At 35.3% G+C, this 866973-nt stretch overlaps 49 protein-coding genes, 8 long non-coding RNA genes and 4 other non-coding genes across 140 annotated transcripts; 29 read left to right on the forward strand and 32 right to left on the reverse strand.

Annotated features, from left to right (window-relative positions):
* Positions 1-2194: 2194 nt before the first annotated feature.
* LOC138184540 (uncharacterized) lies at positions 2195-5877 on the reverse strand. The gene is made up of 4 exons (XM_069122603.1): positions 3251-5877; positions 2851-3142; positions 2616-2758; positions 2195-2471 (listed from the first exon to the last, which is right to left on the reverse strand). The coding sequence occupies exons 1-4, from the start codon at positions 3271-3273 to the stop codon at positions 2384-2386; spliced, it is 546 nt and encodes a 181-aa protein (XP_068978704.1). The 5' UTR covers positions 3274-5877; the 3' UTR covers positions 2195-2383.
* A 3998-nt stretch (positions 5878-9875) lies between these two features.
* On the forward strand, positions 9876-20724 carry LOC138184557 (transcription factor Clamp). Of its 3 annotated transcripts, XM_069122641.1 has the most exons (9): positions 9876-10580; positions 10770-10857; positions 11063-11173; positions 11413-12043; positions 12232-12324; positions 12588-12674; positions 13683-13841; positions 13948-14251; positions 14332-20724. In XM_069122641.1, coding segments are annotated over exons 1-9 (1785 nt in total). In that variant the 5' UTR covers positions 9876-10578; the 3' UTR covers positions 14642-20724. The 3 variants fall into 3 exon arrangements, with proteins under 3 accessions (XP_068978742.1, XP_068978743.1, XP_068978744.1); XM_069122642.1 differs by lacking the exon at positions 12588-12674 and having other exon boundaries at positions 9877-10580; XM_069122643.1 differs by lacking the exon at positions 9876-10580 and having other exon boundaries at positions 10770-10911.
* A 311-nt stretch (positions 20725-21035) lies between these two features.
* Positions 21036-36182, forward strand: LOC138184554 (uncharacterized bromodomain-containing protein 10). Of its 4 annotated transcripts, XM_069122638.1 has the most exons (12): positions 24540-24672; positions 30623-30747; positions 30811-30950; positions 31121-31250; positions 31421-31558; positions 31700-31876; positions 31960-32377; positions 32447-33240; positions 33309-33457; positions 33758-34098; positions 34193-34459; positions 34654-36182. In XM_069122638.1, the coding sequence occupies exons 1-12, from the start codon at positions 24660-24662 to the stop codon at positions 36030-36032; spliced, it is 4071 nt and encodes a 1356-aa protein (XP_068978739.1). In that variant the 5' UTR covers positions 24540-24659; the 3' UTR covers positions 36033-36182. The 4 variants fall into 4 exon arrangements, with proteins under 4 accessions (XP_068978738.1, XP_068978739.1, XP_068978736.1 ...); XM_069122637.1 differs by lacking the exon at positions 24540-24672 and adding an exon at positions 21036-21332 and having other exon boundaries at positions 31960-33240; XM_069122635.1 differs by having other exon boundaries at positions 31960-33240.
* On the reverse strand, positions 22116-27270 carry LOC138184556 (pickpocket protein 28). The gene is made up of 12 exons (XM_069122639.1): positions 26995-27270; positions 26526-26638; positions 26338-26454; positions 25803-26006; positions 25460-25577; positions 24980-25128; positions 24554-24755; positions 24058-24328; positions 23731-23851; positions 23545-23670; positions 23317-23408; positions 22116-22412 (listed from the first exon to the last, which is right to left on the reverse strand). The coding sequence occupies exons 1-12, from the start codon at positions 27268-27270 to the stop codon at positions 22225-22227; spliced, it is 1977 nt and encodes a 658-aa protein (XP_068978740.1). The 3' UTR covers positions 22116-22224.
* On the forward strand, positions 25886-30608 carry LOC138184558 (uncharacterized). Its single transcript, XR_011174340.1, has 3 exons — positions 25886-26017; positions 26881-27101; positions 27564-30608. It is a non-coding gene; the product is annotated as an uncharacterized LOC138184558 (long non-coding RNA).
* Positions 36183-37565: 1383 nt separating the features above from the next.
* On the reverse strand, positions 37566-44389 carry LOC138184309 (uncharacterized). 2 transcript variants are annotated; one of them, XR_011174311.1, is made up of 5 exons: positions 43604-43716; positions 40862-40899; positions 39724-39972; positions 38248-39090; positions 37566-38127 (listed from the first exon to the last, which is right to left on the reverse strand). XR_011174311.1 is itself a non-coding variant. In XM_069122158.1 (5 exons), the coding sequence occupies exons 2-5, from the start codon at positions 43605-43607 to the stop codon at positions 38011-38013; spliced, it is 408 nt and encodes a 135-aa protein (XP_068978259.1). In that variant the 5' UTR covers positions 43608-43716; positions 43989-44389; the 3' UTR covers positions 37566-38010. The 2 variants fall into 2 exon arrangements, 1 of the variants encoding a protein (XP_068978259.1); XM_069122158.1 differs by lacking the exon at positions 38248-39090 and adding an exon at positions 43989-44389.
* A 1642-nt stretch (positions 44390-46031) lies between these two features.
* On the forward strand, positions 46032-47702 carry Slbp (Stem-loop binding protein). The gene is made up of 3 exons (XM_069122155.1): positions 46032-46506; positions 46591-47161; positions 47238-47702. Exons 2-3 carry the CDS (start codon positions 46626-46628, stop codon positions 47377-47379), a joined length of 678 nt encoding a protein of 225 aa, XP_068978256.1. The 5' UTR covers positions 46032-46506; positions 46591-46625; the 3' UTR covers positions 47380-47702.
* Positions 47703-47722: 20 nt separating this feature from the next.
* On the reverse strand, positions 47723-49667 carry LOC138184304 (uncharacterized). 2 transcript variants are annotated; one of them, XM_069122151.1, is made up of 4 exons: positions 49536-49667; positions 48855-48987; positions 48316-48592; positions 47723-48247 (listed from the first exon to the last, which is right to left on the reverse strand). In XM_069122151.1, the coding sequence occupies exons 2-4, from the start codon at positions 48857-48859 to the stop codon at positions 47816-47818; spliced, it is 714 nt and encodes a 237-aa protein (XP_068978252.1). In that variant the 5' UTR covers positions 48860-48987; positions 49536-49667; the 3' UTR covers positions 47723-47815. The 2 variants fall into 2 exon arrangements, with proteins under 2 accessions (XP_068978252.1, XP_068978251.1); XM_069122150.1 differs by lacking the exon at positions 49536-49667 and having other exon boundaries at positions 48855-49380.
* Pglym78 (phosphoglyceromutase 78) lies at positions 49637-51328 on the forward strand. The gene is made up of 3 exons (XM_069122154.1): positions 49637-49768; positions 50332-50829; positions 50906-51328. The coding sequence occupies exons 1-3, from the start codon at positions 49669-49671 to the stop codon at positions 51070-51072; spliced, it is 765 nt and encodes a 254-aa protein (XP_068978255.1). The 5' UTR covers positions 49637-49668; the 3' UTR covers positions 51073-51328.
* A 110-nt stretch (positions 51329-51438) lies between these two features.
* Positions 51439-53031, forward strand: LOC138184308 (ras-related protein Rab-24). Its single transcript, XM_069122156.1, has 4 exons — positions 51439-51854; positions 52228-52316; positions 52380-52654; positions 52723-53031. The coding sequence occupies exons 1-4, from the start codon at positions 51741-51743 to the stop codon at positions 52833-52835; spliced, it is 591 nt and encodes a 196-aa protein (XP_068978257.1). The 5' UTR covers positions 51439-51740; the 3' UTR covers positions 52836-53031.
* On the reverse strand, positions 53014-55394 carry LOC138184305 (mitochondrial S-adenosylmethionine carrier protein). Of its 2 annotated transcripts, XM_069122153.1 has the most exons (7): positions 55255-55394; positions 54631-54787; positions 54445-54554; positions 53973-54213; positions 53750-53888; positions 53525-53671; positions 53014-53273 (listed from the first exon to the last, which is right to left on the reverse strand). In XM_069122153.1, the coding sequence occupies exons 1-6, from the start codon at positions 55318-55320 to the stop codon at positions 53560-53562; spliced, it is 825 nt and encodes a 274-aa protein (XP_068978254.1). In that variant the 5' UTR covers positions 55321-55394; the 3' UTR covers positions 53014-53273; positions 53525-53559. The 2 variants fall into 2 exon arrangements, with proteins under 2 accessions (XP_068978254.1, XP_068978253.1); XM_069122152.1 differs by lacking the exon at positions 53014-53273 and having other exon boundaries at positions 53497-53671.
* A 204-nt stretch (positions 55395-55598) lies between these two features.
* LOC138184300 (man(5)GlcNAc(2)-PP-dolichol translocation protein RFT1) lies at positions 55599-58817 on the forward strand. 3 transcript variants are annotated; one of them, XM_069122145.1, is made up of 9 exons: positions 55599-55714; positions 55945-56101; positions 56347-56549; positions 56625-56811; positions 56877-57161; positions 57216-57347; positions 57434-57565; positions 57635-58135; positions 58214-58817. In XM_069122145.1, the coding sequence occupies exons 2-9, from the start codon at positions 56042-56044 to the stop codon at positions 58370-58372; spliced, it is 1659 nt and encodes a 552-aa protein (XP_068978246.1). In that variant the 5' UTR covers positions 55599-55714; positions 55945-56041; the 3' UTR covers positions 58373-58817. The 3 variants fall into 3 exon arrangements, with proteins under 3 accessions (XP_068978246.1, XP_068978247.1, XP_068978245.1); XM_069122146.1 differs by lacking the exon at positions 55599-55714 and adding an exon at positions 55731-55850; XM_069122144.1 differs by lacking the exon at positions 55599-55714 and having other exon boundaries at positions 55831-56101.
* Positions 58453-59674, reverse strand: Lamtor5 (Late endosomal/lysosomal adaptor, MAPK and MTOR activator 5). Its single transcript, XM_069122159.1, has 4 exons — positions 59474-59674; positions 59066-59127; positions 58875-58989; positions 58453-58710 (listed from the first exon to the last, which is right to left on the reverse strand). Exons 1-4 carry the CDS (start codon positions 59506-59508, stop codon positions 58647-58649), a joined length of 276 nt encoding a protein of 91 aa, XP_068978260.1. The 5' UTR covers positions 59509-59674; the 3' UTR covers positions 58453-58646.
* A 386-nt stretch (positions 59675-60060) lies between these two features.
* LOC138184297 (cytoplasmic aconitate hydratase) lies at positions 60061-70481 on the forward strand. 2 transcript variants are annotated; one of them, XM_069122127.1, is made up of 15 exons: positions 60061-60196; positions 60939-61031; positions 61108-61274; positions 61348-61493; positions 61752-62145; positions 62245-62416; positions 62496-62713; positions 67124-67283; positions 67736-67956; positions 68039-68195; positions 68263-68498; positions 69273-69409; positions 69499-69646; positions 69717-69883; positions 69999-70481. In XM_069122127.1, the coding sequence occupies exons 1-15, from the start codon at positions 60190-60192 to the stop codon at positions 70249-70251; spliced, it is 2676 nt and encodes an 891-aa protein (XP_068978228.1). In that variant the 5' UTR covers positions 60061-60189; the 3' UTR covers positions 70252-70481. The 2 variants fall into 2 exon arrangements, with proteins under 2 accessions (XP_068978228.1, XP_068978229.1); XM_069122128.1 differs by lacking the exon at positions 60061-60196 and adding an exon at positions 60320-60341.
* Positions 70450-73520, reverse strand: LOC138184302 (F-box/WD repeat-containing protein 4). The gene is made up of 7 exons (XM_069122147.1): positions 73266-73520; positions 72506-72784; positions 72265-72415; positions 71946-72109; positions 71739-71867; positions 71523-71670; positions 70450-71415 (listed from the first exon to the last, which is right to left on the reverse strand). Exons 1-7 carry the CDS (start codon positions 73463-73465, stop codon positions 71230-71232), a joined length of 1257 nt encoding a protein of 418 aa, XP_068978248.1. The 5' UTR covers positions 73466-73520; the 3' UTR covers positions 70450-71229.
* An 82-nt stretch (positions 73521-73602) lies between these two features.
* Positions 73603-82296, reverse strand: LOC138184299 (major facilitator superfamily domain-containing protein 6). 12 transcript variants are annotated; one of them, XM_069122136.1, is made up of 11 exons: positions 82262-82296; positions 79798-79900; positions 76031-76179; positions 75659-75957; positions 75247-75577; positions 74969-75159; positions 74744-74880; positions 74511-74626; positions 74190-74435; positions 73889-74035; positions 73603-73815 (listed from the first exon to the last, which is right to left on the reverse strand). In XM_069122136.1, the coding sequence occupies exons 3-11, from the start codon at positions 76098-76100 to the stop codon at positions 73745-73747; spliced, it is 1608 nt and encodes a 535-aa protein (XP_068978237.1). In that variant the 5' UTR covers positions 76101-76179; positions 79798-79900; positions 82262-82296; the 3' UTR covers positions 73603-73744. The 12 variants fall into 12 exon arrangements, with proteins under 12 accessions (XP_068978237.1, XP_068978238.1, XP_068978244.1 ...); XM_069122137.1 differs by lacking the exon at positions 82262-82296 and adding an exon at positions 79617-79686 and having other exon boundaries at positions 76031-76146; positions 79798-79816; XM_069122143.1 differs by lacking the exons at positions 79798-79900; positions 82262-82296 and adding exons at positions 76444-76581; positions 76670-77057 and having other exon boundaries at positions 76031-76146.
* Positions 79769-87704, forward strand: Tsf3 (Transferrin 3). Of its 3 annotated transcripts, XM_069122129.1 has the most exons (15): positions 79769-79909; positions 80252-80360; positions 81037-81170; positions 81276-81403; positions 82279-82423; positions 82501-82658; positions 83155-83276; positions 83355-83500; positions 83959-84205; positions 84281-84429; positions 84748-84909; positions 84994-85092; positions 85189-85292; positions 85372-85527; positions 87432-87704. In XM_069122129.1, exons 1-15 carry the CDS (start codon positions 79816-79818, stop codon positions 87615-87617), a joined length of 2139 nt encoding a protein of 712 aa, XP_068978230.1. In that variant the 5' UTR covers positions 79769-79815; the 3' UTR covers positions 87618-87704. The 3 variants fall into 3 exon arrangements, with proteins under 3 accessions (XP_068978230.1, XP_068978231.1, XP_068978232.1); XM_069122130.1 differs by lacking the exon at positions 80252-80360 and having other exon boundaries at positions 79773-79909; XM_069122131.1 differs by lacking the exon at positions 79769-79909 and having other exon boundaries at positions 80252-80334.
* On the reverse strand, positions 85531-87334 carry LOC138184303 (isoaspartyl peptidase/L-asparaginase). Its single transcript, XM_069122148.1, has 4 exons — positions 87173-87334; positions 86758-86986; positions 86353-86666; positions 85531-86157 (listed from the first exon to the last, which is right to left on the reverse strand). The coding sequence occupies exons 1-4, from the start codon at positions 87332-87334 to the stop codon at positions 85672-85674; spliced, it is 1191 nt and encodes a 396-aa protein (XP_068978249.1). The 3' UTR covers positions 85531-85671.
* Positions 87705-92489, reverse strand: LOC138184296 (cytoplasmic dynein 2 intermediate chain 1). Its single transcript, XM_069122125.1, has 16 exons — positions 92409-92489; positions 91353-92084; positions 91173-91292; positions 90925-91094; positions 90621-90768; positions 90411-90551; positions 90200-90340; positions 89832-90143; positions 89593-89765; positions 89304-89520; positions 89034-89185; positions 88814-88962; positions 88686-88744; positions 88463-88617; positions 88253-88385; positions 87705-88191 (listed from the first exon to the last, which is right to left on the reverse strand). The coding sequence occupies exons 1-16, from the start codon at positions 92418-92420 to the stop codon at positions 88069-88071; spliced, it is 2937 nt and encodes a 978-aa protein (XP_068978226.1). The 5' UTR covers positions 92421-92489; the 3' UTR covers positions 87705-88068.
* A 383-nt stretch (positions 92490-92872) lies between these two features.
* LOC138184547 (uncharacterized) lies at positions 92873-95241 on the forward strand. Its single transcript, XM_069122625.1, has 4 exons — positions 92873-93046; positions 93148-93362; positions 93454-93613; positions 94992-95241. The coding sequence occupies exons 1-4, from the start codon at positions 92982-92984 to the stop codon at positions 95017-95019; spliced, it is 468 nt and encodes a 155-aa protein (XP_068978726.1). The 5' UTR covers positions 92873-92981; the 3' UTR covers positions 95020-95241.
* LOC138184544 (uncharacterized) lies at positions 93733-95355 on the reverse strand. 2 transcript variants are annotated; one of them, XM_069122619.1, is made up of 2 exons: positions 95234-95355; positions 93733-94579 (listed from the first exon to the last, which is right to left on the reverse strand). In XM_069122619.1, exons 1-2 carry the CDS (start codon positions 95251-95253, stop codon positions 93850-93852), a joined length of 750 nt encoding a protein of 249 aa, XP_068978720.1. In that variant the 5' UTR covers positions 95254-95355; the 3' UTR covers positions 93733-93849. The 2 variants fall into 2 exon arrangements, with proteins under 2 accessions (XP_068978720.1, XP_068978722.1); XM_069122621.1 differs by having other exon boundaries at positions 95213-95334.
* Positions 95356-100734: 5379 nt separating this feature from the next.
* LOC138184205 (transcription factor ces-2) lies at positions 100735-105298 on the forward strand. Of its 6 annotated transcripts, none has more exons than XM_069121951.1 (7): positions 100735-100752; positions 101221-101365; positions 101468-102248; positions 102433-102545; positions 103837-104061; positions 104357-104538; positions 104612-105298. In XM_069121951.1, the coding sequence occupies exons 4-7, from the start codon at positions 102437-102439 to the stop codon at positions 104819-104821; spliced, it is 726 nt and encodes a 241-aa protein (XP_068978052.1). In that variant the 5' UTR covers positions 100735-100752; positions 101221-101365; positions 101468-102248; positions 102433-102436; the 3' UTR covers positions 104822-105298. The 6 variants fall into 6 exon arrangements, with proteins under 6 accessions (XP_068978052.1, XP_068978054.1, XP_068978056.1 ...); XM_069121953.1 differs by lacking the exon at positions 100735-100752 and adding an exon at positions 102851-103069 and having other exon boundaries at positions 101182-101365; XM_069121955.1 differs by lacking the exon at positions 100735-100752 and adding an exon at positions 102851-103063 and having other exon boundaries at positions 101182-101365.
* Positions 102967-103038, forward strand: TRNAH-GUG (transfer RNA histidin (anticodon GUG)). The gene has a single exon. It is a non-coding gene; the product is annotated as a tRNA-His (tRNA).
* Positions 103500-103572, reverse strand: TRNAR-CCU (transfer RNA arginine (anticodon CCU)). Its single transcript has one exon. It is a non-coding gene; the product is annotated as a tRNA-Arg (tRNA).
* Positions 104154-104226, forward strand: TRNAM-CAU (transfer RNA methionine (anticodon CAU)). Its single transcript has one exon. It is a non-coding gene; the product is annotated as a tRNA-Met (tRNA).
* Positions 105299-105939: 641 nt separating the features above from the next.
* On the forward strand, positions 105940-107288 carry LOC138184549 (RING finger protein 141). Its single transcript, XM_069122629.1, has 3 exons — positions 105940-106300; positions 106411-106549; positions 106658-107288. Exons 1-3 carry the CDS (start codon positions 106170-106172, stop codon positions 106697-106699), a joined length of 312 nt encoding a protein of 103 aa, XP_068978730.1. The 5' UTR covers positions 105940-106169; the 3' UTR covers positions 106700-107288.
* Positions 107289-109492: 2204 nt separating this feature from the next.
* On the forward strand, positions 109493-116635 carry LOC138184543 (uncharacterized). 5 transcript variants are annotated; one of them, XM_069122618.1, is made up of 7 exons: positions 111319-111709; positions 112056-112389; positions 112482-113013; positions 113631-113765; positions 113895-114172; positions 114405-114638; positions 114928-116635. In XM_069122618.1, exons 4-7 carry the CDS (start codon positions 113723-113725, stop codon positions 115396-115398), a joined length of 1026 nt encoding a protein of 341 aa, XP_068978719.1. In that variant the 5' UTR covers positions 111319-111709; positions 112056-112389; positions 112482-113013; positions 113631-113722; the 3' UTR covers positions 115399-116635. The 5 variants fall into 5 exon arrangements, with proteins under 5 accessions (XP_068978715.1, XP_068978719.1, XP_068978716.1 ...); XM_069122615.1 differs by having other exon boundaries at positions 111319-112404; XM_069122616.1 differs by having other exon boundaries at positions 111319-112389; positions 112479-113013.
* LOC138184545 (adipose-secreted signaling protein) lies at positions 114923-120063 on the reverse strand. 4 transcript variants are annotated; one of them, XR_011174337.1, is made up of 6 exons: positions 119216-120063; positions 117266-117383; positions 117012-117149; positions 116712-116898; positions 115259-116639; positions 114923-115175 (listed from the first exon to the last, which is right to left on the reverse strand). XR_011174337.1 is itself a non-coding variant. In XM_069122622.1 (5 exons), the coding sequence occupies exons 1-5, from the start codon at positions 119226-119228 to the stop codon at positions 116583-116585; spliced, it is 513 nt and encodes a 170-aa protein (XP_068978723.1). In that variant the 5' UTR covers positions 119229-120063; the 3' UTR covers positions 114923-116582. The 4 variants fall into 4 exon arrangements, 3 of the variants coding, with proteins under 3 accessions (XP_068978723.1, XP_068978724.1, XP_068978725.1); XM_069122622.1 differs by having other exon boundaries at positions 114923-116639; XM_069122623.1 differs by lacking the exon at positions 119216-120063 and adding an exon at positions 118585-119186 and having other exon boundaries at positions 114923-116639.
* Positions 120064-120074: 11 nt separating this feature from the next.
* Positions 120075-123219, reverse strand: LOC138184550 (uncharacterized). Its single transcript, XR_011174338.1, has 3 exons — positions 122897-123219; positions 121606-121905; positions 120075-120456 (listed from the first exon to the last, which is right to left on the reverse strand). It is a non-coding gene; the product is annotated as an uncharacterized LOC138184550 (long non-coding RNA).
* LOC138184548 (uncharacterized) lies at positions 121593-125213 on the forward strand. Of its 2 annotated transcripts, XM_069122627.1 has the most exons (6): positions 121593-121717; positions 122430-122505; positions 122580-122671; positions 123891-124005; positions 124221-124363; positions 124838-125213. In XM_069122627.1, the coding sequence occupies exons 1-5, from the start codon at positions 121670-121672 to the stop codon at positions 124331-124333; spliced, it is 444 nt and encodes a 147-aa protein (XP_068978728.1). In that variant the 5' UTR covers positions 121593-121669; the 3' UTR covers positions 124334-124363; positions 124838-125213. The 2 variants fall into 2 exon arrangements, with proteins under 2 accessions (XP_068978728.1, XP_068978727.1); XM_069122626.1 differs by lacking the exon at positions 124838-125213 and having other exon boundaries at positions 124221-124791.
* Positions 125214-125230: 17 nt separating this feature from the next.
* Positions 125231-127280, reverse strand: LOC138184551 (uncharacterized). Its single transcript, XR_011174339.1, has 3 exons — positions 127160-127280; positions 125848-126214; positions 125231-125771 (listed from the first exon to the last, which is right to left on the reverse strand). It is a non-coding gene; the product is annotated as an uncharacterized LOC138184551 (long non-coding RNA).
* Positions 127281-128284: 1004 nt separating this feature from the next.
* On the forward strand, positions 128285-131543 carry Srp72 (signal recognition particle 72). Its single transcript, XM_069122604.1, has 9 exons — positions 128285-128435; positions 128575-128791; positions 128904-129021; positions 129118-129373; positions 129448-129927; positions 130006-130368; positions 130439-130743; positions 130820-131032; positions 131119-131543. The coding sequence occupies exons 2-9, from the start codon at positions 128692-128694 to the stop codon at positions 131252-131254; spliced, it is 1971 nt and encodes a 656-aa protein (XP_068978705.1). The 5' UTR covers positions 128285-128435; positions 128575-128691; the 3' UTR covers positions 131255-131543.
* A 106-nt stretch (positions 131544-131649) lies between these two features.
* LOC138184542 (R3H and coiled-coil domain-containing protein 1) lies at positions 131650-140474 on the reverse strand. Of its 8 annotated transcripts, XM_069122608.1 has the most exons (9): positions 140249-140465; positions 137325-137463; positions 136083-136229; positions 134590-134723; positions 134388-134508; positions 133366-134299; positions 133042-133282; positions 132734-132970; positions 131650-132641 (listed from the first exon to the last, which is right to left on the reverse strand). In XM_069122608.1, exons 4-9 carry the CDS (start codon positions 134651-134653, stop codon positions 132577-132579), a joined length of 1662 nt encoding a protein of 553 aa, XP_068978709.1. In that variant the 5' UTR covers positions 134654-134723; positions 136083-136229; positions 137325-137463; positions 140249-140465; the 3' UTR covers positions 131650-132576. The 8 variants fall into 8 exon arrangements, with proteins under 8 accessions (XP_068978709.1, XP_068978706.1, XP_068978710.1 ...); XM_069122605.1 differs by lacking the exon at positions 137325-137463 and having other exon boundaries at positions 140249-140473; XM_069122609.1 differs by lacking the exon at positions 137325-137463 and having other exon boundaries at positions 140198-140308.
* A 1301-nt stretch (positions 140475-141775) lies between these two features.
* Positions 141776-144496, reverse strand: l(3)73Ah (polycomb group ring finger 3-like lethal (3) 73Ah). The gene is made up of 5 exons (XM_069121823.1): positions 144277-144496; positions 143637-143927; positions 143398-143543; positions 143179-143322; positions 141776-143108 (listed from the first exon to the last, which is right to left on the reverse strand). Exons 2-5 carry the CDS (start codon positions 143911-143913, stop codon positions 142983-142985), a joined length of 693 nt encoding a protein of 230 aa, XP_068977924.1. The 5' UTR covers positions 143914-143927; positions 144277-144496; the 3' UTR covers positions 141776-142982.
* Positions 144497-145136: 640 nt separating this feature from the next.
* Positions 145137-257893, reverse strand: LOC138184002 (fibroblast growth factor receptor homolog 1). 4 transcript variants are annotated; one of them, XM_069121623.1, is made up of 12 exons: positions 256549-257893; positions 235112-235417; positions 179949-180087; positions 153469-153807; positions 152496-152888; positions 150009-150196; positions 149215-149347; positions 148375-148863; positions 147642-148140; positions 147350-147490; positions 147156-147261; positions 145137-146931 (listed from the first exon to the last, which is right to left on the reverse strand). In XM_069121623.1, the coding sequence occupies exons 3-12, from the start codon at positions 180049-180051 to the stop codon at positions 146824-146826; spliced, it is 2499 nt and encodes an 832-aa protein (XP_068977724.1). In that variant the 5' UTR covers positions 180052-180087; positions 235112-235417; positions 256549-257893; the 3' UTR covers positions 145137-146823. The 4 variants fall into 4 exon arrangements, with proteins under 4 accessions (XP_068977724.1, XP_068977722.1, XP_068977725.1 ...); XM_069121621.1 differs by lacking the exon at positions 235112-235417; XM_069121624.1 differs by lacking the exons at positions 150009-150196; positions 235112-235417 and adding an exon at positions 151093-151274.
* Positions 257894-288587: 30694 nt separating this feature from the next.
* Positions 288588-432356, forward strand: Cog1 (conserved oligomeric Golgi complex subunit 1). Of its 10 annotated transcripts, XM_069121618.1 has the most exons (14): positions 304594-304882; positions 305456-305625; positions 317582-317761; positions 364897-365049; positions 428209-428431; positions 428626-428793; positions 428868-429153; positions 429229-429430; positions 429511-429927; positions 430008-430911; positions 430985-431264; positions 431350-431559; positions 431692-431741; positions 431977-432065. In XM_069121618.1, the coding sequence occupies exons 5-13, from the start codon at positions 428298-428300 to the stop codon at positions 431695-431697; spliced, it is 2607 nt and encodes an 868-aa protein (XP_068977719.1). In that variant the 5' UTR covers positions 304594-304882; positions 305456-305625; positions 317582-317761; positions 364897-365049; positions 428209-428297; the 3' UTR covers positions 431698-431741; positions 431977-432065. The 10 variants fall into 10 exon arrangements, with proteins under 10 accessions (XP_068977712.1, XP_068977715.1, XP_068977713.1 ...); XM_069121611.1 differs by lacking the exons at positions 304594-304882; positions 431692-431741 and adding an exon at positions 288588-288805 and having other exon boundaries at positions 431977-432355; XM_069121614.1 differs by lacking the exons at positions 304594-304882; positions 431692-431741 and adding an exon at positions 288588-288805 and having other exon boundaries at positions 305456-305564; positions 431977-432355.
* TRNAH-GUG (transfer RNA histidin (anticodon GUG)) lies at positions 354314-354385 on the forward strand. Its single transcript has one exon. It is a non-coding gene; the product is annotated as a tRNA-His (tRNA).
* On the reverse strand, positions 370822-374419 carry LOC138184394 (E3 ubiquitin-protein ligase MARCHF3). The gene is made up of 6 exons (XM_069122275.1): positions 374377-374419; positions 374136-374294; positions 373572-373743; positions 372542-372716; positions 371900-372090; positions 370822-371017 (listed from the first exon to the last, which is right to left on the reverse strand). The coding sequence occupies exons 1-6, from the start codon at positions 374417-374419 to the stop codon at positions 370822-370824; spliced, it is 936 nt and encodes a 311-aa protein (XP_068978376.1).
* Positions 418399-427748, reverse strand: LOC138184000 (serine-rich adhesin for platelets). Of its 4 annotated transcripts, none has more exons than XR_011174215.1 (19): positions 427313-427748; positions 427051-427238; positions 426799-426975; positions 426586-426725; positions 426302-426498; positions 426088-426218; positions 425865-425975; positions 425467-425781; positions 425305-425398; positions 425154-425229; positions 424813-425076; positions 424556-424738; positions 423884-424036; positions 423651-423784; positions 423242-423577; positions 421435-423157; positions 420577-421302; positions 420086-420248; positions 418830-418968 (listed from the first exon to the last, which is right to left on the reverse strand). XR_011174215.1 is itself a non-coding variant. In XM_069121607.1 (18 exons), the coding sequence occupies exons 1-18, from the start codon at positions 427568-427570 to the stop codon at positions 418763-418765; spliced, it is 5412 nt and encodes a 1803-aa protein (XP_068977708.1). In that variant the 5' UTR covers positions 427571-427748; the 3' UTR covers positions 418399-418762. The 4 variants fall into 4 exon arrangements, 2 of the variants coding, with proteins under 2 accessions (XP_068977708.1, XP_068977710.1); XR_011174216.1 differs by lacking the exon at positions 418830-418968 and adding an exon at positions 419462-419825 and having other exon boundaries at positions 420018-420248; XM_069121607.1 differs by lacking the exon at positions 420086-420248 and having other exon boundaries at positions 418399-418968.
* Positions 432357-432828: 472 nt separating the features above from the next.
* Rab32 (RAS oncogene family member Rab32) lies at positions 432829-489095 on the forward strand. 5 transcript variants are annotated; one of them, XM_069121625.1, is made up of 7 exons: positions 468982-469442; positions 471809-472466; positions 475119-475574; positions 477792-478363; positions 484557-484785; positions 486319-486644; positions 487917-489095. In XM_069121625.1, exons 2-7 carry the CDS (start codon positions 472127-472129, stop codon positions 488028-488030), a joined length of 2037 nt encoding a protein of 678 aa, XP_068977726.1. In that variant the 5' UTR covers positions 468982-469442; positions 471809-472126; the 3' UTR covers positions 488031-489095. The 5 variants fall into 5 exon arrangements, with proteins under 5 accessions (XP_068977729.1, XP_068977730.1, XP_068977728.1 ...); XM_069121626.1 differs by having other exon boundaries at positions 471849-472466; XM_069121628.1 differs by lacking the exons at positions 468982-469442; positions 471809-472466; positions 475119-475574; positions 477792-478363 and adding exons at positions 432829-433073; positions 433278-433641.
* A 4091-nt stretch (positions 489096-493186) lies between these two features.
* Positions 493187-499839, forward strand: LOC138183847 (protein brown). Of its 2 annotated transcripts, none has more exons than XM_069121299.1 (11): positions 493187-493549; positions 493688-493736; positions 494097-494277; positions 494565-494757; positions 495085-495274; positions 495873-496088; positions 496191-496293; positions 496758-496985; positions 497659-497900; positions 498687-498787; positions 499386-499839. In XM_069121299.1, the coding sequence occupies exons 1-11, from the start codon at positions 493333-493335 to the stop codon at positions 499565-499567; spliced, it is 1902 nt and encodes a 633-aa protein (XP_068977400.1). In that variant the 5' UTR covers positions 493187-493332; the 3' UTR covers positions 499568-499839. The 2 variants fall into 2 exon arrangements, with proteins under 2 accessions (XP_068977400.1, XP_068977401.1); XM_069121300.1 differs by having other exon boundaries at positions 493189-493549; positions 496758-496979; positions 499386-499838.
* Positions 499840-499870: 31 nt separating this feature from the next.
* bw (brown) lies at positions 499871-521566 on the reverse strand. Of its 8 annotated transcripts, none has more exons than XM_069121293.1 (15): positions 521529-521566; positions 520815-520895; positions 510430-510595; positions 510267-510315; positions 508793-508842; positions 507932-508065; positions 506086-506238; positions 505555-505793; positions 504768-504864; positions 504256-504498; positions 502288-502521; positions 501603-501738; positions 500914-501019; positions 500585-500685; positions 499871-500113 (listed from the first exon to the last, which is right to left on the reverse strand). In XM_069121293.1, exons 2-15 carry the CDS (start codon positions 520815-520817, stop codon positions 499932-499934), a joined length of 1893 nt encoding a protein of 630 aa, XP_068977394.1. In that variant the 5' UTR covers positions 520818-520895; positions 521529-521566; the 3' UTR covers positions 499871-499931. The 8 variants fall into 8 exon arrangements, with proteins under 8 accessions (XP_068977394.1, XP_068977393.1, XP_068977399.1 ...); XM_069121292.1 differs by lacking the exon at positions 521529-521566 and adding an exon at positions 521172-521430; XM_069121298.1 differs by lacking the exons at positions 520815-520895; positions 521529-521566 and adding an exon at positions 512295-512871 and having other exon boundaries at positions 502288-502502; positions 504256-504336; positions 504411-504498.
* Positions 509008-509585, reverse strand: LOC138183851 (uncharacterized). Its single transcript, XR_011174190.1, has 3 exons — positions 509569-509585; positions 509407-509507; positions 509008-509104 (listed from the first exon to the last, which is right to left on the reverse strand). It is a non-coding gene; the product is annotated as an uncharacterized LOC138183851 (long non-coding RNA).
* Positions 518593-519884, forward strand: LOC138183848 (ATPase inhibitor mai-2, mitochondrial). Its single transcript, XM_069121302.1, has 3 exons — positions 518593-518743; positions 519280-519412; positions 519550-519884. Exons 1-3 carry the CDS (start codon positions 518640-518642, stop codon positions 519679-519681), a joined length of 369 nt encoding a protein of 122 aa, XP_068977403.1. The 5' UTR covers positions 518593-518639; the 3' UTR covers positions 519682-519884.
* On the forward strand, positions 519988-520560 carry LOC138183850 (uncharacterized). Its single transcript, XM_069121303.1, has 3 exons — positions 519988-520121; positions 520212-520314; positions 520377-520560. Exons 1-3 carry the CDS (start codon positions 520081-520083, stop codon positions 520548-520550), a joined length of 318 nt encoding a protein of 105 aa, XP_068977404.1. The 5' UTR covers positions 519988-520080; the 3' UTR covers positions 520551-520560.
* A 159-nt stretch (positions 521567-521725) lies between the features above and the next one.
* Positions 521726-760451, forward strand: Sdc (Syndecan). The gene is made up of 5 exons (XM_069121633.1): positions 521726-521983; positions 754129-754312; positions 755575-755678; positions 756375-756543; positions 757792-760451. Exons 1-5 carry the CDS (start codon positions 521912-521914, stop codon positions 757971-757973), a joined length of 711 nt encoding a protein of 236 aa, XP_068977734.1. The 5' UTR covers positions 521726-521911; the 3' UTR covers positions 757974-760451.
* Positions 622768-727446, reverse strand: LOC138184208 (uncharacterized). Its single transcript, XR_011174285.1, has 6 exons — positions 727424-727446; positions 726950-727332; positions 723945-724184; positions 623632-623738; positions 623306-623366; positions 622768-623235 (listed from the first exon to the last, which is right to left on the reverse strand). It is a non-coding gene; the product is annotated as an uncharacterized LOC138184208 (long non-coding RNA).
* A 3804-nt stretch (positions 760452-764255) lies between the features above and the next one.
* On the reverse strand, positions 764256-772571 carry LOC138184006 (acyl-coenzyme A oxidase 1-like). The gene is made up of 12 exons (XM_069121631.1): positions 772388-772571; positions 769898-770044; positions 767740-767899; positions 767337-767505; positions 767121-767244; positions 766920-767039; positions 766647-766762; positions 766184-766353; positions 765872-766034; positions 765456-765799; positions 765113-765368; positions 764256-764994 (listed from the first exon to the last, which is right to left on the reverse strand). The coding sequence occupies exons 2-12, from the start codon at positions 770025-770027 to the stop codon at positions 764734-764736; spliced, it is 2013 nt and encodes a 670-aa protein (XP_068977732.1). The 5' UTR covers positions 770028-770044; positions 772388-772571; the 3' UTR covers positions 764256-764733.
* Positions 772572-773976: 1405 nt separating this feature from the next.
* Positions 773977-775931, reverse strand: LOC138184396 (acyl-coenzyme A oxidase 1-like). Its single transcript, XM_069122276.1, is given in 7 exon segments — positions 773977-774357; positions 774430-774592; positions 774742-774904; positions 775042-775173; positions 775356-775475; positions 775557-775680; positions 775773-775931. Coding segments are annotated over 7 exon segments (1242 nt in total).
* A 2519-nt stretch (positions 775932-778450) lies between these two features.
* LOC138184007 (acyl-coenzyme A oxidase 1-like) lies at positions 778451-783458 on the reverse strand. The gene is made up of 11 exons (XM_069121632.1): positions 783208-783458; positions 781598-781757; positions 781174-781342; positions 780958-781081; positions 780757-780876; positions 780459-780574; positions 780136-780305; positions 779817-779979; positions 779401-779744; positions 779058-779313; positions 778451-778940 (listed from the first exon to the last, which is right to left on the reverse strand). The coding sequence occupies exons 1-11, from the start codon at positions 783335-783337 to the stop codon at positions 778680-778682; spliced, it is 2013 nt and encodes a 670-aa protein (XP_068977733.1). The 5' UTR covers positions 783338-783458; the 3' UTR covers positions 778451-778679.
* A 600-nt stretch (positions 783459-784058) lies between these two features.
* On the reverse strand, positions 784059-790197 carry LOC138184009 (acyl-coenzyme A oxidase 1-like). Its single transcript, XM_069121634.1, has 4 exons — positions 790068-790197; positions 784707-784866; positions 784266-784434; positions 784059-784173 (listed from the first exon to the last, which is right to left on the reverse strand). The coding sequence occupies exons 1-4, from the start codon at positions 790195-790197 to the stop codon at positions 784060-784062; spliced, it is 573 nt and encodes a 190-aa protein (XP_068977735.1). The 3' UTR covers position 784059.
* Positions 790198-791059: 862 nt separating this feature from the next.
* Positions 791060-798438, reverse strand: LOC138184005 (acyl-coenzyme A oxidase 1-like). Its single transcript, XM_069121630.1, has 12 exons — positions 798242-798438; positions 797578-797731; positions 794440-794599; positions 793992-794160; positions 793776-793899; positions 793575-793694; positions 793277-793392; positions 792954-793123; positions 792693-792855; positions 792281-792624; positions 791938-792193; positions 791060-791819 (listed from the first exon to the last, which is right to left on the reverse strand). The coding sequence occupies exons 2-12, from the start codon at positions 797705-797707 to the stop codon at positions 791559-791561; spliced, it is 2013 nt and encodes a 670-aa protein (XP_068977731.1). The 5' UTR covers positions 797708-797731; positions 798242-798438; the 3' UTR covers positions 791060-791558.
* Positions 798439-799139: 701 nt separating this feature from the next.
* RpL19 (ribosomal protein L19) lies at positions 799140-800405 on the forward strand. Its single transcript, XM_069121348.1, has 4 exons — positions 799140-799221; positions 799569-799675; positions 799754-799917; positions 800020-800405. The coding sequence occupies exons 1-4, from the start codon at positions 799217-799219 to the stop codon at positions 800344-800346; spliced, it is 603 nt and encodes a 200-aa protein (XP_068977449.1). The 5' UTR covers positions 799140-799216; the 3' UTR covers positions 800347-800405.
* A 471-nt stretch (positions 800406-800876) lies between these two features.
* On the forward strand, positions 800877-803925 carry eIF2Bdelta (eukaryotic translation initiation factor 2B subunit delta). Of its 2 annotated transcripts, none has more exons than XM_069121346.1 (7): positions 800877-801019; positions 801480-801602; positions 801676-802625; positions 802707-802834; positions 802914-803091; positions 803171-803351; positions 803472-803925. In XM_069121346.1, the coding sequence occupies exons 3-7, from the start codon at positions 801717-801719 to the stop codon at positions 803678-803680; spliced, it is 1605 nt and encodes a 534-aa protein (XP_068977447.1). In that variant the 5' UTR covers positions 800877-801019; positions 801480-801602; positions 801676-801716; the 3' UTR covers positions 803681-803925. The 2 variants fall into 2 exon arrangements, with proteins under 2 accessions (XP_068977447.1, XP_068977448.1); XM_069121347.1 differs by having other exon boundaries at positions 801480-801539.
* A 343-nt stretch (positions 803926-804268) lies between these two features.
* Positions 804269-810579, forward strand: mTerf5 (mitochondrial transcription termination factor 5). 6 transcript variants are annotated; one of them, XR_011174326.1, is made up of 7 exons: positions 804269-804767; positions 804853-804986; positions 805094-805412; positions 805486-805913; positions 806005-806086; positions 806435-806594; positions 810442-810579. XR_011174326.1 is itself a non-coding variant. In XM_069122503.1 (7 exons), exons 1-6 carry the CDS (start codon positions 804558-804560, stop codon positions 806592-806594), a joined length of 1602 nt encoding a protein of 533 aa, XP_068978604.1. In that variant the 5' UTR covers positions 804272-804557; the 3' UTR covers positions 810442-810579. The 6 variants fall into 6 exon arrangements, 4 of the variants coding, with proteins under 4 accessions (XP_068978605.1, XP_068978604.1, XP_068978602.1 ...); XR_011174325.1 differs by lacking the exon at positions 810442-810579 and adding an exon at positions 810009-810136; XM_069122503.1 differs by having other exon boundaries at positions 804272-804767; positions 806005-806229; positions 806309-806594.
* LOC138184397 (histone-lysine N-methyltransferase SETMAR-like) lies at positions 806957-808616 on the reverse strand. The gene is made up of 2 exons (XM_069122277.1): positions 808482-808616; positions 806957-807466 (listed from the first exon to the last, which is right to left on the reverse strand). Exons 1-2 carry the CDS (start codon positions 808614-808616, stop codon positions 806957-806959), a joined length of 645 nt encoding a protein of 214 aa, XP_068978378.1.
* Positions 810580-810588: 9 nt separating the features above from the next.
* On the reverse strand, positions 810589-817500 carry repo (homeobox domain-containing protein reversed polarity). 2 transcript variants are annotated; one of them, XM_069122507.1, is made up of 6 exons: positions 816833-817500; positions 816329-816743; positions 813036-815395; positions 812597-812675; positions 812163-812386; positions 810589-811479 (listed from the first exon to the last, which is right to left on the reverse strand). In XM_069122507.1, exons 3-6 carry the CDS (start codon positions 813430-813432, stop codon positions 810863-810865), a joined length of 1317 nt encoding a protein of 438 aa, XP_068978608.1. In that variant the 5' UTR covers positions 813433-815395; positions 816329-816743; positions 816833-817500; the 3' UTR covers positions 810589-810862. The 2 variants fall into 2 exon arrangements, with proteins under 2 accessions (XP_068978608.1, XP_068978607.1); XM_069122506.1 differs by having other exon boundaries at positions 816329-817500.
* A 10523-nt stretch (positions 817501-828023) lies between these two features.
* Positions 828024-830420, reverse strand: LOC138184492 (uncharacterized). The gene is made up of 3 exons (XR_011174328.1): positions 829037-830420; positions 828724-828933; positions 828024-828663 (listed from the first exon to the last, which is right to left on the reverse strand). It is a non-coding gene; the product is annotated as an uncharacterized LOC138184492 (long non-coding RNA).
* A 127-nt stretch (positions 830421-830547) lies between these two features.
* On the reverse strand, positions 830548-834217 carry LOC138183960 (uncharacterized). Its single transcript, XR_011174206.1, has 3 exons — positions 833005-834217; positions 831904-832191; positions 830548-831815 (listed from the first exon to the last, which is right to left on the reverse strand). It is a non-coding gene; the product is annotated as an uncharacterized LOC138183960 (long non-coding RNA).
* A 2424-nt stretch (positions 834218-836641) lies between these two features.
* On the forward strand, positions 836642-839680 carry LOC138184491 (uncharacterized). The gene is made up of 2 exons (XR_011174327.1): positions 836642-836753; positions 839512-839680. It is a non-coding gene; the product is annotated as an uncharacterized LOC138184491 (long non-coding RNA).
* Positions 839681-853252: 13572 nt separating this feature from the next.
* Positions 853253-865578, forward strand: Argk1 (Arginine kinase 1). Its single transcript, XM_069122508.1, has 5 exons — positions 853253-853691; positions 854507-854977; positions 863110-863470; positions 863803-864177; positions 864306-865578. Exons 2-5 carry the CDS (start codon positions 854937-854939, stop codon positions 864651-864653), a joined length of 1125 nt encoding a protein of 374 aa, XP_068978609.1. The 5' UTR covers positions 853253-853691; positions 854507-854936; the 3' UTR covers positions 864654-865578.
* Positions 865579-866973: the final 1395 nt, after the last annotated feature.

An 866973-nucleotide genomic window follows, 5' to 3' on the forward strand; every position in this document is an offset into this window, starting at 1 on the left:
ACTTCAACGATAGATATCAGTAAATAATCGCTAAATATCATATCGTACAAGTTATCTTGAAACTTCCTTCACTTTTGCCAAAAGATTGTAGTTAAGCTCGTTTAAATTTCAATAAAAGCAGAGTTTTGGGCAAAACGACTCTTGTTAAAGGACAATTTTGGCTTGCAGTCGGTAATACTTACTTTCTCGTGCAATAAACTAACTGCGAATGTCTCAATGTTACTTGTATTGTGGCCAAGAGTACAATCGAACGTACGAAGAGATTCGATGGAAATTACAATACATAAATAATTTGTAAGAAAAACTGATTTATACGTGGACATCCTCCAGTGACACCATAGAAGATGAACTTTTCCATGAGTTATACGAATGTCTATAAAGAGTATTTCTTTGCAATTGCAAAGAGACGAGAGATGTAAGGGATGCATACTGTGTCAATGTAAAACGTTATCGCGATAATTTGAAACACGCTCGCATGACAAAAGAGCTCCGGCATCATTAGTTTAGGATTTAGGTATAGTTAACGGTTCGAATGTACATAACATGTTCCCGTAAACGTACCAGTTTTCATTACAGTCGGCTAAAATAAACTAGTTCTATCTATTTTCATATTAGTTCGCGCGAATGAATAAAATGATTGAATTTAATTAAATTGCGAAATAACATAATTACTGTCAAATATTAGAATGATGTTTTGTACCGATACTTTGCATCGAAACTTCTGTTAGTTAACAAGGCGCCTGTCCTAGTTAACGAGAAAAGGAAAATTCTATCGCTATTCTTGAAAGCAGCAATTTTCTTTTTCGACAGCATCAACAAAGATAGAAACACTGTTACTACGAGAAGTGCTTATTTTTCTTTTTCTTTACTACGTCATAGGCATCTTCGTTATAATCGTATCTACGTTATATGAAATAATTAACGCGCAAATTTTCTTACGCCTGGATATATGGAACATTCAGTCTTTATTTTGCATAAAACAATTAAAAAGTTTTCTGAAAAAAAACCTGTAGATGTACAGTGAATAGTATTAAAGATTCCAAGTTTATTTTCTAATTGTGTAAGTATTAGATTACTGCAAAAATTTCTTTCGTTTTATAAGGAAATAGTAGAGGCACAACATTTTTTGTTTTATATTATTTTATTGAATTATCCATCCATTTTGTGATAATAGAACAAAATATAACGATACAACATAAAATATAAAACGAAAGAAACTTTCGGAACAACCTAATGGTTAAACGGTGAGTTCTAATAATTTTTTAATGTTTTAAACGCAATAAAAGCGAAGAATAATTCGTATGAAAATCGATCACAGGCACGCAAACGTAAGCACAAGTTCGTTAATAATAATATCGCGAGGTATGAAAGAAAATGTCAATTAATTTGGATGAACAAAGGTACCGAAGTACGACAAAATGATATTATTATATGCACTATATTTCCGTGGCTCGTGTTTGTTTTAATACACGTTCGATCGTCCTACATTTTCCACTAGTATTGTCGATCTGGTGTTTCCCGATGAAACCGATATTAACGTGTGTATGATCGTCGCGTTTGTGCTTATTCTTTAAGCCCATTTTCCTTGGAATCAAGGTTAAACCGTCAATATGTACGTAGAACGTAGAAATATAGAGATTATTATACCACTCCTAGTTGAAAGGATAAGCTAATATTGCACGTGATAAATGTAAAATAGAATTATTAATGGACCGGCGAGTGCAAAAAATTTCGCTCTCGTTCTACTAGAAATAATAAATCATAAGCTTCATCGCACGGTTAAACAAACGCGGAACTAGCGTCTCGAATGAAAAGAAAGAAAAGAAGAGCGGCAGAAAGAAACGTTCTACCCTGTTCTCTATCATCTCGTATAGAATATTAAAGAGATACAGTTCTTTTTAAATGTGTCCGCTTTTCTAAGCAAGTTCTTCCGGGATATAAACTATAGATACGACTATGAATCGCAGATCTAGGTTAGTCTGATATAATACGCTTAAGTTTACTGTTGATTCACAGTTGAGTTTGATTTATATCTCGCCTGATACGAAGTTACACGAATTTACTAGTTCGTTTAAACGTGCTAACGAAGCTTGCCACTATTATGTAACGTAAAAATTGTATATATTTATCGTATTATATCATATATTGTAACAATATATAAACGATTCTTATCTCGTATTCTCCACCAAATTTCAGTATCCCAAATTAATTATGAACCCAAAATTATGCAATTTTTAATCAGCTTTTTAACATATACATAGCACATTAGCTACTTTCCTTATCATACAAAGTATCAAGCGTAACAATATTCAATCGTACGAATCATAGTTTTATTATATCTTTACAATTACTTGGATTTTTCAAATTTCGAAACACGACTCTCCTAGAACTTTCGAACAGCGCTGTATATCTGTCCGAGCCGTTCTCTCGTTTTCAAAAACGAAAAGTGCTTTAACTTTTTAATGGAATCCCTGGCAAAAAACGTTGTCTTCGATCATTTGTTAACGACAAAAAAAGACAATACGCTCGGGTTAAGGATAATCAAAAATATCAGAAAGTAAAAGGCCGCATTTAAAAAAAAAGCCAATCGTGAAGCTTCGTATCTGTGCACCCACCTCTCCTTTCGAATGTTTCCGTGCGCCATATCCTCGTTGGTTCCCTCGATCGTGACGAATATCATCGCGCCCCCGATACTGTACAAAAGCACGATAACAAATAAGAAAATGTGCGTGAACCATCGTCTGCTCCAGGAACTGACCTGTGCAGAAATTCGTAATACCGATATCAGTACTAGCCATCTTGACGCGAATATACAACAAGAACACACACGCGAAATCATTTAACGCGGACCTTCTCGTAAAGCCAGAACGCGCTCTTCTCGCCGACACTTAGGCCAGACTTGGTCAGATCCTTGATGCCCTGGAACTGGCTGAAGACGAACTCGCTGGCCTTGTTCGCGTAAATCACCCGTGGTTGGCCAGAAACAGGAGTCATCGGCATGGGGGTTTGGCCGTACGGTGTTGGTACGTACCCCATACCCGGTTGTGGATAGAATTGACCCGGTATCGGAAGTTGAATCTTCAATCTAGGGGGCGGCGCCTGCCGCCCATCCGGCGAATTTGACATTCCTTTAAGGCTTCTTCTTTCGTCGTCGAAAAAAAAAAAAAAAAATAAAATAAAATAAAATGAAAGCTCGTAGTTTATGACAATTAAGCTTTCTTAAAGTATCTTAGAAATCCTTTAGAATCACCTAGAACTATCACAGTCAGTCATCACTCTGTCTCTCTCTTTTTTGTGCTTTAACACTGTAGTTTCTACTTCGTGTTACGTATCACTGAAGATCGAGTGCGTATTAATATATATTTGTGCTTCGAACAGCATCAAGACTTTCTTCTCGGTATTTCCAATATCGTTAGATCCGAGAACACGAGTATAAATAAATGCTGATGTAGATTCAGTAGGCAAATGGTTAGCTATGTCTTAATTCCACGCGGAATTTAACACAGAAATAGGGTCGTCGGACAATCGGACACGTTTGCCGTGAATTTACAGCCGGCTATATTCCAAGATACTCCCTCGATAGAACCCTCGTCTAGAACGACTCTTAATTTATCATAGAGCCATCGCGTCCCGGATAATCCGGATTAGCTGGTATGCTACTAAATCACCACCACTCTGCCAAAACTCAAAAAAATGTCACCACTATGGCGAAATCCAATCGAAGTGGAATTCCTTATTTAGATATAATATCTTTCTACGTAACAACATTCCTTGGAATTTGTTGGCAAAATATAATAAATATTCGGTGAGAAATTGTCCTTTTTCGAACTGCGATCCTTCCAGGTCTCAAAGAAATCACAAGATAAGTCACTATCCAGTGGGATCCAGTTGGGAATCTTTATTTAGATAACATCCTTGTTGAAATTTGTTAGAAAAGGACGTAACAAATATTCACTCAGAAATTTCTCTCTTTTCACTTCAACGTCGCAGGAGTGAAACGGAGTGACGAAATTTCCTCGAGTTTACAAAAGGAGAACACGAGGGTCGAATATAAAGCTCTAAGGTATGTGATTAGAAAGCAGCGACGAACGCGTACGCATGGTACTCGTTGATCTTGACCGTGCTCCTCCTGTTCAATCTCGAACTTGGTGGCTCGGTTGATTTCCAATTTCGTGGCTGCCTAAAATTATTCGAGCGACATACCCACGAGTCAGTGACCCCGGATGAGATGCATCTTAGCAATAAATAGATCGACTGTCCGCGAACGTGTCGACGAATTTAAGTATCAGGTACACGAATAGTTTGTGCGCCTCTTCTAATTAATTGATTTATCAAACTCACGCTTACTTTCTAAAATAAAGAACGAAGAAGCGTCTACGACGAGGTGTGAACGGTTAAAAAGATGATTTTTATTTAATAGTAAAGATATCGAGAAAAGAATGAAATCAATTGAATCCCAGAGGAACGTTGCTAGTAGCGACGAAAGTACTTTCGATGATCGAGTAAAGGATTAAAGAGGATGCTTCGTTCGGTAAAATCTCTTTTCTCGTTGGAGGAATCGTACGAACCGCCGACCGAGTACAGCTTCTTCGTTCAACGATGCAACTCGATATTTCTTCAAGGACTTGTCGTTTTAAAATCAACGCGCACTTTAACGCAGTCTTTCGAGGTTCCTTGGGAGTGAAATCTCCAGTCCACTTATTTCTTAATTAGCCACTCGCCCAATCAAGTCATCGAACGAGTACTACGCTTAGGCTAGCAGAAATTCGTGCTTCGTCGCTTTACTAAGATTTTTTGCATTTACTATTCGCCCCAAATTCGCGAGAATTTTATCAAACTGCAACCTATTCACTAGAAATTTTATCAAATTGTAACCTATTTACAGGAAATCTTATTAAATAGAATATATTTAATATTTGTTCCTTCTTGTTTAATGTTAGGGAGATTATAATGATCGAATGAAAGCATAACGTGGATTCGAGTAATTTCACAAGCTATCATCGATAACGTATTACGTGTCTGATAAATCCAGTGGCTGCCACTTTCCACTTTCCTCCAGCAGAGTACCCCTCGACAGGAAGAATCCTTTCGTTCGCTGCCTGACTTATCTTATTCCTTCGTTTCTCACTTCTCGAAGGAACCACGAGGCTCGTTCGTCATTTCACTCTGATCGGGAACATGATCGTGTCAGCCTCCGTTATCCTCCAGCGCGTCATTTGTATCCTTTGTGCGGGACGATTGCGTTTAATTCACTTTCTGGCAACGACCACGTTTAGCTCTCCTCCCAACGACAATTTGTACAAAACTAGGAAGCTCGTGGCTCATCAATACTGCACTACCAACAGAATTTACATAGCGCTCAGTTCAATTTCTGACTTCCAATTGTTATTTCGAAAGAAAATTGATTACTTCGGTCCTGTTGGAAGCTGTGTCCGAACATTCAAATTTTATTATTTATTTTATTATTTCATCCTCTTGGAAGCTGTATGCAAAGATTCGCAAATACGAAAATTTGTTATTTGAAGAGAAGGTTTGTTATTTCGATCCTCTTGAAAATTATATTCAACGATTCACATCTGCTCAAAGCTTTGTATCACTATATTATCTCACGTTGCTTTATTTGTATTTCTTCCTTTATTTTCCCTAGGTATTTAATTATTTAATATTTGGTTAATTTTGTAAATATTTGCTGTCTCGTCTGTGAAGAAATTATTTGTTAGAGATTGGCTAATTGCGAGAATGGAATCGCGGTGTTCACTGTTCGCGTGCACTGCGCGTCCCTTTCAGTAATTCTCCCCGTTTGTGTCAGGAACAGAGAAAACCCGGGAACTGTATCGTACGTGGCTCTCGAATACCTCTGGCGACGGCGTCGCGACGCCAACTGACTGAGTGAGACTGGTGCCGGGCGACGAGGCATTTTGAAACGGGCGCTACGATTTACAGGGCCGTACTGGCTACTTAAAAATTCATCTGGCTTATGTAATTTAGTGCGACAACAACTTGCAGGGAACATAAAACACGATGTACTCGTCTCGTTGATGGGATAATGGTATTAGGAAACATATTTGTCTCGAATATATTAAGAACTGTGTTAAAACACAAACGAGACCAATTTCAGATACTAGGATAAATTACGCTTTTTCGATATTCTATAATTCCCTTTAGATTATGTTTTTGAAGATTAAGACTCAGGAGAAATTTGATATACATCAATGAGGTCTAATCTTCAATTTTATTGAGAGATTGAGATAAATTGTGCTATCCAAGAGGATATTTTCCAATTTCTTTTAGATTACGTCTTCGAAAATTAACATTTAAGTGAAATTTGACGCACAAGAATATCTTATTTTTTAATCTCACGTTGCAAATTAATTGTGGAAAATACGAATGAATCAGAATACTTTTGAAATACCCTTATTATTGTCACTAGATGTTCATGTACAATCGAATGCAGTACATTGAAGAAACGATATCTGTATCGATGCTTCTTACAGCGAGCAAATATCGCTGAAATATTTTTAAATCGCGAATATCGCATACCACTCGAACGACCAATTCACGAAATCTCACGAAATATTCGATAGTCCAGCATAGAATCCTCTTCACCGTAGAAAATCTGATCTTTCGGATCCTCCGTCTCTGAATCTTCATTGCTTCGTGGACAAGAAGCGTTCTTTGCTGGATGTTCCAACGCAGAACGATCTCGAAGTGGGTCACCTATATCGATTGCGCGTCCGAGGGAACTTTTAAAATCGCATCAAACAAACACTCGAAATAAAAACCTATACCGAAGCTAAAAACGTACATCGTATCAGAATCATTTATATCCATTATTCGAGAAGGCAAGTCCAGCTCCTAACACAAATAGCATGCGATTCTATTGTTAATGAAAAATTCTATTCTCGAAAGGCTATTCTCCTAGGCCATTTATCAAAATTGAAGATGTCGTTTTGGCGATGCTGCTGCGTAAAAAAGACAGTGGCACGGCGAATTTCGCAACGCGATATCCTGCGACACTGCTAATAGTCGGTTAAAGCGACGCCTCCCACGCTTCAACGCGTATTTAGACAAGCTGAAAGAAGATCGAGAGGATGGTCTGTTTGCCAGTATATACAATTTCGCAGTATGTTTCGCGACATCGATCAAGTGTAAAATCAGATATGGATACAAGTATTTTTATGCAAATAGCGATGAAGTTGTTGTTTTAAAGAAACTTCAAGTTTTTCGGAGTTACGAAAAAGAAACTATTAAAAATTTACTCTTACAGAAATAGCGACGAAGTTGCGACTCTAATGAAACTTAAAATCTTCTAAAATCACAAAAATCAAAGGTATTAGAAAGGAGCAATTTTTTAGTCTCTCGTACGGTAAGTGATGATAGAATTATGATTTTAGTAACTCTTAAGTACTCGAAGAACGAACGAACGCAAGATCAGACAGCTGAATTCGAGTTTTCCCAAGATTTGAAAATTGGGGAAAATAGGACCGTGGAGTAGTTTGACTTATAAAATGGCATAATTACAGTGATACATGTGCTTTGTTCGACTTTTGATACAAGCTTGACTCTGGTATGCCGTTTACATAAAAGCGAAAGGGTTGCTTTCTGGATTACACGATACCATTTCAAAAGCATGAGCAAACCATAACCACGAAATAAGCCAGCAACGATACTGGCTATATTTAGACGCGGAAAAATGTACATTGAAATGAAAATACTGTTTTGAGAAAACTAATGAGAGAAAAGTATAAATTTCCGGATCAAGAATAGTTCTCGACTATACCTTGATGATTATTCCTGAGGAAAGGAATGAGGAATATTAAAATCATTTATTTCAACGCTGTAGCAAGATATATTTTAATGAATTAACTATTTTTAGGATTTAAAGCTGAAAGTGTCGAGATTCTCCTGATTATACTGAAGATCTTCATATCCTATATTCGGTCGTTTCCTCATTTATTCGATCATTCTTCAAGTATTTGAAAGTAATTACATGATCTTCGTATAAGGAGCCGTGTAAATTTTCAACTTTTAATAGCGTTTAATAGCTTTAATCTTTGTAATTTTAAAATATTTCAAAACCTATGCTCTTGAAACCGTAAAATGACTGAGTAGATCGCTTTGTTCGCGGTAATTTCATTTGTAACTTGTACTGCGGAAATTGCACTATCCAGAGGAATTTGTACATTTTACGCGAAACACGTACCTACTCAATGTTAAAAGTTTTGAAAGGTGAAATACCTTTGAATAATATGGCAAGGAAATAGAAGCGTTAATCCTTTACATTAACTTAACTGCGCCAGCAACTGAATATTTTGTTACTTTGATTGCTTTAAATTTTCCCTAAGATGATAAATAAAGGAGGGAATAATTTGGGAAGGAGAATAATTTTGGAATAACGATTTTGGGTAGAGAGAAATTGATGTTCTGAAATTTATCAGGAAAATTAGTATTGTACGCGTCGTCAATGTGAGTACGTAACTCATGATGTTCCAGCCACATTTGTATGTATAGAGCTATGCACACACATGACTTTAATCTCTCGTCCTTTCATAGAAGGCTGACCCATTTGATACGATGTCCTCAAGGAAATATTTTGCATGACTTGTCAACGAAATTTCTCTAATACCGCATCTTTATCTGAAAAAAGCTTGTTAAACATCACTTTTTAATATCAGTATTATTTACTAAATTTTATTATAACATATCTACTGTTTATTTGTAATGAAAATTTATTTTATTGAGTGACTATTTGGTAAGGTTTAAACGCTTATCAGGCAACATTTAAACTTTGTCCTTATATATTGTCCATTATTTATAAATCACAAGATAATGGAATCATATGCAACGTCGTTTATTATAATGTTTGGCAGGTTTTGTTAGTTGACGCTCATCGGTAACAATGTTCAGATAGAGAAATATATCTTTTATGTAGACTTAAACAAAAATAGATCTTCTAATATAGAATAAATGAAAATGGATAGCGTATGATTTCTAAATTATCTTAGAAAATAATAATATATTCCATATATAAACCATACATAACTTGAAGAAATCATACGAACAATAATATTTTTTTATTTTTTTAAACCGACAATGTGATGTACGTTAAACGGATCTCTTATTTTTCAATTGTATGAATTAGTTATAAAAAACGCCACAGTATATGAATCGGTAAGGTAGTGAAAATATGCAAAATAAAATATATGCCAAATTTTAAAACCGATTGCTGATATACATTCATCACGTTTCCATGAACCGTTGGAGACTGGAAATCGTTAATAAATATCACGTGATTCAATTTCAAATTAATTATAAACGAGCGACCATTTTCCTCAATAATGTATGGACGATTATACGCAACGGGTAAAAACTTCAAATACCTGTGTGGGTCTTGGAAACTCAGCAGCGCCATCTTACATCGGACAGCTGAATTACTTATGAATGTAAACTCTCAAGCTAGATTTCCACGTCAACTACATACTTCACAGATACAAAAGACATTTTTACACCTAAAATATGTATATAATAAATATAAAATTATAACTACTTAGTAGTTTAATATTACTTATTATTTTTACAATTCCAGTATATAGTTTCATCCTAAAATAACATACTTATTCTCATAAAAAAACCAAACAACAAAAACTTATTCCAAATAAAAATAAAATACTTGTAAATATTTAAGAAAGACTCGAGAATATTTCTCTAAATCTCATGAAAAAAAGTGTAATGTTAATAGGAAGAGATAAATGATGATTTCTAAGACTGTCACGTAGAGAACGTAGAGACCAATGAGAAGCGAGGACAGTAGGTCATGGACCAATGAAATCGCTTGGTGTAACGGCTATTAGCGTCTGTGGAGCGTCACCGGGAGCTGACCTTGGCGGCGCTTGGCTGCGGCTGCATTCACGGAAGGCGCCCGAAAACGCTTCGGAAAAAGGCATCGGGGGCAGCGCGCGTTCGTGTCGCCCATTGTTATCCTCGTCGCGTGTAATGGCTACCGTAGAGTTTGTTGACGGTGCTCGGTCTGCTTGTTCGCGCATCGGCCTATCCTGAGCCACGGTACGCGGCGACGTGGCCCAACCTGACGGGAATAAAATCAAAGAGAGCTTTAACGCTGAGGTACCGCCAATTTTATGCAACCGAGAAACCCGCGCTTCGTATACCAGTCGCCGCAACCGCCACCGCGCTTGGACGACATGATCTGCGCGGGTCAACGCTGCTCATTGACAAGCGTGTAACTCAAAACTGATTTCGCGGCATCCACAACAGGCGAAATCTCACCGGCGTTGTGCCCAGTGTTAATTTTAACGGGATCTAACGTATTAAAAAGGTGTATCAAAGCACTAAATCGATCGCCATTGATTTTTCCGTCGCGACCACGGCCCTACCGACACGAGGAATTTGTTTCTCGGATGTTGTATAGGACGAAACATATAAATTAGTTATTAAGGTATCACGATCACCAGGAATAGTAGTGACCAGCTGCGCGGCATTCCGCGCCGCAGTCATGGCAACTAGAAGATCATCCGTTTGGCACCCAGACATGTAACCCGCGGCGCCCGTGTAGACTATCACATGTGAGTATCGTATGTCGCGGTTATACTTTGAGCCCTTGTTTCTTACCTTTGTTCTATCACTCTTTTCTTTTTATATTTATCTATGAAAGTTATCTCTAACTACTTTGGTGTGGTTCCGTTACATATCTAGATGTATCACATACAGCTCCTGTTTTGTTTCCATTTAATGAATGCCTACTGATTGTGCAGGGTCAAAGGCAACACATCAATGGCCCTAGAATCAAATGGCAGCAACGTGGTGTGGTTGAACACAACCCGTCCTGATCAAATACAACAGGTATGCAGCTTGTATACCAGCACGACGTAAAAAAGGAACGAGTTTTCTCCATTGGTATTTATTAGCTTCTCATTGATGCTTAATACGCATAACGTATACCAATGTGTATAGCACGTTGATTTAAACAAAGCCATATAGAATGTCACTGTTTTTTGTGGATGTAGTACAAGACTCGTAATATCTAACAATAATTACTGCTTAACAGAGCCAACCAATCGAACAGCCAGTGAAGTGTTCCATGTTTACTCAAACTGAGCAAACCAATAGTTTTACTCAGACGGAGCAGAGTAATTCGAGCTACGGCGATCAGAGACAGGTTACTAATTTTGAAACTATAAACAGAGATAGGTTTTTACATCTGATTTAAGAAGGAACAGTGTATAAGTAGATCATATCCTTAAATATGTATAATATCTTTCATTAAATAAGTTTCTATATTTTACTTCCTTTTTACATAGATCTGTTATATAAATTTTTAATCAATAATGTATTTACCTGTCTCTGTATTTATTATATTAAATATAAGAAATTGTTATTTACAATATTAATTTACAGCAACAAGCAGCTATGTTTGACCCACAACAAATACAGCAGCAGCAAGCTGCTCAAGGTCAACAATCGCAACAGCAACAATCTCAGCAGATGTATGTTACAACAGATAAGAAAGAGGATAAATCCCAGCAGCAATCTGCAACTGCAGACTTCCCTTTCTATTACAATGTCAACATGCTCCAAAAGGTTCAAACAAATGCAGTGAGCACAATCGGTGCAATCACAACCGATGACAAGGGTTGTTATCGTTTTGATGTTCAACCTGTCGGTTATAACACATTACTGAATCAGATGAGTATTGCGGCTGCTACCAATGCAACCTTCAAATGTGATATTTGTGGTTTGGTCTTTGGGCATATGAGTTTGCTGAATCATCATAAACGGATTCATAATACAACACCTAGTAATCTTCAGCAACAACCACAGCAAGTTGTTGTACAAACACCTACAACAGTTACTGTTGCAACTACACCAGAAAGACCATATACCTGTGATGTGTGTGGAGCTTGTTTTGCATTACCAGGAGAATTAAAGAGCCATAAGACAAATATGCACCAGAAACCAAAGGTGCAGATTTGTGAAGATTGTGGCAGTGAAGACCCTTGTGAACACCATCCTACTAAAATTAAAAAGAGTATGTTCATCATTCATTATTTACTGTAAAAATATTTTCCATTGTAACATATAACAACATATAAAATGTTAATATGAATGTTATTTGGCTTTAACTTTTACAGAAACTTCAAATAATTACTTTGATTTATAGTATATTTTAATATTCTGTATCTAATAAATACTTCAAATGTATTTTTGTTTTTATAGCTATCAAACCTGGTCATCATCCAGTGAAACGAAGGGGTGTCACCAGTGTTACTAAGTGTCATAAATGTAATGGCACAGGAATAATTTTTATTGGTAAGTAAAAATTACCATTGCCATGCTTCATGCAGAATAGAAGAAAAATGTTTGCTACGAAAAATTAGATTCTCTATTGTTTTAAAATAATATATTATATTATATTAATATATATAATGTTAATATATGTATATATATAATATTAACACGTATAAAAATTAATAAGATAAAAGAAACATTTTTCTTACTAAACCATAATCATCTTTCCTGTACTACTATCATTTCATTACTATCATGATCGTACATCGGGTGGTGTATGGTAGGTAAACACGACGAAAAACTAGATTCTGGAATCAGTTCCCTCGCAAAGTGTGGCGGCTGCAAGGCAACAGGCCGCATCATCATAGGAAGTAAGTCGGAGAAATTAAAGCCAAAGAATAAGGGATTTATATTTCATAGTATATTTTAGAACCGTTTATTAATAATTGGATAATATCATTTAAATTTGTCTATCAATTATAAAAGTTTTAAAAGTCATTATACCTTCTTATACCTTACTTGAAAAAAAATAAATAAATACCGTTATATCACCGTTTCGTAAAAATAATATTTAGAATCATTTCGTCGTTATTTGTTTTGCTTCTTTCTCGAATTTATGGCAAAAAAATAAGTGTTTAATGCTGCAAAAATTTAGTACCATAAGCTTCTTTCATTATTTATAGTACCTACCATATTTTATTTGCATGGATTTGTTGTAGATAGACAAAAGTCTTCAGCACTGCTGGTTTTTCCCAATATTAAAAATTTTGAATTTTGGTTGCATCAATTCTGTTTTCTTTTTGGTAGCATTGTCGATATTTACATTTAAGAATCATTGCACGGAATAAAATCTCCCCTAAGGGACAGTTTTATGAATTTGATTCACTAAACTTTAGCATTGTTAATATGGAAAAGTTATTTTAGATTTCAGTTCATATAGTTCATTCTTTCTTTATTTCAAGACATAGGCAATAAGGAACTTATTTTGATACTCTGAATATAACTAATCATTCTATACATATATATAATGATCCAAAAATCATCAGATTTAAAACATCTGATCATACCTCATTTCTTATTTTCTGCACTAACTTCCATAACCCGCATGTTCAGATTTCTACATAATATTGTTACATTTTGCCCAAAGCATTAGTTCTGCATCATAAAATGATTTATTGGTGCTATAATGTAGAATTTCTCTTTTCTATATTGAAATCCCCTTTTGGATATATCAACAAAGAGTATATTTTTCAAAGAACCATACACAATCCAGTGTCTCTAATTCTTCAAAGCATTTACTCAATCATCTCGAAGCATATCTTTTTGTAGAACTGGCCCTTCGAGGAAAACTAAGAAATCGGATGTTCTTTTATTTACAGGCGGTAAACAGAACAGTCAAAATCAGGCAGAGAAGCCGTTTCATTGCAACGTATGTGATGGAACATTCTCCAGATATTCGTCACTTTGGTCCCATAAGAGACTTCATTCTGGAGACAAACCTTTCAAGTGCGAAGTTTGTGGCTTAGCTTTTGCAAAAGGTGAATAAAATAGAATCATTCAAATTATGGTAACTTGTTCTAAAAGATCATAATGTACACTGTCAACTTATTTTTACAATCACGCTATTTATTTTTACATTTATAGCTGCTTATCTAAAAAATCATGGACGAGTGCATACTGGTGAAAAACCGTTTAAATGTAGTGTTTGTGGTATGCAGTTTTCGCAAAGTCCTCATTTAAAGAATCATGAGAGAATTCATTCTGGTGAACGTCCTTATCAGTGTGAAGTGTGTGAAAAAACATTCGCCAGACATTCGACCCTTTGGAATCACAGAAGAATTCATACCGGTGAAAAACCTTATAGATGTAATATATGCGGTTCGGCCTTTAATCAAGCTACACATCTGAAAAATCACGCGAAGGTTCACACTGGTGAAAAGCCTCATAGGTAATATGTAGCATGTACTTTTAATACTTCGTTATTTCATTTTCAATGTAAACATCTAATCAATATCGTTCTTCCTACAGATGTGATATATGTGAGATCGGATTTTCCGATCGCTTCGCATTAAAGCGTCATCGTGCAATTCATGAAAAGTACGGTCAAACTGCCCGAAATCAGAATGCGAATAATCCAAGTAACGCACAGCAAGCGAACGCGAGTAATCAGCAGCAACAGCAGCAGCAGCAGCAGCAGCAGCCTCAACAAGCACAGCAAGGTCAACAGGTTGTCGTAGTGAATGCCACGACTCCTGTTACCGTAAGTCAAGGTCAAGGGCAAGCGGTAATGCTCGAAGAAGTCTACAAGTGTCAGGTGACCTTCCCAGAGCCTAAATGATTCAGCTAGAGAATACCTTTCAGGAGCTGGTAAAGGGGTTAATCTTTTAACCTTTTTAAACAAACAAATAAAAAGTAATTAACATTGAAAATGCAACGTACATGTGAACGTATGCAAAAAAAATGTAAAAGGAGATATGGATAACATTGATGAGGAGACAGGTTTCCAGAGTGGCTGGCAGCACATTTTATGTGCATATTCTGTGGGAGGATTATTTGGTGACAGTCGGGTATATCTTAAATAAATACGCATGGAAAGGGGATACGATTTAAAAAAAAAAAGAGAGACTCAGCGATAGTTTACGCGAGTGAGTAATTTTCATAGGATGTGACTCGGAAGAGTACGGCTCGTAAAAAATCGAAACACTCTCCCGACCACCGGTAGTAACAAAGACAAATTTTTTGTGAATGAATCCGGAGCGATATTAAAGGAAAGAATGAAGTAAAGAAGAAATATTAATAAATCTACTTTATATTTTCTCACTTGAGATAGACGCATTATTTAGAAACATTAACATCGGATCAAATAACATCATTAGAATCGTTTCTAACGATATTGTAGTTACTTCCGTTGATTTGTGAATGCCAAATTGCAAATTAATTTTTGTTTCTTTTTTTTTCTTGTATATTCTTGAGTCATACCCGTCGCTCTGAACAAAGTTTAATACAAAAAAGTTATAGTGAACGTAATTATATATATACAGGTTCTGTGACTCATTGAACGATAAAAAACACATGTGATAGCTTCGAGTGAATCTTGGCTAAGCAGGAAGTGACAGTAATCTGATCACTCTAATACTATGCATGCTATGCATTTTATTAGCGTCGTAGTTAAATGTTTCAGAAACGGATCTAAAAAATACAAATGTCAATAAGTTTATAGCGAAACGACAGATTTATTTTAAATGCCTGAACCTCGGCCCTTGTTTATTATTGTTTAAGTGAAAAAATGAAAATGATGAATATTGATTTATGCATATTATATGGTAATCTTGTTTGTTCTTACAAATTGAAATCAAGAATTAACTTAAGCAAAAAAAGAATAAAATGAAGAAAAAATAGGAATGTTAAAATTAAAATATGACAAAGAAAACATGTAAATCGTCATCGAAAAGGGAAGCTATTATCATCTTTGCATACGTCTTTATGTTATGAAACTGAAGTCGTGGTACGGAACGATATCGCGATTTGAGCGAGCCCTCTTCCGTCCAGTCATTCGGGATCACAAGAAAAAACTAATTATTGCGTTATTGCAATGACAACGACCACGATTTAACAAAATAAAAAAGAGGAATATGGTGACGACAAAGGTAACGCGTCACGCGAAGAGGATTTCTATCTCACACGGAGCTGCAATAAATAATAGTGAATATCGACGGGCAGACTAATCTGTTTTATAATTTTAAGACCGTGGACTATAATGGATATCAGTTACTAAAATAGTTGCTAGTTTGTAACAGCAAAATAGTTGGCTAGATTATCTATACAATATATACATAATTAATTTTTATATCCCCATTTGTTAAGAACGATGGCCAAACACCATCGCTGCGAACTCTTAAAATAGCGGTGAATCTGAAATCGGTTCGATTGTAACTTTTAAAAAAAAGGCATCAACGGTTTCACACCTACCGACTGGTCGGTAACTTTTGGTAACGGCAATGATCAGGATGCCACATACGCCATTTTGAGGCAAAGAAACACACTGTTCCTCGGACATCTACATCAACTGTATATTTTTTCCGCCATATAAAATTTTCTTTTTTGATATCTCTTAATTGTTTCGAGTAACTTTTGTATTATCCCCCTATTTCGTCTTTGTTGGGAATAATTAATGAAATTAAATATTTCTTTTCTCTCTTTTTTCTTAACTTCACTAAACAAATTACCGCTAATAGGAACCATTAACAATGAAACTTAATTTTTCAATAGCTATATCAACTTGATATTCAAACTGTTTTTGTACGAAAACGAAACGAATAAAGTAAATAATTATTGTAATAAATGAATCCTAAAACGTATACGGCGAACATACGACTATATGGCTCGGTGATGTCCCAAGAATCGTTTTTTTTTATACAGTATATAAAAACTGATTATTTAAGTATTAACGGAGAAACGCTATCGAAACGAAATACGTGATCACAAAGTGATCTACCCTCTGCAATCAAATCGTTGATCAGTAATGGAGAACTTTTGCAAAGAAAATCTGGGATTGGGGATTACTTTGTTTTTATCGCTATAACTTGTAAAATAAAGATAATACTATTATGTTTAATTTACTTTTAATGTGGTCATAATACCTGCTACAGTATTTTCGATTAGATTAGAAAAACTTTTCTCTTCGGTGTTCCCTGAATTTTCCGTTCATCTGATGCTTTTTGATTATATTATATATTTTTTCTTTCTTTTTTTAGTCACACAGTCCTTTACAAGTTTCAACGCTTTCCACAAAACTACGTTTTCGTTTCTATTTTCCTAAGACTGAGTGGTACACAGTTTAGTTGTCTTAACGGTATGCTTCACCTTAGCATGCCAGTGCAATGATTTCTTCTTAAATTATTGTTTAAATTAATTATGTAAAACTATGTAATTGTAGTTCTCCGAATAGTAATCGTCGATATTCTTGAATTTTTTATTGTTCCTTTAATTGAAACTCAGCCACTTTAGTCGAGGATAGTAAAAACTTGTAAATGATCACCCAAGTTAGAGTGTTTGAAATAAACGACATTTCCTCTGTTATTTCTTTGTATGACAGTGGTCTACAGTTCCCGAGGAAAAACAGAGTTTGTAAATATATGTATTAATAATTATACGATGTCTCCAGGTCGAAGAGGAGGGCTCTAATCGTAGCGTTTTACAAAACGACTCACTTTCGTTCGATTAAGCGAGTGAAAGCATGAAAAAATTAGAAGAAAGACAAACACGATTCTTAATCTGTCGAATTCCAAGGCGAGAGCTTGAAATTGTAATGTCTTAGATGCGATTTGATGGGAAAAACTGCTCAAAATAATTACGGAATCAAATGTTAGAAGGATTCTGGTAAAGTATTCAATTTTCTAAAATTTCCAATTGGAAAGATTCAATGTTTTTAAAATTTGTAATTTCCTTTTTTTTCGATTACTTCCACGTTTCGATTGATTTTTTCAGAATCTGATTCACATGAGCGACTCCCATAATTGTTTTGAGCAGTTCCGAATTGCTGGTTATAGATTAGCAAGATTTTTGTATCGAAAGATTATCGGGCCCTTTTGTTCGAACGAACTAACGCACTTTTATAATATTGTACCTACGTTAAATAGGAGACCTATCACCGAGAAAGGTTTATAAGGATTGTAAGTAACTAGGTGAATAAGTAATTTTAGGGTTCGCGTCGTAGAAATTATCGAAGGAGATACGGGACTGTTCATAAAGCAACCCCATAAATCGTGATATTCAATAAATTGCTAATCAGTGCCATTTATGAATAAATATTTCTGTTTTCCCTTTTCTGTTTCTTTTTTCAAATTGGCCATTTTAAGCACTGACGTACCCCTTCTTCGCTCCCTTGCAAAATCTGGTAATTTTTTTATCAGGCTCCTTAGATAATATTCTGCGTACGAAATGAAAATTCGGAGCTTCCATTTTAATCAAAACGCCTGGAAGCGTCTTCCTGAGCCTCGCGAGAATATATTCTGACCTATGTTCGGTTGTACATAAGCTCACGAATTCAAATCGCAAATGAACTTAAAGGGAAGAAAGGAATGAAATTACTTTGTTCTATATTGCGTTCGAAACGTATCGATCAATTTACGTAATCATGGAATCCTTCCTTGATCGTTTGAGGAATTAAGGGTCGAGGTTTCAGGGCCATCATGTAACTCGGCAATTTGTTTGTAATCGCATTGAGAAGGATCATTGAAGCGCCAGAAAATGTACGATTTTTTTCGACGATAAGAATCATCGAAGACGATCAGTGTCCTTAAAACGTTCGACCCTTTTGCGACCGCGTTGATTTTGAAGTACTGACGGCTTAATGAATTTGCGCATGCCATTCACTCAATGATTAATTCTTATCTGGATTTTAAAGAACGAAAACAAAGAAAGGCTCTTAACGTAACAGTATTTTATAATATAAACGGTAACACACTGACGTCAATGTCCAGATAAGGATTAAGCAGGCATATCGAGGTGAATATACGTAAAAACAAAACTTTGTATAAGTATATATTGTATAAGTCTTGTAACGTGTACAGTTTTTTCGTCCGTATTCGAAGGAAAGACGAAGGGTTTTTGTACAAAACTATCCTCGTTAAAACACTGCAGACACACGCAAAGGAAAAACGGACTTTTGCGATTCTCTTCCTTTTTTCCGGTTCGCGTTCTTTTTATTTTTCTCTCTCCTTTTGATAACAATATTCGTCGTCTAGCCAAAAAAGAAAGAACAAGCGAAAAGGAAGGTAGAAACTAGAAAAATAAACGGAAGTGGAGAAAACATTACGAGTACACGGTATACGGTACTGACTATACCGCAATTAACGTAGGAACATATTCGTAAATATTTAAAATGGAGAAAAATCGTGGAAGAGAGAAGGATGGAAATCATGAATGAAGCCTAGGTATAGCGTGCAATTTTATGAAATTTCTTAATTTAAAAAAATAAATAAGGAAAAAAAAGAAGAGGAAGGATAAACGGAATAAAAAACAAGGAAATATGCAGTCCTATCGCGATATAGATTAATTTTTACATGACACCATGTTGTATGGGCAATAATGCTGATCATACGAATTTTTGATAATAAAACACGTTCCTATTAAATTATCTGTTCATTGTCGTATTGTTAAGTCTTGTGAAGCGGGGCGTTTGGAAGAAAAGAAAAAGAAGAAAGAAAAAAGGAGACAATGTTCTGAGGATAATAGACTATGGGGTAGAAGAAGATGCAAGGGAAGAGTTGAAAATGGCCTCTTTGTAAGATAATAAGGAGACATCCTACTTTGAAGAGAAAAAAAAACATAATAATAAATAATAATACAAGAAACAAGAAAATAAAATGGGAGGATAGGAGAAAAAATAAAATAAAGAAGTCTTGTAATTTTCTATCATGACGACAAGAAAATTAGAGAAAAAAAAGGAACATTGTTAAACGCGAATCTAACGACGTGAGACTGTATATTTAACGTAATAATTTATTTTCAGGGTATCTATCGAGATATTTTTTCATTTGCCATTGTAAAAAAATTTTTGAAAATCTACGCACTTTCTAATAAGCTAAACTATAGTAGGAATGTAAAGTTATATATAAAAATTGTAAGATGACGATAATGATAGTGATGATATGATTATCGTAATGATGCTTAAGAGAGATGAATTATTATTTTCGTCTTTTTCACGGGGGACCTCGATCATTTTTAGCTGGTATTTTCATCGTCGAATTTGTAAGAATACTGGGAACACTTTGTTCCATGAATATTGTAAATGACGAACGAATGATCTCGGTATTTTTATCATCTGCCACATGATAATGCTGGAAACAGAGGATTGTAGTTAAAGAAGAACAAAAAATTTTACTTTTATCATGTAATACGTTATAGATGAAGCGAATTGTATTCCGCGATGCGCTCTTTTAAAATTAAGTTTCAATCTTTCGTTTTCCTTTGGCTTCGACTTCCGCGCGAGCTTTTCTTTTCAAGTCTGTCTAATATTGTGAGAAAAATGAACTTAAATATTTTTTAATTCGAACAATGTTGAAAGAAAAAAAAAGAGAATCATTTACAAAACAAAGCTAAACAATAAACGATAAAAATAGTATGCGGTGGGTGAAGCCACTCCGAAGAAACTTATAAAATGCGTGTGTACAAAATAACCAGGTGCGCACTCTCGAACACCGTTTTGTATGAAAAAGAACAGTCGTAAAGGAAAAAAAGATTGTCACTTTAGATTAGTCTGCTGTCAATATAACTAGAATTATAATTTTGAATGTAATATGTATCATACTGATTATTGCCTAGATAAGAAAACCGTACCGATTAAAAAGTTAGCGCACGATTATATCAGACTTTAGGTATAATAATAAATGATGTCCACGGGACATTTTCATTTTTGAAGACACGTCAATTTTATTCAGTAGATATGCGTGTGCAAGACCAGTACGCCCGAGCTACGATACTTTAAACAGTTGATTGTTTTCATTCAATCAAGATAACTTTTATATATTTTTGATACTGAAAACCTTATTTTTATTCGTCAACTTTTACAAAATATTCACATATTTTTCAAATTACAATTTCATACATATATATTTTTAATATCGAATTTCGATAGATTTTATAATAAATGTCTATGTTCACTAATAATTAACTTCAGTAAAATCGATGATTCAATAAAAATAAATGAAAAATTTGAAAGATAGTGAAATTCAAGTTTGAAAATTCGCGCGTATCGCGGTGCACTTGCGCAGAGACAGTTCGTGATTCTAGAACGACGTGACTCTAGTCCTCGTCATCGCACGACGAGTGGATTTAGTTACATCCGTACTGTAGTCCAATAAACATGGCGTCGTAGAGAATATCGAATTGTGTTTAGTGACTGAATGTCTGAGATTGTGTAGTGTGGCGATTTTTCAGTTACTATAGTATTTCGTCATCACGTTGACATGTCCTGAGGATGTTACCCGACTACGGTTAAGGTTTCATTGAGAATTCCACGCCAAAAGGTAAGTCATTTATTTGACAAGGTGCATGTCTTTCGAAATAACATTGCTATGTTTTGTTAAAGCGATAGTAGCTTATTTAGAAAAATGATAATTTTATATTATCATAAATAAATAAAAATCTGATAATTTTAGTTTATTATGTGTTCTTGTTGTTATGTTGCAATGACAGGTTGTAATTGTTTCTAACACAGTATGGTAGTTACCGTATGCGGCATATACATAGTTTAATATCGTGAATATGCAAAGATATATATGAAATTATTCTTTAATTGAATAATAGTAAAGTAAAGATTTAATATATACAATTCAATTAAATACTATATACAAAATACAATTACCTGTTTTAAACATAGTAAGAGTAATGATTATTTACTTTATTTCAATAACATAAAACTAGAAATTATAATTACCGAAACTGATACCACTTTGACATATAATTTTAAAATTAATATATAACTGTAAATTTGTAAATTTGTATTAGAGAAAGATAAGAGATTTTATATTCTATCTAGTCCATTCTGCAAACTATTTAATGTAATTTATTAAAAATCAAAGAATTAAAAAATGTATTTTAAACATATTGGTACTACCATTTGGATGGAACACTTATTGTCAGTATATCTACGGTTAGTTATCAATGCATCCTAAGTATGGAACAATAGAAAAGTTGAATAATGAATAACAAAAGGAATTGAGTACACTAGTTGAGAAGCACATTATATTCTCAAATATATTTCTTCACAGTACATTGAAAAACTCATAAATTACATAATATCGCACATTTTTGTGGATCAAACATCTATTTACATGCAATTTATATACTAACGATTAACGACAATAAAACTTTTGTCAAGAATGAGTAAGTTTCTTGAAAAAAGTAAGAATAGATAGATCATTGTACAAAGGGATAAACAAGGTTAGTATTAGAGTCAAATGGTTGCACGTGAAGAGTATTATCGCGAGAAACATGCCTCTTTTTGTATATGCGGCACCAGAACCGCAATGTCGCGAAATACATGATTTCCACCAAAGAGAGGAAACTAAAGCCCATGAAGAGACCCAACAAGCCACCAGTATTAGCTGTGTGCAAACAATTATGTAATTGAGATCCTTGAACTTTGCAAAACTTTTTATAATTGTGAATCATATGCTTTTGTTCAAATTTTAACAATTCCAGTGTTTCGCTAATCTTACGGTACCATATGATTTCATTAGGGTTCTAAACAACTGAAGAGCGTCTTATATATGTGTACCACTGTTGTTCAAACGCAATTTTTAAATGTTTAATGGAGTTGTAAATTAAAAATTTGTTTCAATTGTAATTAATATTTACGATAATTTTAGTTGATAAAATTTACAAGTATTAAATCTTTATATTATTTCATTTTTATTATCTTTCGTGTTTGATTTTTTAACTAATTCATATTACTCAATTAAAACCTCCGATTGGTAACGCTTTATTACATTATATTTTAGTGTCACCATGTGTTTAAACCCTAATGAAAGTAAAATACTATATATTATGCAAAAAATTGTTCTCATAAAGCCATCCCAAGCCCTGTCACATATTGTCGTAAAAGACAGAACAAAGATGGAACAAACAAGGAGAGAACAGTTAAAAGCCAAAAATTTGTGACCAAAGGTATCAGCAAATTTATGCTCCTTTGTTGTTTTTATAGGAAAATACACTATACGTTTGTAATGTAAAAAAATGTGTTGACGATTTGATTTATCTTCTTTGATAAGTATGTTTATATACTGTTAAATTACTACTATCATAAAAAATGAATCAGATCGATATTAGAGCTGAACCCAAGGGATCTACATGAATCAAGGAAGGATTAGATAGAAACATACGGCAATAGATAGCACTGGAAAGCCATTTATCGTCTAGACCCAAGTCAACATTTTGGTCGCCATTTTAATTAAAAAATTTCGTTAATATGAATCATATATTACGTAACAAAGATTAAGATCTACTTACATAGAAATTCTGTGAAACCAAACAACTCGTTCTTCATATACTTAGTGAATTGAGAATCGACGAAGAACAGGTGGACCACCGCCATGTTGGTACTAATAAAGAAAAATCGTTCCAATTATTATGACTAATCATTAGTATAAAAAATTATTACTGTTTACTATATTAATGTGTATTATAAATAAATATTAAATAATAATGTTCTTAAGTTAAAGGAACAAATAAAATTACGAGAAGTATTCCTTGCTTTTCTTCACGTAACTGTCAGGAACAATGAAAGAGGACACCAGTTTGCTCTGTGAGATTTCCACGTTGTAACCGATCTCGAAGCATCCGGGGTAGCAGTTGCAACTGGGCCTGTAAAAGATATGATTTTAATTCTTGTTTTGTCGGAATCTTCTGCTGAGAGAAGCTTACGTTTCAGAGACGTTTAAGGCTATCCCAATATCATCGTCGTAAAGTTTAACTTCCATTGCTCTGCGAGCTTTCATCGCACATGTATCGTCTTTCTTCTCACAGATTAACGTGTTAGAGGATTCTGGAAACAAATGGTGAATCTAATTTAGAATTAACTTTTATGTTTTAGCTTTTGATATTGGAGAGAGGACATATGTACTCATACATAAAAGGTATTCATGTTACTTCACAATAAAATAAACATAATTATTCAATTCAATTTTACCAAAAGACCATACTTAAAAGATCATTTAAAAATTACTAAAAGAAATTCATCTCAAAAATTACTGGGCATGTAATACTGGACGCAATGACAGATTTTCTGCGTGAAATTCGCCTCGCATTCGAGGATGCAGTTCTTCTGCGTGTAGGTTCTGTAGTAACGTAGCTTTCTCTCCGAGGTGAAGAAGCACTTCCTCTTCTTTAGGGGAACAGAGATTATCGACTTGCTGGCGGACAATATCCGGGGCGCTATGATCACTCTAGTCTCCTCACCCGGAGTCACAGTGAACGCAAATTCGGCGATCTTTGGTGTCTCCACCGGGTTATGCAGCAGCATCTGTGAAAATATATTCCTATTCTATCGCTAAATGTCGTATATCCTTTCATTTGCAATGTTATTTATATTTTAATCCTGCTCACATTTTAAGAAACAGAAAATATTTCTAACTTTACATTAATTATGGTATGATTTTAGATTGTAATAATTGTTAGATGAACGATTAATGTATAGTAGTAGTTTGTAATACTATCCAGATCAATTTCATGATCTGAGATAAAGTACCTTGAAACCAACACTAGCAGTGGACGAACAGTAATATTCATCGACGTCTACATCAAGAACCAGAGTCAGACCATAATATTGTCCAGCACCGTACGGTCTCCATGGAATGGAATCTGGAGGTACGTTTTCATCGTATCCGGTTTCGGGATTCCAATCGATGCTGTTGAATGGAAACGTCATGTTGATGTCGGACCAATCTCGTCTGCAAGCAAAATTCAATTTATCGAATATGGAAGACTATTTCGAACATCATCAAATTAATATTAAATTAATATAATAGAAGAATTTTCAGGAATGTAGAAATTATTGAAGATCACGAAAGACTTGGTCAAACATTGGATGTTTGAAAATCTAAAAATGAAACTATCAAAAACAAAGAAAAATTTTGATTTCGAATGTAAATTGTTATTTCTGGAATTTACTTACGGATTATAAAACAGGTACTTTCTGTCGACAGAATTAAAATTGCAACACATCCCTTCATCTGTCATGGTGGGATTAAATATCTTCTCGCAATCAGTAACATTCCCGTGCCATTTGCACAAATGCAGCATGTCTGTGCAAGATTGCGACACCTATTGAAGAATAATTAATGATGTACAGACTTACTTATAAATATTTAAATGAATATTTCAGTGCTTTTACTACAGTCGACATTTACAGATTATTTTTAGTACTTCGAATTATAATCATTCCTGTGTTCCTGTAGAACTTTTTATTCGCATCTTTAATTGCGCGAAAAATAAGGTAATAATATATGTATAATTCGTAAAATGAGATTGAAAGTACTCTTTATCTTGAGACATCATAAGACAAGTAGACTACAGAGATGTATGAATAAGATCTAACATTGTTATCATGATAGTCTCATAAACCGTATGTGAAATTCCATTGTGTGTTACATACGTTGATCATAAAACGCAGGACGTTATCCCAAGTTATCGTGCTCTCGTTGAAACTGCGAGGCGACATACTTTCAAGACGACACATATCCTCCAATAACAGCTTCTTTCGTATATCGTTCCTGTTGTTGAATGGTTCGTTGTAATAAATGTTTAATTTAGCTTTCGATGATATTTTAACAAAATATAAAGTGAAGATTGAATTGCTTAACTCTTAATTAAGACATAAACAGTATTAAATAAAATATATTATTTAGCTATTTTAATAAAATATGCAATTCCTTTAATATTTTGTTATTAAAAGAAATTTTTTGGTAGATCTTTTTATCACTTGCTTGAGAACTCACCCAGCGTTTATACGAGCTGCCTCGCTTTTTTTTACGTTGTTCATGTTACAAAGGGTAACTGAGGGGAACGGAAACTGGTCCAAGGACACCGATTCTGGACTGAGAGCAATGATAATGGGTGTCGAAACCCACTTTCGATATAGGAACCAAATATAATAAGCGGCTGTTAGGACCGCTAGTGTAAAGGAAATTACCCAGAAGATTCTGTGAAGGAGGTATTAGATTTTTAGTTGTTATAGTGTAATAGGTGCTTTTGTATCTTCTTAATATTCGAAGATAAGTATTTACAAAAAATAATACAAAATTATATTAAACATTATGTTCAAAAGTCAATACAGATAAATGTTTATGAACAAATTTTCATTTAAGACAAAAATTAAGATGTCGTAGAATTGTATTAACATTAAAAGTCAAGTCAAGTCAAAGTCAAAAGAAAATGTAAAATTTTCTCAAATAACATTTATTATTCCGAGCCCAAAAATTTGTTCGTGTATTAAATGAAATAATAATATTAATTCAAACTGCACAGAATTACCTCTCGACAATTGACAAATTCGAATCTCCGATATAACGTAAGCCATGAAGAGTACTATTTGTACAATATTGCTTCATAATGTTCGTAATCCTTATGCATCGTTGATTTTCACTTTTACTAAATTCACAAACATATTTGAATATTTATTTCCATCTCTGGTATATTATCACGTCGCGATCTATTATTACCTTATGCTCTTGTCGTCGTCATTGTCATAATGCATCAGAGGACTTTCTTTCTTGGCGTGCACGTTCTTGCTGTGCCTAGACCTTAACGTCGTATCCTTCGATCGATACATAATCTTGTGAAAAGATTAATTCGCATGAAAAAAAAATTTGTAAAAATTTTCATCCCAAATAGAAAACAATATACTACTACATGTAGAACCTTTTCCAATAAGGGATCAAATTTTTCAATTTTGGTACTTGTAGTGTTTTCTACAAACACTCTTCGATTAGAATTACAAACAACGATTACAACAACGAAAAACGTAAGATTTGAACAAACTTCTAACTAATTTTATCTTTTGTTCACAAATAATAGGAGTTGACGTTTAAATGCATGGAACGAATCTCTTAGCAAGAAGTTCGATTATACATGTAACTACATAGTAATTAAAGTTTAGTTCCAAATGCATGGAGCTTTTAATTCTATTACCTTGAACGAGGCTGGTCGAACTTTGAAAATGTCTGCAGTGGCGTATCCTTCTAATCTAAGAGGATGTTTGTACGGGTCCTGTAGATGTACAGTGTTGATGGAATAAGGTATATTAGGATCGTGATTCTTCAAATATTTCAGCGTGGCCCTGTCAGTGGTCCTGTAAACGGTTTCGATCGGTTCTGCCTTATTCTCGTCCTCTTGTTTCGAATAATCCCGATAGTACAGCTTTACCGGCATTGCATTGATATCTTGAATTGCCCGATTGCTATCCATACTGCATCATTATCACAAAAAATTCACATTCTCAACGATTTTATAATCGACTTTTGACTATAGGTATCATTTCCTCAAGCTTTAGTCTGATTTCTTCCATTAATACTATTTTTGACATCTTCTACGATGATTTGAAATTGTTTTTAAAAAAGGTACAGCAGGGTATTACTGTATTTCAATATCATAGCAAGCAGATCCTAACGTGTTTGCAATAAAGAGTGCAAAGTCATTTTTAACAAAACATCTTTTTATCAAAAATTCTTATATAAAAGTCGTATTTTTAATTTAAACAGGAATAATGTATCGTTCATAAAATAATTCTTTGCAAGAGGAGTTATAATAGCCGAGTAAAATTTTTCTTTACGAAAAGATGTCAACTGTTGAAACTTCAGACGTCGTAAAGAATGCCAACCGATAAAAACGCAGAATTTTTTATGAAAAGATGTAGTACTTCGTACGTTTAAAACAAGTTTCTTTCAAAATGAAATTCCGTACAAAATGACCATTGTTTCTATATTACTACTGTATTAATTTACAAAAAATCATTCTATATAAGCAGTCGTATCGATCCCTTTAAAAAAAACAAGCCACAATGACTTACCCTGTTCTTTATTTCATAAAAACTCCGTAATCCTTCACATTTCACTCTCTGAACAGCATCCTCTAAAGAAATATCGATAAAGTACAAAAATCTCTCTCTCTATATATATATATATATTATTTATCACAGGAAAAATTAATTGAGAATTTAACTATTTATGTGAACGACAAAAATGAAATTTCCACTTTCCTAGATTTGCCAAAAAATGGTTATAATATCTACAGAATGATGTAATAGGCGCCTATAATCGCCAAAAATAGAATACTAAAAGCGTAATCTCTAACTAGAGATATGCTAAAAGAATAATTTCGCTATGGAGAGCTTTACGTCTTGTCGAGTGATGTTTTTTCGCGCAATTAGACCGACTGAAAAGTGTGTTAGCTTGGCGAAGGATGGTATACAGTGTATTTTCACCGGTCCTTCCAACTATCGATGAAGGATGTCTGTCAACCGACTGGGGGTGGGCACCGACATGGACATCCTTTTAACTCGCTTGGACAGGATCCTCACGTGCCAATGGTTGTCTGTTGTCTTTAGTGTATGCCAACGCGATGACACAGATAATTTTAAATGACTGTTTTATCGTACTTCAAAGGAGATCTATTTCGTATAGTTCGGTTGAAAAATGATGGAAAATTTGATTCGCGGAAGTGCCGCTTCTATGCGTTTCCTTTTTCAATATTACGCGTACTTTTTCCTTTTCTTTTTCTTCTTTTATATATATTAAATGTATATTATTATTATCGTTGTTGTTGTTATTGTTATTGTTATTGTTATTCTTGTTGTTGTTGTTGTTGTTGTTGTTGTTGTTGTTGTTGTTGTTGTTGTTGTTGTTGTTGTTGTTGTTGTTGTTGTTGTTGTTGTTGTTGTTGTTGTTGTTGTATATAAATAGTTTTTACAATATTTGTTTGAATTTGCGCAATATGAATGCAATCGTAAACTGGATAAATTGATAAACTCATTAGCTACTATGATTTCCATTTGGAGTTTACAAAATGTAAAAACACAATCGTAGTATTTTAAAACATTCTAGCGAAGAATCTTTTACTTGAGAAACATATTTTGGTTAAAAATTAATGAATTAATTTAGAATTCTTGAATGTAGGAGAACGTTAGAATGTCTTTGATATTTAAAGAACCATAGTTTTAAGCCTCTACAATCAAAATTGTGTTCACTAATGAAGGAAAGCTTGTACATGATGAATTATCTTTCTTTCTTCTGAAACTTTCATTTGAAGTTTACTTTACTTCTCATTTAAAGTAATGAACCAATATAAAATTGTTAACTATAACATTTAACATAAAACATATAATACCAGAATAATTATTTGTTAAAGTAACAGTAGGATTTATTTAATCCAACTCCATTTATTTTTGTCAAACATAAAAAGCTAGACTCTATTCCATACTGAACGCCATATTCTAGACGTTTCTTGAGACGAGACTTACACAATGGTGGAAACGAGACACAAGGCCATTCGAAGAACGTACTCACACGTTATACGAATACTGAGCAGCGAAGATGATCTTGATGGGGCGCGATTTTTCAATGAGATAGGAAAGGGAAGTCGTGTCGGTGTTCCTTTCACCAACTGTTGAGACCAAAGTATAATTGTAGAAAGAACGTCGTCTGATCAATATTAAACAACTATACACATGATCACATATTTGTATAACTTATGGTTTTCAGATATAATAGTGAAAGAAGCGATAAAAAGAAATTATTGTGTGTACGTACTACGAGATGTATTTTATTCTTTATTAATAATTACCGCGCATCTTGTAGAGATCTATTAAGAATTGCATATCAACTGCTAGTAATAACAATTTCTATTTAAATTCCATGAATGTCTACTAAAAATCACAAATATTCTGTAATATATCTTAGTGTAAAATAGGATTAAAATAGAATAGCCTGCGACTGAATTATTTAATGAAATTTTAATATCTGTCAAGTGGTTTTTCGTGCATTTACATGGATGCAATGTAAACGAATAATATATCCATATTCAGAGACAATTTTTTCATCTTGTCTTGCATACATATAATTACGATAATCGTATCTTATAGTAATCACTCAGCTGCATAGTTGAAAGGTGTATACAACAATTATCTACACGGTGGAAGGTTCTGTTGTTGATTGCGAAGTGCAAATGTTTGCAGAACTAGCGTAGTACGCGATTAAGCAACATTTATTCGCGTTATCGTGCAAATATTACCTTCGACATTCAAACGCGAAAACGAGCAGCATGAAATTTTTATGAAACGTATGAAACAGACCTAATCTAAAGGATATGTAACTTTAACGTTGAGGGGGGTGAGCTTGCACTTGTGTGTGAAATTATTTACATTGACACTCGTTGGTCGATAGTAGGTCATCGTTGTTTGCTTTGTGTTAAAAAACGTTGCAAGAGATGACAGTGATTGCGAAACGGCGGCAGTTTTTTAAATTACGTACGATTCTATCTAATTAATGGTACATTTGCAATAATATCACATTAAACACACTAGCAGGTTTGAATAAGTAATATTATATAATTCCTAGGTAAAAGTAAGAACTAGGTCGCTTTGCAATTAGCACAAAAATCTTAATTATTTTTTGCCGTATGATTGGAAGGTTTACGAGTTTTTCTTTTCTTAATGATTGGAATATTTGAAAATAATTTTAATTACAGAGGGAAATAGATTTGTTGAGTTAGTTAATTGTATTTCGAAAAGTTAGATTCGAGCATGTTTTTTTCTTCATTTAAGTTACAGAAATGACGAAGAAAAATAGGAAACGGAAATTGGAGGAGGAGGAGCAGTCGATGATCGATTGGGAACGAGAGAACATTCTTACAGAAGAAATAAGAAATGAGTTGGAATTCATGTGGGAGGTACATATTTCTGTTACTTATTCCATTCATAAATCCTCTTTTGTAACGTTTAATTGTTTACAGATTCCACAAATATTCCATTTTCTTCATCTGACAAAAGAAGCTCTGAACATACCTCATTTGTCCATGTATGAGATGGAACGAATGCTTTTGATACCAAGAGCTTCCAGACAATTGGCAAATATCATGACGTCGTTGTTAAGGTAAAGTAGAATTTAGAATCGCAAAAGAAGAATTCAAACATCTTAGATTTCCTTCCAATATTGTTCTATATAAAAATGAATTAAATAAAGCAAATGAAATATTAAATATTCCAAATATTTTTCTAATCTTATCAACACTTTCCTGAAATTAATAATACTTTTGGTTTTAGTTCCCCCATGTCCAAAGCAAAGTTGAGAAAAATACCACCGATGCCGTACGAATTCTGGACAAACATTCTTGCATACAAGATGAAGAGCTGGTTCAAAATTTACGAAGCTAAACATCAGAATGCGGTAAAGGTGAGAGTTTGTAGTCTTTGTGCTTGATAATGATAATGTTGCTTTAATGTCGTCACTTATTACAAAGCATTGCATCGCGTGTACAACTATCATTGTCTGTTTAAATAAATTAATTTTATACATGGACATTTTGTATTACAGTGATTAAAAATGTGATAAAAGATTTTTAGGTTCTAGAAACCATTGGTGTGGAACCTGAGTTCTGGAACGTTTTCCCCGATGCTCCCCTGTTAAATGGCAAGGATTTTGAGGAGTTGACCTTCAGACAGAAAGTTTGGCTTCTGAAAACAGTCTGTGATACAGTCATGGTATGAAAAAATACAACAAAAAGAAAAAAATTAAAAGAAGCGTCCCATGATAAAAATCAAACTTTAAGGATTAGAAGTTTAGAAATTCATTTAATTTAATTAATAAATTCTTTAGTTGTTGCTACAAAATATAATTTTTAGCACACTAGAAAAACTGTGCAAGAGGAAATAGCCAAGCAACCATTGGAAAACCAATTTGAAACCGTTCTAGGCACCGATCGTTATGGGGCAAGATACATATACTTTCCACAGTTTCTTAAAAGTGATCTGAGAGTTTACAGACATTGTCTTGATAACAACATTTTATCAACAGTAAAGGTATCCAATCACTGACAATTTTTAGTTCACTTTCTTTCTTCATTGTATCATTTATGTTCTTACTAATATTATTTCTATTTCAGCCGATTAAGCCGAAAATAAAGACGCAGTTAGAGAACAAAGCATTGGTTTCAAAAGATTTAATGAAAAGGAAAACGAAACATAGAAAAAGAAAATCACGATGGAGTAATGGATTACCACCAAAAGCAAGGAGAAAACCAAATAAAAGTGATGATAAACATCTGAACGATTGCAAGTGCAGTAGCGACAGTGCAATAGGCTCATTGACAAACGAGGACACGAATTTTAGTAGTACAAGCACCTGTAGTAATAACAATAATAGCAGTAGTAATAATAATAATATTAACTTAAATACTATCAACGTCGAAAGGTCGGAAAGTTTGTCGAAATGTTCAGAAGTAAGCACTATGTCCGATAAAACATGTAAAAGTACAAAGTCGAGTGGTTACGATACAAATAATTCTGTTCGAGATATTCCTGGTAAGAAGTCATCTCAAAAAATGTTTAAAGGATTTTCTGACAGTAGTAATAACATTAAGTGTAATATAGAAATAATCAATGGGATTTTGAGCGGTTTAAAATGCGAAACTGTCGAGGAAAAGGCCACAGAAAATAACGACATATCTTTGACACAAGTTTCACAAGATAAATTGAAGATAAATCCAACGAAGCAATCATATTTAGATGCGATGGATGTACATATAAACAAAGGTGATTCTGTCGATAGAACTATTGATAATTTGTCTAGTACCTCAAAAACAGATGATGAAAAACTGAATGAAATTATCAGTGCAGAAAATTTGAAATTGAACGATAAAAATCCGGACAACATGCATGGTGTTAGAGAAACACATCAAACATCTATCACGTCAAAATCCGACGATGAAAAATTAAATGAAACGAGAACTCACGTTCGAAAGCAACAAAATGATGCTAGCTTATCTGAGGACAAAGTGGAAAATAGGATTCTCAGACGAAATGGAAGGCTCGCTAAAGAACAGAAATCGAATAACGAGCAATCAAACCAAATAATTAAAAATGATACAACATCTTCTGATGATAAAGATCTTTCTTTGAGCGAATTGAGAAGTATGTTACAAAAAGAAGCGATGGAGGATGATTTTTCTTTTGACGAGAATAGTGAGATTAAATACAATCTTAGGAAATTAAATCGCCTGAAAACAGAAGAATGGAAACAGGAAACGGAGGATTTTAATACGATGCTTTCGGAGCTTAGTGTCTCAAAATTTCAACTTGTGGCTGACAGTGTTAATTCACTAAGAGACCTTATTTCTACCTTTTCACCAAAAAATGGTAGTCTAAGTACTGATACTGACGGTGAAGTACGTAATGTCTTTGTTTTATTTAAAATTTTCTTTTAGCCTTTTTTTTAATTTATATATTTCCTCAGACCGAACTTATATCTCCATGTGAAGTAAAATTGGTAAAAAGGATGACAGAGTTGCTATCTTCTTTAGAGGAAATGGAACCGGCTTTGCGAGAGTCGATGAAAAGAGCTAGAGGGAAGCTCCAAAAGGAATGGACTAATTTTAAGGAAGGGTATATATATTTCATTTATATTAAAGCATACAATATCATCCACACTATCAGATCTCATCGAATTTCATCTGGGAGTAACAATAATAATTTTGAAAGATAGAACAAAACATGTATATCTGATAATTTGTTTGCACAATTTTTGCACTTAATACTCCCAGATCAAAAGTTCATCCTGCCTGAAACCTCTTAAACTTGCTACAATCTATATATGATCTGTAAAGTGGAACTCATCCACCTTCTTTCAGTAACGTTGCTTTCATTATTGAGTATGTATGACAAACAAGTTGCTGTATGTTGTAGCAGTGCGGAGGATCAGGACTCATCTGGGGAGGGTCTTGGCTCTAATTGGTGGGTTCTTGGATCGCAGGGCTGTCAATTGTCAACTTCCGGAGACGCAACGTTACAAACGTTACCGCAGCCTACCATATCCTCAGCTGGCTCTCAAAACGTCTCCAACAAAATCGAAGAGGTATCCGTTAGTCACGCAGAACACAATAAAAACATCAAACAAGAATGCACAAAATCTCAAGATGAAAGTTTACAAAACGAAACGCAAAGAGAACAATCTGAAAGAGATGAAGGCAACAGTCACAAGAACGCAGGAATTGAAGAAGAGACAAAAGAAGATTCAAGCGAAGAAGGTATAAATAAGAGGCAGTGAAATGACAATAAAATGTTTTAATTTTAACAAAATCATTAATATTAATAAAAAATTTCATTTTATTATGAAACTAGAACAACAAACGCGAAGAGTGTTACGAGCTCGGGGCATTTCCTCATATACAGAACAACTTTATTCAGACGATGAGATCGAAGAGAACGAGCTGGAAGAATGGACCGACGTTGAGGCCGTGTACGCGGCTCCCAGCACACAGACAGGTCCATCCACTTCATACCTTACTCCGAAAGTCAGATACTCTGACGATCGGACAAACGAGGAGGAGGACTCAGACCAAGATTGGATTTTACCAAGCTCTCGCAAAAGGAAAAATAAACGTCCATGTTAGTATAACAACGTGAAATTATTATAATCAACACTTCAGTAACTTTACCAATTTTTTAAAAGTATTATAGAGCATTATTATATATTATATATTATCATAAGGAATAATCAATGCAAATTATAATAATGCAAATTATATATTACATATTATGTATTATCATAAGGAATAATCAATGCAAATTATAATTTATAGCTGCCAATAGAAGATTAAAGTCTTTCCAACACAAGTTACAAAGCATCAAAATTAATGCTCTCCAAGACGCGGCAGAATCAAAAGTAACCTCTTCCACCAAACTCAACAGTGAAAGGGAACTTCCTAGAATCAGAGAAATCCAAATATGCAAACCAAAGAAACCGATCAACTCAGAATCCCCTAACAACAACAATACAGCAGACAAACAAGAGGCTGTAGTTGAAAGTAAATCTAAAGAAACAGTGCCTTCTACAGAAATAAGTTGCAAAGTAGAAAATATCGCAAGCGTGCATTCGGAGTTGGACATCAAAGACGAAGGCCCGATCTATGATTCTACACCGAATCAGTTCGATAGCTGTTACACGGTTAATTCTAATTATGTGATGCTCAAAACTGAACCGAATCCGATGAATTATTATGTGATGCAATCAAATTCTGCAACTGTCGTTCCACAAAGTGCAATCGTGCAATCTGGCCCAATGGTCTCAAGTATTATACCACCGATTCAACAAGGTTATTACGTACAAGGGGGGCAAAATTACATTATCCAAAATTCACAAACCAATTTCGTACCTTCCCAGCCATTCCAACCTCAAGGACCACAAATGATAGCTCCACAACAATTTGTCAACCATCCTGGTTATGTACCTTACATGGTAACGGCTACTCAACCCCCAACTGGATATATAACTACCGGTCAACAAATTCTTTCGCAAGAAATGCCCCAAAATCCTCCGTTTTCAGTTCAACCTAATACTACTTCAGTAACTAGACCTTTGCAAAACAGGTATTCAGTGCCAAGACAGAGCTATCCACATCCTAATGGAGCTGTTATAAGAAGTAGTATGTCCATAAGAGGAAATACACCGCGACTCAATAATTCCAGGGTCATGAAAAACGTTCAACAGCAACGCACCCCTGTTAGGATGCAGAAACCGAAGAAACCAACCACATCTTTGGAAAACACCGGTCAGAAGACTACTTCTTTGATCGTTCTCAGCGACAGCGATGATGAAATTGAGATGATAATTACCGAGAAGACCGGTCCTGAGACTGAAGCAGAAAAAGCAAAGAATACATCTAGGAGAAACATCGCGCAGACTAAGCAAAAATCAACACTCACGTCAAACGTCACGGAGGTACCAACGAAAGGTGTGATTCCTCCACAGATAATACAACGCATGAATCAAGGAGGGATCTCTATAACACCAGTCAAACCCACACCACCTGTTCAAAATACCAATACACAGTTGGTAGTAGTTGTAAACGAAACTGGAAGCCATTATGCCTTAGCATTGCCGAACGGAAGCAAGCTGATTCTGACTCCTGAACAGGTCGCACAGATTCGAGCTTCGAACGGTGGGAAGCTGATCTTGTAAGACATTATTTTAATTCAAACTTCAAAATCTTTTATAGAATGAATAGAATATATTCGTGATCTCTGGTTCACGTATATATCTTCGAAATTGATGTTCCTACAACAAAGATCTGTATAATAATATCTGGAGCATTCTGGAGAATTCTGGAGCATTCTGGAGCATTCTGGAGCATTTTGTACCAATTTGTACGCGAATATCAAAAATTGCTATACACTATTTTAAGATAATGAAACCATCTGTATTTGAAGTGTTACTTTGACTATTATTGGATGAGTTTATCCCTGAATCATTTCACTTTGTGCTTATGAAGATCTTAAGGAAGACATAAGGGATTTTATGCATTTATCTATTCGAATAAAAAAGAAGGAAAATCTTAACACATTAGACATGCATATATGAATACACTAAACATATTCTAAATATTGTATCTTTTCGAATATTTCTCTTCCCACATTGTAACGTTAGAATGATACTCGAGACCTGTGATGTCTACAACAATTTTCATATATTTTTGTTACGCCATGTTAAAATAATATTTGTATTATACAAATAGATCGGAAATGTTAACAAAACATTAATTTTTTTCGAGTTTAAATCAAGCTTAAAACACTTAAGCAAGACATTACAAGATAGCGCTATTATACTTTGTATAATTAATAATATACGTGTTTAGAATGTTTCGTTTATAAATTATATTTATGAATTGTTAATTTTCGCCATGACTCGAATTTAAACCAAACATTGAAATGATACGGACTATGATAAAACGTTATTGTTCACAGGATGAATTGCGAAGAAGAGTATTTTATATACTGTTCAACTTCGAATGATATCATAAATGCGTACTATTACTGAATAACATGCATTTTTTAGGTCACTAATATAATGTGTAAATAATATTCTACATAAATAAAATAATTATTAAGACATCACTTACGCGTAACCTGAATTATAAAAAAAGCTATATTACAATTATAATATAATTATAATTATAAAGCTTATTGGAAGCCAGTAAATTCGAATATACAAAATTTACAAAGTTAAAGATTTAACAAAGGAATAAATGCAAATAAGTTGTATAAGATATATTTAATTTTCATTTCTAATTATGTCTCAAAATATATTTATTAATAACTAATTTAACCATAGTTCTTGATGTGAAATATAATCACAGGGCATTGTAATGCTCTTCTGTATTATTTATTACCCAATGCATAGATCGTTGATATTGCATCATGTATAAATCAGAAATTCATTGCACCAGAACAGTATAATTTTTTTGTTCTCACCTAGAACGATGAATTTTATGAAGTACATGAAATACTGCTTTTGACAAACATAAAAAAGTTATATTATCTTTAAGTTAAATATATTAAAAAATTAGTTTATTTGAACAACGTTAAATCGTTAAAAATATAGTTATATATATAATATTAATTGTATATATTAATTATATACCTTAAATCTCATACTACATATTATATTACTATATTTAAAAAAGAGGATCACAAACTGAAAATGTAATATATGAAATTGTTTTTTATTTTACATATAATAATTTACAAAGTCGAAAATAGTACTCGTTGGTATATATTATTTTCTCGCTTTACAAGCTCTGGCGCATATATTACAAATATATTACAAAAATATGCTAAATAAGCTTTGTACACTTTACAGTGAATAGGAACGTTAAACATTTCAATTAATAATGAGCATGTGTTCTTTTTAACCATCAATCACAAAGTAACTTGAATTATTTACAATTGATATTATGAAAGATTGTATGAATCTTATCACTATGATAAAATCAATTGAGAAAAAGACACACTTCAAGGAAATTAAAAAATTAAATTACAAGTAAATTAAAAATATGGCTAAAGCAATTAGAATATAAAAAAATATTAAATTGGTATTAGAATATTCGTCAATAATTGCCCTAGAAGAATGCCATTATGCCATATATGATAAATTTTTCTTATTAATCACTATCTTCAATTTGATTCCTTTTCTTATAGATATCTTTATCAAAAGCTAGGAATTTTGTTAAACGTGAACCATTATATGGTGTTTCACTTCCTGGTGGATGCAGTCGCATCTAAAACAGACATGCATTTATAAAAATAATATATGTATGTAAAAAAAAAGATTCCAGACTTTTAAATTAATAATTATCTTTTATAATTTGGTCAAACATCATGAATGAAATACTACCTACCACAATATACATGTTTGATGAAGTCTTCAGGTTCGTTTCATGATTGATGAAGTTCAAGAATGAATTAATATTTTGGTAAATAATTTCAGTTAATTAACAAGTTATATTTTCACAAGTACAGATAAACGTAATTTTGTCACATAGAAGATATAAAAGACATTCCAATTTTTTGTCACAATTATAATTTACATTTTATCATAGAATATCCATCTGACAATTTAGACGTGCACAAATGAATCAAACGAAACAAGATGATGCAAAGTTAGTGTGCAATCGGTTATCAAAGTATCAGCCGTCAAAGCTACATTTGAAGAATTAATGATCAATTTGCCCAACTCCTTTGTTAGTTTTATTAATGTTATTACGGAAAAGATATTACAAATTCCGGTCACCAAGCTCGGAAACAACAAAATAGCACCGGTAAGATTGGATCTTACAATAAAAAATAGAAAAAGATGAAGCATTAAATACTTTATATCACTTACAATGAAAATTAAAAAAGAAAATTATATAAGAAAGTGAATTCACTATAAATATATATTCTAATATTGTCACGTGGTATGATAACATTTTAAATGTTAACATGAATAATTTAACTAGTTAGTCTACGTTTCCTTCTTAAACTGATCGTATCTATAAACTATTTAATTGGACGTTTAAATTTGGGGAAGAAAAATGTTTTGTAATTATAGGACTGGAGGTTGCAAGCTTGAGCATTAGTGGAGGGACCCATTTGCAAAATTGCACGCATTGCTTGATCGTGCAGCACCAATTTCTCATCTATTTGTCGACGTAGTCATCCACGGTGTTCTCATCTCCCTCTGCTTTGTTTCTGAATCGCTTCTGCAAGAAAACAAAACCGACACCAGTCGCGTTACACGTGATGGACATGATGTTACGTTGATGATGATCGGATGATGCGTGCATCACTAGTAAAACTTAGCTTAGCTTACTTCTTCCGTGTGATTCTCTGAAGTTCAATTGGAAGCATTTTATTTTATTAATTAAATGTAAAATCATTAATAGAGATTCTTTAACATACAAGATAGACGTTAGAGATTATAGATTAAACTAAAGAAGTAAACTTGAATTTTAAAACAGGCCTAAGTCGGGCCACATTTAAAATTTTTTAGGAAAACTCTGTTGAAACATAAATTGAAAAGTCTATCTGGAAACTTTCGCACATTAATGTAAGTAACTATTTCCATTCTCGCGTTTTCGACTTCCAGTTAAACCTCGTTACAGAAAGGTTTAATCGCGTTAACGTAAAACGCGTAAAATGCAGCTGAAGCGCATAAGCTCCTCTTTAACAATTCAATCAAAACATTGCTGTTTCTGTCTTATTCATCTGATTCGTCCCAGCTGGTTGCACTTGAGTACACCTTGTTCTCTGTTCATACGCGTTCCAAGATTTTCCCGAGGTTTGACCGCTTTCGGTGAGAAATTTCGAGGCCCATGACCTCGACGATGACTCACCATAATTCTGTACTTCTCTTTGCACGCGTATTCGGTCTCGTCCACGTCGTTGTAACAGTCGCTCTTGTAATCGGGTGGGATCGGTTTCCCCTCGAATTGGCAAAGCCTTGACAACGGTTTCGCGTTCACTATCATCTTCTGGAAACCAGTCGGTTTCTGTTGCGGGCAGTAGAACACATCTGGAGTATTTTTGTCGAAAACAATGCTCTTCCGCATCATGTCACCAGCCTCTACTGTTAGAAGGATTACCTATTAAGAACAATTTCTTTATTATTCTAATTGTTCTCTAGTTAAAGAATCTTCAATCTCTTTTTTTAATTTTTAAGTAATTATTTTAATTACTGGAATCATTCACGTAAGCTTTCAATCATCTAAATATAATTGATATGTTAAATAGCGATCGAGGAATTTATATTTTTAAGTACTTTCGTAAATGAAAATATTACCTATAAATAAAAGTATTTAACAATGATATGTTGTTAAAATTAAAAAAGCAAAATATCTTTTAGAAACTTACTTATGTAACAAAATCTGCTATAATATATATTAGAAGTTCTAGTCATTTAAGTAAGTTACTGAAAAAATTATGCTTTTCCAAATTATAAAAAGACATTTCAAAATTCTAAGACACATAAATAGAATTACATAAACCTCTATATCTCATTTTTTAGGCATTTTTTTACCAAGTATTTTTACTTTACAAGCTAAAGAAAACATTCCTGCTTTAAAAAATCGTTACAGTTTATGTCAATCTTCATCTCATTTGATATGATTCATACGTCATTAACTGCACTTTCCATTTGTGAAAGGATCGATATTCTTCGACTCCGAGTTCGCGAGTTTTACGCAAGAAAGCAAAGTGCGCAATTTGCGTGCGATTTCTTATAAAGTTCAAGTAGAGTTATATAGAATCAATAACAAAAGAAGAAAGAAAATGATACAAAAATAATTCGGGATTCTGTCTAAGCCGTTGAACTTAGGTATGAAAAAGTAAAGTATAATCTTTCCTCTCACGATGGACGATTTCTCCGATTCATCGGTTCGCCAACAACGAATTATGTACAATGCATTCGTGATTAGTTCCGGAAGTGTGAAAAGCAGGAAGCATAGAAAACCGTGATATATCTGATATACTTACGGCAAGCATAGCCACCACACTACAAGCGTATGCGATTCCTGAAAAAAGAAAAGGATGATTTTTACGAAATGAGAAATGTATGAAAAATAACGAAAATGATAAAAAAGTTAAAAATAAGGAAATACAAATATATACGGATCTTAAGAAGATGAAAAAATATATTGTTCCAGAAAAAAGAAAGAAAGTATGACAATGGGTGTGATTTTTTAAGGAAATAATATAGTTTGCAATGCCTGAAAGAATTATTATTTTAATAAAATTAATTGATAAGGTGCAATTAATATGCGTTACTTATTAAGGATTATGTGAAATAATAATAAAAATAATATGCGAAACTAACAAGTATATGTAATTTAGAAAAGGGGAGATGAGAGAAAGGAGAACTACTATATATGTAACTCCAAACGAAATGAAGAAATGAAAAAGAGATCGGTTTCATACTTAAAAGGCGGGGCACTATTGGGACAGAGCAAAAAGTTTCATTCTGGGCATGGAAACTTACGCAAGTTGGCTTGTGGACGTGGTTCATTATTAAATGAACGTAAACGATAAAAACTGGGCCGCGAAGAAAAGGAGTCAATGCCATGCATGTTCATTATACGCTCGACACGATTTTTCTTCTTTCAATTGAATTTACTTACGGTGTTGTCGTTCGACTTTATTAAATTATTAACTGAATTATTGTAACCCATGGCTGCAAAAAAATTTCGGAAAGGAATATCTTCTACACTTATATTTTTGAGATTACAACAACAAAGACTAAAAAGAGAGTTGTTTAACAGCAAATAGTACTTCAATACCAATAACTTTTCTTTGGATTTTCATACAATGGAAAATAGAAAAGAGAATAAATAAATTATTAATAAAAGAGGAAAGGTAGAATAGAAAGGAAGAAAGAACAACCAATTCGTTACGTAAATATTAAAAGACCAATATGAAAAAACTTCGTTCCAATTCTTTAAAACTCCACTATTCTAAAACCGACATAGGAAATATTTGTTTATTTTTCAAAAATTTGAAGAAGATGATAAAGAAGAAAAACAGAGATACTTGTTTCTCAAAGAAACCTCTTCAAGAATACATTTACATTTACATAAAGAGCATAATGATATGAATCAAGGGAAATTGTAATTGTTCTCTTAAACCGATCTTTGCTTTGGATTTATCTTTAATTGTACGTGACGAATGGGAGGATGCAGTCAGACAGACATTATTTTTATCCGTTGGATAATCTACTATCGATCTAGGCAGCATTCAAGCGCATTTCTGCAAGGACGACGAGGTCGGTATGGTTCCGTGTGGTGCATTCGATCGGCTTGCTCCTGTTTCAAGATACTGATCTCGTTGAACCGATACCCTCCTGACATTTCGTTGACACCATGCGACACTCGTGAATAGAAATAAGAATGATCAATCAAATTACATCCATCCCCTTTTAATTCATCTTATAAATGATGGCATATTTATAAAAATATTAAAATGCCGTTTATGTAAATCTATAAAGCTAATCTTGGATGAATCGATGTTTCTAGTTATGATGCCTGCAAGTAAAATAAAATTGCGTATATAAAAATGAAAAGTATAAAGATTACTTAACACAGAATATTAATTTAATGGAATTCTATTAACTTAATATATTGATATAATAAAACGTATTGATTTCCAAACATAAAAATAAATTAAGCAGGTTGTTTATATATAAAAATCTAAGAATTAGAATTAAAAAAAGCATATGTGACTTATCTCCCAAACAGCTGATTCCTATTTCCTAATCGTGATGCTATTCTTTTCTAGGTCAATGTTTAACGGTGTGTAAAAGCATAAGAATTGCGAAAGTGATCGCTGACTCATCGTTTGTCAGAAATTAAAGACAACTATTATTGATTGCAATTTCTAACGAAAAACGATCCAGAAAGTACAGTCTGGAATCTTCAAAATATGCAACGAGATGCATTTTGATGTAACATTTGCTCCTTGACATTTGTCTATGACATTTAAGATCTAGTTCATTCACCGTAGTAAGCATAAAGTTGCTAATTTGTCCTTCCATAGCATAGGATTGTATCTTTACTTTTAACTGATCTTCCGCTACCTTAAATATCGCTTAAATTCTTAGAAAAAATAATATACCTATTTCATAATTAGTTCAGAAGATAATTACCATAACTGTAAAAATCTCAGTATGGCGATATTTTTAGTGAACGTAAGACTTAAACGACGTACCAAAGCCTTTTAAGTAGCGGATACCATACCGATACCGATCAATCACGTGAGTAATTCTTTAATTATTTTGAACGCAACAATACAATCGTAGATATCTATAATTTCAGATTTAGTCAGTATTTAAATTCATTGAACTTGTAGCTATCCTTTGCACGATTAAGACAGAACCATACAATAGATTCAAAAATTAATATTCAAATCCAGCGTTAGCAGATAAATTTTATAATAAATGTAATTATTATAAAATTTATTATTGATGATACGTCAACATGGAAAATACGCAACATTATTGTTATGTCAGCAAAGACGCATAAGCACTGAGTCTAATGTACTCGTGTGTCTCATCCTGCATACCTAAACGAAGACGCAAGGCATTACTGCGTGGGTTTCACCTTTGATTTATTGCTTTCGCTGCCGAAACAAGCTTCAATACGTTGCAGCGTTTCAGAATCGAGCGCGGCAAGCAGCTTTTAGTTTGTCCGTTTCGAATAAGTTGGCGCAAACAGGATTGAAACTTACCCATGCTGGTGAACGTGTTCTGCACGGGAAAGAGCACCTGTTGATCTACGCGAGACGGCGTCTCTTCGTTGACTGAGATTGCACCGGATTCGCGCTCCCCGCAGGCACTCGTACTGAAAGTGAGTGCCGTTACGTTATACAGGATGTATCAAAACCATAGGACTAACAGTATCCACGCAACTATGGAATCTAAACCTCTCACAGAAAGAGCATAAAGAATAAGATATTTTGAATAAATATGTCCAAAGAAAAATCTTATCTTGGAAAAAATAATCTTCCTTTTACAAGAGAGGTTTAAAATGCAATGACTAATGCCAAGTACTCATTGTTAAGAACATCCTTGTATAGATATATTTTATAATATATAAAATGTATAGGAACGTACAATCGTTACTATGGTACTGTTGTTTGATAGACAGTTTCGGAGAATTTGATGAGGAATGGAGTAGGTGTTAGGTGGGCAGGAGGCCTCGTCATTTCCATATTCAGATTCGATAATGTCATCAGTTTCTGGTGGGCTTCATTCTGAGGGTCGAACGTCTTCTAATTAGGAATTCGCAAGAAGTTCGTTGTCGCGCAGAATTTTATTTCACGATCCTTTTAGCATAATATTTGTTCTTTGCGCGTATACAAAATATATCGCATATTTTTCTTTCACACATAGCTTGGAAGTACGAGATATCTCGTACGAAAAGTAAAATTATTATTTCAAATATAATCTTATTAAACTTTATTAGATGGGTACTTATAATACTGTAAACAAGTTGAAGAAGTTATTTATTAGCAGCCTAAAATATGAATAGAACATATTAGATAAATATTCAAATACGTACATATGTATATATAGTAACATCTGTTATCTTATTTCTTGTTATACCAATTCATCAAAATCAATATCTGAGAAATCCAGAAACAAAAGTGATTCTTTATACAAATTAGTTTCAATATCAGCTATGTTCTATCTTTTAACAGACACTTTAGTATTAATATTATCATTGATCTGCATATTATCTTGTTGTTTCTTCTCACTTCTAAATAAAATATATAATCATATTTTTATGATCACAAACAATGTTACTTTCAATATATGTATAAAGAATTCTTATATATATCTTATATATATCATTTTTAAAATAAAATATATGTATTATGATGAACATCTATAATATTTATATTAGTAAAAACAAATTAATATATACCAGATACTGAAATAAAAGCTCCTTTATATTTGTATCCTTTTTGAATATCATACTTTGCATAGGGAACTGTCTGTCTATCTAAGTATTCCTTTTTAGTCTGGAGCTTTAAATTACCTCTGGCTTTTTACCATGCTCAAAATCTTTTGGTGTCTATTTAAAAACAATAAGAATATTAAACTGTAACTATTACATATAACATAATACATATAAATGGTTTCTTGTTTCACAGCATCTCCTTACTTTAATATAAGAAGCAATTGATATTTTTTACCAAGTAACTCTAAGGTGTAATAATATATATACTTGGCTTTTTTTATGTTTATATTTGAAAATTTCAAATTTAATATAGTCTTATCAAATATTATATGTTTGCTATTAGTCTAGTAAATAAATTTCATAGTGATCCACAATAATATATTATAAAAATAACTATAGTCTAATAGATGAAACCTTTCCATGGACATCTTTAAGAAAAATTTCACTAATTTTAAGACTAGTTGAAATAGTTCTCTTATCTAAATAATAAAATTATAGAATTAAATTATATATAATAATTTGTATAATGATGTTAAAATAAATATTTACATTGTGATTAACTTAGTGTTTTCTGCAGAAATGGTATCTACAATTGCATCTGCTTAAAATTGTGTAATAATATCCGCTTCTGATTAAAATCAAACATCAAAATGATTTGCCTTGTAGAAGCATCAATACTAAAATGAAAACTATATTGAAATCAATATTATAACATGAGTTAAAATAAAGTTTTACTATTTCTACAAGTATAATCATAATATACATAAACATACCCATTCTCTTTCATAAATTCCATTGCAACCTCAAGTACTTCAATCCAACTAAAACAATGGTTTTTACTTTTTAAAGTCATACACATCTTTACAAAATCATTTGGAACCTAAAGATCTGTAAATTCTATACATGATTTGTAATCTTATTGCATTTACCTTTTAACCTTAAAAAATATATAAAAGAATAAAAATTACTATTATTTTTTACATATACTAATGAAGTCTTAGGTAAAAGAACAGGAAAGAAATAAAATTAACTTGTATATTAAAACCAAGTAAGAAACAGCAATAACAATATATATAAGCATACTTATTCTGTTTTGATTAAAATTTGATTTATACCCTTTTGCGCGCCCATCAAAGATATTTAGAAACCGATGTGGGGATGCGAACTTGTCAAACAAAAAGCGCTAGATTATCGCCGACATCTTGTAATATTCAATTTTGCGAAAAAGGTAGTGAGTTTAAAATAAAGAAAATGCGATAGAATCTTAGAGCGATATGCATGGAACGATTATTAAGAAATGAAATTTTGGACGATCGTTGCTCTCGTACTCGTAACATATATGTTCTACAAAGATCAACAACGAAAAAAGTTTCAAATCTTTTAACCTAAGTTGAACTTGAAAAGTTGCTTGAGGTGCGCAAATGTTAGATTATCAGAAAAGGCGCGCATTGCAGAATTCGTAACAATTGTAAGAATGAACTTATTTTATAAATTTGTTTAAAATTAAGTGCAATTTCATCGCGTGTTCGAAACTTCGATGTTTAGTGATCACAAAATAATAATTATATTTCACGAATTCTTCTATTTATTACGAAAACGCACAATTAACAATTTCCTTCTATGTTCTAATACAAAAGTTGTTTCATTCATTTAGGTTATTCTTGTTAGGTGAGATACTATTTTTTTATTGGTTTTTCTCGTCGGTTTAAGGTTAAACTGTTTATTTGGCTTGACGTTAGTTTTGTCTCGTAGATTGTGTTACAAAGCTTTTCTACGATCGAAATAAAATGGAATTAGACATGCATACTTCGTGGACTCAATTAACAGAAGAAGATGATGCTCTTCTTAATGAAGCCATTTGCATGAGTTCACATGAATTGACCAAAATAGTAGACTCTAATAAGGATGCAAAGAGGGAGAATTTTTTAGAAACTAATTCTTGTGCAGCTAAGACACATATTAATAGTGAACAGAAAAAGGAAGAAGATATTAGTTTAAATGTAGAAATTGATAACATGTCTAAATTCAGAGAAAATCAAAGAAACAATGCAGTCAGTATAAGTTATGAAGATAATGTAAGGAACAAGCAGCATGACGATGGTTTTCGCAAACGAGCTAGGGAAAATCAAATAAATGATGAGGATGCAAAAGTTTCTCGAACTAGACACAATAGTGATTCAAGTTCTACTACTAATTCTTCAGATAGTAATAAGAGACGGGTAGAATATGAAACAGATCCTAGAGTATTAGCCCGTAGACAAAAAGAAATAGATTATGGAAAAAATACTATTGGATATGATAGATACATACAGGCTGTGCCTAAGTAAGAATATTGTTTATTACGATATGGTCAGAAATATTTATGTTGAAAACTATTACATTGGTTACACATATTTTAGAGAAAAACGTACAAGAGAGCATCCAAGAACACCACCAAAATATATTAAATATAGTAGAAGAGGATGGGATAGCATGGTAAGGTTGTGGAGGAAACAACTTCATCAATGGGATCCTCCACAAGATAGCAATAATTCTGATTAAAATAACCTTATGTTACCAACATTTTACTTTATTATGCAAATATATCTTTCTGTGCATCATAGTTCCGTGATTTTTATATCTGTATAAAATTTTATAGAAAGAACAGAATTAGATGAAGTGTAATATAATTCTTGGTACGTTCTTACATATGAATATTTACATGTATTTAAAAGGTTCAATTGCAATACAAAAATGAGAAATAAAAAGTACATGTAACTGATAGTCAAAATATACAAGACTTGACATCACTATATGTGAAGGTTCAAAAATGTGTAAATAGATATTCAGGAAACACTTAGGAATAAAACCCTTTTTAAGAAAAAGTATTATCTTCAAAATTTTTTATATGTGTATATTTTACATATATATTCCATACAGAATTAAATATATATTGTCATTATTTACAAATATGCTTTTAAATTATATAAATGAAAGGTCACTTGACACTACATCGAGTTTCTAATTGTCTTAAAATAGTATCAAGTTTTTCATTTGTTTTTTGTTCCATTTCATCAATTTTTTTCATTAATCTTCCTTCCATATCTTCAAATTTCTTATCAATATATGTCACGATATCTATATTATTTGACACAGTACTATCAATCGCAGATTGTGCCACTTCTTCTTCATTGTTTTTCTGAACACCTTTATTTTTTGATAAATTCAAAATATTCATGTAACATGACTGAACATCATTCGTGACATTGTTCCCTTCATTGTTAAAACTAAGTTTAGTTAAGAAATTTCTTATTATTTCAGGATTAAATATTTCTGTGGAAAAACTCTTAGGTTCATTAATTGACTCTGTTACATAGAGCTTTATACCATATATCCACATAACTGAATTTTTACTTTTTGTTTTTGTAAACTAAAATAGAAATTTTGAATTAAATATACATTTTTGTGAATTAAATCCATTGTATGTATTCTCTATACCTTAATAGTAGCTTCTGTAGCATGTGGAAAAATTGCTGTCTCTGCAAAGTAGACTGAATTGTCTTCAAATTCATCTACAAATTCTGCAAACTTTGTTGTTTCATATTCCCCAAATTGTTTGAAAAATTCTAATACATAAGCTTCAGAAACTACAGCAATCTGGGAAATTCTCTGCCCATTAGTTAATCTTACATCTAGCATACATGGTTCATTGTTGGATTCAATTGGTTGTAAAGATATACATGTACTTAAAGAAACTATATCTTCGAAGTTAGTTCTGTAAAAAAATTCATACTTATTTATAAAAATGTGAATATAAATTAAAATAACAAAGAAATATGGCAAGATCTGATAGTAAATTAGGATGTTTATAATACTTTATATTTTTCAGGTTTTATATTATTTTAAATACACAAATCTAATGTATTTATAAGTAATACATAAGTATACAGTATATATAGAGGAATAAGTGTATATATATATATAATTATTATATAAAAAAAATTAATATATTTTTAATATGTAAATATCTGGATTACTTCATAAATTTTAGAGACGAAGCTTTTAATGTGAAAGCATCACGAAGCTGTTTATTATTGCTGATTTTCCAGTTGCACGAGATTTGTAAATAACTCGTATCTAATGACAAGGAAGAATCATCAACTTGCTGATCTGAAAGTTCCATTATATGCAATTCTTTAAACAGAATGAAAATTCTTTAAATAGATTAACATGTATTATCAGTCCAACGATAAGAACTTGTGTTCGTTATTTTCGTAATGTCATTTTAAATTAGATTTCAAATTCGTATTAGTACACTTCATTTTCATGAAGGTTATATTTATGTTTCACTTCATTCGAGCAAAGATTCTCCTTTTGAAAATCTTGCAATTAATTATTAACGTATAAAAACTTTCAATCAGAAATAATTATTTACTTCATATATTTATTAACTAACACTCAAACTAATCGAGTTTTCATACGTGTTGCAGCTAATATAACGTACAATGAGAACTACTTGCAATGGCGCGAAATGTGTTATTACGTGAATAAATGAATAAGGAACAAAGTCAAAATACCAACGGTTATAAATATATGCCGCTAGTTTAGTTATATTCTTGAATAGAAAAAATTTTTTAGCCGATATAACGAAAGTAAGTGAAAGCATAAACAATAAATGTTAGAATGTATTCATGTAAAATTTTGAATAAAGTGCTTACACGATTAGATGTGACAGGTGGTGGGGGCGGGGGCTTTCGATTAAAGCAGTTGTGCAAAGATATTGAACAGAGTAAATCGCCGTTTACGAATCGTCTTTCGTCTTTGCGTGCAGTTAGCTCCTATAATAAAAAAATGTCGAAATATACAATTGTTATGGTACGTCATGGAGAGAGCGAATGGAATAAATTGAATCTATTTTGCGGATGGTATGACGCCAATTTATCTGACAAGGGTAAGTCATTTTTTAAAAGAAAATTCTGAGAATAAACTCCAAGGGCAAAAGGTCAAATATTTCGAATGTGATGTTAACCATGTTTCATTGGTTAAGTTTCTTTATTTTAAAGACGTATATTTTAAAGACGTATCTATAAAGAAAAAGATAAATTAATGAATAAGTACCATGATTAGGTAGCGGATATTTATGCAATTATACAAAATCTGGAGATGTAAAAATGCATAGAATACGTATACAGAAGCATAGGATATACCTACAATAGAATACTCGTTATAATTTTTAATAATTTTTAATAAGTAAAACTCCAATTTTATTCAACTTTTATCGCTTTAATTATGTCCTTAACAATATGAATTTGCATAAAAATTTGCACCTATGTCATGATAGTGATATTATCACTAAATTACAGTTATCCATGATTTCAATTATCTTATAAATATGTCACATGGTCAAAAATATAATTTATAAATATAATAAATATAAATATAGTTTATGTAATGATATGAAATTCATTATTTTCAAAATTATGCTATTGTTTGACATACATATGTTTATTATAGGTAAAACTGAAGCACTTTCAGCTGGAAAAGCAATCAAACAGGCAGGCCTTAAGTTTGATATCGCTCATACGTCATTGTTGACAAGAGCTCAAGAAACTTTGAAATCAATTCTTAAAGAAAGTGGTCAAGAAAACATTCCTGTTCAAAAGACATGGCGTTTAAATGAACGTCATTATGGAGGACTGACTGGTATGAATAAAGCAGAAACTGCTGCTAAGTATGGTGAAGAACAAGTTCAAATTTGGAGAAGATCTTTCGATGTACCTCCTCCACCAATGGAATCAGACCACAAGTATTATGAAACAATAGTAAAAGACCCAAGATATGCAGATGGACCAAAACCAGAAGAATTCCCTAAATTTGAATCTTTAAAATTGACAATTGAGAGGACATTGCCATATTGGAATGATACTATTATTCCACAATTGAAGGAAGGGAAAAGGATTATCATTGCTGCTCATGGAAATAGTTTACGTGGCATAGTTAAACACTTAGATCGTCAGTTATTATTTTCTCGAAGCACAACCAATTCTGTTTATTTATTATATTAATAATCATGTTTTTCTTTTTTTAGAAATGAGCAATGATCAAATCATGGGATTAAATTTACCAACTGGTATTCCATTTGTCTATGAATTAGATGAAAACTTCAAGCCTGTTGTATCTATGAAATTCTTAGGTGACGAAGAAACTGTAAAAGCTGCAATGGCTGCAGTTGCTGCACAAGGGAAAGCTAAGTAAAATTAAAGAAATTCATTACAAAATTTATATTATATACAAACAGAAGATGTTAATTTTTAGTTTTGGCATTGTTGAAGAATTATTTCATTATTGGAAGATACATTTAAATAAAAATGTTTACAACAGAAGAAAAATAGAAAAATAACATAAGTTTTCACTAATATTACAAGTTTCTATGTGTTGTAATTTATTCAAACAAATATTTATTGAAAATAATTATAAAATTACAAATATAAAATTATTAAAAGATATTAAATGTAATTATTTGTCCTTGAGATCTTACCTAATGTTAACATAAATGTATATAAAATACAAATTGAATTTAAAGTAGGTATGATCAGATGTGATATACAATGAGATAGTAAAAATATAAAAGCGCCATCTGTGACAAGTAATAAGTAATAAATGCTTAATAGAGTATTTATTTAGTTACGTATTTATATGCAAGTTTACCAGTTTTTCTTGGAATAGACATTGTACTGAATTCTTGATGACGTCTTTCGTATCAAAGGGCATTGTAGTCACCTTCAGATTTATCTTCTACAAATATTAAACAGTAGTTACTCTTTAATACAAAAAATAAACAATTACTCTAACCTAAATGGTACAAAAAGGACTGGTACTTATTTCGTAGCATTATTACACTAAGGAAGTTTCATTATTTAGGGATGAATCGCGTCGATTTGAAAGTGGTTTTATTGGGTAACTCAGCTGTAGGAAAAACGAGTCTCGTCGAACGTTTCGTAAATGAAAGGTTTAATGAAGGTCTATCTTACCAAAACGTAAGTACAATCACATACAACGTGGTATATTATACATTACTTTATATAATGTAATAAATTAAATAAATGTTCGAAATTGTTTTCTTTATCTTTTCTTTAATCATTTAACGTAATATGTACAACAAATAAAGAAAATTTAGTCTGTATATCCAATTTCTCTAGAGATATCAGATTATAAAGAATTATTATTCTTGTTTGTCAATTGTACAATTCATATTGGAATGACTTAGGGACTATACTGATTTAGTCTGTCTTGTTCCTCTTAGTCCGCGAAGTGGAAGGAATATTGTAAAATAAAGTTATTAAGATTTGCACTGAGAATCATCTAAGAGATGCGTCACAAAACAAATTAACCCAGTTCCAATTTCCTTAGACTATAGGCGCTGCGTTTGCAGCTAAGCAAATACAAGTCAATGGGAAAAGGCTTATCATGGGGATATGGGATACAGCAGGCAGTGAGAAGTAAGTAATCTTCAAAAATGAAAAATTCAAGAATGTTGATTGTCAGAAATTATATATTTTTAGATATGATGCTATGAGTAGGATATATTACCGTGGTGCGAAGGCTGCTGTTATCTGTTATGATATCACAAAATCAAATACATTTCAAAGAGCAAAATTCTGGATAAGGGAGCTTAGGGAAGTTGAAGAAGGATGTAAAATATACATTTGTGCAACAAAAAATGATATTTTAGAGCATGGTGCTGTTCCATCTCCTAATATAGATGTTGTGAAAACATATACTGCTGGTATTCGAGCTAAATTGTTTATAACATCTAGTAAAACTGGAGAAAATGTTGGTAAGGATATATATTATACACTCTCATTATTGTTATAATGTGTGATATTTATTAAGTTAATTTTGTAGCTGAATTGTTTAATGAAATTGCACAAGATTTTATGTCTGATCCAAATAATGTACAAAAAATTGAAGAGGTAATTGATATAAGTAACGAACCCAAAGTAACATATTGTTGTTAATGAATATAACAAAGTCAGTATTAAAAATTACCATAATTTTCTTATTTATCATATTTTATATTATTTTGTACAAGTGAATATCACGAATATAAATTAATGTGCAGTATATTATAACTCAACACATTATTATATGTAAATGTAAGGAAAATTTTCATGTTTGTTGATTATTTTTAAATATACTTTATATTTTACATTTCTTTATGTTCTTTATTTCTTTCCTGATACATGCATGCTCACATTCATTTAGATATATTGTGGAATAAAAGTGTGCTTTCTCATTTTTAATTATTACAGTTTAAATGCAAAATTTGTGATAAAAGACTACAGTATATCTTTCTATTAATAATTAAAATATAAATGCAATTGTATTTTCATTTTGTGCTTTTCTATGTCATGAGTAAAATTCAATGTAACGTAAATACTCATTCTCTTCGAAATCTGAAAAGTAATAAGAGTAGGTAAAGGTAGTAGAAATAGAAAAAGTAATAAAATATGTTATAACAAATGCAATGTGATTATAAAAAAAGTTTAAAAAAATTGTCTTGTTCATTAATATATTATATTGCTGATGAAAGATTAACATGCAATATTTATGATAAAATTACTACCAAATACATACGAAATTAACTTCTATCTCAATTTTCTTTCTATTTTGACTCTATGGTAGTATCATTTAACAAAATATTAACCATGATTTATATTTATAAATGTATCTTTCACAACATTATGGTGGCAAAATCGTAATACAAATTTCTTTAACTTTTTCGTAAACACCAAAAAATACGAATCCGCTAATAGTAAAACCACACACTCTTGGTACAAAGCCTGCAAAAAGTCTGAAAATATTTATCGATTATTGTGTTTGTAAGATAACAAATAGAATTGAATATTTAAGAGACAAGCTTGTTCTGTACCCTTTAAAACCATGATCGTGGTAAATCTTGCTTAACATCGCGGATATTTTTATTTCATCTTTCCCTACCGTCACATTCGACAACATTATTCTAGTTTTTGCAACGTCTAAAGGTGTCGTTAGGGCCGCAGATATAGCAACTGTAAAAATCAATGTTCGTAATAATAAAATATACAATGTTAATGTATGCCCGTGATTTAATTAACTTTTTTTTATTTTTCTACCTGATGTCGATCCGCAGATAGCACCCTCCATAGGCGTGCACTCACGTTTCACGTGTTTTTTCCAATAAAGTTTAAAATATTCCCAGAGTGGCATCTGAATTAAACCGAACGGTAAATCTCTAATCACAGTACTTCCGTAACCACGATATAAAGCTCTCAAAGGTAATTTGTGGGCATCACTTAAAAATGCTTGTCTCCTTTGTTTCACTACTTCTACTGGGACTCGAATAAGACATGCAACCTATTAGTAACATCTCAGCATTACAAAACTGTTTGTAATTGTATGTTTAGAGGTAAAAAAGATCGTTTATAATTTGTATATTGATTATAATAGGGGTGTGCAGGTATTCGAAATCGTGAGCCTGACCTGATCCGAACCTGAGATACCGAGTACCCACACACCCTTAAATTGTATATATTGATTATTATTATTGTTATTATTTAAATATAACATTAATAAGATATAAATTACCATTTCTCCGACTGACGCGGCAGTCATATGTATAAACACGTGATATTGTTCAGGTATTTGAGGTTGAAACATTATTTTTAAAGTTTCATAAGTTATAAAAAACAACGAAGCTGCAAAGAAAATTTTTATCAATATTATTTTTATTTTTAAAATGTATTAAAGGATAAATTGTTATCTTAAGTTTACCTGATGGTGCGGATCCTATCATTACGGGGCCTAAACCCTTATACAATTGTCTAAAACCACCAGATTTTAAGAAACCATGTTGACTTTGTAATCGCGTTTTAAGCGTATCCAAAGGAAATGATATAAAATCGCACATGGTTCCTGCGAGAGCACCTGACTATTGTCGATCAAATATTATTTTTCTTACAATTGCATGTGTAGATGTTGACTTAAAAATCTGACTGCTCTTAGATTATATATAGTAGATATACAATATATATATTAAAAATACGTATATCATAAAAATATAACTTTTAGTTGCAAAAATATCCATGAATTGTTAACCGTAAATTCATAAATAAATGTTATAAAATAATATTATATACGCTAATTTTCAAGAAAATATCATTTCTGTTTTAAAAAATTGGCGCTATTTACTATATTTGTTACTTTTAAGTAAATAAACTATAAAAACTTTTTTAAAAGGATTGAAAGGATATTAACATTAATACAAATTTATATAAAATGATTATCAAGTAAGTTTTATAATTTTTTATAATAATGTAAAGAATTGCCATGTGTATTAATGATAATAGAGACATGCATGTTATTTGATATATACTCATTACACAATAATTTACTTACGATTAACGAAGTAATGAAAACGTTTTTCGCACCTGTGGTGGCTGCTGGATTACTTTCTTGTAACATTTCGATTAGTATAATTTTTGATTTTCTTTACTGTATTAACATTATCGAACATTGATAGAAAAATTTAAAGAAATAATTAAATATTTAATATTATTATGTTTTGTTTCGTTTAATTAATAACTAAAAAGTCATCGTGTATGCGATAGTTTAGTCATCGTAGAATATTTGTTAAATGAACGAAAGCGATCAGAGATACCTATTTTAGAAATTTAACATTTTGTATCCGTGAAGTAGCGGTATGAAATGAAAAGACCACATGGACATTATTGCGTAATGATATTACTTCACAAGTTAATCATTGTCTACTTTCGCTACAATCTCTGATTCTACTGTGATAGTCTGCTAGGTGAAACCTAACCTTATCTCATGTATGTCAAAATTTTGTGTCACCAAGGTTAGGAAAAAGCTTTTGTTTTGAAAACAGTTTTCCACTAGGAAGAATAGATGAAGATGCATGACACGAAATTACTAGACACAATGCATATATATAGAAAATTAACGCAATTACGTCATGAAATCCGTTTCATGCAGTATGAAGAAATTCTTGGCTTTTGTATTTGCTATGTTCCGATTAGTTAGGAGCGTGAATGAAATTACTGAAAAATGATCGACTTGATGTTTTAGATACCGTTAAAGTGTTTACATAACCTTGAATTTCATTGATCACCCCTTTGGGCGGGAATCTCGAAACATTTATATTTTCATTTGATCGTCCATAAAAATGTCACAAAATATTTTGAAAAGCAGCGTGGAAACAGCTTCGTTCAATATTGTATTTCAGGTATATACAATAACACAACACTTTTAAAACTTAAGTATTTCATAGCAAAAAACATCATTCTCTATCTATGAGAAAAATTATATCATATATATAAATACAAATTCTGCTGCTATTATTCGTGATTACAATACCTTTATTTGCTTATATTTAAAAAAGTTATATTGTTTTTATTAATATCTGATAGCTTCTAACATGTCAATAAGCTAAGATATATATGAGAAAAATAATTATTCTTTTCTTTTTAGATATTATGCAGAGGAGTCACTTTTATTTTAAATGCCTTCGTTGTTCGGTATGTGGGTCAAGCTGTTCTAGGAGTCATAAATGTGAGACTACTATTATTGGAATCAATGATTTTGTTTCTGTCTCGAGAACCATTTATGAAAGCATGTTTAACCAACACAGCAGAACATAATTGGGCTCAAGTTGTAAATTTATTATGGATGACGTTCGTTTCTAAAAGTGATTAGTTATAATATAAATGAAACCTACATAAATACTTAGATGGTAAATATTTTTTCAGGGTTCCTATATGTTTCTTAATGTCCTTACTGTTTGGATATATTTGGCTTTCTGTTTTAACAACATCTGAGGCATTACCATCATATTATACATTTGCAGTTTGGGCAGTTGCTTTGTCTTGTATTATTGAATTATCGTCTTTAATTGTTCAACTGGTCGCTAGTGCATTTTTATTTGTTAGGTTGAAAGTAAGATTTTGAATTAAAGATAGTATGGGAAATTGTACTTATAATTAGTTATTGAATTTTTTTAGATTATACTTGATTCTATCATGATTGCTATTCGTACTATAACATTTGTTCCATTGATACTCCAAAATCCAGAGAATGCATTGTTAGCATTTGGTGTAGCTCAATTAGTTGCAGCAATATTTTATACTGCTAGTCACTATTTATACTTTCATTATTATATTAAAAAGCTTAACAAGTGTAAGCTAAAGAGGCGTATGTCATTAAAAGACAGTACTGACGAGTATGTTGTGAGAGAATTTCCTTTCAAAACAGTGAAGGACTTTTTGCCTGGGCAATTGACAAACAAAGTATGTATTAAGATGGATCTTTTGTGTATTATGTATACAGACTGTCATTTTTAGGAATCATATCTAGATAAAAAGTTGACTATTCTTACATGGAGTTTCTTTAGACAAGGAATTCTAAAGCAAATTTTAACAGAAGGAGAAAGGCTAATTATGACAGTAATGCCAGTATTAACATTTACTGAACAGGTATTTAATCAGTTATAATAAATATTTATATATAAGTTCATTAAATTAATTCTTTTCTATTTGAGTTTATTTTCATATGTTTAAAGGGAACATACGAAATTATAAATAATTTAGGTTCTTTAGCAGCAAGGTTTATTTTCCGTCCAATAGAAGAAAGTGGATATTTCTATTTTACTCAAATGGTAAAACGAGACAAACCAGTTAATGACCAAAATCCTGTAGGTATTATATGAAACATTTTTCATGTATTCATATACTACATTATTAAAAATAAGTTTCCTTTAAAGGTAAAAATACAAGAAAGCGTAAATGTGCTTACACATTTATGTTCAGCTGTTATGTCGATTGGGTTAGTTGTTTTAGTGTTTGGACAGTCATATTCAAGCACACTTTTATGGTTATATGGTGGTACTAAATTAATTTCGCATCTGCCAGTACTCTTAATGCGAGCACATTGTCTAGCTATCCTCCTTTTGGGAATAAATGGAGTAACAGAATGTTACAGCAATGCAACGGCCGATAGTGCGACTATAAATAAGAGCAATTTGATTATGATTTACGAATCGATCGCATTTCTGTGTGCATCCTATTTATTTGCTATTTGGTTTGGACCAGTTGGTTTCATTTTTGGAAACTGTGTAAACATGAGTTTAAGAATTGTGCATTCTACTATGTTTATCAACAAAAGATACAAAGATACAATGTACCGTCCATTACGTGGATTAGTGCCAAAGCCTATGTTTTCTGCTTCTCTTCTAATAGCAGCATTGATCACTAATGTCTCTCATGTAATGGAGTAATACTTTTCATTATTCCATATATTAATAGAAAATGTAGTATTACAACTCGAAATTTTTATGTTTCAGGCTTACTTTTTTCCGGATGAAAAATTATTGCACTTAATTATTGGAGTGATAATGTTTATGATAGTACTTGTCTCTTGGATATATGAACACCATGATTTAATTAGACTTGGTACAAACAAATGGTATGAAAGAAGTAACAGACATAAGAAAAGTGACTGACCTTAGATATGTTTTAATGGTGATTTATTGATATTTACCTATAAACTATCTACAAAGGTGCTATAACGAACTCTTATAAGTCTTGTAAAATTTAATAATCATGTATTTTCTATACTGTTACAATCAGAATCAAGTACAAGTTCTACTATCTCATGAGGATGTGTTAAAAAGTCACTTATATATTTAAAGTTTATATATAATTAACAAAATAACAAACATAATAGAGCTTAGTTTACATACAAACAATATTATTCATTTATATAACAAAACTATTTTACATAGAAATATCCTTATAAATGGCACCTACTACTGCACCTTGGCGTTGTATAAGGCATTTCCTACAAAATAATTTATAATGTTTTTAATATTAATTTAGTGCAAGTTTAAAGATTAGTTAAAGACATGTTGAGTTCCAAAGTTGTTTAATAAATTTGTTGATTAATAATTTTGTATCTTAATTTTAACAGTACAAAACAAAACAAAATCAATAAAAAAACATTACTTGCTATCATTTTGAAGAGAAATAACTGGAGCTGGTGATTTAGGTTCTAGCTTTGCAACTTGGTCTGCAATAGCTGCAATTATTCCTGCACTATCAGTAGATGCATTTCCTTTGGCTGAAAATATTTGTTTCATTCTTATTCTTCCAGATAATGTTTAGTGTATAATGTAAATAAAATTAGCTAGAAATACCTCCTAAACATAATCCGGCATGATCAGCCAAGATGCAGCCAATAATACCTTCAGTATTATTACTATCAAAAAATATTAAATTTAATCAATAATTTGCTAATTTTTACATTTTAAATGCATTTTATAATAAATTTTTTAAATGTATTGTTATATCAATAGACATCAAAATTAACAGAATTCTTCATATTGTATCACAATTTAAGTTATTAAGTGTAAGGGTTATATTTAGTTGTACAGTAATAAGAATATGAAATAATGGTATATGAATATTAAATGTTAATGAGAATATTATATTTTTCAAAATATTTGTATCACTAGCACTACAACAAACATCAATTTAGATAATCGCTTTGTCATATATGAGATATATGATGAAGATATATGAGAAAATTCTTGTATAAAACTTACACATCATCTAATGTTTTTTCTAAATTCTTTTCCATTTCAAGGAATTAAATTACAAAACACGCTCGTTAAAAAATAATTTGCATTAATTAGTTGTTCGTTAAAAAGGATTCGTTTTGACGTTTATCATAATTGCACAGTTTTGTATACATTCGCAAGTCGGAATACTCAGTTACTGCAACAAGTTTAATCGAACGATTCGATATATCGCAATCGTCACATATTCTGTATCGATTACCATTTCTAGATGGTGTTACAAAAAACAGTATTCTTGTAAAATACATTTATTACATTCATTTTGAAAAAAAATTGTACTATATAAAAATTTACAAAATATACTTTTACAAGTAAACAACAACGTGTAAGAATTTTATTATTATAATAAGTTGTTTCGTTACAACTGCATAAAAATTGTTATTCATCAAATGTAAATCACATGTTTTATAAGCAAGTAGATAATTTCTCATATTATTATAAAATAATATTTTCATATGATTTTTAATTTCTATAAAGGAAAATAATATATGAATTATATTGAATAATATATTGTAATATATTATAATTTAATATAATTATTATCTTTATTATAGAATATTAAAATGTAGGCAAACAAATTTCTCTAAAAAAAGAATGTTTTTGTAACGTATGTGTCCGTCACCCTGTATAAATAATATCACATCGTAAGCGAATTGGACGACGTGACTGGTACAGTGACAATCATGGCTGGTAAGTGTCAAGATCTGCTTTGTCTATTTTCATTTATTTTTAAAATAGATTTACAATAATTAAAAAAAAAAATGAAAACCGCGTTTACACTGTAACTTATTGTTTTAATTTCACCTTTTTATATTCTATTGAAAGGAAATGTTTCGTAATTTATTACAATATGAAATTTGCATAATATTATGCATGTGTTGCCCTAATTTAAGAAATCACCGGAAAAAACAATCTTTTCAAATTTCATTTTGCTATGTTATTTTTTCATGACAATACATGAGAATCCTAAATTAGTCATTTCGATATATAAAGTCAAATAAATTTATTTTAAGTAGAAAATACAATGTGACATTGATTATAATTTTATGACACCTGTTATATTTGACAACTGCATTGCATGAATATTTTTTACACATTCTCTTGTTTAAAATGCCACAACAGTTGCAGAAAGAAAATTAAAGGAAAATTTCTGGACAGCTATCATTCGATTTTTGATGAAGTATAATTTCTATAATTAGTAATTAAGTAATATGTAATTAAATTTTAACTAAAGCAATTATATGAATGAAGAATTGAAGATTTAAAAAGAAGTTTGATATTATATGCTACATACTAAATATTTATTTTATAGAGAGTATATGATTGTTTTAAAATTTTGTATATATTCTAATTTTAAACTCAATATTTTCTATTTCAGGAAATAAATAATATTTTTATTTAATGCAATTTTAATATGGCAAATTATTTTCAGACGAAAATCCATACAATCATTTAATGAAGTCCATTAAAATTGGACTTAAGGAATATAAGTATTTTGATATTACTAATATTGGAAAAAAATATGGTATGTATCAATGAATTGTTAAACATATAATTTCATATAAAAGAATTACAATTTTTTAAGATGGATATTTTTACAGACAGATTACCTTTCTCGATTAGAGTACTCTTGGAAAGTGCAATCAGAAATTGTGATAATTTCCAGGTAAAGAAATCTGATGTTGAAAAGATTTCAGACTGGGAACATAATCAGGCTCTTGAAGAAGGAACAGAAGTGGCTTTTAAACCAGCTAGGGTAATATTACAGGTAAATAGTTTTATAAAAGACGACTTTTATGTGTTTATGATTTTGTTAATGACTTAGGTTCCATTTTAAATAGGACTTTACTGGAGTGCCAGCAGTTGTGGATTTTGCAGCTATGAGAGATGCTGTGAAAAGGCTAAGATCTGATCCAAAGAAAATAAATCCTATTTGTCCATCTGATCTTGTTATTGATCATTCAATACAAGTTGACTTTATTAGAAGGTAAATGAATAATTTTGCTACATATTTAATTTGACAAAAGAAGTAAAGTGTAAAGTGTGTACTTATCGAATCAAAAAGATAATTTCATATTTTTGTGTAATATGATTACATAATAATGCCAACTCTAAATCTATTTTTGTTTCTTTTTTTCTTTTAGAATCAATATGAAGGATATTACACGAATATTTAAAATAGCGATAATAGCATTATATTGGGTAATAAAGATAACATAGCTCTGATAACAGTGATTTTTTCCAGCAAAGATGCCTTGAAAAAAAATGAAGATTTCGAATTCGAAAGAAACAAGGAACGATTTATGTTCTTAAAATGGGGTGCCAAAGCGTTTCAAAATATGTTAATCGTACCTCCGGGAAGTGGAATAGTACATCAAGTAAATTTGGAATACCTAGCCAGAGTTGTATTTGATACGAACAATATGTTGTACCCTGATAGTGTAGTTGGGACAGATTCCCATACAACTATGATCAATGGTCTTGGTGTACTTGGATGGGGTGTTGGAGGAATTGAGGCTGAGGCTGTTATGTTAGGCCAGGCGATATCAATGATAGTACCAAAAGTAGTGGGATATAGATTAGAAGGAGTCTTAAATCAATATGCGACTTCAACAGATCTTGTTCTTACAATTACTAAGGTAGCAGAAAATTTCCTAGTTTTAAAAAAATATTTGTGAATCTAATAATACAAAAGATTTATAATTTATTTATATAATAATTTATTCATATAATTGCAGCACCTTCGTCAGATTGGAGTTGTTGGAAAATTTGTAGAATTCTTTGGTCCAGGCGTTTCTCAATTGAGTATTGCAGATCGCGCAACAATCTCGAACATGTGCCCAGAATATGGTGCAACGGTTGGATTCTTCCCTATTGACCAGCAGAGTTTAGCATACTTAAAGCAAACAGGTATACGAACTATAAGAAAAATATTAAACTTGGCAATAACACCTCTACAATCCAATTCACGCATAAAATTCTTTTATAGGACGAACTGACGAACATATTAATATGATAGAGAAATATCTTACTAGTGTACGCATGTTGAGGAACTATGACGACCCAAACCAAGATCCGGTCTTCTCAGAGACAGTCACTTTGGATTTAGCAAGTGTTGTATCTAGCGTTAGTGGCCCTAAGAGACCTCACGATCGAGTGTCTGTCGTAGATATGAAGGCAGACTTCAGGAAGTGCCTTACTAATAAGGTAGGATTTTTAAGTTATCATAATATTCTTACCATAGAATGCTATTGTGCCAATTTATTAACATCCGCTGTGCAGGGCATTTGATTGTGTAGTAACATGCAATAGCGATGATTGGTCAGTACTCGTATGGGACAAACAAAACCCAGTGACGATCAATTATTACCGTCAAACAGGATTATGTTTATCCCATGCTGTACTTGAAAGTATGTGCATTTTTCTGCGTCTTTCCAAGCGCGTCGTTCTGCGTGCTATTTCGAAGCGTGATGTGTGCTTGCTAAAGTTTCCCAGTGGAGATAGGTGAAAGAATCCTAGGTAACTACTGCTGTGATATGAATCTCTTAGGGCGACACATCACAGCAGAGTCCCTTGGGATCCTTTCATCTAAAAGACGATTATCTGTGGCGTGTATATGAGTTCACAAAGCGCGATATTGAAATATTTGGAGAGAGATCCTGTTACCTTGTACCTTGGTATATAATCATTATGCTTCACTATGTTACATGAAGATATGTCTCATATATCTCACCTTGCTGGTCTAGCTTTATGGTCTTTCGATTCACCATATAAATAGATCACCAAGGAAAAATAAATGAGACGATTTGGTAGAAATGTTGAAGTTGGACGACACACTTGTGGATGATGAATCTCGCTATTGAGGACGAGTATTTCGATCTAGTCACGATTTCTTTGCAACGTAGTACTAGATGAATACTTCGTCCCTAATAACGAGAGTATACGTTTCGTAAATACTTCTTAATAACAATTGGAGAACGGAGGCGGACACTGGATGAATCCTACCCGGTGAGGCTTCTTTCCCAACCACACCGGACGAGATTTCATCCGATAGCAGCCTCCATATTGTTCTTCAAACATGTAGGATGTTTCTTCAGCCTAACTTCTTTAACTGGTACGAATTATACTGTGAGATGAATACGAGCAAAATGACTATACCGATCGTCAATGAATCTTAAGATTAATAACAGATCACTAATAGTTCAAGAACAGTTCACAAAGACGAAGCAGTAATGATTTTAACTCCCACGATATGTAGTATGTTTTACGAAAATTAATTTTTGTTCGAAGTTAAAGTTCACTAGACAGCTAAAGTAGTGTCGACTTCGATTACGATGACTGACCGTCCGCACTTGTTAACTGCACACTAATGACCTTTTGCGCTCGTCTGTCTTCATTTATATGTTCCCTGGAGGTACCCCCACCCTCCTTCCTTAAGCAATGCCGGCCATCCACATCAACCTGGTGAACATTCCATGAACTTCCTATACCTTCCTCAGGTAGACAAAGATTTTTCGATGAGGTCATTGTGCGTACAATGTTTCCCTGTAAATAACTAAGATGAAATCACGTAATGTTTTCAGGAATAACATAGAAATATTGGCAAAAACAAATCTTATGGTTATTATTTAGTATAAAATAAATATAATTATAATTACTGAGTTGATTAACTTAATCGTTTGTTGAACAATATGAAAAAAATATTTAGTAAATTATTTATAAGTAGATTGTGGATTTTTATGCATTTATACCAAAGTTGAAAGTGAAAAACTACACGCAATGTAGGTAATATAAAAATCCAAAGTATTGTGCTTGCTATAATACTTGGTAGGTAAAGTAATTTTCCACTGAGATTTTATTTTATTAATTACATTTTTAGAAATATGAATTTGCACTAAAACCCGCAGTCAATTCACAAGATAAATAGTTATTAATGAATGTTTTCAACGGAAAGAGAGTTATAAGACAGCGTTATCTTTTTTCAAATCGCGCAATATTTACATGAACAACCTTCATCTATTGCTAGTTTGAAAATGCGTTACGTTTATGTACATGAACCAGTCATTGTATGCTTTAGATTATTATATGTTAATGGTTGACCATCACGACATAAATATTGGTCAAAAGCAGTAACGATAATCGTGCGAACGTGATGAAGCAACAACAAGCTCGCATGATTTTAAAAACAAGGGACCGATCGATTTCTATTGAAAGATGTTCAACATCGGAATCGCATTACTATCACAGTAAGGACATTTGCTGAAAACTCATCCACGTGAATCATAGAGAGCTGACTGTTCATCCGTGTCATGAAATTCAACGCCCTTTTGTCGTCGGATTTTTGACTCGGCCATGATGGATGCGGCCCAAGAATTATACCGTTTCTTTCTGAAAAAATCCTAAGAAATTACGAGTATCAATATCAATCGAAGACTTAATCCACGAGTATCAGTATCAAACGATTTTCAAATAAAAAGAAAAGGAAAAATTAAAGAACTAAAATTGAGAAGAGAATAGGGTAATTAGAATTTCTCAAAATTGAAATTGAAATTGATAAATTTATTTAAAAGCAAAAGTTAATTTATATTTGAAAATATTATGTCTTTTATAGAACCTTGTTTGGGTAACATAATATAATTTTTTTTTAATTTAATTTTATATATATTATTCTTAAAAAGAAAGAAGTCAGATATCAAATTAGAATATCTTTGTCATTGAGAGGCTGTAAAGAATTTACATATGTACGGCTGATGATAATGTTATAACAATTGCAACCGCAACCGATCTCCGTATATAAAAAATATTTTATACGTACCGATGATCGATCGATCTTGAATTTCGCGGAGAGCACGGGCGACTGTTTTCGATGAGGCTACGAACGACGTGCAACCTCGCTGAAATTGCTGATACAACATCCATTCATTTTGCAAAGCTCACGCATTTTGTTGCATACCACCGTCTTATGTACAGATATTCGCCGTGCCTTATATTGCAAACGATTGGTCTTGTTCTCTCTACTGAAATTATTTCTCTAAAATCCCTTTCTATCATATGCATAGCAATTAAAGAGTTTGTAGCAATAAGAAGACAGATTTAGTATTTAAATTGTATTTATTAGAAGAGAAGAAGAAGTACAGGTATAGGTATAGGAGCATTTTATATTTAAAAATCCTGTATTTTCAAAAATGCGAAAGTTCGTTATTATGAATTTATAGCATGTTTGAAAGAGTAAAACTATTTTGAGTTAATGTTAGCATGTTTGAAAGAGTGACTTGATTTTGATTAATTTTTTATTGGTGTGCTCAAGTTACTTGGTACTGAAGCTGTTTCTTTACTGCAGTCCCTTCAGATAAAAAATAAAATTTCTAATATCTGGTGAATTTTATACAAACTTTCCTTACATTTTTTTTCTACAATAACATATATTATAGAAAATTCATATTATTTTGAAACTCATATTATAGAAAATATTTTCTAGTAGAGATTAGATTTTAGGTTTTGGGTCCTAGATTTTGTGAAACTATAGGTAATGGCTTTGCAATCAAAGGAACGGAGAAAGTAACTGTTTCGCCCGTATTGAATTTGTGAAAGTAATCCCTAAATGTGAAGGAAAGATCGGACGATAACGTTGCCGATAATGGTCCGAAATAATGCATATTCCATGCTAAAGGGTCTTCAACAATTTAGACATCGACAATGTGTTTACTATTCCAAAATTCCAAAAGTAATTGCCATGACCTTAACAGCCTCGGTAAACGGAGACATCGTTAAGGATATTCGAACAGCTGTTTCCCAAGGGAAATGTCACTATTGATCTTCGGTTTACTGTCCTGTGAATTTATGGAATTTTATTACTTTGGAGAAACTACCATCAATATAACTATATACAGGATGTCTTAAAAAAATTGAACAAAAATTTATGTATATGTATACATATATAGATATTGTCTAAAGTTTTATTAATTATAATTTAATTTAGGATTCATATTATAATCGTTATTAGAGTGATGTTCGTACCAAATGTATGAACATTTTATAATGATACTTTATATAAGTGGGTTATTTCATTTTTATCTTTATATATTATTATATATTATATATCTGTTCACATGAACATGTGATTATATAAATTTATTTACTTGCTTCGATGCCCAACCTCTTGAATTTATATTAAAATTCTAGCTCACTATTCATGAAACATCCTATTTATTTCTAAATGTGTAAGATAAATAATTACATACGAATGAAATAAAAATAAAGCTTTATATATTGGACATTGAATGTCGAAACAGTTGAGGACCTGCCGTTTTGCGATATAAGACTGCGCCTTCAGCAAATCATCGGACAATGAATTCTACGTGCAATCATGCTCGTAGGTCATCAAACTTTCGTGTATTGATGTACGAAAGGATTTAGATTGCCATTCCTTGAAGCAATCTATGATGCGAAAAACTGATTTTTCATTTTTATATTTTCATAAAAACTTTTTTAAACCTATCTACAAAAACTAATTGTTTATGAATGCTATACTTCTATATATTTTTTTATTTTATATCTCAATCTTGTTTTATTGAATAGTGGGAAAGCATATTATTAATAAATTATTTTTATTTTCAGGTAGGATTTAAAGGATATGGTTTAAGCCCTGAGAAAGTAGATACCGTAAGTATGTTTGAGTATGGAGGGAAAGACTACAAACTAAGGCATGGTTCGGTGGTCATTGCTGCCATTACTAGTTGTACTAATACTAGCAACCCCAGTGTCATGCTGGGAGCAGGTAATTTCTTTTATAAAATATGTTCACCTTGACCTTTATTTATTACCCATTGAAACGTAAGAAACAATTCACGTTCTTAGTCAACGGCTTCTAACTTGGGAAGCGCGGACTATTGCCAGGGAGACGCCAAAATTTTGTAATAAAATATTATTTTTCATATCATAATATCACGTATATGTTATAGCACAACCTTGTTATTATTCTGTTAATTATAGTTTCCAGTTTTTTTTTTGTAATAGAGTTTTTATTATTTAATGTCTATATTATGATTGCCTATATTATCATATCTATTAAAAAAGTAAAAGATAGGCGGGCACGGAAAAAGGTTTTATCGGGGAGGCGTAGTAGCATAAAAGTTGGGAACTGCTGTTCTAAGATATATTATCAAAATGATTAAAATTTCATATTTAAAAATTGAATATTTTTAGTAGAATAGAATCTTATAACCTTAGGTCTCCTTGCAAAAAATGCTGTTGAAGCTGGTTTATGCGTTGCGCCTTATATTAAAACATCATTGTCTCCGGGATCTGGAGTCGTTACTTATTATTTGGAGGAAAGTGGAGTGATTCCATATTTAACAAAATTAGGATTTGATGTTGTCGGTTACGGATGCATGACCTGTATCGGCAATAGCGGTCCTCTTCCAGATGTTATTGTTGAAAGTATTGAAAAGGTAATAATATATTAAATATCCTCAACTCCTGTACCACGTAAATAATTTCTATCTCTTCTAATTATTTGATTTACTTAAATAGAACGCACTTGTATGTTGTGGTATATTGTCCGGTAATCGAAATTTCGAAGGCAGAATTCATCCGCACACACGAGCAAATTACCTAGCATCACCGCTCTTGGTAATTGCTTATGCCATTGCTGGAACGGTAGATATAGACTTTGAAAAAGAACCACTTGGTAAATGAATGATTTAATTAATTTTATGGTCTTTGAAAAATTTCATAATAATGCTCATAATATTCAGGTCGTCGAGCGGATGGCACTCCCATATACCTGCAAGATATTTGGCCTACTAGATCAGAAATTCAAGTTGTCGAGAAAAAATTCGTAATTCCGGCAATGTTTACAGAAGTTTATAGTAAAATTAAACAGGGTAGCTCTAGCTGGGCAAACTTGCTAGCTCCAGATTCTACATTATATCCATGGGATGCAAGTTCCACCTACATAAAGAGTCCACCATACTTCGAAAATTTGCAAAAGGTGAATATTAGATTATAAAGATCATCCCGCAGTTTAGTGTACAAACTTTGCCAGTATGTTTTATAAATAAAAACAAGACTACAACAAGTTATGTAGCAAAAAGTCCATAAATTCATCGTTCAGCTCATAGCTACATTGGAAGATTATAACAAAAATATGAAACGTAAACCTATACATACTTATAAATGTGTATATTTCGAAGTATCGTCCGCTTTTATCAGTATAAAGCTGATATCGGTGTGTTGTTGAATTTATTGTAGACGAACACTATGTGACGTGTTACTCTTTTATTAAAGAACATTTCACGATGTTTTCTAAAGACACTTCTAGAACTTCCGACACGCAATTCGTAAACGAAATGCACATCTTTATACTCATGATTCGTATAAATACTTGCTACATTATGAAAATCGTGACTTCCGACTTCTCAAGAACGAAACTGAAACGAAACAGTACGTTTGCTGTTGAACATTTAAATCGTGCACAAAAACAATAAGCATATGTATCTTGTATCAACACAAAAGTACTATAAATATTATGTATGTATCCTGCCTTATCCTGCATTAAACTAAAAGAAAGAGGATCAATGTTTATTGCATTTCATATTTTTGTCACATTTTAGTCTTATTTTATCTATAGAACACATTGGCAAAGTCTGTTCACTAAATTATGTACCTATATACAACTTCATAAATCTATTAATTTTTAGAGACATGTTATTTTATATTTGATAAGCAAATTAGAATTAATTGAGATTATTTTTATTATAATTAGGAATTAACAAAAATCAAACCAATTACCAAAGCACGCGTTCTTCTGAATCTTGGTGACTCTGTTACAACAGATCATATCAGTCCAGCTGGCAGTATTGCACGCAATTCCCCGGCAGCACGATATCTCGCAGGTCGTGGGTACGTTTAAAGTACAAGTAAAGAAGGATAAGAGTAAAGAAGATAAATAAATCTTTTATTTGATCCATTTGTGACGTTTCCGTTCTTAGATTGACACCAAAAGAATTCAATTCTTACGGTTCACGTAGAGGTAACGACGAAGTAATGGCACGAGGTACGTTCGCTAACATTCGTTTGGTAAACAAATTTCTAACAAAATCTGGACCACGTACAATTTACATTCCTACTAAGGAAGAGGTTTGTAGATATATTAAAATCAAATAAACTAGTCTCTATAATATCTTTGAGCATAACTTTATGTTTCTAGATGGATATTTTCGACGCAGCTGAAAAATACGCAAAAGATCAAACACCCTTAATACTTCTTGTCGGCAAAGAATACGGATCTGGATCATCACGAGATTGGGCTGCGAAAGGACCATATCTTCTTGGAATTCGAGCCGTTATAGCTGAGTCATATGAAAGAATACATAGGTAACTGTTTATTACAAAACAAAATCGGAGAAAATTTTACATTGTAGAGAACCTTCAAAATGTAAAATGTAGGAGAGTACCTTATATACATTTTATTGCCATTGCTATCTTCCAGGTCAAATTTGGTAGGTATGGGTATTATTCCACTACAGTACCTACCTGGGCAAAATGCAGAGACCCTAGGATTGACCGGTTATGAAATGTATGATATAGCAGTCCCTGAGAATTCTCAACCTGGTCAACCAATTACCATTACTACGGATGATGGTAAAAGGTTCGAAGTAATCCTACGATTCGATACCGAAGTAGATTTAACATATTATAAACACGGTGGTATTCTAAACTATATGATTAGAAAAATGCTTTGATAGGATTATTTCAAGGACAGGTGAGGTATAGATTATCATAAGAAGTTACTTAACGCAATACTTAATTTTGGGTTTGGATTTGCAGCATCTAATGTCTGAATATATCCATATCCTTATTTATAACAAGAGAAATTAATTGTAACAAAAATAGCTTCTGTATTATGAAATATAAAAGGGCGAAGGAACAAACGCATTAAATCAGTTTGAATAAATATACTTAGTTTTACGTATTACAAGTTCTTTTTTCCTAGTGTTATTAAATTGCGGATAGTTTCTTATATACTTCAGGTTGAAAACCAAAAAATGTTCCTGACGAATTTACTAATGAATTGTATAATTATGCGTGTATTAAATCAAATTGTTTACATTTTATAACGATTATTTAAAAGAAAAAGTTTTGCAGAAATTAATACTTGTTGATATAATAAAGTGTTAATAATTATTGCAAATGTGATGTGCTTTTTAATTTACAATTAAATTTGTCAATAATTTAAATAGTAAAATATCTTAATCTATATCAGTCATATAGTGTTTCTTATTTTATATACACTGCCGTGCATAATTATTTGGACCTTTGGTACAAGCCAATCAAAATATTGATATTTCTATTACATTTTTGACATTATGATAGAATAATATTCCTCTATTGTTAATTTTTTGTTTCTTGCCATAACTGATGTTTGTTTCAATATTAAACAAATACAATTTTAACCCACCTAAAATTTTTGCTCCTTTATTTATAGTAATTAATATTAACTATTATTGTAATAATTTATTTATTGTTTTTAACTATATCTGATTGTTTGAGATATGATCAGAGGCCAAAATTAAATTAAAGAGCTTTCTTTGAAGAGTATCTTTTTGCAATAACATTTTTGCAAATAATATGAGTATATATTTGCAACAATTTGAAAGGGTCCAAATATTTCTGCATGTTAGTGCACTTAATATTACACGTTCATTTTACACGATACAGTTTCAGTCAGTTATAACTGGTCCTACACATTCATATCTCAGAATTTCTTTGTAATTGGATTGTTTGTACGAATATCCTGAGAAGTTTAGTTCGACTAAATGTTGATCTGTTGCCCCATATAAATGTGTACTATCAAAGCTGAGAGAATAAGTAGGACTGGACATTCTACGAAGATTCATGAAGTAGACCTGTAAAAAGTAAAAAACATGTTATAAATATAATTTAATGTTATTGTATACGATATATAAACTGCATATTATATCGAATATCGTATAAGAATAACGACAGTACTGACCTGTACATAATTTCTTTGTCTTTGATCCCAGAGAACAGCCTTACAGTTAAATTTAGTTCCAGTAATCATAGTGTACTGATAGTCTGATGATATACAGTATAAAGTTGCATCTGTTGGTTCTTGCCACGAATATACACATGTTCCAGTCCTAGAATAATTATTTTTTAGTAAAAATAATGATGCTATTATTTTAGGATAAGAAATATTTATATTTACCTCAAATCCCATTTCCGAATATAAGTATCATATCCACAGGTAAGCAAAGTTTGTGGGCTATCCCAAATCATATCTAATGTCCCTGCATGTACTTTTTTATTTGTCTTTAATGTATCAAGTTTGGTATAACTGAAATTATTATGAAACATAAATTTTATATAGGCGTTCTCGAAGTTTCAATTTGCGTTTATTTAACTACTAGCTTACTGTGCAAGATTAAATATATGAAGATGAGGTATATCACAACTACCAGTAGTACCTACGGCAACCTTTTCATTCATTGGATCAACTGAAAGAGAACACACCCAATGTGCAATATTTACCGTTGCTAAAGGTACATCTGAGATCCTTTGTCCAAGAGGTGTCCAAATCTAGATATTATTATAATATTATTCGAATGTTAACTGTTTCCAGTCGAAGTTCGGGTATTGCCAGGCATTGAAGTATTGGCGAGATCAATGCCCTCAGAAATTACGACCAGAAAGGATTAATTATATACTTTTTGAAGTAATATTTAAAACTATACCTTCACGGTACCATCACCGGCACCTGATATAATAGCTGAAAATGTTTCATCCAATGCATTTAGACTTCTAGAATGTGCGTGTTCTATACTAAAGTAAAAATCTATGTTTCGGCTAATTTGTGGCCTTGTCCAAAATCGCATACTTCCATCTCTGTAAAAAATGGCACATATATGAAATAATATTTTATAAGATGTCAGCTTTGCTATTATCTTGATTAATACGAAGCCTATGGCTAAATACCTATGGCCTGTAATAATATAATCATCCCTGACAATAAATTTGCAAATAGTACTCGTAACATTATCATGAATAAAAAACCGGTTATTATGTGGATATGGTTCATTACGTCTAAAACCATACAATTGATTTCCACCACTCCACCATAAAATATCTTTGGTTAATTGAATATGTGGTACAATTTTTGTATTTTGAGAGAAGAGAACTTTCTTCTCGTATTTGCCACATTGCCAATTGTTTGAAACATGCCATTTTGCACGTAAACTTAATAATGAAATGCACCTGTTAAATTGAGATATTGGAACTTTAATAAAATTCTGTTTAATACATAACTTTACTAATATGTTATATTATACTACAATTATAACTTAAATTTATAATTAATAGTAATATAATTAGTAGTAATATGATTAATAACAATGTAATTTATTTCTAAAAAATGTAAGTGATCCTTCAATTTATTTGTTATGTTAATTATCAATATGTAATACATAATATAATGTATAATATATATGACATAAATATAAAATATACAATTAACTGTTAGTACTATGGAACAATTGGGAACCACCTGAAGCTTTCTAGATTTCGTATATATGTATGTTAAGATAAAAGCTTCTTATCTTTTGAATCAACACATATTATGAACTTTGCAACACACAGAATTGTGCAAATAAAATCACCTCACGGACGATAACTAAAAACAGCGACAAAAATAATATGTTATATACAGAAAAAAATATTCAAACGTAACCTATTATACCTTTCGCGAAACTTTCTTGAAGTTTGATTCGTCACAATCGGCAGCTTACTCTTCTTGATCCAAAGTGTTTCTTCCCGTATAATATCACGGAACCGTGTACAAACTTCGCTAAGTCGTACCAAATCAAATGCATGACAATAATCGAAAATTAAAAACAAAACGTCAGATGGTAAAGTATCTAAACGCCACGCATCTGTCATCTTTATCAAACCAATCACGTGGCAACCGCGGGTACAACAGCTGTTAAACTTCACCGTCACCTGAACTATCACGTGTAAACATTTTTTTTTCTTTTCAAATTCTTAAACGGAAATACGCGTGATAAGAATTAGACCAATAAGAAAAATATGTCAAATTTTATTTATAAATTATCAATTGGTAATAAACAAATCGGTTAGTAAAACGATAATTATATTATTAACAACAATATTCATTTGCAGTAAAATATTCAAATATTTTTGATTTACATTTTTGTGTAGTCAGCTTTCTGCAACTGTACATTTCTTTTGAGCTTCCTCTGGTGTTTTCCACTCTACATTGTTCTTTGTATCTATAATAAGAGATTGATTTAACCACAGCAGCATACAGAAAATTAAATGTCTAATGACTATTAGTTTTACTACCTGGTGTTATGTCTTTTAAATATAACAGGTATAAAATGAGGTATATGAATGCTGTTATAGCGGCAATTGATGAAAATATCCGTAACGTCGTTACACCTCCAAATAATTTGTATAGGATTCCGCCTATCAGGCTACCAATTGCAAAACCTGGAGCAATAAATAATAATATAGTAAAACTATTAAGTATACTTGAGTAATATCTTTGAGTAGTTTTGCGTAAACATCGATTAGAATAATACAAATGCATATTATGTATATTATATTTAAACAACGGTAGATCCATATCATAAACTTTCATTACCAAAACCGTCATCCATGCCAGCTACGATTCCTTGAACAGTAGCTGATGTTCCGGGCGGTGCAACTTTACTTGCATAAGCGACTATTGTCGTGTAACAGAGTGCATAAGTAGGTCCTTGCATAAACAATTCTATTGGTATTACCCACCACGGATTCAATGCCAAAGAAATCAGTCCAAGTCGTAAAGCATAGCATACGAAACACAATGTAAAGCTATATCCGAATCCTAGTTTCTTTAGGATCTTACCTATTAGGAAGAAACCGATTAAAAAATAAAAAATAATACAAAAAATAAGATTACTTAAATAAATAAGTAATATACCAGACAACGAAAAAAAAATTACTTCGCCGCCCAAAGTTTCTGCTGCAACGATTAAACCTTCTATTAATTTAATCTCTCTCATGCAATTAGTTGCCATAGCGAGGTCTTCTAAATGCCTATTTGAAACGTATTATTTGCGAATTTCATTTTGCTCTTGTAATTTATGTATCGCATTTTTAAAAATTTATATTGAAATATTAAAAATTTAATATTTTATCGAAATAAGACTTTACCAAAATAAGAAATAAATCATAAAGCTATCGAGAATGCCAGCAATTGTTGCAAAACAGAGAAATATAATTATAGGTTTCAACCTCAAAAGTTTCATAATGTCTTTCAGTATATCTGCCGATCCTGTCATTACTGGCAGCTGCAAAAAGTAGTTTTAATAAGTAGTGTAATTAAATATATTAAAAACAAATATTTCTTATTTTTGAGATTTTATGATAGGTACTCACGTCTAATTTTTTACAACAGAATAGATCAATGAGTGTGAATATGAAAACAAGTAAGAACGCAGGTGTGTATATTTTAATAATTTCTCCTTTAGACCAATAATCTACTGTGTAGCCAGCCAAAAAGGCAGAAATTCCAAAACCTATAGTTCCCCAAACACGTTGTCTACCATACCCCATTTGACCACCTTCACCTAGAAAAATAAATAAAGCTGAGAAATATAATATTTGCTGCTATTACTAATAAACTGAAATGAAATGAGAAGAAAATTACATCATACCTAATATATCAAAACAAATTGCATCACTCATGCAATTACATACATTGAAACCAATATTACCAACAGACATTAATAAAACAAAACCCCAAAAAGTAACAGATGTATATAGGCAATAACTATCATCCAAATTATCACAAATAACATTGCAGTTGCTATGTTTAGAACAATATAAGGTACTATTCTTATCAATTAAGCACGTTGAATTTGAGGAAAAGCTTATTTCTTCATTAAGTGCTTGGAATTGTATTGATACAGAGAAATTTTTATCTATACAGGTCCAATGACATATAGCATTCTTTACTCCAGTACATAAATATGGCTTAGAAATATCCTGAAATAGAAAATGAAAACTGATAATTTATAAAAGTTGGGAGTGTTCAAATTATATTATTACAAATCAATAATAAAGTACCTCTAGTTTACAATATGGTAACAAATCACAGGATACATTACTAAAACTATAGTCTGAAAAAACTGGACCTGGAAGTACTGGTAAGAAGTACATACAAATATAGCAACCACTTGTTACTGCTAATAATGCGATAAAAATTGTTTTTCTCCAGGTATAAAAATAATCCACGAGAAAACCAAAAGTTGGTTTAGCAATTAAGAACAAGATTGGTAGAATAGCTGTTATACTGCCCATAATTAATGCTGAAATACCAAGTTGTTTACCATAAACTGGTAAAAATGGAAGAATTGGTCCCATAGCTGCAATCAGAAATAATATAAAAGAATTACACAATAAAGAAAGATGTATTTCAACTTAATTAATTGGACTTACCTGCCATAAAGAAGAAATAATGTGCCTTGATAGGCAACTGTGTGTAATTCAGCTTCACTTTTTGTGCCATTACAGTAACCAATACATCAGAAAAATATTGTCTTAAATATTTCAGTCTGGGGAACAATGCTTAAATTCAGCATTGTTTTCTGAAATCAAAATATATTAATATACATAACTAATTAGAAACATTCCAGACACATATATAAATGAAAACAATAAATACATAAAACGAATATAAAGTAAGATAACAGAGGAAACACTGGTACGAAAAAGATAACTTATCACATATATCTATAGATATAATTTAGAGGTAACATTATAAATATTCAATAAAAATTATGTTGCGTACTTTATAACAAACATTAAAAAATAACATTTTAATCTGTGAAAGTTTACTGTATCGAATTAACCGCGTTCAGTGAATTTGCCCCTACATGTGATTCCTCTATATTTGTACTTTATATAAATAACACGCAATAAACACCCTCTGCATTATCAGATGATATACTTCATTTGCATCTTTAATAATATTAATACGACTTATTTTTCTACAATAAAAAGGATTATTGTTCGTAAGAGAATAAATTAAATATATCATATTACACTGAATAATATTAACAATACAATGCATAGAACCTAGAGTTGTTTCTTCTGATTATTTGTTCTCCTTCCATATCGTCAATATCACAGAAGCAAAGTATTGAACGTACTGACATGAAGTACGAAGGCTGTATACTGATGTTTTGGCAGCGAATCATGTGGACTTAACGCACCTCCTTCACATACAGCTATACTAGCGCTACTAACTACTAATTGTGTCAAGTGTGAAGCTTCGAGTTCGAAGTTCGAGATACTTTTACCTTCGATACGGACATACATATATATGCACATATGTATAGATGTTAGCGTCTCAAGGTCATCCATATGACAGATGCACACATATGTATGCATAAGATACACTTTATGATAACTCATATTTGATCATATGACAAAATCTCCGTATTTACAGAGAAGAAGATTTTATCTATCCTAACACATGTTATGAAAAAGACTATTTAAAAAATTATATTGAAAAGTGAGTTTTTTCATAACCAGTACTGTTAGATTATTATATGAATATTAATTTAATCTTTACGGTTACAAAAGAATTGATTAATTACGTTTTATAAAAAATTACTGCGTCGTAAAACAATGATACGAGTAGTTGAAATATCTCACAAATATTAATCAGTCATTTTTAGCACTTATATATAGTCTTCTATCAATGTTGATTAGTTATCTTGGTTGAACAAGGCTTATCATCAAACATGCATGTATATGTTATTTGTAATTTTTATGCAGTGGATACTATAACTTTAAATCGAGTAAAAATTTTTTGCGCAAAGTTGTATTGGATGTTTGATTATTTGAATACCTTAACAATTTTTTTAATTTTTTTAATATTTTTTTAATATTTTAATATTTAATATTTAAATTTTCACGAATTTATTCTTTTGCAATTTTAGAGGACTTTGTTGGATAATATTGTATGATGATGACGATGTATATGCTTTAAGAGAAATGATACTGCGTAACAATAATAATAATTTGCTAGCAATCTTCGTTCGTACACTTACTAACAAAATAATTCAGTAGCAATTGTAGCATGACTTAGACCTCTACGTAAGGAGCATGCATAGAGAAATCACAGTTACAAGAAAAGTTTAAAATTTCGGATCTTGTGTTATTTTCCAATTAATTAAATTCGTGGAAGATATGTGTAGCTATTCTTTGCGAATTATATATTTAATAATACACGAAACAATATAATTGCTAAAATAATTAAATTATGATGATTGGCAGAGAACATGGTGAATAATTCATGTTCTATGAATACGTTACTGTTTTTGCAAATAGCATAGCTTGTATTTATGACATTCTTTAATTCTAATCAATAAAATGATACTGATAATACTGATAATAATGTAAATATTGATGAAGTGCTGTGTATATTATACGATTAATCGAATTTTTGTTTTAATTAAAATGACATGAATGATGAAACTTGAACAGAAAGAGTAAAGTTAAAGGTATCAAATAAAAACCTACTATGATTATCAAGAAGTTAACAACAGCTACACGAAGATTGTTTCAAATCTGATTGAAATTAACTGATTCGTTGAATTAACCCACGATTAATTCAATTTTCTGGATTTTCCGTTTATATAACGACAACAAGACTCATAGAGAAAATACGCGGAAAATATAACAGAGGCACACATGCAGCCACTGTGTAGGAGGATGTAAATTATCATCAGTAAGAAACATCAGTCCTGTTCTTCTCCTTTCACATGTGCATCAAATCCAGTAATAACTCTTAACCAATTATAATTCACAGTTTTTACAATTTACTAAATAGTATGCGTCACATAAAAATTCACTTGTGCAAAATGTTGGTTAAATTCGTTTCGGATTATTCATGAACATTAACGTCATCTACTGTACCAACATGTTATATTACGCATGAGCCCCCACCAGTCTCAATAATTCCAGTTCCCTACTGGACTATTGGTCGCATCAGCAGCCAGTTTCAATTTAATCCAGTCTGCGTGGAGTTACATGTAGAGGTAGACGCATCGAATGCAAAGAAATCCACCTCCTCGTGTACCGGGCGCCATGTGGTAAATTCGTCGATCGTTGTTGTTCTTTACATCTCCAAAGACTCTGCTGAAACGAGTTATTCATGCAGCCGAACCGGCTGACCTTTTTCACATAATTCACACTCATTCCCCTCGAAACAGACCGTGCCTGTTGTCTACCCGCTACTGTCTTCTATTTCGATTGTCGGACATCTGTCCTTAGCACTCTGCCGAGAGAGTACTTCATTGTATATCAAGATAATTTGGTGCACTAGTTGAAAGGTGAAGGTACGTGTTGTTAGGAAACAGTCGAATAATACTTCTTTTCGTGATAATTGAAGATTCAACCGATGATGTCATTTCATAAATGACGAAGAACTTTTTATAAAGAACGATTGTAAGAAGATCCTTGCGTTGATTCATCAAGTTGTCTCGTAAACAGACATGAATAATTATCGTTGTGGATTTGGTTATCTGTGATCGTTAATAGGTCGTTTCTGTCTTCATTTTGGTGTCCGTATTAATTGTCTCCCAATGATTTCCGTCGATTTACATCAAAATCGAGGAAAACCGACGACCAGACTGCGTGAAGCATTACGCGTCGATTTCAATAAAACTTCGAATAGAATTATTCATGGAATATTAACTAAAGTTTGCTCAATCTACGCGCATAATAATAACGCTAATAGTAGCGATACGAGAATGAAGAAAAGTAGATAGTATAACAAAAGAGGAGGTGTAACAGGCAAACCCGATTGATTGTATCAATAGATGAAACTCGATCTTTGTTGCTAAATATCTTTTAAATCACCGAGTATTTGTAGATGCAATTATACACGATAAAAAATTAATAAAATGCTTGTTGGTTTTCTATTTGTACTCGAAGTTTCATTGAAGTTGATGCGTAACACCGTTAGTTCCGTTACTGATTAATGTGTCTGCATATTCATTAAACTAGCGTTTACCTCGTCAACTATAACGGTGCGACAAGTGTAATTATTGTTATAAATAATGAGATCCTTGCACACTCTATTCCTGTACATCAGTGTGTTTTCGGTATGAAACATTACATGGAAAAATATCGTGTATTAGTTTTTGATAATTAGTTTGAAGAATCTTGTGAAAAAGTGAAAATCAAACACTTACGATACGTCCTTGAAGAGGATGCCGGTGGGAAGGTCGTCAAAGATGGATATTCGATTATTTGTTTTACTCTTCTTCTTCGCGTTTGTTCATCAAAGTATCAACGCTGAAAATTGTAAGTAATTTTAATTAATATCCACGATCCCCGTAACATCAATATTCTATAAAATATACAAGCTAAAAAAGATATTAAAAATTCTTCTTTAAATCCATGCAATGCCTTTAATAATTCATCGCTAAAGATAACAATAGGATTTTAAAATACTCGAGTATCATAAGAGAATAATATCGTAGAGTATTATAGAAAGCTGCGTTAACACGATCCCTCCAGTTACTTTGAGCGGCGAGCAATTTGTTCGTCATTGGTAACGAATTATGTAGTCATGATTTCCCCTTTGCTCGAGAGGAGGAGAAAGAGTTTTGCAAGAGAAAAAAAATAGAAACACCGTCGTTTCAGTGAAACTATGCGTGGTCGAGAGCATTCATACAACAAAAAGGGTCCGCGAACTTTGCAAGCAGTTGGTAATCTCAGGGAGTCAGGTAGAGTGTGTTATAGGAAATGATAGGCGAGTATAACAAATTTATAGAAAGATCGATAAATCTTTTAAAGAGTATTCAGACTATTAATATTATTGTCAATATTTCAGGGTTCTCAACATTATAGAGATCTTCTAATATTAGTATAGGGAAGTATTATAAATATTTCGAATATTGTCGAGGTGGTTTGATGAAAAATGATTGTGCTCCATACGTTCTTATCTTCTTTCGTTGATAATGTTGAAATATGTAATGACTGAACATGCTTTCTTGTAATTTGACATCGTTAAACGCTAACGCGAAATTGAATGTATTATCAATAATATTAAATGTATGAGGAAAATGCAGTTTGTCGATAAATATTGACAATATTGTATTGGCAAAAAAAATTGACTGTTTAGGTTCTAGAGGGTCTCCTATGTACGATAATGTTGAGAAACCTGTAATATTGACAATATCGATATTATTAATATTATTATCAATATTAGTATCAATAGTTAAGATGGTATGGTACTCACCATTATTGTACATAAGACACCTTGTGGACGATCAAGACATAATTATCAATGCAATGTTGAGAATTTTAAATATTAACAATAATAATGATCGTCTGAATGCTACTTTATACTTTTTGAAGAGTATTGATCGATTCCTTTTTCCGCGTTTCGCGTCTTGTTGTTTTTTAACGGCACATCGATTACACAGGTTTAATTGCCTGCGGCGATTGACCATGGCCAAAGCCGACTTTACCGTAATGGAACCGGAAGATCTGGTCGCAGCATCCGCGTACAACGAATACAACATTCTAGTCACGAACGAGCTAAGAATGCTTCCAGATGGTAATTACAAAGTAAATCGAATAGCGATTAAAATTATTTTACCAGTTGCCATCACGTGAGAAGTTGAAATTCACGTTTCTTCGATGTTATATTATCTTTTGGTAGAGAAGCAACGTTATGAGATGGTAGTCATAGTATCTAAGGACGTGAGGAATATATGGGACGTTAAGGGTAAGAGATTCTGTCATCCTGGACTGGATACCACCGATGATTGGACCAATGCATTTTCTACGGTTAATTTTCTTATAACTACTCCTTGTTTACCGTGTCTGTGTTCTATAAAAGATATTATTTTTCTCAGATAATAAAACCCAATCGTTCAAAATAAGATTATAAGTACTGGAGTATGAGAGAAGATAATTTGCTCCTTGCTATTTACATGTATATAAATCACTTCTTCTGAGAAGAATTCTATTAAAAATACTAATTACTTTATATAAAATACAGTCAATTAGAATTCACGATATGAACTTCCTCTTTAATAACTAATTACAGTTGTATAGCTGGATGCAAAAATGGCCTTAGAACACTCAAAACTCTTTTGTGTTCATGAAACGCATCAATAAATTATTCATTCTTTTCTTACATATTACCTATAAACTTCGTTACTATGTTTTCATCAAGTTATATTAAATTTTGTGAATCAATATTGACCGACTTATGTTAACAATGGAATCTAACTCTTATCTAGAACCTTTATATAATAGAATCATTATTTTGACACACATTTTGGGAATAGTAATTTTTTCAAATATTACACAAATATCAAGTAATATGAATAAATAGTGTTGTTTACAATTCTTTTTTCTTATGGAAATATGTATGAGAATTGCAATTAATTTATTACATAATTTTTATTATGAAAATCAAATATCAAAAGAGAAATATTATTTTTTTAGATGCCGTAGAAAGTAATCACTGCATACAACAATTATTTAACTACAAATGTTTGGGTACAGTTTACTTCAAATTAACATGTGATGCTAAGGCCCTTATAGCATCCAATAATATAATTGAACATAAATATAAAATTGGTCATACAAAATAGTATTACTTAAAAATACAAATGAACTATCAAAACATTTACATACCTGTATCACAATTGTAGTACTTTGACGAATGGGTAATATTGAGAAAATGTGATCCGGATAAGACGTTATTGGAGAATCGAATGGACGGTTTGTCGAATTTCTTCGAAGCAGCTTGTATAGCTGGCGCTTGGACCGCCGATACCACATATGATAGTAAATTAAGTAAGTATTTGTACAGTTAAAGAAAATTGAAAATAATACACAATGTAGTTACTCCATTCCCACCTTCTTGCTCGTAGAATCGAAGTATAGGAATCTTTGCGCCGCGTGCGATAATCCAGTCGGCTGTTATACGAATGATGCCTATTACGGTCGCGAAGGTGCTTTATTCTGCCTCACTGATAACGCAGGTGACATTGCCTGGGTTAGATTAAATGATACTCTGCTGCATTTTAAGGTAGAAGAATTAATTTCAGATAAACAAACGACTATTCGAAATAATCCAAGAATAAATAAAAATGAAAGGGTCGAAATATTGTCCCTTTTTAAACATGTTCCATAAATAGCACAAACGAAACTATTATCTTAAAACGCGGAATCTTAACTTTTTGGACAGTATATGTCCAATAATTAATATCAGAATAATCGCCTTTTCGCCTGAGATTCTAAAGTTCAGAATAGTATGTAAACTTAGAGTAGAGTATTAAGATATAAAATAAACGATTGATTGAACTGTAAAAGTGAAATATGTAACTAAAAAAAAAAAGAAAGGTGAGTTCTTGACATTTTCATGCCTTTTTGCAGTAGATCAAGAAATATTTTTATTCTCGCCTATGAATGTTTAAATAGAGAAACATGCTAATTTTTGTCTGCTATGGAACGTGTTAATTATTTTGAGTAGCGTGATATAACAACTTCAAGCAGTTTGTTAACGAAACCATGTATGAAATTAGACGGAACGGATCAGTAAAGAAAATTACAAGTATCTTTGTCCGGATGGTACGACGAGGCCCGTGAAACTTGACAAACCATGCGTATGGATAACAAAACCATGGCCGATGGTCGTCGCTAGATCGTTAGTAAAAGAAGAGACTTTAATAAAAAGGATTTGATGGAGTAATGTATCTTTTAAGTGATATTTGCCTTTTACCAGAGAGGTAGCAGAAAAGGTGGAGAAGATGATGAGCTCCTTGAAAATGGACAAGTTCAGTTCGATACTACGCCAATTGTTGGAAAATTATCATCCAACGCCGGTGAGCACAGATACTCTGGAAACGCCGGAGGACTTCCTAACAAGATGTAATTAGCGACGATTAATTACAACATGAACAACACTCGATCTTTTTCAAGAAAAAATTTATTTAAAAATTCTATTAAAGAAGTTTTCTTATTTTGTTCATTTTCTAACTAATCAGACAGAATTGATTTTTTAAAATGATTTTCATTAATTTGTCATTAGACTGTGGATGCTTGTGCAAATCTATGTTTACATCTTATGAACATCCTGTGCATTTTTACATCCTTAAATCTCTCATAAGTAAAAATTCGTAGTCTATTCATCATATATCACTATGTCATATCTTATTAATTAAAGATTAACTTTTTCATAGCGTAATAAGATAATAAGAAATAGGAAAATAATGACTTCCAAGATACATAGAGGAGTTTGCTCGAATTTCTTTCATATTGCACTATGAAAAAGTTAAATTATAAGATTTTGTTTCTGCAATAATAACAATAGTAACACTTGACCACAGTTCCTCGTTTCATGACCGCTAATAATCGTGCAACGTGTCATCCATCGAGAAGAGTGAAATGGTGCGTCGCGTCCAATTTGGAAGAGAATAAGTGTCGGTGGCTCAGGGAAGCTTCGATCGTGTATGGTGTGGAACCAGCAATTTCGTGTATCCAGGAATTGAGCAGAGCAGGTTGTTTAAAGACTCTCAAGACCGAGCGTGCGGATATATTCGTTGCAAAGCCGGAGGAGCTGTTTGACGCCAGAAAGTAAGTAAACATTCAAGTTGCATAAAGTTGTGGATAGAGATGATAGTGGTTACAGTGTTTAGGATATTGTTTCAGAATGGGTCTAAAAACGATCGTGCAGGTGGTACCCAAGAGGAACAATGACTTCGTTAGAATTGCGGCTATCGTCCAACAGGATTCATGGATCAAGAGTTTGAGAGACTTGAAAGGAGTCAAGGCGTGTTTCACGGGATATCGAGACGTTGGTGAGAATATTTCCATTTTTTGAATGATTCTATTGAATAGTGATCTTTAGACGAGTCTTATTTCATATTTATAGATAAAGTTGTTAAACAAAATCTTCAATGTTCCTGTTAATCAATAAATAGAAATTTAATTATTGCATATTATTATGAAATAATGAAAAATATAAATAATACTTATTAATATTCTTGATATTATATCGGCTAATTTTTCTTTAAATATTTTCAATTGATTTCTATATGTTTAGCAATATAAATAATTTAAAATATTTTTAAACTCTTTCAAAATTGTATAATGACGGTCAAAACACATTTTCGTAGGGTGGTACGCTTTTGTGGCTGCTCTGAAGAATATATCAGGTACAAAGTCTTATTGCTCGGACACGGAAGCAGTTGCTAACTTTTTTACAGAGAGTTCCGTTGTTGGTCTGAGTGACAGTGACGGCCAAATGCCATATAATTTACATGCCTTGAATATCCAAGGTGTGTACTTACACGTGGCGTGATAATAAAATCGCGTAGCATGATTTGTGTGCTGATTAAACAAGAAAACAATGTGATTTGTAGCGAACGGAGTTGGGAAAGATTTGATTGCCTTTGACTGCATGATGTCTGATGTTGGAGACGTGGCTTTTGTTGATTTAAAGAACATCGAGGGGAAAATTGGTATGTTATTTCGTCACTATTTTATAAAAATATCAGTTAGTGTATAATCATATCTTTCTTGTGCCTCATTTTAAACTTGTTGCTTCTCTATTTTAGGCAATCCTGGCTATCAGACGAGGAATAACAAGTACCGAACCCTATGCCTTAATGAGGTCGATTCGGATGAAACATGTTTGCTTACGTGGGCTCCGTTAGGCATGGTAATTCTCTTATGAGAAAAATAATGTTAAAAGTATTAAAAGTAACGACATTAAATATTTTTGTAAATATTACTTCCAGGTGATAACACATGAAAATATAACAGACGTAAGACGAGAAGAAATCTACTCGATGCTTTTGGAAATGGACAAGCTTTTCGGAATTACTTTCAAGGGCCCAACGCCTGCGTTCTCCATGTATGGAATATATGATTCAAATCATAGTATTATATTTCCGGTATGTAAAAGCATGATATTAACTTTAAAATAATAAGATACTAATATTGCTATAGGTACAAATATTAACATTGTTAAAAATAAACATTTATACAGTTAAATTCGTCTAGTATAACACATATAAAATGAAATATTTAACATTTCTCTAATCCTCATCGTCGGAACTTATACACATGCAATCTAAAGGTCGCTCTAATATAGTTATTTTTTCCCAATACTTCTCGTTTTGCGCCATCCCGTAATAAACGTAACCTTTCTGGCAGAAAGCCCATGGGAAATGTGTGCAATTGAAGGAAACGCAAGGCTCGCCTTTTGCGTCTAACGCAATGGCACCTATGTGAGATTCCCCGGTTTCATTTTCGAAGTTCTGTAGCACTGTGTTTACTGCGGTGTTAATCGATATATCTTCAGATAATTTTTTAACTATTCTCCGTGCTGGTGCATAGCAATAGATGCTTGTATCGTTACCAGATACAGAGGTACAGCCATGTTCATCTGTGTAAATGCCACAACCAATTACCGTACCGATTGAGCTGATGGAACCAACCGGCTTTCGAGGTTCTCCAGCTGTCGATGTTCCGCTTGCAAGCCGTTTCTTACGATCGTATGCTACTACTCCAACCGCGCTAACCTAATATTCATATTTTCTAACTGTATTTTATGAAACTTGAGGACTTATAGTAGCTATTAGATCTTTGTTTATTCTTTTGTAGATATACTAACAGAGAAACACAGTTTAGGATTAAATAAAAATTGTAATTTATGATTTTATAATGTGTCTAGAGCCTAGTAGTATTATAAAATAATGGTGCCATAGAAAACACACCTGTACAGTTATCGGATCATCCCAGTCTAAATCAGCAGATAATACACAATATGGATATGCTTCACCGTCTTGAGATCGATTTATAAAACAATCCGAATCGCATTCTTTTTTTTCACCCTTAGCATCATTTCTCCATTCACTTTCTTCCTGTTCTTCATTCATACAACATGTTAACGATTCAAAATTTGACATTAATGATTCGGATATGTTTAAACTTCCCGGCGGTAAAATTGAAATTCCGTTATCCAAGGCAAATTTTTGAGCTCCATTTTCGACGATTAGAACATGTTCCGTTTTCTCTAATACCTTCCGCGCTATAATTAAAAATTGAAATTGGAAATTAGGGTAGATCGTTAACTGGAAATGTTTTTAACCGTACACTGATTTGTTAGATAAAATATATACCTAAAGAAATAGGATGTTCTATGTCACGAACAGCGCCTACACATCCAGCATTGCGTATCGTCATTATAGCAGCATCCGTGACAATTTCATCGTTAACGTCCAAAGAACCACCTTTCGCACAATTAAAAAACGGCTTACTTTCCATATAAACGATTCCTTTTTCTACCGCATCCACTGCTGATCGACCATTGATAAGATCACTATACGCTTCAATGGCGGCATTTTTAACCTATTTGTATCAATAAGGATCTTCATTTAATAATTATCTACAAAAAGATTTACTAACTATCAGGTATGTTTTATAAATAATTATTTTTTATTTCTGTAATTTATATTATAGTAATTTATTTATAAACATTCTTTTGAAAATAATATTAGTTAATTTTAAATTAAAAGTATATAATATTTTTCAAACCTCAAAGAGTATGTGTTTACGTTTCGTTCGTGGAACTTTTCCCGCGCCTCCATGAACTACTATAACTGGATCAACATAGCTATGACGTTTCTTTTTATCTGGCTTTGCCTCAGATCTGATCCTCGCTAAAATTTGATCAATCCAAGAACAATAATCGCACATTGTGAATAAATAACGTAAAATTTTACGATGATGAATAGGTTTATTAATGTAGATTTATATTATTTAAAACAAATGCAAATGTCCTTTTTTTTTACAGGACGAAACTCAACATCTACAGTTAGAAGTTCACCAAATTCAACGTGTAGCGAGTTACCCTGTTATTATTGATGATCTTGTAAAACAAGTTAATTGCAACGGCGCGGCATATTTGAATTTCCATTATAGTTACATACAGGTTATATATATTTTGATCGTTGTGTTAAGTAAATTACAAATTACTTAAGCATAAATGTCTTTCCTTACATCATTATATAAGTCTATGTTTTGATAAAGTGATATTTAGAATAATAAAGAAATTATTACTGAAGAATGTTTTCATTGAGGTATATTATTTAAATATCTTTTTACATTATAAAATTTTGGACTGTATACAATTCGTGGACGGTTTCAGTTTTGTGCGTTACAGTGAATAATGTGTACAATAAATAATACTAGTTTTGTGCAAACTTTTAGTTTTGCCTTAAAGTGATACAACAGTTTAAAAAATGCTTTTCAGTGAGCACATACATTATGATTATAGGATTGTCCTTAAATATTATTTAAGTATGTATCATTCACTTTGAAGATACAAATGTATATCCAAGGCATACAAAGTCCGTTACAATTCACCGGAAGTATAAAAAATGTGTCAATTTCCTTGAACAGTATTGACCTTATTGATGATTTTATCTTATTTATAAAATCGCAACGTATCGCATGAAAGCATTTAATTCTTGTAAATAATCTTCTTCCTTTGAATGATAAAAATTCATTTTTAGCTTGTGTATTTCTACGTGCCCGCATTCTGTACCAAACGCCTGGAAAAAATAGCACATATAGAATTTTTACAAATTATTATGCGTGAAAAAAAGAACATACCAAGTACTGATGAGACGTATCTCGTTTTGTTTTACAATATGATAATTGCATAGTTTTTATATGTCCACTATTTCGCATATTTATTTTGTATGTTGGATATATATCACTGTTACTTAAATCCCATATATGTATACTAAAATACCATATACAAAAGTTATTTCAATTGCTTACTTCGTTTAAATCAATATTCATTTTGTTAATTTTTCTTACCATGATTTATTGTCTAGTACAAAAAGTGTAAATGGTTTCGACCTTGACCATTGTACCGATTTAATAATGTATGTATTGTCTTCATCTTTTAATTGTAAAATTGGTTTCTTAATATCTAAAGAGTGCAATCGAATTGTTCCATCATCACAGCTAACCTGTATTAGAAAACTGCTTTAGGAACAACGAAAAAATCCAAGAGAGTGAATGTAAGTAAAAATATTACCAAGAAGAACGAATATCCAAATGGACAGATTTCTATGCAAGTTACGTTCCCACAGTCATCTGAAACATCAAATGAAGTATTGAAATTACAATGAACTAATTAAAATTGATGTGTTATTAATAACTTACTAGTATCCAACTTTGTATATACAGCAGGATTAGCTTTGTTACCAATACAAGTACCATGCAAAATACTGCTACTGTTAGTGGCAATATAAAGATTATTACTATCAATGCAATCCACATGCATATCAATGAACGTAGCTGCAGTGATCTTTCTACAGAGTTAAAAGACTTTAGTAAAGTTGAAGTTTAATAGGTAATAAACATGTTATTAGGGAATATTTACTTTTTTTTATAGTTAGGTTGTAAAAATAGTTCTTGACTTTTAATAAGTTTTACACTACCCCAAAATGATAGTCCTAAATCGTCGACATTTCTGCCCATATTGTGCAAAACACTCCATATAACAACTGAACCATTTTCACTTAAGCTACATATCTATTAGTACAAGTAATATTCACAATTAAAGTTAAACAAATAACTGATGCAGATAACATTAATAACTAAATCATTATATACATGATAACATATAATGCATACAATAATTTTAACAAACCTGTATTGGTACAAATTTATTGTTATGTTGTTCTACTGACTTTTCTTCAATTTTAGATAGTATACGTATTGCAACAACTTGTGCTGTATGATTTGTTTCTACATTTGTTGCTGTTGTATATGTAGGCATCCGTATTGTCCAATCTAAATTGTTGGCTTTATCTGTCACTTTCTGATGCCACATTTCATCTTCCTTTAAATCCCAGAGACTTATCGATCTATTGTTCAATATATTTATTTATTTTTATATAGTAAATTGTACAACAATTGAAAGTAATAAAATATTGTACCCATCCTGAAGTCCAGCAAATACGATGTTATAATTCGTTGAATGAAAACAACATGAAGTAATAGGGCAGGTAGAGTACAATAATTTAATCGGCATCGACGGTTCAGAAATATTCCAAACGCATCCAATACAACAATCGGTTATGTAATCTTGTTTGCTGGATGTCTCGATTTCCTGAATAAAATATTACACGTTTTACTGCTATAGATTATATTTGGTACTTCAGTAAATAATTCGTACTTCTTCAGCTGGAGAATGAATAGTCAGTAGGATTTTATTTAAGACTTCTGAATAATGGATTATCGTTACTGCTCTACCAGCCAAAAATGTTATGGAATTTATAGAAAGTTTGACAACACCGTCACTGAATGGTATTTCTTCTTCATTTTTAAATACATTGCCACCAGATCGTCTTTCTTCCAATAACGATAACATTACCTTTCCTGCGCGACTCATGAAATCATTTAATCGCAATATATCAAAGGGTTGCGGTAACATAGAGCTTATAGTTTCTATATCATTATCATTGTCACTACCGACTCCAATTTGATCCTAAAAATGTGATATTTAAGATAAAGATTAATCAGTAAAAAGTGATGTGTATGTACCATACGAAATAAGTTTAAATCTTCCTTGGTTTGTAAATTTTGTCTGCAAGCTATTGGAAATTGAGTCCATTTATTTCTAAATGTTATTTCCTCCGTTTGTGTTTCTATGTCAATATTATCTTCACCAGTTTGCGTAGATATCTAAAAATCGAACGCATTAATTTTTCAATTAATAACACGATGTAGTATTATTAATAGACAATCACTATACTTGTTGAGCATTTAATTTTCCATAATTTCTAATAAATTCTTCATATGGTATAGGTGAACATTCCAGAACAGACCACTCCATAACATCTAATTTTATCATTTCTAATAGCTCTTCACCTCTACTTAAACTCTTTTTGGGTTTCTGAAAGCAATAATAAATAAAATTATTAATAAAAAGTTTCACTATTTCGTTAATTTATCAATTTACTACCTTTGGTTTTTGCTCCTCTTTGGTTTTACGGAAATCAATGAACGAAATTTGTGAGAGCGGTGGTGATTTTGCAAAATCACCCGAACGACTATCTTCGAATCCTTCATCAGTAGATAATGGTAATGATTTATTTTCCGATCTATCCTCACTATATAAAAATGCGTACACGTGCATATATTAAATTTTTATTTATGTAAATCAATATTATTTTGGTAATCATTTATATATAATTATTGAAAACAGTACAATTTGCACAATAAAAATTATTTAATTATTTTGAAACTTGATTTTGCTTAGAACAAACCTAAATGATTTATTAACTGGTTGTTTTATCTCAAGAAGAGAAGATAATTTTGAATCATTTGCAATTGAGTCTATTCTTGCAGCTCTCTTTCTTGCTTCTGTAAGCTCATAATGACCAGAATCATGCATATGTTCTTCTTCCTTTTGTTCGGCACTGTTCACAATTTTGCGCTACAGTAAAGTGATAACTTGAAATAAAAAAATATTACTGCTTTTGATACTATTCTATGATAAAATAAATATCAATACTTGTTTTGCAGTATGCAGTTCAATTGGATCCAGTGGTACATTAATATGATTAATGCTTGTTTCTTCACTAACTACAGATGTTTCACTATCTGTGCATTCTTGAAAATCAGATTCATAATCCTATGAAATAGTTTAAATTAGACCTAAATTATAAATTGTGCATAAACTACAGTATTTTACCTCAAAATCATCTTCATAATCACATTCACTATCTGTCTGAAGTACCTCTATTTTCTCCTTTTTCTTCTGGTCCACTTTCTGTAAAGGATCTGATCTATTATTAGCAGAATGTAACATTTTTACTTCACTTGGACTTAATGTTCTAGATAGTCTACGTTGCCTAGACCTTGGTTTTGATTCAGTTGTTTCTGATGAACTTGAATATGTTTTAACTTCTTTTCCATTTTTTGATACAGAGCTAATGCTTTTATTAGATAATTTAGCATTGAGTTTAGTTGTAAGTGATTGTGGTATAAATATTGTACTCTGTCCCCTCTTTTCTGAATAATTACTCTGTATTCTTCCACTACTACTTTTACTGCTTTTTACAGCATTGATATCTGACTTCTTCATAAGTTCAGTCTGTGTTTTAGTTGTTAAAATACTTTTTGATGATATTCTAGACTTGTTAATATTTGATTTGGATGTTGAGGAAAAACTTTCCTTAACAGGAACACTTTTAGAGGATTTAATAGGATGTTTCGTATTATTTCTGCTTGTTTGTAAATTTTGTGTTAATCTTGAGTGATTGTCATCCTCTTTTCTTTTTTCAAGAGTTTGAGACATTCTCATCAATTTTAAATCTACTTTTTCAGAATTCTCTGAGTCTGCATAAGATGATGAACTTTTAGATTTTGCTTTAACATTTGGCTGATGTCCATTCCTAACAGATGAATCCTTTCTAATAGTTCCCTGAAATATAATCTATACATTAAAATACTTTCATAATTTTTTAAATTTTATTTGAAAATCAGAGAATTTTATTTTTCATTTTCATTTCACAAAATGTGAAATTAATGTTATTTTATTTACGCGTTCATTGCATACTGTCTAAAAAAAGTCGATAAATTCGAGGTTGTCAGTTAATATGCACACTAAAGTTGAAATGTCAGGATTATGAAATTATAATGATCAAGTATGAGAATTGAATATTTAAGCAATGACGAACGTTTAAATGTGGCCAACGTAAAGATGTAAAAATGAGAGGTTGATTTTTTAAATATAATGAAATACCACCTTATGAGACATTATCCTTTTGATTAATTGATGTTGACAGTTATTACAAAACCACCATGATGTAAACTATCATCGTTGTTGTTACAGCGCTACATGTAGCTGTTTTAGAAAATAACACACTATAAGAAATGTTTGTACCATCTACTGGTAAAAAGGTATAGATACATTACCATATCATTTATAAAAAACTACTATAAATATTAACTAAATACAGTACTTAATCTTGTATTTAGTTAATACTGATAGATTTAATCTCTACTTGATAATATTCTCTGGTAATACTACATATAAAAGCACAAACTATATATAGGAAAGTCAATATGTAATAGAAAATATTTGTATCATCTATTGGTAAAAGTTATAAATAAATTTTGCATTTGACCACACGTTTATGAATTGACATAGCAGACGAATTCCTTTATACATATATATATGCATCATGTCTAACGAACGAAATACGTAGTTCTCCTTTAAAAAAAATGATGTTAAATTAAATAATGGTATGTAATGGCACAAATAACTCTTTTAAATTCTTTCCCTATTTAATGAATCTAATGTTATAAAATAACTAAAATGACATTAAAAAACAGAGGTTATCGATATAAAATAACAAGAAAGGAAGAAACTAAGGAAGTCAGGTAAAAGAAATTAGTGTAGTGGATGATTCTGTAACATTTAAATTTTTTAAATTCGCATTTCTCTTCCTTAATTTTCTCGAATAATGCATAACTATGAATAGATTGGCATCTCGGAACAAAAATAATAGAAATAGGGAGCAAAATCCTCTACGACGCCATGATCAGAAATCAACAGTTTCCGATTTGGTGTATAAATATTTAAGGAAGATCGCGTACACCGATAGCGTTCGAAAACAACGTAATAATGCATGTAATAGATTTCGAAGAAGAAACGCAAGAAAGAGAATCATCCATTCGCGCAGAAACTCAAATACAGGTATAAGTTTAATATGAATTATATTTTTTCGATGTAATTTACTAATGTAAGTGATATAAAATCTCTGTATTTGTGATATTTGGCATTTTAGATAACAGATTAAGATCTTATGTAAGTGAAGCACTTTCTTTCGCTGTGCATTCTGGTTATTTAATCCCCACCGATCGTACCGGAAGGTTTCTACAACTTTCCCCATGTTTGACACTATTTTCAACGAAAAATAAAAATAATATGTATAAACTAATAAAAAGGTAATATATAATGATACAAAAAAGCAAGTAAAAACGGAATAAAAGGTACGAAGATCTGTTTATTATACATTTGATAAAATTTGTATAAAATGTTGTACGCACAAAACGTTACGTGAAAAATATTCCATTCAAAAATAATTTTTTATCATTCAAAAGAGCACTCCACTTGGAGTAGTTATTTATTAATAATTTAGATCAAAGTCACGTTTAGCAGAGTCACGAGCTCAACGAAAAATTTAATTATTTCTGTTTCGTCGATTCTCTTGTCGTTTACATTCTTCTTGACAACGTTTAATCCACGCTTTTAGTTCTCTTTCCCGCTTTTTGTCTCCAGAAGACAAAATCTTTCCTTGTAATTTACTGTAAAAATTGTCCACGTTATCTGATAATGCTTTGTTTGATCTATTGTTTCCTATCGTTGTTCTATCAACAATTTCCATCGTTCTATTCCTTCCCTGAACATTTCTTCTTCTTGAGGACTCTATCAAGAAATCCTGAACTGGTCTCGTTTGTCTTTCTTCATTTATTCTTTTGCGATCATTTTCTTGCACATCTTCTTTTTCTTGCACTTTTGAATTATTATTATGTCTAGTGTTTCTTTGCACTTGATTCTCGCATACACATTCATCTTCTCCTACGTCTTCATCAGTCATATTACAAGAGCATTCTGGTACTTCTCTAGCTGCAACATTCTCTTCATGTTTTTCGTGTTGCCTTCGAGTATTTCTTTTTGATTTATTGATCCATACTCTTCGACTTTTGCTCGTAGGTTCTAGTTCTTCGTCAGTTGTCGTTTTACAGTCGCAATCGTCACCATTATCATCGCGTTTCCTGCGAAGTTTCGGTGTCTTAACTGGCGAAGACAACGCGCAATCCCTTCGACCTTTCGTGCAAGTGGCTTGGTTCATCGAGATCGCATTTGGTCCGATTAAATGATACTCGTTTTCTAACAATTCCATAACGAATCTAGGATAGAAATTTATCGATAAGTTATCTTAACATTTGAGGCGAAAAAGAGTGCTATTCTGCACTACGTCATAACTCTCTTAATATTTTTTAAAATCCTGCAACCATTTACTTAACATTAGTAATATATATAATGATAGATAAAAATATAAAATAGATAAAATAGATAAAAACTGTTAATAGAAAATAAACTATTTTGTTATTAATTTCAATAATAAACGTAATATATTTTATTTTTAAATAGAAAATACAATTTTCTATGAAACACAATCATAGCTTTTTACAACTATAGCACTATATTGTATAGTTTTATAGAAAAACAAATAATTGCACTTTCTTTATTTTCCATAACGGCCTTAGAAGTCCCAGTCATTAATAGATCCTTCTGAAATCTCCTAAATTTCATTTACAGGAAAAGATTTGATTTGTTCATCAAGTGAAACGAACCGATGGAAGCGTTACAGTTAACAGTTGAACTGTAAACGAAACTGGTCGATAGATGCACGGTCTACGAGCGAGATAAACGGTTTTGCAGTTGCCTTGAAACGCGATCGTGTCTCACGCGAGACACAATTTTCGCCTACACCGGCTGTTTCGCTCTATTTGACGCAGAACTAACCCTTGGGAACAGACCTGTTTCAGCGTGGTTCGCACCTGAGCGTAAAGGTCACCATCGTCGTGATAAGTTGCTTGAATATAGTCGACGATATCCTCTGCGGTGGATGTCGGTAGCAGACGGTCTTCTTTGCGCTGCAACAACCTCATCGCCTCCATCACGCGCAAGGAGAACCTCGAAGAGTTTTCTGCGATGCGTATACACTCGCAGAGTCTCTGCAAAAAGGAAGAAATTGTATGACGATAAATGACGTTAAGACTGCTGTTCTGATTAAGATTGAATCTGATGTTTTATATTTCATGGCCTATTACTTATGTTAAATATTGTAATAGAAAGTTGAGAATGAAGAAGGTTTGTGAAGTTGGAATTGACGAAGGATGGTTTCAGGAAGATGAGGATATTATGGTTTATTATTTAGTTTGAATATATTATGACAAAGTTGGAGTTTAAAGAACTTTGAAAAATTGTAATTGCCAAAATTGATTTCAGGAAGATGATGGACTTAAAAAAGGAAACATTTTATTGAATTTTTTAAAAGATCATTTTCTTGTTATGTAGTATATATTAAACCTTTTTAACAGCAGGATCTCCTGCGCAAGCTGCTGTACACTCTGATTCATCGTCATCTTCGTCATCATCGTCTAAATTCTCTTTCCTGTCTTCTTCAAGGATTTCATTTAACATTCTGTTTGCCTCTGCGTCTGATAATGTTCCTGATCTTGAATTCTCCATATTCAAAGTAAATGATCCAGTAAGAAAGCATGTAAAATTTAGAAAAAGCAACACGTACTTGTATCGAGCGTGTGAATTTGAAGATTATCGTTTATCGAGATGTCATCGAAGTGAATTATCTTGAAGGATGCCGTATACGGTAACAATACATTTAGAATAACTTACGAATGTTCAGATATTTCTTTTAATAAACAAATTCGGTAGAATTTCAATAGAACTCAGAATATTTATTTATGATAATAATTTAAAAAATAACACTATTTTTCCAATAAGAATTTTATTTCTAACATTCACCATTTATATTTACTACGTTATTATCATATTTTTAACCACTGTAGATCATCGTGTGAAAGAACAGTATACCATAGGATTTATTAATATTTAAATAATAATAACGATAGTTTCCAACATATATTAGTATTGTAAAGCATAGAGTCCAGCAGTATAATTAAATAAAAGGCCAGATCATTCCATTTTCCAAGACATATGAAATCCATCTTGCCTGGAGTTACCTCTGTAACTGTGTTTTCCATGCGTCAGTATCGATTTGCAATTGAAATAACAGTACATGAACATGCTATATGGTAAGTGGGCGGTGTGTTGGTCTGAAGAGGAAAAAATAGGAGGAGCATTTGATCGCTGGAGGGAGAACCGTATGAGTAAAATATTAATAAGAAGCAATGTCTGTTCGTACACGGAAACAACATGCTTTTATTTCAATAATGTAATGTATAATGAAATTATATATTGCTCTCTTCCATTTTCGTTATGCAAGTTGACTTTCTACAGCGTAGTTTTCCTCTTTCATATTTAAATCTACCTTTTCACATCTATCTTGTATTTGTATTGTAAAAGAATAAGAATAGTTATACGGTAACAAACTTTTCATTGATTAAGAATTTAAAAAAACAATTTTCGTTAAGTATTCAATCTTAATAATATCTTTCTTTATGTAAAAATAATTTTATTCGTAGAGAAAATCATTACAGAATTATTAAATAGAATCTCTATGAACAGAATTTTTATAAATAGAATTTTTATAAATAGTATCTATAAATAAACATTTAAGAAAGAACGCTTAAAAAGAAATGTACCAAGAATCGTAGTCAGAGTACGATTATATCTGAATTTTTCCGTTGTTTCTTTTAGAATTTCGCAAAACTATTGATGGTTGTTTCGTATCTGATAACGACGAGCTTACTGGCTAAGAATTACCTGGACGAGTGCGGATAAGAACCGTGCCAGCGCGGTAAGCCACAATTTGCCAACAGCCTGGGAAACGAAGGGCTGTATACTCCTTCCATACCTCACGGGACCAAACCCTAAGTCTAAATGATTAAGTTCTGGTTATGGAAGAATTACGGTATCTCTTATTATATTTTCTAGTATTCCTTAATGGAACAAGAAGCATTTACGTTAACTCATTCAATGAAAGAACTAGGGCAAAGAATCTACGAACAAAAGAATCTGGAAAACTGTAAGAATCGGACAATGGTTGACTAGAGGAGAACCATTCGGTATATAGAATTTTTATATAAAATTGTATAACTTCTATCTTGTATCCAATATTTCTACATGATGTGCTTTATTAAATTATTTATTAAAATTTACTTTTCAAAATATTGCGATTTTTAGAAACGTATGGAGTGAGCACATTAATTTGCTAACACATATTCATTCTGAATTCTCCAAGGATCAGATAAACCACTTATTTGCTAAATGAGTTCATTCCATAAAACAAAAATAGAGAAAATTGATAAAATTATATATATATATAATAAGTATCAATGCTATGGCACCAAACTTGAGAATTTTTATTCAATTCAATTTTAATTAAAAAATTTCATATGTTGAGTTCTGAACGGCTCAAATATAAATTTAGAAATCACGCGAATTCAAAAGTTACTTCATGGAACTAAAAATGAAACGATGCAGGTTGCTTGAAAAAAGTCAGGTAACCCAAAAGAAGAAAAGTAAAAGCTGGTACGTTAATCTTTCATCGCAGGCGATACTTCCCGCATAAGAGAAGCGTAAACGAAGTAACGAAAACGGAAATCTGCTAATCAGTACACACCTGACACGAAACACGTAGAAGGAACGCAGAACGTAGTCGGAAGTCAGTGGTAAATAGGCAAACCGAGCGAATTAAGAAAAGTTTAATCACGTCTTTTGCCAAAGAGGAGGGGCGTCCTCGTGACGACTTGATGAGATAACTTTGCTTCGGTTGTGAAACAATGGGCGTCACGAATACGTGACTTCGTGCAAGGGTGAAAGAGCAATCCGTGCTTCCTACGCGAAGATGGTAAACGGTGGATGAAATTAATGGCTAGACACGCGACCCTTTCGCCATGATGTCGCTTCTAGGTGTACGATACATGGAATCATGCGTGATCTTCCTTCGTATTCATCACTTACGAACAAGGAGAACAAACATTTTACTCGTGGAACGATGAAAAATACTTGTTGAAGCTTCTCCAAATGAGTCGTTCATGCCTTAAGCTAAGTAAGCTAAGTAAGTAATTTCATTTAAGAGAGGTTTATTCTATAAAGTGACACTACAATTATATTTTTCAAAACAGATTAACAGAATTAAGATTGTCACCAAACATGATCACTAAAGGAAACAAGTGAATAGGTCAAAATACCTGCAACAATACCTACAATGAATCGGTAACTGTTTATAATACTAATAACTACTATACCATATCTTTATAATATCTTAAGTTTAAAACCATGACAAACCAGATTAATCATTAGGTATAACAAAAGTATACCTAAAAGAATTAAGCAGAAATTTTGATACCACAATAGGCCAATTTTTAAAATAATTGCTTCCGCTTATAAAACAAATATATTTAAAGGAACCAAAGGTGAACTCTGGTTACTTTAAAAATAGGATTAAAAAGGACAGAGGGTACGATGAGGAAAATGCGATGGCGGCACGAAGATATGGTCAGAGTGTGTAATCCGTCGTTTTCCAGGACTGCGATTACGCAGATTAGTCGGAGGTCGCGCGGTGTCATTGGGATCTAAGGGGTTTCGGGGCGCATCCGGGGCTTAGGAGGTCACATGACGTGATGTCACGTTACTCGTTGGTCGCGGGCAGGTGTTTGGGTTCGCACGAGCAGAGACCAAGCGAGCAAGAGCCGCGGGGGCGTTCGCTATCGCGAATCCAGCCGCATAATGATAACGAGCGGTCGACAGAGCGACGAGAACGCGGTTCGTAATGTAAGGACAGGAGACTAATTTTTTATCAATTAACAATCAGTACTTTTCTTAAATATTTTAAATAATCTTAAGTAATCTCAAGTAATCTTAAGCATCTTAAGCAAAATTCAAAATTACATTTATCTTAATATTAATAGGAGTATTCTTTTTAAGATTCCTTATGTGATCTCTTAACAAGAATGAAAAAATGATCATGGAGGTATATATTGGTAAAATATACATATTGTAAAAATTAGTAGGAGTAGTATGTTTAAAATATTTATTGGCAGTAGTTTTCGATACTTAAGTAAACCTCAATCCAATTTCTTCAATAATCTAAAAAATATATTTATTTGGATGATAGAAGGTATACTTTAAAATGACATCTACGTTTATTGAAGAAGATCCCAATGATAAGGATATCTTTTCTTAACTTAAAAAATATGTAAATGTAGAATAAGTGTTGCAAAAATTGCCAGGGAGTATAGTTCATGTTTAAAAGCGGGTCTGGGAATGAATCATTTTGTTTCTTACAGGTACACCTGGCGAACTTATGGAAGCTAAACTGTTGTTCCTAAGACACCTGTACCGTGGCCTCGTGAGATCACGACCACATGGCTGTTGGCGCATCACCCTTCAACGCTAAATTAGATATTACGATAACAAATGGCGTTATTTAACCCGCGGTGCGCCCCCGTCCCCGAGTTAAATTTGAACAGGCAATATAATCCATGCTGCTCATCCCCTTTTTTCGCGTACGAAAACGACACGCTATTCCGTAAATCACCGTCGCACCTCCAATTTTCTTTCGTGCAATTACGTTTACCGCTATTAGTGCACAACCTGTGTTAAAGAAAGGAAAAAGAAAAAATTAAGGATATCACAAATATAGCGAATTCGTTGAAAGCAGAATTTTTTAACTGCTTAAGAATATTATTTAATTTAGCAGAAAGAAATTAAGCGCTATTTGAAGCACTAGTTGAATAATTCTTGAAATTATTTTCTTTACGCATATACAAATATCTTTTTCAAACAGAATAATTATTTCTTTTAAGCGTTGAGAAAAGCTATACGTAAACATTGATGTAAAATTTTCGATCATTTGACTACATCTATATTTTTAAACTTTTAGATATTTTTATATTAATATTTCTTAAGATTCTCGTGTTGCAAATTGAAAAGCGTGTTTAGTGTTATACAGCGTACGACAGTTAATTGAACAATTGGAAAGTATTTACTGATCGAATTACTAATATTATTCATATTTTCTGATCGTTCTGTGCCGATTATGCTTCGCAATACACAGCTACAGACACGCGAAGGTCAAAGGACCTGGTTGTTCTATTGCAGTACGGCTAACTCCCGCGAAAAGCAATCGATCTTTTGACCATTAATTGCCATCCATGTCGTACGGACGGCGTGGATTGCAACATTGATGAGGTCGAATAGAAACAATTTTAAGGCACGAGTCAGCCTCATCAATGTTGCAGTTCCCCCATTCGATATTGCCTACACGGTCGTGTAATTTACTTCATAATAATTACCAACGCATTAAACATTCGTAGGTAACATGAAAGTGTCAGCTGCCGATTGTCCCAGAGACATTAGAAACGCGTAGGTAGGTGGTTCTTGTCTGCTAGATTAACATAGCCTGCCAATGTTCTTGTATGTCTATATGTACATATGTATGTAAGCATAGACAGATGAAGATAAATGTCATAAAATAATTTGCCAAAAGGGAAACTTAAGCTTTCTGAAAATATGAGAGTCTCTGTCAAATAGATCGGCCAAACAGTGAATAAAATACGAATTAGGAATAATACGAGGCACGCTATTAATATAATATAAAGGTAATATATTATATCATTAAAAATATTGTATAAACTTATTGTCTAGTATAAACATAATTAATGTCTTTGTCTATGTTTATATTTATATTTCTGTCTGTATGTTTATTGATTACACTTGAAGGAGATTTACTACGTTGAAATATCCTATATGTAGAGATAAAAAAATAACAGGCAAAGAATAACAAAGGTGTTCCCGAGTCCTTATCGACATAACGAGACTTTTGTATTTCTTGTAGGTAGCAAGGTAATTCCTTTCCAGCAAACAGACTGAATAGGATTGTCGGTTTTAAAGTAGCGTCAGAAAGAGCAGTTTTAACTGCATATACGAAATATAGATTTTTAAAAGTGTATTTCCTACAGATAATACTAGTAAAATCTAAGGTATTCAATAATGTTTAAAAATTGAAAATTTAAGTTTATTTTATTCTGCAATGGTTTATAGCAGAAGCTATGCAATAATTATTAGTGACATTATATTTACAGAAAAAATTGTCGTTCCAACATCAATTCGAAGCACGCAGAAGTGAAGCAACGATATGGCCAAAAGAAAAAGAGCATAAATGCGTGTTTCATAAACAGTAACGTCCGTCAGTAACAACTTTCAACGCGATGCCGATGCTAATCTCCATCATTCAATCATGCAAGATACGAAGAGCCCAGCGACCTATTATAACAATAGATCTAAAGATTAGGGTCGTGATACGTGCGTAAGGTTGAGCGATTATTGCTTGCGGGCCCCATACCCGGGGATTGGCCGCCCAGGGTTAGGTTTTTGCCTTGCTTGACCACTTAAAATACCAGCCAGGTACTCACCCCTAACGATTCAGGGGCGGAACAGTAGCTAGCTTCTACGTTGCGCATGTACAGAGAGGCGGAACCACCCCTGATGGCGACGAATTGCGGATCCTTTCTGTGAGAAGGTATGCGGTAACGAAACACGTGATAAGGAACATCAACAGACCTGACGGAAAGTTATGACGAGAAAGAAGTTACGTCGCGAAGAAGTCGAAATTCCTTTTAAACACTTAATGGCGTCCCTAAACATCTAACTAATATTTCTCAATATTTCTAAATTATTATTGAATTTATGGTTAGTGAATACGGGAACAACTAATTTTGTGAAACGTGGAAACATCAAAAGAAAAGAAATTGAGTTTTATTTTACAATTAATCGAAATTATACAGATTGAAGAGATCAAGAAGAGGTTGTAAATTTAACATTTGTGGATGATAAGTGAAGAACATCTGATGAACGCGATAAATTGTGAGTTTCAATTAATTCAAGATTAGGAATGGTTTCATAGAAGTTGATAGGATGCTTCGAAGAATTTTTATCGAATAGAAATATCGGTGATTTATTTGATTCATTTGTGAATGAAAATAATTTGACCGTCTTTGAAAGTGCTGCACGTGGTTTCATTGGTGTTTATAGTTTCTATCTGTTTTAGAGGAATGAGCTCTCACGCGCATGCAAGGACAATTTGTAGCGGAAGCGCAGTGTCAGGCGCGGTTTCTGCGTTGCATTTCTTAAGAAGCTATAGTCTGTTCGCGCCAACTTCAGGTACTTTTATGGATTTTGGATTCTTTATTGTTTAATCAGAAATATCTGCATCTTCTTATTTTGATATCAATTTTCTTCATAATCATAAAATACAATTTTTTTTTTTTTTTTTTTGATAAAAGCGTTTAATTTCTATTTATAAGCACTTAAATTTTTTATTTTTTATACAATAAGAGCATGGTAACAATGAACTGTACTGTATCTCTGTTACTAATATATTTATTTGTATTTGTACATTATTACATTTATTTATTGTTCAAATTGACATATATAATTTCATTTTGCGTTTATTACGTCTTTTTCAGTTTTGTAATTTGACATTTTGTTTAGTCAAAGAACAAGTGAACCAGTTCATGGATATGTTAATCAGCATGATGTTTGAATTTAGGCGATTTGCCTTCGGTTTACAACACCTCAAGTAGCCGTGATCGTCTAGTGGTTAGGACCCTACGTTGTGGCCGTAGTAACCCAGGTTCGAATCCTGGTCACGGCAATGTGCTATTTGACACATTGTCACGGTAGAGGTTTTTTTTGCAATTTTTACTTTTACTTCTTTCACATTTAAAATGATAGAATACCCTTGTTATTATGTTATTAATATCGTAGGAATAATTAAAGGGGTAAGTGAAAAAGGTAAAATCAGTCTGGGCAGAAATATTTAGGAAGGTTAATTATAATATAGTATTCACAGTGAATCGACAAGGATTTTGTGAAAACATACAATACGTTAAAATCAATCATACACGTAAGTTTACTGTATGTTGTTAAAGTTGTATTTTTAAAATGAAATAAGATGCAATTTCTTTATTTTTAATTCATCCCCTTTAGAGTGGCGTTGAATTTTTACTAATTTCATTGAATCACATAGTTGTGTTGTTTTTTTAAATGCAGTACCAAATAAGGACAAAAAGAAATAATCTATAGAATTGGAAACAAAAAATGAATTGTTTTCATTACCCCTGGTGGGACTCGAACCCACAATCCCCGGTTTAGGAGACCGATGCCTTATCCATTAGGCCACAGGGGCGGTTGTTACTTCGTTTTTTAAAAATCATATATATTGTTGTCACTATGTAACAAATTTTATACACATTAATTATTTTATTACTATACCAGCAATATCTTCGAAAATAATTAAATTAGATAAATTGAGATTCATAAATAAATACTGCGTAATTTAATTACCAGATACATTTCTCAAAATAGAACTAGACGCTAGTTTGCAATATCTTCTCCTTATTATTAAAAATATAATATCGGAAATTATAATAAAATTATATTAATTTTGTAGATCTGTGCAGATACGAACCATACAATTCCAAAGACTACAACTTTGGAAATATCGACATTTTAGAAAGTTCGAATACACCGGATACTGCAATCGGCCGAACACCTTCACCGTTGTCAACAACGTTTTCACTTCCGGGATCTTTGCTTCAACCACCCTTCGTAACTACTATGCAACCTTTAATACAAACCATAAGTGTACCCCCAGCATTTTCAAATAGCAATACAAGTAAGTGAATATTTATCTCAATTACTTAGTAAGAAAAATGCTTGTACAAATTGAGCGTTATTATTTATTATTATTCAATTGTTCTACTAAGTGCCTCGGTAGCGCAGTAGGCAGCGCGTAAGTCTCATAATCTTAAGGTCGTGAGTTCGATCCTCACCCGGGGCAAAACTTTTGTATTTTTCGCTAAGTATTATTGATTAAACATTGATGGATAATTTTACATTTATAGTATTTCATAAATATGTAAGTATGAAGTGCAATGATTAATGGAACATTTAATCTGTCGGTAAAACAGGTACTATGATAAATCGTCACTTTTTGGGGGCGAATAACATTGCAAGCGTACACAGACGACCCAGAAGCGAAAAGAAACCCATTCCAGATGATCAGAAGGACGAGAAATATTACGAAAGACGTAAACGTAATAATCAAGCTGCGAAAAAATCTCGTGACGCCCGAAAAATACGAGAAGATAACGTGAGTTGAGTTATATTGCTACAAGAACAAGAAAATATTTATAATGTATCAAATTGTTAAAATGTTATTGTAGATTGCATTACGCGCAACTATTTTGGAGCATGAAAATGCAATTTTGAGGGCACAAGTGATAACGCTTCGAGAGGAAGCACAATGTCTGCGGCACATGTTAATAAAACAGCAAGCACCACCACTACAATCTATCAATCGTACAGTTTCTTCTATGACACCTGTTACATTATCACCCCCTCATTCTACAGCAACTTTAGATTACCAGATTTGAAATATGCCATTAATAAGAGGACGATAAAGATGTAATTTCTCATAATCAAAGGAATAACTTGGGAGGATTACTTTGGCGAACACATCATTCTCAAGGAGTGATATTACTCGTTTAGATCTGTTGTGTTATGAAGGTTTAAATTTTATTAATGCCATTAGTCTTATTTACAACTAATCAATGCATGTAGTTTAAAACATGCAGGTGAAAAGATTTCACTCTTCATAAATTTATTTAAATGAGGCAATGTATTGTTTTAATTTAACAATTGTTGAGAGAAATTTTTAAATTTGAATGCAAAGCATTAACACAAAATTATATTGACGACTCTTTTTACGAGTATCTTTCAAAGTGAAAAAGACCTAATATTGTTTCGCCATTTCTTTTAGTCATTTTTAGGAATATTAATGTAAATAGCAATAAATGTATCATTTTATAACTGTTGAAAAATGAAAATCTATCCATTACAAAAATAAAATGAAAGTAAATGATAACTTATGCAATATAAAAATGCAATTTTTACTATATTATATGACGATACTGTCGAAAATTTGGTATATATTTGTCAAATGCCCCTAGTCGCCTTCAGTAAAAGACACTAAATAACAACTCATAAGATAAATGTAATTGCATCGTTATTAATAATTTAATATCACACACTGTTATAATTTCAATGCACTTATCTTCATATCAGGCATATATTAGTAGTAATTTTAATCAAAGTTGAGATTTACAGTATATATTATTTTTAACGATTATGTTTGATATGTAAGTTGGCAAAACTTCTGTTAGCCACCCTGTTTGCTCTTATGCACAAACCACGATCACGATCATATAAGCAGGCTTATCACTCTAACCGAAAGCATAGAAGAAACCGTCCGAAAATTGAGTCATGAAAGTTAAGATGGAAGACAAGGAGGTTTGCGTTCTGCGCATGTGTGATATGGTATAAATGTTTCAAATAGAGACAGAGACTCTTTACTCATCTCTATCTGTCTCGCAAGAACGAGAACTTTGTTATCCTCCATGTTTATTTTTCACGATTCAATTTTGGGATGGTTTTCCCTAGCGAGTGTCGAGGTCTGTTTATATGACCGCGATGCAAAGTTATAATAGTGTTTTGTTCTATCCAGACGTCCAAACGAAGAATCGATACCGTCGAAGTAGGCAACGTTTCGATCTTTTCATTGTTTATGCCGCGGGGATTTCACGGGTTTCGTCGTACTTTTTATATACTCTTGCTGAAAGCTGTAGATCAACATTAGTTTCATAAGTTTGAGCGGATGGGATATCCACAGTTAGTTCGTCGAATTTGTTGATTGTTGTTAGTTGAACTGTCAATACCAGAAAGATGCCGCATGCAGGTTTCGTAACTGTACTCATCGGAGTCACCGTAGCTACGGTTCTCTATTTTATGTTTGGAACTAATAAGCCAAGAACTGCGCAGCAATACTATGAACATGCGTACGAATATCATTCAGAGTAAGTTGTTTTAAACATGATCTAAATATAAGTGTATAGTAGAAGTATAACTACGTAAATAAGTGTTACATAATTAAATAACAAATAACCTTTTTTCTCAATGATAATAGACGGCCCAACAGATTATTTGATTCTGAAGAATGTTCAATATGTCTATTACCATTGATAAATAGAGCTACATACATCCTACCTTGCAAACATCAATTTCATAAGAACTGCATTGATAAATGGAGACATCAAGCTCAAGAGGTAAGTAACATTAACAATACAGTAATACGCACAAACTTCATGATCGCAGATCTTTTTAATTTCATCAAAATTTAAATTAATGAATTTAAATCACACTTGGTCTTACAGCATCGAGCGTTGTGTCCACTCTGCAGATCTCCATTTACATAAAACTGTCAGATTTAATAAGAAACATGTTTTGATCAGTACAATATTTTTTGTACTCTATTGAAATTAAAAAATATGTTTGTTAAACATCAAATTCACATTGCAATTAAATTTTTTACAAATAACTATACAATTATCTACTAAGATAAACTGTTCTACTTGGAGAATAAAGTAATTATCCAAATTTAGAAAGACAAAACAGAAGATGTTACATATGAGATCAAAGTTTTGCTGCTTCCTTGTATTTACGATAAAGATATGATAGTACAGTTGCATGTCTTATCTTTTTGATATAGTACATATACAGCTGTGCCTTATGCTGTGATTTATTCAGCTGGACAAATTTAATTATATATATATATTTTCACAATATAGAATAAATATACAAATATGTGGAAGTATCATTTACAATTGTTTAAAACAGTGCATTTTGAAACTGAAGTGATTAATGAAAAAATGAAATATTTATGATCTACCTTTGAGTTTAAAATTTGCTTCAAATACGAGCATTTTATAAAATGCATCTTCCTCTTTCTAAGCAATTTACGTAGGAGCACTGTTTTATAAAATCATGTATAATATTATATAGAAATGTAAGGAAATTTTTACATAAACTGTATAACTCATTATTCTTAAAATGCAAAATTCATGATCCTATGAAAATATATGTTTTTGCTATCATTGTTTTCATTATATAAGAAATTATAATGAAGAAAAATTATATCAAATTCTGAAACTTTGTTTGCATATAGCAAATGGTACTTTAAATGGTGATATATTAATTAATTATAACATAACTTCAGACTTATTAACCCTCATACTGCCAGCTTCAAATACGTGATATATGCGAAAAATATCGCACTCGGAGCTGACATACCGGTCAGTGGCGGTTTTCGCATAAGCACCAAGGGGTGACATATCGACCGGCTGGCAGTAAAAATGTTAATAGTTGCTGTGTGTGATACTCGTAATTAGGGGTGTTCAAATATTCGAAAGTACATTTAGATTGGATCCTTGATGTAGGATTGGGATTCCGAAAGTTCGTAACCACATAAGTATGTCCGAGTATCTAAATATTATAAACTCCAAGAACCCCAATCCCATACGAATTAATTTGACCAGTGCTTGACCTGAACTTAGACTCAGGTATCCGCACACCCCTATTCTTAATATTATGTATAGTGCAGCTACAAATATTCTCCAAGCTCCATTTTACAGTTTATTATTCACTCCATTATACAGTTTATTATACACTGTCATAAGCAATGTTATACATTATTTAATTGATTAAAATTGTTATTTTTAATATTCCATTTGATAAAAGTAATTAGCAAATCAAATTTCAGTTCCTCTTATGTTTCTCTGTTATAAATTCTAAATATGAAAACTAATGACATACGTATAAAAAGTGGATTCTCCTGCCATATTGTGAATTTTCTTAAAAGGTTATGTAAACGATAAATATATAATTATTGTTTTATTCTGATAACACTGCATGTATTTGACACTAAAATGTATTACTTTTGATTAAAGCGATAGCAATAAGCACTTTGTGATAAAAGGCTCCTAAATTATCACTACATATATTTCGTAAATTAATAACTTTCACTCGTAATTTTTCATTCACATTGTTGAAATTTTGTTTATATCTAATCAGCTGTTTTTATAGAGTTATAGAATTAAGTAACAAAAAAACTTTGAAAAGTGTGATATTCAAACATATAAATTGTTATTATGTATAATTTACGAATAAGTGTTTATAAAGCTTGTTACAAATAATGTAAATATAAAATGTAGAATATGTTTCTGTGTGAAGAATGAATAAAGTAAATATAGTTCTTAAATAAATAAGCAGGTATTATAAAACATTAATTCTCATCTACCTTGTCATTTGCATTAATATGTAGACATTGACAGTTTTGTCATTTTTGTGTGTATAATAATCGTCCTTGACAATGTACATTTCATAGAAATGAAAGTAATATCACGAACTTTGACTGACTATTACAATAATTTTGCATCATTTGAAATATTTATAAATCCTTTCATTACTTCGACAAAAAAAGGGTAAAGTTAGCGAAAATAGGAAATTATGTACGAAAACATTAAAAGTATTGTACACATGAACGACAACGTCGGAAGTATAGCATTTACAAATGTAATTCTTATGATTATGCTACATGCAGAGCGCTTTTCTTTTCACTAATCGTAAATGGCTTCCGCGGTTTCCTGTTCGCCCGATTTGTATCCCTTTCGCAACCGCAGTCGTAATTTATGACCACTTTCTATTCTTTTTATTTTTATTTCATGTCAATGGTTTTTATAAAGTCTATAGTAGGAACTGTTTTTACTAACGAATCTTTCTTTTATCAGTAAATTCTCATACATTGAAAATGTAAGCAATCTTTGACAGACAGATACGCACATATATACATGTATTATTTGCTTACGTAATAAAATATCGCATGATGATATAACGATTAACTAATTAACAAGATATTAGTATTATTTATGAAAAGTTATATAATAAGAAATATATACACATTTATACAATTAAGATTCATAAAAAAATTAATCAAACTAATAGTGTTATTTAATATAAAATATTACAATAATATAGCATGTTTTTCATATAACTTTATTATTATGACGTTGAATGCTTTATAGTTGGACTACGGATTTCTGTGTAAATTTATATTTTTGAGAATATAATTTAAAAAATAGAACCTGAGTCGAAGGTTGTTTTACTTACCAAATATTATAAAAAGTACTATATTACTTATATTATTTCATATTATATGCATTCTGTTACTGATAACAGAATGTTACTGTTACTGGTAACTTTGCACTTTCAAATTTCCTATAAATGCATAAAAATTCGTATTTTATTGATAATGAATCATTAACATTTGAACTGCATTATCGTTAAACTAAAAGTAATAGCGACGCTATAAGTAAAAATGGCGATCAAGAAAAATCAAGTTATCTATTATATAAAAAGCACTCTCTATGTATATATATAATTTCTCCGTATTCACATACGTAATACACACATGCGCGTAGGTCAGTGTAGTTAAAATGAAAAGCGCGAGACCGTAATTTTAAACTTTCAATTCGATAGAAGGGTTAACTCGTTACGTTTACGGTCTCCCCCCGCATCCTCGTAACTGCGTGCACAATGGCTGTGAGCGACGATAATGTTTGTCCAGTGAGCGGCACGGGGAACGTAGAGAACCGGTCAGTTACCTGAGAAACACTGTAGCTGGTAGCAGGACGATCGTTAACCTCAGAATTCTTCTGTAACACGGTATATCTGGTAGATCCACAGCAACGGTAGCACGTGGGGATATAAAGGTGGCGGGAAACAGCGCATCGAGGATGAGCAACACTTAAAAAGTTTCGAGTTTCGCGGCTTTTCCGGCACTCGATTATCAAAATGTGTGAACAAGTCGAATACGATGCAGTGTCTGCTGTTGATTCTGTGTATCATTCACATGATCGTGACTACGGAAACCACCGACGAAGAACGAGGTAAGAACTTCAAGTTTAAGCGATTGTCATTTTCAATTATTTTCTGCATTTGATTCACGATAGACAGATCAGCCCTTCTAAATTTGTCTAAAATGTATTAAATATCTGAAAGATTCGTAAAATGTAATAGAAACATATTTACGTGGAGTTGGTGGAGTTAAAATAACGTATTTATTATTCATGTGAAACGCCGTAAGTTTATGGTGATTGGATTTGGACAAAATTAAAGAGATCGCAGAATAGATAATCGGTATAGTTTTCTGATATGAACCAATTAAATTGTTTAAATTCATATTTGTATATTGTACTTGTAATTCTGAAGAATCAAGCAAAAGAAGACTAACAATAAGTAAAGAAATTGAAGTTAGCAAACGCACAACATGAATACATTTTATTCGTCCTTCACCTTCTCCATTTTTTACAATTTTGACTCAGAGAAATGTAATGAAGATAAATTGTAACAAGGCCGTAGTACAATAACTTAAGTGCATAAAATGGATTAATTTAAACACTAATTTGCTAGTTTTTATTCAAATCACGATAGTCACCGTTTGGAAACTTATTTATATCGTAAAGTTATTTATTTCGATATGATTACTATTATGTAATTATAACGGGCATATGCAAAGAAGTTCATACTCGGTCACTACACGAATTACCATCGAAGAAATGTTTACTATAAAGGCGACGGCAAGCTCGTAAAAGTAGCACCAAAGCGTGGTGAATCGGGACACAGTCTACATGGTAACCAGTCAAAGCTGCGACTGTTGGATTAACGGTGAAATTGTCTCGTCGAAACGATCACGCGTATTATCACGTGTGTATTTAGCATGAACGTGTTGTTAATATATGTTACAATGATCGTACTCCTGTGAGATCGATCGATCTATTTTCTGGGGATAAAACTTATGGCTTTGAATCGCTGACCAAGGTTGAAAATCGATTGTCCCATTTCTCTGGACCGGTTTGACGATTGTCAAGCAGACCAAAACGAGTTTCCATTAATCTTCGATTTCGCCTGTATTACACGCATGCGTAGAAAATAATTAAACGAATTCCATCTCGGCTACCTAGCGCCCCCGTATTACTCCTCTTTTTCTAGGAAAGTCCGTTTCCATGGTGAAATTGGCTCTCTTCCTCGTGACATGTAAATCTATGTTAAGGATTTAAAGATATTTGTAATCTATGGCGATCTTGTGTTACCTAAGGATCGTGAGTGTTGTAAAATGTAACGGGAAGATCTTGTCTAAAATGATTGTACTTTCTTTGTACTATATTAGTATGGACATGGATATTAACAAGAAACATGAATTGTTAGCGTATATCATGGTTAATTACTCCGGAGTACCGTAACAAGATTCTACAGGATCTTCCGCAACAGGGCAAAGCCATAGTTCTAAAACAGTAGAAGATAAACGAAAATTTCATTAGACAAAATTAAATGGCTTCGAGTAGTTTATTGTGCGGTATTAGTAAACCGAGGTGATCCTGAAATTTTTGGAACTTCAATTTTGGAATAATCACATGAGTACATACATACATATATTAAATGATGTACTATTCGAAACTATTTAATTTTTCCTATAAACCTTAAGGATCTCTAGGAGCATCATAATAATTCTTTTTTATTTTGTTATACTAGCAATCAGAATATAATTCTATGAGCTAATTTGTTGGCTAGATACTGTCTACAGTACCATATGTATATGTTGTGATGAAAACTCGTAAACTGACGATTACCATTCAACCATCTATTAAATCCACTGGTCGATGTAATGATAAAAAAGAACCTAATTTTGCCGATGAAATTTTTGTCAATCCTTTACAGTTTTAAAGCTGTGGTTCCAGTTTAGTTATAAGAAAGGTCCAACATATTTATCATGATGAAAAAATCTAAGAAACGATTGTCATTCGAAACAAATAGCAATTAAATTATCTTGGGCAAATCTAAACAACGGGATAATTATCCCAGTGACAACGTAAGCGCCGCATTAAAGTAAAAACAAACAGAAACTTGTTCCTGTTCACGGCGCCTGTTCTTTAATTGCGGAAGTATAATGGGAAACATACCGTAACACCAAATATGGTAACGCCATGTATCGGTCCTACATAATGATTATGATTTCGATGCCAGGACATGAATCGACACGTGGATGCCATGGGTGAAAGCTTTTCCTGTCTGTAATGATGAAATGAAAATCCCTTTGCGCCACTCATTGTTCTTCAATCTTAAAAAAATTTTTTTTTTCAGTAGAATTCGAATATTTGAAAATTCCATCAGAATGAAATTTTACGTTTAATCAGAGAAGAAAATGAAATGGAAAGGAAAAGCCGATGAAATTTTTCATAACGATTTATATTATACGAATGAATTATTACGACTTCTATCGTACTTGTAACAAGGTTATGAGAAAATAATTTATGAAGTTTTTCATAAAGGTTTGCTAATTTGTAGCGAGATTTTGCGAAAGAAAAAAATACAATATTTTTCATAAAGATCTGCGAATTAATACAACTTCGATCGAGCTTGTAAGGAGGTTTCGAGATCTTTAACGACTTATACGATACGCCGCTTTAAACGATGGTACATAACTGTTTGATCAAGGTTGAAATGTGAGAGTGTGTGGAACGAAGATGCATACATTCACAATTCTTCTCACTCAAAATGAAATGAAAGCAGAATCCCCCTAGGCTTTTCCTTTTTTCTACCTAAATATATGTGGCACATACTGAAGCTAGCAGCTCGAACAAACTGGCTTTCTAATAAACATATTATGTTATCATCGGTAACGTCATTAGCATCAATGATCGTCATTGACGTACGGGTACCATATTATGTCCGTACCTTCGCGTTTATCTTCCACTATATTGTACGTTTAAATTGTTTTATAGGGACGATATATTATCTTTTACTTTCAACTTTATATAAGCACGCACCTATATACGTGTTCAACTTTCTGTAGGTATTATTTGGCATCATTTATAGTGTTTAATTCATAATTTTGCCTCCACGGTAGGATTATTGTTATTATAGTTTTAGAATATCGCAAGCTGTATGTAATAATATAGTTCCAATCTTTGTAATTTTAATCATAGTTTTGCCACCGATATTTTAGTATAGTACAGTAAATTTATGTTATATTTATGCAAATTAATATTACTATTGTTTACAATATAAAAAAGATAGTGAAAAAAGAATTATCTAAGTATAATCATCAAAATAATTCCTAACTTTTTATTTATTTAGTTTTATAAAATATTAGGTTGTAATATAAATTCATCTTGTTTTTATACAATATATGTAATGCATATATTACACATACGCATATAGAAAATGGATAAATTTATGTTACAAGTTATTTTCATTATAATTTCATGTTATTTTCATTAAATTAAATTGCAGTAAAAGAACTAGTACGAGACTGGGCGCCTCTAGTATGGCTTGCACCTGGCGAACTATTTTTACCCCTTGGGGTACCTGAATTCTTGGATAACATGCAATCCGACGATGATTATCTTCGCACTAGAGTCGACGTAGGTAAATGACAAATGACAAAAAAATCTTAAAATTACATTCGAAGAGATCCAAAACTGATATAATCGATTTTAATGAATTTTTATAAAATGTATGGAAAATTTATTTTATGGAATGCTTTTATGTCGGTAGAAGTACTGTTGAGGAATCGATCGTCGTTCCTATACGGCCGAAAACCAGGGGGCACAGTACCGGTTTACGCTGTGATCAAGAACTGCATTGTACCAGACGTTTCTACGGACGTGATAAGCTTAAAGACCGTCAGAGACGAAAGAAAGTCGCGAAGAAAAGGGGACGAGACGTTGATAGCATCGAGGAACGTGCAGATCGACGATTTCGGCTCGTCCATGATCCTCACTAACGATCTTCCAGGAAAGATTTGGAAGGGCGATGGGAAACAGAGTTTAGAGGTACATATACTGAACAGGAATTCTTACACAGCAATAGCTATAACGGAGAGAGAAGTAGAGATGTTAAAAGAACGACATAAAAAAAGAAAGTTTCTGTTCTTTAATTTAGATGGTGGCTCTTAAAATAAAGACTGAGACGTCTGAAAATATTCTGAGGGTAGTGTGTAGGAGATTTTTGGAAATTATTCTGTCGATTAGTTGATCCAATAAATATTTCTGGAATTGTTTGTAGAAACATGGTGATTTTGAAAAAAAGAAGAAAAAAGGAAACAAGTCCCGGAAGCTGCACTTTCACGTGACCTATTGGATGTTCTATCCGTTCAGTGAGGGAAAGGCAGTCTGTGTTCTGGATCTTGGATTTTTTGGTAGCTGGCCGATACCCACGGTGGGTGGGATATGCCTTGGAATGCTCAAGGAATATGGCAACCACGTGGGCGATTGGGAACACATGAGTCTTTATTTTAAGGTAGGTGAACTCATGCTCGTTCGATGAAAACAAATACTCTTATTTTGTTCTGAAAAGCATTTTCAAATGTTTTCTTAAATGACATAAGTCTAAAAATTGATAAATATGTATATTTTTCGCATTTTGAATTATTGTTTCCTTTTTAATCAAATTTTTCGTGCGTATGCAAGAAGATTATATGAAATCTCAATATAGATCGGAATATTTTAGAGATTATGTTTAATTATATTTATACAATACAATATTTTGTATTTTCCCATATAAAACCATTTATTTTTTTTTAATTCAGGATGCGAATTATCCTTCAGCCATGTACGTGTCCGCCCATGACGCAGGCGCGTTTTACCGATACGATTTACGAAGTGGAACCTTCGTTTACGAAAGCCAAGAAACGCGAAAAGGCATCTTTCAAAAACCTATATTTCCCGAAAGAGTTTTCACTGCTGGTGGCTCTCATCCGATATTATTTAGCGCGAGAGGATCTCATGGACTTTGGACGGCGCCAGGAAAGCATAAATTTGTCAGATTACCTCGGCTCTACGATGAGAGTGGTTTTGGTACCGCTTGGCCCACATGGAAGAAGATGGAATTGCTTCTGAAAGAGGACAACAACATCTTACCCAGTTGGATGACTTTTAGAGGCAAGTGGGGTAATCCTAGAAGTAATTGTCATCCTTTGGCTAGACTTGGTTTCAACATTTGCGAATTTGTTGACGGACCAACTGGTATTCCCATGAAACAGTCAAACTTCCGATGCTAACGATAATTAGAATTCTTTAACATATTCGCTGCTGTTGTAAAAAATAATATTGAGAGAAATTGCGACAATAAATATTAAAAGTAATGAAATATTACATGTCACATATGGTAGGGAATGTCTTAAGTAATCTCGTTTCTGAACGTAAAAAGAATTGAATTTTAATACGATTAGTACAATGCATATAGGAATACCACAGGCGTGAAGAAATTATAGTTTCCTCAAAATCAGTTGATTACTGAAATTAATATACTATAAGAGTTGTTTCTAAATGATAGAAAGTTCTGCTTGATCTTGAACAGCAAATTAATTTTGAATAAACTATAACTTTGATCGTCGAATGTAAGGTACAAACAAGGTTTAATATGGAATGATCGTTAATAAAAAAAAATGTTCGTTGGAATTGTTCATTTTAATAATTCGTGTCAGCTTAGCAAGATATTAGAAAACAGCATCATCATTCATTGCGAAACTTGCTTTTGATTAGTGATATATCCTTATCGTTTAAAATCTACGCTCAATGTAAAACGATAATAAAATACAATTTTGTTATTGCGGATAGATCGACGATAGATATTAAAAGATGTAATAGATTTATATATATAGGCATTGCGTGATACGTTTTCGTTTAAGAAGGAACAGTAGGCAAATGCGGTACTTAGCGGTAACTCGTAATTACACATACATGTATATCGATGTGATCCTTCAAAAAAAAGGCCGATTAAAGGAACACTTCATTTCTTGCATCGAGATTATCGCAATAATAATACTCGATGCAGAAGGGGAAAGAACTCTTGCGGTTGTGATATAGGCCTGTACAATCAGACCAGTTGCAATAAATTCAAAGAAAAGCTCTTTCTTTTTTTATTGAACATCGCATATTTCGAAAGTTATATCGTGCAGCTTGGAACAGGCTGTGTAGTTAAATTAATCTCGATAGATACAACATTGCTTGCGCTATGCTTGAGATTGAACGTGACGTGCACATGTGATTCTTTTACGATTAAAACAGTGATCATTGATAATTGACCGCAACGACGAATTTCGCTGCAACGCAATCCTGCGTTTTGCATGATTAAATTTCGAAATAAGGAACGTTCTCGTGCATCAAGTTTTATCCTCTGTTATATTATACATCCTCGACTGGATACGTGCGCTTCTTGGTATGCATCGATCTCGGAATTTCTTCAGAGACTCTGTTTGCTTTGCATGCTTAAAGATGCCCTCAATTTCGTACCCAGCACCTGTGAAAAAAGACACTCGACTCTTAGATATTCGAACAATAATATCATTATCAACGAGATCTACTCGGAGACCTCATCTTCGTTCGATTGCTCCACGCCGACACTGCGTATCCCATTCCTTAACAATGGTCTGCCCTTGTCTTGTCCCAATACACGACTGTTCAGTTGAATCTTCAGTGGACTTCCACTCTTACAGCACAATATTTGCACCTCTTCCTTTAAGATCTTTTCTTTATATGCTAGCAATTCTATTTTTAATCTGTCGCAGAAAAAAAGCATATAATTAAAATTAGAGACTTTGTTATAAAAAGAAATAATGGTAGTTTGTGTACAAAAGCATAAAATTTTAAATATACTTATATAATGATTTACTTTAGGCTTTCCTTTTCACTTATCAAGTCTACAATATGGCAATTAGGATTGTGAGTTCCGGCAACTATTGCCGGTACGGAACTCTTCCGTTCCTTATGTGTACACAAGTTCCAAGGTATCAAGAATTCTACGTGATATCTAGAACAAGTAATTATAGAATAAATTATAATTTTGAAAAGATTTCAAAATAGAATTTAGTTATTTAAGTTTTTATTATATAATTTGAATACATATATATAAAAAGGTAATGTAACCTGTGATAAAGTTGTAGAAATCCGAGATGAGCATCTATCTGTCCATGTCGTTGCGGTTGTACCATAATATTGTTATCTTTCCCGAGGCTACTTCCTCCACTGAAGTGCACATGATGCTCTAAACATAAGTTTTAATAAACAAAAGAATAACATGTACGCATTTGTTATTTATCTTGTGTAAATTATGTAAATTCATTTCGTTATCGTTTATTTTCCCGAAAAACGATTGTGAAACGATTCTGTGTGTGAGATCTCTTTTTATTTTAATACAATGAAATGTGAACATATTTATTTTGTAGTAATATTAACGTAATGTTAATACACATAATACGGTATCAAATTAAGAAAATTATATTTATTTATAATATACAGCCTATTATTAGGATCTATTATATTGAAATGAAATTTTTTACGTATATTTGTATATAACAGCCGGTCACTTATTTATTATTGATCTGCCGAAGATCGAAAAATTAATTGGAATGAAAACATGTTTATTGTTAATAAGACAATATGATAATATAATTAGACAATTAGGTAGGCAATTACGTAAACATAAATAGGGAAAATATGTTAGTCGAAATTTTCGAACAAAATAATATATTTTAAATTTTCTTATAGCTATTTGTATATACAGTTTTGTATAGCAAATTATAAATCTTTAATACAAATTTTTCAATAAATTATAAATTATAAAATACTAAGATAAATCTGCATTTTATATATTAAAACTTAAATGAACAAAATTTGACCCCATGTGAATTTTGTTTTAACATTATTGTCCTGTAATGTTATCACAATATTATTAGTAACTGAAATCAATAACTTTTCTACCTTCAATAATAAAACATTTAATTGCATTTGCCTAACTTCATTAATTTCTAAAATAAAAAAAGTAAAAAGATGTATTGGAGTGAACAGCTGGACACCTTATAATGGTTTACATGATGTAAATTTTCGTTTGAGCTTTATCATTTAATACTGATGCATATATGTATGTATGTATTATTATTAATTTCCGATATAGAATTTAAAACATTTCAAAGAAACAGACATACAACAAATCAAATATTATGTGAAACTGTGTATATAAAATATGAAATATAGGTAACAAATGAAAGTCTACATTAGCAACGTACAATTCCGAGGTATAAAAAATATAAGGTTATGAGTAACCTTAATATGTACATACATTGATTTCAATGAATTAATATTATCAATAGTACACAATATCAAGACAAAATATAATATGCTATTTATTAGCCACAAAAATCATATTAGAAGTACATGAATATAAGTATTATTTAATTCATATCTACATATACTGTTATACTCAGATAGGTGACATCATCTCTGTCTGTACAATCGTGAAGTGTGGATGTTACGAACATTTACTTTTTATTCGATAATGTACAATATTTATCGCGTTATAACAGTTAGATCAATTTTTCAATTTATGGAGTGATAAAACTCGAATGTTGATTAGATATCAGCTGTTGGCCAAGGTGTAGTAAATTATATGAGGTTACATAATAAAAGGAATTAACCTTGACAAGTATAGAAAATAAAAGTGGGAAAGCCTAAAAAAAGAAAGAGAAATTGAAATGTTTCGAATGCATTAACAGTGTAAAGTCCTTTCGATAACAGATACACCATACTTTCGAAGTGGCGCGCTTTCAAATGACCCAATTAGGAACGTATCATAACCTAATACGCCAACCACTGACCGGCTTTGAACAAACTATCGAAACATAGGATATTCTACGAAAATTTCAATCTGTAATGAGTATAATGATATTTAGGTTATTTAAAAGATTAATTAATTAACTCTCGTCAAGTTTCAATGGTATACATTCGTACTGTAAAGAATATAAAAGGATGAACCTTAATAGTGATAAAAATGACTGTACAAAGGAGAAATGCTTACGTATCAAAGTAAAAATTTTTTACCTTTATCTCCCATGTTTTATAAGGCAATGTGGCAGTTGTACTTTCATACTACACACAACTAATTTAATATTCTGTAATGCAACGACTAAGCTATTCTTTAATGTGTTGGTGCATGTATGAGCATAGACGTCTTAACGCATCAAATAGTTGGAACCCTCGATACTGATGGCAGCACTGTTTTCTGTCATTTAAAAGAATCCTGTTCTCATATTTCACCACTTTTTTTTGTAAATAACGTAACAGAATATACCGGAGAAGATCTTTAACAAAATGGAAATCCTAAGTTGAGTTAATAATAAATAAATAATAATCTATAAGCTAATTATGGTATTGACGTATATTGTTCAAACGAGAAGGATTTCATTAGTCAAAAAACAAATGTTATTCATAAAATGATAGAAAATTGGAGAGTAATAACAATGACAATTAAAATAAAATCTTCCAACATTGATCTATATTCACTTCATATCGCAGAATATGTAGGAAATGTACGTACGATAACGTATTATTAAATATAAATGTATTTTTATTTAAACTTTTATTGCTTGTAGTTCACTTCAATTGATTCGAAGAACTATTTAAAATGAATATTTTATGTACGTTCATGTCACTGTTTTGCTGGTGCTTATCCAGCCACAAAGAGTTATGATACGTTTAGACTGTGGTTTAGGTGGTTTAGACTACTTTAGACCATGATCGTGTCATAGTTTAGATCAAGCCTCACTAAACGAACGAATGCTTGTTCTCTCCCCACTCTACTAAAATTAAAGAATAAAAGCGTAAGCGAGCATGTGTTCACCGAATGAATAAGCGTATGATTTCATGGCGCATTCTTGCACATGTTTGGTTAAGTTTCTGTTTACTTTAAATGACAGTTTCTTTCGTCATGAAGGCATAACCGAATGGTTTTTATTTTATATTTTATTAGAGTGGGGAAAACAGCGAGGGTTCGTTCACGAGCATTGGCTTGGTGTAAACCATGCTAAACGCACCATTATGATACATTTATGCTACTGTTATTATACATAATTGTAAGTTTATAATTCGTCTCAGTATCTTGACTAGGATGATAAATGTAATTTCTGCCTTTTCTAATTCCACAAGATGAAATCGTTTATATTGTACAATTACATTTGTCATTTTTCCTGTGCAATGGCTGAATCTCGAGAAATTACCTCAAACTCTCCTTATCGGTCCTTCCCATGAATCCACTTGTATAAAAATAATATACTATTATCATCCTAGAACAAAATAGAAAAAATTTTTTCAGTATTATTCAGTGCATAGTTTCATTCATCCTTATCGGTTACGAGTTAATGCCGCATAACAAAAAGAGCTATTCAATTTGCAGTTTCATTATACGTCAGTGTATTAAGAATTGAATCAATTTGAGATATTCTCTTTTGGCACTCTAACTTTGGCCTTCCTTTCGTGTTAATTTATAAGATCATAGACTCGTATTTGCTATAGCCATGAGAATTATGAATGTATACTATCTATACTTTGATTATTCGCTTACTTAAATTTTCATTAAATATTGTAATTTAAATGTTGTCTCGCACGATTAAGCAAGGAAAATAATCATTATACTTAATTAATTAAGACGTAAAATTTAGTGAATAAAGCCACCAGCGATCATTCTACATAGCGATTCTTCACCGTGATCTTAGGATCTTCACTTCGGATAGAGAATAAAAACCATATGCCAGACAATGAAAGCGACAATGACAGTGAGTGCGACGAAATTCAGGAAAGTGTATTGTGTAAGAAATTATTATGCAGACTCTGCCGACCGTACTCATCAAGATCAACTTATACAGCAAGCTTGTAAAATCTAAAATTACATGTCCAAGTACAAATTAATGAGATTATCTGCGTAACAGTCAAATAGTATACTCATTAATCAAGTGCTCTATCGGACTTATACATTTTAACGATATTTTAAATAATGATTTCTGTATGGAAAATCAATATTTATGAGTTTGAAGGTACGAACCTTTAAGAAACAAAAATCTATCGATCTATCTTTATTTTTCAGGAGCAATTCGTCATCGGTATGAAAAAACAAACAATTATTTAAATAAAATTTAGCTTTGTTCACATCATACTTTTATCTAAGAGAAGCTGCTCTTTTATGGGGCTACTCAGATGCTTCTAAAAACGGAATAAATTATCTAGATATACTTTAGTTCTTCTTTAGATGTTAACAACCGTTCTCTTTTCAAGCACATGTATTCTGATAGCTGGCAAGAGGCGGAATATCGGTATACTTCCATCCGAAAAATACAGTACCGCTTGCGGGCACCCAATGGAGGGAGAAATTATAGGACGTGTCATTATTAATGATTGTACCTATAACTATAAAAACTCAAGCAACATATAATGCGTACTTAGTTCTTAGTGAACATTCAATATAGATCTTTCTTACTCGAGCTCTACAACTTTAAAAGGAAGATGAAGACTCTCGTTGTCGTCTTTGCCTTCTGCTTAGTCGGAGCATTGGTAAATTTTGACATTTTTTACTCTTCTCGTTCCTTCTGTCATCATCCTGGCTGCAATCATTTAATCTTTTTAATAGACTGTTTCTTTCTTTCATATATAATCTGTATAAATGTTTTAAATTCTTATATTTTTGCCGTAATCGTTGCATAGTAATCTTATTAATTTTAATCGTACAACTGAATTACCTTCTGAAAAAATTAAATTTCGAGTATTATAATTCATAATTATTTCGGTGTTGGAAATTCATTGTAAATATCGTCATAAAATAGATAATATAATCTCACTATTCTTAATCGAATTGAACGATAATTTCGTGGCTTGTTATTTCATGATTAAAACGATGTATAAGAAACAATTCATTGATTGTAAAACCAGGATTCTTTTAATATCTAAAATAAGAGAAATATAACAATTCGATCATAAAATTTCTTCTCTTTGATTTTCTGAAAGCATCTAATAACTTTAAAAAGTAGAGACGTGTGAAAACTCGAAAGTATCAGGAATTCGACTTGATCCCGAGAACAATTTTCGGCCTAAAATTTTCGGGTTCTCTCGACTAAAAAGTTAACTATCTTATCGAAAAATGTTATTCATATTCGAATTATATGTTTACAAGCTGCAAACTCTAGTCATTTAAACAGACTATTAATGATATTTCACCAAATGTTTATTTATATTTTAGAGCCTTTATGATATATCCTAATATTTTCAGGCTCTCTCAGATCTCAAAAAAGCCCAATTGGCACGATTTAGGACATCTTGCGCCATAGAAACTAGCATTAATCTACGTAAGTAGCAAACAACAAAATAAATTTAAGCTAAAATGAATGGAAAGCCTTAGTCAATATTATTCGGTTTTCAGAGTTAATAGAAGACGTGAAGAGACAAACTATACCTATGAACGACGGGAGACTTGGCTGTTTCACCTACTGTATTCTGAGGAAGATGGGTATCGTACGTAACGGAATTATTTAAATTAAATTATACAAAATATTCTTTAAATTAAATTATATAAAAAAAAGAGGTAAAACTTCTGTTTAGGGGACTAACCTCCAGTGACCTTGACCTTCACATAAGTTATGAAAGTTATCCTCCTGGTTAACGTTTATAAAGCTTTAGCCGCCGCTTGTTGTTTTTTAAAAACACATTAATAAAGTAACTTTTATAAGTAAAACGTACCTTTTCGACGCTGAGTACACATTTAACAAGTCAACACGTAGTATATACATATGTGTTGTATGCAGATACTCCCACACTTATCGTTTTGTTTTTGGGTTAGGTTTGGGTTAGTTTGTGCATTGTCTGCTGCATAATTTAAATTACTACCCAAACCTCCTCCATGTCAGAGAAAGAAACGTACAAAATCCCAGGAATTGCGAACGAAAAAAACACAGGAGTAATTCCGAAAAGTATTCCAAACTTCACCAGAAAATGCAATGTGACTTTTGCTCAGTGCTCTGAATTTCAACGTGGGAAAAATTCAAGAAAGCGCGCGTAAACTACGGGAATACCTGTAAATATTTTATTGTAAGTACATTATCATAACTAGATTGGGGTTAGGTTTGAACATTTTTATTTAACCCTAGTTCATATGAAAGAAGACAGTTATAGATTTAACATTTGTATTCCCCTTTCACACGAAGCGCAAATAGCTTTTTAAAAGACAACGCGACAGCTAAAGCCTTTTGAAGATCACACAGGACTTGGTAACATGTATGAAGATCGAGGTCAGTGGAAGTGATGAAGAGAATATCTATGACAGATGTTCGATGTTTTTTCCGTTTATATCAATACAAAAATATTTCTTCAAATTTTGTTTCATATTTCGTCTTACATAAGATACACATTTTATATAAGTACATTCTTTATCGTTAGTTAACTATTTTGTTTATCAATATAAATAGAGAAAAGTATTTAAATATTGTCACAGAAAGAAATCCCATTAGACATTCTCACCCTATCCATTTTTTATAGAGAGTTCGATTTACATTCTTTTACATTAATTAGAAAAGGTTATGAATACAAAAATTAAACTAATATCTAAAAGATTGATTCCAGTATTTCTATGTTGATAAGGCATCTTTTACTCTCCTTTATAAATTATAAATGAAGTCTTAAGTTTTCTTATAGAGAAGAAAGTGAAAAAAATATTATTTTTATTTCTGCAATACAGGTAGAGGAGAATGGAAACCTCTGGATAAAAAATAATGTTGCCAGACACCAGCTGATAATCTGGGGAAGCCCCTGGAATACAGCTAATAAACTTGTCAAAAAATGTCAAAACATCAGTGAGTAAAAGATTGTTATTACAAAATCCGTCTGTATTTTAAATATTATATAAAATTTTTAACAAATTGCTTTCCATTTAAACACTCATGAAAAAATTTAACTTATAATAAGCAAAAAGTTTAATTCTTCATTTTAATTATTAAATAAAATTTTTAGTAAATTAGTTACCACTTGAAATGTATAATTTAATGATTCCTATTTATGGTCATTTCAGCTGGTGAAAACGAATGTAAGAAAGCTAGTAACTTGGTAGGGTGTTTCATGAAGAACAAGAGCTCCTATAAGAGACTTCTACATATTACTAAACTGCTAAGTTCTAATGAATAAGATGTCTACGATTTTATGTACTACGAACAGGTATATAACAACTCTTTCTTCGCATACGCTTTGATGGCGTATGTCACGTATGTACATATACAACATAATTATGATTATAGCATACAAAATATTTTAACATTTGTATTAGAAACGTAAAACATACGACTTATATGAAACAAAATACAATAATGTAAAAAATGCAAAGTTAAATTTTAATTTCAATATTACAATGAAAGTACATACGTTAGGATATGTCGATAGATATATTTTATATAGTCATGATTCATTTTGTTAGTAAAAATTTGAACAATCCAACTGAAATTATGTTATAACAATGAAATAAAAAGTATAAAAGCAAAAGTACGTTTTTTGTCTCGGCAGTTCATTAATAATTGCGTTATCGTCCCGTTGGTACAAATCATAGGTAACATTGGGAATTGTTTCGAGCGATTAGTTTCGTGGAATAGTGGAGATAGCTCGTTAACAAATTTAGAAGGATTTTGTACTTACTAGGTGTGTACGGATATACGAAATTATGACCACGGGGCAGGCTTGGGAAACGCATATGAAATAAGTCCGGCTATGTCTTTCACAAGAATAATCAAGCTCAGGATAAATCGCTCCAACATCACACAATCTCATCTTATCAGAAAACAGAATCCGGTGCCCTGTGAATACTGCAACACCAACAACACCATCGGACATTTACTTTGCTATATTTGCTCTACACTGCACCGAATTCAAGGACACAAGGTGCAACTTAAAGATATTCGACAATATATAATCATTTCTAACTAGTAGAATATAGATGCAAATTAAGCATGTAAATATTTTTTAACATTTATAAATTTATACAATACATGTAACTGTAGTCACGAATATCTTACCAGTGGATATGACGATAAACAATAAATAAAAAGAAAATTAAAGATGATGACACAAGACAAAGAAAGAGAAGAAGAAAGGATTAGTATCCTATGATGTATTATGTTCGTGTCTATTTATATTATTCTTGAAACGTCCTAAAAACCATAGGACTATGTTCTAACAGTTAGAACCAACCGACCAACCGACCAACAATCGAAAAAGGGAAATTCATAAACAAAATCAACATAACTGAATTTTAAAACCATATGTTATTTGATCTCATTTTCATTATTTTCATTAACGAAATATTCAAGAAAAAAGAATGTTTCGTCATTGCATTAGAGTTATCTCACGGATATCAAGGCGAAAGGAATTTCACTGTGCGATTTTATCGAGCCTTTAGGATCTGGTTAACGTTTAAAGCTCTTTATAAAGCGGTCACAACGAGCCCAAGCTGTGCCACATCCGAGTCCAATCTGAGCTTCAGTTTCGGCGAGCTTCCATCCAGAAAATACAGTACCGTTTGCCGGTACACAATGGAGGGAGAAATTACGGAACGTGTTATTATTAATGATTGTACCTATAACTATAAAAACTCGAGCAACATTTAACGCGTACTTAGTTCTTAGTGAACATTCAATATAGATCTTTCTTACCCGAGCTCCTCGACAACTCAGTAAGGAAGATGAAGATCCTCGCTATTGTCTTTGCCTTCTGCTTCGTCGGGACTTTGGTAAATTTCGACATTACTTGATTGCAATCATCTAATTTGTTTAATAGACTGTTTCTTTCTTTCATATATGATATGTATCAATGTTTTAAATTCTTATATTTTTGTCTCGAGTATTATAATTCGTAAATATTTCGGTGTTGGGAATTCATTGTAAATATCGTCATAGATGGATAATATAATCTCATTATTTTTAATCGAATAGAACGATAATTTCGTGGCTTGTTATTTTATGATTAAAACGATATATAAGAAAGAATTCATTGATTATAAAACCAGGACTCTTTTAATATCTAAAATAAGAGAAATATAATAATTCGATCTTAAAATTTCTTTTCTTTGATGCTCTTAGTATGTGAAAATATCTCGAATTACGAGATACTTCCGGATTCTCGCATACTACAATTAAAAAATTAACTATAATATCGAAAAAGTTTGAATTGTTGAACTTGAATCATTTCTAGTTAAACTATTAACAACATTTCACCCAATATTTATTTATATTTTAAAGTCTCTATAACGTATTGTAATATTTCCAGGCATTTTCAAATAGCATAAAAGCCAAGGTGGAACGTTTCAGGGCATCTTGTATCACAGAGACTAGTATCGATCCAAGTAAGTAGCAAACAACGAAATAAATTGCAAACAATGGAAAACCTTAGTCAATATTAATCAAACTTCAGAATTAATACAGGGTGCTAAGGAAGGCATTATATCTACGGCAGACGAGAGACTTGGTTGTTACACGTACTGTATGCTGAGGAAAAAGGGAATCGTAAGTAACGAAATTATTTAAGTCATATCATACAAAGTATTCTTTGAATTAAATTACATAAATGACACAAGTTCCACGATTTTGTAAACTTATAATGCCTATCAACATAGATTCTAAAATCAGTCGTTTCGATGAAGAGCAGAAAAAGATAAAGAATATATCAATGCAAGAATACTTTTTCAAATATTTTCCCATATTTCGTATTACACGAGATACGCATTTTATATAACTATATTATTCATCATCGTTAGTTGACTATATCGTTTATCGGTGTAAATGGGGAAAAAGTGTTTAAACTTTGTCATAAGAAGAAATCCTATTAGACATTCTCGTTCTATCAAACTTTTATGAAAAGTTCGATTTAAATCGTTTCACATTAATTAGAATAGGTTATGAGTACAAAATTAACCTAACATCGAAAGTATTGATTTTATAATTTGTATGTTGATAAGGCATCTCTTACTCTTTTCTGTGAATTATAACTGATGTGTTAAATTCTTTTCATAAGAATCACGCATATGGAAGGAAGTAAAGAAAGAACATTATTTTTATTTCTGTAACACAGGTAGAAGAGAATGGACGCCTTTGGGTAAAAATTGCCAAGAGACAGTTAATAACCTATGGAGCTGACGCGCTAATGGCTGATGAAATGGTCAATAAATGCAAAAACATCGGTGAATAAAAAATTGTTACTAAGAAATCTGACTTTATTTTAAATATTAAACAAAATTTCTTGTAAATTATTTGCCATTTAAAAAGAGTAATTTAATGATCTTTACTCATTGTCATTTTAGCTGGTGGCAACGAATGTAAGCAAGCTAGTAACTTGATACAGTGTTTCCTGGAGATCAGAAGTTTATACATATTCTAACTAAAAATCAAACTGCTGAAACGAAATGGTTTAATTTGCAACTCGATGCATTTCGTAATTTATTTTGCACAAAATATTTATAGATTTAAATTAATAAATTATAATAATGTACATATCATTATTTGACACTTAAATCTTTGTTCGCATAGTCAAAATACAAGTTGTTTCACCATCTTGTTCTCGTGTCTCCAAGTGTTATTTATCTACTGTAATTATCTATTTCCATTCTAAAATTTATGTTAGAATATAAATCATTTTGTTAATTATGAAAATAGTTACAATGAATGGTAGTTTGAATTTAAATTGCAATTGTAATAAAAAGCAGAATAATTCTCATGCAATGTTTTAAATTTGATGAGCCATTGAAATTTAAATTTGTATCGATAACTTAAATATCGATATTTTATTGAAGTATAAATAAGTGTATAATTCCTTTGTTCGCCGCAATAATTCGCAGAGGGCGTAAAAACACTCTGATTACCATTTAAAGTAGGTATTACCAGCTCTGGTATTGCAGAACATATAATATGGTAACAACACAAATTTCTATAAGACATAAAATCTATTTTATATTACGTTTATGGTGTTAGTTCTATGCTATGTATATGCTGAACTGAAAATTGTAAATTGTACATAATTCTAACATATGTGTATATATATAATTTTAATGAAATGAATAAGCATTTGAGTAACATGGAAATTTAACTCATTCTTTTTTATTCCTTTGTTCTTACATTTCTCACTTTTGACAAATAAAACTTTTTGATTACGTTTCTAATATAATTTTAAGACTAATATCAAAGTGGTACTATCTTCAGTTAGATTATACACAAGTATTATTATATTACTTCAATTGAAATTAAATATTGTAATTACTTAATCTTTGAATGCTTTAAAAAAAAATTTGAGTAGTATTAATAAATAAATTTAATTTAATTAAATTTGTTTGCTATACATTGTTTAATTACTATCAAATATTTTAAACAATGTCTAATTCTTTCAAATAGGTACATAAACTATACTTTATAAGCAATAACTTTTATTAAAATTGTTTTTGGAACATTATGCTGTATTCGGTAGTCATAAATTAGTTCCACGTTGGACATGACCGCAAAGTGAGCAACATGGCTACAAAGGAAAACAATTTTCCTGTATTATACGGAGAATTAAATAAATTAGGACAAAATGGTGAATACGAGCGGGCAATAAAAATTGCTAATAAGAGTGAGTTTTCGTGATCTTACAAATTGTTTTCAATTCTACGAGTTTACTATCAACATAACCTGTGTCCCATTTACGAAGAACAACATATTCTCAAAAATAGAAAATTTTTCAGTTTTAGGTATTTCCCAGGATGAAGAAGCAGCTTTCCATTGTAAAGTTATTTGCTATATTCAATTATCTAAATTCAATGATGCACTCCAGTTTATTACTAAGAATCCAAAACTATCAGGGTATGTCATCCATTTATTATATATTAGTGTTAAAACTTTTCTATTTTAATTAATATCCACTTCGTACAATTCTAATAACAAATAAATATTTTTTAGCAATTTAGATTTCGAGAAAGCATATTGTTTATATAGATTGAATCAAGTGCAGGATGCTTTGAAGGTAGTAGAAAATGTTTCAAATCCTTCATTGAAACTCAAGGAACTGAAGGCTCAGATACTATATAGGCTAGAAAAATATGAAGAATGTTTCTCTGTGTACAGAGACATTATAAAAAATTCTCACGATGAATATGAAGATGAAAGGGAAGCTAATCTTGCAGCAGTGGTTGTAAATTTAGCAATTGAGGATTCTGTAAGTCCTTAACAATTAATGTTATTTAAGTATATGTTAATTTATGTGTATTGTAATTTATATTTTTTTAACAGAACTTAGAAGTTCCTGCATTACGCGAAGATACATATGAATTAATATACAATACAGCTTGTGGTTTAATTGCACAAGGTAGCAAAGGTGATAAAGCCATCTTGATTGAGGCAGAGAAAAAGCTTAGAGCAGCTGAGAAAAAGTGTAAAGAAAATTTAGAGGAAGATGGAGTTGCTGAAGAAGAAATAGAAGATGAATTAGGAATTATTAGAGTTCAACTTGGATATTGTCTTCAGCTTCAGGGTCGCGAGAAAGAAGCTCAAGCATTGTACATTTCTGCTTTGAAAGCAAAACCAGATGACATAGCTCTAGTAGCAGTTGCAAGCAATAACCTTGTGTGCCTTAATAAAGATCAAAACGTATTTGATAGTAAAAAAAGAATGAAAAGCGCTACTCATGATAGCTTAGAACATAAATTAACTTCTAGACAGAGACGGAACATTGCATACAATCAGTGCTTGTTAGCTTTATACACTGATCAGGTATAAACTCAATTAGTAATACACTGTTTTATTGATCATTGTTCACATATCATTATTGTATAACTTATGTCCTTGCAGGCAGACCAGTGTCAGCAGCTTTGCAATAAACTAGCTAAGGATCATCCTGCACTGGCTGTGGATGCAATGTTTGTTAAAGCAGTACAACTTGGTAAAGAGGGTAAAGCAAAGGAAGCAGCAAAGTTATTAATACAGTATGCAGTTGGAGATAAAGAATTGCAAATGAAACTGGTTTGTGTGCAACTCTTATTGAGTCAGGATGAAAGACAAGAGGCAATTGATATTCTTGAAAATCTGAGTGAAAGAGACAGATCATTACCTGGCATAGTCAGCGCACTTGTAACTCTTCATATGGCTAATAATAATCGTGAAAAAGCGTCAAATGCTCTAAAAAATGCAGTTAACTATTACAAGAAAAATAAGGTAGGTGCATTTAATCTAATTTCTTTCTTTTTCAACCCAATTTAGTATAACCTTTAATATTCAATTTTAGGAAGCTACTGCTAATTTAGGAGAATTATGGCGACAAGCCGCTGATTTTTATCTACGCGGAGGAGAAATTAAAATGGCAGCTGATATTTTACAAGAAATGGTAGATGCTGCGCCTTGCGATACTAAGACATTAGCGCAATTAGTGGTGGCTTATGTGCAATTTCGTCCAGAAAAGGCACAATTGCTATCAAAACGTTTGCCACCGTTACATGACCTTTCTGAAACGATCGACGTTGATGCTTTGGAGAACAGTAACTGGGTAATTGGTACCAAAATGATCAAGAAGAAGATAGAACCATCTCCTGGGTAAGTATTATTCTCTTAATATAATCTCGATAATAAAATTCTCAATAAAATTAATAATTATAACTCTATTGTGTAGCAAACCCGTTGTCGATATAACACAAAAGAAAAAGAAAAAACGTAAACGCAAAGGAAAGTTACCTAAGAACTATGATCCAAATGTTCCACCTGATCCTGAACGATGGTTACCCAGACACGAACGTAGTGGATTTAGGAAGAAACGAGATAGGAGAAATCGAGATGCTGCGATGAAGGGCACACAAGGTGCTGCAGCTGTAGCTAGTGATATGTAGTATGTATTGATTCACAAACATATTCATTATTTAATTTTAAAAAATATATACAATTAATAACTTTTATTATCACTTATCGTTACAGTGATATTACTAAGATGCCTACAAATGCGAAACCTTCTCCCAACCCTCGACATAGTCCAGCGGTAGAAAGTTCCGGTCCACGACAACAGCAACGTAAGGTTCAACAAAAAAAGAAAAAGAAAGGAGGAAAATGGTAAAACAAGTAATTCGTATTTGTCCAAAACATGTATAATATTCCAATATTGCTAGAAAGATGGATGATTGAACGATACATCTCATTGACAAGTCGTATAACTTTTTCAATTATACATATATTTTTTATCGCTGTACATATGTACAGTAAAAAATACTGCCATTTTTAAACGAACGTACTACTTTATACCAGTATCGTTTCATCATTGTAAATTTTTAACTTCTGAATTTGTCATTAGATTAAAATGTAACTAGGTTCTATCAGGATTGAAAATATATACAAAAGAATGATATATAAAATATTTTTATTCCCTTTTTCTTTTAATCCTCTTGTCAATTTTTGACAAAATTCTGCAATATAATATACAATATAGGTAACATATTCCTTGCATACATTGACTAGGATTTGGCAATACATATCTTTATTTCTCTGTTGGTAACAATTGTATATAAAAATACAATCTGTGTCAAATTCATTTTTTTCTCTTAGTAAATCTGTAATTCATGTCGATATATTGTGATTGTGCGTCAAATCTTTAACATTCATGTAACAGATTTATATATGTATATGTAATATAATAAGTGGCATAATTCGTAACTACAATAATCTTACATTGCGTATAATAATAAAATGCCACTTCATATTTCAGTAAAATTCATTACCCTAAAATCATAACTCTGTGAAGACACGCTGTGATTACATGTCATTGTAGCATATCGATGTATGTGCACGCACGCGTGCTTGTGTAAAAGGATATCCTCGGTTTATATCATTCTAACTTATTGTCTTGTATTACAATTGCACAACACAGCATTGTTTATCGTGTATATATAAATTTATAACAGAGAGGCAACTGTCGAGGTAAGAATAACCGTATATGTATATCATAAAACGCTTCTACATCTGTGTTCTTTTTTATATAGTTTCCTAATATGTCAAGGCTGTAAATCGCCCTCATCTAGACGTTTAGTTAAAATGCTTTAATACCCTTCCATTAGAAAATAGTACAACAGGCACGCTCATTCAACTGGTCTGAATATTATGATATGCATAATACGTAGAAAATAAACAAGCACTGGAAAGTTCATTTTACCAGTCCTAAACAAGTATATCCGTTACTTGATACTTTTGTCATGCCACACTCATCTATTGGCAAGCAATTTCCCGTGTTCCCAAAACCAATCGCCAAATCAGTTCGACAAAAATGAGTTTGTCAAAAATGAGAATAGATGAGTAAGGCACAAATTCATGTAAATGCCATAAAACACTTACATAATGATGTAAATAATTCTCAATGTATGGACATTATATTTCCAACAAATAATGCTACTTTTCAGGTATAATGCCTTCCCAGGCATCTTCCCGCTGTTTGTTGGCTAATCTACGTTTTTCTAGAAATAAAGAAAGAACAACTTATTTCTGCTTTTTTAAAGCTTTTTTAAGCTTCAAACTGTGAGAAGTGTTCTGTGTAAATAATACTTACCTTTAGCCTCACGTAATACATTTTTCTCATGTTCGCGTTCTTGCCTAGCAGTAGCTAATTTTACACCTAAAGCACCCGTAACCAGTCGTCTAGCTAATGCCGCGCAAGTTTCTGGACGACTTCTGTACGGCTGTAAAAATTCCGCGCTCCTTTTTGCTTTTGTTTTACTCAAGGCTGTGGCCTCGCTCAAGGGTCGTGTTTTAACAAATGGATGGTCCGAAGCCAATACTTCAGCAGCTAAAACCGATTTAACGGGTGAGCACTTGTTACTGATAATGTCAGTGTAATTTTGACTCGTTTCTAATTACCAACAAGAGGACTACTGAAGACTCCAAGACAGTGTGTGTCATCTACCCACTTTAGTTCAAACCCACCATTCTTAAAAGGACTAAAAACAGCTGCTAAATCGCTGGTTTTAAATTCTGATGGGAAATTGTAAATTTCAACAACATGAGCAAATTCGTCGCTAGATACCTCGATGTGTTTAGTGTACGGTTTGTAATCGCTTTTCGGTTGTTCTATCACAACATTACCAACAGCCGCTGTTAACTAAAATTAAAAGTAATTAACATTAAAAAAGTACATAGTTTTGTCGTTTTATGTTGGTGAATGGTAAATTCATAAATACTTGCCTCCTCGATAAGAGTTGGATCTAGACAATCACCATTATCGTCGAATAAACTGTCCCAGTCACACTCATCCCTATTAATCTTTTTAATTGGTGGAGTAGGTGGAGGTGCAGGTTTACTTTTCTGTCGCACAACCTTTTTTACTTTCTTCTCTGGTGGTGCTGTAGGAATAGGAATAACTTCCTTATTAGGTTGTTGTGGTTCTTTCTGTACACTGTCTGAGATAATCAGCACGTTTGATACCATATTGCAACGCATCATTTGCGTGTTCTTTTGGTTTGTTATCTCGTCCTTATTTGAAATTTCCGAATGTTGTTTGTTATTTGCATTTGAATTAGTTACAACATTATCGTTATTACATTTATCAGATCTGTCTATTTCTTCATTAACATTAACTTCACTATATATACATGTCTCAACTGAGTCTAAGTTATTGTTATCTTCACTAGAATTACTAGAGATTTCTTGTTCTTCAATAATTCCTGACTGAAATGTATCATTTGTCTCACATTTAGTTTCAGGAGCAGTAGTACTGTCTGTATCATTTGGCACATCTTCATTTAGATTATCTAACTGCTTAGTTGTTATTTTATCACTAGTTTCCATCGTAAGTCCTTCTGGAATAACAGAAGAAGTCGGGTCCTTTGGATCTTCTTGCAGACAGATATTAATTTCAGATTCATCATTACTTTGATTATCATCAAAACACGTATTTAATTCCTTTTGTTCACATTCTATACTTTGTTGTAAACTAGAATCTGTTTCTTTGATATCTAAACTTGATTTTGATTGACCATGAGAAGCAGAGGACGGATTGTCCTTAACTGAACGACTCACACGAATAGATTCTACTGGCTGAGGACTCCCTTCCGTTTCCAAACTTCTACGATGCCTTGGTACATAAACTGCGCGATCTGGCCTTCTCTGGCGAGAAGATCTTAATAAAATTCAATTAAAGATATTTACAATTTATTCTTTGAATTATAAGAAAGTAAATAGACGAAAATATTTTTACAATTTCTTACTTTGCAATAGATGAATCTACAGTTGCTTGTATTTGAACTTGGTCCATATTTGTTTGAAGTTCATTTCTGGCCCTCCTAGCAGCTGGCGGCCTATAGATTTCAACTGTTGGCGTTGATTTTACTAAAAGTCCGAATGACAAATTTAATTAACTTTACACTATCTTTTTCAGATATGAAGTTTTCAATGTAAGTTTTTAATTACCTTGTCTTTGAATTCGTACGCGTTCTGGAGATGCGGAGGGCGATCGTTGACCTTCAACGCCCATCTCGAACAAGGTACCAGTACCTTTCGTTACACAACTTGTTGTACACTGTTCACCATTCAATTTTGGGTCCCTTAAATATTGAAAAATAAAATATTATAACCTTGTTATTTTATAATTAATTTAATACTTCTTTTTTAAGTCGGTTAAATAGTTCTCTGACGCGTCTGAATACTACGTCACGCGACCTTGAGCCGGTCAGTTTCACTTTCGTTTACTGCTGCTACGTCGTAAGAATTTCATTCTTGTAAATTCATTTCGTAACAGTATTAGAATCGTCTGTGAATTTCGCGTAAATCTGATTCAATCTAGAACGAGTTCTACTTTCGAAGGAATCGAGCATTAATATGATCGTTTTTAAATTAATCGCGTTAAAATGATATTGCATCTTATGCGAAGAAATAGGTGTATTCCGTGATACAAAAACATTGAGAGTTTATAATTTAATACTTTTACTAACTTTACAATAAATCTATTAAGAACTAATCCATATTTTGCATAAAATCCACTTCATAAAATATACTATTAAAATATAGTAACAATTTTTTCTCCAATTTAACACAAACACTATATATCTATCCACAATTATTACAGAAATCGCTGAACTATAATTGTTATCAGAATGTCTTCTTTATTGATAGGTTATCGATGGAGGGGCATCATTAAATGATTCACAACAGGAAATAATGAAATCCTACACTTTGTGATTTGTTCAGGTGATATATCACTGAAACGATTGAATGTAATAGCACTTTGCTAAATGACCACGGGATTGTATCTAGTCAGTTATCGAGAGAGGCATGTATGTGCTTGTTTATATCATATACAGTCAGTTGTAAAAGTCTATAGACACAATTGTAATCACAAAGGAAATAAAAAATAAACTTTGCTACAGAATCATCTATACTTACATATCAATACAAAATAGTTCTCATTATGCTCAGTATACTAATGTATTTCTTGAAGAATTTAAGAAATCATAAATATTTAGATTACGAAGATCTTAAAACGGTTATACCAGTAATTACAAAACCTTCAATTCCATTACTGTTAAAAAGATAGTAAACTGCAATTGATACCTATAGAGAGCTATAACGTATAGACATACGTATATACATTTATATATTTTGTATTTTTTCAGTTCTTTTCTTTTTTAAATAAAGACGTAAGGAACTGTGATATTTATTTAAATATACATTTAACTGCAATTAATACAAAATTGGATACCAAAAATATTGTAGGATCTAACATCTTGATTAGAATACTTCGAACTTGATGGTGATGAAGACCTTTGTGATGGACTGTACGCAACATCAAAGGCTCACTTCACGGAGCAAGATCGAAGTGGTGGGGATAGCAACGGCCACTTAACGAAGCAATGTCACTATCTATACATATAATACATGTATCATAACAATAGGCACTTCGATACCTTATCACGTCACTTTTGTAACACACGACTGTCCGTCTGGCAGAACCCTGGCCGATCGAGAATGTATGCAGATCGGCAAAACGGTCCTGCACCAGCTGGTGTATAATATATCTTCGATAGTTGTTTACAGGTGGAAAGACGAGTACCCTGCAAAAGTGAAAAGAACGCGTTACGATCACGGCTGAAAGTGAGACTGGACTGAGGACGGGTGAACGTAACCGCCTTGCCCCGGGCCACTTTGCCCGTATCCTGTCAGATGAACACAGGCAGGCTAACTTTTACATAACATTTCACTTTCTCCTTCTTTGATTTTCTTAAAATTAGAGCCATCCTTGGTCCGAATAATCACGTATCATTTCGGCCATTCCACAGACACATAATACGGGTATTTGCATGAAAAAGTTGGGCAAAGATGTAGGACAACTTTTTAGTAAGAAAATATTATTTTAAAAATATTTTTGCTCGGATCATATACAAGCTACATCGATTAACTTCATCAATATTGTTTGATTTTTAATTAAACACTGATTACTTGTTGTGATATTAAAATTATGGGACATGTAGAAAACAATTTCTTGATTATTCTTTCATTATTTATTTCGAAAATTTTCTCCTTGCAACTTACATAACTATCTATATTTAAACTCTGATTTTATATAAGATATTTCATGCCTAAATGCTTCCTCTGAATAATTCTCCTGATTTAATACTATTTGCTTAAGGCTCTCCAAATTTATCTTTATGCTATTTCGTAGAGCAATCGAATGACTCAACTGTAAACTTTCGAAGTACTTCAATGCCGTACGTACAAAGAAAAAGGTCGTTAATAAGTTATTCGTGATGTATCCGATTCTTTTTGGGAATGAAAATTTTGCAAGCGAAACAAAATTTCTGAAATCGACTTTTGGCCAACTTTCCGATACAAATTCTCCATTATGCGCCGACATCACCGCCGTTACAACCGTGTTACATTTCACATACATAATCAGATTTCATGGAAACCGGCTATTACGTTCAACCGGAATAAAACGGTCGGATAAAGGCGGAATTTATTATGTGTAACGTCGTAACCGGATGTTTTTAGAAAGCATTGAGAGCATTAGAACAGGCGCAAGCAATACACAAAAAGTAGGAAATAGGAAACGAACTCTCAAGATCTAGTGGTGGGCAATTTCAGTCTCGGTAGATAAATAAAACTATCTAGACCAATATGGATGCTGGAAAACAAGATAAAATTCCCACCTTAACGTCGTTTCACGATAGTTAAATTACATGCCAACCGTTCAGGTGGAACGAACCATGTAGCGTGATAAATCGGGGTTCTCTGCGCTTCTCTTTCTCTTATAGCCAGATATGAAAGCCGAGAAGAAAAAGAAATCGACTGCAACAGACCGAACAAAACAACCGTTCCACGCTATCGTCTGATCCGGTTGATGAATCGTCGTTCCAAGAGTAAGATCTATGTTAATTACGTTTCAGAGACGACTAAATCGACGAGCCTTGAACTACAAAGAAGAAACAGAGTCCCGTGCGACTCGTAAGTGTTGCGTGGTTCACGTAATCATGCGTATACGTGAGCGACATACGACGAGAGACCGGTTGCACTCCATAGATTAACAATTATTCGTGCCATTCAAAATCGACCATCTGTCCCCCTGATGCGTGATTTCAATAATTAACGAGTTTAGGTGGCAAATGACGTAAGTGAAAGAGGTGAGGAGTTTTTGGGTTAACACACGTATGATATTTTTGACGCTTACATCGTCGTTATTGGGCTTCTAATATTTACTATCTTTAGAGATATTGAAAATTGTATAGAGTTAGTTAATCTTTCGAGTATTTTGCGTTCTTTTTTTTTAATTATAGCAAAATTTTCACCAAAAGAAATAAATTTTCCTATTTGTTACCTAAACGTAAACAATTATTCAATATGGCGGACGATCGGGGCCTCCTTTTCTTTTCTTTTCTTTCCTTTCCTTTCCTTTCCTTTTTATTATCTTATTTCTTAAGCAAAGTAATTATGACATTAAACATTTTTTATCGATAAAATATCTACAAATTTTATTTTAAAAGTTTTAAGGATAGAATATGGTTAAATACGAACGGTCCATGAAATATTTATGAAATATTGGAACTGCATATTGAATAATCAAAGAACTGTACATATTACGGTATTCTTATATAATATGTGTTTGTAGCGACAGTTAATCTTGTGTAACCGCATGGTACATTATTTTCGTTGTCGTTGATGGAGATAATACGTTCCATTAAAATTTACGTTTCGTATAAATTTTCTTTTGTTATCTAACGACGTACGCAACTTCCGCCATCTATGGAGGGCTAATTAACCAATAACCGCAACTTAAAAACTTATTATGTATTGCCATCTTACTGCAATATTCTAAATCAAATGCAAGGAACCATATAATGTTAATTAAAATCAGAAATGTTAATTAAAACTATTGACATCTATGAAACGCATTCTTATTTTCTTCAGGCAACCTGCCAATGCGTCACAGTTCTTTTATGTTTCTCAAAACACTATGTAGTTTGCTAAAAATATAAATGTATAGCGAAAAATAAAACGCGTAAACGTTTGAAATGCGCGGGGAATGTGAGAAAAGAAAAAACGGTCTAATGTAATGGAACAATCTGAGGATGGAATGGAACAATCTATTAGTTATAAACAAGAAAATCTATGAATATTTTTATCACGCGGCAATTGATTGTGATCTCGTTTCATTTTTTTACACTACTTAATTTATATCAAATTAATTTACGAAAGAATTTCGATTTTATGTTATTAATAATTGAAAAATTGAAATGTTACACTCGCAGACAAAAAGATAACACATTTTGTAACTTTGATAATATGCATGAGATATGTATGTAAAACAAGCTTTTTGAGTCGATGTTAGTAATCCTTAGATGTAAACATTGTACTTCTTCGGATGAACAAAAAGATAGCATAATAATTTCACATGGCTCTGATAGATGGAGATATTATTACCACGATGTATGGACAGAAGAAAAAGTTTCAAGCAGTCGACAACTAAGATGCTAAGGAAGCATCATGGTATGGGCGGGTATTGGTTATCATAGAAAAACGAAAATTGTCTTTGTATAAAGTTGCATGAATAGTTAAAGGTATATTGACTCATTGAATTCTTGTAGTTTTTTAATTTTACGGGTAAGAAAAACATATTTATACTCCGAGAACATTTTATATTGTAAGTTTACATTCAAAAGAAGTTTATTATTTTTCCTTTTTTTCTTCATTATCGAATAAAGTTTTACGAATTTACACATTGTGCTATCTTCTTGTTCAGGAGTGTAAATGATGTAAATGCTAGATTTAAAGATCTTCAATGCAAACAAGAAGTATTGGTTTATAGTTAAAATGCATATTTACGATTGTCTTAAAAGCGCAAATGAATTAATCAGCGTTCAAATTTGTATTTAGCATGAAATTTATATTTTTTCCCACTTAAAAGTCATGTTTAATTTTTCAACATTAACATGATTTCTCATTTAAGATCCTCAATGATTAAAAATATAAAGCGTCAAAGTAGCCTATGTATATGTATACTTTAATTTCCGAATATTTTAATCACTTGCAGTAATACAGACCAATATACGTTGTCTGGAAGTCGACGATATCAACCATTTACCTTTAGTGCAAGATATTTATAAATACTGCACGGAGGCCATAAAACACATCAATAACAAACACATTGAACACTTTTCAACAGTTCTATGGTATCCTAAATCATTTAGGTTATAAAGTTAATTCTAATTGCCTTCGAATTTCAAATTGTATGTCAAGGATACAAATAAATTTAACATAACGCGTCTCTGCTAACATTCTAAACTAAATCGCCAATAAAAATTGCGGGCTATCAAATCGATTCTATTTATGACAGCGTATATTATCTCATTTTCTTGCGTGATTGACAAACGTCAACTACTTTTACATTGTTGAGATATATCTTTAAGAGATTTAATACCGATGATTTCTCCGAGAAAACTTTACGTTGTAGTATCATAGACGTTCGTAGAAATTGAAAGTGAAAAATGTTTGAAGACACGTTGTAAAAAGACCGTAGTGATCTAACCTTTAAAGGCGCGTCGTTGCATCAGGAAATGTGATCGTTTGGTTCTCCTACCTTTTCCGTTTCTTGTCCCTTGAAAATAGAGTCACGTCGTGCTCCACGTCCTCGGAGAAGAGGCTATCTTGCAAGCTCATTTATCTGCGAAACTGCGCGCAGATCGGACATACGAGAAAATTACTGACACTCAGAATTAAATTCATAAAGAGTTCAACGAAACCACGTTTACCGTGTTGCTGCACTGCAGCCACGGTCTCTACTCGACGCACATTGACCATAAACTACCTTAGAATGCATCGCGCATGCGTTCATTTGCTTCTGCCTGTATAGCTACTGCGCAGGCGTACCTTTTTAAATCGCGAAGCCATTTTGATGCGAAATTTTACGCGCGGAAGTATCGTGTCGAAATTAATATAAGTTTTACATTCTAATTCATTAATTTCGTAATATCGTTTTGTAAAATGGAATTGTAAGCATTTGTAAGGAATCTTCTTAGATTTGGTAACATGAAATGTGTTTTGATGATGAAATTAGCTTAGTTTGGTGCAAAATTTTACCTGCCTAAATGTGGTGTTTCTTTCTATGCATTTCGTCTGAAAAATTAATGTAAGTTTGTGTACTCTAATCTATTGATTTCGTAATATTGTTTCGTAAAATGGAATTGCAAGCATTTGTAACGAATTTTTTGACTGAAAAATATGAAATGTGTCATCGATCGAGAAACTAAGAATTGCATGGTTTTCTACGTGAACATCATTATTGCATAACTGTATGATTCAAGTTCTCTCATTCTTTTGAAAATATTTGAAAGGTGTATAGAGACTTTCTAAATAGTGGGGCAAGGTAGCTTTGCATTATTCGGGTGGAATTAGTATTCTGTGGATAAACCTTCTTAACATCTGTTTGATGGCCACGCAATGTTAGATAATAATTTACCGCCATTTTGTCTGTAATACAATTCAAAAAATTCGTTACATCATTTCTACAGACTAAGATATTTGAAAGAATTTTGCAACTATACTACGGATGTTTATGCATATATTATACAAATTTATAGATGTAATAATGTACAAAATGCACGTAATGTTCAAAAATATATAAAATATTCAAACAGTAACTATAAAAAGTGACTGATAAGTGTCAATACTTTAAGGGACGAATCTACACATTAAAATAAGTAAAACACGTTATATGAACTCAAAAACCAAGATACGTAGAGCAAATGTTCATATAATTTTCATTATTTATTTTATTATGTAGATTCATTTTCTGAAATACTAACATACATCTATAAATCACCCTGAATTTGCACATCATATTTGTTATAGTATTTATATATTAATTAATTAAATGCAAGCACAGTGAAGTTCATATCATTTAGTAATACTTTCATATGACTACAAAAGTTAGTATAATAACAATTAAATATAGAACCTGATAAAAAGATGTTTCATTGGAAAATAAGAATATATGCAAATATTTTCTGTAGCCACTGCATACAAAGATATAAATTTGCATAAACATTCGCAGTCTATAAGTTTCTTACTTTTTTGATGATAATTGAATTCTCGTTAATTGATTCAGTTGATACTGTACAAAACATAATATTTATTTAATAATTTATGGAGATACACACATAGTGTACAACATACAAGCCTTAGCATTCATAAAATGCCGTTACTTAGTAAAGTAAACTGCACTTTATTTATTTTTTCCCTCTAGAATATTTATATACAATCACACGAGTTTGTTTCCTTCACTTTACACTGTTCGCCAAAACAAGTTCATTTAACTACTAAGCGATATGTGGCCCTGCCTGTTTCGCTCAACGCATCGTTGTCCTTATCAAATCCCTCGAGAAAATATGTTTGATAAAATTCTTTTGTATCCTGGTATTGAGTGAAACTTGGGGCCTGAATTAGAATGTGTACAGCGCATAAACATACAAAGTTAAAAGGGTCCAAATCTTCCAGTATTTAGACCCAGGTTATTTTTTCCATTTTTTCGCCTCTCTCTAATACAAAGCTGTGTCTACGCGCAATATTCTGTCAAATATTTGGGATTCTGTCAAAAATATTCTATATACAATTAGGGTATGTATAAAAAGAAATCTACGTCTTAAGATTACAAGAAGAAAGATGATCTTTTGTTCCGTTGCCATGTGCGGGAAAGCAACAAATTTCTATCCGTGACACATACCGATTGCTATTTCTGTATCTCCGAACTAAAAACATTACTTATAAAGGATCGATACGAGAACACGCAAGGTGCGTCACGGTAATATAAAACTAAATATTTAGAATCGCATTTAGCGATACTGTCAGCGAACGAAAAAGTTACCTTCTCGTTGTCACAGTGTCGCTATGATTTCTTCATCTACTTATATTTATGCGTTACACAAATATAGATCAATAATTCGTAACGAACATCAGAAAGGCGAGTTAATGTAACTCAATCGAAGATAATATGCAAATGATTCCAAACTTTAACTAGAAAGGAATAAAATAATAATCGAATGTATAGAATTGTTATCGTAACAATATGCCGTGTTAATGATTATTGGTAATCTGGTTAAAGCAATTCCTTCTATTGCTGGGATAGAAAATTGCGGGTGTAAAGCAACTCTGTTTCGTCGCAGGAAATTATTCTCGAAATTAAATTTCTTTACTGTGCCAAAAACACAGAAATAAGTACTATGACGGGCAATACACGAATAGAACTAGCAAACGTATAAAATAGGTACAAGATTTTTTGTGATTTTCATCGCATATCGAACATAGAGATATTAGTCTTATATGTCTATTCGTGGTCTATATTGTAACCTTAAAGGTGGGTCCCGGAACCTCCATCTTGTTACATAAACAAATTTCAACGTATGGTCCTTGCCTAATAATTCATCATTGCACAATATATCAATCTGCAAAGAGCATCATTAATTAGTAATGCAATATAAATTATGATATGAATTTTTCATAATTTTTACTCACATCCCGATATTTTTCCATTCCATTTAACACTTTCTTGGCAATAAACTTTTTCAAATGTGTAATGGTTGCTTGGGCAGAGCATCTAATAAATCTTCGTTTTAAAGTTTTCAAGCTTGTATTTATGCATTCCAAACATACGTTAACCTGTGAAAACATTTGCTGTTTATAATTATCAAAACTTATTCAAATATAGAGTAAACAATTTTTATCTCTCTTTACCTGTTCATCAGTACGATGATAGTCTGATTCTGCATGTGCATCAGCTGTTGCCTTTTCTTCCTCAACATCTCCAGCATTTGGTAGGATATCTTTAGGGCAAGGTAAACCTCTTGCTCTATAAAATTCTCTTTCCCTTTTAATTTCATCTAGAGATAAATATACCAGATTAATCATGTTGTCAGTTATAGAGAATTTTTAAGTTATCTTATCAGTTTTATTAATGGCAAGACAATGCTAACTCTCTTGAAGATCAGGAACTAATTTGTAGACAATATCCTGCATAGTTCTGTCAAAGCTAATATATTGGAGGGGATGCGACTGATGTATGACAATTTGGCATGTTGGACAGGTATGCTTCTCTTCTAAATGTTTCACTAGACAGCTTTTGCAAAATGTGTGTAAACACTCGGTAACAGTAGTAGCATCTATCAAGTATCCCTTGCATATCTTGCACGTTATGTGGCTGTTCAGTGTTTTCAACTTGATTCTCCTCTCCATGGCACTGGTAATCACCATTTAATAAATATTACCTAAGACATCATACAAATGCGATCAGATTTCAATGCTATCAAATCGTTCTAAACTTGTTACTTTATAAGACTAAAATCTTACACAGTAATTCACGATACTATTATTTCCCCCAAAAAAAAGAAAAAAAGAAAAGCTCCAAAGTAACTGTTGACATAATGGTACGCGAATGACATTATTATAGAAATGGCCAAAATTTGGCAACACGTAAAACTCATAGAATTCGTTCTACTGACACATGGTTTAAATCGTTTAAAATTTGTAAGGAAATAAAATAAAGGTCATTACACAACGATTTAAAGGAGAAAATAAGTACTGAGCTCGGTAAAAAGTGGGTTATCGGATTCTAACCTGAATGTCGAGTGTTAGCACACAATGGCAACTATCACTCGTGTTATTCGTTAGGGAGTTTCATTCGAATGGTCCGTATTATTCTTGGCATTTTTTTGTCGTTGAATCGAAGCGAAATGGAGGGATACAAAATTAAATGTTCGACTAAAAACCTGGTAAAAACAACTTAGTGTAAATGTGACTCATGACAACAAAACGAACTGATCTCAGCGCCATCGTTTGTCTTATGGTTAGCTTATCTCTGGACACGCGGTTTCGTTTAGTGGTGGGGAGTTCTCCAATGCCCTCAATATGTCCTCGATCAATCATAAACTAATTTGTTTATTCGTTTAACCGTGTCGATGTATGCACATCTATTTTTTACGCGCGCGTGACTCGTTTGATTTCAACCTATGTTAATTAGAAATACTTGAAAGGATGTTGTATTTGTTTCTTTACTATCGTAAACATTTAATAAATATGAGTTAGTCATACGGTTTTTAGCTTAGTTCATTGTTCAACCTTAATTCAATAATTAATATAGTTCATTAGTTATAATTTCGTTTTCTGCTACGAAATGTTTTTATAACTGATTATTATGTATATAACATTAAAAGAAAAATAGCATTGAAGCAACCTATAGCATTATGATTTTCAGCCCACTAATTACAATAACCTTGAGAATTTTCTCAAAAATAATAATTTAGTAGTTGCAAAGATTCGATTTAGAATGACGATATATATTTAGATTGTGAAAATTCGTTCGACGTTTCTCAATCCTTCTCAGAATCCCAAGTTAGTAACATCTAAAATTAATAAGAACCGTGAAAATTGCAAAAACCATGCGAAAACGTCTGGAAATAATAAATGTAGACATTGAGTAATGTGGGTACAGTTTCCAGTGATTTATTCGAGACGAAACTCACGTTACAATAATAATCCAATATTTATGCAGACTATACATACAATCTACCTTGGTAAATGCTGATTTACTGGCTACCTTTAGGTGCTGGGTAACGAAACGAAAAAGAAAAAGTTGAGAAAAACTTTTAAATAAACAGATCGGTGCTATGTACAAAGAATCTTCTCTCATTTTTGTATATTATTTTCGTTGATCAATTGATTAATCTCCATTCTATATTTTACACGTATCTCGCCTCATTCGTTCCATAATAATACAAAAAAAAAAAAAAAAAAATAGTGTTAACGACATCCTAAAATACATCCTAAGTAACAATATACAGAGAAATAAATTATCTACTACTAAGCACCTCTCGCATGCACCATTTATACATCTTTATGCATTTTACATCCACGTGGACGATGCAATGAATTTTCTCTCCATCATCTTCTTCTCTATCTTCTTTTATTCAATTCCTTCTTCTTCCTATTTTTTTTTTTAACATTTGTTATGTGCAAAATAGTCTTCCGTCGTATTGTCAAGAAACTATACAATATCCTTTGAGTCGTACTCGTCTCTCCTCGACGAAGACACTCACATTCGGATCACAACGTAGAAACTCGCGTGTTAAAAAAAAAAAAAAAAAAAAGACGATTAAAAACTCGGCGAATCGTATTTCACTTACAATCAACAATCTTCTTCCATCTTTCTACAAAAATTCGAAGATTCGCGCTCGTTGTCCACTAGAGTCCATTCACGTAGAAACGCTAACATAATACATATCATTATACTTTAATAACCGAGTTCGAGCTATGTTACAGAGAAACGTACAGGTTTTATTAATTGACTAGTTACAAACACTTTTCGAGATGATCCTGTAGATCAGGTATCTCTTCTGTGCAAACCTGATGCACCATATACATATATATGTACGTGTTTCTTCTTCTCTTCATATTAACGAATACAAGAAGCCCTGGCGGAACTTTCCTTCCATCTCCTCTTTCTCTCTCTCTCTCTCTCTCATTCTCTTTTCATTCATCTTCCCAAGGCACTTATCAATGGCACGGTAGTATAACATGTACAAAATTGGACGTGAATATTTTGTAACAAATTTTATTCTTTATTATATATCTCACGCTTCGGCTGCCATAGTAGTTCAGGTGTGCAGCAAAAGTCTTCGATACAATTCTGTTACGACAGAAACCTGAGAAACGCGTGTACGTGAATCACGTGGAACAAACGCACGTTCCATAATAGTAATCGATTTCCCAGGATATAAAGATAACAGGAAAATAAATACAATGTTGTTCGTAAGAAAATCAGTCTCCTCGAAGGCCGGAGTTTTCTTCCTCGATCGTTACTTTCTTCCTTCTTTTTTTTCTTCTTCCTTAAATTCTACGGAATATGCGCTAAACAATTCAATACTGATTTATATTATTTGGCGTGTTCGCTAGGTCAGTCGGTAGATCGACTTCCGTTCACCAGCGTTCTTCGACTAAAAGATAGCTTTCTCTTCTTCGTGATCTTCGTTCGTTCTCTTCTTCGCATCTGATCACTCTTCCTTCTCGTGCTTTTATCTTCTGCGCTTCTTTCGTTCGTTGTCCATTCCGGATCTTTCTCAGAGTTTTTACACAATCTTCGGCGAAAACCGATCGTTCGTGGGATTTTCACAGTAGGTGAGGGAATTTTTCTTCGCCCTCGTCGTCGTCGGCTTCGCTGGACTCTTGACTGGACGGCGGCGTGTCTAGCTGCGGGAGGCCAAGGTCCAAGTATTCCTAAAACGATACGTTACATCGTTCCTCAAATTTCAAACACATTAGGATTATTTTGAATATAACTGAGATTCGAAGATTGGAAGAAATAATCGAACGACCGAGTAATCCTCGCGCAAGGTAAACGAATGATTATGTAAATCATTGAAGCTTGGAAATTCTCTTCTGTTTGAAAGGAACTTCAAAATCTCAGTCTCGGTTTTCAGAGAATATTTCAAGTTTCTTACCTCGTTCGCAGTTATCGTTAATATCCTATCGAGATCCTCGACCAGTTCCCCAAACATTGGTCGTTCGTTAGGCTGGTAACTCCAGCAATCCCTCATCAACATGTATCTGCAACGTTGTTTCGTTTTATTAGTATCGTGTATTAGTATTCCGTCACGATGAAAAACACATGGTAAATCGTAAAAGTTGCATTTACATTTCGATGGAGCAACACGGTGGTTTCTCCATTCGATGGCCAGTTCTTAGCAACTGGAACAATTTTTCTACGGATGGTACGGACGGATATGGGGTACCACCCAGTGTCATGATCTCCCACAACAGAATCCCGTACGACCATCTGAAACATTAAATGGTACCAATGTTAGGGACACTTTGTTAGACGCTATCAGACTCATTCGATTTTATATTTTCGAAAAGATAAATAATTCCAGTATTCTTTACAACAAATGAATATTTATCCAATTACTAAGAATATTTCTTATACTCACACGTCGGACTGAGTGGTATAAACTCGATGGAAGAGAGCTTCGGGTGCCATCCACTTAACCGGAAGTCTTCCGTCTGTGGTTTTCCTGTAGTAGTCGTGACAGTGTATATCTCTAGCGAGACCAAAGTCAGCGATCTTCAAAACATATTCGTCACTGACTAAAACATTCCTGGCAGCCAGATCCCTGTGGATACACCTTCTGCTCGCCAAATATTCCATCCCTCTAGCTACCTGATAGGCGAACGATACTAGGTCCTTTTGGGTGAGAGTCTTTTTCTCTTTTGGTTCTTGGCCAATGGTCGGTTCGTATCCAGAGGAAGGTCTGTGATCCCGTAGAAAATCACGAAGGTTTCCATGCGGAGCGAATTCTACGACCACGTACAATGGCCCGCCTTGTGTACAGGCTCCTAACAGATTGATTATGTTCACGTGCTTGCCGATCATCTTCATCATCTCCATCTCAGATACCAAGTCCATCATTTCCGCGTCGGTATGACCCTCTGTGGAGAAATTAGTCACTGGGTAATTAGGTCAAATTATTGGTGTGTAATTCGATTAGATTTTTTTGCATAGATTAGAATTATTTTTAGATAGTTTTGATGAAAATCGAATGAAAAAGGAACTCGAACGAAAAAGAATGAAAAATGTGAAGAAGGAGCGAAGCTAGCAAAATCATAACGAGGAATTCAAGCAACTTGGAACAATCAGAATGAAGCGTCGGATAAAGCGTCTACCTTTCAGCATCTTCACAGCTACGACGCAAGGAATGCCGGGTTTTCCAGTATTTGTTTGCGCCCTCACGACTTTTCCAAATGCGCCTTCGCCCAGGGTGTTTCCCAAAGTCAAATGTTCTCGTGGCAACTCCCAAGCACTGTCAACCGGAAGTTCGTACTCCGAGATACTTCCTCCATTGCTGTCTTCCGCGGCGACAGTCGATTTTTGTTTCTCGATCTTCACCACGGGCATCAGCAACGGTTCTTGAACGTTCTGCGCGTTTACTAAGTTCTGCTTCTCCACGATCACTTTCTTCGTCCATTGAGTCACGACTGCAGCACGTGCCGTCTCTATGGCCAGCAGCTTCTTCATTTTCTCGCGTTTCAGACGATGGAAAATGTATATTACCACCACCACGCCCACGGCGAAGAAGATGAAGAGAACAGCGGCGAGAACGTTCACGAGAATTTGTGGTTTCGCTGTCAATGGTATTCCATGGTCCTCCAAAGCTGGAGGATGAAGAAATGTTTATTAGAATTGGGGACGATGGACAGACGAAAAGGCAAGATTGTTATAAGGTGTTTGAGTATGCAAATTTCTTGGTATACGTTTAGAATACTAGAGATACTTCTTTAACCTTATAGAGAAATTTTTACTGTTTCTATTTTTAGGCAGAACGCGATAATCTTCTTGCAAATATAGCAAGATAATGAAGTTATTAACGTTAGAAAGTTTATTGGACAATTTTGAGAAAGAGCAGAATTCATTGCAAAGATATCAATTGTATCTCTTTCTAAACGTAACTAAGGAAATGCAATTCTGGAAAAGGGATTTTTATTATTACAAAAAGTTTTAGGTACATTCGACTACTCGGAGATAGGCACTGCTGAAGGTTTCTCCCAACGCGTTCTGCGCTATGCAGGTGTACCACCCTTCGTCCTTCTGTGTCACGTTGTATAGCTTCAGTACTTCTGGATTGTCCGCGCCTTCCGCCTGTTGGAAAGAATTCAGTAGGATTTAGAAAAATGGAGGATTACAGCTTCGTTGCTTTGAGTAGGAGATGATTTAAGTAAGGGAATGATTTAGCAAATGGTTGTACGTAAGGTTGTCTTCGATTTTAGTTAAGGCATAGTTTCAGTTTAAAGAACTATAGAGAAATGATCTTCTTTATAAATATGAAGCTAACTGCAATTGAATGAAAAATAAGCGATTCTGATATTTGAAAACGTACAAAGATAGCTTGTAAATAAAATGAAATTTACTTGCAATCTTATCATACTGTGCAATTTAGATTTTCTGATGAAAGTAATATTCTGTTTCATAATTCTACGTTTCATAGCAATGAGAAGAATAATACTATGTTTAAAATGTAAAACAGATATGTAATAGTGTACATATGTAATAGTGTAATAAATGTACAGCTTATGTAATAGTAACTCAGACTTTAACAGAACCAATGCAAAATCGAAGAATATCGGATAAGAAAAAGTTAAAGAAAGTGTTATTAGGATCATAAACAAGGAAACTTGAAAAATAGCTTTAGCGACATTTAAACTTTAAATTAATTTTGATCTATTGACGACACAACAAGCGGAAGCGTATAAACAGAAATAGAGTGTGTTCCATGCAATTTCAAGTAGTTCTACGTGCCCACCTTGACCTCCACCCGGAAACTTTGATTGGTTTTGTTGACAGTGTCGAAAGACGTGTGATAACCGTGATACCATTCAAGATGACGATGCGCGTCCGACAGAACCTCGCAGGTCATAGTAACGTTGCCTCCTATCAGAACGGTCGTGTTTCTTGGAGGCCTGGTCAGTATCGGCCGATGTTTCACGCTCTCTACAGGAAAAATAGACCCAACCACCTTTTTTACCAAGCTCCAGTGTATCAGAGAATAGAAAGAGATGAAAAGAAATCTCTCGAGATCAAACTTATTGCACTGTATTACAAAGATCGAATATTAATAATAATTATTTTCATGATTTAAGGAATTCTATGATTATATTTCTAAGATTTCGAGAATTAAGGTTGTACAATTTTTTTCATAATTTTTGAAGATTTTCAAAGACATTCAAATAATTAAAAAGTAATTAAGAACGAAGAAAATTTAAAGAAATTTTGTGTGCGTTTGTGTGGAATATTAGTTAGTTCGAGTACTTTTTAATTTATTAAGAACCAAGGAATGAAATAACACGTAAAAAATGTCTATTACATCACGTTAGTTTCTTCTATTACGATCCTTCTACAAGTAAGCTTGATCTCAAGAGACCTCGATCGTCGAATATCGAAGAAACAGATCGGAAGAAAAAAGAAGATAGAATACAGCAACATGACATTATTAAAACGTAAAAAAAGAACAAAATGAAACAATCCACGTGGCAGCACCTGAAATACCAAACGGCACATGTTTCCTTCACCGTATCGTTAGTCACTAGGATATTATTTAAAAATCGTCGCAGACAGTTCACATATCACCAGAATCCCTTGGAATCTGTCTTGTTTTACATAAAACCTTGTATACATTATTATACATAATCATTTTATACAAATAGTGTTTAATTAAAAATCAAGAATTAGAGCGATAATTAAAGATCCATGGAGAAGACACAAGAACCTCCACCACCTAAACAATATGTACAGTTCTTATTCGAAAGTGGAGAATTAAAGCGATGATTATGAATCCATCGAGAAGACACAGGAACCTCCACCATCTAAGCAATCCGGTCTGTCTGTACCTGAAGAAGAATGCCGGTCGGTGAATTCTCCTGGTCACCAGGGTACTCGACTACTTTCAGCCATTGTATATACGGTTCGAGATCGGACACGATTGGACACTTGAACGTCACCGTGCTGTTCACCGCCGCGGTTACGTTCTTCGGGAAATCCACGTTGATGTATGGTTTATGAGGGAAACGCTCTATAGATGCAATGAAAATTCACGACTGTTTAATGTCGTGATCCCTTCTTTTCTATGCTAGACGATCGTTGGAAATTTCTCATCGATAGTATTTCCAGCGGAGCACGTTTATGTTAATCATGACTAGACTGTGGATATTTATACTTAATTTAAAAAATAAAACCCGAGTAGAGAATTGTTTTACTCAGTAAAAATTACACTTTCAATGCATCAAATTGCTCATAAATGTATAGAGATCCGCAGTTTATTTATGACAATCTAATGTGCTGATTCCTTTCGTCGAGCGAAGAACGTGTAGCAAGCGATAATGTAAAAAGATATGGAATATTTAGAAACTTTTCTTTAGAAATGTTCTTCTTTTATGCAACGCGATCGCTGGAAATTTCTAATCGATGGCATTTCCAGTGAAAGATGGATGGTAGATAGTAACGTGAGAAATGTTATGAGATTTGAAAAGTTTGCAATGATCCAACGTCGTGATTCTTTCTTTGTGCTACCCGGTCATAGGAATCTTTCAATGGTTGGTATTTCCATTGGAGAAGGTGCAAATGGTAATTTAAAATCATTTGACCGAACATAGAAATTGCACAGTGATTAATGGTCGTTAATGTCCTTCTTCGAAATATCCTTCTTCGATTGTTATCGTTGATTGTTACTGTTCCCAATGAAAAATAGGTGCAAATTGTATGGATTTAAGAAACTTTCTTTCTTTACATAATCACTGGATATGTCGTAATATTTTCCATTGAATAACGTATAGCAAACGATAATATAAAACGATATTGCGAAATTTAGAAACTTCCTGGTCGCTGAATACCGCGATTCTTTTTCATTTTAAAACCTACAACATCGTTCGACTATTCAGCAAATCTAATTCAGCAAAAGCTAACTAACTGAAAACACAAATTTTTGCTTTCCCATTGTACTATCGTTCCCCGAATTGTTTTAATGAAAGGAAAACAGACGGGAGATCTTTTCAATAAATAGAAGAAAAAAATGAGACATTCGTTTACTCACTGACAATTTCAAGGCTACATTCGCTTTCCCATTATACATCCTTTCAATAAATAAGAAAGAAAAATAAATAAAAAGCACGATGCACTCAACGCGGCTCACTGACAATTTCAACATTATACTTTACTTTTTCATTTCAACGTTACTCTTACTTCTCCATTACGCTGTACGTTTTAGTAAATAGAAAGATAAAAATACGATACTCACCGACAATTTCAACTTTGGACGTGCGATTGATGCATCCCAGCTCGTTGCACACCACGCAAGTGTAATTGCCGCTGTCTTCAGGCACTAGATCCTCCAATCTAAAGGTCCACTTAGACATAACCACCGTGCCAAGCGTTCTTTTTGGTTCTTCGTTGTTCTTGTACCATGTGATGTTCGGCCTTGGGTTGCCAAAGCTTGGACATCGTAAACGTAACATGTTGCCAGCTGGTTTCACGACCACGTTTGGCATCTCTACGCTTTTATTGAACGATGGTGCTCGTACGGGAGCGGTGTTGTTGTGTTCACCGGCTGTTTCATTCTCCAGTTTCTCGTTGTCCAGGTCGACCTCCGCGTTTTCGCTTTCCAGGTGCAACGATCGCGTTTCTGGCAAATCTGTGACACCGAGATTCGTGTTCTCTTTCATTCAGAATTAATTGGACAAATTAACTGGACGATCTAGAATTGACTCGTTTAAACGAAAGATAGGAGCGTTTAGTTAAATTTGTAATACTTGAAAAGGGACTTTTGGAATGGGAAGAAACATTGATTAGAATTTCGCATTAAAGGGAGTGGATTTTTGAAGTAATCTGATTTCTTCAAGTTTACGGATGATACAATGCAGCAAGAGCAAACGAAGTTATTCCTACGAATTCCTAAATTATTTAAAACGAACGGTTTCCAAAGATATTTTGTAGCTGTTTGGAATTTTTGAAGATTCCCAACGATATGAAGGTGATTTAGAATTAACTGGCGAAAGAGGCGCAGGATAGGTAACGTTATTATCCTTTTGCAGAGCTGAGGAATATTATTATCGATTGTTGCGCTATCACTTTCAAATTACAAATGACAAATTACGTACAAAATGTAACTAATAAGCGATCGCGAATTTTTAATCAAATTTTGTTTGATATCGTCGATGCAAAGTACGAATAACTGTCCAAGGTTGAAAAGCGAAGAAAATCCGAGTACTAACTTCTCGCTTCGATTTCCAATTCGTTCGTTTCCTCCTCGTGTCTTCCCAATCTCTCGCTTTCGTGCTGGTATTCGTCGTTCTGCAACAATTCGATTCGTATCGTCACGTTCCTCCATTCGTTCGTCATGTTTGATCCAACCAGGCAACTGTACGAATCTGCGTCCTCGGGCTCGATGTACTTGAACCTCAGCGTCTGTTTCATTAATCGAATTCTTGGCGACGATGGTCGGAAAATATCGTCGCCTTTGTACCAAATCGTCTCCGCGTTCGAACTCGACGAGCATCGTAGGATCAGCTTCTCACCGATTGACACAATCACCGTGTCGGGATGATTCAGATCTGTGAAACGAGAACAATTCATATTTCATATTTTTTATTAAAAAATATTCATATTATCATTTATTTATTATTAGGACGAGGTTTGGAAGATTATTTTCAGTAAAAAAAAATGTAATATAAGACGGACGCGGATTCGATTTTCCAGTACTTGGATAGCCATAGTTACACTGCGGATATTTTATGTATTTATGATAAATTTGATAGCGCGAAAATACACGTAATGTGGGAAAATATGGAGATAATATGGAGATTGTAATACCTTTTGCGTTTTCTAAAATATGACAATTCTCTGCTTAGTTTTCGTTTTATCTAAATTATAGTCTTAACCCCTCGACAGTGTAATAAAGTTACGAATTCCGATCGAAAAATGTACAGTTTTCTTCCCAAAATTGCTCCATACGGAATAGGAAGTGTTAAGAAACGTCTTACAATTATCTTCTTAATAATTACGTGGTGTACGATAAATTTTGACACATTGGATGCACAACTCTACGATGCAGTCCGGATAACGATATCTTGTCTGTTCTCTGATTTTCGATTATCGAGAAACCGCGTTCATTTCACAGACAAACAACTGAGAAATAGGGAAAAATTATGCAGATCCAATGGAACGAAATCTCTCTGCAGTTTAGAAGTGCAAGTTTTAAGAAAGTTTATTATCATATAAAAGCTGATGTGTGCTTTTTCACGTCCTTTATCGTAAACGGAAGAATTCTAGAGCATGAAAAAAAATATACATTTTTCTGATCGTAACTTCTCATTCTTTTTTTATAGACTGTCGAAGGATTGAACACGTTTGACGACTTTTCTCGCCGGCATCACAGGCGAGATAAATTGTGGAACAGTTAAAATAACGAGTTTGCATAAATATTCGCAATCTGGCCACGATGCACCGCTTAAATCTACTAGAAGATCGTCTTCTCGGCGACTTTGATCTCCATAGTTTTCCACTTTCTATCGCAATATCGTACGAATTATCAAACTTGTAGGATTCTTTTACTCTCGTTCGTTTGGCAGATAAAACGCTGTAAAACATCATCGTAATGATTCTTTGTAGCGGCGTTTCCTTAACGCTAGAACTACCGATGGTTAACACGAAGTTATTTTCTACCAAAACCAATCAAAATGACTGGTCTTTAAAAAATACGTAATAATAGAATATTTTTATATTTATCGATTTGTTAATTTCTTACGAATTCCATGTTACGTAGTACATTTTTGGTATTATTAATCCATCTGGGACCATGATCTTTGAACGAGAGTTGACGCATTTATAAAATTGTACAACTAGTCATTTTCACTGCCGTGGTATTTCTAGTGTTAGCATCTAGCGATCTAGCGATCGATCCGGAATTCTCGTGATAACCGATATCGTCATATCGAATGATACGCGGTAAAAATTTTAAAAACGTGTGGCAAGTTGTACAAGACGAGGAAACTGGTTAATTGGGGTTCGATAAACAGATCGCAGGACCCTTTTACACTTTGACAAGTACGGCATTGGTATAAGTAGCCTTGATACAAAATTATTTCAGGCTTGAATACATAAAATACGAAATAAAATTCATTATACTATTCTTTTAGTTATCGTTGCGAAAGTCATCACTGCGGGAAAAAATATAACACGAAGTAGGAATTATAAAATAAAATTGTAAAACCAGTCAATTTGATTGGTGTGGTAGTTCTACTGTTAATTGTATCGAGCGATATAATTCGAAATTTCGCAATGAAATTACAAGCTAGTCGTACGACGATGCGAAGATCGTTAGGTATCTCTTCAGCAGAACACGTGAAAGCTGTATTAATGGGATTCTATCCAGATTATTTAGCGCCACAGACGCGAAACATGGCTCGTAGTACGCTTCCTCGGTACCAAGTTCACGAAAGATAAACCGACAGCTTTCGCTACTTGGCAGCCTAACGCGGATTCTAATTCGATTCTTCCGCGAATCGTGGTCGTAATAAACGCCGCTAAAATTGCGTCAAAGTATAGCAATTCGATATTTCACGTCGATTCTCTTAGCTACGCACAACTTATGCGTAGAATCCTCTATTTAGGAAAGCAATTCTCCATCGCAGACACATGGTATCTTCACAGAAGGGACGTTCTGAAAATGATCCGTCAAACAAATGCCAAACGAAGGATACGCGTCACCTGAATTTTTGCATCTCAGTTTGATCTTCGCTGAGTCGTAATTAGCGTCTTTTTAAGAAGCAAAATATGTATACGTACATCGTGCTGTATGTTAATTAAAAACCGCTACTTCTAATTCGAGGACGTAGTACCATTTTTGGAAAACTTCAATTCTTCCAAGAATCATTTTCTTTCTTATTTAGAGAGTCTACGAGTAAGCCGTGGATTTTTATGGATTTCTGAGAAATGTAAGATTAATCAACGAAGTTACGAACGTTCGAAGGATTTTTAGACGAATAATTATCATCGATACACAACATTTTAAACACGTTTCTCTCAGATTAGTTATTTTTCAACACGGCGTTCACGGTACCATAAAATCTACTCGGCCAATCGGCTCAAGATTTCGTGTGAATCTTCCACGCATGTATCGCTATAGTCTGAACAAGAACAAATTCGATACCTTCCTTTTTTCTATTTATTTCAGCCTTTGAATGTTAAAGAAACATGGACAAGATCGACGATCGAACTTCAATAGGGTCGTCGTTCTTTTAATTATCGACTTTTTGCTTTCGTCCTAGTTTCGTGATACAGTCAAACTCATCCTAATTAACGATCTCCTTGAGTTTCTTATTTTAAACAAGTAGAACGACCGCAATCGTGGACTCCATGAGACGAGGTCTTTTTGCCAATTGCGTACGAGGGCATACAGTGCCGTCAATTTTAATTTCTTCTCGACAAGAAAAATGATACATGCTATTAACATATGCGAAAATATACTCTGCAAGTTTCATTCCAAACACTATTACAGTTTTCTTTGTAAAAAAAAAAAAAAAAATCAAACAACCTAACAGGACGTGTTTCACGTTGGAGTATCCTCTTGGCCAAGTTAGAAACAAAGAAAGCTCAAGCAACAAAGACCTGCAATTAATATACAAAGACCTAAGTCAAAGCTGAAATTCACTATGTCATACTACGATATATTATATCAGGTTATTTATCGTGTTATACGGTATATTAATATCACGTCATATTTCCCTATATTTCATTACAATTATGTCAAATGTGCACGTTTGTAACAGAGATCGTACTAGACTTTAAATCTCGTTGCGATAACAAATAATAATAATAATATACATCGTGCAAAAGGAATATTTGACGAGGCTGGATTCTTTCAGTATTACGTATTCAGAAAAATACGAATTTCCATTAACTGCAGTTTTAGCTGTTTGAAACTTCCTAGTCAGATCGAAAGCTATTTACGATGTGCGCTTCGTCTCTACCACCGATTCATCAATCATATCCTTTCTCCGCCTCCGAGGAAACCTCGATCATCGATCGTAACCGCTTCCAGTTGTCACAACAACCTCGTCCTAGTTATCGTCGACTCGTTAACCGCGGTTAATGGATATTAACCGCAATTTCAGAAATTTATTTTCTCCATCCTCTGCTAATATTCAATTACACGGGCTTCGTTCACTGTAACAAATTGTCGATCGATTTCCCTTATAAATTGATGGCTCGAGCCTTGTAATTATTAGTTCTGCAACGATTTTTCTAGAATTACAGCTCACGTAGATGAGAAGTAATTGCCCGATATCGTCGTGCCGCGCGATCATCATAGCCTTTTAATCCATTTTATCTTTGATCGTTGGTAATTAAATCCTTCGGGCGGCGTGATAGATTTAATTGAAATTAAATTTTCGACAATACGACGATCGAACGATAACGTTTCGATTCTCGCGACATCGAGTGCATCGCTGTTGCTAAGATTTAACAACTGTTTTTATTTTACGGTCCGATGGAATTTCTTTGGTCCTGTAATATATTACAGCAAGGTGGTGGTCGTTTCTTTACTCCTGCCAGTAAAACATATCAGTTTTAATCCTTAGGATATTTTATTGCTCGTTTAATAATACAGCTTGTCGAGAATATTTGTAATTGAAAAATGATCTTCGCTGGCGTTTCATTACTCAGTTTCATAGATATCATTTGTCATACGACTCTGTTCTCTTCTATTTCCTTCATCGTTTACCATATCCTGACGGTGTGTTTCATTCCACTCAATACTTTTTCGTTATTGAGTGATGCCAATCTGTGTAATACGTTGTTTTATTTAATTAAAGGAATACGTTCTCGCCATTAAACAGATATCATCACGTCGGTTACGTTAGTGGAACACGTACCAACGCTTACTAACGAATCAATTAGAATCTGCTTCGATCTGCTTGTACAAATTTATTCAACCGTAAGAATACAGCATAAACGACTTCAAACTTGACAGGAAATTTCAAAGAATAACGCGTTTAATCTCGCTTTTCTCAAGAAACAGAAGGCCCCCGATAGATTTTCTTCGACCCTAGAACTTCTTTCGTTGATATTCCTGCAACGCAGATTTTTATTTCTGCGATACCTTACACCAAAAATCGATAACAAAATAGAAGGCGTCAAATCTGCCGAATACAATTTTCCGTTTTAATCGCAAGCGTGGACCGCTGACACGACGATCGCGCGATGCAAAATCGGTCAGCGTCGTTCCACGATTTCTCAACCTTGAACATCGATTGAACTTCGGCGCGACCGGAGAGCCGTGGACTTGGCTCGGTTCGAGCTCTTTCTCTTTCGAGAATCTGGTCACGGGGAAACGTTTACCAGGTCGACCCATTCATGATATTTGGGCGATCGAGGTATCGCCATTTGGACGTTGGCCAGGCGAGAATCGCGACACTGTCCCTTCCGACGTTTCATCTGGAACCACGTCCCATCGTGTCCTCTGCCTCTCCGTTCGTTTGCGTCGACGTCGATCCGTTCTCTCTTCCCCGTCAGTAAAACGCGTCTAACTAAATTTAGAGATCTGTCGAGGGTGTCTGTGCCGATCCTCTCGTCTCCGCCACGGGTCGCGCCATCGTTTCGGATAGAACGTCTGTTCGCGCCTTTCAAGTGCGACGATGCCGATAGAATTATGTTAATTATCGATTATTAATCGCTAATTTGATATTAGATGTATATACGTTTCATATGCTGTTATACTGTTTTATATTTTTTAAAACACTTTGCATCTTGTTCGTTTCGTTGTTTTTGTTCGTATTTTATTAGTTGCTAACTCTTGGTAATTAGGTTCTATTTAACTACTCGTAACGAAACTCTTCGAAGCAAACAGTAGCTTTCTCGCTCTTTCTACCAGGCACCTTGAAAGACAAAATAGCGTATCCAAACTGAGGTAAGGATGATTGTATTTGTAATAAAATTGCAGCTTCTACTTGAGTATCTAGCTATCATACAGTCGATTACTTATCGGTCATAAAGCGAAATAAAATCGAATAATCGTAGGAAGAATTTGAATATTTCATCTTAATTTAACTATCACGTGGCGTGAAACTATCATTGGTATTCGACTGAGTGAATTTCGGCACGTCGAATCTACTTGTTTGAACGTCGAACGATCATGACGAGAACGTACCAAGTATTCTCGAGGTACGTACATTTAACATTTATATTTCTGAATATATTTTCTCTATTAGTATCTGTCATTTTACCGATTTCATATGGTTTACACGTATTAGAAATTTCGATCGATCGATATCGATGTTAAACGCCCGTACAATTCTGCCTTCGGAAACCGACAATTTTTCCAAAAGTCACGTTTTATTTACCAAAATGGCAAACCGTATATCCTGCTCGATGCTGCTCAGTTTCCTGACATACCTTTCAATGGCCACCCTAACTATTTCAATTAACGTCGATCTCGAGCGATAAACATGGAAATCGTCGTTTTAATAAATTCCGCTTGCTGATGTTAGCTCCGTCACAGCTACGAAATTAGCCAATTCGCCTAATTTACGTCGTTACAACAGCAACAGTCGCGAATACCTTGCAAAATGCTCGAAACGTGTCTGCAATTAGCCACGTTGAAAGACTATTTATCATCTGGTCTTTAGAAGCATAGAACGAATTCCATCTCGCCCACCATTTCCTGGAGTCGATGTTGCTGCGCTTCGTAGCCGCAGCTACTCCAGTTGCATCTTCGTCTCCTTGCTTTCTCCGTTTCTTTTGTCTTATCTCCAAACATCCTCGGCGTTCGTGTACAAACGACTAATTGTCCGTGAGAGCTCTCTTTTCCCTCGACGGAAGTTCGTCGAGTTTATTGTCTTTGCGAGTTCCGTTCCCGCTTCTTTTTTCGGACACGCGTCCTCACGTGCTGTACTTGATGCCTCGTGGACGTTCTCCGATTGTTTGACCGAGGAGACACGACACGAGCAAACAGACGACTCGTTACTTACGTAGCTTGTTCGCTGCTTCTCAATGTCCAAGCGAGCGTTTTATTTTATCTTCGGATATTCGGATAGTTCCGGTTTGCGCATTGAAATCTTCCCGTATTTCCAATGGAAATAGGATCTTCCCTTTATTTTTCTCTGTTTCTGCGTCTGGAAATTGCTTCGTTGCGGGGACCGTTGATTCTCGTATTTTCTTCTCTTTCTTTCGGTTCTCCTATTAAATCTGGAAATAACGTTCAATACGCAGTCACTGCCATTGAGACTCTGACGTTGAGTTTAATGTTCAAAAGAGAAGAACCTTCTTTTGCTTTTTTCTTCAAATCGAACGCAGCAACTCGAGCTTCTTTCTTGACAAGTTCGAAGGATTATTTTAGCAGGCGAAGCGTAAAAGAAATTTTGAAAACGTTGCGATTGGTCGGAATCGCAAAGATCATTTTTTATATCTTTTTTTATCTGGATCCGTAAAAAGAATTTAAACGATATATTTTGAAGGTTCACGCTGGTTTGTATACGCGCTGAAAATTTCATTGTTTCGTCTTGGCAATAAAATTATATTAGTCACGCGTGTTTAAGAGAAGTTGTTTAAAATCCTGAGAATTAAAAAATCCTCTATATCTTATCTTCTTTGCTTAACAATATAATGAAAATTCTTATTACTAAACGTTATTTTTATTTCAGATAATTTTTGTAATACAGCGTATAGTAATAAATGAGATATCAAAATTGTTAGAAAAATCGATGAGAAGATTTTCGGAAGTGTGAGAAATAGAAAATATCGATTATTGACTGGTGGAACGGAGTTCGATTTCTGCGTATGACATCACGCACGCAGCCATCTGTTTCGTTCCAGGCGCCACGAATAGCTACAAACATTCCGAGAGGCTTCTTTGTCTTTTCTCTCGATCCTCTCCTTCCTTCTTTACATTTTCGTCAAAGCTCGCTGCTTCTGGCGGGTTTACTCGGACGAAAGGCCATCCGCGAATACGAGAATCGTTGTAAACAATTTCTGGCGAGCGACTCGATCCTCCATTTTCTTTAATCCTTTGACTGACATCGCTGTGTCATACGCGGTCACAATAGTTTGAAGTTGCGTTTGAAATTAAATCGTTCAACTCTGATTTGTGTTTTGTATTTTATGCTGGGAAGATCATTCTTGATATTAAACACAAAATAAAATATGCAGGTAGTAAGGAATTTCCTAATAAAATAAAATAAAATTCACCAGCTTCGTCAAATCTTAATTCGACGATTTTTTAGGTTATCCAGTACTTACCATTAACAATATTTCAATGGCCAAATTCAAATTAAATATATTCTGGTTGCCAATCTTCTAAAAATAGTCTTTACGATACTTATCTTCGCAAATTTAAATGTACAAAATGCAAATGGACATTAGCTATTTTTAAAATCAATTGTATCCCGATATAATTTTATTCTACGTCTTATACGATGAATTGTCTTGACGAGGAAATTAAAACCACAGAATAGGAATTCGAGTGGAATATTTTTTTAAAATCGATTAGTCTGTTCGAATTCTATTTTGCATTTTATATTTCACCGGATAAATATCGTTCTGCGTAATGATATTTCATCCCGTCAGTCTCTTCAATTTTCAAGATAATCCACAATAATTCTTGCTCGACGTCGGAATTAACAATTGCATAGTAGGCAGCAAATTCGATGATTGATCGCGTGTATGATCTACATAGCTAGAATAGGACGTGAGAAATCATAGTGATTTCGTTTGGGGAGCACTAGTCATTTAGTTAAATGGCAGGGACCTAAATATCCCTCGTTTGTCCACGCGAGCGAGCTTCCACGTTTATTTATTCGTGTCTGGGGTGAGACGTGCACCCTTTTACGGTGCCATTATGCGGTGGCCCGACTTTTCTTCCATTTTCCCCTTTACCCTCGTCGTCAAAGGATTTCTACAGTGAAGAAGCAATATACAATTTAATCCCAAATTATAATTTCCTACCAAAGCATTGCTTAAAATATCACCTATTATTTTCGGTTAAAACGAGTTAACTCGTCACTCAGATTTCCAACATTTCGACTAGAAAATTTCTTCATTTATAGATCAAGGAAAGAACATCGAAACCAGCTGGCTGCTGAAACGAGCAAAACTCTCACAGAAAGAAAACTAAGAAGAAAACACCCCACTGACCTCACTAAAGAAATAAAATAGTGAAACTCGAAGATGGTATCCCACTGGGAGTAGCCATCCACATGTTATTTAGTAATTAAGTTAGACAAATTTACCAAATGTTCAGCTGGACAAATTCTAAAATACAAATTAAATAATAATACAAAATAATTTATAGATCTCCTGTCTTGTAATACCGTTTCATAGTATTTCTGTTAAAAATTAATTGTCTCGTAAATTATATTATGACTATATTCGTAAGAACTAAAGTTCAACTACTTGAAATCAATTCGTTTCTATCGACTTTTCATTCTATCCATCGCACTTAATATCTGTCAGTGGCACTTAAACTCTGTACCACAATATTCTTACTGCTACTTCGATTATCTTCCGATAAATGTTATTAAATAGGTTTCGGAGTTCGATATTTAATTGATTCACAGAGATTCAGTTTTTATATTCTGTATTTCACCACCATGTACAGCCATATGAACTCAGATAATTAACAAATGGCGGACGCCAAAAACAAAAGAGCATCGTTAGAAGTCGTACCAACTTTGCATGTAGGAACTAGTGATCATACCAACCTAATATTTTCCTCAACAATAAAGAGAATCAAAATTCTCCAGTTTTGCCATATACAGTATTTTCTACGAGCATCCTTCGATTACAAAAGCTTTCTCGTAATCAAAGAAATTATATGTTTAGCAATTTAGACGCGTTTAACGATTCGTTTGCTTACCAAATTTCTAAACCAAGATTGCGATAGGAATGTTGCAAGAGCGTAACGAAAGCGAGAAAGCAACGCCGAAAGAAATATGTAATTACCTTTAACGCTACCGTCGCGGACTTGCACGAATTTCACGCTTAATAAACCACGTGATCTGCGCAGGCAACGAAATTAAAAAAGAGAACAAGATTTTTTCGATCGAGGCAGCGAGAACTCGATTCCCGCCGGAAGCAACGTAGCGCTGTTACCTGGGCTACTCGTGTAATTTACGACTGTCGGTTTCAATCTCTATATAGAACGTTCTCAGTTCGTTCCACTAAATTAGCCAGCGACATTTCGCGCGGAATCAATGGAAATAATTATTATCGGCCGCGAGACCGTTTCGACAACGTTGAACCATGTAACGATCGCACGGAGCATTAATTCCGTCCAATAAATCTACGGATCGTCTGAAAAAGCCTTCTTTGCACACCTTTCGCTGCGTTCGATGCTATGGAACTCTTATGGTTGTTGGCTCGTGCTTCATCGTGAATAGCACGCGCCGCTCGTAAATTAATTCCAAAGTTTTCGCGTGGTCAACGGCGGCAGCGAACGGCTGTTAAAATATTTTCAAACATGAAATTATACCGATTTAGTAGACGTACTTATTGTTGTCGACGATCTATGGCCCATTAAGACTCGTGTCTTTCGCCTTGCAATTGTTGGCGACTCTGACTACGAAACTTGTATTGAATAAATTATAAATGAGAAGTACACTGAAAGAGTGTAAAGTAATGACAAGTCTCTACGTACAAACATATTAATATACAGGGTGGTTGGTAAGTGGTGGTACAAGCGGAAAGGGGGTGATTCTACGCGAAAAAAGAAGTCGAAAATATAGAATAAAAATTTTCTTTTTTAATCTTTTTTTTTTTTTTTAATTTTTCTATCGAGACAACGATCTACAGTGAGATCCGTTATAACGAGACGTGATAAAGTGCACGCGCACCGAGCGAAAATTCAAAGTCGATTTTCTCGAAAACAAAGCCTCAAACGAAAAATTTTTATTCTATATTTTCGACTTCTTTTTTCGCGTAGAATCACCCCCTTTCCGCTTGTACCACCAGTTACCAACTACCCTGTATACATATGTATGTTACCAAAAATCACTCAAATTGTCAAAGAAGAATTGCAATGTCTGTTGATATTCAAAAATAAAATTTGGAAGACGCATACTTATCAATAAATGTATCGATACATTGGAAATTTGGTTCTAAAATTGGATGGTCTTGTCGATGATCTATGGCCCATTAAGACTCGTGTCTTTCGCCTTGCAATTGTTGGCGACTGTGAGTACGAAACTTGTATTGAATAAATTATAAATGAGAAGTACACTGAAGGAGTGTAAAGTAATGACAAGTCTCTACGTACAAACATATTAATATACACATATGTATGTTACCAGAAATCACTCAAATTGTCAAAGAAGAATTGCAATGTCTTTTGATGTTCAAAAATAAAAGTTTGAAAGACGCATACTTATCAATAAATGTACCGCCACGTTGGAAATTTGGTTCTTAATCTCGGAGTGAATTCTGTATGAAACTAATCCACGAAGATCCTAGAGAGCGCTTGACCGAACACCGTAAAAGCAACAATCAAAATCGATGGTTTACACCATAGCTTACAATTTCCAGACACACTAGCGTCTGTTTAGAATCGGCATAGCATTTCGTTACAGCCGGCCCTCGGTCAATATACTCTTAAAACTATTTTAATGAACTGAAAACAACTCTTCTTCTTATTTACACGACCAAGCTATTTCTGACTGCGCGGCTCACCTTTAAAAAACAAGTTCACCTCGACTGCTTCTCAACTAATTTAACGAACTGTTTCAATGTTCCAGATACACGTGCTCCGCAAACGGTTTCAGCGTAGCCTGAGCGCAGAAAATCTACGTGTATTTCGATCTACTTTAGCCGCGTTCCACGATTCCATCATTTTCTGGTGAGTCAATGCTCGCAAAAATATATTATACTCTCACCGTCGATATGATTGTTACTCCGCAACGATAGCTACAAATGTGGCTGCACATTTTCCTAAATATTAATTAAAAATCAACGAACGATAGCTACAGATGTAGCTGCGTGGCTGCATGTTTTCTTGGATGTTAATCGAAAGCCAATAAACGACAGCTGGAAATATAGCTGCATGGTTACACTGTTTCCTAAATGTTAATTAAAAATCAATGAACGATAGCTACGAATGTGGCTGCACGGTTGCACATTTTCCTAAGCATTAATTAAAAGTCAATGAACGATAGCTACAGATATAGCTGCGTGGCTGCATGTTTTCTTAAATGTTAATCAAAAGCCGATAAACGACAGCCAGAAATATAGCTGCATGGTTACGCTATTTTCTGAATGTCAATTAAAAATCAATGAACGATAGTTAAAAATATAGCTGCGTGGCTACGCACTTTCCTAAACGTTAATTAAAAGTCAATAAACGATAGCTGGAAACACGGCTGCGTGGTTACACATTTTCTTAAACATTAATTAAAGATCAATGAACAGGCATGTTCCCTATTCATTCCCAGTCCATATAAAATCCAGCGATTTATAAATATCGCTCTGACCCTGGCGTTATTAAATTCACAAATATATATTTCGCTCTTAAAGTCGTTCTTTTCGCGAGTCAGTGGAACTTTCATGACGAAAGTAATTTACCGTGTGTTTTCCCTATATCGAGATAATTGTAAATCGACGGGATGTGACGAACGGTCGACTTGGATTCCGTGGATAGGCTGGAGCCTAGAGTTGGCGCGTTAAATCTCCTCAAATATATCGTGAAACGGCGGCACCACGCTGGCGGAAACGCGCGTGCACGTGAGCCAACATGCAACAGCAACGTGGAAACAAAATCTGTGCGCGTTTACCAGACACGCGTCTATTTTTGAAACGGGCCGCCCTTCTTCGTGCTTCCCGCCGATTTTCTATCGGCGCTAGCCAGTTCGAATTCGTCGATAATTAACGCGTTCCTGAAGAAAATACGATACAATTAGCGGACTGTAGGTGTCCGCGAGAAAGAAAAAGAAAAAAGAAATTTACATTTTCACCAACAGAGTGGAACGAGACTCTGACGAGGTGATTTTTTTATTTCGAAAATTAATTGTTTTGAAAACATTTACACTGCGAGGTGAACGTCTTTTGTTTATGAACAATTTATAATTTGCATCTTAAGATCGTTCGTTCGTTGTAATCGATTGAAATTTCGTTAATAAATGAAATTGCAGGATCATTTGCTTTGAAAGTGGTGCAAGTCCATTTCCTGTAATCTGTAGCCTGTCCAAACAGTCGAGGCACCAATAATCAAACACAAATGATAGCGAATATAATCTAACACTCTGTATCTGACATAATATTGCACGTACGAATGGGAACAAGTTGTTTTAAACGCGCTAATATACTGGGAAATTATTATTACATTTGTTACATTGCTGCTGGCGTGATTCAAGTAAATTGTTGTAATTAAACGTAATTATTGTTACGCTCAAAGCATTATTAAATTAACAATAATTTCACACTTATACCGGGTCGCATGAAAGTGCAAACCCAAGATCAAAGGAAGTACATTGGCGTTATCTTGGTTTTTCTTTTCTCAATGAATAATCTCGTATTAACATTAGAATCTGACACAGGTATGTTTGCTACAGTTTAACGTAATAACATCACGATAATTATAATTTACTTAATTTTATTACATTCATTTTCAAATGGATATTAATTTCATATAGATATTCGTGAACAAAAGTGTACACCTAAAATAATATAAAACAGAAACGTTGAACGATACAAATTTAACGAATTGTACAATTTGTGTTAGACGTGGTATAAATCGGTATACAAAAATTGTCAAGTTTATAAAAAAGATTAAAAGTGTCATAAATCCATTCATGTCCCTGAAAAATGATATTCATGTACTTAATTCTCAAGCAAGCTATTTGTATAACGAATTTACATCTATGCTTGAACACATAGAGACGCGGACAAACCGAGTAAATGTTTATCAGGATTTTTCAATCGATGGAAGCGCAAACACTTCAATATTTCAAAACGAAGGAAAATAGACTTACACCACTTTCAAAATAAACGGCCCATATTTTTGCGCACTATGCGAATTCTCTGCGTTTTCCTATATTTAAACTTCCCATAAATGCACCTGATTTTTTATCTTACGCGACGAGTATACAGCGTCAACCGTATCGAAATAAAATCTCGTCTTCGATCTACGGCAAAATCTAAAATGTTATTGAAAATCTAAATGTCAGAAAACTCGTGTAAAATTTACGCGTTGCGAGTAGCGCCGCTGTCGATGCCAAGCAACGATTGTCTTCGTCACGCCGTTTCGATTTCCCTTAACACGCTTTCGACATAACGCGGAACGAATGAACCGTCGTATGTTGTAGGACGGTTGCCCGTGTCTTGTCGGGACGATAAAAAAAATATACACGAGACAGAAAGATGGAAAAACGAAGCAATGCCAAGTACGGCGGAACTGTTCGAAGAGAATCTTCTCCATTTGAGGCTGCACGGAGCGCGACTCCCGAGGGAACTTCGCGCAGTTTTCCTTTGCGATTCTTCCGCGTTTGGAACTGTTGCAACCTCAGTCACTGTAATATTTTTCTTTCTCCGCGGTTGTTTGTTTCGTTGACAGAGCAATCGATTGAAACGTCAGTCGAAGATCGGCGATGAAATTGCATAAAATTGTCTACTGCTACTAAGGATGAAGAATTTTCTTAAAATGATAAATTTGCCTTTCGAATGGAAATTCTGAAATGGGAATCGACGATAGCAGCTGCTGGTGACGTTTCTTACGGTCCATTGATAAAATCTTTCCATGTGTAATATCGATAAAATTTTGAAACGAGTCAGAGATGAAAAGCGTATTCTAGAAAGCAACCACTTGGAAATAACGTTCAGGGACACGGCAGTTACCACGAAACGCGTATCCAACCGCGTAAACAGCACTCCAAAAATATTCAGAAGTTCTCGTGCAACCACGTTCTTTCATCTGGCTCACAAACATCAACAAGCGATGGGCAACGAATCGATTTCGTTTCGTTACTTCGTCAGTTTCAGGGGGATCCTGACGAAGTATATACATAGATGATTCTTCGGTTTTACGATTTTGGTTGAGTTCGTTCGCACCAAAGTGAACAACACACCTTGTCTCGAAATACGCCAAGTTACAAAATTATTCGCCTACGAAATGGTAGGACTTTTGTCGTGGCATTTACTTGCGACGATTTCTCGGCAAATTAATTATTATCTATAATAAGTATTAACTTATTATAAATAATTAGCCATGTCACTGCGCCACGCCGGAAAAAATTACTGAAAGTTCTCAATGTGAGAATTGATTGTAAATTTTAATAAAAAAAAAAAAAAATAATTAATTCGGTTCCGAAGGAAATTTGATCTTTTGGAAATAGCTGTAATTAGAAAAATTCTCGAAGGAACAATGGTTGGATTTCTTGGGAATTTAGAGATTATTTAAAGATGTGCAGTGAGGACGTTAGCTTAAATTTGTAGGACTTGGAGTGAATTATTTGGAAGAAGACAATTGGATTCTTTGGGAAGATAACTCAATGTTTTAAAGAAGAATAATTCTCTGATAATAAATATATAATAATAAATTTTCATTGGAACGTTATTCGATCTTTTAAGAAAAGCTATTCCATCGAAAAATAATAATTTTCTAATGTTATTAATTACGGAATTATTCTAGGTTATTATTATTATTATTATTATTATTCTTATACTATCTGCTTATTTTACTTTTATCCAGAATACACCTCGTTATTTATTTCTGTTAGGTTCTATTAAAAAAAAAGAAAAAAATCTTTTCGAATAAAACAAAAGTTGATATTTTGTAATCCGCTCGACACGGCTAATCTCAACAACGGTGTAAGGAGAAGTAACTGGAATTTTGAACGCAAAATTCGACCACTTGCCAAGCGTTCTAGCGTCGACAAAGAAACAAATTATATAAGAACTTGCTACATATAAATGCCAGTATATATTCTGTGCCACGTTTGACGTTCTTCTTATCTGGATAATTTCCAAATAAATCAATGATCACTAAACACAAATACTCTAACCGAACGTAAAATCAAGTTTGAAGATCATCTCTTAAACGTGTGGCAAAAGGAACGTGTTTGAAAGCGATTTGCTTCGAAAATAGCCAGGAGTCGAGCTATAACGAGATATAACTATCGTAGGGCTAGCTAGAGGACAGCTTAGTGATTTATGTTGCTTTAATTGCACGCCCCTTTGCCACCTTCCAGGCAGAAGCTGTTCTCGCTTATCTCAGACTCCTCGTTCTTTAGAAGCTGCTGCATTCAACTGAGGCGCTTCTCAGTAGCTGGTTTATTGGTATCGAGAAAAGCGGCGGATTGAATCGCAAAGATTTATATCTGAAAGGTAATTACATCGCTTAAAATGGTAGCAGGCCTGTCAGGGCAGAGGATTTATTGGATTTCGATAGAAATAAGCTAAAGGTAGATCGCGTAACATAACGAGAATCATTAGCAGAGAGCTGAGAATTATTTGAAACGCTGACTTGCCTGCTATCAGTTACGAAAGATTCTTTCTTTACCTAATACATATCGCGATGATATTTCGTTTTTGAATTTCGTGATGAAAGGACGAACACAGATCTATACCATCGACGCGATGAGATGGAAGATGCTTGCAATCTCGTGCGTAAACAGTTTCAAGACCAAAAGATGCAAATGACAAACGGTGAAACTTGTTCTCAAGTAAATCTTCTAAATTCTTTCTCTCTGCGACTAATTCACAATTTCGTTAATTGCTAAACCAATTAACGCGTCATCTTAACGCGTTGCTGCCGAAACGACGAAAGTGATTTGGTCGGAAACGACGCAGAAGCTCGACGATCGATCCACTGGTTCTGCGAGAAAAAAGGCGGCGGGGAGGCACGAAAAGAGTTCAAGAAAGAGTATCGTGTTCCCGCTTTGTAGAATTAATACCGTACACTTAATCCGGTTGGTACATCGGCTAGTGGAACGCGAAAAAGAGCCTTCTCTGGGTCAGATCGTCGGATTAAGACGATTGAGATATGATCTAACCGCGTGGGATCGCCGTAATCCGAAACCACGGCGAGCCATCTAATTCTCTGTTACCCCCTTTTGTACGAGCTCTTTGTTGCTCGAGTCGAGGTGAAAAATTAGGACGACCGAAGACGAATTAATCTGGCCACTAGAACGTTACACGAGTCGATAAACTCGAAGAATTTATCCCTTTCGAGGTTGAAATTGAAGGAGGGTGGAAATTGATATTGGGGTGTGCGACGAGAAATTAGCTTCTGGGAATCGTGCAAGGGAAGATCTATTTGTACGTAGAGGTAAAAGTTTCTGGAGTTAGTTAATTGGTTAATTATCATTATTAAATTTTGACACAGAGACAGGGATGTTTTCAAAGTTCTTTTCGTGTACTTTGTTTCAACTATTTTTGTCTTCTTGTTTCATTTCTATGTGATATTTTGAATTTGACTTTTGCATTATTTTATATGTGGTTTTAAAAGTGAGAACCGCATAAATTACGCGATAATGTGTATGATTTCAACTTGAATTTATTTATTCTTGTTTTTATTATTTTATTCTTATTTTTCTATTCTAATCTATTCTATTCTATTCTAATTTATAATTATATCTTGAATTTATTCTTCGTATTCTTTCATCATTGTTTATCAGTTTAAAAGAGGGAAAATTTGTCCTTTCACGTGTATGTGATTTTAGTGTGGAAATGTATATTTTCCAAGATTCAGAAAATACTTTCAAGAAAATACTTTCCTTCTCGACTTTCGTTCAGACGTATCGATTGATAATCGAGAACAGAGGATTAACGAAGATACATACAACAACGTATTTTTAAAGAAACAAAATATCGCGTTAGTTCCAAGTCAAAAAGCAAACATGGACCGTGTGGTAACAATCGAGTCAACTTTAGAAATCCAAAGGAACAATAGGATCAGTTACATCTGCTGACGAAATAATTTCTTGCGCTTCGACGCTGTAAGAGCTACACGTTCGGATGAAATTTAAGATCGAGAAGGATTAATTGATGCGTCAAGCGGATTATAAAGATCGTGTTAATTCTTGACAAGGGGAAACCGATCGTACAATCCTTTTATGAGCTCGCTTTTCTTCGCCGAACGATATTAACACGGTTTATCGCTCTGACGAAATAATATTTTCTGCGTTTCGACGTCGTCGATAATACGAGATCGTAAAATTCACGCCGATCAAGGCTAATTACCATGTACCATTGTTCTCGTTTAAATAATCTAGAGAGTTGTGTTATTATCGCTTGTGAATCACGCGAAACACGGGTAATAAACAATTAATCGTTGATAATGTCTGGAAAAGGTTGAGTCGTTTCTATTTTATCTTTATCTTCTTATTTTTTTCATCATATCTCCTCTGCGATAATTTCTTTCAAATAAATATTACTCGTATAGAATTACAACAGGAATTCAATTCGTTGTTGTTCGAAATCTTTGATATTTGATCTGAAATAATTTCGTGCCCTCGTAAATCTGAATATAAAAAACTTTCGATCTTCTCAAAATTCAAATGTCCATTTACCATTCTTATTCGACAATGAAATATCACGTACCATCAACGTTGCTCCAATTTCACTCAAATTGTATGTATTATATATATAACGTCTCTATTGAGTACGTTTTACAATTTTATTTAATTTACATATTCTACGTTCGAACCACTGTGCTCAGGTCAATGAAGCATCGAATGCTTTCCATTTCCATTTCAATTTCATCAGTGGCACCAATCTGAATACCTCAACCAACCCCTATAATTTACATATGTATTCCCTGTGCAAGGTTCCCTTGCTTGACGACCAATTACCATTAGCTCTAAGTCTACTTAACGAGTTAGTTCGCACGGTTCACCTCTGATTTCCCTATCTTCTTAATTGTTGTCTTAACGAACGACTCTGTAGTAAAGTGGAAACGTCGATAAGCGCTTCAGAATTCTCTCAGATTTAAGTAGATTAGGGCAAAGTAATAAAAACGTTTTGATAGATTTGCCAGCACGAAAGATTAGACGATAAAGAAAACTTTGTCTATGAGACACATTTCGAAACATAGATATTTCTAAATCGAGGAAAGTGAACTAATCAAAAAAGTTGGTAAATATGGGAAATAAAGGCTAAAAAGTTGGTAGATATGGGAAAATTGTTTAATCTGATACTGTATCAATAACTTTTCCAAGCAATGCATCTGCAATTTAAGATTCTTAGTCTGCATAAAAATATAGAAGTACAATATAATTTGACACGTTATGAGACAGAAGCTTTAAGATACCGTGCTAATTAATTCTCAAGGAAAAGCGGACAATTTAAGGTTCATAATTTCCATCAAATATCATCTTCCTAAAATCGACTCTGCTTCTCGATAATTTACTTTTTTTCCATCATCAGAGACCATCTCTCCAAATTCTCCTAATCCACCCCTTTGAACCTTCTCTTCTTCTCTCTTCCTCCTCACTCAATAATCCTTCACCTTGAACGACCATCCTCTACCATAATGCGTGGCAAGCAAAGTCTAGAAAATAAAAAAGAAAGAAAGAAAGAAAGAAAGCAAGAAGATCAACGCACGAAAGAACAACAGGTGTATGTTTCTATCGAACCCTTTCGTAGCGATCCTGTCGCATCTTACTACCCTATCAAAGGGTTTGGAAAAGGGAGAGGGGGCAAGGTTAGATCGAGAAGTGCCCGAAAGACTGGGTGCATCTATTTAGTTGGAAGAGATAGTCGAATTCGTGTCCTGTTTCCAGACGACTCGGACGTTCTAATTAAGATTCCACGCTGGTCTCGAGGGGCCTCCTCCTGTCTCTTTGATATAAAACAACAGCGCGGATAGAACGATACTCGAATGAAAAAAAGGATAGGCACGGCCTGACAGATAGAAACGTTGGATGGTTTGACGGTGAGAGATTCAACTGGTGCACTGGGCTGTTTCAGGTACAAAACGAACAGACAGAGAAACAGCCTATCCCGGCTGCATAATTATACCTTAAAAAGGATGATCCCTTTCGAGAGATTAAGGGACACTGCTCAAGACCGGCTGCTATCTTAATGAGTGTACGCAGCCCCGCTTCGATGCCAGACAATCGTAATTAAGCTGCAACGGCTTTGGCCGAGGTCAAGTATGCTTCTTTCACTGCGTACGCTTTTGCCTGGCTCCTTCTTCAGCCACGAGTTGTGCGTTGAGCATGTCTGCTCATTGGCTGCTATGGATTATATTTGGATGCAGTATGGAGGCAGTGATTAAAGCCTTGGTCGAGTGCTTGCTAAAATAACTAAATGCGAACGGCAACGTTTGTCTCGTTGTGTAGGATAAATTTCGTGCGTGTATTGTCGTTGAAGTAAGTGGAATCGTTGCTGGAGACTGGGTACTATCACCTTTTCCTTTTTCGCATCGTAAAGGAGCGTTCAATCTTTTCAGATATATTTCTGCTGAAATAAACCATCGCGAGGATCGGTACTTTTTCTTCTTGGAATGCACAGAAACATGGATCTTACAGACACCTTAACGATATTCTCAGTTAAAGTAATTTCACGCCAGGGTTCTTCTAGACCGAATCTCTCAACATGCAAATAAGAAAATGTGCAAGATGGAGATGCGTCGTAGACATCGAAGAACTGAACATTTTCAAACAACAGAATTTCATATTCGATATCAATATTTTGATAATTTTCGTAGAAACTAGATCTCCGAACGACGAACAAATTTATACTTTCCATTATCAATATCATTCTGAGCGGAATTTCTCTCAGGTCAAACCTCCGTGAAACGAAATTTCTAAGCGACCAAGTATCATCCATATGGTTGCATTTTGCAAAACTTCTCTGAGATTGATCCTTCACCGATGGTGGCTGTTAAAACGAAAGACAAACGTGGATTCTGTCATCAAGAAGATTGGCTCCTGTCGAAAAATCCTCGCTGGCGTTGAACGGATCCCCCTTTAGAAATCGCGCTACGCTGCCATCTCTTTCATTGTCCAATTGGTAATGTCAGCCGCTATTACCCTGTTGAATACATTTAATAGACAAAGGATTGGCAGAGGCTCTCAATTTCGCAGCGCGAGAAGAATACGTGGCACACGGCCCTGGTCGGGCCCGTGGAAACGCGGCCGACGTCGGGTTGAGAATTATTATTCCATGTGGACGACGGGCCGCTAATAACGGGCCGAGCCTGGCCCGCGCATATGGCATTCAATGACCGGCCAATTGGACAATTGAGCTCAATCATAATAATACACATATATATGGATCGTTGCAACGCGAGCGTTTCGGCCGGTTATCAATAAATTCACTTGCCGGAAAGTAAATTCACCGGTCGCGTCCTGATTTCGCCCGTTTCTATTCGTTCTTCGTCGTTACGTCTACTCTTCTCTCTTTCTACTCGTTGTCGCGTTTACGTCGAATTTAGTCCCATTCTATCCGGCTGTGCGAATCGAAAGACGAAGGATCGGCTGGCTGGAACATCGTTTTCCGTGATTTCATTGGGATGAACGCCAGGTGGACAGAGACTGGCGGTAGAAACTACAAGTTTGCAGAGATTTTCGTGAGCAATTTTTCCCAGGCTTTTTAGACGCTTCTGAAATGATATTAAATTGGTTTATACGTAGAATCGCGGAGATTGGAACGGTGGAAATTTGGAGAAGATCGTAGAAGAGATTTGAAAGGGTTTGAAACAAGATTTTGGGGAAAAATTTGAAGTTTGAAGAAAGAATCTTTTAGCGACGTTTTTAGGCAAGGCTTCTGCAATAATTTCAAATTGCTTCGAACGTAGAAAAATGGGGAACGGAGTGGTGGAAATTTGGAGACACGTCTGAGAGAGATTTGGAAGAGTTTTCAAAGAGATTTCGCACGTGTGCAAAATAATTTTTAAGCGAGTTTCGAAGTGTTTTTAAAGAATTTTGGATGATTGATTTAGGCGAAGCAAACACGGAACTTGCAAAGGTTCTGATTTTTTACAGTTTCCAAGGGATTTTCGAACTATTTTGAAAGGATGCCGACGTTTGCACGGATGTTGCTCTTGCATGATATATAGATAACCAGTATATGAACAACGATAGAAAAAGAATTCACGTAAATGTGAGAAGAATAGAGAATTGTAAATATTTAGAAAAATGTTGGACGTGTTCAAAACACCCTCCAAAGAACTTTTGAAGTGATTTTAAGGAATTTTGGAAGATTGATTTAGGCAAAGCAAACATGGAAGGCATGAAACTTGCGAAGGCTCTGATTATTCAGAATTTTTAAAGGATCTTACGACTATTTTGGAAGATTTCTTACTATTTCTAAATGATTTTGGAACCGTTTTGTAAAAATTCTGATACTTCTAACGCTGTCGTTTACATGATACGAGGATAATCATTGCATGAACAGCAACCATACAAAAAGAATCTACGTAAATCAAAGAGTAAAAGATCGTGAATATTTCCTTTAAATAGCCTACGGAAGCAAGTACGCACGTTTCGAGATTTCTACCACGTAGGAAATATTATAAAATAACTGGAGGTTCTCAGGTAGTCGGTAGTTAGTTCTTTAGCAAGCAACGCCTCCTTATTACTTTACTTATTAACGATCGCACGTGTGCAATTGCCGGAAATTCCAAGGAAACGACGGCTTCCAGTAAAATACCGTTTGGAGAAAGCGTTTAATAGGACGCGTAGAACCCGCATCGGAATCTGTTCACCAGATGTTGTCGTGTTTTCCATCGGTCGGCCAGTGAAATTCGACTTTGACCAGCTTCCTAGAAACTGACGTTTCCATTGTTGCGTGGAAACCTTAATGGAATTCGGTAATAGAGGCGCAGGCTAACGAAACGTATTCATTAAGGGTTACTATCTAAGTTCCATGTAGCTGAATTTTGGAATTTTTGATATTTTTATATCGCCCTGTTCTTTGACATTTAATTTATTATTGTAATAAACATTATATTTCTGGCGCTGTTGGCCAACGATCATATTGATGTAAATTTAATGGTTATCATTATGTTTAATATTAATTTTATATAGTTGATCAAACTTGTCCATTTCAATTCAGTTAGATTTTAGAGCAAAAGCGAATTTTAGACTGAATTTTGGTATTTCTGAAATTTTTATATCGCCGTGTTCTTTGTTATTTAATTTATTATTGTAATAAACATTAAATTTCTGGCGCTGTTGGCCAACGATCATATTGATGTAAATTTAATGGTTATCATTATGTTTAATATTAATTTTATATAGTTGATCAAGCTTGTCCATTTTAGTTCAGTTAGATTTTAGAGCAAAAGCGAATTTTAGACTGAATTTTGGAATTTCTGAAATTTTTATATCGCCATGTTCTTTGACGTTTAATTTATTATTGTAATAAACATTAAATTTCTGGCGCTGTTGGTCAACGATCATATTAATGTGAATTTAATGGTTTCATCTCATTTTTAGTCCATCATTATGCTCGATATTAATTTTATATAGTTAATCAAACTTGTCCATTTCAATTCAGTTAGATTTTACAATAGAAATGAATTTTAGTAGATTAAGAGAATTGAGAAGATCAGAGGAGTTTTACGTTATCATTCAATTTCAAAGGAACCTAAGCACTCGAGGGAAAAAGTTTCTGATGAATTATATTTGATCTTCCGCAGTCTTTGTTAACACTTGTATATTCTTGACAAGTTATTATCTCCGATAGAACGAGATTGGTAGGTTTTAAATAAGACGACGTCCGAATATCTTCGATTAAAAATGCGAATTTCAATTCAGAGAAATTGTAGCCTAGAAACTTAGATCGACAGAATGGAGAACGAAGCTCGAAATACAGAGATTCAAGTGGAATTTCAAACTCTAAATTGTAACATTCAAATGTACGAAGTGGACATAATCGGAAATCGAAGTAAACGTTCAGATTCGGAGGTCTGAGTGTAAAAATTCAAATTTACTTTCGATCTCGATCGTCGACACGATAATTCGTCGAAATGTCGAGACGATAAGTGACGAGACCCAAACTGATTCGAGTTAAACAAATACGAAAGTAAATGTGAAATTTTCTGCAGCGATTCTTATCTAGTAAAATGAATTTTTATTTTCCACAAGTTTACTCAACGATATTGCGTATAATTTCTCATCAATCAAGATACGCGCTACATACATATGCTCCATAGTTACGATAAGATCATCGACAAGATTAGACGTTATTTAATCGATCGATTTCGTCGTGTTATTTACTTTTAATGTTACTTAGAATTTACGGTTTGTTTACGAATAAACATAATTTTATGATACCGGAGATTCGAGTTGAGATTTGGTTAATGACCTTCTGCTTGTAATTTTCAAAATTGTATCTGTGATGGTATATGAAATAAATATGATTAATTAATTTAGAATTTCGCATGATTTATAATTTTGAGAATCCCTGGAAATTGAATTCTCTATACTTTCACGATTCGTAAAAAATTTCGGATCCAGGATAACTCAGATAATTGTAACATATTCCATTGGTTCTATCGATCGAACAGTTGTCTAGAAAAACGAGACGATGTTGAGGATATTTTCAAGTGCAGAAAAATCCCCGTGACTTTGCCATAGCTCGTAAATGGAATTTCTCGCCAACCTCTCTAAAAAAGACTTTGTCTTTTATTTTTGTCTGCCTTCTATCCCCTTTTTACGTTTTAAAAATACTCTATTCGCTCATGAATCGTCTGTCTAGCCGTCACAGACTCCTCCGAACCTCTGAAACGTCAGAACCTTCGAACCATTCGATTTTCAATCTCCAAATCAGCTCTTCGTTCTTTCATGAACGAACAACGTTTTCTTTTATTTCTTTTTTTTTTTTTATTTAACTTTTCTATTTTAATTTCACAAACAGAAGATAGCGTAAATTGATAGAAAAATCTCATTCGATCGATCCATGTTTCCAGTGAGAATGGCGAATATTTGCGAGTTGTATCTGCTAGACATAAGCAGAACGTAAATTCGAAGGAGAATACATTTTTCTATGGCAATGCTGCGTTAATAAAACTGTAGCCTTAATTCCTGGTATGGGCTAGAAATTACGTGACTGGAAAAGAGCCAGGATTCAAGATGGACAAAGAGTCACATACGCTTATGGGTTCGGTTTCGACACGTTGATTTCTCAAAATTCCACCACGTAGCATATGGCTAAGGCCTGTACCTCTTTCACCGCGTTCCAACGACCGAAAAAAGTCCGATGACGGAGGTACGAGCAGTCGAAGAGCACTCGTTGAAAGAGAAGCTCGCAATAATGGCTAACCTTTGTTCTTTCACCAGTCTTTTTCCTTCTTTTCTTTTCTTTTTGTCCAACGTTTGGGACAACTGTACCCAGTGTTTAGGGTGAATTTTTCAGGGCAACTCTTTCCAGCCGTTTCTTCGGCAGAATACATCCGTACACCCTTTTTTTTTTTTTTTAAAGAAATCTAATTTTTGATTTTTCGAGGGTGCGCGGACAGATCGAAAGACGAAGATACGATTTTCCATTTCTTTCGACGCTCCAGACGAGAAAATTGCTTCCTCCTGCTCGAACGAGCGGAATTAAAAATACTCTGGCGCGAAGAAGCTGTACGATAGACTTTCTTACGATCGAGACCCGTCATCTTCCATCATCCTCGAATATTTCCCAAGTCCTTCCTCCCTCCGATCTTCCCTCCATTTCTTTCTTTTACGTTCCTCTTCCATCCAGTTCCACCTATTTCGCCCTCGTGTCTCGAAGTTCCTTTTTCTTCCGCCCTCCTACGACTCTACTATTCTCATTTGTTTCGTTACAAATGAAAATATCGCGAATATTTTTATCATCCTCTGACAAATCCAAAGTCTCTTTCCTATCAACACGGATTTTTCTTTCACACGCAGTGGTACGATGGGTTATACTTCGCTGAAAAAGGAATTTGTAAGGAGAATTTTTTAAATAGAACACGTGGTTCTGTTCATCGTACGATCGTACAGTCCGATTGGCCTGAGTGTTGTCGGGAAAGATCGTAATAATTCAGCGATCTTTGAAAATATTATCTCGAAACTCGTCGTATTAGTCTGGAAAGGGTTCAAGGGAGCGTAGAAAAACGACGTTGTTCTGGTTTCTTCACGTGTTTCTACGAGTTTGTAGATGTGCGAAAGTTGGATGAAAAGAGGCGGAGAAATTTAGTAGCCGAGAAGAGACGAGGAAAGTAAACGTTCGACCGTTACACTTAATCGCGTTCGCCGGCGAAAACGAATCCTCCGGCGGTTTCCGTGTATTTTTAGCATTTTTCGCCTTTCATCCTGCGTGGAATCGCGACGACGATCGCTATCCGCGTGATTCCAGCAATTTTTCACTTCGTGCTTCGCTTTTAACGCTTTTCCCTTCCTTTATGGGGTTATTCTTGAAATAGAAATTCTTTCCGAGGTCGTTGTACCACGTATAAAGTACGTGCGTGCTCGCTTGTCGTATTTACTTTATGATTTTTCATTTATCACATTTTGAATCGACTAATTACAGGCTCGTTTCAATTTTCAATAACAGTTGGTCGTTAAATGGTCCATTAATGGTCGTTCAGGTCGTTAATCGACGTTCTCGTAGCACACACTCTGTCGTATATTATAATACAAGGATCGTGGATCGTTGTAAATATAAATAACTATAGCATGTAAATGATATACGTGTCTGGCAGTGTAGTATAACGTATAATATTAGATAAAATCTTTATAAAGCTATCAGAAAAATCCGCTCGTGCCATGTTACACGGGTAAATCGTGTACGAGCCAGCGCGATTATAAGTTCTCACCTAGTCGAACCAGCTGTCCTTGGGTAGTTCGATCGATCTCCAACATCAGGAGTATCCCAACGATAAGACATTTCACGATCGCCATCCCGACTGCTTCGACCATAATACGAATATCTAGTGGCGCGGCATCGATGACTTTCTGCAACAGAAAACACATTTGTTAATCCGCTGATCCATTTGTTCATCAATCTTTGAACGTTTCGAGTAGTTTCACTCGATTTGTTGTTTCGAGTAGCTTCACTCGACTTGTTGTTTCGAGTAGTTTCACTTGTTTTACAACCTAAGAAAGATATTTTCTTCCTTAAAAATGAAATCTTATTTCATGACAAGTTCCTTCCATACGTTTGACGAAAAGTCATTCGAATACATAGAAACGATACTGTTTGTCTCGAGTGTCGAACGTCAAATTTCTATGAAGATCAAATTTTTATTTCAAAATCAGTCGTTGTGATTATTTTGGTAGTTCTGGTATTAATTAGGATTTCTATTTTTTTAAATCGTTTTTAATCGAAATTAGGATTTTTTAATAGCTGTATAGGGAAGGAATACAATAAATAAATCATACTTTCCATTATTTACGACAGAGCAGTTTTAGAATTCAATAGCCATCGATTAAACTTGCATTGTGAAAATTCTCCTTTTCCAACAATTTCATACTATAAAAAGTATTTGCATGATATTGCATTTGCATGATAATTGAGTCCAAGTATATGAAAGTTGGTATCATTTGTCGATAATTTTCCTAGAAAAGTTCGATACGAAAGAAAGATACACTGTATCAAGGATTAAGCGTACACGTAAATACTTTTCGTGGGCATCGTAACATCCAACAATTTCCACTCCAAACCTCCTGAAGCTCTGCCCAAATTCCTAGCGCCTCTTATCTAACAACAAACTCCTAATGGCCGGCAATTAATTAGCTGCTATCAAACTACAAACTCCTAATGCCCAGCACAAACAAACAACCACTGTTCCAAACAGAACGAAACCTGCGGACGAAACCTGCGCATCGAACAGCAGAGGAAAAGAAAACTACGAAAAGCAAAAGCAAAACGAAGAACACCGTAGCGCCTACACACTCGCCAAATCCTTCGAAAACGATCGACAAAAATCGTTGGGCAACCTGGTTCTTTAATAAATAGAGGTGTTTAAAAGTAACCATCGGACCGGTTTACAAGAGGTCCCATAAAGTAACATCACGGAATCGCGTCTTTCCATTTTCGTTTTCTTTTCTTTCTTCTATTCTTTTTCCCTTCTTGGCAAAGCGGCGCGTGTGGCGAATCGTCATAAATCCGATCGAAAACGACGGGACGCTTTATGGAGTACTATCGGGATGCACGGTGTCTTTCCCATAAAGTATAATAGACTGTACTATCGCCAGCGCCGGGCTAGAAAAGGAACACATGGCCGTGTCAGAGGATTTCGAACGCCAGAACACGTCCGGCGTGCATCCTTGCACTCGACCCCATAGATCAACCACGTTGCACCATAACCAACTCGCTCTTCGACCGCAACCTCGCCGGATCTGTTGCTCGTAGTTTCTTCAGATTAGGCTCGGGGGAACGTGTAATAGAGAACTTGGTTTCTAGAGAACGTGAGCTACGTTTCTGAGAAGCTTGATTTTTAATTGAATTTTTAAATGATGAGGCGATGTAGCTGAATATATTTCAGACGAAACGGGATCCTCTTTTTACAACCGCGTCCATCTACATTTTCACTTGTTCTATACGTACATCTATACACACGATGAAATAAATACGATGGAAGAATTGTGACTGTACGTTGAATGATCTATACGTGTAAATAATTGAAATAGAAGATAGAGATAAAGAACAAAAAAGAATATATGAAACAGTGGAAGGGTTGTACATTGTCTTCCCACATTGAACGATTTGTATGTATAATAAAAAAGAAGGGTTTTGTCTATACATTGAATATTCTATATATATAATAATAAAACAGTAGAAGGGTTGTGTCCTTAGACTGAATAATTTATATATAGATTATTCTATAGTATAAATAGACTAAAAATATTATATAGAATTATTCTATAGTATAAATAGAATAGAATAATCTATAGACTATAGAAGATCTATATACATATAGTATAATAATAATCTATTATATTATTGTTTACTATTTGTATAGTATAGAATAATCTATAGACTATAGAAGATCTATATACATATAGTATACAGATCATCTAGTAGATACATATAGTATATAGATCATCTAGTAGATACATATAGTATATAGATCTTCTACTATCTATATAGATCTTCTACTATCTATATAGATCTATATACTATGTGTATCTACTAGATGATCTGTATACTATATGTATATAGATCTTCTATAGTCTATAGATTATTCTATACTATACAAATAGTAAACAATAATATAATAGATTATTCTTATACATAATAAAACAGTAGAAGGATTGTGTCTACACATTGAACGATCTACATGTACATATAATGAAATAATAAAAGAGCTGTGTCTATACATTGAATAGTCTATATAGATATAATAAAATAGTAGAAGATCTACATCTATGCATCGAATAGTCTACAATATAAACGTATAATAAAACAGTAGAAGGGTTGTGTCTGTATATCGAATAACTTACACGTATGTATAATAAAAGTACCGTGGAAGATTTATGTCTTTACACTGAATATTTTATATATAACATATAGTAAACAATAATATAAGATTATTGTTATAGATAATAAAATAGTAGAAAGATTGTGTTTATACTTTAAACGATGTACATATACATATAATAAAATAATATAGAAGCTGCATCTATAGAAATAGTTCATATATTTATAATATAAAACAGTAGAAGGGTTGTGTCTGTATATCGAATAATTTACACGTACGTATAGGAAAATTACCGTGGAAGGTTTGTGTTTTTACACTGAATAATTTATACATAGATTATTCCATGTAACAAATAGTAAACAATAATATAACAGATTATTGTTATAGATAATAAAATAGTAGAAAGATTGCATCTATACATTGAACATTCTACATATACATATAATAAAATGATACAAGAGCTGTGTCTATACATTGAACATTCTACATATACATATAATAAAATGATACAAGAGCTGTGTCTATACATTGAACATTCTACATATACATATAATAAAATGATACAAGAGCTGTGTCTATACATTGAACGATTTACATATACATATAATAAAATAATACAAGAGCTGTGTCTATACATTGAATAGTCTACATAGACATAATAAAACAGTAGAAGATTTACATCTATACATCGAATAGTCCATATACGTATAATATAAAACAGTAGAATGGTTGTGTCTGTATATCGAATAAAATAAAAAAAGAAAAAAAATAAAACAGTGATGCTGGAACAGCTTGTAAGCTATGAAGTCGAAAAGACTAATCTTTAGAACTTTTGCCTGTCTGTTTGTACTCGCATCACGTAAAAGCTACTCAATAGATCTTGATGGGATTTTCTCTGTTGTATAGCTTAGTGCCCGGCAAAGAAAATGGGGTATGTATCATCTCGATTCGTTTCGTAGAAGCTGAGAAATAGCCCGGCATCTCAGCTGTACGCGCTGGCATGCTTGGTAGAGGTCAAGCAACACGATGGTTATTGTTCATCGGTCGTGTTTGTTCTGAAATCGAATCTCCTTACAAATCAATATCTTTTATCACGAAAAATGAGCTAGGAATTTCAGGGAATTTTAATCGTAAAAATTCATCTGCTCAGAAACTCTTCCGTGTATTAGTGGTCGACTAGTAGTGGAAGTCGCAGACAAAAGCTACTTTCTAATACAATCCATAAATATTTTATAATTATACAAGGTGAATCGCTTCGGTGGTGGATTCTGCACATGAAACTGTGTTTTATACAGACATTTATTTTACATAGAAATAATTCGCTCGAATAATCAGAATAGTTAATTTCACCTATCTATTTACAAAGGCAACTCGATAGTTAACGAACAATACCTGGTGAAACGTAGGAAATATGAGAGTCAATGATAAAAGAGATAAAAGCGACGAACAAGACTGCAGTTTTGTGTTCTGTTCGGATGTAAGCACGTCATTATGAACATCCCTTGAACCTGCAGGTATGCAGATGTAATGTAAATTCTTTGCCTAAGAAGAAGCTCGCTATAACTGGAAAACAAGATCAAATAAGACGTATATTTATATAAACCTTTCTTATGGTTCTCGTGTGCAGAATCCAGCGACGAAGCGGTTGCCCGATGTTACGCACACATTATGCTTTATAGCTAGTCATCTATGATAGCAATGAAACACGATGAGATGAATATGAAATAAATACATATTTAACATAATATATGTGCGTGTGCTTAACAACTAAAGTACTATGCAAAACATATGCCATATGCAAATATATTAAAATATGTCCTTGCACAAACATCCGCAGTCCAGCGATAAATATTTTTGAATTTTTCCGAATAAACGTTCGAACAGCGACATTCGGTCGCGTGCTTCGGCTCTCTTTTCTTACGTAACACAAATTCTATCTTTATTTTTCAGCTAGTAGCGCGATATTTTGGAAACTCTTTCTATTAGAACGAGAAAATATTCCAAGACTTACCACAGATTCTTTTCTACCAATACATCACGAGCGTTGTATCCAAATTTTTCTGAAATTTCACGAACTCTGTAACGAGACACGAGTATCGTCCTTACAATAATAAAACTGGAAACTAATTCGAAAATGTACACAGAAGTTGCAAGTACATTTACCGCGAACGTACGATCAGCGAGAAATTAGTAGCCCTAAAAGTACAATCAATGTGAAACACGTTTTGCCAGCAAATATCGTGGATGGACTTCGATGTACTGTATATTCTCAGATCAAAAAGTTCTTCCCAAACGCGACAATTGTTTTCTATAACGCGTAAAGAGTTTCTAAAATGTTCGAACACTTTCGTAAGCCACTGTATATCGCGAAAAGTACAGACAATTCGTAGTAATTCAACCTGGCTTCCGATTTCGTCCTAGAAACCACGACCATAAAGCACAATCGCAACAAGTGGTCCGTCATTGTACGCCAAATGTTAACGACTAACGAAATACCAAACAAATCAGTCAGCGAATATTCTAAGTTGATTGAGAATTATTCGAAGATTCAAACATATGTCATCGAGTGAGAAAAATCATGTTGCTCGTTTAGTAGACATATTATAAAGACTGGTCATCCTAGGGTTCGCAAGAATTGCATTAACGATATCCGGAAACGCATAAACCACCATTTTCAAGCGTTAAATTCCGAAAGCGGATTTACTCGCGCTACCCATTGCTTCGTGCTCGTTAGGCGAAAAGACACATTGTATGTAACGCGTTCAGAGCGTCTATTCCTGAGAGTTGAACCGTTCACCGCCAAGTATTTATACTTACACGTTGCAAATTGCGCGCGATGAACTGCACCTCGCCAGGCTACACGTTAGGCTACGTTCTGACACGAACCGTATAATAAAGTTCTATGTGCTATTGTTTCGTCGGTGGTTCGTATTCTAATTTACGTGGCAGGTGTAATATAATTTTGGACGATTTAGAGAAATACGCGATGCGTTCCGCAGTTATCTTATCGCTATCGCACATGCGATTCCACTTTGTGCAAGTTTTATAGTTTTATTACGCGGTTGTTGTGTATCATCAATGTTGAATTTTGAAAAAAAAAAGAAAAAGAAATGGCTCAGTTCCATAAATTTATGAAAATAGTAAAGCGTTAGGAATAATAATAATGATGATGATAATAATAAGACGTTCAAAGAAGAAATTACTTCGTAAGTTTATCGTGGAAAGGCGTTAGAAAAAAATAAATAATATTTATTTTTCAATTTTGCAGTTGCTCAGTGTGGCTCTGATAAGAGGATTCGTAATCAGAGTTTACGTTTTTAATTGAGAATGGAATATTTAGCTATTCGATGATGAAAACGGAAAGATAAACGATAAAATAGATTTGAATGTTTCACTATACTTTATGATTGCACTGGTTAGCTTGGAGATACAGTTTAGGAATAGTGAAAGGGAAATTTCGAGGGAATTTGTAATAATCGAAGTAACAGGAAATTTAAATTTTGTAATGCAATGATATGTGTAACAAAGTTGTATATCTTGTTGTTTCTTCAGTGGTAAAATAGATCTTTGGTATGGCGAAGAGAAATTTCGACAGGGCGTTTCATAGATATTTCAGATTGCTTAAAAATTGTATTTAAAGGTTTCGATGATGTAAAGCACGTAATAAAGTTGCAGATTTACTACTTTTTCAATGATGTAGATTGAAATTTACGAGACGTAGCTTGACTTGCTTAAGAGAAACAGATGTTCAGTTGTGAAAAAAGTTATTATTTATTGAAAATTATTCTGCTACACGTATCATCGTAAGTTGCATTCTGTAATAAAGTTGCAAAAGTATACTAAAGTGTTTACTTCGAAACAATTTAGGGGAACAAAGTATGATTCTGCAAAATCTAATCCTCTACAAACATTATCAAACTCCATTTTGAACCTCTTCATTGAAGTTTAACGTCTACTAATCGACTGTAATAAAGTTGCAGAAATATATCAAAATGTTCATTGCTGTTTAGAGGAACAAAGAATGATTCTACAAAACCTAATCCTCTACAAACATTATCAAACTGCATCTTAAACCTCGTCATCGAAGTTTAACGTCTATTAATCGACTGTCATAAAGTTGCAGAAATATATCAAAATGTTCATTGCTGTTTAGAGGAACAAAGAATGATTCTACAAAACCTAATCCTCTACAAACATTATCAAACTCCATCTTGAACCTCTTCATTGAAGTTTAACGTCTACTAATCGACTGTAATAATGTTGTAGAAATATATCAAAATGTTCATTGCAGTTTAGAGGAACAAAGTATGATTCTACAAAATCTAATCCTTTGCAAACATTATCAAACTGCATCTTAAACCTCGTCATCGAAGTTTAACGTCTACTAATCGACTGTAATAAAGTTGCAGAAATATATCAAAATGTTCATTGCTGTTTAGAGGAACAAAGAATGATTCTACAAAACCTAATCCTCTACAAACATTATCAAACTCCATCTTGAACCTCTTCATTGAAGTTTAACGTCTACTAATCGACTGTAACAAAATTCTAGAAATATATAAAAGTGTTTATTCCAGGTTATCGTGAAAAGTTGAAACAAAACAATTTTGTAGAAAATTAAATGCTTTATAAACTTCATCCAACTCTATTTTCAACCACCTCGTGGAAGCTTCACGTCCAACAATAACAATCGACTACGATAAAATTATAGAAACGTATATAAATGTTTATTTCAGTTTATTATTGAAACTGGAACCGAAAAGATTTGGTAAAAGAATAAACTATGACGCTACGAAACTTCATCCTCTACAAACATTATCAAACTGCATTTGGAATCTCTTCATAGAAGCTTAACGTCTACTAATCGACTGTAATATAGTTATAGAAATATATAAAGACGTTTATTACAATTTATTATTGGAACTCGGAATAGAACGCGTTAAGAAGAGAACAAACTTCAACAAACGATTTCAGAGAATCTAATCCTCTGCGAACTTGTTCTAACTGCACTCTGTACCACTTCGTGAAAGCTTAATGTCCAACAATCGACTTACTCCATTATCTCAAATAGGCGACAAGGAAGAGGAACACGTAGGCAATCCAATTTTCCAATATTCTCCGCTTACTCGATTACTTTCATTACACCAACGTATCCACCACCTTCGCTCCAATAATTCTTCAAACCACGATCAGTGACTGTCTTGCCGCTTCTTCTTAGCGTTAATTAACAAACTCGTCTCGAAATTTATTCCATTCAATCTCGAAGAAGAGAAAACGACGATAAAACGAAAGAAAAAAAGAGATTCGTTCGAATAATTTACATATTTAATTTACATACGTAAATTAACACGAGCAGGCAGGGATAAATTAAAAAGAAAATTCGTGTCGTCAACCAACCGACCATCCCCGGAAATTAAAATTCTGTTTCACGTGGGCTCTCGAGCCGAGTCACTTGCTCGATAATCGCGTCACGGAAACCGAATATTTCGTCCGCTTATTTATGCGTTCACGCTTTATCGAGCGTTCAATTCTCCAAAGCTGTCCGGTAAATAAGATAATGTATTCGATCCTGTCTCTATATTCTTTCTCCCCCCCTCTCTCTCTCTCTTTGTCTCTCCTTCTCTCGTCTCTACTATCTGATAAGATTAAAAAACCAGCGTGACCGTCTCATTCATGGAGACCAACGTGACGTAGGTTTCGAATCGTACAGAAGAGAACAACGTAAACGTCTCTCAGTCGCCTTTCAAATCATCGACGTAATATTCATCACGTTTGGCGGCTGATTAACGAGATACCAATGACGTTTATCGTCGTAGCTATTTGACGTTACCTTGCGAAATGGTAATGATCGAATGGCGAAGGTTAAGTTGCTGAGGCTCGTTCGCGGTTTCCATGCCCACGCGCCTCTTCTAAAATTGAAAAATTCAGCCTGAAGGAGATGTTTGTGGCTGGAGGTGCAGCAGTTTGCGGGTTCGTTGGTTGCGCATGACGAAACTGGTCTCTGTTGCGGTTACAGTGTTTTGAAATAGCGTGAGGATTTATTTGTCTGTGGGGGTTGAAATCGTGGAATGGCGGCAGGTTTCCAAGCTCCGACGTTTGATAATTTAGAAATTGGAAAGTTTGGAAATTTCAAAATTTCGACGTTTCAGAGTTTAGCGATCGAAAGAGACGCGGATTTTAAAACTTCGGCAATTTCGACCTGCTTGGAATTGGAACGTTTTGACGTTTAAACATTCGAAAATCCCAAAATTTGCAAGTTTGGATGTTGGAAGGTTCAGGAAGACTAGGACGTTCGAAGATTTAACAATCCGAAAGTTTCGAAATCGAAAACTTGGAATGACCGAGAGTCCTGAGATCGAAGAATCGAAGCATTTGGAAAATTAACAGTCCGAGGGTTGAAGAAGCTGGAAACTTCTAATATTCGAAAATTTCGAAATTAAAAAAGTACAACATTTGGAAATCTACCACCTCGAAAGTTTCGCGATTTTAAACTTCGTATACCCAAAGGTTTTAAGAATCAAAAATTGAAACGCTTGAAAATATAACGATTCGAAGGTTTCAAAATTCGAAAGTCACAGTGTTCTCAGGTTTCCAAGATTAAACAATCCGAAACTATGAAAATTAGCGAATGTAAACGTTTGTAGGTTCGAAAAAACGAAGCAACCAAACTTCCATCTCCTCCCATATTTCTCGTACCGAAATGATAGATCGTCGCAGAGAATAACTTTCAATTTGTCCTCACGCACCGAAGAAATCGAATCTTTTTCCACGTGATAAATCACCGTTAATTGTTGCACAAGGGTGGAATATATTTTCTTGCCTCGGTGAGCTGGCTTTGATGTGGATGTGCATGCGTAAATCAGCCGATTTCCTTCGACAAATCTCGAAAGAAGAAAGGAAGGGAGGAGGTGAGGAGCAGGAGGGAGAAGGAAGAACCTGCCCATCCCCGAAATTTATGCTAAGCGAACCCCTCGGGTGGTCCGCTTAAGATCGGGCTGCCTGTAAATTTGAATTCCTCAAGGGATGACCGTGACTCTGGTCCTGTCATATTATCCTATCGTTGCTACGATGTGTTGCTCCTTCAGGAAGTATAAAGAACTCTTTATTGCGTCTTCCATCGCACCCTTAAGTGGATCCCTTTCTTCCGCCGAATCTTTTTTAATTCGGTTAGATCCTCTGGTAATGGCGAGAGAAGATGGGCGTTGGATTTTTATTTTTGGACACGCGTTTGGCGATATATCTGGCTTTCGCGAAGTCTTCTTAATTCGATTAGCGACGCTTTGTTGGCAAGAAGAGAGCGAGTTAAGGGCGCCTTTCCTTTCTTAGCTTCCTCTTTAATTGTAAGCTTCCTATCGCGAATATTCCAATTTGATCTGTCGGTTTTCTTACTTTCTATCGTTCCTTTTTCTATCTTGCACGTTTTCACGTCCACCTTTGTCTAAGAGCGGGAAGCTTCCTTAGGCGTTGAAATTTTTCAGACCAAATTTCTACCAATCGTTTACACAAATTGAAAGCATATTGGAAGACGAACTGGTTCGAGAATCGAATAGAAAATATCTTTCACGAGTAGCCGTAGCATTGAAAATACTCAGCAGACGCTAAAATGTCAAAATTCTCCTACAAATTAATTGTACTAAATAAGATAAATTGCTCGTTCCAATTATTCTTTTAATATTCCTTTGATAAACCTTTCAAAATTTTCTCTTCACACGCTGTGCTATACGTTTCCTGTACACTTCTGAAATTGTCAATTTGCCGAGCACAGAGAAACCTTCCCCCACACGTTCCAACGCAATCTGGCGTCCAGATTTTCGCCATAAACGCCAAAGGAGCACGTAGACCTGCAAAAATTCCGAGACTCGACTCGCCCTTTTCTATCTCGTTTTCCATCGAACCCATGACATCCCAGGAGTTTTCTTACGTGCACGTTTCCTTCGAGAAAAACGAAACCAGACAGGCGTTACACGCGTGTGTTTTCTCTTCGCAGAGTGTGAAACAAGTGACAGGATCCGAAGAAAGTCCCTGTCCTGAAACTCGAGGGGGAAAGGAACTTCTCTCGACTTTTAGATAGCGTCCGAGGAATATTAATCGTCCGCCTGTAGATTCATAATTTTCTTTTTTTCGCCCTTTCTCAGCCTCGGCTAGCTGATGTTTCCCGAAGTTAGGGTGAAAACGTACCTTGGCGCGTCGTTGGGTCGCTGAAAAGAAAACAATCTCCTAGAAGAATCCTCGAAGGGATCGTTAACGACGAAGAAGAAAAAAGAAAAGAAAAAAGAAATCTTCACGAGACAAGTTCCAGGGGTCGCGTTTATGGTGATTTTATTGGAATCAGTTCGCATAACGCTGGCAAGGCTAAGATAATTGTCACCTTTGATTGGATTCGTTTGGAAGACTCGCTTTACAATAGCTTTTGATCGATTGTTCGGTAATAAACTCGCCACCCAATGGATATAACGATTATTGGTTGTCGGAAATTTTATATCGTTCAATTGTCGTTGGAAAGAAAAAGGAAGGAAATTGGAAAAAATTCGTAGAGCGACAAAGTGGCCGGTGATGTTAATAGCGTTCACAGTGGCAGCTCCACGTACGTGGCACGACTTTGCTAATTAAGAATCAAGCATGGTTAAAATATGTCTGAAAAATTTGTTCAAACGTGCTAAAATCAAAAGAAAGTGGTACAACTTACTGTCTTATAAATCTTATTGACACGAAGACAGACGAGACGCAAGGAAGGGACGATGATGTACGTTCAATTGACACGCCTCTGGTCTATCAAAATTTACGTGGTCGTCTGCGTGACGTGCTAAACGTTGTTCTCGTTTGCGAAGCACGCGCTAGAAATCATTTTTCCAGGACCGTATTTCAATTTGGCACGAACGAACGGTTCCTCGTGACCAGCGAACACGTTTTTCGAAGCCGATCTGGCCGATCGCCAGGATCGCCGCTGGAGATCGACGTTCTCGAAAGGCGGAGGCGGTGAAGAAAAGAAGTAGCGAGTCGGGCACGTTTTCCCATCGGTTAACGACGTGTTTATTTCTCTTTTCGTTCTATTTTCTATCCTGTTTTCACGTTTCTTTACAGCATTTTTGACGATGCGCTGCAACGCTTTTTATTTCAGCTTTTATGTTCGTATGCGTTCGTTTCGGTTTTCATCTTCTTTATTACAGTATTTTCGATTTCTATAGCGTTTCGTTGCAGTGTTTTGCGTTGGTATTTCACCATTTATTTTTCAGCACATCGTAACAAGTCGACTTCCAATTTTGTAACATAATTAATTTTCATAATAATTGTTCGTTCCGTTTATTATATATTATACATGGAATATGATATTTAGTAATTAGTGATATTTGATGAAGAGATATTACTATAATTTACTAGGCAAACACGACGATTAAATAATTTACAAATGCGCGCGATTAATCATATTCGACTCGCGTAACATCGAGGAATAATACAAAATGCAATTTCGATATGTGGCAATTTAAAATTGAATTATTATTACGCACGTTTCGTCGCAGGTACTTTTAACGCTTGATAGGAAGTCAAAATGAAAAGCAATGCAAAAAAATAAGCTTCGTGAAAAGTCATTCAAGTGGCCAAAAATTCGCTCAATTTCATCGTGAAATCTCTAGAATTTCTAATTTTTCTACTTGAAGAAAGTTACGAATTGCTTTTATCAACCACCGTAGTATTCCTGGTATTAAATCTGTCATTCCTCAAGATAATCTCCACATGCCCCAAAACGGAGAGAAACAAAGAAAAACGCTCTTCCCCATTTCCCCATAAATCACAGTTAAAATCACAGTTCCCAAGCTTCCTTAATGTTAGAATTTCTCTTTTTACACTTTATCGGTCTTAGGAATTAATTCGAAGGCGCGCAGCTAATAAATACTGGGAGGAATGAGCGAGAGAGTGTCGGCGTCGACCTTCAAATTACTACCTTGCCGGACGCCATCAAAATCCTGACCTACGTCACTATAATTACGGGTGGTCCCCGGAGGCCAAGGAACAGGTTCAAGCGATTTCATTCAATTTGTCCAGCCTCGAAATACGCCTTGTCTCGACCAGTAAACCGTACGCATCCCCTCCACGCGTTTGTGATTTTCGGCCTAAAGAGTTTTTCCTTTCGAGGAACGCTATTCTACCGACGATGGAATCACATACATGTTCTTTTTTATATCGCACATGTGCGCATCTTGAAAATAATACAACTTACACGAATACTCGCGAAAGACGAAATATTGTTCGGAAGCTTGCAAACAAAATTACTTGTTAATTATTAAACGCACAATGTTGGTAAAAGGAATTATAAAAATGGTCGCAATATCATCTTTGTGATTTTCTAAACTGAATTATTCCGAATCGTGACATTTTCGAGATACAGTTCCAAACTCGTGAAAGTCTCATTGAATGTTTCATTTTTCGAATTACAACTAATTTTACTTTACGCCAGAAATATCTATTGTATTGTTTATTAAAATGGCCGCGGCTCGAGGAACGATCACCATAGAAACGTAAAAGGTAAAAAGAGAAAAGGTCCGCGTGTAAATCAATGACTTTTCCACCAGAGAACCGCGCGAAGGCAACTTTATGGCCTTAATCCGTGCGAGAAAATTTGGTTTTTCTGTTCTTTCGTTGGTTTCTTCCCTTTTAACCTTCTCCGGTCTTCCTTCGTCTCCGGTCTTTTGAATTTACGCGCGCTCGCGTTATCGTGAGAGGTTAGTTTACACGGAAACAGCATTAGCTTCATTGTTTCGTTAATTGGACACCAGGTAGTAAAGGTTTTTTGGCTAATTGCGTTTCTTTCGATGGATATTTGTGTTTAAATCGAGTTTTACAGGTTTAATGGCGACTAAGGGGAGGCTTGGCGCCTGGTCTAGGTTATGTTTATAGGTAGGAGTTAGTTGGATGGAAATTCTAGCATTTTATGGGAGAAACAGGGGGAATTTGTTTTGGTAGTTAAAAGGAGTATTTTGTGGAGCAAAGTTGAAACTCTGAATGTTCTTCTTTTATTACTGTTCCGTAATTGTTTCTTTTTCTTGGCTTCAGCTAAATTTTGTGTCGGAGGGTAAAGAATTTTTTAGCTCCTCAAGTGTTCGCTGGGAAATTACGTTCGTTTGATGCTTAGAGAGATGAGGATTCTTGGAATCAGTTTTCCTATATATCCAGTACAGAGATTGTTATTCCTATAAATATTTCAATTTAATTTAAATAATTCGAAGATATTCTTATTTCATCCTTCAAAATTATTTATTTATTTTATTATTTTAGTATTTAGAAATATTCGATATACACGCTTTTACGGTAATAAATATGTTGCTTTAAATAAACGTTACGATACAGACGATTTAAGTAAACTATATTAATTTGATTTTCGAAAAACCAGAGACACGTGGAAATATTTTCCAAATTCGGTACTGAAACTTTCATTATCACAAATATAAATCGAACTATCGATCGTTTGTAATGCATATAATTTCATAAACTGTATTTACTCGATTAAAAGAAAAAAAAAGGAGGAGGAACAGAATAACGTGTGCAGAAACAATTTAAAAGACTGGCTATAGAAATTTGTGTGGCCGTAAAAGCTCAGCTGAAAGTGTTAAAATTCGAAACCCTTAATTACCGATTCTCGAGGGCGCAACCTTTCACCGCCACAGAGATTTAGCTGCGCTCTTTTGTGATCAAAAAATTGGAATCCTTTGAAATTACAGTCATCCCACGGCCTCCGTCTTCTTTCATTTCCATATTATTTAAATGAAGCGCGGGAAGAAATTGATAGTTCGAAGCTTCCACTCTGGCATTACTATCCTCGTCTCGAACCATGTGCATCGTAATGTCTATTCTCTAGGACTGTCGGACAACGAATTAAAATTCTGATGTTGAACTCGGCCGTGTTCCCGTTTTCCAGTCGTATGGCTAAGGTGAAAACAGCTATCGCGCGATACTCCACTCTCCTACAGAGGTATGCGAATTCCTTAGTTATATTATTCATTTATATCAAAGCGAACAAATTGATAATGAATTAGCAATTAGGAACAACAACCTACTATCTTGTTATACAGGGTGGTTGGTAACTGGTGGTACAAGCGGAAAGGGTGTGATTCTACGCGAAAAAAGAAGTCGAAAAATTAGAATAAAAAAATTTTTTTTTTTAATTTTTCCATCGAGACAACGATCTACAGTGAGATCCGTTATAACGTACCGCACGCGTACCGAGCGAAAATTCAAAGTCGATTTTCTCGAAAACAAAGCTTCAAACAAAAAATTTTTAGTCTATATTTTCGACTTCTTTTTTCGAGTAGAATCACCCCCTTTTCGCTTGTACCACCAGTTACCAACCACCCTGTATTAATCGAACGAAAAGTAATTATTCCAAGGGTTTCCAACACACGTACAATTATCTTTTCTCTACGGAGTATCTTTTTCGATTAACACCAGCTTTTTTCTAGAAAGATAACATTAAAAATCTTTCACAAAGCGATTGTATAATTATACAAACCACTGGATATTATCTAATTAAGTAGTAGTAAGTCGACTTATCGTTATATCCAGCAAATAGACACTTCCTAATTAAAGGAACAATTAATTCGTTGTTCAATACCTCATTGTTAATACCTCGTTATATTAGGTTGGCAACTAAGTGGTTGCGGGTCTTGTCATTAAATGGTAATGAAAAAATCCGCAATCACTTAGTTGCCAACCCAATATCAATTATACGCGTCAATCGCGTTATTGTATTTTATTATATCGCTGCATTGTACTTATCGATTTCTATACTTCGTAAATTCGACGCTCAGCTTATCTCATCCTACAAATAGCGCACGCTCTGTACGTATCTTCCAGTCGAAAAGACCCCGAAAACCTCGAGAAACGAATACCGAAACGATCTCCGACCGACACGAGGCCTATCCTCGCCGCGAGAACATCGAAAAAAAAAAAAAATGAAAAAGGAAATAAGGTGCCAAGTCGTAAAGAATGGTATCGATTTCCGAGCACAAAGCACGTCCTTATTGTTAGTAGAATTTACGAAGCGATTGGAAGGCGGGGGTGGAGCATCGTTCCCTCGACTCGGGAGTCTAATCGAAGTCGTTTCTCGCGGTCAAGAAATCCCATCCACCCACCGTGTGCGCGTGTTTGTCGGCGTTGGATCAAAAGAGGGAAGCGCGGAGGAAGAAAACGAGAAAGGGAAAAGAAGAAAAAGGAAGAGGAAGGGGAAAAAAAAAAGGAAAGAAAGAAGGGAAAAGGGGTCTGTGGAAGGTGCAGCCTGGTTTTCTGGAAGGCAACGCTCCCGTGAACCGTGTCCCGGCCCATAAATCCTCCACCATAAACCGTAGAACTGGGTGAGCCGTAAACCGGAAGCACGTGCTCCGCCACAGCCCCACGCCACGTCCATCGACGTCGCTATTTCACGCCAACGCGCGCCACCAGCGAATCTTTTCTTTCGATTGTCCGACCGCTGCTACGATTCTACGCTCCCTTTTGTAAATCTACTTGGACTATACATACTACACGGCCGCGACAATTCGCTTCTCAGTGTCCCTTTGAGAGCAACTTTTCATATAGTCTTGACGTTGCCTCGCTATGGTGCTCGCCTTTTTCGTTTTTCTTTCTTCGCGCTGGGAAGGTGGTACACTTTCTTAAACGAGTCTCTTCTTTTTCTTCTTCTGGTTTCGTCGAGGACTGGACAGTAGTTCTCGTTTATTTCGTCTTTTTGTTTTATTTCTCTTCGATGTTGTTTATTCCTTGATTAGTAGCACGAAATTGAATCAACTTGCTGAAGATGGCATCCCGCTGGGGGTAGCATGTTATTTAGCAATTAAGTTAGAAATATTTACCAAATGCCCAGCTGGACAAATTGTAAAGTACAAATTAAATAATAATAAAAAAGGAAGAAAAAGCCTGCTGACAAGTTTCGCAGATATTTCAATAACGAAATTTTAGTTCGTTATAGTCAACGAATTTGGTATCGATCGTTCTCATTGCGGCCAGCTAAGAGGATCTGCAATGCCGTGAGAAGATATTTTACGAAAATATCGATATTTTCTCATATTTTGTTCAGACTATGAAGATATCTTCAAACGTTACATATATGTGGTTGGATGAAAACGTTGCGGACTTATGTTGCAACTTTGACTTGATCGGAGATTGCTGAGATATTGCTGTTTCAAGGTAAAATTATGATAATAGTAGAAACTGCAGAATCTCCGTAGGATCTGTTAAACGTTATTTTAAGTGCTCCAGTATATATGGGGGTTAGATGAAATTGGCATTAAAAGTGACGTATATGAAAGAAATGGCAGAATATATTAAACTTGAAATTTCAACTTAATTTAGCTGGAAACTTAACATAGTTCGGTTTATAATTATTCATCGAGATAAGAATTTGGAAATTTTGTCATATGCTTGAAAGACATAGAGAAACGGAAACCGATTGTATCGACAAATTATGCTGGGAAGAGGTTGCGTCAGGTTAGTGTTATCCTAAAATATCCGGAAGGGTGTCGATCTTTGCAGTAAGCCGCTTACTGTAGATATCCCTTCTAACTCTATGGGATTCTGCTCGTATGGGGAAAGTTGCGAGGTCTCGTGGGTGGTCTGAATATTTTTCTTTCACGATTTCACCGGATGAAAGAAATATTTCCCCCGGTTTGTTATCTTCTGTCTAGTCGACTTTCCAATTTTCATTTAAACGTCACTAAAAATAACCAGAGTATTCCAATCCTCGTTTTTCCAATTTTCCAACTAATTCAGAGAACAGTCAAAAACTTACTCCGATCTTCTACGATGACCAAGTATCATCCAAAAGAAACTGCAATCCTCGATTTTCACTTTCTCGGCCAGAGATCAACCAAAAAGTCACCTTAATCTTCCACAATGATTAAACGATATCTGGATCGTCCAAAGACTTGAAAAATTCCAGTGTCTCGATGTTCGTTGTCTCGGCCAAAAGCACTCGGAAAATGAAGTCATATCGATCTTCGCAAAATTCTCAAATACAATGCAATCGAATTTTCCAATTGTTACTCCACGGTTTGCGATAGCAAACGAAGACGTTGCAATGACCTCATCATCTTCGACTGCGTGTTTGCAGTGACTCGTTCCCATATTTACCGTGCACTCTGCTACGGAATGTATCTTCGACCTCGCCATCCTGATCCACTGAACAATATTCTTTGCTGGAAGAATAGGAGATTCGACTCGTCAAGACGAGAAGCTCGAACGTGTTCTCTCGATCAATATTTGAGCTGTTCCACCGGTCGCCAATGAACAAAGACAGCGAACAACAACCTCTGGGATGAAGCCTTTCACGTGCGCGTACCGCAAGAATTTTCACGCCGCACGCGTTTCGCTTCCCGTGCGCCACTTTTATATTTTGTTAGGCGAGATGCTTTTAACAGGAGCTCGTAAAAATCGTGGAAAAAAAGAAGGCGGAATAAGACGAGACTGAAAGGAAGAGTATGGGAGGCAGAGAATGGCGGTTCGAATCGTAAAAAGGATTGTATGGTAACGGTAGAAACATTTAGAATTCCCTTCGATGATACGGACGATTTTATGGCGGGAATTAACGATGGATTCTGTTTGTATCTCGCGACAGAACAGCCATTGGAAACGCCGGTGAAATTTGTTCCTTCTGGCCTTCCGTGGGTCCATTCGTTCTTAGGCGATGTCTCCTGTGTATATGGGGTGTCTAGAATTCTTTTGATCTTGCCCGGTTTTCTGGTTTTCTTTTAATCTTGATTTTCATCTTGTTGCAAAGTATCTCGTGTAAGGATCTTATCGTGTAATTTCAATTCAAAATCATATCAATCAAGGGGAGTTCTCCTTCGTTTTCTTTCCTGCTTTTCGTTTCATTTTTGGCTTGAGGTTAGAGCGGAGAATTTTCTTTTTATTGTTTAATTTGTACTTTACAATTTGTCCAGTTAATTTGGTAAATTAGAGCGGAGAATGGGCATTTTTATGGCAGAGAATTTTCATCGCGTTGCAGAGTCTTCTATGAAAAGAAAGATCCTTTGAGGGAGGGTGTAATGTTAATTCAGAACCTAAATAATCGTATCGTAATTTGTATTAAAAATGACCAAATTCGTAATATTACAAAGAATGTTCTTATTTGTGGATATTCCAACTGGAAATTTTTCCGAATTTAATTTCCGATTAAGAGACGCGTGTTTCGCGTGAACGAGTCTCTGCTTTCATCCTCCAAGGGCAACAATTTCAGCCTACGTGGACTAGGAAACAAAGCTCCTCACATGCGAATCGAAGTCGAAACAAGAGCAGTACGGTTCGTTTCCAAGCACGTTTTCGGTAATTTCACGTCTGGTCTTGATTTTCGGCTCACGGTTTTGTTCAGCGCGTGCTGCGAACCGTAGACTAAATACCGGCATTAAATTAGGGAGAGGTCGACTCGGAACAAGGCGTCCCGGTGTGTAATATACGCGGCCGAAATGGTGTAATGAATTATGGCCGGCGAGGATGAAGTCAGCGTACGCCAGCTTAACGCGAACGTTGCCGAAAAAGTGGTCTTTACCACTTCTCGTCCTCTCGACGTGGTCATTTCAATTTATTTCCAGATATTTTCGTGATTTGTCGAGGGCTCGATGAAGCACGTACGTTGTTGTTGAAAATTACTCATCATTTTCGTCATAAAATTAGTCGTTACATTACGAAGGGCCAAGAGAAATATTTCAATTATATTACGAGCCTCTCGGAAGCTACATTTCTTTCTGTAAACTTCTACGTTTCATCGCCCAAATATCCTGCATAATCAACGTGGAATTTTTCGAAGAACAAACAAAATTAGTTCCATGAATTTATTTATCATAAATAACCGGGAATATCGTTGTAATAAATATTTGTAAATTGCAAGATGAATCGGAGGAGGAAAAGGTCGTGACATTTTTTCTGTCAGTGACCAGGTAAGAAGAATAGATACTAGGATTTAAAGAGTCTCAAGGTCTATCTCGTGAGTATAGTTGTCGTACGAGTATTCCGAGCGACAAGGGGATCTGTGCATAAAAATGTGTACCACGCAGCTTAAGACAAGGGTCACTGTAAACAGTATGTGTTAAGAGTTTTGCATATATAGAGAGTGTAATGTGCATTTTACGAACGTATAAAAATCCAAGTGTAACCACAATGTAAACGCAACTGCCATACAGAGCTCCAGCTACGTTTGTATTTGGTTTAATCGTTATTCTTGTAATAACATTTACGATATTTACTATTAGCATACGTATTAGAATGTTTATCATCGAACGCACGATAGCAATTTAATCGCAAGATTTCGAGAAGCAATACTTGTATCTTTAATGATCATACTCGTGAATAATTTACACGCGACATTTCTAACGACTCTTCGTAACTCTCAATATTCCAACAAATGCAAAACGTCATGTTTCCAATTTACAACGTTGGAATATCAAGTGCCATTATCCTCATCAGCGAGGTAAGATAAATTTTAACAAATACGTAGAACAAAGTCACGCCTCGTAACGCAACGTTATATTATATTACGATTATAAAGTTACAAATCTGAAACAAACTGCTTATCGATCGTCGTACAATCAGCAACCTAACGATACAACCAATACACACGCAGTACTTCCTAACAGTATCACCGGATGAAATCAACGAACAAAAGCCAAAACTTTCTAGCGAGAAGAAAATTATACATGCTAGCGCCACGCAAAGTAACAAGCTGCTCATACAGATTACACCCACGATGTTATCGTCATTCCCTCCACGAATCTCCGATGTTTACCTAGAAAACAGCATTACAGACGACAAAATAGACTACCATTAACGCGCGAACCGTCGCGGCTCGACTGCGATCCCAAACGTTCGTTCGCGATTAAAATATTCCAGGGACGTGCGCGTCCCCCCACTCCGTCTCCTCTGTGCCCCCACTCCTTTGTGGTTAAAAGCTCGCGAGGCGCAGCACGTTCCCAAAACGTATCGCTATGCGCATCACGGGCTTCTCTATCGTCGTTGGACGATCGCGAGAACCGCCGAACAAGGAGATCTTCGATCGAACTTGGCGAATCCGTCGAGACCGAATAGGCTTCGTACAGCTACGAGCAGATTGTTTTAATGCCATTTATCGCCATACTGTGACAGTAGCTGTCTATTACGTAAGAATGATTTCGTCCAGCCTTCCAGTCCTCCCCTTATGTTCCAATACGCCTTCCAATAGACGTCGTCTCTTTATAGAAACTAGCTCCATGTATGTGTATACGTAGTTTTAAGTTATATCATGGAATTTCAAGGAATGGTGACTTGGATTTAGTAGATTTGGAGAATTTCTCGGATATTTTTTCTTTCTCGCTTCTTGTTCTCTTTTTACGCTTTTGTAGGGACGGTTTACGTGGGACGGTATGTCGACATTGAAATGTTTTCAGGCTACGTAAGAAAGTTGTTAGAGTGGAGTATGCGCGTGTGTCGTTTTTTATGGGAATCGTAAGGAGGTTCCTTTTGTGGGCTGCGAGTTCACTTCGGGAGAAACGGTGCCCGATTCTATCGGAAACGATCGTGTGCGGAATAATAGGATGGTTTTGGTGAAAGAAAGGGGATTTTTGGAGGTTTCATTTCACACGATGAACACGCGCGGTGAATACCGAGGGATCCCGTTTCGAGGGTTTGTGTGATTGTAACTCGATTGTTCCGTACCTTTGTGTCGATCCTATGATAGGTACTCTGCGTGGGTAAATGTTATGGTGCCTGTTTTATGTGATTTATACCTGCAATATTATTCGCAAGTCCCAAACATTTCGGTATATAATAAATTGATCTTTGATGAGTAATTTCTATAATTTCTAAAAATGTAAATGTAAAAGATAATTCACGAATTTAGTATTTTCACTAAACTACTCGACTCTTTATTTTAGACACTGACATAGCCGCCTTAATTAGCTCGTAAGTTAAAATGCTATTCTGAACTTTCACACTTGCTCCTTTTAATAAAGTAGTTAATTAAAAATTCCCGATCTTTAAATTTTAAATAAGTCGAAACTTTACGCGTCAATGTACCATTTCAAAAAATTCAGGCCAATGTTCCAAAGCCAATTAAAATCTCAAAACCCTTAAACTACGAACCTTACCACAGCTACCTTTACCATTCCAGATAACTCGAACCACTGTTACAAAATGAAAAACTCTCCGCTTTCAACGATTCATCCAATCAGCCTTTAAAATGTCGCGTTTCTACAATTTCTAAATATCCCAAACTCCCACCCTTCCGATATCCCCAAACGCAGCCCACAAAAACACCAAAAACTCACCCCATCGCCAAACCTAACCTCAAAATTGCCAATATATGTAAAAAAATTAAGCGAGCACTTCAAAGAGGAGATCGAAGAGCAGGAGAATCTCGTTCCACGGACGAACGTAATCCACAAAGAGAAAAAAACCTCACCCCATCGCGAAACCTAACCTCAAACTCGCCAAAACTGCCAAGAAATTAAGTAGCAACGACGAAGTGGAGATCGAAGAGCAGGAGAATCTCGTTCCATGCAGCGTTTTATTCCGACGCGGGGGAAGAAGAAGCAGAAGAAAAAAGAAGAATAAGAAGGACGCGTCGGTGATAGTTTAGCTGGCATGGGTAGCTAAAAAGGGACACTCCAGCGTACAGCCGCGTGAATAACAAAAGGCTGATGGAACGTGCGCCGCGTCCAGAAGAGAAACCAGCGAAGGGTACGGTGAACAGGGAAGTGCGGCGCGTGATAGTGGAATATTCATTTTGTGCCCACGATCGTCAATGTGTGATCGCGTGGTGAATCCACCGGCGAATTAAGCGGAAAGCAGGCGTTTCACAAGCTCCTTCAACGCCTCTCCTAACTGCTTGCAATCGACGCATCTTCTTCTTCTCTTTTTTACATATTTTGTTTTCTGTTATAATCGACGATTGCTTGTTTATATAGTACCTATTTTCAGACAATTGCTTTCTGTTGTCGTAAAATTAATAATGACCGGGGAGAGAGGTTTTGTTATTCAATTCCGATTGAAGCAGAGGTTATGTAATGGATCTCTTAAGCATTCACCTGGTTGATTTATGGTAATCGATTTGTGTTTGACGTGTGGCCGTTTGACAGAATTTTTATCATTACTTTTAATTGCTGCGGTGTGTTGAAGATATTAATAGAAACGTCAGTAGATGTTCTTGGAATTAGTGGGAGGAGAAATCGCTTGAGAACTTGGAGTTGGAATAAGTTAGTTATAAATGTTATAAGTTGGAAGCGGAAGATGATACAGACTATTTTATTTAGGATTATTATCCCGGAAATTTGAATCCGAATAACTTTTTATTTTTGCTCTGTATTATATTTGTACTACGCTCAGAATTGGTTCAATTCAGAATCTTGGAAGGTATTTTATATGAAAGAACATTCATATTTGTTATTGTAATTTTTATTCTTATTTTGTGATTTTATTTGGTAATTTACATACACGAAGATGATAAACCTGTTCCGGTTTTATTTTTCTGTACGAGATGTGACACGATGTGTCGTCGTATGGGATGGAATGTGAAGATGATCACGTAGAAAATGGTCAATCAGAGAAATGTCAGTCTTTCACCCTCCGCTGCACGATAACGAGACGTAACGTTCTTTATCAAAAACTTTTACCTTCGGTTTGCTCAAGTACGTTTTATCTTTGGGCTTTTATCAGCAACGAGGGACTGTTCACGGTTGCAGGTACGTTTTCGTTAGGACGGTTGAATAATATTCGATAACGTTATCAGCCTAGCACAAGAATTTTCGTGTGGACCTCTGGTAACGCGTTTTCGAAAATTCACAGAATATGTGCGACTTATCTGTACAATAATTATTAATTGCCTGATTATTATTCGTTAGTTAATCTTATCTATGAAAAGACTAAACACTCGATTCTCCAATTAATTCCCTCTAAAATATCCAGTAAATTTTCGTCGCGACGCTTCTCCCTTCTTTCTCAAATACAATTAACATAAAAGAAGAAGGAAGAAAAAGAGCGTGTCTCTTCGTCCTGCTATGGTTGTTAACGATGTCGAGAGGAATATAAATTTTCGTCAGTTAACGAAGTGATTTGTATTTTTTCCATGGGGGTCCGTGGGGGACATAAGGCGCGCTCTGTTCCAATACGGAGGCTGCGCGATGAAGAAAAAAGGAAAGAAATGTTTCTAGTGCTCCCGTTGAGCAGATGTTTCGGGTGACAGGAGCGAAAGAGAGAGGAAGGGGGCCAGGTCACAAAGGCACTTCCCTGAAACGAGGCCCACGAGGCGCCGCAGCGCGTAAAATGAATTTCGGCTGAGCAGATCGCGTTCTCTGCAAAAACCTATCTCGCTTCCGCACTCGTAAGGACGCACTCGCGAGTCACATGGTTTCAAGCGGCTCGTCGACTTTTAAGTGTCCAGTCTACAGGATGCTTCGGTAAACGAGGAGACGCTATTTTCGAGATAGAAAAATTCAGGCTGCTTGGAAGTTTCGTGGGAAACTTCCGTGAAACAGAATTTACGTTGTCAGGCTGTTTTTGGAGGAGCGTGGTCGACGAACGCAGCCACTTTCATCCTCGTTCCATTCGCGATTCCATGGTGAAACAATGTACGAATTCGGTTTAGGAATGTCGTTAGGGTTCTATCGTTCTATTCTCAGTTGAAGAAAAGTTTGTAAGAAAGTTTCGCACGAGTTTCACGAAGTAGTCTGAATTGTTGGATTAATTGAAAACACAACGAAGTCAGTCTATGTCTCAGTCTCGCTATGTTTAAGATTTGTCAAATTTATTACTAATTTATTAAAATCAGTTGTTAAGTTTATGGTTTAAATCGTAGGATATAGGTTACTTTGTGAAACAACGTCAGTTTAAGTTGGCAATATCAAGCGAAATTATGTTTGAATTTTATGAAATGTTTTAAATTATTAGACAAGTTGCTTCCCACATTGAGAATGTCGTTTTGCACTACAAAAAATGATCGGAAATTTCATAGAGAAGTCGTGGATTCGATACAAGGAATTCGTTTAAATCATCGAATGTAGATTAAACATTTACATAAATTGCACGAACGCAATGCAGTTCTTAGAACTTCATGCCACTTTCATTATAATTACCGTAATTACCATTTCTCGTAAAAATATGGATTTGCATAAATATCGCAAGTTTAATTGCACGTAAATGCTCTCTATAACGTAGAATTACTTTCATCCCATGTTTCGATATTCAAAAATTCGACTAATAATTTCATGTAAACATAAAATACGTTTTCCGATATTACTAAAAAAACTGTTCTGATCGATACACTACAAACGCTTGTGAGGCTTGTGATAGCTTGTGATAGCTAAAGAATTAATATGTCGTAATCGTAAAAGTAAGCATACAATAAACACAGCGGGTAAAATCGTAAAGTAAGGAAACGATACATAACTCGTGTTCGACAGCCACTCTAATCGTTTCTTACAGCTTAGTGGCGTGGAAATTTGCAAGTACAAACGAGACTATATAAATATAAAATAGTGTAAAATCGTATCACGATCAAACGTGACCATTCAGAGTTAGTTATGGTTAGACAGCAAGCAAGTGGAAAAGACCGGTGGAAAAGTGTGACTTAATTTAACGGCACTCCCAGCTTTTTCCCAGACCACTTGATACTTTCTTATCGGCTGACTGGTCGCAAGAAGCGAGCAATATGCCCGCTTAATAAAACACTCGGTAGCAGGGACAAGAATATCCGGGCGTTCGAGGAAATTTTACAACTACGGCTCGCTACGGCCGAGTAAATCATCGACTTACTGTCAATTAAATGTAAATACCGGCGCTTCGACTTCCAATTCGTTTTTCCTTTTTCCTTTCGTTAGCTGTAAAGATAGATAAATCCGATCGAACGTGATACACGAGGTTTTGCTTTTTACTCGGTTTACTCGATAGAGAACTTTATTTTTGCGCCCTGCTGACTTCGATCGGATCAAAATAAGGGCTTAGAGAAGAAAGATACAAGTGCGGTGAAATTGTTTCGTTCAAGGAAATTTGTAGAGTTTTCATATTGAAATATTTCTGTTGAAATTTATTTTCTTCCGCTGTAAGAGTCGATGATGGTATAATTATATATATGAGCTGATCGAAAGCCAAATTGATTATTTATTTAGTTAAGAGCAATTAGAAGGTAGAGGAACGTGATGATATAATAAATTATTTTTTTTTTATCTATTTCGGAATCATTTTTGTTCACGTCGTTTCTTTGCAAAAATGTAACTTATGGAAATAAATTGTTTCTTGAAAATTGAATGTTAATCGCGTATCCGAGGTAGATTCATTGATGGAGCGAAAACAGTTGATCAAAACACTTGAAAAATTTCTTTTGACAAATTTGAAGATATTCCATAAGAAGCTTCCTTTAAGTTTCAAAAAAAGCAACATTCTACTATTAAAAAATATTTTCTTTATCAATACTTGTCAACACTTTTGAAGCTAAGAATTAACACAGAATATTTCGAATTTGCACAAAGAATCGACTACCATTCGTTAAAATTAAACAGATCGAAGAACCGAAATTTCAACGAACTCTCGTCTCCGTAACCTCAATTCACCCCCAAGAAGTTATATCTAAAAATTTGTCTACTTACCACCAAACAATAATCGACGACGATCGACTTCCAATGTAGCCGGCACGTCGATAAGTCTCACTAATACTTAACAAACACAGGCTGAAATCATGTCGAACCAAAGAGAACTACAAGCACATTTCTCTGTTTCCTCACTCCGCTAGACGCGTTCTCCGCTGCCCGTAATGGACAGTTTCCTGGGCAGACGTCGCCCGTACGAGCGATCGAGCAGATACAGAAACCGCGGGCCCATTGATGGGCAAACTGTGCGAGCGCGACAAGGACAGAGTCACAAGAAGCGACGCGAGACAGACAGACTGATAGACAGAACGCGACACGGTCTCTTGACCCCGTGTCGGGGCCTTTCGTTGTTCAGCCGTCGGCCAAGAAACCCGCGACAACACACAGCTAACAGAAACACACCACTGAGACGGCACGATGCTTGTTTGCCGGTGGCACGTTTTCGTCTGACAGCCAGCGGCCCGCGCCGCGTGTCGTACCTGCCGCTGCGCATGCGCGTCCCTACGCTCGCGCGCCGTGCGATCTGATTGGCCACCCATTGATCGGTCCTACACGCGGTTCGACTCACGTGCGCGGGTTCCCGTGCGTCACGTGAGTGGGGGTAAGTAGGTGCTTGCGACTTCGAACTTCGTGCGATAGTTCACGTGTGGGGTGAGCGACTTGTCAGAGATTTGCGAGGGTGGCTACGAGTGGGTGCGGGGTTGAGTTATTTCTGCGAAAATCTGAGGGAATTTTTGGCTTTCGGGTGTTCACGTTTCGATGTAATGGAGTTATTGATAAAATTATCGGTGCGCGATAAAATTACGAGAAACTTTGGTACAAATAAATTCAGTCCTTGTCGTTAGGACTTGTTTGGCGTTAAACGTAAGGATGAGTGGTATGGGAGGTATAATCCTTTTATATAGTAGTTGCGTTATGTGTAATTTCGCGGTGAAGAATTGTTAATATTGTAAAGATGTATGCGCGAGTAGATGAAGAGATCGGTTATTTTTATTTCAGGTAATTTACACAGTCTTTTGGCTTTTGGGTGTTCACGTTTTTATGTAACGGAGTTGTTGACTCATTGGAGCGTTATAAGATTAGGAGGAATTTGGTATGAATAAATTGGGAAATAGACTTTTCAGGTTGGGACGATTTTCAAATTAGACGTGTAACGATTTTGCAACTGTCATACTTTCTGTATCTTCAAATGTTCAATATTCATCTCTTAAGCATCTCTTAAGTACTTCAAGTACTAAATAGAGTTACCGTTTAATTTTTCCAATCCTAGATTGCGTTTAGCATTCCAGTGAATCTAGAAACTCTCTCTTCTTAGTTATCGAAACGCAATCAGCGATTCATTTTGAACAAGCATCGCCTAAGTAGTCTACTTACATATGTAACGCTATTATGTCAAACAAACTTAACATACGGATTTTGACTAGAATATCTCGATCGGAGATTGAAACACGAATCTTTTGTCCGTATACTCGAGTTACTAATCGATTCTATAATCCGTAACGTTGATACCCGAAGCAACTGGCACCTGTCTTGGCATTAACATATGTTTGGTTACTCAGTTATGTCATACTCAGTTACACTTGATCGGAGTCCGGTTGATCCGAATCAACTGCTAAGAGATTTATACCGTTCATCGAGAACGAGTTTCGAACATTTCGCCACGGGTATAATTATCTTCATTCATACTGAAATAAGTTGATCAATTAAAGCTGCAGGATCTCGTCGGAAGTTGACGAGTTCGAGTCAACGATTTCCAATAAAATTACAAGCACTGCTAACAAAACTTTGGAAACCGACATGAGAAAGTTTCGTTTGCAATACGTGCTAAATTATTGCATTGTAAATTATTGTATATATACATATATAACGTGTAATAATACATCTATCGATACAAGTTTGTGTGATAGAAAATTTTTAACGTTTAATACAATGATGGACAAGATTTGTCTTTACTGTATCTTATTGATTTTCATTTTTATAATCTCTGATTTTCTTACGAATAATAAAGGGCGTATTATATCACCAAGAATAGAAAATCTTTCGGTTAAATATCAAGTAGGTTAATCGAACTTTAGTCCCATGTTACATATGTACATATTTTTCATTTTATGTTGATGCTGTATGTTACTAAAAATAGATTCTTCCATTAAGCATCGAATAAATTAAGTAAATGTCATCCATTTCATACTTTTCATTTTAAAAACTTCTTTACTGCTGTTTCACAATAATGCTACTAACGTAAAAAGAATTGTTTTCCATTAAGTATCCAATAAATCGACTGACTCATCCTTTGTTCTACCCATCCTTTGTTGTCCTACCTATATTTTTCACTTAAAAATGGTCTCTATTGCTCGTAACAATTATCTCTTCCGTTACACGATCTTTCTAGGCACGATATTTGTCAAACACTGACGATCATACATACCACAGTCGGGATATATCGACATAAATGGGAAGACCGAGTGTGATTCGTTTTGTAACGAGCATTACGCACGCCATGTTTGCGTGGCTCGATTACACTGCGTCGAACGACCACTTTTATTGTCAGCTTGCGAAAGGTGCGAACTGTTAATTCCTCTTAGTCGCCATTGAACGACGTTGGCGTTCCTCTTGACCTAGCTGAACAATGCAATTAATCGGTGAATGACCTTTCTTTCTTTTTACTACGCAATTGTTACTTTATTAACAATCTATCTCTGTTCTTTTCTTGCTCAATTTTCGATCACAGAATCGCTAGATTTCAATGTCCTTCTTCGTAAATGCATTCGATTTCCTCGAACGAGGGTAAAAACTTTTCAAAAACGAGCTTTCCATAATTTTAAAACTCAATCGGAAGAAGCCACATTCTTAGTAGTTTGAAAATTCACATGTAGGATGATACTATATTTTTAGTTATTTTACAATTCAGTGCTCAGTGGACGTATCAAATATTCGAACGACTGTGCGTACCGATTCGACGAACATAGCTTTCTAACCGAGCTAAGATTTTTATCCCAGTCTTTGTATACTAACAAACGTATTTTCTGTAATTCTGATTAATCTTTTTGACAAGTACTTTTGTGGTCCTCATAGAATTTCGACTCATCTACAGTGTGTCAGCTTCTCCTTCAGTTCTGTACCCATTCACAATTCTAATTTTTAGTTCAGTTTGACGTGAACTCTTCCTATCCTTTTAATTCTGTTTCTCCACAAAGATAATGCGGAGAGTGTTCGCGAAAAGCAGCAAAAGCAAATGCCAAGAAACTAGTTTTTCAGGAGGGGAAGAAAATTTATGTACGCACGAACGTAGTCCAAATTCACGAAAAGGGAAAGTGTACCCATAGAGAACGCTGTATGTGCCGCCTGCTAGTTTGAAAAAATAACTCAACGTTCCATTCACTTAGACGGATGACGGAGACAAAAGTCAAGAAACAATTAACCAACGTTTATCGGTGCTTGTATCTCTCTCCATAGAGACAACGTTGCGAAACCATGTTCTAGCATTATTAATAACTACGTAGGAAGGGAAATCGCGTTTAAATTATATCCTACGGTATTCTAATTCATACGCCTAATAGTCTCCACGAAAAAAATCAAAAACCTTTCGAATTTTGGCAGCCGCGTTGTTTTCCACAAACGCGTTTCAACCTCGTTTCCATCAATTTTTCGGTTACCCATCGAGTATCGTCCCGCTACAAATTACCTCAACTGTCCGCCGACGACGATTTCGGAGACGTTCATTGTTCGTTGAAAAATGAACAGCATCCCCGAACGGGTTCCCGGAACGCGACTGAATGAATTACAAAAACGACGACGCACGTGCGCCGTTTCCGGCGCTGCGGCAAATCACGACGTACTTCCGCTGCGGTGCATTCTGGTGCCCCGGAGGCGCGGGACGAGAGAAAACGCTACTACGGTCGACGAAGAACGACTATCGCCGATGATATGCCCGACACGAAACGGACACGTACACGTTTCCTGAATTACGTGAACGCATTCAACAATGGCCTTTTACGAGATCAAACGGCGATAACGTCGCCGCCACCCGGGTTTCATTGAAGTCTCGTTGAAAATGCTGCTCGTAGGGTTCCGTTCGAGAATCGATCGGATGGGGGACTTGCAGCGGTTGTAACTGATCCACCAGCGTTTTCCAGAAATCGTTTCTCGTCTTCGCGGAATCTATTTTACGAAACGAAGGGACGTTCGCTCGCTTCGTCTCGCGACTGGCTCATCTTCGTCACGATGTTTTGCCGTGGAACAGCGTTGAGATTGAAATTAAGAGGAGGACAGAATCGGGTGAGAAAAGCTTCTTTTCTATTATTCTTCCCTGCTCGAGATTAGAACGTGGATCTTTTATTTTACAATCTTCAACAAGTTTTACGAGTGTTACAAGTGTCTCGGTGGGATTAGAATATTCTCCATTTCTCAATTTCACTGAGTTACGAGTCTCTCGAAGAATATATTCGCGATTATCTTTTGCGAAAGAGGGTTAGCCGTTGAAACATCGAAATCGAAGGCGGATAAACCGAATAAAATGTGTATTTCTCGGATAATATCTGCCGTTGTTGGAAATACGTATAATCCGTGTTATAAATCTAGTTCGATATCGGAGGACGGTAAATTGAAAGACATAACTCCTCTGTTACGTGTGGAAAAATTTACACCAATTACGCTATACAGGTAATCGTCGACCACATCCTTTACAAGTGCTACAACCTTCATAAACAAAGATACAAATCCAACAAACCTATAAATTCGTTCGCGTGTCCTGGTATACAACATATAAAAAGAAGAAAAGAAGACAAAAAGGAAGAACGCTATAAAACCAGTTTGAGGAAAGTTCGATATGAAAAAGTCAGACTGAATTAAAGAGGCAATTAATTGGATCGTATAAATCTAAGCAAAACAGGAAGGGTTAAGCGAATATGAGATAAACTGTACTTAATAAAACATGGAAATAAACCCACTTGTTTACTTGCGCGAAACTCTCGACTTTGAAAAAGGAGGAAAGAAGGAAAGAAAGAACCGAACGAAACCAAACAACACTGTCCCTTAATGACCCATTAATATTCCACATAACCTAACATCACGGCATCGCCATCGATGCTCCACCTTTCCCGCGTCCACCAAAAAAGGAACACAAAGGAGCAAGAGAAAAGGAGGAAAGAGAACGAAAATGCCGCTTATGAGCACGTCCTCTCCAATTAATTCCGATTGCTCGGCGTGAAACAAGAAAAGTACATCGATCGTTTATCAGGTAAGGGGAGGCTAAAAGCCGGCTAATCGATGGCGAGTCGCCGCTCTACGGATGCGTGGCGTATCTTAACTGCGAGTTACACGAGAATCTCCGATCGGGTAATTCGAGATAAAATTCTGCTTTGCAAAAGGGACGAGAGGAACGGTTGGCATCTGCTGCGTATTATTCGAACGAGGGAACGAACGTTTCGTTCGTTAGAGGACTTCCTCCGCGACGGGAGGCCCGCGACGTCGTCGATGATCTTTCCGGCAACGACGGCTTCTTCGGTACCTTTGGCCGTTTCTTCGAATTTTTATTCTGAATCATTCGTGGCACAAGGGACACCGTAGAAAAATCCAATACGACGGTTTGCAGCCGTTTCTATCGCTGTCTCGTTGTCGCTTTTGTCTTCTTTTTAAACGTTTGTTCAGCAGAATTCTTTATAGCTCCTTCTGTTAGCTTGTTTGTCGTGGTTGCTTCCTATCGTTGGAAACGCGCAGGAATTTCAACAGTTAGAGAACCTTTTTTATTTTTATTTGGAGGAATTTTACAGTCAATTCTCATTGAGAATTATAAGTAAATTATTCCGGCGTGGTACTATAACGTGAATAATAAGTGACTATCGTACGTTTGATTCTAGCTGAATCTGAGTCAGAGATAAGGCGACGGTTTTAACGTACGCGGGCTTTTTGTGTCTCGTAACATTCGTTACGACGCGCCGTGTACCGCGTTCACGTCGATTAGCTGGATGATGACTGGTAAAACTGTTACTTCTAATCGTACTTACCTTCGTGGTTAAATAAATGCTGTAACAAGCTAGAACGCTTCTGGCTACGAATTAAGAAGTGTTAAAACGTATACGATAGTCGTTAAAAGTTTAGGGGAGTGCCAATTGCAAATTAGGTATAATAGTTTCGTATTAATCGTTTATAATATGCATAATATTTCAATATTTTTTCTATATTATCTATGTTTCATTATGTTTTATGTACTATGTATAACATTTAGGAGTATGATTAAAATGTATAAAAATACGATAATTTTGTCATTACCTCGTGGTATAATAATCTCGTGGAAAAATGAATTTTCTTGCCTGGCGTTCAGATTTAGTTAGCCTCTAGGTAATCATTAGATAGCGGCCAACCCATTTGTCCAAGCTTTAGCTTATAGCGTCTAAACGACGAGAAATCGTTGTAGATCGCACACCTAATTGACGTGCAACGTATATACATTTTCACGCACGAGAGACTCGATTAAAGTCTTCGTTTAATCGCCATGAACTTCTTTCGGCCAAATATAAAACTATCGTGCGTGTGTCTACGTACGTACACTGATTCACATTTTTGACACCAATGACAGGTTTCATGTACATTTATCACAGCTTCTAAGAAAGCTGTTGTAATTTTATCAGCCGTTTCCTACGTTCATGATTCTACATATATTACAATCAGTGGAATTTAATTTTCATCGTAATTGGCTTTGACACGCAATTTGCAATTTTATGATGAAACAGTGCAACTACGTGATACACGATATTATTCTTCTGCATATACGTCGTGTATATCGTTTTTTCACGTAGCTCGAAAATATGAAAATGAAAATATACAGTGCCGTGTGAAAAATGCAAGGTTCATTCAGAAAATATGGAGAAAAAGATACTTTCACGAGATATCGTTGCATCAATAAATTATTCACTTACAATGAAGAAACTTTCCAATTAACTTCGATTTTCAATTACTTAATTATGTCGTAAATCGTTGGTATATAAATTCCGAACACATTTCCTTCGAAATGACAGGTTCCAGTTTCCTCGTTTTTGCGATTACGAAAAATATGAACCTATACATCTTCGATAATTAATGTTAACTCTTAACAGGCTCAAAATATGATCATACGTTTCTATTACATTCCCATCAATTTTCCACGCCATGTTTCTAACTCCTTCAAAACGATGCATTCCAGTTTCTTCGTTTTTACGATTACTAAAGATGCGAACCTATATATCTTTGATAATTAATGTTAGCTCTTAGCGAGCATAAAATACGATCGTATATTTCTATTGCATTCTCATCAATTTTACAGGCCACAATTTTAAATCCTTCAAAATGATCGATCCCAGTTTCTTTTCTTTGCAATTACTAAAGACGCGAGCCTATATATCTTTGATAATTAATGTTAGCCCTTAGCGAGCTCAAAATATCTTCGTATATTTCTATTTCATTTTTCTCATCGTAGCATTCTCAGTTTAGCGATCGGTTCGTTTAAAATTATTTTCAATTTGAAATTATCTTATCGTACCGTAAATCATTGGCGCAAGAACGTCAAATCCTTTGAAATGATGGATTTCTATTTCCCCTTTTTACGGTTACTAAAGACGCGAACGTATACAAGTCTGATAATTAATGTTAACTTTCAGCTAGCTCAAAATATCTTTGTATATTTCTATTTCATTTTTCTCATCGTAGCATTCTCAGTTTAACGATCGATTCGTTTAAAACTATTTTCAATTTGAAATTATCTTATCGTACCGTAAATCATTGGCATAGAAACGTCGAATCCTTCGAAATGATGGATTCTCATCTCTTTCTTTCAACTATTAAAAATATCTTCGTATATTTCTGTTTCATTTTCTCATCACATAGCATTCACAGTTTAGCGATCGGTTCGTTTAAAATTATTTTCAATGTTAAATTATCCTATCGCATCGTAGATCATTGGCATAGAAACGTTAAATCCCTCAAAATGATTTCACTCTCCTTTTTCCACGATTATTAAAGACGCAAACTCATATATCCTATTCGTCGACTGTTATCGAGCTCAAAATACGATCACACATTTCCAGCCTATGCTCACCGCGTAGCATCTAAAATTCAGTGATTAGCTGGTTTTAAATTATTCTTTTAACACTTTGACTGCCACGGTGGTCATTGGTGACCGGAGCGCTTTAACTTCTTACAATTGTAAAAATTGAATGAAAATCGACAGTTAGGGCATTTTGAATATAACCGATAAATAGAAGATACCTTGAAATAAGAAGTGCCCCATTGAACGATTAAACATTTTTATTAGAACATCAATAAAAAAGAAAGGGAACAAATCTTGCATCTAACGATGCACTGTGTTTGCGTCCATATCTTTGAGGGGTAATCTACGAATATTATTATAAACACAGCTTAGAAAATAATCGTAAATGCTGCTTTATAATCATATAATTGAGGTTAGAAGTGTGAACATACCTTACTATTATATATAGAACGAGCAAATACCGTTTACTACTATTTTCTACACGTTTCAACGATATATTCTGCACGTTTTGTTTACGACGAAATAACGAATGCGAATGGTCTGTTGAAATAAACGAAGCCTCGTTATAATATGTCACTATCAGCTGTTACCAAGGCGCCATGATGGTTACCCGTGACCACCAATAAGATAAACGTTCCATTGGGGAAGAATGTTGTCTTACATCGTCAATTTATTATTATTTTGCCATTATATGCCTTGAATAATAAAAATACTCTCGTGGCGTCCTGAGCGAAACATGTGATTTCGTCGTGCCAGTCAAAGTGTTTAAACAGAACATTATTTCGCCTCTATCTATAGCATAATGGGCCCATCCCTTAATGACAATTAATGACCAAATTTCTTGAATTCTATCACGATGGAATCCTTACTGCTCGATCATCATGACTTACATCGTCAATTTATTATTATTTTGCCATTATATGCTTTGAATAATAAAAATACTCTCGTGGCGTCTTGAGCGAAACATGTGATTTTGGCGTGGCAGTCAATTAAACAGTACGCAGCAACTTTGCTATAACAAATAGATCTCAGTACGTAATTTATTTTCTCTGATATAGAATAGTCCTCTGATAGTGTCCCACAAGTCTTCTCCTGAAACACCCACTTTCCCCTCGTAAACGGTGTCTCGTAAAACAAAGCCGCGCCAACGGTGTTCACGTTCTTTTCTGCCGACGTCTGAGAGATAATCGACGTGGTTGGCCGCTTGTCGAAAGAATTTAGCTTAATCGGGCCGTGACTTCGCGAACTGGCTTACGATAAGACGCACAGGGAGCTCACGGTGGGCGTTTCATGTTAATCAAGCGTAACGTTTCGCCGAGGACCACCGACACTAGAGAAAAATTCTCGCTGTAACGGATCGTGATATGGTCAAGCTTTCACTCGACTGCTGTATTATCGCCAATTGAGATGAAACCCTCTGTGTCCGTTTCGCTACGATTCGTTCCGTGCTCTTTTCTTATACAGGGTGTATTTCTTGTCTCTGTAATGGCCAGCTTGAGTTGCGTTATTTTTATTGTTTGTTCTTTTCTCCTAAAAAGAGTGTTTATTAGCCGAGTGCGCACAGCACGGTTTACATTAGCTTTTTGTCAGAAAATATAGAGAATACAGAAAATACGACAATGCAGTGAATTGATTAGCTTTTATCTTAGCAAAAGAATCATTCGACTGGCATCGGTGAGATAATTGTAAAATTCGGTACATCCCTGTGATTATTTAATTACAAACGAAATCATAAAATTTCCTTGATAAAATATCGTACTCGACGATTGAAAATAGTCTGGATGCGAATTTTGGTTCTCGAAGCAAATTGTAAATAAATTCCAACTGCAACAATTTTATTCGGATTTTGCGCCTGTGCGTAAATATTATTATACAATTGATATAATTTTGTACGTGGATAATAATGCGGATACACGGAACGTTTATCATCTCACGTTCTAACAAACGAGAAAGGTTGAAAGCTTTAATTTATTCAGTGAGCAGATTTACTGTATCCTGTGCGATTTGCTCGAAGCAATGTCGTAAACAATCAATACCTAATTTAGCAGTGTTATAAGCGATTACCTCGAGGTTTCCTTTAGAGGCATGCAAAACGCTTCCTGGTGGAGTTCGTTTGCCATTGTGCGTCACGTACTCGTCACATCCTTCGACTAACGTCATACACATACTGTAACGCTAATTTCCATAAAATTATTAAGAAGCTCGAATACGAAGGAACAACGTGGCAAATGGGATGTTCGACGACGTTTATTAAAATTTGTCCCTTGACAATGAAATTCTTACTCGATCAAAATTTTAGACACTCGAATATTTCCGATGTTTCACCATCTCTAAATACAACATCAAATTAACGATAAATATTCACGCCTACTATTAAATACTTGAAGAATCGATACGGTTAAATCGTCGTCGTAGAAATGTCTAAGAATAAAAGAGAACAAATTCTGGCTATCCGATACGTTAAAGCAAACAGCCCGTATATTCGTATAATATATATAACATTGCCATAATTGAGCCAAGTTATGCAGAAAGCTACCAACCCTCGATGATCTTACATTAAGTAAATTTAGTTGGAAGATTTTAATTTTTGTACGAAGATAACTTCCTTCTATCGGGTTTATTTTATTTATTGTTGCTCTTTTACTATGTTTTTCAATGGCGAATAATAGAATTGATAAGGTATGTGGTTTGCAAATTTTCTGCTAAAATAATTACGAGTTTAAGATACCACTACGACTTAGTAATTTTAATAATTATATAATGTAAGAGTATTTCTTTGGTGATCTTTTGCAAAATGAAGTTCACAAAATTACGGGGTCTGTGCTGTGTTTAACGTATTTTTTCTCATTCTGAGAATTAGTAAAATTCTGCAAACTTGGAACAATTATCTCTTAGAATTACTAAATTCCCAACAATCGATTTCCATTTAGCCAAAACCTGTCCTACTCGATCCAAATTTCAAATACTATTCCAACGCAACATCTCTAAACGCGACGCTCCATTAACAATAAATACCCGTACGCGCTATCAAATTCCTAAAGAATCGATGAATCTAAATTATCGTGGTAGAAACGTGCAACGATAAAAGATGAAAATTCCAATTAAAACGAACAGCCCGTATACAGTACACGTAACGTGATATCGTCACATGTAACACAGTCACCCGTTAGAATTGCTAAATTTCCCAAAATCGAACTCTATTCGATCGAAACGCCACATCCTATTAACAACAGATACCCATTTATGCTATCAAATTCCTAAAGAGTGGACGAACCTAAATCATCGTGGTAGAAACGTGTAACGACAAAAGATGAAAAATCCAATTAAAACGAACAGCCCGTATACAGTACACGTAACGTGATATCGTCACGTGTAACACAGTCACCCGTTAGAATTGTTAAATTTTCCAAAATCGAACTCTATTCGATCGAAACGCCACGTCCTATTAACAACAGATACCCATTTATGCTATCAAATTCTTAAAGAGTGGACGAAACTAAATCGTCGTGGTAGAAACGTGCAACGACAAAAGATGAAAAATCCAATTAAAACGAACAGCTCGTATACAGTACATGTACTACAATATCGCCATAAATCGTCTGCCAGTATTAGTAAACTCCTGAAAATCGAACTCTATTCAAACAAAACGTGTGTCATTCGATCCGAGTGTCAAAGGCTGCGATACTTGACACGCTCGACCATCTCTAAATGCGACATCCCATTAACAGTAAATACCCATGTCTGCCACGAAGAATACTGGAACGATCGATAGATCTAAATTGTCGCCGCACGAGCGTTCCTTCAACGATGAAAAAAGAAGCGCTGACTTTTTGCTGTTGGATAGGATAAAACGAACACCCCGTATATAGGTAGTACCGTCTGCCCGACGGGTATAAATCTGGTCGATCAGGGCTGCAGAGACAAATACTGTTGTCAGCGGACGACAAGCCGTTTACAAGCAGAGGAAACGAAGGTTGGTAGCCTCGGCCACAGAGATAGCCGCTCCGTGAGACGGAGATCATTTGTCGCGGCGATCTTTCTAACGCTGTCAAACGCTCTCCTTCACGCACGCCTGCCTCTTTACCGTGCTTCACGCACCGTTCCAGCCTATGATTTAACGCCACGTGCAATTTCACCAACGATCCCTCGACTTGTAATAGGCTTTTGTTCTTGCCTTCGAACGTTCTTGTCGTAGGAAGTCAGCTTCGCGTGTCTCTCGGCGTTTGGATAAGCTCGAGTACGTTGGCTTGAAAGCGTAGAAAGTTTATGAGGAAGTCGTTGAGTCGAACACTCGAGTTCTTTGAGAAGCAAGCAAATATATCTAAGTATATAGATATTGGCTTGGGGAATTTTTGACGGTTCTTGCGCAGTCCGAAGGTGGAAGGAAGAGAGAAGGAACAGTTGAGCTGGCAGTTGAGATCTTTGGTGTTTTAGGATATTTCTCTTCCATTCAAGGTGCAATGTTGTTTTACCAATTGGCAAAGAGATGAAAAAAAGATTGGGTATAATACAATTTTTAGATTTTTTAGAATTCCACTAAATTTCTTGATATTTTGTTGTTTGCGTTCTTTCAGCGTTGGCAAAGAGCTGAGACACGATGTAGTTAATTTTGAAATATTCCATCGATTAGAATCGTATTTCAGTCACGATCGCTATAAATCGTCGTGTAATAAAATGCGAGATACGAGCTGAAAGATCCGATGGAAAATTTATTCGTAATTCGGGAAATTCATAAAAATTCCACTTTGTTCGATTCGTTATATGCACAGCTTCGCCATAAACTATCAATTTTTTCTTTTACGTGATTGAAATATGTATCTGGAAAGAACAAAACCTAAGTGTACTACGCGTAGCTCCGACAGTCAATTTCCATACTTCGTTCCTCTGGCTTTAATCGGCGTACAACATAGAGTGGCTCGTTTCTCATCGCGCGACAATGAACCGTAAAATCAGGCTTTTACATTAGAATGAGCCCACATGCGACACAAGCGTCGCGTTGCCCGCGTAACGTCCCACAATGACACAATTCACGGTCGCGCTCCGATGCGACAATACGCGCTTGTTTGCCGGCACAATGAACAAACGACGATTCAGCCACCACACAGATACACGTGAGAAAATATTTTAGAACCTGTTCCTCCCGTGGAAATCGCGATTTTGTCCTGTGCCAGAATCCAAAACGATAATGGATCCGGATCAAGGACGAACACAAAAGTAATGAAAATAATTCGCAACAAAATTCTTCGTCCCTTTCAGAATCGAATCTTTTTTTAATCTACAAGAGAAATTGTCTTTCATTAATTACTAATTATATATTTATAGATATTTCCTCTTACGGTTTCACAGCAAAAGATAAATCTTGGTAAAACTTGAAATCGACTTTACAAAAGACAAACACAGTGATCGTACGATCGATTAATAATTTAACTATATAATAAATCTGAGAGATTTCTATTTCATGGATGAATCGTCTCTTTTATGTTTCACCTTTTATATAAATTTTCTCTCATGTTTTTTCGATTCTAGAGCAGCGATTGACTCGTTAAAAGTCGCCACATCTACACAGCGCGAGCAAAATTTCCATTTTAAATTCCATCTCTTTGCTCGTCTTCTGTATCCATTGCAATTACAACAAACGCGTATTACACATACGCTGAATCAAACTGTCTTATCTTTCAACCCTTTCGCGCAGCGTTTCATCCTTCGAATCAGGACACCTGGAAACGTGACCGGGTTATTTAACGAAAAGCAGGTCGGATTGGTTACGGTTTTCGCGATGGAACGTGGTGGACGAAACCGGTGCACGATCGCGGCGCGCGTATCCTCTTCGTTCATTCATCGAGAGAAACCAGTTTTCGTCGCGGTGGTCCGGCAGATCGCGAGTCGGATAAATAAGCGCTCGTTACCATGAGGTGACGCGACCCAACGTTGTCACGCGACCCACCAGGAAACCTTCGTGAAACCGAAATATCATCGTGGTCCCTGGTCTGATCGGACGAGAACAATCTTCTTCTCCTTCTTCTTTTTTTTTTCTAAATAAAAAGAGGCTTACGATATAAATGGAGATAGCATGGTTTAGGTCGATCCAGGATTAACCCTCAATTCTAGAACATGCAAATACGTATCTCAAGTTTATTACTGTATCGTATATATAATTTCATTGTATCAGTTTTCGAAATCTCCTCGAATATCTTTGTATTTATCTTGGGTATTGACTTATGTTAATATATTTAAGAATCATGCTAATTTCTTTAACATTAGAATTACGTATAAAACGCCTAATTTCGGTTTATCAATTGTCGAAGCCTTCCTCTTTATCAACAAGTAGTTTCGTTCTTATTATTTTCAAAATGTTTAATTTAATGTCGTATTGATTCTCTAAAGCTTCCTCTTTCGGTTAGCACGCAGATTTGTTCGTATCGTTTTACGCATTGCTATAAAATTGAGAATTACTCGCTTTACACGTACGCACGTGTATATTTTTTAAGATTCTAACGAGTCAATTTCCCTGACTCGCTTCGCTTTATCGATTTTCCTAATCTTCCTTTTTCTCTTCTTAACGAATAGTTCTATCTTCACGTATCGTTTTAAAATCCAGAGTTTTCTCTTTCACGTACGTCTATGATTTTTACCTCTCGCGTGTACAAACGTCTCTTCTTGCATTGGGTTGGCAACTAAGTGATTGCGGATTTTGTCATTAGGTGGTCATGTTAAAATCCGCAATCACTTAGTTGCCAACCCAATAGAATTCTAAACAACGTGCACCGGCGATTCGATTCGAAATTCGATTAAAAATCGAATATTTCACATGTTACGATCTAACGAGACGCTCGTCACGCACGAGGCGAGGTATATTTTTATCGGAAGGCGTATTAAAGTGCCATAAGCTGGACCGTCTGTCGGAAAATATTCCAACTATCGGTCGAATCATGCTCTGATCACGGTGAGTCCTTCAGAAATAGTAATGTCACGCTTTGATATCTGGCACACCGAAACATCGATCGGTAGAAATCGTCTGATTTGCATAGAATCGACAGACGCGTTTGTATCGGTCTCACCGCCACGAATTACGACGAACGAAACACGACGAGCTCGAGGGGTGGAATATTAAGCAGACGTGTTCACGACACGGTCCTGTCATTTGTCGTCTTGTGACCTCAAGGTGGAAGAACGTTTCTTCTCCTTCTTTTTCTGTACATGGATCGATGTCTCGTACTCTGATCGATAGCGATCTGAATATTGGACAAAGTCGTTGCTTCCTACGATTAAAAAGAAGCACACAGTACCGTAAGGTTTTTGACTATTTCTAACACTTTAAACGTATCGAGTCTTGAGCAGAAATATTTTTTTATTATCGTTTAATCTCCGGCTGATTTATCTTTTGCAATTAATTAGCTTCTTGACGATCGAATATGAATCTACTTACAAGTGTAAGAAACGGGTAAAAGAAGCTGGCTTTCTGAGATCAATGGACTGTGTCGAAGGATCTTCGAAGGAATCATCGTTGAGAGACGGGCGAGCGATGAAGGCGGAGGAACTGGACATCCGAAAAGTTGGTAAGCACGCGTTCGGCGAAAAGAAACGCGCGTGCCTCGGCTCGTTTCCCCGGTCGTGTCCTTTATTTTCTTAATTTCCAGCGATGCTCCCCCCTGCAACTAATTACCATCCCCGTACATGCAGCCATAAAGCTATCGAGCCCACGACCACGCTCGATCCCTCGATTGAATTTCAAATCGGTCGGCCAATTAAAAAAAGAAAGAGAAGAGGAGGAAAAGAATCGCTCTCGAGCCGCTTGGCCAATTAAGAAGAAAAAAAGCAGAAAGAAGAGAAACAAACAAACTGAAGAAACGGCGAGCGAAAGAAAAGGAAAAAAGGGAAAAAGGCAGGGACGAAGAAAAGAAACGCAGAACGAGAAAAGGCTGCCGCGTTAAAATGAACGACGATTCACGGACAAGAAGGAAAGAGAACGAGTCTAAGTAGATCGTATCGCGTTCCAGGCAATTATTCTGCAAGTCAGGTGCAGTTACGGCTGCCTTGCAACGGCACAGCTTTCCAGCCAGGGGCAATCGGTTTCGATCGGCAACACAGGCTCGCGGTAATGTAATCGCGAAAAGGGTAGCCCGTGTAACCGCGATAAGACGCGGGACGACGTGAAATCTCGAAAGATTCGTCGCGAGAGAGAAAAGGAGCATCGATCTTATCAATGGCGGCTGCTACACGAAGGATTGTCACGAACGTACGTACATTGTGATAAGAGTAAAGAGACGTAGGTTGGATTCGAATCGGTGTAAGATTGTCACGGTGATTCAGCTGGAATTATTATCGTCGCGTTTCTCGTTCACGCTGCTCTTTAACCGAGATAATCGATGCACCACCCCACGATCGCTTAATTACTGCTCGCTCCTGTACCTCGTGTATCTTTGGTACGTGCACGTAAGCACTCGGCTGTCGCATTCTCGTCGTTGGAAACAGCACGTCGAAAAATGGCCATTTTTCGATCTCCTTGCGAACGAAAAAAGAAAAACTTCTGCAGCACGAAAGATCCACGTTTAAGAGCATCTCTCGAGAAACTACAAATGCGATTTATCCGAAACGCGATGGAATGGTTGAGAAAGGCGAGCGCGAAGATGAAAAAAGGTGGCAGCAATTGAAGAATTTACCAATACGTCGACGAAATCATTCGGTGGATATTCTGCTGGTAAATCGATCGAAATTTGGACGTTGCTGTTGGCTATCGTTCTCGCGTTATTTGCTCGGTTTCAAACTTCCATCGATCTGTCAACAGAGTTTGCGAAGGATCATCACGTGGATATCGATGAACGATAAACAGATAGATTTCTTCTGGCTGATGCTTTTTCATTTCCCGCAAGGATTTTTCGTTCGCCAAGGAGACGCAAAAATGGCCATTTCTTAAGATTCTCCTTCACCTCGCGCTTTCGCATTTTGTTGGACATTATTTATGGCAGGATGTCGCGCCGGGTTGTTGGAAAGTTTGCAGCGAAATTTAATCCTGCTACGATCCTTCAACTTTTGTTTCTCAATCCTACTCTCGTGTTAGAAAAGAGAAAGTATTTGCGATGTTGCAAGAAGATATTTAAAATAAAATTGAAACGAGCAAACGCGTATGGATCTTCCTCGTATTTTGTTCGAACCGCGAAGACATTTTGCAACATTGGGCAAATGTAATTAGATCGAAAATAATGGAAAGAACTTAGTAGCAGGCTTAAGGAAGATTTAAAGTTGTAATTTGTAGCGAAGTATCTTATCGGCTAATGACAGTTGCTAATTACGTTCGCAAGTGTTTGTAACGTTTATACATTTTCATAGATTAGAAAAATGTCGTACTATGAAAATTACGAGGATCGAGGCAAAAACTCTTCGTTGGAAAATAAGCACGTAGAGATACTTTTTGTAGCCACTGTACTTATGTTATACGGTCATTATTCTGCACATATAGCGTGTGTACAAGTCACTCCCCTAACTCGTGCTTTGGTTATACGCACGAATGTAGATCAGTAGTTACACCTGGCAACCTGTATACATATATTTGATATATCAGACAGATCAAATTAAGATAAAAGTATCTGCTGAAGTACGCTTGTTGATGCGAGTTTGCTGTCAAGGTTTTCAACTGAGTAATGGCACTTTGTGTAACTCTTGCATCTTCCGTCGAGTTAATTAACGTTACTTTGGTAATTACGATAATGGCTAAGATTTATTAGTAATTATCAGCCATTGACAATTCAATTGAACGTTCTACAATCGTTAACAACACCTCTGCAAGCTAATCTTTATTATTCTAAGACTAAAATTTAAGTAAAACAATTCCTCCTCTTACATTCCTCCTTGCACCGTAATTGCGTCTTATTAAACAAATTCCTCGGATCTTCGTCTCAAGACCTTCAATCTTCTCGACCATCGTTTCTCTCTCCGATTATTACTCCGACTCTGATAAAAACAACACGACAAGACGATCGTGCTCCTCCTATTTGAGCTATCGCTCCAAAAGCCGCAAAGACTCTTCTCCAATGATTCATCATCGAACATTGAAAGATCCAATAAGTAACTATGTGGATCTTGGTTTTCCTTCTCACACTTTGATTGATACGTTCACGTAAGTAGCGGTAATTCGCTGGTTAATCGAGCACCGCGCTAATTAACGCAAGGGAAAAACTCGAGCACAGAAGACGGTTATGATGGCGACGCGATAATACATCATATCGAAGGTTAATTATCGCAAAGGATCTCGCGAGGATCTGCATCGTCTGGCCAGACACAACGGTTGTTATTTACGGATACGGTTATTACTTTGGCAACCATATTTCTTCCGATCGTGCATCGTGCAGAGTCGCGAGCCGCTGAGCAACGCCACCCAACCGCACCCAATGCTCGCGAAGACAAGGACGTGGCTATACTGGGTGTCCAGCGTGGTTAAGATGATTTGCCAATGTTGCAAAGGGTTGAAGATTGGAAGGACAGTGAGTTTGTCGTATGGACAGACACGTGCAGAAATTTGTAAAAAGTAGTATTGCGTGTTATATATTAGGTTGTCCGAAAAGTTTCTTTTTTGTTTCATAAGATGATAATAGATGAATAACAATTTTTGTTTTATATTATTTTATTGAATTAGATATCATGTATTTCGTTATACATTATGTTCGTGCATAATTCAATAAACTAATATAAAACAAAAAACATTGCAAGTCTATTGTTTCCTTATAAAACTAGAGAAACTTTTCGAACAACCTAATATGTATACTGATGTATATATTTATATACAGGGTGGTTGGTAACTGGTGGTACAAGCGGAAAGGGGGTGATTCTACTCGAAAAAAGAAGTCGAAAATATAGAATAAAAATTTTTCGTTTGAGGCTTTGTTTTCGAGAAAATCGACTTTGAATTTTCGCTCGGTACGCGTGCGGTACGTTATAACGGATCTCACTGTAGATCGTTGTCTCGATGGAAAAATTAAAATAAAAAAATTTTTTATTCAATATAATTTTTTATTTTTCAATTTCTTTTTTAAATTTTCCATCGAGACAACGATCTACAGTGAGATCTGTTATAACGTACCACACGCGTACCGAGCGAAAATTCAAAGTCGATTTTCTCGAAAACAAAGCCTCAGGTGAAAAATTTTTATTCTATATTTTCGACTTCTTTTTTCGCGTAGAATCACCACCAGCTTGTACCACCAGTTATCAAACACCCTGTATATTGGGTTGGTAACTAAGTAATTGCGGACTTTGTCAATACCATCTAATGACAAAATCAGCAATCACTTAGTTGTATATTGTTGCACAAATTGTACATTAATATCGACGACGAATCACGACAAGTACTTTATTACAAATTAACCGTAGAAATTAAAATTTTTGTGTAAAGATGAACGGTGTTTCGAATTTGGACGTGCGATTTGAAAATTAAGGACTGAAATATAGGCGTAGATTTTTGACGAAATATTCTGCTGAACTTTGAATTGGGAATTTTATGATTTTTAGAACTGTGTAATAATATAATAATATTATGTGTAATGATACACGTACTCCGCGTTGTGAATATAAATTTTATTGAATTTATAGAAGTTATAGAGTCGTAGAATCTATAAAATTTGTATTTGTTTAGAAAATCGAAACACAGCAATCGAATCAGTAAGGTCGCTCTCGTACCTTTTATGAAGAATACGAACGCTGAGACAGCGTCTCGGCGCTGTAACTTCAACGATAGGCATCTTCGAACGATTTTCTGCATTTTATTGATCAGACAGAGAAGGTTAATGAGGCCCGGTCGAATGACCGGTTTCAAAATTTAATTGAAAATTGTAAAATACATTGTTGTTTATACAATCGTAGTTGTTATTTTATTTGTTCGTCTCGGTTTACGTAAATTCTTATATTATCCGATTAATCAATTTCTCGATTTTTGTTCATTTAATAATTTACATAAGCTTGGACGAATAAAAGAAATTTCCAATGAACGTACAATCTTAAATTAAATTTTGAAATCGGTCGTTTTACCGGGCCTGGTTAGGTTAACGTTAGTTCCAGTATAAATTATTATAATTCTTTCTTCATTAACAAACGATATAAAATCGCATGTAGGACTACTTTTCCCCTCTATCTGCAATCTAATTAAGGATTTTCATTCGTAGCATCGCACTATTCTGCTTAATTAGCATGTCCTATCTAGAATTCTTTCATCGTTCAAGATACATCGAAATACTTGAAATTTCCTGTTTTCTTCACCTTTTCTTCACCTTTCAAGTTACATTATTCACGCTGTTACGCGATAACGACTAGATATTTCAATCTCGATGAAAAGAAGCAAAAACCACACAAAGAAGATAATAAAGTAATTTGAATATTCCTCGCCTTCGAAATGTTAGGATAAAACACATCGACTAAAAGGTACAGTATATTAAATACGTACGTACGTTAATATATCGATACAGAAGAACGGGAAAAAGAAGAAATGCCAATTTTAACGAAAAATTGCAGTTCTACGAGCTTTCGTACGCTTCTGCGTGTGTTCTTCGTCGCTGACTGTGTCGTATTAATTTTTTACAAAAATCGTCCCGAATTTTACAATGCCTGGTTATAAGAAATCAAGCTGCATCAACGTATTTTTCCTGTTTTTACATTTTAACAGAATAACACGAAGAATAAAGTATTTTATTTCGATACATCCACGAAAAAATACGAAATTGTCACGTTGTATATCGAGAAATAAATTTTCGTTTTCCCAAAAATCCTACAAAATTTCTCCTCACCCTTTTCTCCCAATCAACTCTTCACATACAGTCGAGGGCAAAAATACGCGAACAGATAAAGTAATTATTAGGTTGTCCGGAAAGTGTCTTTCTTTCGCAAACGTGTTTTTTTTTACAACAGTGCAGCTTCATACAAACGCGAGGAAAAAATAATATAAAATAATAATAACAAAATAATATAAAACAAAACACGTTGTGCGTCTATTATTTCCTCATAAAACGAAAGAAACTTTTCGGACGACCCAATAGATATCAAAGTTCCTAATCAAACTATTTAGTATCAGCGTAATGTACTTAATTTCCACTCGTTACGTGTATATCTCTGCAGTATATAGATCAGCCAGTAGATAATTAAAATTACTATGTACGTGTCCGTACGTAAACGAGATCTGTTTAACGAAACCAACGTCGATACCTACTTCCCTTGCCATATTTGACCAATTATTTTTGTCCCAGAACGTGTGGTACATTCCAGGAAATAAATTGCACGAGACACCCTGTATAGGGGGAGGTCGGTCGGTTGCAGGGTGTACGAGGCGACATAAAAGGATAGGTAACATCGTTGCGTTTCCCTGTTCCTCATTAGCATATCCGATTACGGGTCGCAATGCGCACTGGAACGAGATAATTAGAAAAGATTGCGCGGAGAGTCCGTTTCGCGGTGCGCAACACCTCGACCATGTGTGTGTGTGTGTGTGTGTGTTCCTCCTCCTGCCTTTACATTTCTCTTTTTTTCTTCTCTTCCCCCTCACCCACCCTCTTCTCCATCTCACTGTTTCTTTAATCCTCTCGAACAAACAACGAGGAAGTGAATTATGATCGACAGACGCGCCTATCTACGGCGACGAAAAGAAAACATTTAACTCGTCGTTTTTCGTCGGACGTCTATACGCATTTTGGCTCGTGGAGGATTCAATTTACTCCGGCCACGTGCAGACCAACGCCCTCGATCCTTCGGATCGGTATAGAATTACTCGGTCGATCTCTCGTTGCTTTTATTGCCGATTGAAATTGGTTTTGCGGAACGGTACTTGATTAACGAAATTGATCATTTGCATGAACGCAAATAAGAAGCAAGGGTGGAATTATGTACAGGATTATCGGGGTAGCGTGGTCGGTTTTTAAGCGAAATAACCATTCATTTATTATTACGCAGCAGAGATATGCCAGGGTATTGTATTTAATTATCCACAGAGAAAATTAATTTAGCGCAGTTTCTTCGGTTATTATTGGCTTCCTTCTCAACTTGTCGACGGCCAACGTTCAGATAACGCGTCATTAATTTGCAACTCCTTGCGGCCCGTTTCTGCCATCCAACTTTGGTGTCTTACTACGAGGAAGACGAATATGCCACTATGAGGCAGAATCCAAAGATTCTTCCTCGTCGCTGTTTAATTCCGTTTAGATCTTACGATTTTGTCAAATTTAAAGAAATTGAGGTATTTGGAATGGTCTTTTTACTTTATTGTCTTACTATGAGGAAGAATATGCGACTATGAGACAGAATCCAAGGGTTCTTACTCGTCACTGTTCCGTTTAGATCTCACGATTTTGTCAAATTTAAAGAAATTGAGATATTTGGAATGGTTTTTTGACTTTGTTGTCTTACTATGAGGAAGAATATGCGACTATGAGACAGAATTCAAAAATTCTTCCTTGTCACTGTTCCGTTTAGATCTTACGACTTTGTCAAATTTAAAGAAATTGAGATATTTGGAATGGTACGATAAATCATCATAGTTGGGTCCTTAACGAGACGAGATGGTACCATACTGATCGTTTTTCAGATATTCGAGAAACGAAGCTTTTTATACTACATAACTTGGTACGTAATAATGTCTTGGATAGATTCAGCTGATTTTTATGAGTCAAACACGTTTTAATAAGACTCTGATGGCTAAAAATTCGTTTTCTCGTAGGATACGCTACGTTCTTTTCGAGGGACATTTAAATCTTCAAAGCGACGACCGCAATTTCGCTTGCAGCGGCGATTAACTTTTAACCTTCGACGGAGCTGTGTTCCACTTTGAATAAACGTTGAAGCGACCCACAATAAACTAATCAGAAAGAAGCGCGAGAAAACATTCTGCTTGCAAAGAGAAAAGAAATTCCAACATCTATCAACCACCTATCCTCACGAAAAGACAGACAACGTCTGTTCAAGTCTCCGCAAACTCTTCCAAATTCCTTAGCAATGTAGAAATTCAAAATACACGAACAACTGTAAAGTCTTGAAATCCTGAAGATCGAGTCACAACCAGTCCGGTATCCTTAAAAGTACCAAGATCCAACTCTACAACCATAAATTCTACAATCGTGTCATCTTCAAGCCCTCGAAATCGCAAAATTCCATTACTTCGAAACGTCGTCTAAAGATTCCTAAAAAATTGACGAGTCTGCAAAGTCAGGGAACCTTCGTGCCAGACGTAATCTGGAAATCTCGAGATCGCAAATTTCCAGGAACAAAGATCGTTCGAAGAAGGAAGATCGTTGCAACGGAGCATAATGGAAGAAGCTGGATGGAAGCTCATCAGTCATCTTCGGGGACGAAGGATCATGGCGGAGCGGTGATTGGCCGATGACCGTTTAAGGAATCGCGATAATACGGGTTTCGTGGCACGGTTTTACGAACATAGCCACGCGTATTTCTCGTTCACCCCCCTGGACTGTTTTCTCTAAAACGATGAAACAAGCAACGGGGGTTTGCATTAATCATCATTAAGCCCAGCTTGGCACCGGTTGAAGTCGCTGGCCACGAAATAATGAGGCCGTTCTACGTCGGAGATTGTACACCCTTAATCTCGATTGGCATCGAATAACACGGCACTGGCTACCACACATATTTTCTTCCTCCTGCTGCTGCTCTTTATTTCTTCTCTTTTCCCTTTCGTTTCATTTTTCACTTTTTATTTCTCCTGCTCCTCCGTGTCCTTTTCGTTTCCCAAACGAAAGACCGCATCCTCCGCCGCCTAGGCTGAGATTTTATCTGAGAGACGAAACACGCGGTGGAAAAGGGACCCTTCTGGGAGGTATCCGCCGGTAGTCAGCGCGGATTTTCAATAATGGAGCCGAGATTCGAGCGTTAATCGGCCATCCTGATGACAAATTCGATGAATTCTTCGGTTTAAAAGGACGTGCAGCTTTTACGACGATGTACTGTGCTTCTTGGTTATTGTTGGCAAAGGGTTTCCCTTCTCTCCGCTCATTTTCTTTCGTAGTCAGACGAAATTCTTCGATTTACGAGGAGACAAGTCGCTGGGAGACTGGTGGTTCTATTTTCTAATTGGATGGTCGAGGATTAATGGCTTATAGAGGAATTTTTTTCGTAGTGGAACAATGGCAGGGCAAGGTATATAGCGAGAAGAATAAAAATTAAAGATGTTACTTGAAAATCCTATGAAGTGTCATGTGAAATATCTGAAGATCGAGTTACTCGTAAAACATCGCGAATATAAAATTTTTCATAACACTGAGAATTTCGATCCGAGACTTCACATTGCTCGAGAAATTACCCCAATCCTTCGAGTCATAACTCTTTCTTCAAGATATTCTCTTTTCTTTTACCTTAAACATAGATTAAAAAATAAATTGTACGTATCAAACCGCGCGAAAGATATCAACAGACGATTTGCAATCAGAATAAAGAAATCGAACTCAGTTAATGCTAAACGGGCAATAGCAACGATTTCAATTCGATCCCAATTACTCTTGTTCAGATTATATCGAAGACAGAGCAAATAGAAGAGCCTGTTCTGGTTCGTGGTTGGTCGCGCGAGTTATAATCGCGCGGAGAATCTTTTCAGGACGGTTGATACAGATCCTTTTGTCTTGCGCGCATGATCGAGCCACGCATCGTCGTCTAGTAATTGGCGGAATGAGCGCAACGAGGTCGAGTGATTGGCGAGTCTCTTCGTCAAGTTCCTTCGTGCCTTCGGCCTTCTATTTCATCCACACGATACCCTGTAATCGCGTTGCAATTCTGTTTCTTCTATGAATTAATTTCCGAGCAAACGTCCGTACGGATTTCATTGCAGTAGAATCGGCAATCCTTGACAGACACGCTTGACACATTCTCACAGGCGAGCTGAGTCTTTCGTGTTCGATTTTGAGTTTTTCGTTCGATATACGAGGCTGAAAGAAGTTTGAGAAAATTCAAAGACAGTTACTGAAATGTGTCTACGAAATTTGGATAAACTTCATTTGAAAGAAAAATAGAAGAAAAGATGAAGCAAAAGGAAGATACAATAGGGTAGAAGATTTTATTATGCAGATCTACTGTACTGTTTCTGTTCTAGAAACGATACAGGGCTTAATTTCAATTAAGATCGATTAAATGGTTTTCCAGCGATTATTTTATTATTTTTATTTTAGGAAGAACATAGAGAAAGTAATATTGTTCTGTGTTAAGACTAAATAAATGATTTTCTATTTCTTTTCAAATTTTCCCAAATAAAGCAACGAATAATATAGATGTTTAGCCACGAAGAACAAAGCTTGTTCGATATTTTTGTAAACGGCCTTAAAGATATAGTTGCATTAGGAGGAAGATTCTGAGAAAGTTCGTGGCAGAGTTAATATGTCATAATTTTGGAATTTATCTGTCGTCTTGATCTGGAAGTCGGTCGACCTAATCACAGGAGAACGAAAACGTGACGGTAGGAATGACAAATAAAGGCACAAAAGGAAAATGAAAATAGTTGTTGAGTAGTCATCAGGGCATCTCTTATTTGCGGTTCACCGCAGCTGCGGTTAGCATTATTATGCAATCAGACGATTAGGGGCCGTATTATCGGTCCCTGCAAATAGCTTCATAAGGCGTTGCTAGTGGCCGCCAGCTATAAATATTGATGACCTATAGCAAGAGAAAATTGTTGCTTTGATATTCCTTCGCGACGAATCTTTCTCCTTCGTATGTTACGTATATAGTGGCTCAGAAAAATATTGCAAACACCATAGAAATCTTTTGCGAACATATTACGCGTACTAGCGTAACAATTTTTAAATAACCGAAGAGAAGCTTTTGTTTTTCAATTCATTAAGAATATCGTACTATCGTCTTGCAGTAATTAAATAAAATTATTCCAACAGCAGTAGAATATATCTATAGAACTAAAACAATTTCTTTTGCTTTTTTTCGCTAAATTAAAATATTAAAACGAGTCTAGAAATGTATTTTGATATTTCCTCGCGACGAATCTTCCTCCTTCGTATGTTACGTACATAGAAAAATATTGCAAACACCATAGAAATCTTTTGCGAACATATTACGCGTACTAGCGTAACAATTTTTAAATAACCGAAGAGAAGCTTTTGTTTTTCAATTCATTAAGAATATCGTACTATCGTCTTGCAGTAATTAAATAAAATTATTCCAACAGCAGTAGAATATATCTATAGAACTAAAACAATTTCTTTTGCTTTTTTTCGCTAAATTAAAATATTAAAACGAGTCTGGAAATGTATTGTAATTTCGTTTACTATAAACGTACACTCGCTAAAAGGTTTAACGTGTACCGTCTTTCTGTTTTTCTTCTTTTTTTAAGTTCCTGTATGTATAAATCGATTAATTCAAGCAATAGACCAAACGAAGTAGAATAGATCGTGTTTGTGTGTTCGTTTGATCATAGTCGACTAGGAAGTTGATTAATCGCGATACACGGCACGCTTGAGTAAACGTGGATCGCGTTCGTTGCCACGCTATGTTTCGTGGAATCTGTTTGTCGAGCCGAGCGAAATTCTCTGGTAATTGGAACGATCTCTTTAACGTTGATATACGAAGGTATACGGCGTGTATCTTGGCGTATTACTATTATACCACATTACACTATATTACCGTACTTTTATACTCTACTTTTTGCCATCATTATTTAGTGCACTACATTAGCAGAACTATGGCTGAGACTTTATTATTCTATTACTCGAATCTCTTAGTATCACCAGTCATACGTATTTCAAATATTTCAATCGATACTTTATTCTATTTGCTCGACCAAAACATATTATCAAATTACCACGCTATCTCGTTGCAAATATACTATCAGAATTCTCTTAAATCTTATCTTATTACGATATTTCTCTAATACACGAAACTACGATACCACGCTATACGCTGTTCCACTACTATACAACTAATACATTGAGCTACACTACTGGCTCTACATTGTTTCCACTGTTACCACTATCGTCGACGTATTTCTTTAATGCGAAACTGTTATATTAAAATTCTGCAACGTCTCTATCGATACGATCTACAATGAAGCATAGAGGAAGAGGTGCGTTTCAAAAAGCAACGAAAACATGGATAACAGGAAAAAGAAGCACCGAAAGTGCAACATAACCCGGCCGCGTTATCAGCCCTATCTGCAACGTGTCGCGTGTTGTTGTTCCGCTCAGTGGTCCGACTTACTCGCTTTACGGCGTTATACCGTGTAACCGATCTCGTGTACTCGATAGAAGGCTGGTCATTAAAAATACACCAGCCCTGTATCCCAGTAAGGAGAGCAAGAAATACACGTGTAGTCCAATTTGGAGAAAAATTTCGATACTAGAAACTTGGTTCTTTCGATTAACACTAGAACTACCGATAGTTAACACGAAGCTATTTCTACCAAAATCAGTGAAAATGACTGATCTTTAAAAAATACGTGATAATAGAATATTTGTATATTTATTGATTTATTAATTTCTTACGGAAGGAATTCCACGTTACGTAGTACATTTTTGGTATTATTAATCCATCTGGGACTATGATCCTTAAACGAGGCTTGACAAATTTATTAAATTGTAGAACCAGTCATTTTCACTGCTGTGGTAACACTGCTGCTAGTGTTAGCATCTAGCGATCTAGTGATCGATCCGGAATTTTCCTGATAACTGATATCGTCATATCGAATGATACGCGGTAAAAATTTTAAAAACGTGTGGCAAGTTGTACAACACAAGGAAACTGGTTATTGGGGTTCGATAAACAAATTGCAGAACCCTTTTACACTTTGACAAGTACCAGCCATTTTGACTGGCATTGGTATAAGTAGCCTTGATACAAAATTATTTCGGGTTTGGATACATAAAAAAAGAAATAAAATTCATTATATTATTCTTTTAGTTATCGTTATGAAAGTCATTACATCATTGCGGAAAAACATATAACACGAAGTAGGAATTTTAAAATAAAATTGTAAAACCAGTCGGTTTGACTGGTGTGGTAGTCTAGTGTTAATTATATTAGGTCGTCCGAAAAGTTTCTTTCGTTTTATAAGGAAACAATGGACGCACAACATTTTCCGTTTTATATTATTTTATCGAATTACGTAGGTCCATTTTCTTCTATCAAAATAAAGACCGCAACGTTCGATAGATTAGGTTTCATGTTTGTACAAAGATGCATCGTTGTAAAAGACGTGTCTGTGAAAGAAAGACACTTTTCGGACAACCTGATTCTTGTGAAGATATGAATTTACCTAAACACACGCAGTCCAGTTTATCGTATACCGACTATGCACACGCTAAATCAACAATACGATAAACGACAATAAATACCGCACAGTTGTCCTAATTGAAAATTTCATCGAAAGATAGAGAAGAAATAAGATTATCCCTGGAAAGATAGGAATAAATTCCGCGAACGATTATACAACTATCTTGATAGTCGTATCGTGAATATGTATAGCTGCGTCGAAAACCGTGAGAGAAGACGAAGACACGGCGTGTCCTTACGAATTTCAAATCCAACCGTCGAAGGTGGAGAAAGAGAAGAGGAAGGGGAGAAAATTTTCGGTCTTATTGCGATGCAGCAGTCATACTGCATCAGTCATCACTGTGGAAAAAATATAGCATAAAGTAGAAATTTTAAAATAAAATTGTAAAACCCAGTCAATTTGATTGGTGTGGTAGTTCTAGTGTTAACATGTGATCTGTCGACATTGCGAAACACTTGCACAAGCGTCAATCTTAATTCAAATATCAGATAACAGAAAAGAATATACTGTAATATTTTCTAAAAATGAAGTTGTTACTTGCTGTAGTATGTTCGAATTTATCGTTGCTGCCAGAGCAAAATATGTAAAATTCATCAGCGAACTCGTGTTAATCGCAGGCACGCGTAACATTACGCGAAAGCGAACTTCGTTTTATTCCGCGAATAAGAAAAGGAAAAAAAATTGGCGAGAAGCAATAAACCTTCGTAACATTGTTTACGCTGATTCCCTGGAAAATACGCTCTCTGCTTTCGATGTACTTCCACGAACGATAATCCTTGTCCAAACAAATTCTTCCAAGTTAATCGTGAACTCGCTGAACTTGTTCGACGTGACGAGTGTTCGTTTGTTTCACTGCAGCTCCATAAAATGGCTCTTGGATGGCTGGAACGAAGGGTTAACACGGGAAGAAGGGATCGTTCTCTCTCGTGGCACGCGTCACCGTTTTCTTTTCTCTCTTTTTTTTTTTTTTCGGCTGGTGTGGAAAGTAGCGCGTGACGAGGCCCACCTGGCAGAGAAATGTAACGAGATTCTTTCAGTGAGCGGCCTTTGTACCGTGTAAATGTGGCGCGAAGCGTTGTATATTGATTCTACGCTGGCTACTGTCGTTTTAGCTAATTTTTCGTTTATCTGCTTAACTGCGTGTAACGTATACAGACGGCCATAAAAGTCTTCGTACGCTTTAAGAAGACATCATTTCGCTTGTTATAGTAAAATTTGATGTTCGTATGTTCGTGTGTGTTATACAGAGACGCGATACTTCGTGGAAAATTAAGAAGAACATGAAACGAAAGTGGTCATAGATCCTCGAACCAAGCCTCTCAATAAAATGATAAAATTCTCAGATCAACAAGATACAACAAAATTTGTTTCTTTTCGGCTTAATCTTCGAGAAAATCGAATGAAACATCCGCAGTCTAGTAACGAGACACGACTGCTACGATTACGTTGAACATTTGACATTTAAATTCGAACTATCGTAAACGTGGCTGTTTAATTAGTACTCGCTTGCAATATAATTGTTCATAACGTCTCGAGAAAACGACGAGATGATCGGAAGAAGATCGTTAACAGTTTCGTAATTTCGTAGCATTATCTAAATGCTAATTACTTGATCCAATTAAATTGGCCCGACAGCCACTTTCCTCTCTGTTGCTGTTGGATCTCATAAAAAACCACATATTAAGATTATCTTCCTAAAAGAACATCTCCAAAAAGGTTCGTTCGTTAATCAATCTTCTAATTAATTAAGGCTGGCAAATCTTGAAAAGCTTTTAATTTTATACAATTAGCCATACTTCCACACCAAAAACACACAAACTTCTTCTCCGTGGTTCGCCTGTAAATCAACATGAGAAAAAGAAGACAACGAAATATTACGAACAATATGGTCCTGTTCCCTTAACGACTCGCCTAACCCAGCCATATACTTCCACGTGCTTAACTACCTACGAAAAATGGCGTTTTATGGAAAAACCACCGTTTTTTCTACGGTTTCTTTTTCTCCTTCATCATTTAGGGTCCGCCTTGATCCGTGTTGTCTCGCACGCACGGCTGCCGTGCGCATCGACCGCGATAATTAGCGAATCCAGATTTCAGCCGATAAATTAAACCGCGAAGGTTCGTGCCGTAGCTCGCATGGCTGCGTATGCGCGTGCACGTGCAGCCGCACGCCAGGATACATACATTTCCACTCGTGACGATACTCTATCATGCGTACCAACATTCCGCGAAATCATGTTAATACGCTATTTCTTCCTACCGAATGGATCATTCCACTTTTTAACTGTATCCGATCGTTACACGATGCGGCTATTCGTCTGAATTTCTTCATAGTTAATTCAGTTATAAATTTTTCATCTAATCATACAATTTCGAAGTTCGTACAACGATTCTCTTCGCTACCTGTCTCCTTCATTTTCCTACTTTTTCTTTCATACAGCAGCGTACGGATATATTGGGTTGGCAACTAAGTGATTGCGGGTTTTGTCATTAGCTGGTATTGACAAAATCCGCAATCACTTAGTTGTCAAGCCAATACATAGGAGAAGTAGATTCGGTCGGCGACAGTTTAGTCAGACATCGAGTAAGATTGAACACCTCTGACAACCATCAAATTCTTTAGTTTCATATAACAATTTAATTTTTTTTAAGTTCGTATAACAATCATCTGTTTATAATTATTACTGGAATCTTCACAATCCGTATCAGTAAATGGAAGAAATTAGACTTGATACGAAATTCGATGAAACAGTATGGAATAAAAGAAATTTGGAATCTTCAAATGTGCAAAGATGTTCGAGTGGAATTTTCACTCGTTGCAACCAATTTCGCAATTTATGAACGTTGATTTAGCCATCAGTAATTCCTTTAGCTCAATAATTCCTTTCATTATTTCCGCAAACATAAGTAGAAACGAAGCTCTAAATGCTCGCTTATAGAGCCGCGAACTCGAGCTTGTTCTTCGTTTTTGGCAGCGGGCAAAGCTCGATGACGTCAATTCGCTATTCGAATTTCGAAATAGCATTTTCGATCGCGCAGCCAATTTACCTTTCTTTTTTTGCCTATTTTCCTGGTCAGTTTAACCAAGTTAGCTGTACTTTACACGATGATCTCGCGGGGAGATCTTTTATTAAAATCTTTAATTTCTCGCGTAAAAGCTCGTGGATGACGCGGATGCTGCAAGAGCATCTCGCGAGATTTCTGCCCGCGTGCGAATTGAATGCCGATCGTGTTTAGTCGGAATCACTGCCAAACTGATTCCTGGTAATTTGCATGCTGATCATTTGCTGTATATTTACTAGACTCGAAGATGGAGATTTTTATAGAGAATTTTGCGTTGAAATTTTATTAAATTTTTATTCCTTACCGATATCATTTTCAAGAAGCTGCCGCTGTTAGTATGTTACTAACACTGTAAACTGAAAATGTAACACCGAAAATACTGTATTTATATTATTATTAATTATCAAATGAATTAATTATCAAATAATTATTTGACGTCTATCATTAACTTTTGCAGGATCAAATTTTCTTTTGATATACTATTTTATCGATCTTAAAATAAAAAGTACATATTACTAAAATATTGTTAACGACAAGCAATAATAGCATTCTCAACTTTACGTCATCTCTAAAGAAACACAAACATCATTCTCTCCTGCAATTGCAATCTACCTTTAGAAAATTCCTTTGCATATCTTCATCGTCTATTTACCGCTGAAAATTCCTGCTCCACTTATTTCTCAAAATCTCTGGCCCATTTATTTCTCAAGATTGCCGCTGCATTTATATCGCAAAATTCCTGCTCTACTCGTTTGTCAAAATTTTTTCCCTGCTATCAGCAAGTATCAAAGAAGGATTTTTCACGGCTATTTTCTCTGGTCACAAAGAGGAGAGAAATGTGCATGGTCATGTACCGTGATCGCAATAGCGATCGCATCGATGGGGTTTCGTTTATGCAGCATGACCCTGCACAGCAATAAAACACTTTATAAGCGAAGACAGATGACTTCTGATTTAACCGTCACGTCCGCGAAACGTTTTAATTCCCCGACAAACGGCTGTCCGTCTTCCCTGTTGGCCGATTAATAGACTCGTTGCGTGAAAACGTTCAGCTGCATCCACTCGATCGTAGATCCACTCCAAGGCTTTCTCCTTTTCCACGGATGATTAATGGCATCGATCGACACTGACAAACATATTTTTTGTTCGCCATGAAACCATCGCGTGCATTTTGCCGCGTCATTTGCGCGTACATTGTGACACGTAGTATTAGTCGTTTGATAAGCCAAAGATAGACACGTTGAAAGTTGTGCCGCGAGCAAAATCAGCGTGAATATCAGTGCAAGTGCCGATGCGAATCTTGTTTGATGGCCGGTGAACGCTGTGCATAGCAATTAAGGCAAAGAGTTTTTGTTCTTCTACCAGGGGAGAATGTAGTTTTTCGTTTATTGTCCTTTCCATCCTTTTCGTTTTATTTCATTCCTCTTTAGCCCGTATGATACCTCTGTATGTCTGTAGAATTTTTCCGAATCGTTGAAGTAAATAACACGTTTCAGTGATTCCTTCGATCTGATGGAATAATGCACAGAACTGAGAATATCGTTTATTTATCGGCGGATTTTATTTCTGTCCGAGACGAAGTGTATAAATCCGATCGCTAAGTTTGTTTTATCTATTCAAAAAATATATCACGCTCGAAAACCTACTGGTCGATTCCAAGAATTGTATCGGTTATATCGTTAACGAAGACCGTAACACGCGCTAAGAATACTAAGAATACTAAAATCCACTTGAATATATTCGAAAAATGCACCGGGCCTAAGACATTACTCACCCACCTGAAGATCTTATTTTCTGCCGCAGCAACGCGGCGAGGCGAACAACTCGTTACGAAAATTTCTTCGAGCTAACTTGAAAAACCATTTATCAATCTTAGAATTTTAGTTTCGCTCTTGACAAGGGCAAACGTCGAACACCACGCGCCCAGAAAGTCTACTCTGCTTAAAAAATGCTCATTAACTAAACAACGTCACCGATCGATAAATCTTAATCGATTCCGTAATATTATTCTAATGTACGAAGAAAGTGGAGAAACCGAAAAACCGAACGTTACGTTGGAAACATCAATGACGATGGAGCCGAGGGGCCGAGTGAGTCGATTCGTCTTTCTAGCACCTCGTTAGGTATCAATTAAGGCAGGTTTTTAACGCGTCGGCCCTTTTTAATTGGCCGTATCGCGAGATTTGTGGCGTTGAGAATAAACCGCGCGCCGCCGTGAAATTTATTAATAACCGAGCCCGTTAACCGGCCACCGTGTGCACGATGGATTCTCAGAAGAAAAACCGGCGACTGCCCACACGCGTCTTAACCGGCCGTCGCGCGTTTTCATTAACCTCAGGACACAATCGACCTCGTGTCCCCCCGCTGTTACACAGAAAGCAACGCGATTCGTTCTTAACAACCTAAATCTTCGTTAAGTCGCTTCTGAGGAATCTTGTTTACACGATTTTTCTCTGGAATTGATCACCAGTTTTGTACGATGTATTTCACTATATTTGGATATACAACGGGACTCCGGTAATCCGAGTTCTGTTTATTCGAACTGATGTCGTCACAATGCTCGATTTACCGAATACAGTGGAATTCCGTTTATACGAACTTCATTTATACGAACGAAACTTTTGCAGCGCCTGGTTAATCGAACTTTAGCCGAGCTCCCGTTATCACAACTTGAAGCAAGCTTTTATTATCTGAACTTTAACTGAAATCCTGTTGTCCGAACTTTCGCTGATATCCTATTACTTGAACTTTAACTGAGATCCTATTATATCTGAACTTCAAGTAAGCTTCTATTACTTGAACCATACCCGAGCTCCTGTTATCTGAACTTCAAGTAAGCTCCTATTACTTGAACCTTATCCGAGCTTCTGTTATCTGAACTTTAACTGAAATCCTATTATCTGAACTTCAAGGAAACTCCTATTACTTCAACTTTAACCGAGCTGTTTTCTCTGAACTTCAAGTAAGCTCCTATTACTTGAACCTTAGCGGAGCTTTTGTTATCTGAACTTTAACTGTAATCCTATTATCGGAATCTCAGCTGAGCTCTTGTTATCAGAACTTTAACTGTAATTCTGTTATCTGAACTTTAAGGAAGCTCCTATTACTTGAACTGTAACCGATCTCCTATTATCTGAACTTTAAGTAAGCTCCTATTACTTGAACCATAATCGAGCTCCTGTTATCTGAACTTCAAGTAAGCTCCTATTAGTTGAACTTAAACCGAGCTTCTGTTATCTAAACTTCAAGTAAACTCTTATTACCTGAACTTTAACCGAGCTTCTGTTACCTGAACTTCAAGTAAGCTCCTATTACTTGAACCTTAGCCGAGCTCCTGTTATCTGAACTTCAAGTAAGCTCCTATTACTTGAACCTTAGCCGAGCTCCAATTATTTGATCTTCAAGTATGCTCCTATTACTTGAACCTTAGCCGATCTCCTGTTACCTGAACTTTAACTGAGATCCTACTGTTTGAACCTTAGCCGAGCTTCTGTTATTTAAACTTTAGCTGAGTTCTTATTATCTGCGCTATACCTCCGACCGTCAATTTTTTTATGTGGACGTTGAACACTAAAATGCAACAGTAGAGATGCAAGTTCTGGGACGCATTCTCATGACTTGCAGTCGATTCAAGTTTGTAGGATTATTATGTATATAGGAGCAAACGTTTCCTGGAATCCTGTTACATGAACATGAACTCCTATTAACAGAACGAAATAGCTAGTTTCCTATTATAGAAACTTACCACTTTGTCATCCGATAGGTTCGTATAAACTGAGTTCCGCAGTATGTTTCTGGATTCTTATTATCCGACTCCTTCTTCTTTCTTTTTTGCGTTTATTTGTCAGAAGAATATATATCGTAAATATTTTTACAATGTCTGTAATGGCTATGTCAATGTGACTTAAGTGGGTATCAATGTTCTTAAAGCTAACAGCTCTCATGGGACTACTCGTAATTCACAAAAACAATATTTTATTTGTTGATAAACTAACAGGACCTTAACTGATAATATTTATAAATATCCAGTGGTTTATATGTGTAACGTTTAAGTAATGTAACATATTAATATTTACAAATTCCAGCTTAGTAAAATACAATAATATAAAAATTAACTCCAATTATACGAATAATAAACAGCGAAAGAAGGAAGAACTACTGGAATTTTATTATATAGTATTAGATATTATTATATTGTTTTATTATATCTTTTAGTATATTCGATGAGTATATCTTCAGTTTTTAAGGAAAATGTTATATTATCAGTACGGACTACAAAGTTTGACTATATTTCATTGATATATTTTTGTTTTCAATGGAAATTCGTGAACCACGAGCAATTGGTTTTAAATTATCATTTAAATAATTTGTTGGATCGTTGATAGGTACATATACGTGCATAATTAATTAATTAATTAAATGATACTACGTTGTACGTTTTATCGATTTTATTTTATTTTTACTTTGCTCGTATTCAAGTTTCTACGCCCATTACGAAAAAGACAGGTTTTCCAAAGGTTCGTGACCTCTGCGGAAACTTACGAAATTTTCTGCAGTAATATATCTCTACAAATTATGTTAGTTTCATAATTAAATTTAATAATCCAACGATCTATAAAGCAAAGAATCTCTATCGTCAGGAAACTCGATAGAAACAGAAAGATAAAGATAGAAATTTAATTAAGAAAGTAATTGTTCGTAAAATAAGGAAGGAAAGTAGAAATTGACCAGATTTTTCCATCGGAACGCTTTCAAGTGTCTCGTTTCACGTTTCTCGCGCTAGCAGGCGTAAATCTCTCGGCGTGCAACCATGTTTCAACACATTTCTCGGAGACGAGGATTTTTTTCTAGGGACATCCGCGTGTTCGAGACCTCGGGGAGAAGGTGTACAGATGCGTTTGCACGGATGCTATATCTTTTCACGCTGTCTTCTCGTTCATGTTTCACGTTTTCTCGAGGTTAAGACGAGTTCGAGGAAGCTGATTTACGAGGTGATTCTTACCAGGTGTTTCTTGCTTTTGGTATGCGATAGAGAGGTATCTTAGAAGTACCCGTGCTGTCTCGAAGTCGCCTTCTTAATGATACGAATCATTAAACAGTGGTTTAACATTCCTTTCGACAACGAGGAATTTTATTCCTCAGAATATTACGCGAGATATTACACAGCGATTTTCAGTTCCTTACAGCTCTTCCCTCCACTTTTTTCCAACTCAATTGAAAAGAATTTTAATTAATTACTACGATACGTTTAGAAGAAAATTCCATTTCAAGTGAAGATATTTCATTGACAATTCTTGTCACGACTAATGACGATAATCGATTATATATATTTGATAGAATTTGGATATTTTACCAGCGAACTGTTCATTCTTTCGAGAGTCTAAGATTACTTAGAAGCTAAGTAAACAATGATATAAAAATTTCATGAAAGAATCAGGCTACCTTGATCGTTCTTCCAGACAGGTGAACCGAATAAGCCACTCCGACAAAGCGTAAACCATGACCTACTCCATCGGACCGTACGATAACGGTCGATTAACTGGTCGAACGCACGAGCTCTTCATTTCCTTTTGTACAACCTGTCTCGTGCTCGTCTCATCGAATCGGTGACTCACGTTTCCCTTTATCCTCGCCATCGTCGATCCTTCGATATCGCAAATTCTCAAACATGAGAATATCTATGGAAAAGGAAGGGAACATCCTTCGACCCGCATACATTTCTATATAAAAATAGAAAAATATTTCCAAGTCGACGTACATTGGTCGATTCGTAGATGGAATTACAAGCAGAATACGCATCGAGTTTTTTACCATTTTCCATTTTCACGAAACAAAATAAACAGTCTCCGACCCGCATATATTGCAATAAACGAAAAAAGGAGGAAAAGTCGATGTAGATAAAAGTAAAAAAGGAAAAGTTATACGCAAATAGTAGTTCGTTAAAAACGTCGTCAGCCTTCGCTGAACTTTCATCGGCGATGATCGCGTCCAGAGTAGTCTAGACGCTTGGTTTCTTTGCCGCTCTTCCTGTGATCGGCGTGAGATTATGTCGAGAATCGGTTGCAGATGAGAAAAACTCGCGTGCTCGTGGTACGAGCGGCAATTAACTCGGCTACCAACGGCGCCGATTAATTTCCAGCGTAGATTCGATCTACCGATCGGTAGCCTATTATTTCTGGCGATCGTCCTTCGAAATCGCGTCGCTATCTTCTCAAAGTTTCCATAAAAACGATCCTTCGTCACCTGAAACCCTCGATTGCCGTCAACTTCGTCTATGAAATTTTCGATTATCGCGAAATTTACGACATCCTGTAGCGCTTCGAAGTTCCCTGAAAAGTGCTCAAGATATTGCAAAATTCCTCCAGAGAATCCTCTGTCGTTTCAGAAAATTTCCTGACAACCTTCCACTATCGCGAAACTCGCGCAGAAGATCCTGTAGTTCTTCAAAATTCTCCTGAAAATCCCCGCTTATCGCAAATAGAAAATTCCTTGAGTTGCGAAACCTCTGAACAATCTGCTGCCTGATAATTTTCCAACATGCTCAACGACAACTACGTTCATCCAAAAATTCTCCTAATCCTGCGGTATCACGAGAAATTTCTTCCTCCTTCTTCTGCACGAAATTTACGAAATTTTGGATTATCGGCACAGCATCTGCCGACTTTTTCTCACGAGCAACGAGTACGTGTACCTTGGCACATGCGAACCGTCTCCCAAACCTGAACACCGTCGTCTCTTGGTGTCTGACGAAAAGTGGTGCTTAACTGCACTTGACTTTCGAGACGCGAAGGCCAGAAAGAATGAAAAGAGGAGGATGGGCATCGGTCGCTGCGGGGTGGAGGTCGGTCGTACAAACGGGGGATAGAAACGTCCATTATTCTATTCCGACGAAGTGAGGCCGGCAATCTGGCCTTATAAAATAAACCACTGTAACGCTGGCGGTCGGTGCGATCTGTCAAATAAATCGTAGCTCGTTTCTTACCAGCTTACTTACCCGACATCGTCCCTTTTCTCTTCTCTCCTTCTCCACGACTCGGCCGTACAAAGCCTACGATTTTCGTCTTTTTCTACGTATACTAGAACGCTGCCACTCTTCTTCTAGCTCGAGTTCATGAAATGAAACATGGTTCTGTTAAGAAACGAAAGAAGAAGAGAAGATTCGTTTTGTACGCGGTGCTCTGGTAGCAGAGATGCAGGATTAAAAGGAGACACGGAATGCAACTCACAATGCGTTCCACTGTGTCTTTCCATCCATCATTTTCCCTCGGCTTGAAGACGCGCGATTTATACGATGTTGCATACTTACATCCGATAAATTGGCTTTGTGAACGAGAAGAAAGCGGATTGAACGCGGGCCAGAAGACGTTAGGTTGAACAGTTTCATTTTTCCTATCAAAGTTTTTAATATTTTTGGTACTTTTCTAATATCTTTTGCTACGTTTTAGTATCATTTGATTGTTCTTTCTTCTTTATTTTTTCAGAATCGTTTTTCCTATAAATGTTGTCTTACTTTTCTTTCTTCTTTGCATCTACCGTGTACCTCTTCTTTATGTCGCTGTTTTTGCTTTTTGAAATAGGATATTTATACGGTACTCTCGTTCCCAGGACTTTCAGTTCTTTTCTCAAATTTTCTTTCGTCCCCTGAACGTCTTCTACGCTTTTTACCAAACGAGGTGTTTCCTTTCAGTTGCTAGAACTTCGTACGTTCTCTAAGATATATTTCTGTCATTATACTCCCTTTCTTTACTTCTTCGCAAGTAGTTTAATCCACTTTCGAATATCTTACTAGGGAAAAATTGTGTCTCCTACATTCTATCTGTAGGTTGTGCTCTATCCTTCTATTGTCGCAAACGATAAAAATCCACTTTTCAGCGCGTCCAATTAGTCGTAACTTCCCTGCGCGTAGTTAGAACCTTTAATTAGACGTTACTCGTGCTAATGATCCAGTTAATGACCGCGCCAGTCAGTTCCACTAAATTCAAAGGAACTCCGCTAAACTCCTCCGAAAGAATCGACTTACATTAATTGCAAAAAACCGAGGAAAAACGAGGAAAGGAGAAATCGTCGATTATTAACCCGCCCAAGACCGACTAACAATAATTACAACAAGATTAACAGTAAATTAAAAATCCCATGCTGAATCGTTATGGTCGGCAATAGACCGATTACATCGCTTAAGCGTTATTAATCCTACTCGCAAAAAGGAAGCGAGAGAAGCCCTAAAAAGGACGAACAGTTCGTCCCTGTAATTTCTTCTTTTTTTTTTTTTTTTCGTGAATTCCTGCGGCCGACTTTTCCTTTCGCCATTTCTTCCTCCGCTTCGCCGACTCTAATTCAACTTGCTTTCTTGCGCAGGACACAGTGAAGCGATTTCCTGGGCGAGTCTCCTAATTAGTTCCAGTTAGGCGTGAGTTACACGAAGCTGCTCTCCTTCGTAATTTATTATCTGTTTAAAAGAACAATAATTATCCGTTGTACTGGCTCTTGCCCTTGTCGCTTTTCTTTTATTCCGCCGGTGTCTGCGGCCTGCACCTTCATCGACATTAAATTTCCTCGACGTGGCGCGAGCTCTGTGTAATCTTTATCGAGAAAAATCATGGCAAATTGCAAATGGCCGGAGTTTATCGCCGGAAGCGAGCGCCAACAGCGGCCCCTGTAACGAGCCGCGCATTACCAATCGCGTTCATTTTTTATTCCCACAAAAAGTGGAAGCTGCAACAGTTGCGCCGGGACGTTACGATTGCTTAGCTGCTGCGTTTATGTACTTTATGTGTGCGCCTGTAACCGCGAGAAAGAAGGGTCCCAAGTGTGAAGTAAAGCGATACACGTTTCGGAATTAGCGTGATTCGTGCAACGAGTCGTAACTGGTTCTTTCGCGCGTACACCGATGGCTGTCGAATGAAACGTAAAAAATCGACAACTCTCGTGTAATATTAACCACGCGATGGCTTTCGAGCGATACACGCGAGAATCGCCAGTTCCGCCGGAATCGTACAATATTAACCGTATAGCTTCTTGTAACAGGAAGATTGATTTTATGGTATTTATCGTTGGTCTTATTATGGGTTACACGTTGTTTAAATATTGGTTTATTAAGGAACGTCGTAAAGGTTTATGGAATTAAATTACCTTCGACTAAAGCAAATGATACCTGCATTTTATTCCTTGGCTTGTTGGCTTGTCGGTCGCTTTTCGTTATTAAATTTCCCTTTTCTTTTTTTTTCGTACCAAGCTACGCTTCTTCTTGGCCTAGGTAGGCAAAAGCATAGCGACGTTTAATAAAACGAAGAGCGTGGTATTTAAATTGCGTCTGTAATGTAAGTTCCTGGTCTTAAACCTGTACCCAAGTTAATTCATCATCGCAGTTCCGTTAATCTCTTCCTCGCAGTAAAAATCGCACTGATTTCGTGCCTTCCTCCTTAGCCACGATACTTCCCTTCGATTACTATACTCTTATCTGGCTCGTTTGTTCATCAAATCTCGCGTTTAGCATGAACGATATTTTACGAATTATCAATTAACATCTCGTGCCTCATCAAAACTCTGATCATTGACAACGCTTTAGAATTCCCCTTGACCAACATCGTTACGATCCATTGCTATTTAATTTTACCATTCGTCATATATCCGTGTACAACTTTTCCAACAATTGTTAACAACGCCGTAGAGGATTGTAAATGATTGTTGGAATAACGAAGTAACTCGTTGTTGAAACCGTCAAGTGTATTTAAAATAATTAAGAAACGAATAATTACAGGTAACGTCGTTAAGTCGCTCGTACTAACAAATTCGCTAAGACAGTGCATAATCGCTCGTTGATAACTGCTAGATACTCGTAGATACTCGTAGGTCACTGTCTTAGCGAATTTGCTAGTACGAGCGTCTTAACGATATTGCCTGTAATTATTTATTTATTAATTATTCTAAATACACTTGACGGTTTCAACAACGAGTTACTTCGTTATTCCAACAATCGTCATTTACAATCTTCTACATTGATAACCCCGACTAGAGTTGAACACGACTACAACACTTTGACATTTTCTCTAATAAACAATTACATCGGTTACGTCCGATATGCTTCTCGAAATTACGATCCAGTACGTTGGAATGGCAAATTGCTATTTAATTTTACCATTCGCTATTATTATTATCATATCTCAGATATTTCTCTAACGATTCTCTGCAACTTTAACAAACATCGCATCAATTACGTCCGATGTGCTTCCTCCGACCGATTACTATTTAATTTTGCCTCGTATGTTTGCAACGCGGATCAAATTTTCCGATCAATCACCGCGCGATACAATTTCGTCGTCGCTTCAACTACGATTTAACGAATCTCGTCCGATGAAATATATTTTATAAATCTTCTGAATGGCCGATAGCATGCTCGGAGCGCATCTTGGCTGAACAAACTACATCCGGTACGTTTCGATAAATCTCTTTCAAACGACCGTCCGATGATTATCCATCCATCAACCGCTGCTTCCAACACCAACGAAACTAATTCGAAGCTCGCGAATCGTCGTTAACCAATAAGCTCGTACGTTCTTTTGCTCGTATTTCTCACCGTGCCAGTTGCATGCAGCATCTAATCTGGCGCGAGCAAACAGAACGACGGAGAAAAAAAAAGAAACGCCTGCTTCAATTATGCCGATGATTTATGTTTTCGCGCATTCCATTGGGTTGGCAACTAAGTGATTGCGGAGTTTGCCATTGGATGGTAATGAGAAAATCCGCAATCACTTAGTTGCCAACCCAATACGTCTCTTCGCTTTCTTCTCTTCTACTTTAATCCGTCTCTTCTGCTACCGGAAGCTGGTAACCCACGTTCCACGTGATCACTGCGTAGCGTGTCTCGTCTGTATATTATTATTCGCGTACTTCTCGCTCTCACTCGTGCGCCGCACAAACAACGGAAGTAAACGGCGTGTAAAGTCGTCGCGTCGAATTCGCCAAGACTTTCCGATCATATTCCACGTTTATGGCTGCTTTTCACCGGTTAGCTGTTACGACCGCTTCGAAAGGTGTGCACGTGAAACGTGTGGGAAAAGGTAAGCGTCGACGAGTGTAAGAGCTTGGCTGTTATAACGTAGAATTAAGTTGTCAGCGAACGACTGTTTTACTTTTGTATTTTTTCATTTCGTTACTGACAGGGCGTTCGTTATCATTGGCGCGTCAATGTCGATTTTAAGCAGCTTTCGCGGTTACGTCTCGGCAATATTATTCGCTCGATGCTGATTATTATTATTATTATCCACATCGACTTTAAAGAGTTTTCTCGCCACTGCGCTTCCGCCATACGATTTACGCGATTTACTTAATCTTTCTTATTATTCACGCGTCAATATTGGTTTTAAGGTTTTAAGGACTGTTGCCACGTTAATATCGATATTCCAGATTACTCTGACAGCGATTATGGCTCTGCTACGCGATTTATTTAATCTTCTTTATTACCAACGCGTCAGTGGCGATTTTAAAAAGCCCGCAATATTATATATTTAAATACTCATTATTATTGGCGCGCCAATGTTGATTTTAAGGAGCTTACGCGCGATTATCGTTCTGCAATATCGTTTATTTCATATTTATTATAATTGACGCGACAGTATCGGTTTTAAGGACCATTCCTGTGCCATTACACTTACAACGATTATTCTCGTAATCGTGTCTCCGCGATATTGTTTATTTATCGTTTATTATTATAGGCGCGCGAATCGTCGATCCTGAATAGTTTTCGTGCAATTATGGCTCTGCAATATTATTTATTTAATATTCGTCATTGGTGACGCGTTAATGTCGATCTTAAAGAATGTCCGCGCGACTATGGCTCAGCAACGTTATATGTTTAACATTTATTGTTATTGGCGCGACACTGTCCAAATAATTTCGCCTGATTATGGCTCAGCAGTATTATTTGTTTAATATTTATTATTATTGACGCGTCAATGCCAAAGACTATGTACCTATTCTCTCGATTACAGCTTTCCAATATTATTTATTTAATATTTATTATGATTGGTGCATTATCGGTGCCGATATTACACACTATGTACATACTGTCGCGTTTATGGCTGTGAAATATTATTTACATAATATTCATTATTATTGTCGCGACAATGTCGATTTCCACGAGTTTCCGATAATATATTTTTAGAATATTGTCTACTTAGCGTTTATTATTATTGGCACCACAGTGACGTTTCTAAAAGTTATATTCTTGCACGATCATAATTTTCCAGCGTCAGTCTTACCACGATATCATGCAGCACAATGTTCTGCTTCTGTAATAACGAATTACCACGTTTTTGAATGCAACAGGCCATTTCTTTGCGCGAATACCTACCTTGCAGAAGGTACTTCGTACCGTTGCATTTTTACCAATGAAATGAAGTTTCCGAGTTTATGAAAGTAAATAAGAAACGCGGTAGGAAGTGGAAGGAAGTAAAAAGAGATTCTACCTCGCTGGAGAATCTTCACCTCGTCACTGCCATTAACCTTTCAACACCGGATGCGCCGGAATTTTAATTCGCGAAAACAGAGCTTCACAGTCGAGTTGCATATTACTGTTATTCCAAGGTAGTTTCCATCTTTCCGTATCGTCCAGTTGTATCGTACGAGTTCGCCGCGATCCCTCAAATCATCGATAATTACACGTCGTTCTAAGTTAATCAAAGTGTCTTGCAAGTTATGAAATTAGTATCGATAAGTAAACAGTGCTTTAACCACCGATTCTAAACTACCTTGCGCGTTCCTTCTTACCACATACTTCTACTGAAAATTTTCAATTTTCAGCACAGAAATTCTAACGTAGATGAAATTCTAAAAAAAAAAAAAAAAAAAAAGAAAATAAATAAAACAAAAGAAATTCGTTAAATTCTACTATAAATTTTCTAATAATTAAAATATCAGTTGCCCGAAAAGTTTCTTTCGTTTCATAAGATGATGATAGATGAACAACAATTTCTGTTTTATATTATTTTATCGAATTAAGTACGATCCATTTTGTTATATATCTATTATTACGTTCGTGCATAATTCAATAAACTAATATCAAACAAGAAAACATCGTGCGTCTATGATTTCCTTATAAAACGAAAGAAACTTTTCGGACAAGCTAATAAAATAATAAAACTCGCCAAGGCGAGTGGATTTACTATAACAACTCGTCGAGAATATTCCCTCGTTTCTCTTTCACTCTGCTAAAGTTCTAATAATACGTTCAGCGAATAATTATTATTATTTCTTATTCGGTGTACAGGCCTCGAGCGATCCGTTAAACGAAGCGACCAGTTAAAGAAGGATTAATTATACAGAAATATTTCAAGAAATAATAACGATTTCCATGAAATTTACTCGAATTTCCATCGATATTCTCAAAGCAGCTACGTTTAATTCCAAGTTACAGTAGCAACGTGAAAAGTAAGGCGGGGATTAGAACAAACAAATTATCGGCCTTCCACAGGCACAGACTAACGCAAACACGCCTTTGCTCCGTCTTTTTCTCTCTCTGTCGATGTGGAATCTGGATTAAAAGAAGCTTAGCAAGTCGCGTCGTCGAGACGCGAGGGAAGAGATTAAATAAAGCCGGAATAAATTATCCTCCCTCCGTTTCTTCTCTCTTTCCACGCCACGTTGCTCTTTCTTTGTCCCTCTGGTGCAACAGTTCGCAGGCAGTAGCCCGGTTAAACGACGAGAATTGGGGTAATTTTGTCGTATACTTTCCATGCAAACGACCGGCCACCGAAATCTTGCCGGACGCACACACGCGTCGTCCTCCAGCCGATGAAATTACGCGACGAATTAATCGCGTGAAATTAATCAGACGAACGTTTCACGTACGAACTGCGAAGTTTTATGCATCTAAACTTCAATGTGAAATTTCAATGTGAAGGTGCACAGAATGAGCTTGTATAAAACGTATGAAATATCCAATGTGGTTCTATAGGAATATTATTGTTCATTTAATTATTCGTATTGGTGGAAGTTGATCAGGAAATTAATTATTTCATAAATAAAAGAGTGTTGGAGGTAATATTATTTTTATAAAACAAATTACTTTTTTTATATACTTAGTAAATAATATTCTCTTAGAAGTATATTTTTAATTGTCCATAAATATGTTAGATTTACTTTTCGATATTATCAGGAAATTAATTATTTCATAAATAAAAGCGTGTTGGAGATAATATTATTTTTATAAAGCAAATTAATTCTTTCTTGTATATTTAGTAAATAATATTCTCTTAGAAGTATATTTTTAATTGTCCATAAATATGTTAGATTTACTTTTCGATATTATCAGGAAATTAATTATTTCATAAATAAAAGCGTGTTGGAGGTAATATTATTTTTATAAAACAAATTACTTTTTTTATATACTTAGTAAATAATATTCTCTTAGAAGTATATTTTTAATTGTCCATAAATATGTTAGATTTACTTTTCGATATTATCAGGAAATTAATTATTTCATAAATAAAAGCGTGTTGGAGGTAATATTATTTTTATAAAGCAAATTAATTCTTTCTTGTATATTTAGTAAACAATATTCTCTTCGAAGTATATTTTTAATTGTCCATAAATATGTTAGAGGAACACGATTTATTTTTCGATATTATTTAAACGTTACATTTAGAAGAAGATCGTAATTTTTTTTGTTCTTTAAATACATCAATAGGAAATTTAAACGTGCAAAGATACTCGGAATGAAAAATGGTAATTTTTTTAGAATAATCACTTTTACTCAAAGTAATTTGACTTGGCTGGAATATGAAGGCGTCTTGTCGAGAATGTTGCAATTCGCACTTTTAAGCGAAGAAAATATTTTTGTTTCGACGCGATAGATCCTAATGTTTATGATATAACAGATAAATACATTAGTAGAAAGATCCAAAAGGAAGATAAACGCGTTACGGTTAATCTTTGCGAATTTACGTCCCGAAAATGAGACGCTCTTCCCTTTAGAAGTTTCCTTTTAGAATTTAGCACAAACCGTATCAAGCGTCATACGTGTAACGCTTTAATACAAAGAAAGCAATCATTTTCATCAAAGCACTGTACCATCAAAGCGAAGTAAAATTCCTACGATTTGTATCGTACAAACAGAGATCGTATGACGCATTTATATAATAGCGATATTCATCAGTTGTATATGCATAAGCATGACATATTCTAATTATAGATAGCTTAATTATACGTTCGAGCAGAATTTCTTCGAGCAATTATACTTGTTTACACGTTAATTGCTACCTTTTCGTATATTACACCAATAGCTATATAATCTGCATCCATTTCATTGATTTAATAGACTTTCATAAGCGTGTTCTTGCTAATGATATTTCGTAAATACTGTTACATTTTTATATTATCACGTTGTTTCATATAAATTCGATTTACTATGCTACAGATCACCATCACTTCCCTATCAATGTCGCGATAGAATGTCGATCGAGGAATATTTATAAGCAAATCAGCCAAGCAATCGAATTAATTAAAGGAACACCAACTCTAGAAACTCTTAACGTCAACTCTTAAAACATCAACGTTGATTTAAACACCTGAAACTTTAAAGATATGCCATTTCTTCTAAATAAACGCTACGATCTTTGTAAGTCTGATGTACTTCCATGTTTCTAATTTTCTGTTAAATAAATGAAGATGCAGTTGCGATATCAGCTGTTTCACAGAACCAAAGAAATCACAGACTTAACAAACATATAACGACACATTGTGATACCGAGATATATTATATAGTCAAGTATGTAATTTCACATCAAGTATAACGTGATATTTAAACATGTTATAGTTTAATTTTAACGATATATATCAAATTATATGGTAACTGAAAGTACAAATATATTGTAATATAGTAATGCAAGACTTGTTATATAAGTTATCAAAATTACATTCGAGACACTGCAACGTAGATATAGGAAACATGCTAAAAAAGAAGCAAACGAAATCCTACTAAACGTGTACTTGTGTAAACAAAGACTGTACTAGACCTTAAGCCTGACTACAATAAATAACAGACACGCATACGAGTTATATAAAAATTTATCATTCAAAGTTACTTACATTGCCATTTCAAAGAAATTCCTCAGGCAATGTCACGTTGTTATTAAATTCTAGTCTCATTTCTCCAATTTATCCAGAAAAAGAAAAAAGAAAACAGAAACGCATAAAGAAAACGAACAAGAGATCTAATCGATCATTCGAGTTGACGATTTATGTTCGACCATAGAGCATACGAGTGACAAAGAAGGTCATTAAAAAGCTGCATAGAAAATCGCGAATCGATGACGATGCGCGATCTGTCGAGGCGGTGTTCGTTCTGGCTGGATCATCGATCGTAGATCCGCGAACGCGATAGATGACGACCAGAATCCAACCGACAGACATAGAGCATTACATCGACGAATGATAAACGCGTTATATTCATGAGAGGCCATTGTATAAAGCGTACAGACACATGTACTCGCGTTTTTTCCTTCGATTGTCTTTCGTCGTTTCCTTTTTTCTCTCTTTTTCTTTTTTTTTTTTTTTTTATTTTTAACATTCGTCCGTACAACGTGATTCGTTCTTTTCTTCGCATACGGAACGATTTGATCGGCATTTGAATGGATCGGAAATCGTCCGTGACACGATTGTTCTATTCAGATAAACTGTGATACCGTGCGATATACGGACCAGTCAATAAGAGAAAATTGAAAGCGGAAAACGGAAGACGAAAGTGAAGATAGATCTTTGCCTTGGAAAAGTCGATCTTTTTTGGGAAATAAAATGTCTGTTTTGTAGTCGTTTGGCATCGATGAAGCTTCTATCAAGAAGATTCCCTCTATTTGCAGCTTATTTTGTATAAAACAGTGGATTTGTTAAGAATTCCCTAGGAATATTATTGTCTTTCCGATTTCCCGATAAGTTCGATCGATTTCTTAAAATCTTACTTTTCGACGTGGCGAAGTTCTTCAATTTAAATATCACGCAAAATTGGATATCAAATTTGCAAAAGCTATAGCGTTTATTTAGGAGAAAGACGTATTTTTACTGATTTTAAATATTGAATTTTAAGCGTATAAATCCAGCTGAGAAGGTATCCCTATTTTTATTAACAAGGTTTTAAATATTCCTGTCACGTTAATTTATATTCACGACTATACTGACAGAAAGATTAGAAGTAAATGGTGACTTATAGGTTGGTTATAAATACGAAGAGTTTATAATTCTATTTCAATCTGCTCTATTTATTGATATTTAAAGTAGGTTACCAATTATATGGAGTCGTAAGTGGGAATTCCTAGCTTCGTCTAATAAATCAACAGTTCGAGTATACTAAAACAAATCGCCTATAACAGAACTTTCATTCTTAGAACAAAGCTTCGAGGAATTGCAATGAACCTCGAATTCGTCTTTAATGCACCACGATCCTATTTGTGCGATAACTTCGGAAAGTCGAATAATTCGCATAACTCGAATAAAGATGAACAAACAATCCAAGTGTAACAAAGAAAATTAATCGATCGATTAAACTTGCGATTTATCGTCAATAAGGATGTCATTCATGTCATAAAATGACGTCGTAAAATATAATTATATTGCGTCGTAAACCATACACGTACCCACACAACGATAACTGTAATCTAGTCACTGATAATCAGCAAACATTAAATAACTAACTATTAGATAAAAAAAAAAAAAAAATACAATTACAACTGATCTATCACGGTATATAATTTTTTACAAAAATAATATGACAATTAAATAAACGAAAAGGAAACGTAAAGTTTATTAAAAGAATATATAGAATAAAAAATATGAAAAGAGAAAATATAGAAGAAGAGGAAAATTTCTAGCCACACTTCGGCTCACGTCAGGCAATTTTAATTTATACGAAAAGAAATTTCGAATTCTACTGCGGGGTCACGTTTCTTGGTTTGAATACCACGTAATTCAGTAGCAGATAGCCAAACACGTGATTCGTGTTTGTACACTGCACGTACAAACGTTCCAACCGATCAATCAACAACGTCAGGGATCATTCCATCCGATCTATAAATCGTTAGCCGAGTGACGCACGAATTTTCGTCCCATACCGGCGCATTTCGATCGAGAAATTGCTGCCTGACTGGCCGGAAATGCGCACTCGCCGCCGGAAACGCACTTTTCGCGCGTCCATCTCTCTCCTTTAACAGCCTGTTCAAACATTCTCGACAATCACGTTCGCTTCTTTTTATCATTAAACCTTGGAATTTAAGCTTTTTCAAAAGCAAAAGTTCATTACTGGTCAGCTTGAGTCTGCTTATTATTTTCGGTTAGTCATTAAAAATATTACGAAGTAATACAGTTGCCAAGATCGATGACAGCCGATTAATTGTAATCTGATCTCTCGATGATTACCTGTCATCGATCTTGGCAACTGTGTTCCTTTCTAATGTTTCTTTCTTTGTAAATTAGACGTTATCAGACATCGACTGAATCTTCTTCTAAAAATGAGAGATCAACACTCTTCGTAGTCAGAGAAGCTCGTACACTATTTCTAAAATTGTAATTAGATCGTTCTATTATTAGCTATCGTCGACTGAAAGCTCCGATCGTCAACCTTCCTCTTCCCAAGAACCGAACCTCTCAATCTTAACAGACGCCCTGCCAAATATCGTCCATCCCGCGTACCACGTTTCCATAAATCCCAAGTACACGTATATAAACTCGAATAAATTCGAAACTACATCCGTCGAAAATGCTTCTCTATTCTGGCGAATGAAATAAATAAACAAAGCGACCAACCTAACCCTACCATTTCATCGATAACTATCCGCCCACGATTACAATCTCAAGCTAACCTAACCTATAAACAACGTCCACAACGCTGCAACAACGTTACGAATCTTCTTACAAAGACTCGTTTCACGGCATCCGAGCAAAACATCTCCCCTCCACCGCCCTAAAACTCGACGATCAAACAGAATTTTCGGTAGCTGCGCAATTTGCTCGACAGTTTTCGCGAGAATCGGAATTTTTCCGCGAAACCGCGTCTCGTCAGGAACGTCTCATCTGAAAGCTGCTACTCACCAGTCGCGACTCCTTTCCAAGAAAAACCGTTCCCTATTCGCGGCCGCCTCTCTCGTCCCCCTCGCCGAGCTTCTGGCGTTTCTGGCTTTTCTCAAGGTGCACGCGCTCGCGCGCACACTCCAACACGATCCAGAGATCCTGCAGCAGTGTGTCGGTCGATCCTGGATCGCGTGGCCGCTGTCAGGAAATTCGCACTCTCGCGGAGGAAGCTGATTCACCGCGCGCGCATTCCTCTTGTTATTTCAGGCGAGTCGAGTTATAAATCCTCCTCCTCTTCTTTCCACGACGGTTCCATCTTCATCCGCGATCACCCCGCTTTTCCAACTTGTTCCCAACTTGTTTCGATCCGCGAAAACCGTACGCACGATTTAAGGGGACGAAACGATCCGACACTTTTTCTCGTTGTTGTTGGTGTGCTGGTTCTTTCTTTTCTTTTTTTGTTGCGCCAAGGGGACGTTTGTCGGTGTGTCGGTGTGTTGTGTGTTTGGTCAGAGGTTTGTTTGAAAACACTAGCGCGCTTGGTAAACACCTGTTCCTAGGTTCACATGCGCACTGATCACCCCGAGAGACGCACTTCCGGTCAACTTTCCGCGCGAATCCTTTCAAACTTTGGTCCGTCACTGATTTGCCGAAGACAGAGAATCTTCTTGTTTCGAACGTTTGGTAGCTTACCTTCCGAAAGTCCCGCTTCCTTAAGCCCTTTGGCAACCTCTATGGCGGCAATTTTGAAAATTTTTAAGATTTCAAAGTTCTATGGAACCTTCGTTAATTTCACTAGCTTGGGATATTCCGAGGTTACAAGTTTGTTTGCACTCTTTCGACGATGATTCGTTTATTTTTCAATTTTCCAAGGTTTTCCTCTGATTTTCCAACGTTAGTCCGTCGACTCGATTATCTCCAACAAAATTCGCAATTTTCTAGGAATTCTCCACGATCATACTCCCACGATTTTCCAGGACTACTGCACGAAACTTACAGTCGTGTCGATCGACTGTTCACTGACTATCAACTGTCCACCACAATCTAACAAAACCCAAAGCAACGTTAAAATCCTTAAATCGTCAAAGTAAATTTCAATCGTAATTCTTCAAAGTTACAACTGTCCACTACTTATCGTAGCAACTAATCACTGAACATCAGTAACCAAAGAGAAAGAAACTTGGAAATAATTAATTGTCCTGATATTCGTAATCCTTTCGAAATGTCGATGATCGGGATCGACTGTCGACTTAGAATCGACTGTCCACTGAGTGAGTAACTTGACTGTGGCTGGCGTCGCGGCGACACTGACACGAGAACGCGTTCCGAGGCGAGAGGATGCGCTCGAGGAAAGCTCGGGGCGAAGTGCCAGAAGAGTCGTCGCTTGAAATAACCGCTCGTCCACGAGCTCTCCCTCCGCCAACCCCCGTGGCCGCTCTCATAGTTCCTCTCCCCACTCTCTGGATTCAGAGGCTAGCTGCACCGGCTAAACTCTCTCGTCACACAGCCCCACTATGCTTTTTCCTTCTTTCTTCGTCCGTTTTGCCTACGTTCCGTTTCTTCCTTGCATATTCACGTATGTGCACTGTCGTCCGGGAACGGGCATTTGAATCTCAGTTTCGAAACGATTCCAAAGATTCTGTTTCTCGAGACTGTCAAAATTCGAAACACTTCGAATGACGTTCGATAGACTAAAACCGCTGAAAGTCTCGAAAGTTTTGGAAATCTTGCAAGTTTTCGAGCGCCGAGACTTTACATTCGCGGAATAGCCTTCGATACCTTAAGACTCTTGGAAATCTTGAAAGTCTTGGAGGTGTTTGACTTTCGATACTTTGGATTTACGAAATAGAATTCGACGCCCTAAAACTCTTGAAAGTTTTGAAAGTCTCGGAAATCTTGGACTTTCAAGACTAAGTTTACGGAATAGGGTTCGATACTCTGAAAGTGTTGAAAGTCTTGAAAGCGCTGGAATTCTTGAAAGTCTTGGAATTCTTGCAAGTCTTGGAATTCTTGCAAGTCTTGGATTTTTGGGACTTTAAATTCGCGAAATAGGATTCGATATCTTAAAACTCTTGAAAGTCTTGAAAGTCTTGGAATTCTCGCAAGTCTTGGAATTCTTGCAAGTCTTGGATTTTTGGGACTTTAAATTCGCGAAATAGGATTCGATATCTTAAAACTCTTGAAAGTCTTGAAAGTCTTGGAATTCTCGCAAGTCCTACAAATCTTGAAGGTCTTGAATTTTCGAGACTTTAAATTCGCAAAACAGGATTCGATATCTTAAAGCTCTTGAAAGTCTTGAAAATCTTGGAATTCTTGCAAGTCCTGTAAATCTTGGAGGTCTTGAATTTTCGAGACTTTAAATTCGCAAAACAGGATTCGATATCTTAAAGCTCTTGAAAGTCTTGAAAATCTTGGAATTCTTGCAAGTCCTGTAAATCTTGGAGGTCTTGGATTTTCGAGACTTTAAATTCGCAAAATATGATTCGATATCTTAAAGCTCTTGAAAGTCTTGAAAGTCTTAAAAATCTTGGAAATCTCGGAATTCTTGCAAGTCTCGGAGATCTTGCAAATCTTGAACTTTCAAGACATCAAGTTTACAGAATAGTATTCGATACTTTGAAAGTTTCGAAAGTCTTGAAAGTCTTGCAAGTCTTGCAAGTCTTGAGCTATCAACGCTTTCAAGACTTTTAGAGTATCGAATACCTACGATCATCGTGTTCTCCATTAAACATCGTAAACGTAATTACTTTCTATGACGATGAACAAGCAACGAGCGACGATGAAGACAACCGGTAGCCAGAGAAGATCAATGTCAGCCATTTGGAAATTAAAATATCCTACTCTCTGGAATCAAATGAAACGTGCTACTTTTCGTTGCAGCATTTCAAACAAGCTACTGCTCGCGGCAATGTAAATCGCGTTTGCTATCGTGATTTATTCAAAACGCGCTTGTTATCGGCAGAAACATTGAAACGTGCTTCTTTTCGCGATAGACCGAAGCGCGCTATTCTTCGTAAGACAAATGGAATACATCGCTTTTCGTAACACGCATCGATATATTCTGAACGTAAAGGTAAGTAGACCTTTCCAACGATAACATATCCGCGATAGATTGCAGCGTCTTGCCTTTCTTCCATGACAAATTACTAACGAACGTCCATTAATATACATATTTCTTCCGGTTTCCGTCATATTGAAGTACACCTCGTATTTTCTCAATGGCGACGATAAGAATGATTTACTTTGTGCTTTCACAGTATAGCACATAATTAGCCTGCGTGATAATTCCGATAGAACTGATTACGACATACAGCGTCAAGTAATTTTCCAAAACTACTTCGCGTTTTGCTAACGAACAAACTAAAATAATCACGCTTTATTCGATATTTTTCTTCAAGTTATCGGAGAACAGAGTCCCTCTTTAATGCTTAATAATTAACAGAACCGTGTATGGCAAAAGCTCTCAAACTGTTGTTTCTTTGCTCGTTGTAACATCATAATAAAGAGAAGTTCTCAAGACTTTTCGTACGCGCAAAAATCTTGCGAGTCTTGGAATTTCAACGCTTTCGAGAATCCTACACCGCCGAATTCTATTCGCAGTGATTCGAATTCTTCGTCACGCGCTTTCGAAGCTTTCGACGATCCTCTCACAGATTTTTGTCGATTTTAACGAACAATTGTAATTAACGTTGGACGATATTATTCGAAATGGGACTGGTGGTCGAGCGGGATGAGATTTGTCGAGTATCGTCGGACAAAATAGCACGAGTCAAGTGTAAAATTTCAACTGCGGGAAATCGTGTATTTGCAAGATACAGGTCTCTGCGTGTACTAGATCGTCGCGCGTTAGTCTTCTCTCTAGCCAAGCTTGATGTCGTTGTTGCATGTTCTCCTTCTTTTTCTTCTTCTTCTTCTTCTTCTTCTTCTTCTTGCTGCAGGATGATTCTTCTGATTCCTCGTCTCCTTCTATTTCTTCTTCTTCTTGGCTGAGAATGGTACGTGATCGCGCGTGCACGTGCGTCAGGGAGTTTTCGCGCCATTGAGCGAGATACCGAGGCAGAGAGTGGAATTTACTGCGGTTCTAACAGGGAAATGAAAACGGAGACGAAGATGAGACGGAGAATGAGAGGGTTGGAGGACTTTAATGCTGGTAGTTTCATTTTATGCCATCCTCGCTTTATTTCGTCGAATCGAAATGTCAATTTTATCTTCTTTCTGAAACTAAAACACTAAAAGTCCAGTTAAATCTATTCCGTTTTAATGCCCGATCCTTTCCATTTTCTATCTTTCGTCTGCTTTAATCACTAGTTCCTTACTTTCTATTCTAATCTCGTGCCATTTCCAATTCATGCGGTGGATTAAAAATGTCGAACTTTATCATCTTCCTTAAATTACTTTGTCCACTTTCTAATCAAAATAAATCTCACTAAAAGTATGGTCAAATCTGTTTCGTTTTAACGTATCATTCCTTTGACACTTTATGCTTCATCTGCTTTGATCATTCGTTCTTTCCTTTCTTTTCTAATCTGCTGCCATTTCCAATTTACGCGGTGGATTAAAAATGCCGAACCTTATCATCTTCCTTAAATTACTCTGTCCACTTTCTAATCAAAATAAATCTCACTAAAAGTATGGTCAAATCTGTTTCGTTTTAACGTATCATTCCTTTGACACTTTATGCTTCATCTGCTTTGATCATTCGTTCTTTCCTTTCTTTCCTAATCTGCTGCCATTTCCAATATACGCGGTGGATTAAAAATGCCGAACCTTATCATCTTCCTTAAATTACTTTGTCCACTTTCTAATCAAAATAAATCTCACTAAAAGTATGGTCAAATCTGTTTCGTTTTAACGTATTATACCTTTGACACTTTATACTTCATCTGCTTTAATCACTAGTTCATTTCTTCCTATTCCAATCTCGTGATCCTTTCCAAATCCTTTCCAAATGCCGAACCTTATCATCTTCTTCCTTAAATTACTTCGTCCACTTTCTAACCAGTACAAATCTCACTGAAACTGTAGTTAAATCTGTTTCCTTTTTAACGTATGATTCCTTTGATACTTCCCGCTTCATCTGCTTTAATCATTTTTTTAAATTTGCTTTTAAAATTAATCTGCTTTAGTTCATTTCTTCCTATTCCAATCTCGCGCCATTTTCAATTCACGCGGTGGATTAAAAATGCCGAACCTTATCATCTTCCTTAAATTACTTTGTCCACTTTCTAATCAAAATAAATCTCACTAAAAGTATGGTTAAATCTGTTTCGTTTTAACGTATGATTCCTTTGACACTATGCTTCATCTGCTTTAATAATTTTTTAAATTTGCTTTTAAAATTAATTTGCTTTTAAAATTAACCTGCTTTAATTCATTTCTTCCTATTCCAATCTCGCGCTATTTTCAATTCACGCGGTGGATTAAAAATGCCGAACCTTATCATCTTCCTCCTTAAATTACGTTGTCCGCTTTCTAACTAATAGAAACCTCACTAAAAGTACGATTAAATGTGTATGTGAATGATTACTTTGACACTTTATACTTCATCTGCTTTAATCATTAGTTCATTTCTTCCTATTCCAATCTCGTGCTATTTCCAATTCACACGGTGGATTAAAAATGCCGAACCTTATCATCTTCTTCCTTAAATTACTTCATCCACTTTCTAATTAATACAAATCTCACTGAAACTGTAGTCAAATCTATTTCATTTTAATATATATATATATAATATGATTCATTTGACACTTTATCCTTCATCCGCTTTAATCAGTAGTTCGTTTCTTTCTATTCCAATCTCCTACCATTTCTAATATACTTTTAGCAGGTTCAAAATATCGAGCTTTATCTTCTTCCTCGAATTAATCCGTCTGCTTTCTAATTACACCTCGATAAAATCGTAGAAACTCATAACTGCAAATATTACTACGTCAAATCTGTCAACGTTTTTATATTTACCGATACGCTTTATAAGCCACGAACTTCCTCTTTGAAATCATCGTTAGTTAAGCGGTAGCTACGATTATCCTGATCACCGTTGAATTAGGATTGCAGGTTCGCAAACACGGTGGTTATTCAATCTATACTAGTAGATTGCCGTATCTATCGATGATGATTGCTGGAAAACAACGATCCGCTGTCGGCACGGTTGCTGGCTACGGGTAATAACGGCGATATAATTGATCGATCGAACGACGTTTCAGATAGACGCTACTGGCGACTAAGTAATTCCGCATCCGTTCGATCGATCAAGCCATGTTTGTCCGGTTGTTTTCTATGTGAAGATTCTCTCGTTGTAAAATGACATTTCACGCTACGTATGATTTACAGAAACGAATATGCGTAATATTGATATGATATGATATGTGTAATAATTGTTCTTTTTTTTTTTATTATTTATTTTATTAATTATTCTTGTTTATTATTAGTCGATTTTTTCTTTGTTTTCGATCGATGTTGTTTTATGCTTAGACGGCTGTGATTCTCTTTGCAATTGATCGATAAAAGAGTTAATGAAGGGTCGCAAAGTCTTTTTATTTCGATCATAACTTTTAATAATTCGCTTTCGTCGTGAAATATCTATTTCGTCTTTTGGAAATTTTGCGAAATATTTTACGGAAATTGAAATACATTCCGCATCCGATAAAGCCATATTTGTCCGGTTGTTTTGCATGTAAAGCTCCTCTTGTTGTAAAATGACATTCCACGCTACGTATAATTTACAAAAACGAATATGCGTAATATTGATCGACGAGTAATTGTTCTTTTTTTTTATTATTTATTTTATTAGTTTATTTTATTAATTATTCTTGTTTATTATTAGTCGATTTTTTCTTTGTTTTCGATCGATGTTGTTTTATGCTTAGACGGCTGTGATTCTCTTTGCAATTGATTGATAAAAGAGTTAATGAAGGGTCGTAAAGTCTTTCTATTTCGATCATAACTGTTAATAATTTCTATCTGTATATCTAATGCTTTCTAATTCGCTTTCGTCGTGAAATATCCGTCTCGTCTTTTGGAAATTCTGCGAAATATTTTACAGAAATTGAAATACATTCCGCGTTACGTTCACTTTGTTTCTGTGCTACATGAGGCTTGTGTATGGTGAAACAAAACGAAGACTTAATTCATCTGTATCTTTAAATATCTATTTCATCTCTCAGGGGTTTCACTGAAATTAAAATACAACCTACAGTGGGGTCTCTTTGACCCTGTATCATATAAAACGTCCACACTACAAAATTCAAATTTTACTAAGTTTACGCTACAATTTTACAAAGATTCAACTACATTCTACACGAAATTCGTTACGCCTCTGTATTATACAAAACTGCCGAGTTATAAAATGAAAAAGCGTTTTTTCCAGTTTCATCTTCCACAAAGCCCTTCAAAATAATTCGCAGAAATTGAAATGCATTTTGCACTAATTGAGATATCTTGCAAAAATTGAAATACATTTTGCACTAATTGAGATATCTCACAAAAATTGAAATACACCCCACAGACGAGATTCGCGTCGCCCCTGTCCATACGTGAAACACGCAGCTTACAAAATGAAAATGATCACCGTGATTCAACGTTATCTGCCACGAAACGCTAAAATAATAATATTCTACGGAAATTGAAATACATTTTCCATCGTAGAATCGCTACGCTACGCGATCTCGTCCCTGTGATGCGTAAAACTTCCTCGTTACAAAGTAAAAAAAAAAAGACAAAAATAAAAAGAAAGACAGATCTCAAAGTGTACGATTCGACAGAACTTCGAGCGCACTTGATACTTATAAGTACACTATATATGTACGTTCGATTCCCTGCAATTCCAACTTCTACCTGCCACTGGCTTTCTCCGGGGTTCTTCAGCGCACTCGAGAACCAGTTTCTCTTCGGTAACATTGTAAAAAAAAAAAAAAAAAAAAGGAAAAAAGAAGAAAAATGGTTAATTAACTCGTGGCACGGCACTAGCTCGCGAACATAGCCACGCTTGCAATTCATCTGCCCGCTGGTTAATCCCGTTAAGAGATCCTCGTGATTATCCATGATGATTCATTGATTTATTTTAACCATCCTATTCCAACTAACTTCTACTATGTTCGTAATTGTCCATGGATTTATCTAGGACGCAATCGAATGGCTAATGTCTCTTCCTGTTTTTCCTTGTTATTTTATGGTTTGAAAACAGAGGAGCGATTTGTCAGCGTAATAGCGGCTTAAAGGTTTATTCAGTCGTGTAAATTCTATGTTACGTAGATATGAAAGAGGATTATTCTCGTTCCAAGCTTGTAAATCTTGCGTTAACTTTGTGTCTTTTTGTTTTCACGTAAAATTAATTAAATTAACGTGATTAAAATTCACGTTAAATTATTTGTTATTTAAGAAATCGCACAATTTTTAGACAGTGTTTCGAATAATCGATCGAGTAATTGAAAAATTGAAAAGATTAGGTTGCTGTACTTTTGCAAATCAGTGGCTTCCTACGGTGTTTTTTTTTGATTTGCGGAAATGGATTTGGTTAGATGAAATGTTTCGAAAATTTCCTTCATTGCGTTAGATCGTCGCACGAAAGATCGCTTAATCGTTGAATTGTTAAATCGTATTAATCGTATGTACTTTTTTATCTGCCAGTATAATTTGTTTTATATTCGAGAGAGTATTGTTAAGTAAATTCAGCGAAGGAAAGGAGATACGAAAAGCGAACTAATAATTGAACAGCATTTTCTAGAAGCCACTAGTACACTGACGAATTATTTAAGATATCCTTTGCAATATCAAAAGTTAGAAAAATAATTATTAAACTCCAATGAGAAAGAAATATCACATTATCAAAGGAATAATACTTGACCATGGATAAAATATGCAGGAGAAAAAAATAAATACTCGGAAGAAACGATAGCAATCGATAACTAGCGACTCGAGATTCCCAGTAGCGAGCCGCGGTTAAGCCACAAATCATCGTGTTACAGCTAGAGACCGAGAGCTTATAAAGCTGCCATTTAAACGAGACGAGAGCCGAAGCGAGCAAATCAAACGGAGAAAAAAGTTGAACTTCAACGCCACCCCTCGCTAATGCCAGAGTTTCGATGAAATACGAGGGGTAAACGAGGCGTTCTAAAACGTTTCGTACCGTAGAATTAATGCCTCTATCAACCGAGCATTAGAAAATCCTTTCTTCCATTCCGTAGCAGCTCGTACAGTAACGATCGATCGTAAAGTAAATTCCTCAAGTGCGACACCGAGTGGTTCCTTTGTAAGCTAGAAAGGGGTGGCCATTGGAAATGATGACTTTACGAGCAACCCATAAAGATTTAGTGGGGAATCGTAGGTTTCAAAGCGCTTTCAGATAATATTTCTAGCGAAGGATTAAGTGAATGGAATTGGTACGTTGAGAGGAACGAGCGCGGATTGCTTTAATAAGACGAATAGGGCAAAGGATGAATCGTGCGTTGCTTGATATCGTGACTGAATAAATTAACATAATTGTATCATGCGTTGTATGAGAAATAAATAATTAAGAACTGAATTTTAAGTGGTAGGATCTTCTCTGTCGCTCTGAGTCATTTGAATGGTACACACGTGGTTATCCTAACGCACGTTCGAACGAAACTAGAGTTTCCGACCTGGAACGCGCGGTTGAAAATACACGCGAGTTTTGAAATTCGTGTACGTCTTCGTACGCGAGCATCGAAATACGGAACCGACAGCCTGAAAAGATTTGAGCCAATCCCACTCTAATTTTATATCAAACAGAAACGAATGTGGGTGAAGTTGGATTTTTCTCGAGGCACAGCCTCCGCCCACGCATTTGATTTACTATAGCTACCCCCTCCCTCCCCCGTTACAACTTTCACAAGAGAATTCAGGCTGATGACCTCGACAAAGTATTAAAAGAGTTATGGAAATCGGAGATGGCTCGCGATATTCGTGAATGTGCTTACTTATGCAACTTATGTTAATTAATACAGCAACAGTACGTCGTAGTAACTTTTATCATTTTCCGTTTCCTCTTTATTTTTTTTTTTTTTTTTCTTTTCTTTTTTTGTGCGGGCAAGTGAATGTTTACATACACGTGAGTAGTCGTACGATAACGTATGACGGGAAATATGGATGATAGTCGTCGGCGGAACAGGATCTCGATGAAATGATCGTCGATGATTTCAGCGTGTCGATAAATAAACATTGGCCGGCGTCGGTGTGAAATCGTGTCGACGAATCGATCGTCGCTGATTTAACGATAATTCCGACTCCATTGTACTTTAAAAACTTCATCTTCGAGCTGAGTTACGTATCCGGCTATTCGTTCGTACGAGTCGCTCGGGTAAAAATTTCTTCGATTAAACCACAGCGTAAAAATAAAGGAAAGTAAAGCAAAGGTAAATGGAAATTCTATTCAGATGAGATGGGGGATTTACATTTGGCCGCCACTTTAAATTACTCGTTGCATTAATCGTGCTAATTAAACCGTCTGAAAACCAAATTGATCAGCATCGTGTAAGCTGGTTTTTTAAATTCACCTTCGGATTTATTATTATTTACGTCATTTTCTAGCAATTAATGAACTCGCGAAAGTAAGTCGTTCTACGTTGACTAATGAAATTAAGAAATTAGTAAAAAGCGCAGTTCATCGGATTAACTTCCCAAAGGTTTAATTATTCAGTTACCTTCGATTTGGTCGATTTCCTAGCAGCGTATTATGCGACCTGCTACCTGATAGTCACGACGTTGATAACTACGAGCGCGACGCAAGGAGTGTTGTTATTTTCTCGTATGGAAATCTACGAAGTTTTCTTTTCTTTGTTCGATTTTTGCGAGCTGTTCGAAGCGATCGTTTGTTCGTCTTTCGATTGTCCTGTAATTTTTCGTGAAATCAGGCGTATCGAATCCATCGAGCACGCGACGAGTACAGAGAGGGAACAGTTGTCTTTCGATCTCGTTCACCTGCATACGATCATTTTTACGCTTCGTTACTCTGCCACCTTGCACTTTCGCAAAATTTATCAAATTAACGCCAGCAAAATTTATTTTACGCGTAAGAATATTCTTCTTCCATTTTCACATCTTTTATTTATCATTTGTTACTTCTGTTCGTGTAATGTATTTATCATTTATTATTTTAGTATCTTGCTACATATTATTTGATTACTTTTCGTAATTTTCTGTTATCTTATTTTCTACACGCACGAAATTTTTTGGAAAATTCCAGTTTCCAAAGCGAAGTGAAAAATTCTAATCGATGTACTTAATTTCTGGTTATTTTAATAATTCAATCAAATTTTAATCGGAGGGAGATTGAAATAAATTTGTATCATAATCAGCGATAGAGAGATTCGAAATGATTTTTACAACTCGTACGCTGCTCGGGATCGGTCGCCATAAGTGTTTTCCTTTCTCAATGTTTGACCGGAAACCCTAAGGGGTACAAATAAGGTGAAAGTTGACCTAATGAAATTGCCGAAAGGTCGAGTTGGGTATCGTTTTACGCGTATCTTGACGTAGATAGTATTGTCTGCTTTTACGACTTCCAGTTGTTCCCAGGAACCGCACGAAAAAAGGGGATGCGGAACGTATCCTCCCTCTTCCTCTTCCTTTCTAATTCCGAAAACATCGACAACATGTCTGGACCTACGGAATTCAACTATGGGGAACAGCAAGTAATTCCAACATTGAAATACTTCAACGCTTCCAATCGAAAACGCTAAAGATCCATTATAAATGCAGCCTGGTATGTCACCAATGAACTAATACATCGCGATCTCAAGATACCAACAGTCAAAGAGGAAATAGCAAAATATAGCGACAGATATAGCAAAAGAGTCAACAAGCATCGAAACCCCCTAATTACTGGACTACTTGATACTAGACCTAAACGCTAGATTCAATTAGTTATCTAAATTTAGTAATATTTACTTATTTATAATACTTACTTATAAATTATACTTATCTATAATAAGTATTAACTTATTATAAATAATTAGCCATGTCACTGCGCCGCGCCAGAAAAAATTACTGAAAATTCTCAATGCGAGAATTGATTGTACATTTTAATAAATAATTAAAAAAAAAAAAGAAAAAAAATCATTTCCCATTTCGTGAAACTTGGAACCCTGGAATCACAGGAACGTATTGGTATGCATTTTTGAATACAAAATCAAACATACGTTAGACACTTATTATTCACGTTATAGTACCATGCTAGAATAATTTGCTTATAATTCTCAATGAGGATTGATCGTAAAATTCTTCCAAATAAAAAAAGAAAACATTTGTTTGAATTCGAAAAATGTTGAAGTAACTACTTCAAGAAGAACACTGCATCTTTATTTATGTATATTCGTGACCTGGATACTGCTATTACGCAGAAAATAGAATTTAGTGAAAGAAAAATATTCTAAATAAGGAGAGGTCCATATTATTGTGCCCATGAATATACATTATTTTTTGGGTTACAAGGTCTAGGAACAAAGGAAGTAATAAACAGATTTGTATTTATGTTCCTTTTAGTCTTTAACTAGAGTTATAAGGTTAACTTTTTTGGTAATGTTCTTTTGCTACAAATATATGAACGTGCTCCTTATCGATTCTATTGTATTGTAACACTAAGAGAGCAAGGATGTCAATCAACATAAACTTATACCTTCATTTACTTCAATATATTTTTCTATTACAAATTCATTCACTGGTTCTTCTATCAGTGAACCTCAACAGAAAAGAAATCTTTTCAAAAGGGTTCAAAGAGTATTTTTCCACTGTCTTGTAACACTAAAAGAGTAAGGATCTGGATCAGCATAAATTTATATTTATATATTATACTTTCATTTATTTCAATATATTTTTCTATTACAAATTCATTCACTGGTTCTTCTATCAGTGAACCTCAACAGGAAAGAAATCTTTTCAAAAGGGTTCAAAGAGTACTTTTCCATTGTCTTGTAACACTAAGAGAGCAAGGATCTGGATCAGCACAAATTGACACTTATACCTTCATTTAATTCAATATATTTTCCTATTACAAATTCATCCACTGGTTCTTCTATCAGTGAACCTCAACAGAAAAGGAATCTTTTCAAAAGGATTCAGAGAGTATTTTTCCACTGTCTTGTGGAAAACACACTGTAGTGTGAAAAACACTAAGAGAGTAAGGATCTGGATCAGCATAAATTTATATTTATATATTATACTTATACTTTCATTTATTTCAATATATTTTTCTATTACAAATTCATTCACTGGTTCTTGTATCAGTGAACCTCAACAGAAAAGAAATCTTTTCAAAAGGGTTCAAAGAGTATTTTTCCATTGTCTTGTAACACTAAGAGAGTAAGGATCTGGATCAGCATACATTTACACTTATATATTATACTTATACTTTCATTTAATTCAATATATTTTTCTATTACAAATTCATTCACTGGTTCTTCTATCAGTGAACCTCAACAAAAAGGAAATCTTTTCAAAAGGGTTGAAACTTTGAAAAAATTCTAAAAATAGTGGAAACTTACGAGAACGAAGATCTTATAAATCTTGAATCTCCGCTATCGTAGAGCTTTAAAAAGTTCTCGCCATTTGAAAAATTTCAAACTCTTTAGAAGTTCAAAAGCGTAGGAAATGGTAAAGGTATCTATAAAGTTTTAGCAACTCGAACGATAAACGTACTTGGACTCTATGAAACCCTAACGATTCTTCCAATAATTCTAAAATTTCTAAACGTTTCTTCCTAAGATTTTTCACAATTTACAAAAACTGGCAAAGCTTCAAAAACGAAGGGAAACAGTAAATAGCATAAATAGGGGAAGATTCCAAAAATCTACAAAATATTAAGGATTTCGAAAACCGTGGAAATTTCAAAGATGTTGCGACGATGTAAATGTATTCTACCAAAAAGAAAATATTAAAAGTGTTTTTCCGGGAAAAAGACTGTTCTTCAGAAATTCGACGCGTTTTCTCCAGACCTTTTCCACGGCGATTATCGGCTCCACTTTATCCTATTAATTAGTACACGTCGGAAGACAGGAGCAGCTGATACGAAGCTGCTCTGAGTCGACGTGAACGATTCGTCGTTGTCACTGATCGAAAACACCTTAAATCCACGGCCTCCCATACAGTGCACACAGTCATTCGAGTTCACCAGTGGAAACGAATTAGCCGTCAGTATAAATAGTAACGTGGCGATGCCATGGAATGCGTGACAGTGAATCACATCGAGCGAAGGCGAGTACGTTTCTCGTATATGATGACTAATGACTTCAAAATGAAGAATTCTTTCGGGGTAATGGTGTATATGCATTGTATTCTATATCTGACGAGTTTTGAGAAAATGATCAAAATTACACGAGAAACGCTGCGCGTTGAAACGTAAAGTCTTACTGAAAGTGCATTTGTGTAAATGAAGATAATATTGAGCTTTAAGCTTCACTGCGATAAATAATATAGGTAGTTTATGAAGAAAAATATTTTCAAGGAATACTTGCCAAACTTCTTCTCAGTACCATAGAATATCATAATTAAAAAAATATTCTCCGAGAAATGTACGTCTAAAATTCCATCTTCCAAGCAATAAACGCCAATCCTCAACAAAACCTTGCACAATTTCCAATATAAAATTCCAAAGTGCTGTTATTATTTCTTATTCGTTTTGATACCTATTTTAATACAATTTACATGGGCAATATTTCTAAAAAATATTCATCAAATAAGCATAATTCATGAAGGATATAACCTAACAAACACGAGGATGGTACAAACAGTTAAAAAATTCTACCAAATGTCCAAATTGGACAAATTGTGAATGTAAAATACTAAATAAAAAAAAAAAAAAATAAGCGTAATATCTTGGAATTTTCAGAAACACCAAAGTTTTACGGCCTTCCACTCACCTACCCAGTACAAAAATTATTTTCAACAAATACTCGCCAAACCTCCTCAGCACCATAGAATATTATAATAAAAAAAATATTCTCCGAGAAATGTACGTCTAAAATTCCATCTTCCAAACAATAAACGCCAATCCTCAACAAAACCTTGCACAATTTCCAATGTAAAATTCCAAAGTACTGTTATTAATATTTCTAAAAAATATTCGTCAAATAAGCGTAATATATCGAAATCTTCAGAAACACCAAAGTTTTATGATCTTCCACTCACCTCCATGCAACCAGTACAGAAATTATTTTCAACGAATACTCGGCAAACTTCTTCTCGGTAGCCGCACCATAAAGTATCATACGTAAAAAATATCCTCTGAGAAGCGTAGCTCTATGATTCTAAAATATACGCTGCAGGAACCTTAGGTGCAACTAGCGCCCCGCTGACCTTAACTCCGCTCTCCAATCCCGTGATTCGATGTCATGCTCCGTTCTGCTCACGGATATTCCCTGTTTTCTCTCCACGAATCGACGCAGCGGTAGTTTCGGAAGCGTCAGAAAAATCGTTCGAAGAATCCATAAGGGAGAAGAGAGGCCGAAAGGAAGGAAAATCTTTCAGTAGGACAGTTGATGGCTGTTGGACTGTCATCGGGCTGAAACCATGAATTGTCTCACGCTCGTGGGACACGCGTTTCTCGCTTCTTCCCGTCGCTTCTTACGATTCTTATTTTTCTAAGGGACCGGAACGACTTTGCTTTGAGGAATTTTGTATCCGCCCACGTTTATTTCGAATAGATTCAGCTTCGAACGATCAACGTCCTCGTATCGGAACTCTGGCGATCTATCGCTATAGCGTGCAGTTCTATCGGTCACGTGAGAATTTAGCGTAAAATGAAAATTAATGTAGCAAATAGAGGAAACAACAGCGATTCTGTTACAAAGAATGGAAAATTAATTGGGATGTCTATTAAAGAGAAGAGAATCCGACCGTAGAAAGTTGCTAGTTCGTTTGGATCGAAGCTGCAACAAATTGAATGAAGCAATGAAAATGCAAATCGCAGAAGCTGAGAAGAATTCGTCGTATAGCATGTTCGTTGAAACGATCGCAGGATGTAATTAACAGCGGATGCTGGGCCACTTGAAAGCCCGATGGAAAAAGAACCATGCTTGAAACGCACATACGTTTAAACGCGAAGTGGCCACTTCGCGTCCCATCTTCGATAATAATCGTTCTTAACATTCGGTTTCGCGTTAACTCTATCTCGACGTTTTCATTCGGCCGAGATTCTGTTGCAGAAGGGAACTTGTATCCTTCGTATCCACCTCGCCTGGAAATCTTCATTTACGATTCGATGCTGGAAAGAAGAATATTCAGTGATTATAGTCGCAACATGAAGAAGTGGATAGGATTGAAAATGTAATTAATAGCGGCGTGTACTTTGAACATTGTAATTTTATTACTAAGTAAATCCTAAAATGGCGAGCGTAACAGCCAATTTGATATAACTTTTACAGCATGAGTTCTCTGCTTCCTAACGATCTTTTATTCTATTCTAATTTTTTATTCTATTCGTATAATACGAAATATTTTTCTATTTAGTATTTGTCAAATTATTTTTTTTCTTTTTTATCAATTTTGTCTTTCCATTGCTTTGGAAGATTTTCCTTATGCTTAATTATGCGTTAATTAAACGTTGTTTCATCACCTCTCAAGCTAAGGACATCATCGTCTAACAAAATTAGGGAAATTCCACGTTGCGATCGGAATGAAAATATCGCGTAAAGTTTTACGAGAATCAACCGGCACAAGTTACAAGTTTGATATATTTAACTTTCCGAGAATATCACGGAATTAAGAAACAATGGTTGGCCGATTTCATTCAAGAGCAGAATCAAACACGATTAGTTCTGCTGCTAATTTACGATGAATGCCGGCCGCCGATCCGACGTGCTTATCCTTCGCCGCGGGAAATTGAATCAAATCTACGGTTATTTTCAGTGGCGAAACGGTAACAGAATCCCCTGTTTATTACTTTAAACATAGAATCGTAACAATTGCCGGCTTAAGAACGTCAGAATCGAACTCTCGCCATTCATTTCCTTGGAAAACTTCCGGTGCCCCGTTTTCTAACTTTAATTCCGCACGATTAAATGACGTGCTTGTTGTACTTCGATAAAAAATCTCCATCACATACATCGGCTTTTAATATAATAATTTTGCCAATTGTCTCGTACGTTTATTTTTATTTATTCGTTGCACGTACCTCTCCATAGTTCTTTCCACCATCATCCGTCTGGTTGCACGAGAGAAAATAATTTTACCGTACGATAGGCGACTCGTATTTGCCAAATCTCAATCTCTTCAAGGACCCAAGTTAAAGATAGAATTCCAACTGAGCTTCGTTACGAATACTTTTCTTCGAATCCACTTGTTGCATCGCTATCGTAATTCCTAGTGGGCGTATTATCGTAAAAAGAAGAAGAAGAAAAAAAAAAGAAGAAACGGAGTTGATTAAAATTTTTGTTGTACCCTCGATTTTCCAATGAATTGTCCGAAACGTCGAAATTCATTACTATACGCCAGTTACTATGTTCGTGGTATTTGTAACGTTATAGGAGATTCGATTTTATTTCCACTTAATACTCCCGCGTCGAATAAGATTGCACGGATAGATAAAGGGAAGAGAAAAGAGACAAAGAAGGGCAAGGTAACGAGGAAAGAAAAGCGATTATCGAGAGTCTGGCGAGTGTAGACATCGTATACGGCTAATCAACGCGATCGCCAGCAATTAACAAGGAAACCAGTTTTCAGGTTCAGCTCGTGGTCTTAATTGTAAATGCTTCGCCTCGTTCCCTCGCGCATACAAAAAAACGAGGAAACCGAAGAAAGAAATAGAGAAACTGGAACCCGTGGGGTGTTGATTTTTGTATAAATCGACAAATCGGTAATTAATTTCGACTTAATCATACTCGTAAATATGTGCAAGTATCTACATAACATGCTTCGCCAGTCACGATATCGTTCTTATCGATCCCGGTATATACAAATTACGTTTACGTAAGTTCGTACGTTCTCGCTTGTAGGTTCGTAGGTTTGCTCTACAGGGTGTGCCAGGTTTTAACGACGAAACGTTGTCAGTGCGTTTTACAAAAATGTTGCAGAAACGTGGATCGTTCGAAGCTTCGTTCGGAAAATTAGGACAGAAATGGGAAGGAGACACTGGCAGGTTCGCGTTTGCCGCGTATTATAACGTAAGAATCACACACACGTCGTAACTGTTTTAAGGCAAATTTTAAAAGTTAACAAATTGATAAATTTTCATTACGAGTAACCGTTGCGAACGATTAAAATTCTGTCCGATCGTCGATAATCATAATCGATGATCGGAATTTTATTTTGGTTACGAATAGACGTTATCGATAAGAAGAATTTTACTTTGGCTACGAATAGTCGTTATTGATGACGGGAATTTTATTTTCGTTGCCAATAATCGACGTAAACGATCGGAATTTTTCGTTATCGTTATTCTCGCCATCGATAACCACCATCGGTGTTTCCGTCAGAAGCGTTCAACGAAGCTTGAAACGACCTACGTTACAATCTGGCACACCTTGTACATTACATGATTTTTCAGCAACTAAGGATACGTTGGAAATGTTGTTAGCCTAGTGAACTGCGCGTACGGTTTTCACGTAGAATCGTGAAATATATTCGACCGATGGCATAGTAAATAGTAAGGATCGTTCGATGAATTTTGTGTTATTTCTAGAGAAAATAGAGAGTTTCAAGGAAGTTTAGAAGCAAGCAATTTAGATATGTTAATTAAATTGGAAAATGAAGTAAGAATTAAATTTCGACTAATGCGCCGAGAATTGTAGAAATTTAAAAACGAGATGCTATATCGATATCTTTCAGAAGATTTGGCAGCTTTCGATAGGGTAGCTCGTACGAACCATCGTTTCACGTTTCTCGAATTCCATAGACGATCGATTTTAGAATTCGTCGTGTCGTTAAGCAGTGCCACGTCGAAGCTACGTTTGCATCTGATTTTCCCATTGAACATGTTTTTTCGTCGCCACTCCTGCGCACTGAAAGGAATACCACGACATAATATCGGGATTGGCAACTAAGTGATTGCGGTTTTTTCATTACCACCTAATTACTTAGTTAGTTTCACTTAGTTTCCAACGCAATAGAACATTAACACAATGTTAACACAATATAATATAATTACGCTAACGACAAAGACAGTGTCAAATTAAAAAAACATTTTAAGTGCCCAAAATACACGCGCGCTTCTCTTCCTAATCCCTAAATTACCAGATGTTATACAAACTTTCCTTGGTAAGATCTGCTTTATATCTGTCTGGAGATTGAGAAACTTGAAAAATCGAACGAACCGAGGAAGACACAGGATTAGGTGGAAGGAACCGAAGCGGAGTTTAACCGACTATCGCGCGTGTTTCGTGAAAAGAGAGAAAGTGTCGCAAGGTGGATTAGGCCGAGTCCGGATTTACGAGACGATTGCTCGCGCAGGAATTCACGCGAGCAGCGAAAAACAATGTGTTCTAAATTTACGCGGGGCGCCGCGATTCCGCTCGATAGAGCCGCGCAGCCTTCGATTTTATTGCGTTTCCATTTTCGTCAGCCTCGAGGTAACCGAGCAGACGAAGAAGTTTCCGTGGCTGGGAGGCAGCCGCGATGACGGCTGATCGACACGCGATGATGGAGCGTAACGTGTGTTTTCATGCACGTCGGGGAAAGGAAGATTCGATAATACTGTTATGTAAATTATGCAAATACGCGAACAGGATGGTCCAACTTAACGAAGTCGTTATAACAAACGATATTTTCAATAGCTATGGAGAGATCCATGGTTTTGTATCAAGATCCATCGCGTAGAATGTTTAAAAGGCAGAGTTTACCTGGATACGTAACTCGACTTGAAGATGAACTTTGCAAAGTACAGTGGAGCTGGGTTACCTTAAAATCACCGACGATCCATCCATAATGTGTTCATCGACACGATTTCACATCGACATCGACCTCGCTGGCAATGTTTATTTATCGATAGGTTGAAATCATCGACGATCATTTGATCGGGATCCTGTTTTTCCAACGACTATTATCTATATCTGTCGTCATATGTTATCGTATGATTAGTCACGCGTATCTAAACATTCGTTTGCTTCAGAAAATAACGAGGAAAGGAAAAATGTCACTACCACTGTTACTGTTAGTTCGTTAATAAACGTAAGTTGTATCAGGAAATATTTACGAAAAGCGAGCCATCTTCGATTCTCGTAATTCTTCCACGTTTTCTAGGTCGTCACCCTGAATTGTCTTGTGAAAGTTTTAATGGAGGGGTAGCTGTAGTAGATGAAACGCGTGGGCGGAGGGTCCTGAAAACATCTAATTTCACTCGCACTCGTTTCTGTTTGAAACGAAGTTAGATTGGGATCAGCTCAAATGTCTTCAGGGCGATGGTTCACCATTGATTTCACTTCGTAATATACGTAGAGTAGATGATTCTCTGTTACACGGTGTACGTATGATTGTGCCTTGTTTTCAGTTATCTTCTCTGCCGAGAGGTGATAAGAAGCAAGTTTTGTCCGAATATCGAATTATTATAAGAAATATCGCGCAAAATAATATGTGTGAGGTTGTCCGAAAAGTGTCTGTCTTTTACATCTTTATACAAACATGAAACTTAATTCAGCGCGTTCGCTGGATCCTGGATCCGAGTTTTGAGAGGCTCCGCGGTCTACGAAAATTACCCAATTAGAAAGCATCGATTTTGATTAACTTTTTACAGAATGATGATACCATTAACAGATGCAAGACATTCGTTTAGTAGCGAAATCATGAAAGTTCAGTGTAACTCCGTAAAGTCTTCGTATTCTGGAAACTACTTTAGATAAAAAAAAATAAAAAAAAAATGCAGGCGCTTTCAGAGAAATGTAATTTTTGGAGAAATTAAACTACATCAATAGATTTTTGCAAAAGTTATACATGATTACAGATTTTCTACTTTCATTGAATTTTTGTCCCTTGAAAGCGAATTATGCATGCGAAAAAATATTACTTGGATTTGTTTAAAAAACTGCCTATAAAAAATATATAATATGTAACAGCATTTGTAAATAAATAATTGCTCGTTGTAAAATTTACGTGTAGGATTTCAATGTGTATTGAGGACAACATTTTTGAACCCGGCCCCGCAAAAGGTTACACCGGCCCTGACCTAATAATCTATCGAACGTTGTGATCTTTATTTTGATAGAAGAAAATAGATCATACGTAATTCGATAAAATAATATAAAACGGAAAATGGTGTGCACCAATTATTTCCTTATAAAACGAAAGAAACTTTTCGGACGACCTAATCGATAAAAATATGCATAATCGACGATAACACATGGCGTACAAGTGTAACAATTGCGGGCAAAAGACGATGTCGATGAAACGATCATCTTTGATTTAGAGCTTACAATGTTCGAATGAAATTTAATTATAATGAAATTGTCATTATGTTAACAGAAGAATCAGTTTCGCGATACGAAACGTCATTCACTCGGATACGAACTACGATCGACAGATTCTTGAAATATTTATGGATCCCGTATCCTTTTGGCTGCTGAGTAGCATGATTTTTTCAACGCCAGTAACTGCATACAGTTACATCCTTTTTGTACTTCGAGTGCTCCGACGTGAGAAGGCGCTTCTCCATTGCCACTTTCGTTTTCTCTTTCCATTTGTATAAAATCGTCGTTACTATCGTCTTTATCGCAACGAAACCGTTTCATTACATCAGTATATCCAGGCTTTTTGCTACTGTTGCCAGCATTCAGGTATCTACGCGCTTTAGATAATTTTCCATATCGCGTTTTACATTTTTTAATGTCTGTGGCTTTTCCAATGTCGCGTATCTACGTCTCTTCTCTCGCACTTATACCATTTCCCAGTTTCTTCAATTACACACCATATTCTTGTAATCAGGATTTACTCGATCGAATTAAGGAAAGAATACATTGTGCACGGTCACGAACGTAAAACGTGTACATGTTTAAAACGAGAAACAGCATCCGACTTGTTTGTTACATGCAATTATAAATATTATGAAAACGTATTATGGAAATATTATTTTAATATTAATAGGATAATAGAATATTCGGATAACGAGTGTTCGGATAAAGGAGACTTTAGCGTGATCGCTGTAATCGAAAATCACACGAGAAAAATATGCGCAAGGTTGCGTTTAAGTTTAAGTTGTTAAGATTTCAAGTGTAAATGTTAAATACGAATGATGTTAAATTTGGTAGTTGGAAGAGTAGATCGTAAGCGTAAACTGAAGGAAAATGTAACGAGAAGTGTGTCTTAACCCGGTGGAGGACTATGAAAAAATGAGTAAATAAATAGACAGAAAAATAGAAGAATAAATAGATACAAGAAAAATATGATAATATTCGATGGCTAAAAAAACAAAGGTACTTTAACACTTTGACTGCCACGTTGGTCATTGGTGACCGGAGAGCTTCAACTTTTTACAATTGTAAAAATTGTATGAAAATCGACAGTTAGGGTATTTTGAATACAACCGATGAATAGAAGATACTTTGAAATAAAAAGTGCCCCAATGAACGATTAAACATTTTTATTAGAACATCAATAAAAAAAAAAGAGAACAAATCTTGCATCTAACGGTGCACTGTGTTTGCGTCCATATCTTTGACGGGTAATCTACGAATATTATTATAAACACAGCTTAGAAAATAATCGTAAATGCTGCTTTATAATCATATAATTGAGGTTAGAAGTGTGCACATACCTTACTATTATATATAGAACGAGCAAATACCGTTTACTAATATCTTCTACACGTTTCAACAATATATTCTGCACGTTTTGTTTACGACGAAATAACGAATGCGAATGGTTTGTTGAAATAAACGAAGCCTCGTTATAATATGTCGCTATCAGCTGTTACCAAGGCGCCATGATGGTTACCCGTGACCACCAACAAGATAAACGGTCCATTGGGGAAGAATGTTGTCTTACATCGTGAATTTATTATTATTTTGCCATTATATGCTTTGAATGATAAAAATACTCCCGTCCTGAGCGAAACATGTGATTTCGGCGTGGCAGTCAAAGTGTTAATATGAGATAGCTAACATAGATTATATCATAATCTGGCAAATTCGAAGATATAAATAAGTTTTTTGAAAATAAAACCATATAAATGTTAGTGATAAATCTACGGTTAAAGAAAAAAAAATAAATAAAAGGAATGAAATTTGTTCAGTTGCTATAACTAAATTATACATTCAAAGTTATGAACTGTTCGTGTCCCTTCAAGAGAGAAGATATATGGACGAGTGAAACGGTGAATCTCGACCGCACAGAATGAGGCATAAAGTACGTGATGTAATGCGTTTTCTTCTTGTTTCACGAGGCGACAACAACTGTATTTTCGCCGATAAATTGCACTCTAGAAGCTTTTATTTTCCATAAATTCCGCGTGACTGTCGACGTCGCGTCGCCATTGTTTTGACGACTGCTGAGAAATTGGCGACGACTTGGCGAAAGAGAACGCCAGAAAGGGATAAAGGTTCTGTAAATATGGACGCAAAAATTAGCGAAGCTTACCGAAAAATCTAAATCTGTCGGTGATATATGCATCTGTGTAAGTATAACAAATATTACCCTAAAGCAGGCACTGGAAAATTTGCAAACGAAATTTTTCTCTGTAAGGGATGGTCAGAGACGGTGGGGCACAAATAGAGAAGAGTTGTTGTTTCGTAAATAAAAAATCGCCGCTTTGCTTTGATGTAAAAAAGAATCGAACAAATAGTATAAATACATAATTCATATTTTGGAATTTGAAAATCGTTGCACTCTAAATTTAAGAGTTTTTATATTCTACTCGTAAGAATTTTCACAATTTTCTGGCTTTTTAAACTTTTCGTTTATGTCTTATTTCCAAGAATTTTGTTACTCCGCGTCAAATAGATCTTGCGTTCTGAATCTAAGAACCTTTGCAACTGAATTTGTCAAAATTCTCATATTCTCTGAGAAACTCTACGTTTTATTAAATTTCGTTTATTCCGTGAAACACCAAAATTCTGAATGTACCTTCTTTAACCAGTGAATTATTCTGTGATTCTCATCTATTAGGTAACTTACACCTTGCGCTGTATAAAATTTTCCACGCGTACTCTGTGATATCTACAGATTGTTGATCTTTTCGATCCATTGATACTCAAAAATTTGACAATTAATTTAATCATTTTCTTCTATCGGATACTCGATTCCCTGCACTTTATAAAATCCCCTTTATTTAATTTCAATTTTTCTTCGCCTTTAATTTGACTATCTAAAATTTAAAAATTCGCTCACATTTTCAATTCGTTGTTCGATTCGTTACGCGACTATTCCACAATTCGTTTAATTATTTTCGCACGTTAGACAACTCTGATTCTCCGCAATCTCTAAAATCTTCTTTACGTACTCTATGAAATTCTACAATTTTATTTTCTACATTTTTACAATTACTTTTCCATTCGTTATTAGTCAATTATTTAACAAGTGAATTATTTCGTTATTTCCATTTGCCATACAAACAGGGGTTCGCGAATAGCGTTGGAAGCCAAACAGTCGGTTAGCCGAGAGTTTCTAGCTAGTCGGCCGGTTATTTTCGCGGGGATTGATCGGCGCACGTGCCGACACGCGAGTAACGGAGAATGACAATGATTATACTGTCGGCTGCGATTTAATGAGCCGTGAAATCATGGCTCATTGCTGGCTTAGAGCGAGCTTGGTTCAGTGACATTCGTTGAAACGACTGGACGCGACTCAGGAACAATTGTGGATAGAACGAGAGAATTTCTAGCGACAGTCTGCATCTGTGTATCAACGAATGGGATTGAGAATATTTATGAGATATATTTCTCATGATTCACACACGTTTCTTTCATTTCTTCGCCATATTATTTAATATAATCTATGATATCTATATTTTTATAAGATTATTTCCACATGAAAATGCATTAAGTTAATTTCAAACGTATTAGGAGAATAACAAACTGACATTTTCGATCACCTACTCGTATTTCTTTGCTTATTTGCACCGCGTCAATACTTTGTATCTAACTTTACCCTTGATCAAACGCTGCAAATGTCTGTAATCAACGGAGTTATAAGTAGAAGTTGTAGACTAATGCAAATATTCCATACTGTTTACTCCGAGGAATAAATCGACGAAGAATTGCAACAAGAAATTCTCACAGAGAAATTCCATTGCTGAGGAGAAATTTCTATTCGACGTATACAGTGGCTATGAAAAATATCTGCAGCATCGTCCAACGGTACTTTCGTACGACCGTAAAAATGTAATTAATCAATTGAATTAAATTGGAATTAAATGTCAGACGAAAGTGCAATACTCGAAATACACGACGAAGGCTGATGAAAATACATTTCGTTGAAGAATACAGCCATATGCAAATACTTCCTGTGGGCAGTGTAGATCCATAGATAATCGCAAAATAAAATACAGTACCCGATCGAAATTAGATTAAAAACTGTAATTAATCAATTAAATTAAATGTCAGACGAGAGTCCAATACTCGAAATACACGACGAGAGCTGATGAAAATATATTTCGTTGAAGAATACAGCCATATGCAAATACTTCCTGTAGGCAGTGTAGATCCATAGATAATCGCGGAATAAAATACAGTACCCGATCGAAATTAGATTAAAAAATGTAATTAATCAATTGAATTAAATTGGGATTAAATGTCAGACGAAAGTGCAATACTCGAAATACACGACGAGAGCTGATGAAAATACATTTCTTTGAAGAATACAGCCATATGCAAATACTTCCTGTAGGCAGTGTAGATCCATAGATAATCGCGGAATAAAATACAGTACCTGATCGAAATTAGATTAAAAACTGTAATTAATCAATTAAATTAAATGTCAGACGAGAGTCCAATACTCGAAATACACGACGAAAGCTGATGAAAATACATTTCGTTGAAGAATACAGCCATATGCAAATACTTCCTGTAGGCAGTGTAGATCCATAGATAATCGCGGAACAAAATACAGTACTCGATCGAAATTAGATTAAAATTGCCGTGATAGTTTTAGAAAAAAAAAAAAAAAAAGAAGAAGATATAACGTATCATAAAGGTAAATCCGCTATATGTAAATTCCCCTTCAAACTCGATAAAATGCATCAATACAGAAACCAATAACCACACGGTCTTTATGCCTATGCGAAACTAAACCATCGATCGAACGAACCAAGAAATAATAAAACAGCGCACGATACGTTCGGTTGTTGACCGTTGCACGTCGATGAACGATCGACGTATAGCCGCGAGTCACATCTCCGTGCGTGGCTTCCGGTCATCCTCGTTGCTTCCTTCCATCGTTAATGACTCGGCCCCCATGGCGTCCACGCTCAGGTGAATCGCATACGATCAGCCTCATGGGAAAATCGTGCCAATCTAAACGCGTACTCGTCGATGGTCCAGCTTCTATCATACGGGTGAAACAGGAAGCGATTTCACGCTCGAATAAGCCGAATAGGTCCATAATACCGCAACATTTTTTCAAATAGTTTTCATTCGTAGAACGAAAAATACGCGTTCGTAGATTTTCCTCGTACAGACTGGCTGGCACGTTTTAATTCGTCGTAAGTCGTCAAACGGACTTACGTTGTAGTTATGATATATATATATATAATTAGATTATAAATATAGCGCGGATTTCCATGCATTTATGGTGGACGTTCGAATCGTGGAAAATCGCAGAGAATGCGCGTGATGTCCAAACGCGTATAAGATATCCAAAGTATAGTAGCCGTTGTATTTAGTACGTAAAACGATTTTTTACCTAGCTTCCGTTCTTTTAATTACCTCCATAAAGGTACGAATTTGCATAAATGACCGTAGTCTGATTATAAATTACGAGATAGGGAAGACGAGATTTTCTTCGGTACTCGTAACATAGTAAAGAAATAAAAAATTTATCGCGTTATTTGAAGCATATCGCTGCTTCTAAATACCATCTATCTAGCTTGCAGTGTTCGTGAACTCTAACTATGGTAGAAACAGAATCAAATTCCGAATTGATTAACGCCACAGTGAAAACAACACCCGTCCAATCTTGAAAATTTGAAATTTAATAAAATTCTTGGCCAGGGATTTTCGCATCAAAGTTAATCTTCGATCTTCGACTTTTCAATTTAAAATTCCTCCCTAAACCAACTCCCACTTCCGTGCCCTTTCTTCGTCATCGCACGTTTCTCTCTTTTCGTTCAAAATCGCTGCCCAATGAACCACGTCTTATCATTCAAAATCTTCCTTCGAATGAAGAACGTCAACGTTCTCCACGTGTTCCTCGATCAAACATTTTACTCTTATTAACCAGATGCACCGTTCGTCCACCTACTCGTCCAGAACTTTCGCTGCAGCCAACTGCAATCCTTTTCCTCTGTTTTTCGCGAAGACTTTCGTCGGATAGGTGGGAAAATGAGCAGTTCGGTAAAAGAATAAACTGGCCGAATGATCCGAAGGAGGATAAAGGATTTCCCAGTGATTATTTTCACGTGTCGAGATCGTTTACGAATTCATCGAAAACGTTCGTCAACGGCGAGAACGCCGGTTTCTTGGAACGTCGGAGGAGGTTTCTGAATATCCGCGGAATATTATGACAGCGTTTACACGCGCTAAAAACCAACCGTTTTTTTTCTTCTTCTTCTTTTTTATTTTTTTTTTTTTTTCGTGAACTCGGTACCTGGAATCGGTGTTTAGTCTGTTACGGCGGCGACGAGGCGAGCTCTCTTCAAAGGGATATATGTTTCAATTCGAATGAGTTAATAATAAACGCGCGGATTCGCTCGGCGAAACAGAAACGGAAGAAAGCTTCGGCTTAGGTTCCGCTGTCGATGCTTCCGCTCGCAGCGATTTGTCACGTGTCTCTTTGACCCGCTACAATTTTTCCTATCAACTTCGCACGGTGTCAATTACACATTTAGATTAGGCCAGCATATTCATTCGTTCATTCTCGGTCTCGTACATTTGTTAACTTCTAATCACAGAATAATTTAATTTGATTATCTATCTCTTCGTTGATATCGCAGGATATCGTATTAAATTCTGCTTGATTATTCCATTCGTTCGATTAATTCATATGGCCGTGTCAATTTCACGTATTCCTTCATCTTCAACGAGGTTGTGCAAAATAAGCAAAGTTCCCTTTACGAATGTTCTTCTAATTGATAAGCGAGAGAATTTTCTATATTTAACACCTAGAACTATCGATAGTTAAGACGAAGCTATTTCTATCAAAACCAGTGAAAATGACTGGTCTTTAAAAAGTACGTAATAATAGAATATTTGTATATTTATTGATTTATTAATTTCTTACGGAAGGAATTCCACGTTACGTAGTACATTTTTGGTATTATTAATCCATCTGAGACTATGATCCTTAAACGAGCCTTGACAAATTTATTAAATTGTAGAACCAGTCATTTACACTGCTGTGATAACACTGCTGCTAGTGTTAGCATCTAGCGATCTAGTGATCGATCCGGAATTTTCCTGATAACTGATATCATCATATCGAATGATACGCGGTAAAAATTTTAAAAACGTGTGGCAAGTTGTACAACGCAAGGAAACTAGTTATTGGAGTTCGATAAACAAATTGCAGAACCCTTTTACACTTTGACAAGTACCAGCCATTTTGACTGGCATTGGTATAAGTAGCCTTGATACAAAATTATTTCGGGTTTGGATAGATAAAAAAAGAAATAAAATTCATTATATTATTCTTTTAGTTATCGTTATGAAAGTCATTACATCATTGCGGAAAAACATATAACACGAAGTAGGAATTTTAAAATAAAATTGTAAAACCAGTCGGTTTGACTGGTGTGGTAGTCTAGTGTTAATTATATTAGGTCGTCCGAAAAGTTTCTTTCGTTTTATAAGGAAACAATGGACGCACAACATTTTCCGTTCTATATTATTTTATCGAATTACGTAGGTCCATTTTCTTCTAGCAAAATAAAGACCGCAACGTTCGACAGATTAGGTTTCATGTTTGTACAAAGATGCATCGTTGTAAAAGACGTGTCTGTGAAAGAAAGACACTTTTCGGACAACCTGATTCTTGTGAAGATATGAATTTACCTAAACACACGCAGTCCAGTTTATCGTATACCGACTATGCACACGCTAAATCAACAATACGATAAACGACAATAAATACCGCACAGTTGTCCCAATTGAAAATTTCATCGAAAGATAGAGAAGAAATAAGATTATCCCTGGAAAGATAGGAATAAATTCCGCGAACGATTATACAACTATCTTGATAGTCGTATCGTGAATATGTATAGCTGCGTCGAAAACCGTGAGAGAAGACGAAGACACGGCGTGTCCTTACGAATTTCAAATCCAACCGTCGAAGGCGGAGAAAGAGAAGAGGAAGGGGAGAAAATTTTCGGTCTTATTGCGATGCAGCAGTCATATCCGTGAAGATGCATCGCTTCCGGTTGATGCCTCCCCTATGAGTTCGAGAGCTGCGTTTCTTTGCGTTGCCTGGGATCGAGCATAGCCTGGGAGTGTCCTTGGGACTTCGTGAGGATACTCCTGAGGAGACGAAGCCTTCTGCAAGAGGCAGACAGAGGCTCGTGCCTGTCTCTATGACACGTCCTTGCGTTTCACGTTTACAGTAGAACCTTGCCACGTTAGTAACCTGCAAGGAAAGCTCGTGTGTAGTACAACACGTGACAGAGATGGTCGTTTAAGGTTCGAGGTAGTTTCTAGCCAGTTAGTTTCTTCTGGAATTGAAGTTGATTAATAATTGATGAATATATACAAAGGATATTATGGAAATAACGTTAATAATTTCCGATATCGTTTGTGTTTTAACGAGTTAAATAATTGTTAGTGTAAATAATTACAGCACGAGGATAGAATATTAAATCGACTGGCGTAATTAATCGAAACAGCACACCTGATTAATGCCGGATAATTAATACGACTGAGACTTCATTTGAATTTGAAACAATTATAGTTTTTTTAGCGAGCTACGTTTATTTTTCTCACGGAATTAGCTTTAATTAAAGAAATTGGTGTATTTCAATGGATCTTCCTTCGTTATTCGAATATTTAAATATATTTATGTTTATGCATATACGTACGTCGGCTGCTCTATGCAAATCTATTTTTTCATTAGCATTTAACAAGAAACTGCAAGCATGTGGTTCTACAGGAATTAGGAAATACACTTCACAGAGTTTCGACCTAACTATATGCAAATTTTAATACGATTCTTCGATACTGTTTTTCTGTTTCGGTAGAAAAATGTAGAGCTAAAACCCTCTTTTTCTATTAATAATTTCTTGACGACTATATGACAAATTAATTCTTGATTTTACACAGGGATTTCTCGCGCTTCAAACTAATTTTGCTCCAGATTTGGGAGTAGCCTTGAATTTTGACGTTCATCTAAGAATAATTTACCAAATGTCCACCTGGACAAATTGTAAAGTACAAATTAAATAATAATAAAAAAAAATCTAAGAGCTACTTTGACCTTCAGCGATGTCGATTTCAACAAATAGCTAAAAGATTCGATTTGAAATAAATTGAAATTAATAGGTTCGATCTGTTAGTTACTTACGTACGTACGTAGAATTTGATCTAATTTCAAGACGAAGTTGAATTTTGTCTTTCAAATTTTCATTGATTTAAAATACCGTGGCTACAAAAAGTATTCTTATTTTTATTTGTCAATGAAATATTTTTGTATCAAATTTTATGTTTGTCTCATTTTAGTAATATCAAATTGTTTTAGAAATTTAATATGCTTCGATTTCATTAATTGTGAATTAATTAACACCGATGTGCCAGGAATTTTTGGAAAATTCTGTTTTACTTCCTACGGGAAAGAATACGAAAATAGAGGATTCTCGAGCTTTTTCCAATTTTTACAGTTCGAACCGTGAGATTCTGTGGGCGTATCGTATATTCTTCCGTGTGGGAGAAAATGTTTCCCATAAAGAACGCGCAACACCCGTCTCTTGGCCAACCAACTGTTAACTGTGATTCTGCACCGGGCCGGAAAACCTTCTCTAATTGCGTAATCTTTCAAAAAATTCCGGAACAGCCGAGGCAAAAAGCACGTGACACCAAAGTTCTACAAAAATTTCATCAGTCTTTGTTCCCCTTTCTAGTAATTAAATATGTCTCCATATTTACATGCAGAACGTAACACAACTAATAAGAAAATTTGACGTTGAAAAATACAAAGCTCATATTTTTATTAGGCTTATAAATTATTTGATTGCTTCTTTCTATAAATTTATAAGTTTCGAGAAATATAAATACAAAGTCATAAGAATTATCAGATCTGTCAAAATGCTCAGAATTATCAAAATTGTTGGCATTAATGGAATTATTAAAATTGTCAGAATTATTAGAATTTGAACCAGTCTTTGTTCTTCTTTCTAAGAATTAAATATGCCTCCATATATATATGCAGAACGTAAAATAAAATTTGACGTTGAACATTACAAAGCACATATATTTTTAAGTTTATAAATTATTTGATTGTTTCGTAAATTCATTTATAATAATTATTAACAAGGGATATTTATATCAAAGCATTATAACAATTCTTAAAGTATTCGTAAACTATTATAATAATTTATAGGTTCCTTTGCGAAGTTTTCTATAAATTTATAAGTTTCGAAAAATATAAAATATAAAACCATAAGAATTATCATATCTGTCAGAATAGTCAGAATTATCAAAATTATTACCATTAATGGAATTATTAAAATTGTCAGAATTATTAGAATTATTAATAATAAATAATTAAATAAAATTTCAATCAATCTAATTATTAGAATTATCGATATAAATACAAAACCGTTAACAATCATTAGAATTACGAGAATCCTCGAGATAATTAACATTTCTAAAATTATCAGATATATCAGGATTATCAAACGTTGCTTACCGTACAGCAGGCACTCGCGTTACTGCGTGAAACTCGTTCTAACCGTAGCCGCAGTAGGGAAAATATTATTCTACGCTCGAAAGTCACGGCAGAAGGTGAAACGTTCACGAACTAATTTATAGAAATCGGAAATGATCAGCGTGTCGCGAGGGTAAACACGTCGAAAGTGTAAAGCTGTCGCAGTATGGCAATCGTCACGTTGTTGTCATCACCCGGATACGTTTCGTTCGAGCTCCTAACATTTTCCGTTAGTTTTTCTCAATATCGAAGATATCCCACCAACGATCTACAGAAGCAGAAACGTGTCGAATTTCATACTTCACCGTCGTTTTCTTCTGTCTTTCCTGTAGTAATACTTTTGTATGTAAGTACAGAATATACATTTTGTAGTAAAATCCTGCATGTAATTTAATTAGATACTATGATAGACATACTATAATATAATTAATATAATATTCTATAATAGATTATTATATTTATATAATAATAATTATCATATTATATTTATATTATATTAATATAATAATCTATGATAGACATAATATAATATAATAATAGATAGAATATAACAATTATTTTAAACATTGTTTAGAAAAATGTTATTAAGCGTGAAACGATATACTCGTAACACGAGCAAAAATTATTTGTTGTTTATAATAAATATAATATAATTAATATAATATTCTATAATAGATTATTATATTTATATAATAATTATCATATTATATTTATATTATATTAATATAATAATCTATGATAGACATAATATAATATAATAATAGATAGAATATAACAATTATTTTAAACGTTGTTTAGAAAAATGTTATTAAGCGTGAAACGATATACTCGTAACACGAGCAAAAATTAATTGTTGTTTATAATAAATATAATATAATATAATATAATATAATAAATTCAATTTAAAATATAATTTAAACTAAACTAGTTTAGTTTAAATAAATAAGTTTATAATATAATAAATCTCAAGGAAATTTTTCGACAATTGGAATGATTAGAAAATATTCATTTTTAATTATTCAGATTACGAACAAGCATTGCGAATGATTAGATTTGTTTTTTCTTTTTTGCCTGTCAGTTTCTTCCGGTTGAAAGAAATTTTTGCCATCGATAGTGGCTATCAGTAAACGAAATTAAATTTCCTAAGGAATATTTTTTTAATTACAAATATTAACTCTTATACGATAAGGTTTACAATTTATTTTGTAACAGTTACGTCTGTTGCAAGTAATTATGAATAGTATTTTGCATTCAGGTAAAATTTTAGTAAAATTCCCATTTATATGTAAATTTATTTATCCACGAAGGTCATCTTATTTGTGGTTTCAATTAGACAGAAAAGTTAACTTTCTTTCATACGGAAGTAGGTATCTATGTCGATAAACGTGGTGTTCGTGGGATCCATCTGCAAAATGACTTTCTCCTTCACGTACATTATCAAGGCCATCCTGCTGAATGACCTTCGAAACATTCTAGCCGTTGCAGATTGTTCCTTAAAACGTTATTAACAAGATAATTTTCATAGATGGAGCGTATGTACGTTTTCGACACTGGGTACATATTTAAGAAATCAGAATTCCTAAGTCTACTGAAGCTCCGAGACTACAACTCGAGAATCGAGCGAAAAGCTCGTTCGTTTTTCGCTAACGTGGCCATTTCGAAGAATGTTATAAAAATTGTATAAAAAATTCAAACACACGCGTATTTGAATATTTTTCAAGAAACAACGTTACCAATGTAGTTTATTGTTCCTGATTAGATAGATTTTATGCAAATATGTAAAAGTAACGACTGGACGCTCTTTTGAAAGAATTTGAATAAATTTACTGAACGCAGTGTTAAAGATCCTCGGGTTATAAATACGAAAGAAGAGACGTAAATTGAATATAAATTCAGGAGAAAATTGAAAGTGTGAAACGAAGGGAAACTAATACAAGTAAAATTGATCGACACTCACAGACAAGCTGAGAAACGTACACGCATAATTCATAAAAAGAAATGCTTCTTTGTTTTTTGAGACGACCGGCTCTTTCGTTACAATGTTACACGCGATCTCGTTAGATTTACAATGTAAATCTATCGCGAGCGAATAAAAACGGATATAAAAAGGTTAAAAACAGATCTCATTAATGACGCGCCTGGAGTAGAACGTTCGTTTCATAGATGCTCATTTTAATTTGCAAGCTAATTGCAGGTTGGCAGGGCGAGATTTTTTCCATCGCTGGAAACACCAGGAGAACAAGCTCGCGCCACGGAATTAATCTCTCCCTCTCTTTTAACAACGTTGAAATCAGCTCCAACCACCGGCTTCCGTTCGCATGTTTTACAAATATTACATGTTTCCTCCGCGACCCGAGCTCCGCTGATCGGATCACGCTGATTAACTATTTTGCTTGGCTCGTGCAACCAAAGTGAAACGCATTTGTTACGGTCCCATGTTGAGCTCGATGGTTGACGAGGTTGCCTTCTTGCTGCCCTTTCAACTATCTTTCAAGCTGGTTGAAACAATCGTGTAGACGATTTTACGTACTTGGCAAGTTAATGAGAATTGTAAGTTGGTCGAGCGATTTTAAGTTACAGTGAAATCGATCATCGGTAACCAACAAAGAGAAAAAAATAATTTCTCTGGCAAAGACAGTACTTGTTATTTGTATGACAGTTAAAAACGATTTAGACGTACGACATCGATAATGTTTATCGATAATCAGAAATAATTTCTTTGCCAATAATGATGGTTATTTGTGTGGCAATTAAAAACAATTTAGACGTACGACGTCGACGATGCACGTCGATAACCAGAAATAATTTATATCACCAATACTGGTTATTAGTATGATAATTAAAAACAATTTGCGCGTACGACATCGATAATGGTTATAGGTAACCACAAATAATTTCTATCGCCAATACTGGTAATTAAAAACAATTTGGCTATACGACATCGATAATGACTATCGGTAACCACAAATAATTTCTACCGCCAACGCTGGTTATTCCTATGATAATTAAAATCGATTTGAATATACGACATGGATGATGGTTATCGGTAACCGCAAATAATTTCAATCGCCGATACTGGTTATTCGTATGATAATTAAAAGCAATTTAAACGTACGACATCGATAATGGTTATCGGTGACCAACAAAATTTGCATGGTTTATGATGGTTATTTGTAATCAAAGTACTTGAAACTTAATATACCTTGGCCCTTTTGCATTCAGAATTTCAGGTATCGTATTTTTCCTGGCATTTTCAAGCTCGCAATCTTCCATTCGTCTTTCAATATTTATTTCTGAAAGGCGTTTAAAAGGAATTAAGAAACCCCTAATTAATCTCCAATATCTTTTTCCTCTGTCTCAACACCATAATTTCTTTATCAGATTCCATACATTTCATTTTCACATTATCAAACAGTCTGCGGTGATATAAAAGTACCACCAAATGATACGAAATTGAATATAATAATAATATAATATAAATAAATAAATATAAATTGAATATAATAAATTGAATAAATTGAATATAAATTGGTAACTGGTGGTACAAGCGGAAAGGGGGTGATTCTACGCGAAAAAAGAAGTCGAAAATATAGAATAAAAATTTTTCGTTCGAGGCTTTGCTTTCGAGAAAATCGACTTTGAATTTTCGCTCGGTACGCGTGCACCTTATCACGTCTCGTTATAACGGATCTCACTGTAGATCGTTGTCTCGATAGAAAAATTAAAAAAAAAAATTAAAAAAAAATGTTTATTCTATATTTTCGACTTCTTTTTTCGCGTAGAATCACCCCTTTTCCGCTTGTACCACCAGTTACTAACCACCCTGTATTTGGTGCTGCTCGATTAATATACGTCACCATAGGACACTACGATAAATACAACGAGATGTGGAAATACTTTCTGTACCCACTGTATCCATTTCTCTCTGCTCATTCTATATCAACGATCACCAAATAAATAATTTATCTTGCTTTATCTTGCCAAAAGCACATGTCCAACGCTTGAATCAAATTTCAAATGAATATTATAATATAATAACAATGAATAATGAAATAACGAACAACGAATAAATGAAAATGTCAAAGTCTAACGCGAGGACGAGCGCACTTTCGATATTGAAATTCTCGTGTTCCGCGTTTCCGATATTTGTTCAAATGGCTGGCATCGAAGGAAACGAAAGAAAGGAAAAAAAGAAATCCTTAATTAACCTCTAAAGCGTGTTCCTCCCACTCGGCACCCTCGGGACACGTTATAACAGAGCAAAGACGGCTAGATTTCTCGATGCATGTCTGGTGGGTGGCTGAAAGAAACGCGGGGAACAGGTGAGCGAGCAACAGTAATTATCGCGTCATGCTCGACGATAATACCCTTCTCGTACGCGCCGCGAGCACAGCTGCCTGACGAAACAGAAAGCACGAGGATGAACTGCCTGGTGCTCGCGTGCGCTCGCAATTACGCACGTGTAATTACGCGCGTGCGATTACGTCGCGCGCGTTTACCTTCCGTGATCGTCCGGCTGACCTCCTCTCTCGACAGTCATTGTCAGCCGGCCTGTTTAATTAGTGTAAATCACAGCCGATACGCGGCCTTACTTTCAACGTTTAAGAGGAGATACGGGAACGTAGATCTGTGTAAGATCCGAGTGGAATTATGAGAACACGTGAGAATAACGAGATTGAAATTTTTCGGTTCGCGTTATGTATTAGTAGAGATAGCCGTGTGAACGAAGATCTGATTAACGTTGGAACGATGAAACGCAAGAGAGTAATGAGTTTGAAAATTTTCAAACACGCGAAGGTCACTTGCTCGGTTAATTTTACACGATCGCATCTTTCAAATCTTTTCGTTCGTGTAATCTCGCATAGCAGCTATATTCAGCGATTGTACGCAACCAATGGAGAGATTTGTTAATATAATGTGCAAATACTTGTACTTAGAGAGAATAATTGATATAATAGATAATGGAATTTTCGTACAATAGAACGATCAGTTTTCTCGTATGAAATTTCATCTATTCGAGTGCGGATTCTCGAGATATTTACGGATGCCACATATCTTTTCGGTTGCTAAGTCGCATAATTTTTTCAACATAGGTGGCTGCACACGGTTACGTTCCTTTTGTACCTCGAATCATCGAAGCTGTTTTTCCTAATACCACGAACGCTTCGCCATGAGAAGCCATTAGCACTTCCGTTTGCTGTCGCGATTTCTATAAAATCGTCATTATTATCGACTTTATCGCAACGAAACCGTTTCATTACATCGGTGTGTCTAAGGTTTTTGCCGCCATAGCCAGCATCAGAGCGATCCACGTCCTTCGGCTAATTTTCAATATCGTGTTTTTCATTTACAATAGCCGCGGCTCTGGCTTTTCCGACACCGCGTACTTTTGCTAATTCCACCGCTTTCGGCTTTTTTTCCAACCACGTGGTACTCTGTTCCCCGACAGGTAGAACGCCATTAGTTTCATGTTATATTCTCATAATCAGAATTTACTCGATCGAATTAAGGAAAGAATACATCGTACACGAACGCTAATGAAATATGTAGATATTTGAAACGGAGAAAAGCATCCGCTACTGGGAAATATCGTGTTTGAATGATAGAACGTTCGGATAATAGGGCATTCGGTTAATAGGGTGTTTGCACAAAGGGGCGTTCCACCGTAGTAGAATTATGAAACACTGGTCGGAATAACGAGTTTCAAATTTGTTCGCTTGTTCGATGTGTTAGTAGAGATAATTATGCGAATAAATACCTGGGTAATATCACGATTACGAAGTACGCCAAGCTAGCGAGCTTCAAATTTTTTGAACACACGGAATGTTAGTTGGTAAATTGAGTAAATTGGTATAAAACAAAGGCAGATAAATTGCTTGTCTACAAAGTGGCCGACCTCACCGATTTCAACCACCTTGAAATACGTTGTCAAGGTTAATAATCTGAACAACTTTTCCCTCTACACGTTGCCATCGTGTCGCTTGTCTTTAGTTTTCAAGACATTTCATTCTGGTGGCATATACGACAGGTGTCTGTGTTTCTATATAACCAGAACTTAGCTCATCTTCGATGATCGTTGTCACTCCGCATAAGAAAGAAACATAAACCGGCCAGGTTTCGGCTGGACAATTAATAAGAATTGAAATTGAATAATAACACTTCAACTGTGATACTGAAAATGCCACTGTTCAAGTGCCAAAATCGTATCGTCGTCGAAACGGAATCTTTCGCGAATATCTCGGAAACTAAAGGTAACACGTGTAGGGAAAGGTTGTTCAGAATTGTTAAAGTGATTCTACGCGAAAAAAGAAGTCGAAAATATAGAATAAACATTTTTCGTTCGAGGCTTTGTTTTCGAGAAAATCGACTTTGAATTTTCGCTCGGTACGCCTGCACTTTATCGGATCTCACTGTAGATCGTTGTCTCGATTGACGTTATTTTTTAAATTTTTAAAATTTTTAAATTTTTAAATTTTTAAATTTTTATTCTATATTTTCGACTTCTTTTTTCGCGTAGAATCATCCCCTTTCCGCTTGTATCACCAGTTACCAACCACCCTGTATAACGTTTTATTAAATAGAAAATTTATTAGAACAGAATAACTATTTTACATATTGTTGAAGTGGTCACCACTTCCAAGAAAACTCTACATCTGGTCTTTTTAGTTTTCTCAAGCACTGAAGCCATTGACAGAGCGTATAGACAAAAGGCTGCGACGAAGGCAGACCATAAACAGTAGACAGGCGACGTTGGCTTCGGGGTTTTCAGTTATAGGGCAACACTGCTAGCGTGTGGATCTGGACCAGCTGAAATTATATTCTTACTTATAATTACACTTCTGTATTAAAATATATTTTCTACCTTACAATTTATCCACGAGATTCTCTGTTTATACATCAAATAACCTCAACATATATAACATGATAACTTGAAATATTAACGAACAGCGCTCTATTCTCGTGTACATCTCAAACAGGAAAGAATTTGTTTTATTCATTCATTCAACACACACGCGATGCGCTCTTCTCATGGCGGTTTCCTTTTGTCTTCCTTTCTTTCATTCCTCGTACAATACACATGTACATACATCTATTAGGTCGTTCGAAGTTTCTTTCGTTGTATGAGGAAATAATGGACGTACAATATTTTCCTTTTGATATTATTTTATCGAATTACGTATGATCCATTTTGTTCTATCGAAATAAAGATCACAACGTTCCACAGACTAGGTTTCATGTTTGTATAAAGATGCGTCGTTGTAAAAGACGTGTCTATAAAAGAAAAACAACCTAATATTTTCTAACAAGAATATTGACCCTTTTTGTAAAGAATATCCGGCTGAATCGATTGGTATTGTAAAAAATGTACCATTTAAGAAAAACCTTGTCTGTCAAATGTAAAAAAAAAAAATGAAATTCAATTCGTTCGACGAATGCCTTGAAATGCGACGTAACTCGCAAACCAATAGGTAACGAGTTATTTTATATAGAGCACTTCTGATCGACTCACCCTGTATACTTGCTAGTCGCAAATTAAATTAGATCGTAAGAAAGACAATGTATCGCTGAACTGTGCAGACCTTGATCGGTTAGAGCGATACGAATGTTCTTACGTTCTTAGCATCTATAGTTCTTCCGCCTATCGTTCGAGGACGTTGGGGCGAGGTTATGGTTGGTGGAGTTTGACGGGACACGCAAGTTCTCAGTAGAGCATAGGTCATGGGTTTTGCTGCTTCAACTGTTTCTGAGCTAATTGTGGCTACCACTGTTTCATTCGGAATATAGTTAGAGGGTTATAATGTGTTACATTCTTATAATACATATTATTATGAATAATCGTGGCTACTAAATGCAATCAACAGAGTATCTATTAGATTGTTCGAAAAAGTGTCTTTTTCTCTTACAGACACGTCTTTTACAACGATGCATCTTTGTACAAACATGAAACCTAATCTGTCGAACGTTATGATCTTTATTTTGACAGAACAAAATGGGTCATACGTAATTATATCCTTATAAAACGAAAGAAACTTTTCGGACGATCTAATATATTTGTATAATTCGTATTATAATTCATCTTAACATTAAACGTTGTCATCTACGATTGGTTCGATGTCATCTTCGAAGACTCAAAGGGAGGAGACTGTCAGGATTGTAATTTTGTCTTATTCGTGTAAAATGCATAATCTCTTTTATCACAAAGGGAATATAATTCTCTATCGACAAGATAAAATTGTTTAGCCATTAAAATAGCAATCGCGATAATAGGAAACGAAATAAAACCGCGATAAAAACTTCTATAACAGCGTAAAGAATTGGCGAAGAACGAGTGTAGAAAATAAAACTCTTTACACAGAAATAGAACAAACCCCACTGGTAAAACAAAACCGTCGCGTCTCCAAACATCTGAAACAAGTAAAAAACCAATTCTCAACACCGGGACACCTTTCAATCTTTTTCTAAAGTCGCCATAGGCCACTGGTTAAGAAGATGGAGGAGCGACCGGATCGCGTGACATTTTCTAAGAGCAAAAACGACCTGTCCTCGCGAAGAAGAGGGTCCCCTACTTCAGTTTCGCGACGGCTACGAAGGACGTGGCTTTCATAAGTTTCCATTATTTGCGCGGAAGGCAGATGTTCCTTGTGACCGGCGAACGTAGGGAAAAAACCTGTCCCATCGGGACAGAAACCGACTCGTTGCTCTATAAACCTCGTGTTCACGTTTCGTCTTTATCTTCGAAAAGTTGTTTAAAATGGTCGCTAGTATATCATGTACGATTTGCAATTTAATTGGCTCGAACCAGCCAATGAATTACGCGTTTAATTTGCGAGATGTATTCGAGAAGTGGATGCAAATCGAATTGTGATCGGTTGACTTTATTTTTGATTATATATTTGACTTAATAATAGTAATAGCGGTATAAAGTATGATATTTGAACGCAAATTTCCTACATTACCACAGTGGTGATCTCTCGAATTTCAACAGAGCTGCTGTTTCGTTTAAATTTAAATGACGCAATCCCATCATCTTTCATTACCCGATAAGAAACTTATTAGCGTGCTGCGTGCGTTAAATCAAATACACGCGAACTATACGCTTAATAATACGCGATAAACATGTTAACGCTCTTTCTAAATCGCTAACAAATAAGACCAGCGAAACTTGATATTTATTCGACAGGTAAAATCATCGTTCCTTTGATCTTCCTCTAATGATTATCCAATGGAGATATAATTCTGAAACATGGTCTATAAACGAACCTACCGTGCATATAAAGAAACCTGTAAATAGGAGCTATATATAGAAACCTACACCTATAAATAAACTGTATAAAACCCAAAGAATTTACAGCAAACGTAACTTCTTATTATTAGGTTGGTGGAAAACTAATCTCAGTTTCGTAAATGCAAGAAGTAAAGCAATTTAGTATGTAAATGCTACGTTGAAACAAATGACACATTCGTTAAAAATTCATTCGTAGAATTCAAATTTCATCAACTATGAAAAAGATCTAAATTTGAATATTTGGCAAAATTAATTCATCTAATTCAACATTCCTCTCAACCGATCATTGAGTATAATTTCTCTATAATTGACGTCTCAATAACCTCGACTAACACGTTACACAAACTTCGTTAAAACAAATGAAAAATTCGTTAAAAATTCATTCGTAGAATTCAAATTTCATCAATTAGGAATTCAAAATTCTTGCATCGGAATATTGAAACGTGTAATTAATTTGTATATTGAGAACCTGTATTTTCGATTTCCTAATACTTTAGACGCGTCCCCTTAATGTATACTTGAGACATTTTCTTTGTTATACTTAAAGTTGCCTACCATGGTCATTATCGTCATTAGCGACTATATGCCAACGATACTTGGACTTCCCTAGAGCTCTTATCCATCCAAGTATCATTCGTTTCCAACTCTGCTTAACTTTCGTGATTGAGCGATTAATTTTCTTTTCTTTATATAACAAATTTTTATTAGAAAATAGTAACAACAATTTGTACATTTATACATCCAGAACTAAATATATAAAGGCATTTGATATAATATCACAGTTCGTAGCATCTGTCCAGTCTTAAAAGCTCAACCTACCATTATAATTAATTATTGGTATACAGTTCATTTTTTAGTTTTAGCTTAGTTTAGTTAGTTAAGTTAGTTAAGTAAGTTACCGCAAGGAAACAGTTAAGAAAAATAATTAAAAGAATGATAACTTTCTAGACTAAACCATAGCTTAATTATCGGTCCTTGTACATGTTAGGAATAAATTATCATACGATAACCAACGTTGATATTTAAATGCTAAATTATAACCTGAAAGATTTGTAATACCGTGTAATAATTTATCACAGGTTAGTCGTTTCCGACGTGTTCAAGTTGCATGTTCAATTTATATATTCAATTGAATGTTCCAATTTTTGTATTATTTGTAACGTGTGCGTGTAGTTGGCGCGCGATATTGTCTCGCGCACTCGCTGGAGAAAGAGAACACTGCGCCGAAGTGCCCTTCGTTATTTTCGATTTTACACCTTCTTCCGCACCTGTTCGTGCACGCCGTTTACGCAAGTATTTTATTACGTCGTCCACGAAATAATTGTCAGCTGCGTTATCGCTGTCAGCTAAATAACAGTGATCGTGGAGCAGGAACGAGTGGTTTCAGCGCGGGTACGATCGTCGACTACGGGATTTTTATATCGGCGCTTAAATATCGATCCTCAGTTTTGAAACTTTGTGTAAGCAGACGCGACCAAGTTGTAAATCAGCCGCGGTCGTAGCTTCTTAAACAATCTCCTCGATAGAATCTAGTGTGCGCGTCGAATTTATCGCGCGCAACAGGCTCGCAAATTGCATCGACATTCGACGTCTCGAATTCCTTCAAAGCGACTCCTAGCGCCGCGCAAGCCGCGTAATTGCTCTGCCCAGTCGGTGCGCGGCGATCGGTTAGGTTTTACGCCGCGGCGATAAAATCGAACGACGAGTTAAGGTGAGCACCTCATTGACAGCGACTATAACCAACACACAATGATTATAGAGTGGTGGCGAAGCCGTAAATCAGTTGAAATAGCGGCCTGTTCGACGTCGTGTTACCCTGTTGCACGCTTTTATTCACGGGAAAATTCAACCTGTCGTGATCATGTTCCGGGGAAAAATTGAAACGGGACAGGAATGTCGTGAGAATGTTTACCACTGGTGCGTTGATTCGCTGAACGAGTGTCGTGAACCTTCTCGGAGAAGTTTTCAGCCAGAGATACAACAGGTAGATACGGCGAGAGAATGTTTTGTAAGCGAGAGACGCAGGCGTTTTCCAATTGGACGTTCGTGAAATAACACTTTCGTGATTACATAGAATTGTCACAGAGGTCGATAGGTTCTGTTAGTCGAGGTTATTGAGACGTCAATTATAGAGAAATTATACTGAATGATCGGTTGAGAGGAATGTCGAATTGGATGAATTAATTTGATAGCAATTTTGCCAAATATCCAAATTTAGATCCTTTTCATAGTCCCATCGTGCATCCTTGGAAACCTCAACTTTTTATCTTTCTGCATACCGAGACCAATTTTACTCCTGAAAGATCTATTGCTTCAAAAAAAAAAAAAAAATCTCCAGCAATGCATGACTAATAAAGAGTGCGCCATCGAGCGTGTTACTTTCAAGCGGAAGTGTAGCAACGAACACGAGGCAGTTAGCGCGTCTGTCGTGTAAACCGATGAGGTTGGATAGTTTTGCGTCATGTTAATTCGGGTTATATAATAAATCGCAATTAGAAAGTGGCAATGAAAGGGGCTATCGTTGAACGTTGCATCTTCAATGGTAATCTTCCATTTGAAACTGGAGTAGACACGCAGTAAATTGTAATTAGAAAATGGCATTGAGAACAGTGGTTTCCAAGCGTGAACGATTGCACGTATTAACAGAGATAATTAACTGAGAAATTATTATATACGTGTTAATGTGATTATTGATATAAATCGTAATCAGAAGGAGAAATGTAATAAAATGTAATAAAAAATGTAACAAATAAATATTTAAAAATAAAAATAAAATTTCTAAGTAGACGATTCTTCTTATTATATAAATTCGTAGTTGTTAATTCATTGGAAAATCGCAACTTTTTAAATATTTCTAATTCGTGAATTATATCTAGAAGAGAGCGAGTTCAAGGACACGATGCCACTCCCTGACACTTTTGACAGTGGATAAAAAATCGACATGGCCGACCGTAATTATTCGCGATTCTATTTCCGTGTTTCTTCTCCCTATATTCGAGGGACCTTCCCGTAGGATTTCACGTGGGTGAGCCAAGATTTACGACGTATAACGACCCACCATGCTCTTTCAAGGCGCAGCCCCTTCGATGCCGAAAACGCTCGAATAAATCCTAAATCTGGCGTGATTCAAGTTGTCCTTGACTCCAGAGCTCGAGGACAGAATAAAATTTGCCAGAGTAAAAACTTTCTTCAACTGAAGGACCTTAATTTTAATTGAGAAACAAGATTTATACGAAGCGAAACACGTGACACCCTCAAATTACAATTTATTGCAAAAGATTGCATTTTAAAATTGTCAGAAAAATTACAGACCTCAAGAGTTTCAATTATAATAATTAAAGATGCAAATTTCCATAGCCTTCGTATCGTTAAATTATTAAGCTACAATGTGTATGGTAGCGCGCATCTTAATAAAGACTTTTTCATACTTTCTTCAAACTTAACGTTCAACTAGTATTATTAGAACACTGGTGACCATAAATTCAATTTTTTGTCTATCTAATAGATTTCCTTTACATTTTGCGTCTCATTCGCGATGAACACTATCATTAACGAACACGAAGAAAAATTAAATTAATATCTTAGACGAGCATTTTAATGATATGCACCAAGCCCTAACCAACAGCCTCGACAAACTTAAGTATTCAAATTCAAGATTTTATTGGCCGCTAACTGACAATTATAGAATTTCTTAACGACATAAGAAACACAATCGGATTAAAAATGACCCAACGAACGTAACTCCAATGAATTATTCCCGAAGCTTTATTGTGAGAGCGCAGATCGGAATCGAGTCGAATGGTCACGGGCAGTATGCAAAATTATATACGATGCGTCAATATAAATCGCATCCTTGGAAGTGTGTCTCCTCGTTGGCTAAATATAATTCGTCCTTGAGCATTCCTCTCAGGCTCGTGGATGGAAGAACGATCTCGTGACGATCTCTCTCGACGACGGCGACGACGACGAAGACGACGAAGAAGAAGACGAGGACGAGATCGGAAGGATCATCACGTCGACCGAGTCAACCCCTTCGAATTGGAAATCAGGATTCATCGGTTCGTGGAAGGGGTCGGAGCGGAGGGCCACTCGAAAATCAAGATGTCAACGGTGGTCGTTGGTCGCGCGGAATTCGGAATCAGCCAGCGCCGGATGCGCGGCCATTTTCGTTACACCAATCTGCCAGCGACGTTGCTGCTTTCGCGAGACGATTTCGTGGACGTCGTCGACGCGTGATACTTTTCATAATTATCCGTTATATTATTCAAACGATAAGGGCTTGCTGTCATTTAGCTTTTCTATTTTTTTTTTTTTTTTTTTTTTTGAGTGAGGATATTTCTTTGATTGTGAATGTTGCATTCTTCGGTATAGTTGTTTAAAGAAATTGAGACTACGACCGAAAGAGATGCTAATTTTACTTGTTTGTTGTTTAGTTAATTCCTAATCAACATAGTTATATTTATTATAATATTTACTTTAAATATTTCTGCTTCTTTTAACGTTATTGAGATTATTGGTTCTTAAGGCTACTACTCTTGATGCAATTTATTTACGCAATCTTTTTATGGAATATTTCATTAGGTGTATTTTACCCATCTATGGACGAATTCAATTTGTTGCAAATGCTTCTCAACATGTCTCTCCTAACATGTTTCTTCTCTTATTTTTTCGTTGGTCCCTTACCCGAAGAAATTTATCCTTATGAATATTGATTTTATAAATACAAATAGCCATAGAAATTTCCATTTTTCCCTGACTCGTTTGAAATTAGTTTCGTCAATGGGACGCGTATTACCTGTTTTCTGTTCTACCTCATTAAGAAGCAAAGCAAACTTTAAACAAAATTGCTATTCTTCCCAGTCATAATCATTAACGTCTTTTACAACGTTACAGTTAGCAGATAAGATCAACGATTAAGCAAACAATGATTAAAAACGTGATACGATGGGGAAAATGTAAAAAGAGAATTATAAAACAGTCATAAGCATAATCATAACTACAAGGAAATTACATGGGATTAAAGTTACGAGCTCGAGCAGGCACGTGATATAGTTACGACGTTTTTAGTTAATGTTTCGATACAGGAAGGTGGCAATTAAGATGCACGAGACGTTCTTACCAGTCGACGGATACAAACGTCCATCTTTGTTTTCGATTGCCGAAACGACCGTCGCTTAATTAATTATTCCTCGCGTACACGAGGACTCTCTTCTTTGCACGTGAGCGTTTAGGCTCGATTGGAGATTTCAAAACGTGTCCCAAACGTGACAACATCCATTGCCAAAACTACCAAAACCAAACATTTCCTCTTTTTTCCAATGCTTTCTTTCAAATAAATTTTTGAACTAATTCTTTTTAAGCTAACTATGTTCTTTTAATTCTATCGAAGGTAAAATAATATTCTGGTTCTTTTTTTCGAATTTTATCAGGGATACAATTATATTCTTAAAGAGATCTGACGTTGTAATTAAACTGCATGAGTCGAATCACAATTGGAACAACCAAACTTCTTCGTAATGAATTAATATACCGTTTCTCCTTTTGACCAATTTTTAAGGAAGCATCAAGTCATCGCAGAGAATTGTTTCCTTCTGCAATAGCAACAGAGGATATGCGACTTCGCACACACAGTTCCTCCAGACGTGAGTACCTCACGTGATTCGAGTGATTAGTGTAATAATTTACATTTATGTAGAAAATCGTATTAATGGCACCATTTATATTGTTCTCATTACATTTGACAGAAACTCAAGTAATTCTCCCGTGATTTCCTGCTTCTGTTAATTAGCAGAGTCTATAAATCAACGGATTGCGCTGCGGCTCGTAACGACTCGAAGGGAGTTCCTTATCAAAATTCATATTTAGACACCAATTTATTAATTTCTGAAATATTTAAAAATTAAAAATATCTGTTCACTGAGATCTTCTAGAAAGTACTTATCATTGCTATATACTTATTTGCTAATGAAAAATATCAGCAAAATATTCAACTACCTACTTTTAGCATCCACTTACCATCAACAGAATTTACAAACTTCATTAAGTCTCACTGTTCACTACGTACCAGGTATTCTGCCTATATATTATAAAGTACAAATAAAATACAAAATACTAAACACCAGCTACCAATCATTCTACAATTTTACCAATTTTCGGCCCACTAATTGAAACGCCTAAGGCCTGGCATCCACCTGAAATCAAAGTTACGCTGTGCTAAGCTTAAAAATATTTACTTCGATACGTAGGTACGGAATTGTTTTCACTAGAAGTTAAATTTAGCTCAGCATAGCTTTCCGCGCGCTTCACCTCACCCAAACCATCGATTTCCTCTATGCACCGATATACGACAACCGGGACCCCACGATCGATTTGACGTTTCACGATCCACAGCACGTAGCGAAGATGCGAACGCGTGGCTCGTGGCGAAAGTAAATCCTTTAATTAAGCCGCCGGGTTGTTTCTCACGGGCAACAGTAGCAACCAGTGTTAGTGATGGTCGATCACAATGGAAGGGCAGACACATGTCCAGTCATACGAATAACGCCTGATTCCGGCCCGAGTGAATCGCAGGAAGCCTTCCTACGACACGTTCGTCGTACACCTCTTCCTGTCGTCCTCGTTCGCCTTCGTTCGCGTCCTATATTTAGAAAACGCGCGCCATTAAGCGCGACGTTGCGCGCGCGCTCGCGCCGGCGCGCCAACCATCCACTTCCCTAATAAATTCGCCCATAATTGCAGCCGTCCGCGTGCTACGTCGTAGGTACGCTTTTATGCAAATTCAAGAAGGTTTTTGCGACGCCCGGCTCTATTGCCATACAAACCGCTCGTTACACCGCGACCGCGGCGTAACTAATTAAACTTGTAATTAACGAGCCGGACTTATTCGATCTCGAGGTGTCCGCCACGCACGCCACCACATGTGCTTACGTCAACCTTGTGTTCGACTTTGTTCACTTAACTTTCTTTCGCATTTTTTATTTTGTTCTCGCGGAATATGCATGGCTAAGAGGCTAAAATTCGTTTGCGACGCGTCGTGTGACTTCTGGTTCGAAATTTTGGTTGCAGTGAGTGGTTGAAATAGAGCGTTTGAGTTGTTTTCGGATGTTCGTGTTTGACGTAACAGGTTAGGAAAAAGCGGTATGTATGAAGAAATAAACGGATATTTACTTTAATGGATATTTCAAGGCACGCTGCGTTTGATACTACACATAGAGTTTATCAAGCTTGAGAATTTTATTTCTTGATTAATATTTGCGATATTAGATAGTTGAACATAATTCAGAGTTATGAAAGTAGTCAAAGTCTTAGTTTAGTTCAATAAGTGGAAGCTTGAAAACGTGAGTTTGCTTAATATATAAAAAGTTTCTAATTTTACCGGAGAGGTTATGAAAAATTGGAATGATCGAAGCAATGACTAAACTTAATTTCATGAAGATCTAAACCACCTAATACTACAAGCTATTAATACTATTATATATATCTTATATCATAAAATTATAATCAGAATCAAATTTTCCATCATAATCATAAACAGAGAATAGTGAAGGATCATTAATTCGGTTAGTAAATTACGTGATTCATATAAATATAATGCATTCCAACAGCAATAATTTTATTATTTGATTTTACTTTACTTTTCCATATATTCTATATTACCGTGTAACACTGAAATGATTAATAAAGGCTGATTTGCATGGGCTTCTGTTACAGCGGAAACAATAATACGTGTAGCCTAAGGTAAATTATAATCAGCAAGTATCTGAATGGATCGCCGTCGGGGAAGAACGGATTCCTCATCTTTACGATACCTCTTGGTCAGGTGCATTACCATCAAACTGTCGCTAATTACATAGCTAGTGCTATCTTTGTGCATATAACCGGTAACCATTATTAATATACGTCTTACTGTACAATTAATATCGTACACTGGTCTCGAGAGGACAAGATTGTTAATGATAAACGAAATACCCGCGATTAAATGCAAATACAACGCGGATATCTCTGACTATTTTAACATGATCTGTCCTTGCGCTCGTTAGTATCGTTTCACGAGTCGTTCGGTTGAAATATCGTGTCGATCGATTATAATTGCTTTTAAAGCGCGGTTGAAGTTATGTTAACGAAAATGAATGATTGTTTGTTCAGTGGGACTGATAAGCGGTTAGAGAGTAATTAAGGAATTGTATTGGAGAAAATTGATATCCATGACTATGATTAAAGCCTTAGATTCTTTGATGAACGGAAGAAGTTAGGTTACGTTTGGTTAGAAGTATTTTTTGCACAAACCTGTTTTTATTGATCATGCGAGCATTTCCTTTAATAACTGGTTGTCCTGTTTGAAAAATTGTAAAGTCTTGCCAATAAGATAAACTATAAAATACGACGTTAATGTTCAAAATATCTTTTTCATATCTGAGGTTCTATGGCTCTGGAAATCTTTGTGATGTGGTATTGCATTTGTCTTATATCTGTGTATCATCAATTTCATTTTTTATAAGTCCAGATGTAATTACTTAACAATCCATCTCAATGAAATACAGTGTCTTTTATGAAACAGAAATTCCTACCAATATCACAAAAATTGGGTTAAATCGAACAAACACAAATTAAATTAGAATGATTAGATTAGAATAAATAAAGAATGAATTAAAAATGCATGAGGATAGCCCATAAATTAAATTCTAATTACAGCATCACATAACCTCAACCTTAATATTTAGTGTCCCTCTATGTATACATAATTACATTACATTCCAGACATAGACAATACGATATATTTTATACATCAGTCTCTGTAGTTTAGCAATGTCCTAAAGTAGTATTATTCAATAATAACTTTTTAATATTCAAATATCTTTTATTGTTTTCAAAAAAGTAGACATAACAAATGAAATAAGAAAAACGTATATATAAATACCAGTTTTACATATTTTTCAATACAATTAAAACGAAGTCTATTAATACTATGATTTCGATGTTATTAGTGTATAAAACAATAAAATCACAACAATGTATAGAATCTTCCATTATGGTGAACAGAACTTGATGAGGGCGCTGCAATCGCTCGCAATAAATCAGAAAAACATTCAAGCGTAGCTTCCCCTGTGTAGCTGGTACAAGCCGACTTTTCGATTGTATCTATCTTCCGACTCCGACTCGTAAAAATACAAAAGTGCCGGGCGAGATTCAATCAAAGGATTCGCGATACGCAGACAAAGATAAACGCTGTGGGCTATCGAACTTCGACAGAAATTGTTCTCACAGCCGCGAGTTGTTTCAGTGGTTGCCTATGTGCTTCGTTCGTGCAATTTTAATGGCGTTGATTTGCTGCCACCACACACGACGCACTCGGAAACAATTCAAATTCTGGACAGGCGCATGGGGATGAAGTAATAATCATTTATTGCAATCCGTGGAATCGAACAGGAAGCGTGCGTATCCCTTTGACTCAACTTCACCGAGCAAAAGTCACTGGCTGCAACGATGTGTTTACGAATGAAACTCAAGGTATATATGGCGTTCCTTCTTTATTTCTTTTAGTATTTCTTTGAGGATAAAAATCCTAGTATAGGATGTTACATTGACAGGAGGATTCTTTAAGAGGATAGGTACTTACATAAGCATTTTGTTGGAAAATATATTTAAGGTATCTGACAAAGTTTAGTTTTTACAGGTAGTATAGAAAATTTTATATAAGGCTAGATTATATTTTTTTTTTGTTTGCATTTCTATAGGTTGTTTTATATGGCAGATTTTGATTTAGAGATTTGGTACAATGTTTTAGATAGAACTGATTTATAAGAGAGAGATTTTAAGAGAGAAGTTAAGTTTATTTGTTCTATGAGGTTTTATATTAAAATCTTTTTTAGGATCTAATAAAGAGAATGTTGGTGATTCCATAGAGAGTTTCACATGAGATTTACATATTTTGTTTTTGGTAATTCTATAGGTTAGTTTATGGTAAAATTCAATGTAATAATTTTATAAGGCTTTACATTTCAACCTTCTTTAGAAACTAATAAAGGTTTTCTAATGAAGATTATACAAAGAACTTCATATCTCTATTTAGAGATTTATCTTGCATTTGGTGATTCTGTAAGTTATTTTACATAGTAAACTTCTGTTTAGTAATTTTGTAAGATTCTAGAATACTAGCATTTGTTTTAAAAAACATATATCACTTTTACATAAATAATATTCATATGGACATATACTTTTTAATCTCATTCATAAACAAGACTATTATTTACATAAATTTATAACCTAACCTATAAAAGACATACATACAATAGTGATCAGAGTTAACGTCCTCATAACAAACTTTTGGTGCTCGTAAAGACATCGTGTATTGTCTATGATAATTTGCAACTATTTCCACGGATTTGAAACGAGGGGCTATTACACGTTTTCGTCGGAAGAGTTACATGGAAACGGATCCGCGTCGAGTAAATTATCGTCAGTGTATATTTTGCAGGCACGCTTGGTGGGCAGGGCCGCGTCAGCTACCGCAGATTTACGATGACATTTAGGTATCCATATTTTTTTGCTCCTTGTACGAAACTTACACGATGCCTGTGCAATCTTAATTCTCGTATGGACACCTTCCAAGACTTTTGATCCTTTTGATTTCTCGCACGTTTCTCGCGGTTTCATGGCTCCATTCAATGGCGAGAAATGATTAACCTGTTAAAAAGGTGCTGTCTGGAAAATTTATATCCCATCGAAATTCAATTTCTCGGTGGAAGAAATATTGCTTACGTGATTATCATCGTTTCCTTTCGCGGTAGAAGTGTTTGTTGCATGATTTAAGTTGGGTGTTTTTATGGACAGTACTGATAATATTTCTTCGAAAATAGTAGAGAACAGAGAAAGTTTATGTTCTGAATAAATATGCAGATGTACTGTTTATAATTATTATATTCAATTAGAAATCTTGTTTTTATATATTTACCTAAGCTTTAAAGAAGATTATGTCAAAGTTTGATTATTAAAATTATCGATTATTATTTATAATGTAATATATATAATATTTAATATGTATAATATTTATAATGTAATATATATAAAATTTCCAATTATCATTCGTTCTTCATTCACAAATTTTTCATTTCTTCAAAAGAAATTAAATAGATCATATAAAAAATTATTATTAAGAGTAAAAAGCAACATGAATTAATTAAACTATATAGAAAGAATTTAGAAACGACACGTGAAGATAATAAAAGTCAATTATCTTCCTTCATGTGCAAGTTTCCAAAATTTCCACGTCTGCCAAAATCATCAGTCGTCACTCTTCCTTCATTAAGAAATCCTTTGCTGCAGCATGTGTAACATAGTTGCACCAGAGGTTGGCTTCGAGCATATTATTTCGGGAAACAACGCTTTCCGTTGACGCAGAATCCTTGTCCAGTATGGTCCGCGATAAATTCTCGTCCCATTCTATATATTATCCCAGCTCGTCCCGGAAATTTACGAGCGACCGCACGCGGCCTGAATTTTTGTCACGCGTTCTCTCGACGTTTACGCGTGAATCGCAAATCACCGTGATTTGAACAATCACTGTTCAAGACGATCCGCGAATTTTCCACCAAACACTCGAACATGCGAGATAATTTACCTTTATAGTGTGTTTATAGAATAGTGTGAAGCGAAGATGAATGTGTCAGCTTTCAGAAACTCGTTTGGAATAGTGAATGTGAATTAACGTCTGTTTCATAATGGGATGTGTGTATTGTTAAGCGTGTTGTAGCTGAAGTACGATATTGTGGAACATGATAATAACTAGACGATATTAGAACTTCTGTGGTAAGGTATGAGGATAATCTGGTTGTTTCAGTTTATTAGTAAGTGGAAATAGATGCAGCGTGAATGGTGTTATAAGTATGTTTCATTGCGAATGAAATACATGTTTACTGTATACATTAGGAATATAGGGTGTTTCATTTAGTACGGTTACAGAAACATTTCTTTTGTTATCAATGATATGAAATGATATGAAAGTTGTAGTTTCTACGCGAATGAATGTTCGGGTTTTTGGTTAGGAAGCATACAGGATGTTTCATTTATTGAGGCTACAAAAATGTCCTCTTAGTAATCTCGGAGAAGTTCTGAAGGAAAAAGTTGTAGATTTCGAATAGAAGGTTCAGCACATCTTTGGTTAGGCCCGTGTATAGCGTGTTTCATTTATGATGGTTACAAAAGTATTTTTTTTATTTTTAACGATATAAAGTTTGGATGGTAGATCTTGCAGAAAATGATGTTTTGATTATTATACGTTTTATCTTGGATAGAATTATTGTACAGAGATATATGTATAGGATATTCCATTTATCATGGACATTTATAACTATCTTTGTTATTCTTTATCTTGATTATTCTACACTTTATCCTGGAAAAAATTATTCTACATAGATACAGGGTATTTCATTTATCGTGGACATCTATAATCATATTCCACAGAGATACAGGGTATTCCATTTCTTGAGAACGTACATAAATGTCTTCCTTATCTTTCCCAGCATGAAGAAACTTTATAACGCAAAAATAACTATCGACAACCTTGTTCAATAACTAGCTATCATTTTATTAATCTTACAAAATTACTTTCACATTATGGATTCAAAAGTGCCAACTCAATCCCGGAACATCTTTATCTCTAAATCCTGCATACCTAACCTATAAGTACCCGAGACTATCGCGTATGAAATCATCATTTACCCTTTGGAAACTTGAAGATTGCCATCTCACAGAACCGACAATTTCAAAACGAGCGCGCGAGCCTCTCTCTAAGCTCCGATCATCTCTCATCTCGAAACGATTTCATCGACTCCTGGAATCGTGATCATCGTATCGACGCTACCTAACCCTAATTTACGTTCGATCGATACCCACGCGAGATCGAATCTCTTTCGAACGGAACGATATCGTCGTTTATGTGAAAAATAGACCGTAAGCGGCACCCTCACGATCATCAATAACCATCACTTCAGTAATTTACGATTAATCATTGGGTATTTGCCACTGACACTCTCGTTTAACGTCTGCTTAATTATCTCTCCATATCTTTACGCGACAAGTGCCATTATCGAGTCTCATTATGAATTATTCATGGAAATTCTTTTTAGAGGTTAGGAGGGGAGAGTGGCCGATTTTTCGCCTCGAGTTATTAATTTCGCGCAAGAGTCGCCTTTTAGGATTCCGAAGTAATGGTATTTTGGCTTTTGAAAAGTTTAATGGAGTTGTTTCGTGGAAATTCTCCGTTTTAGGAAAGTGGGAAGGTTTCTGAAATATGATGTGAGACTGGACGAGTGTACCACCTTCTGTAACCTTTCGTTAACCTTACAATTAATATGGGTAGCCATTTATATATGTATTTTCTTTAACAATCAAATTTTATCGGGTTGTAACACAAACGTGTGCAATACAAACATTAAAATAATTTCTTTGAGAAATGGAACTTAATCCTAACCTATCTCAAACACGAAACAGTCGCTTTCTGGAATTCCGCAACTCTGTTCTTTATATTACCTAACCTAAACTTAAGCCAAATGTGAGCTCATTTTTTTTTTAAATATTTGTTAACGTAGCCATATACTACGTGTATTTCCTACAAATGAAAAAAAGTCTATTTTGTATCCTACTTTTTACACGAATCCCCATAAATTAGCTCTAATCAAATTTCCTACCTTAAACACGTAAATTGATTTCACGATCGCATTAATTAATCTGAAACCTTAAATGCTTCTATGAGATAAGCAAATATATTTTGTATCTTCGAGAAGCCTTCTTTGATCTTCATATATTCCAAGCGAGACGATAGAATCACACGTATCTCGAGGAGCTTAAGTTCTCGATGGTAACAGGTTATCTGGTTTTGTCTCAAATGGAATTACTTAAATACTACTGCTAGGAAAATGAGATTCGCCATCTTTTGAAGTGGCATCTGTGCGGTGTAATTCAATCGTTTCGCTCGTGATCGTAGGAATAATTAACGTAGCAAACGTAGATTGCCGCCGCGCGGTTTCACTGCAAACGTACATTTATTTCTGCTTACGGTTGCGAGAGTAATTAGTTTCGCGTCCCGTTTCGGTTATAATCGTAAGCGTAATTAGTGGAAATTACGATCGTCTGTGTGATTAATACGGGCCCGGACAGCGGCTATCACAGATGGCGTTCGCAACATTTTGCTTATGATCGTTGCTTGCTACGTAATTAGTGCAACTCGGTACCATGGTCTTGCTTCTGGTCGTGGAAATAAATTATTTATAGCGGCAGTAGTAGGTTTAGGGTCGTCATTACCAGTGATGAGATATTAGTAAGAGAGGTCTGTTATAAATGTTCTCGGTTGAGTATATATATATATATATATATATATATATATTGGATTTTGCGAGGAAGCGCATGGTTGTGAAAATGAATATCAAACTGACTTAAAAAATGAATTATAGGAAAATAATCGTTTCTTATTGATTATAATATACGTTGTATCTTACATGTATTACTTATGAACTTGATCAATTTACAATTAGAATTACGTACACATTATAGGTAGTGCAAGTGTGTGTTCGTAATAAGTTTCGGGGTTGCAAAATTGAATATTTCATTGGTTTCTAAATATATATATAAATATATATAAATTTATATATATATATATATTATGCATATAGGCTGTAAAATATCTTGTACATTGTAAAACGGGTCTAACCAATTAGGATTATATACTATGTTATACGTGTTGTAACTATGTGTTTAATATATGTACTTGAAATTCGAACGAGGTAAAACTTGTTTATCTGATTATATTTTATGAAGTTGTTTCAACGTAAGAAAGGTGGTGGAATGCATTAAGACGTAAAATACTGAAATCATTAAAACTGATCGAATCATTTTGTCACATGAAAACAAGTTGCAAAAGAAGGATACAGGTTTATCCATTTGCAGCCTGGTTTTCGAGAAAATCGATTTTAAAAGTTTGAACACGATAAATCTTGACGCGTTGCTTTATGCATTTAGCTTTTCCTGATTATTTTTTCAAATTAAACCTGATTATCTTCATTTACTAGCTCAAGCGTCATCTTAACTCCCAAACACCTGATATAATCAAAACCCAGCGACAAGTATCCTTCATTTATCTACTTTATTCATTTTTCAAAACGAAACTTGATCACTTTTGCTTATAATTTATAGTCCATTGACCTGGCCATTAAACACCTGAGTACGCAATGTACTAGACGCTTAGGGCGATAGAAGTATGTCAAAAGGAAGAGTATGATGTAGAGTAGCCTTGGAATATATTTTCAAAGGGTTCCCCAGGTATCGATGCACGCCCTGAACCAGGTGTCTGCTTTTAACATCAACCTAAATTCTTTCAAACATCGTGATTAAAATTCACCAACTGGTATTATCAACTAGTATCATTTACCCGCTTAGCTAATTCTTCAAAACCGAAATTGCCCACCTATGCTTGTAATTAGACGATGTTTACGCGTATTTTAAAAATATATTTTAAAAATATAAAAATATGTACAAGGTTTAAAGTAGATAAATTTCTATTTCGATTCCACTTCTTTAATTATGTTCATAAATGCTTATCATATATGCATATACAAATATACATATATATAACTACTTACAATATATAGTCTACTCACCTAATCACTAAACACCTGAGTGTGTGTAATGTACTAGATACGATAAGAATGCGTGAAAAATCATAAGAAATTCCAAGATTTTCCAAGTATCGATACCCGGCGGCAGCAGATAGCTGCTGCAATCTCAGCCTACCTTTCAAATTACCTCGTTATAATTAACGTCGACCGATCGACATCCTTCGTTTGTCTACTTCACTGATTCTTCAAAACCGAACTTGCCCGCTATCGCTTATAATTTATAGTCTACTAACCTAACGGCTAAAACACCCGAGCATATAACGTACGAGGCACTTAAGGCGATAAGAGTATAGGAAAAATCAGAAGAAAGGAGCAGTATGATATAGAATATCGTCGGAATATTCTTTAAAAGGGTGAGCCGTGTATCGATGCACGCCCCGAAGCAGATGTTGGCTTTAATATCAGCCGGGCTCGCGCAACGTCGTAATGGGCCTTTACGGCGGCAAGGAGCGCCGTTTCGCGGTGTAAATTGCACGTTGCATCGATTTACGAGGCGAACAGTAATTTCCACCATCCTCTCCGCTTTGAACGTAGCTCGCTTAAATACTCGCGAGTATGCGATACGCGTAGCAATAACGCGCGATGAATACGCGAGAACCAGCCGGTTCCGGTGTGTTCTAACCAACGCGCTAGAAAATCGTCCCGCCGCGCGGAACCACGTTTATACATGGAGGATCGAAGCGCCTGCGGCAGCAGGAATCACGCGCGAATCGCAAACGTTAATGGCACGTGCGGAATTCCTAGCCATTGTTATTTTATGTCTCATAAGTGCCTGCATCTTGTGGATGTCGTTAATAAAAAGGTAGAGGGTAGAGTGTTCATGCAAATTCATATTTTTTCCAAGAACAATTAAGGAAATGAAATCTAATATCTGCGATCTAGATGATTGTATCTCGCCTGTTGAATATTTACAAGCGCTATAATTTAGGCGTACTCTATATTTTCATGCGCCTTCTCCGGATTTCTGCATCTATTACACGTATTTCCCGTATTAGGCGAGTTTCCCATTATCCGAAATAGGCCCGGTCCACGTCGCTTCGCATGATCCAGGTTCTACCGGTAGATTCACAGTGAAAGTATAAGAAGTGAGCGCATACGCTTTGCAAGAACGATGTTTCGACCTACCTGTACAGACTTAACTTATGTTCTTTTGCCATTAATTTCAATTCCAACGTACTTGGCATCCTTTCCTACAATTTTCAATTTATGCAACATAGGTGTAAGAATGTTTTAAACGAATCTCGTGCATCCACCTTTGGTCCTCATTAACGTTACAAAATTACAAGTTAGCTAAATTCAAAGCAACATTGAAAAATAGAAATTCGTAACAGGTTTAAGTATCGATTGTAATGCGGCGAACGATGAGCGATGATGTAGCGTAGATCAAGTATAGTAAAGCACATGACCTCTCTATCTTTTCATCGAGCATTTCACAGTGATTTCACGGATGAAACTTGACGCTATGATGATTAATCCCATGCCGGTGCTTTCCTGCCAGAACGCACGCCTTCGTCGGCTGATGATTTTCCCGGATAGGAATTACCCGCTTCGCGTATTATCTTCGATCTTCATGCCGGTAATCACGCGGTTCATTACTCGATTCTGAGCGATCTTCGAAAACAGCCACCGTACGTTAGTCTGGTCTTGAAATCACACGTTTCATTGTGAAGCTTCCTTCTCTGTCCGTGTCGCGTAAATCGTTCACGCCGGTTACAAGGGTGGCACCGTTGCAAAGCAGTGTGAAAGCGTCTTGATCTATGACGCTGGAAACAATTAGGGGATCGGGTATCTGCAGCATCTTTCGGGTAATTGGATTAAATGAAGGGATCGAAGTAATGGACTGATGGGTGCAATGATGGATTCGCGGTTGCTGATGGGCGAAACACCGTTTTCCTGTGGCGTTTAAGTGTTAGACATTTACCGATTAGGGTGTGGCGTTGTAATTAAACCGAGAGAAGGAGCAACGAAGGAGGGAGAAGAAAAGAAATGGATGAGAAAAAAGAGCAAGGTAGACTGGCGTTCTGTTCGGAACCTATTTGTACACTCGTTACAAGGGTTTCCATAATAGCTTCCTGTTGTAGATGCTGAAATGGTGAAGTTTAGATCGAATGATGTATTTGAAAAGCGTTTTACATGAAAGGATTACCCCTCTGATGGAAGTTTTGCTGTCATTTAAGCTGTATTATACGGTTACCTATTAATATTCGTATTAGGTAAACGTTTATAAGTAATTTTTGAAGATTTGATCTAATTGTTCAATAATTATTTCATGTATATTTCCGTAAGGTACCTAAAGAAACGAGATCTTTATAATCCTAGTTGTATGGATTTTGATTTTAACTGTAAAAATTCGTAGAGTCCTTAAAATCCTAGATATCCTAGAAACGTTTTGAATCCTCGATATTCATAAAATCTATAGACTCGTCAGGGTTGGGCTAATAATCCAGAAATTACGATCCGAGTCCCATAGGCGAACACTTGTGTACCAATGAAATTCTTGCGGTGTAGCACGCAATAAAATCCGCCATAAAATTATCCTTGAAACCACAAGAGCTGCCATAAAATTATTTCGATATGTATGTGTGGTTACCATTACGTCGCCACGATCCTTTTGCTACGTGATACAATTTTCATTGAACAAAAACCTGCCTCATATTATTACCTGAACAAAACTGCGCTATCTTCACGTTCACATCATTTTCGTCAAATGACTCGAAATAACCATGGAAAAAGATTGAGCCAGGTCAGGAATCAGTGTACTATAGTCCGAGAACGAAGTCATTTGAATGGAAATGAAGCACGGTTTCGGTTGTTTGCTTGTGGTAGCAAAGATGCCTGAAATCATTACCTAGCATGATTCTGGAATATCGTCTTGTTGATACTACTCGACCGCGAGCGAATTCTTCGTCTCCACTCGTTGAAGTCTCCATTTAGTTGTTCGAGCGCGTATTCTAGTTCGCGGGCAATATAATTTCCCTTTGGCGTCGTAGACCAGTCATTGTATATTCATTCTCGGTAAAATGATAGATCGTGGTGGTATTCCGAGGTTCGAGGCAGTCTTATGCTAACGAATTGGAATTTTTTGAAAATGCCGCGTCGTATGGGCAAATGAATTTTTATGTAATACCTTGAATTAAAATGAAAATGTTCTTCGTGTAATTTGCCTGTGGCGTTTTTATGTCGTGGCTGCGTATACTTTGTGGAGAAAATGATAGATCATGATGGTATTCTGAAGTCTCAAGCAGTTTGATCTACTGCAATTTCCCGCGGTTAAAAAAATTTCTATTTAAAATAAAAGTATTTTCTATGGAATTTGCCCTTGGCAGTATTTTGCTATCATTGTATATCCTTCCGCGAGAAGATTTTAAATTACGGTAAATCCTGAGATTCGATATGCATAATTTCACGATAATGAATCTGCTACCTGGGCTTGTAAACTTGAATGTGTTATGATTTCTTATTGAAATATGGCAAGTGATACATTGAAATCACAACGTTACAGCTGAAACTGTTCCAGTTCTTAGCCAGTGATCGCGAAACAAATTGTACAATAATCAACATTAACCAATAATCACAAGCCAACTTTTAACATCTACCATCTCTGAACTTATCTTCGGTAAAATTTGATTAGTAAATTTGATTAGATGAATTTCTATCAACGAATAAAATTCACCTATTTGACGATCTCGATCACACGCATGAAAAATCAATAGAATCCTGTTATACTAACCGCTTGGTTCTCGATAAATTCAGATCAACGAAACCCTACCATAGCCTAATGCAAAGCCAAACCAAACCAAAAATCCTGAAAACCTTCTCTTCCACTTGATAACACTCGCAACATGTACCCAAACAACTATCCACATCGTCAGACGTGGTCGAACACTCGCTCCTGTCATTTAACTTACGTGCTCACATTTCAATCCGTATAACAAGTCGACTAGAACGCCTCCAACTACACCTGGAGGGTTACTCGGTCACGGAAACGATCGAGGGATGACGAAGTTCGATCCTTGGTCGGGTTTTAGCCGTGTATATCCGCTAGCGGAAAGAAGAGAAGCGTAGTCAGCCCGCGGCCCTATTACTTATGCAGTCTACGTTAGTCTCGGCTTGCATTGCTGCACGACTGCTTGCTTACCCTTCGTAACGTGTACTTTATTCTTTCCAGATGCGGCCGAGCCGATAGCTACTGGCGATTCGCTCGTTTAACAGCGTAACGGCGAGCCGGCAGGAGTCAGGGCCGGTGACTGGCATCGCGCGAAGAGAGACGGATAGAGAGCACCGGGACACGAGGGAGCAGAGAGGCACAGGTAAAAACGTGACTGGGTCCCTACGAGGGTGCTAGAAGGTGAGTACAGTCGCTAGGAAGAATATAGAAAACGAGAACTTGCCTCGTCGCTCCTTTTTGCCCCCCTCCCCTCCCCCTCTTTTTCTTCATTTTAGAACGAAACTTGTTTTACTTTGTCTCACTGTTTCATTCTTCGTTAGTCTTTTTTCACTGGCTAGGATGAGTAACTTTTTGCTTTCTTTCCACTTCAGTACATCTTCGTTGGCTTGGATGAAGGATTCGTATGGCTGCCCATTCAGCGAGCTCGTTGATCCTGATATTGTTAATTTAGCGCGTCTTTCACATTTGAATGGCGTTGATTGGGAAACTCTTTGGGAACAGGGAAGTATTTGATAAGTTAAGTAGAGTTTTTGCCTCCTTTGTTCCTCGGTACTTGTTCGTTAGCTTGGATGAAAGGTCGATCTGCCTGCTCATTGAACGAACTTGATATTGTTAATTTAACGCGTCTTTCAGATTTCCCCTTAATTGGAAAATTCTTTGGAGAGAAGGAAATATTTGATAGGTTTAGTAGCTTTTGCTGCCTTTGTTCCTCGGACCTTCTTCGTTGGCCTGAATGAAGAATCGATCTGCCTACCCATTGAGCGAGCTTGATGATCTTGATATTGTTAATTTACCGCGCCCTTCGGAGTTTCCTTTAATTGGTAAATTCTTTGGAAAAAAGGAAGTGTTTGATAGGTTTAGTAGCCTTTGCTGTCTTTGCTCCTCGGTTCTTCTTCGTTCGTCTGGATGAAACATTGGTCTGGCTGCCCATTGAGTGTAGCTTGACGATCTTGATATGGCTACTATGGTATGTCTTTTAGATTTAATGGGCTCGATTAGGAAATTCTGTAGAATGGAAAGCAGAGAATATTTGATTGTTTGTTAGCTTTTTGATTCTCAGACGAGAACTGAATAAAAGAAAGGGGCTCATTATACTAATGTTATAATTTACTTTCAATTAAGAAAGGAACGATATTGCTATGTAACTCTGCGCTGTCTCTTTAAATTCTTACCTTTTATGTATTGAGATGATCTTTTTTTTTATCTTTTTCTATCTTTTTTATGGTTAAGGAGAAGTTTGAGATTTTAATGCCCCACCAACATAATTATTGATTATAAATGAGTTGAAAAAGGAGGACTGTGTACTTAATGTTTTCATCAGAGCTTGTAATTAGATTTTTAATACTTAATTTTTTCCACGTTTACTGGATGACCTTGATTCCAAAGAAGGAACCTGATATCTTGGTTTACTCTAATTGTAAACTAGTTTAGATTATACATATTGAAAATTGTGCTTGTTAATGCTGTACCGTTCGCTCGCAAAATTCTTCGCTGCACAATGTTATTAACTGAAGAACGGGCCATATAATGGATTTAATAGCTTTTGTAATTATTGCTTCAGTATCTTTTTGTACACATAGAAATTTGATATGGAAATTGTAATAATTTATTAAACCAGTTATTCCTGATACTTTATATCTTTTCTTTCCAAGCGTGTTTTTCTTCAATTTTTGTCTATATCATATTATTTTATCTGATTTTTATGCATTCGTACAATGCAATATGAATAAAATTCCATTGTATTTTCTTTTTTCGTATTTCAAATTTCTTTTTATTAACATTTAATGGCTTGGCTCTATTTGGCAAAATTAAGCAGTATGTATTTTCATTTATTAAATAGGCTCTTACGTTTTATTATATCGTTTGCGAAGAATAATACTTTATCCTAACAAATTGTTTCTTACAATATATATCAACATTATGTCGTTGAATACACGCAATGTTTCTACCAGTCTCGAGAAACCCAACAATTCATTTTATTTCACACCTCTGCTGTCATAAATATTAAGAATTAAATTAAAAAAGAAATTTTTCCCATCACTTCCTTTAGTACGCGATATTTCGTAATTAAACGAACAAGAAGATGAAACGATTACATTTAGAATGATGAATGATACCGATCCATGGCTGAAGTATTGTACATGCAGAGGAACAAATTACTTATCAAGAATCGAATTAATGTATCGCGTAGATTTATTGTCTGTCTGATTAAGATTACCGGATGAGGAGTGTATTGCTTCAAAGAACATATCGTCATAGAATATTTATCGTGGATTTCAAGTTGGAGTTTCTACTGATTGCAAATTTCAGGCTGAATCTTTGTTTGGAAATTAGGAAAGTGCCGTTCGAGTCTTCAGTTCAGAATTAATCTTTGCGTTGTACATTGTTGAAAAGCTATTTCTAAACTTTATACAGTTTTTATTTTACAGTTTTATTTTACAGTTTTTATTTTTAAACTTTTACAGTTTATTATTAAATATTCCTTAAGACATAGATTTTCTTCTCTGTACTATAGATAATTTATCGAAATAATTTATTATAGGTTGAAACAATTCTAACTATTATTTTTCTATTAAAATCTAGAAAACGCACTTGTCTTTTTTAAAACCAAAAATTTCTAGCGGATAATCATACTCGTTAGAGAAAATTATTTTTATCGCTTCGTTAACGTGTCACAGTGATCGTCTCTCGCGCGTTTTACATAACATTTAAATGGAGGTAATAATAAAAAAGAAGTTAACAACTCTTGGAGAACCGTGTCGTTGGATGTAATTTTCCCAAAAAAAATTCAGTGCGATCCTGAACGAGTTAAACGATCCACAAAATTGTGTAACGTGTCGTATACTACACACTTCGTATCTGATCGTATAGATCGTAAGAACTCGATCCCCTAATTATTCCGAGCGTTGTACAACATGACCCTAATTGGAAGCTTAATAGCGACGCCGATCAGGTGAAAAATCTTGTCCTTTTTTTCCTTTCTTCGTTTTCTTCCACGTATTAATACGAGCAATTTTAATGGAAAGTCTTCTGCAATAAGTAATATTCGAAATTCGAACACAGTCCAAGTATAATTTTGTTAGTGAAATTTTACAAGTGAAATTACAAATTATCGATAGGAATAAATTATCTTGAGAACAGCAACAAGCCTGATAATGAAAGAAACGGATTTTTATAAATAATTGTTACAAGTTACAAGGCATGTGCTTATATCATTTGACAAATAAACTTCAATAACATAAATATGCATTGAATGAAAATACAATAAAATAAGATATACTAAAATCGTGAATAAGAGGTTTATAGATACATTGTGAATTTTTATGTAGGCATGTGCTTATATCATTTAACAAATAAACTTCAATAACATAAATATGCACTGAATTAAAATACAATAAAATAAGATATACTAAAATGGTGAATAAGAGGTTTATAGATACATTGTGAATTTTTATGTATCTTCATATTTTTGCTAACATATCTGAAGCAATATAATTGTATATTTTTTACATTTTTCTACCTTTTAGATTTTCACAACATACACTTTGCAACTTGTTAAGTCATTGGCACCATTGATTGTCCATCAAATTATTGTGTAAGAAGACTCTAGCGTAAACAGTAAAAGAAGAACGTTATTAATTCTGGAGCCAGTGAAAATTGTAATACTTTTCTTTCTTACTTGTAAAGAAATTTCTGCCTGAAGAATTTTCAATCAAAATTTCTACAATCCTGTATCACGTTTTTAGTTGTATAATGATATTACATGCCTACGCTGTGGTTAGATTATATAACAGGATATTTCAAGGCAAGGTTCGTCGGTAGTACGTGGTTAGCAGGCATAAGATCGAAGTAATTGAGTTATTTCTGAATTTTAATTAGAGACGAATGTAGAAGCGCGTGTTGATTACTGATATAACGATATAAATGGAACATTACGTTCATTTAGTTGCATCAAAATGCAGATGTTAAGTCATTCCTAGTTTCTTAGACGTGTTACGAAAATATATGTCATTTCCTTATATATATTTATGTATTGTAGTTATTGTTGAAAGTATAGCTTCCTCTCTAAGTTAGTTTAGTTTATCGAGAAAATTTCCATAGGGCAACAGTAAATGATACAAGCCAATTTATAAGTATGTGTGTGGATATTAATAGCATGAGTATCTATAAACCTCTAAAATAATTTCATACCTAATTTATCACAAATTAACAGAGTTGAAACTCCTTGAGTGTAATTACGGTAACTGTGCGTTTTATTAGAAATTTCATACAGTCGTAAACTGGAGCGATAATTACTACGCGGATTGAATAAAAATCACCATTGTCTGTAATTATTCCATTCACTGAAAATTACGCGAGATCGTAAAGGGCGAGAGCATTCGTGTCTTGCTTTCATTCATTTTTTTTTAGCAATACTATAATTATTTTAGAGACATAAAATACAATCATTATAAAGGTAATTACAAGCCTCCCTATAAGTTAATTATAATTTCAATATAATGATCAATTAATTGATATAATTAATATGTAGCGTACTATTTTTCATGAATTAATTATTTACTTCGTTATAGTAAATTTACCTTTGTATAAAATTTCCGATAAAATACTATAATTAATAAATCTTCTATAATTCTAAATACAATTATGGCATATCTTTCTTCTTAATTAGGTTACATATGTATGTGAATCATAGCGAACGCCATCCTCTTCAGATTTATTTCTACCCCAGTAGTAATGCAACTTATTTAGTTTTCGATTTCACAGGCCACAAAATGCACTCGGCTTACACATTTCCAACTCCCACTCATCGCAGTACGATTCTTAGACCATTTACCACATACAGTAACCCACACCCACTCGCATTCCCATCCCAAACACATACCACGTTATATCTGATACTAAAAATTAAACATATACGTATATCTTTATTTTATTTATTATACTGTCTATTACACTACTACTATTATTATACTGTCGTATAATGTACTATATACTATATACTGTGTACTACCCTATATTTAACTTATATGTTACCTGTTACATATCTACCTGTGACTTACGATTAGTTGGCTACCTATACTATTCTTACGCTTTTCCTGCAAACCTCTTGATTAGTTTATCGTCGGTTTACTTATCTGCCATATATTCCTCTCTTAGTAGCATCTAAGCTACAGCAACGTTTTATGAGAATTTTAAGACGTCTACATCTAAACTAGGTAAAATACGCGTTCGGTTTGCTTATTCGCCTTTTCCGATCAGTAACAATTTCCCTCCTCCACATTTCCGCATCTTACCCTTGCGATTAGCTATTTCTACTCTACTCTTTCTATTTTAGTCCTACTCTGTTTCCACTATAGCGCTACGAATAAAGCGGAGAACTTCCTGTATCTTTCAAACGTCAGCCACTTTATAATAGACCAAGCAACTCGTATTCGTGGCTTTGTTAGTAGCCAACGATCGTTTTGATCACCCTATAAAAATTAAAATTCATAGTCGACTGTGAACCGCGAGGAGGTAGTTAAGCTCGATCGTGAACGCGTGAAAACGAACGCGCGAAATGCTTCCTTCCGGTTTGAAGGGGGATGCATCTTGCTCGTCCTGACACCACCAAAGCTTCGATTTGATTTAAAGATCTCGTGAAACGCCGCACGAGCCGAGCTTCACGGCGATATATCTTCAGCCGCGTCCTCAATGACGTTCTTTTTATGCGATCGGACAAGATTCTTGAATTAACGCTTTCAACGCGCAGGTCATATTTTAATGGTCCTTTGATAACCACTGATGCTATTAATAGGTGTATTTTACGAAAGTATGTAATATTATGTATTAATAGGTACAATTTTGTTATTACGATTCACCAGATATCGGTTCGTACCTTTAGTGATTTAAATATTTCTAATTCTCATTGTGGAAATTAGCAAAGAATTTTCAAAGCTCCTTTGATATTGGTTTATGGTATTAATAGGCGAATTTCATCGGAACACGTTACATTGCTTCTAGATATTAAACATTAATTAGTTGTATGTTTATCAGTGCATATTTTGCCAAGTTGAGAAAAATGGCGAGCAAGTAATTATTTCAAGTAACTATTTCACTGTACAGGAGGTTACATTACAAGGCTCGTTTGATAACTACTGATGGTATTAATAGGTGTATTTTACGAGAACGTGTAGTATTATGTATTAGTATTAATGGGTACAATTATATTATTGCGATTTAGTAGCTATTAACACATGTATTTAATGGTCTATTTGGTTTTAATTCTCATTTCTGAAAGTCATTAATAGCTAATGAAAAATCAATAAATAATTTTCGAAGCTCGTGTGATATTGATTTATGATATTAGTAAAAGACACCAGTACATGATATCAGTAATATCACAATTATATTGCTACAATTTATTAAACAGTAAAAATCAGTCGAATATATAACAGTTTATACATTTTCAATTTTTACCTACAATGCTCGACCAGATTAACATAACAAGGGGATGAAAATTTATTTTTCCTTGTTATATTAATATAATTCAAAATGAAAGCTAAACTCTGGAACTTCAGATCATGGATAAGCAAATAGAAAGAAAATAAGTGTAAAGCGTGCAACTTTGAAGTGTACGCGTAACTGGCAAATTGTAACGGATATTCCAAATTACGATAAAGAACACATACATACATACATACATACATATATCATACGTACATTATTAAAGCAAGGGAAAATTCCAGAATTTCGAAACGTCATGATGAATTGCCATCTAGAAGATTGAAAAACGTCGAATGGACCACGTGTGTTGGTGATAGCGTCAATGAATATGTAAAGGAGTAGAAAAAGAGGATGCGGGGAATTTAAAACGCGGTTCATTATTCCCCATCCGAGCTTATCTGATGCAGTGAGTTCCGCTAAATGCCGGTTCCGATTACATTTATTGAAATAATCGATCGGCCAACGTATTATGCTAATGCCAGCGAGACCTTAACAGTTAAGGCTTAACTGTTACACTGTTTGCGTCGACATAAATCGATGCACCGCCGTGAGCACCGCCGTGTAATTTGTCCGCGCCTATGCAGTTGCGCTTCCTCTCCAACCATTCGAGATCAGGTTTGAATCGTTCCCAACTTGAATCTCACGAAAAGTGATTTCTTTTTTGCTTCTTGTAACTTGCCTTTTTTTCCCACTTTGTTCTTTTAGTTGCAGGCTGTACGCGAGATCTTGCAGGTGGCTGGATTTTGAGTAATGGTATTATAAGTGGAATTATATCTCTTGGAGGATCCTTTGAAGTTAGGTTCCAGTGTATATATCGAGCGTTACACTGTCAGGTAGATGTAGGTAGCGAGGACCTACTCGTTTGCACGTTTATTGCAACATTCTAATAAATTTGACATTATTTACCGGTTTCCGTTACGTGGGTTTGTCTTATATGTAGCTCGTGTAGATTTGTAATAAAATAAGTGGCAAACATGTGCCAACTGTTGCTGACTATCTTGAATATCTTACAAACACAAATGATAGCATACGTTGTTCCTTTACTGCTCAATGATTGAAGATTCAAATCGCTAAGAACCGCGTCATAAATGCGAGAAACAGCAGACGTAGGACAGACTCCAGTCGTTTAGCACCGAGTCTAAGGAATTTATGTCGAACACTCCCAATTTTACAACTACGCGATTTCCAGTAAGACGATCGGATAATACAGTCATATTCCAAAATGGGCCTGGTCAATGGACAGTACAATATTAGGAGTGTGTTAGTGTTACTATGAAAGAACGTTTATGGCCTATGTGTAGGTCCTAGTGATTTAAAGCCACGAGATGCAACATGATTGTGTGTGTGTGTATATATATTGTATTATTATATTATATATTAATATTTGTATATATACAATTATCATACACATATTAATTAATTATTATATATATAAATATGTTGTATATATTGTACACATATATTATATGTTATATTGTATATATTACATATACATACATATAGACACAATATAATTATGTGCAAAATATATGCCGAATAAGGATATACAAATATATGTAAAACGATGTACAAGATAATTTTCAATTCACCGTTGCTCAACTAATGTACCTGCGCAATAACCACAATAGCACAAAGACCGTTGACACTTTCTGCACGTGGCACACAATGGACGAAACGAAACGGTGAAAATAAACGGAGGGATCCGCGATCTTCCGGCAAATCTCGAGGAGTCGAGCGTTCGAAGAGAGGAAGAAAAGAAGGAAAGAAGAGAAAAAGAAAGGCGCGTCGTGGGGGCCAAGATGGGAAAATAAATAGCATGTATCGCGAGAGGGCGGATGTCGATGGGGTCGAAAGTGGGCGGATATAACCATAGAGCATGTGGCGTGCGCGCATCAGATCACCATAAAGATCGAGATTTATCGCGATCGGTGCTGCCTCGATCTCGATACGCTATAAATTATCGTCTGGGCATCCGCGTTCGGTGCTTTTGAAAATTCGTTTCTTTCGCAACATTGCTGAAGCCAATACCGCGTGCTTCCTTCTTCTACACTTACAACTTTCAATCTCATTACATCAACGTGTGATCAGTTCATTACATTATGACCACTTCGACATTATCAGCTATTCGAAGTTGCAACGAGAATGGGATTGAAGATGTCTATTTGTAATTGTTTTTTATAAAAAGGAACAGCTTCAAACTGTCTATACAGTTGCTAGCATCGCAATTATTACGGCATCTATATATTAATTAACTAGATCCAAATATAGTATATTTTAATATTATTATTACCATTATATTATAATATAGTACGCTTTCAGAAGGATACACAAATTTGATGTTACTGGAAGGCAATATAGAAGCTGATAAGAAAATGCTTCGCTTGTAAAATAAGGATATATGCTCTCTGTAGTTACCGCGCTACTAATTACGCTTTATTTACGATCCTACGATTTACAATCGTCGAATCAATAAAATCGTAATTAACGAAAGATAGAAGAACTACTTTACATCGAACTGTGTCCTTTATTTATCTTGGCGCAGATAAACCATATCACACATATCATCTTTATCACACAGGCATACGTACCATAACTGCATATTATTGAAGAAGCACGCGAAATGAAAAGAATGTGAAATCTTCATTAAATTTCCAAATATGTAAGGGAAGAGAAATTATAAATTCCTCGGCTATAAGCAATCTACTTAAGCTTGCCTAATGAAACATAAAATTTAATTGGAACTTTTTTCCAGCCGTACAGTTTGCTAAACCGTCATTCGGGTTTCACGTGGCCTCTGAATGGCCGATAAAACGGCGCCATTTTACCATAGGGGGTAAGCATTGGAGGCCGGCTCGTGTCGCATCGAGAACGATTACCCTGTTATCGTAATTTTCGACGGTCCGGGGCCGTCTTGGGAAATAAGAAGCCGTGAACGGTGAACGAAGGAGGTTCAGGGCACATTAGAATGATTAAGGCGGGGCTTTGACTATCGTTGACACGCGTGTAAAACCGGTTATCTGCGCCCACGACGCATTATTTCGCTCTCAACGCCGGTGTTTCGCGATAACGAACCGACCCCATCTTCCAGCGTTCCGACAGGGAATTAAATCGGCCAGGAAAGAAGGATAAAGAGAGCGAACGAGAGTGCAGGCGCTGCAGAAGAGGAAAGATTGTCGTAAAGCGTTCAATCAAACGACTCGGGATAAATCGTAAAGCGTCCCGCTCGCGGTAGCGGCTTACTGATTAAATATAAGTTTTTACGAGCGAAGATGGCAGAGGTATCCGATCGAGTATGGTCGTTTAGGGATGGGACAGAGAGAATTATTCTTAGGAGAAGTGTAGAGTATGGAATGTCGCGTTATGTTTCTCTTTCTTCTTTCCGTCCTTTGTCACGCGAAGCTTCTTCTTTTTCTTCTTTGTAAACTGAAGCTTCTTTCTTAGATTGACGAGTCCTTTTTTTTACATTAGGTAGATGATAGTTTGTAGTAGGAAGGATATTCTTAGAGTTTTAATTAATTTAATAGAGGCACGTATTGGATGTGACCGTTTAGGGCTGATTTTAATGCTATTGAATTATCGTTGTTATCCGTGTACGTCTGCCTTGGTTTTAATTAATTTCTCGCTTTTAATTTATTTGGAAAGAATACTCTTACGGTTTTTATTGATTTGCCAGAGTTATGTATCTTTAGAGGCTGCTCGTATTGCTATTCGTATATTACGCTTCATTTCCTCTAGATTTTAATTAATTTCTCGCTTCTAATTAATTTGAAAAAAAATGCTTTGGAAATTTTAATTGATTTAGAGGTATGTGATTAAATATAGTTTAAGGATTACTTTAATGGTATTCAATATAAATTTGCGTTGCGTCAGCAATACACTTAAGGGTGAAAACTATTCAGTAATAGCAAGCATCTCAACCATCTGTTGCTCTATTAGCATCCGCTGCAACTTCGAAAAACTACTATCTGTCTCCAATGACTGTCCCTAACTACCAGGAGCCATCGTCCAATGATCCTCAACCTGTTTCTTCCTGTCCCTTTCAATCACTTATTGAAGCATTTATTCTCGGTGGAAGAAACGACACACTTTAATCCAACTGCTGTCACCGAGTACCAAAGTATCACAAGCACTGGAATTCACTATGGCCTAACATTCCCAACTCATTTCATCGCATATTCCAACCACCGACCGCTTTATTAACATTTATTCCCAGCTCGGTACTTAACGTCAAACACGACGCAGCCTGCGTCAGCATCGCAATAAATACTAGTTCTAGCTCGCAGATAAGCTTGCATTACGCCCGGGGCTTTTCCAGAGGCAGCGACGTAAAGCCTCGTTTACACTTGTTAAATGGAAATGTTGCGTTTGATCTACCTGGAAATGAAATTTTCTATTCACCCAATACCTTTGAATCGTTAGTCTCTTTATCTTTTTTTACCGCTCTTCCTTTGTTCTGTTATCGTGTTCCGATAACATGTTCTCATAATTTCGGTGAACTTAGGAAATGTAACTTGAAATTCTTCAATCCAACGAGCCATCCACGTTGACGTATTTCCATAAGTCATTTAGGCTCTAACCCTTTCAAGATCAAATGCTTTCTTGACTGCAGTAAAAAGCTTTTGTTTACGAATTACTGACAGTAAAAGCACATTTTTATCCGATATTTTTCTGAACAAGATACAATACGATTGTTCGTGGAAAAATGACCGCGCGTTGCGACGTAATCGGGCGATGTGATCGTTTCGACGTTAAAAATCGAGCGAGCCAGACGTTGCACGTGCAATCCTGCTTTTGCTTTTCTCGTACTTTCTCTATCTTTGATTTATTCTCTTTTTGTTTTGAACCGCGTAATAAAGACTGCGATTCTTGCTGACTCTCAAGACCTGCATCCTATCGCATGCAGCTCTTCTTCGCGTATTTTAACCAACCGGTAACTTTCCTTAAGTGGACGAAACCATGAACCTGCATAACGACTTTCCTTATCGATACGATAGTAATTACATTAAAATAACAGTAACGAAGCAACAACATTAAAATTCTAACTAATTTCACCAAAAACAAATATATATGTATGTTTATCATTTCGTTGTTTAATAACCGGTTAACTACAAATAAAAGAAACTTACACAAATATAATTTAAAATCTAGTTCGACATAGAATCACGATGGAATTGAACAGAATCGGCTTGGCTCTCCACCATCCATATTCACGAAGATCCGCCAGGTGTGAACGGGGCTTAACACGTTGCATCGCTAGTAATTCAGCATTTATTTTCCGACGCGTCGGCGAGGATAGTTAAATCATCGCAGGACGCTCGCATCGATCACCGGCCGGCTTGTTACCGACTCACCGTGAAACTGTTTGTATCTGTCTATCTCCGACCATAAAGAATCTTATCCTTTCGTCCATCTGGCATCGCCTATTCTCCACCCTCGGCTACCGCGGCCAACGTTTCTTAGTCGCTTAAATACCGCCATTCCCCCTAAAACACCTGACCCATCCGCGAGTTCCCGCTGCGCCTTTATGCGTTTCATGGGGATTCCCGTGAACGTAAAGGAGATACTCGCAATTGGGTACTCGTTTCTTATTGTTACGGACTTGTACTCGTGTAGAGTTTATCGTGGCGAAGAGATAAGACGGCACGACGCTGATTAATCTTTTCCTAGAGTTCTGGCAAGCGGAGGAAACGCGAGGAAGCGACGCGTTCGTTTCGTTGGATTTCGTGTTTAGCCCCGTCTTGTACCTACGACGTTGTAGCTACGGACTTGTTCGTTTCGGTCCTCCAATTTCTATACTTCGATCCCCGAGTTTCTATATTTCGCTCTTCAATTTCAATGTCAATCTCAATGTAATTTAAAGCCAAATGTGCCATCTCTACGTCATCTAAAACGCAACGTCTCTCTGTCTGTCTGTTTGCTTCTTTGTTACCATGTAGCTCGGGAACCGTTGAACCGATTTTCCTACGGTTTTCTTCCCTACGTAGCTGCGTCTTTGGTCCGCTTCTAGGCTGTGTTTAGGTGAAGATTAGTTTTTACGGAGACGAACGTGCGGCAAGTCGAGGAAAGAACTGAAGACTTACAGAAAACTGAATGCCCTGCGAGAACTCTGGGAGATACGTCGAAACTATTTATGAGAGATATGCAGATCTTTGATAGTTAGATAGGCTAGAATATTCAATGTTAAATTAGGCGATGTAAGTTACGATTTAATTACAAATTAGGATTAAGCACAGTATACAAAGTTCCTAATTGCTCGACAAGTTTGAGAAGATATAACAATAGATCGTTGATATTTAAGGCAATGCGGTTAAGTCCGGTAAGGTACCCAGGCGATGTACTCTGAGACTGTACATATAGAAGATTGTAACGTCGTAAGTTTCTAATAGACATTCATTTTGAAATACTCGATTATTTCAGCACAATTGAACACTCTGTGAGCAAACAGGATGCAGTGAGTTATTCTTCTACATTCCAGTGACGTAAGACCAAGGGTAAACATTATGGCTCGATAATCATTGCATGTAAAAGGCATGATAACTGTACGTGAACACCTGTGCCAAACCCTTCCAAGCGATGCAACATGGTTACTAAAGTATGGTGTTCAGATTATGGATCCACGTCGCAGTATTGGTCTAATTAGAGTACGACAGAGGAATCTCAAAGTGTTTCTGTGTTGGAAGAGCTGGACAATTTTCAGAATGGGATTCAATGCTCTATATCTGCAAAATATAATATCTTTGACAGAAAGGAATTTCTAATGTTTTAAAAAGATGTTTAATATTGACCTTACCAAAGGCCCGGTCAAAATTTCATTTGAAACTGTGTAAATTCCCATATTAACAAAAATTGAGAAATTGATTAATTATGTCGTGATCATTTCATGACGTATTTTAAGATTGGCAGATTGAGGGATAATTAAATAAAAATAGAACGCTCTATAGTAGCCGATCGTGTAATTACTAGGATTGTACGAAAGATTGCAGGTTTGAGATTTCATCATAGATTCGATTATGTGAAAGATTGAGAACGATTGAAATTAGATAGAAATGATGACTAGGTAGAAATGTTATGGTGGTTGATACGCGACTGTTTAACCCCTTGACATATAAATGAAATAGGACTCGATGAGCGCTAAAAATACCATTTGATATGGTTCAACGTAAAAGTATGTACTGTTCACGTCACCGTAGTATATACACGTATGTACAAAGTATGTACCATACACGTCAACGTTGAAAATAACGAATACGAATGAAACGACGTTTGCCAGACGTGTTTGCATGTTGAGAGGTTAATTGATTAGAGAAATGTTAAATCGAGAGGAGGATGATCGACGTGGTAGTCGATGGTTTGACGATGGTGTATGATCGTATGGAATATTGGAAAATTGTAGTAATTGATTTTCAATCGATTCAAAATTGATGTTCGCGAATTAGTTTACTTTCCTCTTTGGAGAAGAATGATTTGGTGGATGATTTATATGATGGTCAATTACTTAATCGTATGAAATTTTGAAAGGAAGTGAAACTAGATAGAAATAGCTTCATGATGGTTGATCGTATCGTTTGAGGTGTAAGAACGATTGATGTTAATGGTTGGTTGGTAGATTAGAAAGGAATTAAATTGAGAAGCCATATAATCCACGTGGTTTGGATTGCTTCGACGGTTAAGATTGGCGTATGATTGTTTCAGAGATTAGAAAGCAACGAAGCTGTGTAAAAATAGCACTATGGTCGTCGATTACAGCGTTTAATGATACTATAGACTGATACAATGGTTTCGATGCCTACTGATTTTAAGGATTGCGAAACATCTAAATTGAAGAGAAATGTAATCAGTGTGTTTGATTATTGGCTTTGAACAGAAAGAATGATGATAATGTACAACCATGCGTGTTAGGAAGAAGTATCCGATGGTTGATCTATGATTAAGCGATCTATGATCATCGATAGAAAATTGAAAGCAAATTAATTCGCTCTAACAATAAAATAATTTAAAGAATATACCGAAGGATTAATAATAAACGAAGGAACAATCGATATGTAACAATGTCGTATTTCAAGCATTGTGTTACCCCCTTTACATTACGAATAGAATTTAAATACAATACCATGAAATAGATTATCGAATTGTATTCCGTGAAGCAATTTATCAAGCTATCTGCGATCAGTTGGAATTTTTCCCCGTTTTCACGGTGGTTAAGTACATCGGTTCATACGGTAGCTTATTTTCAACGATGATTAATCGCGCAGGGTTGCTCTTCGAACGAAAGAAGGGAGGTTTCGCGAAGGGATCGTTGTCCTCTCTATTTTTCTTCATTATTTTCCATTTATGCTCTACTTATAGTATCTTGTATTTTTTTTCTTATGTATTCTATTCCCTACTTTAAAACAATACAAACTTAAAAAGAAAGGAAACGCGCACTCTCTATCTAATATTAGTTAGGTGGATTATTATACGTGTTGGTTTATTAAAGAGATAAATTTATTTTATTAAAGTGATAAAATTGTAATAGTCAATGTATATTAAAATCACTTTGAATACAAGTACAGAGATAGTCGTTATCATCGCTCGCTCAATGCTACTCTTCAACTCTACGCTATTCAACTGTATAACTCAGTATAATGAATGTCCTAAAGAGCACGTTCGTCTATTTGTATCAACCGGTGTTATTATTGTACAAAAAGTCTAAATGTAACTCCAGTTGACGATTACAAATAACGGCGATAATGTTTTGTCCGGAGTTCGTTTACCTTTGAACCTGGCAAACCAAAACAACGTTGACACTCCAAAACACAACAATGTGAGTCTCTCCCGATTCGAATCTTCTGTTGACTCATGTGCCACTAAATTAGAATACCATCCAGTTTTGAAATATTTCTTTTTCTCTTATTATTTTTTTCTAATGTGTCTCCTTTATTCTCTAACTATATGAGCACACTCTACCTATTATAAATATTATTTACTTCATATTTTATTATCATTTCCTTACTTCTCTCCTTATTAAACATATCTTTATGAAACATTCCCTATGTTATGCATATTACAGCATCACGTATTTCCTATAGAGAATATTTTTTATTTTGTCGCTATAATATTTCCATAACGTTCCTTGTTTAATTTCCACCTAAAACTAGTACATTCCCATTATTATGAATATTATCCACTTTCTGTTTTATTATTATCTCTTTATTTTCCTCCTTGTTAAATATTCTACCTACCCTTAAATTGTATTACGATATTATTTATTTCCTTCCGAGGAAATTCTCCGTTTTATCGCTACATATATCTTACATATATTTTCCTAATATTTTCTTCGTAATTCCCATCTAAAACTTTACATCCTCGTTATTACAAACATTATCCACTTCCTATTTTATTATTATCTCCCTGTTTCCCCCCTAGTTAAATATTCTACCTACCCCTAAATTATATTACGATATTATTTATTTTCTTCCGAGGAAATTCTCCGTTTTATCGCTACATATATCTTACATATATTTTCGTAATATTGTTTGCTCATAATTTCCACCTTAAAATTTACATGCCTGTTATTATAAACATTATCCGCTTCCTATTTTATCCCATCGTCTTTTCATTTTCCCTCTTATTAAACATTTCGATAAAACGTTTTCCCGGGAAAATCTCGCCCTTGATCGCCGCGTAAAACGCGAATCGGCGGGTGCGCGTGCGCAATACGAGCCGCGTATAAATCGCCACACACGTGCATAAATTGCGCTCGTAAAAATGTACGCGGCGGCACTTCCGGCAGCGAGACCGATCGCATCCGGAAGCAGCTGTGCCGCGATGTATTACGTATACTTGCTATAGAAATTACGAAGCGCGTATCACGTCACGGAGCCGTTCCTTTCACGGCGAAACTACGCGATTGTGAACGGGCCTTTAACGACCGATGGTGGCCGATGCGCGCGATTAACGGTACCGTCGTCTATGTCTACAATTAATCATCGTAAATATCGCTTTGACGCACGCTAATAGAATTAGTTAATTGACAGTCGACCACGCAATTAATTCGATCGATCTTCCGTGACTTCTGATAGTTGGTTTCTAGTACTTGCGGTTTGTTCCGGCGGACTTTGACCGTGTGTAGATCCTTAACGTTTCGTCAGAGCAATTAAAAGCGATGGATAGAGTTTAGGAAGACAACGAAGATTTTACGAGCAAACAGTTGGATATTAGACTATTGCAAATTTCAAATTTTGTTTTAACGTGGTCGCTTAATGATATCTGGCGAATTTCTGTCTACCTTACAATTCTGATTATTTTCTTAAGTTGTAAGAATACGTTAAATTTATTGCTAGAAAAAATTGAAACACAGGGATATTTAATTAGCGAAATGGTAGATCACATTCGGCTAAATTCAAGTAAAATTCAGCTTGGAAATATAGCGTTTAATTTATATCTGCCGCTGGCGATTTTCCACACGTGGTATCAATTAAATCTTAATAATTCGATTTTCTTTTACATTAATACGTTTCATTGGGAAAAAATAAATAGCTGGCTTTTTCTCTCGATGAAGATTTTACTATTGGTTTCTACCATAATTAATCACCGACTACCTCTTCGTGCAATACTAAATTTTATATAAAAAAAAGTCCAAAGATTGGATATTTGAAATTCCGTTACTCTGATAAATCTCACGTGCTTCTGGTATTTAAAAACAGTTCGCATTCCTCTTGGGAAATTTTTATTCTTATCGTAGGCTGGAAGCGAGACGCTATGAAAACTGACTTGCATCGAGTTAACAGAGTAATTTATTACGTTCTGTTATCGTTTTTCGAAACTTTGAAACAAGATGAATGATGTTGAACAGCATCCATTGTCGGTCACGATCTTTCGCGATTTAATTTTGATTTGTCACTTTTTGATTTAGATCGCGAAAACGATTAAGCTTCTCTTTTTCTAATGGATTGAACATTCGTTTCGTTAACGAGCAACAGTTTGTCAGGAGATGTAAAAATGTTTGATTAAAAAATTCTTTTTCATTTCATTTTGCCATTCGTAATAAGCGTAATAAGCCGAGATAAGCTTATAACAGCCGTGCTAGACATAACGAACTGCACTTTTTGTTCTGCCTATTTTAAGATGAATTTGCATATTCTGTCGGCAGTTTGTAACATAGTTGGATTCATTAGCCAGGCTTACGCAGCAGAACTCGGGTTAGGTTAGTTACGAGAGCTATAACAGCATCTGATATTCATAAAATCTTCTGTTAGTAGGAAGTTGTTAGTATGAAGTAACATACAACATACCGAGCATCGTTATAAATACTATTTTATTCGTTTATACCAAATCTTGTCACGTTTAAACGTAGAACGTTATGAAAATTCTTGGTGAATATGTTTCGAATAAAAATATGTCCCGATGTAATGTGAAATTGTTTAGATAGCTACGAAAGGAATTAAGGAAGCGAGAAACTTCGCTATCTCCAAGTTTACTTCTACGTTGTTGTTTTTCAGTATGTTTAAATAATTTTATTCACTCAGTTTCTCCTTCAATAAAATTTCGAAAGTTTCATAAATTCAGATGTTTATTCGACTCGCTAAATTTCCAAGGTTTCTAACATTCTAAATTCCTCGATCTTCATATTAATGTTAGCCATCGAATTGTTCGCACCGCGTTTCTAAGATATTTCGGATCCTTAATTTTCTAAATTTTTAGACGGAATCATATCAACATTTGCGTATCAAGATACTTTCAAATATCAAACCTTCGGAATCTGTGAATTAAAAAGGGAACATAAAAGTTATGCGAAGGTATAAGTTGTTCAATTTTCAACGCCACGCTCGAAATTTCTCTCCTAAGAAGCTTCCGCGTCTACGAATATAAATTACCATTCCAAAATGAAACTTCTAAAATTGCCCAACTTTTCAGCTTCCTAAGCTTGAAACGAAAAGATTTCGATAAACGTAAATGGCTAAAGTGGCGGTAGTAAATTTTCAAAATTTATTTTCCAATTCCCTACGTTCCGGAAAAGCGACAAACACGAAGTTACTTATCGGTCAACGTCTCGATCATCGTAACGAAGCTTATCGATCGATCTGAAAATATTAAAACGACGGATGTAAAGGAGTTTTAAAGAAACTACGCTGACCAAAGAATAATGTGACGTTCCCATGAGAACTAGAAAACGAACGACCACGGTCGACCTGCTGCAGCTTCTTGTTGCAGTTGCCAAACAGGGTTAATCGCAGCGGTTAATTGTCGTCCGTGGTGACGAATACGAAACGATCGTCGATGGCCGATGCACGCGTTTGGAATCGATCGGTGAATGACGAACGAGTAACAGTAATTTTGATGCGCGCAAAATATCCGCAGATACAGTTATCTACCAGCCGTTTTCTATGGCTAACTGGCCGTAGATCATCGACAACGATAATTGCAACGTGGAAGACGAATACGTGAGGTGAATTTGATTGGAGCCGCGAATTTCGTGTTAGGCTAACGTTAACGATCATCGAATGCAATTAGGAAGTTGTAATTAAAAGCTACAGGTATTCTTTCGACGGTAGAATCGATTAAAGGAAGGTACAATGTTTATATAAAAATGTGGAACGCAAACTGATATCGAGTCGTGAAATGTACGATGCTGTACCAGGCTATTAACGTAATTATGTAAATTGTACGTTGATCAGATTTGCTGATATCGTTGGCGGATAAAGTAAGCAGATATTAATTAATTTTATTAAATTCCATGGTTGATTGGATGAAAATTCGATTGACCTAAGGATAAGCTTGTACTTGGTATGGATTTGTCTATGTAAAATTGAATGGACGGTTTGTTTTCGTTTTTTATTACTTTAATTTGTGAAATTAAGAAAATCTTAATCCAGTCCGTTTAATTCGCGATAGATGTACGAGTATTGGTTATTTATTCGCAGAAATATCGTTGAGCAGGTAATATTTTATTCCTAGAATAGGAAATCATAGTTGTTATTATGTATGCAGCAGCAGCAACAGGTGTCTTCAACGCTGATTGATTTACGTACTTGCAAAGTAATATCCATCAGACGAGAGGCAACGTCAAATAGAATATGATTCTTCAGGAACAAATGTATAAGGACTATGTCCATTTATTATTGCCTTTTTATTATTCCAAGAAATTCTAACGCGTGTACAAAATGTAACTACGTGTAGAACATTCGTTAGTCATCCTTGAAAGAATTTCGTATCTGTTGGATCTACGTTCGTAATTAAATTACTTGATACTTGAAAGAGTTACTCGAGTCATTACGAGTCGAACAGTTACGAGAGTCATACTCGCGAGAGTTGCTTCACGCCAATAAGAATTCCATAATTTGAAGAAATATTCGCTGTAAGATTCATTCGATGGAAAACGGTCGCTCGTTGTATCTTTTGAGATTACGATCGAGCTGAAGAAGATGAAGATAGAAGAAGAATACGCGCGTGTTAGTATCTTGGAAAAGCGATACAATTTTGGCAGCGCTACCCGGTAGTGGCCAATGAAAAGCCAAGATTACGCGGGAGTGTCCGCAATGACAGTATTATAGTTATTGCCTAGTACGAACGCTGATGACGGCATTATTCTGATTGCCATTTAACATAATGACTGTCACTCTATCATCCAACGACGCGTACGTACTTTCTGGAGGTTGACGACCCTTGACCCCATAGATCACCACCACCCGTGCACGAGTGTTTCCTGAAACGAAGAAACAATTGGCCGTGTCTGATTGTCGCTTCTATCGGAAGTCTCTCTTACTTCGCGAGCACGAGTCGAGAACAATCGTTTCATGAATCTGCAAAATTGAAGTAGCCAGATATCGCTATGTTTCAATGATTCTATTTGCTTTCCTGCCTACATTTTTTTTTTTTTTTACTAATTCCAGATGGATTTATTTAATCCTTGAAGATCTATTTATTCGATATACCAAAGTCTCAGACTCTAGAAGCAGACTCAGTCACGCTTTTGTATTGACAATTGATGTAATAACAATTGATAAGTGATAACTGAAGAAGGTTACAGATAATGCGACATTCAAACACGGAGGACTGGAATTATTTTTTGTATGAATTTAAGGACTAACACAAATTGTCAGGATTACATTTTGACTGTAAGGGTCGACGCCTTAAATTCGGTTGAGCTTTGCGATTCATCAGCGAGGTTTTCGCTCAATCAGCGGTACATAGATTGGACTGACGATTTTGGTCGTAGTGGATGGTGCAGTATTGTTAGGGATTTACGAGTGCGACCAGTTAGACACGTTTTAGGGTTGGGCACTGAAAACAGTGTCAAGTGTCGTTGAAAATCGAATTTAGGGTGAGCAACACAATGGTGGTGGTGTGGTGTGAATAATAGGATTGGATGCTAGAGATTCGCAAATAGATCGCGGGACAATGTTAAAATTAGTCGCCGTGGAGATGACCTGCAGGGTCAGACGGAGGGTAGCGTAGTCGATCCAGCATCTGAGTAACTAATACAACAATTTTCTATATTTTGTCCCGAAATGCGCGATACCATAGGATTTAATTTTTGCAAAATGTTACGTCGTATTACAATAGTTCACTTTTTCCGAGAATGTCGTCTAACAAGAGAAGATCGTCGAAGAGAAGATTCGTCAAACTTTCAGGATGTGTAATTTCTTGAAAATCCAGCTGCCTTTCAATTTTGCGTTATATCTCGCCATAAAGGTGATCAATTTTTTACCAAAAGACAGCCCCGATGATGGAAGCAGCAACTTGCGACTGAGAACTTTTTTCCATCTCTTGCAGATCGCGAGTTATGGCGCAAAATTGGAAATTTCAGAGCTCACTTTCACCCTCTTGGGGTAAATTTAAGCACAAAAAAAATTCCACGATATTTGCGTTCTCTGGCTCGTTTATTTGTACCTTTTTTTAAATTTCTCGTTATACTCTGTAATTCTATGTGGATGTTAATGAATGTTAATACCAAGAGGTGAGGCGAGAAGGCAGATAAGAAGAAACAAGAGCAATGACACTATGTAAAATGCAGATCAGAGTGCGATATGAGTATGAATGGTCGAATGTCTAAACGATATTATAAACCAAGTACATTCTATGGAACGTTTCTCCCATGGTACGTTCATGCCCTGGCAACTGCAATTGCAATAAACATCTATCTATATTGTAGTATCTTAGACTACTATGATTAGTTTATTTACAATGAATGGATTAAACAGGAAACGATGGTTGTTCAACGTGCACTAATCACAATAACGTATTATAATTAAGACAACTAGATAATTAATTCGCAACTCTCGTCACCACGGATTCAACTGTCTCTCGACAACGCTAGCAACGCTATCTCGATAACGCGATTCGCAGTCTTTGGCTTCTCAACTAACGCTGCTGTTAATTCGTTTATGACCCTCAGCAACCCCTTGACTTTTGTCTCAGCCTCGTATCTTTTGTCTCAGCCCCACCACGCACATGCTCAGCAACCGCTTGTTTATAATTCGCACGACACCCCCTAGGCCCCCCGTCCACGATACTACAATATATTCATACATTCAATATATTCATATATTCAATATATTACATATCCTCAAAGTCCTATAATTTGTAGAATTTGCGGCTTGAGAATCCCCTGTAAGTCATCAGCGCATTATGAAGAAAGTTTATTGGTTTATAAAATCGATCTTATTTTGATCATTCTAAGAAATCGAGTAAAATATGCGTCACTGGTGACCACCATGGCAGTCAACGTCTCGACCAGCGATCTCCAAATGCTTTCATCTTCTCCTCGTCCCTAAAACACCATATAAAGCTGGCAGGAAAAAAGATCACAACAAAGTATATATATATACATATATATGTACATATAAAAGCAGACGAGAATACCAGGAACTGACCAACGTAGGGTCGGCCGACGAAAGATTAGTATATCTGGCGTGATATAGTAGCGGCGGTAACGAGCGAAAATTCTCGGTGCTCGCGTGTGTGCTCGCGAGCGCAAATTGGACGATAGGCCTGGTGCACTCGAGATAAATAAACGCCATAGGGGGTTAGGAGGCCGCATGCGGGTATGGTGGAAGTTAGTCGTGGCCGGCAATCGAATAAATTTGCAGAAGCCTCGATCTTTCTTCGCCTGGTACCCGACCCTCCTCCTATTCGACTGTAGAAAAGAGGTACTCGTTATAACGGTTGGATACTCGCCTTCAGTCGCGATCTATGATTAGGCCTTAACCCCTTTGCTAACCACGGCTATATACATCTCATTTTCGAGAATTCCTGTAAACGTCCATTTATACTCCTTCCATCTACTTTCCTCCCTTTTGTTTCTTTCTTCCATTTTTTTTTTTTTCTTTTGTTAAAAAGTGCTTCGATCAGTTTTCGGATCACAAGCTTAATCAGTGTTAGGGTGTCCTCAAAATAATATTGTCAATATTCTATGGTTTTCGACGATAATGTGGTTTGTTAATAAATATTGGTAATCGTGATTCTACGTGAAAAATAAGTCGGAAATAGGGAATAATGTTTTTACATACGATGCGCCGTTTTTTTTTTTTTTTTGAAAATCGAGTTTGAAGATTTGTTTAGTATAGTTTGATGTGAAAAAGTACCAGCTAGATATGAGTAAACAATCAACAGCAGGTTATCATATAACACATATTGTCAATATTCCATGGGTTTCGACTATAATGCGGTTTGGTAATAAATATTGGTAGGGTGGGGTGGTAATCGTGGTACAAGGGGTGATTCTAAAAAATAAGTCGGAAATAGGGAATAATATTTTTACATACGACGCGTCGTTTTTTTTTTTTTTTTGAAAATCGAGTTTGAAGATTTGTTTAGTATAGTTTGATGTGAAAAAGTACCAGCTAGATATGAGTAAACAATCAGCAAGAGGTTATCATATAAAAGGAGGGAATAAATCAAAAGCGCACAATACAGTGTTTTCGTTGAAGGCCTCATTTTCGAGAAAATAATGCGTTGGACGTGTTTCAGCGAAGACGAACTGGTGTCTGATGTGTACGCCATACATTTTCAAATTTATTTTTCTCGAAAACGAAACATCTTATGAAAAAATCTCGTTCTACATTTTCGACTTATTTTTTAGTGTAGTTTAAATCTCTATCGATTGTTTACTCTTGCGCGGTTCCGAATTAACCAAATTTAAATGTACTTGTCAAATCTTGCAAGTCGATCTTCTCGAAGACAAAACCTGAGATGAAAAAATGTTGCGTGAAATTTTCTTCTTATTTTTTCACGTACAATCGATCCCTGTCCGGCTATGCTAAGATTATCGTGCCACCCGGTATATTGATAATCTTACAAGTTTGATTGATATTATTTAGAATAACTATAAGAGATACGTGTTACATAAAGTCAATCTAGTCATCTCCTTTCTCTGTTTCTCGATGTTTGAAGCTTCTTCCATTTTTTTATGGGATATTTGTTTTTCTTTTGATATATTATTTTCTTTTTCCTTTCTTTTATTCGTTTTGATTTTTACTTCTTTCAATTCGTTCGAAATTCTTCCTTCGAATATTTTAAGAAAAGCCCTTTGCATCGAACGTAACAGTTGGTTTAATATTGCGCATTGGGCGTTGCACATGTGAGAAGCATCTGTAGTTTCCTCGTACCTTCCTCGTTTATGTTTCATGTTATTCTAAAAGATTCCATAATTTCAATGAAAAAAAAGCTTAAACTTCACCGTTTTGACGTTCCCATGTCGTTCTCTGTAATTGCAAAAGGCAAACAGATGTTGCTTTCTCTCTAGTCACTTTAATGTGAATCATTCTTTATTTCTAAATCGTCAAATATCTTTTATAAAAGCGTATTTTCTGCTATATTCTATCAACTGGAAGACCAATTAGTCAAACAGTAATTCATTTCTGACCCAATAAACTGACTTCTCTATTAAGCTCAAACGAGTAACTTGAAAAGTAGCATATGTCAAAAAGAGTAACTCATTATCAAAGCTAATCCAATTCAGCAACTTGAAAGTTAGCGTCTCCCAAAAAGAATAATTCATTACCAAAGCTAATGCAACTCGACTTCTAATTCGACGAATCCGTTACATTTCCCACTGCATTAAACTCCATTTCTGCTGAAAATCTTCCGGAAAAAATAACTTGACTGGTCGCCAATAAGTTTGCTCTCGAAAATTAGAATATTTGAAAAAGAGCAACGCAACTATTAGGTTGTCCGAAAAGTGTCTTTCTTTCGTAAACGTGTTTCTTACAACAGTGCACCTTCATACAAACGTGAGGAAAAAATAATATAAAATAATAATAACAAAATAATATAAAACAAAATACGTTGTGCGTCTATTATTTCCTCATAAAACGAAAGAAACTTTTCTGACGATCTAATGGATATCAAAGTTTCTAATCAAAAATCCCAAAAATCCTACAAAATTTCTCCTCACCCTTTTCTCCCAATCAACTCTTCACATACAGTCGAGGGTAAAAATACACTAACAGATAAACTAATTATTAGGTTGTCCGAAAAGTGTCTTTCTTTCGCAAACGTGTTTTTTACAACAGTGTACTTTCATACAAACGTGAAACCAAGTCTGTGAAATGTCGCGGTGTTTATCTCAACAGAACAAAATGGACCGTACGTAATTCGACAAAATAATATAAAACAAAAAACCTCATAAGACGAAAGAAACTTTTCGGACAATCTAATAAATCGCCGCTAAAGCTAATCCGATTCGATTCCTAACTCGATGAACCCGCTATACTCAGTTTATTAAATTCTGTTTGATTGGGAAAACCAATTTCTCCCAGAAAAAATAATTCATTCCTCGGAACCTCTAACTCATCACCGATAAATTCACTTTTCTATCCCACTGAAGTGACTGGAAAACTAGCGCATCTCGAAAAAAATAATTCAACCAGATCGCTACCATAGTCAGTCCGATGAATCCACTATACCTTGAATTGTATTCTATTAAAATGCCGCTTCATTGGAACACCAATCTCCGCCAAACAAGTATAATTCGTTGCTAAAGCGATAACTCACGTCGTCCGTAAGTTCATCTTTCCATGGCGTTGAAGTAACTCGAACATGAGCATATTTGAAAAAGAAGAGTTGGACAGGATCGATGGTAAAGCTAATCGAATTCAATTTCCACCTGGGCAATGCCACTTTTTCTCTCGTCGTTCACAACGAACGTCAGAAAAATCCATTTCTTCCGAAGACCAACAAGTTCATTGATTCTCAGCAATTGGCCATAATCAAACTCGTTAAACTTTTTCAAAGTGTATAGTAGTACCCTCGGCTAGATGCCGTTCAGTCCCTCGAGAGATCGTTAAAACATGGTCGGACGTACGTACGCTTGTGTGTGTGTGTCGCGAGTAGCTTACAGGCGTGGCGTCGCGCATCGAAAAAGATGAGAGGGCTAATAAAGGCTTAGAAATAGATGGTCAGCCTTCGGCGATCGAACGGATTTACGACGCCTCGTGTATCATTATCATATTCCACGTAGCTAGCCGCGAGATCGCGTCGCGTAATAGAAGGTATCGTGCGATTCGCCGATAATTCATACGGCGATCGTAATGCTCGTCCAGCGGCGCTATTTCATCCGATTAATTATTTATTCAATCGTATAGTCGATATCGCGTGATGAATTGAATGTTACCCCCTTTTCAAATGAACAGCTGTCACTCGTGAAAAATAATTCGCTGTTATCGCGCAGAATTCTGTTTCGGCAGGAGGAACGTGGATATACTTGCGCTGCAATTTTATATCGAGATTTTCCGATTTTTTGGTCAGACGTTAGATAGACATGACAAATGGAAGAGGAGGCGGACAAGAAAAATGATCATAGAGGAAGCGTATAAAGAAGACTTCAGAGGTGATCGTACTCGGTGCACGAGGACAGTATAAATAATAGTGTTAATATCGCGCACGATAATATCTATGAAGCGACTGTGAATAATAGGCTTCGTACCACAGATGATAATGCTTGCCGGACGACTATGAATGATAGGGTTAATGTTACAAATGGTTATACCTACGAAGTGTTATAAACAACGTTATTAATGGTACAAATGGCACATATCTAGGAAATGTTGGGTTTGGAGTGATTAGGATTTGGTTTGACCAGTACTTTCTTATCTATTTCATGGAATATTTTATTATGGAATATGAAGAGCGTGTTTTGCTATGGAACAGATAATTAAATACTAAGTTGGGGCAAGTATCATTGCCAATTGGTCACTGAAGAAAATGAAAACTTAATTCATGAAAGTTGACTGAGAATTAATTTGATTAATTCTAATTTCGTTACAAAATTACTCTTCATTAAGATCAAGGAAACTTTAGTATACTTTTATTTCTCTATTGTAATACGTACACCTATAAAGTATCTACGTATTCATTTTTCGATTTATTTATAACAGTACATTATATTTCAAGGATAAGGATATTATAGAATGTAAGCAAAACTGTACATACACGCGTTTATAAAATAACGCCAGATGGAAGGTTCCTGCGGCTGGTTACTTCTGGTTTCATATTGCAACGCGTGGATATTTTCGGAGGCTGTGCTCCTTGTCGTCGCACAAGACCGAAAGAAAGGGGTTGTGAAAGGGGAACAGTCTAATTTGTACCTTCTAACATAGAGAGGGTCCGGGAAAACGGCGGCTCTCTTTCATAAATAAAAAAAAAATCCCATCTAGAGATTGAAACTTTATTTTTAACTTTGAGTATCTCACAGTTATTAAGGAGTACATAATTCAACAGCTTTATACCTCGTATAATGGCCAACCTTTAATAATCCTGTTTACTTTTTCCTATTTTTAGCGCAGCTCTAACACTATTAACATTTCTTTGTCCTCTCGTGTAGTTTAGTTTTTCATAGTTACGCTATTTTATTGTATATTCAATGTTACATTAAGATATCGTATAATTTTGTATACTTTTCCTTTCTATACAATTCCCTGTAATGTCCTCGATTTTAATACGCTTTAATACAGAAAACCATACAGTCTGTTTAAATAACAACATCGTATTGAAAAATGGATAGGGTAAGAATTTGTAAACTGTGAACTGTGGAGAACGTATAAACAGCAGACATATTTCAATCTACAATTGGAGTTATCAATAATTGTATTATCAGAGCTGTCAATAAAATAGCAGCTATCGGCGTGAGTAAATTCTAAATTCCATTCTTTTATTCCTCTACATATATATAAAAATATGAAATTCTATAAATATCCGCAGTTTACTTATATGCGTATTTCAAATTGCTATTTCAGTCTTGCAAAACGTACAGACTTCGTGTTAAGTACGAGATATGTTAAGCTTGTTGGTTGGAAAGGTAAACCATGAGCCGGAGCCAAAGAGAAATCTAACTGGAAATTCGTCGTATCCCGGAAGGCAAGGATTATGGAAAATAAATAAAAAGCAAAGTACAACCTTCGAGTAATAACAGAATATACAAATTGTAGAAAATATAGCGGGCCACGCTGTACGTAAAAGGCCAATCGTCGAATATCGACATCTGGGCAGACACGTTTGCATCCATTGTGCCTTGAAGCATCGAAGCTCTGATATATCGAGATCAGATATCTGCGTGGTTTTTAAGTCGCTAATTTATTCAAGCAGCGAGGACAACCGATACAAGGATATCCGAGCTCATTCAAAGAGCTAATCCGCGATCCTGCTGTCACCTGGCCGACCAATTAGAGGTTGAATTTACTGCAACGCCGAAAGGGTAGAACGTTGGAGGATATCGAGAGACAGCAAGTGCCATACTTTATCATTTTATTACGTTATGCCAAGAGTGAAACTCGATATCTCGACATCGAATCGTCAACTTTGAGACGTGTCTTCACGCTGATATTAAACTTATGAAAATACGAACGCATGAGAAATTGAGGTATTCGAGACTTCGCAAGGATAAAATTAGTCGAGCGGCTGTGGCTGGAAATTGTAAAATTGCTTTAATGTGAATGCAACTGGTTGCTGTTTTCCACTTAGATGTATACGGTGATTTTCAAACGGAGAGCAACGGTGTGTATAAGACGTTTCAGAACCGAAAGCAACGAGTTGTTGTGCTAACTACGTACCTGGCGAGCGTGTAAATTGCGAATGGTCGAGGTTTTTTATTTATACTGTGGTCTTCAAATAGAAGGCGGCAGCCTTCAAGCCACAAAGATTTGAGTTAGATAATTCGGAATTTAAGGAATTGTTGCGCTAACTGTATATTTTGTGAGTAAATGGTCGGTGGTTTTCAAATAGAAAGCGGCAGTGTCTGTAAGATGTTTTGGAAGTTAAGGAACTGTTTGCAGTAAATATATATATTTTGTGGTCGGTGGTTCTCAGACAAAAAGCTACAATGTGTATAGAACGTTAAAGAATTGAAAAATTTGCTGAGGTAACTATGTATCTTGCGAGTAAATGGTTGGTGTTTTTCATTTATATGTCGGTTCTCAGGCAGCGAGAAAGCGTGTAGGATATTCGAGAATCGATAAAGCTGCTGCAATAATTTGTTGCAAAGTTACAGAAACTAGTTCAAGATCAAACACAATCACTTTTCCAAACGTACTATAATTTCATATACCCGCAATAATAAACCATGCAATTTTCTAATACGAGATCTATACCTTTCTTTCTGTATAAATACAATTTGAGTATTGGAGCTACTCCTATCGCTGTACATCTTCAATTGTGGGTTAATTAGGTAGAAGATGGTACAAGATGATGAGGGAAAGAATTCTTGTCTGATGAAGCTACAGTAGCTACTTAGTCGTAAAAGTACTTTATGTATATATTATGCAGAACATCTTCAAGCGTCTCGTTAGCGCTGTAAAGAGACACAGCTGTCGTGATTATGCTGGTAAAATTAGAAACAGATCTGGAAATGTGTATAGAACTTACAAAATATTTACTAGAAGCATATACTTGGCAAATATCACCAGAGTTGGAGCAATCGATTATTTGCTATATGAATAAACCACTACATTTAGTGAGTCGATCTTCAGTTCTGATTGTATAATATGTTTAAAACTATCGTCGTATTGATACAGTAGTTATAGTGTTTATGCTAATTTTTCGCTAAGTGTATGTTTGCAATGTCTCGTGACTTCTATATACATTTTCAGATTGGTTGCAAATTTTACCCATATAATCATGACAGCTGTGTCTCTTTACAGCGCTAACGAAATTTCAAAAAGTGTCGTGCAACGCACGAAATATGCTTAATCTACACTATCGAGTAGAAATTCTGAAACACCCAGTATACCAGAGAAGACAACATTTTAAACAGAGTGTCACGGAATATAACCGTGAAACGTTCGGATAAATAAAGGATCTAAGCGCCTGAACGTAACCAAGCTCGAATTGGCCAATTAAACTTTCTGATGCGCGTCTCACGCACGAATACCGCGTGTATCAAATAGATGCGATTCGACGCAACGAACGTGAAGCTTTAATTACGTTATAACGTCAGGTTATCGTGTCCCAGAAATATCGTTCCCGTGGAAAATCCATAAATACGTTTAACGATTTCCCATTGATCGGTGGTAGCCTAACTCGCGGAGGAGCAGACATGATCGATCGTGCGATTAATATATCGCATCACGAGCTTGTTATGTAGATCTGCAGTATCGGTGAATTGCTGGATTGCTGGTCGATTAAATTACTGCGTATCCGTGAAATGGTGATATTGGCGCCGATATCGCGCAATCTCACGATATTCACGCGTAAATGGAACTGTTCGCATAAACGGGCAGGGATAATAAATCGAGTAGAGGAACAGCAATTGTGAAATTTAGTGGAACATTATTAGAGACGTTGAAATGAGATATACGTAACTGTGGCCAGAAATTGCAAGAAATTTATTATACGTGAACTTTCACCATTAAATCCTGCAAATTCTTTGGAAATAGAACGACCAATGTATAAATTAGAGAATTAAGAACTTGTATAGTTGACAGGAATGGCATATAGTAGGATTAGGAATATCTCCTCGTCGAAACGTTATCTCGATCATTAAATTGATTATCCTTGAATCCTTATCGTCATTCTCGTACTTGGTATTTTATTTTCCTGCTTCATACTATCCTAATGATTTATTTTCTAAATATTTATTATATTAATTATTTATTTTCTAAATATGCCTGATGCGTCGTGCTTTACGAATCGATCACGTGAGAACATTTAGTGAGAAAAGGAATAAAATACTTTTCAATACAAAGCTCGCGCCTAATAATCTTCTGAATTGAATATCTTCCTAAAGTTCGTAAAATAATCCCGGAAGTGCCTCGTATTTTATAGCGAAAAGATTAAAAACAAAGGAAATAGTATTATATAGTAAAGGCATTATAATATTGCAAGATATTATCACTGTATAATATATGTATTTATCCAGCATAGTAATTTAAAGAATCCCATACGTGTTCCTCATTCTCACCACTCGAATGGATAATTTCGCTCGTCAATGAACGTCCATCAATGAATGGATCTTCTTAAAGAGCTGAATAGAGCTTGGCTAGCTGGCACCGATGCCAGGTATTGTTTGCAGCTGGAAAGATTTCACTTCGGACGGCGTTTCTTTTTTTTCTTCTTCTTCTTGTTCTTCCAACCCGCTGCCGATGCGGTAATTTGCCGCCAACCACTCGTCTGTATCGGACCTAAAAGTGCAAGTGCTATGAGCACACGCCCACAATCTTAAGTACCTGGCATTGGCGCTAGCTAGCCAGGCCCTATTCAACTCTTTAAGATCTATTCTACAGAATTCCAACAATATATTGCACACCTCGCCGGCAGGCGTCTAGAATTTTATTTCAGCGCTCAGCTTATAAAAATTCATGGACTGTAAATTTCAGTATTTGCTCTGGTCAAATAGAAGTCAGTTTGTTCAAATAAAATAACAGGTAATCCTATTACTTGTTATACGTTTTATTCGACGGATTTGATTCACTCTAATCAGGTATTACCTGAAAACCATCTATTTACATTTCCACACAAAGTGAATCTTTTTCTCTGTTGTTTCCAAAATAACAAATTAGTCGATATATTTCATTGCCTCAAATCGTTACTTTTTCAAATAGAATGTACCCAAGCACAAAGTGGATCTTTTTCTCTGTTGTTTTCAAAATAAGAATAACAAATTAGTCGACATATTTCGTTGCTTCAAATCGTTACTTTTTCAAATAGAATATACCCAAGCACAAAGTGAATCTTTTTCTCTGTTGTTTTCAAAATAAGAATAACAAATTAGTCGACATATTTCGTTGCCTCAAATCGTTACTTTTTCAAATAGAATATACCCAAGCACAAAGTGGATCTTTTTCTCTGTTGTTTTCAAAATAAGAATAACAAATTAGTCGATATATTTCGTTGCTTCAAATCGTTACTTTTTCAAATAGAATATACCCAAGCCCAAAGTGAATCTTTTTCTCTGTTGTTTTCAAAATAAGAATAACAAATTAGTCGATATATTTCGTTGCCTCAAATCGTTACTTTTTCATATAGAATATACCCAAGCCTGTCGTCTATTTATACGAAACACTCGGTTTCATAATTTCCCACATTCTGCCCATTCCCTTGGGTCTCCGCTTCGCTTGTACGTCGCTGATATTCCATGAATTTTGTGTCCTGCAACAGCCCTGGGAATGTAGAGGATGTCTTGAAAACGTCAAGCGTTTTCCCTACGATTTCGATAAGCTTTTTAACAGGTGGCCGGTGCAAGGCAACCCGAGGGAAGCTTTCGCGAGCCTCAGCGATGCCAAACAGCCGCACACCTCTGACTACGGTACCTTGTCCTTGTAATCAGCGCTATTAACGTCTCAAGCATCGTCTCGGATGAATAAATAGTCGGTAGATGGTGTGCCGCTATCTAGTATCTCGAAAAGATATAAGATCTCGGCAGATCGATATTTCAAAGTCCGAAGGAATCGATTGAATTTAACATCGTCTTGTTTTTAATGTTAATCGCTGTTGATATTGGTGTTGGCTAGAACGAAGCGAAATGCTTTAAGTTCGATAGCGTTATCAAATTGAGGCGTCTCGAATTTTACAGGGATACAACTATACGAGTGCGTGGTCTATATCGCGGTATCTGAAATTCTGATAGGTAATTGACAGCCGGATATCTTGGCTAATATATTTTACATCTTTATATTGGAGAATTTTCAGAATGGCGACAGAGCTTATTTAAATGCCGATACATCGATAACGGAGGTTCGTACCTGTGTTTTAATTGCGCGTATATTTCAAATACCTGATATTGTAAACATTCGATCGATTTGATATGGTATCTTCGAAGTGCGAAGTAAATGCTTAATTAAAGTATTTCCAGCATGTATATAGCTTCGATTTTAGCAGCATGTAACGCCTTAGATCGTTGCTTCTTCGAATATTTCAAGGTTTAATAATTGCAAATATTAAAACAGCGAAATGTATCCAATTTCTATGTGCGTGTTTGCAAATATATATTTGATTACGTTGAATGAGATATCTCTGTGTACCTGGCATGGCGAATATTCCAATACTCCACTACTCATTGACCACACGATCGAAGTACATTTGCAAATCCAGTAATATCCTGATACGCAGTACGATATATCCAAAGCAGTAGTATCAAAGCAGACTATATAAATATTTAATAAATATTTAACGCTTTCTGTGAAATATTCTTCTACTAAACAGAGTGAAAGAAAAGATCTTTCTGATTAAATGTTCTATAACAATTTGGATAAAATAAATTGGCACACCGATCGATTTCTACGATAATTCTGGACAACACGCAGCTTCTAATTCCCCAGGCTTTTTTTAAAAAAATGAAAAAGAATTTTCTTAAGGTCTTAGAAAAATTTGTAACGCACCGAAAATCTTATTTAACTCTAAAAAAGTTCATCATTATTTCGAAGAAAACACCGTTATTCACGATATTTTATTTCTCACACCCTGTATATCCATACTCTCCAACCTGTAATAATAATTTCCTTTTCTTTTCTATTCGTTTTTCACGATCAACTGTTTACGACCAACCGCACAACGGAATTATAACAATAACGTAATGAATAAACCACAAGAAAACGATGCACTGAAGCATCGTTGTACCTGCACTACCAACCAATTTGTTTTCTGCCTAATCGGCGTATCTAACGTGCGACGTTCCCTGTAAATGCGGCGACGAAACGCCACGCCGCGAACTTAAGATCGGTATCGCTCGCAGCGCAATGTTCAGAAGGTGAAGGTTAACGCGATCTAACGAGCGGTCGTCACCTCTTCTGCGTGCCTTTCCTCTATCTGCCGCGAAATGCACTGGAAAAACACGCTTATCGCGTTGCTCACGTATCAGTGCTTCGCTAACGACCGACCGGCATGTATTTTCACGCTTAAATACGACCCAATTATATACATACTTGCGCAATGGGATTTTCATTGACAGATTAAAACAAAACTAGCATCGGCTGGCTGAAAATAATTTTTGTTTTTTATTCCAAAAATTTCTCTCTTTATTCCAAAATTATTTGCAATTCTGCATTGATTAACTTTTGTTCAAGTAATTTGTCTTATATCTTCGAAGACTATTTTTTATTACCATTTAGTGCATCATAGTTGAATATATAGCACTATATATATAGCATATATAATATATATATTATTGCTATATATAATATATATATATATATATATAATATATATATATATATATATATATATATATATATAATATATAGCACTATACGTTGAATATATTTTATGATATTATTTAATATCAAACGATAGTAAATGCAAACGAAGACTTCAATAAATCAAACGAAGTGGATACCATCGATATGAAATTTTCTTGAAATTGTCGTTGTAATTTTGAATTATTATGCTACGATATTATTTTTTCATATTATAATAGTCGCTGTACTATTAACACTAGCACACTGGAATTAATGAAAAATTGTGTCTTGTATTATTTTCATCAACGAAAAAGTGAAAAAAAAGGAAGATGGCCTATCGCGTAAATAATTTTACAATTTTTCTCATTTCGAAATATTCTTTAAATTTCAAAGTTACATTGAGAAAGTATAATGAAGTTGCCATACCATCTAGAAATCGATTTAAACTGTCAGAAACTTAGAACTGGTGGTAATAGGAACAGAGAAACAGTGTTTCAGGGATGACAATCTGATCTTCTGGGGATCACACGTGGTATTAGCGTGTCAGAAGCTAACTGGGATTTGCTTGTTACACGCGTTTCCGGGGTGTTTCCGTGGCATCAGATTTTCCGTTATGACGCTCTTTATCTTTTCCGTCCACGTGGCAAGGAAACGTGACCGGGTTTCCGCATCGCGTTTTCGACAGGAAGACACGTTGATCCCGCGGAAGGGTTTCTACCTTTTACCAATTAACAGGTTAAACAAAGTGTTGGTCGTACGTGCGTGTAGTGGTTGGTTCCTGTTTTGTAATTCTGTAGCTAATAATATACACGGTGACGAAGAAAAATGTCTACGCTACAAGATCTCGTGTAAAGAATACACTGTGCAAATTTGTAAAGAATACGATCTTTTTATTGAATTTTTAAAATACATCTTTGTTAAGTATGATGAGAGGATATTGAGATTTCGATGCTTGGAAATTTTATGAACGAAGAGAATCGACATCTTGTAAATGAAAGAAATTGAAAATTTATATGAGATAGAAAATTTGTAGAAAAGCAGTTTGGCAATTTGGGAAGAGCTCGGGAATCTTTGAAAGATGTTCATAAATTCAAGGAAGAGAGGATTAACATTTTGATAACTCAAGAATTCTGCAACTTTCTAAAGAAGAGAAATAAAATTGCAAACTTCTCTGTTTCCTAAAAGAAATGTTTGAAATTAAGAAGGGAAGAATTTAATAAACAAGAATGACAAGAAATGTTATGAGAGAGAACCAGTGATATATAATAAAGAATAACGAGCAAATTAATAAATGTTTATTAATTTGAATATCGAATAAACGATATGGCAATAGCTATTATGCTATTATATCCTAATTTATTAACACTAGAATCTCTATAATTGGAAACTTCGATTACCACAACATCCATGTTATTCCAGTATCAACGTTATTGATCAGTAAATGACGATTTGGTAGATTTAAGATCCCTCTCAATGTCAGCATTTGCATAAGACCTTAATTACTTTTTCGACAATTAATTCATTATAATTCACGTAATAGCAGCGAAGTTCTAATTAACCAAGGGAAACTTGACCTGTTCCAGACGGTTGTTTACTTGCACAATATTTATCATTAATTATTTTTGTTAGTTATTTTTTTTACATTAGTATTTTTATCTTACATTAGTTATTTTTGTACACAGCATTTTATAATCATAAATTCCACAAATGTGAATCAAATTTAAGAATTTAGAAATATTAGCTCTGATATATTTGTTTAATGTACATTACCTGTATTAACACACTAAAGAATTTTTCACGTTGCGCTTATGTTATAATATTATTTTGGATAATAAATAATCGGAAAAATTCTATGAAGGGCTGCTAATATTCGTACAAATGAGCTGCGTTCTCGTTATCTAACGATTATCGTCTCTCCACTCTATCTAGTCGAGTGCGTGCAGATAAAAGATTAATAAGCTACTCGCTATATTACAGTAATTTTACATTACATTAATTTCCAAACGATATTTTCAACATTTTATAAAGTTTCATCAATTGACACCGTTGGAGTCTCTTACAAAATAATTATAATATTAGCGCAACGTAAGAGATTCTTTAGTCTGTTGATGCAGGTAATATATTGGTTTGGCAGCTAAGTGATTGCGGATTTTGTCATTACCACCTAATGAAAAAACCCGCAATCACTTAGTTGCCAACCCAATAAATTAGAGAAATATGTAAGAGCTTAATTCTTAAATTTGATTCACATTTGTGGAATTTATGATTATAAAATGCTGTGTACAAATTCGCTCTTAATACAAAAATAATAATTGCAAATGTTGCATTATGATACCGGCTAATGAAAAATGTATTGATAATGTTCGGATCGTAAGGGATCGCATAAATATTTGACGATAATAAATGTTAGTCTTAACGTGAAAACGATATTACGTTCCTTTCATAATAATCTTATCGTGTCTCTAGAATTCATAAATCATAAATGTACGTACATATATATGCATATAATTTGATTAATATAAATACAGCCAGTTTGAATTATAGATGAATAGATTAATCACAATTGTATCAGAGTGGAAAGATCTTCACGGTTGATGGATCAACTTGGTCATTGCTGGTAGATATCATCGACCTTCTAGAATGTTCCAGACATAATACTCCAATAGCCGTGATCGTCTAGTGGTTAGGACCCTACGTTGTGGCCGTAGTAACCCAGGTTCGAATCCTGGTCACGGCAATGTGCCAAGGCACATTGTCACGGTGGAGGTTTATTTTTTTTTCTTTTTTATTTAATTTTCTCAAAAGTTTTCTTAGTTCGGTATTAACAAAAATAAAAATTTGCGATAGAATTACGATTCTCTTGTTGATTTGCTCGTGACAATTCGTAAATTGGTGACCAATGAAGTAATTGACTGGAATTTGTATTAGCAAAGGAAATATATTTTGCTATTACTGTAATTTACATATTACTGTTCTAAATGTTTTAGAATATTGAAAGATCATGATAAAATTTTGTGCAAAAATCTATGAATTTGAATGCTCTGAAATTTTTCGTCGAGCAAAGGATGATAAGATTTCTTTATTCTGTAAATTAGATCTACTTACTAGGGATTTCCAAATAAAATTGAATCCTAGATTATTTTAAAATTCATATGATAATATAATTAATATTTGTCGTATCACTGTCACTCAGATCAATCTGGAATAGTCCTACATCTGATATAACTCGTAGAAATATGTGACATAAGCGAACGATAACGATACAAGTTTCCTATTATATTCGTTTGTAACGAGTGCAGCTCGATGGATTAGTTAAATTAAGAGAAACAAAAAGTTTTGTTTAACGCGAATCTAGATATTTTATCAAAGTAATTTCATACAATACTCAAAATTGAAGTTTTATTTACAGAAGAATTGTTTCATCAAAATTCTATTGAAGAGGTAAATCAATTCAAATGTATTTACTTATAATTTATTCTTATGCTTATGCATAGAACTTGTGAAAAAGTAGTCGAAGTAACAATGCTCGTACATAAATACAGCAACATTTTTTAAACAACATTGAATATTGTACATGATAGTTTCTAATGACGTTGCAAACATTTCTATACATTTAATTATTCGGACATAATAAACGTTTGTACAGAACCTCAATTTCATGCTCCATTATTGCTAATTTTTTTCCATCTAATTACTATGAACAAACAAATGTGAACGAGGAAAATCTATTTTATAGACTCAAATAATAATCGACTAAAAATCTCTAGTGCCATTAATTCGAATAAACTCACGCTAGAAGATGCAAAGATTCACGAGATTTCAAATTATTAATCGACTAAAATTTCGTGAATATCGTAGCTTGTTAAACGTAAGAAAACGTCGCGTTTGCAACAGCAAAACTCCGGTTCAAGGAACTTCCCCGCGGATCAACAGGAAGTCCCTCGTTCGATCTTTACACGACTTCGCCAGCACGCTAAACCACAACGTGACAGGTCCAGTGGAACGTGTAGCGCGTTGCGGTAGGTCCTTGTCACGAGAACGATAAATCTCGCGAGTCCAATATTCGCCACGAGAAACGTTCTCCGCCTGTTTCGCGGAACCATAATGAAAATTCCATGTAACTCAGATTCCAATACATACGAGTACATCTGTGCCCTATGTCGCAATCTGCTGGCAATAAATTCATTTAAATATCATAGAATGTTTCTGATAATACTAGCTGCAATTTCGACTGGAATTTCATTGCAGTTTTTACCATAATATTTAGACGCCAGTTACATCGTGAATCGTAAATAACCGCGGAAAAGAAACTTCTCGGAACTTGGTTAAAAGAATGAGCTCGTGTGGATATCTTTCTGTTTCGTAAGGCTGTTCGAAAGTTTTCGGGAAATAGAGGGAAGTTGGAATGTACAGCGCTGTAGGAGACGAATGCATAAAATTCGCAAGCTATTTGAAGAAGGAGAATTGAAAGTTCGACAGGATCGTGAAAAAGCATCGAAGGTCTCCGGAGACTTTGAAGCAGACGCAAGTTCGGGATTTGAGAGTTTTACGAATTGAGAATGCCAGCAGTTTGAAAATTGAACGAAAGATGAGCATTGAAAATCTTACATTGCTTCATCATATTTCTCGATGATAATTTATTTGGTCTTTAACCCTTTAAATACGGCTGTTGTAAAAAGCCAGTGAATTGAGATTCTCGTAAATTACAACTGTGGCCGAAAAGCGATAGTTTGAAGAAATTATCGACCATTCTGTTTTATGATTACTCTGCTGTATCAATAATTATAATTTTGTATTTATCCTGCACTTTCTTTCCGCGAGACGAATATTTCTATTTCTGTGTAACCGCTTCTCGCAAATGGGTTCACTTCAATTATATTGATAATGATATTGTATTTTTCATCTTTTCTGCATTTAGAGGAAATAACTTATGAAAATGTGCCACTTGATAGATTAATTTATAAACAAATATATGATCAAGATATCTTTCTAGATATCTTAAACAATTCTAATACTCAAGAGGGAAACGCGTTATTAAGTAAATTATTAACACAAAAATCTTGCAGACACGAAAATTTATCTCGATTCTTTCAAACACAAAACATAGGATCCTGCAAGAAAAATTCTAAATATATCTGCTACGCTGTCGATCGATCCCATCGTTCAACGCGTGCAATATGAACGCTAAAGTACCGTGTTGGTTGGCACAGTTCCATCGTGTTCGTTCCCGTGGCCAACATACGTTATTATCCTCGTGCAGCTCGATTTTCAATCTTGTCGCACGCACACCGCATTATGCCGCGATATTTCTGGTACCCCTAACACCTTCGTGCCCCAAAACTGTTGCGATAAAGGAGCATAAATCACTCCTCGCCTGTTTTAGTACTCGTTTTCTATTTTCAGAATGGTCGAGACACAACCACGTTCGATTTTAACCGATATTAAAACCGCCAACTCTCAAACGTTAACGTTTAAAATAAACTTGTCGATAGATAGATACGTTACGTTTATGGGATATAATAGAAAAATAAATTTATCCTCGGTAAATAAATTTTTCTTTCCTGTTAGCGAACAACTATGAATTACGTGGGATTATAGAAGTTGGATATTTATTTATGTTTAATAGAATTTTCAATCTGTATTTCCTAAATTTGATTGTCGTGTCATTATCTCCTAAATTTTAACATTAGTTTTTACCTTCTATCGAGTAAAATTCAGCTCGAAAGAAGGTTAGGTCCTCCCCAAATTTCGTTCACGTGTCAACCTTACGAAGCTGCCATGCTAATTAGATCACGCAGCTGTACTCGAGTCCTCGTCGATATTATACAAAAATACGACGCTAAATCAAGAAAACAAAAATGCGAAAATTAAAAAGGAAAAATGCGAAAGAGAACATACCGGGGATATAATTCGAACACCGTCGTAAAAGAGTAGAAGAATGAAAGAGTGGGGGGCGTACCGAGAGTGGTTTGAAAATTAATGGCGGTGCAGCTCGAAAATTATCGCGAGCATTAATTACGATATTTACGAGACGAGGCGTCCGGTGTAGCTATCGTTTGTTTATTAATAACCTCGATAAATAAGTATCATGAAGCAATTATAAGTCGGCTGGACCGCCAGGAGCGACGTTCACGTACACTCGTGCAAACATGCTTCTATTTGTGAGGTTAGGTTTGGTTAGAGTGGGGGCGAACGTCGCGGAAAAAAGGGGGCGAAGAAAGTGATTCGATGAGAGTAGAGGAAGACTGCCGGCCGATTTATTGGCTCGCGTGTTGGAGGGCAACGGGTGGTGCTTGTTAAGCCGGCTTTACAGCGGCACGACCGCGGCCAGATACCTTTATCATCGACTATAAATTTCGGCAGCGCCCCGATAGAAAGGGTCCGCGCGTTTGTAATTGGCAATAATTCACGGGTAGGAACAGCCGCGAGAAACGAGTCTGTCGATTCACGATCCACCGTCGAGATCATCGCGCACTGTACCTACGCATGTACAACCGTATAGTTGCGATACAGCCGTTAAAGGGAACGAATTCTGCCTCGTCTTATTCTTCTTTGTCCCTCCTCTTCTTCTTTTTCGCGATCTGTACAAATTGAGACGTTTGTACGGCACACCGTTTCGAGATGTGCTCTGGGTATCTTGGATGTTGTATCTTGGAAGCTGGAATCTTAGGTTAGAAAGGAGGCAAGAAGAGAAACAAAAGTTGGTGCAGAATGATGGGTTCAAGACTGTGTGATTGCAGGGGATTGGACGTGCAGATTACATTCCTTTTCGGTACATAATGCGAGGAGAATTGGAAGCTTGGCGTCCTGGGGAATTCTTGTCTGTGGCGGCGCTAGTGTCCTACGTATCATATTACCTATGATGACGTATTTTCATCGGAGCAATTGCACGTGATGTCTTTTAAATTGTTTCTTCTTGCCGCATAATTTCAGGTGCATCTTAGATATTGCGATTGGATCGTATTCTTTAATTATTTCATTAAATTTAGTTAAATTAAAGGGCAATGAACGTGGTAATTATGTTCCTTTCGGATGCACAATGTGAGCAGATTTGGAAGATTAAATGGCCAACGAGTTCTAGTCAGTGGTGGCGCTAGTATCGTTTGGCGTATGTACAATTCTATAGAATGCAGTGTATTTTGATCGAGTTACATTCTTTAAAGATTGCGCCAAGAGATTGTATTGAATAGACAAAAGAATCGACAATCTTTGTAGGAATATTACAAATGGACAAATTCGTGCCCAGAATAAATAAGATCAAAAAGAAGAGGGATTATCGACCTGACAATATCTGTTTCCATATAATCTCGTTGTATATCTACAAAATTCATCCATACAAATCGAGGTAACTCGAAACTATCCGACTTTCTCCTCTATCATTCGGCTGCAATCAGACGTGAAATATAATGCATCCAGCTACGCAATCGGCTATACACTTTTTAGCACGGTCATTCAACAAACATAAATACACCATGTCTAATACATCTAATCCAGTTTCCAACGTCTAGTGACAAGAAAATAAGATACTACAAGACGCCGCGATTACACGCAACTACAAGCAACACGCCTGTAACGAAACCGTATAAAACTGTATATATACTTCCTTTTTCTTATTTTTCCCGCAGACAGTACAAGTTCTAAATTGCAAGCTGCAGATGCTATAAATTCATCTCGATGTCTTTGGCTTATATAGTTCTTACCATCGTAATCGTTTCCCATTAAAAAAAAAAAAAAAAAGAGAAAAGCGGCTGGTCAGTTTTGGCGCGAAACGCCGAGTAATTCAAACGTAATTATCCGATCGTGAGGCGATTATCGATCGAAAGTCGATTAGGAGGCCATGGTAATTGCAGATAAGCATCCTTTTATTACTGATGGTCAAGACAAAAGTAACGTATTATTATAAGTAACTTTAGAGTCACAAAGAGCGTACTGCGGAAAATTGCTGGAATTTATCAGCCGAGCAGACGGCGAACAGAACTTGTCGCAGAATATCTTTATGGCTCAATCAGCGTTTGCAAATCGTTCGTAAATCATGGTTTCTTATGGCGGGGAGGGAAATAAAGGCGCGTTTTTCCGTCGTCGACGAGATGAGTTATCGCGCGCGCATGCTAGGGAAAATTTAAACGCGCGCTCGAGGGCGTTCAAGCCGATTTAATGGAGGGCACGGACGACAGAATTATTACTGGTGGGTAGAATGGCTTGGACAGAAGGTCGAAGGAAATTGAGGGGTTCGATAGTGAGATCGATCGATGTGCAGTCTAAATTGACGTTTATTTAATGGATACTAATCCAGTAAAGCTCTAGGTGGCCGTGTAGTTTGTATTTATGAACGTGCATGAAGGTAAGAACAATTTCATACAGTGCGTTTAAGCTGCATTTCCATTTATTATCTGTAACCTGACCTCATTGCCTGAAAAGAGTTCACGAAGCTGTTATTACACGGTTCGCTCGGGTTAGTCACGTTACTCGAATTTTACTTGAAGTAATTTGAGATCTACTTTAAATACTGCTCTTCATTTGAAATATCGTTCCGGGATTCAAGCAAAATTGAGCTTCTTTCAACTGTTCCCTCATGGTCGTAGTATCGTTCATGCTGTTGTTGCTAAAATAAACTAAGTGTAGGAGAACTTTGTGTTCAATCGTACCGGGAGCATTACACTTCGGCAGGGAAGAGTTCCTTTCTTCTCTTCTGTAGCTACTTATTTTAGTCGAATGTCAGATTCTAATTATATCAAACAATTTTTTCTGACATCATATTTCCTTGCCTCAATGAACCATGCTTTTGTAATATTGTCTTTTTAATACTTTACGTAATCTCTGCCATTGTTACACATATTTGAACATGCAGCATTTCTTGAAATTCTAGTTTAAGCTATCCATTACTTGAGACTAGGTTGCTTGAACTCAAGCAACTTCAACTTAGGTAGCTTAAATTGTACGCGTGTGAATACAAACTTTAGATCAAGCAATCAAACCTGAACAAAGCACCAGAGTAACAAAGATATTCATTTTATAAATATAATCAGGTTTCTTATTACGTGATTCGAATGTTTTTAATTCTTCGAACATTATTAATGTTGTGTAACGTAAATCAGTAATTTTTCCGAAAGATGATTCATGAGATTAATATTCAATTTCAAATTACTTATCTAAATTTAAAGACCATACAAGTTTAATACTGTTGCAAAGCGAATCATTCGCTTTTATCGATCTCAATATATCATTCGAGCCATATCGTTCCGGCTGTAATAAAAGCCGCTTGAATAGATCGATAGTCATCTATCGACCGTTTTATCTCGCTCGACATACCTTCTAACGAGGGTTAAAAAATACGAGACCGACGCTTGTCCGGACGAAAGTCATAGGATTAGAAAGCCGTATTATTTATGCAGAAATTTCACGCGTTTCTGCCCCCGATTTGCGGTTAATCGTCCAAGAATGCGTTGCGTATCCTGTCGTAAAGGAAGACCGTGGCCTCGTCCTTCACGCCCACCGCAGCTTTCATTCCTTGTCCTTCTTTTGTGATACCAGGGCATAAGTGCTGCTTCGAAAATTCTAAAACGTTGCAGATTTCAAGAGATTTCAAGTTTTATTAAAAGTTTAGAACGTTAAAATTTCAAGTTGTCGGATTGTAGAATTTTCGAACCTTCAAAGCTAAATTTCCAGATTTCGCGGTTGCAGAAATCTAAATTTTCGAAGTTCCAAACTTCCGAATCTTTTAATATTTTAATTTCCAAAGCGCTTAATTAAAATTTTCCAGTTTCAGCATTCCCGAAGTTTCAAATAAAAATCTCCAAATTTCCGAGTCCCGAGAGATCCTTACACTCGCAGCTTTTTAAATTCCGAGATATTCGGTATTTCCTATTTCCAAATTTCCAAGTGTTTACATTTAGAAAAACGAGAAGCTTGAAAAATTATTTCACAAAATACCGTGTATTTCTAACTATTTTAATAGATAGATCCTTTTTCCTGCGTACTCCTCCAAAGGCAAGGAGCAGACGTTCGATGCGTCACGAGCCAATAATTTGTGCCCCCCTATGGGTGTCATCCTGTTTTTACCCTTTCGAATTTACCCCGGCGGAGGCTTCATCCAGTCATCTTGTGTCGTTCGTCCCGACGTTTTTTTCCCGATCGTCTAGGAGGCTAGAAGCGTCACGTGCCGCTCGAGAATCTGGAAGAACCGGATGCATTCGCGGTGATGGCGCGTAAAAGATTCATTTCTTCCTCGCTTCGTATCCACGTGGAAAGAGAAGAGACTCTCGGTCTTCTATTTTCATCTGTACCCTCGATTGTCGAACTACGCTAGCGCGTTGTTACACTTCCATCGTTCATACCCCTTTTCTTTTTTTCTTTTCTTTTTTTTAAATTGCTTATTCATTTCGTCATGTTATCAGCATTTTATAACTAGTTTTTTTGATATTTTATAGCGGAGTTTGAAGAAATATCAATTTCGTGGAAGCGATCATTCACGTAGATTGTTTTCTTTCTTTTCGATGTGTTATTTCTTTGGCTCTTTCTGTTTTCCCTTCCATTTCCTCTTTTTTTTTTTTCTTTTTTAACTTAGGTGCTTGTTCAGGTGTGCGCTTATGATGAGTCCGGTTCTTGCATTTCACTTGCTGGTGGATAGCTTGGATTTGTTTGGCTTATTTGATTTGCTATGATTGATGGCGTAATTGAAGCAGGAAGAATGTGGCTATTTAATTGGTATAAATGTTTGTGAAAGGGGACCATATAATATGTATTTATGTAGTTAGATCATTCCGATTAAAATAATTAATTTATGAAGTACATATTACGCTATATTATATCATAATTTAGTAATAAAAGTCAGTAAAGACCAATAATAAAATTCAGCTCGTGAGAACGACTTCAATATATCTGTCCAATTTCTTACTTTACTGGTTATCCATATCTTATTTTCTACATTTACTTATCGCGCCTGTGTATCTCGTCCTGGCAACGCAACAACATGCAGCCACTGCAATTTAATAACAAAAATTAGAAACCAGTACACCACCCTACAACCGTTTCATAAATTATCACTTTTACTAATTTCCATATGAATAGAAGACCACGCGTCGTCCCAATGCTTTTTCCAGTAAAACAGAGATACAGCTACAAGCGAGGTATAACGTGAGAATTCGTGTTACATGTTCTGAAGTACAAACCGTTAGAAACATCAGATTTTCTTATCCCCTTCGCGTAAAGATGAATTTAAAACAATAATCGTAGGAATTACGTAATAATATATTCAATTCAATTATCAACTTTAATTACACATTAAAAGATCCTTTATTGCAATATTTCCATGCAAACATCTTCATACATGTATTAGTATACATGAGATACAAAAGCTTTCAAATTCAAATTTATTCATTAAAAATGCTGGTACAATACAAACACTTATGTAATGTGTAAATTATATATAAATATAATTAACATTCTCCACTTCAGAAAATATAATTGTATTCTGTGTTACGAAAGTCTTATCTTTCATTATATCCTCTGCTTATCTTGTAAACTTTATTTGACCAAGAGAAAGAATTGAATTAGCACGCGAAAATATGCATAAGATTGCGTACGTTTAATGTGCATAGTATACGATATGTTCGCTGTTAATAAAAATTAATTATAACACACAATTAAAATTTTCCACTAAGAGACATAGTTGCATTCTGTATTACAAATTAAACGTATCATAGAAGCATCATCTTTCATGATATTCTATGTGTATTCATGAATCTATTTAGTAAACATTATTTGAGAGCTATTGTATCGAAATTCAGTATACCGATTTTTAAAAAATATTGAAATGTTTATTACAATCTGTTTTTCTGATATTCCTGATTTTACTGTGTCAAAGCACAGTCTGAATTGCCATGTCCACATTCAATTCAGTTTCAAACGTCTCCATGTCTATCTTATACCAAAACTTGTCTTGTCTTGCAATAGTATCAGTGGGCTACTTCAAACCCAATCTTAAAAATTACCATTTATAACGTTGACAGAACTAGCTATATATTAATGTAAATTGAACCTATGGGAATCAATAAAACAGATATACATATGTACCAAGAGCTAATGTTAAGAATTAGAAATTATCTGATGCTGACAAGCTTGTGACATGATAACGACTGCCAAAATATTAATAATTTTCTATATTATGAAAACGTAATTGATGGCGCGGCTATAGGTTTGGTTCATGATTTTGAAAACGCGTTAACTGTGTGAAGAAAGCAGGAGTAAGGTCTAACTGTTCTAACAATTCTAAACTCTTATCTAAACTTCTGTTTAATGTCGAAAAAAGAATATCCTATCTGTACTTTGCATTATTTATTCTCTACAGTTATTTCAATCTTTTTATCAATGCATGACTCAACTTGAATACGTGAGTAAAGATTTCACTTGAATAACTAACTCTTATCATTAATTATATTAAATAATTACTGGATTTATTTTGCAATTATATTTAATTATGCAACAAATATATTTAGTTTGTAGCTAATATTTCAAAGATTATAAAAGTAATTCTTTTTCATTTTTGAATAATAATTTCAATTAATAAATATTAGTACTATGTTTTGCAGGAGATATGTTTAAATTTTACTTTAAATATTTAAAAATTAGAATCCATAAATATCTCAAATTGTTTACAGTGAACATAGCTAATTTTGAAATTACACTCATTTGACCGAGAGAGAAAATTAAATTAGCGCGCGAAAGTATACATAAAAGTATGTATATACATAAGGACGCTTTGCTTATCGGAAATCGACCGAGTCCTGTTCGTGTTGGCTCGTGCCATCTCTCCCTTCCCTCTCCCCACCCTGTAGCGACGCGAACCTGTTGCGCAGGGGTTTATTCTTCTGCCGAAAATCATTGCGTTAGGATGTATTACTACGTTGGAAGTATGTCATATTCATTAACTACGTAGTAATTCAATTTCGACTTTGCAACCATTTCTACGCTACGATTAACTTCATTTCCTTAGTACGTATATGTTTAGTCGTTCCTTTAACCATTATTATCGTAAAGTCAAGTAGTTATTCGATATATTGTTATAGTTTTTCCGCTGGTGTCGTATCGGTGACCATATTTGAAGGTTAGAGTTATCGCCAATTATAAGTACCTTGTACAACGAGCTTTTGAATTCGATTATTGTTTTATTTTTATATAATTGATTTTAATAATTGCTAATTATTGGTTTATCGTATATTTGCTTTAAACTGTTGGTTTTGTTTTATGCAGATTGTTGGCTGGTTGCATGGGAAATTGAGAGAATAGGAGTTTGCAATATGGACGTCGCAGGTGGTCTATGATCGATAAATCGAATTTGTGGAGGACAGTAGAAACGCCATTGATGGTTTACAGTCAACCCGTTAACATTTCACGCAGGATTTGGTAATGTTTGCATTTTAATGATATGTATAACACAGATAGACGTTTAGTAGTTCTAGTTTTTAACTGTTCTATCTACACTATATAGTTTTGTAAATTGAGAGAACTGTATTTAAAATTCATGAAGTTCGATACCTACTCAATATGTAGTAGCAGAAAAAGACTAAATATTTTTGCTTTCTTAATAGAATTTTCATAATATTATCATGAATTCGTATTCCGTATACCAATGAGGCATGGTTGAATTGGTTAATTATATTTTCATGAAAATGAAATTAGAACAGTTAAGAAGTAAGACTACAGTATGCATACGTTTAAATCCACTTTTTATTGATTCATTGTCAAATTATAATATTAGTAGGTATCTACCTACTAATCTAACTTATCTAATTTGCTATTTAATAGGAAACATTGTTAACATTATTACAAGATTCTGCTTTCCATTGATATTAATTTGTTTCTATACAAATAGATTGATAATTAATGTATGCATAATTAAGAGTGATATTTAAGTAAATAAAGAAATATAAAGCAGATAAGTTGAAAATAGATATGTAATTAAGTAGATAAAATAACATAATTCTTTGTGAGAAATATTTTACTTTCTTAATTTATTTTAAATATCAGTTATTCTAAATTTTTATTCTAATGAGGAAATAATATTTACAATTTTTATGTTAAAAATAAATAAAATGAAGTCTCATACAGAGTTATACAAGTAGTTAAAAATTTAATTTGAACTTTGAAATTGAAAATTTATTTAATTAATGAATAAATGAATAAATTAATCGTTTTACATGATGATTAATTTAATCATTTTGCCTAATGATTAAATCAATCACTTTGTATAGTAATTAAATTAATCACTTTGCGGACATACATTTGTTTCTAAATTGATGTTTGAAATTGAACATTAATTTTTGCTCATAAATGGACAATCATCATTTGATATACAATTATTAATGGCATCAATGTGATAAAGTTTGATGTATACTTATTTTTAATTATATCACCGTGTCATGGTTATGAATTATACAATATGTGTAGCAAGTAATCTGAGCTGGTTACTTGCGATCGTGATTATGCAGTTAGGTAGCTAAATGATTTATAAGGTTGCAAATTAAAATTTATTAAAATGTAATTTTCTTAATTGAATATTCATGGTAATTCGTAACTCAATGATTGGTAATTTAATTGTAAAAAGAAAAGAGGATCGGATTAATAATCTATCTGCTTTTCAAGATCGTGTATCCTAATTAGCTTGAAGTTATTGTTTGTAAGAAACTATTCATGATATATTATAGGATTATCCTACATTTCCTTACTTGAACTTTGACAGGTTCTAAAACGCAAAGCTTCGTAAACTAAAGTTTTAAAGCTTTCAAAGTTAAATGTTGAAATATAGGAAGATACATTTTGAAGTTTCTCGAAGCTGGAAGAGCTCAATCTTCAAGAATGAAACTTCAAGGCTTCGAAATCTGCATTTTAACCCTATCCTTACAAGGCCCGAAGAAATGACCGGTTTCATAATTTAATTTAAAATTGTACATTCATTGTTACTTCTTTTGTTCATATAACTTTGTGTAAATTCTTATATTATCTGATTAATCAGTTTCTCAATTTTTGTTAATATAAGAATTTACATAAAGTTAGACGAACAAAAGAAATAACAATGAATGTACAATTTAAAATCAAATTTTGAAGCCGAGCCTGGTAACGTTTTAGTGTTAAGCCTGCGAAAACTAAATGGGGAAGGAAATTGCAAAAGGTGAGTCGTAGAACTTCAAACATTCAGACTTTAATCATCAGAACGAAACGCATTGCGTGTCAGGTCTAACCTTGCGTGTCAAGTGGAAGCAGGAAGTGTCGTCGTCGTCTGCATGAACTAATCCTGTATAACTACTATCCAGGTACCATCTAAAATCTAGAAGACCCTAGGAGTCCGCAAACAGTTGCCAACGATAACGATAAAGTTATCTATGTTTCCTGAATACAAATGAGCGTATTATGTAAATCTACTTTCCATCGAAACATCCGAATCGAAGTTTTATTAGAGAAAAATGAATGTGGGAGCTGGTACGTTGCAAGTGTACATGGGTGGGAATTAAGATAAAAACGCTATTAAAGGGTACAAGACGCTTCAAACTTACGTATGCAAATGGTAATTGTTATTAGAAAGAGGGTCGTAGTTTCTGAAATTGCTCGGATTAAGTTGTAACGTTTTTTCAAATGGCCGTTGACATCGGAGTATCTATTTATTTGAACGATGTATATAAGTTTCTTTTATTTAGGATTTTATGTACTTATATGTACCCTTCGTTACCGATAAGGGTTCTTTTATTTTCTTAGAAAGTTAGACTCGCTTCTTACTTGCACCTGCCACGCTATATGTATGTCTGATACGAGTTTTCTATGTAATTTAAGGGTGTTCGTTATTCCTGTAATGATGTTTGATATTTATAGTTTCTGCAGTTAGAAGATTCTACAAACTGCCTTTATGTTCTTCTTTTACTTTTCCCCGTTCTTAGTTATTTTCTGGAAAAATTGTACATATCTTGATTCCACGGAGTGAGACTGCTGTTGCTAATTAGTTTCTTGCGATTCGCGGGATGGAATGTTATTCGATATTGTAGTATACGATCACTGCAATATTTTATATCTTCGTTATAGCCTCTCAACCACCTTCGAAACCAATTATATTTATTTATATAATATTAATCGTCACATCAAATAAATTATACGTATTACAGATACATATACAGTACACCAAACAACATAAAAATTGTTTTTTTAATTTATTCACTTCTTCAAGATTCTAAGTCTTAAACTTGATCTGCTCTCCTGAAAGAACCAAAGAACGCATTTTGGTTCATGAAAAACCATAGAATCTAATCTTAGCATCTTAATCTCTATCTAATCCAGCCTCGTATATCAATTCATACATATACAGGGTGTCTCACCTAACACTGCCACCTCAGATACTCTCATATTTGTGGCGATACAGAAAAGTGTTCCAGACAAAAGTTGTACGGTACTGTGCTTTTATCCATTCGATCTTGCAAGGGTCTTGCAACGTCCATTAAAAGTGACATTAAGATTTGTAAATTTTGAAGTTTCTTTCTCCACAGTGGATAATACAAAAGACATGAGTTTGTAGTGTTTCGAAAACGTCTGAATATCAGTTACGAGAATATGTAATAAAGAATGGGCGCATTGGTTAAACCACCTTTACTGGACGTTTTAAAATCATCGACAGGTCGAATAGATAAAAAAGCACAGTACGTCCACCTCGATAACGTACAAGTATCGTCACAGATAAGACAATAATCAAAGGTGGCAGAGCCAGGTGAGACACCCTGTTTATTATCCTGTACTATTTATCTTCGAACAATTTTCTAAATCACCCTATATAACTTCAAAAGCAAGCTTCGCCCGCCTCATCCCACGAATCATACACACTTCATAAACCATTTTTCTTGAAAGTAGATCTGCAACTCTTCAGAACCTTAAGACGTCCCTGTTATTTAAAAATCCCGCCTTCGTTCGCATTAACGCGAGAAGCGGTTTTATTAAAAAGAAATCACAAGGCGTGTGTATGGCGAGGCTTCTCGAGGTCGAACAACGTTATCTAACGAGATAAACGCCAATCCAATAAACATTGTAGAAAGAGCAGAAACGGCTTAGCTGTCCGTCGAGAGGGGAGCGTGCAATTATACGAATGCTTATTAAAACGCAGCCGCTTTATCGCCGCTAATTTCACGTGAAACGGGCAGAAAATTGAGTTTCTTGGTTTCTGCGAGGCATGTGCTGGTGAAATAAGAGGACAGAGCCAGCGGGAAATGCCGGTTCCGAAAAATAAACGACGAGGCTCAAAGATGGAATACACGACAGTAGGTGGTGCAAAGAGAGCAAACCGAAGGATTCAGAGCTGGTTGTGGTTTAATGACCTCTGCTATCCTCTTTTTTCTCGCGTATCTCGTATGAGATAATGCGATGCACATGCTTACGGAACATTTATTTATTTTTTTTTCGCAAAATTGAACATCGGAGACGATTCGTATTTGCGAGAGACTTGCTCATTTTTGGTGCTTCGTGGATTGAACCTCTTGCGCTTGTTCGATCGAGAGGATGAATCTTTGGGAGAGAAGAGAGTTAATTTCGATGGGAATTGGAATCTCCGATGACCGAACGAGCGCGAAACTGGGAAGAATAAAAGCGTGGAATATCGTGGAACGTTAAATGTTTCTGATAGAAGAAACAGTTTGCAGAATTGGAAACAGCGATGAGAAGAATGAGAAAATGAAAATTAACAAGTTGAAAAATTGACGAACTTTCGGGAATTTAGAAGCTTAGATATTAGAATTAAATATTTGTAAATTTGACACTTCGAAAACTCGAATATTCTGAAGATATAAAATTCAAGCATTTGAAACTGTAATTTAGAGTTAGATAGTTTACCCCGGAATTGAATCTGTTTTTGGAAAAATGAATGAGGAAAAGAATGAGAAAGTCCTAGCATTTAGAAGAAAAATATTCTTCTTTCCATAGATAAATTGAGTTTATATGGTTTAGAAAGATATTATAAGTAAATAATGAAATAAAAATTTGAGGCTCAATCCCTGAGAAAATTGATTAATCAATTGGCTTTTCAGTTATCGTACACGCCAGTCTAAAAAAAATGATTAAACGTGACCGTTCAATAACTTGATAAACAATAAGAAGAACTGAAATAACAAAAATTACATTTCTACTTGAAAACTATATTTACATTCTGAAAAGTCTGTTCTTATATAACCAGTAGTTAACTTAAAAAAAAGTTCATGAAAATGAATTGCTTTCATCGCTGTTTCCGACTGCAAGAAAGTAAAATCATCCCTCTTTGGGTTGGCCGAATTAAATCGTGACGCGTCTCTCTTGTAATAACTTTCGATCTATCGAAAGTGAACTGCAACGGTACCTTTAATCGTGGACAACTTCTGCAACCTGGTTTACCCAGTTAACTTTTATTTTTACTCTGATAACTTTCTACAAGAGCAAGAAAATATTTTCGAACTTTTCCCTTCTGTATTTTCCATTTAAATTCCATCCTCACTTTCGTTCGCCTTTATGTTGAATCTTCTTCGCTTACGCAACTCTTTCTGGTTCTTCATCTTCCTCGATGCACAAAGCTTAAATCTTTGTATATTAAGAAACTTTTAAGAAACTATTTTCTAATTTAAAACATTTAATAATATGAAAATGAGAAAACAGTGATCTTTACTCTAACATGTTCTAATTTATTCAATTTGCAGAAATCAGAAAACAAAAGGTGAACTACTTCATCCTGCAAAGATTACTCTCAATAACAGCGAAATAAAAAGAAGCAAGCCATCGTACAATGGAATTGTTTTATTAGTAACAGCCTAATTAGTAGAATTAATGTTTTACTAGTAACAGCCTAATTAGTAGAATTAATGTTTTATTAGTAACAGCGCAGCTATTTGAAATTTCACAACAATCTTGACCAAGTCACTATTAATCGTTATCATAAGATGAACCAAAATTATAAATAACATTATTGCAAGAATAATGGCGAGCATGATGCTGACAACTGATTTTTATAAATTATATCAACTTTCCGATTTATTCTCGTACGAAGATAACAGACAACCGGAAGCGACGTGGAAACTCATGCAGTTTGATGCGATTAATTGTCCTCGATGGTTAGTAACCAGCTCGATTAGAGCCGCCTTTTAATGAAACCAAATTACCAGCAATTAAATCTTGCGTGTAGATTCATTCGGACCGATCGATCGACGTGACGTCGCGTATTTCCATCGTCTCGTCGTCCGCGTACGGCCTCTGCTGGCGAAGATGGTTACCGGTGGTCCTTTCTTGCCTCGAATTCGTTTCGACGTTGTTGAAGTCGTCAGGAACCAAACGTATGACGAAATTGCTCCTCCAATAACGGCGCCATCTACGTCCGTGCAGTCTGATAATTTACACGGTCGCTTAACCAGGTTATTAAGTTGTATCGGTAAATTATTAACCAGATAGATTTATAGAACAGGACTGGTAAATAAGATAAGAACCTGATTACGAGCGTGATTTAGTTAACGAAACTCGATACGATAAATCTGCATTGAATTGGCATAATATTTTTATTTAATGGTAATACGCCACTAAATGATAGTTGCTCTATAGTAGTGAATAAATGACAATATTGTAGGTGGAGGCGGAGGCGAGGGGAGGTAAAGCGATTCGAAGCGAAAAAAGAATGATGCGAGTGAAAGAGCGAGTTGTTTGATGGAATTCGCCATCACAGTCAGATTTATTTTCTTCGACTATGTATATAAGTATTTGTATGGATTATGGTTTGCGAACTTCTTCTCAGGTAACGTAATATCATCGTGAAGTCGTAAGACGTGAAAATGCAGGGATGTGGTAATTAACGCTAGAGCTACTGCTCGCGTAATAAATGTTGTGTATTATAAATCTGTATGATTCAAATGATATCAATTCAAATAGATAATTCTACATAATTGTGTCTCTATGTAAATCAGAATCAATATTGATTTCTGCAAAATTATCTATATACTTGCGGTGATTGTAAAAAGAAGCAAATCTAAAATCCGTCGTTTTTGAGGGTTCGATGATACGTCCAGTGTTAACATTTTGGAACACTTGGCCGAATTACTATACAACCCCACGGTGAAATCAAATGTGATTGATTCTGTTCGATTATGTGTACAAATATCTATGTTCATTTTGTGTAGCCTGGGAATTTCTTTTTTCTTTTTTGATTTTTTGGGGGGAATATAATATAATACGTGAGATGTAGAAACGGAGGAAAGGAAAATGGTAATGAACACACCTGGCCAGAGTAATTATCCAACCCCAGTAAGCGATTAGAGTAAGGGAACAAGTGGGAAGCATGGCAACGATCATCCAGGGCATCTCTTGCAGGCCTCGTTTTAGCAACATTCTTAGAGCCAGGACACAGATGTAGCAGGAAAACAGGGCTAATGGCGTGGTGACTACTAGATACAATATATCTAGAAGCATCTGGAAATATAGCGTTTTCCTTTCAATGAATTATATTTGGGACAAGAGTTTGTATTCTTCGAGACAATTTGATTTGATTTCAAAGGCAAAAAGCTCTGTAACAGAGCATATTCAGAAACATATTGGCACAACATTTGTATTACTTCAAAGAATCATTTTTAATCAAAAATTGAATTGCAATTATTTTTTCTAAAGATGATATTTTGTCAAAATTTTTCTGGAAAAGAAGGACAACGAATTCTGTGAAAGAATTTCTCCACGATATAGTGGGAAAATGAAAGTGAAAGTAGTATCATAGCGTACGATTAATTGATTCAAAGAATACTACTTAATAAAAATGGACTTTGATGTTTCTCATAAAAATATGGAATATTATGAGAATTATTGACTTATAAAATAATGATAATGTGGATCATCTTTTGGTGGATGGTGAATGATGAATATGTCTTACTTGTCGAGTCACTATCACGGTATTGAACCATATTACAACACTACGGATGATGTTGTGACGTGGTACTCTTTTAGTGGCGTACTTGTAGCCGCAAAGCTCGCATCTAGAGTGACCCGATTCTGTTAGCCATCTTTCAAGACATTCTACGTGTACCAGCGCTACTGTCCCACGACACCTGTCACGTTTATCCAAAATAATAAATGCATTTAAATATTCTATATCAAGAGTTATCGATCACGTAAGATTCTTTGCTTTGAATAAATAATTTCATTGAATTATTGAGACATTTACCAATCGATAATCTATTAATACATTACATTTAGTAAATCAGTTTGAAGCTTGAAAAGATTCTTACCTGAGAATATTGTCAGAAAAATCAAACAATTGAGAATGAAATAATAAATGGATCAAGATATTATTTAACCGAGAATCATCAATCATGTAAGTCTTTTTCGTTTGAATAAATAATTCCTATTGAAACTTTTACCAATCGATAACTTACTAATACATTACATTTAACAAATCAATTTGAAGCTACAAAAGTTCTTGGAACGTATCGCAAGAAAGAAAATTCTTACTCGAGACTGTTGACAGAAAAATTAGATAATCGAAAATAAAAGGAGGAAATAAGAAATCCTTAAACACTGAAAAGTATCAGGAAAACAGGAAATTGAATAATTAGAAGCTCGAAGTATCTAAAATTTCCGTCAAATGTAAGAAATTTTTTAATAAATTTTTAGAAACGCGAGAAAAATGCAACACAATTTCAATTTCAGAAATTCTACTAACGGATACATCGACAAATTTTCTGAATCATTCTCTTGGCAAATCAGAAATATATTTCTGATTTTATAATTGCATCAGAGCATCGATGTTAGTCTATGGAAAAGAGTTAAGCATTCGGTACATCGAACCTGATAATATCTTAATCTAGATGTGACTGAAACTATGTATTCCTGTTATTACAAGATGCAGTGTAGGAATCCGATTAGCCGGACAGATAAATTGTAGTGGACATCGATAAGCTCACTTGCAAGCTGAGATCAAAGGGCCGAGATACGCGTAGGACGATAACGTCGACGTTTGACTGTCAACTCCACGAATAGGTTGGTTCTGTCTTTCGTAACTGGCTCGATTCTCGTCGACCGTTGAGAAACTGCCCATGTGGCATATTCGACAAATATCTCCGGACACCCGAGACTCTATAAAGAATTTGGATATTTTTTGGAAATAATAAGATTCTTTATGTAAAACGTGTTCGTTATAATAATATGGAAAAATAATGGAAAGAAGATGATTGGAGAGAAAACGAATAGAAACGATAGAAAGGTTCATATCGAGGAAACAAAACAAAATAACATATTTATAGTATAATAGATCACTTGTTTACATAATATAGTACATTTGCCATTTGCTTATTTTAAAGTGTAGCTTATCGTGAAAATAATTAATAAACTTTTTATAGGATAGAAGAAGAAATGTACGAAATTGACATCTTGAAAGAAATGTGCATCTTCGAAACCGTGATGTCTGGAATGTACTTCGATTGAAACTTAAAAAAATCATCACCTGCTCCATATTACCATGAACCTACCATCATCGCTCCCTTTCTGATCGGCCAAGCTTCTCTTTACGCCTCCTTCGTCCCTCGTTCTTTGCTCGATAGAAGCTTTGTGGCCGGACGTCACAGCCTCGACACACGATCGTTTACCACCGAGATTTTGCAACAGGATTTGCTTATCCGTAGACAGATCTGAAACGAGATGACGCGAGCCCCGAAACGGGTTGAGAATGGCCCACGTCCGTGAGATGGTCGATCGAATCGTTGTCCTAACCTGTATCGTTGGCGGCGTCGTCATCAGGCTGATCGTTTGACATCAAAAAGGCGGCTGCGTCATTGTGTCGGGCCGTGGAGCCGTGAATTTTTCGCCGCTGGTTGTCTGTCGCGATCGCGATCAGTCCTGCTGCTTTATTTCGAACGGTGCATCAGGACTGATTCGTCCTGGATCTCGTATCGTGATTTTGTACCTACCGCAACGTTGGACTCAGTGAATCCATCTTTTAACCGTCGCGAAACTCGCTGCACCTGATGCGACAGTTGAAGGCTCAACGAAAGCGAGAATGGAGAGTAAAGGCCTGTTCACACGTGGCAGAAATCAAGAGTAAGAGAAAGTTTAAAGAGAAAGGAGTGAGATAGAAAGTTTGTACAAATTACTAAAATCTATTTAAAATGCTCTTTCCATCGTCGTAAAACTCAGCGCCGAAGAGTAAAGCCCCCTTCACACGTGGGAGAAACGAAAGTGACGGTATAACGATGACTTGTTAATTTTCCAATTGGAAAAATGAGCTATTATACCGAGGCAATTGGTACGAAAAACAAGAAAAGTGGCAGCTGAGTTTGAAACGGAAATTTATACGCGTTAGTTTGATTTTAGCGAGTCGATGGTATTCATTTCGTTATTGGGTAAAGCCTCATTCACGTTTGACACGAGACGAATCTATGGTACATAGGGTTGAATTAAGATTTATATTGAGATTCATGGAATTTATGAGTTACAGTTTGATACAATACAGCTTCATTGTAGCATTATTGTAGTATATTAACTGTATACTATCAATGTTGTAATTTGATGTTGCGATCGTATTTTATTACTAAATAGAAGAACAGAAATGAATGAAATTATATATAGGTTCCTTGAGTGGAAAATTGCAGATTTATTTGTCGTAGTTTAATATAGTAGGATCACGTAGTAACATCAAATTCGATGTACTATCAACTTCGCGATTCGATACTATTTATGTTATTTCTAAGTAGAGTCTCATTCGCGCTTAGCAACGGAAGATTAATGGCGCTTAATGTAGAGTTAAGGTTTACGCGTTTTATTGTCGAATCTAAATATTATAGTTTAAGATTGTAGAAGCTTGTAGTAATTCTGCAGTTGGTATACCATTGAAATTATGATTTAACGACTATCTCATTACTGACTAAAGTCTCGCTCACGCCTACGAAAGGTAAATTGATGGTTCGTATACAAATTTAAGTGAGAAGATTATACTACACTTCGCATAACTTACGTGTAATACTGTGATGTGGAAAAAATCTGTAGTAATATGAAAGGCGCACATCATAATTCATTAGAATTTAAAAATCAAGTAAAGCCGTATTTATTCTGGGAAAAAACAGGTTAATAATGTGTAAAACGAGTTAGAGATTTATATTAAAATTCGCATGATGTATGTTATAATTCGTTATATTAGTCTTGCAACATTATCCAAGCCGTATATCATGTTTCTGTGGAGTTTGAGTATAGATTAAAGTCCTGTTCGCGCTTGAAAGAAACGAAATAATACTATGTAAATTTCAGTGGATAATTTAAGTAAGAATTAACATGAATTCTATATTACTGTCTAATAATAATAATACTGACATTCCGTGCGTTAATTTCATGGAATTTAAGTACCGAGTAAAGCCACGTTCGCACTTGAAAATAGAGTTCAAACATGTAACGTTGAATTCGGTATTTTTTAGAAAGATCTGAATCACCAACACGTTATACTACGTTAATATGCTGTAATTAGACTGTCGATTTTTATGCATTTATAAGAAATTTCAAATTGCAAAAATACACAAAATGCTTGTCATATGCAAAGCATAAAAGATATTGAAAGTGATGTACATATTACAATATTTAATAGGTGAAATAAATTTTCATATATGTAGGTTACATTTCCTTATATCATGCTAATAATACACACGCATTATAATATATTAATATGATAATATTGGTAATACCTACTAATATTGATAATTTGATCATCGAGGAATAAAGCCTTATTCACGCTTAAGAGAGAATGTTATAACAGAAACGTAAAAGTTTCGATAGTATAAGGTTGCGATATTATCCATGATAATGTTGCTTTTATCTACTTAGTTAAACTTCAAATGCTATGTAAAGCTGCATTCACGCTTGAAAAAAGAATCTGGCGATTCAGTTACGGTCTGTAGAGAGATTTGCATCCTCGATACGCTATCTGGTAGTCACATTACCATTGTATTCACATTCCGACTCGCTGGAGATTAAATCCCATTGTTGCCCTATTAAGCCCTATACATACTACGAAAAGAAAGCTTTCGCGAAACCGTTCTGATCCATCCAGTTTCTTGCAACCTGGTCAGGCAAGATTTTACGAGCTACATTGACGCGATGACAAATAATATTGTCATAGTGTTAAGTCACGCAGTACCGTCATCGCATTCAGTCACGTGCACACCGGTATAAAAACTTAATAACGTCGTCTCTTTTAATTGCTTCGACATAACTCGAATTCTGAGGTAATCTGTAATTTTAGCATTGAATCTCGAGCTGATTTACTCAACATATATACAAACCTGACGTATCAGTTCATCATAATTGAGCAAATATACAGAGTGTCTCATGCACAATTAGATTTTCCACGTATTACATTTAATAGCATGTGTCAGATACTTTACTTAACAGTTATTAGGTGAACCAATTAATTTGTTGTCTTTTGAAAGACAATTTTCGAAATGGCCAGCGACATTGAGTTACGTGATGCTTTCGTTGTAGAGCAAGTAAAACGACGAAAAGAAATTTATTTTAAAGCAGAGCAATATTATATTGTATGTTATATTATAACATGCTATATTAATAGCAATATTACTAAATTCTAGTAACTACTAAACTTCCCTTTTTTTCTGTATGTATACTACATTTGTCAAAATTGAACTTGAAATATTTTGTAAATCATTTTCAAACAGAAGTTCTGTAGTTAAGAAGATCTGTAGTCTGATTTGAAAAAAGAAAAATTTACCTTGAAATTGTTTGAAAGTCTCCACTTGCAGCACACAGGCATATTCGTTAAACCGTGCGTTCCTTCAAAATCATTTAATGTTACCTCATGAAATTGTCTCTCAGAGCGATTTGAGTCATCGAAGTTTCACCCCATAAAATCCACCTACGTATTTCGTTCGCGAATAAATTTGCAACCTTATCTCATGATATTCCGTTATTATACGGTAAAGACTAAAAAAGAAAAAAAAAATAGAAAAAGACTAGCAACAGATTAATCTGCTCATTGAGATAATGGGATTCGCGCATAAAGTCTAATTTACGCGTGTAATCTAAACCGATATAATGCAGTCACGCAACTTGCAAGGGATTTTCCGCAGAAGGTGGCAATCTTTTAACATAGCGTCAATGACAGGCGTATCGACTTGCTACGATTCGTCGATAACTAATTATCGTGAGAAAGCATGCACTTAGGCATCGAAAGCACGACCAATCAAACCCATAGAAACATGATCTTGTTTGGCAACTTTGGGCGTTGCCAGTGATGGAAAAAGTCTTGCAACCGTGTCACGTAGCGAATTGATGGTATGCAAAGTACAAAACGTAGCATGTACGGGGCTAGCTATCGACGTCTCATCTTGTATAAATTGCAATCAAGTCTTGTAATGCAACTTCATCCTGCCGCCTGGTCGCATTTGCAAGAAAATCTTGTCGCATGACGTAAATACTACCATTGAACAGTAGGGGTGAATTAAGATATAAAGGAGATATACTTATCACGGTTAGCAATTTATAATTGTCCTCTTGATCGATGAAGGTGTTCTCAATGATTTATTCCTGGCTTTCAAAGTGCTACACGTTTCCTCTTTGTAGCTTTTTCGTCTACCGAATTGGAATTTTTGGAATTTATCGTTGCAGGCATGAGGTTTGCTAGCTTTGCTTAGAAAAATTAAATAAAGTTTTATTTAATTTTTTATTACACCCAGTACGTGAAATGTGGTTTATGGAAAACAAGGAAAATTTAGTAATTATGTTTTAACAAATTGTGTTCTAATAATATTATTATTACTAGTAATCGTATTATTTAATTGTATCAATAGCTATGCAAATTAATTCGCTAGCTTTATATTTAATCAAGTACAATACCTTAAAACTTGAAACGATGACGTATTTGTGGTTTTACGGATTTTGTTCATGCTTTTGTTAGTATTAGGTTGTCCCAAAGGTTTCTTTCGTCTTACAAAGAAATAATAAAGAGGCGTACAACATTTTCTGCTTTATATCTTGTTGTATTACTACAAAATGGATCATACATAATTCAATAAAATAATATAAAAGGAAAAACGTCGTGCATGTACGTTATTTCCTTACAAAACGAAAGAAACTTTTCGGACAGCTTAATTACTTTGCGTTTTGTTCCTTCGTTTCTTAAATGTTCCCCTTCACTTCACATCCTTCTGTCTTAGTTCCGATCAAGTGAACTGGAATATTCGCAAAACGACGGAGTGAAGCGCGACGTATTCATAAGAACAAGAAGCGCAAACTTGTTAGTAGCAACTGCGTTGCAAGTTAAAATTAATGATATCAAAAGAGAGTAAGAAGAAACGAATACGTCAAGCAATATCACACAAAGAAGAAAATAATAACAGAATGATTACAATTTTTGTCATTGTGAATACGACTGCGAGTAAAATTGCGAGAATGTCCTCGAGCAAGAATGACTTTCGAATTCATAACACAAGCAAAGAAGATTCGATAGTATAAATAATAAGGAAAACCCGTTTCACTCTGATATAGTTTGGTAAGGCTAATTAGGTTCGTGGTCGGACAAATCTCGAACAGGAAGTGGCGGCGCGTGGCCACTATAAATCGTCGTGGCTAAAACGATTACCGCAATTTCCCGAAATCTCATACGTGCACCTGATGAACGGATCACGCCACGAGATTTCAGCGTGTCCGTCGAGCTTTTAACGCTTCCGCAGTCTAGCGTCCATGGTATTTCGAAATGAGTTTCCGGTGAATTAAATTTGCGAATTTTATTATTAGAACGGTTGACCAGCGACTTCCGGAATCCCAATTTCCATGTTTCCGTTGATTAATTTCACGTGCTCGGTAATTAGTATACTCGTATTAGTAATTATGTTATAACATAATCACCGCTGCTGATAATTGTGTTCTAATAATATGACTATTACTAGTAGTCGTATTATTTAATTATATCATTAGCTATGTAAATTAATTCGCTAGCTTTATATATTTAATCAACTGCAACAGCTTAAAATTTTAAGTTTTCACGACGATCGGATAACGTATAGGGTACTTGTTCGTTTTATTTTATTGCAAACTTTGATGAATGTTTTCAGATAGATTAGGTGGATTGTTTTAAATTGTATTGTCAGGTGTGTTATATATATACAGTTAGAATAATTTAGAGTTTGATCTTATATAGTATATTAAGTTTTATTCATTTTGTGCTTTTTTCTTTTTTGAAAAATTGTAAGATTAAGTAGGAACTTCTCGATGGATGTAGCTTAATATTTGGAGTGACTCTGTTTGCACATTTTAACGTTAGCTTGAATTTAGAGTGTCTTCCTCTATAGCAAACAAGTGGCAAAGCGTATTCTGGTATTTAATTCTGAAAATTGTTGATATCTATTTATTGCAGAATATCGATACGCTACAATAGTTTATTATTGGCTGTAACACCAATTGTTTAGAAATCATAGGAAGACACTATTCTTTTGTGAATACTCACGTGAGTCTTTCATAGAAATATACAGGCAGAATTGCAGGATATTCTAGAAGGATAGAAACAAAATAAAACAGAAACACAGATCTAAGATGATTCTTCTGTCACTTATCGATTGACAATTCATTCATCACCAAAAATTTCAGCCAATTACACACTGTTGTATTGTACAAAGTACAAAAATATACTCTTTCATTCATTAAGAATCATGAAATTAAATTCCCTTTTTAAAATTTTGTATCAATCTTTTTCTAACTGACGTCAAACTCAAAGTAACTCAAAAAATGAAATTCTAAAGAAGAAGAAACGTAAGAATTCTTCTGTAAGAAATTTGGAAAATTCCATTTTCTCGTGCCACTTGGATTGTAACACAGTGGCGCGTAAAGAGGTTTAATGGAGAGGGCAGGTGCCAAGTCTGTGTTTATTTTTCGCGTGTTTCTCCCTTTACATCGTTCTCGCCCCTTTCCGATCGTCGCTGACCAAGGGGGAAACGTCAAATTGCATTTTCACAGTCCTGCTATTTCTGCCAGGTGGCGAGCTGGTTGGCCAGGCCACCATTTCCCACTGGACGTTTTTGGTTCAAGATTAATTAAATCCGTCTGGAAATAGTTACGAACGTTGGCCATCAAACCGCGAATGTTGAACGAGTGGGTTCTTGGGTGGACAACGATTTGGTGGTGCAACACGAGATGTTAATCCAGTCGTGTTATCTTTTTTCCACGAACAAACACGATCTCTCGAGCTTTAGATCGCTGTTAGGACCTTGGATCTCGTCTATGAATCAGCTCAATTTGCTCTTGTAGCTTGTTTCCTTGGATTTTTGTTTTTTAGTTGAGCTTTTGTTAGCTCCTCCTTTTTTCTTTGTACCGTGTGCTCGATAAGTTAGCTATAGCTTGACAAATAGATTATCATTTAGGTTTGCTTTCTTTCTATCGAATTAATTTATCGTTTAGTTCGTTTAATCGATCTTGAGGCTGTGTTATTTTCCTTTGCGTAGTTTATTCTCCATTTCATATATATTTCATCAATTGGTTCGTTTTCTCTCATTTGAAGAGGGGTGGTGATTTTTGTCAAAAGTTTGTAAAACCAAAGATTGAATTACTTCAAACTTTAATTTGTATATTAATATAGATAGGCCTTAGAATGGAAATTTCTCAAATGTATAGCGAAATATTAATCGATCAAGTTCTACATTTTTAGCTCGTATGAATCTAATCTCTTCAGAAGGTACGTTATACACGAATATATCCCATAAATGTATAAAAAATCGTCTAACATTAATTTTTTATTAATTATTTCACGACAAGAGAAGATTAAAAATAACAATATGCGAAGACAGTTATTACGTGTAACATACGTAGTTCTAACAGAAGCCTAAGTTGTCAACTGTGGCAGAATGAAAGCGACCGGACTCCTAGACGAGGATGGACCAAGGCTGGGTCACGTTCAAACTGAATGGACCTGGAGGCCCATTCATAATCGATATACTTATCTATGTGATTCCATTCGGTCAACAGTGCCAACACGAGCCCATTGAGCACCGCTCCTCCAGTGTGAATGACCTTTTACACATCTAAACAGCTGAACTCTTCAGAAATCCACCGCTCTAATGCAATCTACGGGGCATCTTTTTCAACTATCGAATAATTAAAATAGTAATTTAATCAACAATTGAAACAACTTCCTATTCTCTGTCGTCGTTAATAATCCATGCAAACGATTGATGCGATAAATGATGAAAGAGAAAGGAACCTGTAAACAAAATTTTCGATAAAGGATCATTGAGTGGAAGTTAATTTTTATTTATTTATGGAAGCCACTCAAATTTTGCAGAAATTTTGCGGACTGTGAAATAATCAAGAAATATCGAGATTTATCTATTTTGGTTGTGAATAAGCATTATAAATTACTGGAATTCTTTTCTCTACTGCTAATCATTAGATTAATCATGCGGTTAAGAATAATCGTTGTCCTTGGCGAACATTATTTTTTGGTTACCAAATAATCAAATAATCTAAAAACAATTCCTCTTGCAAGTGATGTAACCACAAAATGATTTCTGTTATTTACAGTGATTGCCAGTAAGCAATAAAATTTTACCTCTTTATCATAGTTATTCAGAATCAAAATCATAATTAAAGAAAGATATTGATTTTTATGCCATAACTTTTGAAACTTGAGCTAAATAATCTCTATTAAATAAAATAAAAAACGAAAGAAGTGAAGTATCATAAATTAACGAAAGCGTCGCTGTTAGAGAAAATCATAGAAGATATTTAAAAGAAGAAATTCAAATAAATAATCTAAGAATAATGTAAATAGCGATTGAATTCAAGGAATTCGAGTTCTCTTCTCTTTCCTGCTCCACGAAATCGCTTGCAACTGGTAGAACGACCGGAAAGGGTACGTCGAAATGTCGATGTCCATGCATCGAGCAAAACTATTAAGAAACGATGCATTACGATCTCGAACGACACTCGACAGCTATACTTAGCCGAATGGAATTTGCACGAACGATTCGCGTGTTCGAACGCCGTTGCTAAAATCGACCGAGCTTTGACGTATGCTCGCTACACGAAATTCCACCGAAATACCATAAGCCAATGGAACGAACAGGAATCCGTTTAAACCGAAAACAGACGGTGCAAGTACACGTTATATCGACTTGGTCCATTATACGTACTGTGTACATTCGCGCACAAAAGTCGCTTAGGTTGCTTCAGATTATAACGTTGATTATTCTTAGGAAAGTAATCCACGTGGATTCTGAACTCGAACCTTTTCATTCCTAATATCTTCGTACGCGATAAAGCTATGTTTTACGTGTGTTAGATGTATCACATATATCTACTGCATTGTATATTGCAACGTACTATTTATATTATGAAGATATAAATACGAATAAATTATTTTCTATTTCCTAATCTGGGTAGGCTGTAAGTAATATTAAATTAGTAAATAATATAAGTAATATTTGTTAACTTTTACAGAATTATTATTCTTACATCTGGAATATAAAAACGCCCTATAAATTGCATTTTAATTGCACGTTAAAAAATCTAACACGCTTTCTCAATTTGTGTAAATTGGCTGGTGTGGCAACGAGCAACCAAGATTTGCTAGAATTATTCTCGCACCGTTTTGTCATACGTAAATTTAGTCGTAGTCGTTCATTCAAAAGCTTCTTTACAGAGATCGATCGACGTTGATTAATTAACATTCGAAGGTTTCTTTGCCGTACAAAGTGTCAGGCTTAATGTTAACGCGATGCTTCGTGTATTCTTAGAGTTGCTCGATATCTTGCAGTTCTCAAGTACATGCAGCGATTGTTCTGTCACTGCAAAGCTTTCGAACAGGGGTGTAGGTACAAAAGAGGAGAAATTGAAGTGGAGTGTTGAATGTAACGTGCAATGGGTGCAGCCCTCTAAAGATAGCGCGGCCCTCGATCCGCACGCGGTTTTCCCTTTCTCGTTTTCTCCCTCTTTCCAGATCGCAATTTATAGAAGCACTCCGCACCTGTCACCTTGCCTGCCACCAGGCAGATTTCACTGGTAGAAACCAGGAATAACTAAGGATGCACGAAGGAAATGGAAAATGGCGGGAAAAGATGAATGACTGAGGAAATGATGGATGCTTTCAACCCTTCAGCTTCGTGTCACGCGTGTTTTATTTCTGCTCGAGCTCCTCTTGGGTTAATTTAAATTAACGATGTTGATAGTTAAACAAATAGAAGCTCGATTTTCCGAGGTGACGTGAAAAACTCGGGTAATAGGGAAAAGTCTAGTTTAGAAATCGTATCATAAAATCATAGGACACATTTTGATGATACAATCACGTGAGATGTATTTAGGTTTAATTAATTCTTCATCGTCGAGTCTTCACAATATCTGACTATTTACACCTTCGTACTCCTCGTGCTAAAAGAGTTATGGCGAAGTTGAAAGCAACTTGGATAACGCGTAATGACGATAGAGAATGTCCAGCTGGATCGACTAATGTATTAAAAAATATACGATCCATTTAGAAAAGCTTGGACGTTCTTCGTATGTTCTGTACGCGTTTACCTACGATAAAACTAGTCGTGTCAAGTTATGTCTTCCGCTGAACCATTCAACTTGTTTCTGAAACGTTATTTGATATTATAAAAAATGAGCAAGCTATTTCAGGTGATAAAGCGAAGTGAGACATCTGGTCATGTAGATTGTATATTTATCTCGTATATTTTATGAACATTTTAAAATAGAAAATAGGAAATAAATGTAGAGTAGAACTGTTATTAAAATGGTAAAAATGTCTAGTACAAGAATTATTATCGGAGTACTATCAGTACTGTAGTATATGGGACTTAAAAGAATATTTGTATTACTTATTTTATTATTTTTATAAATCCTGCCGCTTTGAAAAAGTATCTACAGATGTTACAGATGCTCTTTTAATGTTAGACCTACTATTGAGAAAAATCATAGTGACGAACCCGGTTTTAATGGCTTTTAAATTACATCCAGTTTCTTAATACGTACGTACTCATGCTTGGAAGTCGAACGCGACTAATTATAACTATCTTGATAGTATCAAACACGATCTTCAACCGATGAAAGAAACAAAACATTCTTCCAGAGTTCTTATGGGAAAATGTCTATCCGGGTTTACTTAATCTTGCCAACAACTTCTCTTTAAATGATGTAAGAATTTACATCATTCATTGGTAAATTCCTAAAATTCTTCGAATCTGCAAATGTCTGCATCGTAGAATCCCAAAAATTTTTTAAAATTACCGACGTTCTCTGTCGTAAAATTCCTCACGTTGATACGGTCGCGAAAATTTCTTAAAGTGTTACAATTTTAATTCGAAAGAAGCCTAAGATTCTTTAAATTAAAAAATCTCAAAATTACAACCCTCCAAAATTCTTCAAATCAGTAAGTTTTTAGCTAAAAAAATTACTCGGTTCCGAAATCTCCTAAGTTCAAAAAATCCCTAAGATTCTTCAAATATTTAGATCCCTAATTCGTAAAATCCCTAAAATTCTTCGAATGTCTGCATCGTAGAATCCCCAAAATTTTTAAAAATTACCGACATTCTCTATCGTAAAATTCCTTACGTTGATACGGTCGCGAAAATTTCTCAAAGTGTTACAATTTTAATTCGAAAGAAGCCTAAGATTCTTTAAATTAAAAAATCTGAAAATTGCAATTCCCCAAATTCCTCAAATCAGAAATCCCTTAAGTTCGTAAAATCCCTAAGATTCTTCAAATATTTAGATCCCTAATTCGTAAAATCCCTAAAATTCTTCGAATTCGCAAATCTCTAAATCGCGAGACCCGAAAAATTCTCAAAATTACAGAATTACAAAGTTCTCCTAATCCATAAAATTCCTTAAATTCGAAGAATCCCTGAATTTCCTCACGCCCCTGTCTCGTAAAATCCTCAAGATTCTTTGAATTCGCTGAAGTCCAAGTCCGGCCAAATCGTTTCGAATTCCCAAATTCGTAATTCGTAAAATCCTTCACATTTCCACTATCGCGCAATTTGTTGGTGGACGATTAAAAACGCGAATCGAAGGCCAGGAAAACGGGATAAAAATGGAAAGCCGATCGATATTAATCACCAGTCGTTATCCTCTAAATACGAGCTTTAATTGGAGGCAACCGACCTATTGGCGTCTCTCGAAAAGGAAAAGACAAGCGGCAAGAGGGGAAGATGAAGAGATAAATAAGAAAAAGGTAAAGAAGAAGCACAGAGGAATAGAAAGACCACGAGAACGGTGGACGAGGCTCTTTTGCGGAAAACGATGATTGGTTCGCAATTAGAATGGACGTGGTTAGTCGTAAAAGCGATCCTCTTGCTTTTATCTCGCGGTACAGGGGAAAAAACCGACGATTGCCTCGTAATTAGAATGAACGTCACCAGTTGGAAACAATCCGCTGGTTGTTTGTTCTCTCGTCCCGTTTCTCAACGTAAGAAACGCTGGATTCTGGTGTAGGCCTCGTTAGATGATCATTATCTCTTATTTAGTTAAGCCTTACTTGGCTCCGACCCTGGTTCTACGTATCCTCGTTAACAGATGCCAGGAATTTTGTGAATTTTATCGAATTTTACGTCGGTTTACAGGTTTTCAAACAGTGGAAAATTCGTTTGAATTTTAAAGAACTAGAGCGTAATGGTTCACGTCGTAAACTATTAGGTTGTCCGAAAAGTGTCTTTCTTTTACAGACACGTCTTTTACAACGACGCGTCTTTATACAAACGTGAAACTTAATCTGTCGAAAGTTGTGATCTTTATTTTGATAGGAGAAAATGGATCATACGTAATTCGATAAAATAATACAAAATGTTGTGTATCCATTATTTCCTTATAAAACGAAAGAAACTTTTCGGACGACCTAATATTTTGTGCCATCGTAGCTTCTATGAAATCATTGCAAAAATGAGATGGATAAAACTCGGCTGTTTTTGCGCGACTAGCGTTACCAATGCAACTCTACAAGCCAGAAGTTACAAGCTTTTACTGGTAAAATAGTATCAGTGACTGACAATAAAACGAATAATATTTCACAAGCAAGTTTTCATACGTTACAACTTCTATTTTGACGTGAAAATGTAATATCACAAGGAGAAGAAAAATCTAGAACTAGTTGTAACCTATCAAGCCACTAATATCATTACATAGTTGGCAAATTAGCGTGTAAGAAAAAAGTATAAACTAAAACAGTTTCGATCGTCCGCAATTAGTGAAACAGCAAAATCGGCAATTTTCTATTCAAATAAACACACTTCTCATTAATCCTGTCCGTAACGTAGTAATTTTCTCTCTTTCGCTCGCATTGGTCTTTGCCTAATCCTGAAATTCCAACTCCGATCGAACTATGGAAAATCCTAATCCTAAGCACACGACCAACAAGATCCTCCTCTCGAAAATCAATATTTATCCTGTTGGTCTTAATTTCTGATTTTTGTGATTTTGATAAAAATACGTATGCGTTTCTTTGTTCACAAGATGCAGACGTTTACGTTAATTGAGAGATTCCGGGCTGGGAACGGTCCCATTAAAACGAAACGAAGGTGAACCACTGGTCGCTCGATCCTATCCCCTTTCCCCTCGATTTTTCGCTTTCCCTTTTCTTTTCCCTACAAAAAAAGAAAAATACGAAACGTCGCTCGTCCATGCGAACGAGATCCGCTGTAAAATATAAATCGTTTCGTCAACGAGTAAATCGATCGTACACGCGCATGTGCTTTATCTTTTCTCATTAAATGACTGCCATTCGTTGAATGGAAATTCTTCTATAAGGAAATTAAACGAACTAGATTTCAATCGACGAATAATGGTCGTACATTTTTCCGCGATCGTCTCAGTGATTTTTGAGATATAAAATACTCTTTGATTCATCGATTAAAGATATTCGAAAGGAAATGTAGTTGTGAATAATGGTAGTTGTTTATGATATTGCTCTTTCCATTAATTGCAGTTTCTTTTTTTTTTCTTTTTTTTTTTTTGTGAACACATGATGGAACTCTTTCGATTGGTATATTGAAAACCGCGGTAATTATAGTGGATCGATAATTGAATATTAAATTATACGTATTATTCGTAATTTCTGAGGTTTGCATTTCTCTTGGATCTGCTTCGATTTTTAACTGGTTCACGAAGATGCCTGTTATTCCAACGATGGATACGATGTAGTGGCCATAAGAATTTATTCGATGTAGATTTGGCAACTGTTGTAATTTATTCTTATAAAGAAAATTACATTTACGTACTTCATTACATTTTTTAAAATCGCGATATTACGTGTAATTTCGGGATCTATGGGTTGGTCAGTTGATTGAAGGTTTGTACTCGAAAATCAGTTTTCCATCTCGCCAAGATACGCAACAAGATACATCAACAAGACGATCGAACTGTGTAAATTTCTCCTGTGTAAATCTCCATATAAATGTACATAATAATAGTATAATAACGTAACAGCATAGTGATGTAATACAGCGGTGTATGAAAGAATGTCGAATAGAATAAACGGCACGAAAGACACAGTTGTAGAAAGCGCAATTGTATTTGACAGCAGCAATTAAATAACGAAAAAACACAATACGTATATCTGCAGAATGCGTGAGCGCTATCAACGTGGTAAAACCTGTTTACTACAAAGTTACTATTAACGTAGTGCACTTATTATGCGAGTATGAATTTCAAACTTCCTTTTTGCCGGCAACTGTAATTTAAATGACAAACTGTTCGTGTTAGAAAGCACTGTGCAATGATCGAGCATCGTTCAGTTTTGTCATGCGCTACAAATGTAAATTATTCTATTTGATAAGATATAAGATGCGTGTGCCTAAACACATGGTACTTTAACAAATGTTACTATCATTAATCGATCATTAATTATGACTAATCAGGGAGATCAGTGTACAGATCAACTCGATCAGTCAATTGTCCATCCGTACGACACGATCGATCTCTTGGACCCGGCTAAAATACGATCCTCGAGGGAACTACGATCGATCGATGTCGACTTCAAGGTCGGTTGGCCAGAGACCAAACACTTGCTTCGCGTGTTAACAAAACACGACCAATTAAAAAATAATCCACTAGACGAGATCTCTGTATTTTGTTGCTCGGAGTCGTCGGTTATCGATCATACCTGCACTCGATTCTCTACACGGAGATCATTTAGTTAATGGGCGGAGGTAAACGATCGTGTGATCGGATAAACTGATACACGAGATAATTATTAATTCGGAATAATAAATTGGAATGTATCAGTGATTCGGCAGAAAACGCTCAAAGAGAATATTACACGAAGACTGGACATTTGTGTGCAATTGTGGGAAACGTGAATGCGCATAATGGACAAAAATATATAAAATATCCAAAGTACAGTACTTTTCATAGTATTCTAACGGGTAGAACAAATTTCTACATGGATCTATTCCTTTGAATTATTAGCTTGTCCGGGAAGTGTCTTTCTTTCACAGACACGTCTTTTACAACGACGCATCTTTATACAAACGTGACACCTAATCTGTCGAATATTGTGATCTTTATTTCGATGGAACAAAACGGATCGTACGTGATCCGAGAAAATAATGTAAAACGAAAAACGTCGTGCATCCATTATTTCCTTATAAATCGAAAGAAACTTTTCGGACGACCTAATATATTGGTGAAGATACGAATTTGAATAAAAATTCCGCCTATGTGTATACCTACGTATGCGTTAGAACGATCATTTTCTTTCTCCGACTTGACAAGATAAATTTATGTAATATCTACAATTATAGGGTACAATTATAGTTTATTAGTCGTTTAGAGACTTTGCTTAATTAAACTGATATTATCGGTGAATTTGTACACGACTTATTTTTCGGAAACAAGAAATTAATCGAATCAATTTCAAGCCATAACACCGATTTCATGAAAGTTGTAGAAATATCGAGAGCCAAGCTTCTTCCTAATCTTATTACGATAGATAGGGGAATTGGCAAGACGATCGATCGGTAGATCGATGGACAGATAGCGGATCAATCGATGCACACCCATTATCGGATCAATATTCCGTGGAAAGCACGGGCAAGCTAGTAAGCAATTGAATCACGTAACGCAACGCGCCGTTGCTAATGCTTAAAGGGAACCGGGACGAAAACGCACGTCGGCTCACGTGGCCGAGCACTTCCTGTTAATGTTCCGTCCGCTGTACTAACAACAGCCTCTGTGTCGTCGCTTTGTCGCCACTCGTTGTACTTACATTGCAACGTGGCCATCGTGACGATCTGAGTCTCGATCGGACCTCTAACTTGTATTTTTCGTCACTCGTATTTCGCTCGAGTTTGATCGATTCGTTTTTCGATCGATTATTCTAAAATTTCATTCTCAACTCTACACCGTTCGTTGAATCATTTTTCATCGAATCGTATTTTTCTATTCGTTAGAAAAATTGTTCAGTTCGAGGAATCGTTATTGATACGATTTCTCGTTTCAAATTTACGCTGCAGATTTTATATATATTTTTATAAATATTTGTATGATCGAAATAAAGGTGAGATTAAAATATAGAGAATTAGGATACAGCAATATGGTTAAACAAATATGTGTTGTTTTTATTCTTGATAGTCTTATCAACTCAGATTCCTGCCATCATGTTTTTATAAATAACGTTAGGTCTCTTTTAGGTCACGTTTACGTCTCAATTGATTTCATTTTTATATCAGTTTCTCGTCTATTTGTTATTCTAATCGTCTAACAACGTTTCCACGAAAGAGTCCACGAAGAGTATACTAGTTAGAATACTAAGTTTCCTTCAATCGAAGTTCGAAGTTCGAGTTTGTATTTTTATATCAGTTTCGCTCGTTCGTCGTTCCAATCGCCCAAAAATACGCTACAGGTCGGCGAAAGAACTGTAAATTAGCAGGAATATTAGGCTTCCTCTATTTCAAGCTTCAGCTTTTGTTTCAAGTTTAAATTTGACTTCTTACATTAATTTTGCTCAGTCGTTACCCTCATCGTCCAAAGAAAATGAGTACAGTTCGACGAAGGGAACGTACATCAACGATAATATTAGGTTTCCTTCATTTGAAGTTTGAAGCTTGGGATAGAATTTTTATATTAGTCTTATTCATTCATTATTCCAATCGTCCAAAGGAAATGGTAGACTTCCACGAAGGAGTCGTTCATTAGCAAGAATATTAAGTTTCCTTCATTTGAAGTTCGAAGTTCGAGGTTGAACTTTTGCATTAGTTTCGCGAACGAGCCATACTTTGGCAGCAATATTTACGTTCCTTTTATTTGAAGTTTCAGTTCGTATCTCAACTTTGAGTTCAAACTTTTAGTTTGTATTATATGAAATTTTTCTTTATTAATTTTCTATTTATATTTTTCTCATTTTATATTTATAAATTCCGTTATTCCAATGATCGAAAAAGTATGGTAAAGCTGAGGAAAAAAGCGGTGCTCTTTAGTTAGCAGGAATATTACGTTTCCTTCATCCGAAGTTCGAAGTCTGCAGTTGAATTTTTACATCAACTTTATCCATTCGTTATCCCACACGTCCAAACACGGTGGCACGGTCTTACGATAGAGCCGTACATTAGCAAGAATACGTTGGAACACTTTCGTTACTCGCTGTGTATAAATTCGTCCATCCACGTCTCTTGTACTCGGTGGCATCAGCCAACCAACTTGGAGGCTTTCAAGGCGACCAGCCGCGATACCCGTTTAGGATCACCGGCTAGCTTGGATTTATTCGCGGGTCTTAACAGCCCGGTTCAGGCGATAAATGCCACCCGCGTGTCGTTGGACACGGCTCTCGCGTCGTTTACACGACGAACGCAAACACAGACGGCAAAAAAGCAGCAGCTCGTAAAGTGACATGCATCTGTGCTGGCGCAGCCGGCCTCGACGCAGCCTCCACGAGGGCAAAAAGGGCCGGTCCTCGATCTGCCGCTTTCACCTGAGTCTCTGAATCGTTGCAGACGAAATTGGACTCGATTGAATTCCACCTATTGAGAAAAAGCGAAGGCTCGTGGACTTATTGAAGCATCTTTTTCTTAATACGATGCTTTGCGCCAGTTTATCCTCGTTAAGGAAGGTTAAGGCATCGTTAGTGATCGATGACGGTGTGTTGGAATCTTTGTTGTTCGGTTGGTTTACTGAAGAAGGCTAGTGCAGGTGAATAGTGGTAAATGTATGGAGGATATATATGGTGGGTCGTTATAATAAGATGCCTTCTTGTGGGTCTACGTAAAACGGTGTAAGAGGGATGATAATAGTGTAAAAACAGTTTTCTTTTTACTTGCAATGTCGTGCGTAAAGGTTCTCTTAAACGATCGATAATATCGTCAATACGTCAGGCTTCTTAACATCGTCGCGGTTTTTCAATAAATATCGACCATACACATTGTCGATATTATCAATGTTTATTGGCAAGCTGTGTTTTCCTCGTACGTTCGATATTGCACTGACAATATGCATTGATCGTCCGAGGGTCCCATAAGATTGTTTATAGTTTATAGTTAAGTTTTATTTGCTATTCTATATAATTGGGCTTGAATAATTACAGCAGGATCATTTATGAATTTAAATGGCAAATTCATTTGTCATTATGTTTATCATATATATAATAGATAAATGAATTTATAATTTATTTATATTTGTATTTATTTATATTTATATTTATTTATATTTATATTTATTTATATTTGTATTTATTTATATTTGTATTTATTTATATTTGTATTTATTTATATTTATATTTATTTATTTATTTATAATGATAAATTCATTTATCTATTATATGTATGATAAATATAATGATAAATGAATTTGCCATCTAAATTCACAAATGATCCTGATTTAACTATCCAAGCCCAATTATATAGAATAGCAAATAAAATTTATAATATAAAATGAATTTATAATGATAAATTCATGTATCTATTACATATGTATATAGAACTTTGTACTAAGAGCATATGAAGCACGGCTTTTGAGAATACGAGACGCTTCTGCGTTTATGTAAGTTTTCCATTTATTAATATGATCGAGATAGAAATAAAGAAAAATAATTGGAATTAAGTAGGAAGGATACTACGTTTACTATTAAAAATTGCGATGAAGGGAAATGAATATCTGTATCCTGAGAATAATGGTAGAATACCGTCGAATAAAATAGCCTTTTCCAGGAGAATTTACGATTTTGAAACGTCAGTAATCGAAACACAAGCGTAGACAAGAATCACTGGAATTAACTGTTAAAGGCAGTGCGTGTACTCTTGAAAAAGTTACGACGCAGAGAAACGAACATCTTCACTTGGTAATAAAATAGACAGCAATGACCGGAATTAACTACTTAAGATGCGGAAAGGAGAGATAGATCTTCGCTAAAATAAGGAAAAGAAGAACACGGCGTAATAAAATAGACATTTCCACATTTGAATTTACAGTAGCAGAATATCAATGAAACCACTGGAGGGACGGACGACATACCAAAGTAAAAGGAAAACGTTAGCTACCCTAACAACCTACCTTAACTTGAATCTCGCAAATTACTGATTCCAAAAAAAAAAGAGACAGAGAAAAGAAAATATCGATGGAACTGTTGGAGGGGTGGAACAGCGGATTAAAAAATCATTTACCAAGGCTCGATGTACGATTCATGGAAAAGAGGAACGATCGATCGATCGTCTTGTAGAGATTCTGCGTCAGACATTTTTACCATTTGTCCCGGTGATTTATTTAACTGCCTGTGCTGACCGTGCATGCAGTCACGGTTTGAGGCGCGTACTTGCCAATCGCAGATCTTAAAGGTACGTTTTCACGTGACGCTAGAAGTCTTCTACGTTGATTTTTCACCACTTAATTTTCGCACGATTTCTTCCATGCTTTTAGTATACGAGTGACGAGACCTGTTCACACAGAACGCGATCGAATAACGCGACAAACGAGTGGGAAGTGACTCCTTGTAAAGAAATAAGAAAGAAATATAGAACAAAATTTTGTCCTCCGAGGGCTTAGTTTTCGAGAAAGTTTATCAAGTTTAATCGAACGTTTTCAGGACGACGAAAATCATAGTAGTTAGTGTCATGGTCGTAAAAATTAGGAATTTCGAATTTTTAATTTATTATCTCTGTTGGATTACGTTTTTAGTTTTAAAAAAATGAGATTTTTTGAGGACAACCTGTTCTGATGTTGCCCAACAGAAAACAACCACTGCCACGCCATATCTTAGTTACGATCGTATGGTAACGATATCTTTGATATTATCTAAGCACGTTTGTTTCTAACGATGAGGAGGTCGCGATTTGTCTGAGAGATACAGTAACTTTTACTAAAATTAATGCAAAATACATAATAGTACATAACTACTAATTTAAATATCAAGAATAAACCATTATGGAAAATATTTAGAATTAGATTTTGCATGTATCTGCCAGATAAACTGCAAACTCCCTTAAGAGGCTTAAGCATTTCCACTTTGTAAGTTCTAACTTACATTCAAGTTATTCCACTTAATTTCACATACAAAGATAACTTGATTCTTTGCCTTATGTTTAACTGTATTCAAACACATATTACAGTCTATTACTCTTCGTAGTCTTATTTAATTTATACCTGTTAAACTTAAACTTGGTGTAGCTTAACATACTGTGTAGTATAACATACATAGTGTAACAGAACATGTGCGATCCACTTTGAGAGCTGTTTGTACACCTAAACAACGAGAAAAGTTCGTATAAACATATGCTCTGTCTGTCTTGGTGCGTGAGATGCAACAAATTTTGTACACAGAGCAACATCTGTTGAAAATGTGAAAATACTAAGTTTCAGAGTGGAGCAAGCTTTTCAACAAATTCGGCAAACACCAGGAAGCATTCAGAGCGTAACCGGATCCGTGACATGAAGACGTCTATTTGCCTTGAAACGCAAGGTGGTCATTCTGAACGTCTTTCGTAAAAGTAACTATTGTGTTGGCAACTAAGTGATTGCGGATTTTTTCAATACCACCTAATGACAACATTCGCAATCACTTAGTTGCCAACCCAATACACAACAGAAAATCAGAGCAGAAATTTTGTTATATCTCATAATCGAAGATAGATAGAACATACGTTAACACGAATCATTTTTTGCATTCTTTTTAAGTGTGCAATCAGTTCCTGAAGTGTGTCCCACATGTTCTGTCACACGTGCACATATGTAAAATATATAATATGGAAGTATAAAATTTTGAACTTTGTATTAACTATAACATTTTTCAAGCATATCCTTTACATTACAATTACATATTCCTTTTGCAATAACGTATCGATTATGCGCTGTTTGTACCACTTTATACTGTCTTTCTGTTGCTTCATTTCCTTTTCGCTTGCTTCTTCCACCGGTCACTCGTTTCTACGTATTATAGTTTATTGCTTATTGAATTTTATAGATCACTATCGTTTTCATTTATTTTCTTTCTGCCTTAGGAACTTGTATATCTCGTAGTTAGTCACATAGTTTTTTACTACTTGTACTTTTGTCTCTCCTGTACTCTTAAAAGCCACGGGTTATCGTCACGTGAAAACGTACCTTAACCGTAGGAATAATGGACATTCGAGGTAGATCTCTTTTTGTTGTCGATGCTTCCCAGCTAACACGATCACAAGCGAAGCAGTTGGCTCACTTTTTGCGGTGAAATGACACTCGATGGAAATTTGTTATGTTTTGCAGACAACACTTCTGAGAATTTTTCTCCACTGAAAGAACTACTTTATGAGCATGTTAGTAAAAATTTCAAAGAGAGTATTAACCCTCTGTTGAAGACTCAGTTTAGTAACTTGAGTTTTTACATCAGTATATTGGTTTTGTTTCAACAGATACGAACACGCTTAATGTTCATATGTTTAACATGTATAACGCTTAATGTTAATATGTTTAACATGTATAACGCTTAACGTTACTATGTTTAACATATAACTGAAAGAAATCTGTAAATAAGTAACATTTTTGGTGTATTTTCTTTAGACTTGGGAAACTTTTTAACAATGAAAAAAGACACAGAGAACAAAGCAGGATCGAAACCTGTGTAAACCAATTTTAATTGGTATGTTTCATATTAATAATAATTAGTCAAATATTATGCAAGAATAAAAATGGATTAAATACGAAGGAGAAAACGACAATTTATATATTTTGTTTTGCTGTGTAGAAAATATTTAAAAAATTCGATGAGTTTTCAGTCAAATCACGTATCACTGGAGTTCTCGTTTTATTGGATTTTATCAGGTTCGTACTTTCACTCCTGCTGAGTATGAAAATTTTGATATCATAGCTCGGTGGAAGCCGTGATTTACGATTGGCTGTTCCATTCTAATAAATGTCACGCAGCACATGCTGTAAATCAACTTTCACGCTTCTCTCCTTCAGACATCGAATCCATCATGCTTTCTTGTGTAATCGAAACTCCTATCGGACAGTTTGTCAGATTAAAGTCCTTCTGTACTGTAACATTCAACACGAACTGCCCGTGTCAATCTACGTGTAGCAAAGCGAGATTGAATTTGTCCCCTGTAGTTAACAGAACTTTGTTATTTCACCAGTGTAGAAATCAGCGAAAATGATCAGTGCCATCGTAGTTACAATTAAACAAAATCTTGGTAGAAATTTAATAATTATTTAGCTTTTTACCGGAGTTAGAATGGAAGAAAATGTTCGCTGGTGGGAAAGTTGAAATTACAAAAGTTTCCATCAAAGAATTAATTTTATTACGTAAAATGGACGATTGTACAAAATCAGCACGAGTTGGCTGCAAAATATTTTAATATTCTTTAACTAGATATTACCGTGATAATGTAACTGACCGTGAAAGAATAGCGAATAGCTCGTAAAGCAAGAGTTTGATGAAACTCGCAAATTGAAGATAAAAAGTCGAGCAGTATCGAGGGAACCGATTTTAATGAAGTGAGGATTTAAGTGTAGATTGCCGGATCGAGAGCGAAGAGGTCGGCTTTAAATGCATCCGAAGTAATAGCCATTACTTCGATGTACTTATTTATAAGAAGCCATTGTATCTTATCATCGCGTTACGCGGAGAGTTCAATAAAGTTTTTTCGTAAGCTAAATTTACAAACGAGTTTCGTTTTCAGTTTTATCAAATGCAGGGGCATTCATTATGATCAATATTGCCCACAATCGTTAAACCTATCAACTTATATCGTCGTAAAAGTTCCAAACGTTCTATCCTCTTCTTTTAAAAATCTTTAAAAGCATTCTTTCATTAGGTACAAATTGAACGTATAATAAACGGGATATCTTGCACAGAAATGGAAGGCTGACAATCATATTGACGCAAGTCACGATTTTCAAACTTTTTCTTTGCATAGTATTTTCACTTTCTTAAATTTTAAATCATTCCTTTACTTGTATAATTAATTAAACGATAACTTTATTTAGCGTTGATTACGTCTTCGTGGCTTGAAAAAATATAACGAATGTTTTATAACGTTAAACAGAGAACACTGTCTTATGAAAGATAACAGTGGATCGAATTAAGAAACTGTGAGTCTTAAATATCCATCGACCCCACAAACTTCGAACGTGGAAGATCATTGTCCGAATTTTAATTGCCTCGTTTTTAGACGAATTCATTCAAATAACCAATACACGAAGAAACTTCAAATGTAGAAAGATTATTATTGAAATATTAACTACGTCATTTTTAGACGAATTATGACAAAATACGGATTACTGGAATAGTTTAACGAATGTTACATATGTGTAACGTAATTGCAATTAGGGTTCGTTAAGGCAATTCGCTAGGTGCATTTGACTGGACCAACCGCGAACAGACGCGTGTCAGTCGCGAACAACAACAGGGTACGTGACGAAAGTGCCGGTACGTCGTTGGTATCGTTGGTCCCGGCGATGATACGTAAATAGAAACGCCGGAGGAGACGTCCAACTGTCTGGTGCATCCGCAAAAATAGGATTGTGTCGCGTTTGTCACGAGTATCGCCACGGTTACGTAGCGAAAGCTCGGAAAATCGAGGCTACAGGATCCTCTTGCTGCTTTGTTTTTCGATGCAACACAGATTCTGCTTGGTTTTCGCTAAATTTAACCCATGAAATTGGATAAACCTTGCGAGTCATCCGTGAAACATGGCGAAACAATTCGTATAACAGAATCCGAGATATAGGAGAATAAAACAGAGTAAATGATTTGTGTGTACGTTCGTTCGATTTTTGATAGTTTACAGTCTTGGAAAGAACAAATCTGAATATTTAGCAGTAATTAACGTTTAAGATCGAATCTTACTTTCAAATTCTAATCTACGTTTTCTTCAACTTCAATCTTTTTACAACATTTCTATATGCACCGCTATTATATTTCAAGTAAAAAAAATATACTTCGTCCGTTTAGTTTAATGTTCCATTTCTGCTGAGAGTACGTGAATTTCCATTCCAAACTTCGTAATATTCCCCTGTAATTTTGCGCATAAGAATTTTTACAGCCATAATCCAGCTGAATTAATCAGTTTACGTTTCCCGTGCTGCATACAGAATATAATACTTTGCACTTTGAATTTCAATAATTCCAACAAATCACGCATCGTTTAAAGGGAACTGGAGGAGTTTAAAGGAATTCGAGTCCAGAATATTCCGTACTCGGAAGCTTGGCTATGCAACGTAACAGTATAACGATATAACGCATTCTAAGCTCACCAAAGCTCTCCGACAAAACCACAACCAAAATACCCATATAACAGACGTCAAACAATCACCAGCTCTTCCTGCAACCAATTGCAAAGCTTGCAGAGAGGCCAGAGTGCAGTCGCAGTCGCAGGTCGGTCTGCAGCGAGTCGAAACGGCTGAGAAAACGACAGTTCGGTCTCTCGTAGTGTTCCAGCTCCTCGTTACGCGTATTCCTGGCGAACAAATGTTGCACGCTAACATTCGCAACGTTTGTTACGCAGAGAAAGCGTAACGGCGTGACCAGACGATGACACACACGCCGTGTTTCCATTGGGTTGCATCGGACCCGGCCACATTTAGAATCGGCTCGGTGTCGTCTATTTCAGATGGCGAAACGCTACGAGGAAACTCGGACGCGTCTAGGCAACGCCATCGTCCCCAACGACTATAAATTCCGTGGTTCACTGGCCGTTGCCCTGTTCCGCCGTGTTTAGACCTACCAAGCTACCTGCGGGCTTGTCGATGCTATTGTTTCATCTTTTTTAGTGTTATCGTTGCCGCAGTATGTTTTCGTGCAGCATGAGGGAATTTTACCCTCTACAAAGGCCAACGTCAGGGCTGACAATTTCTTTCCTCCATTCATTCGTTCATTAACGAATTCTTTGCTTTAATGTTCGTTCTTAATTATTCTTATCATCTGGTGTATCTTTCTGCTTGTTTGCTGGGTGGAATTTTGTAAACGAAACTACCAGCTAGAAAGCTGAAATTTGGCACACATTGGGACGAACTAGCAGTTACATTTCTCTTTGGTTCACGTTTACGGTCTATCTTTTCAACCATTGAGCTTAACATCTCTTGTACTTGATATTTAGACTCGGCATCTACATTTAAACTTGACCTAAAAATGTACATCTGTGTTACTTATTCTCTCTACTTTTGTTACTCATATTCTCACAGCGTCTAAACTTCAATAAGATAGCGATCTAACCAGAAACATAAAATACGAACCTGTGACAATATAGGATATAAGAATACGAAAATAATAATGTAAAGCTAAGAATTATGAAACTATTCCCTATTCTTTCGCATTTCTTCTCAGTTCCTCTCAGAATCTCTTGTCCCATATCTTGTGCCCCCCAGGACCAACTCTGACGTGTCTTATTATATGTTGTTTTATTTCTATGTCTTCTCACGTGTTATATTTATATCCTGACCAATTTTTACTTCATCCTATTTACACATTTCCTACAATCTGTTACTTTAGTCAATTTTTCTCGTGAAGAGTTATACGAGTCGCTTGTGTATCAAAAAAGAAAATTATCGACAAAGAGAAAAAGGAAATGAATATTCTTTTCTCGCTTGTATCCTCAGTCAGTTTCCAATAACAAACATGTTCGAACACTATGAAATCTAAAATAAGCTCGAAGAGTTGCTCGTTGTTTTACTGTGAATTTTTCCATGGTAAATTCCCAAGAAAATAAACTTCGCAAAACTGACACGAAAATTTAGAAATATACGATGTTTTTTTATATATAGGAAACTTTTCAATGGGAAAACGACGTATGGATCAGTCTGTACAAACAGTATTTTTTTCCATTTTATGGAAGTTCTTGTTACAAATGCAACTGCATCTCTGTAACCAATTTCCTTCTTCCACCTCACCTAACAGCCAACCAGTTTACCTGTTTACCTGCGTCACAGGAACAAGGCTCTTCCGAGAACGTCAGCCCGTATATCATTAAATGAAAACCGAGAGAAATGGCGATCGAGAAGAGAATACTAGCAAGCTAACTCGTAAAAGTTTCTATTTTATAAAATCGAATTCACAGTTTGTTTCTATTCTTCCTGACTCAAAAATTGATAAATGCCTCTAGTTATCTTCGATTCTCGTAGAACGCTTGGAATTCCATTTTAATCTTCGCCCGTAGTTTACTCGACTGTCTGGCCAATTTTCTTCGTCCCACGAAACTTCTCATTACAAATCCAATTTTTCTTTCCTTGCGTTGCGACCTTGCGCGTAACCATCGATCGACTTACCTGTTTACCTGCGTCAAAATAACGAAAACCATCTAAAAACGTGGATTCGTGTCTCATTAAGTGGAAACCAAGAGAAACAGTAGCTGAGAATTTGCAGGAGGAAACGGACGATTTCAGAATGTTTCGCCGCACGAATCAACCAACGATGGAGCAATCGTCGATCCCAGGAAGGACACGAGTCTTGTGTCACGTTCGAGAATCATCGCTGCACAGATCTTATTACCGTCATTACTTTTAATGTGAACGATGTGGATCGTGGTAAGAGGCTTCGACGTTTCTTGTTAAAAAAGAAATCTCACGGGTTAGGTCCTTCGACTTCCAGGAAGTTGAGGCCTCTTATTCTCTTTCTTTTGCCTCAAATGGACTAAGAGAAACAACGTTCTAACGTTGCATGATGTCTTTATTGAGCCGACACAGCTGGAACTGAAACTGGATCTCGGATCGATCCGAGATCGATCTGCCCATGTAGTTTTTGGACGTGACAGCCATAGTGACCGTGACCTTCCGTATGATGATTTTGTTACAAAAAGATTATTCCAGTGGACGCGTGCGATCTTTGCAGAGTCGTCACGTTGCGATGGATTTCTTCGTTTGGTTTGAAATTCCAGCTCGTTCATTTTGAATCTCATCGTTCCTGCATTTTCTCATTTCCATAATTTTCTAATCGGCCTGTTTTACTTCGATAATTTTGATGAATGTGTTTTAGAATAGAACGTACTTTAAAGCGCAGGATTATGTTGCTCGTAAAGTTAAAGAAGTCTATACGTCGATTTAGGGAATCATATTTAAAAATACAGAATTGCAGAATTTTATTACAACATTAAAATCCTTGATTTTCATTGTGGCTCGTAATTTCTCGAAGCAAATAATACAAAAATTACGATACAGTTTACGTTTATGAAGTTGTACAAATATTTCAATTAAGATCGTAAGTCCCCACAGTTGAAGATATAAAGATCGTGCAGACTCAAATTGGTATTTATGAAATTATACGAGCATTCCGATTAAGCTTCTAAGTGCTCAAAATTAAAGACACAAAAATTACACTGCAGTTTACATTTACGTGACTGTGCAAACATTTCAATCAGCTTCCTCAGGTCGTCACACTTGAACATAAAAAGTCTGTACAAATTGTACAAACAATTTCGATTAAGCTTCTAAGTGCTCATAATTAAAGACACAAAAATTGCACTGCAGTTTACATTTACGTGACTGTGCAAACATTTCAATCAGCTTCCTCAGGTCGTCAAAATTGAACATAAAAAGTCTGTACAAATTGTACAAACAATTTCGATTAGGCTCCTAAGTGCTCAAAATTAAAGACACAAAAATTGCACTGCAGTTTACATTTACGTGACTGTACAAACATTTCAATCAGCTTCCTCAGGTCGTCAAAATTGAACATAAAAAGTCTGTACAAATTGTATAAACAATTTCGATTAAGCTCCTAGGTGCTCAAAATTAAAGACACAAAAATTGCACTGCAGTTTACATTTACGTGACTGTACAAACAGTTCAATCAGCTTCCTCAGGTCGTCAAAATTGAACATAAAAAGACTGTACAAATTGCACAAACAATTTCGATTAAGCTCCTAGGTGCTCAAAATTAAAGACACAAAAATTGCACTGCAGTTTACATTTACGTGACTGTACAAACAGTTCAATCAGCTTCCTCAGGTCGTCAAAATTGAACATAAAAAGACTGTACAAATTGTACAAACAATTTCGATTAAGCTCCTAAGTGCTCAAAATTAAAGACACAAAAATTGCACTGCAGTTTACATTTACGTGACTGTGCAAACATTTCAATCAGCTTCCTCAGGTCGTCAAAATTGAACATAAAAAGTCTGTACAAATTGTACAAACAATTTCGATTAGGCTCCTAAGTGCTCAAAATTAAAGACACAAAAGTTACACTGCAGTTTACATTTATGTGACTGTACGAACACTTCAATCACCTTCCTCAGGTCGTCAAAATTGAACATAAAAAGACTTCAGTTTACATTTATAAAATTACACAAACGCTTAATCGTAAGAGAATAATAATTTCTTTAAATTCTCATAACGTTCGTCTTACTAAAATATTACGATCTCTGTGTCGTGATGTCGTTGTGTATCATTGGTGACTATACAACGATACAGACACGCGTAAGTGTGTGCCTCACGGACCCAAAATAGGATCGTTTTCAGTGTCGTGTGTCCTCACGACGTAACCGCGAATACCGATATTCGAGTGGCCGATACTCGCGTGGCAGTTGATCCTAAAAGCCTCGTGGCGTTTTATTTAAGGAACTCCGTGTAGGTTCGCGGCGAACGAACGCTGCCACTGGTCTAAATCCGCTGTCCCGTAAATCATTGTGCCGGTTTATAGCATGCACACGCTCACGCTCGAACGCGCGTGTCGAATGTTTTGCGCGTAAACCGACCAAATCGATTAATTCTTGCGCATTTGATGACCATCGTGAATTCTCCGATTCGTTTCTGGATCTATCATTCAAAGTAAAAATAGCAACGAAGCTTTTAAACTGTTCAAATATTTGACAGTATCGTTCTGCTGACTTTTATCAACTGTGCTACGTTCTTCCGGTCATTTTTCCATCCTATTGTATCTTTTTAACGTCGAGAATTGGAGAGTATGAAAAGATTTTTAGTGAATCTGTAACGAAGTTGTCCATTAATTATGTCAATTTTATGTTCTTAACGCTAAGCTTGCCTAGGCTGGTCGAATGACCGGTTTCGAAATTGAATTTAAAATTGTACGTTCATCGTTATTTCTTTCGTTCTTCCAGCTTTATGTAAATTCTTATATCAACAAAAATTGAGAAATTGATTAATCAGATAACAAGGAATGAAATTACGATGAATGTACAATTTGGAATTCTTCGCAAGTTCTTGTTGCTTGCTAAAGCTGGAGCGAAATTGAAATATCTAAATTCGAGAATCAGCAGGATTAAAAAAAATTTCTTTGACAAATGTACACAAAAATTACTTTGGAGGAATAAACTGGAAAATTCATGAAACATCAGGGACAAAGTGCAATGTACTATGAAAAGCACAATCGAAGAGAACCATAAATACACTGGCGGCACTAAGGAAAATTGAACTGCCTCTATACATAAAAATCAGTAATTGTCGTGTTAGAAATAGCTCACTTCGTCGAGAAACGGTCACTTTCTCTGCGACATTCATTAGTTTTTTGTTAATTATAATCCCATTGTCGAAAATTATCGTTTCATCTGACTGTGTTTTAAACCTCATTCTATCTTGTTACTGTATACCACCTAATACTGTATACCATCATCGTGAAGGTTTAAATATGAGAAATACATATAGTCAATGAAGATTCTTTCTTAAGTAGACGACGTTTGTAATATTCCATCGAAAGTTTAACAATATTCGTGAACAGTGGAAGCAATTTATACTTGGGATGTGTTGAGAAATAGCTTTGCATTAATTGTGATAAGAGCAGCACGAGCTACTTTAGTAGCATAATACGGCCAGGAAGGAATCTAAACTGGCATACTGATCATCTGATTAGATAAAGAGACATTGCTACGGTAATGTAACGTCTGTTAGTATACCCTATAAATTGGATAATAAAAATAATCTGTCCGTAAGGCTCGTAGTATCTGCTCGGTGGATCGGATCTCGGTATCTCCGGAGCGTAGAATCTTGGCTGGACATTACGCGCAGTTTAATAACACCTCTAAGTTCAGTGCTACCAGAACTCTAATAAATCCACACAGCAGGAGCAACTGGACGCTAAACTATAAACTCAGTTAGCCAGCGCTGCATATGGTCATGGCTCTGTGTAGGATAACAACACACTGAATTCTAGTTACCAACTCTCCAATAAATCCATAGAACACAACCTAATGAGTTACAGAGTCTAGAGACAAATTATACGTTCCACAACCGCTATTCTCCTCTTTTATACTTTGTAATGTAGCTAAATAATAGCCCGAAGCTTCGTGTCACTGACTTGCTGTGTCTACGTGGTGGGAGTCATTAAATCCTAAGGAAGCTAGTCTAATAAATTCTGAACTTTATGGTACACCGATATATTCTAAATTTTAAGTCCCTTCTGGTAGTGGTTTTGCTTTATGGTCAAATTCTAGCTTTCAAAGTATAAATTACGCTATTTTTCTAAATTACAGGTGTGTTGAAAACGGACGAATAACCTTACAAGTTTGGCAATATTACAATTTTTAAACACCGTCGTCTGAATTGCACGGTTTACTAGAATATTATTAGGTTCAGCGGCCCGTGGAAGCTCGACAAATCTTTGTAATAAGAATATCTGAATCTTGAATGACCTAAGTCGAGTAAGTTCAATGCTCTGCATGTATAAAATTACTACAAATCCGTGTAACGCTATTAAAATCACAGAAGATTTCTAGGAAACATCAAAATTGTCGCTCGAAATGACTTACGCTAAATATCCATGTAACACACGATCATTCTCAAACTTTCCCCTCAAAATTAGTCGGATAGCATAATAAATTCCCCAATATCAATTTTCTCTAAGTAAACCCAAGTTCAATAGCGTTTTAAATCAAAATTGGTGCCTAAAAAGACTTGCTCCCTATGTCCGATAATGTCCATATAACACGCGACCTTCCTCAAACTTGTCTTTCGAAATTACTTCGAAAAAAAAAAACAGCGTAATTCCAAATACCAATTTTCTGTGCGTATACTTGAGATCTTAGGATCAGCAACGTCTGAAACGAAGATTGGCGCCCAAACAGCTTACGCCTTATGTCCGTACAATACACAGTCTTTCTGAAAATTTCCTCCCAAAATTAGCAAAACAACGTAGTAAATCGCAAATATCAATTTTCTCTATATTTACCCAAGTTCAACAACCAAACTGTCCAATCACCCTAACTCCTAAATCCTCGGAGCAGAGTAAACCAGAGTTGAACAAACACGCAGAAAACGGCGCATTCCAACCTACACTCGGTGCACACCATGTTCCACGCGACATACCAGTTACACAGGCAGCCGTAGTTACACCATGAAATACCATTCTCCGGTGCCGTGCTAACAACTCCTACATCCTAACCTCCAAATCCTCCTCCGCTTGGTCGGGCAAAAAGAAGCAAGAAGCGAGGTACACAAGCATCCGCGCGAGCACTGCCTCCTCCCTGGACTCCCACGATAAAGCGGCGAGCACAAGAACCGTTGCTAAATCCGCGTCCACGTAAATCAGCATGCAGCACGTGCTGCGCGAGGGAACACGTGCTCCGTTGAAGGTGTGCACACGCGTTCGCAGCTCATTCCACGCTTCTTGCTCCTCCTTTCTAGCGATTTTTCGTGCTTTAGTCGGCACACCTGGCCCAACTGTGGCGATGCGAGCCTCCAGGTTTATGTCACCGACTTTTTGCACCTATCTTTGGATTTTAAACAAGCCAACGTAATAAATTCTGAAGCTTATGGATACTAATGTATTCTAAATCTTATGTTGCTCCTAGCGGCTTCTCTTTGCGTTCTATGGGCAAATTTTTTGACGATGGTAGGCTGAACGCTGTGTCACTGATTTTTTGCATCTACGTTTGAATCTTTTTAAAAAAGAAGAGGTCTAATAAATTCCGAAGTTTACGGTACACCAGTTTTGTTCTAAATCTTTAGTTGCTTCTAGTGGCTCCACTTTGTGCTCTACGGTCAAGTTTGCTGTCGATAATAGCCTCGAGCTTCGTGATTCTTTTTATTCTACATCGTAGGAGTCATTCAATTATAAATAAACTGATCTAACCAACTCTGAACTTTATGGTACTTGCATCTTAGAAATTTCTGGTTCATGGCGTCGTTAATTAGATCACCTCCTTAACCACAGGATTCTACAATCGCAGCATTAAAAATGAATAAAGTCAAATAACACAGTTTTCGCTACCATTTGTTTCCAAGTGAACTAAAATTCATACGTACATTATTATATTGCCAATCGAAATGAAAAATGGCTCTATATGATACAAGTCTTCAAAATGGTAAATCACATCCTCTGACAATTAATTATATACAGTGGTCTTTTACAAAAGTTTTTAGCCAAATAAATTTGTCAATTTCTATTCCAAAAGCGGTATTTTAAATAATTTTAACCAATGCTACTATGTAACAGTGCTTGGCGACCAAAAAATTGTAGGATAATGAAAAATAGGAAACACATGTGTATTAAAGTCCTGTGCCGTCTGGACATGGACTAAAAGGGTTAAAAGATCGGGACGACATTCGTTCCCCTGATTTCTTCCTGCTGGGTGAAAAAAAGGAAACGGCGTTAATGTCGCGGGGCTCCCTGCTAGACGGTTTGTCTGTTCAAGACCTTGTCCTGTCTGCCCTTCAGGTTTGAATTTAGACGGACCACGAATTCCAGGAAAAGGGCCTGTTCCTTGTCCTACTCCATGAAATCGATGTTTCTTCTTTGCCTACTGTCGACCCTCGTCGAGGATTCTCTTTCGTGTCACCGAAATAGCTGAGACTTATTAATCGAATAATCGTCCGATCCGCCAAGGGTCTGGGGCCATTTAACTCCCGAAGGTTACGGGATCATAAAAGCGAATCATCTCTCGTTTGAGCTGTTGAGAAGCGGCATTGAACAACTTTGTAAGTAAAAATGCTGCAAACATTTTGGTATTCGAGTTTTTAGAAAAAATTGGAAATCAATATCTTTGTTGAGATTTTATAGAAATTTCAATATAGGTGGAGGGTAATGATTTTCTAAATTGATTTTGTGAATTGGATATTGTTTTCAATTTTCATTAAAATGTGAAAATATCGATGATCGATTAAAATAAAAATAGGAAAAATAATTTGCCTGAAATATTTATGAATCAAGAATTTCTGTTCAATGATTCTTTTTATGATTCACCAAGCATCGCAAAAATTATTTTCTAGAAAGTTTTCAATACTAGTGTCTACTATTTTGTGTTTGAAAATTTCCCATAGAAAAAAGAGAAAATGCAGAAGGGAAATTTCCCACCCTCTACGTTTTAGAATTTAAATATAACCAAGGATGCATCGCATTTCGAAACAATTTTTTTTCAAACTTTTTACTAGTTCTGGAGGGTGGTGTTGGAGTTCAGAGTAGCGTGAATCTTAATTAGCGACGTCGTCATCTGTGTGTGAAAATCGGGCCGCACTTAATTTCCTTCCTTTTTGGAGACCAAAAATATCTTGAACTAATAGTTGGCCATATTTCCTTTCCCCACATTATCATCACAAAATTTTTCAACTCTCACAATATTATGGATAATACCTCTTAAAATTCTGTCAAGAACGAAAAAAATTAAATTTCCCCTACAAATGGATTGAAATATATTACACTACACCATAATTGTGCATGTAAATGTAATTTTAACAAAACATTGTAATCATTCTAAAAAATGTATTAACCTGAGTCGTCGATGGCTACCGTGATAGTCAAGATATTAAAAAAAAAAGAAGATCAAAAACTTGGATCTAAAACAATGTCAAAGCTTCAACAGTCCTTTGTACTGTTATTTTGAGTGCTTGCGAGCATCAACGCTTCTCGTTCTAATTATCGTCCTCGACTTTCCTTGTTTTTACGGGCTCAATCTCTTTTGTTCTCGTTAAGCCACGACACCGGTGGCCTCGAGAAGCGAACAAACGTTTCGTGGCCACGGGGTCGATGTTCTGGCGCGAGTGTTTGGCTCCTTTTAGCTCGGCGGAAACATAATGAGGATGCGAGAATAGTCTTTGGAAAATCAACCACGGAGAAAAGGGGGAGGAGGGAGGTCGGGAGAAAAAGACAGAGAGGGTGAAGAGGAGAGAGGTGACTGACAAACGTCCCTAATGAGAGTTTCTGATGAAAATTCACCTAACAGTCCAGCGATTTCCGCGCTGGCGCGAGTAACGAGCTAGAACGCGGAACTCTGCCTCGCTTAGACAGAATTTTCGACGTTTAATTGATTGCTACACTACCGTCAGCTACCTTGGATAAATTAATGAACAGAACTTCGGTGTTTGAGTACCTTTGATGTACGGAATATCGGGTGCAGTCGTTGTATGTTGTTGTACGTGGATGTTGTAGATGTCTGATCACTGGTGAATATTTCCAGGATATGTACTGCTTCGTTTAATGGTATTTCTGTAAAGTTATTTTGGAGACTAAAAGTTGAAGAGTTCGCAAAAAAAAAGAATTGAAGTTTTGTTGTTTTATCTAAATTGCTGGAAAGTAGAATTACCTCCTTGTTGTAGCAATCCTTTCAATCGTCAAATTGAACTGCGTTAGAATTTCTAGCGAAATTTGTACGGTGAATGTAAGATTATAGAGGAATTTTGTAGGTTAGGAATTATGAAGAACTACCGATTTGAGGAGCTTCAGAATTTATAGCGACATTTGCAACATGGATATCAAATTATGGAAATATATTAGAGATTAGAAATTGAAGGATTATCAGTTTGATGAGTGCTAGAATTTCTAGTAGAACGTATATGATGCATGTGGGGTTATGTATCTACCTTAAAGGTTAAGAGTCACAGAGCTACTAATTTCAGTTGCGTTAGACTTTTTCGTGAAACCCACACGATGGATATACATTTTAGACGTCGGAGGTAAAAAAATGATTTAAATGATGAAACTCAAAGTGCATTAAAATTCTTCGCGAAAATTCATGCGCCATAAATGTAAGGTTATGTAGCCGCTCATGATCTAGTATATATATATTCACATACATATGTACAGATACGTAATATACATACATGCATTATATACATACATTACACAATGTAATATACATGCTAGATCACGTGTTGTTACATAACCTTACATTTATGGTGTTACATTTTTTATTTTATATTATTTTATTGAATTATGTATAGTCCATCGTGTTCCAATAGAACAAAAAGTGTTGTGCATTTATTATTTTCTTATAAAACGAAGGAAACTTTTGGGACAACTTAATATATGTGTATATATGCGTATATCACCATAAATGTAAGGTTATGTAACAACACATGATTTAGCACATATATATACGTATCTCTGTATGTGTAATATATATATGGTTTTCTTATAAGAATAATCCTAATTGTACAATATAATGAAATTACGAACGAGCTAGTATTATAACATCGTTACCGAATGAAAAATACTCGCATTTCTCATCTGTAATTACTTCCGTCCTTTGCAAGCTGAACTTACTATACTTACCAAAACTTGTACATGGTAAACCATACCTAACAACATCCGAATAGCATAACTCAGGACGTAACAAGAAAAATCGCGCGTACGATTAAGAATTTTCTATGGTGGCCGTGATGAATCTAGGAAGGAAGTCGTAAATAGAAGCGTTATAAAGGAAGCGCGTCAAACAAACTGCTGTCCAGATTATGTTAGTCTCGAATTATGGCTGCTGGTATATTTCTTTTCGCGTTTTCTTGTCTCACCTGTTCCTCTCTCCTCGCCTGGAATTCATTCGATTAGGAAGCTCTCGGCGCACTTCGAGAAGCGATTTTCTCTCTACTTTCACGCGATTTTCCCTCTCGTCACGTTTCACCAGATTCTCGGAAACTGTATCTAATTGCGAAATAACCTGGTGTGAGAATCGATCGTTTCGAAAGTCGAGCCGGTTTGTTTTACAACCGCGTCCCCAGGATTCCCGCGAATTTCCCACGCGCTCGGCAACTTTTATGCCGCAATAAAGTGACTACGGTGTGGTGTGTGAGTACGCGACGCTATAAAATCGACACGATAAGCCGTGTAAGGTTTGTTGATTTTAATACAATTAGTTTTACGAGCATTTACATACAGCAATTCTTTGATAAAATTCCTTCGGTTTAATGTTGATCGAGTTTTTAGTTCATATACAGAAAAGGTTTATTACTCGAGTTTCGTTTTTGTCAAGAATTTTTTGTGCAATGAATAAAATTAACACTATTAATGAATAACGTTATTGGAGCTCGATCATAATTTCTTGCTCAATGAATAATATCAAACAATGAACGCTTTTACGTTTCAAGTAACTACATATTTCAATAAATATCGTACCAAGCCCCGTTTATTTAAATTACTTGAATTTGGTCATTTAATTACAAGTTTCTGTTCGTACAAGTGAAGTTAGTTAGAAAGCGAGAGTCAAGATTTGAAATTGAATTCGAGTAATTGTCGCTTAAGTGGTTACCTATGGTAATGGAAAATAGTTATCCAAAACAACGTTTGTGTGGACCTTTACCAAAGCAGTGTTACCAAGTACGAAACTAGAAATATCATTATCTAATAATTATTCACTAGACTGCTAGTTTCAAATTAAGCAACAGTTGGAAGATTCTCAGTCTCGCTTGAAACTTGAAAGAATACCTCAAATCAAACGAAATGACAGGCAATCGAACGTAACCAGAAAAGATTTTCTCCGTCGATAATGGTTATCGGTAACCAAAACAAAATTCGTATCGTCGGTAATGGTCACTGGTAATCAAAACAAACTTCCGTCGTTTATGTTGCTTATTGGTAATGAAAATTAAATTCCCATCGTCGATAATGGTTACTGGTTGCCAAAAATACTTTAATCATCCATAATGATTATTCATTTTTTTTTTCTGAGAAATTTCTTCGAGATTTATCTATGACCAGCTCTCATTTGAATAAAAATCAATTTTTCTCTAAAAAAAAAAAAATGTTTAAAATAACTGTTATTTTAAACTCTTTGTCTCTGGCTATTGATAAATTCGTTGTATCAAGCTGCTTGCATAATCCTTATAAATCCTTGCGAACAAATTGTATTCGTAACGCAAGAAATAACCTTTCCCATTTAGAAACATGGAAATCGAGGGGTAATTCTACAAGTTTGCGCACCTGTTCTTAGGAATTCCTTCTTCCCTGAAAAGTTTCTTCATGGAGAAACGTCTGGCTGGATAAAATATCGCAATTCCGAGTAATAATGTTTGTTTAGTCCCTTTGGGAGTTGCGCGGAGCATTCGTAGCATCTCGAGAGCAATCTAAAGCCGCGTCGAGCGAAGTTGCACGCTCCCGCGTTCCCTGGTACCTTTTTTTTTCCCCTAGCGCAGATGACGATCGCTTCTCGCTTATACGGCACCGCTCATAGATCTGCGAACGCGCTAAAATTACGAAGGGTGGATTGCACGGTGGCCGACAAAATCGTCGTTATGTCACGCTGGTAAGTTGTTAGAAGAAGCGTAGGAATGTCACGGATGATAGAAGAAGATAAAACGCGAGCCGCTTTCACGTAAAATTGTCAAATGTTCAGTGATATTTGCCGAGGTTGTCGTCGGAGAAATTATCTGTTTAAATTCCCAACAGATGTTTATCCACGGCGATCATTAACTGTATTAACGTTCCTCGGAAGTGAAATTTTTTATTCATACGCGGATTTCTAGGAAATCTTTCAGCTTAGATTTCTTTTTTTTTTTTTTTTTTGTAAACCGGTTCAATTCAATATGGTTAATTCGTTACTTTATTTATTAATAAAGTACGTAAGATTTAGCATAAAATTTATACAAAGCGTTAAACTCAAGCTTTTTAATGTTTTTCATGGAAACTTGTAATTATTGATTTTTTAATGGAACAATAAAAGGGTAATGTCGGGATCTCTTACAGAATTGTACTAGTATACATTAACGGAAATTTTACAAGTCACGGAGAATAAATTGCTAGTGCTTGAACAGCCAACCAAAGAAATATAAAACTTTGCTGATACATTTTGCAAATTGCGAGTTGTTCGATCGTTCTATTTAATAACATCTCTCTCTCCCTCTCCCTCTCTCTCTCTCTTTTGCATAATTGTCATCCTGCATATTTACCAATATTATTATTGAAACTTTACAAGTGACTAATTCCAAGTTACCAATCCTCGAGAAAAAGTAACTATTTCGATAATGAAGAAGGATAAAATTTTGCCGATGCATTTTACAAATTACAAGTTATTTGACCATTCTTATTAACGATTACGCTATTCGTCCATTATCCAGAGAAATTTCAAGTCCGATAGTTATCTGGAATTCACAAGATTGCTCTTCACTTCATGCATCACCTGCATTCCAACGATTACGTCGAAACAAGAGTAAATTGCCGATGCTGGCAAAACCGTTTCGTCGCGCTCACGACTCGTGGAAAGAAACGGAGGAATGTCAGGGTGGAAAAAAGCTGGCGAAACACGTGGCTTTTCGTTCGGATAGCTCGGAATACGGTGATTCCACAAGTCTCCGTTGAGAACTGGCTAATAGAGCCGCGGAACACTGCAGCCAGGTTAAATGAACTCGTTAATTGTTCTTCCGCAATAGTGCATTGCAATGCGCAGCGGAGTGCATCGGTTTAAATCCAGTTGTTACCAAGCAACCGGTCGTCGTTTCGTTATGAATCTTGAATCGGAGAAACGTTGCTCCGCAACAGGTTTTTTTCCCCTCCAATGAACGCGTGGAAGTTACTAGAAAAGTTTCTTTGATGAGTTACATTGGTTGGTTGATCAATTGAATTGTTTCCTTGTGATTATTTTCTTATGCTCTTTGCAATTTACGTTAATAGACGAGGATCAATTGAAGGGTAAAATTTAACGTTCTATTCAGCTCGATTCGGGAAACGAAAGATTGACGAATAATTATTTGTAAATGTAATTACTTCAGTAATTAAAAGTAAAAGAAGTAATTACTTCAAGAAAAACTCTACATCTTTATTTATGTATATCCGTGACCTGGAGACCTCTATCACGCGGAAAATAGAATTTAGTGAGACAGAAATATTGTAAATAAGGAGAGGTACATATTATTGTGCCCTTGAATATAAATTATGTTACAACGTCTAGGAACAAAGGAACTAATAAATAGTTTTCTATTTATGTTTCTTGTGACCTTTAGCTAGATCCATAAGCTTAACTTTTTCGCTAATGTCCTTTTGCTATAAATATATGAACGTGCTCCTGATCGATTCTATTGTATTGTAACACTGAAAGTGGATTGTATTGTAAAAGTGGATTGTAGTGGATTGTAGTGGATTGATTGTATAAAAGTTGTATTGTATTGTAAAACTAAAACTGGATCAGCATAAACTTATACATTATACTTTTACTTATATCTTTATTTATTTCAATATTTTTCTATTAGAAATCCATCCAGTCGTTCTTCTATCAGTCAACCTCAACAGTAAATAATCAATGGTAATCTAGAAGCATAAAACTTCGATTTTGGAAGGAATATCTTTTTGTCGTGTGTCGTACGAACAGATAACATACCGCAACATTGCGGCCTTTTGTATTCATTTATGAGATATTTGAAATCGCGCAAATCCACAATTTACAAAAATATATAAAATATGCAGAGTGTAAAAGCCTCCGTAACGTTTCATAAATCAGACAATTAATTCCGTTATTATGTTCACAGAAATATAAATTTCCATAATAATCTGCGATCTACGTATTATTACAAAAGGAATTCTCTAGATCTAGTAACTTTTAATTTATCACTGCATACTATATATATATATATATATATATATATATATATATATGTGCGTGCCTATACAGAATTCTCCTGGAACTCGAATTGTCGCAACCTCTTTACGAAGAATTATCACTGATGTTATGTGAAACAAACATATCACACACTAAATTAACCTTCTCTGGACAGAAAATCGCCAAAATTAGATGTATTAGGTTGTCCGAAAAGTTTCTTTCGTTTCATAAGGTGACAATAGACGAACAACAATTTCTGTTTTGTATTATTTTATTGAATTAGGTATGATCCATTTCGTTCTATTTCTGTTATTATGTTCGTGCATAATTCAATAAATTGCTATAAAACAAAAAACATTGTGCGTCTATTATTTTCTTATAAAACGAAAGAAACATTTCGGACAACCTAACCTGATTAAAGATAAATGTAGAAACACATAGATGGAAAAGTTCCTAAGAAAGACGAGAAACAGAAGTCGTTGTTCCTCTTAGAGTGTTCGTAAAGGGAGAGGAGAAAAGTCGATGTAAAGTGCGACGGTTCATCATTCTACGAATAATACGCTGTTCTTTCTCTTTGCCAGTGCTGCAGAAATGCCGATGGACACACAAATCTGGCTCGTTTGATCTCGCTTGAAATAGTAAGGCCGCACGCCATTCGCGATGCTCTCTTTCTTCTCTCCTCTGCATTTTTTTCATTGCGCCTCTTCTCCAACGAAGTTTTGATCTCGCGACGAGCAGTCGTTAATTGTACTTTTAAACGCGAACGTTATTTAATGGTTTGGGCAGAACGAGGTATTTTTTAATATCCGTGCGCTTGTAAATTGTTGCATATCATTTTAATGTATTTATCGTTGGATTTTCTTACGTCGGAATTGATTCACATTATGTAGAAATGAATTCAGAGCACTTTTTTTTTAAGGAAATTGTTTCGTTGGAAAGGAACTATTCATACGAACTTTGGGTGTTTTGGCAAGTAATATGTATCGTGTTTGTATAATATGTTATATATGTATTAATTTGTATATATGCATTAATTTTCAATGGTAAGGTAAGTTCCTTAAAATGAAAATTTTGTGGAAATTAATTTAAAACCTGGTCTTTTTCTTTTTCTTTATAGAAATTCATTTATTGGAATTTATTGGAATTCATTTAAAGGAATTATTCATATGAACTCTGAATGTTTAGGAAAGTATTATGTATTGTGTTTGTATGTTGAAATTTCTTGTAATTGGAGATTTATGACTCAGCTGTAATATATGCGTCGTTTTATTTAATTGTATCTATCTTGAATGGTAAAGTAAGTTCTTTAAAGTAAGCATTGTTGAAGTAGGAGTGGAAAGTTTTTGAACATCCGTTAGATGTGTTTAGCGTGTGAATTATAGGAACAGTTGCACCATCTAGCGGCAGCGGATGTTAACTAGAAAGATCGCTACATATTACCATACGTCATATATGTATGACAGGCTTATAGAGTGCATAGATAACCGTAATTAAAATCATGAACGTGCCGCTATATAGACTCGGTTTACGCATCATCGATTTTTCTTATCTAATAGCGTACATTTTATTTTAGAATTCCAACTATATCTTTTTCGTAAGATACAGCACTTTCTCCATTACCTAAATTGTATCGATATAAAAAGGAACTTTCGCAAATAAAAAATAATTTTGAGAAATATAGGAAGCTTCATACTTTTCTTGGAATCTTCCAATGAGCTATAATTTTTCAAAGGGCTCAATTTATTAATTATATTAATTATTTTAATTTAAAATTCGGAAACTACTCTTTCATAAAAAAAAAAAAAAAAAAAAAGGAAAGGAGGTTAATACATGTTTTTCGAAATTGTCCTCTTCTCTTTTAAAATTACAAACACCGAAGTAGCCCAAGGGTTAGTCCAACAGTGTCCGATAAGTCAACGACTTAACGTGTCTTCCGACTGACGTAAATTCGTAATGCGTAATGCGCGTGGGTGCATGGCGGTTGCACGCGATGCGAATATCTACGCTAAGGTGCATGCCAATGTCTAATATTCCACGCATCGTTGATCTCCTTTCCGGCGCTAGCTCATTACAATGTGCTAACTTCCGTTGGAGATCCTTGTACCTTCGAAATTTTATGCAATCATTGGGTTCAGCGGCTCGAATTCGAACTTGGCGTTATCTAATCATAATTCAAAGTGAAGTAACAGTTTCTAACGGTAATTTCGACGATCAAGTTTACTTAACAGTTACTTAACATTCGAATGGTTGCTATGTTTGGACAATCTCGTCTATATCTCTCGTCTGTTTTGTTTGTAGCTAAATAGTCCGTAAAATATGTCACTATAAATAATTTAATCTTCTGTAATCAATATCTTTATTTGCTTTATGAAAGTACATTAATTACCATTCCAAGAACTAGTGATCCTCATAAATGGCAAATAAAAACGTAAATAAATATAGTTACACCGGATATATACCCCTGAATTACTTTACGTAAGATTAATAAATTCCTAGCAATTATAAAATTACAGAGATGGTAAAATACAATAATTGGTATCGTAATTTAAATCAAATCGACTTCGTAAATTACTCATTATCAGAGGCAGTTAAATCCAGTAGATATTGAAATAAAATGCGAATCGCGTTTTATAATTTTAAATTGCGTCCCAGATATCGATGCGTGTACGAAAATGTCGAATTAAGTTGGTTTCAAAATCGTACGACAGATCGAGAGCAGCGACCTCATTCGTAGTTATGCAACACTGCTACGAGAGTCGCATTTTCCGCGAAGCCGGAAACCCGGTATAGCGTGACGCCTCGATTCGATCCATCGACGAGCGAGCGTCCCGCCCCGTGAAATAATTCATGCACCTGAGGATAGCGGCAACGGCGCTGGCATGAGAAATCGCAGCGCCGCCGATCTGGCGCCTGATCATCGAGAATATGTCAGATCGATCTGTTCCGCGATGCATACAAATTGTACGGTTCGTGACTACACGAAATCCCTGTATTGTCTCTTTGTTTATTCCTAATAGCATGTCTCTAGTAACGTCTCTAGTAATTACGTCGATTTCCTCGGTGTCCATCGTTTCTTACACGCTCTTACATCAATATACATAATTGAAAGAACATATGTTTAGAACGATCCTCGTTTATTTGATGTTTGGATAAATGAAAATATATATGTACGTGATTTCTTAATCAACTGTTTGAATATTCTTTTTAGGATGCTATAAGGCAGCACCATCGGGATCTACATGTGATTTTGGACGATTTGGTGAGCGCCTTAACAGCGAAAGAAAAGTAAAGTGAAATAAATAGGAACGTTGTGAACTATTGAAACTCTCGAACATACCTGTAATTATTTAAAACAGAGTATTATACTAAAGAGAAAGCGGCGAGGGTACCAGTTTCTGGAAATATATTTAAATTAATTCTATCTTTGGTAATCGTACGCAACACACGATGTAACAAATTATCTAATAAACCACTTTTCAGTTTCCAAGCTCATACCCCTCCATTTTTATGAAATCTGCAACGCCACTGAGATAAATTGCTTTAAATTCGTTAGAAAAATACCGTTTCTTCTATAAAGTGAAAGAAAACATTAATTGCAAAATTGCGTCATCAAAAGTGAACGAAAAGGAAAGACATAAAAAAACAAGATCTTTGGTAAAAATGCATATCTGCTTTTATTGAAAAAAAAAAAGATTCAAAGAGAAAAGGTGTCTCCGTGTGTAATATGGTATCGCGTATCAGACAATAAGATCGTCGATCAAGAACTGTGCTCTTAAGCTGGCGATGACGATCGTGGCGACGCGATGCGACGAGAAACGTCTCGCGTCATTATCGATCTTTACTGGGTCACACAGAGAAAACGATTCGGTTGATCGATCTATGATTCGGGCAGGTATTTGCGTCGGGCACTATGTGCGTCACAGCCGCCATGATCGTTCTCGCGATTACGTGTCGGTGGGCCATTGTTTTTACAATATCGACCTCTTCGACGGGAAAATTCGTTCCTACTATATTTATAGATATACATATACATACATACACTTTATATTTATATAACATATTATATATCTACGGCTCGCTGTGTCTCGAGAAAAATGCCACGCGTCACCCACCCCTCACTCTCTCACTCTCACTCTCACTCTTTCTCTCTCGCGAACATTCTACCTATTAGTATCAATTTTTCGCTGTTCGTCTGTTCCGTATACGGAAGAAGAGAAACGCGAACACGCCCGTGAAGTAATATATTAAAAATACGAAGTCGACTAGGCGCCGACACGACGACAATATCACCACTCCTCCTCGTTAGAACGTTGCCAACGTCGTTGTCGAACTACGGTGGCTGTCCTTGTATTATTCGTTCGTCTCGCAGCATATCTTTTTTTGTCGTATGATGATCGTTCGTAACAATTAGGCGCAACTCTGTCGTCAGGACCCGTAAGATCGTCGATTGATACCGGTTCGTCGTGTGTTCACGCGCATCGGCCGTGGCAAAAATAGCGGAATTCTCTTAACGGCTAATCACGCGAAAGAACATGATACGTGTTCTTTCTTACTTGTGATGCATGAAAAAAAAAATGATCCACGCACTGTTTGGCGAACGTGATACAACTATTTTTCATGGTAAATCGCGGCCTCGAGATCGGCTCTTCGCGTGTACATCAATGTGATGCGCGCGTACACCGGCGTGCGCACCCACGAGTTAAAATCAACCGTGCTGCGTAAATGGATAACGCGTTGATACGAATATCTGTTCGTAACTAAGACCAATGTTCGTCGCGCAAAAGTTGTACATCCTCAAAGAAGATAATCAGCAGACAATTTAACAATATAGTATAATATATTATTGTCTGATCTACAATAAAGGTTCCTTTTGTTTTATCCAAAGAAAAGAAGAATTCAGCGGCTTTCAAAATCTCTCGTTAATTCTGTGTGAAGTCAACAACGCACGCACACGCGCTTGCGCGACCATAGCAGCCGTGATAATGGTAGTGGCGATAGTGGTAGTGATAGGGGACATCTAATGTTAGTCGAAAGAGAAATCAATTCGCGGCTATCACAGCGGCAGCCGCCGAGGAGGACGACGACTTCTTCTTTAGTACGATGTCCTTGATGTTGAGATTGACCTTCTCCTTGCGCGGCGGCGGCACTGACTGCAGGCAAAACCTCTTGAACGCCTCTAGTTCACGCTCCGCGTCGTCCATTTCCCCATCCTCGAGGTCTATATCTTTGGGCGTGAATACGCTCTCTGCAAAAGACACGCTCTGAATACTAGACATTGATGGCCCTAACGCAGGGTAATGGAGAAAAAGTGTTTTTTTTTTTATTTTGGCTGTTTCTTTGGACTTTCTCGCATTTCAAGTTTTTATCTTTCTTTTCTAATAATTATTGATTTTAATGTATTTGAACTGTGACAAATTGTAGGTATGCAATAAAGATATAAATAAATAGCGATGACACTTGAATAGAATAAAAGTAAAGAAACTTAACTTAAAAATAGATAGAATCTTGATGGAATTACGATAAGACGTATGAAATAGAGCAAGAGGCAAATTTCGATTAAAGATTTGAGAGGAAACGTAGCGAGAACTGAAGAGACCAGTCAATTTCTAAAGACATCGTCGTCGGTGATGACAAAAAAAGAGAACGCTTCACGTGATCCATAAGTATGCAACAGCTTGTTTTCGATTGTTTGGTAACATAGCGGTTCTCGAAACACAACAAGAAATAAGAGATCGTGATATTGGAAAAATATCATAATTTTATTGAAGCGCGTTTTATCAAAAAACGATTTCGTATACTTTGTCATCGATCACTTAGGATTAGTCAAACATACCACAATTTGTAATTTTAGATAAATAGTAGTCATATGTAGAACTCGTTATCATGGTCAATGAACTTGACAAAGCGTCAATCTCTCGAGTGATCTACGTATCTTTTCTTTATCTTTCACCTTTTTCCTTTTCTCTGTTTCCTAATACAAGATCGATTAAAAGCTTCTGTTCACATCTAATCGTCTAATACGCGCGAAGTATTCTCTCTAAAAACGTCATGCTCAGCATCGAGATGTGTCTCGCGACTTATACATCGTTCGAGGATACGTAACTAGAAAGGAAACAAAGAAAAAATATAATACAATACAAGAGGAAGTATAATACAAAAGATGTATGTAAGCGAGACGTCTCTAAAATATAAGGAGAAAAAAGGACTATAAACTATCCTAAGATCAAATAGTAGTAGTTTGTTATGTGGCGGATGTGATCACTACAATACAAAGTTCGATGGATCAGTAGTCACCTGATTGGTCAAACAGAAAATATGAAGTCGGGGCGCGCGAAGGAAAATAAAGAAAAGATAGTGCTCACTGGCTAAAGTTCTCTTCCGGACAATCCCCCGAGAAATTCGTGGCGGCCAATTTGAGGAGATCCCGAAGTGTACACATCCCCGGTACATTCGATTAAATTTTCTCTCTTTCGAACTATAGCCTGCGACCAAGACTTGGGTCCTAACGCGGTACACTGTCCACTCCTGACGGAAAACGAAACGAAAGAAAAACCGTCGTCAGTTTGACTTAGCCTAACGATCTTACACGTCCAATTGTTTAAAATACTTTTTACATGTCGGCTATGTACGATATATACATATTATCTCTAATCAATGTTTCCTTATAGTATATGCTAATCTTTCATTCTTTAGATAGAAACAGAAGACAAAGAAGAAAATAAAAATAAACAAAAAGAGAACAGTTTTGTCTCATACCGGGAGCGAGAAATGCAGCCCGGGTGTGTGTTAAGGAAAACAAAAAAATGAAAGAAGCAAATTTACATGTTAAATTCTGATTATTGTTGTTTCTCACCAACGAGGTTCCAGTCATCTCCGCATTGTCTTGTGCCGGTACCGCGCTTCTTCTTTTTCTTGCTCTTGCCGCTAGACGATGCCGCTATCGAGGCGTTTATCGCTTCTCGAACCGCCGTTTTTGCGCACTGCACATCCTCCATGCACGGCTCCGTCCTTACTTTCGTCAACGTCACGCTAGTCCCCTTTAGGTTGATTCCGTTCTCCGGTATAGGTTGACCATTCGTTACTTTACTGATTTGTATATTAGCCAAGCCACTTAGAGTCGTACAGTCTGGCGTCAGCCTGCTCCTCAGCTCCGCCAAACTCGACGGGATAATACCATTAGTGTGTTTCAAGCTTGAGTTTTCCATCGACGTTTTCGACGACAGATCACCTTTCACGATGTAATCTGGCTTTGGAGGGGATGTAAGGCCTGCGTTGATCGCCTGTTGCAACGCAGGACTCCTAATGGTGACCATACCATTCTCTGATACTTTTATGATTGCCGCCTGTTGGGTAGGTGGCACCTTCATCGGGCCAAACGCCGGGTTCCTTATAGTTACCATATTGGTACTTGGGTTGTGAAGTATTCTGGCAGGCTCATCAGCATGATCGTTCACGAAAGGATCATTATTTTGTATTGTTGGTTGATGTGACGTGTTGCTAGAATTTAATCCGTTTTTATTTTTCTTTTTCTTCTTCTTATTGGTAGTGCTCTGACTTTGTTGCGTTTCTTTAGCAACATCTAGGATAAGATATCGTTATTATTACGAAGATATATAATTATATTATTATAAGCTATTATTAAATACTATGAAACAACTAGTAAAGTTAGATGAAATATTAGAAATAGAATATAGAATATTTATTATCTCACCTTTTTCTGCCGGTTTAGGTAATAGATCTTGCTTCAATTTTCCAGTATCCACTACTATTACATTACCACCCGCCTGAGAACTCGCGTAACTTGATTGAACGCCGCTCATCGGTGCTGCAATTATCGTAGTTTGCTTAGGCGGATTTACTGGTTTAGGCAGTGGTGCTGATCTGATTGGCAAGGGTTTCGCAGGAGCGTCAACTTTAGTTATCGTAATACCGGGTGGCAGCTTTAAATTCTCTATGTTAATCTTCGAATTTGCGCCAATATCTTTGAACTGACTGCTCAATGGCGAATTAATTCTTTCCGTGGATGCCGAATGCAATTCCTGTCGTTGTTTAATCGTCGTCTGATTTATTAATTTGCTTTGAATTTTTTGGTTGTCACCTTTCATTTGTTTAATAGTAATACTAGCAGATGTGTTCTTACTGCTTTTGTTGGAACTTAATTGCCCATTTCTCTCTTGCGACTGTATTTTCGTTTTTTTGTTGTCGCTACTGATATTGAAGTTCTGTGATGGCTTTTGCGAAACTGGAGTTTGAGGTGGGGTATTAACTTTATTCTGTTTTTTTCCACTTACGTTCTGTGATTGATTCTTATTCTTATTTACGACGTTCTGTTGCAGCACATTCTCCTTGTTTTCTATATTTTTCTTATCTTTCTTAGACTTCGTTTTTATTTCAGTAATATTCTGCTGCTGAATCTTTTTCTCGTCTACTTGCTTCCCTTTGCTCTTTTCATTGTTCGACTGTTGTTTCATATTGTTCTTGCTGTCACAAATTTTATTCTGCGTTTGCTGTTTCGAATTGTTCGTTTGCTGCTGTTTGTTTCCCTGTTGCAATGAATTATTGTTATTATTACTAGTATTATTATTATTGTTATTATTATTTGCTTTGGTTTTCTTTTTCTTCCCGTAGACGTTCTGACTTTGTTCGTTCTCCAGTTTCAAGCCGGTTACTTCTTTCGTCTGACCATTCACCAAAGTGAATAGAACTTTATCTTCAGCCGGTGTTTGACCTTTCAACGTGATCGTGACTGTCGGTTCCGCGCTATTAGACTCCATGACTCTCTTAATTGTTACGATCTGCGGTTGAGTCTCCGTCTGAACCGGTTTCTTTGTCTCCTCTTTTGCCTTCACCTCCTCCATTTTTTTCATTTTCTTTTTCAATTTCTTCCTTTCTTTCTTCGTCAAGTTTTTATCATCCAAGTCCACAGTCAGTGATTTGTCCATTGCGTTATTTTTCACATTTGTGCTATTGCTATTGTTTGTCTGTATTTTGTTACTTTTATTGCTAACTTCAGTTTTATCGCTTTTGATCGCCGCTTTATTGTTCACCTGACCAGAGGCCATCAATTTCTCGGTTTTATTAATACTTTTGTTCTTTACATTGGTATTCACAGGTGCAGTCTTCGTTTTGCTATTTATACTACTGGTACTACTACTACTGCTGCTACAGCTACTGCTACTAGTGTTACTACTATTGCTACAGACTTCTTGTTTGTCTTTCTTTTTATTACTTAATTGCTTTACAGTCGGCAATGCTACTGGGGGTGACGTAGGTAAAATAGATACTTCGGGTAGGTTACACTGAGGTAATAATCTTTGTGGAACAGGTTTTTGCGGGTCTACGACGGTGATCGTTACTTCCGGTGTCTTTTTTTGTAACTCTATCAGTTTCAATTTTTCTGCTTCTTGCCTATCTCTTTTAAGCTTTTCTTCCAGCTGTAACAAATAAATGATCAAAAGTTAATTAATCTTACGCAAATATCCAAAGAAAATAAAACGTTAACCTCTATTTATATTCACCTTACGTTGCTTCTGCCTAGCTTTTTTCTCGGCTTTTTTATTATTATCTTTCTTTCCATTCTGATTGCCCTCAATGAACTCAAGCAACTCTTCCAGATCTCTTTGATCTCGTTGATCTACTTGTATCGCAGGAACAGTCGAAATTGGAGTATTCAATCTCGGGGCTGTATTTGTCGCTGCCTTCGTTTCCGTACTTGTATCAGATACCACCGACTCTGAGGGACTTTTTGAAGGGCTACACGTGGATTTACACTTCCTAGCTTTTTTCTTGGTTAGTAATTGCCGTAACCGTTCTCTCATTTCATTATAATTTCTACTAACTGGTGCTACCGAAGGCTGAAGAAAAATATTCATTCATAATATAACGCAGTAGGTTATATGTTAACTCCAAATAACGAAGACTACTTACAACTCCATGGCCAAATACTTCGCAATAACAACAGTCGCAATGTCTACTGGAATCCCTTTGCGCGGAACTGCTGGTAGAACAAGAGTCTTCCTGACTACTCCCGGAATCCGAACAATCCCCATCTCCGGAACTTACTAAAATGATGCAGAAATTTCATATATATTATTTTTCTGGTAAAATGAAAAAATAATTATGAAATAAAAATCTTTAAAAATAGTTTAACGAATACTGACAGTCGTTGCACGAGACTCTTTTAATATGCTCGACATTAGCTTGTTTGTGACAGGCGTGCGACGAATGATTGCTGTGACTATGAGATCTATGGGTAGGACCCGTGTTTTTTACCAAGTCTGGAAGGGACCCATGTGTGTGTGAATGAGTGGTACCTATAGAAGTCCAAAAAAATACACGTATATACATATAAGCTCGTGAGTTAAAAAAAAATAAATTATTTAAATTTCTACGAGTACTTAAAAAGTTGAACACTAAATGATTATTAATTGAAAAATGTTTGTAGAAAACACTTAGTGCCAAGAAAAAAATTTTTAAGAGGCAAAGGAAGAATATGGAGACTAATGTAGTCCAAGTTCGTGGAAAAGAAAAGTACATCTGTAGAACAACCCTGTATGTGCCACTTGTTAATTATAAAAAAAATTGAATGTTCCATTCATTTAGATTTAAATAAACGGAATAGACAAATGCTAAGAAATCATTAAGTGACGTTTATTGGCATTTATATTTTTCTCTACATTTTCTAGCATTATTAATAACTATTTAGAAAGGGAAGTGGCACTTAAATTCTGTACCACAGTATTTTCATTGGTATGTAAACATTTTCCAATAGAAAAAACAAAAATTTTTAATTTTGACTCTACAAGCTGTAATGACTCATTATGTATATTTACCCTGATGCGTTGTATGATTGTGAGCGGTGTTCGGTGTCTGCGTTGTAGAATGTCTCGTCTGTGTTTGAGCAGACTGCGTAGAACCAGTTTTTACTGCAGGTTTATTTGGTTCCTGATTAGCCTTCACGATAGAAGGCGACAGTGGCTTTGGATGATCATTTGGTGCAACTGGTTCAGGTGCAGCTATAATATTATAAAATATATGAAGATTTTTATCGCAATAAAAAATAAGATTCTTTTTACTTCATTGCTCTTACATTTTGTTAGGCATGGACAAGTGTCCCATATCTTCCGTTTGGAGTTTAGTAAACACAAACAAGGTGGATTTTCTAGCACCACTTTTCTCTCTGTTATTTCTTTCACATGCTGATATACACATGAACAAAGTTGTGGATCGGGCGCCCTTAAATCAACATCTTCATTTTCGTTTCTTACTTCATTGCCGTCGCTCTTTATTTCCTTTATCTCCAGATCCTCTATTTTTTTCTTTACTTGCGTTGCCGAAAAATTAGCTGTATCTTCTACAATAAAATTAAATGATATTAAATAATATATATGGCATAAATTCCACTATTTTCCACGTTGTAAGGATTTTTACCTAAGAATCCATTTGTAAGTTGTGGAAAAGGATTTTCTAATGGTAATAATATATTTTCTGCATCACTTTTATTAATCTGTAAGTTAATTCGGTTAATTATTGATGTTATATCAATAAAAAAGTAACAGTAAAGAAACAAAAATATCCTTACACTAGAAGATATCGCAGGTCCTATACACATATGACATTCACAGCTTTTTTCTTCTTCTATATTATTCTCTAAACAAGTTCCTTCAATATGAGCCCTTTAAAAAGAACCCATAGATTAATAAGAATTCAAAATGCTTATAATTTCCATAGATATAGTAAGTACCTGACTGATCTCATTGCAGACTGTACTAAATGGCAAGTTGCGCAAGCATAATCAAAGAAATCTTCCTGCCCATTAGTATAAATGTCTGTGGTCAGTTGTGCGTCTGTTACATCAGATAATTTCTGACGTAGAGACTTTACAACCTTGCTCCAGTCATCCAATAAAATTTGTAATATCTCGATACTTGGAGGCATAATGGGCGAATCCAAACTTAAATCCGGTGTAGGACTTAAAGGCCTGCTGTCCACCTCTGATACGCCAACTTTTTCTTGCGAAGTAATCGTCGAAAGTTGGCCATTCGCTTCATGGAATTCACTGGAATAAAAGAAGACATCAAACCATTGATTCATAAATATATACAAGGCAATATGCAGTATTTTATTTTTATATGAACATACTTTTCAACGTCGGTCCATTTATTTAACATACGCGGTTCCATAAGTTTCCTAGTTGCTGTGAACACTTCCCTTACTTGCCTAAGATGGGTCATTCGACATGCTTGTTCTGCACTGAAATACGCACCGCTTATGAAACTTTGTTCATAGATTTTCTTTCCTGGGATTGTGATCAGTTGATATATAGTTGTGTTATTGTTAAAATATAATTCATACAATCACTTACTTGTACTTGTCCATCCACGATTCAGTTTCTGCCCATAGATCTCTAATTACTGTCATTTCTTTCTCAAACCATAAATACCGATGGAAAAGACGCTGGTATTCCGAGCTTTTTAAGGGCAAAACTTTCTTTAACTGTAAAACATAAGATATGTATTTTAGCATCTATTGGACATTATAAATAAATTAAAATATTAAAACACTATAAGCTCCTTTACCTGGCCAATAAAAGGTGACAGACTGTTTTGTATAAATGGATCATCATATATATAAATCTGATACAATTTCTTGATAAAAGCAGCCCATGGTAAAGGAAATTTATAATTGAACTTGCCCAAATGATCTTTTAAAAGTTTTACAAATTCAGAAATTTTCACAGCTGTTGTTATTAATGCATCATAATCATCTAAAAGGCCTATAAAAAGAGATACATGGAACTATTTGCATCAACTAGCAGAGACAAATTATTTAATTACAGGTATAGTATTATATTTATATTAACCTATAAGAAAAATTTCTGGTAAATTATTTACACTAAGATGTTGTAAAAGATTTAATAATCGAACTTTTATTTCTACAACAAACTCCTGTGCCAGGCTTACTAGTCTCATAAATAATTGATGAGGATTCCTTTTACACAGTCTGAAAAAAAATTCTATATTTAGCTTCATAAATCACACTCAGTAATTATCCTCACATCAACTATTGAACTTACTGCAAAACAATCTTGTGTGTATCATCCGCTGAAAATGGAGTTTGTTGAAACTCTAAACCTCCAAGGAAACAAGAAGCTTCTAAGGCAACATTAAAGGAACCCCTTATATGTTGACGTAACTCTGCCCACAGATTTTGAAACTTCATGGCTTTATGTAACTCCTCTCTAAGCAGTTCCCTGCGTTAAAGGCAACCGTTAGTGTCACCCACCAGTACCGGATCACTCCCCATTCATTGACAATATAACAAATACCTTTTTGCTTTGCATACATCGCATGAACACATTTCCTTACCCCTGAAAGGGTTGTCTATGTTCACAGCGGTACTTGGACTTTCGACAAGCGACTCAGGCCTCGTTTGCATCGCATTCAGTTCCATGCTATGGGAAACCCTCGCGCCCTTGATAAACTCATCCACTACGCTTTCGTCAAGTGTTACGCTCTGCAAGTAGAACGTGTTCGTGGTTGACGATTGTTGATGCGGGATGAAACGGTGTTCGCTAGAAGAAAACATACCGCGACAGGAACCGAGTCCGCGACTGGGATCGAGTCCGCGACAGGGATCGAGTCCGCAATAACGGGAGAGCTAACAGCATCCTCTGTGTAATTAATAGTCCGTTTGCTTCCCTGTCGCGTGAAATCGCCTTCGACGGTAACACATCCATCGCAGAGAGTGTCGTCAGTGTGTTTCTTAACAAGAACGTCATCCATCGCTACTACGTTGCTTTCTATCGTCCCGTTGCACTGACCGTCCTCGCCGTCGCTGCCGCTCATTCTGTCGCCGCGTGATACCGCTGCCACACCGACCTATCGTTTGCCGATACCTAAATCGGGCTGAACGATAATTGATGCGTATATTCACGGGTTTTTCTTGGAACCGCGTAAACACCTAAACTGCATTCAATCAACATTCGCTCAATATGGCGTCTCGCGTGCTCATCCCATAGTTCAACGTCTCGTCGTGAGGTGACGTGCTTCGGCGATTGCGTGCGAACGTGTTCGCCATAACACGTTCTCGATCGACTAGATCTTTTCTTAAAACCTTCGCTAAGAACGAGCATTTCGTTAAAATTAAAAAAACTAGACATTCAGGCACATCGTAAGGAATTTAAATACGAAAGCAAATTAGATGCAGTCGAATATTTGTTTTCGATAATGTTAATATATTTATTAATATATTTCTCTACGAATGATTCTCGTTAATGGCTTGAAATGTATAGTTGTTTGCATAATACAGTAAAATAAATGGGAGTTATCTCAGTAATTTCTTTGAATTTATACTACAGAATTGAAAAAAAAGGTATGCCCCTTGAAAGGGGCAAGGTATGTGCATTACATTATCGCTTGAGACAAGGAGGAAAATGTATGTGGCGCCATCTGGTATCGGATTAATAATTGACAATGTTTTGTAGAACACTGCAGATAAGAATGCGATGTAAATACGAGCCGATTTCTTGCTACGTGGGAACATCAAGATACGTGGAGGAGAATTGTCAAGAAAATGACAATGAATTACTTGGATTTGGACATTAACAAATTGTTCGAGGAGTACACGATAAAGGAGATCGAGGGAATCCAGAAGAAGATTCAACATGAGAGTGACAGGAAAAAAATCGAACTTAGAACTTTGGTTGGGTAAAGTTCTGTTTTAATGACTTAAAGTAATTGCTTGTTACTGTCCTTTATTTTCTATATAAATTGAAATTCATGTATCTGCTTAGTTGTTAAATAGTTGTTAAACAAAAGAGTTTTATATGTATATCTATTGCTGCTAAAAGGTTATTAATCTGATCTATTAGTGTACTTATTAGGCGATTAAATACTTTTAGGGAAAGGTACCGTGATCTTATATTGGCTGCAGACACAATTGGGAAAATGAAGATAACTTCTGAGAGAGTTATTTCAAGGATAACTAACATTGAGGACAAATTTAGGGAATTACAGAAAAAGTACCTTATTGGATTTAAAATAGATTCAGTTCAGAATGAAGATAATAGGTATTTCTCTATAGAAACTTTTTGAAAATAAAGTACATAATTTTCTTGTTTATAATATTTATATTCTTTTACAGAAATATTGAAACAAGTCAGAATTCTGTCATCATGCAAATAAAAATCTTGATGGACATACCCCAATATATCTGGTCGAATATTGAAAACAAGGATTTATTATTTGCTACACAATTGTATTTGGTAGCTCAACATATAAATTATAGCCTGTTATTTGAAGTGGGAAATACAGATTTAGCACTTAAGTACCCAATTGTGTCTAAGCAATGGGATGTTATTAGTCAGTTCAAGAATATCATATTTACTGAATGTAATAATGTGTTACAATCATTAAGTGTAGAATCAGGGGTTAGTATACCTATTATAAAATTTTGTTCCATTATAAAATTTATCCTTCTAATAAGATATTAAATTTCATTTTAGAGCATAGCAAATTGTCTGGCAGCACTTGTATTGTTAAATGGATCTTCATTCTCAGATTTGTTGGATAAATTAATATCATTGCGTAACCATGCAGTTAAATCTATTGTTACAGACGAAAATGACAACAGTGTTAAAAAGAAAATAAAATCATGTATTGAAATATTGATTCAAACAATTAGTTTAATTTATTCTTGCTTCATAAGTATGTAATGATATATAAATGATATATAAATATAGAACATATTGTGTTATGATACAGTATTAAATATTAATTAATTACAGATTCAGATGGAAAATCAGGTGGCCTTGTTTCACAATATATAACAAAAATTCAAGATCAAGAAGCATACTCTTTGCTCTCCCAGTTGGACTTCAATCAAGAATTATTAAAGGAATTTCTTCCTCTTGTGACTAAACAGCACAAACCATTTGCCGCAAACAGTTTCGAAAACTTTTGTATACCAGATCTTCAAAAAAGTATCAAATCTTGGCTCGAATGGGTAGCTGAGTTTTGCAATCGCGAGATTACGAAACTTCTCGATTTAATAATATCCATAAAAGGCTTGTATTACGTTCGTGAAGAAGCTGTTAGCATTAATCTGCCTGAGAATTGGAATTCGATATGGGAGGAGCTTTCTCTTCCAAGAATAACCTTCTGGGTGGAATTTTTTCAACCTTTAATATCTCACAGAGTAAAACGTATGTAACACAAACAAACAATATAAAATATATTTATTGTTACTGAATTGAAAGTAGTAACACTATTAATATTTTATTAGGTATCATAGACGACAAATGGATGGAAACTACTATTGCGTTAAAATCTGACATAATCGAATTGTTGGGCAAAGTGATTCATGATAAATTTGAGTATCCAGAACATGATTTGCGATGGTTTGTCTGGAAAGATTCTCCAAGTGATATTCCTCAGAAGCTCACCAAAAATGGTGGCCTAGATAATAAAAGATCCCTATTAATGAAAACCAAAGGATATTCGCCGAATATTCTCAAATTGTGCGAAAATTTTGACTCAAGTTTACACGCTTTGCTCGAAGATCTTGAACAATACTTATATGAAACAGAACGCGTAATGTCTATCAAGGACAATTTATTATCTACAAATATATATTTAATTTCGGATTCATTCTCTGATCGCGCAGAGATTCAAGAACATTTGCAAACTGTCAGTATCAGTATGATCGAAGATTTGATCAATTTTGCGAAGACGTGTATAAATAATAAGCCTGAATACGGTCAACGTGATATAAATGCTGTTATAACAGCTAGGTTTCTTTTAGCATTAACGACGTTAAGTTCAAACTTAAATAAATGTTTCACACTCTCGAAAGTGTCGGGATTGACTATTACAAATGCCAGATGGCAGTCGGTTTGTGATAAATTGAAAGAAGAAAGTACTTTTGTTTGGTCAATTTGGGCCAAAACGTATAAAATTAAGATAAGTGAGCATAGGGAAAGGTTTATATCTAAGGAATCTCTAGATGGTTATCCAATACATTTAGTTATATCAGAATGGGAGAAAGTGATCATCGAAGAGGACTCTGGAGAGGGGAGAAGAATAAAGTCAGAAATTTTAGTACCATATCAACCATCTATACAACTGCAGAAGTTTTTAACTGCTATTAATAAAGATTTAAATAAAGTAATACCGCACACTCTTCCAAAGTAAGTCCTGTGTTATTGAAATTTATATAAATTGAATTTTATACATTTCTAAAATTTTAATTTTTTGTCATAGGAAAGTGCTGTATGAAATTATAGAGGACGTTGTGACGGAGTTATTAAATTATTATCTAACTGCACCTGGCAATGCTAGACTTTCACAAAAGCAAGCCCTTCAAGTATTATTTGATATAAAATATTCTAGTCTGCTTATGATACCCCGTGAAAATAAAATTCTGTCAGATTTATCAACCAAAGCTTGTGACAGTGTGTTATCAAAAATCGATCCATTCGATTACGATGTTTTCAACCCTTTCATTCATACTAACGTAAAGAAAAGTGTTCAAAGATCACTGGTGAATATTTGTCTAATTCGAAAATATTTTACTAATCAATATATCTATATAAACACATTATAATCATTTTATTTCTTGATATTAGCTCATACTAGGAAATCTAGTGCCTCATTTGGAACAGTTACACACAATTTTAGGAGCACGAAGCGAATACAATAATGCTGAAGGCGTGAAATCAGATTTGCCTTCAGTCCTGGCTTTATGTACGGGAGCGCCATGGTTCCCGCCATTAACAGTAACTGCTCCGGCAAGAAATTTGCCGCTTGTTACCGTACCCATGCCAGAAAAGACACAGGTAGGGGGGATCTTACCTTTAAATTTAAAAACTTTCTAAATATATCTCTTTAAATTTCATTTAAATATTAGTTTATAAAATTGTTCCTATCGCCTATTTATGAATATTTGTTTCATTTAAATGCGTATGTAGCCTTAGATTGCCAGGGTATTCAGATAAGATAGTTCGTGCATTTGATTGCGGTAAGGAAACGATGTTACGTTTTCCGCTTATATAGACTTTAAATTAACAGATTAACCAAGCACATGCTTGTGATGTGTTAATTATATGAAATGTAGCTTTTGTTATAGCAAATAATATAATGTTGTAGAATATAATATATATTGGTTGATATAATATAATAATATATCTAATTTTTTAGTTTTCCACATAAATAGTATCAAGATTTAATTCAATTTTTTATATGTGTTGATATAGCGTAAAAAGACCACTAGCAAAGAAAATACGAAAAGTGATTCAACTGGGGCTACGATCAAATCTGGTGCAGCGGCATTTTTCGGAGCGATGGGCTCGGATTGGTTTGGTAGTAGTAGTTAATTTATTTATTTAATTCGATATAAAAATTGTAAATATTTTACTGTATATGTATATACGCGCTAAGTATATTCATGTAAATACTATAATATTGAATTGCCTTTTTAACAGTGTTGTCAGTATTGAATAAAATATTTTATACAATCTTTAAATTCTTATTACGGTTTCTTAAGTAATTTTAATTTTACGACTGTTTATTATATATTCAGATTTTGTAAACAGTAATAAGATATTAAATAATAAATAAACTACGAATGTTTATGCTATTTTATATCTTTATTAATATGCCCAAAGAAATAGAATGTTTCACTCATCAGATGTTATAACGAATACTATATATAGCTTGTATGCAATTGTACCTTTAAATCTATTTTAAATGCATAAATATTCGTAATGTAAGAGCAAGTCTTACTCACCTATTGAAATTTTATAAAATTCCGCCTATCTGATTTGAAAACGTTTGTTCAGATACACATAGGTAACACTGCACACTAGCACCACAGGCGTCGCGCCCTCGTACTAACATTTAAATGTCACCGACCGATACCCGAGATCGTCCAACTTTCACCCAACAAAAACATCATAAAACCACAAACAACTATCCAACTATTCAATATCCTGTAAGTAACGTACAAGAAATATCAGTTCACACCTAATAAACATCAACAAACACGACTTTATCGTACCTCACATATGCCAAAGTAATTTCAGATATAACAGCCTATACGATAGAGACGAATAAAAGTTGTTCAACTTCTTGAATGAGAAAAACGAACGAAGCAGTTGAAATTTCCCGATCGAACATGAACTCGACTAGGTGATTATGCTCCGCGCGACACGTGAGCTCAGTACCATTTTGATCGACCAGCGTAACGCGTCGTTTCAAATTTCCGTAGCGTCGCTGGCGCCGCCAACAGTGATAAAGACAAAGAAGAGAGGGCGTTACAGTAATTGGAAGAAGATAAACAGCACGATTGGAAGTACGCTCGTATACACATGTCTAACAACTCCCGTGGTGGGGTAAAGCTCCTAGCGAACGGCAAAAGTTTCTCAATTTGTCCACTGAGTAGTAAAGCGCTTCAATCACTAGATATAAGTTGCATATGCAAGTTATATAGTCGTATACATATGTACATGTGGAATACGACTATGGTGCATAACTATTTATTGTTTTCATGTTCCAGAGATCGCAGCGCTCTATGGCTGGCGGCCGATTTGTAAAGCACACCTTATGACATTAAGAGTCTTACCCCTACCACGGCAGTTACCAGATCTGTGTATACGACCGTGACTGACAGTGTCGCGGGCACTCGCGGCAGTTACGCAATTACCCTGAACGAGGGGACGAGAGGGAAAGACGAGTAGCAAAATACGCCAGCGCAGTGTAGTACACGTTTTGGTATACGGCAAGATGGCTGGATGGGCCCAGCTGTGGTGATATCGGCCGTGAGACGTTCTCGTTCGCACTTGAAGAAAAAACAACGATACGAAACCGTTCAACTTCAGGAGTACCGCTGGGACAAGCAAAACCCTTATATACGTCAAATGGTGAGTGAAAATACTTTTTAATTCCCGTTTGCCGCTCGCTGGAAATACACGCGGCTTGATGCGTGCGACGTTTCGCGCGCTGTTTTTCAAACTCTAGCAGACTACCCGGGAATTCGCTGTGTTCCGAGGGTCGTCTGCTATATGGTGGTTCCACCATATGAAATTACACGTTAAAGTTCAAAATCGCCATGAAATAATTATCGACTTTGAATCGCTGAACCGTCTTGAAAACCCTCGAGTACTCTTCTCTGAAAACTTAAAATTATTCCCTACATATATAGATATATTTAAAATATAAATAAATAAGATACAAATTAATTGAATATAAAATCAGTTAAATCAGTTAATGTATAAATTAATATATAAAAAGAATAAAGTACGATGGCCGGAGATGATTTATAAGAAATGAGAAATTGTTAATCTCGTAGAGTAGCGTGCTTAAGATTAAGGTTGTTTAAATGTTTTGAGGCGGCGATAAGTTAAAGTCGTAATGTTTTGATCAACGTGTTTTATCGTTTACTCTCTTGGTTAATTTGTGCCGAACTGTAATACAGCTTTCTCGTAGATTTATTTTCACATCGGCCACGAGTCCATCAAGAATTTTTCGCCGGATTATGATTTATGTAAATGATGATGTACCATCTGTGGAATGTGATACGCGTGCAGGGGATTGATACGTATGCATTAATATCGTTCCAAACTTAAAGTAGGAACCGTTTGAACAGAGTTTCCGGATTAACTTCGCGCGTGGTTCTTGTTGCGTGATCAAAATTTATTTTGTAATAAATTATAAATATTTAAAATTCCTTGGAGTGCATTCTTAAGAGACTGTTTTTTTTTATTTCTCTTAAGACAAACAAGTGAAGTCCTTCTTGTAATAGTCGTAGAATAAAATGTATTGTCTGCTTCTTTTAATAGCTCTTCATCAAGAAAAAATTGGGTGTCGTATGATAAACTGTAATTAATCTGGAAGCTTTTGTGCTGATTTATGACTTGTGGGGTTAAAAACCTGACCGATAAGAAACGTTTAGGCCGGCTGACGATTTTTCTTAACACGGGATGGCAAAAATCGCCATCAAAACAAATGACGGCAGATTGGACAAAGGCCAACTCCACGGTAGGCTGCATCGCGAGAACAAAAAACTCTTTGCACTTGTGATATTGAGCGGAAACAGTCGCGATGCGGCAGCGCGCGGTCGTTTCCCCGGTGAAACGTTACATTTCACCTTTGCCGTCTGAGAAAAAGGAAGTACGTCCATTGAATCGCGTGGTAGATTTTAATAGCAGATCTCCATTTGTCTTTTTATTATTCTGTTTTTCTGCTTACGCTGCTATGCATTTATACGTATGCATATAAGAAGTTTGTTTTAATATTATCTTTTGTAAAACGTAACCTCTTTGCTGGCTAATTAACTGATAAGTTTCTATATCGTAGTATAAAGAAATATGATTTTATTAGATATAAATATTACGAAAAAAATATTTTTCTGATACATTCGTGTAATGCAAATAAATATTTCTAGATATACTTTTCTCATTGATAGTACGTTTTATTTCTCACTGCAAAACAAAGTAGATATGACATATCTTTCACTTTATTGCAATAATCTACTGAAATAGTTCTACAAATATTTCATTATATGTCTCCTAAAAATTAAATAACACGAGGTTTCGTTAAAGAATCTTATAATCCTACTTTTTACGCCCCAATAAAGTACATATATATATATTAGTGGTGAGCATAAATTTATAGAGAGATAGATTTGCACGTATATGTATACGTATGTATAGGATTTTCATTTGCAAATTGTTATCATAATCGTTTCTTTTTTTTATCTCCATTGTAAATTGACCAGCTCCGGTTCTTCAACTTCTTTAATCGCTTCTAGAAAAATAGACTGCGAAGACCAACTCGAGAGTATTTTTCTTTCCACTTGGCAACGTTTACCACAAACAAGTAGCACATTAATCTTCTTTTCCTTCAGTTGCGTTGCACAGGATGGTCGAGAAAAAAGACAGTCTGACAGAGATTGTTGTAAGAAATTGATTGAGGAAATTTAGTTAACAATGTGCAAGTTGTAAAATTATTTTCATTAGCCGTTTATCAAAAATAACACATTTTTTTTTTTTTGTTCCTTTTGGTATTTAAATCTGATTATTGAAAACACTATTTTTGATTTTACTAGATTTTCTCTTCGCCCAATTGTTTGAAATATTCCGTAGTCAGGAAAAAATCGTTTTATCGAAATCACCTGTTGCATCGTCGAGTTTTTAGTGTCGATTTACGGAAACGAGAGCTGACTCGACGAGGTATCAATTTTGAAATTTCTGTTACGTTTGCAATTACGTTAAAACACTTATGTAGAATTGAGTAATCTCTTAAAAAGTGATCTTATTTATCCTACCTTTTCAGATAATCTTCCACTGTAATTTTTCATTCAAATGACGCGTTGATAAAAATTTGTGATAATTCCTAGGGAATACATTTTTAAATTTATTAACCATTTTTTTCCACATCTCTGTCCATAAGAATCAGAATATCGTCGTCGATTTGAAATTACTGGAATGTATAAATTAATAAGTTAACTAAAAGCAATATTAATTTACGAATTATTTATCGAGAGTTTTTAAATATTTGTAAATCAGTTTTCCAAAACCTTTCTCGATTCTTATCAAAAGTAAATACACAATTCGGCGTCCCTCTTTCAACTAATCGCTGTCAGATTAGAAAAATCCTTATATCTGGATCACAGAGCTTAGAAAGAACTCCAATAATAACTAGATTGTATCTCGTATCTGACAAAATTATAATATCTACACAAAATCTGACGTCAATCTTACATTTCCAACAAAGGTAAACAATACTTGACGCTATCGGAATATTCCAATAAATATAGCCATCGTAAAAATAAAGAATGAAATAACAAGCTTAGGAAGAACCTCAAACACAACTATATTATGATCCACATCTACCTATAATACGTGAAATCTGGTGTTAATTTGAAATCTTCAACAAAACCAAACCTACCTTTTCACCCCTTCGTGATATTTCATTAAACGTGGTGATCATAAAAATAAAGATAATAAAATATCGAGCTTAGAACGAACTGCAATAACAATTATATCTACTATTGCCCGTGCCTGTAGCCGAAACTATAATACGTAATATCTGACGTGAATTTTAAATTTCCAACAAAAGCAAGTCTAATTTGACTCTATCGTAATATCCGATGAGATATAGCCATCGCAGGAATAAAGAATAAAATATCGAATCTATAATTTCGTAATTGAATTACATCCTGCCGAAGATAAGTAAGTGTTCAGATACTTTTCAATGATAGTGTATTTACTTGCGCATTATCGAGCATAAAAATCCGTCCGATGGGACGTTTCCTATAATGTTACCATTATAAAGTACGAACAGGTGTAATTTAGTTTCCCCATGGGACGACGATTTCCATGGCGTATCATTACAGAAAATGATCGGTTACAGAGGATTTCTATTAGATGGAGCCATTCTCATTGATCGCAGTTCAGATTGTAGCTTATTTGCTTATCGCTGAAGAAAATCACCGGGTCAACAGCTAATTTTATTACCTCACAGTTTGTCCATATATATATAATTATTAACAAATTTGCCCTGTAAATTTACCTAAAAGTTTGTTTTACTTCTGTCGTGGTCGCACGTGGACATTTCTGTTATTTATTATGAATTTGTTATCTTCCTTTCCTGAGTTATTATTAAGTTAGGTTTAATTAATTGTGGCATTATCTTACATGGAAGATAAGATGTTAGCTCGAAGATATGATGTTAGATGGGAGATTGAATGATATCGAATGGACCTGGGAGGGAGCAGTTATCCGTGTTAATTATTCCAATTTCTATATTTGAAATAGAACTTATTATTGTTTTATTATTGATTTATGTATATGCATATTATTATAATCGTAAAAAGGTTCGTCCTATCACTAACTAATAATTGATGAAAATGATTTACGTGGCACAAAATTAAAAGATTTATTGATATATATATTAATTAATTAAAGTAACTATATGAGAGAGATTTGTATTAATCAATATAGTGTAGCAAGGAATCCAATCTACTGTTAATTTTCGTTCCATTATCGCTATATTGTAGAACCAATAAAACCACCCCTAAAAACCAATCATCGTGTAACTGTCTAATGGAAAACGAAACCTAATCTGCTCAAACAAACATCGTCGCTGTTATAAATCTGCCTTACCTTTCCTTTTAATTACATTTCGGATTATACACGTACCTGAGTTTAATTAATAATACAATTATATTGTTCAGGATTAACACACGTCACACACATATATTATTATTATTATTATTATTATTATTATTATTATTCTTGATTTCAGTTAAAGTCGCGTCAATTATTTCCTATGATCATTAGCTGCCGCGATTAACATAATACAAAAATAGGATATGTAAAATACAAAGTGCAAAGTACAGTAAGGTAAATTACAAGCTTAGATAACAGTATCTATATATCTCGAACATATATCATATATAGTGCAATTACCGTAAAATACAGTACGGTTAACTTAAATTCAAAATTAGTATGATACGGTGTATGTTGAGACTCAGTCGGTAGTTTACAATGTCATAATTTGGCGATACAAATTAATATCTTTGAGAAAGATTTCTAGAGAAGATTTTCACGATGTGTTTCACAATTTAAACAGGTCTGAATCTTATTTGAAAGACGGAATTTAATTTTTTATTGCGAGACGTTACTATAATTAAATAACATGATGTATATAGACTAGAATACTGTTACAGTTATTGCACTTATTTGGCTCATATCTAGTTAGAAGATGAGAGTGTGTCAGTTTAGCGTGTCCAATTCTAAGTTAGGTGAGAATGAAGAACTTGTTATTTTCTATTAAAAATAATTGCTGCACTTTTGTCAAATATATTTGTACGTATCTCACGTATGTTGCATGGAGATGCTTTTTCCCAAAGATCTTTTTCGAGGCTTCTCATCTTAGTTTTAAAGAAAGTTTGATAATCTTTGTGAAAGAGTGGCAACTGTTGCATGTTTTCTTCACATTTTAATTCTTTGAACATTATATCCATATATATCTAATATATGATATTTTAAGGTTTTCACCTAAAATGATGAATATGTATCGTCGATACAATATTGTCGATATTATACGATGATGCTGGGAACCTTGAAATATCGATGACGATTATTGATCGACCCATGGCACTCTTAGATATGTATCTTAAACGAAACACTCAGTCGAAGTCAGATTACCTGAACTTAAAGGCTGGACTCGCGACAAGGAAAGTAACTTGAGCTTGAACTTAGAAATAACTTGACTTGTGCGAACGCGAATTGGAATTCAAGTTATTCGAATTTAGGTAATACAGGAAATCAGAAAATTGACAGACTACCGGTGATCTCGTCGCGTCGTAGTTCGAACGTTTCACAAATAAGCTAAAAAATTGGACTTTAGATATGATAGTAAAATTTATTCTACGAATCCAACAGAATGCTATAACATATAACATATAACATATCAGAGTGTTATAACAAAAAATGTGTTGAGTGCTGATTTGGGAGGGTTTTTATACTAAGGTTTGGTTCCTCTGGAGGGGTTATCGTCGGCTGTATATCAGACGTGGCTATTCTCTTACTATGTGGTTATTATTTCGATGGCTGTGGCATGCAGGACGTTTTGTGTATCCTATTACTGCTTCTGAGCGTGTGACAATATAGTCGAAGATCAAAGTTAAGCAATGCATTTGTCTATTTTTAATGTCAGTTTCTCGAATTATTTTTAAGCGTCTCTCGTCTCGTAGAAACACCGCTTGAATTGTTCACACCTTCGTACGAACACATTGTGGATTTCTATGGTTTTCAGATGAAGAAAACTGAACTCGACGATCGATCGAACTTTCACCGGTAGCCACAGGCTTAATACCTGGCCGAGAAAGTTTTATATCGTGACGATGTTTCGTCTCGATAATTCCCGAGGTGGCTTTGTTTTATCTAATCGGTCGGTAGATTGTTGCCGTATTCGAATACCGTGGAACGTGATAGGATGAATTGAAAAGTCTTGAGAAGATAGAGAGAGATAGATAGATAGATAGATAGAGAGAGAGAGAGAGAGAGAGAGAGAGAGAGAGAGAGAATGAGAGTTTGCAGCGTTTGATAAACGATTAGAAATTGAGATTATCGATGACTAACTTATCGATGACTCCCTCGTATCGTTCGACGATTGGTCAAGTGAGTATTGACTGAACAGTTTGATGGATCGATTCCTTTTAATTTGATGGAAATTCCTGGACGACGAATGGAAAGATACTTTTGATTCTTGGAAATTTTACTTTCTCTCTTGTTTTCATTTTTGGGCCTCCCTTTCGTTTTTTTTTCCTCACAATCAAGAAATAGGGGATGAATTTGATAAAAACAAATTTGTTACCTTTTCTCTATTTTGGTTCAGCCCCCTTTGAAATTTTTAATTTTGTTACTTGCGAACGAAGAATGGGAGGATGTTTTATCTTGAACGTTTAACATTTTTCCTTCTTTTTATAGTGTAATTAATGGTTGATTATTTTTTTTAGTCTTTTTTAATTGGTTTCTGAAGGCTTACGAGTTAAATTGTTTCAATCTGTATCTCTTCCAGCTATAGCCAGTTTTATGTTCTATCAAGGCTGCCTTTTAATTTATTGTGATCCGTTCTCGGCTTATCGCGACTTGTTTTCGCCAGTATTGCCTGTCTTTGTTTTCAGCCATACAAATAATTGTTTGTCTCCATTTACTTAGTATGAAACATGTCATTTTTACACTGGCCCTTTGTGTTCTTCCAATTGTGCAATAATTACAAATTCCTTCATCTTCTAAAGAATACATATATATTGTAGCTGATATGATCGATGGTTAATAGACTTTGGAAATTAAGATAAAACATTTCAGGCACAGTTACTTTGAAGTTACTCGAAGACACCATAATTAATTTCAAAATTCCCTCTCTTACACTCCTACCCTTTTCTCCATCCATGTTACCGTTTCCATATCAAAATTAGCAAACATTCAGTAGAAAACACTGGAAATTTATCGCAAAATTGTTCATTAAAAAATTATGCAAAATTTCCCCTTTAACACTCTTATCCTCTCTTTGATCTATATATTACAGACTTTAAAGAAATTAGTCAATCCTTAATAGAAAATTTCCTAAATGGAGTAGAGTAAGTCCTAAATAGAAATTATTATTGATTAGTGTGGACTCTTCAGTAAGGCTCTCACCTAACAGATCTATACCTTAGACACAATGAGAGAAGAGAGAAAGTGAGTGTTTCGTCCAAGATCTGCTAGTGTGGACTCTTCAGTAAAATTATTATTGATTAATCATCAGCTATATAATTTAAAGTTTAATTTCACAAAAGAAGCTTCTTAATCTCTAAGAATCCGTACAGTTACAATATTTTCCTTATTTATACTTTGTACAATCTCTCACTCGGTATAATGTTTCTGGAGTAATCAGTTAATTTCACGCAGAGACTTGATTTATTTATCTATTTATTTAGCAAATCATGAGCACAAGCCGTATGGCACGAGGAAGAAAAGTTGTTACCGCAGTGAAAGTAATAAATGTGAAACAAAAAAGACGAAAATAAAAAAAAGAGGAATATAAATATATAACAAAGATAAAAAAACGCGTAAGTATACAGGGTGTCTCCGAAAAGCGTGGCACACGTTGTCGTGTGGAAAAATAAGTCGAAAAAAAAAGAATAACATTTTTTCGTTCGAGGTTTCTTTTTCGAGAAAAAAGAGCCTGAAGATCCGTCAGGTGCACGTGTACTGATTCTAAGTTTCGAGCTATCCGACTTCTCCTTTTGCTCGTGTTGATATTTATAAACATGGACAATGTCAGCATTTGCTTCCTATCATTGCCGTTATCTTATGTCCACAGTGCCCATATTTGAATGCTTTCATAAATAAGGATAACAAGTTTACTATTTAAAAATGAGGATATATATTTAAAAATTCATTTCGTTAACGTAACGAGTATTCAAAATGTTGCCTACGTTCTTCGCTCTGCTCGTCTAATCAAATTATTATCCACGTGAACAGAAATAAAAGTCGGATATCTCGAGACTTACGATTAGTACCTGGCGGATCTTCAAACACATTTTTCTCGAAAACGAAGCCTTAAACGAAGAAACGTTACTCTTTTTTATCGACTTATTCTTCCACCTAGAATCACCACTCGATCGCTTGTACAATGATTTCGCGGACACTTTGTGTAAGAAACAGAAAAAGGGAAAAAGAAAAGAATAAAGAAAATTGTATTATAACGACACGTTAGAAAATAAAGAACTGCGACGTCGATTGCCTTGGCTTATGGCAAGATCCAGAGGAGAGATCGTCTCGTTCGCAGATATTATTTTGCATATTTGCATATTCTGGCGACGGGATCACAAAATCGGAGACCAAACCGAGAAGTCAACACGGAAGGCCAGAGTATCGTGTAAAGAACGTGATCAAACATTGGAATTAGTGAAATTAATAAGTTGTAGTAACAGAGGACCGACAAGATGGATTTTACAGAATCTTTTTCACGAGTTATCAGCGCGATTAGCTACGATTCTTCGACGTTAATTGCGATCCTATCGGCTAGACGCGAGGAACAGGCTTAAAAAAGAAAGGCTTGCATAACCGCTGCTCGTTTCTTTTTGTCGCGCCTCTATTCCAGCCGGTCGGATTAAAGTCGACCGGATCGAAGGTGTCGCGAGAATACGAAAAGCGATCGAGTTTCGTCGTGAACGACGTCGACTGACCCAGATCGAATCGGGTTTGTGGTTATTTCGACGCGTCGACGACGCGAAACCGCCCCTCTTAAAAATATCCGCGGAGAAAATTTCATTTGAATTAATCGCGAAACGATTAGGGTCATAAGGAAGAGATTTTATTTCATGAAATATTTTTATAGATCTTTGTTATAGTAACAAAATGGAAATATATTTGAAAAACTACAATTTTTAATATTTTATACGAGCGTAGATATTATAGTTTTTCAATGGTGTGTTATAAAATGTTGAGATATTGAAATATTCAAGTGGTCGTATCGCTGGTGATCGAACTGCTGAAATATCGATGCTTGCAGATACTACGTATAATATATATTTATGTAAATGGATGTACATTTACATGTAACCGACTGTGCGTTATTGCGCTACCGGGTTTAATATTTTAAAAGTAGACTTTAAAAGCATGAGAGGTAAAACATTCGTACAGCGCCGTGAAGTAAAGCTACCTATCGATTTGTCGATTTGAAAAATTTATCAGACGGATGCAGCCGGGAAATTGAAGCACGTTCGATTGTCGAAAAATATTCCATAGAAAGAAGAAGCTATGCTTCGTAAATGTATTTATTTAAAGAATGATGGAAAAAATATTCGTTAAAATATCTATTTAAAAAGTTATTAAAAATTCAACAATTTTTTAATTCCACTGACACTTGATATATTTATTATAGAACAATTTGGTGTTCAAATTTTCAGTGGAAAAATTGCATCGTTTTTCCATGGTCAAGATAGAATTCAAGTTCTTGATTAGCTACGATTAGTGAAAGTTTGCAAATGAAATTGCGAACCTGCAAGCAGTGGCGAAAGAATTTCTCAATTGATGCAATAATCGCACAAATAGCATCCAGTGACTCACAAAAGAGACAATTGCAAAACTATTTTGTCAAATAAACATTTCGACCGGATCCTTATCGTTATCACTCGACCAGCCTTGCTACCGTCTGATCGTCGAGTATTTGTTATCGTGTCAATGCTTCTGATTCATCCTCATTCCTGATTTTTGCACATCTTGCCTGTTCTTCGAGCCTTTCAAAATTTTAGTGCTTTCGATTTTTCTATTTTCTGCCGCGTTTCCTTCATTTCTATCGATTTTTCCAACTCATCCTCTGCGAAAGAGATTCTCCTTTGACTTCAAAAAACGATATTCGTATGCGTTATCTTATTTACGTTGTTCAATAATTTTCCATTTAGGAAAGTTTATTCGTTGCACGTTGTTTTATTACTCGATTTTTTGATTTTAATTTTTTAATTTTTCTTCAGACATTGTACCTTAGATTCGTTTAAAGAACGTCGAACAGGAATCGATATACGCGAAGAAACTGACACTAAAAGTTGCACGAAAAGAATCTTGAAAGATCCACAAAGATAATGTTATCAATTATAAGATTGCCTTTGTGACTTAAGGAAAATTTGGAAAATACGTAAAAAGGCAAATATCAACCGGTATTACAAATAACTTCAATCCGATGTAACAACTGTGCTTTATATCCTGACAAGTATTAACGGCAATTGTTAAACATTGAAATGAATGCTTGAAAATATTTGCACATCGTTACCTTTCGTTTAACACAGAGAAATTAAACAAATTGAATCACGAAGCATCGTTCGTTCGCTCCGTTAGTCCGAGCCAATTGATTCCAGACAGTCTGATCACACACGCGGGTAATACTACTGGAAAGTTCCGCAGTGATTTTAAATCGAATTAAATGAACCCGACCGCGTGCATCGATGTGAAATTTTGATTGAAATTAAATTTTACCACCGATATTTAGCTCCTCTTAATTTCACTGTAACTCCAATATTTATTTGTCATTTATTTCGTCGAAAACGTCTCGAAGTATTGATCAGATATTTTTCCTGAATTTTAATTTGGAGCTTTTAATTTAGACTTTTTAGCTTTCAGTCAAAATTTTAATTTAATAGTAACGTGTTGATTAAAATTGTAAAGAAAATTTTCATTCGGAATTTTTACTTTTAGAATAGAATCTATTCGATTCTTCTAATTGGATATCGATCTTTATTTTTGGATTTCTATTATGTAAGTCAATCGATGGATGTCCATTGACGTCCACAGGCACATTGTCGAAGCAAGAAACACGTGTGCTAATAATAAAGCACTTATTATAACGTCGTAATCCGATAAATATGTTTAACGAGGCGTGTAACGTGTAACTGTCAGCACATCCCACTTCAATGATGATTAGTTGGGCTGTGCCTGTTTAAGCCACTGCATGCCGTCATCAAAGGTAACGCAACGAGAATCCAATAGCATTGGCCACAGTGTACGTAAATTCTGGACTTCGAGAAATGTTTTTAGAAGCACAAAGCTCCTTAAAATATGAAAAATTATTAGCTTGAATTTATACAAATTCCACTTCTAATCAGAATTCTTAATAATCAAAATATCTCGAAATAATCAAACGAGATTCAAAAATACGAGATTTAGACTTTCAAGAAATCGTTCTAAATCACAAAAGCCCTTAAACTATAAAAAAAATGAGTAACCTCAATTACACGTTATTTATGCTTCTAATCTATAGTTAAAAATGTTCCAAAAATACGAGATTTAGGCTTCCAAAAAATTGCTCTAAAGCACAAAGATCTTGAAAGTGTGAAAAATTGTCAATATTAACAGTCGCATGAATAAAAATCAGAAAATCTTCTGAAACAAAGAGATCAAAAACGAGAAAATTAATAATTATCATAACACTGATTGTAGCGTGTAGTAGTTGATGTTAATTGTTGTTTCACCAAACACTATGGTAAATCCATTCTTTTTACATGTCATCGGTTCATACTGTCCACTCTTGGCCTTGCAACATTGGAATGTCCATGAAATGTATGTGAAATTCACATACACGTGTATCATAATCAATACGAAATATCCTAATCGTTACAGTAAGCTTTCTATAAAAATTTATTTATCATTCTCCAGCATACATTTGTATCTCAACAATTACTATAATGACATGCTGTGCGTATTTGTATGAATTGTATTAACTGTATAATAATTGTATTAATATATATGTGTAATATGTATATGTGCACGTAATTTATAATAAATATTTTGCAACTTATAATAAGAAACATAATATTGCATGTTCTAATAGATTTGTTCTCCATAAATAAATCGAAATTAATCTTGATTCTTGAATCAATCATCTTGAATCATAACTCGTATTTCTTGACGTTTTTGTATTTCGAAATGAAAAATAGCAAATCGTCACTGATATCAAGGCGGTGCAGCGACCAGATAAAATTCACGATAGTGAATGGAGAGTAAACACCGACGAACGACCAACGCAACCGTTTCCACTCGAAACACGCCAAGGAAACACGTATTTCTCGAGTAGAATGCAATCGCGTGACACGTCGATTCGCAAGAAACCTGCAGCGCAATTGACTGCCGATTTTCGTTGCATCGAAAGCACTTTCCAAGAATTGGAACTTCAGTGCGATGCATTTGTGTCGAGGTTTACGATTTTTAGCTTGAAACTTTAATTCGATCATTCGGTGTGCGATCTCATCAGTATCAAATATCTTTGTACTGTAAAATATTTATACTTTCAACTTCAACTATCAGTTTTTCTTTATCAGATTCGGTTTATAAAGTATCAACTACCAATTACCTTATCTTTTTATCAGTTTCCAATTTCTAATTGCTAATGATCAGTCTGAAACATGAAATTATTATTTTCCAAGGCCCAAGTGCCAAAGGAAATTTTCAAAGGAAAAGATTGAACCATCTTAAAAATTCGTACGTCAGTCGATTTTTCCACGCATCAGCGTATCAATCGTATCGTAAGATACGATTTAGTCGAAAGCCGATCAATCGAAACTTTCGAACGGCGTAAATTTTCGTGTTCTGTTTCTCGGTTCTCGAAGATTATCGACGTGTTCGTTATCACTCACTATCAAGCTTGACCCCGCTTAATGGTGTAATCACGAATCCGTTTCTTATAACCATGATTTATCAGTAAAACACCATCGGTCCTCTGTTACTAACCGATAAAAGATTTACGGCATTTTCTTCTTAAAAATGTAATGTAGGAAGCTCTGACGCAAGAATCTTCAAGATAAACCAATCTGGAATTTGGTACAATTTGTACAACCACCGTTTCATCATCCACGAGATTTGTTATTAAATTTGGAAAAATTAATTGTCGAGATAACGAGGATTTTTTTTTCAAAAAGTATATAATCTTTTCTTTTTTAATTGTGGTTTAAATTCAATTGAAATCTTGATCGCTGATATTGCACGTCTCTAACGAAATTTTTACAATTAGTAAAATTTTAGATCTAATTTGGTTTACAACAAGTTACAGATAAATAAAATGTACAGTTTCATTACTTTTCGATAAATTCATTGGTATGCACATTCGTTGATTTTTTCGAACCAACACGAAGGTCATAAATCTTTTTATACGAAATTTTAATATGAAAATTGCTCGTTGACCAGTATTTTCTTCGAATATGTCAACAATCGTTCAACTTTCGTTGACGAAATTTTTCCCATCTGTAACAGTTACCAAGATAGCTCTTAAGGAATGGAACTTGGGAGGGTGGTTTCACCCCTTAAATCTGTGTCAGCGAAGCTAAAAAGGAGCACGTCTAGAAAAGAGAAATCTACGATTATCGGCTGTTTTTTGAAAAGTTTCGTTCAAATCAAAGCCAGATCGTTCGCTGTTTCTTAGAAACCCAAATAACATAGGCGCCGCATTTAATCTCGTTACGCTGTCAACAAGCAATTTCGCAATCGACCAATTAAACGAACTACAAAAAACGTCCTCTTAACATGCAAAACATGGTAGCGTCTGAACGATTAACCAAAATCGAACTCGCTATCTACCTTAATTAACCAAATTTGCGACGTTCAGAAATTAAACGATCGATAAGACGATTTAAAAAGCGGACGAACCTAATGACTTCACGGAATTAGTCTCGACCTTTCGCGACTTCCGATCGATAAGCCACACGCTAATTACATCGATAACGAGATGAATTTTTAGCGAAAAACACGACGGGGATAATAACGACGAGACTGAGAACGAGGAAACAAGAGAATGAGAAATGGTAATTACTGTTTTTCGCTGTTGCAATTTCGTTTGCAAATAACAGCGGTCAACGTTGCGTTGTATCAAATGGCAAACGATCGATGGTTCATCATGAATAGAGTGCGGATTTTATGCAAATTGACATATTTATGGGAGCAATTAGAACTTTTAAATAGGGATCGTTTTATACATTAAGAATCATTATTTGTTAATATTAATTACTATTTATTGTATGATAGAGAGGATATAAGTCCAATGTATATATACAGGGTGGTTGATAACTGGTGGTACACGCGGAAAGGGGGTGATTCTACGCGAAAAAAGAAGTCGAAAATATAGAATAAAAATTTTTTTTCCTTTTTTTTTAAATTTTTCTATCGAGACAACGATCTACAGCGAGATCCGTTTATAACGTACCGCACGCGTACCGAGCGAAAACTCAAAGTCGATTTTCTCGAAAACAAAGCCTCAAACGAACAATTTTTATTGTATATTTTCGACTTCTTTTTTCGCGTAGAATCACCCCCTTCCTGCTTGTACCACCAGTTACCAACCACCCTGTATAATACAATACTAAATATAATACAACATATACATACGAAATAAATGTCCATACGTATATATACGTGAAAAACAAGAAAATAAATAAAAGGAGAAAAGCAACAGAAAAAGAGTGATAGATATTAAGCAACATGAAATAAAAATATAACGCAATGACAAAAATGCGACAACTAAAAACATGATCTAAACAGTGCGTATAGCTTGATACCTATAAAGATTTCTTGAAATGTTGAATAGAAGCGCAGACAAAATCGATCTTATTCGCAAATGTGTTTATCATAACAAATACTCTACTTTTGGGTATTTTTTTTATTTTCTTGTATATGATGCGCGTTCTACGTATTTTTCGCGTCTTTAAATTGTTCTTAGTCATGGAATGTCAATGAAAATGTGTAGTCATGAAGACGAAGAGTGCTGGGGAAGAAGCTAACAAATATTCGTTGCTAAATAAATTTCTATCTTCAAATTAGATAATAAAATGATCTGTGGATTTTTATATATTTTTATATTTTTATGGACACGCCTACAGAAATGAAATTCAAATGGAGATTTGTTTCATTTGCCAGATATTATAATAAATACTCTGTTTTGGAATAATAGTCGGTAGTTAGATTGATCATAAACAATAGATGTGTAACAGTAAAATAAAGGTAAAATAAAGTTACGTGTATGAGTGTAGATGATTAAGTGAAAATTTCATAGATATTTCATAGATATTCATCGTACAATTATTTAAACATTAATTATTTAAACATAATTTAAAACATTATAAATTTCATAGATTTCATAGATTTCATAGGCAGTTATTATAAAAATATTTCTAGAAAACATTCTGCGTCTATAAAATAGTTATGGGTAGAGTAAAATGGACTTTGAAAAATCATTGATCGAATGACTCCACAGTGGAGCCACCAGTACTCAACGTATTAAGAAAACAGAAAGCTCAGTCACGTTGAATGTCCATTGGACTTGGGCTTTACAGTCAACATGTTACGCCTCTAAATTCGTAAAATAAGTAATTGTAAATTAAAAAAAAAAAAAAGAAAAAATAGAATATTACGTTAAATGTAGTTTTATCGCGGAAATATTCTGTTTCCGTGGGAACATCTCTGAATCTTCAAGAAAGTAAAACACGATTGTATACTACACGTCGCATCGAACATCATTTCATCAGGAAAATATTCAGAGAAAATATTCTGTTTCTACAGAGAACATCTGTAAATCTTGCTTGCGAAGAAAGAAATACGCGTTTAGCGAAATAAACGTGGCCCGTTCAATTTCCATATATCGAGACGAGTTTCAATTTGTTCTGCAATGCCAATTTGCCGATTTATGGCAGGCGTTGCATCGTAAATTCGCGAGAAACGTTCAATCGTTCTTGTTCCATCCCTTTCCCTCCCCACAAAACGACAACAGCCAGCCGAAAAATGTCATTGAACGCCACTGATAATCGGTACAAACTTTGAAACGAAAATTCTTTCATATATTTTTTCCTATTCTTTTTCTTCTCTTTTCTTTTTTTATCGAATCCGTGAATTTTTATTTTTCCCGTCTTTTTACGTTTCGATTACACGCGCACGATTGTTGAACCGTGTACCGCAGATAAAACATGAAAATAATCGTCCAAAGTTTTGTTGGCTATTTTTACAAGCGGAAGGCAACCTTTGTTTTACAAAACTGCGATACTCGCAATCAATCGAAGCTCTGAATACATGAATACAGTTTGTTTTCGATCGTCGCTGTTCGATCATGTTTATTCCGTTTGTTTAATCGGAATACAATTATTCAATCAAGATCGTGTTCTTTGTTTCTCTATTCTTTTTCACTTTTTCAATGTTTTTTGGTTTCAGTTTTAATCACTTTTCGGTACAGCGATGCCTTCTTGACCATTTATGGGAAATGTTTCATTGAAATTAACAATGGGTTTGTTGGATACATGTAATGATCACGTAGTTAAGCTTTTTTACTTTGTTGCGTTGAATAAATTGAAATTTGAGCAAATACGAGTAATATTATTACTTTAATAGATGAATTAGTTAAAATTAATCGATTTATTTATTTTTCTGTAATAGAAGATTTGAAAAAAAAAAAAATGAGACTTTAGTAACACACAGATAAACTAGGGAAACTAGAACTGTTTTAAATGAAAATAGGAGGAAATTTCTTCCCACAACAACGACAGATACTTACAACAATGCATCGTTAAAGCTCATAATTAAGAGGATTAAAGAATTGCAAAAGTTTAGAGTAACCTAAATACGTTTAAAGATACTGCAAAATCTAATTCGAAATGAAAGATTTAGGAAACTTCAAGAAACTTCAAAAGGGACAGTGAAGTACAAGCAACGAAATCAAAACTATTTCTAAGTCTATTTCATATTATTTTGTCTACAAAAAGTCTAATCTGAGAATCGTCGCGTGGAAATGTTATCACGGGTCGTTTCTGGGTTAAGAGAAATCGCGATCGATCCGGTTAAAATCCGCGTCTTCGTTGTCACGAATGATTCATTATCATCCAAGAGTTTTATTATCATTAATGTTAACCAATGTGATAATATGCGTCTATATTTGTCTTCCTGTTTTGATTAAAAATCCTAAATAACGATCATTGTTTTAGTTTCGAGCATCTTCTGTGATTGACCAAATCCCAATAGAATTATTTATCTCTTTCGACTAGTTTCTAGTTCCAATATTACATTTTAAATTACGGTTCGAGATGGCTCGATTTTAGATTGCTATACCAGCATGAGATTCAATTTTCGTGCACCTACAGAACCGTGTTACTCTATCATTGTTTGCTGTATTATGACATTATACTATCACGTAATATAAGGCACAAAAATATACTGCAAATATATCATGACACCACATATATTCCGTAATATATCACGTAATATAAAGCACAACAAGTATACTACAAGAATATCATCAAGTATACTACAAATATATCATGACACCACATAATATATCACGTAATATAAAGCTCAAAAGTATACTACAAGAATATCATCAAGTATACTACAAATATATCATGACACCACATATATTCCGTAATATATCACGTAATATAAGGCACAAGTATACTACAAGAATATCATCAAGTATACTACAAATATATCATGATACCACATATATTCCGTAATATATCACATAATATAAGGCACAAAAGTATACTACAAAAATATCATCAAGTATACTACAAACATATCATGACACCACATAATATATCACGTAATATAAAGCACAAGAGTATACTACAAGAATATCATCAAGTATACTACAAATATATCATGACATCACATATATTCCGTAATATATCACGTAATATAAGGCACAACAAGTATACTACAAGAATATCATCAAGTATACTACAAACATATCATGACACCACATAATATATCACGTAATATAAAGCACAAGAGTATACTACAAGAATATCATCAAGTATACTACAAATATATCATGACACCACATATATTCCGTAATATATCACGTAATATAAGGCACAACAAGTATACTACAAGAATATCATCAAGTATACTACAAACATATCATGACACCACATAATATATCACGTAATATAAAGCACAAAAGTATACTACAAGAATATCATCAAGTATACTACAAATATATCATGACACCACATATATTCCTATTTTCCAATGAAGTATTGTTTTCACGAGGTTCTATATTTCACTCTCGTAGTACAGCGTAACTCTATTTATTTGAATCGCGTTTATTGAGATGAAATTTTAATTGACAGCTTGTACCGGTTGAAGTCGCTTGTACGAACGCGAGCTCCAGTCAATCGCGAACAAAAAATAATATTTATCGAGGAAAATTGATCATCTCCATTTATATGTATAAACTGTTTGTTTCCTTATAAGTTTAAACGAATGGAGTTTTGCAAAAATTCTTGCAGTCGTATGAAAGCATTATTAGACAACAGGTAATCTAATATATTTGGATGTAATTAATTAGTATTGGTATTAGCATAGAAATAGACAGTTGAATTTAACTTGAAAAAAAACCTTTAGAATGAAGGAGGACAAGATGCAAAAATGTACAAAATGCATATAATATTGAAAACTATATAGAATATACAAAATAGACTATTTGTTATAATTTCAAATAAATTAAACAAATCTCTATCTCTCTCGTGTTTTTCCAACCATTTTTGTCTTATTCTGATTTTTCCAACATCTCGACAATATTTCAGATTTGAATAAAATATGAGAAGATTCCTATTCGTACGCTTGATTCTTCGCTTTTAATCGATCACCTTGCAAAGATATTACCAATATTTGCTAAAATAAGAGCAAGACTGCCGCGTAAAAATTCGATGATCGTAACGACGTTCAGTTCTATTTCTTCATCTTGTGTTTATAAAAATAGGAGTTTGACGAAGAATCCGTAATCTAGCGATAACCCAGGCCATGTGAAAGCATCGGGAATCGAGACTCTCGTTCGTTGAATATCTTTAACATTTTTTCACCATGCGATAAGCTGTCATCGGAATCGAAGTGTAGCTGATTTGTCGACGAGCTGAAACTCAATTGTCCGATTCGTGTACAGACGACACAGGTAACGATGCAACGAGTAAGGCTTCCGGTACTTGGATCAAGCTACAATCGATACTCGTCGCAATGAACCGACGCGATGGTTTAACTGCATACGCGAAGCGCTGCCATGAGAAAAGCACTCTGCAATCGAGTTGAAATTTACTGACACGAATCGCGATCTGTGTCGATGTTCCACGCTGATACGCATATACGTCACGAGAATGAGGAAATTTGCGATTTGTTTGTGGAACGAGCTTGATGCTGTTCGATTAGATGTCTCGGTATACAAAAATTTGTTTTTTTAATTGTACGACTATGCAGAGCAAGTATAGTGGCGTGTACTGTGCACACGTTTAGGGTTGAATTATTGTATTATAATTAGATGGTGAATATACAGGTGCAAAAATTCGTATCTTAAAATGACGAGAAAATAGAACTTTCAGGTGGAAAAATTTGTTTTTTAATTGCACGCCTATGTAGAGCAAGTGGTTTGGCGTGTACTGTGTACACGTTTTGCGGTTGAATTATTATAATTAGATGGTGAATATACAGGTGTGAGTATACACACGTTCAGGAGCTAAATATTATAATTAGATTGTGAATATTTATGCAAAACTTCGGATTCTTATAAGAAGAATAAAACAGTGGATCTTGAGCAGAAAATGTTGTGCTATCTACTGAATATTGTAAAAAGTACTGTACTTTGTATGTGTTTTGCATATTAAGTGCACCTACGCAAGAATGCATAGAATCCACAATTTAATTATAATAACAAGAGAGTTTATCGTGTCAGGCTAAGTAATAGTTTTCTATAGAAATTAATATCTTCATTTACACACCTTTATGTAATTCAGTCACTCGTGTGTGTTTACTTTCAGAGTTAAAGTATAATAAAAGAGGAACGGTACAGAGTTGAATTTCAAAGTTAAAGTTGGATTTGCAATTTGCTTTATGGAATTTATTTAGTTCGATCGAATGTAGTAAATTGAATTTAATTCCGCAACTTACGGAACAACGAAGTTTAAATAATCTTCTGTAGGTAAAATATTTCTTGATTGTGAGGCTGAATAAACGCACACTCACATAGATATATGTATTAATATATAAATTAAAATAAATTCGTTCATAATTGTTTCGCGGTAAAATATCGGTTAGGACAAGGATTGTGAATGGAAGTTGACGAGTCATTCAGAACAGTGAAGAATCAGTGAAAATAGAGGACTGCATAGAAAATGTGATGACAGTGATAAAAAACAGGAAACAGATAAAATGAACGAATGACAAGACAGAAGCTGCTTACGTCAAGAGAATTTTATTTTCATGAATATCTGTTTTTGAAATCATTAAACAATTTTACAAGGCTGAATTTATAACACATCAAATGTTAGCGTAAATTGATAAATAAGTGAATTGTGAAATTATCGCTTGGTGATTAGTAGTTTTCTGTCAATGTTTGTGAAATTTTTAAAACACAGAAAAATGTAAAATTTCCTGATTTATCACAAACAATAAAGAATCACAAAGTCTTGTCAAAACGTGCAAAGTTGTTCCACCGAGTTCTCGTTATTTTCGAAATTATGACATTGAATTTTTCTTATCCCATAAAAATGGAGACACAACGACTGCTTATGAGAACGAAAAAGTTACTGCGTTTCTGTATACTACTTGCCTTGGGGAAGAGAGCTTTTAAGCTACAGCGATTTTAAGCGTTCAAAGGTTCGTCGGACAAGTCTGGCACTTTCAGCGTTATTTCGTCTACGTGAGTTGGACTGAAACTCGCGATCCAGACTTTTATTTTCATCCTCTTGCTTCTAGTACTTTTTTATATCTAGTCAGTGTTTAGAATGATTGCTGCCTGGTTTTGTTTTAAACTGTCTTACTGAAAATTTCACCGATCTTTTGTTGATATTTATTTTCTGACTAATTTATTAGTAACTTTAGTAATTAATTTATTAGTAACTTTTTAATCAATTGAAAACTTGAAGTTTCAAATCTTATTGTTTTTTCTCCAAAATCTCAATTCTTAGAATTAGAAGATTACCACAGGAGCCTGATCAATCTCCTCCAAATTTTATCGAAATTTAAGACTTAGAATTCCAGAGAAGATGTTTGAAATTTCACTAAAATTAAACAATCGGAACTCCATTCAATCTCCAAACCTGCTGAAGTCTAAGAATCAATACTTTCTTTCACTTTCAAAGTTTGAAAAAGCTCAAAAGTCAGGATTTAATTCGATCGAATGACTTCAACAAATCTTCAAATGCTACAAAAATTCATGACTTGTTTGGTTCAGAATTTCCTCCAAGTTTCGCTAAAATTTAGCACTTGTTAAATTCACGAGTTCTTCCTTTCGTCAGGAATCTAAGACTTCTTCGCTTCTTCTAAGTTTCAGAAAAATTCAGCCCATCTTTGACAATTAGAATTACCTGTAAATTTCAGAAAAATCCAGGACCCCTCCAATTCGGATCATTCTACGAATCTCGACAAAAATTCAGAACTTCTGAAATATAAGCTCTTCCTAGAATCGCAGAAATTCCTGCAGATCTTTAAAAAATTCAGGCCATCTTCGATCTAGAGCTTTCATCGCCTTCAAAATTCAGGACTTTCCTCACATTCGGAATTTTCTCCGATGTTAAAATTCAACATCGACGATACTCTGACGAAAGTGATCTCGCGAAACGCGTTATAAATATACGTTGCTCCTCCCAAAACCCAGAATATTCTACGAGAGATATCGCTGTTCTATACACTGCAGAAGAAGATTTAATAATAAGATAATAGTGGCCACGCGACCGATTTCTGCGTCTTGTATTTCCGCGTATCGAAAAGAAGCTGTGGCTGCACGACGACGCCTAGGCACCATCATTTTTTCTATCGTCAACAGACGATAACGTGTCGCCAACGATAACGTTTCCCAGACTAACCCCGGGACCAATAAATGCTGGGACTTTGCCTCCAAGTAGCGCACAATCCACGCGCTCGTTTCACAAATTCACGCTTCTCCCACTCATCTCCTTTTGCCTCTTCTTCAATTCCGATCGGATCCAGCTCGTTCCATCATCGACTGGAACGTAGACCTTCGAAGCTAAATATGAAGCAATCCCGGAAGATTTTTCTATTCGAAAATATTATCGATATTTGTAAAATGGACGAATTATACATAATTACCAAGTAATTTAATTTGCTGAACGAGTAGTGTCTGAACGTGATATCGAATTGAACCTGCGTTGGTGGCTGTTGGTGCGGATTACAAGATTTTTCGTGAACATTCTGTGAATTTCGGTGATTTATTAATGGAAGACGATCTGTGAGTATTTTCACAATTTGTATGGTACTTTTAACAGAAACGAGAGAAGTTTATGGAAATGTTTATGGAAATTTTGTGTTGTTTTGTTATTTGATATCAGTCACCAAATAATTAGCGTTTAGAGCGCAGAGACAATCAGCTAATATCGAATGATCAACTTTGTACTGTTCCAAAGTGAGTTTCCCAAATATTGTTGGATTGATAGCGTTGCTTGAGCAAATTGGAGAACTGCCGTGTTTAGAAGTGATAGTAGACGCTATAGTATAATAACTTGAACCTTGAAGCTGTTCGAATGATCACCGGTGCTCAGCGGAAGATGAAAGTCGAGGAAGGTTTTGTTCCGAGCTTGTTTTCAGGAAGTTTTCTAAGAAGACCATATTGAAAGGTTGTATTGCTTCTTCGAGAGTAAGTCTCGCTTATAATTGTAATAGAAAATAATTGAGAATCGAGCAAAGTCGCAGATATAAAATATTGAATGTGCTATCAGAGGCAATCTTTTTACTACACAATTGAAAAGGTAATTTTGTGTACTAGTAAAGAGTTGAATTAAATATTGAAACTCTACCAAATAAAATTGGACGGTATATTAAAATTGAAGCCTTCCCAGATACGATGCTTTGATCAAACTTACAGATATTCCAAATTATTAATAATATTTTACAAACAAGAAAAATTAAAGAAGAACAAATATTCTAGCAATATCGAAACTTATCGATACAGTAAAAACCGGTTAGAGCCACTCTAAATATTGCACAGCTCCAATCAAAGTAACAGATATTCAAAGTTATCAATTATACTTTATCGAAGAAGAGTCAAGAAAACGTGTATTAAAGAGAAATTCTACAGAAATCGAATCTTATCGGTATACGACAGAAACTAATTAGAATCTCTTTAAATATACACAGACCGTCGTAAATGTCGTAATTCTAAAGATCATAGAATTCTGCATCGACGTAGAAGCCAATTGAAAATATCTGCGCACATCGAACGATAAAAAATATTGAGATTTTCGTGGCCTTTTCGAGCCACTGGTTATCAAGTTAATTACTCGCAACCGATTGAACATAACGAGATATCCATCGAAAGTATTTGGACGTAAAGTTCCTCGTTTTTGAAAATGTTGGATCGTAACGTGGTGTTGGTTCTTCGAACCAGACAAGACAGGACTGAAAGACGTTTGAGACACAAAAAGGAGGCGAATCCGCCACCGATGGAACCACCGCCGCAGTTGCTCAATAACAATTACCTGTACATCGATCTGAACATGAACTTCAGCGAGAACACTAAGCAACAGCCCACCAGAACGAGAAAGGTAGGCTTTTTTTGGTATTGCTACTGCTATTCTCGTCTAAATCTTCAGACTTTCTTCTGTCTTTGTTGGAATATCAATTCGTTTCTTGCGTTGATTAGGAGAAGGGTTGATATTTAGAAAAGAATATTTTTTATCTGAAGGTAACAAACATTTCTTTGAGGGTGATTGGTTTGAGACGATAATAAATTTATTGGAATATGTAAATTATAAATTCGCTATAAGTGTACGGTTGTCGAATATATACATTAATATTTTTTATCTGAAAGTAACAAAAATTTCTTTGAGGGTGATTGGTTTGAGACGATAATAAATTTATTGGAATATGTGAATTTTAAATTCGTCATTAATGTACGGTTATCGAATATACTAAAATGTATAGATTATTAATATTTTTTATCTGAAGGTAACAAAAATTTCTTTGAGGGTGATTGGTTTGAGACGGTAATAAATTTATTGGAATATGTGAATTATAAATTCGTCATTAATGTACGGTTATCGAATATACTAAAATATATAGATTATTAATATTTTTTATCTGAAGGTAACAAAAATTTCTTTGAGGGTGATTGGTTTGAGACGATAATAAATTTATTGGAATATGTAAATTATAAATTCGTTATAAGTGTACGGTTGTCGAATATACTAAAATGTATAGATTATTAAAATTGTTTATCTAAAGGTAACAAAAATTTCTTTGAGGGTGATTGGTTTGAGACGATAATAAATTTATTGGAATATGTGAATTATAAATTCGTTATAAGTGTACGGTTGTCGAATATATTAAAATGTATATAGATTATGAAAATTGTGCTTTTGGAAATACAATGAACTTTAAGAGAAGAATAGACGACAGAGTGAATAAACTTGGTCCCATGAATAAATAGGATACGTGAGAAGAAGAGCATCATAAATGTGTTCTCTAAGACCGAGTTATTTCACTTTCTCCGACTTAGTATCGCCGTGAGAGAATCTCGGTTCAATGAAACCGAGCGAAAATAATTAGGTTTAGAGGTGCAGCCGGAGAATACCGGAAACGGTATAATTCGTTTCGTAACAGCGACAATTTGACATCTCTTTCCGGTGCCATTATTCGTCTACCGCCGGTAATTAACCGCCTTGTCAAACATTTATCGCGATAATTACCAATAAATCAAACGTAAATTATCGAGGATTAACTGTTCAACCGGAAAAGCTTCCGCGTTTATTTTCTTCGTGAAAATAATTGCTACTTACAAATTGTCAATTCTTTTAATAAAAGAAAGTTGTACACGCAGCTGCTTTATAGAATTGGAATTTTACTTTCATTTAGCGCACATAAATTCTGAATGTTCAAGTTGATTTTATGAAATTTTTGTGTGGTTAAATATTTGGGCGAATTTTTATTTTTCCAGTGAATTATTTCTAATTCTTTCGAGATAGGGTTTTCTTTTCTTTTTGTGAATGAACGTACGCAGTAATATGATGATAATGATTGTAATGCACTTAAATTTGAAGGAAAAAAGTGGACCAAGCAGAGCTTTAAAATGAAATATGTAGATTCATTCGTAACGAGATCCTGTGGTCGAATAAGTTTTAAGAAAATTGCCTTTTCAATGCTACTTTAGGGCGTTATGTTTCATCAGTCCTGAAATTATGCTTCGAAAATAGCTTTCTAAATTGTAGTATAATTTATAAATGTAGTGTATAAAATACGTGTTAACGATAGAACCACGAGACACGATAAGTCCAGAACGATCCTGCAATCGAATCGATTCTTGGGTTCATTTTATAGACGAGATTTTTGTAGGACATTTTGTAAAATCTGGAATTTTGTAGACATTATATGATTTTTTAAAGCTTTTATAGAATATAGATTTTTAAGAATCTAGAATTTTACAAATTTCATAGAATCTAGAAATTGAAATTTTATATTTCCTCGAAAGGAATCTTACAGTATCATTTATTTTTATTCTGTGAAAATCCTCGTTCGTATTTTACAAAAAGAAAGTTAAACAAGGTATCAAGTTTCTCTTATTGTCTATACAAAAATACAAAAATATTAAGAATGGATAATTTAAGAGAAATATTTCCATTTCAATTTCACCAAATTTAGCGTACGAGAGACAAGGCAAACATAAACTTTCCTTCCATACGTCTTTTTCATACGTCCTCTTCGTATGTCAAACTTCACGAAATTGAGATTGAAGTATCTTTCGAAAGAATTGTCTTCACCTACAACAAGTACCTTGATACTTCTGAGAATAAAAAAAAGACACATCAATCGATGGATAAGAAAATACAAGATTTCCTTTAAAGAAACACCGATAACCTTGAGATTGCTTCACTTTTCCCGGAGAAGGTTCTTCGTACAGTCGTAAATAAGGCAGATATTTAGGTGATCTGATTTACATTGAGACACCCTGTATAAGAATACGTGTGCCTGGAGAAAAGGACAGTAGCGTAGAATAACGAGACAGAACTTGTAGGATGTCTCGTCAGTCAACAGTCTCAGATATTCATAGGATTCTCCCCTTGGAAGCAACGAGGCTGCACGTCGCTAGTAATTTGGCTTACAGTCAACCTTTTAGCAGAGCTTTCACCGCCAGCCATCCTTCTCTCTTGGTTGCTGTCGAATCGCGAACAGACGAATCGCCATTGTCGTCGCGAGAATGTAAGTTTTCACCGTGACTGTACGTAGTTCATTCTGCAAAAATTCATCTGTCTGTTCTGAGACGTTTTGCGTTCGTAGAAATATAGGGTAAAATATAGCGTGGTCAATTAAAAATCATTGCGCGCAACACGTGTCAGATAAACGTGAAGAATCACAACGACATGGTTAATTTGAAACTATGGTGTGCGAGATGCTCAGGTATTTATTTCCGAGTAAATCTAGCGATCTAATTGTTTCTTTTTTAATTCTGCGGTAAAGCGCGATTGACATAAAATTCCTAAGGTTTATTAAATTCTTGAGATTCCTAAAATTAGATTAGAAAAAGAAAATAGGATTTTAAGGTTTCATTGAGAATTGGAATTGTACGGTGCGCTGAGATGTCATTGCGAGAACGTAGATGCCGAGTGGCGAATGAAATTAGGCTGTCGTAGAGATATTTTCTTAAATTTATGAGAAATAATCGGGAAACTATTTTTAATAATTTCTTCGGCGATTGACAACGAGAGAGCTAATTTGAGTTTTATTATGAAATTAGCATCGGGAATCGTGCGATTAACAAAATCTCACGAATCTTCTTCTAATTAAAGCTATCACCTTAATTCAATCTATTTGATAAGGTTATCTGAATGTTGCATAATTTTATTTGCCGCTGTTTCCAAGATATACAGCCGGATATCAAAATTACATAAATTCGTTCGTAAATAATCGCTCGTAGTTTATTTCTGCTACACTCTTTCTTTTTTGCATGCTTTCGTTCTTCAATTCGGAGATTACTTACAGAATCTTTCTCGTTAGATTAATCGGACAAAATGGTCTAATCATAATTCTGATGAAACGTTACGTCATATATGTATTTATAAAACTACTATCTTTTCTTCGGCTTCTATCAAAAAACAAACTAAAAAAAAAAAGTTAATTCCATGAAAAATCATATTTTTATTATTTCATGTGCATTTGTATTTACTAAAAGAACATTATAATATTCGCTTTATTCATTAAATTATTGAAGAAAATACACAATTAAATGAATTGAAATCGAAAATTTGAACAACATTGCCCTTTTCATCAGTTTTTCTCATCAATCACGTATACTTTGAATTGCATAGATTTTTTTTATGGAGAATTCATCATTTTGTTCAACTTGTAGAACGTCAATCGTACATCGTACGTTCCAATCCATACGTAACGTAGGTGTAGGTTCTTGCGAGTGTTAATCCTCGTTAATTTGCGATTACAACACTCGTCCCTGTTCCCTGGAGATAATTCCCTGACATTCCTGTCACGAGGGAATTGCATCTACAATTAGATTTCAATCGTCCAATTTCCAAAATCATTTTTATCGTTTACTTTGTAATCGTGGTAGTAAAAGTTTGTCGTATCGAAGTCAGGTAAAAATGTGATAGAAATATGGATATTATAATTTGTCGAAGTTTGTAAAATTCACTTTAATATTTTCTTATATAGAGTGAAACTTTAGTAACAAGCTAATGATTCATTAAAATTTGTAGCGTATTGTATTGTATTGTATTCTATCGAGGCTTACACCTATTACAATCTATTAATTAAAATTTGCAAATGTAATAAAGTAAAGCCATGAAAATAATTTTCATTGTGTTTTTGTATGATCGAAAGTTTAAACTGAGCCGTGTATTTTTTTTTTTTTGCCTCCAAACTTTGAAAAACAGGATTTGCGATTATAATTTTTCTTTAAGGAAACGATATTAATTTTGCAAAATAAACAAAAGAAGAGAACGACGACATTGACTTATTTTCAATTAAATAACTTCAGTGATTTTGCTTACTTAAAAGAAATATACGTTAAAAGTTCTCCTTATCGTTAAGATTAATAAAATATTCTTATTTAATAAAAATAAAAATAAATAGATGATACATAATAAATAATAAATAAAATATTTAAAGTATAAAAAGAATATCGTACGGACGTTGGCTGAAATTTTTAGTAATAATAAAATTAAATATTTAATTAAATATTTACGTTTATATTCTTACTTAAAAAGCCTAGATTTTAATTTTAGAAAAGTTGTATAACTAACTGCATACTACTCGTAATTCGTAGAACCAAAAGAATATATTTGGAGGAGTGTAATTTGCAATTGTTATAAATCAAATTGCGCCGATGCAAATGGCAGGCTGATTGCAGGTAGACAGCATTATACCTAATAGTGTTCCAAGTTTCGTGAGACTTGCGAATCTGGATCAAAGATTTCTTCGGGTCAGGGTTTCAAAGCTAATAAGCCTTAAAAGGTCAAATGGTTTGAATGGATCGATAAGTGGTATAACGATTGTTAAACCAAGTGAAACTTATTCTTTGTTATTCAGCTGTTTATGTCCATTTTATTCGCAATCTCGATATTTTCTTTGATAATTTGTTTGATAGTCGCACAGAATTTCGATTCAAATACAAAATTCTCTAAATCGTCGAAAAGAGCCGTTGTTTCATACGCACTGATTTCATGGAATGGAATCTTTTGCACGACATTTCGTAGAATTTTCGATTTCAAACATAAAAATTGGAATTTTCTGAATATCACAAAATATAGACTTTTAAGACTTTAGTTCTTTCTAGAATCGTAATTTTCACTGTTGATCACGAACGGTTTCACGGCGGAGAAAGGGAACTCTGTTTTCTCGCGTAAATCCATAATTACGCTAGTTTACTGTTTAATTAATATTGTCAGGCTCGAAATTCTTCCTTTGATCGACATAACACGACGAATTAATGGGCCATATGGCGATCATCGTGGTCTATCGATCGTTTGTTCCTTGGAACATTCTTTTCTTCATTTCACGCGCGTTGACTTGGAAACCTTCTCTCTTGACGATAAATTAATCAGCTGTCGAAAATGTCTCTAACATCATCGACATCCGCGATAATTATTCTTATTAATATCTTGCGATTCTTTTGACAAATTTCGATGATTCTTTGCTTTAGAAACGAACTTTCTAACTTTTGTAACTGTGTACTGAAAAATGCATATCTTGAAATTTGTAAAATATTATCTTGCATGTTTCACATATTTTAGAAAGTTACGAGCTCTTTTTATCTTGTTTCAAACACGATATTTTTCATTTGACATAGTGTACAAACTATAGCGCTCGTATGTCCTTTTTTTAAGTTCAAAGGACAATGCTTCAATTTCTGTCATTTGTCTTCAATATCTGTCATTTTATTTTTTAAATTATATTAAATGTACACATTTGTAGCATAGACTGTGCCTGGCTTTAAGACTCACTACAATAAACAGATAATGATAATAATAATTGACAGTAATAATAATAATTATTTCATTTTTCAAATACGAAAATGCTTTGTAACTTCATATCAAAAGTCTTCGATTGAATAAATCTGACATTTCTCTTCATTAAAAATAAATAACAACGTAAACGATAAACATATTATCCGTAATTATTTACGATTTACATATTCATAATTATCTAACAATAATTCATAGTTGTGTACGATGTTTCACGACCAGCCAGGAATTCTATTCGCAAGGCATACTATTTTACAATTGAAATCAAATTCAAGGGAACACGCGGCATTTCGAGATTTAATATGTTCATTTTCCATGTTCCTTTTCATCGTACACATATTGTTGCGTGATCAATATGCATATTATGCGTCGCATAATTTTACCATTTGATCGATCAACTTGTCTGTAATCTTAAAAACGATCGTTGTTTTTCACGTTGAAATAAGCTTTTGCCATTAGTACGCTGTCGATGGATCGTTGACAAACAACTTCATCTGGGGAGGAAAGATTGTTGTTTCTCTGTCGATTTGCATAATCGTTAACGTGACACGTTGTTCGATCTTCGTTACGAAGGCAAATTAAAATTCATATCTTCGTGATTAACGTGGAAAAAGGATTTCTCGTAAACAGACTGCAAATTATAAGTTTTAATTTCGTCCTTCAATGTTTTCTAACTTGGTGCAATAAAAAAGTTGCTCTTCAAATGTAGAAACTCTAGTTTCTACTATCTTACCTTACAATCACAAGTTGATATAAAAATTCGTATTAGTTTATCAAGAGAATTTGTTAGCATCGACAAAATCATTTGTAATTGTAAAAGGACGGTTACAAACTCTGAAAATGAACAAAATTGATCTATATACGGCGTTGATTAATACGTCGATTATTATATGGCTCAAGTAACTGCGAACATTTTAAGAAGATAGCATGATTATTAATCCTGCAAGTTCTTTTATTATCCTTGTCTTTTATTATTGACCTAATCGTGTTTTTCTTACGTTAACAGTTAAAAAGTATCTGAAGCGTGAACGATGCACGACTGAGCAACGTACGAAGTAAAAATATGGACTACATTCAAAATATAGAAATCGAACACTTTCAACCTGAAATTACAAAATACTCTCACGTTTAAAAAAATGAATGTTAAAAGATCAAAAACTACGTGGAAGTCACATAATCGATTAATCCATAGAAAGCAAGAAAAACGCAATTTAAATTCATATGAAAATACAGTGGCGAATGAAAGAAAGTTTAAAATTGATACACTGTGAATTTTAGTAACTTCTGTACTATAAACGTTTTACCATGTTGATAACATTTGTCCCGTGATATATACAATATTTACAATTATTTATATACAATATGTGCGATATTTATAACATTTCGTGCACGATATTGCTCTTACTAAATGTAGATTTATAAAATCATGGTGTCTTCCTGTACTTTTTATTTTACAATGTAAGCTTCCTTTCGTGAATAAACAAATCGCAAATTATCGTTCAAATCTCAGCATCCACTTCGATTTATAAATCAGATCCAAGGCAATTCAAAGAAAAAAGGAAAAAAATTCGTCCTGGCTGTCGCGTGATAATCGCAGAATTGATATGGCGTGGCAACCATAGAGGCCGTGCGAATTTTTCAGAATCGCGAAGAAAACCAGTATCTTACGTAAAGCACCCCACGAGAGAACGACGACATAACGATGACGATGACGGGAGAATCGTAGACACCGAGGTCGTCCTTAAAGGATGTACGATGCTCCATCATCCTTGATACGTCACACAGACCAAGCAAACGATCGCTAATCGATGAAGCTAATTACATGACTCGAATGGGGAAAACAGGCTGACCGGATCGTAAAAATACGTTGACTAAACCTGCTTTCGTACCGTTGCCTGCAAATACTACGTTTCCTATTAAGTCGTTAATAATTCGTCGTTATATAATTTCGAGGACACGAATGATCAAGTAAATTTCTCAGATTTGCTTGAATTTGTATACCGGCTGCGGAAAGCAAAGAATCGAATAGCCAAGTATCTATTGGGTTGGCAACTAAGTGATTGCGGATTTTGTCATTGGGTGGTATTGACAAAATCCGCAATCACTTAGTTGCCATCCCAATGGTTGTAACACCAACCACTGGTTTGTACAGGTAGAGCGAGTTCGTTGATCTTCCTCGGTTAATGGGCTAAAGTCTTCCACAGTAATTACGACGAACATGTTGACAAACGACCGCGACCTTGGCCAATAATGGGCAACCGTGGCCAGAAAATTACGATCTGACCTGATAATAACGTGTACAGCTCCGTCTTACACCGGTTGCGCTTAAGAGCGGTTTACATAAGCGCGGTGAGAGGATACACGATGGTATGTGGCACGCTTAGAAACTTATGTAACCCGCGAATTCCACGCGGATTCACGGAGAATCTGCTACCTTGTGATCTGGTGATGGCTTTACGCGCCGAATGTCCCTTTCGTGGTACCCGCTTCAGTCGGCCTCGGTTTGTTTCAGCGGCAATACTCTGATTTATTCTTGTCAAAATTATTTTCAAAAATTGTTATTTTTTTCTTATTATTGTTATTAACCAGTTAATTGGGGAATTTAGTCTTAGAAATGTGTGGTGGGGTTAGGTCATGGAGTGCGTAAATAAATACAAGCTACGACGAGTATACATGTGAATATGGAGAAAAGAAGAAAACTGGGAAAGAGATGGTGGATGTACACGTATGCAGATATGTGAGAAATTGAAAGATTTCGAAAGATGCAAAAATAGTGTATAATATAAAACAGCGTATAAAACATCCATGGAAACAAATCTTCCCGCAGTTGCGTTAATAAAAATATCAATATAGTCGACGACTATCGTATAACGAAATAATAAATCTGAAAAAGAAAGCAGATAATGCTTTTGGTCGATTAAAAAGATTGGCGTGCGTTTGTCAATTAAGATTAGGGGAAGAGAAATCAGTTTTAATCTCCCTCTGGTTAGATCCGAACTCGTGCATTTTGCTGCGAGCTCAATTTTGAACTTTATCACTGGCTCATCCCCGTTCGCTGTTAATTAATTAACGGAATTACCAGTGGCCTGCAGCACGCCAGCCGGCGACACGTAATTAGTGCATGAAAAGTGACTGCAAGATGCTGTTTCGCATAAGACGGGTTCTATTATCGTCTCTGTGTTTGTGCATTAAACAGAGCAGAACTATTATTCTATAAAGGAAATCATCGATCGTCGTCCGAGATACAAAACAAAATGCAAATTTTTGCTATAGCGATTACCAATATCGTGGCAGGAAATTTGTTGATATTTTCATTGCGTGTAAGCTTTACGAGAGTACAATATGATTTTGATATTTGCTTTTGCTGTAATTTGAAAATAATTACCAGCACACAAGGAAGGTTTAACGTTTGACGAGATTAAGTTAAGATGAGATTATCAGAAAATTTTTATATCGAGAACGTTGATTCCTTTATCTTATTATCATGAATATTTTGATAAACAAAGATAAACATAGACTTATGATACTATTTTTATCGCATTTAAAGGGAAATAACGATTCAAAAGTTAATACACTTGCAAAGCTTATTTAATCGTTCTTAATCCTTGGGTGTTACGCATCCAAAAGAATGTTTCGTTTAATCGTGAACATCGTGTAAACGTGTTTATCTTAGATGTTTGTATCAAATATATCTGTTTCAGCGAATTTTATTACTGAAAGATGAGTATATTTGCTTGAAAAAACAATCGATATATTTTTAGCATTTAGATATCAAGTTCAGTGTGCAGTCACAGCCACGAGATTACAGATTCAGAGAGAAGATAGCTATGGTCGATTGAATAGCTCAGTTACTCAATACCTCGCTATCAATTTGATCAACTGACTCATATTCTCTTTATATCTTTCCAATACGTAGTCTACTTCATGTATCTTATCTTTGTATTGTATCAACCAGTTCTAAGAATTACTTCATTTATTCAAAACAATCTTAATCTGAATTGACAACCATCTTTAACCTCTAGAATATAAGTTAAATAAATTTCAAACGTTAAATTCCATTAAGGCAGTCTAACTCTTCTTCATCAACAAATTTTCGATTTTTCGACTTTCAATCCTTTCTCCCTTCAGTTTTGATGAACAAATTCGATCAGCAATCCTGTCGCATTACCAATATCATACCTCTTCACTTGATTCTCTTCTCTTTAACTCTTCTTTATCAACCAATTTTCGATTTTTCGACTTTCAATCCTTTCTTCCTTTAGTTTTGATGAACAAATTCGATCAGCAATCCTGTCGCATTACCAATATCATACCTCTTCACTTGATTCTCTTCTCTTTAACTCTTCTTGATCAACCAATTTTCGATTTTTCGACTTTCAATCCTTTCTTCCTTTAGTTTTGATGAACAAATTCGATCAGCAATCCTGTCGCATTACCAATATCATACCATTTCACTTGATTCTCTTCTCAGTTACCTACCATACATCAACGATTGTTTTAACACAAAGATATTCAAAAATACCAGACATATTGAAACTCACCTATTGGAATCCACAAACCTCAACGTCAATAATTCTTCCATTTATCACGAACAAACTGCTCAAAAACATCAACTCACTTAACACGAACAAACTATCCAAAAGCTTCGAACCGGATCCTCCTATCGGCATTCATAAAATAGCAATGATCTTCCTACAAATCAACAATGATAAACATGTAAAAATCTGTACACTGTTACAATAGATCATACTCACTTGCACTATCTATCAACATCCACAAGATTCATTGGAAATATCAACTTCGCGTGCTGCAAATCAATTTCAAGCGTTTAATTTCTGTCTGCCTTACGTTGTACCTATTCTACTCCGACCGATGTGTACCAAACGAACGAAATGGTACCAATGTGTCAAACGAAAGCTACTGTCAACCAAAGTTCAGGAAATTTATTACAAAACTGAAATTTCACATGCTTCGAATCCAATGTAATAGTTTCCAGAAATTCTGATTTATTTGTGTCTGGCTCGCGTCGCGCCTTTCTACTTTCGCTACATTCCTCTGTCAAACAGAAGCCACCATCGACCAAAATCCTTGAATTTTATTGCAAAATATAGATTCCACGTGTTCCAAATCCAATACGATATTTTTCACAATTCGAAATTCTTAATTTCTGTCTGCCTTACATCGTATCTACTCTACTTTTTCTCGATTCTACCATGTACCACAAACAAAACCTACCAGCAACCAAGATTCACGAAACTTCAATTTCGCATCCTCCGAATCTGACACGATACTTTTCGCAGTTTGAACACAATTTTCCCAATGTCTGCTGCCTCGCATTGTACCCATTCTACTTGGACAAAATTCCTCCACGTAAACAGGACCTGCCAGCAACCAAAAGGCAAATCACGCTCCATGTAATCCAGAACAATTAATTCTACAAAATCGAGCGGTTACGTAACGTGCTAGTTGTTCGTCGAGGTGGAGCCGAACAGTAAGCAGCGAGGGGACGATACTGGCATGACGGGGTCTTGCGGCTAACCGCGCGCTAGGTCCCAACTCGGCGCTCGTGTTACGCCTACGTGTTGTCACGGTACCATGGATCTCGTCTAGCCAGGGAGGAAGAGAGCAAGAAACGCGCGGAAAACTCGTCTCGAGGCTGGTTAACGCGCGAACAAATGCGTTCTCGCGTACAAGTGGAGGGGCACCATCATGCTCCTCCTCCGTGTATTGTCCTGCTTTAGGCATTTTTACGCGAGCTTCTAGTGTGGTTCCGCGCATACAACCAGCAGTGTCGTGAATCTCTTTCGATTTCCCTTTCACGTCTTTTTATTTCTATTCTTTCTGCATACGTAACGATTCTTCTTATCTTCTACCCGTTCGTCTTAATTTCTCCCAAACAGTGACTTCTTTCATCTCCCATGTGCTTCCATTCTTATTTCCTCTAAATATCGATCCTTCTTTATCCTCAATTTCTTTTTCTCAATATTTTTATTTTTCGTTTTCCTTCCCCTTTCGAGTAGCGAATTTTTGTTTCTTCCCAAGTTCCATTTTTCTGAAGTGCTTTTGCGAAGCTTTCAAAGTGCGGGCGCACGCGTACACGCGCTTGCGAGATGAGAAGTGCGCGCGACGATGAATTTCTGAATTCCTGAAAGATTTCCATCGGTGGACACCTTCGAGGAAGGTTGCGTACCATCGAAGCTTCGTGGATCGAGCTGGGTGACTGGATCGTCGGTTTGTCATCCTCTTTACGCGTAACTGGAATTTCATTTGATTACGAGGAAAGAAATTTTGGCTTGTTTCTGTTACTTCGGAGTTTGGAATTATTGATCGATACGGGTAGAATATTTGGTACCAGCGATCCATGGAAATACAACTAGAATATAGAGCAATAAAATACAGCGATACAATGGTGAATTGATACGAAATAAACAAGAAATCTAGACGTAGACATATCACTTACGAAACACGTGGTCTTGTAATGCGTGAAGTATTAATATCTCTCTAACTGGATGATTAAATTTCGTAAGGAAAAACAATGGCAAGATTCTCGTAGAATCTATGACACGGACAGATTTCAGATGTTTCATTATAGATTCATTCATTTATTATTCCTCCGACTCTTCAAACGGACTCTTCAGTTTCTGTTCCGTGTAAAAAGTACAGAGCAATATTTCGACTCATTTACAGCCCCTTAACTTTTACATAGAGACGGGGGTCAAGATACCTCCAATCAATTTTCCATTCGGGGAAACTGTATACGGTACAGTATTCAATATTCGAACGTTGGATTCTGAAGAAGAACCTCTGCAAGTATTTTTTTTTTTTTCGAAGTTAAAATCTCCGCTGATGAGATATACTTGAAACATTTAGCCAACAGTAAGAAAGTTCTCAGTTTTAATTTTACTAAAGATATTTCATAATAGTTATAGTTGTAAAGATCTAAAATTAATTTTGGAACGTTTGGAATAATGTAACAATCGTAAAACGAAAGTTCTGCTACGATATCTTCAAAAAATTTACTTTCTGTTTTTACTCGATTTTGGAAACTTAGCCACAACAGAGGACTAAAATCCTGAAAGTTGGAATTTAACTTCAGAGGATAAAATATTGATTTCACGTGTTGAGATACATATACCAAGACAGTGGTCGATTTGAATATTTCATACACAATGTTCGATCAATGACCTCTCCTGGAATGTCACACAGTGTGTCGAAGAACCCAGAAACCCTCTACCACTGTACCCAGAAAACAAATCACGAATTCTACTTCATCCTACGATTCCCAGGCTTCTCCGTTTCACTTGGTATCTATCTTTCATCTCCATTCGACTGTACGGTTTATCGAACCTACGAGGCGTTGCTTTCAACGAACACCCATAGCTTTTCTATTAATCATTCAAGTGACAGAGCAAGAAAGTAGAAACTTCGAATTACAGTCAGAGCAGATATGTATGAAATAACAAAGGAAAATAATAAGGAACTTCAACTCGTATCCGTGCGTAGAATTACATTCATCTGACCACGTTAGGGAACAAACAATAAAATCCACATAATTCACGTAGTATAAGCATCGACCGACTGCCTGCATTGCCTCAAATTTTCTCACATAATGGGAATTCACGTTCAGATAAGTAGGTTCGGTACACAGGAAATCGTTTAGTCAGACACTAAATAACATTTTGTTTGATATGTAAGTAGAGTTTCATTTTGAACCTATAATATGTCGTCCGTGCAGAAGAAAATCCAGACAGCGATCCACATTCAGACAAGTAGATTCAATCGATATATAATCGGACAGAAACTAGAATTTTGTGCGAGTAGGTAAAGTTGCATTGTATCTACAACGTTAGTTCGTGCAGTAGGAATTCACATTCAGATAAGTAGATTCAGTGGGTAGTTTACATTCAGATAAGTAGAACAGTCAATAGTTTACATTCAGATAAGTAGATTCAGTCGACACCACGTTCGAACAAGTAGATTCGGTCGACAGAGAATCAGACACTAACTAAAATTTCGTTTCAATAAATAGAGTTGTATCGTATGGAATTTTATTCTATCGTATGGAATTGGGAAAAATAAAATTCAAACAAATACCAATATGGTGGCAGTTCCTATATAGAATTTTCATTGAAAATATTCTCTTTTACTCTCCTTTAAATTAAAACTATTATAATAAAAACTAAATTTAAATTAAACTATACATAGTTTCCCCACAATGTATAATTACATTTCTAATATATATTAATAACATCGTCTGCGGTTTCGGAATAAGAACAGAGCCAACGTAATCCCTGCGTGTCGTAAAAGACGACTAAAAGGGAAATCCATTGTTTAAAAAATGTAAAGGGACTTGTATCGAAATTTTCGAACGAAAAATGTGAGACAAAGAAATGGGATAAAAAGGGAAATATTTTGGAATATTTAACAGTAGATTCTCCTACGAAAATTAATGAATTTAATTAACCAACTTATTAATCAATCTAACGTGATTCTCATTCTTTTATGAAAAGGCGAATGAATCTCAACCTAACGTAATTTTCTGTCATACTAACCATACAAATCTCACTGTCTCTCCCTCTCTTACTTTTTCGCCATAGCTCCTCCCTGAACAGACATCGTATTCGCTCTTTGAAACAGCAACATATGAAAAGAATACAGAAAGGAGGGGGAAACGTGTCGGATTATCCGGCGGTCGGCCTGATCGGACCTAGAAAGGCGGTTGTTCTAAGGTTTCCGCGTTTGGCGTAGGAAGCCAGCCCGTGGACTGGCTCGTGCCTTGACAGAGTGAGACACAAAATCATCAGGCCAAGAATCCGTCGTTGTGGATCGTTAAACGTCGTTAAAAATCGACAACGGTGTGCAAACGTACGCTACATACGTATACTCCTACCACTTTCTTCGCCCCTTCTACGAGGATGGATCGTAACGAGAGCGCAAACGAGGGCGGAAGCTCGCCGGACACGGTGATCGCGCGCTCCTCGTCCGAAGAGGAGCGGAACAGGTTCGCGTGTAGCACTTCCGGCGAATACGTGACCGTAGGTGACAGCAGCTCCAGCGTAGACACGGTCACGAGCGTTGGAAAGACGACGAACGTGGCCACCGGTGACCCACCGGCCGCAGACGATAAGAAAAAGGGAAGATTCGGAGCTTTGAAGAGCAGCTTCCGGAAGGAGGGAGGATTGTTCAAGATTAGGAGGAAGAACAGGCAGCTGGACGAATCGGCTGCCGAGCCTGAGCTGGATGTCGAGGAAAAAGGTTTATTCATTTGGCTTGTGCCTCTCTCTCTCTCTCTCTCTCTTTGAGCTGTTTGCGCTCGAACAGGATTGTGGTTATGGGAAGTTTATTCTTGTGGTTGCTGAAGTTCTTCTTCTTTTCTTCCTGGTTTCAGGTTACGTGTTGTTCGAAGGGTTGTTTTTTTCAGGGTCTTGGTTCTCTGCGTTAGACACAGATCGACTGTGATTGGTATTTACGTAGAGGATAGTTTGCAAATTTGCGATAATTTCGATAATGTTTATCGAACTGATAGATTAACTTTTGTTACACAGTGATTTAAGAGCAGTAGATCGCCAAGCAATTTAGAAAATTGTTTGTAGTAATGATAAAAACAGAAACGTCTGTGCGGTTAAGGATCAATCTACTCGATGTGTTCTCAGCTCGTGTTTCTTTCAAAATCTCGATTTTGTTAACAAAGTTTGGCAAATTTTGGAGAAATTAGAATTCGTAGACGTTGTTTTGTTGGTTTCTATCGAGGTTATGTTGATTGGTATTGAGATAACTGGTGGTGACTGGTTACGGTTGTTCTAAGGCTTCGTCGAATAATTATTCACGAGCGGTATGTGGTTTCTTTTTCTACTTCATTCTACTTGTTTCTCTTAATCGTCGATCTTTACTTTTATCGATAGATTTCTATAAACTTATTGGTAAAAATATTTGAAGTCTTCCGTATGTGTCTTTTTATAGTTTATACTCTACTCTATTTATATTCTACTTTATTGATTTTTAGAATAAAATTGCCTTATCTTAGCAACAATAGATTATAGAGTTTCCTGCCCGTTGTTCAGACACTGATTTTAATCGCTGTGATACTCGACACGTAAAGTAATCGGCAGGACACTGTTCTGGATCTATGAACAGATTCCTTAAGATGTTAATCTTCTTAATAGCTACACGGTATCTGGGCAATTACTGAAAGCCATCGAGCTCTCGTTAATTACAAAGGATTTATAGAACCAGCTCGTCCTTTCAAGACCAATTTACATAACATTTGATACGAATCTGATACGCGAAAGTTATAATAACCGTGAGAACCACGATTTCAATCATTCGAATAGATGACTATGTGTAACAAATTCAGAGATCCTCCTTGAATTTCGTCGTCTTCGTAATTCATGACCTATCTCAATCTCAATTAGCTTCAGGTGACTTGGCATTCAGTTATCAAATTCTTCAACGTATTTACGTCTTGCAAAAACGAGAGCCTCTCGTATCGAAAGACACATACTACTAAATCTTTCGACATATGTACACATTACGTGCTTTACTGAAAGATCTTTGCAAAGATAGACGAGTCTATCTTTATAAAAGATTGTTTTCCTCCTTTATAAATCCACAAAATCATTTTGAATTGATTACACATGAAATACTTGTCTTTTCAATTTGATTTATTTTAAACAATATTTTCTATACCAATGATATTTATTATATTCAATATCCTTTTTATATCTATCGTATACTATAACAGCTCTTTTTTTTTTTATCGTGGGGAAATCCTCACGGACACCCCGCCGCCCTCTGGAAGGCGACGGGGTAGTGTCGGACACAAACCGACTAAAACCCCACGGTGGCTGTCCTGACGTTTGGCAGGAGTGTCCCGGGGCCTCCTTCGAATTACTGCCGGGGCACTCCTTCGTCTACTCCCCGGGTATTCTGGGGAGCCCTTCCTGTCGATTTGGCCGTCAGGAGGGACCACGCCTCCTAATATACTATGACAGCTAGACTTATTCTACACTTACTTATTCTACTTATTCTACTTATACTACAGTTAGGAGTGTATTATATCTGTTCGATAAGCTGCTGTATTTGTTATATTCGTATACCAACTGTATGTCCTATGCTAATTATAGTTTTCTATATTTTTATATACTCGCTTCTATGGAAATGATATTTACTATACCTTCTTTCTTTATATTTGGTACATCTACTGTAACTATTATATTTTTGCTATTTATTTGTGATATGTATTATGTATATATATTCCTGATATTCACAAGGCTGACTTACATCTGCCCTGTTCTACTTACTGTAACCACCGCGCCTCTACTGTATCGCTTTTGTAGGATTTATACACGTGATATCTCTGTTGTATCCATTCTAAACATTTTACTGTAATCTGCTACTGTTACACGTACTGTATCCGGTGTATCTGTTACTCTACTCGATTACATTATTTAATCAATCAATCGTATCTGCTACATTTACCATAGCAACCACATTTATCATGCTTATCGTAGCTGAATAAAATCCATAACAAACTATATGCACTAGATCGCTGATTTTTATGCACTCGTAACACACGAATTTCAAAATAGAAGAATACCTGAAATATCCGAAACAGAATAAATCTTATAATAATTATAACATCTACCACGCTTATAACGCTTACAAAAATACTCGTTTGCATAAAAATTCGCAGTCCAATAATCATCGATTCAACATCCTCGAAAACCCTGTAATGATCTTTAATAAACCCATCGCTCACCGATAAACCATCAAGCTTAAGCTTCCAGTTCCATCGAGCTCTATCATAAACTCCATAAAGAAAGAAAGAAAGAAAAAAAAGGAAAAAAAATCCTCCCGGAAGAAAATCTATTCTCTGACCAAAGATCCTCTGTCTGTCTCACGCGACAGAAACGGGTCGGAAGCGGAGTTCAGTGGAGGAGGAGGACGACCGCAAGGTCGTCGTTGGTCCATCGACGGCCTTGAAGAAGAAGAAGAAAAAGTCGAACTCGTTGGTGCGCAAACTGAGCCTGAACAAATTTCGTCTGTCGACGGAGCAGGAGCCGAGGCACACGCCCGAGGGTGGTGACAGCAGTCGATCACAGAGCCAATCGTCGCAGGAATTGTCTAGCCTCTCCGACAGCCCGTCGAAGACCGCGAGGAAGGGGCAAGAGATCGAGAGGCTTGGCCATCGCGACGGATACGAGGCCGACGAGCAGCCTGACACGTCATACGACGTGGACAGGGAGAAGGGAGAGCCGAGGAAACCGGAGAAACCGACGGAGAAACCGGTGAGCACGGTGACCGTAGTGCAGCGCAAGTCGCCGTCGTTAACCATCAGGAGCTTTTCCACGAAGAGTCAGTACGGTGAGCGATCCCTCTCTCTCTCTCTCTCCCTCGCACTCACACACATACATGCACTCTCTTTCACTGTCACTCATTTTTTCTTAGTCCATTGATTCTTGGCTTGGGGTTGGTTCCTGATTTGGGTTAGGATCGTGGAAAAATTGATGGTTGTTGAGTTGCGAGTTACGTGTACGGAATGTTGGATGGGGGATGTGAGAAGAGTTTACATTTTACATTATGTGGAAAATTTTGCGTAGAGTTTACGTGAAATTTGTATTCTACGTGTAAAGTTTGTATGGAATTTCTAATCTGCATAGAGAATTTTATATATGGAATTATATGGGATTTGTACTTTGGGTGAATAGAATTTTACTCACTTACAAAGATTACATGGAATTTCTATTCTACATATAAATAGAATCTTATATTATGTAAAATTTATTGTATAGAATGTGTGGAATATCTACGTTCTATGTCTAATACACAGAATTTTGTATATGAAATTTATATGCAATTTGAATTGTATAAAATGCATAGAATTGGCATGGAATTTGTGCTGCACATTGTACGTGTAGCATGCGGAATGTACTGAATTTTAAGTATAAAATTTACATTCTATACATTGAAATCGTCAATCAAATAGTAATTGCCAATTATTGTAGGCACATAAAAATTCTGTATTATAGTCTATCAATCATTCATACATGTATTGAATCATATAATTATATTTATATACATATATGTATAATACATTATAATATGGAATGATTTACGGTTACTCTATGACTGATGATCAAGTGGAGTCTATAACTTGTAATTGGTAAAATAATGCTTTTTAGAAGTTTATGAGATTTCTGTGCATTATGGTTCTTTATGGCGGTTGCTTCTATTTTGATCGATTTGATTAATGTCACTGTTAGTCACTGATGAATGGCACGGATTAAAATAATATGATTCAATTGGTTCTGCTTTATGTTAGGTTTTAATAAATCTGACAGACACTGATAGTATTATACACATTATAGTAATCGTCGTTTCATTATTGTGCTCGTGTAGTTCTAGAAAATTCATTATAATATGATAAATAGGCATTCTCTTAATATCTTGGAATTAATTTCCGTGTTGTAATGTAAATCATCAGACTGCGGCAAGTGGTTTTAGTTTCGGTTTTGGTTTTTCTACTTGTTAATTATTTTGTATTTTTCCAAATCTTTTAAATTAATTAATGCCATGTAATACCATTAGCACTCGAGTGTACGATTCGAGGTGTTAAGAATAATTAACTTAACTGCTCTGATCCAAATACGATTTAACTTTAATAGGATTTATTAGCTAATTAGTTTCAGTTCAATGAGCAGCCACTCTTTAATTAACTCAACTGAATTTCCAATACTAGGAAATACAATTAACGTGGAATAACTCGACTCAAGTTACAACAAGTTATTCTATCTGACTCAAGTACTCGATCTAGGCTTCAGGATAATTAAATACTTAATTCTGATAACTCAATATCCACTTTTATTTCTACTGTTTTACATTACACTAACATTTCACTTGATTTAACCATCCGATTTCAATCTCAACATCCACAACATTTTCTTATTTTCTAACAACACTCACACTTTAACTCGACCGTTGAATATCAACTTCAACATCCACAACCACATCACTGTTCAACATCCATCTTGAGTCTTATCTTTTTACAACACTCACAATTTAACTCGACCGTTGAATATCAACTTCAACATCCACAACCCCATCACTGTTCAACATCCATCTTGAGTCTTATCTTTTTACGACACTCACAATTTAACTCGACCGTTGAATATCAACTTCAACATCCACAACCCCATCACTATTCAACATCCATCTTGAGTCTTATCTTTTTGCAATACGCTCTCTAACTCAACCATCAAAGTTGAAGTTTAGTTTATGCTTGCTGTTCTACGACCCTGACGCTTTAACTCAACCATTGAATTTTCACTATTCTTCAACATTCAACTATATCCTCATCATACCGCATAATACGAAACTTGAACCGCTACGTACTAACATCCTGTAACCTACGTTCGAAGATGTCGTCGTCTCGACTCTCAAAGACCGCCACATCATCATCATCATCATCACCACCATCATCATCACTACCATGACAATCACCACCATCATCACCTGAAATTGCCATTGAACGAACCCTGCGAATCCGACGAATGAACCTGGTGCGATTATCCGCGTGCGCAGATTCCCAATCCTCGGAGAAATCTCCTCGTCTGGAAGCTCGGTGCAGCTCGGCGCTTCCCTATGCTCTTTCAAAATGGGCGGAGCAAAAGCCGTCGAAACCAACGTCGACCGAACCACCTAGAAAATCCAAATTGAACACGAAATCCGAGTCCGAGTCTGGAATACCAAAATCGTCCCCTCGCGAGGTTAGACGAAAATTGTCCTTACTGGAGGAGAAACGGGCGATTTTTCAGCGTCGTTTGTTCGAAACTACTCGTGACACGGATTCGGGCGACACAGTGATCGCTGTTACCGTCGACGACGACGATAAATCGCCGTCAGTGACGGAGGAGGAGAAACGAGAGGAGAATCGAACGAAGAAGAAGGCGAGGCATATCAGTGTGAAAAAGTTCGACACGTTCTCCACGTTCGAGGGTACGTTCGACGAGGAGACTGGAGTTGGCTATCTGGCTGGTATTGAGGAGGATTATACCGAGAGCTACGATAGACAGCACGATAGTTACCTGGCTACTGTGGGGTCGATGATGGCCGACAACGCGGAGAAGAGCAAGGTCGTCAGTCAGGATAGCATGGTGAGGAACTACTTGTGTACCCACCGTAGTTTTTCTGTTTTTTCATGGCTCTTCTCTTATTTTCTATTATTGTAATATTTATTTATTTATTTATTTACTTTAATATGGATAGCACGGCGAGAAGCTACTTGCGTGGTCACCGTAGTTGCTTTATTTTCTTGTGGCTCTTCCTTTGGTTTAGTTTTCTTATTATAATATTTATTTATTTTGATATGGCTAGTACGGTGAGAACTTGTATAGTGACCGTAATTTTTCTGTTTTTTTTCTCTTATACATGTCTATATTTATTATTACAATATTTAGTTTATTTATCTGCATATTCCTATTATTATTACTATTATTTTTATTTTTATATGCGTTCGTTTATTTCTGGTTTTTTGGTGACACTATAGGAATGACATTTCTGCGTTTTTCTCTTTTAAGTTTGAATGTTTTATTGCATTGGGTGTCTTTTTTTCTTGCTATCTTTGTCTCTACGATTTCTCTGATGCATTTCTCTTTGAGTTTTCTCTTCTCTTCTGCTTTGGAATATTTCACTCAGTTTCTTTCTTTGGCGCAGTAATGTTGTTGATGATCTCTTTCTTATTTTTAAAACATTTTTATAATAAATATCTTTATGTTTCGCTCCTTCTGCGAAGCTTTTCTCTTTGAACATTCAACACATTCTCGCTCTTTTCTGACTTGTAGTTTGCAAAATTTGCAGTTGTAAAATTTCACTAGCCACGTTAGTCCAATTATATACAATATGAAAGAGCGTTTGCATATTTAAAACGTATAAAGTATTGGAGCGAATTACTCCACTTGCCCGTAAACAAGTCCCCTAACCTGTCCCAACCTGAACCGACCATCCGCAAAAATATAAGATCTTTCTTCGACTTGGAGAAAAGACACCGAACTCGATACTCGTTAAAACTCGTACTCGGCTCTAGTATTTCTCTCTCTTTGGATTCCTGTCGTCATTTGCATAATCAGGTTTCCCTTTCTCGATATCGACACCCGACACAATTTCAAAACACCGCGAACGTTTCTTTGCATCTGTTTGCCCGTAGAAACCTGTAATCCTACGACGCAGGAATCATAAGGTAGTCTCGTTCTGCGGTTAGGATTTGCGGTTGCCGCGCGTCGAACCCGCTCTCTTCGCTTTTGTCCCATGTATTTTTCACTCGACCAACCCCTGCAACAACCGATGCTCTCGAGTTACGTGGCCTGCCGTGCTTTATCTCAACAGTGGCGTCTTCTATCTCAACTTCCATATAGCATAATAGAGAGCTGAAAAGACGATTAGTCGAACGAATACTTGATTTATTATTTCTCATCGACTGTTTCTCATGGAATACAATCGCGAAGACACGGCTACGGAAAGCTTTCAATGTAGCCTTTCTATTTCCAGTTTTGTATATCGTTTCATTTCCATCGTATCAAATTCTCTCACACGAGGATGCTATCAGGTGTACGGACGAATAATCCAAGTTTGTTAGCGAAACACAAAGTGTTTATTGGAGGGGAAAATACTGCAAGTTGTTCGTTCAAAGTATTCGTCGTTGCTGTCTGTAACTTTTACTTGTCGAACGATCAACACCATCGCGAAATAACGTGGCGTCTCTAGACAAATTGCAATCGTCAGGGACTTGACGAAGGAGGACGATCCGTGAAATTGGTGCGCGATAACGCCAGGCCGTGCGCTGCTTCTATGACAAAAGACACGAGCTTGTAACGAGTCTTGGACGTCCTGCGGCAACCAGCTGATTCCTTAGAGACATTAATCCTTTGGATTACCACCTGTTCCGATCGATGTAACGCGCTTCACCTGTTATCCGCTTCCAGTTAGTGCTCACGATAGAAAAATGGGATGGGATGAAAGTTTCAAGAGATAGAGAAATGTGTCGACGATTGGATCATGTGCAAGCATTTCGTCGTGCTGGAATTCCAATTGAAATTCCAATTTAGAATTCTAAATTCTACGCGAAGAAAATTATATTGTATCGGTGAGTTGTGGAAAATTTGAAATAAGGCCTCCTCGTCAACGTTACTCACGATTAGTAAACAGACAAAAATTCCAAAACATAAAGATATCTTCTTTAAAGGCGCCAAGATAGCCCCTTGAATATTCCACTGCCTAGTTACGTCACGTATATTGACTTAATCTTGCGATAATATTTACAATTCTGTACAAATATAATTTATGATTAGCATACACAATTGGTATTTGTCATCGTATGCCGGGTAATTTAAACGAAAACACGAAGCAATTTTTCAAGTAGATTTTAAATGTTTCTAATGAAAACCTGGCGCTTTTAAATCAGCTTGGAAAATTAACATTTATCTAAAATTAATATACAGGGTGGTTGGTAACTGGTGGTACAAGCGGAAAGGGGGCGATTCTACGCGAAAAAAGAAGTCAAAAATATAGAATAAAAATTTTTCCTTTAAGGCTTTGTTTTCGAGAAAATCGACTTTGAATTTTCGCTCGGTACGCGTGCACTTTATCACGTCTCGTTATAACGGATCTCACTGTAGATCATTGTCTCGATGGAAAAATTAAAAAAAAAAAATTTTTGTTCTATATTTTCGACTTCTTTTTTCGCGTAGAATCACCCCCTTTCCGCTTGTACCACCAGTTATCAACCACCCTGTATATTTATTTTGCTCTATAACACATCCCCTATATACAGAGAATTATACAGAATTTGTGATTCTAATTCTAACCTTCAAGTCTGTAAATCTTTCCATCTTAACATCGACATTTCTCCAAAAAGTTTCGTTACTAAATTTTGTTATTATCTAAAGATGTAATTGAAGATGAAGACGAACTTGATGTTACGATGACATAATTTTCAAACTTACGAAATCGCCAGATGTGAAGACATTTCTAAGTGTGATAATGCGTGTTGTTTTTAAACAAAACTTAGCTGCCATTAAATGCAGTGTACCATAGCGATGTTGCTGCATTATGGAGCATTGTACAACTGGCAACGTTATGGCTTCTACCTTTACAGCAGACTATTATTATTACCCTAGAGTTTATGGTTACGGCTTCGTGCGGTATTTTCCATGGCAGATTATCCTGCTGAGTGTAACCATACGTTACACCTATCATATTTCTAATAGTCGTTTTATTTTGTAGAATACACGATGATTCTGTTTATGCTACATTAGTATTAGGCGAAGTTTCGTTTTGTTCCAATTTCGAATCCTTTGGTCAATTAATAATTTACTTACTAAGACGTAGAATTTTGCTTGTTTGTGAGAGGAGAAAATTATGGTTGATTATGATTGACTATATTTATTTATTATAATTCTAATAAGCAGAAATAGGGATTAATAACCGCTACAAATAAACTATTATTTATATTATTAATTAATGATATTATTAATATTTATATTATATTATATTATATTATTAATGTTAATGATATTATAAATTGATATTATCGTTAAGTAAATTGGTGGCGATATCATAATAGCAAATTATACTAGTGTAGTATATAGTGTAAGAATACTTAATAGTAATTCTTAAAAGTAATAAATTATTATTTCTATTATTATTAATATTAATATTATATTATTGATATTAATGATATTATAAATTGATATTATTATTAATTAAATTGGTGGCGATACCATAATAGCAAATTATACTAGTATAGTATACAGTGTAAGCATACTTAATAGTAATTCTTAAAAGTAATAAATTATTATTTATATTATTATTAATATTAATATTATATTATATTATTAATATTAATGATATTATAAATTGATATTATTATTAATTAAATTGGTGGCAATATTATAATAGCAAATTATACTAGTATAGTATATAGTGTAAGCATACTTAATAGTAACTCTTAAAAGTAATAATATTAATATTATATCAATATTAATATTATATCATATTATTAATATTAATGATATTATAAATTGATATTATTATTAATTAAATTGGTGGCGATAATAGCAAATTATACTAGTATAGTATATAGTGTAAGCATACTAATAGTAACTCCTAAAAGTAATACTTAAAAGTAATAAAATATGGAAACACGATGTATTATTTATGAGATGCGTAATTCTCTACAATTAGAACGTGACAGAAAGAGATTATAATATATTACGATATTATTTGCTTGCTGAAAAGAATATAATGTGTTACAATACTATCCTATCGTGATGAAGAATTTAGGAACTAGTGATTTTCAGAAATATATGGATTAATATCATTATGGTGTACCGATAAACTACGATCATTAATTTTGGCACAGTCCTAACGATTTCAACTAAATTGAATATTTTTGTAAACGTTTAGAGCAAAATTATCCTCGTTTATAACGTAATTCAAATCTTTTATAAAAATAAAATAAAAAAATTACTTTTGTATATAATAAACTATGATAATTCGAAGAGGGCGAAATAGAAGAATAAAATCGATGAACAAAGCTACGCGATCATCTGCTCACACATTTTTGAAGAAGTAAAGAAGTAAATAAATAGTGTGAAAATTAAATTAACTAGCGTTTGATAAAACATTGTCGTACGTCACGGTAGCTTTGTATTGACGGATTTACATTCTAAAATGATTATCATCGGTGAATCATCCGCTTAGAGTTCATCGATCGGTTCGTTATGTCGAAGAAACTTTGATTCTCGTTAGTTTAGACGAACCTGGTAATGAGTGAACATCAGTAGGGCTGAACGCATTTGCAGTAGCGTTTTAAGTAGAACATTAATCAGAAGCAATATGGGCGTGAAAAAGAAGAACAAGAAGACTGTATCGTTTCTGAATGTCTCTGAATCGAAAGTTAATTCGAAGAATTGGAGATGGTGCTGGGTTAGTTCTTTAATTATCTTTAACTATTTCTTTCTTCTTCTTTTTTGTTTCTTTTTATTGATCACGTGATTCGATGTTCGTTTATTAGTGACTAGAGTTAGTTAATAATATTGTGCAGTGAAAGCAACGACGAATGTAAATTAAGAAGAGAAAACAACATCGTAAATCAGACTTGGTAATATTTGTATTGGGAGTTGTTGGATCGTTTTATTATGCTTCCATTACGTGCTTTACTTGCTACTTGTCGCTTTCTTCTTCGCTCGTAGCTCGATAAGATAAGTAAAGTTGCGAGAAAACGTAGAAACGCAACATCGTTGCATGAAATCGTGAAACGTAACATCTTTACGAATTATACTCGATATTAAGATAAATTAACGCGTATTTAACTTTCTATGACGACGTACAAGTAAAGTTGAAATTACAATTCAAATGCAAACTTGAAAGTTACATGCACCATGTATATGCGATTTCAAATTTCACTGATCGTTTAAAAGATTCTGTGAAATTCGTAAGAATCAGCTTAATTTCGAATTGAAGTAAAATACTGCAGTGAATTGTAATCTTTCTTTTTTCATTTTCATTTAAACGAATACAAGACAATTCTACAAGCTTGGCTTCGTACGTTTTAGAATGCTAATTTTGTTACACGAGTACGCATAATGATTATTGTATAATTGTGTCAAATAGCGAAGAAAATAGTTGCATAACGAAGATAAGAGAAAGAGAAAAGTAATAAAAATGGTATTATTCGTTTAAGAATATCAGACAGAGAATAATGAGTGTTTGAGATAAGTACTATAATAAGCCTTTATTTATAACTCGACCTGGATAATTTTTTAAACATTAAACAACGTTGCCAGTTAACAGACAACTAAGTGAGCAGGAAATTAGGTGCCTTCAACGTACTTCAAAATGGATAAATTTCCAAAAGGAATAATTATAATGCTTATAGAATTTTACATAACAAAGATGCTATTCGAATAACTGATAATAAATAAGATATAAGATAACATAGTCTGTCTAAAAATTCTTTATATCATTAAAATGTCAAAAAATCGTTACGACGATGATATAATAATAATAGAAAGAAATTTTGGAGTTTCTCCTCGTAATAAATTTTCCACAAATGAAACGTGTTTTCGAATAATAATAGAAGAAGATTCTATCTCTTCCAAACAACGTTACCATTTTATAATTTAAGTTCAACGTTGATACGAATGATATTAATAATGATTAACAGGTCTGGTGTTAATAATAGTTGAAACATAGTAATAAAAATTAAACAACAAGAAATCGTTTATAAACGATAGATTGTCGAAGAATTGGCGATTAATGGCAATGGAATTTTGCTTTCTGTTTGCACAGTCGTCACAGAACAATGCGCCGAATGCCGGATTAGGCGATAAACGAGAACACTTGTATAAAATCCTGGTAATTGGCGAGCTGGGCGCTGGAAAGACGTCCATTATCAAGAGATACGTTCATCAATTCTTCTCGCAACATTATCGCGCGACGATTGGCGTTGACTTCGCACTGAAAGTGTTGAACTGGGACCCGCACACGATCATAAGGCTGCAATTATGGGATATCGCAGGTTAGTCTTCTCCTTCTTTCTTTCTTTTTTCTTTATTTAGTTTCTTTAACCTTCTTCCCTTTTTCTTGTTCGTTTCTTTCGTGAATTGTTAATCCTTACGTCTGTTTATTCTTCCTTTTGTTTTCTTTATCTCTGTACTCTTCGTGTCGTATGAATTATTTCTTTAAAACTTCAAAGTCGATGACTGGACGATGATAAACGAATTTATTTTGCATGATTATTGTTATGAAGAAAGAATAAATTAGAATTCTAGTCGTTTATCGGATATATCTTGTGATATTAAAAAAAGCAATTGATTAGCGAAATTTTACGTCGGATAATCTTCTAATAATATATTAACGAAATGTTGCATGATGAAGATCATAGAAATTTAGTTTCTTTCATAAAATACCATGTCATGTTAGAAAGCAACAGAATATTTCGTTAACAGGAAAAATGTGTGGAAAGCGATTTCCACGTTGTAGATGTATGCATACGTTGTATGATGTATAATTGATGAAATTGTATGCCATTGAATTAAGATACGTGTATATATACCTAATCATAGAATATGATACAACAATCAAATTATTTATGTATATCTATGACGTATGCAGTCGTATAACTCAGATTGCTCGTAGAAGCATAATTCATAAAATGAGATATTAGTAAAAATAAACTTGGCGCCACTGAGCACACCGCCTATGCAGAAGTTTCGTCGAAGTCTTTTTTTCCTAACAGAAACAAACGCAGAAAACGTTTGTCGTATGAACGACATCATGTTGCAACACATTGAACAAGTTCATTCCAATATAAACACTTGACTGAACTTTAACATTATACAACGACACTAAGCAAGTCAACCTTTCTATTTACTACTGACCAGGTCAACAGTAATTGGTCATTATTGCTATTAGCGTTGTAGAACTAATTATTGAATCAGTGTAACAACGATAATCAAGCCTACCTTCCTGTTTGCTACTGTCCAAACCAAGAGATTGTTGTATTAGTGTTGTATAACTAATTGTTGAATCAGTGTCGCATAACTAATCCTCGAATTAGTATTGTGTACTTAATGGTTGAATTAATGTTGTATAACTAATTGTTGAATCAGTGTTGTATAACCAATTGAACTAGCGTTGTACAACAACCAATGATTACAACAACCAATGATTACAACAACCAATGATTACAACAACCAATTAATTGTTTACTACTGTCCAGGTCAAGAGATTGTTGCATTAGTGTTGTATAACTAATTGTTGAATCAGTGTTGTACAACCAATTGTTGAAGTAGCGTTGTACACCAACCAATAATTATAACAATCAATTAATAGTTTACTACTGTCCAGGTCAAGAGATTGTTGTATTAGTGTTATATAACTAATTGTTGAATCAGTATCGTATAACTAATCCTCGAATTGGTATAGTATACCTAATGGATGAATTAATGTTGTATAACTAATTGTTGAATCAGTGTTGTACAATCACTTGTTGAATTAGCGTTGTACAACAACCAATAATTACGTCCACCTTGTGTTTACTACTGTCCAGGTCAAGAGAGGTTTGGCAACATGACGAGAGTGTATTACAAAGAAGCAGTGGGCGCGTTTATAGTATTCGACGTGACGAGAAGCGCGACCTTGGACGCAGTGGTGAAATGGAAACAAGATTTGGACTCGAAAGTGCAACTTCCTGACGGTTCACAGATACCTTGCGTCCTTCTTGCGAACAAATGTGACCAGCAGAAGGAGGGTCTAGTGAATTCACCGGCGAAAATGGACGAATACTGTAAAGAGAAGAATTTCGCCGGATGGTTCGAGACTTCGGCCAAGGAAAATATTAATATCGAGGAGGCTGCACGATTTCTTGTCAATAAAGTGAGTAAAAATGATCGACAGATTCTGTATCTATTTGTTAATGAGATTACAAGGCTGACTGTATGTCATTTTTTGTAGCGAATGATTAATTTAAAAAAATTGTTTTATTATCTAGACTAAGCCAGGATTTTGACGATTCATTAAACAAATCATTGGTTAATTGATTATTTAGTTGTTAATAGGGTTAAAGAAATAGTTGTTTTATACAATTGTAACTACTTTTTGAAATGAACATATTTTGAAGAATCGTCGCAAAGAAACTGACACTACCTTTCATTCTGTATTAATAGATCAAACAAAAATTAGTAATATTTTATTAGACTTTTATCGTCGACTATTTATGCAATATTCTTTTCATACATTTCACCATTAATTTCACGCGATATTGTTACGAAGGTAGACGATTTTTCATTAATAAAATTCAAGTCAAATTTATTAATGATTGTTTGTGAAATCACTCGAAAGCTCAAGGAAATTTTCATTGCAAAATGAAAATACAAAAATTCGTCGTTCGAAGAGTATCATTTTATTATAATACGACGAATAAAATGTAATAATGAAATTAAGTAAACGAGTATAGCTCTTAAACATGAGAAAGGAAATACTCTATTGGATATTTTCTGTCGTTGTTTTCCTTCATCTAACCGCGGAATTCAATTGACGAAGATACGTCGCCCGAGTTATTTATGGAATATCATATTGCCCTCCTCATTAACATACGTACAAGCTCGATGGATTTATCAATGACGCATTTTAGCGTCTGGGTGATCGTCTTACGGTGCATATTTAATTGTTGTTCGTTAACTGAAATGAAATCAAAGCCGTGACAGCGTCTGTTTGACATTCTTCTTCCACATCGTTCAATTTCGCAAAACAAAAAGTAAAGAAAATTGTCGAAATTTATATATAAAACATAAGCGTCAATCGATACAAGTGATTTGTCAGTAAAATTTGAAAAATTTCGAAAAGTGGATTCATAAATTTCTTTGGTCTGCGAATATAAAAATGGTACGAAAAGGGGAGGCAACGAGCGGAAAATACGTTAAACAAATGTCAAAGAACATAATTATCAATCACTCTGATTCGTAGATGGCTGAAATAATAATAGTGGGTGCGATACACGAGAGACAATAATTTGAAAAAACGCAGAAAAGAATGTCAAAAAATGGTCTCTACGAATGGCTCGTATAAAAGTGGTACGAAACGAGGGAAACGATAAGCTCAAAATGCTGTTCAACTTCGTTAACAAACCTGTTTGCTTTCTTCTTGCAGATACTTCAGAACGACCAGATGATGAAAGGTAATGGCTCCCAGGATCAGACAGATGGCGAGCGGTTCGCATTGAATCAGACGCCAACGAGTTCAAAGAAATCCTGTTCCTGCTGACGAATCGGTAACCAACCGATAGCAGGATCGTCCGGTCCGTTATCGTGGTCCTGCCATCACCGTTTAGCCATCGGTGCCATGACACGAGAGTGCAGTTCTGCTTGCTCCGCGTCGACCATCGCCGTCGTCGTTGGATCTCGTCTCGATCGTGTAACCAATTTCCTCCCTGAGAAACGAACCATAATAACGATCATTCCATCGATCAAAGTCATCTTTTGTAAGATTTCGATGCTTCTTCGTACATCGTCGGTGGTTACTGATTGAGAATTTATGAAAATCGAGCGTAATTCTTCCATTTGATCTTTGTAAATATGCATACACACACATATATATATATACAATGACGAACGAAAGAAAGTTTAAACGATACTGTTTTATTATGACTTTATTCGAATTTTAGAAAGCGGAATTCTATTTTACGAGTACGACGAATAGAGGCGATATATATATTCGAAGAATGTGATTGTTACCAAGATGATGAAAAGCATCCAGTACGAAGTTACCAATACTCGTATATTATGGACTGAGGGATTTTATACATTTATAGGAAGGTGCAAAATTGCACGGAATGCACATAATACGATCCACGCTATAGTGCTTCGCATAACACTTTTCCATCGAGATTCCACTGTTTTAATTATATCCTCAACGATATTAATTTGTATAAAAATCTTCAGTCTAAGCGTGTGCAAGTTGCAATTTTAAACTTTCTTTTGATCACAACTGTACGTGATTCACATTTGTCGGAGGTTCGGCTGGGTTTGTCGAAGAAGGTGAAACTTGGAATGCTGAATAAGCACGGAGAAAGTAGAATTTTTAAAATATTGGAATTCCTAGACGTAGTCTGGCTGACTAATTCTTCATCAAAATGTTGAGAATTCACAATGATTTTATAGATTTTGTTTTGTAGTTCTCAAGGGATTTGAACGATTCTTTTTCCACTGTATATGAATTTACTCTGTTTCCTTGCGTTACGTTTCTTCCTATACTTCTCATTTTAATTCCTTTGAGATCGAAGACAAGTTAAGAGTAGATAATCGAGAGTGTCATTTATAAGACGAATAGTAAGTAAAATTGATAATGATACCGCTAAGGATTGATTACTATCATAATTATTGCCATTATACACTAAGTGTCTATAAAACCTGATTAAAAATTGGCAAATTAAACATTTAAGATAGACTTAACATCTTCCCTTGAGTTCTACACTAAACTACTAAAGAACCAAATTTCAGAATTCAATGAATTCCTTCATCTGCTTTTAAACAATTTTAACATTATCGTCCTTCGTGTTTTTACTTACAACGTGTTCTGTATGTTTTCCAAGTATTCATTGTTCAATTCCAATCATTTTATAGTTCACTTATATCGCTCCTTATTTTTGTAAAAAGAAAATTTGGAATGTTTCAACTTTTAAGCGAATGTGATTCGTCTCGGCATTCTGGGCTCACCATTCTTCTAAATCTTCGTAATTATGGCTTCCATCAGAAAGAAACAAGAGAATGATAAGAAGATTGTGAACGGATGAAGGTTGATCGAAAGCCAGCACCGCTTACAGGACGCTTTCGTTAACGCGAGACTACTACGACGAATAATCGATGTATCCGTCACTGAAAGAGCCTGTGAATACGCTCCTGCTCGAACTTTGCGACTCTTACCATTCCAAAAGATCGTTTTCACTACCTTAATTTTATATTTCGTTATTGCTGTACAGTATTGAACGCGAAAGTTTTAGAAACACGAATAAGGACAGCTATAATAAATAATTTCGACATAATGGATAAATGTCTGAGAGGTGGATTAACGAATACTTGAAATGTACAATTCGACTGTAAAGTAATTTAGATTTGTTAGGTATCTAATTTGGATATTTGTCAAATTTAGATTTATTAGGTATTTCATTTTTAGATATTTTTCTAATAAATCTGATTTTCATTCATTTTTATTCAGCAACTATTCTTCTGTAATTTTTACATTCGTAATTCGTTTTCTGTTTCCACCTCTTGGTCTTAGAAGACTATGCTAACGTAAGCCTAACGAAATAAACCACTCTCACGTTCCAGCGATTTTTATATCAATTCTAAATCTTAAGTTCTACCTGTTTTCTCTTTATTTTTATTTTTTATTTTTTGTTTGTTTGTTTTTTTATTAAGAAAAAAGAATATAGTGACAATTCACGTCGACGATTAACAGCGTTCACGAATTAAACAACGAATTAACAACCTGTCGATCGTTAGATGTAACATTAAGAATTAAGAAAACAAATTTACTTCTAGTTTCCTGCTTTTTTTAATTAACAAGTGACAACGACACTGACCTTTATGGACACTGACCGCGACTTATTCTAATCGAACTGAAAAGGTAGCTAAACTATGTTAACCGACTATCGATCACTTACTATGATAAGTCTAGTTTACGTATATTACCGCTCAAAAGTATCTGGACATTTATTTATGTACTCTTTATAGATTGCGACTTAATCGTAAGACGAAGAAGAAGCTTACATTGGTTTAATTCTTTATTGTAATCGCTGTTATGACATTATAAAACGTTACAATGAAATTAGTTGCCAAAAGCAGCATATTCTGCGACAAATTTGTTTGTAGATACTAATCTTCAAAGTCAAAAGTCTCTTAAGTCAGACAAACAAAGTCTTAAATTAATAGAATATGAAAATAAGTTGTTATGGAGATTCAAAGATACAATATATATAATATAAACATTAGAAGCACCAAAGTTTCTATTTGTTTTTGTTTTTAAACGTAAGCGATTAATTATGTAAAAAGTCAATTGACAGAAGCTTGCTATTATTTCAACATTTGCAATATTTACAAAGAACTGTACTCATTAATAAAATTAGTAATAATTTTCATCGGTTTTTACTAGTATGCGTACCATTAGCAAGTTTTTAAATGAATCATTACGATTTACCTAATCTCCATTGATTTACAATTCCATTAAATTCATAAATATTTCATTAAATCTTTTCCATTGATCTACATTTCATTACTCGCGTGTTCATTATCAAGCAAATATTGTCGTACTAAATCTAAATATCCAGATACTAATGAATGGGTAGTATGATCATTATTGATCGTTCTTCAACGAATTTTGGTCCGTCGATGAAAACTAAAACTGTGTTCCACGTTGAAAGCCTGACTGCTTGGAAAACGTTTCATTTTCTATATAATAACGTCGACCTAAGTAGAGTTTTTTATACGAGTAATTATTAATGTCCACGATATATGTATTTAACAGAGGAAACGTCGTGAGTTTCTGCGTTTTTCTATGGAAAAATGATGTGGTGCCACGTGTTTTCCTGTCTCTTTTATCGTTTCTCCTTTTTTATTAAGATGAAAATACGTTGTTCGTGCGTATTATATATTATATACAGATTGTATTTATATGTATAAGAAGCATGTTATATATACATATAATTTATAGTAAAGTGATTGAGATTCAATATAATGGCCTGTTGCAAAGCATTTTATTTTTCCTTCATTTCTGTCACGTATTTTTAGAGCAATTCCATTCTTCGTTTACTGATTCACACGAAGAGAAAAAAGGAAGAAGGAGAAAAAAATATTTTAACAGAAAAATATAAATCCATATATCCCTGTTTCAATGTATTTCCAGTTAATTAAATTCAATTCGTAGAAAAATAATTTTTCCTTCGTTTCGTGATATTTTAAATGAAACTTTCGCTCGTACTTCGTTCATTCATATACTGACGAGAAAGGATAGGAAAATATTGGGAAATATACATCCACATATTTGTCCTAAATTAATTAAATTCAATTTGTAGACAGATAACTGGATGCAATGCAAATAGCTTAATAATTTCACTCTTGTCCCACTCGAGTTGCTCAATTATGCATTAGACAATGAATATTACGTAGTGCAAGACACAAGTGTCCTTAAACGATCCTACTATCATAGCGTTACGTACAATGTACTCTCACTTTCTGCGATGCTATTAAACTGTCCACTACTACAATCAACCAGTATCCAATCACGTCGCAGTCCTCGAATTTATATAATCTTCGTGAAATCTGCATCTTCTTAAGTTTCTTCTCCATAAAAATCCGACTGAAAAATTGATGTCACTCGTGTATAAATTAATTTCCATCATCAGGATATAAAATCGATATAAATTATGCATATTGTTATCTTGTTCTTACTACGAACAGGCGCATCAATTCCATCGTCAGTGAAACTACAAATCCATGTACCATCAAATCTGATAGATGACAAATAGCAAAAAGAATTCTTGTATCGTTTCTCGGAAAATTCATCGTAAGAAATTTTGTAAAAAAAGATTCAAGTTTGTTCAGGATTGATTGCCACCAGAGAACAATTCTTCGTGATGAAACTCTTCTGCTCCTTGGTCATTCATTCGCGATTTCATAGTCATCGTACCGTGCAAACGCTGTTGAGTAAATGGCACTAGCGAGCCGGAGTTCTTTTTCAACTGTTCATTGTCCGAAGTGCTTTTTAATTTGATGCTTCGTGGACTTTGTTTCACGAAAATTAAGTAGAATATTCTTAAAATGGCGTAGAAAAGATCAGTCCATTACGTAAAGAACGCGGTAACTTGAAATGAAATAATTTATTGCCATTGTTTTTCGTCCAAAAATTTTCTTCCATTTTCCAAACGGACAGTGGATCTGTTTAATAATTTTTTAATGCCTCTTTCCTACCTCAAACTCCTGCTATTTTTCATTTTATATTTTAGTATTTTATTATTCCATTATTTAATTAGTGTTCTGTACACGTTCCATTTTCTATTTTACTCTTTAGCGTTTTATTGTTTATTTAGTATTCTCTGTTCTAGTTTGTCGTTTATAGAACACTGTGAAATTAGATTTGGAAGAATCTACTTGTATAAATAGTATTTAAATTGCGTTGTTTAAACACCATTGAAGATTATTAGAATTATCACATTATATCGTGATATTATTATATATAAATTGATAAAACACAGACAATCGTTAACTGTGACTAATTTTCGTTTCTTTATTTTCTATTTACTGGAATCTCCACCAAACTCGTTGTCACTGTCACCCACTGAAATGTTTATTACCAATGGAAAATCCTGACAGTAGCAATAGAGCAACAGAAAAGGAAGCGTAAAATAAAGAGACGCATTGCATGTATTGCAGTCTGAAATTTAATCTCTTAATTAGTTTGCCTTCTACCTTCCACGCGAAGATATCATTATTCTGAATTTATTGAAGAGATATTTTCGTCATGGAACAGGTTAGATAACGATGATAAGCGTCACGAAGAAGCGAACCAGTTCATGAAATTGATTGCAGTTGTTACGTGTCTTCGTAGTATACAGATTTCCCGCGACCTATCCAACCTGACAATGTTAGAAGAATTGAAAAATGTTGCAGATACAATTGTTTGGGATAATTTGACAGTGAGCGTCCCTCAGGAAAGAGATTTCTTGAAGATTTTATGGAAAAAGTTTCGAAGAAGACGTTACGAAGAAAATTTGTCCATCTTGAAAGGAGGTGACATCGAAAGAAAATGTTCCATTTGTTTATTATTTTCCTGTTCATAAAAATGTCTATTTCTTTAATTGATTTACGCATTAATTAAGGAACTTTTTTTATCAAATGTGAAGTAACAGAAATCTGTGTGTATTATAGTGTCTGGTTATGCTGTGACGGGAAACCTGATTGCCATAATGGGACCAAGGTACAGAAAAGTTACTATAGAAATAAATATAGGAAGAACAAAGTACTCGATGTAATGAAATTTGGAGAAGGAGGAATCGTGAACTCTTAAGCTCAGAACTGTTGATTATTTAATTATTTGATTTTTTTTTACTTTTTAATCGATACGAAATTAATCGATAAGAGCAGAGGAAATTTACAAGAAAGAACTTACACTTTTTATTGTATATTCTAGTAAGTGTTAGAACGCCTTCAAAATATTAAATTGGTTTATCTTCATAAGAGAAGAAACTGTACAGTTACGAATTAAATGATCAACACGAACCACTAACGTCGTAGAATGCCAAACCTGAAAATGACCACAACGATCATTTTTTTCCAGTGGCGCTGGAAAAACAACGCTTTTAGCGGCTCTAGCTGGGAAAATTGAACCGACGGCTGGATCGGTGTCAATAAATGGGCAAATCGTTTCACAAATGATCATGTCGAAGATATCCAGTTACCTGCCTCAATTCAATGCTCTGCCAACGTGTCTCACCGTGGAAGAATATTTACTGTTCTCGGTGATTAGTTGCTTTACTTTGATAATTAACGATACCCAACTAAAATAACGAGAAATAAATGAATATTAGTTTGTATTATATAATTAATATTATAAATAATTATATTGCGAATTTAATTATTACACATTCTATGTTATTATTTATTATATATTAAATTTAGTACATTACAAATAATATTCAGCATTTAATAATAAATGAATAAATATTAATTTTCATCATCTTACTTAAGTGCGCTCATCGTTATTTATATTGAAGATAATTCATGATAAATCAGTTGGTTTGTTCAGTACGCGTTGAAGATGAACGTCAACAGTGTACAAAGGAAATTTTTGTCAATGAAATTATCGACGGAGATGGGCCTGATCGATTGTAAAGACGTGTTGATATCCAATTTGTCTGGTGGACAGAGAAAACGACTTTCCTTGGCTGGTGAATTGATTACCAGGCCAAAGATACTTTTCCTCGACGAGCCGACTACTGGTAAGGGAAAGTTACAGGAGATATCGATTTAAGGGTTCGTGAAATAGAGTAGCGTTATGGATGATTATGATATTTTCGAGTGATTGAATATTATTGAAATATAATTGGAAATTTTCAATTCTTAATTATCAATGTTACATTTTTTTATTTTTCTTCTTTTCATTTTGTTAGCATATTTGGAACGTAGAATTTTATACTGTTTTATTTAACGTGGATTTAAAACTGCTTTCTCCTATTTTTCTGCCTTTCTACGTATTAATTTTCAATGTTTTAATGTAAAAACTTTAATGAAAATTTCCGTAATTATACGTAATAATTAAATCCTAGGTTTGGACATATTCTCTGCAAAGCAAGTGGTAGAGGCATTGACGACTATAAGTCACGAATCTATAGTCTTTTGTACTATTCATCAACCAGGAATGGATGTATACAATCTTTTTTCTCATGTGTTATTGCTGTCCGATGGGAAAACAGGTTACTTTGGCACTTTGGAGAACGCTACACAGTTCTTCCTCAGGTAGCTAATTAACGTCTGATAACTTTTATCATCCACGATATTTTCTATTTCAAAAAGGAACAGAAATTATACCGTCAAAAAATTAATACCAACAATCTTTGAAGACAAAAGATAAATCTTCTTCCTATAACCACAGGAATAATTAAATAAATACTATTAAAGTCAAAGTTACTTCAAATAACTAATTAATTAAACGAAGATGTTCACTTCTGACTGATATCACCTGAAACATTATTAAATTCTGCTTCCAAAAAAATCAAATAACGTTTAAATGAAACTGCATAATATCAAACAAAACAAAAAAATGTTTCATATATTCTATGAAATTTCGAGTAAAATTTGGCTGAAGGCTTAATAAAATTCTAAATGTCGAACAAACATAGTCTGAGCTACGAATACTTGAAATAAATAATTCAATTGAAAATACCATTTCTAATTGAAATTTCCAGAAACATTGTTAGCTTCCAATTTCAATAAAATCAAATAAAGCTCAAATAATGTTATATAAAATTGAATAAAAATTTCTCTGAAATATTATATGAAAAATCGATTAAAATTTGTCTGAGATAACACAATTCTAAATGTGGAACAAACACAGTTTAGGTTACGAATGCCCAGTTGGTTTCGACGAGTCCGAGTACTACGTAAAGCTCTTATCTCGGCGAAAAACCGAAATGACCACGACAAATCCGAATCGCGAGGACGCTGAAGCCGGAGAACTTATCGATAAGATATGTCGGGCATTCTCGCGATCTCCTCTCTCGAGGATTCCCAAAATCACCAAGAGCAAAGACCTGGAGATCCAACCGCAGAGGTAATAAAAAATATTTTCGAAAGGAAAACAGAAAAAAAGGAGAAAGGTGGTTTATTGAAATGTACGAGGAGATCCTTCTGTTGCAATAGAAATAATTTTTAGAAAACCTGGATGCGCGATACAGTTTTCTTGGTTGACGTGGAGGATATGGGTTCAAAGTCGCAGGAAGATCTTTCAAGGATGGATTTCGTGGCTTTCTTATTTCGTGAGTTATTTCAATCTATTTGAACATTAGTAACCAACATTGGTAAACACTAACTCAAGTCTCGAACGAAAGGGAACTAATGGGAAATTTGGGGTAGAAATCACTCGTTGATAAGAATTTTTGTGAAGCGCGTACACTAACGAAAGAAATTTAGACATTGAGAAAATTTGGAAAGCTTGCGAGATATTGTGAAATTGTCTGTACAAAGAAAATATTCATTTATGACACGAATTTATCCTTTGTCAGTGCTGTAGTACAATTTTAGGGGATGAAAACAACCATTGAGAGAAGAAGCGTAAAATTTTCCATTTTGTGGAATGTCTCAAGAGTTGTAGATATGAAATTAATGTGTTTACTTTTGTTCGTTATTCTGAATAACTAACAATTGATAATGACGACTGCTCATCAAATTCTATCGAGTTTTACGAAAAAAGGAAATTTATTGTAAATGAAATTAATCGCAGCTCTCCATGGCGGCGGTGGCCACTTTTTACACGGGGATTAATTCGCACACGCAGGTGGGTGTGCAGAACGCGAGAGGCGCGTTGTACATGATGAGCTCTGAAATTTCGTTCACAGTCGCCTACTCCGTGATTTACGAATTTCCTAGCCAGCTTTTGATTTATCTTCGCGAGGACGGCGTTTATGGCAGCGGCCCCTATTACGTCGCCACGTTTTGCGGTCTGGTAACAGTATGATTTTGCTTTCAACTTTTCTAACCAGATCTAAGTTCGTGTAACGTTAAAACAACTAACTTTTAACGCACCTCAAAATGTTTCTGATCGCAAACATCAAGATTTTGAGAATTTTTATTTACTCGCGTATATCAAGCTTTAAACCAGTATTCTGCTTTTAGCTGCATAATTAATTACCTTACAAAAATTATTTTCCTTTGTCTTGGTACGTTCCTGTGATTCGAAGAAATATAGTCAACTCTTTATGATGGTAAACGTGGAACATTGTCACATGAAAACTGACATCGCACTGTCTTATAATAGTCATAATTAGATTGCGTATTTTCGTACATTTGTGAGAAATTTCAAGATGCAAAAATGCACGTAATATGCTAAGAATAATACTCTTTAAAGTATTTGATATTCGAAAGAAGCTTCTATCCAAGTTCCACTTTTCCAATTATATTCGTACAAATGTAAATCTTATAGAATTATGGAGTAGTTATGAGAAGAACAAATATGGAATGTCACAGAATCATTTCGGTCAGTTTTAGCATTTTAAAATTCAATTTAGCTAAAACTACCAGCACTTAACTTTGTTCTCTAAAACTGGAAATTGTTTCTGTTCTATTGTTATCAATTAAAAACATTTTAAAACTGAGTCACTAACAAAGAAAAAAATATTTTTCAGATACCAATAGCAGTCCTGAAGGCCATACTCTTCACAACAGTTATATACTTCATCCTGATCACTCAAATCAATTTGTCCAATTTTTTATTTTACTGCTTGACAACATCAGTGGCTGCGATTTGTAGTATAGCGTACGGTCTAGTGTTTTCCATTTGGATCGAGAATGTCGATGTTATTACGTCAATCATGGTACCTATAGACGTGCTCTTCTTATTAACTGCTGGGATATTCTATAATCTCAGGTATTATATGTTTTAAATAAATACAAATTATAGCTTTGCCGTTAAAAGCTTCGTAAACGACACTGAAACAATATTTGGTATTTATTTTTTGGAAATTATTTAATTAGATAGCTATAACTTCAGTTAATTGGGGGTATATAGTATTTAAAGCCCAAGATTAAAAAAAGAAAAAAGGAAGAAAGGAAAAATTGAAATTGAAGCTTGTAATGCTCAAACTTTGACTGAAACGAAGAAAATACCGCTCAAATTTTATCGGGGTGATAATGAAAATTAAACGGAATAAAAAGCACAATAGAAAATACAAAAAGAAATGAGAAGACATGGAAAATAAAGAAATTGCTTGAAATAAATGGCTGGTACGCTTAAAATTGAATGCGATGAGAGAAATATCACTCAGACATTGTCAATATTGCCTTTAAGAATTAAAAAAAAAATAGAAGACACAATATATTGAGAATAAACTGGCACAGAAACGAAAGAAAATAAAGAAACACAAACTTCTTAAATGAAAATACACATTTTTAAATTTTGAGAATATAATGGCTCAAAATTAAATAGAATAAAGGGAGAATGACACTTAAATTTTGTACATAAGATTTATATCTCTTATTTAACTTTCTTATTTAAAGCATATTGCAGAAACGTTATTCAAAAATGTAAAATCTACTCGAGTGCAATGTTCGAATTTAACTAGACCATAAATATTTTAGAAGCAGATCGGAAATGAGCTGTATTTTCTTCACGGGTCAACAGACTATTAAAGTAATGGGTCTTTGACGGTTTCAGGTCGCTGCCCAAGTATCTGACGTGTTTTAAATATTTCTCGATATTCTTTTACCTGAACGAAGCTCTTTCCATAATTTACTGGTCACGAATAGAGGACATTGGTGAGCACAATGATTTCTTAAATAGATTGCACCAACTTCTAACGATATCTCGAGTACCCGTCGAACAATCAATCGCAAACGTAAAAGATCAGTTTTGCAAATTTTATTGAAAGGACGTATCTGAAGCCAGAGATATCAATCTGATGAAAATTTAATTCGGTTTTTCACATGGTTCAGTAAAAACCTTAATCTAACTCCAATATCAGTTCTACTTTTTTCTGTCTTTTTTTTTTTACATTTTGATTGAATATAAATTTTAGTTTCACTAAAATAAAAGTATTTAATCGTAAAATTAATGGATTTTAGAATTCTTACAAATAATTCCAGAATATTAATTAAATAAACTCTAAATAAAGGAATAAACGTAAGATATTAATTAGACGAGTTAATAAATAGATAAATGTTGTAAAGTCAAAATCATTATGCGACTGCGTTTTCCTTCGACAGATCGGAAATCTAGTAATTTATTTCGAAAACTAATTACTTTCGGATAAATCGATTGAAATTTCGATTCGGAAAAAATTTAATATATGTAATTTACCTTACAACGATTTAAATATAATTAATTATTAATTCAATTCGATCAACATTCTTTTAGAATGTCTAGCATCCAGTGACTTTCCTTGTCTACAAAATGGAGAACAAGTGCTATCTGAATATGGATTCGAGAAGACAAATCTCATCTGGGATTTCAGTGGTCTTCTATCCTTAACAATCGCAATGAATATTCTTGGGTACTTTGGTCTAAAAAGGAGGAGGAAAAGTAGAACATTTTTGTGAATAACAATCCCACCATTCGTTTACATAAAATAATTTATAACGAGCATATAATACATATCAACTTACATAAAGTTACTCGTATAACTTAATATTATCTTTGTATTCCCTAAATATCTATTGATATTAGCGTTAATATCGAGAATCTGTGAATTGTTAATTTCATCAGATCAGAGGTGATTACGTCGATCGATCCGAGATAACAAAATATTTAAGTTTACAAATTGAAAAACAACGGTAGTAAGGAAACATTTGTGCATTGATTTTCTTTTTTTTAGATCTTTTTGTTTTAGAAAGAAAAGTTGTAAAGTGGATTGGGAAAGTGAATGAAATTGGAGATTAACTTAATTAACAACTGGAAATTAATTTAATAGACAGGTTCTTTGCGACTTCTGTGTCTGATCACCAGAAAACCAGCGAAATGGCAAATCCCAAAAATGACCAAGAGGCCGATTATATCCATGGTGTAATGGTTTGGTGAGTAGCCGTACTTCTCCAAAACTTCTCGTCCGCTGGAGACACACGGCTCTTCCGGATCCGGCGAACAGTCTTTGACATGAAAGATTCTTATGTAAAAAGCGTGGATGAACGTTTGCTGATTTTATTTATATTCTGCAATTTTATTTCACAATTTTTAATTATATCTTGTAATTAATGCTCGATAATATTAAGCAATATTTGTATAATATTTGTATTTGTTATACCAATCGCAGAGTTCGATATTGTATTATACTTTTCATTAAAAAAGAAGGAAAAGAAAATAAAGAAGACTTTACAGTCCGATTAAAGATTGAAAGAAGTTAGAAAGAACTTCAAACTTGGATCGAAGATTAAGAAAACTAAAAACCTAACAACTTTTATTTCAAGTATTTTCTCGCATGAAAGATACAATTTGTGAAAAGCAATTTAAAATAATGAAACACTTTCTTCCTGTTTAATTTCCTTAGAACGTATAACGATGCATGTAATGGAATAAAATATGAAGACAAATGTGATCAAGTTCAACAGATAATTACGTACCTATGTGATCGATTAGAGGCCATTGCGTCAAGGAAACCGCCTCTAGACCATAATAGAACTGGGATAGATATTTGAGCCACGCGATACCAGGCGCCAGATAGCTGAAAAATATTTGTAAGGGAACGCATCGAACCTATACACGCTCGTTTTAATTAAACTTATATCTATATATATTCTTTATCGCCGTGAGTGTATTTTCCAAATATTTTAGGAACTTAGAAACAAGCTATTTTAAACTGCGTGTTGTAGAATTCAATTTTTTACTCACGAATGAGCATTCGACCATGAGTACGTTAAATTTAATTGAAGCTTGTAATAGTTCTCCTCACCCGAGATGCAAATAAATTCCGCAGAACATCAGGCCTAGGAAGTCCAACGGCACAGAAAATAGCGAGGCTGTGTTTACCGATTGGAACGACGCCGATAGAAATAAACCTGTCGAGAAATCAGACGGTTCTCGTGTGTTTCTACTTAAAATATCCACCTTTGCACGCTCGGAGAAGCCAATAAATTGAGATAATTTAATAAAAAATGCAATACTCTCGTTGTTGAATAATTTCTGCGATTCTTTGACGCTACTGAGACATTTTACTGTTCCATAGTTAATTTATAAAACTACAATGAATCAAAGATTACCTTTACCATACTTCTACGTAGAGTGCTGATTTTTATGTAATTTCATATATTTGTGAACAAAAACTAAGAAATGACGATAAGGGAATGGAACATAGAAGTTTGTTCCATCTGGTAAAAATTATACAGAGTATTCCGTTCTGAACATTTTATATATTTTTGTGTACTGTATGCAATTTGTAGAAAAGATGTATAAAAATCGGCGATCTACCTTCAATTATATAATAAATATAATTAACAATTTTCTCTTTGTCTGTCTGTGTCTCTGGGACTTACAACAATTTCAGTTATATTGTTTTAGTAACAAAAAATATATGGTATTCTTATAATAGTTGGGAATTTTTCTTTTCTTCTGTTTTATTTTTTATACTGGGAAGATCCTCACCAAGAGCGGAGGCTGAAACGGCGCAGACAACTACAGGCAGCGCAAAGTAAACGAATCCTAAAAGTCCACCCTTCAGCCCCGTGATTGCGAATATGAAAGCCGCGTACAGCAATGGCTGTATTATCGCTCCGGGTATCTGAAAATTTCCACAGAATCCACTATATCCGTACATTGAAATTGGAGATTGGATTTCGCCGCTATTCATCCAGAAATGTAATATATCTCAAAAGCATAAAAACCAGTATACAATTAAATAATAGCCGGAGTGCGATCGCTTCGAAACCTTATTTTCCTTGGGTCAGAAAAATTTCCAACGACAATGAAACAAGATAAAAACGTTTTTTACTAATCCAATAATTCAATAAATATCTTGAAGTCAATGTTACTAATTAGCATAATCGTTAATTTAAATGTTCTAATTTTTTAATTAATAAGAATACCTTTACCAACAGTTTTCCAATTAGAATAGTTATAACACAAAAGTAGGTGGACACAAAAGTTTCAATGTCTGCAACAAAATCTTCTAAATATTATTTCCTTAAATTTCATCTGTGTGTATTTCGTTGTTAGGAAGAATATACTTTCACCGAGTCACATCTATTAATATTCTATACAGAGATTGTAATAAGATTAGATAGAATCTTCGGTACTGGTAAAGGACTTATTAATAATCAACTTATCTCACCAGGACGATAACCTTGCTCATGTAATACGGCGTCGGGTCATATAGTCCACTGGCGATGTCACGCAGTAGAAGCGGCAGTTCTCGCGGGAATGTGTAGAAAACAGCATAATTAAACGTGAATACAGTTTCGACGACCACCAAGTAGAGGAGACCTTGCATATTCTGTATGCCACCCTGATTCAACGCTTGTCCCGTGATGTTCATATAGGGCAACGCTATCAGCAATCCTATAAACTTTAAACGTGCGTTTGTCGATTTTTGGATTATTTGGAGTTTAATGAAATTTAGGAAAATTGGAAAACCGAATAGAAGGCGGATGATTGATTGGAGAAGAATCGAACCAGAGACACAGTGGAGTTGACAAGAACATTGATTAGAGTAGAATTTATGGCAATTTATATAATTTGAGAATATTATATTTTAAAAATACCAGAAAGGATAGTAAATTCTGCTTTTTTTGGGAACATTGGGATTAGTGATCGATACTAAATTGCAGAGTATCAGGAGAGACTCAGGGTTCAGTGTTGGAAATCGAAAGTTATAGTAACTATGAGAAGAAAAAAAAGCTAATTACACTGGAATCGTGACTCGAGAAGTGTAACAAATTATAGTGAACGAGGAGAAATGCAAGCACATAACTTTCACTCGAAGGAAACAGACAGCCCGTGCAATATCACCGAACAATAAAACCGATACAGTTAAGAACTTGGGAATGCGCTTGTGTAGCAGACCCGCTTGGAAGCATCGCACTCGGCGAAAGGTAGAAGAAATTGGAAACAAAAGAAGAAACATGGGATACCTAGCAGGAAGTATATTGCAATTCAAAACTATAAATGCGGAAAACGAACTTCTAATCTACAAAGTACAACAATTGTGAGACCAATCTGAACTTATAGGATTGAGCTCTAGGGCACAGCAGCTAACAGCCGCATTAAGAAGATCGAAGCATTACAATCAAGCACTTTATGGACAATAGTCAATGCTCCATGGTACATTAGAAATTAAGAGCTCAGAAAAGACATGGAGATAGAACCGGTTTCGAAAGTAATCGCAAACCATGTTAAAAGAAAGCAGGCTATCTAACCGTCCAATTACTTTAGCAAATAATCTACACAGCCAGCCTATCCTGAGGAGACGATTAAAAAGTACCCAAACGATTTCACAATCTAACATTAAGAAGCGATATGAATCGCAAGGAGAAAATATTTACATGGTGTTAGTACAGTTAAGCTATATAAAATTATCGAATATCTTCGGGGAAAATTGGAATTTCGAAAAAAGAAGGCGTAAAAAGAGAAAGTTATGGAATATCGAGTACAAAAATTTATTAGAAATGAGGTAAGTTTCAAAGAAGATCAAGACAGTTTAATTTACCTAGGAGAATGCTAAATTATATGGACTAGAAGGTATTCTAAATTTCAACTTAGTAAAATTGTGCATATATTCATCAAGATATAATAATTGTAAAAAGATTTCATTGAAAATAGGATTCAAGGGATCACAATAATCTATCTTGATCGAACATTATAAAGTTGCAGGATCTCGGTAAAAGAAAGAAAATGTAAAATCAAATTCCTTCGAATTCCTTTCCATAAACCTAGTATCGAAAATCGAAATTCAATAGTATAAATTGATTGGAAAAAAGAAGAAACCAGAGATAATATAAATTAACTGAAAGGATAAAAGAGGAAAATTATGTATACGTGAAACATTGTGTGAATGCAACATTCGTCTCTAACTATTTGACTTCGAACTATCTTATCTCGCAACTTTTCCCTTCAAATTTCCCGACAACTTGGAATTTAATCCACTACCATCTGAAACTCTGAAACATATGAAACAATGACCGTGTGGCTACGATACGGGAACGATTAAAGCACAAAGGCGGAGAAACAAGGCGAAAGGGGATCAGACAGCTTATCGTGGTCAAAGGAAAAGCTTGTTGTAGGACAGAGTCCAATGTCTCACCATGTACGTTGTGAATCGCAAGAGAAGAGAGGCTGAGTTCCTCTTGTAATCGACGTAAGTTCGCCACGTGAGCCAGCGAAGCTGCGTCAGTGTACGTGCTTTTTTGAAGTCTTTCGGAGACAAGGAGATCTGTGAGAATATTGCTGGTAGCTCACCGGAATCCATGAAGCAGGAGTAGTCGATCAGTTTCGACACCTTCTGGCTGTGTTTCGATTTCTCGTACTGATCGCAGATCCAATTTACCTATGCAGGATCATCGAGTTTGTCCAGAAAGTTTTGTTTCCGTTTCTCTTTTTTTTGTTCTTTTTTTTCTTTTGTTAACACGCTGACAAAATTTTATGTATTTGATATACTTAATATATATTTTACCCCACGAATTTTATACATTTCGCCCTGAGAGCCACAAAGATTAAAATACACTACGCTATAACATTTAATTTTTTGCTAAATATCATGTTTGTCTAAATCATTCACGTCGTTCAAAATTCTTCGAAAGATTTTGTTTACAGTACCTTTCTATAACTTTCAGCTTCCCTGCCACGGACGATGGATAGCTGAGAAACGAAGAACTCAGCGCTGTTGAAAGTTGGAGGACAACGTAGGTCCAAGCTGAAAGTTGCGTTCCATTTTTGTGAAATAGTCTGCGAACCGTGTATTGGTTGAATGGTAAGGAGTTTGAATTCTTTGGAATCTTGTATACATGAATATAAATTTGTAAATCTTGTGTAAAAACATTATAGAAAGATCACTGTTTGCTACGCGCAAAGAAAACACGTACGTTTCTAAACGAGTCACGTCATTCAAAAATAGCTGGATATCAATTTCAATGTCGGCCAATATATACAATTTTCAAAACAAAAGCCATCTCTAAAAGTAGTCATTTGACATTTAATGACACCGTTCGTAACAATCACAAATTATTCAAATCGTATCGTCGAAATATTAGAATGACCATAAATTTTATATGAAACAAATGAAAGAATACTGTTTTAAATACCAAAATTTCCACCAGAAATTATCAGCTAATAACTCTGATTTAAATCAACTTTAAATTGATCTTAAGTCGAGTGAAGTTATCCTTGAATTTTTGAAAGAATACATAATTTTAATTGAAATAATCCTTCTGATATTAATAATAAATAGTTCCACATATTGATACTGATCCTATAAATACTATAGATAATGTAAATAATAATATAAAATAGAATTACAAATAAACCTTATTTATCTCAAAATCTGATTAAAAATGAAGCGAAGCGTTGAGCCGCTTTATCTAAATAAATAAATAAATAATCAAACCTATCGAAGAATTTCATAGCGTCGGTAGAAGAACCTTGAAAAGCGACCCTGCCGCTGGAAAGTAGCAGAACTTCATGGAAGATGTCTAACAAACCGGAAGCAGGTTGATGCAACGTGCATATGACTATCCTTCCGCTGGCCGCGACGTCCCTCAACGTCTTCACCACAGTCATCGCCCCATAACTATCCAACCCTGTAGTTGGCTCGTCGCAGAAGAGAATGCTCGGTTCAGTGAGCAACTAGAAAGATTTTCTACTCTATGTGTATCTCATATGAAAGAAATTACGGGTCAAAATAAATAAATATTGTCATTATCATAATATCTCATAAGATATATATTTTTATAAATAGAACGACAAAATCTATCGGTATTTAAAATTTCAACCAAGTCAATCACCGAAAACATGTGTAATTATCAAAAATAGTTATTATCGTTATTATAAAATAGTATTATCAAAAATAGTTAAAAAGCTCGAAAAGTTCATTTGTCTATGTATATTTTTATTTAAGAAAAATGTTTCAAGATCTTACTTGAACAGCCAGGGTGACGCGTTTCCTCTCTCCGCCAGAAAGGGCAGATAATTTTGTGGTGATACATTTTCCTAGTCCAAGTTCACCAAGCAGCACCATTATGCGTTGCCTTCTGACGTTGGCCCTCAGCCTCCTGTCCATTTTCATGCACGCCTTGATCAAATCAAGAACAATCGCCAAGTTTTAATGGCTGCGGAACCCAATCATTCGACGTTTAAGCGAATTACACGACGTCGACGGTCAGATGCGCATTGGAAAAGCGTTTTCAGCGAAAGTTTGAAATGAGATTCGGTTTCGCTTAAACGCGAAATAAGCCTTTGAAGAGTAGTTCTTTTGATGAAAGATACGAGATTGATTTTTAACAGATTTCAGATTGGATGCTTAAAACTCAGCGTATTATTGGGGCGAGATTATAAATTATGATGGACATGGAAATCATACCGCGTATAAAAATTACGAAGATCGTGAATAATATGGAAATCATGGAAGTTAAAGTAAAATTAATAGAATAAGAATCATAACAATCACGCAAGTCGTAATAAAGATAAAAGTCACGCAAATCAGAGAATAGAGAAACATGCAAATTATGAAAACCATAAGAAACATAAAAATCGTGTAAATCACAATACAATAGTAAAAGTCATAAATGTCGTGAAAGATGTAAAAAATAAAAACCATGAATGTCATAGTACAAATACGAATCATAAGCATCACAAAAGGGACAAGAAACGTTCATACATAGATGGGAAATTAGTAACTTGAAAATTGGAAAGTTAAAAATATGAAATTACGTAAACGTGTGCAGTCTACACGCACAATTTTGTGTTACAGATTAAATAATATTTTTTCTAAGTAATAATTAACAAAAAATAATTTTTCTTATAGATTATGAAGAAATCAACTCTGAAAGGCTTAGATTACAATTTGATATCTAACGATGATAAGCCATCCCCAATAAATATTTTCAATCAAACATCGGACAAAGTATAAAAGCAGGTGTTTCACAAAGAAATCACCGTTCCATTATGTTTCATTCGATTTAAGAATTGATCTATCGAAACACATAACTTCTTGTCGTTACACAAGACAGATAATCTGTACTGATATCAGTCGGTTTATCGATCTCGATTACGAGCTTGACAAACTGATGGCGAATAAAAGGCAATTATTTAAAACCGCCAACTGCCAATCGACGCGAGTTTATCGAACGATTATTCTGCTCACTGTACCGTGAACTGCCCCATAAACTTTTACTAGCTACTGGGTAACCATTATTCGATCGGTGTTAGTAGAGATCGATTGCCGCCGTCCATTGAAACGAGTATGATTAATCAAGAACGATTCATGATATCTATCATCGACGATAAAATATATCAAACAAATGCTTTCAACGACGTTATGATAGTTATAATATATCCACCATTTTTCATTTCGTTTCTTGGCACTTTGATAAATTTCTTGTAGCGAGGAAGATCTATATAATTTAAGGAATAAGAATTCGGGGAACTAATGGAAAAATTTATTTGGCGTTTGCATATGTAGATTATTAAAAAATAAATTTATTTTTTTATCTGGTAGACCGATACTTATTTGTTATTAAGTCATATTAGGAAAAAAGTTTTTTTAATTCTATAATTCTATAGTTTTATGGTTCTGTAACTCCGTAAGTTCATAATCGTTTAATTCTAGAGTCTCAAAATCTTGTAACTTTGAAAAATGTTACTTATTAATATAGATAATAAAAAACATCGTAAAACTCTAAATTTTAGACATTTTTAGGAGGAAATAGAGACTTGATTGAATATAGAAAGATTGAAGTAAATTAGAGCAATGTAATTGAACGAACCATGAATTCCATGTGCTCTAGGATTGTCAGCGATTCGATGGCCAGGTCCATTTGTGGAACGAATCCAGATATCCTTATCATCTGGTCGGTATCGATAGGCTTGCCATTTAACAGAACGTCACCTGTCGCTTCTCCTATCGATTAAAAATGCACGCTGGTCAGTGATCTGCTCGTTTTGATTTCAAAAATAGTAAAAGGGCAGAGGATATTTCTCTTTTTATTTCTATCTATTTCAGCAAAAATATACTTAAATTTAAATCATCTGCGAACTGTTCAAACTATAGCTTCAAAGAAAAGGGAAGAAATTTTCTGCAACGAAGGTCTAGAAATTTTGTAATGTTATATTATTGATTTTATTAATATACTTATTGTAATATATAAAAAAATTGATTAGGTTTCCCTGATAAAGTTAGAAATCGAATTATGCAAAATATAAAACAATATCGAAATTGAACTATTAAGGTAACACTAGAAACAGATTCTGTTTTTAGAAAACATCTGATCAGATTAGATTCTTCCATTACCTTAATAAATTATTTTGTCAAAAATCTATCAAAATAAAGAAAATCACTATTGCTATCGTTAATTATCAGGCCATCTCGAATTAATAATGAAAATTAACAGAAGTTTAAGTACTACAGAAGGTTAAGTAACAAAACAGTTATAAGTATAACATACATATAAGCACGCCAAAGAACATGATTTGAAACTTTTGCCGTATTTTTTTCATATAGGTACCTTTCATTTTGATCTTTTTTGGCACAAATTTCATTCGTTGGTAGTTCTACCATTAACAATACCGTTTCATTCTGACCGCGGCGGATTAAATCGTGAAAAATGGAGGAAGATAAACTTATGAACCTTTCACACGGCGGCTGATCGTCGCGAGTAACGTAGTTTTCCCAGCGCCGCTGCAAAAACGACAAGATCTTTTCAGTGAGGGAGAAGAACGTTCCATCCCCGCGTTGGGAACAATTAACCCCGGAATACTAAGCACTCGTAATTTTCGTCAGCCATGCTCTGAACATCCAATTTTATTTCCGTCTCTGCCTTCCTCCTCGCGGTGCAGACTGTAATATTAAACGCATCAGCAAACTGTTCTTCAAGCCGGGGATAAAGAGGGTAGAAACGAACGTTAAAATCTTAATACGGCAAGTTTAACAGCAGCAACATCTATAGTCCGTAAATTTTACATGTGAAGATATGCTGCTAACAACGAGCTGATTAAAAATTTAATGATCCGTAAAGTTTACTGATGATCACACAGTTAAGAGGATAGTAAACAACTTTTTTATGCGGCTGGACGTTTTATTGGGTTGCATAGGTTGGATAAAGATTCAGGTGAGTGTGTTAACACTAGAGCTAGCAATCTTCAATATACAGGGTGTATCGTAACTTATGGTATCCACTTCAAGAGTTGACAGGGGGCACAAAAACGATGAAAGAAGTTCATGCGAGCATGTGTTCTATCTTACTCTGTTTCAAATTTATAGTCATCTTTGTGTAACTCAATAATTCATACAGTGTTTATCTTCACAGCAGATGCTACCCTCGGTTTGTATTGTTTGACATACACCTGGAATTGTTGAAAGATTGCTAAATTCTTTGATACAACAACAACAAGCTTACGTACAGACCGCGAATCGTAGCTATAACCTTCTGTGAAGATTGGAGTTAGGTTGAAACCTTGAGGTAACTTTGACACAAGGTCAGATGTAGCACATGTTCGAGTGAACTTTTTCCATTGTTTTTGTGTCTGTCCATGACTGAAGTAGGTCTCACGTGTTACAATACACCCTGTATAACTATTTAAATATGAATCGTAACAAATAACAAAATAATATTAATACATAATAATTTATTGGGTAACAAATTCGTATGGATTTGGAAAAATGTTATACAAATCATTGGAACTTAAAAATACGCCTATGCGAATGAAGGTACGTACATATCTGTAGAGTTACTTCTTGATTAGACAGATCTTTTCACATTTTGTTAAATAAGTATGAACAAATTGTAACTCAACCTAATATATCATACATAGATACACTGTTAGAGCAGAGAAATGAAAATAAAGATAAGTACATGTAACTACACAGGTGGTGAAATTGAAAAAATGGATAAAGAAGAAGGAGAAGTAAAAAATGAATCGCAAATGTAAATATTTCCATTTGAAAATGATCTGCAGAACATGTGACGAGAATTGAATGTCCTATCAGTATATCTGTAGTTATCTGTACATCTTATATTCGCCATATATCGGTGTTTTTATGTAAATTAATAATTTGTAATTTATTTAGTATTCCAGGGTTACAAGAAATTTCACGATGATTACCTTGGTCCCATAATCGCCATCAACATTCCTGAATTAACTATACCACTGACTAGAAGTAAATCAGAGAATTAATAATTTTTGGATTATAAAAGCACCAGAGAATACAGTTACGGATTATATATATTCAGTATTATTTCCTTGATCTTTTTAGTAGAAATTATACCTCCATTGAGCAGTCGAATGAATTCAGTGTGCTGCAGACCGAAAATTGCTCGAAGACTACCGCCATTGACCTTCCTCTCAACCGTATATGAAATGTTCCTCCAAGTCAGACACAAATCTTTTCGTATACTCGACTGCAATGTCGGATATCCCATACTGCGTGTCATCTGGAAAAAATAGATCAATTCCAATTATGTTTATATAATCAATAATATATATTCTTCTTTAGGTATTTTTTCAATTATCGTTCAATTATGCGTTGCTTTGCTCATTTTCACTGTTTGTTAGAAGAAAAAATCTAATTATTAATAAAATTAAACGAATAAAAATACGAATAAAATCCATTGCAATGAAAAATGTTCTCCAAAAGTTTTCCTAAATACACGGAAGCTGTTTAATAGATCTAGCATTCTCCTCTCCTTTCTTAAAAAAATTGATTTACCAAAATTACTACCAACATTTTCAGATAACCGTCTCGAATTGGAAACCACGAATGGAAAATTTGAAATCCCGAGCGTAGTTAGGAAAATCCAGGAAACTAGCAAAAACCGAACGAACGAAGGGTTAGAAACGAAATCGATGTAACGTTCATTCAACTTCCAATGCGATTTTCGTGTTTAGAAAATGGATATCGCTGGCGTGTTCGAAATGATCAATCGTAATTATTCGAAATTACAGCGAATCGGAGGGTATGGAATGCGAGAAAATCGACGAGGAAGAAGATATAAATAGTTTCTTAGAGTGATGAGCTTGTGGTTATTCAAGGATCGTCGTTACAAGTAATGAACCTTTCCACTAACAGCGCCTCATTAAAATGCCTATAGGTCAGATTCGATTACATAAAACACATGTCCAGCTTGTGTTCATACTTATATAAGTTTGTACAATCGTACTTATTGTTAGATGTTCCTTACATAAATTCAGAAGAAACATACATAAAGTAAAGCCCGGCTATTACTTTCACAGGAAAAGAACAGATACAAATATCCAGACTCTGTGGTCTATTAGTCACCCCAACATTAAACATTCGCATCTTATCAAAAAAGCAGGCTCCTAAATTAAAATAAACTGAAGTAAAATATTCAGTGGCCTGCGAATTGCGGTATAAAAAAAAATAACTTGGAAATGAAGAATAAAATGTATTTAAATACAACAACTTGTTTTCGTAAGAGAATTGCCTCTGAAAGTGTATCGAGCATGCGTGTATAATTTCTAATTGTAAGCAATAAATTGGTAGACCTTGGTAGCATCTCTCATTAATAAACATTTTCTTCTGTTCGCTACTACTTCTGTTTACCTTGCATTGATAAGATAATAGATTCTACAGAAAGAGATGAAAGAGTAAAATCCGCTTCGATATTTGGTACATTTCCGAAACGAATTTTCTTGTAAGCGGTGCGTTATTTTAGGAAATTGCGTTTATCGCGTCTGATTTATTTATGGAGAATCGCGTTCTAAAGGAAAGGATTAAATGGATTATGTACTGGATGGAGTAAGTGAATGTGTGAACAGTTTAACATGCCCCTGCATTGGTTAATCAAAGGACCTAACCCTTTGAGTGTTAACCGACGCTACTAGCACCACGGTGATAACGTGAAAATTATTTCCTGCATTACTTTCAGCGATAAAAAAATAGAAAAGAAGAAAGGAGACCATCGTGTAAATAAATTTACGAACATTCCACACCTTTTCCCTTTTCAACTAAAATCCTTGGTCTTAAAAAGTTTCGGACTGCAAAGAGTTTAATTAACGATCACTAATTAAATCATTTAGATTCTAGAACGAAGAAAAGAACACTCTGACAATACGGTTATCATTTATTTATCCATCGAATTAAATCTCATTTCAAGGTATACGTATACTCACTCTAACCGTATCGTAGAAAATCATCCCGCTGAATCACTATAATAAATAGATCCACAGGCATCCATCGATTCACTCACGAAGTATCCACTGTATGTATACTAACCAACAAACTCATAAAATACTCAAACCTAACGTAACCACAAACTCTATCAACAATTCCAATTAATTTAAAGCTCAATAGATTGTGAAAACCATCATTACATATCGCCTTCACACAGAAAGAAGAAATTGCAAGAATCACTCATCTTAAATAATCTCCTACTATTATTGAAACAGTGTTGCATATAATATAACTTGAAATATTATTGTTTTAGTGTAATGTACAACGCTTCTTTTTAAGTTCACCAGCAACGAAGGTTATAAGTGTATGCTGGTTTTTATGGGAAGGTATGGAATACCGAGGAAGATGTGTAGAGTAACGTGTATGTACGTGGGTCTGGTTATGGCGTTTAGGTTGACTGAAGAGAAGCTGGTTGGATTGTGGTAACCAGAGGCGAATGTTGTTCGCGACAACACGATACTATCGCGAGTGGTTTTGTGGAGGAATAGGCGAGCGTGTTGTCTTATATGCAACGGAAGGCCGTTACACAACGAGAACTATGATACGACAAACTCACTGGTGGAAACAGTGACAGGATTACGCGACGGAAAGGAGCTTTAACGCATTCCGCAGCGGATTGGCGGATCTTGCGTTGAGTTAAAAGCTGCTTTTCATGGGGTGTGTTGGACGGTTAATGGCTCTCTTATTTATACACGCTCTATTTTTTTCTCATATTCAGGAGATTGGTATAACGTGACGCTGTGTCGCGGCGAAAATTTCAAATGCTAGTACTTAACGTGGAGTAGTACGTTTCATGTTCTTTTCTTTTGAAAATCAAAAATGATAATTGTTAGGGTAGAATATTTTTCGCGAATTAAAAATAATTTCTGTTACAATTAAAAATAACAGCGAGTAAAATAATATTGCTTCTTTTCTTGCAAATGAATGCAATTTCTTCAATTGATGAGGTAGAATTTCCTGTTGAATAGATTAAGAATAATAATTGGTGGGAATTTTTAAAAATCTGTTATTACAAAAGTTCTAGGGTTTTCAAAGATATAAAATGGTAGTGTATCAAATAGTAATGTTTTTTTTGTAAATTAGAAATAATATTTGGTGAAGTTGATTTGGGTCTTCTTGAAAATTAAAAATGGATGTTGATAGTATAGTTCTATATACAAATTTATTTCTAGTATAGTTTCAAATACAAATCATAATTATTAATTATGTATAGTAATAAGAAGATCATATTATTGATAAATAGATTAAGTTGATCTATAATTTATCTACATAAAGATATGTCCCCCTAACTTGTCTTTATGAATATAAATTCAACAAGATCATTTTATGTAGATTCTGGATCACGAACGAATAAATTATAATAAGAAATAATTGGAAGCTTTTGTGTCGCTATTTTGTTATATTGTAGAACATTTTAAATTATTTTCTTAACATCGTTCATTGATTGTAATTCACAACAAGACTTTATTCACTGTGAAATGATGTTATAATGATTTATAGACAGCAAGTCTGAAAATGAGAAGTTGATGCATACGGTTGTATATTTAATGAAGCCACGTTGCAGTTTGTTTATTTATACATGTGAACCCGACATATCGTTGTTTACATATTTACATGTGTATCTAAAAAGAGAAAAGTTTGCAGAAATGTTAAAATACACTGAACGGTTTAATGAAGCAATCTGTTGGACGAGTATTGATTCCATATCTGATAAACGTTTCAATTTTTAGTTGGTAAGAGCCCTCCCATTTGTGCGTTCGACTAGCGTGCACATATTTGATCTGCTTGCAAGCTACGCTGATCAAATTCATATATTGAAGATTGAAAAATTCCGATTTTACAAATATTATATTTTTTTTAAATTCATTTTGAAATTTATAATTATCGACACTCTACTTTGTAAGGATGTACGATTATTTCTGTTATTTCTTTGCAATGAATACGAAAGTAAAATGAAAGTAAGTCGTTTGTTTTCTAAAGGGTTGAAAAATAATCAGGTAAATTAAACGGTGACAAAATTGAGAAATTTGAAAAGTTATTTCATATTTCATTTCCGAAATACAAATTTCCCAATAAAAGAAGAAACTTCTGTAAACGATTTTATGTATAGAATAAAAAACGAATCAAAATATATAACATACACGTGGATAAACTAATGTTTCAACTTCCTGCGTGTATGTATCTGTGTAGTAATAAAAAATATTTCAAATAAAATACTGTCATGGGGAAAAAGCGTCCTGTCTGTGAAAACGTCTGTTAACGTCCGCGTGATTAACAGTTTTGAGTTTGAGCTATTTGGTTTTATGATATCCAATGTCAAAGATATCGTGAATTGCACACGTCAATCCTGAATAGTTAACGAGAGGAGAAACAAATGAATCGATTCTTCTACTTAATAATTCTGCGATGCTTTCTTTTTCTTTTTATCATTCGTAATATGATTATTCGCAGTGTGCCTTGTTTTTTTATCTTCCCTAGTATTTGATTATTCCTATACGTTCAAAATTTTTGTGAATTAGTCATACTACCTTCAAATAATATCGTATAAATATCAATCTCTTCGCTCATAACTCTGTCCCATACAATAAGAATAATTATAAAATTTCAAACTATAAATCAGCCCTTTCAAACTTCTCTCGGATTTCTCTTTAGAAAGGGAAAAACAGAAGTAACACCATCAATTGTGAAGATCGATCGAAATTATAAATCAACCCTTTCAGATTCTTGTTCTTGCATGCTCAGTAATTTATCGTTTTCACGACTTAAATATCTCTATAAATCCGCAACAATCATGCAGTAACCGCTGTTACTAAGCACAACTACCCTTTTTCTCACTCTTTTCTCTCTAAAACACGAAAAGACAAAAACAAAAGTAACACGTTGGATTCCAAGAATCAGTGAAAAGTACGAATGAATCTTCTCAAAATTATCTTCAGCCTTTCTTTCGCCCTTCTCTTAAAGAAGCTTGTTAAATTCTTTGTAAGAAGACGTTCTTGAAAAGAAGTGAACGAAAGTAATAGCCCGGATTGCAGGAATCTACCAAAATTACAAATCAATCTCTCGCAACCCCTTTCCATTCTTCCTCCCACATCTTTCTTTAAGAGAGAAAACAAAAGAAACAAGACTTAAACCCCAAGACCTGATCGAATCTACGAACCAACTTTTCCAAACCTTTCTCACCAATTCTTTCGCCCTCTTCCTTAAAACGAAGCAAGAAGAACAGCATGGAGGCGCGAGGATCGATGGAAACAATGATCGCGCGATCGAGAAACGACAGGGCAGAAACGTAAATGAAGGAAAGTCCAAAATCGGCGGAGGAACGACCGCAATCGCAATAAAACGATGGAAACATTGGAATCGGCGCAATATGATTCCGCGACGGATCGCGAAATGAAACGAAACAATGTTTGCGTTGCGCCGAACTCTCTTCCACCCTCTATCATCCCCATCTCCCTTGCCCCTTCTATCCATCCCCTATTCGTTCCTGGCTCACCTCGTCTCGGTCTCTGTTTCTCGTTCGCCGCTTTCACCCCGGCTGGGAATCGAGGATTTGTTAATATCGAGCGCCTAGCTAGTACCGTGCCAAAATGGCAGACGTTTAGTCATCCCTTAGTTCCTATTTAACTGAACGTACAACCGCGTTGGGTAATTCCACGTACGCGAATTTAATCATTAATTCTTTTAGCATAGTACAGGCGATAATTCGTTTGTTATGTCATTTGACCTGTTTTAACGGCTCTCGAAATCGTGTTGAAAAGGGGGGGGGGGTGGAAAAAGACAATTTTTCAAGATTTCAAGATCTTCTAAGAAAATTTAGTCGTAGGAATTTTTTCATTTTTAGGCATTTTTTTCGCATTGGACACTGCGCGTCGTAAATCTTCCAATCGCACAAATCGTGGATGGGGGTTGAAAGAGGAAATCTTTGAAGATTGCGGATTCTGTAGCGTGATTTAGAGGTTGGCTAGTTGTAACGATCTTTGTGAGATATTTTGGTCTCCTTTACGATCTACCAAGGAGTCGATATTCCAATAATTTATTAGACTTATCGAATGTTAAGTTTCATAATGTGGAATATTTTAGCTTCTTTTGGATCCATGATATTTGGCCACTATATTCGCGTTTATTGAATATTTGGAAATCTACAATGCGATGAAACTCGATTTATTAGGACTGTTTTGCTCAAAAGAATGTTTATTAGCTTATTTTGAGCTACGCCTTTTTTCCGATTATATTCTTGAGCAGATAGAATTTACTTATGCGGAATATAGATTTTTATTGGGAATAAATTAGTGTTAAATTAGTGGCAACAAATTAATTAATTCGACCATGAAATGAGCATCCAATTCTGGATAAACACGAAAGATAAAATATGAACACTTCACAAATTACCGAAACTGTTATCCCCTTGACATGAACATATACACACAAACTATAGAAAGAAATGAAAAATAAACAAATAAATAAATAGAAAAGATAAAATATTAAAATATTTAAATCTAACACATGTCCACTTACAAATTACCAAAACTGTTATTATTATCGAGAAACAGTGTCGTTGGAATCTGTGTCGGTGATGTTAATGGGGCCCGAAAAATATGTCCTAAATGCTAAAAGAGAAAAATATACGAAGCTAATAATCAACAATCATAAACCTTTGAGTTTCTATAAAATTGATAAAACGTAGTTATTGAAAAGGTTTCCAAAAAACGAAGAAACCCACCGATGGAATCTGATGATCGAAAGAATCGCTAAAAATAAAAGAGAATTTGGCGCGTGGCAATCAGTCTTTACATAATATTCGCGTAGACGTCGGTAAAACAACTGACTGTGTTAAACCAGCGTTTAAACAAATGAACGAGCGAAACGTTAACTAATCGCGACGTGAGTTGACAGGCGTGCGTTTCTCTATCGTGGAATTCGGTTGAGATTCATTAAGTCGCCTACTAAACGAGCAATAAATTTCCATTAGAAACTTCGACTCCACTTATAAAGTCAAAATCAGACGAAGATGTGTTCGAATTCGATCACTGTGTGTTAAAAGAGACGAGAGACGACACGGAACTGGTCCCCGGAAGAAACAGACGCTTTGTTTTCATTGATTAAGGCGTAAGTTAATGCGATCGAGAATAAGAAGACCGACGCCGCAGCCACCGCTATGAAAACTTTTGCTTGGCAACGATACACTCCGCTTTCCGTGGAAGTTCTCTACGGACAGGAATATCACCAGAATGAGAGAACAATGAAGGAGAATGAAAGAACAGGGCAGAATAGGGATAGATAAGTTTGCTAAGACGGTTAGTCGTTTGTCGAGTTTTACTTGTTTTATGGATTTGATTAGAAACGATGACGATTGATCGAGCCTGTGAAAGACGATTACACGTTTTCGAGCGTGTTTTTGATATTGGAGGGTTTCAAGTGAAAATATATTTCATTTGTATTTAAATTCACGCGTATATGTAATTTAGATACATATCTCCATTTTAAAGTAAAATAAGTTTTAAGTCTAAATTAGCTTTGTTGAGTCAGAGATTATATTCTACGTATATGTGTCTTTGATACAAAGATCATATTCAAAGATCTCTAGCGTTTAAAACTATAATTTCATCTGCTGACGATGATTATAAAAATAAAATTCGGATTTAGTTCAAGAATATTGTGTGCTCTTATACAAACACAAAAACAAGTATCTTTTTCACTAACTCCTACATCAAACTAATACGCAACTGTAACACATAATCTAACTTTATCTATACTGAAAAATACAACTTTGTTATTTTAAAATGCGTTAATCTGCATTATCACGAAAATACACGAGATAATGAAATAAAGATTTGTTTGCCATTCTCATATAAGACACGTAAAAATTGAGATACCTCAAAGCATTTACCGTGTTCCACACAATAAATATTTCTCCACAAAAGTAACAAATAATAATCGAAATTAGTTGAAGACTGAGTCCTAGAGAATCAAACAAAAATCGTTCATCGATCCTGTTCATGGACATATGGGAGGTAATCGAAAAAGCGAGGAAAAGCGAAGAGGATATGGATCGTTTTATCGAACACACGTCAGAAAACGATAAGTAGCAGATGATTCTGGACAATACATCTATCGCCTGCATCGGCAATTTGTATTTTTACGTTGGCGATTATGATAAAATAGATAAATTACTTAATTCTATGGAAAAATTGAATTAATATTGCCGCCAAATAAGAGTCGCGACAGCCATCTCGCGGAAATTCTACCGAATCAGCACGACGTGGTGTTCCACTTCGCAGTAGTGTATGGTTTCTACTAGAATCTTCACCACTTGCTATACTTTGAAATTTTCACAAAGAACAATGCAACGAGTTATTACTACGTTTTCTCGAAATATGGCTTCATTGAGGTACAAAAGAATGTTTTCCATAGGGATGGTTAATGTTAATTATGTAGATTTTCTTTCTCTGCGTAGCTTAAATAGACCCCGGCTTTTTTATAGTATTTGCACACAACGTAGTTAAAGGCAACGTACGTTGCTTAACTCTTTTTTTAAATATATCTGCAATAATCGAAATAAATCATTCGTTCAGTTAATTAAGATATATATTTTTTGTAAACTATACAAATTTGTAGAGAATTATTGACTTTTTGGTATATGTACTTAACTTATGTAATAGTCTGTAATAGGTTGTGTTCTTATAAAATATCGTTTATAATATTTTTGTAATATTGTTTTCATTGTTCTGTATTTATTTTTATTTATAGTATTTGTGATTGGAGCGTAGAATGGTCTGAATCGATGTTCTTTATTCAGCTGTTTATTTGTATTGCTGATATAAATGGACAATGTGTATTTTTAACACTTGCTGCTATGTCACAGCTTTTTTTGGCACTATCAATCATTAGGAGACTAATTAAGATTCAATCATTTGATTATTACAGCCAAGTAAAAATGATTGGTGAACGTGGATCTGGAGCTGGTAAAGGAGGTGGTAGTGGTGGAAGCATCCGTGATGCTGGTGGAGCTTTTGGAAAAATGGAAGCAGCTCATGAAGATCAATATTTCTATAATCTGGTTAGTTACTTCTATTTCTCTGCACTAATTGAATTCTTATGGTATTCATAAAGTTGCTAGAAGATTTAATTCCATTATGTTTCTATATATCATAATCTATAACGATGTGCTTAGAAATATCAATATTTTAATTCTAGCAAAAGCAACAAATTCAAAAGCTGAAAGAGGACCTTCATGATGAGATCTCTTTCCATGAGGAACAAATCAAACGCCATCAAGAAGCCATAAACCGTCACAAAAAAAGAATCACAGATATGGATGATAAATAAACTAATTCATCTTACATCAATATATCTGCATACTTTCTAAGAATGATGCTGCTCTTTTTAATGATGTAACTGTTATATTATTACTAATAGCAATTATAGTAGACATTTATGTCAGTACTTTTTTTTAAATATTATACACAAATATAATATAGAATAATATATATATATATGTATATTGAATAAAAGCTCTAAACTAGTAATTATTTTCTTGTACTTATGTAAAAGCTCTTATTTATATGTCTCGAAAAAAATTAATATTAATACGATTATATCATATTTCGATAACGTTTGCATTCAAATGTTTCATTGTTCGTGACAGAAAGTCGCAAAATTTCTGTTTCAATTTATGAAAGAATTTTTTTTTCGGAAAATTGATGATATTAAAAATTATTGAAGACAATGTTTCGATATATTTTACAAAGATTATCGCCTGGAAGCTGGTAAGTATGACATTTAAAAATTTTGTGTATTATTAAACCATCTCGATTATTTTTATTGGTTATATTAATTTTATCGGAATCATACGACAGTTTCAATAGTTCCAGATATTTCACAAGGAGATACAGTGATTCTAATAAAAACAAAACTTCGAACAACGATATTGCATACGAAGCTGAATATTATTACAGACAGGTAATAATTTTCAGTATATAAAGTAATTATGATCAAGAAATGTTTGTTTGCTTACTTCCCAGGATAAAGAATTGTTAGAAATGTTAAAACAAAAAATGCAAGAGGAAGTGAAATGCATGCAAGACGAGGTGACATCAATGCGTAATAAAATTGAAGAATATAATCGTACCATCAATGAAAATCTTCGATTTTTAAAAGGTCTCGAGAAAGATTTATCGGCTAGCGATAAGAAATAGCTTTATTGTGATATTTATTTGATATGATTTATTGTGTTCTCTTCGAAAATGTGAAACACATTGTAATTAGTTGCTTATGATACTTATTAAAGTTGAAAATACATATTCAAGAAGCAAGAAAGTTTAATGCAGGCTTAAATTTTTATATCTTATGATTAAAAAATGGTTGGTTGATAAATACGGTAGTTATTTCTTGAATCTTTATTTTATGAATTATTACCACTGTGTGAAACGAATATGAACTCGTTTAAAGATGGAACTCACCATTATGGCGTTCTTGTACAATTTTCCCGCTCATTATTTTTTCGTCTCCATCAGTATTCTTTACTCCTTATGCCAGTTTAGCTAAACACGAGGGACGAAAAAAGGTTAGAGATCAAATTTTTACCATCTATGTTAATTCTATGTTATTTCTAATTTTTAACTATCTATGTGTTAAATTGAGTAATAAGTTTGTTTAGCTTTTAGTGTCATATTACAAAAATGTTATGTATATTAAACGCAGTGAACGAACACATGATAAGTAATACGAATAGTATTCGAGTAACCATTAAGTAATTGAAAGAATATAAAGATACACATATCGAAACTTTTCAATAAAAGAACAAAAAGCTAACCCACCTCACTTGCAAAGAACAATATGGCGGGTTGAAAATTATAACAGTGTAAGTGAACATTTTTACAATTTGGATTTATTTGCGTAACTTTAATTCGTAAAAGTGTTATCTCGTTAGTTTCGTAATTAAACAATAACTTTCTTCTTTATCGCGATGCATTTCCATAATGTGAAAAAGCAATACATTTCTTATAACGATAAACACAATATATTTTCTGATAACTATCAATGGCTGACACCATTATGCTTTTCAGCCTTCCATATCTAGGAAAAGATTACACACATCATTAACTAAATATCATATCCTATATAAAAATACGAATTTATTAGATAACATAACATTTAGACACTAATCAACTTACCTAGCATTGCACATTTTATTTTTCCTCTATTAAAACCTACTTAGTTACTACAAACGAATTTAAACTGGTTTAAAATTCAAATACTTCGCGCATCGTCGTAAAATCGCCGAAGAGAGACTTCCGATATCAACCACTAGGTCGCGCTTGCGTTCATTTCAAAATGGCGGCAGTTCGGCGGTGGAAGTGACCGATCGACGCGCCCTCAGTGTCTCGCGGTTCATCGATCAGTGTGGTGTGTGTCGCGTTGTTGCTCCGGTGGATTTTTGGTGGTTTCTTCCTGGCTGGGACGTACGCGTAATTTTTTTCGTTTGGTTTCGTAGAACCGACGCGGTGATCGGTCAGGGGGCTCTTGAACGGGCCCAGCGGCAATTACAAAGGAAAAGATGCAACCGAGGATATACTGGATCCTGATCAGTACGGCCGTCATTCTCGCGGGATGCAACGCCGCTACCGAGGTGAGTACTTGCTTTCGTAGCCTTGTTTCTCCCTTCTGTCACTCCTTCGACGATCGTTCGATCCCCTTTTCCTTCGTATCTTGTCATCACTCAACAACATTTATTTTAAAAGGATATTTTATCTGAGTACTTAGCACGTTATAAGTGGTACTGTAGACAGTATCTAAGCCAGCAAATTATTTCATAACATTGCATTTAGATTATACCGCTAATATAATGAAATAAAATAAAATAAATCTAACAAATTCGTTGAACATACGTTACAACTAGTTTTAAAAAGAAACATGCTGCGCCTCTGTCCTTCACTTTTGTGTTTGTCTTGTGTTTTCATAAAACGAGTCTGTTTCTTAGAAATACTTCCACTTATGGAATTTCTATCCTGAATATGTGCTTGAATGCGTCATATAATCGATGTGTCGCGTTCTTACATGACATGTATCCTCCAGTTTGTGTACGTTCAAATCCTAAACAGACGCCGCACGACGCGACTCAGGCAGCGGTTGTTTACGCTCCATTACCAATTGCACGAATTTGTTTACTCGTTTCGTCGTGGCGTGCTCGTGTGGACAAAACTCGGTTTAGCTCCGATACTAGGACGATTTAAACTTGTTATTGTCGATCCAATTGTACTCTTATAATGTTAAAGAGTATCTCAAATTTATGCAAAATATGGACAAATTGTTATAACAGGCTACGCATGTTTATGCAATTAGGGAATATTTGAAAATAGAAAAATTTGCAGGATGCATTTAATATGAAAAATATATAAAATATCCAGAGTGGTGCACATTTTATAATATTTAGTAGGTGAAACAAATCTTTATTTAGATCTCATTTTTTACATCATGTTGATAAAACTATGAATTTGCATAAACTTCCGCAGTCTGATTACCACTTTCTCGTTTCAATTTCATATAGAACATTCTATTAAATTATTAGAAAATTGGTTTGTTTCGTAGAAGGAGCAAGATTTAAGTATAAAAATTCGAGGATAATATTCGAATTTTCGTAGGCATCTGCAAGTGATAGTTTTTTATTTCTAGTCGAAGCAAATTGCTTATTTATAGGTCCATTGCATACTAGTGACTTGCTTAGTATCTGTTTCCAATATGTTAACTCTTGCAGAACTAGATGCTTTTTAGATTTTAGAAAATAATTTTTGTTTTTTTAGGTATTAACAGTGGAGACACGTATTTTCTGATCTTTATGAACAAGAGACATACCTAGCGTACTAAAATTGGGAATAGCTTTATCGAAAATAGATACGTTTATCGTTTAGTTAGTAACATTTTGAAATACAATGTTGCTATATAATATTATCGATTTCGGTCATTTTTCATTCGTTTTTACTTCTTTCATAGAAAATTCGTGTTTTGTATTAGTTAATTGGTTATTAGAATATAAGAAAAAAAAAAAAAATACATGTCTCTTTTTAAAATATTATTTTAATTACTATATTACTATATATATATACATAGTTTATTATTATATGAATACAACACATCCATATAATAATTTCGTCGAATACCATCTTTAGCTTTCTAACGAATTAAAACAGGAAATAAATCGATAAAAAATTGATTTTGAGATTCGAAAGGACCCAAGACGGGTGGTACGAGTGTTAACGTTAATAGCTCATTCTAAATTGTTTCTCGGAAGGCGCGGTGCCTTATAAGACATTTTTACCTGGCGTAATTACATAATAGGGTAAATCACGGGATATTACACGCCCCTACGCGGTGCGTGCCGCGAATCTATTATTTCGAAACTTTTACCGTATCACGGGTGGCGAGGTGTCTCGTTCTCTTCGATAGCCTACGTTACGACAGGACAGGATAGGAATTCTTCTACACACTCGTATATGGCCGATCATTATAGTGGCTATAAAAGTATACGAACACTTGTAGGAATTTTTTTATAAATACTTTAGGTATGTGCGTTATATGAAACATTTTGAAATTTATCAGCACTATAATGAGAGGCGATTATCATGATTACATTTAGCTTTTAAACAAATTTTAAAATAAAACATCAAACATTAAACGAATTTGAATATAGGTAGAAATTATAAGAAAATTAATACAAGTATATATTTTGCAGAGATGTCGAAAGTGTTTAAACAATCAATTATCCATTATATTAATAAATCTCGGTACTAAGTGGGATTGTTTTTAACACTCATTATGCGTTTAAGATGACTATTTTTGTTGTGCATTAATTTTGATTAAATTGATATGTTTGCAGAGTTTCTGTATATAGCGAAAGACAAAAAATTTTCATACAGTTGAAATGTAGAAGTAAAAAGGAATAATATTTTCTATATTATTAAATACATTCAAATATTTATACAAATAATAAATATACACTGTAATTGTATGTTATAACAGACGTTTATATAAATAATATAATTGTGTAATAAATGTACAGAAATATTGACGTTATTATTAATGTTTTCAAATAATGCGTGACAACATGTATTTAATAATATAGGAAATATTGATCCTTTTATTTCTACATCCCAACTGTACGAATACTTTTATCCCTTACTGTATGTATTTCCAGATTGCATTCAAATTTTATCAATATAATCATGACAACCGTGTCTCATTATTAGGCTATATATTTATTATAAATAAAATAGAATTTATTATAAAAATGTATAATAAATGAATTTTGAATTTATAATAAAAATAAAAATTATAAAATTTGATAGCGTGAGATTGCACAAAATTCACATATGTAATGTGGAAAGATATATATATATAACGTTCAAAGTGCTTTCTATAATACTTGGTAGCTAAACCAATTTTCCATCGAGGTTCTACTTTTTTTAATTATATTCACAAAAATATAAATTTGCACTAAAACCGATAATCACTCATTATATATGTATATTCCACATAATATACGATATATAAAAATTTCCTATGGTGTAAGTGTTCAAATACTTCCGTGAGCAACTGTACGATGTTTTTTTTCTCTCGCACCATAATCGGTCGGGACCGTTGTTTATCCTCTCGTCTCGCACGGTGGACGAGGTATCGGACCACGAGGCGCAAAAACGTGAGACCAGAAATATTCTGTCCGATGTTGACGAGTAATTCGAAACTTTGCCAACACCATCAGGCCTGTATACATTGTTTTTTTTTTTTTTTTTTGCTTGCTTTTCGCAAAGACTCTCGACTATCGTTCGGGCGACTATAGCAACATTGGTGCCGTGGTGAACGAAGCATCGTCCTTCGATGAACCTATCGACGGTTGAAAAATATCTAAAACATTACGCTTATGTTTCATTGAGATTTATCATCGAACAAATATGTTCTTAATGATTGGGTAATTAATAGCTAAAACGTGACGTCATAGCTCTGCCTTTTATAAAAAAAAAAATGATTAAGGATTACAGGAGAAGAACATGGTAACTTAGGTCTTCTACTTTTTTTAAATTCAGTATATCGTCGGCCACGCACATAGTATTACAGTAGAGTAGTTTTTATTCCGTTTTGAATTTAAGTATATTTTTGTCATACTCTTTCATGTTTTGGAAATATATATTACTCGCTATAAAATATTGTTTGTCAATAATTATACTGTTACATATAAATATATACTTGGTCTTTAAAACTTACACTCACTGCCTACTTTTAATAAGACATCTCTCTATATCTTTCTCATTAATCTCTAAATTAATAAGAATGTCTTAATAGACACACAATAAAGACTTAATTAAGACGGACATCGTTAGACACAACAGGTATTGGTTTTCGATTGTGTTCTATTAAAATCATGTTGTTCGATGATAAGATAACATCATAATTAGAAAATGAACAAAAATATGCTTATCATGCCTTCCTCTTGCGATCTTCGATTTAAAAATTCGAACTTCTTCTCATCTTTCAAATTCTCTCCAAGCGTTTTCTCTCGACTAAACTTGATCTTACAAAACTGGTAATCTTGTTCGTTTATCGTTCTGTATTCGTAAATACGATATTTCATATAAAACAAACGTGCCACTTTTTGATTATTAAATGACGTAAAAATAAGAAATCAATAAAAATGAACTCGTCATATTTGTTCATGGTCCTTAATTGCAAACGGGGCTGAGGACGACATGAACGTATCGTCGATGGAAAAATTAATAACGGTACACATGTGTTGATTTACGATGGGACGGGAACGCGGGTATTAATTGAATTCATTTTAGTTAATTATTGCGTGTAAACAATGAAAAGCCCCTGGTTGGTTCCCCAGTCATCGTCCAAACGAAAGTTTCGATCCTTTTGCTCTTGTGACTCGTTCGAATCAGATTCACGCACACATGCGCTCCTATAATTCGCTGAAATTAATAAAGCCCTTTATTTACGCAATGTTACGTGTATTATTACTTAAAGGTATTACTGCATTGTACGGAAGCAATGCGTTACTGACTGAAAATCTCATTGGTGCCGATAAATCCTCCGATATGTTCGATTTGTTTGCTTCATCCGTAATTTTTCGAAGTGAAAATTTACGCGTAAACGTTACTTTTATTATTCTTATGTCAATGCGTGTACTTCATTCGATATTTATAATAAATAATTCATGAATAATTCATTTCGATATTTAATACTAAATTTAGACATGGTACATGGTTACATGATACATAGCTTAGTTTAAATTTGCTTCGTTTATAATTCTTCGAAAGGAGAATAAGCATTCTTTTTATTTTTTCTTATCGTCGTGTGTAATTTATTCGATATTGCTTTAAAAACACTGAAATTAGATACGTTATATGATACGCAGTTAGGTTGGTTCAAGCTGTTCCTGTGAACCGCTTTCAGCATTTGTTAGGAAAAATTTAGACATGGATTTCGTTGCAAGTATAATGTTTACGTTTATTTTATGTTAGTTCGTTAAGAATTGTTGTAGAACTTCGGTGTACGTTAAGCATACGTAGGTGGTTTTTATCGTTGAAGATAACTTTTTCATGAAAATGGCCCGCAGAGTATATCGAAGTAGTCAGGTCAGTGAACTGGAAGGTCGTGAACTTATCTATTCCTCAATATTCTATAGGTTTTGTGCTTTTGAGTAGATAATTTCTTTTTACGATTGAAAGTTATACAAATTGTCATTGTTAGGTAAAGTAGATACATTACTCCATAAAATATTTAATACGAAATCGTTTCATCTTCCGATTGATAACATGTCAAGCGTTTTACATTATTTGATCCTTTACTAATATCGCAAATAATATAAATATCGTTATTGACAATAAGAAAGAATAATTGTATTTAGCAACAGATTATATTTGCAATAAGGTATATTATTTAGTAGAAGATTATATTTAAATAATATTATTTAAAAATTTATACCAAAAAAGAAAATGATATTTCAGTGAACATCGTCTGTTATTTAATCCTTTCCCCAAAGGGCCTAAAGATAACAAAACAAAAACATAGGTACCGCAAAAATTCCCCCATATCGTAAAGCTTCGAATGCTTTTATTCGAACGTGAAGTAGTTTTTACGCGAAAGAAACAGAAATCGGGCCGGAAGGGATGTTGGAAATGGACACGGAAGAACGATGCCCCTACAGTTCCGTTCGTTGGCCGTTTCGCAAGGCCGTAACCTGTAGCACTTGTACGCTCATTGTTCAGCACAAGATCCAGTCGAACTTGGTCCTCGACGAAATCCCATCGATGGTTCACGCTGTTACATCGACGATCAACGAATCAGATTTCCCTGAGCTATCGTTATTTCATGGTAAACTTTACGCTGCTGTGTCCATCTCTCTCTCTCTCTTTCTTGCTCTGTGCACTTGCAACTTTAGTAATAGTCACATGTTAGTCGATTGTAATCTTATCTGATCCTTAGAAGGTTGATGTTCTTTAGAATAATCGAAGGATTATGTCGTTAGGAGATTTCTCTTTGAAACTTTGAAGGGGAATATTGGTGTTTGGAATAAACGTGTGTTGTGATCGCTAAAATGTTGTTGTAACGAGATTATCAAGTATTATGGAAATTGAACAGTGCGAGATTGGATTGTTTGACGTAGAAAATTGAAGTTAGTACAACCATAATTGTATTATTTTGAATACGAATAAACAGTTACTGCCATTTTTGTTCATTCGAACGACGTCCAACCATCAAATCTTCCAGCCTCTAAGATGCCACCACACTAGGTCCTTCTCCGTAAATTAACCTTGTAAAACGTGACTAAACAACGAATATATCAGGGTCGTTGATCGATGATCGAGCGTATAATGCAATCGATGTACATTGTACGGGTGAGATGTGACGGCAAGAAGCCCTAAAAGCCCCCGCCTCGGTCATTTTCCATTGTCCTGCCAGGCATTGTCCTACCGCGTCGGCATTCGAGATCGACCGATGCAGAAAACGGACCCTAGAGCCACCTTTGGTTATTTCAGTCAGTTTTTTTAGTCTAATTATCAGATACGAATTGTTTTCATGCTTCATGGTATTTTCGTTCCGCTTCATTTCGATCTTACGTCGAATCAAATCATCGAACAAGTTGCATAAAAATTGCTATCAAATATATTTTCGGTCAATTGTATTAGGTTGTCTGAAAAGTTTCTTTCGTTTTATTAGGAAATAATAGACGCACGACGTTTTTTGTTTTATATTATTTTGTCGAATTACGTACGATCCATTTCGTTCTCTTGAGATAAACACCGCGACATTTTACAGACTTGGTTTCACGTTTCTATGAAGGTTCATTGTTGTAAAAGACACGTTTGCGAAAGAAAGACATTTTTCGGACAACCTAATAGATATTATAATATCCCATAGAAGGCACTATCACTATTACTGTATCGATAAAATCTCTAGTTATTCCAATGAATATTACATAAATATCATAACGTGTTCATAATATTTGTAATTAACTGCTACATTCTGTAATATATATTCTTCAAACATCACTATAATGTTCTTCAAACATAATTCATCCTTACCACTCCATGGATACAGTGTATCCTCATTATTATCAATTAATTACAGACATGATCTTTTACGGACACAGTATAACACCATTATTACTATATCCATACTATTTCTAATTAATTATACGTATTACAATACTCCATAGATATAATACGTTCCTACCATCATACCATATTCTAATTAACTAACTATAAAAGAAAAAACAATACTACAGTGTCTATATCCATCGTTCCATCTACCATCATACCATATTCTAATTAATTAACTATAAAAAAAAAAAACAATGCTACAGTGTCTATACATAATACCATGGATTGAATGGAATGGGAAATATTTCTGCAAACACGTGATGTCTCCTTTTTTCCCCATTAATGTGTAAGCTTGCTGTGGACAATTTGCCACAAGGGTACGTGGTACGTAGATTAATTTTTGAATTTTACACGTGCAAATTTAGTTCTGCTTGTGTCGTCGGAATGAGTAATTTTCCTGTGAAAATTACTGTGTGCACCACAGTGTGGTATTGTTGTTATTATTATTATTATTATTATTGTTGCTATTATTGTTATTATCATCATCATCATCATCATCATCATCATTATCATCATTATCATCGTGTATATGGTGTTTTTTTGCTTTTGAGTCTCCCTAGAATTTCTGTGGTATATAGCATAACGTAGTAATGTCTCGTTGGAGGACAAAACCGGGTCTGGATTGTACAATGACCCGGTTCCTTGGTTCCGATTCGATTCGTAAAATTCGTGAGTCACGTCGGTCATGAAACAGCCCTGGGTTAGGCCCCAGGCTGCTCTCAAGGGGCGGGGAGGCTTTGGCTCGTTAGGGGGGACTTTTGCTCGTTAGGGGGCTGCGAAAGCCACATGGCGACGTTTGTACAACGATGCAACCTACCCTTGTCTACGTTCCCTCGCTGATATTCACTAGCGAGCGTAGCTTAAACGAGGATTCGTCTGATGAACCATACATTCGCCCCTGGTACCGCGTTTTACGGTGGTTTCCAATGTTTTCTTTCAGGCGTTCTTCCTTTGCTTCTCTTGTATATTCCAGTTTCCGACGTTTTCAGTTTATGGAAAAACGTGGCTGGTATTAACCATTTCTCTGAACATTGTTTACTTTACATTTTGTATTAGGTATTCATATAGCGTTTTTATTAAAATATAAAATATTTCAGGCAGGTTCTGCCATTCTGTAACTCTTCCACTTCGGAGACGTTATTTTTGCAACTTTTTACCTTTGCAAGTAGAATTTCTGCAAGCTTTCGACTTTAGGAGTTTCTGAAATTTGTCCGCCTTAGAGATGCTTAATCATCTTAATTTTTGGAAGATTCACGTGTTAATAATAATAATAAAAAAAGGAGGATAGAGACTAAAAAATTCGTTTCACGTTATAAAATCGAAGCTTCTTAGTAATATACTTAGAGAAATTCTCTTTCGTTGCAAAGATCTCCAGTAATAAGTATACTAATGATAAAAAGTGCAAGAGAGGTTTCGAAAGGAGAAACGAAAGGATTTCTTTTTTTTTTTTCTTTCTTATAATATTGAAGCTCCCCAAGAATAATTGGAGAAGTTAATTACAGGATGTAAGAGGTAAAGGAAAAGCGATTGAAACGGAGAGAAATGGGCCCCGATGGTCGTCATAAATCGGTTTAGAGGACGTCGACCAACATCGAGTCGCGTTTTCCAATTGCCGGCCAATTCTTAATTTAACCGGCGGCAACGAGAACGCTTTAAAAGGCCTGTGGGTGTTAGACTCGCCGCGTGAAATATCACCGGTGATAATGACGCTGTCTTCGCGCGTGGAAAACGCGAGTTGTTCGTGCTATGTCGGCCATTTGGTGTAACAGAGAACGAACAGCTTATAAATATTCGTATCGTATCGCCACGCATTCTCGTTGCGTAACCGCGCCCAAGAAGAAAAAGAAATCTCTTCTGGTTGCTGTGATCTCGAGATCGAGCTGCAATCTTGTTTTCGTTGGCGTATTAAATTCAACGACATAAGCAGTGCCACGATTCATCTACAAGTTTTCCTGCATTTGCAATCTGTCTGTTTATTGGATTGTATTGTGTCATCTTGTCGTCATTTCGATGATAATTTTTTTCATTTGTCATCTTTTTAATTTCTTTCTGGTAATTTCGATTACGAAGGTTACTCGATATACAAAAGTTCATCTTCTTGGAAATGGTGTTGCATTGCTTAAAAATTGTTTGCCGATACTTCGATAGAATTATAGTAATTACTCTCATAGTTTCCAGTATATAATTATTTTCGTTTCGTAGGTGTGCTCGTGATTAATTCACGGTAATGGCTGTTTCAGTTTCTTTTCTTTCGCATTTATATAGATTAATATTATTTGTTATTTATTCATATTTGATTACAACGTTACAATATATGTGAAGCTTTTAATCGTTTCTTCGTCTTTTGAAATTTTGTAATTTTCGTAGAATTCTTGTAATATTCCTTTTTCGAATGAAATAAATGGAAAGTTCTATCCGAAGTATGAAATACATATTTTAGTATCATAAACGGAGTTCAAAGGTCGTCTTACTGTATCATTTATCACAATAATAATTAGTAGTTACAATTAGAATTTCGCTTCGACACAATTAGTCAATAAATTAAATCGCTTATTGAGTCAGTTTTACTCGCAATAAACAGACTTATGGAGGCGATTAATTTCATTTTTTTTTAGAATTAAACGAAACTTGGTCTGACTGTTGGTGGTATGTGTTTAAACGAATAATTCTTTTTCATTGATTTTCTCTACGATTTTCTCTTTTTCTTGTTTCTCTAATTTAGTTATTCCTTGTTATTATATTTAAACATTGAACGGAACATAGTAACCGGTGTTTGAACAATTTTCATATTCCCTCCCTTTATTTACCTTACTTTGTTGCATGGAAATTGAGTATCGAAGTTATTCTGCTCGATAATTCTTCTCTATGACGCGTGAATATCGAACCGTGTAGTCATTTGGCAATTTATTCGTTTTTCGTTTGCATCGTTTCATTCTATTTTGTATTCCCCTTCTCCTCCCCCTCCCCGAGTATATAACCGGACACGAATTCTTGATTAAAATTGTTAATTTTTTATTCGTTTTTTCTTTGTTGCCTTGGATTATTGTTGAACGCGTGTTGCATCGTATCGCGTTCAAATCTTTTGTTTAAACTCAGTATACATTTAATATTCCGTCGTTGCGAAATACCACATAAAAACCGAGCTTTCGTTTTTTCTACTTTTTTTCAAATTTAATCCCCTGCCTTATGATATTCAATTATGTATATTGGCCAGGATTTTGGGAATGAAATTTAACGACCGTACTTTCAAACAAAATTTCATTTTCATCTGCGACTTTCATTCTACATCGCGTAGAAACGCGCGGAATTATTAAAGGCAAATTGTATAGAATATTTTTGTCCTCGTTCGGTTTTTGCTTTTTCCGTTCCATTTGCTCGCTAGTTTCAAATTGCCAGAGATCGATACAAAATTGAAAAATTGTAATGATTGGATAAAATACTCTATTAGAGATAGTAATGTGACGTTTCTGTACTTTTAGGCTGAAACAATGCGTTCATTTAAAATTCCTTGAAATTAATACCATTGAAACTGCTAGACTTATATCAAAATCGAAATTGTTCGAACTATTTCTTCTGGCGAGGATCGACACGTAAGGTGGATAACAGTTTGTCAAACGAGTCTGTTGTCATTTGTCAAAAATGTGTTTACCGAGTTTTGTTTCCATTAAATTCGCAGAAGCATTGTTTACAGTCGATTCTTTAATGGGGCATCGTTTAATTGGATCGTTTAATACATCGCCATTGGATAAATTGGACACGTTATTAGCTTCTAACTAGAGAGTTAATCAAGCTTGAACAACCTTTAGATTAATCGCAAACCTTCCAACAGGAATAATAATTAACGCCGTGTTAGCCTGATCGTTTCGTTAATTATTTCCACTCTTCGTAATTAAATCTGATCGATCTGTTTCAAGTTTACTTCTCCCCTGTATTTTTCAATTATTTCCCAACAATAACTCTACCTCTAACCTAACTCTAAACTGTAATGTATATTATCCAATTTCTTGATTTTATTCTGATACTTTTATTCAATTACATAGATTTTTTTTAAATTTTACTTTCGAAGAAAAAAAAAAAGAAAAATATTTTTAGATAACCATGGTGTTGTTTACTCATGGGTCACTTCATTATTTATTGTTAACAAAGATTAATATCAACGTACCATACAACGGATGACTGTTTATTAGGAATTTTAAGCGTAAGATAATTTTCAGTTGACTAACGTTTATACGCGTGCTCCTAATTCATAAAGAGACGTGATTGAATTATGTACCCTCGTTTTCTAGCTTCATTATCTAACGGTTTGCCTCTACCAGAGGATAATCCATTGTTGTCAAGCATTTAACTTGTATGAATCAGCATGTAAATCAAAGACACTGTTACTCATAGAGATTATCGTTTTAAATACCTTTAAATCATTCACAAACTACAGAAATACGTACGTACGTACAGTGCATGTTATCATTCACTGTCAATCTACGATTTCTTATTTCTCCTACGAAACAGTATCTTCAGATTTTTTATTTCTCATACGGAACTCTACAGAGTTCTAAAATTATAGTGTATTAATATTAACAAGATATATATTTAAAAAATTATTAGCGTGTTTAATTCTTGCTTTTATATTTTTATTAGTACTATAGATATTTATTAGTACTATAGATATTTACAATTAGTACTATAGATATTTACAATTAGTACTACAAAACTCTTCGAATATCTGTCACACTGAATTTTAGTATTCTCATTCTATTAATTTCTTAATTGTCTGTAATTAATTTCTAACATGTACGTAATTAATTGTATTTATTCGTTATCAATGTATGCTTGGAGCTTGTATTTTTTCTTCAAATGTAACTATCAATTCTTATATACTTCTCTTAAATAATAGTAACGTTTTTAAAAACCAGTTTGGAAATAGGTATTTTCTCAGCTAAGTATCGTGTTATTAATTCCACAGGATTATCGTTTAAATAATAAAATACATTGAGTAGAAAATCTGTTGGATTTAGTTATACTTACCTCATCGTGAGTTTAATTGTAAACGATATAAGTATTAAAATTGACAAATATATCTTCTATTAATATTCTGATTATCTTCTCTATAAAAATGTCAAAATCTCTCCTGTTCTGCTTCTGTTTTCAAAGTTTCTCTTTTTATCAGCTAATACAATTCCTGTCATTCTGATAACCATGATTTATTCTAACCTTGTATTAATGTTTATTCATAATACTCGAGCACGGTATATTTCCTAAGATGGTCATGGTGTCGAAGGACAATGGGTCATTGTCTGGAAATTTACAATGGAATACATTAGAAACGCGGTGTAGTAACACTTCCCATTGATGTCTAATGTCATTCAAAATTCTATGTCGCCGGCGTGCACAGAGAGATGCCGGTTACTCACGTTCCTCGAACGATTTACATTCTAATTTCCAAACGAGTCATCTCGAACTTTCGACTCCAGTCCCCTATTTTAATCGATTGTCTCTTTAATCAGGAACAATCTCGATGAGAATCGTTTGCATTCTGTAAAATAATAATATTTTATATTAATTATTATATCGAAATATTTAATTATATATTAATTAGTTTTTTCAACTTACGCCTTAAATATATATATTTAAATATAAATTGTTATATTTATTAAATATATATATATCTAGATTTATAAATATACATGATAATAATTAATAATTATATATAGATATATACATATGTATACTAAAATCAATTTTTCTCATTTTTTTTGGCAAAATTTTCAAATTTTTCCTATTTTTTTTTTTTTTTTTTTTTTAGTAAAATTTGGAAAATTTTCCTTCGACGCTACGCTAATTGTAGAAAACGATAGATTAAAACGTGAAACGTTTTATGCATGTTATAGGATTACAGAGTTGGAGAATTCTTGCGATTATCAATCAAAAATTCATGTTTCTTTAGAATTAAAATAAATATCGTTGTGAAATAAGTAGATTATAAATGATAATTATGAACACGTAAAACACTACACCGTAGAAAGTGAATGAGAAAAATAGAAAATGTTCGTCTTTCGTAATTATTAATCAGAAAGTAGTATTTATTTAATGGAAAATTAAAATACATATTATCGTCGTGAAGTTCTAAAAGCATTTTAATTAAAATTCCCAGCGAGAGTAAATTTTTAACGAAAAAGACGGGCAACGCCCGAATTTGTCAATCAGTCTGGAGGATTCGCGTGACCTTGTCTCCCGAATAGCGAGATGGCGTGCTATAGTAGACTCGTTTAGTGTCGAAATGGCACCAATTCACCGCGACGAATATTAAACGACGGACGTTAATGGCCTTTTACGACGACTCGTTTGAGCAAGCTTAGGTCAGGTTGGGGCAACGTACTTTCGCGCTGGATAATAGGTACATGTAGATAGACTCTCGGGCATACTATCGCAAAATATCATACAACTATGCTCTTTCGTCCGTGTATCACCCTAAAGGAATTTCTAAAAAATTCGAAAATTTCAATAGAAGTTATGGTAATGCAATTCTATCGGCACGATGATAGGTAGTGAATATCTAGAATAAATTAGTATATATAATTATATTTCGTTTAATATTTATAATGTAAGTTAAAAATAGCGAACATTTGCATATCGAATATTTTATTCATATCGAGAAACGAATACACATTTTAACTGTCAGAGAGATTACAAAAAAAAAGAATTCCGTTGACGAGTATTTTCCAAAACAATCAGACACTTATGTCTCGAATTAAAAACACAGAAAATTAAGCAGTGTTAGATCACGCATAGAAAATCTCTTTTTATCTTACGAATTGTATTTCCATCTTGATTCTTTACACTTCGTTCAATATCTTGAGTGTAATTTGGAATATTTGCAAATTTAATATTTTAGTCATATCGGAAAATGAATATATATTTGAACTATCATGAAAATAGCAAAAGAAAGACTCGCATTTCAAAGCAAAGACTAATAATTGACCAAAGCTGAGAAATACTGAACGTAAAACGAAATGTCTTCAATTAGGAGACTTAGCGAGACAGACAAGTGTTACGAAAATATTATAGAACGTGAAAGGAATTTTTCCTCTAACTTTCAACGAATTGTTGCTCCGACTTCTCAAGCAATTGTGGGAAAAATCGATCGAGTTTCCCTCAAAAGGAAGTACATATAAGTGGTATTACGAAAAAATTCGTGTCGGCGCGGTTTCGTCGAACGCAGCCGGTTGATTTAAGATTCTTTGGGCGCGAGCAACGCGACCATATAAGGCGAGTTCTTAAACGGCGAACAACAGTCGCCCAATCGGCGTCCCACGAGTCACGCGGCTGCATCGAACGCGGAGGAATTAATTATCCAGGCATTCCTGTCGCTGCTAACGTTGCAATAAACATTAATCGCGAGAAAACAATTTCAAAAATATCTTTAGTGCTGACGCGGTCCTCGATTCTCGGACTTAAGGTCTTGCAGACAAAAATGGTCCTTATACGTAACATTTGTTTTTCTTAATTCTATTTTCCAGCTAAAGGATCAAAGAAATGTACCAATATGTTACGTATTTCTTTTATAGTGCCTTTTATTCAAAACACCCGATACATTTTATTACAGTTATTTACTCGTAGCGGGTCGTAACTGTGTCCAATATTGAACACTGCGAAATCTCGGCAAGTAAATAACGAAATCGATCAATAGCGTAGAATATTTCGTTAGAAGAGACAAACATATTCATATTTGAGCTTCACTTGGGAAGCTTTCGTCGAATACAGTCGATCGTTGTATGTCAAAGCGTATGAAATCGTTGCAGAAGGCTAATTAAATAACGACATTTTTTAACGAAGGCAAGTTAATAAATATTTGTATTAGTTTTGCATGGTTTATTATTAAATATGTTTGCTTTCGGTGTTTAAAAGAAATTCACTGTTACGTTTGTCTCCTTAGTATAATTATTATCTCTCTATTGAAATACGACATGCAACGTGTTGAGTGTATGTAACGTAGAACATTTTAACGATGCTGCTACTCACGATGACGATGACGATGACGACATAAAATTATATTCATTTTCCGGTGGCAGTTACAAAAGAGACAATAATGAACAATGTGTTCAATGTACCTCGTTGTTTCCATTGATATTACGGAGGATGTGCTTCAGGTGCGCCATTCGCGTGTTCAGCTTATACAAGACAAAGAGAATTAATATGATGTAAGTTTAAAAGATACAAGATATTTATTTGTTTACCAGCTGTTTTCTTTCAAATTCAGTACATTTTTTTTACATTTCTTTGTAAATTTCCTGGACGTTCCGCGTTAGGTACCATTTTCCTAATTCGCCGCATTTGACTCTCGTTTACGATCCCTGCCACGATTTCAAGACGCTTAAACTTTTGCACAGTCTACTATTAACACACGAATATCTGGTAATTTTATTTTAACGTTAATTTTTACGTCGTATCTCGACGCTAGTTTCATTAGAGAGAGAAAACAGTTTCTCCTTCTGGGAAGCTTTTAAAATCAGATGTTTCATACCGGACGCGCAGTTTCCCGATAAGAGTCGAAAGTTTTAATAAAGAAAGGAAAGAAAACGCGAAGAAAACAATTGGAATCGGAGCAAGCTTATATTCACTTCGATTTGCAGAGGTTCTTACGCAGGTTTAGGCGCAATGGAACGAACAAACTTCTAATCTTGTAGAGGTTTTCGAATCGTTGCAGTTACCGAGGCCATCTAAACGAATACGTACACTTATCGCGCGATTCTTTAAATATTTATTCTACACGCTTGGCAATAACGCGCGCGCAGACAGAAACGTTCTATCGTTTCGCGGGCTTTTTATATTTTAAAACTGGCAATCCTGGCTAAGTTCTCGATTAAATTAGACGAGCCGCGCTAGAATTCGATTGGCAGGGTTCAATTTAATCTACGGATCCCCGAATCAGGAGCGGCGGATTTAACAGGATTATACTTTTCCCTCCGCTTTCAATAACGATCCATAGGCGAACGCCGATGAATTCGAACGACGCGATAAATTCTTCCTTTATCCCGACGACGAATTACCTTCGCACGCGAGCAGCCAAACTTCCAGCCGGAACACCAAACTATCCTCCAATAACTTCCATTGAATTTCATTATTTCTGCAGGATCCCAGAATTTTCTTTCTTTTCCCTTCCTTTCTTTTCATCAAAAGATCCCTTTAATCTCTGACTCTTCCCTTGGCTTCTTTTTTCATTCTTCTTAAGCGAGTTTTCTAACGCAGAATTTTTGGAGTGTTAGGGCGTTTTTTTCACGAAGAAGCTGCAGTAACACTTTTCGCGCTGTCAAGATATTATTATACATATGTTTTAACAATGTTTGTCATTTTTCCCGGGAGAAGATCAAAATCGATGGCACTACACGCAGTCGTACACAGTTGGCGAAGAAATACCTCGTCTCATGGTGTCCATGATCCTGACTGTTCCACCTAACACAAATGAGCCCAAGGTGATCCTTAACACTTTGACTGCCACGTGGGTCATATGCGACCGGAGCGCTTCAACTTCTTACAATTATAAAAATTGTATGAAAATCGACATTTAGGGCATTTTGAATATAACCGATAAATAGAAGATACTTTGAAATAAAAAGTGCCCCATTGAACGATTAAACATTTTTATTAGAACATCGATAAAAAAAAAAAATGAGAACAAATCTTGCATCTAACGGTGCACTGTGTTTGCATCCATATCTTTGAGGGGTAATCTACGAATATTATTGTAAACACAGCTTAGAAAATAATCGTAAATGCTGCTTTATAATCATATAATTGAAGTTAGAAGTGTGCACATACCTTGCTATTATATATAGAACGAGCAAATACCGTTTACTAATATCTTCTACGCGTTTCAACCATATATTCTGCACGTTTTGCTTACGACGAAACAACGTATGCGAATGGTTTGTCGAAATAAACGAAGCTTCGTTATAATACGTCGCTATCGACTGTTAGCAAGGCGCCACGGTGGTCACCCGTGACCACCAATACGATAAACGGTCCATTGGGGAAGAATGTTGTCTTACATCGTCGATTCATTATTATTTTGCCATTATATGCTTCGAATAATAAAAATACACCCGTGACGTCCTGAGCGAAACATGTGATTTCGTCGTGCCAGTCAAAGTGTTTAAACAGAACATTCTTTCGCCTCTATCTATAGCATAATGGGCCTATCCCTTAATGACAATTAATAACCAAATTTCTTGAGTTCTATCACGATGGAACCCTTACTGCCCGATCATCATGACTTACATCGTCAATTTATTATTATTTTGCCATTATATGCTTTGAATGATAAAAATACTCCCGTGGCGTCCTGAGCGAAACATGTGATTTCGGCGTGCCAGTCAAAGTGTTAATCTTTGTCTGCAGTCTTATTTTACTCTCCAGGTCGTTTAAATCCACGCAGTATTTCTCTTTAGGTTGTTGGCTTTTAAAGAACCCAGAAAAGTTCTTGAATATTCTTGCAAGTTTGCAGTTTTCTTCTTCTTTTTTTTTAATGCGCGGAGAATGAACAATTACTTAACGTTACTGATCGAAACTGATCTATTATGAAGATGGAATGTTAATTAGAATGAGTTTGGTTTGAGAAAAGTCGGTAGCTAATTAAAAGAATGGCGGTACTATGAAGCTTAATCAACGACTTTCTACGTGTTCCTTTAATTTTAGGCGGCTTAAAAGAATAGAAAAGAGAGAGGCTAATTCTAAGATAATTCAGGCTTTAGTGTTACATACGCAGAAAATGTTTAATCGATTGGCCGACTGGATTTTAGAACGTCATGGACACCACGTTGAAAGAATAAAACATATTGGCTTGGCAACTAAGTGATTGCGGGTTTTGTCATTACCGCCTAATGATAAAATCCGCAATCACTTAATTGCCAAGCCAATAGATCCGAGAAAAACGTGCTTAAAGTGTTGCGCATAACAGTAACAATTATTCGTCTAAGAATCTTTCAAACAATCGTAACTTCGCTAGTTTCACATGTTCAGACATAGTTTCTTACACATTCACGTAAATAATATTTCACGTTCTTTAAGAAAATGCAACAAACGAATCGATCCTTTTCCAAGGTTTACGCTAGAATATCGCCTTAAGTATAAAGATCGTAACATAATCTTTGCAACTATAATAATTGATACTTCCTCTCGATAAAATTGATTCGCGAATCAGGCAGCCAGAACAGACAATGGAAAAACATTTTCAACGCGATCCTCGCAACAATAATAGACGTTGGTTGCGTATCGATAAACTCGATTCATAGCGAATGATCTGTACGTATACGTTCAAGTTGCAAAACTTGGAAAAGAACAACGGTGAAACAGTCAGGAAACATTTTCAATGTATTCTTCGCAATAATAGACACTTCGTATAAATGGTCGTTTGAAAACTCGATCAGGTCAATTTCTATACTTTTCTTTTCGCAAATATAAACTTTCAATTCCCAACGCGCATTACGCTCGCCTCTCGCACGCTTTACCCCGTGAACGCTAATCCAACTGAAACTCGAAAGATGTCCCATGGGAAAAACGAGAAGATCGATTAACGCGATATCGCGGGTCTTTGGGAAGATCGGGCAGAGTTGGAGCGAAAAGAGTTGGAGGATCCGTTGTTGGCGCACGATACTATGCAAAATGTGATCTCGCCATTTTATGGCGCATAAATATGCATTAAGAGAGGAGGCCTGGTCCCGGCATTTTTTCCTTTTTGTTTTTCTTTTCTTCGCTTCCCCTCTATTATATTATTTGTAGCCGAGACTGGTCGCGGATTGTTTCACTTCCCGATGGTCCTGATTTAAATCGACAATGAAATCAGATAAATTCTGGCCGACTATTGATTCAATGGCGACCGCCCGTCGCATTCTAATTATGTCTGCCCTCCACGTATTGTTCTGCCGATTCGCCCAACGATTCTGCAAAGCGGCGGAGATTTGAAATTTCATTCCTGCAAATTTCCACGATGTTCTCTCTCTTTTTCTCCTCGGCTTCATTTTCCTATTTAACGCGTTCACTGCCACACGGTGGCGATGACACACGTTGACGAACGTTGTAGAATGATTAAAATAAGATAAATTGCATGGACCGGTGAAGTTTGAACAATGTGAACGATTTTAGATAGTCAGACTGTTGGAGAAAAGTACGCAAATACGATATAATATTTTGTAAAAATTAAGTGAAATTAACTGGTAAATTGCAAGATCCTAATGTTAATAAACAGGAGAAAAGAAAAAGGAGCGTTACACAAAGCTTGCCAATTAACGCTTTTTTACCGAGTTATAACGAAAAATATCGTACACAGGAAATAGGCAACGAGTTTTCCATTACAGCGCGTGCAAGCTGACTGCGTTATTGTGTCGGCGTAGTTACATGGTTCGTTTTTTATCACGCGATAACAATTCCGCGTGGTCGATAATTAGGAAATATAATAAAAATGATTGCCCAGAAAGTGGAATTTTAATTCCTCGTTTCTAAACGTTGTACTTACAAGTTGGGATACAAGCTTTTGACCTCGGTGAGAAATGGAATTAATTGCGTTACAAAGTGGCTAAGGATTTTTCTGAGTGAATGGTAATTATCGTTATTTATTCCATACGCTATCTATTTGTTACGCAACTCTGTAACAAAGCGTTTATTCACTAACTGTACGTAACATTTTTCCCTTCTTTCTCCTGCTTCTACATTAAGCCTCCGCAGTTTAGTCGTTTAAGCCCTGGACACCCTGTATATTTGTGTGGCACTCAACGCGCTAATCTCTTAACGCTGGGCTCTGTATCTCGTACAGAACACGCGTTCATGCTAAGTAGCACGAATTCAGAAGTTTAATTTAAAACATCGAGCCATCCAAATGTTTGCTAGCTGAGAAAAAGCTTGTTCCTTTATCGATCGTTCAAACAACTAATCCTTCTCATTCAAAATAAAATTCTTCTGTCGTAAGGACTGGCTGTTATTTCGCGTGCGAGATGCGACTCTGCTCAAATTTTGATGCAGTTCCACTGTGATTTCACGAAGAATCTGTCGCCACTGCGCTACAATTCTTTATTCTCTTTTGTTCTCGTGATGACAATTGATCGCGTTTATTCTAATTTCACGCGAGACCGAGCAACAGAATCGACGAGAATTCCAAACACTGGAATTCAGAGGAACATAAAGTATAACAAAAATTTCCGCCAGTTCCTTCTGGTGCGGACAGGGTTGTACGACGATGGGGAAAGCGGTAGAACGGGGAAGTACGACGAGAAAAGTTGTCGCCCGTGGGACGAGCCTGCCAAGATGGATGAAAGTTTTTCCAAGCCTCCGGGATTCGTTGCGAAAACTCGAAAATAACGAGCCAATTTCCAGGGGACGTTCACGCCCTTCTCCAAGCTTTCTAACGTTCATAAAATCGCAAGGGCAATGGTCAAACGACGAATTCTTTGATCATTTGTTCAAGGAGGATGCCAGCAAATGGTCAGTCCGCGTGTAGCTCAGGTAGTAAAAATATTTATAGCACGTCGTTCTATAGGTTCCATGAAATAAAATGATAATAATTTCTTATGTATATATATATATATCAATACTTATTTACAAAATGGTTTGGAATTTGTTAAATCTCATCAATTTGTAAATATTCTCTCCGTTTAGTTTATAATTAAACTACCCTTTTTTATGATTTTCTTTTGTGCTTTTCACGGTATGCGCTTTTGTAGTTTCATGGAATTTATAGAACGAATATTTTTGGTACTTGAGCTACACAAAAATTCGCCATTGGCTGTCGTCGTTCTTCTCCGCTGAAATAATTTCATATAACGTGAAATATAATTAAGCTACAGGACAAACAGAAACCAACGACGAAATTAAACAGAATCGAGTGATATCAATGACGATGAAGTTACATTGATAGTTAGATTGATAGTCGACTAATATTCGTAACGAGAAGTTTGCGCAGTTTCGAATATGAAATTGATACGTCGATAGATTGGAAAGAAAATCTCGCTATCGTGTCTGTAAATAACGAAGAACGTGAAAAAGTTTTAAGTATCTATACAGTGGCAAATTCGAAGTTTCTCTCTGTTTGCGCTTTTACTATCGACAAGCTGATAAGTTCGATACATTCGTCGACAAGCACGTCGATAAGATATCAATAATCGACATGATGGTTTTTCTTTGCACGACATCGATTAAACATTCGCCAATACAATCGAGCTTTCCGATAAAAGTTAAATAATCGAGTACGTCGTTCTTATCGTGGCTTTTTCTCAAATTTGCAAACACGAGGCTCTGTCTTTTTTTCCTCTTGTTTTATCCATACGACTCTCCAATTTCTAAAGTGAAAATGTATCGACTGGATACACCACCACCGAGATTATTAACAACTAAAGAGGATCAAAGGAAAACAAAGATTTATAAAACAGAAGAAAATGTAAGAACGTATATCGAGAGTTCTTCTAATTTTTGAAAAACTAAAAATTACTTGACGCATATATCGATCGATGTAATACGACGATGACGAAAAGATTACGAGAGTGAAACGAAACAAACACACTTTACGTTTACACAAAAGGGAAAGAGCGGAAGAGAGAAAGAAAAGTTGAACCGAAGAATCTAATTGATTTGCAGACTGTTTTTCTTTTAAGAGCCATCGATTTTGGTTTCTAGGTCGACCGTGTCAAACATTATCAATCAGGTAAAAGTAAAAGAAAAAGGAAGGTAAATGGAAAATAGCGCGTCCGAGTACCAGTTTAGCTCTAAGCAAGCTTTAACTACTGTTCGTGACAGATAATTATTCGCTGGCAGTATTTTCGCGGATCTAAATCGCTCGTCAAGCGTCGCTCCAATTTCCTTCGTCACACGACTCACAGGGGACAAGCAATTTACTTTCTACTTTGTCGTTTCACGAATAAAAGGATCCCTCGAACAAGACTAAGGAAGAGAAGAGAAAGGAATAAAAATCATGAATTTTCTCAGGATTAACCTCGCTGCACGCTTCTCCTATCGTTTTCAATCTAATCGTGTTCCTTTCCTTTTTTAAAAGAATATAAAGAAATAGGGTTGTTAAAGAAAAAAGAAAAATATGTGTAATCGAATCTGCAAAATCTTTTATACGAAAAATTTGCTTCTTTTATTTTTTCTATTTATTTTATTCTTTGGTTCTTTTATTTTTTCTATTTATTTTATTCTTTGGTTCTTTTATTTTTTCTATTTATTTTATTCTTTGGTTCTTTTGTTTTTTCTATTTATTTTATTCTTTGGTTCTTTTATTTCGATTAGATGTAGTGATTTTAATTCGATACACGTGTACTTGTACTATGTAAAAAAATCGTCGAAGATTAATTTGTTCTATGTAAAAAATGCTCTTTGAGAAAGAAATACACAGTCCAATGTGGAAAATTTATATGTAGATTTTGGAAATCCTGGTTCCTTTAGAAATACGTAGTCGAATTCGAGGAAGTGTCCATACTAAAAGTTTCGTTCTTTTAATTAAATATTTATTATCTGTAGAAAATAATCCCTAAAGATTATTCTTTCTTCTATGCAAAATAATCTTTGCAGATTTTCGACATCGGATATCCTCAACTTTACTGTGATACTCTTCCATCCTTTTCCTACTAATCAACAATTTCTCATATTTACCATAGAAACCAGCTTTGCCAATTTATCTTGCAATTAAAGAGGACACAGAACGACGATGAAGATTTTGTGACTTGCGACACGCAAGTTATCAACGGATTTCATGATGTTTTTGTTATTGACGAGGAAAGTCGTGTAACAGCGATACAGAGAAAATTGTAAAAGTAACTCAAGTGCATTTACTTAGATAAGATAATACAAAAAACTAAGATATTAGTACAGGTAAGGTAGCGATAAATGAAAATACGACGTGAGTCGCAAGCTGCCCTGTGCCGTAAGGCGATAAATGATAGATTACGATAAATGAGAGATTACGATGAATGAAAAATATACGAAGAAAGCCGCGCAATTGGAGACGAAACGGCACGCGTAAGGGTTCAAGATAAAAGTGAAATAACGTAAGATAAAAAGAGAACACGTGCAAATAGGTTTCCAACGAAAGATCGCAAGTGGGTCGATTTGTATCGCGAATAATCATCGCAGTTCGCGCGGCACGCGATAAGGGAAGAAAAGGGACGTAAAATAGGGAGAGAGAGAGAGAGAAACAGAGGGAAAGAGTAGAAAAGGGTGGTATCGGCGTTGGAGGGCAATTTTCGGACGAAATTGAAGTATTCCGCGAGCGATGCGTCATTAAACGTCCTGCAGCCAGGTTGGCCGGCATGGAATCGAGCTTTTTCAGAACATTGAAATTTCGTGGAAGCCGTTCAACGCGAATCGGCCTTAATAAGCAGCCGTCGCGATGCCCCCCTCTCGTTAGCCAGTGAATTTTCCACGTTGAATACGTGCCTTCGTGCTTGATACGCTATGAATTGCTCATGTTTCAGTTTCTTTTTCTTCTTTCCTTTCCTACCATCTACCCTCTCTTCCTTTCCCTCTATTTTCCTCCTTTCGATTTTTCCCTCCGCTGTGACGGTTCAATTGTAACGTATTATAGCGAGCCCGTAAGAGGAGACTTTTTAGAACGCGTAGACATTTTCTTCGGGATGACGACAAATCGAAGATCCTTTTTTTTTTTCAAATATTGTGACGAGATTCTTTCAATAATTATTTGAATAATTTATTGTAATATTATATCACTCTTTTAGTCGTATTTTCTTCCTTCCCCCACCTCCCTCTTTCTCCTCTTTTTTATATATTGTAAAATATTTTTTAATAATTGTTTGTATATTTGTATATTTAATAATTGTTTGTATATTTTACAAATTGTATATTTTACAAATATGCAAACAATTATTAAATATGTATATTGTTTGTATATTTTACAAATTATATATTTTACAAATATGCAAACAATTATTAAATATGTATATTGTTTGTATATTTTATAAATTGTATATTTTACAAATATGCAAACAATTATTAAATATGTATATTATTTGTATATTTTACAAATTGTATATTTTACAAATATAAAAACAATTATTAAATATATACATTGTTTGTATATTTTACAAATTGTATGTTTTATAAATATACGAACAATTATTAAATATACAAATATACAAACAATTATTAAAAAATATCTTACAAATATATAAAAAAGAGGAGAGAGAGAGAGAATGAAAATACGACTAAAAGGATTCCTTAACACGTGATATGATATTACAATAAATTATTCAAATTTTTGTAAAATTACATTGTTCATAAAAGGGCCGTATAAGTAATTTTTGATACGATTTTTTGAACGTTTCCAGTTCTATTACGAAGAATTTCGAATAATTGACGGTGGAGCGAAAAGGACTTGGAACTTTCTTTCTGTTAGAATCTTTAACCTAATATTAATCTAAACCTAACCCCAATCTTTTTATGTTTCTTTCTTATATCTTGCTGTTTCTTTTATTGTTACCTCTCTGCGAAACGGCGCATAATACCGTCGTAACGTTGAGACGAGGATGATTAAGAGACGTAATTTCGTGCAACGTGTACCGAACAGATCTTTCCTTCTGCCTTTTACGCGAGTCATAGCTACTTCTAATTCACGAAATTGGAACAATCCGGAGGCAAAACAAATCGCGAAACCCGCACTTTGTCCGCCTACAAATTCGCTGCTTTTTTCCCATCATCCTCCTTTTCAACCATAAAAATCACCAATCGAAAACAATTACGAGGAGGATCATAGAGAACGATTGAAAGAACGAAGCACTATATCTGGCAGAGAAATTATCGAAGTGAAAGGTGAATCGTCGTCGCCTTCCAACGAGAAATTTTTCACCGTATTACGGCCGTATGAACTTGAAGGTATTCCCGATCGGCGTGGCACGCGTACGAAATAGAGATGAAAGGGTAGAAAGTCGAGAGAAGATTGCAGGCAGCCAGTTCTGATACGCGTATCGATTCGTTCGCGCCTCTGGCACTCGTGTCGGAAGTTAACGAGAGAAATGAAAGGTTCGTTCGTAGGTGTATCGCCTACGAGGAATTTCCTCCAAGGAAATCCCTCGAATCCTTACCTTTGACGAAGAATAAAAAGGCAGAGCAAAAGGAGAATATAAGGGAGAGAGGAAGGAAGAAATTAGGCTGTTTCTTCGTCAAGGGGTGTTTATTGAGAATTATTTTTAAAAAAAGAATCGTCATAGAATATTTCGGTATAAAGATTTCTTTTCTTTTTCTTTCTTAGTAGTTTTCACATTTGGCGAATTTATATATATTCGAGTTAATGCGCAAGACGTAACTGTTGGAAGGAGGGAATTTTCGCTTAATTAATTTAATTGCTGCCTCTGTTCTTCCATTTATATTTTTCTATATATATATAAAAACCAATTATGTACGAACAATTACAGAGTACACGATATTAACGTAAGCGTAATTTCTTTTTTAAATTATCCGTAGGCCGTACGTCTGCTTCGATGCTATAGCAAATTCTGTTAATACATTCGACTATATTGAATTATGTTCTTCTTGTTTGAATCGTATTCTTGGATCATGTTCCTATTGATTGAATTATATCCGTGGCCGAAAGCGTGTTGAGTCCATGCCAATCTCGAGTCCTCTTTCCAGTGCCATAAACATATTTCAAACCGAGAACTTTCATCGTCATTTTCGCTGTAATTTTCTTTCCCTCGGCATGGCGACTTCGACTCAACCACGAGTTTAAGAAAAACATGGAACAACCGTTTTGATGGTTCTTTGTGTACACGCGCCGAGAACCATATTAATGCGATTTATCGTCCGAACATTCGGCAGTAAAAATTCTCCTCAAACGTTAAAACGTTTCTTTCCGCTTGCAACTATACCAAGATTAAAAGATAAAAAATTGGAGGGCCATTAAGAGGAAGGAACGTAAAGAGAAGAGAGAAATAAAAAAAAGGAGATGGAACGGGGACGAGCACTTTGGTCACGCGAAATTAAATTGCAAACAAATCTTCGTCTTGTGGTTTCTTCGTCGCAGTTATTACTTTATCAGCGTTAAACGAGCTCGATAGCGACCCCTGCTCCAAGACAAAGTCGAAGTCGTTGCGCGGGGTTAATTAATTCCGGTTTCTCGTCGCGTATCGCGAGCACCGCGAGACCATTTGCATAATGGGAAATTAGAGGAGGCGCGGCACCAGGACGTGGCGGAACCGTGTCTCGCGTATTATTTCAAACTGCCTTAAATTATCCTGTAACATAGAGCTGGTAACCTTCAGACTTGGTGAAATCTTCTCATGAGACGAGCGAGCCACAAGAAGATTGATTCGCGATTTCTTGGCTAAGTTTGAAATTTACTTCTTTTGTATGCGCAGGCTGAGTCGACAGTAGAAATCGACTGTATCGAAGGATGTCCGAAATAAAATTTATCGTATTCGAAGAGTCTGATATTAGGTTTATGGTTGGGTTAGGTAATAGGTTCTTAATAATGAAAGTAAAAAAGAAAAAAGGAAGGTAGATAATAAAATAACTGTTGGGTCAGGTAATGTAAAGTTTGATCTTCTTAACGTACTTTATATTTTCCCAGATATTAAGACGATCTTCCGTTTTCTTAAGTGGAATTTTTTTTTTAAATAATCTTCCTTTTTGCTTTGTTCGAGACGTGCGTTTATAGAGCAGTGGAATTTTATATTTGACTTAAAAAGAAGAAGCATTATTGTCTTTTCTCGAAGCTTGAAATTTTTCTTCCGTTCTTGTGAATCTTTTACAGACTTGTCACGCTTGCGAATTTTCCTAATTTTAATGTCCGGCGAATTTTTACATAGTCAGCATCCCTCGATCGACTTTCGAAGGACGCAGCCAATCTTTCGTAGAATTTGCTCGTTTACGAGCGCGATTCTTCTAGTTGGCGATATGATGGGCTTTTCGTGTATCGTATGTTTATTTTGTAGCGATTTCGCAGACTCGCTAAATAATTCCTGTCCAATTTTTAGGAAACTTTGTTGTCCCATTTGTTTTTTTCAATTTGACGACCGTCGAATTGTCTGTTGGAATTTTACGCGCCACGAAATTTCCGACGTTTTGCGAAATATTTTTCGTTACATTTTAAACCTTTCAGCTATTTGAAAACGTATGTAAAACGACAATAGCCCGATGTTTCCTCCATTCTGTTTACATTTGTACTAAAACAACGGAATTGTAATGTAAAAATATTTTTAAGTGGACATTTTCCTCTGTGAAGCTTCCGATCGTCAACACACACAAAAATGTAATAGTATTTCATACTTCACCGGAGAATCAGCCTATTAACCGGAAGCGAGCGATGCATGGAATGTTGTGCGTGCTTCGCAAAACGAACAATCGATGCTCGTTATTTCCTCTTACGCCCTTCCGTTCTGTATAAATCTTTTTCCTTTCTCCCTCTTCGTCTCTTTTCTCCCTTACTTTTTTCATTCATAAGCGAGCCGTTGCATTCTTTTTGAGAAAGTTTCGAGCGTCGTAAAAGTTATTATAGGAAATCTTGGAAGGCTCACGACCGGTTACAAAGAGTTTCCGCGTACTTGGAAACGAGCCTCGTTCGTTGCCTAACAGGATCCCTCTCTACGAGAAGAACGCGGCCAACATAAAACTATTTTCGATGTATAATTTTCCAGCATGCTGGCATCTTACGTGTAATCCTACAAAGTACGCGTTCCACATCCCCATTTTCACATTTTAATCTTCTCCTTTATGAAAATTCGTGGAAATAGAGATATCGTTTTCTCGTCAGGCTAAAAAATAATCTTAAAACGCAATCATCTATTCGTTTCGTCGTTTCTCGGTTCTTATACGACATTGGTGTATCTATGGTTTTTTCGATTCATACGTCTACGCTGATAGGTATTTTGCATATGAAATAAGTTAATTAGATCTATCGTAGAAAAATTAATTTCCCTTCTTCTCGGTTTTATTCAAATCTCTAAATCATGTCACTATAATAATTCCCCTTCTTCCTTATAAATTACTGTCCGAGGAGATCTTTGATTATTCTAAATAATTGGAGAAGAAGAACAAGTAAATTCTGCGGTTTTACTTTCATTCTACGGTTATTCATTAATTTTGTGGAATCAATTAACTCTTACATGATCGTTATATCTCATGCTTCTTACTATCTTTTCGAATTTTTAAGCAGCACACGCTTTTCTATAAATTCTGGCAAAAGGGAATTCTTCATACGATGAAGAGTTCCACCAGTGTTCCCCGAAACTTTTAAATAAAGAAGCTTCTCTAAAAGGCTGAAAAAAGTAAGGAAAAGTAGCTGCTATTATTTATGGAATTTTAAAGAACCAATAATTTGCTACATAAATATCGGAACAAAATTTATTCGCACGTATAGAGGGCCAGAGGCGATTTCTTTTCATTTTCTCCTTTTCTCTAATCAGAATTTTCCGCAAGATAAGCAAAGCAAGCTATCCCTGTCTACTCTTACATCTAAACACAACACCCGTTTTCTTTGTTTCTCCATCAAAGTTCCAGGTAGATGAGCGCCTCGCGCTGTACCTTTTTCTCTCCGTTTATTTTTTTTTTTTTTTTTTTATCAAAATTCCATAGCAAAGTAGCAACGAGGAATCCTCGTCTGGCGTAGCTGTCTTGCACCAAAAATTTTCCCTACACGTAAGATCCAAATGACCTCGCTTCATCTTTTTCTTTTACTTTTTATCAAAAATTCGCAGACGAAACGCTCTCTGTTCTTCATTTCCACCGGCCGGAAAAGGAAGAATGGAAAATATCGTGCAAAGAAACCGTCTCCTTGCAGGATAATTCTCCAATTATTATAGAGTATAATATTACTATATTATGATATAATTATACTACGATGTAATATCTAACTATAGAAATAATAAGAATTTATTATTATTTTTCCAAATTCATCCGAATAATAAGAATTGGTCATTCGAATCACTCACAGTAATAATTTCACTGCTAATAATTTCTAATTGAGAAATATAGTCGCATCGATGATAATAATAGTAAAGGTACAGTAGTAATATTAACTATAATATCATTCTGTATTGGAATTTCTAAACAGATCTCATTTTGCTTTATTGGCTGCCATTTCGCTATACAGCGCGCAACATTTATTGATCAATCAGGCGCGAAATGATCGCTGTTTAATCCGTAGCGAATTTGAATATAATCCGACAAAGTTGATGCGAGCGATGGAGAAAAACCTGACGAGCAATTTCTCGCAAGTTTCTTTTCCGTTTGCCCGAATCCTTTGCAGTCTGACTTGCACGATAATTCCATAGAGTAAATTCCGCTCGTGCTCGACACCGAAACACATTGCACTCGGTGAAACCACTAAAAATGGACATTGCCAGCTTGCCTTTGCACCTCGGTCCCTTAAAAACGTTTTAAAAGTCCGTTTAAACGTCAACCAACAAGCAAAGCCCGGGCATAAAAGCGAAAAGGAAGAAAAACGGGGCGAGCCGAAAGGAATGAACAAAACCGCGCAAAGAAACAATGGAGGAGGAAGGCAGAGGCTGAGGTACAAAAGAGAGGAAGCAATTAAACGGGGAGAATCGAGCAGAAAGGTGGAACGAAAGTGGAAGAGGAAGACGGCACCGTGGATGTGAAACTGGGGCGACGAGGATGCAGCAAAGTGGCGGGAACATCGAAGGGTGGAAAGGGGCCAAGCCGACGGAAAGGTGGTTGGAAAGACGAGGAAAGAGGGTGAACCGTAACGGTAAGACAGACAGGAAACGACATGGAAAAGCGGGGAAGTGAAGCGTGGGCAGAACATGCGAGAGACAGTCTCGTTAGTCTCTCGTCAAAACAAATCGCGCCAGCTTAAAATCCCGCGAGCTCTACCTACCAGTTTCTCTCTTCCTCTCTCTCTCTCTCTCTCTTTCCAGCCCTTTAAAACGCCCGTGGAAATTCCTCCGGAGGAAAACGACGGCGCAGGAATACCGCTGGTTTTAAGGTATTTCTGCGAGTACAGTCGTTGGCAAAAGTATACCATGCCAAGGCGTAAGAGAAAGAGAAAAAGAGAGAGAGAGAGAGAGAGAGAGAGAGCACGTGTCAGCAGATGAGCGTGTGCCGAAGAGGAAGAAACTTGTGGCAGATCGGTACCAACAGGACGCCGACAGGTCGAGGCATCAACGCGGTCGTAACACATCCAACCGCCCACCACCAACCGCCAACACCAGAAGGCTACTACGACGACAACGAGTCTGTTTGTCTCGCTAGCGGTCGAATATACGGTGTCACGATACAAATACCGCACCTAGCGAGACTCCCTCTACGTCTAAGGCAGGGACTAGTCTTACTGACGAGTCCACCGGTAGTCCCGGGACGAAACGCGAATTCCCTTTTCACCTGGCAGCAATTCCTCCATCTACAAACTTCTTTGGAAAAACTGAACGCGCTAGCCCTCGCCCCTTAAGCCGGGTTTAGGTTAATCCAGTCGCTGGAATGGACAGCGATTACATTTCTGTTGTTTGACTAGAAACTGGTCGATGTATGCGTTGTTTCTCAGCGTGGTTTGATGTCATCGAAGATGGTGGACCGTAGTAGCAACGGACTGTACTAAGCTTCAGCCAGCGCTGGATATCGAACCGTTTAGATGATTGCAGTAACGTTGGAATCTTGTGTTCTGGATGGTAATAAACAGTGAATCGAGAAGTAGTAGGATCGCTTACTGGAATGGCGACGCTGTTCTGCAATGGCCATATTGTTTATCTTATTGTAGTTACGATACAGCACCGCAATAGACCAACGTAAAGCCAGCTTTACGTAGACTCGCGCGACACCGTTATATCTGTGCACATGCGTGCTTTACACTCGTGCAGAACCTTCCGTTTCGCTGCGAAAACTTCTACAGGTCGAAATAAAGCTCGCTTTGACTCGAATTATTTGTCACGTGTCCAGCTGCGTTATTCAACCTGCGAACTCGAACTTAGAACAGCCAGACCTCTACAAGTTGCATCGTTCTGAGGCTGCAAGTTTGTTGCCACCTGTCACAAGACGTCACAAAACCGATCGTTTGATATCGTCATCTTTGTTTCAACCGTTAGAATCGTGCCGAATAACGTGGAAACGAAAAACGTCAGATGTTCTTCGTCTTATGATCATAAGCTAATCCGATGGTAGCTTTCTCTTGACTTTTGCGTCCGTGCGCGTTGAATAAAACGTGTTCCAAGCGGAAGTTTGAGATGCTAATACACTTGCTATATGTGCTCCAAACAGCTGAATGTAATTGCGTCTTCGTGCCAAGCTTCCGTACGTCGGATTTTTATTTGACGATTTCGATAAGTCGAGAAACCTCTGTAACATTCGATGATCTTAGCTCTTCCACGTCGCTAGGTCTGTCGGTTTTCGAGTATCCTAAGATTTCTTTTACACGGTTTCGCGTTGTATATTAGGTTTTTGAAAAATTCATTTTGCCTGTAACGAAGAAGAATGTCGTGCTGCCGACGGCTTGATGCAGAGATGACGCGTTAAATATGGAAACTTTGAGACTCGATATCTCAACTTCGGCACCTGTAAGCTTCCTTAAATTTTAACTGCACGTACATCGTAACCTTCTTAAGGTGTTTGTAACGCGACAGTATCCCTCCGAGGTAAAACACTCTGAGACTCGAAAGCCTTATCCTTCGCGCAGTTCTCAGCTTCTCTCTCTCTCTCTCTCCTTCTCTCCCTCTTCCTAGGAAGAAATTCCTCGGCTGTTTGTACTTTGCACGCGCGTATACTAACGAGCAATTCAGAAATGAAGAGAACGACAACTTCGCGTTGTAATGTACGACGTTTTGGACGACGAATTTACCGATATTGTACAGGGTGACGCAGTTTTCTCCGGTCGAATGTTGTCAGTGCGTTCTACAGGCGGAGATAAGAAGAAAAATGTCGTACGAACATACGTGTCATTGCAGGCATTGGTAAAGCCTTGTAACGAGAACACGACATACCAAACTAGCGGCAAACTTGCGTTTGTACAAAGTATGATGCGTATCTATGCAGATGAGGAATATTTACATCTGTCAGTAGTGAGAAGGTACGATAATATTTTTGCGACTTCAACAACGACTCCATTCCAAAATGTTCCTGTCAGTAGAAGATTGGCGAAGAATTGGATTTATTTGCTCATCGAAGATCTCGTTTATCACTTGTCGAAGTTGGCAGTATTCTGATACCTTCTGACCAAGTGATAGACGTTTGCCATGCGAATTCTCGACTCAGGAGCAACTGGTCAGGTCAAACCCATCGGTCGATATCGCCTACCTCGAGTGACTTAACGCTCAAGGTGGAGCAGGTTCAATAGATGGAGTGTTAGAGTAATCTGGCACTGTATTTGCAATTGTTGTATAAAAGTAAAACGCGATGGTATGAACACGACGGTGGTTAGATCTTGTTGAGAGTGAAATATTTCACCCGCACGGTACGCTGCCCGATGATGAACTGCCCTAGTACGTTGCTGATCCTCCCTACCAGCCGTTGACCTTTGAGTCCTTAGGTTTACAGCTCGGGGAGGACAGGTAATTCGGAATTTTCCAAAGAAGGGAATGAGCCACTCAAAATTCCGAACACCGTAACTCTGCAACGACGTGTCTTCGTACGACTTATCTTGACTCGTAGAACGTACTTGTAACGTTTGGTTGAGAAAAAGCTGGGACATCCTGTATATTTCTCGTTACGTTTGCACGAAAAGGACGCGTAACCTTTCTCCGGCGAGGTTGGAACTGAATGCTTTTGCAAAAAGATTCTGCCAAGCATTTGCGCAACGTATCAGTTTTTCTTAAACGAGTTTACAAGAACGGTTCTTCCGTAATTAATGGAAAAGTCATCTCTCCAACGACGTATTACGGGGATTAAAAACTCTTCATTTGCAAGATGAATATGTCCGTTTCGATAAGAAATTGGTCTGTAAATATCGAATAGTGTATAGTATATACAATACGCGAAATAATCGTGAGAATTTGAAAGAAATATTAAGAAAATCATTTTACGATACAGTTAGTTTAATGTTTCGTCTGCCGGCTTCGTACGAAATGTATCGTTGCCAAGATACACGAAACGAGTACCGCGATACCGCGTCTCACGAGAATCGTCGCGTGAACGCTTCCATTAGCGTACATTTATATTCAGTATCATCGTACGTACGCGTATCTCCGCGTGAAACCGGTCTCATCGAAGTAAAATTCAGCCGCGTCTGGGCAAGAGCTTCCCTTGATGCCACGAACAGTTTCTTTCTTCTTTCTTCCTGCTTTTTTTTATAATTGGATTATGATAGGAAATATCAATTACAAGAAGCTCGAGACCACCCTCAGCCACGAGGAATTTTAATTCTCCACCGTGGAGAAGAGTCGCACCTGTTTCTTCTCGCTTCAGACCTGCTGTTCTCTTCGCTTCTTCTTCTCTCTTCGGATATCTTCGTCTCTCGTTAATTATTTTATTCGTAAAACGCGTGCAATACACGAAAGGTATAAAGAATTCAATGGAATAGTAAAACCAAATATTTAAAGACTCTTCTGATTCGAGCAACGTCCATTAAGACGTAACATTCGTTTCACATGGAACTGACGAGAACAGCAAGGTCGATATCTTCTTCCATACTTCTGTCGCGTTCCTAACTCGTTTACCTCGTAATCGAATGAAATCGATCGTTCAGCTCCTGTTTTCCTTATATTATTCGACTAGCATCAATCATCAAGATTAATGGCCGTAGCACTAACGAGCTAAACGTGAGTACTTTAATAATTCAACAGACGTTATCATTGAATCCTACGAGTGTAGATAATTTTCAGGTATTTGCTTGTATTTTATCCAGTAGGTGGATTCGCGTTTTAGTACGTTCTTTGTATTCTGAAATCTTCACGAACAGAGAATTTGAAAATTGCCAGAGAAAGTGTATAAAGCGATGCTTCATGACGATACAAACGCAAACGGGATTAAAATCATCTAAGTTGAAATTCAGACACACGCAGGGACAAGTGTTTTCTTTTTTTCTTCTTTTATAATTGAATTATGATACGAAATATGAATTGCAAAAAGCTCGAGACCACCTTCAGCCACGGTGAATTTTAATTCTCGTGGAGTAGAAGTGAAGTAGAGTCGGGCTTCTCTCTGTTCGCTTCGCTATCGGTTCATACTTCTTCGCGTTCGTAACTCGTTTATCGAGTAATTGAATGAAATCGGTTGCTTCAGCTCCTATGAACGTGAGTATCTTGAGCCAATTATTTTCCTTATATTAATAGGATCATCGAGCCGAAACGAAGATTTTATTAATTCAGTATATGTTATCAAAATATGAATAGTCTTTAAATATTTGGTTTTATTTTATTCAATAGGTATATTCACGTTTTATGCATTTTTTATATATTCCACGCCTCTCAGGGTAGTTTTGGAATATTTGGTTTTATTTTATCAATATCGTCATATTTTTCTACTTTTTTTTTTTGCACTCCACGCTTTCCATGAATAAAGTGTTTCATATTTCCGAAAGAAAATATTTAAAGAGATATTCTATAACGATACAACGGCGAACAGGATTAATAAAATCATATAAAATTTTAGTGTTAAAATTCAGATACACGTGGGAGAAGAATCTCTCTTGGTAGTACAGAAGAGTTTTTTTTTATAATGGAATCATATAATGTTATCATAATGAAAAAGTGAAAAAAGGATAAAAGTTATGAAGAGAAAATGAAGGCATCATCCATTATTAATGATAATAAAATGCCGCGAAGCGGAACCGTGTTGCATTGGAACTGGCTTTAATTTCTGGCCACGTGTCAAAATTGCTCTCACGCCTAAATAATTCTATTTAATTTTATCCTTCGTTTCGCCGCACATTTAAAAAACACAGTCCTACGGAAATCTTCGAACGAATTTCGAAATCCCAACGAAACACGTAAGAATCGTGTGCCAGCAATGGAAACTCGCGAATAAAAATAAAATTTGACTCCTGCGATTCGGAATTCCCAGCCCTAATCAAACAACGCATTATGCTTCATTCTGTCGTCACATATTTTTCAAAAAATTCGTCGGTAAATGTTTGAAACCGTGGCGGATTCGCAACAGACGGTAAAAATTCCCGGCGAATACGAAAGAAAAATGGAGGAGGCGAGGAAAAAGGGAACAAAGAGAAATTAAAATACGAAACGTCGGCGGATAAATTGAAGCGGAAGAAAATGGAATACACCAATTACAAGGACAAACGAGAGAGATGAATTTGAAATACCGTGGTAACCGAGAGAGGAGGATCGTGGATAGAATACACAGACGCGATACGAAAACACAGTGGCGGAAGGTTCTCTGCGAAAAAACGAATGGACGTGGAAAACAAGGCAAATAACGGACGGTATAAAATTGTTGAAAAATATCGCGCGTTAGTTGGCGAAGAAAAGGAACGCGGTTAAAGAGGTGAAAAGAAGATTTACAGTTTAAACAATTAAACGAGCAAAATCGAGAGAAAGCAGGGCGTAAGCGAGTAAGATCAACTAACGGGAGAAGCACAAAGGGAAAGGCAGATGAGAAATGTTTTGACGAAACGCGGAAATGAGAATAGGTAGAAAAAATGCGGAATATTGTGGAGTATGGACGTCGATAGTTAGAAGATAGAATATAACGAAAAGCTAGGGGGAAAATGTGGGTGGAAGTAGAAATGAAAATAGGGTAAAAAAAGGAGTTTTTTTGTTGAGCAAATGTAGAACAAATAGGTTCGAGAAATAGATAATAGACAATTCGAAAGAAAGAAAACAGTAACCAGTAAACAAAACCAGTAAGTTCTCAGTGAAGAACCAGTTAAATGGATCGAATAAGTGGAATTAAATTTTAGTGAACTAATACTATTAGTTATTTAGTGAACTATTTTACATTATGGAGATTGGATTTACGAAAAAAAAGAGAAGAAATAAAATTGTGAAAAATTTCAAACAATATAAATGATAAATCTGTGGAAAGAAGGGAAGAGAGAATTTTTTCCCTGGCAATTAAATGAAATTTTATTCCAAAGATTTGTTAATCCAAAATGTAGCTTAGGTTTATTCGGTGGTCACACTTGTACAGCTAGTTTTACTCTAAATTCCAACGTCAGTCAAGTTAAATGCACTACCAAATCTACTTGAGAGGTAGCAGGAGCTGGTGCAAGTTAGAACTTATAGACAAGAAGATAACAGTATGCACGTGATAGGATTTAGACCCGGTACTCTTCACTCGAAGACACACAGTGGCTACCATTTTCAGACGATATTGGACGAATCTTAATTTCTTCTCACGGGAAGAGAACACTGTAGCCGCCTCGGAGCTTTTATCTTTCGATTAAAAATCTTATCGTCGTAATACGCTACTTGTCTCTGTTACAATATTGAGAAAATTATATGCAAGCAATTTCGAGGACTACGATAACGCGGAGAAAACGATATGCGTTGACTGAGTTGCCGTATTTTCTTAGAATTCAACCTGAATCTTCTTAAAAGCTACGATATTGGTATTTTTAAGAAGAATTCGTATTGCAATTTGTCTAGTTACTCCGAGGATGATCCAGATGACTATATTCAAATGAAAAGTGATTTCAGGCAAGTTAAATGAGACGCGACGTCACAAGCTACTTAAGTACTTCCGTCCACAGTATATATTCGAAATGTCAAGTTCTATGTATTTGCGTAGTAGAAATTTTCCAATCACGTAATTGTCCCGTTTTAGTGCTGCACACGTATCCATGAGTCACTAGTGCATATTTCCTGTCATTGTTGGAACATACTTATTGGTATAATTCATATTTTAATTCTCTTATGTACGTAGATGTAAATGGGCCTGAATTTTCATTAAAATAGCAACATGAGTATGTACACTTATTTAATTTCCTTATGTCACTTCGCAGATATTTCGTCCGAACGAATATTTCACCATATAGATATTATTTATTTCCATATACCTGGTGTCTGATAACTGGTAGTATAACAGGCCAGAGGATGATTCTAGACGAAAAAATAAGTGGGAAAGAAAGAATAAAATTTGTTCATTTAAGGCTTGGTTCTCGAGAAAATCAAGTTGGAAGATGTGTTGGGTACGCGTGCACTCAGCCGGGCCTCGACTCAGTGGATTCCACTGTAGCAGCTTCCTAATAATAGTTAACCGTTTCAGACGACCAGAACGACGAAGCCATAGATTAAGAGAACTTTCTGCTTACCGTTCAAGAATTTTATTAACTCGAAAACCGTTGAAAATGATGTCCGTACTTTTGCATATATAATTATGTTCTTCTAATTAAATCTCTACGGACCGGTGGTCCGGCGGTGTTCGCCGTGGTCCTCAAGAGCAAACACAGTCTACAGTGAAATTCAAAAGATTCTGTAACTCGATCTTCTGAGAAACGAAGCCTCGAGTGACAAAATTTCTCTCGTTCTTTCCAATTTATCCTTTTACGTAGAATCGCGTAGAATTTGGAAAGAAGCCATCTAAAGCGATACTTTATTATTTATTCGCGAACAAGATTAAAAAGGTTAAAAATTCCAGCGTTGAAACTGCTTGCTCGTAACGACGCTACGGAACTGTGCAAAACAAGTTCCAATTGCCGACCATGTACACAACTCGTTTCCCTAAGCGAAATTTATCAAACGCCCACGCTTCTTCGACTACGAAATGTCAGTTGCAAAAAACTTGAGACCCCCTTCAGCCACTCGAGTTTCATCATGCACCATGGATGAGCCTCGTAAATTCACAGCGTGTCGCCAGCTGTTTTCCTCGCCCCGTAACGCTTCTGTTCTCGGTTCCCGTTTCTTCCGCCTCCGTGACCAACGTATTCCCCCGTTTCATCCGTCTATCCTTGCCTTTCGTTCTCCGTTTCTATGTTTTCCCTTTCTCTTTTATCCACAACCCTTTTCGCCCTTTGTCGCATGGATATAATTAATTCCGGTGTATCTGGCGCGTGTGATGGGAAACGGGGCCAGCAGAGGCATTGTTCCTTGACTCTTTCACCCTCTGTCCTTTGACGGTAGAGCTGCCAACATCGTCAAATGAAAGCCAACCCCGCGAAAAGGATTTGTGTACGAAAGAACGCACTCGCGGATTGTGTATTGAGCGTGTAATTCGAAGATTCGCCAGAGATCGCACGGGTTTCTTGGTTTAGTTGATTGGCTTTGAGCTCGGTTAGGTTAGGTATGATGCCGTTTGAAAGGTTAGAACTTTGTAGGTTAGAAACATTGGATGGTAGTTTTTATCGCGTTCGATTTAGGTTAGGTTAGGCTAAAATTAACAGACTGTGGAGTTTTTGATACTTGTGGAAAGTTGAAAAGTTGGAAAAGATGGGCTTGCGTTTTATCGGGTTGCTTTAGGTTGGATAATAAACAGGTTAGGAACGTTAAATGGTAGTTTTATTCGGTTTGATTTCGTCTAAGTTTGTGTTAAGTAAGTAGATCATGTAGAGTCTCAGGGATTTATGAAAAACTAAAAGAGATTTTAAGAAATTGATTTCACTTAGGTTTTACTAGGTTTGATTGAGTTTAGATATGCAGAGCGTCGATTTTTACACATTTATGGGAAATGAAATGGTTTTGGAAAATTGATTTCGGTTAGGTTTTATCGCACTCGGTTTCATTCTAAATGGATTATGAATTTTTAGATATTTGTAGAATATTGAAAGGAGCAAGAGTGCACTGAATGTACGTAATATGCAAAAATGCGTAATCTAAGAAATTGATCACGTAAGAAGGTAGCATAAATAATCGTAAATTCAAAGATAAATATTAGCAAGCGATAGTCTGTTGTTAATTAATCCTTAGAATAAACGGGAGAAATAGAATAACGAAGATAATTGTAATATTTCCAGAATAAACTGATGGACATCAGATGCACGTAAAACGATGTCTCTTTTTTGAATCAAAGAAGCAGAAGTTACATCTTGAACTTAATGAATGGTATCTTGGTTCGTGGTTATCGTGAGGATTTTATTACAGTCGTCTCGTTTCTGACTGCAATTTGGCCTCTGTTTCATTTCATCAGTCTTTTCCGCAAGATTTAATGACTGAAACGTCTAACAAACTAGCGTTTCGGTGTCCGGAAACAACGATCTCGTTCACGGATCTCGTTGGCCTTCGAGTGGGAAGAAACTTCACTGGTTGCTTCGTATTTCTCTGTATTATAACCACTTGGCTTCGTATTTAATTGACAACTGTATAAAATGACTATTTCTTCTTTTCTGTCTTCTCTATATATATATAATTAAATAATTATTTATCTGTTTTCTTGAAACACTGTTCATTTTCTCAAGTTATGTATTCGAATGTTATGTATCGTCATAGCTACATTTCGCAGTATACTATATTCTTCGTCATCGCTTGGCTTCATATTTAATCGATTTTGCAACGTAAAATGACTATCTCTTCCTTTAATAATTACGTGGCTGTTTATAAAGTATTATTTAACGTGATACGCCTTATATAACTAAACATATAATTATTTGTTTGTTTTCTTCAGCCAATCATTTTATCAATTTTCTTCTTTTCTTAATTTATTTATTCGAACATAGTGGCTACACTTACGAGTACATTATAATCTTCATTATCATATCGCATTTCCAACGCCAGCAGAACGTCAAGATAATATTCCACGTTTCTCGTTTCTAACCTCAGGAGACCAGACTGAAAACGTCTATTTGGATAGTAAAGGCGTTTCACTTTCCTATTAGAAACATCGAATAATAAAAATATATATTATTTCGGCTCTATCTGTTAACCATACTATCCGCGTTATTTAAAGCAATACGTGTTAACAGATAATGTGTAAAATAGATCTTGAGAGAGTGATTAATAACCCAAGTAACCCAATATGTTCTAAACTTAAACCCAACTTATTAGGCAAACCCAGTCCAATGTAGTGAAATTTAAGCCAAACTCAAGCTTATTTACTGTTCTCCACCGTTACAGCAAGTTTAACCGATTACTCAAAATGTTAGGTTTGCTTGGATGTTTAATAACCTGTTAAACATATGTACGTATAGACGAAGTTTGTTGGATACCTCATCCAGTATCCAATTTATTACACTAGATCAACGTCTTTTCTTCCTTGATGAATCTATGACGAATGAATCTACAGATACGAAAGGATCGAGCTCGACGACTAACGCACAAGATGATAGAAAAACAAAAACGAGAAGTCATCGTGTTTCGTACTGCACTTAGTGACATGGAAAAATTCGCCAAACGTGGAATTAATTAAGTACCTTCTGAGAGGTGCAGTTTTCCGAAAGAACAAGAGAAGACAGAATCTCGTTTGCAGGAAGTTCAAATTTGAATATAAAGACACGCTGGCAGCCGTAAAAGTCGTGAAAAGTAGAAGATGAGGTAAATAACAGAAAATCGCAAGGTAAATTTACAAAATAGCATTCACAACATCGTCACATCTTTCTGCTTCTCAGTCCATGCAGTTGGTCAACTCAGCTTCTGAACGACTCAGTTATTAATTATAATTAACTACTAAAATTCCTGTCAGAATTTTATTCTTCCTTTTTATATAACAAATATATTTTATAATATCAAATGAAAGAAAATTACATTCTACACTTAGCGACTTAGTGATACGATTTCGGCCCACATCTCACAGGTTCATCGAACTTGTCGAACCATACGGTCACATTGTTACGGAATCCAACAGAACTCTGGATTTTGTTGGCCATTCTTTTTCGTACTCTGGAGTCTTTTCATTAGTCGCTTGATCTCTTCACCACGTCTAATAGAAAGAGTGTAATACAGATTTTTTAGCCTGGCCACTCGTAAATCGAAACACAGGATGATGTATCAACATTACGATTGCAATTCCATAATGAACGCACTCGAAATGAACGCACTCGAACAACTGTATGCGATCTGCTCTTCGTTTTCAGATTAATTAATAGGGTTGCACTTGTTCACGATTACCCGAGAAAATTCATTTTCTGCACCTACGAGATAGTTCAGCATATTTCAGTCTTTCTACTCACTTCGGTTTCTCTGACACCAAATAAAACCTCCACAGAAAAAAAAGAAAGAAAGGGGTAAGAGAAGAGCAAAAAAGAAGAAGAATCTCAATGCACGCGAAATTCTCTTCGCGATTACACGGGAGCACTCGATCGTCTGAAGTGTACCGCTCGAGATAATTACGAAACTCAGCGGCAAGAGGAAGCGGAAGAGGGACAGACGTAGGAACAACCGGGTAGAATCGTGGTGGAAGCCAATGGCGGCCGCGTAGCCGGCCGAGATATCGATAGAACCGGCGTGCAGTTATTAGGTGAACGTGCCTCTCGATATTGCAGTCTATAATCGAACGCCATTGCCACGTCAACGGAAATAGAATAGAAATTGGTATGGAAATGGCCGCGAGAACAGCTGCCGCTGTTGGCTTCTACTACTTTCGTTTTCTCGCGCGTCCTCCACATTTCCACGCCGGTCCAACCGATCGATTCGACGACCGCCGTGTGCCATTGTTCATCCCTTGACGTGCGATTTAACGATTTAACCGACGCTAGACGAACCACGTCTTGTGTACGATGTTGCTGGCGGATCGTGGATTTTCACGACGCGTTCGTGAAATTTTGGCTCTTCGTTGGTCGTCAACTGCGGAATTTTGTTTTAAAAATCCCTTAGGTGGGGTGCGTAATTAAAACGAAGCAACGACGAGTATACACGTCGAACGCAAGACCAATGCCTCTGTTGGAAATTTCACGAAAGAAACACAGCGACACGAGCAAGGATTACGTTTCTGTTGGGTCAAAAATGAACAATTTGTTGTTGGAAAAGCTATCGTTATAAGAAACTTGAAGATTGTCAAGAAATAACGAAATACGCGAAACAATTCAGGGGATAGTCGATGCACTCAGTGAAATAGACAAATTTCAGGTGTGTTGGGGAAAATAATTTTTCACAAAGTTAAAAGGACTCAATCTATAAAAATTATATAAGCAATGCGTTATACGCAGTCAAACCGATGTACCAAAGAGAATAATCAAATAATCAAACTCTCTTTTATAAAATGCATAATAGTTTTACTGGAAGTACAAAAGAAACATACCGCTAAATATCAGTTATGTTACTTTTTACTAAAATTTTCAGCGTCTGTAGAAAATGGTAATTTTTTATTTCACGCGACGAGCATACTCGTCGACCGCGTCGAAATAAAGTTTTGGATTCACGCGGTTACACGTCGAACGAAGTTAACCGGTTAACGTTCACACGATCTGTATCGGAACTGTATCCCGGACAACTATCATCATCCGAGTCATTGTCGTTTGCAGTCGCGACGGTCGAATCCAAGCGACTTGATCAAACCGCCCGTAAGACTTTTTATCCGACCCACTTAGATACAATTGTTTTAATTCCATTTTAACCAGAACATTACGTACACGACATACTTCCATAGCTTGGCATATTTTCTACAATCTGTAAGTTGGTCGTTAGATCTCTCTCTCTCTCGCTTGTTCGATTTGAACTCGTAGAAACTTTAATTCAGGTGACACATGGAGTTTCCTCGAAATTGATTTAAACTTATTATTTATTCGATTCGAACTGGAAGTATCTCGAGGTTCAGCTGACTTGATCATTCCATACGAGGATTCTGCTCTGGCGTTTTTCCATCAGATTCGTCAGCCTGTTTCTCATTTTCACCGAATGCCTCTTTTTTCACTTTTCGCTGTACTTACGCTACAGGGGAAGAGGCAAGGCCATTGTTGGCACGAGCAAGGATTTAATTTCCACGAGCCGGTCGTTGTTTAATCCCTGGCTCGTGGCTGGATTAGCCTCTATCGAGGCGATCCTGATGATGGAACTTGCTACCTTCTAGGATTTTCGGCTGATCCAACACTTTACTGGATTTCTTCTTTCCTCTAGGCGACTCGTTCTTCTCAAACTTTCCGCGGTTTGTCGCTGATTTCAGTCGTTCGACCAACTCACGCGTTGTTTCTTGCATTGGGATAACACATTTCTGTTAATGATCTGAGAGTGTACATTCTATATACATTTCTCAGTATAGAATTCTTTGAACCATTTAATAGACATGTTTGTGGTATGGAAATACTCGTCAGAACAAATTGGTTTTTATTTAGTTTAATCGATTGTCTTAGCGAGATTATGTAACAGTTTATGGATTTACGATTATGATGTTTTATGTAATAAAATATTTGGATTTTATATATGTGTATGTTAATATGTATTAATGTTTTAATATATTTATTAATATTCGTATAATACAATATATATAGGGTGGTTGGTAACTGGTGGTACAAGCGGAAAGGGGGTGATTCTACGCGAAAAAATAAGTCGAAAATATAGAATAAAAATTTTTCGTTTGAGGCTTTGTTTTCGAGAAAATCGACTTTGAATTTTCGCTCGGTACGCGTGCACTTTATCACGTCTCGTTATAACGAATCTCACTGTAGATCGTTGTGTCGATGGAAAAATTAAAAAAAAAATTTTATTCTATATTTTCACCAGTTACCAACCACCCTGTATTTTAATATTTATACGTATAATGCATCTTGTAAACAATATGTCGTATATTCTTCTGCTTTGTTATTTGCTTTTCATTATAAAGAAGCTCGATCAGTTTCAGTAATAAATGGAGAAAAAATTAGTGAATGAAGAAGCAAAGCGTTGATTAAAATAATTGGTGGTAGAATTAAGAATTTCCATCTTTTTCTCCACTTCCGTTAAATATCGTTTTTCCGTTGTAAATATTACGATAATTTACATTTACGCGTTTAATTTAATCTGGATTAAATTTAAACACGAAGATGTTTGATATCTCGGACAGGTTACAAATTACATTTTTTTCCTGTTACAGGTATGTGTCACACGAACCATGGTCGAACTTAGGTGGAAAGGAGCGTGAGTAGAAGATCGTTTATCGGATATTTGTACGAAACTTTAAATTGGAAAATGGCAGATTTCTTCTTAACTTTGAAATTAATCTCTTGTAACTTTGAATCTTACGATTAAAATTAAATCTGTACACAAAGATTTAATAGTTACAGGAAATCGTTGTTATATTAGTTTAACCCTCGACTAGGTTTACAGAAATTCCAATTGCAGATTTATGTAGATTATTTCATTTTTATCCGAAACAATTTAACGTAATCGTATTAATTTTTGTATTTTATAGCTCATGCATGGAAGATAGAATTTTACGATCGCCCGAGACAGACATTTCAAATTAAAATGAAATAATCCTAAGCTAATTGTTTCGGTTGCTTTCTACCCGGCACAAATTCATAGTTAATATAGCACACTATAGCTAACTATTTGTAACAATAAATTACTGTTAATCTCGATACACGATATATAATTTACAGTGCATAGTAATTTGTTGTATCATGGTCGCTATCAGTCCAGGGTTAAAATAATACAGTATAATTTCGAATAATTTATAACGTATAATGTACTGCAATATGCAATTCATATGCTAACCAAATATGACCCAACTCGACGTTTAAATTCAGAATTAAGCCCTTGGTTTACAATATCGAAACACACTCGCCATGCAGATCAATGATTCCTCCTTAAAGATATGATTTCTACCATTCAGATTATAATTTCCGTATTGAATTTGCTAGAAACTTTAATTTTATCTTCGATTGTTTTATTAATCATTAGAAAACACGAATTTATATACATGCAATATTTCAAGATTTCGTATTTGACTAATCATTGAGGTGTCTAAAAGATCACGAACCAAGCAGTTAAACAACAAACAGTTTACCATGTACAAATTACATACAAATACGTACAACAATTTATAATATGCGATAGATACAATGGCAGGTAAAAGAAAGTGTAAAATCCACCACGAATTTTAGTAATAACTTTCATACCAAAGATCTTTCATCGTACTAGGAACGGTCATCTATTCTACGGTATATATTGGGTTGGCAACTAATTAATATTACCATCTAATGACAAAATCCGCGATCAATTAGTTGCCAACCGAAAAATATATTTTTTCGTTGCTCCTATTAAACGTAACTCGATTTTCTAAAGTTACACAGTCTTTTCGTATCTCTGACTTGATGAACTTTCTTTCGTCCGCTACTGTAACGTGCAATTTACATTCTGCACGAGTATAACCAGTATCAAGTGTAAAATTGTAAATTCGCCTAAATCACAAAAATACCACGGTTCTTTGCTGTATTAGTCGCGCAACGCTGTATAACTCGCGAACGAAAGTCACTTTGATGCTCGAGAAGAATCTCGACTCGCCTTCAAATACAAATCCGTCGACTGGCCGGAGTATCTGGGCTGAAGCTTCTTCGCGCGATCTTGCGACGATCAAGCATCTGCCAGTTGAACAAAAACCAACCAACCAATTCTGTTAACTAATCGAATATGGTCCCAAAGGGTTAAAATCCCAGCCGTTTTCACCGACGCCATAAAGTATTTTCATTCTACCATTGCAGTACGAACTATTCGTTCATATTTCACCTGGTTGGCTGGTTCTCCTTCTCGAACTCGGAACTTCCCTTAATCGGATCCCAGTGGCTGGTTTCCAGCAAAATTTTCCTCGTAACCGGACCGAGGCGAAGTCTCCGGGAATTGTCTTCTCTCTCTCTCTTTCTCTCGCTTGTTCGCTCGCTCGTTTCGAGGAACATTCTCGCGGAAATAAAGCGGTTCTTCTATGTGTAGACACAGTTGTCGATGGTAATCTTGGAAACGTTGCGCTAAGGGCTGGAACGTTTTTCAGATTCTGCGGTCTTTTTTTTCTTTTTCTTTTCTTTTTTTTAAAGGGATATTTTAATCGATTTTTCTTCTCTATTTTTTTTTTTATTTTCTCTGAGAATTTCGGTAATTTTAACGATTATTTGCTTTTGTCTTATTAAATTGTTGAATGGAATGACGATTATCTGGTGTTTCGTTTTGCTTCTTTTTAGTCTACAGTATATTTGAAACTGACAGAGTTTGCTTCTTTTGAATTTGTTTCTTCCGAGGGTATCAGGACAATTTTAAACGACGTTGAATCTTTTTCTACTGTTTAAGAAACAGTAGAGAAACCTGTCCATCCTTCTAATTACATTTCTTCTTCTTTTTTTGAATTACTTTTAATTAATTATTAATAATGAATAATATGTTTCTTCAACATCATTTGTTCGATTGAAGCAATGATTGTTTCGCGTGCAGCCTTTGTACGGTTTAAGTGTATAGTCTCTACTATGTCACGTTTTTCCTATCTAAAAACCGTCGTTTATTTCTCCGATGAACCATTATCAAAATACGGAGAATATCTTCTGAAACGTTTATTTAATCAATCACGACAAACGTAATATCGTAATAAAGTGTCGCAAATACACATGACGTAGGTACGAGTGATATACCAAATTAATTATGCAGCAAGAATGCGGTTTATCTTCGTCATAATCGAACTTTGAACCCCTTGGTGAACGTGACACAGTTATTAGGAGGCAGCGGATTAAAAAGTTCATCTCGGACAAAGGTTAATCTTGGAGGAAAGTTTCGACGTTGTTTGTTTCAATCGTTTCTGATTTGATTCTTAATCGGATTAAGTCACGCCTGGCCGTCTTTCGTGTTTTCGCAATTCTGCGACGAGCAATTCAGACCGAGCAATTTACAAAACAATTGTTTCCTTATTCTGAAGATTCCTCGCCTTTCTCATCCCATGAATAACACACGTACTTTCAACGTTTTTAACGTTTAAGCTTCCAGTCCCTACACGAAGCTCATAGTAATTACACGGTACGTGTTTAATTTATTATATTTAGCGTAGAATTTCCATTCATTATATATGGTGTCCAATTTTGTAAATTTTCAATTTATTATCTACAACATTCTATTCTACGCGTAATATTCGTAGTATACGTATTACATACGGTGTCTCTCGAGTCACTCTCCTGTTACACCATGAAAGAACCGAAGAAGACTGCTTCGATTGACTGGATTTGAAAACTATTGAAAGATGTTGTAAGTAAAAACAAATTATAACTTAACACTTTGACTGCCACGTGGGTCATATGCGACCGGAACTCTTGAACTTCTTACAATTATAAAAATTGTATGAAAATCGACATTTAGGGCATTTTGAATGTAACCGATAAATAGAAGATACTTTGAAATAAAAAGTTCCCCATTGAACGATTAAACATTTTTATTAGAGCATCGATAAAAACAAATGAGAACAAATCTTGCACCTAACGGTGCACTGTGTTTGCATCCGTATCTTTGAGGGGTAATCTACGAATATTATTGTAAACACAGCTTAGAAAATAATCGTAAATGCTGCTTTATAATCATATAATTGAAGTTAGAAGTGTGCACATACCTTGCTATTATATATAGAACGAGCAAATACCGTTTACTAATATCTTCTACACGTTTCAACCATATATTCTGCACGTTTTGCTTACGACGAAACAACGTATGCGAATGGTTTGTCGAAATAAACGAAGCTTCGTTATAATACGTCGCTATCGACTGTTAGCAAGGCGCCACGGTGGTCACTCGTGACCACCAATACGATAAACGGTCCATTGGGGAAGAATGTTGTCTTACATCGTCGATTTATTATTATTTTGCCATTATATGCTTCGAATGATAAAAATACTCCCGTGGCGTCCTGAGCGAAACATGTGATTTCGTCGTGCCAGTCAAAGTGTTTAAACAGAACATTCTTTCGCCTCTATCTATAGCATAATGGGCCTATCCCTTAATGACAATTAATAACCAAATTTCTTGAGTTCTATCACGATGGAACCCTTACTGCCCGATCATCATGACTTACATCGTGAATTTATTATTATTTTGCCATTATATGCTTTGAATGATAAAAATACTCCCGTGGCGTCCTGAGCGAAACATGTGATTTCGGCGTGGCAGTAAAAATGTTAACTTATAATCGTAACGAAACGAAAAAGATCGACGCGAGAACTCGACACATTGAAATTTATTTCTCCTTCTTCTACGACATTAGAAATGGCGAAGATGCAGTGAGAACCGCTGCCGGTTTTACGATTCGCCCCGATTCCCGTTCATTCTCTGACCGCTCTTTCCACGCTGCGTTTCATGGAATTAACTCGCCTTGGGCCACGGCTATATTTCAGTCCTTTTATACCGGTCCTTGGAACGTATTTGCTCTGCAACCGGGCCACCAGATACGGGGTCGCGCGTTTAAGGGAGAACGCTGAATTTTAATTCCTGAAGAAGGAACAGGTCTTTCTCTACTCATTTTGCTGTCGGTCCACTGCTTCTTCGCGTTCGTAACTCGTTTACCGAGTAATTTGGATGCTTTAGCTGCCGCTACTCACCGACTCTATAAAGCTCGCCGCAGCACATATTACGAACTATCGTCTACAAACAGGTCACTTGATTTTATCTTTAGATTTTTGCAAGAAATTCAAAAGTCTTGTGACACTGGAAACTGTCAGTACAGTTCTCTGGTTGTTAGACCTTCTGTTGGATGAGGTAGCTAAATTTCGTCCCACGAATGCTTCCTTGGCATTTATCCAAAAGTAAATGGATTTTTTATTCCACGAAATTTGTACGATTACCTTGGAAGGTTAGTAACGAACAGGTGTAATCGATGTTTTGCGAAGGTTCATACAAACAGAGTAAAAAATATATATGCGAAGGGACACGTTTTTCGGTTGTTGAAAGAAGTGCTGCTAATCTAGTCCCTTTAATTTTTAGTGAGAAAATGATTATATTGTTCGCCTCGATGTGCTTTAAATATGTTCTGTTGTTAACCTGTCTATTATTTTATCTTGTTTGATCTATTATTTGTCTCATATACAGGGTGGTTGGTAACTGGTAAAGAAGTCGAAAATATAGAATAACAATTTTTTTTTAAATTTATTTTTATTCTTTTTTTTTTTAATTTTTCCATCGAGACAACGATCTACAGTGAGATCCGTTATAACGAGACGTGATAAATTGCACGCGTACCGAGCGAAAATTCAAAGTCGATTTTCTCGAAAACAAAGCCTCAAACGAAAAATTTTTATTCTATATTTTCGACTTATTTTTTCGCGTAGAATCACCCTCTTTCCGCTTGTACCACCAGTTACCAACCACCCTGTATATAGTTCTATATATTTTGATTATTGCATAGTATATATGGAACTGTGTGTAGATAGGAAAAATGACGAATGTATACAAAAATCACATGCAAATTTTTTAATTCGCGATGTGGATGTTTCACAGCTCGTTTCACGGTCTGAAGCATGCGGTGCATATAACCCACATTCTTCCCCTCGGATCATTCGAAAATCGATTGCCACGTACGAAGCAGACCACATTTTGATCTCGATGATTCTGTTTCCAATTTCTATTTCGAATTTCTTCCTGAAGAACACGTTTCTAATTTCGTCTCCTGCCATCTGTCTAAGGGAGACGAAATTTAGGCACAAAGCGATCTTTCAACGCAATTGCCAGTTGTAATGGATCAGTGGCACAACGAGATCGTCACTTTGAAATATGAAAATGGAAACAATATACTACACATAGTGAAAAATAAATGACGGGATTACTTAGATATTTTAGATCACTTGCTTTATACTTTAATTAATCTAAATGTTGAATTACCACTTCGTATATTAAAATGTAATATTTAAGAAAACGAATGTTAAGAACAATAGTAAATTAAGAGATAATAATAAATAATTAAGAAATAACGTAGCGCACTTACTCGCGAGCAAACGAAGCGTCGCAAAAGACGCTTGGAAACGACGAACTCAACTCCTTCCGCTTTGCTGTTACTTAACTAGCGGCATTTCTATTTTAAATTGCCTCTTATAGATTGCAACACTTAACGACAAAATTTGCTTCTTCCAGTCATATCGCTGCCTGTCGTTGACAGAGACACGACGAAGTCTCAAATTTACTTCTATCGAATAAAAGATCAACGTTATGTTTTCATTTTTTTAATCACGCAAAACGATCTATTTATAATACCATCGATTTTGTCTCGGAGTGTGAAATTATTACACTCTCGCCGCTATCGAGGTGGCCATAGTTTTGCAACAAATTTTGCTGGCTCGTGTTCGGTCGTTTCGCGACGCAGCAAGTGGAAGGTTACAGTGCTTTCGCGAACAGTGGCATATCTCGCGTTATGTCAGCCTTACGATGTCGAAACGAGTCGCGAAGATTTCTTCGTAAATTTCACAAAGCCTCTGCTCTAAAGTGTACACTGTTTTCAGTTATGTCGCTATAAACGTGAAGCAGCGATATAGTCGTCGCGTTACTCTAAATACGTTCAGGTTGCTGAAAGATCGCAACGTAAATTCCTGCGTTTCGTATCACGTTCCATAGGCTGGCATATTCGCAGCTACGACGCTGCGCTCCATAGACTCGACATTCCAACACTCGAGCACCGGAGAAAGCTAGCTGACATTTCATTGCTTGTCAAAATTATAAATAACTTAATAGTCCGTAGCCAGCTACTTCAGCTAATTAGTTTCAATGTACAAACACGTTCTTTACGCAACGCTCCTGCTTACCGTATCGGATTTTTGAATAGCTCGGATTCATCCACTACGACTTATCGTCGATTCATTGGAACATGCAACTACGCGAATAATCTCGCCAACCGAGTTGATATCTTCTCTGGGTAAATCAATAAACGCGGACGAGCGATTATAAAAGTGACTCTGCTGCTCTTCCAGTAAACTGTGCTCGCTTCTCTGCCTCTACTTTTATATCCGTATCTTGTTTTCGATTAATTCTCTACTTTTTCCTCGTCTGTTTTGTACCGACGGGACTGCGGTTCGTTAATTGGATCAACAAATAAATAAATAAATAGTCTCTGTTTGACGAGAAATTCATCGAAAGAAAGAGAAAATAGAAAAATCTCGGTTGTCTTACGAAATTCTTTTCTTCCATTTGATCGTTCGTTGTTTGGCCGCGATTATACAGAGCTCGACGAACGTCAAAGCAAGTGACGACAAGGCAGCAAAAGATAAATCAACCTCATAGAGAGCCGCTGTCCGCGAAGCGTCGCTTCAGGGACGCGCATTAGGTGCGTTGCTGCTAACAGTACGCTCCCATGTAGCGGTCATTGTAAAGTAACGCGCACCTGTGCACCTGTCGACGAAACAACAACGGAGCGTTTTCGTCGCCACGACTGGCGCTAACAACGTCGGTAGCGAGCCGTACGTTGCAGCCATGAACGAATATGTGTAGCGACGTGGGGTGAAAGTGTCTTTCTCGTCGCTCTTCGTTTTAATAACGAGACGAAATGTACGCTTGTGTACGTTTCGTAGACTGAACACCGGCGGAGACGTATCGTCGCATCCAATAAACCACGTTTAAGCTTCCACGAAGCTACGTTTCGCGGACAGCTGACCGTAGATTTATACGAAATAGACCATCAAGCTGATACAGCTACCGAGCACGCTGCGACTGATCTCTCCCTTCCATTGTACTTTTTATTTTAGCACCTATACAAGCTGCAAATAAAGCTAGTAACAACGAATACGAACAATTATTTCCATGATGAATCTTTAACTCTTTGCACTGCTATGTCGAGTGTGACTGGACATCAGCTTTTATCTGAGGAGCTGCTTCGTCGAGTCCCACTCGTCATTCTTTCAGTCTCACCTTTTCGTGCGAAAGAAAAGCAGAATTGCATCCTGGACATTGTTTCAACATACATCATACACTTAAAAATTAGAAAATACAACAATAGCGTGAATAAAACTGGTATTTAAGTGAATTTTCTACCTTTATTTTCTTTATTTTATCTACTCTTTCTACCTTTATTTATTTAAATTGTCTTATTTTTTAGTTAAAGTAAATTTCAAATAAAACACTTGGAAGCGTCGAGAGCTGCTGGTAACGAAATTGAAATAAAATTCCCAGCGCAAGGGGTTGATAACCGCGGTGCAGCCGATTTTTTGGCAAGATGATCCTAAAGATCGTACAGATAACTCTATGACAGTCAAATCATGGGAATCATTAGCAAGTAGCGGTATAATTTCGCCGCTCGTCCGTGTGTTCATACGTCGGTCACAGTATCCGCCATAAACGCCAATTTGCCCGCGACGCAGACGAGCGATTTGCGGCGAACCACCGCAGCGGATTGCAAGAACAAGGAAACGCGTATCCACGTACCCCCTTTCCTTTGTGCAACAGAAGAACTTGCTTTCTCTGTTGCTCCAACAGCGTCGCAACGACGTTGTACGGTAAAACGCCGGTCGTCCGCATCCAGCGTATAACGACGAACTTCGCGGAAAAGCCATGGAATATAGAAGATTGCCCGTAGAAGCTATTTCCACGGTTAAACCGGAACAGAAGAGACGAGAAGACGCGAGTTTGTCGCGTTTCCGGTCTCTCAGGGACCGAACAGCACGCTACGACGACGTTCCTTTTCTCGTAAGAGGAAGGATAATCGCGTTGCGTGGCTGCTGTCTCGAGATATCGAATGCAACGGGGCTGCAACGCGGCCACCACTTCCGCCTTTTCCTCCCTCGTCGATGGAAACGTTTACGATCCCGGCCGGTAAACTGTTGTCAACCACTTGGCTACAACGACTTTACGACTGCCGCAGAAACGTATATGCCAGTACGAAGAAGGGAAAAGAGTTGAACGAGTTGAAGAGAAATGGAAGATCGTGAGAGGGCGGAAGACTAACAGAGCTGTTTGTTGGCTGGCTTCGGTCGAATGGTCAACTTGGTTTATTACGCTGTATGGTCCGTGGAATTGTTGCGGGAATTTTTCTTCATACGAATTCTTTTTCTTATTTATTCTGCGTAGCATTCTCAGGCAACTTTTTATCCATTTTCTGTAGTTTCCTGGAGAGGGTAGAGTAGAAGGATTGTTTTTTAATATCTGTGTTCTTTTTACGGTTCTTGGGAAAGTTTGCGTTTTTTTTTTTCACTGATTTTATTATATATGCAAGAATTGACTCGTCAGATGGTATCTTTTAATATTAGTATTTGGGGATGGTTTTGTTTGTTTCATATCGATGATCTTTATCGAGAACTAGTTGTAGAGAAAGTTCGCTCCGTGGAAGCATAGTAGATGGATTGCTTTCTTTAAGATGTTTATTCTTTTTAGAGTTCTCGAAGAAGTTCTTTTTTAACGGTTTTATGCGCAAGAGTTTACTCGTCAGCTGGCGCGTCTTTCGATATTTGTGTCTTAGTATTTGGCGGTGATTTTCTTTGTTTTACATCAATAACTTTTATCGAGCACTAGTTACGATGAAAGTTTTTTCTTGACAGTCACTTACACTTTTTTGATGATTTTTCTTTAACATTTATTCTGTTTAAAGTTGTTGGCAGTCGCGTTTGTCAGGTGCCATTTTTTAATATTTCTGCTTTACGATATTCGAGGCTGATCTCGTTTCATGTTCCGCGTAATAGTACAAAGAGAAGTTTTTCTCACAGCTTTAATTTAATTTAATTCCTAAACAGTTGAAGAATTTTCTTTGTAGACTGAGAAATTTAATTTTTTAATTACGTCATACAGAAATTAGTTCCATCTTTTCATTGCTAAGTGGTTATAGCGTTTTGTTCTTCATGGATTAAACTTTTTCTGAATCAATATACAATTATGATAATCTGAAGTATTTAAAAAATTGTTAGGACAGGTACGAAAATCAAGTTAAATCATTTTTTTCACAGTAATATATTTTTATATAAAAGTCTAAAAATATTGTTTTAGTCGTTGGCAAATCCAAATATTAGGTCGTCCGAAAAGTTTCTTTCCTTTTATAAGGAAACAATGGACGCACAACATTTTATCGAATTACGTATGATCCATTTTCTTCTATCAAAATGAAGATCACAATGTTCGACAGATTAGGTTTAAAGATGCATCGTTGTAAAAGACGTGTCTGTAAAAGAAAGACATTTTTCGGACAACCTAATACTCTCAAACTGCCAGCATCACGTTTTCTGTCATAACTATCTTCGTCATCACATGCATATGCTACACACAAATATTATTTTCGATGCCATGCTATTGTAAATGTTGCTGCCTCTGCTGATATATCTGCAATCTTCTCTCCACGTTCATGACTTCTACCAACCACTATTTATAGAGGCAATTTTCTTGATAGGTTACAGTGGATCCTCCCTAAATTACTTTTTATAGCGCAGCTTGTATTAACATGATCAAAAAATTGGTTACGATTTTAGAACGTTATACGTGGATTGTTTATTTAAAGAACGTATGGAATCGGCGATCGCCGATAGACATCCAATGAAATCACGTTTCGTGGTATCGAGTTATTTCGAGCAGCGAATTATTTCGGCGTACTTGGTATAGTTAATCCGCAAGATATTATCAATTAATTAACGTGACTGCACAAGCGGAAGAGAATCAATGATCGAAATCGCGTATTTTCCGCGGACGTTAAAAAATACCAAGGGATACCGAATTTAATTGGTTTTTCGGTTTACCCTGCGCTCCAGTTTCGTTTCGTAAAAATACTTTTACGGATTGATGTTCATTTTTCGCTCGATTGATTGTGAAAATGAAACTCAGTACGGTTCAACAGAGGACACAACAAAAAGAAAAAAAAAAAAAGAAAAAGAAATTCTTTACATTACAAATAAAAGAAATATTTCATGCGATACGATGTACTATTGCAAATGTACTTTATATAATGCGATATAGTATCGTAAATGGAAACTAAAATGAGAAACTGAAATTTCTCTTTGACGATACGTAGAAGCGAAAATTTTGCCATCGTTTGAATCATTCCATAGGGCGTATCACTTGACAAGAAAATACAATATTAATATGGAATTCCGCTGAACAAACAACACGTGTCAGCATTTTATCAAATGATTCATTTCCAAATGAAATTACAAATTTTCCATTTCCAAATCTCTTATACAGATTTCGTATCTGTTCTAGGAAAATAATAATCACTTGAACTTGAACCTTAAACGATGTCGTCGCGTGTCTACGGAGTTCCTTATACTTTTCCCAAAACTTGTACGAACTTCTTCCTTCTTGCAAAATTATTTCAAATGATTATAAAAATCGCGAATGGCCAGCGTATCAACGTAAACGCCTGAAACAATGAACTTTCTTCTGATTTTTTGCTAATATGCCTACTCCATTTGAAGTCTGTGAATTTTCTCTGCAAAGCTGAACTTCATCCCGATTTTTCTGCTTTCGCGTAATTCTCGTTATATCGTGCGAGCGAAATGAACGCACCGAATCAAAACTACCCCGAGACACGCGAACAGCAACCCTTAACGGTGCCATCGGATCATTTCCACGGTTCCACGTTGCACATACGTTGCATCGCAGTCGAGTCGAAGTTGGAAAGTTTGTTGGTGTCCTAAAAGTAGCACGCGGATCGATATTGCAAACGGAAATCGGCCTGTTGTCGCCGAGATGGAGAGCGTTCTAACGTCCCTCGGGATAGACCTGACCCAGATTCCTCGGTGAGCCGCGAGATGTTATCAATTAATTAACCAAGTGAGTGAGCAACGAACAGGAAGTTTGGCTACTTACGTTTGGACTCTTCCTCTTGGATGTTCTTCCATTTAGTAACCTCTGCTGAATTGAAACGTCTAGCGATCGATGAGAATAAGACAAATGATTGACGAAGCGATATACTTTAGGTTTTTTGATTCGCCTCTTTTTCTTAAGTAGAATTTTAATTGCGTGAATAATGAATACGTGAATAATGAATTAGGCGAATAATAGTAACGAATGCAGGAAATAGTATGTAATTATATATACAGGGTGGTTGGTAACTGGTGGTACAAGCGGAAAGGGGGTGATTTTACGCGAAAAAAGAAGTCGAAAATATACAATAACAATTTTTCGTTTGAGGCTTTGTTTTCGAGAAAATCGACTTTGAATTTTCGCTCGGTACGCGTGCGGTACGTTATAGCGGATCTCACTGTAGATCGTTGTCTCGATGGAAAAATTAAAAAAAAAGAAAAAATTTTATTCTACATTTTCGATTTCTTTTTTCGCGTAGAATCACCCCCTTTCCGCTTGTACCACCAGTTACCAACCACCCTGTATATATATTTACTGTAGTTTGAAAAGACATTCGAATGCTGAAAGAATTTCCAGAATTTTTCATTTGCTCCGCCAGTTCTGTAAAAATCTGTAGGTAAAATTCCTGTCATTCTGGTAGTTCTGTAAGAGCTGTATAAAATTTTTGTATCGCTACGGTGATTCTGGTGCAAACAAATCTCCAGAGATGAGAGTCAAAGCGACGCTAGAAGCCAGGCCAAAAGACCAGAACATAATGCTCGATACTTGCTTCGTCATGTTCAAAGGCTGCTCGACAACGAAGACACGAAACACAGATGTAATAATAATATCCAGGCGAATACAAAGCTTACACATCTGATCAATCTAGGAGATCGCGGAAAAGCACTCGATTGACCTTCTTCCCTGACTGACTACGCGTTCAATTAAATCACTACAAATTCCACGATGTATAATTAACATAATTGCACTAACGCGATTCAAGCTGACGTGTTTCTATTGGGATAAATGTGTACGCGTTATGCGAATCTACGCCAATGAACCAATTTACCGAATGTCCTTACTTGGACAAATTTGTCTGTTCATTTATTCAGCAAAATTTATGAAACAAATCGATGAGTAGTAGGGAGTAGAAAAGGTTGCATAGTTACGTGCTATTTAAAAAAAGACATTCTTCTTAAGAAAAATTTTCCTTAAGAAGGTTGCTCGTGCGAAGGCTGGTGTCATTAAATATGGAGGGGGTATCATCACGGAATTCATACGGCTTTGAGCATTTCAAGATTGCTACAAAATTTCTTTGCTAAATTAACTCGCGTCTCGTGTTTGAACACGTGCGCGGATAAATCTGCTTCTTTAATATTTATACGATAAGTGGAAAAATCCATGGTACAGGTTTTCTGAGGAAATCACATGATGAGCTAACATACTTTCTTAAAATATAAAACTCTCTTTTGTAGTCAATCGACAGGTCTTTGAAACGTTGAAATAAAAATATTGTAAAGTCGTATAAAGCAGTATAACAAATAAGTGGTGTTCTATTTTGTCAATGAATAACACTTTGCCAAGCAAAACGCTGTTCCTCGGAAAACTTTGGTTTTGGCATTTAGAGTCTCGTTTATTTCCATTCTGCAATTGTCAGACTTGGACGGAAGAAAAAAAAAGAAAGAAAGGAACGAACGATATTCACATTATTCGTAATCTAGCTGAAGCATAAGAGAGGGTTGCTGTCGTAGCCATCGTTATTCTCCGAAAACCTCGAAGACCGACCGCAGACCGCAAGAACCTCATCCCGTGGCTACGAGCAGAGCATTAATTAGAATCGCGCGAGACATTCTCGCGAAATATCGTCCAGGTCAATTAAAGATCGTCCCAGGCGGATTCCAGAGGAATTCCTGGCCGGAGGATCGATCGATCGATATATTAAACCCGCTTCGATTCCAACGTCTCGTGGTTCGCCCTCGTTCCTAGCTGGAATTAATGCACTTCTGTATACAGTGTTCTAGATATACATGGTATGGACGTAACTAATGTAACTATACAGGTGCACGCATAACACGACTATACTGTACGGCTAAGATTTTCAACCGATGTCTCTCAAGGATCTTTAAAACATGCCATAACTTCGATATTCAATGCTTAGTTACGAATCATAGGACTTAGACATAGTGTGTTGTTACCTGATAAGAACGATCCTTTGCAAATTTTTCGAGTTTCCAGATTATGAGAAATTGGTATTACGGAAATTCACCGACCAATTTGCTATTCTAAGAGGAGGATCTTTGGTTAGGTATATTGAGTTGAGCAGAGAGTTCGTGCCAAAAACGACATTGGTAGGTTTTAATATTACAAAGGATAATGTTTTACAATCGTTTTTCAGGACTATGTAAAGAGATAAAATGTAATATTAAATTAAATTGTAAGTAGGTTTAATTTGTAATTAAAATTGAATCCGAACCTAACCTAAAATTCACATTGAATTTCGTCGTTTTTATTGAGAAATTCGTTCAGTGCACAAGCAAATGCCCCATCATCGATGTTTGAAAAGATAAAATATCATTGTGAAAGGTGTCGCAAACAACTGTAAGTACCTTTAATTGCATATCAAAACTGAAGCTAGACCTAACCTAAAATTCACGTTGAATTTTGCCCTTTTCATTTAGTGTGCAAACAAGTGTCACTATCGATGTTTGAAAAGGTAAAATATTCGTAAGAAAAAGTGTTGTAAACAGTTCTAAGTACTTTTAATTTCAAATTTCAATGAAACGTAAACCTAACCTAAAACTCATGTTCAATTTTGAAACTCATTCTCGGAAAGCTACCAACCGCAGACAACGAATGAAATGCTCATAGCGAGCCAAACGACTACCGAGTTTCATTTTTTAATTTTATTCTTTATTTTTTTCTTATTCCAATTTATCACCAATAAACATAAAATCGAACTTCTTCTTGAATTATTTACCGCTTACTTTCTGTCACTTGATGTGCGTTTATTATAGTCAGCCCTAGGCTATAAATTTAGTTTAATTTGTTCAATAAATAATACTTACAATCGATTGCAACATTTCTTAAAGTAACATTTTACCTTTTTAAATAGCCTTTTTCAGTATATCGAAGTTTGGAAAAAAGTCGAATATACCGACGAAATTGCAAAGTCTTATCAGAAAAGTCCTTTTGTATTCGCATAATCGAACGTTCGGTTGAAAGCTGTTCTGACGATCGAAGTTCAAACAAAAGACATATTCGCGTAATCGAACGTTCGGATAAAACCTTTTTCGAAGAATCGAACTTCGCATAAAAGGTACGAACGTTTGAATAAAAAGTTAAGAACGTTTGAAAAATCCTGCCTCTACCGCAATAGACAGAACCAACAAAATCATTTCGAACACGATTCATCCTGCGGAGTACGGCAGCGATATGGCGCGGTCGTGGGTTTCAGTAATATAACGAGAAAGGGCTGCCGGTTATGAATCGACGATTACTTTCCATTCACAAAAGGCCTTCGTTGGCTAACACGGGCGGACGTTGCTCGTTCATTTATCGCGCCACTCATTTAATTACGACGAAACGTTGAACTTGAGCGTAATTAAAGAGCGCTTTTCGACTTCGCCATTCTCCACCAACCCCCCACACAATTCTACCATACTATCATTCTCCGGATTTTCTCTTTCGTTCGCGGAAAGCCGCCTGGCTTTTCGCCGATGTTTCCTTGCCTTCTCTGGCTAGTCTCGTTCCTCGTTCACCCTCGTTTTTACTTTCGTTCTCCGTTGCTTTCCATCCGCGATGTTCAGTTTCGTTATTCCGTTTCTGCTCTTTGTTGAAGAATTCCGCTTTTTTAATACCATCTCTTTCTTCTTCCGTCCTTTTATTCAACTTTGTTTAATCGTTCCTTGTGCTTTTTTCATACAATTGCTGCGTTAAATTGTCAGCGTTTTGTCTATGTTACGTTCTGCCTTGAGAACGACAACGAACACGCGAATAAATGTGAAAAATGTCGTCCATTTATACGTAATGTTCACGTAGTTAAGCTGAAAACTTCTTTCAGAAGAAATTGTACATAAAAGCGCAGCAATATCGTATAATCTTCCCTTGAATTATTGCATATCATCTTGTTTAATTTATTTATTTAGAATCGAATGCAACCCCGAGGTTTATTTACCACCACAGTCGCATACTATTGTGTTTCATAGACTTGTACCATATTATGTTATACCAACAGGTTGTTGTTCAGTCGCAAATGTGTACGATATTTGTATCGTATTAATGGACACACTTGTACAATTATAACACATGCCAGTCGCAATGAATGTCGTTATGTTTCTGTGACCAGTGTCCGATCAGTTGGAAAAATCTTGTGCCTTCTAAGAATTGTAAAAACTGTTTTATCTCTTCATTTTTATTTACCATCGTGTTTGGGGTTGCTTGGAAACCTGAGCTGTTGTCTCTTCGTTTTGAATATTTGTATGTCGCGTATTATCGTAATTTGTGAAAGGAGATAACAAAAATACAAATAGAAGAAACCTTATCATTGTGATGTAAAAGTCTATTTTCCAATATACATTCCACGTCCGCCTTGGTAGGGTTTAATCGCTAACTCGTAGCTTCCTCTTTATTCGTTTAGTATGACAAGTTTTGATCGCAAACTTTGCCATTGGAGTTGTTTCCTTATTCTGTTTCTGTTCGTCGTAGGACAATTTCGGCTTTTTAATAGCATTTTCCAGTTGTTTTATTTTTCTTTTTTTTTTTTTTTTTTTTGTTCTTTAAATCGCTCTTCTCCGTTTTTTGAGTTAATTGCTAGTTTGTAAAATTTTCCCCTATTTTCTCAGTGCGGTAAGATTTGTTCCCAAACTTTGAGATCGAAGTTGCACTGTTATTCTGTTTTTGCTCTTTGTCGAAAAATTCTCTGTTTTTTTAATACCGTCACTTCTGTCCTCGGTTCTTTTATCTTGTTTTTTAAATCGCCCTTCGTGACTTTTCCACAGAATTCCTGTGTTAATTATCTTTTTTCTTCTTCTTCATTTATTTGCCGAGGCGAGTATCGATTGGGAACTTTGAAATTAGAGTTGTTTGGTTATCCTGTTTTTGTTCCCCGTTCGAGAAATCTCCGCTTTTCAATACTATCACTTTCTTCTTTTTTTCGCAGTTTTTTTTTTTACTTTTGAAATGGTTTTTTCAGAGAACTCTTGTGTTAATTGCTTTTTAAAATTTTTCAATTGTCTAGTCTAGCGAGCTTTCGTTCAAAACTCTGTGGTTAGGGTTCTTTCGTATCCTGTTACTTGTTACTGGTTTTTCCGATTGGATTTTTAGGTGTTCCATTTCAGTTAAAAATCCGATCCCTTGATACTTCTCACTGTTGTTAAAAAAATCTTTCATTTTCTTCCAATCATCCCCTTTAATTTCCCATTCGCTCAGTGCATTTGCTCGTTTCCTGATTTTCACGTATCATTCAATTTCTATAAACATTTTTCTACTTCTTCATTCCTTACTTCTTTCTTCCTCTTTTTTTTTTTTACTAAATTTTCCTCCCTTTTTTCATCCAGCTGTTCATCGACGTGTGTTCCCTCTTCGGAGCTTTGATTCCATTATTTTATCAATTGTTTATTCTCATTTCGTTGTCTCCGTACATTCGTTTTATGTCATTCACCAATTTTCTTCTTTTCATCTTCCAGCATACTCTCCGTCATTTTTCGCTCAATTTTCCCAACATTTTCACCTTTACTATCGCGCACATCTCCTTCTGCCATTCTATTTTACATATAATATATGTGATATCGTTTCGTCCCCTTTTTATTTCTCCTTTTCTTTCCTTCACCGTTATTTTTTTTTTTTTTTTTTTTTTTTTGCAAATGCCTCCCCTCCATCTTTCTATGTTATCGTATATACATCTCTCTTTCTCTATTTCCCATCGTCCGTCCCATTTCTGCGTGAAATATATAACGTACCTTCGCAGTCGAACTTCTCCTCGAGCCAACGCCGGAATAATCTCGATGCAAATTCACGACCGGGCACACCCTCGTCTGAATCTCATCTCCGTGAATCCGATCCGTGAAGGGAGCTGAGAAGTCGAAAGTCAAACGACGATGCCAGGCTTCGTGCGCCTCTCTGTTGTTCCATTCGAAAACCTGTATTACCCTCTCCAAATCTTCCTTTAATTCTAACGTTCGCAGATTTCCATTCTAATTACGTTATCAGAATGTTGTAGTCGTCGAACGAAGAATCAAGCAAATTGTATTGCTCTGCTTTATTGAAAATTATTCTTTACTCGTCAGAGTTGCAAATATATTTCTCCAATATAGGAATATATAAATATAGAAATTATATAAATAAAAATATGTAAATCTGTCTAATTAAAAAACGCAAAAAGTCAAGCGAAATATCTGTATTTTCTCCGCGAGGTTAAACAACTTCCATGAGAAATGTTTTCTTCGCGTTTCTGACACTTACGGAAATAATCGCGTGTAGCCGTTTCAAACGGACATACCGTACGCAGGTATTTTGCAAATACGAAATCAGCTAAGTGAAAGCATTCATTCGTCGATTTATTATTCTTCAACTTCGATAGAAAAAATGCGAGTATAAAACGGAGGAAACTCGCAACGCGAGAAACATTCCGCCGTTTTACGGCGGATTATTTCTGTCGAGGAAAACATCCTACCAAAAATGATTTTTTTTTTCGTAGGGAAAAGCGTGATGCTCGCCGGCTGGCGGGACGATACGACGATACGCGAAAACGCGCTTAAAAACACCGGCTTAAACCAGCCGGATGTTTATCCGCCGCGGAATATTTCGATGAAACGCTCTTTTATTCGAATATCTGGCTGGTTACCGGGTTTGTTACGGATTTAAATTCCAACATCGCCGAATGGAAGGCCGCGTTGCGAATCGGCCTTTCGGCTGGAAAATCGTCGTTCGTTTTTCCCTCGCGTTGATTGCTTTCCTTCCTTCCTTCTCCTCCTGTATGTTCTATTGCACTTTTTAATTCGATCAATAGAGAGGGCGAAAAAAAGAAAGAATCAATAGAGAGGATATAGTTTATTTAAAAACAAAATTCCATCGATCTCGAGATTCTTTCATCGCTTCGAGTCAAGTTTTATTGGCTTGGCAACTAAGTGATTGCGGATTTAGTCAATACTACTTAATGACAGAATCCGCAATTACTTAGTTGCCGCCAGCCCAGAGTAGCTCGTTGAGATCTATTTGCAAGTTGGCAGATCGTTTCGTTTTGTTTTATCGCGTTTAGAAATATACTTGAAACTTGCCCTTGAGATTGGACGCTCGATCGCGAGATCCTCGAATTTTTATATCTCGATGCAATTGTCGTCTCAACGAGAGAAAAGATATTCGATTGTTGCTATACAGAGGGGGGACTGAAAATTTTGAATTCTAGAATTGATTGCTCCTATTAGTCGAGGACAATGAGGCTTTATAAATACATGTATGAACGCGTAGCTTATAACTCATGATAAAGCGCATTGAAGCACGTGGAGATTGCTTTGATGAAATACATGACGTTTCGTAGAAACCACGCGCCATTAAATTCATGACTGTGATCACGAATATGGAATAACGAAACTGTAATAATTAATCGTTGCGAAATTACATTGAATCATATTGATATTGCTTCGACGAGATATATGTACAATTTTATAGAAACAACATTCGGGAAAAGATTTTCATTCGAAGCATTCTGCGTATCCTAACCTATAATATAATGTAGCAGCGCTTGGAAGATCCATCGAAGACTAAATTATCACGATCGTTTTCATTTTTCGATATAATGCAACGTCGGAAATTAATCTGCCGCGTAGAAAAAGAAACCGCGGAACATACTTTCACGAAATGGTAAACAATTAACGAGAGAATTTCGATAAGAGACGGAGTCGCGTAATCGTTACGAAATAGAGGTTAACGTGCAATTAAGTCGATGATTCGAGTGATCGATGAACGTTAATTGGACCGCAATTGGAGGTTCTATTGAGCGGATCGACGATACGCCTTATCTGGATATTATTATTTTCGCAACGTCGTTCGTTATATTTAGAAGTCGCATATCGATTTGTGGCCTGGCGGCGCTAGTGTCGCGTGATTAATTCCCCGACGATAAGTAAGTAAATAAGCCGGTAGCGAGAAGGGCAAAGAATGAAAATTACGCGTGTCATATGTTAATTATTATTATTGTATGATAATCGTAAGATTAACATTACGGCATTACAGTTCACTTGATCGGGTCGCGTGTCGATCGAAACTCGATGATTGCAAATGGAAGAGCCGCGAATACGTACGTCATCTAATCGTCGAGCGTAATTGAAAATTCACGATTATAAGATCGCCTTGCTCGATTAAAGAGCGAACAAGAAATTTTGCTTATTCTTATTTAACGTTATCTATGTTAGTAGCGGCTAGCAGAATTTACGTAGCACGAGCTTCTCTAACCTAGACTATCGATCGCTTATCGTTAATTATAGCGGTTTAAGCTCTATCACTGCAACAGGAATAGATACGTCGTAAGCAAAGTAAAATTTGAAGGTTATGTCGACGAAGTTGGTATTTAGGTTAGAATTCTCTGTTGAAAATCGTGAATCTTGGGAATGGATAGTTATTCATTTGTAATATTACTATTATATTGTTTGTTGTAATGTCGTTTTAATAAATAAATATATTTTTCCTTTTTCAGTTTTTTAAGTGTTTGTTATATATTCATATATTAATACGTATTACGTATTAATATATTTAGAATTAAAAAGTTCCACGTTACGTTGATTCAATATGACATGTTATCACAGTTTTATTCGCAGTATTATTCGTTCTTTCCAAATTTTTTGCCCCTCGACTCTAGTAAAAGTCCTTTCACGAGAGGATGCATAATTCATCGAGTCCAAGAAGAAAGGTAACTGAAAATTTCGTAAAAAGGACCTGTCTAATAGAGACTTACTATTCAGTATATATATATAGAATACATATTTATAAATTCTGAGAACCATTCTTTACGGAACAATATTAACCAGTTCACAGAAAAGCCATAAAAGACCCTCAGATCAGCAAATCGCCAATTTCAAGGAAAGGAGAAGTAACTGAAAATTCCGTAAGAAAGATCCGTTTAATAGAAACCTACCATATGTGTATTCTAGAAAAAGTGTTCTTTACGAAAACAACGTCGACCAGTCCGCAAGACAGACAATCAGAACAAGATTCTGAGATGCATGAGTCATCAATTCCAAGGAGAAGAGAAAGTAACGAAAAGTTTCATTAAAAAATCTATTTGATGAAAACCTACTACATATATGTATTCTTGTTCTTTACGAGACAACATCGATCAGTCCACAGGAAAATCAGAAGAAAATCCGAAGATCGATCGATCGTGTAGATCACCACCGAGTCGAAAGAAGAGAACAGGATGGCCAACTTTGCTACTCGAAGAGAAACGATAGCCAGCTAACGACCAATAAAAGAGTACTAAGAGAAATAATTACGGCGGAACAAACGAAGATATAAAATATTCTGGATGAGTTATCGTCGGCATAAATTTCAGGAGCGCGCGTGACACGTTATAGCTCGATGCGACGCATAAACGCGCGCACACCGAGGCGGAAATGGCGCATTGTGCGGTATCCCTATGGCGGGATATCTGCGATTCTGGGTTGGAAGGCATTCGACGCCACGTATGCAGGTGATTGCGTTCGCCAGTGCAATGCGACTCGAACCAGGATCCAGGCATTTCGATATTAGAATAGCAATGAGTTAATAAAGGCGGGTCGACGGTGGTGTTCGCGCGACAAGATTGGAAATTGCGCTCACCGTTCCGATTTTTATTCCTAAAATATTCTAATTTAAGCCCATAATTTGCACGCATATCTGTAAATAGGTGTTCTTTATTGCGGTAAAGTTTATCACCATAATTTGTCAATTATATGCTGTATATACAGGGTGGTTGGTAACTGGTGGTACAAGCGGAAAGGGGGTGATTCTACGCAAAAAAAGAAGTCGAAAATATAGAATAAAAATTTTTCGTTCGAGGCTTTGTTTTCGAGAAAATCGACTTTGAATTTTCGCTCGGTACGCGTGCGGTACGTTATAGCGTATCTCACTGTAGATCGTTGTCTCGATAGAAAAATTAAAAAAAAAGAAAAAAAAAATGTTATTCTATATTTTCGACTTCTTTTTTCGCGTAGAATCACCCCCTTTCCGCTTGTACCACCAGTTACCAACCACCCTGTATATATCGGTGAGCGGATTACATTCCTCCCTTTTATCTATCTTCGTTTTCTAGCCTTGAAGGCTGCTTAACTTAATTTCATACAGTTGATTAAGTTTATTTTTATCTTTACGCTGAATCTTACAGCCAGTTAAACAAATTTATTCAGAAAACGCTCGTTGCTACGAACTTACTTCTTGCATTTATTAAAAACATGATAACCCGTTTCTATTGACCTTTATAATCTGGGGTTAGGTTAGATTTGCAGCTATTTGGTATTACGCATACGTGCACTTAAGCAAAGGCGTGTTCGGTGTATAGTTCTGTGTCTCTGCATTCCTTTCATTCGTTTCTACACAATGCTCTTATCTTCATTGTCTCTCGCGTGTAACAAAATAGTCCTCAGTTTGTACTGCCAGTATCTGTTACACCGTTTCTCTTCCCTTCGAATGCGCTGTTTAACCGGAAACCACTTTCTCAATTCTTATTTAATCTCTATCCTAATTTTTATTTCACGTTGAATGCCACAAATTCGTAGGGGTTTTTTAATCCTATTATTAATTCTAACTTTACGCTGGAATCTCGCCGAATATTTTAGCTATTTTCTTCTTAATTCGTACTATCGTCGAATGTCATAAGTTGGGAGGATTTTTAGTAATCCTATTATTAACCCTAATTTAGCCTAGAATCCTTCAGAATGCTCTAACCATTTTGTTCTAATTTCTATTCGCGTTAAACGCCGTGAATTAGTAGGATTTTTACAATCTTCACGGTTACGCGCATCTAATTATATTATACTTATCACAGGGAACCATAACGATCTAGGCTCGAGTGTTAGATTATTTAATTTTTGCTTTAACCTCAGCTAGTTTTATTCATTGATCTAATTTAATCCATACCATTGAGAGTATTATAAGATGCAAGATAAAATACCCTGAAATTTAGTAATCTGACACAAATTATTACAGTCGTCTATAATCCAACGATGCTTTTCTATAATCTAGTTTCGATATTACAATTTAACTGCGTTTTTTCTTAAACACGTACAGCTCATTTCGAACAAAAATAAATGATTTCACGCATCAACATACTTGTTACAAGATTAAGCGTTTATACGTATTACGAAGGTACGCTTACTGGCAATCTTGATAATAAAGGCTCAGCATTAACGTGTTCACATAAACAAGGTTCCACTGCACGCAGAAATATCTGCAACTGAGAAACAATCTCAAATAGGAAAACACGTTTCCAGCAGGTCTTCCCTCGTTGTTTTAGACGATCCCTCGCCCATCGCTGAAGCAGGTGTCACATATTGCGGAACACCCTGTATACGATCCGTCGTAGAAACAACCGAAATGCTCGAAAATAACAAAACGCGGGCATTTTATCGAAAGAAACGTCTTATTTCATTGGAAGTAAATTCCTGCCGCGGCGATACAACGATTTTCACGAGCAACCGACGCGTCAACCTCGATGGTCGCGTGTTTTTCCGTGGAATTCCTTCGACGATGCTCGCCACAGACTTCCGCGTGTCTCGACTGCTGTCATAACATCTCCCCTTCGTTGTTATTTTAAGCCGCGGAGACAAAAAAAGGCAATCGCGCGGTTCTAAATTTGGCGAGTAGAGCGGCTGGTGCAACATCTTAACCAATTCGTCTTCGAGAGAAGCTGCTACGGCCACCGTACGATGCATCGCCATACGACAAAAGCGGATCTTTTCCGAAGCGCTAACGATCTCTACTCCGATGTTAATCGTTTCGTGTAATTTGGCTTGGAGTGATTTAACCGCCATGAAAAATTCCACGATAACGCGATAACGAACGGTGTTTTTACGTTCTCGTAAAACGATCTCGTATCGATGCCGCTACTGGCTTTTTCCTAGTCTTGAGAAGCCCGGTTATTTTCGCGACAGACCGTGTTATATTGCTTGGGAAGAAAATGGGTCGAACGTGAGCGCGTCCCGTAAAGGCAGCCACTCTCCAGGTCAGTAATAATTCGGGACGTACGTGCGCTCGCGTGACCCAGTCTGCACACGATGCATTTTTCCCAGCGACTTCCGGCCAGCCTCCACCCCCGGCAGTCAGCCAAGCTAACCGTCGCGATGCTTAGCAGAATTTACCGGGCCCTGCCTGGGAATTATCTCGTGTGAGGGGGCAGTTTCCAACAGTTTGCTGCGTTGCAAACCAAACTCTATACGTGTAATATATAGATATATATGTTCCTGCACATTGAACTTGCCTTTGACCAATTTCATATTTGTCGCAATTTTGTTCGTTCAATTAGTTCAGTTCGCAGAAACTGAAACACACGTTTTCGCAACATCTATTTCTTACACCTGTTGGCATTAAGAGTCGTATATATTTACTTTATACCGTGTTATCGTATAAATGTTTCATAATGTACGTGTCGTAATATACATCATGCGCATGCCATACATTCGTAGTATATATCGCTTTGTTTGTTTCGTTTCACTTCATTTTATTTACGTACGTATTCCATTAGTCTATATTAGCGTGAAGAGTTCGAGCGCGAGAGGATGGAAGGGAAACTTGGTTGATCCACGTCGAGCTTCCCTTTCACGAGTTTCATATTTGCTGCGATTTTGTTGGTTCAATTAGTTGGCAGAAATTTCCGCAGACACGTTTCAGTGACGGTGATTTATTTGTTACAGTTCGGAGTTAACGCTAGCAACCATACATATGTTTGTTTTATAATGCTTTATTTATTCCATTTTACTTACATACACTGCACCTGCCTACGTTACGAATGGGCGAGCCCGAGCGCAAGGGGGTGGAAAGAAAGCTTCGTTGGTACACGTCCAGCTTCCCTTTCGCGAATTTCATATTTATCGCAATTTTGTTCGTTCAGTTAGTTTGCGGAAATTTAGACACGTTTTGGGGACATTTATTTCTTGCAGCTCTGGGGTAGCGTTACGAACAATATATTTATTTTATATCGTCTTATTCTATGGATTTTATAATGTATTATTATACGTTCATAGTATACATTTATTTATTCTTTGTTATTTATGTTCCCAATATTACGAAGGGGTGGAAAGAAAGCTTCGTTGCTCGACGCCGAATTTCCCTTTGATAAATTTCATATTTATTGCAGTTTTGTTCGTTCAGTTAGCTTATGCAAATTTAAACACATTTTGGGAAGACTGATTTATTTTGTTTCTTTTGCAATTCTAAGTTGACATCAAGAGCAACATATTTATTTTATATTCTATTGTTCTATAGATTTTGCGTAATATATGCGTATTATAATATGTAGATATTATACATTCATAGTGTACATTGCTTTATTTATTCTGTTTTATTCTATTTTATTTATATACATGTTCCGCTTCTGTATAAAGGGGCGAGCTTGAGCGCGACGGGGTGGGAAGAAAGCATGGTTGCTCGACACCGAGCTTCCCTTTCACGAATTCCATATTTATTGCAATATTTTTCTCACTATATTTTGTCAATTCATGGCGAACGTTACGTGGCAAAATATTTAACAGAAATATTTTTGCTCTGAGGAATATTCAATCGCTAAATACTTCAACGAAATTCCTGATCAATTTCATCAACGATAACGAAGACGATCTAATAATTAATTAGAAAAATTGGCAAATTCTCTTTCGTTGTAAATGGAATAAGAAAGTCAATTGCATTGCGAAGGAAATCGATGATATTTTTCCGTATTTGTCGTAACATCTTGATTCTGATATTATTTGTAAAAAGTGTTCGTCACGACAAAATACTCGTAAAAAAAAAAAAAGAAACATTCGTTACAACGCTCGTTCATTTCAAAACCGTTTTCCAGTAGAAGCACGCTGCAGTAGAATTGTGAAAAAATCTTTGTAGAACAAACTTGCTCACAGTAAGGTCGAAGGATTATTAATTCCTCTTCCGTGTTCCCTATCCTTCAACTTATTTCAACTTGTTTCCATTCGTCCATCGAACGAGACTCTTTGCTTTCCTTAAAAACCGATAAACGTGTTTGCCTGGTAGCTACGGGGCCGCTGATCGCGGATACGTCGATTTATTGGATTATCGTTGCAGTTGGCTCCGGAAGTGGTTAAGTGCTACGACGATATTCTTTTTTCTTCTTCCTTCTTCTTCTTCGCCGATTCTTTTTTCTCCTCTCTTCGGACGTATATGTAGAAGCGAGAGTGTAGAGGAAAATCGTTTCCCTCGTTACGTCGAGAGAACAAAAAAAAAAAAAAAAAAAAAGGAATTTGCGGACCGGATGACGCGGAAGTTGCAAAGTCTTTGTTTCGGTATCCGTCGTTGAACCCGTTGTTTGTCTTTGATCGCTGTTTTGTTCTCTTATGGTCGATGCCTTCGCGCACACAAAATAGATGTCCTTCGATTTCCTCTCTTCGCTGTAGTTTCTTTGTCGTATTTTGTATTTACGCGCAGAATTTATTTTATAATCAGATCGCATGGTATTCGTGCAAAATTATATTTTTGTAAACGCGTTAAAAAAACGACAGCTAAACGAAGATGCATTTCATACCTACCAAATATTACAATAAATGTTCTACCTCGCACTTTGAAATTTCTTGCAAATGCCTATTCTTCAAACGTTTCCATAAATAAAACGTAAACGACAAAACATGAAAATCTGCGGTCTGCTTATGATATATTTGCTTTGTTTATTTTACATCCTTTAGCGTTTTTTCATTTTATAGTTCGTATTCATCGATTTATTATTTTATACAACTTTTATCCTGCTGGATGGGAAGTTGGTCTACACGCAAGCGTATTAATGCAAAAAGCTACTGGTATTTTAACTGAACACTGGGTGTAATCCACGTGGATCACTTTTTGTTTACATTACGTTGCAAAATGTGGACACTTCTCGTGCACAATGTTGCAAATTACACGCAACAGGAAATAAGAAAGATTTCCGTAGAAACAAATCCTGGACGCTTCGCTTACCGATAAAATGGTAAACGAACCTTCGAAATATCCAACGAAGTAAAGTGAAATTCACAAAGTCTGTTAGCTGAAGAATCTCAGATAAAAGAGCAAAGAAGTAATTCCCTTGACTTAATAACCAGGAACAATGCACAGAAGTTATACGAACGACAGTTGACGTGCACATTCTGTAGCTTTTAACTGCGTGTACCACTTTTACCTGAACCGTAAAAGCTGGCCATTAAACTAAGAACCATGAAAATAATTTTACCTTAATTGACACACGCTCTTGGATCGCTTGAATTCGCGCCACACTACGATGACTTGCCGCGGTTCGTTAACTATGCTGCTGGCTTTTCGTAATTTTATCGGTATAACGACCAATGGCAGCAGGGTTGCAACGGCGAAACGGAGGTCGAAGGAAAAAGGGAAGAAAGGACACGTCACCCTTGAGCGACTGGCTGGAGCCAGTGAAAGAGAGTCGATATAAAAAGGTCCATTAGTAATATCTGCGTCTGAAGGGTTGTCTCGGTATTTATACTGTTCTTTCCACGTTTCTTTAAACCACTGCTCACTTCCGGTTCTCCATGCCTTTTGCGCGGATCAAACTTCGAACCATATTTCTTCCGGGCGAAGCGGACGACGGAAAATTTGTTACGAGCCGTTCCAGCTTTGGGAATTTTCACTCGCGTTTGGAAGTTCAGAAGTTTCGAACAAATGCTGTGAAATATGTAAAACTACGCTACGAGAAGAATGGGATAAACGTAATAAAGGGAGGTCGGGACAACGTGTGCAGGAGTCCTGCACAAATTGGCAGGGCAGTTTAGCGACAGTCGCAATGTGACGAAATAGCGACAGGAAGGTGTAACGAGAAATACAGGGAATTAAGGGAGGAAAGAAGAGCACAGAGTGTTTGAAGAAGACCCGATGTAGTTGAGTAGAAGATGATGAAGAAACCAAATATTATTTCTTTGCTCATGATATGTCCACCTCTGTCCAACCGTAATGTCCTACCAAACAAAGATTGTTAGTTACTTGAAATTTTTCATGCGATGATAACTTCTTTTTTCACAAGTGAGAGAGTTTTGCCTGGATAAACGTGGACCAATCTTAGGCAATACGAAACGAAATTTAGCTGCTTTAAACATTCAGTTGGATCAGTCGATGATGATAACGAGATTCAGATGCGCTAACGAGGAGAGACTTAATAGGCTCCCGGTAAAAGCAAAGACAAACTGTAAATTGCGTGGATAAGCTGAAGAAAGGATGTTGCGCTTCATAGAAGAATGCAGAGAAGTTGAAAGAGAAAAGGAATTATCCAAAAGAGTAGAGAGTAGCGGATGGATGAGGAAAATAGTAGAAAGTCGAAAGGAGCTAGCTAAATGAAATTCAACAATTCTTTCAAGTGTTGTGATAGTCTTTAAAGCATCGTATTAATGTAGACTGTAGACACAATCACGTGGCAACCCCATTTTCAAGGCCGAAAAGCAAGAGAATAAAGTTATCCATCTATGTGTCGATCTATTTGGTAGGTATGAAAGTTAAAAATTTTGTAATAATAAATGGTACGACAGAAATTTTGGCGTCAGTCATTTAAGGGTTGGAAAATTTACGATGGATCGTTGGACGTTTGAAAAATTCACTGTAAATCGTTGGAACATTGAAAAATTCATTGCAAGTCGTTTGAACATTGAAAAATTCACTGCAAGTCGTTTGAACATTGAAAAATCCGCAGCGAATCGTTTGAAGGGTAGAAATACCTGCAACGAGTCGTACGAGGATTGAAAAATTTGCAACGGTTCGTAGTGGGCTGAGAAATTTCTAGTAAATCGTTCAAAGTTATGAATCATACGAGGGTTGAGAAATCTGTAATGATCGGTAGATGGAGTGGAAATTTTATTATAAATAGTTGGCTTAGTTTGGCAGACTCGAATCGTTCGAGGGTGGCGATGAATGGAAATTGCTTAATCCTTGCGTAGACAGAATAAAAAATTTGAATGAAATCAGCGATGACACGGAGGGATGACAAGCTTTTAACAATTTGTAGGATAAAAACATTCACAAGGGATTATGGAAGAATGGAAAAATGTATAATAAATCGTAAAGTGATTAAAAATTTGTAACACGATAGAGCGGATATGCAACATTCGTTGCAAAAATCGTTGAAATAATAAATGTATAATAAATTTATAGGGGGAATAAACAATTTATAATAAATCGTAAATATAATGAATTGCGTGATGGGATGGAAAAATTATAACGAATCGTAGAATATTGACAAATTTGTAATGAATCATGGAGGGATTAAAGACTTGTATCTAATCGTATGGAAGATGAATTATTTATCATATAAATCAAATCACAGAACTCAGAAAATCTAACAAAAAGATTCATCTTTCTATCTACAATTTTTCAGAAATTATGATAATTCTTACATGAAAATTAAATTATACAAATAGTACATACGCAAAGAAACGTTGTTGCCATTGGTTAACTATACATCGAGTTATACGTACATATTCGTGTCTATACAGGGTGTTTCGTTTAACTGGAAACCATAGAGTAGCTCGCGAGAAATTAAAGTTGTGACAAAAATGTTTTAACGAAAGTTCTTTGGTTCGAAGAGGAACATCATACGATGCAAATTATTTGTTTGCAGTAATACGAGAGACTTTATAGTCAACTTTATTTATTTTTTTTTTTTGTGGAGCCATATGATTTTTTAATACATAAAAAGGTATTAATCTATTTATATAGAAAAACTTAATTTAGCAGATATTTTAACTTTAATTTTGTCGTATGAAAGACAAGCGAAGAGGCGTTCTAGTGTTCATGTTTGTCTTTGTCTTTCATACAGGCTATAGGTTTCACGTTTATGATGTAAAGCTAACTTGGCTTTAAAACAATTAATTTTATGCAAAAACTATGCATGCAAAATATTAGTTTGCCCAGAAGAGTTTCGAAGAAAGTTTCAAAGTTTCAAAAGTTCCAATACAACAAAATAGATCATACATAATTCGATAAAATAATATAAAACAAGAAATGTTGTGCATCTATTTATCGCTTCCTTATAAAACGAGAAAAACTTTCTGGACAACCTAATATATTGATGAAAAAATATATATAAATAACTATATAATTATATAAATAAATATATAACTATATAATTGAAATATATACTGGTTTCGTTCAGCTTGTCAATGAGAAAATAATAAAATAACGAGTTTCGTTGTTCTTGTAGCCTGAAAGGGGACATTTAAAGAGAAGATCGAGCCACGTTTCCAACAGTTAGTAGGAAACTGTGTCTCATTTCCGTGGTGGAGGTCGGACCGTGAGACGTGACCGAGAACTTTCGTTATAGTTAAACAACCGCGTCCGATTAATCATTTTCCGCCATTGCTCCCCTTGAATCGTGTCCATTACGATAAACAGCCACGTGAATGCAGTCACGTAACGAGAAACGCGTGCCTCGTCATCCTACTTGGAAATTACTGAATTTCACTTGAAAATTATGATACCACCATAATCGTATATATATATATATACATACTATAACGTTAATGTTACAAATAAGTGATTGAGGTCACCGTGAAACTTGCGAGAATCGGACTTTCTGGTAACACGCAGCAAGTTTCAGACGGGTTACGTTCTTCGAAAGATTTCAAATTTCGCGGTTCTTGGCCGAGGTTCGTATCGATGTTTTAGAACGCCAGACTTTCGATAGTTGAAATTTTTCTGCTCGTCGTAGAACATTGTTCTCTGGATCAATCGACGAATCAATGGAAATTGCAAATGTTGCAGAATTTTGCTCGGTCATATCGACCTTCTAGACATTCGCAGTTTTCCTTCGCGTCGCTAACGAAGGAAAATCCAATGGCTTTGGGTCAATTCTTTCGGGTGGAAAGAATATCTTAAGTAATTGTAATATTTATTATAATTTTTTTTTTTATTTAATATTTCACATTCACAATTTGTCCAATTTGGACATTTGGTAGAATTTTTTAGCTGTTTGATTATCGTGTGGGTGGCTACCCCCAGTGGGGTACCATCTTCGTGTTTGTTAAGTTATATCCTTTATGATATTTATTATAATTGAAGCATTTAATAATACGACAGAAATATCGTTTCTTATATTCTGCGTTTCTAACTATTCTTCGTTAAAACCGTCTTTGGTTAGATTTCTAATTAAAAGGAAAATCAAATTCGTTGTTTTCTAATTACTCGAAAAGTGGACAGAGGAACCACACGAAATAACAGAGCAATATCCCAGTCTCCCTTGCCGAACCAACATAAAATAGCAGAGATGGAGCTATTCAGACTACATACTAATTGCACACACAGGACCAACGCACAAATTTCTATTACAAAGAAAAGCTGTTCCGTGATGTGAACTCTGCCACCTACCACTTACAGTGCAGCACACACTCATCCAGAAATATCCGCAGACTCGCGTATTTACGGATTTCGCCTAATTACATTACTTTGCTTTCTTTTGTAAATTGACTTTCTTTCTCGTGGATTTATCACGTTGCTCTGCGATCTGCACATTATTTTTCGACGATGCTAAAACGTATATTTATTAACAAACGGTATCGATGAAATTATCATGAAGATAATTAGTAAGGTAGGTAAGAGAAAACGTATACGACAACACAAGTATCGGTGCATCTACGAACAGCAGTATAATTCTAAAATGTACAAGATTAGATGAAGCACGCGACGGATTTAGAATCATCGAGAAACACGAGCGAATATTCGATTTGAAAGAAGGTGGAGAAAATGTCGGGAAATTGATCAATTCGACAGACTTGCGAGACCAGATACAAGCAAAATCATCGCTAATCACCGTGTTGTCGATACGACGTGTTAAAGAATGCAAGACGAAGAAGAAGAAGAAGAGATTTGCTAAATATTTTGATTCTTTAAAAAAATCTTATATCTAAATTATTTACACGTACAATATCATACAAGAATGATGAAATTGATATTTTAGATGGATTTATTCAAAGAAAAATTCATCGCTCAAGGGATACTTTCAGCTCTAATTATTCTTGTGGTGCGTTGAACTTGTGGATGCATGGTGAACGACACGTGTACCGGAATAGAGGCACGCGTGGGCATTCTTGTACACGTTTACGGCGCACGTTTCCTTACCTTTTCGAACGATATAACGGTACACGCGTGCTCCCACTGATGCATTGGCTCTTTCATCTTATTTCTCCTTCCTCTGTATCGTCTCGATCCCACGAATCAACGTATGTAGTTGTTTACGCCCGTTGAGCAACAGCATTTCCGGTCTTAAATGTTAAAAACATATACACAAGGTATATATCGATTAATAGGATCAGAATTTTTCTATTATCAATTCTTATATTCTATACAATCATGACTATATTTTTAGTAAATTATACATTTTTGCCAGTTAATAATTGTTCATTTGAAAAATTGTATAAGGTCTTCCTGATAATATAAAGTCCAATCGTTTTCATTCTCTACGCTGTGTAAATTTCTCTTCATTTATAACGTTCCTTTTCTAGTTACGTTTTATCTACTTTTTAATTAGTTTTTATCGTTTATGTAGAAATATAGGAATATCTGGCTTAATTCGTTGAAGTTACTCAATTAGGTGAACAGATAGTTGTTGTTCTAGCAAAAACACAGCACACGTGTGCGTTATCCGTTAAGGCGGAAGTTTACTAAATAAAACGGTGGAATGCCGCGTTGTAAAACAATTTAGATAACCTACGGAATTGCAAGTTAATGTCTCATTCGTGGGAAGGAATCGCACACAGTGCTCCGCTGCATATTTTTTAGCCAGCTTGGTCGTTGCGAAAGGATTAAGGAGAAAGGATTGCATTCTTTCTAAAGCAACAAAATTTGTCCCTTTCGCCGACATTTTTCATTTCTATTCCCAGAAATTTTCATTCGTTTCCTGTCGCAATTGCAAATTAAACGCAATATTATTCGTTTCCCATTTGCAAGGTCTTTTGCAAATTTTCTGCATATTTATTCTTCCATTTTTTTTTTTAACTATTTCATTTCTTTCGTCAAACCTTTGATTTTTGGATTTTTCCCCAAAATTAAGAAACATATCTCCTACTTTTCATTGACAAACTTTTCGTCGTCCGGTAATTTCTACGTAGAGCGAACCTGTACGAAACCTACTTAACTGTGGAAGTTTACACAACTTTCTAATTAGCAAAGCAAATTGTGCGAACCAAATTGTATTTATTCGACGGTTCCATAATGTGCAACAAGCAGAGGAAATAAAACATTCTATTTTAGTACTTAAAATAACAATAAAACGAAAGCTTCTTCTATTTTTCTCTTTCTGTTCTTTTATTTCTCTTTTTCTCTTTTTTGCCCAATAACGTGGGTAAAATACGTATGCGCTATGCGATATTACACCTAATCTAAATTAACCACGATAACATCGAAAATGATTAAGTTCTTCTGTTGCCCAGCCGGTACAACTTTCGTGTGCCCATCTATTACATTGTGCACGTACACTGTACCCAAGCTTCTACCCCGTGCCATATTCTCTCTGACGATATACGCAGAATTGCTATTTGATTTAATCTCTTTTTCTCCGCCAATTTTTGTTTCTTGGTTGTTGTCGTTGGTCGTTACAATAAATTCGAGGTAGCTGCTCTTCTTTCTTAAAGTAGCAAGCAATTTATTCTCGTGGCGTTTTTACCGTATACCGTTGTGCCATAGAACGCAGGAACATAATTTTTTATTTATAATGAAATTTCAAGGAGGAAATGAGCGGTAAAAATCTTCCAAATATCTCGATCAACAAAACACTGTAGTACAGCTTCGAGAACTGTGGAAAATACAAGAAGAGACTCGATGATTCCTTAGAAGTAAAAAGTATTATACATCGTTCTGTGACAAAACAATGTCGATGTGGCAGGAAACAATCGCAAAACGCCTGCGGAAGTTTTTGAATTAGTCAGAATTTTATACAGAATTTGCCCGCTTTCTCTCAAAAATGCAAACGAATTTCTGAAAAAAGGAAACAAAAGATCTCTATTGGCGAATCCTCCAAGAAATTTCTCTACGTTATTATTGGAAATTTTAGATTCAAAAGAATATTCAATATTAATAAAGAGAATCTACTCTTGTTTTTTGTTTCTTTTCTTTCTTGTTTCCTTTTTGTTCAGTTCTTCTTCTGCCTGCAGAAATTTTCGTCCATTCTATTTTAAAAATACAAATTAAAAAAAAAAGAAACATATGTGATCTTTCGATATTTCGACTTGCCGAGGATACTCCGTAATTTTTTCGATATACGAGCCGTACTCGTAGTTTGCTTTTGACACGTGTGCTACGCCTGGCGAGCGGCACTTAACGCGCCTCATCACGCTGACCATCCATTTATTCCCTTAAATGCATTTGCTTGAAAGTGGCTGTTACGTGGTACCTGGCTCGAACGGCTTCGTTATCTTCGTCGCTGCTCCGTCGCGCGGTTTCCGTTTCCCGTTTCATCTTAACCGTTGTATCTTCTCCTGGGGAAGGGTTTATGGCTTCCTTAATAAAGAAATCGTTATTTCAGAGCACGTTGTATAAAGAATTTTTACGATGGTTACCTTGTTCTCTAACGATGTTGCGTCTAAGGATTCTTTTGAAGTTTTTAGATTTCTCTCACATTTTGGTAGAATCCTTTAATCGTGTCCTTTACAGCGGTACAGCGTTAGTTTGACACGTTAATTCGTGTCTTACATACTTCTTAAGAATATGAACTACTGTTAAATAAAACAGTAAAGAAAAGAAAGCAATGGATGCTAGAAACAAAGCTAAATTCAAAGAATTACGAATGTGTTTTTACAGTAGACGCTTGAATAACGAGAAACCGTTACCGATATTTTCGAAACTCTTTGAGAACCTTTTGTCTAGTAACGAGAAGAAAACAGTGAAAAGGTGGAAAAGATCGGTCCGTTGAGTATAGCGCAGAAATTTGTGCGCCTGTGTTAGTCGGATGTAGCAAGTGATGCTGAAAGTAAATAATATAAAATATAAAATAATATTAGCGATAATGCGAGTAAAGTTGATTTTACCTGGAAGAAGATGACCAACATCTTTCTATATTTTATTATTTATGATATATATAGATATAACACATAACATAGATTTGTATTATTATCATCAAATATTCCACTTGTTAAATGTTACACACTCTCTTCAATCTTCTGAATCATTTGTTAAATAATTCAAAAATTACGTGGCAATTCAGACTCAAAGAGGTTAATATTTAAAAGCTTCTCGAAATCTGGTACGTACAGTTAACTGAAAATGATTGCTTGGTATTTTTCTGCAATGAAAAATTTACAGCTGTGACTAGCAATGGTGGTACGTTTGAATCGTATCGATATTTGCTATCGATACCGCTATTGATGCCCGGAGTATCGATACACGTGATGTGTATCGCAAATGGAGCAGTGGCAGTTTTATTTTCTTTTTTTTTTTTTTTTTTTTTTTAACGAATATCTCGGAAACTATAGCTGTCCGTGTGTTAATATTTATGAAAAAAGTCGTTGAGAATCATGCTTCCGAGAACATGTTAGAAAATCGATGATTCGGAAATGAGACGATTGGGCGCTGGTGTAACGAGATACCGGGCAATGTTTTTGTCGCTAGTTTGCTCAGAAGTGAGTTATTTGATCGGTCCATTTCGACATTTATGAGCCGGCTATCGATACCGCGATATATCGTCACACCGATACAAAATATCGCTGTTAGAATTGAGAAGTATCGATATTCGAGATATCGATTACCGTAGCCCCCTATTACTAGTTGCAAGTTTATCTTGATACGATGACAAGTTTGTGGAACAGAGGTTAGGATATTCCGAAGCATTCTGAAATAGATAGTTTCAGATTCACGCGCGAGGAAACTGTTTTGCATTTTAGATCTTATTTCACGGAACACGTTATTTGATCAATGCACTGTAAGAACGAAATCAAAGAACCGGAAGTCTGTAAAATTACCACTTACAAAGCTTGTCGAGTAAATAATTTAATATTCGGTATAGGACAGAGGAAGAAACACAGAAAGCAATATATAATATCAGTTGGAAAAAAGGTAAAATTTATATTTCCAATAAGATAAATTGTATCTTCCATTTATTTATATCTCACGATATTGTCCTGTTAATTCACACAGACGTATCTACCAAGAGAAGGTGGTTTCGAGAAAATTGACTTTTAATATTTAATAACCAGGTATCGATTTCACGTATCTGGTCAGACTAAAAAAAGAAAGACAGCTGTTACATCTTTCAAACTATTACGATGAATTACAATGCAGAAAGGATTTTCTTATTTGATGTACATGTAGAAAAATTATTATTGGGTTGGCAACTAAGTGATTGCGGAATTTGTCATTAGGTGGTAACGACAAAACCCGCAATCACATAGTTGCCAACCCAATATTTTTACGCTACCTAGCAGCAACGACTCGATTTAATCGAAAGTTGCTGATACATCCTTTCTTTTTACTTAACTACCTTTCGATTTTCAGTTAACACGACAGGATATTTTTTAAATATTGACAAACTAAAAATGTATTGTTCCATGTCGTATGTTCATCTAAAACAATATCAGCGATCGTATCGATCGAAAAGATAACAAGTTTAATATTTAGCAAGTGGCAAGTTAAGAAAAAGAGAGACACGATAATTGGAAAGAGTTTCGACATGGAGATCGGTACGAAACGCGAGTCATTCCCAACGGGGCGTCATTCCACCGCCTTTTCTCGTAGGCGTCGTAGAAATTTACCTGGGCGTCGAAGTTGTCCCATTAATGACCAGGTCGGCAAAGAAATAAATGAAATCGAACAGGTTCTCGATAAATGGAATATCGCGCACGTGCTTCTCTGACGAACTTTGACAGAAGTGGAACGGCAGAAAATATCCGTCAGCCCGACCTGCGTCTATCGATATATTTCATACCTCTACGTACGATACTTGCAGTATTTTTGTCTTAATCTTCGTTATTTTTGCTACCTCTTTTTTTTAATCTCTATAGCATCGTACGTGCTACGGTTTGTTAAGCCTTTGGGATTATTTTTAGCAAAGGAGAAAGATTCTATGTTCTGAGTTTGATAATTCCAACGTTTGGAAAATGATCGATTTCTAGATTTAATAATAAAATATTTCCAAATATTGAGACCTTAGATCTTGAAATAAATTCGAATATTCCAATTTTAGAAAATACGCCAAATTCGTTCCGAAATGTCGATATTTCATTCGAAGCGTGTGGGAAAGGTATGAAAATCTTGAATTCTTAACATTTTGGATATTCGAGAAATACGAACGTTCTGGGCTTAAAAATTTAGAATCTTCAAAATGTTCAAAAATTTCCAAATTTTTGGATTCGAGAAACCACAACGCCGATCGACCAACCAGTCGAAAAGAGAAGGGCTAGTAGTTACTTTTCGCAACTTCGTAACGAACTATAAAAGAGCAAAGAGAAAAGAAATCGATCACTCTCGAACCTCAGATCAATCTACAACTACGGAGAGCTGTCTGACGGATGAAAGTTTCAACCGGCCATTGCCTCCGAAGAACACGTCACGGCTAATCCCTTCGATATCGGCTTAATGTTTCGAGGGATAATAGCAAAGGGGGTTTACGTTCGCGATAAGTTTGCATCCGGAGGGCGAAGTTACCGGCTCTCAATGGCGTTTCAACGGGGTTAACTCGAACGATTCCGATAAGTGCATCGAATATCGCTACGATATAATTGCACGTCGAAGCGTACGGAGTCGAGAAGCGAACCGTGTCGTCTTACGTATCGCGTTCGGTGCTTGCCATGGATTATTCTGAGAAGATAATTTATCGATTGTTAGAAAGAAAGGAAATGACGATATCCATCGAGCGAATTGAATTGTCGTCTATAAATTGTTGAAGATATTTCTGCAGATACGAGAAGAAGAGATTGTCGTGCATTATTTTTTTAATCCTTCTGTCCTTCTAAATGAATGTTACGTTTCGATAGACGTTGGTAAATTTGACATAGTTTTTAAATATTTGGTCTTGCTATTATCTCTGCATGTATTCCATGCTTCTCGCGAATAAAACGATCGAGAAAAAGAAGAAGTCCGAAGAGATACACGAACGAGAAGAAGTTGAGGAGAAGAGCAGAGTTTGCTTCGCGATGTTGCAATTTTGCTATTTCGAATTGTTCGAAAAATTAATTTTCTTCGCGAATAGTACGTTTGTAGAATTTTGTTTGGCCCTTGTAGTTTGTAAAAAAGAAACCGCGCGTTCAATCTGTGCGACGCTGTAGACACGACAGCGAAATTTTAATTGAAATCGCAATTTGTAAATTGTTTTCCAGCCATCTTTTCCCTGCGTGCAATTTGTAAAACGGAGACATGTAGCCAACTTGTTTGAAAATATCAATAGACTTCTCAGTGGAAATTTGATTAAAATCGTGCCCGATCGTTCGACGGAAAATGTTCGAGAAAATTTGAAACTTTCTCTCACAGAAACTCGAATATTTGGATTTTTCCTGCGTCTATGTTACGATCCCTCGAAGAGGTTTCACAAATATTTCTCCATTGTTCCTACTACGATTTATCTACGATCTATAACGAGACAATTTTTAACCCTTTCAATAAACAATCTATACCAATAAATTTGATCTCTAATTAATAATCTATGATTGTAAACTTAACAGTGACCCATAAAGCTAAATTTGACCTACGAATGTAATGATTATTATTTACAAAATATTTACCTTTGAGAATCATTTACATTCGCGTATCTCTTCGTTCGTTTCGTCCTTAAGAAGACATAGAAGAAGCACAATGCAGGGAAACGAAAACTCAAGGAAGAATCTTATTAAAAAGCGAGATTAAACAGAGAAGAAAATTTGATAGTGCGGACGAGATGGAGCGAAAAGGATATGATAAAGGAGACGTTCTACAGTTCGATTTAACCGGAGAGAAATTCACGAATTCGTCGGTGAATTTCCTGTTATCCTCTAGCGATCAGTAATCCATTAGGAAAGTTCAAGAGGTTGGAAGATGAGAGACGATGGAAAGGGGTGAAAGAGAGAAACAGGGGCGAAAGAAGATAAGAGGATGTGAGAACGGGGGTAAGATAGCATTGTAGTTGATAAAAGGGATAAAGGACAGCGGAGGGTTGTAAAAGGGGCGAAGATAGCGTAGAAAGAGCGTAGAAAATGGATGAAGCAATATCTGATCGAAATGGACAAAACTGTTGAGAAATAATCGATGTTCCTTTCCTATAGAGAATTTTGCTTCTCGGCAAGAATTACAGAAAGGGAAGGAAGAAATTAAAAGAAAAAAAATCAAAAAGTCGCGCAGTACGTGCGATGGTAAAAAGCCACAAGAGTTGGAAGAAAATAAAAATGAAACAAAGTTGCATGTCTTCTTTAAAAAGAAGAAAAAGCTAGGACAGTCGAAGGAAGCAGCTGGAGACAACGGAAGATGCGGGTAATGATAGATGACGGTGGAAACGAAACGAGAGAAAATGGAGGAAAGGTAATGCAATGAAAGAAGATAGAAAGATAGCGTAGAAATAGTAAACAGTGCAAAGGAAACGTGTAAAACAAGCTTGGAAGAAACGAATTTTAGGAAAAACAGAGTCGCATCTCCAATATTAATTTTGAATATAATTATATTAATAACGATAACGAATTAATATTGCCTGATACTTGTAAATATATTTGCGATTATTAGACTGCAGATTGATATGAAAATTCATATTTTCATGGATACGATTAAAGGGGTAAGGTGTAGGACCTTTATCAATATCACCTAATGACAAAATCCGCAATCACTTAGTTGCCAACCCAATATTAGATATGATAAATAGCACTGTTGTTTGAATATTTTCTATGTTTTTGCATATCATGTACGTTGTATCCATTTTCGTAGCTTTAAATTTTGTGTAATTCCATAAAAATCTGCGCACCGGTTAATTAGGAGGTTCGTGCAGAAAGTGATACACCTTTACGTATAGAAGCCATATAAAACGACGCTTGTAAAAGTCATCTGGCTCTATTCATATGTTAACACGTATCATACGAAATTTCGCGTTTAAATAACTAAAATACTGTCAAAGTTCCATTTGCTTTAAAATAGCGATGAGAATCGAGAATGCCGCTGATGACGAAGTACCGTCTGTCGCGTATTTACTCCTTTTCAATGAAAACGTTCGTTCGAAAGGAATTCACCTTCGAATTATCGCAATTTAAGGCTAACAATGTTACGGCTGAATGATTCGCAAAACGACGTCTGCGGCAATTCGATACAGGCAGACTGTATATCATCGTTGTTAAAATAAAGAGAAACCTGCATCGTCTTATACGTACAGTTCTTGCAAATTATTTCCTAAACTAAATATACGATTCGTTGAAACGATACTTTGAAGCAACGTTTGCAACAATTTTAGGATCACTTTTAAATGTTCGATTTCCAAAAAATGGATAACTATGTCGAGACGATGATGCATTTTCTCGGCGATTCCTCGTATTAACGAACGATTGTCGAGAATGTCAGTGGACCTGTGAATTGTTACATGAAAGTGAAGAGAAAAAGAAAAATTGTTGAATCTGTTTTAGATTCAAAGCGACCCAATCTCCCGTGCAACGTTCAAGAAACCGCGGAAACGATCGATCCAACCAAATTTCTACCGAGATTGTTGTCGACAAAACCTTTGCAACACGACCGGTTGCGGTTTCAAACGCGCGTTTTACGTTTTCTCCGCAAACAGTCGAATTCACACGTTTCGAGTTTCTGTAAAAAAAATCGGCGTTCCGCATTCGAAACGCGGAGCAATCGTCCACGCGTATGTACGCGCCTTTACCCTCTCTCCTTTCCCGGTGGAAACGAGCCTCCGAAAGGCTTTGCAGCTTGTTTGAAAAATTATTCGCATTAACTCGTTAATGGCCGGTAGTTTGGAGCATTAGCCTGCTACCTAGAAATGTTGTTTCGCCGACGAAAAATTGCGACCGCGTTTCAGAAATTGTTTCCTGACCGCCGCGGGAATTATCGATTCCATTTTGTCGAGGCGCGCGCACAAAATGGCGCGAGGTGTGTAGTTCGCGGTTGTCCCCCAGTTCCGCGATTCTAAACATCTAAACGACGAAAATTGTTATTATCGTTGTACAAATTTACATTTAACGTTGACAGATAATTTGAACAATCGTATAGCCACCCATGAAATTGTTTGCACGCTTTGGAAAATTTTCAGCTATGTGTATAATATGTATATAGTCTGTGCTGTAGGAAGAAAACATCTTGGTATTTCATTGAGCGCTATATTGAAATTTTACAAACAATTTGGAAGATTCGGCGACTCGTGAAAGTATTTGAACACTTAGTGCGGGAAGCTTTGAGGGGTACATTATGTGTATTATAGGAAACATTTTGCAACTTCATTGGCACAATTAGACACGATTATTACGTACGTATATGACAAGTTTCGAACAGTTTTCTGTAATACGTGTAATATTGAACATTTACACGTAAAGGGCTTTCGTACGTCGATACAAGTACTCGAATAGTTCTGTAAACCACGGTTAGGACTTACATGCTTACATACACATTTGAGAATCGTATTGTCGAATCGTTACATCCATATCAAATATATATGGTTATATCAACGAGTATTAAAGCGTAAACGAGTCAGCTATTTTTATCTTTTATATACTTTTACATCCATATATAGATTAGCAGATATGATTGTTGTGCTCTGTTCTATTACTATTGCAACTATAACATAATCGAACATCGTATTCTCACTGTACGTATAAATCCCTGATCTCAAAATGCTAAAATCCCACATACGGTAGTTACAGAAAGTATTGCCACACTTTTGTATTTATTATAACATTTACATACTAATCGATTTGGCCTAAAGAACGCTTCCTTGAAAAACAAGGGTGCATGCCAATACTTTTTGTAGCCAGAGTTAAACCGTTAATTTTTATACCAAAATTGAACAAAGATTTGGCGTAATCACAATGGGTACGTTCGATCGTAGTTCAAAGACGTCCCTTCAGGAGGAAGATTTTCTTTTGTTCCCTTTTTTCTTCCTCGTTATTTCTCATGGTTCCACCCTATGGTGAACAAAAGACGGTCCCATTGCGCGATTTATAGCCGCGCTTAAGAGAACCTACTTACTTCGGCTCTCGTTGCAGCCGCGGCAAATCGAGTTGACCCTTGAACTTCGAAACTTTGTTGCGAGTTGCAGCTCGAATTGGCCCCGTAACCGCTGTAACAGTACTTGCTTTCTAAATGCGCCGTCCAACCCCTTCCATCCCCTCCCTCCCTGTCCAACTACCTTTGTGTTTCATTTCCTAGCCAATTTCATCCGTCTTTCTAGAACCTGACAAATGAGTCGTCGTCACAGGAATTCTAGAGTAGTTATTCATATCGAATGAAATTTTTTGACGAAAATTTTTTGCTGTGTGTGAAATAGGGAACGTTGCAAGTGGAGAAATATGACTATATGAAATTAGGGCGTATATAATAATTAACAGTATTATTATGATTATGATAATGTAGTAATAATATTAACTATAGGACGCTATATTTAACGAAACTAGACGATATGCACTTCGGTACACAAATCTTAAAACATCCTCTATTTCTAATTCTTCGAATCCGGGCGACGTATATATACGTCTTGTATATTCCGATAGAATTCAGGCGTCGTATATATACGTTCTATGTATTTCGATAGAATCCGAGCGACGTATATATACGTTCTCTGTATTTCGATAGAATCCGGGCGACGTATATATACGTTCTCTGTATTTCGATAGAATACGTGGGACGTATATATACGTCTTGTATATTTCGGTAGAATTTAGGGCGACGTATATATACGTCTTGTGTATTCCGATAGAATTCAGGCGACGTATATATACATTCTGTGTATTTCGATAGGATCCGGACGACGTATATATACGTCTTGTGTATTCCGATAGAATTCAGGCAACGTATATATGCGTTCGGCGTATTTTGATAGAATCCGGAAGACGTATATATACGTCTTGTGTATTCCGATAAAATTCAGGCGACGTATATATACGTCTGTGTATTTCGTTAGAATTCGTGCGACGTATATATGCGTCTTGTATATTCCAGTAGAATTTAGGGCGACGTATATATACGTTTTGTATATTTTCACTGAGAACGGGGAAAGTTTATTTGCGTAGTTATTTATTTTAGTTATTTATCAGCGAAAGGCGGGAACTGGATCTCGTGCCGACACTGGGACTGCACGCTGATCGGTGGATCCTAAATTATCTCAAATTAATGAATATTGATAGGAAAGTATTATTTTCGAACATTTTTGTTTCTGCCAAAGTTTCCCGGATTGAAAAGGTTAATAAAATTTTGATATTTTGGTCTAGATCACGAATTCTAAGTTTTATGTATTTTTTCATAAAATTATTGACACGTCGCACACGCGCTTCCTTCGTCGTTTAAAATACGAAGTTAAACGAATTTTGTTAGAATGTACAATTCGCCCGCAACTTCTTCCAATGTCGAACAAAACATAATATGGCTGTCGTAAGATTTTTGCGCGAGGATGTTTGTTGGCGGCTTATAATACTTAATGCTAGAGTCTGTAGTTTCATTTAATCTTCTGCTCGTTAATATTCACCTTCTGCACGGTAGACATTATCATTATTAATGACGCTAATTACGTAAAGCATAAAAGATCAAATTAAGTTATGACGACAGAGTTTGTAGCGATTATTAAATTAAACGATATTAGTTCAAAGCCAAGGTATATCGTTTAAAATAATAAATATAGTGCGGTACCTTGTTAAACTCGTAATTTACAGAAGGTAGTACATTTTGGAGAAAAAAGAAGGTTTCGTTTAATTTTATGGATTAGGAAATCGGTTCGCAAATAGGTCTATGACAATAGTGTGTGTTTGTATTGTATATGGAACTTTTTGAAGTTACGTTGGTTGATTGTGTGAGGAAACTTTGCTTAGACGATGATAAAACTGCTACATATACACCGCTTCAAAGTTACTGCAACAATGAAGACTTTAAAAGAAGTTTGAATACCATAATCATAATAATAGAAAGACGTTGGACATTTTTATTCGATCTCAAGTGGACGATTTAAAAAGTATAAAAAGGTATTCATATAAAGTAGAAACTTCAGCATTGATAAATTCCAGAAACACGTATAAATCATATACGATCTACGGAATAAAAGTATCATTTGAATGGTCGTTATTTTAATCAATTGTATTTCCTAGATGATACACAGCGGTTCGACTCTTTTAATGGAAACATGCAGCAAATGGCGCATGATGCTCATTACGTATGTGTTCTAATCACTGCACGACCAAATACACCGGTTTCGGCATAATGCTGATAACCTTATCGCTGACAAACAGCTTCCAAATTGATAGCCTTTATTAGGGATCCTGTAATTAAACGGAGATACGTATTTCTCGTGGTCGGATTGTTTCCCAAATTGGAAGAATTACCGAACTATTGCCGTTGATAATTAACCGTTGGAAGATAGATAGGAATTTATTAATTCATTTCTCTGAGATTGAACAATTTTTGACGCGTGTTAAACGAATGTTTAACTTTGGAAGTTAAAATTAATAGAACGAAATAACTCTACCTTTTATTAATTTCTAAGTTCGTTGAATAATCTAATACGCGATTAACATTTAATTCTGAAGAAACGAATGATAGTCTTCGGTAAGTTTATTCGTTGCAGGAAGATAACATAGGAAAAGAAGAGAAAAATGATTGAGTTACGCAGTTGCTGGAAATTATAATTGAATATTAATATGTATATCGTTATAATTGTTTTAAGAAGTACAAAAGTCAATTATTTCTTGTTTGAAGAGAGTAACTTTTACACGGTCGTTCCATGATTCTCTTCCTCGCGTTACCGACTGAAATTATTTTGAAAACTACACAAGACTTAGTTACTTTATTTTTAATTATTTTAAAAACCAGAGAAGATCGTACCAGGAGATATCATCGTAAGGTGAAGGAAAACAAAAATTACAAAGACTGCGGTGAATCTTCTTGGAAGAAGAAGAAGAAGAAGAAAACGTTAAAATGTTAAACTTGACCAGAAATCTTCGTCATATTATTATCATCAATGGCGTGTGTCGCTATCTATTTACAGTAAAACTAAATACAAGCCACTCCAAGTGACACAAACGACAAGAAAAATAAAAATTACAAAGATTGGAGCGAATCTTCCTGGAAGAAGAAGAAAACATTAAAATGTTAAACTTGACCAGAAATCTTCGTCATATTATTATCATCAATGGCGTGTGTCGCTATCTATTTACAGTAGAACTAAATACAAGCCACTCCAAGTGACACAAACGACAAGAAAAATAAAAATTACAAAGATCGGAGCGAATCTTCCTGGAAGAAGAAGAAAACATTAAAATGTTAAACTTGACCAGAAATCTTCGTCATATTATTATCATCAATGGCGTGTGTCGCTATCTATTTACAATAAAACTAAATACAAGCCACTCCAAGTGACACAAACGACAAGAAAAATAAAAATTACAAAGACTGGATCTTCCTGGAAGAAGAAGATATTAAACTATCTCCATCTATTTAGAATTAAATACGAGCAATTCTAAGAGATACAAACAACAAGACAAATAAAAATTACGAAAAGTAGAGTGAATGTTCCCGGAGAAAGAGAAAAATATTAAATTATTTCTTAATATTTACCAGTAATTCCTATTTCTATTCAACACGTCGTCATCTATCAATTTTCCAATACGTGCACTTCAAAAAAAAAATACAAACGAAAACAAGTACGTACGTGTGTAATATAAAAATCAAGTAATCCAACGTTCGCCTTTGACTCTTTCAGATAAACGTGATCTTCCTCGCACGATAACACGGATGACACTTCAACGAGGCTCAAACTTCATTTTTCTTCTCTGTTTCTCCCTCGGTTGCTTCTCTTTCGGCTCTCCCGTTTGCTCTCGTTCCTTTTCCCTGTCAACTGGTTCGTCGATTTATTATTCAACGTGGCGCGTTCACATCTGGGACGATCGGGGGATCGAACGCAGACAGGAAAAATGGTCGACGACCGGGCAGGTCTGATCGATTCGTTTCTAAACGCGTCGACGACCCAGGCATCGTTAAACGACCAGCGGAATATAACGAGCGGACGCGTCGTTTCGACGAATATGGACGTTGCACTCGTTTCTTCATAATGGCCATGTCTCCCCTCTTTTCTTTATTTTTCTCCCCCCTCCGTGTTCTTCTTTTTTCTTTTTCTTTCTATTTCATGCACGTGTGCGCCAGTGTATTCAAACGAATTTGGAATTCGTCAAATTATTGTATGGAAATGATGTAATACAGCAGTAGTGAACGAAAGAATTTCCGTGAAAGACAAAGTCGAGGAAGACGACATAATTTTACAGGACAGATTTATATTTAATAAGAACAATAAATAGAACATATGTTAACTGTACAAAGGAGTAAATATAGCGTGTACTAGCTGTACAGGCGAATAATGCAAATTTGTCAGTGAAGCTGATAATTTATTTAAGAAATCAGCAAGTTGTTCGATCAAGGTACAATATTTGTCGTTGTTTTCTGTAACTTCGATACATCTGTTTTAGGCAAGCGATTAATTCCATCCTGGAGAGATGTCATGTCTTCGTTTTAACGTGAAATTAAAAATAGTTGCAATTTTCTGCGACGCTTTTCTTTCTTCTTTTTTCTTAGTGACATTTTACCTTTTTAAATGGCCCTTCTCAATATGTCGAAGATTGACAAAATTCGGAGATACTTAAAATTATGTACAGCGTTACAAGCTTTGGATTCTATATGGTCGAGAGCTAAATATGCTTCGATTAATTTTCTCGATATCTCGCAGCACGTGAATTTCAGAGAGTGAAAATTGAGGAGAACGGCGCGACACAGTTGAAATAAACAGGGAGAACCGGGACAATGAGAGCCGGGTATTTAGTGGGAATTTAAGTTGCCCTCAGAGTGACGAAAGTTAAGTCGTAGAATGTTGTCGGACTTAATGCGAGTCCGGCTGGAAACCGCAACGATAATTTTCTCGGGCGGACCACCACGCACAGAGCTTTCCTTTCCCTCGGAAATTTTCCGAAAACCATGTTTTCTCGCTTCCCAGCGAGTAATTTTCCGCGACGTTGACTCGATTTTCGGCCAGCAGTCTTGTTTACTAATTGAGAAAAAAGCATGATCGTTCTTTTTTCTTTTTGTCCAAACATTCGTTTACCATCCGATTAGGTTAAGTGAAATAACGAAAGCGTTAAAATTCCCGAGGAAATAAATCGGAATAGTAAAAGGTAGTTTGAAAAAGTAGTTGTAGAAAAATGTGTAACTTGGGAATTAAAAGTCTATCTAAAAGTTGAAAATCAAAGTGTACTTTGCAGGATTTTGAACGTTGTTTCAACGTTACAGCCAAGTTAGAAATAATGAAAATTTTCAGCCGAACTGTGCGGACGGTCCGCTAAAAGCTCTCAAATTTTTCCAAAGATCCTTCTGAACTCCAGAAACCTTGATGCTAATCCTATCAAAGTGCAAGACCAGATTGCACCTCTTGAATTTCCATCGTGCTAGATAATCGTTCGTCTCGTCCCTTTGGAAAATAGGAAACAAAAGTTTCAGGGAATAAAAGAAGTAAAAAAAAAAAAAATTAGACGAAATTTATACAGACGCTAAATCGAAGAGATCGTCAGAGAATATAAAATTGACGAAGCTCGTCTGTACGAAATATCCCGTAAAAACTCTAAAATCCTTCAGAAGATCACTGTAAATCTCCAAAGCCTGCGAAAAGATGGCATGAAAAAGCAAAAGCCATTCGTACAAAATTAGACACAAAATTGCTAGAAAATTGGACACTCTGTATGACGCATGAAGCGACGATCCCATTGACCAAGACAAAAATGAAAGAGACCGACGCGAGTAACAAACGATAAAGAAATTTCATACGTAGAGAGGCGAGATCGGTATTGTACGAGAGAGATCGGAAATAATGCATGAAATCGATTTGAAAGGCGGCGCGCGATCAAATTCGACAGTGATGTAACGATGGTTCGCGTTCGTCGATTGTCGCTGATGTAACGTTGCCACCGATCGGACAAAAGTCTCTCTGTTCGATCGATGTGGCGCGATCATATCGTTGGCGGTGAATTGAAATCTCCTGGATTCGACCTCGCGTCACCGTGGTCTTTCCAATAAATTTCACCGTCTCGCCATACAGCCCAACCCCATCTCTTTCGAACGATCGTCGGCTATGATTTGTCAGGAGTAGAAGGTTATCGATACCGCGATAAATTTGGTGTCGCTTGTTTAATTGTTGGCCGGGTCGCCACGTACAAACCTTCTCGAGCTAACTGCGACACACGCGGACGCGTGCGATCAAATTGCGGATAAATGGTGGCTTTTCTATCGATGACGTGTTGCGCCGTGGTTTTCCACGATAACCCCGTGGATATTGTTTTTCGTCCTTCTCGGTTTAAGAGCTTCGCGTTCTATTTTAGTTTCACTTGTCCGCGGTTCAGAGTCGCCGGTATAGAAGATTCCTATACGCAGACAACCATCGCTCTTTTCGTGTTGTTTCTCGATTTATTTCGCGTGCGAAATTTTCCATCGTTCTTGGAGTTGGCGCATTAAAAATTCCTAGGTAATAGGAAAATAGGAGGAAAATAACGGAATAAGAGGGCAAATTGAACGTCGTTTATTGTAAGATGGCGGTATTTTACATCGATGACGTGTTGCACCATGGTTTTACCGCGTGATCTCGTGGGAAGTTATTTTTGCTTCCACGTGTTCTCGATCGTATTGCGTCGAATTGCGTTGTAGTTGGCGTTGGTTCCAGTCGTTCAGAATTGAAAATTCCTATGTTACAGACTCGTATGTGCGATAAAAATGAAAGGAAAAATCGATTATTGCAACGGAGGTGAATATCTTCGACGGGAATGATCACCTTTCTCTTATTCTTCTTAAACAGCAGAGTTCTGCCTCGTTGTTTGAATCGAACCGTTCAGCATTAAAAGTTCGTGTATGGAAGAAACTCGTGGGCGGAATATCCTACCGGAATAAAGATAGAAAAATTAAAAATTAATTACACCGTGCGAGTAAATAATAGCTTTCGTGCTTATGACGTACTGTTCATCATAGTTTCGCAAGACGATCTCGCCGATGTTGATGAAAAGTCCAGCTTCTTTTTTCTGGGTCAAGGATTCAGAGTTTGCTGCTGCGTTAAAGATTCAAAAGAGAAACGAATATTAACGAAATTAGACAGAAGAAAAGGGAAAATTAAATAGAAAAACAGCAAAGTGGATAAGCTTGGAAATGGTCCTTAACGATTAAACAATACCTTCGTTCTAGAAATCCCACTTCAACCCCCTGAATCATCCACCCCATCGAATAAACAACATTGTTTTTTCTTTTTTCTTTTCTCTCTCTCTCTCTCTCTCTCTCCTTATCAGCCTTTATTATTTCTCTTTATTATTTCACTTTATTATCTCACGTAACATCGCCGAACACCACGTTTCATCTGGTCGACCGTGAAAAATGAAATCACCCCTCTAATCGAGGGTGGCGACGTTATTGATATCCAGGTGACGCGTGTCTGTGTGTGCACGAGACGTGTCCACAGAATGCTGAATAATTAGTACACCGAGAAATTCCCTCGAAAAGCCACGCGTTCGTCCACGGTTTTAATTAGAAAGGGCGGAGAAAGGGATGGAGGTGTGCAGAAGCAGGAGCAGGGTCGCTTTCGCGAAAAGGAGCCTTTCCACTCGGCTAATCCCGAGTTTTGCTCAAATAATTATGTGCCTGCGCTCTTTGATCCTCGTCTCCTCGCCAGATACCGTTCATTCTACCGCGATTTGCTCGCTGAAAAAATATTTGGCGAATCAACCAGTCGAAACGGTAAACGACGTCCAATGACAAAAATGGAATTTTTTATTAAATTAGAAAAAATGTTTTCGGATCTTTGTCTTCGTCGTGATTCATAAAAATGTATAGGAAAGAGGATTTATCGGATCGTATGGGGAAGCTCGAGATCATTTCGTGTGAAATTAGCAAGAATGAAGGTGATAATAAATTCGAAACTTAGGTTGTAATTTTGATAGTTGGAACGTGTCAGTATTAACCACTAACATTTCATTTCAAATTGTTATTTCTTTTGTTAACTTGACGTAACTCGATGTAAATTCTTATGTTATTCGATCAATAAATTTCTCAATTTTTGTTAATAATTATTATTTTAAATTGTCTTAGTTTTGATTACGTTAATTGTCTTTTTCTATTGGGACACGTGTATTTAATTATCAAAAACACTTTCGATCTGGTTCCTGTATAGTTTCATCGGTCAATGCGTGTTGTCTTTTCAACATGTTCCATAAAATTCTATTAGATTGGCAACTAAACGATTGCGGATATCGTCAATACCATCTAATGACAAAATCCGCAATCACTTAGTTGCCAACCTAATACTATTATTACCTCGTTCTCTGCATTATTTGTGGCAATCAAAACGTACTGAGTCATAGTTTCTAAGAAATAATAATAATATTGTTATAATTATATTATCGGACAAGTATCTAGTAAGCCGTTCGTTTTCGTTTGTTTAGGTAAGAGATGGGAGAGAATTGTCTTGGAACGTAACAACTAACCAATAACCAAAGACAGTGACAGGTTGCAGCGCAAAATGCAGGTTTTTATTTTATATATAAATATATACACTGTTAGTTTTCTTCTTGTTTCAAAAAATTATATCAACTCGTCGTCTACTAAAAATTACATGCGACGCAGATTTGAATAAATCACCAATGAAATATTTCCAGCCAGATTGTATAAGCAATACGATGGTAAAATTTTTGCGTCTTTTAAAATACGTAATTAATAAAAAAAAAAAGATGCATGATAGGATGAAACTTGCAGTAGTAATTGTAATTGTTTCAAAATTATCTAAAATTAATCGTAACTAAAAGGGAAATAATAATGACAAACAAATAAATATAACGAAAAAATGAAAGATATATAGATTGTAAGCGTTAATTATTTAATCACCGTGTAATTTAATCGTCGCGTAAATGGATAAAAAAATAGATGGCAATTGAAAAATTCCACCAGCTACTTAAGACGAAGCAGAGTATCGCGAGGAAAAATAAAATAATTCCATTACGTAAAATTGTTCGATCTTCGTTCGATTTGCCCTTTCGTTCGGAATGATCTTTCTTGCCGAGAATGAAAGACGAGAAAATTTGCAACGGCGAAAGTATTGAGAAATCAGCATCGAACGATCCTTTCGATCAAATTTACAGAATGGAAGAACCTATTGTCACAGACGATCAAAGAAAAATACGCATAAAAATCGGCGAACGAAAGAGAGAAAAAAAAAGAGAAAGAATTTGTGAAACAAAGGGGAGAACCGAGCAACAACGTGGAACGGAAATCGAACGAGATATCTCGAAGAAATTCATCTCGTTGGCAAGCCAACCCGATGTAAAAAGCCATCGAAGCGACACAATAACGTTCACTCGCAGCAAGCGAATATAAATTCGACGTTTTTACGGTAGCTGTTTTTTGTCTAGCTCGTTTTGTGTGACGACTCGCGAGCACACCGGAAATAGCCTCAGCGCCGGCGAAAGGAAGTCACCCCGCCCGGCTTTTTTTCCCCAGCGCCCTTCGTCGAGCCGCGGCCGTCGTTATTGTCCTGGAAACGCGATTTAATTATGAGCCTCCGGGCGTTGTTCGCTGCGAATATGCCGGACTGATCGCTCGGATCCTGAGTTTCGACCACGCGACGCTATTTCGCGGCTCCGCTACGCGCAAACGAAGCCTTTTCGCTTCGTTCCAACTTTCGATTATCAAAGGACGAGGTTTTTTGCAATTACACGAAGCTACTCAGAGATACTATCCACTTGCTAGAGGTGGCGAAGAGTAGACGAAGAATGGCCTGTTGTACGGTTTATCGTCCGAGGCTCGTTAGGAATTTGGAGAATCCGAGAGTTGTCGGTGATTTTGAGAATCGTGAAATGAGCGCGCGAAGCGTTACAGATTTTTAGAATCACGAAATAATTGGAAGAATTATTTATTTCTTCTTATTTTTTGAAATGTCTTCACTGAAATTCTCGGGGAATACAATTTTTGCCGTGATCAAAGGGGGTGAAAAAGGGTGAAGCAAGAGCATTGTGCATATAATACGGTATAAGAATAGTATAATTTGCGAAGATAAATGGAGAAGATAAACGGATTCAATGGATTATTTATGAGAGTCGTTAGAGGTTTTAGGCATCGCGCGACGATTATGGGAATCGTCGAAGACTTTGAAAATTATCAAACAGCTGCGCCAAGTGTTAGAGATTTCGAGAATCGCGAAATAATCGTGAGAATTATTCGAGATTTTGAGAATTGAGAAATAATCACGAGAATCGTCAGGAAGTTTAATTAATTGTAGAATTGGCTTGGTTTGCGAGAAAGATATGGCTATCTGAGAGAATCAAAATTTTTGGCGTTTCGTTTTACGACATATGTTCGCACCACTCCGTGTCTTACATCCATTCAGCCTCGTATCTTTATTGGACATTAAATTTGATTTGCTACAACATCCGAAGTCAAATATTCATACAAATATGTGTTTTTCGAGAAGATTTCTAAAAAAAAAAAAAATCCTATAGAATATCTTATGGCTCGCTACGATTTCCATTCCCCAAGAGTCTTCCTACCCACCAAAAATTCAACTGGCTATAAATTCCACTAGATCAGAATCACGTCGACAATTCGGATACTAATATCACACCAAAAGAAGATATTGCGATCTTTCACGGTTTTGCATTCACAAAAGTCTTCCTGTATCGCACTGCTTCTATTTAAATGTCTCTGACCGACACTGTAGCAGACTAGAATCATCTGGAAACAATAGCTTCTCGTGTAGATGCACACGTGAATGTTTGGTACCTTTTAAGCCTAGCAGGAGCTTCCAGGCCGTCGAATCGAGCGCGAAACATCGATTCTCAATTTGGCAACGAGCAGAAAAGCGGAAAGGCTGTTCCTTCTCATCCCTTCGATTCGCCTTCTTCTCCTTCTTCTTCGTCTCCCAACGTCCTTTCAGCTCTGTTCCCATTTCTCTTTTCCTCGTTTTCATCGATTTCGACGTCACTCAACCGTGACACGGCTTTTCCTGTCCTCGTCCTTTCCTTTTTCTTCTTTCTCTCCCCTCCCCCCTCTCTCACACTCTTTCTCTCTCGCGCGCGCTCGCTCCAGCTTCATCGAAGTTACGGCTTCCTTTCGACTCTGTTCTAGAAGCTTTCTTTCCGCGCCTACTTTCGTTAATGCGCCTGTCCTCGTTTGTCCTCCGCGTTTCCTCCGCTTCCGCCACCACGTTAATGCGGATCTCGCCGGCTCCAATCGAATCCTCCTTTCCTCCGCAGATATCGACGGGATTATCCAAGTGTAGTCGCCTTCCTTTTATTTCTTCGTCTTACTCTTGTCTTTCTTATCTTTAGTCTTCTTGCCCTTGTTCTCCTTTTATTTTTGGTTTATCTTCTTGTTCGTTTTGTTGTTCTTCTTCTTCCAGTATACTTGTTTTTTTTCCTTTTTATATCTGTGTTTGTTGTTGTTGTTGTTGTTATTATTTTGTTATCATTCTTACCGCGATATGAACAATTCATTGTATGCTGTAATTAGAGTAGAAATTTTGAAGAGAATGTGAGAAAGGATTCAGACGAAACTTGTTCATTATCAGAAAGAAACACGAACAAATGGCGATTCCTCGATTTTCTTTAACTTCCTTGCGCTAAAAAACTATATTACAAATCGTTCTGACCAATCCCAATTCTTCAATCCCCCCATAAAGAAGAAATTCTTCAAACTTCCCTAATAAATAAAAAGAAGACAATTCGTAACTTAAAAATCATCCTGATCAATCTCAATTCTTCAATCTTCGATAAAGAAGAAATTCTTCAAGCCTTCCCAATAGACAAAAAAAAAAAAAGAGAAAACAATTCGTAACTTAAGAATCATCCTGATCAATCCCAACTCTTCAATCCTCCATAAAGAAGAAATTCGTCAATCCTCGATAAAGAAGAAACTTTTCAAACCTCCCCAATAGATAAAAAAAGAAAGAAAAACTATTCGTAACTTAAAAATGATCCTCGCCAATCGCAATTCTTCAATCCTCCATAATGAAGAAATTCTTCAATCCTCCATGAAGAAGAAACTATTTAAATCTTCCCAATAAATAAAAATTTAGAAAAAAACAATTCGTAACTTAAAAATCATGTTGACCAATCCCAATTCTTCAATCCTTGATAAAGAAGAAACTCTTCGAACCTTCCCAATAAATAAAAAAAGAAAAAAAAAATTCGTAACTTACAAATCATCCTCATCAATGCCAATTCTTCAATCCTCCATAAAAAAGGAATTCTTCAATCCTCCATAAAGAAGAAATTCTTCAATCCTCCATGAAGAAAAAACTATTTAAATCTTCCCAATAAATAAAAATTTAGAAAAAAACAATTCGTAACATAAAAATCATCCTGATCAATCTCAATTCTTCAATCCTCCATAAAGAAGAAATTCTTCAATCCTCCATGAAGAAGAAACTCTTTAAATCTTCACAATAAATAAAAATTTAGAAAAAAACAATTCGTAACATAAAAATCATCCTGATCAATCTCAATTCTTCAATCTTCCATAAAGAAGAAACTCTTCGAATCTTCCCAATAAATAAAAAAAGAAAAAAAAAATTCGTAACTTATAAATCATCCTCATCAATGCCAATTCTTCAATCCTCCATAAAGAAGAAATTCTTCAATCCTCCATGCAGAAGAAACTCTTCAAACCTCCATAAAGAAGAAATTCTTCGATCCTCTATGCAGAAGAAATTCTTCGTTCCTCCATGCAGAAGAAACTCTTCAAACCTTCGCAATACATAAAAGAAGAAACAATTTGTAACTTAAAAATCATGCTGACCAATCCCACTTCTTTAATCCACTTCGATAAAAAAGAAAGTGAAGAAAAAATACCTAATGTAACATACCAAGTAAAAAAGAAAAAGAGAAAAGAATGTAACCTACAAATCTACTAATTTCTCCTCGGTAGAAAAAGGATTCCTTGGATTTTCGCATTTTAAAGAAGACAATTCATAGAAGACACGTCGGCGAAAATCCCGATAACGAATTCCTTGGCAGAGTACGTATGTACGCGGCACGCCAAACCCATTCGCGGAATAGTCGATGTCTCTGTTTTCGCGGAAGTCGATCCGTGGCGGAAGTTGTCCCCGATGCCGGTCATCGAGAGCGTTTTCCCTCCCTGTTGCGCACGAGTTGCTGATTCTTCCTCGTAACGGCGTGTGCTCGCCAAGCAGATGCAATCTGCGATTCCGGCGACTTTGATCGGCAATTGGGAAATTGCTGGAATTAGAGGCCGTGACGTCAACCGACCGGACAGTATTACCGTGATTGGACACTTAGAGGCGGCTCGAGCGAAGGTCACTTTCGTGTCCGCGGCCTTTCGTCCCGGCGAAACGACGGAAAACCGTACCGGCTATCATCGTGTCTAATGTGTTCTAAATCGCCGTGACAACGTGTACCACTGTCGCGCTTCTTCCATAATTGGATAATTAGATCTGTCGGACGTGGCAGAGGTTTCGATCTTGGTTTGGGCTAGAAGATGCGAAGCGAGATAGAGGGAAAGGTAAATTGGATAATAGAGTGGAAAATAGCGTAGCAAGTCGAATGATATTTTGGAAGATGCGTGCGAAGTAAGAAGAAGGAAGAAATAGACCGAAAGATAGAGTGGGAATTATTAAGAGATATTTTGGAGACGCAATAGAAAGGAAGCAATGGTAGCTAATAGTAATAGGTGTAGGTAGTGTTGTATGATGTTTCCTTGAAGATAGAAACGAAGTAAAAAGAAGAAGAAGTCGTAACTGTACGAATTATTAAGAGCTTTTTGAGGAAGCGAATGAAGTCAGGCAGGGAAAATGGAGATTAATGGTTGATAAAGTGACAGCGAAGGCGGTTAGATAGTTAGGAATTGCTGTGATCATTTTGAAAATATGAACCAAGCGAGACAAAGACGGATTAAATTCGTAATAAAATGAAGAATAGTGTAGGAATTATTGAGATCATTTCGAAGATACGATCGAGGAAAGAAGAAACCGGTTAAATGAAAAATAATGTAGGAATTAGAAGGATGTTTTTCAGGGTGTGTGTTAGGTTGGAAAAAGTAAAAAGAAGATTAACGAATATTAGAGAGAAAATCGAATAGTTGGGAATTGCTGCGTGACTTTTTTAAAAATATGAATGAAATAAAAAGAGCAGAAAGAAGAAAGGTAAACGAAGAAGAGATTGAAAGTAGTGTAGGAATTATTAGAACATTTTTGACTCTCACATTGTGATTCAGGAAGAACGACGATGATGCTAACTGGAAAATTAATTCATGGTACTCTTCATATAGATCGTCTTCAGGTTAGTTTTCTGCAAGTGCTTTCTATAAGAAATTATGGTCACGGAACGAATGAACAATTTTTGTTGGAGCCTCTTAGCTCTTTTAAATTTGCCACACGATTACAAGAATAGATGGCCGGTATTGCAAGTAGAATAATTTATTTTACAGCGTATTTAGAAGATATTCCAATAATTCCTTTTCCCATCGGCATTTTTTTACAACTTAATTGCCACCTATTTATTTCATTTGACATAATTTATAGAAAGGAAACGACGTGCTTGCTCGGATCATATTTTCTTCCCTTCTATTCGTATCATATACCGTAGAAGATAAATTGCTAAGTTTACCATGTTAAATATACAGCTTTTAATTACTCAATAAAAGTAACATACTACGCGCGCGCGCGAGTCAATAAAGGTACTAAAATTGTTAGAAACAAAGTTATGTGAATCGGGCCAGCCATTAAACACGCGCAAGTACCACGATACTCGCCAACGTTCTACGAAACGATTTCTGACAAAAAGAACACCGAGCTAAACGCGAAAGTCGTACTTTTCAATTTTGCAAAATTAAAATTCTCACGGAATACTCGAGCTATCGAAGATTAAAATACTATCGGACTGATATAAAGTTAAATTTGCTTGTGTAAGATGCAAATATAAACGTCGATCAGACAATTTACAATCGAAATAATATCGATAAGGGATAATTAAATTAGAAATGAAACTTTACCGTGTAACACGTGCGTGTATAAACGAGAAATTTGGAAATACAAAAATTCATAATGTACGTAATATGCTGCAGAAGCGCGTAAATTATTCAAATTACATACAGTTCTTTGTACAGTACATACATTTCTCTGCCTAAACGTTACTATCTTCTAAATTATTTTATTATATTGTTTTAAAAAATACAAATTTCTAATATGTAATAAAATATATTTTAATGTAAGCGTACGAATATATAACAAGCGCAATAGTATACCAGGTGTCCGAGAAGCTCGGAACGAAACTTGTACCACGTGTTAATGATGTTAAGCAGGTAGGAAAGTTCCTATAAACTTATGTTTGGAAATGTTTTATTGAGCAGGTATAAGCGTTCGAAGATTTCCCTGGAAGTTGTTCTTGGTTTATGAAAATGCGATAGAAACGGAAGAATCCACACGGCTTTGCGAATATATTCGAAACGAATGTAACAACGGCAGGAATATTCGAAAGAGTTCAACGAATGGGAAGTTTGCATTCTTGCAGAGAGAAGAAATTCCCTTTTGTTTTTATTTAAGTTTATTATAACTGAAACAATGAATAAATTAATAATAATCTTTGAACACTCGTAACTCTTCGATAAAACATTTGTACAAACTGTTCTTATCTGCTTGATCTCGTTGATAGATACAAGTTTTGCTCGGACCATTTTGTACACCCTGTAGAAGAAAATATATTTGAACGCAATACGTGATATTTCAAATATACAGTAAAATAAAGTGGAAGTAGAGAAAGAACGATTGGATCAAAGGAGATGGTAAAAAGGAATGGAATAGTCGATGGAATTGGAAATTAATCAGCTAACTGAAAATAGAGAAGAAGATGATGTATCAAAAGCAGGAAGGTTTATACGAAATTCCCAAGTTCATGGGATACCCGGTGTCGCTCAGGAGAAACTCACGAAACTCTCGATAGGAAGCTAACCTGGTGTTTCTGCTGTGCTGTCTCACAGATTCAATATTTGCCAAGCCACGTAAATGTGGAATAAATGGCACCTCGAACATTCCTGTTCCTGTTCCTCAGAATCTTATCTGAAAACATTCAGGCAACTGTGATTACCTATAAAAGCTAAAAATACACGCAAGAATTGAATCGATATTATTTAATAGAAAAAAAAGAAGAAAATGAAGCGATGCGAAGCCTGGAACCCGTGAATGTTAAGAAATGTAGGAATGAAAATTAAGAGTCTCGTTTCATCGTCCATCGAATCCTAAAAATCGCGAGCAACGTGTACAAATCTGCGAAGATCGAACGACGAAGATGGTGATATGAAATCGAAGTACGTATCAAGTCTGTAAATATGAAACCGGAATTTGCCTATGGATGGCCCTAGTTGATAATGTAGTTATCACTAAACTGCGTCATCGATGCCAAAAGTCTTTGTTGACATCTCACAAACATTTTCGACTCACAACAATACAAGTTTCATACAACAGCATAGTTTGTAATAGTGTTGAACGTGTCAAATTTTGTGCCTGGAAACTACGATTTGCGGACAGCATTGATTTTCTGTTACCATTTGAAGAAAACTGCCGCAGAATCGCATCGAATGCTTGTCGAAGCTTACGGTGAACATGCTCTTGGTAACTCACAGTGCTTTGAGTGGTTTAAAAAATTCAGAAGTGGCAATTTTGACGCGAGGAACGAAGAACGTGGAAGACCACCGAAAAAGACCACCGAGCTGTTAAAACCTGGCGAAACCGTTAATACTGAGCGCTATCGACAACAAATGATCGATTTGAATCAAGCTTTGCGTGAAAAACGACCAGAATATCAAAAAAGGCAACACAAAGCAATTTTGCTTCGTGATAATGCACCATCGCATACAAACCGGTCAAGGAAACGATCGAAGCGTTCAGTTGGGAAATTCTTTCGCACGCGGCTTACTCACCAGACTTGGCTCCGTCCGATTACTATTTATTTGCATCGATGGGACACGCACTTTCTGACCAGCACTTCACTTCTTACGAAAATGTACGAAAATGGCTCGATGACTGGTTTGCCTCAAAAGAGCGACAGTTTTTTTTTGGCGTGGCATCCAGCAATTGCCAGACAGGTGGGAAAAATGTATAGCTAGCGATGGGCAATACTTCGAATAAAATATTTTTAATCATTTTCATACAATAAACGTGTATTTTCTATACAAAAATTCCGGTTTCATATTTACATACCTGGTAGCTTGTCCGAATGTTCGGATAATGGAATTTTCTGATAATAGAAGGATGTGAAATTTCATTTACACATGCTGAGATTAATTGACAGATTCTCGAAATACTTACGAACCTCTTATCTTTTTGCTTGCTAAGTCGCATAATTTTTGAAACACAGCTGACTCTTACAACACAGTTACATTCCTTTTTCTACTTAGAACCATCCTTTTTTTTCGAACGCCGCGAATAATTCGAAATGAGAAGCCACCACCTCTCCTTTGCCACTTTCGTTTTCTGTTTCCATTTGTCGAAAACCGTCGTAATTATCGCTTTTATCACGACGAAACCGTCTCGTTACAATCAGACTATTTCAGCTTCTCGTCACTGTTGCCAGTATCCGAGACATTTACACGCTTTAGATAATTTTCAATATCGCGCTTTTGTTTTTTAACGTCTGTGGATTTTCCAACGTCCACAGTGATCCACAGTATTTTTGCTACTTTGGTTAAATTCCAGCGAAACAAGGCATTTATTATTGAAAGATATCTTGTTCAGATAACGAGGCTCCACTGTAAACGATAATTTAGAAAATTAATACGTTTTCGCGCACACAACTTTCTTTCACTTTCTAATGTAAAATCACATCGACGTACTGTTTTACTTCGATCACTGATTCAATTGCTCGCATTTTATTTAACAACGTCTGTAATTTATATTTATTCTAAAAATCCCGTTTCTTTTTTCTTTTTTTTTTTTTTTTTCTTAACCTGTCGTTCGACAGATACTTAGGTTTGTACTACTTACGATTTCGCCTTCGTATAATAGTAGTTCACGTTAGGAAAAGTGAATTCAATGGCCAGAAATTTACTTAGACCCGCTAACTACAGTTTTGTTTGAACAAACGGAGCGCGTTCAAACGGATTAATTACTCTCTAACAGTTAATCGCATTCGCATCGAACAAACGAGTCATGATATAAATCGAAAACGCATAATTAATGGGAAACCAAACTAAAAGCCGTCGTCGTAATTACCCAGAATGTTTCAAAATGAAGATTCCTATCTCCGAGAATCATACTTTTCACAATTACGCTATCGAATGTTGTCCATTAGAAAATATTATTTCGACTTTTTATTTATCATTCGATAGGTAAATGAAAATTGTATTATTATTATTACTACTAAATAATAAAAATACTATTACTAAATATAATATAAAAATATATTAATAAATATAAATGCTATTAAAAAGAAAAAACTCCTTGGAAATTGCAAGGAAAATTTCCCAAAACAGATACGGTATAACTAATAACGAAACGAAAGAGAACGTAACTAATAACAAAACCTTTGTCTTTTATCTCTGCTTTCATTCCCTGATTCGTAACTCGCGCGTATGCACGCACAAAGAGAACGTTAGAACGAAAGAGAGAGATTCAAGAGAAGGAACGAGAACCGAAGGCACGTACCGCTTTTTCAGATGCAAATTACGCCGGTTGCACAATAATAATCGCAGGCTGTCGTCGCGGAAGCGCTCGCGCGCCAACCACGAGCTGCATTTGAATTAATAGCGGACAAGCCCCTTGGTCGCGAAATCATGTCTGTATAATTCTGATCCTGAACCGGCAACGACCGGCAATCGCCAAGATCTGACTTGCCAGCTGTCATGTCATGTACGCCACCGAAACCGATTTCACGTTTCCACTCTTCTCAATGACAAATAACAGCGTCATCGTGATACATATTTGGTGTTCTATGGTTTCTTCCATAATTTTCCATTCCATATGGTTCCATTGTCGGACGACGGCAACGCAGTGGTTTAACTGTCCTGTTTTTGCGATCAGGTTTTCAGGACACAGATAGGAAGAGAAAAACAATATCGTATATAAGCACCGCTCTACATCGACTTAAATCTAATTTCAAAATAGTAAGCTAAAAAATGTAATTTCGACACACAAAGCATTGTATGGCTATGTCGTACCGTCGCGTATCGGTACGTTTGCCTAAACCACCCCACAACCCAAGTTCATTGTTTATTGTGAACAACATACAAATGTAATACTCATCAACTGGTCAATAAACGTAGCAGTGGTTAGCGCCTTAGGTTACGAACGTTCGGGACCCGGGTTCAAATCCCGGCGACCGTAGTCCGATTTTTCATTCCACGGCATCCAATTAAGAAGAAAAGCAGCAGTACCTCAGCGGCGACATCTACACCAACAGCAGAACCTATCTCGGCCTCTACACCAGCAATAGCACTATCAGCCACAACTATATCTCCACCTCAATTTCTTCTTCTCTCTTCCTTATTCGTTCTCTTGACATGCATACAAGTTGTTTATTCGACCAGTCGCGGAGAGACGGGATCGCGAGGAAGCGCGTCAACGGGAGTCCTAAATTCCCGTTACGATTGGAATAATCGACGCCACGAACAGAGATCGATCGCCTATTTCGGTTAGGATAATACAGGTGGTTGAATTAGTATAACGTTGAGATTAACAGATTATAATATATATTTCCAAGAACTTTGTAGAGAAGATAGTTACGCTGTTGCGTTAGGTATCCCACAGTCAAAGAAGAAATATAATATATAATATCATATATAATATAATCAATATAATGTATTGATTGTAAACTATTTCCAAATAAAAAAAAAAAAGAATATTCGGTTATCACGTATATTCTGATGATAACGATCCTTACACGATATTATTCTTCTTTTATCGTTACTCTTATGACAGGTTTTCGTTACAACTTTAGCTGATAATCGAAGTACACGTAATAATATGATAATATCATCGTACTACGGACTATGCCCGTAATATTTACGCTTGCGAAAGAAACTTTTAGGACGACCTAATATTCATCGATATGTGAAATGGTACTAGGTTGCTTCGTGTTTTATCTATGAAATAAAATACTTTTGATTATTTGCACTTTTATCTTTATTTTATAATGCAATTCATATATCGGAAGAAGCCAGCTCTTTGGATATAAGAGATAACATACTTAACCCTTTAACCTACAACTACGGGCATAACCCGTATTAGATGATCGGGCATAAACCGTATTAGATGAACGGGCATAGCACGTATTGGATGATCGGGCATAGCCCACAATCACCAAATTGGTTTTTGGGTGGGTTTGTGATCACCAAAACCCACTAGTAGATCGGTTGAGAAACAGATGTAACACAAGAGTCAACAACCACCACAACCCATTAGTCACCCAACTACTTGACACGACGGACCAGATGCGCAGACTAAAAAGAAAATACCCTTTAGATTGAAGCATTAGATTGAACTAGAATCAACATAATATAAATTATTATAAACCAAGTTATTGTACCACGCCAAATGAAGTTACTTAAAATTCTCAACGAGAATTGATTGTAAATAGTCTACCAAATAAAAAAAAAAAAGCTGTTGCGTTAGGTATGATAGAAGTAGGTGAATGATTGACAGGTGGAAACCCGGTAAAGAGATGTTGACTGTTCTAAAGTCGGTGAATCAGTCAACAGATGTCGACTGATCTGTAGTCGTAGATCCAGTGAAGTCCGGTGACGATGCTGTTGCAAAGGAAAACTCTTGTTCGATGGTGATCGCCCCACCACTGGTCTGTTGCGGGTGGTATCCTGGAAACTTCTATTTTTATCTGATGGAGCAATAACCATAAGGAACCTCTTGACTCGAAGATGTTTTATGCCAATTGACGGACTTAACGGTAAATCAAAAAGCCTCGTTTTATGACATTTCCTTAGGATTATTGCGGTCCGTTTAATTCTATGTGCACAGCTGGTGGCCGCCTCGAACGTAAAGAGTCACCGGACGTAACACGAGCATATCATGGTGTAGAGTATGTTGTTATGTATGTGTGTATGTATGTATGTATGTATGTACATATTAGGTTGTCCGAAAAGTTTCTTTCGTTTTATAAGGAAATAATAGACGCATATTGTTTTTTGCTTTATATTAGTTTATTGAATTATGCACGAACATGATAATGCAAAACTTATATAAAATAATAGAAAATGATGATAGAAATATAACGAAATGGGTCATACCCAATACAATAAAATAATACAAAACAGAAATTGTTGTTCATTTATTATCAGCTTTTGAAACGAAAGAAACTTTTCGAACAACCTAATATATAGGGTGTCCATTAGGTCTTTTCTCCTAAAACGGTGCTTACATAGATGTAGGATCGTTGATAATATAAATAGAAATAAATAGAAAGAAAACACACAGGCGTGTATAATTTGTAAAGCCAAACTTATTTTGCAAATTCTGCATAATATTAAAAGTAGCTTAGTGTTTTTTACCGATTCCTTTAATTTAATGTAATTTAAAATTTCATTTGAATTTCTTCGATTTAAATTCAGCGCTTAATTCCGTTTACTTTGGAAGATCACTAAATTCAGTATCATCTGTGAATTGATAGATTATGGCTTGTAGATTAATACGTAATTATTCTCAAGTACTTTCGCTTATTCTACTGTGGAAATCAGATTTGACAAATCGGAAGCGAAAGTTTACATGAGCAAAGAACGAGAAAGAGGGAATATTTTGGGAAAAATTACCAATTTGCTTTGATATTCTTTTGAGAAGATTCAGAGACGAGAACGATAATCTCAAAACACCAACGTTAAAACGAAAATAAGAAATAACGACGCGAGATCTATAATCAAGAGAACGGTATATAATTTTCCAGCCAATTCTTGGCTTTTCTCGGTCCATTAACCCTCGATCATCTGCACGGCGTCCATTCGAATCGATTCGACAAACTGGCTTAATGTAAATGCAACGTCGCCGTGCCAGCCTCGAATCCCGAAACGATTTTCGTTGTCGCGGTCACCGACTCGCCATTGGAACCGATTCAAATTTATCGCTGGCCCCAACAGAGATTTTTCATTCTCCATCGGATCTGTATTCCCTTCTGGGAAGAAATACTCGCGGAATGTTAATTGCGACAAAGAAAAACATCTCTACGTAGAACGTTTGTAATGCATTGGAGTCTTTTTAAAGAGACAAACCTACTCGATTCCGTGTAATTAAATATTATTTGATCTTGCAAACACGTAGTGACAAATTATGTATTTTTTTTTTTTTTGCGATCAAATAACTTTATTGTTAACGAGGCCACTATAAAACATTTCTACGTGAAACATCAAATTGGATTCATTTAAAAAAAAAAGTTGAATAATAGTAGAACATGTTGGTTTCTGCGAAGCTTAATTTCTTTTCTCTTTCTATCTCCTTCATTAATATTCTTAATGGTCGAGCACAATTAATTACATTTTTTCAACGGTTTAAAAAGAATCGCGCGGACTTAGATATAATCGAGCAACTTTACGGGCATTTCTCGAGAAACTCCCTTCTTTGGTTTAATATTTTCCAAACCGCAAGAAAGACATTTCCAAAAACAATTTTAGCGTGTACAAATTGTCAGAGAATTTTTATCAATCTTCATCCTGATACTTTTGAATATTTCCAGTCTACGTTCCTCTGTCTTTAACAATATCAATAATTTCGATGTATAATGCATTGTCAATTGACGTTCAGAATTTTTTCTGTACAAGAATTAACGATTACTACATTTACATAACTCGTAGGTGATTATACGAATGGAATTGACGCCGTAGTATTACAAGAAATTATTGAAAATTAAATTCCAATATGTAAAACACGAATCTGTAAATATCTGTCCCATTATCGATACAATTTCGAATCGAATTAACTTACAAATATAATCTCCTTCTCGTATTTATTTTCTATTCGATGAAATTTCTATCTGCAATTTAAAAAGCTCTCACATTTTCCTTTGCATTTCCGCGTATCTGTTTGAACGAGCGTTTAGTAAGATATCCCGCACATTAGAACTTAATTAAATAGCGTAATTGTACTCTCAATTTACCGACGCAAAATGAACAAACTCGATATTCGAGAACAGAGAATATTTCATTTTAAAGCTCCGTCATCTTTTTACTATTGGCTTGGCAACTAAGTGATTGCGGATTTTGTCAATACCGCCTAATGACAAAATCCGCAATCACTTAGTTGCCAACCCAATACAAGCAAATAATTCATCTTTCTTGGTCTCATCTTATTCCACAGCTAAAAACGAAGTTTATCAGACTTATTGGCTGTACCAGTGATTTTATCAGACTGCTTTTAACACTTTGCCGACCGATAGCCGATTAATCGGTTTTTGTAACCAACGCTTACCGACCGATAGCCGATTAATCAGTTTTTGTAACCAACGCTTACCGACCTATAGCCTATTAATCGGCTTTTTGTCGCCGACAATCTTTCTCATTACTTGAACAGAAATTTGTTATTTAGTACTAAGGTCCTTATGTACATATCCTCAGTTATGGTCCTCAGTTACGTCAGTTGCGTTCCTTTATAAGCTGCCACAATTTTATACCAATTTGAAGAACGTATCGTCCGCGATGAACAAAAAGAATGGTATCGGAGAGTCTAAAACCGTAACGGAGCCGGCGCCAGGGAGAATCTGCGCCTGAGTTGCCGGGCGTATGCTGTTGAATCGCTAGCGATCGGTAAAATGTTAAATATCGCGACAATTTATAAACGAAAGGAAGTTTCATCTTTGAATGTCTCTGAAACACGATACCAGCGGATATTATTTTTCAAATAATTTCTCGATTACCAGCAGTCACTGCGACTATTCTATTTCTGTCGTACGTGTGCACGTGCAACACGTGTTAGTGTACGAGTCTGAGTAAATCGGAGCGGTGTTCTCTCTTGAATCTTCTGGGTACGTCTGTTAGAGTTTTAGCGCAATAGCAGTTGCACTTGGTAGCAGTTTTGAACGAATGGGTTCACGCGATTTTTGTATGTTTGTATGATATTTTTTTTTTTTTTTTTTTTGTATGTAGACGTGTTTCGGTGCGTTTTGCAATTTCTTGCTCGGCCGTGGATACTTTTCACGTTTTCCTTGTATCGTAGTTTCTTGCAAACCACCGTGCGTGCAAGATGTATCATAAGACGATGCATCGAAGGTTGCCCATTTTTTAGATGTTTCGCTTGGCTGCCACGTCCCGCATCTGTAATCCATATGTTCGTATTAGGTTTAATAATGATTTTTGTCGCCGCGCAACAACAAGATCGCGTCTTTTGAAATAGCTTCGGCAATCGACCTTTAACCTTTAGTTCATGGCCAAAAGAAACCCGACAAGGCGAAATTTTTTGGAATCAGCACATCCTTTTTTCCGTTCTTTAAACTGGCCGCGCTTTATTATTCCATTGCTTTCAATTGCGAATCGGTCGAGGTCAAATGTTCACGTCGGGGCTCAAACCGATATCAAGTAAAAAATATTTTCTTGTAAATTTGTACATAAAAATATCAGCTATCGATTGGCCTTTACGCCAACTACGATATAAAATTAAAGAGATGATTCCATTTTTCTTTTTTTTTTTTTTTTTTTTTTTTTTGAAGAAAGAAACACGCTTAGTTTCCAGGGCCATTTTCGGACGGTAGAATTAAAAAATATCACTTCATTCGAAAGCGTACAGGATACTGTACAACTCTTGAAGAGTGGAAAGCTGCCTCGTAGCCTGCTGCGCAACTTGTCAAAGCTGTAGAAATGAACTTCTGCGGAGACGCTTTTAAGAGAAATAAATAGCTTCGTGCAAAAGGCAACAAAAATTCCAAGCGAAAATTTACCACGCTTCTTTCTCACTACGAACACCATATTTTACCGAAAATTTTCAAGCTCTACATTCAAATCTCTTGCTGAGCAACAAACGCGTGAACAAGAAGACCTATTTCCGCGGTTTCTATCTTTTTCCCTTTTTCGAGTCTCATTTTCTACATTTTTCCGTTGCTTACGTTTCTCAATAGAAATTTATTTCTGTGCAATCATTGTGTTTCGTTCGATACGCGGGAAGCTCGTTTTTCCTCACTTTTTGACAAACACGTGCAACATTTTGCGAATTTCAAACGTATACTTCTCGTTTCATTTCATTTCGTATCAGGTTGTTCCAAAAGTGGCTTTCTTTTGCAAACGCGTCTTCCACCACGTGGTCTTTTTGGTTGTTTTTCCGAGTGTAAAGATTAACACGACGATACTTTTCTCGGTTAATATCGATCTTATTGACCTTCGTACAGCTTTTCCATTTCGTGCAAATGCTTTCGTAGAATTTCCGACGATCAATGGTACAAATTAATTTCACGAGGTTTCGGTTAGGAACAGCAGATTTTTGGGAATACCGGGAATATTAAAAATAATTCTAGAACGTTGGAAATATTGGGTTTCGCCGACGACTCGCCGTTTAAATCGATATAAATGGACAGATAGATGAAAACATTGGCAAAGATTGATAAAAATACGTTCGCGAAAGCTTAATCCCGATAAAACTTCCTAAAATAATATTATAATTTCCCATATTGCAGATTTTCTCTGATGGCGCAAAGATTTGCGGATTAAATAAAGTGATTAAATAATAGAAATTCTGTTGCGAGGGGATAATTGTGAAAAATTGAAGGGATAATTTTGTAACGTTCGTGATTTCCATTTTTTATAAAAATTCGTACGTACTTTGCAGATTTTTTTTTTTTTTTTTTTAGTTGAAATATATTCGAAAGATAATTTCATCGGGAATTTTATTAAAAATAATTTCTTGCCGCGATTAGGTCGTTGTAGGTGGAAACGATGAGATCATTATACGAATCCTCGCCATAAAACGGAGATAATTTTTTTAATGGCGAAATGATTGCGAAACGCGCGACCGATATTAGCTTTCCGCGGATTCGAACGACGTCGTATAAATCTTTGAGAATTCCTAACTATCCTAAAACAAAAGCACGGTATGCAATGTCAAAGCTTTGTTTTATATTTTTAACAAGACCAAAGACATTATGACTCTTACTATGCTTTTTATCTCTTGCAATTTCCCTTCCTTTCTTTCTTTGTAATTATATCGATCGTAAATTAAGAAAGATTAAATTTCCATTATGAAATTATGTCCTGAAGGTTTTTCAATTTCTGAACGGGACTAAGAAGATTATTTGCTCGTACCGTGCTTTTTATCATCCGAAATTTCTCTTTCTTCCTCTTCTTATATTTTTGTTTTCTTTTTTTTTCCTTTTTTCTCTTTGTATTTATCGAGTGTAAATTAAGAAAGATCGAATTGGAATTATGAAATCGTGTTCTAAAGCTCTTTAAATTCTCGAATGACACTGGAAGAAAGATTATAGCTCGTGCTGTGCTTTTTATCATCCGAAATTTCTCTTTCTTCCTCTTCTTGCAATTTTTTTTCTTTTTTTCTTTGTATTTATCGAGTGTAAATTAAGAAAGATCGAATTGGAATTATGAAATCGTGTTCTAAAGCTCTTTAAATTCTCGAATGACACTGGAAGAAAGATTATAGCTCGTGCTGTGCTTTTTATCATCCGAAATTTCTCCTTCTTCCTCTTCTTGCAATTTTTTTTCTTTTTTTCTTTGTATTTATCGAGTGTAAATTAAGAAAAATCGAATTGGAATTATGAAATCGTGTTCTAAAGCTCTTTAAATTCTCGAATGACACTGGAAAGATTGTAGCTCGTGCTGTGCTTTTTATCTTCCGAAACTTCGCTCTCTTTCATTGTTTTTAATTATCGGTTACGAATTAAAGGATATTAAACTCCGATTATGAAATTATATTCCAGAGCTGCTTAAATTTTCGAACGAGACTAGAAACATCGTAACACGTGCTGTGCTTTTTATCTTTCGAAATTTCTCTCTCTCTTTCTCCCTTTTTCATTATTTTCGTTGTTTAATTTTCACAAATTAAAGAACATTACATGCCAATTATGAAATCATACTCCAAAGCTCTCTGTCTTCATTCGCCTCTTTTCATTTCAGACTGATCATTTTCAATGAGATAAAACACATCACAGCTGTTACCGCGCTCATTATTTTTCGTAATTTCTCTTTCTTTCGTTGTTTACAAGTATGGAGCCTCGTTAATTTGAAAATTATTGGTTAAAAAATGAAAAAGCATTTTCGAACGTTGTTAATTTTTCCAGTCTCGGTGCGATGCGTTTTGATAAACATTTGATATAAAAATTTGATGAAATATCAATCGATCAATAATCAATATTATAATTCGAGTAATAAAAAGGCAAATTTTCCAACTTTCCACCGCGCGATCGTTCCATTTGCGTATCCATTCCGCGTACTCGAAACTCGTCGACAACGAGCGATAGCCAGCCAAGAGATCTCGTTGGAAAGTGTTACAAAAGTGCCATTATACGATAGAAACGCTGCGGCACGAGTGCTCCTAATCGGATCACGTTGCGTTTAAGAATGGCGTGTATGGAAAACACGTTCACGGAGAAGACTGCGAAATGCCAATTCGCCAGCGAATACGCTTACTCTGTTGTTCCATTGATCGCGCGCGATATCAACTAGTCGAAACAGGATTAAACGTCCAGTCCGATCATTCAAATTATATTCTCTGTCGTGATATCGAGGCGATGGTACTGTGAAACGGACCATTCTCTTGTAGCGTGTATTAATACAAAATATGTTTATTGGCATTTTACAAAAATCTATCATCGTATCATCGGTATTATTACAAAAATAAACACATCGATGATAATGGAAAATGAAAGAATTCGGGATTTCTAGGTAAATGGAAAATGTCCCGCTCGATGGCCATCGTGAGAGGGACTTTTTCCACCGAATTAAAAATCTAAAATTTTGCGATATTCTGTTACTGCACCGATGAGTTCATAACGAATCATCATAAATATACTTTTTGTTAACGGACGCTACATAATGGTAAAAAAAAAGTCGTAAATTATTATATTTTCTCGTCTGAACGAGACGAAATACGTTGGAGGATAGCTATCTGTTCAAAAGTTATTTTATTGAAGATGCCCGAATTTAATTAGAAACACGCGAATTTAGTTTTCTTGTGTCAGGTTGGAAACTAAGCGATTGCGGATTTTGTCATTAGGTGGCATTGGCAAAATCCGCAATCACTTAGTTGCCGAGCCAATATTACATAAAGTACACGTATTTAGATGTAGACTTTTCAGCTTCAATTTCATCTGCATTTACAAATTGTTATATAGCCATCGTAGAGCTGTGGGATTAGGCTAAAAAAATTGCTCAACAAAATCGTGTCTTTTATCTCTTGTTGCGATACAATTTTTCCGGGTGATTTCATGTGAAAAGAGTACCGCGCTCGTATAGGTGAAACAATGAAATCGACGCCTGACGATTTTATTTTCGCTGGTTTGCTCCACTCCCTTAAAATGTTTTTCCATCGACAAAATTGAAAAAAGAAAAAAAAATACGTTATTTTTCAGTCTATTCGCTATAACGTATTTCGAAACGAGACAAAATCAGCGAGAGACGCCTTCCTTGTTAGTGTTTCGCGATTTCACACGCTCGATTAACTTTCTACGAACAATTTAGATGGACAATTATTTAAACAAAATTACAGCTCACCATAAAGTGCTCTGTTCTTCTTCTTTTTTTTTCTCTCTCTCTTTGTGAAGTTTTTGACAGAAATACTCTTTAAAACTGTACAACTTCTATTACGAAAATTATAGAGTTTCATAGTGTTTTAGTCGTCACTATAGGCTATATGTAGGAAAACCGAATACGAAATTACACGATACATTATTACAGCGCTGTTTCCACGATCCACTTATCGAGTTTCGAAGTTCAACTTCGATAATTGCGCACTCTTGATGTTCAAGGCCAGCCAACTAGGAAGTTTGATTGAATTTCGAACGAATACAACAGGTTTCCGTATGAAAAAGCGAAATCGATCGGGACAGCACGTTGGTGGCTCTTCTGGTGCGATAAAATACAATAAAACTGTAAATAAAGTGCTCTTATCGTGTCAAATAAGCCAGCGTTTCGTACAAAATAAAATTAGCAGAGTTGTAACCATCGATCGGAAGAGAGACTCGCTGAAATCTGGTGGAATCTGGCGATACCGAGAGATTTAAATGGCAATCGGTTCGTAGGGACTTGAAAACGACGGAAAAAGAAATTGTCACATAGCTGGTCGGAGTACGATAGTTTTTATTGCAAATATAAAAAAACGCCAATTCTCTGTCGTATATTAACTTGACGATTTTTTACATTTTTATAACTTTGTTCTATGAAACATAAAATTGAGAGGTTCTTGCAGAGAATACTGTAGGTGAGAGAAAACGAATTTTCCAGGGGAAAGAGAAAACTTATACGTTGTAACGTAGCCCAATTCATCGTGACAAGTAAGCAATTATTGCATATTCACATACTTTTCACCGTGTCGATTCTGATTCTTCAACGAAGCTCTTCTGAATTAATTATGCTACGAATTGAAGATAATATTCAGTGATAGTAGCACTAGCAGTTCATTTTTATTGAGTTTTTTTTTTACTTAGGTTTACGATTATTTTCCTTATTTGCTTGTATTCTTATTTTATCATCTATACAGAAACACACATACATACAACCTTATTTTATCGTTACATATTTACTGTCTATTTGTTTAACTATTAACCGTGAACTATTTTACTGTTTATCTAATCTATCTATTAACTATGTAATATTCAGTATCTTTATACGTTAATATTTCAATGTTAATCATACTCGTTATTAATGTACAGTTAAACGTTAATTATCCAAATCAATTGGGGCCGAGGTGGTTCGGAAAATCGAATTGTTCGGATAGTGAAACATGTATCTATTTATCCGATGAATAGACATAGGAATTAACCGTAAAAAGACTGTTACCGCTGTATATATCACGCGAAATATTAGGTTGTCCGAAAAGTTTCTTTCCTTTATGAGGAAATAATAAACGCACAACGTTTTTTGTTTTATATTATTTTGTCTTTGTTTTATATTATTTATATTCGTTCTCTTGAGATAAACACCGCCACATTTCACAGACTCTCTTTCACGTTTGTATGAAGGTGCACTGTTGTAAAAAACACGTTTGCGATAGAAAGACACTTTTCGGACAACCTAATATTAATTCATTTCTGAAGAAATTCTTTGAAGCAACGATATACTACACGATACTATTTACTTAGTACGATATACTATTTTATTTACTACATAGATATGTATATCCTCTTACACGAATAAAGAACAAAAACCAAATATGTACGATACATAGTAATTGCATACTGCTTAACGTTAAGAAAGTTTATTGTTTAAAGTAATAATCTTGCCAGTTCCAAGAACCGGTGCTGATAACGACGATGAGACACCGATTCGGATAATCGAGCTTCGAATAATCCGGCCCTGTGTTCCATTAATTTTTCCAAACGTTGGAAATTAACGTGCAAAATAACAATAAAGTACGTACGTTTGATAAGCAAGTGAGTGACGTGGGACTTTTGCACAATACTCTACATGGAAGACAGAAACAGTTAGAATCACGTAGAAGAAGCATTCCTTTGCTGTTCTCGTTGATACCAACCACCAGCTTCACAGAACTCGAATACTCGTTCTAATAAATTCCAATTAAGAGCCTGCCAACCCCTTTCTTCTTTCCTACACTCTTTTTCCTCCCCTTCTTCTTTTTCTTCTTCTTCTTCTTCTTCTGCTCCCTCGTACGTTGGTACGAAAATCTTGTGAGACCATTTTATTTTCTTCTTCTTCTATTTTTTTTCCCTTTCTTCTTTTTAGAAACGAATCACGTAGCTCTTTGTTAAGGGTAGTATACGTTTGCGAGTTCTTTGAGCGAATGGGGTATTTTTGATGAGAGGTCTTGTTTAGCTCTCCCCGGGATAGATAGCCCTCTTTGGAAGGGCTGCAAGGGCTTCGTACGATCCAACAAGCTTAATTGCATACCAAACAAAGTTGTTTGTCGGCACAAATGGATTTTGATAAGGCTAATTGGAGCAAGACTACGATTTTGCAGATTTTGATTACGACGTGTTAGGCTGAGCGATAAATCCATTCGCGTTTCCCTAGCATGTCACATAGAGGGACGCGACAAGTGTTATTACCTTTATATAAAAATATTCATTTGATCAGGGAATAATCGTAACACGTATCTTCAATTTAAAAAAGAAGAAATTATACGCAGTTTTTATAATATTTTTTGAGACGCACACACACTAGGGATGAGTGAACGATCTTGTTACTCAAGAAGATAATTTTATAGTGTGCTTCTTTTAAATAACAGTAATATATAACGATATAATAAGAATAATATAACAATACAAGTATACCAATTAGTGTATACAAACGCACACAACGATATATATTTGGCAATAACGATAAACAACAATGCAGTATATGCAAATGTTTTGTAAGTCAATATTCTGAGAATGTCAAGTTAATTACGTACTGCAGTTCTTGCAAGTAACAATTGCAAATATTAGCTCTGCCTAAACCTGTTCTCTCGAATCTAAATGACCGAAAATGGACGTTATATTTCGACGGATATCATCGAAATATATATAGGGTGGTTGGTAACTGATGGTACAAGCGGAAAGAGGGTGATTCTACGCGAAAAAAGAAGTCGAAAATATAGAATAAAAATTTTTCGTTTGAAGCTTTGTTTTCGAGAAAATCGACTTTGAATTTACGCTCGGTACGCGTGCACTTTATCACGTCTCGTTATAACGGATCTCACTGTAGATCGTTGTCTCGATCGAAAGATTAAAAAAAAAAAAAAAAATTTATTCTACATTTTCGACTTCTTTTTTCGCGTAGAATCACCCCCTTTCCGCTTGTACCACCAGTTACCAACCACCCTGTATATATACAGCTCTCAAGTACTTGTTTTTAATATCCAACATAATTTCATTAGCGTCTATACATATTGCGGTCTTGTAGCAACAAGATATTCGGAAAAGGAAGACGTGCGAGGAAATACAATACAAAGACGAAGCAGAAGCGAGCAGAATTGATCGTTCATATTCATTTCCCCTAAGAGCAGAAGATAATCAGCCGATTCATTACACATGTAACATCTGCGCCACGTTATAACGAGCCGGGTCGATCCGCGTCAGATCATCCAAGAAACCATTTATCCCCATCGCCAGCAACCGATCAACTGGCAGTCTGCCACCTCTAAGGATCGTTAAAACCATCATCCTCCTCTCCATTCGACGCAGCGAAAACTCGTTGAGTTTCCATTTGCTCGAATGTATCTCGAGCCTCGATTTCACGATTCTTCGAGAAGAAAACTGGGAAATTCGTCGCGTTGCTGCGCACGTGCGGATATCCGGATCGACGTTGAGCGAAGCCTAGTCGAGAGCGGACGCGAATTAGAATGCCGAGGAATAAGCAGAAAGTGGATGAGCCAGTTGGGACAAGTACGGAGGAAGGTCGATTCGGTGCCTGGCTGAGAATAATCGGCCAGCTGTCGACCGGGATGTCGCAGCGATCATGGTTGCGGGCCTGCTCATAGGTCGGCTGGCGCCTGTCTCTCATCCATTATACATGAAAACACTCGACCAGTGGCCTGGCCAGGCTTTTTCCTCGAGATTCCACAGCCTCTTATTCGTGTCTGACCATCCGTAATGATAATTCATACGCGCTTCGAGGAGGGTGCACGGTGTTCTTGCTATCGAGAGGATGAGTTCCTCGGGCTCCTACGTTTCTTGGGAAGCTGCTGCTGCCATTGTATTGTTTTGTTGCGTACACACTGGGTCACGAAAGTATTTGAACGCTTGCCAGAGACGGAGAGTCCAGCAGGGTAAGCAGGCCAAGCGTTCGTCGATAGATCAGTATGTTGATGGTTGCATCGGTACGTCATCTTGTGGAATTAGTTGACGATCGTTCGTTACGCGCGACCTTCCATTGACAACATTTTATTTCCGATCGATTACTAACCAACCGGTTAGTTGTTGCGATCTCTTTGAAAAGTGTGTCCCTGAAATGTGTTAGAAAGCAAAGGACACCTACTTTGTTCTCGTTGTGTACAGCTGTTTCATGATGATCGTTTGTATTCTTTTACTTGTTCGTTTTATTTTCTTCTATTAGTATGTTTTATTGGCGAGTTAATGAACACCGAAGACACGTTAAATGTTAAATGTTTAACCAGTCAACAGCGGAATTTAGTTTTAGAAATCTGTCATGGGGGTCGTGTTGGGTCACGGAGTGCGTGAATAAATACAAGCGACGACAAGCATACGCGTGAAACGCAGCGAAACGAGGTTTTTGTCGGACGTGTATACTCGTCAAACGCGGTTAACTGGTTAACAGAGTGCGCTTCGAGGAGGATGCGCTCACCGTGTTCTTATTATGGAAAAGACGAGTCCAACTGCTTCTTGGACTCCTACGATTCTCTCGTTTTGTTCTGTACACAGTGGGTCGCGAAAGTATTTGAACGCTTGCCAGAGAAAATTTATAGAGTCTAGCAGAGTAAGCAATCAGCGATAAATACCGTTGCATCGGTATCTTGTGGAATTAACGAAGACACGTTAAATATCGAGCGTCTCATAGAAGATACAGAAGATACAGAGCAGAAGATAGTAATATTACGAGTAGATCGTGGATTTTTATAGGAAATTTGCGTGGGCAAAATTGCACAGAATGCACGTAATGTGAAGAGATATACGAAGCATCCAAAGTATAGTGCTTTCTGTAACACTTGGTGGGTAAACCAATTTTCCAGGCTCGTTTCCTACCAGCACGATCACGATACTCGATTTTCGATACTGCCAATGAAATTTCAAAATGTTCCATATAAAACTCACAATGTCTTAATAAATAATACAAAATGTATGCTTGTAACAAATATATTGGAACTTGCATATATTAAATTGTACCAAAAGTGTCTTTCTTTTGCAAACACGTCTATTACAACGATGCATCTTTATACGAACATTTTCGTATAATTTTGTATAAATGTATTTTTATCTTAAATAGAACAAAATGGATCGTGCATAATTCAATAAAACAATATAAAAAAAAAAAATCTTGTGCTTCTGATAAAATGTTTCCTTATAAAACCAAAGAAACTTTTTACAATCTAATATACAGAGTGATTGGTAACTGGTGGTACAAGCGGAAAGGGGGTGATTCTACGTGAAAAAAGAAGTCGAAAATATAGAATAAAAATTCTTCGTTTGAGGCTCTGTTTTCGAGAAAATCCACTTTGAATTTTCGCTCGGTACGCGTGCTCTTTATCACGTCTCGTTATAACGGATCTCACTGTAGATCGTTGACTCGATGGAAAAATTAAAAAGAAAAATTTTTATTCTATATTTTCGACTTCTTTTTTCGCGTAGAATCACCCCCTTTCCGCTTGTACCACCAATTACCAACTACCCTGTATAGTCTACTAACGCGATCACGATACTCAATTTCAATATTGCGAACGAAATTTCGAACTGTTGCGTACAAGACGCGCAACATATTCCCAAAAAACAAAAACAAGAAAAATGTCCACAGGAATTCGAATACCTTGGCAAGCAACAAAACGTGTCTATCCTGTTCTCTCATTCGCATGATGTTGGCGGAGCGCCGTGTCATCGCTGTTCCCTGTAATTTCTGTTGGTTTCTTCGCGCAAGAAGAGACGAGGACTCTAGGAGTCAAGGACGCGGAAGAAGACTCTTCGCCTCGCCTCTCTCGGTCTCTCCGGCTTTCTGCCTTTTCATCCCTTCCGCTTTCTCCCTGATCTTTACACTCTGTTCGTTTTATGATTCCACGACGTAACGTAGAATGGGCGCCGGTCTCTCTGCTAACGAACCAATCAAAAGAAGAAGACGAAGCGCGCCAGTTGCTCGTCGCAGCAAACCCTGAATAAGCGAAACGAGAGGGAACTGGCGTCGGACGAGGCCACCGAGAACGCAGGAAAGACGAGAGACGAACTTTTAGTAATCAGACGCGAATCTTGTCTCGTTCTCTCGCTCTCGTAGACAAAAGGTTTTGCATTATGTTGGATGGACGCGTCGACAGATGAAGAGGATGGTTTTTGAGGACGCCAGTAACGTTCAGCTGGATGGGTTTGCAGTTCAGTAGAAGGATTTTTCAGGGTTGTTAAAGGGTCAGGTTCGGTCGCATAGAATTTTAATTGTATTATGTTAGATTATATTCGTATCTTAATACACTGTATATGTTATGTATGTTGTGAACGTTTGTTCGTTGCAGCGAAGCTTATGCCCATTGCTATCTTTTCTCAGCATGTGCACGTTTGATACGTTCTGCTTCTGCCATAGTTTACTTCTTAAAGCTCCATCTTAATTTACCATCTGATATAATGTTTACCAGCTGTAGCGTAATTTATTAGACGGATTACGATGGAGGATGTCTCGGATAAACGAAACCGCGTATATTAAATCTGTCTTGCCTTATTTACGATTGCGCGAAAAAGATTGTTCGGGGCGAAGTTAAGCTAATTTGAAGGGGCACGCGTAACGGTGGAAAGAATTTTTTCACCTCGTTTCTTTCAGGGGATTTCAAGGCCCTTTCAATCTTTTTATACACGGCTTCGTATACTTTGTATAAATGAAAATATCAAGGGAAATAAAGGGAAACATAAATGCAAGAGTATTTGTAATCAAACCTTCGGAAAACTTTTCACCAGTTTTACGAAATTAAGGTATATTTTAAACGAAGCGTTTTCAAACGCGAAGCACCTTGATACTTTTCACTGTAAAAAATGAAATGTCATATCCATCGATGCAAAATTCTATTCGTAAATATACCGTTGGCCTTGGAATCTCCCTTAAAAAAAAAAAAAATGAACTTGAGAAAAAATTCGTTTCACGCGCCCCATGAAATAAAGATTTTTTCGTACAATCGTAGATAAGGCAGGTATTTAGGTGATCTCATTTAGCCGAGACACCAGGTATATCTTCTAGCTCATTTTGTTTCGTTATTTTAAGACCTGGCTGCTAGGGGCGAGCATTTTAATTATGATGAAGCTTTGGGAAGTTTCGTTACAGGGGTTGAGAACGATTTGGGATATTGTTACGGGTAGATTGCGATTCTCAGACAAGTGGATATTTTGGAATTTTAATGATATTTGCAGAGTGAAAAGTTTCGAGTTTTTTGCGGTATACGTTGTAACTCTGCAGAGGACAAATTCGCTTAAGTTTAATTACTCTGGGCGATGAATGATTTGCAATATTGTTAAGAGCTGATTGTGATTTTCGATTGGATCTGCGATTCTCGAATAGACAAACTTGTTTAATTTTAATTACTGCGAAGGTGAATGATTTAAGACGTTGTGAAGGGGTGGATTGTGATTTTGAGAGAAATGAATATCCTGGAATTTTTTAATGACAATTATATCGTTATACCTAGCGAGTTTTCAAATTATAATTCTGGAAGTAGCCAAGATATTTTTACTTTAATTGCCGTGAGGGTGAAGGATTTGAGATATTGCAAATTATACGATCTACAAAAAGACGAATATTTGGCAATTTTAATTAAGACGAAGACAACAAATTCGGAACGTATAAATGTCGAGGATGGATTTTAATTAACAAATAGTTTTTATAGATAATTTTAGGACAAATATTGCAAGTAATATGGTGATTTTGTGAAGTAGAAATGTTATTTGATAACAGACGAGTGTCTTAGACTGTTAATTATGCTACTGATGGAAGAGAAATGGAATTTTAATTACGACGAACGTTCTATGCACTGTGAAGAGATTGCTGATAAAGTAAATATTTTTGATAGAAAAATTTCACTCCGACGAAAAGAAGAGTATCACACAGAGAAAAATTCAGCACGCCGCAAAGAAATATGAGACTCGGCTGAAATAATCTGAGCAATTTAGAAGGTATTTAACAATGGCGAGGAAAATAAAGAACAAGGCGATTCTAACCTTTTGTTCGATAATCCATTCGAAAAACAAGAATACCTGGATGTGAGAAATTAATTAAAAACGTTCGTAAAACGAGAGAATGTTAAAATAAAAAAAAAGAAGGAACGTTCACAACAGCATACTCCACGATAAATTGTACAACATTGAAAGACGATTAATTATACAACAATAAGTAATATCACATTCTATTTAAACGTCAAACGTATTAAACACCACGAAGCGAACAAATTAAAACGCAACGATTAAACACAAACAATTAGTTAAAAAGATTTATTTATCAAGTTTTCTTATTACTGTTATAAACGTCCTTTTACCGAGCCAAATTTGACTCTTGAAAGAATCGCTATTAACGATTGCAAGCATCTTTTCACCAAAGTTAGAATAACGATCACGTTATAGATACTATCAGGCTCGTGTTTCCATTTAACCATTTTCGTTCGATGTTCATCGATAATTGGATTCCGCCGACACGATGGATGCAACATTTGCAGGATTTCAACTCGGCACAACTGAAAGTTGGCAAAGCTCGTTGATAGTTGGCCGAGTTAGCCTATGAATTTCTGATACGGGGAAACAATCGATTTTGCTTGCAATTAGCGGTTCACCTCTGCCTTCGCCACTCTCTCTCTCTCTCCCTCTCTCTCTCTCTGTCTGTCTGTCTGTCTGTCTCTGTCTCTATCTCTGTCTCTGTTTTCGATTATCGATCGCTTATCGGTAATTACGCCGATGGATTCTTTGATTTCTTGGAATTGGCGAGAAATTGTTGATCGAAGAGGAATACCTTGTACCTCTCGTACTTATAGTTACGGCTATAAGCGAAGATTAAATATATAAAAAAAGGGAGAGAGATTGTAACTATATATGTGTGTGTGTATAAGAAAAGTACATTTTTACGATGTACTGAAAAATATGTCATCATTTAGACCATCTTCTTTTTCTTCATTTTTTTCCTGCTCCAATACTCCATTTGGCATACTTAATAACCCCAAAGTTGTATATTAGATTCTAGGGTTCTTACAGCGCTTCTCGTGCTATTCGCATGATCTATGTTCTGTACACAACGTCTAATATCCGCCGTTGGATGTTAGAAGAAAGTGGAAGAATTATATTGTATACGTTCGATTTGCTCTTCGGAAACAGTAGATTTCGGAAACACCCTGTATATGTGCGTCAAAAAATTCAATTATTGTACGAGAGAAGAAGGAAGATGAAAACCACGAGAGAGAAAGAAGAAAAAGTACTTGTTCGCGCGTAACGAAAAAAGACGGATAATTAGTAACTAAAAAATATTCACTTAATGTGTGAAAAAAGAAGAAAACCGAAAAAAGGAAGGAAAAAGAAAAAGAAGAGAAAGTACCTGTTTCTCGTGCACAAAGAAGAAAGAGGGAAAAAAGTGTTCACACACAAAAAAGGGAAGAATCGAGAAATCAAAGAAAGGGTAAGGTGTCCGAATAAAAAGGGGGGAAAAGGAAAAAAGCAGCTGGCCGAAGAAAAAAGAAAGAGAAAACCAACAATTTTTATCGTGTACTCAAACACAAAGAGGAGAACACAGAATCGGAAAACCATAGAGACGATCCGTCGATCAAAGAGAAACGAAGAAACCCAATGGAAAGGAAGAGTATTGTGACAAACAAAAAAATAGCATCAGCACCGATACTGTCACCTAACCAACCAACCGTGGGTATTGCACAAAGAAAAAAGAAGAAGATTCAGAAAACAAGGAAAAGGAAAACGACAAGCGAAAAAGGATACAAAGTAATCGATTAAAGAGAGAAGGAAGAAGCAAGCCGATTAAAAAGAAGAGAAAGTACTCGTGCACACAGCGAAACAAAGACAAAGACAAACCACAGTCCTCGAGCGGGAAACAGATTATTCCAAAGAAAACAAAGAATGCTCTCACAAGCAAAAAGAAGAAAAAAGAAGTAAAAAAAGAGAAGCAGTTGCCAATTGTCCCATTAACCAACCAACCACCACCGCCACATTCCACAAAGAAAAACGAAGAAGAATCAGAAAGAAGACAAAGATGCGGAGTACTCGATTAAAAATAAAAAGAAGAGACAAACGCCGAAGAAAAGAAGAAATGCTTCTTCACACAATACAAAAGCACACAAAGAGAAAGGCAAAGAGTCAGAAACCTATAGGAAAGGCACAATCCTCGTGCAAGGAAAAACGAAGAAACCCTCTGTCTTCCTCCGCAAGAAAAAAAAAGAAGAAATAATAAAAGAAGAAGAAACGAAAAAATAAAAAGCAAAAAGGAAGAAGCAGATCTTAAAAAGCATCGGCACACCACCACCACCAGCCAACCAACCAACCAACCAACTAACCAACCATCACATTCACCATCTGTATGAAGCGCAACGATCCGCCCTAGAAACCCGGTCTCCGTTTAGCCACGGGGTGAAAAAGGGGTGAGAATCCGTGGTGGTCGACGTCGATTAGAGGCGAACGGAAGCGTTGATCGTAAAACGGGAACGGGCATCGATCGTTTATAAGCGGCGTGGATGGATTAATTAAAAACCGGCCCCGGATAACACAAAGGGGGTGAAGAGGGGAGTAGCGGGGGTCACAGGAAAGCCTTGAAACCTCGGCGATCGTTGTCGTTACGGCGACGAGCCACGAAGGAAAAAGGGGGACAAGAGATGGCTGAGAAGGAGGCGCAGGTAGGGCGAGAGGATATGTAAGGGTGGCGAAAAGGGGCGAGGTCGACGGAAGGGGCGCGTCCCGGCTATACCAGGCAAGTTTTTCGCTTTCACGGAATAATAAAAGGATCGCGTGCCACATGGAATTCGATATTACCCTGTCGGCTGTCGTCGATGCCACCAGCTGAGACGATCACGTTGAATACAGGAATTTTTTGTCGCGCCGTTGAAAGACGGCTTTAGGCTGTTGGAAGGCGGGATTTTCGGACACAGAGAACGTTAGTTTTCCAGAATTTCTCGATTTCAAAGGGATTTTCCAACGTTTCTCATTCGCAAGAGTATTCTTCCTGTACCGGCGAGCAAATTTCGACTGCGATATTCGGTTAGCCGTTTGTAATTCTAGAGAAGACGGAATCGTTTAATTTAATTAAATTACTAACTACGGGGATTTAATTAATTATTAAATAATTTAATTATTACGGAGATAGATAATTTGGGATGTTGTTATGCGATTACCGATATCAGACTGACGGCTATCGTCGACGCGGTCGGACGATCGCGTTGTACACTGAATTTTCTTTTGTTTCGGGATCGAGGAAGGGTTTTAAAGGATCTTAAAGGATGGTTCTTGGGATATCGAGGAGGGTTGCTCTTCAGCATTTTTAAATTTCGAAAGGATTTCCAAGTGCTTCAGGCTTTGCAGAATATTCTTCTTATATCGTTGACGAAGTTTTAAGTTTCGAAATTCTACTAGATGCTCGTGGAAACTGGTTTTAAGGAGCTTTCGGATCTTAGCAAAATTTCGGAGCATTCTTAGTGTATGGAAGAATTTTGTCTGCAAGTGTAATCGTCACAGCCAGCAATCTGATTTATGGAAATATTTGTTTGATATCGATCACCGAGTCTTAAGTCTTCAAACATTATTTTTTTATATTATTGTTACATAAATGATTATTAGAAGTTGGTTCTGAAGAAATTTCGAAGCATCTTCGGTATATAAAAAGGATGCGTTTCTGAATCTATTTTACATGTGGAAGGACTTTTTTTGCTACGTAATTTCGGTAATCTCGATCGATGATATTTGCTAATTTTTAGTTCTTGAAGAGATTGCGAATTGTTTTCCTAATAAAGTTTCCAATTGTACAGCGATGCTTCTGAAAAGACAAGGTATATTGGTCGGAAATAATTTTTAATATACACTGCCCTTTTTGCTTCACAGTAGAAGAAACAAGTCGGATAAAATGTAATAGAAATTAAAGACGAACGGGTAAAATACCTTAAGAAGAAGAGGATCGTAAATAAATCAAGTTCAAGGGTGATGCGTAAAATGAGGAGAGAGAAATTGTTAGAATTTTGCAACGAACGAAAAGTGAAAGGAGAAGTTTCGGAATAATAACGATTGTAGACTATTGAGAAGAAGAAAAGAAGAGTAATTGTAGAGTAGAATGTTGGAAGTTGGAGATTTTCAAAGAAGTAGGTACTGAAAGAAGAACTTCTTCCAAGTTTTATTTCCAAAGATTTATATATACTACTACTGCTACTATTATTAGGAAATCAGAAATATTCAAATAGTTTACTAGTTTCGTTTAATATCGCGCGATATATTAGCTTAACACTGGAACTACCGATAGTTAACACGAAACTATTTCTATCAAAATCCAGCCAAAATGACTGGTCTTTCGTTTTATAGGGAAATAATAGGCGCACAATGTTTTTTGTTTTATATTAGTTTATTGAATTATGCACGAACATAATAATAGAAATAGAATCAATAAAATAATATAAAACAGAAATTGTTGTTCATCTGTTATCATCTTATAAAACGAAAGAAACTTCTCGGACAACCCGATATTATATATCTTAGTTATATTAGAAAGCACAGTGTTATTTTTCAGATTGAATGTACTAAACAATGGTGGGTAAAAGAATTTTTAAACTTCAAAGGAGATTATTCGTATTTAAAGGCATCACGATCAGATAATTTTTATGACGAATTTGTAAATTAACACTAGAACTATCGATCAAAATGACTGGTCTTTAAAAAATACGTAATAATAGAATATTTGTATATTTATTGATTTATTACTTTCTTACAGGAGGAATTCCATGTTATGTGGTATATTTTTGCTATTATTAATCCATCTGGGATCCTTAAACGAGGGTTGACACGTTTATAAAATTGTAGAACCAGTCATTTTTACTGGTGTGGTATTGCTAGTGTTAGCATCTAGCGATGTAGCGATCGATCCGAAATTTTCCTGATAACTGATATCGTCATATCGAATGATACGCGGTAAAAATTTGAAAAACGTGTGGCAAGTTGTACAAAACGGGGAAATTGGTTAATCGAGGTTCGATAAACAGATCGCAGGATCCTTTTACACTTTGATAAGTACCGGTCATTTCGATTGGTATTGGTATAGCTAGCTTTGATACGAAATTATTTTCAGTTTGAATACATAAAAAGCAAATTAAAATTCATTATATTATTCCTTTAGTTATCGTTGCGAAAGTCATTACATTATTGCCTGAAAAAGATATAACATGAAGTAGGAATTTTGAAATAAAATTGTAAAATCAGTCGATTTGACTGGTGCGGTTAGTTCTAATGTTAAAAATATTTTTCCTCCTTTTATAAGCATAAAAGACAAGCAGGAAAAATTAGAGACAGAAGGTTTTCGTAAGATTTATAGTTTTCAAATAGCCAAGATGACAATGCAAAGTTATGGCCTGTAGATACACGTACGTCGATACTTTCTAAATATGATTAATCTTTGAGACATTACAAGTTTTATCTTCTCAGTATTTCAAAAGTTTCGATGCAGTAAAGTTCTTATTCCCTGTTGCTTTAGACCGAGCCACGTTCTACGTTCTCTCTTTCAACGTGTCGAGCACTAGCTTTCCAGCGACCCAGATTTTCCGATACAGATTCCCACACCCCTATATATCTCTCGCTAAACGCTCAAAATTCTCGATGCAGTAAATCTTTCCTTTCCCCATTAATCCTGGTAATGTATCGCGGTTCCTTCTTTGTTGTTTAACCTTATATAACTGGAATGTTCTACCTTGTTCCCAACAACAAAAATATTGCAATTCATTTGATTTTTAGTTTGATACTTTTGTCAGAAGATTCTCATAAATTTAGTCTGCTTCATAATACAACCAAGTATTACTAAAATCGAACTGGAAAATAGGATGAAATAAATATTAGGTTGTCCGAAATGTTTCTTTCGTTTTATAAGGAAACAATAGACGCACCATGTTTTTTGTTTTATATTAGTTTATTGAATTATGCACGAACATAATAATAGAAATAGAACGAAATGGATCATAGGTAATTCAATAAAATAATATAAAACAGAAATTGTTGTTCGTCTATCATCACCTTAGGAAACGAAAGAAACTTTTCGGACAACCTGATACAATGGTGCGAAGTTTCGAATAATCCGATATCTTTGTCACCTGAACGATTGAACTTTTCATACGTTGTTCGATATTCGTACAAAGTTAATATTCGTGGTCGATGATATAATTTTTAAAATTCTAGACAACAATATCGAACATAAACTATACGATATTAAAAATTTCCAAATTTCCACCTTTCGCTGTCATCCTGATAGTTTGGAAATTCCAGAAACTATCTCACCGCTGTTACATAATCTTCTCTATCTTATCTTACATTCGTAAAGCGTCCAAGAAAAACATTTCCAAAATTCCCAGACAATTTTCACAACCTCGTACTATCGGTGTCACGATATGATTTCGACATTTCGAAACTCTCCCCCTCGATAATTACACCGCTAATTTCGAGACTCTCTGTTCATCCCTTTCCTTGTAAATCATCCCTTAACCCTTTGCGTCGCATTCGCCAACGAAACGAACGACGAAATTCTCTCTGAAAACAACGATATAAACGTATCGACTTTGCCTACGTTCGAAAGATGGTTGATCGTTGTATCGTGGATAGATAAAGCCAGGAAAAAGGGATGTTTATCGAACGTCCTCTGGTCGATGAGTCGTTTTTCCAAATGGAATCAGACAGAGGAAATAATTGTTTGTTCTGTTGGAAATGGGACGAGCTGTCGAAGCTGCAACGAAGATTGTACGCGAAAGAGTGGGAAGAAGAATTTATTGAACCGTTTCGGCCCGGGTCAAACGTTCCTCTGGATCCGTTTATGAATCATATTCCGGCGACAGGCTCGATAGCTTTCCTCGCTGAAAAAAAGAGGAGGAAAAAATAGATAGCTTCCATCGGCCTCTTTTCCCCTTCCACGAACACCTTTCACCTCTCTTTTTCCTTCTTTTTTTTTCCATCAATTTTTCTGCACAGAACACGGTATAGTGCTAGCTATCGAACCGATACGAGGTACCTGTAAATACTAAATACTGTGAACAGCACAACTGAACGAATAATGATCTGCGGTTCTTTTGTGGCTCATTTTTCGCTGCCAAATATAGCAACGAATTTGTTGATTTTGTGTAAAACTCTTGGACATCCGAGTTTCCAAAGTCTTATATAAAAAGATACAAAATTCTAAAATTCGATGATTTTGTTGAAGATCGGTAAATGTCCTAATACGTTTGATCTAAACTATTTTCTTATGTTTTTAATAATATAATATACATATATATATAATATCCTCCATTGTAGACAGAATTAATTCACCTACTACATTTTTTTTAGTTGCATTCTTGCATGAAAAGTTGAACTTGCATAAAAATTGCAAAAATCTGCAGTCTACTTATTGGACTTATTACAGGTCTCGAGTTAGAAGAAATTTGTAGCGTATCCATTAAACCATCGAGGACCAACATTATTATTATTATTATTGTATATAGATTGCTTTGATAAAAATCTCTCCGAGCTTTAAAGCCGTGGAAAAGCTGCAGCCCGTAGCAGCATCCCTCTATTCTCGCGAACGTTGTACCTCTGTTATTTGCTGGCGGTGCATCAGAAACGCAAAAGCGAACTGAACCCGGTCAATTTCCAAATAATCCATCGTATCTCGACGATAATCGCGAAACCCACTTAGATGACCATCGCATATACAATGAAAATGCCGACAACGGAAATATACAATAAAATTTAATGTAATACGATATCCTATTATCCATTTCCTTCACTAGCCGTCTAAATTTCTCCCGAAAGCCATACATCTTGACCGTAAAGCCAGCCTATAACCATCGTAAGCCAAATTCTGGCAAAGACAGTTTCCGATTCCATCAAGACACGCAGAGGATCGTGTCAGAGGTCGATGACAGTGGCCCGCCACTTTTCATTTCCCCAATTTCCTGGCTTGGCTAGCGAGCATATACCGGTGCAGCATACCACGTCACCGAGACGTCGCCGCCAGTGTGGCTCTGACGTAGAGATTTAGGGCCTTGGAAACGTCCTCGAACGTCGCCGCGGGTCAGATAGCTTATCGTGGCATACAGTCAGGAAATGGAAAAGCGTCCTCGAGAGCCGGTGCAGCCAAGGTTTCGCCCTCATCCTTCCTACGAACGAGAAGGATCTCGATCCAAAGGACTCGAGAGAGAGAGAGAGAGAAGCTAGCACGTCGTCATCTCGAGAGCCAACCTGGTTGCTGCGGAATTTAATTAGTTCCACTGATGGGAACGCATTGTCCTATTCAGCATCTCCACAGTCTCTTTGCATTTTCATGACGAACGCAGGCGTTCCAAACCTCGGAAAGGTGCCAGCGAATTATCGGCGGAATTAATGGCTTTATGTTTGGCTTTTGGAAGATTTTTCCGGATGATGGAATCTCCTGCGTAATTGCACTACTATTATCGGGTATATAGGGAATTGGAAAGTTCAAAATTGCGATTGCGGCGAAAAGAGAATTCGAAGATCGTATTTCTTTGTAATAACGACACCGTGTCGTCGGCGGTAGCTTCGTTGTACTAAATATTCCTTAGCTTGTTGATAGCAATCATCTGTATTTTATGTTAACTATAATGTAATTGTTCCTGTTGATTGTAAAACTCTTTCTTTTTTTCTGTGAATCTGGGTCGCTTACCTCTTAAACTTTCTTTCGTCCTCCATTGTAGACAGAATTAATTCACCTACTACTTCTTTTAGTTACATTCTTCAAGGTATGAACTTGCATAAAAATCTGCAGTCTACTTATTAGCGAAATAATAATAAGATAGAAAGGTCTCGATTTAGAAATTAGTAGCGTATCTATGAAACCATCGAGGAACAACATTATTATTATTATTATTATTATTATTGTATTATAGCGTGGAGTATTGTAGAAATCGATATTTTCCAAGGTTTTAGAGAATTTTGGAAGAAGTAGCTAGTTTTTGGAGATCGGAAGATGGTTTCAATATTCCCTGCTTTTTTCCTTTATCCCTTTCCACGTTAAAGTTTTTTGATACTACGTTGTCTGATGTCACATGTTTTAAGAAATGTTGGAAACGGTAGTTTGTAGAAACGAGGATGCTTTCCTTTACGTTTTACTTCGATTAAATTCAATCCGATTCGATATTTACTTTAATTTAATATTTTCTCCTTCTGTTCGATTATTCGATATTTTTCTTTCAAAATAGAATATGCGTGTGAAATTTAGTTTCGAAGGGGGAAATTTTGGTAGAATCGAACCATCGAAAATCGAAATGCTTCTCTATTTATACAACGTTTAGCAGGGATAGTTTTCTCTAGCAAACGTGTAAAGCTACTGCGTTTGACAAGTTCGTATTGCCCATTAATTACCAACATAGTGGAAAATTTATCGACAGTGACATAGTTGTCTCGATTCGAGGAACCATCGTATAAGCGCTCTTACGAATATTTCTCGCTAAATGACGTTAATTGACATTTCATTAGCAGCATTTGATATGCGTTGCCACCACCAATGGGAATTGTAAATATTTGCTCGTGATTCGAGTTTCATTAATTCTTACTAACAGAACAGAAAGTACGAGAACTGAGGGAAAATGTTCATGTATCTGGTCTCGTTTCAAAGTTACAGTCATTTTAATGTCCCGATGATCCGCAGCTGCTCAAAATGACTGCCACACTCGGCACTGTATGCAAACCTGCAGTCGTCAGTATCAAAGAATTTCACAATCCTGAAAAAAATTCCAGCTATTCGTTGAATCTGTTGGCAACCTTGTTGCATACGTGCACGAACTATTTCAACACTGGCAATGGCCATCGAATGCACAATTGCTTCGAAGTAGCTGCAGAAATAAAAATATCTACTGGATTTAAATCCGAGGGACGAGCAGGTCAGACGGTAGATCTTGCACGACTCCATTGCAAAGCAGTTGCTTGCCATTGAAACACAAAAATGTCTATGACTCTGAAACAAGCTCCGGTAAGTTCGTACGAATATTTTATATTGTTTCTCTGCCTCCTGTGCTGTTAACACTTTGACTGCCACGTTCACCACGGTTTCTCCTATGACGTCACGGTGATCATTGATGACCGGAGCGCTTGAACTTCTCACAATTGTAAAAATTGAACGAAAATCGACAGTTAGGGCATTTCGAATATAACCGATAAATAGAAGATACTTTGAAATAAAAAGTGCCCCACTGAACGATTAAACATTTTTATTAGAACATCAATAAAAAAAAAAATGAGAACAAATCTTGCATCTAACGGTGCACTGTGTTTGCATCCGTATCTTTGAGGGGTAATCTACGAATATTATTGTAAACACAGCTTAGAAAATAATCGTAAATGCTGCTTTATAATCATATAATTGAAGTTAGAAGTGTGCTCATACCTTGCTATTATATATAGAACGAGCAAATACCGTTTACTAATATCTTCTACACGTTTCAACCATATATTCTGCACGTTTTGCTTACGACGAAACAACGAATGCGAATGGTTTGTCGAAATAAACGAAGCTTCGTTATAATACGTCGCTATCGACTGTTAGCAAGGCGCCACGGTGGTCACCCGTGACCACCAATACGATAAACGGTCCATTGGGGAAGAATGTTGTCTTACATCGTCGATTTATTATTATTTTGCCATTATATGCTTCGAATGATAAAAATACTCCCGTGGCGTCCTGAACGAAACATGTGATTTCGTCGTGCCAGTCAAAGTGTTTAAACAGAACATTCTTTCGCCTCTATCTATAGCATAATGGGCCCATCCCTTAATGACAATTAATAACCAAATTTCTTGAATTCTATTACGATGGAACCCTTACTGCCCGATCATCATGACTTACATCGTCGATTTATTATTATTTTGCCATTATATGCTTCGAATAATAAAAATACTCCCGTGGCGTCCTGAGCGAAACATGTGATTTCGACGTGGCAGTCAGAGTGTTAAATTAGGTGCCACGTATTATGGTACACCCTGTATATATTATTATAAGTAACCTACAATATATTTCTGTATCACGGTATATACTTAACGTTAGAATATGAAAGTTTCGGTGAAGGAGGATGAGAAGGAGATATCAGTGGCGGGAAATTCGCGCGTAAACTGCATACTCGATGGACTGTCCGGTTTCCGAGTGGCAGAGCTCGCTCGGTGTAGCAGAGGCCGCGGCACGCATAATTCGCCATTAAGCTGGTCACCGTGAGACGATTGGAAATGAGCGACGATCGCGGATTTGCCGGAAAATCCTCGGCCATCCGACCGAGTCGAATTCGACGGCCACGAGATTTGCATACGATCTCTCTTCGCCGGGCCAATGCCAGCTGGGAATCCGATCGCTTCCGGGGCCATTGTCGTCCAATCGAAACTATTCCGAGCAACCTGCAACCTTTTCGATACTTTAATACGCGCGGCACAATTTCCAAGCGTCGAGTTTGTTTTATCCTGCATCTGTGAACTTGCAGTAGCTTTAGGTGAAAGAAGAATTATGCGAAAAGCAGGTTTCATAGTAAAATTGACGTGGATCGATATCGCTGCTTCGAAGATTTCAGGCATTTTGTAGGTTTTACTCTCCTCTTTTGAGTAATACTGATCTGATCTAATATACTGATCATATTAATAGTGATTTTTTCACTGATGATAATAATTCTTTTTCTTCCAACGTACGATCTTCAGCCTGTGTCATACACACAGACACGCGTCTGTATTTTTCTGAAATAATCGTAAACTTATTGTAGCTTTTAATCGTATGAATCGTAGCTTCTACACTGCTAATTAACACGGTTTCAAAGAAGATTATGCACTTCAAGTAAAATTCCAACTGCGAGCTACAATATTCACGATACTTGCGACCATTGCGGTATGATAATCGTAACTGTAATTTTTAGCGACGATGTATAATTACGTAGCTGATATATAGAAGGAAACATTTTGGTGTAACGAAAATTGGAACTTCAACACTCTGCTGCGAGTTTCTAGCCCTCTATGGGATCATGTTAATTAGGAATTACTCATGCGTCTGTACGCTCATGGTCTTGAAACCTCATTTTATTTACTTGTCACTGTACAACCATGGTTAATCATCGGAATATTATAATATACAGGTTCTATATAATACAGATATCGTTTACAAAAGTGGAAGAGAAAAGAAACAAAGCCAAAAGATGAAAGAAAGTAAAGCAATATCCATCGTACGACAATATCTTCATAGATAAGATCAAATAATTTCCATCGACGAGAAAAGAAGCTGACGAGATAATTTTACGAAACGAACGATGCTTCAATGCTAGCGAGGAGCAGGAAAATTTTACCAGTCACGTTGCAAGGCCTACGTTCTCCGAAAGTGGCGAAAGTCGAGGCTCGTTTCAAGCGACGAGAGGTCGTTTCAGCAAACTTGGTACGTCTCGTCTCTTTGGCGAGATTTTCCTATGGAAAATAAAGCGAGTGTCGCGGGGTCCCGTGGCAGTCGTGACACGCCTCGTTAGTTTAAATCGCCGGCTGAGATTAAAGGCAACGCGAAGAAGCGCAAAATCGGTCACGTCGAAAATGTCATTATGCAAAGTCCGCGTAACTCGATTCGTTCGTCGGCTCGTACATGTGCGTTGAAACGTATGTGCGAGCGGATACACGAACGGATCGCACGTTAACGAATTATTGTCCGCCCTATTGTCCCCTGGCTGCCGTCCTTTTATCCCGATTCTGATCCTCTGTCGTTCTCATTCCCTTTAGCTGTGTTTTTGCAAGAGACAACGAGGAATTGAGATAGTTTTGTAATGGAAGAAATTTATAGCGTGTGTTTGAAGCAGTTTGGATTACGGTCAGACGTTTATTTCCAGCATTTATGATTGTCAGATGTTTTTTCTTATTTTTTTTTTTTTAATTTTTGGCAGATTTTTGGCCGTTCCATTGCGTTCGATTGTCGTTAGTTATCGTTACTGGGAAAGAAATTGAGAGATTTTTGTAATTTAGACACCATGTTTGAAGCAGTCGGAATTACGGTCGATCTTTGTTTCGAATATTTATGATTGTTAGATATTTTTCGCTTTTTTGGAGATTGCAAATTTTTTACCATTCTTCTCGGGTTTCGCTAATTATTGTTCTTGGGCAAGAAACTGAGGAATTTCTGTAATTTAGAAACCATGCTCGCAGTAGTTAGGATTGTGGTCAGATGTTGTTCGCAATGTTTATAATTGGTCCATGTTTTTCACTTTTTTGCAGATTGGACATTTTCGGGGGTTTGGTCTTGGATTATCATTAATCGGAATAGAATGTTATTTATTTGGTTTATTATTAGAAACGATGGAATATTTTTTTGGTTATATGTATAGAGTATTTTTAATTTAGAGCAATTTTTGAAATTAGATAGTATGTTTAAACAAAAGGTATCGAGGAAGAAAAAAGAGAAATTAAATATAGGAAGAAAACGGAATAGACGTGATCTAAAAAAAAAGAAGGGGCAGAAAAGAAAAAGTAGATATAAGAAAAAAAAGAAATAGACGTAACCTTAAAGAAACAGAGAAATAATAAGAAGCAAAGGGAAGAAAATCTTGTCACGAAAAAGTGCAGCTTTCTTTTTATTACAAAAAAAAAATGTAGGTTTTCAATATATCAGGGAAAGAAATTAGTCGAACTCGGAAGCATAAAATTATTATTATCAATTATCCAAAATATTCACGATCGTAATTAGAAACGATAATTATCAACGCACTACCAAGCTTCAAAGATAAGAACTGCGTGCAACTTGGAACCGAACGAACAAAGATCTCCCTGTCCTAAAAACTCAACGACCAAAAAATATCTGCCATTTTCATCCTTTTCTTTTAATTGAAACTCCCATTTCGCAATGTTCGAACATAATGAAAATTCGATTATCGGCAGCGACGCTTCGCGTAAAAACGAGAAAATGAAATTTCACCAAAGCATCGGATTCCCTGGAATTTTCAAAAGAATAGCATAGTCGATAGTTATGGCGGTATGGGTCAAGCGAGCGCGTTCAATTATCAAGGCCCGTAAGCCATAAGCACGCGTTATTAGCATCGATTACATCGCGGCGTGATTAGTCCTATTAGTTCGATTCGCAATCGAAGCAACCTGGGGGATTGGGTAACCAAGAAACGTGACGGCAATCTCGACGAGAGCCTCGCCTTTGTCCGCTCCTTATCGAGGCCGCTTGTCCGGCAAAGCCAATTAAACGATAAATTTGGAGAACGAGCCTGGAACCCGGCCAGATTTCGATCATCGAGTTCAATTCTCTCCAATGTCCTGTGATTTAAAAATTACGTGCTCCTGAATTTCTTTTATCTACTTCGCTTCTTCTTTTTTTTTTTTTTTTTTTTTTTTCTTTTGTTCAGGTCGATCGTGCGATCATTATATTTTATTTTTAACGCCATCGTTAATGGTGGTTTTGATTCGTTTAGCGATGGTGAAAGGTTGTTTTATGTTGGCGTTGTCATTTAAAAGTTTTTTTCTATTTCTTTTTCTTTTTGTGTTCTTTCTTCTTTCTTTTTTATTTTATTTTTTTTTTTTTGTTTTTAATGATACCAATAATGATGATTCTTGTTTATTTAGTGGTAGTAGAGGGTTCTTTTTTTATTTTGACGCGTAATTTTAAAATCACTTGTTTGTTTTAACAGCTTCGGTAATGGTGATTCTTGTTTGTTTGAAAGTTACTTTCTATATTTTAATGGCTACAATAACGATGGTTCTTGCTTATTTAGTGGTAGTAGAGGGTTTTTTTTTTTTTTTGTTATTTTACCGCGTGATTTTAAAATCACTTGTTTCCTATAATGGGTCCGGTAATGGTGATTCTTGTTTGTTGGAAAATTATTTTCTATTTTTTTAATGGCATCAATAATGGAGATTCTTGTTTGTTTAATGGTCGACAAGGGTTGTTTTATTTTCACGAGTGATTTTAAAATCACTTGCTTTTTTTAATGACTTCGGTAATGCTGACTCTTGTTCCTTTCAAAGTTACTTCCTATTATTCGAATATTTTCATTTCTATATTCTAATAGCGACAAATTCTTAATTGTTCAATCGCAATAAAAGATTGTTCTAGTTTAATGGGCGATTTGAAAGTTGTACCCTGGCATCGTAATTTTCCATCGATGTTTGTCATTAAATATAGAATAATTGCAATTCTTATTTGTTTAATTACATTTATCCAACCATACTTTTCTAACATTAAAAATTACCTCCAAGTTACCAGGTTAGAAGTTAGCAGGTTTGGACAAGATACGAATAATTATTGCTGTTATGTACAATATACCCATTTTCAATTTTATGTCAAGTATCTTCTTCGTTCAAACAATTACAAATCTCCTTCTTTGTTAAAACCAGGACAACATTAAAAATATAATAACTCGAAGATGTCGTGCGACAAAGTTGAAAAGAAATTGCAAATGAAATTGCTGTCGCAAACGAATTAAAAATTCCAAACTCGAAGTTCATTCTCCACTAACCAAAATTCTATCTTCTGTTTCAGGTAAGGATCAACGTAACGCCAAACTAATTAACTCGGATTTAACGGATGATTCAAGAGTAACGCGGATAATAATTGTCGACACGATCACGACTGAAAGGTACACGAACGATTACTCGTCAAAAAAAAAAAAAAAAAGAGAAAGAAAAAAGAGAAGAGGTCGATAAAATTCTCCCGGTGGAACGCGAAGGCTCTTCCAAACAGTTAAGCAGCTTTCCCCCTCGGGTAGATTTTCTTACGGGCTTAAAACTGAGCTTACTTTCCGGAGAAAGTCCAAGTACAATATTGACTCTGGTGTATCGGCGTTCAGGATGCAGCATCGAAATTAGCTTCGTGGCCGCGTTTTATCTCCTCCTACTTTCCTCTTTTTCTTTCCTTCCCCTCTAGCTCCAACGTTTTCTGTTTCCTTCGTCCACCATTTGATATATCTCTTAATTTCTTTTTAAAGCTCGGTCGAACATGTGTATTCTTCTCGTACTCTTCGCTAAATCCAAGCGCTAAAATCCAAGAGGAACCAAAATTATATTATCCACGATTCCTTTCGAGAATTCACAAATATCGAGTGTCTCCTGATCCAACAAAACCCTGCAAAATTCGCCCCCCCAAAAAAAATAACAAGAAAAGAAGACGATACCATTTACCTACGTTTAAAGACTGTGAAAAATTCCAATCGTTTCATCTTGTACCGAACCTCCTGGTCCCATAAAAGACGCCGATATTCGGTGAAAAAAAATCGAGAAAACAGCAAAATCGCATATATCAAAGTATCTAACACTATCCGCGTCCATTCACCATAAACGTTCCCAGAAGGAACGAATTATTTTGCCCAGAGGGTATCCCGGTAATTTGCAAAAATTCCCAACTGCCCACATTCGCGACTTCATCCGCAGAACTACCCCCATTTCTCTCTCTCTCTCTCTCTCTCTCTCTCTCTCTCTGTCTCCTCTCTTGGTCGCTTGCGCGTGTACGCGCGCGCGCATGGTAATGAAATATCGCGGTACATTAACGCGCTGCAGTGTGTCGTTGATTTGCATAAAGCGGGAACAGACCTGGTTCTCTGCAGAATGATTTAATTTGGGTATCAAGGCTGGATGCGGGAACAAACGCTTTGTTAGACTCGCGAGCGCGAGCAACCCTTTTACCCCTTTCCCCAGCGCGCGTTCCCTCTTTCTGCTGCTTCGCGAATCGTATTTCCCAAGTTTGTAATTTGTCGCCCAGCTTCCTCCTCCTGCAACTGCTAACGTCGCCCACCCTTCCTTTTCCTTCCTACTATCTCGTATCTTGCACTTAATTACGGGCATTAGTAACTGTATCCACCCCACACCCCTGTTCACCCTCCGCCTTTTAGTTGGCCGTTCATTAACCGGCGAGTTAACGAAATAGCCGCGTTACTTGCGGCTCAATGGCCAGCGTCCCTTTGGAATTTTAAGTCGCAGGTCGATTGTTAAGTTTGATGCGAACGAGCGATGCTCCATGTGCCCTTCTCGCGCTTCGCAATGCAAATTATTTTCGTTCGGGAAATACGTGTACGTGCATTTTAGGAAGTAGATACGTTGCAGAGTATCTGTGATAGAAATATATGTGAAATAGATGTGCTAGGTTGTCCCGAAGTTCTTTCGTTACAAAGATATACAGGGTGGTTGGTAACTGATGGTACAAGCGGAAGGGGGGTGATTCTACGCGAAAAAAGAAGTGGAAAATATAGAATAAAAATTTTTCCTTTGAGGCTTTGTTTTCGAGAAAATCGACTTTGAATTTTCGCTCGGTACGCGTGCTCTTTATCACGTCTCGTTATAACGGATCTCACTGTAGATCGTTGTCTCGATGGAAAAATTAAAAATAACAAATTTTTGTTCTATATTTTCGACTTCTTTTTTCGCGTAGAATCACACCCTTTCCGCGTGTACCACCAGTTACCAACCACCCTGTAGATAGAAGGAAATAATATGAAACAATAAATGTTGTACATTTAATATTTGCTTATGAGAAAAGGAAACAAGCTTTTGGGACAACGTAATATGAAATAGCGAGGACATTTTGATCCACGTGTTGAGTATTATGCGCTACGACAGTGTATCATCAGTTTTGTTAAATGTTGCGTTGTTCCATGGATATCCTTTCGATCTTTCTGCAGCCTTGGCACTGACTGTGAAAATTAGATAAACGCGTAAACCGATGGAGAAATTACGCGCAACTCGAGCTTTTTAACATTTACCTTGCGAATTTATCGATACTCTCAACTGAAAATAAAGTGGAATGTTTAACGTTTGACATAATTTGGAATAATTAAGGTTTTGCGTAATTTCTTACGAACTGTTCATTTGTATAACGTTGAATGAAATTAGCCAAATGAAATTCTGTTCGAATGGCAGGCTTTTTATTTTTATACAGTACGATATCAAGATGACAGTGAAAGTTGATGGAATTTTCCAAGTATTGGGTTGTCCGAAAAGTCTTTTTGTTTTATATTAATTTATTGAATTATGCACGAATCAAGTGATAATAAAAAAATTATATAAAATAATTCAATAAAATAGTATAAAACAGAAATTGTTGTTCATCTTATAAAACGAAAGAAACTTTTCGGACGACCTAAGCACAATGGCTGGATCAGCGTGATCTTTCAAGCGTATCTCTAAAAATTAGATTCTACAGAGATTCGCGTTCTAGGCATATCGCGATATCAGTTTTGCTACGATACGAGTACGATTTATGGTTGCGATACTTTTCCAAAGATAGAACCTACAATTGTGAAGGTAATTTTTTAATTGTACATTATTTCTCAACACTTAAATCGAATAAAAAATGCATCAGGTTAAAACTGTTCAAGATATTCTTAATAAACAATCAGGAACAACTGTAAAAAGTCAAAAAGCCTTCGAAAATCTCATTTCGATGACTTGAAAATGTCTTAACATTCCTAATCCTGGTTTGAGGACGATGGAAATTTGTAACGCGACACGAAGTTTCGTTAGCCTTTTTTAAATAAAAACAAAGTTAAAGTATTTAAAGCGTAAAGAGAACGAGGTTCCTCACATGGCTTTCGTTTTACGACTGTCTGCAACCACGATTTTGCTTACGAAAGAAACATACTACAATTCGTCACAAGTTTAGACTCAACGGTTTCCAACGAACAATCGAAGATTGCAATTCGATGAGAACGCAATTAGCTGGTCGTTAATTGACAAAATTTTAGTCAAGTTTCCTATAGCATTACTGTGCAAGTTTCTATCAAGGTCATTTATATGAATTATAACATAATTTTCATGGAATGATAGTGACGATGAATGCGTTTAATTGAAATCTCTACATCGCAATAATTAACTTGATAAGGCAGGAATTTCATAATTACTCAGATATAAACTCTCTGTACCTATATATATATATAGCTATATATTTATCTGCATTGTAATATTTCTACAATTATTATAATTGTTCACAGTTTGGAACACGGTTCAGGTGAAATCCAATAATTGCTACAAAACGTCTAAGCTACTTTAGACAGGTAGAACGTAGTCGTAATATTAACAGAGACTGAATTGTTATACGCCTGAGCAACTTCTAATAAAGATAATTATCCAGAAATTGATGAAATATTTCTACGGTAGATAGAATTGCTGTAAAATAAACGAGCCGTTCCGAGCGCTCTGCAACCGCATTTTACAATTGATTGGTCGCTTGAAACACGTAGAATTATTGCAAAATCAATGCTCCATTTCCTGTCTTTATACAACGAGTCGAATTTTGCATTCCACTTGCGGGTATTCGGTGTTAAATGAAATTAATTTTACGAGAAGATTCTTTATTTTAGTCGTGTAATTGTCTCGTTGTATGGATACTTTTGTTGTTAGTTATATCGCGGAATATCCGCAAGCAGAAGGATCATCGTATCGGTGTAATTAATTTTGGGGGGTTTCTTGTGAAATTAATTTTTATAGACGTTTGATAGAATTTTGAAACGTCAATTAGAAACTTAGGAAGAGGAAATATTACGATTGATAATGTAGGAAGATTGAGATTCTTTTTGGAAAATACGTAGTTTCCAGAGGAATCAGTCGAAAAAATTACGTTCCACTGAAAATGAAAATTAACTTTTAAACAGCAGACGTAAAGTAAATATCGAATTAAAATTATTCTTCAATTATATAAAATTATTGCTGGAACATAATAGAATTGTTAGAATTCATTTTTCGGTTTCCATCCCCAATTTAAATATCCATATCACCAAAATCACCCTTGCAGACAACTACCCTAACTATATAGACACCATAACTTTATTCTCTCATAAACATAGTTACCATTATATATAATTAACAATTATTTTCGTTACTTAATTTTTGCAATCAAAACTGATTATACGTAATTGAAAAGAATACAATGAAAAATTATCCACGTAAAAAAAAAAAATTCTATCGATGTACCAACAATATAAATTCACCGCATGAGAAAAATACGAACAAACTTTGAAATTTACATTTACATTTTCAAGCCTGAATATTTATCAACAAACTTACCCTCGTTGGCCATAACGCAGCCAAATTTTTGTGTGGTTGGAGAACATCGCCACGAGGGTAAAACGAATGTAGCCCAGGGACGTAACACTGAATCGTGGGCCCATGGATATCGATCCGTAAATAGTTGGCATATTTTGGTTCTTGGCCAACGCCTAACGATTTGTCCATAGCTACGACAGGTCTTGGAAACGAACCTATCGATTTCTCGATTCAGTAGAGCATGTCGCCGACTTTGCTTGCGATTTCCGAATCCTCGTATGACTCTATCCTCTTTCTCAGACTTGAAATTATTTTTAATCCAAACGTTACAAAAGCATCGTTACGAAATCTGCTTTCTCTCAATAATCTTCCATTACGATTACTTACCATAATTACACAATTCGTAAAGTTCGAATTTAAATGTTTATCGCGCGATAAAATTACCTCGATTTCACGGTAACGTACAGACAGTGGTTATAACAGCTATTTGCCCACACCATTGTATTTATTATGCCGGTTATATAGTAATTAAGTAGTTTCAACTCGCTCCATAAATGAACTCCCAGCTTGTGTGATTCGAAAACGTATCCGCAGTGTAAAGAGCAGACCACGATAACCAGGATGAGATCAACGTACTCACGCGTACGTACGTTGTACATAATGGAAAATATTCCTATTAAATGCGACGTGTGCGACGTGAGACTATCGATCAGTCGTATAGTCATGGGATATCCTCTGTACAACGAAGAAGGGAGAAAGCGTAGCGTGGACAATAATCTCAAGGATGTTCTCACACATCGATCCCGTGCCAGCAAGAGGTTATCGACTTGCGTAAAGAAACTGAAGTATCAAGAACGGAATTTAACGAGCCACCGAATGTACAAATACCAGGTATGTAAATATGAAACCGAAATTTGCCTATGGATGGCCCTAGCTGATAATGTAGTTATCACTAAACTGCATCATCGATGCCAAAAGTCTTTGTTGACATCTCACAAACATTTTCGATTCGGAACAATACAAGTTTCATACAACAGCATAGTTTGTAATAGCGTTGAACGTGTCAAATTTTGTGCCTGGAAACTACGATTTGCGGACAGCATTGATTTTCTGTTACCATTTGAAGAAAACTGCTGCAGAATCGCATCGAATGCTTGTCGAAGCTTACGGTGAGCATGCTCTTGGTAAATCACAGTGCTTTGAGTGGTTTAAAAAATTCAGAAGTGGCAATTTTGACGCGAGGAACGAAGAACGTGGAAGACCACCGAAAAAGACCACCGAGCTGTTAAAACCTGGCGAAACCGTTAATACCGAGCGCTACCGACAACAAATGATCGATTTGAATCAAGCTTTGCGTGAAAAACGACCAGAATATCAAAAAAGGCAACACAAAGCAATTTTGCTTCGTGATAATGCACCATCACATACAAACCGGTCAAGGAAACGATTGAAGCATTCAGTTGGGAAATTCTTTCGCACGCGGCTTACTCACCAGACTTGGCTCCGTCCGATTACTATTTATTTGCATCGATGGGACACGCACTTTCTGACCAGCACTTCACTTCTTACGAAAATGTACGAAAATGGCTCGATGACTGGTTTGCCTCAAAAGAGCGACAGTTTTTTTTGGCGTGGCATCCACCAATTGCCAGACAGGTGGGAAAAATATATAGCTAGCGATGGGCAATACTTCGAATAAAATATTTTTAATCATTTTCATACAATAAACGTGTATTTTCTATACAAAAATTCTGGTTTCATATTTACATACCTGGTAGTCGTTAACGACCGTGGTCATTGCATGGACAGTGGTGGATGCGACTTTATGTTAATGTTGAGGTCATTAGATGTATAAGCAGAGAAACGCGTGGATAAATTGTAAGATAGAAAATATATTTTAATACAGAAGTGTAATTATAAGTAAGAATACAATTTCAGCTGGTCCAGATCCTCACGCTAGTAGTGTTACCCTATAACTGAAAAGCCCGAAGCCTGTCTACTGTTTATGGTCTGCCTTCGTCGCAGTCTTTTGTCTATACGCTGTCGATGGCTTCGGTGCTTGAGGAAACTAAAAAGACCAGCTGTAGAGCTTTCTAAGAAGTTTTGACCACTTCAACATAAAGAAATTAACAACGACAAGTAGTTGGAAGCGTGGTATATTGGCTTGGCAACTAAGTGATTGCGCCAGTGTTTTCACGCGACTGCAGGAATTCGATACCGTGAAAATGAAATGTAAAAGTCGATGAACGAAAAAGGTACGCTTGGTTGAAAAACGAGCGTGTGCGGGAATATTTTTTTCCCTGCTACTGTGTGTGGTTAAGGGTTCGAGTGATATCTCGAGTATATAAGGATATCTCGAGTGATAGGAGCAGATATTGCGTGGATCAACATTTGTACTCGTCAAAAGTTATGCTATTTATTTATGGTTATAAATGAGCATATAGGCAAGAGACAGGGAAAAAAGCAGCGAACTTTGCTAACTAAATCACGATATCTCCAGACAGAAATGAATAACATTGTGAAACAAGGGGTGTGCCGTGTTTTTGATTTATTCGTACAAATGCGTGCAAACGAGACACACGGTAAGACAAAGTGTAATCAACGCCATGCAAATAAATCGTTTCGTTTCCGAGCCGTAGAATGTAACAAGCTATAGAAATTGGTTAGTTCAATTTCCGAATAAATTATATGCACGTTGCAAGACGCATCAATATCTCGTCCTTTGATTTTTATCCTTTCTTTAGTTTTTGGGAATTCCACAGTATTGCATGAACCTGTGATTTCATTCTTGGTGGAATCAATGAAGTTTCGATTGGTAAAACGTGACAACGTGTTTTAGAGCGCGTAAGGAATAGAGCGAAAGGGTTGAAATATTACCAGAGGAAGGTAAATGGTACGGGAAACTTCGTGTCTCTAGGGTTAACGAAGATCAAAGAACCGAGACGGTAGTGCAAAAATAGTAGGCAGCGAGAAAATCGATAGTTGTGTAATAATAACGTGGACACCACGATATACTGTCCTAGCGAACCACCAATGTTTCTAATTCATATTCTTCTACCTTGGTATTCATAGTATTATTCGTATTATTAGTATTAATGGTATAGTATAGTTGGTATTCTAGTTCACTAGAAGCTCCATTTGTATTGAAAACGTTAAAACATCGCGTTTCGAAGGTTTCAAAATATTCCGTCATTTCCAATACTCTTACTTCCAATTAGTCCATCGTGCTGCACGACGTCTAATAAACGAAATTACACTAAAACGCTAGCAACCTGCAGCTATTGTTCTACCTCCATATGAACTAAGCCCTTAATGAGCTAAAAACCTTAAAAAAGCCGGGTTCCGAACATTTGAAAGTTATCCCATTACAATCAAACATATCGTCGTGCTACATAACGTGGATTAAAAAAAAATACATGGGAACACGTAGGTATTGTTCCATATCGGTGCGAGCCAAGCCTTCAACGAGCAGGAAAACCTCAAAAAAGAAAAAAATTTCAAAAAATTGCCCCGTTAACGCCAATTATTTCATCGTGTTCCAAAACAATGCCTGACCAAACAATTTTTTTACAATATAATATATCGTATACGATATATACGATATTGTAAGACGAGGTATTATTTTATTTAAAAATAAATGAAACGCTCGATGGCTTAAAAGCCTTAAAAGAATGATATTTCGAAGATCTCAAGGTACTCCATCATTCTCAGCACTGTCACCTGCAATCGTTCCATCATGCTGCACAACGCCTAATAAAACATCTGACACAGAGATGCCAGAGCCAGGCGAATATTCGCGTCGTTCCACTTAATCCTCGGCAGAAAATCAAAGCAGCGTGCCCAGGCAAGAAGCGTAATCTGTGTCTCGGCTTCCATTTCCACGGAGGAGGTTACCTGGAAGAAGCACCGAGAGCGGTAGACGAAGTAAGCAGCATAGGAGGAGCTAGTGTCGCGAACCAGTGAACATACGCTAGACAGAGAGGAAACTCGACGCTGTATATTTGCTCTGCGCTCCGCTGCAGACCCGTTAATGTGTTTAAGCCGAATATGGATCGTGGAAATTGGGTTCTGTCGCTTCTCCTGAATCTTAGGCGACGGATAAGGCAGAAGTGGCGCGCAAAACGTGGAAAGAGATACAGGGTGACCCAGAGTAAACGAGGATCATCCGAACATCTATCTTATTTATAGTTGTATGGAAGTCCTTCTCACTGTACCATGCCACGGTAAATCGTCGCATATTTTTAATCTGTACAATTTCTGGCGATCTGCTTGCACAGCGTAGGGGCACCGTATATTTTTTGTCAAAAAGCTACAAATTTTGATCGATATGCAACTTTTAAAATAGACGTACTTACTGGGTAATTCAATAATAATAATGTTACCAAAAATGTACTTGAAAAGTATGTTAAGGACCACTTTGAGGTTTGGGTAGACTCGGATAAGAAAAAAGAAGAAGGAAAGATAAAAGACCGTGAAAATAATTTTCTCTCGAACTAATCTCTTTTACGAGATTTCAATCGGTTTATTTTTTTACTCGTTCCATATCTTTATCGATGTATGTTTTAGGCGATCTCATTTACAGGCCACCCCATATATTATGGAAATAGAGTGAAATAGAGCGTTCTGTTAGGAAGGATGTATTCGCGCGTTAGCAAATACGGGTTAGTCTTCTCTTACATCGGCCGACTTCGCCGACTTAACGTCGACTTTACACAGCCCTCTTCCATCGACACAGAGGGGACTCGCGACTTTCTACGTTACGGAAAATTCTATTTGCCTCCGGTGTAATTGAGTTCGGTGTCTTCTCCACGATGTTTGGTTGGTTTGCCGTTTTACCTGCGATGCTGAAGGTTCAAACGCATTTGGCTGGGTAATAGGTTCCTTATTCCGTCTTTTCTAAGAATATTAAAGAGTTAGGTCAAGTCGACCAGAAGTTACAGTTTTACAAATTCTCAGGGATCTGTATGCTACACGTGGGATATTCGAAGCTACGAAAATGCATACAGCGCGTGTAACAGGCGAAAACGTGTGGAATTTTCGAAGTAGAATATTCATTGTAATATTTAGTAGATCAAACTAGTTTACATTTTTTCTCTTTAATTACGTTCATAAATATTTCGTGTTGATAAAATGCACACAATGAACGTGTAGAATTTTCAAAGTTAAATTTTCATGATAACATTCAGTGGAATAGTAACGTAGCTTGTTTTTTTTTTAATTATGCTGGTAAAAGATATATTTAAAAAATACAGAAAGATGTACAGTCTGGGCTTGATTAGAACTGGATCATCGCCAACTCGGAAATAATTCCTTTGCAATGTGAAAAAGCTTAATTTCCATCCTGGCACATTCTGCTTTTACGAAACGAATTTCGAAAAACTGACAGCGCTGTCTGTGTACAGCGCTAGCCTAGATCAATGGGTTGTAACCACTCAAAGTTTTATTTCATACCACTATATATCGCTTTCATTGGCCATGTATGTATATGGAATGGTCGCTTTTTAGTTGGAATTCAATGGTACTATCCGTGAAATTTTGTTGTATGATCGATTGTCGTCAAACCTTTTTTGTTATTGTCGTTAAGCCCTTCAACAATCAATAAAAACAGGGGAAAAAAATTGGAGAATCGTCTGTGTCTTTATTATAGTTTAGTTGGATAGCATTTTGACACATTGTGCAATTTAGTACAAAATAATATCGAACGTTAAATTCTTTCGCGTTTCTTTTTTCATTGCGTACAGCCTTTTGTAGAGCTGCAACATACTCGCAACGTGGCGCCTTGCCTTTTACCTTGGGAAATTCCTTTTATGAAATTTTTGTTATAGAAGTTCGCCGTACTCTTCTGGCCAGCATACACACAATAAGTTTCCTACAGTATAGTAATAAGTTATATTATAGCAATAAGTTTTAAGAACTCTTTTCTCCCCGGATTTTAAGAACATCGTGCAGAAGTTCGTCAGAAGTCAGAACCCATGCACTTTGTAACATTCAACTCCTTATACGATATAACACAACTTTCTCGTACAAATCGCAGTTAGTTTATTGCCATCGAAAAATAATAACTTTATTTGCAGACGATATATCTTCTATCCGATACAATGGAATTTACTTGAGAAATTTTCTCTACAAATCGCCTTTGTATCGAAGTTAGGCGTGGTAAAAAATTCTAACACGTTGATTTAAACGGGAACTTCACTTTGATAAATTGAATTTTCGTTTAAACAGTTGAGAAACATGTCGATCTCTCTATCAATTTCCTACTACTCGCAGTTTCTACGAATTACAATTTTCGTAATTCTATCGTTTTTTATCATGTAACAATTTAACAGTTTAACAGTGAAATAACACAAGTATAGCGTTCTCTCGATAGCCACTGATCTACCAAAAGCACGTTCGCGTCGAATTCTCGTTGGTCAGTATTTGCCATGGAGAGAGAATCGTAGCTGAGAGATTCAGAAATGTAGTCACAGTTCCCTAAGGTTAAGCATAACTAAGCCGCTTATCCTAACACGGTCCCTAAGGATTTCCTGTACAGCCCATGTGTAGTACCAGCCTATCTCCTATTGACCCTCAGAACCCTTTCTTTCAACCTTCCTCGCCGCCCAATGGGATCGTTACGGAAGTTTCCTGTTGGTTACATTTTGAATTTAATGGAAAATTTATCTTCATGTCGTAATTTGCATAAAGCTGATTTTTAATTTTATATGGCGCGCCCGCGATAAATTAGTTCTATTATTTTCATATTTACTATTTTACATTGGTACGACCAATTGCGTAGATTAAATGAACTTTTTAATTCTAATTTGGCAATTTTATTTTCACGCTGGTATTTTTTGATAGGAACAAATAGGTTGAAAGTTTACCTTTGTGCGATTCAACGTGTAAATGAAATACATTTAAAGCGGAAGTTTTGTTTTCCTATGGTAGCTTTTTTATTAGGATTATTTATACAAATTAAACGGATTTATGGCACAAGTTTAGCGAACGATTTTATGCCAGCGATTTTTCCGTTTAAATACGATTATTCGACTAAAATTTCAACTGGAAATTCTTCTGCATGATTGTTTCTGTAAATTAAACAAATTTGCGAATTTATTTTTATCTGCGTTTACTTTCACATATACGTGTATTCACTATTCTTAGTAATAGTAGCGAATTGATGGGTAATATTGAAAATAATAATGTTAAAAATATATCTTTTTCGCATAACTCCGATAGGGATTATATGCACGTTTTCTATTTCAAATGGATACGACAATATTGAAATCATAGAAATCGTTGAAAATTGCATGGAAAATTATAATAACTTGAATAATACTAGAGATAATTACATAAAAATTATGCTATATTCTCTCACAACATAATCAAATATGTACAAAAAGTTTCGAGTCCCTTAACACTAGAACTACAATACCAGTCAAATTGAATGGTTTTACAATTTTATTTGAAAATTTCTACTTCATGTTATATCTTTTTTCAGGCAATGACGTAATGACTTTCGCAACGATAACTAAAGGAATAATATAATGAATTTTAATTTGCTTTTCATGTATTCAAACTGAAAATAATTTCGTATCAAAGCTAGCTATACCAATACCAATCGAAATGACCGGTACTTATCAAAGTGTAAAAGGATCCTGCGATCTGTTTATCGAACCTCGATTAACCAATTTCCCCGTTTTGTACAACTTGCCACACGTTTTTCAAATTTGTACCGCGTATCATTCGATCTGACGATATCAGTTATCAGAAAAATTCTGGATCGATCGCTACATCGCTAGATGCTAACACTAGCAATACCACACCAGTGAAAATAACTGATTCTACAATTTTATAAACGTGTCAACCCTCGTTTAAGGATCCCAGATGGATTAATAATAGCAAAAATATATCACATAACATGGAATTCCTTCTGTAAGGAAGTAATAAATCAGTAAATATACAAATATTCTATTATTACGTAATTTTTAAAGACCAGTCATTTCGATAGTTCTAGTGTTAATTTACAAATTCGTCATAAAAATTATCTGATCGTGATGCCTTTAAATACGAATAATCTCCTTTGAAGTTTAAAAATTCTTTTACCCACCATTGTTTAGTACATTCAATCTGAAAAATAACACTGTGCTTTCTAATATAACTAAGATATATAATATCGGGTTGTCCGAAAAGTCTCTTTCGTTTTATAAGATGATAACAGATGAACAACAATTTCTGTTTTATATTATTTTATTGATTCTATTTCTATTAGTATGTTCGTGCATAATTCAATAAACTAATACAAAACAAAAAACATTGTGCGCCTATTGTTTCTTCATAAAACGAAAGAAACTTTTCGGACAACCTAATATTAATACGATATAACATATCGACGAAATATATAAAGAATCTCGAGTTAGTTAATCTACAATTACGTAATAATTTTTCATCCTAAAAATTGTCTAACCACGACGTCTTCAAAAACATAAAAATACTTCATTTTTAAAGTTTAAAAATTCTCCTATTCCCTACTATACACGTACAAACTAAAAAATTATGGTATTTTCTCCCAAAGCATAAGCAACAAATATAAGCATATAAGCAACAAATTTCAAGTTCCTCAGTCTACACTTACATTGCATTAACAATTCTTCATTCTAAATGACAGGATTCTTCGTTCTATTGGATTGGCAACTAAGTGATTGCGGGGTTTGTCATTACCACCTAATGACAAAATCCGCAATCACTTAGCTGCCAGCTACACTATGCATTAAAAAGCTGCAATCGTCGTTTCCAGAAGACAAAATTCTCCATAAAGAAACGTTGCACCATTTACGAAAGAACATTGAACCCTGCAAGTTGGAACGATTGGGACGTTGGAATAAAAATGTGAAAGAAAATTCGGCTGCGAAACTGGAGCGAAAACTCGAAGGTCGAAGCGTTCGAACAAAGCGTTCGGTCGAATTTGCCGCGATCGATAATTTTTCGAGGAAACTGGAGTTGGTCACGTTGCGAAGAGCGCGTTTTTGCCTGTACAAAAAAAGAACCCGAGAAAATCAAAATACACTTTTTCGCAGTTTCAGCTGCCTTTTGCAGCGGAGTGCGTCGCGTACCGAGCCACATTCAAACGTCTGAAACGGATTAATTCAATTTACGTTATTTGAAATGACAGAGCTCGGCTCGAAGCTGTAAGAACTCGAAGATCGAACCGTGTGCTGGAAGGAATTTCCTTCGAACTTGCAGAATCTACGTGTAATCGCAGACGAGTAGAAAGAGCATCCTAATCGTAGGAAGCTGCCGAATGGAATTATCGAGATACTTCGCGTAGAGCAACTTCGTGGACGGTTCTCAAAAGGAATTTTCGTGTATTGCGGACGATACGAAGCCAAGGTAGGTAGGTAGATAGGGTACGCTTGGAACTAAATGAACGGGAATATTAGACCGTCGAGGGGATGGAAACGGGAGGGTGAGAGAGGAACGTGGCTTTGGTGGTGCAATTAGCGGGATTCCGCGTGACGCCGAGCTACCGGAAATCGAACCGAAGCCTCGCGCATTAGACTTTAATTAGACGCAATATGCCGGATCGATCACCGCGCCCCCGACATCCAACCTCGTTAATCCATTTAAGGATCCGTGTTAGACAGTGTTAGGAGAATTTCCACGGAGTTAGAAAGCCATTTATAACTGTTGAGAGTTGTGCATCTTAATTGGCGAAATAAAAGTAAAACAACGCTAAGATTACACTTAGAATTCATATTAAAATAGTTTTAGATTTATTTAATAAACGATTTCCAGGATCTTCGTCGATACGCATTTGCACGCGTCTCAGTACTTTCTTTGTCTCACCGTCTTCCAATCCTGCCCGCAGGAGATCATAAATAATATTCCAATTCCAAAGAAAAATTCAGTCAGATATCTGGGCATGATTGTGGACAGAAGAATGTCATGGAAACGACACATCGTAGATAAATCCAAACAATTTGAAGCAAAATTTAAAAAATCTACTGGCTCATTGGCAGACGTTCCAACTTAAGCGTGCAGAGTAAAACAATGCTACATAAGGCTACATTAAAGCTTGTTTGGACCTATGGGATCCAACCATGAGGAACAACGAGTAATTTCAACATAGAAATTCTTCGACGATTTCAATCGAAAACTCTGAGATCCTTGATAGATGCACCTTGGTATGTTACCAACGAAAAAATATCGTGTATTCGGACTAGCCATCGTTGTTGTACAACAGAGATTATATTTATTAGTATAAATATGATTTTTACAGAGTACTTTTGAACTTAGAAACAAAAATATTGAAAATTATTTTTTTTTTTTTTAAGAATGGGACTTACAGTACGTTCGAAAGTGAGAAAGATATTTATTACAGTTGATTCGTTTCGATCGTATTCGATGGAAAGGGTAGAAGAAATGTTATTTCGACTTGTATTTTCCATACACACACGGATACGAAGAAAGAACCGAGCCGAGTTATTAGGTCGTCCGAAAAGTTTCTTTCGTTTTATAAGGAAATAACAAACGCACGATGTTCTTCGTTTTATATTAGTTTATCGATTTATACACGAACATAATAATAGAAATAGAACGAAATGGATCATGGCTAATTCAATAAAACAATATAAAACAGAAATTGTTGTTCGTCTATTATCACCTTATGAAACGAAAGAAACTTTTCGGACGACCTATGCTTGAAAGTAGCGTTCCCGTTTCGATTCTGAGCCGACGCGGCTCAACAATAATGATACAAAATAACAATAGCTTAGCCGCGTCGTATTATGCTCTTTCGAGAACGCGGCCACCGTGCAGAGTTTACTTTTGCCCGATGAGACAGCGTTGTCTCGCGAGAATCGGTTTCGGGTTACTTGAAATTCTTAAGCCTTTTCTATATTCCTATTATACCGGTTGAATAACACGTATACAAGCAAACGCGAAGCGATTGCACGTGAAAAGACAAGAGGAAAATATTCGACTACGTTTACTCGTACGACGCTTGGTTTTCGAGGGAATCGAGTTTGAAAATTTACCAACTGTACTGGAACGTGGCTAATTCCGCACTGGACGGGAATAAATAATCGACAGCAGGTTATTCCACGCGCGAAAATAAATCGAGAACGTGGAATACAATTTTCCCAGCCAAGACGCTCTGTTTCCGAGGGAAGCAAATTTTGAAAATTTATCGTACGAGTTGGATTCTTAACCGAACACGTGTTTTTACTGTTTCTTCCGCGTGTAGGATAATCGTAGGCAAGTTGCGGTGGACAAATTTTCAAACCCGATTTCCTGGAAAACCAAAAACGACGCGCTATGAAAAAATCTTATTCCACGTTTTCGCTTCTTGCTTTTTCATAAAAAGTCACTTCGTAACCGCCTGCAACGTGTTACTCCGCCTCAACCTATGTTATTGCCCATCCCCGAAAAAAGATGTAGCAGCTGCTAGCACCTCTCGACGAAAAGCTCGCAGAAAGATTTAATAAAATGCCTCGTTTGAGAACACTTGCAGCAACCAACGTTCGATCGATGTTCAGCTTTTCTTTCCTTCTCTTTGTTCCTTTTGCTTGGTAAATCGAGTGACCTGCAGTTTAATTGAATGCCGTACAGCAGGGTCGCGTCGAAAGGAGTAAAACAAGGGTCGATCGAACGGTTTCGCCGAGCTTACGCCGTTCCATTCGAGTTTATCGCGTAGGGCAACGAGGAACAGGAGGGCCGATCGTCAGACAATGGATGTCGTTGGACCGCGAACGCGATCCCTTTGCTTTTTCTTTTTTTTTCTTTTTTATCAAGCTCCGATGCTCGTCTATACGGTTAACGATACGTAATTTATTAGGAAACGTTGTTTTTGTTCAAAACATTTACCACTAACACTGACACTTTCTTCGAAACATTGTACATAACATTGGGTTGGTCATTAGGTGGTATTGACAAATCACTTAGTTGCCAACCCACTATATCATATTTATCATTGCGTATCATTCATTTTTCGTTTCTGAGAAGTCAAACCGATCGGTTGTATTTTATACGAACTTGTGAATTTCATTATTGTTATAATAAAATTATACAGGGTGGTTGGTAACTGGTGGTACAAGCGGAAAGGGGGTGATTCTACGCGAAAAAAGAAGTCGAAAATATAAAATAAAAATTCTTCGTTTGAGGCTTTGTTTTCGAGAAAATCGACTTTGAATTTTCGCTCGGTACGCGTGCACTTTATCACGTCTCGTTATAACGGATCTCACTGTAGATCGTTGACTCGATGGAAAAATTAAAAAAAAAAATTTTTATTCTATATTTTCGACTTCTTTTTTCGCGTAGAATCACCCCCTTTCCGCTTGTACCACCAGTTACCAACCACCCTGTATATATACGAGATACTAGGTTGTCCGAAAAGTGTCTTTCTTTTACAAACGTGTCTTCTACAACGATGCATCTTTATACGAACATGAAACCTAATCTGTCGAACGTTGTGATCCTTAATATCTTCTTTAATTCGATAAAATAATATAAACCGGAAAATGTTGTGAATCCATTATTTGTTTATAAAACGAAAGAAACTTTCCGGACGACCTACTAATTCGTAATTGGTTACATTGGGTGGTTCTACGCAAAGAAATAGATCGATGATTAATAATTAATAGGCAAATAATACGTAAGAATAATGATTAAAAAAACAAGTAAATCGGTATTTAATGAAAGAAAATCAACAGACTAAAACACTTTGTTTCGGAGAAAATCGAGTTTAAAAATTGATCAAGCGTAGCGCAAACATCGCTAAGTAGAGACAAAGTTTGAATAAACGAGCGGCGACAGATCGTCGAACGTGAGGAAATAAGTCGAAAGAGCGGAGTAAAATTTTAAATCGTTCGAGGTCTCGTTTTTGAGAAAACCAAGTTCGTAATGTCGGAACCTAGCAATCCGCGGCGACCGTGCAATTTGTCAAATGACCGTCAAACACATTCTAGCAAATTGGCCTGAATACAATTACTCTGGCAGCAAACGCCAGATCAAAGGAACTTTAAAGCGAAAAACTGTCCGTGATGAAAGTCAGGTTTCGGGCGTTTTCCCTTTTCTGAAAGACGCACGTCGTCGCTAATAATCGACGACGTTGGAACCTACGTACCCGCGAACGACAGGAAGAAGTTGGAACGTGTTCAGTCAAGAACTGATGCGGTACACATGGCGCGTGACGCGTTGTCAAATTTATTTTTCTTGAGAAGGAAGCGCCTGACGAAAAAATTGTATTCTACACTTTCGACTTATTCTCGCGCGTAATCGAAACCTCCTGTCGATTAATTATGCCTGTTCAGCTCGGAAGTTTAAATAGTTTAAATAGTCGGATTCTGAAGATTGATTTTTTTCCAAACGAAACGTATGAAACGATTTTGTTCCTTATTTTCAACTTTCTTTTTTCATAGAATCAGTTTACAGTCGATTCTAGCAGCCTGTGTAATTGTAAATGATAGTAGTTAATATTCGTACGATACCCTAACACTTTACCGACCGCTAGCAGTTCGACAGTGTACGCGCGTCCGACCGGCAACTCAGACGCCGATCCTCCCTGGCACCGGATCTGTTTCGGTTTTAGACTCTCCGATACCATTCTTTTCGTTCATCGCGAACACTGTTTTTCAAATTGGTATAAAACTGTGGGAGCTTACGAAGCAACACAACTGACGCAACTGAGCAAGGTATCTTAGTACTAAATAACAAATTATTGCTTAAATAATGAGAAATATTGTACTAAATAACAAATTACCGCTCAAATAATGAGAAAGATTGTCGGCGACAAAGAGTCGATTAATAGGCTATCGGTCGGTAAGCGTCGACGACAAAAAGCCGATTAATAGACTATCGGTCGGTAAGTGTTGGCGTCAAAAAACCAATTAATCGGCTATCGGTCGGTAAAGCGTTAAAAAGTATCGACGAACAGTTGTTTCAGCGAAGTGAAACAAGTTGATTGTATTTCGTACGAAGTTTGTGCAGATTTATAATGTCGATATACAACGTCTTGACAATCGGAGGATACAATGTAATATGTCGCGTAGATGATAAGTTGTATATTATTCGTAGAATATGTGCCGATTAGAATTACCATATTATTGTAGAATAATGTAAAATATTCATAAATTAGAATAATTAATAATGTATTATCATTCTAATCATTGGGATGCATTATTCATAGACAATGGCTGTTGTATATTCAATAACAATAATACACTCGCTAATGAATAATAAAATATCGTAGAATATCAGAAATGTCAATACTGTCACGCGTATATTTTATGCAAATATAACCAAGAATTTACGTAGCAAATCTAATTACCAGCAAATGACAAGATAATTTGTAAACATAATATGCAAATATAACCAATGATCGTTGTAATCAATATAATCGATGGACGTTTAATAAGATCGCTTATAAATATACGACGTATATTATTTTAATCGATCCAAGAAGATATCTCTCAAGCTTATTGGACAAATTGTTTCAAAGGGAACTTCTTATGAGCAAAAAAAGGAGGCGTTTTCGACATATCAAGATGACTTTTATTTTTTTTAAATGGAATATTTTATCCTCTACGAAAAAAAAAAAAAAAAAAGAAAGAAGAATATCAAAATACTTGGATGTGAAAATGGTTCAAAATTGGTTCAAAAGATATTTCAATGTTGTTTCAATGTTGTTCAGTCAGCTGTTGCATACTCTTTGGAAAGTGTGTACCCGAAACGTGTCGGAAAATGTAAACGATGACGAGTATACTCGTCAAACACAGTGTACATGTAACTGTTATAACATGAAATTAAGTTGTAACGAAAATCTGTTATAAAATTACAAAATAAATTAGTTTGACCGACAGGGGTTGCTCATATCAGAAAATATCGCCATTTCTTCGTGACGAGTATACTCGTCAGAAACAACTAACTGGTTAATCTCGTCGTATTTAGTGTACAAAATACAAAGGCAAATGTAACATAAATAAAAGCATTGCGTTATCTGTTCTTGTCATAAGCTTCGCAAGATTAACCTTAAGAAACATCTTCCAAAATTAATCATTTCTCCACTCATCTACCTTGATGCTTTCTTGTAAACAATTAAAAACCACGTTGAATGTCTATGTACTAGGCAAAATACTAGACAAAAAGATGTTTCGTTAAAAAAGACGGATGTCACCTTGAAATCTCGAACACACGTGCAGCCAAATGAGTTTCTTAAGATGTTCCTCTCGAAACGTGGTAACTTTTGTTCGAAACGTTTTAATAATAATTAATTAACAACACTCGAATAATATGTAGTTTGGAAGATACTTTCGTTGATCGAGCAAAATGAGACACTCCGTGTACGAAGGGCAGGAAATTGAAGAAAATGGAATTGGAATTTCGGAAGAGGAAACGACGTTTATACGCGTCGACTTAATAAAATTTCGTTTTTCGCGTATTTAACGGCAGAAGCAGCTCTACGTTCGCGTTGGCGGCGAATGAAATTTGAAGTTTGGAATTTGAGAGTCGAAGTCGGAAACTTGATATCTGTCGGTGAAAGTTGCAAGCTGGAAACTGGCCAAGGATGGATCTTATGCGTTTGAGATTTCAAATTCGAATAGGCGAGATTCGAGACGTTCGAAGTCGAAATCCGAATCAGCGGAAGGCGAACGCTCGCAAGTTGATGGATCGAGTCGCTGAACTTGGAATCTTTGGGCGCGTTAATGTCTCAACGAGATGGAAAGCTTCGAGAATCGAAATCCGGATCGGTGAAGCTCGAATTTAACGTTCGAGTCGATGCATAGATGTAAATTAAAATCTTCAAACTACAGAATTTCTAAGCACGTCGTGACGCTGCCAATCAAATTTTTGTCACTCGCCTTTCGAAGGCTAAAATCTGAAACTCGAATTGTTGGACTCTGAGTCGATCGAAATTTCAAGTGCGAATTACCGAGATGCAAATCTTTCGCACGCGAGATCCGAATCGCGGACCTTGCGAAGCTGAAAGCTCGCGCTTCAGATGCGAATTTAAAACGAACGTTGAATTTCGAAACTGGACCGTTGGAATTCGACGGTGAAATGTTAGAAGCTGGTACTTTAGCGAAATGAAAAATATAAAACACGAAGGGAATTAAATAAAAGATTTACAAACAGAAATTTAAACGAACGAACCGAGTTTTTAAAGCGAAACTTTCGAAACGCTAGAGACTTGATGCTTTAACTGGAACCTGTCCCGGCGAATCATAAATCCAATAAATTGGCGATCTAAAAATTCACAACTAAAAAAACGTCGAAACATCGTTGAATTGGCGCCAAAAGTTATCATCATTCGTTCACAGGATTTCGCCGCGAATTTTTCCGAGCAATTAGATCCTGCTAACTGCAGTGTATGAAATTGGCAAAAAACAGCCGCAGCGTAACAGCGAAAAAATGAAGCCGAGGAGACGAGAGTATATAAAAAAAAAAAAAAAAAGGGACAGGGAAACCTCGTGTATCGTGTTGCCGGTATAAAATCTGAAAATTAATTAAATTTAATGACGTCGATGTTCCACGTTATTTTCTACATTTTCCATCCTGTTCAACTGAAATCGTTCTACGACCATAATCAAGGATACTAGACAATCGAAGTATGAATTTTATTGAATATAAAATATAGGCAAACAAGAGAGCCGTGCCGGTGCCTCTCGATGAGAATGGAACGCAATAATTAATCGCGGAATAATTAATTTCGTGGCAGACGCGTGTTTTTCGATTCCCTTTGACGGAGAATTAAAATCCTGCTATCGAATCGTCAAAATTATCCATTGCAAAATTATCACAATGTGATGATTACGAATATAACAGGATTTTGTTGTATTAAATTTGTGCCGTGCTAAAGACCATATCCCGTAAAATTTCTTCTTCCATTGTCATGCGACAAATTGAATTTTAACAAACCAACCTTGGCCCCGATAAAAAACACAGTGCCTTTCGAACGAAGCAAGCGAAAAAGCAAGGCAAATTCGCGATTAATAATTCGCTTATATGCACGTGCTGGCGTCGATTAAAATCGCATTGCAATACGATTTTATACCATTGAGATGTAATTGGCGTGCGAATAAAATATGTAGATACGAATCGGGATAAATAAAATAACTGGTAGGAAATTGTAATGAATTTTATTCATTTCGTCGCGTGTAATTTTATTCGCAATTCTCAATTTCTTTCGATTCTTCGTTTCTTCCGCGTTAACGCACAATAAACCATTCATAATTCCAGCCGGAAAATCTTTTAACGAAGCAATTAAACTCTTCCTGGGGTTTCGTGAATTTCGTTAAAAATTCGACATTCGTCGATTTAATCGTTTCGTCCCTATTTGTCCATTTCTCGGCTCTAGAAACCTAGAGATCCTCGATCAATCTATGCCATTATCACGCAATAACCGTGGAATTGCAATAAAGCGGCTTAACTTCATCTCGGTTTCAATCGAAAGACTTTCTTCTCTGGATAAAAGAAGAAGAGAAAGATGAGCGTGAAATTTGGGTCTCTTTTGCCTACACAAAAGCGCTCGTATTTCGTTCGTGAAGCATAGAATATAAGAAAAGGAATATTTGAAAGGTATCCTAGAATTTGGCATACGAGTTACTCGCGTTACATTGAAAAGTTGGATAAATTTCGAACCGCCTCTTCCAACTCTATTTAGCGATTCTAAAAGCCTGGAATCATCTTGTAATCCATTCCATTAGCAGACAATAACCGTCCAATTCCAATAAATCTCAAATCCATTTCGATGCGAATAAAAAAAGAATCTTTTTCGAACGAAGCAATTAGATGTCCTCCGAAGATCCTCTTCGTGGGATCAGGGGAAAAGACAAGGGACGCTCTTTCGTTTTACCGAAACGTGTACTGCATCTGTATATTCGTCATCTGTATCTTATTTTATCCGTGTGTGGTATAAACGAATGACGAAGCGTATAACAAAATGGAATTTGGAAAAAGGTCACAAACGGCAAGTATATGGTACGAATGAAGAGATGGGGAGGAAATAAATGTGGATAAAAGACGTAGAAGGACTTAGACGACAAATAGGCAATGGATAAATCTTCGCTTCGAGAAGAAACACAAACTGGCAGATGCAAGAAATTGCGTTATACTGCGATAGGGAAAACAAGAAGATCGCGATACTTTGAGAAAATCAAAGGGAACGAAGCGATCGTCGAATACGACGTGAGTTAGCAGATAGTTAAAAAATTGTTAAAAAATGTTTATTTAAAGAATAGTTAAAAAATAATAATTAGAGCGACCGAAACAGAAGATCTAGACAGTTTGTAGACCGGATGAACGTAGAGCAATGTAACCAAATAAATGTCAAACGATTGAAATGAAGAAATTAAATGAAATAATTAAATTAAAGGTTGAAATTAAAATTAAGAAATATATTACCGCGTAACAAAATGAATATTTCAAATATGTTTAGCACTAGAACTAGCACACCGATCAAATTGACTGGTCTTACAATTTTATTTTAAAACAATTTCTGTTTTATATTATTTTATTGATTCTATTTCTATTATTATGTTCGTGCATAATTCAATAAACTAATACAAAACAAAAAACATTGTGCGCCTATTATTTCCTTCTAAAACGAAAGACGAGTCATTTTGGCTGGTTTTGGTAGAAATAGCTTCGTCTTAACTATCGATAGTTCTAGTGTTAGGCTGTAGTTCAACATTTTATTCTATTAAATTAAAGTGTTGGAAGGGTTTCGAATCAGCGCTTTCAAAATTACGAGGCGTGTCCGGAAAGTACATGTTCCGATTGGCTATCAAAGAAAATTACCAAATCCTTTGACGTCGGTTTGGTTGCACGCAGCTAAAGTACGTACTTTGCTACGTAGATTTAACCATTGTGGAGACACTTGTGAAAACGGGACATCAGTTTCTGTATCACCGCTTCGTGGAATGATGTCCAAGGTGGCAGTCAGCGTGAGCGTAACTTGCGAAATTCGAAACGGTGTGACACAATTTCGTCGCTTTCCATTCATTTGCCACAAATTTTACGGTCATTTCCCCACGAAATTGTGTCTGGAACCGTATGGAATTTCGGAAGTTATGTTGAACTACTTGCAAGGGGATGGCGAGAACTCGAACGAGTTGTCTGTATGTGCACTGTATAGTCGATGCTTTAGATTGATGGTAAAACAGTGCGAAAAGAATCTGAATGCAACTTGGACCTTTATTTTCGAAAAATTGCGTTTCGACATTTTTCTATGTTTGAAACGTTTTTATTACAATTTCGACTTACAATTTATTGAGGAATATTGTAATAAACAAAAATAATGGAAAATTAATATCAAAATAAATTGTAGAAATTTAATGCTAAGGGAAGCGTAATATCACGATATTAAAAGAAATTATAAAATGAGTTAACTAGAAACAGCTTATTAATTTCTCGAAAAACAAATGGCCATGTTGCGTTCAGATTCTTCTCGCACTGTTTTACCATCAACCTAAAAGCATAGAAAACACATACAGCCAACTCGTTCGAGATTTCGCAGTTCTTGTCGCGCTCTTGTCAATTTAAGGTACGTAGAATATATTGAACATTGAACGTCAACTTTCTGCTTTTAATCGAACGTTACTTTTCAACCTAAATACAACCCTCTACTTTTGTTTAAAAGCCAATCGGAACTTGCTTCGTTCGACCATTTCATTCATTTCATTTCACGACGACAATTGTCGTGTTGCTTGCGCACGCCTCGCATAGAGCGAGTAACAAAATAAATATTCGAAAAATGTCGAAACCGCCCCTTCGACGAAACGAACCGTACAACAAACTCGATGCTTCAAACACGCTTAATCTGCACTTTAAAATCTGATGCTTATTAAATTAAAAAAATTCGACGATCTTCGCCTCTTTCGAACCTATTCGGCCGTGCAGTTCTTGAACCGTCGAATCATCCCTTGATCCCCTGTCCATTAACAGACAACAACCCTCGAATTCCAATAAACCACCTCGACTGCGCCTCAATTCCAATCAAAACAGCCTTTCGCAAATGAAGCGACTAAACCTCATCACTTCGCAACTACAAAAAAGAAAAAGACAAAAACAGAAAAGCAAGAGAGTTGGAAACTCGTCCCTTTCGATGTACAAATTCATTGGACCAGGACAGGGAAGGGGTGGCAGCTGTTGGAAGGACTGTGGCGAGGCAACGATACAACACAGCCGATGATAAAACGTTGGGCGGAAGGGTTGAGGGTCGTTGGAAGTGGTAGTTGGAGGGGGCAAAAAACCAACAGACAGGACACACTCATCAAAGATTGGAGTAGAATGGAGAGAGGTAGGTTTCGGGTCGTTGGAAAAGCGACGCTGCAAACCACTAATTCAAATTGGCAATTTTGAGATTTCGCACGGCCCGGCGAATTCTCTTTCATCCTGAGAGATTGGTCTGCGACGTAGACCGACGACGCGACAGCTTCTGACCTGGCCAAATTCATTTCACCGTGGTGGCTACTAATTTTATTCGCAGACTCGCAACGCGTGCTGTAATCGTGTTATATCTGTCACGAGTACCACTAGCCGTTAGTTAACGTTAGGGAGAGGAACGTCACTGAGAACGTGGCGGTTGGTGGCTTTTTTCTTTTTTTTTTTTTAGTGGTGGACGTGGATCGTTTAGGCGAACAGCAGTGGAGAGATGGCGGTGGGAAAATGGAATTGAGCGAATTGCATTTTTCTCGATTCTTTTTTTAGAAAGATTTATGGTACGTGATGTATAGTCCAGCGGCTTTTAACCTCCTGTTTACCACGAACCATCTTTAAATAATCTTTCGTCGTCGCGGATTGAGATTTAATTATCGAAATCCATAATGTGCGAAATAGCCTGAATTTCCAATTTGAATTTGTTTTTGAAGTGATTAAAAAAATGATTGAAAGGGACGCTGGGAAAGTTGGTATCGATTTACGTTTCAATTTCATGTACATTCATTGAATTACTTACTTATAAATTATACTTATCTATAATGAGTATTAACTTATTATAAATAATTAGCCACGTCACTGCGCCATGCCAGAAAAAATTACTGAAAATTCTCAATGCGAGAATTGATTGTAAATTTTAATAAATAAAAAAAAAATTCATTGAATTACATAGGTGCCATTTTGTTCCGAAAGCTTTCTCCGTCTTTCACGCAACTTGAATATTCCGCAAGCTCTCAGGTTTTTCGGCGAGAAACTTTTCGATATGATTTTTTACATCGACCAAAGAGTTAAAAATCCGAACGAACTTTCCCAGCAGCATTTAACGAGTGTAATATTTTTTTTAACGTCAATGAGCATATTCAAAAATACTTCCAGTAACGTTTTTTAACGTGATATGCTTGAAAACAATTTCTCCGCTGGAAAGGTACTAAGGAAAATTTATTATGCTATTAAATTGCATAAAAATTCTGACGAAGTTTCCGAATTTACTTAAAAACACGTCATTTAAAATTCTTTAAAATAACGCTTTTCGAACGTAAAGTGGACAACCTCTATCTGTAGGAGAATTTTTGCACGCGATTACGTCTCTTACTTTTTGAAATTTTATAAAAATAGCTGATACAGCCGATGTTTTCCCAGGACCTCATATAATGTTTTTCAATAATATTTCTGACGATTTCCCGAATTTCTATTGACTCGATAAACGTCCTGTATCTGGATACTGTGTCTGCCACGATATAATCTCGATACACCGATCGTAGCGAAGCTTCTGCTGACGTGCCGCGCGCCGAAAAATGAAAAACGTTGCTGGGAGACGGCGTCATATTGCCGCGCTATATCGTTGCAGCGATTCCAGACAAAACACGATCGCAACGAGGAAGGTCGCTGTTGCGTTGCGAATATCCGTTAACTGTCTCTGGTTCGTATTCTCGACTTCTGCTTCCGTTTGTCGTCTTTCACGCGTCTACACTTTACTCGAGAAAAGCTGTTTTAAAATAGCGAAAACCGCATCAAAATCCGCCCACTGATTCTCGAAACTAGCCGAAACACAAAGACGCTTACTGGGAGCTTTACATTGTACTACGTACACATCGTGTTAGAATTTAGGTGGAAGAAACAGCGACGAAAAAGATATTAAAAACGACCCTAGTAAACTTGCTGAAAGAGAACAGGTTGACGCGAAATTACGCAAAATGAACTGGTTACTGGAATATAGATCGCCGTTATCTCTCAGCAACAAACTGCTACTATACGAAACTGAGACGATACCGATCCACTTATACGAACGTTTAACGATAAGACGCGTCTAAACTCTAAACAGTAGAGGCACGCGTTATGCGATACGCTCTCGTGTTTCACAGTCGATATAGGTTTGCAACATTATTTCGTATTTAAGGGCAGATGTTTCATGAAATCCTCTTATACGAACATGAACTCCTATTATCCGAACGAAAAATCATAAATGCAGAGAAATAGACGCAGTTGTATCGCGTTGATCAAAAGTACGAATTGCGATGTAGTGGAACAGTAATTAGATTATTTTGTAATTATAATTTATGCAGTATAATTCGATTGTAATTCTGCGCAGCTCTGACACTGTTATATGAGCGACCTGGTTATATGAAGAAACTTGTCCCCAGGACAATTTCCTGTAATTCTACTGTATTTATAATGTAAAACATACACGTAGATATTATTTAGGATACAAGATATCGAATAGGGAGAAGTATCTTTAAAGAAACGGATGATCGACAGATTGTTGGAACAGTATAACACGGGTAGACGGAATTCAGAATTTTAAAAGAGAATTTTGCAAGGGGCGAAAGAAGTTTTATTTTTGCGAAATATATGTACGTACATGGAAGGATTAAAATATGGGTTTCTATAATGGCGGGAAAATGGAATAGAGCGGAAAAATTCGATTCGTTCGATTTTTTAATAGACTGGCGAAATATATGTGTAGTGATGGAGCTTTTAAATTACATTCTAATATGGAAGAGAATTGGGAAATATTTTTAAAGGACGAAGCGATAGGAAATTGGAATGTTGTCGAATAGACGTACTGCAAGCTTCTGCGATACTTTGCTTTCCAATATATTGAAGAATTAAAATGTAACGATGAAATATAGCGATCCGATGAATTTCGTTTCGTTCGATTCTTAGACGAACTAGAAAAAGCAAACAGCGATCGAACCGTGTGATTACATAGTGGTATAATATGCACGAAGGAAATCAATGATAAAATATTCTGAGGAAATTGATGTAGTAGTACCTATACACGTGAATCTTATTAAATTACAAATTTGAAAGTTAAATTTCCACCCGAAATTCGAGAGTTTGTAACTTAATATTACGAAGTACGAAACCCTCTCGATGTTTTAAAACATACGAATTTAATATATCGATATATATTTAATATATTAAAATATCAATTTCATTGGAAAATTTATCAACATTTCCTGTAGGATTCGATTTTTCGATTTATCGATTTATCGTATGCCGCCCCAATTTCCTTCGTTTTTCCTCTCTACGAACATCACCGTTAGCATCCCCAATTGGCGCTTTAATATTGTAATTAACGCTCGATGTTGTAATTTCTTGGGCAAGCTAATTAAACCATCGAAAGATCTTCGCCAGATGTTGTCGAAGATCGTCTCACAGCGCGCGTGCCTCGTGTATTCCTTGTCCCCGGTGTGTTTAACGGCCATTCAAGCCCGTGGACCGAACAACTCGAAACAGAGAGCAGAGCAGAGTATTACCATCCAAAAAGCAAAAGGAAACTATCCACGTTTCCACGATTTCTCTTGCCCGTGTGTATGTTTCGTGCTACCATACAGATCGTGCACGATTAAACCATTTTAAGGGCGAGTTGTTTTAATGAAATTGTAGACGTGTCGTGAGACTTAATTGAAGGTACATGGCCATATTCGATATTTTAAGAGCCAGTTTACTAGCCGTGTAGTGGCTTCGTTCTCTAAACGAACTGGCAGTCAATAGTAACAGTAATAATAATTTATTTGGTAATATACTTTACGATTTTTTCTTAAACTTCAATATGTTGAAAAGGGCGATTTAGGCAGAGAAAATGTCGTTAGAAAATGCGTCAAAAACGATTCTAAGTACGTACATACTTTCAGTTTCGTATGAAAGCCCTAACCTAAAAGTAGCTGCACGCATAAACGCAAATTAAATGACAGAGCGTAAACGAGCAAAGCGGAAGTTTAGTTTGATGTTTATTAATGATAAATTTGAATAACAAGAAGTAATAAACAGATAGTAAATGAAAAAACAAATGGAACTTAATAACCATCTGCGTCGCCATCAGTAAATACCTAGATAAACGATAGTTTATCAATTTCCATATCACGGTTTTAGGTTAGATTTAGATTTAGTTTCAATATAATACAAAAGATACATACGATCGTTTTCAACGTCTTTTTAAACGATATTTTACCTTTTCAAACCTTGATAATGTCACTTGTACTGCAATAAATTTCTAGATAAAAACGACAAGATTCAACGTGAGTTTTAGGTTAGCTCAGGTTTAGTTTTGATATGAAAGGAAAAATGCTTGCAATCGTTCGCAACATCTTTTTCATCTAATCTTTAATCTTTAAATATCGTAAATTAACGTCGCTTGCTTGCACGCTACGCAAATTTATAAATAAACATGATGAAATTCAACGCGACTTTTAGGTTAGGTTTAGATTTCGTTCTAACGTGCGATTGAAGGTACTTAGAATCGTTGTAGTTAGAATTGTAGAATCGTTAGTATAAAGAGGAAAATTTCCATTTAATTACAGGCCCAAGAGTTTTTCAAGTTACCGTCATACATTAAATCGTTTCTTCCTAACCTCTTTCGCTCTAAAGTTTCGTCTCTGTCAGTCTTCTATCGTTTTCTATCTAAAACACGAAGGGTACACGACGTGTTTTCAGTCATGAAGTCGTGTTTCTCTCGTTCTTCGCTAGGAACAGGACATGCGTCGAGTATTGCCACCCTTCTCATCGCTTTTCCTTGGTTTTCCAAGGGTAGAAACGTTGATGGATCGCGTCGTCGAAGTAGCTACGATCCTCTTTCTTTGAGGCAAAAATCTCTACCTACGATGTATAGCTTTTTATTTGAAGAACGATCGTGTGCATACAGTGCGTTTGTTCGGTGAGACTGGAAATAACGACGCAGGAAATTGAAATAAAGGTTGGGAAAGAAATTAGGTTTGTCCAATTATCTTGGAAATTCTCATTTTGGGAATTTCTTTTGGAAATTTCAAACCGTAAGTGACAATGTAATTTCGCGTTCGTAAAGTATCAGACAATAACTTGATCGGGCAATTCACGATGACGAATGACGATGAAAATTTAAACTTGTTCGTTTATGAATTAATTATATAGTGGCACTTGGCCTTTTTCATTTATGTTCAATCGAATTAAATTAATTTCCTAATATTAAAATTGCGATAATTAAATCCATTATGAAATAGATGACGCGGTAATTACTGTACGGTTAATGCAACGCTAAATCGAAACATCGTAAATGAAGTCGTTGAAACGGTTTGGTATTTCAATTTTGGTCGGGTAAGTCACGAAATGAATTAGATACGAGCTACGTAGCACGGTATCAAGGGGTTAAATTGAGCCACTCGCTAGTCAAACTGATCAACTCCGCTCCGCTCCAATCAAATTTCAAATTTTCTGCGTGGAACGCTGAATTTCAAATTTCACATTAGCAGTTTCGAGTTTGAAATTTGTAACTTCGCTAAGATTGTTCGTATCCGAAAGCAACGCTGCGCATTAAAACATCGTCTGCATAACGAGATTTATATAACCAGTTCCACTGATTCAAGCAGCTCAGCGAAATTAAATAAAAATCCCACTTCTTTCCTACTACATTAATTAGCCTAATTAATTTTTTCAATCATTCGGAAATACCAAAAGGGTAATTCAAATACATAGAAATTTGGAGAAAATTCTATAAAAATCGCCTCTAATCCCAAGATATCTACCTTAACTAACATGTCTAATCGATGGTTCTCTTAACTATTAACATTTCAGAAAAAAGCATAACAAAATTAAATCAACATACGTCGTCCTCCAGATTAGCAAACCGATACCCAAAGCTTGCCACAACTATGAAAATATTCTAAACACTTTGAGTATGCTGGCTCTTAAATAGCGCAGAGCCACAGCGTACCTTGGTTTTTAAAATTCTCAGTCGGTTAGTCAATCGACCAGAAATTCTTCAAACGTTTAGACTATGAAACCCATCTCCTATCATAGCCATTATGAGCAGGCAACTCTTTCGTATCGCTAAATACCGGACTGACTTAGGTGATAATTATGTTAACAGATTACATCGATAGACTTTGGTGAACTTCGAACGACACTTGGCGAAATCGTCGACTTTTCTCACGCGCGCGTAACCTTCTTCGAAACGTGCGCGTTACAGCTCGTAAGAAATCGCGCAAATCGATACTTTTAAATTTACTACTGTCGCCTCTTTGTATTTCGGTTCGTGTACTCGATGTATCCGATACGAACCGGCCTGCGTCCGTCACATAAGCAAACAAACGAACAACAATTAATAGAAAAATTATTCTCACGTCGCATGAAACGAATTATACGTTTTTTCCAACCGTTCGAACGCTATTTCAATAACATCGCGATCGTCGTTAAACCTGGCTTGGAAAATTAATCAAATTCATGGAGACTGAAATTCCGCGGATGAAATTCCATGGAAGCGGCGTGGGCAATCTTCGAATATCTCCCCTGAAACCATTAATCATTAAAATCGCGGCCGTCAACTGAACGAAACGATGCCGAGGAGGAGAAGGTAAAACCGGTGCCGATCGAAAGTACGTCGTTCTCGAGGGGATCGAGAGGACTCGCCAGGCCTCGAAGGGCCGTGTCTCGTGAATAATGCAGCACGTGGGGCCACGCGAAACGTCGGACGTGACCGAAATGAAAGGACAAACGCGGCTTCGAAAAGGGAGCAGAAAGGATAACGAGAGGAACGTGTCCACGGCCAGTTTCTTTCGATCAGCGAGATACCGCTAAGGCTGTCTTTTAGGGACTTCCGGCCGCTGCACCCGGAAACCGAACCGCGTCTTTCGATTCTTCCCGTTTAGCTCTCTGCAGGGGTCGCGTTTCATCCGACGCCTACGCGTAAAATCTACTTCTCGGTGCTTTTACGTTCGTGTTTCTTCTTCCTTTACATTTAAACGTAGCTTACGTATACTCTATCAGGTCTGTAAATATGAAACCGGAATTTGCCTATGGATGGCCCTAGTTGATAATGTAGTTATCACTAAACTGCGTCATTGATGCCAAAAGTCTTTGTTGACATCTCACAAACATTTTCGACTCGGAACAATACAAGTTTCATACAACAGCATAGTTTGTAATAGCGTTGAACGTGTCACATTTTGTGCCTGGAAACTACGATTTGCGGACAGCATTGATTTTCTGTTACCATTTGAAGAAAACTGCTGCAGAATCGCATCGAATGCTTGTCGAAACTTACGGTGAGCATGCTCTTGGTAAGTCACAGTGCTTTGAGTGGTTTAAAAAATTCAGAAGTGGCAATTTTGACGCGAGGAACGAAGAACGTGGAAGACCGCCGAAAAAGACCACCGAGCTGTTAAAACCTGGCGAAACCGTTAATACCGAGCGCTACCGACAACAAATGATCGATTTGAATCAAGCTTTGCGTGAAAAACGACCAGAATATCAAAAAAGGCAACACAAAGTAATTTTGCTTCGTGATAATGCACCATCACATACAAACCGGTCAAGGAAACGATCGAAGCGTTCAGTTGGGAAATACTTTCGCACGCGGCTTACTCACCAGACTTGGCTCCGTCCGATTACTATTTATTTGCATCGATGGGACACGCACTTTCTGACCAGCACTTCACTTCTTACGAAAATGTACGAAAATGGCTCGATGACTGGTTTGCCTCAAAAGAGCGACAGTTTTTTTGGCATGGCATCCACCAATTACCAGACAGGTGGGAAAAATGTATAGCTAGCGATGGGCAATACTTCGAATAATATATTTTTAATCATTTTCATACAATAAACGTGTATTTTCTGTACAAAAATTCCGGTTCCATATTTACATACCTGGTAAATATTGGATCGTGTCAAAAGCTTCTTTCGTTTTATAAGAAAACAATAGACGCACAACGTCTGTTCTACATTGGTAACCATAAATTTCTCCTTACAAAAAACTCTTTCAAATCTAACTTCCTCCTTTCCTTGATCATCGATCGACCTGTATATTTATTTTATATTCTACCTGTATATTTATTTCACGCGCATAACTGGGAATTTACGTAAAATTCCTCCGAACGAAATGAAGCGAATCGCCGGAAGCGCAAAATGTTCGGCAAGCGCTTAATAAACGAATCATCGCCGGTGTTTAGGCTGCGCTAAAGAAAGCAAAAGGGAGAGACGAAATTCGGGAAAGCAAGCAAGGGAACAGCAAAGTAAAAAAGAAGACACGGGTGATCCTGGATTATTGCGAAATTCGAGATGTTCAAAGGCGGCTTGGATTATACGAGCATCGGAGGGTTGGATGGAAGGCTGCCTTTTGATATCGAGACAATATTGTCGATAAAAATGGCCGGATGCCGACGTGTCAACAGGTCGATAAAGGGTTGAAACGTGGCTGGCAAATATTTGACCGCCCGCACCTTCCTCGTTTCCCTTTCCTCCTTTTTCGACTGTTGCCCGTTCGTAAATATGGATGCCGCTTTGAGAACGAGACCGAAAGGGGATTAAAGCGTGGCAGACGACGCCGGCGACGACCAGGAACAGGGGGATGAACCCTGTCTGGAAACAGAGTGACGGATACACAGCTACACAGTTTCCAAGAGAAATTTGTAGAGAAGCTTGAGAAACGATCGGGTCTGTGAAATTAGACGTATTGTGCAAATAGAGGGGTGTCGTCGATTCGTTGATCAAAAATCCTCAGACGTGTTGTGTAGGTTTAATAATGTGACGTTTAATAATCAACGGTATTAGTAAAGAAATTAGTAAATTGTAGTAAGTATCGGTAAATAGCGGTGAATGGATGAATTGCTAATCGTAGTTTCTCTAATTCAATTAGAGTGGTGTAATTTAATCGCGTATATGTTCATTTAATTATAAGTCGTACTTGAATTATATAGCGATTTAACGACGTTGTGATCGAATTACGTAACTCGAAGTTTTCAATTAGCTCGCCGACTAATTACCGTAATCACGAGCAGAGACAAACGTTTATATTTATCGTTGGTGACTGTACTCGTTTCGCAGGTGATTCAATTCTATGTTTATGCCTTTCAGTCGCATCCTTCCACTGTACTTTGTAATTTTAAGAATCGCGTTTTAATTCGATCCGATTCGAATTATACGCGCCACTCTGTTGCAAATATAAATTTCTTTGAGATTTAATCGTTTTTCGTCAAATGGGATGATCCGGAAGCTCGCGATGTTGAAAATTTGCTTGCAGAATTTGGTTTACGTTATAGCCAAACTTACAGGCTCTTACGCAACGCTATTTAGAATATTTATTTTATACTTGTTGGAAAGTTTATCATCGTATTTTAACTACGTTTCGTTTCAGGAAAATATCAAGGAACTTGTCCTCTCAGCGGTTCCAGTTTGCTTATTGTTAAATCTGCAACTTGAAAGAGAATGTTGCGGTATATTGTCGATAGTTTGGAAATTAATTCTTTCACTTCCGATAGATCTGTCGCTAAAATGTTTCATAAAGAAACAATATTCTCAGCTGATATTTTCTTTAAATCCCTGGAACTCTCTCTCTCTCTCTCTCTCTCTCTCTCTCTCTCTCTCTCTCTCTCTCTCTAAATTTGGCTATATACAGTTATGCTATTATACAGTTTGGCTATTTACAAATTATAAATCTAATACGATAGTTAGACGTTGTTAATTTGTAATAGTTATTGTAAACAATTAATTACTGCAAATTAATTACAACGAAATACATATGAATGCATAGAGAAAGAGAGAGAGAGAGAGAGAGATGTACATACTTGACAGTTGCCGAGAGAAATTTGTACAGAAGCTAGGAAAATGTTTGAAATTAGACGTATCGTGTAAATGAAATGGTATGGGGCGAGGGTGGAAGAAGATAGTGTGAGCGAAATAGAAAGTAAATATGGTTTACAGAGAGGTGGAAGAGGATTGTGAATGGGCTTGGGAAAAGTTTAGGGGATGATAAGGGTAGGTGCAGAAGGTTGAGTGCATGCGAAGATAAATGTGAGAATTATCGAAGTGGAATAATGTGGTGATGGTAATTGCTCCTGGTGCAAATAGTGACATTTCAGAGCAGTTAGGTTAAATACAACAGAATTTGTTCCATGATTCACCCCATGTACACGAAATAAAAATAAAATTCACTCTCTCTCTCTCTTTCTCTCTCTCATGACAAGCCAGACGAAAAAATGTAAATAAATACGACAATCAAAAATCGTACTAAAAATCCAGAAATAATTGAGACAATTCAGACAATTGTCTCGCTTCTCCTAAAAAATGTTACAAGCAACTCGTCACCTTAGATTCTTCCGTACTGTGACGAGAATCGAAAATAAAAATATCGATGAATTCGTCGATCGTGTTGCTTCGTAAGCCGATGTTTCGTGAACATCGCAGATCAATTCTTCAGGATATTCCACAGAATCGACCGTAGCAGAACAGCTTATAGGAACATGACGCACCACGTGCACTTGGAAAAAGCCATGATCAAAGCAATGACACTATACCATTTTCCAAGAAAGCATCGCGAGACAATACAAATCGTGAAACATCACCAACCACATTAACAGTTGCAAGGAGTACTATTGTCCTATCTACTGGTGTTCCAGTTCGATCTGGCAGATCGTCTTCCTGGCTCTAATTATTCGACATCTGTTCCTGATTCCCACTAACTAACTATGGACAAGCAACAACGCTTGGACCTTAACACTTTGACTGCCACGCCGAAATCACACGTTTCGCTCAGGACGCCACGGGAGTATTTTTATTATTCGAAGCATATAATGGCAAAACAATAATAAATTGACGATGTAAGTCATGATGATCGGGCAGTAAGGGTTCCATCGTGATAGAATTCAAGAAATTTGGTTATTAATTGTCATTAAGGGATAGGCCCATTATGCTACAGATAGAGGCGAAAGAATGTTCTATTTAAACACTTTGACTGGCACGACGAAATCACATGTTTCGCTCAGGACACCACGGGAGTATTTTTATTATTCGAAGCATATAATGGCAAAATAATAATAAATCGACGATATAAGACAATATTCTTCCCCAATGGACCGTTTATCGTATTGGTGGTCACGAGTGACAACCGTGGCGCCTTGCTAACAGTCGATAGCGACGTATTATAACGAGGCTTCGTTTATTTCAACAAACCATTCGCATTCGTTGTTTCGTCGTAAGCAAAACGTGCAGAATATATGGTTGAAATGTGTAGAAGATATTAGTAAACGGTATTTGCTCGTTCTATATATAATAGCAAGGTATGTGCACACTTCTAACTTCAATTATATGATTATAAAGCAGCATTTACGATTATTTTCTAAGCTGTGTTTACAATAATATTCGTAGATTACCCCTCAAAGATACGGATGCAAACACAGTGCACCGTTAGATGCAAGACTTGTTCTCATTTTTTTTTATCGATGTTCTAATAAAAATGTTTAATCGTTCAGTGGGGCACTTTTTATTTCAAAGTATCTTCTATTTATCGGTTATATTCAAAATGTCGATTTTCGTTCAATTTTTACAATTGTAAGAAGTTCAAGCGCTCTGGTCACCAATGACCACCGTGGCAGTCAAAGTGTCGAAGAACATCGACACAACACGATATACTCAGCTTCAGAAGTCAGGCTGACGCTGACAAGACAATCGTGGAAATTATAAGAGTATCGATGATTCGATCGGTGAATCGCGGAACAAAAGAAACGTACAGATTCCCCTTTTTTTTTCGGAGCAACGTCCGACAATCGGAAAGTTTCGCCAATAAGCGAAAAGGAAGAATCGAAAGCAGCCGATCGGCGATTCTTATTTGCTCGACCCAACGAACGTTCTACAATTAGAAAGTTTCGCGAACGTTCAACGGGGAAAAATCCGGCCGCTTAAAAAGGTTGGAAAGGTTAAAACGAGATAAGAATGAACACGTTGGTCGCTGTGAAACTCACTGATCTCGTTCGGTTTTCCTTCGACCATCTTGCGCCCTCGTTTTATCCACTTCCGGCGGAATACGTAAAGGAACTTCCGTTCGGAAAGCATACGCGATTTATTTCGTAGTTTTGCCACGATTTGTGATATTTTTCTGAATTTTAGCTTCCTACCCTTTGCCGAAGAATCATTTAACACGTTGATCGTCACGGTGACCCGCGTTTTATCAAATTTGACGGGTTTTAGAATTTTTGCGCAGATAAATAAGATTTTTTGGAGTTGGAAAATTGTTGGAAAAAAATAAAGACGAATATAATATTTTGTAGAAATTGTGGAAAAGGTTATGCGGTAAGATATTTTAATGTATCGCGGCTGATAGGACAAAATGTACGAAATTCGGGTTTCAGTCAGCGTTCAATTACTGTGTATGTATAATTACCTGCGTGTTATACTGTTTATCGTAATATTAATTTGTTATCAAAATGCTCCATTAACTTTGCAATGTTATCGTTATTTTGTTACCTGCTGCTTTCAAATTGAATCTTTTTTTTTGTGAATATTAATATATTATTTATATGATATTATTCTATGATCTTTGATATAATATATTACGTATAATTATAATATAATTGTTGTTTGGAAGATCGATCTTTATATTGCAGAATTCGTGGAATGGGATTGTCGCGACGAATCGCTACTTTAGTTTCCAAATTCTCGAATCGATCGCAATTGTAAAGATGGATTCGTGTTTCCACAGTGTTTGACGTTCAATTAAATTACGATCATTGGGACGAGGGGAGAAGATTGGAGAATCGGAGAGCTAAGAGCTTCGAGAAATTCCGCCCGTTTGCCCAACCAAACCCGTAGCTCGCTTGGCAAACGTTGATATGGCGGAGGAAGGAAAATTCGAAAACGATGAAAGCAGGAAACTCGGGTGGGACGTCGCGTCGCAGAAATTTCAAGACTGGAAATTAATAATATAACTTCCATGAATTCTTGGTGGATTTGAGAATTCTTGAGAAGTAACGCAATTTCCGTGTCATAGGTTTTACAAGATTTATCTTAAATCTGATTTACATTTTCATTCGCATTTGATATAAAAATCGATTGTATGATGTAGCGAAGATACCATTGAGTATATTTTGTCAGACTTTTCGACAGCCTACAGCCATCTAGAAAAATTAAGCGTGAACGTAAACAAATCTCGATGTTTATTAGGAATTTTATTATCTTGTTCTTTCGAATCTACGTTATAATTAATTACATTGACCATTATTAAGATTCGTACATCACTCTTTCAACAACGACAAGGATAAACAATAGGCTAACAGCCTTTCTTCGCTATCTATCATAACCTGAAAACTATTAAATTTCTTTAAATTATACTAACAGTACCCTAAATACCACCCATAAAGTCACTCAACCATCTCAAACTCCTGCAATCCTCTTCCAGACCCAAAAATTCCATTCCAGAACCCAAGCCAAGGCAAAAGAAACTAAACAACAGGAAGATCGAAGAAAGGATAATAGCAAGAGCAACCTAAATAGCTCTCACAGAATGACTCAATCGTCTCAAACTCCCACAATCCTCTTCCAACCCCAAAAATTCCATTCCAAAACCTAAACCAAGCCAAAAGAAACTAAACAATAGGAAGATCGAAGAAAGAATAATAGCAACAGTAAGCTAAATAACTCTCACAGAATGGCTCAATCGTCTCAAACTCCCACAATCCTCTTCCAACCCCAAAAATTCCATTCCAAAACCTAAACCAAGCCAAAAGAAACTAAACAATAGGAAGATCGAAGAAAGAATAATAGCAACAGTAACCTAAACAGCTCTCACAGAATGACTCAATCGTCTCAAACTCCCACAATCCTCTTCCAATCCCAAAAATTCCATTCCAAAACCTAAACCAAGGCAAGAGAAACTAAACAACAGGAAGATCGAAGAAAGGATAATAGCAACAGTAAGCTAAATAACTCTCACAGAATGGCTCAATCGTCTCAAACTCCCACAATCCTCTTCCAACCCCAAAAATTCCATTCCAAAACCTAAACCAAGGCAAAAGAAACTAAACAACAGGAAGATCGAAGAAAAAATAATAGCAACAGTAAGCTAAATAACTCTCACAGAATGGCTCAATCGTCTCAAACTTCCACAATCCTCTTCCAACCCCAAAAATTCCATTCCAAAACCTAAACCAAACCAAAAGAAACTAAAGAACAGGAAGATCGAAGAAAGAATAATAGCAACAGTAACCTAAACAGCTCTCACAGAATGACTCAATCGTCTCAAACTCCCACAATCCTCTTCCAATCCCAAAAATTCCATTCCAAAACCTAAACCAAGGCAAAAGAAACTAAAAAACAGGAAGATCGAAGAAAAGATAATAGCAACAGTAAGCTAAATAGCACTCACAGATTGACTCGACCGTCTCACACCTCCACAATCTTCTTCCAACTCTCAAAATTTTCAATTAGCAATCCAATCCAAGGCAAAAGAACACAAAAGGAAAGACCGAAAAAATCAGAAAGGTTGAAAAATGAACGATACCAAGGGAATAAAGAACGTGAAAGGAAGAAACGTGTCCTGGCAGGGGGTTGGCACGCGGCTCTTTTGTACGTCGACCATTTCCATTCAACTTCCGGAATTAATCGAGCCGCCTCTCTTTATCAGCTGCTTAATTAACACCTTATTGTTATCGGAGGCTAAAGTCCCTCGTCCCTTTTACCTTTTTCTCTTCCCTTTTTTTGCACGTCGTTCAGAGGGCTCGTCGAAGCAGGGACGAAGCATTTTTCTTGCGCTTCCCTTTTTCGCCACTCCATCGAGAACCAGAGGGAGGAAGTTCGTTTCTTTTGTCCGCGGCGTGTCGTTCGCAGAGGCCTCTCCCTTTTCAGATAAAAGCGACTCCGCGTTTTCTTCCCTTTTCCAGCCTATCCTCGTAGTCGTTCCGCGCCTGGATCGTGTTCACCGGTTCGATTGTTATCTTCGATCTTCCGCGAGCTTCGTTCGATTCAGAAACGACAATGGGCGCACAAAAAGATGGCACGACCCGCTGCCACGATACTAATGAAAATGGCGAATCAATTATCAGGGAATCGAGTTTCTGGCGAGGAGAGAAATCGCCGATGAAAAATCCTTCGGAACTTTCCTGCAAATGGTCGATGGATTTTTCAACGTACAGCACCTATCCGCACGTTGTTTATTTATATGGCAGAAAAATTAGGATTCTTGGAAAAAATTCTTTAGAAAGCGACTTCGATCTTCGTACCCCCTCTGTACATTCAGATATTGTTAGATTGAGAAATGGATACCTTTCAGTACGTGAAATATTCAAGCCTGAATAACCAAGAATATAGTTAAAACAATAATTCTAGAATGATAATAAGAAGAATCCTCTGACTCAAACATCGAAAGAAGAATTCAACGAATTGGAAAATGGATACGTTTCATACAGGTGAAATATTCGATCACAAAGAATAAAAACTTCATTAAGACGATAATTCCACAATAATAATAATAATAATAATAATAAGAGGAGGAAAAACCACTAAAGTGACAAAAGCGAAAGAGAAAGACAACAGCGGAGAATGAGTCTGTATCAGGTCGATCATCGATACAGCTATATATTTCGGTATATACAATTACTATAGGTACGGGTATACTCATTAAAAATCAAATGAATTGAAATGTCTAACTACAGAGAATAAGCAAATAACATTGAAGCAATAATTCCACAACAATAAGAAGAAGAATCCTCTGATTGAAGTACCAAAGGTAAAGTTCGATGAATCGAGAAATGGATGCGTTTAATACGCGTGAAATATACTCAACTGCTAAAAACAGGAAGGAACATCGTTAAAACGATAACTCCACGACGATAGAAAGAACTCTAACTAAACGAATAATTAGCACAATAACGTCATAACAAGCGGTAAAAAGCCGTTCGAGTGACCAGAGGGAAAAGAAGAGGATAACATTGGAGAATAAGTTTGAATGGATTCGATCATCAATTATCCGGAGGGCTGTCCGTGAAATAGCCGACAACTGTCGCTATCAGAGACGAGAGGCGAACTAGACTAATCCTCTTTCCGCCGGTTTTCCCTGCAGTGGGAAACAAAACCGGGACGGGGATCAATGGCGGACGAGTCGTGTAACACTCGTCGATCGATTCGGTGATTTCAACGGGCGCCATCGTTCCTCTGGTTAATCCGGTTGTTCCGCCACGAAACGGAATTAATAGCACGGAATAAAATGTTCCGGCGTTACTCACCAAAGACAGCAGAGCCACAGCCGGAAACCAACGCGTAATTAAATGCAAGACCATTCGATCTGCTGTACCACCGATCGTTTAATTTCGATTTATCGCCACGCGTCGCTGTCTTGAAACGTGTTCGGTTCATCGGCCTTTCGAGAGATTTTCGTACAATGATAATAATGATAAAGATAATGATAATAATAATAATAATATATAATAATAGCAATATAGTTTATTAAGGGGAAGACTCACTGTTTATGGTATGCAATATGGTAAAATGCTAGAAACATGGCGAGATCCGGTCAAAGGTGTACGATTGCAGAAGGTTTGGAGAAGATTTGAAGACAATTGGAGAAGATTTGGAGACGGTTGCAGAAGATTTGGAGACGATTGGAGAAGATTGGAGAAGATTTGAAGACAATTGGAGAATATTTGGAGACGGTTGGAGAATATTTGGAGACGGTTCGAGAAGATTGGAGAAGATTTGGAGACGGTACGGGAAGATTTAGAGACGATTGGAGAAGATTGGAGAAGATATGGACACAATTGGAGAAGATTTGGAGAAAATTGGAGAAGATTTGGAGAAAATTGGAGAAGATTTGGAGACGATTGGAGAAGATTGGAGAAGATTTGAAGACAATTGGAGAAGATTTGGAGACGGTTGCAGAAGATTTGGAGACGGTTGCAGAAGATTTGGAGACGGTTGGAGAAGATTGGAGAAGATTTGGAGACGGTTCGAGAAGATTTAGAGACGATTGGAGAAGATTGGAGAAGATTTGGAGAAAATTGGAGAAGATTTGGAGACGATTGGAGAAGATTTGGAGACGATTGGAGAAGATTTGGAGACGATTGGAGAAGATTTGGAGACGATTGGAGAAGATCTGGAGACGGTTGGAGAAGATTTGGAGACAATTGGAGAAGATTTGGAGACGATCGAAGAAAAGCAGCTGTTTATCCGGCAATGTTTATACAAACTTTTGTTTATACCTGACATCTCGCACTCGTTGCACGGCTCTTAGATATACTGTCCGCGAGCAAATTATTCTCCTCCTCCCGAGGTACCCCCACTGCGAGGTTCAGGTTGACAGTGGAGCCATGGGACGAGAACGACGCGTCTTTCCCACCACAGCCGCAGCTTTTTCGTTTATCTATTAGGTTGTCCGAAAAGTGTCTTTCCTTTACAGACACGTCTTTTACAACGACGCATCTTCATACAAACTTAAAACCTAATCTGTCGAACGTTGTGATCTTTATTTTGATAGAGCAAAATGGATCATACGTAATTCGGTAAAATAATATAAAATAATGTAAAAAACAAAAGAAACTACTTAATATCTCGAGTCAACGTGAGTGGGGGTACCTCGAGAGGGGAATAACTTGCTCGTGAACATCAGTCAGTCAGACATCACTGTTCTGACTGATTCTGCTTATTCCACCAAGATTCTCGTGTGACCGAGTTCTCGTACATGTGACTTTGTCGATACTTCAAACTCCGTACGATTCTATCCCCGAAAATCATCTATTTCCGCCTTCTTTACACCTCGTACCCGCCCTTCCATTACACGTTGTGCCTTTGCAAGAGGAACCGAGTCTGAGTGCCGTGTGAAGGTGTGCGTCGAAGTGGTGGAACGCACAACCCTGTGGTATGTTCTAGAGGATGCAAGTTATGTTCCTGTCTGGAAAGTCCAAGCCTTGCGACAGAGTCTCGGTTATCGAGCTATGGAAAAGTAGCATAGAAAAGTACAGAGAAGTTCAAAATACACGCAATGGCAAATTTGCTAAATCGCTGGCGTATCAGCCGAGTGCTGGCACGCGGATGGTCGTAGCGCTAGAAATCTACGTCTTAAAAATAACGGTTGTCCTTGACCGTCGCGTGATTCTAGCCTAACGGAACCCTCGGTACATCGCGTTATAACACTCAACAATGAACATTCCGATTCTTGTGCGTGCTGCATGAACAGATTCCAAGTCGATGGCATACGCCATGCGCAGTCACTTTGTACCTATGACCGACTGTTTATTCATACGTATGTATATGTTAATGTTGAGGTCATTAGATGTATAAACAAAGAAACGCGTGGATAAATTGTAAGGTAGAAAATATATTTTAATACAGAAGCGTAATTACAAGTAGAAATATAATTTGAACTGGTCCAGATCCTCACGCTAGCAGTGTCACCCTATAGCTGAAAACCCAGAAGCCAACGTCACCTGTCTACCGTTTATGGTCTGTCTTCGTCCCAGTCTTTTGTCCATACGCTGTCGATGACTTGAGTGCTTGAGAAAACTAAAAAGACCAGATGTAGAGTTTTCTTAGAATAAACTGCGAATGTTTACGCAAATTCATATTTTTGATCTAATTAAAGAAAATGAAATCTGGTCTATCTCGATGGATCTGTCTATTGTAGATAGGATAACCAGAGGATGTAGACAAAAAGAAAAGAAAGGTTTGCATCCAACGAAACTAACACAACTGTAAAATGCGCTTATATTCTCGCACCTACAAATTATCGGAAAAATATTATCGCCAACACGTAGTTCGCTTTGAACCATCTTTTTCCTCTTCCACCTTTTCCTCGTACTTTAAGCTACAAAAGCTTTGCGAACTAACAGCGCGAACACCCTGTATATCTTTATTTCCCTTAACCTATATACACCGTGCTTAACCCATATCTTTGGCTTAAAGTTACTTGGTTACCTATATTCTAACGCTTTCCTTTTTTCCAAAACTCTTAACCAGCTTATCGCAGCTTCCACTTATCCTACCAACTACTGTGTTTTTCTCCCTTAGAGTCTAACCTAATAGCAGTCGTTTAATAAGCGTTCTAAGGTGGCTATCTCTAAACTACAGAAAATAAATTTCCTTTTTTTTCTCTCTTTCTCTTTCGACCAGAAACGATTTCTTTCTTATACGTTTCCGCATTTTTCTCTTGAAATTAGCCTCTGCCTCCTTTTCCTTCTTCCCTCGGATATTCCGCTTCAGCCGTTGTTTTCACGAGACGTGTCTAAGAAAGTAACGAGACCAGAGGTTTTGCTCATATTTTATTATATCGTTCTTCTTATTATATTTATTTCGAATTATTCATCTTCAAATAATTTCTAATTGATTATAATTTATTTGTTATATTCTACGTTTACTTTAATATATTTTCGAGTAATGGTATATTACTCGTTGCAAGCATAATGGTATGTTATATGGTGCACCTAATGCAGCAAACAGCGGCGGAATTTCTGATTGAAAAAGAAAATTTTCCAGGATATTCTCTTTCAAGGTTGATCCAGCAGATTGGTTTTAGCGATTTTCAAAATCAATAAATTTCAATAACATCCAGGAAAACTTTGGCGATTATTTTCCGTCCTTCTTTAATATTATCCTGCGGAATTTAATTTAAAACAGAGCGATAGCAAGCACATCGATTTTTCTTTGCGAATATTTATTCCATTTTTTTTTTTTTTTTTCTTCTTAGCCGACGTTTTTCACGACTTTATTTTCTCGTAAAACCTCGCACCCCGCGTTACTTTTTTAACGACTAGCCGAGGGTATAAAGAACCGGCACGTAAGAGGAGAGAGAAGCTTTTAGGAACGCGGGATTCAAAAAGAACCCGGTCTCTTCGCTAGGCAGGATTTTAGGGACGTCGGGCGATTCAAATTCAGTTCAAGGTTAATCTGTTTTCGACGTAAAAGGGAGACTTCGCACTGACGCCAGTGTCTTTCAAAAGAAATTCTTTATTTCCCGCGCGGCAATAAGTCTGCGTCCCATCTGCCATACTTGCGACACAATTATCGTCATTGTTCTTTCGCATTGTGTCGCTACATCGTCTTTGAGAAATGCGTGTGTTAAAAACAGTGATCATTTGGGACCATCGATGGTATCCCGCTGGGGGTAGCCACCCACATGATAATCAAACAGCCAAAAAATTCTACCAAATGTCCAAATCGGACAAATTGTGAATGTAAACAACTAAATAAAAAAAAAAATTGGGATCATTGATGGTATCCCTCTGGGGGTAGCCATCCACGTGTTATTTAGCAATTAAGTTAGAAAAATTGACCAAAAGTCCAAATTGTAAAGTACAAAGTAAATAATAAAAAAAAAACTTGGGTTCATCGTCGAGAAAGCGAGTTAACGTGGAAGGATGTAAGAAGAGAATTATTTCGAAACAAAATTCATAGTTTTGTAAGAAAATTGAGGTGTTGTTTGAAATTGGGATTTTTCTGTAAAAATTGCAATGCGGTGGCTTTGAGAAACGCGTGTTTCGAAATTGATTAATTTCCGATAATCGAGAAATTCAGTTGACGCGGAAGGGCTGAAGGAATGGGATATTTTCAAACAAAATGTGTAGTTTTTGTTTGAAAATCGAAGTCTCGCTTGGCAGTTGGACTTTTCTATAAAATGACGATGCACACGCTGCAGTGTCTTTGACAAGTGTGTACTTTATAATTAATTGAATTTCAATAAAAGTAATGCGATTGGATTGGAGCAAAGGAATGTTTTAAAACAACGTTTATACCGTCGTCTGAAGATGGACGTTTTGTTCGACATTAGAATTTTTCTATCAAAATTATTATTTTATTGATTATTACGTTGGAGCGTAGATTCCTAAAGCGCATCGCAAAAAGTAAGCTATGACGAGTATATTCGTCAAACACAGCTAACTGGTAAATATAGGATGCATCAAAATGTATTGAACTGAAAATGATTGCAATTGTAGAGTGAGATGTTCCTATAAATATTATAATTACGCATTGAAATGTGATTTGCTGTCCATACATGAAAAATAAATTAATATAATCAGAATAATAAATATTAAAAAAAAGACCATAACTGACCTGTACATTTATCCTCCAATGAAATTGTAATTCCATGTAACGCGTATATTATAATATTGAAATATTGTCGCAAGAACGATACGATGATATAAATCTGAACAAACATACAGATTTAGCGTATCTGTTCTGTTCTTTCGAAGTTTCAGTTGCTTCAAAACTCGTCTTCCATCGAAGAAGTATCTAACAAATACAATGTCTAAAAATGATCTAATAATAAAATATCAAATTCCGTCGAAGAAAACAAGAATACTACAATCGGATTAAAAATGTCGAGAAGAACTTAGCCAGTGTTAATGAAGATTGAACGTATTATTCGAAGCTGCACGGTGCTATTATTCATCGATGTTATAAAACCGCTCGATAAAGCCACTTTGTATTATAAAAATCGCGCGAAGAAACGGCGAAAGAGAAACGGGAGGAAAATGTGTGAAAAGGATGGAAGAAACTTTTATTATTTTATTTCTTCGTGAAATCCTTTCAACGGGAATTTTTTCCTCGGCGACTCTCTCAATTCCGCGTTCCATCAATTCTGCCGGCTTAATTATACCGCGTTAAGCCCCGAAGAATATCTCAGAGCCACCGAATGGGCGCCAGATAAGCAATTCAGATTATTCTGTTCCTCTTGGATCGCGTTCGGTCTCTTTCGCTCTGTTCTCCGTTAGGACAGAGACGGTCAAGGGAAAAGGGAGTGGGTGGGTGGGCTACGAAAGGGCGGGAAAAAAGAAAAAGAGATGGACAGGGGTGAAAGATAAAGGAGCAGTCAGCGATTAACGTGGCCTCGTGCAAGAAGCGTGGAAATCCTCTCGTCGGAGAGTAAACTTTTTTAATTTCGAACATCCGCGGAAATTATCCACTAACTTCGCCAAGGTTTACTACTGCTGGCCATCGCCACTCTCTCCCTCTCTCTCTCTCCCTCTCCTCCTCCTTTTTCTGCCACCCTGAACAGGCCTCACCCACGGCTACGGTATTCAAATTAACCAGAAAGTTCATCTCTACTGTTCGCTTTAATAGGTACAGGTCTACCAATCTGAAGAAGGAAGTTTCTAGCCGGAGCTGGGATGTAACGAAACAGCGGTAGACAGAGCATTCGCGAGATCTTTTCTTCCTACGTCGATCGAGCACGTTTATGGCATATTTGTTACGGTTGAGGCTAAGGATATCTCTAGTTCATCATGATGATGATGATGAATCGGGCAGTAAGGGTTCCATCGTGATAGAACTCAAGAAATTTGGTTATTAATTGTCATTAAGGGATAGGCCCATTATGCTACAGATAGAGGCGAAAGAATGTTCTGTTTAAACACTTTGACTGGCACGACGAAATCACATGTTTCGCTCAGGACGCCACGGGAGTATTTTTATTATTCGAAGCATATAATGGCAAAATAATAATAAATTGACGATGTAAGTCATGATGATCGGGCAGTAAGGGTTCCATCGTGATTGAACTCAAGAAATTTGGTTATTAATTGTCATTAAGGGATAGGCCCATTATGCTACAGATAGAGGCGAAAGAATGTTCTGTTTAAACACTTTGACTGGCACGACGAAATCACATGTTTCGCTCAGGACGCCACGGGAGTATTTTTATTATTCGAAGCATATAATGGCAAAATAATAATAAATCGACGATGTAAGACAACATTCTTCCCCAATGGACCGTTTATCGTATTGGTGGTCACGGGTGACCACCGTGGCGCCTTGCTAACAGTCGATAGCGACGTATTATAACGAAGCTTCGTTTATTTCAACAAACCATTCGCATTCGTTGTTTCGTCGTAAGCAAAACGTGCAGAATATATGGTTGAAACGTGTAGAAGATATTAGTAAACGGTATTTGCTCGTTCTATATATAATAGCAAGGTATGTGCACACTTCTAACTTCAATTATATGATTATAAAGCAGCATTTACGATTATTTTCTAAGCTGTGTTTACAATAATATTCGTAGATTACCCCTCAAAGATACGGATGCAAACACAGTGCACCGTTAGATGCAAGATTTGTTCTGAATTTTTTTTTTATCGATGTTCTAATAAAAATGTTTCATCGTTCAATGGGGCACTTTTTATTTCAAAGTATCTTCTATTTATCGGTTATATTCGAAATGCCCTAACTGTCAATTTCCATTCAATTTTTACAATTGTAAGAAGTTCATATATGACCAACGTGGTAGTCAAAGTGTTAAGAAAACGTGCCAGATGTTGTCCTTTTTCTTCTCTGACAGAGATACGTTTAGTCTTATGCGGGAAAAGGCAATGTTTCTAAGAAAGTTGCGATATTATAAAACTGCGCTGAATTGGGAGCTCTGTGAGGTTGCTTTTGTGTCAATCTAGAAACATTTATGAAGAGATACTCGTCGCGGATGATGATTATATAAAGATAAAGTTACAGATGAGAAATTGATCTGTAAGATTTCTATCGTATTGAAATTCAAGAGAATTGGTTAGTCATTTGCTTCATTTTATCTCCAAGGAGATAAGTGCATTATGCTAGAAACGGAATCAAGAGACTTCTACTGGGAAAGCTATCTGAGAAGCAAAGATAAGTTTAATTCTATCCAGTAAAGGCACGTTTTCTGAGAAGAGTTGGAATATCGTAGAACACTATATTGGTAGAAATTAGGTATTCAGAAAATTTCTTCTAGCGTCAATAGAGAAACTTTATGACGTGACTTTCCTTGTAATATATAGAGATCTGACTAACCATCTGATTCACCATGGTAATCAGAAGATCTTCCTCTATTCTCTTACTTTCTAAATGAAAAATTAATTTACACTGTACTTTACATACGACCACATACGATTATTATTATCATCGCAAATTTAACCTTTTTCTAAAAATTCAACTTTCAAATTAAACGTTCGATTTCTCGTATTCCCCAAAGGCAAACACTTGCTCCTTAAAATAACGACACAGAATCATAGTTATTGTAATCGCGGGATTAACTTGAATTTATTGAACGCTTTATTTTTCCTTTGCCTGGAAAACAAACGTCTCCGTGTAAGAATCGTATAGAAGACCTATTTCCTGTTTCTTCATGAAGAATTACCCTCTTTTCGCTCGTACCACCAATAACGGGCTCCCAGCAAGATTTACACCCTGCTTCCTGTGCGTATCGGTTTTCCCGTTGCTCGATTCGAAGTCGAAGGTAGCCAGGAAGGTGCAGTTCCTTTCCAAGCAAACAATACGACGTTTATTCTATCCAGGTTAGGGGAGAGCTGTTGTTGCTCCTTTTGAAAATTTACGAGCTCCTCGTGGATGTTCGAACGATGAATGGAATGGAATCCGGCTAGAAACTCTCGCGACTCTGCCCCTTCAATTCGTCTGTCAAGATTTTTACTATCATCGCTTTCTGTTCGTTCTTTTGCTCTTCGTCCTCCTTCGTCTCGTTTCTAAAAGGAAGTGAACTGTTTAGGGAAATGGATGTGTCGCTTGGAAGCTTCGAATCTCGCGGGCTAAGCAATTCCTCGGATGGCGACGAACGTCTGCGCTGCAAAGTTTGCGATTTCAACGGCGTGTTTGCGCTTGCACTCGCGTATTTTTCGCCTGCCGAGTGCTTATGATTTTTATGGTCGCTGTTCCTCTCCGACTTCGTCCTCTAGCGAAGCAAATATCGTCGTAATAATAATGAAGCGTAAGAAACTAGAAATAAAGAAGCATTACCTGCTTGAGGTAATAGGCTGTAGCCTTCAAGTACAAATAATTCAATTATTAAACAACGATTAAAGGACTCGTTAGCAAGATAATTTCTTTCATTTCTTTACTCTTTTGTTACTTGTTTTTTAACGTAGTCAGGCTACGATATTTGTTTGCGTAAGCGCACGTTTATTACGATCTTCGCTGTCTCTTAACTTGAAAGATCTCGTTGGCATCTTTCATTTCTGCTCGGTACGTTGCGATTCTTTTTTTTAACAAAATTTCCTTCGTATTAATAAAAACTAAATAAATGTTTGTATGAGCGTACTTGTAACTATATCGTAGAATAATTACGCATAATTAAATCATTAAGTATAGATCATTCTTCACGATATCAATTCCTCTATGTTGCAAACCTACCCTCCGACTATTAGAACGCGTTCTTATCTAAGAAATTAAACATTTTCCCGAGGATAATTTCTCTCACGAACTCGATTATAGCCGAATCTGCCAACCATATTCAGTATTGTATTAAACATTTTCAATTAGCAAAAGTTCAAGTACGTCGTGTAACCAATACAATTTTTATTTTCTCGTTAATCAGTTAATTACGGAAGGTAAATTTAAATCTACGCAGAATCTTCAGCTTAAGAATTCCAAATGAATTCCAACGATATTTCATGGAAACGTGACATAAGCGAAACACCTCGTTAAAATGAAATTAAAATAAGCAATCGTATTGTACAATTCTCGAGAAACACTCGAAACGATGATGACATTAATAGCAATGACGAACGTGCAACGCAAGTGGCTCGTGGATTAATCGTTTTCAAGAGAAAAGAGCTGGTTTTGCAGAAAGGATTGATCCCTCGCGAGTTTCATCTAGCCCAACCTTTCATCCTGCCCGCCCTACAATGCAAATGAAGGATGAAACAATCGGCTTTGCTTAGTGCCGATTGTAAAACGGCTTGCAATTGCCCGCAACGTTATTTCGCTAAGTGGTTCAAGTGGCGAAAAAGAGCGGTGCGAAGATCTTAGCACGGGTTTAACGAAAGTGGCCAGTGAATTAATCGTTTCTTCGGATACGAGATCTTCCCAAAGCCTATTCCCGTAACACGATGCGACTATGATCTGCGTTTTAATGTTCCTCGGATTATTTACGTTGGAACAACTCGTAGCTGACTAACTGGTAGTTGTCTATAAAGCTGTAAACAGCTGAAAACACCGTCAAAGAAATATAATACAACGTACAGGGTGTATCGTAACACGTGACGCCCAATTCAGAAGTTTAGAAAAGACATGAAAACAGCGGGAGAGGTTCGTACGAATATGCGTCCTACTTGATCTCGTTTCAAAGTTATAGGATCAGCCTTCGTTCTACTGTATTCACAGATCAAGAGAAATTTTTTGGCTTTGAGGGCGGGATAAACCCGTACAGGATACTTCGTAACACGTGGCACGTGTGGAGACAAGATCACGTAAACGCGTGTCCTATTTAATCTTTTGCTTCAAAGTCACAGGCAGAACCTTCGTTCTATCGTATTTCTGAAGCAAATCCCATTTTTGGCTGTGAGACGGAATAAACGCATACAGGGTGTCTCATAACGTACGGAACGTGTGGAAACAAAATCACGTAAACGCGTATCTTGTTGCAAAGTTGTAGCCTCCTTGGTGTTTCAAAAATTCGCGGCCGTTTACCTTCGCGATTTCCTCGCAAGTTCGGCGAACTTTGCTGCAGATTCTCCAGATTTGGCCCATTAGCTTTTTACTGCCCATTGAACCCACTTGACTTTTATTTCTGCATTTGAAAACAATTGTTGAAATACTTGGTGCACGTGTACAACGAGATCGCCAACATTCCTGTGGAATTTCTGAGAAATTGCGCAATTCTTTGACACGACGACTGCAAGCTTGCATACGAGCCAAGGACCGTGAGTTCCAGCATCTTCTACGAAAATACGCTGCCGTGGATTATCGTAAGACGAAAGTGGTTGAAACAAATTCGAATAGCACTCATTTATAATTTGTATTATTATTTAATTTGCATTTTACAATTTATCCAGCTGGACATTTGGTAAATTTTTCTAACTTAATTGCTAAATAACATGTGGATGGCTATCCTCAGCGGGTACCATCTTCGAATTTGACTATTTTATTTCTTCAGTGAGGTCACCCCACTGACCTCACTGAAGAAATAAACTCCTCACTGGAGTTTTCTTTTTAGTCTTCTTTTTATGAGAGTTTTGCTTGCTTCGGCTGCCAGCTGGTTTGGATGTGTCGCCGTTCTTTCTTTGTATTTTTCTGCGTACTTTGGCCGTTGGTACTCATTTAGATGAACTTGTTTCGCGTGTCCACTTACCATGAAAGACTCTGTATATATTGTAGAATCCTTGCTACAATTAGTTGATTTACAATAAATGGATTAAACAGATGTCGGTTAAACAGGAAACGATGGTTGTTTAACGTGAACTAATCACAATAACGTACTATAATTAAAACAACTAGATGGTTAATTTGCAACTGTCGTCGCCACGGATCCAACGCTCTTTCTCACGCGGACCACACTCTCTCGACAACGCAATTCGCACTCTCTCACTTCTCAACTCACAATCTCTGGCTTCTCAACTTAACACTGACTGTTCATTCGTTTATCGTCCCTTAGCAACCCCTTGTCTTTTGTCTTAACCCCACCACATGCTCCGCAATCGTTTGTTTATAATTCGCCCGACACCCCCCATGTCCCTCGTCCACGATACTACGATATTTATTTATTTATTCCGTCTCACAGCCAGGAATTGCACATGGTTTACGAACACACAGTAGAACTCTTCGTTCTCACGTTTCACAGATATATAACTTTCTCATTATACGCGCAGAATGTAATTTTCTAAAATAATATAAAATAATTATCGAAGAATTTTGGTTCCAAAAAGAAAAAAAATTAGCTGCTATTTAAATATTTCTAAAGTGTACGATATTACGTTTAATTATCAGAAAGCGAGAAATACGTAGGTAAAATTTCGATTTCTAATTCGTGTTTTCTTTTCTGTTACAGGTATGATGGACCACTTACTTATAAAATTATATCGTTTTATTGGGACTGGAATTGTCGACGACTATGAAAATTCCGAAAATGAGAGGTATACGAAGAAATACTTCAACCAAAGGAAAGAAACGATCATCTGTCCATATATTTAAACACATATTCAAATCCCTAACAATTAATTAATTAAGAGATAAATTTACAATGTTTTTATACATAAAATTGCCAATTTAGATTTTCTAAAGATTACGACTCTCTTAATTCTTGTAGTTCTAACCGATTCAGTAAATTGCCTCCAAAATAATACATTGCACGTTGCCTTATTTACAGCTGCACAATATCAAAGCTTATCCTGTCAAAAATAACGCGATTATTTCCTCGCTGCTTAAAAGACACGAGTAAACGATTACGTGCACTGCAAATAGATAAATCCTGATGCAATCTCCCTTTCTAATCCTTGTGATAAAGCTACGATAAAAGATATTCTTAATGAATTGAGAAGATTGAAGAAGTTGCGAAGACTATGGTAAGAACAATCGCACTAATAAAATTCTCACGTACCACGGAAATTGATCATTACTATATTCTTAGAGGAATATGAAATGTTGATTTTTGCTAAAATTTTGCACGAGAATATAAAAATTAGATGGGAGATATTACAAAGCAGTGAATATAAAATCATAATGATAAAATATTAATGACACGCTATACTGTTCGTGTGTGATTTATTGCTTCTCTCTATTTCTACGTATTCTTACGTTATATCACCGCCAGATATCTTAACAATACAGCATATTTTTTCTTATATTCACATCTATGCCATAAAACCTTCGCAACGAGGCAATCGTTTGTTTATAATTCGCCCGACACCCCCCATGTCCCTCGTCCACGATACTACGATATTTATTTATTTATTCCGTCTCACAGCCAGGAATTGCACATGGTTTATGAACACACAGTAGAACTGCGAAGTTTTCCTTCGCCGTCAGTTATATGAACTCGTAACCGAGCTTCTGTTATTCGAACTACGCTCGAGCGTGTTTTCAGTTGTACGAAGAACGCGTATTCCTGAAGTCGTACACGTCCGTGTGTTTTGTCTAACAAAGGGATCGGTCGGTGACTGATACACGTCGATTTTGGTGGAACTTCGTACAAGTGTTCGTCGGACAGTGCTTCATTTTCTCGTAATTTGTTCGTGCCGGTCTCTTTACTTTAACCAGTTAACCGCGGAATTTAGCCGTAGAAATCTGTCATGAAGGTCGTGTCAGGTGATCGAGCGCGTAAATAAATACAAGCGGCGACGAGTATAAGCGTCATTAAAGTTTCGGTATGACGTGTACGTTCGTCGGACGCAGTTAACTGCTTAACGCGTTGACTACCGCGTCACCCATATTCGGGTGACGCTTGTTTGGCTACTTGCGAAGGATCGCCGTAGGTATTTGAAAGAAAGTTTAGTGGCCTTTTTCCAACGACAGGATGAGTAACACGTTTCTGTTTCTTTGAAAGAGATCAGGGAGACAGTTTGATAAAAGAAATTGACCCATTTCCACTTTCGTAGTTCTCGAATCTCTTGAATATTTTAGATCGTGGCACGCCCGTAACTTTTCGGGTCAATTTTTTCCACTCTCTTTTCAACCGAAAGTTACTTCGAATCCGTGGAATTCGCCAGACGTGGCAAATGAACCGTTTGACCCCGAAAAATCCGAATCATGAAAGATTCTCTTTTCGCAACACCGATCACGCTATTCAATGTTCGAAACGGTAAATGTTTCGAGGAAATTGCGAATCGCGCGAGAAACGTAAAGCTTAAAAAATGTTCATTCCACTGAAAACTTCTTTTCTTTTCATTTCCATAAATGGAATTTTGTCTCGATAGTGCTGATTTCCTATACAATAGAAGTTAGATTGTTCTACTCGTAGAGTTTTGAAGAATAGTTAAAGAATATACAGGGTGGTTGATAACTGGTGGTACAAGCGAAAAAGGGGTGATTTTACGCGAAAAAAGAAGTCGAAAATATAGAATAAAAATTTTTCTTTTTAATTTTCTTCTTTTTTTTTTTTAATTTTTCTATCGAGACAACGATCTACAGTGAGATCCGTTATAACGTACCGCACGCGTACCGAACGAAAATTCAAAGTCGATTTTCTCGAAAACAAAGCCTCAAACGAAGAATTTTTATTCTATATTTTCGACTTCTTTTTTCACGTAGAATCACCCCCTTTCCGCTTGTACCACCAGTTACCAACCACTCTGTATATTTGAATATTTGAAATATTTCTTTGATATTCAAGAAATGAAGTTTGCATGATTTCGCTGCTCTAAAATATCTGCTGGTAGTTTTAGAAAATTGAATTTCTAAAGCCCACCCTGCCAGATTCACAATTTTACACTAATACTATTTACGATTTTGCTCGCTCGTGAAATCGGTACTTTGCGTAGAATTAAGTAACATTCGAATTAGCATGAAATTAAAATTTCCACGATTCTCTCAATTTTACAACGTGAAATTATTTCTGAAATCAATTTATATTTCTCTAACTCAATAAGGAATCTTTCGATCAACCGGCTTTCATATTTACCAACTTTTATACATCCATAAGTTTAAGATAGAATCCATTAGGAAGTTTTCCTATTTAGCTTTCTTAAATATCAGGTTATCAATATTCTTGAAATATGTAACAATCTTCAAACTCACCCCTATAATTACAATCTTACTTCCGTTGAATTTCAATTTCTGTCGCTATAGGACATTAAATTATCCCTAAACCCCAGTTACATTTCCGTAAATCGATGAGAAACGTTTCCATTCTGAAACTTCGTATTTGTCAATTTCTATGAATGCGAACGTTTCCCTATTTAGCTGTCCGAGATATTAGAATATCAATATTTTTCACATACGCACCATTTTCCAAACTTATTCCTACGATTAGAGTCCCATTTCCCATTTAATGTCAATTTCCATAATCGCAACGTTAAATTATTCCTAAAACCTATTTATACATCTGCAAATAAATCCCTCGACCTTTCCACCTTTTTAAATATTATAAAATCAATATTCTAAAAATATATTCAACTTTCCAAACTTAATAACTCCGGCAATTGAAATCTTCCTTGCATTCAATTCCGATTTCTACAATTGCACCACGTTATTCCTACGATTAGAGTCCCATTTCCCATTTAATGTCAATTTCCATAATCGCAACGTTAAATTATTCCTAAAACCTATTTATACATCTGCAAATAAATCCCTCGACCTCTCCACCTTTTTAAATATTATAAAATCAATATTCTAAAAATATATTCAACTTTCCAAACTTAATAACTCCGGCAATTAAAATCTTCCTTGCATTCAATTCCGATTTCTACAATTGCACCACGTTAAATTATCCCTAAAATCTACTTACATTTAAATCGATAAGAAACGTTTTGGATACCCAGCCTTTGTATCTATCAATTTGCCGGGTAGAAGAGACAACAGAAGCTAAGGAATTGCATAAGTTCGTCGAGCTGCGGAGCAACGTGTATATCGATCCCCTGGTATAATGTTGTGCACGGCGACTGACTTATTGACAAAGTGATAGAGTCGAGACTTAGAAGGGGTGGCTGGAGGGTGGTGCGTCGAGGGGGTTGCACCAGCGTAACCATAGACTCGCCGAAGTTCCGTGGAATTATTTCGCCTTTGTTTCCCTGTCGACGATGAGCATCATCTACCGACTCTCTTTTACGACTGAAGAGCGCGAGAAATTAAGTTGAGGAAATTTCCGCCCGATGATATTTGACTTAGATATTAAGGGACGAGTTCCAATTGCTTCTGTTAATTCAATTAACCGAAACGAAGGCCGGGAAAACATATAATTGAAAATAATTCCGTTTTGCACGTTACGGCCGAGGAAATCGTTTCTTCATTGGATTTATTTCAATTAATCGAAATGGACGTCGAGGAAGTAGAAGATCGAAGATAATTGTGGTTCGATGAATAGATTTCGACGCAGTAAATTAACGTTGATTTTGCTGGATTTTTAAGCAGAGAATTTTCTAATCTAATGATGAAAGAGTAAGTTAATTTCGTTAGGAAATTCGTAGATTCTGAGGGGGATCGTAGAGTCACGAAATTGTAGATCAAAGTAAAATATTCTGATGAAATCTCTGTCTCCCATAAGTGGCCTGCGATCTTTCTTGCGATAAAAATTCGAATAATTGAATTTTATACGATAACGAACGCATAACACTACGATTCTCAGCCCTTCAATCATGCTCGTCATATACAGGGTGGTTGGTAACTGGTGCTACAAGCGGAAAGGGGGTGATTCTACGCGAAAAAAGAAGTCGAAAATATAGAATAAAAATTTTGTTTTAATTTTTTTTTTTCATTTTTCTATCGAGTCAACGATCTACAGTGAGATCCGTTATAACGAGACGTGATAAAGTGCACGCGTACCGAGCGAAAATTCAAAGTCGATTTTCTCGAAAACAAAGCCTCAAACGAAAAATTTTTATTCTATATTTTCGACTTCTTTTTTCGCGTAGAATCACCCCCTTTCCGCTTGTACCACCAGTTACCAACCACCCTGTATAAATTTGCATAGACGTGCGCAATGTACACTCTAGACACAAATGGATAAAACTATGGTTACACAAGATTGAATAAGTATAACGAAAATTTTCAACATCGACTAAAACCTTGCACTATGCTTCCTAGTTCTGCAGTTGTATTCAAAATATAAAGATTTATAATAAATTCACGATAAACTTGCATAAGCATCTAGTCTAATGATAAAATTACAGGCTGGTATTTTAGATATGCTGTTGATTATGAAAATGGTGTAAGTCTAAAACCTAAAGATCCTGAATTTTCAACTTACTTTGGTTTACTTGATTGATTAATTTGATATATCCACATAGTCATTCTTCCTTTCTGATATCAAATTTCCTTGCTTTAAACTTGTTAAGTTAGATTAAAGGTCAGTTAAAAATTATATTTTATACCCAGTGACCGAAAAACTTTTGCTCGTTGTTTGTTTCTACACTGACATATGAAACAAGACCCAAACGATCGTTACAGAAGGTTGAACAAAAATAACAAACCACCACCAAACACGGAAAGTTATCTCGATCAAAGTGTATATACGCGTTTACGTAGAGGAGAATTTGAAACCGCAGAAACAACTCCTCTTGGTGGATTCAATAGTAATCAGTTCTTAACATCCCGACCCTCTCTTCGAAACCCTTCTCTCAAACCCTTCTGTCGAGCTCCCCAAGCGAGTTACCATTCAGAATACCCTAGCGAAACCTCGCTCGACCCTTCTAAACCGCCCCAAAACACCGCTATCGTTCCAACCTCCGATCCACTTCCCAAAATTCCTTTCAAACACCCGGGTCACTTCTCACCCATATAAACTCGATTGTGTGCAAGCCTGTCCTCGAGAACTAGTTCTGAGGGTATTTCAAAGATTTCTACGTCTGTATACTGTGTGTGTATTTTGTACAGTTGTTAAAGTGGCTTGGACTCGTTCATTCGAATATAAGCGAAAATTTAGAATGATTTTTTCGCGTAGAACGATTCACGATGTTAACTTCTAAATATCAATATTTCTCAAATCAATGGAATTCAATGCTTTCCAGTGTTTCTATCGTAGTGTTTTATCATTTTGTACAATGTTAAATAATCGTAATGTTAAACGTTGAACGAAGTAAAGTTTGTTAGAGTTTTATGATAATTGCAGTAGTGTATGTAATACTTGAAAATCGTTCTAAATTGTTGCTAAGAATCGTTACGACCCTCTCGTTCATCAAGCACCCCTATATAATTTAAATCGTAACGTATGTTGGGTTAGCAACTAAGTGATTGCGGATTTTGTCAATACCATTTAATGACAAAATCCGCAATCACTTAGTTGCCAGCCCAATAGAATGAAGTAAAATTTGTTAGAGTTCCGCAATGATTGCAATGTATGAAATACTTGAGAGTCGTTATAGATTATCGTTAATGATCGTTTCAACCGTCTCGTGCAAAAACACGAGTATATAATGTGAATCGAAGAATTTAGGTTTGCGATAAAATTATTGTGTAGCTTTTTTATTTATTCATTTGGCTATTCGCGCAATCGAGGATGTGAGTAAAACGTGTTATATGAAAATGGTAAAAACCTGAAACGTTTGATACCACTAGCTCCCTTTTGCATAATAATTTGCAAATGAATAATGTTACTAGTAAATTGTTCAGTTACAAGCTGTAGATTATAGATTTCCATTTATGATGCTAGTATGTTGCATTAAAGAAGGATATTCGTGGCTGGGTAACTCGTAATTTGTAAATCTTCATTTCTTCTGTTATCGAGCTCATTGCTGCTATGCAGGAGAATTTCATTTGAGATGATTTATATGAGACTCCTAATATTACACTAACAATTCTATATAAATTAGTGCAATTCTTAGAACATTCTCAATCTATTCCTAATCTATGTAATAAAATAAACCAATACAGTTTTCCATCAAAAATTAATATTCGGTTGACCTATAATTTATAAAATTGCATTTCTCTTATTATTGAACTTATTACTTCTATTACTGCAAGAGGGATTTAACTTGAGATTTATGACTCATAAAATTTGCCTAATAATGTTAGTCCAATGCTGAACTTTCCTCGATTGAAATTTCCCATAAATGTATAAATATTCTACGCGTGATCAACTTAGAACGAACCAGTATCAAATTAGAATACGGAAAATTATTTTTATCGTGGATCATTTATCGTGGTGAGGCTTAAAGTCTCAATCTTTGTTTGCATAAGTGCACGTCTGGTAATATTTCATTTATCTTTTAACATGTCTGGCCATTCATTATTTTTTCTAATATCCTTCACATAATTCCTTCATCTACATTGGGCACTTGCTTAATGTCTAATATCTGTTTTCTATTCTGCTCCTGTACCATACATTCTTCCATTTTGTGCCTAAATAGAACAAAATAATGTTCATAGAACGTCTATGATCTATGTCAAGCGATACGATTTCGAAAACTTTGTCACGCTATCTCTTGCTTGTTCGACGTTGACCCACTAAAAACTTGCTTGATATTCATACTTGTACACTTGCTTAATTTCTGTCTTCTATTCTGCTGTTGTATTATATACTCGATATGGCAGATTTTCTTCCATTCTGTGCCTAAATGCAACAAAAGCAATATATTATAGAACGTCTATCGTGCATGTCAAGCGATACGGTTTCGTAAACTTTGTCACCGCTATCTCTTAGTTGTTCAACGTTGACCCACTAAAAACTTGCTACCATTGTATATACAACGACACGGTGAACGCCTGCATTCTCACCGAAGAAAGGCGAACAGCAGAGGGTTAAATCCGTGAGAGAAGTTTCACTGGAGAGGGTGGTGGGTGCCATAGGATGGTTGTGATATCATTACACCCGGGTCTAAATTCCGGTACACGTAAGCGTATGGAGGAACATGATACGCCGACTTGACACGGGACTTGTCTTATGAAACGTCGCCCATCGCAACCTCGGATGAGTGCAATATCCCCGCGTCGGTATCTTCTCCGTAGTATAATACAACGTCGACGTTCACGCTCACGACCGAATGAATCCAAGCCAAGATTTCGTTCTACTATCGGTTCGTGACTCGAGTATACGGGTTTCTGAAACTCATATAGTTTGTTTTTTAGGTTAGGCATATTATTATGATTGTATGAATACCGTCACGGTTCACGGTTGATGTCAAGTTCATGAATTCCTATTCCTGGAAAATTAGAATTTATCCATTCCCTAACTTTTTTATTATTAAGCTTAGGATTAGGTTTGCTACGTTTGTAGGTTATGGAAATTGTTATATTTGTAAAATTAGAACTTATTGACTTACTAACTTTTTTTACTAAGGTTAGGGTTAGGTTTAGTACATTTGTAGATTATGTAAATTGTTGCTTTTGAAAAATTAGGCCTTACCGACTTACTAACTTTTTTATTAAGGTTAGGGTTAGGTTTAGTACTTTTGTAGGTTATGTAAATTGTTGCTTTTGAAAAATTAGGACTTACTGACTTACTAACTTTTTCATTAAAGTTAGGGTTAGGTTTGGTACGTTTGTATAATGAAGAATCATAATGTTTCGATATTTATTAAAAAATTATACCTTAATATTATTCGATGTTACTAAATATGATATATTTGCATATTCGGAGATTTTGTTGCTGCAAGGTCTCATGTTAATATTCAATACGCGGTATTAACGAGGACATTGTCATAATTATATTATAATAAACGTATGTTAATACAAACGTAATAAAGTTTTAATGAATTTCAAACAGGCGCGTCCCTTTTTGCACGATGAAATACCAAGTTGCATGGAATAGTTATGAAAATACAATAAAAATTATCTACATTTCACTGTTTTAACATTCATCCGGTAAAATGTATAATAATTTCTTCCTTTAATTTCTGCACATTAATTCACATTTCATAAAGTTGTTCGCTGCCGCTCTTTTACCTCGCCGTCATTAAAATACAATCAAAATTCACCATCTCCTCGTTCTATCCATTTTCCAAGTGAATTCAATGAACAAAGAATATTTAGTTTTAACATCCATTCTATCAAATATTGTTTTTACTCTTCGTTCTCACGTTTCACAGATATATAACTTTCTTATTATACGCGCAGAATGTAATTTTCTAAAATAATATAAAATAATTATCGAAGAATTTTGGTTCTAAAAAGAAAAAAAATTAGCTGCTATTTAAATATTTCTAAAGTGTACGATATTACGTTTAATTATCAGAAAGCGAGAAATACGTAGGTAAAATTTCGATTTCTAATTCGTGTTTTCTTTTCTGTTACAGGTATGATGGACCACTTACTTGTAAAATTATATCGTTTTATTGGGACTGGAATTGTCGACGACTATGAAAATTCCGAAAATGAGAGGTATACGAAGAAATACTTCAACCAAAGGAAAGAAACGATCATTTGTCCATATATTTAAACACATATTCAAATCCCTAGCAATTAATTAATTAAGAGATAAATTTACAATGTTTTTATACATAAAATTGCCAATTTAGATTTTCTAAAGATTACGACTCTCTTAATTCTTGTAGTTCTAACCGATTCAGTAAATTGCCTCCAAAATAATACATTGCACGTTGCCTTATTTACAGCTGCACAATATCAAAGCTTATCCTGTCAAAAATAACGCGATTATTTCCTCACTGCTTAAAAGACACGAGTAAACGATTACGTGCACTGCAAATAGATAAATCCTGATGCAATCTCCCTTTCTAATCCTTGTGATAAAGCTACGATAAAAGATATTCTTAATGAATTGAGAAGATTGAAGAAGTTGCGAAGACTATGGTAAGAACAATCGCACTAATAAAATTCTCACGTACCACGGAAATTGATCATTACTATATTCTTAGAGGAATATGAAATGTTGATTTTTGCGAAAATTTTGCACGAGAATATAAAAATTAGATGGGAGATATTACAAAGCAGTGAAATCATAATGATAAAATATTAATGACACGCTATACTGTTCGTGTGTGATTTATTGCTTCTCCCTATTTCTACGTATTCTTACGTTATATCACCGCCAGATATCTTACCAATACAGCATATTTTTTCTTATATTCACATCTATGCCATAAAACCTTCGCAACGAGGCTCTCCTCAAATACACGTCTTTACAGAAATCACATACAGGGAAATCATAAACCTGATATAGAGCTCGTGATTCATGTCGCTGTTATTGCCCGTAGCGAAAAATGTTTCAGATAAAAGTCGAACAGTTTCGAGGTGGTCATATTCTAATGTTATTACCTTTTTTTTTTTTTTTGTAAGGTGAACGCGTAAAAGTTATGTGGAGGACAGTTTTGTCTTCTTAAATGGAACTGTATATTTCGTTATTCTTTATAAAAACAAAAAAAAAGTACCAACCCCTGTATATAAAAGATTTATTAGTTTAAAAGATATTTTAACTTCGCTGAAATGCGAACGTCTTTCATACGATAATTTTTACAATGTAAAAGTTCAGCTATCTATCAAACTATCAAACTAACAGTTCTTCCGCATAAATGTAGGTTAATAATTTTTTTTTTTTTTTGTAATAGAAAATGTAAGTCTGCATGGTCTGGCATATGATTCCGTTTACAGAGACAAAGTTGACTCGATTTTTCGCTACGTGTAACAATAGCTAAAAATAAAGGAACGTGTAAATCAGAATGTCTGGATAACAGGTGAGACACCTTGTATAAAATTAAAGAAGGAATACCAATAAGTCTTTTTCTAAATTTCACCTTCTCTACGAAAATGTTCACAGATTGTTTCTCAATGCACGTAATTAAATCCTGCTGTATATATTAATTAAACACGAAACCACGCATTATGTATCGCGTTTCACACTCGAAATGCCAATTATAATTCGCAGAAATGTTTCTCTAGCTGCCGCCCACTCCAGCTCTTATTACTCGCTGTTAACGAACACACGGACACCCCGGTAGCCGCATAATTCACAAATATCTACGTTTAATCTAAACTGTTTCGAGAGCGTTGCGTACGCTTTTGTCACGCCGAGAGTGGTGCAAATCGGCCGATTTCAGTTCCAGTGCTTCCGACCAGCCAGCATTTTGTGCCGTTTTACGGGCTTCCGACCACAAAATGTCCACTGGACCGCCTGCCTCTGAAAATTGGAACATTTTCCACGCTGGCATTAATATATCTTGCCGTTTCATCAAAATCGAAACGAAATATTGATCACTTTATTTATAATTTCTTGATGTCCAGAAGACTAAATCTCGTTAAAGTTCGCCGAGAATAAAAATTGCTTCTTCTTCGAATTTGAGATAATCTTGACTTTGAGATAATCAATTTACGTGGGAAGAATTCTAAATTAAATTAAGAATTCTAATATTAACAACCCTTAATTTTTGGAATATCTACTAATTTTTATTTTAAACGTTGTACAATTTTCGCTCATTCTCCTGTGTACAAAGATTCACGGAAATCTAATAGTTTGTATGTTTATGTTACACAGTGAAATCCTTTGAACGTTCTTTATGGTTGCAACATGTAAAATAATTCCTATGTAGTTGAAAGCCTCGTTCACCAATTTTCACAGACATCTACTTCTAACGATTCCAACTCTACAAGACCCGAAGTTTTATCATTTTCTTTGTACCATCTTTCTTCCCCTTCATTCGATTAAGAATATCTACGTCCTTATTTGCTAACTGGTCTACATAACAAAACTTGCCATAGCGGATGAGAAACAAACACGCAGAAGTTTCAAATGTTTCAGCATATCTTGAAAAATGAAAAAGAGAAAGCTTGATAAGAATACTTTAACTAGAATTGCACAGTATAGACTTAAACAATACCTATGTGCACAAAATATACACGATCAACTTCAGCAACAAACTTACAGCTTCTAACAACTCTCTCGGTTGTTTCAACAGAGAAAAGAAACGGCAAAATGATCCTCGACTTACCTCGAATTCAGCGAGCCATTCTCCGTCTCTGTTTCCTTTCCGCGTCGAAATCCTGTTCAGTCTGCAGGAAGTTTTTTCGCCGTCTGCGCGGTAGAAACTCAATTTTTCCCCCACGCCCTCCGCCTTCCGTTCACTTTTAAAACTTTTCCCCGTCCACGGCCATTTTTTTCACCCCCGTCCTCATCCCTTGGCCGGGTGGAATCGCTTTATTCGCGCGACAAACTTCCCGCATGCATACATCTGCAACGAGCGAAAACGGAACGATGATCGTTCGAAGGGAAATCTTACGTCTGGAATTGTGTTAAAGCGTTTAGCCCTTTTATTGCTGTGAATTATTGCGACTGTTCGTTAATATTCTGCACGTTTTAGCAATTAAAACGTAAAATGTAATTTCAGTAATAAGATAGATGGAAAAAATGATCGGGAAGGAATTTATACGATTAAACTAAGGATATCAGAGAGGAATTCCAGCAATAAGGAAAGCGATCCATTTCAGCGCAAGAAAAAGAAGCAAAAATATGCTGAAAATTATTGCAACTGTTCGTTAAAACTCTGTATGCTTTGGTAGTAAGGTGATAAGTAGGAATTGTAGCAATAAAACAGATTTAAAGGCTGATAAAAATGGAATTGTAGTAATGAAATACAATTGGTGTAGATAGATACCAAAAAGAAATTCCAGCAATGAGGAAAGCGATCTATCTCAGCATAAGAAAAAGAAGCAAAAATATTGTTGAAAATTATTGCAGCTGTTCGTTGAAGCTCTTTATGCTTTGGTAGTAAGGTGATAAGTAGGAATTGTAGCAATAAAACAGATGTAAAGGCTGACAAAAATGGAATTGTAATAATGAAATACAATTGATGTAGATAGATACCAAAAAGAAATTCCAGCAATGAGGAAAGCGATCTATCTCAGCATAAGAAAAAAGAAGCAAAACTATTGGTATAAATTATTTCAACTGTTCGTTAAAACTGAATGTTTCAATAGTAAGGTAGCAAATAGGAATTCCAGCAACGAGAAAAGCAGTCAAATTAGAAAGAAAAGAATTTCAGCAATGGGGAAAGGTATGAAAGATGGAAAAAAGGAATTTTGACGGTAGAAGAGTATGTAGGGTTACCGAAAAGGAATTCCAGTAATAAGAAAAACAACCGAACGAGAAGAGAAAGAATTTCAGCAATAAAAACGGCGTACAAGGTCGAAAAATGAGAAACTTTAACAATAAAAAATCGAAATGAAATATCGAAAAGAAATTTCAGCTATAAGAAAAATTCGGTACACGTGTTTAAGTAAAATTCCAACATCTATTAGTAGATCTTTCACTAGATAAATAACTATTAATTATTCGCTCTCAGATAAAAATTATAGTTTTCATACAGAATAAACATTGACGAAAAGAATTGAAATTTTTAATATATTACTTGAACGAATAATTCTCTTCTTTTTTTATTAATTTCTACAAGACTGATTATTACCATGCATTGCAGACTATTAACAATCAGTTGGCTTGCGTAACAAAATAATTAAAGAGCGGTACCCGTATCGTTTAATTATTATTGTACGATGGTTTCCCGTGAATATTACGTTTCGCGAGTCGACTTTCAAGTCTTCTAGACTTAAATCTAGGAATTACGTAGCCAACAAACGAACAAAAGGGGAAACGAGCCTCGAGAAAAGAGGAGAAGAAACGAGGAGGTACCGGGGATGATATCTTTAGAGCACACAGTAACAGAAGATGAAAAAAGCAAAGAAATATAAGAATTAAGGATTTGATAGATGAAAGGGGATTCGTGAGCTGAATAGAGCAAGTCAAACAATAAAGTAAAAAAATGGAGACATGGAGGAAAAATGTGGAGACATAAAGGGAAGAAAGGATGGGGAATAAAAATGTGTTAGATCAGGAGACCTGTTTACTGCGTCTAACTTTTCGAAAAAATACGCAAGTCGTGAAACATTTTTGATGAAAAATGTCTTTGCACAATATATAGATGCGTTTTATCATTTTTAACAATTTAGGGAAAATATAATACACAATTTTCAATCGTCTGATTATTCTGAAATGTCGATAATAGGACAGGAAAATTTATTTAAAACTAATTTGTCTTCGTTGGATGAAATATTACAAGTATTAAAATGTCATGAAATATTTTCATGGTGTTAATTGAAGGATCAATGTAAAAATATGATATAATGTAATAAAATTAGAAATAAGAACCCAACAACCTCCTTGTAACAGGCTATGAGCCTAAAGTACAAATAGATTACTATAGTTACTCGGCAATTTATAATACTCTACGATTCAGGACAAATATAATAAACAATTTTTAATTACCTCAGGTCTGTGTAATCTCGATAATCGAAGAAAAAGCATTTATCTAAAAATGATTCCAAGCATTAACAAATACTCTATATAGATAAATAAATAAACGAATTACTATAAAACACGCAGAAAAGAGTCGATAGATTATTAGCGAATAAATATCACTAATTGTGAGAAAGGATCTGCATTTTGAAAAAGAAACTCGAGTCAATATTAATTCGCATAATCCGGCAAAAGAAGCAACGCCGAAGGAAAGAATTTTTTCGTATCCTTCAAGTAACTTTTAATGATCTCTTAATGATCACACAATTTCCGTCAAACTTGAAAAAGAAAATTCCAAGCCAATATTAGTACACTTTACTTATAATTCTCAATGAGAATTGATTGTAAAATCCATCCAAATAAAAAAAAAATATATTAGTACACATGACCGGCCTTAAGGAAAGACAATTTCCCAACGCCCACGAGTTAACTCAGAATACTCACAATAATCTCACTTAAGCACCGAACCGTTTCCAAAAACCGCCCCATTTAACTGAAACCTACATAAATCAAGAAATAGTAACCGTTCCAACAGAAAACACTTTTTATCATATTCTTATTGCCTCGTGAGGAAGCAAAGATGAAGGATAGCGGCAATATTCGAGGTCATTCGCAGCCACATTTACAAATACATCGGTTCGTACTTACTTTCGTTCCTTTGGAACAGTTTTAAGAATACAACGAAGACTTCTCGTGAGCTATAAACCGGATCCTGGCTCGGCTAGTCAACGTATAAAGCATCGTCTTCTTGGCTAAGGTTCCCTTGGCTTCGTTTCGCGTCTGGCCCCGTTAAAAAGATGAGAACGATAGTGTCTGGAATACGTTGCGATAATTGCTCCTCCTCGCAGGACTTTCGCCGGCAGACAATTCCTTCCTTTTGTTCCGCAATTGGAAAAGTGCGTTCAGAGTCAGGCAGACGAATGTTTTCGGATGGCTCTGCCTCGTCTAGCTAAATTGGGAGAAGTTTTGTGGAACTTGAAGAGAGGATCCTTTGTTGAAACTTGTCGAGATGCATATTTATTTGCTCGATGCTGAGAGAGGAAAGAGAAATATGGAAAATTTAATGTGATCGGTAATTGTACATGAGAAACCATTTATTTATTTAATTATTTATTCACTTACTTGCTTATTGATTAGGGTAAGTGGTTTGTAGTACCGCCTTCCTGTAATATTTTGAAAGGGAGCATTGACAGAAATGTATAATGAAACATGTGCAAAGAAACGTATTTTATGTACGTAAAACACAAACGATGTCTCTTTCGTTTCAGATTAATTTGATATAAAATTGTCTCTTATCCTTTACTTGATAAGGATTTGAAATTTGGTAGGCGACGTTAGATGCACTTGCGATATTATTATTATTACTGTGTTAGGCTTTTGCTCGTTACAAGCTCAGACAATAAGCGAGTTAGAAATATCAGGAAAATAGTAATAGAGGAAAGAAGCCAAACGCGGAATACCATTTTGTCTCTCGAACGTTATTCTTACAAAGTTGATGATAAGGAGAAAAAATGATTTTTCATTTCTAACGTTATGGAAAATTTTCAATATTGAACATTAAAATAGCAGAGATCGCAATACTGACATTTGGTACTATATTTTTATAAGAAAGAAACAAATATTAGCTTTACTCTTCTTTGCTGATAAAATCAGATTTTAAAAGAACTACGTGAAAAAATAACTCCTCTTCTTCTTCTTCTTCTTTTTCTTCTTCTTCTTCTTCTTCTTCTTCTTCTATTCTTTAACGTCGTGTCGACAACACGGTCATTAGCGACGGTATTTCTTGTCTGTAGATCTCGTCCTATATGTCTATTGATTTTATGAATTCCAGGAGGATTTCTCTGCTTTGTTCCGTACTGAATGCTTCCTTGAGTTCCTTGGGGATCTTGAATCTGTTCCGTGGTTCATCTAATTTGCTGCATTTCAGAATTACGCGTTGAACTGTGAGCGATAGGTCGCAAGGTTCGCGCTCTGCAGCTGTTACTCTTCGTAGTAAAAATTTCCGCGTTAGTCTTCTGTGTCCAAGTAACAGCCTGAATACCTTCACTACGTCTCATTTATTATACGCTGGTTCAGAGAACAGGAAAAGGTATATGGAACATTTAATACGACTTTTAAATTATGATTGTCTATCGAAATTAAAAACTATTAGAAAATAGTATCCGCTAGTTTGAATACTGAGAGAAGACTACATAAAGTAAAAATAGAGAATCTATTTTTTAATTAATAATTATTCTTCTATTTTTAGCAAATATATTTAAAATAATATAATAATAGAGGGAAGATCTGAATTTAACGAGACGATATGTTATACAGTATAATAGCATATCAAACCGAAAAATAGACAATTAGGTGTAATATCAGCTGGACGTACAAATTAATAATAAATTCATTGTAATAATGAAATTAACGATACTCGAATTATCAATTTCGATATGTACTAGAATTTCATTTGGCAGTTATAATCAAGCAGAGGTATTAAATTCGTTTCAATTAGAATAATTGTATGTACATTATCTAATATAGAGAATATTAAAGCATAAACGAGAAATTAGTGGCTGGTAGGTAGCAATACACGTTTAGTTACTATTCATTGACGAAATTGATGAAAATTCGCGACTTGACAAATCATCGAAGAAATAAAAGGTACATTTTGCAGAGATAACTCGTGGAATTATACTAACAGTATTGGCTAGATTATCAGTAGCGTGGAAGTCTGGTGGAATTGCTGTTACAAGATTAAACGTTGAAACGCGGCTGAATCATTAATTTAATCATCGAACGTAATCATCGGTTTCCATTAAAATTGGGAGTTGGGCGCGTAAACGTTGCGTATCTCGAGGCCTGTGCGCTGCGGCTCTATCAAATCGATGATTGAAATTTATCGGTTGACGTCGTTTGCGAAAAAAAATCCAATTGAAAAAGGAAATCGTTAAACTTTGCATTGCAAGTAATTGTTAAAATCGTGAAAGTTGAGACGTGAGGTTAGATCGTGCAATAGTAATAATAATGACGCGAAAAGTAGAGAACGATGAGAAAAGAATGGAAATTATATTTATTAAATTTCCGATACTACAGCTATGTAGAATTTTCCTTATACGTATCATATTGGGGAACTTTTAATAGACAAAAGTAGGTTTAAGATGGACAAATAATATAACTATACTAAAAGAAACTAAATGGAGAATCCAATGATAAATATATTAATATAATATTCGTATTAATTGTGATATGCCTGTCAAACTTTCAAAAGAGTGATTAGGAGGTGATTTTATTTTATTATATTTTTTGAGATTTTTTTACGCGAGTGGCTACTGTCTGAAAATTAACAGCGATGCTATAACTTAATTGATATACAGATAAGCCTATCGACCATTGATAAGCAAGATTAAAAGGCAATTTTCTTATACGTATTTGGCGATTTTTGCGACAGCAAACAATAATCCTTGGAATGGCTATTTCTTGAAAACTAACAGCAATAATACAACCTAATTAATATGTTCCATTTAAATCCTAAATAAGGAGAAAGGATATTCATTCGAAAAACGTTGAAGAAAAAATAACATTAACATCTAATCTTACATAGAAAATCGACCTAAAACTAAGAACATTAAATTTGATAACACAGAGAATGTCGGCCGATCGGAGAGGAGATTCTACGAGGAACGAGGTGGGCGGTTTTCTGCTTATTTCGCGAAATAAATCGCCGATGTATCCGCGATCCGGGCCATATATTTTTCTTATCGTAATGGAAGACGGACGTGTCAGCCGGATCGTGAAGCTGAACAGAATGCAAGGACACTGAAACGTGTCTTTTCTTTGCCTGGGTCAGCGAAATGCACGAGGATAGATCACGCTTATCCATGTAATATTGTAATAGATCTGTCTCGCGGCCAATGCAAATTTCCATCGGAGGAAACGATAATCGAATCCTCAATGGAAAAGTTGAAAGCGATTACCCAACTCTACTTGTCTCTCGAACGAGTTTTTGATACGAAAAGTGGTTAGATCTACGATAAGAAATCGTGAAAATATTTATTTAACACATAAAGACGTCCATAGAGACGTCATTTCTTTCGTATGTCGTTTTTCACGTCTTCGAGATTCCAAGAATTGTACGTAACTTTATGTCCAGCTATTTTATTATCGTGGAACATGTGCTGTGATCTTTCAATTGCACAATTTGTTGATGCAATTGAATTAATACAAGTACTTGCAATTAGTTAATTAATCGAACGAAACTTGAAAGTATTGTGGAGAAATTTGCAATTTCATTTTGCCTTTTAATTTCTTTAGACAGTTTATCGTTACCTATTTTCACGTCCACGAGGAGATTTCAAAAGATTATGATAGAAAGTTTTTCTCATTAAGGGGAATTTATTTGTGTATTTATTTAAGGGATTTATTTGTGCAATAAAATTAGTCTAGGTTTGATAATAATAATAATCGGCAATATTACGGCAGTGAAAGATAATGGTAAAATATGTAATATGACATAATAGCGGCCAATATGATAGAAGAAAAGGTAGAAATTCCTGGCGACAGGATGTTAATCGCGAAAGAGCATCGTTGCTGGTATTTCTAGCTTCTATCCTCGTCTTCTCTGAACGTTAACCTTTTCGTCTTATTACGTAAACCATAGTGAAAGTAAGAAACGACCATCCTATTGTGATTATCCACAGGCTTTGAGAAGTTTTCAATGGATCGAAAACATTGGAAAATCAATTAATTATAAAATTGACTAAATTATACAGATAATGAAATTTTAGTTTTGGTTCTGTTTGTGTCTACAGGAACGTTATTAAAGAAAAGTGAAGAATACTCAGAGAAAAAGAACATCAAATAGTAAAACTACTTATTTTACTAGCTAGTAAACTAAAGATGAAAGTGTACATGTGTCAATATACGTAATAAGAAAAACAATAACACACAGAAATAAAAGGAACATTTCAAATCGCAATAATACTAGTATTATCTTAAGAACTATGAAAGATGTTCATTCGAATCAGTATCAAAATTATAAAATTAAATCAAAGAGCGTGCAACATTAATAATCTCTTTTAAAATGATAATATAATTTTAACAGGTAGAAGAATATTTTTACCACCGGTTAGCTACCTATTTATAGGCTGTAGGTGTCCTAGGTTTTACCTTTAGGGTTTAATACGATTTTGATTGTATCCAAAAGCTATAACATATAACATGTGGATAGAAAATAAATAAATAAATAAATATATATATATATATACATATACAATATACGATTCCAACACCTATAAGAAATATTCACTTGAAACCACGTGGAACTTAATAAAATTAAATTAAAGAGTAACATTAATAACGTCGTGAAATATCATAAAATCATGAAATATCAAATGTAAAAGAGAATCCTACGCCAACCGCTGTATCTTCGTCGACGCAGAGAACTTCCCATTCTTATGCCTCTCGACATACATTTCAGAACTTCTCCCCACAACTTTTACCGTTCTTGCGTTCAGAGTAAAAAGTGCCAACTGAAAAGAAGAAGAAAAAAAGGTGAAAAAGCGAGTAAAAAAGATGAAAAAGAAGGGGGAAAAGGGTAGAGAAAAGGAAGAAAGACAAGCGAGATGCAGCAATGAGATACAATTGCCAGCTACAAAATGGGTTGCAGACTAATTTATGCGATAGTTCGACATCCCACGCCAATGTTTAGGGGCTGACGGCCGTCTTTCCTTACCACTTGCACCCTTATTCCCTCTCGTTCGTCCACCTCCCGTTTCTCTACGGGATACCAAAAGGGACAGGAGGGGCAGAGTTGTGAATCAATACAAGGTCCACCCTCCCGCGACCAGCTACTTGCAGCGATGGGCTGAAGACGCTTAGAATCTTTAACGTCATATGGAACACTAGAATTTTGGGCAATCTCAGAGATTTGTTTTAATAATAGTTGACATTGCTAAGGTATTTTTAATTGCCAGCTTGAGACACTTTCATTCTGCCTCTCAAAGAATTTGGCAAATATCTTAATAATATTTGCCTTCAGTAATTTTTAAATAATTTAAAAGATATCTAACGAGTTTCGAAGACTTATTTATCGTTACAGGAAACTGCGGAATTTCGTAGAATTTGACAAATTCTTTTACAATATCGATAGGTGATTTTTAATTATAAACTGAAAACGCTTTGGGTACATTGGGGTTTTGACGACTTGTAAACATCTTTTAACAATACGCGTTTTATTTTCACAGATAATCTTAAACTAAAACCTTCAGACACTTGGAATCTTCTACTAATCCGTCAGGAAACAGTAAAAGTTTAGCAACTTGGGAAATTTTTCAATCATACCTAACGTTGATAAATTATTTTCGCTGTAAAGCGACAAAGGCAGCTACGAAATTTAGGGAAATCTCCTTCCGGAGGAGAAGATTCTATTTGAGATCGACGCTATCGAAGAACAATTAGAGAAATAAATTACACAACGCTTAGACACGCCAGACAACCTCATCCCTCTTAACACACAATCTATACTATCTCCAAACAAACATCCGTCTGCCTCTCTAATCTGCTCGAAAATCTTACACACAATTCTGTCCATATCGATCCAGCGTAACAATCGAACCAGCTACAAAATATGAAACGTTAAACGACCTCTGTACAGCAATCCTCTGTCCTGGCCATAGAGATATAAAGATAGAGTCGGTGAACGAGCTGAAAAAGCTGAAAAATAGGAATAGAAAGAGAACGTTGTATAAAGGTACCTTGTGTGTTCGTCTAACACCCAACGCATGTACATTTTATACAGTAACATGCTGAGCAACAACGATCAACGAAAGTCAGTGTGCAATAGTGTGCATGTCTGATTAGACAAGGACACGTGGGACCTCTATGCAACGTTCTCTTTCTGTTCCCATATCGCATCCACTTACACGGTAACGTATGACTCGTGTACTTTATCTTTATATCTTTATGGTCTTAGCTCACGAAGGCTGCTGAACTCCAGGGGAAAAAAGTATCGAATATCGGCTGGACTTTTTCTCTGCCTCTTTTTCTTCCCTTCCTATGGTATTTTCGCGAGAAATTTTCAACTGAAAGCTTAGTCGGGGTCGACGCGTTTCAACCCCCCGGAACCGCTCCCCTTTTTTTCCTCCCTCTCTCTCTCTCTTTCCTTCTCTCTCGTCAGTGACTCTGCAACGAAGGATAAGTAGCATTGAGAATCGGAAAAGGATTTAGTTAGAGGGGCCGAATCCGGAATGGGCGGAATTATCGTGCGGATTTCGAGGGCCTGCCACCCCTTTCGACCCTCTTTCCACGCGACGTTTCTCTACGCTCTCTCTCCTTGTAGCCTGCACGCAACCCTCCTGATTTAACGAGGGGACGTTTCGCTAATGACGCTAATTATCGGTTCGAATTGTTTTGTCTGAGAACGTCGGCGTCCTTGGGAACAGCAAAACGGGAAACGAGTTTGCAAACGATACCGCAGAAATGTCATGGAAAATCCTCTTTTCTCTGCTTACTTCTTTTACCACTTTTTTCTGTAATATTGTTTTTATTGTTTCTCCGGTCCTTTCTCTTACTGTTCTATTAGTTTTCATAAAATTTGGATGCGTTGCATATAGGAGGTTTGATACAGTTCAGTATTGCAATATTTGTCCTCTGTTTCCTTTTATCATCTTCTTTTCCTCTTCCCTTTTCTTTCGTCTATTACTCTACCGGTTCTGATGAAACTTTAGAAGATATTATAATTTAATATAATGTTATAGTATATGTTATATTATTATAATATATAATATTATAATATATGTTATGATATATGCGTATAAGTTAGATACAGGAGAAGTTTTCATAAAGAAGGTTACTTGGAGAGACCATGGAGCCATTTGTTTTGCAATTTTAATACGTCTTTCTCTGTCTCGTGTACCGTGTATCATGATATACGGCAGAATTCCATTTGTATGATCCTATTAAGGGACAAACGATTCATATGCATAAGTATACACACTTAATGGAAATTTACTGGTTCTCCTCGCTATTTATTTTTCATTTATACATATAATACAAGTTCAAATAAGTGGATTCGATCAGGAGTTTATTGAATCAAGCGCTACTTAAAACTTCGTTAAGATCAATGGAATTCAGATAAGTTTCTTGTTTTGTAAAAAGGTCATAAAAATCTATGAAATTTCTATGAAATACTAGCAGTTGATCATTTTTACCACTCTGATAGTTGCACTGTTGAGAACTTTTGTTTGAAGAATATTCTATATATTTGCAATAACGTGAAAGAACTAGAATAAACAGAACATATTCCATTTGGATGACTCTAACGTTATCAATGGAGTGTTTCGAAGCAAACTTTCAATAAATCTACCAATTAAACCTACCAATTCCTTAATTTCATCCATATCATAACAATTTTATAAATATCTTTGCAATAATGTAAAAGAGTTAATGTAAATAAATAATATGTCGCATAAATGACTGTATCCCTATCAATGGAGTATTCCGGGCCAAATTTTCAACAAATCTATCAATTAAATCTACTAATTCCTTACTTTTATTTACGACCATGTATTGGTATAAACCAATACATATAAAAAGTATCGCACCGTGAGGACATAAACGGTTGAATCAGTGAGAACCTCGGGTTTTCGAGGGAGAAACGGAGACAAGACCGTCCGATCGAGCGTTAAACGAGCGTTCAATCGAGCAAAACGAACGCGAGCGGTTTGTTCGGCCAGAAAAAGAGTCGGCCTTTAATTCGTTCCGGGTGTGCACGCGTTTAGGCGCGACTAGTCGAAGCGTGCTGCTCCGGGACGATGTGCTCATCCGCGTCGAAACCCCTCGAATCGGCCACGCTGAACAACCGATAAATATGTTGCACCGGTGAATCGAACCGGTTCTTCATTCTGCTTGCGGGACCAGAGATCAAGACCGGCCCAATCCGTAGGTCAACGAACAGCGTAATTTTCTGATTAAATTATATCCTGTCTGGGAGGTACAAGTATTCAAATACACCTCCTCGTTGTCAATAACTTCATGTAAATTGCTTCATAAGTATTAGGAGGATGAGATGAACCTAAAAAAATTGATGGGGAATTATTGAGAGCTGATTGCAAAGGTAATTGTGCAAGAAAGAAGATATTTGCATTAACCAGAGATTGCATAAAACACTGTTAATTATACATTACAATAGAATTTTGAATATTTTTATATGACTGCATATTTTGTACATAGCGTGCATTTTTGTACTTTTAAATCTAACATAAATGCATGAACATCCACAGTGTATTCATCATTAATCCGTATATATATAGAGAGTGGAAAATATATAAATAGGACAAGTTCTTGCGCCAAATACAAACATGCAGAAATGGCAGCTCGTATACAATGGATTAAAATCATAAATTGCGCGCGAAAGTTTTTATCGTTTCACTCGTCATTTACTATTTCAAGCTTTATCAGAAATTCTCATACTTCGTCAAACATTATCACGCTCCAAAATTTCTCGGTATTTTTGTACCGAAAATCCCCAAAATTTTCATCATCCTATCTGATTACTCCTTTGCTTCAAACTCGGCCAAACACTCTCATACTTCGTCAAATTTTATCACGCTCGAAAATCTCTCGGTGCAGCATTTTCATCGTTCAATGTATCGTCACGTACCTGGGTGGGATGGTCTCTGCTTACATAGTTATTTCCACGTAATTACGGTTCACCGATAGAGAGGAATCAGGCCTCGATCGTGTTTTCGTCGCTTTCGTCCCTTGTCTGCCTCGTCGATCTCGTGCGCTGACCACCCCCACGTATCAAGACCAACCTCGAAACAATGCGGCCGTCGAAGTCGGTCGAAGCTTTTATTGGCCATCGAACGAGTGACCGGGCAAAACCAAGCTGTGGTGGAACAAGGTGCAAGAGAAAGAGAAGAAAGGAGCACGACGCGGCTTGACTCGAATTCGAGACGCTCGAAGGCTTATTAAGGTCAAGTGTCATCCGGTGCAACGACTTCTTTTCCACCCCCCCCCCCTCTGGTAAAAAGCATCTCTGGGTATCAGCTCAGAATTCGGTAATCTCTTTGTCCGATGTTCCGTGGAATTTTTAATCTCGACCTTCGGCCTGCCGAACGATATTTTTAGATTTTTAGCTACATATTTTTTTAACTCTATCGTTTAATTAGATTTTTCTTATTTTCGTTTACGTGCGAGATAAAGGACCAGTATTGATTACAAAGTTTTGTTCTTATGAAAGAAGAAATTATCAAGTTATGAAATTGTTATAAATTATGAAATTAAGTTATGAGAACTCTTTAAAACTTCGTCAACGCTACAACGAAGCACGACCATCGTGATTATGTTGATTTGAAATACATTCAAAAAATTTGCTGGACGGTTTCATAATTATAAAGTGTTACCGTATCGAATGAACTCTTAAATACATGTATAACTTTAACTATATTATACTAATTATCGTTCAGCTACACTCGATTAAAGAAAGATTCTTCCAAAAAGTTATCCTTCCTGTAATAATAATTTTCTTTCCTGTAACACCTATTTCTGTAATCTTTCCTCATCTGACCAAACTCGTCTTCACAAGTATCGTACCAAAGGTTTTCTTGTCAACCTTATCGATGAAAACTCACTGTTATGAACGAATTGCTTCGCGAAACGAATAACCCGTCTTCCTCCTTCATCTTCCTATTTCCTCGATCCTTTCAACGATCTCAAAGAAGGAGAACAAAAACTGCCCTACATACATAAAAGGAGGCTAAAGAACGTCTGTTTCCTCGAAGTTAAACAGAATTCCCTTTGTCCCGTGCTCCCAGTTATTATGTAGTTTAATTAACAGAAAACACGAATATCCCGCCGTTCTGTTCAATCCATTTCTTCCGCCATCCAGAGAACGAGAAAAGGGCGAGTATCTCCTCATTCTATTTGCCTCGCCCGTATTACTTTCAATTAAATTGTCCACGAATCTCATTAAACTCCGAGCAAACTTTCTTCGTCGTCCCTCTGTCGACGACGTTTCAAACTTTTTCTTTCCGTCCTTTCATCGTTGCTACTTCCTTCAATTCTACGCGAACTCGAACGGATTAAATGCGTGCACGAGCACCTGACGAATGTCGTACGTCCTCAGCGAACTACGGCCACTCGGAATTGATTAGCTTCATCGAGCAGAAAGGCATCCTATTCTCCTTTTATCCAACAAGGGACCCGCCTCTTTCTTTCTTCCTTTCCCTTTTCTTTTTCTCCTTCGTTGCTCGCCTACTTCCTCGTCTTTTCTTCACGGCCGACCAATTTGTCCAGACACTCGACGTCGCGATGCTCGTCTTTTCTTTTTCTCCCGCGGCCCTTTTCCTACTCATTTAGAGAGCCCCCTATTCGTCCTGCGACGCTCGTTTAGCTAGGGAACTCCTGGAGGATCCTCCTGGAAGCATTCTGAAGGGCAGCCAGGCCTTCAGACGATGGGAATTAGCGTACAGTCACGTTTGGTAACCGAGGGGAATTGCGGAAGTTGTTGAAATAACTGGTTTGTCCTTTTGCTACTTTCCTTTTTTGTGTTGACGAGTTTATTTCATCGAAGAAATTGATCAATTGTGAAAATTGGTAAAATAGTAATTCGCTTGTCCCTTTGTGCTCTCGCTCTCTTTAGATCGACGAATTTATTTCATTGAAGAAATTGCGATAATATATCCTGCAAAATCAATTGTAGAAATTGTTAAAATCGTTAGTCAGACTTTTTGTTGCTTCTTGTTTAAGATTGACGAATTTATCTCGTTACAGAAATGGAAATAATATGTGGCAAAATTAATTGTGGAAGTTACTAAAATCATTAATCTGTCTTTTTGTTTTCCCCCTTTTTTTCAAATTGACGAATTTATTTCATTAAAGGAATTGCAGTAATATCACGCGATATTATTTAATTGTGGAAATTGTTGAAATAACCGGTCTGCCTTCTCGACCCATTTTATTAAATGACAGATTTATTTGTCGAGTGTATTTCTTCGAAGAAATTGGAATAACCTGCTGCAAAAATTACTTCTTGCAAAATCAATCGTTGGAATCGTTGAAATCGTTGGAATCGTTGAAATAGCTTACTTTTTCACTTATACTTTATTTTTCTTTTTCCAATTGTCGAATTCATTTCATCGAGGAAATTGAGATACTACGATCGATACAAATAACCTGTTTTTCGTAAAAGAACTCGTAGATCTATTCAACATACAGAAGAAAAAGTTGAATGAAACAAACGACGCGTACATTTGGTAAATTGCTAATTGCCTTCCGTTACGATCATTTCGAACAATCCAAATTGCACCCAGTATGTTAAGATTATCAGTTTTACCTTGTAAAATATGAAAATCCTTTTAATAAATTTTCTATGGAACAGACCTGTTTTTGTGAAATTATAGCGACCCTGTTTGTCCCATTACACTTTGCATTCCGGCGTTTGTTCGACGATGAATTAAACAAATCGAATCAATTATAGTCGGGCTGCGGGTAGAATTTTACCTGTATATGTTTAATTGATTCGATTAATTCGTATCGCCGAATTGAAAAACAATTCGCCTACGAGTCCCTTTAATAACCTTCATAAATTATCGTTATCGATTCGCCTTCGTTCGATCGGATTAAAATTAATTAAAAACGCACACATCATTAATAATTCATCAACGAGGGTGAAGACAGAAGCGAGGAAAACAACTGACTCGCAGTTTTGGCTTGCCGAAATATAAATATTTCATAGTGGCATTTTCGTGATAAATTACACTGCACGATAAAACCTTGAAAGATCTGCGCCTCGCGGAAATTATGTTAACGAAAATACAAGCGGCACGTTCCGAATCGTTGCAATATTTGCATTGTTACGTTCGTTAGAATATTGTACGGAGAGTCGAAATGTAAATTTAATGGCATTTTAAAGCGGACGTATTTGTTCCGATTATTGCTATTTGCCTGCTGAATTATTTATTCGCCATTTATGGGAATTTCGGGTTGCAGAAGCATCACGGTTTTGAGAAAATAGAATAAATTAGAGGCGAATAACTGTTTCAAAATTGTAGGAAAATATTTTTTTATATATATGTGAATATGGAATACGTTTTTTAGAAATTTGATATCTTTATTTGCAAATATTTGAAGAATGAGAACATCGAGAAATGTATAATTTCGTGTACGGATCTTGAAATTATTCAAATACAAATGAAATCGAAATTACAATTGATATTATCGATATGTAAATGAAATTTGAATTATATTTGAAATTATTGATATACGTAAATGAAATTGACATTTATTACAATACGATATAACTATAAGCAAACTAAAGAATATCTTTCTACAAATACCTAAGACTACACTTCCGTTTTTAAATATTTGACAAATATTTTTCGCTAGAAATATGAGTGAAACTCCAGGGAATTCTAAGAATAATTAAAAATTCTTTCCACTTCGTTCGCGAATATTCCCAAAACAAACTCCGGTATGCATTCGCCGATGAAACTCGGTTCCGCATTATTATTGCATTCCCAGCCGCACGCCGGGGATTGAACTTTCATCAAAAGATTCCCATTACCCCATGGTGCCATCTAAGAAACCATGAAATTTATGATATCCAACGAACGCTTCCGTGTCGCGTCACGAACCCCCAAGATTTACACCCTCTGCTCGCTTCCTCAACCAACTTTCCACTCTTCATCAAGAAAATCACAATTTTTTTTACGAGAAAAGAAGCCAAGAGAAAAGTACTCCAAAATTGAGATAGCCATCTGAAATTAAACTCAAACTGTTTCGATTTCCAATGTAATGTAATATATATGTCGGAGATGAAAGGAAAGCCGAAGCCGTTCCTTGGAAATTTTGGGAACATCTTCTAGTACTCTAGCCTAGATTTTATCATAGCTGTAATTGTTCGAGATTTGTGATAGCGAGATTGGGTTCGAGGTGACAATTGGTCGCCGAACGTAGCCACGGTCACGGGATGGACGTTTTGCCTAACGGAGGTCTGGAGTGGTTGCATGGGTTTTCCGAGAAATGTGGTCGTGGCGGCATGCGGCCTCGGGAGCGGGCCTAGCCACGTGTGATGTTGCCTCGGAGGTGCTGATACAATGGGACATACATTGTATTAACAATCAAACTCCAGGCAGAAACTGCCTAGCAACGGCGTTTGAAACTTTCTCGATGCTTCCAACGAGTCTGCCTAGCAACGGTGTTTGGAACTTTCTCGATGCTTCCAAACGGGTATAGAAAAACAAATGCAATCGTACAGCGAGAAAAATCTTCACGAGGCTGGCTTTCTTGCGATTGCCTTGGAGAGTAACACATCGAGCATTTTCAACAATCGTATTTCTGTACCTAAGATCATTTTACGCTTAGTAGAGAGTTATCCCGCTAACCGTGGATTCGTTCGAACCCAAAAATAGTGTTAATAGTGTTCATTAAACTTATTATTCGTAAATCATACTATTCATTAATCTTTCTGTTCGTTAAACTTATTATTCATTAGACTTATTATTTGTTAGAATTATTATTTGTTCAACTTATTATTTCACTAACTTTATTATTCATTAAGCTTATTATTCACTAGACTTAGTATTTGTTAATCTTTGTAGTAGACTTGTATATACGCGTAAATATAATCTCGGCTGTGTAAAACAATGGCTAATTCACGCGAAGAGTTGTTACGCGCCCAAAATTCTAACCCTAACCCGACATATATATATGATCCAATCAATTTTGTATTAAATAATTTTGTATTAACTATTAGCTTAACGTACGACGTTCACGTTAAAACGCTAAATCTACTGTGATCCTCGAATTTTTATATTTCAGTGTTGTTGAAATTCGATATTTTTTATTCGTTAGAAGTATACAATTGGGTGGAAAATAACCGAAAGAACGCGGCAGGTTTCAGTCATCGTTCTTCAACAAGAAATCCATAACCTGGCGAGCGAAAAGGGATGCAAAAGTCATGCAAAAAGTTACCAAATTAATTCCACCCTCGCCCTAATATCTACCCCGTCTGTCAAAGAATCTAGATCCCTCAAAAAAGGGGGACGAAAAGAGAAATTGACTGGGAAGGGGTTGAGGGGAAAAAAGCGGAATCGAGCCGCAAAGAAAGTTCACCCTGGCCAACTCTGCTTCTCTGCATGCTAAGCGACGAATTAGGCAAATATTTCCCCACATTGCTGGCGGCCACGCGTAAAAAAGGATCCATTCGCTATACTTGACGTGAATCGACGACCCTTTCTCTCCGAACTACCTTGCACATCCTTCACAGCTCTCAGTCAGAGACCTCCCTTCGAGCCTTACTTCCTAACGATATAAATCGTATCTTTTCCCTTCTTAATTTTTTTATGTTGATCTACGTTCTTCGAGTAATTTTCAACCAAATCGTATTTTATGAAAACGTTTATATCTGGAGAAAATATAGAAGAATTCTAAATAAAGAAGAAACTTTATTTAATTGCATCATATTAGTATTAGTTAACCTATTTTCCAAATTAAAAATCGAGTATCAGAGCAAGTTAGATATCAATAAATATAGATTAAAATTTTGAGGATTAACAAAGCACATGAATTGAAACGATAAAATTTGAGAATCATTAAAGGAGTCATTAAAACATTCTCAGAGCTCCAACCATTCATTCCTTAAGTATTTCCGAAAACAGCACAAGTACATAAAACAAATTTGCAATGCAAATCAAATTTACTTACAGAAGAAAGAAAATTGCATTCCAACAACTTACCAAAATTTATGAAGACTGCATGCAAGCAGAGTGCCCAGCAGCCATAATAAATGAAGGAAACAGTCTACGAAACCAAAAGATGAAAACTCGAGTCGAGTTGGGGATCTTCCTCTTCCTTCTCTCATTTCTTCCAGCATTTCTCTCGAATTAAGTCTCCGTTCCTCTTCCGAATATCTCGTGGATAATGCAACAAGACGCACAGGCGTCTCCCTTTCCCTCATCCCCCTCTGTGTCTCTCCAGGCTCATTAGCATAATTCCCTTTAACGTTGGGGTTTCTGGTTAGATATTCATTAGCGTAATTCCCCTTAATGTTTAGCTGGCTAATGTCCCTCGTCTGCGAGAAAAATCTCAGCCTCTCGACACACGATCTTCAAGGAAGCGTATAAACGTTTTAACCGGTGAATTCGAAATAAATCCTTCCAGTCAAGGTCGATAGGAAGCTTCCAGGTGTGTGTAAGCCGCGTCCCTTTGAGAAACCGTAGAAAACCCTTTGAGTTAAGCAGCGAGGCTTGCATCTGAGAATCTTTGGTAGTTAGAACCGAAGGGAAGCCAATATGCTCAGGGAGCCCTCAAAAAAATCTTTGATAAGGCTAGAGGAAGTCCTTGATGAAATCTTCAGGTGCTTGATGAAATTAACTAATGAAATAGAAAACTTTAAATATGGTAGAATGTTGAGAGAGCTGCTTCTACTTGAAAGAGTCTTTGTACCTGCTAGCTTCATATGTCTTTAGTTGCAGAGGTCTTGAATGACCTTTAGAGGCTGTCTATCGACTGAAAACCTTTGATGCAAGTCTGTGACGTCTACAATAACACTGGAATCATCTTGGTGGAAGATTCACCTGGTGGTTGGTATTCTTCGACGAAAGAAAGAAATTTATAATTATTAAGTAACTTTGAATACCTTTGTAATTGTAATATCACGTCTTGAATTATTACTTTTGAACAATCCTTTACATTAATCTCTTATGTAATTATACAATCTTTAATTATAATCGACCGTATAGAAAAACGGCAATATTTAAGAAAAGTATTCTCCATTACCCACTTTGTCATTTTTACAACATTTCCAATAAATCGCCAATCTTTAGAAAGATAATTCTCTACCATCAAATCCACCTGAATATTCCATAAATCTTCAACTTCAACGGAAAATAGCTTTTCACCCTCAACTGCACCCCAATTTTTCAAGAAGAATCCTCATTTCCAGTTCTCGAAAAACAATTATTCTTCACGCTCTGTTCCCCTGGTATTTCTCGCGTCAGTCGCTATCAAATCAAGATCAGCTACTGTTCCTTATCTCGACTAACACTTCGTCACCGAATTGCCATTCCAGTCCCATCCAACCGTCCATTACTGAAGATTAAAACATGTCAGCTTCAAACTACTGTGATCCTTTTTTGTCCTCGGGCAAAGCGTCGCAGCCAGCCGGTCTGTTGCATTGTAACAGCGGTATAATTATCGCGATAATTGCCGAGACACGCGGTGTGTCCGCGCTTTATGCGTTTCGACGCATCTCCAGAAGCTCGTTAGCAAAGTGGACCGCGATTGCGGGAGTCTAGTCTGACGCGTTTCACGCGGTCTGTTTGTTTCTTTTCTCTTACGCTACGCGTTTCTTTTTCCTTCCTGCCAACTATTACACCTTTCCATTCCCTGTCCCCTTTTTCTCTTCTTCTTTTTCCTCTTCGTGTTTTCCTTTTTTTTACAACGCAGTCTCCTCTGCGGCTCCTACGGCATTCGACGCGGATTTTCTGGATTCCCCCGGGCTTTCGTTTGCTCCTTGCTCTCCTAACTTCTCTTCCTGGCTCTTCTCTTTGTTCATTCACGCATCCCTGGTATTCCTGCGCGTCGAAAAGCGCCACACCTCTTCTCTTTGCCCGGGACACAATAGGAGCAAGTTTATAGCGTGCTTCTGGAATTGTTTTGTTATATTTTCCAGAGGATATCTGTACGCAGAAAGTACGCGAGAATAATGGTCTCTTTGGCTTAAGCGACCGGCAAAATTAATCGAGTGGTTTAGAATCGACCGATTAGAATAAAATTTGCACAAGAAAAATTTAAGTGGATGTTTCTGTGAATCGTAGTGAAAATTAGTTTTGATAGCGTTTAATATATTTTGTAATATTAAAATTCTTCTTCTTCTTTTTTGTTAGAATTATTTCTTCTTTTTTTCTTAAATACTGCATCCAATGCATTGCAAACATTCGGGTTCGTTCTGCCTTGTCTCATAGTGCGAATAACCCCAATTTTTCTAAAATAGTTAATAAGGAAATACTTCTCAGTTATTGAAATATTGAAATTCGTCTTCTTTGTTGTCACAGAACAATTATTTCTTCTCTTTAAAAATATTACGTCCAATGTATGTATTATAAAAATTCAAGTCGTTTCAGAATTCTTTTTCTTAATAGTAGATACAGATACTTTACTTCTTTTAAAATAACCAATAAATTGTAATTAATAGTAGATATTTATTTTATTTCAGAGATGGAACTTCCTCGTTTCTAAAATTTATATTCAACTTATCACAAAGTATCGTGTATTAACATTTTCTATCTCTAACAATAAAATGATCTTTCTGTCCTTCCTCTATTATATAAAGTTCCATCTGAGTTTGTTCTCCCCTTAATTTCTTCTTCCACCCGTTACACCCAATCTTTCGACTTCGCAGCCCCTTTCCTTAATCTCCAGAGTGCAGCTGGATTTTTCCAAGCAGCAGTCGCTTCCTGTCTCCGCAGTTTCCTCCTTTTAAAGTTCACAGTCTCGGCAAGTGTTCAGAGCCAGCTGATTTTTCTTGATTTTTCCATTTCCTGGAGGATTTCGGTTTCCCTAGACTTCTTCTTCACTCCGTTTACTTCTGTCGCCGTCTTTTATTATCTTTTATCGTCTTGTTTTCCTTTCTTTTATATTTTTTCTTTATTCAAGGATACCTATCCCGCGGTTTCACAATGTCCCCGGTGATATTTTCGTTTGTTTTGTTCCGTTGAAAATTTTCATCTCGCCTTCTCCGCGACCAATTTCCTTCTTCTTGCGTGTAGATATCTTAATCTTCACTCAGTTTTCGTGTCAGCTTCTCGACATTTCGATCTCGAATATCTAGCGTGTCTCAGCGGTTCGTGAAAGTCATATCAACGCTGAAATTACCAGATAAATCAGCAAGTATCCTTTGAAACGTTGTACACAGTTGCAAATCCTTTAGCGGAGCTCCTAGTATTATGCTTCTATCAAATTATCAATGGTTCTTTAAAAAATGTTGAAAGCCGATCATACAAAATTTATTAAAATTTCATCATTGCAATTTAATAAACGTTCTATCGTTAACATCGGTAACGAAGGGTTACGATATTTATAACAACCATAAGAGTAACCAACAATAAAGATAAAGAGTAGGTATGCGTATTTGATCATTTGTTAATCTTTTATCATTAAAATATGTATGTAAATGTGCGTATGTGCATTATATGCATACTATAAAATAGAGATCCTTTACATAAGTATAGAAAAAATATACATATCAATAAAATAAACAATATATGCCTTTATAACGAATATACATGTACATATGTAGATTGAATGTACCATACACCAAATTATACCTGTCTTTTATTGACAAGCTTTACAATGTGCCTGCATAAAAATATTTCCAGGTAAACTGCATAAATCTAACTTTGCATGATTTTTAATATTCCATTTCTTCACATCGTTTAAAAATTAATTCAATTTAAAAATTTTTTTAAATACCAGTAAACAATAATCCTACTTATTCTTTATAACTATATATACCAATTAAATATTAAAAAAGAATAAATCCTCTAATTCATACTTTTTTCATTAAAAATATCAAACTAGCTTCTCATTAAATAAAATATTGATGTTTGAACAGCATCGTACAGATATTACATATTATATTGTATCTCTATGCTATGCAATATATCTCTTTCTCTACTGCGAATTCGATTTCTAATTCTCATTGTTAGAGCGCATCCTTTTTCACACCGCAGTTGATGACCCCTATATCGATCTCTGTTCCGTCATCCATCTATCTCTGTCGACCGGCTCTTTGTCGACGACAACCCCTGATCTTTCTTCCCTCTTGCCCCTTTTCATTTATACTTGAATTATTTCTGCGGCGTCCTTTGATGCCAGCCGGACGTCCAGTGACAAAGGTTGCCTAGCCATGTTCGATTTTCACGGACAGGATTCGCGAAAAAAGAGCGACGGTTTTCACGATCTGTCAACAGAACATAGCTTTTCGCCGTCAAAATATTCCGCGGTCATGTCAAGTACAAATCCCTCTAATTACGATGTGAAATTTAATCGAGCATCGCGGTTCCTTGGATATTTTTCGAATTGATGAATCATTCCTAACCTGAAAAGATGCGTAACGAGGATGATTAATTATTTGCTATTGTTTCTGCAAAAGATATATTTTTAGAAGTATGACATAAAATTTAGCTCATCCGATGCTCAATTAGCTAAAAAGTATAACCAGAAGAGCAAAATTAGAAAGGAAAGTTTAATATTCAGACTGCAAAATTAGGTTTCACAAACAAATTACATAAAAAATTATACGTGTTGGAGATTTACAGGGGATATTACTAGAAAATCTAATCGGTACCAATTGTTTCTCGTCGTAAATATAACACTGATCGAGAACATATCTAACCCTAAAATGATATTATGAGGTTGCTAGCTACGAAACGTTTTTAACAGATATGATTTTTACAATAGAATATTGATCGTTTTATTTACTTTCTTAATCTACGTCCCAGTTTATAAAATATAACAGAGAAACAAGAATTTGATGTGCGTTTCTCTTATATTTATAAGTTTTGAAATTGTGTAAGATTAACACATATATAAATATAATATCCACATAGACATATACATATGCTACATTTGTATCTATGGTATGTATAACGTAGTATGTGTGTAATGTATATAATTCGTTTATTGTACGAAAGTAGTTAAATGACAATCTGCAAAAGATGACAAATATTCCACTAATATCATTCATACGATTTGTTACTAACCTCGTTACTGTTGCTGACTGTTATTTACCATTACAAACAAATCCATTATTCACATCCGGTGTATTTGCGCATATGAAAGCAAGTCTAATAAGTTACACAGTAGTAGGAACTCGACGAATCGTTAAACGTTGTGATTCCCGATTCAAAGCAGCTCCGAAATTAACCAACACGAAATTGTATTTCATGCTGAACTAGCTAATTCCGTGGAATGGAAATGATGGCGTCTTTATCCTCGGTTACAACCAATAGGGGAGGGGGCGGTAGTGTCGATGGTCGTGTGTTGTGCACTTGACACCTTACTTTACCGACATGTCGAGGCGCGAAACGATAATCTACGTGGTTGTTTCGCGCGTTTCCACCGATTTGTTCAACCGGAAACTGTATTCGGAATTGGGAAAGTGAAACCCGATAGAAAAAGCAGCAAACAAATTCCACACCTCTCGTTATCGTCCGCTGTTAATTGAATCGACTGGTTCAGTCGAGCGATTTTAATGTCATGGAGAAACAATGAACCGCGTGTTAAGTGTTCCTATGAAAGCGACACGACTACGAATAAAAGCCAACGATGGATAACGAACGCAATTACATCTTGATGAAATAAAAAAGTTCTGACACCATCGTAAATTCTGATTGATATTTGCTTTAGTTGAAATATATAGTAATAGTAGTTTTGTATTTATTAAAAAGGATATTAGAATTTCTGTTTGAGTTTCATGGAAATGAGATTTTAAGAGCAGCTTTATCCTGATACAAGCACACATGTAATATACATACATACATACTTACAAAGATTCAATCGGAAGAAAGTAAATCGACTTCTTTCATTGCTGAAGGGATAGAATTTACCATGCATAGGAATATTTTGAAAGAAGTTACGGGTTGATGTATGTACATACTTTGTCCGTTTACGAATATTTCTGAATGAAATAAAAATTGAAAATCTAAAAGACAAAATAGAAGAAAACAGTGACTTTAAAGTTTCAAACGCAGCATATTCTTACAAACATATCAAGCGAGACAAAAAGGGCAATTATAGAACTCATGGAAGAGACGACAACGCCAAGCACAACTTACCGCCAAATTTTCCGGTGATACGATTCAGACACAATCTATCAAGCGTAAAACAAAATTCGAAAGCAAGCTACCACTTCGAACTACAGCCTCTTCCTTTCTTCTTTCATGCGAACGCACTTATTTTCTCATTTACCCAGGTACACTTTGTCTTCCATTCTCCTTCTCGAAGTATGTATTTGCTCTGTTACGCACCTAATGAACCGTTTCTGCTCCCTTTGCCGGAGATTCGATCTCTCTCGTACCAGAACCGAACGAAATCTAATCGGTTGAAATTTCGTCCAGGAAGTTCGGCTGGAGAAGCACGCCAGACACTCCTCTGCAAGTACGAACAAGTCTTCTGCTTTCCCTGGGTAAACCAACTTCATCGGCAATCGCCCAGTTTAAATATTCTCTTGTTGCAGAAATTCCATGGTTATTAATATTTGAATCTTATTGTTACATTTTAAAAAGACACTGTTGCGTTTCTTCAATGTTTTTAACATTATGAGGTTAATCTAAAATGAAATATAAATATGAAATATATTTGTGATCTGTGTAAAGCCTGTACTAAATATTTTGTAATTTCTATTTTCTTAGTTTCTATCTTTTTTCTCACTTTCTGTCTTTGTAATTTCTTTCTTCTACAATCAAGGATAAAAATATGTGAACAGGCACTAGTGGTGGAAATAAGTATGAATGAGGTTTAATCGAGTTAATACTAGTGTTATATACCAAAGTATACTTCCACTATGTGTTCACTTATTTTTGTCCCCGACTGTATAACTTCAGACATGTTTCAAAATTTCCCAATATAATAATGACAAACAAACGTTATTACAGTGCTAATGAAACTTCACAATATTCATAAAAGGTGTCTCAATTAACGATCGTATATTTTAAGATTAGAAAGAACGCGTTTGCAATTATCCTCACCGTATTCATGCTTTGCGCATAAAGCCCACGTGTTTTGCTTTCGACACATCGATTATTGGGAAATAATGGTCGCAATTTGAATTTCCATTCACCTACAGCTGTCGACTGACTTGATCGACCAGCAATTTTTCTGTGCTCAAGCAATAATTGATTTTGCTTCCACTTCGAAAAATTGAAGGTGGAGGTTATGTTGTTCGTATATATTCGATTACTTGGTCCCCCTCACTCCTACCAACGCAGGAATTGCATAGTTGTAGTATGTTTGATTTATTTCGTTGTACGGTATCTGTCTCGCCGGAAATTCATCGCCTTGTCGTCTTTCAAACATCCGGTGTTATCTTCTCCGTATGTAAACTATGTAAAACAAAGCAGACGTGAGAGCGTGACTGACGCCGAGCAATGTATATATACTACTATATACGAACGGATCTCTAAGGAAACTGCACATGACGAGTTAAGATCCACGAATGCGGATTCAATATGAAAGATTCCGATTTTATTCAAATACGCGGTACTGGCTGTGGGAGCGCGACACATGTAGATACGCAGAGTACGTGTAGTTGCACGCTCTGACCGAACAGGTGGATTTCAATATCCTACAGTCCTACAACGAACGAATATCGAACGGATCACCTTATCGTGCGACTTACCGTATATCTCGAACTCTATCATGTATCGACTTTGAGAATCCTTCAGCGTCTGAGTCTGCACAAAGAGATAAAAAGGAAGTAAAAAATAAAAATGCATTAACGGTTGGAAATAAAATGTAATATAGAAGATATAGAGTATATTCTTAGTATATTTCAAATGATTGATTCTTTAAACAATTTTGTACTCATAATTAAGCATGAACTAGAGTAGAGTCAAGTTAATTGATCACGTTGGAGCCTTACCTAGTTAGTTATCAAGAAAGGTTTTAGGAAATTTCTAATATCTTCCTTGTGTATTACTTCTCAAGTGAGATACAAGTATCAGACAAATTTGTTTGGTTTATATAATATCCGACACCAAAGAGTCGCTTTACCAAATCGCTTCTAAAAACTGAAGGGGTTAGCAAGGGCCAGTTAAGATGGCACTACCGTATTGACCATCAGGCGGGGTAAAAAATTCGAATAAAAGTAGGGTATCTGGTGGTACGGTCCTGGCCAGGTCCTCCCGTTTTATACGTGTAAAGGAGCTATATAGCGTAGCCTGGAGCAGTGCCGTCTACAGGCCCGAGCCCGTACTACGTCAGTGCAGTCACCACTTGCCTCAAAAGCGTATCGTGTCTTATCTGCCAAAAACTGCTTGATTCCCAACGTTAAAATCGAGGACACTCGTCATCACCTCCATCTACAGTCTTGTAAGTAACCTTGTAGTCCTTTGTTGATTCCGACTAAGGTCGGTCCTCATCAAAACTTATTAATTACGTTTGCCGCGAAAATCGCGTAAAAAAAAGGCGGGACAAGTGGATCTCGAGAGCCTTGACCTTAGCCTTTAGTCATTTGCATGCAAACGTAGTCGCATTGTTCGCTTTTCCAACCGCGACAATAAGATAAACGAGGGGAAAAAATAAAGGAAATAGAAAGTAAAAAAAAACGCGTAATGCGGTAGAATGCGCGAAAGAGGTCGATAACATCGCGCGCCCGCGCAATTCTTGCGTTTCTTCCGCAGACAGCGGGCGAAAAAAGTGGAAGAGAAAGCGGATCTGTGCGTGAGGCCAGACTACGTGAAATATCGCCAGCGAAACACACTGAAAATCAACCGTGTCCCCCAGAAACAGGCTAAACCGAACAGTTACGTATAATTGTTTTGACGTGGTGAGTAGCTGGCCCAGGTCGAGGAAGAATTTCGTGTTATCGATCAGCTGCGAGGGACACGCTCGCCGATGTATCCGTACGCACAATCGCCTGCACCCGGTGCATCGGTCGCGGACGTTGCTCTTGCAACTTTGTGCAACCCTAACAATAAGTGCCGATACTTGGTGATACTGTGATTGATATAATGGTAGACAAATATTTCGATTGGTTGATTTCAGATTCTATAAAATAATCTCAGGTTAGTGTATGGAAATTGTGGTCCAAGGTTATACTAGAAAATTCTTTCAGTAGATTCTACCGTCATAACGCCCTCTTACATATTTGAATTTAATGTTATTAAATGCTGAAATGGAATATTAATGAAATTTTACAAGCTACTAGTTAGAAGTTACCAATACTACTAAATACATATTTGAATTTAATGTTATTAAATGCTGAAATAGAATATTAATGAAATTTTACAAGCTACTAGTTAGAAGTTACCAATACTACTAAATTCACTTATATAATATCTAGCAATAACAAATTGTAGTAAAAGAAACGAATAAAATGTTACAAGTAATTTTTACAAATTACAAGCTACATATTCTATTTGATGTAAAAGTATAAAATCGTCTATGACTTACACATTGTAATTTCAAAATTCATTAATATTGTTAATTAGTAAATTATTATATAAGAGAGCGGTTTGATCCATTCACTGGATTGTCGCTTTAAAATCGTACCTATGCATGAAATCAGTCATGAAAAGGACTAATATATTTCGTTATCGATTTTAATTTTATAGTATTCATATAATAATTCTGGATATTTCTGCATTGTGAATGCTCGATTTAATTCTATGTAATATAGAATAATTCAAAATTTAATAAAATAGTAATCGTTCGAATGTAAAGTTGAGATGAATATCTTTAAAATGATTACATATTATACGTATACACCTAATGATTTTTTTAATGTTCACATTCTCAAGCAGCATATAATTTTGTTTATAACAGTTTCTCTTTTTCATCATTTATTTTACTTACCTTCCGCCGTCAAAACAGTCTGCACGATTATTACATACTTGGGAATTAAATCTTCGAGGAATTTCATGTTTCCCCTTCTTTCAATCAACGCTACCAGATCGGTATGTCACAACTATGGCGAAATCCAAGATATTTTCCGTTAAGAAAGTAAAAAGGTGGTCGCCATAAAATTGAAATTATTCGCAAAGACTGAAACCGAAAGTTTTTATACTTTGTATCATTGCACAATTTCGCTCTCTGTTATCTACTATTTACATAATCGTACAATTGTATAATTTCTTAACGTTCAAATATGCTTTCTACGATAAGTGAGATATAAATATTTATTTTAGAAAATAATGAAAGGCAATAGAAAAGATAAGAAAGTAATAGAAGCTAATATAGATTATATCATCGATCAAATAATTGTCAATTTATATAATAACAAAATTGTGGATTGTAATAAAATAAAAATGAATTAAAATGACCAATAAACGAATAACTTATCGATCGGAAATCTATTGTACGATCGAATACATGTTATAATACTCCGCTGCATTCAACAAATGCTCTTTTCAGTAGCTGAACGACCGGTCTATGTAAACACGGACGTACCAGATGGCTGCTTCGCAGCGGCTGTGATTAGTTTCTTTTAGTAACGTTCGAAATTTCGGTATTCGAGAGTTTGGTTGAATGCTCGTTCCTATTTGATTGTACAACGTGTATGTAAACGTTGCATTCTGTATGCACACTTGTGTTTCTCTTTCAATCGATTGTTCCCCACTGTGTCGCTGTTTCCAAGAGATACAACGATTCAGTGGACTATTTTGATTACTTAGAAAGAGAAGAGGAGAAAAAGCTCATCAATAATGATGGAAGACCACACGAAAAAGGTATAAGTCCATTTTGTTGATTTTGTTACTTCCACACCACTTGGTACCTGGAAAGAGATATTTTAATACGAAATTGTTGAGCAAGAGAATAGCTTGATAAAAATTCGAAGAAGTCTTTTAGAAATGGGTGCTAAAGCCACAATATGTTTTATTATTTATTTATTATCTTATTATTTTGAGATAAATAAGAACATATAATTCATTTCTATTATTAGCTAGGAGACAGTGGTAGAATATAAAAATTTATCATGTAATTTCTTATTATGTGAATTAATTTCAGTTGGTTGAAAAAATATTTCTTTGAAATGAATAGATAGAAGACACATCGCTAATCAATCAGGGAACGATCACGATAATCGCATCATTTATTATTCTGGACTTTATTGCACGTCACTGTAGCATTCCACTACCGTTGAGTAACCGGAAACCACCGCTTGAAGTTTCCTTGACGTGTTCCGCGCAGACTTACTGTTATTAATCATTGCGTTCAGTAATGTTTTATTTTATATCGATCTTATTATACCCCATTGTCACCATATTATTACAATTCTAACTTGCCTTAATTGTGGTAAAGTGTTTTATTGTTAACTTAATATGGATGGTACTATGAGTGAATTTTTACACTCACTGTCAGATTATAATTATTTCTTCTTAATTAGAAATAAAATAAAAGCTACATTTCCTTCAAAACACTCACTTATTCATAGACAAATATAACATACAGGAAAATTAGAAAAAAGATACTTATGGAATGGTACGTTATAAAAATAATATCATACGTTTCAATTTGTAGTTCTTTCCGATGAATTTTCACTCATCGTACCAATTAGAGTTTAATATGAAAAAATCATTAAAATAGAAAAATATCCGATGGAATAGTTTTAAGTAGCTCTTGTTTAACTTGCTATAAGGCCGTGTTATACAAATGGTTGAAGCATGGGATACGAAAATGGCATGTTCCTTCTTGTACCTTTTTCTTGTTAGACACGATGCTCTACGTTAAAGAGCCACATAAAGAACAAAATCGGGTTTTCACGACATCGGCGTTGCGTAGGGTAACTCGATAGCAGAACAGACGAGCTTGTCTACAGGAATGGATTCTATTTGGGGGCACAAAGAGTGTCGTCCAAGTATAAAAAGGGTCCAGGAAAGAGACTAAACGAACCTGTCCATATGGTTCCGTTATAGAACACAGATCCCCTGTATTTTTCTCGTTTTCACTTTCTTCGTGATCCTTTAATCTTCTGCCTATACAAAAAATTTATGTACTCTTAAAATATTGTTTTACGCTAGAGGCATATTAAATAAAATAAGATTTTTCTAAGTTCTTTCTATAATTATCAGGAAGATACTTAAATAGAAAAGTAAAAAATTTTGTTCTTTTTATTGCAGAAGGATCAAAACGAAAAAGAGAGGACAGCGGGAGGAAGTTCGACGTACAACACGTCGGACGACATCTATTTGGACGACCAGGAGTTTTTAGAGGGATCTGGTCGAGGAGGCAGCGAAGGTCGCGATACTGAAGCATCCGGAAGTGGCCTTGGACCGGACGACGAGGACGGCGACGACGATCACGGTAAATATATTTTTTATTTATTTATTTGTTACTTTGTCAGTCGACTGTGAACATTTACGCAAATTTATAATTTTATTAATACAACTAAAAGAATAAGACCTAAAGAGAATTTTTTGTTCCATTCATTAAACATTATACTTTGGATATTTTGTATTTACATATAATATATTTTATTATATGCATTTTATATATTCGAATCTTTTAATTTTCCATAGACGCATAAAAATCTGTAGTCTATTTATCAGTTCTTATCCTTCAGGATATAACAAGACAACAAAAATGTAGATATTTTATAGCTATCAAAGTTTCATTGAAAAAAGTGTGATACTAATCATTAACTTCGGTGTTATAGGAAGTGCAGTCACTCCAATAGAATTGTTCTAATAGAATTGTCACTCCAAGAAATATGGAGAAGTAAAACAATTATTTTTTAATTCTTCTGCACAAAAGTTCCGAGAAATTCGATATCGATAAACTTCAGATCAGACCAGGACGTAATTACCTTCCATTGTGAGTATTTCAGTTTAGGGACAAATAAAAAAAAAAAGGATATTGGAGTATTTGGGCTGCGAAACAATCGAGCATCATCCCGGCTTTTTTCAAAAAGCTACTCATCCGTTCGAATTCCATCGACGATCGAAAAGCACCACCCAGAGATCGACGGCACCGAAGAGTTCACGTCCTTCTATTTTGCTGAAAATTTTTCAATAAAAGCGTGGCTCGCGGAATGCATTGTATGCGGCACACCAACGGTGCGCGTCACGCGATTCCCAGAAACGTTTCCTCTTTTTTGTCTCCATTTTTCAAAATTGCCAAGCTGGAAACGCTTCACGTTTTATCGTTTTCCCATTCAAATCCCTCGATCGTTCCAATGATCATCTTTGACCATCAAAAGTACTGGGAAAAAGTGACGAACAATTTTTTTATTACTCACATATTTGGTATTTCTTTTGCGATTGTTATGTTTAGAATGCGGATTTTTATGCAAACATATATTTTTCTTAAAGAAATTAAAAATATTTACCTCGCTCACTAAATACTAGTGCAAATACTTTAGATATTTTACATATTTTTGCATTTTTATATTTTGATAAATAAATAAAGGCAAAAATGCATGAACATCCACAGTATAATTGAATGCGGTTGCAATTTCTTGCTCTTGCTTTTTATTTAATTGGCAAGATAATTGCTTATAGTCTTTTATTTAGAATATTTAACGGTAATATAAGGAGCGAATTACTGTTTCCTCTTTTCCCTTACAGATTTTAATACCAACAACAGGATAGAACCGCCTCCTCAAAGGCCGGTAGACCAACCAAAAGTACCATACTCCGTCGACGAACCAAGTGTTAAAACTAAGGAACAGGTGAATATGGCTGAAGTTTTTATGATTAATTACAAACTCCTATCAAGGTGTCTTTGCAAGATTAAAAATCTTCTAATTTATTATTATAGTTCCTGAACTATTACATCGACCAGCTTTCTAAACTTATCAAATTTATCATATTACAAATGGAAATTTCATACACTATCAAAAGATAAAATACAAAGTAATTAATTAAAACAGTCATAATATTTCATCATTCCAAAATGTGTATTTTATTTTACTGCGATTCTTTGACTTTTATATTTCAATTTCACCCTTGTTTTAATGAATAAGAGAACTTTTAATATCTCAAACGAGGGTTTAGCATAAAATGCAAACGAGAAATTAATTTCGATTCTATCATATTTTTTTACAATTGAAAAGATCTGTTGACAATAGAGAAACGAAACATAGCGAAAATGACTCAAAGAACGTAGCAGGTTTAAGTGTTATTTTGTTATAATTAGTTTAATGAAATACTATCCGACACTTTCAGTTCACTGTAACGCACACTGTCATTCATTGATCCTTTTAACAATGAAAAGATACACCTTCCCTCCCCCAATTTTACGCAAAGGGAAAGCCCACCGAGACGCGTGGACGTTAAGGCGGGTTATTAGATTTGTTTGAAAACACACCTCCTGGCGAGCCTCCGAATTAAACGGATTAAACTGATTAAGCGATGTACCATTGCAGACGATCATCGAGCCTGTAAACCGACCCGACAACGAGGTCGATGTAATCGAGCCCTTAGATGTCGAGGACGACTCGGAAAGCACCGACGACCACCACGACGTATACATCATGAACCCGAAACACGAGGACCGTGCCAGCTCTTTCTTTGCTCAGCCAGGTGTACTGGCAGGTAAGTCTATCTTTCTCATGCTCTTGTAACTGGTTTTACAATTGTAAGCAGCCAAGAATAAAATATATAAGCGTACATTATTCATGGTTTAGAACTTGAGAGATTGTTTTAATGTCAGCTTTTTAACTACTTTTCAGTTTTTATTTGAATAACTGTATAAATTTAAATAAGAGACTTAAGTTATAGATATCTCGGAAAGAACTTTCAAATACATTATTGTAATATTATAAATTATATTAAATCTTATATTATATTAATATTAATCAGCTATTAGATTACTTTTCTCCATAATTTTTAATTACATAAAGTAGCAAGAATTTTAGTTTATAACTACTGGATTAAAAATTATGTTTAAATTTGAATTAAAGCTTCTTTCAAATCTTCTTCCAATTTTGGAATATTTCACTTGGAAGTTCCATATTTTTCCCAAGTAATAAGTACAGAAATACATGCAATATTGCTAGCATTATGTATCCAGAACTTTTCATTCTCAAATGTTTGCTGTACGAAAATGAAATAATGAAATATACCATTGTACGATTAATTATGATAGAATTCGCTAAACGCAGTCGCTTTGAAAATCAGAATCCGGGTTTACAGAACCGAAACTACGCGAAAGGGTCGCATTATTTATTAACGCGTTGCCTCAATATTAAATTCGAAGTATAAGGGCAATACGCGGATCAACATTCCATGAAAACGGTATTTATTCAGGAGAACTCAGTAATTCCGACGAAATTCTGGGTTAAGTTAACTTATCAGCAGCTACGCATAATAAATGCCCTGCATAATTAACATCCTGAATGGTTTAACATCGCTGAATAATGAATTGATCCTGCTTGTACGGCTACCTAAGATATTTTAGATTTGAGACGCTCTTTAAAGTCAGTTAAAACTAGATTTACTATCATAAAGAAATAAACTAAAAGACAATCAAAATAGCATTTTGAGAAAGTTAACAGAGGAGAAAAAACAGATAAATAGGTTTGGAGTATCTGATCTTAAAATTCGAGGAACTTATTAAAATTACTATTTGTTAATTTGTAAATGTTGTACACAGATATTTTCATATAAACAGCTATTATAATTACTTAATTAAATTAATATAAGTGCGTCACTTACTCTATCTCTAATTCACCAGCTTATAAATGTAAGCATAATATTAAGCAATCCTCTATATATTTTATATAACTTTTATCTAATTTATTTGTTTAATATTCTATACTAATCAAAATTCATCTTTTGCAGCGGTGATTGGTGGAGCGGTAGTTGGCCTGCTTTGCGCAATCCTGGTGGTAATGTTCATCGTGTATAGGATGCGCAAGAAGGACGAGGGCTCGTACGCCCTGGATGAGCCAAGAAGATCACCAGCGGCGCAGGCGTTCCCTAAGCCCGGTGCGCCGCATCACAATCGAGAATTCTACGCTTGAGGCGACAAAGCTTATCTGGCTTTGGCACCGCCCAGTTTTGTCCCACGATACCATGCTGAGAAAGACGATGTCCTTCAACCGAATTAAGCGCCACCGCCGACGATACGATACATCCGGAATCTCCCACGAGGATCTTGCGAAACACCTCGTTCACTGACCACAGAGAGACTTCCTTCACGTCGGGGACAAGCCAACCACCTTAATCTCTTTCTGACCTTTCAATCAAAGATTTGCCCAATACTCCTATTTCCTTTCATTTAAACGCGCCTTCATTCTCTTAATGATCTGTTCGTTTCGATAATATTCTGCGTTTTATCATAGGCGCCTGTCCTTTTTTAATTTTGAACCGATCACTTTCTGAGGTGGAACCTCCCTTAACCCCACAGCACTCTATTTTCCTACTCGTGTGCCCCCTCACGCTGCGAGTAGTCTCCTGGGTTAAGCATTAGTCCACCTCCGAGAGTAGAACGTAGAGACGTAGAATCGTAGAATGGTTTTGACTTAACTTATTTTATACTTTCGTACGAAGTCGGTGTTCATTGTTGGATGTTTGTCTTTCTTCCGTAACTATCGTGTGCTGATAGAACTAAAGAGAGAGGGCGATGACTGATGAACCGCCCCGTCGTGAGTACTCGTCGGCAAGGTCGCGCCAATTCCAGATGCATTTACACAACGTGTATTTCAAAGCGTATGCGTATCCAGGCGTACGTATACGCCTCCCTGTACAGGACTGAGAGCGCGAAAATTCGTGGGCGATAAACGCTGCTGGTATGTCGTTAATCATTCTGGCTCGGTGGAAGGAGGGAAAGGAAGAAGGATCGTTGCGCCACCGTGATTTCTCTTCGACGCCAATCCCTTGAACCACGACCTCGTTTATCAGCGTTTCCTCTGCTGTTCTCCCCTTAGTTTTTTTCTCCCTTCTCTGTTTTTCATCCACTTTCCTCGTGTTTTCTATTTAATGATCGTTTTCCAGATTTGCAGAAACGTTTTTAACAGTATGACCGCACAAGGACTTTGATCCATTGTCGTATTTCCCATTTCTCGAGTCCGGTTCTATGGAATTGCAATGCCCATTACAATCGCTAGAGGAAAACTACTCTATAAAATATGATATTGTCCTTGTTTTTTAAGGTTTATTTCTGTCTTAGAAATTCTATAACTTATTTTAATCGCTAGGTTGAGAGTAATAGAATTATAATAATAGTAAGGAAAATAAAAAATTAGGAAATAGGCGATGACTATTTGGGGAAAGTGATAGGTAAAGACGCTAAAAATAACTTAAGGTTCTTAATTTTTTAAAAATCATTAATATACCTAGATATGTCGTAGGATAATTAAATAGATAATCCAGTAAGTTAAATGGATTGTTTATAATAAATGACTATAACGTGTTTGCATTTTGGTGAAGGCAAACAACGTTAACCATTAATTAAAAGAAAATTTAGAGGAAATTGAATACATATTAAATCGATTAATTTAAATTAGGTACATATTCAAATGTTTGTATGTTAAATCACGTTAATCGTACAATTTATCTCCTAATCTTACATATCGGTATTTGGTCACATCAGATCGATTTGCAATTCAATCTTTCTCCTGTTTTTTCTAATATACATATATAGTTCTTCATTGAACGTCATATGGCACAAATATAGTCGCAATGTTTTCCTAATAAGATACTTCTCTAATATATATGACAATTATTTATTTCTGAGTTACTAACATAAAATCGATATCTCCGTGAATAATTAGACTTAAAATTCCATATGGTAGTTCCAATCATAATCTCGAGATTTTTATTGTATTTATTCGTCGAACGTGTGAATTATTTAAATTATTGATTCACTTACGAAAACTCCCAAAAACCAGTAATGTGAATCCTAATTTAAAATCAGAGAATCTGTTTTATTAATTAGCGCATGTTTCATTAGGCTCATGATAAGAGTTAAGCCGAAGCCGCCAAGCGAAATTGTCTTCGTCGAACGCGGTTGTATCGATTGCCATGCACTTACGATTAATGGATAAAAAACTAGGCGTGCCATTTTAAGCCACCTTAAGTGACGACGTTCTCCACAACCGATTGGTCGATCTTCCGTGAGAGCGAAACGAACGATATTTGTGAAAGAAGAGATTCACTTATCGATCGCATTTTATCAATAAATTGAGCACAACGTATCCTCACGATCATTCCCTTCTTCCACCTTAAGGAAACTAAGAAACATTTTGTATCTTAAGGAGAGAAAAAGCTTCTTCTGCTAGTCGAGAGAGATTCTATTTGCCATGGACAAAAAAAGAAAAAACAAAGAAAGACGTTTAAATTTCCTGCGTGTACGCAAGGACGTTACACCTTCCGATCTTGAAAGAAACACACGTGCGTACACGCATAGATTTATATACGTAAACACGATTTTCATCTCCGACTACAAAGAGACACGCGTATGCCATATTGAAAAACAAAGTAAAAAAAAAAAAAGAAAATGATATGAAAATGAAATGTACACACGCAGACACACACACGTACAAGTGTATATCTATTTGTTCCAAGATTTTCATCCGCGGTATTTATCCTATGGACGATCAGCATCGCGAAATACGTTGTAATAATTTATTAACTTTTTCACGTAGGACCAAGCGACTCCCCTTTCTTCCCCTATCTCCACCTCCTAACTTTCCTGTACATTTTCTTTTTAATTTCCCCTCCTTCGTACTTCCGGTGATCCTGTGAATCGTTAACTGTCTCTCCACAGTTATTTGAGATTTTTTCGGCGTCTCGTTCGCCTCTTTCCAGGTAGAACGCAATCAATGTTTTAATCGTCAGACTATAACGTTAAAAATGACTATTTTATATATGATTTTATTAGATGAAATTGTTAACGAGAGGATATATTTGATTATGCTACTGATTGAGAGAAGAGGATTGTTAAAAGAAAAGAAACAAAAAGAATTATTCAGGAAATAGCGAATTAATCGATATCATTGTAACGTTATTATTATTACAATTATTATTATTATTATTATTATTATTATTATTATTATTATTATTATTAATATTATTGGAACATAGCGTTAGTAGTCTGAATTCTTAATCGCGCCATTTAGAATACATTGTTCCACCATGTTCCCTCCACTTTCGAATGATAACAATTTGTAGGATCTAGCGCTATCTTTTACTACCCTGTTAGATCGCGATATTAATTGACGTTAAATCTTTCCGATGAAGAAATATGAATGTCAAATAATTTCTACACTTGGTAAAATAATCTTATATATACGATGTTATAGCTTTGATAATATCTTATATATAACGTTATGTCATTATTATACCCTGTGCAATAATAATATGAATTTTACGTACACTAGCCGTTGCATTTATTATCGCCCGAATCGACCAATACAAATAAAATAAAGCAACGATCGTTTAAAACAAGCAGAATCTGACACCAGAAGTATTGAAAATATGGAAGAAATTAATTTGTAGTGGACAAAAAGAAAATAGCGAACACAGAGAAATTTCTATTTTCTCATGTAAATAAATAAAAAATTATTAGGATCCTATTTTTTAACGTGCGAAAGTTTTATTTAAGCAGTAAGATGACCATAAATCTGTGTTCTACCTGCGTAGGAGGAACACGGGCGCCATTTTTATAAAGTCCGATGTGTCGGGGTAAAACTAAAATATATCATGTCGATACTGCCATGTACTAATTACATAAGAAACACCAATTGCCTACGATAACTCTGGTAATTTTCTTTTTTCGCCATGGCGATTTTTCCCCGGATGTTTTTCATAGTAATTCGTTGCTAATCTATACTTTGTTTCGTCTCACTTCGAAACGACCATTGAACGTTACGGGCGAAACGTTTCAATTTAATCGACGTATTTATAGCCGATGTCTCTGGTAGCGATTTTCTTTGAATTGCTTGTAAGAAAAAGAAAATACGAATGAAAGTCGTACGTTCGTCGTAAATCATGGAAATTATTTCTTGCGACGTCGATTCATATGTTTTCAGGTATCGCGTGTTCTTTTCATTGAGACAACTCTGATAATTCCATCGATTAGCGCATTTTAATAATGGGCGCTCGTTGCTTCTAAATCGATCTTATCGATTTGTAAAATGGCTGGAAGCTATTTTTTAAGTTTATTTATATAATAAAGTATCTAAACGTCTCTACACGCACGATACTGTAACAGGTAGTAATAAAACAGAATAAGTGTATTGATAGGGTCGACTTGGAAGACGGAACTATCTAAGTAAGCGGCTGTTCGATGTACAGGTTATGTGAGAAGCAAAGGTCACAAATAAATATCGATATCTAAGTAAAAATCATGAAAGCTGTCTGAAAAGTTACGATACGATAACGTGTTGGAAAAAAATGATTGTGTTTAGGGTAAGTTACTTGCAATAAATAGAATGGAAATTAATTCTCTCTTCTATTTCTCCCAAGATTAGTGGAATACTACCGCAGTACCTAAAAATCAATCGTGCAGTATATATACAAATTTTATGCTTTGCCTTTAACTCGAAAATCGTTTGAAAGGAAATTTATCCTTGTTATATTAATAAAAACGTGGTGATTTTATTATCAAAATTAGTCAAAATAACTAATTGTAAGTATGCCATCCGTGTTTTCCCACGTCGAACCAGTTCTACCAATTTTTAGATACATATTCCGTTTCTTCGCCTTTTGGAAACATCTTAATTCCCCTTATCCTCTCCTCTCTTTCTATTCAACATTTCTCTCTCGAGAATTTCTTCTCCTCTCCTGGCACTGACGAAAAGGAATCTGGAGATCGAATCATAATCTTTATTGTAATAATAATCGTACGCAACATAGACAAAGGATTGTTTGTTAGATAGTAATTAATCCTCCGTGCGGTGATGCGAACAAACGCGAAACTGTTGTTTTTTAATGAACAAAAATTTTCAGTTTCTTCCTTCCACGAATGTGAATATTTATAAATAAAATATAATTTATTGAAAAAGAAAATTAGAAATTTTTTATCGTTTATCATTTACTGATATATAATCTATTAAATAAAAAAATATTCTGTTCGTGAATGACGAAGAAATGTCTTTACAGAAGCTTGCATTTAGACGCGATTGAAAGAACACATTATATTATTCGACGCGAGAACCCTAGACAACAAAAGGAACGAAAGTAAAAAATGCGCGTTGCATTTCCACGTGGCTCATTTAATACTTGAAATGCGCCGTCTATGTTCTATGCGACGAGAAATGTAATTGTAATGAGATCTTATTTTATAAGAGGATGTATTCCGTAAAAAAATGCTATCCTAGTAATGAGAAGTCTGTCTAAAACTAGACAAAAATCCCATAGGCCAGGTGGACAAATGAATAATAATTTTAAAAGTGAATATAATTAATATTTAATGATAACGATAATTAACAATATTATTTTTTAAGAATGCGTATTGTCTAACCTTCGCTCCTCCCCTTCTGGATCGCCCTCGAGGATCCATGAAATATATATTACATATATGTGTATATATATTCGTGGTCAGTGCACACATATATAAGTATATACATGTATATGTATTTGTTTTTAAAAAAAAATAATCGCTCGCCGGTGAAAAAATAAATTATAGTTTTTTTCTTTTCTACTGTTTTACATTTTTGGTCTACGTATACACATGAGTATGACGATTCTATCGGTCCATCCATGAAGTTCCTAGGACCTATGATCTACATGTAGTATGTCCAACAAGTCGGTGCAAATAAACAAGATAATAAGATAAATGTAGCCATTGCCTAGCAAATACCAATTATCTGCTGACTTTCAAAATGAACAAGTATTAATGACCAAGAATTTGCTTCGCAATTTTCTTTACTATATTATTTATATTCGAAATTCCGTTACTTATATGGGCAACAATCATATCTCATACAAATAGCAAATAAAGTAACGTTCTGGGAATATTTCTATTTCGAAATATCACGTACTTGATACTCGTTGGATATACTATACATACACGAATTGATCAAAGTTGTAGATCATGGTACCACAGCGGTACCAATGAATCTCACAAATTACATTTCATCCGTGAATAAATCGCGTTATTTCCATTGTGGGCGTTTAAGTTAACCAGACACGTTATTATTAACAGAAATTAACAATAATTGCACTATGTTAGTATAACGAACAATAATGTATGTCATCGCTCCTATTCTGTAAATAAACACTGTGCCGTATGAGAACCTTTCAATTTTAAAATGTAATTTTCTTTGATGCGTTACAGGTTTAACAAGAAAGACAGACACTTATGTACTTGAAAATATCACTTTGCTAATTACAAAAACTGTATGAAACATGTCATTTTTCACAACGTACTTAAAACATCTTATCCGAGAATGATCACACAATCCTAAAACGTTTCTCTTAAAAATAAAATCTCTATCAAACGTCTATTCGAAATTATTACAGCGATGGTCCATTATATAAATTAAATATCTACAATGAGAGCCCATAATAATAATAGAAAACTACGTTTGTTCTTCTCTTTTTTGTTAAATACTAGCTTTCAACAAAATGAGCCAATGAACACTAACACATTCTTTCGATATTGCTAATATGATATAATGTTACAATTGTATTTTTCAATGACCAATCATGTTATTTATGGGATATCGATTTATAAAATATTAAACTGTAAAATATTCAAAGTTCAATCACCACATACGCTATACAATATAGATAACTACGATTTACATTTTCCTTTAAAAGTATAGAAAGATTACACTATAAATTACTCTTAACGAGTGGCTGTAAGTATTTTTTAAAAGATATGTCCACGGTTTCACGGTTCAGAGGACTCTTTATGGCTTCTTGGAACAATCGTTCGTAAACGTTACCATCGTAAGCACCCAAAGCCGAGCAAAGAATATGGTCATCGAAATCGAAACCGTCAACGATTCCTACAGCATTTCGACGGATTGTCATCAGCAAATATTCCAAGCGTGAATGAAGTGTCTGCACATGCTCTTTCTGCATAGAAGAAAACTAAAAAAGAGAAAGAGATGAATCATTCTTGAATTCAAATTACCCTACAGGATATAGTAATAAATATTTTCTTCTTTCGTTCTCCTCTGTGATTAGTTTCGAAAAAATCAATACTTACCTGAAGAAAATTACCAACGTTCCTCAAAGCCCAATATACGATATACAGTTCGTAGAGTTGAAACATTACTTGACGAAATTCTTCAGACTTCGAGTTTAACTGTTTAATAGATTTTGCAAATGTCTTTACAATGAAAGCTCGAGCGTGAGCTTCCGCACACTGAGCTAGTTCGGTGCCCGTTTGGTTCCACGCCTCCTCCATCGGAACTCCATCACGTATTCTGCGATCCAAATGTTCTGCTGCTAAACGAATAGATCTACGAAATGATAAGAATATCGTAAGCATTCTGATGAATATCTATGTAATTATTCAGCAATATTTAATGTATTCAGAAGCAGTATACCCTGCGGCTACGGCGTTATAAGCATCAATCAGACATTCCAAATCGTTACTCCAACGAAGATGTTTTACTCCTTTTGCTGCTTCGTTAAGATACTCTACAGATTCTGACAATGGTTCACCATCCATAGCTTGTTTCCATGATTTTATGAGATACCTAGCTGTTTGCAAAAGTAGGACTGTATTCTCCCCTTCGTAAGTACAAACTGCGGTCGCTAATCCGTAAAGTGTTGGCAGATTGCTAGCAGTCATGTATCCATGTCCACCACAAGATAACCGAAGCTGCTCTATTCCAACTGCTGTATCTGCAGATACAACTGCTTTTAGGCAACATGACAAAGAATGCAACTGCAAAAGAAATTAATAGAGCTAAAAATATGAAGAAAAGTATATTACTATAAAGGGTATAAAGGTACCAACCTCCGGTAGTTTTTCATAATTAGCCTGGTGCAATTGACTTTGTACCGTATAATACATATCCAAAACCCAACTGGCAATAGCATTTATCGCGAAACATGTGGCAATATAAGGGAAGATTTTGTATTGTTGCGTTACATAATCGATAATCTGCACCTCTGGTTGTCTAAAAAGAAAGAATAAAACAAATACTAATTTGGTATCAGCAGGAGAGATTTAATTTTAATTAAAAGAAACATTTCCAATGGAGGCATTTTTTAATATAGAGACATAGGGCAGTCGATGTTACTGGAGATTGTTTTTAACAGAACATACCCCAGATTTAGTTGACCCTGACGTCTTACTACGCTGTATCGAACCGCAATCGTAACGGCTTTGGATAAATAGTGTTGGAGGTCCCGCAGCAACATTACTCGAACGAACACCATCGTACCATACCTTAACTTGTCATTTGTGGATTTTACGTATGTTCCATCTTCTAGCACCTACAGCAAGAAATGTATCTTCACGATTTTTATAGCAATTATGACATCTGTACAGTTCCATTTACCGAGATGGCAGACATAATTTTTGTTCCATGTTCAGTGCAACAAGAAAATGATTTATCAAAAATGCAAATATTCATCGATTAATCAAGATTGGATTGAACCATCGTTTGCAAAATTTCCCTAGTCTTTTACTTATTAGCTATCGTTATTTGTAGTATCAAGTGCAACGGTACAATTTCGCCGATGAAAAGTAGGAATATTTGCTTTTCTTGTAGAAACTTTTACCTTACCTTGGAATTTTTCATCAACATATTTTCCCGTGGTATTCTAAAGTTACGAAATCCGAGAAAGCCATTGTTCGCAGTGTTCATTCCTAACTTTCTGCCAATCTCACCAATTATAATGTCTAAAAATCGAACACAGATTAATTTCGCTCTTTCCTTTATCTACTATTAGAGAATAATAGTAAAGAAGAAAGTTGTTTGATTTAATGATTGTTATTTGATAACGTGAATAATTTTTCTATAACAAATTATAAATGATTAAGTAATATTATTGTATACTCTTTAAAGGTTCGTGTGTTTCCACGTCTCTTAATTGTACAACAAAAGAATGAACTCCCTTACATTCTCCCTGGGTGTATAATTGCGCAACGACTATTGCATGATTTACAGTCTGACCCACTGAAAATTTTAATTGTAAATATATCATACTGTTTCAGTTAACAACATTATTATTATATTAAACAATTACAATATACTTACGCCCGCCTGGCCACCATTTGTAGGAAGTCAAAGTTGGACTATTCAAAACAAACTCTTTCGTTTCCGGATCGTACGTTGCAGTAGTTTCCAAACCCCTGAGAAACGTTCCATGGCCTAGTTCAGTCTAAGGCAGAAGTGCAAGATTAAATTTACTTGAGAAACTTTTAGAATCTGTGACCATCCTGTTTAAAAAGAATGTTCTTCCTTGCATATTACCTGTGCATATGTTCCTATAACATCGCCAGTTGACGCTCTGTTTATCCAATATGCTTGCTGTTCAGAGTTTGCTTGTCCAATAAGAGCGGGTAGAAACATAGCATAATGCAGGACCACTGGATTTCCATCTTGGAACAGTGCAGATCCAAGTCTTGCCGCGAAGATGCTCCTGCAAAATGATTATATTGAAGTTGTTACTATGTTACCAGGTAACCGAGAAAATACTACTGTTTCTTAAAATTGAAAGAGAATATCCAAATAATGTAGAAAAAATCGTATTTATTCATTAATATAATTATCCTCATATTCAATGGCATTTAATGTAGGTGGAAAGAAGAAGTTCTTCTCTAAGAAGAAAAAACGGAATGTTTTTTCTCCGTGAAAAGTTATGTGAAAATCTTACAGAACAAACTCATGTTCCTCTGTTCTCGAGAGTTGTAATTTTTTAACTTTGGAAAGAACATCTCGGGTAATTCGTAGAGTATCTTCATATACTTCTTTATGGCTCTTATATTTCATTGACATATTTTCTTTTAAGGCCAAAACGTCCGAAAAATATTGTTCTGAAAATAAATATTCATGCAAGTTGACAAAGTTATCGATAAATTATTTGGTAATAATGTGAGCAAATTTTGTCGCAGATTTTAGTTACAATTACAGATTACACGGCAAAATGATAGCACATCCCAGAAAATTTAATAGTTTCATAATTTTTATGTAATAAATATGCTTACTTAGAACGTCTAAAAATATATAAGATCCGTAACACAAAAGAGTTTTGGACAGTGAGGGGAATGAGACGAGGGTGTCCGCTGAGCCCGACACTATTTAACATCTATGTGGCAGGGCTGGAAGAGGAAATAAGGAAAGGTCATGTAGGAGGTATAGGGGTAGGAGACAGAAAGGTATGGTCACTATCATATGCAGATGACATTGTATTGATAGTGAACAGAGAAGAGGAGTTAAAGGAAATGATGAAGAGATTTAAAACATTCCTAAAGGAAGTGGAACTGGAATTGAGCACGGAAAAGACGAAAGTAGTAGTGTTTGAAAAGAGAAGGAACAATAGGAGACAAAGAAGGAGTGATGAGAAGCATATTCAAGACAGAAAAAAGAGGGCAACAATTGCGATGAAGAATACATGGAGCGTAGGAGAAAGGATATTTAAAAGGGACTACAAGAGGAGAATGAGGATGTTTGGAGCACTGGTAGAGAGCGTAGCGCTGTTTGCAGCGGAGGTGTGGGGATGGAACGTAGAGGAGAGACTGGACAGAATAAAAAGGAGATACGTGAGATGGATTCTAGGCTTAGACACAACAACGCCGAATTACATTCAGAGAGAGGAGTGCAAGATGGAGGAAATAAGAGAAAAGGTACTGAAAAGAGCAATAAGGTATGAGGAGAAAGCCTTAGAGTCGAAGAAGGAATTAGTAAAGGAGTGTATAAAGGAGAGAGAAAGGAATTGGGGAAAAGAGCAAGGAAAAGAAAGATGAGGTTAGAGGAGGCGAGAGAGGGAAGAACACAAGTGGTGGCAGGAGATAGACAAGAAAGGATGACAGCTAACCAAATCATAGAAGAAAGAGGGAAGAGAGAAACAGAGGAGAGGGAGAAAAGGATAAGGGAATCTAAGTACAACAGATATTACAGAAACATAGCAAAAGAAGGGCTACCAAAGTATCTAGAAGGAAAGATGAAATGGAAGGACAGAAGTACGGTAGCAAGATTTAGATATGGTAACGAAACCAGGGCAAGGGAACACTGGAAGGAGGAGGGAGAAAGAGGATGCAGATTATGCAAAAAAGGAGAGGAGGACTTGAAACACATATTAGAGGAATGTGAGATAACAAGAGGAGCAAGGAACATGGTAGAAATATTTAATGGGGCGGGAGAAGGACTGGCAGAACTGAAAACGATAATAGAGAAGAGAAGAGTAGCAGAAGAGGGGGAGGAACGACAGGGAGGAAGCACAGCAAAGAAGCAAAAGCCAAAGACGGAATGAGCACTTAGTTATAAGCGTTAGATATAAGTTAGTACATGGAGATAGATCAAGTAAGGTGCAATAGATAGGTATAAGCAGTTGTATATAATTATAGAAGTGCTAGAGTAAGAGAAATATATGTGATGTAAGGGCATTATGTAAGAGATGTAAATCGAAAGTCGTCCAAAGCCGAAAGGTATGGACTAAGAATAAATAAATAAATAATAAATAAATAAATAATAAATAAAATATATAAGATCTTTTTTTGTTCAACTTATGGCATAAATATAATAAAAATCTTTAAATTTACTAAATTCTTTAAATTCTTTAAATTTACGGAGCGTGCTATCATTTAAGCTTTAAGCGAGTAGGTGATCAAAAATCACAGAGATTTGTTTATATTTTTAATACGAAATATTAAAGTTAAGTTAATATTAACTTCGTTGATTTCATTACCAACTTCACTGACCGAATACATCTTTTTTCGCGTATTTTAAGTATTTTCCAACCCGATAATGTCAATTTTTTGAGAAGAATGTTTCTCTAATTGCTATAATTTAAAGACAAGGAATTCCAACTATACCTCGATCACGGCGTTGCTTCGTTTTTTCTGGACTACCATCGAGAAAATAGGTAACTTCCACAGGATCAAACGTACACCTATTTCGTTCATATTGTAGATCTTTGTGCACGGCCATTCTTTGTTTCTTCATATTGTACAGATTACCGTCTACATGGAAAGTTAAACGTGTTACCGCACTTATCTGTGTCAATGTGCTACGGAAACGCACAGCTTAGTATATAAATATACAGTGTTACGTCATAGTTGTGAACTTTGTTATTGCAATTTTTAATACATATTACACTACGAATAAGCACTCATCCTATTAGTGATTTAATCTCTTCAATTTTATATTTTATTATAGCCATCTGATTTAATATTTATTAATGTTGGCGTTAATCGTTATTGTTTAACTCTACTACTTTTTATTCCAGTTTTTTGGTATCGTATCCTCAGCATTTACTATTCGTTAATGTTTCATATATATAGAGACAGTATGCTTTACATCGCCGCGATTTTTACTGTGTCATTGAGATACTCTACAGATCTTTGCATCAATAGCTTGTATCTATGATTTTACCAGGTATCTAGCTGTTTGTTAAAAAGAAACTTCCCTCTTTGTAAATACAGACAACGGTAGCTAACTCCTGCTCTTACTCTCAATCCTCCATCCACGCCTCCTCATTTCCCTCCATCCCTAATATTATTATTCTTATCATCATCATTAGCTAAGGCTAATATCCTTCCCTGCCAGTCCTTTTCCTCCTCTTCATCTCTTTCACACTCGCCCTGACATATTTAGCACTCAGGTGACCATCCTCCACCCGTATTTCCCGCACAATTTTCTTTTTTCCTCCTTCCAGTACCTTACATCCTTCAACTCATTCCTAAAGCTAAATCTTTCCACGTGTCTCCATTTCTTCTCCCTCCCTCCTTTCCTTAGGTACTGCGGTAACTCTTCCACACTTACCAGCTTATAGCATGAGTTGAATGTCCAATATCTGATCTTCTTATCTCTTTCTTCCTCCTTCTCCTTCCATTCCTCTAGCCTCTTAAATTCCTCTTCCTCCCCAGCTCTCATTCCTCCTCCTCCCCAGCTCTCATTCCTCCTCCTCCCCAGCTCTCATTCCTCCTCCTCCCCAGCTCTCCTTCCTCCTCCTTCCCTAAACTTTTTGCTTCATTTCTCCCACCCAGACAGTTTTTCCTCCATTCTCTCCCTTCCCTTCGCCTGTCTCAACACCTACTTGGCCACTTTATTTCCTCACGTTGTACTCACTTCTTGACACGTTGACGCCGGCGCGTATCACCGGTAGCTCACACGTGTCTGTTCCGTGAGGCGGGGTGCATCACGATGAGTCATACTTGTATTTCACAAAATAGGTAGCGCAAAATAGCTTTATGTTATTTTATCTCAACGTTATAAACAGACATTCAATAGTAAAAACATAACAATTCAATATTATAAACTTAGTATAATTATTTACTTTTTTCATACAATTTTTTAAAACATGTTGGACAGAATGCCGGCTGGCTCTTACATCGATCATAATATGATGTTACTCTTTTGGCTTTATTCGCGGCATACTCTCTATCTATTATTTCACAAATGCGTTTATAACATTGCTTACACCGCCGTCTCGTTTTACTCGCAGGCCCTTGGTACGACTGCAGGAAATGTGAATGTTTTTTGGGCAGTACTTACACTACGTTCTAACACTATCTTCGCTCGTCGCGCTATGAACATTTCTTATAGAAAAATAGAATTGCGTGCGATGGTCAGAATTCGCGTCAGACCTCTACTTTTTGAGAAAAATCGAAAAGAGTACTCCAAAATTAGCTGGTCCAAAGTTGGTCCCGTCAGCTTTACTTAAAATTTACAGATATATGCAAATTGATATTGCCAAATTATTATATATCAATGTATTAGTTGAAGTCCACGAAATTCATTGAACCCAACAGGATAGCTTTTGTAATTTTGCTATAAATTGAGGTCAAAGTTGAAAAATTGCGATCGTGTTGAACAGTGTAATCTGGCGCTGCGCCGCCCCTCGAAGCAGACTGTGCAGTCAGGCGCCGCCTCACGGAAAAAGCCGTGAATATCGGCGCCGGCGTCAACGTGTTAAACCTAACCCTAACCTACGCCCTTTTAACCTCGTCTTAGATCTCTTCATCTCCTCACTCACCATATACCCCGACGTCATGGCGCCCGGCGACAACCCCTGCAGAGAGCTCAAACCCTAGCACACAAACCTACCCAGAATCCGCACTGGGCACACTCCATTGGAAAATTTTGAACCGTTAACACAAAACTCACTTACAAAACGTTCGAACTACGACACGAGGAGATCGCCAGTGATCTATTAATTTCGTGATTTCTTGTATCTTCTACGTGATAAACCCATCCCAGCGCTCATCTCAGGAACCTCACCCCGTTATCAGCAGGTTGAAGAGCAACATGTTCAATGGGCAATCCCGCCCGAACCTACTCTCCGTACAGAAACGTTCACTTACCTTTCTATCCACACTGCTTCACTTTGTGTATATTTCTTTCGATCTTTCGATCAGCCCGTACTTCACACTTTACTTCAGTAACTCTTAATAAGTATGAATCCTTTTACTGGATCTAAGGCGAAATGTAAGTTCAAGAGACATGCTCATGTATAGATTCCCCCAAATACCTGCATACGAATTAACAAGTAGACTATTTAAACATCGCCAATTCTCCTTACTGAAACCTGTTTGAATGTATATCGTCATTCCTTCCTCCTCTATCTCCACCAACCTCTTCGTCATTCAAATTTCACGTGCACCTTGAACAATCCATTCTCGATAATTTCATACTTTCTTTTCCTTCTCTTTTTAATCACTGACACATATAACAATGTTTGTCAACCCTTGTCTTTCCAGAACCTGTTCAGCAACTCATTTCTTTGTTCCCACGTAATCCAAATTTCAATATTCATTCCGAATTTCCTAATCTTCTGGTTTGCCCCTCTCTATTTTACCCGCTTCTTTCTTTATACGTGGAGAAATCCTCATAGAGACGCCCCCCCGCTCTTCAGGGAAGCGGCGGGGTAGTGTTGGACTAAAACCCCAAAGTGGACCGCCTGACGCTCAGCTGGGATGCCCCGGGACCTCTTTTGAATTACTGGCGGAGCACTCCTGTATTTTCTTCTGTTTGAGGGAGTCATTCCTTAGTTCGGGCCTTGGGAGGAACCACCCCCTCAACGCTATCCCCTGGGCCAAGGAGATTCAGATCCTCCTCGGTGTGTCGGCCCCTATGACCACCTAGGGCGGCGCAGGGCCGTCCTTCGGCGCGGAATCCTGCAAGGGTGGGATGTTATCATCCTCTCCCGCTCTGTTTCTTCCTTTACGAGCATTACGTCCCTATTTTCCTCGCTGCACCTACTATATTTCCCTCCAATTTAACTCCATTTCCTCCTCCTCTCCCTATTATTCTTTTCCCCATAAACTTACCAACCATCCTACTTGTTACATTCATGAAATATTGCTTCCCTGTCTCTTCCTTTATTACATCATTTTATTAACTGCAAAAACTATACACAATATATCATTTTTCATAACATATTTGAAATATCTCATCGTAATTCAGAAAGCGTATCTTTGTAAAAATAAAATCTCTGCCAAAAACTTTTCCTTTACAATAGATTCCTTCCTGTATAACTTATATAATGTTATATTCCTGTATAACTTACATATTTACGATAGCAATTTACAAAGATACGTTTCCTCCACCTCTTTTTTCTCATGCATTAACTTTTAGTAAAATAGGCAAATGAACGCGTACATTTATTTCTCTTCGATATTGCTCACGAGATACGTTACATTCTTTGTATTTGTTTTGTATCTTATAAATCGATACTCAACAAACAATATGATTAATCATTAAAACGCATACGAAAACATTTTTGAAAGGGAAGAATTCTAGTTGGAAATATTGTTTTATGAATTTCCTTCAAAACGTAAACAAATTGCACTATGCATTACTCCTAAAGAATGGTTTAAAGTATTTCACGATTCAGAGGAGCCTCTGTGACTTCTTGGAACAATCGATCATGAATTATTGACTATGTAATTATTTAGCAATATGTAATGTATTCAGAAACAGTATACCCTGCGGCTACGGCGTTATAAGCATCAATCAAACATTCCAAATCGTTACTCCATCAAAGATGTTTTTTTACTCCTTTTGCTGCTTCGTTAAGATACTCTACAGATTCTGGCAATGGTTCACCATCCATAGCTTGTTTCCATGATTTTATGAGGTACCTAGCTATTTGCAAAAGTGGGACTGTATTTTCCCCTTCGTAAGTACAGACTGCAGTGACCAATCCGTAAAGAGCTGGCAGATTGCTAGCAGTCATGTATCCATGTCCACCACAAGATACCCGAAGCTGCTCTATTCCAGCTGCTGTATCTGCAGATACAACTGCTTTTAGGCAACATGACAAAGAATGCAACTACAAAAGAAATTAATAGAGCTAGAAATATGAAGAAAAGTATATTACTATACAGAGTATAAAGGTGTCAACCTCCGGTAGTTCTCCATAATCAGCCTGATGTAATTGACTTCGTACCGTATTATACATATTCCAGACCCAAGTGGCAGTAACCTTTATTGCGAAACATGTGACATTATAAGGAAAAATTTCGTACTGTTGCGTAATGTAATCGAGAATCCGTACCTCTGGTCGTCTAAAAAGAAAGAATAAAACAAATACTAATTTGGTATCAGCGGGAGATATTTAATTTCAATTAAAAGAAACATTTCCAATGGAGACATTTTTTAATAAAGAGACATAGGGCAGTCGATGTTACTGGAGATTGTTTTTAACACAACATACTTTATTTGACCTTGACGTCTTGCTACGCTGTATCGAACCGCAATAGTAACAGCTTTCGTTAAATAGTGTAGGAGGTTCTGCAGCAACATTACTCGAACGAACACCATCGTACCGTACGTTAACTTATCATTTGTAGATTTTACGTATGTTCCATCTTCTATACCTACAACAAGAAATGTAACTTTACAATTTGTTCTAATGATTATTACGATGTCTGAACAGTTCTGTTTATACAGATTACAGACATCAGTTTCCTTTCAAGTTCACAATCACCACATGATATTGCACTTCTTACAGCACTTTTATGAAAATTTACCTTGGAATTCTTCATCAACATATTCTCCCGTGGTATCCTAAAGTCGTGAAATCCGAGAAACCCATTGTTAACGCCGTTCATCCCCAATTTTGTACCTATTTCTCCAATTATAATACCTAAGAATTACATACAGATTAAATTCACTGTTTGCTATATCTATTGTTCAGCAAATTATAAACAAGGAAGTTGTTTGATTTCATAATTGTTGTTTGATAATGTGAACAGTTTCTTCTCTTTTCTACACATTGCAGTATAATATATAATTAATTACAAACGATTAAGACATTTATTTGTATACCCTTTAAAGGTTCGTGTGTCTCCACGTCTCTTAATTGTACAACAAATGGATGAATTCCCCTACATTCTCCCTGGGTGTATAATTGCGCAACGACTATTGCATGGTTTGCAGTGTGACCCACTGAAAATTTTAATTGTAAATAAATCACACTGTTTTAGTGACCAACATTATTATTATGTTAAACAATTACATTATACTTACGCCCGCCTGGCCACCATTTGTAGGAAGTCAAAGTTGGACTATTCAAAACAAACTCTTTCATTTCCGGATCGTACGTTGCCGTAGTTTCCAAACCCCTGAGAAACGCTCCATGGCCTAGTTCAGTCTAAGGCAGAAGTGCGAGATTAAATTTACTTGAGAAACTTTTAGAATCTGTGACCATCTTGTTTAAAAAGAATATTCTCCCTTGCGTATTACCTGAGCATATGTTCCTATAACATCGCCGGTCCAAGCTCTGTTTATCTAATATGCTTGCTGTTCAGAATTTGCCTGTCCCAGAATAGAAGGTAGAAACATAGCATAATGCAGGACCAATGGATTTCCGTATTCGGACAATGCAGACCCAAGTCTTGTCATAAAGATATCTCTGCTAAAAGGCTACGTTAAAGGTACTACTGCGTTATCTGGTAAGGAAGGAAGTTCTACTTTATTTTAACATTGGAAAAAGAAAATAGTGTAGAGGAAAACTAAATTACTCGTTAGCATAGTTATAATTATGCTCATACGTAATTTTATTGAGAATAGGAGGAAATATTTGCATTTTTTTTCTTCTTTAAAAGAAACAAGCAATGACTCTCTAATGTCAAATAATGGAACTGTGTTTGTTATGTGACAGGATATAGATTTTGACAAGATCTGCAAAACATTTTGCAGTAAAAAAATGATTATCTTCCTCGTCTGAAAGTTGCTATTCACTAATTACAGTCTTCTGTAATTTTGTGAAGAACATTGTGAAGAACACATCCGTAAAACGTCTTCATATATATTTTTATGGCTTTTATATCTCGCTGCTATGTTTTCTGTTAACGCTAGAACATCCAAAAAATATTATTGTGAGATTAAACATTTAGACATATTAGAGCACGTATAAAATAATGAAAAAAATTTTTAAATAGAGACACTAGAAGACCAAAATACAGCAATTAAACGCGCGTGTAATTTGTATTAATAAACGTTATAATAGTTAATTTTCAGCATTGAATAGGAAGAATATTGATCTATTTTTACATATATTATATAACTAAAACGTAGTATACTACATGCTACATAATAATTATATTTTTAAATGTGAATACAAATATTTACAGTTCGTACATGCAAATATGCAATATTAAATATTCTCTCTTATACGTTCGTGTTCCTTTCTTCTCATTAACATTCAGACGTTATTGATAAAAAAGATGAATACATATGTATATCTTACAATGTATTGCAATATGTTACATTTATGTAGTATCGGGAAAAGGGCCTAATAAACATCGAGTTAACCATGAACAATGTCGCGAGAGCCGAGGCGCCGTCGGGTACACGTACACACACACACAAGTACACAAGTATATGCACACAAGTGCATAGTTTCGTAGAAAAGGTCTACGTGACCCTGGCCACGAGCGTCTGCGGAACACGCGTGTGGTGGGCCTAGGAAAAGACAAAGGGATGCTAGAACGGCCAGAATGCGAGTGGAGAAGTGCAGTCTGAGTTGAGAGGTCACGGAGTGTGAATGGGGAAGTCAAGGCGTGTGTGATAATGATACGTAGGACGATATTGTAATCGGTTTTTGTTACTGAGTATTGCTTATTAAACTACACTAAACCCTAATTAAATCATCATTACTTGTCCTTACTCTAAGATCCATAAGTTACTACATTTATATTTTAGCAAAGTTAGTAATATTCATGGTAGATATATGAGGACTAAGTAAATTGTTTTACAGTAGAACTGATTTCGACTTTTGTTGCGTAATACATATATTAAAAAATATATTATTGTACCAGTGATATGGTAACAAAATAAAAAGATATTAAACTTAATGGGAAATAATGAAGGGGGTAACGTAATCATAACGAAGAATAGCAAACAGTACATTACTTAATTATTTATTCATTTAATAATTTATTGTCCATTAATCGCAAATTAGATTTGCAAATGTGACAAAATATTTAAGAACTGGTCTAAAATTCTCCGCAAAATTATCCAATTATTTCGAAATATTAATGACGTTAACAGACTAGTTCAAAGCGTAAAATGGATAGAATAATATTACTCTATCTTTAATAACAAACTGACTGTACAGTTTTCAATTTTGCTAAATCAACTACGAACTCTGTTACTTGTCCAATTCATACATATACGTATATAGGGTTTTCGGCTACTATTTCAATATAATTTAAGAGCTGATTCTTGACGCTGAAATAAGACGAAAATCAAGAATAAGAAAAATTGCGTTCTCAGCCTTGTTTTTTAATTATTGACAATTAAAAATCGGTAAAAATATCAACAGGCGAAAGCACAGATCCTCCTCGACCGATCCACCTGTTTCCAAAACAGCTGATCATCAAAGATTGTTTCTTCTTGAATTTTTTGTATACATTTCTCAGGTTTTGACGTATCGGTATCCTGCAATTTATTGACATATTTTGTAAAATATGTTTGCGATAGGTATAGTCCTATTGAGATACTTTTCGACGTATAAACTTCGTGCTGTTGCACTATTGCCGACCGCCTTAAAATATATACATTTTATAATAAATATGGCTAATAAAAACATGCACAATACTACTTGTATCTTACCACTTTCATTCCGTAAAATGTAATTTTCTTTGAAGCGCTCCAGGAAAGATAGACACTTGTGCACTTGAAAATATCACTTTGCTAATTACAAAAACTGTATGGAACACGTCACTTTTCACAACATATTTAAAACATCTTATCCGAGAATGATCACACAATCCTAAAACGTTTCTCTTAAAAATAAAATCTCTATCAAACGTCCAATCGAAATTATTACAGCGATAGTCCATTATATAAATTAAATATCTACGATGAGAGCCCATAATAATAATAGAAAACTACGTTTGTTCTTCTCTTTTTTGTTAAATACTAGCTTTCAACAAAATGAGCCAATGAACACTTACACATTCTTTCGATATTGCTAATATGATATAATGTTACAATTGTATTTTTAAATGAACAACCATGTTATTTATGGAATATCGATTTATAAAATATTAAACTGTAAAATATTCAAAGTTCAATCCCCACATACGATATACAATATAGCTAATTACGATTTACATTTTCCTTTAAAAGTATAGAAAGATTACACTATAAATTACTTTTAACGAATGGCAGGAAATATTTTTTAAAAGACGTGTTCACAGTTTCACGATTAAGAGGACTCTTCATGGCTTCTTGAAACAATCGTTCGTAAACGTTACCATCGTAAGCACCCAAAGCCGAGCAAAGAATATGGTCATCACAATCGAAACCGTCAACGATTCCTACAGCATTTCGACGAATTGTCATCAGCAAATATTCCAAGCGTGAATGAAGTGCCTGCACATGCTCTTTCTGCATAGAAGAAAACTAAAAAAGAGAAAGAGATGAATCACTCTTGAATTCAAATTATCCTGCAAGATATAGTAATAAATTTTTATTCTTTCGCAGTTCTCTGTGATTAGTTTCGAAAAAATCAATACTCACCCGAAGAAAATTGCCAACGTTCCTCAAAGCCCAATATACGATATACAGTTCGCAGAGTTGAAACATTACTTGACGAAATTCTTCAGACTTCGAGTTTAACTGTTTAATAGATTTTGTAAATGTCTTTACAATGAAAGCTCGAGCGTGAGCTTCCGCACACTGAGCTAGTTCGATGCTCGTTTGGTTCCACGCCTCCTCCATCGGAACTCCATCACGTATTCTGCGATCCAAATGTTCTGCTGCTAAACGAATAGATCTACGAAATGATAAGAATATCGTAAACATTCTGATAAATATCTATGTAATTATTCAGCAATATTTAATGTATTCAGAAGCAGTATACCCTGCGGCTACGGCGTTATAAGCATCAATCAGACATTCCAAATCGTTACTCCAAGGACGATGTTTTACTCCTTTTGCTGCTTCCTTAAGATATTCTACAGATTCTGGGAGTGGTTTACCATCCATAGCTTGTTTCCATGATTTTACGAGGTACCTAGCTGTTTGCAAAAGTAGGACTGTATTCTCCCCTTCGTAAGTACAAACTGCGGTCGCTAATCCGTAAAGTGTTGGCAGATTGCTGACAGTCATGTATCCATGTCCTCCACAAGATAACCGAAGTTGCTCTATTCCAGCTGCTGTATCTGCAGATACAACTGCTTTTAGGCAACATGACAAAGAATGCAACTGCAAAAGTAATTAATAGAGCTAGAAATATGAAGAAAAGTATATTATTATAAAGGGTATAAAGGTACCAACCTCCGGTAGTTTTTCATAATTAGCCTGGCGCAATTGTTTTTGTACCATAGAATACATATTCCAAACCCAACTAGCAGTAGCTTGTATTGCAAAACATGTGGCAATATGAGGGAAGATTTTGTATTGTTGAGTTGCGTAATCGAGAATCTGTACCTCTGGTTGACTAAAAAAAAGAAAGGCAAGGATAATTTAATATTAGTAGGAGAGACAATCTCATGTAGTTAAAACTCTAGTTCAAAGTAACATTTCCCATGGAACGATTTCTTAAAAAAAAGACAGAGCAGTCGATGTTACTAGAGATGATTTTAACAGAACATACTCCGGATTTATTTGACCCTGACGTCTTACTACGCTGTATCGAACCGCAATAGTAACAGCTTTCGTTAAATAGTGTAAGAGGAGCCGCAGCAACCTTACTCGAACGAACACCATCGTACCGTACGTTAACTTATCATTTGTAGATTTTACGTATGTTCCATCTTCTAATACCTACAACAAGAAATGTAACTTTACAATTTGTTCTAATGATAATCACGATGTCTGAACAGTTCTGTTTATACAGATTACAGACATCATTTTCCTTTCAAGTTCACAACCACCACATGATATTGCACTTCTTACAGCACTTTTATGAAAATTTACCTTGGAATTCTTCATCAACATATTCTCCCGTGGTATCCTAAAGTCGTGAAATCCGAGAAACCCATTGTTAACGCCGTTCATCCCCAATTTTGTGCCAATTTCTCCAATTATAATGCCTAAGAATTACATACAGATTAAATTTACTGTTTGCTATATCTATTGTTCAGCAAATTATAAACAAGGAAGTTGTTTGATTTCATAATTGTTGTTTGATAATGTGAACAGTTTCTTCTCTTTTCTACACATTGCAATATAATATATAATTAATTACAAACGATTAAGACATTTATTTGTATACCCTTTAAAGGTTCGTGTGTCTCCACGTCTCTTAACTGTACAACAAACAGATGAATTCCCCTACATTCTCCCTGGGTGTATAATTGCGCAACGACTATTGCATGGTTTGCAGTGTGACCCACTGAAAATTTTAATTGTAAATAAATCACACTGTTTTAGTGACCAACATTATTATTATGTTAAACAATTACATTATACTTACGCCCGCCTGGCCACCATTTGTAGGAGGTCAAAGTTGGACTATTCAAAACAAACTCTTTCGTTTCCGGATCGTACGTTGCCGTAGTTTCCAAACCCCTGAGAAACGTTCCATGGCCTAGTTCAGTCTAAGGCAAAAGTGCGAGATTAAATTTATTTGAGAAACTTTTAGAATCTGTGACCATCCTGTTTAAAGAGAATGTTCTTCCTTGCATATTACCTGAGCATATGTTCCTATAACATCGCCAGCCGAAGCTCTGTTTATCCAATATGCTTGCTGTTCAGAATTTGCTTGTTCCATAAGAGCGGGTAGAAACACAGAATAATGCACGAGGAATGGATTTCCGTCTTGGAATAGCGCAGTCCCAAGTCTTTCTAGAAGGATATTTCTGCAAATAGACAACATTGAGGATATTTTTTTACTATTGTATAACCAAAGAAGTTTTATTATCCTTTAGCATCTAAATGATACAGAAAAAAAACTAATTTAATCGTTATTATAATTATCCTCTTATTCGACGACATTGAGAGCAAGTGGAAATATTTGCATATTTCTTTGCATCTGAAAAAACTAGTAATATCTTTTCTTCACATAAGAAGATATATTATGCAAGTTTTCTTAAGGTGAACTTTAAAATGCTTACGAAAGAAAATTAACATCTGCTTTTCCTGAGCGTCGCAATTCTCTAACTTTGTGAAGAACATTGCAGGTTATTCGTAAATTATCTTCATATATTTCTTTATGGCTCTTATATTTCATTGCTATATTTTCTTTTAACACCAGATCATCCAAAAAATATTGTTCTGAAAATAAAATATGAACAAAAAATAATAAAACATAATACAGAAATGAAAATACTGGAAAAATAAAATAAAATAATAAGACGTGTCTGTAGTTTTCATTAGTAAACTTTATAAATGGACAAATTATGTATTCACGTTTAGGATACAAGTAAGTGATAATGTCATAAACTGCAGCTGCTTATATCCTGTCTTTTCCTTGCTAATACCGCAATGTGATTTATAAATATGATATTTGCATTTTTCCGTGTGAATCACATTGAACTTTAAAATACGACATTTATGTCATAGTAATTTATTAGTACTCCTAGTAGAAATATAAGGGGCAGTATCAGTAATTTAATAACAAAATAAAGAAATATCAAACATATTGGAAAATAATGAAAAGAATAATGTCTGAATTAATTTATAGAAAGTTATTAAATAATACAATTTACTGCTTAATATTTTATTCATTTAATAATTTATTATCGTACTGTAAGTTGGATTATTATAATGGATAATTATATTATTATTATAGTATATTTATAGTGTGTATTAAGAGTTTACTGCTTAATATTTTATTCATTTAATAATTTATTATCTTACTATAACTTGGTTTATAATAATTTATAGTATGTTTGATTCTAGTTGAATCTAATGCTTCAATCTAAAGGGTATTGTCTTTTTAGTCTGCGGATCTAATCCGACGTGACAAGTAATTGGATTTTGGTCGTTGTTAACTCTTATATTATATCTGTTTCTGAACTTGGATATTTCTTCTTTAACTGTGGGTATCTTCAGGTCGCGATGTATTGTTTCGTTCGTAACATACCAAGGTGCATCTATCAAGGATCTCAGAGTTTTCGATTGGAATCGTTGGAGAATTTCTATATTGGAATTACTCGCTGTTCCCCATAGCTGGATCCCATAGGTCCAAACAGGTTTTAATGTGGCTTTATATTGCATTATTTTACTCTGCATGTTTAAATTGGAGCGTCTAACAATGAGCCAGTAGAATTTTTTAGTTTTGTTTTCAGTTCTTTAGATTTATCTACGATGCGCCGATATTTCTAATCAGAAACGAACTTTATTGACTTCATTATCGATCACATTGATTAATAATTTTCTTTCCATGCATTTCAAGTATTGGCCATCTCTATAATACTGTAAATTTGTTATGAGAAACTGTTTTCTAATTGCTGGAATTCACATCTTTCAGAATCGATATCAATTACTCTTTGGTGAGAAACCTATAGAAACTTTGAGCCAAGTATATACGCTAATTACATTAACAATTTTATATTTCTAGAAATATAATAGCAATATACAATTATATTTCGTTCTCGTGGAAAGGAAATATTAATTTTGCCAGAATTATTTAGTTCTTAATAACAGTGACAACGAAAGAAACTGAAATTATTTTTTTGATAATTGGCGTTAAACTAAGAGGATAAATAAAAACTACCTATACCTTGATCACGGCGTTGTCTCGTTTTTTCTGCACTGCCATCGAAGAAATACGTGACTTCCACAGGATCGAACGTACATCTACTTCGTTCATATTGTAAATCCTTGTTTACCACCATCTTCTGTTGCTTCATATTGTGTAGATTACTTTAAACTGATCACTGACAAAGGAGTGTGGTCGTTTAATCTGTAGCCGCACGTATCTATCTAGATAAATTTCTTTCCAAACGCCGGACTTTTATACATAAATATACGATACTGAGTCACGATCGGAATATGAGCGTGCGGATTTCTTATATTGTCGCGTACGATAGCTTCAAACCTTTGTACCTACCTAATTCACCATTTCCATTTCTAATCCAAGTCCAAACACAAACACAAACAACTGAAACGTAACATAATACCAGGAATTTATAGCGAGATACGAGTAATCAGGTAAAACTATAATCTCATATTCTAGAATTACGCATAATTAGTTGTGATAATTCCTAATTAACAATGTTTTGTTTATCACTAGAAAGACTTCAAGTGACTGTTTTTATAAATTACATATGAAATAAAATATATGAAATATCTTGACTCCGTACTACAAATTTCTTAGTACGACCTTAAACAGATTTCGTCTATCTAATTCATGCAAACAAAGAATTTTAATAATAGACACACGTTGCTTCTAAATCGATTCCTATTTCAAAATATTACGTACTTGATACTCGTTAGATGTAACATACGAAGCGAATATATATCATAATTCAAGACCATGGTACCGCAGTGGTACCAATGAATCTCACAAATTGCATTATATTCCTGTACAAATAGTATTAATCCATTGCGATAGGAAATTAATAACGCCTGGTCACCATTTGTAGGAAGTCAAAGTTGGATTATTCAAAACAAACTCTTTCGTTTCCGGATCGTACGTTGCCGTAGTTTCCAAACCCCTGAGGAACATTCCATGGCCTAGTTCAGTCTAAGGCAGAAGTGAGAGATTAAATTTACTTGAGAAACTTTTAGAATCTGTGACCATCCTGTTTAAAGAGAATGTTCTTCCTTGCATATTACCTGAGCATATGTTCCTATAACATCGCCAGCCGAAGCTCTGTTTATCCAATATGCTTGCTGTTCAGAATTTGCTTGTCCCATAAGAGCGGGTAGAAACATAGCATTATGCACGAGCAATGGATTTCCGTCTTCGAATAGCGCAGTCCAAAGTCTTTCTAGAAGGATATTTCTACAAATAGACTACATTGAGGATATTTTTTTACTATTGTATAACCAAAGAAGTTTTATTATCCTTTAGCATCTAAATAATATAGAAAAAAAACTAATTTAATCGTTATTATAATTATCCTCTTATTCGACGACATTGAGAGCAAGTGGAAATATTTGCATGTTTCTTTGCATCTGAAAAAATTAGCAATATCTTTTCTTCACATAAGAAGAAATATTGGAACTTGCTTGGTTATATAACCGTTTCCTTGAGGTGAACTTTAAAATGTTTACAAAAGAAGATCAATATCTGCTTTTCCTGAGCGTTGCAATTCTCTAACTCTGTGAAGAACCTTGCAGCAAATTCGTAAATTATCTTCATATATTTCTTTATGGCTCTTATATTTCTTTGTTACATTTTCTGTTAACACCAGATCATCCAAAAAATATTGCTCTGAAAGTAAAATATGAACAAAAAATAATAAAACATAATACAGAAATGAAAATACTGGAAAAATAAAATAAAATAATAAGGCGTGCGTGTAGTTTTTGTCAGTAAACATTATAAATGAACAAATTATGTATTCACGTTTAAGATACAAGTAAAACAAACTTTACTACATACTGCATAATAATGTCAGAAATTGAAGGTGCTTATATTGCCTTTTACATGCAATATATTCTGCCTTTTGAAATCAAAAAAAAGATAAACGAAGCAGTGCCAAAGAAGAAAGTGAAGATAAGGAAATGGGGCATGGAAAGCGTGGTACGACAGGGAATGGAAAGAAAGGAAAAGAGAGATGAGAAGGAAGATGACAAAGTTTAGGAAAGGAAAATGCAGCAGAGAAGCGCTCATAGAGGAAAAAAGGCATTCAAACAGTGGTGTAAACAAAGAAAGGAAAGACACGAAGAAGAAGAAATGGAGAAAATAAAGATGATCAAAACAGAACAAGAAGCGTGGAAATACATTAATAAATACAGAAGAAGTAGAGAAGGTATAGATGAGGATATAAGCGAAGAAGAGTGGAAAAATCACTTCATGGAAAGGAAAGACACGAAGAAGAAGAAATGGAGAAAATAAAAATGATCAAAACAGAACAAGAAGCGTGGAAATACACTAATAAATACAGAAGAAGTAGAGAAGGTATAGATGAGGATATAAGCGAAGAAGAGTGGAAAAATCACTTCATGAAAATTTTGGAAGGGACAGAGCACAAAGAGAGCAGAAAAACGGGGGGGCATAGAGAGGAAGAGAAAATAACGGAAGAGAGAGAAGATAATATAAGGAAGGAAGAGGTGATTTACCAGCTAAGAAATTTGAAGGAAAAGAAAGCAACGGGGTAAGACGTGTTAGAAAATGAGGTATGGAAGTATGCAACGAAGGAAGTGGGGGAGGCGTTATGGGAGTTGTTAAGGAAAATGTGGAATAGGGAGGGGATACCAGAGGATTGGAAAGAAGAGGTGATATGCCCGATATATAAGAAGGGGGACAAGAGATCAGCGAAAAGCTACAGAGGAGTAACACTGACGGATACTGCATACAAGATCTACGCAGAGATACTGGATGAACGACTGAAGGCAGGAATTGAAGACAAATTGGAAGAGAGCCAATTTGGATTCAGAAAAGGAAGAGGAGTGATCGATGCGATTTATGTGATAAACCACATCATAGACAAGCAGCTAAGCAAAGAAAGAGGGAAATTATATGCCTGCTTTGCGGACTTAAGAACAGCGTTCGACAGGCTAAACAGAGAGAAACTGGAGGATAAAATGAAGAAAATGGGGATTAGCGAAAAACTAATCCGAAGGATTAGAGAAATATACGAAGAAACAAGGAATGTAGTGAGAATCAGGAACCACAACACAAGAGAATTTTGGACTGTGAGGGGAGTCAGACAAGGGTGTCCATTGAGCCCCATGTTATTCAATATATACGTGGCAGGTCTGGAAGAAGAACTAAGGAAAGGACAAGCTGGGGGCATAGTGGTAGGAGAAAGAAAAGTGTGGCCATTAACATATGCAAACGATATTGTGCTGATGGCGGACAGAGAAGAGGAGCTAGAAAAAATGTTAAAGAGACCCAAAAGATGTTTAAAGGAAGCTTCGGCTTCGTTAGAGCTGAGCACGGAAAAGACCAAAATAGCAGTCTTTGGAAAAGGAAGGAACAAAAGGAGACAAAGAAAATGGAAGCGGGGAGAGCAAGAATTAGAAGAGGTGGACGAAATAAGGTACCTAGGGTATATACTACAGAAAAACGGAAGTGATGAGAAGCACATACAAAACAGGAAAAAGAGAGCAACAATAGCAATGAAGAAAACATGGAGCGTGGGAGAAAGAATATTCAAACAGGACTACAAAAGGAGAATGAAGATGTTTGGAGCACTGGGCATTTGGATGTATGGAGCTGGAACATAGTAGAAAGACTGGGCAGAGTTCAAAGGAAATATGTGAAATGGATATTAGGCTTAAATATGACAACACGAAATTATATACTGATAGAAGAGTGCAAAATAATAGAAATAAAAGAAAAAGCATTAAAAAGAGCAGCAAAGTAAGAAAAGAAAGCCCTAGAATCAAAAAAGGAATTAGTAAAGGAGTGTATAAAGGAAAGAGAGAGAGAATGGGGGAATGGTCAGGAAGAGAAAAGAGCAAGAAAGAGAAAGAAGGGACTAGAAAGGGACTAGAAAGGAGGGACGCAGATAGAAACAGGAGAGGAGCAAGAAAGTATGACAGCAGACCAAATTATAGAAGAAAGAAGAAAGAGAGAAACAGAAGAGAGGGGGAGAAGGATAAGGGAATGCAAGTAGAATATACACTACAGAAGCATAGCCAAAGAAAAATTACCAAAGTACTTAGAAGGGAGGATGAAGTGGAAGGACAGAAAAATAATGGCAAGATTCAGATGCGGAAACGAGACCAAAGCAAGGTAATACTGGAAAGAAGAGGGAGAAAAAAGATGCAGACTATGCAGAAGGAAAGAAGAAGACCTAAGACATGTAATAGAAGAATGTGAAATAAGAGGACCAAAGGACATAGGAAAATCGCTAAACGAGACTGGAGAAGGTTTAGCAGAACTGAAAGCAATAATAAAGAAGAGAAGGGCAAACGACAAGAAGGAGGCACAGCAAGGAGGCTAAAGATCAAAATTGCAATAGTTTTTAGTCATTAGTTGCTAATTTATAGTTCCTAATTTTTAATTTGTAGAAGTAGAATAAGCAAGGTAGTGCAATAGAATAGAGTGGAAAAGAGGGGAGGTAGACATATAAGAAGAGAAATAGACATAAGAGATGTAAAACCGAAAGTTCGTCCAAAGCCGAAAGGCACGGACTAAACAATAATAAATAAATAATATTCTGTCTTTTCTTTGTTAATACTGCAATATGATTCAAAAATATCATATTTGCATTTTTCCGTGTGGATCACATTAAACCTTAAAATACGACATTTATGTCCTAGTAATTTATTTGTACTCCTAGTAGAAATATAAGGAGTAATATCAGTAATATAATAACAAAATAAAGAAATATTAAACATATTGGAAAAGAATAATGTCTGAATTAATTTATAGAAAGTTATTAAATACAATTTACTGCTTAATATTCTATTCATTTAAGAATTTATTGTTCATTAAACGTTAGCAAGAATTTAAATTTATAATTGTTTGATATCATATATAAATGATAAATATCATAAGCGTTTACATAATTACAACAAAAATATGTTTAAATTGTTGGATGGGCAAATCTGTGGATAGATATTTTTTTTCTTTGGTAGACTATTTACAATCAATTCTCATTGGAAGAGAAGAGTAGCAGAAGAGGGGCAGGAACGACAGGTAGGGAGCACAGCAAGGGAATAAAAGCCAAAGACGGAAAGAGCACTTAGTTATAAGTGTTAGTTATGAGTTAGTACATAGAGATAAATCGAGTAAGGTGCAATAGTTAAGTATAAGCAGTTGTATATAGTTATAGAAGAGCTAGTGTAAGAGATGTATAAGTGATGTAATGGAATTATATAAGAGATGTAAACCGAAAGTCGTCCAAAGCCGAAAGGTATGGACTAAGTATAAATAAATAAAATAATAAAAATCAATTCTCTTTGAGAATTATAAGTAAATTATTTTGGCGTGGTACTATAACTTGGATTATAGGAGTTTATAGTATATTTGAATCTAATGCTTCAATCTAAAGGGTATTTTTTTTAGTCTTCGGATCTGATCCGTCGTGTCAAGTACTTGAGTAACTAATTGGTTTTGATGGTTGTTAACTCTTATGTTATATTTGTTCCTGAACTTGGATATTTCTTCTTTAACTGTGGGTATCTTAAGGTCGCGGTGTATTGTTTCGTTCGTACCATACCAAGGTGCATCTATTAAGGTTCTTAGATTTTTTGATTGAAATCGTTGGAGAAATGTTGGAATTACTCGCTATTCCACATAGTTGTATCTATAGGTTTCCAAACAGATTTTAATATGTCTTTGTATAGCATTATTTTACTCTACATATTTAAGGTGGAGCGTCTGCCCATGTGCCAGTAGAATTTTTTTGGTTTTGTTTTCAGTTCTTTAGATTTATGTACGATGTGCCGTTTCCATGTCATTCTTCTGTCTAGGATCATGCCCACATATCTGACTGTATCTTTGTTTGGAATTGGAATATTATCTATGGTCACCTGTGGGCAGGATTGTTTTCGCAGCGTGAAAGTTGTATGATTGGATTTATTTTCACTTATTTTGAAACTCCATTTATGGGACTACTTTTCTATAGAGTCAAGACCTCGCTGGAGAGTTGAGGAGGCAATTATCGGGTCTGAGTGGAATGCTAATAAAGTTATATCATCAGCAAATGTCACTGTGATATCTTTGTTAAGGTTGGTAAATTGGCAGTGTAGATAGAGAAGAACAGAGGTCGGAGGACACTGCCTTGGGGTATGCCAGTTTCTATTGGGAATGTTACGGTTATAGCGACTAAGTATTTAATCATGAACAGCTTATTCGTTAGATATGATTTTAAGATGGACTAGTAGGTGTGTGGTAGAATTTTCTTTAGTTTGGACAAAAGTCCTTCATGCCACACTTTGTCGAACGCCTGCTGAATGTCCAGGAATACCGCAGAGCAATATTTTTTCTCTTCCAGATCTTGGCTGATTTTATAAGTTAGACGACGAATTTGCTCTACCGTAGAATGTTGCTTCCGAAAACCGAATTGATGATCTGGCGTTGTTTTCAAATCCTCTAAGAGTGGAAGGAGTCGTTTCGTTAGCATCTTCTCGAATAATTTGGACAGAATGGGTAGAAGACTAATTAGGCGATAAGAGCTAGTTTCTTGTATTGGATTTCCAGGTTTAGGGATAAGAGTAATTAATGGTATTTTCCAGGACTTAGGATAGTATTCAAGGCGACGAATTACATTAAAAATAGAGGTAATGAAAGCAATCCCTTTTATGGGAAGCTCCTTGATAGCTTTGTTACTTATCCGATCATGTCCCCATGCTTTTCTGGGATTTAGATGACGGATTAATTAGTTCTAGTAGTAGATTAATTAGTAGTAGTAGGCGAATTATTTAGTTCTTAATAACAGTGAAAACGAAAGAAACTGAAATTATTTTTTTGATAATTGGCGTTAAACTAAGAGGATAAATAAAAACTACCTATACCTTGATCACGGCGTTGTCTCGTTTTTTCTACACTGCCATCGAAGAAATACATGACTACCACAGGATCGAACGTACATCTACTTCGTTCATATTGTAAATCCTTGTTTACCACCATCTTCTGTTGCTTCATATTGTGTAGATTACTTTGAACTAATCACTGACAAAGGAGTGTGGTCGTCTAATCTGTAGCCGCACGTATCTATCTAGATAAATTTCTTTCCAAATGCCCGACTTTTATACATAAATATACGATACTGAGTCACGATCGGAATATGAGCGTGCGGATTTCTTATATTGTCGCGTACGATAGCTTCAAACCTTTGTACCTACCTAATTCACCATTTCCATTTCTAATCCAAGTCCAAACACAAACACAAACAATTGAAACGCAACATAATGCAAGGAATTTATAGCGAGATACGAGTAATCAGGTAAAACTATAATCTCATATTCTAGAATTACGCATAATTAGTTGTGATAATTCCTAATTAACAATGTTTTGTTTATCACTAGAAAGACTTCAAGTGACTGTTTTTATAAATTACATATGAAATAAAATATATGAAATATCTTGACTCCGTACTACAAATTTCTTAGTACGACCTTAAACAGATTTCGTCTATCTAATTCATGCAAACAAAGAATTTTAATAATAGACACACGTTGCTTCTAAATCGATTCCTATTTCAAAATATTACGTACTTGATACTCGTTAGATGTAACATACGAAGCGAATATATATCATAATTCAAGACCATGGTACCGCAGTGGTACCAATGAATCTCACAAATTGCATTATATTCCTGTACAAATAGTATTAATCCATTGCGATAGGAAATTAACAATAATTGTAGTATGTTAGTACAAGAAACAATAATACATGTATGTCACCACTTCTATTCCGTAAATAAATACTGTTCCATATCAAAACCTTTCAATTCTAAAATATAATTTTCTTTGAGGCGTTATAGGTTCAACAATAAAAATATACATTTTTCTAGTTCAAGATATTATTTTACTAATTGTAAAAACTGTATAGAAAATACCATTTCCCATAACATATTTAAGACATCTCATCTCAGAATGATCGCATATTTCCAGGAAGTTTTTTATAAATATAAAATCTCTATCAAACATTCATTCACAATTATTACAGGGATGCTTCTTTGTATAAATTACACATTTACAATGACAACGAATAGAAATGGTACAAAAATACGTTCGATCCTTCCTTTCTTGTTCAATATAAACTCTGAGTAAAATGGACAAGTGAGCACGTATATCTCTCTTCGATATCGCTCATATGATATGTTGCAGTTGTTACATCTTATAAATCAATACCCAACACACCATTCAATCGATTATTTAATAACAAATGAAAAATACGTCTTACGATAATAACTAAATGCAACATATACCAAACAATTCAATCACCGCAAAACAAATACGAAATAATAATTATGATTAAATATTTCCTTTAAAAAGATTACACTATAAATTACTCTTAAGAAATGGTTTTAAGTATTTTTCAAAAGATATGTTCACAGTTTCACGGTTCAGAGGACTCTTCATGGCTTCTTGAAACAATCGTTCATAAACATTACCATCGTAAGCACCCAAAGCCGAACAAAGAATATGGTCATCGAAATCGAAACCGTCAACGATTCCTACAGCATTTCGACGGATTGTCATCAGCAAATATTCCAAGCGTGAATGAAGTGTCTGCACATGCTCTTTCTGCATAGAAGAAAACTAAAAAAGAGAAAGAGATGAATCACTCCTGAATTCAAATTATCCTACAACATATAGTAATAAATTTTTTCTTCTTTCGTTCTCCTCCGTGATTAGTTTCGAAAAAATCAATACTCACCCGAAGAAAGTTACCAACGTTCCTCAAAGCCCAATATACGATATACAGTTCGCAGAGTTGAAACATTACTTGACGAAATTCTTCAGACTTCGAGTTTAACTGTTTGATAGCTTCTGCAAATGTTTTTACAATGAAGACTCGAGCGTGAGCTTCCGCACACTGAGCTAGTTCGATGCTCGTTTGGTTCCACGCCTCCTCCATCGGAACTCCATCACGTATTCTGCGATCCAAATGTTCTGCTGCTAAACGAATAGATCTACGAAATGATAAGAATATCGTAAACATTCTGATAAATATCTATGTAATTATTCAGCAATATTTAATGTATTCAGAAGCAGTATACCCTGCGGCTACGGCGTTATAAGCATCAATCAGACATTCCAAATCGTTACTCCAACGAAGATGTTTTACTCCTTTTGCTGCTTCGTTAAGATACTCTACAGATTCTGGCAATGGTTCACCATCCATAGCTTGTTTCCATGATTTTATGAGGTACCTAGCTGTTTGCAAAAGTAGGACTGTATTTTCCCCTTCGTAAGTACAGACTGCAGTGGCCAATCCGTAAAGTGCTGGCAGATTGCTGGCAGTCATGTATCCATGTCCACCACAAGATAACCGAAGCTGCTCTATTCCAGCTGCTGTATCTGCAGATACAACTGCTTTTAGGCAACATGACAAAGAATGCAACTGCAAAAGAAATTAATAGATCTAGAAATATGAAGAAAAGTATATTACTATAAAGGGTATAAACCAACCTCCGGTAGTTTTTCATAATCAGCCTGATGTAATTGACTTTGTACTGTATTATACATATCCCAAACCCAACTGGCAGTAACTTTTATTGCAAAACATGTGGCAATATGAGGGAAGATTTTGTATTGTTGCGTTACGTAATCGAGAATCTGTACCTCTGGTTGTCTAAAAAGAAAGAATAAAACAAATACTAATTTGGTATCAGCAGGAGAGAATTAATTTTAATCGAAAGAAACATTTCCAATGTTTTTAACACAACATACTCCGGATTTATTTGACCTTGACGTCTTACTACGCTGTATCGAACCGCAATAGTAACAGCTTTCATTAAATAGTGTAGGAGATCCTGCAGCAACATTACTCGAACAAACACCATCGTACCGTACGTTAACTTATCATTTGTAGATTTTACGTATGTTCCATCCTCTAGTACCTACAACAAGAAATGTAACTTTACAATTTGTTCTAATGATTATTACGATGTCTGAACAGTTCTGTTTATACAGATTACAGACATGATTTTCCTTTCAAGTTCACAATCACCACATGATATTGCACTTCTTACAGCACTTTTATGAAAATTTACCTTGGAATTCTTCATCAACATATTCTCCCGTGGTATCCTAAAGTCGTGAAATCCGAGAAACCCATTGTTAACGCCGTTCATCCCCAATTTTGTGCCAATTTCTCCAATTATAATGCCTAAGAATTACATACAGATTAAATTTACTGTTTGCTATATCTATTGTTCAGCAAATTATAAACAAGGAAGTTGTTTGATTTCATAATTGTTGTTTGATGATGTGAACAGTTTCTTCTCTTTTCTACACATTGCAATATAATATATAATTAATTACAAACGATTAAGACATTTATTTGTATACCCTTTAAAGGTTCGTGTGTCTCCACGTCTCTTAATTGTACAACAAATGGATGAATTCCCCTACATTCTCCCTGGGTGTATAATTGCGCAACGACTATTGCATGGTTTGCAGTGTGACCCACTGAAAATTTTAATTGTAAATAAATCATACTGTTTTAGTGAACAACATTATTATTATGTTAAACAATTACATTATACTTACGCCCGCCTGGCCACCATTTGTAGGAAGTCAAAGTTGGACTATTCAAAACAAACTCTTTCGTTTCCGGATCGTACGTTGCCGTAGTTTCCAAACCCCTGAGAAACGTTCCATGGCCTAGTTCAGTCTAAGGCAGAAGTGCAAGATTAAATTTACTTGAGAAACTTTTAGAATCTGTGACCATCTTGTTTAAAAAGAATGTTTTCCCTTACGTATTACCTGTGCATATGTTCCTATAACATCGCCAGCCCAAGCTCTGTTTATCCAATATGCTTGCTGTTCAGAATTTGCTTGTCCCAGAATAGAGGGTAGAAACATAGCATAATGCAGGACCAAAGGATTTCCACCTTCGAACAGTGCAGAGCCAAGTCTGGCTCCAAAGATATGTCTGCAAAGGTACTACATTGAGGATGTTTTTTTTTTCGCTATTGTATAACCAAGGAAGTCCTATTATCCTTTAACACTGAAAGAAAATATCTAAATGATATAGAAAGAAGCTAATTTAATCTTTAGTATAATTATCCCGTTATTCCATAACATTGAGAAATATGACATTGCATATTTCGTTTTATCTAACAATGTAGAATATTTCTTTCTTCACATAAGAAGTGTTGCAACTTTCTTGGTTATGTAACAGTTTCCTTGAGATGAACTTTAAAATGCTTACAAGAGAAGATCAATATCTTCTTTTCCTGAGCGTTGCAATTCTCTAACTTTGTGAAGAACATTGCAGGCAATTTGTAAAGAATCTTCATATATTTCTTTATGGCTCTTATATTTCATTGCTACATTTTCTTTTAATGCCAGATCATCCAAAAAATATTGTTCTGAAAATAAAAATTGTCATATATAAGCACATATAAAATAATGAAAAAGAAAATAGAAAAATGGAAACACTAATAGAATAAAATACAACAATTAAACACGTGTGCAATTTTTATTAGGGAACGTTATAAATGTATAAAATTTTTAACAATTACTATTATTCATTAACTGTTAATTTGCAGAATTAAATACAAGGAATATAGTAGATACGTATTCACGTTTAACATACATATGAAATGCAATGTAGTACATACTGCATAATGACTATGTTGTAAGTTGCAAATGCATACCAACTTGTATTGTATTATATTGTAACTTCGTTTAATGTTTAATATGTATGGATGCCTTCCAATATAGATAAAGATAAACTCAATATTTAAAGTCAATGTTTATGTCTTAGCAAATTTAGTAGTATTCTTAGTAGAAATATATGGACTATGTAAATTATTTTACAACAGAACTGATTTCTACTTTTATTGTGTAATAAATATATTTAAACAAATGTTATTGTGTCAGTGATACAGTAACAAAATAAGAAAATATTAAACGTAATGGGAAATAATGAAAAGTCAATCAATTTATAGATAATTAATAAATAATACATAGCAATAATTTACTGCTTAATTATTTATTCATTTAATAATTTATTGTTCATTAGTTGCTTACAATAATTTTGGTTTATAATAATTTAATTTCACATATAAATGATACATATCATAAGTTTATACATAAATAATTATGATAAAAATATTTTTAGATTATAACGTGCGGATTGATATGAAATTCAACTATACCGTTGACCACACGGTTGTTAGAATTTACATCATATATTAGAGTTCCAAATAAAATAAAATATTTGAGAACTGGTTTTTCACAACATTATCCAATAATTTAAAAAAAATTAGAATTGCGAAAAAAATAGCAGAAGTCGTTTTTTTATAACTTTCATATTTTAATCTGTAGTGAAAATGTAAACAATACGTTTTGTAAATTTGTGTCAGTTATATCCACGCTGGAAACTTCATTGGAATCGGTTGATGCAGGAACAAATGACAGGCATTGATAAGTGAAAAAAGGATATAGATGTATTACAGTTACACACCGGAAGTCGCGGAAAAATACGATTTGCATGACTTTTAACCGTTCGTAGATCATAGCAACGATTACCAATTTCAATGAAATTTTCAGCATATATATTCATATATAAATGACATAAATCTACAAAATTTATTTTTTAAATTTTTATTATAGACTCAGATAAAAGAGTTGTAAAAAGCGACGTTTACTGTTTTCATAATTTTCATAATAATAATAATGTAACCATAATTTCTTCAAAATTTTTTTACACATCATCTAATAAACAAATCCTTGTAACTCAGAAAAACTCAAGCCACGATCGGTCCTATTTTTAAAAAGTCATTGCGTTTTAGAGGATGTGCCAATAGTATTCGATACTGTAATTCTTTGATAAAATAAATTTTTTTCTTACATTTTCTGAGAAGCACATATCTTAAGAATAATTTCTCTAAATTTTATAAAAAAATCTATAAAATTATTTCTTTTACGTTCGGTGTTGCGTACGCGCAATATTGTACTTTTCTAAATTACTAATTAACTAAACGACAGAAGTATTTATATGTTCTGTGAAACTGATCTGAAGCTTTAGAACATGCTATCATATTTAAAAAAAAAAACCTACCAAATAAAGTGTAATTATATTACTGATACATTTAATAAAAACTAATTTTTCTCAAAGCCGAAAAAGACATTTGGATCCGATTATTTAATATTTTTTTCATCATTATTATTGTGACACAATTTCAATCTGTAATTTAGAAATTCGTACTTAAAACATTATAAATGTATTATTACAATACCATTAAATTATGAGAAGCATTATGAGATATTATGAGAAGCATTAAAGCACATAATATAAAGATCGTTTGTATGAAGAATTTTCATTACGAATTAGATGCAGTTGATTCTGATGATTAGTAGTGACTGAATTGTGTGAATTAGCAATAATTAATAGATCTGAATTCTGATTAACAGTAAAAAATGTAAATAATACATCTGTTTAACATGAATCAACCTGATAGATCAGTTATTTTAAAAAACAGAATAGATCACTTATTATCCCTAGAACATCATCTAGGGATTTTTCTATTAAGAATTCTCATCTATTTATTCTATCAACGAAACTGTTCAGTTTTCTCGCAAAAACCAATGCAGATTTTATATACTATCTGATATTACATAAATTTGATAAAGATATCAATAAATTTATTAGTGATAATATAAGAAAATTTTATCACTGATTATAGTTACAATTTACGTTCCATAACGAAATAATAGCATACAAATTCAAGATATTCCCAGAAATTTAATATTTTCACAATTTCTACATAATATATATGTATTTAATTACTTTTGATCTTCGAACATATATAAAAACTTTTTTGTATAATTTATAAATACAATAAAAATCTTTGAGCGGAAATGATACATTTAGTACATATGTACAAATTGTCAAAATATTTATAGAATGTGCTACCTTATCGCGAGGTATAGATAGTTATAGATTATAGGAATCGATTTATATCTCTAATCTGAAACGAACTTTGGAATGACTCAATTACCAACTTCGTTAACTAATAACATTCTTTCCATTTATTTTCAGTATTGGCCATCTCGATAATACTTTAAATTTCGAATGAGAAACGTTTCTTTCATTAGTAGAATTGATATCAATTACTATTTGGTGGAAAACTTACAGTAAATGTATAGATCAACAACGTTTCTAATGCGTACCTAATATATAATTATATTTCGATCTCGTTAAAAGCAAATATTAATTTTGCTAAAATAGGAAATATTAATTATGCTAGTTTTTAATAATTACGAAAAAGAAAGAAATCACTTTGTCATGTTTGATAATTTGTGTTAAACTAAGAAGATAAATAATTTAAACTGCGTATACCTTGATCACGGCGTTGTTTCGTCTTTTCTGGACTGCCATCGAAAAGATATGTAACTTCCACAGGGTCAAACGTACATCTACTTCGTTCATATTGTAGATCCTTGTTCATGTTCATTTTCTGCTGCTTCATGTTATAGAGATTACTTTATACCGTCTACAAATGTAAAAGTAAATGTCAGGTCGATCAACGCACTTATCTATCTTAATATTATCTGCTACTCAAATGCACGATTTTATATATAAATATACGATTATACGTCACAGTGATGAACTCAATGTCATTAACGGTAGTTATTCCCATTAAAATTTCTACTACAGTTGTATATTATATGTGTATGTAACAGCTTGGAACCTTTATATATAACTGATTCACCATCTTTCTCTATAATACGAGCCACGACATATATATGTTCATACGATGCAGCAAAATTGTAAATCGTAAAATAAATAATCAGTTACAGTACCGTCTGGCATTTTAAGACTAACCGTCCCTATGTAATAGCTTGTATTACTTTAAGATTTACTTTACAAGTAATTATTACAAGCAAAGTAATAATTACTTGTAATAACTTCTAACTAACAGTCTTTTATTTACAACTAGAAAAGCTTCATATCATTATTTTGAGAAATTATATATAAAATATTTTATACGTATACACAGTACCTTGATTTTGTATTACACATGATTTTGTACGGTCCTGGCCAAAGTACTAAGTCCTTATGTACCCTCATGTCTATCTGTTCCCACCAACTTCTGCATCTTATAAATGAAGCATGATTAATATTCGAACTTACTACTGCACTTGCGCTGTACTTGCAATCTTATCGATACGAAAACGGTACCCACATTCGACATAACAACATAAAAAGGATATAACCTATTCTATATCACATCTTTGCTTATTGACCAGCCCTCTTATTGGCGGGAAATTATAATTTCGAATATGTCTCGATCATATATCAGGTCATATGTCAGGACCCCTTTACACAATTGAACTAATATTATTACTGAAAATTTTTCAAGTAAGAAATTACAAGTTATCAGACTGAAAAAGAGGAGGCAAAAATATAACAACAACGCTTTATATTCAATATATTCCAACGTGTTTTAGAAGTAAGTTAGATTGGAAACATATTTCATTGAATATTTACGTCATAATGCCTTAACTTAATTTGTCGCATTTTATTGATATTATTTAATAATCTGAGCGATATGTTTTACATATTATATAAATGTAGACATTCCTCTATAAAATAGTGTTTGAATTTTTGCATTTCATGTATTCATTTCGAAATTATCATCATTTGAAGTTAGAATTCCAATTCACCTTTCGGGGCCCCATCAACTTCAGCTTTGATACACATTACAAATTACAAATCAGGTTATTATCTTAGTTACCATAAAATAAAAGAAATACATGCATATATTAAAAAATATTTTTCACTATGAAAAAAATGATAAATGACGCTTTTTTAATTTGGACTATTTTCATAATCACCGATACAATAGTACTGAATTTATAAAATTATTCAAAATAATATTGTCCTTCTCTATTACTTCCGCTTAATGTCGATACGTAGGAAACGTTGATTCCGCCATCTTGTAATTCTTTGCTGAAGGGAACTTGTACACTTCGTTATGAGGTACGGACCGTCCAGAAATTTATAACTACATTTTAACAATATTCACTCAAATTTAATTCGTATTATTTACAACATCAATAGAAAGATCTGTATTAACTAGTATTTAATTGAAATTATTATATTTTACACATTTTATATTGAATAGTTTGTTGACGACTGACCACATGGTTTCTTGATTGAGATTTGTGTATTTTAGGTGTATAATTTCATGTCTAGAAAATTACAATTAAATTGTAGTAATTGTTGTGTATATAAATCATATCAGAATGACGTTTTAAAGCGATAAAAACTGTATTTAATATTAATAATTGGTTGTCACAACATAACCTCACTTTTTGATGTTTCAGTTCGTTAAAACTGCAGAAGAGGCTTGCAGCCTCTGTTATGCGATGTGGTAAAAAGAAAGTCTGGTTAGATCCCAATGAAATTAACGAAATTGCAAATACAAATTCTCGTACGTTCTTCTGTGAAAATTAAATTCTGACTTCAATCGATGTATATAAGTTTTTATTTGCTTATTTTTCTTCTTAAGGGCAAAGCATTAGGAAGCTGATTAAGGACGGTCTTATTATTAAGAAACCTGTTGCTGTTCATTCGAGAGCTCGAGTTCGCAAAAATACAGAAGCTAGACGTAAAGGGCGTCATTGTGGTTTTGGTAAAAGGAAAGGTACAGCAAATGCTCGTACACCTCAAAAGGTAAATATAAATTTTCATAATTATCCTTTGGAAAATCATTTCTTCGTTACATACATAAATTATAATAGTGTACTAAAAATAAATTATATTATTTCTTTGCAGGATCTTTGGATCCAAAGAATGAGAGTTCTTCGTAGACTCCTAAAGAAATATCGTGAAACAAAAAAGATTGATAGACATCTCTATCATTCCTTGTACATGAAGGCTAAGGGTAACGTGTTCAAGAATAAAAGAGTTTTAATGGAATTCATCCATAAAAAGAAGGCTGAGAAAGCGAGAGCAGAGATGCTTTCGGATCAAGCAGAGGCGCGTCGTACCAAAGTTAGGGAAGCGCGTAAACGCAGAGCAGAACGTATTGCTACAAAGAAACAAGAATTACTGCAGTCATACCAGCGTGAAGATGAAGCCGCAGCAGCGCAAAAAAAGTGATCTAACAATTTTACAGATTGTTGTATAAATAAAATCTAAAAAACATTTACTTCTTTTAATCCAATTGCTGGTTACCATTTTTATTCTTTGTAAGGATGTGAGATACATGTATAATTTGCATATATAATACATGCATAAAGATAAATTCATATAACATTACATTTTACTCAATAATAGTGGAACGATTTTTTAAGTAATTATTAATATCATTATTATTTATTTTAATTATTCCAATTGTTCATCATAATAACCTGAAGTGGGATATTAGTCGTGTTTTGAATATTTAGTTTTTGTTTGATATGTTTTTTAATTTTATATTTTAATGAAATTTTTTACATTAAGAATCACATTTCCTTCAAATAAACGTTTATTTACTGCTAATATATTTATAAAAGAAACTATCAATTATATATGTAGTTCAAATTTATATATCGAAATCTGAATATTTATTTAATATTTCTATAAATTTAGTTTCCGTAAAAATTATAGCATAAACTAAGGATTTGTTTTTAAAGTTAATATATAATTGTGTCTGCAGATGGAAGCACTATTTCCTAAAGCCATAGGATATAGCGAAAGTATCGAGTATATAACCAAAATTTGACTAAAAGTTAAGAAACACTATTCTTTCAACGACGCACGCTTTTAAGAAATATATGTTACAATATAAAAGGTATTTATGTCAAATATCGAATATTCAAATGAAGAATTATTTTATTCTGATGTCCATTAAAAATAAAGCACTCGCAATAGGTTAGGAACATGAAATTAAGGCGTACGAAATAATAAAATTTTGAAATAAAAAAGATAATAAAATATCGTTTGCCAAAGTAAATAACTTTTTTGCAAAATTGTATGTATGCTGCACCCGTATGAAGCAATTTATATATTCTAATAAATAGGCTTATTCAATAATAAATATTATTTCGTAATACATTTTAAGTAATGTAAATTGTACAACGAATCGTCATGTCTATATTTAAAAAGTAATATAAGAGATATATTTAATATTTTGTATTGCATGATTAATTATTTGATGATAATTATTTTAATAAATGAATAAATATTTCCAAGGAAAAATGATATTTTAATCAATAGTTTGTGGTTTTTTAAAGTTGAATTATTGTTTACAGCTGTATACTCCTCATGTCTTACTGAGAACTGATACAGTGATGATGGAGCAAGAGGAACATGTCCGTAAATATTTATATGTTTCAACTTAGTACAAGAATTTCTAATTCCTTTCTTTTCATATTGTACGATTATTTTCCTATGTAACTGAGGAGATTATTAATTCAAATTCATGAAATTGATGAAATTTGTTTGCAGAGGATATTGAATTTGAGAGATCAGCAGTTACATCAATCAAAATGACCAACAAAAAAGGAACTGTTCCAGAAAAATCAAGAGAGGAAATAAAAGCAGAACGCGAAGCAAAGAAAGCTGCTAAAGCTAATGCTAAGGCAAAGGCTAAATCGACTAAAACGTCAAACAAAGACCCTTCAGATAATAATAAACCTATCCCTTCCAATAGTACTAAGATTAAAAAAAGCAATAGTATACCAGAAACTGTAACTAACAAAAATATTGAATCTCCTAATGAAGTACTAGTACCGGTACCAGAACCAGCACCAGTACCAGTAATCAGTAAGATCCCAAATACATGTGAAAAAAATGAGAAAATAGTACCAGAAAGCAGTAGTGAAGGGAAGAGCAAAGCGGTATTACGAGCTGAAAGAAGAGCAAAGCAAGAAGCACAAAGAGCAGCCAAACAACAAATTTTATCAGAAAAAAGTAAAGTTAGAAGTAAGGAAGAAGATAATAATAATAATAGTAATAAACCTGTAACACACACTACCAGTGTGACAGATATAGTGAAAAAAGTATCAACACAAAAAAAAATCATTCAAAAAATTAACACTCATGAAATAAATCTGTTCAAACATTTATATCACGAAAGAGAACAGGCCATTGCTGATATATCCTTTGTCAATTCGAATATACACCCAGCAATAATTAGATTAGGTACGCAATATGCAAGCAAAGTAATTGTAGGCAGCAACGCAAGATGCGTTGCTCTTTTAGCTGCTGTTAAACAACTTATTCAGGACTTTGAAAGACCACCACAGGCTGACTTTATCCGAGGTTTCGAAGCAAATTTGCAAGAATCTGTAGCCTACTTGCATCATTGTAGGCCATTGGCTGTTTCAATGCAGAATGCATTAAGGCACTTAAAATGGCAAATGGCACAGTTTCCCTCTTCATTGTCTGATGAGGATGTGAGTAATTTTATATACATTTTCGTTTGATATATGTTTGATGATATTTTTGGAATGAAATAAAAATGTCGTATGTTTTAGGCAAAAAATAAATTAAGTAATGCAATAGATACTTATATACGGGAGCAAATAGAGCTTGCCGATAAGGCAATATCGATAACTATACAAACTAAAATATCCAATGGAGATGTTATCTTAACTTATGGCTAGTGAGTTCTTATTTTGAAGACATCTTAGAAAGCCTCTGTATATTTTCAACATTTGCAATAAAATTTATATTGTTTACAGTTCATCTTTGATACATAAAATATTGTTAGACGCGCACACTGCGGGTAAAGAGTTTCGTGTTATTGTCGTGGATGGAAGACCATGGTTAGAAGGGAAAGAACAACTTAGGCGTTTAGCGAAACATGAAATTGAATGCTCTTACATTTTAATTAATGCTTTAAGTTACGTGATGCCTGAAGTAAGCAGAACTGAAAGATGATTTTTATATTACTTAAATACTTTTTAAGATTATTGACAATAATAAGACTACTGAATAGGTGAGCAAAGTGTTTCTTGGTGCTCATGCGATATTAGCGAATGGTGCGGTAATGTCGAGGGTTGGTACCGCTCAGGTTGCCTTAATGGCCAGAGCGTTTAATATTCCAGTGTTAGTCGCTTGCGAAACTCATAAGTCTTGCGAACGCGTACAGACAGATTCTATTGTCTATAATGAATTAGGTAAGCAGAGGACTTTATGCTTGTTTTTATATCGCCAATTTATTTATTCATAATTATTCTATATTAATATAATGTATGTATATATTTTTATTTTTTTCTCTATTGGTGATTCATTCATAGGAAATGCAGATGAGCTAGTACAAGATTATGGAAATGGTGCGCAAAAATCATTATTAACGAACTGGAGAACAAGAAAGTCGTTGAATCTTTTAAATATTATGTACGATGTTACACCAGCTAATTTAGTGACAGCTGTTGTTACAGAATTAGCTATTCTACCATGCACTAGTGTTCCTGTGATTTTACGTATTAAGCCATCGGAGATATAAATTTTACTATGCCTCGATTATTTCACATAGCGTTCAAATATCAATATAAAACGTGTAATTACCGCGTTCTCTATACCTGTGTATATAAATTTGTTTTTAGTCGAATTTTCAAAATTGTAACACTTCAAGAACAGGGAAATATACACTGCGATCTGCTTTTTTACTCATGCCTTTAAAGGAATTATTTTACATACTATTATTGTATATTATGTTGTATACCTTAAAATAAATTTCTGAAACCTTAATTATGTAATTATATTTTGTTAGTATATTTCTGTGCTATTAGAATAGAGCATTGTAAGAAACAACTGAAAGATACAATATAACATACTACTAAATTTATTGAAAGAAAAAGGTATCTTCACATTAAAAAATTGTAATTTTGTGATATCTCTATATTTGTAAAATTACTATTCACATAAATTTTAAATAAATAATTACTTTTTTCAAATAATTAAGATACATCACATCCTTTCTTTTCTATTGCTTCATGAACTAGAGTAAAAATCAGAAGGATATAATATTTTAAAGTCCATTTATAATTCATTAATTTTATGGACTTGTGCGTAATTTTATGGTATCGTTTTATGGATAAGATTCAAATCCATCTAACCTCATGATGGTCTTTAGAATATCATAGAAGTAATAACATAGAAAAAAACATTTTATCATGCATTGTAGTTATTATTTTTTATAATCATACAAATCAGTGACATCTAAAATGACACCGAATTATTCATATATGCGTTTAATTGAGTTAAATTTTATAGTTTAAATAAATAAAAATATTTTTGTTTTGTAAGTTAACCTTCAAATATTTTAATTGTTTTCCCTCTTTTGATGTCTAGCTAATTATTGTAAATAAATGTAAATCAAAATGCTTAGCCAAAGATTTGCAACAAAATACGTCATAAAACAATTCGGAAAATTAATTTCCCCTTTTTCAACACAAATAAAAATTGATGACATATTAACTACACATTTAAAACTCGATAATAATACTATTGAAACACTTCATGAATGCGAAAAGAGTAAAATTATGAAAATATCGAAAGACAGACTTGTTCGGAATTGTATAACATTGCGCGTAAGTATGATTTATTCATAATATTATTGAATGTTACACAATCTTTATATTATTAATAACTCGTTAATTCCTCCTGTTTTACTAGAATTTTGATATAAGATCAGAGAAGAACAAATATTTGGTACATTGCTTAATGCTCAACCCTAAAGTCTTGAAGAATAGAATTCTTGTGCTTAAAGAAATGGGCATAGACTCTGTAGATTTATCTCATATTAAACGGTATGTCAATTGTTTTTAGCTAAATAAAGTCATACTTTAAAGCTCAAATATAATATTTTGCAACTATAAATTTTAACTTATAGTATACAATTATTTCTTTATTTTAGGTTTCCAACATTAATGCGAAAAACTGTGAGCCAGTTCAAAAAGTTACATGGCATTTCATCCACTCAAAGTATTATGAAAATTGCATTTTCTAATGTTGGTGTTAAAGTTAATATGCCTGATCAAGAAATGCTAAGAAAAGAGATTCGTGTGCGAATTGGTAATTATTATCAATTATGTATGATATACCATAAAACATATCATGTGAAATTGCATCATGAATTGTTTTATAAAAACAAGAAAATGAAATATTTAAGTCTTATAGAAATGTCCAGAATGATAGATGTGCTGAAACATAAATGTCAGTTTGATATAGAATTCGTAAGTATAATTATTTGGAGAAAAAAATACATTAATTTATAAATAGCCTAATCTAATACAATATCTTTTACAGTTAAAAAAACACCAGTTCCTTCTAAATGTGGATGTTGACAACATTGAACAATTTTTAAATGAATTTAAATACCTAAGAATAAATAATAAAAATATAATTGAAATAATAAGAATATATCCCCGACTCCTGCTTCGTGATGCAAGTGAAATAAAAGAATTATTACAAATTTTCCAGAGGTTCGAAATACCAAGTGAATGTCTATATTCTACAGTGAAATGTTTGAATATGAAGAAAAACACGTTCTTAAAACGGTATATGTTAATGAAAAATGACATAGAGTTAGCTGTATGGTTGAAGCATCCACGAACCATGGATATGATTTATTTATACAAAATGGTCACAAATCGTTTAACATATATGAAAAGTTTAAACTGTGTAAACACTGCAAATATTAACACATATATATCAAATAAGCAATTCTTTTCGAGGTAATCATTCTGATTAAATAGGATATAAATGTTATTAATAATTGTAGTATGATGTATGTTTAAACTCTTTAACAGTAATTCATAATTTCAGATTTTTGGAAGGAGATATTTCTTATACAACAGTAGGAAAACATTTAACATATATTTTGAGGAAAGAACTAGGGGATGACAAGGTTCATGTTTTGTCTTTTATTCAACAACATGCTTATTGGAAATATGTTTCACTGGCACACATCGATAGAACAATACAATATTTGAAGAAACATTTTTCAATAGATGATATATGTAAAAATATTCAGATTATACTTTATCCAACGTGAGAAAATATTTACATTATTTAAAAATATTGAAATATATTATATATAAATATTAAAATACATATTATATTAATATAGGTCGTCAATTGATAATACATTAAATTTGTTGTACGAAGAATATTCCTTACAAGATGGATATAATTATACTCCTACACAATATTTGGCATTATGCTTGTACAAGTTAGAACAAAAACATCATTTCAGTGGGGACGGAGTGTGGCAAGCCGAAATATCGGTTTTCAAACCAAATTTTTTGGAGGATGTATATAAGGTTGATAAACTTGTTGATTGTATAAATGATGATTGCAACGAAGTGATCAATTTAAATGGAGCAGCATGGCTTGAACATTTACTACAATACTAAGTGCGTGTAAAAGATATATAAAAGACTTCATAGAGCATAACAATTAAATATTTCTAGAAATATGAGTAATGTAAAATCTGCTAATAGGTAAAATTAGAAACTAACTCTTTGGTTCAACAATTTTATATGCGATAGTATCATAAGGATTTTACAAGATTACTGACATTGTTTAAACAACATAGTATATATTTTTTTTACCCAAAATACATTTTAATTGAATCATAATCCATATTCTAAAACAAACTGATTTAAAGATTTGTCTAAAAATCATAAATAAATTTGCTATTAATGGATTGGTCACTAAGTGATTGCATATTTTAAATAAGAAGGAAAATTCAAAATTTTTGCTTAAAAATATAACTTTATTCAATTAGGTATTGTCTGTTTTTGTCGATGACCTTTTGCCATTTTTCAGGCAGTGTCATAATTCCATGTTCATAAAACTTCTGATTTTTGCCAGCAAAAAACTGAATTAAATGTGATTTTACATTATCAGCATCATTAAAAATTTTACCATTTGAGGAGTTCTGCATGGAACGAAATAAATAGTAATTTGAAGGCGTAAGGTCAGGGCTATATGGTGGATATGACAACACACCCCAACCTAGTTCCAATAATTTTTGGCAAGTGACCAAAAATGTGTGGGGTTTTGCATTATCATTCTGGGCTGGTTCATCTTGCATCACCCCCGATCTTTCCCGATTAACGTTGTTATAAACTATCCACTTTTCGTCGCCAGTAATCAGTTGTTTCAGAAATGGATTAATTTCGTTGCGTTTCTGAAGCGAATTGCAGATGTTAATGCGTTGCGTCAAATCAATTTCCTTAAGCTGATGAGGGACCCATAAATCGAGCTTCTTGACATAGCCAAGCTGTTTTCATTTTTTTTGAATGCATGTATGTGATACACAGTTCACTGTGAAGTTCACAAAACAACACGTGACGCCCATCCGTCGAAAGTGAATCGAAGCAAACATAATACAAGTGTTTCCTATCTTATTAGTGAAAAAATTCCAACGCTCCTAAGCTCTACCCGAATCATAGCCTCATAGCCTCTCGACTAGTTATTCAACTTGAATTAACTAGTTCGATGATGGCCCAAGAATCGCGACCAGGCTCTCTTGAGCAAGACCATAATTGCACCGCGCTACCTCCTCCGTGGCAGGGGAGCAATATATCCCTCCATACTGTTGATACCAAAAACATTAAAAAGCGTAAACTGGAATCAGTTAAAACAAGCGCAAACACTAATCAGAACGAACAGTCAAGAAGCTGTGTAACCACATACAATAGATACTCAATACTAGAATTCGCAAATGACTCCACTACCTCACCATATATGAACCCATATACTGGACCACTGATACTAACAAAATACCTGACTTACTTGACTTCTTCATAACTAAAAATATCTCGCCAAGATATGTCCAAATCAATTCCTCGGCGGATCTCTCTTCTGACCATTCCCCCGTTACAGCAACAGTCAGTTCAACAATTATCGAGAATCCATAACCAACTCACCAACTGGCAGCTCTTTAGAGAAGTCTTTAATCACTCAACTTCAGCCTCAATTTCACTAAAAACAAATGAAGATATCGAAACAGCCACGAAATATTTAAACACGAGCATAATAAACGATAGAACAAATTTATCGTTTAACACACAATATAAGCCAAAACCTAGAAAAGAAAAAATACTGCTCTGCAGTATTCCTAGACATTCAACAGGCATTCCACAAAGTGTGGCATGAAGGACTTTTCTTCAAACTGAAGAAAATCTTACCACACACATATTACTCCATCCTAAAATCCTACTTAACCAATAGACAATTCATGGTCAAGTACTTAGACGCCACAACCGCAACATTTCCAATAGAAGCCGACATACCCCAAGGCAGTATACTTGGACCCCTACTGTTTTCCATCTACACTGCCGATTTACCAACCTTAGCAGAGATAACAACAGCGACATTTGCTGATGACACAGCACCACTAGCATCCTACTCAGACCCAATAATGGCATCCCACACTCTCCAGCGAGATCTTGACTCTATGGAAAAGTGGTTCCACAAATGGGGCTTCAAAATTAATGAAAATAAATCTACAAACCTTCACGCTGCAAAAACAAACCTGTTCTCAGGTGACCATTAACAATATCACAATTCCTAACAAGGATTCAGTCAGATATCTGGGCATGACTCTGGACAGGAGATTGACATGGAAACACATCATAGACAAATCGAAGCAACTCAAGGCTAAACTTAAACAATTTTACTGGCTCATTGGCCGTCGCTTCAACTTAAGCACTCAGAGCAAAATAATGCTATATAAAGCCATACTAAAACCTGTCTGGACCTATGGGATTCAACTATGGGGAACAGCAAGTAACTCCAATATAGAAATCCTTCAATGATTTCAATCAAAAACACTAAGATCCTTAATAGATGCACCTTGGTATGTTACAGACGAAACAATCCACCGCGACCTCAAGATACTCACAGTCAAAGAAGAAATATACAAGTTCAGAAGCAGATATAACACGAGAGTCAACAACCATCACAACCCATTAGTCACCCAACTACTTGACACGATGGACCAGATCCACAGACTAAAAAGAAAATATCCTTTAGATTGAAGCATTAAATTCAACTAGAATCAACATAATATAAATTATTATAAACCAAGTTATTGTACCACGCCAAATGAAGTTACTTAAAATTCTCAACGAGAATTGATTGTAAATAGTCTACCAAATAAAAAAAAAAAAAAAAAAATGTATGCGATACATTGAGCTTCCTGCAATCTCACGCGTTGTGCTATGACGATCTGAATCGATAATGGCCTTGATATGGGTCTCATCAACTTCAACTGGACGGCTAAATCGTTGAGTATTTTTCAGTGAAAAATCACCAGAACGAAATTTGGCAAACCAATTTTGACACTGCCTTTCTTTCAAGGCTTCATTCTCATATACGGCATATAACTTCTTGGTGCTTGCGATGCGTTCTTGCCTTTTCGGAAATAATACAATAAAATATGTCTGAAATGCGCGTCTTGTTCTTCCATTTTTTAATTGGGATAAAAACAAAACTAAATAACTAATCGATACAATTTTTTTACTAAATTAAATTAAAATTAAATTAAATTAAATTAAAATTTCAATTTAAAAGAAGTTCAAACAACAAGAAAACAACATAGATTAGGTGCTTTGAACACGTTGACAAAACAAAAGAATGTGTTAAGACCACCTATTGACAAAATCTGCAATCACTTAGTTGCCAATCTAATAGTATGGATTATATATCGAAACAAGACTCCTCTCGTGATATATTTTGAATATTTATTAAAAATTACTTTCGCATACAAATTTAATATTAACATACAAAATTATAATAAGTTGTGTCGAATTTTTTAGATATCTCAAAAGGAGTTAATTATTTAAGGCACGTTGTCGTCAAATAATTGATTACATGTTTTCATTTTTAAGTGTATTTAAATGCGAGTAATTGCAAACGTCATAAAAAGATGGGCAGAGTACAAAATTTCTGTAAACAAGTCTCTGTAAAAGACTTTACAAGTTCAGGTGATGTTTTATACTCTCTATATATATGTACATGATTTCGTATACACTACAGAGTATTTGAATAAAATACAACACAACACGTTCATTTTCATTCGGTTTTTCTTAATAACTACGAACAAGGGACAAATAATACAAAAGTACTCACACCTCATACGAACTTACACCTTTAAGGCACTAGAATGCTCTCATTCAATTAATTGCTTCCCTTAAAATATTTTATTTCTTACACATATACGTTTATTATAAAAAAACATATTTTTTCCAGGGCTGCTTTCTTACTAAGAAGAATCAACGATTATCATATTCTTAGTGTTAAAGTTTCTTTTACAAATGTAATTCCAATGAATTTCATGAATCTTTTAAAGCTATATAATACAAAATAGAATTACATTGAGAACAGAATAAACTTCATAAATAAAAGAAACTTTCAAGATTTCTCAAAGGACTCTATTGAAGACTTCTATTCCCAAACTTTTTTCTGTCTTTAGAATAACAAATTATAATAACTCTAATTAACTCAAAACCTTGCATTATTATCCTTAACTTAATCCAAATGTTAATAAATCTTCCTAAGCACAACTCATCTAGACTTTATGTTCAGCCCTGAAATTCCTTTGGCAAGAAAGATCCATTCCAAACTGGAACCGCCAGTTGTTCTAGAGTAAATCTAGACTGGAGGTTTCGAGTCAGTTCAGAAAAGGAGGCAACTGCACATAGCTCTGCTGGCTGGTTGGCTCGCTCTTCACCATCACCTGTTCCTTCATTCCTTGGCGTCCTTGTGGTGAGTGCATCCCATATTCTTGTTTCTGATCCTGTTGTTGTTGCTGTTGTTGCTGCTGCTGTGTGTAATCAGATTGTTCGTGCTGATACTTATCCGCTGGACTGAGACCACTGACATAATCCAATTGCTTATTCTGCTGATGTTCTTCCTCTGACATGGAGTTAGCTAGGTGAGTGGGTGGCGAATGCGTGGTCACCATAGTCTGATAATCGTTGCGGGTTAGAGGAGGTGGTGGACTGTTACTAGCGTTCATGTAGTCCTGGTGTACGCGCATCGTGTTCCCTGATGGTGTAGAAAATAACGAGGCATCATGTTGCGGAAGCATTGTCGCGTACGAGTATGCTGACCCGTTGTTGCTCGGTCCACCGAAAGAGGTGGAATAAGGGGAATTAGATGGGCTAAGTAGATTCAGGTGTGGCGCCAGATCATACGCTGGAGAATACGCCCAAGCATCCGGCGGTGCTGTCGCTGTTGTTGGAGAGGCGAAGGGGTTGAGGGTATTATTCAGCGAGGTAAATGATCCTGATGGAAAGAGAATTGCTTGCATTAATTTTTTTAAGTATAAAAATAATTTTAATAATTTAAACAAATTTTTAAATTTAGTGTGATAGTTACTGTTAGGATAACATTTGATATTTCTTATAATTTTTATAAACAAGAACATTACTTGTATTAATGTACCAAGTGTAAGTATAATTTTATAAAAATCTTTAGAAATAATATAGTAATCTATGTGGATTTTAAACTAGTATTAATTGCAAATAGGATATAGGATTATTTTATAGATTTTTGTAATACGATGCAATTGGCTTATTTTTGCAGAAAGCATTGATATTGTTTATAACTATGTATGTATGTATGTGAATGGGAAATCGATGAATTAACTGCGGTTGGTTTTTTTGTTTTTTCTTTCTTTATTTTAAACTTTACTAAATAATTTCACTCGATCAATAATAAATAAAATCTTCAAAAGAGCAAATAATTTTCTCTGTGTAATGTATTAATAATTTCTTTTATTTATTCTAAAATATTGTCTGTTATAGTTACTTGTTTTGATAAAAAAATAGTAAAGTACTACAAGTACTATTTTATTAGTATAATAATTTATAGTTTAATAGTTTAATAATATAATAATTTCTAATAAAACTGACGAATAGCAATAAACAATATAGGTAGAAGACAGTTATCATTTTTGTTGTGATTACCTGATAAACCGGGACTTGCTGAACCAGCAGCCATGTATCCGGCGGTTTTACGTGGAGGTTCTCTCTTCCGCCATTTTGCACGCCGATTCTGGAACCAAACTTGAACCCTTGACTCCGACAAAGCGAGTTTTAGAGCTAGCTCTTCTCGCGCGAAGACATCAGGATACGGTGCACGTTCAAATGCTCTTTCTAATTCTTCCAATTGATAAGCAGTAAATGTCGTTCTGCAATAATTAATTTGCACAATAAAATTAAAATAATCATCGAATAGTAATAATAGTTGAAGCTTCAGACTATGTAATTTTCTTTTTCAGCGGAACGTGACTAATGTTGAAGATATTATAGTATTTTTAACTTTAAACTAGGCTTTTATAAAGATCCTGTTGTTAATAAACAGTTAATCTAATTTGAAGTAATTTTAAGGAAATATATACCTGGTTTTCTTCTTTTTGATTCCATTGTTGTCGGTCTTCTTCTTGGAATCTTTCTTAGCTGGCTGAGCCTCACTACTGACTATAAATATAAATTAATGTAACGTACAATTTCAACAATTATTCCTTCTATAAATATCATTTCACTTAAAGAAAAAAATCACAATTAATAATTCTATTTAATTCTGTAATGATTCTTTCCTTAAAACTTACTCATCAATCCAAAATTTCACAACACTTTTTAAGCTAACTCTTTCAACGATTTCTTCACTTTATATACATATCAATATAAATTTTACAAGTACTTTTACAAATTAATAGAATCACTCTTATTCTCAATTAGTCACCACAAATATCGAACTATTAAACCAAATTTTCCTGTCAAATTTTCAACATCAAATACTTCAAATATTTAAATATTCACTGAAAGCACAATACTGACCTGGAGCAAGAGTGTTCATCGGGTCTTCTGGCTTCCTTTTTAAAGGATTTCCAAGCTGCAGACCCTGCTGCAACGTCGTCGAGGTCGGCGTCGCAGCAGTGGACGTCGACGTGGTGACATCCTGCGTCTGAGGAAGTGGTGCGTACATTCCAGCTAATTCCAATTCCTTCAGCTCTTTCTGTTGTTGTTGTTGTTGCAGATGATGGTGAGACGTTTGATGATGTGGCGGTGGACTGTTGGAAGAGTCCAACTTGTGAAGATGACCTCCAGTGGGCATTAAATCGCCACCATGGTGTCCACCATGAAGGCCAAGCATCACTTGAATACTGTGGACTCCGGAACCTCCTCGACCACCGAAGTCAGAGAAGATCGGGTCATCGAAGGGACCTCCGTCCATCTTTTATAAATTTTTTTAGGATTGAAAAATTTCAATTATTTTCTCCTTTCGATTCTTCAAGTAATGAATAACAATGTTAGATTATTGTTCCAGTGTTAAATAATAATTGAAATGCAATTATTGGCACAGTATTTCTTTAATAACTCTTGACGTTTTAAAAACACGTGGTTTCGTTATCAAAATCAGATAGGAACTTCTCTTCTTTTTAATAAAAATATCATAAATATAAAATTCTTTCAATCTTTAATATAAATTCGTATCTCCTTTTCTTTAATAGTTTCACAAACTGCAATTGTGTTTTCTGTTCTTCAATCGCCGTGCGTTGAATACAATATCTTTTCCTTTTAATTATATACACTTCTTCTTCAACAATTTTTTGACATCAATTATCTTTCTTCTTCAATCCTCGTAGGACTAAAATTAGAGCAACTCGACAGGAACCATTTCTTTCTATTAGTAAATAAATATTGAATTCCTCGCTTGGATGTTCCATACAAAGTATATGAGAGTTTCCTTTTCCTCGATGTTTCTTCAACTTTGTTCTCTATCTTCTCTTCTCAGTAGTAACAAATGAAAATTCGTCGATCGATGATCCAGCCAGGGTTTAAAATATCCTAGACAACTGTGTCCCATTCACTTCCTGCTCCCTTTATTACCGCCGATTCCTCGGGTTCTTCGTGAAGACCTCCGGTTGGCCAATTATGCAAAAAGGCGTGCGCGGTGCGCAGGATGGCGGTCGCGGCGTTCGCGCGTCCTCCGTAATGGAATCCGAGCCAATTGCGATCAATTGTTGCCCGGGTTATGATTAATTTTGATTAGTACAAGCTAACGAAGCGAGAGCCAAGCATCGTGTCGTCGGCACACGAACAGATTGAACCAGTCGATCCGAATTATACTTTCGATAACCGGAGCAACTATACTCAAATGTTAATTTGAAAACATTTTCAAAATAAAAGCAGCAATAAAAAGAAAAACAGAAAACAAAAGAAATAGAGGACGAATGATTTTCCAAATGTTTACGTATATTGTTTCTCTTGCGACTGAACGGATTTTTGCTGAATTTTCTATATATCGACAACCGGGTGAGTTGATCGCGCGAAACAACAAGAGCCGCCTAACTAACCGGACACTGTCGCACTAAGCGACGATCCGTTCTGACTCTGGCTAATCAACCGACACTCACACACGCTTATATTTTCAACGGGTTGCTGGCCAGGCCGCCCCCACACATAGAAACCAACCAATCCTGTAGCACCTACTACGCGTTACGTGCTCCACGAGAGGACGGCCGTTTTATGCGGGCGCGGTATATACTGTTCTCCTGTATTTCTTCCTCTTTCTTTCTCTTTTTCTCCCTTTCCATTCTGCACCAGAGTCATCCGTCTGTCTCTCTTTTTAATCCCCCTTGTACAGAAGAGTCACTTCCCCCTCCCACCCCCCCTCTTAGTCTCTCTTTCTCTCTCTCTCTCTCTCTCTCTCTCTCTCTCTGTATGTGCTCTTTCATCTCTTTGATTCTTTCTTTTTCTTTTTTTGCTTTCTTGCCTTTTCTCTGGCCTGGTACCATTCCACCACTCCAAATAAAATGGTTCGTCATGGTATTGGCTGAATGTATATAGAGGTATATGTGCATTGTATCTTTGTCGTTTATGTTTCCTCTGTCTGAAGTTAGGGTCCGAGAGTCTCTCTTTGGTCTCGTGGCCACTGCCACACCATTGCGACCGCCCCCCGGCAAAGAAGTTGGAGAACGTCGCCTCGATATTATGATGTGTGTTAGGTGATGTTGCAGAGGAGCTTGGAGGGGCATGTGGGAATCGGAGCGGGTTGGCTTGTGCACGGTCCACCGCGATGGGAAAATTGTGTACATCACGATTCCACTTCGAATATGGACGACCTGCGCTTGACCCACTGCGACCTCGATGTTTCTTGGAACGGAGATCATGGTGAAGAGAACGCTGGATGTGCGCTGTTTAGAGGAAATAAGGTGGTTTTAGGAAAAATTTACTTCTAAAGTAAATTTAATAATGATCTAATTTGTCTACTTTCTGTTTCTTTGTTACAGCATTGTAGAATACACTTTTTGTTTAATTAATGATGTAAATTTCTTTGGTATAGTTCTAAATTCAAGAAAAAGAGTACCTTGCATTTTTGGACTGTGTGGATGAAGATGAAGTGCAGAATACTGGAAATAAAGGTTCTTGGTTTGGTTGGTTGGTTGTTGGCACCATTGGAGTTTAGATTTAGGAAAAATTATGCTATTTATATTCTACTTCTTTTCAAAGGAAGTTTAAAAATATTGGTAATGAACTTATCCAGAGTCCCTTTTAGGGTTTTATAACTTCAAGAAATAGATATTGGAGATATCAAATTGAACATCGTATAGAAAAATAAATAAACCTTAAAAAAGAATAATTTTTATAAAAATCTATTAGCAGCTAAATTTTTGTTAATTAAACAGAATAAAAAGATATGTAAAATATAATAGATTTGCGTTTAAGACAATATGAGTCATTGTATAGTTTTATGCAGAAAGTTGGAGCAGCTTACGCAACATACTCCGACGATGACGTTATTTATACATGAAATTATCCAAGTCATAAGGTTTAAGTTATTCGTAGTTCACGTTTCAAACATGTACTTCTTACTTATAATTTTTTACTTATAATCATACTTGATTTATGACTTACAGATAAGCAGGTGAAAAATAAAAATAGAGATCGAGGCATAATTCGAACAATTACTACTTCTATAAATTAAAAAGGTTTCAATTGCTCACATTATTAGTGAAGAGCAAACGTATCTAGAAAAAGAACTAGACAATCTCATACAATTTAACACGAGTCAATCTTAAAATACTCAAATCAAATTTTCGTAAACAAAAATATAATTAACACATTACCTGAATTTCTGTCCACGTATTTCCATTTCCTAAAATCGCTGTATCTTCTATGAAATTCATGTTCTTGAACATCACACATCATCTAGTAAGTACCACCTAACCCAACTCCCATAAATTCCACTTAGTTTCCACCCTAGCCTCAGTCACATCGAACATATCAGCTATCCATCTCGTGTCTCTGTTCGCAGAAGTCCTTGAACCGGAACCTTGAACCTCGATCAAACGGTTTGAGAGATCACAGAGCGCACTCGGCGACGATCGACTTGCGTATATCGCGTCACCGATCCTCTGTCTACCGAATGCACGATCCTCCCATCGATTTGCGTCCCATGCACTATCAATGATTCGAATTGTCCCGCAATTTTACATCCACACCGTTTCGATTCGTCCTCGTATCAGTTGTATCCGGTATATACTTGAATTGAGAGGTTAGAAACGGATTAGAATCCATCGATCGATTTATGAGAATATGATCGATCGGAAGGACGAGAAAGGTAAGAGTACCTATACTTTCCAAGAGATCCATGTCCGTTGACCGGCAGCGTGGCACTGAGCTCTTAAGCGCAGGCTCAATGAAACCAGCAATCGCCAGGAATTGCCTCGAATTGGCCCAATCAAACTACCCCCATTCCGTGTGTACACGCGTATATTAACTGCTAATTTCATCGGCGGTAATTAGCGCGCGCGAGCGCGCGCCTGTCACGCGCTGATTTAATTGCACTCTCGCGGACACTCTTTACTTCCTCCCCTACCATCCTTACGGTGCATCTTTTCCGTTGCGCCGCGCGAAACCGATCGCGCCATCGTTTCAGCCGCCTGGTCTCCTCGTTTTCGTCAATGAGTTTGTTTACTCCAGATCGATGGATCTCGTGACTACCTTTGTGAGTAGATGTTATTTAGAAACGACAAGATTGGACAGAAGAACGGAGGAAATTTAATTAAATAAGTAAAGACGATTTTAGAACGATTTTGGAGGTTAGGGATGGTTTTGCACGAAGTGGATGGATATAGAAATCAATATAGATCTCGTTTTGTTTGAGTTTGTTGAGTAAAGTTTTCATAACTAGATTTCACTATTTAGTTAGATGATTGTATGATTGTTTAGTAATTTATAACCTAAATTTTGTTTGATCATGGGAAAAGATAATTATAATTGATCAGAGTTTTCTAACATAATATGAAACTTTTCCATATAAAAAAATTGTTAATGATACATTAATAAAATATAACAGTATATTAGTAATCTATTATTTTGTGATCACACTACATGGTAACAATTTCCTTCCTACCTACCTAGCTACCTACTAGGTTATATCCTGACAGTTTCTTTTTATTCTAACAAATAAATGTACACTGGCAACACTTCTTGATATACTACAATAAATATCTATTACATTATATTTGTACATTACCATATTTCTTAAATGTTACTTCAACCAATCAATCTTATCATTCTAGAGTACAATCCTTAGCAAAGTAATTATCACTTAATAATATACATCCCCAAATCTTTATACTCATACCATCTCGCACAAAATCTCTGCCACTAACTAACACTCTCTGTCACAGACTTTCTAAGATTCATCTAACCTTAAACTACCTTCAAACAGAATTCATGAACCAAACAGCAGAAGTTTCAAGAATCTTCAATTTCCTCTATATCCAGACTGAACCGACTGGATCAAACTTCAATGAAGTTGAAGGTGATTGAATGCGGGTGATCGAGCGTGCGCGCACTCATGCTTGCAGGATATCCGCGGATGCAGGAGGCGGCTGACCGGGAGGATGACGGCAAGCGCGCAAGAGCGAGAAGTCGGTAACTTAACTGGCCTAAATGGGTTTAACTCGATGTGATTTTGCTGGCGAACCACTAAATTGAACGAATACGAACTAAACTGAACTCAACTAAGCTAATCATATCACATTACTAGCGTTATTAGCCGAGAGACGATATAAGTGAAGGTCCGGTGGTGCCGGGCTGCAGTAACGGGTCGCCTCCTGCACTGACCCTCTGCATGACTTTCTTTTCGACCCCTTTTTCTCGTTCACACTATCAAGAATTTCGTGTCCTGTGTCATCTATCCGTGTCTAAATCATAGAAACGCGTTCATTCTGCATAATTGTTACGTTTGTCGTTGTTTACGAAATCATTTTTTAGGTTAGTTTTGTGAAACTTTGTGGAAGGTGAAGTCTCTCGGAAGAAACAGACGATTCTCGATATACACGAGGTCTGGCGGACGATGTTGCCCGATCCTGGCCGAGCCGTAACGCTACCCTGACTGTGCAACAGGAAACACGTGCGCCCGGTGAAAGTGACAGTTCGGAGCGCGCCAAATTTGAAACGGAGATCGAAGAATCGCGTTGTTCGTGTGAGTAAAATGTTCTTATAAGTGTGTAGTGATTGTTGAAGAATTCTTTGTTGGAAGTTGTGTATGATAAAAATAAGTACATATCTTAACTTGAAACTGATATGGTTCGTTGTAAGTTACATATTGAACTATCTTTTTATGACAAAGCATACTTGTATCTTGAATTCAAGTGATATGATTTAATCTAAGCCATGAAGTTATGATTCTTTTATCTTGTTGAGATTTCTTGTATATTATTCACTAACAATATTTTACATGTATAAATTCCTTAAGTGCTAATTTTATGAAGATTTTATGTGCGCTATTTAAAATCTTCGTGAATATTATGATTTTTATATAATAAAAAACTTTCTGTATGTAAATTGTATTTAATATTTAATATTCACAAGTTAGTCAAAAATCTTTTACCAAACTTTTACTATTATTATTTCTTACAATATCAAATTTGAATATTTTTAATATACTACTAAATTTTCGTTAAAAAATGTTATATTGTAATGTATTCTAATGTATTAAATGTAATATTGAACAAACTGAGAAAGACTTGATATCGAAGTGGGGGATATCAGCGGTTAAAGAAAGAGAAGATAGAATAATTATCTCCCACCAACCACTCCGAAGCGACAAGAGAGGGGAATAGACCTGGAGGAAAGATAAGAACGAAATGGACACGATACGTTCCGTCCCCACTACTTCTACCAGCAGAATAGAAGGAGTTTCTCGGCTCCACCTCTTCCCCTTCCGATAATACCCTCCTTCAACGGTGGATCACGATTTGACTCTGACTTACTGTACTTAGGTACCTCGCTCTTCAACCCCCTAAGACTTCTGTTTACATCTCTCATACACCCAGAAAGTAATTTTCCAACAACCTTCTGTAATCTTACAATTTTTACAAAACTGATCTATAATTCCTAAAGTTAATTTACAATTCAAATACACAATACCATTATTTTTCGATATTAATTAACGAACGCAGTAGAGCAATTTTTCCAAAATATCTTTCCTTATACTATAATCGAAATTTTATTGAAATTAGAATCTTAGAATCTTAGAATGTTTATTTCAAATTAGAAACCTCTCTACTTTTCAATATTCACGTTTTCCTAACTTTGTTTCTACACTATATTTTATTCTTATATTATATTTTTTACAGTATGCAATATTTTATTTTCATATTTATTTTTTAGATCAGAACAGACTAATATAATCCACATATATACATATATAATGTACACAAGCTTTTACATATATGGAGAACGCAACGAGCTGATAATAAGCAGACAAAGGGAAAGAGTCTCTCTTGTTGAGAAGTATATTTAGATCGAACAACACAGGGAAACGAGGTGAAGAGGAGGGTTTGGAAGCGACTTTTTGCACGCGAGCCGCTCTTTTTTACGTCGTAGGTATGCCGACCGGATAGTATTGCCGTGTGGCCAGGCTGGCAGGGCCGACCAATTGAGCCTGTTAACGTCAATTGAGCTGAATTAGTTCAATTGGACGTAATTGCGCGAAGGCGACGGGGAACCTTCGCTCTCTGTTCGCCAGCCATGCTCGCGTTTCTCTTTTCGCGCTGATATCGCCGTATTCACAGGACTTCCTTCAAAGTACAGTCCAAACATAAGTTCCATATAATCGAGGAATGTTGTACAAGACTGATTTCATACATAGATTGTTTAAAATACTGGTTTTATATAGAGATAATATTTGGGCATGCAGTCTTTTTGGGACGTAGTTTTGTGACTATGTTAGGTAAAACGTTATTTTATCTAGATTTGCCATGTTTCTCTAGAGCCGTTAAATTGTAATCTCGTAGATTTAGTTGTTTAATTTCTCACTAAATGATCTCAGGTAAAATTTAATATCAAAGATAAAATAGGTTTGATGCTGTTTAACGCATTTCTTATGTCGAAGCATTTAAACTTTGCTTTTATTTATTTTCATAATTATAGTAGATAATTCTTGGGTACAATATTAACGCGATTATGTTATGTATGGGTATAATATCTATTATATTATCAAATAACAAATCAAACATACAAAGCAATAGGTATGTTCATCATAAAAATCATAAAAAATTCACTACTTGACAAATCATTTCATCGCTTCTATAAAAATTAATGAAAAATGAAAAAAGCAGCCCTTATATCGGTCAGAAAAATTCCACCCTCTTTATGTTCCCTAAGCTTCCCCCAAGTAAAACAAATTACATCACCGGTACCAGGATAATGGCCATCAGAGGAGGCAATTATGACAGCCGTGACCCAAGAATTAACGTGCCCACATGAGCGTCGCGAGATTCCTGATCGAGATCACAATAAACGTTCCTTTCTCGCTCTTTTCCTTTTTTTCACCCCCATGGAACGTTGGCGAACAAGCAACAGTCATTGACATTAGTCACTTTATATCATGCTGGTATATTTCACGGATCAAAGCGTAGAGAGATGGCCAACAACGAAGACTTTTTTATATGTGCTATATGTGTTTTGAGGAGAAATACTGGTGGTCGATCCCCACCTTCGATCGGACACAAAGAGCTTGGATATTTTCAATATACGCACACTGTCTATTCAATGGTTGCTGCGATTCTACCTGAGATTCGATTCATACAGAAGATGAATTCCTCGGTTGAAATATGCTGGATGCGACCACGTGGCTTGAGTGCATGCAACAGGTGTATATCGCTCGTAGGAGGCTACCTGTTGAGTAGATATAAATTAAGGCTTCCGCTTTCAATAACTATATTGTTCAGAAGTGATACTCGTTAACTTCTATAAATTAAAAGGAAGAAAAGATGTGTGTTGGATGTTACAATTTTTATGAAATTTCTTCGGAATTTTGCGCTTATTTATATCATTTTCTTGCGATACGGATAAGCTTACAGCAGAGGCAAGTGTAATTTGTTTCTTCGAGAAGTACAGTGGTAATCACGTGCCCTAGCAATGAAATGTAGATCAGTCAGAGATGTAGAGTTAATGAAGTAGAGTAACGCGCGAAGAATGTAAAACACAGTTGAATTAGGATGTCGTGAAATTGAAGAGAGTAGGATTTGAGAATTGAAGGGTGTAGAACGAGCTAAATTAGATTATTGATGAAAGGATTGAAGATATTTATAAGGGTCGAATTTGAGAGTTAAGGGGAGTGAAATGTACACTGTAGAATGAGATTGATTAGATTATTAATTATGAAACGTGAAGGTTGAGGGGGCGTAGAATATATGCTATGAAATATACGCTATAGAACGTATATCGTAGAATGTTATAGAATGTACTAAATTAAATTGTTGATGATCTTATTTGTTAGAATCTCGTAGTTGAAATTTTTCATTGTAATAATAATTAAGCTGGTATTTAATTGCACTTTTAGATTTGGAGATCGTGATTCAAAGGAGAAAATGTAACGTCGCAGCCTGATGACGTCGCATCCTTATTAACCCGACGTAGTCACATCCGTCGTTGTCCCGTTCTGTATTCACGTGCAGGGTGTTTCTCGTAATGATACTTTGATTTACATATTGAAACCAGTCTATAGAGTTACGTACTTCAATTTAAAATTCTCTAATACGAATCATACTCTTCAAATTTACGCTGGCAACCTTATTCTTTTTTAATTTCATACATTTTCTAATTCACCGTGATATACTTGTACATAAATGATTTATAGTATATATAATTATATCATAACTCTTCCTATATCTGTTTATAAAATTAGTCAAAGATTGTCTGCGAAATTTTGTGAAAATCAAATTATTTTTTAACGTTCCTCTTATTGTATATAGATAAATATTGCTATGCAAGAAATTGGTCGCATATGCTTCTATCCAAAAGAATGTTATTTTATTCAAATTTCTCAAAAATACACCACTCGTACAGTAACATACTAATTCAATATATTAAACTCTTCACACTATCTGGAAGATGGATTAATAGAGATTATTAAATCATTATAATTAATTAATAATAAATTATTATACAGAGATTATTAAATGGATTAATAGATGATTACTAAACTGAGATAACAAATTTAAAATAGGTTTAGCTGAACAATAAGGTGCAAATTCATTGTATTGTCAATATGAGCCAACACCGCTGTACCAAGGTCTACGAAGCAGCTCTGGATGGATAAAAGAACAGATGAAATATTAAAGTAGTTATAGATTCTCACGCAAAACGAGGGCGAACACGTTCGTTGTGAAAAGGTACAGTGCACATTGACGAGCAATTAGTCGAGGACCTATGCCCCCATATTTCGTGAGAACGAGAAATTCGGACTCTGATACATGCTACGAGGTTTATATCATCCCGCATAAGATCATCTATGTACAATAATATAAGAGGACTGCGGGTGGGAATTTACGAGGACGTCTTTAGATCTGATTACACGAAATTTTGGGTGTTCAGGGAACCGGTGGAAAACTGCGCCCATATCCAGAAATGTCGCATAAAAGTGCCGCTGTCAAGATTAATCTTCCTCCGAGATCGTTCTCGAAATCGACATCGATTTTTGTTCGAATAAAAGCGTAGTTCTCAGAGTCGAGAACTTATTTTGTCATGGTCCAATTCGTGTATTTGAAAGAATTTAACAGGAAAAGTGGCAATTATTATACCGATATCTTTGTTGATTAATTCCATTTGTCGCGTGTATTAAGCATCGCACAATCATGAGAAAGAATTTATTTAATGTAAGAATTCTGGATAAGTGTAACGATCTTGTTGTACCTGTTACTTTAAGTAGAAGACCCCACGATCCTTAAGGCAACGCGAGACAAAATTAAGCTACACGTGAAACAGTGTAGACTAAAGTTTATTTGGCAATAATTGAATTCGCCTATTTGAAGAATATAATAGAAAAATGAATGGAATTACTTGAATTTCTTTGTATTATAATTTTATTATAATTAAGATCCTCGTGCGTTTCTTTTAATTTCTTGTTATCGAAAACTGTAAGAAATTACAAACGTTTATATTTGTTAAATGTAATACGAGTTTCTATTAAAATATTTGTAAAATGAAGGAAAGCAGCGACAGTCGAGGACTCCGTAGAAAATTGTTTCGTCGAGTGTCTTCAGGGACTCTGCACTATGAACCCCATGGAGGAAGCATATGTTTTTACGTATGTTCATGCTGGCGAAGATGACTCTTCCTGACACGCGACCCGCAGCCACCCTAAATACTTAATTGTCAATTCGATTTTGGTGAGGGAATGATATTCGTGGAATTGTCCGCTCCGGGATTCTCTCTTCAGATTTTTTCACAATGAGAACACCATGAAATTAATAGCCCTTTTATAATGGTACAAAATATGAATGGTACTGAAAGGGATTTTTATTGTCTAAGGTTTGTTGGTAATTCTATTGAAACTATCCAGGATGTAAATTAATGTTAAAATACATAGTAATTACAAAGAAAAATAACAAAATTAAAATAAGTATAGTTTAATGATATATAAATATAAATTCATTATATTTTCAATATGAACCAACATTTTCACTGTAATCTTCATCTTCACTAAACTCTTCAAAGCATCTTTGAATAAATAGATAAATCTTTATGTATTTATAATTCAATAAATTAGATACTAATCTACGAATTTAATCTACGAATTTAATCTTATTATCTATCGATTTAAATTATTTTAAAGGCATATTTTTTGATCTTATTATGAGATCATAATCAGTTTGAATTTAGTGTGTGAAGAAATCTATATTACCCTCTTAATGAAATAAAACGTTCGGTGGAGACATCTACCGATTCTTTCGAAAGTATGGTAATCGTACTCTCAAGGCGCATAAAAGTTGTATGGAACTCATTTTCAAAATTGAATTCAATTGTATTAGAGTAGTCTCAAATAATTCTTTGCTTAAATGAAATATTGGAAACAGTACATATAATTACAATCGAAGCTCTCATCCAATCACAGTTCGAAATAATCGTTGAAATTTTGCTACAACATATGAAACAAAATCTACATAAAATTATATACCATACCTTATATCACATTATAATACTTGATTAATGAGTATAAAAATAATAATTGAGGATGAACCAAATGTAATTCTTTACTCGAAAAATGAGATTTTAAGTGTATAATAGTAGCAATCTGTACAATTTATTACCTGTAATTTGATTCAACACAAAGGTTTAATTGTATAAAATGCTATATAATAAATTGGCACACAATTCATAAAGTGTCATAAATTTTAAAGTACATATAAAGTATAGTGTAGCAGAAACATAGCTATCGCTTAAAATACCACAGCCAATCGTCGACAAACATTTGTGAGGTCAGTCCACCGAGCTCTCGTGAAATTAGCTGAAGAGGGAGAAATAGAATGCAGCTAGTGAATGTGGCATAACAGAATAAAAGGAGCACGGTGCATCCTTTACTGATGAAAGTCTGACTCGACCTACAGGCCACCACAAAATTATCTTCTTTAACTCTCATCTCTAGAGGAAAAATATTTTCTACTTCAAGTCAAAGAAAACATGAATGCAGATGTAAAAGCATAATTACAAAAATATTTCATAGCATGAACATTTGATAATATGATAGACTTTTTATAAACGATAAAAACTAACCTCCTTTCAGAAAAAGATGTTACCTTACCTCATGCTTTTAGGAAATAGAAGGAATGAAAAATAATGAATTATTTAAAACGAGATGAAGTAAACCACACACAAAATCATATTTTGAAGAAGCTAAAAAATATTGGAATATTACTGTTATATAAAATGGGAAGAAAATTAAGATACATATATATAATCATTTTAATTATGTTGTACAAACACATACAAGTAAGAACCATTTCTAACAAGGATAATATAAATATCTTTACTTAAAAAAATCACAGACACAATTCTGTCGAATATAACAAATTCTGATAGATTACAAAGACAGGCTACAGTGTAATAAAGATATTTGGAATAAGTTTTCCTGTTAGAAATCCAAATCACAATTATTCTTTCTTCAAATCATCAATCTTTATCTGATTTATTATTAAAATTATCTTTAATCACTTCAATTATTAATTTTAGCCACTACATGCAAAGAACTAATTTATCTTTTTATCACTCTCCTCCTAGAACCTTGAAGACACTGCTAAAGATAGACCAGAGGATTTTCGCGGGTGGCAAAGGAAGGCAGTCGGCGAAAGACGAGCTTTCTTCGAATCGAAAGAGGAAGATCGAGTGACGGAGCGTGTCCGCCCGACAACAGCGAATCCTCAAGCTCGAAAATAGATCGCATAGCTTTCCCGGCACTTCAAACGACGTGTATCGTAATAGGCAAGCCCGCTGCTCACCGAAAAGTCTTGGCCACGGATAATTAAACGTTTATAAACACCAGAGATTCCGCAAAACCCTGGTCGCACATGACAACATTATTTGGCACGTTTCACCGAAAGAGCAACGTGCAAGGCCACGATAAAATCTGCATTTATTATGCAAATCATAAATACAAGAGATACAAACTGAGGAATATTACGAGAATTTTGGCTTCGTATAGATTTAATTTAAATATAACATAAAACAATTTTTTGTATATAATATAAGAAGATTCACTTTCTTTGAATAAGTACTGTTATACATGTTATTTAACATTTTTACAAATGTAGTCATTCGCTATGTTTGAGGAAATAATTGAGTTGAGATAAATTAATTGTGTTTATGAATATAATTTAGTTTAATTGAGTTTAAACAAAATATTTTTTATGGATATGATATAAGTATTTACAAGATTTTTTTTACAATAGTAAAACAAATACTTTAACAGAATAAGAGAAGTATCTCAGTCAAAATGTTTGTTAATATGTTTGAGAAGATTAATTTTCTTTTAGTTCTGTAAAAGTTAAAAGAAATTTTTAATAGAGTATAAAACTATTATAACTGGGTGGAATCTCGATTAAATTGAAAATTTTAATTTAATAAAAGTATTCATAAAAAATACCATAAAAGATACAAGTTGTTAATTTTACAAAATTAATTTGTTTTACGGGCGAATAATGTGGTCTACAGCTGTTTGGAGTGATAATACATATAAGATTCTCTCAAGTATCACGAATGTTTTAACGTGTAATAAAATTTTAAGCCGTAGTTTCTGATTATTTTGAGCGATGTACGATTGCGTAACGTAAACCTTCAAAGCGTTCGAAAGCTTTGAAAAATAAGCTTCCGGATTTTTAATGCCACTTATCTTGTATCTTTTTGATTTACAGATATAGTCTGAAGCTCCTATCTTGCGAATTAGTGATAAACTCTATTACGTATGGTGATATACTTTTTAGACGCTTTAAAAAGTTTTCTTTAGCATATATTTTATATAAAGTAAGAATAGCATTTTAAACGATGATGAACTTTTTGTTAAATATCATAATTGCAATATATCTATAAACAAAATAGTGGGCTCGGAGTTTAAGCATTTTAGATTATTTTATATGAAATGTTTATTTGAAGAAAATTCAATCTACATTTGGGTATTATTAAATTATCATTTTGCCGGTAATTCGCCTGGTAACAGAAGCTGCAATCAGCTTGTAAACTAACAAATCATTATCGTTTAGCAGTTATTACGTGAACTACTGACGTAATACAAGTAGGTGCACGTGTACGATTTAACGATTTTTCGAAGTCGCTTCAACTTGTTATAAGCTCTCTAACCAGCACAAAAATAGTATAGCTTCCATATTCTTCGTTTTACAAAGCCTTTTTCATTTTTAAACTGTTATTAGAATTTAATGTAAGAAACAAAACCCAAGGAGACTCACTTTATTACAAAAGAATTTAGAATTAGGTGTGTTTTAATAAAAATATCAATGAGTGTTAATTTTCTCATTTCTCTCTGTTTGATCTCTCATAAGACAAAATTGAAAATAAAGCTAGGAGTGCCTACTTCTTTCCACAAAACAGTTAAAAGTAGTTATCGAGTTTTATAATGAAATGAGAAAGATGGTATTACCAACACTTCCCAAAAAATAATTTGACAAGTGGATATTTATTCATATAAAATTATTTTCATTCTCAGAAATTGCGTTTCTGTCATTATAATACCTTCATCTATAAACACCTTGTTCCATACTTTCACAAATTTTTTCAACAGTTCCAAAATAACACGATGAAAAAAAAAAAAAATACTCGAATATTTATCACGAGATAGGAAACATTTGCCTAAATTTGAAGCTTATCAAACGATAAAAAATGAAGCGATAAGCGACCAAAATTCACAGGTGTGAGCTACATCTGTGAAAATTAACAAGCATCGATCCGGGACCGACAAAGATACGCACGTCCCTTACAATCTATAGCGTTAACGATCTGAAAAAGTAGATATAAAATGGCTCCAAATCATGCCTGTCACATCTTGTCAGATAAATCAAAATATTCCGTTATTCCTTTCCAGTCATTCGTCATGGCTTGTCGATCTTCAAACAAAACAATAAAACGATTAATTTTACGATTCTCGAGAACGTTGCAATTGTGCAACAAAATGTTAATCGCAGAAATAACTAAATAACTGAGCTAAGCCTTGCAATATCAGGTTCCTTGGCATGTTGTCAAGGAGTCATTGTTTTGTCTGATTGTCTCGTATCGAAAATTTGCCAGCAAAGGCATGAAAAGAAAAAAAAGAGAGAGAAGGAAAGATGGATAAACGCTCAAGATCGTGGGTTCGCACAGGTAAACAGGACGGAGCTCCAATTAAATTTGGCAAGAAATTCTGGCACGATTTTAGAATGGCCGACGTAGCCGATTTCACGGCCACTCGTGTCACTATACAGTGAGGGAGCGATGTCTTAAGACGCGAGATCCCTTGCGACATAAATGACTTGTCTTAAGCCTTAAACTATTGCAGCCAGCTTACTACTAAAATACAGCGACCGTCTGTTCCATCCTTCGCTTCTCTTACATCGTTTATGGGGCTTTTTGATAATCTCGATTCTTCAATATAGGAATTCAAAATTCATACTAATCAATTCTATAAATTAAAATATACAGAGAAATTTTGATGCTGAGAATGCTATTTTTCAAAATTTACCTTGAAATTTATAATCATTTATATCATCTTGCCATAAATGGATTTATGAAAACAACTTGTTTTTTGAGAAGTTGAACACTCATTATACATCTTGATTACGTAATTAAAAAATGTATAAAATGTTAAAGATTATATATGTGGATGGTTCCATTCATACGTAAATAGCTTAGTTAGTGTTATCCATCATTTGCTTATAATTCTTACCTACAACTTTTAGATAAAGAATATACATGTTATTTATGGTTTATTGTAATAATATATTGATTTTGAAATAATTATTGATCCACTGGATTTCACTCTATTGTTTGCTTACCATGCTTAAAATTTCGCAGATTCTCAGAAAACATATAATAAATCAGTCAGAATTAGACAAATGCCTGTGTTTCTAAAGTCTAAAACAGAAATATATGTGAATTACTTATGACATACATAATGTCAAAATTATTTAAGTTGAGTAACAATGGACTTAATGTACTTATATTTTCACTGATTAATTCCATTTATTATATGTATATAATCCAAGAAAGAATTTCTCTATTACAAAAATTAAAATAATTCAACTAAAGTCACTTTAACAGTAACCATTCTACTTTTCATATTATTTATGCTATGAGTAGAATCTTCATATTAATTAAAATTAATCGAAATTACCTATATTATTTATAATTATTTATCTACGATATATGCACGTGATTATCCTGTCAATTTAACATAATACACAGAGGAAACCACAACTAGAAAACTGCTCTCGGAAGATGTCCTTAAGACTACAGAGAATCTTTACGATGGAATTGTATGCCTGACTGTACCACGGTCACGAAGATTTACATTTGCAGAGGCGTATCTGTAACGGTGAGGGGAAAAAAGCCACATGCAGAGAAACAATTCGAGGAGTCGCCGGTATAATCGTCGTGTATTTCGGTCCCAGCACCGGCAGGGCCCTCCAGCCTTTACGTCTCGCCGACTTAGCGAAATTCCTCGCTAAATTTAAGCCTTGCTGAACCGCTAGATAATTGCAGTTTGCATAAGAGATAGCAGCTTCTTAAAATAATGAATCGTATGCAGCTGATTACTTGCAATTTTTCATCAGGGTATTATTGGTAAGGTGTTCCTTTAAACGATTCAATTGAGTCTTTGATGATAATATTATTGCAGTGTTGAACAACAGGGTGTAGATGACAATCTGTAGTTAATTGGAGCACAAGATTGTATCATCCTCCTCAACACCGGTCTTCTATTCATGTTGTGGTGGACTTGAGCTGAAACATAGATACTTTTTTAATGAATTTCAGTAATTTTGACTTTAATGATTCATATTTCTTCTTTAATATAGATTTCTATTCTCATAAAAATTCAATCAAGATATGTTCAATAATTCTTCAATAATTGTATTGTAACAATAGGATTTAAATCATTATATTATTGACATATTGCTTATTGTAGAAGAAAGCCGATGAAAGATGTGGAGCCAAGTAGAATTTCCTTTAGTCACAGGCAACAGTTTGTGTCCATCAACGGCGACAAGTTTGTCTAGGATTTGTTCAACGATGCGCTTAATTGTCCTCCTGGCTAATTTCATTGGCAGCATATCAACTCGGCCTCATCAATTGATCTGAATGAGTTCACCGGGTTGCCGCGGACAGATTTCACAGCAAAGAATTTTATTATACTTTCCTAACAATCAAGGAAAGCTATTAAAAAAAAAGAAGAATAAAGAAATATATATACGCATTAAAATTTTTAAAAATTTTGGAAATAGCTTATCGATTTCGATAGTTATATTATATTATTAGTTATATTATTTATATTCTAAGAGTTCTTTACATAATCTTTATCATTTTTTCAATGTAAGTAAAATTAATGATTTCCATGAACGAAAAATGTTTCGATTGGAATTATGTCTGTTAAATTACATAACTGATAAAACTGCATTAACAGAATTTATTACTCATATTTATCGTACATGACTACTTTATTGTTTTGGTGGCGTAAAAAGTCTTACGTGCCGATCGTCACGTTCACTTATAAGACTTTGCTTCGTTAAAATTTTCAAGTTCAATTGCTTCATCGATAAGTTGTATAAATATCAGATATTCAGATAAAAAAAGAAAATACACGAAGTTTCCGAAACATGCAAAATATACAAAAGATCTACGTGTAAAGAAGTAAGTAAAATCTAAAATTATTTGGTTTCTTATCATTAGCACATCAGTGTCACTTTACTAGAACCCCCTCCACCTACAGATGAAAATTAAAATCAAAGAGATAGATCAAGTCACCAATAAAGTCCTCGTCATACACTAAATACGACAGTTTTACTATTTTCGAAATGAGGAACTACGTAAACCATCGAATGGCATTGATTCAGCGAAAACGATAAAAGCGCGGCGAAAGATCGATAAGGAAGCGGTCTGGCAAGGATGTTTTCCATGCTCGAGATGCCAGCAGATAATCTTGGCACGAGCGAACATTTCCACGGAAAGCAAGTATGTATGTATATCTGGCGTAGCAGAATCGTCGGCCAATATTATGCAACAAACAAGCAAGGTGGCCATCAACGGTGGTCACCGGTGATTTGCTCCCGGCGAACGTGTCGAAATTACGAAGCAGTCAGTGGTGCTCGATCGTTGCTGAGACATTGACATTGAGAACTGCCCTTAGTCAACGGTCGAACATCGCACACCATTTTCGTATTACGTATTTATGGATCACGAAGGATTTACAATTTTGTTTTCCGTTTGCTGCTCTTCGCAAAAAACGGCCATCTTTCTGATAGGTGTGACGCTGACTGAAGAAACTGGACGACAAATATTTGCCGTACTCGGTGCCAGTCACGCGATAAAGTCGCTTGCCTCTTGAGACGGTTAAATCGGCGGATTAATGTCGTTATAATGGTATTGTATTTAAAGCAGCGCGACGTTCTTAAGTATGCGATTCAAATGACAATTTTCTCATTGCTTAGCCTACCATATACCTGATTTCCCTTAAAAATGAATTACGTCTTCTTATATTCCTCGTTCTTTCAAATACATGTATGCGTATTATATTTATATCCTTGAATATATGACGAACGAAACCAGAGTATCAAATTCCTATGTACGATAAAAAAAAATAGTTTAATATGTGTTTAATGTGGATATTAATAATTTATGTAATTGAGACTAGTAGTATAGTATTTACAGTTATAACTCGTGTAATGCAATAAGACGATTGTGCTAGAATACAGAAATAGTATTTGGTTCAAGGAGTTCTTTTTCAAGGTCACTGTTTGTGATTTAGGGTCAATAGTAATTATCTTAAAGTTCTTCTATTTATACTAGTCTTCCAGCTTTTTCCTTTTCATAATTTTTACTTCCATATCTTGATCTTTCTTTTTAATTTGTTTTCAATTCTATTTTGATTATTTTTTATTATAAAGCCAAGTTAGCTTTATAGCTGCTTTTTTACTTGCTTCGGAAATCCTTGAATCTGTAATAAAGATATAACAATAATTTATTTACTTTATCACTTAAACATTTCATTATGAAGAAAAAAAAGTGGGTAGAAAATTTGATTAAGTATTAATAAAATATTTTCGTAATTTTTATTGTAATAATATATTAATGTCTTTATATAATATAATACTTTAAGAGTCCATGAAGATAATTCCAAAGCATTTTTTTTACAATATCATGTTACGATTATTGTGGCGACACTTGTCGAAGGTGAGTAGTGAATAGATAAATACGAGAAGAGGAATACTGATTTCGTATGAACAAGGCGATGTTATATTTATAATTCATTCCAGTTACCATATCAATCTACTGAGTATATTTTATTGTAATATCAACTACTTCATGTTTTTCGATTATTTCATGACAATTTTTTTAGAATCAGCAGTATGAACCTGATATTTAATATATAATATACAATTAGACATTCTGAAGTTTATAAAACAAGCGAAGGCTTATTTGCTAGAGAACTGAATGGAAGAGTCTGGTTCTCGTTAAACCATAACGGTGGAAACGGCATGAAACAGTTCTTAGGATAAAAATAACAGGCAAGCGAGGAAAAGTAATTTCCCCCCGGCCATTGACGTAACTTTTCTCGTCAACTCAACCAGACTGGCCAGCTCAAAGCGTTACATAATTCTTCTAATGACGATAATACGTTATAAAGGGACAGAATTTTTAGAATGTTTTTAATAATAACGGTATGCAAAGTTGTCTTCGTTTCGAGGCTCGATTTCAATCGGTAACTTCCTCGTTCATATCGTCGCGTCGCTGATAATTACACGCGTACCTCTTCCCCGAACACAATAATCGTTCCTTGAAACCGATCGATTTTCAGCCATATCGATTACAGGTAATAAGTTTCCGTGCTATCCACCACTAACTGACATTGACGACGTGAACTGGGTGGAAAGTGAAGTCGAAGAAGTGAAACTCATTAAAAAAAACACATACATATGTATTATTTAATTATAACCATCAACTGTTGCTCAATTCCATTCTTTAAGAAGTCCATACTAGATGATTGATATACATATTAACTGCAATTAAGATTTAGACAGAAAATGAAAACAAATGTTACCTTTTCGAATATATTACACACTTCCAATTAAAAAATATGAACTCTGTTATAAATTTGACCTTGTTAGATATTTAAACCTTCTAATAGGATTTAACAAAAGGATGAGTTAATCTGGAAGAAATGTGTTCATTAATTGAAAGAAAAAAATTAAAAATCCTGGAATATTCTTTCTATAGCTTTATCAGAAAAAAAAACAAGATGTTTGTGTAGATTGTATATCACGCTAAATCTCCCAAAGCCTGATTATCATGTTGAGTACTTAATAAATAAATGTATTTGAATAAATACCTCTTCAATGATTTCCCTGTATCAAAAATCAAAAGTTCTCTCATTACTTGCTGTATTAGAAATATCTATAATCTAATGAAGTACTGCATATAATTGTGTATCGGACACATATAATTATAATAAATTGTCCAATTTGAGAGGAAGGATTTAATTGATAAGACTATAGAAGAATAATTATTTGTTTAGGTTTAAGAAAGTAAGCAAATTGGGCAATTATATCAAATTGACTGTCTTGAACATAAAAAGATAATTAATAGATACGAAAAGGATCATTTTGGGCATTCCCATTGGTCCGATAGGGAAGGTAGGTATGTAGGTTTCGTATTGATCTCCACGTTGAGGCGACCTTTAATATCCCCTCTCCTCTAACTCTCTCGTTAGATGGAATGAGAGGAACAGAGCAGAAGGGAGGCCGAGGGGAGTCCTGAACGCGACCTACAACAAGCACCGACAGGCGCACAGCTGATTTCGTAACGGCCAGGCGACACTCCCGGAGTTCCACCGTTCTCCGGAAACGCTTCATGATCTATATATTCTGGGGAATCCAAGGAACAACGCGGAAACGGACCGTCCACAAGCAAAGCATACCAAAAGTTCAGCAAACAAACCTAAAAATTAAGAATATTCCTCTGAATCAAAATCGACATAAATTTTATATTTAGGAATTATTATATTTATCTAATATATTCAATTTAATCAGGTTTAATATACATGGAATAGAACTCGATGAGATTTAACTCCAAGCAGATTGAATATTTTGATAGAAATTAGAAATTATGAGGAAATGTTGTATTATTAAAATATAATTTAGAATATAATTAACATAATTGTTATATTTCAATGGCAGTAATTTAGGCTAATTTCGAATTTAAAATATGAAAAGGATAAATATCTTGAAACAATTCCAATGCACTCCAAGTGAACAAATTACACTAGAGTATTTACCTACAGAAAAACAACAATCCTATAAAGTTAAAACCGAATTATGATGACGCAAAATATATTAATAAAAATTCTGTGATCGTAAACTTGTAATTAAAATTTAATTTAAAATTCAAATTAAGAAATTAATCGTCTTAAAAATATTAAACTTTCATTCAAAAACATCTGATCTTTTTAAACAGGAATACATCATAACCCTTTGAAGGATTAGGTAAGGAGATTGAGAACAATGTTAACAGATGACGTCATTTTTATGGTTTTAGAAAGTGCAGGGAAATAGCAGAATTAAATAGACGCAGACGTTACAAGTAGATTACGTGTTTTTATACGCGTGTTGTGTCACGGACGACAAACACGACGTCATAATCGGCTGAAGAAGCTCAGGTGAGAATATGGCATCCGTTATTTATAGACCGTTACATTTACACTTGTACAAGGGTCTGATTAAAATATCAAATAAGCATAGGAAGCATACATAGATATAATGCATAAACGTGTTTCTGATTATAGCTCGGTCATTTCGAAATTCCACGGAAGTTGGTCGAAATCATTTTTCAGATCACTGAACTTCAATGCTCGTTTTTGCACGAACGGTGAAAGAACGGTCTGAATACGCTTTAGCAACGCTATGATTCATAAGATCGAGAGCAGACCTTGTCCTCTGTAGAAGGATCTTGCGTTACTTTGCTGAACCTCTTATAGTTTATAAATGGTTCGAGATTAATCATTCTTTACCTCTTTTTCTCTTTTGATTCCCAGATATAAATTTTCATTGATCCCTGATCTGAATTAAATTATGATTAAATTGGAAGATAGTCTTTATCTGTAATAACATACTCTGAGGATGTTAATTATTTTAATATTTATTTTTTTCTTATTTTTACTATTTGAAATGAGCTATAATAGAATTAAAATAAGCATCAAAGAAATTTCTATTGTATCTTTCGAGGTGGATAACAATCGAATAGTTATCTTCCTTTTATGTCGGTTCTTTGTTTCGAGGCCATTGACTTCGATATGCCGATCGTGTAATTAAACGAGATCGATTATCGATTGTGCACATTGTACTGCATCGTCTATTGAATAATATTGCAAATATTTTGCTTTACGTTGACATCATGAAAAAGAATAAACAAGGAGTAACGTTTAGAAAGATTAATATTCATTCAACAAGAAATATTTTCAATAAGAGTTTCATCAATAAAAAAAATTAGAAAAATACATATTCATCGATAGTTGTTTAAAGTTCTATCGTTCCACTAATTTTCATAAAATATTTCTCATAAAACATTCTCACACATACTTTATATTTCTTTCAAACACTCATAAACATTCAACTCTTCGCGTAGTGCTTTGCTGAAAGGCCAGCCAACTGAATTTGGCTCGAGCCACATCCGATCTCATCGATTCGGGTATCGATATTAATCACCGACAGTTATTCTCTCGAAATCATCTTTAACCACTAAAGAATAATTCTTATATGTACTCAAGATACTAATTCTCAATCGCCTGTTAAAAATTACATCTATAGTAACTACGAAAGATATTTTTACATACCTGTATTTTCCAATGAAGCATTTTTTTACTAGATCCCACATTTCATTTTCATAGTATCAAGTTTTAGTCGTTACATGGAAGTACTACCAAATGATAAGAAACTTAATATACTTGGACTTAATTGATTAGTAAATAAATACTATAATAAATACAACGGTGTACAAATACTTTTTGTAACCACTGTAAATATTCCCATAAAATTATCATATATTCTGTACCCTCGTAGTTACTGGGCCACAATTTTTGTAAACTTCGAATATCGTGTAAGTCCATGTACTATAAGAACTTTATTAGGGCTCGATAATTAAGACCTTGAAACTCGCCGTATATTCGATTGTATGTAATGACTTCTTCGTTTGTTTTCGCAAGAATGTGGCGGAGGATAATAATTAGGACGAAAAAAGTCGAGGTAGCAACCGGAGTCCTCGTAGAAACAACGGAACGAAGGAACGTGGCTGGACCGCGGACCGTCCCTAGGAGAGGATCGGGAGGCGGGGAGGGGATATGTACAAAGGAGGGATGTGATTGGCCGAAGCAGAGAGGAGAGGTTCTCGGCTGTCGCGAGGCGAGTTGATTCCGCGCCACTTCGTTTCCGACTCGTGTACGCGTACGACGTGCTCCGAGGACTAACTCTCAGAACAAATCCTTCGATTTTCTTTTGTCTACTAAAGGTAAGCAATATGTATTACCATATTTTCGTATTTTCACATGAATATGTATACTTACACATCTATAGGACGTTGTTCTCAAAGCACGCTGTGAAACTTATACCGATTAGGATAAGAAATAAAAATATATTCTCGCCGGTCATACACGATTTTATTTCCTGTGACCATTTGAATATTATTTCATTACATCATAGTTAAATGTTGAGAATAATTATGAAAGAAATATCAGTATATCACGTGAGAAATATTTTAGGGAGATTCGGTTACCAGTAAACAGTGGAAGGATTAATTGTCGCGACCGTTGGAGATCGGCACTTGTTCTCACGGTACGATTGTTGAGATTTAAGGAGGATAGAAATTTTTGCGTAGTGTACCGCATATTTGGGAAATGATTCATCATTACAGGCGATCATCGATTATCTCGGGAGTAATATGCGTTGTTACGCTTTGTTACATCGAACAGATACCGGTTTTTAGGTTAGACGAAGATCGACCAAGTATATCAGATATATTCTCTTATAACAAATTACTTATAATTTTAGGTTGGAAATAATTTTATAGAATATAATTAATGCTATTTCTAACATTTAATACTAACTAAATTTTCGATGCATTAAAATGCAAATATTGGAAATAAGAATAGTTTAAGCACATATTCAGTTGTATGATGGTACTTTCATTGAAATGGCGGATGATTATTCCTTTCACCTTACAGCGAAAGTAGTCTTAACCAAGTTTAATCTACTGAGATAATTATATAATAATTAATTCTGGTATCATTTTCAAAAATTTAATGAAAATCTATATATATTGTTTCTATGAATGAATATATGATATATATGTTAGTATGACATAATGATAGTTACCTCTGTGCCGTGTGAACGTACATTTCAATAAAATTAGTAACCTTCGTTCTGTGAGAAGCATCGCAGAATTCATAACTGACAGTGAAAATTGAGACTCGCTAAAAAACATGAGGCTCTCCTTCTCGTGTTTCAAGGTTATGTATTATTTTACACTACGAAAAATAATAATTTGCAGTTTGTATTATTTTGCACTACGAAAGATAAAAACTCGCAGTTTAAAATCTATATTTAAAATTGTATTCATTCATTGTATATCAATTAATATCTAGGCATTTAAATTATTTGGAATTAAGAAATTCCAAAGATTCACGGTATTAAATGTGAGGTTGTTCTTCAACAACAGTGTTTACTATGTTTGTACATACATACATACTTACATACATATATACATAGCTGCATTACTATCGATCTTATTTCTTCGGCTTCGATAATACTATATTATATCTTCGTGGTTCTTCTTCTGGTACGAAACTCCCATTCTTCGATATTATTGGCTTTCATTCTTGACAGAGAAAGATTAATGTCTGTAGATTTTTAGAAGTATCGATCATGTAACGTTATCAATCGTATATTTGTATATAAAATACCAAAGGAGGAAAAAATTCCTAACCAAATATGTAGATATCTTTCATTGTATATCTGTAAATGAAAATTTATTAGAAAAAAATTTAAAATATTTTTTTATATAATTTTTGTTTATGTTATAAGTAATAATGAAATATATCCATTGAATTGATACATTAACATAATAGTTCGCAGTAATTATTGCACAAATGTGAATCGATCGGTTCAATTTCCGGCGAACGTTTTCAGGAAAGATTCGAGAGTGCGCCGCGGTCTTGTTTCCGGTTAAAACTAAATCGTTATGCAATTTTCCAACCCTATAACCTTGATGAACGGCATCGAATTTGATGATTTGAAAATGTATCGAATATGCAAATCACAAGGTGCGTTACATCGGATTTCCGTTGCAGGGATACTGTCAAAAGTAAATTGACAGATTACGGTCAGACCACTATACAGTAAAACGAGTGGGTGCAGCATGATTACGTAAGGCCATGGATGCACAGTGATTCTCAATTTCCTCCTTCTAACGAACTTCTTTTTAATTTTCGACCTTTTATTTAAAATATCAAGATAGCGTAGTTCAATGCGTAAAAATATAATTAACATTCGGTATATTAAATGCCTTAAATAATATTATGAAACTATTAGTACTTGAATATGTTTTATTTTTAATTTCATTTAGGTTGGTTAAAATAAACATTGTTTTTTTGGCAATGAATAGTGTTTTTATTTGATCATTACAGTCAACCGATGACGTGTTGTTTTCAACGAGTTCATTAATCAGACACAAACATAGTACATGTGTATAGTAGTTTCCACGACCGACCACTTAAAAACTTTATTTCGTAAAAATACTTCATTACTTTATCATTGATTTCGTAAAAATTCAATATATGTATCTAGTAACACACTATGATTAAATGTATATATATATTTTTATTTCATCTATAGGATAACCTTAAAAGCTATTGTAAAAAAAAAAACAAAGCAGAAACATCTAAACAGACGAATATATCCTTTTTTATGTAAACTAAAGTAATTAAAGTATTCGGGATATATCCTTAAATAGCGAACGTATAAAATTATACATAACCTTAAACTTATCAAACTTTTAAGAACAGGTTCTTTTATAACCATCAATTAACATCAATCAATCTGTAAAAGCTTTAAAACTTTAAAATTTAATTAAAAATCTTCTGCAACGTTTATGTTCAATCGTCATTACATTAAAATACTATAGTTCAGTATAATCCAACCTACCTGCTTTAAGAATTTAAGGGGATACTAAGAGGTGGCAAACGGTAAAAATTTTCGTTGCGATTTCGCAGCGTGCGAAACTGGTTTATCGTCGGTCGAAAAACGTGTTGTACAGAAGGAAGAAGGAGGCGTCTTATTAGCAAAGGAAAGTGCATCGATGCGTTTCTTAGTAGGAGGCTCGTTATGCCAGAGAAGACCGGAGATTCGTTTGAGCGGCGCGTGCATGCGTTATGGCGTTTGGTAATTCAAAACGGAAATTGATAGTTGGCGGTCTCCCGATCGGAGCTCTGCGTGCAAGGAACGCGTCGCAACGTTCGTTTGCGTGCATATACGAACGTGTACACACAATTACAGAACCGGAATGCACGCCTGTCTGCCGGCGATGTTTCTCTTTGATCGATTCTTTGCGACACACAAGTACAACCCTGTATCTCTTGCTCGATCGCGTGTTGAGTTTTTAAATAACTCCGGAGATGCTATAATTAACGCGATTAGCATAATTACTGTAATAATTATTAATGCTAGCAGTTTTTGCATGTGTGAATGTAAATTTAAGTACATATTATAATGAACTCTTTTAATTTTCTCTTTTATTAGATTGCTATATACATATGTATGAAATGTTGTTTTTTTCAGACATTTATGTAGAACAGTAAGCGTACATAGTTTCTTTTAATTACAATGATTTCTACATAATTAATATTCTTCTTCAATAACTAATTAGTTTTCATACTATTGTTTTATTTAATGGATATGATTGGTCGGTCAAATTCAAATTTTGCAGAAACGTTTCATAGGTGCCAACTTAATAAAATCACGGTGAGGGACCTGTATAACGGTAAAGGATCTAGAACTTCATCTTCTAATTTCCTTCTCTTATTGCGATATGAATGATAGAAATTCAGATTTTTTAAATTGTTTCATCTTTTGTTCAATTCAGTGACACGAAGCTAAGTTTAATTCTAGATATCGACTAATATGTTCCTCGTTTCTTTAACACCAGATGCGGTTTGTTTGGACGAATGACGATGCTATTAACATCGTATAGACACAGTTGATTACGATCAACTCTACGGCATCGACTGCCGATATCGATTTGCGTTATCTTCCTTTCTCACGTGGCGCTCTTGTGATATTTAACTCTTTTACTCGACCATTTCACGGTGAATGAAAATCACGCTTTGCCTCGTATAATCGGATAAAGGAAACCTTTTACGACTTATTATACTTGCATAAGAAAATATCAATGAAACTGTTGAAGATAAATTTAGATTTAATCGAATGACGTTGATTTGATAAAATTAACTATGTTTCCTTCAACTATAATAGATATAATGATTTTCTATATACCTTCCCATTTCGAAGAAAATTATTTTACTATTATTATATCATTATAGCAAGTTTCTTCGACGTTCTACATATTGACTTCAGTAAACCACTCTGTTCACATGACCACTAAATACAGTATAGTGCTTAACCAGTGTCCACTATTAATCACAATAAACGTGTCTTAGACTGCTTTCCGACGCTCATTTAGAGTGCAATTATTTCTGTTCAAAAGGTCTTTGAACTCTCGAGGAGACGCTTCCGGATCTCCTCTAGTCGATCTTGACGTTCCAGCATTGTATATTCATATTGTAAATCATTCTACTCTACATTCTACTAAATCATTTTACTTTCTATCTCATTATAAAGAGCTGTACTTTCTTCTTTTTTATCCATTTTCTTATTTTTATTTATCCATTTCCGTTCTTTGAATAATATATTTCTAATACTTGAATTTTTATTTTTATTCAAAATAGACCTTTGATAAATAAATGAAAAATTAATCGTAGTTCACTATTATTAAAAATAGGAGATTTTTATCACACGGAAATAAGAATACATATGTGGTATTATCGATTAACCTTGGTCGGAGTAAATATTTCAGTCATTTTCGTCATGTCTGTTGCACAAAAATTGACGTGCATTGCTCTAAAGACACGCTGTAATTATGATCTCGAAGGTTCTTGCATCGCTGACTATAGCGCGTCCTAATAATTCATGTAGGCTCTTTAGATTTCAGTTTCTCCTTGACATTAGCCGTGCACGCACGTGCAAGTCGCTTAGAACTATCTGGAACTTACGTTGGAATTAACGATTAGAAAGATTCGCGGAAAGAAGCGACACTCGACACTCGGCTTATAGAGAAATGTAAGTACGTACGTTTTCTTCCTTCAGATAGCGTCAATAAAGAAAGATTTACGTGAACGTTATCTAACGCTTGCATTTGGCATAATTTTTTTTCGAATACGAAGTATAATTTCAAATAGTTTTTTTATAATATAAAATATAATTTTAAATGAAAGTTCTCGTAAACATAACTTTGGGTAGATTTTTATTTTGTAATACTTTATTATGATTAAATATTTCATATTTTTTAATTACTTTTATGTTAGGATAATTTCCTATTTTACAAATTTGTTTGCTTTGTAACTATGAATAATAACTTGGTTGAGATTGATTCGGACTAAAACTCGTAGAGTTAAAGCGCAATTGCCGTTGAAGTGACAATGAGCGTGACTATAGAAGTTAAAATCTCGAGTCTAATAATTGAGGCCAGCGATGAAGTTACATGGAGTTTAAAAATACAAATTGGCTAACTCTTGTTGTGACCAGCGAATGGTTTGCTCGTCGTCTCCTTTTAGATATATAGTTCGCGCGGGTACTCGACATATCAAATGTCCGCATCAGTGTTGGAACTATTGGCTTGGCAACTAAGTGATTGCGGATTTTGTCATTAGGTGGTATTGATTCACGTTGAAATTTTAAGTTTATTACAGATACAAAAAAAAGAGAAATCATTAATGAAATCTTTCGAGGGAAATAAGTATCTTACATTTTAAAAATAACTAATTTAAATCTACTTTTTTTACATAAATGTATGATTTTTAATATTTTGTTATATTATGTAGATATAAAAAGACATTTCTAAATAGATATGTATGTGTAAAATCTGGTAAAAATATATTTTTACATTCGTAAATTTTTAAGATTATCGATTAACGTAGTTTGAATTACCGCGCGCACTGATTCTGCGGGGAAGTAGCTTCGAGCTGTTGCCGACAGATTGCGACACTAATCGATGCGGGTCGAATAATTACGATCAATACATCGGTAAAGATGATTAAATAGAAAAGAGACGAGATATGTATATAAAAAAAACATTTATTGATATTTTTTTATTTAAACAAATATTTTTAATTATGACATTTTTGAACACTGCGATTGAAGAACCTGAATTGCATCTTAATAATTAACTTATTGCACATACTGTTCTCGTTCTCACATGATACACGTCGTAGGCAATTTATCTTCATATAACATGAAACCGGACACTGTCTAATCACAGAAACGAGCCGGTAGAAATTTGCGAGGGTGGCGCTTAAGTCGCCATTTTGATGATATTGACATGCATTCCAGTCGAAGAACTGAATACCATAAAATATCGTACATTTTTCAATGATTATCTTAAAAATATATAATTTATAAAAGAAATTATATAAAAATATCATAGAAAGGAAATTATGAATTAGAAATATAAATTTCTACATCATTATTTTATATAAAATACTTCTAAAATTGAACTGAGCTTAACTAATGGTGTACAATTTTGAGCATCTAAAATGTGAGATACGTAATAATATTGCGGATACGAAGCCAATTATCATAAAAGTGATAAATATTCGACGAATTCGCAGAATTCTACGCGATTCCATACCAGAATTAACGCAGTCGACCAGAACGACCGGCATCCGGCTAATTGTATGTATGACTTGTCCATCCATTTTCTAGCCACTTATAATGATATATATCTTCTTACTCGGTTCTCTCATTTTACTTGAACTCCTCTCCATGCTTGCATAGAAATTAGACACTTAAAAAGTGCCTAAGATTCCACAGTTCGTACAGTTACAATGGAAGTCAGAATTTTTTAGAATGAGGTGATGGATAATTTTAGTAATTTTAATATTTTTACAACTTTTTGAATATTTTATTCTTAAGGACAAGTAGAGAAGAACATTTTTGAGAAATATTGCAGACATTTAATTTTTCACATGTCAACTATATATTCATAATTAGTTTATGTATATCATTGAACCCCATCTTTCCATTTTGTATAACAATTTTCCAAAGTAGTATTAATCTTTTTAAATTATTTGACACTAATTTGAATATTTTCTGCAAATCTTTTTCTTTATTTTATAATTAATCGTGTATCAGTTCATCGTTCTAAGTCGATTGAGCATGAACTAAGTGAAAAGTTATATGGCGTAGCATCACTGAAAAAATTCAAATGGCAGATAATTGAGAAATCGCGCGATATTTGCAGATAAAATACCTTGGACAAATATTTGATCGTAGTAAAACCGTGTCGTAACTCGTTTGACGATAATATTATTTATAAAACCGTGTTCCTTTTAAATGGACTTAATATTTACTTTCTGCTACGAGTCTGTCGCACAATACTCATCTACAGTGTGCAATTACTCATTGTCAGACTTTATACCGTGACGATGAACGCTTCTGGAAATCGCGCCGATTCACTTTTCACGGAATAATTATTTCTATTTTCATTCACAATCATTTGTAATTAACCGAAGGAAGGAAAACGTAAGCTGATCATTTCTAACACTTTATGAATTTTTCATCGGGTTTTTTGTATTATTTATTCTTATTAAATACGTTCAGTATAACTTTATCTGACTTGTTTAAAGTAAAGTATGCTTAATTTCGGAACAAACGTAGAATAGTAAATATTAAAAAATATTTATTAGAAAATGAACTATAGCGCTTCTTATAAAAAATTAAAAAATTATTTATGCCTTGTATACTTAACAAGGGGAGAAACAAATATTGTTATTATTAAAATAAAAAAATGTTAAAGAAATTATTTATTTATACTCCAAAAGATAAATCTTTTAAATAGAGATTTTATAAATCAGAAAATTAATATTTCCTAATACCTGCTAACGGTTTCTCGTTTATAACATTAAAATTTAATTGATTTTTAGGTTATCTCTCAACATTCTAGTAGCAGAAAAAAAAAAAGATAATTCATTGTGTTACTTTCGTACAATAAAAATCTAGTCTATATATTAATAATTAGTCTAATAATAATTATTAGACTAAATAATAATTAATAAACTAATAAATAATAATAATAATAATTAATAGACTAATAAATAATTAATTAATTAGTCTAGTCTAATAATAATAATTACAACAAAACAAGCCAGACAACATTGCATCGACGCATATAGCATATATGTCAATTAGGACAAATAACAGGCATCGTGCAATTTGCAAATAATTTGCTCCAGATTATTAATTACGTTTATTTGAGGACAATTATTTTTTTCATTTATTCGAATAATTCTCGAGATTACTTAAAGTCGCAGAAAATAAAAATTAGTCATACGCATATTGCTATTGCGTGTTTCGCTATAAACATGAGAATTTGTCAGTTGATAACAAAACGAGACGTGCAAACAAATCTTGATCGTGATGCTCCTTGCTTTTATAATTCCGCGCGATTATTTCTGCAAGTTTAATTGCTCAAAATAATCGTTTAAATTCATCGTCATCTTGACTGACTTATTTGCTTTGAGGTTTCGCAAATTGAGTAGAATACGAACAGTGAAACGGTATCATTCCACTCACATGGAATTCTCCTAGTTCGTAAATCAACAAAGCGTATTAACCGGGGCCTGGAGAAAGTGGCGTTAGCTGTCTGTATAGGCTAACAGTGGTTCTCAACTTCTTGACCTCTAAAATATAATATTTATCCAATTCATATTTGTATTTGTTACATATTAGTCTTTAACACACATACACACGCACAAACTTATTTCCAACATTTTCGTAGGATCCATACTAAATGGAATTTATTTTATATTATGTAACTCTTAGTTCTTACATTGTTAAATCTTATTAATTCTCGTTTAAACAGTATATTTAAAGCGTTACAAGTTGTAAACTAATACATTCCAGTTTATACTAATTGAAAAATGTTAACATTACTTTTCATGATTTTTGTAATTAGCAATTTATGAAACAACATCTAGAGACGTACAAATCGCTCAATAACTGTAAATCAACTAAATCGCATAAAAGAATATGATATTCAAAACGTTCGAATTAAAAATTCTTTTATATATTATAATATACAGGGTGGTTGGTAACTGGGTGATTCTACGCGAAAGAAGAAGTCGAAAATATAGAATAAAAATTTGTTTTTTAATTTTTCTATCGAGACAACGATCTACAGTGAGATCCGTTATAACGAGACGTGATAAAGTGCACGCGTACCGAGCGAAAATTCAAAGTCGATTTTCTCGAAAACAAAGCTTCAAACGAAAAATTTTTATTCCATATTTTCGACTTATTTTTTCGCGTAGAATCACCCCCTTTCGCTTGTACCACCAGTTACCAACCACCCTGTATATTTATAAATAGTCTTAGAGCTTGTAAGCTATGATTTATAAATACGCTTTTTCATTTCAAATGATTCATTTTTCAATATTATCAATAAATTAACATAACACTTATTTGAAATCTCCGATTTATATAATTTCCAAGATTCGATATTCAACGTGATACATGCCATTTACAAGCGTCTACCACTAGAAGATTCTTCCATCTTTGAATTTAAGATGTTAACAAGCTCAGTTTCGTAGAATTACGTTTGTTTTACTTTTGTTTGGCACCTATGGAAGGCTGGCCGCGATTTTGCAATTCGACCATCCCATAGATCTCGATCGTCTGGATTCACTTGGGTAGAATTTATATTCTGAACGGATTCAAGGCACAAATAATGCGACAATGACGTAACAGGATGTTGCAGCGACGTTCTCGAGTATCGTCATGTTTACCGTGCATAATTTTCATGATTCACGTTGCACAATCTTCTTTTTTCCTCTCTTCGGTATCGATTTAAAGATCCAATTTTACTTCTCTATTTATTTGATTTATTTTAAGGTGGTCCTTTATACAGGGTGGTTGGTAACCGGTGGTACAAGCGGAAAGGGGGTGATTCTACGCGAAAAAAGAAGTCGAAAATATAGAATAAAATTTTTTTTTTTAATTTTTCCATCGAGACAACGATCTACAATGAGATCCGTTATAACGTACCGCACGCGTACCGAGCGAAAATTCAAAGTCGATTTTCTCGAAAACAAAGCCTCAAACGAAAAATTTTTATTCTATATTTTCGACTTCTTTTTTCGCGTAGAATCACCCCCTTTCCGCTTGTACCACCAATTACCAACCACTCTGTATAGTATAAAGTCATTACTGACAAAAACTACGTAATTAGTGATTACATGTGTACAAGATTAAATGATACTGAGTTAGTCAGTATGTACGTAGTCCCTTACTTTTGATAAAATCCCTCGTGTTAACATTTAATTATACTTCTTTGAGAATAATTAAAACCTTTAATGAAAAGAGTGGCTGAATTAAATTTTCTGAAAGAGTAGTAGGTTACATAAAAGCATAATTCCTCTGTAAATATTAATCGGACCGTTTAATTAGCTCTTCTATAATCTGGCAATTTTTCGAATAAATTTTTATACAACGATCATGATTACGAGAAATTAATTTCCTATCAGATATTCTTACAAGAATATGTTTTTATCAATGTTATCGACAAGATATCGATCTTTGAATTTTATCTTGCTTACTTGTACAAGATAGTAAATTCGCAAGTTGTATACTTTTCGTATTCATTTGTACTTACAGTCGTAAAATATTCTTTTAGAATTTTTAATTTATTTCTTAAGTGACAGAAAGATACTTCCTTTAACTGCAAAAATTTACATCAATTTTTCATTAAATTTACAAATTTACATAAATAAATTATTGAATCATTATCAAAGAGAAATATTTAATATAAATTTCATAATCATGACAATAATTTCGCTGAACTTGGTTTTTCAAAAAAGTAGGATCAATCAGAGGAAAAATACCAAAGACTCTATTATCTCACGAAGGCCGTCGATTGTTATCACGTTCGGTTATAATTTTCTAACGTGGAGAGAGGAAAACGAATAATGAAATCATGTGTTGCGAAGTCCGTCTTATCTGATTATTATAACAAGATAACGAAACACAGTGTGTTACGATTGTTTTATCGGTTAAGACGATGAGACGTTCTCGAAACTCGATACAAATCGTAATCGCATTTCGTATCGTTGTCCTTTCTGATTCATTTGTACTCCGCAAATAGCCTCGAATTGTATCGCGTTACACCTGATAGAATATCTCGAAATTTCTCTGTTATCTCCATTATGTAACCAACAAATTGACGATCGTTTTTGAAAATTATCGAATGACAGATAATGGTATTTCTAAAATTTGAGATACGCAGAGAAATTGTTATTATTAGTTCTATCATCTTATACTTTCTATAAGACCTTTTTATATATTTTTAAGCCGTTTCCCATAATATCCCTTTTATAACACTTCCAGGTAAATTAGTTCAGTTCCCAATAAATTCTTTTACATTAAACAAAGTTTTAAGTAATTTAACTAAGTACCCCGATTACTCAAGCACTTGAAAGATAATGAACCTGCTAATAAAAATATTTGTATTTTTCACACAATTCGTTACTTAATTTAAGTATAAAACAATTTCAATCAGATCAAAACTTTCGGCTCAAATATCAAAATCTACGCATCTTATCTTCACATTAATTAAATTTTCTATTCATATGCATCTTATCCCAATAATTGTTGCCCGATTTGCCTTGAAATGCCTCAAAAGAACAGAAAACATTCAGTGACCGGCACAGAAGGGTTGCTCGATGTTTAATTGATGCTCTTGACAGTAAATTAATCAAAAAGATCCGTTGAGGTGATTACGGGTTCCTCGATGGAGAAACAAAAAAAAGAGAAGATAAAATTACACAGGGCCTAGGGCGAGGATACAAGTGGCCGCAAGTCGGCCAACAAGTCGAAACAATGAAAACAAAGTATCCACGTTTACTCTGGGCTGCATGTTGCGCCTCTGTTCGCACCCTCCGTCGTTCTTTCATCTTCGTCCAGGCTTTTCAGGCTAGTGTAAAAAACTTCGAAAGGGCAGCCAAAAGACGAGTCGTTACTCTTTGCTTTCATCGCGTTTGATTCGAGTTTGTATTTTAAATTGCATCAGTGGTTCTAGATTTTAGGGGATGAAATTTCTATGTTATAGTATTGACAGATATAAGTACTGAAAATTAATTGAAGATTTTTAACATGTTTGAGGTAAAATGTCTTTTGTAGTGTATTCAATAGGAAAGACGAAGAAAATAGACAAAATTTTATATTCATTTTTCTGTGCTGTTTTAGGTGTTTTATATTCATATTAATTTGTTACGTTAAGACTCATCTTTGGATGTATTTGTAGATTCATCTTCGTGTATTCGTTACTTTTCTATATTAATTCTCGAATATTTGATATTCTTCTGTATCGAGCCAAACTTTACGCAAATTAGGTTCTTTAGATTCAGGCCTAACTTTTTTACTACGCTAGGCTTTCAAAAAGTTTGAAAACATTTTCAGATTCTTATCGCTGCCTGTATTAGATTATACATTTATTCGTTACGTTAAATGTGTCAAACTATTTTTCCATAAAAATAGGAATTCAGAGGCACGAAATTCAAGATTTCTTAATGAAGCTTTTCCTCTGAAGTAAAATTCATTTTCCTCTAAATTTTCCAAAAAATAGACAAAAATATTCTCATTATAAGTGATTTAATATGACTGTGTCGACTTTCTATGTTATCATCTAGTTTCATATTTCAAATAGATTCAACACCATTCTTATTTATCTGTTGTTAGAATAATAGAATAGACAACCAGTAATCAAGCGGCTGTTTAAGCTCGATTGTCACGTACGAATAAGGATCAGTTCCGAGAATACATGTGGAAATTTGACTGCACGTGGCAGGAATGTGCGTGTGATAGGTGTGAAACTCTGAGAATAGGTTTGTCTTAGAATCGTGAAAGAATCATCAGAGAATTAATCAAAGTCAGAGTAAAGAGAAAGTCCGCAGTCTATTTATAAGCAAATGTAATTAACACCAATGAAGCTATGAACAACATAATTTATATTATCCTACGATTGACACTACCAAATAAAAACATCATAAAAAGATCATTAAAGAATTAATCAAACTCAAACTAAGGAGAGAGTCAGTAGTCTACTTATAACTAATGCGATTAATATCAATAAAACATTGAACAATATAATTTATATTATCCAATAATTGACATTACCAAATAATTTATTTTAACAAACAAGACATTATTTTTCTTCAAAAATTATCTCTCTTTAAACAACCAATTAATTTACTCTACAGAATTACAAGGATCGCGAACAATACAGCGTAACCACGATACGCACTAGAGAAGCTCATGCTACATATTTAGTACACACGTTCATAGTGAATGCGCTTTTTAACCCGCTTTCATTCACAAGCTCGTCACCGTAGAATGTGTGCGCGCACTTGTGACGTATAGGTACCAGTGCATGCATAATATTACACAAGTGAATGAAGAAAATGACATCTTACGATCGTTCACACCTCCATTATTGCACGAGGCCGAGTTCCTCTCGTAGGATAATCATGCACTTACTAGTGGGTAATCCGCATCCCTCTCCGCCCTGTGAAATTGCGTATTCGCACAGAGACATGGCACGCAATGGGAGATGATGCACCTTGACTCGATTCTCCACTCTTGGCGGACGACCCCTCGTTGCGGTATTTTATTCACTGTTAGTCAGCTTCGATCATGATTAAACAGCCTCTGCAATGGGAACGGTGGTGTGTTAGGGGATTCACATATGTTTGAGAGTTATTATTTAATTGGAAATAGGTATAGAGATCGTGGGAAGTAGATCGAGATAAAATTGTAGAATTTTGCTGATCTATTAAAATATAGATATGAGTTTAGAGAAAAGTTCTTTGAAATTCTGAGTTTCTTTTTAAGAATGTTGGAAAATATATTTAGCAGAAAATACATATGTCTAGTGGAAAATTTGGAAAGAGCTGTTAGATTTATACAGTAAATTTAAATTGACTTTATATAATATATACAGGGTGGTTGGTAACTGGTGGTACAAGCGGAAAGGGGGTGATTCTACGCGAAAAAAGAAGTCGAAAATATAGAATAAAAATTTTTCGTTTGAGGCTTTGTTTTCGAGAAAATCGACTTTGAATTTTCGCTCGGTACGCGTGCGGTACGTTATAACGGATCTCATTGTAGATCGTTGTCTCGATGGAAAAATTAAAAAAAAAAAATATTCCGCTTGTACCACCAGTTACCAAGCACACTGTATAACAATTAGAAGACGCCTTTATACCAAAATTATGTCAATAATTGAATGAGTTATACTTTCCTTGGTATTTATGACTTCATGAAAGCAATTTCACGAAACACGACATAATACGCGTGCATGAGTTTTTCACGCGTTCATAATCTGCCATCAGCTTCTGCTAAGTTGGTCCGAGTAAACGTCGAACCATTTATTAGGTTCTCCTGTATTATCGGTTTTCGTCGCTCTGTTCATAGTGATACGTGCACACATTCATAATGTACTTGCCTAAAGTAATTTGAGTCTCATATATGTAACGAGAGACGAATATTAAATTCCAGGGAATAGAGTCTCCTCTGCTCTTTAAAATATGCAAGGAGATTCTTCGCTGTTTATTTTATATGATGCATTTAGGAGCCTGTATAGAACGGTACTATTGCTTTTTATAAATTATTCTTTGATCGCTACTGTATTTTCGTACTTTGATGTTTCAATTTATTTTAATAAAATAGTAGATGTATATTTGAGTTTCACTTTCTATTGAGAATATTTGAAATCATTAGAGATAATATATTAATAAATTTAGAAATAATAAAGAAAAATTATAGATTATTGTAACTGTATTATAATTAAAGTAGTATGGTAAAAATAGGCAAATGTTTCTAGCTCGCTAAAGGACAATATTAATTTTGTCGAATACTTATCATGATTTTAATAGCTTTAAAGATAAAAATGTGAAATTCGTCATTTTGTCAGGCTGATAGTTGTTAAGATTAATGTAACTTTCCGATATGTTAATCTTTAATTTCGATTACGTCGTGCTTATGCGAAAATCGAAGTGTTACGAAAGATTAATATACAGAGAGCAAATTGGTCGAGTAAACGTGACCGAGTGTCGTTCCTCTTTTTTTGTTCTCGGGTGAAGTTTCGCTGAATTCGACTGGCTCAGCTCGATCCAGAATTTCTCGATACACCGGTTCTCCGTCGTTTCCCGATCTCCGCGAAAAATTTAGAAAGTAACGCTTGCTATAGACATCATGCAAACGCGTCTTGAAATCGTAAGGAAAAAGAAAAATCAATGGGATTGACATTATCGACTAGATTCATTGTCTATGTAGACACATTTATGTAATTCTGTCGTGGACACAACTTAAATTTTTGTCAAAAAGCAAAAATGTTGATACAGAGCATATTAAAGCGAATACAGATTTATTTTAGCAAAGCAATATTATTCATTTTTATAAAATATAAAATATTCATTTTTGTTTTGTATGGCGCTTTGCAAATAGGGGGATAAGTGGCCAGTGTAATTCCCATATATTCCCATATATTCCCCTATATTGGATACATTTTATTAAATTAAGATTTAATATAAAACAAATATTTAATAAAATTTGATCTTAATTTCTCTGTGGTTATTTGTACAGTTTCAGTTTTCTATGGTAACACACTTTCATAACGGGAATACATTTTCATATTGCTTACACGTTTGACTTTAGTTGGTGGGAAAAGTATATAAATCCCATTGCCTATAAAAGGGTTAACCGAGATATGTCTACTACCCTTTCAGAAGGAATATTGCAAACTACCTAATTTTAAACATCGATTTCCATATTACTATTCACATCCCTTTTGGAAAAATTGCTTTGTATTAAAAGTAGTTAACAGTAGTAAAAAATTTAATTAACACACTCAACTTAAGTTTAACGCAAGTTTTAAACGCATTGCGGTGTTACATTGAACGTCATACGTTTTTAAGCAGGGCCGAAAACTGCCATTCTGACACATTCTATGTCTACACATATAGTTTCTCGTCTGTACAAATGAGTTAGACGCGTATGCGTGATTTTCCACGCATACGTAACACGGGAGGCTGCTGGCTGGTGTAGGTGTAGGTGCGTGCTATCGACCGGGTATCCTTCTGTGCTGGACGCCGGTGTGCCCCACCCTGAAGTGAGTAGCGTGCAAGAGAGAGCGCTATACGTCGCGAGTGAGACGAGGACAACTAGCGCCACGAGTAGTAGGTTCAAAAAGGACAGACGATCACGAGCGAAAAGAAGCGAGAGATGCAGCGAGCGAGAACAAAAGGGACAGAGGAGCACCGTGGAACCGGGAAAAAACAGAGATGGCTTTAGAAGAGGAAAATAAAAGTGGATCCGATGGGAAAAAGCGGGAAAAAGAGAGAGAGGAGGAGCGTGAATTCGCGAAAAGGGGGAAAGTCGTTTAAGGGGAGAGAAGGAGCGAAGTAATGACAGAGTGACAGGAGTAAAAAGAGAGGGCAAGCGGAGATTCGTGTGGACGAAAGGAAGAAAGGGACGGAGAGTCGCGGAGAGAGAAAGAGAGAGAACAGTAGTCTGAAAAGACAAGGACATAGCTAGTGAGGGAGAGGGAGGTAGTGAGCGAGACAGATAGCGAGGGAGCGAGACAGAGAGAGATCACGGCACGCAGAAATGCCTCCTGCTTAGTGATAGCGTAGAGACTGTAGTGTTCACATCACACGCGACACGCCGAGAATTTTTCGCAAGTTCGACGCGCGCCCAAAGTATTATCGTTCTATTCCGCGACACGATAATTGGTTACGTTACAAAACGCACACACTTAACGTGTATATACATATTATATAGAAGAGCGCGAGCGCGCGACCATCTCGACAAAACGCACACATATATAATACGTACGCACAGGACAACGCAGGAGACAGACCGTTCGAAGGACACACGAACAGAGAGATAAAGTACCAGCGAAAAGGATACTTCTCTCGTATAAAAAAGACACTATCTACCTTCGAAGGAACAACGACCATATACGCACATTCCTAACGACTGTGACCAATTTTTAGAAGGCGTTCTTTTTGCGAGGATTTTTCTCGCCGAACCGCGCTCTCTGATCGTTCTCTTTCCTTCTTTCGAGACGGTGAGTAAGAGACCATACATCGATTGCACTGGCTAATCCTTTTCAATATCTTCTTACATAATAGTAAATTATTATTTTACTTTTTTTATTACATTTTTATACTGCAATATTTTTTGGCGCGTTATATGAACGATATACGTCCTAAAAAGGATCGCGAAGTTTTACAACCGGAAGTCGCGAGAATTTCTTCACGTTTGCGTACTCGATATCGATTGACGGCCGTCAGGGTTCCCCGGGACACACGCAATCCGCTTTCATTTTCACCCGCGACCAGGAAAGACATAATAATAGAGTGTAGACGCATTGATCGCGATTGCTACCAGTAACAGACGCCCATTCGCCGATTTTTCCTTCTTACCGGTTCTCAAACGTTCCTTATCTCCCACGACCGATTCTAACTCTAATACGAATTCTTTACGATCGAGGATCGCGTACCAGCGCGAATAATCAATTTTCCAATCGACCGTAGCCGGTGTACGATTCTGTCAGCGCCTTCCGTACTACGCTAGTCAGCCAGTGTGACCGGAACTGCACCGTTCAAGAACAGTTAGAGAATTTATGTGTTCACTAATCTAAATCGACGGAAGTATTAAAATAACCTATCATTTAAAGAATAATATTTATATATAAATAATTATATATACAACATTATTATTTACATAATATATAACAGTATCCAGTGAATCATTTACTACTAGTTGCAATTTATAATTCTCTAACTAAATTGCCCGGTGATGTTAACGAAAATAAAAATTGGAAAGAAAGAGGGGAAGAGACTGACAATCGACTTCTCGGCTTTTTTAAACCATCATTAGAAAGTTTATTCGCGAGAAGAAGAATATTTCGACGGATAATCCCGTGAAAGGGGACAACGATCTGGAAGACACAGGACCTTTGACTCTCTGCCAGGGGTGACTACCCCCCGTCGACGCCAAGGACAACCGGAAGTGCTTCGAAGTACACGCTACATACACAAGTATAGCGTGTCCCGTGTATAACACGCGTTCGTTTTCCGTCCATCTTGCCTCGTCGAGGAAGTGTGCCGCCACCCACACCCTCTCTTGTTCCCCCCGTGAACTTCCGGTCTCGAAGATCCTCCTACAGGACGTTGGGGAAGGAGAAACGTGGTGAAGAGGTGAAGTTCGATTATCGAGAGGTGAACACACGAGGTTCACCGCTCTCTGTCAGTTTCTCGCTCGCTGTCTCTCTCGCCGGGGCGTCGTCATCGTTGTCGTCGTCGTCGTCATGGGCGGATGTACCTCTAAGGATACCACGTCGAACGACGAGTACGTATTCTTTAAATATTTAGGGCGAGCAATTTGTAAGAACGATTACTTTTAGAATTTGTTTGATCTTTTGTGAGAAAGGTATATTATGATGGATTATGTGTACATTTGTATGAGTATTTTTTTGGGTCCGTTACGTATTTATTGTTGTTGGATAAAAAATTTTAAGACAGATTATTTGGGGTTTTTAGGTTTTTTGGGAGAATGCTGTATTATGTGTGTGAGTCGGTTTAGGGGTTCATCGGTGACGTCACTTGGCTCGGTGCCCGCCTAGTGACGTAGCAGGACGTCAGATCAGACATTCATGGAATTCGTAATTGATGCATCGAAGACTCGAGTGAGTCATCTAGAAGTGTGTAGTTATTATGTATGGGAAAATTGTGATCTTATTGGGAAGAGATATTTCTATTGTTCCTTTCTTTTTAATTTTATTAATACAAGGAATGGTATTTCAATAAGTTTTTAATACGTTCTGTCAAAGTCTTACAAAGACATAAAAAACATACGACTTTATTCTTAATAATTATTTACAACAAATTTTTCTCAGATTATAAAAAAAGATTTGGTACTGAATGGATTACAAATATTTTAAAAAGAATCGTCAAAGTAAAATGCACTCTATCTATTGAATAGCGTTATAAAGCATAACCAGGATCTTTTTAAAAGACTTCTACAAATATTGGTAAAATAAAACATACTGCATCTATTCAGTAGTATGAATACACGAAGTAGAGGCAGAGATAGAAACTAAAAAGAATATGTAAAACAGAATACAATCTCTCTATTCAGTAGCAAGATGAAAAGGAACCAGGGCTGGTTTGAAAAATCTCTAAAAACAAATTGGTAACAAGTATAAACACAAAATACATTCTCCCTATTTAATAATAACATAAGACAAACTCAAAATTATTTCAAAAAATCTTCAAAAAATATGAGTGCAAGATATAAGACTAAAATATCATTTGTCGTGTAAAAACACAAGCTTTACGTATAAAACTCGTAGTATCGGTATTATGAAAAAAAAAAAAACAGATTTAATTCGAGTTATTCGTCAGCAAACCATCGAAGTTCCCATCGCTCGATCGTTAAACCTTGCTTACAAGTTACTCAGGACTTCATTATCCTTCGTGTTTCCCACACTTTAAGTATCGAACCGTCAACAGAGTTTATGTCCTCCGAAGTTTGACGTACAGGTCAAAGATCCCTCTCGACTGAAACTTTTAGTGTCTATTATCTTAGACTCTAAGAGTTAGGGAGCAGTTTAATCCGCCAATGTTAAATTAATTAAAAACTGCTTTTCCATTTATCTATATCTATAATTAGTGTATAGTTATTAATTTTCTTGATACTGGATCATAAGAAAAAACTTACTTTTATTAATTAGTGTTGTGTTGTTTCTTAGAGAAATATTAAATGGGAACTTTTTTTCTACCTTTTTTTTATTTCATTCTATTGGTTTAGAATTAAATGTGTTATTTGGACGTTCTCTTAAGTTCCTTATAAAGGAGCTTGGTCGAGTGTGTAGCCGACGTTTATAGTGGGGTAGGGACTACCCCTGTTGGTTCACACAAAAGGGTTAACCCTCTGCCCTTACGCAGGGGCGTGGACGAGAAACAGGTCGACTGAAAAATTTTATTTGCATTTCGCACGATATATCGGCCTATGTTCACTTCGCCTACCTTGTTACCGTTGTTACACTTTCCGAATGAAATATGCTCGCTGGAAAATATTTCAAAGGCTTTTTTTGCAATTTTTAATTCTCCCTCTTTTTTTTCGATTTACGAGGAATGACTAAAGAGCTCTGTGGTAATATTTTATTGCAATTTGTAGAATACTATTTCATCTAGTAAAAATATTTTTTTAGGAATTGCTAATATTTAGAATTTAGAGTATTATTTTCTACGAACTATGCTCTAGTGACAATATTCTTTTTTAAATTATAAAATAACTGAATGATAATAAAATATTTGGCAATTTAAAACAACAATCAATTTTATTATAGATTCCATTTATTATTTTGTGAAAACGAATTTTCCATCTACCGAATGACCGAATTACGCTTTAGCAAAAATTTCTAAATTTTGAAATAATAGATTTGTAATCAAATATTTAGAATGTTAAAATCACACTAGATTTCGTTATAAATTCTATTTATTTCTTGAGGACAAGAATCTCCAATTTTTTTAGAGCAAGGAAACACTTCTTTCTGTTAATTAGTCACACGATAAATATAAGAAACTTTGATTGAAATTAGTAATGACTAAGTGTAAGTTTAATTGGTATAATAAGTATTTCAATCTATTTCAATAAAGATATCGTGATGAGATAAATTAAAAAATACTGTCAGATCATTATTTGATTCTTATCGTTTGCTGTTGTCCGTCGTATTCGTAAAATATCACAAGGAAACTTAAGACAACAATTGATTGGACTTGGTATGGGTAAAGATATTATCTGACAGCATAAGAGTGCAAGTCATTTCCACTGGCATATATGAGAATATAAATAAATATGTGTACAGACTATTAAAAAAGATGTTTCAAGAATGTAATTATTAATTATAATTAATTGAGTAGGCTTAATCAACGTGGATCTGTCCGTTAACTATCTCAGAATATAAGAGTAAAATTACTTTTGTGTATTTACGAAGATTTAATAAATTAACTACTAACGTATAATTATTTCTCATATTAGTGACCGAAATTAATTTTTATTTTTACATTCTCAATTCTCCCTTTTTTTTAATATCATGGTGTATTTAAAAAATGGACGTGCAATATTTTAATCTTTTAAATTATTTGTTTAGAACAGAATTGCAGATCGGTAGCTTATGGAATAATATAAAATTTTCGTGCATAATGTTTTGATCAACACAATTTACGAAAGGGATTTCTTCACTTTTCTAAAATATCTATAAATATATATAAATGTTGATTAAGATCGTAAGTTTAAATGCTGTTGTTTAGCACCTTATCTTATCATTCATTATCATCCGTAATTTTTTTTTTTTTTTATTAAATCGATGGAAGATTAATGATCGATTGAAATCGTATCTAGGTTTATTAGATTACTGTGGTAACAATCGTTAATTTTTATTAGACAGCGTCTCCTTCTTCTACGTATATATTTAAAGAAAACAGTCAATATAAAATATACGAATCTCTAGATTTATATTTCACGATTTATCAAACTTTCATATTACTCCTGACGATGAAATACTTTTGTAGAAGTCTTGATAGCTTCTTCCAAATATAATAATCACTTATTATTTATTACCAAAAACGCACATCATACAGCAGATATCAATAAAGAACATTAAACGAAGAAAATATGAAACCACTGAAGGAAATATGAGAGAACACGTAGTATCGCACTAAAAATTCAAACTGAAATGACAAAATTCAAGCACAAAAATCGTCACTCAATTCTCAATCACTAAAATGATTAATTCGCCATAAAATCCTCGGTGTCGTAAAATCTCGTTTGAAGAAGAAATACGGAAGAGAAGAAAAATCTCGTGTCTGAGAATCTGTTTTCACATAGCGGGGGAAAAACAGAGAGGCGAAGCTTTGGAGACGCGATGGGATCGCGTCATCCTAATCCTGGTCGACGTCGAGTGACATCGTTGTGATTAGCGTCTGGCTGAGTTCTTCCTTCTCGTCGTCTCGTGGTCGTCGTCGTCGACGGATGCACGGTTTCATAAGAGAAAGAGAGGATCGACCGTTAACTGTTCGTGTCGCTTATAAATAGACGCATAACCCGGGGCGATAATCGAGGCATAATCGGCGCATAATCGTCGACAATGGGCGTATGCACGTCGCTGGGCATATGCGAGTCGGATGAAACGAACGTCGAGGACGAGTACGTATTGCTGGTTGGCACAAGCAGTGTTTCGACTCGGTTAAAAAGCCATTATCTGTCCGAATATCTGCAGTCTCGCTCGAACTTTCTCTATTTTACATTTCAACCCTTGAGTCGGTAATACAAATTCTGCAATTATCATTAAACAGAAGCTACATCGATTAATTTTATAAATCATAAGGCAGAGGGAAATGATGGTGTTGCAAATACTATTTTTTTAAATTTACCTTGAAATCTGCTCTATTACAGTAAAAAGAAAAACACCACAGCTTACCACTGTTCTCGAATAAAAAGGCAGAAGGATTCCGTTAATTTATTGTTATTTTCTCTTATGCAATTGCAAACAGAAATAAGAAAGTGAACTTGAATGAGCGAATATAATTGAAAATGATCTGAAAGAGGAGAAAAATTTAGCTTGTGATTGTGAGATTTTTCATTTTTAAAAATAAAGTAGAAGTTATTAATAATTATTGTGGAAATTGGGCGAGGTTGGAATTTCTCCGTTTTGTGAAATAAAGACACGGAAGAAAAGTAATTTGAGAATTAAAACAATTGTTTTATTTTATACAAAAATATCACTCAAGATTAAATGTGATTATTGTACAGCCATTAATCCATATTATTATCTAAGAGATGTAGAATATCGCGATTACAAATAAAATTCTATGAGCATAGATACACATACATGTAATATGAGATTTACAGATTTTTATAGACAAACGTTGAAATACCATTAAGTATATTGATAATGAATTTCTTATTTCAATTAGTATCATTATCCCCTTATATCAATATCTGATGATGAAGAATCACGTGAATTTTGTATTTAATCCAAATATAATCTGCCACTATTATTATCAAGAAAAGTTCGAGCGAAATATTATGTGTATCAAAATGTGTTTCAAAATGTGCACCAACGACGAGTCACGCCTACGTCACTAATCGTGTAATAAGTACATTTTGCAATTTTGCACAAAATAATTAATCTGAGCAACTCTATGTTTTTAAAAATGATAAAGTTTAAAATAGTTATTTTATTGTGATTTCAAATGTTTTATTATTTTGAGCAATATATCTGACACCTTGCAATACAGTCATAACATTAATAAGAAAATACATTTTGTTAATATAATATCCTCTTATGTCACAATCTTATCTCTTTAACGATGTATCATTATTTATCGTATTATTATCTCAATTTTTTCATAAACGATGGACGTTTTCAATGTTTTAATTCATAAAAATTATTAGACACTTAATGCCTAATGGTATTCTCTTTATAACTGCTTGAACTATGTTTTGTACATATTCGTTCCCATATTCATGTATAAAATCGACGCCATGTTTCGAGAACGCGCCCTATCCTCATTCGGTTCTAACCTAACAAACACGAGTAACGATGAGTCCTTTCGATTCACGAGGTAGCGCAATAGAAAAGCGCATGAGATCCGACAAGACAGCTGTTGCTATTGGAATTCTCGATGTCAGGCTCGTTTAAACTCCTTAAAGCCCTCTCCACATCAAAGGATACCTTTGTGAGACCATTGGCTCGACTCTTTGATAATTCCATCTCTCGACAAACTATTAAACTATTTGGAACTTGGTGAGTAGCACCAAGGATATTCGATTGACTTCTAACAAATTTTTCTTTTATATTTTTGTACGTTTCCTTATTGTTTGTACATCACCATATTGTTAATTATTAGATGTTTCATGATAGTTAGAAAACTTGTGATTTATTATGATTGAAATAACCACGTAGAGCTTATATGGGAGAAGAAAAATGGCGAAAAAGTGACAAATTTGTATCCCTTCAGGCACCTAATATTCTAACAAGGCATCACACATTGCATACTTTGTCGTTAACGATGATTTTATTGAAGAACTATCATCCGAGGAAGAGAAGGATGAAACGTAACAATAATTCTTCGTATTCAATACATTCCATTTGTTTTCGAAGTAAGTTATAATATAATAACAAACATGTTTCATAGAACATTTATATTGTAACGTTTTACCTTAATTTGTCGCGTGTTATTGTTATTAAGTAACAATATTAATATCAACTTTTCTTTATAAAATAGCGTTTGAACTTTTATATTTTTTTTTACATTTCCAAGTTAATGATCATTTGAAATCAGAAAGTTCCAATTCATATTTTTTTGTCATAACTAATTGTACTTTTTATGATACAATTAGGACTTATAGAATGATGTCTTACTAGAATTTTGTATATGCTTGAAGGGGTACTTCACCACTTTCCGACTATCATCCTTTGTTGAAGCATCGTTATCGTTGATGAGTTTTGAGTATGTTTTGAGGATTCGACTGACTTTTAATAAATGTTTCTTTTATATTTTTCTATATTTTCTTATTGTTACTCATCAGATGTTTCATGATAGTTAGAAAACTTGTAATTAATTATGGTTACAATAATTAGTATATAGAGCGTGTATGGGGAAATTTGTTGAAGCATCGTCATCGTCGATGAGATTGTTTTGTAATCATGGAGTTGCAAGAGGGTTGTGAAAGTTGCATTACGATGAGGGTGATGTTACGTAAAAGTTATATGGGTTATGTACGACATACAAGGTGTCTCAGAGGAAAATAATGAGAATAGTGGGGGATGTTTTAGGAATGGATAATATGTAAACTATGTATTTTTATGCGTTTATGAGAAATTTAAATATGCAAAAATTTATAGAATATATATATAATACGCAGAAATATACAAAATATCCAAAGTACCTTTACCTAATATCTTACTCCTTTTCATTTGTTTAATTAAATTCGTAGAAGTTGCATAAATATCTGCGCTCTATTAATAAGGTTCTTTTTGATTGGGTTTAGTGGAACTAGTATGAAAGGAATATTTTTATTAACAAATTAAGGACCGAATAGTGAAATAGTACATAGTACGTAAAAACTAAAGAATAAAAATAAAGAAATTGAAAATAATTTATATATCATTATTAAGATACGAAAAATGCATTGAATCTTTTTCGTAGTCGCAATGTTAAAAAAGAATAGGATTCTATGATGTAAATTGCTTGAACAAAAAATTAAGTAAAACATTGCGTTAACGCGTTAATGTTTCAATAGTACACCATAATATTTAATTTTTATAGAACATTAGGTTGTAATAAAAATTGTTTATAGTTTATTGGCGCACTTTTTATTCAATAACATTATTTAACATTAAATTTTTAAACATTAGTAAACAACGTGTTTTGATAAGTTACGTTTATTACTTTAAATAGTTTGTTTGAATTAATTCCAGAAGAGAAAATTAGCTTGAGATTATTATATCTCCACATATGAATAATGGAATGTAAAGAATGTGTTAGTGGTTGTAACTCATTCATTATAGTATAATATACAAATACTTTTTAGTGATAATAGATAGAATTTGTTAGATATATTATATTCATATATTTTAAATGTATTAATTACAATACAATTTTTGTTAAATATCAATTAGCAAAATATATTTAATAAAAAAGAGGGAAATGAAGAGTATACTTCATCGCAAATATTCAAAGTTAAATTCTGTTTCACTGCAATTAAGAACTTCAATATTTGCACTGCTATCTTGCTGCTTATCACCAATTTCAAAAAGCTTCTACGTTTATGATATGTACATAAAAATGCGACTGTTAAACCAATTTTTATACAAGCCAGATACTATGTATGCATATCGATACAGCGGATTTTCTAAAATCTCGAAATATATTCCATTGTACTATCGCGTATATCGTAATATAGCAGACAGTTATGACTATCGTAGACGATCTGGTACGAATAATACGTGCAAATAAACACGTAATTTTTCACGATAAGAGACACTGATAAGAAATTAAACGACCTTGTTACAAAAGTCTCGTCTACCTACGCTATAATTGATTTCCAATCTATCATCGAAGTGAAAAACATTATGTATCGAATAGGAAAGAAGGAAAGACTAATTCTCCTGGTTCTACTAATCTATTTGATATTCTTTTGCTTCATGTAAAATACGGTTATCTCATAAGTGTAAAAATCTGTTTGTAGATCCATTGCATTATTTTACATTTTGCATTCATGATTTTACTATCTTACTGTCTTGTTCTTGTATTGATTAATTTGGCAAAAATTTCTAGATTCAATCTACTATATTTTTAAAAGTAGTCAAGAACATTAAAAAAATGTTGAAATTGTTTTAAAAATTATTTTCCATCTCGTATATTCTTCCGGAGAATACTTAATTTATAGTGTAATTTAATTGTTTATAGCAAGAAAAATAGCAATATGGTTGACCAGGCAGTTTTGGACAAACTGGAAGCTGGCTTCTCCAAAGTGGCTGGCTCTGACAGCAAATCTCTGCTGAAGAAGTATCTGTCCAAAGAGGTCTTCGATCAACTGAAGACAAAGAAGACTTCCTTTGGATCCACCCTGCTTGATGTGATCCAGTCTGGTGTAGAGAATCTGGACTCTGGTGTCGGTATCTACGCGCCTGATGCTGATTCTTACACAGTTTTTGCTGACCTCTTCGATCCCATCATTGAAGACTACCATGGTGGCTTCAAGAAGACTGACAAGCATCCACCAAAAGACTTTGGAGACGTCGATAGCCTTGGCAACCTTGACCCAGCTGTTAGTATTGAGGATTGTAGTCTAGATGCAATGAAACGCACAGTATTTATTATAACATACAGGATTAAGATCAATATAGCCAATATTATTGCAAATTTATTTTTATTCGGTAATAACTATAAAACTATAATTATAATAAATTCATACTTATTCAGTAGTAATTACGATGTTAAAAAGGGAACTAGATTTATCTTCAAATTTATTCTTCCTAAGAGCTATAATTACTATTACATAGAAATTAGAAGAATGATTCCTAGGCAACTTCTAAGATAACCATTCCTCTCAAGAATTTAATAAATATAAAGTATTGATTAATCCTTTATTCTTCCCAGGGTGAGTTCATCGTCTCCACCCGTGTAAGATGCGGTCGTTCTCTGGAAGGCTATCCATTCAACCCTTGCCTGACTGAAGCTCAGTACAAAGAAATGGAAGAGAAAGTCTCTAGCACTCTGTCTGGCTTAGAGGGTGAACTCAAGGGAACTTTCTATCCTCTAACTGGTATGAGCAAAGAAGTTCAGCAGAAACTGATCGACGATCACTTCCTGTTCAAGGAGGGTGATCGCTTCTTGCAAGCTGCCAATGCTTGCCGCTTCTGGCCCACTGGCCGTGGTATCTACCACAACGATGCCAAGACCTTCTTGGTCTGGTGCAACGAGGAAGATCATCTCCGTATCATTTCCATGCAGATGGGCGGTGATCTTGGACAGGTACAAAAAATAATTAAATGAAGTATGATTAAACAAATATCCGCAATCTAATGACTATATCAATGATCGTAGGAACAAAAAAGTCTATAGCCTTTCAAGTTAAGTAATTAACATTCTTTTCCTTGAAGGTCTACCGTCGTCTGGTGAGCGCCGTGAACGAGATCGAAAAACGACTTCCCTTCTCCCACCACGACCGTCTTGGTTTCTTGACCTTCTGCCCTACCAACTTAGGTACTACTGTCCGTGCCTCTGTACACATCAAACTGCCTAAATTGGCCGCTAACAGGGAGAAGCTTGAAGAAATTGCTGGAAAGTTCAATCTCCAGGTTCGTGGTACTCGCGGAGAGCACACCGAGGCCGAGGGTGGTATCTACGACATTTCCAACAAACGACGTCTCGGTCTGACCGAGTATCAGGCTGTGAAGGAGATGCACGATGGAATCGCCGAGCTGATCAAGCTCGAGAAAGAACTTTAAACAGCGCGCCAGAAAAAAAGCAACCACGCGATCATTTCCCCCTTTTATTCGCCCTTTAGACGTTCTTGATACATCGAGGATCTCCTTTCCTTCGAAAAACGAAAACGAAATTCAAACATCTTTAAGAAATTTTCATACTGTTCCCCGCATAAACTGAAAGAAACGCGTATATCGAAGAGGAATTCGGAAAGAAATTTTCGAAGAGTTTGTAGCGTGATAAGAATGTATTATAGTTTGTTCACGTTTTCAAACGTGAGGAAGGAAATTAAAGAATAATAGGAGGATATCCTAAAAAAAGAAACAATTTCTAAAAGACAATGGGGCATTTCTGGGATTTCTGATCCACGCTTTTTGTCACGTGGTATAATAATGGTGGTATAATATTGTTTTGGTCCTCGATGTGCTAAGATCTCTTCACGCAGCTATAAAGCGCGTTCTTAGAGTTCCAAACGGAGACGATGTAAGCGTCGTTCGCGATAAAAATTGATTCTATAAAACTCTAGCTAGCCTAGTCAAAATCTAAAGATCGAATCTTAAATATCCTAAATTTTTGAAAAAATATCTAGAATTGTCGTGAACGGTGAACTTTTGCACGTCTCTACGGTCTCCACCCCCCTCTTTACACACGCGATATGATTACTATTATTATTATTAATTAATATTATTACCGTTATATTATTATTATTATTATTATTATATTATTATTGTCTCTTACGTTGACTCAAGTTCCTTTGTATCAATCCGTACGAACAAAAAGAAAATGGAAAAGAGAAGAAAAAGCTTGTATTATAAGTTCTATATAATACGCATTATATTATATCTTTAACAGTATTTTAATTTTATTTCACCCTGTTTTCTTCTTTCTTTTTTTTCTAAGGACATGTAATATCCAGCATGTAGAAAAAATACACGCAGTATTCTTTCATTTTCTCTATCATTCCTTTCTTCGTTTTGCCTCGAACCTTTTGCTTTTCTCTTTCTACCACTATGAACCGGAAGTATCGTTGTATCTGCACCATGTTGTCTCGCGATGGAAATAATTCAACATTTGTAATAATGTCTAATGACAAGGAAAAAAACGAGATATATCGTTATGTATGACGTTTAACATTGATCGAAAACTACAAACGGGTCGTGAGACCTTCTACTTAACACGTTGAGGACGCCCTGGATTTTTGTACGGTGTTCCATACGAGAAATCGATCCTTTTTGACCCTATTTTCGACGAAATAAGTCGCGTCGTTTGATATCAATATAAAAGACGAATTTGTATGGATGAAAAAAAGGCAAGAAACGTTTTGTCGAGAATATTACAATATCTGGATTTAGTTATATAATTCTACATCTGAACTGCCGCCGCTTTGAGAACTGTCAAAACTCTTCTGAAAGTATTGGCTTTAACAACCTTTTATGTTTTAAAATTAATATTATCTCATCTTTCTCCAAAAGTGGAAAAATTTACGCTCAATCATTGCGACAGTTTAGTGTGTGTATAAATTTTATTATCTTTCTTTTTATAAAAATTGCGAAAAATAATAAGAGAAGATTCTTCGAGCGTTAAAAAACTGGAAGATATGACAAAGAAGTGTCAAGTCTCCATTTTGAAACCTAAATTTAGCGCGTGAATCCGGTCCTTGATGTGTTAAAAAAACGCAACGAGTGCAATATCTGCAGCATCTCGGTGGCCGTTTTCTAACGTGTGTAGGAAAGGATGTTACACACATATTGTTTTTCCATTCTCATTTTTTACTAAAACCAAGAACATCTGCGACAAATATAGCATACTATGTGCTGCAGCTGAGGCGGTAACAGCTCCACTATCAGATGTATGAAGATGTGAATTTAAAACACGAATAAAGAACATACACAATAATTCTCCTTCTTTATTTAGCTTGATTCCTTTTGATATCTTTAAATGACAATTAGGAGATCTTTTAATCATACAACAGAATTAAGTCTTTTATCAAAAAGATTAACATTATTTATGATGAGTAATTAAAATTGTCTCATAAATATTCAGGCAGTTCAAATATTTAATGCCCTTAAACAAATGCACAAAAATATAAAAAGAGTATATATAACCCGCAATTATAAAAACTTATGTATATACAGTGTTTCCGAAATAGTAGTATAAACAGAAAGCAGGCGATTTCTTATGTAGAAGTAAATCGAAAATATGATAATAAGTAATATGATAATGAATAAATAAAATATTTTCGTATAGAGCTCCGTCTTCGAGAAAATTGAGTTTGAATATTCATTAATACAGGTTTATCCAACTAAAAATATGAAATGTGAGATATAGGAATTAACATGTTAT

This window comes from Bombus flavifrons, chromosome 10 (assembly GCF_040668555.2).
Source record: "Bombus flavifrons isolate JBK064 chromosome 10, iyBomFlav1_principal, whole genome shotgun sequence".
Lineage (NCBI taxonomy): Eukaryota > Metazoa > Arthropoda > Insecta > Hymenoptera > Apidae > Bombus > Bombus flavifrons.

What these genes read in the sequence shown, in the direction of transcription:
- LOC138184540 (XM_069122603.1), bottom strand. Translation starts at nt 3,273, where the DNA reads ATGACTGACTGTGATAGTTCTAG. An exon ending in ACTGACTGTGATAGTTCTAG is followed by an intron (nt 3,143 to 3,250) that starts GTGATTCTAAAG and finishes CGACGACGAAAG; the next exon opens with AAGAAGCCTTAAAGGAATGT. An exon ending in GGAAACATTCGAAAGGAGAG is followed by an intron (nt 2,472 to 2,615) that starts GTGGGTGCACAG and finishes GTTTTTTGCCAG; the next exon opens with GGATTCCATTAAAAAGTTAA.
- LOC138184557 (XM_069122641.1), top strand. An exon ending in GTCCTGATCAAATACAACAG is followed by an intron (nt 10,858 to 11,062) that starts GTATGCAGCTTG and finishes ACTGCTTAACAG; the next exon opens with AGCCAACCAATCGAACAGCC. An exon ending in AGGCCGCATCATCATAGGAA is followed by an intron (nt 12,675 to 13,682) that starts GTAAGTCGGAGA and finishes TTTTATTTACAG; the next exon opens with GCGGTAAACAGAACAGTCAA.
- LOC138184554 (XM_069122635.1), top strand. An exon ending in ATCATGACGTCGTTGTTAAG is followed by an intron (nt 30,951 to 31,120) that starts GTAAAGTAGAAT and finishes TTTTGGTTTTAG; the next exon opens with TTCCCCCATGTCCAAAGCAA. An exon ending in TGGACTAATTTTAAGGAAGG is followed by an intron (nt 33,458 to 33,757) that starts GTATATATATTT and finishes TGTATGTTGTAG; the next exon opens with CAGTGCGGAGGATCAGGACT.
- LOC138184556 (XM_069122639.1), bottom strand. Translation starts at nt 27,270, where the DNA reads ATGGATAGCAATCGGGCAATTCAAGATATCAATGCAATGCCGGTAAAG. An exon ending in TCCTGCGTTTTATGATCAAC is followed by an intron (nt 25,129 to 25,459) that starts GTATGTAACACA and finishes ATTCTTCAATAG; the next exon opens with GTGTCGCAATCTTGCACAGA. An exon ending in CGTCCAGTATTACATGCCCA is followed by an intron (nt 23,852 to 24,057) that starts GTAATTTTTGAG and finishes ATTTGTTTCCAG; the next exon opens with AATCCTCTAACACGTTAATC.
- LOC138184309 (XM_069122158.1), bottom strand. An exon ending in GTGTGGTGGCTATGCTTGCC is followed by an intron (nt 39,973 to 40,861) that starts GTAAGTATATCA and finishes TGTTCTTAATAG; the next exon opens with GTAATCCTTCTAACAGTAGA. An exon ending in AAGAGAAGTACAGAATTATG is followed by an intron (nt 38,128 to 39,723) that starts GTGAGTCATCGT and finishes TGTCTGTTTTAG; the next exon opens with ATGCGACTGCATCCACCAGG.
- Slbp (XM_069122155.1), top strand. Translation starts at nt 46,626, where the DNA reads ATGGAATTAGACATGCATACTTCGTGGACTCAATTAACAGAAGAAGAT. An exon ending in TACATACAGGCTGTGCCTAA is followed by an intron (nt 47,162 to 47,237) that starts GTAAGAATATTG and finishes CACATATTTTAG; the next exon opens with AGAAAAACGTACAAGAGAGC.
- LOC138184304 (XM_069122150.1), bottom strand. Translation starts at nt 49,000, where the DNA reads ATGGAACTTTCAGATCAGCAAGTTGATGATTCTTCCTTGTCATTAGAT. An exon ending in TCGTCTCTAAAATTTATGAA is followed by an intron (nt 48,593 to 48,854) that starts GTAATCCAGATA and finishes ATTTTTTTACAG; the next exon opens with AACTAACTTCGAAGATATAG. An exon ending in CTACAGAAGCTACTATTAAG is followed by an intron (nt 48,248 to 48,315) that starts GTATAGAGAATA and finishes TTTCTATTTTAG; the next exon opens with TTTACAAAAACAAAAAGTAA.
- Pglym78 (XM_069122154.1), top strand. Translation starts at nt 49,669, where the DNA reads ATGTCGAAATATACAATTGTTATGGTACGTCATGGAGAGAGCGAATGG. An exon ending in CGCCAATTTATCTGACAAGG is followed by an intron (nt 49,769 to 50,331) that starts GTAAGTCATTTT and finishes TGTTTATTATAG; the next exon opens with GTAAAACTGAAGCACTTTCA. An exon ending in CATAGTTAAACACTTAGATC is followed by an intron (nt 50,830 to 50,905) that starts GTCAGTTATTAT and finishes TTCTTTTTTTAG; the next exon opens with AAATGAGCAATGATCAAATC.
- LOC138184308 (XM_069122156.1), top strand. Translation starts at nt 51,741, where the DNA reads ATGAATCGCGTCGATTTGAAAGTGGTTTTATTGGGTAACTCAGCTGTA. An exon ending in AAGGTCTATCTTACCAAAAC is followed by an intron (nt 51,855 to 52,227) that starts GTAAGTACAATC and finishes CAATTTCCTTAG; the next exon opens with ACTATAGGCGCTGCGTTTGC. An exon ending in TAAAACTGGAGAAAATGTTG is followed by an intron (nt 52,655 to 52,722) that starts GTAAGGATATAT and finishes TTAATTTTGTAG; the next exon opens with CTGAATTGTTTAATGAAATT.
- LOC138184305 (XM_069122153.1), bottom strand. Translation starts at nt 55,320, where the DNA reads ATGTTACAAGAAAGTAATCCAGCAGCCACCACAGGTGCGAAAAACGTT. An exon ending in GATAGGATCCGCACCATCAG is followed by an intron (nt 54,555 to 54,630) that starts GTAAACTTAAGA and finishes TTTTCTTTGCAG; the next exon opens with CTTCGTTGTTTTTTATAACT. An exon ending in CACGATCATGGTTTTAAAGG is followed by an intron (nt 53,672 to 53,749) that starts GTACAGAACAAG and finishes AAATATTTTCAG; the next exon opens with ACTTTTTGCAGGCTTTGTAC.
- LOC138184300 (XM_069122145.1), top strand. Translation starts at nt 56,042, where the DNA reads ATGTCACAAAATATTTTGAAAAGCAGCGTGGAAACAGCTTCGTTCAAT. An exon ending in GTAAATTTATTATGGATGAC is followed by an intron (nt 56,550 to 56,624) that starts GTTCGTTTCTAA and finishes ATATTTTTTCAG; the next exon opens with GGTTCCTATATGTTTCTTAA. An exon ending in CTGGGCAATTGACAAACAAA is followed by an intron (nt 57,162 to 57,215) that starts GTATGTATTAAG and finishes TGTCATTTTTAG; the next exon opens with GAATCATATCTAGATAAAAA.
- Lamtor5 (XM_069122159.1), bottom strand. Translation starts at nt 59,508, where the DNA reads ATGGAAAAGAATTTAGAAAAAACATTAGATGATGT. An exon ending in GAAAAAACATTAGATGATGT is followed by an intron (nt 59,128 to 59,473) that starts GTAAGTTTTATA and finishes ATTTTTTGATAG; the next exon opens with TAATAATACTGAAGGTATTA. An exon ending in TCTCTTCAAAATGATAGCAA is followed by an intron (nt 58,711 to 58,874) that starts GTAATGTTTTTT and finishes ATTATTTTGTAG; the next exon opens with GAAATGCCTTATACAACGCC.
- LOC138184297 (XM_069122127.1), top strand. An exon ending in CAGTGTCATGCTGGGAGCAG is followed by an intron (nt 67,284 to 67,735) that starts GTAATTTCTTTT and finishes TTATAACCTTAG; the next exon opens with GTCTCCTTGCAAAAAATGCT. An exon ending in CTTTGAAAAAGAACCACTTG is followed by an intron (nt 68,196 to 68,262) that starts GTAAATGAATGA and finishes CATAATATTCAG; the next exon opens with GTCGTCGAGCGGATGGCACT.
- LOC138184302 (XM_069122147.1), bottom strand. Translation starts at nt 73,465, where the DNA reads ATGACAGATGCGTGGCGTTTAGATACTTTACCATCTGACGTTTTGTTT. An exon ending in CCGGTGATGGTACCGTGAAG is followed by an intron (nt 72,110 to 72,264) that starts GTATAGTTTTAA and finishes AATAATATCTAG; the next exon opens with ATTTGGACACCTCTTGGACA. An exon ending in GACAAAGAAATTATGTACAG is followed by an intron (nt 71,416 to 71,522) that starts GTCAGTACTGTC and finishes TACTTTTTACAG; the next exon opens with GTCTACTTCATGAATCTTCG.
- LOC138184299 (XM_069122132.1), bottom strand. Translation starts at nt 76,791, where the DNA reads ATGATTCGCTGCCAAAACATCAGTATACAGCCTTCGTACTTCATGTCA. An exon ending in AATTTTTTTTTCGTTGTCTG is followed by an intron (nt 74,436 to 74,510) that starts GTATATTACTTA and finishes TCTTCCTAATAG; the next exon opens with GTAAGATCCTAAAGAAACTA. An exon ending in TTTAAAAGACATAACACCAG is followed by an intron (nt 73,816 to 73,888) that starts GTAGTAAAACTA and finishes CTCTTATTATAG; the next exon opens with ATACAAAGAACAATGTAGAG.
- Tsf3 (XM_069122129.1), top strand. Translation starts at nt 79,816, where the DNA reads ATGCCGGTGGGAAGGTCGTCAAAGATGGATATTCGATTATTTGTTTTA. An exon ending in GAGCTGTTTGACGCCAGAAA is followed by an intron (nt 84,206 to 84,280) that starts GTAAGTAAACAT and finishes ATATTGTTTCAG; the next exon opens with AATGGGTCTAAAAACGATCG. An exon ending in CGTGGGCTCCGTTAGGCATG is followed by an intron (nt 85,293 to 85,371) that starts GTAATTCTCTTA and finishes TATTACTTCCAG; the next exon opens with GTGATAACACATGAAAATAT.
- LOC138184303 (XM_069122148.1), bottom strand. Translation starts at nt 87,334, where the DNA reads ATGTGCGATTATTGTTCTTGGATTGATCAAATTTTAGCGAGGATCAGA. An exon ending in AGAACATCCTATTTCTTTAG is followed by an intron (nt 86,667 to 86,757) that starts GTATATATTTTA and finishes TTTTAATTATAG; the next exon opens with CGCGGAAGGTATTAGAGAAA. An exon ending in ATGATCCGATAACTGTACAG is followed by an intron (nt 86,158 to 86,352) that starts GTGTGTTTTCTA and finishes TATGAATATTAG; the next exon opens with GTTAGCGCGGTTGGAGTAGT.
- LOC138184296 (XM_069122125.1), bottom strand. An exon ending in TTCATTCTCCAGCTGAAGAA is followed by an intron (nt 89,766 to 89,831) that starts GTACGAATTATT and finishes TATTTTATTCAG; the next exon opens with GAAATCGAGACATCCAGCAA. An exon ending in GTACTAGACAATAAATCATG is followed by an intron (nt 88,386 to 88,462) that starts GTAAGAAAAATT and finishes ATGGTATTTTAG; the next exon opens with TATACATATATGGGATTTAA.
- LOC138184547 (XM_069122625.1), top strand. Translation starts at nt 92,982, where the DNA reads ATGACATTAAAAAACAGAGGTTATCGATATAAAATAACAAGAAAGGAA. An exon ending in GCGCAGAAACTCAAATACAG is followed by an intron (nt 93,363 to 93,453) that starts GTATAAGTTTAA and finishes TTGGCATTTTAG; the next exon opens with ATAACAGATTAAGATCTTAT. An exon ending in ATGTATAAACTAATAAAAAG is followed by an intron (nt 93,614 to 94,991) that starts GTAATATATAAT and finishes TTTCATTTACAG; the next exon opens with GAAAAGATTTGATTTGTTCA.
- LOC138184544 (XM_069122619.1), bottom strand. Translation starts at nt 95,253, where the DNA reads ATGGTGACCTTTACGCTCAG. An exon ending in ATGGTGACCTTTACGCTCAG is followed by an intron (nt 94,580 to 95,233) that starts GTGCGAACCACG and finishes TTTCTATCCTAG; the next exon opens with ATTCGTTATGGAATTGTTAG.
- LOC138184205 (XM_069121951.1), top strand. Translation starts at nt 102,437, where the DNA reads ATGAGCTCTCACGCGCATGCAAGGACAATTTGTAGCGGAAGCGCAGTG. An exon ending in ATTTTCAAATAGCAATACAA is followed by an intron (nt 104,062 to 104,356) that starts GTAAGTGAATAT and finishes TCGGTAAAACAG; the next exon opens with GTACTATGATAAATCGTCAC. An exon ending in GAAAAATACGAGAAGATAAC is followed by an intron (nt 104,539 to 104,611) that starts GTGAGTTGAGTT and finishes ATGTTATTGTAG; the next exon opens with ATTGCATTACGCGCAACTAT.
- LOC138184549 (XM_069122629.1), top strand. Translation starts at nt 106,170, where the DNA reads ATGCCGCATGCAGGTTTCGTAACTGTACTCATCGGAGTCACCGTAGCT. An exon ending in GCGTACGAATATCATTCAGA is followed by an intron (nt 106,301 to 106,410) that starts GTAAGTTGTTTT and finishes CAATGATAATAG; the next exon opens with ACGGCCCAACAGATTATTTG. An exon ending in GGAGACATCAAGCTCAAGAG is followed by an intron (nt 106,550 to 106,657) that starts GTAAGTAACATT and finishes TTGGTCTTACAG; the next exon opens with CATCGAGCGTTGTGTCCACT.
- LOC138184543 (XM_069122614.1), top strand. Translation starts at nt 110,155, where the DNA reads ATGCAGTGTCTGCTGTTGATTCTGTGTATCATTCACATGATCGTGACT. An exon ending in TCGCACTAGAGTCGACGTAG is followed by an intron (nt 113,766 to 113,894) that starts GTAAATGACAAA and finishes TTATGTCGGTAG; the next exon opens with AAGTACTGTTGAGGAATCGA. An exon ending in ACATGAGTCTTTATTTTAAG is followed by an intron (nt 114,639 to 114,927) that starts GTAGGTGAACTC and finishes TTTTTAATTCAG; the next exon opens with GATGCGAATTATCCTTCAGC.
- LOC138184545 (XM_069122622.1), bottom strand. An exon ending in TTTCTACAACTTTATCACAG is followed by an intron (nt 117,150 to 117,265) that starts GTTACATTACCT and finishes TACTTGTTCTAG; the next exon opens with ATATCACGTAGAATTCTTGA. An exon ending in AGTGAAAAGGAAAGCCTAAA is followed by an intron (nt 116,899 to 117,011) that starts GTAAATCATTAT and finishes TTTCTGCGACAG; the next exon opens with ATTAAAAATAGAATTGCTAG.
- LOC138184548 (XM_069122627.1), top strand. Translation starts at nt 121,670, where the DNA reads ATGAAGACTCTCGTTGTCGTCTTTGCCTTCTGCTTAGTCGGAGCATTG. An exon ending in AGAAACTAGCATTAATCTAC is followed by an intron (nt 122,506 to 122,579) that starts GTAAGTAGCAAA and finishes TTCGGTTTTCAG; the next exon opens with AGTTAATAGAAGACGTGAAG. An exon ending in CAAAAAATGTCAAAACATCA is followed by an intron (nt 124,006 to 124,220) that starts GTGAGTAAAAGA and finishes TGGTCATTTCAG; the next exon opens with CTGGTGAAAACGAATGTAAG.
- Srp72 (XM_069122604.1), top strand. Translation starts at nt 128,692, where the DNA reads ATGGCTACAAAGGAAAACAATTTTCCTGTATTATACGGAGAATTAAAT. An exon ending in TAGCTTTATACACTGATCAG is followed by an intron (nt 129,928 to 130,005) that starts GTATAAACTCAA and finishes ATGTCCTTGCAG; the next exon opens with GCAGACCAGTGTCAGCAGCT. An exon ending in ACTATTACAAGAAAAATAAG is followed by an intron (nt 130,369 to 130,438) that starts GTAGGTGCATTT and finishes ATTCAATTTTAG; the next exon opens with GAAGCTACTGCTAATTTAGG.
- LOC138184542 (XM_069122605.1), bottom strand. Translation starts at nt 140,328, where the DNA reads ATGAGCTTGCAAGATAGCCTCTTCTCCGAGGACGTGGAGCACGACGTG. An exon ending in GTAGATTCATCTATTGCAAA is followed by an intron (nt 134,300 to 134,387) that starts GTAAGAAATTGT and finishes AATTTTATTAAG; the next exon opens with ATCTTCTCGCCAGAGAAGGC. An exon ending in ATCCAACTCTTATCGAGGAG is followed by an intron (nt 133,283 to 133,365) that starts GCAAGTATTTAT and finishes TTTTAATTTTAG; the next exon opens with TTAACAGCGGCTGTTGGTAA.
- LOC138184002 (XM_069121621.1), bottom strand. Translation starts at nt 180,051, where the DNA reads ATGGTCGAAGCAGTCGGGATGGCGATCGTGAAATGTCTTATCGTTGGG. An exon ending in GTCCAAAGTTGAAATTGTCG is followed by an intron (nt 150,197 to 152,495) that starts GTGAGTATCGTA and finishes TTTTTCCTGTAG; the next exon opens with AGAGCGTGAAACATCGGCCG. An exon ending in CCGTGTTGCTCCATCGAAAT is followed by an intron (nt 147,262 to 147,349) that starts GTAAATGCAACT and finishes ACAACGTTGCAG; the next exon opens with ATACATGTTGATGAGGGATT.
- LOC138184394 (XM_069122275.1), bottom strand. Translation starts at nt 374,419, where the DNA reads ATGTCAAACGATCAGCCTGATGACGACGCCGCCAACGATACAG. An exon ending in TCAGAAAGGGAGCGATGATG is followed by an intron (nt 373,744 to 374,135) that starts GTAGGTTCATGG and finishes AATTCTTTATAG; the next exon opens with AGTCTCGGGTGTCCGGAGAT. An exon ending in CCTTTGATCTCAGCTTGCAA is followed by an intron (nt 372,717 to 373,571) that starts GTGAGCTTATCG and finishes TAAACGTGACAG; the next exon opens with GTGTCGTGGGACAGTAGCGC.
- LOC138184000 (XM_069121607.1), bottom strand. Translation starts at nt 427,570, where the DNA reads ATGAGCGGCAGCGACGGCGAGGACGGTCAGTGCAACGGGACGATAGAA. An exon ending in ACCAGAAATTTTTCTTATAG is followed by an intron (nt 426,499 to 426,585) that starts GTTAATATAAAT and finishes CTCTTTTTATAG; the next exon opens with GCCTTTTAGATGATTATGAT. An exon ending in GACCTGCGATATCTTCTAGT is followed by an intron (nt 425,230 to 425,304) that starts GTAAGGATATTT and finishes ATTAACTTACAG; the next exon opens with ATTAATAAAAGTGATGCAGA.
- Cog1 (XM_069121611.1), top strand. Translation starts at nt 428,298, where the DNA reads ATGACAATGAATTACTTGGATTTGGACATTAACAAATTGTTCGAGGAG. An exon ending in GAACTTAGAACTTTGGTTGG is followed by an intron (nt 428,432 to 428,625) that starts GTAAAGTTCTGT and finishes AAATACTTTTAG; the next exon opens with GGAAAGGTACCGTGATCTTA. An exon ending in ATACCGCACACTCTTCCAAA is followed by an intron (nt 430,912 to 430,984) that starts GTAAGTCCTGTG and finishes TTTTTGTCATAG; the next exon opens with GAAAGTGCTGTATGAAATTA.
- Rab32 (XM_069121625.1), top strand. Translation starts at nt 472,127, where the DNA reads ATGGATCGTAACGAGAGCGCAAACGAGGGCGGAAGCTCGCCGGACACG. An exon ending in TTCCACGAAGAGTCAGTACG is followed by an intron (nt 475,575 to 477,791) that starts GTGAGCGATCCC and finishes CCGCGTGCGCAG; the next exon opens with ATTCCCAATCCTCGGAGAAA. An exon ending in GCAATTATGGGATATCGCAG is followed by an intron (nt 484,786 to 486,318) that starts GTTAGTCTTCTC and finishes ACTACTGTCCAG; the next exon opens with GTCAAGAGAGGTTTGGCAAC.
- LOC138183847 (XM_069121299.1), top strand. Translation starts at nt 493,333, where the DNA reads ATGAAATTGATTGCAGTTGTTACGTGTCTTCGTAGTATACAGATTTCC. An exon ending in GCTACACAGTTCTTCCTCAG is followed by an intron (nt 495,275 to 495,872) that starts GTAGCTAATTAA and finishes GAACAAACACAG; the next exon opens with TTTAGGTTACGAATGCCCAG. An exon ending in CGTTTTGCGGTCTGGTAACA is followed by an intron (nt 496,986 to 497,658) that starts GTATGATTTTGC and finishes AATATTTTTCAG; the next exon opens with ATACCAATAGCAGTCCTGAA.
- bw (XM_069121290.1), bottom strand. Translation starts at nt 512,318, where the DNA reads ATGATTTTCTACGATACGGTTAGA. An exon ending in CATTCGACTGCTCAATGGAG is followed by an intron (nt 510,316 to 510,429) that starts GTATAATTTCTA and finishes ATTTACTTCTAG; the next exon opens with TCAGTGGTATAGTTAATTCA. An exon ending in CGTTTCAGCCTCCGCTCTTG is followed by an intron (nt 501,020 to 501,602) that starts GTGAGGATCTTC and finishes ATTTCTCGACAG; the next exon opens with GTTTATTTCTATCGGCGTCG.
- LOC138183848 (XM_069121302.1), top strand. Translation starts at nt 518,640, where the DNA reads ATGGTTTCTACTAGAATCTTCACCACTTGCTATACTTTGAAATTTTCA. An exon ending in CGAAATATGGCTTCATTGAG is followed by an intron (nt 518,744 to 519,279) that starts GTACAAAAGAAT and finishes TGATTATTACAG; the next exon opens with CCAAGTAAAAATGATTGGTG. An exon ending in ATCAATATTTCTATAATCTG is followed by an intron (nt 519,413 to 519,549) that starts GTTAGTTACTTC and finishes TTTTAATTCTAG; the next exon opens with CAAAAGCAACAAATTCAAAA.
- LOC138183850 (XM_069121303.1), top strand. Translation starts at nt 520,081, where the DNA reads ATGTTTCGATATATTTTACAAAGATTATCGCCTGGAAGCTG. An exon ending in AGATTATCGCCTGGAAGCTG is followed by an intron (nt 520,122 to 520,211) that starts GTAAGTATGACA and finishes ATCATACGACAG; the next exon opens with TTTCAATAGTTCCAGATATT. An exon ending in CTGAATATTATTACAGACAG is followed by an intron (nt 520,315 to 520,376) that starts GTAATAATTTTC and finishes CTTACTTCCCAG; the next exon opens with GATAAAGAATTGTTAGAAAT.
- Sdc (XM_069121633.1), top strand. Translation starts at nt 521,912, where the DNA reads ATGCAACCGAGGATATACTGGATCCTGATCAGTACGGCCGTCATTCTC. An exon ending in GTGTTAAAACTAAGGAACAG is followed by an intron (nt 755,679 to 756,374) that starts GTGAATATGGCT and finishes GTACCATTGCAG; the next exon opens with ACGATCATCGAGCCTGTAAA. An exon ending in TCAGCCAGGTGTACTGGCAG is followed by an intron (nt 756,544 to 757,791) that starts GTAAGTCTATCT and finishes CATCTTTTGCAG; the next exon opens with CGGTGATTGGTGGAGCGGTA.
- LOC138184006 (XM_069121631.1), bottom strand. Translation starts at nt 770,027, where the DNA reads ATGAAGAAACAAAGAATGGCCGTGCACAAAGATCTACAATATGAACGA. An exon ending in TATAACGCCGTAGCCGCAGG is followed by an intron (nt 765,369 to 765,455) that starts GTATACTGCTTC and finishes ATCATTTCGTAG; the next exon opens with ATCTATTCGTTTAGCAGCAG. An exon ending in ACGTTGGTAATTTTCTTCAG is followed by an intron (nt 764,995 to 765,112) that starts GTAAGTATTGAT and finishes TCTCTTTTTTAG; the next exon opens with TTTTCTTCTATGCAGAAAGA.
- LOC138184007 (XM_069121632.1), bottom strand. Translation starts at nt 783,337, where the DNA reads ATGAAGCAACAGAAGATGGTGGTAAACAAGGATTTACAATATGAACGA. An exon ending in CAAATGGTGGCCAGGCGGGC is followed by an intron (nt 780,877 to 780,957) that starts GTAAGTATAATG and finishes TAAAATTTTCAG; the next exon opens with TGGGTCACACTGCAAACCAT. An exon ending in TATAACGCCGTAGCCGCAGG is followed by an intron (nt 779,314 to 779,400) that starts GTATACTGCTTC and finishes ATCATTTCGTAG; the next exon opens with ATCTATTCGTTTAGCAGCAG.
- LOC138184009 (XM_069121634.1), bottom strand. Translation starts at nt 790,197, where the DNA reads ATGAAGCAACAGAAGATGGTGGTAAACAAGGATTTACAATATGAACGA. An exon ending in GAGACAACGCCGTGATCAAG is followed by an intron (nt 784,867 to 790,067) that starts GTATAGGTAGTT and finishes TTTTACTTTCAG; the next exon opens with AGCAATATTTTTTGGATGAT. An exon ending in GCAGATATTGATCTTCTTTT is followed by an intron (nt 784,435 to 784,706) that starts GTAAACATTTTA and finishes GTCTATTTGTAG; the next exon opens with AAATATCCTTCTAGAAAGAC.
- LOC138184005 (XM_069121630.1), bottom strand. Translation starts at nt 797,707, where the DNA reads ATGAAGCAGCAGAAAATGAACATGAACAAGGATCTACAATATGAACGA. An exon ending in GAAGATATTGATCTTCTCTT is followed by an intron (nt 794,161 to 794,439) that starts GTAAGCATTTTA and finishes GTACCTTTGCAG; the next exon opens with ACATATCTTTGGAGCCAGAC. An exon ending in GACACACGAACCTTTAAAGG is followed by an intron (nt 793,393 to 793,574) that starts GTATACAAATAA and finishes TGTAATTCTTAG; the next exon opens with GCATTATAATTGGAGAAATT.
- RpL19 (XM_069121348.1), top strand. An exon ending in AATTGCAAATACAAATTCTC is followed by an intron (nt 799,676 to 799,753) that starts GTACGTTCTTCT and finishes TTTCTTCTTAAG; the next exon opens with GGCAAAGCATTAGGAAGCTG. An exon ending in ATGCTCGTACACCTCAAAAG is followed by an intron (nt 799,918 to 800,019) that starts GTAAATATAAAT and finishes ATTTCTTTGCAG; the next exon opens with GATCTTTGGATCCAAAGAAT.
- eIF2Bdelta (XM_069121346.1), top strand. Translation starts at nt 801,717, where the DNA reads ATGACCAACAAAAAAGGAACTGTTCCAGAAAAATCAAGAGAGGAAATA. An exon ending in TAAGTTACGTGATGCCTGAA is followed by an intron (nt 803,092 to 803,170) that starts GTAAGCAGAACT and finishes ACTACTGAATAG; the next exon opens with GTGAGCAAAGTGTTTCTTGG. An exon ending in TATTGTCTATAATGAATTAG is followed by an intron (nt 803,352 to 803,471) that starts GTAAGCAGAGGA and finishes ATTCATTCATAG; the next exon opens with GAAATGCAGATGAGCTAGTA.
- mTerf5 (XM_069122503.1), top strand. Translation starts at nt 804,558, where the DNA reads ATGCTTAGCCAAAGATTTGCAACAAAATACGTCATAAAACAATTCGGA. An exon ending in GGAATTGTATAACATTGCGC is followed by an intron (nt 804,768 to 804,852) that starts GTAAGTATGATT and finishes CTGTTTTACTAG; the next exon opens with AATTTTGATATAAGATCAGA. An exon ending in CAGATTATACTTTATCCAAC is followed by an intron (nt 806,230 to 806,308) that starts GTGAGAAAATAT and finishes ATATTAATATAG; the next exon opens with GTCGTCAATTGATAATACAT.
- LOC138184397 (XM_069122277.1), bottom strand. Translation starts at nt 808,616, where the DNA reads ATGCCATTATTGGGTCTGAGTAGGATGCTAGTGGTGCTGTGTCATCAG. An exon ending in TCCAAGTATACTGCCTTGGG is followed by an intron (nt 807,467 to 808,481) that starts GTATGTCGGCTT and finishes AAATGAAAACAG; the next exon opens with CTTGGCTATGTCAAGAAGCT.
- repo (XM_069122507.1), bottom strand. Translation starts at nt 813,432, where the DNA reads ATGGACGGAGGTCCCTTCGATGACCCGATCTTCTCTGACTTCGGTGGT. An exon ending in GATGAACACTCTTGCTCCAG is followed by an intron (nt 812,676 to 813,035) that starts GTCAGTATTGTG and finishes TTATATTTATAG; the next exon opens with TCAGTAGTGAGGCTCAGCCA. An exon ending in ATCAAAAAGAAGAAAACCAG is followed by an intron (nt 812,387 to 812,596) that starts GTATATATTTCC and finishes TAATTATTGCAG; the next exon opens with AACGACATTTACTGCTTATC.
- Argk1 (XM_069122508.1), top strand. Translation starts at nt 854,937, where the DNA reads ATGGGCGGATGTACCTCTAAGGATACCACGTCGAACGACGA. An exon ending in GATACCACGTCGAACGACGA is followed by an intron (nt 854,978 to 863,109) that starts GTACGTATTCTT and finishes AATTGTTTATAG; the next exon opens with CAAGAAAAATAGCAATATGG. An exon ending in TGGGCGGTGATCTTGGACAG is followed by an intron (nt 864,178 to 864,305) that starts GTACAAAAAATA and finishes TTTTCCTTGAAG; the next exon opens with GTCTACCGTCGTCTGGTGAG.